The sequence below is a fragment of the Lepus europaeus genome, chromosome 7, assembly GCF_033115175.1.
Source record: "Lepus europaeus isolate LE1 chromosome 7, mLepTim1.pri, whole genome shotgun sequence".
Taxonomy (NCBI): domain Eukaryota; kingdom Metazoa; phylum Chordata; class Mammalia; order Lagomorpha; family Leporidae; genus Lepus; species Lepus europaeus.
The window spans coordinates 88,401,194-89,369,813 of NC_084833.1; the positions used below are offsets into that span (position 1 = coordinate 88,401,194).

The 968,620-nt window shown below is 37.9% G+C and overlaps 2 protein-coding genes, 1 long non-coding RNA gene and 4 pseudogenes across 5 annotated transcripts; 4 read left to right on the plus strand and 3 right to left on the minus strand.

Moving 5' to 3' along the window:
- Positions 1–75,928: 75,928 nt before the first annotated feature.
- LOC133764643 (large ribosomal subunit protein eL29-like) lies at positions 75,929–76,567 on the minus strand. The gene is made up of 2 exons (XM_062198317.1): positions 76,193–76,567; positions 75,929–76,048 (listed from the first exon to the last, which is right to left on the minus strand). The coding sequence occupies exons 1-2, from the start codon at positions 76,562–76,564 to the stop codon at positions 75,929–75,931; spliced, it is 492 nt and encodes a 163-aa protein (XP_062054301.1). The 5' UTR covers positions 76,565–76,567.
- Positions 76,568–144,314: 67,747 nt separating this feature from the next.
- Positions 144,315–694,088, plus strand: CNTN5 (contactin 5). Its single transcript, XM_062197592.1, has 24 exons — positions 144,315–144,360; positions 168,119–168,202; positions 171,752–171,973; positions 187,027–187,150; positions 187,277–187,452; positions 256,299–256,394; positions 307,426–307,629; positions 354,348–354,450; positions 394,757–394,938; positions 401,574–401,710; positions 403,371–403,500; positions 405,835–405,985; positions 537,957–538,084; positions 540,364–540,539; positions 584,436–584,556; positions 610,167–610,325; positions 620,774–620,923; positions 644,142–644,212; positions 645,623–645,857; positions 655,496–655,605; positions 678,928–679,114; positions 679,557–679,669; positions 689,177–689,345; positions 693,915–694,088. Exons 1-24 carry the CDS (start codon positions 144,315–144,317, stop codon positions 694,013–694,015), a joined length of 3,375 nt encoding a protein of 1,124 aa, XP_062053576.1. The 3' UTR covers positions 694,016–694,088.
- On the plus strand, positions 367,425–367,520 carry LOC133765009 (U2 spliceosomal RNA; annotated as a pseudogene).
- Positions 694,089–791,594: 97,506 nt separating the features above from the next.
- On the plus strand, positions 791,595–792,665 carry LOC133763885 (kynurenine/alpha-aminoadipate aminotransferase, mitochondrial-like; annotated as a pseudogene).
- An 80,876-nt stretch (positions 792,666–873,541) lies between these two features.
- Positions 873,542–874,037, plus strand: LOC133763886 (H/ACA ribonucleoprotein complex subunit 2-like; annotated as a pseudogene).
- Positions 874,038–926,911: 52,874 nt separating this feature from the next.
- On the minus strand, positions 926,912–934,831 carry LOC133764645 (uncharacterized). 3 transcript variants are annotated; one of them, XR_009866460.1, is made up of 4 exons: positions 934,707–934,831; positions 932,233–932,372; positions 927,987–928,083; positions 926,912–927,474 (listed from the first exon to the last, which is right to left on the minus strand). It is a non-coding gene; the product is annotated as an uncharacterized LOC133764645 (long non-coding RNA). The 3 variants fall into 3 exon arrangements; XR_009866458.1 differs by having other exon boundaries at positions 926,912–927,477; XR_009866459.1 differs by lacking the exon at positions 934,707–934,831 and adding an exon at positions 934,189–934,245 and having other exon boundaries at positions 926,912–927,477.
- Positions 934,832–938,841: 4,010 nt separating this feature from the next.
- Positions 938,842–940,693, minus strand: LOC133764644 (TBC1 domain family member 22B-like; annotated as a pseudogene).
- Between the last annotated feature and the right edge of the window lie 27,927 nt (positions 940,694–968,620).

A 968,620-nucleotide genomic window follows, 5' to 3' on the forward strand; every position in this document is an offset into this window, starting at 1 on the left:
AAGATTCACTTATCAAGAATCTAAATCTTTTGAGGAAGGATGAGCAAGGCAATAAATGCAGAGGGCCAAAGGATCGTGGCTCCTCGCGAGGGGAGTATTTTGGTCTGAGAGGGGAGAGGGAGAAGCATGAGCTGGGAAGGCTGCAGATCTGGTCAAAGAGGAGGGTGAGGCTTAGATCAAGCAAAGGTTTTTAACAGGGTGGCAGAATCCAGAGTGAGCAAGTAACCAAGGGCTTTAAGCAGTGAGTGAGCAGCTCATCAGACTTGTGTGTGTTTAAAGTTACCCAGGCAGTGATACGCAGCATATAGTCCCAGTGAAGTACAGGTAAGCTGAAAGAAAGGAAATGCTTTTAGAAGGTACTTTGCAAGAGTCCAAGAAAGGGTATCAAAGGCTGAACTCAAAACTGGACTAGCACCTACACTTAGCAGATAATTGGAAGAGGAGGGCCCACAGTGTAAAGAGAACACATGGCCATGGAAGAAGAGAAGTGATGGAAGCAAGAGATGACAGTTTTAGAAGATACAGTTCCAGCAGTGTAAATACAACTAAGAAGTCAAAGACCAGAAAATGTCAAAAGTAGAATAGGATTTTGAAATTCTGAGGGCATTTTATGATGGCTAGAACAGTTTCACTGGAGAGGTGGCAGGGGAAAACAGAGGGTAGTGGACACTGTGAGTGTTTACAGTTGAATTATTTGGGGCTTATGATTAAGATACACTAAAACAATGTGCTTGTTTTCTAACTGTGGCCCTGATATTTAGTACTTAATTCTCTCTGGTTTTAAGTGTGGCTAGATTCGAGTCTTAAATCCCTGTTGGGCAGAAAGTGGTGCTGGAATTATTTGGTATTATGAAAGCTGCAGAAACTGACTCAAAGAGAAGTAGTTAGGTTAACATGTTCCTAGAAGATATTACAGAACTGTCATTTTGGAATTCGTGAAAACTAAGGATGAGATTTCCTGGATTTGTATCCTGCTTCTGACATTTACCTGTGTTGTTGCTTTGGGTAAATAATGTCTCCCATCCTCCATTTTCAGAACTGATAAAAACATCATTTAATGCAAGGATTGACATGACCTTGAAATCATAAGTGCAGTAGTAGATATGATTACAGAATTACAGATTAAGACCATTGCACTAGATGTCCTAAACAGCACTCTGGCCTCAGAATCAGCCCTTAAGGCATTCAGATGTGGATGAAGAGCCCATGAGAGTATTATAGGCATGGAAAGTCAAGACACTCTGGCAAAAAAAAAAAAAAAAAACTAAAATGAAAGGTGTCTGTGAGCGAGATCCCAGTAGAAAGAATGGGCCATCAAAGAAGGAGGTACCGGGCCAGCGCCGTGGCTCAGTAGGCTAATCCTCTGCCTTGTGGCGCCAGCACACCGGGTTCTAGCCCTGGTTGGGGCACCGATCCTGTCCCGGTTGCCCCTCTTCCACGCCAGCTCTCTGCTGTGGCTAGGGAGTGCAGTGGAGGATGGCCCAAGTTCTTGGGCCCTGCACCCCATGGGAGACCAGGAGAAGCACCTGGCTCCTGCCATTGGAACAGCGGGGTGCACCGGCCACAGCGTGCCTACCGCAGCGGCCATTGGAGGGTGAACCAACGGCAAAAAGGAAGACCTTTCTCTCTGTCTCCCTCTACTGTCCACTCTGCCTGTCAAAAATAAAAAAAATTAAATTAAATTAAAAAAATAAAATAAAATAAAAATAAAGAAGGAGGTACCTTTCTCTGAAGGGAGGAAAGAACTTCCACTTTGACTATGACCTTGTCTAAATGAGATCAATGTCCGTGAACTCAAGAGGCTTCCATATCCTTGGCAACTCATGACAAGAGCCTAGGGAGGTTACTGACACCATAAACAAGAGTGTCAATTTGTTAAGTCAACAACGGGAGTCACTGTGCACTTACTCCTCATGTAGGATCTCTGTCCTTAATGTGTTGTTCATTGTGAATTAATGCTATAACTAGTACTAAAACAGTATTTTTACACTTTGTGTTTCTGTGTGGGTGCAAACTGTTGAAATCTTAATATATACTAAATTGATCTCCTGTATATAAAGATAATTGAAAATGAATCTTGATGAAAATGGGATGGGAGAGGGAGTGGGAGTTGGGATGGTTGCTGATGGGAGGGAAGTTATGGGGGGGGGGCATTGTAATCCATAGGCTGTACTTTGGAAATTTATATTTACTAAATAAAAGTTTTAAAAAAAGACCATTGCACTAACAAATGATTCACTATTTGCAATAGAGATTTCTGGACATCATTTATCATGGATTTCTAGAGATAACTCCTACCTGATTTTTTTTAGACATTAATCCCTAACTTCTAATGGTCTTGTGGACAGTATGAATTAGACACATTTGTTTTCTGTGCATCTCGTAACAAAATACTTTAGACTGGGTGGACATAAAATTTGAACTTTTTTTCATAATTCTGGCAACTAGAAGACAAAAGTCAAGGCATCAGCAAGGTTGGTGTCTCCTGAAGCCTTGCTCCTTAGTCTGTAAATTTGAGTCTTCTCCCTGTGTCTTCAAATGCTCTCTCCTAATCTCCTTATCTTAGAAGAACATTGGTCATATTGGACTAGGACCAACCTAATCAACTCACATTAATAGGCCTTACCTCAAAATATAGTCACATTTTAACATAAGAATTTTAGGGGACTAAATCCAGTTCATAACACAGAGCAGATCAAAATTTAATATAGACTTCATGCTTCACTGAAGTCTCTCCTCAGCCTAATAACCCTCAGCAACATCCATTACCCAGACTTTGAGTTAAATTTGCTATTTTTTTGATGTCTCTTTCTCTTGTGTGCCTTCATCTGAACATGTAAAAGATTTTCTTGATTCTTGTGTTTCTTCATTCATCTTCCAGATGACATCCATTCAACTCACGGATGCCGATTGTATTACTTCTCTTCTGCGTTACTCCATGAGTGTGTTATTTGTATCTCTAGTCTCTGAGTCTACGCACTGCTTCTCAAGGGGACATCTGAAAGCACACTCACTCTGTCAAACACTTTACATTTGTGAATCTGTCATTAGGAATCGGTACATTTACCCAATGCCTTCCCTGGAACTTCACTTTACATTTTCTCACAGGCAGGATTGAGCAAAAACTGTGGTGCATTGGGAACTGAAATAATCAAGATCACAGCTATCCTGATGGAAAGCAATCTCCCCCAACCCTGTTCCCCCACAGGCACCTTGCCTGTTTCACCTTGCTGCTTAGCAGCAGGTGACTCCAAATCAGTCTTCGTCATCTCTCACCAGTGTAATGAAGGTAGGCTTTGACCATCACAATGCAATTACACAGAAAATGCATGTGTGTGTATGCTTGGGGAAAATACTAAAGAATGTTCGCTACACTATTAGTGATAGTTCCTAGTTGGAAGTCAAGATGGAACATGGATTTTGAGCTGAAAGTCAGGAAGACTTTTCCATCTCATTTGCTGTGGGTTATTTTAAATAGAAGGGATTTATTTAACTTTTCCCCACATTTTCAGTGTATTTATAATAAGGAAATCTTTAAAATATTTTGTATAATATGTATGTATTATATGTATAATATGTATCAATGTATCATATGCTAACCATATGATAATCAAAAGCATGACTGTCAACAATCAAAGACTTTAGACACCAGTACAAGGTCACTGAAATGCTAGAGCTAACTGTTTTTCCTTGTTCAAGACACTTGAATCATTTTAGGCTCAGTTTCTTCTTTAAAGGGAGAATGATGCTACCAAAATTTCAAAGTTTTTTACAATTAAAGATTATGTATTTTAAATGGTCTAGACAGCATAGAGTAGATGATCAGCAAATGTTAAGTAATAAAACTAGTAGTCCTTGTGTTAGAAATCATACAAGGCTGGCACTGCAGCTCAATAAGGTAATCCTCTGCCTGAGGCGCAGGCACACTGGGTTCTAGTCCCGGTTGTGGCGCCGGACTCTGTCCCGGCTGCCCCTCTTCCAGTCCAGCTCTCTGCTCTGGCCCAGGAGTGCAGTAAGGATGGCCCAAGTGCTTGGGCCCTGCACTGCATGGGAGACCAGGAAAAGCACCTGGCTCCTGCCTTCAGACCAGCGCAGTGTGCCAGCCGCAGCGGCCATTGGAGGGTGAACAATTGTAAAGGAAGACCTTTCTCTCTCTCTCTCTCTCACTGTCCACTCTGCCTGTCAAAAAAGGTCATACAAACATTTAGCCTACTTTCTATTATTACTCTACCCCCTACATTTCTACCTGGCAACTTCTGAGTCCATGAAGTTTTTCTGAGTAGCAAGCTCTGCAGGGAATAAAAATCCCAGAGATGTGATGGTGTTTTATTTTTACAAATGTGTTTACCAGCTATATGTATAGCTGTGAAAACAAAGTAAAGACAACAAGAAGAAATGTCCTTTAAATGACAGCAGGCCTAGGGAAAATGACAAGCTTATGGTTGAAAAATAAATTATGTTTATGTATTTGTGTGTTCATGTCAGTTTTGTTACTATTTTCAAGCTTGCACTTGGGGGTTCACAGCTTTCACTTTATTACAGTCACTTTATATCTAAAAGTATAAAACCTAGGAAAAAAAGAATGCCCCAAGTGATGTGCTAAACCAGTATTTGAACAACAAAAAAGCTTTTGTCTGCTCTTTTTGAATATTTTCAATGGAAAATGCACTTTAAAAAAAGAATTAGAAACCCCATAAAATGAATAAAATGCAATTAAATTTGTTTTTACTCTGTTGAATTTGTTTCACTCTTAGAAAATATTTAAAGTGCTGTTTGAATAGGAAAACATTTTTTGTGTTCTGTAAATTTTTGAGTTAGAAAAGCAGACACAAATCTGCATATACCAATGGAACACTTCATAAGTCACCCAAGAACAAAAAAAAATGGCAGTTCTATTTTTATCCTTAACTATTTTTAAAATGTTCTGTACTGAAGCTGTTTTGGGGAAAAGGGTGGACTAAATATAGAATACCTAATGAAATTAAAAAGAAATCATTCTTCCTGCCATGTTCCAAGACATTTAGCATATTTTGATGAAGGCATACAGGAAGCTAGAGCAGTGTTTGTTTTTTTCTGTTTGCTTACGCAGATCCCCACTCTAACTACCTCTTCCTGAGAGTGGAGCCTCTGTTTTCCCTGAGAGCCTTGTCTTCCCCTAATTTTCAGTTTACATTGAGGCTGTTCCAGACACACCTCAGAGAAGAGGGAGAGACAAGTTGGAATAGAGTATTGGTTCATCATCCCTTCAACGTTGACTGTTAAGTGCCTCATCTGATCCTCTCCAAATTCCAATTGATGGAGTCTGTAATAGCAAACTTTTCAAATCATCTTAAACCATTAAAAGACACAAGTAGACAAAGTAAGTCAATCAATGAATAATATAGAGTAATATAGAATACTCAATACCATTAACCTGTATATATATATAGAATAGGTCTATATAAGTCAACATGTGTGAATCACAATCCCATAATTTTAGAGAATTGAAAGCAAATGGCAGACTTATGGGACATTTTACTTATATAAATAAACACTAAATACTGAGGTAATAAAGCAATTATGTACAAACTTACAGAAGGGGAGACCTGGAAGAAGCCTATCAATCCATAATATTAGAAATCTTGGAAAGAAAATTTTAGGTGTTGATAAAGAATATGCATTAATTATAATAAAAATAATATTTGTTAATTATAAAATATACAAAGCTGAACAATAGTTAATCTATTTGTGGTGATATGAATTGTATGTTTCTTATTAATGGTCTCTTTGTTTTAAAATTTCTAAATTTTAAATATATTTTAAGTGTGCTCATAGTAGTGACTACAAAAGCTATTTAATATTATATAACTATTATGTTGTTGCACTAGAAAGAATTATAATAGTCTTTGGTTTATATTTCCTATATTTTGGCTACCATTATGATTACTTATATGCTTACTATTCAAAGTACACCATTTGACATTTATAGCTCCCATTCTTACCTTCATGTATTCCTGTGCTAGTCTTTCTGTATTTCTTCTCCCTAGCCTACCCTTCTCTTTAAGTTCTAAGTGGGCTCTTGTAGATGGATTATATTCTTAATTTACTTTTAAGATGTAGTGCTGGCCATGATTGTAAGAAGACACTTCCTGTTCACAAAGATTTGATTTCTCTTGCTTTGCTTACTTCTATGTTACCATAACTGTCCCTAATCTCAGTAAAATCACACTGATTCTCATTGGTCTTGCTTTAGGCTTGTTCCTCTTTTTTACCTGTCTTATCTCACAAAATCTTACAGAAAGTAAATTGATAGTGACTTTGAGTCCATAATCTCTTTTGAATATAATATGATAGGAAATGGGAGTTTTTTGAAGGTTAAGGACACCACATTGTATCCCAAAGCCCTTGTACCGTATTCAGCACATACTGAGGACTAGGTCAATATTGGTTAAAGTATGTGTTTAAACAAATATTTTCATATATTCCTTTGTTTTTAAAAAATATTTATTTTCTTCAAAGTTAGAGTCACAAAGACAGAGGGAGAGACAAAGAGACTTTCCATCTGCTGGTTCACTCCCCAGCTGATCTCAACAGCCAGTGCTGGGCCAGGCTAAACCCAGGAGCCCAGAGTTTCTTTCAGGTCTTCCACAAGGGTAGCAGAGTCGCAAGCACTGGGCTTTCTTCTGCTTTTCCAAGGCCATTAGAAGGAAGCTAGATCAGAAGTGGAGCAGTCAGGACATGAACTGGCATCCATATGGAATGCTGGCATCAGAAGTGGTGGCTTCACATGCTTGCCGCAATGCCAGCCCGCCATACACTTCTTAGTCTGTACACCCTGAACAGACTCAGTGGATGGAGATATCCATGTTGCAGTCTCATGGATAAGCGCCCTGGGAAACACCTGTGAGAAATGGGGGAAGCAAAACTGAGTGGAGAGGGGTATTGAAATGTTACTACAGGCCGGCGCCGTGGCTCAACAGGCTAATCCTCCGCCTTGCGGCGCCGGCACACCGGGTTCTAGTCCCGGTCGGGGCACCGATCCTGTCCCGGTTGCCCCTCTTCCAGGCCAGCTCTCTGCTGTGGCCAGGGAGTGCAGTGGAGGATGGCCCAAGGGTTTGGGCTCTGCACCCCATGGGAGACCAGGATAAGCACCTGGCTCCTGCCATCGGAACAGCGCGGTGCGCCGGCCGCAGCGCGCTACCGCGGCGGCCATTGGAGGGTGAACCAACGGCAAAAGGAAGACCTTTCTCTCTGTCTCTCTCTCACTGTCCACTCTGCCTGTCAAAAAAAAATAAATAAAAAATAAAAAAAAAAAAAGAAATGTTACTACAGTTGCAAAAGGTACCTCAGGAGATTCCACTGAAAATTCTGGATCTGGGACCACCCCTAGAGTTAACTCAAACTGAACCAAAGGACTGAATCTTTGAATTCCTGAAGTTCAGTCACTGGACCTGAGGTACCTTACATATATCTCTTCAGCTATGAGTGATCCCTAGACAAAGACAGGGCAAGACAGTTAGTATACTCAGTCCTTAAAAGGAAACTGGGTGGCAAATAATAGTATCACTCTATTTGCATGTGCTAGTTGCTTATATGCTTGTACCTGTATGTGTCCATAAATCAAAAGTTCATTTTCAAATCAGGAATACATGGGAAATGTGGTTAAGTTTTAGAATTGACTTAAATTATGTAATATGGGTCATGTTCCATGTATCTATAGCATGGCCAAAAAAAAAAAAAAAAAAAGAAAAAAAAGTCCCCAGTAGTACCAAGTTCTCTCTATTTCAAAGTCCTTGTATAGAAACTACTTCATTTATTAGTGATTCAATTAACCTTTAGTGTAGAAGCATACACTAGTGTTTTAAACCATATAGATGATATTTTCAATTTAACTTAAAAAGTGGTTAAGCTGATGCTTAGGCATACTTTGGAAAATTATTGCAGGGAACTTGAAATCTAATGAATTTATATTTGAAAAACTATGCTAATAGATATGCTCAGGTGGCTTTAAACCTGGAAGAGTGGAAAGGTGGGATGTAAGGAGAAACAGATGGGTGTGAAAAATTTTATTTCAGGAAGCTGAAAATCATTTTCCAATCAAATATGTCAACTATCAGGATTTAGCTAATAAACTCTGAATAATCTAGCTATTACATTTCTTTTTAAAAGAGATGCCTAGAATAGACTATTAACTGAGTGTTTGGATCAAATGCTGAGTAGTGTTCAATGCCTGATGGAGGACAAAGAACTACCTGAACAGCTAATAGTCAACATTGCTAATAATAATGGAGCAATGGAAAAACAACCAGTGGAAGTTCATAATAACTGCATTCTGGTTCCTAAATTGTGGATTGGTCCTGGGATCTGACCTAATACAGAGATTTCTAAATCAATGTTAAGATCCTCAAAGTCACAGTCAGTTACTGGACCATAAAGTTTCCATGAATATTGAAGCTGCAGAAATGGCACCAAATATCAACTGAAACCTGGGCAGGTTTTAATTGACACATGAAAACTGTGCATATGTATGTGGTATCATGTGACGTTTTCATACATGTACTCACTGTGTAATGTTCAAGGTAAGCATACCCTCTCAAAAATTCATCATTTCTTTATAGTGGAAATTTTCAAAATGTTGGAGTTGTTTCTTATTTTCTTTAGAAAAATATGCAGTATATTAGCATTATCTAGAGTCATTATCCTGTGCAATGCAACATAAGAACTTCTTAATCCTGTTTCAATCTGTCTCAGTGCCCATTAATCAACCCTTCCTGACTCTTCACTCCATAGTCTCTGGAAACCACCATTCTACTCTGTTTTTGTGAGATACTTCCTTAGATGCACAAATGGCCAAGATCGTATACTTATCTTTCTGAAGCTGGCTTATTTTGCATTACACGATGATCACCTATTACTAGGGCATAGTAGTTCTGAGTTGCATGTGGTTCACTTGTCCTCTTGAATCCTACCTTCTTACTCCTGTTCAATCTTTTAATGAAATATAAAACAGCTACACAACAGCTCACAATTCTGATTGCCATCACTCGCAAATACGGTTCAAATCCCAGCTGCTCCGCTTCCCATCTAGCTGCCTATTAGTGCACCCGGAAAGGCAGAAGAGGATTACCCAAGTGTTTGGGTCCTTGCACCATATGGGAGATCCAAATGAAGCTCCTGGCTTTAGCCCGGCCCTGCCCTGGCTATTGGGGCCATCTGGGGGAGTAAGCCAGTAGTTGAATCTCTCTCTCTGTCTCTCCCTCTATCTCTATAATTCTGCCTTTAAAGTAAATAAATAATTTCAATCAAAATAACATTAAAAAGAACAATATTAAGTTTTAAAGGCATAATATATATGGTTTTAATATATTTTAGTGATTTTAAATTTCAGAAATCTCTCATGTAAAGGCTATATTCTATATGAATACACAACATTCTCTTAAAAATATTTTGGATTGAAAATACAAGTACTTCTCTATATAAAAATATATAGCTTTATTGAAAAAACTATTTATGAATTCATGCATTAGTTTCCAAATACATGTGCATGTCCCCTCTGAACCTTGGAGCACCATTTCAAGAAAACTGTCCTGTATCGAAAGAGCGGAAGATTGATCCATGTCTTTGAGAGAGTGACACAGCTGCTATTTCTCAGTATTGTGTCTTTCTCTTCCTCATCACTTCGTGTTACATCACGGGTCACTGCTATATTGCTATGAGTTCAATTGAGAATTTCAAACACATTTGATAGGAAGAAAAAAATGTGCTTGTTACTTCCCTCCTGTCCTTTTACTTCATGATTGGAAAAATATTAGCTCCTTTTCAATACTTGCTTTAGCTTACACGATGCTTTAAAATTGGGAGAACTGAGTAAGGAAAGCATAGAATGTAGAACCACATTCTAGTCTATTTAATTTCGTGACTCATAATTCAGAGATTAATGTTGTCTAAAATTTAATGTCTGTAAAGATCCTTCCTATATATCATATTTAAAATGAACAAAGTTTGACATTATTGCCATTAGAATTCTGAAAATTTGGAGTTTTTAAATCAGATTCTCATTAATATTGTGAAAAAATTTTTAAATGTTATAAATAGTTCAAGAAGAAAGCCATCCAAATTTGCCAATTACAGTATGCTTTTAAAAATATTTATTTAATGTGAAAGAGCAATAGAAGAGAAGGAGAGACAGAAACAGATCTTCTATCTCCTATATCATTGTCAAGATGCTATTACAGCCAAGACTGGGCCACACTGAAGCCAGGAAGCAGGAACTCCATCCTTGCCTCCCAAATGGATGCACTGGCCCAAGCACTTGGCCATCATATGCTGTCTTCCCAGACATACTGGCAGGGAGATGGACAGGAAACAGAGTAACTGGAACTGAAACTGGCACTCCAATATGGAATATTGGCACTGCAAGAAATGACTTAACCCATTGCACCACAATACTGAACTTTAAAGCATTTTCCCCGTCAATTTAACTAAATTTATTTGAGCTAATCTTATTAAACATTCACCAACAAAGCACTTAAATAAAGCACTGTAAGTTATAGATAAAATTGAAAATTTTCCTCATTTAGTAAGTTTATTGCTTGAATATGCTTGCTTTGTGAAAGAAGATAGAAATTAAAGAAAATTATACATAGGATTTCCTTTAAAACAAGTTCATTATTTTCTCTAACAATAAATTGACAGTCTTGCATCTTCAGGCTCTTATTAAAAAAAAAAAAAAAGATTTATTTTTTTTTTTTAAAGTCAGAGTTACACAGAGAGGAGAGAGAAAGAGAGGTCTTCCATTTGCTGATTCACTCCCCAATTGGCCACAGCAGCTGGAGCTGCACTGATCTGAAGCCAGGAGCCAGGAGTTTCTTCTGGGTCTTCCACATGGGTGCATGGACCCAAACACTTGGGCACCCATATGGGATGCCGGCGCTTCAGGCCAGGGTTTTAACCCGCTGCGCCATAGCACTGGCCCCCAGGCTCTTTTAATATTCTGCTCTGCACTTGAAACACATTACAGGAAGTTTGCTGAGGAACTTTGATATTACAAAATAGACAAGATAATTTTAAAAATAAGATTGTGAGGAAAAGTATATAGATTTCTGAAATTTATATAGTGGTTTTAGGTACTGTAAAGATTGCTAGCAAAATAATTTATTCAATGTTTGATCTGTTTCTTTATTGGACTGCAATCACAATAAGGGTTCAACAATACCAGAGCAAAAGTTTGTAGAACAAGTCTCAGTCAGTAGTGCAGTTAATTTGTTTTGTGGAGTCCATTTCTCAGTATTGATTTTTGATCTGGGCATACTTTGCCAGGAGCTGGAGTTATTTGCAGTCGAAAGGATTGGCTTTGTTTTGTTTATTTTCTTGGGCAGCTCATGTCTATGTACTATCACTGTGTGAAAGAAAAATTAGAAAGGCATGTCAGAAATGGAGGAAGTTGATTGCAAAGTGGATTAATGCATTTTTTCTGTCTGGAGGGATAACTTCTATCTTAATACGCATATGCAATGAACTTGATAGCCCAATTTTGCTATCTGTTGCATGTAGGCAACTGTCTATATTGACAGTTTGTGTGTCTTCAGGTAGACAGGCAAATGTATTTATTGTCTTGCCATGCGTGCAAAAAGTCAAGATGATATTTCCCACATCTGTATTAGAACGTACAATGGATATGCTCACAGACTTGCCTCACTGACTTTTCAATATGACTACTGTATTAAGTTGACATGTTCTTTTTTTCACATAAGTCTGTCTTCCCTAATATTTGAGAGTCTTCTAGGAAAGAGTACTGCATATTATTCATTTTTGTAATTCTATATCAAGTATGTTTCCATTACATAATAGATACTGCAAGTACTTTTGTTGAATTTGTGAATGAACCAAGAAAGACATTAATATCTCTCATTGAACTAATGAAAAACTGGGACTATTTCACAAAAGAGTATACAAAAGCTTTTGTAAACAAAGAGTTTGAAGCCTTTTATTAATGTCAATGCTCTTTTAGAAAAGACTTGCTAATTACAAATGAGTTCTCAGCTTACACAGAGGTACTTTCCAAAAATACTTCTATTAATTTACAATAAAGTATTCTGGATTTATTTTCTCAATCATTTGTTTTTCCTTTGGTAACAAGCACCCACTCTGAAATTCTGAAACAAGGGAAACAAATAGGGTGGGATTATTTTTAATAGAAAATGGTGTACATATAAACATACTGTTAGAAGTATAGATATATCAGTGGTTCTTAATTTATTTAGAGTAAACCTCAAATATTTTACATAGTAAAATAGACAAGAGACTATGTATAATAGATACTAAAAGAAAAAAACTTTCATTGTAAACTGTAAAACTGCCAAAATTGTAGTATGTGTTATAAACTTGCTTTGATTTCATATGAAGAACAGCCATGTTTTAAGAGATTTACGGCTTACAGAAGGAAAAATGAGAAAAGGCAAGCCTTATATTAACTATTTTACCTCTATCAGGAGAGGAATTTGGTATCTTTAAGAAGAGAGCTCACTAAAAATGGCATTTCTTACTGAAAAATTAAGGTGTTATCCCATGGAGCAAATGAAGAAATTCATTCACCTCTGTTTGCTCAAAGTTATCTCAGTTGCTGCCAATACTTTATGTTGCTTCTCTCTAGCTGATAACGAAATTGTGTTTTCAACAGCTTTACGGATGGGTATGCCTTACAGAAAAGCTCTAACATTTTTTTTTCCCACAGGAATGATTTCTGGAATGCATGTGTATGTTAGGGTCCTCCTCTGTGTCAGAAAATGTTGTAATCAACCCCAAATCCTTTTTTTCTTTGTATTATTAACGTACAAGTAGAGAAAAAAATATTTTTAAAATAATAATGAGTTATGTGCCAATCTGAAATATGAAAATTCTTTATTTAGTGAATTTGTGGTATGGCATATTGTCGCTCAGTTTGAAAACTGGTTTAACAGAGCCAAAATAGAAATATAAAAATCTGATATGAATTACTTTATAGTTAAAAACAGCTAATTATTAAAAAACGCTACTCATGTTCAGGGTCAGTGCTTTCTTTTCTATCCCAAATATGCTGAGGAATCAAATATTGTTTAGAAGGTTATTTGGAAAGCACGAGCTGCACACAAGTGGAGCTAGTTCATTCATCTGAATATTTGATTGCATCAAGCTGTAGCAACATAATGCATCGATCTCATTATATTAACATCTGTGCTGCATGAATAACACCCAGGCTTTTGTGGGCCAGGCTACTTTCGCACAGATAGCTTTATAAGAACACTGTTGATGATTTTTTTCCTAATTATAAATGGCATGATCATCATTTGTTTTTATTTAAATCTTTCCTCCCTTAGAATAATGAACAAGGAGAGCAAGCTTCTACAATAAAAATTTTCTTAGTTACGTGGAAAAACATTCAGTTCTTCTCTGGGTTAATACTTATCTATCCTTACCTAGGTTTTTGAAACCACTTACAACATCTTGAGTGGTTTTTCTCCTGTAAGTGAAACAATATCTGGTAGTGGTTAAAAATAATAGCTCGGAAATTAAATTAGCTATGTTAAAACTCTAGGATCTTGAATAACAATTTTCCTAGACAAAATATGCAATATAAGACAATGCATTTAATAAAAATATGTCTAGGATATGGAAAGTACTCAAAAGTTGCTGGGTACTTTTTTATCCCCCAAAACTGTAAATGTAGAAAGATAATGGGCTGCGAAAGAAACACATTTTTCATTCATTCTACAACTATTTATTTCAGAACTTCACACACATAATTTGAGGAATGGTCAGAAAGGCAAAGAGAATGAGATCTGAAAAATATTTCAGTGTGTGGTCCCTACATTGCCTAATTGGCAGATTGTTTATTCAAATGCCATAAAAGGGAAAAGGCAAAAAGATTTACTCTTACATTCTTCCTCTTCTCACTTCTACAACCAAAGCAGAGAAGGTAACAGTCGAGACGGGAGATGGTCCTCGACAGCTGCACATGTGTTGGTCATCCTGTGTGCAGCAAGGCCGATTCTCATGGCACGTCTCCCCAGAGCTGCAGTCATCATGCTCTGCCTTGGGGTGAGTGCTTGAAGAAGCATTAACCTTTTAAACTGGACGTGTCCTCGGCGTGAGCATTTGGCAAGCAAGTTCCCAGCTAATGATTCATCAGCCAGGAGTGGGAGTCCATTTATTCTAACTCAGCTTATCTTCTCTACCTAAATATTTTCAGCCTATAGTCTGATTACAGACGGGAGTTTGACTTTGTTTCACTAGAAATGATGATGGCACATCTCGGTTAGTGATGGACCCTTAGAGAATTTTAAATGGAAATAAAGCAACCTGTCTGTGAGAGTTGTCAGTTCTGTTCAAGGATGTAGGGAAAGTCCCTGCCTCTAATAGGCTCATAACACAGTTTAAGGAATCTACTTACATATGTTTCCCTACTGAAGGCCTTGAACAAATCCACTTTCCGCCTAAAGAAAAGCTAAGAAATGGGTAAGTGGGGAAGAATAAATGGAATATTCTTCTTCTTTTTTTTTTTACTTCATTCTTAATATATGTTTCATGAAATAAACTTCAGGTTAGTTATTTATCACAGAGAATCAAGATGGGACGCTACTCTCCATAGAAAAGTAGCTTACCATAAAATTCCAAGTATATAGAAGTGAATAAATTTAGTGCACATATATACAAGAACTGATAGAGCTAAAATTGGAAAATGTAAAGCGATAATGCTATAAACAAACTGTATATCACAATTCAGTAAAAATTATATGGTAGCTTCTTAGGTCATTCTATTAAATTTTGGTTTCTCATAGTAATGGAATAGTGAGAAGAAAGAAGTTGAGGAGTTAAAATGCAAAGAGATTACAAAAGGGGAAGCAATTTTAAAGGAACAATATTTTGCTAAAAGTAGTTTATCCTGGAAACTGCCAGAAATTCTAATGTATAGGTTGGCAATTTGATCCAAAATACGTTTAAACTTAATATTATAGAACAAGCCCTTTTCATGCCCCTAGTAAGAATTGAAGTGACAGGTATAACATGTTTTAGCTACTAGAATTTCATGAACTATATTCCAAATTGTAAAATAGTGTGTGTTATGTTTTGGCCTGATTTTATTTCTTCTATGAAAATAGACCTGTTCCAATACCTTCCACGTATAGTAAAAGGAAGAGTTAAAAAAATGAAACCTAATCATTTCTCTAAACACTTTTTTTCTCTTATCAGCACTTTTTAAACCCCATATACTCTTCTGTATTACCTAGAAACTTTCTTGAAAATGAAAATCAGCCCGGTGCCGAGGCTCAATAATCCTCCACCTTGTGGCGCCGGCACACCGGGTTCTAGTCCCAGTCGGCGGCGCCGGATTCTGTCCTGGTTGCCCCTCTTCCAGGCCAGCTCTCTGCTGTGGCCCAGGAAGGCAGTGGAGGATGGCCCAAGTGCTTGGGCCCTGCACCCCATGGGAGACCAGGAGAAGCACCTGCCTCCTGCTTTCAGATTAGCCTGGTGTGCCAGCCGCAGTGGCCAATGGAGAGTGAACCAACAGCAAAGGAAGACCTTTCTCTCTGTCTCTCTCTCTCACTGTCCACTCTGCCTGTCAAAAAACAAACAAACAAACAAACAAAAAGAAAATCAACTATAAAATTAACCTTAAAATAATCATTTCAAAGTATCATTTTCTTCATAGAATACAATTTAATTACATATTTTCTCATAAGAAATCATTATTTTAGAAGTTCTAATATATAGAATTTCTATAATTTCCAAAAAATTATAGAAAATGGCTTAGATTATAAATAAGGAACTAGAAACTTTGAACTAGAAATAAATGAAGTTCACTGTACTAGTTTGCTGTTGCTGCATCAATTACCACAGACTTTGCAGCACAAACAACACATAGATCACCCCTCGGTTTCTGTGGAGCAGAAGTCCCAGCACAGAGGTGGGTTTTAGGTGTAGCAGCTAAGACACCACTTGCATCCCGTATGGCAGTGCCTGACACCACTTGGAGCACTTGCATCCCATATGGCAATGCCTGAGTTTGAGTCTCTGCTCTGCTACTGATTCCAGCTTCTTGCTCTATGCACCATGGAAGACCACAGATGATGGCTCAAGTAGGTATGTCATTTCCAACAATCCTATCCAACCACATGAGAGACCTGGATTGTATTCAGAGCTACTGGTTTCACCTGGCCCAGCCTTGACTATTGCAGGCATTTGAAGAGTGAAGAAGCAGATGGTAGGGGTCTCTCTCTCTCTCTCTGCCTTTCAAAAAAAAAAAAGAAAAAAAAAAAGAGTCCCAGTTCAGGTTAACTGTGTCTCACCAGGTTAAAATCAAGACATTGGCAAGGGGTGAAGTCTGGTTCCATCTGAAGCTCAGGCTCCTTTTCCAAGGTTGTTTGGATGGTTGGAGGAATTCGCTTCCATCTGGTTGTAGGACTCAGGTTCCATTTTCTTGCTGCTGTCGGCTAGCCTAACTTTGACCTCTTGGAGGCTGGGTCCTAGCCATTTAGGCCTCTTGCCACATAGTATCTTACTCCTTCAAAGCCAGCAGAGCAATGCATTTGCAGTTGGCTATGGTGACATCTTATATAATGTAAAATAATGATGGCAGTGACTATCATATCACTTTGTCATACAGAGCAACCTAATCAAGACAGTGTGACTATCTGATGATATTCACAGGTCATTCAAGAAAGTAGCTTTGTACAAAGAGTGTGCAACAAAGCCCTGGATTCTTGGAATCCATCTTAGTCTGCCTACCACAGTGATATATTTGAATTTTACAAGTCTGTTGTCACTTATCACAATTATAAAGCTCAAAAGTTATAAAAATAAAACTTCATTTGGTGACAAAATCTGAGCAGAACTGATATAATTTATGCAATTTAATGCATTTAATAAAAAATTTACTGCCAAAATATTAACATATTTGAGTATAGAGCATATTACATATATACTATTACATGAATATTTATTATATGGATATTACAGAGCATCCCAAGGAAGGAATTCAGTAATAAACTGACTGTGTACAGAATTATTTTTCCAAATTTTAAGAATACATCTTTTCCCAAGGGTTTCAGATAAGGTATTGTAGACCAAACCTATTAAAACTCTAAAACGGAGGCCGGCGCCATGGCTCACTAGGCTAATCCTCCTCCTGCGGCGCCAGCACCCCAAGTTCTAGTCCTTGGAGTGCAGAATTCTGTCCCAGTTACTCCTTTTCCAGTCCAGCTCTCTGCTGTGGCCTGGGAAGGCAGTGGAGGATGGCCCAAGTGGTTGGCCCCTGCACCTGTATGGGAGACCAGGAGGAAGCACCTGTATCCTGGCTTTGGATCGGCACAGCGCCGGCTATAGCAGCCATTTGGGGAGTGAACAAAGGGAAGGAAAACTTTTCTCTCTCTCTCTCTCACTAACTCTGCCTGTCCAAAAAAAAAAAAAAAAAGAGAGAGAGAGAACTGTCTCTTCTTTTGTTTCTTCTTTTCTCTCTCTCTCTCTTTTTTTTTTTTTAAGATTTATTTATGTATTTGAAAGGCAGAGTTACGCAGAGGCAGAGGCAGAGGCAGAGAGAGAGAGGTTTTATATCCAGTGGTTCACTCTCCAGATGGCCACAATGACCAGAGCTGAGCCAATCCAAAGCCAGTAGCCAGAAACCTCTTTCAGGTCTCCCACACAGGTGCAGGGGCCCAAGATTTGGCCCATGTTCTTCTGCTTTCCCAGGCTATAGCAGGGAGCTGGATTGGAAGTGGAACAGCCAGAACTTCCACCAGAGGCCCATATGGGATGCCAGCACTGCAGGTGAAGGCCACAGCACTGACCCCTTTTATTTTCTTAAAATGCATGCTACATTCTAAGCAAGACTTTTTTTTAATAGACTTGTTCATCTATCTCATCTTTTTGCTCATGACAAAAATTATCTGGCCCTCGGCCGAAGCCGAAGCTCACTTGGCTAATCCTCCGCATAGCGGCGCCGGCACACCGGGTTCTAGTCCCGGTTGGGGCTCCGGATTCTGTCCCAGTTGCCCCTCTTCCAGGCCAGCTCTCTGCTGTGGCCTGGGAGTGCAGTGGAGGATGGCCCAGGTCCTTGGGCCCTGCACCCGCGTGGGAGACCAGGGGGAGACCCCTGGCTCCTAGCTTCAGATCAGCACAGCGCCAGCCGTAGCAGCCATTTAGGGGGTGAACCAATGGAAGGAAGACCTTTTTCTCTGTCTGTCTCTCTCTCACTGTCTAACTCTGCCTGTCAAAAAAAAATTATCTGGCCCTCAAGGTAAACTTTTTCACTTAAGAGTGTAATGTATTCATTACACTGATTCACGTCTACTATAAAATTTTTATATGTTAACACCCCCCTCCCTCTTACATTCCAACCTTAAGTCAGTAGACAGTTATATTTACTGAAGTAATTATCATATTTTTAAAGGAACAAATGTATGCATCTTGATGGAGATAGCTCAGAAAACAAAAGTCCTCAATCTGTATCTATTAATTCTAGATGTGAAAGGTTGGGGGGGGGGGTGGCAGGGAGGATGTAAAGCCAGTAAGAAATGTCAATTGGATTGTGACCAAACTCTTTCCTGTGAAGTATCCTATAAATTACATGTAATGTATGTGACTTTACGAGCAATACTATAACTTCCACTCCAAAAGCAATACTTAGTTAATTAAACGAGCTCCTAGGAAAGCACAGACTTCTCATGAGCTCTTTCCTATAGCCAGCTTGGACTTTGAAAACTTAATTCAGGATCTTCTATTCCTTATAGTGAGCAGTGATCTTACTGATACTGTGTTTAAAATGCCATCTCTACAATGGATTGTTATGCAGCTTCTAAACTGCTAGTTAAGTAAGACATATCTCTCTTTGTCTAAATAATGCTAAAGCAGTCAGTGAATGAAGGTAGTTAAATCGAACTCTGTTATTTTCATTTTTAAAAACAGGAGCCACATGGTGGCATAGCAGGTGAAGCTGAGGCCTAGACACCAACACTGGCATCCTGTATGGGTACTGGTTTGTGTTCTAACTGCTCCGCTTCTGATCCAGCTTTCTGCTAATGGCCTGGAAAAGAGCAGCAGAGAAAGGCCCAAGTACTTGTGCCCCTGCCACCCACATGGGAGACTCAGGAGCTCCTGACTCCTGGCCTCAGCCTGGCTCAGCCAGGACTGTTGGGACCATCTAGGGATTGAACCAAAGGCTGGAACTAACACTCTCTCTCTCTCTCTCTCTCTCTCTCTCTCTCTGTAACTCTGACTTTCAGTAATAACAAGGTGAAGTGAAGTTCAAAATAAAAAAGATGCTAATGGAATTTTTTTATCTCAGTAGTCCTATAAACACTTCATTGTCATGTAGACAGATGAGGTGAAAGCTCAAAAGGAAAGTTCCCAGAGCTGTGTGTTGGCTAGAATTTGCAGGCACTCCTAGGTGTATTTCAGAAAGCATTGTCTAAACAGTCATGCTTTTGGTTGTTCATTTTTCAAATTAAAATAGCACATAGTCCATAGATCATAATATGTAAACATTGCATTATTTATGAAGCTAAAATATATGGTAGATGAAATCAGAATAGTGGTGGAATTCTGCTCCTGGTGGCTTCCTCTTCCTAAGGGTGGGGATTTCTTAAGGAATACTTGAATTATTGCAATTTACCTAGGTCACTGATGTTCTTCAGAGGATAAGCACAGATGGGATTTCGCAATGGTGAAGTTTCATTTCAGGATTCTGTTAATGTAAAAGAGAAGACAGTGAAACCTAATAAAATAGGCAAATTTCAACTGAATCAGATTTTCTGATGTATATTTACTGGAGGAGTCATTAAGTTAAGTAAGAATGAGGACCATAGTTCTATTTATGAAACTGCATTTTCTGCAATTTCATTTTGAATTAGAAGGGAATTTTCTGAAATAAATCTTGGGAGATGACTTGCACTGAAGGCATCCCAATGCTTTTTTATTGTCTTAAATAATAGAGCTATAGCTTAAAAACACATTGTGTAGACTCCGAGAGAGCTTCTTCCTTGGGAAAAATCTCCTCCATGCTTCCATCCAGGCCACTTGTTCTCCTCCTTGAGGCCTCAGGTTCATAGTCTTCTCAGAAAGGTCTAAACCTCTTCGCGAGCAAACCATTGCAATGTCCATCAGTCACACTCTGGATCTTATCCTGGGCACTATGGGATTAATTTGGCCTAGGAATTATTCAATACCACATGGAAAGATAATGATCATTCCTGTGTTATCCATTAAGTATATTATCCATTAAATATATAAAATATAAATTTCATAAATATTATAGAGATTGGAGGCCTTTCAATAACTAAAAGGGAGTAAAAAAATAAGTTGATTTGGAATAATGTATGAATGTACAGTTGTCTTTCCATCCTACTACTTTATTATGTTATAACCTGTTCATTTAATGATGAAATGTAGAGATAGTTATGTAAAAATGTGTATGTCCTGATAACCTTTGATAAATCAATTTGCATATTTTGGATACAATTTACCTGCATTACCCACACTCTCAATTCCAAACAATAGCAAGGGCTTTCATATTTCCTTCATTCAAGAAATTTTCTGGAATACAAAACATAATCTGTTGGAAGGCAAAAATGCTTCCTCCTACCAAATATCAGATCATAGAGAAAATGAGGTGACATCTCGGGGCAAGAAAAAATTTGGATGATTGCCTTTGAAACCAAGAGTGTTGAGGAGATACATGTTTAGGGAATGTGAGGAAAGAACATTTGGTAAGTTCCTAGATTGGTCTTAGTCTGTTGACTACAAGAAAAAGCTGGTAAAGTCTTAAAGAGACAATTGTGCAGGGTTCTGAGAGAGGCAAGGCCCTCTGCCTGGAGATTCCTAACCTCAGTAAAGATGTGTGCATTCCACAAGAGAGCTGTATCTCCAGATGAATAGAGAAACAAAAACAGAAAGTTAACCATGACTATGATGCCCTGTGGAACCAACACCTTCATTTGGTTTTAAGTACCTCAAAAGTATCTCTGATTCTATAAAGGGCCTCTAAAATACCCAATAAATCTGTTTTCTGTCATCCCAGAAATAAATAGGCTCTAATTTAATTTCAATTTGTCTTGATGGCAATTATATAAAATTTAGTGTTTATTGTGATTAAGTTTGTCAACTGAAAAACAGACCTCTTTGAACGATGTTAAAGATCAAAGAGAAAACATTCCTGCCACTGACTCCTCAAAAAAAGAAACAAAAGGAGAAGAAACACTAAAATACAATACAAATACGTTAATGAAAAATCAAAAACCATCAACAAATAAAATCCAGAGAGCCCTATTGAACCTATTTTGTTATTTATAAAAAGAAATGTCTCTAAATATCTATTTTGAAAGTTACTGCAGGTGGAAGACATTGTAAAAGAATGACCTTTCGAGAAATATTGAAAAAACATCAAAACAGCACAAGATTGATATAATGAATGGAACACAGAATCAGTTTTAAAAAGGTATTCCTACATGTGGTTGAGAGACAAGATTAGGAGTTTTCCATATGCAATTTGTACATAGTACAGGGAGGAAATAAGCACTGGACAGGGACTGTATGCTGATTCCACTCATCTAGTGTCAACGATAGTCATGATTGCTCTATAGGGAGTGAGAAAAATGGCTTGCATGTCAATGGAACCTGACAAGAAGGTTCACATGATTTCTCAATACAACCTAATAATAATTAATTTTTGAAAAATATTTCTTACAGGATTTTTTTTTCATTTAACCATGAGTTCCCTTAAAAAGAGACTTGAATAGTTTCTAGGTTCTTGACAAGTTGCATGGCTGTGCTGTCAATTATGACATGTTATAATTTATAGTTATACAAATGAAACATCTGTTTGATCACTCACTGACTACATCTGCTCTGTCACTCTTGACACATTGAGCAGGAGGACATGAAAAATTCAAGGAGAATTTGTAAATGTGAGTGCAAGCTCACTGATTTTGAAGGATGAGATAAGATAACTAGACCCTTTCATAATGTATTATGAAAGCACCCACCCCTCAATTTGGCCTTCTTTCACCAGTGGCACTCATTCAGTAATGAATCCTACATTTGAAAATATGCCTATACGCGTTCATCTCTATCTCTTGTATACCATTTTTGTTTCTTTGAAAGACATGGAGAGAAACAGACATGTGGTGGCGGGGCGGGGGGGGGGGGGGTCTGGAGAGTCAATTTTCCATCTTCTGGTTCATTCCCCAAATGCCCACAACAGCCAGGGCTTGGCCAGGCTGAAGCTGAGAGCCTAGAATTCAACTCAGTCTCCAAGGCACACAAGTAATTGAGCATTGCTTACTGCTTCTTATGGTGTATATTACCCGGAAGCTGAAATCAGAAACAGAGCTGGAATCTGAACCCAGACACTCCAGTATGGAATGGGAGCATCCCAAGTAGCTTCTTAACTACTGTGTCAAATGACCGTGCCTATTTATGTGCTTTTAAAACAATTAGTAAGTAGAAATTATTATAATTTTTGTGACTTGAAAAAATCTGTGCCAAATACTTTAATTGCACACGTATACTTGTGAACAAACAATAGTTCCCAGCCACTATGGAGTTTTTTTTTTTTTTTCTAAAATATGGGTATGCAAATACAAATAAAAAATAACAAATAAGTACTCCAGGCTATAAGTAATCTGAAGAATAAAGCTAGGCAAGGGGCTGAGGACAGAGTTTGTCAATTTATATAGGATGTCCAGAAAGTATGAACTCTTTATTATTTTCCACAACTGACATGCTGAGATTTGATTATTGTATGCAGCCCTTGTCTCTACTGTTGAAGATCAGTGTTTTTTGCTTCTTACTATCTGTTGAATTCTTTGCTTAGTGGAGGGTTAAGCTTGTGATTTAAAATAAACTGAAAGTATGTCATTGTAAAAATTAAGAGTAGAGTAAGGAAGAAGGAAAAGGGAGAATAGGCGTACAGGAGGGAGGGTTGGGTGGGAAAGATCCCCATGTTCCTAAATCTGTATATATGAAATACATGATATTTGCTTACCTTATATAAATAAAAAATTGGGGAAAAAAAGAACTGATACAACAAACTGAAATAAGTCAATTTCCATATAGAAAAACTGCAGTTAGTTTGAATGGAAGAATTTTTTTTAGATTGTCTCTGATTCTCCCAAATAAAATTTTCAATTCCAATTTGATGTTAATATCTCAGACAGATATTTTATAATTTCAGCAATCTGTCCTTATTAAAGAATGTATTATATGTATATATTTTCTATTACATCACTTTAGAAACTTAGCTTCAAATGTCATTTGTCCAGAACCCTCTCCCTTTAGGATCTGTCTCTAGCTACACGTCATCTACATTGTTCCAACACTAGTGTTATTCCATACTGTGGCCTTAACAGCAATCCCAGTTGATTCACCCAGGGATGGGTCTGTGACCACACTAGCCAAGTAGACTTACTGATAGGATATAGGGTTGAGATGGAAAATATTTAATCAGTCACTCTTTGAAATAACAGTTGTGAATCTCAGCAGCCGTACATTCTGTTGTGTGGGCATCTCTGAAAGCAGTGAGTGAGAAGACAGATCGTAAGAAAGGGAAAGAAAGCTCCTGGCTCCAATTGTTCCTAAGACGAGTTAAGTATACAGACTTTTTGGAAAATTTGCTCATGTGATTTAAGATTGATCTGTCAGTAATGTCCTAACTATTATAAAGGCACTGTATTTCACTGAATTGTGTAGTCAGACAATTCTCCAGAGAATGAAAAGGGCATGGATATATACATAGGCACGTGTCTGTCTGTCTCTACCTCCCAAATAAAGTTGGAAGCTTTAAAAAGAGAGCATATTGTTTCCTTTACTTACAATAGTTCGAGAATGGAGTGTGTAGATTTCCAAAGTATTTAGAAAATGCTTCAAAAACTAGCACATATACTCTAGGACATAAGACTTTAAAATGGGAAAGTGTACTAAAGGAACACACACATTTTTAATTCATGAAGCAACAAGATATAAGTTCAATAATAAAATAGAAGATATATAAGCTGAGAGTCATGAGAACAATAGGGCAAAGTGATAACTTATTCATGTTTTTCCTGTTTTAAGAACAAACAATACCTACAATTCTATGGACATTTTTTAAAAGCAGTTCATAGTCTAACTAGTTCAGATTTTAGTGGAGGGAATAGGATTTGTATTATGTAGCAATTTTGTATTAACAGGATTTGCTCTTTGAACTACATTAAAACCACTGAAAAATTTGCTTCACTAAGTCCCAAGAATATTTCAAGAAATAGGAAATACAGTTATTCAATGCAACATTGTTGATAATGATACAAAATTGGAAACAGTGCAGATGATTAAATAGGGTTATTTGATATACCCATTCACTAGAATGATAAACAACCATTAAACAATATTGTATAGACAAGTATTTTAGGAAACGGGAAATATTTGCAACATAACAGAGAAAAATGTGGCAAAACAGTATTTACAATGTTATCAAAATTTCATTAACATGAACTACATAATAAAAGTATTAGATACATAAAAATGTAATTATCACTATGAGATGAATTGCTAAGAGATGCTAATTGTCTTCTTTATGTTTTTAATATTTTCCTACTTTGTTTTAATAAAATGTGTTCATATATAGAAAATATTTTTAAAGAAAGATTAAATATCTGAGGGTATGTCATAATAACTACTAATAAACTACTGATATATAACTCATACTATGTATATATCTGATCTGCATTTTGTATATATTTTGCTTTGTTATTTTTATCTCATAGGAGTTAAAATACATATGAACAATGATATCATGTAGAAATTTGCAATTCAAAGTGTAATACCAGACCAGCAGCACCAACATCACCTGGGTAGCACTTGTTATAAATGAATATTCCCAGCCCCCACCCATAGTGACTGGGTCAGAATTTGCATTTTAAAGTTACCCAGGTGCAGAGCCAGCATTGTGATGTTGTAACTAAAGCTGCCCATGAGATGCCAGCAGCCCAGGTGGGCACTGGTTCATGTTCTGGCTGCTCCACTTCTGATCCAACTCCCTGCTAATGACCTGGGAAAAGCAGTGAGAGATCCCCAAGTGCTTGGTCCCTGCTATCCATGTGGGAGACCTAGATGAAGCTCCTGGCACCTGGCTTCTGTCTGGCTCAGTGCTGGTGATTGCAGCCATCTGGGGAGTGAGGCAGTAGATAGTTACCTGGGTACATACACGTTATAATTTTAGAAGCCCTACTATGGGGTACAAAACCTTTCTGATCTACAAATATTTCATGATCTTTAATAAATGAGCATTGTTTGTACAAGATAGTATTTACCTACAACGTTTTATAAAGCAAAGCAATAGCTAAAGACTATTAGTTTTAAAATATCACTGGGGAGGGCTGACACCATGGCATAGCAAGTAAAGCTGCCGCCTGAAGTGCCAGCATCCTTTATGAGTGCCAGTTCAAGTCCTGGCTGCTCCACTTCTGATCCAGCTCTCTGCTATGGCCTAGGAAAGCAATGGAGGATGGCCCAAGTGCTTGGGCCCCCTGCATCCATGTGGGAGTCCCAGAGGAAGCTCCTGGCTTCTGATAAACACAGCTCCAGCTGTAGAGGCCATCTGGGGAGTGAACCAATGGATGAAAGACCTCTCTCAGCCTTTGGCTCTGTCACTATGTCTTTCAAATAAATAAATCTTTAAAAAAATCATTTGTTTACAGGTATCTGAAAAACCATACAGCCAAGCAATAGCAAATAGTGTCAGATTAAAAAAAAAATCATTGGCTTAAAGGTATGTGAAAAATTACACTTTTAGCTCTGTAAAAAATGTTCATTATATAAATACTTTGAAAATTTATGCAAGGTTCATTAAAAATAAACTTGAGGACAGCCAGTGTTATGGCACATTGGATTTCACCACTATTGCAACACTTGCATCCTATATTGGAGTGCTTGTTGGGGTCCTGGCTGCTCTGTTTCCGATTAAGCTCCCTACAATGTACACGGGAAATCAGCAGATAATAGTACAAAGGCTTCAGTCTCTGCCACCCATGTGAGAGACCTGGATGGAGGGTCAGGACCCTGGCTTCACCTGGCCCAGCCCTGCCTGTTGCAGTCATTTGGGTAGGAATCCAGTGGATGAAGGATAAGTTTCCATACATCATCCTGTCGCCCTGCTTTTCAAATAAATACATAAATCTTTCAAAAACTAAAATAGATAAAAGTAATCATGTATGCTATAGTTAGCCCAGTATTCTCAAATACTATCACTTAAATATGTTTGATAAAAAAGTATTAAGATTTTTTTAACTGAGTGTTAAGAATCTTGTGTGTATGGCCAGAGCCGTGGCTCATAAGGCTAATCCTCTGCCTGCGGCTCCAGCACCCCGGGTTCTAGTCCCAGTTGGGGCACTGGGCACTAGTCCCAGTTGCTCCTCTTCCAGTCCAGCTCTCTACTGTGGCCAGGGAAGGCAGTGGAGGATGGCACAAGTGCTTGGGCCCTGCACCCGCATGGGAGACCAGGAGGAAGAACCTGGCTCCTGGCTTTGGATCGGCACAGCACGCTGGCCGTAGCAGCCATTTGGGGGGGTGAACCAAAGGAAGGAAGACCTTTCTCTCTGTCTCTCTCTCACTGTCTAACTCTGCATGTAAAAAAAAAAAAAATCTTGTGTGTACAGCATAAATGCAAACTGGTCACATTTCCGATGCTCAATTGTCATTGCTGAATAAAGACTACTATATTAAATAGCACTGGTGAAATTTCTAGGTGATGAAAGTTGACTGACAATCTCAAGTCTTTCAGTTTGTAATCTACCACTAGGTTTATCATACTAGATAAGAAGAAATATGCTTTGTACAAATACCTCTAATATTTTTCAAAATCTTTAAAGTTCTGAAGTCACTCAACTACATTTTAAAAAAATGTTTTATTTACTGGAAAGTCAGAGAGGCAGGGCGAGGGTGAAAGCGAGAGTGAGAGAAGTCTTCCATCCGCTGGTTCACTCCCCTGATGGCCACAACAGCCAGAGCCGAGCTGATCCAAAGCCAGGAGCCAGGAGCTTCTTCCAGGTCTAACACGTGGCTGCAGGGGCCCAAGGACTTTGGCCATCTTCTGCTTTCCCAGGCCAGTTGCAGGGAACTGGACTGGAAGTGAACCCATTGGGATTCAGACCAGCCCATATGGGATGCCGGCACTTCAGGTGTTGGCTTTACCTGCTACACCACAGCACCGGCCCCTCAACTACATTTAACAATAAATGCAGCATCATTTTTGTATTTTTGTGTTTCCATATCCCTACTCAAAGGTCCAATAACAACCACCTTCACAAAAATCTATCCCTACTATCCCAGGTGTGCTGCTTGAATTTATATGAGTTTACTGTAATAAAAGTGAATGACAGTCATAAAATATCACACATAAATTAACATTTAATAAAATTTGATTATTCATTTCTATACATATTAATGGGTAATGGCAAATAATGTTTTATGTAAAAACTTCAAAAGTTCATAGAAAATGGAAATAAAAGATGTTTATTTTGGTGTAGAAATTTTGAATTTTGAACACTTGGCAGAAAGGAGGGATATTCAAAAACTTCATTGAAAATATATACCAAGAGAAACTTATAGATTTCAAATTTTTTTCTCCAAAATAAACTGATATTTTTTATTCCATGCTTTCCAGAGACTACTTGAAGTATCCTTGTTTAAAGAGAAAAAAATGGCTTTGTTTGATATCCCTGGTGCTAATCATGGTGCCTATTCTATAATGGGTATTCAAGAATTGCAACTTGAAATGAACACTAATGCAAGCTTTTTCATAGTGGCAATTGGAAAGTACCATTTGTCTGATACGGCTTAAAGAGCAAATACCCGGAATTATAGCTCTAGGCAGGTCCCACTATATAATAGCACCTTCCCCACTGAAGGTGGGAACCCATACAGCACTCAGTCATAGCCCCTTGACTGGCACTATCACAGCACATAAAGTCAACTTATCATTCTTGATCAAAATGAAAGGATAGGGACTGCTAGTAAGATGAACCTAGATTGTGTCAAGTCCTGGAGTAGCTGAATGGCTGAGGAGAAGGGCTGTGTTCTACGCTATGGTGCCTCGTTGCATACAGAGGACTGGTTGATCCCTTACCTCTTGCTGACTGCACTGGCAGCTAGGTACCCAGGAAGCATGAGCAAGGAAGCAGAGCATGTCAGTCCTGGACTGGGAGTGCCCATGTCTTTCTTGCCTGCCAGTAAAGCAGAAGTGCTGACCAGTGCCTGTTAGAGTGAGAGGCAGTAACCTTTGTGGTGGAGGCAGATCCCAAGCCACCCAGGAGTGGTGCTAAAACAGGGAGATTCTGCAAGAGCTTATTTCATGTCATGCAACAGATGAGGTATAAGCCAGAAAAATATGACGTTATTAGTTATCCTTACCATATGTATTATACTCAAACCATTATCAAACAACTATTATTTTACAGTGTAGCATTATTATGGATAAAAACAGATTGAAGTAAGTTTTCTCACTTCAGTTAATATGCATCAAATTTATCCCAATGAGGGGCTGACAGAAGTTCATTTCCTATCGCCATGCAGATCACAATTTTGAACATATATTTAGAATTTCTTATGGAATTTCATATGTATCAGGATATTTAATTTTCTTTTAAAATCTCTTTGCTTTCCTTTCTTAAAATTGTAGAAGACATTTTCCCTCTCTCCAAATTCTGTATTTATAATTTTATTATAGTAACATGATGTTAAAGTCATACAGTGAGGAAACATATAGAAGATCTTTCCTTATGTTATAATCATGGAAAATAAGACTAGACTCCATCCCAAGATAAGGAAGGCTATAAACAGTTTGGAATAAAGATCAGAAAATTAATACTAATCCTATCATTATCACCTAAATTATCATAGCCTAAATTGCACAACTTTTCACAACCTATTTTTCATTTCTAATGAAACGGTAGTTGGCCTAAATCAATGGTTGTTGACATTTTTTTTTTCTGGTTATAACACCTATTTCAGATATTTATAAACAATGGATATGATGCAAGAAAAAATTATGCACATAGGAAGGTTAGCATGAAAGTTTGAGAAGAAAACACTATTTGATATTTTCAAGTACAAAAAAATTAACAAAATTAAAAATACATTGAAAACAAAGACACACAACTAATCCTGAAACTCACCTAGTTCTAGAATTTTGTGATTTTTTTGGTGTAAAATACTGATGTGTTTATGAATTCATGACCAAATTAAATATGAAGCCCTAAACAAATAGTGTGCATGTACCCGTGCGTGTGTTTTGTCCCTAGCTTCCCATCCTCTGAGGCTTTGAGCAGTCTGAGTAAAGATGAGGGGACTTGGGGCTCAAGGAGCGAGAGTGTTCTCCATGTGACATCCTGTACTCTGCACCTCACTCTCCCTCTTCCCCTTACCTCTAGGGAAAGGGCCACCAGCATTTGCCTGGCTCACCCACAGCCTCCCAGGGTGGTTCCTAATGTACCTTTTTACCTGAAGGTCTGAACTTAAATCAGTTCTTTAAACCATTCCTAAGAATCCGTGAAAGAAGGAATGTGATATGCACCCTCAGCTCTCTGTTCATAAATTTAATAGAGCTGTCATAAGCAATAATGAAACATTTAGTTGCTTAATTCCAGTGGGAGTTTGAGGTATTCTAAAACCAAGTTCTAGAAGCTGCCTTGAAGATTTAAAGAGATATTTTATTCTTTTAAATTCATCCTTGTGAGAATGGATGCATTGCTTTATGTGCTATGTTCATGAAAATTACACCATTTTTCAGAACTTTAAAATTTTTTACTGATACATAAACATTGTACATATTTATGAGGTGATGCTTAAACTCATGTTGTGTAGTGTTCAAATCAGGCTTGGCATATCTACTGAAACCTGTATTTTTTATTATGAAAATTATGCTTCTTAAATACTATTTTATCAATGTCTCTAGCCTTTGTTCTGGTATTCTAGTTGTCAGTTTAAAAAGAAATTCTCTAAGAAAAATAATGTATGTGAGTGAAACTGACATTTTTAGACTTAATTATTGTTTATAGTGCTTGTCTGAAGTTTTGAGGAACAGTGGTTTTTCTACTAGTGCTTGTTGAATTCTTTAGTGGAGAGTTAAGCTTGTGGTTATAAAGAAAAATGAAAGTATGTCATTGTAAAAATTAAAAAGAGGAGGAATGGGAGGGAAGGAGAAAGAGTATGGTGGGAAATATCATTATGATTTTAAAGCTATATATGAAATAAAATTTAACTTAAAAATAGAGAAAAAAGGAAATGAGAGGAGGGATTTTAAGAGTGGTAGGAAGGGAGGGAAGTATAGTGATCTTGTTAGAATTCTATCTATGAAGTACATGAAATCGGTTATCTTCATAATAAATGTTTTTAAAAAAGAGAATACCAATATTTTCTCACATTCCACATCCCACTATTTATGTGTTAACCTAAAGGGAATGATTCTAAGTTCATGACCTTATGGAATCATCCTATTCCATACTCAAATATAACCCAACAAAGTAATATGGAAAGTACAGTGTGAGGCTGCTACAAACATAATGGTAACTGGATGCAAATTTTTAATTTCTGTTTTGCACTTAAAAAGAAATCACTACAGAAAAATTATGGCCCCTGGGTCTCCTTGAAAAACTAGGAGTCATCCATTTATCTCCATTCTTAGTTCAGGTCACCAACATTTCTCATGTTGATTACAGCAAAAGCCTCCTAATGGTGTCTCGACACCAGCCTATCACTCAGCTTACCTGACATTCACACGGCAGCCAAGGAATTATATTGAAGACACATGTACTTACTCTGCATAAATGAATAACTACAGGGAGCTGCAGGTTCGCTAGTATCTTATACCCCTTCCTCATCTAGCCTCTGCGTGTTCCTCCAGCCTCAGTGACTGGCTGTCCACTGCCCACCCCTCCCCACCTGCACCGGTCCCCTAGCCAGGCTGAGTCAGGAAGAGCTACAAATGCGTTATGTTCTGTCCCCTTCTGAAGTGGGCAGGTGGCTCTGCAGAGTGCTACAAAGCACAGTGCTGGCATCTCTGCAGACTGTAGATTTGAATGCCAGCCATGCCACCTTATAACTGGGCTAACAAAACAAGTTTTACTCTGTGTGTGCCTCAGTTTCTTCCTCTCTAAAGTGGAAATTAAAGAACACCTTCTTGCATTTAAAATGTATAAAATTCTGCCTGCCATATAGTTAGCTTTATGTAATTGCAATTGTCATTATTTCCTTTTTTCTGGAACATTCCCACTCTCTCCTAGTTAACTTTAGCTCTTTAGCTCTTTCCTTTAACTCACAGTTTAATGTCATCCTGTTTTGATGTTTTTCTCCCTCTGTCTCACTTCTCCCTTATATTTTGTTTCCTTTTACTAAAAAAAAAAATTAGTTTCTGTACTTATGTACTTACCATATAGTGGAATGATAGAACACATTTTTACTTACCTGCTGCTCTTAATAAACTGTCAATCTATGAACATAGAGGATGTGTTTATCTTATTGTATTTTCGGTGCAGTTTCTGAAATGCATGAGATATGTATGACCAATGCAATACATAATTGGTGCTTTTATTAACAGCCATGTTTAATTTATTGAAAAATAATGGAGTTGTCGGTAAAGACTTCGATGTATACAAGTGCACAATGAGGGCATCATTGGTATTTGTATGTGGTATCTGGGAGTGGAACAGACACATTTGTACCATTATAAAAATGCCCAAGGTCACCTGAAACATGCATTCAAGAAATGGCAAAGATTGTAAAGTAAAGCCCAAAGAGAAATGAAGAACATACTGTATGAAAACCTAGGCACATTCCTGAGTTGTCATTTTATTGAAAAACACAGAAAGTGCTATCAGAAATAAACCTTGCTAAAAATATTAATTACCTTTTGTCCATCTCCATGGTGTCCCACAGAACTCTTCTGGATTAAGATATTACACTTTTGGAATGCAAATAAAATTATAAGAAAGTCAGATGCTTACTGGTAATAGTCATAAAAGAAAATTTTGAGGTTGAGAGACATAATATTTTCTCTCAACATTAAATATTATGTATGTTTGCATGTGTGTGTACACACATGATAATTTACACACTCTCAGACATGTACCTGGTTGAATGAAGATGTTCAGTCATGGCAGGTGTGCATGAAAAAGTTTAATTTCTTTATAATCTTTCTTCAAATGTGCTATGTCATGATCCTTTCTTGATGACCAGCAATGACCTAAGTGACAATATGACCAGATTCCCTAACTTCTTGTCAATGCTTCTTTGTTAGAATTTTTTTCATATTAATAGAATAGATTTCCTGCATTTCATTTGTACATTATAAGAATATAAACATATTTACCTCCCGTATCCTTTCCCTCCCTCAACCCCTCCCTCCTTCCTTCCTTTTTTCTTTATTTTTTGTAGAAGAATAATTTCAATCCACTCTCTAATCAGATTTAATGAGCCACAAACAGTCCCCTTCTGATTCTAATGATTCATGATGGATTGCTTTACAACTTTAATCACAAGTCTCTTTCAAAGCCCTGTTCTGCCCCCACTACAAGCACCCATTACACCTGTCCGTGGTGGGCACTTCACTCAGACTTCTTCCTCTGCTGAATTTAGAGATCATACCTCTGTCGGTATTGGAATAGGCATAAGAAGGAAGGCAAAAATAAGTAGTTCCATCATGCACTGTAATTATTTCTTTGTTCACTTGACTTCATGGCCTAGCACATTTTCTAGTCTGTGTGTTCATCAGAGATGAGTGCTAGCTACAATGAGAGCATGGAACACTCCTATGCGTCTCCTATGGACTCCAGAGAGATTTGGCTTCTATGGGGTGACTGGGAACTTCATTCCTCTGATGCACTCCTTAAGCATGAGAAGTCCAAAAGTGGATTTACTCACAATATCATCCAAGTGTACAAGAAAGAGGGTAATTCCAGGATTTACCTTCAGGTAGGAATCGGAATTTGAGTAGAATATTCTTGGTCCTTGATAACTGGACCAGCTTCCTGCATGTCATCGCATCTCAATTCTTTCCTTTTTCACTGATGTCAATGGGGGAAGTATTCAAGTTCTTTGGAAAACAACCTTCATTAGAAAAATAAAATTCTAGCTGCTTCTTGTATTCTTGTCTTTTTCTGTCCTGGCTATCGGGGTGAGGGGATAATTTTAAAAAACAGAAATGTTAAGAAATAATCCATTTTCAAAAATGCTGCAGTCCACAAAATTTGAGCTTCCCACTATAGCCCTCTTTTATACCTACCTAGTAGATGAGGGTAGGAGAGGGTGCAGGAGCCAGTGGTTAGTGACGGAGCGTGCTCTCAGAGATGAGGCTGTTCAGCAAGCCCGGCAGAGCTGTGGCTGATCTCAGCTGAGCGAAGATTGAGAGATACTTGCAGACCTTTATCCTGTGCCTGAAGCTTGAGCTGTAGCTCTGGAATAAAGGAAAGACCCCATTTAATGGTTTGTTTTGTTTGCAGCTGTAACTACAGCCATATATCTCACATGGATGAGGGAAATTTGACAAGCTTTCCAGAAATTGCTCTGTTAGAATTGAAAAACATTAAAGTCTGATTTCACAGGCATTACACAGTGACAGCAAGCACAGACTGTACAACAAGATGGGCAAATATAACACCAACCTTATACTTCTTAATAAAATAAAGATAACAGTAAGGACCATATCGGGTCATGGTTGCAATTGAGTGCCTTGTATGAAGTACTAAGAAAAATGTCTGAAGTTACACTGGTATATCGTGTTTGTTTCAATATAAGAACAAATATGTGAAGCTCTTAACAAAGTATCCAGCATGTAATAAACACTAAATGATCACTCACTATTTATGTTATTGCGATTTTATACATATTTAATTACTTAATTCCCATAATAGATCATCAGTTCTTATTACCATATTTCAGTCATTGATTCACTCGTGTCCAGAATATGATAAAGACATAATACATGGTTATTGACTTAATTGGCTGATTATTATTAATTAGCACATTAATAAAACAAACTATAGCGTAAAACCAAAGCATTAAGTGTCCCAGTGGAACAATAAAGATGGTTAAAATTAATAAGCCACTTGGTACTTTAAAGCTAAAATAAGTGTAGAGATAAATATATTAGGTGCTTTTTGTCAAGTTACAGGGTTTTCCCAAGGAGAAATATAATCTTTCTTACAGGCCTTCTACCAGGTCCCTGCAGTCAGTGCACACTGTGCTGGCATGTGGGAAGAGGCTGCTGCAATAAAATTACAAGGACTTCTACCTATAAAATTTTATACACTGCAGACTTTGGATCTGCATTACTTTGCCGAAGTAGTGGATTTCTTTTCATAACTTGGTCGTTGTTAAGAAGAAAGAACTTAAGAAAAAAAATTTAGAAAGCTCTTGAACTTGCCACTATGAAAGAACCAATCTGAAAACCCAAGTTCTAAACATGAATCATTATAAAGGAAAATTTAGACTTAAATTGAGGTATTATAAATTAAGGCATTCTCCAGTATATAAAATGTTATGGCTCTAGGATCTTGTTCTATGTTAATCACACTGTTTAAAGCTCTGCACTGTAGCAACAAGAGTAGCGATAGCATTTTACAGTGTTGCTATGACATGCTTAACCACACTTTTAGGAACTCAAACTCATTATCAAACTAAAAATTTGTTAAAATCTCTCTCTCTAGGACAATGACTTTCATTTTTTAAATAAACAAAAGTATTAAAACCCCCAGCAGAACCAGTTTTTGTGAGATAAAAATTATGTTTTATAATGTTGCACAACAATAAATTGAAACCAAGCCACATAAAATATTAGGCAAGCATGTGCTTCTTGAGTTACAAGATCATTCATGTTTTATTGACCATTGTTCAGAGAGGGGCGAGGTAGGTCTTCATTTCTTTAATTACCTCCTCTGTTCAGCTTAGCTCAGAGACCCAAAGTAAGAAGCTCCAGGAAGTGTAGTGAAGTGAGTGTTTTTATGTGCTTATGGGAGCCATTTTTACAACAAGCATCTGATACCCTGTTTGCTGCTGCCAGTGTTAATGATGAATGTCCTTCTGATCCAGAAGGCGAGCACAGACTAGTTTGGGAACCCCATATGAGTAGTTTTGAGAAGTCTGTCTTCTGAAACAGCTGGGCAACATTACAGCATTTACTCATGCTTTTCCTTAGTAATTGCCACGACATTTTAGAAAGCATTTGTCAACAAGTGATGTCGTGCTAATCAAGTTACTCTTAATAAGAACATGTGAATTTTTTTATTATTCTGAATTCAATATTTGTAAATTAATTTAACAAAAAATAGACCTTAAAGATAACACTCGAATCTAGACAAGATTTCTTTAAAAAAGCAGATTTCTTAACTTGTTAAAAATTATTTCTTTGAGTCTATATATTATACCTCAGATGGGTTGCTGATACAGGTATAAGTAATTGTCTACCCTTGCATCAGTATCTTTGTAGTGATTTTTATTTCTCTGTTGGATTTTTGGTAAGGGCATTTATCATCAAACATGTGATCATGCAAATTACCTAGAGTTCATATTTGGGTTATAGTCTTTCCCACATGTATCACATATCTTCTTATGTCTGTTTTCCCATTTCTTATTGCAGTGTACCTCCCTTTATTGTTCTCCCATAACAAAATTCCCAACAGCAGTCATTTTGCTGAACTATTTTCTTTCTCATCCTTGCTTTCATAGTTCTTTGCCTTGATTCTTTTTTGGCATTATAGTTTCTTAAATCTATGATTGGCATGTGTGTGTATTTGCCTGCTTCCTACATAATAGGTATATAATATGTAAGTAATTGGAATAAATTCTATCACCAGACATATTTGCTTAGTATATGTTTTTAGTAAACATTCAAAATAGATCAATTCCCTTATTATTGATTTTGGATGCTCTACTAAAGAATTTAACTCCCTGCTTTTCCAAAAAATGAGCTCTTCATATATGGTGAGGATTAGTTAAGAAACCCCACACAGGGGCCGGTGTTTGGCCTGGTGATTCAGACAACATTTGGTTTACCCACAACCCGTAGAGAAGTGTCTGGGTTTGAATCTGAGCTTCCTTCCAGGCTCCAACTTCCTGCAAATGTGCGCCCTGGGAGGCAGCAGGTGATGTGTCGAGTAGGTGGGCTTTTGCCACCCATACTGAGACCTGGTCTAAGTTCCACACTCCTAGGTTTGTTCCTAGCCCAACTCTGGGCATTTCAGGCATTTGGAGAATGAGCCAAAAGATTGGAGATTCATTCTCTCTCTCTCTCTCTCTCTCTCTCTCTCTCTCTCTCTCTCTCTCTCTCTCTCTCTCTCCTGCTTCTCAAATAGATAAATATTTTTAAAAAACACTAGATAAAATATGAGATAAGAAAGGGATTGTATTGTCTAGGTATAGATGATTTATGTTGAACTGAACAAAAGAATCATTGCAACCCATTTTAAAGACATCAGTTGTTGAATTCTGTCCAACTAAGTGTATAATCTCTCCACATACCCTTTTCTCAGACCATAAATTCAACAAACTGTATGTAAAACACATAAGAGTCATTTTTGCATTTTTAAAAGAGATTAAGGACAGGCAGTTAAGGTAGTGATTACCATGTGGTTTTGAGATGCCTGTATCCAATACCTGGGTTCAAATCCCAGATCTGCTTCTGGTTCGAGCTTCCTGCTATTGTACAACCTCTGAGATAGCAGGTGATGGCTCAGGGACTTTTTAGGTATTGCTGCCTAATACCCATGTGGGAGACTTAGATTGAGTTCTGGCTCTAAGGCTCAGGGAGAGAACCAGTGGATAGAAGATCTCTTTCTGTACTTCTGCCTTTCAAATGAATAAATTTATATATGTGTGTATATATATAAATTAAAATCACAGAGAAAACTATGAGCTTAAAATTGCCTGTAAACAGAGAACTAGGTGCAAAATATTATTAGTGCTTCCACCAGAGTTCTAATGCAGAATACAAGATTATAGCTATAGACAGTGGAGAGGAAGGCTTAGAGGTTTCCGTGAAAAGGTGAGAAAAGAAGAAAAAGAGTTAAAGTACAGGAAATATTATCCCTAGAATGATAAAACCCAATAATGAAAGCTAAATTACTGAGCAGAAGTATAGCACGTGGTGATTGACAGCATTAACTCCAGGAAAGTAGTAGTGAAGAAATTACCATGTGCTCAAAAGAGAAGAAATCTGAATAAAAATTTAATATGGGAATTCAGAAATATAAAAAAAAACTAAGAAATAAGATATATAGACTTCTTATATGTATTCTACTTCAATTTGTCTCTCTTACCACATTATTTTATATCCCTCTCCAGATAGATATAGATATTAAAAATGAAGCAGAATTAATTATATTCATATTGTAATTTAATAAAAGTTCATAGGAATAAGGAAAAACCATTTAGGTTTTTATGCTGAAATGCTATACTGTGTGCTTTCCTGAAAGAATTAGCTCTAAAACATAGGTTAGCCAAACTATTAAACTTCTAAGAAAAATACCCTTCATGTTTCTAAAAGAAAATATCAATTTCCTTATAATTACTTGCAGTATTATGCAGTCATCTTAGGAACAGTGTTCAAATCAAGGAAACAAAGGAGCAGCCCTAGCAGAATGTGTGAGCTAAAGATTTTATGTCCAGGCAATCTTTCCTTCATTTGATTACCAAATGTGTTTAAAGAGTAAAGATCGAGAGAAAAGCCCAGAAAACACAACAGAAACCAGTTGTATCTGAAGAATCTGTACTTAAAGAATTTCATCCAACCAAGCTCTTATCTGTAAAACTTTATCAAGAGAAGTTGATGGTCAGCATGAGTACATTTAACTCTAGAAATCGACTAAAACAAAGGTGAAAATATGAGTGGAAGAAAAAATGTGCACTTTTTTATGCTCAGGAAAGGCAGAAAGTACTCAACTACAAAATGAAAGGAAGAGAGAGAAAAAGTGGAAATGGAATGAGATATCAAATGTTATATTGAACATCAGTATAACTTATAGTATCCAGAAATGAAAACCAGATAGTGAAACCTAATTAAGGAGTAGGAGTGAGGAAACAGAGCTGGAATTTAGGAACTATAAAAGGCATAAATTCAAACATTATAAATGAAATAAGCATACAATTCCTCTAAATTTCAAAAAAATTTGAAAAGACAATTAAGAAATATAATAAATGCATACATACCATATATATATATATATATATTGTGTGTGCATATATATATATATATATACCATAAAGTAATGCCAGAGCTGAACTTGTATACAAAGGTCATATTCCTAAATGTCAATGGGATTTTGATTCATCTTTTTAAAATAAAAATATTTTCCAATTGGATTATAAAGCAAAACCTAGATCTGTGCTATATATTAAGATAGAGGTCTAAAAATACAGTAATTCCAAAATCTATAATAAATGAATGGCAAAAATTTATTATGCTAATGTAAAACAAACCTAATATCAGACCAAGTATACTTCTAATCAACAATGAATAAATGACAAAAATAATACTATTTTATATTGTTAATACACATTATTTATAAGTTATATGGAAACATTGTAGCTATGCTTCAAATAACACAACAACCACACACATACAGAATAGAAATGTCAGAGATGATGTGAGGGAGATATGCATTAAAAAACTCCAACTATAATGTACCTATTTTTCTGATGAATTTTTTTCACATTGGTTTGTAAGTATTTGAACTATGTGTTTAGCATGTGACTCTTTTGTCAGTTTCCTATGTTGTGAATATTTTCATGACTGGATAGTCTGTATTATTATATATGACTAGTATTTTCATTCTATTTTTGCTCGTGTCTTCTGATAAGCCTCTAATTTTATTATCCAATCTATTTTTGTATTTATTTGTAATGTTTTTATATAATTAGGAATCTTTCCGTGGTACAATTCATAGGCATTCTCCTGTGTTACTTTATGGAAACTACATTGTTTAACCTTCCACTATAGATTGGCTCTGAAGGTGGAGTCATTTTCCATACAGACATGTAGTTGCTCCAGTACAGTTTGTATTTATGGTGTGTTATATGATGTTTTGATTTTTGTATTCACTGTGAAGTGCCAAATCAAACTAGAGCACTTACAGCAATTTTCAAGTATGCAATAATGTTACTAAAAATTGTAGTCACCATGGTGGGCAGTAGACCTCTTGAACCACCCTGTTCCTCTCTCACTGAAATACGGTGTCCTTTGACCCACATTTCTCCAACCCTCCATTCCTCTATTCTGTGATAACTACAGTTTTACCCTCTGTTTCTATAAATAGGACACATTTAAATTCTGCCAGTGAGATCATGAAGTATTTATTTTTCTGAGCCTGTCAGCCAATAATGCTTTCTAATTTTTTTGAGGAAAGACCTTGTATACCTTCTATTTTTTCTAGAATTATATTTCTTCTTTATATTTGATAAATTCATCTTGGTTCAGTTTCTTGCTTGTATTGTAGATAATGTACTTTATTTTCTTGATTGAATACACTTCAAGTGGTTTTCTTGAATCACTTAATCAACTATAATCATATTACCTGTAACTAAAGAAAATTGCATTCCTTCTCTTCCAATCTCATTCATTCATCCTTGATTCATACCTTATTGCACTGGCTAGAACAATTAAGTAATATTGTCTAAAAATTTTGGCAGCACATGCTTATTTTCTTATTGATATTATTTAATATTCTTGATTTTCTTTCCAGATGCCTTTTATATGACTAACATAACTCTTTTATATACTATATATTTCTGTTTATTTATCATAAGCAGATGATTTCATATTTCCACATAATCAGAAAATGATGAATTAAATTGATTTTTCAGATGTTAGACTAATTTTGTTTTCCTAAAAAAATCAAAATTGATACAAACATATTAAATCTTTAATATTTTCTTTAGAATTTTTACATACAGAAACTACAGACTTTTATTTTCTTGTTATAATGTATTTAATAGGCTTCTTAAGATTTTCTGACCTTATAAAACTAATTGAGTATACTCTTTGTTTTCATTCTCTGGGAGAGTTTTATTAAGATTTGTGCTTTTTCTTTTTCAAGAGTTATAGAATGTAGGGATAAAACCACTTGGATTAGGGATTCACTTTGTGGAAATTATTTTTATGATATATTTCATTTTATTTAATCAGTAAATACTACTTTTAATTTCTGTTGGTATTTTGTTTTATGTTTTCTTTAGGAATTCTTACATTTCAAATATATTTTCAAATATCCTATCACAAAGCTATTTAGAATATCTTATGATTTAATTTTGTAAGACCTGTGTTGATGTTTCTATTTTGTTTCCTTGTATTGATAACTTGTATCAAGTCTTTGTTTTTGTTTTTCTTGGTCATTCTTTGCCAATTTTATTTATTGTTCAAAGAACCAAGTTTTGGGGGATTTGCTTTTGGCACACTGACTTAAGTTGCCTCTTGGGATGCCTGGTTCAATTTCTGGTTCAATTCCCTGATTCAATTCCTGAATTTAGCATGGCCCACCTCTGGTTGTGGTGGGCATTTGGGAAGTAAACAAGCAGGCAGAAGATATCTGTCTCTTTCAAATACAATGAATTATATATATAGATAGGTAGATAGATATAGATATAGATATAGATATCATGTAAAATAAATTTGAACTTCTTAAAAGAACCAAATTTTTTCTTTATTTCCTTAAATATTTTTGGTATTTAATGTATCTCCTTGTATATTTTTTATTTCTTTTCAAGTTTCAGCTTATTCTTTTTCTAGTTTGAACATGTTTGATAGTTAAATTTGAATTTTCATCCATGGTACTCATGCATAGACTTAAATTTAAATTTTTGAAGTGAGGTTTAGCTGAATCCAATAAATTTTATAACATTTTAATTATTCAGTTTAATATTTTTTTCCTATTTTCCATTATGACTTTTTATTTGACACATAGGTGTTTCTAATCATATTGTCTAATTTCCAAGCAATTGAATATGTTCTATTTATCTTTCTTCTTACTGACCTGGAGCTTTAATTCACTCTGCTAAGAGTAATTCAATGTTTTAATCCTTTATTTATCAGTGAATATATGAAAATTTAAGTAAGTATTTAATGTGAATTTGAAAATAATATGTATTGCACAGTTGATGGATACAATCTTCCTATGTTGCTTACATCATATTGCTTAAAATTGCTGTTTAAATCTTCTTTGTCTCTTTTTATTTTGTTTATATTTTTCTGTGCTTCTTCCATCAGGTAAGAGAAAAAGTGATAAAACAGAATATGTCATTGTTCTTAATTTATATTTTGTTAATTTTCACTTTACTTTTTGAGAATATATTATTTACTAAATAGTTACTTTGGATTATTTCATCATTCTTTTTAATCGCTAACAGTCCTCACAGCAATTGTTTCTACCCATATTTCCACAGACTCCAAGGCCTCAAACCATTTAATTCTGGAGAAGTAGTCTTATACTATTAGTTTGTGTATAGATCTGTGTTCAGATTCTAAAATCTTCCAAAGTATTTATACAAAGAAAGCTTGAAGGTTAATATATCTGCATTTCAAATTCTACACATATGTAATGCTGTTTAATTGTTTACTATAACAAAAACTAAAGAAAGTTACATTTTTACTTCCCAATGGCAAATTGTAACCAAAGTCAATATAATACCATGATATTGTACAAGGTCATTACAATATCAGTGTATTAGAACTGTAAGTTACTGAGTAGACAGTTGATACTACAGTATTCTGTGCAAACATAAATTAGTTTAATAACCTTATAGAATTTGCCTCCTTGTACATAAAATCTTCATAAATAATATTCTGGAGTAATTTTCTAGATGGTTAAGTTGCTACTTACCCAACTTTACGTGCCATGGTTCTTATCTTACAGTGCATCTCAAAGGTCAAGGCCAGAAGGCACACTTCGAATTTTTAAAGTGCTCACCTAGCAATACTTTACGGGCTGTAGCTCATTCTAATTGCTCAAATTACACAGTAGTTACTTCATAGTATTCTTCCTTGGGCTTTATGAAAATGGATACCGTGTTTAGGTGGCTCAGTGACAACTGATACCACCAGAGACAAAAATTATAGGGAACCTAAGATTCTCCTGCCTTTATGGACTTGTGTGTTTCTTATAAAATATATTTAGTTGCTTGCAAATTGCAAAGCCTTAATATGACTTGATATAGCATATTTTATTTAAACAAAAATGTAAATAGAATCAGGTGCTTGTTTTATCTTGTAACAGAACATCAAAAGCATACACTTGGACAGCAGTGTTCTAAAACATGGTTTCGAATAATCCTCTTGCTACATAGATTCTTAGATTTCCAGAGATTCTAAGATACACATAAGTGATATAATGATTAGTTATTAAACTGTTATTTGTCTTGTAAATCAGGAGCAGATTCAAGTTTTAATATATTAATTACAGTTACTCTTTCCTTACTTAAATAATCCATAAATGTCATGGATATGTAAGGGAAAAGAGAATAGTTGTTAAGTATGGTAAATTTTGAAAAGTAATTCTGAGCCACTTTAATTCAAGTAATGAATAAAATTTCTGTTTGAATATGAATTATTTGCAAAGTTCTAGAACAGGAAACTTCAGGATAAATAACAAAGTATAATCAAACCTTATTTAAATGTAAAACTTTGTTTTTCAAAAGTCTAAGGGGTCAGGCCATATAAACTTCTAAATATATCAGCCAGAAAGATATAAATACTAAATTTATAGTTGTTTAATAAAATTTTCCAGGTCAAATAATTTTTGGATTTTTTTTTTTTTTTTTTTTTGGACAGGCAGAGTGGACAGTGAGAGAGAGACAGAGAGAAAGGTCTTCCTTTTGCCGTTGGTTCACCCTCCAATGGCCGCCGCAGCGGGTGCGCTGCGACTGGCTCACCGCGCTGATCTGATGGCAGGAGCCAGGTGTTTCTCCTGGTCTCCCATGGGGTGCAGGGCCCAAGGACTTGGGCCATCCTCCACTGCACTCCCGGGCCCCAGCAGAGAGCTGGCCTGGAAGAGGGGCAACCAGGACAGGATCGGTGCCCCGACCGGGACTAGAACCCGGTGTGCCGGCGCCGCAAGGTGGAGTGGATTTTTTTTTTTTAATTCACAAAGCATGATAGTTTGTTAATGATTCAATAGCAAAGAAGCAGCTTTAATCTTATTTGACACTGAATTTCATTGACCATAGTACCCTCTGCATTCCTTATATTTTATTCCAAAACATCTATTGATGTTGCTTGGAAAACTACACTTTTGTTTAACACTTAGTTGAGTAATTAAGAATTGATTAAAGTTAATGAATGCTGATTGTGGATGAGGACAACAACATGGCATGGATAGGTGACAAGGATGTTTTGAAAGGTGAATCTATAAATAGGAACAGCAAATAAAAATATGAAGAAAATGAGTTTTTCATGTTTTAAAAATCAAATGTGCAAACAAATGAACTACTTCTGAAATAAGGTATAAATGTATACTTTTATTTGTGAAATGATATGTAGTCATCAGACCAAAAAATATTGTGTGTATGTGTACAGTATTGAAAACTCAAATAAATATGACATACTTTTGACATCAAAACATAAATCATAACTTCAAACAATATTGTAACAAAATGAAATACTGTTATTCTAATTTTATTAAAATGATCTCAAATAATTACAAAGCGAACTTGCATTATTCACTTATTTATTCAAAATGTTATCCATACAAATGTAAGAAGTGAACCTAACCAAAACACTTGTTTCTGCATGGAACTTAGAATTTAGTTCCTCTTTCAATCAGTTATGGAAATAAATGTAAAATGACAGTATGTGGCACAGAAGGCACAACCTAGGGTAATTTTTCAGTGTTTAAAAGGAAAAGGTATTGAACTGTGAAAGAAAGTGGTGTTTGCATTGGGAGGCTGAAGGATGAGTAGGAGCTGACAAGGTCAAGGCTATGAAATGAGTCACAGAGGCCTGGTGGAGGATGAAATATGTTGCTTCAAGGATGGAGCAAAGGTCAGTGGGGTAGAGACAGCAGAGAGTAGTATGAGTCTTGCAGTCTTTGCATGTAAAATATCCAAATACAGTAGCTTACAAGAAAAAATTTCATTTATTAAATATGAATATCAAAATGGCAATGGGATTTGTATGGACCGGATTGCTTCAATTTGTACAGCTTTTTGAGATTTGCTTTTTGGAATTTTTACTGTTGAGAGCCTGAAAGTTAAGCTGAACACATATTCATTGAGTCAAGTTTTAAAGTAGCAATATGAATGTTATCTCCATTGATGAATGAGACAAATATGAGAGCTCTTCAGAAAGTTCATGGAAAATGTGCACTATGTGGATTTCAAAATGGACTTGCACCATGTAGACATTCTTTAATTGCATTTTTATGGGAACTTTCTGAAGTGCCTTCATGCATAAATATTTGTACCCATGATATCTAAAAGATTTTGGCTGAGAGGTCACTCAAGCTATTGGGTGATGAATAATAATATCCCAGAAGATAAATCTGGGATGAGACAGGTAATCAAGATAGAAAGGTTTGTGTAAGGAGATATGTGAGGCCTAGAAAGCAATAATGTAGCAAACCATCATTAGTGTTGTATTGCCAGATGCAAAATATAAGGAGAAAAGAGAGATGACAAGGAAAGAAAAAAAATAAAGTGCATATTATTTCACAAGAAGCCTCTAAAGACATTCTACGAGACTTGGATTTTGTCCTGTAATTCAAGGAGTGGGAAATGTGGCCAGGAGGCCAGATCTGGCTTATTGCCATTATTTGGTAAACAAAGATTGGAACTCGGCCAAAGCCACTCATTCAACATTGCCTATGACTCTTCTCACACTTCAGTGACAGAGTTGAATAGTTGCAATGGAGACTGGTCCATAAAGGCAAGAATAAATATTGGATAGCCTTTTAAGTAAAGTTTGCTCTTCATTGCTGTGGAGATTATGTCATACACATTTCTCAACCAAGATTAGGATGGCTTTAGACTTCATTTTAACTAACATGTAGAGAAATCACTTTGAGCCTGTAATATATGTTAGACACCAGGCTAGATGAGTTCTACATGTTAATCATATCTCATAACCACCCTTTGAGAGTGGATATTAAAATCCCTTGCTTTAATTATATGACTACTGAAATTTAAGAAGACTATGTCACTTGTCAGGGCCCCGTAGTTTTGACTTTTTGGAATTTGATTATAACTCAGTTCTATAAGACTCAAAATATGTATGTTTTTCTATAATGTGTCAGCAGAGTGGAAAAACATGCTAGAATTCGTTGGCATCTGGTTCTAATGAAGTTTTGACAGGAATTCAACCAACCCATAAACTATATATGAATCGGTAGAAGGAAGACATATACATATTTAACAATTCTGTATAGAAAATAAGCACAAATTCAAGACTGTTTTATGGATTGTTGATATATTAGGTGGACGAGTTAGGGAAAAAGAGTAGTTAGAAACAACATCTGATTTTCTATATTTGTTGTGAGAATCAATTCAAGCAGAAAACGTGGGCTCCAGTGGGGTGAGAGTGATAAAGTGACATTTTGTACAGTGTCTATGCGTTCAGGTGACTTCAACTGATCTAAATAAAGGTGGACAGCAGATGTTGAATATGAAATACTAAAATAGGACACTCACAGGGCACATGCTAGACATTGATTCAGCTATACCTTGGAACTCAAAGTGGCAGAAGCTTCCTTTTATACAATTTCATGAACTTAGTCTCTCCTCTTCCAAAGAGGATACATTCTAAGATTCCTAGTGGATGCCTGGGACCATGGATAGTTCTGAACCCCATATATACTCCTTTTTTTCCTATATATACTTGCATTTGATAGTGTGTAATTAACAAATTAGGCACAGTAAGTGTTAAATAATAACTATAGATTTTAGCAACCTCAGCATCCTTTTTGTTTTTTCTTTAAGATATTCAGATTGCCAGCATCACAACTCTATTTTGGGGGCCATTAAGTAAAATAGGGGTTACATGAACATCAGTATTGTGATTTCACAACACTTGATCTTATAATTGAGAGTACCTCTAAGAGACCAATGTGTGGGTGGCTCAGAGTAAGACAACATGAGGTTTTCATCATGCTACTCAACATGAGGTGCAATTTAAAACTTATGAGATATTTATTTCTGGAATTTTCCATTTAATATTCTCAGACCATCAGTTAATATAACTGAAACTACAGAAAGTGAAATCACAGAAAAGGAGGGACTCTTGTATTAAGAAATTACATTTTATAGAAACCCATTAGGTTCATCAGGGGGTACTGTATGGTCATGTTGAAGAACTCTGAAGACAAGTAGTCCATGTTGAAATTTTGCTCTCACTGATTTTCTATGTCCTTACTCAATTATTGGATTTTTCTTTGCTTGTCATTATCTACCCTAAAGTAGTTAAGTGTACAAACACAGGAAGGACTGATGTGATCATTAATAGAGTTAATACTTGTAAAAAGTTAGAAAAAATGATTGCATGTGGTGAACATATAGGTGTTAACATATACTAATTTGTTTATTTAAAAATAATGTCCTTATCATTTGATATATTCATTTTTCCGCAATGGATTCTTAGTGCCCAAAACACTGTTGTTTGTTAAGATAGAAAACGTTGTATGTAGGACTAGAGAAAGCAGCTAGTCTACACACAGTGTTTTCTATATATTTTACATCTCATCCTGAAAATAAAAGTCATTCTTTAAAAAAAAATGTCCAGCCATGACCTGTAGCATTGTGTTCAGTCAGAATGAAGGAAGTGGTTTTCAAAACAAAAAAAAAATCCTCAGTAAATGACATATATGAACCAACTGAAAAACTCCTATAGCCAGAACTGGACCAGCTTGAGCAATCAAAGTATAGAATTCTGTGCAGAGTATAAAATGTATATTCTTGAGTTCATACTGATCTAAACAAATAACTGAATACGTAATTAGGAGAGGAAGTTCTCCCATGACGAGAATTCCACATATTTTATGTAGATAACTGCCCTTAAGGAGATGGAGCATAACTCTTCACTCTGAACACAAGCTATATGCAGTGACTTTCCTCTTGAGAGACAGTAGCTTTGCAGTGGAGAATTTGAAAACACTACCTGAGTCTGTTGATCAAGGTCTACGTCAGCTGTAATAAGTCATGTTGATATGATATACCCTGGATTTGGGGTGTGATGATCATGGTACCTTAACTCTGTGGTCTTTCTCCCCAAACTTGAAATTCATAAACTCAGAGTTAATGATGAGAAAAGCATCAGAAAACCCCAACGCATTATACAAAATACCTAATTAGTAATCAAGATCATCAGAAAGAAGGAAGACCTGAAAGCCTGCCATAGTCAGGGAGGATATAAAGATGTGTGCTGAATACTGTAATGCAGTGTTCTGTATGGGATCCTGGAATAGAAAATCCTCTGCCACCCATGTGAGAGATGTGGATGGAGGTCCAAACTTGGCTTCTACCTGGCCCAGTCCTGGCAGTTATGGTCATTTGGAGAGTGAACCACCGGATAGAATCTCTCTCTCTTTATCCTTCCCTTTTGTCCCCTTGACTGTCCCTCCTCTTTCTTCCACTCTCTCTCTCTCTTTATCTCTCTCCTTCCCTGGCTTTCTGTCATGCTCCCTTTCAAAAACAACAAAGTATTAACTTGAATCAGTCATAATGTATCGATACAGATTCATTAATCATACCAAATGTACCTTAGCACATGTAAGCAGTAATAATAGAAGTGATGTGGGCTATAAGGGATGTTCTAATATCATATTTTTATAAACTTTCAATGTTAGAATTATTTCTGAAAAAATTAGAAAATCAGGCACATTAAGTGACTGAGCATTTATTAAACTCTAACATCCTCTTTTGACATTGACTATGCACTCCTACAATAATCTCTACAGCACACAACTAAAACTAAAGCTGACTATTCAATATGAATCATTATCACCATTATCAACATTGTTTTACAGAAAAGTTTTTGATTGTTCCTGAATATATCTTAGATTTTCATATTTTTTAAGCCTCTGGGATAAAATCACTATTTTTTTTGCTACATAATTCCTGTATTCTTAAATTACTCTTGCAGTAATTTAAGAGTTTTCTAGAGTTTTCTAGAGAACATTATGTTTCTAAGCAATTTACACAAATACAGAACTACTTAGTAGTTTTAAAAATTTGATTCTTTAAAATGACTGCTAAAGAAGAAGCCTATAAAGGACAAATAGTCACTCAACACTGTGTACTAAAAATGTTTTTAGAATCACTTCAGAATAAATTTGCAAACGTGTTATAGTGAATATTCACAATGGCACACGTTTCTTGGGCCAAATGCATTCAGTGACCATGTTTTCCCAGGTATGAGGTGATAGAGGCAATTCTCAACTTGAACACCACCTGTACATTCTCTCTCACATTATATATTGATAATTATGAAAAGACTTTCCTTTTCCAACTATGCCAACTTTGAACATATTGCTTTAATAATTCTATTATAGTGTTACCTAACAGATATTTGCATGTTATTTATACATTAGAGTCTTTACAATTAATTGAACATGTTACACCATTTTCTACATGTCACAAAATTTGTAGAAAAGGAAGAAAATGAAATTTCTGCTTCTTTTGGTGATATAATCAACAGATAATAATGGAATTATTTTGCAAAGCAAATGCAAGAAAATCAATCTCAGATGGGTACTCAGGAAGCCTAGGTTGTAAAAACAGTGAGTAAAGAATAAGCACACTGGGGGCCAGTACCATGGCGCAGTAGGTTAATCCTCTGCCTGTGGCCCCGGCATCCCATATGGACACTGGTTCTAGTACCAGCTGCTCCTTTTCCATTTCAGCTCTCTCTCTGCTATGGCCCAGGAGGGCAGTGGAAGATGGCTCAAGTTCTTGGGCCCCTGCACCTGCATGGGAGACCGGGAGGAAGCACCTGGCTCCTGGCTTCGTATCAGCGAAGCTCCATCTGTTGCAGCCACTTAAGGAGTGAGCCAACAGAAGGAAGACCTTTCTCTCTGTATCTCTCTCTCTCTCACGCTGTCTGTAACTCTGCCTGTCACATAAATAAATAAAATATTTTTGTTTAAAAAAAGGCACACAAAAATATATGTAGAAAATACTTGAAACAGTGCTGAAGGATGATCTGGAAGGAAGAAAAAAACTGAAAATTTTTCTAAATCAAATGGAAAGAGAAATCCATAGGGCCATAAAACTTTTGATAAAAGTATATGGGTATGTAGGTCCTATATCCAGAAAAAAGTTGTGCTCAATTTTCTACTTAACAAGTTTTGAAAACTTTTAATAATTATGCAATATTTAATAATTATACAACATACACACTTATCAAAACTCCTTAAGTATGTACAGTTTTTATGTGATACTTAAAATTTTTAAATAAATCCAACATTTCCTCAGAAATGATAGTTTAAAATTAACTGAGAGAACTAAACATAAAAGTAAAACATATGAAGTATTATTCATTAATTATATTTAATGTTTAATCTGTCTCTAATGTTGAAAAAATTAAAGTTCATGGAGCAACTTAAAAAATCTTAAACTGTCAGGTTTTGAAATTTTATCATTTTTAAAAAATCTGGACTTCAAAGAACTTCCTTTAGGGTCAGTGTTGTGGTATAGCTGGCAAAAGCTGCCCCTGCAATGCTGGCATCCAATATGGGTGCCAGTTTGAGTCCCAGGTGCCCCACCTTCCATCCGATGCCTACTAATTGCCTAAGAAAAGCAGCAGTGGAAAGCTTGTTTGAGCCCCTGATATCCATGTAAGAGTCCTAGATGAAGCTCCTGATTCCTGGCTTCAGCCTGGCCTTGGAAAGTTAAAGTAACTTAGTTATGGCTAGGTTGTCTTTTTTTATTTACAATTTTAAAAAAATATATAAGGTGAACAAATTTCATGTCTTTGATACATGCTTATTTAAGAATATAATGATACTCTGTACCCTACCCTCCCTCTTAGCCTCTTTGCCATCCCCCCTTCCTTCCTTTCTTAATTTACTTTTAATTTTTACAATGACATACTTTCAGTTTATTTTTAATCATAAGCTTAACCCTCCACCAAGTAAAGAATTCAACAAATAGTAAGAAGAAAAAAACAATAGTAGAGATAAGGGCTGTAAACAATAATCAGTTCTCACAATGTCAGTTTCATTCTTATACGTTATATTTTTATATTCTTTTGTTACCACAGATCAGGGAAAAACATGATATTTGTTTGGGACTGTCCTATTTCAGTAAATAGATTAAACATCTTACTAACAACCACTTAGAGAAGATATCCCCATCTAGTCAAAAGCCAGTAAACTTCTCTTTCCCTTTTCCTGTGTTCTTTATCCATATCCAACAACTCATTTACAGTAGCTTTTGCTAGTAACCCCCTATTAGGTAAGATCTCACACCATCCCACAATTGGTTTATAGCGCTTAAAAGTTGTGCTTCATTACAACATGAAAATGTTCCCAAACCCTAACACAGTGGCCTGGCTTATATTGACCAAATGAATAAATTAGTATATGAAAACATGAATGAATACAGAATAAATAATTCTACTTATTACAAATTTGATATCTTTTTGGACTCCATTCCTCCACAAGTTTAGCTTTAAAAATATATTATGATTCAATCTTACCACGATGAAAAAAAAAATCTATTCCAAAAGAGTTGCTTGCTTTATCTAGAAAAAAAATGCATTTTACATTTTGTTGCTTTAAATACTCATCATAATATTCTGGTAGAGTTAGTGTTCCTTTGGAATAAATGTTAAAATTTACAGTCAGGAAAGCAAATGAGTAATCTGTTGAACTAGAATGTGTAATTTCTATCCAAGGTTCCATCTATAATCATACAACTTGATTTGTGAAAGTTGGGATGCTGATTCTGAGTATGAAATGCTCTATCAGTGAAATATAAAACACACTTAGGAAAACTAAATAGATCAACATTGTTTACTGAAACATAATCAATGTATCATATTCACAAAGTGAGTTTTTAGATATTCATGGCCATACAAACATATTACATGATTTTGTTCAGCAGTTCTCGTTTTTATGTCACCTGTGAAAGAGGACAACATGAGCAGGGTTGGCTGAAATACCAAATAGCATTGTAATCTTGTTTGATTTTTTAATGTGTTGTGTTTCTAAAGCAATTCAATTTTCAAACTTCACATGAAATGCCAACATTGTTGAATGGGAATCAGTTAAAGAAGTACAATGAGATAGAAGAAATAGGTGGATATGTTTTAGTCTGTGTTCAGTGATGACTGTTCAGGTACTTCTTTAGACAGAATAACAATTTCCTGGTATTTTTTCAAGCAATATTTAGAAGCCAACTTTGTCAAGAGATATAGGGTGGTGAAGTTGGGTGGGTAAGAATTCAGTATGATTTGCTACGATCTTCTTCTTTGGATATGCCGAAAAATTTGAGCACCAGATCATTTTTTTAACCTTCCACGGGAAAGGAAGGGTAAAGTTTGTTGTTGTTGTTGTTTGTTTGCTTTTTTTGCTTTTGGTTGCTACTAAGATGATGGTGATGATGCTGAAATTGAAAAGAATGACAAGGATAATCAGCTTTTTTTTTAAATCTTCAATCACAGTCATTTAATTTATTCTACATGCATTAATAAGTAATATACCTACACTGTTAGTCAATGGTATATGGAAATTAAAAAGTCCTGTTCTGTTCATTCAGTATGTAAACAGACCATGCTTACAAAAATCAATCAACAGACATATAATGTAAATGAGTTTCATAAACAAATAACACCCTAAGTGGGAAGTTTTACCATAGAGCTCATATTTGAGAAAATATCTTCAGAAAAAATCAGTTATTAATTGAATAGTGTTGGTAAGAGATCATTGATATTAGCTTTTTTCCCAATGGATAATTAAGCATAAGCAGCTTTTTGTGGAATAGGAAGAACAGAAAAAATGAATTTTGGAATTCTAATTTCTTCCCAAATATCCAAGTATTTTCAGAGTGATATACATGATATACATTTTTAGTGAGACAAAATACTTTATGTATCAAAATGAAGCACTCCAAATTTGAATTCAGATTATTAAAGCTGTATATATGATACTATTCTGCTTTTAAAAACATATGCATGTATTCTACATATGTTTAAAATATAATTACCTCAATAGAAATAAATAGAAGATGTTTGATTTGCAATCATGAATGTATCTTTCTTTTCCTACAAATTTACTTTGAATTAAGAAAAATAATTTTTAAAAAGTTCACCCAACAACAAAATTGTTCTTTTTTTTTTTCTTTTTTTAAATTTTTGACTGGCAGAGTGGACAGTGAGAGAGAGACAGAGAGAAAGGTCTTCCTTTGCCGTGGGTTCACCCTCCAATGGCCGCCGCGGTAGGCGCGCTGCGGCCGGCGCACGGCGCTGTTCCAATGGCAGGAGGCAGGTGCTTATCCCGGTCTCCCATGGGGTACAGGGCCCAAGCACTTGGGCCATCCTCCACTGCACTCCCTGGCCACAGCAGAGAGCTGGCCTGGAAGAGGGGCAACCGGGACAGGATCGGTGCCCCGACCGGGACTAGAACCCGGTGTGCCGTCGCCGCAAGGCGGAGGATTAGCCTACTGAGCCACGGCGCCGGCCAACAAAATTGTTCTTTAACATAACATAATTTCTAACCACAGAGTAACTAAAGATGATTAATAAATTTCAATGACTTTGGCTCTGATTTCCCTTTGACTTGTCTCTTGAAATTGCTTCATTCATTTTGAGCTGATTCACTCCTGATTTCTTCATGCAGCATATCTGATTCTACTGTTAAATATTCCAAAAGTGCTGCCTATCAATTAATTGTGACTTGAACAAGCGACTACAGAAACTGGCTCCTTTCCCCAATTATGTGTGTGTATGTGTGTGAATTTTAGTGAATCAGGTGGCATTTTTCAGAAATACAGCTATAGCTATTAGTAACAGATAAAATGACACCTGTATTTGAAAACTGAGACCTTTCCAAGGACAAGAGATTGTGCAAATGCAGGGAATAAGTTATCTATTGATACATAAGTTATTTGCTGCTCCAATTCATTCAAATGATGCCACATCTACCTAGTCATGTGTTTTAAGGTATATATTTCAGCAAGCGCTAACAGTAATGAAAAATTTAGGAAAATGAAGTGTGTTTTTTTTTTTTTGCCAGTGTTGTCACCAACAAAGTAGACATTGTAGTACCTCAGTTTCACATATTCAACTAATAGCAATGAAATACCTGATGTTACAGTTAATAACATGTCATAAATTACTGTCACAGAAAAAAACATGTATTTTTATTTTTCCTTTTTTCTCAAAGTAATAAAGTAAAGTTTTACTAAACTATATTTGCAGTAATATTCATACAGACAATTCTTTTTTTCTTTATTTTTTTTAATTCTAACTCTCTCATATAATGGAAAACATACAGTATTTGTCTTTCTGGGTCCAGCTTATTTCACTCAATCTGTCCTCCAGTTGTGTCCATTTTGCTACAAATGATATAATTCCATTTTTTATAACTAATATTGTTATATATATATATATATATATATATATATATATATATATATATACAGACACACACACACACACCACATTTTCTTTATCCATTAATCTGATGATGAGCACCTTGGTTAATTCCAGATTTTGGCTATTGTGAACAGTGTTGCTGTGACCTCGTGGTGTCGGTATGTCTTTGACACATTGTGTTCAATTATTCTGGCTATGTACTTAGTAATGGGATTGCTGGATCATATGGCAAGTCTGTTTCTAGTTTTTGAAGAGATCTCCACACTGTTTTCCATAGTGGCTGCATTAATTTACATTCCCACCAACAGCATATAGGTGGTCCCCTTTGTCAACATCTTTGCTTGGGTTTGTTACTCTGTGTGTTTTAGATTTTGGTGAGATGATATCTCATTGTGGTTTTTATTTGCATTTCTCTGATGGGCTAGTTATGTTGAACACTTTTTCATATATTTGTGGAAATTAATATATGTGGGCATTTGTATTCTTTTGAGAACTGTATATTAAAGTATTCTGCCCATTTCTCAACTGGATTGTTTGGTTTTTGTTGTTGCTGTTTTTGATTTTTTTTTTAAGTTGCTGATATATTTGGGGTATTAATCCTTTGTCAGATAGGTGGTTTGGAAATATTTTTCCCCATTCTGTTGGATGTCTTTTCACTCTATGGATCATTTCATTTGCTGTACAAAGGATTCTAAGTTTGATATACTCCAATTTATTTATTTTTGCTTTTGTTGCCTGTGCTTTGGGGGGATCTTTTCCAAGGAGTCATCCCCCACATGTATGTCTTATGTGTTCCTCTCTTGTTTCTTCCAGCAACTTCATAGTCTTGGGTCTTAGATTTAGGTCTTTGATCCATCATAAGTTGATTTTTGTATAAAGTGAGAGGTATGGGTCTGATTTCATTCTACACATATAAAACCCGTTTTTCCAATACCATTTGTTGAAGAGACTATCCTAATTCCACTGTATGGTCTGTGCATTTTAATTTTAATTGACTGTATGTTTATTGATTAATTTCTGGGTTCTCAATTCTGTTCCGTTGATCTATGTATCGATTTTTATGCCAAGTACCAAGCTATTTTAATTACTTTAGCTTTGTAGTATGCTTTGACGTCAAATGTTGTGATGCCTCCAGCATGATTTTCCTTGTTTGATCTCTTTGGCTGTTCTGAGTCTTTTGTGATTCCATAATGAATTTTGAGGTTGCTTTTTCTATTTCTGTAAAGAAAATCATTGGTATTTTGGTAAGGGTTGCATTAAATTTGTAGATTGCTTTAGATAGTATAGACATGTTAAAGATAGAGTCTTACAATCCATGAGCAAGGAATATCTTTCAGTTTTTGCGTCTTTGATGCTCTTTCATCAGTGTTTGATAATTTATTGTAGAGATTATTCCTTTTTTAATTTATTCCTAAATATTTGATTTTTTTTTGGTGGCCATTGTGAATGAGATTTCTTTCTTGATTTCTCTTTCTGTGGGTTTGTCATTTGCATACAAAGAGGCTACTTTTTTGTGTGTCGGCATGCAGATTATTAATATCATTAAAATTATTATAGGATGTAATTTAGTATCATAATGGTTTTTGTCATAATTTTATATTTTTCTAATTGAAAGCTAGATATGGACTGACTCATTCTCCTAATGTTAACTATCTTCAACTATAAATATTTTCTAAAAATGGATTATATTCAATCTAGCAGCATTTAAGTACTATTATCTGTAGTATCCAGGATACCTGAGTATTCAAAATTCACATGTTTGCTATCCAATCTATTTGGTAAGTTAATATCCAGGTTAATTCATGAAATTTCAACAGGATCCAACTGTTTATCATTCAAGTGTTAAAACATTAGCTTGAAAAGCTGTTTGATGAGGGAAAAGTTTTATTGTCTGTACAGGAAAGGAGAAATACTCTTGTTAATTTTTTAATTTGTCAGGTGGCCTCAGGAAATGAGAAGGAATGAATGAAGTACATGAAATGGGCTACCTTTGCCTTTTAAGATAGAGAAACATTAATCCATTAAAGTAGTGTGTAACTTCACATTGAGAGGTAGAGGATGCTCTGGGAGGATACAAGAAAAGATTTTCTTCTATGTTCAGAGAGAAAAATTTCCATCCAGCACCAGAGTATGACTGTTACTTTAAAAAAAAAAAAAAAACCTTCGTGGTTTCATATACTTATTTTTAAATGTAATTAGCTGATTGGTTTCATATAAAACTAAATACATCTCAAATGGACTTCTTGTGTTTCTGACCAACATTAAAACAGATAAATCATACTTGTACAAATGGCATTTTATTTATTTGCTTACTTATATAATTTGTCAAATAAGAAATCATTATCTTACATATCTAACCAGGTCACAGATGACCTTTGCATTTCTTTTGTAGGGGTGGGTAAACTTTTTTCTTTAGAGGACCATTAGGATTTTTATAGCTTGTCATGGGCCATGCAAAATTATTGACTTAAAATTAGTCTGCTATTGTATTAAATTGAAGTCCTGTCTATAGTTTCCTTGGCATGGTCAGAACATATGATTTCATGGCCCTTATATGGCTCGTGGGCCAGACTTTCCCACCCCTGAGACCCTCAAATATAATTCATTCCCATGCAGTGTGATTGCTAACTGTATATCTCATTGCCATATTTTTGCCTTCAATTTTTGAATGTTTGGTAGGCATTGCTTTTCTTTTAAGAAATCATGAAGTGGATTAACTGTACAAGTAATTCTATAAAACTTTACTCTGACTCAACTAAAGAACCTTGGCAAAGAACAAAAAGTAAATTGGTGGTGACTCACAGCATTTGCAAACATATCACTAATGTTTTAAATAACTTTGCCCACCACACTTGCCGTAGAGCCTACTTCATAGGATTTTTAAATCGTTTTTAAGTTAATTTCTCTGTACACATGAACTGAGGTGACATAACTCCATTTCAAAGGACTTTTGGTCTTAATAATGTTTTCATTAGACAACTGTTACCATGAGTAGTGGTACTATATAATAATATGCTTGTCATTTGTTGTTTAGGACCTACTCAGCACTGAGTGAAAGTTCTTTCTGTTTAATCCTTGTAACAGTTTTTTGAAGCAGGCATTATAATTTCAAACTGATCAGAAAATTTAAAAGAGAGCTTCAGAATTGTACCTAGATTAACACAGCTATGAAGTGATCAAGTCATCATTAAAATGCAGATCTATTTAATTCCAAGACCCACAACCATATCTAATAAGGAAATTCTATTAATTCTATATCAAAGCTGTATTAATAAGATTTCCACATATAAAGGTATTAACCATTAATTAACTCAATCAGAAATTTATCACGTATATCAGACAATTGAGTAACTCTACTGGATGACTTTCAACTGTCATTATTGGCAAAAACTTTGAAGTTTTATTACTAGAAATGATAATGTGTGAAATATATAAGTGAAGCATAAGAAAAGGCAATAAAACATTTTTCAGAAGGTAAACAGTGAAAATGTGAATACATAGTCCTGAACATGTTATCTTAGACCTATAGGGACATTTGTTGAGCTACTGAAGCATTATTTTAAGTAAAGGAGAAAAATATAGATATATGTATATACAAACATGCAGACACATACATATATATGAATATATTTGTATGCATTTCTGGTCCACAGTGAGTACACTATTCATAACTGTGTGTTCTATGCCTGCCTCTCCACAAATATCCCTGGGCAAACTCCAAGAAAGAGACACACCTGTTTCAGATCTTAGAAGTTAACAAAAAAGGTACATTGAACATTTATGATATTGATATATTACTGGAAGACAAAAATTAAAACTCATCATGACTTTTTAAACTTCTTCACAGCATTTTAATTACTTGGATGAATAGACCTAAGTGAACAATAGAAGAGTCTTTTCTGGACAGAGAAACAAATTGAGGCATGTTTTCTATCAAGACAACAAAAACTAAAAACTTGAAAATGTTTACCCTCTTTTACCATAAATTTTGATCAGTAAGGATTATCAATATACCAGTTAAATGACAATACAAAATAAGAACCATAATTTATCTAAAATCCCAATTAAGAGGTGTTTACCATAGGCCTGCTATATTTAAAATATTGAATAATGCCACTATTTTTTATCTATATATCCATTCTATATGTACATAAAGACTACTCTATGGATTTCATACTTTTTTTAAAAAAAGATTTTTATTTATTTGAGAGGTAGAGTTACAGACAGTAAGAGGGAGAAACAGAGAAAGGTCTTCCATCCACTGGTTTGCTCCCCAGATGGCCACAACAGTGGAAGCTGGGCGTATCTGGAGCCAGGGGGCAGGAACTAGGAGCTTCCTCTGGGTCTCCCAAGCAGGTACAGGGACCCAAGGGCTTGGGCCATCTTTCACTACTTTGCTAGGCCAGAGCTGTATCAGAGTGGAGCAGCTGGGACTAGAACAAGTGCCCACATGGATGATAGCACCGCAGCCTGAGGATTAACCTATTGTGCCACAGAGCCTGTCCCATACTACTTTTAAGATGAAATATACCCATGTACTTCAAAAAGTTTATGGAAATGGACTTAAAATATAAATTGATTCTGGTGAAAAATTTGAAATCGGTGATAGTTTTTAATAATATATACTGTTCATGAACTTCTTGAAGACTTCTCATATGCATGGATTTCAAAATATTTTGCACCAAAATAAATGTATTTGAAATTCTATTTCCATGAAATTTTTGAAGTTCTCCCATGTTTTTGAAGAGGTTAGAGGAGGAATAAAATAATTTTTAAGTATAAAGGTTTTCCCCAAGAGAAGATCCTCCTTTGTCTTTAGTGTCTGAGTCTTCTCCAGAAGTTGGGAAATTTTTAGTATGTATTTTTTTAAAAAGATCTATTTACTTACTTGACAAGCATGATGATGTAGACAGAGAGGGAGAGACAGACACAGATCTTGGATCCTCTGGTTCACTCCCTAAATGACCTCACCAGCAAGGTGTGGGCTGGAATAAATCCAGGAGCCTGCAGTGATACCTGGGTCTTCACTTAGATGGCAGTAATCCAAGTACTTGGGCAGCCTTCTGTTATTTTAGCAGACAGCTGGGTCAGAAGTAGAGTGCCTGAAATTCCAACCAGCACTCTGATCTGGGATGCTGCTGTCCCAGGAGGCAGCTTATCTCACTGTGCCAAAGCAGTGTCCCTAACTTCGATTTTTAAAATATACGCAAATGAGCCTGTGCCGTGGCTCAACAGGCTAATCCTCTGCCATGCGGCGCCGGCACACCGGGTTCTAGTCCTGCTCGGGGCGCCGGATTCTGTCCTGGTTGCCCCTCTTCCAGGCCAGCTCTCTGCTGTGGCCAGGGAGTGCAGTGGAGGATGGCCCAAGTGCTTGGGCCCTGCACCCCATGGGAGACCAGGAGAAGCACCTGGCTCCTGCCTTCGGATCAGTGCGGTGCAGTGGCCGCAGCGCGCCGGCCGGGGCAGCCATTGGAGGGTGAACCAACACCAAAGGAAGACCTTTCTCTCTGTCTCTCTCTCTCACTGTCAACTCTGCCTGTCAAAAAAATAAATAAAAATAAAAAATAAAATATACACAAATTGCCCACTTAGTTTATTGAGTTTCTAATATTTAAGTAATTTTTTCCAATAATATAGTCTCTTTCAATAAGATTCGGTTTAAATCAGGCCACAGTGATGCTTTTGGCGTTATCAGTAGTTTATTTGGTAAACTGACAATGAATCCACAACTGCTATTAACTGTCCACTTCAGAGCTGTCATCAAATCTCTTGAACACATTTATATTCTCATTCTGTATTTCTTTCTAGTGTACTATGCTTCACAGTTATTCACATAGCTATAGTGCTTTGTGGATTCTTCAGGTTGATAGTGATTCTCTCCAGCTCTGTTGATGTCTGGAAGTCCAGATGTACTCTAAGAGGTATTGCTGTAGAAGTATTAATGGGATTTCTTGAATTTCAGGCATAGGCAAACTTAGTTTTTACCATTACCAAATGAAGATTCTTGATATTTTCACTCTTCCCAGAGCAGGGACTCCATGCCTCTGATGCATTCAGGGATACCACTACAGCGGTGATTGCTTACCATGTATACTTACATTCCTGTAATTTTAAGTATATTCATTCTTTACTTGATAGGTTATTAGAATCAATTCATGTAAGCAAGTGTATGACTACTTTTCTTGACTTTTGGCAGTTTTCTTGCTCCATTGCAGCTCTTTTTTTTTTTTTTTTTTTTTATAAACAGCACCTAGGTGGAATAACTTTGTGGAAGTGTAAATAAAATGCCTAAAATTCCAAAGGGAAAGATCTATTTGACCCTGGAAGTGCCTGTAGTTTGGTAAAAAAGCATAGTACAGAAAGAGGATTGAAACTGATGAGTTTAGAATGGCAAGTTTTTAATTATTTTTGAATGCAGGTTTTTGGCCTTGTAGTATGCAGAACTGGTCTGATCCTTAAACAGCCATGCCCAAGAAATCTTGTGGGAAACAGGCAGTGCCATTTACCCAAATAAGAGAACTGCCAAACTAGAGCAGGGCGTTCTGAAAGTTCAGATTCTACCTTAGTGACAATGAAGGGTATGCCTTTAAAGTTCTTCTAAAAAGATAAATTTTGCGGAATATTTGTCAGTCCTTTATTTATTATGTAGTAATTGAGCTCTGTTGCATGTAGGGACTAAAATAAAGTTGTATAGATAATGCCAAAGCTGCTTTCATTACCGTATGGCTAGTGCTGCTATGAATTATAAAAGGAGGTAGACAAATGTACAAAGAGGAACAAATTAGATGACAGGCATTGAATTGTGTTTTACAACTGTATGTAATTGGAAATTCAACCTACACTATGGGAAATATTGACAATGAAGCAGCTTATATATTATGTACAGCTATATAAAAAAGCATTCCGATAGAAGTTAGTCCCACATCTAAGGAAATAAATTTATTAAAATAATTTCAACTCTCCATTGTATTTTCAATTGCACATTTATTTCACCTAAACAATTATGATCATCTCATAGTTAAAAACTAATATATGACAGTTGAGTAACTTACTAACTTCCTGTTTCAAGATATATTAGTGCTTGGAAATAATGTAGAAGTCTGCCCACTGAATAAAAGGACTACATCACCATCTACTAGTTTTGTAAATACCAGCAAAATCCTCTAATTAGTGAAAATTTTTTATTTAAAATTCTCATTTCCTGTATTTCTCCATGTTAGAAAAAAAATTGTTCTCTTGAGTAATGCTGTATATAAAGTAGCGTGTATGATGACAGAGTGAGTTATAAAATAATTGTATGATTTATCCATCCATCCATCACCTAATCATCCATCTTTCTTTACCTTTAATATTTTCTTATGTCTGAAAGATATTTACATTCTGTTTAAAGGACTTTTATAATGACATAAGGGAAGACGTTTCCTTCTTGCCAGAATAAAATATTGATTTGTTTTTGTTGTTTTAACTAGAAGTATACAGCATTAACTATGCAAACTCTTGAATAATCAGAGTTGCTTGCAGTTCACTTGATGTAATTGTGTGCTGTATATCTCAATTAATCTTGCAGGCTATTGCTAATCACATTCCCACCAGGCAGGATCACACAACTCACAGAGCTAGGATTATTAAAATCCATATTTCACATTAACAGCCATGTGGGTGAGATTAGTTCCTAAGTAGTAATGCACCTGCCATAAATTCCTCCTCTCTGTTATCTTCTAAAATACTGCTCTGTCAAAAGATGAAAACTACATGATGCGCAATCAGAACCAGCTTATATTCATTTTTTAGTATTGGTCAAGTAATTTACCCTCAACCTGCACTGACTTTAGATGCACCAAAGATAAGCTATGTAGGCTTTGTACATGAAATGTGATATAGGCCAAAGTGATCCAGTTCCCTTATATAGCATAACCATTTTCACTTTAACCTACAGTCCTAAAGCCGCCTAAATGAAAATAATAGCTAAGGACTACAGCACCAAAAACTATTGTCCATTTGATTATCTAAATTAAATTTTCTTTCAACCTTATTAAAAATATAAAACTCCTGAGTAACCTACACTGTTAGTGTTACATGAATTTATAATAAAAATACAATTCACTAGAATGAACATAAAAATGTATTAAGGTTCAAAATTTTCTGGTATTAGCCTCATCTCTGTTGTTAAGTGCATAATTTTGAGCTTGTTTCACAGTCTAACTCTTTTTCATAGGGATGAGGTCAAATTTACAATAGCCTTTGTTGTCTTTAATCTAAAAGTCAATCACCTAAAAGAAATCACCTAGAAGAAAATGGAGAATAAAATTCAATCTTAATAACCTGAATATGAATTACACCTGTGTGACAGATACCAGGATACCTTTATTCTCCGTGTTAAAATGTTTAGTATTCCCCTATGATCTCTCAGCAAATATCTCAAATATGCTGTTACAATATTTATTCTATGAATATTAAAGGAAGTTTTAAAATGTCCCCATTTTTATCCAAAATGGCAAATCATCCATTTTTCTCATTATTAATTAAATAACGGCATTTATAAATACTTGAAAAGGTAAGGACTTCCATAATCTCTTTTGAAAGAATCCTTGAAATCTGTGTGCTATGTGGGTCTGGAGTTATTATTAATGTACTTAGTTTATCACTAAATTTTTTCTGTATCCTTTTTTTGAAAAAGAACTTTCAGTATGAAAGTGAGTAGACTTCAGAGGTCAAACTTTAAAATCTAGAAAATAAATTGTGACCAAGACCACTGTTCTTGATGAATAACTTCAGAGAGATATTCCCTGGCTTAGAATAAAGTTCACATCTTTCCTGCTATGTGAAAAATAGGGAAAACATTTCAGCTATAGAAAATGAATATACCTTTAGAACTAAAATGTTCAGACCTTTTTAAGAAAATGAATGTTAATCCTTCCTGTTGAGTTGCTATGGTTTTCACATATATATACATAGAGATACCTTAAATAGTTTTACCTCCTTAAGAATTTCAAAGCTTTAAATGTATACATTTGATACTTGCATGACAAAACCACAATAATACCACTTAGTATGTCATGGTCAGTCAATCAACATTAAACTAGATGATTAAAACACAAAAATACAAATATTAATGTTGACAAGTGGTTTAACATTCCCCTCTATGTACAAAATAATTAAAAATTCTAATTAAGTACTGAAAAAAGTAAATCTCTGATCTTACAGTGTTTATGCATTGCCAAGCTGTTAAATATAGCTAAACATTCCATTTTTCCTCTTCAGTAGTGTTTTATATCCTTTCTCATAGTTGATGAGAAGTACAGGAGGGTAAAGGAGAAAGAGTCACGGCATCTCTTTTGCCAGACTCACCAACATTTGTAAAATCAATGAAATTGAACACCCTGGGGTCATTTTTCAGTCACTCTCCTCATTTTCTTTATTCAGAATTACAAGTCCTGCCAAACCTAAATTTACTAGTCCTCTCTTTCCTTTATACTGCCCTTATCTGTTCCACACTAAAAATGTATTCTGCCAGATTGGTAAGAATCTCTTCACAATCATTGTTTCCATCCTAATTCAACTTCCTCCTGACAATGAAATAAAGATTTTTTCCAAAACAAACAGAAATTGAAAGAATTTGTCACCACTCGTCCAGCTTTACAAATGATACTTAAGAATATGCTACACACAGGAACAGAGAAAGGTAGTCATCATTATAAAGAATGTGAAAGCATAAAATCTCCTAGTAAAAGTACAAATAAAATGCAAAACAAACAATAGAAATATTTTTAGAAACATGGCAGGACCAAGACATTACTTTACATTAATAACCTTGAATGAAAATGGCCTAAGTTTTCCAATTAAAAGATAAAGACTGGGGGGCCAGCACTGTGACATAGCAGGTTAAAGCCTTCGTCTCCAGTGTCAGCATCTCAAATGGGTGCCAATTTGAATCCTCACTTCCCCACTTCTGATCCAGCTCCCTGCTAATAGCCTGGAAAAGCAGTGGAAGATGCTCCAAGTGCTTTGGCCCCTGCACCCACATAGGAGACCTGAAGAAGCCATTTGGCCATTTGGGGAGTGAACCAGTGGATGGACGACCTCTCTCTCTCTAATTCTGTCTTTCAAATAAATGAAACTTAAAAAAAATCTTACAAAATTTGATAGACTGGTTGAATAGATTAAAAAACAAGACCCACCTATTTGCTACCACACACTTCACCAAAGATACAGACTGAAAATGACAAGTTGGTTAAAGATATTTCATGCTAACAGAAAGCAAAAATGAGGTGGGGTAGCCATCCAACTATCAGATAAAATAGACTTAAACTGTTAGAGAAAAAGAAGGGCATTTTATAATGATTAAGGGATCTATTTAACAGGAAGATGTGACTATAGTAAAGTATATGCACCAATAGCACGGTGTTTGGCTATTTAAAACTAATGTTAATGAATCTAAAGGGAGTCATTGACTCCAATAATAATGAGAGACTTCAACATCCCACTTTCATCAATGCACAGATCAAGTGGACAAAACATAAACTAAGAAACAACAGAGAAAATCTACACTATGAACCAAATGGACCTGATTGGTATCTATATAACCTTTCATCCCAAATGTGCAGAATACATGTTAGTTTTATCAGTGTGTGGAACTTTCTCTAGGATAGACCATATACTGACCATAAAACAATTCTCAGCAAATTAAAAATAATGCTCAAAATAGCATATGTTGTTTCTGACCACAATGGAAAGAAATTGGAAATTAATAACACAAACATGAAAGCACATGGAGACTGAACAACATGCTCTTGAATGAATAGTGGGTCATAGAAAATAGAGAAATGAAAAAATACCTGGAAACAAATGAAGATGACAACACAACATATCAAAACTTAATGGATATAGCAAAAAGCAATATTAAGAGGGAAGTTTATAGCAATTAGTGCCTAAATCAAGAAATGCTAAAGGCACTATTATCTAACATTGCATCTAAAAATATCGGATAGGTACCAAATAAAACAGCTAGCAATGCATCTCAAGATACTGGAGAATAAGAAAAAGCCAAACCCAAAATTGGTAGGAGGAAAGAATTAGAGAAGAAAGAAAATTTAAACCAAAGAAATGATTCAAAAGATAAGTGAAATGAAGAACAGTTATTTTGAAAAAATAAACAAATTGATACATCATTGGCCCAATTAACCAAAAGACAGGGATGGGAATGAGAAGAAGACTGAAGTTAATACAATCAGAAATGAAATAGAAGATGTTACAGTGGATACCACAGAAATGAAAAAAAAAAAATCAGGGTTTACTACAAAGAGATATTCAACAAATTGGAAACTAAAAAAGAAACAGGTAGATTTCTGGACACATAAGATCTTTCAAAATTGAGTCATAAAGACATAGAAAATCTAACAGACCAATAACCAAGATTGAGATTGAATCAGTTATAAAGACTCTCCCAACAAAATAACCCTGGACCAGATGGCTTCACTGTTGAATTCTACCAAATATTTAAAGAAGAATTAATTGCAATTCTTCTCAAAATATTCAGAAAAACTGAAATGAAGGGAACCCTTGGGGACTCCCTCTATGAGGCCAATATCACCTAAATACCAAAACCAGAAAAAGACACAACAAAGAAAGAACTATAGAACAATATCTCTGATGAACATAGATGTAAAAACCCTCAACAAAATACCAACTAATTGAATCAAACAACAATCAATCACATGGACCATGTGATATTTATCTCTAGTAGGCAGGGATGGTTCAACATATACAAATCAATAAATTGGATATATCACATTAACAAACTAAAGAATTTTTAAAAAACGTAAATTTCCTCAATAGATGCAGAGAAAGCATTTACTAAAGTACAATATTCTTCCATAATAAAGCCTTAATTGAGTATGGAAGGAACATTCCTCAACATAATCAAGGCATATACAACAAACCCATAGCAAGCATCACATTAATGGGAAAAAGTTGGAAGCATTTCCACAAGATCCAAAACAAGACAAGGATGTCCACTTTCATCATTGCTATTCAATATAGTTATGGAAAGTTTTTTAGGCAAAGACAAAAATTCAAAGGAATAGAAGTTGGAAAGGGGATGTTAAATTAGCCCCATTTTCAGATGGCATGATACTATATATGGTGGAAACAAACAACTCCACAAAGAGACTATTGGAACTCATAGGAGAGTTTAGTAATAGTGCATGATATAAAATCAGCACACAAAGAATCAATAGCCTTTGTATACAGAAACAATGCCATGGCTGAGAAAGAATTGTTAGGTCAATACCATTCATAATAACTACAAAACTTTAAAGAATTTGGAGTAAACTTAAACAAGGAGATGAAAGATTACTACAATGAAAATTATAGAACATTAAAGAAATAGAAGACACAAAAAAGGAGAAAATCTTCTATGTTTGTGTATTGGAAGAATTAATATCAAAATGTCCATATTGCCCAAAGCAATTTAGAGATCAATGTAATCCCAATCAAAGTACTTAGGACATTCTTCTCAGATCTTGAAAAAAAAGATGCTAAGATTCATATGGAAACACAAGAGACCCTGAATAGCTAAATCAATCTTAACAACAACAACCAAGCCAGAGGCATCACAATACCAATTTCAAGACAAACTACAAGGCAATTATAATCAGCCTGAAACTATCATAAAGATAGACATAAAGATAGACCAGTGGAACCATGAGGTGCTATTCCAAAATGCTAGCCTGAATCTCAGAGGTAAATAACTTTCTCCTTGTTAGATTGTGGCAATCGCGCAGCCTAGGAATGCAATTATTAAAGGGATTTGCAAAGACCCCTTGTAATAAAGCAGTATCCCTGCCTCACTGATTATAAAGACTAATAATTTTAGATAATTGACTTATCTGTGAATTACCCAAAGAAGACTATGATAGGCAGCTTGTTTTTTATTATGAAATTTCCCCTTTTAATTTCTTTTACAGGACTCTGATGGAAATTTTGTTAATAAAATTCCTTTCTTTGAATGAATAACAGATTGAGATCAGAGAGAAAATTGTTTTCAAAAATATCAACTAACATTCACTGCCTGATTTAGACGAAGTTAAAAAATCAACTGAGATTTAGTGTTACTAAACATTAGACCATATGGGGTCACAATTTTGCATTAGGTTGTACTGTTGTGTTAAAAGTATTAGTCTGTTGTATTTATTCATTCTTTAGGCAAGTAAATTGTTTAAGAATTACCTAAATGCTCTACATGTGTGCATTCTTGTAGCTATGTTTATTGAAACAAAGACACATGGAACAGGCACTTGGCATAGCAGTTAAGATGCCACTTGGCATGCCCATGTCCCACACCAGAGGGCAGATCTTTTTTTAAAGATTCATTTATTTATTTGAGAGTCAGATTAACACAGAGGAGAGGCGGAGAGAGAGAGGTCTTCCATTCGCTGGTTCACTCCCCAATTGGCTGCAACGGCCAGAGCTGTGTAGATACGGAGCCAGGAGCTTCCTGCAGGTCTTCCCATGCAGGTGCAGGGGCCCAAGGACTTGGGCCATCTTCTGCTTTCCCAGGCCACAGCAGAGAGCTGGATTGAAAGTGCAGCAGCTGGGACTCAAACTGGCACCTTATGGGATGCCGGCGCCACAGGTGCCAGCCCTGACTGTTAAATTATAGTGAGAAAGGAGTACACTGTTCTGGGGTTCTCTTGTATCTTAGGGTGACTGTAAATAATAATGTATTAGGTATTTCTCTTACACAAGAAACTAGGAAAAAAGATCTTAAATGTTTTCACCATAAAGAAATGTTAAATGTTTAAGAAGATAGATTTGTGTCCCCTTTTTGGACATCTCACAATGAATACATAATGAAGACATCCCAAATATGAAGCAGGTTTTAATGTGCAGTTAAACATTTACTGTTTTGCGTTTTATTTTTTTGTAACTTTTTAATAAGCAAATAATGTCTTTTGTGTCTATTTTAGGCAAATCTTAAGAAAAGCTGAAAAGTTATAAAGTATACAGTGCATGGTTTGAGTTTGCATTAGTTGCTGTTTTATTAAGTCAAGGATATTGAAGGAATTCAAGCCCTTTGTGGTTTTTTGCTGAGGAAAGGGGTTAGAGAAAGGCCCTTAGGTTTAGAGCTGCATATTAGCAAACGATCTAATGGAAGTTGATTGCTGAGAAGTTTTAAAGTTTATACCAGTGGAAAAATTAAATTTGAGGTTTCTGTGTTTGCCATCTTTACTCATGTCTTCCTTTTCCAGAAATGTTTCTGCTCATATTATACTTTTATTGTACAACTACAATTACAGTATTTTTTGAGCTAGAAACAAAGAATCCATATTCCACATAGAATTTACTGATTTTATCCCAGATCTCATTCACAAATGCCCCTCGTACATTCCTCACTAATACAATTTATAGTCAGAGTACCTTCTATTTCTCCACTTTGGAGCCACCACCATGGCTCTTCTTGTCACAGATGATAGATACTGGGGAGACAGAATAACAAGAATCCTTTTCTCAACACTCCATTGAAACTTGCCCTACTCATTCGTCCAATTTTGATACTGCAGGATTCAAGTGAAGTCATACTTTCTATACATTTTTGTCACTACTAGTCTCCTCAAACTACCAAAACTATGCAATGAGTGAGTTAGATAGTGTGAATGTGTTATTGCTGGGTGTGAATCTGTGTTGGAAGAAGGGTAGGGAGGCTGAATATGAGCAAAAAGTGCCTACATCTCAAGTCTGATACTTTCCCAGAAAGCTTCAGTCTCGCACTATTTTTTATTGCTATATTTTCTTTTTTTTTCATTATTTAGAGAATACTTTATTAGTTCTGTAATCAAACCCACGTAGATAAGACCTTACATATTGCTATATTTTCTATAGCAATTATCTTATTAAAAGGTATTTGGAATACTACTGAAAGATAATTTTTAATTTAGAGTATATAAAACACAGATGTCCAGTTAAATTTGAATTTCAGGTATATAAAGAATACACTTTTATTAATAAGTTCCATGTGTTGTGTGTTTCATATCAAGTAGTCATTTATTTGTAATATCTGGAAATCATAATATTATATATGATCTATATAATAATCTCTGAAATTCCAACAGGATCTTTGAAAAGTGTTTTTGTGTTTGCTCTCGTCTTGTAAATAAACTTTGATTTTTTTGAAAAAACATTTTTGAAATTTTTGTAGAAAATTAATAGACAAAAGATTTCTATAAATATGAATGATATTGCTAAATCTCTTGTTGGACCTTTTGTAAATTTTGCAGTATATTATTTTTTAGGATTTACGTATTTGAATTGCAGAACATCAGAGACCGAAAGAGTGAAGTAGACAGATTTTCTGTCTACTGGTTTATTCCCCAGTATGGCTGCAACATAAAGGTCTGGGCCAGACCAGGAGCTAGGTACTACATCCTGCCATATGCGTGGCAGTGGCACAAGTTCTTAAACCATCCGACACTGCCTTCCCACATGCATTAGCTGGGAGGTGGATCGGAAGCTGAGCAGCTGGTACTGGAACCCGCACTTAGATAGGAGATACCGACATCACAAGTAGCAACTTAATTCACTGTACCACAACACCATTCAGCAGGAAAATAGTCAAGGGCCATAAGCAATAATCAAGTGAAGATACTCAACTTTACTCATGTAAATTTTAAATTAGCTACAACATCATTAAAGCTGTAACGGTATATAATTTATATCAATTTGTCTAAGATTTAACACTAAATTTCACAAAACTTTATTTGCCGCAAAACTGATCAACATGGGCATTTCCTTTTTCAAAATTAGCTGTTAGTTGCCACATATAATGAAGAACATTCAGTATTTGTCTTTTTATTCTTTTATTCTTTAAGAGATTGTTTTATTTGAAAGGTAGAGTTACACACAGAGAGAATGGATGTATGTATCATCCATCTACTGGTTCACTCCTCAAATGGCCTCATTCACTGAGGACGGGCCAGGTTGAAGCCAGGAGCTTCATCCATATCTCCCACATGGGTGCAGGGTCCCAAGGACTTGGGCCATCCTCCACTGCCTTTTCAAGAACATTAGCAGGGAGCTGGGTTGGAAGTGGAGCACTTAGATCCTAAACCAGCACCCATATGTGATGTTAGCAGTTCAGGCAGAGGTAGTGTGTCACAGAGCTGTCCCCAGTAGTTGTATTTATGCATCTTGCTTATTTCACTTAGTATGATGTCCTCCATTTCCAACCATTTTGCTGCTAATGATAGAATTTTTTTTATAGCTGAATAATATTCCATTGTGTGTATGAGTGTGTCTGCCACGTATTCTTTATCCACTTATCTCATTATGGACACATTGGTTGATTCCTTATTTTGGCTATTGTGAACAGTGCTGCTGTAAACATGGTGCTCCAATCATCTCTTTGACATAATGAGTTAATGTCTGTTGTGTATGTACCCAGTAGTGATATCATACAGCAAGCCTATTTCTGGCATTTAGAAATCTCCATACTGGTTTCCAACATAGCTTCACTAACTTACCTTTCCACCAACCATGTATACCTGTTCACCTTTCTCTACATCCTTGGGAGCACATGCTTTGAATAATAGCTATTCTGACAAGAATGACATGATATCTCATTGTACTTTTGATTTGCATTTCCCTGATGGCTAGTGATGTTGAACTTTATCTTTTCATATATCTGTTGGTCATTTATACTTCCTCTTTTAAGAAATGTCTGGTAAGGTCCTTTGCCCATTTCTTCACTGGATTGGTTGTTTTTGTTGTTGTTGAGCTTTTTGAGTGATTGATATATTCTGGATATTAATCCTTTGTTGGATAAGTAGCTTGAATTTTTTTTTTGTTTTTGTGAATTCTGTAGGGTGTCTCTTTATTGTTTCCTTTGAAAGAAAAGTAATAGATACTGAAGGTACTGGGTTTGGTGGTTATATTCATATTCAACGTTTCAGTGCCCACTATGTTGTCTAACGTATTTTTTCTTAAAATCCAGCAAAAACAATAGTAATGCAGTGTTAGTTTCATATGATGTTTTCTGTACAAGGCAAATATTCTCTATTTTCTTTTAATTCTTTTAATAAGATAATTTTAGAACCAAACCTGCATCAGAAAAAAATGATTGGGATAGAAATCGTTCTTTGATATCATAAATGTGCAAGTATATTTTCCAGTGGAGCCCAATGTACTGTTAAAAATTAAGATTTCACCTCTTTCATTTCAGGCATGAACTACCATTCCCAGAAATGGGAAGACAATTCAAGCTCTTCTTCTCTAACTTTAGATGCAGTCATGGAGAGAACACATTATTCCCTTCTTTTGGCAAATGTATTACCAAAGAAAGGATTCTTATTGTCCATTTGCATTGTAAAGGAAAAAGAAAAAAGAGAATTGAATTATCACCAAAAAAATGAGCAAAAATAGCATTTCCATGTTTGATGTTAGCCACATGTTCTTAATAGGATACTTATATTTTGTAAGCAGGCTTGATAGTGGGTATAGCCCTGGAATTTCTTTTAAATACAAAATAACTTATACTACAGCTAACTCAAAACTTTTGAGAATATATTTCTTTTTCTTCTTTGAGTGTAAGAACTATATATGTTATCATAAATTAAAAGGTTATTTTTGCACTTTTGAACTGCTAATATAACCATGGTGCTAATATTACTAAATAAAAAATAGATATTTTTAAAGATTTATTTGAGAAGTGGAGCTACAAAAAAAGAGGGGGAAATAGAGATCTTCCATCTGCTGGTTCATTTGCCAAATGGCTGCAATGGCTGGAGCTGGGCCTATCTGAGCCAGGAGCCAAGAGCTTCCTCCATGTCTCCCATGCAGATGCAGGGGCCCATGAACCTGGGCCATCCTCCACTGCTTTTTGAGGTCACCAGCCAGGAGCTGGATCAGAAGTATAGCAGCTGGGACTTGAACCAGCAGCCACATGGGATGCCAGTGCCACAGGTAGAGGCTTAACTTATTACCAGTGCCAAATAAAAGTATATCTTAATATAGTTACACACAAATGATCGCATAACCATTTATAGAATCTGTGTTGGTAGTAGCTCTGTATTGTTTTCACCAATAGGGGACATTACATTGCATTGTATATTTCTCATGTGTTCTAAAGATCACCTATACATACCCATTCCAGAAAAAAAAAAAAAAAAAAAAAACTCTAGCAAGGAGCATAGTATTGAATTGATATCTAATTTTTAGTGGAAGCTTATAGAAGACAAAAATCATGTAGAATATTTAGAATTTTGAGTAAGATCACACTTACTGAGCTCTGTATTACAGAAGAAATGCACACAGAAGAAGATATAGTACTGGATGGTTTAACTTTCTTATCATTTAGGTAGGGAAAGGCAAAAGAAACTAACACTTAGTGGCTGCCTTCCAGGTGTTCTGTGTATTATGTTGGTTACTTCATATGCATTATTTTCCTTATTCAAACAGTAATGTTTCTACTTTAAAGGTAGGCATTTTTACCCTATTTGAAAGAAAAAAAAAATTGAGACTCAGGGAATTATAATGAAAACAGCCCAAAGTCACACCAAAGCAAAGGTGAGGTTCAAACCAAGAGCCAAGTACAAATCCCCTGTTTTGTTGTCTATAGTCTAACTGAAAAGAGATTATCGTTTGATGGAATTGTAATTATACATACTATTAACATCAAACCACTTGGTGTATTGAACTACTGATCATGTAAACAGTCTCCGTCGAGTAGTTTCACTCCCAGAGACTCTCTTAAAAAATGAGTGGCACTGTTGGGAGTGATGACATATTAAGCTGTATTACCTGAAAGTCCACTTTGAAATACAGGCTCTGCTGTTTAACTAACGTTTTTATGTCTTGGTTTTCTCAAATGTAAAGTGGAGGTAATAATACCACCTAACTTAGGAGTTTATTAATAGGAATGAAAGACCCTTGTCCTATAGTAATGCTTAATAAATATCATCTAGTTGATTTGCATAAAAATATTTTTAATGCCAGATAAAAGGAAAGAGCTGGGGTGGGGTGGGGAGAGAGAAGACTGAGTAGAATATTCTATTCAGTAGTAGTAGTAGCAAGATCTGGAAGGCTAGTATTTGGAGAAATTGCTTTTTGAGTACCTACGTGCAAAATCTCAACAACAGCAAGAGAACTCCTGCACATGTAGCCAACAGAGGTAAGCATATGCCTCTTCCCGGCCCTGCTAGAATACAAACACTTCCCACTCTCTGGAGAATGGCAGCTAGAGGGCACCAAGAGACAGAATAGGCAGCACCTGTCTTCAGCAGCAGCAATGGCAGGGCTCTTTCAGCATTTGAGCAGGTTGTGAAGGTTCCCAAGGTGAACCAGAGAAAAAAGAAGAGAGAGCACAGTGGACCCCTACTCTTAGATATGTCTGAGAGATTTCAAGAGCTTCATCACATATTCCTAAAAATGCATGGGATAATATAAGCATGAACACATGGACCAAAGGCAGGAAAGGAGATTTTGGGTTATCTATTGTATCATGGAACAATATTGTATCTTTAAGCTGGGAGGGTCTATAACTATTTGATTCTCCTCTTGACCTTTCAAATAAATATATAAAGCTTAAAATGGGGCAAACATGGGGGTACAGCAATTAAGTTGCCATTTGAGGTACACATATTCTCTATGGGAATGCATGGGTTTGAATCTCACCTTTGCTTCAAATCCAGCTTCCCGCTAACGTGTACCCTGGGAGGCAGTAAGTGATGGGTCATGTACTTGGGTCCTAGCCATTCACTTGGGAGTCTCAGATGGAGTTCTGGGCTCTAGGTTTCAATTTGGCCCAGCCCTGGCTGTTAGAGGTATTTGGAAAGTGTATCAGTTTATGGAAGAAATCTCTCTCTCTCTCTCTCTCTCTCTCTCTCTCTCTCTCTCATTTTTGGCTTTTCAAATAAATAAGGAAATAAGACATTATAAGTCTATTTGAATTTAAATATTAGTATTAAATACTAATATTAATATACATTAATATTATATTAATATTGTATCATAATAATATATAGATTCATTAAGGTATTCTTGAACCATAAACTCTTCATACTGCATATCCCTGAATATACCTTTCTACAAATAATGTGTTTTATGTTAAGAAAGTAAACTTTGTTGGGCAAAAATCATCTAAATGACAGAACATTAGCTTTCACAAATTAATTTTATATTGTTTGAGAAAGAGAAATGTATATCCTTAGTGCAAGACTATAAGCTCCCTTCCCAAATGAATGTAACATTATTCATTTTCTACTTTGGCTTGAGTCATACAGCTTCCAGGAAACACATTGAGAAGGTATTCTTCGTGAAATGACCTTAAGAGATGTGTTGGCTTTTGTTTTCTATATCTTATAATGTAACATTCCATTGAAACGCTGCAATTGTATGGTTTTTCCTTGCTTCAGTTCTGAGTTCTTTTGGGTCAGCAACTATATTGTTTATCCTTTTTGAACCCATAACAATACCTATATGAGCAACATGCCCATGAAAATTCCTAAAAATATTAACTATCAGTAGATACACCATCCAATTTTTCATCTTCCCACTAGACTTTACTGTAGCATTTCATTTTTATTTCATATACTTTTAAATTTATATTTGTCTTATTTACTTGAGAGAGAGAGAGAGGGAGAAAGAAAATGAACCCATCTGTTCCTTCACTCCCAAGAACCAGAGTTGGACCAGGTTTGCCATGAGGTGAAATGGAGGCAGCGCCCAAACCCAGGTGCTGCAATATTGGACACAAGTATCCCAAGCAGTATCTTAACTGTCATGCTAAAAACCCAACCCTATGATAGCATTTAAAAGTGGTGTTTTTCTTTCCTTAAAAAAAAATTTTGAAAACTCCTATGTCTTCAATGATATTCTGACATCTTTTCTATTACTTTTCTGCAACTCTTCTCATTATCCAGTTTTCTTTTTGTATTTTCAGCTGGTGTTGATCACTTACCTCTGGTGCTCCTCCATGCAAGTCTCATATGCCTGTTAGCCTCAGTATGTTCTGCCCCAACTCGCACTTCCATCATCAGAGAAATGTACAATCTTCATTTCAAACTACACACAGCCTTTGGAGACTGGAATAAGCCTGCCACCCTCAGGGTTCACAGCATTAATACTGCAGCCAACTGTTGTATATGGCTAAGGGTAGAGCTTCCAGTACTTTGAAGTGTTTTGTTTAAAAAAAAAAATGCTTAAATAATTTAAATTAGGAAAATAATATATCCTAAGAGTAGGTTTTTAGAATGGCTAAGATTTTGAATAGCCATTAATTAACATTTTGAATAGTCATTCATTAACATTTTAAAGTGGAAATATTTTATTATCAAGCACTGTGCAGTGTGTAATGCTTGTTGGAGAAAATGCACAAGATATAAGACAAACTTCCATACTCAAAGACCATGCCAAGAGACCAACTAAGGGAAGAAATTGTGCTTTCATTGTTTTTTTCTTTCTTTTTTATTTAGTAGCTTCAGTGAAATTAAAATCACTCAGTCTTCCAATTTTTTTTGTCCACTTATTGCCCTATAGAATGGAATCAACATGATGTATGTCTGTATTTGCTGTTTTTAGAAGGATTGCCAATTATTTTTTCTGTCCTATTGTAATAATACTTGGCAGTCTATACTATTCTGGTTTTATTGCTATAATCTTTCTATGTTGATTGAACTTTTTAGAAAAAATACATGATTTGCAGTATTTTTCTTAGTTCAGAAGATTAAGAGAAATACTGCTATACAGAACAGATTATTAATAATGACATACATTCCTTTGTTCTCATTATTCTAATATTCTAATGTTCTAATCTGTAACAAATTTTCAGAATTTTCAGATTTTCCTGCCTATAAAAATGTGGGGAAGTCACTTTTAGAGATTTATGGGTATGCATTGCTAATAAAATGCTATCAGGAATGTAAAATTATATATAAAACATCAGACTGTAGTATTTCCATTATGTCTTTGGAGGGAGAAGATATATGTATATGTGTGTTTTGGTATCATTTTTTTAGTAAACACGTGCTCTTAAATCTAACTCTTTAAATTTACACATTTCACCCAACATTTATTCAGTTGAATGCAGGTAAATCGGAGATAACATAAAGTGGAATCTAAAATCTGATTTTAAAAGGAATGATAGCAAGACAAAAAATTGTAATACCAAAATAAGTTTTCTTCAAATGCATATAGAAGGGCAATGGCTGCAATTTATTTATGTATTATCTCACTCTGGAATGCCAAACTTTGTGTTTTGTTTGTTTGTTTGTTTTTTGAGACCCTGTCTTGGGTTTATTTTTACAAACAGCACAGGAGGACACTAGCCCCACACAGACAGCAGACCAGGGGTCATACCAGTCCTTCTGCCCTTGCATTGGCAGGCACAGGCTGTTACTAGGGAGCTTTTGCGGGGGGCTGGGCACCTTTGAGAGGAGCCTGAGCCGGAACTGGGGCTGCAGGTGTGGCCTGGGCCTTGGGCTTGGCTTGGGCCTGGGCCTTAGGCTTGGCTTGGGCCTGGGCCTTGGGCTTGGCTTGGGCTTGGGCCTTGGGCTTGGTTTCAGCCTGGGCCTTGCTCTTGCTCTTGATTTGAGCTTGAGCTTGGGACTTGATTTGAGCCTTGACCTTACCCTTGATTTGGGGCTCAGTCTTGGCCTTTGCCTTGGTCTGTGGCCAGGACAGCCTGAGACCCCTAGCAATGCGGGCACGGGCATGCCTTCCAAGCTTGGGGTGGGCAATGTAGGCAAGTCGATCAAGCTTCTGGCTGGCACCCTTTGGGATCGTGGGCTTTACTTCCTTAGACTGGACCAGGGCCTTGATAGCTTCAGCATGTGCAGCCATAGCCTTGGCGTTGTTGGCCTGCATCTTCTTCAGGCCCTTCTTGTTGTGCTTCTTGGCAAAACGTATGTTCCTCAGGAACTTGGGGTCCACCTCTTTCAGAGCCTTGCATCTTTGTGATCGCAATTTCTTGATGCCATTTCTGTGCCATTTTCGGGATTGGTTGTGCATGGTGTGGTTCTTGGACTTGGCCATGTCTGCACCGTAACCCATGGCTGGCGAAGCGCCTGGGACCACAAAGAGCTGGAATGCCAAACTTTGTAAGGAGTATCATTTAACTTTCTTTAATGGACTTCTACTTATTCATACTATGAAACTCTAATTGTATCATCTCACATTTTCATTTCATTTATTTCCTTTTAATGACCTCCTTCCTTATAATTATTCTTCAAAGCCTTTTTTACATTGTCTCCTATTATGTGTTCATTAGTTCAGTTAACATGGCTGGAGAAGAAATTAAAACATACTGTCAAGTGTCATTTTCTTTTTTAAAATTTTTATTTATTTGACACACAGAGTCACAGAGAACGAGGGAGAGACAGACACAGAGCTCCTCTGTCTGCTGCTGTATTTCCAAATGACTGCAGTTGCTTTCAGGGCCAGGTGGAAACCAGGAGCCTGGGAACTCTGTCTCCCACGTGGATGACAGGGGCCCAAAACGTGGGGCATCTGCTGCCTTCCCAGATGCATTAGCAGGAGCTGGGAAAGAAGCTCCCGTGGATCAGCACTCACATGGATTGCTGGCATCACAGGCAGCAGATGAGCTCGCTCCATCAAATGCCAGCCCTGTGTGTTATTTCCAGCTAAGCACACAATGCGCCCCTCACTCCTATCCATCTCCCATTCTCTTGGATGATCACCTTTCATCTCCAGTCCAACCTCCAACCAGTCTGTTCTGTTCTCACTCAAAGATGATGACTGTGCTTGCTGTTTCCCTGATAAAAGAAAACAAGTCTAAGAAGATGCCTCCCAGTTTCCACAGCCACAATTATCCTGCGTTTATTCTCTGTGTATTTTTCTCCGTAGCACCAGTCATCACCAATATGCTATGTTTTCCTTAAGCATTTTGTTTATTGTATGTTCTTTTCTCTCTCGAGCTCTTAAAAGTCCCAAGTGGGCCAAAACATACTGTTATTTGTGTCTGTGTCTCTATCATTTACAACACAATGCCTGGCAAGTAAAAGATATAATAAATATTATGTGTATGTGCCTATGTGTATCTACACCTTGCATTAAATAATATAAGGAGGGAATTTGTATAATCTTTGTTTTACAAATGATAAAACTAAGGTTTGGATTGCTTAAGTAACTTTCCCAAGGCCACTGTGCAACAAGTAATGGAACCAGATGTGCAGCTCATTTCTGTCTAAACTCAAAGCTTAAGTACATATCAAAATAATACTAAAATGTGAGTTATAATAGTCTGAATTTTGGCGATAGTGCCCTAGAATATCCTTGGAGATTTGTGAAGCTCTACCTTCTTAGACACACAACAATAAAACTAAAACCTGGCCTTAACAATGCCCGTAGCTGGACAAGCACTGCCATTCTAGTGCTCGGAGCATGCTCCATCATACGGTTCTTCAAATTCTGCTTGTTCTAAGGATAGGACCTTTGGACATCCGTTCTCCCTCCCTCCCTCCCTCTCTCTCTCTCTCTCTCTCTCTCTCTCTCTCTTATTATTCTAAGTCATCTCAACTAGAATTCTTTCCTATATCCTTTTAAATCAGCTCTGTCACATATCTGTTGTAGAGCACTTATTTAAATTACAAAGTGGAAGGAGACATTGCATCTGTGTTCCAGTTGCTTCAGACTCCCCAGCCAATTATCAGCTCCTTACTGCTTACCAGTCCTTACATATTCTATACAGGTACACAGCTACACACTTGTCACTTGACAATTATAACTAGCACTCTTTGAGCAGTCGCTGCCAAACATTGTTCTAAGTTATTACATATGTTAATTAATTCAATCCTCACAATCCTGTGAGAACAGGTACTATTATTATCCCCAATTTTCAAATGAGAAAGTGAGGTACAGAAAAACTTGTCAAAGTCACACAGCTAGTGATCATTTGAGCTGGGATTTAAATCCAGATGGCCTGGCTCAGAGAGACTTAAGTAAGAGAGACGACTTTTCAGCTAGTGATTTGCACATGCACCATAAATATTGGCTTAATTTTAAGAGCTGATTCACAGCATTTAAAATATATATTACAAAAAGTTAATGAGGAGACTAGAGGAATAAATGTCACCTTGTAGTATCTCATCTGGCTATCTGATGGCAAAAGCAGCTTATTATAATTATAAGCTTTATGTATGTTGCCTATTAGAAGAAATCATAAAGGGCCCATTAAGGTTAATTGTATGAAATTAAGACAGACTTTGCATTTCATATCATGACATAAAAGATGACATGTACCAAGGCTAAATTTTTAAAAATGTTTTTAAGATTAAATAGAAAGCCTGACTGCGTAGAAACACACTGTAAGTCTATTATAGAAGAAGTGTTCCAGTGGGAGAGCAAAATCAATGTGAATTTTCCAGGTGTGAGATTATCTGTATATGTTGATGTGAAACTTCAATTTCACAACTTTTCCTCATCTGCTGGCTGACTGCAGGACACAGTGCTGCCATCTTCCCTAAAGGCCTGCATGACAATCACTAAGATTTGAGAGGCAGTGATCTGCAGAGAAGGCAAAGCAGCTATGCGATAAATGGAAATTATGGGCACATACTGCTTTTTTAAATTATTTATTTGAAAGGCAGTATTTCAGAGAGGCAGAGAGAGAGAGAGAGAGAGAGAGAGAGAGAGAGAGAGAGGGAGAGGTCCTCATCTGCTGGTTCACTCCACAGTTGGCCACAATGGTCAGAGCTGCACCAGTCCGAAGCCCAGGAGCTTCTTCTGGATCTCCCACGTTGGTGCAGGGGCCCAAGGGCTTGGGTCATCTTCTTCTGCTTTCCCAGGCCATAGCAGAGAGCTGGATCAGAGGTGGAACAGCTGGGACTCAAAACGGCGCCCATATGGGATGCTGGCACTGCAGGTGGTGGCCCCACCTGCTACACCACAGCGCCAGCCCTAACAAGTACTGATTTTAAAAGAAGAATACAATTTGAAAACAAAGCTAGAAAGTCACTTTCCAAATATTCCTATAATGATATAACTTTTAGCATGTGACTGATAGGAATTTTCCTGCCATTATTTACATTAGACATGGTCTTTCTTTAATAATGAATTTTAGTATTATTTATGGAAGTCATTTGACCCACAACAAAAGTATTTTATAAAAATTATAATTAAGTAAATAATCATCATTTTATCTTTTGTAACTTACTCTTCTTTTAATTTCTTGGATGAATAAAGAGGAAAAGAATACATTTATTAAAAACTCAATATCGCCACTAAGTCTTAATTGGCTAATATTTTAAAATGGTATACTACCTGTATTTCAGAAGCATATGTGTTAAATAGAACAAATCCTCCTGGAGTCTCTGCTTGTCCTTCAGGCTCTGCTGTCCAGGAAGTTCCTCTCAGGTCATTGGGTGTGCCTGCTTTTCTGCCATTGCCCATGGCCAATGTGCACAAGCTTTATTAAGTAGGACAATATACAGTGAGCATTGGGTCAGCAGGCTTTCGCTAATGTGGCCTTTCAAATCTGGCAATGTGGAAGACACTGTCTCAATCCTGCTCTTTATTTTTTGTAAAAGAATAGCCACATGAAAAACCTCAAGGCACACTCCGTGAGTTGCAAAAAAAGACTTTTTGAATGTTAGGTCCTGTTGGACATGAGGTCAGTGGCAATTCATGCCTCTCCCTGTACCACTGGGGGCACTGCTGCCACCACTCCTGAGTATTTAGAAAGGATCCCTGTTCGGCCTCAGAGAGTCCTGAAGCAGTAGACAGAGGTAAAAGTAAAAGAAGCAGCTACTTGTCTGGAAGAATAGATATGTAGAGCATGGATTTGTGTGTGTGTCCAACATAAAGGAAAACTAGTAGCACAATATTTTACTTATTAAAGGTTTATATTATAATTTTGGGGCTGCCTATTTTTGCCTTGGTGTTATTTTAACTTTTCATTGAAAGTCTAGATTTAGAGCCTAAAGCTAGACTAGTTTAATAACTTGGAGAAAGTACCTTCCATCTTCTATGACTATAAATAGAGCAATCCCCTTGAAATTTATACTAGACTATTTGTTTGAAGGTAAACTCATTATGTAATAATAATCACACTTAATGTTTGCTTTACTCCAGGTAATATTCTAAGTATTTTCATGTATTTTCTTATTTAATCTTGTAACAGATACTAAACTATAGGAAATACTATTGTCACCATTTTGTAGATGACTATACCATGACACGAATAGATTAATTTTACTATTCGAGATAATGCACTTAGCAAGTGCTAATGCCTGGATTTGCACACAGGCTATTATTTTATGTACTTAGGAGAGTATTAAATATTGTAGACAATTTGTATTACTAGTATAGAAAGCAGCCTCTTTCCAACTATAAGCAATTTTTTTCCTTTTAAATAAAGCATTTATTTAAATCAAAACTGTAATCATATCATTCAAGAGTAGTTAAAATTTATATTGGAAATAGCCTTGAAATAATTTACATTAAAATACAGACTATCCTGATGTGCTTCTTGCTTTATAAGCTCAGTAACAATTATTTGTAGAAGAACACAATTTGATGGCATGTTGTTGAAATCTGTGTTACTAGACTATTGCAAAACAAAGTCTGATTACAGCAGAGGACCATGCACTTCTCTAGAAAAGAGGGTGTGGTGCTGAGCAATCCAAGCACTGTGCTAAACCTGAAATGCAAGCACCCCTTGGGCCTGATCAGTTGTGCCATACAAAGAGAAGACATAGAGATTCCTAAGTTCACGCCCTAAATCAAAATCTGTTCAAGACGACTGGGGAAAAACCATCAAATTTGTTGTCCTGACCAATAAATCTGTCTTACCATTCTATCTTTCCCCTTCATGTTTCAGTCATAAAACTGGCTGATGGTAGCATATCAATGTTCCATGCCTTGTTAGGGCTGCTGTCTGGCTGTTGTTAAACTAGACATTTATCAGATTGGTCATTCAACAAATATTTATAATATTTATGAAACAAAAATTTAATGCATGACTATGTTTATAGGCTTTGGATTTTCAGTATGCTACCACTCTTTTGTATTGATAAATAAATGGATATGTGAATTATGATTGCTTAATCATAATCTGTGCTGAATACCCTGAGTGTTTAGCTGCGTCCTCAAACCTTATGAACATTTAACCAAACTAAAGGGAGGAGAGCAACCATGCAGATTGTGACAAATGTATTGATATGAGATGTTAAGGAGAGGGGGAGGGGAAATTGGATGTAGTTTATAGGTTGAGATGAATATGCTATATTAATATAAGCTGTTAACAATAGGAGAAGCTGAGTTCAAGGTGTATAAGAACTCTTTGAAGTAGCTTACAAATCTCTGTTTTGTGAACTTAAAATGTTTCTAGTATCATTTTCCTGCTACCTATATACACTCTTTAGCATCCCCTTTAGTGAACATCGGATGATTAATTCTGAGGACTATTTTATACCTTATGGTAAATTTATTTAATCTTCAATTTGAATAATATTTCCCTGGATAGAGAATTATAAGCTATCAGTTGTTTTCTTTCATCATATTATCTTCTGGATTCCATCATTGGTGTTAAAAAATCAGCTATAAGTCTAATAGTTGTTCTTTGAAGGTAGTCTGTATTTTTCTCTGGTTGTCATGAGGGTTTTATGTCTTCAATTTCCAGCTGTTTTCTCTGATATTCATGGGTACAGCATTCTTTATATTTTCTCTATTATTATTGGATGTATGTGGACTGATGTATTTCACTAACCTGGAAAATTCATGTATCTTTTTTCAAATGGCTTTTCTCTTTTTTCTTTTAAAAAATTTATTGATGTAAAGAGAACAGATCTCATGTATTTCATAGGTACAATTTAAAAAGGTAATCATATTTCACTCTCCTTCCCTCTTACTCTCCCTCAGTGTTTCTCCTTCCTTTTTTTTCTGTTTAATTTTTACAAAGTCATAATTTTAGTACATTCTATAATCACAGGCATAATGTACCACTAGCTATAATATTCAACAAGTAAAATATAGAAATACCACAGCTCCACAGGACTATAAAAAGGTCTAAAAACAGCAATCAAGTCACAGATGTCAATTTTGTTCATATACTTTTTTTATTCCATATTTACTACATATCAGAAAAATAAGTAATATTTGTCTGTTGGGGACTGGCTTATTTCATTAAGCATAATAGTTTCCAGTTGCATTTATTTTGTTGCAAAAGGCATGATTGCATTTGTTTTTATGACTGAATAGTATTCCATAGTGTCTATATGCCACATTTTCTTTATCCAGTCATCAGTTGATGTACATCTGGTTTGATCCCATAGCTTAGCTATTGTGAATTGAGCTGCAATAAACATAGGGATACAGGTAACTCTTTCATATGATGATTTAATTTTGTCTATGTAAATTCCTAGGAGTGGAATGGTTGGGTCATATGGTAGATCTATTATCATATTTCTGAGGAATCTCTATACTGTCTTTCATAATAGTTACATTGGTTTACATCCCCACCAATAGTATATTAGGGTTCCTTTTTCCAGACATCCTCAGCAGCATTTGTCATTTTCTTGGTGTTTGGTTGATAACCATTCCCACTGGGATGAGGTAAAACCTCACTGTGTCTCAGGAATTTTTTTAAGCATGATAACAAGCCCATTGTCTGTTGACCACCCTGGAGCTATGAAATGGTTAACTGTGGTTATTTCTGAAGGACTGTCCAGTGGGTTGGACTATGTCCTATATCATGATGTTTTCTTCATAAAATCCTAGAAGGCTGTGATGTACATATATAGTTTGGAAGCTGGCAGAGAAAAAATGGGCAGATAACTTATATAGTTGATGGAAACTCTAAAGAAAGAAACTATCGGGCTGGCGCCGTGGCTCACTTGGTTAATCCTCTGCCTGCAGTGCCGGCATCCCATATGGGTGCCGGGTTCTAGTCCTGGTTGCTCCTCTTCCAGTCCAGCTATCTGCTGTGGCCCACCCAGGAGGGCAGTGGAAGATGGCCCAAGTGCTTGGGCCCCTGCACCTGCATGGGAGACTGGGAGGAAGCACCTGGCTCCTGGCTTCGGATCGGCGTAGCTCTCCATGGTGACCATTTTGGGGGTGAACCAACAGAAGGAAGACCTTTCTCTCTCTCTCTCTTTGTCTAATTCTATCTGTCAAAGAAAGAAAGAAAATAACTATCACAATAAATTACTCATTTCCACCAAGTGTTTGTGCCAGCAATTTGCTCCCAAACTGGAGATATAACCATGTTGTTTTCAAAATGCCTATACTCAAAGATGCAAGGTACTGCAATGGTACCGATGTAACAGTTCATGTCACTGTACTAACTTTCTTTTCAAAGAGGTTTTTAAAAGGTATTGATCTTGTTTTCCATACCTTCTGGATGCTGATGGTTTTTCAGCCAAGGAGGATGTGTCTCCATTTACATTGTTTATTATTATGCTGACTTTTTGCCTGCTTCCTACTGAGAAAGAATAATCCCTAACTGTCACATCCAGTAGGAAAAAAAAAAAATTAAAAAAGAGTATGTATTATAATCTAATTCAAAGCTTCCTAATCCATTATGTTATGATAAAACGGAATTAAGCAGTCCATAGCTATGGTCCATTTATTCATTCTATTCATTTTCACTGACACTGATTAAGATCATGCACTGGTCTAAGATCCTGCCTTTAGGGAGCATATGTTCTAGAGCCGTCACCTCACATAGTTACCAGTTAATGTATGAGCCGAGATCACTTAAAGTCTACTTTCTCAGTAAATTTCAGTTATACTATATAGTTTTGCTAACTGTAGCTGTTCATGGAGATGGCCGGTTGGAGGTACTTATTTCGCCCAAGAAAGAATTAAAACATGATATAGAGGGTACTGGTAAGCAAGGTAGCAAAGTTTAATGAGGAGAAATGTACCTGGTGGGCCAGTGGACATCTTGGGAAAGAATGAGTGCTGGGTGTGGGTTGAGACAGGTAATGAAGACAGTACACCTGGCACAGCAGGTGGGCATCTTTGTGAAGGGCTGCCCCACAGTCTGTATTCAGACTTGAATTTTCATGAACCTTAGTATGGGGCCTCCATTTCTTCCCTCCTCCTTGTTCTGGGAAATTGGGGGGGGGGTAATTTTTGGATGTGGAGTTCTCTAAAACCTCCCCAGGATCTTATTCAGCACAGTGTTATGGGACCAAATAGCCAAGGAAAGGGCTGAAACCAATCTAACAGAGTTACTGAACAAGAGCAATTACTGCATGTACAATTGCTGGTCTGTTTTCAGGGCTTGTTTCCTCATTCCATTACAAGTAAGTTTATTTTCTTTAAAAATTCTCATTTGCTTCCCATTTTCCCCAGTCCATCTCACACACACGTAGGCAGATAGTCACCTAACTACCTTCACGTATTCATGTTTTCTGTACAACAGATTTCCCAATCCTGCACTCTTTTATGCCTTGACTTGCATCTCCGCATTTTGCCCTCACTCCTGCCCTGACAGCACCAGAGTGCTTTCTGCTTTTTAGATGAATAGCTTCTTTTTTTTATACTCTCTCCCTCAAATAACTTGGTTTATAAGATGTAAAGATTGATTTGGAGGACAGGGAAAGATATATTAACATTTGGATAGATGAAAAACTAAACCATTTGCTACTTAAAGCTTTAACGAAGAATGCTGTAGGCCCACACAGAGGTTATGCCCAGGGAGAGTGTATTGGCATGCTGGTGCTGCAGGGGGCAGCTTAAGTATGACAAGTGGGAAGGGGATGGCTTGGTTTCTAGGGTCCCTGTGGATTGCCTAATTTGAATAAGTTTGGCAGGGTTTGGAGCCCAGGAGCTATCTCTAATAGTATGTTAACTAGCCCTGGAGCAACTGGGGCTAGTGGATAGAGGTTCAGAGTGTTATAGTCTGATAAGGGAAGAAATGGGGATGTGAACTTAATTAGCTACTCTAGAAGGGGAGCAGAGTGGCCTCTAGCCAGTGCCTCAAAACTAGGTCAAGATGGCATTTTAAACAATTATATTACATGACTTTATCTCAAGTGCTTAATCGGTTTATGTAAGACAGTTTTCTTTCATCCAAGATCTGGTAGGGATAAATTATTACTTATTTCAAACTCAGGAAACTCCAAGAGTTAACCATGCATATGAGATTGTAATTCTTGACTTGTGAAAAGAATAGTAGAAGCATACATTGTCAGTGATTTCTATGAAATATTTTGATATTCTTACTAGACATAGTGCAGTAGGCATATCTCTTTATCTGTCTATCCGTCTACCTAACCTACCTCTGTACGATGGAGATAATACATATTCAAAATAATTGTTTTCAGGATTATATAAGAGATAGCCTTATTTCTGTAGAAGTTGCGATCTTTCTTGTTACTCCATTCTTCCCAGTATCATCTGCAATAAGCAAATGGATCAGCATTGGAAAAATAGACCGTTTGAAAACTCTTACACTAAAATGTATAATAAAATCCTGTGAAATTGAGGAACTAAACGGAAATCCTCTCAAGCACAGGGAACACATTAGGATTCATATTTTCTTTTTTTTTTTAAATTTTTGACAGGCAGAGTGGACAGTAGAGGGAGACAGAGAGAAAGGTCTTCCTTTTGCCGTTGGTTCACCCTCCAATGGCCGCCGCGGTAGGCGCGCTGCGGCTGGCGCACCTCACTGTTCCGATGGCAGGAGCCAGGTGCTGCTCCCGGTCTCCCATGGGGTGCAGGGCCCAAGCACTTGGGCCATCTTCCACTGCACTCCCTGGCCACAGCAGAGAGCTGGCCTGGAAGAGGGGCAACCGGGACAGAATCTGACACCCCGACCGGGACTAGAACCCGGTGTGCCGGCGCCGCAAGGCGGAGGATTAGCCTACTGAGCCGCGGCGCCAGCCTTCATATTTTCACTAATAGGCCTTTCTTTCCTCACTTCAGAATAGTTTTCATATCTTGCATGGCTATCCCATTCTTTTGTTTTTGTTGAGAAGGAAAAACTCTTTCGACTATACTAAAACACACACACACACACACAAACACACATATCCTTCAAAGTCCAACTTAAGTTGGAAGTAGTTTACCACTTGATCAGTCACTCTCTATAAGTAATTTATTATTTGTACTTTCTCCTCTCCTGGAGCTATGTAGTTACCTCTATTGGATAATTGCAATCACAGGTGGGATACAAATGTCACACAAGTATTGCCTAAAATATATTTTATAACCATGAAGCTATACAACGCCTCATTTCTAGCAAGGGAATCATGAAAATAGATCATAAATTGCTTAAGAAAATTGGAAAGCTATTTAGACTCAATCTCAGGTTTGGCAGTGTTGCTGGTCTCTGGTGCTTACTAGTCCTGAAATATAGAGAAACATAGAAAAAAAATCCGAGCATCTGGGATATAATCTCTGGGTACTTTCCAAGCTACTGTATACTTAGAATATATAGTTTATATGAGGCATACTTTATTCTGTGTGAAATTAGTAGAATTCCAATTTTCCTGTTATATACTAGTGTTATGAAAATACTAATTCTTGTATTAAAAACGATTTCCTCAATCTCTAATACATAATGTTCATTCGACTATGAATACACATTAGGGATAGAACAATAACTATAATATTTCATCAGTTACAAGTTGCATATTTTTCGTATTTTGACATACATAAAATCAAATATGTTACCATCAGTGGTGTGTTCATCACCATGAACTATTTTTTATAGCTTAAAATATCTCAAATTGTGATGCATCTTCAATGAAATATATTAATGTGTAGTCTTTGCCTTCAAGTTTATTTGAAGGAACTAAAGTATATAGAACAAAATAGAGAAGACCTACCCCAAATTATTGAAGAATATAGGGCATGTGTTGATAGCACAGAACAAAGAACATCAAGATTACTTTGGGTTATATTAAAGATCAAATTGTACCCTTCCAAGTACAGATGTTGAAATGACAATTTCCAGTATCTCTATTTGGGGATAGGGTGTTTAAAAAGATTATTATGTTAAAAAGAGGACAGTAAGGTGGGCCCTAATGCATTTTTACCTAAAAGGAGAAATTGAGACACTCAAGACACTAAGGATAGAGGAGCGCTTAGGATAACTGTGTGAATACACAATGAAGAGGTGGCTCTGCAAGTCAAGGACAGAGGAATCAAAATAGTCCAAACCTCCCAAAACACTGAGCTTGAACTTCTGGGCTCCCAAAATATGAGAAAGTAACTTTTTGGTGTTTAAGCTACCTGGTCTTTAGTACTTGGTTCTCAAAACTCTAGAAGACTAATATTGGGGGTCCCAGAGAGCTTTGAGACAACTTGATATACAGTTCATCCTGAGATGAATTAGGCATGCAAGAAACCACGGGAACAAAGCACTCAAGGCAGAAAAAATAACCTCCAAAGGATAGCCTAAGAGAAAAATGGAGCACTCATAAGATAGCAACCTCTGTGTGTGTGCGTGTGTGTGTGTGTGTGTAAACTCTGGAGTATACAAAGTGTTCTCAGCAAAGGAAGCAATGGAGTAATAAATAAAGGTAGAGAAGTAATCAAAAAACAAATGACCTTGGGCTTGACATTCAGGTACAGGAATTTGGACTCCAAACCATGGAGTCAAAGAGTTTTAGGCCTGTAGAAGAGATAAAAATAAAAAGAAATGTGTAGTTTTCTCTAAAACATATGTCAAAAGTGGCTGATTTTTTTTAGTTCTGGGAGGCAAAATACTAGAATCTTCACTAGCCTACAACATTTGTAACACATATGAAAATAATAAACTGTACATGTGTCTCTGTAAGGAACCGGCTGCTTTACAAGGTGCAGATACAATAAGAACAGATGATACTTTCAGAGTGAAACATCTCTCACCTTCTTGAGCTTATTACTACATCTTTTAATTTTACTACCTTCTCCCGTGTTGCTCGTTCTCATTTAGACTTTAGCATCCTTATAGCTGTTCCCCACACATTTTTGTTATCACTCTTATTTATTACACATTACATAACTATTATGCCTCCATTGACTTTAAACAGTCATTTATAAGATTATAAATTTAGAAAGTCACATAATTAACCTACAGCTTAAAAGCTACCCCTCCTGAAAGTTTCCACAAGAGCCTTTGTCATGACAGTTTCTGTCACTAAGTGAAAATGATGGTGAAACAAATCAATTATTAAATATATGTGTGATCTAGCTTATGCTTTAGAGTGGTACCTAATATGTACCACTGTGGACAGTAACATGAAATTCTGCTTAAAATCAAATTTTATGTTTGGAGACTCTTTAATACCTTATATTTTTATTTACAGAGATCAGGCTAATATACTTTGACAGATGTAGATTTTAAATTAAAATATTAACATAATCATTAATATACCTTGAAAATAATATTAATATATAAATATAATATATAAAATAATAAATAATATAAAATAATATTTAATATACCTTGAAAGACATAGACATTAAAATAATCATTCATTTCAAATGAACACATAAGTAAAACACGTCTCTGTGAATGATGCTGGGATTCCATCTGACCTGAGAATCTTATTAGTACTGAGGATGGAGGATGAGGGACTTGGGAGAGCTGGGGAAAGACCATGTGGATGATGGCATAACTGGACCCCATGGCAAACAAAATAGGGTCTGAAATCTAGCTGGGGTTTGCTCACCACCTCAGGACTGCAGGATGTTGCTTTTGCCTTTGCCTTCATTTAAAGAGGTTTGGTGGTTCTATGGATTTTTTTGTTTTGATTTGTGTTGTCTTGTTGTTTTTGGTAGGGGTGCATCGGTTTTACTGCAAAGTCTGACACACAGTAGCACTGCAAATATATGGGCAAACTGAATTGAAACATTAAGTCTCAGCAAGGAGTTTTTTAAAAACTTCCACAGGCATAAATGGGTGTGTTAAATGTCACCGTAATTTTGGTGTGTTTTCTGGAAGTTTAAAATGTATTAATTTTTAAATTTAAAGCATTTGGAAAATTTTATTTTCCTTGCAGATTTACCCACACTGGATGATACACATTCCTTGATCCCCAAATAACATAAAACTGAATGATTATTTTCAAATTTTATTAATATAATGTAGCCATAGTTAAATGATATTGAGAGTAAATATTTATAAGGCAAAAGTACTTTGCAAACAATAGAAAAAGGCTTTTGTTTTTCATCTTAACTAGGTTTATAAATATTAGCTATAAACTATGTAGCTTTTTTATACAAGGTACACAAATAGAAGAGAAAGTTGCTGAAAAGATAAGTTAATACAATCTGCCATTTGCATGGAAAAAATTTACTCATTTGACTATGTTCCATGCAAGCAGGCTAAGGAAAAAGAAAACTTTTTTTGTTAAGATTTAAGTATTATTGATAAGGTATTATATAAATAGATGTATTTTAAATTGTGAAAAAAGCCATATGAAAATAATAACAGATGTATTGCTGAATTGAAATAGAAGAGGCTGGCGCCACGGCTCACTAGGCTAATCCTCCGCCTGCGGTGCCGGCACCCTGGGTTCTATTCCCGGTCGGGGCGCCGGATTCTGTCCCGGTTGCTCCTCTTCCAGTTGCTGTGGCCCGGGAGTGCAGTAGAGGATGGCCCAGGTCCTTGGGCCCTGCACCCGCATGGGAGACCAGGAGGAAGCATCTGGCTCCAGGCTTTGGATCAGCGCAACGTGCCAGCCGTAGTGGCCATTAGGGGAGTGAGCCAAAGGAAAGAAGACCTTTCTCTCTTTCTCTCTCACTAACTCTGCCTGTAAAAAAAAAAAAAAAAAAAAAAAAAAGAAAGAGGCTGCAGAGTGGCTGCAGAGTGTATTTGTGTCAGAGCTGTCTTTATCTCTTTGAGAAACATGTGGTTTCTGCACTGCGGCTTGGGATTCTGACTTGGTGAATGGCTGGGCACAGGCTGTAATTCAGTTCCTGGCCACTACTCTGCAGGTGTCCTGTGTAAGGCACAACCTACACGTGTACCTGCAGCTACTCATTTGGCAACAGATATTTGTGGGATATATCTCAAATACTGTACTAAATTTGACATTTTTGACTGAATAAATATGATTATCCATTAAAGATACATAATATCCCTTGATTCCTTTCCAAAAATATCCATCATTTAAATGAAGTAGCCTGTGATGGCCTTGTTGAATATGATATGCTGTTAACACTCTGGCCTTAGGATCAGCCCTTAAGGCATTTGGATCTGGCTAAAAAGCCCATGAGGGTATTTCAGGCATGGAAAACCAAGACACTGTGGCAAGAAAAAATGACTTAAGTGAACCATCTCTGTGAGTGAGATCCCAGTGGAAAGAATGGGCCATCAAAAAAAGAGGTACCTTTCTCTGAAGGGAGGAGAGAGCTTCCACTTTGACTATGGCCTTGTCTAAATAAGATCAGAGTTTGTGAACTCAAGAGACTTCCATAGCCTTGGCAGCTCATGACAAGAGCCTCTGGTGATTACTGACGTCATAAACAAGAGTGTTGGCCGGCGCCGCGGCTCAATAGGCTAATGGCATCAGCACCCTAGGTTCTATTCCTGGTCGGGGCTACGGATTCTGTCCCGGTTACTCCTCTTCCAGTCCAGCTCTCTGCTGTGGCCCGGGAGAGCAGTGGAGGATGGCCCAAGTCCTTGAGCCCTGACTTGCATGGGAGACCAGGAGAAGCACCTGGCTCCTGGCTTCAGATTAGTGTGGTGCGCCAGCTGCAGCGGCCACTGAGGGGTGAACCAATGGAAAAAGGAAGACCTTTCTCTCTGTCTCTCTCTCTCACTGTCCACTCTGCCTGTCAAATAAATAAATAAATAAATAGAGTGTCAATTGTTATATCAACAATAGGCATCACTGTGCACCTAATCCGCCAGTAGGATCTCTGTCCTTAATGTGTTGTACTATATGAATTAATGGTAAAACTACTGCTCAAACAGTACTCTATACTTCGTGTATCTGTGTGGGTGCAGTCTGTTGAAATTTTTACTTAGTGTTACTAAGTTGATCTTCTGTATATAAAGATAATTAAAAATGAATCTTGATATGAATGGGATGGGAGAGGGAGTGGGAGATGGGATGGCTGCGAGTGGGAGAGAGGTTATTGGGGGAAAAGCCACTATAATCCAAAAGTTGTACTTTGGAAATTTATATTTATTAAATGAAAGTTGAAAAAAATGATATGCTGTTAAATCAAATTCTATGCTTAAGTTTTCTGCTTACCTATAAGAGTTTCTAATCCAAACTTCACAATTTATAATTTCTAGCTTAAATTCAACATTTTCTAATATTTTAACCTAGGATTTAATTATGTCTTTAAAATTCTGATAGGGCATTGTTGTCTAGGAGATATATATAATAAGAACTTGAAGCAAATTACCGGGTATTAATTTAACAATAGATTTGAGGGGCAGGCCTTTAGTTCAGGGGTTAGGATTCTGCTTCAGACACTTATATCCCATATTAGAGAGTCTCAGTTTGAGTCCCAGCTCTGTTTACAGTGTCAGCTTCCTGGAAGATAGGAAGTGATAACTCAAGTATTTGGGTCTCTGTCACCAATGTGTGATACCCAGATTGAATTCTTGGCTCCTGGCTTTGACCGGCCACAGCCCTTGCTATTGCATTTGGGGTGTGAACCAGAAGATGGATAATCTTACTCTGTCTATACCTGTCTCTGTATCTCTACCTTTCCTTAGATAAAAATAAATAAATGGAAAAAGAATATGACTTTCTATTTTAAGAAATCGGACTGGGAAAATAAAAGTATAAGAATATTTTAGAGTTGTCCCAAGGAATGTGTGTGTGTGTGTGTGTGTATATACATAGAAGGGGTCTTCAATATTTTATGATACATTGAAATTAAAGTTAAGTTTACCTTGATGAAAAAAAACAGCTTTTGAAAGCTATGCCTAACTTAGTCAGAATATGCATTTTCCATGAAGCTTTTGAAGATTTCTGGATAGAGAAGACTAAGTTTAAGGAATTCTCTCATGGTTTTGAGAGGTGACAAGTCTAAATCTTTTTCTTGGCCTTTGCTGTTAAGGCCTTTTAACTGATCAAATGAGACTGATCTGCACTGTTGAGGGTAATATTCAATATGACAAAATAATAAAGTGAAAATACCATGTACCACTGTTAAATTATCATTGAGGTTCTAACGAATAATTATGATAGCTTGGCATCTGTCATAAATTCACAAAAATCACTACTTTGTTAGAAATTATCACTGCATATCAGAGTAACCTGCTTTTTTCTCTGGTAGCTATAGTACTACATTTATCTAATTCAACAGCCAATTTTTTGTATTTCCTTTTTTAAAATGATTTATTGATTTGATTTGAAAGAGTTGGAGAGGCAGAAAGTGTGAAAGGGCTTCCATTCCCAGATGGCTGGGCCACACCAAAGCCAGGAGCCAGGAAATCTATCTGGATCTCTTACATGACTGGTAGGGGCTCACATACTTTGGCCATCTTCCACTGCCTTCGCAGGAACATTGGTAGAGAGCTGGTTAGGAAGTGGAGCAGCTGGGACTTGATCCTGTGCCCATATGGGATGCTGTTGTTGAAGGTGCCAACTTAGCCTGTTGCATTAAAACTCTAGCCACTGTTTTAAATTTCTAATAACTGAGATGCTTTATGTTATGAAAATATCCTCTGATTCATAATCAGGTTAGAATGCCTTAATGCAATATAGGCTGCCTAAGCACACTTGAAGTGGACAGAGGATACCTCTACTTTACTGGATCTCATTTTAGCAAAATCTAGCCCACATGCAGTTTCCCAGTCCTGCAGGCTGTGATTAACAAGAGGACATAAATAGTCATACTTTACTGAGGATGTGAATAGCCCCTTATCTGTTCACTGAACGTGGCCACAAGAAGACAAATTTTCCCTAAACCTAACTCATTGGGATATTTCACCTCTAAAAACTAATTCCTAGCTTAAAAATAAACCCTTCAAAAACTTTCTACTGCTTATTCTACTAAGTTTAGAAAATTTCATTAAATGAGATTCCACAAGTTTTATCTACCTTAAGGCAGGTTAAGTATTTTCTTTCCATTGTGTTTATACATTGTGTCTTGCTGTTATAAGACTTTCTGATATTAGAAAGTGTTATAAATTCCTTTGAATGATTTTTGCAAAAATATGCATAGTAAGGTTATAAGTATGAATCCCCATGGTTTCCTCCAGTAAGAGGGAAATATTTTACCCACCAGGAGAAAAGTAGCTTAATTTCAAGATGTATAAGTAAGGAAAATAACATTTTCAATACTGACAATTACATTCTATAAAAGAAAAATAAGGAAAACTAACTAACATATGATGTGGGCAACAATATAAATATTAGTCCATGTAATTACAACATATCACCACCGTGGTATTCAGCATGTATTTTAACATCTATTTAAGTAGTTGAAATTATAAAAGAATGGTGAGCACAGTCCCTTATGAATGTGTAGCTTTTGCTAAGTCAGTCTAAATTCACCAGTGCTCTATTCTCCCCTGTAAAATGTTAGGATGGCAAAAATCACTGTGCAGAATGATCAGCCATTAAGCCATTATTTTATACATTTTTAGTTTGATTTAGCCATGAGAAATCAGATTGTACTTGCATAGCATGCGTTTTTTTTTTGTTTGTTTGTTTTGTTTTGTTTTTTTCTAATAGGAAGACAGATATAAGGATGGAATGGAAAGCAAGAAACTTTGCTTCAATGACTAAAAAATAAGATCTTTTTATCAAATCAGTTATGTTTGGATTATAGTTTAATTTTTTGCTTTTATGCTTTACCTAATTTTTTTTAAGATTTCTTTTTATCTATTTACTTGTAAGTCATAAAGACAGAAAGGGAGACAGCAGAGTAAAAATCTTTCATCCCCTGGTTTACTTTCCAGATGGCTGTTGGTCTGGGCCAAGTTGAACCCAGGAGCCAGGAACTCCATCCTAGTCTCCCACATGGGTGGTAGGGGTCCAAGTACCAGGGCCATTTTCCACTACCTTCTCAGGTGCATTAACAGGGATCAGGATCAGAAGTGGAACAGCTGGCCTAGAACTAGTACCCAGTTATGGGATGCTGGTGTTGCATCTTAGTCACTAGGTTAAATACTCAACTTCTATTTAAGCTTTCATTATGTTTATTTTTTCTCTTTATTTATTTTTAGTGTTTTTTCATTTTAACAGATTCAGTGCAGTTCATACATAAAATTCTAATAATAATGATAGCCCCATCTGCCTGCCCTCCCTTGTCCTCTCTCCCTCTTCCTTTTTTTCTTCCTTCCTTCAATTTTTGAGATAATATGTTAATTTACATTACAGTCAATTGTCTTACTGCTCCAGCATACAGAAAGCTTAACAAGTAAAAAGCCTAAAGACCCAGGCTTAGTGGAAATATAGGCAAGGTCTAGAAACAAACCTAAAAATATTTATTTTATTTATTGAAAGGCAGAGTTAGAGAGATAGGGATAGACAGAGGCACACACACAATGAGAGAGAGAATCTTATGTTAACTGGGTCATTTCCCAAATAGCCGCTAAGACCTGGCTTTGCCTGGCCAAAGCCAGGAGGTTTGAACTCTTGTCCAGGTCTCCCATGTGCATGAAAGCAGCCCAAGCACTTGGGCCATCTTCCACTGCTTTCCCAGCTCATTAGCAGGAAGCTGGATGAGAAGTGGAGCAGCCAGGACTTGAACTGGTGCTCATATGGGATACTAGCATTACACAGAAGTTTAAACCTCAATGCCAGCTCCTACACTTAGCTTTAAGTGGGACTGTGAGCTTCTTAAAAAATGATTTATACTTGTTATTTGAAACTCAGATAAAATGAGAAAGCTAGAAATAGAAATGGAGAAGGCAAGGGAGAGAAGTGGAGAGGGTAGGGAGGAGCTAGAGAGATACCTTCCATCTGCTGTTTCATTGCCCAGATGTCTGTAATAACTAGGAATGGTCCAGCCTAAAGCCAGGAGCAGGAAATTCAATCCAGAGGAAGACCATGATCTTCACTTACCTTATGTGTTCAGGTCCCTGTTCGGGGCACCAGTTGCAGCTTGTCCTGCAAGGCTGCACTGTCGAGGAGAGCAGGGTGACAGTGTCCTTCCCACGGGGAGCACCGGAGACAAGTTTTGGCAAACATGTCTGTCTTTATTCACAGCCACGTACACTTTCAAAGGGCAGGGAGAAGGGGTGTAACTAATTCAAGGCAACAGAACTGATACTGGTGCCAATATGCCTCTGCAATCAGCTTGAAAATGGGTTGGGAAGAAATGTGCCTAGGGATCCCACCCCCTGCCAGCAGTCAGGCTAACTGCATGGGCTAGGCAGGCAGCCTCACGGGATCGCCCACAAATCCAGGTCTCCCATGTGGGTGGCAGGGACCAAAGTATTTCAAACATCACAAGTTGTCCCACAGGACGTATATTCCAGGAAACTAGAATTAGATGTGGATTTGGGATCACAACGCGAGCACTTTGATATGCAATGTGGGCATCTAAAATGGTAGCCTACCATTTGTGCCAAACACTTACCCTGGGATGTGAATTTTAAATAGAGCTGTGGTAGCAAGAAATAAAAGAAATCCCTTAGGTCTTTTTCTAGCAATCTCTTGGGGCTTTAATTTTATTTTATTATTTATTTTAAACGGAGAGGGAGGGAGGAAGGAAGGGAATAGCATTATGTTCCTTGAGTTGTATCTGCAAATCACATGGAATCTGTTAAAAACAAATTGCAATTAAAATAAAAAATTTAAAATAGGTAGATTTTTTTGTTTACAGATTCAAACTATATTCAAGAAACATTTGTGACTTGTACTATGATCCTATGGCAAGTCAGCAGCTGTATTGGATAAGAAATTTAGCCTGTAGCATAGAATCTGTCATCCTGGTTAGTTCTCCTTCTGCTACAATTGTCTGCTTTGGTAACAATACTTAGTTACTATAAGCTAAATGAATCTGTGCAGGAAAGGTATCTTGGCGAATGAATATGCGGACAGACTCCCAGTTACATTTCAGACCCTGTGCTTGACAGATCAGAGTGATAGGAAGCGTAAGGCATGACTTCTGCGTGTTGCCGTTTCTATAGTAGCTTGAATGGCTAACCTCAGACATACACAGCGTGTTTTGAGTAATTAGAATTTGAAAGCTGCTCTTAACATTAGCTATGAAGTATCTCAAAGGCAAGGGTAGGAAAGAAAATAATTGCTTTGCTTGTTATTAGTCTGGTGACAAAAGACGAGGTGAATGATATAATGTTTAAAAAAATGAAGAATTCAAATAATATCAAGAACATATGTATTACATGAGGCATTTTAAATTCCTGTGCTTCAGCAAAGGGAACAATCAACAGAGTCAACAGACATCCAACAGAATAGCAAAAAATATGTGTGAGTGACATATCTGATGAAGGATTAATATCCTGAATATATCAGTAACTTAAAAAACTCAACAGGGGCTGGTGCTGTGGCTTAGCAGGTAAAGCTGCCACCTGCATTGCCAGCATTCCATTTGGGCACCAGTTTGAGCCCCAGCTTCCAATCCAGCTCTTAGCTGTGGCCTGAGAAGTCAGTAGAGGAGGCCCAGGTGCTTGGGCCCCTGCACCTGCATGGGGGACCCAGGGAAGGCTCCTGGCTTCAGATCAACCCAGTGCTAGTTGTTGCAGCCATTTGGAGAGTGAACCAACAGATGGAAGACCCCATCCCTCCCCTCTGTTTCTGCTTCTCTGTGGCTCTGCCTTTAAAAAAAAAAAAATACAGTGAAGAAATGAGTGAATGACCTAACAGATAGTTTCCAAAAGAAAAAGAAAAAATGCAAATGGCCAACATGTATATGAAAAAATTTGTAAGTATCACTAACCACCAGGGAAATGCAAATCAAAATTACAATGAAATAACACCTAAAATCCAAAAGACAGAGTAACAAATGCTGACAAAGATGAGGAGAAGGGAAACACCTCTACAATACCGGTGTGAATGCAAATTAGCACAGCCACTGGAAAGCAGTATGGAAATTTCTTACAAAACTGGGAATAGACTTGCCATGTGATCTAGCAATCTTACTTCTGGATATAAACCCAAACGACAGGAATCTGTTGTACCAAAGAGACACCTGCACCACCATACTCTAGCAGCACTGTTCATAATAGCCTAATAGACTCAACCAAGGTGTCCATCATTAGGTGAATGAATAAAGAAAAAATGTGACACATACACAATGGAATATTATTCAGCTATTCAAAAGTGAAATTCTGCCATTTCTATCAAAATGGCTGCAACTGAAGGACATTATGCTGAGTGAAATGAGCTGCACACAGACACAAATACCACATGTTCTCCTGTATATGTGGGAAGTAAAATTTTAAAAAAAAGACAAACACCTAAATCTGTATATATGAAACGCATCAAACTTGTATAACTTAAATAAAAATTTAAAAACAATAAAATGGAAACAAAAAAGCCTGCATGTATCAGAATTGTTGCAAATATTTTTGTCAAACTTTTTTTTTTTTTTTCACACAGGCAGAGTGGATAGTGAGAGAGAGAGAGAGACAGAAAGGTCTTCCTTTTTGCTGTTGGTTCACCCTCCAATGGCCGCTGCGTCTGGCGCATCTCGCTGATCCGAAGCCAGGAGCCAGGTGCTTCTCCTGGTCTCCCATGCGGGTGCAGGGCCCAAGGACTTGGGCCATCCTCCACTGCCTTTCCAGGCCATAGCAGAGAGCTGGCCTGGAAGAGGGGCAACTGGGATAGAATCCGGCGCCCCAACCAGGACTAGAACCCGGTGTGCCGGCGCCGCAAGGCAGAGGATTAGCCTGTTAAGCCACGGCGCCAGCCTGTCAAACTTTTTATATATTTTTTTTATTTTTTAAATATTTATTAGTTGAAAGTCAGAGTTATAGAGTGGCAGAAGCAGAGAAAGATCCTCCATCCACTGGTTCACTCCCCAAATGGCCGCAACAACCAGGACTGGGCCCATCTGAAGTCAGAAGCCAGGAGCCTCTTGCAGGTCTCCCAAGCGTGTGCAGGGGCCCAAGGACTTGGGCCATCTGCCACTGATTTCCCAGGCCATAGAAGGGTGCTGGATAGAAGAGGAGCAGCCAGGACTTGACTGGTGCCCATATGGGATGCCTGCAATGCAAGTGGTGGCTTTACCCACAACACCACGTTGACAGTCCCTCAAACTTTGCTAACCATTTGTCAATCTAGACTAGAATATTTGAGCTCATTGAATTTCTGTTTGCAACCAAAGTGACCAACTGCCAGTTTTACTGCTGTGTCTACCTGACCTCTTTTTCACAGGGCAGACACTTTTCAAAACAAACTTACTGTGGTTTACAGACTATAAACCTGTGAAAACAAAACCAACAAAGCAACAAATGCCTTATGGAGACAAGGCATGCAGTGGATAATGTTCACATTACTGCTCTTAGCAGCTGTAATTATGGCACGGGGTTGCTAAGCCTGCATTCAGAAATGCTGAGAGTTTTTAAGCACAAAGTAAGTGTGGTGGGAAGCAAAGAATCCTTGACTTATCTGCCAATGTGAAAGCTGTGTTTTAAGACAAATTCCAAAACTTTAAGGAGGATGGTTTTTTCAGCTTTCTGGTCCTTTATTTCCCTTACTATTCAATTTCACAATTACAAAGATCAATCTTTCCAAGTCGTTGATTGATTGCCAACATTGATCTTGTACACAGAAGGTGGGAAAAAACATACATAAGTCTTGCTCTGCATTTCAGCACATTTCCTCCTTAAGTGTTTATATTGGCAGCCCTGCAATGTATGTTCATTGTTTGGAAATGGTTCCCTTATAGCATGGATTGTGGGTCATCTCCACTGCTCACCCTCATAAATTTCTTAATTAGAACAATGGTGAAAAATAATTGAAGAAAAGAAGGTGCAATTTTCTGAATGCTTGAGGAAGAACAACAATAAAACTCTACTGGAGGCCATGTAAAATAGACTCTAAACTTCTACATCTCTCCCAGAAATAGCAAATGTTCTTATGCTGAGCTTATTTTCTTTTTTACTGCAAAGCTTCAGTATTCTTTTTCCTACAGATCTTTTTACAATTGGCTAAGCCAGGGAAACCATAGAACTGCAGTATTCAGCTAAGAAGTTTTTGTAATGCTAGCCTATATGACTGCCTTGCAAAATAGCTTTCATTTTATTTCAACTTTAAGAGTACACAGCACCTTCCTGTGTTAAAAATAATTCTCTAGGCTTCCATCTAGAGAATACAATGAGGGGTTGGCATTGTGGCATAGCAGGTGTAAGCAGCCACCTGAGATGACAGTGCCCTCTATGAGCATCGGTTAGAGTCTCGCTGTGCCACTTTTTTTTTTTTTTTAAGGATTTGTTTATTTGTTTGAAAGGCAGAGAGGCAGGGGCAGAGAGAGAGAGAGAGAAAGTCTTCTATCCACTGGTTCACTCCCTAAATGGACACAGTGGACAGAGCTGGGCCAATCAGAAGCCAGGAGCTTCTTTCAGTTCTCCCATGTGGGTGCAGGGGCCCAAGGACATGGGCCATCTTCCACTGCTTTCCCAGGCCATAGCAGAGAGCTGGATCAGAAGTGGAGCAGCCGGCACTCAAACCGGTGCCCATGTGGGATGCCCGCACTGTAAGCGGTGACTTTACCTGCTATGCCACAGCATAGGCCCCCTGTTCCACTTCTGATTCAACTCCCTGATAATACATCTGTGAAGGCAGCAGAAGATGTAGACCCAGATGGAGTTCCTGGCTGCTGCTCCAACCCTGGCCATTCCACGCCGTTTGGGAAAGAACTAGCTAATGGAAGATCTTTTTCTCTCCCTCTGTCTGTCACTCTGCCTTTAAAATAAATGAAAATATTTTGTAAAGGAAACATACGATTGATTTTTTAAAGATTTATTTAAATATTTGCCAGAGTTACATAGGAGGAGGCAGAGACCTTCCATCTGCTGGTTCACTCCCCAAATGGCCCACGCTGAGCCAGTGCAAAGCCAGGCGCTTCATCCAGGTCTCCTAAACTGGAAGCAGGGGCCTAAGTACTTGGGACTTTTCCCTGGCTTTTAGAAGGGAGCTGGATCAGAAATAGAGTAGCCAGAACGTGAACTGGTGCCCTCATGGGATGCCAGCTACACTGGCAATGGCTTTAGCTGCTCTGCCACAGTGCCATCCCCCAATGACTGATTATGTCTACTGCTGTGGCTGCTAAAAAGGCAACATCACTCTAGGTTTAAATATTTGTGGTTTTTATTTGTACTAACCTCATTTAAGTCTCCTGCATGCCAAGAAAACATTTCATTGGATTCAATAAACATTTATTGAAAATGTTAATGTTGTGATAGGCATGGGGGACACAAAATTTAAGATATGAGTAATGCTTTTAAAGAGTTTATACATTAGAAAGGAAGACAGTCAAATAACAAATATAATCAAGTGTGACAAGTCAAAGAATTGGACTGTACATAAGAAAGAACAGAGGAAAAGCAGCAATTATGCATGCCTTTAGTGGAGGTGAGAAAGATGTCCAGAGATGCATTGCTAAAAAGTGACATAAGAAGGATTTTGAAAAGCTGAGATCTTGACCTATTAAAATCAAAGGTAACCATTATTTTATCAAGATTGTTTGGAAATACTTGCTTTAATGTAATTTCATATTTAAATGTTTAATATAAATTAATATTTTAATATAAATTGTAAATATAAACATGTAATATAGATATAAATATATTTTACATATTAGATTTAATATGTAAATATAAATTTAATTTAAACTTAAATTTAATATATTTATGTATTAACAACCATGTGTTTATTGCTTGTGCTTTGTGGGTCATTTCCACAAAATCTTATAAAAAAGATTTATTTATTTGAAAGGGATAGTTACAAAGAAACAGGCAGAAATAGAGAACAGGTGATGAGCCTGGAAATCCATCTGTGTCTTCCAGGTGGGTGTAGGGGCCCAAGCACTTAGGCCCCTATCCACAGCTTTCCCAGACATTGGCGGGGAGCTGGATTCAAAATCAAGCAAACAGGACTTGAATCAGCACTTGAACAAGTTGCACCACAATGCCCGTCCCCATTTCAACAAACTGCACAGACCAGCATCTCTGTTTTCTTCTAGCGGTTTAACTGTTGCAGGCCTTATATTTAAGTCTTTAATTCATTTGTGAGATTATTATTCAATAGGATTTGAGATAGAAACACAATAATATTTTTCTGAATGTAAATACCCAATTTTCCAAATACCATTTACTGAAAACTCCATCCCTTCCACATTGTGTATTCTTGGCAAGATTAGTGATGATCAGTTTGCCATAAATGTTTAGACTTATTTATAAGCAGTACAGGGAAAATTTACAAAACAAAGATTTTTCTCCTGAGTCTCATTTCCTCACCTGTATTATGATAGTTTCCACTTCAAAGGGGTAAAGCCACCACCTGTGATGCTGGCATCACATATAGACACTGGTTCGAGTCCCACCTGCTTTACTTCTGATCCAGCTCCTTGCTGATGCTCCAAGGAAAGCAGTGGAAGAAGGCCCAAGTGCTTGGGCCCCTGTACCCACATGGGAGATCCAAAAGAGGCTCCATGCTCCTAGCGTGGGTATATCCAGCCCTGGCTGTTGCAGCCATTTGGGCAGTGAGGCAGCTGATGAAGAATTTTCTTTCTTTCTGTGTCTGTCTTCCTCCCTCCCTACCTCCCTCCCTCCCTCTTTCTCTCTCTATAACTCTGACTTTCAAATACATAAAATCTTTAAAATAAATATGTTGCTTTTGAGCTCTAAGTTAGCAATGATATGGAAAGTGCTTAGAACTAGGCATGACATTTAATGTAGAATCAAACATTCGCTGAGCATCATACTGTTCAAGAGTATCTGAAACTTTAGTCACCCAGTCTTGCCATTTTACTTTACTAAATGTTTTAAAAATTTATTTATGAAAGAGTGAGAGGAATCTTCCATCTACTGTTTCACTTCCCAAATGCAAAAAATAGCCAGTGCTAGGGCAGGTCAAAGCAAGGAGCCTGGAATTCTATCTGGGTCTCCCAGATGGGTAAGAGGGACACAAGTGTTTGAGCGGTCTGTGTTGTCTCCTGCATACTAGCCGGAAGCTGGATTGAAAGTAGAGTTGGGACACTGTGCCAGACACTCTGATAGGGAGCATGAGCATCCCAAGCAGAGGCTTAAACCACTGTACCACAATGCCCACCCATGGTCTGGCTCTTTTAAATAAATAGCCTTTTTCCTCCAATGGAGTTCTCCTAGTTTGAGACTAGTTTTTGAGAAGTCCAGTAATAAACAACTTAAAAGAATGAAAAATGTATTTTGGACTACATATCAGTTCTCTAAGTCCCAAAGAACTTTCTCAAATGTGGGTTACAAGAACAATCAGCTTACACTTCCAACTTCCTTTTTATCTAATTTACATCTTTTTTTATTCAAAGCAAATCTATTTTAATTGTATATTATCATGGTTCCCCAGTGGGGATTATTGGTGCCAATGAGAGGATGCCACCACACCTGACACCCCTCAGAGTTACAGGCAGCTATAGAATTATGGTTGCCCAGTGAATGGCTGTGAATACCACTATAAATCTTTGCTATGAAAACCATGGGGAGGTTGACTTCCCTGCCTCCCTTTTCCTTCCTACTTGGGAGAAAGAATAAAATGGACTGCCTGCCAGCAATGTCTAAATGAAGGCCACAAGTCAAGAACTACACACCCGGTTAGTCTCAGAAAGCATTTTCAGGTTTGGATTGATAAATGACAGTAAAATAAATTTCGATTGTTGTGTCCCTGTTACATAAGGCTATTCCCAGATCAACAAGTGTCTTAATATGTTAAGTAATTTCAAGATTTCAAGCAGATTTTATGTGAAAATCAACATTGAATTGATATATTTTGAGATATTCTCTATATAGTAATACTCAAACTATCTTCACTACAAAATATTTGAGGTTTTTAACATATGTTTTAATATCTGTTCTACTTATAAAATAAAAAAATGTTTCTTTGCTAGCTTGAAAAGAGAATTTTGGCGATTAAAGAATTATATCTTGGCTTCATTTCAGTTTAGTTGCAGGGCACAATCTCCAGTCCTCCATTGTAGCAATATCATAATCTTTTCAAGTAATGTATCTGTATACAAATTTTTATGGGCTTGAGGAAGCATGTATCTGAAATATTTGAAGATATGCTCTTCCATGCAGGAGCTAAGAGCCACTCTTACCTCATCTGTGAGTGAAAAACAAAAATTGATAATATATTGAATCATGTTTTACCCGAAAGACTGCTTATTGCCAAAATCTAACTAAATACACTGTCAAGCTATTCCTTAAGAGACGGAAGAACTAGAAGTATCACTTACAGTAACTGAAATTAAGTGTGAACATTCAGGCTCATCACAGGAATAATATCTTTCTAAACATAATCTCTGAGAAAATTCCCTCTTAGAGCATCAGCGCTAAGGTGCAATTTATATTCATACTTTTTCATCTCATTAGAATCTTTTGTGAGCAATCTTTAGCCTCTAGCATCTGTTTCTGCTTCTAGAAATGTGGTTAGAAAGCAAAACTGAACTATTTGAGCTATCAAAGTTTTCATTAAAGCTGGTTTAGACAGAACTCGCCATGGCCTTTGAATTAATTAATGAACAAAGTGTTAATCTCACTTCTTACTGTGTAAAGAAGTGAGATAATTGTCTCTCACCATTATAACAAAGCTTTCATGGGGCAAGATGATCATTTTCTCCATTAGGTAAGCGATTTGTCCAAATAATAAATGTGCATTTAAATGAGAGATATAAGATGTATCAATTTTCAATCAATTCTCTTATACTAATCAATGATTTCTACTTTCACCTAAAGAATTTATCCCTCTCTTCCTCTATAAATCATGTAGGTCATTTCACCATTGTTCCATGCTGTTAAAAAGCTTATACCCCACATTCACATCAGATTATTAGCACCTAAACAATGTGCCCCTGTAAAAAAAATAGGCTTTCCATAACTGCCAATTATTAGATTTCTTTTCTATAAGCAAAGATCAGTTACCATAAGTCTTGTGACTGATCATGGCCTTTCCAAAATTCATGTTGATACTTAATCCTCAGTGCCACATCATAATACTTATGATGGCTCCTCCCTTGTAGATGTATTAAAAACTCTATTTAAAAGGCTTTAATCAATATCATCCCTTTTGCCCTACTTCTGCTTTGGCCATGTTGAGGGCATAGCATTTGTCCCCTCAGAGGATGCACCCATCATTTGCATCATTTCAGAAACAAAGAGATTGGGGCTTCACCAGAAACCAAACCTACTGGTGCTTTCATCTTGAATTTGTAGGTTCTGGGACTCTGAGAAATAAATTTTTGTTCTTTACATTTTACCCTGTCTCGGGTATTTTATTATGGCAGCACAAAGACACCATGTAAATGTAACTGCTCCTTCTCCATCTACAGGGATAAACTAAGATTCTCCGTTTCACATGTTTAAAGGTAATTCTGATGACAATTACATTTCTCCATGCAATTGCAAGCTGAACACCACTGGTGATCTACTCTGATGACATGGTCAACAAATGAGTGAGCCTAAATGAAAATAACATGCTCACCCTTAGCCCTCTGCCCTCTGCTGAGCTGCCTGCCTGGCCTGTTCAGATATACTCTCTCCATTCAACCATGTAACCTCACTCTCCCCAAGTCTGAGTGACTGGGTACTCTATCTGTCCCTTCTGTTCTGACGGATGCCCTATCCCCAATAAAACCTTATTGCTTTACAAAAAAAAAAAAAGAAATGAGTGAATAAACAGATCAATAAATTCATAGATAGCAAAGTAAAGAGTTAAAAATATTATCAAATATTCTAGGAATACTAGGCAATTATTTCAAGATTAACATAATTAATTAAACAAGAAACTGTGAGTTACATATTGTACTTGAAAAAATTTGTGTCCTTGACTCAATTCAACATTACTATTCATATTATTATTCAAAACCGATGATTAATGCAAGCTTGAGTTCACTATATTTTTCTGCATAAAGAGCTTTATTTAACATCTGATCTTATAACTATTCCTATAAATGCAGGTTCCATGCTGTTATGAAACAATTGCCCCTTCAAAAGTTTTTAAATCATACTACAGAAAAACTATCATATTTAAACAAATTAAGTGTCTTAAATCTCAAGCATGCTATCTCTATATGGTATCAGAACAAAAGGAAGAACAGAAGACAGAGGTTTGTGATCATCCAGGACATCAAGAGTTTGTAGTTGTGTAGCCTGGAGGAAGCCAAGAACTATGCAACATAAGCCTATGGATTATAGAGATTCAGTGAAATGTAACAAGCAAAGGATGTGCAGAGTCTGAGATTCTATAATAGAATTCACAACATTTCAAATAGCATTTTGATTGAGGAAAAAAAAAACTGAGAAAAAGATAGTGAGAAGGTAGTGCTGAATGTTTCTCCCTGTTTCTTATTTTCAGGATCTCCTTTGGCTTTAGCTCACACTAGTCTGAGGTACCACAGAAGCCACCCTAGGACCATATGTATTATACAGACTTCAATCTTTGCCAAATTTTCAGTTAAAAAAAAAAAAAAAAACCTCAAAAACAGATTTAGTTTTTTTCTGCTTTAATTTTTTTAATATAAACAGATGTCAAGTAGTTCATCCATGTAATTCTCCTTTTTTAATTTTTCAATAACATTTTAATTTGCTTTGTAGCACAGGCTTAATTTACTTAATAGTCAAACAAGTAACAGTTAGAAAGACCACTGTTTCACAGGAGAATAGACAGGAATATAAGAAAAAATAATATCCCAGTGTGTCAGTTTCACTCTTATACATTAAATTTATTTTTGTAATCTATATATGAGCTACCACAACTTAGAGAAGCGTGATATTTTTCTTTTTGGGTCCAGCTTATTTCATTAAGCATAATGGTCTCTAGTTGCATCTATTTTGTTGCAAAAGTCAGAATTTCATTCTTTGTTATGATTGAGTAGTATTCCATCATGTGTATATAACACATTTTCTTTATCTAGACATCAGTTGAAGGACATAGGTCAGTTCCATATCTTTGCTATTGTGAATTGAGCCACTATAAATTTGGTTTACAGGTAATTCTTTCATATGTTGATTTCATTTACTATTTGTGTATTTCTAAGAATGGGATATTTGGGTCATATGGTAGACCTATTTTAGATTTCTGAAGAATCTCTGTACTATCTGACATAATGATTGTACTAGCCTACATTCCAACAGTGTACTAAGGTACCTTTTTTCTCCATATCTTCACCAGAATTTGTTGCTTTTTCATTTTTTGAATGATAGCCATTCTACCTGGGGTGAGGTGATTCCTTGCTGTGGCTATCAGTTGCATTTCCCTGATGGCTAGTGATCCTAAGTATTTTTTCATGTCTATGCTGGCTATTTGTATTTCATCCTTTGAAAAACGGCTGTTAATGTCCTTTGCCCATTTCTTACTTTCTTTGTTTTGTTGTTGTAGAGTTTCTTGAGCTCCTTATATATCCCAGATAGTAATCTGTTATAAGATTGATAGTTTGAAAATATTTTCTTTCATTTTGCCAATTGCCTCTTTATTAAGAATGTCTTTGGCTTTGCAGAAGATTCTTAGCTTGATGTAATCCCATTTGCCTGTTTTTGCTTTTATTGACTGCTTCTGGGATCGTATCAAAAAATTCTTTGCCTATACCAATGTCTTGCAGTATTCCTCCTATGTTTTCCTCCAGTAATTTGATGGTTTTGGGTCTTAAGTTTAGATCTCTGATCTCTGTGATTTTTGTTTAGGGTGTAGACTGTAATCTTGCTTCATATTTCTGCATGTAGAAATCCAATGTTTCCAACATCATTAGTTGAAGTGACTGTCCTCCTCCAGGGAGTGATTTTTTTTTTTTTTTTTAATTTTTGACAGGCAGAGTGGACAGTAGAGGGAAACAGAGAGAAAGGTCTTCCTTTTTGCCGTTGGTTCACCCTCCAATGGCCGCCGCAGTAGGCACGCTGCGGCTGGCGCACCGCACCGTTCCGATGGCAGGAGCCAGGTGCTTCTCCTGGTCTCCCATGGGGTGCAGAGCCCAAGCACTTGGGCCATCCTCCACTGCACTCCCTGGCCACAGCAGAGAGCTGGCCTGGAAGAGGGGCAACCGGGACAGGATCGGTGCCCCGACCGGGACTAGAACCTGGTGTGCTGGCGCCGCAACAGGGAGTGATTTTATCTTGTTTGTCAAAGATTAGTTGGTTGTATGTGTGTAGATTAATTTCTGAGGTTTCTATTCTGTTCTGTTAGTCTACATGTCTATTATTGTGCCAGGAGTTGGGTGTTTTGATTCTAACTGTCATGTAGTGCATCTTAAAATCTTTAATGTGCTGTACATTGCTATTTAATGCTATAATTAGTAATCCAATGGTAGTTTTTGTTGCTATATGGGCAAAATGTTGAAATCTTTACCTAATATATACTAAACTGATCTTCTGTATACAAAGAGAATTGAAAATGAATCTTTACACGAATGGAAGGGGAAAGGGAGTGGGAAAGGGGAGGGTTGCGGGCGGGAGGGAAGTTATGGGAGGGGGGAAGCCATTGTAACCCATAAGCTATACTTTGGAAATTTATATTCATTAAATAAAAGTTTAAAAAAGGAAAAAAAATCTGGTATTGTGATGCCTCCGGCTTTGTTTTTGAGATTGCTTTAACTGTTCGGGAAACTTGGGGTTCCATATTAATTTTAGGATCTTTTTTGTAAATCTGAGAGGAATGTTTTTGATAATTTGATTAGGATTACACTGAATCCATAAATTGCTGTGGATAGTGTGGACATTTTGATTATATTAATTCTTCCAATCCATGAACATGGAAAATTATCTCATTTCTTTCTTTCCTTAATGCTTTGTAATTTTTGTTGTAGAGAATTTTTGCATCCCTGGTTAAGTTTATCCCAAGGCACTTAGTTTTTCTGGCTATTTTAAATGAGGCTGATCTTCCAAAGTTCTTTCTCAGCCAAGGCATTGTTAGGGTACACAGATGCTATTGATTTTTGTGAGATAATTTTATTTATTGCAAATTTGCCAAACTCTTATGAGTTCTAAATGTCTGTTACTAGATTCTTTTGGTTCTCATATATTGGGGCATGTCATCTGCAAATAGGGATAATTTGACTTCTTTCTTTCCAATTTGTACCTTTTTATTTATTCTTCTTGCTTAATGGCTCTGTCTAAAACTTCCAGAATTGTACTGAATAGTAATGGTGAATGTGGGCATCCTTGTTGGCTTCTAGATCCTAGTGGAGTTGCTTCCAGGTTTTACCCATTCAGTATGATGCCAGCTGTGGGTATGACATATATTGCCTAGATTGTGTTGAGGAATGTCCCTTCATTAATCAATGGAGAGAGGGAAGGGAAGCAGCATGACCTGCTTTCATAGAGTCTGTTCTTTAGGCCAGATGCAAACAAAATTCGCCAGTGGCACAGGGCTGCTGCAGCCTCCTTTTACCTTGCTTTGGGAAGATGGCTTCTCCCCACTGAGCACTGGTGGTAGGAGTCACTGATAGCATACTACCAGCTGCTGAATATTTGCACACTGTCCTTGCTGCTCTGTGGAGTCTTTCTTCTGTAAGTTTTCCACTAAAATTTTCTCTATATAAAAATATTTTTGGTAGCTTCCTTTAGTTAAAATCAGTATATCTTGTCCTTAGTCTGCTATCTTCGATCTGAAAACTCATTTTGATATAGACATTTATTCATGGCACTCAAAGGATAACTTTAAAGCTATTATTCACTGAATATGCAGTGGTAAGGCCAATCTGGTTTTTCAGAAGCTATCCATTCAGATTGGCCAGTGGTCTTTGCTGGTGGTTGTGCATGCCATAGAGCTGCTAAGTATTTTAAATTTCACCCCTAGATGTGGTAGAGTGGGAGTAAAGACAGAGATCTTTAAATACTTCTGTAATTTAAAAGCATCAAAACAATGTAAACATATTTCTAGCTTGTTGAATTTATTTATTTGAAGTGCAGAGATGAAATAGGAGGAGGAGAGGAGAAAGGGAGAAAGAGGGGGAGAGCGAGAGTGGTGGAAGGAGAGAGAGAGAATCTTCTGTCTTCTGATTCACTCTCCAAATGCTCCAACAGCCAGTGTTGAGGGCTGGGCCAAGCTGAGGCCAGGAGCTCAGTCCAGTTCTTCCATGTGGATGACAGGGACCCAAGTACTTGAGCTACCATCTGCTGCCTCCCATCTGAGCAGAGATGGATCCAGAACCTAGGTACTCCAATACGGGCTGCAGGCATCCAAATCAGTGTCCTAAGTGCCATAGGAAACACTTGCCACCCTCTCCCCATTTCTAGACTGATAGTCACCATTTAGCTTGCCCACTCTCGTCTTTTCTTTCTTAAATTCCCTTAAATCCCATTCATTTATAATGTTGAGCAGCTTTAATTGACTTTAATTTACTGATTTGCCTTGACTAATGCCTTAGTGTCTCCTCACAAATAATTATAAATAAATCTTTTTAAATAGAGAGCCTTCCTTCCTTAGGAGAAATTATGATACCAGTTATCAGGATCATATTTTTATTTTTTTGTTTACTTGATTCTTTTTTAAGTAGACTTAATTTTTTTAGGGTATCCACCCTTCACAATAAAGTTAAGTGGAAGGTACATGAACTCCCATTTCATCTTGTCCCTCCTCCCTTATCCATGGAGTCTCCCCTACTATCAACATCCTTGAGCCAATGTGGCACATTTGTTACAATCTGTGACCCTATTGGGACACATCATTATCACCCCAAATCCATAGTTTAGATTGGTGTGCACTCTTTGTGTCACTTACTCTACAGGTTTTGACAAATGTATAATGACATGTTTCCATTGTTGTAGCATCGTACAGAATAGTTCCATTGCCTTAAATGTCTCCTCCCTCCCAACCCCTGGCAACACTGACTTTTTTTTTTTTTATTGTCTATTATAATGCGTGTTCTATAATGTCCTATAGTTCAAGTCATATTCTGTGTACCCTTTTCAGGTTAAGTTCTTTGACTTAGTCATATTCTTTTAAGGTTTGTGATCTCATTTTTTTGTAATTGCAGAACAACACTCCATTGTCTGAATTAACTAAAGTTTATCCATTCACTTACGGAAAGTTATCTTGGTTGCTTGCAAGTTGTGGAAATTAGGAATAAAGCTGTTTTAAACATCTGGGTACAGATTTTTATAAAGACGTAAATGTTCAATTTTGGAGAGCAAATACAAAAGAAAGTGATGATGGTTTACTAAGAATGTGCTTACTTTTGTAAGAAATTGCCAAACTCTCTTCCAAAGTGGCTGAACCCTTTTGCATTCCTCCTAGCAATGAATGAGGAAATTCCTATTGCTTCACATTTAGTGTTGTCAGTGTTTCTGATGTTAGCCATTCTGAAAGGTGTATGGTGGTATCCTGTTGTGTCAATTTGCAATTCCCTCATGACATATTGGACGTCTTTTCATATACTTGCCATCTTTAAGTGTTTTTTAGTAATGCTTGTCCAGGTATTTTGCTGATCTTTGAATCAGGATTACATATTTATTGTTAAATATTAAGTGTTTTTGTATGCTTTGATTAACAACTTTATCAGGTTTATCTTTGTTAATATTTTCTCATGGATTATGATTCATATTTTTATTTTTCCAGCATGTTTTTTAATTTTTTTCATTCCAATACAGTTGTTTCATAGTATCTGGTAAGGGAATTAGAGATCCTGAGAAAATTTTACTAAATTATTTCTAAACTATCTTCCAACTTTAGCAACTTAGTGTGGTTTTCAAGTAGTATTTTGATGTCCCAGTTTATCACAAGTAGGATACTATGAAAAAGAGTTAGGAAACTCATTCAGATTTAGAAATACTCAATACTTTAAGATTTTGTTTCATTTATTCTAGAAAAATAAAATGAAAAAAAGCTTCCCTCCCTCATATTTTTTTTCTGACAGGCAGAGTTAGAGACAGACAGACAGAAAGGCCTTCCTTTTCCATTGGGTCACCCCCTAAATGGCCGCTATAGCCATCGTGCTGCACTGATCCGAAGCCAGGAGCCAGGTGCTTCCTCCTGGTCTCCCATGTGGGTGCAGGGCCCAAGGACCTGGGCCATCCTCCACTGTACTCCCACGCCACAGCAGAGAGCTGGACTGGAAGAGGAGCAACCGGGACAGAATCCGGTGCCCTGACTGGGACTAGATCCCAAAGTGCCGGCACCACAGGAGGAGGATTAGCCAAGTGAGCCGTGGCGCCGGCCCCCTCCCTCATATTTTGATACATTTCAATATCCTACTATACAAATAACTAGAAAGTTAACTAACAAGAATAATTTGAGTTAACAAAAGCCTATCGTTTGACAACTCACTAATTTTCATGTGATCATTGTTAAGCTGTGATAGTAAAGAGTAGTATGAATAAAATCAAACTGTCTTGTTTAGTTTTCTAAGTACTTCTCATCCATGAATAAGTATTGGCTGTACCTAAGAGGATGGAACTTCTAAAGGTGACTTGGAAAATAGCAATTAGAAGATTGATTATAATCAGTTATATTTTCCATAAGATCTCTATGTACCCTTTTTTATAGCTTTTATGATTGAATGCTGCACATATAGTCACACTAATTTTATATTATTTGCATAGATTATCATAGCCTTTTCACAGACAATTTTCTATTATTTTCCTGGCAATATAAATACCAAAGACTATTAAAGTAAGAAAGGGCTTAAGGAAAGGTGGATTGCATCTTGTCACAAATTGCAGCACAGAGTGAGCCAAAGATATTGCTTTCTACTAAGATCACTGGAATTCAGAGTTGTCTTACTAAATACACACTCAGAGAACAGTCTGATTGCCAGACTTGCTGTGGTAAAACCTTTGAATATTTACAAAGACTCTTAGGTAAATTTCAGCATTGTCACCCATTCTCAAGGTATTTAAACTTCACAGTTTTGCAGGTCTACTAGAAGTACTTTGCTTAACTCTTTCGAGCACCTTCATCTCATGTAAGAACTGATGTTTAAAATACAAGTTTCCAAAGCGTGAGTCTTTTCCTAATAAAAAAGATGTTTGGGGATATTAAACTATATCTTATTTAAAAAGAAGAAATAACTCTTAAAAATGCCAGAGCTAAAAAGCAAAACTTAAAAAGTAAAATGTTTTCAGAGACTTATATGACTAAAATAAACACCAAATTTTCAGGTGATAACATTTTTGATATTACTTACCACAATATGTGTAGTTTACTTAGGTTGTTATAACAAATTCCCAATTACTGATGTCTTAAAATATTCCAAATCATGGTATCAGCAGTGTCATAGGCTGTAGGAGAAGATCTATTGCATGCCTTTCTTTCAGTTTCTGCTGTTGCCAGTAGTCATTAATGTGTTTGGCTTGTGGGTGCATCACCACAATCTCTTTCTTAGTCTTCATATGGCGTTCTTCTGGTATGTTTCTGTTTTTTTCTTATAAGAACAAAGACTTATTTTGCCCTCCATAAGTGCTAAGGACTTCATTGTAACTTGATTATGTCTGCAATGATTCTCTTTTCAAATATCACATTCTGAAATTTCAATAAGGATATGATTGTGTGTGTGTGTTGGGGGAGGGTGGTTAGAATGTATAATCTGAACTTGAATAGCTATAAATTTAAGACAAGTTATTTAATCATTTTTGTTATCAAAGGATTGCTAAGGCAGCGAGGTAGATATTAGCCTATGTGTAACAGGAGCAAAGTAAGAATTTTAAAGAAAATTAATTTGTGTGCAGTGGGACTAGGAAGCAATTCCTGAAAGCAGGATCCAGCCTCTTATCTGTCTCCCCAGCTCTAGATGTCCTTGCCTGTCCTTTAGCAAAAGGAAGTTGTAAGCACTGGGCTGAAGTTGTCATTTGCTGCTCCAGTATTAAGAACGCTTATGGCCAGTACTGTCCAGACAGTTTTGCTTAGGGAAATTCCACATCTAAAGTCCCCCACCCAGACTTTCCCAGAAGAGAGAGGAGGGAACAAGAAACAGGGACCCAGGCTCATGTCCTTAAAACCCCAGTTTGAGTGCAGAGTGGGTCTCAGGCCTTTACTGAGATGCCTGCCTTGTCTATCAGATGTGGGAATTTCTGTGTCTTCATTTTTTCCGATAAACTATGTTAAAATCACCTTCTCATGCTCATTCATGGGCCACATACTTGGTGGTTGCTAGACAAGCTCGCAGGGTTCAAATCAGAGGTAACACTATTTACACATAAGAAGATGATAATCTCTACTGAGTTGTTTTCAAGTTTAAAAATATTTATGATTGTCAAGAAACTATCTTCTGTAAAATATTAACTATTAATAGTTTTATAATTGTTATTATTTAGAAGTACAAGTGCTCCTTTGTTTCATAAATATTTCTCCTACTATTTGGGTAATATTCTACAGAGGTAATACAAATCTGCAAAATACCATAGGGAGAGTTTAGTGACCATGTTGTAATGCTGTTGCTTTGATGTCAATATATAATCACTTTCCCTTCAGCCTTACGAGCAACTTACTTCTCCAAGTCCAGCTCACTTCACTGGGAAGTATGGAAAAGCATGGTGTTCTTGGGCTTGACTATGATCATGATACACTCTGTTGTGGTGTCTACCACTTCAAAAGAACTGTTCAGCCCTCCCTACTTTCCTCCTTGTAAATATCATTTTTTTTTTACTTCTGTGTCAACTAATCAAGATTTATTTATCACTTACTAGATGAGAAGTGTTATACTAGGTAAGATGAGTAACACTAAAATATTAAACAAAGAGCATATGAGGGATTGAGGATTCCAGAATAGCATCTAAAATAGCAAACATTAGACAGTTATTTCTATAGCAATATACTTCACAGATATTTTCCACTGTCTCACATTGGGTTAGGTAGTATATTAGACCCAGTGAGAGATACAAATGAATCCAGATAATTTCTATAAAAGGTTGTGAATTTGATGATGAACTTAGGAGAGTGCTGTATAGCATAGAAAAGAACACTTTGATCAAAATGGAAATGCATAAAAGCTCCTAGGAGAAGGTGACTTGAATGAGATAATACATTGGTGCAAGAGTAGAAGACCAGGTATGACATTTTGCGGCAGGAGAAATGCAGTAACCTCCCCTTATCCACTGTTGGTGCTCCGTAATTTGTTATTTATGGTCAACCACAATCTGAAAACATTAAGTGGAAAGTGCCCAAAGTAAACAATTCATAAATTTTAAATAGCTTCCATTATAGTGTTATAATTATTCTATTTTATTATATTATTGTTAATCTCTTACTGTGAATAACATAAATTCAAATTTTTTATAGTTATATATGGATAGGAAAACTTAGTATACATAGTTTCTGTACTATTCATATTTTCAGGTACCCACTGGGGGTCTAAGGCATATCCCCCAGGGATAAATGGAACTTTTGTAGTATTTGTGAGAAAAGGCATAGGAGAAAATCTTTAGAAGTTATTCATAGTTTATATTATAGGAGTAAAAGGCTCTGTTAAAAAGGAACATGTAATAAATGCTGAGTAAAAAGTAGGAGAAAATCTATAAGTGCTTCCAGCGTATTAGGATTTAGTTCTAAATATCTGGTGGACAAACAGAATTTCAATAGAATTCAAAGAAAATTTCACAATGACAGGAGAATGAGGAAATTATATATTCTGTCTGCATGATTTAAGTGGATACAGTTTCTTTTACATGCATTATTATGGGAGGTACACTTAGCAAATCTGCAAGATGGATATTAACTCCTTTCTACATTGGAAAATAAGTGAATGAATGCTATTGTGCCTAAGGTTACACAGCAAAAGTAAATAACAATGTCTTGATTTGTTTAAAAGTCTACATCACAAAAGGTAGATGCATGTTATGGCTGAATACAAATACTATATGGAAAATCCTAGACAACATTCTATTTTTTCAAGAGGGAAAAAAGTATTGTTATCTTCTTTTTATTGTATCTATGAAATATATTGATATATTTATATATTTATATTAATATTTATATTTATATATTTATATATATAAATATATATTTATATATTTATATATTTATATATTTATATATATATTTATATTAATATTTTTAAATTAAAAATGTATTTTCTTGAAAGTGAGAGGTAGATCATTCATCTACTGAGTCACTCCCCCCAAATCTGCAACAACCAAGGCTGGGCCGGGCTGAAGATACGAGCCTGGAACTCCATCCAGGTCTTTCACGGGGTTGCAGGGGAGCAAGTAGTGAAGCCATCATCTTGTTGCTTTCCCCAGCATATGAGCAGAGAGCTTGGATAAGAAGCAAAGCAAGTGGGACTTGAACCAGCAACTGATTATGGGATGCCAGCAACACAAGGGGCAGTTTGATCTGCTGTGCCACAGTGCCAGCCAAAGAAGACATTCTTAAAATAAAAGTCACATGATAAATTTGTTTTATCAGTGAGATAACTATCTCCATAGTACTACATACATAAATTCCAATTATATAGACGTAAGGGATTAACAGATTATAAAAGTTTATAAAGTATGGGTTCAGCATTGTGGTACAGCTGGCATCCCACGTGGGTACCAGTTTGAGTCCCAGCTCCTGCACTTCTAATCCAGGTCCCTGCTAACAAACCTGGTAAGGCAGTAAAAAGTGGTCCAAGTGGTTGGGACCCTCCACCCATGGGAGTGACCTGGATGAAGCTGCTAGCTCTTGGCCTCAGCCTGACCCAGCCCTGGCTGTTGCGGCCATTTGGGGAATGAATCAGTGGATGGAAGATCTCTCTCCCTTTCCATTTCCCTTTCCTTTTCCCCTTTCCTCTCCCCCTCCTCCTCTTCCTTCTCCTACCCTTCTGTGTGTGTGTCTGTCTGTCTCTCCCTGTTTCTGTGTAAATCTACCTTTCAGATAGATAGACAGACAGATAGGTAATCTTTTATAAAATATATAAGCTAAATACCACAGCAAAGAGTCAAAGAGGATAAAAATTGACAATGGTGATGATATTTCAGAAACCTAATGCAATTGTTAAGGTTGATCTTAAGCTTGTTTAATTTGAGATGAATTACATGATCATTTACAAGAAAGTAACTATAATAATTTAGACAAAATGTAATAATCCCAAATCTTTGGTTTATTATAAGTGATATGGGTAGGAGGTTTCCAGATCTGAGAAAGATGCCTTTGGTATTTTGATTGGTGTAGCATTGAATCTATAAATTGCTTTTGGTAGAATGGACATCTTGATGATATTGATTCTTCCAATCCATGAGCATGGAAGATTTTTCCATTTTTTTGGTATCCTCTTCTATTTCTTTAAGATTTTATAATTCTCATCGTAGAGATCTTTATCCCATGCAGCTCTACCCTGGAAGGCCTTATATTCACATTCTTAACCTTACAGAGGTGCAATTGTCAAAAACCAAAACATTGGCAAAACACCAGACGAGGACATTGGAAAATACCCAGGAAGGTGGGTAAAAAAGACAAATTCTAATTTACCTAATCTGGAATCCATTTTTCCAATTGATAAGACTAAAAGAGGATCAAAATGAGCTGTTTTTGAAAACTTCAAAATAATTTTGATTATAGATAACCACAGTTTTAGAATATAACAGAAAAAGAATACTATTATAATTTTTTTTCTATTTTTGGCTCTTGGTGTGAATGAGTTTTTTTTTTTTTTTTCCCTATGAGTATATTCTAAAACAAGGCTGAAAGATACACCCATCTCATTAAGAGATTCTGTATTTGTTGAATTTATATTCTATTTAAACATATTTTATACATTTATTGATTTTTAAAGATTTATTTTATTTGAAAGGGAGAGGGAGAGGCATAGAGAGACGGGGGGAGAGAGAGAGAGATCTTTCATCCATTGGTTAACTCCCCAAATGGCCACAACTGGGGCTGGAGCTCCATCTGAATATCCTACATGGGTGAAAGTTCCCTAACACTTGGGCCATCTCCTGCTGCTTTCCCAGTGCATTAGCACGGTGCTGGATCTTGAGTGGAGCAGCAGGGACTTGACTTGGAACCCACATGGGATGCCACAGCTGCAGACAGCAGCTTAAACCTGCTGTACCACAGCACCACCCCATATATTTATTGTTTGATCAACCTCGTACAAGTAATAATTCTAACTTTCTACTAATGTAGGCAGTGAGAAGTACTCGGTGATAGCTGGATTAGTTGGATCCTTGCCACCCATGTGGGAGACCAGGATTGAATTCCCACATCCCATTTTAGGCACCTCACTCCTCTCTCATGCCCTCCTCTATCATTGTTGGCATTTGTGGAATGAAGCAGTAGATGGGTGTGCTCTGTCTCTCTCTCTGTCTGTCTCTTGTGTGCTCTCTCTTAAATGAAAAATAAATTTTAAAAAATCAAAGGATAACATAAAACTTCTCACTCCTAAAAATGAACTTGCACTTGTTATTTAGTTAGTTGAAAGGCAGAGATAGCTAGAAACAGATTTTTATCTTATCAGCTGGTTCACTTCCCAGATGCCTGCAACAGCCAAGGGTGGGCCAGACTAAAGCCAGAAGACAGGAATTCAATCCTCATATGGTTCACAAAAACCCAACTACTTGAGCTGTCATCTGCTGCCTCCCAGGTTATGCATAATTGGGAAGGTAGTATCCAGAGCAGAGCCAGGACTGAAACTGAAGCACTTGGGTTGGGAAATGAGTATGCCAAATGGTTTTTGAAACGTTTGTAAAAAACCTGTTCTTGTTTACCAATTTTAAGTGAATTAATATAGTTTTCAAATAATCATGATATTTATATTCTATTTCTTTCTGAAGATAATGATTCAATAGGGTACTAAAATTTAGCTCAATAGTGATTCATTAAATTTATGGTATAAAATTTTAGAAATTAAACTACAAATGTGTGATGGTATAAATGATTTTAAGAAACTCTTTATGGATTATGGGAACAAGAAATCTTGATGACCACTGTTGCAGAATAAAAGCCTGAGCATAAAGAACTTTTTAAGTAGTATGGAATATCAATTATTTTAATTGTCTGATGAGTAGGACAAGATTAGTGTAGCATAAGTTGAAAAAAGTGTAGAACTCTTAAAATGCTAAGGATTCATTGATTAGGCCTGTGTTACCCAATAGAAATATACCATAACTTATGTGTAATTTTGGATTTTTTACTAAACACCATACTAAAGAAATGAAGAAACCGATGAGCACAATTGTAATAAATATTTGTGATATATTAATATTATATAACATCAGTAATATAAAATAATAAACTTTTAGAATATATTGTGTAGTTTTTACTTACAAGTATAACATATGTTATATATATTACGATATATATTTACTTACAATATATTGTGTAGTTTTTACTTACAGACCTTCTCATGCCATATTTCAGATGCTAGATAGGCATTTGTAAGTATGGATTTCTTATATGAGAGCTCACATCTAAGACAATGCTTTCAGTTTTATTCATTAGTGTATCACTGCTTTAACATTCTCTATACTACAACATAACTATTTTTCTGAGTTCTGTCATATTCACATATTATTTTACTATGTTCACTTATTTTTCTGTGAACTAATTGAACATTTAATTTACTTATATTTTTTAAAAGTTGCATCATTTTCTCATCTATTGTCATAGAAATGCTCATAAAAACAAATATTACTTCATGTCACATATTGTTTCCCTAGTAAACTGAGTCTGAGGCCAGACTGTTAAAAAGAGAGATGCACAGTTATTTTAGTGTAAAACACATACAACTCTTCTCCTTAAAAATGATCATGGGTGAAGAGAAGAGAGAAAACAAATTTCTCACTATATTCTTCAAAGTTCCTGAGCACCTGCAGCTTGTCTTTCATACTGAGATGTCCTGGAGAACATTTGCAAGTTCTTTTGTAGAGGCTACAAAATGGAAGTATGTAATTTAACCTATAGTGTAAGCACTAGAATTTACATAGAAGATTAAAACTCAGAACATTATTTTAAACCTTTATTTGTTCTAGTGAACTTTATCATGTTTTCTTGGTTTATCTGCAAGGGTTTACCTAACTTTCAGCTCTTAATTTATCCAGAACAATGTGAAAACTGAGGAATTCTGGGGATTTTAAAGTCAGTGACCCCAGGGAAGAGATTCTGACTTTCTGCTGGTGTTTGATTTTGATGATTTACGTGAGTCCTAGAGATGCCTCTGAAAGGATAAAGAATAAAGACTTAGGAAGATGACTGCTCTCTACTTACTTGGAAGTAATCAGATGTTGAGAACATGGACTTGTGTTCTTTTTTGTTATATTGAATGAGAGTAGCCCAGAGTCAAATACCACAAAATGTTATGATAAATCTGTTAAAGCACATTTATATCTGTCAAAAGGCCACCTCTAGGCTCCTGGGTTTTTATTACTGTGAATAATTTTACTAGCATCTTGAATGTCATCTATGATTAGAGAACATGAGCATTTCCCCTGGTAATGAAATGTGATTGCAAATAATATAGTACTTCTCACTGATAAAATATTATACTATTATGATTTACCTGTTAGATAAATATATTTGTGGAAATTTATAACTTCATAGCTGTATGTCAGGTGATAATCAATTATTTTATTAAAACTAGGAGTAGTTCTATAGAATACATCAAGAAGTTAGCTTTACTGGAGTGAAAATGTATGTGTCTCTAAAATATAATAGGTCTCCAATGTCCCTAGCACAGAGAAGACTGGAAAGATATTTTGAATGAATAATGCCATTCTCCTTAGTAGAACATTGCAACAAAATCCTTATAATATATAATGTTTATAAAGAATAAAATACAACATTTTAAGTTCTGTATCATAGCCTAAGTAAAATTAATGAAGGGGTGAATCCTACTAGATAATAGCAAAACTACTGTGGATCTGGAAGATTCAAGCATAACTCCATATTCCACATTCCTGCAGTGAAATACTATTGTAAGTTGAATACAAACTTTTAAAAGAGTACTTATTTACCAAAGATGATGAAAGTTGTCACTTTAACAATCAGAGACCTTACTATGGACCATATATGGACCAAACATAGCTCCATATGCCTCTAGCACTTTTGCCCATCTAAAGTGTATCCCCATCACTTATTGTTTCCTGTCATATTAATGGATGAATTGTTTATCATTCTTTAAAACAGAATTTCCATCACAAGTTCTTCCTATTTTCAGAGATGCTTTTGAAACCTGCATTTGTTATTTTTTTCCTTATGTATATAAAGGACATACTCGAGAGCATTCCACTGCCTGAGGCTGGAGGATGCTGGGAGAAGCCTTTCTGATCTATCTCAGATACCAACCATTTCTGTGTAGAAAGGGAGATTGTACTGTGGCATCTTAGTTATTCACTGGATCCCTGCTTAACAGTGTTCCCATGTGTCCCTACATTCCATCAGTGGCTGCTATCTTCTGAATCATTCTCCACCTTGTCCCACTGTTCAGTCAAATGTAATTGCTCTCTAGGAAAATTCACAAGTGTATCTGTGCCAGGTGACAGACTATTTCTGTCTCTCTCTTGCGCCATTTCTACCTTTATTTTTAACCATCCAATTATGTTTATCTCTATAGCTAGCTATCTCCATACACACATACATGTGCATGTATTTTATATATCCATTGTATAAAATTGTATTAAAAATAGTAAATGTTACATGTATGGCTAGAGTCAAGTAATAATTAAATAGAGTTTGGGGGAAGGGAGAAACAGATAGAATTGCAATGAGTAAGCATTTTCATTACATTGAAGTCAGATAGCCAAAGCAATTTAATTTCAAACAAATCTTCAAGAAGAAAGATAATACCCATACAGTGTGTATCTTGATGTATTAAATATCTTAAGGTTAGTGAGTTCACAGTCTAAATGAGAAAATTTAATTTTCTATAGCAAACCTGTTTCGTAAGATACAATGTTAAAGATAGTATCTATCCGGACCAGCACTGTGGTGTGGCAGGTAAAGCTGCTGCCTGCAGTGCGGGCATCCCAGATGAGCACCAGTTTGCGTCCCGGCTGCTCCACTTCCGATCCAGCTCTCTGCTATGGCCTGGAATAGCAGTAGAAGATGGCCCAAGGACTTGGGCCCTTGTGGGAGACCTGGAATAAGCTTCTGGCTTCAGATTGGTGCAGCTCCTGCCGTTGCGGCAATTGGGGAGTGAACCAGCGGATGGAAGACCTCTCTCTCTCTCTCTCTCTGCCTCTCCTTCTCTCTCTGTGTAACTCTGACTTTCAAATAAATATATAAATCTTTTTAAAAAGATAGTATTTATCCAAGTCGGATATTCAAATAATTACGTTTTCTTTGGAAAGGCTTCTTCCTATTCCTGTTCATTACTAGTAATGTTAACTTTATAAATAGCAACAGCACAAAGTACAATCAAGGAATGCAGTTTAATATTTAGAAGTCTCTGTTCTCTTTAGTGATGTTTTTTGCTTATTTCTAAAGATCTGTATCTAATCTCTAACTTTTTCCTCTTTATCTTGTCCAGAAGAACAATTACATCACAACAAATAAAGGCTTCTTGACTTCTTATTAAATACTTCTGTCATTTCTAATTTGATTATAAGTAGCATTAAGTACGTGACTATTTTTCCTTTACTTTTTTATTGTGAATATTTTCAAACCCACAGAAGAATAAAATTTATAGATATGTAAATATTCTTATATTAGGGATCTTCAAAATACAGTTCCATGGACAAATTCAACTTGTCATCTTTTTGAACAAATAGTGTTATTGAAACAAAGCTATTCTCATTCATGTATGCATTATATATGACTGCTTTTGCATTATGAGGCAGACTCTGAGTAGTTGGGATAGAACATGACAGCCAGTAAACCTGAAATATTTACCATCATCCCTTTACAGAAAAAAGTTTATAAAAACTTGATTCAGATTCATCAGTTATTAATACTTTGTAACAGACACATATACACATCTGAGCACATATATATAATTTTTTCTGAACTATCTGAAAATGCTTTGGTGTATGGCTCCTAAGAATAAGGACATTGTTTTATTATATCTCCTCAAAGATGACCACAGCATTGTAATATCTAAAATATTTAACAGGTTTAACAATAATTCTGGCCAATAAATAACCCTATTTTTAGATGTCTACAGTTGTCCCAATCCAGCATCCAATCAAGGACCATAGAGTGATAGTATATTTCTGGAAAATTCTGTAATCTATAACCACCCCTCTTGATTTAATATTCATGACATTTATGCTTTTGCAAAGTCCAAGGATAGTCAGATTGTATCTCACAATTTGGATGTATGTGATATTTTCTTCTGGAATATATGAAATGTTTTGGTAAAATTTTTATTTTTTGGCAATTTTGGTAAAAATTGATTTCTTTTTTGACATAGAACACCAGAAATTGCTCTTTTTTTTTTTTTTTTTTGGACAGGCAGAGTGGACAGAGAGAGAGAGAGACAGAGAGAAAGGTCTTCCTTTTGCATTGGTTCACCCTCCAATGGCCGCCGTGGCCAGCGCAACACGCTGATCTGAAGGCAGGAGCCAGGTGCTTATCCTGGTCTTCCATGGGGTGCAGGGCCCAAGGACTTGGGTCATCCATCCTCCACTGCACTCCCGGGCCATAGCAGAGAGCTGGCCTGGAAGAGGGGCAACTGGGACAGAATCCAGCACCCTGACTGGGACTAGAACTCAGTGTGCCAGCACCGCTAGGTGGAGGATTAGCCTGTTGAGCCACAACGCTGGCCCCAGAAATTGCTCTTCTTATGTAACTAAGATGGTGTGCCAATTGGCCAATCTCTTCCCCATTCCTTTCCCACCTACTGTTTCCACTCTCTAATAACTACTGTAATCTCATTTTCTATGAGTTCTACTTTTTTGGACTCCATATATAAAGTTCATGTGGTGTTGGTCTTTCTATACCTAGCTTCTTTCACTTAATTTGTTATGCCAATGTCCATATATCCACATTGTTGCAGATGAAAAGATTCCGTGCTTGTTTGTGGCTGAATAGTATTTCTTGTGTATTTACACCACGCTTTTTTATTCATCCATTGACAGACACCTCAGTTGATTCCATGTCCGGAATATTGTGAATTGTGCTGCAGTAAAAATGGGAGTGCAGTTACCTCTGACACGCTGGTTTCATTTGCTTTGGCTGTATATCCAGTAGTTAGGTTGTAGGATGGCATAACAGTTCCATTATGAATATCTTAAGGAAGTTTCAAATTGTTTTTCATAATGGCTAACTATATTCTGCCAATGGTGCATAAAGGATTTCTGTTTTCAAAAGCCTCCCTAGCATTTGGTATTTTTTTTTGTCTTCTTGATGATAACAGTTCTAACTGGGGTTAAAGCATTATTTTTCTTTTCACTCACTTTTCTCTGACAGTCATTGATGATGAACATTTTAAAAATTGTATGTTATTTTTTGTATGCCTTCTTATGGAAAATTTTTGTTGAGATTTTGAACTCATACTTGATTTGGTTTATTTGCTTTATGACTATTGAGTTTTTTAAGTTCCTTGTAAATCCTGGTTATTAATGTCTTGTTAGATAGATAGTTGAAGTATTTTTTCTCATTCTGTAGGTTGCTTGTTCAGGTTATCTTTGTTTATTTTGTTGTGTAGAAGCTTTTTGGTTTGATTAATTCCAGCTGTCAACTTTGCCCAGGCAAATGAAGCATTTGCCTTACACTTTCTTCCAGCAGTTTTATAGTTTCAGGTTTTACATTGAATTGATATTGTTACTGATGAAAGATAAAGGTTTACTTTTCTTCTTCTGGTTGTGATATCTAGTTTACCCAGCACCATTATTAAAGAGAAAGTCTTTTTTTCATTATTGGTTCTTTGCTCCTTTGTCAAAGTTGGCTGTTCATGTGTGGAGTAATTTCTGGGCTCTTTATTATGATCCATTTATCTCCATGTCTGTTTTTATGCAAATGCCATGTTGTATATTTATAAAAAGCTTTATTGTAAATTTTGAAGTCAGATTTTGGGATGCCTCCATCCATGTACTCTTTGCTCAGAGTTGCTTTGTGTCTTTGGATAGACCTATCCATTCTGAAGGTATATATTTTTTTCTCTGTTACTGACAAGTACTATGTGAAATGATATCTTGGAATGATGTGATATCCTTCTCTCCCAGATTTATATTTATATAAATGTCTTATTATCCATTGAAGATCTTTGCTTCAGTGTTCCTATACTGTGGAACACATATTTCTCCTTCATATGCCCTGGAATTCTCCTGTTACGAAGAGCTTGCTTGCCTTTCTTCCAACTTTTTTTTATTTCTCTAAAAATTCTTTAAATATTTTAGGGGCTCATATATTTTTATTAATTCAATGTTAAATTATATATTCCTTATAATCTTTTTGATACTTAAATTATTTAAACTGGTTACTGGCTGGCGCCGTGGCTCAACAGGCTAATCCTCCGCCTAGCGGCGCCAGCATACCGGGTTCTAGTCCCGGTCGGGGTGCTGGATTCTGTCCCAGTTGCCTCTCTTCCAGGCCAGCTCTCTGCTATGGCCCGGGAGTGCAGTGGAGGATGGATGACCCAAGTACTTGTGCCCTGCACCCCATGGGAGACCAGAAGCACCTGGCTCCTGCCTTTGGATCAGCGTGGTGCGCCAGCCGCAGCACTCCGGCCGTGGCGGCCATTGGAAGGTAAACCAACGGCAAAGGAAGACCTTTCTGTCTCTCTCTCTCTCTCTCTCTCTCTGTCCACTCTGCCTGTCAAAAACAAAAACAAACAAACAAAAAAAAAACTGGTTACTGGAAATTTCTTTAAAACAGCATCTTTGTTCTTTTTTTCTTCTCCATTCAGTCATTAATTCTGAGAAAGCAAAATATTCTCACTTTTTAATTTCTCTGCTCTGAACCTGGTATTTCTCTCCCCAAACATTCCTAATTTTAGTGAGAAAACCACCAAGATAGAATGATTAGAAATGGTCATTACAACTGAAGATTTAAAATAAAAACTAAGTAATGCATAATCTAAGGTTTTTCTTGATCATAAATTCTTAACTCTAACTCAAGTGTAGTAGTATATTTTTCATTCTCATTTTATCCCATTCTATTATCTGAATGTTCTATTAGTATATGAGAATCTTAATTCCCCAAAATTAATGTTTTTGATTTGCTATACAAAATGAAGTAGAGTAGGAACCATGATATGAGTACTACATGTATTCAGTAAATTCAAGGTTTTTTTTTTCTCTGCCTCTTTCTTTTTCCTGGAATATATTCCATTATATTCTGTCAGAGAAATATTGCTGAAATTTACTTGATTTCATTAAAAACAAAGAGTACACCACATAACTGTTATTATTGATGAACAAACTCAGTTAATTTGCCACATAAGAAGTCTATAACCAAAATCAGTATAATTTCATGAACATATGAAAGCTGCTGAGAAAACATCAAAACAACAATCCCATGCAAAAAAAGGTTACATTAAATAAACAAAATACGTAGGAATAAAGTTAGCCAAGGAAGTGAATTATCTCTATAAGGAAAATTACATTTCATTGTGAAAATGCAAGAACAAGAATAGGAAAAAAAAAAGACACGCCATGTTCATGGAATGAAAGAATATTGTTAAATGTCCATAAGAGCTAAAGGAATTTAAAGATTCCAACAAAATACCAATTATATTTTTCACATAAAAAATAATCCATAGCCTTGGAAGCTCATGACAAGAGCCTTGGGTGATTACTGACGTAATAAATAAAGAGTGTCAATTGTTAAATCAACAATGGGCTTCACTGTGCACCTACTCCCCATGTAGGATCTCTGTCCTTAATGTGTTGTACTATTTGAATTAATGGTAAAACTACTACTCAAACAGTACTCTCTACTTCATTTCTTTGTGTGGGTGCAGTCTGTTGAGATCTTTACCTAGTATATACTAAGTTGATCTTCTGTATATAAAGATAACTGAAAATGAATCTTGATGAAGAATGGGATGGGAGAGGGAGTGGGAGATGGGATGGTTGCAGGTGGGAGGGAGGTTATGGGGGGAAAAGCCACTATAATCCAAAAGTTGTACTTTGGAAATTTATATTTGTTAAATAAAAGTTGAAAAAAAAATCCTAAAAATCACATTGACCCACAAAATACACAATATGCCAAAGATATTTTTTGTATTTTATATTTTAAAATATGCTAAATATCACAGAAAATACAAAGAGAAGTTCAATAAGCACACATAGATTTAATAACTTTAAAATTTTTCCATATTCCCTTCAAATATAAATATTTTGTATCTATATATAGCCACATGCTACTTTCTTTTTCATTCAAGAAATGTTTGATGGGAAGATACTAAGGGAGATACAAAGATGACTCAGACACAGATCCCGCCCATAAGGAACTTATAATCCAGTAGGGGAGAGAGAACACACATGGGATATATGGTCAGAGTTATCTTTCTGTAAGATGAATCTAGTATTGTATATAAAGTAGTCTGTGGTTAAAAGAGGTAAAGGGAAGCTGAAGGCCTACTGAAATTGCCTATGTGAGGATGAGGGATATTAATATCACTCATAGGATTCATGACAAACATCCTAAAGTGAAGAAATAATGGTGTATTATTATGTAATCTTCAGCAGAAAGAAGAAAGCTGGAGGGATCACAGTATCTGAACTGAAAATACATTACAAAGCTATGGTAGAAAAATAGCATAGTGATTCCATTAAAACCAACATAAAGAGCAATGGAACATAATAGAGAAACCCAAAATAAGCATGCACTTTACAGCCAAGTGATCTTCTACAAGGCACCAAAAACATATATTTTAAAAGGACAGTCTTTTTAATAAATGATATTGGAAAATCAAATAACTGCATTTGAAGGATAAAGCTAGACCCTATCTGTCTCATCATATACAAAAATCAACTCAAAATGGATAAACCATCTAGATATAAGAACTGAAACTATTGACCTATCAGAGTAAATCATAAAGGAAACGTTGAGAAACATTGATATAGGCAGTGATTTTTTTGGAGATTACCACAAAAACACACAAACTAAATGCAAAAATAGACAAATGGGATTATATAAAACTAAGAAGCTTCTGCATAGGAAGGAAAACAATCAACAACCATTATGAAAAAAAAAGCCATTATGAAAAACTGTATGCAGGTTCCTCAATTAATAATTGCACTAATATGTGATCCTGTTACCCCACTTCTGGGTATATATCCAAAAGAAATTAAATCAGCAAGCCAAAGAGGTACAGGCAGGCCTATGTATATCACCATACTATTCACATAATCCAAAATATGAAATCAACTGAGATAGTTATCAGTAGACAAAGCATAAAGCAGAGGTTATATGTACACAATAAAGTACTATACAGTCTAAAAAGCATAAAATCCTGTTAATTGTGGTGTCTTGGATATAATTGGATGACTTTTTTAAAGATTTATTTTATTTATTTGAAAGACCAAGTTACAGAGAGAGCAGGAAAGACAGAGATCGTCCATTCATTGGTTCACTCCCCAAATGGCCAAAACAGCCGGCACGGGACCAAGATGAATGCAGGAGCCAGGAGCTTCTTCTAGGTCTCTCACATAGGTACAGGGGTCCTTGGACTTGGGCCATCTCCTACTGCATTACCAGGTGTGTTAGCAGAGAGCTGGATCGGAAGTGGAGATGCTGGAACTCAAACGGGTGCCCATATGTGATGCTGGCACTGCAGGTGGCAGCTTAACCTGCTTCACCACAATGTCAGGCCCTGGATAACTTATTTTAAGTGAAAATACCCAGGTCCAGAAAGACAAATATCAGATATTTTCATTCATATATGACATCTAGGGACATCAGTGGTCACTACATGTTAGGAAAAATAATTGGGGGTAGAATAAGTTTAAACAATGGGTATGAAATACAGATACAAGGAGTAAGTGTTACTGTTCTATTTTTCTACTTGTCTATGTCTGTTTTATTTGACTTAGCATAATTTTCACCAATTTCATCCTTGCTGCCTACTCTAACAGAGTAGGGTAACCATGGTTCCCAAACATTAATTATAAGAAACTACAAAAGAGGCATTTGAAAATTCCCAAAACAAAGAAATTCTAAGTATTTAAAGAGGTAGTAATGCTTTTTATCTTTATTAGATTATTAGACATTGTATACATGTATCAAATTATCTCTCTGTACCCTATAAATATGTATAATCATGAATCAGTTAAAAAAGAGAAAAACATTGAATCTGCTCACATGTGAATTATAAAAATGGAGAAGTGAAAGAAGCAGAATACATTGGTGGTTGCCAGTGATTCAGGTGATGCTTCAAATCAATGAACATGGAATAATTTTCCATTTTTTTGTGCCCTCTATTTATTTCTTTAATGTTCTATAATTTTCATCGTACAGCTCTTTGATGTCCTTGGTTAAACTTATTCCAAGGTAATTAATTTTTTGTAGCTATTGTGAATGGGATTGATCTTAAAAGTTCTTTATCAGCCATGGCATTGTTTGTGTATATAAGCACTATTGATTTTTTGTGTGTTAATTTTATATCCTGCCACTTTACCAAACCCTTTTTTGAGTTGCAGTAGTCTCTCAGTAAAGTAGTTTGGATCTCATATACATAGAATCCTGTCATCTGCAAATAGAAAAGGTTTGATTTCTTCCTTCCCAATTTGTATCTCATGGATTTCTCTTGCCTAATGGCTCTGAATAAAACTTCCAGGACTATCTAAATAGTAGTGGTGAGGATGGGCATGCTTGTCTTGTTCTGTGTCTTAGTGGGAATACTTCCAAATTTTCCCCATTCAGTAAGAGACTAGCCATGGGTTTATCATAAATTGTCTTGATTGTGTTGAAGAATATTCCTTTGGTCTCCAATTTGCTTAAGGTTTTCATCATGAAAGAATGTTCTATTTTATTGAATGCTTTCTCTGCATCTATTGAGATAATCATGTTTTATTCTTCAGTTTGTTAAAGTGGTGCATCACATTTATTGATTTGCAAGTGCTGAACCATCCCTGCAAACCAAGCATGCATCCCACTTGATCCTGGTGTATGTTCTTTCTGATGTGTTGTTGAATTTGATTGGCTAGTATTTTGTTGAGGATTTTTTTCATCTATATTCATTAGGGAAATTGGTATATAGTTCTCTTTCTCTGTTGTAACATTTTCTGGTTTAGGAATTAAGGTGATTCAGGCTTCATAGAAGAAGTTTGGGAGAACTCCTTTAATTGTTTTGAATAGCTTGAAAGAATGGGAATTAATTCATTATGAAGAATGTCTGGTAGCATTCAGTAGTGAAACTGTCTGGTCCTGGGTTCTTCTTTGTTGGGATGGTCTTGATTACTGACTCAATCTCTGTCTTATTTATTGGTCTGTTTAGGTTTTCTATATCTTCAATTTTGGTAGGTTGTATGTGTCCAGGAATCTACCCATTTCTTCTAGGTTTCCCAATTTGTTGCCATGTAGCTCTTTGTAGTGGCTTCTGATGATATTATTATTTCTGTGGCATGTGTTATATTTTCTTTTTCACCTCTAATTTCAGTGATTTGAGTCTTCTCCATTTTTTTTTTTGGTTAGTTGGGCCAATGGTGTATCGATTTTGTTTGTTTTTTCAAAAACCAGCTCTTCATTTCACTGATCTTTCTTGTTTTTTATTTTAATTTTGTTTATTCTCTAATCTTATTATTTCTTCTAATTAGGGGTATGATCTGTTGCTGATTTTCTAATTCCTTGAGATATATTGATAGTTCATTTATTTGGTGTCTTTCCAATTTATTGATATAGACACCAATTACTAAAAACTTCCTGCTTGACACTGTATTCTATATCCCTTAAGTTTTGATATATTTTATTGTTATCTTCATCTGTTTCCAGCACTTTTTTTTTCATTTTTCTTTTGATTTCGTCTATGACCCACTGTTTTTTCAGGAGCATGTTGATCAGTCTCCACAAGTTTGCATGTGATCAAGAGATTCTTGAGTTGTTGATTTCCAGCTTCATTCCATTGTGGTCAGAGAAGATACATGGTATGGTTTTGATTTTTTTGAATTTCTTGATACTTGCTTCATGGCCTAACATGTGTTCTATACTAGAGAAAATTCCCTTTTCTGCAACTATAGGATGAAATTTATGTCAATATTGGTTAGGTCCATTTGGTCTATAGTGTTGATGAACTCTGTTGTTTATTTACTGATTTTCTGACTGGTTGTTCTGTTGTTTGCTAAAAGTGGGCTGTTAAAGTCCCCTGTTATTATATTTAAGTCTATGTTTCCCTATAGAGCTGTTAATATTTCTTTTAAATAACCAGGCACCCTGCAGTTGGGTGCATAAATGTTTATTATAGTCACATTTTCCTGTTGAACTAATCCTTTAATCATTACATAAAGCCCATTTTTGTCTCTTTTAACAGTTTTTGTGTTAAAGTATATCTTTTCTGATAATAGGATGGCTACACCTGCTTTTTTTTTTTTCTTTCCATTAGCATAGAATATCTTTTACCATCATTTCACTTTCAGTCTATGGGTGTCTTTGTTGGTGAGATATGTTTTATAGGCATGATAGATGAGCCTTTTTTTTTTTTTAAAATCCATTCAGCCAGTCTGATGTTCTAACTGGAGAGCTGAGACCTTTTCTATTCCAGGTACTATTAAAAAGTAACAACTTGGCCCTGCCATTTTCCCATAAATATTCCTATTGTTCATTTTGGATTTCTTTTTTACTTTTACTGGGAGATTTTCTGCCTTCACATTTTTTCACAATGGTGACTGTTTCTGTGTGTATCACATCCTTATGCATATTTTTCTAAGTCTGGACAAGTGATGCTAAATTCTTTCAATTTCTATTTGTTATGGAAGGTCTTTATTTCACCTTCATTTATAAGTGAGAGCTTTGCAGGTTACAGTATTCTGGGATGACTTTTTTTTTCTCTTAAGACTTTTACTATATCTTGACATTCTGTCCTAGCCTGTAGGAGTTCTGATGAGAAGTCAGCTGTGAGTCTAATTGGAGAGCCTCTGAAAGTGATCTGGCCTTCTCTCATGCACATTTCAGAATCTTTTCTTTGTTTTACTGTTGAACGTTTGACTACAATATGTCATGGCAGATATCTTTCCTGGTTGTATCTATTTAGGGTTCTATGTGCTTCCTCTGCTTGGATGTCCCATTCTTTCTCCAAATTGGGCAAGTTTTCTGTAATTACTTCATTAAATAGGCCTTCTAATTCATTCTTGCTTTCCACACTTTCATTAATTCCTAAGACCCGTATGCTGCGTCATTGGATAATATCCCATACATGTCCATCACTGTTTTTAATTTTTCTAAATTCTTCCTTTTTTTTTTTTTTTGGTCTGACTGTAAAATTTCCAGAGATTTCTCTTCTATCTCAATTTTTGTTCTGCCTCACAGGGTCTGTTGTTAAGGCTCTTCAAACATTTTTTTATTTGATCTATTGAATTCTTCATTTCTAACATTTCATTTTGTTTTCTCTTTAAAATCTCAATTTTTGGGGGAAAATGTTCATTCTTACCATGTATGGATTTCTTTGATTTATGAATTTGCTTCAGATTGCTTGTTAGTAACCCTTTTGAGTTCTGTTTCCAGCATTTCATCAGTCCCTTCATCTTCACATTCTGGTATTGAAGTGCTGTGGGTTCCTTTCAGAGAGTTATGTTGTCTTCCTTATTTTTGTTCCTTGAATTTCTGAATTTGTTTTTAAGCATTTGTGGAGATAATTGTGGTTGTTGTTTTTTTTTCCTCTGATGGCTTTTATCATTGGACGTCCTCTGTGGATGAATCAGCTTTTTCAGTGAATACCCAGAGGTGTGTGCTGTGTGTGGCCATGGAGCTCTGTTCAGCGCTCCAGGGTGGAAGGAGTATCCAGGGTGATACTTAAGTTGGGTGTGATAGATTTCATCTTTTTTTTTTTTTTTTTTTTTTTAACCTGAGGGGAGGATTTGATCAGCTCTGTTGGTACTGCCTCACTCTTACCTCCTCTCTTCCAAGGGAATCACTGCTGGTTTGCTAGCCTCTTTGGGTGCAATATTCACTCAAGCTGCCACAAGAACCACACAAAGGAGCCATGTAGTCCTCAGTGTGAGCACCGGATCCTGACACAATGACCCACCCCAGGCAATCATGGAACCCTGATCATGTGGTGTCACCCACAGCAACTACCCAGAGACCTAGCCATACCCTGCACCTTCCCATGCAGCCACAATGTTTCCAGTCATGGCACACCAAAGTTCCACTGTACCCTGATAGTCTGTCCCATCCACAGAGAGGTGAAGGCCCTCCCAGTGCCAGCTGCCTATGGATGCTCCACCTAGGCAGTTTAAGCACCAGAGCCTGTGATGTGTTGGACGGATGGAACATCTCAGAGTCCTACAATGGATGCTCAACCGCCCGTCCCCTAGGTTAACAGGTACCCTATTCCCCGCAGGGCTCCAGGCTGGACTCTTGTCAGGCTGTTCCCACAGTTACATCACCAGTGGCTTGGGCTGCTGTAGTCTGATCTCACTTCACTCTCAGAAGCTGATGCTGAGGCTCTCTGCTGCTGGGGTCCTGTGTTGTGTCTGTGCTCATGCAGCATGTCCACACCTTCCATGTAGAGCCACACCATCCCTCTTCCTTCCCTGGAGTTTCCACTGCAGTTTTCTCCCTAACTCTTTCCTGAGAGTGTACTCTCTCCACTTTTTTTTAACTATCTTCCCCTAGCCTAGAGCAGTATGCATCCTTCTTCTTCTGCTATCTTGGAATCTCCTTATCCTTGTGTTTTAACAGATATGAGATGAAATACTTGTAGCATCTTCCCATTCAGTATGATATTGACCACTGGTTTCTGTATATAGCCTTTATAATTTTGAGGTATATTCCTTCTATAACTGATTTATAGAGGGTTTTTATCATGAAGCAATATTGAATTTTATCAAATGCTTTTTCTGAATTTATTGTAATGATCATACAATTTTTGTCCTTCATTCTGTTGATGTGGTTTATGACTAATTACTTTGCATATGTTGAAATACCCATGCATCTATAGGATAAATCTCACTTGGTTTTGTATGATCTTTTTGATATAATGTTGACTTTCACTTATGAATATTTTGTTGAGAATTTTCAAATATGTTCCTCAAGGATATTGGTCTCTAGTTTTCTCTTTGTTTGGCATCTTTGCTTTTGTTTTTCAAGATTTTATTTATTTATTTGAAAATCATAACTACAGGGAAAGAGATAATCCATTTACTGGTTAACTTACCACTTGGCAACAACAGCCAGCACTGAGCTAAGCTGAAGCCAGAAGCTCCATCTGGGTCTCCCACCTGAGTTACAAGAACCCAAACACTGGGGCCATCCTCTACTGATTTTCCTTGACCATCAGCAGAGAGTTTTATCAAAGGAGTAGAAGCCAAGACTTCTACAGTTTCATACTGTTCAATATTTTGGAATAGTTTGAAAAGTATTGGAGGTAATCCCTGTTTGAATGTTTTGTAGAATTTAGTAGTAAAGCCATCAGGTCCTGGACTTTTCTTTGATGGGAGATCTGTTTATTGCTTCATTATCATTGCTTGTTATCTATCTGTCTACATCTGATTGTTAGATTTTCTACATCTTCTTGATTTAATCTTGGTATCTTATATATATCCAGAGGTTTTTCCATTTCTTTGAAGTTTTCCAATTTGTTAGCATATCATTGATCATAAGTTTCTCCTGTGTATTTCTGTAGTATCAGTTGTAATTTCTCCATTTCCAACTCTGAATTTTATTTGAATTTTTTCTCCTTTTTTATGAGTCTGGCCAAAGTTTCATTTATTTTGTTTAAATTCTCAGGAAATAAACTGTGTTTTCTTGATTTTTTTTAAACTTTCAATTATTATATCATTTTGAGTTTGGTTTTCTGTAAGTCCTTGAGATGTATCACTATATAACTTATATAGGATCTTTCTATTTCTTTTTAATATCAGTACTTATTTATATAAACATTTCTATTAATATTGCACTTGCAGTGTCTCACTAGTATTGATATGCTGTTTTCATTTAGGGTATTTTTCCTTTTATTTCTTCCATTTTTTATTTCTACTATTTTTTTTTTCAGTATCATGTTATTTATTTTCCATGTTTTTGGAAATGTTCCATGTTCCTGTTGTTGATTTATAGTTTTATTCATTTGTGGTCTAGAAAGATACATGGTATGATTTTAACATTTCTGAAATTACTGGGACAAGCATTTTTTTCATATGTATGTTGGCCATTTGCATTTCATCCTTTGAAAAAATGTCTGTTCTTGTCCTTTGTCCATTTCTTAACTTGACTGTTTATTTTGTTGTTGTTGACTTTGTTAAGCTCCTTATATATTCTGGATATTAATCCTTTTTCAGATTCATAGTTTGCAAATATTTTCTCCCATTCTGTAGGTTGCTTCTCACTTTTGTGGACTGTTTCATCTATAATAAAAGATATTCCATGTGATGAAGAATGCTTATTCTGTAGATGTTAGATGCAATATTCTGTACATTTCTGTTATGACCATTTGTTTAGTAGTATGGTTCAATTAATTTATCTGTGTTGAATTTCTGTTGGATGATCTGTCCATTGAAAATAGCGGGTTATTGAAATCCTCTGCTATTCTTGTGTTTTTAGTCTCTTTCTCCCTCTAGGTCTAAACATATCTGTTATATATACCTGGGTGGTCTTGTTCTGGGTGCATATATATTTGTGATTGTTACATCTGCTTGCTGAGTAAATGGTTTTAACAATATATAAAGCCTTTGATTGTCTTTTACAGTTTTGATTTAAAGTCAGTTTTATCTGAAGTAAGTATAGCTGCTCTCGCTCTTTTTTGGTTTCCCTATACTTTTGGTTTTTGTGTGTCTTTATTTGTGAAGTGACTTTCTTGTAGGAAGCATTTAGTTGTCCCATTTTTAAAATACATTCAGAAAATGTATATATTTTGACTGGGGAAATGAAACCATTTACTTTTGAAGTTAGTATTGATAGATAAGAACTACCCCTGTCATTTTGGTCATTGATTGCAGATTGTATCCATTTAGTAAATTTGATAGTATCATGTGTTTTTATGATGCTTATTTCTATTATAGGACTGTCTTTAAAATTTCTTATAAGGCTAGTCTGGTAATGATGAATACCCAATGTATGCTTCTCTGAGAAATGATTTACTTCTCCTTCACTTTAAAGGATAGCTTTTCTGGTTATAGTATTCATGATTAGAAGTTGTTTTTGTTTTTGTTTGTTTTCCCAAAACCTTGAATATATCATTCTACACTACTCTGGCATGGTTTCAGTTGAGAAGTCTGTAGTTAGTCTAATTGGTTTGCCTTTAATTGTAACAATGATTTTCTGTTAATGTCTTTATGATTCTCTCCTTGTCCTTAACTTTTGACACTTTGAATTTAATATTCCTTGAATAAAGTCTTTTTGGCTGAGTCTGCCTAGGGTCCTTTGAACTTCCTACATCTATATGTTGATATCTCTTACTTTAAAAAAATTAATTTGAAAAGCATATTTTCTGAGAGAGAGGGAGATACAGAGATATCTGTTGTTGTACTTCCCAAATGGCCACATAGCCAGGGCTGAGCCAGGGCTGAGCCAGGCTGAAGCCAGGAACCCAGAGCTTCTTCAGGGTATCACATGTGTATGCAGCGGCCCAGGCACTTGGATCATCTTCTGCTGCTTTCCCAGGAACATTAGCAGGGAGTTAGATCAAGTGGAGCAGCCACGGCACAAACTGGCACCCATAAAGGGGCCAGTGTCACAGGTGGCAGCTTAACTATGCCACAATGCTGGCTCCCACATTTCTTTCAAAACCTGGAAAGTTTTCAACTACTACTTGATATAGAAGACTCTCACTGTCTTCTTTCTCTTTTTCTACTTCAGGAATTCCTATAACACAGATATTTATTTACTTAATGGTATCCTCTATTGTGCAATGAATTTCTTAATTTGTTTTAATTCTTTCCTCTTTATTATTATCTGAGTTATTTTGAAAGTCCTTCAGATCAGAAATTCTGCTTTGTCCTACTGTTGAAGTTTTCAGTTGCACTTTTTTATTCTGTTGATTGAAGTTTTGAGCTCCAAAATTTGTTTGCTTTATTTTTTTAATTTATTTATTTGAAAGAGTTACACAGAGAGAGGAGAGGCAGAGAGAGAGGTCTTCCATCACAGATTCACTTTCTAACTGGCTGAAACAGCTGGAGCTGAGCCCATCAAAGCTGGGTCTCCCACGTGAGTGCAGGGGCCCAAGGACTTGGGCCATCTTCTAGTGCTCTCCCAGGCCATAGCAGAGAGCTGGATTAGAAGTAGAGCGTGGCCGACAAGTAGCACAGTGGGTTAATCCTCTGTCGGCAGCGCTGGCATCCCGTGTAGGCACAGGTTCTGGTCCTGGCTGCTCCTCTTCCGGTCTGGCTCTCTGCTATGGCCTTGTGTGTGTGGGGGGGGGGGGCAGTGGAGAATGGCCCTGGTACTTGGGCCCCTAAACCCATGTGGGAGACTGGGAGGAGGCACCTGGCTCTTGGCTTTGAATCAGCTCAGCTCTGGCCCTTGCAGCCATTTGCAGAGTGAACCAACCATTTGCAGAGGAAGGAAGGACCTTTCTCTCTGTCTCTCCCTCTCATTGTCTGTAACTCTACCTCTCAAATAAATAAATAAAATCTTAAAAAAAAAAAGTGGAGCAGCTGGAACTTGAACCAGCGCCCATATGAGATGCCAAAGTTTTCCTAGAATCATTATTTTGAATTATACTTCATATATTTCATAGATTTTCTTCATATCAAAATCTATTTCTGGAAAACTATTTTGTTCTTTTGGAAGTGCCTTGCTTCCTTGCTTCTTCATGTTTGCTGTGTCCTTATGTTTTGATTGAATTCAGTGTATCACTTTGCGTTTTGCTTGGCTTTGGTTCGAGGTAAGCCCAGAAGTTTAACCTCTGAACAATCAATGTCAGCAGTGTCTATGTGTGCCAAAATTGTCTAGTCTACAGCATTTTGTAGAGATAGAAATACAACTTTGAAATAGATGTGGGCTTCATCGCATTTGTATCTTCAGTCCATAGAGAGTTGAATGTTGGTCCCACTGGGGTTTTTTATAACCAGAGCCTCATTCTTGGTGCTAAGGGATACAAGTGGCTGTCATCTTGTCTCTCTGAGCAAGCATGATTGATTCTGGGGCTGTGGACCTAGGACTGTGGGATGTGAATGAGAGACCTGCTTGGAGAGTGTAACTGTAACTAGGGCTTCTAGCACCAAAGGCCCAAGCCCCAGAACGCAAAGACATAAAAGGGAACTTCCTGTGATCTCGAAGAGTGACTACAATATATACTTGGGATTTTATGCTGGCAGATGTGGTAGAATGCAGGCGTGTTCTTCTCTAGATCACACAGGGTAGATTCTGTTGAGTCTAAGGAATCTAGTAGTAATGTTCACAGTCCCAGTGCTACAGGATGCAGAGTCTTAGAGGGTGAGAGCCAATTGTGTTGGAAATTGTGGACTTGTAGCCACCAGCCTAAAGTAGCAGAATACAGATAGCACTCCTCAGCACATGTGTATGACTCACAATAGAGATTGTAAGATCAACATCAACAGTCCTACCTCTGCAAGGCATAGATGGAACTGCCCAGTTTCCATGCAGCATGCAAGGGTGGTTCTGAAGCTTGTGTCCTGGGCACCCAGCACCTTGAGCTAGAATGGGACCTTCCTTAGATCTCATCCCCTCAGATTTTTTATGGCCTGATGCTGGTACTAGCCCAAACACCCTAGGGGAATCCCTTTCAGTCGTTCAGAGTGAGCAAGCCTGACTCTGGAACTTAGACCCAGAACTCCCATGGCTGCAGAGCTCAGGGGGTCTCCTTTCCACCATCAAGAGTGCCTGTGTCTAGTTCTGATACAGTGGGACTGTTTACTGGCCCATAAGTCAGAATAGAGTTTAGCAGCAGTTTTAACACAGAAAATTGGAGTCTGATGCTTCGGAGTCAATATGTGTTTCCTTCTCAGAGCAAAGTAGTCAGACCCCAGGTTGCTCTCTCAGCTGGTCTTGAAGTCAGTGAGGACTTTGGAATCTCTCATTAGGACTTATGGTCCATATTGGTGTTGGGGGATGTAGTGCCTTCCTCTTTTTTTTAAAAAAGGTTTATTTTATTTATGTGAAAAACAGAGTTACAGAGAGAGGTAGAGACAGTCAGGTCTTCCATCTGCTCTTTCACTCCCAAAACAGCCACAACAGCTGGAGCTGAGCCAATCCAAATCTAGGACCCAGGAGCTTCTACTGGGTCTCCCACATGGGTACAGAAGCCCGAGGACTTGGGCCATCTTCTATTGCTTTCGCAGGAGCATTAGCAGGGAGACGGATGGGAAGTGAGCAGCCAGGGCTTGAATCAGTGCCCATGTGGGATGCCAGCATTACAGGCCAGGACTCTAACCTGCTGTGCCACAGCCTTGGACCCCTTCCTCTTATCTTTTTCAGACAAGATCGTGTCCCTGACTTGGGAGCCAGTGGTATGGAAGCTGTTAGCGACTGATGGTGGTGGCAGGATGCCTCTTATTTCTCTACTAGATGACAGAGTCTCTGTGTTGTTCTGTCACTACTTTACTAAAAATTTCCTTTGATCAATCCACTGGAAACATGGCCCTTTCTTTGTTCCGGTGACTACAGCTTCTCTGATTTCATCCATCTTGAATTCTACCGTCTCTTCTTAAATTTTTATAAAAAATTATTTATGACCAGCGCCGTGGCTCACTAGGCTAATCCTCCGCCTGCGGCACCAGCACACCAGGTTCTAGTCCCTGTCGGGGCACCGGATTCTATCCCGGTTGCCCCTCTTCCAGGCCAGCTCTCTGCTATGGCCCGGGAGTGCAGTGGAGGATGACCCAAGTGCTTGGGCCCTGCACCCCATGGGAGACCAGGAGAAGCACCTGGCTCCTGGCTTCGGATCAGCATGATGCGCTGGCCGCAGCGCACAGGCTGCGGCGGCCATTGGAGGGTGAACCAATGGTAAAGGAAGACCTTTCTCTCTGTCTCTCTCTCTCACTGTCCACTCTGCCTGTCAAAAAGGAAAAAAAAAAAATGCTCATTTTATTTCAGCAAGTATGTATATGGACACACATATATACGTATATATGAGAAAAGAAGGCAGACGGATAAATGGTGGTTCACTTCCCAAATGCCTGCAATAGCTAGGGCTGGGCCAGGCTGAGACCAGGAGCGTGAAACTTTTTGGGGTTTCCCATGTGGGTGGTAGAACCCAAGTACCTGCCATCACATGCTGCCCCCTAGGGAAAGCATTAGCAGGTAACCGGATTGCAGATGGAGGACTAGGGACTCTAACTGGTGTTTCCATATGGGATACTGGTGTTTCAAGTGACATTGTAAGCTCTCTGCCCAAATCCCACCTGCATTGTATATCAAAATCAATAATCACATTTTTCTTTCTCTCATGGCTCATAAATTTATATTAGACAGTATAAGATTTTTCCGTTGATTTTATTTCCTCTTTCTCCATTAGGCCTATTAAATACAGGCCTAATGGTCTCAGTGTATCCAGGATTCAGCAGTGTTTGTGCAGACATGCAGTTTAGTAAGACTCCATTCACCTTTGGACGTTCCTTGTTTTTCAGCCATGAATCTGCCCACTTTCTGCCTGAAAAGCTGTAAGGTCTTTGACTCTTCATTCCTGAAAAAGTTTGAGAGCTTTAATTACCCCCTATGTCAGTTTTGAGCTTACTTCTTTATTTATCCTACTCTCATTATAAAATTACAAGAAGTAAAATTTATTCAACATGAACTAAAAGGAAAATTAATTGAAAATATAGGAAGTAATTCATGGAGCTAAATGAAAACTACTCAGCCATAATCTGGGAAGTAAAGCCAGACAACCCTGGGACACTACTGTGGTACAACAGGTTAAGCTCCTACTTGCAATGCCAGCATCCTATGGGAAGCAATTGTTTGAACCCCAGCTGCTTCACTTCTCATTCACCATCCTGCCAATGTGCATGGAAAGCAGCAGAGAATGGTCCAAGTGGCAGGGCCTCTCCCACCTACATGGGAGGCCTAGATGGAGTTCCAGACTACTGGCTTCAGTCTGGCCTAGGCCCAGTCCAGTGGCCATTTGGGGAGTGAAAGATCTCTTTATCTATCTCTACCTCTGCCTTTCAAATTGATATATCTTAAAAAAGGGCGGGAGAGGTAACTCTGAAGTTAGGGAGCTGCAGTCAGAGACCACATCAACAATTCCTAATTTCCATATTTTGTCAACATTCAAATTGTCAGTAAAAAGCATCTAATTGAGGAAACGTAAAAATGCCGCCCTGTTATCAATCTCTTATATCTAGGGCAGAATGACCATTGCTCATAGACATGGACACTGGGAAGATTCTCATGTTTTAGGAAAGTTCCCAAAGACACAGGAAGGGCTAAGAGCTTCAACTAGTACGTGTTCTATTATCACACTTTTTACATGAGATGCCTGTAAATACACCCTGAAAAGAGTCTCTAATAAAATCATCATGACTTCTGGAGGATATTAAGAAAAGTGCAGATGTTTTTGATAACTGAGTCTTAGAGACTTTTTGGATACACTTTGATCTACAGTGTGATGATTCTCATGGAAAATCACCTTGGACATATTTTTAAAAAGATTTTTCAATGGCATTAATTACCTATTTTTTCAACATTAGATACTATTTTCATCATTGGTCATATAAAGATAGGTGATTCTAAAAGTATTGACTATAATCGACTTTTATAAAGTATAATCAAAGTGAACTATTAGCAACGTATCATTACGAACATAGATATTCCTGTGTTTTTCTTTTTTTGCTTTTCATTTTATTTCCCAATGAAAATGACATTTAACTGTCAGAAAATGCTTCTTTGGATATTTGTCACTCCTGCTGAAACAGGTTCTCTTGAATTTACTTCCGACAATCGCCATTGATTTTCAGGGTTGATTCCACTGCTCTGCCTGATATGTAAATGCACCCTTCCTATTTCAGTGAAACTCCACTTGGTGAAAGAAAACACTATTGGCTACTGTCCTGCTCACCAAGTCTCAGGATACTTTTAAGATACTTCTGAAGGCAATTTTGCTTGGCTAAAGAAACTATGTTTTTCCTTATAGACATTTCATAATACATTTTTAAGTAATATATTACTACTGATGCTGAAAGGGAGTTGTATACCCTAACACTTATATATGTAAAAGTTTAATAACACTTTAATAAGAGAGACCACAGAAAAAATAAATGAATGATCCAGGGGCCAGCACTGTGGCACAGTATGTTAATCCTCCGCCTGTGGCGCCGGCACCCCATATGGGCGCTGGTTCTAGTCCCAGCTGCTCCGCTGAATAAAGAAATTATGGTGGGGGCCAGTGCTGTGTCACAGTAGGTTAATCCTCCACCTGCTGTGCTGGCATCCCATACGGGCACCAATTCTAGTCCCGGCTGCTCCTCTTCCAATCCAGCTCTCTGCTGTGTCCTGGGAAAGCAGCAGAAGATGGCCCAAGTCCTTGGGCCCCTGCACACACATGGGAGACCAAGAGGAGCACCTGGCTCCTGGCTTTGGATCGGTGCATCTCCGACCCTTCCGGCCACTGGGGAGTGAACCAATGGAAGGAAGACCTTTCTCTCTGTCTCTTTCTCTCACTGTCTGTAACTCTACCTGTGCCATATGTGCAAGACCAAGGTAGGCAGGAAGTTATACAGGAATGCTGTCTGTAGTTTGAAAATAATTCTGTTTCATTGTATTAGTATATTGTCTTAGTGGATTTTAAAATTTTTTTAGTGTTTATAAGTAAACATCCATATAGGCATAACATGTATACATAATAGTTTATAAATCCTGATGTATAGCTTGGTGAACTGTAATAACTGAATACAACTCTGGAGCCAACAACCATACCAGGAAATGGGTTCTCACCATCCAGAAAGACCCCCTGTGCTCCTTGTAGACAGAGCCACTCACTTAGGGGGATCATTTATAGCTGAAATTTAATTTGCATTCAAGTGTAAAAGGAAAATCACCTGTTGAAGTGAAATGGATACTATGAGAAACTATGACTTGAACAGCTCTTGTCCTGACTGTCAAGGAACAACTTAATACTTTATCCCTTTCAGTATTTTTTTTTTTTGTTCTAGTTAATACTATTGGTTGAACTCTGTAATTAACACACAATTATTCTTAGGTGTTTAAATTTAACTGAAAAGTGATCTCTGTTAAATATAAGAGTGGGAAAAAGAGAGGGAGGAGATGTACAATTTGGGACATGCTCAATCGGACTTGCCCCAAATGGTAGAGTTAGAAATGTGCCAGCGGATTCCAATTCAATCCCATCAAGGTGGCATGTACCAATGCCATCTCACTAGTCCAAGTGATCAATTTCTGTTCACAATTGATCATAATGATAGGACTAAGAGTCAAAGGGATCACATAAATAAGACTAGTGTTTGCTAATACTAACTGATAGAATCAAAAAGGGAGAGAATGATCCAACATGGGAAGTGGGAGAGACAGCAGACTCATAGAATGGCAGATGTCCTAAACAGTACTCTGGCCTCAGAATCAGCCCTTAAGGCATTTGGATATGGCTGAGGAGCCCATGAGAGTATTTTAGGATGGAAAGCCAAGGCACTCTGGCAAAAAAAAAAAAAAAAAAAAAAGAGGACCTAAATGAAAGATCTCTGCGAGTGATATCCCAGTAGAAAGAACCGGCCATCAAAGAAGGAGGCACCTTTCTCTAAAGGGAGGAGAGAACTTCTACTTTGACTATGACCTTGTCTAAATAAGATTGAACTCGGCGAACTCAAAAGGCTTCTATAGCCTTGGCAACTCATGACAAGAGCCTAGGGAGATTACTGATGCCATAAACAAGAGTGTCAAATTGTTAAGTCAACAACAGGAGTCACTGTGCACTTAGTCCTCATGTAGGATCTCTGTCCTTAATGTGTTGTTCAATGTGAATTAATGCTATAACTAGTACTCAAACAGTATTTTACACTTTATGTTCTGTGTCAGCCAGGCCATAATATTATAACCTTCTTAAAAGCAAGATTTTTCCTAGTCATCTCTGCCCCATACGGTGCAGGGGCTCATCAAATATTTGTTTATGTATTAGCTTCCAGGCACTCTTCACAATGATACAAATATTGCAGGCACTTTAGTGTTAAATGATTAGCTCTGAAGAATTTTAGGCTTTTTTCCCACAGTGTGCTCACAGAAGATGGTAATGAGTTGCTGAGCCTCTGAAATCTCCTGTTTATTGTCCACAACAAGAAGTGGCACACTGAGGAGGATAGAACGCAATTTTTGTACAGCCTACTCAAACTTGCTATCCATGGTGAGCTGATAGTCCAGCTGCAATCGTTGAGTGAGGTCTTTAAGCTTCAGGCCCATTTTCCAACCCTGTCTCCTTCTAATTGGGATTAGGGTAGCCATAGGTGGAGGGCAAGCAAGGCAGAGCCTGACAAGCGGTGCGGCCTTGGGCAAATGTAGGAACAGTTGCTTATCAGGGACAAATCGGAGTACTCCTACCTGGTTGTGAAGAAGTCACGTTGCTGTTTCAAAAGAACCTGCCAGGAAGTGATCAACTGGAAGCCGAGAGTTTTTGCAGCAGGTCTGAGTAGGGCTTGTTCTCTTTGTTGGGGGCAGGAAGAATCCTCCAGCCCACCATCTGCCCCAGGGGCACATCCAGCTCAGGAGGGAGCTCCGGGTCTTCCACATCCCAGCCACCTTCTTCCTGTCTCTTGCCGGGAGCATCATCTCCCAAACCATCTGTGGTCTCCAGCTGTAGCTCTGCATTCTCTCCCCAGCCCTGGGTGCTCAGGGTTTCAATATCAATGGCAGCAGCCAGTGTCCCTCCCTTGCCCTTTTTGGCAATGGAGCCTTCAAAGAATCCTTTGGACATGGACAGTAATGGCCACAGGATATCCAGTGACATGATAGATGCAGGTAAATATGATTTGCCTGAAGCACTAGCTAGCCCAGGTCTTCTTACATTCATAAAATTTTCATGTTTCAGCAAATATCTGAGACAGAAAAAAATTTAAGTAGTCAAGAACAAATATTTAGTGAATTGATAAGAAAAGTTTGTGTTTAGAGAAGGTAGTTAAAAATAGAACACCTTTATCTTTCAAGGATAACTATGAAGCCCATGTTGTCTCATCAACTTTCCCCAAAGAGCCTGTACTAAGCAGTCCTTGGTGGTCATACTTTTTTTAAGATTTGTTTATTTGGCCGGCGCTGTGGCTCAATAGGCTAATCCTCCGCCTGCAGCGCCAGCACACCAGATTCTAGTCCCGGTCGGGGCGCCAGATTCTGTCCCGGTTGCTCCTCTTCCAGTCCAGCTCTCTGCTGTGGCCCTGGAGTGCAGTGGAGGATGGCCCAAGTGCTTGGGCTAGCCGGTGTGCTAGCTGCAGCGGCCATTGGAGGGTGAACCAATGGTAAAGGAAGACCTTTCTCTCTGTCTCTCTCTCTCACTGTCCACTCTGCCTGTCAAAAAAATAAAAAAATAAAATAGAAGATTTGTTTATTTGAAAGGTAGAGTTACAGAGAGAAGAGGAGAGACAGAGAGAGAGGGATAACATCCGTTGGAGATATGGCTACAACAGAACAGCACTGGTCTAGGGTGACGTCAAGAGTCAGGAGCTTCACCCTGGTCTCCCACATGAGTGGCAGGGGCCCAAATGCTTGGACCATCTTCTGTTGCTTTTGCCAGGTGAGTTAGCAGGGAGCTGGATAGGAAGTGGAGCAGCCAGAACCCAAACTGTGGCCAACATGTGATGCCGGGGTTGTGGAGCTTTACCTGCTCTGCCACAATGCTGAACCCTTGGTCTATATTTTTAAAAATATATTTATTTTTATTTGGAAGGAAGAGAGAGAGCTCAATTTTCCATCTTCTAGTTGACTCTTCAAATGCCAAAACCAGGAGATCAGAACTCCATGCTAGTCTCCCATTTGGGTAAAAGATACCCAATACTTGTACCATCATCTGCTGCTTCCTGAAGTGCCCATTAGCAGGAACTTGGACCAGAAGCAGAGCCAGGGCTCAAATATATACTCCAATATGGTATGTGGGTGTCCCAAGATCAACTTACCTGCTCCCAGCCAAATGCTTTGGTGACTATCCTTTCTATACTGCCGCTTTCTGTATTTACTTCTTTGTTCCATTGGCTCTATAACTTCACATATTTTTGAACGTCAGTCTTCTCTTAGAATCTATGCATGAGCAGGTTTGCAATTTCAATAGACTTTATTCTGTGTAGCCATACTAAATCTGCTACCTGGATATATGCCCTTTTGCTACAAAAAAAAAAAGCCCTTAAAATAAAATAGAAAATGAAGGAAAAAAACCTTTCTTTTAAAAATGCCAAAAGCAAAAGCAGGTATTTCTTGATGCTTTGGCTGCCTTTTCAGGAAGTTTTATCTGGATTTTTTGCAACCTCTTGAAAGCATCATTTTAACCAGAATCCTGCCTACAGACCTGAAATAAATTGACCATATTTTGGCAGAGTCATCAGAAAGGAATTGGAGCCAATCCCTTAAATCTCTGCAGATGCTCTGTAGCTGAGTCAATCCAAACTGATCGTTACCGTGGCCACACTGAGTGGTTTTACTGTGCCACGGGCACGCTGCTCGGCCATAAAAAGACTTGCCCTTGAGGAATAACATTTTTTGTATTTTCTGCTAGCAGTCTCCTATTTCCTATGACATTAGAGAATACAACATCGTGGTTTTTTAATATGGCCATTTTCATTTATGACATTTTTATTGTCTTTAACAATGGAAATTCAAGCAGAATGATCAAAAACCTCTGGGATGCAGATTTCCTGGGAATAACTACTTGGGTTGATTAAATACCTGTTCACCATCCTATGCAGAATGAATTCTGAATTCTGGAAAAGACGGCTAATAGCTAATCTACTTAAGGAACATAAAAGTATGCTGTGATTAATGTTTTATCTAGTCACAAGTTCTTATGAAAACAAAATACTGAAACTTCTGAAAACAGATAAAATGATTGAAACGAATTATTTGAAAATTTACTTTGAAGTATTTTAAAATAACTAGATTTGATACACTCATAGATTTTACTTTCCTTTAGGTATATGCATAATCATTAGATAGATGAAGACCTATCTTTCTCTATAAGCATACATATACAAAGTGATTTTTAATAGTTTATGGAATAACAATTAAAAATAAGTTAATTTTGGTGCAAAATATTTGTATAATTATTACATAATATTAATTCCCCATTAGCTTTTTGAGGACCCCTTGTATGTGTGGATTTCGAAGTGTTTACAACAAAATAAACATCTTTCATTTCTACTTTTCCATAAGCTTTCTCTCTGTGTGTGTATTGTGTGTGTATCTCACAAATGTGTGTACTTCATAAATGGAATCTTGAATTTTTATCCTACTTCATGATAATTAATAATACTAATCATTAAATGAAATCATCACTCTCGGAATATTATTGATTCTCAATTATTTTCCTTTGACATTAAGAAAATGAAGAAAGAATAAAAAAATCACCTTGACATTCTTAAATGAAAGGTGTACAAAATTAGGATATTAGGGGGCCGGCACTGTAGCATAGTGAGTAGAGCCACCACCTGCAATGCCAGCATCCCATATGGGTATTGATTTGCATCCCTACTGCTCCACTTCCAATCCAGCTCCCTGCTGGATTAAGCTTGGAAAAGCAGTGGAAGATGGCCCAATTTCTGGGCACCTGTACTCACATAGGAGACCCAGATGAGACTCCTAGCATTGGCCTGGCCTAGCTTTGGCCATTCTGGCCACCTGGGGAGTGAACCAGTGAATGGGAGATCTCCCTCTTTTTTCTCCAGCTCTCTCTCTCTCTCTCTCTCTCTCTCTATCTCTATCTCTAACTCAGACTTTCAAACAAATAAAATAATCTTAAAAATTAGGATATTGAAATATGCATTGTTAATCATTTATACCACTTTATGCTTTAAGTAAATAGGAGAAAACTCGATAGTTCTCTTTAGTTGTATCTTTTCATAGAATGTATATTTTATTGCCAATTTCGTATTCTAAGTAAATTCTTTCTTTGTTCTTGAAATGATTTTCATTTTCATTAGCTAGTTGTTTTGCTATTTAACACATATTTCTTGTCCAAATTCTCTGTGCCAAGTGTTGGTGGAATAATGAATATGAGGACCTCCTACTCAGAGAGGCTACAAATCAGTAGAGCCCTACAGCATGTAACTAACTGTGTGAGCTAAAAGAGCCATATGTGTAGCGTCCTGTGAAAGTATAGTGGAAGGGAAACTAATTCTCCCATGAAGATTCTCAGTAGGGGTAGGGATGTTTAAAAGAAATCTGTCTCAAAATTAATATTCAGCTTTTAGAGGAAATCTGTAGGAAAAAAATCTCTTTGTAAGAGCATTTTACCTCAAAACTCTGAGATGCATTTTAATTTACTGGACTTTTTTTTTTTTTTTGAAAACAAAGTGGCTACTAATGATTTTTATAGAACTCATACTGAAATTAACATGTGCATTAACATTTAAGTAAAATGTTTTCATTGGCTTTCCAGCCTCTCTCCTTCCTTTCTTCTAAGATCAGAGTTCTTTGTCTTGAGGATACACAGAAAACATTTATTCTGTTAACTTTTATTTTCACATTTTCAGGCTGCTTGCATAAATATGTTGCAGTGCCCTCTACTGGAAAGAAACTAGTTAATTCATGTGGAAAACGTTCCTTTATAGAGTGTGGGAAAGGATGGTTACCTTATTGTAGGAAACCCAATGACAGATTTAAAAATAATAATAAAATGGATAGGCTTTAAAAACTACATTTTGACTTAACATATTTATGGGACCACTTTGACCTTTTTCTGTAACTAGTTAAGGTTGGGCTCTACCAGACATGGTCTCCAGTATGAAGATAACCCATCCACAAGCTTGTTCTGTCTCTAGAAAATAGTATTTTGGGAAATGTATCCTTTTTCATTTCCAGGGAACAGGTTATGTCTTTCCACTGAATTTACTTTTATACTGCTCTCCTTCAATGGAGTAACCACCATTTGACTTTGCAGGCAGCCAAATTTGATGATTGCTATTATAACTGAAGTTGTCAAATGGGACAGATTTTTATTATAGTGATTATTAGTCATTGCAATATATATATATATAGTTTTTGAAAATTTAATATTCAGAAATTTAAGGTTTACAATAAGACAACACATTTAAAGTTCATAAGTGTCTTTTTAAATAACACATTTACATACTGACCATAATTATTTAAATTTTTGAACTTGTTTACAAATGTTCTATTTCCCTTTTTTCACAGAAATAAATGCCCTGTTTTCGTGGCTAGCTTTTTATTCGACTTTACCCATGAAATTTAACACTAAGTGAATTGATCTGACAAAATAAATTATGAATGTAAGACTAAATGATGTTATACAAAGATCTCAGTTTCAAAAATGATTTGCTTGGCATTTATATCTGCCACTGGTATATTTTCCACTACTGAAAACTACCTCTCTGAACTTGCCAAAGACTGTAAACAAATTTCTTTAAAAATGTGTTAATTCTTGAAGGAAAATGCTGAAAAAAAATCTTTTCTAGGCAATTTTGTTCTATTAGAGAAGTTGTCCTTGTGTGCTGAGCAAACCTCAGATAAAGCAGAGTTGATTTTTACTGCCAACACATTTCAAATTAAGTAACAATAATAGTGCTAATTAGACCATCTCACATTTATAATAGTTTATTCATGATTATGTCCACATACATATGTATAGTATTTTTAGTCAGACGATCCATACTTGTTATATAAATTAAATATGATTCTATCTGTGAAAGCAATTTGTTAACTGACAGCCCTATAAAACACAAAGACAAGAAATAGTAACTGGGCCGGTGCCGCGGCTCACTAGGCTAATCCTCCGCCTTGCGGCGATGGCACACCGGGTTCTAGTCCTGGTCGGTGCACCGATCCTGTCCCGGTTGCCCCTCTTCCAGGCCAGCTCTCTGCTGTGCCCAGGGAGTGCAGTGGAGGATGGCCCAAGTGCTTGGGCCCTGCACCCCATGGGGGACGAGGAGAAGCACCTGGCTCCTGCCATCAGAACAGTGCAGTGCGCCAGCTGCAGTGCGCCTACCGTGGCGGCCATTGGAGGGTGAACCAATGGCAAAAAAGGAAGACCTTTCTCTCTGTCTCTCTCTCTCACTGTCCACTCTGCCTGTCAAAAAAAAAAAAAAAATAGTAACTGGGTTTTCTGTAGTATTGTTGAACAGCCCTGAAATGCTTATCCTTGTTCTCTATGTATTTTACATACTATCTCCCTATGTGACAGTATTGTCTAATTCAGCTTGTGTTGAAATTTTTCTTGCTTGCCTCTGAAACACTTTGCTATAAGCAGTGTTAAAATTCTGGGTGGTATTTGGATCCATCTGACCCTCTATGAGAACCATCTCTGTCATTAAACAATTTAAACCAAAGATAAAAACTTTTTCAGTGATGGCTTCCCATTAACAGTCTGTAGATATGTCCTGAATAAATATACCCACAAAGGTTGAAAATGTGGGGCCAGCTCTGTGGCTCAGCAGCTTATCTCCCTGGCCTGAAGCGCTGGCATCCCATATGGGCACTGGTTCGAGACCTGGCTGCTCCACTTCCGATCCAGCCCTCTGCTATGGCCTGGGAAAGCAGTGGAGGATGACCCAAGTCCTTGGGTCCCTGCACCCGCGTGGGAGACCCGGAAGAAGCTCCTGACTTCTGGCTTTGGATCGGCACAGCTCTGGCCGTTGCAGCCATCTGGGGAGTGAACTATTGGATTGCAGACCTTTCTCTCTCTCTCTCTCTGCCTCTGCTCTCCCTGTGTAACTCTTTCGAATAAATAAATAAATCTTTTTTTAAAAAAAGTTGAAAACGTTATCTTGATGAACACTGAGCAATGAGTAGCATAAGTCTATGACTTTTTCACTTTTTCTTAAATCACAATTAAACTGTTTTGTGACTATTCTATAAACTTTTAAAAATCCACACATATGTGTTCCTAACAGGCTTTTACTAACCATTCTATGCTTTTAAAAATTAATGTACATTAGATTAGATAGGTAACCTTGTATGCAGAGGTTCTCGGAGCAGCTTGCTCTTGTTAAAATTAAAAGCCATTAAAACTGGAAACAAGGAAGTGGTCTGTTCAATGGTAACTAAGTAAATTTATTTCCTATTTACATCCATTGTCATCCTACTCATATAGCAGAAAGAGACATCCTAGGTACAGTGCCTAACTGAGAAGACAGCTTGTTTATTACGCATCTTGAGCACTTCACCAAGAGCAGGTCATAAACTGAAAATGCAGTTTTTGTTGTTATTATGGCAAGAAGTTGCAAATTGAGAGTTCAAATAAGAGTTTCACAATTTTTAATTTTATTGAAATGAATTTAACTCTTAGTTATAATTCATAAGGCAATTTTATAAATTACTCTGATAACTTTGTTTTGGCCCACACTCAAATCATTCTTTTTTGGGGGACATATGCTTACTCTCAATAAAGACCATAAATGTGGTCTTTTGAGAAAAAAAAACACACATTTTATGCCTCATGAGGAAAAAAGAAAACATCCATTACCATCTATCACTTAATCTAAATTTGTAATGTTTCCTTGATATGCTACTTTTAATATTGTACTGTATGTTCTTTAACTCTGTAAACACATGTACATTCAGAAGGAAGAATTATTTGCTTTTATAAATGATTCCTTTACTTTTAAACTTAAGTTTATGCCTCTGTTCAACATATTTCTTCATTTTCTCTAATTTCAGGGTGACTTTAGATGGGGGAACAGAATTTTAAGTTGATTTCAGTCAAAGAAGTTATAAATTAAACTCTTTTGGTAGTATAACACTAGGACTTTAAAATTCTCTTCATGGAGACAAATAAACTGTCAATTATTCTTTTACTTTTTAAAATACACAGTTTAAAATCTAGCCTTAGTTACCATACCCATATACTGGTAAATCCCCAGTTTGCTTTAGAATAATAATAAAATAGCTAAAGCTTATTCATTGCTTTCTACATCAATCATTATTTCTGGCTCAAGTACTTTTGCTTTACATGTATCATTATTTCATTAATGATTAATAGTGTAAAAATGTGTCATTATTTCTTCAAATTCTCAGAGCAATAACACCAATCCTATGAGGAATAGAGTTATAATCCCATTACATAGATGAGTGCACTGATGTACAAAAAGAATAAATAAACTATAAAATATTTTATAATAATGTTATGGGTATTCCTAAAAGGAACATCAGTATATACCTAAAAACAAAATCCCTGTGTATGACCAAGAAAGTACTTTATGCAGAGTTGTAACTTCTTAAAGATTATGCAGCATTGGCCAGCACCATGGCTCAACAGGCTAATCCTCCACCTGCAGCGCCAGCACACCGGGTTCTAGTCTCGGTCGGGGCGCCAGATTCTGTCCCGGTTGCTCCTCTTCCAGGCCAGCTCTCTGCGGTGGCCTTGGAGTGCAGTGAAGGATGGCCCAAGTGCTTGGGCCCTGCACCCCATAGGAGACCAGGAGGAAGCACCTGGCTCCTGCTTCAGATCGGCGCGGTGCGCCAGCTGCAGCATGCCAGCCACAGAGGCCACTGGGGGGTGAACCAACGGAAAAGGAAGACCTTTCTCTCTGTCTCTTACTCTCACTGACCACTCTGCCCATCAAAAAAAAAAAAAAAAAAAAAAGAAGAAGAAGAAGAAGAAGAAGATTATGCAGCATACCACAGAGCCCAGTATCTCTATCTTGATTCACTGAACATCTTAACTGCCTCATCTGTATTCAGGATTCCTACTCCATCCTAGAACACATGTTTTTCTGCACTTTGATTCTTCCCACACCCAGATTATCTGTAGTTTCTTGATGTGTATATTGGGGGAGGGGAAGAGAGTGGTGCGCATGGAGAGAATTGAAATATGATGCAATAGTATTATGGTGTCTGTCACACTAGGTAAATATGTTTTGGTAAGATCACTTCTTGCATATAATCTATTAATAGCATTTATTCATATTATCTGCAAGTCTTCCTTATTACAGTCCTAATTTCCTGTCTTTTAACTTAATTATATCTTATACCTGCATTAATTAGTACTTCATAGATTAGCAAACATAGTAACATAGATTAGCAAACATTAGTAACATTGGATAATATAGATTGTTAATGCTGAAGAAATCAGAGTAACAGAAGAATACAGTTAATAATAAAATATTTAAATGTGGAAGATTAGAAGCGGACTTGGAGAAGAATGTTGAATTTTGCAAGGAGAGAGGAAAGCACGGTTAAGACATTTGTATGGGAAACACGTGAATAAAGACTGACTTGGGAGTAACTTGATGAGTTGGATTTTAAAACTGAGACTATACACAGTAAGTTCTCAAAAAAGGCAGGAGAGATTGAATGCATCCAGATGACAGATCATAAACTGCAGCTTAGAAGCACTAACTGCACAGTTAAGTTCTGAAATCTAATGGGTAATCTAAGAACTTTAAAAGAAATTTACATTTCTATTTCATAATGTATCTGTGTTTGTTATACTGTAAGAATAGGATTTTGACTGGCGCCGTGGCTCACTAGGCTAATCCTCCACCTGCAGCACTGGCACACCAGGTTCTAGTCCCGGTCAGGGCACCGGATTCTGTCCTGGTTGCCCCTCTTCCAGTCCAGCTCTCTGCTGTGGCCCGGGAGGGCAGTGGAGGATGGCCCAGGTCCTTGGGCCCTGCACCCGCATGGGAGACCAGGAGAAGCACCCGGATCCGGGCTTCGAATCCACGCAACAAGCCAGCTGTAGCAGCCACTTGGGGGTGAACCAATGGAAAAAGGAAGACTTTTCTCTCTCTCTCTCTCTCTCTCTCTCTCTCTCTCTCTCTCTCTCTAACTCAGCCTGTCCAAAAAAAAAAAAAAGAATAGCATTTTGTTTAAACTTTACTCCCAAATCTTGAGTAAAATTGATTTTCTATGAAATCGTGAATTTTTATTGTTTTACTTTATGATATATAGAAACATACCATACTATATTGTCGATAAATGAATGAATGAAAGCTATGGCCCTTAAGTGCTTTTTCTCTTCAAATACATGTATGTGTAGTATTTTTACAGGTGATTTTAGGAGATGAACAGAATCTATGCAAGTCATCATTAGGTCCAGGTAAAGAACTTTCTTCCAGTTTTTATTTAGCATACTTATTCATAGAAAAAGCCTTGTTTAAATAACTTCTCAGAAAACATAGCTATAAGAATATAAGGCTTTTAGTCTTTCTGCTTGTTGTTTGTTGAACTCTTTATTTAGTGGAATATTAAGTCTTTGACTATAATGTAAATTCAAAATGTTATCTCAAAAATTTAAAAACATAAAAAGAATATGAGGCTTCTGATTTGTAATTGTCAAATGTAGTCAGAAATTTTAAATTCTATGGAATGATAGTTTTCCATTACTTCTGAAGTGAGCAATACAAAAGTTCACTTAAAAAGGGTGATCATTCTAACTAGGTAAGAAATGAGGAATGAAGTAAAGAATGTGTTAGGTTGAATGAAAAAAATCAGTGGTTGTTAACTGCTTTAAATAGAGTGATAGTGAACCTAGGAACTGTTCAGTTTTGAAAAATATTTTTTGATATAGTAATCTAATTATTTTATCATTAATTCAAAACAAAGCACTTTTTAACCAGGAAAACAAAGTGATCAAACAATAATTCAACATCCTATTGATCAACAAAATTAACTCTTCTAATTAGGGGATAGTGGTTGAAAATAAGCTAAGAAGAAAAGAAGAACAGGAAAGTTTTATAATAAATTGGAATTCCATATTAAAAAAAAAAATTTGTTTATCCAGAAGAGCTACAGAGAGACAGAGAGATCTTGCATCTGTTGGTACACTCCGCAAATGGCTGTGATGGCCAGGGCTGGGCCAGGCCGAAGCCCAGAGCCAAGAACTTCCTCTGGGTGTCCCCATAGGTGTAGGGGCCCCAGGACCCGGGCCATCCTCTGCTGCCCTCTCAGGTACACTAGCAGGGAGTTGGATTGGAACTGGCACAGCCAGGACCCATAAGTGGTACCCATGTGAGTTCTAGTGTGGCAGGCTGCCACAGAATTGGCTCCCAACATGACTAATTTCAGTACATTACACTTTGTTAGGAGGTGGTCATTGGATCTTTTACTTCAAAATCTTATATTTTAATATAAGAGAGAGGACCACAATGTACACATGTTCACAAATATATGATTTGCCTGCATTAACCTTTGCCAGAGCTAGGAGAAACCACATTTGATATACATTTTATCTATAATTGAGCCTTTAATACCAAACTCAGATTCTTAGCTAATGCCTCATTTGCTAAGGCTTAAATTCCTGAGGAATTTTCTGCATAGCTTTACCAAACTGTGGAGCTACTATGACCATATACAAACCTGATTCTAATTACTGCTTACTTCATTTTAATGTGATTTCCCTTAGTATGATGCTGTTGTATCAAAATGGCAAAGAGGAAGGGTTTCTAAATCATACCTTTGTGGAAATGTTGACATAACTTGTTTTAACTCTCACAAGCATGGTCAAAGAAATATAGAATCTTCCATAGCTATTTGAAGTGTTTGGTCTGCCAGGTATTTCTTCTAGTCCTTTTTCTTTCATATTTCCCTAATATAAAAAGTTTCTACTATTTCCCCTGATGTAATTTACTTTTAGTCTCCTTGGTATATTTCTCTAGGTAGTGCTTCTTTAATGAGTATTGTCCACTCATCAAGTTTCATTACTTTTTATTACCATCAGTAAGGCTGCCTTTTAATAACGTATTATCATAAAGTCATAAGGCTATGGATACTATTTCAAAATAGAACTTAAAAACTGTCTTTGGTGATAATAGGTAGCAGAACTAATAGAAATGGATCATTTCAAAGAGAGGATCTATTTAGATATAAAAATTATGGCACAGCTATAGGAATACCTCTTTAATCTATCATTTAATTCATAAACAAATGGTTTTTTTTTTATTATTCCCAGTTGTAATGAGAACTTACAGAAAACCAATCATGCCTTTAAACTTTTTCATTTCTGTTCTAGTCAATGATACTTACTAAGTACTGACCACATACAAGGCGCTGTGGTGGGCCCTGTCGGGGGTTAATTCAACTTCCTATTTCATTGCAGCAGATGACTACTTTACAGTTCATGCAGATTCTGCTAAGGACTCCTCTGAGGAACCACATACAATAACACTCCCTGGGAAATGTATTTATTAAAATTTTTATGCAACTCTCTCTTGGACATATTTTCTTTCCAGTAGAGAGAAAAATGTTAATTATATCATATATGTTTTTCATCTTTCTGATCTGAAAATCTATTCTTTCAGATACAGGACCACTTTTAATACATGAATTAATTTTCACATTTCATCAGGACAGTGTATATTTGTTCATTTTCTAACCAACATTTTGTGTTAAAAATTCATCCAGACCTAACTTCTTAACATTTTCTAAGTCTTTTCTTTAACATTATGATGTAAAATCTAACATGTCCCCACATATGCTAGCTAATCTGCAAAATCTCTGCTATTCTATGAAGGCAAAAATAATTATAAGAAATAATTGTGAAGCTTGCTTGCTTTTCCTTTAAGGTTTGAAGAATAGTGTAGTATTTTGGGTGGTGCATACCTCAATCAGAACAACAATTGCTGTCATGGAATTGGGAACCATGTATTGGAAAGGTCTGGGGAGAAATTAGGAAGAGAGGATTACCTACAGCAGTGGCCATTGCTGTGGAGACGGTAGAACCAGGTCATGTGAGTTGGGTTAGGGCTGCAAATACCTCTGGAACATCCAGATGGAGATTTCACCCAGGACCTAGACATAAAAGGTCTGAAGGCTAAAGGAGAGATCTGGGCTATTTTTCCAGAAAGCCAAAGCAATCAATCCCAAGTCGATGAACTTTTGTTTGTACAAAGCAAAAACATTAGAGGTATATTTTTTTTTTATCATAATGAAGGCAAACCAACTTGCTAATTGAATGAATTTTCACTTTTCAGCTAGTTGCTTTGGCAGCTTGTAGACACAGCTTTGCAATCACTGCTCATTAGGGTATTGGAAGTACAGCTCCCCACTCTCCTGGGAGGCAGTGTGATTTCATATACCATGGTAACCGAGGAATGAACATTTTCAATATGATATAATTAAACATTATGGAAAGAATGGATTAGGGTTCTTTGTGACATTTGGCTAAGCATGCCAGCAAGCAAAAATACACAAATGAAGGTCACATTTGCAATTATTATAAAAGTATCTACATTTTAATTAGGTAGTTGATAAATGTCATTGAGTCTCAGCCACTGACCAACAGTCATTTTTTAAAAGAATAGGAAAAATGTCACCTAAAAAGTCGGAATTTTTTGCACTGTCATGAAGTTGAAAGTTGTAGCCCCAGTGAAATATGATCAGCATAAGTTGTTAAGTGGACATAGTGACAATCTCAAACAAAATTTTATGGGAGGGGGAAGCCATTGTAATCCATAAGCTGTACACTGGAAATTTATATTCATTAAATAAAAGTTAAAAATAAAAAAAAAGTTGATAGCATGTGAGTTATCACTAATATAGGTTATCAAAACTTGGTTTATAAGTACTTTGCATTTATTCTGGAATCACATGAACCCACATAGCCTTGGAAGTCTCTTCTTCAAGAGTGCGATTGGTATAACATTTTTGGCTCACAGGTTTGTCTTAAATTCATTCTTAATTAATTTAAATTAAATATTCACTAACTTTTTTTCCTCCAATGACAAGCCAACTTTCTTAACTACAGTTTTGTATGTGTAATACAGATAAAATAAATTAATATGACCTCTCCGATATGTATATTTTTTGAACTTTTGATAGTATTTAATTAAAAGTTACTTTTCCATTTACTCTGAAAAAAAATAATAAATAGAATTTACCTGCCGGCAGACATTTGGCCCAGCAGTTAAGTTCCCAGTTAGGACCCCTAAGTCTCAAATTGGACTACTAGGGTTTCATCTGGCTACTAATTCCAGCAGCTTCCTGTTAATGCAGGGACCAGGAGGCAATGGTAATGGCTCTAGTTGGGCTTGTAACACTGACATGGATACATGGAATTAGTCTCTGGCTCTCATTTTATGCCCCATCCTAGCCCTATTTGTGGGCATTAGAAGAGTGAACAGTGGGTGGTTGCTCCTTTCTCTGTCCATTTCTTTGTATTTGAAATTTTTTAAAATTACATAATTTTGGTCTAATGTGAATTTCCTACTGAATTAGCTTATGAAAGTGAAAAAAGAGTAAATATATGTGGGAGTAATTCAAAAAGGTGAAAAATGTGTACTCTTAATTTCATTTTTTTCATCTTTATAAACTTTTTAAGGTACTCCCACATATATTAACATTAGGGTCAATCTCACTGATTGTTCTAACCAGAGATTCTTAAAGTGGTCATAAGTATATTTAAAAGGCAAATAAAAATCATGAAACAATCCATAAGTTTTACTAAATGAAAATATAAATCTACTTGTTATAGTAAAACTAAAAGCAAAACACAATCATTAATGGTCAGAGTATATAAAATGACCTGAGGAATCAAGAAAACAAAAGCATAACCAAAAAAGGAAAAAAAATCTATTCAAATTATGATTTAATGAGGACATATACATATAACAAAGTACAATATAGGACTAATAATCAAAATGAAAATCTGAGTAATAATGACCATCACTATCACATTTTAGCAAGTGAAGAGATGACTGGCTTTAACAACTATGTAATAAAATGATACACAAATTATCCTAATAAAATATAAAAGAGTCATTCTATGGTGGTTACAGGAGTATAAGTAAGTTGAACTTCCTAGAAAATGATTTTATAACAGCTATTTTCAAAATCAAAAATGTCACTACTATGATGACCTTTTGAGAAAACTATACTCATAAAGCCAAATATTTATGTGCCAGGATATTCCCAACACATTATTTATGACAGATAAATTAATCTAATTACATGGGCAGGGTTGAATAAATTGTAAAAAGACAACTGGTTTATTATGAAATCAGTGAAAGGCTGCTGCAGGACATTTGTAACAGAACTAAATGATCAGAGTAGAATATTAAGTGGAATTAGATAACTGTGCTACAAAGTGATTGTAGTTTTCATCAAACAGAACAAAAAATCTTCTTAGTACATCATTGTGTCTATAGATCAATTGAAGATATGTCAATTTGTTTTGGTAAAGTTTGCTATTTCTGCATATCAAGACCAGAGGTGATTTTGATTCTGCCATGAGCCTATAGTTGAAATCAGGATATTTAAAATCAGAATTCAGGGAAATCTTACTGTACCTCTATTCCTTTTGGATCTCAACCCTAGAGCATATGCCTGTAGGGAAAGGATCAACGTCTCAGATCCTGAAGTCCAAACAGAAAGAATAAAAGGTAGAGAAGTTAAATACTCAGATTTGGAAAGCTTTCATATTCCTTTGAAATTTAATTCAAATGGAAGACTTTTGACTTGATGCATTGTAGCACTGATGATCTGTAGGTAATATTTTCACAATTAAGAGTTGATTTTTGGTAGTTGGGGTTGGCTAGATGACAAGTAAGTGTCACAGATGAGGTCAACAAGTGGAGGTGACACCAATGATGACAAGAACATACTGAATGAACCTGCAGAACTCTGGCTTGCCTGATGTCTTTGTTTCAAATAAACTAAGTGACTGGACCAAATGCACTGTCAGTTCTGTCAGGAACAACACAACCACAGCAAGGGAGTGCTTTTATATTAAGTTGCAATATTTCATCTGCTAAATGAGAGCTCCTGGGACATAGGTAAAAATGTCATTGAGAAATTCGATGTATTTTCTTGGAGAGAATTGTTTCCATTCCCTCTCATATGTGGCTCACTAACCCATAGTTACTAGGGCCAAAGCTTGTAGGATTGCCTTTGAAGAGGTTGCCTCATAATGAGGTCATTTGAGGACTTGCTTGCTAACTTCCCTTGTAGGGATTTCTCAGCAACCTTTTCATGTGCTAAGTAGCAAAATAAAAATAAAAAACACATTTCCAGTATGCTAATTTCCACTGTGAGAGATGACCAAAGTGAAATTCAAATTCCATCTCTACTGCAAAGCAATTTTTGATAGTTATTAGGTGTTTTTTCTAGACACTTCCACACAAGTTAACTTGAATCCTAATTCTATTATGCACCTATTTCACCCTCCATTTCTTAAAAATTTTATTTATTTGAAAGACAGAGTTACAGAAGAAAGTAGAGACACACACAGAGAGAGGTCTTTCATCCTCTGGTTCACTCCTCAAATGGTCACAGTAGCTGGAACTGAGCCCATCAGAAGCCAGGATCCAGGAGCTTCTTCTGGGTCTCCCATGTGGTTTCAGGGATCCAAGAACTTGGGCCATCTTCCACTGCTTTCCCAGGCCATAGTAGAGAGCTGGGTCAGAAGTGGAGCAGCTGGGATTCAAACTGGCACCCATATGGGATGCTGGTGTTGATAGGCCAGGGCTTTAACCCACTGCAACACAGTGCTAGCTCCTCAACCTCCATTTTAACATAGAGGCTTATAGCTCGAGTATCACATTCAGACTGTGTAACTGGAAAATCAGCAAGAAACACCAAAAGATGGTAAGCATGAGGTTTTCTATAATGGTAAAATATAAAAAAATTATTTGCTTGAAGCAGCAAGCCAAGCAGGAAGCAATTCACTTACCCAAAGGGGAACATACAACTTCCTTGGTTCCTACCAGTGTCTTTTTAGAGATACACATTTTTCCAGGAGAATACTCATGGGGTTTGAGGATTCCACTGAACCTGAGAAAAATTTTGATATTCTTTTTAAAAAATTTTTGTTACATAGAAACCTTGTATTTAAGGTATACAAATTTCAGGCATTTCATAAATACAAATTTAGGAACATAGTGATAGGCATAGTCTTTGCCCATGCCAATGTTTTGCAGGATTTTCCCAGTGTTATCTAGTAATTTGATGGTATCAGGTTGTAGATTTAGGTTTTTGACCCATTTTGAGAAGGCTAAGGATATTTGTGTTAATTTTACATCCTGCCACTTTACCAAGCTCTTTTATGAGTTCCAATATATCTTAGCGGAGCCTTTTGGATCTCCTATATATAGAATCATGTCATCTTCAAGTAGGGATAGTTTGACTTCCTCCCCAATTTGTATCCCTTTTTCTTTTTCTTGCTGTGGCTAAAACTTCTAGGACTATACTGAGTAGCAATGGTTCTATATCTTAGTGGGAGTGCTTCCAGCTTTTCCCCATTCAATATGATGCTGGCCATGGGTTTGTCATAAATTTCTGTGATAGTTTTGAGGAATGTTCCTTCTATACACAATTTGCTTAAGCTTTTAATCCTGAAAGGATGTTACATTTTATCAAATGCTTTCTTTGTATCTATTGAAATATTTATATGGTTTTGTTCCTCGGTTTGTTAGTATGATGTGCCATATTGATTGATTTGTGAATGTTGAATAGTCCCTGCATACCAGGGGTAAATCCCACTTGGTCCAGATGAATGAGCTTTCTAATGTGTTGTTGACTTTGATTGGCTAGTATTTTGTTGAGGATTTTTGCATCTGGGAGTGGCTAGTGTTTTATTCCCTTTCTATTAGATGGCTTTGAAAATAACACTATCTTCTCTGTAAAGCCACTATGACAATGTAGGCGCATTTTTATCTGAGTGTTGGAATTTGTCTACATTCTGTGATTCTCGGGTGATATCCCTGAACTTTATTATTCTTTGTTTCTAAGAACAGTTCAAAGACAAAGTTTGTGTATTTTGTTGCTTTTGTATTTCTGCAGTTCCCTTTTGTCAGGTGATACATAAAACATAACCAATTTATTTGTGTTGAATAAATGTTAAATCCCATTCTGCAATATGTGTGTTTATGCTGAAACACATAATTGCTTTTAGCTATCTGGATTTCCATAAATATAATTAACCATCTTCAGTTACATTACTAAATACACATTTGATTGAGTGCAGTCAAATTATATGTATTCTAGGGTTTATACCTCACCATAAAAAACGTGAACAAAATGAAACACACATGTTTATTATTCATATCACTGATATAATGAAAGGATAATTTGCCCATGGACTAGTTTCCAAAACTAGGGTGAAGGTATTTTGTTTAATGATTTTTAATTTGAAGCATTTATTGCTAAATAATGTCACCTGTGATTCATGAGTGTCAACTATATAACTGATCTATTTTAGGCACATGGAGAAAAGAAAGTTTTATAAGATGATAGAATCATTACAGGCTTAAAAGTTCACTGAAACCTTTAATTATCTAAAGAACGAATTCTTTAGTCACTAAATTGTTTTGGTTATATATCAAACCTTACTTCTGTCCTTACTGATATCTTCAGTAATATCTGTATTCATCCTGTGAAGTAAATGTCAATTTAAAGCAATTATACACTATGCTTTTAGTAACTGAAAGAGATATTATCTGTGTTGTAGACATTTTTGAACTTCAAATAAATGTGAAAAAATACAAACTAGGAAAACTTGAAGAATTCCTTTTTCTCAATAAGTACATGTAATCCCAAGTTTAATATGGATCATATATGTGATATACATGTTCCCACAAATAAGAATTTACTATTTACAAAGGAAAATAAAGTTCACCATATTTTAATCTTTATGACTTTAAATATAAACAGTATATCTCATAAGGGGTATTAGACATAATTCAGAAATATGCTCTTTAACCTGTAAATTTATCTATTTTTCAATCATATGCACAACTTTTAATTTCTCCACTTTATATCTTAGCACTATTACAGTTTAGATGCCTGATTTTTGGTTCTGGAGAATTTCATCCTCTACATATATTTTCTTGCTCTCACAACTAATACACTGTAAAGTTTACACATAATATATTCTTGAAGAAAGTGCTGGTTTAAGACATAACATATATCTGATTAACACTGTTCTGAGCTCCTCTCTGCCATAGATGCAGATAACCATATTGCAAAGATGTGCGTTTTATAAATTATTAACCGTTTCTCAGTGTGCTTCACACACCTGGCTTCACTGAGGTGGTACATCCCTCCCTACGAGCTTCATAAAACACCAGCAGGCTAAAGTTGCACAGTAACCATTAATTCTCTTCAAAGAGAGGACAGCCTTAGCAATTACCCTGAAAAGGTCAGATATCAAATTTCTTTATGCTGACTTTGATGCCAAATTTAGTCATACTGCGGGCTTGGGTATTGGATGACTTTTGCTTTTGCTGTACTTTGTCATCAATATTTCCTGCTACTCTTGGTCGCTTGGCTCATGAGACAGTGATGAAGCATTGATATTTCTGCTAGCATCACGTTACTGTTAGCTTATTTATACTTATTTTTATTTAAGAGTTTAAATAAATATTTGAAATCAAACCAGAATGAATTTATACAAGACATCTGTCATTTTGTAAGTTTTTGTTAGTACTTACCCTTTGGTAGCTACAAAAATTAGCAGCATTATATGGGAATTTGATAGAAAAGATACAAATACAGGATTCTGTAGTGATATTCTAGTTTTATCATCAGTATTTCAAAAGCTTTATAGTTCCTTGTAAACATGTTTTTCACACTTAGGGACAGAAATAGAATGCTAAAGTATAATTGGTATGAAAAAATTTAGAAATATTTAAAATACAATAAGGTATTACATATTTTAAAATATATCTCCTATCATGTCAATATTTTATTTGGTTTTATTCATAAACTTTGTCATAAGGAATTCTAATTCTATATATTCTATTATTTAATATCATTTATATTCAGTGACAATATTATTATCTAAAAAATGACCTTTTCAGTAATGACAAAGGATTTTATTAGTTCCATGACAGCAAGTGGTGACGATGTCATTCTGACTTGGTAGATGACAATTTCATTAAATAATATAAGTTCTATTGTCCCTGTGTCATCTGATTAGGAAATATTTAATGAAAGTATTAATATTTACTCCTACTGAACCTCCACCTGCAATTTCATGGTGTGAGAGCACCAGGTTAATTGAGTTTTATCACAAAATCTCTGGGCCACTTTAAGAATAAGTGTAACCCACATTCCCTAAGGTCTGATCTATAAAAAGTAAGAAAATGGAGAAAGATGATTAATGTTTAACTAGATTCCGCTGACATCTTCAGCACAGATATTTATTACATGATTGAGTGACTGATTAGGGTTTTCTGTGAAAAGAAATTATGAGTCACTCTTCTTTCCAAACGCTATTCAGAAATACAGGTGGTCTTCCCTTGGGCAATCACTGAGATACATGGGTGTGGAGTTTTCTACACATCTGTAGGATCTGTCGGTGGTCAGATTTGTTTTTCTTAAAAATCGCATGTGAGAATACACCTATTTGGAAAGTAAAAGCATAACAATTTCCTGCCCATTATCCATCTCTTAATTCTTCAGGGTAAACTATGTATTTATACATCTTATTTTGGCATTTATATTTGCATTATGTGATCCAGCATCAAAATTGGAAGTGATAAGACCAGTATTTAATTATGCCCACCAGTTAAGTGTATAACTAAGATATAAATAATATAAATGTACATCATTTATAAATTCTTACTATCATCCAGGCACAGTTCCAATGGCTTTATGTGTATTAGCTTATTTAATGTCTACACCAATCTATGAGAGAGGGCCTGTTGTTACTCCTTTTCTAAAGGAAGAGAAGCTGAGCTTCTGTGAGGTAGAGTCCAGATATAAATTCATGCCATTTGCCTTTGGAATCCATGCTGCAGGATTACTGACAAAGCTATGCTCACTCAAAAATCTCAGTGAATAAATGAGTGGCCATGGTTTAGGGAAAATATATATGTACCAAAGCTGAGAGTAGGGAACTTTCCCAGAACTTGAGCCATGATATCAGTGCTGTAAAATAATAGATTTTTCTCAATTTTTTCCAATTTTTTAAAATGTGTTTAAGGTATACAAGTTTCATGTATTTGATATATACAAATTTAGGAACATAGTGATACTTCCTCCCTCCCTTCCCTCCCACCCACACTCCTCCTCTCTTTCCTATTCCTGTTCATCTTTTTTTTTTTTTACAAAGATCAATTTCCAGTTAGCTTTATACTCATAAGACTAAGTAAAGAGTTTAACAAGTAGTATGAAAGAAAAAACACTGTTCATTAACAGTTGAGACAAGTCCTGTTAAAAATTATCAAATCTCATTTGGGTCTTTCTTTTTTTTTTTTTTTCACGTCAAAATGTCAATTTCACTCCTATAGATTACCTTTTAGGTACTCTATTAGTTACCATAGATCAGAGAAAACAGGGTATTTGTCTTCTGGGAATATAGTTTGTTTTGAAGTTCCTCCCAAATTTATCTGCCAGTTTTCATCATTGAATGTATAGTAGTTCTCAGTTGTATACATTTTTAGACTTTTCTGAATGTTCCTCTACTAATATACTGCCAATTGGTAACACTCTGTTAATACTCCCAGGTTATAGAGTGCACAAAGGCAAAGGCCATTGTGATTTACTCAGAACAAAATCCTGAATTCCTGACACACTATAAGAATCAATGAAGAGTTATTGAAAAGAAATTCATAAATTCTGAATGAGGAAGAAGTGAATTAGGGAGAAAATGATGTTTGAAGTTGATGAAAGAAAACAAAGAATTATGTGCAGAAGGCATACTGTCCAAAACCTATGATCACGTCGCTTGGTATTTCTTTCACTGGCTTCTTTGAAATCCTTGACCCAGAATTTAGACCTACCCCACTCTCCTGTTTTAAGGTGACACCATTTGGAGTGATGAATCAGAGTTTCTGAATTCTGAATACAATTTATGAAAGGATCTAAACCAAAGGATGCCTTTGAGTGACAGAGGTCAGGAATTTTAGGAGTTGAAGCAAAACTACAAAAGGAAAATAAGGGTTTTTCTTTTTTTCTTTCTTAAAGTAGGAGTTAGAAAGAGCATAGGAAATATCAGCATATCAAAGACTTAGGGGTGGGCCCAGGTAAGTGAGAGTGAATTAGGGATGGAATTCATCCTGGGTAGGAAAGCTAGTATTCATTAGTGAGGTCATTTAGGGGAAAATTTAAATGGAGTAAAGATATTTCCTAGTGTACACTAACATTTAAAGGTTTAAGAGACAAAGAAGAACTAAGTAAAAAGATAAAAGAGTTGGTGAGTGAAATAGGAATAAAGGCAAGAAGCTGTATACTGGAAAAAATGTTTAAAGATAGAAAAAGTGATTGTGTAAGACACCATAGATGTATTACTAGCAAAAGAGAAACTACTCCTTAGATTTAACCATGGCATGGATGATTGACTTTATGTGAAACTTCTGTGGAATGGTAGAAGCAAGACTGTTGGGATAGATTTAAAGCAGAATGGCAAGAAAGGAATTATACATGTAGACAATAGATACTGCTGCTGAAAGTCTTGGTGCATGGTATGAAATAGGTGGAAATAATGATAAGGCCAAGATTCCTTTTAAAAGGAATTCAAGTTTTGTGTAATTACAGAAGCATTCTAAAATGTCAACATTGACAGAGAGATGAAAAGAATTTTCTAGACAGCTGTTTTTGAGCAACCAAGAACAGATAGAATGGCATTTGATGCACAAAAATGGAGAGACTGCCTATATTAAATTTATTTACCAGGGCCAGTGTAGTGGTATAATGGTAAAGCTGCTGCCTGCAATGCCTGCATCCCATATGTATTCTGGTTCTGGTCCCAGCTGCACCATTTCTGATCCAGCACCCTGTTAATGGCTTGAGAAAGCAGCAGAGGATGTTTCAAGTCTTTGGGCTCCTGATACCAAAGAAGCCTCTGGCTTAAGACCAGCCCAGCTCCAATAGTGCGGCCATTTTGGGAAGGAACCAGTAGATGGAAGAGTGCATGTTCTCTCTTTCTCTGTAAAGGCTTCAAATAAATAAATCTTTTAAAATTATTTACTTATTTATTTCAGAGGGAGAGAGAGAAAAAGAGAGGATGTTCCCAAATAGCAGAGGTTGGACATTGCACCAGGCTGAAGCTGGGAGTGAGAAAGACATTCAGATTGCCCATGTAGGTGACAAGGACTCAAATACTAAACCATCAGTGTTGTCTCCCTTTGTCTACCTTAGGAAGAGGCTGGAATTGGGAGTTAGCACGAGGAATTACACCCAGGTACTCCAATGTGAGACACAAGAGTCTTCACCAGTCTCTTAACTGCGAGGCTAAAGGCCCACCCAGAGAAGTTGGCCTTTAATAGATGTACAGACAATTCATTCATATGATTTGACTCGTGTAGGCAATAGTAAAGCAGGGGACATGGGAATATATATCAATGGTGGGAACATATGATCACTTTCTTTTTCTCAAGAAACAAGGAAGTACCATCAGCAGCAAAGTCGAGAAGGTGTAGACTTGAAGATATAGAGATAAGATATATATTGTTCATTTTTCAGGGTATAAGAGTGAATAGGTTATAGGAACACAATAGTATTATTCTGGAAGCTTACAGAGCCCGCTTGAGAATGTCATGAACTGAGGTGACATGAACGTGATTCTGTGTTCTGCAGATACAGAGGATGTCAATAGTGGGATTTAACTAGAAAGTGGGGGGTGGGGGAGCGTAGACTACAAAATCAGCTGGATGTTAAGGGCAGTGTGTTGAAGGTGCACTAAAGAAAAGTTACAGACCATGAACTCTCACCTGAAGAGGGAAACAATGGAGGAAATGAGAGGAAGACACAGAAGAGTGAAAGGGTATTTAGATCAGTAGGGTGTAGGTAATGAAAGAGTTGAGACCTTAGGTAGGAAGCGATGGAATGAGAAGATGGACAAAAATGTAAATGCTATTTAAAATTCAGTGTGGGAAGGACACACAATTAGTTTTCACCCTCAACAGAATCACATTTGTTACCAATCTCCTCTCTTAGAGCAGAGGGTTGGACAAAGCCCTACACATGAAACACAACTACTTGCTCATGTATTTTTTGCTAATCTGTCTCTTTTTCGGAGCCAAAGCTGCCCAGAATTGGGAATGAGGAGTGAGAAACTAAAGATGTCAAAGAAAGGGGTTGGGCTGCCGTGAGGTCATCAAATATGAGAAGTTTAAGATAATCCTGGTAGAAGAAAAGACCAGACTGAATGGATGGTTATAGGTGGACCATGAGACAGATGGAAGTCACAGTCCAAGGCCTGTGGCTGTACAGCAAATGGAGTGGAAATGGCAGGGTGGGGGTTCCAGACACTCGGCAGAGCTTGGAAAGTCCACATTTTGGCCCTGTCTCCACTTCACATCCTCTCCAAGAGCCAGCCATTGGAACAGGCAGGCGGCTTCAGGACTGCCAGGTGCCCTGTCTCTTCAGCGCCAGCCTCTGTGGCCTTGATCTCTGCAATGATCTTCCACACTGCCGACTGACCCATGAGCTGTAAAGACTCTCTTCCCTTTTTCTCAGTGACGTTCCCCCTTGTCTGCTTTCCCTCTTTCTTTCTAGGTTCCACTATTTGCTTTTTCTCTTAAATGCTGATAATCCCAATACTCAATTTTCAAGCCTCCATTTTTTATTTTACATACTGCCATGAAAACATGTCTATTATCCTAGCTCCATCTGTCTGTCTCAATCTATCCATTTATCACACACTCATCCCTCTCAAGAGCCTGCCTCTCCTTTTTGTTTTCAGAATCTTACAACCTGTCTGAATACCCCGGAGGCATCTCAGACCCCATCCCTATTCAAAACTACATTCATAAGCTTTCACCTTATGGTGAAAGAGGCCACACCTTCCTTTGTTCATTTTATCCATCTTCTTGTGGTGGAGACCATGTGCTGTTTCTCACTTTCCTTTCTCTGCTTCCAATTTAATCCTTTAATAATTTCATTGAAGTTTCAGAATGTTCTTAGAAAAATGGAATTAAAAGGTACTGTGAATTTTCCATGAACTTTTTGAAGCACCCTCGTACTATCACCTGTTTCTGAATAATCATCATCTGTATTTGGCTCTCGAATAGTCTTTCTTCCTTTTGTGTTGTTCAATATTGCAGTGCAGCCAGAGAGACTTTTTAAGATGTATTTATTTATTAGAAAGGCAGATTTACAGAGAGAGAGAGAGAGAGAGGGAGGGAGGGAGGGAGGGAGGGAGAGATCTTCCACCTGCTGATTCATTCCCAGATGACTGAAACAGTCAGGGCTGGGCCAGGCCAAAGCCAGGAACTTCAGCTGGGTCTCCACATGGGTGAAGGGGTCCAAGCACGTGGGCCATCTTTTGCTGCTTTTCCCAGGCCTTTGCCTTTAGCAGTGGTCTGGATAAGAGATGGAGCAGCTAGGACAAGAACCACAGCCCAGATGGGATGCAGGTCTTGCTGGTTGAGGATTTACCTGATGGGCCTTTACACAAAGCTGGCTTTAGCCAGAGTGATCATGCTAAAATGGTGATGGCTTTCCTGTTGGGGACATACTAGTTGAGCATTTCATTGTCGGTCCTGTGTTTATTCATCCAGTCTTACTTGTCCACTCACCCTTTCCCTCACACTCTGGACTCCTGACTATTATAATCCATTAAGCATGATATGAAGTCTTTTCTTTCCAGGTTTTCAGATATTCTCTGTCCTTTGTCTAGAATATCTTTCCTTCCCTATTCAGGTCTTCCCTGAGATAATTACTAATGGGCTTTCAGGATCCAGTTCAGATAGAAGTTTCCCTGGAAGGCATTTTCTGATGGCCCAAAACTTAAATTAGTGGATTTCCTATCTTGGCAGGGAGCCTATGGGCCCCTGAATTTACTTTTCTGTTACATTGGATTGAATTAAACTTGCATGCATATTTGTCTTTTATATCCACTAGCTTATAATGCCCTGGAGGCTGGAGAAATATCTTATGAACCTCTGTGTCCCTAGCATTTGGCAACAGCAAAATTGTCAGTATGTGTGTGTTGACTGTACAAATGAATAAATAGATTTCTAGAAACAGTTTTGAGTTCACATTAATAGGGAGTATGAACTACAACAGATGAAAGTGATTACATAATAAATGAAGCATTGGCTTAGAGCACAAGGCCAAATTAACATTTGGCTCATCTATGGACTGTCAATTCTGTACCACTGGACAAGTATCTGTTTTGTTGAGATATAAGATATATGATTTACATATATGTGTGTTATTTACATATATATAATTTACATATATTTATATATGTATATATTTATACCCATGATGATGATTCTGGACTTTAAAAAAAAAACTCATTATAGTCCTTCTAGTTTTACAGTAATTAGTTTTATCTGGCTTTAAGAACTCTAAAGCACATTCCCATCCTGTATTTTAATTTTTAATACTAATGTGGGATAATCCTTTTTTCCTTTTTTATATATGAGCAGGACAGGTGGCTAAAATACAAAGTGACAAAGAGCACTGAGAAATAAATATGCTCAGAAACTCCTGCTCCAAACCACCTTAAAGGAAAACTCATTCTGTTTTCATTACTTTACACCTCTAGGTAGCAAAACTTGCATGTAATTCTGGATTGTAAAAGAGATTTTATATCTCCCCATAATCTGTTCTCACATCGTTTTCCCAGGAGAAGACAGCTATTTTCAGTTAAAATTGATCCACCTTTACCAGACTTGTGGTTGAACAGCAGAGACTAAAGGATGTGAATCTCTTCACAACTCCTGATGGGCTTGGACTACACATATCATGCTCATTTTAAGTGTGGAAAACATCTAAAAATACACTTTTTGAGTTTCAGAGAATTCATATTTACAACTTTCACAGAACAGAAAATGTTAATTTGATGCTTATCGCCTAAAGTGTTATTTTCAAATCTCAGAATTGCTTCTTGAATTCCAGAATATATTTATAAGCCAATATAATGGTTCTAAATAATTTTAATTGTGATAAATATTACTATGATAATGTTTTCTTTAAGTTACCAACCACTAAGTTTAAACTTCATACATTTTGAACAAAAATGCCTTTCTTTTTTTCTTTTAATTTGTAGTTTTCTAACAGTTTCCATGTGACTTGTAGAATCAATTCAGAGTACATAATGATGATTTTCTTAAAAGTATTACCAAGGTTTGTCAATTGTCCAGTTCAATTAATATTTGCCAAAAACATTCCATTCTTAATTTTTCTAGAGAATTCATCATATTTGTATTTTTAACAATGTAATCAGTGTGCTGAACTTATTCTCTACTTTGGATGTAAAGAAGAGTTAGTAGAGAGGCCGGCGCTGTGGCTCATTTGGTTAATCCTCTGCCTGTGGCACCTGCATCCCATATGGGCGCTGGTTCTAGTCCTGGTAGCTCCTCTTCGAGTCCAGCTCTCTGCTATGGCCTAGGAGGGCAGTGGAGGATGGCCCAAGTGCTTGGGCCCCTGCACCCGCATGGGAGACCAGGAGGAAGCACCTGAGGCCTGGCTTCAGATTGGTGTAGCTCCAGTCAGAGCAGCCATTTGGGGGTGAACCAATGGAAGGAAGACCTTTCTCCCTGTCTCACTCTCTCACTGTCTAACTCTGTCAAATAAAAAATAAATAAATTAATAAAAGAGGAGTTAGTAGAATCTATTCCATTCCCTGTTTGATCTTGTCTAGCCAATCACCTTGAGAATGAAAATAAAATGGGAACATTTCTCAATAACCAAAAGAAGTAGGAATTGTATGACTATTCCCACTTAAAAATATTAAGCTATATAAATTATGTAACACCTACAAAATAAGTTCTAACTAAGATTTTTATGTTCTTTTAACAAATTTGACTGCTTTTTAAGAATATGAAAAAAATTACACATCCTGGTGAACATATTTGTGGCACATTAGACGCATATCTTCTGCATGATAAAGTTTAAGTGATGGGTATGAATCTAAAATTTTAGACTGTGAACATGTTGTCTTTCACCCCTCTTCTGAAATAATAGATGCCACTGATCTAATATATATGAAAGAATATTGAAATATTAAGAAAAAAATTTAAAATGCCCCAATATTTTTTACAAAAACAGTATAAGCCTAAGTCTTTTGGGTTCCTTTCACTTTCTTTCCCTTTCACTGCCCTGCTTTCTCTTTCTTTTTCTTTCATACATATATATTGTCATTATTTATTTCTTACAGTAGACCAACAGTATAACAAACAGAATTTTCAGAAAACACTAAAAACCTAAAAGTATTACCATACTTTCCCCTATCTCACTGCATTTTGAATTTGACTATAGCACCAGAGAAGTTTCCATTAATGTCTTCAGAAAAAACTTTTCATAGAAACAACATAAAGCAGTGTCCTAAAGAATTCACTTTTTATTATTTTTTTTTCTTTTACAGAATATTCAAAAGCTCTTCCTGGTCTTCCCACTTCATACGCTGCATTGCTAAGAATTAAAAAGAGTTCTTCCTCATCTCTCTTGGGTTCGAGGACCAGATCCCGATTCAGCAGCGCTTCATTAGGAACACTGAGTGTTTCCTCACCCAGCTGGCGAGGGGTAGCTCAACATTATTATTCTCCAATCAATCTTTATCATTCCTCGGATGCCTTCAAACAGGATGGTAAGTGTCAAAGAAAAATTGCTCCAGATGAAGTTAAACAAAGAACAGTTTATTCAAGACTATTGCAGTGGGGAGAGACATGGAACTCAGCTTCTGTGTAACAGAAGGCCGCAGAGTTTTTAAGGGGTGATATGGAAAATTTGAGGATGTTGGAGGAAAAAATGCACAGTATGATTAGGCCATCCATGTTTATTAATAGTGCATATTGAAGTTTGGCTTCTATCCCACAGAACCCTATATTCGCTGAAAACTTATTTTCAATTGGAGAGCTCCCAGGTCCCTCAGATAGGTATCCCTAGGTTGATGAAATGGAAAGAGGTTGGGATGTGATGTACATCTCAGAGGGGCACAGAATTAATTTGCAATTGTAAGTTTCTAAGTGCTGTAAATTAAACGCTGTAAGAAATGAAGACTATAGTCAGGGTGATCTACTGTCTAGAGCTTATCAAGGGGAAGGGAATATTAAGACTCTGGTCATAAGTTTGTTTTCTGTTTAATTATACTCAATACCACTCCTGGCATAGAATTAAGATTAAATGTATTCAGATACTGAAAGTACAAATATAAATTTTCTTGAAGGGCAACTTGACAATGAATATTAATAGCTTTCAAACATCATATCTTTCAATCTAGTGGCTTTATTTTTAGGCATGTGTTTTGTAAAAGAAATAAATAGAGCACACAAACGTATATGTGTGTGTGTGTGTGTATATACATGTCATTATTTATTACTGGAAAATAAATAATCTAAAAGTCCAACACTAAGATTTACTTAAATTAAGAACACCTGTGCATCCATTAGTGTAAGGTTTGAACACTAATGTTCTCTGTCTTTTTGGGATATACCAGAAATACAAGGTAAAGTTAGTTACAGAAACCTATAGCACCTGATTACTTGCCAGGTTCTAAAGTAATCTCTTTTTCTGTAGCTTATCTAACTGCAACTCCTCAACAAATATATGAAGTGGATATTGTCACTGCCTTTTACAGATATTTCAATTTAGGGGCAGATACGCATCTTTTGCGAGGTCATACTTGGAATTAGTAATCTGTGCAGTTTTCATTTGCCTATCTACTTATTTTAAAAGCAGTACACTCTGGGCTACATTTCAGTTATGATTGTTGAATGATTAAACATTCAAAATGACATTTTGCAAGGACCGAACTACTTGGAAAGTGTCTAGAAATGTCAAATTAGGTTGTGGTGCCAGGCACAGAGAAACTCATTCTTCATGATTATTCCAGTTGTTACATAAAGCCACATCTCATAGTGATGGCATTTAAACTTTAAGAAGAGTGGTTGTGCCCTAACAATGTCTGATTTTTAAAACTATTTGTAATTAGTAGTTTACAAATTCCCTTTGCATTAAATAGAATGTTGCAGTCAATCCAACAGATGCATTGCAATTTGTTCTCTTTAGGCATTACATGCATGCATTCCTAGGACACAATCCCAGTAGAAGGTACCTAGTGTTCAGAACTATGAACCACTCTTACAGTTGGAGTAATTTGCTAACAACTAGTCTTTTGCTCTTTCATTCTCTTATAGTTCACAATGAAAAAGAAAATATAGAAAGTATGAATTAAAACACATAACTATGAAGAATACAGTAAATATTGGGACACAAGAGGAAACCAGACATGAGACTAATTTAAAGCTTCTTTGTAGTTGCCAAATATACCTGTTTGGGACTGTTCCATTTTGAGTAATTGGCAGTCAAAGAAAAAGTCTAGTCAGTTACATACTTCACGGTGTTTCCAACAATAACCTTAAATAGTTAACTATTAGAAATACAACTATTCCAGAGAGTAACATCAGATAAATTTGAAGGGTCTTGATTAAGAGTTTATTATTTGGTAGAATGACCTGACATTAGCTCTGGAGCATAAATAATAATGAGTTTATTCTATTTCAGTAAGAGCAGATGAAACCCAAACAGCAACAGCAAAATGAGAAGTACTTCTCTCAAATTGTGCTGCTCGATCTTTATATGTAAATCACTTGGGAGTCTTGTTAAACTATAGATCCCCATACGAACATGAGGTGTTATGAGGCCAGATAATCTTACACACAAAAAAAAGCTTCCAATGACACTGATGCTGTCAGACTGCGGATTAAACTTCGAGTAACAGGGCTCTAGGCTGTGAATCAATTTAATATAATTCAAATCCTCTGCTGATCTAGTTTAATCCATAGTTTAGAGCATCAGGAAGAAAGGATCATCTGAGTATTTTCCAAATAATCTTCTATAACTATTGTTTTCTCATCCGAGTGCTTGATGGATCTTGGCTAGATGTAACTTCAAGTTCATTCTCCCTGACAAGAGCCTGACATATGGCTTTTGTCAGGTAATTCCCGTTGCCTTAATACAGAGTAAAGCTGAGGGTGACATGCTCTTGTGAAAAATGAGAAAACTAACTGAGCCCGAATAGAAAGTCATCCCATTCCTGCCTAAGCCAAGAAGAACTCCAAATGGAGCTGAAATTTTTCTGAGATGTGAAAACATGGTTTGCAGGGCAATTTAGGAAGCAATTCCACTTCTGGATATACTACCTAGAAAAACTCTTCCACACATTTATAAGGAAATAGAAAGTGTGTTTACTGCAATATGTAACGGTATAAATTGGAAACAACTCAGATGTCCAACTGGTGGGGAATGGATACATAAATTATATTTACTTATTCAATGGAAATTAAAACTGCTAAAGTGATTAGACTAAATGTAAAATGAAATGTACCTCAAAATATGGTAAGTGAACAAGGAAAGTTAACACATTATAAATAATATGATATCATTCATGCAATATATTGTTTATGGATACATGTATGTAATAGCATTTTAAGACATGAATTTGAAATTGTAAGTTGACTATAATGTTTATATATGAAGACAAAGGATAGAAACAGGAAATGATACTAGGAGAGGGAAGTTAAATGGCTTTAATTAGTGATATTTTACTTCTTAAAAAAAAAACTTAAGCAAATATGATGACATCAGAGGTAGATAGACTATAAAATGACTTACAATGATCCCTGCTGCCCAGCAGTTAAGGTGTAATCCCTTCTTAATGGGCAAAATCTATTAAATTACCTCTGGAGAAGAGATTATGGCAAAAGTAAAGGGTTAAGACACCCTACTTAGGGTTACAATGGCTTCTGACCTCTGCCTTGGTTGCCTTCTCTTGCCCACTGGCTGGATCATGCTGGTGCAAGTCAGTTTGCTCTGAGGGCCTCCCTATTGAGAGGCCCCCAGGAAATGGTCCTTGCCCAACTTCCCATGAGTAACTGAGGCATGCAGTTTAACCACCCTCAAGCGCTGGATCTTACTGATGATCCTGAGAGTTCATATGTAGATCCTAAGGTCTAGAACCCTGGGCCCTGACTGTTCTCCCGCCTTGTGAAAAACAACAGTGAGTGTCTGGTGCCCTGATCACCAGATATGTGAGATACTAAACGCACAGCTTGTTCAATCTGTGAGTAGCCTCTCAACTTTGCTTACCATACTCATGTATTTTCTAAAGAAGATTCATCTTTGGAGTTTCATATGTTTCATTTGTTTTAGTTTTCTATGCAATCTTATGATCATCTCAGTAGGTTGGTATTCTTTTCTAAGCAGCAAGTCCCTATCATCACACAAGATTTATTTATCTGAATCTTGATTATGTTCCTTTTTGTTTTCTTTTCTGTACAAGGCCACTTGTTAGTTCTATATGTTACATTAACAGAGGCTGTTAAGAAAACTTGAAACAAAAAGGCAAATGCTATAAGTAGGAGAGAATTCTCACTAGTTTTAGTTTAGATTTAATTTATTACACTTTTTTCATTTTATTATACCTTAGAAAATAAGCATTTAAAATATAAGAAAAATGGCCAGCACCGCTGCTCCTAATCCTCCGTCTGCGGCGCCGGCACCCCGGGTTCTAGTCCCAGTCAAGGCGCCGGATTCTGTCCCGGTTGCTCCTCTTCCAGTCCAGCTCTCTGCTGTGCCCCTGGAAGGCAGTGGAGGATGGCCCAAGTGCTTGGGCCCTGCACCGCATGGGAGACCAGGAGAAAGCACCTGGCTCCTGGCTTGGGATCAGTGCAATGCGCCGGCCATAGCAGCCATTGGAGGGTGAGCCAATGGCAAAAAGGAAGACCTTTCTCTCTGTCTCTCTCTCTCACTATCCACTCTGTCTGTCAAAAATTTAAAAAAATATAAGAAAAATTTTATGAGAATCTGTCAATCTCCTGAATATGTTGCTCAAATCATATCCACCACCTCTTTCCTAACAAGATACTAAACTAATCCACATTCTTAATTATTTCCTAATCTGAAATTCTATATTCTATAAGTATAGGTATTAATCCTATACTTATGTAAATGACGCTGTGTATATTAATTATAACCCATCTTAATCTTCATTACCTCCCTGAGACTCATCTTTCTTGCAGTTCTAAGTTCATTTCCTGAAAATCATACATAGCATTGTATGACTGTCGCATCATTTACCAGCTTTCTTTGATAGCTGTATATTTTAGTTATAATTTTCTGCTGTTACAGTGTTATATGAATATTCTTTTGCACACCTCACTGGCAGTTGTGCTATGTGTGTTTTAGAAGTGTAATTTTTGTAATAAAGGATATATACAAGTGTGATTTTTTTCAGATATTGTTAAATAGCTTTCTGAAGTGATTGACACTTCTACCAATAATGTATAAATGCTCATATTTCTCCATGTTGTCATCAACATGTAATTTTTTTGTCAATCTCTTAAGTATAGTATGTCTTTTTATTGTGGTTTTCTTTTACATTTCCTTTATTAGTGAGATTGAAGCTTTATTATGTGAATGGCATACATTCTATTTTCCTCACATGTATATTTCTTACTCATATTTGTCTATTTTTCTATTAACACATTTGTCTTTTTATTCATCTGCAGAAAAATTACAAATCAAGTTGTCAGTACTTTGTTAAATGCATTACAAATATGATCTCTCAGTACTTAGTTTTTCTTTTTACTTTCTCAGTAGTGTCTTTTGATGATCAAAAGCTTTTTATTTTAACTTTAATGGAATCAGAAGTAGCAATACTTTCCCTTGTAGTCTATGCCTTTTTGTGTTTTAATTAGAAGGCTTTCTTAACTTGAATCATCATTTCCTTCTAACACTGAATTTTGATTTTCATGCTTATATGTTAAAATTACATAAAATTAATTTTGCATATGTCATAAAAGAAAGATCTGATTGTATTCCATTTATTTTTCTAATTTTGGAGTACAATTTCTTAACTAATAGAAACATTCTCCATTGACTTAAAAAAACAACTTTCTTGTATACTTACAAATATTTCAAAAACTTGATTTACTTTTTGCCATAAATATTTTTAGTTCTTTTGCTATTTATTCCTATGTCTCATAAAAGAAAGGTAAAAATAAAGATTAGGTAAACAGCTTATTTATTAAGATAAAATAGTAACATAGAAAACAGAGTCAATATATGGCCTTTGACTGTTGGCTGCTATATCTAGAGCCTCATGACTGTATTCAGTTGTCTGTTATTTCTGTTCATTCTTGCTCATGTAGCCTTGTCTTTTGTTATTTTGTCTATTGTTATTTTGTCTATTGTTATTTTGTAGATACTGTGTTATTTTGGTAGATACTGTGTTAGGAAAAAAATCACTTGAAAAATATGTAAAAATTACTTGTAAATATAAGTTTTGTGTTTAAAAGGAAAATGGAAAAAAGTTTGGATAAAACTAGTCAATATCTGCCACACTCTTTTTAGGATAGTATTTTTTTTCTTCTTTCTTTTGTTAAATAGATAGATCACATTTTCTATGTTGCTCTCCGATTTTTTTTTTTTTTGGCTGTTTGTTTTCTTTTGAATTTTAGCAATTAGCGTGAACTTAGTCTACTCTTTTAGTTCTTATCTTTAATGTACTTATTTAAGAAATTTATCATGTGGAAAATTTTTCAATAATTTTAATTTCTCACATGTGATATGTGTGTTTATTGTTTTCTCATGTGTTATTTTTGCTTTATAAACAAAAATGACTGAAAGGGATATTTAATTATATTTTTATAATATATAATATCAGCAATATCATTTCTCCAGTTCTAATCCTTTTCTCTTTTGACTTTATTTCTTACTGAAGCTTATTCTTTAGAATGAATATATCACTATGGAAAACTATCTTAGTCTTTATGTTTCAAATATTTTTTCTTCTTCACTCTTGATTCATAGATACTTTAATGGAGTTTTAAGTTTCTAGATTGGTAATGGTTTTTCTTTAATGCTTCCTATATATGCTGACCTTTCTTGTGGCAAGTGAGAAATGTGTTATCAATAAGAGAGTCATTCTTCTGTAAATAGACTGCATTGCAGGCAATGCTTTTGTAATTCGTGATATTTTGTACTTCTACTTTGAAGTCTCTAAGTGAATATATCTATTCAATTGCCCACTATTTGCAAAACAATTACAAAAGGAAGATAGTATCTATTTTCAGAAGTGCAAAATTCTCTATTTCCTATAAAAATTGTTTCTATACATATTACTTTTTTTTTGTTTTGGGAGGGTATGTAGGTGTGTCTAATACACACCACACACACACCACATGCACAAACACACACATATAAATATATATATATACACATATAATTTTATCCTTCGTATCCTTTAAGTACCTTTTAGTCTCTACATTTTATTACAATAGGTGCATTTTAATGGCTGTTTTATTTTTAACATTTTTGCTCAGTTCTTTTTTATATTCATCTCTTTATTTTTATCTCTTTTGTGTTTTAAAATCTCTTATTAATTTTAAGGAAATCTACTGCTTCAATTTCTGTCTTTGAGTACCCTAAACGTATTTGTAACAAGTCTTGGTTTGGGCAAGAATTTAAAATGAATTTTTAACTTAAATTTTATTAGATATTGAGTCAAATTATTCACTTTAATATCTTTTTCAACATGAGTAGTCTTTATCTATGTTCAAATTTTGGGTGCTTTGCAGGTACATATGAATATGGAAACATTTAAATTTATTTCCCTCCTTCTTTGATTTCTTCTTGTATTTAACCCATTTGTGGTCACTGACACCTGGTCCTCGGTACCTCTTGATGAGAAACAGTTCTTTTGTTATCATTTTGAGGTACCACAGCACCATTGATGATAATGAATTCTATTCTTTGAGCCTAGAAACAATTGATTTGTTTACAACCAGTAAGCTGTTTCTGCCTACTTTCATCTTCCCTAGCTGAGATGGTTTAATGACCTATTGACTCATGTGCTCACAATATTTGAAAGAGAAAAACATACATATATAAAAAATTTCCCATACAGTGTTATAGTAATTATCTTTTCAGTAGTATGTTAAGGATTCTATATGAGTGTAGAAGAATAATGGCATCTAATTCACCCTGAATTGTATAATTAGGAGAAGCAACACTGAAGAAGTGATACTGTGTCTAAAATGTACTGGATGTGTGGAAGTACCTTCCATATTATGGAAACTGGTTCAATGGCATAAGAAGAAGAAACAACATGTTTTCTTGTGTTTTAAGAACCATATATAATATATTCTTGTAGCTAAACACAAATGATTGCAATGAAATTATAGATAGGCATACTTCGTGTTAAGGAGTCTGAAATTGTATCTAAGTTAGCCATAAGCCTCCATTAACCAGTGGAATCCTTCTACTAGCAGTTGCCTGATCTAGTTCTGAACACCCAGACTTAAAATAATCATAAAATCACTGAAAGGCATAATTGACTTGAAGAAAGAAGTAGCAAGAGGATAGGAAGATGACAATAACATATCTCCCTTCTACACTGTTGGGGCCTCTGCACGAGGCTTATTTGGTCCAAGCAGCCAGTATCTGTATTGGTTCTCTGTACGTTTTATGATGGCTATTTCTTGTAATTATATATCACTGATAGACTGAAATGTCTTGCCAGGTTTACGTCATATTATATGAGTAAACTAGACAGACCCATTCACTAGATGTAATCAGTGGGAAGATTAGGACCTGGTATTAGATAGTCTTTAAAAAATTTTTTATACAATGCAAATTTCATATATTTTATATATCCATGTTTAGGAACATAGACATAGCTGCCCACCCCACCTTCCTTCCTGCCTGCTCCCACTCTCCCTCCTCCTTCCTTCTTCCTTTCTTTTAATTTTTGCAATGACAAACTTTCCATTTATTTTATAATCATAAGATTAACTCCCACTAAGTAAAGAATTTAACAAAATGTAAGAAGAAAAAGCAACACTGTTCCTCAACAGTATAGACAAGGGCTGTGAACAATAGTAAAATCTCATTAGGCACAGAAGTGGTTGATTAAAAGAAGGTTTATGTCTGAAAGCAGGTTTATAATCCATGGAATATTGATAATGCTGGGTCATGACCATGGAAACAATTAAAAACACAATGATCCAACACCAAGGAAAAACAACCCTAGAGAGCCTGGCTATAGGAGTCTCAAATTAGGTGATAATTTACTGTATTGGCAGAAAGGAAGTTAGTATCTGGGAAACCCATGGATAAGTGGCAGAAATTTCAAAGGGAGTTGTAGACAGTTACTAACTTGATCCTAGGACAGGACAGGGGAAACTGTTTCCATCACAAAATAACACATTCCAGAGTCCATTTGGAGAAAGACAGATAGGCCTGTAGAGTCCTAATGCATGGTAGAGCTTGATCTTCCTGTTCAGAATCTCTCCTGGAAGACTCCTGCCACAGCAGCCTAACTGTAGGCATCCATGGCGCTCTCTACGGCTCTTGCCCAGGGCTGCTTAGAAATTACGACCTTTTCTTCAGAAGTGTGAGAGTCCTATTGTTTGTCTCAGTGATTCAAAGCTGCCACTTTAATTTAGAGACTGGAGACCAAGAAAGCTAAATGACCTATAATTATAAAGCACCGGACTCTTAAATGTCATGCCAGACACTCTCACATTCTCATGAGTGAAAATTCTCTATAATTATCCGAGAAAAGAATTTAACTGGCATTACATTACATGCACAGGATTTTTAAATGTAATGGATATGTCAATGCAAAAGCTGTGCAAATTACAAGATTAAACTTCATTTTGTTCCGAGATTTACCAAAACTTGTTGGTCATTTGGAAAATCACATTACCTAACACTGATGACACTCATGATGAAGTCACAAGCACACACACCTGGCTAAATGTGCATTTGTAGCAGCTACATTCATAAGAATTTTATAAACAAAACTAAATCTTGGCTTACTTCTTCGTGTCTTCTATTATAATTTTTACAGAGAATTTATTAAATAAAATGGTTTATGATAAATTATTTCCCTTTTATATGGTCTTTTAATTAATTAAAAACATTCACGTGCAGGTATGTTAGAATAATCATTAATTTAATTGCCATAAATGGAGAGTATACAATTTTTGTTATGAAAAGAATTTGAGAAATGGATGTGCAGCAATTTTTCCCCAGGTACATATTCTTTTTCTAGACTTGCAAGGACTAGGAAGGATTGGCATTGTTACTAAGGGTTTGGGATGAAAAAAGGGAAGGTTAGCCAAGACCACAGCCTGTCTCAACAATTTAGATGATCCTAGGGAATGTCTTGTTTTCCTGATGTAAACAAAGCTGTCCAGAGCAGGAGTTGCCCTTCACATATCTCTACCTTCCGATGGACATGGGGATATGATGAAGAAGTGTTCAAACTCAAAGATTAATTAGAAGGACAATTTTAAAAATTGGAACATTATAACTGGTAAAGCTATATCTAAGGTTGACTGAATAAATAGCATCACAGACCCCTGAACTGGGGACGTAGTTCAGCTAAGTAGTAACTAGAGAGAGTGAATTAAGAGAATTAATGAAGGCAGGAACCTGTAATCTAGTGATAATCCATACTTCAATGAATACTGCTTCCATATAAAAAGATGTTTGATCATTTGAAAGTAATTTTATCATGTAGCATTAGTCTGTATTAAAAATCCTGGATGCTATAATAAACTTTCTTTTTATAGGAAAAAGACTTACTTATTTACTTATTTGAAAGTCAAAGTTACAGAAGGAAAGAGGGAAAGACAGGGAGAGAGATCATCCATCTGCTGGTTCACTGCCCAGATGTCCAAAACAGCCCAGGCTAGACAAAGTTGAAGCCAGGAGCTTCATCTGAGTCTTCTGTGAGAGTGGTGGAGGCTCAAGCACTTCTGCTTTTTCTAGGTATTAGCAGGTAGCTGGATCTGAAGTGGGGAGCCAGTATTTGAACAAGTGCCTACCCAGGATGCCTGCATCACAGGTGGCAGTTTTACCTGCTATTCCCCAAAAGCTGTTCTTTAACACAATAACATGTTTCTTAATCACATTACATTTTTCTCGGTTTTACAATGAGTTGTCTTTCATGTGAAGTGTTGAGACCCAGGTTCAGTAAATTTATTATTTCGTTTTATCTATTAAGGTTTTCTTGGCATCTTCCCCTTTCTTCAGCCAATTCATAAATGAAGACAAGGAGAGTGGAACATCATGCATGACATTTTGTAGCTAGTTCTGGATTCAATATACATTATTTCAGTTCAGAACCAAGTTGTTTCATTCCAGGCCAACCTTTAGAGGGGCCAAGGAAGTGTTCCAGTGTGCCCAAGAAGAGAAAATGGGATTAATGAGCATTTTTCCTATCCCTATCACACAAGAGTAATGAAAACCTATATAACTTTGCACTCTGAAAACATGAAAGTTTCACTGTAGCTTGTCACGTTGATAACAAATTTAAGTAGACTTTTATGATAACACTTCATTTATTGGTCATTTTTGGCTAAAATTGTTGGAGGCTAATTGTATTGATTCCAGAGAAACAGTTGTGTATTAATAGATTTGAAAGTTTAAGAATTACTGTGGGAATTCCTTGTTCTTCATACTATTCTATCACTGGAACATAAGATATTCTTAGTAGAGTTTGCACATTGCAATATCAATGTCCATTTCAGTACATTAAAGTTATTGTTGCTGGGCAAGTCAACTTAATTATCAAAAATGTTTGAGTAAAATATATTTATTATGGACTAGAATGGGGTGAGAATATGTCTTCATTTAAGGCATAGCTTTATTTTTATTTTAAGAAAAAAAATTAATGTAATCCCAATAATAAAAATAATTTGTAATGACCTCATGGATTACTAGAAGTGATCTAGCTAAGCCTGGAAACTCTTGTATGGAAAAGATGATTAAAACAGATGGAAGATGATCCTTACAAGTTTATGGTCTTTTGACAGGATTACAATGAAACTTAAACATTTACATTTTCTCAAGTATCATTCTTTGTAGATGACACTTTTATGATCCATTATTTTTCCTGTAAAGTACACAGATTTCATAACACTAGGTTTCTTAAATACATTTCCTTCCAAGTCACGTAGGAAGTGTATAAGTGGTTGATGAGCATCTCCCACAGATTCTGTGGCTCTGGTATCTGGGAGTGGCTGAGCTGAGTAACTGTGTCTCATTCTTCCAATCAAGCTTTTGATTTCATCGTTATTTTCATTTGACAACTGGAGCGAGGGAAAAGTCCAGCTGAAAAGCTCTTTCCTGTGGTTTTTAGGCTTTGGATCCTTGCTGCTTTTGATCAGGGTAGACATTTCAGTTCATCATCTCTTGAGCCTTTCCACAGCTGGAACAAGAGTCCTCAGGACATGACAGCTGTCTTCCTTTTGAGGGAGGGACCCAAGAGAGAAACTCTACTTTCTCTTACCTTGTTTTGACAATTTTCAGAACACAATACTTGGAATGCAAGAAATTGAGACTTATTTATCTAGTTATCTATGTGGACATGCTTTGTGGATATTGGGATATTAATATAGTGGTTACAGCATAAGAAAAAAGGAAAAGGAGAGGACAAAAGGAAGGGTGAGAAAGAAGCAATAAGGCAGGTTGAGGAGGAAGAGGAAAGAATGTAAAGGAGCAGAGGAGGGGAAAGAGAAAGAGAACAAAGATAAGCAGACGAGAAGGCAAAGAAAAAGTGAAGAAATATTTGTACCCATAGCCAGGACAGTAGTCAAGTTCTAGAATGTATCCTCTCCGGATCTGTATCCCAGGTGTGCCATTACAGATTCAGTTTTTGGTTTTGAGCCTCAGTATTTTTCATCTCTAAAATGGAGGAATAATTTTTGCCAGTGGTTTTTTTATCACATAATATTGTGCATGAAAATACTGAGCATGATGTCTGATATTTAGTAATTATGGCATAAATAAGTGTTAGTTATTAGACATAAGCTATTATTTAGTTCTTTTGATATAAAGGCATTTATAATTATTAATATTAATTGTCATTTATAATGTAATGCAAGGGGAATTGTCTACAATTAATAAATTAATAGCAGACTATTGAAGTTTTTGACTCATGACTATAAAATGATAGCAGTAGAATTTAAACTTATGTGTGTCTGATTGTAAATTCAAGAGTTTTTTTGTTATAGAAAGATATAAAATGTATTTATCACATGTTAATTTTATACATAAATTTAAATGATCATATTTTATGTCTCAAGCCAGGAATAATTATTTTTTTCACTACTGGAGTGTGCAATTCTGTTTGATAAGGTTTTATATGTTCTAAATATTTATAAATTTATTATGCAACAACAAATACAAAATTTTAAAAACTATTTCCTCTAATTATTTATCAAATAATTTGTTTTCCTTTATCTTGTTAAGTGAAAGTGAAATAATTTGGTTTACAGAACCACATTTTGGTTATTTTGATGTTATAGTTTCTTGTAGCATAAAACATTTCAGCTAGTTTAGCAGAGCTCAGAAAATATTGTCAGTGTATGCCTACTCTGAGTGTTCAAATTTTATTTGGTAAATGTTTAGAATACTATGACCACTTTTGTTTTTCTTTGCTTGAGTTAAGGGACTTTGAATACACTTGCAGAAACCAAGTCAATTTACTCTGAACCCATTCTTCTAATTATGGGGTCTACATATGTTCCAGTAATATGTGTTTCTGGGGCATTCACCCTGATACTTCTTTCTTGATATTCTTTTGTGGTTATTCTGTGGGGATGTAAACCTCTATTTAACACAAATACTGGAAATAGGTCTTCCTGAAATACAAATCTGCAGTTAGGAAAATCAGTGGTTTGCAGGTCATTTTGATCCTAGGGAACATTCAACAGTGCTCAAGACTATTTTGATTCTTACACATTAGAGAAGGGTGATACTAGAATCTAATGAGCAGGGTCCAGGGCTGCTGTTAAAACATCTTGCAACAGATGTTATATGAACAGCCCCTCACAGCAAAGAACACCAGTCTCAAAAAGTCACTTGTGTAGAGGTTGAGAGACCTTGATTTAAGGCCATTATGTAGTGACATTCATGATTAATAAAAATCAGTCAAAAGTTTTACTTTTTTCCCAATTCAAAATTCATTCAGGATGCTAGATATGCACACGATGCTCTAAATTCTTAATCACTCGCAGGCTAGTGTATGCCCCACAAGCATATATGCGAATCATTTTTCAGGTCTAACTCCAAAACTCTTGTCCATGCTGACATTTGAGGTCCATTTTTATTCCCACTTTTCCCATGACTTTATTAGTTTCAAATTATCATTGTCATAGGAGTTTTCTGAGTATAAACAAACTAGGTAAAATAGAATCTACTATCTCCATAGAATAGGTGGTAAGTTTTAGTTCTCTTCTCACTTGTCTACCCTTTTAATGCGTTTTGTATTTTGATCTCCTTATTTACTATATTTACATAGTGACTAAACACAATGCATAGAGTTTTGACATTTTAATTCAATTATTTGATTTTTTTGAGGATGTATCTACATTATAGAAATGTATTTGTTTGCAAATCAAAATTTCTTTTTAAAAAACTTTTATTTATTCGAGAGGCAGAGTTATAGAGAGAGGGAGAGACAGAGAGAGATCTTCCATCTACTGGTTCACTCCCCAACTGGCCACAATGGCCGGAGCTGGGCCAATCTATAGCCAGTAGCCCAGAGCTTCTTCTTGGTCTCCCAAGTGGGTGCAGTGGCCCAAGCACTTGGGCCAACTTCCACTGCTTTCCTAGACCATTAGTAGAGAGCTGGATCAGAAGAGGAGCAGCTGGGACACAAACCGGAGTCCATATAGGATGATAGCGCCGCAAGCGGAGGCTTAGCCTACCAGACCACAGCGCTGATCCTGCATCATTTCTTTCTCAATACTCAACATTGTTAGCACTGAAGAAATAGTGCTTGAGTGAAATGTGTGAAGAAAGGAACACGTAAGGATCAACATTTCCATATCCGTAGCTGTCAAGCAGTTAGACAGTATTAACACATCATTTTTCTTTATTATATGTTACTTTAAGCATTTTAATAGTTTTACAAAAATTATTAAAATTGTATATGTGTAGGCCGGTGCCGTGGCTCACTAGGCTAATCCTCCACCTGCGGCACTGGCACACAGGGTTCTAGTCCCGGTCGGGGCGCTGGATTCTGTCCCGGTTGCCCCTCTTCCAGGCCAGCTCTCTGCTATGGCCCCGGAAGGCAGTGGAGGATGGCCCAAGTGCTTGGGCCCTGCACCCCATGGGAGACCAGGAGGAAGCACCTGGCTCCTGGCTTTGGATCAGCGTGGTGCGCTGGCCACAGCATGCCGGCCACAGCAACCATTAGGGGATGAACCAACAGAAAAAAAGGAAGACCTTTCTGTCTCTCTCTCTCTCTCACTATCCACTCTGCCTGTCAAAAAAAATGTATATGTGTAGAATTATTTTCCTTATTTATGCTTTAGAAGATGAAACAAAGGTATATATTAAATATATACTTACTGTTTGGGATGTTTGTTTTTCTGTTGATATATATCACATGTTTACAAACACTCTTAATTAATAAAAAACGTCTCTGTAGGTCCCTAAAACTTACTTAAACAATGCAATTTCCTAGCTACATCTTCATTTGGAAAATTGTCTGTTGATTACAAATAAAGTGCAAGAATTTAAATTATTAATATAGTGAAGGAATAAAGCCAAAACTAAAAAAAAAGCCAAAAACCAAATGTTTTGAGAAATTTTTAAATATATCCTTTCTGATCCTTACAGAAAGTGTGGACTATGGGCCAGTGTTTGTGCAAGAACCAGATGATATCATTTTCCCAACTGATTCTGATGAAAAGAAGGTGGCATTGAATTGTGAAAGTCGTGGCAACCCAGTTCCCAGTTACAGGTAGAAATTCACCATCATTTTTCTTAAGCTCTGAGATAATTTCCATTAATGAGATTCTGACACATGCATGGAATTTCGTAATGTCAAGTAATTTTTACATATTTGTCTTCTGACTTTTTTCCTCAGATGGCTTCGAAATGGAACAGAAATAGATTTGGAGAATGACTATCGCTATAGTTTGATAGAAGGTACTTTCATCATAAACAACCCAAGTGAAGCAAAGGATGCTGGTCATTATCAATGTTTAGCAACCAACACTTTCGGAAGTATTCTTAGTAGAGAAGCCATACTTCAGTTTGCCTGTAAGTAAATAAGTACATGATTTTTTTCCATATATATGCATACAGTGTTATAATTGTACTTTTAAATTTAGTTAGGAAAAGCTTAAAATCTCAAAAAGTAGGAGTAAAATCATGATAAGGAGGAGAGCTATGGAAGCCATGTAATTATTTGTAGGAGAATTTGAAATTACTTGAAGGGATTTTTTCCTCTCATAAAATAATACCTGACATACTTGTATGGGAAGTTAAACTCTACTCATGAGTGTAGATAAAGTATTAGGATTCAATATCTTTTGAAATCTCATTCTCTGTCTGCTTTTGAAAAATACCTATTTTTCTGCTTTTATTTGCTGCCTATAGTAGTTACTCTTTGTTATAGATTCTTCAGAATATGTTCTAAATATTATACCTGTTCTTAGTTAACTAAAGCAATGTCCCTGAAATACTAAAATTTCAGATTGTAACTGTAGTTCCCAGGAATTCCAATGTTTTGTTGGAAAATATATCATATGTAATGTTTTATGTATTATGCCCCACATAGTTACATTTTAATCTATGAACTCACAGATGACATACACACTAACTTTGGAATTCCCAAAATTAGTGATATCATAACTATATTAGTTTGTTTAAGTACATCCCATGCTGTTTGCACAACAAAATTACCAGTGACATAGTTCATAATATGTATTTCCATCATTAAGAGATATGAACATATAGAGACTGGAATATAAACATTTTCTAAAGTGGATTGTGTATCTCATTAACTTAATATATTGACTTCTTAAGATCTCTGGAATTTCATATATGATGAAGGTTTACACCAAATTGAGGCAAGGCTACCAGATGAAAAACTTTAATATATTAATCCTTAGTAAATAATCTTACTTGAATATGAATTCTTGTGGATTATAATTTCTACACAATAGAAAGGTCAGGAATATTGTTTTAATACATGTAACTTTGTTGACAGCATAAGCTGTCATAAAATGGTTTTCATTTTAAAAAATTCCCTCAAGAATGTAATAATTGATTTTTCTCTATATAATCTTTCTCATGTATCACTTATAATTAACTCAGAATCCAGGCTCACTATTATAGAAGTGTGAAGGAGAAAGAGAAATGAAAAAGGATTTATAATGAATTTAATTTGGAAAACATTAAGCTAGATCCTAAAAAAATCTAAATATTATCTTTAAAAATATTTGTCTCAGGAGTTCATATGGGTATGTTTATAAACATCAACATAACATACTAAATACACCACTTTTTTTTTGTAAAATATTACATGACTTATCACGGAAACTAATACTTTTAAGTATGTGCTTTTACAAAGTAACTTAATAAACAAATGGCTCCTGTATTCAATAGAGCGGTCTTTTCATGACAGCTATAGCAAGTCCAGGGAACATATATACAAATACATAAGCTTATATCTTTATCTATAATGTCTGACACAAGTATACCAATTAGCAATAGCCTGTGTAGTATATATTTCCCCTAATAGGAGAAAATTGTACCAAGTTTTTTTTTTTTTTTTTTTTTTTTCTTCTCTGAATGCTTTAGTGTAGTAATCAATTTTGGGAGATCCCGGTTGTCCACATGATTGTGCCTTCCTGCAAAGACCAGTGGCAGTCAAGCCCAGTCACTGATCAGATGCTCAGCCTGATCTGAAGGGAGCAGTTTGGTACTCGCATTTACACTACAGTGAGAAACTATGAGAAACAGTCTAATCTACCTTACCTGTACAGCATAAGGCTGTGCTCCACTTGGTTAGAGCAATGTTGTTTATTTCTAACTTCAGCATTTTAAGCGGTCATATGGATTCCTTGACAGAATCTTCCGATGGTGCCCTTCTGCCTTCACAAAGCACCCAACTCAGACGGTGAGGAAGATAGGCATAGGATCCCCAAAGGGATCTGCTTGAGGCAAATACTCAGTTTCTCAGGTAGAGAGGGCCTCTTCTGTCTTGGAATTACTTCAAAGCCTAGAGGCCACTGTGTTTATACTTTAGGTCTAACGCCACTGTTTTTCCACCTTTGATCTTTGGGGGAAAAATATAACTATGGGTTATATGTAGAGAGATTAATATTTGATCAGAAATACATTTATTATATCTAAGTAGGAGTATGGATGTTGTGAGGTTCTGGGAATCCGGGTAGTATGGGAATTAGGGGAAGAAATGAGGTTAAAAGTTAGGGAGAGGCCGGCGCTGTAGATTAACAGGCTAATCCTCCGCCTTGCGGCGTCGGCACACCGGGTTCTAGTCCCGGTTGGGGCGCCGGATTCTATCCCGGTTGCCCTCTTCCAGGCCAGCTCTCTGCTATGGCCCCGGAAGGCAGTGGAGGATGGCCCAAGTGCTTGGGCCCTGCACCTCATGGGAGACCAGGAGAAGCACCTGGCTCCTGGCTTCGGATCAGCACGATGCGCTGGCCGCAGCGGCCATTGGAGGGTGAACCAACCGCAACAAGGAAGACCTTTCTCTCTGTCTCTCTCTCACTATCCATTCTGCCTGTCAAAAAAAAAAAAAAAAAAAAAAAAAAAAGTTAGGGAGAAAAAAGAAAAGGGTCTTATAAAAGGACGTGAATGGGTAAGTGAAATTTAGAAACTTGAACCTGTATCAAGTGTTGTAGCTCAGTGGATTAAACCATTCTTTTGGATTCTCACATTCCATATTGGCCTGCCTAGTTCAAGTCTTACTCCACACTTCTGATCCAGATTCCTATAATTTTATTTATTTATTTATTTATTTATTTATTTTTGGACAGGCAGAGTTAGATAGAGAGAGACAGAGAGAAAGGTCTTCCTTTTCCATTGGTTCACCACCCCCCAAATGGCTGCTACGGCTGGTACGTTGCGGCCAGCGTGCTGTGCCGATCTGAAGCCAGGAGCCAGGTGCTTCCTCCTGGTCTCCCATGCAGGAGCAGGGCCCAAGCACATGGGCAATCCTCCACTGCCTTCCCGGGCCACAACAGAGAGCTGGACCGGAAGAGGAGCAACTGGGACAGAATCCAGAGTCCCAACCGGGACTAGAACCTGGGATGCTGGTGCCGCAGGCAGAGGATTAGCCAAGTGAGCCACGGTGCCGGCCAGATTCCCATTATTGCGCCGAGCAGAAAGTACATGATGGTCCAGGTCCCTGGGTTTCTGCCAACACCCTGAGACAGCTGGTAGAGTTCCCAGATACTGGCTTCATCAGGGCCAGTCCTGGCTGTACAAGCATTTGAGGAGTGAACCTGAGCATGTTAGATATTTCTATCTGTGGCTCTCTGCCTTTTAAATAAATAAATAAATCCCTTTAAAAATTAAAGATAAAAAACTTGGTGGCAACTTTTCTTTGTATCTTGATTTTATTATGTCCATATTCATATATACATAAGAAAGCCACTCATTTTTGTCGATAGAATGCTAAATGTCTTCAGTGATTTTGTGGATGACCACTTACTCCTGTTTATACATTTTAAATCATTTTTGCCACTCTCTAAGCTTTTAAGTATTCATTATATGTCTGGAATTTCAAATTTTAATATAGTTAGTAAATTTAGATGATTGCTAAAACATTTATTCAAGTTTTGCTAAACACTAATTAAATGTTTCAGTATAATACATGAGTATATTAAATATCTTAGCTTTAAACCAAATTTGTTGGGGCTGGTGCCATGGCTCGCTTGGTCAATCCTCTGCTTTGTGGCGCCAACATCCCATATTGGTGTCAGGTTCTAGTCCCAGTTGCTCCTCTTCCAGTCCAGCTCTCTGCTGTGGCCCGGGAGGGCAGTGGAGGATGGCCCAAGTGCTTGGGCTCCTGCACCTGCATAGGAGGCCAGGAAGAATCACCTGGTTCCTGGCTTCAGATTGGCACAACGCTAGCCGTAGCAACCATTTGGGGAGTGAACCAGCAGAAGGAAGACCTTTCTCTCTGTCTCTCTCTTTCTCACTGTCTATAACTCCACCTGTCAAATAAATTTTAAAAAATTGTAAATTATCAAAATAATTTAAAAATTTTTAATTAATACTTCTAAACTATTTTAAGTGCTTTTTAAAAATTTATTGTAAAGGCAAAAGACAGGCACTGACATAGACAAATGAGATCTTCCATTTGTCAAGAGCCAGGGCTGGGCCAGGTTAAAGTCGGAACCAGGAATTCAATTCAGTTCAGCCACATGGATGACAGAGACCTGGTTGCTTTAGCTATCACCTGCTACTTTGCTGGGTAAGCATCAGCAGGAAGTTTAAATAGGGAATAGAGCAGGGGCTAGAAACAGGGAACTCTGGCACGAGATGTTGGCTTTCCAGTGACAATACAACTGCTACATCAAACACACACCCCACTAACCACTCTCTTATTCTTGAGATGTGCTTTTATGAGTTATAATAACTTTGAGTTATTCTGTTCACAATAATTTAATTATACAAGTATTTTCATCTTTTATATATTTATTCTATCATATACTGTAAGATGATCCTATAGAAAGTACATTTTGCCGGCGCCATGGCTCAACAGGCTAATCCTCCGCCTTGCGGCGCCGGCACACCGGGTTCTAGTCCCGGTCGGGGCACCGATCCTGTCCCGGTTGCCCCTCTTCCAGGCCAGCTCTCTGCTGTGGCCAGGGAGTGCAGTGGAGGATGGCCCAAGTGCTTGGGCCCTGCACCCCATGGGAGACCAGGAGAAGCACCTGGCTCCTGCCATCGGAACAGCGCCGTGCGCTGGCCGCAGCGCACTACCGCGGCGGCCATTAGAGGGTGAACCAACGGCAAAGGAAGACCTTTCTCTCTGTCTCTCTCTCTCTCACTGTCCACTCTGCCTGTCAAAAAAAAAAAAAAAAGTACATTTTATGCACTATAATATAGCTATTGTGATCAATCTATGTCTAATAGAAAAACCATATTTCTCCATCAGAAGTCAGTTTCTGAGTCATCATCTGAATTTTGCATGTCTCTTTCAAGCACAAGACCCATTCAACAGTCTGGGTCTCTTTCACAATTGAACCTCATTTTTATTATATCATAATTTAAAAATCTTTAGCCTTTACATTTTTTTGCCTTTTGTAAAATCACCTCTTTGCTTGAAATAATGTGATTCTAGAATTTATTGGACAATATTAACTAAACATAGGATGGGTCCTTCCTAATTATATAAATAGAAATCCATATAATATGTAATATGTGTATAATATATATTTTATAATATATTTAAAATCAAGTTATCCATGTAAAATATACTACAGTAATGATAATATAACTTTAATATATCATATTAGAATCATGTTTATTTTTCATATACTTGAATATTTATATAAATACTAAACTTTCTAAAGTTTAATATCTTTATGGCTTCATGATTTTTTGGTATAGTCAGTTTACTCATATGCATATATAAATTATCAACTTTGGCTATTGAAAAGCTAATGCTAGCTTTTTTGTTCTCTTATTTACTAGAAATATACCATAAACATCTTATCTTTCCACTGATAACATGTGGATCCCCTACCATCCACTCCCCACAACTGTGCATAGATTCAGTTATTTTTAATGACCATAATGTTAGAGAATTAAATGTAGGTGCCAGAGGTGCATATCAGATCCTTGGGGTAGGATAACATTGTTGATAAAGCGGATTAGTGAAAGAGATTAAAAATATTTAAAGGTCTCAAATTCACATTAATCGCTCATGTTTACTGAATGCTTAATTCTGTAGCAGGCAATGCTCTACATGTTTTAATTACATTAATTCCTTGCATACTCAGAATTAACATGAGTTAGATTGTAAAATGTAAATTTGTTTCACAGATGATACCTCTAATTCAACTCTAGTAGTACACAATCTTTTTGTACTCTAATGTAAATACATATTGTAATTCTTTTTGATATAGCCATTTGATTTTCACTTCCTCTCAGAAACTATAATTATATTGTGATTTATTGTATATTACCTTTTTATTTGAAAATATTTTAAGTAATACAGTGAAGTATGAAATAGAGTTCAGTGAGCATACATAGATTTGACAATTTTGAACATTTTGCATATTGATTTCACTTATAAAATACATGTTATTTTTAAGCAGGGGTCGATGTATTAATATCACATAATGTGGGATTCATGTTAATAATTACAAAATGAGGAAAGAAGGGCCTATTAGTTTGTAAGGGGTACAATTCAGTGAACACAACATTGATAAATAAACGTATACCAAGTAATATGGCATTCATATACTTTTTGCCTTATCTGTATGTTATACTTGAGAGAAAAAAAAAGAAAAAAGAGAAAAAAATGTGGTGTTGGTCTTTCCATGTCTTTTTTATCTCAGTTACTGTAATGTTCTCCATTTCTATCCATTTTGTTGTAAATGTCAAGATTTTGTCTTTTTATGACTAAGTAAATCACACTCTGTATGTATGCCACATTTGCTTTATGCATTCATCCACTGATGGAAATATAGGTTGACTCTGTATCTTTGTCACCATGAATATTGCTGCAGTAAACATGGGAATTCTGCTGTCTGTTTTATACATTGATTTCATTTTCTTTAAGAAATAGAATAACTGGATAATCTGATAGACTTATATTTAGTTGCTAAAAAGATTTATTTATTTGAAAGAGTTACATAGAGGAAGAGAGAGATCTTCCATCTGCTGGTTCACTCCCAGATGGCTGCAAAGTCCAAAGCTTTGCCAGTCAGAGTCAGGAGCCAGGATCTTCTTCCAGGTCTCCCATGTGGGTGGCTACTGACCCAAATACTTGGCCTGTCTTCTGCTTTTCCCAGGCCATTAGCAGGGAGCTGGATTGGAAGTGGAGTGACCAGAACATGAACAGGCACCCATATGGGATGCTGTTGTCACTGTTTATTTGAAAGGCAGAGCAGCAGAAGAGAGGGAGAGATATTCACAAAAAGATCTTCTGTCTGCTTGTTCACTCCTCAGATGACTAAAGTAGCATGGGATAGGTCAGGCTTTAGCAGGGAAACAGGGATGCCATCTAAGTCTCTCACATGGGGTCACTGGGGCCCAAGTACTTGGACCATCATCCATTGCCTTCTTAGACACATTAGTTGGAAGCTGGATTGGGAGCAGTGTAAGCAAGACTGGAACTGGAACTCTGAACTGGGGTGACAGTTTCCCGAGTGCTAGTTTAACCAGCTATACCATGATGCTGATCACTATTTTTAGTTTTTGAGGAATACCTATACTAATAGTTTTTCATAATGGTTGAACTAATTTGCATTCCTACCAGGAGTGTATTAGAATTCCCTTTTCTCTACAACCTTCCCGCTTTTTAATATTGTTACTTTTTGATGATATCCATCATAACTGGAGTTAGATGATGGTTCAATGTGGTATTTTTACATTTCTCTGATAACAATGATCTTGAGCAATTTTAAAATGTGTTTGTTAGATGCTTGTATTTCCTTATTTCAGAAATGTGTATCTAGATTCTTTGCTCATTTCTTAACTGGATTATTTACTTTTTTGTTGAATTTCTTTATCTTCTTATATATCGTAGATATTAATCATTTATCAGATATAGAGCTTCAAATACTTTCATCTGTCAATTGCTCTTCACTCTATTGAAGGTTTCCTTGCTGTGCAGATGCTTCTTAGTTTTATATAATCCTGTTTCTTTATTTAGCTTTTACTGCCTGAGATTTGGAGATTTACCCAAAAATCATTGCCTATGATAGTTTCCCCTGTGTTTTACATAAATACTTTCCTAGTGCCACATCTTACTTTTAGATCTTTGATCCATTTTTTTTAATTATTTTTATTTTTTTATGGTCATGGTGGTATGTGCATGTGCACATAAACACACACACACAGAGAGAGAGAGAAGAGAGAGACAGAGACAGAGACAGAGAGACTGACTGACTTCCACTGGTTCACTCTTCAAATGCCCACAACAGTCAGCTAGAAGAGGCCATTCAGGAGCCAAGAGCCCAATCTAGTTCTCGCACAAAGATGGCAGGGACCAAGTACTTGAATTGTCAAATACTGCCACCCAGTGCATTAGCAGTAAGTTAGATTAGTCGATGAACTGAGACTAATCCACAGCCACTCCAAAATGCCATGTGGGCACCTCAGGTGATAGCTCAGGCTCTTTACCCAATGCCCATCCCTTTGAATCATTTTCTATGATTTTTTAAATTGGGTTTAATATAAGGTCTTGTTTCAAACTTCTGTATGCTTCTTGGCTAGAATTTGCTGAACAGCCTGTCCTTTCTCTAGGAAGTGTGTTGAATCACCTTTGCCAAAGATAAGTTGGGTATAGATGGGTAGATTTATTTCTGTGGTTCCTATTCTGTTTCATTGTCTTACATGTCTATTTTTATTTAAGTATCATCCTGTTTTGGTTACAATAACTGTCTAGTAAGTCTTACATTCTGTTATTGTGATGTCTCAGGCTTTGTTTTATGTTGCAGTTTGCTGTGGCTACTTGGTGTCCTTTGTGTTTCTATATGGATTTTAGGATTTATTTTCTGAAGCTGTGCAAAATGTCATTGGCACTGAATCTGTGAAAGAAATGATAATACCAAAATATTTATACTTCTCAAAGTGATTCAATCTATTAACATGGTAGGTCTTTACAATTTTTTTTATGTCTTCTTTAGTTTAATTAGTGTTTTTTTTTTTTAATTTTCACATCCTTGGTTAAATTTTTCCCAAGGTATATAATTTTTAGTAGCTGTTAAGAGTGACATTCCTGTTACAAATTATTTCTCAGCAGGATCATTATTGGTGTATAAAACCCTGCTGATTTTGTATCCCATAACTTAGTTGAATTCACTTATAGTTCTAAAAAAGGCTTATGGAGTCTTTTGGTTTCCCTGTATATAAAACCATCTAGAAATAGGAATAATATGACGTCCTCCTAAACCATAGGTTTTTATTTAGAAAGAAATAAATGGTTTTGGCTATAATTTCCACAGCTATATTGAATAAGAGTGGTTAAGGTCTGACTTTTTAAATTTGAGTCTTCTCTCCTGTTTTCTGAGTTAGGCTAGCATACACTATCTTATATTTGCTATTGCCACTTGTTTTTGTTATATAGGTATTAAGAAATTTAATGATGAAGTGATGGCTGATGAAATCAACATAGTGATATTTTGAAAATTATATTATTATATAGTCTGAAAATCATTGTGTTTGTAACAAAGATTTCCATAGGACTTCTAACAGTCAAAAGGACCCTAATATCGCCCCACTTCCTCAAAGAAATTTTTCCCTTGATAAATTTGTTTTTGTACATTTATGAAATGTTTTTAATTTTTAAAATTTATATAAAAAACAAATTTCATATATTTCATATGTAAAATTTTAGTGATGGGTTAAGGTTGTGCCTATAAAGTACATTGAATATATGTCAGTGTAAAAATTTAAAATAAGAAAGGAAGGAGAAAGGGTGAGGTGTAGGTTATGGTAGGAAGTATCATTATGCTCCTTGACAAGTTCAAATTGCTCATTTGTGGCTTTATATAGCAATCCCAATGATAACTGCATCAATTCGATAGCAAGTTTCATTAGCTTGACATAAAGTCAAGGCAATATCTTAAATGTAGCAAGAAATTAATCATGAATCTACTCACTTAATCCATAATAAATATATTATTTTCTGATTTTGATTTGTATAACTAATGGTTTTGAGCAGCTGCTGCACACTTACTCATCCCCTTCTAACCTACCCCTCATATGTCTAAGTGTCTACCCAGGAGAATCTTCCGTTTTCAGTTCTCCCTAAACGAATATTTATAAACATGGTTCTTCTTTGTTAATGTTAACACTTTAACATTAATACATGTGTACCACACAAGGGTACAGTAAAAATTAATAAGATGGAGATGTCATGTTTCTAAAGTGGTTTTTAAGTTCAAAAAGAAAGGCAGAAATAAATTCAAAGCTGGCGTATTTTTGCTGTGTTCATTGTTACTGGTTTCAATGAGGTTATTTTTGAGAAAATATATTTTATTGCAGGAGCTTGTTTTCACCATAAGGATAATTTTCTCACCTAGCATAGTGATTTCTCTCAGTGACAAGCAAGGATACACCAAATAAAACTTTGTCACTCTATTAGCTTATTACTATGCTGATGAGAATTTGGAATTGATAATGTTGACACTGCACACTTTTCAAACATCCTTCAGAAATCAAAGCCTCACAATAATTTCTCCAAAGTCAAGATTTCTGAAAACAATTCATGTGAGCAAATCAAATATAAAATGAATCAAAATAAAATCTTCTCATGCTGTCTCTTGCTTTGAAAATATCTTTATATGAAATCCTTGGCAAACTGATAGTTCATATCTAAATTTCAACACATTTCTTTTCAGGCCACTTATATGATTTAAATTCCAAATATCCCATTATTTTTCCCTGAAGCAATTGATTAGAATAACTTCCAACTCTTTTAGTTGACTTTTGTAGACTCGCTTTTAAGCCCTTTAACTTAATCTTTCATTTTCATATAAAATTAAAAATTACTTCTCTGGCTTTTTAATAACTTTTTCCCAGGTAAAATTGTCCTTAGACTTTAAACCATATTTAATAGTGTGTATCATCTAAATAAATTATCTGAATAATCAGCAACTTCACAATATATCCAGAGCTTGATTTCAGTAGAATATGGGGCTTTCTTAAATCATCTGAATATTAATCAGAATAAAATAGGTATGTTGATACTGGTGAGTTTAGTAGTTATAAAATTATCAGATTTTAATACAAATTAAGCTAATATTTATTTATAGTTTGACTTCCATAACAACATAATTTATTTTTTCTCAAATAGCATCACTATTCACAAAAATATATTACTTGCATGTTCCTTTAAAAAAATGATTACAGGAAATTTGAATGTATTTCCCCTTATTAAACTACAGTATGAACTTTTTTTTCCACCTGAAAAAATAAATAATGGTTTAGAGAAAAGTTATTGAGCTATCTGTAGTATTCTCAAATCCTTAATTCTATTAAAGTATAAATTTGAAAATATGTTATTTGTTAGTGTTCATCTAAACAGGTACTTTCTCCTGAGTCAAAGGAACATCAACCAAGTTCCAAACAGTGCTGTACTTCATATATGTTGGAAGATACTTGCCAGATATTTATAGCAGATAAATAGATGATAGTCAATCAGATGATAGAAATGTATAAATGTATAAATGCAGGTATAAATGTACACACTAACAAAAACACTACAACAAACAACAGGACTTATTGAGCACTTAAGCATCAGGCAGGCCAATAAATACATTTTATGCATCGCTGCCCCTTTAATTCTGTTGTTGACCTAATCCATGAGTGGATACAAAGGTGAGGCTCAGAGACGTCAAGGTGTTATCTCAGTTACAGAGCTGGTAAATGATAGAACAGTAACACTGACTCAGATCTCACTTCAAACTTCATAATTTAATCTTTATGATGTTGCCATATTTAACTCAAACATGCTATATGCTATGTTTTTGTCTATTGCTTTGGTAATAAATTTATACATAGGATATCCACTGTTCTCTAGGGCATTTTTCTGGATTTTATAGGGAGCTTATGTGAACAACATAGAGCTTAAGGCTGACAAAATCAGTATAAATCCATTTATTTCATTTCAATCTCCTTAGTTGAGGCATTCATTATCTCTCTCTTGACATCCCAGAAAATTTGCCTACCTAGTATCCCACCCATTTTTTTCTGTTTACTAAAATCTACAGCCACACTAAAGTTCCTCTACATTGCTTTATGAAATGATAATGAAAATTATTAAACACAGCTCTGACTATATTGTCTCTATGAAAACTTCTTATAAGATACCATAATTGTACAGAAGTTTATAATTTACCCTATCGATATGCATAGACTAGAAGATAATCAGAACTGCTCAAGGAGTTTGTATCCAGGAGAACTCAGCATGGGAAGTCAAGTTAGGCAACCATTTCATTAACCGAGACAAAAAGAACTTGAATTCCCTCATTGTGGGAGGCCCCAAAAAGTCTGCAGATGAGTGACTGGATTCTGGTAGGAGTGTAGAAAACAAATGAAAGTGTTAGAATTGCAACAAGAGTCTGAGTCTGGATCAGTTCAATTAAATAATTCATAGTGCTGCTAAGTAGTAAAGTCACACCAAGAAGTAAAGTTAGCTTCTGGGGGAATAAAATAAACTTTGTTTTGACTCTCAGAAGGATATAGCCAATGTTTTAAAATATTGGTTTGGTTTGTGCTCTGAAAAGGCAAGCAAAAATTTGTTACAAAACACATTGAAAGTTTTAGTAAAACAATAACAGTATTTCATCAAAGACAAATTGTACTAGGGTGAAAACAAGATGAAGGGTGGAAACTTTAGAAATGTATGCATTTGTCTGGTAGAAAGACTGGAGGAGCAGGAAATTGGTCTAGTGTTCAACACTAGACTAGTTTCCCATATCACAGTACTGGGGTTCAATTTCTGGCTCCATCTTCTAACTCCATCTTCCTGTAAATACAGCCCTGGAAGGTAATGTTGATAGGTTGAGTAGTTTGGATCATGAAACCCACATTAGAAACCTGAATTACATTCTAAGCTCCTGACTTTGGTCCTGCCCCAGCCATGGCCATGGTGAGCATTTGGTGAATGGAACCTCTCTGTTGGTCTATCTGTCTCTTGGCTTCTCTTTTACTTAATTAAGAAAGGCAGTGAAACAGAACAAAAGAAACTGGTGAAAGAGAAAAGAATGATCTGAGAAGAGTAGAAGAGAATCAGTGAAAGATAATCTAATACTAATGATGCTCAGGATTTTAAAGTGGGCATTGTCACCAACGTCAGATGCTGAAGTAATAGTTTGATAAGATCTTTACATCTGGAGGTACTTAAACACAGTTTCCAGGGTGATGTGAGCAGAAATCAGAATGCAAGGCTTTAAAGTGTAAGATACTGTTGTGGAAGCTGATTTGAGCCATAACAGAGGAAGATGGATGACCGAATTTTGTTCACATGACATGTGAGTGAACACATGCTGGTATTTGGTTGTACAAAGCAGAGAGTCTGTACATCTTATGAGCTTAAAAATTAAAAATAGAGGAAAGTGAAATATATTTTTCCTTTTCAAGTAAATTACATGCATTCTCTAGGTTTTCTTCTTCCGTGGAAATATTCTCTCACATAGAAGATAATTAATATTTTAATATTGTATCAATCTAGAAAAAACTTAGAGGCTAGATCCTTACATCTTTACTGACAGACTCAGTGAAAGATGTTAAAACCATCCAGGAAGCTATAAATTTTTTCCCAGAAACCTTTTATTTAAAGTATGTAAACTTTATGCATTTCATAAATACAACTTTAGGAACATGGTGCCCACCTTTCTACTTACACTCCCACCCGTCTTCCTCCTTCCTCTCCTATTGCCACTCTTATTTTTTACTAAGATCTATTTTCAATTGACTTTATACATGTAAGATTAACTCTGTACTAAATAAAGAAAACTATTCCTCAACAGTTGAGACCTAAAAATATTATCTTTATAATTTAAACACTAACTCTATATCCTCTAGAATATTCAAATGTATTTAAACAAAATGCAACTATTATCTCAAAGGAACTTGAAACTAATGAGATCTTTCCACAATTTTGTAACACCCAGTGATGGACTCAAATGGTGGTTAGGTTAAACTGGATTTTCCCCATTCTGAAGAATACAGAATGGAGGAAATGAGGAGTTCACCCTAATCAAGACTGGTTCATTATCTGCATTTGACCCAGAAGTTCCTCAGCATTGTGAATTCTGGGTCTCATTCCTACATGAGCTTTCTGCAATGTTTTTGTTTTTGCTTTGAGTCAAATTCTGAATGTTTAAAAACTTCCAAGGTCGGGGGGCAGGGGGAAGGATGTTAAGATTTCTCAATATAAATTTTGGTAAGTCAGCTTATATATATGCAATTGGAGACTTTTTATGAAGGGCTTCCTCAGCTTATTTGAAGCATGAACCTTGGTTCAAACTATAAATGATGATATATTAGTCTGTAAAGAGAGATAAGATTAAAACAACCCTATCTTTCATATTGTATGGTATCTTTGGAAATTGAACATCAGTATATTCTGTAAGAAGATAAAATTGTACCTCCAGAAATTATATTTATGGTGCTGATAGTCTAAATTAGGATCCAAATGAGACCTGGTTAACTTCTCCAAGCCAAGATTATGTTTTTGTATGTTCTGCAAGACAGAAACACGTATGGAGTTCATTGGGGCAATATAGCCATTGTATAAACCAGTTCTCATGGACATGGACATGGTTACTATCAGTGTTTTTCATCTTTCTACCCAGGAAATAGTAGTCTATCAGTCAGTTCTTAAAAGATTTAGTCTTTCAGGCCGGCGCCGCGGCTCACTTGACTAATCCTCCGCCTGCGGCACCAGCACACCGGGTTCTAGTCCCAGTTGCTGCGCCAGATTCTGTCCCAGTTGCTCCTCTTCCAGTCCAGCTCTATGCTGTGGCCCGGGAGTGCAGTGGAGGATGGCCCAAGTGCTTGGGCCCTGCACCTGCATGGGAGACCAGGAAGAAGCACCTGGCTCCTGGCTTCGGATCAGCGCAGCGCGCTGGCTGTATCGGCCATTTGGGGGGTGGACCAATGGAAAAAGGAAGACCTTTCTCTCTGTCTCTCTCTCTTTCTCTCTCTGCCTGTCAAAAAAAAAAAAAAAAAGATTTAGTCTCTCAATACATACCCAAATAAAATGTATACCCCTACAATGTGCTTCAAGATCATCTATTTTTCGACTCTGTTTTTCCAACTCTCCCTGTAATTATCAGCATATATTAAACTATTGAAGTCTTGAAAGTTTTTCATTTTGTCAATACCCTGTCTGTATACGTTAGGGTCTTTCTGCCTCCTGGGCTCCTGTTCAACAACCCACTACTCTCTGTATCTCTCAATCTTTATTATATTTATTCATTCTTACATCACAGTGCAACAAATTATGACAGTGTCTTGAGCTACTCCAAGCTGACTACTAGACTAACTCATTGAGGGCACACTTCATGTGTCATTTGTTCTTGCTTTTTTTAATTTTAATACTCAACCTCTAGCACGTAGATCCATTATCAGCATTCAATGAATATTGGCACATTGAGGTAGCAAATGAATGAAATACCCCTAGTACCATAGTAGTCAGTCCATGCCCTACAAAATAAGCCCTCATGATACCCATGAGAAGAAGATTCTGTGGGAGTTACATTCATAGTCATCTCTAGCAACTATACAAGAGAATGAAAATAAAACAATTTATGTGGAAATAGTTGATAAATTATAAAGCCTCAAAATAATGATTGCTATATTTAAATGAATTTAGTGTATCATTAATGTTAACATAAACACAAAAGTCAATATACATTTTAAGTGTAAAAAGGAATATCTTTGCATATTATCTTCTATACTATTGGTAAAATTTTCATATTGTAGTGATGGCTGAGGAAAATTAAAATATCTCAGAGAAATATGACCATTTTTTAAGTAATTTTAGATGTGATCATTACTCAAGATAGAAGAAATCTCCCTGACTTTCTGTTGTATACATGCTTCTAGAATCTTAGCAGTGCTTCTATTGATCTGGGAAGCAGAGAAAGTCTCATATCCATTTCATAGCCTCATTGGCTTGCAATGTTAGAGTCAGGATACAGTGACAGAATTCGATGTTCTTTGTGAATGTATGTTCAAATGTTACTTGATTTCAGTTGTCATTACCTGAAGTGTCTACCCAGTGTCACTGCCATAACTCACATGAAAAAGATTCAGAATCAATAGTTTACTCTTCCTGCCAGTTTTTTAAAAAATCATATTTTTCAGGCCACTATATGAAAATATTGTGTTTAGCTCTTGATTCTTAATAGGTAAATCAATCTGGAGAACGGTCTTCCATAAACTCTCCACATATTAAATAAATCTATAATCGTCACATCCTTCCACCCAAAAATACCCACAAAAATATGTCTAGAAACTGTCAGTGAAGAACATCAAATAAGGTCATTTATATCATTTCTATTTCCATACATATAGTAAATAACCCAAGAAATTAAGTTATAACACTTATTTAAATTATAAATCATAGAATTTCATAAACAAAAAACAGTAAGGAGTGTAATTGCTAGAATGGAGCTAGCATGCTCATTAAACAAAATTCCTGAGTCCCTGTGCACAATATATAGGCAGTCTGGAAAGCTTGACTTATGGTTATTTTCTGAATTTCACTGGAAAAACAACAGCTGAAAAACATATCTATGTTTTCCTGTATCTGATTTGTTTAAAATACTCTTGAGAAAAAGAATTATGGTTTTTCCTTTAGTTAACACTTTTTTGGAAGTGATTTTCATCTAATTTACTGATCATTTATATATTTATATTGTATATATTTAGATATTTTATATTTTTCAGATGTTTGTTATTAAATTTTTGAAAATATTTATCTTGGTCAAGTTCCCTCTTTTAAAAATGAAACAGAGTGTGATCTTTGTTCATAAAAAGAAAAAAAAAGAAAAAAAACACTGTAGATATAGATAGTTAGGTTAGCAGTTAAGACTCCACATGCTTCATCAGTTTATGTGGACTTGACTTTGATGGCTCTCTCTGACTCCAGTTTCCTACCAGTGCACATCCTGGGAGGAGACAGCAGATGATGACTCAAGTAGTTGGGTTCCTGCCACCCAGGTAGGCGACCAGAGTGGCCTTTCTGAGTCATGGTTTAGGTCTGACCCTAGCCCTTGCTGACATTTAGGGAGTGAAACAGCAGGTGGGAGAGTTTACTCTTTCTTTGCCTAACAAATACATAGTTTTAAAAATTGCTATAATAAAAATAATTATTTTTACTAATTGGCACAATTTAAGTGTTAATTATAGCTAACATCTATATTTAAAGAATAATTTTAATAGCACTTATTGCCAATTCTAATAATAATTGATACAACTTATTGATTGTGTGTGTCAAACACAGGTATAAGCATTTGGTATTTACTCATATTTAATGAAAAAATTTCCATAAACTAGACATTATTTAGATTTAAATATTTTAAATATTAAGAAATTGTGTCTGAAGGAAATAACTAACTTGTCGAAGAAGCGACTATTAAAAGAAGATAAACTGAAATTCAAGTCTTGCTCTGGCTCTAGATCTAGACCTCTTAAAAAAATAAAAGCAATACTCTTCCTGAGTAGTGTTAATTTTGCACATGATATCTCTGTGAATCATTTGAATCATCCTGCACTTGCAATGAGTGACTTCACAACCTATAATTTTGAGATAAAAAATTGAAATGAGAAAGATCATATATCCTACTTATGCCCAAATAGCTCATATTAAAGACTTGTATTTAATCTATATAAAAAGTCCTGATGTACTTAGACAAATTTAAGTCAGCATTTATTATTAATTTATTTGAAAGCAAAGTGACAGAGTGGGAGAGACAGGAAGAGAGCCAGATAGGGAGGTGTTAGATAAATAATCTTCCAAACACTGATTTACTCAAAATTGGCCACAATGGCCTAGACTGGCCAGTCCAAAACCAGGAGCCAGGAACTATATCCGGGCCTCCCACATGGCGGCAGGGGCCCAAGTACGTGGAACATTTTCTGCTTTCCCATGTGCATTGGTAGGGAACTAGATCAGAACTGGAGCAGCTGAGACTCAAAGTGGCACTCATCTGTGAGGCTGGCATCACAGACAGCAGGTTAACCCGCTGCACCATAACACTGGTCCCTAAGTCATATTTTTAAAAAAATTTATACTTCAGTGTATTCACACAGGGCTGTCCTGTTTTATAAATTTACTCACATTGTTTATGCAAACACAATGCCACGAAGAGATCATGAGTGCCAATGGCTTTCATCCCAAGGTTATTTTGTAATAAATCAAACAATATATAGTTTTATATGATATGGAAGACTTCTAACTTATTTCTGTTCTTGTACAATAGACAATCAAAAGATCCCTAACTTTAAGGGAGGTAAAATAAATAGAACTCATGAAATTTGTCTATCAGTGTGACCAGGTCATTTTTGATTCAGGGAATACATCAAGACTGCGTGGATGTAGGTAATGTTCTTGTAGTTTGATTTTTGCTCCCAAAATAAGCACAAGTGAGCCTATTGCAAAAGTATCCATTTGAAAAGAAGGCCTAGCCTTAGATACTAGAGATATACAGACCAAACTTTAGATATAAGCATAAACTCAATTGAAAGACTAGTAATATTGAAAAATATTCTTGTGCTTTCAAAATTAATGTGTAGGAAGCAAGTTTTAGCTGCAGTCCAAACTTTACACCCTGAGCTTCAAAGTACTAGTCATATAAAATTTATAATATTAATCTAATTTAATTCTGTATATTTTTATTTAACATAACTTGGATGGTATTATAAATATTGATAAGACTAAATGAATATTTAAATACAAAACATAAAAATTAACTGTCAACTTAATCTTGTTTACCTTTAAAATCCTGGCACCTCCACATCATCTTGAATATGAGGCTTTCTTTGATGTTGCCAAACACATTTCAGCATGACAAGTAGCTAAGGACAAATAAGATTGAATAAATCTCACGTTTTCACTTGTTATTTCTTGTAGAAACCCTTGCCCTTGCCCAGGGTCCTGTGATACTCCTCTGTCCTTCATCTTTGCTCATCATAGCAGATGTTATTTCCCCCCCGGCCTCTGACACAGAGACAAATTATCATCTGCCTATAAAACTATGAAATGGAGCTGCTTTCTTCATTCACAGATTATGCAGACTTTGCACGCCTATCTCATTTCCCAAATTTATATCCTTGCACTGAGGGAAAGAAAAACAGAAGAAAATACTCTTACATGTTTTAATATGATCCTGTATGAAGAGGTAATTTTGCTAATTGTCTCTTCTTAATTAAAATGTTACATTTTTTAGTCTGGAAGATAATTCTTGATTATTAATCATATATACCTTTGACATGGTCAATGACTAGTAAAATAAAAATGACAGGAAAAATACAAGGCTACACAGGTGAATCAAAGGTATGTTTTATTTTAAAAATGACCTTAGTGAAAAGCAGCTCTTTGGACATCCATTCTTTTTTTTTTTTTAATTTATTTTATTTTATTTTATTTTTGACAGGCAGAGTGGACAGTGAGAGAGAGAGACAGAGAGAAAGGTCTTCCTTTTGCCATTGGTTCACCCTCCAATGGCCGCCGCGGTAGGTGCGCTGCGGCTGGCACACCGCACTGATCGGATGGCAGGAGCCAGGTGCTTCTCCTGGTCTCCCATGGGGTGCAGGGCCCATGAACTTGGGCCATCCTCCACTGCACTCCCTGGCCACAGCAGAGAGCTGGCCTGGAAGAGGGGCAACCGGGACAGGATCGGTGCCCCAACCGGGACTAGAACCCGGTGTGCTGGCGCCGCAAGGTGGAGGATTAGCCTAGTGAGCCGCGGCGCCAGCCTTGGACATCCATTCTTGCAAAAATATAATAACTCACTTGAGAAATTTCCACTTCCTAAGGCCTCACTTAATAAGCGAGTTGATTATTTTCAATGGCAAAATAAAGGCATGTAACCTAGTGTTTTAATTTACCTTAATGATGATAAATTCTAAGAAATTTATGTGGGAATATGTGTTTAGTTGAGAAGTGTCTTGGACTATACCAACAACACTGAATGCTCATCTAGGCCATAAGTTGTACTGCTTAATATTAAATATTAATCTTAATAAATTATGAATCCCCATTAGATTAAGAAAAAGCTGAAGTTTAGATTTGAGAGTGGTCCTTTACTGGGTTTTGATGATAAATCTATCCTGTTGAAGATGAGTTAGATGTGCTTTCTTCTATCATATTGGAGCCGTAAACAATGAAGGTGATGGAGGGAAAGCAGACAGTATGCTGTCCTTAGAAAAGCAATGTTAGTGATATCTGATATAGAGCATGACATGGAGAAACCCCACAATATAGTCATATAAAACCTTGGCCAGATCTTCCATTATGATGGCTTGTTAAACTAATTAACTTCAGTCAATTAATTTGTAAGTAATGAGAATAAATAAAATGCATTCGTCAATTAAAGGCAATGTTTCACATACAGTATTTCTGTTAAAGGGATGAGATTGAAGTTAGAAGTGAGGATATCCAGCAGTGAATATATGGTAAGAAACTGAGAACAGGGGCCAGCGTTGTGGCGTAGTAGGCTAAGCCTTCACCTGTGACACAGACATCCCTGATGCATCCTCTTCCCATCCAGCTCTCTGTTAATGGCCTGGTAAAGCAGTGCAGAACCACCCAAGTGCTTGGACCCCTGCACTCATGTGGGAAATCCAGAAGAAGCTCATGGCTCCTGGCTTCAGATGGGCCCAGCTTCGGCCATTGCAATCATTTGAGGGGTGAACCATAACATGGAAGACCTTCCTCCTTCTCTCTCTCTGTAACTCCACCTCTAAGATTAAAAATAAAATGCTAAATTTAGGCAACAGATAAATAGTGAGATTTGCAATAATTAATGAAGGCAGTAGAAAAGTATATCTAGTTTGTCATATATTTGCTTGAAAAACTATCTTGAAATGGCTTTTACTCTTCAACAATAAAATACATGGGTGCTCTGGCTTCATTTTTCTCCCTCTTACATACTGTTCATTTTTAACAGCAGCAGCATATCTAAATAGAATATTTACTCATGTAATAAATTTTCAATTTCAACATTACATAGAGGATAGGTGCTTGTTTGAATTATTCTGGCCTGTCAATGCTAAAGCAAACCAAAATCTTCCTCTAACCTATTTGATGCTTACTCAAAATTCCTAATCACTCAATAGTAAGTCCTCAAACAGAGAGAAAGCTGCCAGAACCACAGTAAAAGTATTGGCTAGGGCTTGCTTTACCAAATGCCTGATGAGCTTACCCAGAATCCTTCCCTGACATTGCTTTCTATTGCACTCGGGGATTTCCATATTTCTCATTCTCTCTATTAGCCATTTTTAAAAAAAATATTTTAATTGACAGATAACATTTTCATATAAAATGGAATACCCTTAATGTGTTGATGCATGTTATGTTGTGTAATGTTCAAATCAGGGGAAGCATGCATACTGTGGCAAACATTTATCATTTCTCTATATTCACCATGTTCTTTAAGATTGTTCCTCCACGACATTCCAGTAGTGATCCATTCCCTAGCTCTCTTCTTCATTTTTATTCTTATTACTGTTTCTCATTATATATAGACATTCTTGAGTTTGGGCAAAATTTCTCCCTCTTTATAGCCTTCCTTCTCCCCTCCTCCTCCCTCTTCCCATTTCTCTTTTCCTCCCTTATTCTTATATATATAAACTTACTAAGTCATATACTGGTTCACTTTCAATTGTTATTTTTAGGTAGAATAAGTCCGTATTTCCGAAATTGGTCATTAACCTTGTCCTTTAGCACCACAATTCTTTTTTAAAATAGATTTATTTTATTTGTTTGAAAAGCAGCACTACAGAGAGAGAGAGGGAGAGAGAGAGAGATCTTACATCCACTGGTTCATTTCTCAGATGGCTGCAATGGCCAGGGCTAGGCCAGGACAAAACCAAAAGCCAGGAGCTTCATTAGAGTCTCCTATGTGGGTCCAGGGGCCCAAGCACTGGGGTCATCCTCCAAAGCTTTCCCAGGCACATTAGCAAGGAACTAGATAGGAAATAGAGTAGCTAGTGCCAGAATGGGATGATAGCATTGCAGGTGCAGCTAAGTCACAACTCTAATTCCTCCCCTTTCCATGAAAACATGCCAAGCTTTTGAATTTCTGCTTTATAAATTGTAGCAAAGACTGGAAATCATAGAATTATCTTATTTCCCCCTCTTCATTACCTTCATTCTTGTGTAACTTGTCAATGCCCAAGTAGTTTTCACATACTTCTGCTACCAAAGTGCTAGTCCCCACTTGAAATCTTTCATGGGCCTCAACAATACTTTCCTGATTGGTTTGACATCTCCAACCATCTCTAACCTCTGTGTTCCTAAACTTCCTGGTGTGACTCTTCTTGCTAGGACAATTCTGTACCACTCAGTTCTAATAAAAATAAAGAATCTCCACATCCAGACTTAGCCTATAATTCGAGTCACATCCTGCTTTTGATGCACGTTTATTATTCAACATAAGAAATGTGTAGTATCCATTTTTCTCTCTATCTCATTATGATACACCTACCTGGACTACCTTCTTGTTTCTATGTATATTGGAAACCAATTTTCCCTTAGGGTTATGTGTTTTCCATAAAGTTTTTCTTGATTTTACTCAGATTGATAGAACCTCACTCTATAATGATACATAGGACACATTTGTAGTAGCCTGTTAATGTAATTGAAGTCCAAAGTATAGTTTCTTTTTTTTTCACTTTTATTTAATGAATATAATTTCCAAAGTACAGCTTATGGATTACAATGGTTTCCCCCATAACTTCTCATAACTTCTCTCCCGCCCCCCGCTCTCTCTCCCCTTCCATTCACATCAAGATTCATTTTCAATACTCTTTATATACAGATCAGTTAGTATATATAAGTGAAGATTTCAACAGTTTGCACCCACTCAGTAACACAAAGTGAAAAATACTGTTTGAGTACTAGTTATAGCATTAGATCACAATGTACAGCACATAGGACAGAGATCCTACATAAGGAGTTAGTGCACAGTGACTCCTGTTGTTGAATTAACAAATTGACACTCTTGTTTATGGCGTCAGTAATCCCCCTAGGCTCTAGTCATGAGTTCTAACTCTACCATTTGGGGCAACTCCATTTGAGCATGTCCCAAATTGTACATCTCCTCCCTCTCTTATTCCCACTCTTATATTTAACAGGGATCACTTTTCAGTTAAGTTTCAACACCTAAGAATAATTGTGTATTAATTACAGAATTCAACCAATAGTATTAAGTAGAACAAACAGAAAAGAATACTAAAAGGGATAAAGTATTAAGTTGTTCATCAACAGTCAGGGCAAGGGCTGATCAAGTCACCGTTTCTCATAGTGTCCATTTCACTTCAACAGGTTTTCTTTTTGGTGCTCGGTTAGTTGTCACCGATCAGGGAGAACATATGATATTTGTCCCTTTGGGACTGGCTTATTTCACCCAGCATGATGTTTTCCAGATTCCTCTATTTTGTTGCAAAAGTATAGTTTCTAACACAAGACCCTAACAGAAAAATCTTAGGTAGAGTGTTTTATGGTCTATGAAATAGGGATATTATTTTTATTGATTTCACAAGAAATACATGGAGGAAGCCAGCATTGTGCCACTACTTCAATGCTATCATTACGTATTAGAGTGTCAGTTTGAGTCCCAGCTGCTCTGCTTCTGATCCAGATCCTTGCTAATGTTCCAAGGAAAGCAGTGGAAAATGGCCCAAATACACAGGCCCCTGTCACCCATATGGGAGACACAGGTGGAGATCCTGATCCTTGGTTTCAGCCTTACCCATCCCTGGTTTTCACGGCCATTTGGAAAGTAAACTAGTACATGGCAGTGGTTTATCTCTCTGTCTCTTTTGTTACTCTGCCTCTCAAATACTTTTTTTTTTTAAAGACAAATAAATACATGAAGAAAGATACATGAGTCTAGATCTCTATGACACTAGGGATTTTTTTTTTTTTTTTTTTTTTTTTTGCTTACTGATATATCCAAAGTGCCTCAAACAATGTGTGGCACATTTTTTATAGTACGATCTAGTAAATGGTTAATTATATTATCTACAAAATAATATGGAAATGTGAGTGTTGTGGGATTGTTATATGATGTATAATTATTTCCACATATGTTGTATAAATTGATAAAACAATGTTAATTTTATAGTTAAGATTATTAATATTCAGTATATTATAGTTATTCATGTTTGAAGCCCTTGACTAGTGAAGGAAATTCACTTATCCTTATGGTAGATGCTTACTGAACACTTACATTGGAGAGATACTATCCTATTATTACTCAGACCTTTTGTCTTCTCCTTCTGCCCCTCACTATCTGCTGTCCTCCTGCCTGCTTTTGGTCTTTACATTCCATTCTCACCCCTCTTCTCACTTCATGTGGTCACTCTGAGTGGGTAATTTTACTAACAGGGTCTCTCACCTCAGTACTGTGTTCCAGCCAGACCTAATCTTTCTCCAGTCCCGTAAGAGCCACTTGCCCCAGTGCCCTGTTCTACTTACTGCCTAGAATGCTTGACCCTGGATCTTCCCAAGTGTCCCTCTTTCACATCATCACAGCTCAACTCAAATATCATTTTCCTTAAAGAGTCCCTCCCTGAACTCCCTAACTAATTTATTTTTTAAATTAACTTCTTTTCCTCTGATGTGTGTCACACTGAAAGTATTTGCTTCAAAGTTTTCAAGAACTTCATATTACAGTAATACATTAGCAAACTAATGGAGAAGCAATAGAATCTTTTCTGTGTTTATAACAAAATGGTTCATGTTTAAATACATAAAAATGTGCACTCTTCTGAAGCTGTTTCCATACATTACAATTATTATTTTTCTCTACTACTTCAAAAATGTCATGAAAAAATGAAATTGAAAGTTAATTTCATTTTGGGCCAAAATATTTTCGAATTTCCCATGTGTCTCCACTGTAGCCATATAAATGAAAGCTTGGGACAAAATTTTTTGATACTATCCCTTACTATTATATGATATTTGATACTGTAATATCACAATTGGATATTATTATACTATCATATTCCTTCCAATCAAATTGTTTTATTTTAATGAAGAAATATTTATAGTTTAAAAGTCTATATATTTCCAAATGAATGTTATCTGATAGAAATTGAGAACAATATATAAATACAATATGATACATGTAAATGTGAAATATATTGCAATGAATTTGAATAATCATTTACAATGAAGCCAAAATATCAGATTCTCTAAATAAAAGGAGCTAAGTAATTTATGTATGTCTCATCATTACCAAAATCTTCCTTTCTAAAATAGAAAAAATGTTGTTTAACCACCTGGAAGTCTTTTACAACCCATTAATTAATAGTAATATGTGACTTGTTTAGTTTATTGCATTTTCCACAGCTCATTAAATCTGGTCTTAATTGTAGCTGTAATCTGCATTGGTTTCATGCCTTTTAATTATCTTTTGGTGAGTTAAGGCACTAGCCATATGGACTTAAGAGTTTTGTTTTTTTTTTGTTTTGTTTTGTTTTGTTTTTTTCTGGTTTGGTTTTGTTTTTCCTGCATAATACTACAAAACTGTTACTATAATTATTTACATGTAATTTTAAATGCAACAGTTTTTCTTGGGAATTTACTAATGATTTTCATGTAATATTGGTAGAGCTAGTAATTTCACACCTTAACAGCATCCAGGGACATGTGAGGGAGAGAATTCTAGCTTCTGGAATGTTCTAGCGGTACAATTTGTAATAAGAAGTAATGTGATCCTGCAGACAACTTGGTTGTATTCCAAGTGGCGTGTTAGTCATGGTCTGTACTCTGAAGTGCACTTTTGAGTAAAGAAAACCAATAAGCTGTCCTTTTTACAGGCTCTCAAAGAACTCAACAATTTCCTTCAAGCATTTTCAAGAGTTCAAAGTAACGAATCCTTCTCCTGTGTTATTAGTATTTATTCCACTTAAAAGCTTCCCTTTTATTAATTACCTGTTACGCTTGACACATTTTTAAGTCTATAAAATATAGCATTTTAATTTGCAATACAAATTCTTCTGAAAGAAAATAGTTTTTAGCATAATTTGCTGTTCAAAGAAGTGAGCTCGAAGTGAAGTTCAGAGAAGTAAAGGTTCTTTTCCCTCATCTATTGAAGACTTCTCAGAACCCAGAGGGACCTGCCCTGTCTGCTGATTTATGTGTCTCAGGCACTTTGTACTGAAAGTGCATCTCCTGACTCGGAGCCACTGGATGCCATCGTCATCGATGAGTTCCAGGAGCTCATGCGAAGAGAGTCAGACATGGGACTATTACTTGCTGCTCTGATGATTTCTGGGGGAACACTCGCTGGTAACTAGCATGCTCTGGGTTCATTCCATAGGTCAAAGGCCAAGTTATGTGGCCTGTGTTCTGGCACAGCACGTTAGGCTACTGACTGTAACACCAACATCCCAGATCACAGTACTGATTTGAGTTCCCAGCTGTTCTGTGTCCAATCCAGCTCCCTGCTAATGCACCTGGGAAGGTAGAAGATCATGGCTCAAGTACTTGAGTCCCTGCCAGCCATGACAGAGACTTGAATGGAGCTCTTGGCTTCAGCCTGGCTCAGCCCCCACCATTGGGTTCATTTGGGAAGTGAACCAGCAGATGCATGATCCCTCTGTCTCTTTCTCCCCTTCTCTTTCTCATTAATTTTGCCTTTCAAGTAATAAAATAACCCCCCCCCCCAAAAAAAAAAGACCAAGTTAAAATTCTGCTGCTTGGCATTCCTTCCTGATGGACACTTCTCTTCCCCCAGAAACACATTATAGTACAGTACTTACCAAACTCTACCACAATTTCCTGCAGTATCAGTGTAATGGTATATGGATTCTTGGAGTACATAAGTGCATCGGATAATGGGAGTTGTGTAGATAGTTGCAGGATTTTACAATTTTAGGTAAATGGAAACTACAGGAAGAGATACAATCATCACATAGAACATACTGAAAAATATCCAACCTCAGAGGTTCAAATGGATATTTAAAGTAATCCTAGGATTTCAGTCTTGGTCTGGGTAACTCCAGAGCTCATGCTGTTTCAACTAATTATCTCCTTAAATAATGAGTAATACATATGTTACATCTTATACTCAAGATCACTGATTTTTAGCCCAAAGAGGTACTCCGTTTTCTCTTAGCATGGCAAGAGAACATCATGAGGGTGGGTACTAATACATAAAAACTTACTGTGCCCCTACTATGTGCAAGTACCATTCTAGGTGCTATTGTGAGTATGTTGGGTTTCTTTTGCTGCTGTGGCAAATCACCATAAATAGTGGTTAAACAGCATACATTTATTATCTTAGAGTTATGTTGATTAGTTCAGCATGTTTTGAACTGAACTGAAATCCAGGCATTATCAGGGCTGCATTCATTTCTGGAGATTCTAAGGAACAATTTCTTTCTCTGTTTTTCTGGTTTCCAGATGTTTTGCGCATTTCTTAGCTCTTAATCCTTTTCCTTCACCTTCAAAGCCAGCAGCACAACATCTCTCTGACTCTGCTTCTGTCAACACTTCTCTTTCTCTGGCTCTTCTACCTCCCTTTTATGCTTAAAAATAGATTTATTTATTTATTTGAAAGGCAGAATGACAGAGACAGAGAGACAGAATGAGAAAGATCTTCCAACTGCTGGCTCACTTCCTAAATGGCTGTAACACCCAAGATTGGACAAGGCTGAAGCCAAAAGCCAGGAACTGCATCTGGGTCTCCTATGTGGGTGACAGGGAGTCAAGGACTTGGGCCATCTTCCATTGCTTTTCCAGGTACATTACGAGGGAGCTGGGTCATAAGTAGAGCAGCCACAAAATATGGAAATGATACTTTGGCCACTGATCGCAAAGACCATGCTCTAATCTGCAGACTATTCATATAGTGGAGGAGGATTTACAAGACGATTTCCACATCTGCACACAACATCGGTGATTACAGTTAGTATGTAATTTGCTGAAACTCCCTAAAAGAGGCATCAAGGGAATAACTGAAAGGTAGGAAGTTGGTAACATCATGATGTGTAGTGGAGAAGACCATGTTGGAGAATACCAGAATCTGTGCTGGGGAGTCAGGGAGATAAATACTGCTAGGAGAATTTAGGGGGATTGTGGCTGGTCTGTTATCTCTTGAATCTGAATTGCAAAAGGTAAATAAAAAAGATATTTGTAGGTTTTCAAGTAAGTGAATAATATGATAAAACCATATTTTAGGGACATTAGTCTGACAGCAATATGCAATATGTCAGGAAAAGAAGAGAAGTAAAAAAAAAATAGGAATGCCAACAGACATTTGCAGTTATTTCAATAGCAAATGATATAAGATTCTCAGAAGCAGGCTTCTGTGACAGGTAGACCACTCAAACCCTGCTTGATAGTATCTTCTTATTATCAAATAAAATTAGTATTAGTATGACAAATAAAATTAGTAATGTCTCAAATTTAATAATTTTTAGTGTCCTTTTTTCCATGAACTTTTTAAAAATTTTGTTTGAGAGGCAAAGAGAAAGCTTCCACCTGCTGGTTCACTTCTCAAATGCCTGCAAATCCAGGGCTGGACCAGGGCTGGACCAGGGAACACAATCCAGGTCACTCATGTTAGTGGCTAGAAATCAGTTATTTCACCCATCACTGCTGCCTCCCAGTCTGCATTAGTAGGAAGCTGTAGTCAGGAGACAAAGCCAGAGCCTAGAATTGATCCCAGGTACTCTGATGTGAGGTACAGGTGCCTTAACTGATAGACTAAATTCCCATTTCTCAAAGCTAATATTTTTTAAGATAAAATTCATCATACCAAGTAAGATATTGAATTTCAGGGAAATTTAAGAGTTCAATTTTCTCCATACTATTTTTTGGGGGTTTAGGCACTCAGATGTTTTTAAATGTTTTCACATATAACCTGGGAATTCATGAAGCACATAGTCTCACACAGGTTACAAAGGAAACCAAAACTTGAAGAAATTGTAAATTGTCAAATCCAGACTGATGAATTCAAGTATGAACTTACATCTAACTTTTTGTGTTATTGATGTTGGGTAGTTAATAAATATAATTAAATTTTCAATCTTTAATATGTCTTACACAAAAGAGAGCCTATATTTTATTATTTTCATGAAATTGCTATAATCTTAAGTTTAGATTCTTTTAAAAGAATTTTAGCAAGCAAGGAAATGACCCCTTCAACCCTCGACTGCCTAAATTTCCTGTTTCCAAAACTACTATCTTAGTCACTTCCTGATAACAGCATTTGTTCGGAATGCACACCTGAAATCTATTCATTTCTTCAAACTACACATCAGAAAGTCAAATCACCAGCTGCAACTTCCTGAGAGGATAAAATGTGAGGAATTGGAAATATATAATCAATTGATCTGGATCGAGCCGAGTGCAGGTTCCACTGTGACACTCCATCTCATAGCCTCTGTTTAATTTGTTTCAGCATTTAAGATATTAAATTCATATCTGTGTGGCGAAGATGATTAGAAAAGGGTAACTCCCCCCTTAGGGATCTATTTTAAAATGTCACAATTAAAATTTTCCAGAAAGTTTTGAGCAATTTTAGCCTCCTGGCTGATGCAATATACAGAGGAGCACTGTTAGCTTAAGGATGCTATCTAGAATTGGAAATGTTGATTTACCCTTGCCCCCTGCCATGCCACCTAATTGGAAGGCACTGCTCTCAGTGGTAGGCACACTAATATGTGAATTTTTTTTTTGGCAATGAAACTGGGAATAGCATAATAAACGGCTTTGTGATTGGGGATATATGCTGTGCCTGTATTGGAAAGCTAAAATGTTTAATTGCTTTCTAAATAAATTTGAACAAATGTGACAAAGGAAAAGGTAGAATTTAAAAAAAATCTGATAGCAAAACTGTGTAATTACTTAATCTCCAGGTTCATAATTATATTATAATGTGAAAATATGAGAAATAAATTTGTCCCAGGGATGGAGAATGGCTTCCAAACAACTATCATCACCCCAGTCTCTCACTACCTACTCCCCAAACTCCCTTTGAGATCCTCAATACATTTGTGTGTATGACAGTAACAGTAAAATTGGAACAACAGCCAGGAAATCTCTTCTGTTAGAATAGAATATGTATGGATATTTTTAATGTCATTTATCTGTTCTAAATTTGTCATGACAAAATATGGTTAAACTGATAGAAGGGTAGGTATACATAATAGCTAGAGCACAGATACATCTACTGTTTCTGTGTCATCTGACCAAGCTAACAGTTTCAATCAATAGATGTAGTCGGAAGTTACTGTTCTATCATCAAATACTTTCTCAGAGATCTCTGAGTCAGATAATTACATTTACAACTCAAATAGAGAATTTCTCCATCCTTTCTTTGTAATTATGGACAAATTGAAAGTTTCCTTCAGGAAAAAAAGCAATGAGACTACCAAAACCCTCGTCATGTTTTCCCTCTTTAAAGTATGACAACATAATGAATTGTACCTTGTAAATCTTTACAAGAAATTCAGTGATGTTACATTTGTCAAGTATTAGCTAGTTTCTCAGAATTTTCCATGTCATAGCAATAACACATAAAAAGTGAAGATACAAGTTTTTGCAGTAGTGACTCAGGTTCTTAATGGCCAGCTGTATTCCATCTAACCGTAGTTAGAACTTCCATGGACTGCCTTTAATGGGTGAGAACACATGGTCTAATGTCTAATTTCTTTGGAAGTAGCAGTTACTAATAATAGAATCAAAAGCAATTTTAAATGATTGAGCTTAGGAAACTACCAATGTTTTAAAAGTTCTATGTCATTACTATTATTGACTCTTTGAAAACAGAACTCAGGGGAATATAATCTTTATACCCTAAATAGTAGGCTCAGTTTTGAGGAAAACATGAGTCGAAGGTGAACAGCTTTCAGTGTGTTGAACATTAAATGGATTAAACGTGTAACTAGTAACAGTTTAAAAATCAGATCCCTACAATTCCTTAATGAGCAATGTAGATTGATCAAAGTACAGATCCTAGTTAATATAATCATTATTGAGATCAACATTAGCCAGTTTAATCTGGATTGTTTAAATTACAAATAATTGCCATTAACTTTGAGAAAGTGATATTCTTTTTTTAAAAATTGATCAGCAGCATGGTGTTAAGAGCTGGAACTTTCATGTTAATGACAACACACACAGGGCATTTATTTTATAGCATGAATATTCAGCCCTCACAATGCCAGGCACTGGGAAACATGTCTATGTACACCCATCTTAAAAACAGCAAAAGGGCACACAAAACTGAAGGGAAGGAAAAAATGTGAAGATTTCTGTAGTTTGATTAACTCCCCAACACTCTTCCCCAGGAGACTTTCTAATTTATCTACAAACTAGAAAAAAAAGCTGGAGAAAATTATAAAATTTACTTTTTCATCAAATGATCTGTGTTGAAATGCCTGCTGGTGAAAAGCATACTTCTTATAAAATTGATTGAAGTTATCAGTTTGGTTGACCAACACAATCAGATAAGAGATGTATTTCTGATCTGTCATAAAATATAATACTATTCCTCATATAAAAGCCATATCAATAGCCAAATTTAATTAATTAGATAAAATGCATTGTACTTACAGAACAATAAATGGAAGCTGCAGTCATACACAGTAAGACGAAACACCATTTTATACATACAGGTTGACCAGTACTATTCTTTTCAACCCCAACTGGCCTGTCATTTGCACAGGCTCATATATAGTATTTTTGAAAAATATCATGTAAAGCATTTTGATATAGCCAAGTCTTCACCTGTCTTTATAGGAAGTAATTCTAGGATTCATCGATAAAACAAAGTTATATGTGAATACGCTATGGAATGAAAAACATTGTGCATTTAATTTATAAATTTCTGCTCTGATTCAAAAGACACAATATTTAACAAAAAATACATTAAACAAAAAAAGCTGTGGCCTAGAATCTTAAAAGTATTAAGCATCTATTCTGGAAAGAAATTTCTTGCCTTCTGCCCCAAAGATGGCAATATGCTAAGCAAGTCCGAGTAAAACATATCACAGTGGAAGACACCGTGCAGAAAAAAATAAAAGGAAACAAAATCCCTGCTTCCCATTCCTGTTAGGTGCAATCTGCTAACTGCCAACAGGAAACTTCATTTTACAAAGACTAAAGGTGATTCATAGAGGCTGGGTTTTCTGGTGAAATCATGTTTTGTGATTACAGATTGTCTTCCACTAACAATAATCAATTTTAGTATTGAAAAAGCATAAGGCTAGGGTGATGTTTTATAAACAGCATGTACAAAATTCTCAAGACATTCCATTTAAGGATGTTACCTTACTTTTTTCTGTCATATTTCTTTACTAGCAATGCTAACACTGTCCAATTATAAATTACTGCATACCATATTTTGTATTAAATCACCAAAAAATAAGAGTAATTACAGCTAACAAAAAATAAGCTAGTTAACAATGTACCCCCGTCTGATACTTGACAAAAGACTGTCTCAGCCTGATGCCTGTTCTGTTTTTAAGCAAATGCTTGATCAAACTTGATTGTGATTCCTTTGGTGTGGATAGTGGATTCTTTTTCAGGAGGTGGGAAATGTCTAGCTGTCTTCTTTGGTTAGGTGATTAGCTATTGATGGGCAGTGTCTACATCCATTAATACTTTGGGTTTGCAAAATTGTGAGGCTCTAATTCAGTAATTTATCTTTAATTTGTTATTTGGAATGCTTGAATAAATTTACTTCCTCCTTATCTGCTATTAATCTACCTAGTGATAGAAGTGATATAGAAATAGAATAAATGTTGGATTAATCTGTCTCATTTGTCAGTTTCCAAGTTAACAGATTGATCTCTTTTAATTCTTTAAAGATGAGCAATTTACTTGGTAACAAAAGAATTCATGGATTTAAATGTAATGATGATGTTGAGTAGTTGCAGTTACTATCTTTTTCAAAGCTCAAATTTCCCTATTTTGGCTTGGGAAGTCCCTTCAAGTTGACTCCTAGGGATTTTAAATATGACCCTTTCAGGGTGTCCAGATTCTTCACTCTTTGGTATAACAAGCCCCAGACTCAGAATAAACAAGAGTGTCAGTTACCAAGTCAACAACAGGAGTCACTGTGCACTTACTCCCCATGTAGGATTTCTGTCCTTAATGTGTTGTCCAATGTGAATTAATGCTATAATTAGTACTCAAACAGTATTTTACACTTTATGTTTCTGTGTGGGTGCAAACTGTTGAAATCTTTACTTAATATATACTAAATTGATTTTCTGTATATAAAGATATTTGAGAATGAATCTTGAAGCGAATGGAATGGGAGAGGGAGTGGGAGATGGGAGGGTTGCGGGTGGGAGGGAAGTTATGGGTGGGGGAAAAGCCACTGTAATCCATAAACTGTACTTTGGAAATTTATATTTATTAAATAAAAGTTAAAAAAAATCATTTCTCCTAACAGGTCCAATCTCTTTTTTTGAAAAATGAGATTTTAAGAATATAATCAGATTACTAGAGGTGTACATTGGCACAGGGTTAATAAGAATGAAATATGAGTATCTCAGGAGTAGATCATATGAATATTTACCTACTAAATCCAGGGTTATAATATTTCTTACTTAACGTTGTCTGAGCAACATTTGTGTCTCTTTTCTCACACATGACGAAATCAAGCTCTAGTGATGATCAGGGCTGATAGGTTAGATCTCCCTTGATTGTTCATTTACTTTATTCCATATTATGCATACAAATCTCAAAATAACAATGATTTGGCCAGTAAAAAAAAAAAAGTATGGCCAGTAAAAAAAAGCATTTTTCATACTTTGGTTTCATTTTGATTTACAGATAGTTTAGAATCTAGGTTTATTCATAAGAGGAAAGTTGACTGAAAGTGTGACTTGAAAGTTCACTTGAAGTGAAGCAGAGGAGCAGCCAAACTATCAGTTTGCTTCTCTATTGTTACTTTTATATGCTTTGGTTATTACACTGAGTAATAAAAAGTTCATAAATATTCTGATAGCACTCAGGAATTTAAAACTGTAAAGTGTGGCTGAGATATGTACATTTCTAGTTTGTGTTATATAGCTTCTGCCAAGTTTCAGTTTCCTGAGATATACCTCTCTGATCTCTTGTATTATTTTATACTGCACAAAATATGCTGTACCTAGCTCTCAACACATTTGTCATAACTCATTTCAAGTTGTTTTGCCTAAAAAACTGTAAACTCCTCAGTCTATCTTTCTGGACTATATTCTTAGAGCATAGCACACACTCAATACAAATCTGCTAAATGATTGTATAAATCAATCAGCCTACTCATATTTTAGATAAATATTAATTAGATTAGCTTAGCTCTGTATTTGGTAAGCACTATTATACAAAGGCACTATATTTTCAGAATTAGTTTTTATCCTAGAAAAACAGAAGCTTAACATTTTATTAGATTTTAGTGAACATTGCTGCCCTGTAACCACCCAGGCTGGATAATGATATCATGACACTATCACGAAATAAGGAATAGTGAGAGATTCCATACCATTGCTTACTGAAAGGAATCTACAAAGTTTTGCCATCTTCTCTGGTTCTGTGATGTACAGCTGCTATTCTGTCCTCTGCTCAACCTACCCATTACATAAAGTGGGCTGAGCTCTCCCTATGCCATGTGATTAACATTCATCCCAAAGCTGTTCACCTCTAAGTCACTCGGGCTACATTGTACTCTTCCCTAACCTGTTATTGGCACCCTTAGTTTCTTGCTTATTGCTTAATTTGCTAATTATGCCCTTGTGTTAATAAATATGCCAGATATCTGCTGGTTGCTGACATTCTAATCTTGATCCTCTGCACTGATTGTCTATACTCCCTCCACAGTCTGTTTTTTTTTTTTTCTCCCTTCACTCTAGGCTGATCCTGAGTCCTATTCAGTTTCATTCTCTGGATCCAACTATATTATCTGAACCTAAGGGTGGATTTCCAGCTGTATAAACGAGTAACTTGGGAAAATGGTCTGAATATCTGTACACTTATGAAACTGTACAGCAATCATGATACACTAAACTTTCTTTGAGGAACAATTGGTTTTTCCTTTAGAGACTCAATAGAAACGTGAATCACATATTTTTCAAATGTAACATTTCATAATTCAGCAATCTTTTTTACATATATTATCCCCCAACCCCAAAGCTTGTAGTAACTCTGAATTGAGAAAATTCTTATTTTTATATAGAATTAGACTCAGAGACTGTAAGTGATTTTTCTAAGAGCAGAATATAAGTGGAAGAACACATTTGAGATGCACCCCGTTATTCCTCTGTTAAGTGATACATTTCATTCCTTGATCACCACATATATTATAGTGACCAAACTTCTTAACTTCTATGTGCCTCGGTTTCTTGTATCCTGTTAAATGACTTCCTTTGTCAAAGTGAGTTAACTATGTAAATTGCTTTGAACTCCTGCAGAAAAAAAAAAGGAACTGTAGGAGTGATAATTAGATACCTTGATATTAAAGATGTTTTTAAATGGAGTTGAAAGGTTCATGGAATAAAATTCTTTCCATATTTTCATTAATATGGATTTTTTATGCCCTTTGGAAATTAACCTGAAAAGTGTTTTCCTTCTTTTATAATAAAAAGTGAACTTTATTTTCTTTGACTCTGAAATTCTTTATGAAAAAAATTTTCAATTTTCATCAAACCAAAAATGTAAGCACTAGTTTCACTGTGTGCTCTACTGTGCCAGTGGAGAAACCCATTTCTAATGGAACTACAAAACCATATTCCACCGAGAACAAAAACTAGTCCTTCAAAGCCATTGGATAAGTAGTTATGGGTCCAAATGGAAAGTAGTTGTGCTAATTTGCACTGCCTTTTGAACTTACCAAGACCAAGTTCTTAGCACTAAAATGACAGATATGTCCATTTATGTGGGTTTCACAGCATTTTTAAAATATCTAAATATGATGTAATTTTAATATATGCTTTTCTAGTCAACTGTTCAAAATGAGTAGGTCTTTGTGTTTATCTTTTTAGGATCCTTACATTTTTTTTTAAATTAAGGACAGTATTCTTTCAATGCTGTATACAGAGAGTATGTTGAACACAGCTGAATCTTGCTTAATTACTTAAAATTGCATGCCGTTGCAGCACACAACCCTAGGAAGCTTAATACAGTACTACATCTGCATTTGTATTATAGATTTTCAATCTGCCAACTTATTAAATTCATCTCAGAAGTAGTAAATCTGTTTATATTGCCTATTGAGTACACAAAAGATCTGTACTGTTTCCTTGTCAGTCAAATATAAATTTATTTCACCATTTACCATCAAAGGTTTCTAGAATATTCACAAAATTCTCACCTTCAATTTTATTGCTCTGACTGGCAGAATCCTCTGGCATGACATGGTAATATACTGCATATGGTGCAGTCTACTTCAATACAGTCCACCTTCATTATTGCTTAATAAGGAACTCTGAATGTTCCACTATTATCTTCTTTTATGTAAGTAGCATACATTAAAAATTGTACCAAAACTTGTTGCATAGAACAAAGGAACTTTGAGGTTTTTTTTATTTTTTTTTTCTTTTTCAAACACTTTATTTTAGAGGAAAACAAGCTGAGTTCTAAGAACTGAGTATTTTCTGAAATGGCAGAACCAGTTGGTAAGATCCCTGAGATTAAGGTAAAATATCTTGGCTCCTGTTCTTGTCTTCTTTCTGCTTTTTCTTTTGCCCTGCCTCTCACATGTGTTTTGTCATTAAACATCAACAAGCTGATTTCACTTTAATTAAGGAAAAGCTACTAATGATATGGAGAGAATGACCAAAAACAGGGATGGATTATTGTTATGCAACTTGAAACTTTTCAAAGTCTAAACAGCAATGCAAGCTAGTTATGACTTACATGCTGTAGGTAGCAGTGAACACTGTAAAAGAACAAGGAAAAATGATTAAAAAGAAAACTGATACATCTTAAAAAACAATGCCTTTTGGCCATACCTAGTATTTTAGTTGTGATTATTTAAGTGCTATTTCTTTTTTTTTTTTCAGTTAAGGCTTTTATTTTTTTTTCCTTAAATATTCTTGCTGTCATGTGAAAATCTACAAGATGCCTGTCACATTCTTTTTCTTTCTCAAACAATGGATTTAAATTCCTATGGACTTCTTTCAGATATTGGAATAATAAGATACACATTATGAAATAGCAAGGCATAAACTGTCTTATGAAATATAAAAATCTAAAAATGAGTAATAAACACAATTGTAAGTATATATGTACATATTAAACCTAATAGAAGTTACAGCACTGAAAAAAATATAAATGCTAAAATAACAGATTAGATGGAGTAAAACAAAATGTTAGCAAACGACATAAATCTGAGAAAATGACACATAATCTAATAGAAGGAAAATGCAAATTATGAAGGAGTTTATTGGTATTAATGAGCAAATGAGGATATATATAATGTATGTCTCAGAACAAAAGAATGGAGAGAATAGAAGAGAGGTAATATTTGGAAAATAATGACTAAGAAATTCCCCAAATTCATAAAACTCAAATATCTATGACACTGGAAGTGAAACATATACAAAGCATGAGACATAGAAGAAATGCATGGACAGCCATTTGGTGACACACTCAAAGAGAAACTTTTAAAAGAAGCTAGAGGGATAATGGTTTATGTCAAATGGAAACAAATAGAAACTAGCAGCCAACATTTTAAAGCAACAGTGGAAAACAGAAGTTAATTAAGTATTGAAAATACTGAGAGAAGATATATTCCAACGTCAAATTATGTAATCAACAAATTTTTTAAGAGCAAGTGTGAAATACAGACCTCTGGGTAATTTTCCCTAAGAGCTTTACTAAAAAACAAGAAACTCTCTGAAGAATATAGTTGTGGCTTGCCTTGTAGTGCAGCAAGTTAAGCTACCTCCTGTGACACCAGAATCCCATATGGGTTGCCAGTTCAAGTCCCTGCTGCTCAACTTCCAATCCAGTTTCCTGCCTGTGCCCAGGGAAACCAGAAATGACCCAAGTCCTTGGGCCCCCGCACCTGCGTGGGAGACCTGGAGGAAGCTCCTGGCTCCCGGCTTCATCCTGGCCCAGCCCCAGCCCCAGCCATCTGGGGAGTGAACCAGCAGAAGGGAAGATTCTCTCTCTCTCATTCTCTTTTCTCTCTCTCTCTCTCTCTCTGCCCTTAAAATAAACAAATAAATAATTTTTAAAAAAAATTATCACTCAGATGGAAACAAAGTAATTCTAGAAGGAAAGTCAGTGATACAAGAGGGAATGAGCATCATGGAAATTGGAAAATAGTTAGATAAATATAAGTAAACAGGCTTTTTTAAAAAATGATTTATTTATTTAAAGGCAGAGTTACAGAGAGAGGAGAGACAGAGTGCAAAATCTTCTATCTGCTGGTTCACTCCCCAAATGGCTGCAATGGCCAGGGCTGGGCCAGGCCGAAGCCAGGAACCTGGAACTCCATCTGGTCTCCCATAGGGTGGCAGGGTCCCAAATACTTGGGCCATCCTCTGCTGCTTTTCCAGGTGCATAGCATGTCACTAAACCGGAAAAAGAGCAGCTGGGACTCGAACAGGCTGCGCTGGTGTCTTGATATGAGAATCCAGTGTTTCAAGCCGCAGCCAAACCTGCTATGCCGCAATGTGAGCCCCAAATTTGTGGGTTTTTAAAATGACAGAAAAGCAATCATTTAGAAATCATGCAATCAGAGTGAAAGTGTTTTAAGGTCCATTTATGATTTTTTTTCTTTTTTTAACTTTTATTTAATAAATATAAATTTCCAAAGTACAGTTTATGGATTACAATGCCTCCCCCCCCCCATAACTTCCCTCTCACCCACAACCCTCCCATCTCCTGATCCTTCTCCCATTCCATTCGCTTCAAGATTCGTTTTCAATTCTCTATATACAGAAGATCAATTTAGTATATATTAAGTAAAGATTTCAACAGTTTGCACCCACACGGAAACATAAAGTGTAAAATACTGTTTGAGTACTAATTATAGCATTAATTCACATTGAACAACACATTAAGGACAGAAATCCTACATGGGGAGTAAGTGCACAGTGACTCCTGTTGTTGACTTAACAAATTGACACTCTTGTTTATGGCGTCAGTAATCACCCTAGGCTCTTGTCATGAGTTGCCAAGGCTATGGAAGCCTTTTGAGTTCACCGACTTCGTTCTTATTTAGACAAGGTCATAGTCAAAGTGGAAGTTCTCTCCTCCCTTCAGAGAAAGGTACCTCCTTTTTTGATGACCTGTTCTTTCCGCTGGGATCTCACTCACAGAGATCTTTCATTTAGATTTTTTTTTTCCCAGAGTGTCTTGGCTTTCTGTGCCTAAATACTCTCATGGGCTCTTCAGCCAGATCCAAATGCTTTAAGGGCTGATTCAGAGGCCAGAGTGTTGTTTAGGACGTCTGCCATTCTATGAGTCTGCTGTGTATCCCACTTCCCATGTTGGATCGTTCTCTCCCTTTTTAATTCTATCAGTATTAGCGGACACTAGTCTTGTTTGTGTGATCCCTTTGACTCATATTTCTAAAAGGTCCTGTAGGTGATGATTTCGTAGAAAGCAGTGGGAAAAGGCAAGGACGTAGCTACACGGAAGAGCAAGGGACTTCATAAGTAGAAAGTGATTTAAAAAATAAAAAATAAAGGTAGGGAAACATTCCTTCCCTGTCATTATAAAATCCAGTTTTCCTTGACAACTGATAAAATATGTCACCAGACCAAACAGTACATGTTGTAGCCTTTAAGAGGTGTTAGGAATTCTGAGATTGAAAAGACAGATAAAGGTAGACAAAACCTGAGAGCATCCAGAAGCTGACAAGTTTCAGGTTGCAGAAATTTCTGCTACCATTGTTTCTTCCACCCACATAATAGCAGGGACTATCTTTATTCTCTAATTGAATCTATGTCTAAAGTTTTAAAAATGGTTCTAGCTACCATTTACAGAATTTATTTATATGTGCTTGTTCTGTGACAAATACTCTTTTTTTCTAAAACTTTTATTTAATGAATATAGATTTCCAAAGTATAGCTTATGGATTACAATGGCTTCCCCCCCCCCAAACTTCCCTCCCACCCACAACCCTTCCCTTTCCCACTCCCTCTCCCCTTCCATTCACATCAATTCATTTTCAATTCTCTTTATATACAGAAGATCAGTTTAGTATATATTAAGTAAAGATTTCAACAGTTTGCCCCACATAGCGACACAAAGTGAAAAATACTGTTGGAGTACTAGTTATAGCATTAAATCACGATGTACAGCACATTAAGGACAGAGATCCTACATGATATTTTTTAAAAATTGATTAATTTTTATGCAATTTCCAATTTAAAAACAAGTTTTTTTTTCATTTTCAATTATCTTTATATACAGAAGATCGATTCAGTATATACTAAGTAAGGATTTCATCAGTTTGCACCCACACAGAAACACAAAGTGTAAAAATACTGTTTCAGTACTAATTATAGCATTACTTCACATTGGACAACACATTAAGGAAAGATCCCACATGAAATGAAATTACGCAGTGACTCCTGTTGTTGATGTAACAACTTGACACTCTTGTTTATGGCGTCAGAAATCTCCCTAGGCTCTAGTAATGAGTTGCCAAAGCTATGGAAGCCTTTAGGGTTCATCGACTTCGATCTTATTCCGACAGGGTCATAGTCAAAGTGGAAGTTCTCTCCTCCCTTCAGAGAAAGGTACCTCCTTTGATGGCCTGTTCTTTCTACTGGGATCTCACTCACAGAGATCTTTCATTTAGGTTTTTTTTTTTTTTTTTTTGACAGAGTGTCCTGGCTTTCCATGCCTAAAATACTCTCACGGGCTCTTGAGCCAGATCCGAATGCCTTAAAGGCTGATTCTGAGGCCAGAGTTCTATTTAGGACATCTGCTGTTCTATGGGTCTGCTGTGTCTCCCGCTTCCCATGTTGGATCGTTTTTTCTCTTTTTGATTCTATCAGTTAGTATTAGCAGACACTAGTCTTGTTTGTGTGATCTCTTTGACTCTTAGACCTATAAGTATGATCAATTGTGAACTGAAATTGATCACTTGCACTAGTGAGATGGCATTGGTACATGCCACCTTGATGGATTTGTATTGGAATCCCCTGGCACATTTCTAACTCCACCATTTGGGGCAAGTCCGATTGAGCATGTCTCGAATTGTACATCTCCTCCCTCTCTTTTTCCCACTCTTATATTTAACAGGGATCACTTTTCAGTTAAAATTTAACAACTAAGAATAATTGTGTGTTAATTACAGAGTACAACCACCAGTACTAGAACAAAAAAACACTAAAATGGATATAGTATTACATTGTACATCAACAGTCAGGACAAGAGCTGATCAAGTCACTTTTTCTCATAGTGCCCATTTCACTTCAACAGGTTTCCCCTTTGGTGCTCAGTTAGTTGTCACCAATCAGGGAAAACATATGATATTTGTCCCTTTGGGACTGGCTTAATTCACTCAGCATGATGTTTTCCAGATTCCTCCATCTTGTTGCAAATGACCGGGTTTCATTGTTTTTGATTGCTGTATAGTATTATATAGAGTGCATGTCCCATAATTTCTTTATCCAGTCTACTGTTGATGGGCATGTGGGCTGGTTCCAGGTCTTAGCTATTGTGAATTGAGCTGCAATAAACATTAATGTGCAGATAGCTTTTTTGTTTGCCAGTTTAATTTCCTTTGGGTAAATTCCAAGGAGTGGGATGGCTGGGTTGTATGGTAAGGTTATATTCAGGTTTCTGAGGAATCTCCAGACTGACTTCCATAGTGGCTTAACCAGTTTGCATTCTCACCAACAGTGGGTTAGTGTCCCTTTTTCCCCACATCCTCTCCAGCATCTGTTGTTGGTAGATTTGTGAATGTGAGCCATTCTCACCAGGGTGAGGTGAAACCTCATTGTGGTTTTGATTTGCATTTCCCTAATGGCTAGTGATCTTGAACATTTTTTCATGTGTCTGTTGGCCATTTGGATTTCCTCTTTCGAAAAATGTCTATTGAGGTCCTCGGTCCATCTCTTAAGTGGGTTGTTTGTTTTGTTGTTGTGGAGTTTCTTGATTTCTTTGTAGATTCTGGTTATCAACCCTTTATCTGTAGCATAGTTTGCAAATATTTTTTCCCATTCTGTGGGTTGCCTATTCACTTTCTTGACTGTTTCTTTTGAAGTACAGAAACTTCTCAATTTGATGCAATCCCAATTGTTAATTTTGGTTTTGACTGCCTGTGCTTCTGGGGTATTTTCCAAGAAGTCTTGGCAGTACCTATATCTTGCAGGGTTTCTCCAATGCTCTCTAATAATTTGATGGTGTCGGGTCATAGATTTAAGTCTTTAATCCATGTTGAGTGAATTTTTGTGTAAGGTGAAAGTTAGGGGTCTTGCTTCGTGCTTCTGCACGTGGAAATCCAATTTTCCCAGCACCATTTATTGAATAGACTATCCTTACTCCAGGGATTGGTTTTGGATCTTTGGTCAAATATAAGTTGGCTGTAGATGTTTGGATTGATTTCTGGTGTTTCTATTCTGTTCCATTGGTCTTTCCATCTGTTTCTGTACCTGTACCATGCTGTTTTGATAACAACTGTCCTATAGTATGTCCTGAAATCTGGTATTGTGATGCCTCCAGCTTTGTTTTTGTTGTACAAGATTGCTTTAGCTATTGGAGGTCTCCTGTGTCTCCATATGAATTTCAGCATCATTTTTTCCAGATCTGAGAAGAAAGTGTGACCAATATTCTTAAAACATCCTTCTATGCGATTCTTAGGACAGCTTACCTGAGCAGGTCGAAATTGCAGTTACATGCATTTTTTGCTGAGATAGTGGTTGAGAAGCTGACCTAAGATATCCCAAGTGTAGGAATAGGCATTGATTCATATGTCCAGCAGGAAGTTTGTGTTCTTATGGATTGCAAAGTACTCCTGGTGCAGGCAGAGTCCTTTGGTAAGTTTGCTCTCACTTTTGGTAGGAACATTATTCATTTGCTTAACTACTTGTCCTCTTTAAGGATAAAAAGTAAGGAAAATCAAAATTTATGGCGGCATTTGAAAATTTCTCTTTCTGTGTTATAAGTTCTCCTACTGATCAGTTGAGTTCCCCTTCTACTTTTACTGTTTGGAAATATCATGCCTGGTTCTCTCCCCAAATAGTCTCAATAACCAGGGCTCAAACTGTGCCAAAGCCAGGAGCCAGGAGCTTCATCCAGATCTCCCACATGGGTGACAGGAGCCCAAAGACATGGGCCTTTCTTTGGCTGCTTTTCCTCAGGTACATCGGCAGGGATCTGCATAAGACTCACTTCTGAGCTGGTTCTCTTCTAATATACTTGGGAAGGCAGCAAAGATGGCTAAAGAGCTTGGCCCCTTGCACGCATGTGGGAGACTTGGATGGAGTTCCAGGCCCCTAGTGCTATCCCACTCCTCCTCCCCATCACTCACCCTTTCTGTATCTCTGCCTTTCAAACAAATAGATAAATAGGCCTTTTAGAAAAAGTGACAGGCTCCATTAGAAGCTATTCAGTGGAGAAGTAAGACCAACTATGGAAGATATTAATTGACTTTAAGAGATGTAAGTTAGTTTTAATTAAAGCAAGCACTCATTATTTAGCACACATCTGTGATTTTTATCAAATGCAGACAGATTGTGCTGTAACACAAAATGGGCCATGCTCTGGGAGTGTTGTAGGTATGATGAGTTGAGATTTCCTGTGCAAAAGGCAGTTTGGAACGACAGCTGTTCCAAGACACATATTTGATCTATACACTATAGACACTGTAAAGTAAGAACCACAGTAGATGAAATAGTTCCTAAGTTTCAACAGTTGAATTATAATGATTACATAAAATAAAATGCCTGCTGCAAACTTTTAAAATTATAACCAGAAAGGAGCATGTTCTTAGGTCCTTAGGAAGTGATTTAAGAAGTATTGTTTATGATTTTCTATAAGGAGAAGTGCATGGTGCATTTCCTGGGGAAAGTCACTCTGATTCTGCATTAGTTATGCTTTTTTAAAATTCATTGAAATCACTTATTATGAATTACAGCATCATTGTTCTCATATCAATAGTATACATTATATCAAAAGGGACTTAAGTGCTGTTTTTTTAAAAACCTTGGCTCCTCAGGTAGTGTATACTGATTACAATATCATTATTTTTAAAAGAAAATAAAGGGGGAAAGCTTGCTTGGTAAGTGCTGTGTATAAACAATCTGTCCTGAGGCAATGATTTTTTAGTGGAGCAGAAGCTGCTGGTGCTGGGTGTTTGGTCATTACTGTGATTTGTAGGCCAGGTAGCTCTGCCTCCAGCCAGGTATTGCCAGGCTTGCAGATGAGTCAACAGACTAGTATTTAAAAGGTGCACAGCATTTTCTGGAAACATTCCACAGCTTGCCAGTAAGCGACTCCTGTCCTGTCTTGTGCATCACACTGATCACAGCGCCAGGGATTATTGGTGAACAAATGGAGCACTGAATTGAACACCACTGTGCTGAGCCAGAACTGGGGCAAAAGGAGCGTGACGGCTAGGCTCTGATGGTCTAGTGTAGTGCCCACATCGTGGACAGGTCTACAACCTGACAGAGAGCAATGTGAAGAGCAATGTTAGCCCAGTTTAGCAAAGATGAGGGACTATGAAGTTTAAGGGCAAAATGTTAACAATGTCTATTTTTAAAGAAAATTTTAGTTGTCTAATTTTGCATAGATCATACCCTTTATGCTCATGGATTGTATTTTAGTTGTGAGTATCCATCCATCAATCAATACGATACTCCTAGGGAGCTATCTTTTATAAAAAAAAAATGACTGGACTGTTGATGAACCATAGTTACTGCCAGCTTGGCATGACACAGGGTGAACTTCTAAGAGCGCAATCCCTCAATCCACCAACCCTCATCTCCCCCTGTGCAGCCAACACTACCCCTGCCAAAAACAGGAAGGAAAGTTTCATAAAAACCAGCAGTGAGCCTTGGTACATTACCACAAAGAAAAGATTAGGCTTCAAAGTAGATGCTATAACAAGTTACGCATCCAAGAACTTCAGCTTTGGGCCAGCAAGGCCACTTCCTGAGTAAACCTGAAAGCCACTTTGATAAAAATAAATCCGTAAGTCACTCAGTCCTTTAAGGGAGTTCAGGAAGGAGTGATGGGCCTGGGTCCTGCTTCCTTGTTAACATGTTCAGAATATTTACCAGCAGAATGATAGTGAAGAGTCCATGTCACACAGCAAAATCAACAACAGAAATCCCCTAATAAACCACGATATACTTGATCTGTCTATATTATGTATTATAAACAAACCTAGCATTTATGTGTTTTGAACTAGAGCCAACTGGAAAATGAGAAAAATTGGTGTTTTTATCCCTGTTTAGTTGAAGAAAACTGGGGAAGAGAAAACTAAGGCCCCTCAAAACTGAACCAACTTCATTTAAGAAAATTTCTATATATTTTTCAGACTCACAGCATGCTAACCAGAAACCAGACAAGTCCTGTTGCATAAAATGAGATAATACTGGAAGCTTTGTGAGCTGAAAGAAATGCCGATTATCTGCATGATATTCTTTCTCTCTTTCAAAAAAGCTATTTATCTATTTAAATGGCAGAGTGACAGAGGGAGAGGGGCAGAGGCAGAGGGAGAAGAAAAATGAGGGAGTATGGGAAGAGAACAGAAGCGGGGTGAGAAAGAGAATGAATTAATAAATATATATGCTTCTATGCTCTGGTGCTTTCCCCAAATGCCCACAACACCTGCGGCTGGGGTCGGTTGAAAGCAGGAGCCAGGAACTCCTTCAGGATCTCAATGTGGGTGACAGAGACCCAAGTATTTGAGCCTTCAGCCATTGCCTTCCCAGGAACATTAGCAGGAAGCTCGGTTGTAAGTAGAGTAGCCAGTAGTTGAACTGATGTTCTGATATAGGATGATGGCATCCCAAGCCATGGCTTAACCTGCTGTACCACAGTACCTGCCCTTGCTTAGATCTTTGGAATCACTGATAAAGGTTTTTATTTAGTTATATATATAAATCAAATCATTCTATTTTCATATTTTGTGGAAAAACAAATTGGAAGAGAGATGAAAGATCCACAGGACAGAGGTGTGTCCTCACCCCTGACATTAGCAAATGGAAATTCTCTTTGGAGGAAAAATTCTGAGTTCTCTAAAGTTTACATGAACTATTATTGCCAAACATGAGTAAATGCTACAAAGAGTAAAATGTAAAAGAGGAAAAATATCAGATTTGTATCCCTAACTTAACATAATACAAAATTTTGATAGAGTCTATAAAATGCCCATGAAGTGCTGCAAGAAAATGTCTATATAATAAAAAAATGACTCTATCCAGACTTACACAGATCTGAAAAAGAAATATATCTTAAAATGAAATATATTAAATGAAACATTAGAGTAGCAATTATTGAGGCAGAAGAATTAGAAATTGTGAAAAATATTTGAAGATAATTTCCTAAAAATTTTTCAAACTTGGCTGGTGCCGCAGCTTAACAGGCTAATCCTCCGCCTTATGGCACCGGCACACCGGGTTCTAGTCCTGGTCGGGGCGCTGGATTCTGTCCCAGTTGCCCCTCTTCCAGGCTAGCTCTCTGCTGTGGCCAGGGAGTGCAGTGGAAGATGGCCCAAGTGCTTGGGCCTTGCACCCCATGGGAGACCAGGATAAGCACCTGGCTCCTGTCATCAGATCAGCGTGGTGCAGCGCGCCAGCCGTGGTGGCCATTGGAGGGTGAACCAACAGCAAAAAGTAAGACATTTCTCTCTGTCTCTCTCTCTCACTATCCACTCTGCCTGTCAAAAAAATTTCCAAACTCATGAAAATTATGATTCCATAATTATTGGAGCTACTGTATGTCCCAAGTAGCATGAATTAGAAAGAACTCCACAATCAAAGGGTAGAACATTAATTGCCAAGTTCTTTAAAATAGTGAGACAAGACAAAAACCTACAAAACAATGACAATCCTTCAGTAGCAACAATAGAAACCAGGAGATAGGGCAGTAAATGCTTCAAAATGCCCAACAAAAATAACGGTTTACCTAGGATTAAGTGCTTAGAAAAAATTTTTGTTAACAATACAGGTTTAAAATTGTGAATAAAGAAAAACTGAGAGTTTACCACCAATAGTATTAACTAAATAAAAGGTTAAATTTGACTTGCCCCAAATGGTGGAGTTAGAAATGTGCCAGGGGATTCCAATACAAATCCATCAAGGTGGCATGTACCAATACCATCTCACTAGTCCAAGTGATCAATTTCAGTTCACAATTGATCATACTGATAGGTCTAAGAGTCAAAGGGATCACACAAGCAAGACTAGTGTCTGCTAATACTAACTGATAGAATAAAAAAGGGAGAGAACCATCCAACATGGGAAGTGGGATACACAGCAGACTCACAGAATGACAGATGTCCTAAACAGCACTCTGGCCTCAGAATGAGCCCTTAAGGCATTTGGATCTGGCTGAAGAGCCCATGAGAGTATCTTAGGCACAGAAAGCCAAGACACTCTGTCAAAAAAAGACCTAAATGAAAGATCTCCATGAGTGAGATCCCATTGGAAAGAACAGGTTATCAAAGAAGGAGGTACCTCTTAAATACATAAATATTTTTAAAAATGAATTAAAATAAAAAAGTAAACAGTATAAATCATATAGAAAAACATCTATATGTATATCTTTATTACTTTAAAGAAAACTAAAATCATTTATATTATACTCAATGATAATCTAATTAAAAACTTACATAAAGTACATATACAAACCAAAATTTAGGAAAAAATAATTGACATAAATGACTCATAAATGACTAGTAATCAAGCATATAAATTTACAGAAATTAATATATATGTACATATAGGAATGAGCAAATATAAGAAGTGGATTTTAGTAAATATTAGTAAATGCTTACCTAATAGGAAAATAAAGATTCTTCAACATGTTAATAGGTTAATTAAAATTAGTTTCAAATGTATTTAATTTTATGCTTCCCAATTGTGTACTTTATGATAAGAACTTTTAAAGAAAAAAATGACAAGTACAAAATTCAAATATTAAGTGGAGACAGGACGAATACAAAGAAATGCAGCAATTCTGGATTAAGAAAGGTGCTAGTAAATTTTTGTTTCTTAAATATTATGGTTGGTTTTGGGGTATTTAATTTTTCCATACCTCATAATTATTTTATGTATATTATTTAGATGATACCCAAGTAATACATGAATAACATGTGATTAAAACATCCAGTGGTTTATTACTTAAGATACATATATGAATTGTCATGCACTGCCACATTTCCTCATCATGTTTATACATATAACATAGCTGCCAAATCTTCTACGATGATTTTAAGCTATGATGTGGCCTCTGCTAATGAAGCGTGAGAGAGGATCATTTATGAAGATTAGCAGAGATGGTAACTTGCAAAATATTAACTGAAATTTATGAATCCTCTAAACAGTTATTATGGCAATAAGAAAGTGTTATGATTAATATTATAGTCAACTACATTTTAATAGAATCCCAGCTCTGTAACTTTTTAGCTTATGTTTCTTAGGGAATGTTACTTGTTTTCTTAAGGGTTGGTTTTCTCCTCTCTAAAATGAGGGTCATAACAGATCGCACCTCATAGGATTACTGCTTGGACTAAAGAAATGTTGCACATGGATTCTGAGCATAGTCTCTGTCACACATTCATGCTCATTAGATGTTAGAGATCATTATAGTCATTCCGTTTCTTTTTCCAGTTAACACTACTTGACAAGGTTGAAATGCTGATGTTACTCTAGGAGTCAACTGATAATGGTAAAGTGTCTAATAAGCCTGTTGCTTTGGTGATATGGCCAGGTACATTTAAAGGAAACATCTACAGAATCCTGAAAGACAGGTGGAAATGGCTTATTTTATTCTAATATCAAAAAACTGAAGCTGAATCACGTTTGCTAGGCTTTGATTCATTGTTAGTTGTGAATGTTAGTGATGAACTGAATATTCCAGGGAAGAAAACCTGTGAAAAGAACAGGGAGAGAAAGGGATGGACTATTCAACCTTACTTCTTTAAGTATTCATTATGCCATTTATCAAATGAGGGAGGTGCTTACAGTTCTGAGTTTTGGGGATGACAATCCATGCAAAATGTTTAACAATGTCATTGGTAAAAGCAAACTATATTTAGTTATTACCCTTACTGATATTGTTATCATCATCATTGTAGTCATCATTATACTATTTTCTGTAGATGTCTACAGGAGTAACAAACAGCCAGAATGGAATTTGTTATACAACAAAGAACTGTTGTATATACATGTATGGACATTAATTTAACATTTGAAAGGAAAAAGCCTGGAAGATATCAGAATATAGGCTCCTGAAAAACAAGTAGAGAGAAAGAGAGAAGGAGGAGGAGGAAAAGGAAAAAGAAAAAGGGAGAGAGATGGTGTTTATAAAGTAATTTGACTTGCATTCAGTTTTTTTTTATTTTTATTGTTTTTTAAATTCTAAGTTACTTTAATACCTAGTGAAATTTAGCTTTTTTTAAAATTAATTTGAGAGGTAGAGTTACAGACAGTGAGAGGGAGAGACAGAGAGAAAGGTCTTCCTTCTGTTGGTTCACTCCCCAAATGGCCGCAATGGTCGGAGCTACGTCAAACCAAAGCCAAGAGCCAGCTGTTTCCTCCTGGTCTCCCATGTGGGTGCAGGGGCCCAAACACTTGGGCCATCTTCTCTGCTTTCTCATGCCACAGCAGAGAGCTGGATTGGAAGAGGAGCAGCCAGGACTAGAACTGCCTCCCATATGGGATGCCGGCACCGCAGGCAGAAGATTAACCCACTGTGCCATGGCGCCAGCCCCACAGTTTTTATATTCTCCTCTATTAATAAAAATAGTCTACCAAGCTCAAAACATTGTTTAGTATACTGGCACATTCCATGAGGCATTCTTATGCTTTCAATGTAGCACTGCAATTAGTTTGTGCAACAGAAAATAATATTTAATTTAAAATGTTTTTTTTTACAAATTCATTTGATCTTCACATTGATAAAATTTACCCATTGCCAAATGCATGCAAGATCTATAATTAAAGATCACAATTAATTAATCATATATATCTCTTTATTTTCTTGGCATTTCACTTAGCACAGACAGTCATTAAAGAAATCATTATTACTCAACTATTTGGGGGAGAGATGAGAAATATATAGTGAGTTCTTCCATATATGTGCTACATATTTCGCATGAAACATTAACTATAGGATTAAAGAGGCACTATAAGTAGAAATCAAATGCTCAAAAACAACAACAAAGCCGGCGCTGTGGCTCAACAGGCTAATCCTCTGCCTTGCAGCGCTGGCACACCGGGTTCTTGTCCCGGTCGGGGCACCGGATTCTGTCCCGGTTGCCCCTCTTCCAGGCTAGCTCTCTGCTGTGGCCAGGGAGTGCAGTGGAGGATGGCCCAAGTGCTTGGGCCCTGCACCCCATGGGAGACCAGGAGAAGCACCTGGCTCCTGCTATCGGATCAGCGCGGTGCGCCGGCCACAGCGCACCGGACGCGGCGGCCATTGGAGGGTGAACCAACGGCAAAGGAAGACCTTTCTCTCTCTCTCTCTCTCTCTCTCTCTCTCCCTCACTGTCCACTCTGCCTGTCCAAAAAAAAAAAATCTGAAAGATTTTCTCTCTCTCTCTTTCTCCCCACTCTGCACTCACTCTCTAAAAAGAAAAAAAGGAAAAAACAACGACAAAATATTCTATTGTGCTGCGATATGACATAGAGAAACAGAAGTCCATTGAAAGAGGTACAAATGACAAAAACTGAAACAGTGAGCATCAGAACACAATGTCTAAAATAAATATTCATTAATCTATACTGTGTGCATGTATATGTACATGAACATCTGAATTTCATTTTCAAAATCACAAAACAGAGGAGAGTAAACAAATCTCCCATGCAGAATTGCCTGAATTTTATGAAGATACACCGTCTTCATGGAGGTGGAACAAAACTAGCCACTGTTTTACTGCCATCTGTGCTTCTGGATTTCCTTTCAAATAATACAGTATGAAAATAGGGAAAAGAAGTAACTTTACCAAAGAGAAATCTGATAAACACACCTCAATCCAGAGCATTAACATCTAATAATGATAGGTATTCTTGATATTCAGGTAAAAAGAGCACTTTACCCTCTGAACCCCATAGTTAAATCATGAGAAAGATACCAGGCAAATCCCAGTTGAGGAACATATTGCAAACTACCTGACCAGTCATCAAAACTGTCAAGATGATTAAAAACAAGGAAAGTCTGAAATTGTCACAGCCTGGAGGAGACTAAAGAGGCATGCTGACAATATAATGTGGGGTCCTGAATGGAATCTTGGAATACTAACAATGTTAGTAGGTCAACATTGATGGACTGTGAATAAACTACAGGCTTTACTTACTAAGTGTATATAAATACTCATTAGTTGTGATGTATGCAGAACTTATGTCAGATAGTAATAATAGTGGAATTTACATGTGGATTTACAAGCTTGTCAATTTCTCTCTGAGTTTCCAACTATTCTAAAACACTTTATCTTAAAAAGCAATGCAAACTATAAATATATGGTATGGTCATGAAATACTATATTCACTGGAAGAATACAGAACCTTTAATCTGCCAGTGTTGGCGAAAGTTCTATGGAGAAGATGAGGATGGAGCTCAACATTAGGATATGAAAATTCATCACAACAGAAAATTTCATATTAATAGGAAAACTCTTCAAAATTTTTAAGTCAAGAAGTCCCATTTTTTTTTCATGGTGGCATCTCCAATATAAGCAAGGAATACCAAGGTGTCACCATTCAACCCCAGTTGGGTATCAAGATACTTTCATAATACCTTAATCAAAGGCAAGTGCCCCTACTGAACATTGCTGTAAGGTAAGTGCATTTTGCAATTTTAAATTCAAGTGATTACTATGAACAGAGAATAACTGAGCGATTTGGACCACATCAAAAAGAATGACCAAAGCAAAAAGAACTCTAAAATTTGTATCTCTCTTGACTGAAACTTAAGTTCAAAAAATTTAGCAACAGTAGCATTTATTTTGTTTATGGATAGCATCTCACTAAAATATTCCTTATCCAACTACCAAATGGGATTTTGGACAAAGAGAATACAATGATAATGAAAGGATTAGTCTTCTACAAACTGATGCTCCATTGTCCTTAGCAGGGTATTGCAGTAAGGGCATAGGGAGACGTGGGAATATATATAATGTTTATTTTTTTTTCATTCCTTAAAATAATTTAGTTTATTCATTTTCTATTTGAAAGGCAGAGAGAGAGAGATCTTCTATTGACTAGTTCATTCCCCAGATGCCAACAGCCGCAAGCCAAAACCATGAGCCCAGAATTCAGTCTGGCACTCCCACATGGGTGATAAGGACTCAAGTATTTGAGTTATTACCTGCTGCTTCCCAGGGTGCACATTAGCAGGAAGCTGGAGTTGGAAACTAGAGTTGATACTCTAATTCAGGCACTTTAATATGGATGCAATTGTCTCAAACACTGTCCTAACTGCTGAGCCCGATGCCTACCCTACACAAAACTTTCCTGTTTTGTAATCAGTTTCAATCAGACTGTGTTCACTGAAATGACAGTATGCTAGAATATGTTCTGATAAAATTATTACCATTTTGTATATTCCCATGGGTTTTCCAGAATCACTTGTCTTTACATCTCCCTCCCTCCCTCTCTCCCTCCCTCCCTCCCTGCTTCCTTCCCTTCCTCCCTCCCTCCGTGTGTGTGTGTGTGTGTGTAAAACATAGGTATATGTAAATAGTTTGGAATCTATGTGGGTAGAGCAAATGATATGTTGTCTTTTTATAAAATTGCACGTGGCTGTACATAGTTTAGTAATTTGGGAGCTAAGGATTAAGAAAGACAGCATTTCTCTTTTTTTTCTGGTGATGATGCAGCTGTTGCCATTGCCCTGCCAGGGTTTGTTCCTGGAGGGAGCTGCTGGTATCCTAAATGCCAGCTGGTGACATTCCATTATTAAGTGAGATGAAAACAAAATTACCTATCCTGGCTGCTGTTGCCATAGTGACTGTTGTACCTACCATTTCCATCTCCTACTTATTATGTGGTGTGTAGGTTTTTCTGGAGTCCAAGTTTAGTCATCATGGTGGCATATTCCATATTTCAAACAGATGCTCAAATTGTCATGAAGCTTTTCATCATTCACAAGGTGAATGATCTTTGTTATACTATTAACCTTACTTCCAAAGAAGGAATATTTTAGGCTCAAAAACATAATCATCAAAGTATCAGTTAAATTTCAATACTGTTAATTTCCATTTAGTCTAGGGTCTTACTAAGATGCAGAGTCATGAATGTGATATAAATAGCTTTTTAAAAAATATTTCTTTGGGCCGGCGCCGCGGCTCAATAAGCTAATCCTCCGCCTTGCGGTGCCGGCACACCGGGTTCTAGTCCCACTCGGGGCACCGATCCTGTCCTGGTTGCCCCTCTTCCAGGCCAGCTCTCTGCTGTGGCCCGGGAGTGCAGTGGAGGATGGCCCAAGTGCTTGGGCCCTGCACCCCATGGGAGACCAGGAGAAGCACCTGGCTCCTGCCATCGGATCAGCGTGGTGCGCTGGCTGCAGCGCGCCTACCGCGGCAGCCATTGGAGGGTGAACCAACGGCAAAAGGAAGACTTTTCTCTCTCTCTCACTGTCCACTCTGTCAAAAAAAAAAAATATATTTCTTTGAAAGGAGGAGTGTCAGGGAAGAAGGGGGAAGGGAGAGACATAAACAGGAGGCAGAGAGAGAGAGAGAGCAAGCAAGAGAGAGAGAGAGAGAGAGAGAGATCTTGTATCTGCTGGACTGACTCCTTAAATGCTCGCACTGCCATACTGGGCCAATCTGAAGAAAGGAACTCTTTCTTGGTTTCCCACATGGGTAGCAGAGGCACAAGTACCTGGCAATCTTCCACTGCCCTTCAGTAAAGCTTTCAGCAGACAGCCGGATTGGAAGCAGGATGACTGGAACTGGTGGTAGCACCTGATGTTGGATACTGGTATCACAAACAGCAGCTTAATCCACCATGCCACAGTGCCATTCCCTGATATAAATAGCTTTGGCTAACCTAAATGTAAAGAAGCAACTTGGAACTTTCAAATTTTATGGGCTGTTATTTTTTGTCAACAGTGTTCTTTGCATTTACCATCTGCAAAAATATGACTAGAACAGAAGAAGGAAAAAATAATAAAGGATTTCCCAGTGTATTATGAAAGGCAAACTGCCAACAAGAAAAACCATAAATTCATAGCAGTTAGATTAAGAACTCTTGAAAACTGGACATTTATAAACAGATGTAAATGATAAAATAACTTTTCTGTATCTGTTCCTTGAAAGGTCTTTCTCATCTTAATGAGAAAATATTAATGATTTTGAAGAATAAGGCAGAAGCTACTTATGACTCTGTTATGATAATCTGAAAACCCAATATCAAGTGGGAAGAAATTTACATCAAATATAATAAACTATATAGTGATGGATTTATAAAAACCTAAATTTTATTTCATGGAGCATATTTCCTTATTGAAAAAAAAAATTTGAAGAGGATATGGTGTCCCTCTCTGAGCCATTATTACTATGCTGGTACTGCTGTTCAGTCACTGGAGTTTCTTCTCTATTTGCCCCAGGAGTTCCTAATAGTTTGTAGATGGCACCTGCTATGAATATGTAGGGTTGAAAACAAAGGTAGGCCTAGAAGAGACACATGGCATCTGAACTGTAAATCCCTGGGGATAAAGTGCTTAAAGTAGGGCATGGGGTTATTTAAAACTTTGGGAGCATTGATATTTTAAAAAATACGATTTTTCATGTTCTCCATAAGTTCAGAGCTCAAAAATCAGGCATCTAAGATAAAAGAATGCACCTTACTCCAGCTGTGCTAGCCTAGATATGTCCACTAGGCCTAGGAATTAGAAAGGAGCTTGTAAATATTGACTTGCTCTATGGTTAGTTCCTGAAGACAGAACCTTGATCTGCACAGGAAGTCAAATGAAAAATTCATGTGCCCTATCTACTGGCAAATATACAGTGTGAAGATCTCTCTCCAAGAAAGAATAAAGAATTGAAAAAGTAAACAATATGTGAGTCCTGGAGGAAAAGAACGCTGAAATATGAGAAAGATAAAATGAATCTGGATTATCAGAAGAGAAAAGAAAGAAAATACCGACTATGAAAGCTAAGACTTTTTTTAGGCTTTTCTTATTTACTCTTTCATTTAGGGCTTTAAAATCTTCCAGGGAGAAAGGTTGAGATATTGAACCTTTTATGAATATCTTTCATGCTGACTTATTGGAAGGTATATGTGTAAAATAGAGTATCTATTCCCAATTTAGACTTTAAAAATAAACCCTAATGCAAAGAAAGGCAGCTCGGAAAATAAAATTACTGTAGGTAATAGGTATATGAATCAGTGTGCATTCATATACCCCTTACAATTAAGTGTCTTCAACACAGAGAAGCATTTAGGGTTTCTTAACCTAAGAAATAGATTTTTAATAAATTTTTTGCAATTACAATAGAATGCCAAAATATGTAATATGTGCAAAGGGGGAGAAAATACTAAGAAACAGAATTGGGGTGCAGACTAAATGAAACAACGAGATATGTTTAAGATGCTAATATGATGAAAATGGAGTTTGCCAACAAATGGCAAGACTGTTAGAAACCAAGCTAATCATAATACAATGTAGTAAAGATAGTTCTGTTAGCAAAGAAAACTGATTTACTACTGTGACTACTCTGAAAATAAACATGACAGAGCCTTCCAAAATTCATAAAAGTGGGGCAAGTAAATGAAAATGAGGAGAGAAAAAAAAAAACAGAAATACAACCTAAGACCAAAAGACAAATGAAACCTTCCAATTAAACAGTCATCAAACACTAAAATGGATAAACTTCTAAGTTTAAAAAAAAAGTTAAATGTGTAGCTCATATAGCATTTGCAATAATAAATTATTAAAGTTCTATAATTTGACAGGTGATAATTTTTACATTTATAAAGAAAACACAAGCATTTCATTTAAAATGTAAGGACTAGTTGACTTTGACATTTTAGATGCACTAAGTGCTAAATTATGATTGAACAATGTTCTGGTTTTAAAGGATATTACAGCCAAAGAAACATAAGTCAAGAAAGTTTATATTAATATCTTAATGTGAGAAATGAATGCCATTGTGAAATGTTCTGTTAATTCACAAATGTTGGGAATTTTGTTGTTAAAGATATTTCCCTTTATGCTTAATCAATCATAAAACATAATTTAGTATTTTTTTTAAAGATTTATCTATTTATTTGAAAAGTCAGAGGCCGGCGCCGTGGATCACTTGGCTAATCCTCCACCTGTGGTGCCGACACCCAAGTTCTAGTCCCGGTTGCTCCTCTTCCAGTCCAGCTCTCTGCTGTGGCCCGGGAGGGCAGTGGAGGAGGGCCCAAGTGCTTGGGTCCCTGCACCTGCATGGGAGACAAGGAGGAAGCACGCGGCTCCTGGCTTTAGATCGGCACAGCGCCGGCTGTAGCAGCCATTAGGGGAGTGAACCAACAGAAGGAAGACCTTTCTCTCTGTCTCTCTCTGTCTATAATTCTCTCTCTCTCTCTCTCTCTCTCTTAGTCTAACTCTGCCTGTCCAAAAAAAAAAAAAAAGAGAGAGAGAGAGAGAAGGAGAGGCAGAGAGAGAGAAAGGTCTTCCATCTACTGGGTCACTCCCCAATTGGCTGCAATGGCCAGAGCTGCGCTGTCCAAAACCGAGTCAGGAGTTTTCTCTGGCTCTTCCCACATAGGAACAGGGGCCCAAGAATGTGGGCCATCTACCACTGCTTTCCCAGGCCATAGCAGAGAGTTGGATTGGAAGAGGAGCAGCTGAGTATCAAACTGGTGCCCATAGGGGATGTTGGCACTAGAGGCGGTGGCTTTACCTGCTATAACACAGCTCTGGTACCCATAATTTAATATTGCTGAGGGATGTTGAAATGTTGAAAGCAAATATACCTAATGTAAATCATAGCAACTTAATAGTTTTACTATAAATGATATTAAATAAGTAGAGTCAGAGGAAATAACGTTAATGCTTCTCATTTTGAAAAGAGTAAAGACTAAAACATTGCCATGCTATTCTTTATTAATTTAAATGTAAGTGCATTTTCTTTTGAAAAGTAGGTAGTTTTATAAAAAAAGCAAATAAATAACAGATCTAGATATAACTATATGTAGTATTATGAAAAATTAAGACAAATATAAAAGAGGACAGAAAATGAACCAATATGAAATCTTAAAGCACACATCATGTGACAAAATAAGATCAGGCACATCAGCTGTTATAATGACCATAATTACTATAATCTATTATAATTCAAGGACTCGATAAAATTTTTCTATGTACTCTTTATAGCTCCAGGTACATAAGAAACAATACAGTACACAAGAAACAATACAGAATATGTATAAAATAACCTTCAAAATATGTTCCAGCAAAAACATAGTAGAAATCACTGATTATAATATTAAGAAAAAATACAAACATTTTGACATTTATTCATTGAGTGTTTATTATGGGCTATATATTCATTGAGATGCTAGAAATACAACAATAAATAGCATAGACCTAGTACAACTGTTGTGAAGCTTAATGAAGGGACATAAGCATTTAACAAATTTTTGTACAAGGTTATTTAGAGTTAAAATGAAGACAATAAAAATGTCAATTATGTAAGCACTTCTCAGGCAATAGGGTTTGTACAACATCTTGGCAAAAGAAGTGAATTTTAAGCTAAATACCTAAAAACTGGAAATTTTCATACATAGATGCTAGTATTGTGCATATGAGTACGTGGTTGGTGGAAAAGAGAACCACTCCAGGCAGAAGAAATAAGAGTGAAGGCCCCAGGAAAGGAAAGAGCTGTTAATTTGATACAGGTAATAATTTCAGTCAATAATAGAAATATAAAAATTACAGACATTTGTGTACCAACAGTAAAATAGGGCAAATACTAATGGAATATCAAGAAGTGGAAAAAGCAGAAAGAGTCAACTGTGCTGTACATCACTTGATCTTTTAAAACTCTAGGAGTCAAAATATTAGGAAATTTATTACATGACATAGCTCATAAATACATACATAAAAATTGATTCCTAACCAAATGCTGGAAAGTCAATTAATTATATTTAATTTCTTTAATTTTAGAGGGTTTAGTGAAATATAAATCTTGGTGGAACTTTTCTAATTCCATTAATTATTTTTGTGTGTGCGTTTTTTATTTTTTGAAGGTTTTTATTTAATGAATACAAATTTCATTATGTACAGCTTTTAGGGATAAAGTGTTCCTTTCCCCCTGATTTGAAACAAATACTATCTTATTTAATAGAGAAACATTTGGTGCATTTCCATTAAAGAAGAAAAATTATATAAGTTCTCACAATGCAATTTGATTTTGAAATTTATCAGATCAGGAAGACAATTAAAATGAAAAAAAATACAGGATAGAGTATGATTTAGATGTAAAAATTTAACATTATTTAAGAATATTATGAGTTTCTTTTCCTGAAAACACTGAAAGTACTGTCAGAATAAAGATAAACATTTTGAAAAGGTAGGGATTATAAATAAAAAGGCCTTCTGGTAGGCATTGCACAAGCAAAATATATAGCTCTTAGGAATACTCTCTAAAAACAAAATGAAACAAAACAGTGAAAACAGCTGATACTATTTGAAAAGAATATTCAATATTTTATTGCACTCAGTGACTATAAGTATTAGAAACATCGTGGACATTTAACTTATATTTGTTGAAGTAAGAATTATTAAATGAATGAATAAGTGAGCTTTTCAAAGCAAGGACCAACTGCATTGATTTTATCTTATATCCTTAGTAAGCTAGTGTAGTTCCTTAAGCACAGAAGGTCCTCAACTTCAGTTTATTAAATTAGTCTACTACAGTTCCCTTTTTTGGTTCCCTGAATACTCTTTTCCATCACTCTCTTTTCTTGATAGTTTCTCTTGTGTCTCCAAAACTTTTATGTCCTACAATATCTTTAGGGTCAAAATACCTCTGTCAGCAATGGGGATGCATGTGGCTCTGGGATCTGGCATCCTGTCTGGAGTTTCACTTCTATCATTTACTAGCTGAGTGACACTGGACAGTGTTTTCAACTATTCTGAGCTTCGGTTCCTCATTGATAGAATCAATTACCAGAACTGTAGAACAATATTTAACTTAAAGAATATTTTAAGAACTACATGAAATTATAATATTTTAAGAACTACATGAAATTATACATATATATATATATATTAGTGTATAATATTTGGCAGGTAGTGAGTGCTCAATAAATCGGAACTATCATAATCATCATCATCCCTCCAATCTATATTCTTTGAGTTGGGATGGTATTTCAACCATAAATTGATAAAATAATGCCAATTTTCTTAATATTAATTTTGGTCATATACGAGTATCATCTGTGGAACAATATAAGAGTAACTTACTTTTCCTGAATCTAAACTAAGCTCGGCACTCAAGAACATTAACTACCTGATACGGTACCTGACACAGTAGGTGTAAGGTAAGGAATGAATATGTGTTTAATGAAGAACAGTTAATGAATAAGAAAAACAACTATTATTTAATAAACATGATGCTAGGCACTGGATACAAGAATGAATATTCTACCTATTAAGTGATAATAACTAACACTTATTGAGGTTTCAGTATAAGCTAAGGCTTCTTAAACTGATCTGCAATCCTGATTAAACTAAGGCCTCTCTTGTATAAATTTTTAATTGATTCCCCTCTAATAGTAATTGCAGGGTAGATTTTGTTCTTATTAAAAATGTTACAAAACAGATTTATCAAAAAGGTAACAAGTGTAAGACAATTCAAATGCATGCCTTTCTGATTGTGGAAATAAAGCTGTTAAATTTTGCAAAAGTGGTCTCTCTCTAAAATGGCATAAGCAATATTGAAAAGACTTTGACTGTTTTAGTAGAACATTATCTATTAAACATTTCTATCCCTGATCATTTCAGTGAGTCAGACCAGGGATCAAGTCTTGTATTTTCAAGTAGCTCACAAGACAAGGTGATTTTTTGCTGTTTTGTTTATTTGTTTGATTGCTTTCATGTTTTCTTTACATTTTTAAGTGGAATAAAAAAACTCAAGAGGATAATATTGAATGTTGTGAAAAGTTAATGACTGCTTATAAAACTCCCTCAATTCTGCTTTTTGGCCTACAAAACCTTGGCTATTTGTTATCTGACCCTCTACAGAAAGTCTTTTCCTATCCTGACTATATACTGTATGGGATACCCTTCATCAGAGTGGCTAGTCCGTATGCCATAGCCTATTTACAGAAAAATGTATGCTTTAGCAAAAAGATACATCAGCTCCACAAATTTCTGTTTTCTTGTAATTCCGTGCAGACCAGCTAGTGCAATTACTAGGAAGAAGCAAAAATCACAAGCACTACAAATATGTTAGACTACTGCTAGGTATAAAAAAAGTTTCATTCTCTGAAGAATTTCTTCATATAATGATAGAAATTTCCACAATAAACTAACCTGATTAATGCCACTGTTTTAAAGGTGCTTTTTGACTTTGAAATATGCTTGAAGTGAGCAAAATTTGATGTGTAAAAATTGCCTTTCCATTAAAAAAAAATTGCTACTTCTTAAGAGGTGAGAGATACTCTATCTGCACTCCTATCCACTGGTTCACTCCACAAGCACTTGCAAAAGCTGAGGCTGAAGCTGGAAGCTGAGAATTCAATCTAGGATTCCCACGTCAGAAGCAGAAACCTGATTACTTGAGCCATCACCTGCTGCCTCCCATGGTCCACATCATCAGGAAGCTGGAATCAGAAGTTAGAGGGGGGAATTGATCCCACATACTCTGATATTGGATGCAACCATCTTAACTGCTAGGCCAAATGCCCACTCCACAATGGCCTTTTAAAATGTTCATCATACATTTAATTATCCAACAGCTGAACATTGAATAATGAGGAAGCATGACCAGTGGCCTGATTTTTGATCTGAAATAATTTTTTCCTACCTTGTCATACTGCATGATATGTGAATTGCTTCACAAAATAAACTAAATCCTCATTAAAATATGAATATTATTAAAAGACTACTACTAGTTCAGCCCAAATGAAGATTAAAAATTAAAAGTCCCTTGATAGTGGAATGATAGACAATGTGCAACTGGTTCAACAGAAAAGGAAAGAGACTTGCTCTAAGGCAAAACATGAGTTTTTTGTCAAAATGTAACATAGGTTGGAAATTTATCTGTAGTCAGCTGAGTTATGAAATAAAGCGATTTCCTAAGCTTTTTTAATTAAACAGATTGTAAATTATTATTCAGATAGAATTGTTAAAGATATAGCTTGTAAAAAAAAAAACGAAATTTCTCTGATATTCAGTTTAACTATACAACAGCAAATGAGCTAAGGGAATCAAGAAAGCAAACAATTTAGATCTTAACACATTTGATTAGGGGGCCAGGACTATTCCATGTGCTCAGCAATACACACAGCAGTTGAAAACAGATTTGGCAGAGCAAAACAATTGTGCATACATATTAGTTAATTATGGAAAATAGTGATATAACCAAAGTAAAAATCAAGAGACCATGGCAGAGATTCTCGTGCAATTTGGGACTGGGTTTGACTTGGAAAATTTATTGTTTTACTAAAATATACTGTGCTCAGATTGAAAAGAATAATTTTATGGTCAAAGAGATTGTCTTAAGTTATATTTTTCATTGTACATGTTGCATAGAAATAGTTGTGTGATCTAGAAGAGCTGCTTTAAGCATTTGCTAGTGTATGGAAATTTGCTTAGAGGACTGGGACACACTTCTCAGTATCTTTCACATGTGGAGCATGTATAACTTGTTTTACATTACTTCTGTGTCATCAAAAGAGTAAGATAAGGAGGAAGAGGGCAGGAGGTTATTTCAAAAGAGAGTAGTTACAAATTTATTGTCTAGAAAATTGAGAGGATAAACTATGTGAACATACTGGGAATGCTAGGCCTGCCCGGAGTACATGGTTATGAATTCAGAGCAAAACTAGTGATCGTGGTTGATGTCTTTCTCCACCTTGCAAAGCTTAAGGTTTATAGGCAGATAGTCCACTGTAACTAACGTTGAAGTTGTGACAGAGGAATAAGATGGAGGCAGGAGCATTGAGTTCTGGTTTGGACACAGACATGATTACATAATAAAGTGTTACATAAAATAGTTCAAGGAGATAATTAAGCCTGAAACCTTGAGTGAAAATAAAAAGACTCATGAGTAAGAGGAACAGATGTACTAAGTGACTGAGTGTATTTCATAAGTGACACCTTCCCTCATCTCTATAGAACTAGAATTCTTGAAATCGTCTGTTTATGGTTTATTATATGTGTTATATTTTTTATTTCCAATGCTCACCTTTACAGTTTCCCAAGACTGTAAGTGAATAAAGACTCATTTGAATCTGGAAAAATAATTTGAATGTAAATGTAGGCAAATAAGGATTACATATGTAATTTCTCATGAAGAATGTAGAAATTTTGTCAAATGTGTAGAACCACTGCCATGGTTCATAAACTATTTTCACACTAGATAAATTATTTTACCATATAGATGTTCACTGTTGAATAACTTCTTTCTTTTTAAAGATTTATTTATTTACGTATTTGAAAGGCAGAGTTACAGAAAGGCAGTGGCAGAGAGAGAGAGAGAGAGAGAGAGACAGAAAGAGAGAGAGAGAGGTCTTCCATCTGATAGTTCACTCCCCAATTGGCTGCAATGGCCGGAGATGCGCTGATCCAAAATCAGGAGCTAGGAGCTTCTTCCAAGTCTCCCATGCGGGTTCAGGGGCCCAAGAACTTGGGGGCATCGTCTACTGCTTTCCCAGGCCATAGCAGAGAATTGGATCAGAAGTGGAGTAGCCGGGACTCGAACTGGCGCCCATATGGGATGATGACACTGCAGGCAGCGCCTTTACCTGCTATGCCACAGCGCCAGCCCCTGAATAGCTTCTTGTAACACATTAGATTTCAAAGGAAAGACCTAACATCTAAGATCTAAAACCTTTTTATCACACTCTGTGGATAATTTATGTTTTTATAAAAGCAATTACAATTACTCTTTCACATATCGGGTAGTTAAATGTGGTTCTTTCAAGGCAAATATGAACTGATTTTCTGTGATTTCCTCTGTAAGCAGTGGGCCTCAGGCTGGATGATTCATGTCTGGTGATATCTGAAGCAAGAATGGCAGCTGCAGCAGGAGATCCTTATCTGACCATTACATTTAACCAAAGCTGCATTGCAACTTGTCATTATCTCATGTATTTTTACTTTACCATGTTGCCTTAAGTTCTCAACTTTGTGCAGTAGGTGAGACTGTACTTTTAGGTTTATCTATAATTAGCCCAATTGTTATTCTCCAGAAACAACTTTTATGAAATAACTAGCATTTTCAAAAGGCAGCAAAATGTCCCATTCACAGTTGACTCGTAACAAGTACTGAAAAGAATTTTAAGAGTATCTTTGATAGCTCTAGATTAAAAAAAAATCCAAAATCCAAAACTGAATTCGTCACCAACTTTCTGGTTGTGATTATTTCTTATTAACTTTAGTCAGTGTTAATATCCTGATCAATAAATGGGGACAATAAGCCTTGTCCTAACTGCTTTCACATTGACTACAGATTCAGGGGTTCACAGAGGCTAAGAAAATAGCACAAGGCCTCATGATTTTATGACTTTAAGGAATGTATTACTTAGCAATCAATTTTTTATTTTAAGAATCTGTTTTTTTTTTTTTTAATTTTTTGACAGGCAGTGGACAGTGAGAGAGAGAGATAGAGAGAAAGGTCTTCCTTTGCCGTTGGTTCACCCTCCAATGGCCGCCGCAGTAGGCGCGCTGCGGCCGGCACACCGCGCTGTTCCGATGGCAGGAGCCAGGTGCTTCTCCTGTTCTCCCATGGGGTGCAGGGCCCAAGGACTTGGGCCATCCTCCACTGCACTCCCTGGCCACAGCAGAGAGCTGGCCTGGAAGAGGGGCAACCGGGACAGGATCGGTGCCCCGACCGGGACTAGAACCTGGTGTGCCGGCGCCGCAAGGCGGAGGATTAACCTATTGAGCTGCAGCGCCGGCCTAAGAATCTGTTTTATAGGATATATCATGCAGCCTTCACATACAAACAAATGACTGTATATTGGAAAATGCTAATGTGATTATTTCTCAAAATGAATGTAAGACTTTCTACCTGTTCACAAGTGTTTTCATACTCATGTATTCTATCTGTCAGAAGTTGACCTTTAAGAAGATATCCTTGCTGAATATTACCTCTAAATTCCTAAAAATCAACCTAATCTAACTTGCAAATTATGAATTATTTTTGTCCTAATATATTTTTCTAACCCTTAGGATCAATGACCTTGACTGTGATTTGCCAGCTGACTACTTATAATTCTGAGCCTGCAGCTATTTTTTTATTTTCAAATGAATTTACTAATATTTAAAAGACAGAAATTTGTCTCTGATTTACAGGATGTCTAATATAGAGTAGGTATGCTAATAGCAAATTTAATTACTTTCATTCATTTCCTTTTATTTCCCACCACCTTCCTGTAAAAAAAAAATTTCAGAATCTCAAAAATAGCTCCCAAATGAAGTCTGACCCATGTTTTTCTTATAAGATATTTTTATTGGACTCAAAAATTCTGGCAATGACCTGAATAACCCTACTGATAATAGCAAGAACAACAAATACGACTGATGAAAGACTTGAATATGTAATCACTTGAAAGTAATGCAGCAAATAGCAAGTCAATAAAAAAAAAAACTTGTCACTCATTTTTATAGAAATCATAGATTGTACAGCTGTGAGAATGTACACAGAGTGCACCCAGCTCAGTTCCTTGGTCTTACGTATGATAAATCTGCTAAATAATCCACTAAAATGTTAGTATTTGAAAATACATAAACCTCAAGTCCCTAACACCTAGTCTAGTATGGTGCACCTTTTTCACTAGCTTTACTTTTTCTAAAAAGTGAAAATCCTATTTTTCTGAAAAATATTTAAAATTTGTGATAAATTAGGTCAGTATTCAACAGAATACCTTGACAGTCAAAAAATTACTAGCACCAGTTACAGAATTAATGTAATCATGTGCAACTCATGATGATCACTCCATTCCGATCTCTTCTTCCAAGCACTACTATACAACTAATATTGCCATATGTTGATAATAGATTTAAGACCAGCAAATGCGAGTTCAGGATACATTTGAACCATTGCACTTTATTCTTTGTTGTATATTTGTTCTCTTGCCTTGGTGTTTTTCTTTCACTTTTCACCAGTAACGAAGCCAACCTATTTTGTATTTAGCATGCAAGAATCCTAAGATCAGCATCTCACTAGTGGTGCAACTTCCTTCTTGCCTGTTTCTTATGCTCTTTTTCTCTACAGTACTTTAAAATGATTATTCCATGTAAACCCTTGGGATGCTTTTCAAATATCCCCAATAGTTGTACGTGCACATGTAACGCAAATATATTTGTTCAAGGGATTTAAGACAGGTGAAAAATCTTAAGTATTTTGTACAGTTACTTAGTCTATTATACCAAGTAGTGTTATCTTTATGAAATCTGTGGGAGAAATTCCTCTTAAACCTTAATATCAGGTAAGGCTTTGCCTTTCCCTGTTCCTAGAAAGTTTTGATCTTATAGTAACTATAAACCAGAGATGGTGGATATTACTGTCTCTGTTTTGGTTTTTCTTAACTTTAGAGTCAAATTTATGGCCAATTCCCAATAACTTCCAGAAGTATGTGACACATAATCATCAGTTCTTAATTTACCCTACAGGTTTTATTCCTACCCATTTTACCTTTACCTAAGAAAAATTCTTCAACTACTATTATGTTTTTGTATTACATCCCTATCTATTTTAAGCTGACAGACTGACTTAAATCCTTCTGAAATAAGTCAGAGAAGAAAAGTATAACGGAGGAAGTCATGATGAGATCAGTCAGGCTTGAGAGACGGGGTGGGGTAGAGGTGAGGAGAATGCATAAACATATGCTGGTAAGTCCCATTTAGGGAAACAGTGTGAGGCGCTACCTGGAAAATGTACATGGTTTGTGTTGATCATAAGCTGTGGCAAGCTACAGTGTTGGTGTGAGTCCATGTAGCTATTTGATGGCCAGAGGCTCTGAGCTATGTACAGAGGATCCAAGTTGATAGGATACATTTACATATTTTATCCTTCTTTTATTGTTTTTCTGTATCACCAGCATCTACCATAGTATTCAATGTGCAGTGTGCATTGAGTAAATATTTTTAAAAATAGAGTGATGATGTGATTTGTCTGATACGAATATGCTGTCAATATGCGGTAAATCACAGATTGATTCTGCATTGTTCCTCTCGTCTCAGAATGCCAGGCACATCACTTATTGTACTTCTTTTTTACTTGGCGTGAATCCTCTAGGATGAAAATTGGCAAGAATTCCATCAGCTGAACTCTGCATGAATTTGAAACTCAAAGACAAGGGTTCACATAAAGATAAAATGTAGGGTTCTCTGTTTATTTTTCTCAAATTTTCTCCTCCAGTCTATTAATTCGCTATTTGTCCTTATGCTTTTTCATAAGTCTAGGTGTTTATTGGAGCTTATGATTCAAACTTGAATTTTATAGTACTTATTTTACTTACTTTTACTCCTATTTTACCTTGAAGAACAAAGATATGACATATGAACACATTTTTGATCTTGTATGAATTTCAATTAAAAAATCGAAGGATATGGCCATAAAATTTCTTGCTTTTTAAATTTTTCTCTCTGTTATATAGAAGGTATAATCTATTAAAATAATATGTCAAGCACTCAAGCTCATGGACATCCACTATAAGATTTCCAAGTTCCTGAATAAGTACTTCCCAAAATATAATAGCTTTCTTCTTGCAATGAGAGACAAATTACCAGCTTTATTTTCATATTTTCACTTAGATTTTTTATTCTTGCCACCATCCCCACGGCAACCAGGAGTTTTTAAATAAATTATTCTGCTTTAAATCAACCATAATCTTGCTTGGCACAAGAACCACTTTTACATTTTACATAATACTTTTTCATTTTTTTAACTAGGAGGAAGGCATTAAGTAAGAAACATACACTCTCCATGAAAGTACAAAACTCTTTTTAGTATTTCTCTAGATGACTTTATGTAAGAAAAAAAATCATCACAATTTTAAAAATCCACTTATCTTTGTACTTCTGCTGTAGTTCCAAGAAAATAATGACACAGAAATAATTCTGCAAGTAAATGTTGAGTTGTGCTTGCATTAACAGTTGATGCAACATAAAGCAATTACAGTTAAGTGTCATCTTTTAGGTCATGGTTTTTGGTCAAAACATAATTGAGGTCATAATTATTCTACAAATGTCTTTTCTTTTTTTGTGTCTACTTTCTAGGTCGTACACTCACAATTCCTTAGAAATAAGCATTAATTTAAGACTTTTCCTGTTAAAATATTCTTTTAATTCAATAGGTTGATTTAAAATGTTGTAATAGGCACAGTGTAAACTTGTTGAGGTTATATGAAAGTACATATGTACTTTTAAGAAAGCATTTCAGAAATTGAGTTAAAATAAATTAATAACCATGGAGCCTTTCAGAGTTCATACATTCAATGAGGATGAAAAGAGAGAAGTAAAAACCATAAAATCTATGAAGAGATATTAAAGCCATAGCACAACCACTGCCTCACTGTGTGATTCTTGTGTTGTATTCTGGGGGTAAAGTCAAAGGAAGTCATATTTGAAACTTGACCATGCTTTGTATTCATATTGATATCAGTTCTTGGAGAAAAAAAGTCTGTATTACTAAAAGTCAATGCATATGAGTTTAAAGATATACCCTATGTATTTGAGACATGAAAGTGTCTATGTTGTATTATGTCATTCAAATGCATTAACTATGATTAAAGAAATAACCTTGGTAGTAAGTCCATATTTTATACTCATCCTGAATATTTTCTTGGTTAGTTTTTCATTTTTCATATTGATAATGTTATATTTGAGGTTCTACCTTGTATTGCTATGAATCATGCTATTTTAGTGTGAAGTAATTAAGAAGCCTTTTAAGAATCTCTTTTATAGTATGTATATGGTACATGGAATGTCAGGCTATTTCCAGGAAGCATTTCTCACCATGGAAACATGATTTTACAGACCTACAATTCTGGGAAAATTTTATTCACAAAAAAATCGAACTGCTTCCATTTATAAGAAAGTTTTCTAAAATTTGCATTGTTGATCAAATTACTCCCAAGAAAGAGGAGTGGTGGTATATGTACTAAGATATGAATAGATTAATAAGTGATAATACAAGTACACATAGAGTTACACATAATTTCCTTTTTGGCCACTATCCTTTTAAAAAACTCTTTCCAAATTGCAAAAATGCAACATAATATAGGAGAGGCAATTGAACTCCAGTGCTGTAATCCTTCATACATATAAGTAAGTAGTTTGAGAGCTGTAGTACTCCCAGACTAATAAAAACAGATGAGTATAATTAATTTGTAGAGTGCATTCTAGGCTTCCATAAAATGCAAGTAACATGACTTTCTCATTCACATTTATAGAAAAGAAACACTTTCTGTCCTAATTAGGTTTTGTTAGGGCATTCAAGTATCTCTAATTTGGCAAGCCATGCCTGGTTTCCACACCATTCTTAACCCAAAATGTTATGAGGCAGCAGGTTGCACAATAGGTGCCCATAACTGCTTTCATATCTCTTACTCTGATTCTTATTCATGTTAAAAATATCAATATATAAGAAATACAGGATGAAGTAAAATATTTAATATGTTAAGATCCTGCATTGTATAGTTTTTTCCTGTACTGACAATTTCTGTGCACTGTAAATAGAATTTAAAAAAGGTGATATCCCAATGGATAGCAAAGATGTATTTAAATTGTGGTATTTATTAGGCAATATAGATTTCTTTTTAAGGCCCTTCTACCATTGCTTAACAAACAAAAAGAAACCTTGTGAGGATAACGATAAAAAAGAAAGTCTGTGCAAGTTAAAACACTAGTGATTTTTAAACTCCTCTTTGCCTCGCCTCTAAATGCTGTGTTTTGTTGACAGATCTGGGGAATTTTAGTGGCCGGACAAGAAGTGCTGTATCTGTGAGGGAAGGCCAGGGAGTCGTTCTCCTGTGCTCTCCTCCGCCTCATTCACCAGGTACAGTAGAACTAATTCCGTACTGTGTTTCTGCTTCTCTCTCTTACTGTATGTTTGTTCTGACAGTGTGTTGACAGGGAAACATTGCAGGTGAAATGTACTGTTTTCTGAGTACCAGATGAGCAATTAAAAGGTCACACCCTAAACACAATTGGATGGGAAACTGGACTCCTGTGAAAGAATTGTATTATTGCCCTTATGGTGACTGCCGTGGCTGTGACTCTGCCTGCCATTGGTGGGGAATATATTGCCTAGAGCCCAAAGGAAGCTATCAACTCAGAAAATTAAAACTTCTTAAAATGGTTTGGAGTGTCAGAGTTGGGTTGACTGAATGGCAATGTACATCTGTTACAGAAGATAAGCTGGATACTCGGTTATGTGTATTGTTCTTTGCCACACTGGAACAAAACCTTCCAAGGGATTTTTTTTCTAAATTTTGAACAAACCTATAATCTATTTATTACTTATTACTTTATTGTTATTTGAGGTCTTACTTGTAAAAGTCATGGTAATAGGTAAAATTTCAAGGGACTTGGGAAAACCAGGATTGTAAACTGTTCTCGGATTAATTATATGCCTTTTTACCCAAAGTTAATTATATTTATTGTATTTAAGTGCTATAATTTGAAATGGGAACCACTTTGTACCTCAATATAATTTTCCTATGATGCAGTTTAAGAATGGCCAGCATCAGAAAGAGACAGAGAAAAATAAGAAAGACCTTAGTCAACCACTACCAATAGAATTCAAGGTTTCAGAGTCTTGATATCTCTATCAATTTTCTTTACTTAGTGTGGCAACTGTAATTGTCTCCAGGTTATTTTATCAGTTTAGTCACAGAGTATGATTTGCTTCTATCACAGAAAATTCTCAACAAAAATAACAAAATGTATGACAATTTTCTAAAGTTTTCTCATCTTTATCTTATTCTCCATTTTTTTTTTTTTGCTTGAAAACATGCCACATTTCAACAAGGACATTTTTAATAAAAATCTTGCCTTGAAACTCTGACAAAATCACAAAATTGGGAATCATTTCTGAATTGGGTACATCCAATTCCTACATATCCAGTCACCCAAATCTTTGAATAACTTGGGTGTTTTGTAATGACATCTCTTACCTTACTTGCATCTAAATCTATATTTATGTTCTTTCAAGACAACATATGTTGTAAGTCTTCCTATGGGTAAGACAAAAATTTATGGGTGGTTTAAGAAAAACTTCCATCATTAATATAGGTTATGTCTAATGTTGATTATGGAGAGATTTACTTTGAAAGTGATATTACATGAATAATAGTTACCCTACAAAGCAGACTCTGGGAAATATCAGATAATGGGTCCTTGGCACCAACATGGGTGACCTGTATTTCACTCCTGCTTTGGACTGACTCAGCCCAGGACACTGCAGGGTTTGGGGAAGTGAATCAGCAGATGATTCTCTCTCCCTCTCTCCCTCTCTCCCTCTCTCCCTCTCAAGTAAATAAAAAATGGAAGAGGAGGGAAGAAGAGGAGGAGGAGAATGATCTAAGAAGGATGAATGAATTAATACCAGACTGATGAGAGTTATCAACATAGAATTATTTCTGAAGGAAAAAAGCAGGATCTATGTTGGAATGCTGTTGGACCATATGCTTAAAAAATAGAGTGGGAGACAATAATATAGAAAGCAAAACTGAAAGATTACACAGAGAAGTTATTGGTGGAGAAAACTACATAGAGATTACTGGACGGAAAATGTTACAGTGAACTACATATGTGATAAAATAAACATGGGATGACAATATGTGTCAATAGCTTTTTAAATAAATAATAGTGTGATATCTAGTATAGATTGACATGCATGAAGCAAAATGGTTGCTCAATGATCACTTGATCTGTTATCACCAACAGCTATGGCAGTCTCTCAGCTGCCATACTTACAAGCATTCTACTCTCTAGAATTCTATTTTCTGCTCCCTTTCTCCAGGATCCTATTCCAGGAGTCCATTATTCTCATGAAATCTACAATAACTGATCCTACCCCCTCTTTGCCCCCTGGTTTACCTTCTTTTATTCTCACTTTTCTCTTACAGTCATTATGGTTTTCTGTACTTCAATTTTCTCATCCTTCTTTGGCTTTATAACACTGACTTGACATTTGACAAAAACCTGTTCCTGGTGTAGATCCAACAACCAGTCTACTACATGCCTGAACCTATTCAGTTTAATATCTTTTTGATGGACATACTTTTGGTGCAGTGGTTGAAATTCATTGCTTGAGATGACAAAATCCCATATCCAGAGTCCATAGATTCAGTTCCAGCTCTTCTTCCTTTTACAGAGTCCTGCTAATGTATACCCTTGGGGGCATCAGGGGATGGCTCAACTATGTGAGTCTCTGCCACCCTGTAGGAGACCCAGATTGGATTTTGGGCTCCGAGCTTCAGCCTTGCCCAGCTCAGGTTGTTGCAGTCATCTGTGGAGTGAAGCAGCAGGTGAAAACTCTCTCCCTCCCTCCCTCACTTTTGCTCTCTCCTTTTATCTATTTATTTTTTAAGATTTATTTAAAGAGTTACAGAGAAAGAGAAAGTACTCAGGCCATCATCCACTTCTTTCTTGGGTGCATTAGCAGGGAACTGGATCAGAAGTGAAGCAGCTGAGACTTGAACCAGTATTCACATGGGTTGCTGCCATCACAGGTGGTTGCTTAAACCAATGTGCCAGGATGCTACCCCTCTTTCCTTTTTGAATAAATAAAAATAAATTATCTCAGACTTATCCCCAAGCTATAAAGAAAACCACACATATAAAACAAAACAAAAATATCTTGTAGACTTACCTGAATTTAAAATCTCGCCATGTCCTCCTTTCAATAGATTGAGGTACAAATTAAAAGTCACCCATTTTGAGTATATATATATATATATATATGTACCATTTGAAGTTTTACTACATTTATAGTTTTGTCATCATCACTGCAAACCAGTCTCAGAACACTTGTAATTTAAAGAAATCAGTGAACCCTTCTTTACCATTCTCCATAGGCAATCATAGATCTGCTTACTTTTATTTTTTTTAATTTTATTTATGGTATATAAATTTCATGTATTTCATATATACAGATTTAGTAACATAGTGATACTTCCCATCCTAATCTCCCTCCCACCACTTCCAACCCTTCCTCCTCCTTTCTGTCCTATACAACTCTCTCTTTTTTTTTTTTTTTTTTTTTGACAGGCAGAGTGGATAGTGAGAGAGAGAGACAGAGAGAAAGGTCTTCCTTTTTGCTGTTGGTTCACCCTCTAATGGCCGCTGCAGCCGGCACATCACACTGATCCGAAGCCAGGAGCCAGATGCTTCTCCTGGTCTCCCATGTGGGTGCAGAGCCCAAGGACTTGGGCCATCCTCCACTGCCTTCCCAGGCCATAGCAGAGAGCTGGCCTGGAAGAGGGGCAACCGGGATAGAATCCGGTGCCCCAACCGGGACTAGAACCTGGTGTGCTGGTGCCGCAAGGCGGAAGATTAGCCTGTTAAGCCACGGCGCCAGCCCTATACAACTCTCTTAATTTTTAAAATTAAGTCTTCTGGTCTTCTGTCAGTGTACTTTATACTTATAAAATTAACCCTACACTAAGTAAAGAGTTCAAAAAGTAGTATTAATAATTAAAAAAAAAAAACAGTGTTCCACAACAGTAGTGACAAGGGCTGCAAACAATCATTGAAATCTCAAAATATCAATTTCACTCCTATACATTACATTTTTGGAACTCTTATTTATTACAGATCAAGGAAAACATATGATATTTATCTTTCTAATACCAACTTATTCACTATTATAATGGTTTCCAGTTGATTCAATTCTGTTGCAAAAGAAAGGATTTCATTTTTTTTACATCTGAGTAGTATTCTATTCCATAGTGTATATATACACCATAATTTCTTTATCTAGTCAGCAGTTGATGGACATCTGAGTTGATTCCATATCTCAGCTACTGTGAATTGAGCAGAAGTAAACATGGAGGTACAAATAACTCTTTCATATGCTGATTTAGTTTCCCTTGGGTAACTTCTTAGAAATGGGATTGTTGGGTCATATGGTATATCTAGTTTCAGCTCTCTGAGGCATCTCCATACTGCCTTCCACTGCCTGTAGCATGTGTTGAAATCCAGTATTGTGATGTATCTGGCTTTTTGTTTTTATCTATTTGGAGTATCTTGTGTTCCCAAATGAATTTTAGTTTCATTTTTTCTAGATAAGAGAAGAATGTTGTTAGTATTTTTATTTGGATCACATTGTATTTGTAAATTGCTTTTAGTGGTATGGGCATTTTGATGATGATAATTTTTCCAATCCACAAACATGGAAGATTCTTCCGGTTTTTTTGTTTGTTTGTTTTTTGTTTTTTGGTTTTGTGTGTGTGTGTGTGTGTGTCATCTTCTATTTCTTTAATGTTTTATAATTTGTAATTTTCATCTTAGAACTCTTTAACATCCTTGGTTAAATTAATTCCAAGGTATTTAATTTTTTGTAGATATTGAGAATGAGATTGATTTTAAAAGTTCTTTCTTAGTCATGGCATTATCTGTGTATACCAAGGTTACTGATTTGTGTGTGTTACTTTTATATCCTGCTACTTTACCAAGCTCTTTTATGAGTTCCAATAGTCTCTTAGAGGAGTTTTTGGATCTCCTATGTATAGAATCATGTCATTTGCAAATGGGGGTAGTTTGATTTCCTCCTTCCCAATTTGTATCCCTTCGATTGTATCTTTCTAAAACCTCCACCTAGTCTTATACCACTAATAGAAATCCCATTCATTACTTTTTATCAGGCCTTAAAGCCATTCTTCTTTCCTCACTTAATCTTAAGCAAAAATCATCAACAATTCTTTTGGCAGTGACTCATTTTCTAGTTAAAAGACAATGCCTTCTCACATGGTTGAAGGAGTGAGATGTCTCTCTTTAGTCTTATTTTGCACCAATCTCATTCAAGAGGCTCTAATCCCAGAAACAAATTATGTTAAATATCTTACCTTCTAAGACTATCACCTTGGAAGTTGGGCTTTTACCATATGAGTTTGGGAAGGAGACAAACATTCAGATCATAGCAGGTAGCATTTGGAGATGGGGATTTATGAAAACAATTATTTTTAGATGACGCCCTGAGGGTGGGACCCTCATGATTAAATTAGTGATCCAGTAAGAAAAGACGTCAGAACTCCCCCCCCATCCCCTGTCCCCCATTTGACATAGTATGAGGAAAACCTTTTAGAAGCCAGGAAAGATAGTCATCACTTTCTATCATACTTCATTCTTCCAACGCCCAGAATTACAAGACAATAAATACTATGTAAGCCACTGCATCTGTGGTATTTGTTAGGGCATTGTAAGCCAAATAATACACCATCTTGTTCAGAATCAAAGCCAAAGTCCACACAATGGCTTGGAGAACTCTCACCATCTGTGTCCACCAGAGCTCTCTGACCTCAGCTATCACTTTCTCTTTCTGTCTCACCAGCAGTCGTATTGATCACTGTGATATTCCTCACGTGACCAGGTCTGCTCCTCCTGCCTCAAGACCTTTGCAACTGATCTTCCTTAGGCCTGTATCATGCTTTCCCCAGGTTTACGAGTCACTTCTACCCTCACATCCAAGTTGTTCTTCCAAGCTCATCTTCTTGGGAGAATCATTCCTGACCTTTCTTTTTTTTGTTTGCATCCCACAATTCCACAATTCCTTTCCTTTTCCTCCAATGTTTTTTTGGTTGTTTTTTTTTTTTTTTTTTTTTTTTTTTGACAGAGTTAGACAGTGAGAGAGAGAGAAAGAGAGAGAAAGGTCTTCCTTCCGTTGGTTCACCCCCAAAATGGCCGCTACGGCAGGTGCACTGCATTGATCCAAAGCCAGGAGCCAGGTGCTTCCTCCTGGTCTCCCATGTAGGGCCCAAGCACCTGAGCCATCCTCCACTGCCTTCCCAGGCCACGGCGCCGGCCTAAATGCAACTTTTTTTCTTAAACAATGGTAAGTGAAGAAAAATATGGACCTTTCAATATTTTTTTTTTAAGATTAGGAAACATATAGAAATCAGAAGATCAGGCATGCAAGGTGACTAATGATTACTCATCAAAACTCTTTCAAATTGTCCTTGATTGATAGGAGGAATGAGCAGAAGCCATTGTGATGGGGAGAAGGACTTTCGTGAAGCATTTACAGTAGGTTGGCTTCTCTTCTAAAGCCTTGGGTACTTTCTCAAAGCCCTTCCTTAACAATTTGTTGTTAAAAATCTCCGACTCTTTTTGAAGTCAATAAGCAAAATGTTCTATTTCAAATACTCTTGCTATGTCCTTTGCTCTTAACTCATCTGCTTTTGTTTTTACTGAACTACTTCTACCTCTTGGTAGCTATTGATTTGATTTTGCATTGTCTATAGATTCAACCTGGGTAAAGCCAGGTTTTATGTGCTGTTCCAATTCATTCTTAAAAAAATATAGTTATTTATTTGAAAGTCAAAGAGAGAGAGAGAGAGAAACAGAAAAAGACACACACACACACACAGAGAGAGAGAGAGAGAGAGAGAGAGAGAGAGAGAATCTCCCATCCACTGGTTTACTCCTCCACATGGCTGCAATGGCTGCCAATGCTGAGCCATAAGATAGTCAGGAGCCTGGAACTCCATCCAGATTTCCCAAATGGGTGCAGGGACCCAAGTGCTTGGATAATCAGCCACTCCTTTCCCAGGCACATTAGCAGGGAGCTGGATCAGAAGTGGAACAGCTAGTAATTAAACTGGCACCCATAGGGGATGGCTGGCCTTGCAGGTGGTAGGTTAACCCACTGGGCCAAAATGCTGGGCTCTTGCTGTTCCAGTTCTTTAAAAAATCACTTTAGTATATTGATAGCACTTGTCTAAATTTGCCATTAAAAGCTTCTCCCCTGTCTTCAGATGATATGGGTGCAATAGTTTTGGTGCCTATGAAGCAGAAAATTTGTTCAACCTTAATTTTTCAATACGATTTTTGCAAGCTGAACCAATTGATATGTCAATAGTGTTGGCTATTGTGTTTGCTGTTAAACTGCTTCCTGTCAATTAGGGCTTGAAAATATGTGAATGGCTGCGGCTGCAGGCTTCATGTTCAATATTGTGTTGACTCATCTTAAATGTATAATCCATTTGTAAATTGCTGATATTTCTGGTGTACCATCCCTATAAACTTTTCATAGAGCATCAATTATTTCATAATTCTTTGGCCATAAATTTGACATGTGTTCTTGCTTTGATTATAGCAGAATTCATGTTTTTCTGATAGGGGCTTTTTTTTAAAAAATTGCCATTTTATCTCTTATCACCTCAAACTGGATCTTATTTAGACATATTATAACAAGTTACTATGAGTTTATTTTGGTGCAAAAATATGATTTGACACCCATGCATAGTTTTTTTTTTCATACTACGCATTTGCCATGACTTTTTCAAGACCCTTGTAAAATATGAATGAAAGCTTCTTTTTGTATTCTGTGGTGATTGTTCATTTATCAGGAAGTAAATATATTTTTCTACATATTAATACCTGTCCAAAATACTTTTTTATTATCAAAAACATCACTGTCCGGGCCTGCATTGGAGCATAGTGGATAAAACTGCCACCTACAACACTGACATCTTATGTGGGCTCTGGTTTGAGTTCCAGCTGTTCCACTTCTGTTCCAGCTCCCTGCTAATGTGCCTGGAAAAGCAACAGCAGATGATCTAAGTCCTAGGTCCCTACCATACAAGTGGCAGATCCGGAAGAAGCTCCTGGCTTCAGCCTGGCCTAGCCCCAGCCATTGTGACTATTTTGGGAGTGAACCAGAAAATTGAAGATCTCTCCCTCTCTGTAACTCCACCTTTCAAATAGACAAAATAAATCTTCTTTATTTTTATTTTTTTGACAGGCAGAGTTAGACAGTAAGAGAGAGAGAAACAGAGAGAAAGGTTTTCCTTCCATTGGTTCACCCCCGAAGTGGCCGCTACGGCCGGCGCCTTGTGACTGGAGCGCTGTGCTGATCTGAAGCCAGGAGCCAGGTGCTTCTCCTGGTCTCCCATGCGGGTGCAAGGCATGGGCCATCCTCCACTGCACTCCCGGGCTACAGCAGAGAGCTGGACAGGAAGAGGAGCAACTGGGACAGAATCCGGCACCCCAACCGGGACTAGAACCCCAGGTGCCGGTACCACAGGTGGAAGATTAGCCTATTGAGCCAGGGCTCCAGCCCAATAAATCTTAAGCAACATCGCTGTCAATTTAGTAATTTTGAAATTCAGGACTATTCTTTTTAAAAAGCTCTGAAAATGTAGAAATAAGCCTCATAAAACATATAATTACATATAAGAATATTATGTGGTTTAGAGGCTAACATCACAGTACTTTTAAAACATTGATTTGAGAGAGAGAGGGAGAAACTAACAGTGATCCAGCTTCTGTGAGTTGGTTTATTCTCCAAGTGACAAAGCTGAGAGCCAGGAACTCAATCAGATCCCCACATGTGTGTCAGAAACCAAACCAACTGAGTTGCCACCACTGCCTCCCAGTGTTTGCATTGGCAGGACGCGGGGTTCAGGAGTCAGAGCCAGGTACCGAACCCTGGTAGTCAATGTGGGATACAGCTGTGATAACCAGAAGTGTAACTGCTACAGTAAAAATGCCTGCCCCATCACCTTAGTACTTTTTAAAATAAACATTTCAGTAATTACTATTATATATGTATATATGATTATATAAGGATATACACATTATAGTATAATAACCAGATACGTTATAAAATATATGAGGCCTAAAAATGATTTTCATCTCCATGTATTGATGAGGAATCTGGTTAAGTGAAACACTCAAGTTCTCATAACCAGTAAGTGATAAAACTGAAATTTCAATATTTAATATGTTTTGTACTATACGAATAATATATATTTTGTTTAAAGCTATACTAAACTTTATAGCACATCAACAAAACAAGATGTTGCTAGTAATGGAATTGTTGATCTTTCAAAAATAATAAGCATTTCATTCTATCAAATATTTTGTTTCTCTTTACATTCAACAAATATTTATTGAGTGCCTATTTTTTCTGAACAGTGAGTTTAGACCATTTATATTTATTTCCACTATATTTTTAAAAAGTTTCTACTCTCTTATTTTGCATTAGTTACTTTGCTTTTTTATGGTTCATTTGTCCTCTTTTTAGTTTTACACTTTTTGACTAATGGAGGATTTTCAATCACCTTTTTTTTTTCTTCTTCTCATTTCAAAATTAAATATTTATTTTATTTTAGAAATTTTGCACACTACTTCAGTTTTGAACACTTTAAATATTTCTTTTGATGAGCAATTGATCCATTCATTCATTGACCAGAAAGAATTTGAAGAAAGAGAAACTAACATTTCTAACTTTTGGATTATTTTCTATTAACTAAGAAATAAAAAAAAAGTTTATCTAGGCAAAGATTAGTTGAGTTTTAGACACATTAAATTTTAGGTACTTAGAGGGACCATAGAAAACTGCATGTGTTACAGCAGAACATCATTTTAGGCATAATCACCATCATAGGCTGAGATATAATTATTGGATTGGTTGAGATCAAATGTTTATAATGTGAACCCCACAGGCAACTGGAAAATATGCTTCTTTTTCTATAATAAACATTTTAGCAAAAAGAGAAAATGGATCATTTCTAGAATACCATCCAATTTCAATAGCTGCAAATTGCTGATAGAATTTGTACATTTATACAGCATAGTTAAAGCAGGCCTCCAATCTATTTTGAGATTAATAATATTTAAGCTGCATTTTTCAAACCTCCAAATGGTTGTAAGAATTAAGTTAACTGCTTAGATATGAAAGAATCACTGATTTTTTATAAATGTTTGTATTGTATTTCTCAAACCTACAAGAGCTTGAAGTCTCAAAGGTTAATGTACCATTCGATGCCCAGGTGCATCAGGGTTCTGTAGTGTCAAAACATAAGAGCTTAAATCCTCAAGAAAAACTAGCCAGAACCATTATTTGACATCTTTATTATTTATAAAGAACTCTTCTATGTCCTGAAACAAGAAATAAAAAGAGGACAAAATATGCAAGCCCTGTCTTAGCATACTCGACATTCAATATGAGAAATAACACCAGAGTACGTAAGGCCACTTGTAGACACAGAAAAAATAAAAAAATTAAAAAAAAAAAAACTCTTAATATTTTCCCTATTCTTCTGAATAGGGCCCCAGTTTCTTCTCACTTTCCTAGCTCAGTATAGTTTTGTCTTGGTGAGTATGTGAAGTTACTGAGTTCTAGGTAAAATAATCCCCCAGTCCTTGAATAGAGCTGACCCCCTAAGAATATAAAACTGTAGACACAGTTATAGCTGCCACAGACATACTCTCCAACCCCACCAGTCCCTCTAGCATCGTTCCTTCTGTCTCAAGAAGTGTGGTGGCACCCGTGTCCCTCATGGGGGACACTAACACTTAATGCATACCATGTCTAAAAAGTAAAGGAGGATGAAACCTTGGGTAATTAATTGGTTATATATCTATAAAATCTATATAATTATTGTATAGGAAACTCCAAATGAGCTGGATTAAGGGTACTGTATGAAGATTTATGGACTGAAGTTTGATTTCTGCATGTTTATTTTAAGCCACTATAGAATATAGCAGAATTTATAAAATAATGAGCTCATAGCAAAGCATTTACTTGAATGTGTAGCAAACATAGGCACATAATGTATTTGGTTGTCCCTTTAACAATCTTTAATGGAAAATTTTCAAGCACATTTAAAAAAAAAATAGTCTCATACAGTGATTGCTGAGGTACAAAAGGCCCAGAACCCATCCTCTTCAGTGAAATATCAAAGTAGAGCTAACAAGCCTTTAGCTCTCATGTCTGAGCTGTGACACTTCTGGGATATTTGCAATTAAAGAAAAATATAGAGAATTTGTTCTCTTTTTTTAGATTCATAATATTTTGACCTCAACCTAATTTAAGGCAGATAGACAGGTTTACTGCCTCAATCCATTGTGCAACCAGCTGGTTCATGAGCCGACAAATCTGAAGGAAACACAGGATAACAGCCAAAACACTATGAAAAGAAATATCAGATGGTCTCTGCTAACAATACCTATACTATATGCTCATATTTCACCTGGGATTTATACTCAGCCGGAGGTTCTCATCTTGATTCTGACACTTATTATTGGTTTTGTTTGTTAAAATAAGCCTTATTTTACCGGTAATTTGAGTAATAAAAGACACAGATTACATGATTCTTGGGAGAATTAAGAGGCAGTTTATGTATGGCAATTAGCTGATTTCTTAGAGGAGAGTAAGCATTAAATTCAATTTTTATCTTGAAGACCTGTCTTCAAGAATCTTCTCTAAACTGCAAATGATTTGGAGAAAGGTGATACCTTAAATCATTATCTGCTAACATTAATTACCAGTTGACAGCCATTGGTTAACATCAAACTGACAACAAGGCAACTGGAAGATGAATGGATCTTGGCAATGTGAATCTATGGATTGTAGATGGGAAAATGATCAAGAAAATGAAAAACAAACCCTGAGAGTGAATTAAAAGGGTACCAGGTATCAATGCAATCAATTATTAGGGAAGTCTTTATCCTAGGGTTATTTATACCAGATATAGTTCACTTAAAGAAAATCTGTGTAAAGTAAGAAACAAAATTTCATGAGTGAAAATAAAATATTTGGTTGGTATTTTTCTTTAAAATGAAATTTCATAGTATAGAGATCTTAAGTTTCATAATTTAAAAAGTATGTAGTAACTATGGCTATTAGAAAAAATGACTCAGATTTGAGGGTCAACCTTTATCAAACAAAACAGTAAGGATGATTTCTCATGTTTCACATTTAACTTTTGTACCAAGATAACAAAAAATAATTATTCCAGAAATATCTGAGGAGTTCAACCATTTTACCAAGGCCTTTCTTAATTGCTTATTCTTATTAAGATTTATTTATTTATTTATTTATTTATTTATTTATTTGAAGGTAGAGCCACAGAGAGGCGGAGGCACAGAGAGAGACAGAGAAAGAGGGATTTCCATGCTGGTTCACTCCCCAGAGGGCCACAATGGTCAGAGCTGTGTTGATCTGAAGCCAGGGGCCAGGAGCTTCAACTAGATCTCCCACGCAGGTGCAGGGGCCCAAGGACTCGGGCCATCTTCTATTGCTTTCCCAGGCCATAGCAGAGAGCTGGATTGGAAGTGAAGCAGGGGCCGGCGCTGTGGAACAGTCGGTGAATCCTTCAGCTGCAGGGCCAGCATCCCATATGGGTGCCAGTTCTAGTCCCGGCTACCCCTCTTCCAGTCCAGCTCTCTGCTATGGCCTGGGAAAGCAGTAGATGGCCCAAGTGCTTGGGCCCCTGCACCCGCATGGGAGACCAAGAAGAAGCACCTGGATCCTGGCTTCAGATCGGCGCATCGCTGGCCATAGCAGCCATTTGGGGAGTGAACCAATGGAAGGAAGACCTCTCTCTCTTGCCCTCACTCTCTGTAACTTGAACTCTCAAATAAATAAATAAAATTAAAAAAAAAAAAGACGTGGAGCAGTGGGGACTCAAACTGGTGCCTGTGGGGTCTGGCAGCACTGCAGGAGGTGGCTTTACCGGCTATGCTGGAGCACCGGGCCCTCTTAATTGTTTTATTTCATTATTTATTTTTTGTGCAGGGTTTTGTTTGTTTAATACATCTGAAAAAATGCATATTCAAAATATTGAGTCATGAGAATACATTGGTTCAAAACTGTTGAAATGTAAGAATTAGGATTTGGGGAAGGCAGAAGAGATTATTAAACATTTTTAAAAATTGAAAATTGCAGCAGAAATAAAATAAAATCCCTATGAACACCTGTTAAGAGTCTACTTCAGGCTCTTTCCATGATTGTTTTAATTAGAGAGCCACAACCGGCTGCTCTAGGTTCCTCTTATGCAAAACCAAAACAGGGGGATTCCCCTGAGTGATCCCCATGTTAACTGCCTCTCCACCTGTCCTCTCCTCAGTGTCCTCATGTACCAAGCCCACATCCTGTAACCTGCAGGTGGATGTGAATCAGCCACAGGAATGCTGGAAATCACTGTATGTTCAACCATGTCCTCTTGTCCTTGCAAAATTTCTTGTTATTTAATCAGATATTTATTTAATAACTTTGTTATAATTATTACAGCTTTTCCCAAATGGGCTCTTATTATACTAATAAATCCTATTCCTTTTGCAAGATTTTCAGTTTTACTTCATAATGTTATTGTTTTTTATATATTATAGATAGCTGACCCAAAAATGACTGGCAAAATGAAAACAAAAACAAATTCTAGCAAGTATATTTAGCTTGAGACAAAGTTTTTAAGAGATGTGTGCTTACAGTTGCTCTTTGCTAAAAGAATGTTATACTCATGGAATGTAAGTTATATTACTTAGACATAGACAACTCCAACTCCCACCTGGAGGCATCCATCTCATCAGAATAAAGAGAAGGAAAAGAGACCATTATTTTACATTTGCTGTTAGAATCTTATTTCACCTTTACTCCTGCCTTATGAGTTTAGTAATGTTACCTCCATATCATAAATGAGGATAGTGAAGCTCAGAGAGCAACTTGCCTAAAGAACCATAGCCAATAAATAAAGAGATTTTGGCCTGTGGGGTTCCAGCCATATGTTATTTTAACTATATCATTTGGTCTTTCCCCACATGATACTGAAATCTTATTTAAAAAATTACTATTTTGCATATACATAATCCACTGGTCAATATGATTGTTATCCAATTCAAATGAATTCTTATTTGTTGAATTCTTTATGAGTGGAGCAACAATCCTTTGACTATAATAAACATTGAAAATGCTGTTCCAAAAATAACAAACACTAAGTTGGGGAAAATAAATTTAATCAATGATTTTGTTGGAGTCAACCAAACTGTTAACTGAATTAAACAATCAACATTGCCCAAATAGAAGCTATAAATATGTAAAAGTAAATGCATGCAAACACACAAATGTGCAAACATATACATAAATTTACAATTTTATTAATTAAAGTAATATAGCATGGAAGTGTGTATTTGACTAATTATGTGGAAGCCAGATAATACAGCTGAATAGTATGAGTATGTTAATGAAATGAAACAGAAATAAAGGAATTATTTATTTTTATTCATATTTAATGAGGTGGGTAAAAATTGCATATTTCATACCCTCTATTTATCCAAGACTACCGTGTCTATATAAGCATTTGCAATGAGAATTTTAACTAGTTACTATATAGTTTCTGAACTTGGTACTTATCAACAGATAACATTTTGACATTCTTTTAAAAACTTCATAGACGAGTTTTAAAGTAGATGTGTGTGTGTATGTGTGTGTGTGTAGTTATGTGTGTTTTCTTTACATGTCACTAGAAAGAAAACCTAGTATATTTTGGGGTCTTTGGTCTCTTAAATATATCTGGCAAATTTGTATGTGGAAACCTAAATGTTACAAAGCAAACACTTCAGTCTGAGTTTTTTTGGAATTTGTAGACATGGCAGAGAGAAAAAGATTTAGAACATTGCAATAACCATCTTTGACATCTTAGATTGCTTTAGGATTTTGCTATAGATGCGCTCTGATTTTTTCAATTATTTTTAATTTTTAAGTTGTATATGAATGACCACATATCCCAAATCCTTACATTTTTTCCTTTATTTGATACACTACAGAAAAACAGTGTGGGAAATAATAGATCAAGAAAGTAAACTACTCCTTTAATTCTTTGCTAACATTTCCCAGAATAACTAGGGTGCTCATGTTGTTTTGATGTGGGTCCCTATCCTCATTTGATTTGGTTAACCAAGCCACCTGTCAAATTAATATGGTAAAAGACAGCCAAATTGGATTGAATTAATGAGCTTATAAATTTAAAGGCTTTACATTCTCTAAAAATTCAGGAATCCTTTCTTTTTAAAGATTTATTTTATTATTTATTTGAAAGGCGGAGTTTCACACACACAGAGAGAGAGAGAGAGAGAGAGAGAGAGCGAGCGAGCGAGCTCCCATCTGCTGGTCACTCCCCAAATGGCTGCAATAGCTGGAGTTTGGCCAATCTAAAGCCAGGAGCCAGGAGCTCCTTCCAGATCTCCCATATGGGTGCAGGGCCCTAAAGACTTGGGATACCTTTCAGTGCTTTCCCAGGCACATTAGCAGGGAACTGGATCATAAGTGGAGCAGCCGAGTCTTGAATTGATGCCCACATGGAATGCCAGGATTGCAGGAGGAGGCTTAACCTGAGGCATCACAGTGTCAACCCCAATCCTTTCTTTTCATATGTTGTAAAGTTCCAGAAAAATAATACTATTTCATTGTCTCTGACCCAACAAGGGAAGAGGATGAAAAGAAATGCACACCTAAAGGAGTCAGGTAGTTGAATGTGAATCCTAACTACACCATTTGCTAGCATACTGTTCTAAGAAAAGTAATAAAATTTATCTCAGCTTTACTTTCTATGCTTGAAAATGGAACTTCTATAGAAATGCAAACTTATGTAATACTTCAAAATAGCATATTGGCACTATTTTACTAAATTTCTCCTCTGAGAATTAGATAGTACCATGGGTCTTTGATGATAGAAACAGAAAGCAATGATGTTGATTCAGAGAAAGAATTGTCAACGAAAGTAAATAGCACTCTGACTGTAAATGAAGATTGATTCCTACCACAGAAAAACTAGAGAATTAAAAACACCACAGTGCATTTCTTGGCTTTCTTCTCTGTCAAGCCTTATTGTTATGTTTCCCCATATTATATTCACCTCGTAGAACCACATATACTTACACATATGTAATTACATATAATCTTTTCAGTGTTAAATTTCTTTCGGCCGGCGCCGCGGCTCAATAGGCTAATCCTCCACCTGAGGCGCTGGCACCCCAGGTTCTGTCCCGGTCGCTCCTCTTCCTGTCCAGCTCTCTGCTGTGGCCTGGGAGTGCAGTGGAGGATGGCCCAGGTCCTTGGGCCCTGCATCCGCATGGGAGACCAGGAGGAAGCACCTGGCTCCTGGCTTCGGATCAGCGCCATGCGCCTACCGCAGTGCGCCGGCCACAGCAACCATTCTGGGGATGAACCAACAGAAAAAGGAAGACCTTTCTCTCTGTCTCTCTCCCACTGTCCACTCTGCCTGTCAAAAAAAAATTATTTCAATAATATTTATATAAACGTTTTCTGCAAATAGCCAAATAATAAATAATTTTGGCATTAATAGCCATGAGTCTCTGTTCCAGCTACTCAAATCGTCCACTACAGTATAAAAGTAGCTATAGATAATGAGGGTGCTTGTGTTATGGTACAGCTTTATTTATATGTCCATCAGCACTTCAGATAATTTTCACTCATCTTTCGATTTACAAATTATTTAGAAATGTGGTATCTATTCCTATATCACAGACCATAAAAAATGTAGGCAGCAAGGTCGGGCATTTGGAGCAGCGATTAAGAAACCTTTTAAGATGCCTGCATGCCATTCAGGAGCCTGGGACTGAGCCTCGGCTCCACTTCTGACCCAGTCCCCTGATACTGCACACTTTGGGAGGCAGCAGATGATGGTCCACATCTGTGGTTTTGGGCACCCATGTGGGAGACCTGGATTGAGTACCAGGTTCCTTAGTTTGTCTTGACGCAGGCCAGTCGCTGGGGGCATTTAGCGGGTGAAACAGAAATGCAGAGTCTCTGCCTGTCCCTTGCCTTTCAGATGAAGAAAAAAAAATTAAGTAGGAAGTAAATAAGATTTAATCAGTGACTGAGATATGCTGACCTCTAGATCTAAACCAACATTCTCTCTCTGAACCTAGGATTTTAAGAGATACTCTTGATGAAGTCATGTTTTGTCTGTTTGTTTTTCCTTATTCTTCATGGCCCTTCCTTTACAATATCTATCTTGGGATGGGGAAGAGAATCAATATATATTATTTAGTACTTTGGGTTGTACAAAGCAAACTCAACTCAAAATAGGTTAAGTTTAATTCAAACAGAATGGGTAGATTCCAGACCTGAAAAATTCCAGGGAGTGAAATGATGTAACCAGGGCTCTCTTTTATTACTTTGTAATTTCTTTTTGTCATATGGTTGTATTTTTCTCACTACAGATAGACTTTCTCTTTTTTTTTTCTTTTTTTTTTTTTTGACAGGCAGAGTTAGTGAGAGAGAGAGAGAGAAAGGTCTTCCTTCTATTGGTTCACCCCCCAAATGGCCACTACGGCCAGCGTGCTGCGCCAATCTGAAGCCAGGAGCCAGGTACTTCCTCCTGGTTTCCCATGCAAATGCAGGGCCCACGCAGTTGGGCCATCCTCTACTGCCTTCCCGGGCCACAGCAGAGAGCTGGCCTGGAAGAGGAGCCACCGGGACAGAATCCGGCTCCCAACCGGGACTAGAAGCTGGGGTGCTGGCACTGCAGGCGGAGGCTTAGCCTAGTGAGCCGTGGCCCCGGCCCAGATAGACTTTCATTATGTTTTTGAAGGTTGGGCAAAGGAGTGCAGGGAGAATAAACGAGTCATTTAGCATTTTACCTCATACTGCAAAAGATAGAACTTAACTCTCTTGGAATCTATATAGAAAATCTACTAGCAAATGATACTGATTTTATTGTAGTTATCACACTGCATTTGTCTCACTTGTTATCAAAAGAGTGAAGGAGAAGAGGAAAAGTCGAGACCACTGTACTTACTGTTTGCATGTAATTCCACCTCCCCCCAAGAAGTAAAGTAAAATTGTGCATGTATGACATATTTAGAACGAATGGTTCTGAATGGATGACTGAAACTCTGAGTACAAGGGTTAGCGAACTCTCAGTACGTGATGAGATTTCTATAAAAATAATTATCAAACTGTGAAGGAGCATCAATTCTTGTATTCTATTTTTTTAAAGATTTATTTTATTTAATTGAAAGAGTTACAGAGAGAGGTCTATAGAGCTAGAGAGAGAGAGGTCTTCCATCTGCTGGTTCATTCCCCAAATGACAATGGCCAGAGCTGAGCTGATCCAGAGCTAGACACCTCTTCTGGGTCTCCTGTGGGGGTGCAGAGGCCCAAGGACTTAGGTATCTTCTATTGCTTTCCCAGGCCATAGCAGAGAGTTGGATGAGAAGTGGAGCAGCTGGGACTTGAACCGGTGTCCATATGGGATGCTAGCACTGCAGGCCGAGGCTTTAACCCATTGTGCCACAGTGCTGGCCTCCTTGTATTATATTTTAATATGGCCAAATCAAAAAAGAGGCCATGAAATGATGATGTCAATGAGGCTCTTATAAATTTACCTCTAGCAGCAATATGAAGCTGAGGAAGGGACATTCTGCCTGCACTTCACCTAACTCAGCGTATAACACACTCATGATGTGGCTCAACATGCATCTATGAAGTTTCTTGCTGGTGGTTAGATGGTCATCAGCAAGACACAGTATTAAAAAAGGAAGGAAAAAACAGAAAGGAAGACCACGAAATTAGTTTTGAATATTATAAATCTAAGAGATCTTCTGGGCATACTTTATAATATATATAAAACAAGTTAAGATCTAGTTCAAGAACTTAGGTGCCAAGTGTGGAGATAAAAATATTGGAGCCCCTTTGTCCTTTTAAAATACCAGTCAAGCCAGTATAGCAAGAGGACTGAGAAAATATAGCAACACTGATAATGTGAGAAAGTAAGAATAGTAATGTCTTAAGAAAAGAGAATTTTTATATGGATAAAATATACAAAAATGTTGATTATTCTATAGAAATACAGTGAAATGAGGACAAATGAGCATATTGGGTCAGGTATTGGTATTTCATTACATAACATTGGCAAAGCTGTTCTAGCACCATGGAAAGAACCAATGCTGTATTTTAACTGGTTAAGAAACTGGTAAAAACTGTAGTTACTGTCCTGTCAGGATGTTTGTTGTTTAAAACAAGAGAGATAGAGAAAGGCAGCACTGATTTTTATTTTATTTTTTTTTTTTAAGATTGTACTTATTATTTGAGAGGCAGAGTTATACATAGAGGGAGAGACAGAAAGGTCTTCCATCCGCTGGTGTACTCCCTAAATGGCTACAACAGTGGAGCTGGACTGATCTGAAGCCAGGAGCCAGGAGCTTCTTCTGGGTCTCCCGCATGGGTGCAGGGGCCCAAGCATTTGGGTCATTTTCTTTTTTTTTTTCAATATTTATTTATTTACTTGAAAGAGTTACACAGAGTGAGACAGAGAGGGAGAGAGAGAGAGAGGTCTTCCATCCACTGGTTCAGTCTCCAGTTGGCTGCAATGGCTGGAGCTGTGATGATTCAAAGCCAGGATCTTCCTCTGGATCTCCTACATAGGGGCAGGGGCCCAAGGACTTGGGCCATCTTCTACTGCTGTCCCAGGCCATAGCAGAGTGCTGGATTGGAAGCGGAGCAGCCAGAACTTGAACCAGCTATATGGGATGCCACCACTGCAGGTGGCAGCTTAGTCCACTACACCACAGCGCTGGCCTCCTGTTTTTTGTTTGTTTGTTTTTAAAGTTATAACTAGATTTGGGAATTAAAAAGCAAGCAGATAAAGAAATGCCTCACAAAATTAGGTTGGGGGGTCATCATAGAACAAAGCAGAGCAGGCGGGAGAATTTCCTGTAACTTATCATTGCACTATAGAAAACCTAAGCTTCCATTCGTCTGCTTTACTCACTGTTTACTCACTGTCTCAGAATGTATGTTCTTTTCTCTTGCCTCTTTTCCTTTGATCTGCGGTTTCCAGTATTGGGAATGCCTATCCATCTTCCTTATCCTCATCTGTTGAAACCTGATTCCTTTTTTTATATACTAAAAAAAAAAAAAAAAAAAAAACTAGAGCATAAATATTTACTCTTGGGCTCTGGGGACAGGAAGGTCCAACTTTGCTGCTTACCAACCATGTGCCATTGGGGAAGGAATATAGCATGTTCTTACAAGAATTCTTTGTTTTCAAATTTTTATGTGTGTATGATAGTTGAAAAGATCTAATGAGATAATCTATATGAAATATTTTAGGTAGTGCTGGCTACATAGCCAATACACCGTAACTTCATGACTAGGAGGATTTTTCTTTTTACTCCCTTCATTTTGTCTTTTATGGTCAACTAAGTAAAGGGTTTCTCCTTCTCTACCCTCCATTCCCTCAGCAGTACTCTTCAGTGTCTACAGATTGATTTCTCTAGTCTGAATCCTGTAACATACCTCAGTACGTAACAGGCATATATGACATCGTATTTTTCCTACTCTCCATAGGATGTTGTGGCAGTTGTTGTCTTTGTAACATTTACAATTTACTAATAAAATATCAGGTACTTGAAAAGTATTGTCATTTAATCTTCATAAACCAACTGAGAAGGCTCAAGAAACTTATCTTACATAGTCCATTCAATATTTTTAAGAATACTATAATTATTATTTTGTACATTATATTGACATTTATCCATGTTATATATTTAATAGTTCCTTTTTATTGTTGAATAGTACTCCATCGTCTGCAACTAAGATATCTAATAGATGGGCATTCAAACAGTTCTCAACTTTAGATTATTCTGAATAAAGATGAAATGAGCATTTGAGCACAGCTTTATATATCTTTTGGTGTAGTTTTATTTTTTGTATTATAAGTACCTCATTTGCTCCATGAATGTACCTGGCTTTCAATATTTATATCTATAAATTTGTGTAAATATCTTGCTATTGCTTTTTATGCTGCTGGCATTTTATGCTTGAAAATGTATACATAATTTAATAAGGTTATCAATTATTTGCTTCCTTTTGGAATGGTATATGTTATATATATTTCTTATTTGTAAGGGGATTTTATTTTCAATGAGAAATATATCAGGAATATCATTCCATTTAAAAAATTATTTAATTTTTAATTTAGTGACTAAACAGCTTTCTATAGTTACTATGATTTATTTAATCTCCAACTGATATTAGAAATTTGGATTTTTTTAAAAATTCTTATTGTAAATAACTTCACATTGAACATTGTTACAAATATTTGTCTATTTGTAATTATTTCTTTTTTTCTTTTTATTATTTTTTTTGACAGGCAGAGTAGACAGTGAGAGAGAGAGAGAGAGACAGACAGACAGAAAGGTCTTCCTTTGCTGTTGGTTCACCCTACAATGGCCGCCACAGTAGGCACGCTGCAGCCGGCACACCGTGCTGTTCCGAAGCCAGGAGCCAGGTGCTTCTCCTGGTCTCCCATGGGGTGCAGGGCCCAAGGACTTGGGCCATCCTCCACTGCACTCCCTGGCCACAGCAGAGAGCTGGCCTGGAAGAGGGGCAACCGGGACAGGATCGGTGCCCCGACCGGGACTAGAACCCGGTGTGCCGGCACCGCTAGGCGGAGGATTAGCCTGTTGAGCCACGGCGCCGGCCCTAATTATTTCTTTATACTAAATTTCTAGTAGTAGAATTTCCTGGTGAAAGAACCACTATTAATGCTGTTGACAGGTACACTGTTGTAAAATGTACTCTCTTCTAAGTGAGTGAAACAATGTAAATTATCCTTGTCTGGTCATTTGTGCACTAGTGGTAAAATGCTCCTCTTAGCTTTTTTGGATTCTTTTTAGTATAACCCCTTCCCAAACCTATGAACTCCAAATCGCCAGACTTCAAGTTAGTCCTCTGTTGATGATGTTGTGGGTATAGCAGAGAGATCATTCCCTCATTTTCTTCTTTCCTCTCCTCTCCCCTCCCCACCCCTCTACTCCCCTCTACTCCGCACTTTTTTGTCTTGCTGAAATCCAGTTCTCTTTCACTATCATAAAGAGAATTCATTGCCTTTCTCTTACATATGCTCTGTTTCCTCTTCTCTAGTTTCATTTTGTGCACCAAGAATGAGGAATCCTATTCCTTCTACCAAATATATTTCAAGAAAAGGTCTTTGCCCAGTACAGGAGATCCAACTACACAGCTCCTGTCTGCCTTCAATGCTTTGAAAGCACAGTCAGTATTTTGGCCTCTTGCTGCAGACACTTGTAGATGTTAAAAAAAGAAATCTTTTTTCCAAGGATGATCAATAATAGTGGGTACAGACATCAACATTCACCTGCCCACTGACTAATCCACTTAAAATGTCATTAGCCTGTTGCTTAAGTAAGCATGTAGTTATCTTTACAGTGTTTTTGTTTAGTAAACTTCTAGACTATGCAAGCTTTTTTTTCCCCTTCAGGGTAGAATAAGAAGGAGGTGAGCATTATCCAATCAATCCTTCAAATGACCTCAACTTTTTCTTTTCCTTTCTTCAAAAAGATTGCCTTCTTTTTTGTGCTTAGCTGCAAGCAACATTTTTGGACTAGATGGAAAGATATTCAGACCTTACTATGCTAGTAACAGAGTTATATGTGAGTCTGATTAAAAAGCCCAAACAATATGAGAACTGTAGCCTTATCTCTCTCCAGCCCACTGGTTGGTAGGCATCCCAGTGAGGGTCAGGGCACATGGTGCATTATATGCTCTGCAGAGAAAGCAGCCAGGTGACTAAGAAGCTGAAGAAAGTAAAATCTCGAGCACCCCTGTCATTGTCTCATATTAACAAAGAACCCTTAGATATAAGTGAAGCCCATTGTCTTAAATGTGATTCCCCTTAAGTAGTATGCATAGGCATAATAGGGATATGCTACAGAAACCTACTTTTTCATTTACAAACAAGCAAATAAAACAATAATTAGATCCTTAACACATGAAAGGTACAGGCCAAACTCATACATAAGCTATTCAATTTAGTAAAATACATATAAAATACATCTTCATATTATTTCATTTCACAAATTAATGCACCAAGGGGAAAATAATATTCTTTAGCTATTTCTAAATCTTTATAAATCAGTTTATTTAAGACAGCCTTTTCAAATGGGGTCCTTTCTTTAACATTGTGTTATACATAATTCCTTTAGATCCACAAAATATAATAAGCAATGTAATTCTAGGTAGAATATGTCCATGTATAACATGTAGGGGACTAGTCAGCTGCTGGAAGCTACAGTCCCAAGATTACTCTGCAAAGCTGCTCTGGAAGATAGCAATATAAATGCTGTCTTTTGTGCCGTTCTCATATATTGCAAAGAGGCATTAAGCTAACAAGCATCGGAAATGAGTGCCCTTAGACATGGTGGATCATTCACTGGAACCACTCTGTCCCTCAGGGAGAATGAAAGTCTGCAGAGAGAAAACTGGCTGACCTCGCCCAATTAACTTAGTACCGATGCAGGCAGAACAGCCAGCAGTGACAGAACTGTGCATCAGGGATGTATATTCTCAGGCTGTGGTCCAGGTTACGTCAATAGGGATCACTCTGGGTGCCATTTCAGTGGCTCCATATTGGCCATAAGAGAAAATAGAAGTTGAAAAGATGAGGGAAAACTATGAGCTATATTTTTTTAATGTACTTGAGAATTTCATTTTCCCTTAGGACACATGAGCTCTTTCTGAACCTGTATGCAGCTGCAGCCAGAAATTTGACAGACAGGTCAGGAAGATGGCAAAGTACTGGAATAGCAGACTGCCTGCTCCAGTGGAAACCACTGGCCCTAAATGGTACCATGCTTCAATTTGAAATTTAATAGTTTGCCTTAATCCAAGAAAGTGAACAAGGCAGCAGTAAATTGTAGGTAGCCTAAGCTGAAAATACTCATCAAGTTTAGAGCTTTCCTTGTTTTTAAATTGAATGAAGTTAATCCTGCCTCCTGTTTGGGGGTAGTGTTTATTTCATTCAAATGGGCTGTAAAGCTATTAAAATAAATCTGTCTACCTTTTTCTATGAATGGAATACCACAATAGAAGTCAAAAAAGATGGAAGTAAGGCTTTGATCTACACTAATACTTATTGTTTCCAAATTGATACTAAGATAGGACAAGTGACTGTCTGTCAGGGATGTGTTCAGTGTTTTATTTACTTAGTAAGATTTCACCTGCAGATACACCCATATCATTTCCTTTACACAGGAAAAGACAAAGCTATTGGCTCTGTGTGGGCCAGTGCCTTAGTATTCTCATAAAGACACTATTCACTTTCTTTTTTTATAGATTTACATTTTTAGCTCTAAAGTTTAACAGTTATTAATGTTTTGCCACATTCAGTTCATATGTAGATGTTATATTGATACACATATATTTTTCTTGAAAACAGAGATATTTATGTTGCAAAGTGAAATATTCATGATAATGAGCATAATGTGTGGAAAGAAGGACATATTGTCATGTACGTGATATGATTCTGTGAAGCAATATTTATAGGTATATACCAAATGAGAATGCATCCAGCTTTTATAATCTCTATATATTAACTTCTACAAGTAAGAGAAATCATCTGTTATTTGTCTTTCTGAGTCTGGCTTATTTCCCTTGGCATGATGATCTCCAGTTCAATCTATGTTATTACAAATGTCAGGATTTTATTCATTTTTATGGCTGAGTAATATTCCATCATAATACTAGACACTTTCTAATCATAAAGCATTTATTTAGACATAGTATTCCAACAATGTCAACATTACTGGTACCTCCTTAGTCACTTTCTGCCTAGCAATTTCATTTTCTCCCCTGATGCAAGCATTGATGGAAATATTGTTGTGTGATAGTGCTCGTCCAGTTGTAAAGCTTAGCTATCATTTTGTGTTTTAAAATTGTGGCAGTCCTGTCTGAGATTTCATTAGAGGGTTATTAAAGTCACTGCTGTGCTGTTAACATTCCACAGGAAAGATCCACTACTGAAAATACTGTTTTCTCTTCCCGTAGATAAAACCATCTGTTTTGATGGCATTTCTTTGTAATTACACTAAATGCTTGGACTGACTTAAAAGGAAAAATGTAAACCTCAGCATGGAGGCAAAAATAACAAAATTGTGGTCTAATTGCAAGTGAATTGATGGAAAAGAAATGATGACATCATTTTTGTTAACAAACATTCACCACAAATGAACCAGCAGAATGAGAAAAGTATAATGCAGAATTGCTTATAAGTTCTAATTTATTATTTAAAATCTCCATGCTTCTTAGGTTCCTTTTCATTTCTGCCATTTGTGAAAGCAACTAATAATCATAGTTGAAAATCTATTTTCTCTATGTCAATCTAATTAGACCCCTACAACTCAGCAAACAAGAATATTGCCATTGGCTCAAGTCTCATGTCCTTTCTATATCATATCTACATATATAATAGGATACATGAATTTGTAGGATTTTTGGAAAACCCTAAATCATTTTAATAGCTTTATTGACTACCTTATACTTACAATGAACTCAACTAATATTATAATCTCCAAATGACATATCGTGCAAAGTAGGAAACATTTCATTATCTGTGTTCATTGTCTCTTTTATTCATTCATTATTTCTAGTGTACCAACCACTTTTCACAATACTGAGGGGTATGATGAACAAAACAGTAAAGTTCCTACCCGAAGTGAACTGACACTACGATATATCAAGGGGTTAACAAAAAGAGATACATATAGCCAGTGATGATAGGGCCAGTTAGGGCGAGCCAGTCAGGAAAGGTATTTAGAGGGAATCATCTGAGCAGAGACCTACAAGATGTAGTGAGCCTTGTTATTATCTGGGGAATGCTTGTTTCAGACTAGGTCAATATTAACACCCGTGCCCTGCACTGAAAACCCACAGCAAGAAGCCTTGTGCCACTGGAGGGGGTTGAAGAACGGAAAAAGGGGCCTGCGATTAAAGAGATTCGAGCAAAATCCTGTGAAGACTTAAAGGATTTATGAAACTTTATAGACTATTGTGAAGGGTTGTAGAAACAGTAGAAAAAGATGATATATTATTGCACCAATGCTGAAACAACAAAACACTGCATTCAGCATTATTAAGGCACATATAAACTACCTACTGAGCATTCTAGAGTGTTGGAAAGTATTTTAGACAGTTAGAACAATGATATTCAATAATACTGTGGGGAGCTCAAGCTACTTATTATCTTTTACGGTAACAGGACCTTTTTTTAAGTTTCTAAAATTAATTTAAATCATTGTTTTATGAGGGTACCACATTTGCACTTTAGGATACAGTATTGTACTTCCTCTAGATGAATATGTAATCTGGTAAGAAAGATGATGTATCCACCTGTAACAGAGAACAATAGAGAACATAGCACCATAGCAAGAGGAGTGGGTTGTGGAGATGGTTTGTTGGGAGTGGCGGGACCACATAATTTACTTAATATTCACAATGGAATATTTGTGAGAGTAGAACCAAGGGATATTAGTGATATTTCTGGGAAAGCTGGCATAAACGGTCACAGTTTAAACACATTAAGAAACAAGTTAATGATATGAAAAAAGGATTAATTGTAAATTAAAGTGATTCTCCTGAAGCCTTCTTTGAGAACATAGTATCTTTTCTTGGCTTGTTTCTAGGCTTGTGACTGAGCAGAGAAAACTAGGAACATGGTCTAGTCCAGGGAAGTAGTATCTAAAACCTATATTATTTTGGATTTTCTCCTAAGATGAAACATTGATATAGTGAAGAGTGAGGTATAATACTGGATTATTAGTAAAGAGATGGATACTAATATAAGAGTAAGACATCCTACAGTAAATTCCAAGAAAAAGATTCCCATAGAGGAGAGTCACTTAAGGTTTATTGGTAGATGTGTGACATAAATAAGGAGTAAAACTACCCTTAAGGTGTAATTTCACAGGAGAAAATATTGTAACACTCATACAGTGTTAAAGTTACAGATATTTTAATTCTTCATAATCTGCATTTTGCATGGTATGTTTAGAAAAGAACAGCATATGAGTATATTCCTGTCATGCAAAGCCCAATGACTCTTTTATGTATAAATAGATTTTTTTGTTTATAAACTATTTTACATTTGATGCTGTAATTTTATTTTCCCCAGTAACCTTTTCTTTAAGGTATACAAACTTCATGCATTTTATAAATACAAATTTAGGAACATGGTGATTCTTCCCACTGTACCTGCCCTCCCACCTGCACTTCCACCCTTCTTCCTCTTCCCTCTCCTAGTTCCATTCTTATTTTTTAGTAAGATCTATTGTCAATTAACTTCATACATATAAGATTAATTCTATACTAAGTAAGGAGTTCAACAAATAGTATGAAAAGAAAACAGTTGTTCCTCAACAGTCAAGAAAGTGTCAGTGTCACTTCTATGGATTACCTTTTAGGTGCTCTATTAGTTACCACAAATCTGGGATAACATACAGTATTTATCATTTTGGGACTGGATTATTTCACGAAGTATAATGTTTTCCAGTTGAATCCATTTTGTTGCAAATGAGAGGATTTCATTTTTTTTTCTACCACTGAGTAGCTTTCCAGGGTATATATATCCCATAATTTCTGTATTCAGTCTTCAGTTGATGGGCATTTGGATTGATTCCATATCTTAGATATTATGAATTGAGTGCAATAAGCATAGGGTTACAGATAATTCATATGCTGATTTCATTTCCCTTGGGCAAATTCCCAGGAGTGGAATGGCTGGGTCATATGGTAGGTCTATATTCAGATTTCTGAGGGATCTTCATACTGTCTTCCACAGTGGCTGCTCCCACAGAGGATTAGGGAAACTTTTATCCCACATCCTCACCACATATGTTGTTTGTTGATTTCTGTATGAAAACCTCATTGTGGTCTTTATTTGTAATCTCTGATGGCTAGTGATCCTGAGCATTTTTTCTAGCGTCTATTGGCTATTTGAATTTCCTCTCTTGAATAATAACTGTTCAAGTCATTGGCACATTTCTTAATTGGATTCTTTGTTTTGTCATGATTGAGTTTCTTGAGCTCTTTACATATTCTGGTTCTTAATACTTATTAGTTGCATAGTTTACAAATAATTTCTCAAATTCTGAGGGTTGCTTCTTCCCTTTGCTGATTGTTTCTTTTGTAGTGCAGAAACTTTTCAACTTGATGTAATCCCATTTGTCAATTTTGGCTTTGACTGCCTGCGCTTCTGGGGTCTTTTCCAAGAACTCTTTGCCAATGCCAATGTCTTGCAGGGTTTCCCCTATGTTTTCTATTAATTTGATGGTTTCGGGTCATAGATCCATTTTAAGTGGATTTTTGTGTAAGATGTAAGGTAGGGGTCTTGCTTCATACTTTTGTATGTGGAGATCCAGTTTTCCCAGCACCATTTGTTGAAGAGCCTGTCCTTGCTCCAGGGATTTATTTTAGCTCATTTGTCAAATATAAGTTGGTTGTAGATGTGAGGGTTTATTTCTGGCATTTATCTTCTGTTCCATTGGTCTATCCATCTGTTTTTGTGAAAGTACGAATCTGTTTTGATTATAACTTCCCTGTAGTATGTCTTGAAAACTGATACTGTAATGCTGCAGACTTTGTTTTTGTTGTATAATATTACTTTAGCTATCTGGGTTTTCTGTGTTTCCATGTGAATTTCATCATTGTTTTTTTTTCTATATCTGAAAATAATGTCCTTGGCATTTGGCTTGATATCATATTGAATCTGTAAATTGCTTCCAGTAATATGGACATTTTGATGATACTGATTTTTCCAATCCAAGAATATGGGAATTTTTCCACTTTTTTTCTTGTTTTTTTCTAGTTCTTTCTTTAATGTTTTGTAATTCTCATCATAGACATCGTTGATGTCCTTGGTTAAATTTATTCCAGGTTATTTAATTTTTTTGTAGCTATTGCAAGTAGGATTGATCTTAAAAGTTCTTTCTCAGTCATAGCATTGTCTTTATATAAAAAAGCTATTGATTTTTGTGTGTTGATTTTATATCCTGCCACTTTACCAGTCTTTTCTGAGTTCCAATAGACTCCTAGTGAAATCTTCTGGATACCCTATATATAGAACCATGTAATGTTCAAATAGGGATAATTTGACTTCCTCCATCCCAATTTGTATCCCTTTGCTTTCTTTTTTTGCCTAATGACTCTGGCTAAGACTTCTAGGACTATATTGAATAGCAATTGTGATAGTGAGCATCCTTGTCTGTTTTGGGATCTTAGTGAGAATGCTTCCAACTTTTTCCCATTCAATAGGAGACTGGCCATGGGTTTGTCATAAATTGCCTTGATTGTGTTGAGGAATGTTCCTTCCATACCCACTTTGCTTAAGGTTTTCATCATGAAAGGATGTTGTATTTTATCAAATTCTTCCTTTGCATGTACTGAGATAATCATATGGTTTTTCCTCTCAGTTTGTTGATGTGATATATCACATTGATTGATTTGCAAATGCTGAACCATCCCTGCATACCAGGGATAAATCCCATTTGGTCTAGGTTAATGCTCTTTGTGATATGTTGCTGGATTGATTGGCTAGTATTTTGTTGAGGATTTTTTGCATCTATGTTCATCAGGGAAATTGGTCTCTATTTCTCTGTCTCTGTTGTATCTTTTTCAGGTTTAGGAATTAAGGTGATGCTGGTTGCATAAAAAGAGTTTGTGGGGATTACCTCCCTTTAAGTTGTTTTGAATAGTCTGAGATGTATTGGATTTAGTTCCTCTTTGAAAGTCTAGTGAAGCATCCTGTCCTGGGCTTCTCTCTGTTGTGAGGATCTTTATTACTGATTGAATTTTTGTCTTGGTTATTGGTCTATTTAGGTTTTCTATGTCTTCATGGCTCAATTTGGGTAGGTTGTATGTGTCCAGAAATCTATCTGTTTCTTCTAGTTTTCCTGATTTGTTGGCATGTAGCTCTTTGTAGTAATTTCTGATTATTCATTTTATTTCTCTGGTATCTGTTGTTACCTCTCCTTCTTTCAACTTTGATTTTATTGATTTGGGCCTTCTCCTTCTTTTATTTTTGTTGTTGTTGTTGTTGTTGTTATTTGTGCCATTGGTGTGTCAATTTTGTTTATTTTTTCAAAAAAAAAAAGCTGTTCTTCTCACTGATCTATATTGTTTTTTGTTTTTGCTTTCAATTTTATTCTCTAATTTTAATTATTTCTTTTTTTCCTAATTTTGGGTTTGGTTTACTGTTGTTTTTCAAGATCTTAAGATGAATTGTTATCTCATTTATTTGGTGCATTTCTAATTTCTTGATGTAAGTATAAATTGCTATAAACTTTCCTCTTAACAATGCTTTTGCTGTATCCCATAAATTTTGATATGTTGCATTGTCATCTTCATTCATTTCCAGAAATTTTTTTTAATTTCTTTTTTATTTCTTCAATCACACACTGTTCAATCAGGAACATGTTGTTGATTCTCCATATGTTTTCGTATGTTCTAGAGATTCTTAAATTGTTGATGTCCAGTTTCATTCCATTGTGGTCAGAAAAGATGCATGGTATTTCAGTTTTTTTGGATTTGCTGATGTAAGATGTAAAAATATGCCTAATAGGCCTAATATGCAGTCTATCATAAAGAAAGTCTCATGTACTGATGAGAAGAATGTGATTTCTGTTAAATTTAGGATGAAAAGTTCTGTAGATATCAGTTAAGTCAATCTGGTCTATAGAGTCGATTAACTGTTGTTTCTTTGCTGATTGTCTTTCTGGTTGATCAGTCCATTGCTGAGAGTGGAGTTATTGAAGTCCCTGATTTCTACTGTATTGGGATCTATGTCTCCCTTTAGATCCAATAGCTTTTTTTTTTTTTTTTTGACAGGCAGAGTGGACAGTGAGAGAGAGAGAAAGACAGAGAGAAAGGTCTTCCTTTTTCCGTTGGTTCACCAAACAATGGCCGCTGTGGCCGGTGCGTTGTGGCCGGCACACTGCACTGATCTGAAGCCACGTGCCAGGTGCCTCTCCTGGTCTCCCATGCGAGTGCAGGGCCCAAGGACTTGGGCCATCCCATATACATTTATTATAGTCACATCTTCTGTTCAAGTGATCCCTTAATCATTACACAGTGCCCTTCTTTGTCTCTTTTAGCAGTTTTTGTTTGAAAGTCTATTTTGTCTGGTAATAGAATGGCTACAACAGCTCTTTTTTAATTTCTATTAGTGTGGAATATCATTTTGCATCCTTTGACTCTGAGTCTGTGTGTATCTTTGTTGGTGAGATGTGTTCCTTGTATTGCAGCAAATAGATGGATCTTTTTAAATCCATTTTGCCAGGCTGTTATCTTTTAACTGGAGGGTTGAGTCCATTTACATTCAAGGTGACTATTGATAAGTAAGGACCTCTCCTTACCATTTTTCCATAAATGTTCCTACTGTTTACTTTTGCATTTCCTTTGTTCTTTTACTGGGAGATTTTCTGCTTTCAACTTCTGTCATGGTGATGACCATGTTTCTGTGTTTCTGTGTGTAGCACGTCCTTAAGTGTCTTTTAAGGCTGGACAAGTGATGACAAATTCTTTTCAATTTCTGTTTGTTATGGAAAGTCTTTATTTCATCTTCTTTTATAAGTGGGAGCTTTTCAGGGTATGGTATTCTGGGGTGACAGTTTTTTCTCTCTTAAGATTTAGAATATAGATTGACATTTTCTCCTAGCCTATAGAGTTTCTTATGAGAAATAAGCTGTGAGTCTAATTGGATTTCCTCTGAAAGTAATCTGGCTTTTCTCTCCTGTACATTTTAGAATCTTTTCTTTATATTTTACTGTGGAGAGTTTGACTACAATGTGTTGTGGTGAATATCTTTTCTGGTCATGTCTATTAGGAGTTCTATTTTCTTCCTGTACTTGGACATCCCTTTCTTTCTCTAAATTAGGTAAGTTTTATGTAATTATTTCATTAAAAAGCCTTCTAATCCATTCTCTCTATCCATGCCTTCAGGAACTCCTAAGACCCATATGTTGGGTTGTTTGATAGTATTCCATAAGTCTCCAACACTGTTTTTTAGTTTTCTAACTGTAAAATTTCCAGAAATTTGTCTTCTAACTCAGATATTATTTCATCTGCCTCACTGATTCTGTTGTTAAGGCTTTCTACCACATTTTAATAGATCTATTGAATTTTTCATTTGTAATATGATTTCTCTTTAAAATCTCAATTTCATGGGAAATTTTTTCATTCATATAATGTGTAGATTTCTTTAATTCATGGATTTGCTTCTGATTACTTCTAACTAATCCTATGATTGATTTTTTGGATTCCATTTCTGGCATTTCTTCAATCTCTTCATCTTCACATCTAGTATTGAGGTGTTGTGTTCCTTTGAGGGAGTCACGTTATATTCCTTGTTCTTGTTTCTTCAGTTTCTGCATTTATCTTTAGACATTTGTGGAAATACTTGTTGTTTTTTTTCCCTGTCATGGATTTTATCTTTGGACTATCCCTCTGTGGCTTAGTGGAGTGTCTGCTCTTTCATTGAATACTAGATGTGTTGCTGGGTGTGGCCTGGGATTTCTTTTCAGTGCTCCAGATTTAGGGGAGTGTCCTAGGTGCCACCAATGTTCAGCATGGTAAATTTCTTTTTATCACAGGGAAGGGTTTGATCAGCTCTGTTGGCTTAGTCTCATGCTCAGCGCCTCTCCTCCAAGAGACCAATGCCTGGGTTCTAACCCCAGTGGGTTCAGTATTCATCTGTGCTGCCATAAGAACCACCTTAAGGATCTGCCAAGTTCTCAGTATGACCATGGATCCCCCAGCAATGACTCTAACCAGGCAATTAGGTTAAACCTGAGTATGGGGAGCCACACACAGTGATTGCTCAGAGACCCAGCCACACCTTTCATCTTCCCATGCAACCATAGTATTTTCACAGTCTCCCCCAAAACACAGGGCTCCCAAAGTCATGAGCTCCCAGCCAGACTCAGTTATCTTCTCTCAGCTGGTCACAAGCTGGAACAGCTGTCACATGTGTCCAAAGTGGTACCCTCCCTCTCTCAGCCAATTACAAGACACTGGTGCTGAGTGGTCTGGTCTCACCTCATTCTTGAAAGATGGTGCTGAGGCTCTTGGCTGCTGGGATCCTGAGTTGTATACATTCATACCCTCCACATAGGTCCACAATGTCTCTAAATTGTGTGGAGTTTCCTCTGAAAATTCTTCTCTAACTCTTCCCCGAGATTGTACTCTCCATTTTTTTTTTTAAACTATCTTGCCCTGGACTAGAGCAGAAAGTTTCTTCCCTATTCTGCTGTCTTGGAATCTAATGAGAGTTGTTAGAAGGGCTGCTAAGTTGATTCTGCACATAGGGTAAACATGGCAGAATAAATGGTGTATACATAAGTATACACACACACATACACAGAGTTGTATGTAAATACCTGTATACTGTTGTTTTAGATAATAATGAACATTTTGACTGTTTACTAGATTCTTGAAATTATGTTAATATATTAGGTGTTGCTATAATTTTACACTTGAAGAAACAGAACTGAATTTAGATAATGAACTGATGACAGTATTGGTCCTAGGTGATGATGCAGAAATTCAAATATGTGTTTGTAGTTATATAATGTCTGTGTTCTCCCCCATGGTACAACACCATCTACCACACTCACGTATTCTCATTGAATTGGCTCCCCTGTGGCTCAATTCTTGCCCTGAGATCCCAGCTGAAATTGAAAGCCAGGTACATTTCTTATAACTTGAATATGATATGATTTGTATTACTAATGCCAGTGTTAAGCTTTACTTCCACTACAAATATGTGCTGTTATTAAAATAAGTAAAAATATTTATCTTCCTGCCTTTCTCATTCTCTGGCATGGTAAATCCTGATGTTTGTTGAATTCCTGTTTTAGCAATCCATGTGCAGTCCCAGTTTCTTTGAGGGATCACTACAAATTACCCCTCATTTTCATCTTAAATATTAAGTTCTTCAATCAGTGGTTTCTGCATAAATCACTGCTTTGTATGCTTGAATCTACAATAATCTCTATAGATATATACAGTATTGCTATTATAAACTATAATATTGTGTATATACTATAATCCAAGAAGATTATATTTTTATTTCAGCTATCAGAGTTCCTAGTAATCCTGTGACTTCAGAAAATATCACTGAGTCAATAACCAGAATTATTAATTAACCAATAAACTAGAGAATCGGCTTGTGGGAAAAACATCACACAACAGCTCACATTTGTGAAGATACACACAGACACATCTGGGCAATCATTACTCAACAAGGAAGTTTAAACCTGCTCAGATATTAAGAAGCAAAGACTTACTCAGGTATTAGACAAGGCAGCATGCCAACTAACTTCAGTAGAGACCCAAAGTCTGTGAATACAAATAAAAAGGTAACGGGGGCGGGGGGAGGATGGAAAAGTAATTGGCTCAAGGAGAAGCATCATTTTTTTTTTTATTAAACTTAAACCTTTTATTTCCATAGTATTTGTACACCAACCATCTCTGATAGAAGAAAGTTCAAAACAATGGTCACTCTTAATTACTTCAAATAAATCTATTTTTCAAAGTATATTTCCATGTGTATGTTTTCTGAATTGCTCAAAACCCCTTTCTATTCAGAACTAATTAGTCTCATATCTTGTTCAAAAATGTAATTTGATGACAATCTGATTTCTTAGAGACTAAGATACAAACTTAATTGTATAAATTAGAAGACATTTGATTTTTATGGAGAAGCATATAGAATAAAGAAGAAAATAAATTCTAAGGATTTCTTATACTCTTAATATCATTACCATAACTCATATTAAATTTTCTATGTGTTCCAAAAACTTAAGTAAAAACAGTCTAGTCAAGTTTCTTGCATTGTGAATTTGAAGAGTAATTTGGAGATTTATTACCATGATTATATATCAACAGAGATAAATACGCATTTTTATGATAAGAACTTTTTTCTGAAGCAAGTGAGCTATATGGACAAGCCCTCAGAGCAGAAAACAAATCATTCTGTGCCTCTTGATAAATGTACAATACTGATTATTTGTATTTGGTGCATAGCAATGTGACATACTTCTTACCTTAATAAAATAATTAAAGATTTGCATGAAGGATTAATGAGCATTAGTTAAGCTGTAAAACACAAAGAACATTTATGAAAAATTACATTGAGTATAAGAAGAAGTTGAGGGGAAGACAATCTCATTATAATAATTTATCTTACTTGAAGATTCTCTGCTACACTGTATGATAAATGTTACCCAAAAGCAACCAAAATTCCACATTTAATTTATAAAATTTAGTCAAATCACAATGCTAGAGCTTTTTTCTTCAGTGCCACACCTACGTAGAAGAAATACAATATATAAAATTTATAATTGTTTATGTTAATATGTGTACTGTAATAAATCTTCATTTATACCATAAAATTTGCATAGAATGAAATTAACAATAAAACTATCTTAAAATTTCACTGTCAAGGCCAACGCCACAGCTCAATAGGCTAATCCTCTGCCTGTAGTGCTGGCACCCCGGGTTCTAGTCCCGGTCGGGGCGCCGGATTCTGTCCCAGTTGCCCCTCTTCCAGGCCAGCTCTCTGCTATGGCCCGGGAGTGCAGTGGAGGATGACCCAAGTGCTTGGGCCCTGCACCCGCATGGGAGACCAGAAGGAAGCACCTGGCTCCTGGCTGCAGATCAGTGCGGTGCACCGGCAGCAGCGCACCAGCTGCGGCGGCCATTGGAGGGTGAACCAACAGAAAAGGAAGACCTTTCTCTCTGTCTCTCCCTCTCACTGTCCACTCTGCCTGTCAAAAAATAAAAAAAATTTAAAAATTTCACTGTCAATGAAAAATGGAGTTTGAATACTTTTCTTTGCTTTTAATACTTACAGTTAAATTAAAATTTAACTATTTTAGTTACTTACAAATTACAAATATCCTTTGGATAAAAGGTAATGTTTTACTAAATAAAGCACAGGAAAGTGAGAAAACTACATTTGGTTTACCAGGATTCCCACTTTCTTCCCCTCAACATAAGCACTATCTACAGATGCATTATTGCCATCACGCAGAATCCTGTCGATGCCAAAAAATGCTTGCTAACTTAAAAACTGTTATCTATGGGGATTTTCATGGTTAAATATTTGGAAAACTCCATAAATCCAAATGTGAGATGCATGAGTAAGTATATATTTGTGTAACTGTGATGATATAGTGAGGAGTCAGATGGGTTAATAGGTAGTCAGCGTGGTTCCAGTGGAATATAGGGTATATAATATTTGCTTTCTCCCCAAAAAATGTTATATTTAGCAAGAACAAACAGGCTGCCCTCCTTCCTTTGTAATCTCCAAATATACTATGGACTAGCAAGGTAGCTCTTCCTAACTCACAGCTTTTTGTGAAACAAGTTACCTATCCCCCTCTTCTGGATGGTTTCTTGTTTTTTCATGAGCAGGCCAGACAGGATGGAGAACTGTCAATCAGTCTTTTGATGGGTTTTGTCCCCACATGGTAATTGAATACCAATCTGATTGTCAAATTTTTTTCCTTTGAAATTGTACTTGAAAACCCCAGTGCTACTGGGCTCTGAGTTTTTTCCTCTCTTGTCTAGAGATTTTTGACTCTAATAAATCTTTTTAAATTTCTGCTTATCCCCTTGGAAATTCTTCTTCCATGTGAGAACTGAGGTAATAATTTCTCCCCTGCTGCTTTCCCATAATAATTATGTTTTACTTCTATTAACATCTGCATTTCAGGCACACTATGTTGCTTGTGGCAGTCTGATACTGCCAGCAGGAAAGATCCTTACTGTTTTATATGATTAAGACTTGCATGAGTCTGTGACCATGATTTCATTAGATTTAACTTGGTGGCTATTAAGAATAATTAGTTACTTGCTTCTGTCCTAGTGAGTATGACTCAGATCCTGCTCTGATTCATCATTTTTTTTTTAAGATTTTTTTATTTATTTGAAAGTCAGAGTTACACAGACAGAGAAGGAGAGGAAGAGAGAGAGATCTTCCATCCACTGGCTCACTCCCCAATTGGCCACAAAAGCTGGAGCTGTGCCTATCCGAAGCCAGGAGCCAGGAGCTTCTTCTAGGTCTTCCACTTGGGTGCAGGGACCCAAGGATCTGGGCCATCTTTTACTACCCTCCCAGGCCATAGCAGAGAGCTGGATTGGAAGTAGAGCAGCTGGGACTTGAACTGGTGCCCATGTTTACCTGCTATGCCACTGTGGTGGTCCCATGATTCATCATTATTTTAAGGATCAAACTTGGAACTTACAAAGTTGGATTGCATACATATATAACTCAGTCTAATTAATATTTGAAACCACTATTAATCACAGTATTTTTAAAATAAAGATCAACACCTAGTAGTAATTCTTGGTCAAGTATTTTTAGTTCTCTGTATATTAGTTTTCTTATCTGTAAAATGCTGTTTCCTATTTCTCTAGGATACAGAGCTCACTGTCTGACATTCATTAAGTGCAATACAAGTTTGCTCAATCCTGTTGTTGCTGCACCCAAATGTGCTTCATTTGGCAAATGCACGCAACCTACAGCTGCTATAAGTGTTGGCACCAGCCCCTTCTCCAGAAAATTTCCTTCACCTGGAAAATCATTTGCTCTGACATCACTGTATCCCGTTCCCCAGCCAGGAGCCAACAACTGACTGATACAGAGTGATGGAACAAAGACATAAGCCTCAGCCATTCTCCCTCATTGCCCAAAAGATAGATAAGCATTGGAATGTATTCCTTGCCCTTGAATCTCAGTTGGTTCTCACACTCTATTGCCTTCATACCCCATCCCCATGGCCACCTGAAAGACCAGTTCCAGGAATGCCCCTCCACCTGCTGCCCCCCTCCCCCACCCCCTCCCCTAGCCCTTGGGGGTCAGGGCCTTCTGCCACCTGTTCCATCAATGTGCACTTGGCTGTTGGTCACCCACCTGTACAAATTTATTTTCTCTGAATAAATTCGGTCTGGCTGTAAATTCACACACTGCCTCCTCTCTATTCTGTGCCTCTTTTCCTAACATTTATGGTGCCCCATGTGAGGAGGCACCAATCTGCAACTCTTCCTAACACAGAGGAGGACATACAATCAGTTGATTCTGCTTCCCCATACCCCTTTCACCAACTATGGGGGGAAACTGGAACTCTGAGTGGGATCAATGCTAAACTTCTCTCTGGCAGAGACATCTTTGTTAAGCGATTTTTCTGCCTTACACTGAACTATTTCCCTTAATTCCTTTTCCTGAGAAAACTCTCCCAATAAATCATGTTCAAAATACTCTCTTACTGAAGAACCTAGCATAAGACAAATGTTTGCTATTTTTGGTATTATTATTTTGCCTTCTAGTATTTTGAATTAATAAAAGGTAATCTTTTCAGTTACCTTGGTCATATCTAGTAGGTATACTACATAGTTTTCCAGTAATTTTATATGCATATCTTTTTTTTTTGACAGGCAGTTAGACAATGAGAGAGAGAGAGACAGAGAGAAAGTTCTTCCTTTTCCATTGGTTCATCCCACAAATGGTCACTACGGCTGGTGTGCTGCGCCTTACGAAGTCAGGAGCCAGGTGCTTCTTCCTGGACTCCCATCTGGGTGCAGGGCCCAAGCACTTTGGCCATCCTCCACTGCCATCCCAGGCCACAGCAGAGAGTTGGACTGGAAGAGGAGCAACCGGGACAGAATCTGGCGTCCTAACCAGGACTAGAACCCTGCCGCAGGTGGAAGATTAGCTTAGTGAGCTGCGGCGCCGGCCTGCATATCTTTTAATGCTAAGATAGATCTCCATAATTTTTAAAAATTTTTATTGATAAGAATAATAAACTTCATGTGTTTCATAGATATATTTTTAAGGACATAATAGTACTTTTCAGCCTACCATCCCTCCATCCCTCACTCACTCCCACTCTTCCTCCTTCTTATTTTTCTTTTAATTTTTGCGATGGCATACTTTAAATTTTCATCATAATCACAAGCCTAACGCTCCACTCAATAGAGAATTCAGTAAGTAGTAAGTAGAAAAATCACTGCTCCTCAAAAATATAAACAAGGGTTGCAAAGAACAATAAAATCTCAAAATGTCAATTTCACTCATGTGTAATACATTCTTTTGCCCTCTATATTAGTTACTGCAAATCAGAAAAAAAAATATGATATTGGTGAAGCTGGCTTGTTTCTCTAAATATGATGTCTCTAGTTGCAGCCATTTTGTTGCAAAACACAGGATTTCATTTTTTATGACAAATATTCCATCATGTATATGTACCATAATTTCTTTTTTTTTTTTAAGTTTACTGGTCTATACCACCACCAACAAATGGATTTTTTTTAAAGATTTTATTTATTTATTTGCGAGTCAGAGTTACAGTGAGAAGGAGAGACAGAGAGAAAGGTCTTCCATCCGCAGGTTCACTCCCAAGTTTGCCACAACAGCTGGAGTTGTGCCGATCTAAAGCTTTCTCTGGTCTCCCAAATGGGTGCAGGGGCCAAAGGACTTGGGACATCTTCTACTGCTTTCCCAGGCCACAGCAGAGAGCTGGATTGGAAGAGGAGCAGCAGGGACTAGAATTGGCGCCCATATGGGATGCCAGCACAGCAGGTGGAGGATTAACCTACTGTACCACAGCACTGGCCCCTGCCATAATTTCTTTATCCAGTCAGTTGATGGACATCTGGCTTGATTCCCTATCTTAGCTATTGTCAGTTGAGCTGCAATAAACATTGGGATGTAGAGAACTCTTTCAGATGCTGATTTCATTTTGTTTGTGTAAATTCCCAGGAACTGAATGTTTGGGTCATATGATAGATCTAATGACAGATTTCTGAGGAATCTCCATACTATCTTGCATAATGATTGTATGATTTTACATTCCTATTTCTAATTTTTTTTACAAATTTGACATTCCAGCATTTGTTATTTTTTTATTTTTGGATTCTAACTGGAGTGAGGTGAATACTCACTGTGGTTTTTATTTGCATTTCCCTGGTAGCTAGTGATCCTGAACATCTTTTCATGTGTCTGTTGGCCATTTGTATTTGATTCTTTGAATAATGCCTGTTCATATCCTTAGCCCACTTCTTAACTTCATTGCTTGCTTTATATTTTTATTTTGAATTCTATAATTTATATAAGATGCACAAATTTCATGTATTTCATATATACATATTTAAGAGTATAATGATACATCCCACCCCCTCTTCCCTTCCATCCACACTCCCACCCTCCCTCCTCTCTTTTCTTTTAATTTTTACAATGACAAATTTATTTTATAATCACAAGCTTAATTCTTCACCAAATAAAGACTTTAACAAGTAGTAAGTAGAAAAATTACTGTTTCTCGAAAGTATTTCTCAAGACAATTTTTAAGTATATCCAGGTCATATTGCCTGGAAAGATGCTGTAACACAGATACCCTATTTTTGGTTGGGTTGGAATCTATGGATTTTAACAGTGAATTATGGGAAACCTGGAGAGGGTGATATTCAATGCAAAGTTTGAAGCCTGAGTCAAATTCGTGCCACAGATTATGGTACAGTCTTCAGTAAATGCTGATCTCAGACATGACAGAGTTTATGACTCAGTGCAAATAATCTGAAACCTCTTTAGCAAAGCAAAAATTTATGTTGCATTTTGAAATTAGTTAGCAATGACCTTTATATCTTGACACATGGCTCCTTGGATAAAAATGTCTTTCATAGTTTGAAGCTTTCCACAGAGAAAATAAAAATACTTTCTGTTACTCCATTGGTGTGATCACTTGAACTCCAGAACATAGAATTCACTAGCTCAGGGCCGTTAAAGGTATAGAGTGTTAGAGAATAGTTACTACTATTTCTCTTTTAAATGCTAGTTTCTCTATCTTCTGTTCTACAAAGTATAGAATTTAATTATATAAAATGTTAGTTTGATCTCATATACCTCTATAATGTGACATACTCTGTTGGGGATAAAACTGCACAATAAATGTCAAGTTTCTGTTAAAATTTTTCAGGGTTTTTTTTTTTTTTTTTTTTGACAGGCAGAGTTAGACAGTGAGAGAGAGAGACAAAGAGAAAGGTCTTCCTTCCGTTGGTTCATCCCCTAAGTGGTGGCTACGGCCTGCACGCTGTGCCAATCCGAAGCCAGGAGCCAGGTGCTTCTCCTGGTCTCCCATGTAGGTGCAGGGCCCAAGCACTTGGGCCATCCTCCACTGCACTCCCGGGCCACAGCAGAGAGCTGGCCTGGAAGAGGGGCAACCGGGACAGAATCCGGCACCCCGGACCCAGACTAGAACCCGGTGTGCCAGCACCACAGGCGGAGGATTAGCCTAGTGAGCCGTGGCACAGGCCTCAGTTTGTTATGATAATTATGAAGTAGAACTTTCTTTTGACTTCATATAACAAATGTAACGGCATTAACTGTCTCAAATGTTTCTTAAATGAGACAAAACTAGTGTTTTGTTTTGCTCCACCAAGATAACTGAACTTTAATGTAACAAAATAGCCTACTTTGTATTAAGGTAATTTTATTTTGAAAACCAGTGGCAAATAATCTCTCTTGTGCTCTTCATGAAAACTTTAAAAATATCTTTATTTCCTCTCTACCTAAGCAAGAATCTAACATCTTTATTCGGTTACTACTTTCAGGCTCCCTGCTTTGGCTGAGTTTTATAGGTGAAACTTTGGCACATTTAGAAATTAAATCTAGTTGTTCAGTGTGCAACATAAATCTGCATTGTACCAAATTCTGCAGTATACTGATCATTTACCTGACCATTTATCTTGCACTCTGAACACGCTAACTTAAGTGGCTCATGTAATCCTCATAATAATATAAGAAAATATCATTTATATTAAATATAATGATATAATAATGTTGAAGATGATTATAATAACAACTACATCTATTTCTGAAGTACTAGCCTTACATAAAACAAGTATTTAATCTACCGTATTATCCATTAGGTCATGTATAAGAAAATTATGGCTTCAGTAAGATTAAATCGCATGCTCCAAAGTCACAGAGTTGGTAGATCATGAAGCCATCCCTGAAACTCTGATCCTTGTGATTGCACAGTCCATGTTCTCTTTCACTGCTGACACGAAATTCCAATGGGAAGGGGGCAGTACCTAGTACAAAAATGTATAAAGTATAACACTCATAGGAAGTTCTCAAATTAACTCCTTACCCAGTCCTACCTAAACAGTGTTTACAAATTATAATGTCAAAGCACCTGTTGTTACCATAGTTGTCATTATATCAGCCTACATCCAAATCTAGCAGCCAAATTATCTTTTATATGATCCTTTTAAAAACTTGAACTGTCAATTTTCTCAACAAAGTATCAAAAACATGTTAAAGGTAAGGTGAAATGATAGAGCATCCAAGAGGCTATTAGCCTGTGGTTGATGTTAAACTTCACAAAAATTGAATGTCCCTTTGTCCTCTAAGATTATATCTAACTTATCGAGTAGAAGAAATCATGAAAGTACATCATATTACTTTAAAAAATCACTGCTTCTTTCTCACTGATAGTATGACAGTACTTTCTGATCTAAAATCTACCTACACTACATTTAGCCACACTTCAAACATCCTTTTTGAGTTATATATACTATTTTCAGCAGTTGCATATATAAATATATGTGTATATATGTGTGTATGTGTGTGTGTGTGTATGTGCGTGTATTTTAATTTGAAAGGGGGCTGGGGGGAGATATCATTCCAATCTGCTGTTTTACTCCAGAAATGCCTTCAAGTCAAGACTGGGCCAGGCTGAAGTTAGGAGCCAAGAGTTCACAGCTGTTGTTCCACAGTTGGGTAGGGACCCAATTTTAGTTACTACCTTGTGTCATCCTAGGTGCACATTAGCAGGAAGCTGGTGTTGTGAGTAGAGGCTGGACTGAATTCAAGCACTCTGATATGGGATGCAGACATCTCAAGTGGTTTTTTGACCACTGTGCCAAGTGCCCACCCCTCTTTAAGTAATATTTTAAAGAGCAATTAAAACAACTCCATTTATATATTATAAACATTATGAAATATAAAATGTAAAAATTATAGACTCTTGTTCTTAAGTTAGATTTATATATTGCACAGTAGTGTGACTACAACATTAGTGTACATATATTTATTTCTATTTTTTAAAACATAAACTAAATGTTATGAGCTGGTTCTTTTTCACCTAAAGAAAGATGTTTCAGGAAGTGAATATATTTACCATGATTTTATATTACACATTGTCTGTGTATAAAAATATGATAACACCTAAATATGTATAACTCTATTTGTTAAAAATGTTTAAATGATTAAAAATATAGGCCGGCGCAGCAGCTCAATAGGCTAATCCTCCGCCTGCGGTGCCAGCACACTGGGTTCTAGTCCCGGTCGGAGCACCAGATTCTGTCCCAGTTGCTCCTCTTCCATTCCAGCTCTCTGCTATGGCCCGGGAGTGCAGTGGAGGATGGCCCAAGTGCTTGGGCCCTGCACCCGCATGGGAGACCAGAAAGAAGCTCCTGGCTTCGGATCAGCGCAGTTCACCGGCCACAGCGTGCCAGCTGCAGCGGCCATTGGAGGGTGAACCAACAGAAAAGGAAGACCTTTCTCTCTGTCTCTCCCTCTCACTGTCCACTCTGCCTGTTAAATATATATATATATATAGACATGTTTTATCATAACAATTTATTCACCAAATGCTTAATGAGCAACTACACACCAGGTATCCTTCTTTTCTTTTTTTTTAAGATTTATTTATTTATTTGAAAGTCAAAGTTATACAGAGAGGAGAGGCAGAGAGAGAGAGAGGTCTTCCATCCGCTGGTTCACTCCCCAGTTGGCCGCAATGTTCTGAGCTGCACGCTGATCCAAAGCCAGTAGCCAGGAGCTTCTTCTGGGTCTCCCATATGGGTGCAAGGGTCCAAGGATTTGGGCCATCTTCTACTGCTTTCCCAGGCCACAGCAGAGAGCTGGATTGGAAGTGGAGCAGCCAGGTCTTGAACTGGCGCCCATATGGGATGCCGGCACTTGAGGACAGGGCATTAACCCACTGTGCCACTGCACAGGCCCCTCAGGTATCCTTCTGAATTCTAAGAATATAGAGTTGAAAAGATAGATTGAGTCTCTGCTGTTATGAGAGTATTCTACTTGGCTAATAATGCTGTTTTTTATTACAATCAAATACATCACTTGTATAAAAATATGTTTCCTACTAACTTCAGGTGGTATCTCCTTATGCTAAGTAGTAATGGGTAATTATTTAGACAAAGCTCTATGATTTTCCTAATGGTCTTAACAATTTTAAAATCCAAAGCATCATGTTTTGTGAAATAAGTCCAGACACAGCAAGACAAATACCACATGTTCTCACTTATATGTGGGAACTAAAATAAAAATTAAAAAACAAAAACAAAAACAAATGCTTATGTGTATCAGTACTGTTGAAAATATAGTTTTGTTAAACTTTGCTTAATATTTTTGTCAAATCAGTGGTTAAGAATGAATCTACTACTATAGTATTAGTGATTATTTTAAAATGTACTGTATATATAAGTGAAATGAACACCTTTTTTCCTGTGACTATTGCTTATAGCTCTTGCCTATATTCCTCTGAACTCTGATTTTTCTACTTTTTAGCTGTTGAACTTTTTATTTAGTGGAGCATTAAACCTTTGATAATAATGTAAATTAAAAATAAGTTATCTCAAAAATATGAACGAGAGGAAAGGGAGGAAGGGAGGTGAGTATCATTATATTCTTAGAATTGTGTTTATGAACCACATTGAATCTATTCTCTTTGTACTAATATAACATTAACATGAGAATTGTATTGTAGTAATATTCATGCATTTACTGTGGCCCTATATAAGAAATACATAATGTATAATACTGTGTATTAATAGATTCCTTAAAAATTAAATAAAAATTCCAAAGGCAGTAGCCTCAGCTACAAATTTTCTAAGAATAAAATAATTTCTGTGCCAATTTTTAAGTTTCTTCCAGTAATTAGATAATAAGTTCATCTATCCAACAAGTATCAGTAGCTCAGTAGAGTCATTCAAAAAGAGAGTAGTCATAATAGACAATGGAACTGTGAAATAAATATGATAAACTAAGTATTGAATATTAAAATATTTATATTTACTAAGCAGCATTAAAAACATTTAAATATATCAAATCATAAATGCAAACAAACAAAAAGATACATTTTTATAATCAAAAACAAATTATAATTATTTGATAGATATAACATATAATCTCATATTATAAGAATAACCAGAAAAGGATAATACCAGAAGTTCTGGTAAACACAGCCTGTCACCTAATAATTTTACTGTAAACCCCATAGACCAGCTCCTTAAATTTGTATTTTTACAGCTGACAAAGTTAAAGAAAATAAGCTCCCTAGCAGAGTAGCAATATAAATTGGGTTTGTAAGTGACTCAGCTGTATCCATTGTATTCTAATAAAGTTTTTTGACCCAAAGCTTCTGATGTATACACACATTATTAGGAAGAATGGTAATTTCCCTACTGGTAGTTATATTAAGCAATGTTGGAATGAATCAAAAATGTTTACTCAATGAAATTGTTTTCAGTGACTTGAGAGAGTCCAGTCTGCAGTTTCATTCTACAGTCTCACTTTTTTTTATTAATAGTATTGAGGTTATGAAAAATAAGCATCGTGGCCGGCACCGCCGTAGCTCAATAGGCTAATGCTCTGCCTGCGGTGCAGGCACCCCGGGTTCTAGTCCTGGTAGGGGCACCGGATTCTGTCGCGGTAGCCCCTCTTCCAGGCCAGCTCTCTGCTATGGCCTGGGAGTGCAGTGGAGGATGGCCCAAGTGCTTGGGCCCTGCACCCCATGGGAGACCAGGAGAAGCACCTGGCTCCTGGCTTCGGATCAACGTGGTGTGCTGGCCGTAGCGCGCTGGCCACGGTGGCCATTGGGGGGTGAACCAATGGACAAGGAAGACCTTCCTCTCTGTCTCTCTCTCACTGTCCACTCTGCCTGTCCAAAAAATTAAAAAATAAATAAAAATTTAAAAAAAAGAAGCATCGTAGCCCATATGGGTACTCCAATTTTTATACCCTATGGATGTGCAAATATATCACTTAAGTAATCATCTTATTTGTCAGGGGAGCAAAAAAAAAATCACCTATTTTGTGATACTGAACCAGTTGTGGTAATTGTGTTGAAAGTCTGCAATGCATAAAACCATAAAATCTGGACATTCAATTAAGGCAATAGATAGAACCAAACTGGAAATTTTCCCATTACCAAAATTTAGAAGGGATGAGTAAAATAATGTGAATTAAATTTCAGTATGCAACTAACTTTACAAAAGAAAAAAGAAAAAAAAAACTTCTGTGTCAGAAACAAATAAGAACTAAAACCTGGGGCTTATTTTCTGGTGTTCTGAGGGGCAGCAGGAAAATTATTTAGGTGTTATGGAACAGACACTAAAATCTGAGCCTGAGGATGAATGATCATGCCAGAGTAAAGGACGGATCTTTGGGTTTGCTTGCGAGGGAAGGTTGGAATAGCAATGTAATAATGCTAGAGATTTAGCGAATGAGAATGACTCACCAATTCAAGGTGAAAGATGAAAAAAACTCAGAGAAATCAAAAGCTTTTTATAGTACATGGATTTGTAGGTCAAATGTATTTGACCACAGGATATCAAAAATTCAGTTGTAAAATTAACATAAAACTAAATGATAGGATTTTTTTAATGTTTTCACCATAAAGAAATATTAAATGTTTGAGGAGTTAGATATATCTGTCCTGACTGTGTAGATGTGTTACATGTATGGCAATATCATAATACCCCCATAAATATGTACAAATTGCATGTGTGTTAATTTTTTAGTTTAAAAAAAAAGTCAATCCTAAATGTGGCTCTTGGTACAAACAAATGCAAAAGTATTCTCAAAAGAGACTTTCACAACCTGGGAAACACAGGATATCACAAAAGTAGTTACTGCCTGCTAAACACAGGGAGTACTCATTAAAGAATCACAGCAAAAACTTCTAAAAAGTTTTTACTTGCTTTAGCTAAACATACCATTTTAAAAGAACCTTAGAAAATGGGACAATCATAATTGACTAACTAGTCTCTGTATTTTCTGAAAGGAAAAATAATAGACCAACACATATAAAATTATTTTCCAGGACCAAGCACAGCTGGGGTGGAGCACAGTGGTTTACGAAGGAAATGCTACAGCACCACAACTACCTACATTTTACTGTCTCACTGAATTGTTTTATAATTCTCAGTCTGTAAGATTACACTAAAAATAAGTGCATGTTTATTTTTGTGATAGTAAGAAAAGTTTGGAAAGAATATTAAATAAATGTTAATAGGTAATGGAAAATCCTATAAGAGAGTATACATCAGGCTCTTAAAATATATTTAACTCAGTTCAATATTTTCATTTTTGGCACTAAAAATATACTGATCCAAATTCATGTTGTCAGCTTTTCTATTATGTACCATTTCTACTTTGTATCCTTCTTGGGATTATGAAATATGCTTTGCTATTTGAATTCAAAAATTTATTTGGAGAACTAAATAAGCATATTTGAACCCCAAAGTACTCATTTGGCTGTAAAATTTGAGAAAATGCCAATTTTATGGATATATTTTTCTATTCGAAAATATTTTATAAAACATTGGCCCAATAAATGTTATCAGTTTAACAAATAATATTTCAATGAATGATAATCTATAACTATTCATTGATTTCTTTTCCCCAAAATTACAGGTAAAATAAATCAAAATTGAAAAACCACAGTAAAATCTAAAGTAAATGTCAATTAGGGTAGGCATTTGAAACAATGATTATGACATTGACAGGGAACCCTGCATCACATATCAGAGTGCCTGGGTTTGAGTCCTGGTTGGGCATCCGATTCCAGCTTACTGAAAGGCACCAGGTGACCGCCCAACTACATGGGTCCCTGCCACCCATGGAGGAGACCCTGATGAAGTACTTGTGCTGGCCTCAGCCAAGCCCGGACTCAGCTGTTTTGGGTATTTGTGGCGTGAACCAGTGGATAGAAAATCCATCTGTGCCTCTCTTTCAAATCTGTTCTCTTTATATTTATCAAAATTTAAAATTAAAAAAAAAGTCTTCAAACGTTTAACTTAAAAAGTAAAATATATTGCAAAAGTATTAAAATTCTGTAACTTCTGTGTGAATAGCATATGAAATTTTCATTATAACAATTAGAAAGATTCACATTATTGAAAATGAGAGGTCCTTGAATTTCAAGTCTAGTAGGGCAGAGTGAGAACATACTGAAGTATTTCAATTATAGTTTAAAGGTTTCCTTTGAGGACAGCCACTTGAATATACTGAATAAATTCTTAATAAAATATGTAGAAGAGAGACTGCCAATTGGTAACAATAATTAAAAAATGATTTCTTTATAAACATTTGCTAAAACATTTGAAAGTTATATTATATATTGTAATTATGATATAAGCTTATGTGGTATAGCATTTAAAAAACCTTAGGTTTCTTCTAGAATTGTAGTGTGAGTACGCATATATTTCAAAGAATTTTGTGCCAGAAAACTAATATTTTAATTACATTATCCATGAGCTTTCTGAGGTACCTCAAAAATTAAATGTTGGCTACATGTTGCTTAGAATCAACATTCAATTCATCCTTAACATTTTCCATGGAAAAGAAGTCAAATAATTTAAATACCCATTATGGTTTATGTTGTTCTGCAACTTCCTTATAGTTTTTCTTATGTTTAAGTCATGCACATAGAAGGAGCTTCTTAGCTAATAATTTGTTTTGGATGGGACAGTGATAGAAAGCTTTTGTTTTATGAGTGTGTGTGTGTGTGTGTATAAAGCTTTTAGTTGCATTATCTCATTTGAAAGCTCATAAAGTAGGAAATAATATGCCTCCATTTTCTGAATTTGATTAAACATCGAAGGATTAAATATTTGCTCATTTTAAACCAGCTCTAAATACCTAAGTCAGGGGTTGATTGTGCTATCTCCTAAAGTCACAGTGAACTTAAAAGAAATAGAATGAAATGATGTGAAGAAATTGATGCTCTGGTGGGAGAACGTTTGGGAAAAAAAAATAATGTCATTTGTAATGTTCATCAATCAATTGCATAGGATACACCTTCCTAAAATTATGTTTATAAAAATGTTTCTGTTTCTTCTCGGGAATTTGCCTATGAGACTACCTTTTTTTATAACATACTTATGAAAATTACTGATTTACCTTACTTTTCACATTACATTGGTTGTAAATTCATTGAAGTAAAAAGCAAAAAAATGGCATTAGATTGGGAGGGGTTCTTTTCAATACTCATTAATTCATATAGAACATTTTGAAATTAGTTATACTGACTTTCTATATAGATGGATAATATTCAAGGTTGAGGCCGGCACCATGGCTTACTTGGCTAATCCTTTGCCTGCGGTGCTGGCACACGGGGTTCTAGTCCTGGTCAGGGTGCTGGATTCTGTCCCGGTTGCCCCTCTTCCAGTCCAGCTCTCTGCTGTGGCCCAGGAGTACAGTGGAGGATGACCCAAAGTCCTTGGGCCCTGCACCCGCATGGGAGACCAGAAGCACCTGGCTCCTGGCTTCGGATCAGTGCAGTGCGCCAGCCACAGTGGCCATTGGAGGGTGAACCAACAGTAAAGGAAGACCTTTCTCTCTGTCTCTCTCTCTCTCCACTCTGCCTGTCAAAAAATATATATATATTCAAGGTTGAGTATCTTAAAAGGTGGACTAAATGCCAGACTCCCAATTTGAAACTGGGTAGAGATACAGTTATAAACTTTTTCTGACAATCCATGGTTGGTCAGGGATGAGAAGGATGGAGAAAGAGAAGGAGAAAGAGTGAAGGGGGGGAGGAAAAAAGAGGAGGAAAAAAGGGAGGGACAGAGAGACATAAAACAGAGCTTCACAAGCCTCACTGAAGAATAGTCACATGTTGAATCTTCAAAAATATCAACTAATCTTACTAAACAACTAGCCCTGAATAAAAGCAGACTTGGAATGTACTGTTTCAGCCATAACATAGGTATATATTACAACCTATTAGATTTGAATGGATTTGCCTCCAAATTAAAAATGCACAGCTTCCTTCTAGGGTTCTCTAGTTGAAAACCCGATAGCACAGCAATCTAAGCTGTCATAATTAAACTCCTCATTTCACCCCATCCATGTCTCCAAAGACCTACTTTTTCTGTAGTCTGTAATTTCAGTACTGGCAAATATGCTCTGCTAAGCACGGAACTGAGGAACTCCGTTACTCAATTCGGTTACAAAATCTTAGTTTTTGACTTTTCTTTTTTACATTTAATAATCAATCTCTCAGCAATTTCTGTCAACTCTCCTGTCAGATTTTTACCACAACCTATCATTCCTTCCCACCTGCCCTCTACTATCATTACCAGTCACGCCAGTGCAAACCTTTAATATATTTCCTGACTATTTTGAGAATAGCTTTCTGGGCAGTGGGTATCATTCCTCTGATTTCTCCTTCTCCCCTTCTCTCTGTCCCCACAATACTCTTTATTTCTTTTCCACTCAGCAGTCAAAGAGATCTTTGCAAATACCAATCTATCTGTCCTTCTCAACCCAGTCATTCTCTAGGTCACTCAGTGTGTTTGAATTTTCTTCATGGCAGTTATCAATCACTTGGCATATACTTATTTGCTTGTGTATTCTCGGTTTCTTCCCATTATAATGAAAACATTTTGTGAGCACAGACTTGCCTTTTATCACTTGAACCATATTTAGCTTATTGTAATCTTCAAACAATATCTGTTAAATAAATCAGTAAAAGAATACACTTCAGGTGTCTCCGAACTCAAAGTTTTCACTGATCAATATGATGGCTTAAGTGCTCCTCTCTCATGCCTCAGGGCCATAGCATGCATTTCTATCTCCGTATTCCATATTAATTCATAAGTTTGGCAAACCTTCCCCATTAAATTGATCTTTAAGAATGGGAATTGTCTTTCTCATCTTTTTTACTTTCAGAGTTATCACAGTGATGAAAATCTAACACATGTTCATCACACACTGGAATTAAAATAATTAATTAGTGGATAAAGGATGAGCATTCCTAAGAAATACTCTGTCTTTCCCTATAGTCATTAATCACAACAGTCCTTTGAATATAAAATGTTATATGACAAATATATCTTGGTGAAATATGTATACACTTGTACACAGTGCTTAGCAAATGCTTTGTTGTTTGAGCTTTGTTAGTGAAAGTTGGTGTCTTTCAATAATTGAATTGTTTTTGTGTGTTTTCAGAGATCATCTATAGCTGGGTCTTTAATGAGTTCCCTTCCTTTGTGGCAGAAGATAGTCGGCGGTTCATTTCTCAGGAAACAGGCAACCTTTATATTTCAAAAGTCCAAGCATCAGACGTTGGCAGCTATATTTGTCTGGTGAAAAACACAGTGACAAATGCTCGAGTACTCAGTCCTCCAACACCACTCACTCTACGAAATGATGGTAAGTCCCATGGCCCAGAGTTAAATGGTCAGCCATCTCAAATGGGGAGGAAAAAAGATATATTGGTGTTTTTCTAAAGCACTTGAAATTAGCACAAATAAAATAAAGATACACTTGCTGTACTTGGAAACTACATTTTTCGTTTGAGATTATGCATGCCTTGGAATAAGAATTTTGCCTTAGGAATGTGATGATCCATGGATGAGAAATATTCACTAGGATGTGACTCTAATGCCAGGAAGGGAGCGAACATCTGAAAAAAATTATAATAAAGACTTCATAGCTCTTTTCTTTGCTCTTTAGTTCCTCTATATAGCATATGTGTATGAATTGCAGGCATTTTATGGGTTCACTTTTCATTACATTTTATTTTAGCTGGCTTCAAATGCAATGTTCAGCTTTTAATACTTCATGGTGTAGTTATAATTGTTATTATTACTTTTCCAATAATAGGAGTACTTGGAACCTTAACTTTTAAGTGCAATTCAGGCAGAAATGATGATTCTATAATTAGAGGTATTGCCATCCATCTAAGATATCTTCAAGTTTAAACACCTCATTTGTATTTATGGACAATTGCAGTTAAGCATTGCATTAAAAAAGTCAAAATGTGTATTACAGTTGATATATGATATGTAGCTCACTCTATCATGTAATAAAAAAATCTATGAAGATATTGCTAAGAAGTGAACATGAGGGATTGGCATGGTGGTGTAGCAAGTAAAGCCACTATGTGCGACACCTGCATCCTATATGGGTGCAGGTTGAAGTCCTGGCTATTCTACTTCTGACCTGGAAGAAGTAGCAGAGGATGGTTCAGGTGTATGGGCCCCTGCCACACAAATAGGAGACCCAGGTGAAGCTCCTGGTTTCTGGTTTCTGCCTGGCCCAGTCATAACTGTTGTGGCCATCTGGAGAGTAAACAGTGGATAGAAGATCTCTGTCTCTCTCCTCTCTCCTTTCTCCTCTCTCTCTCAAATAAATAAATAAATCTTTAACAAAAATAAGTGAACACAAGCATTGATTGTAAGTTTTTTAAACAATGTATTTCCTCATTGTTCTTTTTTTAATTAATTTATTTTTTTATTTCATAAATGTGAATTTACAAAGTACAACTTTTGTATTGTTGTGGCTTCCCCCCCAACCTCCCTCCCTCCCGTGGACCTCCCCTCTCGCTCTCCCATCCCACCCTTTATCGAGTTTCATTTTCAATTACCTTCATATACTGAAGATCAACTTAGCATATACTAAGCAAGGATTTCAACAGGCTGCATTCACACAACCGCACAAGGTATAGAGTATTGTTCGATTAGTAGTGTTTTAAAGTTTCATAGTAAAACACATTAAGGACAGAGATCCTACGTGGGGAGCATATACCCAGTGACTCCCATTGTTGATTTAACAATTGGCACTCTTATTTGTGACGTCAGCAATCACCCGAGACTCTTGCTATGAGCTGTCTAGGCTATGGAAGTCCCTTGAGTTCACCGACTCTGAACTTGTTTAGTCAAGGCCATGTCACAGTGGAGGTTCCTTCCTCCCTTCAGAGAAAGGCGCCTCTCTCCTTGATGGCCTGTTCCTTCTGCTGGGGTCTTGTTCACCAGGGTCTTTCATTTAGATTGTTTTTTGCCACCGTGTCATGGCTTTCCATGCCTGTGAGACTCTCATGGACCTTTTAGCCAGATCCGAATGTCCCAAGGGTTGATTCTGAGGCAGGAGTCCTGTTTTGGGCATTTGCCATTCTATGAGTCTGCTGTGTGTCCTGCTTCCCCCGCAGGATCATTCTCTCCCTTTTAATTCTATCCTTCATTATTTGCTTACACACTGGTCTTATTTGTGAAATCTCTTCGACACATACCCTATCTTTTTGATCGGTTGTGTATTTATACTTTTCACATTACCAAGTGCGCTGGCATTGGTACCTGCCTTCTTGGTAAAATTGATTTGAAATCCCCTGGCACATTTCTAGTTCCACCATTGGAGGTAAGTCCCAGTGAACATGTGCCAACCTATATATCTTCTCCCTCTCTTATTCCCACTCCTATGTTTAACATAGATCACTTTTCTGTTAATTTTAAATGCCTAAGAATGATTGTGCATTGATTACAGAGTTCAACCAGTGGTCTTATGTAGAACAAACAGAGCAACAACCACAACAACAAAAATACTAAAAGAAATAAAATAGTAAGTTGTTCCTCAACAGTCTAGACAAGGGCTGATCCTGTCATTGTCTCTTATAGTGTCCATTTCACTTAGCAACAACAACAACAACAAAAATACTAAAAGAAATAAAATAGTAAGTTGTTCCTCAACAGTCAAGACAAGGGCTGATCATGTCATTGTCTCTCATAGTGTCCATTTCACTTCAATGGGTATCATTTTAGATGCTCGTTTAGTTTCCATCGATCAGGGAGAACATATATTTATTCCTTTTGGACTGGCTTATTTCACTCAGCATGATGTTTTCCAGCTTCCTCTATTTTGTTGTAAATGCCCGGATTTCATTGTTTTTTAGTGCTGTATAGTGTTCCATAGAGTACATATCCCATAGTTTCTTTATCCAGTCATCCGTTGATGGACATTTAGGTTGATTCCATGTCTTAGCTATTGTGAATTGAGCTGCAACAAATATTGAGGTGCAAATGGCTCCTTTTTTCTCCCCTTTAATTCCACTTGGGTAAATTCCAAGGAGTGGGATGGCTGGGTCCTGTGGTAGTGCTATATTCAGGTTTCTGAGGACTCTCCACACTGTCTTCCATAGGGGCTTTACCAGTTTGCATTCCCACCAACAGTGGATTAGTGTCCCTTTTTCCCCACATCCTCGCCAGCATCTGTTGTTGGTTGATTTCTGTATGTAAGCCAATCTAACCGGGGTGAGGTGAAACCTCATTGTGGTTTTGATTTGCATTTCCCTGATGTCTAGGGATCCTGAGCATTTTTTCATGTGTCTGTTAGCCATTTGGATTTCCTCTTTTGAAAAATGTCTGTTAAGGTCCTTGGTCCATTTTTTTATTGGGTTGTTTGTTTTGATTCTGTGGTGTTTTTTGATCATTTTGTAGATTCTAGTTGTTAATCCTTTATCTGTTGTGTAGTTTGCGAATAACGTCTCCCATTCTGTTGGTTGCCTCTTCACTTTCCTGACTGTTTCTTTTGCTGTAAAGAAACTCTTCAATTTGAGGTAATCCCATTTGTTTATTTTATCTCTGATTACCCGTGCCTCTGCTCCAGGAATTCTTCGCCTGTTCCAATATCTTGAAGGGTTTCCCCTACGCTCTCAATTAGTTTCATGGTGTCACAGCGTATCTCTAGTTCTTTGATCCATGTTGAGTGGATTTTTGTATAAGGTGTAAGATAGGGGTCTTGCTTCATACTTCAACATGTGGACATCCAGTTTTCCCAGCACCGTTTGTTGAAGAGGCTGCCCTTGTTCCAGGGGTTGGTTTTAGGTCCTTTGTCGAATATGAGTTGGTTATAGATGTTTGGATTGATCTCCGGTGTTTCTATTCTGTTCCATTGGTCTATCCATCTGTTTTTGTACCAGTACCAGGCTGTTTTTTTTTATTAAACTTTTATTTAATGAATATAAATTTCCAAAGTACAGCTTAACTTCCCTCTCTCTCACAACCCTCCCCTTTCCCGCTCCCTCTCCCCTTCCATTCACATCAAGATTCATTTTCAATTCTCTTTATATACAGAAGATCAGTTTAGTATATATTAAGTAAAGATTTCAACAGTTTGCCCCCATAGAGCAACACAAAGTGAAAAAATACTGTTGGAGTACTAGTTATAGCATTAAATAACAGTGTACAGCATATTAAAGACAGAGATCCTACATGATATTTTTTTTAAAAAATTAATTAATTTTCTATGCCATTTCCAATTTAACACCAGGTTTTTTTTTTCCATTTCCAATTATCTTTATATACAGAAGATAGATTCTGTATATAATTAGTAAAGATTTCATCAGTTTGCACCCACATAGAAACACAAAGTGTAAAAATACTGTTTCAGTACTAGTTATAGCATCACTTCACATTAGACAACACATTAAGGACAGATCCCACATGAGATGTAAGTACACAGTGACTCCTGTTGCTGACTTAACAATTTGACACTCCTGTTCATGGCGTCAGTAATCTCCCTAGGCTCTAGTCATGAGTTGCCAAGGCTATGGAAGCCTTTAGAGTTCGCCGACTTTGATCTTATTCCGATAGGGTCATAGTCAAAGTGGAAGTTCTCTCCTCCCTTCAGAGAAAGGTACCTCCATCTTTGATGGCCCTGTTCTTTCCACTGGGATCTCACTCACAGAGATCTTTCATTTAGGTCTTCTTCTTTTTTTTTCCTTTTCCATGGTGTCTTGGCTTTCCATGCCTACAATACTCTCATGGGCTCTTCAGCCAGATCCGAATGCCTTAAGGGCTGATTCTGAGGCCAGAGTGTTGTTTAGGACATCTGCCATTCTATGAGTCTGCTGTGTATCCTGCTTCCCATGTTGGATGGTTCTCTCCCTTTTTGATTCTATCAGTTAGTATTAGCAGACACTTGTCTTGTTTGTGTGATCCCTTTGATTCTTAGACCTATCAGAGTCATCATTTGTGAACTGAAATTGATCACTTGGACTAGTGAGATGTCATTGGTACATGCCACCTTGATGGGATTGTGTTGGAATCCCCTGGCACATTTCTAACTCCACCATTTGGGGCAAGTCCGATTGAGCATGTCCCAAATTGTACATCTCCTCCCTCTCTTTTTCCCACTCTTATATTTAACAGGGATCACTTTTCAGTTAAAATTTAAACACCTAAGAATAATTGTATGTTAATTACAGAGTTCAACCACTAGTACTCGAACAACAACAACAACAAATACAAAAAAGGATAAAGTATTACATTGTACATCAAGGGTCAGGACAAGAGCTGATCAAGTTATTGTTTCTTATAGTGTCCATTTCACTTCAACAGGTTTCCCCTTTGGTGCTCAGTTGTCACCGATCAGGGAAAACAAATGATATTTATCTCTTTGGGACTGGCTTAATTCACTCAGCATGATGTTTTCCAGATTCCTGCCCTGTAGTATGTCTTGAAGTCTGGAATTGTGATGCCTCCGGCCTTATTTTTATTGTAAAGGATTGCTTTAGCTATTCTTGGTCTCCTGTTTCTCCATATGAATTTCAGCATTTTTTCTAGGTCTTTGAAGAATGACTTTGGTATTTTGATTAGTATTCCATTGAACTTGTAAATTGCTTTTGGGAGAATGGACATTTTGATGATATTGATTCTTCCAGTCCATGAGCATGGCAGGTTTTTCCATTTTTTTGTGTCATCTTCTGTTTCTTTCTTTAGTGTTCCGTAATTTTCATCATAGAGGTCTTTGACATCCTTGGTTAAATTTATTCCAAGGTATTTTATTGTTTTTGTGGCTATTGTGAATAGGATTGATTTTAGAAGTTCTTCCTCAGCCTTGGCATTATCTGGGTATACGAAGGCTGTTGATTTCTGAGCGTTGATTTTGTATTCTGCTACTTTACCAAACTCTTCTATGAGTTCCAATAGTCTCTTATAGGAGTTTATTGGGTCCCCTATATATAGTATCATGTCATCTGCAAATAAGGATAGTTTAACTTCCTCCTTTCCCATTGGTATCCCTTTAATTTCTTTTTCTTGTCTGATGGCCCTGGCTAACACTTCTAGGACTATATTGAATAGCAGTGGTGAGAGTGGGCATCCCTGTCTGGTGCCAGTTTTCAATGGAAATGCCTCCAACTTTTCCCCATTCAATATGATGCTGGCCATTGGTTTATCTCATACTGCCTTGATTGTGTTGAGGAATGTTCCTTCTAACCCCAATTTGCTTAGGGTTTTCATCATGAAAGGGTGTTGTATTTTGTCAAATGCTTTCTCTGCATCTATTGAAATAATCATATGATTTTTGTTTCTCAATTTATTAATGTGATGTATTACATTGATTGACTTTCGAATATTGAACCATCCTTGCATACCAGGGATAAATCCCACTTGGTCCGGGTGAATGATCTTTCTGATGTCCAGTTGGATTCGGTTTGCCAGAATTTTGTTGAGTATTTTTGCATCTATGTTCATCAGGGAAATAGGTCTGTAGTTTTCTTTCTCTGTTGTGTCTTTTCCAGGCTTAGGAATTAAGGTGATATTGGCTTCATAGAAAGAATTTGGGAGGGTTCCCTCCCTTTCAATCGTTTTGAATAATTTGAGAAGAACTGGCGTTAGTTGTTCTCTAAATGTCTGGTAAAATTCGGTGGTGAAGCCATCCGGTCCTGGGCTCTTCTTTTTTGGTAGTGCGTTTATTACTGATTCAATTTCTTCCATTGTTATGGGTCTGTTTAGATTTTCTATATCTTCATGGCTCAGTTTAGGAAGGTTGTATGTGTCCAGGAATCTATCCATTTCTTCCAGGTTCCCCAAGTTGTGAGCATACATCTCTTTGTAGTGGTTTCTAATGATTCTTTTTATTTCTGTTGTGTCTGTTGTTACATTTCCATTACTATCTTTGATTTTACAGATTTGGGTCTTCTCTCTCCTTTTTTTGGTTAGTTGGGCCAATGGTGTGTCCATTTTGTTTATTTTTTCAAAGAACCAGCTCCTGGTTTTATTGATCTTTTGTATTGTTTTTTTGGTTTCAATTCTGTTTATTTCTTCTCTGATCTTTAGTATTTCTTTCCTCCTGCTGGATTTGGGCTTGACTTGCTGCTGTTTTTCTAAATCCTTGAGGTGCATGGAGAGTTCATTTGTTTGGTTCCTTTCCAGCTTCTTGATGTAGGCACCAATTGCTATAAACTTTCCTCTTAGCACTGTTTTGCTGTGTCCCACAGGTTTTGATAGGTTGTGTTATCATTTTCATTTGTTTCTAGAAATCTTTTGATTTCTCTTTTAATTTCTTCAATGACCCACTGTTCATTTAGGATCATGTTGTCCATTCTCCATATATTTGCATAAGGTGTAGAGATTCTTGGGTTGTTGATTTCGAGATTCACTATGCTATGGTCTGAGAAGCTGCATGGTATAGTTTCAATTTTTTGAATTTGTTGAGGCTCCCTTTATGGCCTAGCATATGGTCAATCCTAGAGAATGTTCCATGTACTGGGGAGAAATACGTGAACTCTGTGGTTGTGGGGTGGAAGGTTCTGAAGATATCTATTAGGTCTATTTGGTCTACAGCGTCAATTAGCTCTATTGTTTCCTTGTTGAATTTCTGTCTTTTTGATCTGTCTATCCTCATTGTTCTTTAATATACTTGTTTTTAGAATATTATGTTTCTGGGCCGGTGTCATGGCTCACTTAGCTAATCCTCTGCCTGTGGCACCAGCACCCCGGGGTTCTAGTCCCGGTTGGGGAGCCGGATTCTTTGCCAGTTGCTCCTCTTCCAGTCCAGCTCTCTGCTGTGGCCCAGGAAGGCAGTGAAGTATGGCCCAAGTGCTTGGGCCCTGCACCCCCATGGGAGACCAGGAGGAACCATTGCCTGTGACATGTGTATTCCATGTGTGTGGTACTGGTTCTGGCTGCTCCACTTCCAATGCAACTCCCTATTACTGGCCTGGAAAATGCAACAGAAGATGGCCCAGGTGTTTGGGCAGATCCACCCCCATACCATATCCAGATGAAGCTTCTGTTCCATAGCTTCAGCCTGGCCCATCCCTGGGGGTTGCCACCATATAGAGAATGACCCAGCCAATGGAAGATCCCTCACCCCCAGAACTCTTTCAAATAAATAAAGTTTTAAAAATAAACTACTCAAGTAGTGATAAGGAACTGAACAAAATCAGTAATAGTAGAATTAGAGGGAAGGAAATAAGAAAGAGGTAGAATTACCAGGATTTGATACCTAATTAAGTGTAGATAGCATATAAAACTAGTTCAAGGTTTTTGCATAGTTCAGTGAGTGGGTAATGATTGTCTTCACAAGAAGCAATAACATGGGTGAAGGAATAGATTGCAGAGTGAGTGAACCTGAAGAATTCAGTTTGGGATATGATGAAGTAGTGTTCATTGTTAATATAGATAGAATTATAGAGTAGGCTTTCAGATAAATATTTCTAATATTGTAAGAGATGGCTAGGCTAGCAAAAGGGATGTGAGACACTATGGTGTGTTCCATTACTGTAGTTAAACAATGAGTATGCATACTTGTATATTATACCAACCTGAACATTATATAAAAATATCTAGAGGTTGAAGATAAAAAATGAAAATAGAAAGTTTAGAAATTTATCTGATTAAAATCTTGGGATTAACATGATTTTCAATAGCACATTTCCATATATATATATTTATATATATATTTATATATATAAAATTTATTTACCTGACATTTGTAACATTTTGTGGACTAAACAATTATTAGTCCATGATCACCAATTTCAAATAGAGCATCTTTATTTCCTCTCAACCCCACTAAATTTCTGCAGGTGGTTTAGTCTGCTGTTCTTCCACAGGTTTTGGGAACATTCTCTTCTGTCTCTAAGCCGATTGCCTCACTATCACCACTTCATGCAGAATATATGTTACTAAATTCATCTCTGTACTTAGCAAATGTAAATCGAACAACATCTCCATCTGCCCTATTCATCCCCACCATACTATTTCAATAGAGATATTTTGCTTTCTATCTTTCTAGTAGAATAAATCCCTCCATCTTTGGCCCTAACTTTGGCATTTTTTCTTATATAACCAATGCTATCTCATTAATAAATAAGTTTAGCCATCATACTGATTGAATTCATTTCAGCAGTCAATATCATTGACATTGTTTTTTCTTTTACAAATGTTCATAGTTTCAGTAATCAGTATTTGAGAATCATGGTTTCAGACTATTTGAAAGGCTTAATAAAGAAAATACAGGATAAATAAACTAAAATTTTTATTGTAAAGTTAGCATATAACTAACGGAAACATGAGAAACTTCTAATTTTCAGTTGTATCAGTCAATGAATATGATTTTTTACAAGACAACTTAGAAAATTTACATTTGTTTTTCAAATTAGGTAATGTTACTATTTCCCTAGTGGTTGTCTATGGTTATTTTTTTATCCAAGTAGCACTCTCATGTTGAATGAATATAGTGACACAAAAAGATAATCAGAAAAACCTACTCTCCTAACTCTGTCATTAAATTCCACTCTCTAGAGCCAATCTTTTAACAGTTTATTTCTTTTTCTTTGTAAGTTTCTCATGTAATGCTAGAAATACTTATACTACTTGGTTAATCACATTTAAACAATAACTGTTTACTCCCTCTCATGCTAAGTATGTATATGCTTTTCCTGTCCTCATCTACTTTATATATTTTGGCATTCTCTCCAGCAAATACAAAAAAGTTTTTATAGGTCTTGGTACTCTAAAAGCTGAAATGAATATTTATAAATTCTTACTGTATAAGTATCATTCAATATCATATTGTTCCAGTTTTTCAAGCCAGTTCCTAGATATTCATGCTAAACTGGATATGTTTTCCATAATTGATATTTTGAATTAAATATAACAAATTTAAATTATCTACATTAATAATATTATCATATACCTAGTATGTAGTGTTTTTCTCTTAAAATTCTACTGAACAAAAGCAATTAGTAGTCTGATATCTAGTGTATAGACCTAAACATGAATAATTACTGTGTGAATTTTAATGAAATCATTAGTGTTAAGAATCCATATGGAAAGAGAAATTAAATGAAATGTGGGCCTAGATCAAGCCTTGAATAATACAGATTGGAAGAATAAAGATGAAAACCCTACAAAAGATAATGAGAACAGAGACAATAGGGTAGACAACAGAGAAAAGTGTCACGGAAACCAAGGAAAGTTAGTGCATCTGTTAGAAGCGGGCATGCAGTTCTGACTGGGTACGTGTGTTTGGTTCCTGTCTCCTTTTTGGAAATCCTACAAAAAGAAGTCTGTATCATCAACAAGAATGCTGAGGAAGAGGAGGAGGACCACAACTAACAATGAGACATTGTATTTCTGCAAGAATAAGGGATATGACTTCAAAGGTTAAAGAAGTGAAGAAAACAAAAACCCAGAATAAAGCTTAAAGGATCTCAAGAAGGGATTAGAGACCATGTGCCCAGCAGAAGCCTAAAGAAGCTGGGAAATCAGTTACCTTGAAAGGTGAATCTAAGGAACGGAACAGTATCAAGAGGGATTGAGGATAACCAAGGTAATTTAAATGTTCATAGGGGCTGCACTGTGGCAGAGCGAGTCAAGCTGCTGCCTGCAGTGCTGGCATCCCATATGGGCACAGTTGAGACCTAGCTGCTCTTGACTATGGTCTGGGAAAGCAGTGGAAGATGGCTCAAGTCCTTGGGCCCCTGCACTCACGTGGGAGGCCGGGAGGAGGCGTCAGGCTCCTGGCTTGGGAGCAGCTCCAGCTGTTGCGGCCAACTGGGGAGTGAACCAGCAGATGGAAGACCTCTCTCACTCTCTCTGCCTCTCCTTCTCTCCCTGTATAACTCTGACTTTCAAATAAATAAATATTTAAAAAATAATAATAAAATGTTCATGGAAAAGTACAATTAAGTGATTATTTTGGTGGAAAAAATTAAAATTCATGCACATGATGGGGGTATTCAAAATTTACAGGCAATATATAATTAGAAATAACAAAGTTAGGTTTTAAAAAAATTGCACCAGAATAAAATTACCCTTCAATTCCACTTTTCCATGAACATTTTGAAGTAGCCTCGCATGTACATCGATCAAATGATTCAGTGAATTATCAGAACCCCACCTATTCCCTATGTCTACAAGGAAAATGACTAAGAAGCTTATCTCTTAAGAATGAATTTTCCATGAAATCCTAAAAGTTTCTAATGAGAATGATTGCACCATACTGAAAATAGGTTCCCACTTTCTGACAGTCACATCCCTGCCGTCCCATCAAAACAAGTGTTTCACCCTCAACACATTCCATTTTGCCATCTCTTCACACACAACTTACAAGACAATAATTTTATAGACACACCAATAGGGAAAGCCACACTAACTTCTACATTTCTCAGACTTAATATTTATATGCAATTCCAAGTTAACACTTACTAATAAAAATTATTGAGCTGAGTGATTACAGAATTCATACCAAAATAATATATGAAAAAACTCCCGCAAGATGTATAGATTTGACAGGAATCTTTTAATTTAAAAACTGTCATGGCATTCACTATTTGATTTCTCTTCAAAAGTATAATTGAAAAGTGTAACAAGGACATATTCCTGAATGTTTTCCCAAGTACGCGGGGCATATTAAACATGCATTCTTCAAATAAAAATAGAATATGCTTGTGGATGAATGAATTTATTGCACCATAGTCAGCTGAAATCCCTGGTGGATTTTACAAACCTCTCAATGAAGAGACAAGTATTATAATGGAAGTTTTTGCAACCTTTGCAAATGCCTCTGCTGGGATTTGAATGTAAAAATTACATTTAATCTGCTGTGACCATAGAGTTAGCTATAAAATCATTTTAGAACATTTTATTTTTATATGTCTCTGAAAAAATGTAGACCATTCTAATAATAATAGAGGACATATGTATAAGCAAAAGTTTGTCTTTCAAGTATAAGTAAGATTTAACTTAGTAAACTATTAGGTAATTTATTGTTTTAGCTTTTGTGACTAGAAATCAGAGCTTAAAACAAAATTTTATTGTTGGCAGTTTATTTGCCTTTATCCCCAGGGAGCAAGAATAATGGATAGAATGAGATTGAGGGGTAACTCAAGGAAAAAAAGAGTTTGCATTGAAGATGGCCATTTATACAGGCAACCTTGATCTCACAGGTCCTCATGCCACTCTGTGTCCCTGTGCAGAGAACTCTCATCTTGGAGAATGTATCACTGGGCCTACAGCATCCATTCTGTAAGGGCCACTCTGCAGGCAGTGAAACCCCTTGCACTTATAGGTTGCCTCTGAGGACCTGGTAGCCCTAGAATTGTGGAGGAAAATGTCTGACCAAGATCATTTTAATCAGCACACAAGCGATTTCTGAAGCATACATTTCGGGGTAGATAACTTTCACATCCCTAGAACATTCACTTATGGAGGGCAGTTCTTTTCAATAGTTACATAACTTCAGTTATGCTAATGTTGAGGACATGGATTATTGCAGTAATTTCAGGCTTTCTCTATTCATTCAGTAAATATTTTGCTTCTATTGTATATTCAGAGATATTACATGAGGTCTTTGAAAGGTTCACAGATTAGTGAAAAAAAGATTATTGCAGCCCAGTGCTATAACATATAGGCATATGTTGCTATGATAATCTCCTGAAAACACTAACCCACATGACAGGTAGAAATTCTTCTTGGAAGAGGTGATATTTGAGTTGAGTTTTGAAAGTTAAATGTGTAAATAGGTAAATAAGTCAAAAAGAGCACCCGAGTTTTCAGCACCTGAGTATAGTCAAGAAAGACCATGAAGTAATGACACTTTAGCTCACTGTAACTAAAGACAATGAGGTGACCTGCAGAGCAGGGAATCGGGCATGAAGTCCTCAGCATCCAGGCAATGGCAGAGCTTTGGGAGACTTACGGTGTGTGAGTAATGACGAGATGGTTTACTCTGCTCACATGGTGGAAAACTACTGTCACACATTCACAAATGTATATTCCACATCTACCATGAGTCAGGTCTTTGGTTAGGTGTTGGGGATATAACAGAGGGCAAGAAACATAGTAACTGTCCGTGTTGGGCCTCCAGTCTGACAGAGGGAGACTGTTTGCCTAAGTCCTGACAAGTTCTTCCCTGATGCCATGCACCTCTGGACGTGCCTGCCTCATCCAGTGTGCTGATGCGGCCTATCTCACATAATCTTGCATGAAAACAAAAACAAATCCCACTCCAAATTGTTAGTGAGTAACACAGATTTTTTTCACTGAGAGGAATTACTGAGGTGCATGCATACATTGAAGACTCTGTTACACCTGCCCCTGCATCTATATTTCTCTTTGCCAAGCTTTCAAGCCCTCACCTGCCATGTCTCCCTCCACACACCTCTGCCTTCTCCTCTAAAGCTGTCGCTACTAGTCTCCCCTCAGGGCCCTACTGTCTATCACACATGGTAAATGTGTACTTTCATTTTTCACCTCATTTGGTCCTAGCCAAGTTCTGAAGACTCTTTGCAACTTATTTTTATGCAAGCAATGCTTGCGCTTAATTATTGCATGTATGGCACTGTTTTCAGTGCTTTAAAACTTTATAAATATTCAAGGAAGAAATATATAAGCAAATATTAACCAAGAAAAGGTTGTCGTTTTAATGTCAGACAAAATATTGCATGCATTTCCAGGGATAAAGAGATGATGTTCTGGGAATTGGTTCAGTTCTCTGAAAACACATAGCACAGCTGTAAAAGTCTTGCTCTAATTCTCTATGTACAGGGCCAGACTAGTCACTCTTCTTCCAGCCTAAAGGGGATGCTCCTCTAAGAGTTTCCTACCTCCTAAGACAGTGCTCTCCCAGGCACTTCTCTGATGCTACAGTGGTTCGAGGGTATTACATATAGAATAATTTTCAGAAAACAAAAAAAAAAAAAGGAAAGGAAAAAGAAAAAAGAAAGAAAGATCCATAACCATGTTCTATCTCTGGAGTTGGATAGTGTGACAGAGAGAAGAAGAAATGAATTAGTAACTAGCAAGTTGCTAGGAATCGAGTCAGAATACTGGCAGAAAGACGGACCTTTGTTAGATCATTCTGCAGTTGTCACAGTGGGGGAAAAGTTAGAGATCATCTACATTTTGGTGCAAGGTCTGATTGCACTTTAAAATATTTTGTTTATTTAAATATTTTAAAATATTTTGCTTATTTTATTTGAAATGGAGAGAGAGAGACAGACAGACAGACGGATGGAAAAATACTTCTGTCCACTGGTTCATTGGGCTGGGTCAGGCCAAAGCCAGGAGCCAACACTCAATCTGGTTTTCTATGTGAATGACAGGGACCCAAGTTCCTGAGCCACCAGCTGCTGCTTCCCAGTGTGAGCTTTACTAGGAAGCTAGATTGCACGTGGAATATCAGGAACTTTAATCAGTCACTCCACTAAGGGATAAAGGCATTCCTAGCAGCAACTTAATCACCACACCACATGCCAGCCCTGTTTTTATTATTAATAAACTACAGAAAAACATCAGCTGAAAATACAGGGTCTTCAAAAGCTCATGGAAAATGCATATTATGAAGAAAGAACATATGAATGTTTAATGTTTTGCACCAAAATAAACTTCCTGTTGCTTTTTGTATTTAAGAAACAGAGACAGAGAGAGTACATACCTGCTGCTTCATCCAAATGCCTACAATGGCTGGGCTAGGTCTAGGTTAAAGCAGAGAGCCAGGAAAGTAATCCAGGTCCACCCTTTGAGTAGTAGGAACCAAATTCTGTGAGTCATCACTACTGCCTCCCAGGCTTCATAGACAGGAAGCTAGAGTCAGGATCCAGAGCTGAATATCTATCCAAGTACTCCAATGTGGGAAAAGGCTGTCATGAGCACTAGGCTAAATGTCTGCTCTGAAATGAACTTAATTCTAGTTTCCACTCACTTCTGGAAGTATCTTGCATATGTAGACAACATTTTGTGTGTGTTTTTTTAAGATTTACTTATTTATGGCCGGCACCATGGCTCACTAGGCTAATCCTCCACCTAGCGGCGCCGGCACACCGGGTTCTAGTCCCGGTCGGGGCGCCGGATTCTATCCCGATTGCCCCTCTTCTTCCAGTCCAGCTCTCTGCTGTGGCCCAGGAGTGCAGTGGAGGATGGCCCAAGTATTTGGGCCCTGCACCCCATGGGAGACCAGGATAAGCACCTGGCTCCTGCCATCGGATCAGCGCGGTGCGCCGGCCGCAGCGTGCCAGCCACGGCGGCCATTGGAGAGTGAACCAATGGCAAAGGAAGACCTTTCTCTCTGTCTCTCTCTCACTGTCCACTCTGCCTGTCAAAAAAAAAAAAAAAAGATTATTTATTTGGAAGGCTGAGAGAGAGAGGGAGGAAGCTGCAGAGTGACTCAGAGAGAGAGCTCTTCCATCCACTGGTTCACTCCCCTGATGGCTGCAAATAACCAGGGCTGGGCCAGAGCAAAGCCAGAAGTTGGGAACTTCAGCTGGCTCTCCCACATGGGCAGCAAGGGACCAAGCACTTGGGCCATTTTCTGCTGCTTTCCCCAGCCTCTTAGCAAGCAGCTGGATGGGAAGTGGAACAGCCAGGACTCAAACTTGTGCATATTATTGGATGCCAGTGTCACAAGCAGAAGCTTTACCCGCTATGCCACAACACTGGCCCAGCAAGTTTATTTTTTAAAGCAAGAAATGCGTCAATAGGAAACTATGTTTAGAGTCACCTAACTATACAAATTATTATTAGCCTCATTAATTTATTATTGAATAATATAGGCTCTCAGAAGAGTGGAAAATATAAAAATAGCATGTCCTTAATCCTGCAATAGGGTGAATGATGTCCCTGCGGATGTCTGGATCCTGATTCCTGAAAACCAAGTATTGGTTTACGTGGAACAGGGCTTTTCAGATGTTCTTTTTTCTTAACTTAATACTTATTGAACTTTTAAGTATTATATAAATTTTTTAAAACTTCCCTAAATGATGTCTGTATATTATTTTTAAAAATACTTTATTGTAGCACAATATACATACCAAGAAATGCACACAAGTTTACATTATAAATGAGATTATTGGTCATCTGATCACATTCACAAGTGACACTAATTTAAGAACATAGCAACGGTAGTATCACAACAGTCCTTACTATTTCCCCCTTTCTGTTGTTGTTGTTAACATGTGAAATAACAGTATATTGTCACTTACATGGTGTGATTCAGAAAAGCACTACTGATAACTAACTACCAAATATTATGATGTTCACACAATTTTTATACTCTCTCGATATATGAACTTCCACAAATAAGGGGGAAGCATGTGATAATTGTCTTTCTGGGTTTGGATTATTTCACTCAGCATAATGATCTCCAGTTGCTTCCATTTTTATAAATATCAGGACTTCACTCTTTTTCATGGTTGAGCAATATTCCAGTGTGTGTGAGTGTGTACCATATGTTATTTATCCAGCTATCAGTTGATGGAAATCTAGATTGTTTCCATATCTTAGCTATTATAAATTGAACTGCTACAAACATGGGAGTGCAATTAACTTTTTTCATATTCTGACTTCATTTTCATTAGATATATTCCCAGGAATGGATTAGTTCGGTCATACAGATCTATTTTTAGTTTTCTAAGGAATCTCCATACTGTCTTCTGTATTGGTTATACAGTTTATATTCCTACCAACAGTGTATTAGAACACCATGTTTTCTACATCTTTGCCAGCATTTGTTCTTCTTGATTTTTGGATGACAGCCACTCTAAATAGGGTGAGGTGGTACCTCATTGTGGTTGCAATTTGCATTTCCTTCATGGCTAGTGATCCTGAGTATTTTTTATACTGTCTGTTGGCAAATTGTGTTTCCTCCTTCGAAAAATGCTTGTTCCTGTCCTTTGCCCATTTATCAACTGAATTGTTTTTGCTGTGTGTGGAGTTCCTGAGCTCTTTATATAATCTAACATTAATGCTTTATAAGATACATAGTTTGCAAATATGTCTCCCATTCTTTCGGTTGCCTCTTCACTTTGCTAATAGTTTCCTTAGTTGTGCAGAAACTTCTTGGTTTTATGTAATCCCATTTGACCATATTTGCTTTCATTCCCTGTGCTTCTGGGTTCTTATCCAAGAAATCTTTGCCAATGCCAATGTCTTCCCGTAATCAACCCTCTGCTTTTCTCTAGTAATTTGATGGTTTCAGGTCTTACGTTCAGATTCTTGATCCACTGTGAGTTGGTATTTGTTTAACGGTCTTGTTTCAAATTTCTGGATGTGGAAATCCAACTTTCCTTACCCCATTTGTTGAAGAGATTTTCCTTTCTCCAGGAAAGCATTTTAGCTCTTTTTTTTTTTTTTTTTTTTTTTTTTTTTTTTTTTTTTTTTTTTGGACAGGCAGAGTGGACAGTGAGAGAGAGAGAAAGAGAGAGACAGAGAGAAAGGTCTTCCTTTTCCGTTGGTTCACCCCCTAATGGCCGCTGTGGCTGGCACACCATGCTGATCTGAAGCCAGGAGCCAGGTGCCTCTCCTGGTCTCCCATGCAGGTGCAGGGCCCAAGCACTTGGGCCATCCTCCACTGCCTTCCCAGGCCACTGCAGAGAGCTGGACTGGAAGAGGAGCAACCGGGACAGAATCCGGCACCCTGACAAGGACTAGAACTCAGTGTGCAGGTGCCGCAGGCGGAGGATTAGCCTATTGAGCCATGGCACCTGCCACATTTTAGCTCATTTATCAAAGATTAGTTGGCTGTAGATAAGTGTTAATTTCTGGGCTTCCTTATCTGTTCCATTGGTCTACATATTTACTTTTGTACTAGTGCTGGGATATTTGATTATAACAGCTCTGTAATATCTAGAAATCCTGTATTATGGTGCTTTTAGCTTTGTTTTTTATTGCTTAAGATTGACTATTCAGTGTCTTTGACTCAAGTTTGGCATGGTAGAGCGCCTCTGGCCACATCCAGTGCGGGGAAGAGTTGTTGGAGCTGGCTAGTATGTTTACAGACCCAGTCTTTCTCTGTTCCAGGCGAACCAGCTTATTCATAGCCTAGGGTGAGCTCATGGTACCAATATACCCCACCCACCAGGCATATGAACCATATAGAGCCCAAACCCACTCTACAATATGTCTCCCAACTCCTCTGTAGGATTCACGTGCAGCATGCACGGAGATATGAGTCTCTATTGTCAGGCCAGGGGGCTGGACAGGATCCCAACAGCAGCCTGTGACCCTTTCACACTCCATGCATATGCCCAAAACTCTCACAGTCTCAGGGTACAGGGGGTCCACTCTCCACCCTGCAAGCTTCTCAGTTCCCAGCTCTGGAAGCCTCTGGCAGCAAAACTGTGCCCAAGTCTGGCCAGGGTTTAGCTGTAGCTCAACTTCAGTGCTTTCATGGAGTTGGGGGTGGAGAGTGGATAGAGAGAGGAAACACAGCTTCCTTAATGAGCAAAATAATCATCCAGACCCCAGCTGGCTTCCTAGGCTGTACTCAAAGCCAGTAGGGACCATGGAATTCTTTGGTCAAACTGGCTGTGACAGGATGGATGGGAGCCTCCTCTGTCTCACTTCCTAGCCAAGAGTCGAGCATGATGCAGATGCAGAAATGGCCGGCCGCAGAGTGTATTTCTTCCCTCCTTGCTAATCCACAAGGTTTCTTTCCTGTTCCTTTCATTCTCCACTGAAAATTTCTCTCAGTCTCATGGAAACATGGTCCTTTCCTTCCTTTTTTTTTTTTTTTTTTTTTTTTTTGCTATTTATTTGTGGCTGAGGTAAGTGTGCCTTCTCACTACTCAGACATCTTGAATCCAGCCCATTTTCAAATATAACCACTTTGGAGATGTTATGAAGTTAAGGATCTTGGAACAGGGACATTACCCTTGAATATCTGGGTCAGCCAAAAATGTAGCACTAGTGTCCTTTCATAAAAGGGAGGCAGGCAGTGGAAGGTTTGACTACTGAAGTGAAGGTGTGATGATAACAGATGATGGAAACAGAGGCTAGGATGTACTTTGAAGATGGACAGGAGGTCAAGAGAAAATGAATGCAAAGAATACTTTTTGTAGGAGCTGAAAAGGCTAAGAAATGGATTCTCTAGATCCTTCAGAGGGAGGGCAACCATGCCTCCCTGGGACACCACCCTGACTTAAGCCCAATGAATTTTTTCTATTTGCTTTGCCCTAAAGTACAGATACAATGGATTTCATGATACGATCTTTGATTAATTGAGATTTGGTTTCACACCAATAGTGAAATGCAGCAGTTAATCTTATTTTCTGAACAGTTTATTTATTAAAAAGAGATACAGCATTTAAAACAAACAACTGAAAAAAAAAAAAATGGGGCCGGTGCTGTGGCTCACTTGGTTAATCCTCCACCTACGGCGCCAGCATCCCATATGGGTGCTGGGTTCTAGTCCCAGCTGCTCCTCTTCCAGTCCAGCTCTCTGCTGTGGAAGGCAGTGGAGGATGGCCCAAGTGCTTGGGCCCTGCACCTGCATGGGAGACCAGGAAGAAGCACCTGGCTCCTGGCTTCGGATAAGGCACAGGGCTGGCCATGGCGGCCATTTAGGGGGTGAACCAACGAAAGGAAAACCTTTCTCTCTGTCTTTCTCACTGTCTGTAACTCTACTTGTCAAATAAATTTTAAAAAAATAAGTATTATTAATTTTTTCATTTAATCTCCAAATGCTGCTCTTTGGGTATTGAAAAGCCTTCACTGAATTCATCTCATATTTGTTCACACTGTTCAATTTATGAGTAGTTCCAGAGGCCCTCAACATGCCTGTGACAAGAATATTCCCGTTTGGCTACTTTTATCCTTGCTATGGAAGCTGAATAATATTAAGGCTTTATGTCAGACTCTGAAGGAATATAAAAACTTGTTTGAGTTTTATTATTTTTTTAAAATTTATTGTATTATTTAATTGAAAGGCAGAGTTACAGAGAGAGAAAGAGAGAGAGAAAAATCTCCCATTCAATGGTTCACTTCCCAAATCAGTGCAACAGCCAGAGCTGGGCCAATACAAAGCCAGGAGCCAGGAGCTTCTTCTGGGTTTCCCACAGGGGTGTAGGCGCCCAGGCACTTTCGCCACCTTCTGCTGTTTTCCCAGGTGCATTAGCAGGGAACTTGAACGGCTGCTCATATGGGATGCCGGTACTTCAGAGAGTGGCTTAACCTGCTACACCGCAGTGCCAGCCCCGACTTTTACTTTTATTTTGTTATGTGTCTCTCTGGACAGCTGATAATCTTGATACACTTGTGGGTAAAATGGTGGCAGAGAAAGACAACCTTGGTTCTTATTTCACGTGAAAGAAGAAATTCCATGTGGACAAGGCAATGAGCAAGATTTATTTAAGTCACAAACCTCGTGCCACAGCAGCCAGGAGGGGGCTCCAAGAGAGGCAGATCCAAGAAATGGACAGTTGAATATTTTAAGCACAGTTTTTAGGGAAGAAAAAACAGCAGCAGCTAACAATTAGTGGGGATAAAACCCATCAAAAGGCTGGATCTGTAATCCTGTCTGTCCTGGCTAACTTGCTCATGACAAAGCAAAAAGCCATCAGAAAACTGTGATTCCTAACTTCTCCTTTCATTCTCAAGATAAAACCAAAACTAGAAGGGTAGAATCACTACTTCCTTGCTATTCTTGTGATAAAACTGGAAACTCAGGAGTGTTAATCAGCACGTTCATATTGCTAACGGTTGCTTTTGGGGAGAAGCAAGTATTTTGCACCTTCTTAAAGAGATTTCCCCTTTTCCTCACTCTGATCTGAACTGACTCTACTGTCTATTAGCCCATCTGCCTCCTCACATCCCCCCCTCCAGAATGGACCCTAACTGCTGTTAGGGATATGAGTGTGACAACCACTCTGGCTGATTCGCTAAAAGGGGGCACTGTTGAGGGACAGCAGCAGGGTATTCTGAGGGTCCCTGGTAGAATGTGGATTTCCTCAGGGGCATTGTTGGAACTACTGCCTGGAGTTGATGGCTTCTCATTGTTTAGTCCTAGAAGACACAAATCATACAAATGTTACCATCTCCCCCAGTTAACAGCCTCACCTTGTTGGAGTTCCAGGGGGAAGCCCCAGTGCCCAAAAAGTCAGTTTTAGAGCTTTGTATGTAAAAGAATCATCAGTAGTTTAAACTATTTTGTCAAAGTAAGTTAAACCTGAGCATTTTAACCAAAGCTGTGCAGCAGATCTAATCAGATAAAAACTCATATAAGATTCAAAGTTTAAAGCAATTGAGCTCAATAAAGGCAACAGAAAACACAGGAAACATCCCTGGGTTACATAAAACTTTGTTATCTAGGTCAATTAGAAAAACACAAATACAGTGATTGAAATAGGATAGCATGTGATATTTAGGATGCTATATATAGGATATATATTTGTCAGAACAGCACACACAGGGAGTAGATCAGTTTGCTTTACCAGCAGTGTGTTAGAATTGGGCCTTTGCCTGGTCAAATATATACCATCACATTGCTCCCCTACATGAAGAAAAATAGTTGTCCTATACCTTTTAACCTTGAGTCCTGTCTGATGAGCCCGATTTCAACAATGAGCCTTCATGGCAACAGCCTTAGCAAAGTTGTTTTGAGCTAGAGTTTGCAGAGCAGGTACGAGCCCTGGCTACCACTTAGGGTGGTGACTAGGTAGGTGAGGGGATAAAGAAGCATGGTGAGGGAATAAAAATTCTCCCCAGTCAGCTTCCTCTGAGGTATGGCCTGCCTAGGAAGGACTTGACAGAGGGGACCCAAAAGAGATTTCCCCTTGGGTCCCCTTTGACAGAGGGGGACCCAAGAAGGGAGGTATGGGATACCAGAGAACATGCCAGAGGACCTGTCTCCACAAGCTCACATCATGTGCTAATGGAGAGCCCTGATGGAAAATCTGCCTCTCCATGAAAGAGAAAAAGTCTGACCCAAAACTAATGAGATATCTAGTACATACCAGCTAATGGGAGCAGGAATTTGAGTTTGCAGGAATTAAGATTTGGTAATGTAAGGAGAGTATTTAGGGGGCATGACGAGAGAGAAAGAGATGGAGATCTTGTCAGGGTCTGGGCTAAAGAAGGGATTCATTGAAGCATGGAGCTCAGAGCTCATGGCCTCACTCCAAACTGCACCCAGTCTCCTTGACAAATTAATCTCTGAGGAAATCAGAATAAAATGCAGCCTAATGGGCTGTCAGAGTCTGGTGTCCAGTCAAGGAGCCTTTGAACAACAGAGTATGGTCCTGGCCTAAATTTCAGTTACTCTAAGACCTCACAGTCTCCCATGATGGGCCAATCCCCAGGAAAGGAAACTGAATGGGACCAGACCAACAGTCCAAGAGGCAAGATGAGAAGTAGAAAGGGTGGAGCCTCTGATGTTACAGCTCATGAGGGCTCCAAAAGAGCACATCACAGGCACTCAGGTCTGGGGTAAAGTAAGGAGTCATCGGGACACTGTGCGTGGAGCCCATGGCCTTGCTCTAGACCACACCCAGTCTCAATAGTGCCATCCCCTGCAGGAAATGTGGTTCCCAGCCCAACACCATTCCAGTTGCTGGGGTCTGGTATCCAGCCAAGAGAAATTTGGGAAGCACCAGTGTGTAGCACCAGCCAGGATCTGTCAGCCATCTCAAGGCCTTCTCCCAGTCCCCTGCAAAGGGTCGATCTATGCAAGAGGGAAGGGGTGCTCCACAGCCAAACAGCCACGCGAGCCTGTCTGGGACTGGGTGTAGCCTCATCCAGGGCCTTTCTCTGTCGGTCATGCAGGGCCCATCTATAATGAAAGAGAAAGAGAATGCTTAGAACAGTCTCAGATCCAGGCGAATGGCTCCACACTAATCAGTAAGCCTAACCCTGAGACTTAACATGGACAACCACCCTAACTGCTTTTCACTGGCTGACAGAGACCCAGTGTTCTTGAGAGAGTTACTATGGGGTAGAGTGAAGTGCTCCAAAAAACAGAGGCAAGACCAATCCACACGCTCCCTCATCTAGCAAGGTGATTCCATGCTGGCTGGAATTGAATTCAGACTGTATGCAAGTTACAGTGGCATTGTATCCAAGTCATGATGCCCATATGAAACAAAATTTTTTAGAAATCATTGGATGATTTCTGGAAAGAATGGATCTACTTGCTTAGAGGTCCTTTAAAATCAGTCCTTCCATACAATTCAATTTCTCCCCAAATAGGCTTATAAAAATTTGAACTTTATCTTTTGAGATTAGAATTTTGTCAAGAAAAACAATGTGTATTATTTTATTAAACCTCTTCATGAATTTTAGAAATGTCAAAGTAATTAGTAAATATTTACAATTAACAAAATGTTTGATACATATACATCCATCTAACTTTGGCTTTTTCCTGATTTCCCATAAGGGAACCTGTCATTTTCAGGAAGAAAATTCCTAAAAGACAAACTTTTGATATCTAGCATTGTAACAGTGAAAGCAACGTTCTTCTTATTGAAAGGAATGTGAACTCTGTGGAGTTTTTCGCAACAGTGGCAAATCTATCTGCTGTTAAATTAAATCTGACTTCCTTCATACTTTTCAGATTTCTTGAGAGACAGCTCTGTGCTCACTGTCTCCACTGCTCTACCTCCATTTCCCACTTAATAATCTCCCACCTGGCATGCAGCCTCATCCACACCAAAGTGTTTTTTCAAAAGTAGCCAAAGATCTGTTCATGAAATACAGCAGCATTGTCTCAGCTTTCATCATTCCTGACCTCTTTGTTTAAACCTGAAAATATTGTCTTTTCATGGCTTGCCTTGCAGTGTGTTTCCCAATGAGTTTTGTTTGGATCTTTCCCCACCTCTCTCTCTCACTGCATCTCATCGTTCTTCCTCAATTAACCATTTCACTCAACTGTCAGTCTGGGTGTCTGTCACTCATCCTGTGGCTTATTACACGTGGCTTTGCTCCAGAAGGTTCTTAAGGAAGCTCATTTTCTTAGATGTAGGTAGGTATTCTCACAGGACTCCACTTCTGCTCCTTCTCTATACTTTAAAAAATTTTTCTTTACTGTAGATTTTTATTTGTTTCTAGTTTACAATCTTCCCATGAACTTTTCCAGCTCCTCACTATATAGCTGGTAACATCCCCCTCCACCCACAAAGCCAATATGAATATTTCTGGGTTGATTAGACTCCTGCTTATCACGTGATCACATCTGCTACAACTTCTGCAAGCCCATGTGAGTTTTATAGCTGCAATGGCAATCTCATTCATTCCCTTTCCACTTCTAACCGTCTGTTACCTTGCATGCAGATTAGTGCTTTTCAATTTGTTTTTTCTACAAATGAGTGGTATTCCTATCTAAAGCATACTCTCAAAGGCATTATCGTATCCTAGTCTGTAATATAGAGAAAGGGACTGTGTGTAATATCAGGAAATTGGTTGACACATCTCCTTTTTACCACCAATCAAGAAAGTCTACAAAAAAGCAACTTTATGAGATTTAAATTAAATTAATTAAAATTTCAGAGATTTAGACTAGAATCCATTTTGACTAATTTGGTTTAACATAAAACTTGGTCACAAACTTAGTTTAAAGTACCATCTAATTGACCTTGGACAAGAAACTTTCTCGTCCACGTCTCAATTTATTCATCTCAACATGGGGATAACACGAGCACCCATATCATAGGATATTGTGAGAAATAAATACATGAGTATAGGCAAAGCACTCAGAAGGGTTATTACAAAGTAAGTTTTAGGAAAGGCTGCTGCTAACACCGTACATAAGCTACAATTCCTATAGCATTTCACTGCCGTGTGTGTGGGTTGCTGCGATTAGGAATTATTTTCTTCAGCTATTTCTATTATTGTGGTTCTTGTTGTCTATCATGTAACTTCAAACTTCTCTCTCTACAGCTGAGATTTTAACAGAAGTGAATGGGATGGGTGTGGGCAGCAGCGTTGGTGGAAGCTTTATTTTTCCACCACTCCTTCAGTCATCCTGGTTGTAAAGTATTGTGGCTCCAGTATTTTTGTTTCTGTTTTCTGTTCTGGAGATGCCCTCCTTACGCCCAGCTCTATCTGCAAGTGCTTGAATGATTTGCACTATATCATTCAATTAGTTACAGGAAACAGATAATAACCATAACTTGGACTTTTTTCTGAAAGCGTTTCCTTATGTTTGTCCATATTGAAATTCAGCTGCCACTTTCCTACCACCCACACAGCATTCTGATACCTTTATGTAAATTAAATTGATGTTTCTCTCATACCTAGTAGAGCTCAGTATCATCGGAAAATCTGGAGATTTTTATTAAACACTTCCCAACTTAAGATACTTTAAAAGGTAATCAACAAATGCCAGCCCCAACTCAACTCCAGAGGACTACTGCATTCTGCCAATATATAGTTTCTCATACCAAAAAAAAAAAAATTTAGTAGCCCTGATAGAACATATTCCTATACATTATGGCAGTTTTCTGATTTATAATGTTTAATAACGTTATTAATATTATAATTATTATTATAATTATTATATAAACATATATAATTATTATAATTATAATTATAATGTTTAATAATGTACTTCTCAAAAACTTTTAGAAATCTACCTAAGTTATATCCACTGTGCCAGCATGGAATAGTGTGAACCCCAAATATTTGTATCAGAATAATCCATGGTGCTTAGAAAAATTGGTAATTTTGGACATAACCCAAATTTGTCCAGAGTTTCTGGAGCCATCCTAAACATCAGCATTTTTGATTCCAGATAGTGTAAGGTGAATAAGTCAGAAAGAACACTTTGTGTGTGTAGATCCAGGGAACACTTCTATTCGCTCCCTTCCCTGGGGCCAAGAGTAGCTCACTCTGGACTGAAATAAAGCAGGAGGCCTAGTTAAATCCCAGTGATCTCCCTTCCCAAGGTGTAAGAGCACTTGCTCTCCTAGATCCAGTGAGTCATCTCCCAGTGGACTGCACAGTGTCTTCAAGAGTATTTACCCACATCTGATGGGAGAGCCCTGCAAGTAATTTCCAAAAAAGAGTAAAGTCTTAGACCTACTCTTTGCCTGAGTAATCTCAGGAGAAGCTGGGTCCTCAGATGTATCATCAGGGGTCACCTGGCAGGCCATCCTGTCTGTGATACTCCCTGTAAGAGAAGGTTGGAAACTGGGAAAAAGAAGCAGCTTAAGATCTGCATACACGTTACACTGCTCCTGCAACTTCCAAGAACTGACATTTTCCACAGTACTCCCCAGATAGCCGACCACAGTGGAGAACCAATATACTCCGCACTTGCTGAGTGTTTTCTTAATGTTATATGCCTCATAGTATTTAAAAAGCTCTTCTTTATAGCAGATAGGGTTTCCAAACAAGAGGAAAGACAGGCAATAACAAAATCATATTGGAAAGAATCTATGCAAATCTGTGGGTCTTTCCCCTAGCTATTGGGACGTAGTCTGAAGTGCAGAAGAGAAACAGGAATTTTTGTGTTCAGTAAGGTTAAGGAATATCTGACATTTTATCTCAATAAGTAACTGTGACTTTAGAGTTATTGTCAGAAGGCCATAGTATTTCTGAAATTGATAGGTACCTTTGTGATTAAAAAACAAATAACAAAGATTTTTTTTTTTTTTTTGATAGGCAGAGTGGATAGTGAGAGAGAGAGACAGAGAGAAAGGTCTTCCTTTGCCGTTGGTGCACCCTCCAATGGCCGCCGCAGCTGATGCGCTGTGGCCGGCGCACCGCGCTGATCCGATGGCAGGAGCCAGGTGCTTCTCCTGGTCTCCCATGGGATGCAGGGCCCAAGCACCTGGGCCATCCTCCACTGCACTCCCTGGCCACAGCAGAGAGCTGGCCTGGAAGAGGGGCAACTGGGACAGAATCTGGCACCCCGATGGGGAATAGAACCCAGTGTGCCGGTGCTGCAAGGCGGAGGATTAGCCTATTGAGCCGGGGCGCCGGCCAGAAAGATTTCTAACACTTGTATTGAGCCTCATATATTCAATATGTTCTCTAAGGTAGACATGCTGGGAGATAGTTCACTTATACCAATGTAATCTTGTCTGTTATTGAATTATTTTAAAACTCAGTATATTCATCTTTCTATTTTATAACCCTTGTCTTGTAGCACTGTGGAGAGCTATGTATGGGAAAGACTCTCCAATGATGAACTTTCTTCCTGTGCGCCAGCCGCTGTGCTGAAAGTATCCTATATGTTGTCTAATTTAACCATCAGAACATAACAGCCTTTGAACTTAGCTTTCTTCCTTATAGTTAAAGAACCGTGATTTAGACAGGTAGTGGATTCTCTTACCTATGCCTGTCTTCTCCCAAAGAGCATGCTTCTAACTGTTACACTCTGTTGCTCAGTAACCACCGGTTAAGGTTAGGGGACCCAGATCTAACTCTCACGGATTGCTTTTCCACCATGTCTCCCTGCCCTTCCTTGATATATCAATGCTACCTGGTAGTGTTTTAATTAATTTTATCAGGATAACTTGGAATCCAATTTAAAGGGTGTGGTTGAAGATAATCCTCACAGAAATTATCAACATTTGATTCTTTCTAATTTCATTGGAATAAAAGTCATGAAGAATGTTCTAAATTCACCAAGAAAATACAAATACAAAAAATTTATGAAATTACACAGACTGTACAGGGTAACCTACATAAATAAAATTGGGGTTATGTGATCTTTGGGAATGACAGAATTAATCTATAGAGAACGTAAGGTTGCCTGCTATATAGTGTGTTAATTATCTGTCAAAATATTTGTCAAGGGAATACAGAGCCCATTTTTTAATAATTAGTAGAGTCTACTTAACACTGAAGCATGCCTTTTTTCTTTAAATGTAAGGTTTCTTTTAAAATGTCAGCCTATTTTTTAAAAGAAAAGTTTAGTTATAAAAAATAAGTGGATAGTATACTGAATCTGTATTGTTAAAGAATATTCTCATCACTCACATTTACTAAACAGTTTGCTCTCAACACCACAGTGATCTAATACATGTGGATGGGATATTTATAAACTATTTTTATGTATAAATAGTTGCCCCAATAAAAGTCAGCCACTGTCATAAGGCTCTTCAAATTCTGCCTTTATTGAAATGAAAGACAAATACTCAGAAAGCATTTGAAGAATTTGAAATTTGGAGGTAAAGGAAGAAAAAACACAGAAACAAAGTAAGTAGGAACAACTTACATGCTCTAAAATCAGAAATGGACTCTCAGGGAGTTTTTGGTTTTTGTTTGTTTGTTTGTTTGTTTGACAGGCAGAGTTAGACACTGAGAGAGAGACAGAGAAAGGTCTTCCTTTTTAGTTGGTTCACCCCCCAAATGGCCACCATGGCAGGTGTGCTGTGGCCACCGCGCTGTGCCGATCTGAAGCCAGGAGCCAGGTGCTTCCTCCCCATCTCCCATGTGGATGCAGGGCCCAAACACTTGAGCCATCCTCCACTGCCTTCCTGGGCCACAGCAGAGAGCTGGACTAGAAGAGGAGCAACCGGGACAGAATCTGACACCCCGACCGGGACTAGAACCCTGAGTGCTGGTGCTGCAGGCGGAGGATTAGCCAAGTGAGCTACAGCGCCGGTAGGGAGTTTTGACTGAATGTCTAGAACCCAATGTCTAGAACCTTTCCCTCTGTATGATAAAATACACCACTCCGGCTCAAAGTACACCAATTATATTGTCATTTAGGGGAAGAAGCATTATGATTATGAAAATGAGATTCCACAGACAGACTTAAAGATCAATAATCTTCACTTTGGCATGTATTAGTTGAATTGTGTTTTACGTTTTTAGTATCTTACTGAGAGAAAAGGAGATTGTATTATATAGGAAGAGAGGCAAGATGGAACTGTGCAGATCATCACTTGGCACCAGTTTTTAAAAAAAATTTACTTATTTGCTTGTTTTTCCTTATTTTTTATTTGAAAGAGAGAAAAATGAATTGATTCCTTCCAGTGTTTCTCCTGGGCCAGGTTCTGTTGCCTTCCCAGGTGCATTAGCGGGGAGCTGGTTAGAAGCACAGCAGCTGAGACTAAAATAGATAGTTCAATATGGGATGCCAGTGCCACATGGGTGGCTTAACCTGGTGTGCCACAATGCTGGCCCGCATCATTTCAAAAATGTATTCACTCTCTGTATCAGTAGGGTCAGGCAGACTGCCTCATTTTAACTATATGACTCACTCTCTTTAAACCTTAATGTCTTAATTTGTGTAGCAGTGACTATATGTCTTTGAAATTTATGTAAAGGCTAGAATAATTATTAATGTAAAGAATCTGACACAGCTTCTTTGTTTTAATTTGTTTTGTTTTTCATATTGAGAATTGATGAGTAATATGCTCTTTGAGCCTCACTGAGCTCAAGTTCCTGTGAGGAAGACAGATAAGGTACTGATCCTGTAAAAAAGAAGTCATCACAACATGTGAAAGCACAATAAAGATGTGTCCTACAAAGGGGGCTGGGGGCAGGAGAGAATCCTGACACCACTGAGCCATTAGGATCAAGTGCATAGAGCACTTGATGTTTAAGTGCAGTGTTGCAGAAGAAAAAGAATGCATGAATTGCCCGAATTCTGTTCCATTCAGAGGGAAACACATACATAAAGACACTGGAAAAGAAAGGCAAATAAAAAGAAGTGCAACATGCCCCCCGCCCCCAAATACCACCTTCATCTTCCATATTTTTGTCTGAGACTGGCTCTGAATCTATGAACGATGTGGAGGAAAGGTGTTTTATTTTCTCTTTTCTTCTTATCATAAGGATTCTTCTTTCGATGATCTAGAAAGCCAAATAGCTATGTAAATACAATAGCTCACTTATGAACTTGTGGGTTAAATAATGATCAAACCATTACTTAAAATGGCTTGTAGAAAAAGGTCTTTGGCTCTAAAGAACTCACTTGCTGCAGAACTTGGTAACTTCAACATAATAGTTACTGGATACTACTCAGGAGTTAGTCTGATCAGAACAATGGACTAATGATGGTCAAGGGGAAACTAAGGTTAAAGAGTTAGTTTGCTTTGGAGTATATTTTTAGGATTTTCCTATACCAAAACAAAGATCTTGAATGTCATAAGTAAGGTGATGAGAAATTGCTGATTTTTCCAAAGAACATAAATGATTTTAAAAATGCCATTTTAGAATGATTCAGCGGAATTAATTGGGAGAAAAATAACCCAGCCAGGAAACCATGTAAGTCAGTAATTAAGGATAAGGGAGCAAAGGTTTGAATTAAAATTCTATCTGTGAGTAAAAAAGGATCCAATATGTACAAAATACTAGACAGAACATTGTGAAAGTCCATGGTTTGCTGCTGAAACACTCTCAAACAAGAAATGAAGAAAACGCATATGACAAGGAAAAAAAAAGATAGGAGATCAAAATTTTAATACAAAAATAAAACCAAATTACTCAGTGGGAGCAACCAATAGGCCATGGAGTACTAAAGGGCCCACGGAGAGATGCCTAAGCAGACAGAAGTTAGTAATTCTGTTTAGGCAATTAGATGCAAAGATGAAAAAACTTCATTTCCTCAAAACTAGAAACCCCACTGCAATGAGGAAGAAAGACAAATCAACATCATTAAAATGTAATGAAATATGCAGTAAGTTAGCGATTTGAACTCCGTACAGTGAAAACAAAGAATAGAGTGAAATTAACTTTCTAAAGACCTTCTAAAGGAGATGAAATTTGACTATGATTTTGAAAGCTAATTGGTAGTTAACTAAATGCAGAAAAACTTTAAAATAATTATAAGGAAAGGCAATAGCTATAAAGTTACATGGTTAGTACAGGGAGTAAAAAAAAAAAAAAAAATTGTTGGTACCATGAAAGATTTATGGGGAAAAGGGTCATGAAATTTAAGACTGACAGGAAAGGTAAGATCCAGATTATGAAGGGCTTTGAATGTAATGCGCCAGGGAATTAAAAGTTAATTTTAAAATAATTTTGAGTAAATGTAGTCCTTTAGGCAAGGAGTTAGAAAAAATTTTGCTGTTTGTTTGATTGCTTACTTTGGGCATGATAATTCTAGAAATAGTAGGAATGAGATAAACAGATTAAAGTTTTGAACTCAAATCCTGAAAAAACTTTTGGAGAAAGGAATGCATTGACAAGATGCCACAATTCTATTCTTCTGAGCAATGAAGGCCAAATGGGTGTGGTATGAGAAAAGCCACATTTCTTTCTGGCAGGCAGGTAGAGTAAGGAGTTAAGAGGAGAGTTGTACAAAATGAAAAGTTTGCATATAATGGCCTAGATTCAAAGGATAAGAAATTAAGCCTAAGGAAAATTATGAATAGAAAAGGACTTGATGGGAGACCTCAGAAATGGTAATGGTAATGATCTGGATCAATAAGAAAATTTGAATGTCTCAACAGAAATAACATGGTAGAATATGATTAATAGCATACAAATTAAACTCCAGGATAAACCTTTCATAAGGGGTCAAGATTTCTTAGACAATTACAGGGTTGCATTTGTTGGTTTTGGTTTTTAATGGGAGAGGCTCTTTTCTCTCTGTAATATTTTTTAATGAAATATAATTTGAAGAGAAGCATACTGATGACTTAATTTTAGTGTACATAAGACATACTAAGGTATTTTTAGATAAAGATTTTGCGAAATTTTATAATCAGTAAAGGATAAAGCATACTTGGAAATGAGCAAGCATTTCTATTACTTAAAATATTGGTTGAAAAGGAAGGGTAAGAGGTAACATTGGAAAGATTATTAAGAGTAGGACATTCAAGTCTTTGAGTAGAAAAAGTAAGACATTTATAAGTAGTGAATAAAGAAAACGGACACATGGCATGTTTTTCAGCAGTTGTCATAATCCTTATTGCAATAATCCCTCTTCCTCTGGGTCAGTCTTTGTCATTTATCAAAGATATTGCTATGTTAATATCTTAATAACATCCACATTTATTTCAGTGACCACTTGTGTTTTGGCCATTCAGTCTTTTGATTTCCTTGCTTCCCATAAACTCATACTGAAACTTACCTTAGCACTCATTCTTGTTATAACAGCCTGAATCATGCAATTACCAGTCATTCATCTTTATCAAAATTTTGATTTCAAGGAAATTATTCTTTACGATCTTCATTTAGTCTAAATAATTCTGACACTTTTTACTTAAGTAACTCTTGAACCCCTCAACATCAACCATTCCTCTGAGATTAATCCTCTGTTTCATAGCTCACCACTCCTTCATGCCTTCAGATATCTCCTTTTACTACCTTAGGTTACATAGTCACTTATTAACGTCCTTCTCCAAATGTTGTCAACTCTGTCCATTCAGTATCTCCATCATATCATACTCAGTAAGCTTAGTCTTTGTCACATTCATTTCATGGCCGTATCTATGCAGCTGGCCGTAGACATAAAAAATAACTTTGAACATGGGTTTTTATCTAAAATGTATGCTGCTTTCTGGTTGGTAAGGCCCCAAATTAATTTCTAGACCTTTATTTCTCTCTTAGATAGAGCCCTCACTCTCCTATGCATTTCTCTCACTAAATAAAAAGCTTAAAAATTAAAAAAAAAAGAAAAATATAAATTTGAACATGGGTTTTTATCTAAAATTTATAGTAATTAATCTTTTTTTAAAGATTTATTTTATTTATTTGAAAGACAGAGTTAGAGAGAGGTAGAGACAGAGAGAGAGGTCTTCCATCCGCTGGTTCACTCCCCAGATGGCTGCAACGGTCGGAGCTGCGCTGATCTGAAGCCAGGTCTCCCACGCGGATGCAGGGGCCCAAGGACTTGGGCCATCTTCTACTGCTATCCCAGGCCATAGAAGAGAGCTGGATCAGAAAAGGAGCAGCTGGGACCCAAACCGGCGCCCAAATGGGATGCCACAGCACTGGCCCCAGTTATTAATCTTTTCATCATAACATAGCATCTTATTTGTATCCGTTTCTGTAATGCTGTTTGACCTCTCATTAAAACGAACTGTTATGACAGTTCTGTGCTCTGCATCCTTTCCACTGTTACCTAATTCAAGGAGCTGAGTCTTCTACCATTTTCCCCCCTTTCCTGCAAATGTGAATTTTCCCTTTTTACTGAATCATCCTCATCAGCAAACGTATTAGAATATTTATTAGCCTAAAATGACCCTTGATTGCATCACACTATCAAGTTCCTACCCTGTTCCTTGATAGAAGGACTCCTAAAAGTTGTCTGAGCTTTGTCTCACATGTCTATACTCCTTTTAAAAAAATTATTTTATCCTGGAATTTAAGTAACAACCCAACACTCCTGCAGAGGTTGTTAAGGATCTTCATATTATCAAAGCTGATCAGATGGATGAAAGGGAAACTATTATAGTAAGGGAAGCACGAGTTTGGTATGCAATTATGATACTGATTAGGGTTGCCATTTCCCACATGGAGTGCCTGCATTTGAGTCCCAGGTCTGCTTCTCCTTCCAGCTTCCTGATGACATGCACAATGAGCCACAGAAGGTGATCAGCCCAGTACTTGGGTCCCTACCATCCACTTGAGAGACCAGGATTGTGTTTCATGCTCTTGCATTCAGCCTAACCCTCCCCTGCTATTGTGGGTATCTGAGAGGTGAACCAGTGGATGTAAGAGCTCTCTCTGTCTCTGATGGTCTCCGACTCTCCACCTTTCAAATAAATAGAAAATAAATAAATAAACTGAAGAAAGAATAGTTAGAATGGAAAAAAGGAATTGATGGAAAAGATGAGAGAAATCAATGTAGAGAACTTGTCATCCAACTGATTATGGGGAAATGGAGAGACTATCATTTTATTTGTTCACAAAATGTGTTTCATTATCAAAAGACCATATGCCAATAATTTAAAATAAAATATTTAGATTTTTATGATTCTAGCAAAGAAAATAGCCTTAAATTTTTCTCAAAACAAGAAATCAATGAAATATATAAACTGTTCTCAGCTCCTATGTCACCTATATGTTTTCTACATAAAAAAATAATAGAGTTTTTAATATAGACTTCAAATATTTTTGAGTATTGACTTTGTACCAGACACTATTTGAAAATGGAAAGGAAAAAATGGTGTACTCTATGTCCTGAATTCACATATAGATTAGAAATCTGATACTAAACCAAGAGATAGAAGCATAATAAGATTAAACAATTGATTATAATTATTAGTTTTATATAAAAAAGATACAAGGTGATGGATATATTGAGAGAGAGGAACAGAGGCAGAGATTAATCTGGTGGGTGAGTAGAGGGGCAAGAAAAACTTTGCTGAAAAAGTAGTACTTACTGAAAAAGTAATATTTGAAGTAGCCTTAATATCTAAAAACCTTGGAATAATTGAGTTAATTGTGCTTTGCAAACAACAGGGAGTTTTCTTGGGCATCAAAAGAACAGTGAGGAGAAATGACTTCAGTGCTGGAGGTGGGCATTGTGGTACAGTGGGTTAACCCCCACTTGGGACCCCCAATGCCATCATAGTGCCAGTTCAAGTCCAGGTTACTGTACTATCCACTATCCATCCAGCTCCCTGCTAGTGGGAGATCCAAATGGATTTCCTGGCTAGTGGCTTCAGCCTTGCCTAGCTCCAGCTGTTGTGGTCATTTAAGAGTGAACCAAAAGATGAAAGGTATCCCCCCCTTGTCTTTATCGCTCTCTTACTCTGCCTTTTGAATAAATAAATAAACCTCCCCCCACAAAAAAGAGAGAATAAATATGGCCTTATAGCTCAGTGATATTGAGTAGCTTAATCTATAAAATATATGCAATTTTCTGTTATTTAAAATGAGATAATCATATATACTTTACTGTGTTTTGAAAGATTTAAATGACAACTTACTTGTATACATAGAATTTTCAGGGTTTTGCAGGTGTTCAGTCAATGTTTATTCCTTCCTCTTTACATCTACAGACTTTAATGCACATTAAGCCCTGTGATGAGGCTATGATAATCAGCATTCCCGCTCTGGAAGCATTCTCCCTGTGAACCTTATCATGCATGGACCCTTTGAAATCAGTGAGAAATTCTAAAATAAAATAGGTGGTGAATTGTTTACAGAACAAATCAGAAGCCAGTATGTTTAGTGTCTCAAATGTGAGTGGTAACAGCATGAATGCTGGCATTCTCAATAAGAACACTACACTGAGAAAACAATCTATGCAGATTAAAGTGTAAAAATATACTTTTAACAACAGTTTAAAACTACTCATTTGTCATATTTTCTCCCAGAGTTATGCAACCAGGCAGCTGATCAACTGAACTGGCAGAACTAATTCCTCAAGGATATTTTAAGCCCCTTGCCTTCTTGGTGATTATTATATGAATTGCTAGGCAGCTATGGGTAAGAAGCTTTTCTGGAGCAAACAGTCCTTCTGAAGAATGATAAAAATTTAGAAATAAAAAGCCAGCTGGGTGAATGTTCTCTTTAGATGCACGGAACAGAGATTCACTCAAGTGAACCTGAGTCAGGGACTTTGCTTTGGAGGAAATATATATCCTGACAAGACAAAGGAGATATTAGAGATTACAAGAGTGGAGTTCATAGTGTGGCAAGACTCGAGGACAATGGGGACCAAGACCTGGAAGGTAGCTGAGTCCAGATACTTACAGGAATCTCAGCAAAAGGAGTTCCCTTAATTTCTTCCCCAGTGATGTGACTCAAGTATTAAATGCAGCCTTTCTGCTATCAAAATCCCTAGTCTTACCGTCCGCTGGGATTGTATCCTCCCTACCTTTCAGATGGGGGCTTGTGTGCTTGTGTATGTATCTGCGAAACCTGCCTTATCGCAGATTTGCCTCAGGTCTTCTTTGTATCTCACTACATCCTTTCCGCTTCTTGTAGAATGGCCACCGGGTATGGGAATGTGTCTATTACACTGAGTATAATCCACCATATTTATGAAGCATTGTCCTTTTTCTTTTCCATGGGGAAATAGTATGGCAGACATAAATGTCTGAATGGGGTATAAAGAAATCACAATTTCTAGTTAAGTCACAAATGAAAAGAACTTACTTGAATTAAGGTGGAAGAGTTCCATAGAATATTTAGAGATCTTCTAAGCTTTTAATTATTGAATTGAGTATTAATATGTTGTTTGGAATCATTACTTTTTTTTTTTAAGTTTCATTATTTTCCTGGTCTGAAGGGTCATTCTCCCATTATTACTAGACCCATGTCAGCTTTCAAACACGAGTTCTGAGCTGCTGAAATGAGGACCCTAATTTATTCAATATGGGATCTGTTGTTCTAAATCACATTCAAGTAGGTCTAGGCGACATCTTGCAGAAGTCAAAGCACTAACTTTTTTTATGTTAAAATATTTTCATTTTCTTTTTTTAAATTTTGAAAATGCTTCAATCACTACACACATAAACAACCCCTAAACACACACTTATACATTTCACAAAGTCAAAGAAACATTAAGTAAAACACACATATGTAAGGTTTTTAAGTTATGGACTTACTACGAAACCACTATGATTTTGTTTCTGTGGACATATTTACAGAGCAGTTTCTCTAATTTTGTGCAAAGGAATTTAGGAAAATAGGAAACACAGTAACCGTTCTAGAAATGAAAAAACTTTTCAATAAACTTATCAAAAAAATATCCAACCCTTTGTTATCAGTTTTTCAGTTTGCTCTATAGCATATAGAATTTTAAAAACAAATTTATATGAAGAAAACAGATTTCATGAATTTCATACAGTTTTCAGAAATAAGGATACTCACCACTCTCCTTCCCTCTCACCATCCTTCCTTCCCTTTCCTTTCTTATTAATTATATAACATACTTTCTCTTTTTTTTAAAGATTTTTATTTAGGGGTTGGCGCTGTGGCTCAGGGGTTAAATAAATATAGGTGCTGGTTCGAGTCCCAGCTGGTCTGCTTCCCATCCAGCTCTCTGCCATGGCCTGGGATAGCAGTAGAAGATGGCCCAAGTCCTTGGGCCCCTTCAGCCATGTGGGAGACCTGGAAGAAGCTCCAGGCTCCTGGCTTCGGATTGGCCCAGCTCTGGCCGTTGCAGCCATTTTGGGAGTGAACCAGTGGATGGAAGACCTCTCTCTCTCTCTGCCTCTTCTGGTCTGTAACACTGCCTTTCAAATAAATAAATATCTTTTAAAATATATATATATTTGAAAGAGTTAGAGAAGAGAGGAGAGCAGAGGAGGGAGGGAGAGGGAGAGAGAGAGAGAATGTATCTTCCATCTACTGGTTCACTCCCCAAATAGTGGCAACTGCCATTGCTGAGCCAGGCCAAAGTCAGATTCTGGGAGTCTTCCACGTGAGTGGCAGGGGGCCAAGAACTTGATCTATCCTCTGCTGCCATCCACAGGCCATAAGCTGGGAGCTGAATTGGAAGTAGAGTAGCCAGGCTGGAACTGGCGCCCATATGGGAAGCCAGCATTGCTGGCGGCAGCTTTATCTGTAACACTGCAACACTGGCCCCACATACTTTCGACTTACTTTATAATCTCAAATTTAATCCTCCACTATTGTTTTAATGCTAGAGAAAGCTCATGGGTTTAAAAAAGATACATTTTTCCTTTAGGCTTACATGTATACTTTGTGTGTGTGTGTGTGTGTGGCTAAGTAATTGATGCACATGGCACATGGAATGAGCCCTGAGATGATGGAGAAAGATGGGTGTATATCACTAAATTATAGTGGCAGGAACAGGAAGAGAAAATAAGTCTTAAGATTCAGTAATCACAAGAAAGCAATTACAGTGTGCAGAAGGTCCTTGATCAATTTATTCTTGATGGTTCAGAAGGCTTCTCAGATTTTCAAAATATATAGTGATGAAAAACATGTTCTCCTAATGATAAAACTCTCTGGTCTTCTCAATTTTTCTACATAAATAGTACTCATAATGGTGTATTTATTGGTTGATAGCATAAGCTATTTATTCCTTCTTGTCAGGAAATTCTCTCCCTCTTCTTAAATAGTACTGACTCTAGCAGTAAACTATGATTCAGTGTAATAAACACTTTTTGAGGGAAGAAACCAAGATGTCTATGGATCTCGTATCATGAAATTGTTGCATTTATCAATAAGGTCATTTAGAGAGTTGAAAACAAGAAAGCATATGAACACTTTTATAAATGATTAACATTTCCAAAGAGTGTGGCTTGCATTTTTATTTGAATATAATAAGAAATACATTGATATATATTATATGGTCCCTAACATACCAACAGATATTTTATAGGCTTTTTTTTTATTTAACAGAATTAGAGACAGTGAGAGAGAGAGAAACAAAGAGAAAGGTCTTCTATCCGTTGATTTCACTCCCCAAATGGCCGCTATGGCCGAAAATGAGCCGATCTGAAGCCAGGAGCCAGGAGCTTCTTCCTGGTCTCCCACAAGGGTGCAGGCGCCCAAGCACTTGGGCCATCCTCCACTGCCCTCCCGGGCCACAGCAGAGAGCTGGACTGGAAGAGGAGCAACCGCGACAGAATCCTGCACCCTTATGGGATGCCGGCGCGGCAGGCGGAGGACTAACCTAGTTGAACCACGGCACCGGCCCCACCAATAGATATTTAAACCTACAACACTATCATTGCTTATGAGAAAAGAGGGATCCAGAGAAGCTGCATGAATGCTGAAATGCTTAAACCAGCCAGGCCTGCAGTTGGAACCTGTATCGTTTATCTAGGAAGTCATGTTGCTATTTAGTACATCATGAGAAGATTAGTGCCATGACATATTATACATGGCACAGTATCTCCAGGCAAAATGTGCACTAGCTAGCCATTTCCATGTTTCATTTTTATCATGATCATTATTTGCTATTGTGAGAAATGTAGTTAGACTTTCATTTCCTTGCCAAGTGACTCACATAGTACAATGATTACGTATTTATATTCAGGTTATCTAAGACAATAATAAATAGATACAACTATGAAAATATAGTTGCATATCAAGTAATATAAAATAAAAAATAATGTGGGAACTCTGGTCTCACATGTACTTCTTGTGAATAAAAAAAGTTCCCAAGATATTTCATTAAGTAATGTAACATGCAAATTATACTGCACTTTTCATGGCTCTGACTTGGATGCTTATCCTAGGTATATAGTCATTACACTTCTGTATTCATATACATGTGTATTCAATTTACCAACATGAAACCACTGGTAATAATGAATATGTATAATATTAATTTCAGGTGCTATCTAATAAATAAAATAAGATGCCTGTTGTTGGTATTATATTTCAGGCAAATTTATAAAGCCATTGCTAAGGTATCTTAATGGAAGAGTAATAAAGCATAATGTCACTAGGTAAAATTTGAAATTTGTTTCTCACTACTGCATACTATGTGTAATCAAATCCAGAATATGTACATAGTGATGCAGCACATTAAAATGCCACTTGGACTGTCCACATCCCATATGGAAGTGCTGGTTTGAGACCTGACCCCCTTCTGCCTAGCTTCCCGCTAATGTGTCCTGGGAAGCAGTAGATGATGGCTCAAGTGCTTGGGCTCCAGCTTCCCAGGAGTCAGAGCCAGATGGAGTTCTGGGCTCCTTGATTCAGTTTAGTCCAACCTTGGCTGTTTCCCTTTCTCTCTTTCTCTCTCCATCTCTCTCCATCTCTCCCTCTCCCCCTCTCTCCCTCCCTCCCTTCCTCCTTCTCTCTCTCTCCCTCCCTCCTTCCTTCCCCTGTCCATCGATCTGCCTTTCAAATAGATGAAAACAATAAATATTTTAAAATTCTATTTCTGATAAAATACTCAGATGGAATATAACCTATATGTCTCTATTTTCTCTTCCTTCTCTTTTCTAATTAGGAGTCAGCAAATTCCATCACCAATCTTTTAATCTCAACCCTACTGTCAAAATCCAGTTAAATTCCATTTTTAGGCCGGCGCCGTGGCTTAACAGGCTAATCCTCCGCCTTGCGGCGCCGGCACACCGGGTTCTAGTCCCGGTTGGGGCGCTGGATTCTATCCCTGTTGCCCTTCTTCCAGGCCAGCTCTCTGCTATGGCCCGGGAAGGCAGTGGAGGATGGCCCAAGTCCTTGGGCCCTGCACTCACAAGGGAGACCGGGAGAAGTGCCTGGCTCCTGGCTTCGGATCAGCGAGATGCGCTGGCCTTAGCGGCCATTGGAGGGTGAACCAACGGCAAAAAGGAAGACCTTTCTCTCTGTCTCTCTCTCTCATTATCCACTCTGCCTGTCAAAAAAAAAAAAAAAAAAATCCATGTTTATCAGTTTTCTGACAGTAGTCTGTCTTTCCTCTCATTCCCCACAATACTTTATATGAATCTTTTCTCTTTAACGTTTTATTTATTTAATTAAGAGGGAGAGTTACAGACATAGAGAAGAGGAGACGGAGAGAACAGTCTTCTATCTGCTGGTTCCCACACAGCTTTTTGAAGGGGGTGAGGCCTAGACTTTGGGAGGTATTGCAAATCCTCATCAGAACTAGTGGTAGAAGCTGCCACCAGAGTACCTGGACCTCATGAGTTAATTTAAAAATATCTCTTTTTTAAATTTTTTGCCAGGCAGAGTTAGACAGTGAAAGAGAGAGAGAGAGAGAGAAAGGTCTTCCTTCCGTTCCGTTGGTTCACTCCACTAATGGCTGCTACGGCCGGCTCTCTGCCAATCCGAAGCCAGGAGCAGGTTACCTCCTTCCAGTCTCCCATGCTGGTGCAGGGACCCAAACACTTGGGCCATCCTCCACTGCCCTCCCGGGCCACAGCAGAGAGCTGGACTGGGAGAGGAGCAATCGGGAAGAGTACCCGGTGCCCCAACCGGGACTAGAACCCGGGGTGCTAACGCCGTAGGCAGAGGACTAGCCAAGTGAGCCACGGTGCCGGCCAAAATCTCTTTTTTTTAAAAAAATTATATGCTAATTTATTTAAGACGTAGAGTTACAGACTGAGGGGAAGACAGAGAGGTCTTCCATCTGCTAGTTCAGTTCCCAAATGGCTGCAATGGTCAGAGCTAGGCTGATCCAAAGCCACGAGCCAGGAATCAGGAGCTTCTTCGAGTATCCCGTGCGTGCACAGGGGCCCAAGCATATGGGCCATCTTCCACTACTTTGCCAGGCCATTAGCAGAGAACCAAATTGGAAGAGGGGTAGCTGGGACATGGATAACCACCCATATGGGATGCTGGAGCCTTACACGGAGACTTAGCCTACTATGCCACAGCACTGGCCCCCTAAACGTTTCTAATTTCACTTGTCCTGTTTTGTCCTTGTTTTATTGAGATATTTACATTTTGTACTCTGTTAGAATTTCCATTGCTGGTAAGAAGTATGGTACTTAAAAACAGAGCAAAACTAATATATCATTTTATTCTGGCCCCTATCCTACCATTACACCATTTTGTCATTTTCCTAGTCTAGTATTTTGTATATAATAGAATCCAGATAGGTCATGAGGTAGAATCTGACATTATTTATCACTAATTATGCTGGGCACAGTGATGTATCATCTAGAACTTTTGGTTGCAACTGAGAAACCCGGCTTGAAATAATTTTAAATAGACAATTCATTTTATTTTACTAAAAGCAAGAAGTTAAATCCCAGGTAGAACTGACATGCCATCAACATTTAATTCAATCTAAGTTGACTTAATTCTCCTCAGTGGCAGATTACTGACTCTCACGTAGTTGAACTCCTGTGACTCTCAGATTTATGGCTTATTTTTACCACCAAGGGAAAACTGAAACTTAGACTCATGGCCCTAGTTGAAAATTCCCAACCTTAGCAGCACATGCGTGAATCAATCAGTGTGAACACAGCAAGTGAGTAATCCACCTCGCCATGCTTGGGTCAGGAGCCCACAACAAATTAATAACTTCAGTTAAAAAGGAAGAATCTATGGGGTGATGGGAGCTCCTACTCAATTCACATAGAGGATATAGAAGTATTTCCAATAAAAGTACTTAGAGGATAACTGCTATTTTGGGGAGACAAGAAACAGATGTTAAATATGGCAAAGAAATTGCAGATAAAAATATAAATGCCTGTTATTTGGACATAAGAAAAAAAAATCAGCCACATATTTCCAGCTTAATTTACTCAGCCAAATTCTCAAGGACATGAGCTGTTGTCCATAGAGGTAAGTATTGTGATGGGTATGAGACAGAAGTGTCAATTAAAATATGTAACAACTGCCATCGTATGAATACCAACCTGTTAGAATTGAGACGCCAGGGCGGGTGCTGTGGTGCAGTAGGTTAAGTCAGTGCTTCCGACACCCCATCCCTCATTGGGGTGCTGCTGTGAGTTCAGGCTTCCCTGCTTCCGATCCAGCTTCCTGTAAATACATCTTGGGAGGCAGCAAATAATGGATCAAGGTATTGGTCTTGTCACTGACTTGAGAGACCTGGATGGAGCTGCTGGCTCCTTGGCTTCAGCCTGGACTAGTCCTGGTGGTTGCAGGCCTTCGGGCTGTGATTCAGAACATCTTTGCCAACTATATTCTCTCCCCCCCTTTGCCTTTCAATAGACTAGATACCCTAGAGAATCAGGAAATGAACCCAGTTCTGGTGAGATCACCAATACATGCAAGTTGGATATAACTGGCCCTCTTGTTAGGACAAGTCACTGATTAATAGTTTGTTCATAGCCCTCTGTATGTGATATATTCAGCATGTTAGTCTACTGTCCTCCAATCCTTGCAATGACAAGTAACATGACAAAAATCAGAGTCAAGGAAAATGTAACTTTGAATGTCCCTAATGCATATAAAACCACTGTTAAAATACAGAGTTCTTAGCCCCACATTCAAAAACTCTTTGCCATTAGGCTTAGCACTGAACTTGTACTCTAAAATTTTCATAAATTGTCCAGACATTTCAGAAGTCATTGACTCTGTGTTTTGTAATGTGCTTGGAGAAACAGTGTTTTAAATTGCATTCCTCTTAGGGAAAAGTACCCTAGCTTTTCATAAGTAATTGGAATAAATAAGAAAATCAACAACCATAACTGCTTGGAAGGAGAGTAACGTGCTCTCAGCTTGAAGGCTTCTGTTTCTTAGGAATTAGAGTAATTTGGTGTCATCTCCGAATGTCATGTAATTCTAAAGTAGGGCAGCCAAGTAAGCTAGAAGAGACAGGTAACAGGAAAGAGATGATGACACACTGTGGTGTCTACTGAGTAATATTCAGCTCAACACTTGGGCAAGCAAAAGATCAACGAGTGACCTTGCCTGGAGACAAGCCAAATATTTTGAATTTCAACTTTGTCTTATGGGGCTGTTTTGCTTCCCTTTCAGCATCAAACCTTGTTCAACAAAATAAATTACAAGCTAAGTTGCCCATGACTTGAGATATTAAAAATATCAACTGAGATACACCACACAGCCATGGCAGATAATCAGTGATTAATGTAGTACATGTGGTATGCCTAGACTGTTCTACTTCAACTGAAGCTCCTTCACAAAGCAGTGTTAAGAAAATAGCTCTGGACCTCAGGTCATGAAGTCCTACTGTTGATCCATTTCCACCAACAGCTCTTTACAGGACCTTAGGCCAATTGGTTGATCTCTTTGACTCCAGATATCCCATCTTTAAAAGAAGGGGTTTACGTTCTATAAACAAAAGTCACCTTTAGTTCTAATATAATTATCTCAGGAAATGTAAAGCAGAACAGTTGCTGAATGTCATCAACTGTCAACCAGCAAGTGATATCTAAAGAGCTTTCTCAGCTGTCCTCATATCATCACTCTCCGAGTATAAATAAAAAGAAGCAATTACACTTTCTTATAGTGTAACTCTAATTAGATGATATAATTTGAATTCTCATATTGAAAGCTTTCCATTTTATGTATGATACACAGCTCAGATTTTAGCAGCAATGTCTTTGGACATAATGGAAATCATTTAAAGAACAGCAGAAGGCTTGGCCTTGGCAAAATTACTTCCCTAATACCACCCAGTATGCCCATCTTACAGTTATTCTTAAGGATTAAAGCAATAGAAGAATGTTGTCTTTGCAATGCAAAAAGTACTATTTGAAGGAGAAAAGAAAGGCTATAGTAGCTTGGCTCCCATTGCCTGTGACTATCAGTAATACTCTGATATTATTCAGAAGCAGATCTAGGTTTCAAAGGGCCTGAAATATTATCCAACTATGGGGCCTTCTTTTAAAAAATAGTACAAAAGTTTTTAAGAGAATCTGTAGATGGGAAGAAAAACCAAAATTAGTTCCTAGAGACTTGGAGTGCCAGGTCCCTTTCTTCTGAGATTTCTTTGAATAATTTATGAGAAATAATTATATAGAAATATTTTCCAAATTCAGTGTAACTTCATCTGCTTTCTGTAGCACACTGACACTCAGTAACTGCTGATACACACAAGGACCCATGCAAATAAGGGGCTTAGGTTAAATTAGCATTGTGTTAAATTAGGTGTTATTGAATCATCATGTTAACAAGCAGAAAAGAACAAGGAAACCACTACAGAATCAATTTGAAAACTGGGGAAATCAGAAGCCTGCTTTGAGGACTGCCTCATGTGAGCAGTCAGAGGAAGCCACTGAACAGGATGCCTAGGGGTTTTCACACGGAGATTGCAACAAAGAGGGCAGTAAAGAAACTTCGCGTTGTTGGATCTGCCTGGCTGAATTTATAGGTACTATCAGCAAAATCCTGCTGGTCAACGAGCTAGGGGAGACTTAGTGGGAAGAAAGAGGGTATGAGGAGGAAATGAAAGAAAAGTAGCTGGAAAAGTGTGGCATGGAGGTGCAGCGGAGATGGTTAAAAAAGAAATAGAGAGCACACTGAGAAATCGAGAGCAGTGCTTCAACATCCATTTTGAGTGATGATAATATTACTAGTCTCTCAATCCAATTGCTACTTTTCAGGATCTTGCTATAAAGCAAATATTAGAAGAGGAAGCATCAAAGGAATTATTACTCTGTTAGAGCAGGACATTATTTTAATAGTAATTCCCATCTATTCTTTCCCTGCTGTGATTACTTTGCAAAATACTAGCAAGATGGGAGATGATTACTTTGCAAAAAAACTAGCACAAGGAACAAAGAGAATCTTCCTGTCCTGAGTGAGCCAAAGCAGTTTTCTCCTAAAGCTGTCACCATTCTTTCCTTAATGCTTATATCAAATGCAGCACAATAAATAAACACACAAAAGGGCTCCTCAAAAGGGCAGGGCTTTCTCCCTTTGCATGGCCAGGGTGTATATATCTTAAAGCATTTATCTTTGGGTTTCTTCCAGTGTCCTCTCAACCTGCATACATATACACAAAGGAATTACACAGAGTGACTTACGCATAAAGACCTCTATCTGCACATATACCCATAAACATAGACACCCAAAACACACGCTGTCACACCAGGGAAGCATCTGTGCTAAATTATGGCTGTTGTCTCTTTAGTGATTTACACATAAAGGGCTCCTAAATATTTTGGAGATAGAAAACTTGTTCCAAGGTTACTCAAATCCAGTAGGCCTCAGCTAGTACATTGTTTTTGATAGGGAAAAATCCTATCCAATCTCGAGGCTTCAACTGTCACCTCTACATGATGATGATAAGTGCTTATCACCTACCCAGAATTCATCCATACCTTCATTCTTTTATTCGCACTATGTGGTCACATACTTACTTCTGAATATCATATTGGTATTTTTTTAAAAAAGATTTATTTTATTTATTTGAAAGGCAGAGTTGCAAAGCAAGGTAGAGCCAGGGAGAGAGAGACAGACAGACAGACAGAGGTCTTCCATCCATTGGTTCAATCCCCAAATGACTGCAATGGCCAGAGCTGAGCTGATCAGGAGCCAGGAGCTTCTTCCAGGTGGGTACACAGGCCCAAGCACTTGGGCCATCTTCTGCTTTCCCAAGCCATAGCAGAGAGCTGGATGGGAAGTGGAGCAGCCAGGACTCAAAACAGCGCCCATATGGGATGCTGGTGCTGCAAGCCGTGGCTTTAACCCGCTGTGCCACAGCGCAGACTCACACATTGGTATTTCAAGTTTAGTACTCCTACACTGAAAATAACCATCTTTGCTATTGTAGCTAGGAAAGGTCGCTTATTTCATTCACATTCATTGATATCACCCAATCTTGCCAAGCTGAAAACCTTAGTGTTATTGTTGGTAGTGCCTACATCTTTATTCCTGTGTTCCAATGTGTGCTGAGTTTTGTCTGTCCAATTATTTCTTGTTTTTCCCCATATTTCCTCAGTTTTTATTGCCATTATTCAAGTTCAGTCTTTTTTTCTATAATTGAAATAAAGTGACTTACCTGTCTCTGCTCTAATTCCAGTATTTACATCTCAGCATAATGTCATTCTCCTAATCAAATCCCTAGTGGCTCCAGATTAGTTACAAATTAAAGTGTGAATTTCTTACTCTGATAATCAAGTCCTCCAATTTTTAGACGACTCCAGTTCTAATTCCAAATGCATCTATTATCACTTTCCCTCACACACTAGCATGCTAGCAAAACTACATTCCTATTTCTGGTGGTTTCCCATCTCTTTAAACCTGACTCCAGTTACTTTCCTGTATTTTCTCCACTTCCAAATCCCATCTACACTTCTAATCCTTTCAATGTGCTTAATACTTTAGAGATATCTCATCCATGGCACTCATCACTTCCTATATTGCATTACAGTATTTTGATAAATAGTTTTCCTCCCTTACTTAAGTATATGTTCTTTCCCCCCCTTAGGAATATATTTTCTGAAAATATATTTGTTTGAATATATTTGAAAGCACATTTTATAGTTCTTTATAATTCCTAAAATGCTTAGTTAAAATGCATTGTGTAATACAGATATTCAATAAACATATGTTGACTTAATGAGACTATATTTGATGATGATAAAGTTTTTTAACCTTTTATTATTTTAAAAACTAAGCACAATTATGTGCCATGGGAACTGTTTATAGTTATTTATTTCCTCTGGAGAATAATAAGTAATTGAATGATGGGTGTTGGTTAACACTTTCAATAATTATTACTTTAAATAGTATTCAATACACATGCAACCCATCCTTAGACTAGGGTTGGATCCTAATTACTGAGCCTAGTTGTACTTCTTGTTTTAAATACATCAAAAAATTTAGCAGTCATCAAACAGATATTAGCAACCAAAACTGTCAATGTAACATCTTCAGGACTGGAAATTGTGATATTCATTTTATGCTTAAAGACTATTTGTTATTTCCCAGGTGTGATGGGAGAATATGAGCCGAAAATTGAGGTCCATTTCCCTTTCACAGTTACAGCTGCTAAGGGAACAACTGTTAAGATGGAGTGCTTTGCACTTGGCAAGTAAGTACATATTCTTCTATAATTAGATACAATTGTTTAGTAAGATGTGACAGGCCTTATTTTGTATCCTATCATCCAGCTTTCATTTTCCTGGGAGCCCCATTATGGCAATATAGTTTTAAAGGAAGAGCAAATGGGAATTAAGGAAGTAACCAATTACAGTTATCTTTCTATTCGTGTTTTATAGACAGCAATATATGTATTTTTACTATTTTAATGAGAACAAAACTTCTCTAAGACTTGTCTGAAGACTACAGTACCACCCTTTTATTTCATTCAGCAATAATATAAATGAAAGTTTGAGGTCCTATCTGCTCCTCGTGTACAGGATGCAAATTTTGATGTCACACTAAGACAACACATAAAAATCGTAAGGACGATAGTTATAGTGAATCTGTTGATTACTTCAGTGTCTTCTGAAAGAGTAACAGTAGCATTAGCCGTCAGCATGTGCAACATGTAATCATTTCCCAATTCAGAGATGATTTATATCACATCCTGATGTCTGTGTTTAGTAATTCTACTTCCGGTGGTTTAAATCTCTTGATATATAGTTGCTTGTCAATGATGTGTACACTGTGGGTATTGGGATCAAAAGCAGGAGTGGGATTTTGATTATATTTGATTAGAGTATCATGATTTATTTTAAACAGTGTTGTTTTACTTTCTAGAATGATAAGACCTCAGGGTCTTTTCTAGACTCTATAATTATAATTTGCATAAATGCATCTCTATCTGAGTTACTAATAATTTAATTCCATTGCAGTGATCTAACTCCCACATCATAACTACAAAGTACTTAGAGATAAAATGTGCTACAAAAATGAGCTTACAATAGTAGATTTAGGCTATGGGTGAGTAAAATATTAGTAAACATGAAAAGCCCAGCTAGTAATAGAAGTTTAAGAATAAACATAGTAAATACCATGCACTTTAATTTCAAGACTGAATGAAACAACATTTATATGCAATTCTACTCAAAAATAAGTAGAAATAAGGTTATATGGGCGTAAAGTCAAATAAATATTATGTGGCCTATCTTGATATCCATAAGTAGAAACACATTTCAAAAATTTAAAATGCATCTAGGAGGAATTTGGGGGTTATCTGAGGATACCTTCCCAACTCATCATAAGATGCAATAATATTCTCAAAGGCGTGTTTTTCTCCATTTACCCATGTCATGCTTGAAAATGGCTCATGGAAGAAGTTCAATCCTGATAAATGCAAAAATAACATATTCTGACTTCTTGCTATAGGTTTTAGTATGTCCTGCAGTTAAATAATTCCTAAATGCCAGAATTTGTACTAAAGCCATAATTAAAGAAAGGTCTTATTGTAAAACAAATTAGAAAACTAGATTTGTAGAGAAAACAAGCAATATAGAATATTCCCCCAGGCAGACTTATTTAATAAGTTAGATGTGGTTGCTTTTGGAAGCCCTGAAACATGCTTAGTAAATTGATGTTTAAAGGCCCTTCCAGTCTAGGAAGGATGCAACAGCCAAATCATTTATGTTCTTTCAAAACTTTATTTTCTTCCTCTTCTCTACTCCTTTCCTACCCTCCTCCAACATAAATATATGGAAAGTATGTTAAGACCCCTCGGGTAAGGGGTCTCTTGTTCATTGGCTATCCTTACTATGAAATGTCAGTTATGGAAAGAAGAAATATGCCGTGAAGAGATCAATCTCTACCTAAAGGCCACCTGCCGCCCTGGTAAAAGGAAAGAAAATCAAAGAAAACATATGAATTTGTGTTTCTCATGTGGAAAACATCACCTCTGATTTCCAGCATGACCACAGCAATTTTTTTAAAATATTTTATTTATTGATTTGAGAGGTAGAGCCACAGACAATGAGAGGGAAAGATAGAGAAAGGTCTTCTGTCCATTGGTTCCCTCCCCAAATGGCCTCAATAGCTGGAGCTGTGCCAATCCAAAGCCAGAAGCCAGGTGCTTCCTCCTGGTCTCCCACACTGGTGCAGGGCCCATGCAGCTGGGCCATCTTTTACTGCTTTCCCAGGCCATAGCAGAGAGCTAGACTGGAAGAGGAGCAGCCAGGACTAGAACTGATGGCCACATGGGATGCCGGCGCCGCAGATGAAGGATTAACCTTCTGCGCTATGGCACCAGCTCTATGATCACAGCAATTTCAAATGAATACCTGAGCATCTGGTTGGTGCCTCCAGCTGGTTCCCTGGTGCTCTGGTTGGCCTTTGTTCCAGTAACTTCAGTGTCTGTCACTAGACATTGGTCAGGATTTTAAATGCAAACGTATTCTACCCTTCAGTTTATCCTCATAGAGTGCTTTTCCCACATGTTCCTCACACAGTGTTAGAACCTAATTTTGGAATGGACAATGCCAAGCCCATGTTTCTTGGCCTGCAGGCTTACTGGGAACATACTTCCCCCACTCTTCATTAGTGGCTCCCACTTATCCTCTGGCCTTAGTTTTAATAGCATCCCCCAGAGAGGACATCTGTGATCACTTTATCCAACTGACACCTCTTAAACACTATTTAAATCCTTGTATTTGTTCTTCCTAATCCTTAACACCATTTTAAATTATTCTCATGTATATCCCTCTTGTCTGTATCAGTCAGAGATCCAGCTGGAAATAGGGCTCAGTTCAGATCACTCAAGAGAGTTTAGTAAAGGAAAATGCTGAAGATCCGCAGCAGAATTAAAAAGACCAACAGGAGGCATTTGTACTTCAGTGCCTGCAAGAAGTCTTCCTGTCATCCTTAAGCCTGGAGAAGGAAGGGGCAGGACATACTGTCGAAAGCAGAGAGAGCTGGGGTGTGGAGAGGACCGTTGAAGCGAGCTGTGTTCACTGCCTGAAAAGATGCAGTTGTTCTAAGGAGAGAGCTGAAGAAACAGGAGAGTCAGATCCTGTTTGGTCCTCATGTCCTCAGATCTGCACTGGTGGCTTTCATGGCAGAAGCCAACAGGGGCCAGTCTGTAAGCCAGACACTGCTGTGGCTAGTATATAAAGAAAGGCAGCCAGTTTGGGGTTAGGAGGAGGGTGCTAGGCGATGGAAACAGGTGGAACAATCAGCACAGTCCCCGCATTAGGTGTTGAGCCCCAGGAGAGCAGGGATTGTAACTGTGTTCTTCACCTCTCACATCGTCTGCACTCGGAAAATGTTTGTTGAAGGCATAAGTGAATTCAGAAATGTGTCTAGCTAATTCAACTTTTTGTTACTAGCAGAAATTAAATAATTAAATCTTTTATGCTTTATCCAGTTCTCCTCCAAAATAAAAATCCATCTACATCCCATTCCACATCTCTTGCCCACTCATATTCTGCCATACATGCATAACTTTGTACTTGCATTCACGGACCATCTTCTTCTGCCTACTTGTGCCTCCCTCTATCAGCTATCTTTTTATATACCTGGAATTTCTACCTCTCCTTTTGTTGTGGTAAGAACACTTATCATGAAACCTATTCTGTTAATAAAATTTTGGTACATAATATAGTTCACCACATGCACTACACTGTAAAACAGGTCACTATTAATCATGCATCTTGAATAACTTACTGTATTTTGTTCTCAAATTTTATTGTCATGTCGAAATCATTCTTACTGTTTCATACAACAATCCCAGAAACCTCTCTTGATCTGTCCCATAGAAGGAATGCATGTGTTTACTTGAGGGTAAAAAGGGAGAGATTTATCATACTTAAAAACTAGAATGCAGGACAGAGTTTAAAAAATATGGATTATAGAATAAAATTTGATATGATAATGGCTTGAGAGACAACTAAGGAGAAGATAATGGCTCACAAAATCTAGCTGGTTCCATTTCTGCTTCCTTCATGCCTTGCCAGGGCAATCCAGGTTTCCTACAGAAAATCACCATTTTTATCATGTTATTCATTGAACCAAACACCTTCCAGACATACCCCTCTCTCAAGGAAAAAGGATTCATTCCTTAGTGCAGAGGTGCCAAAATCGAGGGGCAGGCTTAGCATCGTTCAACTCACAAGAAGTACCTTGAAAGACCCGAGAGCCAAGTATAGGTCTGAAGGTTTTAAGGGCCGACTGTGTAATGGGCACTGCCCTGGCCCAAGATTCCATAGTCCCTGTAGTCACACAGATGCCTCCATACTATCTTGATACATTTAGCAAGCTCTAGGATCACAACTCTTTCATCCCAGTCTTAGTTACTGCACAAACATCAACTATTCATCCTCATCAAGTTGGCCCCAAAGTCAACCTTTATCCAGAGCGAGGTCCTGCCCATCTTCTGGGTTCAAACCTGAAACTGAGGCCCAACAGCAGAAACAGCAGGTTTTCTTCCCTTTTGGACTTTCTCCGGCCCATTGCAAGACCTTACTTAACTAGCTAATTGGTTTGATTGTTAAGAATCACACTTTGAAAACATATCAGAAAACTCTTCAGCTGGCCACACACTAAATTTTTATTCTTCTGGAAAAGTGCACTTATCTCTTCATAATTTGTCTCTAAGGATATTCAGTTCCTTAAACTTAGAGGATGCAAATATGAGGCTCTGGCACACAGATAATTTTTTAAAAATATTTTATTTATTTATTGATCGAGAGGTAGAGTTACAGACAGTGAGAGGGAGAAATAGAGAAAAAGGTCTTCCTTCCGTTGGTTCACTCCTCAGTTGGCTGCAAAGGTCAGAGCTGTGCCAGGAGCCAGGAGCTTCTTCTGGATCTCCCACATGGGTGCAGGGGCCCAAGGACTTGGGTCATCTTTTACTGCTTCCCCCGGCCACAGCAGAGAGCTGGATTGGAAGAGGGGCAGCTGGGACTCGAACCAGCGCCCATATGGGATGCTGGCACCACAGGCGGAGGATTAATCTACTGCACCACAGCGCCGGCCCCAACAGAAAATTTTAAAATATGTAATCTTTTTGTTTTCCAGTATTCTTGAAGGGAAATAGAAAATAAAGGATATTAGGTTATCATGTTTTACTATCTCCTGATATTACACAAGTTCACTAACCTACTTAATTTAAAGCTAAGTAAAAAGTCAATTGTAAAGCTGCAAGTTTTCTTAGAAAGATACTTATGCTTCAATTTGAGTTTAGCAAATATCAGGTGGTTTCTCTATAGGCTACTGAGGCTGAACACAGAGGAGTATATTAGTTCACGCCTAGAAATTTCTCTTAAAATAGAATTACATGACATTGACTATAGAACTTACAAAGTGGCTGTGATATGCTACATTTGGTACTACTCAATTCTGCAAAGGTATTTCCCCAGAAAAATGGGAAATGCTTAGGGAGAATCCATAGGGAAACAAAAGTGTGTAAAGGCTTGGGAAATACAGCAAAGTATAAAAGATGGAAAGGAATTAATTACTTCGGAAAGAAAAGGCTGCTTCAGACATCTGGAAGGTTATTGTCGAGACTGCTGCAAGCTGTTCTCTAGTTTCAACAAGGTGGGGAAAAAGAGGACTTCCCACAATGTGGGATTGAACTCGTAGAATTAGATTGGGTTCAGTGCAGAAGTTCTTGACAAAATGAGTTGTTACAGGGAAAATGAGTTGTCTGTGTAGGCAGTGGGCGCTTTCTCCCTGCATTGCTCTACGAGTCTAGTTTTTCCCATGTGTCTTTTTTTTTTTTTTTTTTTTTTGACAGGCAGAGTGGACAGTGAGAGAGAGAGAGAGAGAGACAGAGAGAAAGGTCTTCCTTTGCCATTGGTTCACCCTCCAATGGCTGCTGCGGCCGGCACACCGCGCTGATCTGAAGGCAGGAGCCAGGTGCTTCTCCTGGTCTCCCTTGCGGGTGCAGGGCCCAAGCACTTGGCCTGGAAGAGGGGCAACTGGGACAGAATCTGGCGCCCCGACCGGGACTAGAACCCGGTGTGCCGGCGCCGCAAGGCAGAGGATTAGCCTGTTGGGCCACGGCACCGGCTGCCCATGTGTCTTCTAATAGCTTCAGTGTAGTGTTCCCTGAAAGAGGAGGAATGCTCCGGGTTAGGGCTGGCCATGGAAACGTCAAGCACTCTCATTTGCAGGCCACTCTTCTATCCACACTCGCTCGAAACATTAAGAGAAGCACAGGGTCAAGCAGATCTAATTATCTGCCTTTTGGCAACCGCATTATTACATAACATTGGAACTGGTTGGTGGCATCTGCAGGAAGTGGAGATGAACAGGGCTGGGCTGTTTTGCTCGGTATTCACCCCAGTAACCTTTTTAAGGGAGGAAGGGTGGTCTTGATTATTCCTGTAGTGTGCGTTTAAACATGAGACACATTATTCTGAAAAGGAAGTGAAAGACACGGGGTTAGACAGCTATGAGAATAAGGCATCCCCTGGCACCCTGATAAATACTTCATTCCAGTGGTTTGTTCTTAACGTCCTATGCGGTGGGAAGCTGCTGATCTTTTCGAAGTGGTGTGCTCTGTATTCAAGTCAAGCTTCTTTATGTTTCTTAACTAGGTGACATAGGTTAAAATGAAAACTTTAAAGTTTGGGGAGTTAATAACTACAGAAAGCAGATGCTGTTTCTTGAGCTTAGAGAGAAAAGGAAGATTGCAATATTAAAACTCTGAAACTCAAAAGCACCCCTCTAGGAGGCCGACCTCTGAGCAACACTCAAGGCAGGAAACAATGCTTGTCCTATAGCGTTAGAAACAGTCAAAGAGTTTTCCATTGCTGTTACAGGTGTGCTTTGCTGAGGTGCCCTGCGTGGGAGTCATAGGGCTGGCAGGCAACAACACAAAGGAACCTCACAAATAGCCAACAGGAATGTGTTCCTTCTCCTCACTTTTGGCTCACATCCTCCCTTATAGTGATTCCTCTTGGCAAGTGCAGAAATGTGGTAGATTCTCAGCCCCAGAACTACAAAGCAGACTGTAGTAGGGCAGTGCAAGGGGTGAGGGTTTAAAAGTTGGCACTACTCCCACTGTTCCTTTTCAAACTCACCTCTTCGTCAGCCACACCCCTTCTATTCATATCTTTTCTGCCTCTGTGATTCTAACACTGCCACCTAAGTCTAAAATATCCTGCCCTCCCAATTCTATTCCGGCTTCAAGCCTTAGGCCAAATGCCACTTTTTGTTAAATCTTTCCTGCTTTTCTTAGAATCCAATCTTCTACCTTGGGAACTATATATATATGACCACTCATATTTCACCATTTGCCCTGTCCCACTGGGACAGCCAAATGTTCATATGTCTTCTTTATTACACTGAAATTTTGGGTCCCTGGAGTCTTCTAATATGCAGGAAGTACCGAATATGAATTTAGGTATAAGAAATGTGATCAACCTTTCATTAAAGGATGTAGGTGATTGCCTTTGGTTTGATCACACAAATGTCTCCCGATGCCTTTCCTATGTCTTGGCCTGGAAAATTCTTACCACACTTGCATTAGCTACAGTGCCCTGGCAGGTTTAATTTTACCATGTGACCTTTTACAGACCCAGAAAGGTCACTAGATATGTCAAATAGCCACCACCAACAAAGAAGTAAAATCTGGTCCCTGGTGCTTAAATGACCCCATGCACAGGGCAAATTGGGGTTATTCTGTAGGAAATCAAAGCTATATGCTATACAGCAACATCAGTTTATCTACTATGACAATCCTGCAAGCTAACAGTGTTATATGTAGGTTTTTTTTTTTTTTTACTTGTTCCTTATCTTGCTTTTGCAGCCATTAGCACACAATCAGATCAGCTGTGTTCAAAAGGCCTTGAACCAGTTACTGTAATAATTATGTGAATGACCTTTCCAAACTCATCTGAAATCTAGTGGTGAGGTGGAAAGGAAGAGCACATTCAATTTTCTGCCCTTTTTAGTTCCTGCTTATCTCTCTTTCAGATAGCATTTACAAATCATCTCGTTATACTCTATTAAATATCTATTAGGGAACCAAGACCTTAAGTAATTTTTCTTTATATGTTTGTTGCAAACATAAACAAAACACCAGTTATCAATTCATAACGTCATTTTTACAGTAATTTACATTTTCTTTTCCTCAGTTCTTTGCTGCGCTGTCTCAAATGGCTGCTCTGTGTCCCATTGTAACTGTGAGAATGACACATATTCCTCTGAGACTTTCTACAGTCTGATAATGGCAAACATTCCTGAAAGAAACTGCTCTTTAGTTACAGATTGATGATTTATTAATACTGTTTATTTGGAACTGTCGGTCAATGAGGGAGAGCTGATAGAATTAAAAATGAATTGGAATTGTGTGGTATTTGTCTATCAACCTAAAATCAAATTACTTAATCATCAGATTGACAGAGGATCTGGGGATGAGAGTCAGTCACAGGGTCAGGGAATCAATAAATGCTAAGATCTCACAGGAAAGCGGTACATTGTGGAGTCAAGGAAATTACCCTTGCGAGCTCTTGTTCGCTTTAATATTGCTGAGACCAAGGAGGTATCCTCATTTCTGGTGATACCTAGAGATGATGGATGCTGAAAGAGGTTACATCTTGGAGGTTACATCTCCCGTATCCTGGCACCCAGCTGGAGATGGGAAACTGAGACTCCAAAAGGAAAGGCTAGGCCCGGCCCCACAGGTGTGTGTGTAACAGCACAGGCGAGTGGCTACAGGCTTCTTCCCATGATACACTTTGCATTTTCAGCATTCTTCCCTAGTGCCAACTGTGCAAGGTAGTGTTTTATGTACCCCTTTCCTTGTGCGCTCCGAGGTGGTACTATTTCTAGGGAAACAGCCAGTGTATTATTCTTGGAGTCACAGTTAACTAGCGTTGTATTTCCTGCTTTTGCAGTACCATCTTAGGACCACTTACTTTGCTTCAGCAGAGAAACTGCAGGCCTGTCCAAGGCCAAACAGCCAGCAATCAAGCTAGAGAGGCAGAACCGTGCCTCCTGACTGTAAAACGAATGCTCTTCTCAATTTACCATACTGCTTTTCAGTGGCTCAGAGTAATTTCCACTTTATAGTAGCAAAGTATTTTCTGAACGCGCTTAAGTGTCTCGATGACTGAGAATTAGGAATATCCAGATGCTCAAGTCACCAAGCACATGAATCAATAGCTCACGCCAAAAATGACAGAGATTTTTGAGTAGGTTCCAATGTTTTTAAAATTTTATTCAAGAAATATAAATTTATGTATTTCATATAGACAGACTCAGTAATATAGTGATATTTTTCACCCTGCCCTCCTTCCTGCCCCTTTTCCCACCCTTCTTCCTCCTCCCTCTCCTACTTCCACTCTTAATTTTTACAAAGATCTATTTTCAGTTTACTTTAGGCTCATAATATTAACTCTACACTAAGTAAAGAGTTCAAGTAGTATGAAGAAAATAATACTGTTCCTCAACAGTCGAGACAGGGGCTGTAAACAACCATCAAATAAAAATGTCAATTTCATTCTTATCCATTACATTTTAGGTACTCTATTAGTTACCACAGATCAGGGAAAACACATGGTATTTGTCTTTTGGGGACTGGCTTATTTCACTAAGTACAATGATGTTCAGCTACATCCATTTTATTGCAAAAGACAGGATTTCACTTATTTTTTTTGTTATATATACACTATAGCCTACTACTCAGAACTCAAAAAAAATTCTAGTTCATAAACATACAATGGATTTATTTAAGTTTAATATAAACAACTTTATTTATAATTATATGGAGTTTCCATAGAATTAGCTCTTCTACTGGAATTTAATTAATAGATTAGAAACTATTTGGATAATGAGATTTAGAAAAGGGATATACCATATATATATATATGTATACATATATATATGTATGTATGTATTCAATTATTTCTCATAAGTATTTAACTTTATCCTATCCAACATATCAAAAAGATTCACCAGATTCGTAATTGTGATAACTGAATGAACCATTAGTTGAGCAAGAATAAAAAGCAATTTTAACCAATAAGTTGTCAACAGTCTGGGTATACTTAAAGTCAGACTTCTGCCTAGCACTGAATGGTCCCCATTTCACACTTAGATGCTAACCACCTCTCTTGCACATCGTCTCTAAAAGCTAACATAGCAGTGGATTTCAGCAAATCCTTTATCCAGGCTAACCTGTTTCCTTATTTTGGATTCTCACAGTCTTGGATTTTCATCAGTTTTATGTAGTCCTCACCCACAAATTTCTACTGTATGTTCTCCTAGAAATTTAAATGTCTCTTTCCTCTATTGTTATCTCCTTTAATGGTGATTGAGTGCCCATATTGTTGCTTTGAAAGTAAATTTATCAAACAACAAACTTGCTTGCATCTATTTATTTGAGACTTCATTCTACCTGAAATGTTTGATGATAACACATGATTATTGAATTTATCACAGTACACAGATTACTCTTGAGTGTGATATGTGTTTTACTGAGTCATTGAACTAGGTCAACTTGTCATGTGTTTATTATTGTCATATTGGTATTAGTTGAGCTAGGACAGCAACAAAACTTGCCTACTAGAGGAAGATCAATTTTGAATTTTAATGTACTTTCATACACAATCTTTAGAATGATTCGAGATTATGTAGGAAATTTAGGAACCAAGAATTGGTTACGTGCATGCCATCAGAGTTTTATTCATTTCTAATTTTTATATCAATCATTTCATTAACTTAGAAAATTCAAATATATAGAGATCAAATATGAATAACTAATGTGGTATACCATCATTCACATTTTCCTCTCTCTAACTCTAATCAAGATTTTCACCTCAAATTCCTAGATTTTTTTCACTGACTTATGCCAATCCTTATGTCCTAATCTGTCAACTAGTTGAAACTTCTCAGTATGACTTTTATTTTACTCTATCTACCACAACCATAGTTTAAGTTTACCATTACTGAGCCAGTTTCACTCTTATCATTGCTGCAAGTCAGACTAGGGATATCCTGTTTCAAAAATCATTTTAATGATGTTCCATTTACTTCATTTGTTTCTCCAGCTCATACTTTTTCCAGGTACTTTATCTGTTCCATTGTCTACCATTCCGCAGACTTTACTGCTAGTTTCCCTATCTCTCTGTCAATTCAACCTCATATCTATTTTGGACTTTTAATTTTATTATTGATTACAGCTCCATCTTTTTAACAATATATTGATGTAGTTCAATGTGTGTTCCACTTCTTGGGGACCAGGCTGAGTCTCTGGAATTCCAACCCAAATATAACTCCCCAAGTCTACCCCTCAACTACCTATAAAAGGAGTTTACAGTCACTGAGGTGACCCCCTAGACACTCCATCTATACCTGTTATATCACACACACACACACACACACATACATCTTACATAACTCAGATATCGCTTAATATATAAACTTTTAATTATCTGTGAATCTTCCTTTTCATCATCATCTGTTTGATTACCATGATTTTCTTTTAAATTCATTTCGACTAACTTGGTGAACGATGAGCATTTGCTGATTCAGTTAAATCAACATAACAGGTATTATGTGTGCTCAAAGTGAAGCAGGAACAAAATGAATATATTCAAAGAATCCTAAGCCTAAGATAATGTACTCCTGTGACTAAAGAGTGGCTCTAATTAAAGAATATGTATGACTTTTTCTTCATGGGGACTCATGAAGTAATGTCTGATCTCATCTTTCTAAATTTCAGAAACACAATTTATAGCATAGATATCGGGGTTGATATTTGGATTCTAGCATAACAGTGTTGCCCTACCAAAATCATTCGATAAATCAGGAAAAAACCCTGATAATTTGCTAGCAACCAGGACTGGCAGCCTTTCCAAATAAGTAGGAGCATGACTCACCAGAAAACTAGTAGCCTCTAAGCATCCAGCTAGAGCAATGCGAGTGGGCTTTCCTATGGGCTGTCACTGAAGATTAATGGATTGCCCTTCTCATCTCAGACGATTTCTGAATATAGAGTATACATCCATAAGATTAAACACATCTCTTCTCTGGGTAATTTAGAGATAAACTAATTTTATTATTATTCTTTACTTTTCAATACACTTTAGTTATAAAAATAGATTTCTTAAACTTGTTATTTATTTTATTTATTTGAAAGGCAGAGAGAGAGAAAAAAAAAAGGCGCGAGGGAAGGTGAAAAGGAGGAAGGGAAAGGAAGGAATGAATATCTCCCATTCCTTTCAACAACCAGGAATAGGTTAAGCCAAAGCCAGGAGTCAATCTAAGTGTCCCACTTGGATGACAGGGACCTAACCACTTGAACCATCACTTACTATCTCCCAGGATGTAAATTAACAGTAATTCTGGAATAGTAAGTGTATCTGGGACTCAAACCCAGTCACTCAGATGTGGGACACATGACCTAAGTGGTGTCTTAACCACTGTGCCAAACGCCAGCCCCAAATTACAAAAGTAATTGCTCCAAAGGTTTTACAATAGTAAAGCCTTTAGTATTATGCAATCTAAGGATCCCGAATCACATTTTCCAAAAACAGTTTTTTAAGTTGGTTATGTCCTTTGGATTTCTGCAGTGACAACAAAATCTCTTTACCCACATATTTATGTCGTAATCTAAAATGTGGTATCAGAAGTTTCTCTAAAAATAACTAAACCTATCCTTTCTATGTGAGGTCTTGTTCTTCCTAATTCAGAACTTATTCCAAAATTCAGAGAATGCATCATATGCCTTTACAACTTCTTGCCTTTAGTTGTTATAGGAAAAATTTTCTCTTATATGTCTGATGCCTTTGACATTCAGGACAGAGAAACTCACATGTAAAGTTTATATGTTCACGCTCATGTTCTCACCAAGTGAGTTTCAAGAGATATAATTCCATCTTTTCCATTGGAATGGTTCTCTCAGCATCATACAACTTGGAAAAAAAATGCCATAAATATAGGAAGGAGGGAGTGATATCAGAGGGAAAGGCTATTATCTGAATTGCATTTTTCAGAATCACCTATCTATGTCTGTGTCTTACAGCTAACATCAATTGGCTTTTTATCTCTGTAATCTGATATTTCCCACATGAACTACACTTAATACCTTGGGATTTCATATTCTATGTTTTAAGTCTATACTACAGTTTAAACATGCAATACATTGCTTCTCGGCCTTTTGGCTATGATCAAGTGTAGTATCTGTTCTTATCAGTTTAACATGCAATAAATAAATGTATATGTTTATGTACAATATATACAAAGTGGTTGTAAATTGTTATAATTCATTCAGTGTTGCCTTAAATAACACATTTCATGACCCTTAATTACATCTAAGCATGTTTATTTCATATGACAGTAGGTAGAAGTTTTCATTATTTTTTATTTGACATGTCTTATGCTCATTGTCCCTAACTACATGCTTGATTTTTGATGGCAGTATCATATGTGCATGGCAGAATGTGCTATACCTAAGATTTAAAATATTCTTGTGCACCTGAAACAAATGTGCGTATCTGTGTGAGAGCATGTGTGTTTGAATAAATCCACAAAAAGATCTCAAGGCAGAATATAAGACATAAACTCAACATCTGTCATTCTGGTTTTACTTTCTTCTTTTTTTATTTTCAGTTTAATATAACAGCACCTACCATTTGTGACCCATCATTGTTTTCGTTGGTAGTTATATGGGGTAGAGTGGATTTCATGTCAAATGTTTATAATGATTTTAGGTTGAAAAATGATTCTGGATAACAGCCAGTAAATACAAAAATGGCATTCATCTGGGGCATCTGTCCGACGCTGCTTTATTGTACAAAGGCAAATGATAAGTACTTTGGGTCATTTCTATTCCCTACTTTTCTTTTGGGAATTGAATCAATCTACATTACAACTTTTAGAATGTCTTATTTATGGCCATTTTCTCAAAGGAAGGCACATTATGAAATCAGGTCACTTGTTTTATACATCCCAACAGAGAAATGCAGCCTTCTCAACATTTCTGAAAGAGCAGCACACGTCAGTGTCTCCTACAAACACAGAGGGAAAGAGCATCTTCCTGTTCTCTCTTCATGTAATTCCATTACATTTAGCCACATTCGGTTCAAAGGAAGCACAGAGGAAAGACCCCAGGAATACTTTTTTCTTTAAGTTTCTGAAATCCAGACATATATTGCAATTGAAGGTATATGATAGTAATTGTCAGTGTTTTCTCTCTCAATGATCTTAATGAGGTGTCTTGTAATCACTGGTATCTTGGATATAATGAAATACAGTAGTAAAAGCTAAAGTGACATATATTAAACCCTAACTCAGTTATGAAATCAATCAGAACCTGATTGATGAAATGGTTTTCTTCTACTTATATACTGTTTAATTTTTTAAAAATCGAAATTAGCAGGCCAGCGCCGTGGCTCACTTGGCTAATCCTCCGCCTGCAGCGGCAGCACCCTGGGTTCTAGTCCCAGTTGCTGCGCCAGATTCTGTCCCGGTTGCTCCTCTTCCAGTCCAGCTCTCTGCTGTGGCCTGGGAGGGCAGAGGAGGATGGCCCAAGTGCTTGGGTCCCTGCACCCACATGGGAGACCAGGAGGAAGCACCCAGCTCCTGGCTTTGGATCGGCGCAGCGCCGGCCATAGTGGCCATTAGGGGAGTGAACTAACAGGAGGAAGACCTTTTTCTCTGTCTCTCTTTCACTGTCTATAACTCTCTCTCTCTCTCTCTCTCTCACTGTCTAACTCTGCCTGGCAAAAAATAAAAAAATAAAAATTAAAAATTAAAAATCTAAGCAAAACAAAAGATCTTTCCAATGGCACATAAAACTTTCAGAAAAATGATTCTTCATTGTATATTTTTATCTTTTGAAATCAATAAAAGTTATTGTTGCATTAACAACCTCAGTAACCCCTAGCTGCACTATCTGTGAGATTTCACTCACAAACTCATCTTAAAAGAAGAGACTGAAATGTAAAGGAAGTTGATCCAGGAGGATCTCTGCCTATCATCTTCATCCTCATCTTAAGTCTATAGGCATTGTTGGCATATGTCACAAATAACTTAATTTTCTTCTAGAAATGGTATAGCTTTATCTTTTACACTTAAGTCTATGATTCATTTTGAGTTAGTTTTCATGTGACACATGTATGGTTCATAAAACATTTCTTGCAAATATTTAATTCATCCAACACTCCTGGTTGAAAAGTATAACTTTCTATAATACATTGGTTTTACACCTTTATCAGAAATCAAATACTGACAGTTTGCGGATTCAAAAGTCTTCCACAGCCTAAGCAGCTCATGTCAAGAGCCTCAGGTGATCACTAATGTCAGATAAAGAATGTTAACTATTAAATTAACAAGAGTCACTGTGAACTAACTTCCGATGCAGGACCTTTGTCCTCAAAGAGTTGTATTATAATTATGTCTAGGTGTTTGCAAAAGATGTATCATTCTTGGGGGCTTCTTTAAAGATAATTAAGTTTCTAAAAAAATTGAAGTGAACTTAAAGATGCAATGACTTTGAACAGCCATTTTCTCGACTGTTTAGGAACAGTTTTGTCTTTTGTGTGTGTGTGTGTGTGCAAATTATTGAACTCTTTATTTGGCATAGAGTTGGTTTTCTGTGTATGAAATAATTAATTGAAAATGGATCTTGGTGGAGAATGAGACTATGGACAGGAGAGAGAGGAGGAAGAGGGGTGGGAGAGTGGGTGGGAGGGCAGGTATGGTGGGAAGAATCACTATATTCCTAGAGTTGTATTTATGAAATGCATGAAGTTTGTGTTTCTTAAATAATAAGTTTATTTTGGAGAAAAATAAATAAAAAATCAGTTGAATATGTATGTATTGGATTACTCCTGAACTCTATTTCATCAACATATTCTTCTACATGAAGGAAATGTAACACTCTTGATTACTGCAACTTTATTACAAGGCATAATGTCAGCCAGCATCAGTCACCCAATGCTTTATTTTAAGGTTGTTTTGGGTAGTTGAGGTTCTGCGTATTCCCATACAACTTTCATTATTAGTTTAAAAATTTCTAGGAAAAATTAGTCTAATAGGATTTAGTTTTGGGTTGTGTTGAATGTGCAGATTAAGAATTGAGTTCTTAAAAGCACTGAATATCTCTAATCTATTAGGCATAGTGTATCACTCCTTTTATTTACATCCTCTTTAAATTCTCTCGGTAATTTAGTATTCAAAAAGTATAGCCTTACAAAACTTTCATCTGATTTATTCCAAAAGTATTTCATATTTTATGCTATTTCAAATGAAATTTTTATTTTAATATTGATTGTTATCTGTGTAGAGAAATAGATTTTATTATGTTTATTAACCTTTCATCCTGCAACATCATTATTGTGGATGTCACAGGATTTTCTACATAAAAATGTGCAAACTATGAAGAGATAGTTGTACTTCTCCTAACCTGAATATTTTTCTTGCTTTGTTCTACTAATTGTAACCCCCAGTATGATGCTGAATAGATGTAGTGAGAGCACACATCTCTTCCTTGTTCCTAGTTGTTAATCATTCTTTCATCATTAAGTAGGAAGATAATAGTAAATTTTAGTATGTTTGCTCTTTATTATGTTGAAGTTTTTCTCTAGTTGTCTGATAGATTTGTTTTAAATCAGGAGTAAATATTGGATTTTCTTAAATGCTTTCTCTGAAACTAAAATTTTTAACAAATATGTAATTCCTTTAGTCTACAAATAAGATGAATTACTTTTTTTGAGTAAGAACTCAACTTTGCATTCCTGGAATAAATATCACTTGATAGTAATGTATTATCCTATATATAGTTGGATTTGATTTATTGAATTTGAGAGTTTACATGTATGAATTCTATCTGTACTGTCTTCTTGCAAGGTTTTTGTCTGATTTTGGTGTTAAAACAATGTTGAGCTCATAGAATGAAGAGTGAAGTATTTCTATATTTTCAGTTTTATGGAAGTGCTTGTGTAAATATGTATTTTTTTTCTTCAGTAAGTGTGTAGAATTCCTTTTTAAACCATTTGTACCAAAAAGTTTTGTGCACATATAAGAGGGAAGGCTTTAATTAGAAGTTCAATGTCTTTAATAGACATAGGCCTAATCAGATTATATCTTTATGTATAATCCCTGGTATCTTATGTATTACTATGAATATTTTAATTCCTGCCAACTTATTAAATTTATTGCAGTTGCTCATATTCCCTTATTATCATTTTAATGCCTATAATATCTACAGTACTGTTCCCTCTCTTGTTCTTGGAATGAGAACTTTGTATTTTTCAACTTTTCTGGGGAAAGGGTTCTTTGTGAGTCAGGGTTCAGATCTATCCAATTTACTAATCTTAGCTAAGTAACAGCTTTTTCAATTTCCTAATTTGTTTCCTAATTCATTGATTTCCACTCTGATCTTTATTGTTTCCTTGCTTCTTCTATGGATTTATTCACTCTTCTTCTACCTTCTGCAATGCTTAATCTGAGTCATTGACTTGAGACTTTTCTGATTTAAGCATTTGCTGGTATGTTTCCAACCAGATTGTTTTGCTACTCTCTGAAACATTTAACTGGTATTTTGTCATTTTTAATTTGTTTTTGTGCTTTATTGTATGTGTTTGTGAGGTACAACATGATGGTGGTTACACACACACACACACACACTGTGTGGTGATCAAATTTACATATCTATCACATCATGTTATTACTATCCTTTTGTAGTGAGAACATTTAAAAGCTGGTATTTCCAAGTATACAGTGCCTTATTAACTATCATCACCATGCTGTATGAGAGATCTCCAGAATTAACTCTAAAACTTTGTACCTTTTGACTAGTATCGTCACATACCATCTCCTTCAGCCTGTGGTAATCTAATCAATGTTGTGCTCTTTAGTTTCACACATATACCATTTCTAGATTTTGTATATAAATGAAATCAGGGGATAGTTGCCTATCTGTGCCTGACTTATTTCATTTAATTCAATGTCCTCCAAGTTCATCCATGCTGTTACAATTAACAGGTTCTTTCTTTTGTAAGGCCTAGTTGATGCAAATCCACCCTAACCATCTATCACAAAAAGGATATGAATAAAGCCATCTCTGTATGGGATACAATATATTTTATGTCTTTATTTAAGAAATTATGAAAGGAAACTCTGGCCAGAGAAGAGTAATATGGTGGCTCTTGAACTAGATCCTTCCTCAGGAAGTGCTGACAGTAGAAATAGAAAAAAAAAAAAAAAGCAATTTCTAATTACATCTACAAACATTTCTCACCCAAATTCTGTCTTATAAATTCACAAGGACCTATAATTTTTTAATAGTTGAACAGGTGTATTTTCAGCATCAAATGACAGGACAAAAACAAGGGTTTGGAAATCTGCGGTACCTAATAAGAAATATCTCAGTCGATTATCTGCTATATAACATCAAATGAGTAACCTTTGAAACTTATTTTCACATCTGTAAAGTAGTAGTAGTCTTCACGAGACTCAGTATATAAAAACCTATCACTTACATGTTAATTTTCTTTCCCATCCTTGTTTTCTGGAATATTTGTGGAGCACTGTTTACTTTCTGAAACTTTTGCCTGTGCTTAATGTTCTGTTTCTTTCTGCAATATCCTCTAAGACAATGTCCATTTTCCAAATTTTCCCTAAGCCATGAATTTTAGAAATGTATGAACTTTATTTTCTCTACTACCATTCAGCTTTCCATGGTTTCATCTAAAAATATATGATAGAAAATTCACTCTGGTTTCTGCTTTTAATATATACTGCCATGAGTCTTAGTAATCAAAAAAAAAAAATCTGAACTTGTAAAATTATGAAATATTTGGACTGTTTTTAATTTTATTCTTCCAAACATCCTTTCAGGTTAAATCCTTCTGTATTCCCTGTGAATTCAAAGACTATTTTCTAGAGCAGATTTTATATATTAAGTCAAGGGTGACATTTTACTTTTGCTTCTGTTAATATTTAAAATATTTTAAATGATTATTTTGGCATCAAATTTGACATACCAATCTTAGCAAATGCCAAGAGGCCAAGAATATTTCAAAACCTAAAGGCTAAAGGTCAAATATTTAGGAAAAATATTTATATAGATGAAATAGGTAAATATCGCTGTAGCATACATTTTTCAGGCTTTGACCAGAGCAGCAAGAACTGTATGATGTGAATGAAAAAACAAAATTGCGTGAATTGGTAACTAAGAAATATTCTGGCTTTAATTACAATGTGAACTAGACTCTTAAAAAAGGCTCAGTGATTTTAAATCACAAGGTAATAATGACCACACAAAAATGCCTAAATAGAATGCAGATAGCAATATAACTCACATGACACCAAAAAACAATGGTGATCTCTCTGTCTCAAACATGGATTCACTGTGGAGTTATCCCTCCTGATGTGAAGTGATTAATGAGTTATTTGTGTCCCTTGGCTTTTTAAAAGTTTAGTTAAAATATTCTTTAATTTTAAATATGTAAAATGTAGGAATGATTCCTCACAGCCCTTTTACTCTCTTTATCCATAATGACTAACTTAATCTATTAATAAATGTTCAACACTTACTTGAATCTTTTGTTTAAAAAATTAGTCTTAAGGCTCATTGTGTACACTACTTTAATAGAAATTCTTTCAAAGATAGTGTTCCATAAAAACTGCTGTGATATACTTTGTAATCACAGAAGTGAGTGTAGAGAGGGAAAAAAAATAAAACGTGAATTTTTAGCAATATAATCCAATTGTCATGCTTGGTATGCTTCTTGTGCTTTCTATCGAATAGTAAATAATGTGATTGTCAGAGAAAACAGAATTCATTATCTTAAAAGTTAAGTGAGGGGGCGGGCTCTGTGGCATAGGAGGTTAAGCCTCGCCTACAGTGCCAGCACCCTGTATTGTGTCGGCTTGAGTCCAGCTTCCTGTTAGTGTCAACTCTGGGAGAAATTAGTGATGGCGCAATGTGTTTCCTGTCACACACAGGGGAGACAATTAGAATCCCCAGTTCCTGGATTCCTCCTTAACCTCAACTGTGCCAATCATTAGGGGAATTAACTAGAATATCAGGACTATCAGAGTACTTTCTCCTCTGTCACTCCCACAAATAAATTAAGGAAAAAAAAAAAAAAAGTAAGACAGGGCTGTCTATGTCTTTAGCAGCACTGCTGACCAAATCAATTACTGCACGACTTCGCCACGCACACTTATGATGATATTCATTTGTCTCTGTTGCTTTTAAATCTTGTTTTAAAGATGCATTTATTTGAAAGTCAGAGTTACAGAAAGAAAGAGTCTTCTATCAGCTGGTTCACTCTCCCAAATTGTCGCCAACGGCCAGAGCTGGGCCAATCTGAAGCCAGGAGCCAGGAGCTTCCTCCAAGTCGCCAACATGGCTGCAGGGGCCCAAGCACTTGGGCTATTTTCTCCTGCCTTCCCAGGTGCATTAGGGAGCTGGACCAGAAGTGGAGTGTCCAAGCCAGCCAGGACCCCAACTGGCCCCCATGAGGGATGCTGGTGATACAGGCGGCAGCTTTACTACTACACCATAGTGCGGACCCTGGTTGTTAAATCTTGCTTCTGCTTTCTTATTACTGTTCACATTCATGGAAAAAGAAATTCACAAATAGCTTTTTGTTTCTTAAGATTTATTTATTTATTCAAAAGTTACAGAGAGAGGAGAGACAGAGAGAGAGGTCTTCCATCCAATGGTTCACTCCCCAGATATCCGCAATGGCTGGAGCTGCACCAATCTAAAAGCCAGGAGCAAGGATCTTCTTCTGGGTCTCCCACATGGGTGCAGGGGCCCAAGCACTTGGGGCATCTTCTACTGCTTTCCCAGGCCATAGCAGAGAGCCAGATCAGAATTGGAGCAGCTGGGACTAGAACCAGCACCTATATGGGATGCTGCCGCTTCAGGCCAGGGCATTAACCATTGTGCCACAGTGCCAGCCCCCACGAGTAGCTTTTCTAAAAGGGGAATATCTTTTCCTAGGATTCCTGTATGATATGTGAGTATTAATGAGTATAATTTGTTTCTCACTTTCATTTATAAATATGAAATTTTTTAAAGATTTATTTATGTACTTGAAAGAGTTACGTGGAGAGAGAGGTCTTCCATCCATTGGTTCACTTCCCACTTGGGCACAATGGCCAGAACTGCGTCAATCTGAAGCCAGGAACTTCTTCCGGGTCTCCCACTTGGGTGCAGGCACCCAAGGACTTGGGCCATCTTCTACTGCTTTCCCAGACCATAGCAGAAAGCTGGACTGGAAGTGGAGCAGCCGAAATTCAAACCTGCGCCCATAATAGCATGCTGGCACTGCAGGTGGCGGCTTTACCTGCTATGCCACACTGCCAGCCCTGAATATGAACTTTCAATTAATGAATATTTTTAATTATAGAGAGCAGGCATCTCCATCTGCTAGGTCACTCCCCCAAGTCCCTTCAATGACCAGAGCCAAGCACAGGGTCAAAGTTGGCAGCTGGAAACACGATCTGGGTTTTCCTTGTAGATAGCAGGAATGCAACTGCTTGAACTATGGAACTATGGCTGTTACTTCCCAGGGTCTGAAATGGCAGGAACAGAGAGTCAGGAGCCAGAGCTGGGAATCAAACCCAGGTCCCAGTCTTTGGACTGCAACTGTCCTCACAGGCTCAATGCTTTCTCACTTAATGAATATTTACAGTGGGCTTCTGTGTTCAGTCCCAGTATTTCGATAGCACAGTACAGGTTTTTCAAATCTTACCTAAACTTTCAGAAGTTTAATAAGATTTCCATTATTTTGCAACATTTTATTTTTTTTTTTTGACAAAGAGCTTTGCTTTAGTAAAACTGTGCAAATAAGAACAGTTCAAAGTTAAATGGGGGGGGGGGGGGCAGCGCTGTGGTGCAGCAGGTTAACGCCCTGGCCTGAAGTGCTGGCATCCCATATTGGCGCTAGTTTGAAACCCGGCTGCCCCTCTTCCAGTCCAGCTCTCTGCTATGGCCTGGGAAAGCAATAGAAGATAGCCCAAGTCATTGAGCCCCTACACTAGCCTGGGAGACCGGGAAGAAGCTCCTGGCTCCTGGCTTCGGATCGGCGCAGCTCCAGCTGTTGCGGCCAGATGGAGAGTGAACCATTCCATGGAAGACCTCTCTCTTTCTGCCTCTCCTCTCTCTGTGTAACTCTGACTTTCAAATAAATAAATGCTGTAATTACCATTTTAAAAAAAAGTTAAATAGGGAATTAATATGGAAATTGGATAGTTAAAAGCTTTGTGGCCATTCTGCTTGGCAGACTTTTTTTTGTAAATTTTAATCTGACATTTTCACTCTCTGCAAAGAATTTATGTGTTGTGAAAGTAATTAATTGCAATAACCCCAAGTTACAAACTATAAACATCAAATTTGGGAAGAGTACTGGGAAATAAATCTAAGGAAAAAACAAGAGGTCACAACATGCAGAAGAAGAAATAAAATAAGTGAGATTAAATTATTTTATTCAGAGAAATATCCATATGTAGAATCACATTAAATTGAAATATCAATTATAAAGTTTTCTGATGTGATTTCCCTGTTGACAATTGCTGTTACTTGAAACCCTTTTGAACCTTCAGCCATAACTATATCCCCTAGTTCATGATTTCTAATTCTCCCTGTCTTGACCTCTTTAAACTCCCTCTTATATTTTTACCTCCATGCCACAATGTTCTTTTATTTTACCCATTCTTCAAATCTTCACTGAATCTGGTCATTCACTGTCTGTGTCTCTACTCATGCTGCTCCTACAGGATTGTTCCACTCACCTTAGTTAGGCCTTCATACTGCACGTCGTGGTGCTGTATCCTCCTTGTGGCTCTTTGCAACAACACCTCCACCTACTTCAGCAGGAAATCCAAATGTTACTTTCCAAAGAGTTGAGTGTATTGGCCAAAAGATTGCTTTACCATCTGGTTCCAAATCTATAAACCTCACACCTTTCCCAAACATCTGTTTAACTCTTCTTAGAACAATAAAAGAGGCATCTATTGCAAAGCTACTGCAAATCTATCTACATTCTGTATCTTAGCTGCTTCCTTAAAGAGCATGCTCACTTGTGTGTTAGCCTGTACAAAATTTCTTTCTCATCTGCATTGATTCAGCATCACATTTCTCCAGTCTTAGAGGAGTTGACACTCAAATCCTTAACTTCTCTGTGCCTGAAATCTAAGCTAGATGAAATGGTAATTCCTATACCATTGGTGAGTTATAAAAATAATTTCAATAACTTAATATATATAAAGTACTTAGAGCACAATTAATATTCCCTATTCTCTTATTATCTTCTAGTTATACACACAAAGGCTGAAATTAACATTGCCACTTTTTCATTGTTAATGTTCCATTCAGCAGCAAGTACTGTTAGTTCTGCTTCTTAAATATCTACAATAATTTAAATATATAATTTATATATTAATATATTATATATTATAAATATCCACCTCTTTTTAAAAAAGATTATTTATTTATTTGAGAGAGTTGCAGAGAGGGAGAGACAGAAAGATCTCCTATCTTGGTTCACTCTCCAGATGGCCACAATGGCCAGGGTTGGGCTTCTTCCAGGTCTTCCCCGTGAGTGGTAGGGACTATCTTTCACTGCATTTCACAAGCCATTAGCAAGGAGCTGGATCAGAAGTGGAGTAGGGGCCAGAGCTGTGGCGGCCAGTACTGTTGCATAGTGGGTAATGCTGCTTCCTGAAGTGCTGGCATCCCATACTGGCGCCGTTAGAGTCTGGTGCTCCACTTCCAGTATAACTCCCTGCTATGCCCTGGGAAAGCAGTAGAAGATGGTCCAAGGCCTTGGGCCCCTGCCCCCCCATGGGAGACCCAGAAGAAGCTCCTGGCTTCACACGGGCATAGCTCCAGCCGTTGCGGCCATTTGGGGAGTGAACCAGTGGATGGAAGACTCTCTCTCTGCCTCTCTAACTCTGACATTCAAGTAAAATAAATAAATCTTTAAAATAAAAAGTGGAGCAGCTGGGACTTGAACCAGTGCCCACATGGGATGCCAGCATCACAGGAGGCACCTGCTATGCCTCAGCTCTCGCCCCACTAACCACTTCTTATTCCCACCCAGCACTTTTGCCTAGATAAATCATACATATATTTCTTCATCATCCTCCTAGTTTTCTCCTGGCCTTGAATTTTGATTTTCAGGGCATTCTCTGGTTGAATACACAAGGACTGGCAAACTATAAACCATGATACTGATGCTTGCTTTCATGAACAAAGTTTTATTGGAACACAGCCATGCCCATTCATATATGTATTACCCATGGCTGCAACTATGTTGAGTAATGCAACAGAGACCATCTGGCCAGCAAGCCTAAAATGTTTACTATTTCTCAAAGAAAACATTTCCTAATCCCTTTCCTACACTCAAACATGAGCATTACTACCCTTCCTAAAACACCTCAGAGGTTTTTGGTTACAATCAGGAGCAGTCAAAACTCCAAAATGATTTTCATAGCATTTCATACTCCCCACTGCCTCCCTTTTCAGCCTCATCACTAACCCACTGCTAACCAAGCATCACCCATGCTGAACTTCTTTCAATTCCTTAAATATAATGTTTTTGCCCACCCCTTCAGGAATCAGCATTTGTTATTGACTCTTCCTAAAATATTCCTCTTTCTCTTCCTTGCCTAGGGAATGCTTACTAATTACTCGAGTCTGAACAAAAACATGATCTGACCCTCACCATACTAGATTGGCTGCTTCTATTTCAGAGCTGTCTTGAAATCATGCCTCATGCTCTCTTCATCCTTACTTAGCTAACTATATGAATTCTAGGTGGATCACGTATACCACAGTGATCTCAAGATCTATCACAGACTTGCACATACCATCTATGTATGTTAAATACAACTGTTGAGTGGATGCATGACTACGGCATAGTACCAGATACTTCCCACAGCTACCTGCACATTTAGTCGTCGTCTTTGGCAGGGGTGGGTTTGGAATAAGTTTCTCTTGAGTTCTCTACCGTTTTTCTGAATTTGAGGTTTATAGGATTGGAGGATAAGTACCTGGGCTGAACTATATGCAGGGAAGGAAAGCATCCAGTTTCCTATCACTGAAACACAGGCTGTCTCAGAACTGACTGCTTACACAGCCATAGTACAGTTTTTAAATGAAAGGAAAAATTTTAAAAATCTTTAAAGAAAAAAAAACACACTGGTAAAAACAAAAAGGCTATATCAGATCATAATCTCAGAGACCACCAAGATCCTCTACAGAAATTAGACTCTGTGACCAAGATAATTGAAAGTAATGGTACATATTCTGAGCTGTGACTCAAATCCTACTTAGAACTAATACCATTGGAGAACTGTGAGTTTACACGTGATTATACATTGTAAGGCAAGAATCATTAAGCCGAGAGATCTGAAGCTTATGAGGAAACCCACGTTAGATGCAGTTAATTTCCTCTCCCTATAGGCTGATTACTCAATCATTTGGAGGCTGTGATAGTGATCGTTTGCCTCAACGTAGAGATCCTATGCACACCCCATTCACAAACTCAAGCAACAGCCCTCACTTCCTCTGAAAGTTTCCACACTTTTACAAAGGAAACTTTTTGGCTTCATTTTTTCAAATTATATAGAGATAATGTGATCACCACATTAGTGGTCTTTTTGTTTATTTGTCCTGGGATACAGTACTTATAAAAGTAAAAACAAAAAACAAACCAAAAAAACCCCTTTGACTCAATAACTTTTTTTATGATAGTTTTTTTTTTTATGTGCTTTCTTAGAGAAAAGTTGTAAAACTTGGTTCTTTCAGTTTCTACCAAAGATATACAATGCTTCCCTTTTTTGTGCAAGTCACAAAGGAGCTATAACTGTATATATTTTCACATCAGATGTAAAATTCATATCTCACTTGTGACTTATGCAAGGAAAACAGGAAGCTCCATTAGACAGACCTACAATTTGTGAATCAGGATTTGCAGTTGGGGACTACTTTCCTTTGCAATCATTAAATCTTTAAAGCGCAGTATCTCTTCTGCCTTGACAGAGTCTACACATTACTTCATCATATGTATTAAAAGAATATTTAAGAAATATCTTTAGTGCCTTCAACAACGATCAAAGTTCATCTAACACTCTCCTTACTTTCCAGAACTACAATGGAGACAATTTTTATCCTGTCACTTTGATGGTGCCTAACAAAAAGCTTGTGTCAGAATTTCAGTGTGACTTCACATAGTCCTCTACTGTTATTAGCAGATATTTTGGAGCCAAATGAATAGTGCCATCCTCAGTATAACATTAGCTTTACAAATAATCTCCTTTATCCTCCTGAAGTTGTATTACTTATTGTGCATGAAAAATGTATGGCTTAACAGATACAATTTCAACAAAATTAGTAAAACAGACAAAAAAGTAACTGGTTTGCCTTATCAGCAAAAGTGACATTTCTACTCATTTTGGAACAAAATCTGTCCTCTTTTTGAGAATTCCATTTTGAGATTATTATTATGGAGAAGTTTTAGATAGCATTATATATTACGTAGGTTAAAAGCTTGCTGTGCTCAGATGTTTTTAAATCCTAAGTGCCTACAAAAGTATGAGTGATACAACTCTGGTTACAAAGGAATCTTAAGATGTCATGGACAATGTAAATGAATACAGGGTATCTGATGTCTGTTAGATGCTAGCACCGCCAGCCCACCCATGTTCACTATAACCTATAACATTTCATCGTAATTTGTATAAGTAAGTCTTCCAACTGAGTTTTCATCCATTTTTAACATGTTCATATTCCAAAGCTTCTAAAAATTCCGACAAAAAATTTGTATATTGTTCTTGAGGCTTAAAAAAAAAGGAAAAAGCATTAACACTGTCATCATTTGGAGATTCTTTGTTTGGAAGGCAGAGAATGCACTCTAGACTTGCCAGTGCTTTCCCTTAGTGCACAAAACTATGTCAAGTTCCCGCAGTGTATCATGCTATCTCGTTCGCTTCTGTGTGTTCAACTACATGGATTTTTCTGGTAAGAACACACTTTTGTTGCCTGGATACATTTCCCTCCTCCTTCCTCTCAGGTGTGATCTTCTCTGTAGTGAGTTCTCTAATCTTGTAATCTGACATGACGTAGGTCTCTTAACAGCCTCTCGTTTTTTGAATCATTTTGGTTGCTTGCTTGTCAAACTATAAATTCCTTGAAGGACTATGTCATTCATTTTATTGATCTTCAATTCTAATATGGGTCTGGCATATAGTGAGGACATTTGAAAATTTTATCGAGGGGTTAATGAACATAATGACACTACTCACCCTTCCACTTTACCATAATCTCCCTTATGACTGATATAATATATTAATATATATATATAGTTTTTTTTTTTGCTTGCTAAACCCTTATCTTCCTGTTCCATCAAAGGACAGTTTGTTTTTTTTTTTTCCCCACCAACTACCAAATATGCTTTCCCATACCAACTGCTAGCTCACATTCTGGATCTTATCTTGACCCTACACCCAGTCTTGTCTTCTATATTACATTTTTTTCCTTTCTGATTTATACTAGATTCCTTTATGTGAGAGACTAAGCAAGGAGATGCAAAGGAATTAATATTTTATTACAGTTAAATGGCTCAGATAAAAGCCAGAAAGTCAATGGGAAATACAAGTGAAGTCAATATATTAAGCATTTCTGCAAGACAACAGAATATTAATGTTTTTACAATTTCAGATTAACATGTAATACTTGCATATTTAATGGGGTGCAGTGCAACTTTTCAGCTCATATACATACCTTCAACCTACCAAAATAGGCCAACTAGTCTTCCATTTCCACATATTTTCTTTGTGTTGGGAGCCTACCAGCTCCTCTCTTCTAGTTGTATATCCAGGATATTTTACGTCAGTTATCCTTCTGTGCTCCAAACACCAAAATCTGTCATATTTACCATACTGTGTTTTAGTAACTATTGGCCAAACTTCTCCCCCTCTCCCATCCCCAGCTTCTAGGAATCACTGTGAAAATTAACTATGTATGTGGCTTCAGAATTTATTTTCCACATAAAAGAAACATGCAATCTCTCGGTGTCTAGTTTATTTCACTTAACATTATGAACTCCAGTCCCTTCATTTTTTTTTAATGGAAGAAAAAGACTTCATTGGGCATGTATACTGTATTTTCTTTATCCTTTCATCCATTGATGGATACCTGGGTGGATATCTTGGCTATTGTGAGAACTGCTTTAATGAACATGGGCATGCAGGTATCTTTTTTTCATATGCTGATTTGATTTCCTTAGGCTTTATACACAGAAGAGAGCAGAGTCAGATATCTATTTCTAGATTTTTGAGGAATTTCCATACTGTTCTTTATGACACCAGTATTGTGTAAGAGTTTCCTATTCTCCACATCCTTTATGAGCATTTGTTATTGTCTTTTTTATTAACATTTATTAAAGGCAGAGTGCTAGGTTCAAGGGTGGTAGGAGATCAATCTTATACCCTCTGGTTCACACCCCAAATGTACACAGCAGCCCTGAATAAGCCAGGTCAAAGCCAGAGGCCTGAAACTCCATTCAGGTCTCTCAGGTGGGTGGCAAGGACTCACGTACTTGGCCTCCTCAGGTGCAGCACAGGCAGGAGGGGAACCAACTACTCTGAGATGGGAGTGTCCCAAGTAGCACAGTAACCTGATGTGCCATAGAGCACCATCTTTTATATTTATACCTATATATACATATATGTATATATATAATTAGCCAATCTAGCAGATGCGAGATGATACCCCACTGTTGTTTTTGCATTCCCTGATTACTAGTAATATTGAGATTTTATTCGTGTATTTGTTTGCTGTTTCCATTTCCTTTTCTGAGAAACATCTATGTAGATCCGTTGCCCAGTTTTTAGATTGGATTGGCTCTTATTTTGTTGTTAAACTTTAATATCCAGAAAATCTAAGGAATTCAATCATTTGTGAAATTGTTTACATATATTTTGTCCCATTCTTAAGGTTGCCTAATTACTTTGCTGTACAGAATCATCTTAGCTTCATATTATCTCATTTGTCTATTTTTGTTTTTGTTGCCTTCACCAATTGCTTCAACTATTTTACATTTAAATGATTAATTGGTTTTCAGTTTGAGGGTGGGGAGGGGAATCTTGTTTGAATCTTTTGCACGTGGATAGCCAGATTTTCATCTTTTTCTTCATGGTATGGTTTTAGCTCCTTCATTAAAGGTGATTGTAGATCTGTGGTATCATTTCTGGGGTTTTGTGTCTATTTTCCTTCCAACACTATGCTGTTTTCATTGAAATAGCTCTATAGTATGACTAGAAATCTTGTATTGTGATACCTCCATGTTTGTTCTTAAAGTTTGCCTTGGTTATTTGGGACCTTTTACATTCCAGCATGAATTTCAGAAATTTTTTTCCTAGTTCTGTCAATAATGTTAATAGTATTTTAATGAGGATTATATTAAATCTGTAAATTACTATGGCCATTTTATCAATATTAATCCTTCCATTCCAGCAATATGGGATGTCTTTCCTTTTTGTGGCCTGTTAACATCTTTCATCTCCTTAGTTAACTTTATTCCAAGATGTGTTATATTTTCATAGTTACTGTGAATGGCACTGTTTTTATCATTTCTTTCTCAGCTTGCTGTTGGTACATGTAAATGTCACCAATTTCTCAGTGTTGATTTTGTATCCTGGATCCTTTCTGAATTTATCAGTTCTGATAGTCTTTTGGTGAAGTTCTTTGGTTTCTCTATGTAGAGTATCATGCCATATGCAAACAGGGACAGTTTAATTCTTTCCTGTTGTATGTCTCTTTTTCTGCACTTGCCTAATGACTCTTGGCAAACTTCCAGTAGTATGTTGAAAAAGAGTGTGAAGAACAGATATCCTCATTGGTTCAAGATCCTAGATCTTCTGAAAATGCTCTAAGTTGTTTTTTTTTTTTTTCCCCCATTTAACATCACATTGACTGCGAGCTGTCATGACAGCAGCAATTTTAACAGGTCACAATTATCTGAGGCTGTGTTCTTGATATAAAATTAAGGACCACCTATATAATTCATTTCTGGGACCCTAAAACATACACTCAGGTGGTAATGATCTAAAGATTACAGACAGAACAGGAAAAAAAAAGCACATGAGAAGTGATTAGTAATTTTGACTGAAATTTATAGATTTAAGAAAATGATATCAAGAAGAAATTATTGTCATATAAAATATTTTTTACAGTGGGACTTCCCTAGTACATTGTTATTTATGACTAAATACGCTCATAGAATACAGAAATGAAGAGCCAGTGTAGAGTGTGTCAATCTCTTCCAAAATGACACTGAAAAACCATTGGACAGTGGGAAAATCTGAACACCTAAATAATTTTACTTATCAACTTATTCTGTTAAGATAGTAATTTACTAAAGATGATATACCATCATACAAATACTGAATTTATCCTGATATGATAAAATAAACATAAAAGAAATCTGGATCTTCAAATTAGCTTTATTTATACTTGTAAATTTATATTTAAACAATTTCTATTTGGAAAAAGATAATGATTACCACTGGTAATAACTTAAGTGAGGAAAGAATACATCAAATACTCTTGTCTAGGGGCCAGTGTTGTGTTGCAACAGGGTAAGCCACCACATGCAATGTTAGCATTGCAGATTTGAACACCAATATGAATCCTGGTTGCTCTGCTACTTGTCCAAGTTCCCTGAGTACTTGGTCCCCTTCGTCTACCTGGGAGACCCAGGTGGGTTCCTTGGATTCAGCCTGGCCCATTCTTGACTTTTGCAGTCATTTGGGGAGTGAACCAGTGGATGGAAGACTTTTCTCCCTTGGCATCCCTATCACTCCTACTTTCAAATAAATTTTTTTAAGATTTTTTTAAGATTTTTAAGATTTATTTATTTATTTGAAAGAGTTACAGAGTGAGAGAAGGAGAGGCAGAGAGAGAGAGAGGTCTCCCACATGGGTGCAGGGGCCCAAAGACCTGGGCCATCCTCCACTGCATTCCCAGGCCACAGCAGAGAGCTGGATTGGAAGTGGAGTTGCCAGGACTCAAACTGGTGCCCACATTGGATGCCGGCACTGCAGGTGGCAGCTTTACCCACTATGCCACAGTGTTGGCCCCTCAAATAAATATTTAAAACTATGATTGAAATTGTTAGTACATTTACAATTTTTAAAAAACAGTTTTTATCTACACAAACTTTAATATTAAACACAAAAAAAAAATGTGTAAGCCCAGCCACCAACTACTGACTCAAAGAACATCAATAGCAACAACTCTGAAGCTCTCTGTATGATCTTTCCCAACCCCATCTGCCTGTCTTGTCCCTAGAGGAAATCAACAACCTGAAATAAGTATAAATCAACCTGGTGATTCATTTTAAAAAGTTTATTTATGATACATGGGCATATATTTGCAAATATTTGTACCTGAATTTTTAACATTACTAAGATAGTATACCATATATAGTAATTTGTGACTTATTTCTCAACCGTTGTTCTTTAAGGTTGATTTTATTTATCTGAAATATGAGTAACAGAGAGAGAAGAAGAGTCAGAGAGAGAAAAGAGAACTTCCATCTCCTGGCTCCTGCCCCAGAAGGCTAAAATGTCTACTGGTTAGGCCAGCAAGAAGCCAGGAGACCAGAGTTTCAACAGGGTCGTCCATATGGGTGGCAGGGACCATACACTTTGGCCATCATTCACTGCTTTCTGAGGAACCCTAGCAGAAGCTGGAACAGAAGCAGAGCAGCTGGGGCTCAAATGAACACAACAATATGAGATGCTGGCATCTCAAGCAGCCCCTTAAACTTTGTTGCTAAGATTTTTCCATGCTGTTGAGAGTGACCAATTTATTTCATCTAATAGATAATATAAATACAGAAAATGTATATATTCATTCTTTGGACATTGGATTGTAAACAGATTTATCTATTAGAAATACAGAGAGAAGGAAGGGCAAAGATCTTACATCCCTACTGGTCCAATCTCTAAATGGTCACAACTGCCAACAAAACCAACCAACGCCAGGAGCCCAAAACTCCATGAGGGTCTCTCATGTAGGTGGTAGGGGTCCAAGTACATGAGCCAGTTTTTCTGCTTTCCCAATGCACAACAGCAGTGAGCCACATTAAAAATAGAGCCGCTATAATTCAAAAGTTGTACTTTGCAAATTTATATTTATTAAGTAAAAGTTGAAAAAAAATAAAAAAAAATAGAGCCTCTGGGACTCCAGCATTTCAAGTGGTATCTTACCCACTGTACCCCAATATCAGGATTCAAAAGGAAAATTTGCTATACTGGTAGACTGGACACTAAGAAGCAATAGAAAAGATCATGATTTTGAGCACACAGCAATCTGAACATAAAAAAAAAAAAATTACATGTGGGCATTGTGGCATGGCAGGTTAAACCATTGCTTGGGATACCCACATCCCAATATTGGACTGCTGGTTTGAATGCCACCCTCCTCCACTTCCAACCCAGCTTCCCACTAATGTGTCCTGGGATGCAGCAGATGTTGGCTTGGGTGACCAGGGAATTTATGAACTCCAGGCTTCTTCCTGGCCCAGCCTAGGAAGGATACAAACCTGTGGATGGTACAGCTCGCTCTCTCCTTTCTGTCACTCTGCCTTTCAATTAGAAGAAGATAAATTTTAAAAACTATATAGTATCTACATAGAAAAACATTAAATTAGATGTGATAGAGAAAAACTAAAAATTATGTAACAAGTATGAATCTTTAATTCCAGAAGAAAGGGCTGCCTCCAAAGAAATTACAGAAAAATGTCATGCTCATTGTTGTATATGTTAACTACATAATCCTCCAAAGTTCAATGAAAGATGAGCAGGATAAACACAATGGAAAGTTCACTAAGGCACATTATACTCTAATTGTTGAAAAATAAAAAGCTGGAAATAATTTATTGTAGTAGGCAATAGTACATGAAATGTTAAAAGAAAAAAAAAAGGTTCTTCAGGTTGAAGGCAAAGTAATATAATTTGGAAACTGCAAGCACCAAAAAGGGATGAAGAATAATAAATATTTTAAAGTGTTTGTACATAAAAAAGACAGCTGTTACTTTTCATCTCTATAACTTCTGATTTTGACCTTTTTCTCTATAAACCTTCCAAGACATCTTTTTTAAAGTATGTATAGATAATGTATATGATAATGCATAAAAGTCAGAACATGCAAGCATAATATTCATATTCATATTGTGAACATTAAAATATTCATAGGTTAAAGACCTATATATAATAAACTAATGCAGAATATAATCAGGCGGATAAAAAAGCAGAAAAGGAACCGATAGACTGGAAAGAAAATCTATATTATCATGTTAAATTTAAAACCAATGGGAGGTAGTTATATTAAATGTAAATTACTGTAATTACTGCACCAAAGGCAGGCATTGGCAAGATCAGAAAGGAAGACATTATTATATATCATCTGTAAGAAACCTACTTTAAGTGTATAATCTGTGTGTGAAAAAAGAAATAAAAAATATACACCATGGAAACACTACTCTTAAGTTTGATGAACTTATCTTAATATCAGACAAATCATACTTCATCACAAGAAATGCAGCCTAAAATGGACAGTTTTTAAATAAAATAAATTTTTCAAGAAGACTTTACCTATTCAAAATGTATGTGCATCTATTAAAAGAGCTTTAAAATAGTACTTAGGAATAAACTGATAATTTCACAATTATGGTTGGAGAGTTTTTAAGTCTTCTCCAGTAATTCCTCAATTACAAGAGCACCAAGACAGAAAGTCAGTAAAGTAACCATCTCCAACAGTTTATCAATTACCAGAAGGCCAAAAAGACAGAAAGTCATTAGGGTACATAAGATAAACACAACTATTAACCAACCTAACCTTAAAGAGTACTATAGCAACCAACCACAGAATAATAAGGTTGAATACTCAGAATATATTCATTAATTTAAAAAAGGTAAAATCATGTGTCAATAACAAAACGATAATTGCAAAACATCACCAAATCTTTGAAATTTAAAAATACTATAGGTGTATCTTATGTCTGTATTTCCCTGTTTTCTATTTCCCTAGCTCTTAGTGACTCATTCTGTGTAAGAACCTCTAATCTATCCACCACTTTTTGAAGCATTCTCTTCAACTATGTCCAATTTAATGTTTAACCCAGCCACTGCAATTTATATTTATACATATATATATATATATTTAATGATTTTATTATTTGAGTGGTAGAGTTCTTGACAGAGGGACAAACAGAGAGAAAAGTCTTCCATCTGTTGGTTCACTTCCCAAATGGCCAAATCTGAAGCCAGTAACTTCCTCCAGGTCTCCCACACAGGTGCAGGGACCCAAGCATGTGGCCCATCTTCTGCTTTCCCTGGGCATAGCAGATACCTAGGTTGGAAGAGGAGCAGCTGGGACACCAACCAACACCCTATGGGATGCCAGTGCCACAGGCAGAGGTTTAGCCCACTATGCCACAATGCCAGCCTCTATATACATGTAGCTAATTTTTTTTTTTTTTTGACAGGCAGAGAGGACAGTGAGAGAGAGAGACAGAAAGGACTTCCTTTTCCATTGGTTCACCCCACAATGGCCGTCACTGCGGCCGGCACACCACGCTGATCCGATGCCAGGAGCCAGGTGCTTCTCCTGGTCTCCCACGTGGGTGCAGGGCCCAAGCACTTGGGCCATCCTCCACTGCACTCCTGGGCCACAGCAGAGAGCTGGACTGGAAAAAGAGCAATCGGGACAGAATCCAGCGCCCCGACCAGGACTAGAACCCAGGGTGCTGGTGCCGCAGGCAGAGGATTAGCCAAGTGAACCATGGCGCCGGCCTATATTTATTTTTTAATCTGGTTACTTTTACAGTCATATCTTCCTTGATTTATTTTAATTATTATTATTCCTTGATTATCTTATTCCAAATTTTAATTGCTATTAGTATTCCATATAAAATATGCAACTCATTACCTGATAAGTCCCAGAAGAATGAGTACAAACACTTCAATCAATTTTAAAGTCTCACATTCTACCACAAAGATACAAACATCTACAAGTAAGTTTTTAGGTCAAAAATTAAGTTTAACCATTCTATCACTTAGTGGCATCAAATCAAAACAAAGTGACATTCCATCAAAAAAAAGTAAAAATAAATAGGCAAGGAGCATGAGGTTAATTGGGTATATGAAAAAAAAGAGAAAGTAAAAATATTAATTTAGAAACAGGGTCATCTCATCTCACTAAAGATAATTAAAACTCTAAAAATAATATTAACTTTCATTAACAGTTATTTCCAGGGAGAAAATTAATCAAAATAAAACTTTTTGAAATACAAGATGATACTGGTAGTAACAGGAATGAGGGAAAATCAGCACACATCTCAGTGTGACACAGCAGTTGAAACGGAAATGAGATAGCATTTCTCATGGACCGAGCACTAACTGTAGAGTAGAGGGGTAAGCCCACAAGCTCAAGAGCTTCATTCCTGTTAAACATAATTATTAATATGTTTTATTTTTGTGTGTAACTATTTCATAGGATATTTGATAAAATGTTAAATATTTGAATGACCCAATTAACACCAACTAACCCAAAGTCAATCTTTAAACTTAATAAATAAATAAGTACATCTTTTTAAAATAAAAGTGTGACTTAATCCTCTAGCTGAAAGATTGAGTCAGCAAGAAACAAAATGCAGAAACTGTATGTAACTCTTTTTACAATCAGGTGAACACATCTACTATCAGAGGAAGAACAGTCCTAACACACTTTCATTGCTAACAACTTTAATTATGTTGATAATTGAATTCAGAAGATTTATTTAGAATATCACTGTGCTGATCGAGAGAAGAAGCAAATTTTAAAGATCCAGAAACCCGTCAATTAGAACAAGGAATTAGTAAAAACTCAAAAGACCAGTAAAATAGACAAATCTTTGACTAAGCTACTGGTTTTAAAATCAGTACAGCTAACATTTATGGGGAACTTGCTAGTGGCCATGGAGATTTCTATGTAATTTTCAATAATTTATCTTAGTCAATATTATAAAAGTCATTCCTTCATTTCATAAAGTTTCATTAAGCACTGACAATAAACACAACATTCTGGAAACACTATGGAATTACTACGGAAGAAAAGAAATGACTCTACTGCCCTAGAGATATTTGCATTATGGAAGAATAAAGCAAAAGTCCCACTTTACAGATAGGGAGTCCAAGTTCAGAGATCTTGGGCAAATTTCCACTGATCACATAGGATCCTATGTACAAAATATACCTGAACCCAAGGTTCATCCAAAGGTCTATACCTGTAAACAGTACATGATGCCACCTCTGTAGCGGAAACATAAAACATATGACTAAAATTAAGATACAGAGATCATCACAATTGCAAATATTTTCAGACTTCTTACTTATGCCAGGTTTTATTTATTTAATTTGAAAGGCAGAGACAAATAGAGATCTTCTGTTTACTGATTCACACTCTAAATGCCAGCATGGATCCAAGAATTCTATCCCAAGTCTCCCACATGGATGGCTGGGATGCAAGCCATCAACTTTTACTTTCTAGGATACGTATTAGCAAGAAGCTGGCATGAGAAGCCAATCAGGGACTGGATCCAGGTATCCCCAGTAGTATTTTAACCCCTGCACCAAACACTTGCCCCAAGCACTTTCAGTAACAGTCACAGTAATTCTAATATAGAAAATACATTCCTAGTTTTAGGAACTCAAGAAATAAGATCTGGCCTGCACCATGGCTCACTAGGCTAATCCTCTACCTGTGGCACCGGAAATCTGGGTTCTAGTCCCAGTTGGGGCACCGGATTCTGTCCCAGTTGTTCCTCTTCCAGTCCAGCTCTTTGCTGTGGCCCTGGAAGGCAGTGGAGGATGGTCCAAGTGCTTGGGCCATGTACCCACATGGGAGACCAGGAGGAAGCACCTGGCTCCTGGCTTCGAATCGGAGCAGCGGCTGGTCATAGCGGCCATCAAGGGAAGGAAGACCTTTCTCTCTGTCTCTCTCTCTCAATGTCTAACTCTGCCTGTCAAGAAAAAAAAATAAAGAAATAAGATCTAATTAACCATGGTTTCAAAGCTATCTTTATACTCATAGAGTCTGGTTTTGGAATTCACACTTAATTACTATAGTGCACATAGCTCCCACTTTTACTCATGATAAATAAATTTTTAAAAAACTTCAAATAATTACTCTTTCTATAATTCAGTTCTAAAAATTGAAATTATGGAAGAATGTCCATTTTCCAGTGAAACATGAATTACCAAAGTTGACAAAAGCAGAAGTTTAAACACAATGCAACACAACTTTTTGTAAATAATACTATCAATATTCCAAGGAAAACAATAACTTCTCTATTTTAGTTCATAAAGAATATAAACAATGGGGGGAGGGCAGCTTTGTAGAATAGTGAGTAAAGCTGTCACCTGCAACGTTGGCATCCCACATGGGAGCTGGTTTGTGTCCTTGCTGCTCTACTTCCAATCCAGCTTCCTAATGGCCCAGTGTTTTGTCCCCTACCACCCACATGGAAGACCTGGGTGAGTCCTTGGGTCTTGACTTTGAACTGGGACAGCCCTGGCCATTGTGGGCACCTGGGGAGTGAGTGGGGAGTGGGGAGCGAGTGGAGGATCTCTATCTTTCTCCCTCTGTCTGTAACTCTGACTTTAAAATAAGTCAATAAATTTTAAGCAGTCATCCATCATACCAACTACAAATTCAATAATATACACAAACAACCCTAAGAAGCTACCATCTCACCTATGAGAATAGACATAAACAACCTAAATAGGAAAAACAAAACAAAACAAAAACAACAGATCATTTCCAGTATCCGTTAAAAGGATGGTACATCATACTGATGTAAAGGTTGTTTCAGAATTCATTGAAGGTCTGTAATACAATTTCAATTTTTTTTTATTCCTAAGAAACTTATCAGAAAGGTGGCCAAAGATCCACAACTGTGTTTATTATAACATTGTTCACAAATTCCTACTAGTAAAGAGCATGGGAAAATACCCTATACTCTATTATAATCCAGGGTAGAATGTTACAAGAGATGTAAGTGGGTACACAGAAGCACTTTATTACTTCAAAGACAAACTCTCAGCTGGCTACACAAGGAAGGACTTGTCTGAAAAGGAGGCATTTAGGACGAGTCTCCGAGGATTAGTAAGATTTGAACAGATATGATTGGAAACACAGAGAAATGTGTTTCTGGGTCAGGAGATACAGAAGGAACTAGTGAAAAACTTACACTGAAAAAGTAGATGAGGGGTTCCACAGTATAATGTTTATTAAATATAGATAGTAATAAGTAAACCAGCAGGGCAGAATTCAGAGGCTAAAAATAGATACAAATATGTGAAAAACAGTTATATGACCAAAGCAATATTTCATACTTTGTGGGGAAAAGTTCTAGTGATATTTCATGTGCTATTTTATACCAAAAACAAAGATGATCCAAATGGATTACTGACCCAAAGTAATAAAAATATTACTAAAAATACTGCAGAAAATATTAAACCTGGGTTTAGAAATAATTTTCTAAGCCAGAAAAATATCTTAGAAGTCATGAAGGAAACTATAAACATACTTATTTCTCTCAATATTTACAAAATTCTTGCACAGATGCCATCATAAACTAACAATACACTTGGGAAGAATCTTTATGAGAACCAGTTTAATGGCTTTAATTAATACACAAAGAACTCCAAGAAATTAAACAATGCAAACAGGCTAATAAATAATATGAAAGAAAAATAACAAACAGCCCACAGAAATGCATATGCAAATGGACAATAAAGTTATAAAAAATGTTCAACCTTCTTAGAATTCAAGGAAATATTAATGAAATAAGCAATAAAATAACTTTTGATAGTATTAATAGGTTAAAATGGTAAACAGATTGATTACATACAATGCTGCAAGAAAATGAGGAAACAGTATTATATTACTCATAGGTATAAGAACTGCTACTCTATTATTGAAAAGCAATCTGGCAGTAGTTATTAAAATGAAAAATGAGAATGGCTTTTGATCCATCAGTCTTACTTTTGTGATTGTCTGCTGTAGAAAAGCAATAGTACATGACATGTGCAGGGTTGTTTATAGCAACATTGTGTTTTAGTAGGAAAATAAATACAGAAAAAGTAAAACTGGGACTAACTGAATGTTCAACCATTGGGACAGTTGGTGAAATTCTGGTACAGCTGTACAATGGAATGATATGTAGCAATTAATCAGAATATGTCAGACCAACACTTATTGGATATGATCTTAATAAAATACTAAGTACAGAGGATTTATATTAAAAGAAACAACAGGGGCAGGTATCATTGCACAGCTGAGTAAGCTGAATTTTGGGATGTCTGCATCCCTTACTGGAGTGCCTGATTCAAGTTCCAGCAACTCTGCTTTCTATCCACCTTCCTGTTAATACACATGAGGGAAGGCAGCTGGGTCCCTGCCATTCATATGTGAGGCCAGGATGGAGGTCCTGGCTCCTGGCTTTAGACTGGCAGAGACTCAGCAATTGCAGGAGCTTGTGGAATGAACCAGAGGGGGCAAGATAATGTTGTGCTCTGTCATTCTGCATTTCAAATCAATAGAATGAGTCACTTTTTTTTTTAACTTTTATTTAATGAATATAAATTTCCAGTGTGCAGCTTATGGATTACAATGGCTTCCCCCTCCCATAACTTCCCTCCCACCCGCAACCCTCCCCTCTCCCGCTCCCTCTCCCCTTCCATTTGCATCAAGATTCATTTTCAATTCTCTTTATATACAGAAGATCAATTTAGTATAAAGATTTCAATAGTTTGCACCCACATAGAAACACAAAGTGAAACATACTGTTTGAGTACTAGTTATAGCATTAAATCAAAATGTACAGCACATTAAGGACAGAGATCCCACATGAGGAGCACGTGCACAGTGGTTCCTGTTGTTGACCCAACAAATTGGCAGTCTAGTTTATGGCGCCAGTAACCACCCTAGGCTGTCGTCAGAATGAGTCACTTTTTAAAAGGTTTCTTTTTATGTTTCAGTATGTGCATCCAAGAGGCAAAGTAAGATTTGCAGAGGTGGAGGCAGAGTGAGTTCTTACGTAATTCAGGACCATTTTGTTTTACTCATTACAGTAAGCATATGGTAGTAATTTTGCTACATTACTCCTGTCATTTAAAACAGATAAGGACATTTTAAAAACCCCAAGTATAATATTTAAATGTATAAAGTAGTTTCTCTGAATTGCTTTACTGAAATGTGACAGCAAAGGGGACTCTTCTAATCTAAGTACTTATCAGACAATCCACATGGAAAGTGAAGTATATCAAGCATCTCATGGTTCCTAATTTGTGATTACATTATTGTACTCAGCCTATTAAGTACTTAAATTGCCAGATAACACAATGTATGTTCCTAATAGTGGAAAGTATTTTAACACTGTGTTTGCTCCCTATTGCAGCCCTGTTCCAACAATCACATGGATGAAGGTTAATGGTTACATCCCTAGTAAGTCGCGCCTGCGGAAATCTCAGGCAGTGCTGGAAATACCAAATGTGCAGCTGGATGATGCAGGCATTTATGAGTGCAGAGCTGAAAACGCCCGTGGAAAAAATTCCTTCCGTGGACAATTACAAGTATACAGTAAGTGTTCTTAGCAGAGCATGATGCTCTAGCCTCAAGAGTCAAACTGACAATGCAAATTTAACTGAATACATATTTTTTGGCTAGATGCATATGTTTATAATCATACTTGTTTTACTTGGTAAAGTGTCATGTAATACTTTCCCACACATAGAAATGCTTTACATTAAAATGGAGACATCAATTTCTTTGTACAATATAGAATTTATATACTGGCACCAACAGCATTCTTTGATATTTAAGAATCTTAGCAACCTTTACCTACCCTGGCTTTTCTCTTGAATCAGAGGTCACAGTCTATGCTCATGAATCAGAGCCTATCCAGATGCCATTTTTTCTAATATAGTCACATATATATCTAATACAGTCACATCTATTAGTTTTATTTGACCTGTCAGCTTTTGTCTGACTATAGTAGAATTAAAGATAAAAAGAGACCAGCCGATTCACAAAGACTAAAATAGCTAACTATTGAATCCTTTGTAGAAAAATTTTACCGACCTCTGGCCTATGTTAATCCTCTCCGGTCTGCAAGTGTTTATATTGCCCAGAAGTGTCAAGGAAGTTGTGTCTAAGAACTGGGACAGTCTGGTTCAAAGATTTTCACAATCTAACCTTTCCCTCAAGTATTTACAAGTTGCAACCACATGTGGAATTTTAACATTCATAGTGGGTAAATGACTATTCTTAAATTTGACAATAAGAAGACATGAATGCAGTAAGCTATAATACCAATATAAGCACATACTTTGAATCTTCAGTTATCCAAATTGAACACTGGCTAAAGAATATTTTGAAATATTAGTGTATGAATTCAACCTACCTTTCCTTACAACTTCTTTAGGCATTCAGTACTCCAATCAAGTTGACTGTGCACTATACATTTCACCCATTCATTCACTGATTTAACTACTGCTTATTAAGTGCCTCTTACTGTTCTGCATGTTTGTAACAGAGGTTTGAAGGAACACCTCATCTCTTGATATAATTGAAAAGTGAAGCCCATATTATAGACAAGCATGTTGTGTGCTATAATAAAGCCATATGCAAAGGATCATGGGAGGGCTGAGTCTACTACAGTCCACTCAGATGACTAGGGGGAAGTTTTAGAGAGGATGCATAACTTTAAGGATAAATTAGGGAAAATATCCTGGGATTAAAGAACACAGAGTCATTTAACAGTTTCTAAGATTGAAGTACCAGCACTTATTTGGTGATTGTTAGGCCACAGTTGTTCCATTTGTATGAAATCCACAAAGATCATAATTGCTCAAATACATTAAAACAAATAATTAGGACTCTCTAGCCACAGGGGGAATATCTTGCTTCTGTACCATCAATGGAACAATGATTAACTTTCAAATACAATGTGGCATTTTATCCTCACAGCAACAGTATTAAGTATTACTAGTCCCTTTTTTACAAATAAAAACCTGGTATTCAAAAGGCAAGTGTTCAAACCCAACTTTACTTACTGAAATCCCCCCCCCCCCTGCAACACGCTAGGAATACCAGTTACTCTAAAAGCAATTAGGGAGAAGTCCCAAATAGCTCTGTCATTAGAATGGGCAACACCAAACAGAATGAGATAGTAAACCCTGAGGGCTGATGCTCTTTCACCGCCCACTTCACTTGTTCCTCTCCTCACCCAGGTAACTTAAATCAGAAACAAGCCTTCATTCAGCAAGGAATGCAGAAAACATGCTTTCATTCCGTGTTACCATGGACCTTCTGGTGAAAGGATATGCCACTAAGAAACAATCTTTGGACTCTCTGTCATACAAAACTGATAAACACTGTTGACCACCTGGGTTAAGAAATTGTTTGTTTGAATAGAAAAATAATCTAGACTATTATCTAGAAAGACAAACTATCCAGCTAACTACTTGGCATATATTTCTGTAGGTCAAAACTGTGTCCTGAAAGCATGTGACCCTTCATTGTAGCCCATCTTTAGAATGGCTTCCTGCCGGGCTCATCATGTGTCCATACAATCTGATTTACCCCAGATAATTCCAGTTTGTGATGGTTGTCCCGGAATAACAGTATCCTAATTCCACTTCCAGAAGGATCTCAGTTATTTTAAAACTATATGTTTTCCTCCTTATCAATCTCTGAAAAATTTCCACAAGACCTTGGCCAACATTTCCACCTGCCTTGCAGTAGGTATGGATAGTCTGAATGCTCCACTATGAGTGGGTTCATGTTCAGAATGTTATCTCAATAGAATGGGTTTCTGTTGTAATCTCTACCATAGGCTTTACTGTTGTATATAGAGGCTGAACCTTTTTATCCGAAAGGCCAATATTGAAGATACTGAACACACAGGATCTTAGCTCTAGCTCACTTTCTTGAAAATATAATTATTAAGGCAAACTTTCTAAGCCAAAGTGTTTCTCAAAGCACTACAAAACAGGGTTAATATGTATAATAGGCACAAATCGAAGACTTTTTTATAACAACATCTGCATTATAAACTTAATACAAACACAACATAGATATCTGTGGTAGTTAAATAAGTATAAATTAAACATACTTGCTCAATATAATTTCCAAAAATACTCATAAAAAGGAAAATCAGAAAAGTTATACAAAAACTTGGAACTAATTTGATACAGAATAATCTGCAAAATTACTGAATACACTTTTAATTATATAGTTTTGTTGGTGAATTCATTTCTTTGATTATTTCTGTTCCCTGTAATTTATGATGATCAAAAAGGCCTGAACTTAACCAGCCACAGAAAATATAAATTTTTATATTTACAATGTGAATTGAACTTTGCTCATTAACAGTTTCCATTAATGAGAAAATAAATGTAGGAGAAAAGAAGGAAGACCAGAAGGTAAAGAAACAAAAGGTAACGGTGGTCAGCATTGTGGCACAGTAGGTTAAGTGACCATCTGCAATGCCAGCATCCCCTCATGAGTGCAGATTCAAGTCCCAGCTACTCTGCTTCAGTTCCTGTTCTCTGCTAACATGCCTGGGAAAACAGTGAATATGGTCCAAATACTTGGACTTGTGCTACTCACATGGGTGACCTGGAAGCAGTTCCAGGCTCCTGGCTATGGTCTGGCCCAGCCCCAGCCAGTATCAACTATTTAAGGAGTGAACTGTGAACAAGCAAATTTAAGTTTCTCTCCCTGTCATTCTTTCAAAGAAATAAATCTTTAAGAAGGGGATAACTAGTAGTGCTCAAGAGCTTCTGTTTTAGACACTAGTAATATGTCCATTCATTAACTCAGGACAAGCCTTAGGTATTGAGATTCCCATGTGATAGATGAGAAAACTAGACCTAGAGATAATATAAAACTTTTTACTTAAACTCATTCATAATGAACAGTAAAACTAAAATTCACCTTAGAAAAGGAAATGACACTAGAATTCAACTCAAACCCATAGGATCCAATGTCTAAGTGGGATATTAATGATGTGAACTAAGGCATGAGATGAGAATGGAATAGAAAATAGCTAATTCCTACTTAACTGTGCTTTGTTAATAAGAGAAAATTAATGCATAAAATTCTTGCCCTTAGTTCTTCCTTGCCTACTTTTAGGCAAAATGTTTATCTCAAGTAGGAATGATTTTTAAAGATGTTTTAGCTTTTAAAATATGTTAAAATTTACTATAAGAAATGATGTAAAATTATAGATTTCTGATTAATTTCATACATAAGTGTGAAAAAAGAACTTCTCTAGAAAAATTCTTGCCTGAATTTTATTGTTATGAAAAATATTCATGTGTGTTCACATATAATTGAAAATGAAGTTGAAGTTCATACATGGGCAATGAGTTGTAAGGAAGAAACCAATATTTATTATATTTAATCACAATAGTGGCCATTGAAATAAGAATTATCCTCTACCATTTACATACGAGAGTCATTAAATAACTCATTCCCAATCATACATTAGAGCTAGGGCATGATAGTACTGGGACTTGAACCCATTTACCCCTCAACTATATCATCTTTCCAAGACAGTACATTACCTCTCACTGGCCCATAGCTGAGAGTCATAATATTAAAAATGATCTATGTGGATGAAATATGCTGACTCCTTGATACTTAAGAGTAAAGAAGCAACAGAGGAGGCCAATAACACTTAGCATTTATCAGCAGACAGTTGCAGAATCTCTAATGACAAGAGATAATAAGCAAGAGTTTTTATGCACATCTGTGTAGGGTTTTAAAACACATAACCCAGAAATTGATCTAAAACTCGAATGTATTACATAAGTAGTTGTCAATATACAGTGCATCTGGTGAGATTTTTAAGAGCTTCTGATTTTAAAGTGCCATATGTCTCTTCAGCTTTCTACACCCTAAAATAAGTGGCCTAACAAAAGCTAGAATAAAGAAGTTCTAGGTTTATTCTCAGTGTGATCCAACTGGCGATTTTCTTTTTCCCGATATTTCAGAGGAACAATGCTGACCACATAGGTAAATTAGTATATTTACCCTCATGTTATTATTTAGAAACCAAAACTACTGCCCTTGATTTCCTGCAATCCTCTCCTGAATCAAGTTTTTGTATTCTTAAGGAATTTAAAAAAAATAAGAATGGATTTCATGTAGTTCACAGATGTGATCCTAAGACAATCATACTTTCAGGTGTGACCATCTGTGTTGCTTATTGTACATTACTAATAATCTTAGTTTTGTTCTAAGAATCTGACATTCTGTATAGTCTTTGTCATACTGGGTCCCAAGATAAATTCATCCAGGCTATTACCCAGTGTTTACTTATTTTTAACCACAGTATCTTTTAATTTACTCCATATAGCAGAGACTGAGTGGTTTAAAAATATCTTTTGCAGCATAGAAGTCATTACAAAAGTCAAGCTGTATTGAACACAACCTACACTTTCCATGTACACCAAGAAGGACGGCAACTTCTAAATTCAAATATCCATAATGTTAATTAATGTTTACCAATGATGGTGTTAAACTTATTTCTTCAATATGAAGCTTGACTTCATTGTAACATTATCTACCATCCACATCCCTTTTGTGTTTATGCCTCTGTGCATGTTTGCATTTGTCTGGGTTGGCCTGACAAATTTTATATTAAGTAATACCTTCTACATGCTAATTAAGTATGGCATCTACAGCAAAAACTGACAACGCCAAATTATACTGTTTCAAAAGTGTTTTACTATTTTCATCAAATTTATATATATATATATGTACACACATACACAATTTTCTTGTGAGTGGGGGGTTGCTTAGCTTGGCAAATAGATTTATGACATAGAGAGCGTCTTAATTGAAAACAGCAAGATCTGAAGCCATATCAGTCTTATCTGTCAAGAAATGGAAAGCGGATAATGTTTTTTAATTCAGAGGGCAGTTTAACAAATGATTTCTATTTGTACATTTCTTGGCAGAATGAGGTTGAATAGTATTTTAATTGCATCTCCCCCACTAGATTTTTATCTGACAGCAAACATACATTATAGCATCTTTATTTATGTATTCTCAGTCTAAGCCTTGCACCAAGCATTGTATTTAAAGGAAAGCAAGATTTTCTTTTAAGGTACTCCCATGACAAAATCATTTTGCAGTCAGTACTCTAAACTTTGCAATTTTATAAATAATCAAATCTATAGTTGACACATTACAGTGATTTCTAATTTTTCTGCAGATTAGAAAATAGTATGTTTTTAACAGTTCTTTTCAGTTTGACTCATGGGCATCATATCAGATCATTAGTTGCAACACATTATAAAATATTTAGCTTTAATGAGTCTAATGTATTAATCAACTATCATATGAGACAATGTGTAATTGAAGTAAATATGTGTAGTCAGCTTTGCTCTCCATGATCCATCTACCTGGATGTCAACCTATAACCAACTAAAAAATTCCGTAGCAATTTAAGTCAACAACAGAAGAGGAGAAATAAATTACTACATGAGTTCTTTCCAAGTGAATAAGAACTACAGGTGTCCAGACAAGGTACAAACGTCTCTCCTTTAGAGATGTGATCAATATATGTAATGTAGACTAACACTTGAATTATGGTTTAAGAACAGAGAAATAGAAGTTTCAAGAAAATACTATATATACTCACAGACAGAACACTGATCTACTTGGGTAACAACAGCCATGCATAGAAAAAAAAAAGGGGGGCAGGGACAAGAGGTATGATATGAAGAAAGGAATGACCAAAGTCCTCACTAGCACAGATAAAATATTTTATAAATTTTCCCAAAAATATTTCTGTAGAGAATTCAGTACCATACTCAATCAGAAGACCAGTTACATTTTACTTATGCTGAAATTGCCCTCATATTTGAAAAGCTAGTCCTTCTAAGCACCCAACTTCCTACCAAACATTCTAGTGCCTTGGGAAGACTCAAACCACTGGCTTTAACATGAGTAAAAATAAATGGATAAAATATACTTTGCATATTTTACAAATATCCTCTGAGATATAAAAATATACTTTCAGTGCTTAATTTTTCATTTGTACTAGAAATAGAGTTCTATAATGCAATGTTATACTTCTTCCAAATACCTATGGCTATTTGAATTGGTTAAAAAAAAATGCAATGCATTTTTCCATGTAAATTTTGAACTTGGTAGTGTTCAAGAAATGACATCCTTTTTGTTTGCTTAAACATTCGCAGCCTACCCTCACTGGGTGGAAAAGCTGAATGACACTCAGTTGGACAGTGGGAGCCCTCTCCGATGGGAATGTAAGGCTACTGGAAAACCCAGACCCACGTTTCGTTGGCTGAAAAATGGAGCACCCCTCTCACCTCAGGTATTGTAGGGCACTATTAATCTGCTCCTGTGTAATTTTAGCAGAATGTCACAGAGGACACAGTAGGCTCTTTTAGTTTTATTCAAAGTCACTTCCTACTTCTGCCTCTTAATGTATTTGAAATAAAACATTATAAGTATCTGAAGTTTTTAATTATCTCATGGTTTTAGTAATACATTTAAGATCTTTTCAACTCTATACAATCTTGGGAAATACCACTATCACAGACGCATTTCCCATTGACCTTTGAATATCATGTAAACTGTTGCTATCACTTTGCAGATGATGGGTTTGATCCCTAAAAGTGAAGTGACTTGCCCAGGGTTGCACATCTAGTAACACACACTGGAAAAGAATCTTAGCCTCCTGTGTCCTGAATAGGTTCTCTCTGTGACATCCTGCCTCCAGAGACTGAATATATCTCTTTGCAGGAAATCTGCATGTTCTTAAAGCCAATTACTTTTGTACTGGATTTCAAAATAAATCAGTTACTATTGAATTTCAAAATAACTAATAATTTTCTGTTTTCCTTAACTGGCATCTTCATAGGAGGGAGGACAGAGGAGAAATTGCTCCTTATTTATGGGCATAATAGAGGGAAAGCATGTAAAGGTGAGAGGCTGGGACAGGTCCTCCACTGTCCTAGGACCTCTTACCTTGGACTTCAGTTTGTTCCTTTTAAAAGGAAGAGATTGAGTCAGATCCTATCCTGTGACATACAGCTTCCACATTCCTTTATTTTAAAATCAGTTAGGTCAAGACAACATGCCATATCCCAAAACAATTGGAAAGGACTACTCAGAATACCTGTGAAGTGGGAGGTGGATAACCTAAAATAACCGTTCATAGACTCGTTCCAATTCTCCTTGAGCTTCCAGATAAACCTTGAGAATGAGCTATGCTGCTTATGTTTTTTATTCTTAGCATCCAAGTAACAGAAATTCCTCTGGCAGATAATTTGCGTAGGAAAAATCATCAAATTTCTTGGCCTCTCTGTTAATGAATAAAGCATTGCTCAGAAATTTTAAAAAAATGACTAGGGTGGTATTAACAAGACACCTGCTTGTCTAACCATATTTTACATTTTTTTTGAATTGTGACCTTGATCTTATTTTATCAGCACATCTGCAATTTTCTGTCTTCCATATTAAGTTTCTTCTTGCACTTTCATTTAATAATTTTATACAGATTCCAGCTGTAAGCAAGTTAGAGTGTGTGTGAGTGTGTGTGTGTGTGTGTGTCTTGGGAAGTGAGAGAAAAATTCCAACTTCTGATCAGATCAACATAATAAAGGGGTGTTTTTATGACCTAGCCTATTTTAACCTTGACCTCATGTCTACAAATCCCCACTTTTTCCACCAGGTGAACCTCTATATCTCCTTTGTCAAAGGAATTCAAATAAAAGCATTATCTGATGGTGGTAATTCACAAGCTTAACTAGTGCACCAACATAGGTGACTTTGTTTTAAAACAAAGCAGTAAAACTCAGAAGAATGAAAATATAGTTATGATTTCTAGTAAACCTAATAAAATAATCAACAGTAAATGTGTGCTGTCAATACACCTGAATTGGAGGCTTTTTACCCCTTGATTTAGGGGAGTAACCTAAAAACTATCATTTGTTTACTTTCTAGATCTCACTTTTTTTATTCCATTACAGAGCAGGGTTGAGATGGTTAATGGAGTACTGATGATCCACAGTGTTAATCAATCAGATGCTGGAATGTATCAATGTTTAGCTGAAAATAAGTACGGAGCCATTTATGCCAGCGCAGAGCTGAAGATTCTAGGTATGCAATTTCTAAGTATATAACTGCGAAAGTAGGGTCACTTCTTTGCATGCTCTAATTGTTATAAATATTGAAGTTTTATGGTGCAATTTTAAAAACCAACTTCCTGACTTGAAAAGAAATACCATGTCTTGCTGATATACAGGTTTACATTACATGAAGCTTCTCCCATAGTGTTTGGAGAGGGGGTATATACTTTTTTCTAACATTAACCCTAAAAGGGTGATATGATGACCTTTCCATGACATTTTAAAAATCATATATATTAAGTTTCAGAGAAAGTACCTGGAGAGGATCAAAATGCAGAATTCTAGCAGCCTGTCCCAGTTCCCATACTGATGTTGAACATTCCCCCAAGTAACTCCTGCCTACCTGAACAGCAGGACTCTGAGGCTAATCACCCTCTTCTCAAGGGGCATAATCCCATATCATCCTTACAATAATAAGGAAAGGTTTCCTGAGGCCAGGCTCATAGGCTTACACCCTTCATATAAAGGTAAACTGGGCACTAGCAGAAAGAACTGATCCAGAATAAACTACCCAGGATGGAAATCTGAACCTCTGGAATGGATTTTAATTTTTTGCCATCTGATTTCATAATCTTTGTAAACTACCATCCCAAATTTAAAGACAGATATTTGTATGATCTTAACTCACTGTCTCCCTAGAGTAGGCAAAAGCCCAAGTATGCTTTGCACTCATCAGTTCAATTTGCAAAACATAACATTGACAAAACACCAGAGATCTCAAGAATATGAGAACCCACCACTCCCACACCAGCTAAATATAATAAACCATCTATTTAATTTGAACTTTCTCTACATTTCAAAAAACTTCGTCAAATACATACAACATTTCATGTTCGTTTCTTATCTACTAAGCCATCAAATATAAATGCACTTTCTTATTGAATTACACATAAATATTTCTGAACTAAAAATTTGACTTAGCCTCTCAACTGTTAATGGTTCATCCAGAAACACATTTACTATACATTTTCAAATTACCTTTGATAAATTCTATTTCCAATAGGCAACTAAAAATGTTACCTGAAATCTCCCCATGAATCCCTTCATTTCCCCTAATCTCTTTTTTTTTCTTTGACAGGCAGAGTTAGACAGTGAGAGATTGAGAGACAGAAAGAAAGGTCTTCCTTCCGTTGGTTCACACCCCAAATGGCCGCTACGGCCAGCGCACTATGCCGATCCGAAGCCAGGAACCAGGTGCTTCCTCCTGGTCTCCCATGCGGGTGCAGGGCCCAAGCACTTGGGCCATCTTCCACTGCCTTCCCGGGCCACAGCAGAGAGCTGGACTGGAAGAGGAACAACCGGGACAGAATCGGATGGCCCAACTGGGACTAGAACCCGGGGTGCCGGCACTGCAGTCAGAGGATTAGCCTAGTGAGCTGCAGTGTCATCCTCCCCTAATCTCTTAACACATCTTTATAAATATATCCACTAACTTTTTTAAATCTTGTTGTGCCTTGTATTGGTATATTTTGGACATGAAACTCTTAAGAAATACCCTGGAATTGGTCAGTTGATATAAACATCTCAGACAATTTAGACATATCATACAGAGTCAAAAATTTTATTAAAAGCAGTACTAATAAGTTATCAGACAAGTATGTAACTGCAATGATTATAAAATTTAGATTTCAGCAACTTTATATTAAAAATATATTTTCATTAAAACTAGATTCAATTTTATATAACATAAAAGTAAAATATGAATTAAGATAGGTCACTGGCATCCCATATGGGGGCCAGTTCATGTCCCAGGCACTCTACTTCCAATCCAGCTCCCTGCTAATAGTGTGGGTAAAGGAATGGAGACTATCCCAAGTGTTTGAGCCTCTGTCACCCTGTGGGAAACCCAGAGGAAGCTCCTGGCTTCAACTTGGTCCAGCCCTGGCTGTTGGAGTCATCTGGGCAGTAAGCTAGTAATGGAAGATCTTCCTCTCTATTTGTAACTCTTTCAAATAAATATTCTTTAAATAAAAAAGAGAAAGAAACCACATTCACAAATAGGAAGTGGAGGAGACAGGCTTATCCTCTGCATAGGTAACCTCCACCTTTCCAAAGAAACCACAAAGAGACTCCCTTAGTGGACCCCTTGGCCTTTTGCCCACATCATTCATTATGCTCACAGCTGAAGCTGGTAATCATAACTAAGCATGCCACTTTTTACATTGCATAAAAGCCATCATCTCAATATAACGACAGCCAGTAAAGTGTCTTATTCTAAGATTTGAGACATGTATCCCAGAAGAAGAGGTTGCAAACTCTGATACTGTCATTGCTTCTTTTAAAATTATCATTTTCTCTTTAATAGCTTCAGCTCCCACTTTTGCACCGAATCAACTAAAGAAAACCATCATTGTGACTAAAGGCCGAGAAGTCGAAATAGAGTGCAAACCCCAAGGCTCTCCAAAACCAACCATCTCCTGGAAGAAAGGAGACAAAGCAGTTAGGGAAAACAAAAGGTTAGAAATCTATTTCATAATTCAAACCCTCAGCATTCGACTTTTTTGAGGTTGTGTTGCAGATGCAGAGTGTATAGGAAAGAGTTTGAGAGTAATTGTGAGATGTACTTCATAAACCGAACTATGATTTTCCATATGTAATCATTTTAAGAGAACTCAAATTTCTAATTCAATATGATCAGACTTGTTTGCCTCCATGGGATTTTAGTACCAATTGGTAAATTTACTAGTTTATAAAGAGCAGATACTTTCATTAGATTATTTTTTGCTGTTCATTTGAAGTCTATAGTTCTGGGGGTCCAGTGGTTATCTATAATTTTTTAAAATACTGTTAAATAATGAAAACATATTCTGCATCTAATGGATAATCACCTTTTGATGAAGTTTGTGCATGTATTACCTATTACTGGTGTTTACCTTTTTGTCTTCAATCATGTTGAGGCAAATAGAATAGGATTACTTTGGATTGCCATGGGCAAATAAGAGACATACAGAGGAATGCTGAACATGTAAACATTTGTATTTGGCATGTAAAAGCCAAAGGCTATCATGGGAGTATAAATGTAGAACACTGATGAGAGATTCAGAATCATATTGCAATCTGTGTATGCCAAGTTCAATAGTTCCACGCTATACTAGTAATTACCATACTGGTATTTCAAAATGGTGATTCAGCTTTGACAACATAATATTATTATGCTTTTAAGAGTTTCAGTTTTTGTTAGATATATAAGGAGTTTTACTTAGATATGGAGAAACAAATCTGTAAAAATAATTTAGGTCAGGACTAAGGGTCTATTTGAACAATCCTTAAGTAACTTTGCAATATTTTGGAAAGTTTCCGTAAAGCATTTTTGTTTCTCATCAAGTCTGAAAAACCTTGAATTGAATTGTCTGTGACAGATGAAATAATTTATGGAATGATTTTGTTCAGTTCAGACCCAAGGATCTAAGCTGCCTGGAATGGGTGATCATATGGGAACAGGATAGTTCATAATGCACATCTTGTTTTGAAAGAAAAGGTTTCTTAGTGGAAGGCTTAAGCAAAAATTCCAAGATCAGTGTTTCCTATGGTTGAATTAATCAAAGAATGCTTGGGTGTTTTTTTTTCCCATTGATGCTCACATAAATCCAACAGGCAGAATCATGCACACATCTGATTAAAACAGAAGAAAATCATTTTTGTTGCATAACAAGTTACATTGCTTAGGGTCATCATTTTTCCTGAAAGTATTAACAAATTTTACAATGTATTCAAAATATACACAGGTTTTATGAGCATAATCCATTCTATTTGAAATGTATTACTTTGTTTTATGTGTGTAAGTACTATCTATGCCTTATCCTATTTATTTCAGCTCACTATAAGACTGTTCATCCACTATTTACAGATCTCGTATCATGAGTTTAAAAACTTAGGTTACATCACTTTTGCAAAAGTATTGAGACAAGTAACAATGAGATTTCTATTAAAATAAAGGACAATAAAATTTTTATTTTCCAGAGGTTGAAAAATGCAGTTTGTGAATTTCCTAGGTTTCTTACACTAACCCCTTGGGCTAGTGAGAGAAATATACTGACCTAATCTCAGATCCCTCATTTTCCAGATGTTGATACTGGTCAAAGTGTTGCTCAGGAAGTAGAATGTAGTGCAAAAAAAAAATATTTATTCAAATAAACCAAATCAGCCAAATTTGGTTAGCATTCTGCCTACCCTGATCTATAAGTTTTGATACATTAACTGGCTTTATTTGATAACAAAGCCAAAATACATAGTGTGTTTTTACCCTTAAACTCAACAGGGAAATTTTATTAAAGATACAACCTACTTGGCTACCTAAATAAGACATCAAAATAAGAGGCTATGATTTAAATAGCAAAAGACAGAATTTCATGAATATGACATAATAATTGAGCTGCACATTCTACAAATATTAGCAGAAACATGAAACTTAAAATTTCAAATGTGTTTATTGTACATCCCTTAAAGCAGGATATCAGTTACAATGATTATTTTCTTCTGGAAGTTTTAGGTGACTCCTCCTGGGAAGCATACCAACCATTTTATAGAAGCTGCAAATGTAAATCTAAACAGAAATGGAAGTGTCAAAAACTATGAATACAGCAATGTTTTCTGACATGTATTTTTTAGAGGTCCATATGCAACTCAGGCTTTATTTTTTTGGAGCATAAATATATATATATATATACTATTCATAATAATCCATATGAAATATTTATCACTCATCCAACATGCAAATGCAACAAATATGTTATATGAATTTCCTTTTTTGATTAATGATTTGTGCAATTATTTTAGGCTCACGCCAAAGAAATGATTGTAAATCTTTCCAAGGAACTGGAAATTGCCATTTTGAGAAAACAGATAATAGTATTATATTAGGAGGAATAAATTAAAGTACTATTATGCAGAAGAACATTTTAATCAGAGCACTGTGTCATTTACTTTCAAAGTATATAATATATATTCAGAACAATGGGATAAAAAGAATTTTAATTGCAGAGAAAACTGTAATCTAATCATTTGAAAACATGTCATACTCACAAAGGTGAATTTGAATTTAAATTTAACTGACCTGTACTATCAACTGTAAATATAATGTTAGAACTACTGAAGGTGATAGTTAAATGCTTTTTCAGCAAAGAGCCTAATCATGATCTGGCTTACTATTTTCTGCTATATTTTGATAGAATCTTCTAGGTTTGCTTAGGAAAGAAACCTTCAAAATACTCTTTTACATACTTATTTTTACTAAGGAAAGACAAAAATCACTATCCAGAATTTTAATATGTTAAAATAGCTGGAATATAACATGACTTTTAGAAAAAAAATCTGATTAAGTTGCCCCTGATATATTATGAAATACTTCATTAGGCCCTGGAACATACACCTAAAATACATAAGAAAATGGATTACGTAAGAGCGTATGAGTTGTTTATAGTTGTGTTATTTATATCACAGATAAGTTGTTTAAATCACAGAATGATCAATATGAACTACTCCAATGAATCACACTACAAATTATTACTGCTCATAAGTTTATAGCATTTATGATCTGCAAAGCAATACATTTTAACCATCTGTACCAGTTTAGAAAAACAACACTCAGTTGCCCTGCTTATCCCGAGACTGAGACTGTAATAGTTTATCTATTATCCCTTTGCTTATAAAATTGGATTTTAAAAGATTAATCTCACTGATTTCTGAAAATACAATGAAATTTTGTATGTAAAATACACTGGGTAGTGGATGGCATGTGATGCATTCAGCGGGTATTACCTGTGATGATGGCGTTGATGGTAACGGTGATGTGAGGCCAGCATCCTCTGAGTCTTGGGAATACTGGCATCAACCTCTATTATTAGTTTGGAAATTATATCCATTTCCCTTTCCACTCTGTGTCTAAGTGAAGGAGGCTTAAACTATTTGCTGAGCCCATAGAAGTCTGTGTTATAAATTTTTTAATCATTGATTTATCTTCCCCAATTGCCATTCTCTGTCTACAGATGCCCCAAACCTACACTTCTCATCACCTATTCCTGACTGCCACTCTCATCTCTACCCACTCATAGTTTGAAATCTTTGGTTTCTATACTAGTAGGCTGAATATAGACTTGTTCCATGATCAGCTTTATAGACTATGCACAGATAGGAGATTGCATATGAGGAGTAGGAGATCTTTTAAAGGTATTTTGTACTCTTTCTTTAGAGTATCTCCAGGTTTTGTCCCTGATTTTTGAAGATCACTAGCACATACTGATGTAGGTTTCTTTATCAATCATGTCCATTTTCATACTAAAACTCAAAAACTCTAGTACTAGGAATTAAAATGTTCCATAGGGATTTTCTCCTCTAGTATACTCTTGTTCAGAATGTTCTGCTCATCAAACTCATATCGGATTTTCACTTCAGCTCATTATCTCCATTACTTGGCCATTAACTTTTGTTAGAGTATAATCATCCAGCAGCACTCCAGCAGTGCACAAATATTAAGTCTTCATGATTGCATGTGAAATTTCTTGTACTTACTTTGGACAAAGACAAATTTGGCTACAATGAAAAAAAATTCCTGGTAAAGGCAGATTTTATTTTCTTTCCATTGGCTCATATGTAAGCTTCCATTAAAACTCATAGAAAATGCCATGTTTTTAAAAATTATTCACAATTATTAAATTCACTGAAATTTTCAAGTGCCAGTGTTCATTCCTAAGAGGCAGAGTAGAGTTACAGAGATAATAGACTGTAACACAAATGGGTGCTTAAAAATTATAAATCCAAAAATTAGTTATTGTTCTAGGAAGGAGCACTATGATTGAGTAATTTTTCTTTTATGGGACAGTAATCTCAGCAAAGGCTTTTCCAAGTTCCATTGTAATATTCCCATTCCTATCAAAGGAGCTTCAGAGCAGCAACGTTTTCAACTTCCCCATTTAACACACATAGAAAATTGCACTTGAAGTGCCCATTAGTTGACTTCTAATGGGAATTCATGTTGTGTTTATTAGGCAACAATGATCAAGCTCACCAACTGATTCACAGCCATATGGGAAAATACATTCTTTGTAAAAGCCCTAAAGGACACTGGAACTGAGAAGAAAGCATGGTCTTATTTTTTCTCAGGAAGAAGAGGAATTCATGGGTATAATTAGGGTCTTGTTTCTGTCCCTTTGTTTCCACCTACATGCTGTGTTTGCTAATGAACAAGCTGTTTTGTTGCTTCCGCAATGGCTATGTCTTCTACATATTAAGAACATAAAACAATGTAGACCCTAGGTATCATGGTTTTTTCAGGGTCTAAGAAATCGTATAATGAGGGAAAATGAGCATTCATATATCAAGAATGTATCATCTGACTTTCTGTAAATTAAAATCTATGTTTTCAAGGGAAATCAAATGACACTGCTTAACTAAGGGAAGAGAAGGTTGATATCTGACTTCATAACATTTAACACTAATGAACTGCTGACACTATATGATGTGTTATCACTCAGAGATGGCCACTTGCTGTTCCATAGGTCCACTAAGCTTGAGGTAATGAGGAGGAAATGGCCTTCCCTTCATTCTTGTGGAGCTAGGATGCTGACTTTCTGGTTTCAGTGAAAGCTAATTGCATAAGGCTCTTGATTCACCCTCATCTCACCTTTATAAGGCTAATCAGAGCATGAAACAGAAAATGCAAACTCATAGCAGCATTGGATATTAAAAATATAGGTGAAAAAATTATTATCTTCTAGGAGGAGTCACTCCATCAAGAAAAAAATGAACAAAATTATAAAATAATGGTTTGTTCAAGTCTAGACCCCTGAGACAACAAAGTCTTAAGAAGCCAGAAAAGAGATTTTCCCACTAACCTCTGCTTTATGCCCATAACTACTAAATCCAGAAATCGGCCTCACTTCAAAGGTTGGCTTGAATACACCTACCACGAAAGTCACATTTTAAAGTAGCAAAGTGTTACTCTCCCCACTCTAACCCATAAATGTTAATCCAAGATAATTTCATTAACTATGAATCCAGCCATGGGGTGAAAGGACATAAATCTTAGCATTTGAAGTGATTGGTAAGTAAATAACCATGTCAATAACAGAGAAACAGAGAAGGATGCCAAAACCCATGAATTATGGAAATTGCATAATTCTATGCTCTGCTTCTGGACAAAGAAGGAATGTTGATTATTTCCAATTGTCCAGTACTAACTTTGCCTATACACAATCATAAGGATGAAAGGATGGGAGTAAACAAGCCCCTAACCTCTGTCTAGCTGAGCAATGCAGGGGACCTCATAGTCACTGGTTATTTGACTTGAAATATTGCACCAACTGTCTTGAAAATCCATGTTGGAAGAGCAGACCCTGGGAACTGAGAGGGTAACAAAAGGAGGCAAGGAAACCAAGAACGTTTCCAATTGCAAAACCAGGACATTGGAGCCCAAGATAGTGTAAAGCAAACACCCCTATACTCACCAAGGATGGGTACAGTACAAAAATGATTTACATATATGCATTTAAGCATGTATATACAAGCATATTTCAAAAGATCATGGAAAAATGAAATTAAAGATAAGCTTATTTTGGTGCCAAAAATTGTGAAATCCACATATATTGTTTCTATTATATAGATGTTTTCATGAACTTTTTGAAGAATCCTAAGGGCAAGAATTTCAAAAACTTTTTGCATCAAAATAAACTATTTTCCATGAATTATTTTTAATACCTTCACACAAATATCAGTGCTTCCCCCCCCCAAAAAAAATCTGAAAACATTCTAAATGATGGTACAAAGATAGCTATGTAAGAAAAGTCAAAAAAAGGCTTGCATACACACACACCCATGATACTTCAAAAGGTTTGTGGGAAATGGAATTAAAATTTTGGTGCAAAAACATTTTTGAAGCCATGCATATCATTATAATTGTGAACATTTTCTATGAACTTTTTAAAGGACCCTCATGTCTGTCTGTGTGTGTTTATGTGGTAGAACACTATAGTTACTTGAAATTATGTTTTGATGCATATTTAAGGGCAATGGCAAAAGGACTTATCAACTGAGGAAATATTGTATAAACATCCAAAAACTTATTTGAAGAGAATATTCATGCATGCACAAAAATACATTAACAATACTGGAAATGACTGAAGCAATAGTTCATATGTTTTGAGATGATTTATGAAAATTTTTAAATTATATGATTTTCTATTTTATACTATTTTTATAATCATAAGAAAGGTTTACATACACTAAAAATTTAAGGAAATTTTTTTAAAAAATTGAGAGTTACAGAGAAAGTGGGAGAGACAGAGGAATATTCCATCCACCACTTCACTCCTCACGCAGTTGCAATGGCCAAGACTGAGCCAGACCAAAGCCAGAAGCTTCATCCAGATCTTTCCACAAAGTCAGCAGGGGCCCAAGTACTTGGGCCATCTTGTGCTACTGTATTAGCTGGAAGCTGGATTAGAAATGGAGCAGCCACTGGGGCTGGCACTGTGGCACAGTGGGTTAAGCCACTGCCTGGAGTGCCAGCATCATATACGGACACCAGTACGAGTTCTGGCTGTTCCACTTCTAATCCAGCTCCCTGCTAATGCACCTGGGAATGCAGCAGTAGAGGGCCTAAGCACTAGGGCTCCCTTTCCCACGTGGGAGACCAGGAAGAAGCTCCTGGTTTCGGCCTGGCTCAGCCCTAGTCATTGTGCCCATTTGGGGAGTGAACCAGCAGATTGTAAAGACCGCTCTCTTTAACTCTGCCCTTCAAATGAATTATATATATTTATTTATATTTTATATATATATTTTATATATATATATATATTTTTTTTTTTTTTTTAAGAAGTGGAGCAGGGGCAGGAGCCTTGGAGCAGTAGATTAATCCTCTGCCTGCAGTGCTGACACCCCATATGGACACCAGTTCTAGTCCCGGCTGCCCCCTTACAGTCCAGATCTCTGCTATGACCTGGGAAAGCAATAGAAGATGGCCCACATCCTTGGGTCCCTGCACCCACGTGGGAGACCCGGAAGGAGCTCCTGGGTCCTGGCTTCGGATCAGCGCAGCTCCAGCCATTGCAGCCTTTGGGGAGTGAACCAACAGAAGGAAGACCTATCTCTCTGTCTCTCCCTCTCACTGTCTGTAACTCTACCTCTCAAATAAATAAATAAAATCTTTAAAAAAAGTGGAGCATCCAGGACAATATGGGATGCTGACATCACAAGCGGCATCTTTACATGCTAAGCCATAATGCCTGTCTCAGTATAAACTTTCTTGGAAAAGTTAAATGGCATATATATTTTTTGACAAGCAGAGTTAGATATTGAGAGAGAGAGAGAGAGAGAGAGAGAGAGAGGTCTTCCTTCAATTGGTTCACCCCCCAAATGGCTGCTATGGCCGGTGCGCTGCAGCCATCCGAAGCCAGGAGCCAGATGCTTCTCCTGGTCTCCCACACGGGTGCAGGGCCCAAGCACTTGGGCCATCCTCCACTGCCTTCCTGGGCCACAGCAGAGAGCTGGACTGGAAGAGGAGCAACTGGGACAGAACCGGCATCCAAATGGCATATATTTTTAATACTATGATTCAGTTAATTAATATGATTTGAACTTAAGGGACTTTTTTTTTTTTTTTTTTTTTTTTGCAAATGCAAGAGGCGGCTTTATTTACGTTTTGCGCAAAACAGACCCCTCCCTCCTGAGAGAGTGAGGTACTGGACGAGGGTTACAGGCAGTATTTAAAGGCAAAAACGACAAAGTTATCTTAAGCAAGTGAATACAAAGGGGAAGGGGATTTTTGTTTACAGTAATTTCACTTATCTTAGTATACAGCATTCCTGCTTATCTCAGTACACATCAGTTTTACTTATCTTAACCATTGCACAAGGGGGGTTTCCAAACTGCTATTCCCTGTTATCTGCTAAGTTGCAGTTTCCCAGAAACTAACTGACCTTTCTTGAAACTTCCTAGTTTTTTTAGCAGGTAAATTTTCAGAAGTCCTTCATTCCCCCCTTTTTGTTTTTGTACAAATTTTAATCCTAAAATTTACAGGCTAGATTCCGCGGTTTTTAGCGCTCTGAGCCTGAACGGTTGAAAGGCGTTCACGAACAAACCACATCAGCTTATTAAAAATACAAGGACCCACAGATAGTGTAACAAGCAAACCAGCAATGGGGCCTAGAAGTGGTAGCAAGTAAGGAAGCAGTCCATTGAATCCTGTCCACAGGGGATTTTTAGCCATGGCATGGCGGCGATGCTTCAGATCGTCGCGAACTATGCCGGACTTGTTAGCATAAAAACAGCACTTTTCCTACAAAGCCAAACAAATACCTCCTTGTTCGGTGGCAAGCAAGTCTAAGCCCCTACAGTTTTGTAAGACCACTTCCGCTAGGGAATCGATTTGGTCTTGGAGGTCCTGAAGGGTGGAGGATAGGGATTGTACATCATTAATAAGTTGTTGGGACAAATCTTTATAGTTTTGGACCGCAACTCCCAGTCCTGCGGATCCTGTAACCATAGCTGTGGAAATTCCCAACGTAGCCAATATAGGAATGAATTGTACAGCTCGTTTTTGTCTTCCTGCAATATAATCGAAGGAAGGAATCGGGACAGGGGTATCTCCACTAATAATGTCTACATTGGGCAGAAGCATAGCATATGCACAGCTACCAGTCCAATTTGCCGGTAAAATGGTATAGGCCATATTAATGTTAAAGGAATCATTTTTAGGTCATTGGAACAGGAAGGACAGGGAAAGGCTGTAAGGGAGGGCAATTAACAGAGCTATTAAAAAACTGCTGGCTCTGCTTACACCAGGGACCCCCCCCCCTTGCTGTTTTCCTGCCGCTAAGACTTTTCATCTTGCTACCTTTTTTTTAACATCTTTAAGGAGAGAAATGTCTTGATTTTGGAAACACAAAATAGGTCATTCTCTTATTCTACCATTGCTTTCATCAATGCAGCAACTGAATAGAACTAAAATGAATACAAAATTAGATTTGTAGACTAATTTAAGCATACAGTACCCATTCTTTTTCTTTGGTGGGGGCAATGCCAGAGATTAGGTACTTAAGATCTGTCAAGTGGCAAACATCATCATGCTTTTCAGGGCCAAGGTTATGGCACAGTTGGTTAAGCTGCTGCTTACAATGCCATTATCCAATATAGAAGTGCAAGTTTAAGTCCAAGCTGCTCTGGTTCCCATCCAGCTCCCTGCTGATGTGCCTAGGAAAGCCCCAGATGATGGCACAAATACTTGAGCACCTGCCGCCCAAGTGGAAAACCTGGATGGAGTCCCTGGCTCCTCCCTTAACCTGGACCAGCCCCAGTCACTGTGGCCATTTGTGGAATGGACTAGCCAAAGAAAATCTGTCTCTCCTTCTCTCCACCTTTCAAATCATTTTTTAAGATGCTACTGGTGCTAGTTAATGTTTCTATCATAATTCTATCAAGCAAATTACTTAGCATTGACATTACCTTTCAATTCATGTAGAAAATATCAACAAATTCTCTTTTAATGTCCATGTTTCTGATAAGGATTCCACTTCCCAGCTCAACTCAAAAAATGCCTGCCTAGCTTATAGGCATTTTAACACATACCCTTCCCCCCCACAGATACCTCTTACAAATGTTTAGAAATTCTTCCAATAAATATTATGAACCTTCCATCAAACGGAAATCATGGAGCCAACATCAAACTAGCAGACACATTGGCCAAAGTTTCACCTGCCTTTTATTTTTCTTCTTCCCCACTTAACTATGATTAACTAGACCTCATTGTCATTGACTGTAATTCCAATTATAAGAAATATTTATGGTTCTGTATGGTTCATTGACACTGACTTATCAGATATTAAAAATAAAGTAAGTAGAAAAATAAGTTTATAATACTTTGGGCCTATGCATTTCCATTTTTCCCCATTATGGGTCGACATTATTTTTCTATGCTTTGTCATCTTAGGGAATGAATAACCCATCGTAATTCAAATTTGGTGAATAGTATTGTGCTCACACTATGCCAAACACTGGAATGAGAATCAGAGATGGAGGGGGGAAAACTCACATTTTCAAATAATTTTATTTTTACCAGTGTGTTTGCAGAGCACAGAAATTAGAAGTCTCCAAAGTAATGACATCCTATTAAACACAGAAGATTAGGTATGGGCATTGTATTGCAATGAGTTAGGCTACCACTCGAGATGCCTCCATCCCACAGCTCTTGGCTCCCAGCTCTTGGCTCCTGGGTTTAAACTGCCTTATACCAGCTGTGCATTTGGGGAGTGAACCAGCAGATGGAAGGTAACTCTCTTCCCCACTCCTCACCTCTGCCTCCCATAAAAGATATATCTAAGCACAAGTATGTATGCACATGTATATATATATACACACACACACACACACCTCAAAGACATGCACTTAGGAAATCCCAAATTCTTTGTTCCTGATCACCAAATTTAAGTTTACAAAAAAAAAGGTTTGAAGATCTTTGAAGATAAAGCTTTTTCTTTCTCTTGATCTCACTACCAATTTCTCTCCCCTTTCTATTAATTGTTAAGTGTATATATATATATATATATATATATATATATATATATACTTTATATATAAAGGCCCCAACTCCCAATGGAAGTTAATTTCAGCTATAAATGACAACAAAGTAATCCTGGCTCTGTTGTACCATAGGCGCTGCAAGTTTGTGGCTTTACATCTCCAGCTAATTATCAGTTTAGCAAACAGTTCATAAATTCTACTTCTAACTATGGTTCATTTATTCCAGTTACTATAAATTGCTGCACAACTTGCCTGGTTGTGCTCTCCACATAAGCACAACTTGAACAAGTCATTAATCTCTTAAAGGCTTTCCTTTCAAAAGCCCCCAGACTACAACTTCCATCTTAATTTGTCCTTAATACAAACAACATCTGAAATAACTTGGGAATTCAAGCATCTAAGTACATGCTACTGACTGATCCTACTACCTCCCCAAGTGACTCTTCAGTGAATATCAAATAGTGAAGAGAGCAGATTCTGAGGATGTTAAGGAAAAAAGTATTTTACAGCAGAGATTTTCAGTTTCCTCTGAGAGTTGCACAGTCACTTCTTTGCAATTTTTGTATAAATCATGATCTAATTTAACTATGGTTTATTCAGAATGGGAATTAGAGAGATGGTTACAAATTAGAACAAATAATGTTGACTACAATGGAAACAACCTGCAGATCATTTCCATATAAGATAAACTATACAGATTTTATTAGTAGTAGGCTTACTTCTTTTCACTGTAATAGACTTCTAGATAAGTTATACTGTGTGCATATGTGAATCTATGTACATAAATACAAGTATCTGTTGGAAGGTGTAGATACATATTTTATTTTTATTTATTTTTATTTTTTTATTTTTTTGACAGGCAGAGTGGACAGTGAGAGAGAGACAGAGAGAAAGGTCTTCCTTTTGCCATTGGTTCACCCTCCAATGGCCGCCGCGGTAGCGCGTTGCGGCCGGCACACTGCGCTGAACCGATGGCAGGAGCCAGGTGCTTATCCTGGTCTCCCATGGGGTGCAGGGCCCAAGGACTTGGGCCATCCTCCACTGCACTCCCGGGCCACAGCAGAGAGCTGGCCTGGAAGAGGGGCAACCGGGACAGGATCGGTGCCCCGACCGGGACTAGAACCCGGTGTGTTGGCGCCGCAAGGTGGAGGATTAGCCTATTGAGCCACGGCGCCGGCTTGTACATACATATTTTGTGTTCTCAGTTGTATCTAGAGGATCCAGGGTACTCACCTAATTTTGTTCTTTCTCTTTCCAACTGCAAGTGCTAATTGCACTTTACCTCATGTCACAGCCTCATGATTTAGGCACAGAAATATTTGACCCATTTCATTGAAAACAAAACTTTAACATACAATGAAGTTAACTCTGTGGTAATTCATACTTAGAAAAGAGAATCCCATCTCCCTAAAGAGACACCCATCCAGTGAAGTATATAAAGCTCATACAGAAACCTCTAACATAGAACAACTGTGTCCATCAACATAATAGGTCCCACTTCCTGAGCCTATGTATTTTATATATGAATTACTTTGTTACAGTATTCAATAAGATGTTATAAGGAATCACCCCTGTTTTAGGTAATCATGTCACAGAGAACTAGCCTGTATTGAAGCATATAGCAAGTACAGAGGCAGAAATGGAGTCCAATTCTGCCTAAATCCAAACCAGTTCTTACATGGCTCAACTGTATAAAATTTTTTCAGAGTTGAAGAAGAGAAAATAAAATGTACATGGAGGATAAGAAACACTTCTTGGATGAACTGCCATGTAAAATAGTTCTTGAATTGGATTTTGACTTGTAATGACAGAAGGCATTTTAGGAAGAGAATTTGGAATTCACAAAAGTACAATCATGAATTCTGAACATTTTTGTGGAAAGTGGCCAGGATGGAGATTATGTATAGAAATAGGAAAAAGCTGGAAAAAATTATGTAGCTGAGGACAAATTGAGAAAATCTTGGAAAGATAGATTGAGTTTACACTTAGTAGCCAAAGTTTAGTCTTTCAAAGAATGACTTCACATTTAGTTTGAGGCTACATCTACTTTTGTTCCTTGATTTTTAAAAATAAATTGAGAGGGAGAAAGACCCGTTCACCCCTAAATGCTCCCAAAGCCTGGGCTAAGCCACACCAAAGCCAGGAGCGAGGAACTCACTTCCAGTCTCCTACATGGGGGCCAGGGACCCCATCACTCCATCACCTGCTGCCTGCCAGGGTGTACATCTGCAGGAAGTTAGAATCAACAGTCAGGCATTCCAATATGTTATGCAGGCATCCCTCATAGTGTCTTAACAACAAGGCCAAATGTGTGCCCTCCCCCTGCAACACTTAGAACTTATTGTTAACTATACTTTTCTTTATAGAAAATGCACATGGCACTACCACACTACCTATCTTCCAGAAACATGATGAACTAAACAGAAATATAAAAATAACTTATTTAAATGTCCTCATTTCATCAATTGCTGGCAAGAAAGCCCAGAAACTGAGCTGACCCTGAAGGTAAATATTCACTGAAGCTGGCTTTCAACTCCAGGGCACTGGCTAAATATACTGAAACTAGCACTGCATTCTACATGTCACCAGGCCTTTTGGGAAGAGCATAATCCAGAGCATGCCCCCATGAGACTTGGCCCATAATGCTTACCTCCAAAGAACAAGGAGAAAATTGAAATAAATCAACCTGCTTAGAGAACCATGAAGGTATCTTAGTGCTGAGGAGAGCAAGGGAGAGATCCTGCTCTCCAGTGTTACAACTACAGGCCAGAAGTCATAATTTATAACTACCTGGGTACCCTAAAATTCAATCAAAATATTAAGGTATTCTGAAACAGGAAGTCATTCCAAGTATTTGAAGTACAGCAAATGTAAAACAATGAATGTATGATGATGTAGGAATAGTCATCAAAAATTACCACTGGGGTCAGTGTGTGACCCCTGGAGTTAAACCACTGTTTGGAAACCCACAATCCACATCAGAGTGCCAGTTCAAATCCTGGCTCTTCTGACCCAGCTTCCTGCTAATGTGCTTAGGAGGCAGTAGATGATGGCCCAATTACTTGGGTTCCTGTCACTGTCATGGAAGATTCAGAGGGAATTCCTGTCTCTGGCTTTAGCCAGGCCCTACCTTGGCTGTTGTGGCCATTTGGGGAGTGAACCAGCAGAAAGACAATCTCCCTGTGGGCTCCTCTGTGTCCTTTTACCTTTCAACCTTAAGGAAGGAAACACACACACAGAATAGAAAACCAATCAAAAGTCTGAAGATAGCATGAGAGAATATTTGGAGTTAGCATGTTCTAAGAGACTGGAATTATTTAGAAAATAGATTTGCATTTAGAATTTCTAAATTTAAGCCTATTTTATTTTTTATTACTATATAGAGAATTCCATGCATTCCATAGGTATAGTTCCCTAAACAACCACACTTCCTTTCCTGCTTCCCTCCCCATCCTTTTTTCCCTCCCTCCCTTCACAGTTTTGGCAAAGATATCATATTAATCCACTCTATATTCACAGCCTTACTCCACCACTAACCATAATAATCACCAAGTTAAAAACAGGAAGATCACAGTTGCACAGGAGTATAAACAAGGGCTAAAAGTGGGAAAAAAAATCACAAAATGTCCATTTCCTTTCTATGCTTTTGTGTTCTATATTAACTGCCATATATCATGGAAAACATATGACATTTGGCTTTTTGAGCCTAGGTTATTTCACCAAGCATAATGGTTTTCAGTTGCATCTATTCTGTTCAGAAGACAGAACTTCATTATTTTTTATAGACATTTTATTTAAGGTATACAAGGTTCATGTATTTCATATATACAGATTTAGGAACATAGTGATACTTCCCACCCTACCCTCCCTCCTGCCCATGTTCCAGTTCTTTTTCCTTCTCCCTCTCCTATTCCCACTCTTAACTGTTACAAAGATCTATTTTTAGTTTACTTAATACTCCATAAGGTTAACCCAGCACTAAATAAAGAGTTCAACAAATAGTATAAAATAAAAACACTCTTTCTCAACAGAATAGACAAGAGCTATAAACAATCATCAAATCTCAAAATATCCATTTCACTCTGATAGGGTACATTTTAGGTACTCTTTTATGGCAGAGCACTATTCCGCAGTGTTTATACAACACATTTTCAATGTTCAGTCATCATCTGATAGGCATCTTGGTTGATTCCATATCTTAGCTTTTGTGGATTAAGACGCAGTAAACATGAGGGTACAGATAACTGTTTCATATGTTGATTTCATCTCATTAAATTTCTAGCACAAAGAACCAAAGGACTGAAATAAAGTGTGCTATTTCCAAACTAGTTGAGAAAAATAGCAGATGTTAACCAATTACAAAACAGAGGATAAATAAATGTAAATATATTTCTATATATAGTGGTGTAGAGGTAGAAAAGTATGACACCTTTCTTCCCCATCAATGTCATGGATGGCATTCTATAACAAGAAAAAAAATGATTAATGAGAAAAGCATGGCAAGATACTTAATCAAAATTTTACATGAAATGGAATTCTTCAGAAATGAAAATCCAAGACATGGAGAAAACTCTGTGTTTTTATGCTTAGGTCCATGAAGAAAGGGCAGTCATACAGAAATGTGACTGAACACAAGTGGTATGATTTTATGGTAATAAAACAGATGGGAAACCAGCAAGGTCTGTCTCGACTTCCTGTATAACCTTTCTTCCTCCTGAGTATTGGGCAGAACCCCTTCTAAAATGATATTATATGAGGTGACTAAAGCAATCTTTGTAGGTTTTACAGGTGGTTTTGGGGGAGAGGGTTCCTACTTTCTATGAGTTGCCTTGAGGAAGAGGATTCTGGTTTCTGTGGCCTGCCTGTAGACAAAAGCATAACAAGAAATGTGCAGGAGGTGCTCCAAAAATTACTTTGTTTCTGAGGTCCTCTTAATGTCCTTCAATTCAACCTACTCAGGATCCCAAAGTGCTATACTTTGGGGTATTTTTCTAAGTCCAAACAGCAGCAAATGATGGACCAATAAAAGGCATGACATGGTTTAGTGAAAGTAAACCCAATTAAGAAAACACTTTAAATACTGAACGGGCAATAAATATCTAACAATCTATAAGAGCTTTGTTTAAAGTATAAGGAAATAGGAAAACTGAAAATTTCCTATCAAAGTTCAAGGTTTTTTATTTAATTGCTACTCTTCAAAAGGACTTGCTTACCTATATTATTAAAGCATAAAGATGGGGTCATTATATAATAAATACTTCAAGTGACCAAGAAATTCTAATTCTGTACAAAAGGAACTTTAAGATGTTTGTAGAAAATGTGTATTATCTTTTAATTCAATTTTCCATGAATTTTAACAGCCCTCATACATATTTTATATGTATTGTATATAAAATACTGTCTCACAATATGCAAGATCAATATTGACAGCTATGTAAAGAAGTAGGTGAATTCATCATCACAGGAAAGAAATTTAATACATCTCTCTTGTATTTCAGAAGTTAGAGAAAATTTTGTGGTTTTAAATGGTTATATTTAGAAAACAGAAATTTTGAAAAAAAGAATGAATTATCATAAATTGATCAAAGAAAACATAGGGAAAATGCTTCAAAATACTGCTGTAGGCAATGTTTATTTTGGATAATACTCCAAGAGTACAGATAACAAAAGCGTAACTAGACAAATAGTATTATATCAAACTCAGAAGCTTCTGTACAGCAAAGGGAACAGTTAATAGAGTGAACAGACATCCAACAGAATGGGAGGATATTGCAAGCTATGATCAATATCCAGAACCTATAAAAAACTCAAAAGCTCAACAATAAAATAAACCAATCACACTGAATGCTAAAAACTAATTAAAATCTTTTAAAAATAAAGAAAAAACTTACATTCAAATAAAAAAAATGAAATTGGCAAGGACCAACAGAGACAGTAAATAATACAATGGCCAACAGTTAAATGAAAAACTAGTTAATATTGCTAGCCATCAGCAAAACATAAATCAAGAACACAACGTATTATCACCTCACTCCAAGGAGAATGGCTATGGAAAAGTTACAGATGCTGGCAAAAGAGAAAGGGGAACTCTTACACAGCGTTGGTGGGAATGTGAATTAGTTTTCTACTATGTAAAACTGAGTATTTCTCAAAACCCTGGAACTAGAACCTACATGCACAACCTAGCAAACCTGCTATTGGGTATATATCCTAAAGGCATGAAGCCATTTTACCGAAGAGCTACCTGTTCAACAATGTTTATTGCAGCACTATTCACAATAGCAAAGATATGGAATCAGCAAAAGTGTCCATCATAAAGCAAATGTGGCATATATACAATATGGAATATTATTCAACCATTAGAAGATAATGAAATCATATCATTTGCAGCAAAATACTGCATTTCTCACTAATGCGGGAGCTCAAATAAAACTTCCATATAAACACAATGTTGGTTACTAGGGGATGAGAGAGAGTCTGGATCTAGAAAAATAAGGAGAGTTGGGTATGGCTTATGGACTGTAAAAATTACCATACGTTAATAGAGAAAGCTGTGTGTGCTTTATATATACACATATATGTCTCTGTACAACTCAACATTTTGTTTTGTAAATTTAAAACTATTGTCCTATAAGTTAAAAATTAGGAAAAGTACATGAAACTCTAAAGTATAAGAAAATAATACCACTAAACAAATCATAAGTAAATAGCAAACAAAAATTAAGGATTTTTAAGGCCAAATATTGGTCCCTTCAAATTACTAAGAAAATTAGCACATCCATAGTGATCAAGAAAATGAGGAAACGTGAAAAATATTAAGATGAAAATTGGAAACATAAGCACATTATCTACATACTATAAAGAAGTTAAGACAGTAGTATGAATAATTGAATACTTAGATAAAATGATAAGTGAAAAGAAAAGACTTCCTAAGTTAACTCAAAAAGAATTGGAGTATTTGAGTATTTTTAATTGATAACTAAAACATTCACATACCCACAAACATCTCAAAATCTAGATGCTGTACTAAAAATCTCTACCAAACAAAAGGAAAAAGATCAATGTTTCTAAGTTATTCCACAGTATAGAAAAGTAGAATAAGAAATTTAACAATTGAATCTGATAAGGAAAGTACAGAAGTAAAAATACAAGACAATCATTCATGAAATAGATTTTAAAAATTCTAAGCACAGAATAAAACAGATTCTAATGTATTTTATAACTAACTTAGTTTTTACATACAAAATCAAGCTGTTTTTACATGGGAAAATTGATGTGTATAAAATTAAAAGGTTAAACAAGAAAAATCGTAAAACCGTCTAAAGCACTTGATAAAATACATCTATTTATGATTTTTAAGAAGTATTTCTTAGTATCTAAAGAGGAAAAGGAATTTCCCGATTTCTAAAAGTACTTTTTTAATAAAAAGCTCAGAATGGAATAATCCTAACAATATTATTAGAGGTCCTAGCCAGTACAAAGAGATAAGAAAAGTGTAACTTTGGGAAAGAAAAATATAACTATTATTAGCAAATGAAATAATCTATAGAAAAAATGTTTTTTTTTTTACAAAGTTAACTTAGGTTTCTAAGTACAGAACAAAAACAAACTTGTATTACTAAAAACAAACAAACAAAAAAAAATGGTCACAATGGCATCAGATACATTTCTGAATGGGAAGATACAAAATGGTTCAGGAGCCATAAACAGCAAATTCTGGGACATAGTAATGTCCTATCTTTCAATTCTACATTTAGTTGAAATATATATTTGATTTTGCCCATGAATAGCCTTGCTCAAGCTGTACTACACCCAAGTATTTTAAAAGCTGCTTACACATTCCCCTTTCCTTTGCTTTTGCAAAGGAACAGTTTAAGTACCTGTTCTCAAAGGTTTTTTGAAAGAAACTCCTTTAGAATCCATGCAAAGTAATTACCAAAAGAAACAACAAAAGGCCTGGATTTGGGTTTTTCCCATAGCAATTCAGAGACGTTTGGTACTGTTCGTCATGGTAAACACTATCACTGTCAGTGGATTGAAATAACAGTAACACCCACCTCATGCTAACTGGCGTTAGGTCCTTTGTGTGTGTGAATTCCTTTAAAGGTATTTTTCTTTTGCGTTGTGGGGTATGTGTGTGTACAAATCAGCTAAGTGAAGACATCATGAAAATGTCTGTGTATTGATCCGATCATGATGGTGGTTGTGCTTTTCTAGAAGAATAGCCTTTTCATATAGTTCATCTGCAATTTGGTTTTCTGTACCACCAGAACTCTATTTGAACAGATCAATCTGTATATACACATTTTGAAGCTTTTATTTTAACATATGTCCTAAGATACTGGTTGACATACATCATACATTATCTCTCACTCCCTCTCCCCACCCCCATACACCCTAAGGAGTGGAAGGAATATTTAGGAAATCTTCATCTACCCATTCCATGATAGTTACTAGAATGTAGATAAACCTGAAAAATTGTCTTTTTACAAGATGTCTGACTGGCTCCCAACTTTTGTCAATAATTTTTAGTTATAAGATTTGTTTATCTAACCATTAGTGGAAACAAAACTAAAGCAACAGGAACATCACCATGTGTTTTCTGTGTGATTTCAGCCATAATCATAATATTTATGATGGGCTAACAGCAGGACAAATGGACTGACAACATTACACGTGTGAATTCATTGAGTTTCATAGCTGGCTTGGGACCAACACCATTTGATACACAAATAAAGTGAGTCAAGTAAATGTGAAATAACCTGAACGCATCTGTACATTTAGTAAATGAGGGTGGCAGCCTTCACACCCAATGTCTCTGGCCCCAGCCTATGCTTTGGAGTCCTAGAATAATACTGCTGCTCATATACTGAGCTTGCCGAACTATCTTTCTGATCCTTGTTTTTCCTCATTTCTGACATGAGGCCAAGAGAACCAAGTCAGAGGACCTTGATGAGACCCTGGGATTGGGCACAGGGCCTTCAGCAGCATCCAGCATGTGGGAGAAGCTCAGCACTAGCATCTGCCCTCCCTACTCTGTCACTGAGGACAGGGACTGTGGTCACGCTGACATGGGACAGGGGCTTTCCTCCACTGCTGGGTGAGAGTAGACAGTCACATTTTATCTTTGCATTTCATTTTTGAAAAGCTAGGTCAAATTGGACTCATTTATTTTCTCTTTTTATGAAACAAAATAATTTTTCTCACTGTTCTGGGGGTTGTAAAGTCCCAAGATCAAGGCGGCAGCAAATGTGCTGTCTGACGAGGGCTTCTTTACCAGTTCCTAGTCAGCGCCTGGCCTTCCATGGTGGAGAGCTCATTTATTTTTCCTTTAGTTGCTATTAATTATTTATATCCTTTACACAGCTAATCATTAATCACGTTACACCACAGAAATAAGATCTTTTGAACCACTCAAAGTGGTTTTATCTCCCCAGCTACTCACATAATCCATAACTCTTAGAAGCAGCTTATCCTCTCTAATAGCCTCTAAACTGGCCAGTCTTTATCTCGCCTTGCCCCATAGGCATCACATAGTCAGCAACCAGAGTTCTCTTTTACAACCTAACTTGAATCATGTCAGTTTCCCGTCTTTACCTTTTCACAGTGGCTTCACCTCTATGTAAAAGTTAGAATTCCATACCACGCGAGACCCTATACAAGGTAATGACTGTCTTCTTGTTTCTCATCTCACAAACTCCTTCACTTCCTCTGTTCATGAGGACCAGCCCCAGCATCCTTCTCTCAGGTCGATGCACCTGCTGCACTTACTCTTGCCTGAGGGTAGGTGTCTTCTCTCTTCCCCCGAGGGTTGCACCGCTGTCTCTTGCTGGGTATTTAGGGCTCAGGGTAAATACTACCTTTCCAGAAGCATTCCTTGTTCTCTCCCTGCACTAGTGTCCCCATTCCATTTACTCCTCTCAAACTATTTCCTTCTGCATTCCTCATATCCTTTATTTCACTGCAGTGTTTTTTTTTTTTTTTTTTTTTTTGCTCATTTGTTTTCTATGTCTCTCACCAGAATAGAATGTGCATGAGGCACAGGCTTTGTCTGCCTTTCATTCAAGAACCCCCAAGCCTACAATGATGCTCTGCATAGTTTGCATATTGCACAAACTAAGAACACTTTCAAATGACTTTACTGAAACACAAGTGCATAAGTATTCTGCAGTTCTTACCTTAGAGGACACCATTACTCAGCCTCCCACAGTTGCATGTAACACTAACAGGTCAAGCTAAACAATTTAGGATGTTGTGGGGACTGGAGAACATGCCATCATATGCCACTCTGAATTTCTTTGAAGAAAGAATATAAAAAAGGAGAAGGCAATTATTGTCATACTATTCTCCTAAGGGTTTGAGGTTTCTCTTACATGGTTAATTTAAAATAGCATAGAATTGAATCAAAAAGTCCTAAGCAGAATCAGTTTTCTTTGTTTATTTAAGTATATTAACTAAGTGTGTTGTTGGGCTTCCAAGAATTACCTTTTCCATGCTAAATTCATATTCTTGGGTCAACTGAATTGGCCAAAACTATCAAATTAAAAAAAAAAAAAAAAACAGCAGTGAAGTGTAAGTTTTCCCATTTCTACCTCATTTACCCAGTGAAGCATCTGCAAAGCCTCTGTGGGTGGTTTAAATGCTAATATTCAGGAAGGCAGTCTTAGAAGCAAACACCCAGCTGTATTTAAGGCCTGCATTTTCCTGGTGAATGTGTCTCCAGGGGTGCACCTTTCTGGTGCCCAGACTTTTAAACACCATCCATATCAAGCACAAATCAGAACACTTTTCACAAACCACTTAATGCTGTTTAAAGCCTATAAGTAAATCATTTTAACTAAACTATTTGATTTAACTCTGCTCTCCAAACTGTCCCTATCTGGTTTTAAACACTAGTATAAGATTGTTTTAAAAATTTAGAGGGCAGCACACCACATTAGAGCTATTATATATGTATAAATCACGTGTGTGAACTAGAACTGTGTTCTTCCCCCATACTGAGCCTAATACCTGAAATTTTTATGTGATTGTCTTCTCTGTGTATCACGGGCTTGGAGGACATTGTGCCCGTACCTCTGCATCGGGATTTAATGCCATGATTTCCAACTTCATTTCTCTTGAAGTCCATTAGAAATCCTGATGCTTACAAAGACACTGAAACATGATCTGCTCTTTAACATCGTGATGGTAAGCAGCATCATTACTGGGTTTCCCAGGCCCCACACTCACCCTGGTTCCTTTGATCATGGAGTTATTGGGGTACACAGTTATGATCAAAGGGAGAAGGCTAAAACCCATCCTCTTGCCTCATTTTGTGAGTCATTTATGTGTATACGAGCTCCTTTAAGTATTGATAAACAGCATCTGCCTCCTTCTCCCTCAGTTACTATCTTCGAGTTGAGTCCTTGGGATTATCCAAAGCCCATGCTGACTTACAGGACATAGGACTGGCTCCCGGGTCAGGCCTCCTGGGGCTAACTGTGGGAAGCCCAGTCTTCTCTCACGTATGCTCTCCAGAGCACACTGTGTGCTTGATCATTTTTGAAAGATGCAGATTTTTAAATGCACATCTCTCCTTAACTGATGAAGGTACATCTAATAAAGGAAGTCAGAGTTAACAATTCTTTCTACAGCCTGTACCATCTTGCTTAAGTCTGAGGGTACAGTCATGATCTTGTGATGATTCCTCAAAGCAGTTTTGCCCAAAGAATTAGAAATGGGTCATGTTAGACACACGGACACTCAGACCCCTTTCGCTGGAAGTTCTAATGCAGCTCGTCTGGTGCGGACTTCCATGATCTTGAATTTTTTGTTAGTGCACAGGTGATTTGCCTGGGCAGCAAGTTCAGGGAACACAGCTATGCAGGATTCCCTCTCCAGGTTTGTATCAGTTCATCATTTGTGTCAGGTCCTTTCATTTATATGAAGCCAGGCATACTTGGGCTTTCTCCGATAATGGAAGTTCACTGTATACATCTGATGATAGGACAGGCAGGATATCTGAGGTCAAAAACAAGGGAGCCTGGTCTCCATGAGACTGGATGGTCGTCCTGAATCAGGCACATCAAGAAATCTCACCAGCTACTGTCCATGCACCTCATTCTGATGGACTCCCCTTCATGACAGCTTTTCTCCTCTCCTACCTCTTTGTCTTGTTGTGTTTTGCTTCTCCTGCCAACCCCAACTGGGTAACTATTCACAGTGTATTCTGAATACTGTTGAACATATGACCTTAATCCAATCCATATACCTCTCCCCTACATCTCCAACATAATCATGTAACTTAAAATAGCACTTTCAAATCTATTAGTTTTCTCCTTATCGTTGACTTTCGAGATTCAGTATATTGGGGGCAGGGTTGAGGCACTGCAGGTTAAATTGCAGTCAGCAATGCCAGCATCCTCTATGAGTGCTGGTTTGAGGACCAGCTACCCTACTTCTGATCCAGCTGAGGATAGTCTCAAATGTATGGGCCCCTGCTACCCATTTAGGGGAGGCAGATGAAGTTCCTAGTTCCTGGCTTTGTCCTTGCTCATCCAACCCCAGCTACGACAACCATTTGGAGAGTAAAACAGCAGACAGAAAATCCATCCTTCCCTCTGTCCCTCACTCTGCCTTTCAAACAAACAAGGTAAAAAAAAAAAGTAGTATTTTTAAAAACTTTAATTTTATGAAATGTTAAAAATATTCTTCTTCTAAACTAGGGTAAGGACCTACTGGGTGGTAGGAGATGGGGGGAGAGGCAATATATGTACCAGAACCTGACACAGTCCATTTCTAAAATGGTACACTTCACGTCCAGCATCCCCATGATGAACACCAAAGGAAAGAGGCAAGGATCAAGGAAAGCGAAGAAAAAGATACAGAACACAGGACCAAGTCTCTTTACGCTTCCAATTTTGTGTTTGAGGAAGAAAGCAACATGTTCTTTATAAGAGTATATTGTCTTCGTACATAACTAGCAATACCAGTGTAAATCAAGACTTATAACTTTACAAGTCTTTTAAAAATATATTTAAGAAATATTTTAAAATTTGTTAGGGTTAGAAAAAATAAAGTGTATTCATTTGGTGATCTTAATATTATTGCAAATTGTTCACAATGTCCTACTTACTAGATGAGGGTTTTCCAGGGAAACTACAGTAACCCTATTTTTATGTAGTTTCGCTTTCTGAGGTTTCAGGTACCCAGATAGGTCAGTCAGAAATATCAAATGGGCAATTCCAGAAGTAATTCACAAGTGTGAAGTTAAACGGTGTTCTGAATTAGGAAAAGTGGCTCTGACGTGCCCAGAACATGAATTATCCTCTTGTCCATTGTATCCACACTGTATCCTCTACCTGGCCACTAATCACTTGGTCACTTTCTCTGTTATCAGACAGAATGTTGTGGTATCACAGCACTGTGTGCACTAAACTTATTTCAACTAATAACAGCCACAGTGTGTAAGAGTAGAGATGCTGGCAATTTGGATTTGCCAAACAAGAAGTAAAGTGCTTCCTTTAGGTGAAAAGGTAAAGCTCAATAAATGAAAAAAAAAAAAAAAAGATACTAAAGTTGCTCAGATCTATAGTAAGAATGAGCCTTCTATGTGTAAAATTGTGAAGGAGAAAGGAATTTGGGCTAATTTTCCTATAGCATCTCACATCGCACAATTTACAGCCACATTGAGTGAAAAGTACTCACTTAAGATGAAAAAGGCATTGAATTTGTCTAAGTATGTACAGGGAAAAAACTCTCCACTGGGAGTCCTGGAATATATCCCAGTGGATAGAGATTAATTGCTATGAAAGCTAGGAGAGTGCAAAACAAAGATTCCAAGTGAGAGAATGAATATAGACTATCCAACATTTCATTCTGATATTACAAAGTATCTTACTTTACCTTGGCTGTTCACGAAAAACCTGCAATGAGTTTGAGTAGAACTGAGGAATATATTATAATATTTCTGCTTTTATCAAGAACTTATAACATGTTTAAAAATACTTAGTACATATCTGCATCATTTTCTGTTGTCTAGAATTGCTTGACCAAAGGCAATATAGCACACATCAAGGTTAACGTTCATGCCAAATATACCGATACGTGTACAGTGTATATGAATTAATTTTGTATGGTTAGCTTCAAGTTTTTTTTTTTTAAAGATTTATTTGAAAGTCAGAGTTACACAGAGAGAGAAGGAGAGGCAGAGAGCGAGAGGTCTTCCATCTGCTGGTTCACTCCCCAGTTGGCCAAAACAGCCTGAGCTGTGCTGATCTGAAGCCGGAAACCAAAAGTTTCTTCCAGGTCTCCCACGTGGGTGCAGGGGCCCAAGAACTTAGGCCATCTACTACTGCTTTCCAAGGCCATAGCAGAGGGATGGATGGGAAGTGAAGCAGCTGGGATAGAACCCAAACTGGCACCTGTGTGGGATGCCAGCACTGCAGGCAGAGACCTTACCCGCTACACCACAGCACTGGCCCCCAAGTTTCTCTTTCTGAAAGTCATCCTTAACAGGCTAAATCTAAACACTACAAGGCAAGATGGATGTTTGAAGTTTGAAAATTTGATACTGCTTTACAGTTCACAATCCCCCAATCAATAATTTAATCCCAAATTTAGACTCAGGTCAAGTTCACATATAAGCCATTGTGGTTTTTTGCTTTTTTTTTGTTTTGTTTTGTTTTTTTGACAGGCAGAGTGGACAGTGAGAGAGAGAGAGACAGACACAGAGAAAGGTCTTCCTTTGCTGTTGGTTCACCCTCCAATGGCCGCCGTGGCCGCCGTGCTGTGGCCGGCGCACCGCGCTGATCCGCTGGCAGGAGCCAGGTGCTTCTCCTGGTCTCCCATGGGGTGCAGGGCCCAAGGACTTGGGCCATTCTCCACTGCACTCCCGGGCCACAGCAGAGAGCTGGCCTGGAAGAGGGGCAACTGGGACAGAATCCGGCACCCCAACCAGGACTAGAACCCAGTGTGCCGGTGCCACAAGGCGGAGGATTAGCCTGTTGAGCCACGGCGCCGGCCGCCATTGTGTTTTAAGTTTCTGGGCTTATTTCTGATGGGTTCTTAAGCTTGAGAGATAAAATTGATAAGAATTTTACATAATTGCTTTATCTGCCTGTGTGCCTTTAAACATTTTAACAAATAATGTCTCCAAAGTATTTATTTTAGCAAGAAGCTGGTGTCCTCAATGTGTTTTTCTCCTGTAACATTTTCAAGTTCCTGTCAAAACTCTTGTGTTCCTCACTCAACAGAAAAGGAACTAGTATATGTGGTAGAGTTCAAGAGTACCAACTTCATGTTCCAAGGGACCTGAGATCAATTACCAGTAGACCAGCCTAGTTTCATGGCAGATCGCCTGTGCAGCTGCATACTACACCGTTTTTAGAAGACTCCCTGACTTGGTTTACTGGTTTTGCTGTCACCAAATTGAAATCCTTAAAAATTTAACAAAGAACCTTTTTATGTTTATTTTGCAATGGACCCCACAAATTTCATAGCCACTCCTGTCACTCGAATAATCTCTTGGTGTGTGGCCCCAGGAAAGCAGTTCTATCTTAGTATGCTAAATTTCCTACGGTTATAAGAAGGGGAGGATTCTGGGCCTCTTTTCTAGCTTTGGCAAGGATTAAAAGAGAACTTTTCAATATGCTTTATACTGCATAAGGCTCGGGTTAAACAGCCACAATTCAGATTTACCGACACCACCGTTCTGGGATGCTCCTTGCCCTTGGCTCATGTGTCAACATCTTCACATCACCCCCTGAGAACTGATTACTTCCCTACCTGGGAGCTCTGTCACTCTCCTACCACTCTGCTTCAAATCCAAGTTTGAAATAATAATCCTCTTTCTGATTGCTTTCCTAGACCTTACTGGCTACCAAAACATGCAAATCCTGGATAATCTCGGCTTACTGATTTAAATTCAGTTCCCAAATTTACCTACACAAGGGTCTTGGCAGCACATTCCACCAGGTAAAATTCACGGACCTAGATTGTCATTGTCTGCCAGCTTATTAGTCTGCTCTTAAAACTGTTTTTGACCCATCACACCAGTAGTTCTCCATCATTCACCACATAACTTTCCCAACAAGACACAAGGAGAAAATAAAATTTCCATGCTTACTTGAAACCAAATCCCAAACCTCACAGTTGACTGAAAAAAATTTCTGCAAGATGCTCATGTCAACACAACGGCTGGGGAAGAACACAAGACCAAGTTGCCTCCCTCGGAGCAGCTCAGCTTTTCCTCAAGGATTTGCTCTTCACTTCCTTCACTGTCCAAAACCATATGAAATTCTTTAAGTATATGGGGAATCAACAACTCTTTAACTTGAAATCAACATGACACAATGTTTTCCCTTAACCTTTGATGCTTTGTAAAAATTCAGTTTTCCCTGGCTGTCTCACTAGGCTAATCCTCCGCCTTGCGGCGCTGGCACACCGGGTTCTAGTCCCGGTCAGGGCACCGATCCTGTCCCGGTTGCCCCTTTTCCAGGCCAGCTCTCTGCTGTGGCCAGGGAGTGCAGTGGAGGATGGCCCAAGTCCTTGGGCCCTGCACCCCATGGGAGACCAGGAGAAGCACCTGGCTCCTGCCATCGGATCAGCGCAGTGCGCCGGCCGCAGCGCGCTACCGCGGCGGCCATTGGAGGGTGAACCAACGGCAAAGGAAGACCTTTCTCTCTGTCTCTCTCTCTCTCTCTCTGTCCACTCTGCCTGTCAAAAAAAAAAAATTTAAAAAAAATTTAAAAAAAAAAATTCAGTTTTCCCTAACTCAGTCTCGGACAGAAAATACTTTAAATCTAATGTGTTTTAATTTCTTCAGCACCTAATTATGAAAGAGTCAAGATGAAGGCAATCTTAGGTTTTATTCATTCTAACTTCATTTGACAGATAACAAAACTGAGTGTGATAGGGGCAAAACGACTTGCCCAAATTCATGAACCTGCCTCTACTAATTTCCAGTCAAGTTTCTTTCCCAGAATGTCATACTGCCTTTATATAATGAGTATTAGGTTTATTTTCCATGAGAATATAGTAAAAAAGAAGTCATTTTCTAGATATAGAGCATCATTGTGCCACATGGAAGACTGTTAGAGAAAATGAAAAAAAAAAAAAAAACTTGCACAGAATAAAAGAAGTTATTCCTGGCAATTGACTGAAAGGGAAAGAAATCATAAGCAGCTTGAATGACAGGCAAATGAATAATGTGATGAGATAAATCAAATTTTGGCTCTACTGAGATCAAAAGGAAGAGTAGAGTACAGGGAATGAAAGATGATGTCGGGATTTAACACTGATTTGGGAATCGTTTAGAAATCTTAAGATAAAAGGTTCTCTAGAAATAATAAATGTATATTACCTCAAGTTTTAGAGACTGAGAGATTCATGCATTGTCACAAGATGTTATTAAAACAGCTATTCATTTTTCATATGAGACAATGCATATTCTTCTATATTGGCAGCAAAATTATACTTTCAGTTATTCCCACATATTTTCCCTCAAATAGAAGATCAATTGAAATTCTGAGAGAATATCAAGCTACAGGGTTGAGTATTGTAAAAGAAATTTAATTGGAGAGCAATTTAAACATCTTCAATTTGTCCCATTGTCAGAATTACCAAGATTCTAACAGCAGATGAGCTAGCCAATAGGTTAGTTCTATGAGCTAAAAGCCACAGTTTGTAACTAGACTGCCTATGTTCTCTGATCCATTTCCTAGTGTTTCTTTAAGTATGGGGAGACTGCTGCAAGATTTTAAAGGTCATATCCAATTACTAAGGGACATCTCAGAATTAATCATAGCTATTTATAAGCAAAGAGATTACATGACACTATTCAGAATACATTTTTATTTATGTTTTGCTACCTTCAAAGAAGGCATCAAGAGTAGTAATTACTTACATTATAAGGTTATAAAAATTGACCATTACCTGACTTTCAGTATATAGCAAAATATGAAAAATATGAGAAACTAAAAGGACTGATTTTTAAAATTATTTTCATTTTTGTTCATATAACAGATTTCATAGGTACAATTCTAAGAAGATAACTATACTTCCCTCCCTCCTCTTATCCCTCTTCTAATCCCCCTCCTTCTTTCCTTTTTTATTAATTTTTGCAAAGACATCATTTTAATCCACTCTGTTATTGCAGGCTTATTTCACCACTAACCATAATATTCAACAAGTAAAAAGTAGGATTCCCAATGGGATTTTGTGTTTGTCTATCTGTGATGTTTTACATTTACCATTTTAATTTAAAAATGTCATTCCCAAACCTTGTTTCCACAACGATCCTTGCTCGAATACCATTCGTTCAGATTAAATTAGAAGATTTCTTTTAGACCTCTTTATTCCTGTGTAATGAACCATCAGAAATTTCAGTGGCTCCAAATCATGTGTACCTACTAATGCCCAGGAGTTTTTCCTTGGCTAGCATGGTGGTCATCTGCTATGCACCTTCACTTGTCTGTCATCAGTTGCAGTTAGAATCAGCAGGGTTATTCAACTTAGCTGATTTCTTTCATATCTCTCATTAATCTGTTTAGGCAACTGAGCATACATAACTCTGGTCTACATTTGCTGCCAGTTTCTAAGTATTAGCTAAAATAGTTCACCTAATGTCGGGCAGGGTACCAGGACAATGTGTAGAAGCCTCCCAAATTTCTCTATTTTAGAATCCCCACCCAGGCACAGCCCCATATCTGTGCATTCTGTTCATCAAAGCGAGGCAGAAACAGTGCAGATTAAAAAAAAAAAAAATCGCTTCTCGGCCTTTTGGCTAAGATCAAGTGGTAAAAAAAAAAAAAAAAAGAAAAGAAAAAGAAAGTGAGCAGTAGGAAAGTGGAAGGAATAGACATGTCACATTGCAAATAGGAATGTAGAGGGGTATATTTATGTTTTCTAAGCAACTTATCATAGTCTTTGAAGAATGTCTAAAGAAAATTTATTTTCATTACCTTAATTATAGTTAAACAAAAAGCCAGTGAGGCCAAGAGAGATCAAGTGATGAGCCAAGTTCACACAGAAAGCTAATGTCAGAATTGGGTTGACCAATAATCCAATTATTATACCAGCTTTAGCACTGAAAATTCCACATCCCTGGGAAAGGGGAATGATCCATTGGATGTCCTTGAAAATGATTAGGCTTTCCAAATCCTACCCTTGAAATTTGATCTATGCAACTATGTAGCTAGTAGTTTAACAGCAGCCTTCTCTGGTACCAGCATCTGACACTGGCACACTCAATGACATTGGTCATACCTTACTTTATTCCAAAAAGGTAAGCTCTCTTATAACGTGTTACACATCACAAAGTGATAACTATACAACCTGCACTGTCTTTCCTCAGATATTCCATGTAACTTTAACATTTCTGAATATTTACAATAGTACTTTTAAAACTTAACAGTAGAAAGAGAGCAGTCTCAGGGGAGACTTAGGGAGAAAACAGCAGAGGAAACTCTACGCAAATTGGAGGAACACAGAGGACCTACGTGGAAAGCGAAGACACATACAACTCAGGACCCCAGCAGCGGAAGGTTTCACACCAGCCTTGGAGAGTGAGGCAAGACCAGACTGCAGCAGCCCAAGCCACTGGTGAAAAAGCTGACAAAGAGCCTAGAGGGAATCTGACTTGGAGCCCTCTGGGGGATAGTACACCTGCCAAACTAAAGGAAAAAAATGAAGGTGGGGGGTGTATTCTCTCTCTCCAGTCACCCTTCCATGGTGTCCTCTAACAAGCTGATAGAAAGCATGCACTACTTTGAACATATATAGCAGTTGTGCCAGCTCATGTCTGCACGCAGCAAATATCCTAGAGCTGATTCCTCAGTTTGGTGGGGAGAACAGATGAGGCTGGGTGCTCATGACTGTGGGAGGCTTGTGTGCCTGTACTGTGAAAACACTGAGGTTGTGTGGGAGTATTTAGGGTGTGGCTGGGACTTTGGGCAGTCACTGTGGGAGGCTCCACATGCTCAGGGCTCCCTGGTTACCTGGCAAGGGACCTTGCTGGGGAATCTGAACGTACACGGAGGACTTTAGAGATGCTTTGTGTGGTCCTTGTGGCAGAACAGGTGAAAAATATACACACTGGAGCTAGTGTCCAGGCACTGGTCTCCTTTGAGGAGAGGAGCTCAGCTGAGTCTACGTCAACTAACAAGAAGAAAACTCTCGATTTTTAAAAAAAAAGAGAGAAATACCACAGCAAACCTGGGTATGTCACCTCAGACATGCCCTTCACCCTGGAGCATTGAACAGAGCTCTCTGGCCACTCCCAAACACCTGTAGGTATTCCCTAAAAGCACATACTCCACTAATCAACTCAGATATAGTACAAAGATAAGAGCTGCCTCAGCTAAAAAACAAAGAAGAAACCAACGAGTATCACCACAAATGCCCAATAACAAATGCATCAAGAAACAAGAAAGGAAAAATGGCAGGACAAAGTTGTTACTTATCAATAGTCACCTTGGATTTATATGTCCTCAACTCTCCAGTTAAGAGACAGACTGGATGAATGGATTAAAAAACAAAACCCATCTAATTGCTTCACATGGGGTATATCCTAAGGGAGGTGTGAACCTCCTAGGGGAAGGCACTCTGTTGACTTTCATTACTTGGCTGGCCTGGGAGGAGAGCTGGCCAGGTAAAGGCAGGGGGCATCTCTAACAAGAAATTTACAGTTCTGCCTTCAATGTTGCTGACCCTACTTGACCATCCCCTCAGCTGCAGTGGTCACTTTGGAAGCTGGGCTGAGTGAAGGGCTTTTCAGCTTAGAGCCAATAAGATCTGTGGCTCTGACCTGGGCATCCTTCGACTCCAGGGCAGGTCCATTTCCAGTGATCCAACTCTTGGCAGAGCTGCCAGGGCTCTTCACAAGCTGACTTCTGCTGAAGCCCAGGCTTACCACATTGAAAGCCACTGCAGTGGACTGGCCTGTTGGGTCACCTTGAGGGCAGATCACTGTACAGATCAGCCATTAATAGGCCTGCCACCCATTGCTTCTGATGCCGAGCTTTCTTTTCCTCCTGGTTTGTGTTAAAGCAGACCAGAGGATGCAAGTCAAGGGAGTACCCGTGTCCCATCTCTAATCTTCGGTGGCCTGAACTACAAGTCTATAGTCACAGGCATGTTCTGTAGTAGTTTTTCTAAGGTAGACAATGCCCATGAGGAAAATTATATTCTCACTTTAAAACTTTCTTTCCCTTTGGTCTGAAAGGGAGGTTTTTTCTACTTACTGTATACTTTGCTGATGGCGAAGTGAATCTAGCTATGAGATTATTATTTGAGTTCTTATTTTGGCTATGCTATTGCATAAAAATGTTAGCCATCTCTTTTATAAGGTCTAAAGATTAAATTGTGCATCCTACAGATTCCTTCATAATAGAATTAGTTTCCTACCTTGAAGAGAATAGAGAAATGAAAGAACAAGTTGGGCTTAGAATAGAGAAATGAGGGAGCAAGTCCTAGATCGCTTGCTGACAATAGCAATATCACATGAATACTTAGCAAACCGTTTCAACCATTAGATAACAACTTAAGAAAACATTTACCAGAAGGTCCAATGCCTTCTATAAATTTTAAGAATCATGTATTTGAAAACACCTCTTAAATATCTAACATGGTGTAGTTTGTTTAGCCAGTAAACTTAAGCACAACCATCTAAAATGTTTTTAGTTTCTTTCTACCAACAAGTCTAAAACATACCCCATGTGAAGAGATAGATAGGTCTGGGCCTCTTAATTTACAAGGCCTAAAGCCCACCAGATTATTATCAAGCCCCTTCTATCAGGTTCTATTTGCCTCTCAATCAGAAAACTTAATTGTAGCTTAGACAGCACCTTTCTTAGCTCCTCTAATAATGACTCTGTCCTTTGTTCTAGGCCCTGTCTAGTGCACTTGGGCCTCATTCCTTTGTAATCATAACCTCTATTCTACCACCAATGGCTCTACTCCCAACCTGTGTGTACTGATGGTCCTCTTCCCCACTTAATGCTGTATAATTGTTCAAACCTGGTAAATGCCACTCTTAGGATCATTGGTTACTATCCTCACTCTGTCTTTTATGACCTTGTCTAAATATGATCAGAGTCGGCAAACATGGAAGGCTTCCATAGCCTTGGCAACTCATGACAACAGCCTAGGATGGTTACTGGCGCCATAAACTAGAGTGTCAATTTGTTGGGTCAACAACAGGAGCCACTGTGCACTTGCTCCTCATGTGGGATCTCTGTCCTTAATGTGCTGTACATTGTGATTTAATGCTATAACTAGTACTCAAACAGTATGTTTCACTTTGTGTTTCTATGTGGGTGCAAACTGTTGAAATCTTTATACTAAATTGATCTACTGTATATAAAGAGAATTGAAAATGAATCTTGATGCAAATGGAAGGGGAGAGGGAGCGGGAGAGGGGAGGGTTGCGGGTGGGAGGGAAGTTATGGGGGGGGGGAAGCCATTGTAATCCATAAGCTGTACACTGGAAATTTATATTCATTAAATAAAAGTTAAAAAATAAAAAAGTACAGTTAATTAAAAAAAAAAACCCATCTAATTGCTGCCTACAAGAAACACATCTCACCAGCAAAGATATACACAGACTGAAAGTGAAAGGTTGCAGGAAGATACTCCATACTAACAGAAACCAAACAAGAGCTGGCATAGCCATCCTAATATCAAACAAAATAGACTTTAACACAAAAAGTATTAAAAGAGACAAAGAAGGAAACCATGTAATGATTAAGAGATCAATTCAACAGGAAGATATAACTATTATGAATGTATATGCACCTAATTACAAGGCACCTGGCTATTTAAAAGAAATGTGAAGGGATGTAAAGGGAAACATAGACTCCAATACAATAGTAATGGGGGATTTCAATACCACATTTTAAGCAATGAACAGATCAACCAGACACAAAAATCAACAAGGAAACAGCAGAGTTAAATGACACTATGGACAAAATAGACCTAACAGATATCTACAGAACATTTCATCCTACAGTTGCAGAATACACATTCTTCTCAGCAATGCAAGGAATTTTCTCTAGGATTGACCACATATTAGGCCATAGAGCAAGTCTCAGCAAACTAAAAAAAAAAAAATCTAAATAGTATCATACATCTACTCAGAATACAATGGAATGAAGCTGGAAATCACCAACACAGGAACCTCCAGAATATGCAAATACATTTAGACTGAACAACGTGCTTCTGAATGAACAGTGGGTCATAGAAGAAATCAAGAGAAATCATAAAATTTCTGGAAACAAATGAAGATGACAATATAATATATCAAAACTTATGGGATATAGCTAAAGCAGTGTTAAGAGGAAAGTTTATAGCAGTGTGAGCCTATATCAAACTGTGTTCTGTGTGTGTGTTTGTAACTACCTGCTTATTTTACTGATTTATAAATTGGGCTTTCACTAAAAATGTGTGAGGGAGTGGGTACTATGTGGCACAGTGAGTTAGGCTGCTGCTTACAAGGCCTGTATTTTTATTATTATTATTATTATTTGACAGATAAAGTTAGAGAGTGAGAGAGAGAGACAGAGAGAAAGGTCTTCCTTCCGTTGTTCCCCCCTAAATGGCTGCTACAGCCAGAGCTTCACCGATTCAAAGCCAGGAGCCAGGTGCTTCCTCCTGGTCTCCCATGCAAGTGCAGGGGCCCAAGCACTTGGGCCATCCTCCACTGTCTTCCCGGGCCACAGCAGAGAGCTGGACTGGAAAAGGAGCAACTGGGACTAGAACCCAGTGCCCATATGGGATGCTGGCACTGCAGGCAGAGGATTAACCAAGGTAGCCACAGCGCCGGACCCCGAAAGAGCTTCTAAGATCAATCCCACTCACAATAGCTACCAAAAAAAAAAAAATCACACCCTATGGAATAAATGTAACCAAGGATGTCAAAGATCTCTATGGTAAGAATCACAAAACATTAATTAAAGAAACAAGAAGAAGATACAAAAAAAGAAAGAAAAACCTTCCATGTTCATGGATTGGATCATTGTCATCAAAATGTCCATTCTCCTGAAAGCAACTTACAGATTCAATGCAGTACCAATCAAAATACCAAAGACATTCTTCTCAGATCTAGAAAAAATGATGCCAAAATTCATATGGAAACACAGGAGACCTCCAATTGCTTAAGCAATCTTATACAACAAAAACAAAGCCAGAGGCATCACAATACCAGATTTCAAGACTTACTACAAGGTAGTTATAATCAAAACAGCATGGTATTGATACAAAAACAAATGGCTAGGCCGAGGAAATAGAACAAAAATGCCAGAAATCAATCCATGCATGTACAACCAACTTATTTTTTATTACGGAGCTGAAAGCAATCCCTGTAGCAAGGAGAGTCTCTTCAACAAATGGTGCTGGGAAAAATGGATCTCCACATGCAGAAGCATGAAGCAGGACTTCTACCTTACACCTTACACAAAAACCCACTCAACGTGGATTAGAGAACTAAATCCATGACCTGATACCATCTAATTAGAAAACATTGAGGAAACCCTAAAAGATTAGCACAGGCAAAGACTTCTTGGAAAAGACTCCAGAGGCACAGGCAATCACAGCCAAAATTAACAAATGGAATTACATCAAATTGAGAATCTTCTGACTGTAAAAGAAACACTCAGCAATGTGAAGAGGCAGTCAACAGATTGGGAGAAATTATTTGCAAACATTGCAACTAATAAAGGATTAATAAGCAGAAGGTATAAAAAGATAAAGAAACTCCACAACAAATCAAACAACTCAGTGAAGAAATGGGTAAAGGACTTAAACAGACATTTTCCAAAGAGGAAATCCAAATGGTAAACAGACACTTGAGAAGATGTTCATGATCACTAGCCATTAGGAAATGCAAATGAAAACCACAATGAGGTTTTACCTCACCCATAGTTAGGAAGGTTTTCATACAGAAATCAACAAACAACAAATACTGGTGAGGATGTGTGGGAAAAGGTACCCTAATGCACTATTGCTGGGAATTTATACTGGTAAAACCACTATGGAAGACAGTTTGGAGATACCTCAGAAATCTGAATATAGACCTATCATATGACCCAGCCATCCCATTCCTGAGAATTTACCCAAGGGAAATAAATTCAGCAAATAAAAGAGTTATCTGCACCTCCATGTTTACTGCAGCTCAGTTCACAATAGCTAAGACATGGAATCAACCTAAATGCCTGTCAACTGAAGAGTGGATAAAGAAATTATGGGATATGTACTCTAAGGGATACTACACAATGGTTTAAAAAAAAAATGAAATCCGGTTGCAACAAAATGGATGAATCTGGAAAGCATCATATTTAGTGAAATAAGCCAGTCCCAAAGGGACCAATACCATATGTTCTCCATGATCTGTGATAACTAATAGAGCACCTAAAAGGAAATCTGTAGAAGCGGAACTGACACTGTAAGAAGGAATGACTTGAACAGTCCTTGACTGTCGAGAAAGTTTTTTTTTTTTTCTTCATACTGTTTGTTGAACTCTTTCCTTAACATAGAATTAATCACGTGTATAAATTCAATTGAAAATAGATCTCAGTAAAAAATAAGAGTGGGAATAAGAGCTGGAGGAGGAAGTTTGTAATTATAAAGCTGTATAGTTCTGCATACATTCCTATGGACTTACTTCTAAGTGTACAGTTTAAAAACTTGCCATGGGACCCCAAATCCCATTAAGTTAGGTGGTAAAAATGCCATCTTAAGTGTTAGTCATCATATAGATAGGATTAAGTTTTAAAGGGATCATATAAATAAGATCAAGTATCTGGTAATAAGAATAGGTAGAATTAAAAACGAATGAATGTTCCAACATGGGAAGGAGTTCACACAGGGGACTCATAGGATGACAATCGCTTTAAATAGCACTCTGACCTCAGAATTATCCCTTAAGGCATTCTGGTCTGGCTGAAAAGTCCATGAGAGCATTTCAGGCATGGAAAGTCAATATACTATGGCAAAAATAAATAATAAACATTTTTTTAAATAATTCTTATATGAAGGATCTCTCTGAGAGAGACCCAAAGTGGAAAGAAGTGGACATCAAAGAAGATGTACTTTTCTCTTAAGGGAGGAGAGAACTTCTACTTTGTTTATGGCCTTATCTAAATTCTGACTGAGACTATAGATTAAAAAGCCTTCCATAGCCTTGGCAGCTCATGTCAAGAGCCTTGGGTGATCATTGATGTATACGTAAGAGTGTTAATTGTTAAATTAACATGAGGCACTGTGCACTGACTTCTCATGCAGGACTTCTATCCTCAATAAGTTATGAGAATTATCTGTAAAATTTGTTCTCAAACAGTTGTGTGTGTGCATGCAAACTGTTGAAATCTTAACTTAGTGTAGAGTTGATTTTCTATGTATAAAGCTAATTGAAAATGAATCTTAATGGAGAATGGAACTGGGAATCAGACAAGGAGAAGGAGGTGGCTTGATGGTGGGAATGGTAGGAAGAATCACTGTATTCCTAAAGTTGTATTTATGAAATTTGTATTCACTAAATAAAAGGTTTCTTTGGGAGGAAAAACAGCAAAGATGGTCAGTGTTGTGGCATATGAGCCAAGTTCTTGGGCTCCTGCCACCCACGTAGGAGTCCCCTATGAAGCTCCTGGCTTTGACTTGGCTCAGCACTGAGTACTGCAGCCATTTGGAGAGGGCACCAGCAGATCAATGATCTTTGTCAATCTATAGCCATTTAAAATAAATAAATAAATATTTAAAAAGTTATAAGACAGGGCCTGGAAAAGTAGTTTAGGATGGCCCAAGTGCTTGGGCCCCTGAACCCACCTGGGGGACCTGGAAGAAGCTCCTGGCTTCAGATTCCATCTGTAATTCTCAAGTCTTTAAAAAAATAGAATTCAAAAACATGAGTTTATGTTAAGTGCAAAAATTTGAAACTCATGCATATTTCTAGCATGACACATTTTCTATGAATTTTTTGAAAGGTCTCATGATTTCTGGTTTGTGCTCAGTGCATCTCTTTACCCTTTACCCTTCTTTTCCTCTGTAATGTCATTGCATTTGCAGTTCCCAATTACCTTATTTCTGATATCATCCCCAACTGAAAAATTATTCACTATCTTCTTTGTGTCTGGATTACTTAACCCATATTTTGATCATGAAACTTTACACATTGCTTTTACCAATTTATCCAATTACCTCACTACATTGCATATCTGCTATTTCAACTCCTTTAACATACTACTATTGTCACCACCACCACTACCTACCACATACTACTCCGCATACATTTTGTTGAATAAATTAGTGAACAGACTATTTTCTTGAGGCCTATCCACAATATGGGGGACTTTTTCCATCCTCCATGAAAACATCTTCATTTTTTTGTTTTAGTTATGCATTTTATACATTTTAAGATATTTTTTCCCTCAACATATCCCGTGCCTCAAGCAACAATCAACACAAGTCCCTCTCCTAATGTTCTGTTTTATGACTGGGAACAGGTTCCAACGCTAGAAAACTAGTTTCAATAATGTCACTTCTAACCCAATAGAACAAAAATTTTGCATCGGGGTCTGCTTTGTTTGAGGCCCTGATTATTTGTGACTTTGTATTACCTATTTTGGCTTTAAGTCCCCATAGTATCCAGAAAATACTTTGCACATAATAGGTGCTGAGTACACTCACAGTTGAGCTCTCATTGTTTGCTCCTGTGGGTGCACATTCCTACTCATCTTTAGGACTCTCCATGGGCCTCTCCCTCTCTAGACCCTTCCCTTTTCATTCAGGGCTCTCCAAACTTCTACAACCAGCATCTATTCTTTCATACACTCATGGCATGTAATTATTTGTCATTTCATTTGATATTCTATAAACTCTTTGAGGCACGCATGTATGGAACATTTGCTTTTTGTGTACATGGCTTACGGTGGGTAACCAGACTTTATTTCATTCATTAGTTAATCAAATTAAGTCCAAAAATATTGTTTCAGAAGAAAATGTTATATAAAGAAAAAGTATTTTGGACTTCTTGGCTTCCATTAGCTGTGTGATAGCTTTTCCATATTCAGAACAGCCTGTCTTTCTCAGAACTTGGCCAGCATGTGAATTACATGACTTGGCAGGTGAGAAGAGCAAATGTCCAGCTACTGGCTTACTAATTTCCTCTATCTTGCAACTTGAATTTTTTAAATTGTCTTAAAAGGAAGAAAGATGGAAAGAAATCAGCATGATCTTCTATCTGCTGGTTCACTCCCTAAGTGCCTGCAACAACCAGAGCTGTACCAGAATGAAGCCAGGAGGCAGGCTCTGAGTCCTTTTGCCATCGTCCACTGCCTCCAAGGGTGCACATTAGCACTAAGCTTTATCAGAAGTGCAAAGCTGGGACTCAAATCAGGAACTCTGTATGAGACACAGGCATCCTCGGCAGCAGATTAACTGCCACATCAAACACCAACCCCAGCAACTTAAACTGATCTTCCTAGAATAGGCCAGTCTAAACTATGAGTAGAACGAACTCTTCACTACTATGATTCAAATTTGGTTGCCCCCTGTGGAAACGGATACTGAAGTTTCATCACTGTGAGACATTACAAGGGTATACACTAAGTATGGTTTTTAGAGTTGGGGCCCTTGGGACATGAGTAGGGTTTGGTGGTAACGTCTTCATGACCAAGCCCCCATGATTGAACACCAGTGGCTTTATAAGAGGTTTAAAAACAAACATGTGTTTTTGACTCTTCCACCTTTATGCTCTGTACTACCTCAGGTCTTTGCTACCACAAAAGTCCATTACTGGACCAGAACCATGAGCCAAAATCTCTCTTCTTAATGACTTACACAGCCTGTGTTATTAGCAATGGAAAATGGATAAGAATCCCACTTTTCTTTGACCAACACTAATAAGACATCAAAAGTCATCCAGAAGTTGCCCTGGAAGATATGAGCCCTTATGTGGACTTGTGATGAGAAGTAGGAGTTTGTTTGGCAAAGAAGCCATTTCAGATAAGGGAAACAAAAGAATCTAATGTATAAAATTAAAGTAGCAGTGTTCCTGTAATAATGAGGTCTTCATAGGCATAGAATACAGGACAAGATAGTTGAATGATCTGATGTTGACTGAACCCAAGCTAGGCGATGTAAACTTGGGATATCAGAATATAAGAGTGGAAGATAAACATGGATAGTAGCATTTACCAAAGATTAGCGGGTAAGACCAGTGACAGAGAAACATATGGTATTTTGGCAGCAAAACAGAGTGGAGGAAATGACCAAGAGGGATGAGAATAAAGGGAAGGCAAAGACAATCCACTTCTCTAGCTTTGTTTCCTGCCACCCAGCCATCTGTTTTGATGCTCAATAATGTCTATGTCCTCTAAACTTCTGACATCCCTTTTTAGCACGTCTTTGTTCATACCGTTTTCTCTGCTTGATCGTTACACTGTCCTCCTGAGAAATCCCCGAGTTTCCTTCCTGACCCAAATTCTCTTTTTACTTTCTCCAACCAGTTAAAATGGTCATCACTGTATCTCAGTTTTTATACTGGAACAAAGTGTACTAGTATTCATCTGCTACCTATTATATAAGAAACAATGGATTTTATGGATGACTTGTTGCTTACAGAGAGTACAGGTGAAAAGAATTGCTGTTTCGATTGGGAATATGAATTATTAGCGTTATAATGGGGACAAGTGAGGGAAATAATTCTATCTTGAAAAAAGTAGGGTTTCTAAATAGAACCTCTGTTTAAAGGCTGAGATGTGACCACCACTGACTTAGACACAATGAAGTACACACACACACATTAATAAGTAGAGTTGGAGGAAATCCCACATTTGAGGGGTAGAAAAAATTTTAAAGAAAGAAAATCCAATCTATGGAATAGGAGCAGGAGGAAGTCCTCAGAAGGCCACTTTCCAGAGGTTAGAAAAGTTTCAAGGATGCAAGATGTAAAGCAGTGCACAATGTAGTAAAAATGTAAAGTATTTTAAAGAACAGGTACTAAAAATATTATTGAAATGCATATTTGATATTTAATCTGTCCTTGGCCATAAGAAAATGTTAGGAGAGATTTTTAAAATTGTTAATAAATCTTTGTCCAGAATATATGACTTCCCTCCCTTCAGTATTTTTTTAAAGATTCATTTATTTGAAAGGCAGAGTTTGAGAGGGAGAGACAGAGGGAAAGGGCTTCCATCCACTGGTTCACTCCCCAGATGGCCACAATGGCCAGACTTGAGCCCATCTGAAGCCAGGAGCTTCATATGGGTCTCCCACGCTGGTGCAGTGGCCCAAGCACTTGGGCCATCTTCTGCTTTCCCAGGCCATAAGCAGAGAGCTGGATCAGAAGAGGAGCAGCCGGGACATGAACCTGCACCCATGTGGGATGCCGATACTGCAGGCAGAAGCCTAGCCTACTATACCAGAGTGCTGGCCCCTCCCTTCTGTATTCTAACAAATATTAACACTGGACAATTGAATCCAATCTCTATATATGAATTTAATCTCTAACTAGCTGTGTAATTTTGGAGAACACAAAGAACAATGGGCTCTAAGTTTAAAGGTCATCTTACTATCACACAATGTAAGAATTTCCCCTCCAACCTTAACTTTCTAAGTGTTAGTTTTCTTATCTCTGAAATAATGCACTTGAACCTCTATTTGTAACTCCTGATTAAATGAATTAGAAGATAAAGTCACTGAGTCAGACACCTTCCAATCATTCTGCATATATGCTGTCTAAAATTTTTAACCACATCCTAGTGAAATGGCTTTTTAAAGGTTAGATGATGAAGATCACTGAGAAAAGAATAATTAGAACAGGTACATTCATAATGCCCTTTAGACTTCACCAAGAGAAAAGGCTATTTTAAAATGTTAATATTTTTATTGACACTTCAGTAGTTGCAAATGAGTCTTTGCCAGATTTCCTCCCAATTTTAGCATTTTGCCTAATTCTGATTTCACGCGTCAGTAAATCCCGAACAATCCGTGTCTTGGAGCGCATCATGTACTAATTTTGCTCTGACAACCTTGTAATGGGAATTAGAACACTTTCTACACTTTCCTTGTTAAAGCCAGGCGGGAAAGCACTCTAAGTGTTTACAGCTCTGTAACCTTGCCTCAATGAGGTGAGGTTTGATGTAGCTGTTTCTTTTACTTTGAAATCTCATTTTTAATAACACTGTTCCACACAGGATGCCGCGTGTTTCATCTGTGAACTCACTCACCTTTGGAAGGAGCAATGTAATCCTGTAAATCCAACTTTGCTTCACTTGGTGTGGGGTTGAAGAACAGAGTTTATTTTAATTACTTAACATTTTCCCTACCAGTGCCTGTAGAAACTACAGGGGAAACGGATGCTATAATTAGACCACTTTCTTCAGTTTGGGCAAAATTCCTACTAGAACAGCTTTTTGTAACATGAGCAGTCCTTGATTTATACTCTGCAGCTTCCAAGGGCTAATGATTATTTTTTCTAGCATATCCGCAGGAGATTACAAAGATCTCTGACTTACAGCAGATGAATATAAATACGGAAATTATGAAGTAAATAGAAGTTATGAAATCCTTTACAAAGTCAAAGACTTTATCTTTTGTAAAGTAAAACTGAAAATTGTCAAATGTTCCGCTTCTCACATACTACTTTGAAACCAAATTAAGAAAACACTCAGTACACAGAAACTGGTACATTTTGAAAAGGATAATTTTCAGATACCATAAAATAGGCAGAGGGTCAAAAAGTTCCAGAAGAAGTAGTCATATATCTTTGGATGAGTACTCTCTAGAAACCGAATATGGACCTAGACATTTCTGCATATAGCAAATATGATCCTGACCTCATTTATAGACAACATGAAGTATCAACAGTATCAATCCCGAGGTGAAGGCAATTGTTGACTTCAGCTAGGTTAGTTAAGTTCATAAATCAGAGACCATCAGGTGTTTTTCTTTGATGAGGATAGGTAGGTGATCACATCCCAGTACTTCAAAAAGTTCATGGAGAAATGAAATTCCAAGAAATGCTTATTTAGTACCCAAAACTCAAATCCATGCATAGTTTGCATAATATGCATTTTCCATGAACTTTTTTTTTTGAAAGATTTGAAAGGATAGAGTTACAGAAGAGAGGGGGACAAAGAGAGAGCTTTTTTTTTTTTTTTTTTTTTGACAGGCAGAGTGGATAGTGAGAGAGAGAGACAGAGAGAAAGATCTTCCTTTATGCCGTTGGTTCACCCTCCAATGGCCGCTGTGGCTGGCGCATCATGCTGATCCAAAGCCAGGAGCCAGGTGCTTCTCCTGGTCTCCCATGCGGGTGCAGGGCCCAAGGACTTGGGCCATCCTCCACTGCCTTCCGGGGCCATAGCAGAGAGCTGGCCTGGAAGAGGAGCAACCAGGACAGAATCCGGCACCCCGACCGGGACTAGAACCTGGTGTGCCGGTGCCGCTAGGCGGAGAATTAGCCTGTTAAGCCACGGTGCCGGCCGAGAGAGCTCTTCTAACCATTGGTTTACTTCCTCAGTGATCGCGATGGCCAGAGCTGAGCCGACACAAAGCCAGGAGCTTCTTCTCCGTCTCCTACCTGGGTGCATGGACCCAGGTACTCACACCATTCTCAACTGCTTTCCCAAGCACATTAACAGGGAACTGGATTGGAAGTGAAGCAGCTGGAATTCGAACCAGCAGCACCCATATGGGATGCTAGTGTCCGCAGGTGGAGGCTTTATCTCTTATGCCACAAACCTAGCCCCTTCCATGAGCTTTATAAAATACCTCATTTGAGTCTGAATAGTCTGATTCACCATCATTACCTCATCTGACCTGTTTTGTACCTGAATCAGCTGGTACTCTTTCTAATCAAGTATCTATAACATCAATCTGCAAATATATCTGATGCCCCTCTCCAATTTTTGTCCTAGGCAAGTGTTCTTCACCATATCTGCACCCTAAATCTTCAAATTATACTTTATGTCAACTACAGGAGAGAATCTACTCTCCACTAGACAGTAAGAAGCATAGAAAGATACATGCTAGTAGCCCTGTAATGAAGACAGGGCAGTGTACCATGCACCGATTTAGGGAACTATTATTATTCTCTCTAGAACTGAAAAGTTTGTAACATTTGTTTTACAGTTAAGGAAACTCACAATCGGAGGCTGATTTGTTCAAAGAGGTTACTTGAGCCGAAAGATTTTCACAAGCTTATGTAGGATTTCTACCACATCACTAGGAAAAAAAAAAGAAGAAGAAGAAGAAGATTGCAGGTAGTAAAAGACCTAGGGTTTAACAGGTGTTTCTAGGAGAGCTTCACAAACTGGGGCTGCAAAGAAACGTTACACCTGGGTGGTTAAAATACCGAACTTTGGTAGAAAACAAGAAGATCTCTTTATCTTGTAGAGGCCTCATAGTAAGAGTACTGCAAAGTATCATACTGGTTTATGCATCTTCTCAAAAAATTCCCACAAAGTCAGAAGGGTTTATAATTACAAGCCATTAAGAACTCATCAAACAAGATGACAATGAACGGAACATTTTGCTCACTGAATCACGTTATTCCAAGTCTGCTTTGATGAATATTGTCACGCTAGGGCAAACCAATGGCCAAGAGGGCTCATGCAGTAACATTCATTAATTTCAAAGAAAACTACACAAAACCTGGTTGCAGAAACTCTTTTTTTTATTTTCTTTATTTATGTATTTTTAACTTTTATTTAATATAAAATTTCAAAGTACCACTTTTGGATTATAGTGGCTCCCCCCCCCCCCATAACCTCCCTCCCACCTGCAACCATCCCATCTCCCACTCCTCTCCCATCCCATTCTTCATCAAGATTCATTTTCAATCATCTTTATGTACAGAAGATCAACTTAGTATATACTAAGTAAAGATTCAACAGACTGCACCCACACAGACACACAAAGTATAGAGTACTGTGTGAGTAGTACTTCTACCATTAATTCACATAGTGCACCACATTAAGGACAAGATCCTACATGGGGAGTAGTTGCAAAGTGACTCCTATTGTTGATTTAACAATTGGCACTCTTATTTATGTCAGAAATCCCCTAAGGCTCTTGTCATTAGTTGCCAAAGCTATAGTAGTTTCTTGAGTTCGCCAACTCTGATCTTATTTAGATAAGGCCATAGTCAAAGTGGAAGTTCTCTCCTCCCTTCAGAGAAAGGTACCTCCTTCTTTGATGGCCCATTCTTTCTGCTGGGTTCTCACTCACAGAGATCTTTCATTTAGGTCTTGGGTTTTTTGTTTTGGTTTTTTTTTTTTTTTTTTTTTTTTTTTTTTTTTTTTGCCAGAGTGTCTTGGCTTTCCATGCCTAAAATACTCTCATGGGCTCTTCAGCTTGATCCGAATGCCTTAAGGGCTGATTCTGAGGCCAGAGTGCTGTTTAGGACATCTGCCATTCTGTGAGTCTGCTGTGTATCCCGCTTCCCTTGTTGGATCATTCTCTCCCTTTTTGATTCTATCAGTTAGTATTAGCAGAAACTAGTCTTGTTTGTGTGATCCCTTTGACTCTTAGACCTATCAATATGATCAATTGTGAACTGAAATTGGTCACTTGGACTAGTGAGATGGCATTGGTACATGGCACCTTGATGGGATTGAATTGGAATCCCCTGGCACGTTTTTAGCTCTACCATTAGGGGTAAGTCCAAGTGAGCATGTGCCGAACTGTACATCTCCTCCTTACTCTCGGGAGTCAATGATGACAGCGGAGAGGTCCACGGTAAGCCACGTAACTTTGTCCTGCTCAAGTACACAACGTTAAAATAGTATGGGAGTAAACAAGCACAACTGGCTGGTCAAAAACAGCCCCGGTGTTCTACAAGGCGCAGCTGCGCTGGGCTCCCATGGGCTCTCCCCCACTAGATCTAAGTTCCAGGCTCCTGGTTTCAGCCTGGCCCAGCTGTGGCCATTGTGGACCTTTGTGAAGTGAACCAAGGCATGGAAGATCACTTTCTGTCTCTCTTCCCTCTCTGTCAACTCTGCCTTTCAAATAAATAAGTAAATCTTTAAAAAGAAAAGAAAGTTTGTCCTGGGGGTGTGCCTTTTCCTAAGGGGGGGGGCAGCGGTAAAGGGCCTTCCTTCCAAGTTGGTGATCTGCCGTCCTCCTTCCTCCTCTTCCCCCCTCTGCTTTGTAGTCACCACCCTGGCTGGTCCTTTCAGCTCTGTCATGCTCTGCAATTTCCCTTAAGAATTCTGGTTCCAGGTCAAGGCAAGATTTCCCCAGCTAACTCTTCCGGCTTCCTGGCAGGGCCTAAGGCCCTACGCAGCAGTACATTCTTGTGCTTAAAGGCAAATCTTTAAGGCACACAGAGTATTCAAACTGAAAAGTCTCTTGACCAACATTGGCCACATTTTATAGGGGAGTTTTCATGCTCAGTTACACTAACAAAGTATATTAGGTAATGAAACTGAAATACGTCCTCAACTCACGTGATCATCAGTGAACAGAAACTTCTGCTCTTGGAAAATTCAAAGCACTTTTGCTTATTAGGTGATTCTCCTGCAAAGGGTGATGCAGGAACTCAGGACTCTTGCAAGCTGTGCCACTGCCAATCTTTATAATGAATTCACCACACCTTGATTCGAAGCTGTTGGGTTAACTCATAGTCCACTAGCCACACCCAGTTAGCAGGAATCAGAAATTAAGGGCCACTGAAAAGCACAGTATGAGATAAAATACACTCAAGCAGAACATGTGTCCAGGAAGAAAGCAAATGAAGGCCTGCGAAACAGCTTAGACTGATGTTAAATGTTGTCTATTTCTTTTTTTTTTTTTTTTTTTGACAGGCAGAGTGGATAGTGAGAAAGAGAGAGAGAGAGTAAGGTCTTCCTTTTTGCCGTTGGTTCACCCTCCAATGGCTGCTGTGGCAGGCGCATCGCACTGATCCGAAGCCAGGAGCCAGGTGCTTCTCCTGGTCTCCCATGTGGGTGCAGGGCCCAAGGACTTGGGCCATCCTCCTCTGCCTTCCCGGGCCATAGCAGAGAGCTGGCCTGGAAGAGGGGCAACCAGGATAGAATCCGGCACCCCAACCGGGACTAGAACCCAGTGTGCCAGCGCTGCAAGGCGGAGGATTAGCCTGTTAAGCCACGGCACCGGCCAGATGTTGGCTATTTCTAAAGCCTTACCAAGATTTCCTTTCTTTAGATCGGGGCATTTTGCAATGGAAGGAAGAAAGCAGTTAGAGAGGAATGAGAAAGGAAGAGGATAAAAACACTTCTGGATTAAAGAAAACTCTAATATTGCAATTTAAAAAACAACATGTATGCACTGCTTTTTATAGAATGAACTTGCAGGTAAATACTACACTGGATGGAACAATCATTGTGTAGCAAAAGAAATTGTGTCTGTTGTTGGCTTGAAAGACATTTATAAGGAAGATAAGACCAGCCAGATTTTAACCATCTGCACTTGCCAATGATATCACCTTAAATTATTTCTAAGAACAAGAAGCAATAATTATGCCCCTCTCCCATAGCTACTGAAAAAAACAAAACAAAAACCAAGATGACATGGTATTTGCACAAAATGGCGTCCCCAACTGGGCAATATGAAATCAAGTATCTTTCTGTTGTCAGCAGCACGTGAAATCTCCCCTGTAACAGCTCAGTGTTGGGGGTTCTTAGACCACTGCCAAAGGCAGCCACTTCGGAAAACAGTTGAATATTTTGTTAGTTGGAAGACTTAATAATACTCTCATTCCTTTTTATGCCTTAGCTAAAAGTTAAAAACAATAAAAAACTGACATCCCCAGATTTAGTAGATCTAGAATGTGCATTTTGTGGCTTTGGAGGGAGTATTTTCTGAACATAGCTTAGACATTAACAAAGTAAACTAATAATAAACTTAGACTAATAAAAGGATCCCCAAGACCACTTTCCCCTCACTCCTGCTCTGCTTACACACTTGTCAGCAAATTAGAGTTTCATTTCCTTCATGCTAGGTATCCTGCAGATTTTGAGGAAAATAAAAGCCTCTAGTGTAAAATGTAAGAGTTTCTGACAACTGGTAGATAAATTCTTATTTATTAAAAATCATTTCTATCTTAGCATGAGGTCAATTGTCTTAATGAAAAAATTTCATGGTATAAACAATATTAAAATATTCTAATTATGACAATTGCAGCAAATCCCAGCATGCACTAGAGTATAGAATCAAAGGCTTGCTTCCAGATGCCACCACAATAGTTTTATTCTTTTTGTCTCTCAACATGTCAGTGATTCCTAAAATCAGGCTACAGCACAATGGAATCAAATAAATTTCTGGGAACCTTAGTCACAACCAATTTTAGGAATTAAATTAAAGGTAGACAAAAGAAAAACAAAATTTAATCTATGGATTGATTGAAACGTATGCACTCATTGAGTGCTTGATAATTGCTTTGTGTTTCCTCTAAATTACCACAAATGATGAACAATGACTGTTTATGCAAAATGTATTTATAAAACTATAGGTTATAAAGTAAGAGAAAACTCTTAAATATCGAATTATATATTTAAAAGTTTGTGAAAATACATATTATAAAAAATCCATAAATTGCGAAAATGCATAGATTTTTAAAAATTGGGGGGGAAGATAAGAAATATCTTTTGAGTGGATTTTTGCACAATAGGTGAGGCACCAAGAACACTGAGATTCCCACATTCATACTGGAGTGCCTGGAGTTGCATCCTGATTCTGCTCCCAATTCCAGCTTCCTGCTAATGTGCACCCTGGGAAACACCAGCTTGTACTTAAGTTGTTGTATAGCTGCCCCACACACAGGAAATCCTGATGGATTTCCTCATGGCTTGGCATGGCATGGCCCAGTCCCATCTCTTGGAAGCATGTTGGCATCAGCAGATCGGAGATTGCACTGTGTGTGTGTGTGTGCTCAAACAAATGCATTTTTAAAAAAGACCTACCGCGGCGGCCATTGGAGGGTGAACCAACGGCAAAAAGGAAGACCTTTCTCTCTATTTCTCTCTACTGTCCACTCTGCCTGTCAAAAAAAAAAAAGAAAAAAGAAAAAAAGAAAAAAGAAACATCTTTTACTTCCATTTTCCACAAATTCTTTGAATTCCTCTCATATATATGCATGCATGTACATCTTAACAAAAAATATATATGCATACATAAGGGGGCTCCACAAAGTTCACAGAAATGTGTGTTACCTTTTACTTGCATTTTTTCCTGATTTTGTGAAGCCCCCTCACAGATGCATGCATGTGTGTGTGTAACATCAAAGTATTTAGAAATACAAATCATAGGAAGCAAATTTGTTTGGTTTTGTTCTGAGGTGAAACCTGGAGCACTGAATAGGATTTTCCTAGAGAATAGTGGGGGAAACATATCCTTGTAAAGACAAGACCCAAGTAAAATTCAGAAAAGGGCATTCTCAGTAGGTTGGCTTGCCTGGAGTGGACCATTTGTGCAGTCAAAAAAGGAGGGAGTGACAGGACTAGAAAAAGAGCCTGGGTTCCTGAAGACCAGGCTGAGGACTGCAGTCGATCATGCAGAGACTATGCAGAGATTACAGGGTTTCCACAGCATTGTCTAACCAATGTTACCGAGCTTGGATGGAATTCACTGGCTGCAATGCTATCTAGCAAAAGAACACAGAAAATACAATACACAAATTGCTTTTATGAAAACATCACTGGACCAACATGTGTGAGGTGGATGAAGTGGGAAGAAATTGAGGTAGGAAAGAGGAACAGTAATTCATAGGTTTGGTGGGCAAGGGAGCTAGCAAGAAGAATGGAAAGGAAAGCTGAAATGTGAGAGACACCTTTTCAGTGTACAGGTTCAATCAGCACTTGCTAAATGAACCAATAACCCCATTATTTTGGATCTATATATGTAGTGTTTCTCTTACTTCCGTGAAGATCCTGTGAAGAAACAAGCAGATTGAGTAAAGAAGTCAAAATTCTGTGCTACACTTTCTCCTTGAGTCCCTGTCAAGCTTTCTTTGACTTTACTAATACATATTCTCATAATAGCTGGTATGCTTCTTTAATAGCATTTATTAATATTGAGTAATTGTTTTTATATGTATAATGATTGACCTCATAGCTAGTCTATAAACTCCATAAAAATGCAACCAATGTACCTTTTCTCACAACTGTATCCAGCATATATTAAAGTTCAAGGGCCCAAGGACTTGGGCCATTTTCTGCCACTTTCCCAGGTGCATTAGCAGGGAGCTGGATTAGAAGCGGAGCAGCTGGGATGTGACCAGCACTCATATGGGATGCCAGCACCACAGACAATGGCTTTATCCAGTACACCACCACGCTGGCCTTGTTACCTGTGTTTCTTGCACAAAATTATCATAGAACTAGGCTATAGAAAGAAATGCACCATTTGTGTGGAGAGACAAGTCTTCACCTTTTGTAATAATATTCCAGTTCCCTTGACCAATTCTCTTCTCCATCATCTAGAATGATAACATCATTATAGTTTCCTCTCATCATTAAGGAAAAACAAACTATAAAATGAAGTCAGAAGTAATGCTACAATGATTTTCCTTTAGAAGATGCCTGGAGGAAGGAATAGATAACTAGTTGATGCTATTTCAGGCATTCCTGGGGTCCACTCAAGCAATTCTCCCTTTTATTTATATACAGAACTGGTCTTGGCTATATTTCTATCATTTTTCTTTCTTATTACAAAATAAAAATACTAAGTAACCTTGATTCAAAACCACTTTGTAAATAATTTTTTTCAATGATTCTATTTCAACTTACATTCCAGATAGGTAGGTCTTCCTGTTTGGAAGAACATTGAGAAGGAAATGCAAAAACTATCAAGGGCACAATCTAAAAATGTAGACTGTAAGAAAACTTAAAAATATCTGCTTTACTCATCTTCCTCATGAGAGCTAAGAAATGTATCTCTTATTTCTCTTCATATTTAGTCAGCTTATTCATTTCTGTATTCATTCTGTATTCTAAATAGAATCATAGAACAAAAAAACATATTTTTTTCTATAAATCCTAAAAATCTAAGCAATAAAACTTAACTTTTAGCATTTAAGTACATTTTACTGGGATAATCACTTGAACAAGAATACATTGAACCATGGTGCCGGCCCTAGATAGAATTTCTTACATGTGCATTTAAAGTGTTATACTTTGGCCGCGGCTGAATAGTCTAATCCTCCGCCTGTGACGCTGGCACAGCACCTGGTCGGTGCACCGGATTCTGTCCCGGTTGCCCCTCTTCCAGGCCGGCTCTCTGCTGTGGCTCAGGAGTGCCGTGGAGGATGGCCCAAGTCCTTGGGTCCTGCACCCCATGGGAGACCAGGAGAAGCACCTGGCTCCTGCCTTCGGATCAGTGCGATGCGTCGGCCACAGTGCGCCGGCCACGCCTGCCATTGGAGGGTGAACTAATAGTAAAGGAAGACCTTTCTCTCTGTCTCTCTCTCACTGTCCACTCTGCCTGTCCAAAAAAAAAAAAAAAAAAAAAAAAAATTCTATCTAAATCCGTATTTTCCAATAACAGATGATTACTGTTTTTCCTGGAAACTTCTTAAGCTATTCTCTAAAATTTTTAAATGCAAAATATGTTCCAGTTCATAATGAGGCTATGAACTTCAGTATGAGCTTTCTCACTAGTTATTATAAAATCCATTAGGAAAGAAAAAGAACACAGAACCAACTCTCATAAGCCATAAAGTGTACAACAAAGTACTCTAAATCTAATTTGCAATCCATAATGGAGACTAATTTTCTACAGTAGGAGAAAAATGACTTATATTTGTTTGTAAACAGTACCTCGAAGGGCTTTTTATTTAATTAACTGTCCAATGACAAATTTGATTGCCCAGCTGCATCTTCAGAATCAGAGATTGATAGAAGCCCAGGGTCAGGGGAACCATTTACTACAGCAATAGTGAAATGTGGGATTGATGTCGCTTCAGACTGAAGTGTTTTATTTGAGAATGTTAGTCTCTGATAGCATCAGCGATGCAGTTTTATTAGCTTTCAGCATTTGTGCATATGCTCCTGAATGTGCAACAGCCCACTGAGTATTGAATTAAAGAGGGGATTTTAAGCCATATCCTTCACCAGCATATAGATCTTTCTAAAATGTCAGTGTGAGAAATGGAAAGCCAGAGTAAATTTGTAACCCTAAATTTCTCTGTAACAGAACATGGTTATATAGGTATACCAAGGGAGACAGGGAGAGACAAATACTTTATATTTAATGGGTGACCTGTCAATACCAAGTTTGGTTATAAATGACACACAAGGTCAGATATTGGAGGATGGAGAGGGGAAAGGTCAGATCGATCTTTTTCTACTTAGCTGGGTCTTGTGGGACCACATAGATACTGTTTAAAAACGAGTGCAACTTTCAGTTGCAGCTAAATTATCTAGTTAGCAGGTCACTTTAGAAAGTGACAAAATTACAAGGACAGAGAGACTGAATGAAACAGACTGATAAGTCAGCATCTCAAAGAGACAGCACACAAAGGATGAAAGACATATATCAACCATCCAAGTTAATTCTGTGATCTAGAGACACGGAAAAGAGTTATATTTTTGTCCCTGAAGCAGCTGTCGCAATGAAAGGTTTAGTTGTAGTTAAAGAGAGCTTTACATCCCCAGTCTCAGTCTATTATTCATCATTGCTGTTAACAGAAGAGACAAGGATACAATTTCCATATACTTCCTGCAATGTTATCTTATTATCCTTCCCTTTCTTATAACAGTTTATTTGTTTATGAATTAAGTAGGTGTTTTCCTTTTCATTCTATTATAGTTATAACTCTTAACCTGCAATCTAGTCTCTTAACAAAACTTAAGTATATAATAGATTCTTGTTGACTACACATAAAATGTACAGATCTCTATAGCTTATTCATGTTAATTAACTGAAGTTTTATGCCTGTTGATTAATAGCTCTCCAGCTTTTTCTTCCCACCCCCTACTCCCAGTCCCTGGCAAGCACCATTCCAATCTCTGGTTTGATGAATTTGACTATTCTAGACACTTCATTTGTAAGTGAACTCATGCAGCATTTGCCTTTCTGTATCTTTTAATTTATTTTTCTCATTGTTATACACAATTATACAGGGAAATATTCCTAAAATATTGATTGCATTTCCACTGTAGTCACAATCAAGAGTGTTCATAAGAATCTGACACTAGTCTTCTCATTACAGGGGGGACTTCCCCTACCACTGACTTGAAATCAGGCATGGTCACATGACTTAATGTCGTCAAAAAAGTGTGGGTGGAAGATCCCTGAATACCCTTTGAGTAGGGGCTTTAGTACCCAGAAATTGCTTTAGCATTTCTCATCCCCTTTGCCACCAAAAGAAGCAGAGGCTACTCCACCCCTGCACAGCACGAGGGTGAAGACAGTAAAGAGCAGAGCCTACAGCTGACCTTGAAGAGTGAGTTCAGGAGTGCTTGGCTTTTTTGTTCTTAGAAATTAGATTTCGTGGGGCGGGCGCTGTGGCACAGCAGGTTAACGCCCTGGCCTGAAGCGCCAGCATCCCAAATGGGCGCAGGTTCAGGTCCTGGCTGCTCCTCTTCCAGTCTAGCTCTCAGCTATGGCCTGGGAAAGCAGTAGAAGATGGCTCAAGCCCTTGGGCCCTTGCACCCATGTGGGAGACCCAGAAGAAGCTCCTGGCTCCTGGCTTCGGATTGGCACAGCTATGGCCATTGCGGCCAATTGGGGAGTGAACCATTGGATGAAGACCTCCCTCTCTCTCTGCCTCTCCTCTCTCTGTGTAACTCTGACTTTCAAATAAATAAATTAATCTTAAAAAAAAAAAGAAATTAGATTTCGAATTTGTTCAGTACTGCAGCCTGGTACATATCCCTCATGGTATATACCCTATAATTATATACTATATATAAGCAGACACCACAAATACAACAACCAACCCTGCATTGTCTCACTTCTTTCTCAATTAACACAGTGTTAGAACTCCAACTTTCTGATACCTCAGAGATGTGGTGGGACCCTTGTCACCATCACTTCCTTTGTTTGGTATGAAAAACAGGCCACTGATGTTGTCATCTCTTGTAGGTAGTGGCAGAAATAGGAGAGGACAGAGAGCAGGCAGGGCTCAGCCTTTTTTTTTTTAAACTTGGAACCCGTCACCTCATTTTGAGATTAAACAAATGGCAGAATTGAGTCAAAAGATAAGAACTGAAAGTTTCAGAATTGTGACATAATTTAAACTAAGTACAAACTGATATAATTGAAGGGGGAAGACTGCCTGAATGGAAAATTAAAAGTATATCAATACTCAGTTGATTTTCCATACCAAATAAAAAGCAAAATCAAAATAGTGTTGTCTGTTAATATACCTTACTCATCAAAAAATCTTTATAACACAACCCTTTGATTACTTCCATGCTGCTCATTAGAGAAATCATAGGTGATTACATTCTTTATTTAATTTGGTTACTGAAATATAATTTTATCTTTTCACACATGGCATACAATAGATATTGCCATGATCAAAGTGATATATATATATATATATATATATATATTCCAAAACAAAAGCCAATATTAATCACTTGGCTTGCGGTAGATACCACTGAATATTAGAATATTTTACTTAATTATTTGTTTAAGATTTTATTTATTTATTTGAGAGGTAGAGTTACAGACAGTGAGAGGGAGTGACAGAGAGAAAGGTCTTCAGTCTGCTGGTTCACTCCCCAAATGGCCACAATGGCCATAGCTGAAGCAATCCGAAGCCAGGAGCCAGGTGCCTCTTCCCAGTCTCCCACGCTGGTGCAGGGGCCCAAGCACTTGGGCCATCTTCTACTGCTTTCCCAGGCCATAGCTGAGAGCTGGACTGAAAGAGGAGCAGCTTGGACTAGAACTGGCGCCCATATGGGATGCCAGCTCCACAGGCAGAGGATTAACCTACTGCGCCACCACACCAGCCTCATTATTTAAGTTTAAATAGGTTTAAAGTGGCTATCTTCTAAATGGTGTAGCCAGTGGCTCTACGCAACCTGACCTTAGCTGAGTCTTCAAACACAGTAAAAGTCTAGCCAACACCAAAATCTTAGTATAGACAGCCTCAGAACTACCTATGAGTTAACAAAGGGAATGAGGGGGCACAATGAAAGGAGGGCTCACCATTGGAGAGATGTTACACAGCTAATAACAATACCAAATGTTATTTTTCTACTGATATTATTTTGAATGCAGAATTTAAACTGTGGGTATAATTTTACCCACATTTTTATCATTTTAATTCAAGTGGGCCATAATCCTGTCAGAAGACAAAGTCTAAAAGTCTTGAATAGAGTTTTCTGCAAATCTTTCATTATCAGAAATGCCTCAAATTACTTTTACCTTATTTGTAAAAATAACATCAGTTCCCCAGGCTTTGCTTTTGTTAACTTCCAAAGACTACATATATGTAAAATTAGTCTAGTTTAATTTATTTTAATCTTCTACCATATGTCTAGCATTGTGTCATCATTAAATGAATGTCACATGAGCAGATGTCGAAAACACAAGTCTCAGATTTTCAAGTAGCCCATCTGAGGCCTCAGATCTACCTGTTATAACTGCCTTGGATCTTTCTGATGGTGTTGTGTTTGGAACGCTCATCCATGTAACTATCCTACTTATTAACTTCTTGGAACCTATGTAATAGCAATGATCTTTAGTTATACATCCAAGGTTTTAGTTTTTAGCACTTTAAAGCAAAACTACTAGTTTATGTTCCATTATATGAGATAAAAGATAGGTATTATTATATTTTTGTGACCATATCAAAATTTGATTGAAAATATAATATTCAGATCAAACTTTTTTCTTGAGATTATTTCTGTGAGTAAATTCAAGGAAAGGCTTTGGCAACTTATACTCATTATTTGTATATTTACAGGGTATAACTGATCATACACATGTACTGCTGTCAGCCCAGTTGTGTATCTATATTTTGATCATATTCCAAAGTGTGAGTTTTGTGAAACAGTCAAAACAGTGTCTGGCGGAATTTTAAAATATTTTCATTAATCTCTATCTCAAATTAATTAAGTAATTTATGCTTTAAAATTCTATCACACTTTATTTTACCTTTTTTATTTTATCCTCTTTTGTCTTCTACACTTTGATTTAATATATCACATTAATTATTTTTTTTAATATGTCACATTAATTAGAAATCATCAGTGACCCCCTCATTGTCCACTGTTTAAACATTTAGTGAAGTATGTAAACAGTTCTTTAAATCTAGGACCAAATGTACTTTTCAGATCCTTCTTATAGGAGGTATTTCTATCTACCTGAACTTACTTGTTAGTCCTTAAAAAATTGCTCTGTTCTGACTATATTTTCTCCATGTTGCAACTTCTCACTCATTCCTGAGAACTGAATTTACATGTCTTCTCAATAATTCACTCAACAAATACAGAACAGTGTCAGCTACTGTGCTTGGTATTTTATAATTTAATTCATTTAATTGTCACAACCGTTCCATGAAGCGGATGTTAATGTTATCAGGGTTTTACAAACACTGATAAGGATTCCCCACCATTTCATCCCACCTTAGAGGGACCACCCCAATCCACCCATTACTGATGACACTTACCATCTGCCTCCGTCTAGCACTGGTCAGTTTCCTGAAGGTCACCTCCTCCCCAGTGGCCAAATCTCAGAATAAGATGAAGTGAATTTTGCAGACCGCTGTAAAAGCAGGTTAAGAAAGAATGCTTGATTTATTGTGGTATAAACCTGGATGTGTCCTGAGAATTCCAGCCTAGAAGTACAGGGTTGTTTATTAGCAAAACGGCTTTGGTTACTGACATGATTTTTCTATGTGGCAGTTACAAGCTGCCATTTTATTCCCATCAACTATTAGATCTAATTAAATAGGACAATATCATATAGTCTGCTAATCAGTGACAGAAAACATTTATTGATGACTACTAAATATATATATATATATATATATAGGCATTTGTATATAGACCAAAATACTCACATAGCTATATAACGCAAGATATATCATATATATCTTGATTGACTAATGAAGCAGAATCAGAAGCCTTAAGAGAGAAGTGCTCCGAGGGGAAAAGTTGAGAAGAATGTTTCAAAGGCTGTTGTTTCTGGCATGGAGGGAGCAGGACTAACACCACAAGACATCCAACAAGTAATGCTACCAAGAGATTGGGGGCAGAGAAAAAAGAAGCTTCTGTCTTGGCCATTTTTCTGAAAGCTAAAGAATCCTATAAAAAAAAGACCATAACCATAGTGTATACCCACAATATTTTCAGAGGACAATATTATGATAAAGCATATGATGTTAGTGAAGCTTGAGATTGTCTTATCTCATTCCATACACATGACTTAAGACCATTTAAATGGAAATTGGACATGATTTCAAAATAATATTTTTAGGTATTTTTGTTTTTGAAACTCAGAAGCCAAGAAATATATTCATATATGAGCTAATGTGTTCTACACAGAGAAAACTGTGGTTCTACATACACATATTACCTCAAGCCATTTATATGAAAAATTCAGGCCAATGACCTCAAGAGGGAAGAAGAGAATGTGTTGGATGGTTCTGTCTGAAGTCATTATTGCTTTCGGAAGAGAACACCTTAGCCCAATATGCCATTCTATTTGTACTCTAAGACAGTTCATCAGCCATTAAAACCATAAATCCTCCTGGCCTGTGGCCCAAACTAGGGCTCCAGGCATGCATTGTTCTTATCCCAAATTTCACATAAGAGCTCCATCAGTAGAAGCAAACACATGTAAGAGCATTGGTCCTCCCAAGTGCTGGGCCAGCAGGATTCATCTATAATTCATTCTCCAACAGCAGATCCATGTAAAGAAAAAGCAAATTCTCCACTTTTCCTTGCTGAAAGGAAAACTAAAGATGCTAATCAAACAGTAAAGCAAGAAGTCACAGCTACATTTATGTTATGCAAGAGCAATTAGTACAACACTTCATGAATCATGGGAGATACCCGCTCTTATAAAAAATAATAAATTGGACATAGAATAATGCAGACATACTTTATTCATGTGTTACTGATGACTAACTTGACTACCTCAGGCATTTTTTTAAAGAAAAATAATTAGTATGAATTTAGTTCCCTGATAAGAGTAGTGTAGTGTAAACTTTATTTATTTATTTATGCCTTTATTTATTTGTTTTTTCAAGGTGTGAATCAAATAACTTCTGAGATCCAAAGAGAAAGAAGGAAAATTGTCTAATGCAATTTAACATTCTCCGTGGAATGATCATGTCATATATTTTTATTATACTTATTTTTTTTTTACTAATCTCATCTAGAGAAGACAAGTCTTCATTGTCTCATGTATAGATTTTTCATAATTCTTCTTGAAAGTTTGGATGGTTGGTAAAAAGTAAGATACAAGATTTAAACTTCTTCTGAAGAGAAAGTGTTGGCACATAGCAACGCAAATGAAAGACTGGTAGCAGCTTCCAAGAAGCTGTTTTTGGAGAGCAGTGTAAATTGAATTGCCTGCCTGGAAAGCACATCACAGGTGGCAAGTGAGGAAATTCTCAGCTTCCCTGACTCCTTTCCAGCCAGAAAATGTGTCCATCGAAGTCACATGGTCAGCACCACTTAGTTGGCTGGGTTTGTATGCAGGCAAAAGAAAAGCAGCAGTAGAGACTGAAATAAGCAGAACATTCTCTCCTACTTTTTCTGAAGAGAGAGGCTGTAGGGAAGAACAATGCATACCCATTTTAAAATCACCATGCACTTTTGGGGTGAGTGTCCAGAATCTGGGTTCCCATATGTCCCGATCCAGCTTCAGCACTGATTTGCATTGTCACCTTGAGTAGTCACGTCCCTAAACTTCTATCCCTGACCTCCACAATGCTGGAAATAAATAATGCTGTTTTCTAGCTGCTGCCTGTTACGATTCTAGTCACTGAATTCTTCTACGAGAAGAAAAAATGCCCAAATGAAGATCTCTATCCTCACAATATCTGCTCCAAAATAATGATTGAGAGAATTGCATGAAATAATACATCTAAAATATCTGTCACATAACATGTGCTCAACAAATATTAGTCCTCTTAGCCTAGAGCCATTTGCACAATTTCACTTTAGTATCCTCTACCATCTGAAACTCTCTGTGCCTGATCTGTAGCTGCCACTGTTATTACAAGAGTCAAGAACAAGATTTTAAGTTACCTAAATGTCTAAGATTATTGAAAAATCTGTAGACTATGGCAGGACTTCTAAAGAATGGCCTATCAATATGCCAAGCATTATATTGTATATATACTAACAAAATGGCTCTTTGTTATACCATAAGTGAATATTAATCACTTGTATAAACCAACTGAATAGACTGTCTGTACACACAAGCATTATCAGAGTGTATCTTGGGCTATGTGTTTCACTAGATGACATGGAAGAACCTGACTCACTTTGTGATAATGAGTTTGAGCAATGTAACAAAACCCTATTGTGAATTCAATACAGACTGGGAAAATTTGTCTAACTGTTGAACCTCAGGGTTTTCTTTCCCCATCCATGTAACTGATATAACATCAAATTTTCAGAAATCTGTTAAAATTGAAGATAATATCTAACATAAAGCTGTGATATGAGGTCAACGCAAGTATGAAAACTGTCTTTAAATGCACTGGATGCTTTTACAAATCATGACTTTAAATTTGCTTCTAAAGTGATATTTTCCAAGGTGGCCTTTGAGGGCTTGCAGGAGAGTCCCTCACTGCCATGGGACTAGACTTGCTCACTATAGCAGAAAGTAAGCTGGTAACTTCCACTGTGATTCTGAATTTCTTGCAATCAGATCAGAAGAAAGATGAGAAAGGCTATGGTAAAGATTGCTCATTAGATTGCAGCATCTTTTACCCATGCTTGTCTATTATTATTTGGTCATAGAAATAAAAAACAGTCATTGATATAAAATGCAAATGACTCTGAGTCAATAATAAATTACTGCCTGCAAACTATTCAATAACAAGGAATTGATTTGAAGTCAGGCAGCATTTAAGACTTATCTATTGTCTTCAGCTGTGCTGAGTTAATGAGGACTTGTAATTACTTTGGATTTTAACTAATGCATCTTTTTCATTTTGGAAACTGATTTTATATTAATGTCATATTTCATGGTTTACACAATTACCTGCCCATTCAAAGGTTGACAGAATTGACCATAATCAAAAGCTTTGGAAAACAATAAGCCATTTTAATGGGGAGAATATGTTTTCTCTCTTCAGGAATATCCATCTCTTTTAAAATGTTTCTTACATATAATTGCTAAGAAATTCTGTTTCAAATTATAAAATAGACAAGGAAATAGCTTTTACTGACTAAAAAGCATTGCTGCTATAATGTTCTTTGTATTTTTCAAATTGCATTGTTTACATAGAAAAAAGTTGAAAACATGTGGCTGACATTTAAAATTTCTGTTTCATAAGTTTAGAAACTTTCTATATTAACCATGTCAGCATGTGAGCTTTTAATCATATTTTAAAAGAGACTGATTTTCAAAAAACAATATTCCAGATATTATTTGAATTTCACTAACAAGGAACACTTGGATATGCCTACACGGTGGTCTCCTGTGAAAAACAAGGGGCAGGGAACACTTTCATTATACTCCACTCTCACTTGGCTTGGACTGGAAATGTCCAGTAGCATAAACATAGCATTGCTGTATTCTCAGCTGGGTACAGGTTAAGCTGGAAACACATACAGTAGTAATATAGCAAAGACAAAACAGAAAAGAAAGGATTGATTTGTCCTGGGGTTATATGTTTTCTTTTCTCTTTAGGGGCCCCTAGAAAGCAAATGATATGCAAACAGCTGCACAATCATTGTTATGCTATTGTTGCTATTTGGTGATTGCTATTTACATGTAAATTACTACTTGGAAGAGTATAACTTCTTCTCTTCACCAGTTACCAGACAACAAAACTGTTCTTTCTAAACAATCCAAGATTAATTACCCAAAAATGCTTCCTAAAGGAATCATTCTTTAGAATTCTGCATTTCCTAGAAAAGTGATTTTAGAATGAATAAAATATGAGAACCCTATCCTGATTCTGAGGCAGTATCTAGATAATGAACAACTTTAGTGGAATACATGGAAGAACATGTAAGAGTAGACTTCCATCTGTGAGAAGTAATTTTGCAAAATGAGAAAGAAAAAAAGAACAGGAAGTTAAAGAAGACATTAAAAAAAATGAGAATCGATCCAAGACAAAGCTGATTTATTCCAAATTTTATCTCTGGGTCAGGCTGCATGAAGTCACTCCTCACCTTAAATGTGTTTCGGCTTGAAGATAGTCATGGGAGTAGGCCTTGAGAGAGAAAACCCCCAAATCTGGTTGGAGTGGCTATAGGGCCCCCAAATGTGGACCCACTCACCTGACACTCAGAAAGCCAATCACTGACCTAGAGATGGTGGAATAATGAAGGTGTGTATTGCAGAGGGCAGATCAAGGGGTTAGGCAGCTGTTGCTTAATTTCTGAGCTGCACAAGAAATTAAGAGTAAAGCTTCTTACAGATTGAATTTAGGATGAGAGGTACATGTTCAGAGCATGTCCAGGTTCCTTGTTGATTGACACTGTTTATGGACTTCCTTTGATACCATGTTCTTTAGGGGACTTTTATGATGAACGGGTGGGATTCTGTCCTTCTGGGGACTACAAGCAAGTGGTAATTACTTTCTGTAGTGAACCTGGAAAAAAAGAAAACCCTTGGGATAATACTGCCCATCAAGGTGTTTTCTCTTGGAGAAGCAAACAACCTCATGAGTCTGGCCATTAAAACTTGTAGCACCAGCTATACAGCTCCCTCTCTTCAGTGAGTTAATTTTAGTAAGAAAGGGTTGATTAGCAGTGATAAAGGCATGGTGAAGACACTTTAAGCAAAGGGAGAGAGGCTAGGAGACCAGGGCTTGATGGTATTTTTGCATCTGTATTCATGGCACTGTGTAAGGGCTCAGTATCATATGGATTAGGCAAATTAAAAAAAAAGTTCTGCATTATAGTATCAATTAATATTTTGATCCTCTTTTTATGCAATGAAATTATTTTTATGTAAAGATGAGAATATTGGTGTATTTACAACTGAATCATAAACTACATTCAGTTTTGTGTATTTTTCACTCAATATTTTATGAATGGCCATTTTATATTAATTAACGTACTTTCAGCAAAATGTAATGACTCTCCAATATTTCCTTTTATGTCTGAACTGTTATTTAACCAGTTGCTTTTAAATGTGTTTTCAATTATCACTATTACAAGTCTAAGAGAGAAATAAAACATACATTTTTGCTTTATTTATCCAATCACTCACTTAGAATAGGAATTTCTATATTAAACAGTGTGTGTGGAAAGACTTGTAGACATATTGACAAGTTGCTTTCCTACAAAGTTAGACAATTTATACCACCATTAAAAGTGTAAGAGAATGTCAATTCCTTCACTTGATTCCGTTTAAACTGATCAGAGTGTCAATAGCTTGCTTAAATAGTGCCTCTTTTTCTCATCCGATCCCATGTATCAGAGAATTTAAATCAATCCACAGGAATTCAAGCTGGACTGGAGTAGTCAAGCAAAGGGGGAAATGAAAAGAGACGATTCAGCAAAACAATCATGTCCCATTTAACCCAGAGATCAGTGTGGCTTTTCAATATTCAGAATGTATATGATTGGAAGACATAGATTAAGGGGGAGAGAAAATAAGAATTTTTTAAAGCTTTATTTATTTATTTGAGATGCAGAATTAGAGAGAGAGAAAGGGAGAGGGCTAAGGAGATCTTCTATGTGCTGGTTCACTCCCCAAATGGCCACAAGGCTGGAGCTGAGCTGATCTGAACCCAAGAGGCAGGAGCTTCATCTGGGTCTCCCACGTGGGTGCAGGGTCCCAAGCACTCGGGCCATCTTCTAGTTTCTCAGGCCATAAGCAGAGAGCTGGATCAGAAGAGCAGCAGCCAGGACATGAACTGGCACCTATATATGGGATGCTGGTGTTGCAGGCAGAGGCTTAACCTACCATGCCACAGCACCGACCCTCAAGAAAATAACGCCATGTGAAGAGATAGATAGGTCTGGGCCTCTTAACTTACAAGGCCTAAAGCCCACCAGATTATTATCAAGCCCCTTCTATCAGGTTCTATTTGCCTCTCCATCAGAAAACTTAATTGTAGCTTAGACAACACCTTTCTTAGCTCCTCTAATAATGACTCTGTCCTTTGTTCTAAACCCTGTCTAGTACACTGGGCCTCATTCCTTTGTAATCATAACCTCTACTCTACCACCAATGGCTCTACTCCCAACCTATGTGTACTGATGGTCCTCTTCCCCACTTAATGCTGTATAATTGTTCAGACCTGGTAAATGCCACTCTTAGGATCATTGGTTACTATCCTCACCCTGTCTTTTATGACCTTGTCTAAATATGATCAGAGTCGGGGAATTTGGAAGGCTTCCATAGCCTTGGCAACTCATGACGACAGCCTAGGGTGGTTACTGGTGCCATAAACTAGAGTGTCAATTTGTTGGGTCAACAACAGGAGCCACTGTGCGCTTGCTCCTGATGTGGGATCTCTGTCCTTAATGTACTGTACATTTTGATTTAATGCTATAACTAGTACTCAAACAGTATGTTTCACTTTGTGTTTCTATGTGGGTGCAAACTGTTGAAATCTTAACTTAATATATACTAAATTGATCTTCTTTATATAAAGAGAATTGAAAATTAATTTTAATGTGAATGGAAGGGGAGAGGGAGCGGGAGAGGGGAGGGTTGCGGGTGGGAGGGAAATTATGGGAAGGGGAAGCCATTGTAATCCATAAGCTGTATACTGGAAATTTATATTCATTAAATAAAAGTTAAAAAAAAATTGACCAAAAAAAAAAAAAAAAAAAAAAGAAAATAAGAATTTAAGAACATTTAAAACAATATGATATGGCATATTCTCAACTGTATTTCAAAAATCTGTAGATTTTCTATAAATACATAGTTTTGAAATGACAACTTGCTTAATTTTACTTCAGGTCAAATATGGTCTGCCTGTATTAAATAAGGTAATAGAAATATTAATCAGAAAAAAACACCGGCGCCGTGGCTCAATAGGCTAATCCTCCACATTGCGGCGCCGGCACACCAGGTTCTAATCCCGGTCGGGGCACTGGATTCTGTCCCGGTTGCCCCTCTTCCAGGCCAGCTCTCTGCTGTGGCCCAGGAATACAGTGGAGGATGGCCCAAGTCCTTGGGCCCTGCGCCCCATGGGAGACCAGGATAAGCACCTGGCTCCTGGCTTCGGATCAGCGCGGTGCGCCAGCCGCAGCGCGCTGGCCGCGGTGGCCATTGGAGAGTATGGGTTTGCAATAATTAGGGGCAAAGTATTACCTATGCTTTGAACTGAACATTGACTGATTTGCTATTGATTTATATGTGGGATGAGAAAGAAGGAAAGTGTGTTATCAAAAATGTAAATGTGATTCCAGGGTAATAGGTTGATGACCAAAATTCTATGTAAATAGTTTACCAGAGGTGTATCCATACTTTTTTCATTCTTACACAGACTTTTTTTTTTTTTGCATTTAACAATTCTAAAATGTCATATCCCCATCCACTCAGCCTATGCTCCACCCACTGTGAAAATGTGGTATTTGTTTAAAACAGACTATTGCTCTTTTAAATATGCTTTCCTTCCCCACCACACCCATCCCCAGCGTTCAATAGAGACATGATTCATGTGAAGCTTATATATATTTTTTTCTTCCCAATCCTTCCCTTTACTCACTTGCCCAACTTCCTAGTGCTGAGCAGTCTGTGTTGAAGGATTGCTGAATAGAGACAGGGTGCTATTGCACTGAGCTAAAGTAGAATAACTAAAAGAAGGGAGGAAACCCAGGCCGCAGCATATGCAATGTGGTATCTATGACTTATTTTGTAGGCACCATCAATGGACCTACTCACTTTTTAAGGACAATATGCTTTTATTTATCATTATACGTAAGCTACAAACCTGTTAGTATAACAAAGGGTTCACTGTAGGATTCATGAATAACTTTATGGGACTTATCCCTTAATCTAACTTCTAACATAGCTGAAAACTAAAAGTACAAGCTCCACCTCTGGATGGGTTGTTTTTTTCCCTGAGAATGTGGCAACATTATCACATATTTCAGAAGTCTGACAAAACTAACTACTCAGCTTTACAGTTTGAGAAATAGTGTAAATAAATCAGTCCATCACAATTTCTACCCTTTAAATATGAATTTTTTGGCCATCAGGTTTTTCTATTACTGCTGAGCACTTCCCATTACATCTCTGTATATATCTAGTCTTAATATTTCATGCAGAGAGAGGAATCAAATTCATAAATAATACATCTAAACCTCCTAGGTGGAATAAATAAAAATATAGGCAGTTGTCACACTAATCACAAATGGAATGGAAAGCACTTCAGTTCAACTCCTTGATGTCATCATTTCACTGATTAAAGAGCTAGTAGTTCACTTAAGTATTAAATTAGTAATTGTTGCTAATTTAATAATTCTCAAATTTTTCATTTAATCATTAGCCAGCCAAATTCCAAAGGCAAATGGAGAGAGTTTTTGTACTCTAACCCAGAATGGTTAATCAAAACAAGTTATGCAACCTAAAACGCACTGAGGGACAGAAAAGAGATTTAAGAAAAATGTCCAGCTTTAGAAGTATTAGCTGTCAACATGAATACCAATGAATGACTGGAATGCAATGAAAAGGGTTTATTGGATTTTAAATATTTTAGATTATAAAAATGTTATTAAAGAAAACTGAGTTAACCAATATTTATTGAGGGTTAAGGTACTTTCTAAGAGGCTTATCATCAAATCCTTTTTCCTCTTTATAATGCTTATTTACTGTTTATTATGCATCAGACACTTGGCTAAGCACTTTTTGGGCAATACCTTGTTGAATACTCCAGAAACCCTCCAAGATCAGTACAATTATTGTCCCCATATAACAGATAGAGACATACTGATGGCCAGCATGTCGAAAACAGCTTGGTAAAGATCACACAAGAAACAAGCAATGGGACAGAATTTGAGCCAGACATTCTGACTCTAGAACCCATTTTCTTGAAAATTGGGCTTATAAAACTTGCTAAATGGAAGATTAACATCCCCTTCCTGTTACCTAGTCAATAGATTCCATCTTTATAGCTAAAAGCCATCTTACATAAACTAAATATAAGGACAAAGGCTTGTAAGTGTGTTTCGAAAGTTATTAGGGAACCTATCAGAAAATCCAAAGGGATAAACAGGAAGGGATAAAAGGAAGTGCCTGTTCAGAAAGACTCCTGGCTCTGAGCCCTGGAAAGAAAAAATTACCTAATTTGGAAGCATTGGTACTGTACATTACACTGTGGTTTAGTCTAAGAGCAACAATATTACTTAGAATACCATACAAAAAATACTCTGTAATCCTTAGTCATTAAGAGTCTTGAAAAAATAGTAAGACTGTTGGAAATGTGAGCAAAATAAATCCAAATCCAAATCCTGTAAGGGAATTTGTTCATAAGGGCCTGCCTAGACAAGAGACGCATCATGATTACAAGTGAAACCAGGAAGCTGTTCATGTGAATAGGAGTATAGCCTACATTCTTCATACGCTAACCAAAAAAAGTAGCTCTTAGTTTAAACCAGTGGTCCTCAACCTGCGGCATACATAGGAATCACTTGGATGGCTTGTTAAAATGCAGATTCCTGAGCTCCATCCCCAGAGTGTCTGATTCCATAGATTTGGGGTAAGTTCTGAGAATTTGCATTTCTGATGGGTTCCCAGGTGATTGCTAATGCTGCTGTTCTGGAGAACCATTGCTCCAAACAAGTGAGTATCTTGCTGTAACAGCTGAAAATAGTATGTTATATAGAATAAATTAGGTGATGCTGCGCTTTACCCACATCATTTAGGCAGACAACCTTTCCAGACTCTGAAATGGTGATAGCCATCCTTCCTGGGAGCAGTCATAACTTCCTGCTCAGTGACCCCCTGATTTCTGTCCTTGTTTGCAAGGTTATTTTGCATATAATCACATGACAGGCAGTAAAGTGGAGATCAAGATGAACAACCATTTTTGTACTGACATTTACTGAACCATTTGTTTTACTGAAATCCTTCCTGCAATCAAGGAAGATTCAACAGAATCCGTGCTTCATAAACAGACTTTCTTAGGGTAGGAATAACATCCACACTCAGTCCTAAACTCTGTCCTTATAACCTCTCTGAAGAAGTTCTCTATCAATTATCATCTATTCCTTGATCATTTAGATTCTATATCTCCAAAGCAAACACACATTCTGAGATCTAGATTTCCATATCCAATTGTTTGCTCAAAGATCTCCACATGACTGGCCATCTCTTGTTAATATCCCCATGAACTCAAAATCTGAGCCTCATCACTATATCCACTCTTCCTTCATTATTGCTAACTCAGTAAACAGAAGCTTCACAGCTGCATATCAACTGCTCAAGTCAGAAATTTATATACCATCTTTGATGTTTTCTTCTTTATCTTTTACATCCAGTCAACCAGTAACTCCGATTGATTCTCCCTGCAATGGGTGTATGTGTGTGTGTGTGTGTGTGTTAGGCAGCTTAATAAATCCCAAAGATGTCCAGGTCTTAATCTTCCAGAACCTATGGGTATGTCACTTGCAGATGGATATTAGACTACTAATCAGTTAACATTAAATTGGAGATTTTCCTGGGTTGTCCATGGGGGGCCGATATAATCATAAACATCATTAAAAGCAGAAGCAAAAAGCAAAATAGGAGCCTTAGAGGAAGGCATAGCTCAGGAAAAAAAGGCACAGACACAGGGTAATATGACATTGCTGACTTTGAAAATAAATGACATGAGTCTTGAAGGAGTGCAGGCAGCTTACAGAAGCTTGGAAGGACACGGAAAGTTCAATGGTATTGTGTTCCCTCCTATTTCAGAGATGCGTTTTATGTGTCATCCTCTCTACCTGGAATACTGTCTTTCCACTCCTACTCCTACACCACCCTTTACTCAACACCTACACAGCTACCAGGTTTCATGTAAAAATATTACTGGCTCAGGAAAATAATATCTGAATTTGCATAATACTAGGTTAGAGTCCTACCTCTCATTATATGTTTTATTTTTAAAAGATTTATTTATTTATTTGAAGGCAGAGTTACAAATACACAGAGAGAGAGAGAGAGAGAAAGTCTTTCATCCACTGGTTCATTCCCCAAATGGCAGCAATGGCTGGAGCTGTGTTGATCCAAAGCCAGGAGCCAGGTGCTTCTTCCTGGTCTCCACATAGAAACAGGGTCCCAAGCACTTGGGCCAACTTCTACTACTTTCTCAGGTCATAGCAGAGATCTGGATGGGAAATGGAGCATTGAACCAGCGCCCATATGCAATCCCAGCAATGCAGGTGGTGGCTTTACCTGCTATGCCACAGTGCTGGACCCTCATTATATATTTTAATAGCATTCTATAATTTTCCATTATACCAGTTGATACAATTTTAATTAAATTATAAGTACATAACAATTCATTTAAAGTTTATGGTTTTTCCAATAGGCTTAAATGACAGTAATTTGAAGCCCAGTAATAAACCTGCCTTTTTATCATGCTATCATATAGCATTCACAGTACCTGGGAAAAAATGGGTCCACAGAAACTATCTTCTGAATGTACAGACAACTAAATAAATGCATGGATGGGTGGGTGGATGTTAGGTAGATGGAGTTATAAGCTCTAATTAGAGTAGTTTCCAGTTTAGGGGATGTTATGAAGTAGCTGTATTTCTTTTTGGCTGTCTTTTCTATTCACATCTACAAATCTGAAGAAACTTTCAAGATATGTTTTCAAAGTAGGCTTGCCTTAATCGTGGTCAACAGATGAATAAACGTCCGATCTATTAGTCATTGACCATTCTACGATCATTTTTCTATGCTTCCATTTTTACACTCATGCACACTCATCACATCAAAATTCCTTTGAAGTCTGAAAAAAATAGATTGCAATCACAGATAAAACCACAGTTTCTTAGAAATGTGACTAAAGCCCATTTTAATCAGGCTTTCCAAAGGCATACATAAATATGACTCTCTAAACATGAATATTTTCTGATATTTTTGGGACCTATAGGAGTTCTTTTTTTTTAAGATTTATTTATTTATTTGAAAGGCAGAGTCACAGAGAGAGAGCTCACTCCCCAAATAGCCATAATGGCCAGAGCTAGGCCCAGCTGAAGCCAGGAACCTGGAGCTTCTTCCAGATCACGGGAGCAGGAGCACAAGCACTTGGGCTGTCATTGTCTGCCTTCACAGGCACATTAGCAGGGAGCCGGATCCAAAGTGGAGCAGCCAGGACTCACCCAGAGCCCATGTGGGATGCCCATACAGTAGGCAGTGGCTTTACCTGCTATTTCACAATGCAGACGCTCCTACAGGAGTTCTTTTAAGTTTTTCTACACACATTTAAATTGACAAGTATGAAATATTGCACCCCCCCAAATAAATATAAGTTGCATATAACAAGGGACTATCATATTACCAAAGAAAATACCACAGTTATTCAGATTTACATTCTTTTCTCACAATCAAATATAACACCTAAAATTAGGAAGTAATAAAGAGAATCCTATTTCCTACGTCTGCAGATGTTGTCCCATTGGTTCAGACCAGAGCCAGAGATATCAGTAAGTAGAATAAGCACACATATACATACCCCACATCCAAACCAAACATATACTTTATGTTTGAAATTTACATTTTATGAAAAACAAAAATAAAGCTTAAAGTGAAACACCTCTAGAACACAGCCATTCAAAAGCTTATGTTTTATGATTCACTGATTTCTTTCCTTCATTTCTTCTCTCATTCATCTGAGTGTTTATTCAACCCATTTCTTTGAATGTCAAACATATAGTAGGTGTCATATTAGGCACTGGAATAACAGCTGCCAACAAAGCAGATGTAGTCCTTGCTTTCCTGTACTTATAATAAAATGTAACTAACAGAACAGAATATGATATGTGAGGGGTGCAAGTAGAGTGGGAAAAAAATTGGGGGTGTAGTGAACAATCTATGTGAAACTATGAGGTGGGAGCCAGCTAGGCATTGTGCTCAAAGGTCAAAGTATCCAGTTGCAAGAGAGGAGGCATCCCCGGTTTTATCAAATAGGGCTGTGCAGGTCAGCACAGTGAACTCAGGTGAACTGGGGTGAACTGAGGTGCTTCTAGAACTTTCTGGAAGACTCACAGACAGCCATGGGTTTGGGCTTACTTTTTGTTAGCTTTCTGTTGTTCGGGAGGCATGCTGTTAGGATCTGGAAGCAGAAGTGCATGAGGCACAGCAGAATAAACAGAATAAAGAGATTGAGGAAAGGGGGTGGGAGATAACGAAATGGTCGCAAAAACTGAACAATTTAAACACGAGTTTTACAATTTATTGTTAACTTATTCAGAGATAAGTTATGTTCTCCCATGAAAACTTTTTGAGAATTACATGGTGTTGAACACATTTAATGTGATACTGTTACTAAGATGGGAACTGACAACCAGACTACTTAGCCTCAAATTCAAACTTAAATCGTAAAGTGACTTTTGTTTCAACCTCAGGGCAACGTAAAAGAATTAAGCACGACATTCACCTGCTAGTCATAGTTTGAGATGTTTGCTCTGCCTTTTTTTGTGGTACAAAATAAACTGCACATGAGCAAGTGTGGATGCAGAAGCACTAACTTAAAGGCTGCTTAGGAGACTAAACATGCTGGGTGGGCTAGTGTGCTGGTGCAGAGGAAAAGGAAAAAGGATTTCAGGTGGCTAATGGAGCTATACACACCAGGGCTTGATGCAGATCTGACAGGAAGTGTGAGGGGCTGAGCTATTGGGTGGAGAAATGTGCCCTTCACATAGAAAGAATATGGAGAGAAAATGCTTCTGGATGGCAGGAGGAGTTAAATTAAAACTGAGTTGTGTACTTACTGAAGTTGAGGTGCACATGAGTTATCCCCAGTAGCTATGATAGGTGAGCAACTGAGACAAAAAACCTGTACAAGACTCTGGCATGTGGACAGTAGCTAAAGCCAACTATGTGAGTGAAAATACAGATGAGAAAGGAACAAAGCTCTAAGCCTGAAAATGGAAATAGAAAAAAAAAATGACTGGAGAGATAGAAGGGTTGAACAAAAGGCAGATAGACCAAGTTAAAGGAAGAGAAGGTTTCAAGAAATAAGCATGCCATAACAATGTGCTGGGTAATGAGGGTTGAAATATCTCAAATGGATATTCTTGCCTAACACTGGGGGAAGGGAGACATAGGCAAAAATTATGCCAGTATGACCGTGATAACTGCCATCATGGAAATATGGACGATGTTCACTAGTGCCTTAGCAGGAGCATCGAGAGCAGTTAGGAGAGACATGTAGGCAAAGAGAAAGTTTGGGGATGGTAGTTGCTTGCACAGAGACTAGCTGAACCCAGGCTCAGTTTAGAGAGATGATGATCAGTCCTAAGAGATCCAATCCTGATAGGAAGTTTTGCGAGAGGAAGAACATGAATATTTTATGTCATTGAACAAAGGAACAGTCAAATCATACTTAGTAATTTAGGACTTCATCAACATTTCTAGGTGAACTCAGGATGACCTCAGAAGACTACTCTAACAATTAGACTGAGAAATCTTTGAGAAATAAGAGGAACACTTTCTCGGCTTCTAATGCCTGTGTGACCATAAGTTACATTTACCTACCTCTGTATCTGGTTCCTCATTTTATTTAAAAATAGACACTCATGTAATACAATTATAGTGAGTATTTAATAAGAAGGGTAAATGAATGCAATGAATCTCATAATAGAGTTTGCCTGGTACACACAAAAGTACAACATACATAGTTGCTGGGCACGGAGCAGAGGTATTAATAGTGGGAGCACTCAGAGTTGTAATTGTACTAACAGTTGAGGACATGGAATCAGATGCTCTTGGCTATTTAAATAATGTTTTCTCAAATTTTAGAGTTTTTAAAATCTATTTATTGGCATTTATAGTTTATTTTTTACATAGAAATTTCATGGATTGGTCCATAATGCACATTTTTAAAATAAAATTGTTAGTGAAGATGTTTCAGCAATTTCGATGAATAATATTCATCTTTTGAGAATACTATGTAACATAGTTACATTTTGATTAGACAATAAAAGCACTAAATGCTTCATGTGCAGTTTTACAAGTGAAGCCAAATGATGCACTATTATTATACACAAAGATTCTAATATGAAAGAAAGATGACCACTTTGCCAAGGTTTTGGCTTGAATATGACCTATCTGCCTTGATAAATCTATTTGTGGGTACTCCAATTTTGACTTTCAATATAGAGCAATGCTAACAGTTTTTATTTATGATTTGCAAATAAAAAATACTTTTTTTATTTTTAGTGTTACCTTCTCTATATGATTATAGGTACTATTTACATACTATAAGTTATTTAAGCCTTTATAAAACAGTATATTTTATTAATCATTTTATTACAAAATGGACAGCACAAATAAAAGATTTTGAAATTCCTCAGTAATTTCCTCAAAACTAGTCACATAGATTGAACAAAATTAAGTACACTAAGATTTATGTGCATCACTGACCATCACTTTAATGATGGACAGCAACTTATATATGCAGTTAATGGAGAGTTCAACCCCTGTTACCCTTCACTCAGGCTGTCTGCTTTTAGATATCCCCTTCACAAAATGTAATGTCACGGACAGATATGGAAGGGATTGCCAACATGAGAGGATTAACTGTTCTATTTAGGAAGTCCAGCTGGCTAATGGGATTCACTTTGTTTGTTGTCAGATTCAGCCTAGCATATTTAATTTTTCTTCCCTGGAAAGTACAGTTTTCATAGATTCTACACACATAATGCTAGTGAAATTGGTATGATATAAAATTCAATAATTCAGATTCCCTGTTTATCAAAATAGATAACTACAAAAAAAATCATGCTTTAGCGTTGTGTATGTATTTATAAAAGCTTATTGGACACAGGATAGATTATTTGGTCCTAATGCAATTCAGCAAGAACCACATAAAATTATGAATATGGCCATAATGCCTTTCCTTCACTGGTTCCCTCAGCACATGTTTATTAAGCTGCACTTTGTTCTCAGCAGAAATGAACTTGACCCCCTTTACCATGTAATTTGAGATGGGATAGATGATTTGGCCCTTTGTTGCTGATATTAGTTCCATTTGGGAGGTTACCAAGGGCATGTAATCAAGCTATTTGCTGGTAACTGGAGTTTAAAATTGAACAATACTATTTTGTATCTAATTTCAAAGATGGTTCTCCCTCAAATTCAATTTATAATGCCATTTTATTTCAATTATGTTTTAATTATACCGAAGATGGATTTATAGATGCTAGAACTATTAAAGGCAAAACATAGTCCAGTGGATGAAATGCCAGAAAATAATCAAGAATTTCCAGGATAAAATTTTAAAAAAACTAAATAGAAAAATTTTATAAAAGCTATTAAAGGCACAAATAATGGTTGTTTTAAAATTCCTTAAACATATCAGCAAAAACTATAAAGCACATTTTTGTGTCTTCACAGTAGATACAGAACTGCTCATAGCTGCTTCTAGTAATTTAATTACACTCAAATGAACTTACTGGGAATGGTGTTGTGGCACAGAGAATTAAGCCACTGCATAAGATGCTTGTATCCCATGTCAGAGTGCTTGGAACTGAATTCCACGTCTGCTTCCAATCCAGCTTCTCGCTAATACGAAAACTGGGAGGCAGTAGCAGCCCAAGTACTTGGGTCCCTGACATTCACATGGAAGACTGGGATGGAGCTCTTGGCTTCAGCCTGTTCCAGACCCAAATTTTGTCTGTATTTGGAGAGTGAACAGTAGATGGACAATCTCTCTCTCTCTCTCTCAAAACTAAACTGAGTAAAACTTTTTCTTTCATCTCAATTTTTACTAAAATAAATGAAACATGAACTTGGAAGGGGAGGCTATAATAAACTTTGTGAAATCTGGGGCCAGTATTGTGGCACAGTGGGTTAAGGTCTCACTCATAGGGCAGGCATCCCATATCAGGGTGCCAGTTCAAGTCCCAGCTACTCCACTTCCAATCCAGCTTCCTTCTAATGCAGCTAGGAAGGCAGAGGAAGATGGTCCAAGTACTTAGGACCTTGCCACCTACTTAGGAGACCACATGGATTTCCTTGCTCCTGGCTTCAATCTAGCCCAGACTGCCTATTGTGGCCATTTAGGAAGTAAACCAGTGGATGGACAGCCCCCCACCCCCATTTCTCCCCTCCCTGTTTCTCTTCCCCCCAAAAAAATCCAAAATCTGCTTAGAGAATCTCTTTTCTTCAATGTTTCATGCAAACATGGTATTCTCTAATCCACATGATGTTGACTGTACGTCCTTGAGCAAATTAGCTTCTCTAAGCCTCAGTTTCACAAATTATGAAATGGGTGGTAGGGATTTAAATGAGGCAATAGGCATAAAGTGCTAGCATTGGTCAGTGATTGGCATTTGGCTTATATCTAATAAATGATAAATGGTAGTGTTTAAAAATGTTATTGAAAGTATCTCTATCAATACATTGTGACTTAACTACAAATTCCTGTAAGTCAGGGGCCACTTGTTATTTATCTTTGTCACTTTGGCATGTAACATGGTGCCTAGTATATTCCAATTGTCCTAGAAATGTCTGTACCACAAAACTGCACAAACTATACCATGTACATCACCCTGAAATATCCTCACCAATGCCAGCGACCTTCCTGCCTTTGAAATAACTTTCAAGATCTAACTAAAATATTCACTCCCCACCATGGCCTAGAAGCTACCTAGCCAACACCAGTCCAAGCAATGTGAGTTGGCCAATCACTGTATATTGTGTTCTATACTATTCCAAACATGAGAACATCACAATTATTTGTTCAAAATAAACAGTTGTTTCTCCTCCAACTTAAATATCTCTTCATATTTAGTACTTATATGGTCTCTTGTATGTAGAGTGTTCCTAATAGATATTATTTTATTGTTAATCTGTTTTGCTATGTATAAAATTACTCTATTTTCTCTAGGAATACTACAGGCATCAACAAGATGTACAATTTGTAATGAGAAATATTTACCTTCTTATGTTGGGTATCAATTCTTTTGTTATGTTGGATGTGCGAGATTTTTAAAAAAAGAAATTATACTTAACTCTCCCACATAAATGTGCCCCTTACCATCAATTGTGAGGAAAATGTTATATAATTTGTTGAATTCTTTTTCATCAGGAATCTAATTCGTCAAATAAATAACATTTATTAAACATCTACTACTTGCCACCACAGATTAATATCACTCATTATCTTGCTGAAACAGTACAACTACCCACAAATTAGTGTCTTGGCTGCTTTCTAACATTCAGTTTCAGATTCATTGTGCTTTTTCCTGACTAGTAAGTGTTTCTATTCTCATACTTGTAGTTGCTGGTATTGTTTCATAATTCTTTTCAATCTCTCATTTGGGTGTATCTCTAGTTTCCATTAGGTTGCAATATAACTTACAGGCTGGTTCTAAATGATGGCCCATCATCTGCTTGGTTAGATAGATCTCTGCTGTTCTCTGGGTTCATCCTGTTTGTAATTTATTGAAGACTGGTATGTGACATTATTTGTCACCATTATCTGGAGTTTCAGTGCTATGCTTACGGCATATAAGAATGATAGTCTCCATCTATAGATCACTCAGTATTGTCTTAACTTTAGAATAGAATTTTGTTGAATTAGGGAAGCAGATGTGGTTAAATCATCCATAGTTCAATAAATACCAGATTAAACCCAGGACAGCCAATGTAAAGTTAAAAAATAACAGTCATCATGATAATACCAGCCTTGGGAATTTGAGATACCTTACCCTTGAATATGGTATTCAAGCCAAACCACCTCAATTCTTCTGTTCAATATAAATGGAAATAAAATTTCTTCATATATCACTCCTTATAACAGTGGCATTTTCCCATCTTTCCTCAAGATCACATATTCATCTGTATTTGGACTTAGAGCCTGCCAAAAGTCTGATTTATACTAGCTCTTTTGCTATTGTTCTAATTTACTATGAAGAAATAAAATGGGCTTTGCTCTATTTTTTTGAGGATTATATACTCAATTCTTAAGGAAAAGTAACTGATTTGGATGCCTGTGCTCTTTTAATTTTCTCAGTTATTTAAAAATAATTATGATTATACAAATGTCTAATGAAATTATTATCCTAAAAAATAGATGACAAATTAGTAAGTTTTTACTACCTGAATAGTCATAGGCATGTTCTCAGTTCTTTGAAAGTTTTTCTTAAATGCCTGATCACTTGTTTAAACAAATTCTTTCTCTACACACACACACACACAAACACACATGCGCACACACAGAGTCTTCAAGATGTTCATGGAAAATGGAATTAAAAGATGTTTAGTTTGGTTCATAATTTTTTTTAAATCCAGGCACAGATTTTACATACTACACATTTCCATGAACTCTTTGAAAGTTCTAGTTAGTCCTTAAGGCATTTCATAAGACATGTTGGTCTGGTCAGGGTTATTTAAATAATTAAATGAGAGAGTATTTTTTTTATTCACAGCAAATTGAAATTGATTACATGTATACACTATAATATGTGTGAGTGACTCCACCTTAGTGTTTTGTCTTTTTCTAGCTAACGTTTATAAAATGTACATGTAGTATTAAGGCTCTTGTCTTTAATAACATTTGTAAGGAAATATTTCCTCCTTCTCATTATCATCTGAGCATTAAACATATTTGATGAGTATTCTGATTATTGAAGCCAATTGGAGCCTGAAAACTCTGTTAGTTACTGAGTAGGAAACGGGGCTTTGCTTCTAGCCAATTCTACCATCGACAACAAGAAAATAAACACACATGACAAAGCTTCGTTGTGAAAGGAATGGGAGCAGATCTGTTTTTCTCTTGGATCAGATTTTAAAGTCTCCATCTGTGCAGGTCTGCAGATACTCCTGGTTGGAATGGGGATGTGGAGCTGGAGCCATGCCTGGAGCATGACCTCTCTGATTCCAAAAGGGGGTGGGTCATGTCAATGAACCCCAGTTCAAGCCATATTCTTCTACACCAGATTGTTTGGAATATGACATCCACTCTTATGTATTCACCTTTGTCATTTTTGTTTGTTTTGCTCTTAATAATTGAACTTGTTTCCACTGTGGCAAAATGAACTAAGAGAAGTTGTGCTGGCTCATGCATGATGAATCAGAATTTTCAAGGGAAATGGACCCAATGGTGCTGGGAGATGCTGGCAAACAGCATGATAGGGACAAGTCAGAGGGCCTAAGTGTAGTTTTTTCTCTTTATCAAGGAATGATCTCACCTGCAAATAATCCAATTGTCAAGCCAGTTCTTACTCCAATTCTTTCCTTGTGTGTTTATGACATTATTTTACTAAGAAAGGTGACATTTACTTGTATCATTCTCAATAATAATTCTCTGTAACAATTCCTATTACCATTTAAGGCAATGTGTTTCTAAATGGTCAATTCATGGTCAATGATAAATGAACACTGAATTATTAAAATTCAGTATTTTAACATCTGTTCAGATCAATGTTTAATAAATTCATTACTCAGAATGTTAATGGTTGTGTCTGAGATAAATGACGGAATTTTTGTCATTAAACAAATTTTAGAAGCGTGCATTTTGACACAGTGGATTAAGTGGCTGCTGTGACACTGGCATCCCATATCATAGTGCTGGTTTGAGTTCAGGCTGCTCCACCTTCATCCAGCTCCCTGTTAAGCCCTTTGGGAATGCAGTAGGTGGTGGCCCAAGTGCTTGGGTTCCTACCATTCGTGCAGGAGACACAAATAGTGTTCCTGGCTCTTGTTTTGGGTTGGCCTAGCCTTGACTGTTGTGGCCACGTATGGAGTGAACCAATAGATGGAAGATATTCTCTCTCTCTGTCTCTGTCTCTGTCTCTCTGTCTCTCTCAAGAAAATAAACAAACCTTTAAAAATGTTTTAAACATTGAGTTAAAAAGTTAGACTTTTTCTATCAGCAATTCTTGGCACATTTAATAGACACATTTGTTCTATCACTCACAAAATGAAATACAGAGTGAATTGCTAATACTTATTTCATTTCAAAAACTCCTCTATTAGAAGAATTGTTAATTTAGATATCATCCACAAAATATAATCAGGAAATGCTAATCCAGGTGACTGCAGAGTCATTGTATATTTTTTGCTTTTAGTCTACTGAAGTAAGGAATGAAAGAGGTACCTGATTCTTATTATTTCATTGTAAAGACCTCTACTTGAATATGATGTTAAAAATGGATCTTTCTTCATAACTCAATTTATGTCTTTTTCTTTGTTTCCTTTCATTCTTTTACTGTCATCTCTCTATCCATCTTTCTGAACTTGGTCCACACCTTCCTCTTTCATGCAGTCTTTGAGTGGTATGTCTATGATGCCTATTACTATAATGAATTAGAGGCCCTCCCATTGGAGGCATCAGCTTTAGAAGCTACATTTTAGCTTCTTCAGTCTTTTCATTCTACCAGTTAGCTGTGTTATTATGGGAAAGTAACTTACCTCTTCATATCTTGTTTTTTATACCAGTAAAAATGGGAATATTAATGTCTGCTTCATACAGTTCTTGTGAAGAGTAAATAACATTATGCATGTCAAGTACTTAGCAAATAATCTGGCACTTAATCCCAAACAAATACTAGCTATTGTCCCTGTTCCCATTCGAAGCAGCATGAGGTTCCTTTCTAGGACCAATCACATCCATCTTCACTGAAGAGTCATGTTTTTGGGGCACCCTGGGACCTGTGGTCCTTCTGTTCATCTGTCGGCTCAGTGAAGGCTGATGGGCTTGGATTTCTGAAGAGTGACTTTTGTCCAGGGAGTTGTTTGTGTTACATACACTTAACATGTGTGAACACGCAGTTTGTGTTTAGATGGAAAGTGTGACTTGACAGGAGCCTCTAGGGAGTCACCATTACCTAATGGGTTTCCTTAATGACTAGTCAATTAAGAACTTGTACCTGCAAAGTGCTTTGCTAGGAGTGTTTCTCTTTCAATTCTCTGAACCATTCCTATCATCTTACCCATGAAACAGAGACACGACAAGGCTTATTGACTTGCTTTTCAGCTTCTTGGGCTGAAATTCCAGGCCCTCTTGGGATTTTGGTCTCAAGAATCCTACAGTGTTAAGCAAATGGGGATAGGCTCTTCCAATGGACACTTTCAAAAGACAGCTAAATGATGCCTAATTGCATAATTTGAGAAGCCTTAAGAGTTTTGGTCTGAAAAATCATTCTAGGAATGTCTCCAAATAATTCCAATAGACTCTCTAATAAACATGATTCATTTGTTAAATTATTGGTCATTATCAGGATCAGCTATCTTGGAGTAGAAACGCTTTATATTAATGCATGAGTTATTCCAAAATAAAAAGTAAAAGACCCAATCTCAAAGCCTAAAAGGAGACATTTCCTTTAACTTCTCAGAAAACACAGTAAATACAGTTGTATGCACATAAACATGAACTTTTGTATACTGTAAGAGTTTTTGTTTTTTTGTGGGGAAATAATGAATAATAAATTAGACTTTGAATTCAGGAATGTATTAAGGTTGATCTTACTATAATTTTTCATGTAAATGCCTTTAATTAACTACTAGAAAAATAGCCCAAAATGTAGACAGTAATTATATCTTGATGGTAGAATCATGTAAGATCTTGATTTTATTCTTTGTACAATATTTATAATTTTTGTATAATCATATATAATGACCACCCTTTTTTAATGTTTTCATAAAATTTTATCTATTATTTTTATCATAAGGAAGGCCAAAACATAACTATAGTAACATTCTGCTAGTTTCTTTTATGAAATTTCTCTCATTTTAAGTTTTGTCCTTTGCTGTTGGATTACAGGGGGGAAAAGTGAAAATGAAATAAGAATGATATCAATTTGTAGCAAATTTTGCAGTTCAAATTAGGAATTTCAAAAATTACATAATTGCCATCCTCAGTAAATAGATCATAGTCAATGTTTCAAATATCATAGAGTTAAAAGACTCTCTTATATGGTCATTTTACATACATGATAAATTTATTTTTTCCTAATGTATTTTGTCTTTGGGCTAATATAAAAAGATATAAATAATTAGACAAGGTGAGTTTTAAATGTTGTAAACAATACATGAACATTTGGAAATAAAATCAGTTAATAGAAATTAATCATGTCGGCTCTGTATAAGATATTATAGTAAGATGGCCGGCGCCGCAGCTCACTAGGCTAATCCTCCGCCTGCAGCACTGGCACCAGGGGTTCTAATCCCGGCTGGGGCACCGGATTCTGTCCTGGTTGCTCCTCTTCCAGTCCAACACTCTGCTGTTGCCCAGGAAGGCAGTGGAGGATGGCCCAAGTGCTTGGGTCCCTGCACCCACATGGGAGACCAGGAGGAAGCACCTGGCTCCTGGCTTTGGATCTGCACAGTGCGCTGGCCGTAGTGGCCATTTGGGGGGTGAACCAACGGAAGGAAGACCTTTCTCTCTGTCTCTCTCTCACTGTCTAACTCTGCCTGTCAAAAAAAAAAGATATTATAGTAAGCAATGCCAAATAATATATGATACAGTCTCTGTCCATACCAATATATAGAATCAAGGTCTTCATCTTTCACCTACATTATGTCAGTAAACTTTTAAATGATCTCACTCTTAACAGGGTACTTATATTTCAGTCATAAACGTGACCCTGTCTTCAGAAGTCTGCTCATTCCTCCCTCCCTAGGATGAAGTCCATTGAGTTTAGTATGGCGAGCAGACTCTCTGGTCTAGCCTCATCGTTTCTTCACCTCTGCCAGCCCATCTGAAGATGAACTGGAGTGAGCGGGACAGCTGGCAGCCCCGCCCAGTCCAGCTATCAGCACCTCTCTGTGCAGCTGCCTTGTGTATGAGCGGCATGCACGCTCATGAGGGAAAGGGATGAGAAATTCTGATGTTTTTCTCTTCCCCCTTCAGGAGATGCTGAGTGGCTTATCTGATTCACAAGAACAGCGAGAGCCAGGCATGTACTGAGTTAATGAACATGTTAAAGGTCACCGTTCATTTTAGTTTTTCCATGTCTTATGGTAACTTTGTCTCAGTTCTGCATCCTTAGGTGGAAGGAGTTTGGGACCTAAACCTGAATCAGGATCAGACGTTTTGTATAGTGGCTGCCAATCATCACCTTCGCACCCCAAATAAGAGTGCCTAGGTTCCAGTCCCAGTTCTACTTCTGATTCCAGCATTCTTGCTGATGTGCACACCGAGAGGCAGCAGGTGATGGCTCAGGTCATTGAGGCTCAACCATCCATGTGGGGGACCTGGGCTGAGTTCCTGGTTCCTACTGGCCTCACCTGGCCCCAACTACTGCAGGCATTTGGGCAGTGAACAACAAGCAGATAAGAGATTCTCTCTTTCTCTTAAAAATCGAATCAACTCGGCCAGCGCCATGGCTTAACAGGCTAATCCTCCGCCTTGCGGCGCCAGCACACCAGGTTCTAGTCCTGATTGGGGCGCCAGATTCTATCCCGGTTGCCCCTCTTCCAGGCCAGCTCTCTGCTATGGCCTGGGAGGGCAGTGGAGGATGGCCCAAGTCCTTGGGCCCTGCACCCGCATGGGAGACCAGGAGAAGCACCTGGCTCCTGGCTTCGGATCAGCACGATGCACTGGCCGCATCAGCCATTGGAGGGTGAACCAACGGCAAAAAGGAAGACCTTTCTCTCTGTCTCTCTCTCTATCCACTCTGCCTGTCAAAAAAAAAAAAAAAAATTGAATCAACTAGATCCTTGTATTTTTTGCACATCTATCTCTGTCTGTCTATCTACCTACCTACCTACCTATCCGTATTTCTTGATTTTGATTTGCTTTGGGTGCCATGATTAACGTTGGGCTTCCTAGAAATAAAGCTGCTACTGACACTTAAGCCTTCATTTGGCTCCTGGTGCATATTTATCAATTATTTAAAACCTGGAGGAAAGAACATATGTGTTTTGCATCCCAAAACCTGCAATAGGAGTTTAAAACCAATATTCTCAAAACAAAGTATTTCCAAATTATAATTTAAAAATATATTTTCATCTCATTTATTCTTCTCTCCCTGGAAGGTTTAGCCAATCCCATTAATTTTTCAAAACCATTAATAGGCTCTAGAATTCGTGTACTTGTAATACCTTTTTGGTAGCCTTGTGGCTTTTGCTGTAACTCTTGTCCTTCTGTTTTGAATAAAACTCTGTGCCACTGTGTGTGCAACTTCAGAGAAATGACTAGGTTCTAAACCCAGCTCTGCCCACTCACTGCTTCTGTGCCCGTCTCTGAGCCCCCATATCGTCACCTATGAATGGAGAACACAGGCCCTCAAATGTTGTTTCAGGGCTAAATGCCAGAGCCTCACCTGGTTCCTTTCCTGATGTTCAAACAGAAAACAATTTTGCTTTGTGTTTACATCTAAACAACAAATATCAATAAACATTTTTTCTTTTCCCTATCTTTCTAGACTTTAACTAACCTCGTCTTTTGCGCATGGTATGCAGGTTCCTCACTGGTAAAAGCAAAGTTTGCTGACCCCAAATGGGTGTGACTAAAAAAAAAAAAAAATCACCTAACTTCTTTGTGGGTGTTTGTGAGTTGTTTTTGACACTGCTGCCCCTGCTGGCCACTTGGTGTATTGGCCTGATGCGCCAACTGTGAGACACATGAAGTCCCCAGCACAGGAAACAGTAGGACCATGGTTAGGAAAGCTGGAAAGGATAGGTCAGATGTATCTGACACATGTGTAGGAATTAGGGCCCAGCACTCCTGTCTTGACATGCAGAGAGCAATCCTCTTGCTATGGTAGCTTGGCCACTTGTTTCCAGGTTCAAATCTGGATTTGATTGTTAGTGCGTATTTTATTTAGCAAATCTTTTGCCAGAAGTGAGCTAACTAAAGAAAATCCCAGTGAGTATCTAATGAAAAATTAAGTACTGAATTTATGAGTTTCAGGAAAGCTGATGGTGAGCTTAAATTGTAGGAAAGTATAGTTGATATTTACCAAGAAGGCTGCTGAGGACCCAAAAACATGGAGACAGAAATATATTGATGAGACATCAACATCATTTCCAAAGTCAATAGAGTCTAGGAAGACAGTGACCAAAAATGACATTTTAACATGTGAAGCTGCTGACCATGCATTTTCATATTATTCTGTGAAGTGTCACTTCTCATTTAGATAAATGTCTGTTCTTCTAAACTAATTGCATTGATTTTCTATTCCACATTTTCATGGGTAAAGACAAAAGTTAAGCAGTAACTGTTCCTGCCTTGCCTCCATTAGCAGCCACAGACTTTGGAAAGAGTTAAATCATGCCAATTTTATAACAATGATAAAAATTTAATGTCAGGTAAATATACTCAAATAAGTCAATAACTTTCATTAAAATCATGGAATCAGTATGTAGCTATTGGTGACCCATTCCACTGAAGATGAACTACCTGACACATTGTAAATGCCATTGTATATTTAAAATTTAAGATAAATTTTTGAAATCATAATAAACTATATATTTTGGCATAGCACAGTGTCATGGTACAAATGATATTTTTTATAAATCCAGAATTCTATGGAATAGAATTTTGGAATTTATGTAGTGTACATATAATTCAGAGTTTAAATAAAACAAACTATGACATTCTACAAATGTAGGCTGAAGGAACACATCCAGAGTGGACAAAACACAAAATGATGAAAGTATTTCCTGGGGCCCGTGTTTAGCATAATTGGTTAAGCCACCGCCTTTGATGCTGGCATCCCATATAAATGTTGGTTCATGTCCTGGCTGCACCACTTCCAATACAACCCTCTGCTAATGTGCCTGGGAAAGCATTAGAAGATGGCCCAAGCTCTTGGACCCCTGCCATCCATGTTGAATACCTGGATGGAGTCACAAGCACTTGACTTTGGCCTGACACAGCCCTGGCTGTTGCAGCCATTTAGGGAGTGAACCAGCAAGGGAAGATCCTTCTCTATCTCTCTAACTCTTTCAAACAGATAAAAAAGAAAATATAGCCTTAAATATTTGAATGTTTTAATGATAATTTCCTGTTTCCCCCAAAAAAATTGAAGATCTATTATTTTTTAAGATTTATTTATTTTATTTGAAAGGCAGAAGTACAGAAAGGGAGTGGGGATCAGAGAGAGAGATTCTATCTGCTGGTTTTCTCCCCAAGTGCTCTCAACAGCCAGGACTGAGCTAGACCAAAACCAAGAGCAAAGAACTCCATCTTGGTCCCCCAAATGGGTATCAGATACCCAAATACTTAAGCCATTACCTGCTGCCTTCCCAGGCATTACCTACTACCTTCACAGTATCAAACACAAGGCCTTTTCATTTAAGATGAATGGACATTGAGACTATCAAGAACATTAGCACCTGTAGAGAGAATATTTTCTCAATTACATTATTATGACCTACAGAAAAAGATTAGTTTGAGATGGCAAAAATTTAAAAATGTGTCACTTAAAAAAATAAGTAACTGGGGCTGGCGCTGTGGCATAGCAGTTAAAGCCACTGCCTCAGTGCCAATATCTCACGTGGGCACCAGCTCAAGTTCCTGCTGTTCCACTTCTGATCCAGCTCCCTGCTAATGTGCCTGGGCAAGCAGTGGAGGATGGCCCAAGTACCTGGGCCCCTACACCTACGTGGGAGACCCAGAAGAAACTCCTGGCTCCTGGATTCAGATTGGCCCAGCTCTGGCTGTTGCAGATATTTGGGAAGTGAACCAGTGGATAGAAAATCAATCAATCAATCTCTCTTTCTCTCCCCGCCTCTCCTTCTCCCTCTCCCTCTCTCTGTAACTCTGCCTTTCAAATAAATAAACTTTAAAAATATATAAGCAACAAATCATTAGATATACATACCTTACAAACTGAGTATACTTATCTGAGTATACCCCAAATTATACTCTGCTTATGATATTTAAAAATATATATATTTTTAAGTTTATTTGAGAAGCAGGGACAGAATGATAGAAAGAGAGCAAAAGAGAGCACTATTGTCCATTGGTTCACTGCCTGACTAGCCAGAGCAGGGCCAAGATGGAGCCAGGAACTAGGAACTCAATATAGTGGCAGGAACCCAATCACTTGAGCCATTATCACAGCCCTCCAGGGTCTGAATCAGCAGGAAGTTGGAATCAGAGGTAGACCCAGGAATGGATCCCAAGTTCTCTCATGTGGAATGGAGGCATCTTAACCACTACGCTAAATGCTCTCCCCTACTTCTGTTATTTTTAAATTTCTATGAAGTCAATGTTTAATTTTTTAATCTCAACTGGATTTTGGAAGAATTTTATTTAAAAAATTAAGGGTTTTACTTATGTATTTTAAAGGCAGTATGATAGAGAGAGAAGGAGATATTTTCCATAATCTAGTTTACTCCCCAAAACAGGTGTGGGCTGGGCCAGGCCTTAGCATAGAATCCAAAGGTTCACCTGAGTCTCCTACATGGGTGGCCTAAGTCTTCCATTGATATCCAAGCTCATTAGCAGGGACCTAGATCAGAAGCGGAGCAGTCAGGCAGTGAACCAGTGTTCTCATATGGATTGGTTGGGTTGCAGACACTTAGGTAGTATTGCTCACTGCACCATGACACTGGCCCCAGGAATTTAGTTTTTGAAAATAGCTTTTAGGGCTGGTGCTGTGGCATAACAGGTTAAGCCACTGCCTGCAGTGCCAGCATCGCATATGAGCACTGGTTAAAGTGCTGGCTGTTCCACTTCCACTCTAGCTCCCTGGTAACGGGTATGGGAAGGCAGTGGAAGATGGCCCAAGTTTTTGGGCCCCTGTACCCACATAGGAGACCCATAAGAAGCTCCTGAGTCCTGATTTTGCCCTGGCTCAACCCTAGCTGTTGCGGCCATTTGGTGAGCAAACCAGCAGATGAAAGATCTCTGTCTCTCTCTCTGCCTCTCCTTCTCTATAACTTTGTCTTTCAAATAAATAGATAAATCTTTAAATAATAGTAATATAAAAGAAAATGACTTTTAAACAGAGTGATTTGTAGATCCACCAATATAATCAAATCAATTTTTCATCCATATATAAATAACCCTAAAATGCTGTAATTTTATTTTCTCATGCATTTTCTCTCTTAAAAACTTTCCTAATTTGGATTGTAAATTTTGTGATCTATCTCCATACACAGGACGCAGAGAAAATCAGCAGGATGTCATCAACACAAGCAGATGTACAATTAAAATAAATAGAACTTAATTTACTGCTGAACTTGACAAAGACATTTAACTAGAATTTATGAGTAAAAACTAGACATTAACAACAGAGTTTCATTATTGTGGACTGAACATCTGTATCTCCCAAAATTCACTTGTTGAAAGCTTCATCCCCAGTGTGATGGTCTTTGAGGGTGGAGAGTTTTAGAAATAATTACATTTAGTCTATGGCCATACCACCCTGAATGCCTGAACGCGCCCGATCTTGTCTGATCTCAGAAGCTAAGCAGAGTCAGGTCTGGTTAGTACTTGGATGGGAGAAGTAATTATGTTTAGATGAAGTCATGATGAGATTAGCATCCATACAGGATGAGGACAATAGACCAGTTGTCTTCCTGAATGTCATATAAGGACACACATAGAAGGCAGCTGCCTACAAGTCAGGAAGAGGGACTTCACCAGGATCCAAGTATTCTGGTGCCTTGGCCTTGGACTTCCCATCTACCAGAGTTATTAGAAATAGTGTCTTCTCTTGAAGTCACTTAGTCTATGGCAGCCCAAGCTGAGCTGTACATTTTATAAGTAACTCAGTTGTTTCATAGAGTTATACTTGTACATACAAATGTATATTATACAAACTCCAGGGTTAGTGGAGTTCATGTTATAGATTGTACATACTGGGTTCCAGGCATTGTCTTAGGCACTGGGGTAACACCATTCATCCAGAACCAAACATCCTCATCCTCCCTGAGTTTGTATTCTAGTCCCTGTGTAAACGGGTAGGTGAAGAAGTCACCAAAACATAATTATGTAGAGAGTATATTTTATTATAATAAGTATTAAGAGGAAAATAACATGGGAATGAAACTGCCAACATGAGTAGAGGGGACCATAGTTTGGATACAATGGTCAAAAGAAGCTGACAACTGAGCAAAGGCTTGAAGGAGACAAGGGACGAAGTCACAGGTCTATCCAGTAGAGGAGATCTCACAGAAGGAACAACACACACAGGCTCGGAGGCAGGATGGGTTGTGTTCGAAGAGCGTAAGAAGGCCACTGTAGCTGGAGTAAGGAAAGTTATCAAATGCAAGAGTTGAGGGCACATGAGATCCTAGGGGCCAGGTTAGACTTGCCTCTGAGTGAGATGGGAAACCATTTCTAAACGTTGAACAAAGGAAGATTATTTTACTTCTGTTCTAACTGGAAAGTCTGAAGGAGACAAAAATAGCAGCAGGAAAATTAAGCAGTAGCTGACTTTAGTAATCCAAAGATCAGGATGATTTGTTCAAGGTGGTAGCAGCAGAGATAAAAGGAAAGTAATCAGATTCCAAATTTACTTTATGTACCTCTAGCAAGTAGGATTTTCTTATGCATTTCATGTGGGATAAAAGAGAAGAAAGAAATTAACTTCTACTTTAGGTGAGGAAATGGGAGGATAGTGTGGTCCTTTTAATGAAATGAGCAAGACAGCCGGAGGCACACACTTTGGGAAGAACTAAGAGCTCAATCGCACAGAGGTTGTGGACATATTTGGAATATCCATTGGACAGCCAAGTGGAGAGGTCTAGTAGGCAGTCGGACACAGGAGTCCAGACTTTAGAGGAGAGGTTTTGTCTGGATATACAAACTTGGGGTTTACCTGCAAATAGATCACCGTTATCACAGTGTTTCGGGGTAAAGTCAGGCAAAGAGACTGCAGAAAGAAAAGAGATACCTGGGACCTGGGGAATTCCAACATTTAGAGGTGGGGGCGGGGGGTAAAGAGGAATCAGGACAGAGGGCTCAGAAGAGGCAATCCAAGAGCTAGAAACCAAAACTCTGTTACTCTCTGGAAGCAAGGTGACGGAAGCATTTCAAAGTGAGCAGTCACTATTTCAAGCAATGTAGCCAGAACAAGTGAGATGAGAAAAGGGAATTATATGTCAGAGTTAATAACAGAAATGAGCATGTACAAGGGTGTATTTTGAGACAAGTTATTGTAATGACTGATCATAAGATTTAATCTGAGACAGAACCGAAGTGAGGAAACAAGTTGGCAGGAACAGTGAGAAAGTGGTCGGATGAGTGTATTGTGGATATCTATGCAGTTCAAAGGGTACAGGGATTTTAGTGGGATAGGAGCTGGTGGTCATAGGATGGTTTGCTTGACAGGCATGTAAACCGATGGCTCCTGGTTGATTATTGCGATGAAGATTTTTGAGCCAAAGCACAAGAATACAACACGCACTCCTTCAGAATGCTTCTTTACCTAGGTTTACTCCTGACTTAGCTAGCTTCCTGATAGCAATACATGTGCAGTTCTAGCCGGTTCCCCCAGATTAATCTGGAGAGATGTTATCAACCTAGATTGTTCACTTTTATCCTCAGACCAGGTCTTTAATTCTGCTCCAGGTATGCCTATTTTCCAAATTTTATTAAATATTCTTGTCCATTGTAGATACATAAACTTTTCCTCAGCTAAAAGCTACTTAGATTTTTTTTTTCCAGAAAAGATTGACTGCTACTCACATGTTTTTGTGTTTATACTGCAGGTATTTTGAAATCTTTTCAGTTGCAGTGTAATAGGTTTGGGTGTCACTTAGCTTTCTAGGTATAATATGTCTTTATTCCTACATGAAAAGTTCTGGGCAGGTGGCAAAGCCAGTCCTCAGGAGAGAATTCTGATCCTATCTGCTAGTTTTGCTGAAACCCTTAGCCCTTCACAATATGATTTTAACCACATCTCCTTTAGCTACAATTTTATTCCTGAAGGAAATGAGCAATCTTTAGCCTTGACCTTTTAAGTGAAATCACCAATCAGACTTCTGCCACCTTCTGCCCTGGCTTTGACTTGGCCGCCTGCCTGAATTGTTGTGACTTGTATAGCTGCTCATTTGTCTCCTTCACCTCCTTAACCCCAAGGCTTCTTTTCAGTCAGTGCTGTTCTTTTAGGAAATGCTCATCCAGCAAGGTGCAGCATACAGTATTCTGTGAAGTCACCCAAGTAACATTATGCATTACTAGCAGCAGAGATATAGAAGTGTTTAAATGATATGCTTAAGGCTGGAATACTAATGACTGGTAGAGCAAGACCTAGAATTCTGGTTCCCCAAAGCTCTGATAATTTTTTAATTCAGTAACAAAACAAAAAACTTCCCCATGTCCTTCTCCAAACCCACACAATACAAAGCACTTATCCATAGACACAGAAGACATGAACCTAATGTCAGGGTACTCCTGGAGGATGGCAGTAATCAGACTGGTGGAGCACTGAGGAAGTCCCCGGATGTATGACTGACAGCTGTGTATGGACTGAAAAATGATGTCATTCCTTGGGATTTGTCTCAAATGAAAGCTTAATTTTGAGTCACTTCGATTAAATGCATCTGAATATGTTCAATACTTATAAATAAGATTCAGAATTATCATGTTTTTCACTGTTTTAATTAATGCCCATTAATTGTTTTAATTAATAATCATTTAAAATGCAGTTCTAAATTAATGTCATCGTCTATAATATGAAACCATTCAAAGTGGGTGATAGTGTTCTTGTATTATAGATGAAGAAACTAAGGTTCAGAGTAGAATAATTTGGATAAGGCCCACAAGCAGGATCTGCCTTGCCAGGCATTCTCTTCCCAAAGCCCAAGACTGTGATCATGAAGATGATACCATGGGGTTGTTTCTGTCCATAAAGTATTAATTTTTATTGGCTTATCTGCAAAAAGTATTCTCATAAAAATGAAAATAGAAAGAAGTAATAAAAGTGCAATTTTCCAATTCATATGATTTATGAGAAACAATAGGGGGCAGAGCAAGTGAGCAAACATTCTAAAATTAGAAACCTACTAGAATTTCTCATTATCAAACTCTAATCAGTAGAATCATTTGCGTGATATTTAAACTACTGCCATTTTGTTGTTTTGGAATTGCAGCATTAACATTATTGGACAGTAAATCTGCACATTCAGTAAAAATCATTCGTTTCCTTAGAATTGCAGATTTAATTATATATTGCTTATGACTTCTTCAACAATTATGTCATTTTCCTAAGTTAAAAGTACTCCAAAATGTATTCATTTTTAAATAGATTTTATGAAATATATGCTAACAATGTATTTATTGTAAGTTTTCAAAATTCATGTACATAATCAAATACAAGGACAAACTGTTTATTACCTTGCATAAAATTGATCAAAACATGCAACAAATAATAAATCAGATTTAAGTCTTTTGACCTAACTTCTAGTCTTGTTTTTAAAAATGTAAAGTTTCCCAAAGTTTATGAATAATTATAAAAGCAAGGTGGCATTGTAGACTCTGTCAAATGGAATGAAAACTAGCCTTTTTTACTTGAACAATAAATGCATCAATTTCCAACTTCATTGAACATGTAATTTAGGTGAGTATAAAATATCATTGCTGAGAGAAATATTACACCACAACATTTTATCTGGTGTTAGTGGTCACTGAATAAAATACTAAAGATTTTAAAGAAATCAAATAATTTTATAAAAACATTCAAATCATATCATTTTATGCTAACTTTTGGTCAAGTATGGAAAATCTTAGTAAGCAATGTTACTATATTTATTGCATATAGGTATCAAATCTGTCAGATACATTTCTGTTTAAATTGGAATGTTTATCTGCTACTAAACTAGTAAGCACTACTTATTAATTTTTGAAGATCTGTTTTATTTACTTGAAAGGAAGAGTTAGAGAGAAGGAGAGGATGAGAGAGGGAAAGAGAGGAAGAGGGAGAGGGAGAGAATCTTCCAACCACTGGTTCACTCCCCAAATGGCCACAAGGGCCAGGGCTGGAACAGGCTGATGTCAGGAGCCTTGAACATCAACTGGGTCTCCCTTCTGGGTGGCAGAGGCCCAACTACTTGGGCTATCTTCCCCTAGTTTCCCAGGAACATCAGCAGGGAACTATCTCGGAAATGTTGCTGCTAGGACTTGAACCAGTGCTCATAAGAGATGCTGGCCTTGCAGCTAGTGCCTTCACGTGCTGCGCCACAATGACAGCCTGTATTTATTAATTATGGGTTTTATTTTTGGAAGAGAACATATATTTACTATTTAATTCTTTAAAATTTATCTTTCAAACATTCAGCGTTTCTTTATACTGAAAGCATTCAAAATCCTATCTTTTAGTCTTTTTAATAGAGAAATATATTCATATTATCTTTAGTCACTCTACTGTGCAATAGGACCCCAGAACTTACTCCTATATAGCTATATAACCTAGTTCCTGTCAATCAGCTGTTTCCCATCCCACCCTCATCATCTCCTTTCTTCCTCTTTGATTTGATGAAATACTACTTGTCAATTTTTTGCTTTTATTTCCTGTGCTTTTGGGTTCAGATCTAGAAAATTGTTCCCCATGCCAATATCCTAAAATGCTTTCCTTAGGTTTAGTTCCAATAGTTTCAAAGTTCCAAGTCTTACATTTAGGTCATTAATCCACTTTAAGTTGATTTTTGTACATAGTGATAGAGGTCTGGTTGCTATTGCATGTGGATATCCGTTTTTCCCATTCCATTTATTGAAAAGACTATACTTTTCCTAATGCACGTTCTTAGCAGCTTTGTAAAAAATCAATAGGATATAGATATATGGATTTATTTCCAGGGTGTATATTCTCTCATATTTGTCTATGGGTCTATTATTATGTCAATATAATGTTGTTTTAATTACAGTACCTTTGTAATGTATTTTAAAGTGTAATGCCTCCTTCTTTGTTATTTTTGCTCAAGACTGCTTCGGCTAATGGGGAATCTTTTGTGATTCCATACAAAATTTAGTATTTTTCTAGTCTGTGCAAAGTGTCTTTGAGGTTTTGATAGGGATTGCATTGAAGCTATACGTCACTTTGGGTAGCATGGAAGTTTTAATGGTATTGATTCTTAAAATCCACAAACACCAAATGTCTCCATTTCTTTTTTACTTCTTCAGTTTCTTTCATCAGTGATCTATGACTTTCACTGTAGACATCTTTCACATATTTGGTTAAATGTATTCTTAGGTATTTTCATATTTTTGTAGCTATTTGGAGACATGATTGTTTTCTCGATTTCATTTTCACAGCATTCACTACTGGCATATAACAATACTACTGATTTTTGCACATTGACTTTGTATCCTGCAACTTCACCAAAAATGTTTATTGGTTTTAACAGCTTTTACGTGAAATCTTTGGGGTTTTCTATGTTTAAGATTATTTTTATTTGCAAAAAATGATAATTTTCCACCTTTCCAAATTGGATGACCCTTATTGCTTTTTCATTCCTAATTGCTCCAGCCAGTGCTATGTTGAATAAAAGTGATGAAAGTGGGCATACTCATCTCATTCAAGATCTTAGAGGGAAATGCTTCAGCTTTTCCCAATTCAAGGTGATGTTAGCTGTGGGCTTGTTAAGTATGGTTTTTATTATGTTGAGGTATGATTCTCTTATACATAATTTCGTCAGTTTTTATCAGGGAAGGATGTTGAATTTGATCAAATGCCTTTTCTATATCTATTGAGGTGATCATGTGATTTTTCCCCTTCATTCTATTGATGTGGTGTATTACATTTATTGATTTGTGTATATTCAATTATCTTTGTATCCCTGGGATGATTCACAATTGATTGTGGTGAATGATCTTTGTAATGCACTGTTGGATTCAATTTTCTAGTATTTTGTTGAAGATTTTTGCACATCCGTAGATCAGTGATATCGCTTTGTGGCTTTCATTTGTTGGTGTGTCCTACACTGTATTTGGTATCAAGGTAATGCTGGCTCATAAGAATTTGGAAGAACTCCCTTGTTTTTCAAAAATAATTTAAGAAATATTTGTATTTATTGTGTGGGGTTTTTTGTTTGTTTGTTTTTGTTTTGACAGGCAGAGTGGACAGAGAGAGAGACAGAGAGAAAGGTCTTCCTTTTCCGTTGGTTCACCCTCCAATGGCCGCTGCGGCCGGCGCACTATGCTGATCTGAAGGCAGGAGCCAGGTGCTTCTCCTGGTCTCCCATGGGGTGCAGGGCCCAAGTACTTGGGCCATCCTCCACTGTATTCCCGGTCCACAGCAGAGAGCTGGCCTGGAAGAGGGGCAACTGGGACAGAATCCGGCGCCCCAACCGGGACTAGAACCTGGTGTGCTGGTGCCGCTAGGCGGAGGGTTAGCCTGTTGAGCCATGGCGGCGACGGCCTGGTATTTATTGTTATTTAAGTGTTTGGTAGAATTCAACAATGTAGTTTTTTGTTTCTGGGATTTTCTTGGAGATTGTTTAATACTGATTCAATCTTGTTACTCATTTTTTATCTGCTTAGACACTATTATTTCCTTATGATTTAATCTGGTAAGGTATGCGTGTTCATGGAATTGTCTATTTATCCTAGGTTGTTGAATTTGTTCATAGCAATCCTTAGCATCCTTTATATTTCTGTGTTGTCAGTTTTCATATCCCAATTTTCATTCTTGATTCTATGTATTTGAATCCTTTCTCTAATTTTTCTTGGTTAGTCTAGCTAAGGATTATCAATTTTGTTTATTCTTTCAAAAATCCAGCTGCTCAAGTCATTGATTTTTAGCTTTTGTTATTCTGTATGTGATGTATTTGTGCTCTATTATTTCTTCCTTTCTACCAATTTGCAATCTTTCTGATTATGTTTTGCTTTTCTTTGTTATTTTGTTGTGTGCACAAGAATGTATTGCTATAAACTTCTCTGTTACTACTGTTTTTGCTGTATCCTATAGGTTTGGTGTGTTGTGTTGCTATTTTCATTCATTTCAGGAAATTTTTATTTCCTCTCTGTTTTTCCTTGATCCATTGGTTGCTCACAGGTGAGTTGTTAAATTTCAATGTATTAGTGCAGTTTTCAAAGTTTTTTCTTTTAATTGACTTCTAGTTTTATTGCATTATGTTCAGATAACTTACTTGATATAATTTCTAATTTGCTGATATTGTTTTGTGACCTGCAATATGATCTATCCTGAAAAATGTCCCACATGGTGTTGAGAATAATGTATATTCTTTGGCTTTTGAATGGAAGATCTGTAGGTATCTTCTAGATCCAATAGATCCAAGGTGCAATTTAACTCCAAATCATTGTCGATATTCTGTCTAGATAATCTGTCCATTTTCAAAAATTGGGGTGTTAAGTCCTCCTGCTATTATTTTTGGGAATCTCTCTCTTTAGGTCTATTAATATTTGTTTTATGTATGTATAAAAAATCAGGTACATATGTATTTATAAGTGTTATTTCCTCTTGTAGTGAACCCTTTATCATCATATAATGACATTCCTGATCTCTTTTTAGTTTTTTTGACTTAAAATCTACTTTAACTGATAGAAGAATGCCTATTTCTGCTCTTTTGGGTTCCATTTCCAAAGAACCTTCACCCATGCTTTCACTTTCAGTCTACATGTAACATAAAGGTGAAATGACTCTCTCTTAAGCAGTATATAGTTGGCTAGTGTTTTTTAATACATTAAATAACTCCATTTCTTTCAATTTGAGAATTTAATCCATTGACCTTTAAGTTAATTATGTTAGGTAAGGTCTTATTACTGACATTTTTATACTTGTTTTGTGTTTTTATTATAGTTCCTCCCCCTGCCCAACCTTTCTTTCTCTCTTACAACCTTCATTTGTGGTTAAGTAATTTTCTCTAGTGGTGTACTTTGATTGCTTATTATTTTTCATAAATCTGTTATAGATTATTGCTTTGTGATTACTATTAGGCTTACAAAAAAAAACAATTTTTTCCATTCAATTTTTTTTTCCTAAAACTGTGTACTTCCAAATAGCATGTCTTTAGGCTCACTAATTCTTTCTTCTATTTGATCTATTTTGCTATTGATGCCCTCTATCACATTTTCATTTCACTTAGTGTACTTTTCAATTGAAGTATTTCTGCTTCACTTTGTTTAATTGCTTCCATATCTCTAAAAAATATATCTGTTAGATCATTGAATAATTTTTCGATGTTCTCTTGAATTTTGTTGAGTTTCCTTAAAACAAGTATTTTGAAATTTTCATTCAAGCACTTAGAAATTTCAGTTCCTAGATGATTTGTTTCAGGTACCTCATTTTGTTTTTTAGGTGAGATCATGAATCCCTGCATGGCCTTTTTTTGTTTTTGAGTGTTATACACAGCATATTTAATTGTTAACAAAATTTATATGCAAAAGCAGAGCTCACAATAAGTGGAGGTCAAAAATGCAGGTTATATGTCAAAGAAAAAAAAAAACATAGTGTTGTACAGCACATAACCAGTTTCTGTCAATACAGGTTATTCCTACATGTGAATTCTCTACTACCAGTTAAGGTGTAACTTAAGTGTAAGATTTTACACTTCCATTACATTCATAGTTTTTCCTCTGTATGAGTTCTCTGATAGATGGTGAGCTGACTTATGGTAGAAAGTTTTCTTACATCATACGCTTTCTCATCTGTGAATTCTTTGATGGATGTTGAAGACTGACTTCTGGTGGAAGAATTTTTCACATTCATTCCATTGATAGGATTCTTTCTCTTTGTGTGCCTGGGTGGTCTTGGTGCTTGATTGTGTGCAACATCTTCTGTGCACTGAAGGATTAGCTTTACTAATATGGCTTTCTTTGGGGCTATTCAAGAAATTCTAAACAGCCCACTTATTTTCAATGAACACATAGATACTTCGATTATTTCAGTCCCAGATAGCATCCTAAGGTGGAGTTTACCAGAGGTCTACTGTTATATTTTTTACTAATTCAGCCCTATAATACACCCAAACTCAAATTTGTCCTAAATTTGCAGTGTTGTTCAGTATGAACTAGGGAAGTGCCTAAAAAGGCTTAGTCCATCCCTATAAATCTCTTCCTGCCCATGTGATAGGCTCAGATTTTGTCCTGTGTTTATAAATGCCACACTCAGAGACTCCGGATCCCCCAGACCACTACAATCTGGCAGAAATTCTAAAGTTCACCTGCTATTGTCTGCTACTAAGATGAGCTCCTGCCAATACAACACCTGTGAGTCACTGGTTATGTAAGATGGGGTATAAGACTGCTCAACCAGGACCATGGAACTCTGGTGGAGAGCAGAGCAGGTCCGGAGGCTCTGTCTGCAGGCAGAGGCCCAGGGACAGGGACCATTAGGATCTAACCAATGGTAGGCTTTTTCAGCTTGACAGAGTCATCCCAAAACAATCCTGGGTTTTCTTACTGTCAGCCAAGGTTGAAGGTTATAGAGACAGGCCCCCAGATACTGAGGTCCTACGTGGGTCACACCTAAGTCTCACAGTCACCAGAACCTGTACAATCTTGGGGTGCCCACTACATACAAACCAAAAAATAAGGCTTTTTCACTAGGACAGAGCTCTCTGCCTGATACCAGGTCAAGTTACAGACTCAGTCTGTACGCACTTGTTTAGGGATAATAACCCAGTGCTGGGCTTTATCAGCACTAAATCCCAACTTGGCAATGACCACCTGCTGTCTGCCTAAGGTTGGAAGAGAGTGATGAGGACAGCCCTCTGGCTGCCCAGACTGCTTCAGGCTGGTCACACCTAGGTCCTCCAGTATCAGTTCTCCACAATATCCTGGGAGGGAGGCAACAATTCCACCAGCAGCCAAGATGAGTTAGACTCCCTGAAGCACAGGTGTCTACCTGATTGGTGCTGGGCAACTGTAGGGGATCAGTCTACGGGTACTGGCTAAGAGCCGAGGCTTTATTGGGTGCAGTCTCTCAGCACAATATGTCGTACTTAACCTCTGAGCTCCCTCTCCTGGCCTCTTCACACACGACTGGAGTTTCACTTCTTTCAGGTAGTAGAGAGAGGTTTTTTAGAGCCCACCTCCATGCGAAGGCTGTGCACTTTCTTACTCCAAAAGTATGGGCCCGGGTGCAAGGGGCAGCGTGCTCCTTCTGACAGCCACTGAGATTGACTTCCCTTTCCCCCTCTCAAGCGGGAGACATCTCTCCATGCTATACTTCTTGGAGTGGGGGAAGTGGTAATGTATACAGCTCTGCTTCTGGTTGTCTTTAATGGGATTTTTCTTATGATTCTTAAAATATGAGGCATCCTGGTGTCTCACCTGGCTTCTGTAGTGCTTGTGAGGGTGAATTGGTATATGTACAGCTGTTCACAATGGTGTGTCTTTCGGGAGGTGGTCATGGAAGCCTCATCAACCACCATCTTGGTTCCACCTTAATTATATTTTAAATATAGAAATTGTATCATAGCTATTAAGTACATGTTTATTAGTATGCATATTAATTGCAGACGGACCAGTTAAAATGCCACTTAGGGTGCTTGTGTCCATATCAGAGTGTCAGTTCAAGTCCCAGCTACTCCATCTGCCCATCCAGATTCCTTCTAATGAACCTGGGAAGGCAGCTAATAACAGCTCAAGTACTTGGGTCCCTGACACCCACGTGGGAGACCCAGATGGAGTTCCTCGCTTTTGGCTTCAGCCTGGCCAAACCCTGGCTCTTGTGGGTATTTAGGGAGTGAACCAGCAGATTGAAGTGCTCTCTCTCCGTCTCTCTCTTTCTGCACCTGTTTCTGTCTCTGCCTTTCAAACAAAATGAAAATAAATAAAAAATAAAAAGTAAAATGAATAGTAATTATGTTATTAGTACATAAAAATAAAGTATGCTTTAAAGAGGAAAAAACTCATTTAATCATATATGTAATTGAATGCTAAAAGTGTAAAGCATATAGAAACATTTTTAGAAATGTTTATCATTATAGTCATATATACTAATAACATATTGTAAAACAAAACTGTTCTAAGCAGATACCATTTAATACAGAATTTTAAAAACACAGACTATAGAAATAAGTATAATTAAAATGAACAAGGTTTAATTTTACAAATATGTTAGTTTTTCCAAGAGGCATTATAAATACTCCAAATTGGGACCAGTGCTGTGGCATAATTGGTTAAGCCACTGTCTGGCACACCAGCATCCCATATAGGAGCCAGTTCAAGTCCTGGCTGCTCCACAATCCAGCTCCCTGCTAATGTGCCCAGGAAACCAGTGCAGGATGGCCCAAGTGTTTGGGCCCTTGTACCCTGTGGGTGATCAGGTGAACATCCTGGTTCCTGGATTCAGCCTGGCCCCAGCTGTTGTAGCCATCTGGGGAGTGAACCAGTGGATGGACTTCTCCCTCTCCCTCCTCCACTCCCCCTCTCCCCCTCTTTCCCTCCTCTCTCTCTGTATCTCTAACTCTGCCTTTCAAATAAATTAATCTTTAAAAAAAAGATACTCCAAACAAATGAATTAAAATATACAGTCATAAAGATAACAGTTCCAACCAAAAGCTCAATAGTACTTTAATATTGGTCATGAATACTTGGCTTATGCTTTTCTGGAGCTTTCCAGGAAAATTTTAAACATTATATGAAATTGAAAATGTCAAGAATGATAAAGATTCACATGAGAAAAATGACAAGGTGCTTGCCTTAAATAATATGACAACTACAAAACATTCTTATCTTATAAGGTTATAGAAATTAGAAAATGAAATCCTGATACAAATTGATTTACCAAAAACTGGACCAGAATTAAGAGATTAAAAAAAAAACAGCTACATATTAACAGATGCTTACCTTAAGGCAAAGGTGACATTTCAGATCAACAGAGAATAAAAAAATGCCACAAGAAAATAAAAATCACCCTAGTCTACATTATGCACAAAAAGTATATTCAGGTAAATAAAGCACTTAAATATGAAAGTAAACACTATAAAAGTTTAGAAGATAATATTGAAGTTTATTTTATGTCCTTGGAATAGGGAAGGATTTCCTAAAATAAAAGAGAGAGGGAAAGGGAAAGGAATAAAAAAATCAAAAAAAGCAACCATTGAGAAGACTGATTTTTCATAAACGCATGTTAAAATTAGCAACTTTTTGTCTTCCAAATACACCTTTAAGAGTATTCCAAGACAAACTCAAGGAATAGGGATAAGATATTTGAACTACACAACTAACACTTTTAGTATCCATACTTATAGTCAAACAGAAACCCAAAACCAAAATCAACAGAATAAAAGTTACCAGGGTCATGAGTGGGGGGAGATGGGAAGTCATTTGTCAAAAGATATAAATCTGCAGTTGTAAGAAAAATAAGTTGAGGAAGCTTAATATATAGGATATGACTATAGTTATAATAGTTACTATAGTATTATATACTTGAATGAGTAGGCCTTAAGTATTCTCACCCTACACACACACACACACACACTCGTACTATGTGGCATGTGTTGAAATGTTAAAATTATCTTGATGGCCATAATCATTTCATAATGTATAAAAACATTACATTATGCATTTTAAAAATACTCAATTTTACTTGTCTATTAAACCTTCATATATGTGGAAAAACCCAAAAATGTGGTAGAAAATTTGAAAAATCAAGAACAATAGTTATATAATAAAAGGAATGCCAATGATAAAAAGATTTCAAATTTTGTTATGATAAATGATAAAAAATGTAAATGATAAAAAATTTCAGAATCCATTAGTATCAGAGAAATGCAAACTAAAAATGTATGAAAATATAGTATCAATATTCCAAATTTGACAATGGTGAGGCCAAGGGAACTCATACCTGCTGAAAGGATCATGCATTTTCACAACCATTCCAGGAATAATTTGCCATTATATAATAAAGAAATAAATATCCATGAATTAACTAATCTTCCTCCACTTAAGTAGCCAGGTAATATCTTGCAAATATGCATCAGGAGATAACATGCAATAAGGTTCATAGCAATGCTATTTGTATTAGCAAAAACAGGAAAATCCAAATTAATTATTGAATATTGAGATAGTGCAGTGTATCTCAAAAATTCAAATTAGTGAATTACAGCCATATCTAATAATATAAATGAATAAAAATACTGAATCAAAGAAAACAGGCACAAAATAGTTCTTAGGGTGGAATTCTATTTACATAAAATTCAAAAATGGGCAGAACCACATCCTATTGTTGGAAAACACATATGCAGATATAAAGCTAAGGAAAAGGCAGGAATTATCATTACTAAAGTTAGAATGATGAATAGGGGTAGGATTGTAATCATGGGCCATGCAATAGAGCTTTAGAAATGTTACATTTCTATATCATGCATATGTGGGTGTTCACTGAATAATTTTGCTTTGTGCACCTTTCTCTTACGTAGTATTGTTAGGTTTTTTGCTATATAAAATATCTACCTTACACCAACAGAACTCAATCTGTACTAAATCACCTAGATAGTACATTGCCCCAAATGGGTCTGGTATTTTCACTTCTGCTGCTATTGGTCTCTTTTGTGTGGCTATGCATTTTTTAAATTTTATCACAGCAGAAAAACCCTGGGTGACAAAGGTCATTAAATTTACTTTCTAATGATAATAGGTGGGCCTTACAGCACATGCCAAGTATCATTTATCCAAGTGAACTTGCTGAAGGTTTGCAGCATTTCTTGGGTTCAGAAGACTTGTCAGACAGACATAATCCACAATGATGGGCACTTCCCCTGAGACACTATTACTTTAGGCTATGTGAGTACTAAGTACTCAGCTATGCACTCATTTTATCACAACATGCATATTTCTAACAGATGGAGAAAGATGATTGTTTAAGACTTCTAGTAGAAATATAGTTTTATCAAGAGAGGAGAGAGAGAGAGGAAGAGTGAGAAAGAAAGCAAGAGAATGGCTGAATTTAAAAATTCATTAAACATTCACTCTAGAATGGAAATGCACTGCACCAAAAGCAGAGAAAAGCTGCTTTCTGCACTTTGCAGCTCCTTCTTCTTATGGGAAAAAGTCAGCTGTATCTTAACAAATAAGTAACACTCATAACATAACAGTGACAGGGGCTGGCATTGTGGAACAATGCGTAAAGACTGCCTGTGATGCCGGCATCCCATAAGGGGGCTGGTTTGAGTCCTGGCTGCTCCACTGCTGACTCAGCTTCCTTCTAACAGCCTGGGAAAAGTGGCAGAAGAGGGCCACCATGCTTGGGCCCCTGCTACCGAAGGGGAGATCTGGAAGAAGCTCCTGGCCCCTGGCTTCAGCCTGGCCCCTCCCTAGCTGTTGTGCTCATCTGAGGAATGAGATAGAGGATGGGAGACCTCTCTGTTTCTCCTTTTATCTGTCTATAACTCTCAAATAAATTTTAAAAGAAAACAAAAAAGAGATAATAAGTAAACAAAAAAGAGATAATAATGACACTTAACACATATCATCCAGTAAAATTCCTGCTCAATACTTAATATGGATTATGACATTTAATCTCTCCAATACTCCTATGAAGTATCTGAAGACCTACTAACTAGCAACATTTGGTGAGATGATTAAGTGACATAATCAAGTGATGTAATCATAAGGTCACATAACTAGATTTGGGTATGCCATTACATAAGTCTAGGACAATCTGACTCCAGCGTTTAATTCTTCATAGTTTGCAGAATGTCTTCCACTTATAATGTTCAGATTTATAGTATATGTGTGAGAAACAGGCATTGTGGGACACAAGAGAAATGTGTTCTATGCAGTGGTTTGCAGAACAGTAATTCCAAACATTTTCAGTGGTTATCACATTCAGAAAAATTTAGGAGGGCATACCATGGTGGCAGCTGAGTAAGACATGTGAGTTATCACCCTACAGAGAGAGGTGAATTATAACAGCCATTCATATATCAAATCCCCTTCACAAGAGCTATGGAAGCCAGATGAGAGACTGCAATGCCTGGTTTAGTATAACAATAAGAAAAGACACTTTTAAAAAGGCAGAAAAGGAAAAGGTGTCCCTGACACCCTTCCCCCAACTCCAAGCAGTGCAGTGCAGAGATGCCTACATGGAGGAGGAGAGTAAATTAAATTCAGACTCTACTTGAAATGCACTCCCTGGCTCCCCGTGTTAAAAACTGGAGCCTGAGGTCCCCATGGCCCCTGCATCCAGACCCATGTCTGTTAACTTCCTTAGCCAGACGGCTAAAGAATGGCTTCTGCCACCTCTTCCTCAACATCTGGAAAGGTAGTGGAGCAAGAACAGGAATAGGGCAGGGATGGAATTTAAGATCTTAACTTAGAGGTTAGAGCCAAGCCACTACTGTGAGATCCAGTGCCAGAAAGTGCCCCAAAGCCTGTACCCTAGAGCCTTGTTTAGAGATGGAGCCTTAAGAGTTGCTCTAACATTGGAAATATGTGCCCTGGGTTGGGGGGGACTTGCTTCAGAGTGCATCACAACCAGCCTCATGCGGGCCTGGCATGCATCCCTGAGATTGTTCGGGGCCTGATGACTGTGACATTGAGTTGTGACCCAGTTTAGTGCCAGCCTGGGCAGCTAAGGGGAGGACAGTGCCAGCAGACATAGTCTCATGACCTGCTCCAGTGCCAAATGGCAGTGCAATTGATCAGACATATTCCAGCCAGCATTCCATTATGGCTGGTTAAAGCATCCTAAGACTATGAGTCCATCAAAGCAGCAGACTGACCATGGCAGTGTTGGTTTGGAGCCTGTCACCAAGCTGTGCTCGTCTGGGTGAGCTGTGGGCTCTGAATGCGAGCTAGCATTGCACTGCTAGCGGTCACGGGTCTGGGCAACTGGGCCTGCCTCAAACCTGTGGAGTGACTAGCCGGGATGGACTATCCTGTTGTGATTACCTCCATGGATCACTGTGAGCGGCACACCTACTGGATCTGGGACAAACCCAAGCTCAGGGCTTCACGGATGCAGCAGCAGCACTCTGGCGGGAGAAATGCAGCAAGCTTTGACTCAGGGTGTGGCCTACTGATGAAATGCACACAGGCTCAGGGAAAAGAAGCAGACTGCTGATAACTCCTATATCCTTGTTTTTCTGTATTTATGATCAATAGCAAGTAGCTATTATTTCAAAATGGCTTATTATAATCAAATATTTTTATAAGCCTCATGATAACCACCTAGCAAAAATCTTTGACAGCAATAATAATAAGCAAAGAATCAAACCACACTACTAGAGAAAATCTCTTAACCACAAAGGAAGATTGTAAAAGGACAGAAATGACCTAAAGTAAAACTAGAAAGCGAGCATCAAACTGGTAGTAGTAAGATCTTACCTATGAACAATTATCTTAAAGACATATAGTGAATGAATGGAAAAACAGAAACAAAATCAAGTCAAGACCCAGTTATATTCTGTATACAAGAAACTTACTTCACCTCCAAAGACATGCAAAGGCTGAAAATGAAAGGATGGAATACAATGTCCATGCAAATGGAATCCAAAAAGAAGCAGGAGGATCTACAGTTATGTCACAGAAATACATATTAAATTGAAATCAGTATAAAATGGACAAAAATGCCATTATATATTATAAATGTTTCAATCCATCAAGAGGAAATAGCACTGCAAATGTATACACACCCAATAACAGAGCACACAAATTATAAAGCTAACATTAATTGGCCTAAAAGAAGGGATAGAATCCAGTACAGTGGTAGTAGGGGACATTAATACCTGCTTTCAGAAATCAGATTATAAGACAGATAATCAAAATTGCACCCAAGGGGAAGGTATTTGCTCAGCAGATTAAGCCTTTGATTTAGATGTCTACATTCCACATCAGAGTGCTGGGTTGAGTCCTAGCTCCTCTGCTTCTAATCGGGTTTCTTGAAATGTATCTGAGAAGGGAATAGGTAACAGCCCAAGTACTTGGGTTCCTGACACTCTTGTGGGAGATCTGGAAGGATTCCTGGATTCTGGCTTTGGCCTGGTCAGACCCTGGCTGTTGCAGGCATTTGGGGAGTAAAAAAGGGGATAGAAGATTCTCATATTCTCTCTCTCTCTCTCTCTGCTTCTCCCACTCTCTGCCACCCTCCCTTTAAAGATAAATTTTTAAAAATTAATCAATTTAACATAACAGCTATCTATAGAACATCCCATCCAACAGTTGCAGAATAAATTCTTCTCAACTACATGGAACATACTTCAGAATAGATTAGATGATAGGTGACAAATGAAGTCTCAACACATTTACAAAAGTAGAGATCACATTGAGTATTTTTGACTATTTTCTTTACTACAATGCAAAAACAACTAGCTTTCAATAATAATTAAAGTTTGAAGATACATAAATGCATGGAAATTCACTGCTGAAGAAGAAATGGATCAAGGAAGACATTAAGGAGGAAACTTAAACATTTTTTGAATTAAGTGAAAATGATACCAAAATGTATGGGATACAACAAAAGCAGTACTGAGAATAAGTTTCTAACAATCAATGCTTACAACAAAAAAAAAAAAAAAAAGGAGAAAGATCTGAACTAAGCAACTTATTGTTATACCTTAAGGAACTAGAAAAACAAGAATGGGACAAATCTTAAGTTAGCAGAAGGAAATAAATAATAAAATTCAGAGCACAAATAAATAAGAGACTAAAAGACAAAATGCAGAAAATCAATGAAATGAAAATGGAGGCATTGTAAGTAGCATCTGAAGTCTTATTCCACATAGCACTGGAGACCCCAGACAGAGAAATTAGGCAGGAGAAAAAAATAAAGGGCATCCAAATTAGAAAGTAGGAAGTCAAATTATGATTGTTCAAAGATGACTTGATTTATATAGAGAAAATTCACAAAATTCTACCAAAAATCTTTTAGAATAAATTAACTTAGCAAGGTTGCAGGATAAAACAGCAATGTACAAAAATCACTAGCTTTGTTATAAACCAATAATGAATTATCTGAAAAAGAAATCCCATTTCCAACATATACAAAATCATAAACTAGCTGTGAAGAAAATTTAAACAAATGGTTGAAAGAGCTCCATGATGAAAAGCACAAATCTTTGATAAAAGAAGTTGAAAATGACATGAAAAAATGAAAAGACATCCTGTGATTACGAACTGGAAAAATCAATATTCTTAAAATGTACATCCCACCCAAAGTGATTTACAGATTCAATACAATTCCTATCAAAATTTTAAAAACAAAAGGAAACGAAATCATTCTGTCAAAGCAATATATGCATTTCTGTGTTTACTGCAGCATTATTCACAATAACCAAGTAATGGAAACAACCAGAGCATCTATTGATTGATGAATAGATAAGGAAAATGTGGGGATGAGTGAAATGGTTAATAAGCTGCTGAGGATGTCCACGTTCCATACTGCAGTGCCTGGTTTTAATACAGGCTCCACTACCAAGTCAGTCCTGCCAATAGTATACACCTTAGTAGGCAGCAGGTGCTGACTCAAATACTTTGGTAATTATCACAATTATCACCCAGGTGGGAGACCAGGACTGAGTTTTAGGCTTCTGGATTAATCCTGGCCCAATCTTGTGGGATATAAAAATTATCTCATAAAACTTAAATAATGTTGGTTGCCAGAGTCAATGGAGAGTTGGGGAGAGGAAGCAATGGGGAAAGATTAATTAATGAGTACTGAGTTGTAGTCAGATAGCAATAAGCAGTGATGGTAATACATTGCAAAGTAAGGTGACTATAGATAATGATAATTTACTATGTATATCTCTAAAAAATTTGGAAGAATTTTGGATGTTTTCATCATAAAGAAATGTTCAATGTTTGAGGATGAATATGTTTACCCTGATAATAATATATTATACAGTGTATACATGTGTGGAAACATCACACTGTACCCCGTAAAATATCTATAATTTTCATTTATTTATTTATTTATTTTGACAGGCAGAGTGGACAGTGAGAGAGACAGAGAGAGAAAGGTCTTCCTCTTGCCGTTGGTTCACCCTCCAATGGCCGCTGCAGCCGGCGCACTATGCTGATCCGATGGCAGGAGCCAGGTGCTTATCCTGGTCTCCCATGCGGGTGCAGGGCCCAAGCACTTGGGCCATCTTCCACTGCACTCCCTGGCCACAGCAGAAAGCTGGCCTGGAAGAGGGGCAACCGGGACAGAATCCGGCGCCCCGACCGGGACTAGAACCCGGTGTGCCGGCACTGCAAGGTGGAGGATTAGCCTAGTGAGCCACAGCGCCGGCCATAATTTTCATTTAAATACAACTCACTCCTTTGGATTTATAGACTATATTGAAAGACATTTTTATGGATGATAACAAATTGATGTTTACTAGTAAAACGTGTTTACAGGGAGAATACCTAATCTGACACTAAACTGAATACAAGTAATCTGTGGGAAAAGCCCAAGTCTTGGAGCATAAAAAATTGGCTTGAGCCATTTTCCTGCCATTTTCAAATTCTGTTTTTCATTTATAAAATGAGGGAACAATATGAGGATACTTCAAAAAGTTCATGGAACCTGGAACTAAAAGATAAATTTATCCTGCTGCAAAAAAAGTTTGACATCCATAAGAGGTCTATAGAAAATTCAATAAAGGTTCATGGAAAAGGGATATTATGAAAAAACTAAGGAAAATTTCAAAAAATTTGCACCAAAATAAACATCTTTTAATTCAATTTTCCATGTACTATGTAAAAGCAAAAACAAAAGTGTGGATAGAATTAACATATATGAAAGACACAGCTGACAGAAGATGATTATTAACTGTAGTAAATGTAGAAGTCTCTCCTCTTTTAGAGTCATACATTGATATACCTTTATCCTTAAGCTACCTGCAGAGGAATCTCTCAACATTTTGCGTACTTGGAACTGCTCAAATTTTGTCTCTTTTTATCAAAGAGGTCACCCTCCCTTATAGATCACAAAAACCAGGAGATGTGTATGGAGGGGTGAGGCTAGGAGAAAACCATCCAGCAGCCCTGGTGGGTTTAACAGTGAAGAAAGAATCACGGCTCAGAAGCCAGACATGTCAAGCTGCACTACCTACTGCCCACTCTCTACCTCAGTTTCCTCATCTATGACATCCAAATAATGAGCATACCCACCTTATAAGGTTGATATGAACAGTCAGTGAACTTTTACAAATAGAGAGATTATGATAATTCCTGGTTCCTGTTAGTGATATCATCCTAATAATTTCAATATTAATAATTCCGTGGGTTCTTGCCACTTATTCAGACAAGAATTCTGAATACTGACTCAAATAGACCAGACAACATGGTTAAGTTTTTAAGGATAAGTTTTTAAGGTTAAGTTTTTAAGGGAGAGAAATGCACAGCAAAGTGAGGGCTTTAATTCGAGGAGACAGAAGTCAAGAAGCTCAGTTGGGTCCACAGCAGGTAGAGAGCAGGCCAGGAGCCACGTGGAGCAAACATGCGGGCAGGAAAGCAGAGGCAGAGCAGAGGCCACAAGGCTTTGCACCTGGAGAAACAGAGCAACGGGGGCAACAAAGGCACAACAAGGGAAAGGCCCACGGTGCTCCAGCCTTTTCATTCATTCCCAAAGGGGAGGGCTACATAGTCTGATTCGCAGGTGGACGTCCAGGTGAAATCAGCTAGGGGACATAAGATCACACACGGGGTATGGTGGAGGGTGTGGTCTCCAGCTTACAAATCTTACCAATTTTATCCTATCTGCCTTAATATACCATTTGGTTCAAAATGTTTTTGAAATTCAAGTACTACTTCTTTATAATACATATTTTCTGTGGACATTTTGAAGACCCCTTGTATATACACAAATATATATGTTATATAGAGAGGTATACATAGATAGCAAAATATTTCCTGGAGAAAGAATTTCTCTGGACACTATAACTGTAGTACTTATCAAGAAACAATTTCCCTAAAGTCAACAAATACATACATTATTGCTTTGGAAATTACTTGTAATACCAGTGGTCTGAAATCAACCTCCTGGTTTATTGTCTACCCTACATTTCTTATTTCTCTCGATGTTGTTTTTTTATCCAAGTTAATTTGCTTACCATCTAACCAAAGTCTCTCCTGTTCACTAGTTATTTCATATTCTGTGATTTCATCTTCTCTGGTTAGAATTCTTTGTCTCACTAGGACCTTCCATTGTCTCTAAGTGCATAATCATCACAATTTATTGTTATGCACCAAATACCACAAAAAGCATTTCAAACACTCTGTCATTTATTCTCCTAAACCAGGAGTTGTTGTTGTTGTGGTTGTTGTTGTTGTTATTATTATCAGATGAAACAACCAGCTTAGGGAAGTTGCAGAGGTCACCTAGGATTAACATGCTGTGTAACTCAAGTCCAAAGTCCTAACCCAGAGGCTAACTTTGGAAGATTCTCTAGGAGGATGCCTAGCCTACTAGTTTAACCCACCCCCTAAATCACTGTGCTCATCATTGTACATAATTACAGATCCTTATTCAATTTTCAATCATGAGCTTCAGAGATTAAATTAGTATGGTTCTCCACATCCAACACATGACACTGATGACATACACAAAAATCTACTTCTGCCAACAAGAGTGAAAGAGTGGGGGATAAAAATTGGCTAATTAATGTGCACTTTTATTGTGATTCTTTTTTTCTCAGTACCTTGAATCTTATTTAGAATGTTGGATTGTTACTTGCTGTACCTCTTCTCTAAATCAGAATACAACTCTTGTAAAATTAGTAGCTGTATCTTCCTTATTCTATTTACCAATCATCATATCACCTTGGGCTCATGAATCAACATCTAATAAATGGGAAAGAATACATACTTTAGTTATAACTAGGACAAGTAGAGGAAAACATGAGGAAGGACATATTATAAGCGAACAGAGTTTCAGAATAAAAGTCCAAAACATCATTTCCCTATTCTTATTTTCTAATGTTTATGAAATCCTAAGTAATAACATTAGCACTACAGCTTTATTTGAACAAGGAAAAGCATGTGAAAATAATAAGACTATTTATAAAAAATAAGTGGATAATTTAGCTATCACTTATTATTGACGTCCATACAGGTGTATTAAAAAAAATTAGTAAGTGGCCAGAATATAGAATTTAGCCAGAAGATTCTGACAGGGTTTTTGAATTATCTAGTTACTTGTTTGTATAAACTACATACATTTTCCAGTAATTTGTAACATGATTGCATAATCTTTATCCTGCTACATTTTTAAGAAGTGAAATGTTATGCATGAAAATAAGTCAACAATTGAGTTGCTTTCAGAATAGTGACTCCCCTTTCCCTGAAAGTATTTAAACAGAACAAGAAATTGAATGATGTTCTATCTGATAAACAATAAAAATTACTCTTGCTGTGAGCAGTAGGGTGCAATTTTAAGATTCTACAAGTCCATTATGAATGATAGCTAACATTTATTAAATGTTTATTGGGTGTTAGGTACAGTGCTTATCACTTTGCATTTCCCTTTGTTAATCCTTACAATGCATTTTGAAATAGATAATATTATTAAATCCACAAAACACAGGCTCAAAGAAATTAAGGGACTTGCCTGCTTCATTAGCCAGGAAGTGACTAAGGGTGGATTTGAAACTGTATTTATCTAACTGCTGAGCCTTCACTTTAATATCCGTATCACTGCATTTTACTGCCTCATAAAAGAATCAGTGCACTTGCTGAACTCTTTATTTAGTGGCACATTCAGCCCTTGATTTTAATGTAAATTAAAAATATGTTATCTCAAAAACTAAAACAGAGAAGCCAGTGTTGTAGCATGGTGGGTAAAGCTACCACCTACCAGCATCCCATATGGGCACTGGAATCCCAGCTGTTCCATCTCTGATCTTGCTCCTTGCTAATGGCATGGGAAAAGCAGCAAAGGATGGCCCAACTGTCTGGACCCCTGCACCCAAGTGGATGACCTAGATGAAGCTCCTCACTCCTGGCTTCTGCATGGCCCAGTCCTGGCTGTTGCAGCCATCTAGGGAATAAATCAGTAGATGGAAGATATTTTGCCTCTCTCTCTCTCTCTCTTCCACTTTCTGTCTGTAATCCTTTCTAGTAAATAAATAAATCTTTAAAGAAAAAAAAACTAAGAAGGAAAGAAAGAGGGTGGGAAGATAAGGGAAGGAGGAAGGGAATATTATTATGTTCTTAGAATTGTAAAAAGTAAATAAGAAACAAATAAATGTATGTATGTACATATACATGTCAGGGAACCTTAATGTTTACTATTCTGCACAAATGAACAGACTTTACTTATACATAATTGAGGTTAATATTTGCTGCCTATCTCAGATCAACACAGATCAGGTGAGGTGTTCACTACCAAATTTGAAGACAGGTAAATTTAGTTTCACAAGTCAGTGACTTCCGGGACAGCTCTACTGAAGGGCAGTCCCACCCTGACCCTTCCTTGTAGGATGAGAAGGATGAAGTCCCCTTTCCCTCCTATTTCTTTGGACCTCACAGCTTCTTATCAACGTGTCTCCTCTAGCTGCATCCTGTCTCTCTGCTCAAAGTAACAGAAGCTCTCAACAGAGCTGTGTCTCTCAGTCTCTCAAAAATGGGTGGCAATGACTGACCATTAAATTGCCATTTTTGTTCCAGTTTATCTGTTAAATAATTATTAGTAGTTGCTTGGTAATTCACGTATATTTCATCTATCTTACCAAGTCAAAAGTTGTATTTCTGAGTTCACTAAATTATTTAACTACAAAATGATGCATAAAAAGAAGAAAGACATATACTACTATAGGTAATAAAAATATTTATTTAAAAATACCATTTAGACTTAATATACCAGCAGCTCTGCTGCAAACTAAGAACCTACTGGAGAATCATCTGACCAGGCATTAATCAAGACCTTACAATGATACTATTTTAGTAGGTGATTGTTTCCTCAGACAGATGAAAATGTTTCATATAAATGCATAATTACCAACCCTAAGTGTTAAGAAATATATTCTATTAAAAGGCATTTTAAACTAGGAGTTACTAACTTGGGCTATTAGTCATCAAGCTTTGATAATTCTGCCAAGAACATCTTTTAAAATGATCCTATGCTCTCTCAAAGGCTGACTTAAGCAGGTATGTTATATGAATATTTTAGAATTAGTAAAAAAAATTGTCAGTGAATCGGGTCTGTGACTCTATCTAAACCAGAAGAAGTACTAAGAGGAAATAGTTACTAGCTTTGTGTCAGTGACCTCAATTTGTATATACTGCTTAATAGCGTCTTAAAAACTGACTTAGCTGATGGATTACATGTTTGGTCACATATCTAAATTAAAAACAAAGACCTTTCTTTGTGAGTTTCCTGAATGGCTTATCTCAGCTGTAGACTACAATAATGCTAAGACCTGAAAGAGACAGAGAAACCACCTAGACCACATTTTATAGACGAAAACAATGGCTCCTAAGTGAAATAACTTGCACAAAACCAATGGAGCAGATGACTCAGACTTCAAGTGTATTAATTCCTAGACTTTTTTTTTCATGAAGGTGTTCCTAATTGTATTACAATGTAAATTCATGTCATTTTCAACCTTTATAAAATGACATTCCCTGCCCCAACTTACAACCCCTGCCTCCAAAGCCCAATTAAAACAGTCCAACAAGATACCAGTCATTGAAATTAATCAAGAGAAAGTAATATTAAATTAGCAATGTACTTTATCTTCTTTTATTGTGCTTTCAGGGAGTGATTAAGGTATCCTCTATGTAAGAGTAGCTTTTGTTCAAAAACAAGCCTTTACATTTTCAGTATTTCTTAAGCCTCATTTTAATAACAACAGAAAATAATTTAAATGACTGCTACATTCAAAACAAGGCAAACTGTGAAGTATTTTCTCAAGAAAATATCCATTTTAAAATGGAAGAAAATATTGATTTGGTAGTAGTGAGAGTTAGAAATGTATAAAATGGATGTCATACTGTGGCTAATAGAAGACATTCAGTTTATATTTGTTGTTTAACATTAAATATAATGAAATGTATCTGGAGTTGGTTCCATATCTTAGCTATTATGAATTGAGCTGCAATAAATATGGGAGTACAAGTAACACTTTCATATGCTGATTTCATTTCTTCTGGATAAATTCCCAGGAGTGGGATTTCTAGGTCATATGGTAGATCTATTCTCAGGTTTCTGAGCTATCTCCATGCCAACTCTTATTTTGAAGAGTAAGTCTGAAATAACCACGTGATTTGTTCATTTGGATATTTTTTAATAGTCAAAAGTTATGTAGTGCCCCAAAAAAATCCATAGGTTTTTTTATTGAGATATAGGATGCCATTTTCTTCCACTTCAAAGATGCTAAGTGACTTTGGACAAGCAATTTTATGCTCTGAATAATGCATCTTTGAAGTGGAAGAAAATGTTTATTTGGTAGTGAGTAGTAGTGAGAGTTAGAAATGTATAAAATGGCTATCATCCTGTGGTCAATAGAAGGCATTCAGTTTGTGTTTGTGATTTAACATTAAATATAATGAAATGTATCTGATTGTGTGTTCCAGCTTTGTCTTGCAATTACAGTTTACTGCCAGTGATGGCTCTGGGAAGCAGCAGGGGATAGCTCAAGTAGTTGGGTCCTTGTCACCCATGTGGGAGAGCTGGACTTTAGCTCTGGCTTCTGTCTTTGGCCTGGCGCAGCCCTGGCTATTGCAGCAGATTGGAATGGATGAGTGAATGGGAGCTCTCTCAGTCTAACTCTTTGTCTGTCTCTGCCTCTGAAATTTAAATATAATAGATACTTTTTGTGGAGTGCTCACTATGGGTTAGGCACTGTGTTGTGCTACAGGGGACATCATTTTATATGCTAGCATAAGGCTAACATTGAAAGGATAAGAAATGGACAGCCATTCATAGTCTGGGAGAATATTCTTGTCAGATTAAATTATAAACACTAAAGTGATAAGACTAGAATGAGTTTGGGACTAGAGATAAAGAGAAGGGAATGTATAAACAGAGAATACAGGATGAAAAATATAGATAATTCCACTGATGGGACCTTTAAGCAGATTAGCAAGACAATTTAAGCTTAACTCTGGAACAAAAATTAAGCCGTAGCTTTTGCTTTTGGGAAGAATCATCTGAGTTGTGTCCACAGCTATATTTATTTAAATAGTATTCATTTTAGTTGGAGACAAAATGGAGGTTATTCTTGTAAGAATATTGAGGCCGGCGCTGTGGCTCAACAGGCTAATCCTCCGCCTTGCGGCGCCGGCACACCGGGTTCTAGTCCCGGTTGGGGCGCCAGATTCTATCCCAGTTGCCCCTCTTCCAGGCCAGCTCTCTGCTATGGCCCGGGAGTGCAGTGGAGGATGGCCCAAGTCCTTGGGCCCTGCACCCGCATGGGAGACCAGGAGAAGCACCTGGCTCCTAGCTTCAGATCAGCGCGATGCGCTGGCCGCAGCGGCCATTGGAGGGTGAACCAGCGGCAAAAAGGAAGACCTTTCTCTCTTTCTCTCTTTCACTATCCACTCTGCCTGTCAAAAAAAAGAATAATTTTTAAAGTATCACAACACTGATTGAAATAATATGACATTTAAAATTTTTCAGGGACTGGCATTTTGGCATCACTAACACAAACCATAAGGCTTTGGGTCTAAAATGCTCCCTCACTCCACTGTTGCTGTCTTCCCTTTGGTTAGCTAACTGATACACATTCTCAATTCTCAGTTTCACTGTCACCTCTCTTGAGAAGTTCTCCTGGACTTGACCAGCCCTGATGTTAGTTCTTTTTCTTTTGTTACACATTTAAACAGGATCAGATCAGATTGTTTTTCCTTCCATAAATAAAGGCAATTTTGTTAACTAATTCATCAATATTAATAACTTAGTGTGATATTTATTAGGTCTGTCTGTCCCATTATCTATTTTTCATGAAGGCAGTTATGAGTCTATTTGTGTCCATCACTGGATTCTTTACGTCTCATGGGGTGGCTTTACCAGATTAATTGTCATTTAGTTTGAAAGTGGCATTGTCTGTCTCAATAAAAACCTGTGGGTTTTTGTCCATACATAACTTTTGATTATTAAAAAAAAAACCCAAATGTACAAATCACATGGTTATTTCAGACTTACTCTTCAAAATAAGAGTTGGCTTGGAGATAGCTCAGAAATCTGAAAATAGATATACCATATGACCTAGCAATCCCATTCCTGGGAATTTACCCAAAGGAAAAAATCAGCATATGAAAGAGTTATATGTACCACCATGTATATTGCCACTCAATTCACAATTGCTAAGACACGGAATCAACTCAGATGTTCATTGCCTGATGATTAGATAAAGAAAATATGGTATACATACACTATGGAATACTTCTCGGCAGCAAAAAACAATGAAATCCTGTCTTTTGCAACAAAATAGATACAACTAGAAACCATTATACTTAGGGAAACAAGCAGTCCCCAAAAAACAAATACCAATGTTTTCCCCAATCTGTGGTAACTAGTAGAGTACCAATGCATCCCCGTGGAGAAGCCACCTTGTTCTGAGAAGCTATCTCCTGCTAGAACCCTGTCTTGACTCCCCTTCCCAAAGATGCACCTTTTCAGCAGGAAGCAGCCATCTTTCAGCCCCCCAACAGATGTTTGGGTACATTCTTTTTAAGGGGTGATGTATCAGATGGGTTAATAGGTAGTCAGGATGGCCCCAATAGAATTTGGGGTATAAAATATTTGCTTCCTCTTCCATAACATTATCTTTAGCAAGAACAAACAGGCTGCCCTCCTTGTTTCAGAATCTTCAGATTTACCATATAGCAAGGGAGTTCTGCCTGAGCTCAGCCTTCTGGATGACTTTTCTGTTTCTTCATGAGCAGGAGGTTGTAAATCAGATCTAAATCAGATCTTTTGATGGATTTGTCCCTGCCTGGTAACTGAACGCCAATCTGAATATCAAGGTTTTTTTTTTCCCCCCTTAGAAATTGTACTTAAAAAACCCTAGTACTATGAGGTTCTTTGGGCTTTTTCCTCTCTTAGAAGCCCCCTCCATGCTGCTCTGGCTGGAGGTCTTTGACTCTGATAAATCTTTTTAAATCTCTCTGCTTGTCTGCTTGGAAATTATTCTTCCATGTGAAACAAAGAACTGAGGTAATAGAAATAATAATTTCTCTGCTGCCATTTTCCTATAACACCAAAAAAATGTAACCCATATGAGTGAAACCGATATTCTGAAATTCAATGATTGTTTGCAGCCCTTGCCTTTACTGCTGAGAAACAGTTTTAACAGTTTTTTTTTTTCTTCTTACTGTTTGTTGAGTTCTACACTTAGTGCAGGGTTAATCTTATAAAATAAACTGAAAGTAGATCCTTGTGAAAATTAAAAGAAAGAATAAGAAAGGAAGAGGGAGGGCAGGGTGGGAAAAATCACTATGCCCCTAAATCTGTATATATGAAATACATGAGGAAAAAAACAAAACAAAACATTCAGTTGGTTACACAATTTTGATCAGATTGTCCAGGTACTATCTTCACATTTCTCTAAAACTTTTCAATGTATGGCAGTGTTTAAACCTGAACTTAATGAAGATTATCATGCTAACTGAAATTTTACCCTATTGATTTTTTATATGCTACCACCAATAATGAGATAAAAACTTTTACTGGTTACAGTTATTCCCTATTGCCCACATTAGCTCTTGAGTCTTGTCAGTAGCCTGGTGGTTTCACATAAGTGAAAGGGGGATCAATGAGTATTTCAAGGGCACTGACCTGTGTTTTATGTTCTTGTATGTCATCTAGAGAAATGGTGGTTTGCAAATTGGAAGTCAGAAACTGGGAGCCTATCTTGCTCTGAGATTGATCTTGATGAGAAACAAAGAAAAAGAGAGAATGCAGATTGATTTTTTTGAAGCTTGTTGTTGCTAAAAGATAGAAAAGTTGACAGTGGCTTGAGACTGAGAAAAATGTCAGAGTTACAGGTAAAACAGTGAAAAATGTCTTTAAAATCTAGACCACGCTCTTCATTTTATGGATGAAGGAAATGAGGAAAAGAATTAAAATAAAGTTCAGTGGACAAAGGAAATTAAAATTGAGGTTTTGTGTTGCCTGCCCAATGAGTTTTTATCGCTCCCTTGTCACATACAAAAATCAACAACCTGTTGTTGATCTGACTATGTTAAAAATGTAATGAACTAAATTATGGAAAAGCTTTCCTAGGAGCAAAGCAAAATAAATAAATAAATAAAGTGCATTATTTTAATATTAAAAAGCTTAGCCACATTAAAGCTTTCTAATTAGGTCACCATAATTTAATGTGGTCTAAAATCCATCCCAGGTGAGAATATCCAAAATTCATAATTTTGCCCTGTATCCTATCTCTCTGACCTTAGGAGGTTTCAGAAGAACAATAATTCATCCTTAGTTCCTAGGAGATTTAGATATTTATAAAGGCAGCAGACAGAAAAAAAAATGCAAAAAACTCACACAAATTCAAGGAGTAAGAAAGAGTGTAATTTTTTATAAATATTTGTCCTTTTGCTGTTTAGTTTATATTCAGACACACTGGCAGGTTTCATGTCCATGTTAATGTGAAATGACAGATTACTCAGTTCAGAACACTGTGAAAAGCTACAGGGTAAATGATTCAATGCCACCACTTCAGCTATTTTTTTTCCCTTAAAAAATGTTCTCAGTTTGGGGCCACATTCAATTCTACAGCATCTTTCAGTCTTAGAAACATCTCAGTGGAAAGGCTTAGAGTCCTGTATAAAATCACTCTGAAAGCATTTACCTAGCTTTTTCATGTTTGGTTTTAATTTCTTTCTCTTTGTGAGATCAATTTCTCATTAGTACTAAGCCACATGCTTCCAGGGGAAAATGAAGAAATATCTTTTGTTGAGACAGGCTTTTATGAAACTCTTCAAGAGCCTAGAAGGAAAACACGTAATATAAAATAGAAAAAATTATGACTATATATGTTTATACTGAGCTATAAATAGTATTTTTCAAACTGTGGTTCAAAGGAGGAAAATCCATTAAGTGTTTAGTGGCTCTGTATTATCAAGGAAAATATGACTCATTCATATTCATAGGCATACCAAGAGTACTGAGAAATATACTTAAACCAGTGAAAACAATGAAGAAATATTTTAACAATGAAAATAAAGACAGGAATTCCAATCCTATCAAATGAAGTTAACCCAAAATTCTAGTGCCCTACATGTAATTATCTTATCCTTAGCCTCCTAAGTGTAGGGAACTAGAGCTCTCATCATAGACACCCATAGATTTAGTCAGCTAAATCAATTTACATTAAAATATAATAATTAAATACACTGATGAGGAATTTGAGCATTTATTAACTGCTATTCTTTGGCTACTTATTGTATTATTGTGAATCTCATTTTCTTAAGTAATTTTCAGACTAGGGAATACATTTACAATAGAATATGTTGAGTTCCAGGCTACAATATGTTGTATTTCCTCCTAGAAATACAACGAGGGAGGAAGAATGATAATGTATGGGTGAAAACATAACTTGGGAATCAGAGAACCTCACCAGTTATGGGAGCAGCAACAGGAGATTTGAGAATAAGTAATCCACCAGACAAAAATAAAAGAAAAACTGGGAAAGTCTTGTCTAAAACAAAGGAAGACTCTTTGCAATGACTCAAGCTCAAAAGAAAACTTGTACTTTAAAGAATAAGTATGAATCCAAAGTAGGATGTATGTAAACACACAGCAAGGGATCTGAAATCAGATTAGACAGGCAGAGAAAGATTAAGATAATGAAGATTATCATATGTCACATTAAGGCATTTGGGCTGTATCCTAAATGGAGAGGAGAGACCCGAATGGGCATTAAGTCAGCTGCCAACATCATATGCAATACTATAAAGACTATGGGACCAATTTGTTGGAATGGGGAGTGGCCTAACACTGAAAGCAGCAGAAATAGCAGAACTCTGCAATAATATTATATGACTTATGGTAAGAGCCTGAAATAAAGTTAAGAGGTGGTAAGAGAAATCTGCAATGATATTTTAAGCCCAAAATCCAAGGATGAGAACACAGGTACATTGTAAGAACACAGGTAGAGTATTCTAATGAAATTCTAAAAAAAAACTTAAGAGTCAGATAGCTCTTCCAAAGACAAGGTTGCTGAACCATAATGCCTGTTCAATCATTTCAGGATCGCATTGCCTTCCCTGACTGCTGCATGTTCCACACTTCACTCTTTTGAATAGATTATATTAGAAAGAGAGGAAGACATTCTTTGCATACTTTGGCTTAGTGGAGATTATTGGCTTTTTTTGCACTCTTCCCACCTCCAAATTCAAAGAAAGGGAAAGGTTCTAAGCTGTCACCCAGTGGATCTAGAGCAGTGCTATCATTGACTTAAGTATCGGACTTGCTAAGTATCCCCTGGGCAGACAGGAAGAGAAGAATGTTAGAAAGAGATGATCAGGAAGATAGGTGAGTGGCAGAATGAAACCCACACTCCCACCATTTAGAAAGGAAAGAGTCTGCATGTTTCTCATGCATTCAATGGACATTGGAACAGGCAGGCAAGTATGAGCTTTGGGATCCATGAGCAAAATGTCTAAGATAGGAGTTGAAAGAAATTTGGAAGGGGCAATGCCCAAAGAGCTGGCTAAGTAGGAGATTCCTACAGTAGGGAGGTTCCAAACACATCACTGATGTGCTCCCAAGAACCAGAATTTGGAGGCCTGCCTCGGTGAATGTGGCTCTGTAGAGAAGCAGCTTTACCCAGAATGGCAGCTAGAGCCCAGAAAGGAGCAAGCTAGAAAAGTGTGAACCACAGGTCTCAAGCCAGTCTTGCCTTTCGGGAGAAAAGGAACCTGGGAGAAGGATAAGAAGCAGTATGGAGAGCAATCATTCTCTGCACACCTGCAGCTTCCTGGGTGTGAGTCATTTCGCAAAGCTGAGCTAGGGAAAGGGAAGGGAAGAGCAAGAAATTGAGACAGACTTTACCTTTGTGACAGCTGAGTTAACACAAGGCTGTGGGACCTTCCCAGGTATCTAAAGGGGGTGGAAAAATGGATTAGACAGAAATGTAGTTGAAGGCAGTGATTAGAAAAAGTAAAACCACTCTATATTTGCTACCCACTTTGGTAGACTCTCCAGTTAGCCAGACACATGGGAATAAATGTAAGAGACATTTTTAATATTGAACAGATCTGACTCAACCGAATTACTATAAGGGAAAAATGAAAGCAAATAATGACTTTTGAGTTTTAGCCTGAATTATGTCCTTAGCTTTAACAAAGAAATATCCAAGGCTTTCTTTCTTTAGGAATAGTTACACCATCTATAAAACAAAGTATTCTATAATAATTTGTAACTCTTTCCACAAAAATATGTCCATTCGCAGTCAGAATTCTGCATATAAACTTGTGATATAGGAAACACTGAAATGTGAAGCTTATTTAAGGAAAAAGATTTTGAATGCCACCATGTCTATGTTAAGTTTGATATGTCTGCAACAAACCCTCCTCATAGAGATAGCCTGTGAAAAGAAGGCAATATAAATCTAATGGTTCAGTTATATTTTCTTGTTTCAATCTCAAAAACCTTTTGATTTCCAACCAGCAAACAAGCTTTCACTCTCTTACCCATCCTTCGGAGCCCAGAGGTCCTGAAATTATTCAGTGGCTCAGCACAAAAGGGTCTGCAATTTCTTGAGGATGCTTGCAGTGGTGCTGAGAGCCAGGGTAGAGGCCCATTAATTAAAGTAACTTCTGCACTTCAGCTTTCTAATGGCTGTCACACATGTCTCTCTGGGTCAGCTCACTTCTACCTTCCAGCTAAACTGTATCTTAAGGGAAGAACATGGTGACAGGGCCGCCCTCCTTGAGTGGAGAGTACCTTTGGCTTTGTAAAAAATTTACTCATCATGTTAAGGAGTATGAATCTTTCTCATTTCCATCATCTACAAGAAACATGTGTCTTCTCTCGTTAGCTTTGATTTGCAAACTCTGTCAGCTTCTACTGTGGGCCAGAGCTGCCACTAAATGTATAATCACAGGCAAAGCTTTCTCTTGATATTTACTTCAGGACAATGTATAGTGCCTGAGAGTACAGTACAAATTATAAAATTCAGCAGGTTCACTAATTTTTAAATAAGGTTTTTTTGTTTGTTTGTTTGTTTTTAACAGGCAGAGTGGACAGTGAAAGAGAGAGACAGAGAGAAAGGTCTTCTTTTTGCCGTTGGTTCACCCTCCAATGCCCGCCGCACTGCGGCCGCCGCACCGTGCTGATCTGAAGGCAGGAGCCAGGTGTTTCTCCTGGTCTCCCATGGGGTGCAGGGCCCAAGCACTTGGGCCATCCTCCACTGCACTCCCTGGCCACAGCAAAGAGCTGGCCTGGAAGAGGGGCAATCGGGACAGAATCCGGCGCCCCACCCAGGACTAGAACCTGGTGTGCCAGCCCCGCAGGCAGAGGATTAGCCTATTGAGCTGTGGCGCCAGCTTAAATAAGGTTTTATGTATGTATGTATCTATGTATTTGGAAGGCAGTGTGATAGAAAGTATAGGGAGAAGTCTTGGCTGGAATCAGCTTTCCGGTCTGTTGGGTGTTCCCCAATAAACCCTTTCCCTTAAAAAAAAAAGGAGGGGAGGTGCCTTTCTCTGAAGGGAGAACTTCCACTTTGACTATGACCTTGTCTAAATATGATCAGAGTCGGCGAACCCAGAAGGCTTCCATAGCCTTGGCAACTCATGACAACAGCCTAGGGTGGTTACTGGCGCCATAAACTAGAGTGTCAATTTGTTGGGTCAACAACAGGAGCCACTGTGCACTTGCTCCTCATGTGGGATCTCTGTCCTTAATGTACTATACATTGTGATTTAATGCTATAACTAGTACTCAAACAGTATGTTTCACTTTGTGTTTCTGTGTGGGTGCAAACTGTTGAAATCTTTACTTAATATATACTAAATTGATCTTCTGTATATAAAGAAAATTGAAAATGAATCTTGATGTGAATGGAAGGGGAGAGGGAGTGGGAAACAGGAGGGTTGTGGGTGGGAGGGAAGTTATGGGGGGGAAGCCATTGTAATCCATAAACTGTACTTTGGAAATTTATATTCATTAAATAAAAGTTAAAAAAAAAAAAGAAAGTATAGGGAGGGACAGAAGGATAAATATCTTCCATAGACTGGTTCACTTCCAAAATGACTGTAACAGCCAGGCCTGTGCCAGGCCAAAGCCAAGAGCCAGGAATTCCATCTGGGTCTTTTATGTGAGTAATAGGAGCTCAAGTACTTGTCCATCATTTGCTGCCTCCCAGATGCATTAGTAGGAAGCTTGAAAGAAAGTGTGGAATAGCTAGTACTAAACCAGTTATTTTAAAGTATTTTAAAATAAATATTTATTTATATTAATAGTTATTTATATTATTTATATTTATATTTATTAATATTAAAGCATAGTTATTTTAGTGTACTGCCTCACCTCCCCATCCTGGCCTTTTTCTATATCAAATTAGTTATATATCAAATTCACAATATATGTAACTTTAACTATATATAATATATATAGAGAGAGAGAGCGCGCGCGCGCGTGCACTGAATATCCATTATGTGAAAAACGCTCAACTAAGAGCCATGTATGAAGACAACAAGTAAAGGAGTTCATGTCAGGAAGAGACATAAGACGAATAACAACCTGGTTGGAATCACTTGCTGAATAGCCTTGTACAAGTACGTGGTGATGAACCATGGTTTCCTCATTAGTAAAAGAGGCTAACAATACCCAACTTATAAAGTGGTTAGGAGCGTTACGTGAAATAAAGTGCAGAACACCAGTATGATGACTGACATATTGAAAGTGGTTAGTGGGGGTGGGTGTTTGGTACAGGAGTTATGACACTGGTAGGAACATTTACCTCTCATAAGGTAGTATCTGGGTTTGAGTCCCAGCTCTGCTCGTGCTTCAAGATTTCTGCTAATGCATATCCTGGGAAATATCAGTGGATGGCTCAAGTAGTTGGATCCCACACAAGAGCCTTGGATTGAATTCCAGGCTCCAGAATATTTGGGGAGTGAACCCACAGATAGGTCTCTTTGTCTCCCTCTTTATCTCCTTTCCTCTCGAATAACAGAAATAAGTAACTTCATTTTTTTTTTTTTTTGACAGGCAGAGTTATAGACAGACAGAGAGAGAGAGAGAGAGAGAGGGAAAGGTCTTCCTCCCGTTGGTTCACTCCCCTAATGGCTGCTACGGCCAGCGCTGCACCAGTTCGAAGCCAGGAGCCAGGTGCTTCCTCTCGGTCTCCCATGCGGGTGCAGGGACCCAAGCACTTGGGCCATCCTCCACTATGTTCCTGGGCCACAGTAGAGAGCTGGACTGGAAGAGGAGCAACTGGGACTAGTACCTGGTGCCCCACCAGGGACTAGAACTCAGGGTGCCAGTGCCACAGGCAGAGGATTAGCCAAGTGAGCCATAGTGCCGGCCCAGTAACTTCATTTTAAATGAATAAATAAAGTGAAAATTTAAAGTGAAAAAATAAAGTAAAATCATTATCAGAACTGTTTTAAACTCATAGGCCCTAGGTTCTCTTATCTTGAAAAAAATCTCATTTATATTATATGAAAATAATGTCATTAAATATAATTTTGCTATATAATTTTAAAATTAATTTATAGGTTTATAATTAAAAATGTTAACATTAAATTTGCATTGTTTTCTTATATTCAAAACTCTCTCACATAACAATGGAAGTGTTATGTTGAAGTTTATTTATTGCTACAATGTTGAATTGTCTCTAACATTGTCGTTATTTTTATTATTATTATTTAAGCTTATATATTGTTTTCAAATCTAAATTTTGAAATTTTATCCTTTGAAAATGCTGAAATCATAGTACTCACTGGATAAAACAATGTGTCTATTATTTACCAAGGAAAAATGCAGCACACGCTATGATGGAGTTCTGAGAAAGCAAAAATCATAGAATGCATTGCTCTAACTGAAGATTAAGGAAGAGTCCATATCATTGAGCAAGTGATAAATAGGTAGGGAGCTGACCATTGAGAAGTATGTGGCCTTAAATGACTGATGCAGCGGTCTCTGAAGAAAGGTTTGACCTCAGAGAATATACAAGAAACCCATTTAGGGAAGGGAAGAGAGCATGAAGAAAGTGATGTAATATATTTGCTCTTATTTCTCATTATAATTTTAAATCATTGTTTATTTTAAAAATGTATCTATAATATTAGTATAGTATCAAGTGTGTGTTTATATGTAATATTTAGTTAATAAATGAAATTAAACACATATGCCGAGACAGTTACCAGGCAGTCTTGAGGCCTATGCAGTCCAGGGAAGGAGATGATAACAGCCATGGTATTTGTTAAAGATCCTCAACTGTTCTACTTGAGGAGTACGCTATTTTGTGGGTAAGGAGAAGAGCGATGAAACATCCAGACAAAAGAATGCTCTGATCTGCAATTTGTGACATTAGATCTGGAGGCTATGTGCAATGTGAATGAAATGAATGTTTTCCCTAAACAGATATGTTTCAAAGGAAGAAATACAAATGGCAAAAAGTTGAAAAAATGTCCAGGATTCACTATCCATCAGGGAAATGCAAATAAAAGCCACAATGAGGTATCACCTCACTCCAGTTAAAACAATTATTATCCAAAAATCAAAAAATAGCAAATGCTGGCAAGGTTATAGAGGAAAAGGTACCCTGTTAGTGGGAATGGAATTGGTAAAAATAGGGAAAACAGTGTGAATAATTCTCAGAAAATTAAAAGTTGATCTATTAAATGACCTAGTTTTCCTACTCCTGGAAATATATCCAAAAGAACTGATGTTAACAGATCCAAATGGTACCTGTGCTTCCATGTTTATAGCACCCTGTTTCACAACAGTGAAGATATGGAATCAACCTAGATTTCTATCCACGGAAGATTGGATAAAGAAAACATGGTATATATGCCTGATGGAACAGTGCTGAGTCCTAAAAAGGAATGAAATCCTGACATTTGCCACAAAATGGATGGAACTAGAGATCACTATGCTAAGTGAAATAAGCCAGGCCAAGAAAGACAAAAATCACATGTTTTCTCTTACTTGTGAAATTTAATATATAAAGAATATAAAAATTTTGAGGATTTCAAATCATTTGATATATTTATATTGCTTCACAGATAAACCCTTCTTTCCCCATGTTGTGATCATTGTCATGAATACCTCATTTTGTAATATTAGTGATCTTGCTTTCAAGAAAAAAATAGTATATATGTATATGTATATAATATCTACATATGAAGTGCATGTGTCAAAATGTTTGAAAACTGTTAAATTTTAAAACTGAAAATAGCCGGTGCCGCGGCTCACTAGGCTAATCCTCCGCCTTGCGGCACCGGCACACCAGGTTCTAGTCCCAGTCGGGGCACCGGATTCTGTCCTGGTTGCCCCACTTCCAGGCCAGCTCTCTGCTGTGGCCAGGGAGTGCAGTGGAGGATGGCCCAAGTGCTTGGGCCCTGCACCCCATGGGAGACCAGGAGAAGCACCTGGCTCCTGCCATCGGATCAGCATGGTACGCCAGCCGCAGCGCGCCAGCCACAGCGGCCATTGGAGGGTGAACCAATGGCAAAGAAAGACCTTTCTCTCTGTCTCTCTCTCACTGTCCACTCTGCCTGTCAAAAAAAAAAAAAAAAAAACTGAAAATAAATTTACAAGAATGGAAAAAGAGTAACAGGGAAAAAATTCAGTAGGCCTATGCATAGGTCAATTTACCTATCCCACTAACAAATTAGAACAGAGGTAAAGTTAATTAACTTTCAACTCTCACAGGAGATATAACTTTTTTTTAAAGATTTGATTTATGTATTTGAGAGGTAGAGTTACAGTCAGAGAGAAGAAGAGACAGAGGTCTTCCATCCACTGGTTCACTCCCCAAAGTGGCCACAACAGCTGGAGCAGAGCCAATCCAAAGTCAGGAGCCAGAAGCTTCTTCCAAGCCTCCCATGTGGGTTCATGTGCCCAAGCACTTGGATCAATCTCAACTGCTTTCCCAGGCCATAAGTACAGAGATGGATTGGAAGTGGAGCAGCAGGGACACAAACCAGCATCCATATGAGATGTTAGTGCCCCAGGTGGAGGCTTAACCTACTAAGCCACGGTGCTGGCCGCAGGAAGATGTAACTTCTGAGATGCATTCCCTAACTATGTTCACCATCCCCTATTCTAGTGAACTGCTCTATTTTCTCCAAGTAACTCCCTGTACTTATCTATTCCCAGATTGGATTGCACTCAATGGTCATTGACTGCTTATCTAACTCTTTCCTTACCATTTGGTTCCTAAGGGTATGAACCGGATTTTGTTCATAATAGTATCCCAGAAACTTTTCATAGTGTCTGCAGTAAAGAAATTATTCAGTGGGCAGTTGATAAACCTGAATGAAACACTTTACTCCTTCCCCCACTTCCAGCCAGAGAACTAATTCCTATTAGTCTTTTGAGTCTCTGCTTAGATATCACTTTCTCTAGAAAAGTGTTTCCATTTAGCACTTATCTCCTACAATATTTACTGTACATATGGTTGCCTCTGTTATTAAGAGGATAACTAATTCATTGACTCAAATAAGGAACTAGGGTGTAGATGAAGTTTTAAGTTCCTCTCAGTGTTAAATCTTGTATATCCATGTTCTTTTAGGGCATATTGTAGGAGGTCCTGTGCTATGAAGGAGATGACCTACATGCTCAAGCCATATCACCTCTAATGCTCTTAGCTCTTAGGTGAGAAAAGCCTTGGCATAGCCACTCACCCATTCTCTCTCTGGTCTGTTTTTCTCCTCTGACCTGGTTTATAGTCGCATTCCCACTCCACAAACCAATGAGAAAAATCTAGAGCTGCTTACATAGCCAAGGAAATTATATCCCATCTGGAAAAACTGAGCAAAATCAAAAGCAAAGGGTACCAATATTAATGTTGACACCCACACTCCCATCTGTGTCTGGATCATGATCTCCTTGTCAATGTGCTGTTGTGAAACCCTCAGGCTCACTCACTGTTGCACTACAGTGATAACGGTATCTCCTCCTTCATACTATTGATTAGTGACTATTGACTGACAATCACAGTTGTCCTCATGCATCTCCAAATCTGATTAGATGATTTTATTAAAAGTAAAACAGCTACTCTGATCTGTTTCAACTACTCTGATCTCTTTCAACTGTTACAATCCCCACTTCTGATTTTCCCTCCCTTGTTCATTTTGTCATTTTATTCATTTTTTCTCTTCCTTCTCCCTATGTATTCCTTAAGATCTATATTAAAATTTATCTACTTGCAGCTGCAATCTTCCAGCCTTTTTTGTCTTCCCTTGGAAACTGCACAAAAATTATAACTTAATATACAATCTTATGATTCTGTGTCCATCACATGATCAATTAAATTGTTACAACTTTAAGCACAGAGATACCTTTGCATTTTCCACCATGGCACCCATAGTGTAAGATACCTACTAATCATTAGAGTTATTTGTGGATTTTCTTCTAGATACATGGAAGAATTGTGTTGTTTTTTTTTTTCCCCCCTGAGGTCAGATAAGGCCAAGAGTGAGTGGAAGTGTTATACAACACTGCCGTGTGGAACTTTATAAGCCATCAGGTCTACATATCCCATTTTTCTATCTTGTTAAATGGGGAACCACTTTATTCTGGATCTCTGAATGAAGATGACATATTAAAGAACTCTCTAGTTGATTAGCAACGGATGGTATCTAAATGACCTAATATCAGTTCCTGGTGGTACTGAAATAGCCATTTGCCAGAAATTAGGAACTAGAGGGAAGGGTGGGTATGTGGGATGGGCAGTAAGTTAGGGGTAATGAAGAAAAATGAAGAATCATTATTTTGTTCACTGTTCCATATCTTGAGTGTGGCGGTGTATATCTTAACAAAATAGTTAAAGAAAAAATTACAGAAGTTAAAACTGAGAAAGCCCAAATATCAATATCTTAGTTGAGATAATATTCTATGACTACAAAATATTTTTATTTATGGATACTAGAGAAGGTAGGTATTTCTTGAAATTGTATGTGACTCTGCAATTATCTATAAAAATATCACATTAAAAAAAGTAACTAAAACAATGCTTTTAAAAACTGTCAAAATTATTGGGACAAATCTGACAAATGATATAAGACATTTAGACTGACAAATAAAAGATTCCCTGGGGAAATTAAAGACTTAATTAAATTGATAGATATCATTTTCACTGATTCTAAGACTTGATATTGTAAATATGTGAGTTGCCTCTTAAATGAACATTACATTCGGCCGGCACTGCGGCTCAATAGGCTAATCCTCTGCCTGCGGCGCCAGCACACCAGTTCTAGTCCCGGTCGGTTGCCCCTCTACCAGTCCAGCTCTTTACTGTGGCCTGGGAGTGCAGTGGAGGATGGCCCAAGTCCTTGGGCCCTGCACCCGCATGGGAGACCAGGAGAAGCACCTGGCTCCTGGCTTCGGATCAGCGCAGTGCACCAGCCGCAGTGTGCCGGCTGCAGCGGCCACTGGGGGGTGAACCAACGGAAAAGGAAGACCTTTCTGTCTCTCTCACTGTCCACTCTACCTGTCAAAAAAAAAAATAATAATAATAACATTACATTCACAGAAATTCCAACCAAATCCCAGCAAACTTTTAAGAAATAAATTATCTAATTTTCTATCATATAGAAAAACAAAGGACTCAGAATAGCCAAACAGACAAAAACCTGGAAAAACAAGAGAACTTAACCTTCATAACTTCAATATAAACCATAAAGCCTCATTCATCATGGTGGAGAGAATTTGTCATAAAGCTAGTTAAACAGGGCGGGCACCGCGGCTCACTTGGCTAATCCTCTGCCTGAGGCAACAGCACCCTAGGTTCTAGTCACGGTTGGGGCGTCAGATTCTGTCCCGGTTGCCCCTCTCCCAGTCCAGCTCTCTGCTGTGGCCTGGGAAGGCAGAGGAAGATGGCCCAAGTGCTTGGGCCCTGCACCCGCATGGGAGACCAGGAGGAAGCACCTGGCTCCTGGCTTCGGATTGGCGCAACGTGCCGGCCATAGCGGCCATTTGGGGGGTGAACCAATGGAAGGAAGACCTTCCTCTCTATCTCTCTCTCTCTGTCTAACTCTGCCTGTCAAAAAAAAAAAAAAAGTAGTTAAATGTAGTTAAATAGATCAATGGAACAGAATAAAGAATCAAGAAACTGACACACACAAATATGGCCAAATAATTTGTGCTTAGGGCACACAGGCAATAGAGAAAGGCTGGTGTATTGATTTTGGCTGTTATAACAAATTGGGTAACCTTGGTTAAACATTTATTTCTCATAGTTACGGAAGCTGGAAAATCCAGGTGCGGGGCACCACACTGTCAGGTTCTGACAAGGGTCCCTCTTTGGTTTAGACATAGTATTTTCAGGTGTCCTCACATGGCAGACAGCTAAATGAGAGCAAAAGCTACCTCTTTCATGTTCCTTTTTAAAAGGACCCTTATCTTATGAGAACTCCACTCCCATGACCCCAATACTATTCAAATATCCATCTCCAACTACCTTAGAGATTAGGGTTTCTTTATATGCATTTGGGGGAACACAAGTATTTAGTCCATAGCAGAAAATATTTCCAAAAAAAAGTAATATTTATATCTCATATCATAATATATCATCAATATAAACCTTAAAACTATAAAATTCTAGAAAATAATATAGAAAAATGTTGTGACCCTAGATCAGGTAAAGATTTATGAACATAATAGCCAGAGTACAATTTAAAATAAAATTCCTAAACTGAACTTCATTACCATTAGCAACTTCTGTTGGAAATACACTAAGATATACCACAAATCAGTAAGAAATACATGGACATCTCATATCTAAAAAAGGAGCTGTCTCTAGATGATAGAAGAACTGTCAAACCTTAAAAATAAGAAAATAATCCCATAGAAGTGAGTGTCAGAAATATAGGAAACTGGAGTGATGAAAAGAGATGTCTGAGTATTTTATGGCTTCCTAGAAGATAAACAGTATGCTCCTAACTTGGGACTGTATGGAAGCATGGGCAAGGTATACTGGTGACAGAAGTGTATTCTCCTTCTCCAAAATCGTGTGTAAGCCCTAATCCCCAATGTGACTGCATTTAAGCTAGAGTTTTTGATGGATAATTAAAGTTAAATGAAGTCACCAAATCTGATGGTATTGCTGGTCATCCACGAAAAGGAAGATTTAACTTCCCTCCCACCCAACCACTCTGGCCCCATCTCTGTCTCTAGGCTAGCATCTGCATTTGGACTTTCCAGTCTCCATAACTATATGAAGATACACATCTGTTTTGTTTTGTTTTTTTTTCCTAAAGAAGAAATTTGGTTTCACCATCACAGCATGATCACTAAACAATATGGCAACAGGTAAACAGATGGCACTCCATGCAAGAAGCCTACTTGGAAAGGTATAAACTAGGTTGTGTGGTTTCTGATAGGTAAAGCAAACATGGAAATAGATGGATCAGTAGTCCTGAATTCAACAATGAATCCCTGCAATAAGCACTATGATGTCACAGATGGACTTGAGTACTGAATAAACAACACAGAGATCAGTAATGAGGTGCATGGTGAGAACCAAGATATCTCCAGGTCTAAGCAGAAAATCCTGGACAAGTCTAAAGACTGGAATATAGTAAGCATGACTTGATGGCAACTGCTAAAATACTGGCTTGCATTTCTAAAATCTCTCCCTATCTGAAAACCTTCACCTCACCCTACTCTAAGTCCAACTACAGATGCTTCAATAGAATTAATATCCAAACCCTAGAATTCCAGAATTTAGGTAATTGCAGAGAGGAAAGGATAAAGAGGCTAGAAATCTCAAGGAAACGTTCATTCAATATTCAGTTAAATAACTATGTGTGCAATACCAGACATGGCACAGCAAATCACATTCGTTATCTATTTTTTTTTATTTTCTAAGTTAAAATGTTGAGATCATCTGATAAGAATTTATAGTTTGAATCTAAGATAGGCTTTTGGTTAAATAATTCTACAACTCCACAGATAAACATCATGATATGGAATATTCTTCATCCCCCAAGTGGATCAGTGGCCCAAGTAGAGGAGTGCTCGTAAAATATCTTTAAAAGAAAACTGTAATATGTTGCCTCCTGTCAGTGAGAAAGCACTCATATTAAATTCAGAGCTGAAATACTGCCAGCACCAAAGATGCATTTATTTCTTTAAAGAAGGTGGACTTTTACAGCAAACTTCTCACCTGCTAGGTTAGAATTTATTCTAGTCAGTAAAATCAAGATATTTTCCAGATATTAACAATCTGCACAAATCAGTGATTCGAATGCATTTCAATAGTCTGTAATTCTTATAAAGAGGATGTCATTTCTTCCAAAATTTATAATTTTTCCTTCAAACACAATTTTTGTAGCATGTGTATCTTGGGATTGAAATGCAATAAATACATATTTTATTTTGACAGAAAATGAACTCCATCTAAATAGTGAACAGAATTTTATCACTGACCATGTTAAATGGATTATGTGTGTGTGTGTGTGTATCTTCCAAGGGTACTACATTTTGCAAGTGTCTCAACTAGTATCTCTCTCTGAGACATGAATTATAAAATCAAATTCTCTATTCCTATCTTGCCTTGTTTCTAAATTTGTCTTCCTTTTTACACTTGTAAATCAAGTTTGATCCATATTGAAAACCATATGATGTTTTTAAACTCACATCTTTATTAATGCCAATATGTAAGTTCAAATTCATAAGGAGTATTTCAGCAGCCTAGAACTAATACCAATTGTTATGAATTTCAATGCTGTAACTAGTCATCCGTTCTGGGTGACTGGCAAGAGGGAACACACTTTTAAAACAGCATAAACAATGTTGACTAAACAGATTTCGTCATTATTCTTGAGTCTTAGTTTAGTATTTTTATTTTGCCATGGAATAAACATTTCTTCTCAGGAACAAGAGGATTCGATGAGGATTTTAAGTTCTGAGGGAACACTGATTCTTACCCAGAGCTGCACAGCCTGCTACCTCTCCTTTCCTAATAAAAACCCAAACTCCAGCAGCATGCCAACTAAACCACCACAGCGCTTCTGCTACGTTTCAGGTCGCCAGAGTCCGTTGAGGCACTGGTGCAATAATAGAATGAAGGAGCACAGAAGGGAGTAAAGGACAAAAGTACTAATTACATTTGAAATTCGTATATTCCTGGAATGATGCTTGCACAGGAGAATACAGTAATTCCAAATGGCAACTTCATTTTCACTGAACTTCTACAAAATTTTAATAATGCTTTAATTTTTCACCTTCATGTAAAACTGAAGGTCCACTTCTAACAAAGGTCTTGAAGGAGCCCAAATGCAAACTAAGATATCACATTTTTAGGTTTAAAAAGAGCACCGTGAGCAGCACAAGTATCAGGTCACATTTCATATCCTTGCTACACTCGGGGCAGTATGGAGAAAATGCCATAAATCATATCTTGGCTGTATACAATTAATTTTATGTTCTCTACTTGTCCTCCTCTGTTCTTATGCTATTTCTTTTTATGTTTGAGTTTTGAGGTCACTTTTGGTTTGAGGTGAAATACCCACGCTTAATGTTAAAAAAATCACTGCGAGCATTATAGTAACAATTTTTAATAACCAAATTCAGGGTCACCTTTTCCCATTCATTTAAAAAATAACTGTCAAAAACTGCCAAAAGGAAAAATAACCTGTAGCTCACTAACCCTTTTGAATATAAAAAGATATTAAATGGGTTTATTGCATAATTTCTTGAAGGGTAAAAGGTTTCCATTATCACCGCATACTTTCACAGTGGTCCTTTCTCTTATGTGTTATTACCTTAAAAGTGCTTTCACACTTCATCAGAGATTCTTACCATTTAGTTGATTTGCAATAAAAACGGAAAAAAACCCTTTTTTAATAATTTTCAGAATAGCTATTCTTCCAGACGGGAATCTACGGATCCTAAATGCTTCTAAATCAGATGAGGGAAAGTACGTTTGCCGAGGGGAAAACATCTTTGGTTCTGCTGAAATTATAGCTTCGGTATCAGTAAAAGGTAAGACCATGTGGCAATTGTTTTACAAGTACAGTTTCATAGCTTTATCAGAGAGAGAATGAATATAATACAGGTATAAATATGCATGGATTTCAAATTTTTCTATCAAAATGACTAAAATGACCTTTTAATTCCATTTTTCACAAACTTTCTGAAGTGTTCTTGCATATTTGTGCTTACATGTGTGCATGCTCCTCTTTAGAAAATGCATTACAAACACAGAATGACCATTTAGGCGGCCATAAAGGAAGGAAAGTTACTGGCAGAAATTGAAATATTTTATTTTGAAGAAAATTTGTAAGAGAGTAAAGAAAGCTTTACGAAGTTTTATCCAATGTCTCAATTTGTAAACATATTCTTCTCCACTGAGAATAGTTTCAGCATCAATCAGGAGTGTTCCTTTATTATCACTGCCCCAGGGGTATGGGACAGGGAGGTGTAGCAGGAGAGTGTGAGAGGTGGAGGCACCTCCCTCAGAGACACTCGCACCACAGCTGCTCCTGGCTTTTGCATCCATGGGAGTTTTTCTATACCATCAGTTTTTAGAATCATAAATATTACCACTTAAATGCTTCTCTTTGTTTTCTACTTCTAAAGTTAATGACATTTTAAGATAATACATATTACTGTCGAATGCTTCTGTTGGCTTTTTATTTCAAAGTGAACTCTATTTGAAGCCCAGAACGTTTTGAGACTCTTCAGTGGTTAACAAAATTCATACTTTAGGCAGCAACATCTCTTTAACTGGCAAAAGAATATTTTCACAACTGAATAGATCCTTAATTAATATTTTCCATTGTGCTTGTATCAAACAGCAAATCATACTTTATCCATAAAAATGTGAAAATGCTTTTCCTCTATCTTTAGAAATAAAAATGTAATTAAAAGAGCCAGCACTCTGATATTATAGAAAAAGAGGCCAAAAACGAGGGAAGGAAAGAACATAACTTCAAAGATGCCTGCATTTATCTTGTGTGTTACTGGGATCCAGCCCAGCACACAGTTTTTCTCTTACTCCTCCTGTGTGCTGGTAATCAGTCATTTTCATAAGAAAGCATCCATTGCTGGACCCTTAAACACAGAAATTAATAAATGTTGGTGTTGGTCAAGAGTTAAATGGAATCTTTAGTTATTCAGAACACTCCAATGCCCCAAAAAAGCTTAAACTACAGCCTGCGGTGGTTATCTGCCTTCTCTGAGCAGCTGGAGCTGTGCACACCCTCTGGAGTATCTGCCTTCTAGAATGTTGGCATTTGTGTGTCATTCCGGGCCTGGGATTGCACCTCTTCCCAGTGACTGCTCCCAGGGAGCCTGGATGTTAAAGAATGCGGTCAGTGGTTGGCCGCGATGCTTCCACAGACTGCATTATTCTTGGAATGAGACAATTCACTACAATCTTGTTGTAGTGTCTTCATGCAAGAGTCTGGTGAGTAAAACACCAAAATCGTGTTTCTGTCACCTCACTACTTTATTCAAAACATATCCTGCTGTAGTCACTCAGTCATTATTTTAACCCCTAGACCCATAGCTTGTATTCACCTTTGCCGATTCAAACCTGCTCTAAACCCTGTAAAAAACGTGGTTTTGAGATTTAACTGAATCTTTAGTTAACAAAAACCATTCAGTGTTTCTATATTTCCATGAAGCCATCCACACTCTATCAAAAGTATATTTTGTAATGAGCCAGAGGGTGCCTCCACTACTCCTTTTCTCTGCCTATGCAGATTTTTAAAAGTAAAACAAAGTAAATACAAATGGCAGAGTATTTGCATTAGATCTTTATTTCTGTGAAAACAGAGATTCGGAGGAAGTTTCTTTGTATTATCTTGTAACCTGCAATAGCCTTTAATAAGTAAATTACCCCCAAATTCTTTCTGAGATATGGCATAATTTTTATTTTAAAAATCCTTTCATTTAATTGATGATCCTTCAAGATAACCACAAAGGCTATAGTTTCATTTTTCTAATGTTCCTCCTTCCAGAATGCCAATGCCTGATCAGTTATGTAGTCTATCATCATTTTTGTCCAAATTAACTTCTTAATGGAAACAGGGACTCTTTAGTCTCCAATAAAAGCAGAGCAAAATGCCCCAGCATCCAAAAAACTAATATTTCACTTAGTAATAGTTTACTTCAAGGGTGAAAAATCAGATGCCTATACCTGGAGCATTGTACTGTAGAGATTCCTTGTTTAAGTTTTCTCTATTATTTAAAATGCCATAGAAGGCAGGGCAACATTACATATTGATGAGGTTAATCATGTATTTTTATTTCTACAGAACCTACAAGGATAGAACTTACTCCTAAAAGAACAGAGTTAACAGTGGGAGAAAGCATCGTCCTTAACTGCAAAGCAATCCACGATGCTAGTTTGGATGTCAATTTCTTCTGGACGCTAAAAGGACAGCCTATTGAGTTTGAGAAAGAAGGTGGACATTTTGAGAGCATCAGGGCCGTAAGTTAATCCACTTTTATTTTTTTAAGTAATAGTAATTTTGGATATTTTGACTTAAATATAAAGACTTTACGTATGAAACCTGATAAAAGTAGAGAAAAAATTAATAGGGATCAAACAACTACTTTCTTTCATTAGTTTTTAATGCAATACTGAGAAGAATCATTATTCAAAAAGCCCCCTTAAGAAATTTGGAATACTTTATTATGTGAATCTGATTCCTTTGCTACATTGTAAAAAGTTATTTGACTAAAATTGTCAATATTTATATATCACTCCTCAAAAGGTGTACTGCTACAGAAGTGGCTATATTACTTAAAGTGTAGTTGATAGTGATTATGGTACAATAAATAAATCAAATAAGTCTACTTGTTCTACTCCTCAAGAAATAAAAACTTGGGGATATTCTTTTTTTTCTCACAAGCTATAGAGATTGACCGTGTAACCCATATTCACAAATGCACATTAGCCTAAAGTAAGCATTCACAGGCATATTTGCTTCCTGTCTCCCAAATCTTTTCTTTTTAATTTCTTACATTATTTATTAAGTGGCAATCAACTAAATGGGGTAGGAAAACTTGTAGAACTTGAATCCTATAGAACCACCACTGTGCCTTAACTCCATAGAGAAGTGAAAAGAGCCCTGTCTACCATCTGACTCAGTTTAAAAGTAACGTAACATAAATGACAGAGGAAGAGGGAGAAAGACATATGGAAGTAGGGTGGCAGAGAAAGACAGTTTGGCTGGGATCTTTCTTTTATATTTATATTGGCTGAAAAGCTGCATCTAAATATGATTTTTTGCCTAGAAATCAAATTTAAAATGCTGTTGCAAACATAATATCAGTTTATTCTTACCTAAACACTTTAAGAAAACCACAGCTACAGCAAATCCAAATATATAAACTCCCTGTGGGATGATATGCTATTTTAAAGGTTGTAAGTTATAATGCAAAACTTCCTGTATCCAAAGTCAGGAATTCTCTGAATCAAGTCTTAGCCCAGTCCCTAACCAGCTATGTAACATAAAGCCAGTCCACTTGATTTGCCTTGGCATTAATCTCACAGAGAACTGAAGTGACAAATTTAGATCAGATAATTTCTAAGTCCCTTCTCAGTTTCAAATATGATAAATGTATATAGAAGAGTAAAAGTGAGTTTTCTTTGTAATATTTACCAATGTAAACAAAATTAAGCAATGTATTAAAAATTCCTCATTTCATTCTGGTTTATTTTGCAGTTAATGGGAGAGACTATATAAATAAGAAACATTTCCTAGCTGCATTATTCACATCTCATTAGATAACTTACAATTATTAATGACTAAGTTATATGCCAAAGAATTAAATCATGTTTCACTCATTTTTCTCTAGTTTCTGGTTTTCCATCATATCATGGGTTGAGAATGCCTTCCTATACATTTTATAACATGAATGTCATAAAACAGAACCAGGAAAATATGTTTCAAAAATACTATAGTTTCACATCAAAAAAATTTCATCAAAAAGATAGCTTCTTAGGATCATCTATAAACATTCATTTTGAGTAATCAGCTATATAAAGTAAAAATATCTCTAAAATGAGTAACTTTCTACATAGCAGTCAGCCCCTTCTTCAATTTATAATACCAAAAGAAAAATAAATGAACCTGGTAAAGTACAAAAATTTTTGGTTTTGATTCTTAGGCATCGCCACTTTAGGTTGATGTCATTCTGTGTATCAAGAAATACCTATAATATTTTTCATAAGCACCTGCTCTCTCCCTCTTTGCACACAGGCTATTTTTCCCTTGAAAAGTACAAAATTGACAATTTATGCAAAACCAATCATATTTATTAGCCATATTACAATTAAGCTTTGGAATCACAAAAATATTTAACTTTAAGGTAGTTTAGTACTTATCTCTTTTAGTATATTTGGAATAATTTTTAGAAATATGTATTTCCTTAATCACATTTGGTAACTTTAAAACTCTGAAGAGTAAAAGAATCACTTTTCTTTCAATTACCTCAAACATGCTAGGATCCTGGCTGGGTTTTGAGGAAAAGCTATGGAGAGAACACTGCTGTATAACAATAGAAGAGCCAAAAGGAGAACAGCTTTCTACTCCCCTCCTGAACTTCAAATGGATTATGTTTGGGAAATAATGTTTTGGGAGGAAGAATAAAACTCTTATTAAGATGAGAGCATCGGGAGTCCCTCTGAGCTTGCATACACTTTCTGTTAGCCAGGACAAAGGAAGACTGTGAAATCACCCGGCAGGACAGGTCTCAGGAGAGAGCAAGCGGGGTGACCTGAGGCCTATTCTGAGTTTCAGAGGTGTCTTGAAGGATCACCTTCAGAGACTAGATTAGCCCAGCGCAGGAAGAAAACCAAATGGGAGCAGGGATGTAACAGGCCTTTGATTAGAGCACTCTCTAGGTCAGTGCCCCTGGACTACATACCAGGCCTGGGGTGTTTGAGAAGCGGTGGATCAGAAGAGAAAGGGCCAGTGGAACACTTCAGAAGATTACCACTGCATAGGGTGAAAAGAATCAACCAAATCTCCAGGGTAAAACCAAAGAATATGAAGATGTTAATATTTAACCGAAATGGCAGGATATGATTTAATGATGTTCTTATATTTTGACTAGCGGTACTGGCATCTTTTATGCTCAGCCATTACTTTGTAGATAAAATCACTGTCAAACTTTTGTGAGTACCCTTTATATCATGTTACAATGTAGATTGTAATGTTCTAAATAGGCTATTGCTTTTGGATTATATTTCAATAGAGTAAATAGATAAACATAAGTCTATCAAGTTAAAAATATAATAGTATTGCTTGAGAATTTAAATTAAAATTTCTGTAATGAAAATGCACCTATTACTCTTGCCCTTTTTCCTTAAGCCCCGTGTTTCAAGCCTAGCAGTGACTCATTTGGAGTGACTCCATTACTAAAGGCACAGTTAAAACAGACCAAGCACCCAGTCCATATACATTTGATCCAATTTTCCCAAATCGGGTTTTGGCCTACTACTGAACTTTTTTCTAATATTTTAAATTCAATGTAGTTCTACAAGATAAGTATTGCGTGGGATTCAATGCAAAGACTATGGCACTTCACCCTAAGAAGGCAAAACATAAGGGGAGAGACAGCAGGGTGGGCTAGCACTCTGCTGTACCAGAGTACTACACGCATGTGGCCGATACAGCAGCTAGCATTTGAAACAGATCGCACAGGTAGGATTTGTCCAAGTGCCCAGAAGCAGCTGCTTTTCAGACAGAGCAAGCAGGTCAAGAAAAGACAGAAAACAGAGGAGGTTAGCACACGTATCAGGAACACTGAGGAACTGGACAGCACGGTGAGCGTACACAGTGGACAGAAAGCCAGTATTTTTTTTTTTTTGAATAAATTTAAAGGCAGAGGCCTTATTGTAGAAGGTGTTGCTTTCTGTGCTATATAATTGAATTATATTTTGAATGTTACAAAGAACTATGCAATTTAGACTTGTATTTCAGAGGAAGAAGTCTGACAGTTGTGTGGTGCAGGAATGTAATAGTTTGAGAATTATACATTCAGTTTAGGCTAGTTAAAAATAGAGGTTACAATGAGGACATAGCTATGATAACTATAGACTTAAATAACCATCCTAGTCTCAAAACAAAAGCACTGACAATTGTTTTTGTCACTGTTGCTTATGCTGGTCTGTACGCACCTCTGGATCCCCGCAGGTTGTCTAAATAGCACCTGAGCATCACCATTTGGCCCCTCAGCCAAAGTCTCAGTGGAAGACTGTGGTAAAATATTATATTTCAGAGACCTAGAATTACGTGATTATTCATTTTGGTGGGATATAATCCAGTTTTGACCCTTATGATACGTGAAGAACTATTACACTCAATATGATAGCAGCCTGCAGTTTGTTTGGTTTTCAGCAGAGAAAAAAAATCTCACTTCTGTGTCATCAGGACAGTCTGTGAAGAATTGGTTTTTCCATTGTGAATTTGCCATTTTAAACTTGAACTGCAACAGCCAAAGTGCTGTACAGCTGCATTGTTTTCATGGTCCTTCAGAGTTAGCCAATTCTTGGGTTACAGCAAGACATGCAGGAAGCCAGGGTGAGGATTTTGACCCCAATTTTAGAAGAGGAAACTGAAGAATCAGACTTTTCAGGCTTCCTGTGTACTAAATTAGGGTAACAGGATTAAATGCAGTGTAGTTTTTAAACAGTCTTATGTTGACTTGCTTCTACAAAGTTTGCCTTCTCTATGTTCACTGACTGCCAATTATGTGTTCAGCTCTTGTCTATAAACTCTAGGAAACAAAAACCAAAGGAAAATTAGATCCCAGTCTTCAGTAAGCATAAAGATGGTCCAAGACATTAAGTCATTCAAGAAAAATATGATCATGAAAAATCAATTACCCATTTTTTATCAGGACAAAAGTGTGGGACATCTGAAAGGAAAATAAATACAGAATTTATTAAACACCTACTGCGTACTAGGTACTGATACACACACAAATACACAAAGGCAATCTAAAGTAAAAGATGGATGCTGTGTTATATGAGGGTTGTCGGAGATAATGAGTTTGTCCTAGGTTCATACAGAGATTCTCCCTCAGGATCCTTACTGACTGCACTAATCCCTTCAGAGACAAGGGACTTGTAGCTCTGAAGAAGTCCACTCCCTTGCCAATCACAAAAGAATGTCAGAAAATTGGCTGATAGCTATCATTATGACGATCTGTATTCTGAGCATAAATCATAAAGAAATAGGTCTGATTCATATCCACGGTGTTTTCCTTTGAGTGACAGGTATATAAAGAGGAGCCAGAATATCAACCTCTAAATGCTTTGAGAAATTTACATTAGCTGAAAAGATCTAGCCTTCGTGAATTTTCCTATTACCAATTTCCTACACACTGTTCCTAGTTGATCTTCTTAGGCATTAGTTTCTATCTCCTAAGGAGTAAGTCTGCAGAGATCAAAGTAAATGCTCAACTGGCACCTTCCCTTTCCCGAGTGATAAATATTATAAATGTTATAAAAATCAGTCAAAGCATTGGACATACTGCCAGGAACTGCAGCATCCTCTTGTTCATCACACCAGCTTGTATAAGTCCTAGAGCCATTTCATCAAGAGTCACAAAGTGCCCCAAAAGGCAGGCAGGCGAGCAGTGCTCTCCCAAGGGCACATGTTCTCTCGGGTTCATTCTGCTCATTAGTAACAGTCATATGTTCAAGTGAAGCAGGCTGCTGAACTCTGAGCTCTCCCAGCTCACTGCCTGGCAAAGAATTATCTCTCCCGATCAGTCCAGCTCTGGCCTCATGGTTCCTTGTCTTGCTCTGAATCTTGGCAATTTAGCAATCCACCAATTTTCTGTTCTCTGTCCAGTCTCTGGGCTTTCACACACACATACTTGCTAACAGTTCCCTACTAATTTTTCATATAGCTTAACAAGAGAAGTTATTTTGTCACGTTAGTGGCACTGAAACATACAATAACCACCAACAAAAGCATGGGGACTTACTGGAAGGGAGATGACCTCCAAAGGCCTTAGAATTTTCAGGCTGTCCCAGAAAAGTGCACCATGTCTGTCCTCTGCCTTATCTCTGTTCACAAATGTGTCTTCGGCCACTCTCTTCCCAAAGTAGCACTTATTCCAATGGCAAATCAGAGTGTCCTACTTTCTCAGTTGGTGGATATGTTTCAAGGAGTTCTATGAACATGGCCAAAACATGCCATTTAAATCTGTGATTTTAAAATATTTTGTATATTAGTGAAATAAGTTGAGCTGTGGAGTTCTAAAAAGCTACCCTACGAGATCATTTTTAGCACTTTGCACTTAGGATACTCCCAAAATAATCACTCAATCAAGAGTGATTATGAAGGCTTATTCAAGACTTGATATAGACCATTTTCTTGGTTTAACCAATTACTATATTGAGATTTTAAAATCATGAAATACTGTGTAAAATTCTGTTAAAACCTATTAAAGCAGAAAGGTTTACCACTCTTTTTTTTTTTTTTAACTCTTTATATCAATTGGAGTTCCACTTTAACACTGTTTGGAATTATGAAAGATGACTGTTTTTGACAGCATCCAAGACTGTCTGTTATTGGGAGATCCTTCCTTAATTTCCTGGTATAAAATATGTGCAATCTGTCAACCACAGTACAATCAGAGCCACACCATGTTAATTATCCATCTCCATTTTCAGTCCAATTAGAAGATTGCCTCATAAAGCAACACATGAAACCTGCCTCTTTTCTTTTTGTAGATCGTCAAATTTGGTAAAACCACGTAATGCCTCACAGTCCTCACATCCAAAAAGACAGACTTCACCACACACTTCATGTCACGGGTGAACTCCACAAAAACAACCCTCCTGACTAGAGTAGCACGGGAAGGATATGCAGTATTCATTAACTTAGGTGATCCATTTTTCACAGCTCTGTTATCTTTATGGTGTGTTTTCATACCACCAGGTGTGACATAAATAGCTGCTAGTACCTCTATAATTTTTTTGTTGTTGTAGAACTGCAGATCATTTTTTTGGTTTTGTTTTTTGTTTTATTTGTTTGATAAAAAGAGAAAATAAAGTTGCTTCATAGGGAAAGGCAGTTTTGCTTGGGGATCATGCTCGAACAAATCAGACCATTAGTTTGGGTTCTGTGATCTGTTCAGGGCAGGTGGAGGAAGAGTACCATACTTTCCATAGCCAGCCAGGATGTTTCAGGTTACTGAATTGGGAAAAGTGTGGAATGAAAAAAAGGAAACACACCTTCCCTTAATATGTTTTTTCTTTTCCTAGATTGTAAATTCTACTAATTAGGCATGCTTTTAGCTCACTAACCCCAGAATTTAACACGTGCTTGCATGCTTCCAAAACTCCATATGATTCTTCCTATAGGAGTTTTATGTTTTCTCCAAAGTTGTCTTTCCATTCCATGCATATATATGCAAGCAGACTGGATTAATATGATCCTATATTCTACTTGGGGTGACGGTATTTCATACAATCAGAGAAGAATTTACCTGGAATGAAGTACCCACGTCCTTGGAAATGTGCCCATTGGTATGCCCCAATGGGTTGTCACAACTATCGTTTCAGTTGATAACTTTCCCCATGAAGTCTGATTTATTTCATTGACATTGGTTAAACTGAAGTCTCACTTAACTATGTCACTTTTAATAGTGAATTACTATTTAGACACATTTGTATTTCAAATATGCATAACAAACTCCTAATATAAATTTGTTTTATACTGTAATTGCATACTGAAGAGAAACCTTTTGAAGCTGACTCTAGCTACTTGCCCTTTCCAATCTGACAAGGATTTATTTTTAATGCAGCAAAAATATTTCAAAATTATATGTGTATCATATATGTAATATATACCTATAAATATATATATGTATAATATATAATTTTATTTTTAATACACTGCTACTCATATATTAATCATTTTTAAATAATTATTTATTTATTTAGTTGGAAGCCAGAGTTACAGAGAGAGAGGGAGAGACAAATAGTGTCAACAGCTGGGGCTGGGCAAAGGCCAGAGCCAGGAGCCAGGAGCCAGGAACTTCTTCCAGGTCTCCCATCTACGTGCAGGCCCCAAACACTTGGGCCATCCTCCCCTACTTTCCTAGGTACATTAGCAAGGAACTGGAAAAGAACTGGAGTACCTTGGAATCAAACAGGAGCCCCAGTAATATGCCAGCACTGTAGGCAGGAGCTTAATCTGCTACATCGCAACACAAGCCCTATCTTAATCACTTTTAAAAGTATCTCTATTTCTCTCTTGTTTTCTTACATTTTTATTCTTTTCAAAATTCTTATTGAATATAAACCTGTTGAAATGAACTGCACTAGGGCCAGCACTCTGGCGTTAAAGGTTAAGCCTCTGACTGCAGTGCCAGCTTCCTGTATGGGTGCTGGTTCAAGTACCGGCTACTCTGCTTCCAACCCAGCTCCCAGCTAATGCACCTGGGAAAGCAGCAGCAGATGGCAAAAAGTGCTTGGGCCCCTGAACCCACATGGGAGACCTGGAAGAAGCTCCTGGCTCCTGGCTTCAGATCAATCCAGCTCTGGCTGTTGCAGCCATTTGGGGAGTTAACCAGTGGATGGAAGACCTCTCTCTTTCTCTCCCTCTCTGTCTGCAACCTCTTAAATAAATTTTAAAAATCTTAAAAAATGTTTGGGTCAAAAACAAACAAACAAACAGAAGAAATGAATTGAACTAGGAAGGATAACTAGTGTGTCAATTTCAACTGAAGATCTCTAAGCCAGTGCAATGTCCAGATTCCCTCTTCCGGAATGAAGCACTCCTTCTCCAAGCCACTACAGTATTGGGAGTGATGGCTCAAAATTGAGTTCCCTTCTGGGAATTGTCTTCAGCTAAAAGTTCTCTGATCCAAAATATGCTCTACCCTCCATCCCCTGACTAATTTATTGGAAATAAAAGTGCATAAAGGTGATTAAAAAGTCCTGTCCCCTTGCCTCAAAGAAAGAAAACAATGTAGGTTCCTCTCAGCTTGAGTCTCCTATGAGATTAATATGTTAAGATGCTTGTTATGACACAATCACAATGAACCATCCTCTCTGTCCTATGCTGGCTCTCCATTTCCTCATAAGTGTGGATCATAATGGTGCTCCCCAACAGAATCTCCATCCAAGAGTTGGCTCCCCTGAAATCCAGACCCAAGACAGTCATAATGGTAAATGTCATTACTGAGTAAACACTGGAAACAAATATAAGTAATGATAACCAAATGAAAATCATAATGGCTCTCATCTGAGGAATGCCCACTAGAAACATAAAAATGTACTTGGATTTTTCAAATGTAACTATTTATTTACCATAATTACCCAAGACGAAGGAATTATTTTCTACAGAACAAGAAAAATGAATTCAGAAAAATAAACTTTCCCTAATATAAATAGATGTTTTGTATGAGAATTGCAATGCAAACTAAGACTGAACTCCTATATAACACTGTCTTTTATCAAACTTAAAACATCTAGAATTACTTACCAAGAAGTATTTTAACTTCCCACATTTTTGTAGGTTTGAGTTTAAATTATATCATCTAAAAATAATGTAGTTAAATGTCCTTCATCCATTTGTTTGTTAGGCAATTATTCGCATCTGATAAAGTTTTCAAATATAATAAAGCATTACCTAAAATATATCATTCCTATAGCTCCTACTATGATTATGTTGTTATATTTCTATCACGAGTTCTTTTTTCTTATATTTGTACACTTTACTATCGTGAGCAATCTTGTGAACCATTGCCAAAAATATGTTTCTGCTACATATGTTTTTAAACACAGCCCTACACGTCAAACTTTTAAAAGTATAATCAAATTTAAGTTTAAACAAATTTCAACCAGTTTCATTGTCTGATTCATATTGTTACAAGAAAAACTTGAGAGGTGGACAATTGAGACACCATTTGGAGCACCCATTTCCTATATTAGAGTGCCTGGGTTCAAGTTCTACCTTCCAATTTTCTGCTGGAGCAATCTGGGAGGCAGCAAGTGATGGATCAAGTGGCTGGGTCCCTGACAAACACAGGGAGGCCCAGGTTAAGCTCCTGGCTCCTGAGTTTTGCCTGGCCCAGCCTGGCCATCACAGGCATCTGGGGAGTGAATCAGAAGATGGAAGGTATCAGTCTGTCTGTCTCTCTCTGCCTTTCAAATAAATTAAGACCAATAAATTAAAAGCTCTGTAAAAATAAAAACTTCAGAGTAATTAAACTTTGTAGTTTATTTGAACAAAGAATGAGTCACAGGGAGAGATTCAGAAAGCTCCATCCAGCATCAGGAGCAGCAAAGTTTTACAGGCCAGCCACAAAGTTAAAGCAGACAAATCACCCAAGTTGCCATAGATAGTTTCCTTCTTAATTTGAGCATGATATGATGTGGTATTTGTCTCAACTGTGCATAGGAAAATACATTGGCTGTATTAACTATGTGAAGCATGATTGCTTACAATTGGCTGAAAGCCAGTTGCTTGTTCCAAGGTTGCGTTTTTCAATCAGGCTTGAAATGTGTTTAGGAACTGTGTTAAGTTTCAGTTTGATACCTAGGAACTCACAGTACAGAGTTAGCCTCAGGTCAAACTTAATTCAACAATACTTAAGTTAAAATATATAAATAGAATTTTACATATTCAAGATAGCTTTTAACCTTTCTTCTCTTTTATGCATTATTTATTTGATTCCCACAACTTTGTAAGTCAAGAAAGTTATGTATAAAAAAAACTGGTTCCAGGAATGGAGGTAAAGGCTCTCACCACCCAGGGCCTTAACAGCAGGCCCACTTGTGACACAGCCACGATTATCACTTAGGCTTTAATTCCAATGAATGATCTTTGAAATCTGGTTAGCTGTGTGACAATGCAGATAGGGAGAAGCAAAATTAGCTGTGATTCTTCACTATGGCTTTTTGGAAACCTAGGACAAAGCGATTATGTTTCTACTCTGCAATCTCACCTCTTAAGGAAGACTTGTACATTTTTAAAAAAAAATTTAAGGTGAACAAATTTCATATATACAGAATTAGGAACATACTGATATTTATCACCCTACCCTCCCTCCCACCCATGATCCCAGCCTTCCTCCTCCTTACTCTTTCATTCCCTCTAATGTTTTACAATGATATATTTTCAGTTTACTTTATACCCATAAGATCAACCCTACACTAAGTAAAGAGTTCAACAAATAATAATAAGAAATAAATAAAAAACAGTTCCTCAACAGTAGAGAAAGAGCTATAATAACCATCAAATCTCAAAATGTTAATTTCACTCCTATACTCCTATACATTACATTTTTGGGGTATTCTATTAGTTGCCACAGATCAGGGAAGACATATGGTATTTTGTCATTTGGGGACTGGCCTAGTTCACTAAGTATAATGGTTTCCAGTTACATACATTTTGTCACAAAAAAACCAGGATTTCATTCTTTTTATGGCTGATTATTATTCGATCCTCTCTTTTTCTGTGTGTGTGGATGGATGGATGGATGGATGGATAGAGAGAAAGAGAAAGAGAAAGAGAAAGAGAGAAAGAGAAAGAGAAAGAGAAAGAGAAAGAAAGAGAAAGAGAAAGAGAAAGAGAAAGAGAAAGAGAAAGAGAAAGAGAAAGAGGTAGAGATAGAGATAGAGATAGAGAGAGAGAGATAGAGAGATAGAGAGATAGAGATAGACCTTAGTTTATCCAGTCATCACTTCTTGGAGATCTAAGTTAATTCTATATCTTCTATATCTTAGCTATTGTAAACTGAGCTGCCATAAACATGGGTGGTAGAGATCTCTATTTCATATGTTGGTTTCAACTTCCTCTGGGTAAATTCCCAGGAGTGGGATGGCTTGGTCATATGCTACATCTATTTTGAGCTGAGTTATCTCCATACTGTTTTCTACAATGGCTGTACAAGTTTACATTCTCATCCACAGCGGATTAGGGTACCTTTCTCCCCATGTCCTCACCATCATTTATTGTTTTTTGATTTCTACATGAGAACCATTCTAAGCAGGGTGAGGTGAAACCTCATTGTGGTTTTGATTTGCATTTCCCTGATGGCTAGAGATCCTGGCCATTTTCTCATGTGTCTATTGGCCATTTGAATTTCCTCTTTTGAAAAGTACCCATTCAAGTCCTTTGCCCATTTATTAACTGGGTTAGTTGTTTTGTTATTGATGAGTTTCTTGAGCTCTTTAGATTCTGGATACTAATCCTTTATCAGTTGCATAGTTAGTAAATATTTTCTCCCATTCTGTCAGTTGTCTCTTTACTTTGCTGAATGTTTCTTTTCCAGTACAGAAGCTTCTCACCTTGATAATAATCCTACTTGTCTATTTTGGCTTTGATTGCCTGTGCTTCTGGAATCTTCTCCAAGAAGTTTTTCACTATGGCAGTGTCTTTCAGAGTTTCCCTATTGTTCTCCTATAGTAATTTGATGGTTCCAAGTCATAGATTTAGATGCTTGATCCATTTTTGAGTGGATTTTGCATAAGGTGTAAAGTAGGGGTCTTGTTTTATACTTTTGCATGGGGAGAGCCAATTTTCCTATCATCATTTGTTGAAGAGACTGTCCATGCTCCAGGGATTGATTTTATTTCCTTTGTCAATGAGTAGCTGGTTGTAGATGTGTGGATTGATTTCTGGAGTTTCTATTGTATTCCATTGTTCTACTTGTATGTTTTTTTTTGCTAGAACCAGGTGTTTTGATTATAACTACCCCATAGTACAGCTTATATCTGGTATTATGATGCCTCAGATTGGTGTTTATTTTTTAAGATTGCTTTAGCTATTTGGAATCTCTTGAGTTTCCATATGAAATTTAGCATCAATTTTTCTAGACCTGAGAAGAATGTCCTTGGTGTTTTGATTGGAATCACATTTGATTCTGTAAATTGCTTTTGGAAGTATGGACTTTAAGATTTATTTATTTATTTGAGAGGCAGAGTTACAGATAGAGAGGGGGAAAAACAAAGAATGAGGTCTTCCATCCACTGGTTCACTTCCCAAATGCCTGCAACAGTCAAAGCCGGGCCAATCTGAAGCCAGGAGCCAGAAGCTTCCTCTAGGTCTCCAATGGGGGTGCAGGGGCCCAACCACTCAGGCCATCTTTTGCTGCTCTCCCAAACCATTAGCAGAGAGCTGAATAGGAAGAAGAGCAGCTGGGACATGAACCTACACTCATATGGGATGCCGGCGCTGTAGGTGGAGTCTTCACTTACTATATCTCTAGTATGGACATTTTGATGATATCATTTCTTCCAATCCAAAAACATGCAAGATTTTTGGGGGCTGGTGCTGTGGATTAGAGAGTGAAGCTGCCACCTGTATTGCCAGTGTCCCATATGGGTGCCAGTTCATGTCCCAGCTGCACTATTTCAATCCAGCTCTCTGCTATGGCCTTGGAAAGCAGTAGAAGATGGCCCAAGCCCTTGGGTCCCTGCACCCACATGGCAGATCCAAAAGAATCTCCTGGCTCCTGGCTTTGGATTAGCACAGCTCCAGCCGTTGCAGCCAATTGGGGAGTGAACCACTGGATAGAAGACACCTCTCTCTCCCTCCCTCTCCCTCTCCCTCACTCGCTCACTCTCTCTCTCTGCCTCCCCTCTCTCGGTGTAACTCTGTCAAATGAATAAACAAGTCTTTTAAAAAAAGATTATCCCATTTTTTGTGTCCTCTTCTATTTCTTTAGTATTTTATAATTTTCAAAATAGAAATTTTTCACTTCCTTGGTTAAATTTGTTCTAAGGTATTTAATTTTTTTCTGTATCTATCGTGAATAGGATTGATCTTAGAAGTTCCTTCTCAGACATGGCATTGTCTGTGTAGACAAAGGCTATTGATTTTTGTGTGTTATTTTTATATCCTGCCACTTTACCAAACTCTTTCATGAGTTCCAATAGTTTCTTAATAGAGTCTTTTGGTTCCCTTATATACAGAATCATGTCATCTTCAAACAGGAATAATTTGACTTCCTCCTTTCCAATTTGTATCTCTTTGGTTTATTTTTCTTGCCCAATGTCTCTGGCCAAAACTTCCAGGACCATATTGAATAGCAGTGGTGACAGTGGACATCTTTGTGTTTCCAGATTTTAGTGGAAACGTTTCTATCTTATTCCCGTTCAATAAGTTGCTGGCAGCAGGTTTGTCCTAAATTGCTTTGTGCTGAGGAATGTTCCTTCTACACTCAATTTGCTTAAGAATTTTATCATGAAATCGTTATAATTTATCAAAAACTTTTTCTGCATCTATTGAGAACTTATATAGTTTTGAATCATCAATTTGTTAATGTGATATATCACATTTATTGATTCATATATGTTGAATCATCCCTGCATATCATGAATAAATCCCACTTGGTTCGAATAATCTATCTGATGTATTGTTGGAATCAGTAAGCTAGTATTTTGTTGAGGATTTTTGCATCTATGTTCATCAGAGATATTGGTCTATAGTTATCTTTCTTTCTTGTACCTTTTTCTGGTTTTGTAATTAGGGTGATGCTGGCATTATAGAAGGAGTTGGAAGAATTCCCTCCTTTTTAGTTGTTTGAAGAATTAGGATTAATTAATTCTTAAGAAGAATTAGGATTAGTTCTTCTTAGAAGCCTAGTAGAATTCAGCAGTGAAGCCTTCTGGTCCTGGGCGTTCTTTTGTTTGGAGCATCTTTATTACTGATTCACTCTGTCTTCAAAAAATTATTAATCTATTTGAAGACTGCTTTATCTTACTCACTTTTTCACTATTAAAACACTATAATCATACGTTTGCTAAGATGTAATTATCAAATTGTTTAAAATCTTTCCACAAATGTCACCAGGAATGCACTGAAAAACATCTTAAAATACCTTACTACACTTTTTTCTTCAGATGTTCTGTGGGTGTGTTTTCTCATTAATTAGAGCTCACTCTTCTGGCTGCTATAATTGTTCCATTTTAGAGTATGCTAACCCATTTTTTCAGCTTCTCTTTATAGTATTTTGAAGATTTTTCTCAAGATAGATATGAGATGCAATATGGCACACTGTTTTCACAGCTGAAATTGGGCAAAGAACATAGAATACAAAGATGAAACATTCTTGTGAAGAAAATGCTCAATTTCCACATTTGAGACATTCAAAGACACATCTGCTATACTGAATATGTATTTATGATATCGTCAGTTTATGTGAGTTTTGGACACCACAATCTAGTTTTTAAGTTAGGTAGCTGGAAGAGTTCCAGATTCTTCTCTTGTCCTCATGCTCATATCCAGTAAATATCCAAATCCTTTGAATTATCTGTCTTGAATCTGCTATTTTTACCTCTTCTCCATTACTGAAGTCAAAGTCCTTCTCTCAGCATTTATTTCCAGTGCTGTCTTCTCAGCACCCTGTATACTGCGATCACAATCTTCTTTGGGTTTACAACAGATCAATTTTTATCATAATATACCTTCCCATCTCAAATAATGGCATCACTGTACACACAACACATACACACAAACACATACAAACTTCCCATTCTGGTATAACAGCAGTTTACTTATCAAACTCCCTTACCTTGCTTTTTCCCTTGTACTTTATTTTACAAAAGAGCATACCTCTTGGGAGGTTTATTATCATGTACAGATCTGCTGCCAAGAATACTCATCCCTTCCCTTGAACCTATTCCCCAGCACTTCGATTACACCTTACACATTCCTCCACTACAGGAAGTAGCAAGCACTGCTATAAATATTTCCTTAATCCCCATTCTAGTCTTTACATGGCCAGAAATTAGGAGCATGTTTGTGTTTAGAACTAAACACAGCATCTGATACAGATTAAAGACTAAATGAATATGTCTGATTAACTAATGGACTCAGTCATGGTAAGGGTTAGAGGGTATGAAAGAAAACATAGACTAATAGATCAACAAGAAACAAATAGTGACCATGTAGCTAAATATTTAATGTTTTTAGTTTAATGAGGAAAGTTTCAAACTTGTGCAATAATTATAGTGGGTGCCAGTGATAAACATTTTTATTCATTTACTTCATATTAAAATTTAAATACTTTTAATATCATGCTAAAAGTATATGTTTTCTCTGGAAATAACCACGGGACTTCTTAATGAAAGAGAAAGATATAATGGATTCCAGTTAATTATGTTGCAGCAATGCTGTGAGGTTTTATAGGCTTTGTGTTATTTTAAAGAGAATGCCCTTCAACTGTGTGTCACAGGGATATAATTTAACCAGCACTGAGATGAAATGCATAATATAAAAAAGGCTTAATACTAGAATTTTTACCTTGTAGGAATAATATATAATAGAAGATTTTCCTTTAGTTTTTGAAAGCCTTGACAAATAAAAGACCGTCTCTATTATCTAATACAACACAAAGTTTAGGATTTTTATAAGCAAAAGTGGCTCAATTTTGCATTTTGAAGTACTGCTGATATGTAAGCATTGTGTTGTAGATTGATTCCTGTATTGTTTCTCAAGGTGATTTTCAAAGAGTTGAGTTTTTGAGAGACCATTATTTCTAAGACATCTTTAAAATTCTACCTTTTTTTACAATATCTCTTTCTGCATCTGTTTTGTATTAAATTCTAAGGGATGCCTAGTGTTATGATGTATTGAGCTTGTAGGTTTTTCAGAATCTCCCAGTTTCTTTCATGGACTATTTTCATCATATTACAATATAAAAGTGAACTTCAGGACTCTAGAATTAATACCTCAGTAGGCAGCATCTCAAAGATGCTTTCTGTATCAGAAGAGTAGGAAAAGAATGTTTCAGAAATAACTATTGGACTATCATTCAATTCTTTTCTTCATATGATATTCCATAAATAAGGTAAATGGGAAAGGTCAGAAGAAAGAATTTGGAAATCATGACACCATTATTTTTCATGAATAAGTGATAGTTCATTAGCTTATTTACCAGGGTACAACATATGAGTTCTGATTTTGTCTCAGTTCTAGAAAGATTACTTGAGCACCTATACTTGAGGCACAGGTCCAGGAATTGAGGAGTATATAATAACAAACATGCTATGGGAAGTACATGAATCCAGTGAAGATCCCTTTAAGAAGCACAGAGTCTTACAGAGGAACAGACATATGAATGACAAAAGGCAACAGGAGAAGTATTTTCAAGATCAGTTACACATCAACCACCATGAAGCAGGGCAGCTTCCTAAGCCAAACAAGACCTCAGTCTATTCTTCAAAGGGACTAAGGAGTTTCATAGCAGAAGCAGAAGACAAAAAAAGCATTTCAAATGGAGACTGTGGATGATGAATATAAGGGAGATTCTGAGGTTTTCTCTACTAAACTCTAATAAAAAATGATGATATTACTGTTAAAGCAAATTTAATTCCATATGTTACTATAGCAATTCTGCTTTCAAGATGGCTTCTCTCATCACCTATAAAAGTTAACTGAAGGGCCATAATTTTTGTTTGCTTTACATATGGCAAGTTACATATATTGAGCAAAAATAAAGCTGCCAGATTTTTCCAAATTAAGAACAAGGATAAATCATATGCTGTTTACCATGAGTATATTTTATATAAATTTATGTGTTGCTTGAAGCTTTCATAGAAATTAACAATTACAATGTCAAGAGTCAGTATTCAGATTCATTAAGATAATTCTCTGCACACGGTGAGATCTTTTTTCCCAGAAGGGTTCTAAAGACAGTTCTAAGAATACTAAGAATACAATCCAGTTAAGGGAAACAAGAATTATGATCGGAAATTCTGCTTCCTTCCGTATTTATTCTTTTACTGAACTGTGCAATCTTTGAAGACAGGCATTGCATCTATCTTGTTCACCACTGCCAGAACCTGCCATTGTGTTTGGCAGATACATTTGTTAAAGAAGGTATTTTATATTGAATAAAATATTTATTTAATTATCATATTCTTATGTATAGGCACATATTTTCTTACTTGTCTGCTAAACTACTCTACCAAAAATGGGACTATGCAAATATCAGGAAATCTTCAATGAATTCATTCCTTTTATAAATCTTAATGATTTCCTGTAATGTATATACTAACCAGGTCAGGGATAGGATAGTTAAATAACCCACAGTTTCTCTCATTTTAGACTAATTTAACAGACAGACAATTGATATGACAGGTTTATATATTGGAGACATTGTACTGATAAGATAAATGAACTCTATAGGAGAAATTTGAATTATTAATCAGGTATGTCATTAGCAAAAAACTTGTTCTTAGAAGTAATGTTTAATTGAAGTAAACTAATCTCATTAGTAAAGGTTATTCAACCAACTAGCCATAAGGGAAAATAATCTGATTGAAAATTTTTAAATTACCTGAAAATCAACTGTTTCTTGTTATAACCTTACATTAATCATAAAAGCAAAATGATTTAATACTTTGAAAAAATAGATAAAATAATTTAGAATGCTTTAACTGAAAAAAAGAATTAAAAGATGAGCTTGTTTTGGCACAAAACATTTGAAATCCACACTTATAAAAGATCTCAAAACTTTCATAGAAAATGCATATTATGAAAAAAGTATGTATATATTTCAAAACCCTTTCATGCCAAAATAATCTTTAAGCATCTTCATGAAGGAAGTATCATGTAGGTGGGGAAAAATGATTCTTTAAAAATAATTTTTGGCCAGCACCGCAGCTCACTAGGCTAATCCTCTGCAAAATCAAAAATATTATAGGAGTTTTCAAAAAACATTTGAAGGTAAAAACAAAGATGAATAATGTGTATAGATTAATGCATTTAAGACTTGACAAACTTTACAAGGAGCATGGTTCACTTGAGGGAGTTTAGTTGAATGTGTTGGACTCAAAGACAAAGTTTCCATTGGTGAACACAATGGCAGAAAACTATTCTTCTGAGAGGAAGATTTTTAGTTGTAACACCAAAGAATTCCATGAATTCTTTCAAAGAGCTTTAGGAATTCATGATTATAATCTCAAAACATGAAATCAAAAGGACTTGAAAAAATATACTAAGATAATTCTTATACAGATGGTATATTAGTCTGCACAGAAATTTCACATGCAGCCCAGATAATTGTAATTAAATATAACTGAATACTTTTTTCTTTTTTTTTTTTTTTTTGACAGGCAGAGTGGACAGGGAAAGAGACAGAGACAGAGAGAAAGGTCTTCCTTTGCCATTGGTTCACCCTCCAATGGCCGCCGCGGCTGGCGCGCTGTGGCCGGTGCACCGCGCTGATCCAATGGCAGGAGCCAGGTACTTCTCCTGGTCTCCCATGGGGTGCAGGGCCCAAGCACTTGGGCCATCCTCCACTGCATTCCCGGGCGACAGCAGAGAGCTGGCCTGGAAGAGGGGCAACCAGGACAGAATCGGTGCCCCGACCGGGACTAGAACCCGGTGTGCCGGCGTCGCAAGGCGGAGCATTAGCCTAGTGAGTCGCGGCGCCGGCCATAACTGAATATTTCTAAGGAGTTAACACACTGTACAATGTGCTTGACTTCCCTCAAAATTAAAAAAAAAAAAAACTAAGTATGTTTTTAAATGAAGTATTCATCTTTTATTAAAATTTTCTAACAAGTTCCATGTGGCAACATAAGTAGAAAAACTGTAATAGGACAAAATCTGTTAGCTTTTAAAAGGTTTCAAAATAAAGTGTTAAAAACTACTAAAATACAAAACAAGAAGAATAGTATGAGAATAGTAATAAAATAATTAATAAAAATAACAACATATATATATATAGGAAATCTTTCTCTTCCATTTAAACCTGATCAATAGTTGAAAAACATTTCTTGAAAGATTAATATTACCCCTGTCAAAATGACACAGAATTCACTTTTATCAAGGAAATCTGAATGTCAGGTTCCAAATGACATAAGTTCAAAGGTAAAATAAGTGTATATTTACCAACAAAAACAATAGTTCAAAGGTGTAATTTTCTAATGGAACTATAAATAGAATTCTAAATGAATGCTAAGTCTCTAGTCAGCCTGAGGCATCCTAGGAACATGAAACTCCAGTCAAACCTGAAGATCTACAAAGCAGTTATAAAATGGCGCTTACATATGTCTAGAAGTTCTTGACTAGCTATGGAGGTCTCAGATAGCTCCCTAAGTTTCTATTTATTTTATTATCAATGCCACTCACCAGTAGTTCTTTATATTAAAAGCAAGACAAAATGCTTAAAGACTGTAGAGTACAGTTGCAAGCACCCAAACACTGTAGGATTGGACAGATAAAGAGAGCACTTAAGAGCAACAGAACATTGCAATAGCTTCCTTAAGAGTGACTAAATAGGACCATTACACAGAGAATTTCAAGAATATACAAAGAACAAAGTCAAGTCCACAAAACTAAGCTACAGACTGTTAATACAAGCCATTTTCCTAGGGGTTGGCACTGTGACAAAACTGTAAAGTTTCTATCTTTAATGCCGGCATCTCGGATGGGTGCGAGTTTGAGTGCCAGCTGCTTCACTTTCAATCCAGCTCCCTGCTACATGGCTGGGGAAAACAGAAGATGGCCCAAGTGCTTGGACCACTGCCACCCATGTGGGAGTCCCAGAGGCAACTCCTGGTTCCTGGTATTGGTAGTGCTGGCTATTGTGACCAACCAGGGAGTAAACCAGCGAAGAAAAGCTCTCTCTTCTTTCTCTGTTTCTCCCTCTCTCTCTGTAACACTGACTCTCATGGAGAAATAAATCTGTTAAACATATATTTTAAAACATTTTCCTTCATGTGGTACTCAGCAAATGGAAATATGAAGACTCTTTAAAAAAATGCCTCGGGAAGATCATAAGACATATAGGCAGATAGAAAGACTAAGTTCTAAATTGCCACCTGCTGTTGTAAACAGAAGGCAATCTCTACTTGAACACAGTTTAGGAAAAGCTAGTTAGTAAGAAAGAATCGTTTTTGCCACACAAGCTGACTGGTTTATCATATCTGCAATTGAAGATAAACATTTAGCTTGCAGTTTTTTCATGGTAACCATTTCTTTCAGCACTGAATCAACTATATTTTTCATTTTTTCACCCTAAAGTGGGTAGATTCTTTTATAAATATATAAGGAACTCAAGCTTGTTGTAGATCATTTGAACATTTGAAAACTAGAAAGAAGGAAATAAAAATCACTTGGACTCACACTACCTTCAAATATTCATCATTAATTCTTATAACCATGTTTTCATGCATCTCTTCAAGCATATGTAGACACAAATTTATACAGGTGAGAACATGTCATACATGCTGCGGTTTTAATAAGTTTAATTATTTGAAAGACAGAGGGAGGAGGGAGAGAGAGAAAGAGATCTTTTATTTGCTGGTTCACTAGGCCAGGCCAAAGCCGGGAGCCAAGGGCTCTCCCACTGGGGTAGTAGGGGCCAAAGTACATGTGCTACCATCTGCCTCACAGGCACTGAAGCAGGAAGCTGGATAAGAAGTGGAGGCAGGCCCCGAAACCAGGCATTCAAACATGGGATGCAGGTGTCCGAAGCAGCAGTTAAACCTTCTGTGCTACATCAACCTGCACCCACTGCCACATGCATTCTGCTTTTAAGAAAATGATGTCTCTGCTGTAGCCCACATGATACTGGTGGAATTTGAGGGAAAACTCTGCAGTCCCCACTGACTTTGAGTCTGGTCTGGAGAGCTGGCAGGGGCAGGGCACCTACTTAGCTCCATAAAGGGAGGGTATGTTTCTTCCCTCCCCTCCCCACAACCAAAGTGCCAGAATCAGCTTGCCAATGCAGAGGACTAAGTGACCTCTGCTGGGCAGGTGACTGACTCTGGGGATGGGGAAGCTTACTCCATGGATGAGGGGGAGGGGGCTCACAAGTCAGAGTGTGGCAATTCTGTGACATAGGCCAGGAAGCAGAGAGGGTGTGGGGTGTGGCTGGGGGCTTCAACAATCACCTGGTTGGACTCCAGGAGCTCAGAACTCCTTTCGTACTGGGAAAGGACACTGCACAGGGCTCCACATTCACACTACTGCGTGCATGGATCCTTCGTGGATTCGTGCATCTGAGTGGGTGGGATGTGTAGGCACCGTGAGCTCACATAGGCAGTTGATTCACCTTGGCACAGGGCGAGCATGCCAGTCAGCATAAGCATCCCCTCCCCCTACTGGTGGTACAGGAGATCTTCCATGCCCAATTTGGGTGTCACTCTGGACCCTTACTCCACCCAACAATGCTGGCCAGCTTCCAGGCCCCACACACCACACACCTCTGGATATCCACTGATGGTACGGACATTCCATTAAGTCACACCAGCACATTTCCAAGAACAAAATCTTGAGAAGACTCCAAGGAGGGTTTATCCAGAAGAGTAAAAATAAATGTAGAATTATAACAAGGAAGACAATATGACTCCCCAAAAGAACAATGAAAATACGTAAATATTATACTGTGAAGACAAGGAGACTGACAAAATGTCTGAAGAGGAAAGCAAAAGAATGATTGAAAGATTACTCAAAACACAGAGAAGCAATTACTTGAATTAAGGAAACATGTGCATGAAAAAATTCTATAGGGAGTGGAGATATTAATGAAAAATAAAACTGAAATATTAGAATTAAAGTATTCAGTATGTCAAATAAAACAGTGATAAGCCTTAAAAACAGACTTGGTGTGGCAGAAGAAAGTATATCCAAGCTAGAAGACAAATATTTGGAAATATCTGTGCTACAACAAAAAAGAAAAAATAAAAATAAAAAAACAGTGTCCGGAATCTATGGGATGTCATAAAATGACCAAATATATGTGTCTTAAGAATCCCTAAAGGAGGCCAGCATCGCAGTTCATTAGGCTAATCCTCCGCCTATGGCCCCGCCATCTTGGGTTTTAGTGCTGGTGGGGGCGCCGGATTCTGTCCAGTTGCTCCTCTTCCAGGCCAGCTCTCTGCTGTGGCCTGGGAGTGCAGTGGAGGATGGCCCAAGTACTTGGGCCCTGCACCCACATGGGAGACCAGGAGAAGCACCTGGCTCCTGGCTTCGGATCAGCGCAGCGCGCCGGCCACAGTGGCCACTGGGGGGTGAACCAAAGGAAGACTTCTCTCTCTGTCTCTCTCACTGTGTAACTCTGCCTGTCCAAAAAATAAAAAAGAAGAAAAAGAAGAAGAAGAAGAATCCCTAAAGGAATGGAAAAACATAATGGCTTAGAAAACTTATTCAGCAGAAATAAAAGCAGAAAATTTCCCTAATTTGGAGAAAGATATAGGCATCGAAGTTCAGGAAGTGTACAGAACCACAAACAGACGTGATTAGAAAATATCTTCTGCCGGCGCCGCGGCTCACTAGGCTAATCCTCCGCCTTGTGGCGCCGGCACACCGGGTTCTAGTCCCGGTCAGGGCACCCATCCTGTCCCGGTTGCCCCTCTTCCAGGCCAGCTCTCTGCTGTGGCCAGGGAGTGCAGTGGAGGATGGCCCAAGTGCTTGGGCCCTGCACCCCATGGGAGACCAGGAGAAGCACCTGGCTCCTGCCATCGGATCAGCGCAGTGCACCGGCCGCAGCGCGCTACCGTGGCGGCCATTGGAGGGTGAACCAATGGCAAAAGGAAGACCTTTCTCTCTGTCTCTCACTGTCCACTCTGCCTGTCAAAAAAAAAAAGAAAGAAAGAAAGAAAAAATATCTTCAACACTAGACATTACAAACTTTCAAAATTAAAACATAAAGGAAAGATCCTAAAATGTGCAAGAAAGAAATGCCCAATTAACTTTAAAGGATGTCCACAGAGATCGACAGCAGTTTTCTCATCAGAAACTCTACAGGCTGGTGGAAAATGGACAGATTACATACAAGTCCTAGAGGAAAAAAACTGCCCGCCTGGCATTGTGGTGCAGCAGGTAAAAGCCAGTGCCTGCAGCACTGACATCCAATATGGGTGGCAGTTCATGTCCTGGCTGCTCCACTTCCCATCCAGCTCCCTGTTAATGTGCCAGAGAAAGCAGTGGAAAAGGAATGAAGTGCTTGGGCCCTGGCAGCGACATGAGAGACCCAGAAGAAGCTTCTGGCTTTTGGCTTCAGACTGGCCCAACTGTGATCTTTGTGGCCATTTGGGGAGTAAACCAACGGACAGAAGATCTCTTTCTTTCAGTGTCTCACTCTCTCTATATATATAACTCTGCCTTTCAAACAAATAAATTTTTTTTAAAAAATGAAACCCTATCACCCCAGAATACTATACCCAGTGAAGTTGTCATTCATAAATGGAGGTGAAATAAAGGCCTCCCACAACAACCAAAAATTTTAAGAATTTGTCACTACCTGGCCAGTGTTACAAATGATCCTTAAGGATGTGTTACACATAGAAACACAGAAAGATAATCAGCATCATGAAAGAACGTGAAGGCAGAAATCCTTCTAATAAAAGTATAAAGGAGATACAAAACAAACAATAGGAATATTTACAGAAAAATATAAGGGCCAAATCACTACTTATCAATCTCTCTGAAAGTAAATGGATTAAATTTCACCAATTAAATGACACAGACTGGCTAAAAATGGATTAAAAAACAAGACTCATTTGTATGCTACCTACAAGAAACACACCTAATCAACAAAGATACACAAAGGGGCTGGTGCTGTAGCACAGCAGGTAAAGCTGCTGCCTACAGTGCCGCATCCCATATGAGTGCTCCTTCAAAACCCAGCTGCTCCACTTCTGATCCAGCTCTCTGCTTGGCCTGGGAAAGCAGTAGAAGATGGCCTAAGTGTTTGGGCCCCCAGAACCTAGTGGGAGTTCCAGAATAAGCTCCTGGCTCCTAGCTTTGTATCAGGCCATCTCTGGCCATTACAGTCACTTGAGTAAAGTAGCAGATGGAAGACCTCTCTCTCTGCCTCTGCCTCTGCCTCACTGTAACTCTGCCTTTCAAATAAATAAATAAATCTTTCAAAACAAAAAAACAAAAGAAACCAAACAATCAAAAATACACATGGATTGAAAGTGAAAGGATGGAGAAAGATATTCCATGCTAATGGAAATAAAAAAACTGAGCAGGAGTAGCTATCTTCACATCAGACAAAATAGCCTTTAAGGGGGAAAAAAAACACATTAGAAGAGACAAATAAATCATTATGTAATGGTTAAGGGATCAATTCAACAGGAAGATGTGACTCCAGTAAATGTATATGCAGCCAATGCATGAGTACCTATTAAAACAACCGCTAGTGTATTTAAAGGGAGATATATGTTCCAAAACAATAATAATGGGGACTTCATACCCTACTTTCATCAATGGACAGATCAACTACACAAAAAACAAGAAAAACAAAGCTAAAATACACTATTGAAAAAAGGGATCTAACTGATATCTCCAGAACATTTCATCCCACAGCTACAGAATACACATTATTTTCTTCAGTGTATGGAACTTTCTTAGGATAGACCATGTGCTAGCCCAAAAAACAAATCTCAATGGATTAAAAAACTCTGAAATCATACCATGCATCTCTTTTGACAATAGAATTAAGCTAGAAATTAACAACATGAGACTAGAAAATATACAAACACATGGAGACTGAACACTACATTCCTGAATGAACAGTGAGTCACGGAAGAGATCAAAGGGAAATCAAGAAATTCCTAGAAATAAATTAAGACAACAACACAACATATCAAAACTTTTGGGATAAAACAAAAGCTCTGTTAATAGTAAAGTGTGGGGTCGGCACTGTGGCACAGTAGGTAAATCCTCTGCCTGTGGTGCCTGCATCCCATATGGGTGCCAGTTCTAGTCCCGGCTGTTCCTCTTCCAATCCATCTCTGCTGTGGCCTGGGAAACAGGAGAGGATGGGCCAAGTGCTTGGGCCCCTGCACCTGTGTGGGAGACCAGGAGGAGGTACCTGGTTCCTGACTTCAGATCAGCAGAGCTCTGGCCGTTGCAGCCATTTGGGGAGTGAACCAACATAAGGAAGACCTTTCTCTCTGTCTTTCCCTCTCTCTGTCTGCAGCTCTACCTCTCAAATAAATAAATAAAATCTTTTAAAAAAATAGGAAAATGTTTTGTAATCAGTGCCCACATCAGGATATTTGAAAATAAACAATGCATCTCAAGGACATAGAGAAACAACAAAAAGATAACAAAATTAGTAGGAAGAAAGAAATAATAATTAGGTAAGAAATAAAAATTGCAATAAAAAACATAAAAAGATCAAAGAAATGAAGAGCTGGTTTTCTGGGGAAAAAATTGATATACAATTTGCCCAACCAATCAAAAAAAGGGGGGGGGAGATCTAAGTTAATAAAATCAAAGATGAAAAGAGAACATTATAACTGATGCCAGAGAAATAAAAAGAATCATCGAGAATTACTACAAACAATTATATACCAACAAATTGGAAAATCTAAAAGTGGATACCCTTCTGGAATATACAATACCAAATCTGAGGCACAAAGACATAGACAATTTCAACAGATCAATAACCAAGATGGAGATTGAGTCAGTAATAAAGACCCTGCCAACAGAGCCCAAGACTGGATGGATTCACTGCTAAATTCTACCAGACATTTAAAGAAGAACTAATTCCAATTCTTCTCAAACAACGCAAAACAATCAAAATGGAGGGAATTCTCCCAAATTCCTTCTGTGAAGCCAACATCACCTTAATTCCCTAACAGAAAAAGATACAGCAAAGAAAGAGAACTATAGATCAATATCCCTGATGAATATAGATGCAAAAGTTCTCAACAAAATACTACCAAATCAAATCTAGCAAATATTAAAAAGATTATCTACCCAAAGCAAGTGAGATTTATCCCTAGTATGCAGAGGTGGTTCAACATATGCAAATCAATAAATGTGATACATCACATTAACAAATTGAATAATAAAAACCATATGATAATCCCAATAGAGATGCAGAGAAAGTATTTAATAAATAAAAATTTTTTTCATGTTAAAAATTCTAAGCAAATTGGGTATAGAAGGAACATTTGTTAACACAATCAAGGCAATATTTCACAAGCCAACAGGCAGCATCATACTGAATGGGGAAAAGCTGAGCACTTCCACTAAGATTCAGAACCAGACAGGGATGCCCACCCTCACCATTACTTTTCAATATATTTTGGATTTTTAACCAGAGACATTGGAGATCAAAGGAATACAAATGTGAAAGGAGGAAGTCAAATTATCCCTGTTTGCAGATGACATGATCCTGTATAAAAGGGAACCAAAACACTCCACTAGAATAGTTTTAGAACTCATAAGAGAGTTTGGAAAAGTTGCAGCATATAAAATCAACACACAAAATAGCATTTTTTTTGACAGGCAGAGTGGACAGTGAGAGAGAGAGAGAGACAGAGAGAAAGGTCTTCCTTTGCCGTTGGTTCACCCCCCCAATGGTTGCTGAGGCCGGCGTGCTGCAGCTGGTGCACCAAGCTGATCTGAAGCCAGGAGCCAGGTGTTTCCTCCTGGTCTCCCATGCAGGTGCAGGGCCCAAGGACTTGGCTATCCTCCACTGCACTCCCGGGCCACAGCAGAGAGCTGGACTGGAAGAGGAGCAACCGGGACAGAATCTGGCACCCCGACCGGGACTAGAACCCGGTATGCTGGCACTGCAGGTGGAGGATTAGCCTATTCAGCTGCGGCGCCGGCCAAAATAGCATTTTTTATACACAAACATGCCATGGCTGAGAAAGAACTTGTAAGATCAGTACCATTCACAATGGCTACAAAAATTAGATATTTTGGGATAAATTTAACCAAGGATGTGAAACATCTCTAAAATGCAAATTATGAAACATTAAGGAAAGAAGTAGAAGACACAAAAAATGGAAAAAAAATATTCCATGTTCATGGGTTGAAAGAATTAATTTCAAAATAATGAAATCCTGGCCAGAGCCTCATCTCACTAGGCTAAGCCTCCGCCTGCAGCACCAGTACTCCAGGTTCTGTCCCGGTTGCTCCTCTTCCAGTCCAACTCTCTGTTGTGGCCCAGGAAGGCAGTGGAGGATGGCCCAAGTGCTTGGGCCCTGCACCCGCATGGGAGACCAGGAGAAGCACCTGGCTCCTGGCTTCGCATCAGCACCGCGCTGGCTGTAGTGGCCATTTGGGGGGTGAACCAACGGAAGGAAGACGTTTCTCTCTGTCTCTCTCTCTCACTAACTCTGCCTGTCAAAAAAAAAAAAATAATAATGGAATCCTGACTTGTCCAACAAATGGATGCACCATGAAACCATTATGCTCGGTAAAATAAACTACACCTAAAAAGACAAATACCATATACTTTCTTTTAATTTTTTGGCAGCAAATATTTACAGTATCAAAAAAGGAGCAAATATTTGAGTGAAACTGACATCTTATGATTTGATTGTTATTGATAGCCCTTGTCTATGTTACTGTGGAAAAGTGGTCTTTCTTCTTTTTACTTAACATTATTATTTAGTTGAATATTAAACCTGTGATTACAAAGTAAATTTTAAGTTTGCTATCACAAAAATTAAAAGAAAATGAAAGGAAGGAAGGAATAGGGAAAGAGAGCTTTATTCCTATGTTCTTATAATTATATCTATGAAATACTTGACATCTTTTCTCTTTATATTACCTTAAAATATACTTGTAAAATTTAAACAAAAATTAAAGCTTAAGATCACTTTGAAAATCATAAAGAATGCCTCCTTTCCCCCTAGTTCTATCCAGTCATAACTGCACCTACCCCATTTTGTTCAGCATTTCAGTATCTTAATATATATCTTGTATTTGTCTCTACTCTCTTGCAATCCTAGGCAGGTTTCTTCCTGTATAGGCATGTTCTTATCATTGCTTTACAAAATGGAATAAAATTTTCAGACCTTTCTGCATCTCCTTACTCTCAATAATAACCCTGAAAATTCCTCCCTGTCAGAAGTATAATTATAATTTGTTATTTTCAGTGGATACACCATATCCCAAGGTATGACTACAACTCAGCTTATCTAAACATTCCCCTATTAACAACTGCACTGGTTTCTATTTTGAGAGATAAATGAGCAATGTTATAAAAAAAATCTTTAAACATCTGTATTCTTGTACTGGTATATCAACAATTTCCTTTCTTTGGAATAGGTTTCTAAATGTTGTTTGCAGTAACAAATATTTAAAACTTTTCATTTAAATAGATGCTGCAGAATTTATTTCTGGAAATTATACAACATCAAGGTTCATTTCTGGGTGACACATTATATAAGTATAGTAAGAGATCACCAGACAGCGGGACTGATGTTTCTAGTGTAGGACCCAACTGTATCCCTAGTTAACTGTATGACCCTGGATGAGTCTTAACACCTGTCTGGTCTGTGTCTTCATTCTCAAAGGAGATGATTCCTAATATTTCTATCTAGTTCTAAAGTCAAATGATTTTTTCAGATATACCATCTAATAACATAAAATTCCTTAGACTTTTTTTTAGTTAAGATTGACTATTCTTCCAGAAGGAGACACTGATAGCCTCAAAATTAATTCTCTATCTTAAATTTTGCAAACCTTCTCAATTCATAATGGATATTTCAAAGTATCATGTTGCTATTAGGATCAGAAAACTCTCAATGCAGCAGGAGTTCTGAAATGGAATAAAATTTTGAATCAGAATTTTCCCCTATGGCTAAAACATTTTTATATTTACTATCTTAATAAATGATAAAAGATTCCTGTAAAATTAAATAAAAATTTCTCCCAAAATCAATAATAAGCTTATAGGATGAAAAAAATGTCATTTTCTATGAGTGAAAGCTTATTTTGTAAAACTAGTATCCCCAAAATTCACATACAATGAATGAAACAAATTCCATCATTCTGAAATTTTGGACCAAACATGCACAGACATGGTCACTGCTATTGCTATAAATCCAAAGTGGCACAACTTAGAAAAGTCAAGTATATTTTATTCTAAATGCATTTGTGAATAACTTCAGTTGAAAGTAACAACATGGTTCCTTCTAATATTGGAAGTTGACTGTATAGTTAAAAAACAATGAAAAGTAGTGAAATATGTTCTCATTGATGATTTTTAATATTAATCTGAAAAACTCTGAATTTTATAATTTATTTTTCATTCACTATCATAAAATTCTAAAACCTTAAGACAAATTATGAAAAATGAATTTTCTGTGCTTATCTTGGCTTTCAAAATATCAGTTGAAATTTAGCATTCTCCACCTTGACCTTATCATAGTAGGATTTTGACTGACACATTTATTTCATTGTTCTATTTAAATGCTAATTGGAACTTTGCTGTTAGAGTCTATTACATAAGCAGCAGATTGATTAGTCTTTTCTGACATTGATGTGCTTGAATCGGCATAATTCTAAGCATTTTTGAAGTTGTGTTTATGAAAGTCTTTGTGTTTATGAAAGTCTTAAAGCAAATACTAAAACTCAAATAACTCAAATTTTCTTCCTCCGCAATGAGATGTTTTTCACTCAGAAACTGGTTTCCAAGCATTAGTAACATTCAAAGTAGACTTGGCAAACGAATACTCAGGATATGACAATAAGTCAAAAAGTTAAAATAATAAAGATATTAGTTGAAATAATATAGATATTGGTTGAAGATTGTACTTGTTAAAATATTTACCAATATTGCTCACAAATAAGTATGTATATCTCTTAAATTGAATTTTGAGGAAAAGGTTGTTTTTTAATTAAAGATTTATTTAATTTGAATTTTTTATTAAATATTTATTTTATTTGAAAGGCAGGGTTACAGAGAAAGGGAGAGACAGAGATTTTTTCCATCTGCCGGTTCAGTCCCCAAATGCCCTCAACAGCCATAGTTAAGCCAGGCTGAAACCAGCAGCAAGGAGCTACTTCTGGGTCTCACATATAAGTGCAGGGAACCAAGGTCTTGGGCCATCCTCCACTGCTTTCTCAGGCACATTTGCAGGGAGCTGATCAGGAGTACAACAGCTGGAATATGAACTTGCACCCATTTAGGATGCTGGCACTACAGGCCAGGACTTCAACCCGCTGAGCCCCAGCACCAGCCCCCAAGGAAAAAGGTTTAAGAGCAAAACATTTGTGCTCTTTTAAAATGCTGATATAAAATTAATTATATAAATTAAACATAATGTCAAAGTTTCTATATCATTATGTTCATTTTTTTCTTTTAAAATGTTTTTAATATGTTTATTCCATAGCAAACTATATTCTTTCATATGCATGAAGCTTTTTACATGCTACTCTGCCAGGTATTGCGTACAGCACTGAATTATTTACAAATACTGTTGATAACCACAAGATCAAGACACAGCTAAGACGCCTTTAGGTTATATTTACCCAGTTGATACTAAGGTTTTTTTTTTTTTTCCTTTCTCAATCTTTTTATAGTTCAATATGATGAGATAAGAATCAATTGGATTTTTCAACCCAGCAAGTTATGCCTTGTAAATATTTCCCCTAAATTCTTCCTGAAAATGAGGATTTTCTTTTTTTAGCTCAGGTCACTGCCCCCATACTTTATCACAGATGTTTTAAAACCAGTCAGTAGCTGGCACTCTCATCATGTTGCCTGTAACTCTTAATCAGATCCATATACGCATCAAGATCCTCTCAGTCCTCCACATGAGCACAGGCTGTGGTTCTTTTCATTTTGAACTACAGTTTAAAGTTCCCAGTGTGTAGCTGCAGGACAGTTGGCACTTCAGAGTCATAGGACATTGTCCCATATCGGTTTCTTTTGGGAAAAATCCAAAGAAGTTGTTTGGGAAAACACACTGAGATTGTAATCGAAGGTTGAAGAAAGGGAGCTTTGTCAGTCACATCCTGCAGATAAAAAAAAGATTCTTATCTTCACCCTTTTTTTCCTAGTTCTAGTGGGCCCTAACCCCTTTATAATTTCTTTATATTCTACTTGAAAAATAGGCAATCCCTCTTCTAAGCTAAATGCTTGCTAAATATTTAGCCTAGAAGAAGTCACTTGGCTCCATCAATCCTGAAAACCTCTTTAGGCAATCCGAGATTGTCCAGAAGAGCTTATGTGTCTCCTTTATTTCAGATGACAGCATTGCCAAACTTCCGAACACTGCAGCTTTCAGTAACAATTACCTCACTGTCCTTCAATCCCCAACCTGCAGTCTCCTCGCAGGCCTTCCAGCACTCGTATTCTTGTCTTCATGGTCCTTCCAGCCTCCACACACCAATCCCAAAGTCAATGCCACATGTTTGGGTTTTAGTTCCAATAGCATCCTGCTTCTAAGTACCAAATTATTCTGGGAAAAATTCACTGCTGTACAAGTCCCTCCAAAATGAGTGATGTAAAACTACAACCATTTCACCTTGCTCACAGTTTTGTGGGTGAGGAAAGTGGGCAGGTGTCAGTGGGAACGACTTCCATCTACACAATGACTGAGCCTTCTGCTCCAACAGCCAAATGCTGGGATGGTTGGGATGAGCTAAGGGAGTACAATATGCCAGGAGCCTCAGTTCCCGACGTTACAGGGATTCCTCAAGGCTTCTCTATGTTGCTTCTTCCAGAACTACAATTCTCAAGGTGATTTTATTTTTTGTCTCACAATTCTGGTAGCTTGACTATAATGATTAAAACAACTGGGAAATTCCGGCTTACTCCTGTTTTCCATTCAATCTCCCCTCTATCTAGCTTGGCCTTTTTCACAACATAGCAACCTCAGTATACTGACACTTTACATTCTCTAGAATGAGTGTCCCAATAGTCTAGAAAAATTTTCTTATGATCTAGCCAGAGAATTTCTAGTATATCTGTTGTTCCAAATTCCATTGATCAAAAAAGTCACAAAACCAATCTAGATAAAAGGGATAGGAAATTGGACTTTGCTTCTCAATAAAACAAACTATGTGTAGATGTTCTTAATCTACCATGGTGAATAAGAAGCTCAATTCTTAATAGGGTCTTTGTGCAATACTATGTACAAAGAGCATCGTCATAAAACACAGCAGCAAATGTATTGTAAAACAGATTGTGAAAATTTCATTCTAATATAGTACTACATTCAGCCATAAAAAAATACAGTATGTCTTCCCATTGGCTCTTGAGATGAATTTTAAGTACCTCATAGTGAAATGATCACTTTTACTGAAAGTGGGAAGGGATACCTAATTAAAGGAATAAAAAAGCATCAAGGTTGAAATGAAGTTGGGGGTCATTAAATTTGACACATATAGAGCACTGAAGCTCCATTCCAGTTATTAGCAGGTATTGTACTCTAGAGACAAAGCTGGAGGCTCACCAGGCAGGGGCAGAATCCCTGCCCTAGGAGTAAAAAGCCAGAGCACACGCAAATAGGTCATAAACCAATGAAAGGAGGAGGAGGAAATGGAAGGAGGATAGAGTAGGTGGAGCCTTTTTAATTTCACAGAATTCAGCACTGATCTCCTCTCGTATGATGCCACAGACTTAATGTGATAAAGGAACCGCTCCCATCTCTGGGCCCAAACACAACAGAAACCTAAACTGGCCTCATCCAGACTAGAGTTCCATTGAAAAGTCTACAAAACACAGAGCATTCTGCATTCCCCAGAACAGACTGTTGACAAGGCTAGTACAGTACTGATTCTAACTGATGAGTGAGGTGGATTCACTATGTTCTATGTGGTTGAGCGCCACTGATTTCAAGGAAGAGTTAGAAATCCTACAGACTAGTATTTGCATACTCTTCCTTGACTATTCTATAATGTAAAAGTACCAGGGCCAGCGCCGTGGCTCAACAGGCTAATCCTCCACCTTGCGGCGCTGGCACACTGGGTTCCAGTCCCAGTCGGGGCGCCGGATTCTGTCCCGGTTGCCCCTCTTCCAGGCCAGCTCTCTGCTATGGCCTGGGAGTGCAGTGGAGGATGGCCCAGGTGCTTGGGCCCTGCACCCCATGGGAGACCAGGATAAGCACCTGGCTCCTGGCTTCAGATCCACGCGGTGCGCAGGCCGCAGTGGCCAGTGGAGGGTGAACCAATGGCAAAGGAAGACCTTTCTTTTTTTTTTTTTATTTTATTTTTTATTTTTGACAGGCAGAGTGGACAGTGAGAGAGAGACAGAGAGAAAGGTCTTCCTTTGCCATTGGTTCACCCTCCAATGGCCGCCGCGGCTGGCGCGCTGCGGCCGGCACACCGCACTGATCCGATGGCAGGAGCCAGGTGCTTCTCCTGGTCTCCCATGGGGTGCAGGGCCCAAGCACTTGGGCCATCCTCCACTGCACTCCCTGGCCACAGCAGAGAGCTGGCCTGGAAGAGGAGCAACCGGGACAGGATCGGTGCCCCGACCGGGACTAGAACCCAGGGTGCCAGCGCCGCAAGGCGGAGGATTAGCCTAGTGAGCCACAGCGCCGGCCAAGGAAGACCTTTCTGTCTCTCTCTCACTGTCCACTCTGCCTGTCAAAAATTTAAAAAAAAAAAAAAAGTTTTAGAAGGATCATCCTGGAAGCAAGTAAATTTTGACATCACAAAATAGTGTTAATCTTAAAAGATACATTGGAGATATGATGATGACTAAGTAAGAGAATAGAAACATTAATATAGCAGTAATACATTGATTCACCTAAATTAAGCACTTGGGCTGGAAAATAAATTTGGACAATTCTGAAATTAAAATAGTGTCACTACAAATGGCACATGGCTAAATGAAGAGATGTCAGTTGTGGGTCATATGTTGAGGATTTTTAAATGCTAGATAGAAGTCACAGAAAAAGTTCAATGATGGCAGGAGCAAATGAGTTAAATGGGTCTTACGTGTTATCAGAAAAATGAGCCTGACATTCCACAAAGAAAAGCAGCAGTTTATGTCCTGATGTGGCCAATGAAGAGCAATCATAAAAGCATGAACTCTCAGAATAATCCCATGGATTATTTAGAGAACTGATGTCTAATAACAGGTTTTGGTTATTACTATTCAATGAAGCCATTTTATTTTGGTACACATGCCAAATTTACTTTAGTTACTGAAAGTTAATCACATTACCCACAGATTTAAGCAGAATAAGGAATGGTACTATTGGTAGCATAGTAGAATAGAAAGGATGTCTGACAGTTCGTGTCCCACACTTGACTCCCTAGGACAAGTCACCTGAACTTGTCAGTCATCAGTTTCCTCAATTGCTATAGGAAGTGGTTAAACTCAATGGGTTTTTCTTTCTCTTTCCTTATCAATATAAAGTTTTTCTATCCTATTTTGTCTTCTCTCTCTTGCTCTCTTTTAGCCAGCTGTCTACCTCCTACATTGCATTCTGATACTCTCAGATCTATGATTTATTTTCTTGTTATCATATAGCATGTGTAGATCAGGTAGGCAAAGCAGATTTTTTTACTGATTTTTAAAATTTATTTTAGTTGAAAGGCAGAGAGACACTCAGAGACAGACAGAGATCTTCTATTAGTTAACTACCCAAATACCTAGAATAGCCAGGACTGGCTCAGTAACCTGGGACTCAGTCCAGGTCTCCCATATAGACGGTAGGGACCCGAGTACATGGGCTGTCACCTACTGTCTCGCGGAGTGTGCAGGAGCACAAAGCTGGATGGTGAGTGGAGCAGCTGGGACTCAAACGAGGCACGATGACTTGCCTGCTGCACCAAAACGCCTGCCCTGACAGATTTTGTCTCATGTTCCAACTCAACAGAATCATTGTGTTGAGAAGACTTTGTAGACTGTGCTGCCGCCCAGCCATGTTTTCTGTAAGAGGAAGTGCACAGTTTCAAAGGTGCTATATATTTCCCATTTTCTGTCAAGACAGAAAAGAACCCAAACGAAGGCTTGGTGCATGAGTGAACAATTTATAACTGCACATGTGTTATGAGTCTTCATAAAATAAAAAGTATATCTATTGCAAAATGTTATTTTCCTAGAGTTTTCCTAGAGACTATGCCATTATTGTGTACAAAGTACAAGCTAATGCATAAATAAGCAAAACTTTTCCAGTCTAGCTCTATCATTCTTATACAACTAATGTGAGAGGTAATTCGTGAAGCATAGGCTTAGTAAAGTACATTAAGATTATTCCATTACCAGACACTCATAATTTACTTGAAGCAAAAATGTCTGTTGTCTCTTCTTATCTGCCGGTGTCGCCTCATTGAGCCAACCTATGGACCAGGTGTTATTCAGACTGTATTAAATATTGTAGTATAGAACAGACTGCATGAGAAAGTTGAGCTCTCATAAGGACACGATAGAATGTTCTCATAACTTTAATGGTGCAAGTGCAAATATCACCTTTGCGTAAAAGCTCTTCTTAAAGCTGGCTTGTCATACTTTTACAAAGCTGTCAATTTCTGGAGTGAGCACCTGTTCTAGCGGTTAAGATGCTGGTTAGGACCCTTGTGTCCTATGTCAGAGTAGCTGAGTTTAGTTCCAGACTCCAGCATCCTGGTAATACAAACCCAAAGATGCAGCAATGATGAGTCCAACAGTTTGCTTCCTGCCAGCCAAGGGGAAGACCTGGATTGAGTTCCAAGTCCTAGCTTGGGCCCTGGTCTGGACACAGCTACCGTGGGCATTTTGGGAATGAACCAGTAAGTGGGAGCTGGAGTTGGAGGAGAAGGAAGAAGAAGAACAGTCCCTTCCCACTCTAGGCCTGGGAATTTTAGAAGGAATCACCACCTCCATTTTTCTAAGTGTGAGTTGGTTTCCTCCTGGTATTTTCACTAACAATTTGTAATGTGAACAGAATGAAGTTGATCAAGATGAGTGCATTGTGTTTGCACTGTATGAATAAGAATAAAGTGGAAAAGTATTTAGAGAGAAAAATACATAACTATACTAATATTTGTATAGGCCCATTTCAGATATTCAGTATAAAATATAAAGTCGCACCATATTTTCTAACAGAAGACTTAAGAATATGAAAATATATTTGTTTTTTCATGTCAGCATGCATTGCGACAAAGACCCAAATCAACAAATAATGGATGGGAAAGTACAGTAGTAAAAGCAAAAGAAAATATTTTACAATTTGCAAAGAGACACTTTTTCAACATCTTACTATCTCTAAAAGCATCATTTCGTAGAGTGATAATAAAATGTTCTAGGAGACTGCAGATAAGAGTAAATAGGACCAACTTTGTGAAGCCTTTGCAGTCACACTGGGTCCCACACTGAGAAGGGTTTAATTCTTGTTGTAATGTTTGGTTATAGTCATTTTTAAATTCCTTTTTTAAACATGGGGCCCTGCACAGGGCCCAGAGATTATGTAATCAGTTCTTGTGCTCTGTGAAACTTTGTTGAAAGACATAAAAGCAAGGTATTGACGTACAAAATAGAATTTGGAGACCTTGCCAGGTCAAGGGAGACATAGTGAAGAAAGGTTATATAGAGTACGTTTTCCATTATAATGAGAGGCAAGATAGACTGAGTACAGCCTCAAATGCAAGATTAAGAAATTAGACTAGGGTAAAGGGAGTCAGTGAAGATTTTTGAGATGGTAAATTAAATCAGTTTTAAAGAAGGGACTACCCTAACAATGATACATCAGGTGGGAAGACAGGATAACAAAGAAGTTGTAAAAGCTGGTTTGAAAGCCACAATTAAAAACATAAATTTAGGGCCAGCACCATGGCTCACTTGGCTAATCCTCCACCTGTGGGGCCAGCACTCCAGGTTCTAGTCCCGGTTGGGGCACCGGGTACTAGTCCCAGTTGCTCCTCTTCCAGTCCAGTTCTCTGCTGTGGCCCAGGAGGGCAGTAGAGGATGGCCCAAGTGCTTGGGTCCCTGCACCTGCATGGGAGACCAGGAGGAAGCACCTGGCTCCTGGCTTTGGACCAGCGCAGCGCCAGCCGTGGTGGTTATTAGGGGAATGAACCAACGGAAGGAAGACCTTTCTCTCTGTCTCTCTCACTGTCTATAACTCTCTCTCTTACTAACTCTGCCTGGCAAAAAATAAAAAAAATAAAATAAAAAACAAATTTAGGAGTCAATGCAACTGAAGTTACTGCTAAAACTATGTAAGCACACAAAAATAGAACATAATTTTCTCCAGACCAACCTGAGTATCGTGCTATGAGTTAACAGTTTCATCTCTTTCCATATCTCCTCAAAGCCCAGATTCAAACATAAAGAAAACCATTTCACACTCCTCCCTGTGTCTCCTCCACTGAAGCTAGATTGGATTGGACACTTCTTCAGTACAGAGTCTGTACCTGTAGCCTTGACACTTGGTACAGAAGAAATGAGTATCTGTTGAATTAATGCTTTATGTACTGAAAAAAACAATAAAATAGTAGTCACTCAAGACAAACTTTTGCCAATAGATATGATGCAAAAAGTCCAAGAAATGCATGATGTGATAAATTTTGTACACTTGTCTATTCTACACCATTTTTAAACTTAGAAGCACCAGTTTAGTTCAGAAATAACAGTATAGGAGCTGACGCCATGGCACACTAGGTTAATCCTCCGCCTTGCGGCACCAGCATCCCATATGGACACTGGGTTCTAGTCCTGGTTGTTCCTCTTCCAGTCCAGCTCTCTGCTATGGCCCAGGAGGGCAGTGGAGGATGGCCCAAGTGTTTGGGCTCCTGCACCCAAATGGGAGACCAGGAGGAAGCACCTGGCTTCTGGCTTCAGACTGGCACAGCACCAGCTGTAGCGACCATTGGGGGATGAACCAACGGAAGGAAGACCTTACTCTCTCTCTCTCACTATTTAACTCTGTCAAATAAATTTAAAAAAAAAAAAAACAGTATACACATCTAGAACCCTTTTGCGTTAGTCATGTATGTTATCTTAGATAAATGGAGTCGGGCATTTGACACAGAGGTTAAGATGCTACTTGGGACACCCACATCCCATAGTGGAGTTCCTGGTTCAAATCCTGGCTTCTATGCCTCCGATCCAGCTTCGTGCTAATGCTCTCCCTGGAAAGCCTGCAAGTTCAGGTACTTGGTTTCCTTCCACCCACATGGAAGACATAGCTTGAGTTCTGGGCTCCTGGCTTCACTCTGTCCCAGCTCTGGCTGAAGTAAACCAGCAGCTGAAAGATCTCAGACTTTAATGTCTTTCAAATAAAATGAAAATAAATCAATAAAAACTGGATAAAGGAGCATGCATTTACCTTGCCACTTGGAAAAAATAGAGTCAATACCATACAAGCAGATAAGAGATGTGGTTCGGGAGCCTAACACAAACACATCACCTAAGTGTGTATCTACTCTTATTAAATACCATAACCACTAGTCTTATGTGTCTGCATCAGAAAGAACACTAATATGATAGCTAGCATTTGATTATTCATTTGATGTTCTTCCATACATCCAATTTTGTCATCTAAAGAATATATTTAAGCATTTTATCTTTAAATTCATTGCACTAAAATTCATTATAATTAATCCCATATATTTTTGCTTTTAATGGCTTCATAATTCATAATCTTCATTATAACCAAGCTAATAGGTTGATCTTATAAATTTGTGTCTTTATGCCTATCACTTTACAGGACCCAGTTTAGATACCCTGCTATTCTAAATCCATCAATGAGTCATCAACTCAATTTCCATTTAAACAATGGCACCAAGTTTCTGCATTTTTCTTAATACTTAAGCATACATTATTAGAACATGTGCTGGGAATTAAATGCCCAGATCCCTGGATTGAAATGTTAGAACCATCTTTAGCCATTTTAAGTTATCACTATATTATTGGATATATTTAGTATTTCAGCATAATAGACATACCTTTATCAAATAGTATCCTATTATCTTCATTAGTAGCAATTAATGTTTATATTTCAGATAATATATACAATTAACTTAAGCATGCATGTTAGATATCAACTATTTTGTTAAGAAAAGGTTAAAACCCATATCATTAACTTAAATCCTATTCTGTGGTTGCGTTATAGAAAACAACTGTGAAAAAAAAAAAAGATGCACAAGTACATTATTTCTTTATCATGGTAAGGGCACTTTAAGCAAGTTATCCTCTGAGAAAAAGAAATACTATTGTGAGAAAAAGCTTTCTCACTATCTAAGATTTTGTATCAATGGCATTCATCATATCTAATTATCCATGTTTCATAGCTGATACCCAGCTTTTTTATGTTAGACAAGAGATTGCAAATTATCTCTCAGAACTCTTGTGTTGTTACGTCTTTGCTGTGCAGAGAATGCTTTACAGGTGTGTTTTTCAGGGGTGAGGGTGCTGGAAATGGCCCAGGAGAGCACCTAGAGAAAGTTAAATATACCCTAAATTTGGCCCCTGAAAGGGTTGTACCAGCAGTCTTCTGATTGGGTCATTCAGCCTGAGTCCATTCTTAAGGGAAACAACAGATAATCTTGCCTAAACACTCACAGAGCACCTACTGTGTGCACAACATTCTGTTATAACCTGCTGAAATTTTGTTTTAAGAGTACTTTAGATTTGTGAGGTACTTGTTAATAGTTCAAGCATGTATGTTGTTCCCTTTTAATTCCTATGAGACACTCTAAGTATATGAATAAAGTCACTTTTCCAGATTCCCAGAGCTAGAAGCTGTTGAACCAAGGTTTCAATCTGAGTCCTCTCAAATGTGGGAATATAAACATCTAAAATAAAACAAAGTACTTTACAAAGGAAACTGTCTATGAGAAACACTGATACCCAGCTTTGTGAGGGAGTGAATGCGAATTAAAGAAATACTTCCCTTGGCTAAGATTGAAATTATAGGACCCTTCAAGAGACAACATTTTTGAAATGTTTGCTATGTGCCAGACACATAACTATGGGCTTTATTTGCATTATCATATTATAGCACAGACAGAAGCTCTGTACAACAGGATAATTTTCCCAAGTACAATCCCTAATAAGTAACAGAGCAGGGAGTCACACACTTTTGTGCCATTCTAGAACCCAAATCTACTGGTTCAGTGATTTTTGGCCTGCTGTTTATCTAGATAGTCTTTTCCTGTTTTCTTTCTTAATTTCTTTTAGAGAGACAAAGAGTAGGGCCTGGAGACATTTTAGCAGTCACAAAGAAGGAATAATGTAAGCTATTCATGTGTTTATTAGCTCACTTAATGACCAGCCCTGCACTGGTTCCCAGCTCTGCTCTGGGAATGCACATAGTGGACCTGGGGAGACAGTTCTGACAACAGCCAGTGTTAGTTCAGAAATGTGAGTGAAATGCCATGGAAGCAAGAACAGAAACAAGGCTAAGGAATCCTATAGAGGGTTCAGAAAGAAGACCAAGGAGATGGCACTTAAGCTGTGTCTAAAAGTGTCTTTCTGGGCAAAGAAAGGAGAAAGAGCATCCACATCTTCCACAGAACAGAAATCTGTATGAACAGTCAGCATAATGGGAGGTATTCCTATGTAGGGGTGAACAGGAGATTGGTATTGTAAAACCACAGGATTCAGTTGCAGGAGGCAGAGTAATGCTCTAAAAGGCTTTCCATGTCAATAAAAGGAAATGGGACTTTATCCTGAGGGTAACAAGAGCCAGCACACAGTGACCATCAAAGTTAAATGAATTTCAATTTTTTAGGAATATGACTGGCAGTCTTATGTTGAATGAGCAAGCCAAGTAGAGTAAAAGCTAATGAAGAACTGGATGTAGATGAAAAGTCATTTCTTGTTTTATTTCCAAATTGTAAGTAAAAGGCACAATAATCAATAAGTGGTCAACCAAGAAATGTAAATGGTGCAGCCAGGTTGCTACTCTCAGAGAGAGTACATATGCAAATTGTTTCTTGAAAGTCTTCATATATTCATTCATTCAACAAATACTTATTGAGCTCCTGCTATCTGGCTAAGCACTGGTCTTGGAGATGTTCAAATGAAGCAACAAGTTCATAATGCCAAAGAAAGCAGGAACAACAACAACAACAACAACAACAAAAGATGGAAAATAAATCAAGTATAAAAACAAAGAAAAGAAAGTAACTCCTAAAACATAAAAAGTGACAATGAGGTTTAAGAAAGCAAGCATCTGCTATTAAGAAATCATTTCATTAAAAGAATCCTAAAGTCTGAAGGTTTCTCTCTCAGGAACTGCACACTGTGGGCTGAGATTGAGTAGAATGGTTTCCCATTACTTCTTTTGAGAGATCAGTAAATCTACTGAAAGGGTAATTTAGGTTTATTGCTCAGAATCCTCTCATTTTATGTTGAATCTTTCCTGTTTAGGATTTTAAAAGAATGATGTAGATATAATCCAAAAATAAGGGCTGGGCTCAAAATGAGATATTTCAGCTCTTCACATAGTCTTGGCATGGAGATTTTATATATATATATATATATATATATATATATATATTTATATATATTTATATATGCACAAAGCTAAAGATGTTTTGCTCCTGATGGATGATGATGGAACTTTGGTCAGTTTACATAGCACCACACAGTACTAATTGCAGGAACCAAGTGGAAGAAACATGGGGAATGATCAATATCTCCTGTGTCTGAATTCCTTGGACTTTCATGTCAGTTTAATAAAATCTCTTCTTCATCCCACTGAGCTTTTCTCTCACTGTAATTATATGGAAAAGAAATGTTTTTGAGACTTTTATCCAAGACAAAAAGAAATAATTTTGCAGTGGAAAAAAGTCTGGAAGATGAGATAATAAAGCATTTAATTATAGCAATATAATTTTTCAAAGCAATTTTTCAAAATTGTGAGCTTTAAAACAGTACTTTGTCCACTAAACTGCCACCAATAGGATTTGTGGCATTAAACAATAAAAACAATGACAAAAACAAAAAATACAACACAACAAAAAACAAACAAAAGACCAGACATAGTCTTTCCAACAGTGTTATTCTCAGAAAAAGAAAATAATCAAACCCTCTCTGATTTTCTGGAGCCTCTCCTGGGCTTTACAGACTACACATAATAACAAAGATACAGAAGCTCATTCGTACAGTATTAACTTACGTTAATTTGAAACAAAATTAAGGTTTATAATGCTTATAGTTTCCTTTATTCTCCATAAAATAGTCAAAGTTTTTAAAAATCAATTTCAGATTTGAAAGAAGTGGACCCTTAGCCTTCCAAACCTGAATAAATGAATTTTGTTAGAATCTAAGAGTAACAACTTATCCTAAGGAAATTAGCAGTGTAAGACATTTACTGGACAAATATCACATTCCTTAAAATAATTGTTATGACATTTTAATGCATTCTCACCATGAAGCATTTTCTTGCAAATGAGTAAGCCTGACCACATCTTAGCAATTATTTCACAGGAGAAATTTAGACCCTTAGAAGTTTCAATCAGAAGACTACCAGGAAGGAAAATACAAAACAAATTAAATACCAGAAAGAAATGGTCTAAAACACAGAAGTAAAGCAGCTCATGAAAGAAACCTACATGTTTGTGTTGCAAAAATCTGAAAATGATTTCATCTTTTTAAGAATGCCAAGGGTAAAAAAAAGAATGCAAGAGGTTTCTCAAAATTAGTATTCTTTTCATAAAAAACATTGGTACATTTCATATAAAGACAACTAAATTCTTAAATAACCATCAGAATACACCCTCTAAGGAGTTATTTTTCTTAAGGATAACTCAATTTCATTCCATTAAACAATCTTTAATCTGGGGTTCTCTATTTTTCATTCTTTCATGGGCTCAATCACTGTTGGAGAAAAGTTTTTAAAAGATGTCACTTCAAGATGTATGCTTTTACCCTCATTGTTCTTTTTACTGCTACCCTGAATCTGGAAGGAGTATTGGAGTTTGTCATTACCTGAAAACAAAAAAACAAAAAAAAAAAGCAACTCAATCTATCTTTCCTGATACAGCAACTGAAAGACAGTGTTAAAGATTTGTACCAGGGCACGATCACGACTAGTACATCTAAAAGTTACTCTCCTTTATCTTTATTGATCTCCTGAATGGTAGTTATTGCCCAACTATGTTCTAATCTTCTTGTTCTCAACAAGAATCTGGTGTTTTGAGTCTCCTCTGTGTTCCGTTTTGCAACTGCATTAATTAAAGAAGATTTAGGTTGACCACGCTCCCTGTCAGTGGTGGTGACGGGAGGACTACACCTTGTTAAGTTATGACACATGGCTTTGGACTAGCAATCTTTCATTTGGTTGCCCACAGTGTACCTACATAAGGAGCTACTCAATCAAGCCACATGAAATAATCTTTTGGCTCCTATCGTCTTATAGTTTTCCACAAGTTGTTATTCCTTTCAATATGATATTCTCGTCCCCAAAATAGGCCTGTGTCTGAATAACAAAGAAATAACCTTTGGTCACTGATTATTCTATCTATATTTTAAAGATGAGTTTGTGCATATTTAGATATTTCTTAAATATCTTAGCTGCCAACTCCATGTAATAGAAAATGCCCAAAGCCCTTAATTATCAGTTGCTAAAAACATAACTTCTTTGGGTTCCTTAAAACAAGGCATGTTGATTTCTGAATCATTGTCAAATAAATTTTAAGGTCAAAAATGGGCCCTTTGACTGAATATGCAAAGTTTCCCCTTAAACCACCTTGAACTAGGCAGATTTGCAACATTTTAAACTGGCACTTCATCCCTCTTTCAGCAAGCATCCTCTGCAGATTTAATGATCAGGAACATCCTTCTGATGCATGCTGGGAGATATGGCTGCAGGGTACAGACCACAGCAGACAGTGTGTCAGATGAGGCAGAACTTCTTGTTAGGGGTGAGTATGCTAATAGTGCAGTCTGAAGACATGATCACCATAAATTATCATACAAAGGAATTTCAATGCATGGACTTTGAGCACATCAGTACTGTGCATTTTACTTTCAGTTTTACAATATATGTCATTTCTTTGCTTAACCTTTTGCCTTTGAAAAGATTACATTGAAAATTGCTCCTTAGTAACAGACAAAACCTACAGATCCAGCTTCAGGGTCCAAAACACCTTGAGTCATAAGTGGTCACTAAATGTTTATCCAGTTTAATGCCAAGCAGAAATTCTAAGCAGTAGAGCTACTAAGATACTCAGAATACTGAGCAAAAATGTGTTTATATATGTGTTTTTCACATGCAAAGGTAGTGGAAAGTCCAGGCAGTTTATCCCACCACTAACTCATGAATGCTACTTCCAAAAAGAGGAAAACTATACATGTAAGATGGTGGCATTTGCAATTGTTAAGTACAGGCATTTTTAAATATCTGAAAATGTCAACACACAGTCTGTGCAGCAATGACAGTTCAGTGGTTTCCAATGGCAAGCCAAGCCACAACCTCTGCAATCCTATGAAGCTACATCTTATCTGAACTAAGCAAATGACTAGAGGACCCATCTCCTACAACACAGTATAGGAAGTGCAGATACAAGGACGCATTTCTCCCTCTTTACCTCCCTCCCTCCTTCTCTTTCTTCCTTTCTTCCTTCCTTCCTCTCCTCTCCCTCCCTCGCTCCATCCCCCTTCACTCCTTCCCTTCTTTCTTCCTTTTCTGTTGTTTATTGACCTACAGCATACCTAAGACAGTTTCATAAATCATATCTACATACATGCACAACCCAGTGAATAGTGACATAGTGAACCCACCTGTAACTACCGTTCAAGGAAAGAACTAAAACTTTATCAGAATCTCACCTCTTGCTTTTTGATCTTATACAGTTACATAATGAATGGTATGAATATTGCATGCTCAGATCCTGTGTGTAGTCTCTACAAATAAAAATGGTATAATATATAGCAAGTTGTTAATATTTTTGATTAACTGGTCTTTTATCTATCAAGGGCATTTTACAATTAAAATTTTTAAAATTTATTATAAAATTTTGAACAGTTAAAATGAGGCATATCACAAGCTTCATCATCTCTGGTTGTATATATCATCAAATGTTTATTAATTTTTGATAATTCATCCATTACTGATTCAAGTAAAATGTTTTTAAAGGAGCATGTATGTTAGTGGAAACTTGTCCATTTTTTGTGTTTGTTTCTGTTCAGAAGGCTATTCGTTCCACATTTTTAACAGAATGTGTATTGTATTTCCTTTATTATAAAATACTAAATTCTTAAAGTGCTCATCCTTTCAATACATTCCATCCCATTTAGCTAAAAATCTCTTCTGAAGTAACCAGGCTCATGGAACTGCAAGCTCAAGACTGCAGTCAAATTTGTAGAAAATTGCCTTCTTCTCTTGGTATGGTCTGTTTTAGATTATGTGGATTTGTTTGTGTACTTGCCTAGTAATTTAGAATGGTGCTCCTGAAGTTGGAGCTTTCCAAATCAGCATGACGATTTAGAGACTGATAACAAGAAACTAGGTATTTTTACAGGACTATAAGGGACAAATTTAAGTGGCAAACTAACATTCTGCTTTGTAAGTAAAATTAAACTCAACAGGGTTTAGAATATAATCGCATTCGGCTTTTTCATGTTCTGCTCTTTCAGCCTTTGGCTTTATGCCTAGGAGATGATAAAATGCAAAAATTTAGAAATTATACCCAATAGCAATTCCAAACAGGTTGCCATTGTCTGAATATTCATGTAACATGCAGCTCAAGCTTCCTCTTGAAGTGAGTTTGATCAAGTCACCAATTTTCTGTTATTTATTTCCATTAATTTCCTAAAATTAGTAAAATAGCTTGCCTCTTCTGCCCACTTACCCTTAGGCAGATTGAAAAACTGAAACAAGGGTTTTCATTTTTCTTTTTTTTTAATTTGTTTAAATCTCATAATTGAAGGAAATTGGATGTTTGAATATTGCCATTTTTAATGTTGCTTATAAAACTATTTTGTTACACTCCGCCAGTGTCCTTTCTCCCACTCTTCCATTCATTGCCTTGCAAACACAGGGCATCCTTAGAGCGCAGGCAACAGGACCAACACTGAGTTCTAGAATGAGCTTTTCTACTGATGACTGAAATTCTAGCAAAGAACATTTATTCCAGTGTGCACCACAGAAACATGGGAACTGTAGAAACAATTCCACCATCTTTTTTTTTTTTTTTTTGTAGAATGCCATCATTGGACTGTTTGGACAGTTCACTTTACTTATATTTATCATAAGAAATATACCTGGGTGGTAAGAAATACATTCTTATGGTTCTATCCCAGTGGAGATCCAGGAGAAGAAAACAGTCTCTTGGATTGATGAAGCTTTATTTTTTATTCTCTTCTTTTCCATTAAGGGTTTTCTATTATAAATCTACTGTGTATCTTAACCAAATCCTATGATTCTTCTACCTTCCCCCACCAGCACACTAAATTGGTGCTCAGGGGTGAAGCTTCATGACCTCATCATTGCTTGTTTAAAATCTGAGTGTTTCTGAGTAGTAATGTTCCCTTCCACTGTCTCCATTCACTAATTTAAGGGCTTTCACTCAAATGCTTGTTTGCACTTTTGCTTTATTTTGCTTCTTCATGTTAGTGCTATTATTTACCTCTATTCTACCATTATCATCATTACCTAAAAATTGAATTTTCTATAAATAATCATCTGAAGCATAAAACCACTGGCTCTCACAAATTTAATCTTCAGTGAACCAGCACTATCACAGCATCATACATAAAGGGGAGAACCATAATAGAAATAATGAATATGTTAGCAGAAATTATGTTTCTGTAATAGAAAAAGAAATTGAAGCCACATATGGACATCTGAGCACAAGCTGAGTCACTTTTTTAAAGTGTGCTATACAATAATACAGAAAGGAAATCTAAACAGTGCTATAAGGAACCTCTTTAAAGATGGATAGAACTCTATCATTCTATCCAGGGAAACCTAGATCGTTAAGAGATAACCCCACTGAGAGGTATACAATTAGGAAGTCATTCTGCCAAGCAAGATGAGAAGTGATCAAAGATCACATGAAAGGCTCCAGAGAAAAGAGTATTAGTTTTTGTTTTTGTTTGTTGGTTGGTTTTACAGAAATCAATGTTAGAATGTTTCCCAAAACAAATAGAAGGGTAAGAAACTTAATGGTTCAAAGAATAAAATGTTCTTAGCTAAGCCAGGAAAACAGGGAGTCAGGGCACAGGATCTTTGAATTCTACCCAGAAACAGAGGAATCAGGAAAAGCTACACTTTTCATACAACTTCTTTATTCACATTACTCTGCTTCTTAATGCAAAACAGCAGGTTTAAAAATTCTAAGAGTCAAATGATTCAGTAATCTCTTGGTTCCTTTTGAATACATAGCATCTCCCTGATGTGGACATTTTCATTTCCTGAATTATAATTTACTAGACAAATCTGGTATATATTAAGTTGAATTTGAGAAGAATGAATCCAGTCCAGGAAGCAACTTGTTGGGAGACATCTAACTTACCTCCAACGGCCACCCCATCACTTTCTATTCCTGGCATAGGCTTCGACATTTTAATCCAGTTTCCTTTACCTTTCCAATCAATCCAGTTCCACTCATTCTTTAAATATTTTAATGTTATTCTCTCCCAACAGTGTTAGTCACTTTTCAGCCACAAACTAAATCAATTGAAAGTCTAACTGATGTGTCAATGAAATAACTTAACAGGTGTTAGTTTATAATTTCCTGCTCATTTGTTCACTCACCATTCATTCAGTGCTTGCTCCCATCTCTGGCATTGCGTTCAGCACAGAGAAAGAAAGGGTGAAAATGCTGAGGTCTCAGCCCTCTGTGAGGTTCTACATCCTTCTGTCCACTAGTGTGAGAGGCACCTTTCGAAATGGGGTGAGAACATCAAGGCTCCTTTTAAGCTCAGGGCCCTGTGCAACTGCACAGCTCACACATCCATGAAGCAAGCTTTCCATAGTTATTAAGTGTATATATTAATCTACAGAAACAAAAGGACTTTAGCAAAGGAAGAGGATATATTTCAGCAAAATGGTCACATTTTTCTCCTGTGTGAATTTACGATAGCAGAGGTGGGCATTTGGTCTCGGGGTTAAGCCGCTAGTTGGGACACATGCATCCCGGATCAAATTGCCTGGGATTCAAGTTGTGGCTCTGCTCCATATTCAAGCTTCCTGACAATGAACATCCTGGAAGGCAGCAGGTGGCTCAAGGGATTGAGTAATCCAGGGGATAGGAGCATGCCCGCTCTGTCTCTCTGCCTTTCAAATAAATTAAATTAGAGCATAAAAATCTACATGAGGTTTTTAAACAAAAAATCTTTTATTATCCTACTCCATAAGCCATATGCTTTAAAATGTTTTATTATATTGAAGCAATCATTAATTTCTGTTTCTATTTTAATTCCAAATAAAGCTTCCAATCATGAGAAATTGATGCTACCAAACTTGCCAATATAATTCCAACTGACAGCAAAGAAGTTTTATCTTTTATCTGTAGTGAAATTTTATCAGTTCTTTTCTTATTGTTTTTGTTGTTTGTTTTTTCAAATAGGAAGTAACCTAAGGCCACTAATTTCTACTTTTTTTAAACCAATTTGGGAACTTTTGATTAAGTACTCTCCAAATTCTCCCCAAGCCCTAAGTTTTTATTGATTTTCTCAAGCAAGACAGAAATATTTGATAATTTTCTTTTTGCCCTTGGAAAGGAGGTATAAACTATCACTTTTGCAAAAACAAAGAAAAACTAAAACTCAATGAAGATGATGTATATTTAATGTGCTGTTAATTGGGAAGCATAGCAATGTTAATGTATTCTGTCTTCACATGTCTCTCAGCAGTATGCTGTTGATCCATATAGAGTCTAAATTGATATAAATGTCTATTTTTATCATCTGGCTACTTCTGAAAGCTTCCACCAGTATTTACACACGTATTTTTGGAAAACAGAATTTGCTTAGCTCTTCTTGTCCACTATTGACATAAAATTCAATGAGTTAATTATTTGGAGCCTGTACAGGCCTTCACACAGTGGAGTAATTACTTGGATTCATAGCAGTCTGTTCTTCAGAAGAAAAAAAGTAAACAGTTATTAAAATCAAAGTAAGATGTGCCAATATGTTGGATTTTGGAGACCAAGAAACAGTGGCAAATACTCAGTGCAATTCTAATCTTAGTTAATACGAGTCATAAATACATTTGCAAATAATCAAGTTTTAGAGAAAAGCAGAAGTGATTCAGTTTATAGACTTGTTTTTGCAATCAAAAAAATCTTTGAAATTGAGAAAGTCTAATCTGTTTTATGAGAATATCCCATATCATTGTGGAAATACTAGGTCACTAGTAACAGTAATATTAGATAAGATTATCTAAATCATGAATCCATTGCTTTACCACCTTAACCTTTTTCTACATTAGACACCTATAAAAATTTTTTTAGACACTGAGTAGCAGTTTAGTTTCTGTTGTCTCATACATTTCATATGATTGCATTATGATTTGTAGAACTCTTTACCAACCAACTAAAAGGAATATTTTTTGTCAATCAAGGGCTTGGGTTCTCTGTGGCACTTTTAGTTTAGCTCATTTAAGTAAGAGCTGACCAAAGAAACCTGCCTGGCAGGAATGATTTAACCAGGTTTCATACATGTACATGTATGCCTGCAAATACAAAATGAGCAAACAAATGAGTTGGCATTATATGCAGAACACCAACTGATGGAAACAAACACATTTCTTATTTATTTTTTCAATAAACAAATATTGAGGGCCTGCTGGAAGCCAAGTTCCCTTTTAGATACTGATATTTTCATCAATTGACTGAAACATCCTCCGGTTTCCCGATGGGAGTATTTTACTATTTTCACTTCACTCTTTCATTTTGAGAAAAAAATCTAATCATCTAGGTTTTAGCCCATACTTATTTTGACTCACATGTTTCCATTAAGCATTGTTGACCCATAGGCTTCACCATTTTTTCTTATGCACCATTTTATTATTAAAATAATTGTCATATTGATGTAAGTTTGTTGAGATAAATTCCTGTGTGGGGTTATGTGCAAATACTAATTTTGTTTATTGTTTAATGCATCCCTACTTTATGCCAGGACAGTTCTAGTGGACAAGAGGGAGAAGGGCTGAGATGGAACTGAGCATAATGGAATGGAAAAAGCTTAAATTTTATGTTTAATGTCATGGGCACCCATCAACAGACAAAAGCAGGTAAAGGATATGAGATCTGCACTTTAAAGAAAATAATTTGGGAAATGGCACAGAGTGTTATACAGGAGGGTAAGGCCAGAGGGCTTGCTGACAGATTAATATCAGTAATTCTATGAAGACAAGAGAAGAATCTGGGAAAAGACAATGATAATGGAAATGGGAAAAAAAAGATACATATTCAAGAGAGAGGCAGGAGACAAACTTCAGACTGCAACAGCTCACAGGATATGAGAAAAAGAGAAAGAGGCCATGACAAATGCCAGTTGTTGTGTTTAAAGGACTGGTTGATGGGCGGGATACCATATCCTCCCTTTAACCAAGCAACTACAAGTTACACTGGGAACTACAAAGTAATTAATGAGTCACCTTGACTTTCAAAATTTAGATGATCAATTATTTGGCCCTTCCTAATGAGGAAAGATCATGCAAATGTGATCATCCAAGATCATGTTCATGTCATCAAGCTTGGAGAGGAGATGTGGATTGGGAATAAAGGAAGAGCACTTAAATAAGGAGTAAAACAGCATTTAAATAAGGCTGTCTGGAGAAAAAATATCCAGTAATCAAATAGGTTTGTGACTACAGAACTCACCAGAGAAATGCTGGAGTTGATATGTGCATTTGAGCACTATCATGGTATTAAAATAGAGTGGGAATGAAATTAAAGAGATAGTCTGAGGAGTAAGAAGGGGAATATCCTGGGGATGCAAGCATATCAAATGTGAATGTTAAGGAAGAGAAGGAACATACAAATGAGATTTTTGAAATAGCTGCCAGAAACAGGAAGCTACTAGAGGAGGGAAAAAGAAACCTAGATAAATCAATTGAGTTATATGGCCAGAGAGACAAGAGAAATTTCAGGAAGGCACCATGCACTTTCGATAGTGCTAAGAGCAAGTAAAATTACAAACAACATATGCCAATGGATTGAGCAATTTGGAAATCATTGATGGTCTTGGGCAAGGGCAAGTTCAGTGGAATAATGAGTCTAGGATCCAAATTACAGTAAGTTGAGAGAGACAAACAATCTATGAGAGGCAACGTTAAGACATTTTCTTAAAAAAATCAGAGGCTTTTAGGTCAGACAGATCATATCACATCCCTACAAGCTCTTACTACTTTTACAACATCAGACAGTTGTTTAATGTTAATCCCATATGCCCTTCATTTATTCAATTAATATCCCTACTTATCCGTCAAACATTTATAGCGTACATAATAGGTGGCAAGCGCTGTGCTAAGAACTAGCTAGCCATGAACAACTTCTGTAGGGAGAGTGCTGTTAAAGACATATGAGTGCTCTTTACAATAGAATGTGAGGAGTACTGTGACAGAGACATGAGTAGCACATTTAACTCTCTAACCATGACTAGTAATAAAAATTGCTAATGTTTACTAAGTTCTTCTATGTCAGGCACTGTGTTAAAGGCTCCATATGAATATTTTCACTCTATTCATTTAGCACATCATATAAAAACAATGTGGAAGGATATTCCTTTAGTTCCAAATTACAGAAAAGTAAATTAAAGCACAAACAGTTTGGGGGGCTTGTTGTCACTCTAATAGGTGGAATAACAGTGAGTGGAGTTGAAGCATACAGGCTTCAAAGCCAGCATTTAAAATTACTGCATTGCCTTCCACTGTCGATTGCCATATTTTTTTCCATTTCGTTCATTATTGTATTCTGTAGAACTATTTAACTCTTGAAGTGTTACAGACACTGGAAAACATTAATAAATACTGTGGAAAAAAGAAAAAAAGGGAAAGTAGGGAGAAGGGAAAGAATGGGGAGATAAGAGGTAGTGCTGTTCTGTAAGAAACAGAGAATGAAGTCCCAGGCCTTACCTAGGCATCAGAGAATTTTTATCAAGATGGGGATATATTGGCAGAATCTTGAAGAGCATGTGGTCATTTGCTAAGCCAAGAAACAGGACAGAGATATTTTACATCAGCTTGCAAATATAGCACTTTTTCCTTTTTGTCTCCCTCTAAGGATAGGACTCATGCTTTCTATTCCTCTAAATTATCTAATATTATAACAGGTGTATTTTTAAAAGTATGTATTTCTGGGGTACCATGTGATGTTTCAATGTATGTATATCTTGTGTAATGTCCAATCGGGGTAAATGAATCCAACTCCTCAACCATTTAACACTTCTTTTTGGAGAAACTCCCCAAATCATATATTCTAGTCTTTTTAGACAGAAAAATACACTGAATATTAATATTATCTTCAGTTAGTCTACTATACAGTAGAATTTTAGGATTTCTTACTCCTATATAGCTATAATTTAACTTTTGGCCATGTGATTAGACATCATATTGGTCACCACTTTCTGTCTCATACCTTGGCCTGAATGCACACTAACCTTATTGCTAAGTCTGAACTTCTTCTGATCTCCATGTCTTGCCAGTATCTACACTGTCAAATTCCAATGATGGTTTTCTCAAGACATCTTGTGGGGTAACTAATCTAGATGCCCTAGGTTTTGATACAAAGGAATCACTTCAGGATAAAATGCCTCCAGGAATATTGAGCACCAATAAAAAACAGATCTCTTTTTCATGATCTCTATTCACTTTAATTTTAAACTTTCTATCACCACAATCATGAACAAAACTCCTAGGTGCTTTCAAAGTGATTGACTTTTGTTTCAGTTGCTGCAGTTCTTTCAACACTTCAATATTCTTTTTCTGGAGTACTTATGGGTAAATTACAGAGAATCATGAAAACAAAATGGCCCTTAATATTAAGAACGATGATCTTAAACTCACTAATATTATTTAGTCAAAATACTATAAGTACATGTGTCTGTCTATTCATTTGTTTGTTTGGAAAAATCATTCATTTGTTCACTTTTCATTTGTAAAGACACGGCATAACCAAATTGCTAATCTCATCTAATACTGGCCTTTTTGGTTTTTCTTAATACATTGTTTCCTTTGACTGTCATCTAGATTGTTTTAGCATTTAATTGACTATTGAGTAATAATATTCTCTAAGTGAAGCTTGAATATACAGTCCTATACTGTATATCCATATTGTATGGACAATTTTCAGTAATCCAAACATGATCAACAAGAACCCACTCTCCAAGTACAAGTTCTGCTGAATATCAACCAATGGCTAGTAACATCTCCAAAGAAGATGAAAGACTTGGTAAGTTCACTTTAGTTTCCATTCTACTTTTGTTTTATTTCAGCCTGTATTTTAAGAGACTAGTTTCTTAATTGTTTTCTTGGTTTTGTGTGACACCCTATACTATGGAGTCTAGTGTCTGAATGATTCTTCACTCAACAATACACAGTCCATGCAGATCAAGCTGACAGAACTAGCAGTGGTTGGAAGAAACTTCCTGACTTTCACCACAGATTAAATTTTGTCCTCCCAAACACGTGGCAAAGGTAATGTCTCTGCTTCACTCAGTACTCTTTAACTCGGAATTACAAAGACAATTAGCTCCCTAATGAGTTAGAGCAAGTGAGGTGAAAGAGTAGGGGAAAAAACAACTAAACACCAGATGATACCTGTTAATGCCAAGAAAAAAATGTGTTTTACCCCTGGTAAAAATCTTTCAAACTAACACCTGTTTTCATTTGTTTCAAAATTAAAATGTGCAGACATTATTGCTAAGTATGGATAGATAAACTGCATACTATACAAAACATGAAGTTAACAGTCATGAGTACATGGGTCTATATTTGAATGATTTATCATATTTAGGAAACCTATCAATCTTTTTGGTTATCTAAAAATTGAAGATGTGGCAGAGGAAAAATATTTCCTAGCTTTAGAATAAAAAATAATTCATTAAAATTGAAAAGAAACTCTATAAAGTTCAAGGTAGATAGGCATGAGATATGGAAAGGTATCTCAGATGATAAATCACATTAAGAAAATGCACAATTCATGAACAAAAGCTACTGGAGAAACTGGTATGTTTGTGCTGCATTTGAAAAAAAAAAAAAAAGTCTTTTGGCTACCAGAGCACTCATCTAGTACTGAACCTGGTTCACAGCTGGTACTCAGTAAATGTTAGCTGAATCTCTATAACCCAATTTAAAAATAAATCAAGCTGTTTAAAATGCTTGTGAAAGCAATATGTTTACCAAACTAATATAGTGTGGCATTGAAAAGTTATCCAGGCTGTAATTTTCTCTCACTCTGGCACCAGCTAGATAACCATACCATGAGCAAATCATTCCATGTCTTTTCGGTTTAGTCTCCTCATTTTAACAAAGGGGAGTGGAGTTAATAACATTGAATTTCCTAGCTCAAATAGGAGTTTTCAACGGCAGAATGCTTTGCAGGAAATTATAGATATCATTGATATTCTTAACTCAAGAGTAGATTTCCATTTTACTGATCTTTAAGATTATGGGCCGGTGCCACAGCTCAATAGGCTAATCTTCCACCTTGCGGCGCCGGCACACCGGGTTCTAATCGCGGTCGGGGCACCAGATTCTGTCCCAGTTGTCCCTCTTCCAGGCCAGCTCTCTGCTGTGGCCCGGGAATGCAGTGGAGGGTGGCCCAGGTCCTTGGGCCCTGCACCCCATGGGAGACCAGGAGAAGCACCTGGCTCCTGGCTTTGGATCAGCGCGGTGTGCCGGCCACAGTGCGCCAGCCGCGGTGGCCATTGGAGGGTGAACCAATGGCAAAGGAAGACCTTTCTCTCTGTCTCTCTCTCACTGTCCACTCTGCCTCTCAAAAAAAAAAAAAAAAAAGATTATGGAGCCAACACATTGTTCTTCATGGAATGTGTGGGAAGGAACATGGTCTACATGTATCCAAGAGGTGATTCTCAGTCACTGTTCACTGCCTGAAACATGAAATAATATTCTGATCATTTTATCCATCTTGTTCAATTACTATTTGATAATATATCCTAACGAAGATTGAGAGTGTTTTGACTGCCTCTCCTTCCTTACTCTAAGTGGCCTGTTGATAAGTTTGTCATGACAATGTGCTCTGCCAGTTTACTGTCATTGGGATAAACTATGAAGCACCAAGCACCATCAGGACCATCTTAGTATATTCAGTTAACTGAGCCAATGAAAACTTACATCAATTTCCTGAAGTGGATTGTGCATATTAATATATGTTTATATCGTTGGGGACTCCATTGTGATGGCATGCCTCTCTGAGGAATGCCTCTGTGATAGCAATGACTATCTTGGGGTGCAAGGGAATTCCATTTATGAAAAACACCAAATTGCTTCCAGTACAGTTACACAAAATCACAAATAAGACCAAGAAAATAAAAGTGAAATATCTCAATTATATTTCATTCATGATTAGATGTATAGAACAGACTATAATATAGAGGTCATAAATTAATAAGCATTGCCTTCCTATCAGTAATACTCATCAGTGTCTGTGTATCTAATAGTTATCAGTTTATCAGTAAGTACCAAATACATATTATAAAATTGAGTTAAAACTCAATATTCAACATTTTCAAAATGTGTCATTCTAAGAATGTTTACAAAGGACCCTGCCATAACTTCAGATGGCTGCACAACAAAATAATGAATAAAGATAGAGTTGAAGGCCTTTCTGAACACCAGCAAGGACACTAAAAGACTTGGAAGTAATTGAGAAATATGAGAACAGCCACAGAAAATACTTAGGTTAAAAAGGAAACAAATAATGTGAATGGCTTTCAAGAAGTATACCTTAACTGTTAAGACAATATAGGTCAAAAATACAAAAATCTCAAAGGACATTTCTTTACAAACCACCTGAGTTCATCATCTATACAAAGTGCCCAAATCCTTATTTGTCAGCATTCTAAGTGAAGAGTTCACTAATCACAGAAAACTACGGGAAAAAGCAAGTCTATTTGAATCAAGTTTTGTTTGAAAAGTTACTGGTTCATATCATAATTTTTTTTCATGCCAACCAAAGAAATACAAGTGTTATTATTGAATTTCATTTAAAATCACTATTGCAAAAGCATTTAATCACCTGATCTGTATCAGTAAATCAAAGCTCACATATTTGTCTTGAAACTTCAGCTAACAGAATGTTAAGTCAAGCAAACAAGCAACACCGATCATATCTCACTGAACAAGATAGTCAGCATTACTGATTCCCCACCCCGTAACCCATCAGTTACATGAAACATCTGTTAAAAATTATCCAACCACCAGGACTGTTCTATTTAAGTGCTTCTGAAAGAGCCCACTGTCTCCATTTCTCTAAATGAGTTAGAGGGTGGCATCAGGATTGTACCCAGCTCACTGTCACTACATGACAGAAGTCATCTTTCAGTCTGTGAGGCTCTCTAATGGTACCTTGCATAATGGCAAATGTTCTTCTCAAAGCTGTATAGCAAAGATCTTTGTAACATGAGCCAGCAGTCATCAAGAAACTAGTAAGACAGTTCTTTCTCCATTATATCTCAGGCATTGTCAGAGAAGTTAAGCAATTAGGTAGCAGTACTCATTCTTTTTTTCAGTACTGAGTAGGCTATCAATTTGCTCAGTTAGTTAAAACATGATATTAATGACTCTAAATACATGTGTGTCAATGTCTGCCTATTTCCTTGACTATAAAATATGTTCAAAGTCTAGGTATTTTGTAGAACATATTAGTTTCCAGAGAAATCATGAAAGAAAATATAAATAAGTGAGAACAAGTGAAAATTTATACTTAAAAAAAGTATTAAAGAAAATACCCTACTTAAAGTTTAGTCCACAGTATTATCAAGGTGCATCTATCTTAATGATTTTACAAATTTGTCTTCCCATTCTGTCATTGAAAATTATTCCAAATTTATGCCATAGTGTATTTGTGAAACTAAGTCACAGGGATATATTTAACTTATTCATAAGTGGTGAGACAGAATAAATGTAAAAGACCATATAGGCAGACATTAATTTCTTGATCTTATTCTGCATCACAGAATTATAATGAGCCATGCACAATAAACCTAATGTTGGATTTATAGAAGTTTTAGAGAAATATGGTACCTGGCATATTTAACACTCCATATGGTGTTTTCCAACAAAATTTCTTTAACTTGTCTGTTCTTAGAATTTATGTTATACCAGCTTAATAAATGAATCTCAGGTTAGCATCTAGCTTGAGGTTTTAAATAAGTTGAGTATTTTTAATTATGCTTGCCTGTTTGTAAAACAGACCCTCAAATATCTATTTTCCATTTCAGAAAGATCACCTTCGATGGATGGACAGTATAACTTTTATACTGGAACATATAAAGTTTGTATAACTTCCACTCATGTAAACCTATATTAAATATTTATGCCTACTTCACCATCTGGAATTGTTGATTAATTTATCTTTCACATGATATTTTGTGATAACTGACCAGGAAGTATTGGTATTCTTATGAGAGATCACAAAAAAATGCTTTAAATAAACATTTAAACATAATGTTTCGGAAAGTCTTCCTCTGGCAACGAAATGCTTCAGCCGAAGATACCCAAGTCATTTTAGCCAATAGCTCACTAGTTTGAGCCAATCAATAACCTCAAGGAGTCAGAATTCAGTATTTCAATAACAAACACATACTCAAACAGTAGACTTAGGATAAATGACATTAAATTCCAATTTTATAAGACTGATATGATTTGCTCAGTTAGTTAAATTATATTAGTGACCCTAAATACATGTGTTTCAATGTGGGGACATTAGTGTGAGGAAGGCATGGTGTCAATATTTGGGTTTTATCCAGAATATATTTGGATTCTGAAAAAATTCCATACTTCTTAACCATTATTATTATTATTTTTTGCCATTGATGCACTCTGGAAAACTCTTTCCTTTAATATTTATGTGGCTGGAGGTCTCCTTGTCATTTGCATTTCAATTCCATATCTAATGTCACTCACCTCTCACCTACACAACCTTCTTATTTTAGCTCCTTCATTACATTATTACTATTGGAAAGTATTTAATTTTCTATTGACTTTTCCCTAGAATATAAGCATCAGAAGGGAAGGAACCTTCATTATCTTGTTTATTGCCTTATCTCCAGAGACCAGAACAGAGTAAATGTATTCTCAGTATTTTGAACAAACTACTAGGTGTATCTATGAATAAATATGTACTATTTTTCCCTAAAGAGACTCAAATTTTAAAAGTCAGAAAATTGTGGAAGAACTGATAGATAATGCAACAGCAATTAAATAATCATTATAGGCATTTAATATTCAATGGTTATATCTTATAATGTATTGATAAAGCAAAGAGACAGATACAATGAAGTAGAAGGATGAAATATTTGTGGATAGTGGAGGTGAAGAGCGATTGTTAGGAATTTTCTTTCACTCTTGGTTCTACCATCACTACAGGTATCAGAATTTTTTAACACCTCCATCCACCTTCCATATCATGCCGTTCTTTGTAGTGTATGTCTGCACACACACACACAACATACACACCAGTAATACTGATGTAAATATTAAAAGCTAAATGGAAATATCAAGATTCTGAATTCTGACTTTATGTAGTAAATGGGAAATAAATTATATCAGAAAACCAAGGAAAAGGCATTGGGCTCACTTAGATTTTATTGGCATGAATGGAATTTGCACACACCCAGTCAGTTGATATGCTCACTGAAAGCACAGCACCTTACCTTCCTAGCTTGTCCGATTTGCAGCTATAGGGGCTCTAATTTATGGCCCTGCTATGCATAAATGTGTATAGAACTCAAACTTGGGACATGAAACCTCTGGCAATAGCTTCTTGTAATCTTCTGCAATATGTGCCTCCCAGTTTTCAGTCATTCCCTGACTTTCACATGGACTGCGTTCAATTTTTATGATCATCAACTTCTCCTGATTTAAGTTCTACGTGAAATCCCTGAACTCCTTTATACCTCTCATGCCAACTTTTAAGCTTAATCACCTCTGTTTCCAGTCATGCGGGAACACGATTCTTCAAGAATCTAATGGAAAAGTTTTGACTCAGCCCCATTATATCATGTTTTTCACTTCAGTGTGCACCTGCCACATGGGTGGTAGAGATTCAACTATCTGAGCTGTCACCTGCTGACTGCTGACTCAGGGTCTGCGTTGTCAGGAAGCTGGAAGTGAGAGCAAAGTTCTGTCTTAAACTTTGATATGGGATGTAGTGTCTCAAGCAGCATCTTAACCTATGCCAAAGCTTTCATCTTTTCAGTTCTGTTCAGGCTCCACTAGTCTCTTCCCCCCTCTGTCACAGTACCAGGAGAATTAATTTCCGTTGACATTAATTACATAAATAGCAAAAAAAGAAAAGTCTTCTAAAATCCTCCTCCAGAATCCCCTCTATTCTACCAATATTCTAATTCACTGAAGTATGAAATTTTGGAATAATGTTTTATTCCGATTCTTTATTTTTCCTCTCTAAAATGTAATATATCACTGTAACTCCAGCTCAAAAACATCTACTGATTCTTCAATACCTACAAAATGCAATCCAAACTCACGGCCTTAAGTTTCAGTTCTTCCCTCAGATTGCTTTTCTTTACAGACTTCTGCTACCATGATCAATCTTAAGGAATCTGCTTTCTCTCCAAAATGTCTTGATTTCTCTAGTTGTTAGTCATTTTGTTTTACTTCTTTTTGCCACCGATAAAAGTCACCTTGTCCATCTTTAATTACCATCCAAGAACAACTGTTTTCTTGGAATCTTCATTGAAAAGCTATCCCTCCAGCCTTAATATCTAACAAACATTGTGTCTGAGATAAGTAGTGAATTTGTGACATTGGTAGAAAGTAGTAGGGCCTGCATGCTCTCTACTCAGACTTTCTGCTTCATAGCCATCAAGTTTATCTTTTGGTTTTTGACCTCATTTGGTAGTTTCTTCAACTCTTTTAGGGCTCTTCTGTTTTCTTTTTCTTTTTATGAGTGGGACACTATGACACAGACTTTTTGATTTTTCTTTGAAGTTATGTCTTTGATTTCCAAAACTTGAACTTCTTTGGTCATAGGAATATATTTATTATAACTGGCACAAATTTGAAAAAGTCCCAAGTCTCTACCCCAAAGCAATAATTCCATTATCCTGTCGGCAGAATTTAAGTCATTTTAATAATTTAATTGCATTCTGTGTTTACCTACTTAGTTGGTTGTTTCCACTTGTCCAGCTAGTCTGTCAGTTTTCCCAATTGATTTGTCATTTTTCAATTCCAAGGGATTTATTGCAATAATTAGGTATGGTTACAGATTCCTTTTTCAGGTTATTTATGCTAATATAATCAGTCTTAATAAAGATAAAGTATTATTGCAGTTTTAATTTTTCATCAACCATGGGAGTTTTCAGTTACTCTTTATATCCTAGGATGCTTGCAGGTGCGTGCAAAGACTAACTCAAATTTGCTTAAGCAATAAGGAAACACATTCTCTTTCATGACAGGGAGTTAAGGGTGATTTTTTAATTGATCAATCCAATGTCTCAACTTTTCCTCAAGGTCTCAGATTGATTTTATTTCTCCACTCTATCACCTACAATGTGAGTATTACACAAATGGTGATTCCCACTGTAATCACAGGCTGATTGGCAACAATAACAGAGATGAATGCTTTATTGCTCATAGAAAGGAAAGAACTAGTACATCTCTTCCAGCCATGGTACAAACATCCATTTCTTCACATGATTAAAACAGTTTATATCACCTGCATACTCCTAACCTAGCATAAGAAGATCATCATGATCTAATCAGCTTAAACCTAACTTCCTTAACCAATTGCTATTAAAGGCAGATGAGACTGCCAAGATTGATGTATGTTAATCAGCACCACCAATACAATGGGGAAAACTGGAGGGAAGTAAACTTACTCTACAACACTGGAACAAATCAGGTGAATATTAGGGAGGCAAACACAAAGTCTACTGCATCTCTAAATGCATTTTCTACCTCTAAGACCATTCTCAATCAATAAAAAGTTATTTGCTTTTGCAAATAATGGGTTTTAACCTATTAAAATCTACAGGTTCTGTCTATGTTGAATTATGTGAAGAGGTCTACAAAACAATGAATAATGCAGTTAAAATTAAGATAAACGGAAATATATTAAACTCCACACCCACATTTGGAATGCTGTATGACATTACCTGGACAAGTTACCTGAACTTTATGAGAATTAATTCTGCATTTGTGGAAAAAGGTTGTCAATACAAAGTTTTATATAAAGATCAGAGATTACATAACATTTAGCACAATGCCTTATACTGATTAGGGGCATTAAGTCATTATCATGGAAGCATTATCTTTCTGTGTTACATTATAAGCTCCCTAGAGGATGGGGATTATTGAATCTACTGATGATAGCATATGTTTTTGTCAAATCAGCTTCATCTCTACCCTCATTTTCTTTTATAAAATAAAATGTAGTACATGGGTTCTTAATTATATTGGAAAACAACATGCAGCATTGTAAGATTCAGAGATATTTTTACATTTACAGACTACTGAGAGATTCAGTCAGTGACATGGATGTTTACAATTTACAAAGCTTTTTTTCACACAGTGTCCTAAATAATCCCTACTATAATGATAAGATTAATATTATCATCCTTTTTATAATGAAGTTCAGAAACCTGCTTGAGGCCCCAAAGCTTTTACCTGGAAGTCTGCATTGAAATAAACGTATTCTTATTCCTTGCCCAAATCTTTTCTTTAGGTAATTCTCACTGAAATATAGGATGCATAAAAATTTTCTATTTATCTTATACAAAATACAGATTTTGGTGCTGCACTCATGGTAATTGAAAGTCAGTAACACCTGGGTACTGCTCCAAAAGTCTACATTCTTTTTAACAGACATGCCAGTAATTTCAGTGCTTATCAAAGTATAAAAAATATTCATAACCTATTGTTTTACTTTAGAAATATACTATAGGCAGGTGAATATATAATCAGTGGCATTTATCAAAGATGAGAATGCAATAAGAATCCCATTTTTAAAATATGTTTACAGTCTCCTTTCAAAATAGCCCTATGATTGTAAAGATAAATTAATTTTTTGTATTTTGATTGGTCAAAAGTGATAACAAGTACAAAAATTAAGTGCTAAATTGTACTAACCCATTAAATTGATAAAATTATTTATTTGGTCATTTATTACAAAAGTAAATGGCAACATACTATGTTCTAAGCAGTGCACCAAGTACTGGGAATATAACGGTAAAAAACTTACAGGCACAGTTCCAATCCTATTGTACCTAAAATCCAAAGCAAAAGGCCACCATTAATAGCAACACAAACAGGAAGTTTCAACTGTGATTTGCAGTACAGGTACATGGCACTATGAATGTGTATAAAACAATGATTTTACCTAGGCAAAGTACTCAGAGTTGTCTTCAATAAAAAAGTGAAGCCTGAGTAAATATTCAAAACTTGAAGCCCAAACAAGTATTAAATAGGCAAAGTGAGGAAAGGCAAGAATTCTGTTAAGGGTATCAGATTATTTAAATGATAAGCTAGATGGATAGACAACAGGCAGATGGTAGATGACTTCATATAATATTGAGTTTCACTAAATTAATTGAAAATAAAATCACTTTTGAATAAAATAACCAGAACTGTTTCTGTCATTTCCATCCTTGACTATCACGGGACTGGAAACAATAGGAAAGGGTCACTTCAAATTGGGCTACTAAATATAATTAAATCTAAGAAAATCTCTAAGTGTTATGAGGGACATACGTATGGCAAGGAAGTATCCAAAGAAGAAAAAGGGATGATGAAATATCACCGCAAGTTGGATTCTGCAAGCCTCGTGTGGCAAGAGCTTATGGGAAAACATGTCTGTCAGGAGTCTATTGGGAGATACTTTCTCATAGGAAAATAAATATACTATCATTAACACTGCACTTCCTAAATAAGGATATACCATAATTTTTCATATTTCTTTCCTAAGATAAAAACTTCAGCAACAAGTTATGAATAATTATGAAATATTAATGTGCAATGTGCTACACAAAATCTAGCTACATTACTATGTATTATTTGCCATTGAAACATTTTGTCCTTTCCAAAGAGTCTGCACAAACTGGTTTTTTGTACTGGATTATGGATGGGTAAACTGTATGACAAAAATAAAAACTTTTCACTGTGGCCTGGGATATTACATTTATTTGTGTGCATTAATATAATCTTCCAGAGGACAGTCAGTCCTCCTCTTCATGGACATGGTTAGGACTGGACTTCCCTGAATGACTGCCATGTCAGCCTGCTTCTTTTACTACAGTTTATTCACGCATAAATTCAGAAGTAAAGGATGTCTTCCCTCAGGCCATATTTGTAGTCTTAAAAAGACAAGTGATGTATGGTACCATAGCATATTTCATATCAGATTGTTCACTTCAAAACAAACTGAATCGATTTATAATATAAAGCAACACACAACAATCAGGGTATTTGTTAAATCAGTAAGTTTTGGAATCGGGCAGAGAATGTGACATTATCTAGGTGCAAAAGATCTATAAAAGGCAATTGGCACAGATAATCAGTCTACATTAGTAAAGGCTTCTCAGTATTCTTCATGAATGGGGGAACAGACACACAAAATCTGAAAAGCCTGCAGCTGTCTGCTAGTGGTAAACAAGAATAGACCACCATTCCATAGGAAGTCAACACACAGCCTGCCCATAGGTGCCACACCGACTTGTCACAATCTGATCAATCTGAGTGTCTGTCAAGATTAAAGTTTCTTTCTTTCAACTTTTATCCCCCCCCCCCCCCCCCCCGCCCCGCCAAGCAGGAAGTTTTCTTTTGGTCTCTTTTTTTGAGGAGGAATTTTCTCCTTATCTGGAAAACATTATGATTGAAATAGAAGATATCAGTTCATTTAAAAATTCCAAGACTCTAACACATTGATTAATTACTACATGAAGATTAAGTCTCTTGGTCCATGTCAGTATAACAATAATACCAGTTGGGAAGCTATAATGAGATTCTAAGGAACTTCAAAAAGTTCATGGAAAACTGACATTCTCTTTTAATTCCATTTTCCATAAACTGTAAAAACATATGCTAATATACATTTTATTCATTTTCTAGTTTTAAAAGTCACTGGCTCAAGACAGGAATATTTTCTAACTGAACATGATGTTATCAGCATCCCTGATCCCTAGATTGGCAGGGGGTCCTGACTGAGGATGGACTGAATCCATGAGAACAAGGCTTCTGCTCAGGGCTTTGCAGTTGGTTATTTGCTCATCATTCTCAACATGAATGAAAGAACAGACTGTGTCCACTTTCCTAGTTGTCTATTTTCAAATAAAATACTTATTTTAGTGATTTTATATAATAGCATTGTGCTTGAGGGGTGAGGGGCGGAATCTCCAGATTACTGCCCATCTGACACTGAATCATTACTGCTAAGTATCAATCTAACAAGATTTCTACTAAATGAGTGGCAGCTGTATAACATCCAGGCACTAGCTACTGTCACACATTTGTCATCACACAGACAGTTCTCTCTTATTAATCTATTTTCAAAGATGTCTTGTGCTAATTACTTGCCAACGACTTTTAGAAAAACTTTTAGAATCTGTTAAAAAAGAGAGAAGGTAAAAAAAATAGTTCTGTTAACATGACTTAAAATCAAAGGTGTTAACCCTATTAATATGTTAATCCAATTCACATCTATATACATAGAAGTTAATTGCAGCCAACATTTAATGTCTGAAAATATTTTTCCTATAGAGTACTAATGAGCCAATACTAATATAATAGCAGTACATTTGCTTTTGCTTTTATTATGATTAATTTATGTTTAATTTCTCTGAAATTAAAGAATATATTTCAGAATAGCTTCGCAACAATTTTTGTAAGAAATCTTCCAGATTTACAAAAGACCCTTTTTCATAGGGTATAATTCTTTTCTAAGAAGCCTTAATATCAAATTACATGAGAGGCATATTTTCTTTATTCATGTAACTACTTTTTAATTACTATTGCCATTTTATTCTTAAGTAAAAAGAGAATTGAAATGTATTTTGATTTAATTTTGATTTAAAAGGGGGCCTATATAGAATCTTTGTATTTTAAAACATTCTTTAACATGTTATTATGCAACATTGTAAACTCAAATTTAACTCTTCTTCCTTTCTTCACACTTCCTTATTTTCCTTTATTATTATTATTATTATTATTATTATATTTTAAAAATATTTGTTCAGGGCATAGCTAAATAGTACATACTTAGGATAACACATATCAAAATATGGGGCTTTAAAATAATTGTGGAAGTAACAAGTGCTTTTACCAATTTGGAAAATTCAAACAGTACCAAGAATACTTTTTAAATCACCAATACCCTCACTAACAAGCAACAATTTAGTGCATTTCTTTCCAGTCTTTTCCTTAGCAAGTTAATATTGCTATATACAATATTTATGTACAACTTTACATTCAACTTCATTCATTCAGATTCTGAACATTTCCCATGTCATTAAATAGTCTTCAATATTAGGCTGTCTAATACTGTGTCATAATAATGCATAACATATATTACATAATTGTTGGAAAATTGTTGATTATTGTTGTTTTTAATTATAAATAATTTCATAGTCACAATCAGTACCTTGGTTACATAAATATATGTCCTTGTCACTGATTATTTTGCTAAGGGCTGTATTTTGGCAGACACACCTAAAGAAAAGCACATGGAGATTTACTGATGTTGCAAATTTCGGTAAGGTTAAAATTTTTAAAACTATTTGTAGTAACAATTAGCTATTATTAAATAAATATAATTTTATTTAAGATAACTAATACTCAGAAAACCAAATTACATTACTTAGATCAATTATGTGTTTACTGCAGTGCCTCCCATGGGACCTTGCTCATAGGCAGTTGTTGATACATGCTTTCTAAAAGGCTGAGTAGACAGAATGGATAAAATGAGACAGAATAAATGGGACACTACAAAAGAACTTAAATGAATTTCTTGGCAATCATTGCTATTTGAACACATTAATTTCAGGTATTTTTATAGAGCATTTGAGAATCCTCTGTATATGTCAATGAGCTTTCAAAAACAAAGTATTTTGACAGCTATTCCAATTAGCTATTGCAGCCCCAAAACTGAGGAGCTTAAAAACATCCATCTCTTATTTTCTTGCATCATTTGGCAACTGACAAGTGTAACCAGGAAGTTCTAGGTTGGGATTACTCGTGCAGACGCAGGCAGATGGTGATGGAAGCTGGATATGCTCTTCCCTCACGTATCTGATGGGTGAATCTAAATGCCTAGACTAGTTGGGGGAAAGTTGGTTGTCTGTCTCTCTTCATGGGTCCCACTAAATGCCCAGTTTGGACTTCCTTGTAGAATGCTGGTCTCAGTGTAATCAGGCCTTTTACTTGACAGGTGGCTTTTCCCATACGAAGCATTCCAGAAGACCTTGGTGAAAGTGCAAAACTTCTTGTGACCTTGTCTCAAAAGTCATGTGTGTCATCCCTACCACTGTCTATCCAGTCAGACAGCCATAGGCCAGCTCAGACTCAAAAAGTTGACACAGTAGCCTCACCTCTCCATGAGGGAATGAGTTTCAGGTACTGGGAGGAAGGATGTGAGGGTGACCATCTTAGACATGGGCTGCTACAAAGTCTTTAACACTTCAAATGTGCCCTTGGGTAGCACAGTATGCTTTCATCAAAGGAAGGTATTCCCCGGATAAACAGTGAAAGGTGGAAGACTCTGTACTTCTTGCTTCCTTCTACACAAAGGACTTTACACTCAGATCTGTATTAAACTCTCAGCTTTGCCATTCACTGGCAGAGTGACTTAAGGAAACAACTTTTAACTTCTCCTCATGAATGGATACCCACTGACACCCAGTGCCTAGTGCAATGCCTAAGATATAGGATGGTTATTGACTACTTATTAACCAAATAATCTCTTCAAGCTCCCCTTATGCCCCAACCACAATGACATGGAAATAAATGAACAAAATCATGTTTCAAAACAGTTGTTGCAGTAGCGTAACCCAGTACAGTGCAGTGAGAATATGCTAGTTACTAGTACTATCATTATTTTTAATATTCTCATCACTATCATACCATCACTATTACAGATAATCACCAACACTGCTGTTACCAGTGTAAATAACTTGTTAGCCACCTTCCTCAGCATCTGGGTCTCATTTTCCTCGCTGCATCCTTAGCCACTATTTTAAGGGCATCAACATTGCTATCTTTTATTCCAGTTTGACAGTACACTTCTGGCTTCCCCTGACTCTCCAGCTTAACCCCATGTTACCCATTTCTTTTGGCATCTTTGATGATGACTAGGAACATGCTTGAAAACTCCTAACTGAATGGGCTCTACCAACTTTTTCCCGATCTTGGCCATGGCTTTCCCAATCTTGCTGAGTTAGTAGCCTCCAACCAAACTTGAACACCAACGCTATTCCAAAGTTCATATTCTCTCTGCTATGCATCTTGCCACTTTGGTCATGTGCCAGTTTCCCATCCTTCCTGTTAACCTCTCGCCTCAGATCTCATTCTCATTGAAGCACCCTCAACCAGTAAATGATTCACCGCAACAGGGAAAATGACGATCTCCCAAAACAATCTATTTCAACTGCTCCCCCTACCATCTGAAAAGCTTTCTTTGCTTTGTTAGCTCCTGCTTCCGTCATTTCACTTAGGGAAAACCTACCCCTTCTCAAGACCCTCCTTTCCCACTTTTCCTACATCCACAGCTTTCTGTCACTTCCCAACGAAATGGTCCCTTTCTTTTCAATTGTTGGCCTCTGCCATCGCTGCTGGTTCTCAGTCTGGTTCATTCCTCATTTCCTAAAAGTGCTGTTTTCCCCACCGAGGGTTTTAAACTTTTTCTCAATCTCACGGTTCTTTCCGTGATCTTCACGAACTGCTCCCTCTCTTTGGCACCTAATCATCTCTCAGCTCCTCACAGTCTGCGTTAGCTCTTACTCCTTCCACCTCCTAATCACCAAGTCCAGAGAACCACCTGCCACATAAAGACAAATGTAGAAAATATTTTTAAAAATTTCAGAATATAATAAAATGCTTAAAGAGGCAGGCATATGAAACACTGGTTAAGAAGCTACTTGGGAATCTGCAACCCTTATCACAGTGCCAGAGTTGGATTCCTGGCTCCACTTCTGACATCAGCTTCCTGCTTATGTTGCCTCCTAATGTGCACAAGTGATGTCTCAAGTACTTGGATTCCTACCACACACGTGTGGGACATGGATTGAGTACCAGGCTACTTCAGTATGGCCCAGACCCAGCTGTTGAAGGCATCTGGGAGAGTGAAACAGTTGACAGAAGATTTCTGTGTCTCTATCTGCCTTTCAAACAATTAAAAATAAAGATTCTAAATAAAACACTTAAAGGTGGAAGTTTTTTCATTCAATATAAAACCATTCTTACAACTTAAATTGTTCACACTATGTAAAAGAAGAATGTCAATAGAAAATCTGATGGTACATTTTAGCCACTAAAATTATAAATTATTATTAAAATTATTATGTTATTGAAACAGTTGTGCATGTTCTAAAAATGCCATTAGAAATCCCTATTTTTAAGTATAATGCAATAGCACATTCCTCCTCAAATTGGAGCATGATTGTTTCTTGAAGATGAAGACCATATGCATGTAAAGTCAGCATCACTATTCTATTCCACTCTTATCATCAAAATAGAATTCATCAACTCATTCATCACATCTCTATCCCTACAGAAAAAAGGAATCACAGTCTCCTCTGTACACCCCCCCCCCCCCCAGAAATCTACCTATGTGGTTCTCTTCTCGTAAATGTCCTTACTGTCTATCATGTTATTTCTGTAGTGTCTTTCATTCCTGTCTTGTTAGAGTCTCGGCTACCTGATAGAACACAGTAGTGTTTGTACATTGCAGGTTCTATAAACATGAAGATTAGCTCCCTCCACCTATAGTGTGTTTTATTAATAGGATCACTTTTCTCCTGATAGCACTGCCTATCATTTTCTGTTGCTGCCTCTGTAAGCTGCAATTGATTTCAACAGCTGTAGCTGATATTGACATTTGTCTTCTTCTGTCTGCTTCTAATTATTTTTTCCTTTCCTATAAAACACAATGTTAATTGGTAGTTGCCTCCAGGCATAAAGCCTCAGAATAATATCAAGTCTATAATTAAGTACCCCCTCAAGAAACCTTAGAAACCAACTTGTATCCCATAACTTTTTGATGTCAATATTCATTACTAAATACATATTTCATTAAGATGATTACATAGTTTGATGGGCTCCCCATTGGAAATAAAATTTCTCATGGTTCCTCATAACGAGTGGTACTGAACTTTACCATTGCCTTTCCTATAGGTCCCCCTGGTCCCCCAGGGGTAGTGATTGTGGAGGAAATCACCGAAAGCACAGCCACACTCTCCTGGAGCCCAGCAGCTGACAACCACAGCCCCATCACCTCCTACAACCTCCAGGCTCGCAGCCCATTCTCCCTGGGCTGGCAAACAGTGAAAACAGGTGAGAGTTGCTAAGGCGACATCAGATATGACCAGAACAGCTTACTATCTCATTGGCTCTACTCAAATTTGCTTAAAATCACAACAGGTTATTTTTGGAATTCTAGAAGCAGTCTGCTATTACAATATTGACCACTGTTTGTTTCTTGATATGAATTGGAGAATATCATATTACCCTTATTTCCTCTCTTTTCAATTTCCAAAAAGGACCAGATCATGTTGGTTCCTTTTCTGTTTTAATTAACTTTAGACTCACAAAAAAGTGCAAAATTTTGCGAAGTAGTGTAGAGTTCTTGCCGACCTGTCCCAAAGCTTCTCCAAGTGATAACAACTTACATAATTATCAAATGTTATATATATTCAAGGAGCCACCAAGACCACCAGGATATAGAACTGCTCCATTACTCCAAATTCTTGTGCTAACTACTACTTTATAGAGTAAAACACAACTGCTTTGTTTAGAAAAAGAAAATCTAATATAAAGTTACATCGGTTAAAAGAGTATCATTTTTGCCTGCTTCTAAAATGATAGGAGGAGTTTGGATAATAAAAGGGAGGAAGACAAGGGAGGCTTATTAATTGTGGCAAATATATTATGAGTTGTTAATAATAGGGAAATCAGAGTGTGTTATATATTGAAATTATTTATACTACTTCACAATTTTTGTCCTGTAAACTTAAACATATTCTGAAATAAAAAGTTAAAAAATATTGAAAAAATAAAAATTTTATCCTAATAGTTTTCACTTTAAGTTATAACTGAAGTTACCTCTTTCCACATATGGCTGTCCAGAAGAAATACATAAAATCCCACTCCCTATGTAATTATTAGACACTTATTTGAAAAGTGTACAATAAGCCTAGAAAATAAAATCTTCAGAAGAGTCGATTTTAAATTTGTGCTTTCAATTTATTTTTAAAATTGATTCACCAGTTTAGAAATGAAATGTACAAATCAGTAAGACATTTGTGTGCAGCAACCATAAAACTTAACCAAATTATTGTAGGAGTGGAGTGGTCCATTTTGTTGCTTAGGTCAATAAAATTTGAACAGAAACGTATTTTTGTATAAAAGTATACAATTGTGAGGAGAGCAAATATATTTATCTCATAAATAAAGTTCAGACTTTCTTGATATTTAGACCCCTGCATTAACTTAGACCACACTATATCATTATATGCATGTATACATATTTATTTTGAAATGTATGCAGTTGTAGATATTAGCCTCTTTCTTGGCTCCATTATAACCCTGTAATACCTTTGTAGAACCCGGAAGTTGGGGAAATCTCAGGATTTAGAAAATACAGAAAGGCACAAATTCAAACCACACACGCCACCCTACTCAACAATTCTTATAGCTAACATCCACCAATACTTTCATCTTATCCTTAATGTGAGAGCACAAACCTTAGGCTCTGCAGCCAGAAAGCAGTGTCACTTTCAGATCAAGGGTTATGCAGCACCTACACCTGCTCCTGCTGACAGTCAGGCTCCCTGATCACTCTTGCCAGGGTACCCATACAACTTACTTCTTTGGCAGGTTTCCTTGCGGATATGTTGTCATATGCATATTCAAGCGAAATATAAAAAGTTAATGGAAAATGGATTGAAAAGACTAATTTATTTGGGTGCAAAAAATTTTGAAATTCATACATAGTGTGTTTTAAAAGTTCATGGAGACTGCATATGATTAAAAAAAATCATGCATGGATTTTAAAAAATTTATACCAAATTAACTTTTCTATTTTTCCATGAGTGATCTGAAGAGCCTTGTATGTAACTTTACTCATCCCATGCCCAGGACAAACCAGGACATGGTATCTTCCATCATCTGTTTCCATGTACCCTAATTACATTTATTCTGATTCCAGCCTTTGGTTTCTTTGTTTACCTGTTTCTACCTTTTATTTATATATATTTTAGACACATATGTATGTGTACAGACGTGTGTATGTGTTTATAGAAGGCTTAGGTGTTTGAACTAAATAATTTTGCTTATTTGTTTAGAAGTCTGAACTATAAAGCTGCATCTATCTTTCTAATATGATATGAAAGTTGGAAACATTTTTTAGTTAAGAGGTTTTTTTTTTAATTTTTAAATTCAGTTCAGCAAATACTTCCTTTAAAAGCCCTAACATTGTGCTACATTTATAAAACGTATTTTTTTTTTCAGAAATAGATTTCTGTACTGATCAATTTTGTGCAGCCTTCACCATTCTGGGACTCTAATAAAATGTCCCTCCAACTTACTCCTTTTCCCAAGCCCTGTATTAGGTGCAGCTTAAAATTCCTATATACACCAAAATGAATATAAATCACAGAGAGTTCTACATTTTGACAACTGGTCTAAAGAGTTGCACAAGGGCCTTCTGGCTGGGAACACTTTAGAATTAACTGATGAATACTGCTTCTTGCAAATGAGATTCACATGTGACTAGGAATAATATACTTCTTAAAGATCCATAACAACTAAATTATTTTTTCTTACAGACCCCTTTTCTATTCAAATAATTTGCTATTGATTTATATTCCTAACTTTCTTCTTCATAGTATTGGATAGCATTTGCTGATTGAGTTTTTTTACTACATCTACTTAGGAATATCAAGTCACCTATAATCATAAAACTGACTGGTCTTTGTTTACTTCACTAAGTTTCTTAAATATTCCTATAACACTGGATATGTCTTCTATCTGTAGGTGTGTTTCCCAGACTGATCAATTAATTAAATGTGTCAATTGAACAGGTATATTTAGTGTTTTATTAATTAAATTACTGGATAGGATTCATTTAGTAGGAAAAGCATTTAAGTAAAATTCTTTCCCTGAGTCAATATGAGGGCTTCCACTCTGGTTGCTATTTTCCTTAAAACAAAATTGCCCCCATATTCCAGAAAAAAAAATTTGTTCAAAGAGTGAGAGTGATGCCTGCAAAACTTTAAAAAATACTTGCTTTGAAAAAAAAAAACTCTCCATTAATCTAAATAATATTTCATTTCAAATAAAATGATCAATTTCATTTTTAAAAGTTTCTAATTGTTTCCTATTACATGTTATTTCATATTAAATAATATCTTTAATTCACACTTTTGCAATTATTTTATGGCCCTTACAAGAAACAATGAATTTTAAAGGGAAAAAACAGAAGGAGGAAGGAATGAGGAAGGAAGAGAGGAAATTATGGTTATCTTCCTGGCTATATCCAAGAAATTCATTAAATCTGTTTTCTTTAGATTAATAAAAAATTTAAAAAATAAGCAATGAATTTAGAATTCCCAAATGTGCCTTTTTTATTTTAAATAGAAGTCCTAATTAAGGATGTTGGAGATGATGTGAGCTGGAGGAAGGAATCTTTACAACCTATAACTATGACCAAGTAAACATGTGTAGCCTTGTAAGAAAATTAATTACATGTATTTTCTTTTTAACTTAAATATGCATTTTTATTTTTTATTTAAAATTTTTCAACATATAAAAGTTGTACATATTTAGGGGGTACAACATGATATTTTGATAGCTTTATACACTGTGCAACTGCCAACCAGGTAAATACATCTCCTTATACAGTTAACACTTCTTTATGAAGAAAATACTCAAAATCCTATATTCTTTTATAAAATAGAAAAATGTAGTGTATTTTCTATAGTTACCTTCCTGCACAACAGAATCAAGAACTTCTTCCTCCTATCCAGCTATAACTTTTTTCCCATTTATCAAGATTTCCCCAGGCCTCTTTATTTCCTTCCCAGCCTCTTGTAAGCAACAGAAAGCCTGCAATAATTACATCAAACAAAAACTTTGGAAATACTGATCACACAAGGAAATTTGAACCATATTTACATTCTTTCAACAAAAAAAATCATTAATCATCTACCAGATAGTAGTCTGGGCACTTGACACCACTGATGAAAATAATACCATGCCCTTTGAAGATCTTATTCTAATGTATGTGTACAAATAGTGAACAGGAAAAAATAATTATATAGTATCTTATAAGTTGATGTGTGTTGTTGGGGAAGGAGTCATCATGTAGAGTCCAGAGCTCAAAAGTGTTGTGGCAGGGGCAAAATGTTAGTTTGGGTTGTCATAGCAAAATATCATCAACTGGGTGAGTTAAACAACTGATGTTTATTTGCATATAGTCTGCAGGTTGGAAATTACAGGATTAAGATGCTGTTGGATTTGTTTCCTTATAAGGGCTCTATTTTTAGGGAGACATCTGCCTTCTTAGAGGATGGTGAGAGATATCACTCTAGTGTCTCTTGTTATGAAGACACTAATATCTAATTTCCACCCAATGACTTTATTTAACCTAAATTACTTAATTACAAGCCCCAACTAAATATAGCCATTTTAGAGATTAGAATTTCAACATACACATTTCAGAAGGATATAATTCTGCCCATAAGTAGGCTGGTTGAAATTTGACTTAGAGTAAGCAGACACATTTGAGTCAACTTTGAAGGAAATGTGGTTTAGCAAAAATAATATGTAGGAGGAAGTGGCCAGATTAAAGGTGCAACCATGCAAAAGCATCTTAAGTGTTACATTCAGGAGCACTAGAAGACCAGAGAGGCACTGAGTGGAATGAGGAGAATGGTAGAAGATGAGTTTGGAGAGACATTGGAAGGACCAAAGACTTAAAGGACTTGGGATTTCATCCTGAGAATAATGGACATTGGAGACTGATGTTTTAAGTCATCTCTCAATATATCCATTCAAGCTATATTGGAAACAGACTCTGAGAGGGACAGGGGGAGAGTCACCAAACCAGTTTGGAAATTATTGTTGTTGAAAGGTGTTGATGCTTAAGAGCTAGAAAAATAGAGGTAATAAAAATGGTCAGAATTTGATAATATTTTGCAGATAGAACCCACAATATTGCCTGACATTGTGAATGTAAACAGAGTAAGTGAAAAATAATGCAAAGATAAATACAAAATATTTGGTCTTACCAACTTATGGTAGGTTACTATACATTGACACAGAGTTACTCTTAACCAGCACAAAGGACATATATGACTAGAACAGAATGGGGAGGAAGTGGAATAAGAAGCTCATCTTCAGACATACTAAGTTTGATAGATCCAGCGGACATCCAAATGCGGATTTCAAGTAGACATTTTTATACAGGAGGCTAATGAAGCTATAGAGTAGGAATTATCGACATGTAAATTGTATTTAAAATCATGAAACTGTGTGTCAACCTGAAGACAGTAAGTACAAAAATCAGAGAAAAGTATGAAAATCGTGTCCTGCATCCTCAAGTTGACTTGCCCCAAATGGTAGAGTTAGAAACGTCCCAGGGGATTCCAATTCAACCCCATCAAGGTGGCATATACCAATGCCATCTCACTAGTCCAAATGATCAATTTCAGTTCACAATTGATAATAATGAAAGGATTAAAAGTCAAAGGGGGCTGGCGCTGTGGCTCAATAGGCTAATCCTCCATCTGCGGCACTGGCACACCGGGTTCTAGTCCCGGTCGGGGCGCCAGATTCTATCCCAGTTGCCTCTCTTCCAGTCCAGCTCTCTGCTGTGGCCCAGGAGTGCAATGGAGGATGGCCCAAGTCCTTGGGCCCTGCACCCACATGGGAGACCAGGAAAAAGCACCTGACTCCTGGCTTCAGATCAGTTTGGTGCGCTGGCCACAGTGGCCATTGGAGGGTGAACCAACAGTAAAGGAAGACCTTTCTCCCTGTCTCTCTCTCTGTCTACTCTGCCTGTCAAAATAAATAAAATAGTCAAAGGGATCACATAAACAAGACTAGTGTCTGCTAATAATAACTGATAGAATTAAAAAGGGAGAGAACGATCCAACATGGGAAGCGGGATACATAGCCAACTCATAGAATGGCAGATGTCCTAAACAGCAGTCTGGCCTCAGAATCAGCCCTTAAGGCATTTGGATCTGGCTGAAGAGCCTATGAGAGTATTATAGGTATGGAAAGCCAAGACGCTCTGGCCAAAAAAAAAGGAAAAAAAAAGAAAAAAAAAAACCTAAATGAAAGATCTCTGCAAGATCCAAGTGGAAAGAACGGGCCATCAAAGAAGGAGGTACCTTTCTCTGAAGGGAGGAGTGAACTTCCACTTTGACTATGACCTTGTCTAAATAAGATCAGAGTTGGCAAACTCAAAAGGCTTCCATAGCCTTGGCAACTCATGACAAGAGCCTAGGGAGATTACTGACGCCATAAACAAGAGTGTCAAATTGTTAAGTCAACAACAGGAGTCACTGTGCACTTACTCCTCATGTAGGATCTCTGTCCTTAAGGTGTTGTCCAATGTGAATTAATGCTATAACTAGTACTCAAACAGTATTTTACACTTTATGTTTCTGTATGGATGCAAACTGTTGAAATCTTTACTTAATATATACTAAATTGATCTTCTGTCTATAAAGAGAATTGAAAATGAAAAAAAAAATTGTTTCCTGGACCACGATAACAGTAAGCTGTGAAGGGAAACCAGCCAAAAAAAGAAGGGAAGCCATCAGCAAGGTAAAAGGAGAAGAAAAATAATGTGATGCTCTAGAGGACGGAGAAATAAAGCCCATGAAGGAAGAAAGAGTAAAACACTGTGTCAGATGTTGAGACATCGAGCAAAATGATGACTGAGAATTAACCTTAGATTTGAGCACACAGAGGTCGTTGGTGACCTTTACAATAACAGTTTTAGTGGCATGTTAGGCACCAACATCTGACAGGAATGGATTCAAGAGAGAATGGGAGAAAAATTAATAGAGACAACACTTTGAAGAAATTTTGTTACAAAAGGAAATGGAAAAGTTAACATATGAGGGCACTTCAGAAGGTTTTTGGAAAAATGAATTAAAGTATAAATTTACTTTGGTGTAAAATTTTTTGAAAGGCATGCATAGATTTTTTTATGGTACGCATTTGTATGAAGTTTTTGAAGGCCCCTGGTATTTTGAAGTTGTAGATACCATCATTTACTTATGAGTTAGAGGCAGCATGGTAAAGGATTCCAGGAAGGTAGAGGTACACGTACAGGAAGGTACTACTGTTTTACATCTGTAAAACAGCAACTGTCACTTCTAGAATAAGAATAATGTACGAAATTATTCAGAAAGAAAGACCTAGCAGGCCACTGGACATAAGAGTTTGGAGTCTAGGGAAGGTTCGTGGCTGAAAGTATTGTGATCATCAAAATCTAGAGGGTGTTTAAAGCCATGAGGCTAGATAAGATCACTATGTCACTATGGTTTAAGAAAACGGGAAACAGTAGAACTATAGTCCTTCTGGAAAATAAGAAGAAATCAGAAATGGAGACTGATATGTAGTCAGATAAGACAGAGATGGGAGTTTTAAAAAGTGTTTCAAAGGGAAGAGAGTGATAAACTGCATCAAATGATGATGATAGCTCAAATAAGATGAGAAACCGCTGATCATAAGGCTTCAGTAACAGAGAACATTTGTAATTTCGGCTGGAGCAGGTAGAAAGCTGGAATTAAGACCCTGATTGGAACAGTTTCAGGACAGAAAGGAAGATATTTGGAGATGATAGGCAAATAGCACAAACTTCTCTGAGGAAGTCTGGCTATAGAGAAACTGGGCAACTGGAGTTATGGCACAATGAATTAAGCCACCACCTGCAATGCCCGAATGCCATACAGGTCCCAGTTCAAGTCCTAGCTGCTCCATTTCCAATCCAGCTCCCGGCTAATGCACCTGGGAAAACAGCTGAAGATACCCAAAGACTTGGGCCCTGGCACCAACAAGGGAGACTCAGATGGAGTCCCAGGCTCCTGGCTTCAGCCTGGCCCAGCCCTTACTGTTGAAGCCATTTAAGAGTAAATGGAAAATAGCTCACTCTCACTCTCTAACTCTGCCTCGCAAATAAATAAAATACATCTTAAAAAAATAGAGACTCTGAGTGAAGGCAGTAGATATAAAAAGGTATCTCCTAAAGGCATGCAAATGGACAACAAATGGCCATGAAAAAGTGCTCAATACTATTAATCAAGAATATACAAAGGCCAGCACCGCGGCTCACTAGGCTAATCCTCCGCCTGTGGCACTGGCACACCGGGTTCTGTCCTGGTGGCTCCTCTTCCAGTCCAGCTCTCTGCTGTGGCAGGGAGGGCAGTAGAGGATGGCCCAAGTGCTTGGGCCCTGCACCCACACGGAAGACCAGGAGGAAGCACCTGGCTCCTGGCTTTCAATGGACGCAGCGTGCCGGCCGTAGCAGCCATTTGGGGGGTGAACAACGGAAGGAAGACATTTCTCTCTCTCTCTCTGTCAAAAAAAAAAAGAAGAAGAAGAAGAAGAAGAAGAAGAATATACAAATCAAAGCCACAAAGAGCTTTGCTCTTTATTTTCACAGGAAAAAGTAACTGCATGCCCCTGACTAAACATCAAGGGCAAAGATTCATTAGACAGCTGTGGGGAAAGAGTGCTGATCCTCCTGTCTAGGTCTTCAGAAGGCCACCCCTCAGTTTGCATTAGCGTGAAAAGTTAGAGGAATATTCAGAGAGGAGATTGAATACAAAGATCTGGCTCATAATAGATCATGAATTCTAAAAGTCACAGTTAGAAGCACTTCAAGAATTACAAAGAGATACAAGCTAGACCGGTGAGAAAATCTGCAGAATTTCGTGCTGATTTGAAAAGAAGATATGAGGGATGGCCCAGATATGTGGAGATGTCCGAGGTGTCTGACACGAATACAAGCAAATGAGACAGTGAGAAGAATCCTGTGTGGAGCCATGGCAAGTATTGGTGATCTCCTATAGGCTGGAGGCTGGAGAGGGCTGAGTGTCTGGGAACCTCTTCTTGACATCTGTGTCTGGTAGAATAGCTCAGCATTTCATCAAAAAATAAAGTCACCAATGGCATTTCCTGCTATGTCTTAGATGCCAGAGATTTTTCTCAGGTGCCAGTACAGCACGAGGGGACAAATTTTCTTCTCCTATCCTCGTGTCACAACTTAAAAAAAAAAAAAAAGCAATGCCTACTGTGCTGTGAGATTTGTCAGGCAGCCCATAATCTGACAAGTCACCATTCACAGGGTTGTTAATTAGGCAATCTTCTTCTTTTTTTTTTTTTAATCTATTTATTTATTTATTTGAAAGCCAGAGATACACAGAAGGAGAGGCAGAGAGAGAGAGAGAGAGAGAGAGACAGACAGACAGACATGCTGGTGCAGGGGTCCAAGACTTGGGCCATGTTCTGCTGCTTTCCCAGGCCGCAGCAGAGAGCTGGACTGGAAGTGGAGCAGCCAGGACTCAAACCAGCGCCCATATGGGATGCCAGCACTGCAGGCTGCGGTTTTCCCCCCACGCCAAAGTGCTGGCCCCAAAAATGTTCTTTTGATACAATTCAGAAGAGACTTCCATGGGAACTCCAAAATGAGGTAATTCCACCCTGCCACAGTAAATCTGGACTGATGCATCACACCAGAGTTCTGCCACCCAGTCTCGGCTCCCAGCCTACAAAGCAACCCAGAACTAACATAAATCCAGGGAATCTTTACATATCTAAAGGAGGTTCTCTACATTCTCTCCTTTCACCCCTGTGACAAATGTTCTTCTAGAAAGACTCCCTAGGGGCTGGCACTGTGGCGCAGTGGATTAAGCCTCCTCCTGCAATGCTGGTGTCCCATATGGGTGCTAGTTCAAGTCCTGGAAGTACTTGGGTTTCTGACATCCATGTAGGAGATCCAGATGGAGTTCCAGGTTCCTGATTCCAGGCTGCCCCAGCCCTGGCAGCTTCAACCTCTTGAGGAGTGAACCAGCAAATGAAGACCTCTCTCTCATTAACTCTGCCTTTCAAATAAATTTTAAAAAATAGATCTCCTAGACAGTAGAGATGAATGAGTAAAAAAAGGAGTCTCAAAAAGAGCACACATGGTTATACAAAAGATATTTTCCTATGTGGTAACTGAATTGACAACAGTTACAATTATGCTGTGGTAACAATCTAGATGTAGTACCCAAGCACTCCATGGAGAGTTCTGAATTTCCATAGAGTCCACAAATGATAGTCTTCAGTAGTAGGTTTTGAATTTTCAGCTTTTAACTTTGAGGGATTGAACAGCTTTGTCAGAACTGAGAGGGGCAAACTGTTTAAGAAGTATCTCTAGAAATTAAAGAAAAACTCCGATTAAAGTAATTCTTGGCTTATCAGAGGCTGAGAGGTTAAGAACATAATTTTTATTGTAGAAAGTGGCAAATTATACAATGACAAGTTGTGTGTAAAAATGAGATGGAATAATTCCACTTATCTCCAAGAGACTCTGAGGTTTATACATACTCACTTCCTGAAAACTGATTTTCATTTTGCAAATGACATGGGCAGTGATGTCATGATTGTATGTTATGAAGGATACAATCAGTGCTGATTCTGTCAGTAGCTGCTATGTCCTTGATTGCCATTTGTAGCATTTGTTGTAACACCCTAATGGTATGAAATCTTCATGTTTATAGTTCCAGAAATCATAACAGGAGACATGGAGTCAGCCATGGCAGTGGACTTAAATCCCTGGGTGGAATATGAATTTCGAGTGGTGGCCACAAATCCCATTGGGACAGGAGATCCAAGTACGCCATCTCGAATGATACGCACAAATGAGGCAGGTAAGAATTTTGAGACTTAGACTTTTATTTTATATGACACTAATCACTTTAAATGCAAGTTGAATTAACCATGGTTGCTTCATTGCTTGTCTTAGCACAATTTGTCCTGATTCATTTACCTAGACATCATAAAATCATGCCCTTTAAAGCAATTATTTCATTTTACTCACACTCAGGACTTCTCTCTTTCTCTGTAAAAAGACAGGTGTCTAGATACTTCCAGTTTCTCCCAACCCTTGTACCAATCTTCAAGTTACCATGAAATTAAAGCAGTTAATTTATTCATCTAATTATATACTCATTGAATAAGCATATCCATAAAATTCAGAATAGATCAGCTCACCCTTTCCTCCAGTCATAACATTTTCACTTAATTACAGGCTACTTTCCTAGAAGTCTGCTATGTTGCTCTTCACCACTGAACCCATTATAAATTACAGTTTTCAAAGACAAATACGGTCTTCTTTGACCCCCTGACTTCTTGAGGTCTTTGTGTAAAACAACTACCATCTGCTCCCAGACTTCAGAAACATAGAATTCTTCTGGTCTTTTATAATAAGTACCTCTGAAAATATGTTTTTAATAACCACATCAAAGGAATTAATAGCTTGTTAAAAACAGATTAAGATACTTTGCATATCCCCTGGAAAGCACAGGAGAATAAAGGAATTTTGGTAAATTTTCTGTTACTTCGGACAATGTCTTATTGAGATCTATCTTTTATGTTTCTGTCTGACTAAAACTGTATAAAGAAAGTATCTGGTAAGAGACTTGCTTAAGCGAACACAAACAATAATGGCAATAAGAATAATGTAAAAAATATAGGAAAGTTGTAGGGAGAGTGGGAATGGGCATCAGATATCAGGAGAAAAAAAACAAATTTTAAAGTTTTTTTTTATTCACTAAGGTGTAAATTTCAAATAAAAATGCACCAAGAATGAAGATTTTTGTCTTGTTTACAGTTCTCTACTTGGAACCTCAAACAGGGTCTAACGCAGGTACTCAACAAGTCCTTTTTTTTTTTTTTTTTTTTTTTTTTGACAGGCAGAGTTAGACAGTGAGAGAGAGAGAGACAGAGAGAAAGGTGTTCCTTGCGTTGGTGCACCCCCCAAGTGGCCACTACGGCCAGCGCATTGTGCCGATCTGAAGCCAGAAGCCAGGTGCTTCCTCCTGGTCTCCCATGCAAGTGCAGGGCCCAAGCACTTGGGCCATCTTCCACCACCCTCCTGGGCCACAGTATAGAGCTGGACTAGAAGAGGAGCAACCAGGACAGAATCTGGCACCCCAACAAGGACTAGAAACCGGGGTGCCGGCGCCGCAGGTGGAGGATTAACCAAGTGAGCGGCAGCGCCGGCATCAACAAGTCCTTTGTTAAAAGGGAACATTCTTTTCCTTTCCTTTGTACACCTCAGCCCATATCAGTACATGAGTCAGAAACATAGGTATATGGAGAAGACAGAACTGCAGCCATTTTGTATCACAATTATCAATTTATACTATCTATGATTTTTATTTATAATAAATAAAGCAAATCTTATAATTATTAAAATAAACTACACTTGGGAGGTGATTCAGTCTCTAAAACATGCTTTTTTTTTTGTAAAGGAATTTCCAAAATGGTCAATTTATTTCATTAAGTCGAAATAATTCTACATAGATATTCAGTCATTTTCCACATGAAAATTAAATAACTAAGAAAATAAAATATAAAATAGTGTAAACATGTTTGAAAAGATTCATCTACAGAAAATTCAACTTTTCTGCTTTTGTACTTTGCCTATTACAAGTTGTTCTTCCTCTTACCTTTTCAATAGTGAGTATTAAATTGAAGATTAATTGCCTGATTGGGTTTTAGGCATCCATTAAATCAACCATGCTTTCATTGTGTACAGGTGTTCATTAATTAAAAGCAGACCAGGTTAGTCCTTCCTCATTTTATGTATGCAATATGCAGATATTGAAATGACTGCCAATAGTAATACTTACGCTCACATAATTTTAAAAAGCACTGCCTTACTTTGCATATTGTTAATTATGTTTAAACAAAGACAAAGATTACTGCCTAAATCAGAGGCTCTCTATAAATATTCATTTCAAAAATAAATAATCCATTTAAAATGAGTATTACTTTTAAACTTTTTATAATACAAATTTCCTTGCACTATTAAAAAGCATTTTAGAAAACCACTTTTACATTTCAAGCTAAATTCTACTCAGATGACTAATTGCATTCATAGACGTCTTTGTCTGTTTGTGTAGTTAATTCAGCCATGTACTGGTTGCGTCTCCATTTTATCAAGAGTTCTATATACATGACATACTTTAGTCCATTAAAATCTTATGGAAGCGAAGAGAAATAGCATGAAAAATGCAGGAAGTACTCTTCTCTGAAAGTGAGTTGAGGAAGGCTTGTACCGCTTCTTGTACTTGGGTATCACAGAGGGCTAGAGCTACTAATGGTGTTGAACCAAGTGTTCAGTTTTGTGCCTGTTTTGTCAGGCAGCACAGATTAAAAGGGACACCAATATCCTGAGAAACCCTCTCAAGCGACATACTCTGCTGCTATTAAGCACATAGCCCCTATTTTAAAAGATGAGCCTGTTCTAATGGACCAGCTAAACTTGGGAAATTGACAGGGCTGTTCCTGAGAGAAAAGGCCTCGTATCAAGAAGGTTGAGTTGAACGTTTTATGGCTCTTTAAAATGCTCTTATTTACTTGAATATCTGACATTCTGAAGAAATTCTATCTCAGAAATGTTTCTTTTCCACAGGCAAAAAAAAAAATCTTTCATTGCAATTTTCTTCTAGGGAATATTTTGAATTTTCTGGTCATCAAAACACTCATGGTAGTCAATAAAGATAAATTAGTTCAGTTCAACTTCTTAGTGGTAGAATGCTAAAATGGTAATACAAATACATATTCTTTAATACATATATATTTATTCATAGTGCAATTTTCTTGCAAGTTTAAGAGATTAGGTAGATAAAACTTTCATTTTTCAAAATGTGTCATTATCAAAACAATACATAAGTTTGGGATAGGATAATGTAAATATTTTATTATTTTAAAATATAGCATTCAAAAGAAATATGTATATTTTTAGGAAATTAATCATGTAAAAGTATGTAAAAGTATGTAAAAGTATGTAAAATGAATACAGCAACAGAAACTTATTTAATTCAATTTTTATATCCTACTCATAATAAACTATTAAAAGATAAGTGAGGGGCCAGTATTGTGGTACAGTGCATTAAGCTGCTTTGTGCAACATCACTATCCCATATGGGACCAGTTCAAGTCCTGGCTGCTCTGCTTCCAATCCATCTATCTGCTGATGAGCCTGGAAAGGCAGTGGAAGATATTCCAGGAGCTTTCACCCCTGTATGCATGTGGGAGACTCAGATGAATCTCCTGTCTCCTGGCTTTGGCCTGGCCCATCCTTGGCCATTACGGCCATTTGGGGAATGAACCAGTGTATGGAAGATCTTTCTCTCCATCCCTGCCTCTCTTTGTAACTGCCTTTCAAATAAGTAAAATAAGTATTTTTGAAAAACAAATGAAATGGAGAGAAAATAGAGCTAACAACATAATTTGTCAGAAAGGTTTTATCTTCTCTTTAGTATAAAATTTCTATCATATGCAAAACAAAATCTTAATATTTTTAATTTTATTATTTCAAATTTTAATGAACTATATATAATACAGATAGACAAACTTTTACCAGTAATTGAAAGATCTGGATTAGTGCTTTACTATGTAATTTCCTAGCAATTTGAACATAAGCATGATCATCTAAGGCTCTGATTTTCACACTTATAAAATGGGGATAATACCACAAACTACTTCTGATCGTTGTGTTAAGGAAGACAATACATGTAAAAAACTCAGAATTCTGCCTGGCTTGTAATAAAATCTCAATATAATTAACTATTTTATCATTATTATTATCACCATTGTCATTAATTTAAGTAAGTTAGTATTTTATTAAATGGAAATTTACGCAATAGTAATCAAGTATAATTAACTTTTCATAAGGGGGAAACACTTTCAAATTAAAAATATTTGCATTGTTATAATAAGAAACATCCAGCTTCTGGTTGGCTCACAGTTCTGCATCTCCAAGATGCCCTTCCCAGGAGATGTCTCCATTGCAGGTCAATGGCCATCACACCCCTCCTTGGCCTGCCTGTGTAGCTTGACAGTCATGAGAACAATTTATAGTCAGTGTGATACACAGTACAGAGCATGCATCTCCTCTACATCTCCCTGTCTACTGTGTGTATGGCCTTCCCTTGCTGCTGTTTCATTCTTCTCTAACAAATAATCAGTTTGTAAGTGAATGTTGACATTGCTCCACCATGTAGTCATTTGTTTGGTTCTTATACACAAGCAGGGCAAAAGTAGAGAAAACGAAATGCTGGATGGAAGATAATGCTTAAAATATTTTTTCCAAATTTAAACAATTCTCCAGTTGCTTAGTACATTAATTCTGCCTATCATTCACTTTTAAGTCTGAAATGGAAAATGTCAAACACAAATTGCTGGCATACAAGGAAAAATCTTGTTTCTACATTTAAGAGATCAGTGCTCCATCAAATGGGTATATCAAGTAGACAGATAAAAACTTTCCTAGTCTTTACATTTCTCTGCACTACAATATAGTTCCATGTCTGGTTTAAAAAAACATATTTTTCACAAACACATATAAACTCAATATTTCTGGGGTGTCATGTGATATTTCTATACATGTGTAGACTGTATAGTGGTCAATCAGGGTAAACATATCTATGAACTCTACTGTAGAGTTTAAACATAAAATAGTTCTGAGTCTTCTCCCACAATTGTTCTCTGAATATTCACCAACTGATCTTCAGCCTCAGCCCCAACTGTACTCTAAGGGCTTTTAGCTACTCAGATTGTCTCATTTGGGGTTTTAAGAACTTTCAGTATAATTTAAATTAAAAAAAAAAATAACCTCAGATTTAATTTCATGCTCTCTCCTTCCAGGCTGCACAGGCCTGATCCAAGAGCTGTGACCTTTTTTCTCTCTTCTCCACTTCCTCCCCTGCCTTCTAACTGTTGCTCTGTTGGCAACTGTTCCCTGGCCAGCCAAAAAGGTGAAAACATCTATCCAGGCGGTGCAACGTGTGGTTCTCATATGGGTTTTGGATATCCCACATGATGGCATTTGTCCACAGTCTACTTTATTCTTGTGTGGGAGGCAGCAGGTTCTTTGGAGACACCCTAGCCCGAACAGGCAACTTTTTGGGTGTGGTTCCAACAAACATGTTCAAACCTACCTCCCATAATGTTCATTTGACCTACAATGACAGTTTCACATTCCACTTCTGCCAAATTCTGAAAATGTAGGGTATTCTTGTGAACTAGTTTGGCCTCTAGTCTAGTAGCATGGCTTGAGACTAGGGTATCCTACTAAACTCTGAAGCTCAGTTACATCCAGCTTGGCTGTCTTTTTCCTCTCTTTATTTAACTTGATGGGGAAATGACACCTACTTCTCTATTGACAGCTAGGACTGAAGGGACATGCCAAGACGTCTCCATCTTCTTAAAAGGAAATGTCCCAAGACAGCATCCTTTGCTTTCTAACCCAATATATATAAGCTGGCAGAGGTAATGAGAACAGACCATAAAATCAGTTTCCACATTTCTTAATAAGCCTATGGCTTTTCTCTGGCCAAACTTACTTTAGCATCTGAGATTATACAGGACTCATTCCAAATTCAGAAAACAGTCATTTAATTTCCTATTACAATTTCCTTAATTTCACATTATTTTCTGAATACTGAGAAGATCTTGCTTTTTCACATTTATTTCTTCATAGTTCTTGTCCATGATAGCTATTTAGGAAATTGACTTACATTCAGAATTATGGAAAAGACACAGTAAAATACTATTGTAATATAAGATAAGCATACATAGGTTTTCTCTGGAAACATGTGGATTGGCTTGGTAAATAGCATTTAATGGGACTTTGATTGCTAGGCCAAATGGGATATAAGCAGAATTATTTCCTGAGGCCAGGCAGAAAATCAACAGTCATGCACTATTGTGTACCAAGAAAACGAATAAAGCTGTTTTGTTTTAAAAGATCTATTCAGGCTATGCTTCTATGAAACTGTTATACAGAAAGTATAAAGCATTCAGTATGAATAATTGGGAAAACATAAAAGAAAATACTATTAAATGAACCTCATGGTTTTCTTCAACACAATAAGTAATTTCATTATATTAAATCAAGAAAATTATCCTAGGATTAAGAGAAGAAAAAATTATAGCAAGAAACAGACCTCTAAAACCAAATCTCAATTATCAGGGAAAAAACATTAGAATGTGGCTCATATAGTAGACAGTTTGTTTAACTCATGGATCCACTTCAGTAAAAGCAAGTCTTTTCTACAAAGCATATGCAAAAAATAGGTATTTTATTTAATTTGGGGCATGTTTAATTTGGGGGCATGTTGCTTTCTGACAAATAGCTTCTCTGCACTTCAGAGGTTCCAAAGAAAGAAGAATGAAGAACACACAATAGAAGAGAAGTAGAAGACCTGAGCATGAGAAGTAAGGGGTAATGAGGGAATGGATGTGACAGACTCCGGTCAGACCAATCCTGTCTTCCTAGTCCCCAAAACAGGTTCTGTGCTAAGCCCTTGCCCTTTAGTAGATCCTTTAATTTTCACATCAGACCTCCAAAGCACTCTTCCACAGGACTGTTTGTTCATCCTGAGGTTACAGACAATAAAGCTAAATTACAGAGTCTTAAGACTTTCACAAGGTCACCTGACAAATGACTGACAGAACTGGAATTCTAACCCAGACCTTACTCCAAAGATAACGCCTCTGAGGAATCTCCTCTCCCTGCCCACCATCTTCTTGCTTTTTCCTTCTCTTTTTTTTTACCATATTCATAGACAAATAGCATTCATAATTATCAATTCTATGTTTTTATTTCCTTGGAAGCTCTGTAACTAAAGAGATTGAGCTGAGGTAAAATACATGCATTCATTTATTGTATGTATTCACCTCTTGTGTTCTTGACTTTTCCTGCTTATAAGAAAGTTCATTAAGCAGAGAAATTTTAACATTTCCTGAAACATCCCAGCAATCTCTTTTTCAAATAAAAATGGCATATTGACAGGATTTCCAAATGAAAACAAGCTGTGCCCAAACAAAAGGCATAATTCCTCCGGAACCTCTAAACAGTAGTATTCAAATATATAAAAAGAATATTGTAATTCAAGATTACATCTATGCAGACTCACACTGAACTCAGTGTTTGTGACAGAAGATTTCACCACTTTCTCTTTTTCAAATCTAAGTAGATAATAACATTCAATAATATGCATTAATTTTATTTCCAGGGTTTGTGATAAATAATTAGGAAAACAACATTTAAAGGAAAGTTCTGTTATTATCTTCTTGAGACAACTGAAGGACAGAAAGGTTAAAGAAATTTTTTTCAGTCAAGTTGTTATAATTTTAGAACCAGGACTCAAGTACAGATCTTTCTCATTCCCTCGAGAGCACTTTCACAATGTGTACATGCCACCTTATGTAGCCAATCGATAAAAACAAGAGCCTTATATGAACTCTTTAGGTAACATCATTGGTACTTCTTTTCACTTGGAAACTATTTAAACCTAACTCCTTATACAAGCCAAGTCTAAAAGATATTCACTTCATGGAAATATTTATGTATTACATACTTCAATTTAGGTAGACAAATAACTGCTTTTTAAATGTCTCTCTTGACGTTCACCTTGACAGTTATAAACAACCTTCCTTCCTTCTTTCTGTTTTTCTGCACCTTTCTTTCCAAATTAGTTACAGAAAAGCCATTAAGCCCTATTCCAGACCTGTAATAAAGCTGTATTATTCAGTGAGCCATGTAAACAGTCACTGTTATACAAACTGGAAATATTTTAGGGAAAAAAAAAACAGATGAATAAATGATTTCTTTCTATTTCGTTGAGTGCTGGTTAGAGCATGTTGTTTAAACTATGACACTTAGACTTCTTTGATAAGCAGGCAGGCTTAAACTAAAGTAGCACACTATATTTTGCTCATTCTGCGTGCTTACAAGAATATTTCCAAAGTTTAAGATGAAAAGAGACATTAGTCTATATTTCAATATGCCCTAAAATAATTAGCATTTGTAGCTTAGGGGGCAAAGTGTCAATCACATGATCTGTTTATGGAAGAGGTATTACTCAGGATGATTTTAGAAACAGTTTAACCTGCTAACCATGCATGCGAACTTGTTTTGATAAGCTAATATGCTCATGACATTTATCAGTAGCCAAATGAGAAAGAAAAGGGCTGCTTAATTATAAACTTGGTTTGTATTAATTAAGTTGATATAGTTGGTTTTTAAGTAAATATGTGTTTCTCTGAAATCAAGGAAGTCCTTTATTAGGTTTATGATTATACAAATTTTATGCTTTTACCAAGAATTATAGAACTCATACACCAGAAAAGATTTAAGAGATTAAGTAAAATCTCTTCATATCATGAAAATATTGTTTTATAAATTAAGGAAAATAATTAAAATCAGTAGACTCCACAACACTGACTACAGAGATAGTAACTGTGTGTCACCAACTTGAAAGGAAATTAAAGAGCATGGGTTCCACTGATCATCTGCATGTAATTAGGAACTTCAAGCCAAATAGAACAGACAATCCAATCAAACACTGTGATCCTGAAAAAAAAAATACACTGCCTGAGTGCAGCTATGGAAGACTTAGTTTTCAGTCACTGGTTCCCTTTATATCAGTAAGATTTTGTTTATTCAGCTCAGCATAACATTACTATTAAATCACAATGAACCATCATGCTTTTTTTGTGTTGATTATTACACATAAAAATCAGTGGTAGGATGAGAAAAGAAGGATCTTAACTCTTTTTAAAGGATTTGATACAATATAAAATCCTTTCATGAAAAAAAACCTTAAGCAAAATTGGTAAAGAAGGAAAATACCTCAACATAATCAAGGCAATATTTGACAAGCCCACAATAGCCATCATATTGAACAGGGAAAAGCTGGGAGCATTTCCATTAATATCCAGAACCAGACAAGGATGCTCAATCTCACTATTGCTAGTCAATATAGTTCTACAAGTTTTAACTAGTGCCATTAGACAAGAAAAAGAAATCAAAGGACATAAATGGGAGAAGAGGAAGTCAAATTATCCCTGTTTGCAGTGGAGATGATCCTATACACAAGGGAAACAAAAGACTCAATTAAGAAACTACTGGAACTCATAAGAAAGTCTGATAAAGTTACAGGATATAAAATTAACACACAAAAATCAATAATCTTTGTATATACAGAAAATGCCATGATTGAGGAAGAACTTGGAAGATCAGTCCCATACATAATAGCTACAAAAAAGTTCAATATCTTGGGATAAATTTAACCAAGGATGTTACAGAACTCTACAATGAAAAATTACAAAATATTAAGGAAAGAAACAGAAGGCACAAAAAAAAAAAAAGAAAAAAATCTTTCATGTTTACAGATTAGAAGAATTAATATAATCAAAATGTCCATACTACCCAAAGCGACTCACAGATTCAATGCCATTCCAATCAAAATATCAGGAAAGCAGTAGAAGGTGGCCTAATCTTTGGGCCCCTGCACCCACATTGGAGACCAGAAAGAAGCTCCTGGCTCCTGGCTTTGAATCAACTCAGCTCCAGCCATTGGCGGCCATCTTGGGAGTGAACCAGCAGATTGAAGACCTCCCTCTCTCTCTCTTTGCCTCTCTGTAGCTCTGCCTTTCAAATAAATACATATTTTTAATAAAAAAGATATTACTGGGCAGTTATAATCAAAACAGCATGGCACTAGCACATGAATAGGCATGTCAACCAATGGAACAGACCAGAGATCTCAAAAATTAATCAACATACTTAATAACCAACTAATCTCTGACAAATGAGCTAAAATCACTCCCTAGAGTGATTTCAACAAATGGTGTTAGGAATATTGGATCTCCACATGCAGAAGTATGGAACAAGACCCCTAGCTTACACATTATACAAACAAACCAACTCACAATGGACCAGGGATCTAAATCTAAGACCTGAAAACATCTAATTACTAGAGGAAAACATAGGGGAAACACAGCAAGTCATTGGCATAGGCAAAAACTTGACTAGGATCCCAGAAGTACAAGGTATAAAGACAAAAATAGATGGATATATAAAGAGCTCAAGAAACTGAACAACAAAACAAGCAATCCAGTTAAGAAATGGGCTAAGAGAATGAACAGCTATTTTTTTTCTAAGGGTGAAATACAAATGGCCAACAGACACATGCAAAGATGCTCAGGGCCACTAGCCATCAGGGAAATGCAAATAAAAACCACAATGAGACTTTACCTCACTCCAGTTAGAACAGTTATCATCCAAAAATTTGAAAAATTCTAAGTGCTAGGAAGGATGTGGTGAAAAAGGTACCCTAATACACTGCTGATGAGATTGTAAACTATAGAAGACCAAATGGACATTCTTCAAAAATCAGAAAATAGATTACCATATGACCAAGTCATTCCACTCCTGGTAATTTACCTGAATGAAATTAAATCAGCATTTGAAAGGTATCTATACTCCCATGCCCATAGCAGCTCAACTCACAATAACTAAGATATGGAATCAACCCAGATGTCTATCAGCTGAAGACTAGATAAAGAAATTGTGTTGTAAGGTCAGCATTGTGGTGTAGCAGGTGAGGCCACTGCCTACAATGCTGGCATCTCATATGGGAGCCGGTATGAGTCCCAGCTGTCCCCAGCTCCCAGCAAATGGCCTGGAAAAGCAACAGAAGATGGTCCAAGAACTTGGCCCCTGCTACCCTCATAGGAGAAATGGAAGAAGCTCCTAGCTCCTGGCTTTGGCCTGACCCATCCCCAAGCCATATATCTCTCTGTGTGTCTCTCCCTTTATCTCTGTAACTGACTTTCAAATAAATAAATAAATCTTAAATAAAGTAATTGTGATATAGATAGATAATTAGATAGATGATGGAATACTATTCAGCCATAAAAAGGAATGAAATCCTGTCTTCACAACAAAATAGCTGCTACTGGAAACCGTTATGCTTATTGAAATAAGCCAGTACCAAAAGGACAAATATCGTATTTTCCTTTAATTGATGGTAACTAATATACCAAGTATAAAAAATAATGTATATGAGTGGAACTGACATTTTGAGATTTGATTACTGTTTATAGCCCTTGTCTATATCACTGGGGAACAGTGATATTTTTACTTACTACTTGTTGAATTCTTTATTTAGTGGAGGATTAAGTCTGTGATTATAAAGGAAACTGAATGTATGTCATTGTAAAAGTTAAAAAGAGGAAGGAGGGAGGAAAGGTATGGGGAAAGCATCATTAGTCTCTAAAACTGTACATATGAAATATGGTATTTCTTTCCTTTGTATAAATAAAATGTTTTTAAGAACTATATATACATATATATATATACACACATAGCAAAGAATAATAGCAAACAAAAAGTCAAATAAAGATTTATTTTAAATGCAGAGTTACAGAGAGAAGGAGAGACACACACACACACAGAGAGAGAGAGAGAGAGAGAGACTTTTTTCCACCATTTTCATTCCCTAAATGGCCACAATGGCCAGAGCTGTGGCAGGTCGGAGCCTGAAGCTTTATGTGGGTCTTTCCTATGGCTGGCAGGGGCTCAAGTACTTGCACCACCTTTTACTGCTTTCCCAGGTGCATTAGCAGGGAGCTAGATCAGAAGTGGAGCAGCCAGAACTGTAAACAGGACTCTTGTTGGATCACAGCATCAGAAGCAGGACTGGCTTAACTCCCTGTGCCACGATGCTGGCCCCAGAATCTTACCATTTACATTCAGCTGAATATGGGCTGTCTTGTCTTGAAATCAGAACCAGTAAGAAAACTTCAAAGACTTCTTTCCAATAATAGAAGAAATTTTACAGAATAGAGGCTGTTTATATATAATTCCACTTGGAAATTATCTACACAGAAAACCATCAGTGATAGTTGTTTGTCCTGTTAAGATGTCATTTACAACATCCATGTCCCAGGACAGAGGGTCTGCATGAGTAACCAAACTATGCCTCCTGACTCCAGCTTCCTGCTGATGCAAACCCTGAGAGGCAACTGATAACAGACAGCTCAAATGGTTGTGTTCCTGACACCCACATGAGAGAACTGGGCTGCAATCCTGATCCTGGCTTTAGCACCAGCTCAGATCCACTGCAGACATTTGGGAAGAGAATCAGCAGATGGAAGTTCTCTCGCTCTGACTCTCTAGCTATCTCCACCTCTCAGAAAATAATAATAATAATAGAATCAAATCACAGGAAATCTTACACTGCTTCCTTAGTTCCCCAATGTGGAAATTTTCCTTAAAATGTTCACAAGTTTCTTTTAAACCTTCTTTTTACCAACATGTTTAAAATTCTTCAAAATAAAACTTTTGAAAACTATGTTCTCTAAAATATAAAAGCATTAATGAAGTCTAGAATGATGCTACCAAAATTTCAAAGGTTTTTTGTTCAGGTACTTGGATTTCATTCTACTCATGTTCTTTAAATGAGCTTCTAGGGATACCCTCCAGAGTGCCTACATCCTGCTCTACAACACTAATCTAGAGGCTCTGAGAATCCTTTTTACTTTTTTAAAAAAATTTAAATGTATGCATTTATTTGAAAGAGAGAGATTCCACCCACTGGTTCACTCCCCAAATGGCCAAAACATAGAGGAAGCAGTAACTACATCTGGGTCTCCAGCATGAGCGTCAGTGACCAAGTCTTTGGGCTGTCTTCCAATGCCTTCCCAGGTGAATAAGCAGGGATCTGGATCAGAAGAACACCCAGAACTGCAATCAGTACTCCAATATGGGATGGCAGCAATGCAAGCAGTGGCTCAGGCTGATGTGTCACACCACCTGTCACAGCATCCTCCCCTCATATAATGTTGGTGGCCAAGCAAAACAGAAAAAAAGGGGGCCAGAATTATGGTGTAGCAGGTAGAGCCACCGCCTACAGTGTCAGCATCCCATTTGGGTGCTGGTTCAAGACCTGGTGCTCCACTTCCAATGCAGCTCTCTGCTATGGCCTGGGAAAGCAGTAGAACATGGCCCAGAGAGATTCCAAGATAATGGAATAGCAACAGGATAAGATTCAGGAGAGCCACGGTGGAAGATTCCTCCAGGGTAGTGGGGGTGGTCCGGACCCATGCTGGAAAACAAAAACAAAAGTTCCGCTGATTTGGATTGGGGAGGAGGATGCCCACCCTAGCAAGCCAGGTCAGAGGAGGCTCCAAAGGCCCTCAGAGCAGCTGATACATCTGGAGGGAAAGCTTAGTAAACTGCTGCTAGAGTTCTATGCAGACCCCCTACAGATGGGGAAAAAAAGAGAGAGGAAAAAAAAAAAAAACCCCGTGCATCTCTCTCCCTTCCCCTATCACCACTACAGCAGAGATCTGCAGCCAGCATGGGGAGAGACAACACCAGTGTTGGACACAGGCAGGGAGCAGTTGCCCCCTTTCCTATGTCAGCTGCAATGGGCTGGTTGCCCAGAAACAGGACAAAAGAGGAAAAGACAGATAAGGGAGCCTGTAACCTGCCCAGCACAATTGAGAATTGACTGGAGCTAAAGCCTGTGGGTACCTTGCACACTTGCAAACCATAGATATAACCAGAGAAAAGAAGTCTACAAAGGGTGAGGAACAAAGCAAAAATCCAAAAGTAAAAAATAAGCGAGAAAATATGAGACTCCCAAAGAAACACTAAAACATTTTTTAAAGATTTATTTATTTGAAAGTCAGAGTTACACAGAAAAGCGAGGCAGAGAGAGAGAGAGAGGTCTTCCATCTACTGATTCGCTCCTCAGTTGGTCTCAATGGCTGGAGCTGCACCAACTCAGCTGAAGCCAAGAGCCAGGAGATTCTTCCGAGTCTCCCATGTAGGTGCAGGGGCCTAAGGAGTTGGGCCACCTTCCACTGCTTTCCCAGGCCATAGCAGAGAGCTGGATCAGAAGTAGAAAAGCTGGGACTAGAACTGCTGCCCATATGGGCAGCCAGCACTGAAGGTGGCGGCTTTACCCACTATGCCACAGTGCCCACCCCATAAAAAAATTTCAATATTAGAATATGAAGATAAAGAGATTGAGGAAATGCCAGAAAAGGAATTGAAAAGATTAATCAGAAGACTACTCAGATGCAATCAAAAGCAAATTCACAAACTAAAGAAAAGGATATAGGATATGAATGAAAATTTTACACATGAAATTGAGATTTTAAAGAGAAATCAAAATGAAATACTAGAAATGAAGAATTCAACAGATCAAATAAAAATGCAGTGCAAAATCTTAACATCAGAATAAATCCAGTAGAAGAAAGAATATCCAAGCTAGAAAATAAAGTTCTGGAAATTTTATAGTCAGACTGTAAAGAAGAAGAAATAAAAAAACTGAAATAAAAACTGTTGGAGATCTATAGTATACCATCAAACAACCCAACACACAGGTCTTAAGAATTCCTAAAGGCATGGAAAGAGAGAAAGAATTAGAAGGCCATTTTAGTAAAATAATAACAGAAAACTTCCCTAATTTGGAGAAAGAAAGGAACATCCAAAAACAGGAAGCACATAGAACTCCCAAGAGACATGACCACAAAAGATCTTCACTATGAAACATTGTATTCACACTCTCCACAGTAAAACATTAAAAAAAAGAATCTAAGACATTCATGAAAGAAATGCCAGATAACCTTCAGAGGATCTCCAATTAGACTCACAGCAGCCTTTTCACGGAAAACCCTACAGGCTAGGAGAGAATGGTGAGATAAAATCCAAGTCTTAAGAGAAAAAAACCTGTCAAGCCAGAATACTGTACATGGCAAAGCTCTCATTTATGAATGAAGGTGAAATTAAGACCTTCCATAACAAATAGAAATTGAAAGAATTTGTCACCACCCATCAGTATTACAAAAGATGATTTAAGATGTGCTTCACACAGAAATACAGAAGCATGATCATCACTACAAAAGAAGGTAAAGGCAGAAAACCCCCCACTAAAAGTACAAAGGAAATCAAGAGTAAAAAATAGGAATATTCATGGAAAAATGGCAGGGCAAAGTCATTACTATTCCACAGTCACCTTAAATACAAATGGCCTCAACTCTCCAGTTAAAAAACACATGCTGGCTGAATGATCTATTTGCTGCCTACAACAAACACATCTCACCAACAAAGATACTTGCAGACTCAAAGTGAAAGAATGGAGAAAAAAAAAAAGATACTCTATGTTAACAGAAACCAAAAAACAGCTGGTGTAGCCATCCTAATATAAGATAAAATAGACATTAACACAAAAACTGATGAAAGAGACAAAGAAGGGCACTATGTAATGATCAAGGAATCAACTCAAGAGGAAGAAATGACTATTATAAATGTATACAGCAGGGCCAGTGCTGTGGCACAGCGGGTTAAAGAACTGGCCTGAAGCACTGGCATCCCATATTGGTGCCAGTTCTAGTCCCAGCTGTTCCTCTTCTGATCCAGCTCTCTGCTATGGCCTAGGAAAAACAGTAGAAGATGGCCCAAGTCCTTGCACCCTAACACCCACATGGGAGCCCCGGAAGAAGCTCCTGGCTCCTGGCTTCAGATCAGTACAGCTCTGGCCATTGCAGCCATATGGGAAGTGAACCAACGGATAGAAGACCTCTCTCTCTGTCTCTACCTCTCTCTGTAACTCTGACTTTAAAATAAATAAAAATATAAATCTTTTTAAAAAATAAAATAAACATATATAGCATCTAATTACAGGACACCCAGCTATCTAAAAGAAATGTTAATGAATCTAAAGGGAGACATAGACTCAAATACATAGTAATGTGGGACTTCAATACCCCACTTTCAGGGATGTGCAGATCAACCACAAAGAAAACCAGCAAGGAAACAACAGAATTAATTGACACTATAGATCAAATGGATTCAACAGAAATCTATGGAACACTCCAACTTACAGCCACAGTACACACATTCTTCTCACCAGTACATAGAACGTTCTCTAGGATTGACCACATGCTAAGCCATAAAGCAAGTCTCAACAAATTCAAGAAAAAAAGAAATCATACCATGAACCTTCTCTGACCACAATGTAATGATGCTAAAAATTTACTTAGGAATCTCAAGAACATATAAAAACACATGGAGAAACTGAACAACATGCTCCTGAATGAACAGTGAGTCATAGAAGAAATCGAGAGGAAAAAAAAATTTCTGGAAAGAAATGAAGATGAAAATACAACATATCAAAACTTCTGGGATACAGCAAAAAGCAGTGATAAGAGGAAAGTATATATCAATTGGTGCCTACATAAAAAAAATTTAGAAAGGCACCAAATAAATGAGCTATCAATGCATCTCAAGGACCTAGAAAAACAACAGCAATCCTAACCCAAAACTAGTAGAAGAAAAGAAATAATTAAAATTAGAGAATAAATAAAACCAAAACCAAAAAAAAAAAAAATACAAAAGATCAGCAAAATGAGGAGTTGGTTCTTTGAAAAAATAAACAAAATAGATACACCATTTGCCCAGCTAACAAAAAAGGAGGGAGAAGACTGAATTTAATAAAAGGAAATGTAACAACAGATACCACAGAAATAACAATCATCAGAAATTACGTCAAACAACAGTATGCCAACAAAATGAGAAACCAAGAAAAAAAATAGACTCTTAGACACATACAAATTACCTAAATTGAGTCATGAAGACACAGAGAACCTAAACAGACACATAACCAAGATGGAAATTAAATCAGTAATAAAGACCCTCGAAATAAAAATAAAAGCCAAGGACCAGATGGCTTCACTGCTGAATTCTACCAGACTTTTAAAGAAGAACTAATTCCAATTCTTCTCAAATGATTCAAGAAAATTAGTCTAATGGGAGGGAATTCCCACAAATTCTTTCTACGAATCGAGTGTCAGCTTAATTCCTAAAAGTGAAAAATATACAGTTTAGAAAGTACTACAGACCAGTTTACCTGATGAACAGAGATGCAAAAATCTTCAACAAAATACTAGCCAATCGAATCCAAAAACACATCAGAAAAACCATTAACCTGGACCAAATGGGATTTATCTCTAATATGCGGGGATGCATTTGCAAATCAATGTGATACAACACATTAACAAATTGAAGAACAAAAACCATATGATTATCTCAACAGATGCAGAGAAAGCCTTTGAGAAAATACAGCACTGTTTCATGATGAAAACTCTTATGCAAACTGAGTATAGCAGGAACTTTCCTCAACACAATCAAGGAAATTTATGACAAACCCATGGCCAGCATCCTATTGAATGGGGAAAAGTTGGAAGCATTCCCACTGAGATCCAAAACCTGATAAGGGTGCCCACTCTTACCATTGCTAGTCAGTACAGTCCTGAAAGTTTTAGCCAGAGACATTAGGCGAGAAAAAGAAATCAAATGGACGTAAATTGGGAAGGAGGAAGTCAAATTATCCCTATTCACAGATGACATGATTCTATATATAGAAGATCCAAAAGACTCCACCAGGAGACTACTGAAACACACAGAAGAGTTTGGTAAAGTACCAGGATATAAAATAAACACTCAAAAATCAACAGCCTTTGTATACACAGACAATGCCACAACTGAGAAAAAACACCTAAGATCAATCCCATTCACAATAGCTAAAAAATCAAATACCTTGGAATAAATTTAACCAAAGATGTTAAAGATCTCTACAATGAGAACTACAAAACATTAAAGAAGGAAAACAGAAGAAGATAAGAAAAAATGGAAAAACCTTCCATGTTCATGAATTGGAAGAATCAATATCATCAAAATGACCAAATTTTCAAAAGCAATTTACAGATTCAATGTGATCCCAATCAAAACACCAAGAACATTCTCAGATATAGAAAAAATTATACTAAATAAACAGAATCAAGTGTCTGGTAATAACAGAATTAAAAAGGAGAGGATGTAACAACATGGGAAGCAGTCCACACAGCAGATTCATAGAATGATAACTGCTTTAAGTAATACTAACTTCAGAATCAGCCCTTAAATCTTCCTGGTCTGGCTGAAAAGTCCATGAGAGCATTTCAGGCATGAAAAGACAAGACATTGTGGCAAAAATGTTCTATGTGAAAGGATCTCTGAGTGACACCCCAGCAGAAAGAAGTGGCCATCAAAGAAGGATGTACTTTTCTCTAAAGGGAGGAGAGAACTTCCACTTTGCTTATGGCCTTGCCTAAATACTCAGAGTTTGTGGACTCAAAAGGCTTCCATAGCCTAAGCAGCTCATGTCAAGAGCGTCGGATGGTCACTGACATCATATATAAGAGTGTTAAATTGTTAACAACAAGAATCATTGTGCACTAAATCCTCATGGAGTTCAATGAGTTGCATCATGAGAATTAACTGTAAAACTATTTCTCAAACAATTTTTGTGTATGTGTATGCAAATTTTTGAAACTTTTACTTAGTATAGAGTCAGTCTTTTGTGTAAAAAAGTTCATTGAAAATGAATCTTAATAAAGCATGTGACTGGGAAGGAGAGAGGAAAGAAGAAGAGGGGTGGGAGTATAAGTGTAGTATTCTCAGGTATGTTGAGGATATTGGCTATATTCCAAAATTGTACTTATGAAACTTGTATTTCTTTTTTAAAAAAGATTTTATTTATTTTATTCGAGAGTTAGAGTTATAGACAGTGAGAGAAAGATACAGAGAGAGGTCTTCCATCCATTGGTCCACTCCCCAAATGGTGCAACGGCCGGAGCTGCGCCGATCTGAAGCCAGGATCCAGGAGCTTCTTCCTGGTCCCCCACATGGGTGCAGGGGCCCAAGGATTTGGGCCATGCTCTACTGTTTTTCCCAGGCCATAGCAGAGAGCTGGATTGGAAGAGGAGCAGCCAGGACTAGAACTGATGCCCATATGATGCTGGCACCACAGGTGGAGGATTAACCTACTGCGCCATGGCGCCAGCCCCAAAACTTGTATTTCTTAAAAAATTAATTTAAAAAAAGAAAGTCATATGGATACAGAGTAGATCATGAATAGCTAAAGTATTCTTTAAGACTTATTTTATTTATTCAAGAGACAGAGTTGTAGAGAGAGGTATAACCAGAGAGAGAGAGAGAGGTCTTCCATCCACTTGTTCACTCCCCCAAATGACTGCAATAGCCAGAGCTGAGCTGATCCAAAGCCAAAAGCCAAGATCTTCTTCCAGGTCTCCCATGCAGATGTAGGTGCCCAAGCACCTGGGCCATCTTCTACTGCTTTTCCAGGCCATAGCAGAGACCTGGATCAGAAGTGGAACAGCTGAGACTCTAACTGGCCTCCACATGGGATGCTGGCGCTGCAGGCCATGTCTTTAACCTACTGTGCCATAGCACTTGTCCCTAAAGTAATCTTTTACAAAAAAATAAAGTCAGCTGGGGGCACCACAACACCAGATTTCCAAACTTAATACAGGGCAGTCATAATCAAAACAGCCTGGTGTTGGTACAAAAACAGATGGATAGACCAATGGAACTGAACAGAAACACCAGAAATCAATCCAAGCATCTGCAACCAGCTTATCTTTGATAAAACAGCCAAAATCAATCACTTAAGCTAAGATAGTCTTTTCAACAAATGGTGTATAAAACTGAAGAATGAAGCAAGATCTTATACCTTATTCAAAAATCCATTCAAAATGGATTAAAGACCTAAATCTATGACCTGATACCATCAAATTATTAGGACACTAGGGAAGCACTTCAAGACATTGGCATATGCAGAGTTCTTGGAAAAGACCCTAGAGGCATAGGCAATCAAAGCCAAAATTGACAAATAGGATTACATCAAATTGAGAAGCTTCTGTATTGCAAAAGAAACACTCAACAAAGTGAAAAAGTGACTGACAGAATGGGAGAAAATATTTGCAAACTATACAATTGCTAAAGGATTAATAACCAGAATATATAAAGGTATCAAGAAATTCAACAACAACAAAACAATCCAGTGAAGATATGGGCAAAGGATCTAAATAGGCATTTTTCAAATGAGGAAATCCAAAAGGCCAATAGACACATGGAAAAATGCTCAGGATCACTAACCGTCAGAGAAATGCAAATCAAAACCACAATGAGGTTTCACCTCATCCCAGTTAGAATGGCTTTCATATGGAAATCAACAAACAATAAATGCTGGGGAGGATGTGGGGAAAAAAAGGTACCCTAATCCACTGTTGGTGGGAATGTAAACTGGTAAAGCCACTATCTGAACATATTCCTACCATACAACCCAGCCATCCCACCCCTAGGAATTTACCCAAGAGAAATGAAATCAGCATATGAAAGAATTATCTATATCCCCATGTTTATTGGAGCTCAATTTGTAATAGCTAAGACATGGAATCAACCCAAATGCCTATCGACTGAAGACCTGATAAAGAAATTATGAGATATGTACACCATAGAATACTACACAGAGGTTAAAATAAAATGAAATACAGTCATTTGCAAAAAATGATGCAACCAGAAAGTATCATACTTAGTGAAATAAGCCAGTCCCAAATGGACTAATACTATATGTTATCCCTGACCTTTGAAAACTAATAGAGCACCCAAAAGGTAATCTGTAAAAGTGAAACTGACACTTTGAGAAGCAATGACTTTGAACAGTTCTTGTCTTGACTGTTGAGGAATAGTTTGCCTTTTTTTTTTTTTTTTATTCTTTCTCATACTACCTGTTGAACTTTTACTCAAAATAGAGATAATCATATGTGCATAAAGTTAACTGAAAATAGATCTTATTAAAAAACAAGAATGGGAATAAGAGAGGGAGAAAGAAGTGGGGAGGGAACATGGTGGGAGGGTGGGCACAGTGGGAAGAATCACCATGTTCTTCAAGTTGCAACTGTGAAATGTATGAATTTTGCAACTGCAAAACTGTAGAGTTCATCATTAATTCCTAAGGACTTACTTCTAAGGGTACAGTTTAAGATGTTGTACCTGAGTGAGTGCAAACAGAGGAGCACCACACATTGATAAAATTTTCCGGTTCTTTATTGCTAGTGGTGGAGAGCAAGCTCTAAAGAACTCTTGACCTCAAAGCCCAAAGAAACAGGGTTTTTAAAGGCAAAAACCACAAAATTGGGAGAGAACCACATGTTTATTGGGGTCAAGATGACCTAAGGCCTATGTGATAATAATATTAATTATAATCTTAACAATGCCAGTTACAATCTTAATAATTTCAATTATAATCTTGACATAATCCAGCTATTGGCTTAAATCATATGTAGCACATGGATAAATCACATTTTTATCATTAATCCAGGTGCAGCCTATCCATTTCTAAGTTAACTTATACATATATATATATTAAACCTCAGAAAGGTTTACTTTTTAAAAAGTACTTTATTGAGGCCAGTGATGTGGCATAGTGGGTAAAGCCGCCGCCTTCAGTGCCAGCATCCCATATGGCTGCCAGTTCGAGTCCTGGCTGCTCCACTTCTGATCCAGCTCTCTGCTATGGCATGGGAAAGCAGAAGATGGCTCATGTCCTTGGGCCTCTGCAGCCAGTGGAAGTCTGGAAGAAGCTCCTGGCTCCTGGCTTAGGATCGGCCCAGCTCTGGTGGTTGTAGCCATTTGGGGAGTGAATCAGTGGATGCAAGATCAATCAATCAACATCTCTCTCTGTCTCTCTCTCTGTCTCTCTCTCTCTCTCTTTGTGTCTCTCTGCATCTCTGTAACTATGCCTTTCAAGTAAACAAATTAATCTTTAAAAAAGTACTGTCTTTCTTTATTGTGAAAACAATCCTGTTGTTGTTATATTGCACAGTAGGGTAATAATAGTTAGCAATAACACACTTCACTTTTCTAAATAGCTAGAAGAAAGACTTCTGAATGTTCATACTACAAAGAAACCTTGAATATATGAAGCAATGGATCCTAATTATCCTAATTTGTGCATTAAAGTATACACATGTATCGAAACACTACATTCTACCCCATAAATATTAACAATTATTGTTTATCAATAAATAAAAAAAGAAGATGGCTCAAGTCCTTGGACCCCTGCACCCACGTGGGAGACCTGGAAGACGTTCCTGTCTCCCAGCTTTGTATCACTGCAGCTCTGGTTGTTGCAGTCATTTGCGAGTGAACCAGCGAATGAAAGACCGACCTACCTCTCTCTCTCTCTCTCTCTTTCTGTACCTCTCCTTCTATGTGTAACTTTTTCAAATAAATAAATAAATCTTTAAAAAAAAAAAAAGAAGAAGTTTTTTCCCCTTCCTGGAAGCACAAAAATTCCACTTCAGTTCTTCTGGTCTATGAAATGCTGTATGAATACCTAGCAGTAATTAACAGCCTTTCATGCAAGTAGATAATATATGGGAGTGAATTTACTGTTTATGAGTATATCAATATCATTTAAAAACTATACACTGGAAAAGAAAGGCAACACTGAAGTGTAAAATTGCTAATGCAGGCTCATAGCCTGGAAAGTGATTTCTTTTAATAGTTTTCTTCATTTAACAGTTCTTCATTTGAAAATGTTCCAATTTCACTGCAGATTTTGTGGTTTGGTGCAGTGAAGAGGAAATTTATTCTTTTGGCACATTTATTCTTCTAATAGTTACAGAATTTCACTGGAAACCTATATATTTTTACAGTGTGCAAAGAGTCTTAACAGTTTCTTTAAAAAATATTTATTCATTTAGGTAGGGTTTGACTCCTTACAATTGTTGCTCAGATTTTTTTAAACTGGTTTCTTTGGGAGTTTCTGGTAACACCATTATGCTAGCATTGACCTGGGGGATCTACAAGCAACAGAGAAGAGCCACATGGTTAATAAACAGGCAGCAATTTGACAAAAAAATTTATTTAACTATTAGATGTCCTTAATTATAGTGTTAATTATTCTTCAGATGTTGCAATCATGGAGTATGTGCAAGAGGATTGGTTTGGGCATATAGTATGTGGTTATGAAAAAAATATCCAATTTTCCCATACATTTGTAAATAAGGCATCTATTACAAATATTTTGTTTCTATATTTAATGTAACCATTCTAACTTCAAATGAGGAAGTTTATGATGTGTTCTCGTTGTAAGGAAATTATAAATCTATTTATTCTTTCCACTATTGACCCATTTCTATTTACAGTTCCAAAAACAGCACCCACCAATGTAAGTGGAAGAAGTGGTCGAAGGCATGAGTTAGTGATTGCCTGGGAGGTAAGAAAGTCACTACTCAGATGTCAGAATTGGTTAATTCTCCAAACACTATGCTTATGTCCCTGGTACAGATATGTCAAGTTAATTGTTATTGAACAATCTGCATTACTCAGATGAGTACTGCCAAAATCAATCTTTCTCATTTTCATACCACACCCAGATGACTTTTCTCCAAGTCTCCAAGACACAGTTTGAGTGCCTTCTTTGAATGGGGATTTTGATACACAATTTTTGTTCTTCCATCTACCTGGTTAAATGACCTCTAAAGTATCTTTGGTCAAGGGAAAAAGTTGGGGTAGAGATGATATGAAGAGTACTTTTTTTCCATGAAGTTATTTTCCTTTTCTGTTAAATAATCGTTAGCAAATACAACTGTGTAACTCATACACTATGCCTTAAAATCTTCAAAAATGGAAATATCTGTTAAAGAAAATAAATACCTTGGAATCTCTAAGAACAATAGTAAACTATACAGAAATATTATCCCATTAGAAATCTTCTATAAGCACATCAACTGTCCTGTTCTTCTGTCCATTACTTTTTTTTTTTTTAATAAAAACTGCTGTCTTGGCTTTCATTTCTCCAGAAGTGTTAATTTACCAATAACTGTCCTTGTATGAGATCCAATCTCACTAAATAAAATTGTCTTTCCCTTTAAGATTTGGTATAGTAGGCTTTGCCTTTTTCCACTCACTAAACTGTTTTCATTAAATCAAAATTCAAAAGGGGAAAGAAAACACAACTACTTAGCAATTATTTATTATCTACTATATGTCAAGCTCTGTGCTAATCATTAGCTGTTAACTTTGCTCTGCTAAGTAGTCAATCATAATTACTCCTCTCTCTATTTGTAGTTGAAATCCATGTAACAAATTTAAATGTAAATCATATACCCCAAGAAGTTTCTTGAACAAATGCTATAGTCCAGTGCTTTCAAGTTAGTGAAGCACAAAAAGCCATTGGAAAGAGCACGAGAAGAAAGGCATTCCTTTAATACCGCCTAGATTTGCTGGGCAAAGTGCTCTGTAGAGCATTTGCAATGACAAGATATCCCCAACCTCCAGACGACCGTAAGACTTTTTCCCCAATATGTTGAATTCTAGTGTAGAATGCAAGGATCTTCGTTTCATATGCATGCCTAATTGGAGCAAATTTGTTTCAGTTCAAGAGTTTGCAGTACTCTTGAGAGGTTTCTTACATGCCAACTGATAGAATTTAATTTTTCAGCCCTTCCCTTTTTAATGTTTTAAATTTCCAAAAGCTGCCAAGTGATTGTATTAAGTTAGCTTCCAATACAGGGTAAAGATTCTCTTTTTCTGTAGCTACCAACAACAAAAGTTGAAGATTTGGTTAAAGTGTTTGTCTTATGCAGTCATTTGGCTGATAATTAGTTGTATTTTTTTTCTCTAGCCAGTATCTGAAGAGTTTCAAAATGGGGAAGGTTTTGGCTACATTGTGGCTTTCCGACCCAATGGAACACGTGGCTGGAAGGAGAAAATGGTGACATCCTCCGAAGCCTCCAAATTCATTTATCGAGATGAGAGTGTCCCTCCTCTTACTCCCTTTGAAGTGAAGGTTGGCGTGTACAACAATAAGGGAGATGGGCCTTTTAGCCAAATTGTGGTCATCTGTTCAGCTGAAGGAGGTCAGTTTCTTTCTCTAATGGTTTTATTCAGCATTTAATATTTTGCTATTTGAATTTGCTTCTTTTATTATATGGATAATGTGACATCATTGTACACATATTAGGAAATACATACAAGCCAAGAGAAAATAAAACTCATTCATAATGCTGTTATGCTTTTCAAATATATTTTCCCAAACTTTTTCCCATCTCTTGTTGAAAAATGGCCATTCTACATACATTGCTTTATATTCTTTTCTCCTTAACATATGGAAAATATTTTTCAATGGTAATAATGTTTGTAGTTTCTATAGTGATGCTATTCCCTTGATGAATATTTAACAAATCCTTTTGTTTGAAGATACTTTTATATTTTAACAATATAAAAATAAATTTTAATTAAAGATTCAGTTTATGCAGCTAGTAAACTTTTATTTCTAACCACACTCAGCAAGCATTGTACTGATAAAGAAGTATCAGTACAAGTATCTGGTGGAAGCATTTTACATACAACATCATTAAATCCTCATGGAAATCATGTGGAATTGGCAGTATTTTCCTCATTGTGCAGAAAGAGAAATTGAAGTACAGAAAAGTTAAGGAGCTTGCTGAAGTTCACACTCCTTATATTTGAGGATTAAATCCTGATCTGTCTAACCATTAAATCCTTGCTTTTTCTATAGCATGCTGCTTTCACATGCATGACCTCATTTAATTTTCAGGATATAAATATTAGGTGGGCAGTTTACAGATGAGAAACTTGAAACCATGCATTACACGTGGTTATAGTCAATATGTGGTAAGGGTGAAGCCTAAATCCTGTTGCCTACATCCAAATCCTGAGTCCTTGCAAGTTTTCATACAAAAATGCAGTCTCCTGAATGAGAGAAGGAGTGGAAGAGCTAACCTCTCCAAAGTGAGCTTTTTCCATTCTGTCATTCTATTCAAGGGCAGAATTTCAAATGATTCTGCAAGTTAAAAAAAAAACTGCCTTACATTACCTAAACTCAAAAATTACTGAAACACTGTCCCCCCAAAGGAAGCACTCGTTTGATCTTCCAAATAAGTAAGGTCATCACAAACTGATACACTGTCCTGCCTGTGTACACACACCTATGAGCTGAACAGCTCAAAACACTTTTTAGTGATGTGAGTTTCATAGGGGAAAAGAAATAAGATCATTTTGGCCGGCGCCGTGGCTCAACAGGCTAATCCTCCGCCTTGCGGCGCCGGCACACCGGGTTCTAGTCTCGGTCGGGGCACCGATCCTGTCCCGGTTGCCCCTCTTCCAGGCCAGCTCTCTGCTGTGGCCAGGGAGTGCAGTGGAGGATGGCCCAAGTGCTTGGGCCCTGCACCCCATGGGAGACCGGGAGAAGCACCTGGCTCCTGCCATCGGAACAGCGCGGTGCGCCGGCCGCAGCGCGCTACCGCGGCGGCCATTGGAGGGTGAACCAACGGCAAAGGGAAGACCTTTCTCTCTGTCTCTCTCTCTCACTGTCCACTCTGCCTGTCAAAAAAAAAAAAATAAAAAAATTTAAAAAAAAGAAAGAAATAAGATCATTTTAATACTAAACAAAAAAGATAATATTTGACTTAAATACAATGTTTTTATTTTTAAATCAAACATTTTTAAAATATAAAATACATATTTTTAGAATATACAATCAATTTTTAAAGTGAAAGCAAAAATTTACACTTATCTAAGAAAAATCAGAAAATTGTAGAATGAATGAGAAATACTCATAGGTATTCCAATGAACTGTTTGTGCATTTACTATTTTAGTTTTCTGATGTGTTTTCAGATATGGCTAGTATACCACATTATTTAAACGAGGGTACAGCACAACATTAGTGGAAAATGAATTAAAATGCTACCTTATTTGGGGGCAAAGAAGATGAAATCCATGAGTAGTTTTTCTATAATAAGAATTTTCTATAAACTTTTTGAATATCCCCCATATTCATCGATTTCAAAATCTTTTGAACCAAAATAACTATCTTTTAATTCCGGTTTTCCATAAACACTATGAAGTGTCTTCATAACACATCATTTAACATTTAAAGCTCAAGATCAGGTTGGAATCTGAAACTCAAATCTACATTACAGGAAATTAAGTCAGAAAGGTACAGAGTTGTAAACAACAATAGCTAACTGACAGAGCTGAGTTACAAGTCTCTGTAACTCCAAAGTGCTTGCTTATACAATTATGTGATACAGTCTAGCCAAGAATATATACAATAATGTTTTCTATTTATTGTTCCAAAGATTCACTTTGAAGTACATGTTTTATTCAGCAAGTGCATATTCTTGTTGCTGTAAAATTATTTCAAACTAATTATCAAGCACATAGATCCAAAGGTCATACGAGATGAATTGGAGAAGTCTGTGAACATGTTTTGTATGGCAACACCAGTGCTGCTTTTAAGAAATCCAGCTTTGTAAACTTCTTGTCAACCTTTCCTTTGAAATTAAATTATAACAGCCACCATGGATTTTTTTTTTTTTTAGTATATTATTCTCTGTTTCCTGAAACTTGAAATGGCTTGCCTTTGGAGATTTCTCTTTCATGCTAGATAGAAAATATGCATATTTTATTTCAAAGGCATGAAGGTTGTTGCTGTAACATATTTCATAGTAACACTTCATTTATTTTAGTAGGCTGAAATATGAAAGACACTAGGCAAATTAAGTCCAGATAGAGTTTGCCTTTGTTCTGACAACAAAATTCAAACATATACTTGGCATTTGCTCACTAATTAAATTTACAAATTTGGAACTTTATGTAAAAATATATGAGTAAAGTGTTGATATCATCCAATTGTGTCAACCAAGGAAGGTAGGGCAAAAAAACAGGAGAGCATTTTCCCGGAGTTCACAGTGCCTGAGTTGAAATGTGGTCAACTTAACCATCTGATTGTGGTCAGTTTATTCACCTGGCTGGGACTTATTTTCCCCCATTTAAAAAAAATGAAGGTATCAAAATAGAAAGCCTCCAGAAATCCATACAAATCTAAAACTGTTATTCTGTCAATTTATTCTCTACGTTAAAATATTGTTAAACAATTAGCCAAGAATAGGTAGTAATAGATCAGCATACGCTATATCATAAAAAGGGGAAACAAACATACTTTTATAATAACATTTCAAACTGCTTTACATAAAAGGAGTAAACATTTTAAAGAGTAAACCATGTTTTAAACCTGTCATAAACTCTTAAAATAGAAGGCCTTGTAATTGTACTTCTGCCAGTGCAATCTCCCTCCTCAATGTCTGCAGTAATCATACAGATCCAGTGTGCTCTTTATCATCATATTCTTGCCCGAAGTGCAAGTGTTCTGATGGAGATCATATTCCTCCAAGTTAAAATCTGCTTTTTCATTCTTCTAGTCACACTTCTATGTCCACTTGTTCATCATCTCAAAATTTCTCCAGGTCATTAGAGGTCATAAAGAAGAAGCAGAATGAGACTGCCTTTCAGTGCATTGGCTTAGTTCCTCCACATATAAAGAACACTAACTATATACCTGGAGCACTGTGGAAAAGCCAACTTCTCACAGCTGACACCAAGCTGGGGCTGGGGGGGTGGGGAGGGAGAATATCAAGTGTAGTGGACAGATTTTATGTCATTTGGAATGAAGTACAGAACAGAAGGACTTCCAAAGTGTATCTGACAGTACTACTTTTCAAACTCAGTCCCAATGGAGGATCAATAGTGGATGAGAGTCACATCTAGAGCACACTTCTTTTTCTAATTTTTTTTCTTTTTGACAGGCAAAGTGGATAGTGAGAGAGAGAGACAGAGAGAAAGGTCTTCCTTTTTGCCTTTGGTTCACCCTCCAATGGCCGCTGCGGCCAGTGCATCTCGCCGATCCGAAGCCAGGAGCCAGGTGCTTCTCCTGGTCTCCCATGGGGTGCAGGGCCCAAGCACTTGGGCCATCCTCTACTGCCTTCCCAGGCCATAGCAGAGAGCTGGCCTGGAAGAGGGGCAACCGGGATAGAATCTGGCCCCCCGACCGGGACTAGAACCCAGTGTGCCAGCGCCGCAAGGCAGAAGATTAGCCTGTTAAGCCACGGCGCCGGCCCAGAGTACACTTCTAAGAGACTTCATGTGTATTTCCCATGCCCTTCATGCTTTTATTTTCCTCTTGAGGAAGCTTATTGGAATGTGTATGAGAATTACATCACGCTAGGTGAAACCTTGAATCGACCTGTTATTAAATGGAGTTATCACTTATAAAAACTGATACTCTGTAAACCACTTGGGATATGACCTTGACTCTCAATTCTGAAGTTGACTGTTGCTCCAACATACTATGAGAAAAGTTTCAAGTGTTTCTTCTGCCAACATCTTTGAGCCTTTGGAACCTTTCAGTGTGTCCACAATAGAAGTAACTTTTAATGAACATGTTAGTGCCAAGTAGCATCTAAAATAAGCCAGGGAGGAGAGATATTTTCCTGCCAGGGTTGCCATACATCCTGTACATTATGTATATATCCTTTCAACCAAGCAAGACTTAAAGGCATTCCTGACTCTGCTTTGACTTCAGACCTCAAGGGGATGATGTAGTCCTACCATTAGCTTCATTCTGAAAACAAGTCCAGTGTTTTTTGAAAGAATAAACAAGTTTCATCACAAGTAATTTTAAAATGAATACCAAAAAGTGCTATTTTCAAGATAAAAAAATCAAACCAGCTTTCACTTTAAATTTATAAATTACTGGAGTCAAACTGATATCTGTTTTCTGCTTAGTTTTTCCACCACATTTTGGAAAGAGGGAAAAAAATAACAGGACATTCAATTGTACCTAACAGGAACAAATAAGGAAATTTGAAAGATTTTAATTATATGTTGAAAATTTTATTTATTTTTGATGTGTTTTATCCCTTTCTAAGTTTTCTGGCTTTTACCTTGTGTGGAAAAAAGTGCACTGCTTTTATTTTTATTAAACCCCCAAAGCCCAATCTCATTTGCAAAAATTGATATCCAATTATACCCTTGCAAATGGAGCTACCACAGCTCAAATTAAAACCCCGCATTCATAAAGTGTTGTTATCCAGATCAGTTCTTTGCTGAAACCGAGCTCAGTGGGATTTATGTGAACTTGGAAATTAATAAATTGGCATATTAGTTATAAAATACAAGGAATAATTTCCTGTCTTTGCCAGATGATCTATTTGGATTAGTGCCTATAAAAGTTCAACTACAGCTGTCTTCACTGAATTTTTTAAATAATGAAACCATAACCCTTCTCCCAAGGAGTTTATTAAACTCTCCTTTGATTAATGCTGTTGCTCACCCCTCCTGGGAAGTCAGATGTATAATCAATATTACAAGCACATCCCCCCATATTACTAGGAGAACTCCAGCTGCTAGGGCACTTAATAACAAATGTATCATCTAAATTCATGAACATGGTAATGCATTAGAAATTTTTAATCTAACAGAAACTGAAATCTATCAATCAGTCTCTCCACTTCATATTCCAAGACTGGAGTGAAGGAGTTAGCCATGGCCTAATTAATATTATCATAAATATTATCCTTAAAAGGATCATTTTAAGTCTTTAAGTATACTAGATATAGCACTAGCATAATCTCAGAAATAAGTTCCTGGACTTCCTCATGTAATCCCAATGTAATAGACAGAAATAAGAATGACAGAAAGCATTCTGTGGTTCAGAGATCAGGAAAGTTTCAGATTCCTACATATGGCGTGATCTATGAGGAAGACATCAGCTGTTGTTGGAAACTGTCAAAGTCTGCCACTCAGAAATAAAGGGACTTCATAAGAGTCCTACAGGAGAGCTAAATAGGTGAGGCTGGAGATCTGGGTGTTTTCGGATAAGACCTGGAAAGTAGAGAGCCTAAGGAGGGAGCCCAACAGCAGCATTCTTGGGAAAGGTTGTATGGGGGACAAAGGGAAGAAAGAGCAATGACAAAGCATGAAGTATTACGTGGCTCTACAGACAAGCACAAAAACAGTGAAGTGGTGGCTGGGGCTTGTGTGCCTGTGTTCAAATCCTCCCTCCACTATTAACAGCAGTGTGATCTTGATCCAGTTGTCTAACCTCAATTTTCTCATCTGAGAAATGCTGATAATAATGATTGTTGGGAGGAAGAATTAATATAGGTAAGGAATGAAGGACCAGATTTGTAATGTAGCAAATCATCAATAAATGGCAGTTACTATGATGTTGAGTTCTTCCCTTAATCTATTCCACCTCTTTTATATGCTTGTTCCTAATCTTATCCAGAGGAAATTGGGCAGCAAAAGAATGAACTGTATATGTTTCCTGTAAAAGTCTCCTTTGTGCCTAAAATTCACTCTTAAAGATGAAGACTGAGCTAGCTACTTCCTTGGGGCCAATTTAAAAACAGGGAAGGGGCCAGCGCCACAGCTCATTAGGCTAATCCTCTGCCTGTGGTGCCGGCACACAGGGTTCTAAGTCCTGGTCGGGGCACCGGATTCTGTCCCAGTTGCCCCTCTTCCAGGCCAGCTCTCTGCTGTAGCCTGGGAGTGCAGTGGAGGATGGCCCAAGTGCTTGGGCCCTGCACCTGCATGGGAGACCAGGAGAAGCACCTGGCTCCTGGCTTCAGATCAGTGTGGTACACCGGCTGCAGCACGCCAGCTGCAGTGGCCCTTGGTGGTTGAAGCAACGGAAAAGGAAGACCTTTCTGTCTCTTTCACTGTCCACTCTGCCTGTAACACACACACACACACACACAGGAAAGAACATTTGAGACATGAGTCCTACTAGAAGCTCTTTCAGAGCCAGAACCAGAGTTTGGATCCGTCAACTTTTATACATGTAACTTTTCTCACCTGCAAAATGGGGGCATGGACTTATAACACAGGTCTGAACTCAAAAGCCTATAGGGGTGAGGCAAGAAATACACATAAGTATTCTCAGTATAAGACAATAGGGAGCAGCAGGGACTCTTTTAAATTGAGAATCTCATGCCTTGGTTGAGGAACCAGATGCTAGTCCTCATCTGCCAACATTTCACTCAAAATTGGTATCTTGGTTGTTTTCTTGGCTCATTTTGTTTGTTTTCAAGAAAAGCCAGAAATCACCATGTTATATGAGTGTTAGAATTTCAATGTTGACTTACATTAACATACTGTCTAGACAAAAGGTGACTGAAAACTCACTGGCCATTTATTTGTGACTTTTGATCCACAACTGCCGAGTTGTGATCGTCCATCCTTTAGGCACAATGGAATGCCCAAGCAGAACAGTTGATTCCAGTCTAAACCAGACATTCTGTGAACCAGTAAATTACCCTTGTCTGTACACAAACTTCTGGAACTATTTGCACATGTTTACTTGGCCAGAAATAGTACTTACAAAAGTTCCGGAATGAACTGAAGTCACTTTTCTATGCTGAATTTTCCAATTCACGTCAGCATGGGTCTACTTTTGATACTATTTAGATCCAGAAGGTGACACAAATTAAAATGACTTCCATTCTTCTTTGTTGCATTCATCCTCATTCAACTAGATGGGAGTCTAATGCGCAGCCCCCAAGAATGTAACTGTCAAATATCAACCTGGATCTCATCTTCACTTCAAATACTCAAAGCCTTTAAATAGAATTAAGGTGTTTGTGTGGGAAGCAGATTTCTGAATACTTCTCATTTCCTTTTCTTTCATTTTTTACTTCTTCTAACTTTCTGCTTAAGAAGTACTTAAATTTTTGTAATGCTACTGAAAGCTGACAGAGACATTATTCCTTCCTCTAGAGACAAAAAGAGATAGAAAAGTTTTCTACCCAAGTACATGCTTTGTGCTTTTGAAGTTATTTATCCCCCTGTAATCTTCTTTGACAAAGATGTAACTGCTTCAATAATATAAAAGCTGAAAAAAGGCATTTGGCACACAAATCTCTGTAATGCATTCATTCTAAGGACAGCAAATGCTACCCAACAGCAAATGATGACCAACATGTATAGTTCCCTTGGAAATATTTCATACCTTAAGTCCTAGATGGCAAGTTGTACATGTCGCAAAAACATTGGCATTTCTTTCATTTACATGAAAAATCAAGAATATTAACTTCTATTAAATAGCAATGAAAAAATATTAGTTGTAAGTCTGCTGATTAGACTTCCAGAATGAAAGGAAAGTAGCAGCTTTCCTCAGAATGCAGTTTTTAAAAATTGGGTAGATGCACAAAAAATATAGAGTTGGAAAGTGGGATGAGGAAAACCACCAAGCAAAAGAAAATGATTAAAAGATATTCAATCAATGACAGAAGGATAAAGTACAATTTATAACATGGCAGGAATTAATTTCAGCTTTTGTATAAAGATGTCAATTGGCCATAGCCCTCTGTATCAACACAGTTATAGCATGTGAACTTAACAAAGACAAATCATTGCTTGAACGCAAACATGTAGCTTTGAAAAAGTTTTCCATGGATTTCTTTTACAACACCAGAATAGATGTTCATGACATATTTCTCAATAATACACAAAAGCATTCCAAATAGATTTATGACCACCTTCCATGAGAAAAGATATGAGAAAGTGGTTATAATTCCTTCAGTGTCTGTATTAATGCCTTTAAAAATCTTATATAGAATTTTATCTTTGCCTTATGGTTACCTGAATTATAAATATTAATCTGAACTCATCAGTGGGATGGGATTAGTATTAGTCTCTATAGTCGTATGGAGTAGGACTTTTTAATAGGAATTGTATAGAACTGCTTGAACTAATGTATGGCCTTCATTCTGTAATTCCATTTAACATGTGTTTGTGACGGAATATTTACAATTCAGCCATGTCAAAGCTAGAAATATTTTGTTCTCCACATAAAGTGCAACCTCAAATAAAGTGCACCTCTTGATGGATGCCAGTCAGACATTGTATATTTGAAAAAAAAATAGTGCAAAAGGTCACTGAGCATAGAAACAAGTGAAAAGGTAGTTTTGAGCAAAAAACACTGAGACCTTCTGGGACTTTCCTTTCAGCCTGCACCTGTCTTAAAAGTCAATGCATGCCTTTTAAATACCATGATTCATAACATTCTTTATATAAGCATGAAATGTAGTTTTGTGGCTAGAACAAGAATACCTCAGAAAAGTTGGACTTTATTTATGCCTGCAAAGAGTAAAAACTAATGTGATATTTTGTGAAAATATATTTGAAGTGCCAAATATGGCACTAAATATTTTGTAAGTATTATTCATTAAACTAACCTTAAAAATCTATGAGATAAATACTCTGACTACGCACATATTGAACATAAGGGAATTAAGGCTCACAATAAGATAGAGCAACATGGTTATGAGTAAAAAAATAAATATTTATTGAAAATAGAGCTTAAGTCCCTAGTTATTCTTTTGATCATTGTGATAGGCTGGCAGGCAATTTCAGTCAGTTACCTTTCCAGATTTGTCCTCGCTAATCCAAGGATAAAGATCTTTTCTTGCCATGCTAAACCCATTAATTGTCATTGGTAAGCTATTGATGAGACGACCCAAGTATAAGAATCCAAAGATCATATTTTTATCTTGTGTTTGCCATGACTATCACAGCACTTCATCTCAAATACAAAGAAGGAAGCTGACACCTGACAGACTCAGGTGCAATGCTTTGCTAGACATAACTTAGTACAATCATGGTTTATTATTTCCATTTTCTTTTACACAGAACCCAGTGCTGCTCCCACAGATGTCAAGGCTACAAGTATGTCTATGTCAGAGATTCTTGTTGCATGGAAACATATTAAAGAGAGTCTAGGAAGACCACAGGGATTTGAGGTATGAACAGAATTACTGAAAATAAGCCTTGTTATTTCTACTGGCACTGTATCCTCCCAAAGAGATGGTTTCGTGACACTTCCACAGAATTACATTCCTTTGAAACTTTATTCTGTGTTAAAGAAAGTGAAAAGCACTGCTTACCTGAAAAGTATTTTTTTGCCCATTAGCTGGCTTATTTTCCAGTAAGATAGTTTCTTTAGCAGTGTGCAAGAATAAAAGTGATATGAAAACAGTTTTATATAAAATCAGGAGCTACACGTAAATATTTACTGGTATATAATTCATTGGTAATTTTAAAATGTTGTCTTTCACTCTAATAATTTATTTTATTTTAGCTGACACATACGAATGTCCAATATTTATGAGGCACTAAGTGATGTTTTAAGAAATGTGTACATTGTCTAATGTTCCATAAGGGTAAAGATATCTATCTCCTGAACCAGTCAACATTTCTTTATGGTGAAAATACTGAAAATCCTTGCTTCTATTTTCTTCTTTTTATAGAGAAATATACAGTATATTGTCAAAATCTACAGCCACCTTGCTGTGCAACAGAACACCAGAACTTCTTGCTCCAAATAATTTCATGTACAAAAACAAGTTATCCTCTCATATCTTCTTAGCATGTCTTACACATAGTGTTGAATTATCCAACTTTCCTTGGAATTCGATCATCTGTATCAATTTATTCAAATGACTTTTTTGACTCTTTAAATTTTGCTATTTTTAAGCGAAGGCTATGCCACTCTTATAATGGTGAGTATTTCCTAGCAATTCATTGACTTCAACGAAATTTTAGTGCCCACAAGTACTAGTGGATGGTGGGTAGTCTGAAAACTTGAATATTCTGGGGTAACAAGATCCCTGCTTCTCATTCAGCTCCTGTTCTCATTCTTGTCTTGCTAGGCCAATCAGGGAAAGTAACTGGGAGAATAATTTCTATAAGACAAAAAAGAATTGCTATTTGACCCAAGATCTTTGCTTTATTTTAAAGTTTTACTTCTTATCTTTCCTCTATTTCAACTCCCATTAAGAGAAAAAGATCTTGTTTTTTGACAATAATAAGATTGTACATGTACATGATTTCCTGGTTTAAAATATATATTTTAATCTATTTAGTCTTCTTCAACAATGTCTGTTAACTATTTGGCATATGTTAGATAAGATTGCTGTAATAAAGCATTTCTACAGTCTTTCTCCAATTTACAGCAAGCACCATTTATAAGAAACCATTAGCTACTTATACACCAACATGGGCTTATTTCCACAACCTTGCTTCAATGCATTATTTGCAGTGATAATTCAGTAGGTTTCTTTTTATCATTTCATGTTTGTTTAATATCTCTGTTTCTCCACATCCACACTGCAGTGACCATGTCTATTCATCACTGAATTTCAACAACTGATGGTATATGGCTGGTGATGTCTGTGTTGAATGAATGCATGTCTACACTTCACTGTCAATCTCCTTTAAGACAACTGGCCATGTCATTGTGGAGGCCTATGCAGCTCCCCTCCACCCCATGCGGGTGGCAGGGACCCAAGTATTTGGGCCATCTTTCTCTGCTTTCCCATGCATATTAGCAGGGACCTGGATCAGAAGTGGAGTAGCCAGGATTTGAACCAGAGCTTATATGGGATGCTGACATGGCAGGCAGTGGCTTAACCTGCTGTCTCACAACACTGGTCCCAGATCTGCCACATTTTACAAATCTTAGTATAGTCGTTGGAGAACAGACTATCAGGGAGAATTGTGAGCAATCAATTGTTCCAACCCAGTGCCATTGAGCCTGCTTTTTACTGGAGCAGAGACAATGCAGTTGAGAAGAGGTGCACCTTCTGAGATATATTTGAAGGGAGGTATGACAGGATTTCATAATGAATTGGAAATGGGTTATGAAGAAGAAAATTAAAAGTAATTCCAGTGATTTTGGGGCCAAGAAACAAGATGACAGTGCCATTCACAAATCAGAGAAACACAGGAAGATGAGTAGGTTTTAGAGTGAAAAATCAAGGATTCTTGCTTATAAGCCTTCTGTAGTTCTAAAAGGATTTGTCATGATGATCTTAAGAACATATAGAAATAAGAGATGAAGGGAGGAATATCATATTTTTAGAATTATATCTATGAACCATATTGAATCTGTTCCTTTGTATTAATATCACACGGACATGAAAAAAAAATGGCAAAAAAAAAAAAAAACCACCAAAAAAGATGCCCTTAAGAGAATATTGGGGGATGGAGCTATCAGTCAAAATCATCGGTATGTAAGAGTTTTATGCATTTACTGGCTGAGATCACTGATTATTGATAAAGAAGATGCCTGAGAATGGTGCTCTGTGGTGCTTCATCATCAGGAGCTCCAGAGAGGAGGGCTGGCCAAAGAAACTCAAGACAGATACAGTGAAGAAATCTAGATGCCAGGAGAATTTCAGGATGGAGAGAATGTTCTACATAGTGAAATGCTGCTGAGAAAACAGAAAGCTGGGGCTTGAGATTGCCAAATGAATACAGCCACGTAAGATTGTATGACCTTGATGGGAGAGGTTTGATGGAAAGCTGCTGATCAGTGTTTGACTGAAGGTCAAGGTCAAGACCGCTCAAGGGTGAAACGTGAGAGTATAACAGCATTTGTTTTCCTCAACATTTTTCATTCAAAGCAACAACTTGCGACAAGCAAAAATGGAATGTCCCTAAGAATAGGAAGTTAAAGGGAAAAAGTTAAATTCTGAAATAATTATCCCAATGACTTTTTTTTTTACATAAAATCAATCAATATAAATTCAGTAAATTGATTTTATACATAGAAACAGGGTAGATTCCATGGGCACAGTGACATCTATACTGTTTTATAGTGCATTGGAGTTACAGGCTTTAAAATGTAGCATCTTGAGGCTGGAGTTGTGACATAGTGGGTAAAGCTGCTGCCTGCAGAACTGGCATACTACAGGGATACTAGTTGGAGTCCCAGCTGCTCCACTTTGATCCAGCTCCCTGCTGGTGCACCTGGGAAATCAGTGGAGAATGGCCCAGGTGCTTGGGCTCCTGTACCTATGTGGGAGACCTGGGGAGAAGTTCCTGGCTCCTGGCTTCAGATCAACCCAGCTATGGCCCTTGAGGCCATTTGGAGAGTGAGCCAGTGGATGGAAGATCTCACACTCTCTCTGTGTGTCTCTCTCTGTGTCTCTGTCTCTGTCTCTCTTTCTCTATCTTTCAAATAAATAATATTTAAAAAAATCAAAACAAAATGAAGCATCTTGTGAGAAAAACTAACATCTGGTTAATTGATAAATGTTTTGTACAACCTAAAAATAGTAAAATAGTATGAAATTCATTGGCCAAATATGATATTAGCTGTTATTTCCTGTGAAATACACTTACCAAAGACTATTTTTGATTTGTACAGCCTCATAACTAGGTGGTTGCATGTAGATTTCAGACTAAATGTGATATAAATAAAATCTGCCAGCATCTCGCCTATTCTTTCTTCTCTGCAATCTTCATCCCCTTAAAAAAAGCTTGAGCTTTGCCCCCTCATCTCACCCTGGAACTCAGTGAACCCACATTTTCCCCACCTCTTTTTCCCTACTGAAAATGTCAGTTAGTGAAATATCTACTGCTAAAATGCAATAATTCCCTAAAGCTTAAAATTTTAGATTGTTTCAATCTCACTCTTCTACCCTACCTGTACTATCATGTGTCTACCTACCTAGCATCTATCTCTGTCTACACACACACGCACACACATACACACACACACACCAGCTACATTTACTAATGATAGTAGTAAATTATTAGGATTCTGAGCATGGTGACAGAAAAAAAAGCTATTTGAATCAAGGGAATTTGTCACTAACACCAATGAGATTGGTTTGAAACGCCATGTATTTATATCATTGTAAGTTACTTTTCTTGCCACGATTTCAATTTTGCCTGCAAAATCTGAAGGAGCAAGTTATTAGTAAGGTACTTTGTATCCTTTTGAAAATAAAGAAAGTAGTGCTTTTGGCAGCCCCTCTTATATTTACTGAACTGGGATGTGTGACTAAGATATACGAGATTCTTCTCTTATGAATATTACATCCTAATGGGGAAGATAAATTTTACAAAACAAGAACATAAATGAATAAGATAAACTCAGATAACAATACAAGCAGAATTTCAAAAGTAGAACAGACTTGGTCCTGTGAGGAACAGAAAGAAGCATAGTGAACATTGGAATGAAAAGCAAAGAAGCAAAGACAAGGTTGTGTATGGATAGTGGTATACCAATTGTTGAAAGACTTTGTACTTTATTTCAATAGCAGGAAGTCACTGGGACAATTTAAGGAGGAGAGAGACAATGCCTTATTTATATTTAATAAAAAATCATTTTGGTTGTTCTTAAGAATGAAAGCAGTAGTGGGTGGGGAGGTCAGGGGTCAAAGTCAGCTTAGTTGAATAATCCAAGCAAGAAATGATGGTGACTCTGAACCACAGCCACAGAGCTGGAGAAAAGTGGTTATGCTTTAAAAGTGATGCTATCCGGATTTGTTGCTTGCTCCTATGTGGAAGAAAGAGAAATGATCATTATTGCATCATGGGATTGGTCAACCGGGTAACTGGGCCTTTTGGCAAAAAAATTGGGGGAAATTGAACAAGGAACAGATTTAAAGCTTTGAAATCAAGAGTTCATTTTTGACCAAATTCAATTTGAGCTGCCTATTTGGGATCTAAGACTGTAAGTCAGGTAGCAGTAGGACATGTGAGTTTGTAGTCTAATCGAGAGATTACAACTAAGTAGAGAGAAATGGCATTTAAAGCCATATTTAGTGATAGTAACCTAAGGACAAAATTGCAAGAGGAGAGGACAGAGGAAGAGAGAAGGGGAAGTGCTGTGTCCTAGCACACTCAGCATTTAATAGTTTAGCTGAAGAGCAGAATCTGCAAGGAGAAATCGATTTGTAAAAGGAAAACCAAGTATGAGTAAAAAAACTGAAACAGCTAACTGAAAAGACAGACATGGTCAACTGAGCTTATTGCTGCTAAGATATTGTAATGCCCAGTTCAGTTGTCCCCAAAGACCACCAGGAGCTGATACCATTGTAAAACACACGAGAGTTTTATTGCAGGTCCGGGCCTGGACTCTCAATCAACACCGATGCAGCGGGTCTGAATTGAGAGCCCCAACCCTTCAGTTAACAGGGTTTCTATGGGTTTTTTAGAGATATTCTATTCATCATTATACCATTTAGCAAATCATCTCATCCTGCGGGAAAATTCAAAGGACATCTCCTAGAATTGCTTAGTGCATCCAGTGGCAGGAACGGACCTACTAAAGGTGGTTGGATGGCTTTGGGGTTGATGCCTTTTGAATTGATTGGCCGAAGCTAAGGGTCCGAGCTGCTGGGGTGTACGTGCTGAACTTCAGGGTCTCGGGTAGCTATCAATCACCTTATCTAGCCTGAGAAGACACGAGGAACTCTAGGTATTTCTGTTATCTGTTAATCGGCTGTTGCTAGGAAGTTTATTGTAAGGGGAGTTTATTTATTTACTTTTAGGAGCTTCTGGCTTAGGGTTCAGGGCCTGGTCAGGCCCAAGTTACAAAATGGAGGCCTAATTTAAAATAGTTACACCTTGATCCAGGCTCAGGTTTCACATTCCCCCCTTCTACTGGTAACTATGGGGACCAATCATGGTCCCCTTCTGCCCACTTTAATGGCCTGCTCGTCTAGGGGCTAGTATTGAGATTGCAGGACCATCAACTGTACAGTGCTGACCCTTGTCTTCTAGTCAGGGTCTATAACAAAGGACAGAAAGATGCTGTCTAAGCCAAATAGAAACTGACAGAAGGGGCTTTAAGGCCTTGGCAGCTATGAGGCCCAGACCTATTTATCTTTTTACATGGGGTACATCCCAAGAGAGGTGCAAACCTCCTTGGGAAGGCACCCTGTTAACTTTCATTGCTTAGCTGGCCTGGGAGGGAGCTGGCCAGGTAAAGGCAGGTGGCATCTCTAACAGGAAATGTTACAGTTCTGCCTGCAGTGTTGACCCTACTTGGCCATTTTCTCAGTTGCAGTGGTCACTTTGGAAGCTGGGCTGAGTGAAGGGCTTTTCAGCTTAGAGCCAATAAGATCTGTGGCTCTGACCTGGGCATCCTTCGACTCCAGGGCAGGTCCATTTCCAGTGATCCAACTCTTGGTTGGCAGAGCTGCCAGGGCTCTTCACAAGCTGACTTCTGCTGAAGCCCAGGCTTACCACATTGAAAGCCACTGCAGTGGACTGGCCTGTTGGGTCTCCTTGAGGGCAGATCACTGTACAGATCAGGCATTAACAGGCCTGCCACCCATTGCTTCTGATGTCTAGCTTTCTTTTCCTCCTGGTTTTTGTTAAAGCAGACCAGAGGATGCAAGTCAAGGGGGTGCTCAAGTCCCATCTCTAATCCCTGTAGCCTAAACTAGAAGTTTACAGTCACAGGCACATTTTGATAGTTTTTATTTTGATGTAGACAATGCCCATGAGGAAAGTTATGTCCTCACTTTAAACTCTGGAACACATAATGTGGTGTGTTAATGAATGGTAACACCTCTATGCATTCTCCTTAATAAATAAGCAAACTGGAAACAACTGGCTCTGAAATCTTTGCATTTGCTCCTCTGCTAATGGAGAGAGGCTACTCTTGAGCAAGGGTTATTTACAGAGAAAGTGGATGTCCTCCCTGGCAGTGAAACCCTAAAAGCTGTTATTCCTCACCTGACCTCCCCACGCAAGTCCCCATCCTTGGAGCCTCCCTCCCCAGTTCTGATTCCGACTGAAGATGCTCCTGAATTTGGTTGCAGCCATACTCTGATTGTGACCCTGGGTAAGCAGTCAAATTTTATCTCATATGTCCTTGATTACTTTCTGTGTGTTTCATCTGAATATCATTTATTATTTATTCAATTAATTATTGAGTGTCTGCTACATTTTGTTACAGTGTTTAGGCTAAAAAAATTAAGTAAAATGACAGATTCTCTGCCCTTATGAATTTCACCATCTATCAAAGAAGATTCTGTTTCTATTCCCTTGAGTTTTGGGTTTTCATTTCCTTTACTTAGTGGAGGGTTAAGCTTATGATTATAAAATAAACTGAAAGTAGGTCATTGTAAAAATTAAAACAAAGAATAAGAAAGGAAGGAGGAGAGAGGGTGGGAACATGGGTGGGAAATACTGCTATGCTCCTAAATCTGTACATATGAAATTTGTGAAATTTGTTCAAATAACTTATATAAATAAAAAATTAGAAAACCACAAAATTACTCCAGACTTTCACAGTTTTGTCCATTTTTAAAATTATGTCTAAATTTAAAGAAAACATTCCACAGAAACAGTTGCAAGGAGATGATACTTCCTTCACTCCCCCTATCCTGACCCCTCCCTTCTTCCCCTCTCTTCATCAGTTTTTGCAAAGACGTAATTTTAATCCACTCTTTATTTACAGGTTTAATTCACCACCAATCATAACAGTCAACAAGTAAAAAGCAGGAAGACCACAGTTACACAGGAGCATAAACAAGGGCTAAAAGTGACAATCATGACCTATTGTCCATTTCACTCCTACATAATTTTTATATTCTGTATTAACTGCCACCTGGAAACCATTATGCTTGGTGAAATAAGCCAGTCTCAGAAAGAGAAATAGCATGTTTCTCTGCTAGGTTTTTCATTTCTTAGTTCTAAACTGACCTGGTATCTAACTCCTAGCAGCTCTTTTTGCTGATGACTTGGATTTCATATTCTTTCTCCTAGTGCAGCCCTATAGGGCAGCAGTAAGGATCTCAGCTGAAGGCTTCCCCTAATATCATCTGTCAATAACATACCTAAATAGGACATTTTTTCCTTTTGCTATAAAGTTTCCATTACATCTTAATTAGCTTAAGAAATAAAGATCTAAGTATTTTACCTTAAACCTAGTTTCATCTGCAACTGACTCAATACTTCCTAATAACATTAATTCAAATTGAAGAGTGACTGATTATTGATAGTAAATTGATTAAATGCTCTAATAAAATACTCATAGCAACTAAGATGATAAGAACAGCTGTGCGAAAGGACAGAGTCAGAACGAAGACAGCCTATAGCCCACTAGGTAATGCCCATCAGGCAAGACTCTAATGGTAAGGGACTTCGGCCCAAATTACTGTTGTCAGCCCTTTCCATTTTTAAGTGCATCATACATGGCATTTCTAAATGTCACAATTAGGCTAGATGAGCATTATTCTGTAAAAAGAAAAAACATACTCTTTACTTTTTGACAGTGCTTTAAGTCTGCCTTCTAAAGGCTGGCTATATCTCATAAAAATGAAGAAACAACAAAAGAAAACATGTATAGACATGAATCCAATTGTACTTCATCAAACTTGGAACAATTTTGTCAACTTTCCCTTACAATCACCCATTTGAGAATTTTGGTTGCTTGCATGAAAGTCACTTGAGGTTTTGTGGCTGCAGAGATTAAATGCAGAAAGAATTGATATTGAGATCTGTGAAATTCTAGCTTATGATATGCAGCATGACTGAAAGTTGAAAATGGGCTGTATTTATTGAACAACGTTGATTCATGAATAACCATGACTATCCCATCTGGATTGCCATATCTGTCACTGGCCCATACTAGTGAATTATAAGGCTCTGTTTTGAATTTTATGAACCCACCAGCATTAAGTATCCTGTGAATGGTAATCCCTGAATTTTAGAGTCTCTCAAGTTTTTCAGAGCATACTAGGAATTTTATGTGCATACAAAATCAGAGCAGATGCCAATCTGGCAAGAAGAGAGAGAAAGGATAAGGCCAAACTTTGTAATTTTTTTCTTTGACTTTGCCAAATCAGGAAGAAGCATGGAAGAAATTGTAATAATAGAATGTTAGATGATTCCATTTTGCTTTTCATTCCTTCACCCACTGAGCACTTATTAGGCATCAGGCACTGCACCAGGCACAGGGAATATGAAAATGTGTAAGATCTAGTCGTTGACCACAAAAAGTACATGGTATTGGCTAATGGAATTTCATGGGAAATTTAAGCAAAAAGAAAGACACTGGAACAATACAATTCTTGTGTCTATAATTACTACAAGATTCCTTAGCATCCCAACCCTCTAAAGAAACATTAGTGAGAATAAATCTGTGCCAGTGCTCAGTATGAGTGCAAGTTTATCTGAGCATATGCTTCTGTGCCTAAAACAGCCTCCATTTTGCTAAATAAAGTCAAGCAATGAGTTTTATTTACTGAATAAAATAGGAAAAAAAACTAGTTTTCACTACACATAATTTTTTAAAAATTTAAGAACTTTTGGGGCCAGCATTGTGGCACAATGGATTAAACCACAACCTGCATCACTGGCATTCTATTAGTACACTGGTTCAAGACCTGGCTGCTCCACTTCCTATCCAGCTCCCTGTTAATGCACCTGGGAAAGCCGAGGAAGATGGCCCAGGTACTTGAGCCCCTGCCACCCACATGGGAGACCTGATTAGGGTTCCTGACTCCCGGCTTTAGCCTTGCCCAGCCCTGGCTGTTACAACCATTTAGGGAGTGAACCAGCAGATGGAATTCTCTGTCTGTTCCTCTGTCTCTCTTAACTCAGCGTTTCAAACAAATAAATATTTTTAAAAATCATTCATTTTTCACTGGCGCCGCGGCTCACTAGGCTAATCCTCCGCCTTGCGGCGCCGGCACACCGGGTTCTAGTCCCGGTCGGGGCACCGATCCTGTCCCAGTTGCCCCTCTTCCAGGCCAGCTCTCTGCTGTGGCCAGGGAGTGCAGTGGAGGATGGCCCAAGTCTTGGGCCCTGCACCCCATGGGAGACCAGGATAAGCACCTGGCTCCTGCCATCGGAACAGCATGGTGCGCCGGCCGCAGCACGCTACCGCGGCGGCCATTGGAGGGTGAACCAACGGCAAAGGAAGACCTTTCTCTCTGTCTCTCACTGTCCACTCTGCCTGTCAAAAAAAAAAAAAAATTAAAAATCACTCATTTTTCATCTACTTCAAAGGGAGAAAATAACAGGGAGGGAGGGAGCAAGGGGAGAGGGGGAGAAGGGAGAAAGAGGGAGGAAGGAGGGTGGTAGGGACATATATCTTCCACCTAGGGGGTCAATCCCCAAATGCCCACAACAGCCATGACTGGGCCAAGTCATAGCCAAGGAGCCCAGAATTGCATTCCAGTCCCCACCGTGGGTAGCAGCTCCCAAGCACTTGAGCCATCATCTACTGCCTCCCAGGATCCCAGATTTCACTAGCAAGAAGTTGGCTTGGAAGTCAAACAGCTGGGACTCAAGTTGCCACTTTTTTTTTTTTTTTTTGACAGGCAGAGTGGACAGTGAGAGAGACAGAGAGAAAGGTCTTCCTTTACCGTTGGTTCACCCTCCAGATTTTATTTATTTGAGAGGCAGAGTTACAGATAATTAGAGGGAGAGACAGAGAGAAAGGTCTTCCTTCTGCTGGTTCACTCCCCAAATGCCCGCAATGGCCAGAGCTATGCCAGGAACCAGGAGCTTCTTCCAGTCTCCCATGCAGGTGCAGGGCCCAAGGACTTGGGCCATCTTCTACTGCTTTCCCATGCCACAGCAGAGAGCTGGACTGGAAGAGGAGCAGCCGGGACTAGAATCGGCACCGCAGGTGGACGATTAACCTACTGCGCCACGGCGCTGGCCCCTCAAGTTGCCACTTTGATATGTGATACAAACATCATAAGCAGTGGCTTAACCACAATGTCCAAACTGTCATTTTTTTAAGGATTTTGTTTATTTCTTTGATAGGTACAGAGAGAGAGAGAGGGAAAGACAGACAAAAGGTCTGTGGTCACAACGGCCAGAGCTGGGCCGATCAAAAGCCAGGGGCTTCTTCCTGGTCTCTCATGTGGGTGTAGGGGTCCAAGCACTTTGGCCATCTTCCACTGCTTTCTCAGGCCATAAGCAGAAAACTAGATTGGAAGAGGAGCAACCAGGACACGACCAGCACCTACATGGGATTCCAGCATTGCAGGTGAAGGCTCAGCCTGCTATGCCATAGCGCAGGCCAGAAGCCCCGTAATTTTTAAAAATATGATTTTGTATATTCTGCCTGTAGAGCAAAGTCCTCCATGACTGCCAAGTTGATGTGCTTGTATTTATTCTTCCCTTTTTAACAAAAGAACTATAAACTACATTTTTATCTTTTTGATGATTGGAATTCTTTTAACAATAAACAGCAACATGTGTTTTTGGTAGCAGGGGGACAAATGCACAGCATCCTAGTTTTGTAGTGCTTATTACTAAGAGAAAGCAAAAGACAAAACCACCAGTCCCATCTCACCATTCCCTCTCAAAGGCACCCCCAGCAATTCCTTTCCTGGGTTATGTGCAAGACTAGCATGCATTCATTCTAAACCTTCCAGAGGATATGTAACTTAGAGGTTCATTTCAGACATGTCACTAGAGCCATTTCCACTGATTGATTGCACTGAGAAGACAGCAGTTGTGTTTTGCACTACAAAGTAAGTTGTGGTGGGGATTTCTTAAGGGGAGAAGGGACAAGATTGTTGTTTTCTGTTTTATGACCTGATTCTGATCATCAGAGCAGGAGACAAAAACAAATGGGCCTCATGTTTGACCATAACTCATGCTAGGCAGATTGCATTTAGTTTGTATAGTGGATGAAGGGAGGGTCTGTGTGTGTGCATGAAAACAATTTCAAATATAAGTTAAAGGGGAAAAAGAAATGAAAATGAAGCGGGTCACCAAAAGGCTGGAAGAAGGCTGTTTTATTCTCCACATGGTGTGTGGGTATCAGTGGTTTAGAGATTCTCTTTGTCCTTTTACTATGACAATGGAAAAAGGAGAATATAAGAAACTAAACTGTGAGAAGAAAATAAAATGCCAATTCTACTCCATTTTCTGAAATTCTGTGGACCCTGATTTAAATCAAGTAGCTTTCATGACCTCAATATTAATTTTTCTTCTTAGTTTATTTTCATAGATTATGAGGCTAAGTAAAACTTTAGATTTCTCAAAAGTCAGATCAAAAGGAAACTGAGGCAGTAACATTTAAGTTATCTCGTGTGTTCTTCCCCTCGTCCTGTTGAAAAGCAGCCTTTCAATAGAGTTCCTTGAGAGAGTAATTAATTGCGCTTCTGTTGCAATTGTTTCTATATTCATGACTTCGTGAAGGAAATTCTCTAACCCAGACCATTTTTAAAAAGGTTTTTCTACTTAAATTTGTACATGATCCATTTTATTTTCAAGAATATTAGAGTCGCTGCTTAAATATACTGTATTACAAAAAGAATAAAAAGTATTGATTACATCTTTATCATATTCAGAAGCATTTTCTAAGTTTTCAGTCCTCAGCGTAGAGGTGAATTTAGGGCACCACCTGTAGAAAGTTTTCTCATCCAAGGCATCCACGGGCTCAACAGGCACCCAACCACCATTTCACTCTCCGTTACAAGATTCACATTTACACAAACAGAGCACCCATGCAAAATTGAAATAAAAACGGTAGACATCAATTCCCTTAATTTTCCTTCATAAATACTGGATCATTTTTGTTGCCACTCTCTTAGAAACACCCATTTTGATGTTTGATGTCTGCAATGAAGATTAATTTCCAATCCATGTCCTTGCCGCCCCCGCGGACAGAAACACTAAGGTAGCATTGTCTGCAAGTAGGAATAGACTTCATTCAGCAGTGCAGGAATAAATACACATTCACGCGCCGAGGGTGGGCCCTCGACACAGAAAAATGCCCAACATGAGTGGGCCAAAGCCAGTAATGATGAGAAAGAAAAACCAAACACAGTACCTTTAAGCAAGCACAGAAGAGGTCCATATGAGACCGGTCCACGGAGCGAAGAGACAAAACAAGAGCGATAGCTGCAACCGCGGTCCATATCAGAAAAACACTCTCGCTCACCTGCCACCTCGTTTTATAAGGAAATGGGTCTGAGCATGCGCCCTGTTCCTGGGTCTGACAGGTGCATTCTGGGATGGTGGGTGTATCGAACTGAGTTAAAGAGAGAGAGGGTTACATTGCAGGGCTACAAGAGCTTCCAGCTTGCCTAAGTCTTAACTGATGGCCTAGATAACACCACATGCATTTGTAGTTAACTAAATTGCAACCATCCTCTTGATTTCTAGGCTTTTATGTTAAGCACCTGGCAATGTACTTGCCACATAGAAGTACAAAGTCAGCAAGTATCAGCCAGAAAGTAGACATGGGCATGTTCAAAACACTAAGAAATAGAGAAATTTTATAAAGTACTTAAGTACAATAAGAAAAGTAAACTTTACAAAAGGCATACATAATAACCTTGACAATTATTAATTCACTAATTGCCAATTACTTAATGATGAAGACTTTGTTTTCCCAAAGTTGAGGTTAACTTTCAATTTTTGAATCTATGTACAGAAAAATACACAAATCATAAATGTGAAGATCAATGAATGACAAGGAAGTGAACTCATGGGTAACCACACCCAGGTCACACAACAGAACATGATTAAAACTCAGACTCTCATTGTGTCTCCCACAGTCGCTATCCTTCTTCTCACTCTGTCTGCCCTGTCAGCCTACGCAAATCCACTGTCCTGACTATCACAGTGATTGATTTTCTAGCTTTTGAAACCACATGAAGCTTTTTATGAATAGTATTTTTCACTCAACATTGTATCAGTAAGACCCATGCAAATTGTTACTTGCAAATAGTTCATACGGTCTCCTAAACCATACTGCATGAATATCCCATAAATTACTGATCATTCTGCCATTGATATGCATTAGGTGTCAGAGTTTTGTGAATAGTCCTGACTATATGGAGCAATTTCATCTGAATTATCCACTTTACAATATTGTCTCCTAATTTATGATCAGGAAAATTCCTCTGTTTTTTGTCTTTGATCTATGTTTATTTAAATTTTACAGATATTTTCTTAGACTTGTTTTCTTTATTCTTTATTTAACTTTTATCCTTGTTTTTAATTTAGATTACTTTAACTTCATATTGTAAAATATTTTTAAATATGTGGAATATATAAAAGAGTAGAGTGAACTTCAATGTACTCAACACTTACCTTTAACAATTATGAACTCATAAAAATCTGTGTAATGTGTAGCTCCACATAATGCCCTTGTGTTATGTTGAGGCAAGTAGCAGCCACTACATCATTTCATCAAACATAGTTCATAAGAAATCTCTAAGATATGAGGGAACTTCACAAAGCTCATGGGGGATGGAATACAAAAATAAAGCACATTGCCCTGGAAATTTTTTAAGGCCCCTTATATTTAGATTTAAAATTAAAGCCAAATTTTTTATCCTCTTTAGATATGTTTTTGGCTTTCATTCTTTTCTAATATATAAATTAAGACTACACATCTTCAAATAATTCATTCCCAGCATCTCATAAAGAGTATGTCATCTAATATTATGAATTGCTTGACTTTTTTTAGGATTAATATTCTTCTACCTGAAAGTATTACTGTCAGATTAAAACTTTTATTCCTTCATTTAATTAATATGTATTAAAAACTATCCTGTTTACAGATAATCTGACAAAACACATTGAAGTACATTACTTACAATAAATTATCCTACAACTTCCTCCATTCATGATACTTTCTTTTAGAAAATTTGAATAAAGACAATGTAGAAGGGAACTAGCATTTGCAAAAGACCTACACAGTATACATATATTAAGAACAAATTCAATTATATTTATAGCCAATCTTCTTTTCTTTAGATACCAGTGACAGCATCTAGGAAAAACAAATACAAATATATTCAGCAAGTGATATTCATTATTATGTTCCTGCTGCATTTTAAACTTCCTCACCTCATATCCTCTAATCACTGCTGAACTGCCTCATAAATATTCAGCAGTTTAACCAGGCATTGTTTATTTATCTTATTTGATTCATTAAATTGCATCCTTTATAGTAAAATTACCTCTGGGCACAAAGCAACTAATACACATGCAGACTAAAACTACTGACTTCCAGTCTATCTCAGAGTATTGACTGTGAATAGCCCACTTAATAAATGCACCTTACGCTAAGCTCTGGAGGTTAGAAAGATGGGCATTGATGAAACAGACAAGCAAGGACTTTGCCAATGGAAATAAATTCATCTTCCATGGGAAATATGTTCCCATATATAGGATTTTTCAACAGAAGGACATGCTGATCTTATGTTGCATAAGAAAAGAGGGATGTAAAAGGTAAAGCAAGCTTTAGTAGGAAAAAGGTCTTTCTGCTCCAAAATATGTCGGAAGCTGAGGAACTAGAAAAGAAAGTAGGCTAACAGTGAAATGTGTGCCTTCTAACACTCAGTTTACATTAGTTACAATTTTGCTATTTAGGAATGACAGTGAATTGAATGAATGCATGCAAAACCAACTTTCCTTAATGTACCTGGAAGTACCTATGCAACCATAAGAAGAGACAATTCTCACTGCATCAACAGTGAATGGTATGAGACAAAATTAGTACAATGTTTTCTGGGTTTTCCTTTCCTTTCATCTTTGTGCAATGACCCAACCTCAAAATCCCATTTTTTAGGTTCAAGCAAGCAGTGAAATAGCCTCTGGCCTCCTTCTCCTTTATCTTTTCATGAAGCAAACTGCAGTCATGCATATGAAGCTTTGTGTCTGAGCTCAGACCTGGGTAGATTTGTGTTGCTTAGAGAGTATGAGTGGAGGCTTGCTCTAAAAACCAATAATCTATCGTCTACCTACACACCATAGGCCACTGGGCTGGGAGATACAGTCTACAGCTGAGTGTTTCCCTATTTAAATAAGCCTTTGATTCCTTTATAGAACACCTGAAAATCAGTTAGGTAAGATGGAAGTGTAATTAGACAGAAGAAACATAAATGAAAGAAGGAAACAAGTAGTGAGACTCTAAAGGAATTCCTTTCCCTATAAAAGATCTTTTTTTAATTAGAAGAAAAATTTTAAACATATGGTTCTAGATCTCAATGAGATAAATAAGAACTCTCATATTTAGAGAGCAATTCAGGATACGAAGAAAATGCAATGAAATCAAAACCAAAGTAACTAAAATAAAATATTCACATGAAACAACAAGATAGAAACTTGATACTGCTAAATATTTAAATCAGCACTTCAGAGTCAGGTCTGAGAAAGAATCCCAGAATGCAAAGTAAATGAATGGGACATTGCATTTTCATATGAGAGAAAAGATGTCAGGCTTGAGGGGCAGAAATTTGGTCCATACATATTAGGTACCTGCAAAGAAGGCAAAATGGCAGAATGTATAGAGCAAAAGCAAAAACAAAAAAACAAAATTTAAGTGAATAAAAATCCAAAACCAAAGCTACTAATGAAATCACTATCTTCTGTTAGAGAAGGGGCTGGCATTGTGCCACAGCAGGTTAAGTTGCAGCTTGTGCCACAAGCATCCCATGTCAAGCACTGTTCAGGTCCTAGCTGCTCCACTTCCTATCCAGCTCCCTGATAATATGCTCAGCAAAGAAGTGGCTGATGGTCCAAGAAGTTGCAGTTCCTCACTCCTGGCTTTTGTCTGGCCTGATCCAAATGGCTGTTGGTTGTGGGGAACCGCAGGCTGGCCACCTGTGGGAACCTCCTCTACATGGTTTGCAGCAATCGGTCGACCACAAGTCCTACGAAAACAGCCAGGTGAAACAGATGAAACAGAATGGACTCTGCATAAAAACTAGGAAGAACCAGGTGAAATAGATGAAGTTGAGGCAGGAGGGACTCTGCATAAACAACTAGGAAGAACCAAGTGAAACAGATGAACTTTCGACCTGAGGCTATACGCGCCCTTTCATCTAATTAGATGAGATCAGCATAAAGGGACATTGGGATCTGGGCGGGCCCTCCTCTTCTTTTCTCCTCTCCCCTTGCCCTTTCCTTCTGTCTCCAAGAGTAAAGTTCCTTGAGAACCGAGAAAGGGTGAAAGTTCCTTGAGAACCGATGAACAGTGACCATGTCGTGACTACGTTGGACCCTTGCTGGCCCCTTTGTGTGTGTGATACCCTTTGTGTCTTTCCCTCTCTCTGTCACTGCTTTTCACATAAATAAATAAATCTTTTTTTTAAAAAAGAGAAACTCTATGGTTTTCAGGAAATATTAAAATCTTAGCAACTCGCTCTTTGTCAACCCTATAACTAATCCTTGGTAACAAGTCTACAAATTTTATCCTGTAAAAATTCTTGGCTTCAGAGGCAATTTCCTGTGCACCACCATCACCCCAGTTTAAGCTGTCCTCATTTCTTATTTAGACCCCAGCAGTGTTTCCTAACTGTTCTTCCTGTCTCCCTGGCCCGTTTCCAATATATCCGTCATATTGCAACCATTCATTCACCAAGAAAAATTGAGTCCCTACATGTGCCATTATTAAAAAAAAATCATTAAACAGATAACTGAGAAAATGCTCATGTAGTGATCATTATAAGAAATAATTATAGGAAAGCTCGGAATAAAATGGGAAGAGTCACTAAGGGAGGCATGATTTCTCTAGAGAAGCGGCCGAGGCGAGCTTCTGGACACACTGCTCTCCAGACTGCACGCACCAGCCCTCCGCCATCCTTCCCTCTGCATGCTCAGCAGCTCATCTCTCAGCCTTCCGCTCAATTGTCTGCCTTGATGGACATTTTCCTGCCCAGCCTCTCCCTTCTGAGTCCTGTTTCCAATGGTAGATCTCTATCTGTGTGTAGCTTTCTGTATGGTTTTTCTCAAAACCACAATTTTACACTTGTTTATGTGGTTTTTCATTCAACAGCTAGTATACTATGCAGACTGTAGGCTCTAAAAGGGCAGGGGCTACATCTATTTTGACTCATCATTTATGCTCAGTTTGCTTCAAGTGCAGGTTGGATAAATTAACACACATTCAAAAATATTTGTGAATGGCTAATCAATTAATAAAGTTTAAAAATTCAAAGCATGTTAAGACAAGACGTTGCTGTTATGAGCCTTTTGGAATTAATCAAAATTTTTAATTTTAATATTTGAGAAGTTAAATATATATGGATATATATTTATATATATATATATATGGAGAGAGAGATCTTCCATGCACTGGTCCACTCACCAAATGCCCACAATAGCCGAGACTGAACCAGGCTAAAGCCAGAAGTCTGGTCTCCTGAGAGTGCCATCATCTGCTGCTTTCCAGGATGCATATTAGCAAGAAGCTAAAACAAAACAGAGTAGCCAGGACTTGAACCAGGCACTCCAACATAAGATACAGGTGTCCTAAGCAGCAGCTTAACCTGTTGTGCCATAGCGCCAACCTCAATTGTTTTTTTAAAGAGAAACAGAACAGTTCAAATAGTCAAGTAACAAAGAGGAGTACTCTGAAAATGACTCCAAAACCAAAGTAAGCACTCTATTGCCCACTTTATAAACAAGGACACAGAGATTCACTGGTTAAGTAATTGTCCCATTACATGCAGCTTAGAAATACTAAAAGATTCCAGTACAGACCTCCTGGCTTCAAACCCAGGATCTTCCTAGAGCTTGCAACACTATGATTAGTGTCTTAGATATTAAAAATTAGTACAAATTATTTTAAAACCAGTGTGCCATTTTTATTCAAAATGAATAAAAATAATCTCCTTTCTGGAATCTATTTTGGGGATTTACTTGATATGTGGCAAATAATACACATGAAGATATTCATGGCAACATTTTCATTTAATGGGCAAAAGTCAAAATCTAACAAAAAATTTCACAACAGGATAATAGTTAAATAATATAGAAGTGTGCACGGATATCAATTTTTGCACCAAAGCAAACTTCTTTTAATTCCTCTTTCCATGAACCTTTTGAAGAAACCCCATAGAACGCTTAGGGCTATGATAGAATGTTATTTTTTTAAATGGGAAAGCATTTATATGTATAATGTCAAAGAATGAACATGGGACATAAAACTATAGGTTCAATATTATCATAAATATATAAAATATATGTAAAATGTAGGAACATATGCACAAAAAAGAAAACTACATTGAGGAAAATAAAATATTGTCTCTGCATACAACTTCAAATATTTATTTATATGTTAATGTTTTGATTTTATTGCTAATGATTTCACTTAGAGAATTTGGAGTTGATGAGTTGATGAAATCTACCTGAGTAAAGAAACCAAATGAAGAGAAAGCTTCAACTTTAGAAGGTGTGTGTTTTGTGGATACTATATAACCTCAATTCAGTTAAAGAATCATTAAAAAAGCATGATGTTAAATTTTATTTTTTTGATGTTTTTCTGTTCACACATGCACACACACACACAAAGTTAAATAATCATTCTTTCACTGTGAATTAGCAACACTTCCATTCTGTATTTTTTAAAAATGTTTTATGTGGCTGCAGTCATGACATAGCGGGTTCAGCTGCTGCTTGCAATGGTGCCATTGCACATCAGAGTGCTGGTTAAAATGCTGGCTGCTCCACTTCTGATCCATCCTCCTGTGAAAAGGCCTGGGAAGGCCCTGGATGATGGCTCAAGTGCTTGGGCCCCTGCCACCTACATGGGAGACCAGGATGGAGTTTCAGCTCTGGGCTTCAGCGTGGCTCAGTCCAGGCTGTTGTGGCCATTTGAGGAGTGAATCAGCAAATGGAAGATCTCTTTCTATCTCCCTCTCTGTCACTTGGCCTTTCAAATAAATAAGTGAAGGAAGCTTTTAAAAAATATTTTATATGATATAAATAATGAATAAATATTTCTCCCAAGGTAAAGTTAATCCTCTGTTTCAGCTGGTGCAGATACAGCTTGCTGTTTTTTTCTCACAATTGGTTACTCATGAAGCATTTTGTCATTCATTTGGGATGTTTAATTTTATGGTGATTAATGAGAACATTAAGCATTCAATATTAAGAAGTTCAAAATTTGTATTGAAATCTATATTTGTATCAAAATCTTTACTTTGCTTAACTTAATCACATTCTGCTCCCTCAAAATATATGCTTAATTATATTTAAGATAATGTAACTGGCTAAGGAAAATTGAAACTCAACAGGAAATCAGATATACCACAGGAAAGGAATGATACACGTTTGTACATCCAACAACTTCTCAGCCAATTTTTAGCTTGAAAATAGCTGAGTTTTTTTCAGTTAAAAATATGCTCAGAGACCAGGCAAGATAAGTTACTTCTTGGAATTGGAAATAATGTGGCCAGCAGGAGAGAAAAGACAGAAGATTCCAGCTTTAAAAAACAAGTTTCTGAAGTTTATTAAATCAGCTGTTTGCTCATTGGATTCAGTTGGGAGATAGGGATGATCACTGTATTAACTGCTTAAAATACATAAATTAGAAACATGCCAGGAGATTCCAATACAATCCCATCAAGGTGGCATGTTCCAATGCCATCTCACTAGTCCAAGTGATCAATTTCAGTTCACAATTGATCACACTGATAGTCTAAGAGTCAAAGGGATCACACAAACAAAACTAGTGTCTGCTAATACTAACTGATAGAATCAAAAAGGGAAAAAATGATCCAACTTGGGAAGCGGGATACACAGCAGACTCACAGAATGGCAGATGTCCTAAACAACACTCTGGCCTCAGAATCAGCCCTTAAGACATTCGGATCTGGCTGAAGAGCCCATGAGAGTATTTTAGGCATGGAAAGCCAAGACACTCTGAAAAAAAAGAAGACCTAAATGAAAGATCTCTGCGAGTGAGATCCCAGTGGAAAGAACGGGGCCATCAAAGAAGGAGGTACCTTTCTCTGAAGGGAGGAGAGAACTTCCACTTTGACTATGACCCTGTCTGAATAAGAACAAAATTGGTGAACTCAAAAGGCTTCCATAGCCTTGGCAACTCATGACTAGAGCCTAGGGAGATTACTGACGCCATAAACAAGAGTGTCAAATTGTTAAGTCAACAACAGGAGTCACTGTGTACTTATTCCTCATGTGGGATCTGTCCTTAATGTGTTGTCCAATGTGAAGTAATGTTATAACTAGTACTGAAACAGTATTTTACACTTTGTGTTTCTGTGTGGATGCAAACTGATGAAATCTTTACTTAATATATACTAAATCAATCTTCTGTATATAAAGATAATTGAAAATGAATCTTGATGTGAATGGAATGGGAGAGGGAGTGGGAGATGGGAGGGGTGCGAGTGGGAGGGAAGTTATGGGGAGGAAGCCATTGTAATCCATAAACTGTATTTTGGAAATTTATATTTACTAAATAAAAGTTTAAAAAAATAAAAAATAAAAATAAACAAAAAATACATAAATTATTGGTCCGTGCAAATATAGCAGGCAGGCTTCAGTTGTGAAGAACTGCATTGTTCTCCCTAGTTGAGTCAAGGAGTGTTTTATGACAGGTATTAAATGGAGAGAGTTAAATTAACAGACTGCTGGGTGTTTTTTCTAGAACGACTGTCAAAGTGAAACTGTATGACCAAAGGAAGAGGCTGATGCGTTGTAACAGCATGAGACCACCAGCTCCAGAAACACACAGCACTGTCATGGTTAGAAAGCCATGGTTAGGATGGTGCCATTTTCAGGAAGTCATCACCACCTAGAATCCCACCAATACTCTGAATTGCACCTGCAAAATAGCTGCCCGTCGCCCTTCCTGGTTCCTGTCTAGCTAGTGGCTAAGCAGTGAGATGTGTATTAACGCTGCTGCAAAAGAGGAAAAAGGAAAAATATAATGACTCCATTTCTGTGCTCACTGGCAGAAAAGCTCAAGTGGCAAAGGTTCAGCCTTCATCACACTTCTATTAAATCTCACGTAACTGCATGTGACTGATTGAACCTAAGTAACATCCAAAACCCTAACTGCAAAGAATACTCAAAAATATGAATTTTAACTTTCCATCTTCTTCATTATAAATTGGCACACTCAATGATTGCAAAATGGATGTTGAACACTAATGTACTGTGTAGCCCCGTGGTTATTCAGTATCCTCTTCCCTATTCAACAACTCCCAGAAAGCAGCAATTATTAACATCAGTGTTTCACACTACCATCATGCAAATATCTTTTTTACAGTTGAAAATGCAATCACCCTCTCCACAAGAGAGAGCCAGAGAAAGCCCAATCCATCAATATGTCTCTCTCAAAATAAAAGTTTACTCTTCCTGCCATGAACTACATTATAAAGTTACTTACCTGTAACATATTCTGTACAGAATATCACAAGAAGGGAAGAGGTGAGATAGATAATGCAAAATAAGCCAAAGAAGAAAATAGGACTAACAGTTGCAGTGTTCATTTCAAAAAGCTGCAGCTGCAATTTGCAATGTCTCCTTTCTCCCTTTTCCTTGTTCCCCCGGCCTTCAGCTACCCTTAACACATCGTGGTAATCCCAGTCTTCATTCTGGAGATCAGAGCCAATGATGGCTTCCTGTGGTCACCACTGGAAACTAATCCTAGACAAGCTCCACGACATCTCCAAGTTCCAAACAAGCTTTGCAGTACATACTCTGTAGAGCAGCAACCTTAGTTGAAAGAGAATCTGAAAAAAGTGGTAATTGTCTTTTGAGCCTCAACAATGGGCAAAGCACCTGAAGGAAGACAAAATGGGTGCAACAATTAAGTAGGGGGAAAAAGGTCTTCATTACTCTTTCATTTTCACCACCAGGACCTGGATGGAGCTCCAGGCTCCTGGCTTCAACCTGTCCCAGTCCTAGCAGCCATTTAGGGAATGAAACAACAGAAGGCAGATCTCTCTCTCTCTCTCTCTCTCTCTTTCTCTCTCTTCCTCTTTGTCATTCTGTCTTACAAATAAATAAGATAAATCTTACAAAAACAAAGTTGCTGCTTGTTTGCCTCCTCCTATGTGGTACCAATGTTATTCCGTTACATTTACACTTGATCTTAGCCAAAAGGCCAAGAGGCCATCCACTACATTTAAACCTCTCCAAGCTTTCAGTTCTGTCTTCTCCTCCATTAAACTTTGTGTGAAGCCCAAGAAGAAAGATTGCTCCTGCCCTTTTATCAGATGATTCATTCAAACTTTCATGCTTTTGAATGATAAATAGTTCTGATAGCCAGTGAGAAAAAAAGCACTTGTTCAATTTCTTTGAATGATTCTTCCTTATAGCAGGATGCTCCTTCTGAGTGCCACCTTTTGTTGCCTCACTCAGTACCTGAAGTTCACACAGACTGAAAGTAGGCAGTGGTGAGTACTGCGATTTTGAGCCCCGTTAATTAATTATGCCTCACCTGTTAATCATGTGATACAGTGAGTAATTTCTTCCCAGCTCTGGACCCCGGCACCAGCAAGAGAGAAAAAGTTCCTGCAGTCATAAGTACAAGGGGAATTTTAAAATTAATCCGTCATGTGATAATTTGTTGACAGGTTGGTTACTGGAAAGACATGGAACAAGAAGATGCAGCAGAAACCGTCAAAACCAGGGGGAATGAGTCATTCGTCATCCTGACAGGACTAGAAGGAAACACACTGTATCACTTCACAGTGAGGGCTTACAATGGAGCTGGATACGGGCCACCCAGCAGTGAAGTGAGTGCAACCACCAAGAAATCCCGTAAGTGATCTGGGCTTTTTGTTTGTTTCAGACAAAGGGAAACATCTTTTAACGGTTTCTGAAAGCCATGTGAGGTACATAATAAGCAGAGTCAAAGGGGAGTTTGATTCCTAGTCTTGCTTCACTGCTTCGATCTGAATCCCAAAACTAGCTCAGAAAATTTTGCATTCACAGTAGATAAAGGTTATCTTCCTGTGAAACAAGGCTAAGCGATTTTGACACAGAAGGGAGATAAAAGGATTCGAGTTCAAAAGCTCAGTAGAGTAGCTATTAAAATGACACTCCTGGAGCAAAACCCTCCTTATCTGACTCCAGCTGGATAGAAGCCTGTGGTGCCAGCCAACTACTAGACTCAGGAAAAGATTGAAATCCTCGCAAGGGTTTAAATGAAGAAATGCATTTAAGAATCCTTGTCAGTTCATTTTCACTCTTTATTTTGCAGCCCCCAGTCAAGCACCCAGCAACCTCAGGTGGGAGCAGCAAGGCTCTCAGGTTTCTCTGGGCTGGGAACCTGTCAGACCATTAGCCAATGAGTCTGAAGTCTTGGGTTACAAGGTTAGTGTCTCTTCACTCTCGTGCATAGATATGCATTTCCAATTTCTTTATTATGATATTAGATAATCCATAATGTATATAAAAAGTCTTCTATTTTATCTCAATCATTTTCTACCTAGATTTCAGAGAGAGTGCCTCCCTACAGGTAGAGAAGCCAAGGCAATCAACACTGATTTCAACTGCAAGGCATAGGAAAGGAAAGGGTAGGCAAAGCATCAACAAGCTGAATATGGTCTGAAGATGGCTCTGTGAAGCCTGACGCCAGGCAGAGAATGCTGGCATATTTTCCCAGCACACAGATGGCAGATGGCAAAAACTGGATGACTTAGCCTGAATAGGAAGATTTTCTATGAACAAAGAGACAGAAGAAGAAAAGCACTGCTAAGGCCAGAACCCTAGGTGGGACAGGGTCTGTGAGAAAGACAAACACATCTCACAGCCATGCTGCTATACGACAAGAGACTGGAAAATATGAAAACATTTATACTGCTTTTGGGAAAACAACTTTGTCTACGAAATTAAATACATATGGGCTATGTATTGAATTGGCTTAATTTCAAATTTTGTTCCATAAGATCAGATTCTATTTATTTTCATAAACTTTGTATGGAACTATTAGTTGAATGTGATTTATATTTATAGCAGATTTTTTTAAATATCAGTGATAATATTTAGACAGAAAAGCATCATTGGGGTGAATTTTCAACTGTCAAAGATGGTAACACAATATTTTGTGTATAAAGTGCTAAAATTCTGAAGCTAAATGCTATAAATGAAATGTATTTTAAGTTAAATAATTTACATTAATATTTTCAGACAGAAACTAGAATTCTTACTGTAATTAGTATGGAGCTCAGACACCCTCACACTTTAACCCCTGCACATATACTCAAATCTCTCCCTAATCCTGACAGATTTTAAATTTGTTCTTTTGGGGGAGAGCCAATGAGTGGCTTTTTCCTTTAGTTCTCCCCTTGCCATATTCTGCCCAAAAAGACCATGCCCACACAACTTTTCATCTAAGGTAAATTTACTCTTCAATGATTAGAGGTATCAATAGACCATTCAAGAAGCAGTCTGAAATCATTAGGACAATGGCAAGCCTTCTCTCAAACTGGAGAGGCAAAATAGAGTGCAAGAAAGACACACATAAAAGCATACGGCCAATTGGAAAAATCGCGTGATTTCAGGCAGCCTCCAAGTAAGAACAGAGAAATACCAACTTCAGGTTGGATGTAGGCTTCTCCAGCTACATCACCTACTCTTTGTACGCAGTGGAGCCTTCTATCTCTGTCATTACTCTAACACTTTATATGTGACTGTCTCCTGTGCCAAACTGAGCTCCCTGAATACAAGGACCCTATCTTACTTATCTCTTTGCCCTCAATGTTGCTTGCATTATTGAATAAATGAATTCATTTTGACCCAGTTAGACACATCTTATGCATTCAGATATGTATATTAAGAAATATGTATTTTTCCAACATGGCTTTAAACGTGTTGTGTTGTGGTGATGAAAGATCACTGGCATCTGAGTGAGGCAGACTTTAGTTCAAATCCTAGTTGTATAACTGAGTAAATTGTGTATCTGTTCTGGGTTTCATTTTCTTAACTTCAAAATGGCAAAATAGCAGTAATGATTTCTATTATTTAGCATTGCTTTAAGGATTGAATTAGATAATTTGTGTAAAATGTTTTCCATATAGAAGGAGTTCATTAAAAATATATATACTATGTGTTTCTTATTGTTATTAGTATAGAGTCCCAGGGTAGATGAAGTTTTAAAACATGGTAACAAAAGAATCTAACCTTTAAAAGTTGCCTGCTAGTGCCCTTTTAGTGGAAATAGCATGTCACCCTGGAATATCTTCTCGCTAGGAGAACAATCGCTTTTTCCATCTTAGTTGTATATATTAATGACAAGTAAATACATGATGCCAGAGTATTTTTTCGCTTGTATTTTTTTTTTAAACAGGCAGAGTGGACAGTGAGAGAGAGAGACAGAGAGAAAGGTCTTCCTTTTTCTGTTGGTTCACCACCCCCCCCCACCAATGACCGCTGCGGCCGGCGCACCGTGCTAATCCGAAGGCAGGAGCCAAGTGCTTCTCCTGGTCTCCCATGCAGGTGCAGGGCCCAAGGACTTGGGCCATCCTCCACTGCACTCCCGGGCCACAGCAGAGAGCTGGCCTGGAAGAGGGGCAACCAGGACAGAATCCGGTGCCCTGACCGGGACTAGAACCCAGTGTGCCGGCGCCGCAAGCAGAGGATTAGCCTATTAAGCCACAGCGCCGGCCTTGCTTGTATTTCTTTGAAATGGTTACACTTCCTTACATCCCTGAGAAGGAACAACTAATCCACAAGAGTCTTCTGGGGTCTGCATTGTGACATAGGAGGTAACCCTGCTGCCTGCATTGCCAACATCCCATACAGGCACAGATTCATGTCCTAGCTGTTCCCACTTCCGACCCAGCTCTCTGCTAATGGCTTGGGAACAAAAGTAGAAGACAGCCCAAGTACTTGGGCCCTGCCACTCATGTGGGAGACTCAACTGAAGGTTCTGGCTGCTGGCTTTGGCCTGGCCAAGCCCTGGCCCTTGTGGTCATCTGGGGAGTGAACCAGCAGGTGTAAGATCTCTCTCTTTTTCTGTAGTTCCCTCTCTCTCTTTCACTCTTTCACTAAATAAATACATCTTTAAAAATAAAAAGGAGTTTTCTGATAACAAATGGAGTGAGACCTCAACTCCTTCTCTTTTTCAACTAAATATTACTAGAACCTTTGATAGACAGGATAATCTGAAGTGAGAGAACTCTGACAGGAAGGATCCCATCAGGGAAAGAGAACCTAGGCTAAACACAGAGTCTGGATTCTCAAGGAAAGATCCAGTTTTCACAGGGCAAGGGATGAAAGGTTCTCTTGACCCAGGCACAGAGAGATAGGAAAGCAATGAGAATATAAAGAGATGGAAGCCAGGGAACATAAGGCTGGAGTCCCCTCTTCTGAGCATGACTGAGGAGAACAGTTGCCTCACATCCACAGGGAGGTGCATAGAAACTCAGGCAGACAGAGCTGGCCATGACACTCAGAAACAACGTTCTCCTCGATTCCTGATGTGTTCCTGAGACCCACCACCACGCCAAAAGTGTAGCCATCTTTCTTAAGCACGGTAGTTTACGGTTGTCTCAAAAGATTAACAAAAGTAGGAGCACACAGCACGAATAATTTATCTTTCCATGAGGTAATCTGAAGTTGGACTAACCTACTAAAATTAAATTCACCTCCTGAGATTCTTGGAAAATTTGAGATAGACTTCCTACTGATGACAGTAATTGGAATACAAGAAAGAGGGGTTACTTTATTTTCAAACTTTGTCTTTGCCAATTCACTTACATGTACAGTTAAGGGATCACTAGAAACATATGTGCTATGTAGGATTAAGGCTCAGAACTTGGAGTCAAAGGCTGTGGTGAAAAATACAGGACTTTTGTATTTTACCTTTTGCATTACGTGCAGTTTAAGGTTGATAAATTCAGAGAAGTCTTCATATAGAAGATTGCCACATTGTGAAAATAACTGGAAGATGATAAGTATGAGGAAACATGCAATTAGCACATATACTCGACCCATAAGTAATCTGCTAAACTCTTCCTTTTATAGTTAAGTTACTATCTAAACTCTTATACAGGATATAAGTCATTCAAAGCAAACCACAAAAGGGCATAATAAGATGATCATTAGAATTTGACATTTGACCAATACTTTAAAAAAAAAAAACAGATTTATTTACTTACTTGAAATACAGAGTTACAGAGAGAGAGGTAGACAGAGATCTTCCATCTACTGGTTCATTCCTCACATGGCCACATCAGGAGCCAGGAGCTTCGTCCAGGACTCCCACATGGGTGGCAAGGGGCCCAACACTTGGATCATCTTTCTCTTCTTCTCCCAGGCATTAGCAGAGAGCTGGGGCAGAAGTAGAACAGCCAAGACATGAACAAGTGCCCATAGGAGGTGCCAGTGTGGAGGGCACCAGCTTTCCCTGTGACACCACAGAGCTGGCCCTGAACAATCTGTTTTCTAAGAAAGCACGGGTCATAGTCTGTCTGTGCAGCTGTAACAAAGCACCTGAGACTGGGTCACTTACAGAGAAGAAAAACAGACTTTCTCACAGTCCTGGAGTTTGAGAAATCCAGGATCAAGGCAGCAGCAGGTTTTGTTTCTCTGCGGGACATGGCTATGTCTTCATGTGCAGGAGGTGAAAAGGCCAAAAGGCCAAACCCTGCATGAAAACTCTTCGGTAAGGGTCTTAATCCCAGCCCTGAGGAGAGGAGCCCTTATGACCTAATTACTAATTAAAAGTCCTCCCCTCGTAAGACACTGGCAATAGCTGAATTTTGGAGACACGTGCAAACAATAGAAGCATGGATCTTATTTAAGAGATTGAGGTGTCGGCAAAAGGTCCTGAAAAATAACCAAGAATGTAGTGGAAAAGGGTGGAATTGAGCCCTATGTAGGGCATCAGACACTAAAATAGAGTCACTTCAATTAAACATTACCTAGTGGTGATACAGCTCATTGCTCGGTTCCCCAGACTGCCTAAGAGATCTTGGACTTCTTGGAATTTTGTTTAAGACATCCAGATTTAACAGCAATAACTCCAAGATATTACAGCCCCTGTTAACAAGGAAGAGGAAGAGAAACATGGAAGAACAGGAAGATGTTGGGGAAAGGCTTTAGACAAGCCTTGTTACATGAGCACAAACTATTCACACTCCAAGTAACGTTCCATTTGAGAGGTAGTTAAATCAATTTGATAATTTATTTAGCATATTTATGACTTACTTAAATTAATTAGCATGTGCCACTTTATTTTATTTTTATTTACATTTCCCAATTCTGAGTCAACTGCATATTTTAATATATTATTTATAAATGACTGGGAAAGTGAAACAAAAACTTCAAATAAAATTTTCCTAATTTGACTTATTTTTCTCAAGAAAGTGTTAGTAAATGAAGAAATTTTGTTATTATAACTCTCCTAATATTGGTCCATATTGAAAGTCCTTAATAATTTTGACACACATTATAAATCTAACCATAATTGGAATTGTTAAGAAATTTCAAAAATCAAATTGTGAATTACAATGTATTCAACTATAATTCTTAATGATCTTGAGAATGGTGGTTGTTTTTTCTTTACACTATAAAAGATTTTTATTCAAGATTAGAATGCAAAACAACCTTTCATCCCCACCTTATATTCTTCCTATATACTTATTGCTGAGTAGAAGGGAAAATATGAGACTAGGGATAAAATCAGGAGCTGTTTTTACTTGCACAAATGTCCCCTTCCCCACTAAGAGAAACTTCTATGTGCTCAGAAAAGACACAAGTCCTCAGAAACAGTTCAGGAAAAGGACCTCAAGCTGTGAACCAAGAAAAACAATTTTGCTCATCTACCTCTACAAACCATCCTTTCCTAGATGTCACTACAATTCTACGTGATACGTCTCTCCCCCTCATCTCTACTTTCTACCTGTTTGTGGAGCTGAGGGGAGTGGGGGAAAACTGGGCTTAAAGTTTTCTTGTTCTCCTATTATGTACCAAAGTAGGCAGAAGATTTCACTGCGTATGCACCTGAAACACTAGTTAGGGCCTTGCCGCCTCCTGAGATAGATGTGTACCGGGGATGGCGGTGTAATTCATTCCCTGTGGAATGTTGAAGCCCACCCCCATATCTCTCCAGTTTCTCACAGAGCTTTTGGTCAATAGCCACTTTACTCCCCATGGCTTCCTGTATTTTACACCTTTTCATTCACCTTCTTTTCACTCCAACAAGAGACTCAGCCTCCTTCCTGTGTTTCCACAAATTAATAAGGCTCCTAACTGGTGGCTTACATTGGGTGAGGGTGCACCTAAAAGGTTCATTATGCTGCCTACTCTAGATTATGCTTGAAATTAGTCATAATTTTTTTCAAAAAATTGAAACAGAAAAGACTCAGAATGTCAACCATATATATGAAGACAGAAATACCTTACATACAAACATCTGAAGTTTATCATACGTCCTTTTCCTAAAGGCCCTACAGCTAATGGCTTCTCAGTCATACTTGTGCTTCCCAATTTCCATTCATCTCGCTTCTGGTTGCCTTGCTGAACCCTACTGCCCCCACCCTATTGTCACAGGGGCTTCACATACCTCACCTGCCTTTATAAAGAGCAGATGTGCCCATCAGCCATACCAACACTGCTCAGCTGAGGAATACGACGTGACTTTATTTAGTAGGACTCATCCTTCCCGGGAGCACTTGAGTTTATAACAAGGAAATGAATCCTGTTATATTTTAGCACATTTACCTCAAGATTCTGTTGCCGTTAGACATAGAAGATCCCCTTCCAGATCATGCCTTTGAGAATTACATTATCCCAAGAATTTTCCTTTGGGATCATCTCTTTGAATAGCCCTTTGATTTTGAGTTATTAAATGGAATTTGAGAATAGTCTTGATGTTACATTAGACAATCTATTTTATGCATAGAGATGCCTGTCTTTGCAACTATCAATCTGTAAGTGTCCATATTATCAAAGAAACCCCTGACCTCCTCACTGTCCATAGCTATTTTTGACATGTCTCCTTAGTTTTTTCATATTTTTATTCATCTTTTCTAAATCTGGATTTTAAAATATTGAAATATTTTAAATATTAAATAAAGTAAAATATTCTCTAAAGCACCTAAAGTAAACATTAATTTAATATATGCTGTCATTTAGTATACCTATTTATTCACACATAGCACTACATCTTCTTGGATGTATTAGTAAAAGCCACATTTAATTTCAAACTGCTTTTGCTACCATTAACTGACTTTTTTTTTTTTTGCTTTTACCTTTTGTTCCTAAGTCTCAGCTGATCCACAATTTTTCCTTCAACTCTGGATTTTACAGCAACATTAGATACGCATTGCTGACTGCATTTTTCTTTGTCATAAGAATTATAATTTATTGAACCATAACAACAGTGTCCTCTGCAATAGTCACTCCCCTGCCAATCCCCACCAATTTACATACTTTCTCATTCCCATAAATTTGCTTTATAATTATCTTGTGTGGGTGATCAGAATTCTAATTCATTACAGTGCCACCATTAAAATCAGAAGCATTGGCCGGCGCCGTGGCTCAACAGGCTAATCCTCCGCCTAGCGGCACTGGCACACCGGGTTCTAGTCCATGTCGGGGCGCCGGATTCTGTCCCAGTTGCCCCTCTTCCAGGCCAGCTCTCTGCTATGGCCAGGGAGTGCAGTGGAGGATGGCCCAAGTGCTTGGGCCCTGCACCCCATGGGAGACCAGGAGAAGCACCTGGCTCCTGGCTTCGGATCAGCGTGGTATGCCGGCCATAGAGCGCCAGCCACGGCGGCCATTGGAGGGTGAACCAACGGCAAAGGAAGACCTTTCTGTCTCTCTCTCTCACTGTCCTCTCTGCCTGTCAAAAAAAAAAAAATCAGAAGCATAAATTTGGATAAATTTGTCATTCCTAAGCCAAAATACATCCTCCAGGAAGATGTCCTCCTACTACAGACCCTCCAGGAAGTGGTCCCAATTCCCCAAATCTCGACTAAGTCCTCATCCCATGCTTTGCTGTGGCAACAAAATCCGTTTCCCCTTGTGGTACCTATCACAGTTCATTTCATTGCTTGTCTGCCTCCAGTATCAGGCTACAGGTGCCATAAGGACAGGATTCATATAATCTTCTCTGTTGAATCTCCAGTCTATAGTACTACCTGGCCTATACAACATACCCAATAAATATTCAGTAAAACTGTAATCATGTTGTGTTGGCACTGAGGCTATAGGGGCCTTCCCAAAAAGAATCTGAGTCACTATATTGATTTTACATGACATTTATAGAGCGGTCACTTCCCTCTGAAGACCTGGAAGTAAATTTAAATAGGTGAAATATAAAGAAAATGATATGGAGGGAGCATAAATTACCACGTTACAGAGGGGGAGGATCAAATCCAGGAAAGTTTCAATACATGAAATATTGCTTTTCTGATCTTGTACATAAGTTGGTTCAAGCTTAAAACACATTTGCTATAAGAAAAAATTTAGAAATTTTTCTTTTGCTTTGTAAGTTAGTTCATCTTTTATGATGCAATTTAAATACTGGCCCGCTGACAATTGAACAATGATGACAACAGAACAAATAGCTTCCTCTGATTAAGCTTATCATGCACCAGGTTCTGTGACAGGTATTTTACATGCATCCTTTCATTTCATCCTCCTAACAAAACAATGAAATAGATGTTATTATCTCCACCCGATAGTAGAGTGCATTGAGGTTTGGAAAGCTTAGTAATTTGCCCAGCCAGGAAGGTGTAGGAGATAGGTTTTGCTGTTGTTGTGCTGTTTTGTAGGAAATTGTTTTGAATACAGATCTGCAAGATTGGAAAGTGATTGCTCTTTCCATTATGCAAAATAATCTTAATACCAATAATTACAAAAAAGTACAAACACAGTGATACTGAGTAAAAATATATTTGAACACATCTCAATGGCTACTACCTCACACACACACACACATATATATATATAGATATCTAGATATATAGATCCACACACATATGTATGTACATATATATATATATATATATATGGCCATCAAAATGTTAACCTTCTAATGGAATTTCCCTAACTACCCACTTGATCTTATCTAAACCACTGTTCTCTGTGACCCTAGTATCCTGCTCTGTAAACATAGGATACTTCTATGTTCTGAGTTGTATTTCTGGAGCTCCGTTTGTCATGAATATATATTCAGTTGTAGTATCACAGCCAGATGTCACAAAGACTTATCTTTGCTACCCAAAGTATCTAAATGCCTGTTCAACAGAATGTAAACCACTGCAAAAGTAGAAATAAAAAATTAATTTTTACTTTTCAACCGTTTCCTATATTAAGAATCTCTTATTGAGATGTTTAACAAATTTTATTTTCACTCCTTTGAAATGATTTGAAGAGTTTTCAAAACTCCTTTATGATACCAATCATTCCAAGAAGCAAGCAAAAGACTTAGGATCTTCCCCTTCATGGCCTTCTCTAAACTCATTTCATATATTCCCACATGCATTCTTTACAATTCATACCCTAATGTCATGGTTTCTAATTTCTTAGATGTATTTTTAAAACTATTCTCTTCTCTCTTTGTGTAATCTGTTTCCTCCACTTTTCTAAAGGGCGAACTCCACTCATCTGCAGATGCTTAGCTCAGGTAGCACCTCCTTTGGAAAGCTTTGTCTAAACCCACAGATAGAATCAAACTCTGTCTTCTCTACTGTCATGACCCCTTATAAACACTTCCATGACAGTTCATAACACTCATTACATTTGTAATACTTATCTAAGCACTGAGATCTTTGTGCTTAGCTCAGAATATGATACATAGCAGCTAGTCAATAAACATTTAATCTCTAATTGAACATAAAATGTTTAAACCTCTGCTATTACTCTTAGGTTTTTTATAGGCAAGAGGGTCACACCAACAGTCAAGTTATTGAAACCCAGAAACCTCAAGCAGTAGTACCACTCCCTGATGCTGGAGTCTATATTATCGAAGTTCGAGCATACAGTGAAGGCGGGGATGGAACCAACAGTTCTCAAATCAGGGTGCCATCATATTCAGGTAAGTGCTTTATTTGATGACCACACACAATATCAAAATTGCCATTTCTCGGCCGGCGCCGTGGCTCACTAGGCTAATCCTCCGCCTTGCGGCGCCGGCACACCGGATTCTGTCCCGGTTGCCCCTCTTCCAGGCCAGCTCTCTGCTGTGGCCAGGGAGTGCAGTGGAGGATGGCCCAAGTCCTTGGGTCCTGCACCCCACGGGAGACCAGGATAAGTCCCTGGCTCCTGCCATCGGATCAGCGCAGTGCGCTGGCCGCAGCGCGCCAACTGCGGCGGCCATTGGAGGGTGAACCAACGGCAAAAGGAAGACCTATCTCTCTGTCTCTCTCTCTCACTGTCCACTCTGCCTGTCCAAAAAAAAAAAAAAAAAAAAAAAATTGCCATTTCTGAGATCTGGAAGGGCTTGTCTTCTATTGTCCATATCATCCTCTGATTAATATGAACCATGGCAATCTCAAAATTGCAGACCTTCCACAAACCTAGAAAGGAGTCGATGTTTTGTTTACAATGACCTTATTTGTGCAATTTCCTTGCCTATGCTGGCCTCTATTTTGGCTTTTGGGATATTCCTTTAAACTGATACTGCACTACTTTGCTATACCTACTTCTTTACTACCTGGATTGTCTTTATTGTAAGAAAGTAGGGCCTTTGAAGGAAATGCTTTTACAATTACAATTTGATCATTTTCATTGATTTCTGAATAAATTATAATTTTATAGAATATATTAACATTACAATTGGTATTAATAATTGCTAGCTTTTCCTGAGCCCTTACTTCATGTCAGGTATGTCTAAAAGTGCTTTCTATATAATACCTTCCTTAATGTTGGTAACAGTCATATGAAGTAGGTATCTTTCTTCTTGTTTTACAAAGAAAATTTATCTAAATTGACTAAGATCAAGCTATTATTAAGTGGCAGAATAAGGTTTCAAGCCGAATGCTTGTCTTTCAGGCCCTATGCCTTCACCAATAGCATGATTATTATACCAGCAAGGGAAAACTGATCATACAAAGAGCAATTTTTACACATTTGGAAGAAAGAAACCGTTCTTCAGGGTAGTCACAAAAGGAAGCAAAGGAGTTAGGTATATACACAAATACCTAATTAAAGTATTGGACAGTTTTCATCAAAACATTGTATAAAACATTTCTTGTGCATTTAATTAATGGCAATTATTAATTTTTTTTGTTGACCCTTCATTCTTGAGCAGAATGATCAACCTAGAGGGAAATTGCCAATGATATGTTGCAAGACTCTAAATGTGGCACTATCTTATTTAACATACTTACTACTTAGAGTCTGACCAGAAATACTGCTTGTGATTTTTTTTTTTATGCCACAAAGTGAGATTGAAAGCAAATATAATGTAGAAAAGAATATAGTTAGGCTGAACTTTGAGAAAAAAATCTATTTTGATATGATACTTGCTAAATTATAAATTCCTCAAAAAATATGAGATAAAAGACATTATTGGAATGATTAAAAATGTGAATAAAATCCTTGTAGATTAGAACTCGTTATAGCAACATTAATTTCTGAGTTTGTTTGTTTTTTTTTTTTTTTTTTGACAGGCAGAGTGGATAGTGAGAGAGAGAGGAAGGTCTTCCTTTTTGCCGTTGGTTCACCCTCCAATGGGTGCTGAGGACGGCGCATCTCGCTGATCTGAAGCCAGGAGCCAGGTGCTTCTCCTGGTCTCCCATGCGGGTGCAGGGCCCAGAGACTGGGGCCATCCTCCACTGCCTTCCCGGGCCATAGCAGAGAGCTGGCCTGGAAGAGGGGCAACCGGGATAGAATCCGGCACCCCAACCGGGACTAGAACCCTGTGTGCCGGTGCCGCAAGGCGGAGGATTAGCCTGTTAAGCCACGGCGCCGGCCTGATTTCTGGTTTTTAATAACTGTACTGTGGCTATTTGAAATTTTTTTTGGTAACTATACATAAAAGCATTTAGGGAAAAGGGTGAATTGTATCTCAAATTTTATTTCAAATGACAGAGAAAATGAATATATTTATAGAGAATAATAAAGCAGAATAAAAAATATCAATATTCTTGGCATTATACAACATGGTTTCCATATATTACTTGATCCTTCTAGTAATTTTTGAGTTAGGAATTTTATTATTCTCTGACTCTCAAAGTTTTCTTTCGATTCTAACACAATCAGAATCTATAAATACAAACACTTGGATTTTCCCATTTATATTTTGATTAACTTATAACTTCTATAAAAAAGTCAACATCAACTTTTATGTTATAGTTACTAATGCTTTGGCCAGCACAACCGATTTCTTGAGGTTTTAAAAGTGAAATCTCACAGTTTTGTCTACATTAAACCCATAGAACACGAGCGATGATTGCTTTCATTCTTACCATATTCCAGAAACCAAGCACCTTAGAAATTGAATTACTTGCCCAAGAGAAACAGCTAGTTAATTTTATAGCTAGGGCTAGATCTTTGTCCAATGTTGTATTTCATGTTTTATTTTCTTTTTTATAATCAAAATAATATATTTTAGCTTTGTAAATTCTATTTAGAATTTGAAATATAGGCCCTACTTAGCATCCTTAAAGTGAGATGTTTTCATAAAAGTGTAATGTACATTGATTGAACAAGGATGCTGCCACTCTCAAATACTTAGAATTTATATTGTTTATTTATTAAACATATACTCCACTCAAGTAAGGCTTTGTCTTTTGCCCTTCTTACAGCTCACATGTGAGCATATCCTTCATAATAACGCCATTTTGTATAACTTGAAACATATGTACATAGTCCAATATGTTGATAATAGGTTTTATTAGTGCATTGGCTATAAAAACTTTCAAAGGAAAGAAGATTTGCAGCTTTTTTGCATATGTATGTGTAGTTTATGCAAGAAATATTTCTTTGATTTTTACATAAGCATTTAGAAAATAAATTTAGACTCTATCTCTGTCATGGAAATCAACCCCATATGGTAATGCACTCAATCTAGCCAGATGGGATAAATGGAAAGAAAATGATAGCAAACATTGGGTGGTTGATTTTGTTGTTCTGGTGGTGGTAGTGGTGGTAGTGGTAGTGGTGGTGGCAGTTTTTACCAAGGCTAAGTATTCTTTTAAGTGAGACAATGGATAAGACCACCTACTTCTACCAATCCCTAGCCCAGTTCTGCAATCTTTCTAAAGACTGGTTCCTTCAGCTGCAACACAGATAAATAATAGTACTAACCTTATACAACTGTTGTGGGGAACAAGCACATCAACCATTATCACATGCTTCGGAAATCTTCTACCTTGAAGGACAACTCCTCCACTTAGTAGCAAAAAGTCATAGTTTGTGACTGTAAGGACCTATCCAAACTATTTCAAGCTGATTAGCTTGGATCAGTCAGCTTAATCCAACAACAATTCTAGTGTATTAACTGTACACAATATTTTGCTCTCAAGAAAAAGATGTTCTCCTGGTGTCAGTAAAATGATAAAGTATTCTATTCCTTTGCCAAATTAGTCATGAGAATCTAGAATTGAAGCCTCTACAACCAAGACAATGAATCAAGGGGCCATAAAAGATCAAATTAAGTAATATAATTAAATTGAAAAAAATCGACTGAAGTGATGAAATTAGGACTTCAGGTTGTGAAGGGGCTTCTTTTAGAGGTGAGCAGAAAAGCGGGATTTACTGAAAGATAAAGGGATAATGCTCCCTCATATGTGAGTGCACAACATCTCAGGACAGAGAATTCCTGGGCTGGAGCTGTCCTTGTTACAGGATAAGGGGTGGGGCTCGGGGCAGGGCCTGACTGAAAATTCAAAGGTGAGGCTTCAGCACGCATGGTTTGTCTCTAAGAAACTGTTGGAAAGTAAGATTCAGCTTCACATGCCAAGTTTTCAGGCATGGTGAACTGGCATGGAAAGTGTTAGAATTTGGGTAGTACACATGGCTTAGGTGCTGGCAGTCCTTGGGTGCTCCTTGTCCCTCACTGACTCACTTCCTATCCCACATCACTACTCGCCTCAGATTGCCATCCCTTAATCTTTATGGGACCTTGAGGGCGGAATGTCTGTCCTCTGTAACTTCTTCATGATGAATCAGGATGTTGTCCCTGTCTACCCAGAGAACAAAAATTCCTTGCTAGCTGATCTAGGGTTGTTGCTTGAGGAGCTAGGGGTCCACCACCAATCAGAGGCAATAGCTAGAATCTCTGCATGATGATCATTTTTGTATGGAAGTGTTGAATTCTGAGAAACTCCATTTCTGAACTAAGCAGAATAAAAATTATTTTATTTTTCATATCTAGAATTTGAAAGGTTTTCTATTAGTGCAAAAGTTTACATTGAATCTCCTAGTTAGATGTATTTGTTAGACACAGCATAGGCTTTTAGACACAGTATTCCATGTATCCTTCTATCCTCCATATAACTTAGGCACCCACAATGTATTATTTCGTATGTATGAAGAACTGCCTCATCAGAAATATGACCAATGTTGCTTTCCTTTGTCTTACATATTAGAAAGAACATCTGCCCAGTCCAAACAAAATCAAAATATTTTTTCCACTTGATTTTTCTCCTTTTTATTACAGGTGGGAAAATCACAAGTGCTCAGTCAACTCTCCACACTCTCTCCACATCATCTTCGTTAACACTGCTCTTGGCATTGATGATTCCTTCAACCTCCTGGTGAAACCTGCTGAGTTAATTCACTTTTCTTTGCTTTAGCTTGATAACAGCAGTGAATAGAGTATAGTGTAGATGGAGACCCAGGATCCTGAGATGAGCTTTAAACACTTGGGACTACATGTGGTGCACTTAGAGGAGACTTGGAACTATTACTTATCCATCAGGTTTCTCTTTGTTTTGTTTTGTTTTGTTTTTTTTGTAAATTGAGAGGACAGTTCTAGGTCCAGTAAAAATATGCAGATTGTATGTAATGAACTTTTGTAAGTAAAGGCAATTTCTGTCAAATGTATTCTTTAGTTTTTTAATATGTTGGAATTTCATTTTATATCTAATGATTCTGAGTGTGTACCATCCATTTATTAAGTAAGTGGTCCCTAGCAGATGTTTCAAAAACAAATACAACACTGAGAATGAAAAGCTTGCTTAAGACTCTGAGTCTAATGTTTTTCATTTTCCCTGCAGCTGATTATTCCGACTGCCATATCTGCAGGAGATATGAAAAAAACTTCAGTTATATGGTCCATTATAGGATAAGTACACAAAGTTTTCTCAAAAATATTGTGTGACTGAATAGCAAAATAGTAAGATTTGTCAGTATACTATTCTATATGCACCCCTAGAGCAAGTTATTAGGGCAGGGAATAAACCATTTATATCAGTGGAAAGTAAATAGAAATTGAGTCCAAATGAATTTAAATGCAATTGCTTTTCATCAACTACTATGTTATCTAGCAGAAAATACAGTAAATGTTTATTTTTAAAAACAAAATAGTTTCAAGTTTCAAAAATCACTAAAACTATAGATACTGACATGCTGCCATGGGTGCTAATTTAAAAAAGCAATGACTATGGGACAGAACTTTCTCATTTCTCCACCGACTGCCAAAACAGATGTTGAATTCAGTCCAAGGTTTCCTTCTAATTGGAAATCATTTTAAGTATATGAAAATTTGTTGGGCAAATAATTATGCATACATATAGTCTATGGATTAAAATGGTTCAAGCATAAAAACTAATTTTGTTTTTTTAGAAAACGGTTCCCGGCATTATATGCCACCTATGAAATCTCACCAACTCCTAAAATAAAGAGGAGCTATTAGATAAATTAATTTAAAAAATTTAGCTGTGAGGACACAGCATCAATACAGAGGCTCAGCAAGTCCACCCAGCCATATATTCTATAAGTCAGTGATTTCAGAGGTGGTCCATATTGACCACATTGAGGTACCACATTTAAGTGGTCCTTGATTGTGGTTGGAAAGCACAGGGAAATCACTCTCCTTGATGATATCATTACAGAAATTCTAGCCAACATGAGAATGTATCTGAGTTTGAAGATGCTTGAAAAGATAGTTATTGCATCTTCATATGCCAGAAAAGAACCTGGAAAATTTTCAGTTTTATAGGTAATGTTAATATAAGAACACAAAGCAATTTATGTTCAGTTATGCAAAACAAGCTTCTAACTCTAATTGCATCTTTAATGGCAAACAAAATATTGAGTTCAAATTGCTGGTTCTACAGGTTATACCTTGTGGAATCAGAGGAGAGATTGGAATTTCTGTTCTGAATATCCTAAAATGTTAGCCTCAGAGCCACAGTATAACTATGTTGATTATTCATTCTTTTGGGGGGAAAATTGTGTTCAAAACACCTCAAAACAAGCAAGATGTGATTTAAGAGACTATTTTAGTCAATATTAATATAGTAAATGCTATATATGGTAGTGTTTTACTATCTATGCCTATGAATAATAATAATCAAGTGTCCTTTCTTGAACACCTTATTTTGAATGGGAGAGGATGGACTTTAAAAGTAATGAAATACTAATAATTTATCTGGTAAAACAGGACTTCTCCCAAGCACAGTGTAACTTACAAGAATAAATTGTGCACCTAAAAATACATAAATAATATGAAAAATGGGAAATAATTTTTATAAATTTCATGAGTCAAGCCATTTTATCATTTTCCACGAGATTCAGTGAAGGACTATTACTAGCACTGTTATAAGGCTCAATAAAGTATAACATTAATTTGTCAATGACAAATCCAAATTAACCAGGATTTCCAACTAGCTGATGGATGGTACATCTGACAGAATATTCACGTACAGAATGTCTGGTGTTGTATTCTTACAGGAATCTGAGATATGGGATGTTTTTACTCAACATGCACAGAATGTGTATTTTGCATCATAAACCTATTTAAGAAAACAGGTTTTCAATGTTTCTGTATTTGTGTATTACATATTTGTTACTTTGTCAAAGGCAGAACAGCATCTGTTATCAAGGTACATTATTTTTCATCTACAGTACTGAGAATTTTCTTGAATGGGAAAGTAACCACACAGTCTTAACTCACTGAAGAGACTGTATTTTTGTAAAGTCACAATTGAACTATGAAGAAAACAGCACTTCTTATAATTAGAAATTTCATGAATGCAAATGTTTTGCATATCCAAATGAAGGTACTGTGGACTCCATGTCGAACTGTTAAATATATTGTATACAATCTGTATATATATATTATATATATATAATGGTATATACCATGTGGAAGGCACAGTCAGATGTTCTGTGTACTGTTCTTGTAACATTAGACCTTTTTAATAAATAATTCTCTTTTTATTGACTTTTATCTTTTCTCCTGTCAACTACATGAATGGCTATTTATTTTGTTTAAAAAAAAGAGAATGTTTATGAGTATAGTTGCACTCTCAAAAAACATCTTTTAGACTCTGCATGCTGTTATGACTTTAGGTTCAAAAATTTCCATAAATGGTCCTAGTAGTTTGAACTTAAAAATTTGACACCATGTCAAAGAACAAAACAAGCAAAGTACAGATGGAATAAGTGCAGGGTTAAACTCAAAATGTATTTCTTCTCAGGAAAGGAAACTTCATTTTATCGATTCTGGGACGAATTTGTTAAATGCATACTTCTACTTTTATAGGGAACAGACAATCCCAATTTATCCCAAGTGCAATTCTCACAGATGGAGTTTATCAGTCCTGGGGGTCCCTTATGCACCATGTGTACATTTCTATTGCACTGGCAATCACACGATATTACAATTAATTATTTATCAATGTTTCTCTTCCACTTTCCAGACTGTGAGATCACCCAGGGAGACTATATTCTATATATTTTTGAGATTTCAAATACCATTGCCTGGCAAATAGTACCTGGGACATACCAAGTGAGCAATAATTTGGATTTAACTTAATGGTGGTCTTTAAAATGTTTTTTTCAAACAGTTTTCCCAAGGATGCTAGATAATCCAATTTGCATAGAATTGACTTGTATTTAGTAGGTCAGAGATTAGAGAGATTTGTTAAAATCTTCTCAAACATAAAATGGTACAACTCAACTGAAGAAAGCTGGAAAACACTTAGTAAAATTTTGTATGGATTTACCCTTTTACCTAGCAATCCCCCATCGAGTGATCTGTTCCTAAAATACACTAGCAACAGCATGTAATATTAAATGAATAAACAAGGTACAAAAGTGAATTTGTGTCCCCTTCTGTGTAAGAAGTGGGAAAAATACAAACACACATATATGCTATTTTTTCTCAAGCAAAAATAACTGATGAATAAGCTAAATACTAATAAAAATGGTTACATATGAGAAGGAAGTGAATGAAATATGAGGAAAACATGCAAACAAGCTCTTTCCCAGTTTAATTTGTAGTTTAGACTTTGGAACTACATAAATGTTATATTAACTTAAAAATTAAACAAAAAAGAATGAAAACAAAACACAAAAATCTGAAAATCAATAGAAAAAAATGAAATCTATAACAACCAGAAGATTGGTAAATTGAAGCTTTTCTTTACAGAAGCATTGTGAGAACATAGATAAGTGTATCAAGTCAGTATTTTGAGAGTACATTCCTAACTGGGATTCACCCAAGAACAACACACATACATGATATCTTAGGTCTTATTATAACATAACTACTAAAATTATTTTGGAACTAGATAAATATAAATATTAAAATATTAGAAGAATAATTTTATATAAAAGAAATATACATTTAACATGTAAAAATGTTAAATGAGAAGTTGTAATCTTTGAATCATAAATACTGTACAAATTGCGGTCCCTACATTTCATTTACTACCAAAAGGAATCAGAGCATGGAGAAATAACTGGTGGAAGGTTTCAGGTAGGGAAATATACAGGATGAGTCTGAGACTTCTTACTCCACTGGTAAGAACTATCTTGGCAATGATGGAAAGATAACTTAAAGGCTTGCCTCTGGCACAATGAGACAATAGCTCATAAGGAATATTGACTGCAAAGGATTGCAACAAACTGACATCTAAACTCCACACTTCTGTGCGGGTAAACATTCACATATCATTGATCAGAGTCACCCTTCATTTGAGATTTGCTGTAAAAAAGGAAAGAATTTAGAAATCATCTTGCATTTTCTGTAAAGATTATTTGAGGACAATCACATTGTTGATAAAGGATAGCTCCCCTTTGGAAAAATCATAACTAATAAAGCCAAAACAAATTTTAGAATAAAAAAAGTAACAGTAGTGCAGTGGATATCAATAGATTTTAAAACCACTAAGTGGGGCCAGCATTGTGGCACAGAGGGTTAAGCTGCCACTTGCAAAGGTGGCATCCTATTTCAGAGTTCCGGTTCAAGTCCTGGTTAATCCACTTCCCATCAGCTTTCTGCTAATGCACCTGGGATAGGAGTAGAAAATGGACCAAGTACTTGGATCTCTGCTACCCATGTGGTAGACCAGGATGGAGGTCTTGGCTTCTGGCTTTGGCCTGGTATAGATCTGGCTTTTAGGACAATTTGGGGGAGTGAGCAAGCAGAAGATTCTCTCTCTCTCTTTCTCTGCCTTTAAAATAAATAAATCTTAAAAAACCAAAATAACACCAAGTAAAATGCTAATGAAGAACACATAGTAAAAAATAGGCTGATACCATCTGAATCTATGGATTTTAATACCACTTTTGAAACGGAGACACACAGACATTAAATACTCCCAATATGGCTGAGCTGGATTATACAGCATTACTTCTCTAATGTTATGCCTTAAAAATTTTATCATGAATCTGATCAAAACTCTACATCTGTTATTTTTAAGACATTCTGGAAGAAAAAATAACTTCTTAAATTATACCGCAAGGAAGATCTCAGATAAATCTGAATGTCAGATATTCTACAGGACCAATGACCCAGATTCACCCATAGATAAATGACATGCAGATACAAAATGGGGGAGGGACCTGTTATAATGTTAAAACAGAATGAAGTGCAAAATCATCCAAATATAACATGTAGACCTTCTTGGAATACTGATTCAGATGAAGCTACAAAACATGCCTTTGAGACGATGGGGAAATCTTAAAATCTGGACTTTGTATTAGATGAAACAGAAGGGACGATAGTTCTAATAGTTACATTTTAAAGATTTTATCAGTTAAAATATATCCTGAAGCTAGGCATAAGTAAAATAATATATCCGGAATTTATCTGAAAATATTCCAGCAAGATAAATTTATGGGCAGGATATATGCTATAAAGGTAGCATAACATTCATAATTGTTGAGGCTGAGTGGCAGATTAGTAGACATTTTTATGCTAGTCTCTATGTTTGTGTAAATTTAATATGGTCCATATAAAAACTTGAAAAAGCCCCTGCTTTAGATTCCATGGCAGGAGTAGCCACCTATGAAATATCACCAAAACCTTTTAACAGGTAACAGATATATCTCCATGTCTTGGTCTTTAGTACCTATAAAGAAATACTATATCATCATCTCTTAACACAATTTATGACAAAGAAGATACTTCCACTTAATAAAACTTACTTTAGTTTTCTATGTTCTTAATAGAAAGCCTTTGTTCTTAGAGAAAAGTAACATATCATCTTGATATTTTCTATTTTGTTTTCTCATATTTATGTAATAGTAATAATACTAGTTGTATCTTTGTAAAATATATATTGTGAAAGATTCATAACTATACATGAATAATTTTCCTACATTCTACTACATTAAATGAATCAAAATGAAATTCACTAAACAGTTGGTTGCTCCAACCATATAAAATGGAGCTGCAGTTTTAATGAACAAATTAATCATTGCTTATGTTGCAACTACCTCTTGACCTGAATGTCAGAGTACAGTAAAAGCTAGCAACACAGATTTTGCTAACACACGGCTCAGCTGCAGGATAACACTTGCAAATATTCTGAGAGGGCCAACTTCCTATCTTCCCTACTTCATCTATTTTCTGATTTTGAAATAATCCCATATCAGTTACTAGAAAAACCCAACATCTGGCTAAACATCTGGATCCTCTCATCAGTGATCTCTGTGGCATGATACATATTAATGTCTAACAGGAACTGATAACTGGTTAAGTACAATACTCTACAATCATTTCAATGCTAAATATGACCTGTGTTGCAGAAACTGGCTCATCCAACCTGTTTCCTCATCTCCCTAGATAAACCACATTTCCCATCCTCTGTTAGACTGGGTGTAGAAAAAGAACTGAGTTCAAGCTAATGGAATGTGATAAAATTAATACATTTTCTCTACCAATATCCTAGCTAATACAGCCTATGTTTTGTTTTCTAAAAGTAATGCTTTTTTCCTAGAAGATGCATTTTTTCAGACTATCCTAAGAATAAAATGGAAAAACTTGAATAACTCTGAATGTTAAAATTATATTTTTGAATTATCATAAGTATCTATCTATATCTTATGTACCTCTCCAGACTGCCTTGACCCCATCTGCCTATCTGACCTTGAGAAACTTGTTCTACCTCAGCTGCCAACAAGTTGACTCCATTCAGGACCATTCAGTTCCGTTACACGGAAGAAATACTTTGTCCTGGAACACTAGGCACTACCCTTTAGCTGCCACTGTCAAAGCCAGGCTAACCAATTCCTGGAATTCTGTCCTCTATCACATTTAGCATGTTATTGGGCAAAGTATAGGAAATGGCTGCTCAACTAATTCACAAAAGTGTTGGATGATGCTGAAGAGAAGAGTACAAAATTAATTAATTCTTGGACAGAGGAGTGATTACCATTGACTAGTGAAAAATAAGAGACAAATGAAGTCATAGGTATAGAGCTGCTGCTCTCTTTTTTCCAAAGCATTTATTCATACAGCTTGTCTGGAGATGTCTCACATGACCATGCAGATGCATGTGGCAAGCATGTGGTTCCATCCAAGCATAGCATAAAACAATGAAAGATGAGTATATATCATTTTGCTATGCTCCCTCCTCTTTCTTGCCTCACTTCTTTTTTTCCCTCACTCATGCTAAACTGACATTGCACCAAAATCTGTTTGCTATCAAATCAGACTTGAAACAATTCATGTTACCCATTAAAGATAACTATGACTTTCCTATGGAAATAATTGATTCAAGATCTGGCACAAAAATCCTATAAAACAAGGCTGTGTCATCTAGTAGTGCTAGACAGGAAGTAAGGAAATTAAAAGAGACAAATAGGATCATAGGGGCCAGCGCTGTGACTAGTAGGTTAAACATCCTCCGGTAGCACTAGCATTCCATATAGGCACGAGTTCAAGTCCCAGCCTCTCCACTTCTGATTCATCTCCCTGCTGATGCCCTGGGAAAGCAGCGGATGATGGCCCAAGTGCTTGGGTGTCTACCTGCATGGGAGACCCAGATGAAGCTCCTGGCTCCTGGCTTCGGATAGGCCCAGCTCTGCCATTGCTGCCATTTGGGGAGTTAACCAGAAGATGGAAGACCTTTCTCTCTCTCTCTCTCTCTCTCTCTCTCTAACTCTGCCTCTCAAGTAAATAAATAAATCTTTTTTAAAAAATAGGAACATAACACAAAATCCATCTTGAAAAAGTTCCCAGTGGAACCTGAAGAATAAATAAGGCATTTGGAAAAATCATCCTTTTTCATCTCCAATAAAATATTGCTTCAGGAAATATTTATCAATGGGTTCTAAAATAACTTTTTTTTTTTTTGACAGGCAGAGTTAGACAGTGAGAGAGAGAGAGAGAGAGAGAAAGGCCTTCCTTCCGTTGGTTCACTCCCCAAATGGCTATGGCCAGTGCTCTACGCCAATCAGAAGCCAGGAGCCAGGTGCTTCCTCCTGGTCTCCCATGCGAGTGCAGGGCCCAAGCACCTGGGCCATCCTCCACTGCCTTTCTGGGCCACAGAAGAGAGCTGGACTGGAAGAGGAGCGATGGGGACAGAACCGGTGCCCCAACCAGGACTAGAATCCAGGGTGCCGGCACCGCAGGTGGAGGATTAGCCAAGTGAGCCATGGTGCCAGCTAAAATAACCTTTAACTATAAGAAAGATTGATAAGGAATCTGACACTGGATTACCAACACCTGAACATACTAAATAATTTTAACATCACTAAAAGTAGGATAATCACACATGGTTAACCATCTTCTAGGATGCAATATGTAATACCACAATAAATTAATCCTTTTAGAATTATCCCAAAAAGTTCTAAATTTAATCAATTTTGTGTCAGTTACAGAATACATAGGAAATACAAAAATATGTTCTATGAGACCATCAAGCAGTAATTGGTCAAATAGAATGTGAGACTTCATCAGGATAATGATAATTTGTTTTATAAAACAATAACATGGAAAAATAGATAAGTGAAGAAATGGGGGCTCCTCTTTAAATGAAATTTTTAAAATTATAAAATGCAAAAGCTGAATTTTGATGCAAATAAAATCATAATAAATGATATTTTGAAATGATCATAAAAAGGGACATATGAGCTAGATGGAAAATTATAAAGCACTGTGGCTGTTCTAACTAGATTATTTTTTTAAAGATTTATTTATTTATTTGAAAGTCAGAGTTACACACAGAGAGCAGGAGAGGCAGAGAGAGAGAGGTCTTCCATCTGCTGGTTTACTCCCCAATTGGCGGCAATGGCCGGAGCTGCGCCGATCTGAAGCCAGGAGCCAGGAGCTTCTTCCGGGTCTCCCACATGAGTGTAGGGGTCCAAGGACTTGAGTCATCTTCTACTGCTTCCCAGTCCACAGCAGAGAGCTGGGTCAGAAGTGGAGCAGCTGTACTCAAACCGGTGTCCATATGGGATGCTGGACTGCAAGCGGCAGCTTTACCTGCTACGCCACAGTGCCGGGCCCCACTAACTAGATTCTTTAAAAAAATTTTTTGAAATCACACAATGGATGAAATTTGCATTTAAACATTGCAAAGGAGCAGGAAAGAAAGTGTAGGAAGGAGAGGGGGGAAAAAGAAAAATATTTTAAAGTAATATACAAAGTAAAATGTTGATAATATTTGAAATTAAGGATATATGAAGGTTTTTATACAATTCTCCCCAATTTTATTTCTCTGAAAGTCTTCCCAATGAAACATTATCGAAACAGTTACAATGCAAAAAAGGGAAGAAACACAATAAACTTTGCATTCACACTTAGAAAAAAGAAAATCAGTGTTACTTGAGACAAACTTCTGAATTTAAAATAAAAAGTAACACATGTACTTCTACTGACTTCCATGTGGTTTTCGTTTGTGATCTATTACAGGAAACAAACTTTGCAAAAATGTTTTAGATTATAAAATATCAACCTAAGAATAAGAAAATTTGAAGTCAGAATTTTGCTAAATATCACTTAAGGTGAAGATCTAAAATTTAAAATTCTATTTTAAGTAAAAATTTTTACAAATTACCGTACTCTCTTACAAATGGATTGTTAAGCACAATAGAAACTGGGATTTTTTTTTTTTTTTTTTTTTTTTTTTTTTTGGACAGGCAGAGTGGATAGTGAGAGAGAGAGAGAGACAGAGAGAAGAAACTGGGATCATTTTATTTCAAAACTACTGTAAAATGCCTTCCATTTTGAAACTCTGTTTTTTTATTTCTACAATTGTCTTCTCCGTATGTGTCTCCCCTCCCTCTCATCTATTCTGTCAAGTTGATGGCCTCTCCTTTCCCTGCCTCTGAGGGAGTCCTCCAGAGTTTATATTCATATCACTCTGTTTACTCACCCTCCCTCTGCATCTCCTACCCTCATCTCTCTCCTGTGCACAAAGGCATTCTTTTTAATGCTTCATGGGCCTCCACACTTAGATGCCTCCATAGCTTATCAACTTGAAAATGCCCAAAATGGAACGTACTGTTCTCTCTAGCCATGTCTCATGCTTTACTATTCTTGAATTTTATAAATGGTTATTTAATCCACATAAAAGAACATCATCATGCTCTATTAATTCTTCCTCCTCAACAAATTTTAAATTTGCCACCTTCCCAAGTTGAGCTCTTGTTATTTTTATTTCTTGTTATTTCTTAGTTTTAATGTTTATGTATGCATTTTCATTTTATTTGAGAAGGAGAGAGATAGAGACTCTGTCATCTACCAGTTCACCCTTCAAATGCCTGTAACAGCCTGGGCTGGACCAGGCCCAAGCCAGAACTAAATCTGAGTCTCCCACTTGAGTGACAGGCCCTCCCAGGATGTTCCTTAGCAGGAATTTAGAATTGGGAGCAGAGCCCACAATTGAATCAAACATCCCAATAAGGATTGTAGGATGCAAGCACCATTTAACCAAATACCTGCCTCTCAACTCTCTTTTTTTAAATTTTTAAAAGTTTTTACTTCAGAAGAGTTTTCAATTCACAAAATACAAATTTTGTAGTATAAAAAGCTTCCATGTACTCCACACCCAGGTTCCTGGTAAACATCTTATGTTAGCACGTTTGTCACAACCTAGAAGCCACACCCAGCTTCCTCTATCATTAGTATAATATAGTCGTCACAGGTAGTGGTATGAACCCCCTCTGCTACCATAGTGTAACCTACTACCTCATCGGCATTTTTGTAAAAGCAAACCTAAGCATGACACTTTCCTGACGGAAATTCTCTGGAGACTCTCTCACGTGCAGTGTCAAGTGCACATGATTTAGTGTGCTGTAGGAAGCCTTCCATGATCTGACACTGTTTGCTCCCACCACGTTGCTCAGCATTTGACATTCGGCACTCAGACACCCCTCCCGCCCCTGGACGCCTTCTGCTATTTTATAGGGCTGCTTTGCTTCAAGGCTCAATTCTCCGAAATGTTCTGGGACTCACATTAGCGTCTTTCATCTGCTGCATCCCCAGGCACAGGTAAGAGTTCTGCCGTATGTGTGTGCTGGCCATAATAAAACACTATTTCCTTTATCAGATTTTACCAAAATTGTTTATGTGCATCATTGCTATTCACAGTCAAGTTTTCAGGAGTGATAACCACTACCTCTGTATCCAGGAACCTAAAATACTGCCTCATATGTAACAGGAACTCAATAAATATTTATCAGATAAATGCACAAATGTATGCACGCATCATATAAATGTGGGGCTACTGCCCGAGTCAGTTCTAACTACCCTCTCTGTTACCTATTCACTAGTTCTGAAGACCCTGATTTTTTCCATGTGATCTATTTCCCAAACTCACAGCAAGTTCAAAAGTAAGAACACATTGCCCTCTGATTGTTTGATTATAAATTTTCTGAAGTATTATGGGAGGCAGGGAGAGCAAATGACAGAAGTCCCACTGCAAGAAGTTGTTTAAAACAGAACATTGAGAATCTGTTTAGTTAACTTTCACAGTGATTTTTGTACTTTATTTTTTCTCAAGCAGGAAAGAAAACAAAAACTACTTTAGTATGAAAAGTGGTTTGGTATGAAGCACATAAATTACTTGAAAGGCAAGGAATGCAAGACTAAATCAGAAACAGATTGATATCAAGAAAAATACTGATTGATATTAAAAGAGGAAAAAAGACAAAACAGGTCAATGAAATCTTACACTCAAACTCTTTGAATGCAAGAAGGCAATCAAAATACATCAATGTAATGGGAAAAAAAAATTTAATTATTTGCATATTTATTGACCTTACAGGAAACTAAAGTTCAACAAAGAACATAGAAAAGATTCATTTTTCCTAGATTCACAGACACTTACAACTTTACTTTCTGGGTCCAGCACTATGGCATAGCAGGCAAAGCTGCCATCTGTGCCGCTGGCATCCCATATGGGTCCTGGTTAGAGTACAGGCTGCTCAGCTTCCAGTCCAGCTCTCTGCTAATGTACCTGGGAAAGCAACAGAAGATGTTCCAAGTGTTTGGGCCCCTGCTACCCATGTGGGAGACCTGGAAAAAAAAGTTCCTGGCTCCTGGCTTCAGATCGGCCCAGCTCCTGCCATTACAGCCATTTAGGGAGTGAACCAGCAGATGGAAGATCTCTCTGTGTGTCCCTGAATCTGTCTGTCTCTGTGCCTCTCTCTCTCTGTGTGTGTGCGTGTGTGTGCATGTGTGTGTATACGTGTAACTCTGCCTTTCAAATAAATGAATAAATCTTTGAAAAAACTTTAAAAAAAAAATGTACTTACTAACAGACCCATTCATCCAGCACCCTACTGGTATATATCACTAATCACTTACTTCCATATTCAAAGCCACTATTCGAAGCTTTCCTATGTTCTCCTATCCCTCTTAGTCTTAGCAACCATCAAACTCAAGAAAGCAGAAAATCAAGCTTTCTTGGAATAAATGCTCTTGGCTTCATTTTTTTAAAAGATTCATTTATTTATTTGAAAATCAAAGATATACATAGAGAGAAGGAGAGGCAAAGAGAGAGAGAGAGAGAGAGGTCTTCCACCCGCTGGTTCACTCCCCAGATGGCTGCAATGGCTGGAGCTGGGCCAATGTGAAGCCAGGAGCCAGGAACCCATATGGGATGCCAGCGGCATAGATGGCAGCTTTACCTGCTATGCCACAGCACTGGCCCCTTGATTTCTCCCTTTTGATCTCCAATCTCAATTAAATTGCCGGCTGTATGTCAGGCACTGTTCTAGACCCCGAGGACGCACAGGAACATGTCAGACAAGATGTCTATACTCATAAAGTTTATATTTGAATGCTAAGAGAAGATAATAAAACTAAGGATGATGATTTCAGATAGTGATACTTTCTGGGAAGACAAACAGTAATACAGAAAAATAACGAGCAAATAATGACTTAAAACAAAATATGTGCATTTTCTAAGCAGAGGGAGGAATTAGTGCAGGTATAAGCTGGCAAAAGCCTAACTTGCTCAAGGACTCAGTAGGTCTGGAATGGCATGGGGTAGGTAAAAGTAGTAGAAGAGCTGAGAGAGAGAATTAGGTAGAGGTGAAGCAAAGTAGTCTTGAAGGCCATAGTATGGAGTCAGGAGATTACACCTAGGGCAGTAGGAAGTCTGCCACTGCTAGTTTTTTTTTTGTTTTTTTTTTTTTTTAAGAAGTTAAGTGGCGTAAGTATTGACCCACAGCCATGCTATCTCAGAGGAAGACATCCCCACTCATCTGTGATGTTACACGTCCTGCCACTTCTAGGACTTAGACTCACCAATTATCCTGTCCCACTGTTTCTCCACATTTTCAAACATCAGCCCCTCAGTGGCTCCTTCCAAAGGCTTCATGTTAGATGTTGGAAAAGAATGGGTTTAAATCCACTAATCCTCACGTTGCTTCTTGGTTCCACTTTTTAGCAGATCAAGCAAGTAGACTAAAAGTCACAAGCCTTCATTTCCCCATCTGATGTGGGAAAAATGCCAACTTCCAAAGAATTACTGTGAGGACTAGATATTCTACCCTAACTAAAAGCTCTGTCATAAACTGGTTACTCCTTTCCCATTTTCCTGAAATCCATATCAAGCAATGAAACTCATCTCTCCTGCATAGAGCTATCACCCTTTCTTCCTGTTACCCACTCTAGCTAACGTCCTAAGGTATAATCTGCACTCTCTGTCTGCTTTACCACCCTCCACTCATGCTCCAACATTTGAAATCACACTTTTACTCCGACTGAAGCCGCTTTGAAAAGAATCACCAATGACTACGTGTCATTGTGTAGGAGTATATTGATACCCAGAAATCAATACTGGATTAGATGTTTAAGAAATGCTTGTGAAAAATAAAGAAAAGGCAGCAAGTAAGGGTAGCAAAAGCCTTCAGACCATGATGTGACTCTTGCACATGAGGGAGGAGTGGACTATTTAAGAATCAGAAAAGCATCCTATGTGCCTGAAGTGCAATAAGCTAGTTAGAAGAGGGGACACCTAGAGATGAAATCAGAGTACCTTGGGACATTAACGTTGGTTTTGGGTATGACGATACACTTCAGATAGTAAGACTATCTTGAATAAGCACATCCTATGGGACTTCATCAGAATATCACTTTACCTTCTACTGTCTATAGGGATATTCAGTAAAGGAAGCTGCTCATTTACTCCTTGATAAACCTGATGAAGATCAAGTGGGCCTATAATTTTCAGATAAATCACAGTAATAATTAATAAGTATTATGGTCACCTGAGGTAAAAAAAAATCTCAATTCAAGAATGAAGATTATTAACTCTTATAGAAAATAAAACTCCCAACTTGATCTGGTTAGAATGCTTCTTCCCCTCATTTAGAGCCTCCCTTAAAAGAGAACTCTGTGACCCAAGACGGTTATTGTGATCGTTCTTTTCTCTCTCCTTCCCTAACTTTTACTCTTCCTCCTCTCAGTTTATATAACAGGCATCTGATCCCACCAGGTTCCAAGCGGATTAGGATCCTAAGAAAACCTCCACATTAACTGACAATAATGTAAGATGACTTCCTGCTCCCTGAGTTTAGCAGGAACTTAAAACCAATGCCTCATCTCACTGACACTCCCATGGCTCCTTTATAGGGTCCACTGGGTAGCTTTGATTCCAAATTCTGTGTCATAATAGAAATAATTTCTTCTATCAAGTCATTATCCCTTTACTCTCACTACAACTCAAATAAATACTATTAGTCAGAATTTAAAACAGCTCAAGAAGGGGCTGGCACTGTGGCATAGTGGGTAAAGCCGCCGTCTGCAGTGCAGCATGCCACATGAGCACCAGTTCAAGTCCTGGCTGCTCCTCTTCTAATCCAGCTCTCCCTAATGTCCTGGGAGAGCAGTAGAAGATGGTCCAAGTTCTTGGACCCCTGCACCCTGGAGGAAACCTGGAAGAAGCTCCTGGCTTTGGATCAGCCTAGCTCCAGTGGTCCTTTGGGGAGTGAGCCAGCAGATGGAGGATCTCTCTCTCTCTCTCTCTCTCTCTCTCTCTCTTTCTCTCTCTGCATTCCAAATAAATAAATAAATCTTTTTTTAAAAAAAAACACTCAAGAAGACTGTACTAGCCTTTGGTTACAGAATTGAAATAGCAAAGTCAATTAACTTTATAGAGAGAAAGGTCTTATTTAGCTCCAGAACTATGAGCTAAACAGATCTTTTCTCTCTATATAAGTAATTGTCAAGATCAAGAAGCCTCAATGGCTGGGCTCCAGGTGAGAATGTTTCTTATGAGCAGAATCTTGAGGTGGTACAGAGCATCACAAGGCAAGAGATAGATTGCAGAGAGAAGGAATGGGTCTAAACTTGAGCTTTTATAATAATCCTCTCACAACAACTCAAGAGGTCACAAGAGAACAACCTTCCAAGGGCACCTCAGTGACCTGAGGACCTCCCACTAGGACCCTCCTCCCCAGTGGTTTGACCACTTCCCAATAGCAACACCCTGGGGACCAAGCTCTACACACGTGGACCTTCGGGGTTCATGAAAACTATAGCAGATAGCTTTCTCTCTTATGTGGCTTTACGCGTGGACCATATGAAACAAAACCAAATCATGCATCCTGTTAAACTCTGCATATGTTCGCCAAATCCAACACAGCGAGTTTAACTACAGAATCAATTACTAGCCTGATCAAGTCCAGAACTTTACATTTCTCGAGTGGGAGTAAAAAACAATTCTATGTCATGCACTCTGCAAGAACGTATAATAAGATCTCTGAATAGTCTCACTGAAATGTCTATACTGGATAATCGGTCATACAGTACTCTGCATTCCTTTCAGAGGATTCCTCTTCAAAATTCTTCTTCAGAGGGTGGCCATTTGTCATAGTGGTTAAGATGTCTGCATCCCATGTTGGAGTGCCTGAGTTGATACCCAGTTGTGCTTATGATCTCATCTTCCCACTAATGCAGACCATGGGAAGCGGTGGTGACGGGGATTTCTGCCACCCACATGAGACACTCAGATTTTCTTACAGGCTCCCAAGTTTGCTTTGGCCAAGCCCCATTTGTTGCAGGCACTTGGGGATAGAACCACCAATGAGAATGCTCTTTCTATCTATATTTCTCTCTCTTTCCCTTTCTCTCAAATAAATAAAACATTTTAAAATTTCATGTTTATGAACCTTCTTCTGTCTCAATCAATTATGTGCACCTGATATGGATAATGTATTTTAGAATCATGTAGCTGGCTCTATTTTTGAAATTCCAAAAAGGTGCTTTATCTCCCAACTCCCTTCACTATCTGATTGCTTTTGCATTAAAGTCTCAACCAAAATGTTTTAAAAAATATACTGTTATAAAGAGTTTCAGTAAAGGAGTGAAATGGTCAGAGTTCTATGTTCAGGGAACTATTTTGGTGGCTCTGTAAAGAGTAGATTATAGAAGAGGGAAATACGGAAGCATGATGAAGTTGATTAGAGTAGTCCATGTGAGAAATAATAGGGACATACAGTTATAAAAAGATATTACATCCAAAATAATAGGAAATATAGAACATGTTCATAGAATGGAAGAATTTATATTGTTAAAATGCTCATCCTACTTAAATCAATCTACAAAGTCAATGAAGTCCTATAAATATCATGATGCTTTCTACAGAAACAATCTTTTTTTCTTCTTCTTTTTTTTTTTTTTTTTTTTTTTTTTTTGACAGGCAGAGAGGACAGTGAGAGAGAGAGGGACAGAGAGAAAGGTCTTCCTTTTGCCGTTGGTTCATCCTCCAATGGCCACTGCGGCTGGCGCACCACGCTGATCCGAAGCCAGGAGCCAGGTGCTTCTCCTGGTCTCCCATGCGGGTGCAGGGCCCAAGCACTTGGGCCATCCTCCACTGCCTTCCCGGGCCATAGCAGAAAGCTGGCCTGGAAGAGGAGCAACTGGGACAGAATCCGGTGCCCCGACCGGGACTAGGACTCATTGTGCCAGCGCCGCAAGGCGGAGGATTAGCCTATTGAGCCACGGTACCGGCCCAGAAACAATCTTAAAATTACATGGAACTATAAAAGATCCCAAATAGCCAAAGCAATCTTGAACAAAAAGAAAAAAGCTAGACACATCATACTTCCTGAATTCAAAATCTACTACACAGTTATAGTAATCACAACAGTATGAAAGGAGTATAAAAACAGACAATAGACAAATGGGATAGAATAGAGAGTCCAAATATAAATCCATCACTTGAAGTCACTCCATTTTGAACAAAGATGCCAGGAGCACACAATAAAAAAAGACAGTGTCTCCAATAAATGATTCTAATTAAAATGGATGTCTACATAGAAGAATAAACTTAGATTCCCATATCATCATAAAAATGCAAAATGGATTAATTATATAGATATAAACCTAAAACTACTAAAGGAATATAAAAGGGAAAAGCTCTGTGACATTGGTCTGCAAAATGGATTTTTGAATGTTACCCCAAAAGCACAGGCAATGAAAGAAATAATAGAAAAATGGGATTATAACAACCCAAAATGCTTCTGGACAGCAAAGGAAATAATCAACAGAGTGAAGAGACAACATACAGAGTTGGAGAAGATATTTACAAGTCATGCATCTGTTAAAGGGTTAACATGGAAAATATTTGGGAATTTAGACAACTCACTAGTAAGTGAACAAATAACCCAATTAAAAATGGGCAAAGAATTGAATAAACAGTTCTCCAGACAAGACATACCATTGGTTAACACGTATATTTAGAAAATGCTCAATATCACTAATTATCAGGGAAGTGCAAATCAAAACCACAATGAGATATCACTTTATACTTGTTATTATCAAAAAGGTAAAATATAGCAAGGGAAGTGTTGGTTTCATTATCAAGATAACGGAACCCTTGTACATTGTTAGTAAGAATGTAAACTGATAACAACCATTACCAAAAACAATGTGGAGGTTCCACAAAAAACTGAAAATACTACTATGTGATCCAGCAAGTCCACTACTGGGTATAAGTCTAAAGGAAACGAACTAATATATTCAGGAGACATCTGTACTCCCATGTTTATACCAGCACTATTCACTATAGCCAAGATATGGAAACAATCTCCATATCTTGGCTATAGTGAATAGTGCTGGTATAAACATGGGAGTACACAATCTCATTATATAGCAACTGATGTATGGATAAAGAAAATGTGATATGTATACACAATGGAAAACTATTCAGCCTTTAAAATGAAGTAAATACTGTTATTTATGTTAGGTAAAGTAATCCAGGCTCAGAAAGGCAAATATTGTGTAATTTCACTTATACGTGGAATCTAAAAATGTCCAATTCGGGGTCGGTACTGTGATATAGCAGATAAAGCTGCCACCTGCAGCGCCAGCATCCCATACGGCCACCAGTTCCTGTCCCAGCTGCTTCACTTCCAATCCAGCTCTCTGATATCTCCTGCAAAAGCAGTAGATGGCCCAAGTCCTTGGGCCCCTACACCCGTGTGGGAAACCGGAAGAAGCTCCTGGTTCTTGGCTTCGGATCGGCCCAGCTCTGGCCATTGTGGCCAACTGGAGAGTGAACCAGTGGATGGAAGACCTCTCTCTGCCTCTCCTCTTTCTGCGTAACTCTGACTTTCAAATAAATACATCTTTAAAAAATGTCCAATTCATAGAAGCAAAAGGCAGAATAGTGATTATCAGGTGCTAAGGGGTAGAGAAATTGCGGAGATATTTATCAAAGGATCCAAAATTTCAGTTACACAAGAGGAGTAAGTTTAGAGATCAATTATACATCATGGTGACTACAGTTAATAATACTCCATTATACAAATAAAAATTGCTAAGAAGAAATTATTTTACCATAAAAAAAGATAACTATTTAAGGCAATGTATATGTTAATCAGTTTGATCTAAGCATTCTGCAATGGTTATCATATATATCAAAATATAATTTGGTATACCATAATTTTTGTCATTAAATTCTAAAATAAAAATATTTTAAATATTGCTTTTCAGATATATTTTGATTTCTTTTTTCTGATATATTTTCAAGATATATTTTCAAGAACATGGCATGCTCACTTACAAGAAAAATGTGAGGAAAAGACAAGAGTCAACAGCAACTCTAAGATTTTTTTGTTAATATTTCATTTAGATGAAAGGCAGAGTTAACAGAGAGATTAGACAGAGAGAGAGAAAGAAATCTTCCCTGCACTGTTCCACTCTCCAAGTAGCTGTAATGGCTGAGGCTTGATCAAGCCCAAGCCAAAGCCAGGAACTCTATCCTGTTCCCCTAGATGGGAGGCAGGGACCCAAGTACTTGGGCTAAATTCTGCTGCTTTTCCAGGCACATTGGCAGGCAGCTGGGTCAGAAGAAGGACAACCAATACTCAGCACAGTGCTCTGATATGCAATGTCAGCATCAATACAATGTCAGCATCACCACAACTTTTATAATGAGAACGGTGGTGAACAAATGTGACTCCAACCAGGGAGGTAGAGTCTAGAGAGGTAATAAATTAGGAACTCAATGTCAAACATGCTAGGATTGACATGACAATTAGATATCAAATGTCTAATGGAGAGTTGAATAAAAAAAGTCTAGAGTTGAGAGTCTGGATATTGTGGCTAACAATAGTATGTTAAATTATCAACAATTAGGAGATATTTAATACCATATTACTAGCCGGCGCCGTGGCTTAACAGGCTAATCCTCTGCCTTGTGGCGCCGGCACACCGGGTTCTAGTCCTGGTCAGGGCGCCGGATTCTATCCCGGTTGCCCCTCTTCCAGGCCAGCTCTCTGCTATGGCCCCGGAAGGCAGTGGAGGATGGCCCAAGTGCTTGGGCCCTGCACCCGCATGGGAGACCAGGAGAAGCACCTGGCTCCTGGCTTCGGATCAGCGAGATGCTCCAGCCGCAGCGACCATTGGAGGGTGAACCAACGGCAAAAAGGAAGACCTTTCTCTCTGTCTCTCTCTCTCTCACTATCCACTCTGCCTGTCAAAAAAAAAAAATATTATTAAATGAATTACCTAGGGATTGAGTGTAACTACAGGAGTGAAGATTCAATAATCCTCAAGCACTTCAACATTCAGAAATTAGGAAGATGATGAGAAACCAGCACATAAATATTTAGACAAATGACCCCTTAGATGCCAAAGCTCTGAAAGAAGCAGCAAAATATCGATGGAGTTTCTATAAGTGAAATGAAGGTATAATCTCCCAATTTTACCTGTAAGAACTTCAGAGTTTCAGTTTAAGGAAAACAACACATACAGAACAACACATACAGCTGTTGGTTCAAAGTACAAAATTCAAGTCTAATAAGACAAAACTTATATTCCCAAGGTGTTTTCTCAACAGTGTTGCCTTAGCTGAGACTATAATGACCAAACTAGCATTTTTGAAAAAGCTAGTAAAGGAAATGAGCGTTTGGCCTAACAATCAAGATGACACTAGTTAAGATGCCCTCATCCGGAATTGGAGCAACTGGGTTCAATTTCCAGCTCTGCCCTGACTATAGTTTCCTGTTAATACCAACCCTGGGAAGCAGTGGAGGTGGCTTAAGAGATTGGTCCCTTCCACCCACATGGAAGATCTGGATTGAGTTTCCATTTCTAGAACTTGTCCTGACAAAGAGACCACTGTGGGCATTTGAGGGGAAGATAGCAGATGGAGGGGGAGGGGGGTTATAGCTTTCTCTGTCTCTGACTCTCAAGTTAGAAAAAAGAATTGTAGAATATTCTTTAAATATGAGTGCTGGCCTATTATATAAAATAACACCATTATAATCATAATAATTCTTAAAATACCTTTGTCTATATGTCCCTGAGTCAGTACTAGGAGACAAATCTATTTAAACAATTAATGCAAAGAAATAAATAATTTCAGGTATTCCAGGAACAGAGGGAAGAAAATCTGCATTTATCTCTTTGCTTTACAAAGAACATTTGATGGACAAAGTTGTTGATTTTCAAAGTTGAGTTGCCAGATTCAAGCCTTGATGTATTCCCCAATTAATTCCATGCTTTCAAAAGATGCACTTTGACTTTGACTTCCTGCATTTAATGAACAGAGCCAATCAGCCATCCTGTTAGTGAAAATGGACAACAAACATCTTGGAGAATGATAAATAACTGACTGTGGAGAAAAATCTGCAAAGCATACCCATATAGAAACTCCTTTATATTCAGCCTTACAATCAGATTTCTTTTTAATGGGTAGATGACAATTTTTTTTTGTCTTATGACAAACTTCTAGCTCAAACTGTCAGCAGAAAATCCATCACACTGGAATCTTCTTACCTTTCAGCTAAGGCCACAGGATTGTATTCATGAGAAAATAAGTGTTTATTTGTCAAATTACCACCATTTGATGGGAAACTGAGGCATCACCCACATACATATGTTATAACCATGAATTTCTTGTGTGAGATGGCTTTTGGTTCATTTGTGGTGCCTAATGAATGCTAAAAGTAGGCAAATAGAAGTTAAATAATCTTCTGTACGTTCAGTCTATAAAGGAACATATTGCATTATAAAATCAAAGGGTCAAATGCAGATCTCTGGAAAAGAATGTCGTGTTCATTTCCTATAGCCTTTCTTGAGTCTTAGTACAAGCATCCCCTGAAATCCTGCTAAAATCCAAAACGAATTGTTTTTATATTAGCACTGAGGTACCTGATTGCTCTAAAGCTAGGATAATTTGCCTGACGAACCCCTAATCCTTTGACAATCCCTCATTCAGATTTCAGCTTCTCTGTGAACTTTGAGTTCCCCACTCCTAGTCTTTCCTTTCTCTGCACAGGTTCACATCCTTTGGACAGCACCTATTCACATTTTCCTGCAATCATCCACTTACTAGTCTATTGCTCATGATCTGTCAAATTAACCATTACTCTATTCCCAGAGCACTGGTTAATTCTATAACATAATGCGCTTCCTAATTATCTCTAGAACAAATGACTGAATGAGCCATGTGACAAAGTAGAGAGAATCATGCCGTGTAGGCAGTTTAGTCCACAGCCCCAGGTTCAGTCTGCAGTTTATTTGCTGAATACCATACCAAAAGAGCATACGACCCCCACCTTGCTGACTATAGTGACTGCTGTTGGTGTCCAGCCCAGGACACTTACTACCAGTGTACACACACACACACACACATCTCCAGCTGCTATGAATAGTGCTTGAGAACAATTCCCAGCTGGTACTTTCTCCCAGGATATAACCCTCCTGCAACATGTGGACCTGACTTACCATCAGGGGCAAAGGGGAAACGAGAGAATACCACATTGCCAACCCTCTTACTTCCAGGTGGTACAATACGTGTGTCAGCGCTTCCCTGAGAAAACACACCACTGAGATTGTTTCTGTTTATTTTCCTTCTGCCCTGTTTCACTCACTTCTCTTCTCCACTAATGCATCACTTGAGCAAAGGTCTCCATTGCGCGTTTTTCTTCAAGTTACCCTGGCCCAATACAGTTGCTAGTCAAAGTGAACCTAAGAAATGGATGTGTGGCTGGAGTTCTGGGGAGGCTCACTCTCCGGCAAGATGGCAAGGGGGCCTCTCAGTGGTAGTAGGTGTTGTATTCATAGTTCATGTCGTGTTGTGAACGTGTAACTGCTAAGACTTTATCTTTTGTGGGCAGGGATGGGATGAAGGCAGAAGGAAAGACTAACTGGTATAATGACTCTGGTTTGAGAGGCCAAGGAGAAATAGTAACTATTAGGACTATGACACCGGGTAAATGTTTATAAGTGCCACTGATTCACTTAAAGAGAGAATATGTCAGGCTCCTATCTTAATCAACAATTTAACGCATTACTTGAGAGTCAAGGGCCTTCTTGGAAACATTTAAAGAGAATTTTATCTCCCACAACCAGAAAACCAGCATAGAAGATAAGCCACAAAAATTAATTGAAAGATAGGCAGAGTCTCAAAGAAAGCTGGGTTCTCAGCCAGGCAGGTCCTCCAAGCAAAAGCAGGAGCCCTGATGAGGAAGGAGTGGGCTCCTGAGGCATGTAATAGAGATGCCTTGTTAGATGAAAATGGTAGTGCCCACCTAATAGCAACAAAATAGGGTTATGTTAAGAATTAATTCTCAGAATCTGTGAAATTAGTTAACTTTGTTTGGGACATGAGATGCACTAGAAAACATAGCTGACAGTAGTTTTTGCTATACAAAATGTTCTAGTTTTGCTTTGAATCAGTTTGCATTGGGCAGAACTAATTTGGGAACATGCATAGGATATGTAGGCAGATATATATCACTCAACAATGGAGATAATGTTCCAAGAAATGTGTCATCGGGCAATTCTATCATTATCCAACATCAGAGGATATATTTACACAAACTCTCACTAATTATGTAATCTTATGGGACCACTGTCATATACACAACCCAAACGCTCTTAGGATGCACATGACTCTATCTTTTTTTGTTTGTTTGTTTGTTTGTTTTTTGACAGGCAGAGTGGACAGTGAGAGAGAGAGACAGAGAGAAAGGTCTTCCTTTTTGCCGTTGGTTCACCCTCCAATGGCCACTGCGGCCAGCGCACTGCAGCCGGTGCACCGCGCTGATCCGAAGGCAGGAGCCAGGTGCTTCTCCTGGTCTCCCAAGTGGTACAGGGCCCAAGCACTTGGGCCATCCTCCACTGCACTCCCGGGCCATAGCAGAGAGCTGGCCTGGAAGAGGGGCAAATGGGACAGAATCCGATGCCCCAACCGGGACTAGAATCCAGTGTACCGGCGCCGCAAGGTGGAGGATTAGCCTATTGAGCCACGGCGCTGGCCAATGACTCTATCTTAAAGATTTTATATTATGAGGTTCCCCTAGATCTGCACTGTCCAATACAAGAGGCTTTAAACACATGTGACTTTTTAAAAATTAGATTTTTTTTATGACAGGCAGAGTTAGATAGTGAGAGAGAGAGAGACAGAGAGAGAGAGAGAGAGAGTGAGTTATAGACAGTGAGAGAGAGACAGAGAAAAAGGTCTTTCTTCCGTTGGTTCACTCGCCTAATGGCCACTACGGCTGGCGCTGCACCAATCCGAAGCCAGGAGCCAGGTGCTTCCTCCTGGTCTCCCATGCGGGTGCAGGGACCCAAGCACTTGGGCCATCCTCCGCTGCCCTCCCTGGCCACAGCAGAGAGCTGGACTGGAAGAGGAGCAACCGGGACTAGTACCTGGAGCCCCAACCGGGACTAGAACCCAGGGTGCCGGCACCGCAGGTGGGGGATTAGTCAAGTGAGCCATGGCACCAGCCCAAAAATTAGATTTAAATTAAACTTAAATAAAGTTTAAAATTCTGTTTTTCAATTGCTCTAGCTATATTCAGTTGCTCAGTGACTACATGTAGCTAGGGGCTACCATGACAAAATGTGTACATACAGGACATCCCATCATCACAGAAGTTCCATTAGACAGCACTGCTCTGAGTCATGGAAACTTTGGAAGTTAAAAAAGTTTTTCCTTGCAAGTGATTTATAAGTACAGTAGCTAAAGGCACTCATGGCTACATCAAGGTGTGTGGTCTCTAATCCTATTGCCTTTTTATTCTGTTCCGGCTGATATTTAAATGAAACAATCCTTACAGAACTTTGATCTTGTTGAATGTGACAAGAAGTGTTAGTCTATACAGTTAGCATCATTAATGAGAGTATCACTTATAAGGTCTCTATAGTCATTAAAAAACATTTACATTGTACTGAATCTGCTAATTTCCATTGGGATTTTTCCCTAATTATATTAACACACTCCTCCAGCTGCAATTCAAATATAGTGACAATGCAGAGGCCAGCTTAGATCATGTTTCATTTATTTTCTAATATGATATTAATCCTTTTACCATTTAATATTTCCTGCCATTAATTCTGAATCCTGCCAGCAACTCCCTATATATAGTCTTCAGCATTTATTTGCAGATGATAACATTTCTTCCATGTGAGTGATAATATCTCAAATATAATTTCCTTAAAAATGAAATACCCCTTTCCCATTTCTTTCAAATCCACTCAGAATATCTTGAACAGCTAATGCCCAGTTACTGTTATTGGCTAGAGGATGGACTCATTTACTTGCATGACCTGTGGTTGCCAGATAAAAAACTACAGAAGTGATACAACAATTTGTGGTGATAGTCAAAGATGATAGGCCTGATCTCTGTTCTTTCTCTACCCAGTCTGATTATAAAAACTGTTTTATATCACCCTTATTGATTAGTTGTACACATTTATATCAAATAACTATTATGTACATTAGTTAGACCAATATATTTCAAATTCCAAAATCAGATCTTTTTTTATACTTGTTCTTAGCCCAAAGGCAGAGAAGTGATAGAACTTTCTTATAATTGAAGAAAAAACACTCTGTGGACACAAAACTTGTCATCTCACTACATTTTTCACTTTATAACTAGTATTTTGGTGTAACACAAGCAGAATACAACACATGGTATATGTGATCCTTTCCCATGGTCGGTGACATGTCATACGCTAAGACTGATCTGTAATATATATAAAGAAAAAAACAAATTCCTACATCAGATATTATGGTGGACTACTCAAATACGAAAAAGTATTAAAAATGTAAAAAATTAACTGAGGTAGAAAGAGATCAGATATTCATTCTCATCAAAGCTTATCATTGTGAGGGATGGAAGTAGCCATGCATTATTCCTGATATTTGCAAGATCTCAAAAGCAATACAAAAAGAACAGCCTCCTGTGCAACTTCTTCCAAAACCACAAATGTGGACAAGTATAGATTTGTGGACAGACTTGAACTGTTGGATTAAATAATAATTGCTTTCATGGTATGATATAGCAACTACTAATCAGTCAAGTCAGGCTAGATTTTGGTGTAGTAACTATGCAATAAATTTAGTGGCTCATAAGACATAGATTTCTGGTCAAGGTGCACTGGTCACCCACTGCTATGCTAGGTATCATCTTCGCTCCAGGACCCACGCTATGCAGCAGCTTGATCTGGACTATTGCTTGTGAAGGTATTGAAGGAAAGAGAGACTCACTCTTAAAGCCTCCCCTTCCTTCAAGTAATGCATTCTTTCTCCTTCAAATAAAGCATTCCACTTCCACCTTCACCATACTGCATGGTCCACGACTTCTCATGTGCTTATTTCTGAGTTCGGTAAGACAAAGACTCCCTCAAGGAGGGGAACTGCAGACCACAACTACCAGGTGGCCAATTCATTCCAAAATGTGACTTTGTGCCCCTTGCTGCCCTATCTCTTTGTTTTCATTTCAAGAATCTATCTTTAACTGATTGCTAAAACATAAACATGTTGTTTAATGATTCTGAATCTAAAGAGAACTTGCAGTTTCCTATCTGTTCTGCAACACAGCTTTCCAATATAGCTTAACCAATAATAAAACTGATATTTGTTTCTCAAATTTCATGTTTATTTCCTGTTTCTTATATGGTCTAGAATTTTGGAGAGAGAGCAGAAGAACTGAAACCAGCCTTAGATCCTAACACCTTCCTGGAAGTTTCATTCACAGTTCCTACCGATCAGAGTGTCTGGAGTGGGAAGGGATTCATAGTAGAGAATTTAACTTCCTTAATCTCATTTAATCCCTGTAAGGACCCTGTCAAGGAAGTATTATTAGTGCATTTAATAGGAGAAGGAACTAAGTCTCAAATAACCTGTCAATCAATCAGAGCAGGGATTCAAATCCTTGCACCATCAACTCCCTAACAGTTCCTTTTACCTGTCTTCCATTTGTGACTCTGCTGTGTTCAAAGATGGATCACATCATTTGGCACATAGGTTCTCGTTTGCATTATTCATGGTCTATTCCCATCACTGCCCAGAGAGTCAGCATCCTTCAAGACCCAGATCTGATGTTCTGTCCTCTTGAAACCCGCCTCGTTATCCATCTTCCAAGATGAATTAGCAACTATAACTCTCACTACTGTGTGATTATCTCTGCTAAAGCACAATGAATTATTTTTATAAGATTTTCTTTAAAGATTTATTTATTTATTTGAAAGGCAGAGTTACAGAAAGGCAGAGGCTGGAAGGAGGGTGGGGGAGAGAGAGAGAGAGACTGACTTCCATTTGCTGGTTTACTCCCAGATGGCCACAATAGCCGGAGCTGAACCAATCCGAAGAGCCAAGAGCCAGGAGCTTCTTCTGGGTCTCCCATTCAGGTGCAGGGGCCCAAGCACTTGGGCCATCTCCACTGCTCTCCAGGTCATAGCAGAGAGCTGGATTGAAACGGGAGCAGCCAGAACTCGAACCAGTGCCCATATGGGATGCCAGCACTGCAGGTGGTAGCTTTACCTGTTATGCCAGAATGTCAGACCCACAGTGAATTCTTGATTGTATCCTTAGGGTCTAGTGCAATGCCTTTCATTGGCTTCACCATTAATATCAATAAAGATCATAAATAAATGAGTAAACTATGAATATAGATTCAAGTAAGATAAAAAAAAATACTCCAAACAATGTATTAAGTGAGGTAAGTACAAATACAGTTGGAGTTACTCAGCACAGAAGAGTTGAAACTAGCAAAAATAAAATTACAATTGGCAAAAAATTGACCCAGGTATTAATTGTGGCTCAATCACTACCTACTGTTATCATCTTGATACTTCAATTTTCTGAGCTGTTAAATAAGAGGATAATAAAGGGTGATATTTAAAATCTCATAAGCTCTTAATTTCTTTGTTTTTGGACATAACTCCACTTCTCAGCTATCAAAAGCAACTAGAAGGGTAACTATCTGCGGTTGCTTTTACTGGCTCAACTAGTGTGAAGACTAACTAGCCAAATCAACCTTTCCATATTATGACATACTCATTAGCTAGGACACTGAAATTTCTTCCATTAGCAGCTCTCACTTCACCAATTCAAGTCTGTCACTTATTTTCTTGAAAAAAAAAAAAAACAGATATGGGCTTTGGTGCAATGGCTAAGATACGACTTGGGATGTCCATATTCCATTTTGGAGTGCCTAGGTTCAAGTCCCAACTCTGCTTCTCATCCAGCTTCCTGCTAATGTATACCCTGGGAGGCATCAAATGATGCTCATGTAGTTGTGTCTGCCACTCATGTGGGAGATCAGGATTGAGTAGTGTTCCTGGTCCCTGGCTTCAGCCTGGCCCAGTCCCAGCTGTTACAGATTTTAGAGAGTGAAACAGTAGATAGAAAATCTCCCTCTCTTCTGTGTCTCTGTTATGTAATGAACAGGATTTGGAGACCCAATACTCATGCAGATGTTTAAACTCTGAAATTTAACGTTAAGGGTTAATGAATTAAGGGTGGAGACTTGATCTAATTATGACATCTGAGAAGTATCTGGGAGGAGGTATTTAGATTACCAGGGCTAGCACTCAGAATGTAACTCTTCTTTTTTCTCCCAGAAACCTTTTATTTAAGGTATCTAAACTTCATGCATTTCATAAGTACAACTTTAGGAACATAGTGATTCTTCCTACCCTACCTGCACTTCCACCCAAACTCCCACCTTTCTTCCTCTTCCCTCTCCTACTCCTATTCTAATTTTTTACTAAGATCTATTTCCGATTAACTTTATACACATAATATTAACTCTATGCTAAGTAAAGTGTTCTACAAATGGTATGAAAAAAAAATTGTAACTCAACAGTCAAGACAAGGGCTGTTCAATGTCGTTGTCATTGCATCTCAAAGTGTCAATTTCAGAATATAACTCTTAAGAAAATGTTGGTTATTTTTGAATGGAATTGAGCCTAGTGCTCACTCGCTCTCTCTCTCCCCTTGGCTCACCTAGGGATTGTACCTAGAGACCCACTATACTGTTGCCAAACCACTGGACATTGGGCAATGGGGCTGCTTGATCCTTCACCATGACCTCCAAACTATAAGCCAAAATAAACCATTTTCTTCCCAAGAAGCTCTTCTCAAATATTTTAAAGTAATAAAAAGCTAAGAGAGTCTCTGTTTTAATTTCTCTGCCTTCCAAATAAATGAAAATTATTAGATTTTTTTAAAAAGAGTCATATAAATCAAACCAAAAATCTAGAAACCTAAAATAAATGCAGGAACATAGCAGTAAATGGATAGTTGGAGCTAGGAGACAAGTGGAAGTTAATAAAGTTAAGAAATAAGGTGCCATGAAGGGGAGGGAAAGAAAATTGAGGTGAGACATACTTTAGGGAGGGAATTTCAAGTCTACTTCTCAAAGAGATAGAAAGATCAGTTCAGCTAACTAATCCACTCAACAAACACTGACTACTTATTATTTGCCAGGGACTTTGCTGGGGACTCAAAGAGACAGAAAAAAAAGAAGAAACCAATTATTAAAATATAATGCAAGGCCAGCGCCGCGGCTCAATAGGCTAATCCTCCGTCTGCAGCGGCGGCATACCAGGTTCTAGTCCCGGTCGGGGTGCCGGATTCTGTCCCGGTTGCCCCTCTTCCAGGCCAGCTCTCTGCTATGACCCTGGAAGGCAGTGAAGGATGGCCCAGGTCCTTGGGCCCTGCACCTGCATGGGAGACCAGAAGGAAGCACCTGGCTCCTGGCTTCGGATCAGTGTGGTGCACTGGCCGCAGCGGCCATTGGAGGGTGAACCAATGGTAAAGGAAGACCTTTCTGTCTCTCTCTCTCACTGTCCTCTCTGCCTGTCAAAAAAATATATATAATGCATGTGCTATAATAAGAGTACAAAGGACTACAGTACCAGCTGGAGGATACAGAGAACTCCTTCTGAGAAAGCCAGGAAACTTCCCAGAGTCTGAAGCTGAGTTTTCAAAAACTCTTAGCATCTTTCCAGGCCTAAAGGGATTTTTTCCCCCAGAGATGGAAGAGCACAGGAAATGATACAACACGTCCTGGTGAAATGGCAAGAAATTCTAGGTCTTTGGAGAATAATATGAGGGAGACAGGAGGAAGATGACACTGGAGGGAGACTAGGCAGTGAAAGGCTTCCTTTGCCAGGTTATCAGTTAACAGTAGGAAAATGAGAAGCAGGCAAGCTCACCCATAAGCTTCAGAAAACCCCACTTTGGCTCTTGTCCAGGTGTTACTCTCCCTACAACGAAGAGAAACATTATGCTAACAGAACATTCCTGCCTGGAGCCCTTCTCTTTCCTAACTCCCACACTACCCTGCTCCCCACCATTCTGTCTATCTGCTAGTTACTTACTCCTAACTAGAGTTACTCACCTGGACGCCCTCAAGTCTACTTCCAGGACCTGAGGTTTTGCTACACCGCTCCATTCTCCCAAGCACCAGCCACACTGCTGGTATGCGATCCTCTATGCACCGGGCAAAGGCCAGGGTGATCTGGCCAATGGTAATGCTGTGCCCTAAACTTGGATATTCAGTGGGAGCAAAGCCAGGTGCAAACAGAAGCAGGAGGATGGTAAGGGGACATCACCAGTTACAGGCAGCAGCTTCTATTTGAGCTTTACACACTACGCAAGTATGAGGGGCAGGTTTGTAGGGAGATCTCAACGTTAGACCATTGCACATAATTTTATTGTTAACAGTAAGGATTGTCTTGCTTCTGTATATGACATTTTTACTAACATTGATGTCATTTTAATTAGCTCCTATGATGAATTGTATTAGTTGCCTCTTCTGCACTTTATAAGACTGAAAGGGGACTCCTCTTCTGTAGCCCCCCAGCACTTTATACTATACAGCAGTAAGAAACAACGAAACCCGGTCATTTGCAACAAGATGGAGGAATCTGGAAAACATCATGCTGAGTGAATTAAGCCAGTCTCAAAGAGACAAATATCATTTGTTTTCCCTGATTGGTGACAACTGAGCACCAAAGGGGAAACCTGTTGAAGTGAAATGGACACTATAAGAAACAATGACCTGATCAGCTCTTGTCCTGACTCTAGATGTACAATGTAATACTTTATCCTTTTTAGTATTTGTTGTTGTTGTTGTTGTTGTTCTAGTTCTAGTGGTTGAACTCTGTAACTAACACACAATTATTCTTAGGTGTTTAAATTTTAACTGAAAAGTGATCCCTGTTAAATTTAAGAGTGAGAAAAAGAGAGGGAGGAGATATACAATTTGGGACATGCTCAATCGGACTTGCCGCAAATGGTGGAGTTAGAAATGTGCCAGGGGATTCCAATACAATCCCATCAAGGTGGCATGTACCAATGCCATCTCACTAGTCCAAGTGATCAATTTCAGCTCACAATTGATGGCTCTGATAGGTCTAAGAATCAAAGGGATCACACAAACAAGACAAGTGTCTGCTAATACTAACTGATAGAATCAAAAAGGGAGAGAAAGATCCAACATGGGAAGTGGGATACACAGCAGACTCATAGAATGGCAGATGTCCTAAACAACACTCTGGCCTCAGAATCAACCCTTAAGGCATTCGGATCTGGCTGAAGAGCCCATGAGAGTATTGTAGGCATGGAAAGCCAAGATACCATGGAAAAGAAAAAAAGACCTAAATGAAAGATCTCTGCGAGTGAGATCCCAGTGGAAAGAACGGGGCCATCAAAGAAGGAGGTACCTTTCTCTGAAGGGAGGAGAGAACTTCCACTTTGACTATGACCCTATCGGAATAAGATCAAAGTCAGCGAACTCTAAAGGTTTCCATAGCCCTGGCAACTCTTGACTAGAGCCTAGGGAGATCATTGATGCCATGAACAGGAGTGTCAAATTGTTAAGTCAGCAACAGGAGTCACTGTGTACTTACACCCCATGTGGGATCTGTCCTTAATGTGTTGTCTAATGTGCAGTGATGCTATAACTAGTACTGAAACAGTATTTTTACACTTTGTGTTTCTGTGTGGGTACAAACTGATGAGGTCTTTACTAATTATATACTGAATCGATCTTCTGTATATAAAGATAATTGGAAATGAAAAAAAAAAAAACCTGGTGTTAAATTGGAAATGGCATAGGAAATTAATTAATTTTAAAAAAATATTATGTAGGATCTCTGTCTTTAATGTGCTGTACACTGTTATTTAATGCTATAACTAGTACTCCAACAGTAGTTTTTTTTTCACTTTGTGTTGCTATATGGGGCAAACTGTTGAAATCTTTACCTAATATATACTAAACTGATCTTCTGTATATAAAGAGAATTGAAAATGAATCTTGATGTGAATGGAAGGGGAGAGGGAGCGGGAAAGAGGAGGGTTGTGGGTGGGAGGGAAGTTATGGGAGGGGGAAGCCATTGTAACCCATAAGCTGTACTTTGGAAATTTATATTCATTAAATAAAAGTTTAATAAATGAAAAAAAAATACTGCAGGAAATCCTCTCATCTTACAAAGGCAGGTTCTTGGGCCTTAAGGAGATGCCTCATCATACAGCACAAGTCAACAGATTTGGGTGGAACAGGCATTTGCCTACTTCCTCGACAGATTGACTTGGCCTTGTTCTAGAATGCAAGTCACTGATTAGCTCTTTGCAGAGAACGGACCCCTTTTGCAACAGCATCTGGACTCTGCTTTAACTTTGGCCACCAGGCTTGGGCAATGCTGCACAGGTGTTTCACATTTTCTCTTCATCCAATCACAGCCTCCAACATCAACCTGACTCCCATTTTCCAGGTTTTTTTTTTTTTTCTTAATTTTTCTGTTATTGCTGTGGGTGCCTTACCCCCTAGGCCTGCAATCATAGCACAGTTGAAACACTGCAAATAGTAAGTACCCAATAAAAGGAGAAACTAAGTTTTTGTAAAAATTTGACATTTTCAGCAAATTTTCAGTGATGAACTACCTAGTTTCAAAACAGCAAATAAGGGTCTGCATTTTCTCTTTGACTTTTAGAAAATGATTGGCTGCATATTTGAAGAGAACACAGCCTCTTAACAAGGCAGACACCACAGCTTGCTGGAACTGCAGGGAAAAGAAGTGGCTGGAGACCCACAGGGAAGACACAGATGGGCTCTGTGAGAGCTTGATTTGCTTTAGCCTCCTCTTGTGTGGCTGTCCCAACTGGCTTTGAAAAGAAATGCAGTTTATGATTCAACTAAAAGTATTCACTGAAGCATATGTTTCTTGGTTGTTAATAGTTATTTCAGAAAAAAAATGTGTATTCATTCTTAAAATACTTTACATGCAATTGTGGTTGTAATTTTTGACTGCACAATCCATTTGGTGGAAAAACAAGACAGATAGCAAAGATGTCTGTGATTTTTCTGGCTTCCTGTTTATTCACCAGCCCCTAAATTCTTTTTGCTACACACTTACTGAGGGGAATTAAGGCTTCTGCTCAATCTCCCATGCAGGAATAGCTTCTTCAAATAGGTTTTGCTTTGTGATACTGAAAATGCATCACTGGTGTAACTTTTTAATCAAAACTTATTTCCAAAGTCATTTTAAGGCACAAATTAAACGGGTCTAGATAATGGGCCAATTTTAACATTAGATTGTCTTTCAGAGACCCAGTGAAATGAAATGGAAGGCTGAGCCTTAGCCCTCAAACCATCATCGGTTAAATGAAGTGGAATCAGACAAAGGGGAGGTGAGCAGAGTATCACAGCAGGCTAAGTTAGGGAATTCTGTCTTTTAAGCTTCCAACTCAATTTTTAAAAATCAATTTGCAAGTAAATTCCATGTCAGAGACTTGGGAATCCTACTGATACTCATTAAAACTGCTTCCTAAGGAGGATGTTGTGAGAGTTTGGTTGTGTTCTTTAAATAAAGAACATGAACCTTTGAAGGCAAAGAAAAAAATTGACGTTTAGTTTCTAAAATCAGTTTTATCGAGACCTGCTGAGTTTATTTTTACTTGCTGATGAGGTGTCAGGCTTTAAAAGCTCCTAAGTGGTCAAGGTGAGTGCCTATATTTATCTCAATTCCAGGCATAGCCCAGCATCCCAGTCTCTGTATTAAAAAAAAAAAAAAAAAAAACCACCTTTCCTAAGCTAAAGGCTGCAATGACAAGAGCTCTAACTTTGCCACAAAGCTGAGCAACTGCATAGAATATTAAGTGCTACAGGCTAAACCCACCCTAAGGTGATGACTCTTAGTTCACACTGAATTCAATTAGACCAGCTTCATTTTCATCATTAAATTATTTTGATGAGAATCCTACAGCCTCTGAGAGAAGAGCTAGCCTTCAATATAATTCACAGAGGAAATGCCCTTGTTTAGTAAGTCAAGGAATAAGTGGAGTAAGAAGGAACCTCTACCGTAACATCTCATCTATTGCTTAGTATCCTCACCACCATAGCTTGGGCAAATGGATTTCATTATTCCTAAATCATGCTTGACAAATTGATATCAGATCCCTCCTAGAGCATGTCACATGACAATTTGCTGTTGCAAGGATATTAAGTTGCTTGCATAAAAGAGTATATTGCTTGCATAAAGTAGTGATGAAGGAATAGCCCATAGGCATTATAATAGATGACTGACCTCTAAGAATCTGAAGTGTATTAATATCTAACCCAGATAAGCTATTCGGAAACCACAGAGATTTTCCAATATGTTGGACACAGAATTGTATCTAGGAATACAGGCGCTATATGAATTTATTGTGTGTCTACTGAGTACTTGTAAACTTTTTGCAACTCAAGTAATAAAAGACAACATAGCACCTGTTAGTAGCTAACATCAAGAAAAAATGTGTGAAAAGCTTGGGGTTTGTGACATATCAAAGGAAACAGAACTCAAATGCTCAGTGGAGTCAGGAGAAGCAATATGAATAAAAAGGGTCATAGTATACATACTCACATACACACAGCCTACTTATATACAGATACACATGTGCAACCACCTCCATTTAAAATATGGCTAGTGTTTCCAATGTCCTAGATATCTTAGTAAGTGTTCTGGAATATAATATCTCTTGTAATCCTCAGATCTAACCTGTACAGTATTTATTCATATTAGCTCACAAATGAAGAAGTTAAATTATTTACTCAAAGTCACAAATCTAGAAAGTGATAAAACCAGGATCAACACTTCATCTTTAGATTTCAGATCTGGTGTATTTCCCCTGTATCTTTTGAATTAAATTAGGATATTCTACTTAATTAAAATTAGCCATTTATGGGTCACCAATTTTCTAAGGATTTAGAAAAATATATTTAATAATAAAACCTGTGATAATTGAAAATACATCCTCTCTGATGAGCTGGGTCTTTCAGAGCTTAGTGTCACATTTCATGGTTTACACTGCTGCGGTCCTGTCAATGGAGACTGCGCAGAATACTTAATCAGAATCAGTTACAGGACAGTCTCCAGTAACTAGAATACATGTTCTCTTTATTTCAAAGAAAATTCAAATTTCCCACATTTATTTATCACTGACAACAAAAGAAGAAGGACGTAGAGAGCCCGAAAAGTACAATGCTTCTCTAACTAAAGTACTGCACAAAGAGAAATATGAGCACCTTGAGGCTAAAGACCTTGTCTTGTCTTTCCTTTTACCCTTATCCTTAGCATAATCTGAGGAGTCATAAGTTGTTAAATAAGTATCTTTAATGAATGAATAAATGAATGAACAAGGACTCAGTGGTATGAAGTCCTAGTTAGAGTTTCCTGTGAATCTGAATGGACAAACATTTACATGCACAGCAAACTCTGTAGTCCCCTAGCATCTGAACATAATTAAAGCTCATTGTAAAATGAACTGCAAACATTTATATAGAGAGTGTTCTATTTTCCAGGTACTTTTTATGCCCTTTAAGCGCATCTATTCATTTAGTCCTCAAAATAATCTTACAAAGTATATATTCTAATTATGTACATAATTAAATATACATGTCTCTCCTTGTAGATATTAAGATGCTTAGAAAAAAAGCAATAAGCCTTATTCATTTTGTGATCCAAGTCTCTACCACAGCTCTTGGTACATAGTATGTGTTGCGTAAGTAAATATATTCATGCGTAAATGAATTTTTCTCTGCGGGACATGCACATCTTAAAGATCAGCTCACGGCCATTACTTCTTTCTACACTATACCTGTTGTTTGAATTGCAACCACCTCTACAACACAAACACCTATTTCTGCAACTCTGTAATTCATCAAAGGACAGAACCATTCAGAATTATTCCCTGATTTACCATCATGGCAAGTCCTTTGAATGCATACTTGATGTTCTCAGGATGAAAAAGCATATCTGCCCTTATGACATGTAGCTTCTACTTTCAAAGGCTAAGACTAGTACTAGTGTTAATACTAAGCCATGCGAGCAAGAAGCCAGCTGAAATCCATAGGCACATCAGAGATTCAGAGTGTCAATAGAGTAGGCCAACTTCGGCTATTGTTCCCAATTTGGTTACTAGGTAGATAGGTGAATATACGTCAGTGTTGACTAATATGGAAACAAAATTCTTGGACTGTCTGAATTTAAAAGTGAAAAAATACAACCAAGTGATGGGATCATGAGGTTAAACATGTGTAGACTTAGATAAGTTCTTCAGCCTGGATATATTCAGCAAATGGGCATAGAAACATATCAAGTGATGGGATACTATAAGGATAATATTGACCTGATGTAATGGAGAAACAGTATACAAATGAAGGAAGATAATCAGGACTTGTCAAATAAATGGAAGTGAGCAGTACAAGGCTGATGGAAAGGAAAAAGTGAAATTGCTGGAATTTCATTTCTCAATATGGGGAGAAATAGCAAAAACAGGGAAATCCTGAAGAAACCTTCATTTATGGAAAAGATGACCTGCTCCTAAATGATTGTGCTGCGTACCAGAAGTCTCATCCAAAAGTATGCAGAGCCAACTAGAAGGCCCAGAATTACCTCTTGGAGTCAAGTGGACATTAGAAAATGGAGATATTAGCCGGCGCCACGGCTCACCAGGCTAATCCTCTACCTGCAGCGCCAGCACCCGGGGTTCTAGTCCCGGTTGGGGTACCGGATTCTGTCCTGGTTGCTCCTCTTCCAGTCCAGCTCTCTGCTGTGGCCAAGGAAGGCAGTGGAGGATGGCCCAGGTCCTTGGGCCCTGCACTTGCATGGGAGACCAGGAGGAAGCACCTGGCTCCTGGCTTCAGATAGGTGCAGTGTGCTGGCTGCAACGCTCCAGCCATGGCAGCCACTTGCAGGGTGAACCAATGGAAAAAGGAAGACCTTTCTCTCTGTCTCTCTCTCACTGTCTAACTCTGCCTGTCAAAAAAAAAAAAAAAGAAAAGAAAAAAAAAAGAAAAAAGAAAGAAAATGGAGATATTTTCTATCATCTATATGAAGATTGATTTGGGTCATTAGGGCGGGATCCCCATTATTGAATGCTGGTGCTTTATGAATGGAAATGGAGACAAAGTGAGTGTTCCCTGTCTCATCAGATGAGTGAGTCCCTGTGCTCCCTTGGGACTCTCTTAGCAAAAAGTGCAATCACTAGAGGCTGAATTGATAGAGTCCACCTGATCTATGACTATGGCTATCCAGAACTGTGAGTCAAAATAAATCTATTTTCTTTTAATTAGGCTGCCTCACTTATTTAATTATAGTACAAAAAGCTAATACAGGGGCTTAAAATTCAAAACCTATAAAAACTCACGTAACCCAATAGCAAGACAAATGAATAATTTTAAAAGTTGGCAACAAACCTGAATAGAAAGCACCTGTGTGTTTCCAACAGGAAAGAAGTGACAAATAGGAATAGGAACAGGAAGTGTTGCTCAACATCATTGGCCATCAGGAAAATGCAAATAAAAATCAATTTTATCCGTAGTGTGGTACTACCTCACACCTGTTAGAATGGCATTATCCAAAAGAAAGGAAATCACAAATGTTGGAGAATGTATAGAGAAAAGGGAACATGCATACATACATTGTTGGTGGGAATGTAAATTAGCAAAGTGCTTATGAAAAACAGTATGCAAATTACTCAAAAAATTAAAAATAAAACTACCAGGTGACCTAGAATCTGGGTCATGAAAGGAAATCAATACCTCATAGAGACAGCTGAATGCCTTTGTTCACTGAGGCACTATTTATAATTACCCAGATACCAAAACAACTAAAAATCCATTGACACATGACTGAATTAAAAAACATTTGTGCACATTTTGAAGTCTCAATAATATTCCAATTCTAAATAGTATAATAGCATTAAATTTATATCTTGTTAATACCATTCATATGTAAGTTTGGGGTTTAAATTCTTCTATTAGTTTGTGAACCAATCATATTCAAACTGTAGCACCACCCTCATCAGATATGTGCCTCCCAAATAATCTCTCAAAATAAATATGCAGCCTTTTCATTCCATTGATTATTTTCTTTTCTGTACAGAAGCTTTTCTGATATACTTCTACTTGTTTATTGTTGTTGTTGCCTGTGTTTTGGATGTCCTATTCAAAAATTCATTGCCAAGGTCAATGTCAAGCATTTTTCCCAAGTTTTCTTCTAGGAGTTTCATAGTCTCAAGTCTTATATTTATGTTTTTAATCTATTTTGAACTGATTTTTATATATGATATTTAATATTGGCATAATTTCAGTATTTTGTATGTATACATACATTTGTGCCAACACTATTATTAAAGAGATTATCCTTTCCTCATTGTGTCTTCTCTGAGGGCTCACTGAAAACAGATGGAATGTATACATACTTCTGACCTGTCTTCTGTTGTCCATGTGTCTGTTTTATGCCAGTACCATACAGTGTTCAGTACTATGGCTTTCTAATGTAATCTGAAATTAGGTAGTTTGATACCTCCAACTTGGCTTTTCTTTTTCTGATTGCTTTAGCTATTCAGGGGCTTTCGTGGTTACATATAAAGTTATGAGCCCTGCAAATGATGGCTGTTAGCATTTTTGCTTTCAAGAATCTGGTGAATCTCACCTGTCCACCATAATTTTCCCCCACTGCCTCTAGCTGAATATAAAATTCCTAGAGTCAGTGATGCCATTGCTCTGCATCCTTTACCTGATACAGAATCACACCTGCACAGAGTAGCTCCTCTACAAGTATTTGTCAAGTGAAAAGAAAGAGCAGAGGGAAGAGGGGAGGGAAGGAAAGTGAAGCGATGAGAAGAAAGGGGAAAATTAGAAAATGCTGCTGTTCTGCAGCAGACAGAGATAGGCAAAATAATAATTGCTTTCATATAGTTTTTAAAGATTTCTTCATAGGATGAATGTAAGATAACATTACACCGACTGATTCAGAAACAGAAACCCACGTTTACCATACCCTGAGGTCCGCTGTTGAAAACCGGATGAACAGTGAGAAACGATAGATAAGTACCTAAACAATTTAGAAGCACCTCACTCATCTCCTCTTTCCTCTTGCAACAGTCACCCGCACAAATCCAGTTCCTGAACACATTTCATCCCTCAGCTATTTCATCGTGCAATGGGGACAACTTAAGGGGACTTAAAGGTGAAAAATTAATTTTATATACTATCATAAAAAGTTAAAGTCACCCTATCCATGGCTAAGGTGATAAGGCTGCTGGTAGTAAATACCCTTTTTATTAATCTTAAATGATCTGGAGAGGAAATTGTCCCACAGTAATCTTCCCTTTGTTCACTGGATTTTATGACTGCTTCTTTTAGCAACCAGTCATTAAGTAAATACAGAATCCATCTTACCTTCTACCATGAGGGAAGGTCTGTAATATGAGGACCGAGGGTTATAGAAAAGAGCATTTCACCTAAAGTTTATGTGGAATTAAAAGTTCCAAACTCCTATTTTGAATGGTCTTAAAATTCAGTCTCAGCTAATATACTTTCAGTAAATGAAGGTTGTGTTCACAATTTTTGAAGTACGTTAAGATTTGCTGAGGTAAAATCTTCCTTACCAGAATTTAGCAACCAAAGATCATACCAATATTGCAGGAAATTTTATTTACCTTAAAAATAAATTGTTAGGGGCCGGTGCTGTGGCGTTAACCACTGTGGAGCCACTGCCTGCAGCACCAGCATCCCATGTGGGCACCAGTTCAAGCCCCAGCTGCTCCACTTCCAATCCAGCTCTCTGCTGTGGCCTGAGAAAGCCATAGTAGACAGCCCAAGTCTTTAGGCCCTTGCACCCACAGGGGAGACCTGGAGGAGGCTCTTGGCTCGGCTTCAGATCAGCACAGCTCTGGCAGTTGCAGCCAGTTGGGAAGTGAACCAGCAGATGGAAAACCTCTCTCTCTCTCTCTTTCTCTCTCTGTGTAACTCTGACTTTCAAATAAATAAATAAATCTTTTAAAAAAAAAATGGTTCAGAAGCTGTGATCAGGATCCCTAAGAGAAAGGCAGTGGGATTTTGAAGAAGTACAAGAAAGAGAGATTCCCAAAAGGAAAGCAGTACAGCAGGCATAGGGAATTATACTCCAGAAGAGACTCAAAGGCTTGTTGTCCGGGGAAAAGGAAACTGGACTGGATCAAGGATCGTAAGTGATGGGCCTGGTTGAAACTTTACTGAGAGGCAGTGATTTTTTGCAGCAATTAGTACACCACTTGGAATGCCCGTATCCCATATCAGTGCCTGGACTGGAATCCCTGCTCAGCTCCCAACTCCAGCTTCCTGCCAACACACATATCCTAGGAGGCAGCAGGTAATGGCCCAAGTACATGCATCTTTGCCACCAAGTGGGAGACCTGAATGGAGTTTCAGGCTCCTGCCTGCTTCAATATAGCCAAGTCATTGGTGTTGCCAGCATTTGGGGAGTGACCCAGTAGATAAAAGACCTTGCTCTGTTAGTCTGTGTGTGTGCTGCCTTTCAAATAAAATAAATAAATGAGACCAAAAAATTTGAAAAAGAAAATTATACTGAGACTCTTCAAAGATATAGGAAGAATTTGTGATACGTAAAAGGAAAATTATGCGAACGTGTAAGTAAGGAAATTATTGTTTTCAGGAAAAAATAATGTGCTATGGTTATGTTTACAATATTCAGATGTGAGTAGCAATTGTACAAGGACAATATAGATTTAATAACTGTTTATTAAATATGGTTATCACAAATGATATTAGAAAACAAGGTTTTATCCTAACAGCAAATCAATAAACAATATGGAAAAACTGATGAATCAAAAGACAGACACTAGGGCTGGCATGTGGCACAACCGGTTGAGCTGCAGCAGTGACACTGGCATCCTATATAAATGTGTTCGTTCGAGGTCCCAGCTGCTCGAGTTCCAATCCAGCTTCCTGCTACTGTGTTTGAGAAAGCAGAGGAAGATGGCTCAATTACTTGGACCCTTGCCACCCATGTGTGAGACACTGATGGAGTTCTTGGCTCCTGCTTGAGCCTGGCCCAGCCCTGGCTGTTGTGACAGTTAAGGGTATGAATCCCTAGGTAAATGGTTCATTCTTTCTCCCTCACTCCCTCTTTCCCTCCTTTCCTCCCTCCCTCTCTGTCACTCAGCCTTTCAAATAGATAAGTAAATAAATCTTTTAAAAAAATACTCCAAATTTCAATGCTAAAATAGGGAAAGATTCCTTAAATGGAGATAATGGAAGGATCAAAGCATGTGTGGGAATCCACATGAGATGAGTAATGAAGGCGGGAATATGTCAACCACAATATGTATCTGTTATACAGTGTCAAGGGCTCACCAGGAATTGTGGAAGTGAGGTAATCACTGACATGCTACAATAAGAAGTTGGAACATCATCCGTAGCCCTTAAATAGGATTGAATACAGGAGTAACATGAGGAAATCAACATTTTTTCAGAACCTACATCTGACCTCAGTATGTTAAATGGTTTGAATAGGGGAATAAGTAGAAGCTGAAACCTTAGTGTGGAGCTATGAAAATAGGCCAGGTAGTTAACTGACACTACAGATTGACCCTTGCGAAAACACAGAATTTTAGAAAATTAAGATTTGAAATATCATAATCTTACAAATATATTATCCAATACTTCAGAATTTCTTACTGAAGTATTTAAGGCCCTGCAACAGAATACCTATTAACAATGTAAGTTTCCAATTGTTTAGCTTGTACATCACTCTAATCATTAGATAACTTGACCCTGATCCAAGAATTATGTATGTTTACTAGTTCTCACTCATTAAATGAGAAAAGGTTATAATAATGATTGCTATTATTATAACAGGTTATAGTGAATGCTATGTACTAGGCAGTGTTTTAAGGTTTGTAAACATTAAGACATTTATTCCAGGACAACTCTGTGAAGTCTGATTCCCACATTACAGGAAGCTAAGATATACAAGAGCTAAATAACATGCCCAGGACAGCACAGCCAAGTTCATACTGATCCTGAGATTTGACCTTGGTCATCTTGTTCCCAACAACTCACCCTGAGCCACTGTGTGAATATGCCTCTAATTCAAATGTGTAAAAATTAAAGTAAAAATATTTCTCTTGACCCCTCATTTGAGTTAATGTTTTATATTAGGAAAAACATACGTGTTGAGAGGACTCAAATCCAGTGCAGCCTGACTTTCCCTCAAAGGTGAAATGACACAAATAACAGCTACATCATTAAGGGGGCTTCACTAGTGTCGTGGTAGATTTAGGGAAATAATGGACCCTGCTCTTTGCATCTTCCTGTATTCATGCCTTGCCACTCTAGTATTGGCCATGGGTCACGGGACCAATAGTGCTCCCCGTTCATGTATCGAAGTCCCTTGCCCACAAAGCCTCAGAATCAGACCATATTCGGAAATTGGCCTGTAAAGAGGTAATTAAATTAAAAATAAGGTTATTAGGGTGGGTCCTTACCCAATCTGACTGGTGTCCTCACTAGAAGAGGAAATTTGAACATACAGAAAGACATCAGGGATTTGTACACAGAGGAAAGACTGCAAAGAGACAGGGAGAAGGCAACCACCTGCAAGGCAAGGACTCAGAAGAAACCCAAGTCTCCAACACTTTAATCTACTTCCATCTTCAACACTGTGAGAAAGCAAATCTGTGTTGTTTATGCCATCCAACCTGTGATATTTTGATATAGCAACTCAAGCAAACTAATACACCATGCACTTTGCTTTGGCAAATATGGTCAATGTGACACAAACAGCAGCAAATCACTTACATCTTTCCATTTACCCTTATGCTTATTTCCCACCATCACCCAGTTACTTTCTAGAAGAATGAGAAGCAAACAGGAAAGAACATAGTAGCCACAGCTAAATCTATGCTAGGTCACGCTCAGCTGGTCTGCCCCCCGAGAGATGACCAAACTCGGCCAGAACCTCACCCATCTGAGTCCAGCCAGAAGCACCACAACAGATGTGTGGACTGAAGGTGCATCCATTGCTTCCCAACACTGAGGTCAGAAGGAGTGGGCTCTGCAGCGTTGTTCGGCACTAGGTAACTGACACAATCATTACATAAAATACACAGTCACCCGGCACACTGGAGCATCTCTATTCATTGAAATTCAGCTTCCACACTTCCACTATGTTTTGAAGGAGTCCAAAGTGGACAAATAAACTCTGTACCAATCTGCTCTCATGACAAGTGTAGGCATGGTTCTAGTAATTAGAAGAAAATTATAAAATAAAACACTCATTTCAAACATAACAGAACTTAGGAACATTATTTTATTCTTTTGAAAGATGAACATGTCCATTAGTGCTATCTTAAATGTTAACAGGAATCATTTCCCTGGTGTCATTCGCAAAGAAATTCACAATTATGTGTGAGTTCATTAAATAAATCAATCCTCTAATTCTCTCAAATTAATTCTCATTAGTACAGAAGATTGTTGTGGACAGAGCAAATAAAGCTATTATCAACTGCCAGCAGTGTATCCTTCAAAACAAGATTTTTTTTTCTCATGATTTTAAAAGACTGAGAAAAACACACAGGCCTGGCTTAAGAAGAAATTAGAAATTATTATTCAAATCAACTCTTTCCTCCAAAGGATCTAATGCTTGAATGTCCTCCACAGTATCCCCAAAATGTTGTTTCCCACTATTTTAATATGGTTCTAACTAGGAGACAAAAGGTACATGACATAAGGAAATGCTTATTATTATGAATCATCAAGCAGTGACTTTAAAAATGATACTACAGGGGCCAGAGTTGTGGCATGTGGGTTGAGCTGCTGCCTGAAATGTCACCATCTCATATGGGTGCCAGTTTGAGTCCCAGCTGCCCCACTTCTGATCCAGCTCCCTGCTAATGTGCTTGAAAAAACAACAGAAGATGATCCAACTACTAGGGCCCCTGCACCCATGTGGGAGACCTAGAGAAACTCCTGGCTCCTGGCTTCAGCCTGGCCTAGCCCCAGCCATTGTGGCCATTTGAGAAGTGAACCAGAGAATGAAAGATCCTCTAAATCAATCTCTCTCTGTCTCTCTGTCTCCCTCTCTCTCTCTCTCCCCCTATAACTTTGCCTTTCAAATACATAAAACTTCTTTAAAAATGATACCATAAGATGAAAGAATACTCTGCAACTGCTCTTGGGCTACCCCTGGGCGGATGGAAAGCACTAAAGGGAGAAGCACTTGAGAGAGGACACATTTGGACAGGAGGTACGCTGTGCAAGGATAGGATTCAGACTTCATTGGAGAATATTTGTTGCAATTCACTGGATGAAAGAAGAGTTCTCTGTGTGGCACAAATCAAAGCCGGTTCACAGTAATCAGGCAAACATGAGCAAATCTCTGAGATGCAGAAAGCTCCAGCCAGAGGGTTAGCATCTGTTTAGACAAAGGGGAGTTAATGTTCCACTGTGGGAGGAGGCCGGAGCACAAACTGTCCAGGTTGAGAACCACAGAAAAGTGATTGCCAGGCTAGACCAGGGCAGCACTGTCAGGGACTGTTTCAGCTACATGGTAGGGGCAGAACACCACCACATGTCCTTATGCTCACACAGGTGACCATCCATGCAGCCTCTGGAGCCAGTGAGAGATGCCCCATGTTCCTGAGACATCCCCATATCCCCCTCTACTGAGGAAACTCAACACCGTGTTCACTGTACAGCAGAAACTCTAAAAGGAATCATGTCCATCATTGCAGGTAAGTTTCAAAGCGTGACTGTGGACCTGAGAGGCAAGAGACTGAGCACTGGCATACAAACCACAGCTTCAGTACCCACTGCGAAGAAGGAATCAACTCTTCTTGAGCAAAGAAATTATTTCACTAATAACTATAGCTTTCTTTTTGGCCAATTTGAGATTTGTTCAATTAAAAAAGTAAATTTATCAATCTAATACATGAAAATAGCTTCACATCTATCTATTTTATGATCTTCCCAAATGTAAAACACATCATCTAAACTAAATTAGCAATGTCTTATTGCATGATTCTAATGTAATAACCAAACCTTCAATAAAACAACATGTAATTATAATAGACATGACATAAACAAAAAACATATAATGATCTTTTGTGTTTGTTGTAACAAAGAACTTACTTAAATTTTTAAGTAATTAGCAGTAAATATCTACCACTAACGTAAGACCTTAATAAACCTTTCTAAAAACTACAAATGTAATGATCTCTAGGAGTGGTTTGAGTTTATCTAGTATTCATGTTAATTGAATCTTTCATTCTCATAGAAGCTAGTGTCTTCTTAGCAGTAAGAAAACAATTTTTCCTTAAAACTTCTCTATAATGGTTTTTGAGGGCTGTCATAACAAAGAACTAGAGGGAGTGGGTAGGTATTGTGGCGGGGTAGATTAAGCCTCCACCTATGACACCAATAACCCATATGGGAACTGGTTCAAGACCCAGCTGCTCCACTTCCTATCAAGCTTCCTGTTAATGCAACTGGGAAAGCAGTGGAGGATGGCCCAGGTTCTTGGACCCTGGAACCCATGTTTGAGACCTGGAAGAAGCTCCTCGATCGTGGCTTTGTCCTGGCCCAGCCCCAGCCATTGTGGCCATTTGGGGAGTGGATAGAAGATGTCTCTCTCTCTCACTCTCTCTCTCTCTCTCTTTCTCCTCCTCCTCCTCCTCCTCCTTTCTTTGTTAACTCTGCCTTTCAAGTAAGTAAAAAAAAAATCTTAAGAAAAAATAAAGAACTACGAACTTTGTGGCCTAAACAATATAAATTTATTGTCTCATAGTTCTGATGTCTAGAAGTTGAACATACAAATGTTGTCAGGATTAGTTTCTTCAAAGAGTATGAGGAAGAATCTCTTCCACACATTTCTGCTAACCTCTGGTAGTGTATTAGCAACCCTTAGCATTCTTTGGCTAATACATGTATCAATTATCCACTTCTATGTATTATAATTATCCATTTCTATAAAGACACAGTCACAATGCATTAGAGTCCATCTTAATTAGGGACCTCATCTTGCTCTATCATCTCCAAAGATACTATTTCGAAGTAAGGTGACATTTAAAGTACCAGGGGTTACAAGTCCATTATTTTGATGTAACACAATTCAACCCAATGAGATCCTCCTCAAATTTTATATCAAGCAATTTCCACACATTCAAGTTTCCTTGTACCTGAAACCCTCAACACATTTTTTGAGCCTCGGTCCATTAAAGTATGGTCATGTGTGGAATGCTTATTTGATTGACCTATCAGTAACAATCAATAGTTGGTGAACAAATGCATGCTTAAACTTAAGATAATCAAGGAAAATTCATCCACACAGCAGAGGGAAAATTTACTAATTGCATACTCTCTAGAGGATCAGAATTGACAATTCACCCTGCAGAATTCTCTTCTTCAGAAGAAAACTGTTCACAAAGCATTAGGTCAAGAAACTTAATCAAAATTCATTCTATTTTAGAATCAAATGTATATGGTTTTATGTTGGGGGGAGGAAGTGATTTTATTTATCAGATTTTATAACTAAGTTCTAGGACTTGATAACAGCTAGTTCTAGCTCTGTAACTATCATTCCCATCTCCTTCCCCTGCAATTCTCTCTAACGGTTTGATTCCAGAGTTTCTAAACTTCAGCATTACTGACACCCTAGGCTGGATAATTTTGTATTGTGGGGAGCTGTCTCATATAGGATGCTCAGGAGCTTCCCTATCCTCCACCCACTAGATACCTGGGACAGCTTTTCCGAAAAAGTAACAAACAAAAATGTTTCCAGTCACCAACAAATGTCACTGGAGACAAAAATGTCGGTTTTCCCTACCTGGTGGTCTCAGGAAACTATCTAACTCACAGAACTCCTATTGTTTTAGCAATTTCTACATAGAAGGCTTGGTTTACCAATAGTCTAACAAGAGTCATAGGCCAAATGCTCATAAAACATTTTTTATAATTAAAGTACTTTTATATTTATAATAGTAATAGGTCATAGGTCAGGAGTCCAGAATGCTGTAATAGCCACACAAGGATTTTGTACTTTTTTTAGCTATATGGAGACTTATGCTGTTTTCCAAAGAGACATCTGTCAATTTACATGAAGGGTTTTCTAGAACTTCTGTCAGTTGTACTAAAATTCTTTTTAGAATTTTGACTCTTACCAAAATTCCTGATGTCTACAGTATTTAAATGGTGATTTTTTATCTACTTTATATATATTTTGACCTATAATACCAGCAATTATACTAATATAAATTAATATATTAGTTTGGCTGCTTTAACAGAGAAAAATAAGTATTTTAAATAAGAAAGAAAGTATATTTTACTCACATTGAGGCATGTTGATGTCAATTAAGGGCATAGAGAGACAGACCCTGCTCCACGTAATCCCTTCCCTTTTTGAATCTGTTAACTGCAAATCCACAGGGCCAAAGCTGACTCACTATCAGCATGTCTGCATTCTAGGCTGTGGGGAAGGGATGAGGAAGTGGAGGCTCAGCAAATTCTTGTGGAGAATATGGCCGGGAAGTTGTTCACATTACTTCCTCTCTCATACTACTGACCCAGAACTTAGCTACATGGAACCTCACGTAAACAATGCTGGAAAGGGTAAAGGTGGAAAAGTATCAGGAAGAACTTGGGGAGTTGGTATTCAGAAAAGAAAGAAGGGTTGGAGTGTGGGTGGGAGGGAGGCTAGAGTGGGAAGTATCACTAAGTTCCTAAATCTTTATATATGAAATACATGAAACTTCTATAACTTAAATCAAATTAAAAAAGAAAAGGAAAGGAAAAATAATATTTGAAGATAATTAATAGTTTCTATCATGATCTACTACTAACTAAAGAGCAATTTAGGAGTGGTGAACCAATGAGAAAAAGAAAATAAAACATATTAAGAATATATTTACCTACAAGGTGTCTTACCCATAGCCATGAAACTTGTTATTAATCCCCACTTTTATATAAGGAAACTAAGGATCAAAAACATAAAATATCTTGCCCAAAGTCATAAATAGCAAAGTCTGATTTCAAACCTCCTATCATCAAAATTGATGCCTTTTATTAACCCACAATACAGAGCAGCAATCTCTCCACTTTGAATCTGTCAGGGATGTACTCATAAGTCAAATGTAAAATGAGGGATGTTTATTGATGCTCAAGTTAAAGATCATGAAAATTCAACTCCCACAATTTGTCTAACCCATATTTTCTTTACCAATGGAATTATATATAATTTAGAAGGATTTTAAGTCTAATCTAAAGATCTTGTCTGATGTTTTTATTTTACAACAGAGATCACTCAGGTCAGACGTCATGGCTAAAAGGTGTTCCTCACTACACATCACGTCTTGTTGTCTATTCTAGAAATGAAGCATCAGAGATCCATCTAGTCTGAGGTTCCTTCCCTCAGAGAGTCCATACTGTACCGGAGGAGAGCAGACCCTGCGGGGCAGCAGTAAGGACTCAAGTGATAGGGTTCCTGCCTCACACATGAGAGATGTGGGTAATGTTACTGGTTCCTGGCTTCTGTCCAGCCCAGCTCAGGCCATAGGCCTCTGGGGGAAAAACCAGTGAGTCAGAGCCGGCTCTGTCTACTTTTTCTCTTTCTTGTTTGCCTTCTCTTTCTCCCTCCCTCTTTCCCACTTTGCCTCTCAGAAGAACAGATTTTTTAAAAGAAAGGGGTAGAATTCATCAATATTTGACCTCTATGAGCCCAAAAGTACAAATTAGCAGATTAGTCAACCTCTTCAAGTCTATTATGTTCATTTGTGAGGTAGGGTTAACAGTCCCTTCCTTACCCAGTAGTGTGAGACTGAAACATGGTGAAGCACTCCACAAAGATTCAGGTACTTGGTCAGCAGTTTATAAAGGTTGCCTGTAATGTACACTGTTTTTCCTTCATTTTCTTTTTTTTTTTAAAGATTTATTTATTTATTTGAAAGTCAGAGTTACACAGAGAGAGGAGAAAGAGAGAGGTCTTCCATCCGCTGGTTCACTCCCAATTGGCCGCAATGGCTGGAGCTGCGCTGATCTGAAGCCAGAAGCCAGGAGCTTCCTCTGGGTCTCCCATGCAGTACAGGGGCCCATGGACTTAGGCCATCGTCTACTGCTATCCCAGGCCATAACAGAGAGCTGGATGGGAAGAGGAGCAGCCAGGACTTGACCATATGGGATGCCGGTGCTTCAGGCCAGGGCGTTAACCCGCGGAGCCACAGCAATGGCCAGCCCTCCTTCATTTTCATTCATTCCCTTGAACAATTCTGTGATCCCACTATGCATGGATTAAGCAGGAATTTGAATTTCAAGGTCCTCCATCATTATGATGGGAGCCAGGCAGGCAGGCAGTGAAGGACAAGGAGCTAAGGACTACCAACACGCACACATGTGCACTGCTCAAGTTCCATCACCTTTCATTCTAATCCAGCAGGGCTGACGACTCACGTGTAGCTAAGCCTCGTTTTCCATTAGGCACCAGATGCCATGACAGCACCCTGGCCCCACCCCAAACTCTGGCCCTTTTGGGTCTTCAATCTGACCCTGCCCTGAGTCCTAACCCTTATCCTTTAAAAAGGACAACCCCAGCCTCTGTGGGGCAATTCTCCCTCATGAGGTCACCTGCACTCATTGAGTGTGTACTATCCCTGTCTCTCAATAAATCGCACCATTCTTTATGTCTCCTGGTTGTACTCTTATACATAGGAAGATGAGAACCTACACTAACCTGAGGGTCTCTCTGAGCCCTGCCAAGGAGCTCGACCCCATAGCATAATTTGGGGATTTCTATCACCACACAATTATCCTTTCCAGCACTGTCAAGCTGGCCTCATACTCCTGATCATAAGACACTCTCAGGATCTACAAAGACTTTTTTTCAGGTGATCTAGCTTCTCTAGGATTGACCTATTCATTTATTCATTCCACAAATCCATAAATATGGAGCATTAGCCAGGCAAAAACTGTGATGGCTTTTGCTATCAATAGAAGAAGCTCATCAATACCAAAAAATCACAAAAGTAAATATGTATATACTTATATAATGAAGATATTTGTGATAATGACAATGGTAATAAATTAACTGGAGTGTCTGTGAGAATAATGAGGAAGATATGCAATAGGTGAAGGAAAGCTACTGTGAGAAAGTGATGTTTGAGATGAAAGAGATAAAGAAAATCTAGGTCACTGGGAAGAATCAAAGGAAAGTATTCCAGCCAAGAGAAGTGCAAGTACAAAGACACTTAGGCAGGAACAACCTTGGTATATCTGAGTGGGAAAAAAAATGGCACTGAGGGCCCAGACACACAAGGAACTTGGAAATCACCACTCCATTTTAACAAGCAAAAAGCTGAACAAACTTAAAAATCAACAACTCTTCTTAGCTCTGTGAAAAAAGTGAGGGCCCAGGTAAACTCTTGGACCCAAAATTGAGGTTACAGGTGAATACAGAGAATCATAGCTTTGCTAAGCAGAAATCCTTATAAAGACCAATGATGCCATAGAAAAATTTAAGCTACAATTGATGAAATACTGAAATCTGAGTGCAAACAACCCTGAGAGACAAAAACTTTAGGGGAATCTGGTCAAGGGGGGAAAGTGAGCCTCATTTTTGTGAATTTTTCCTCCAGAGCTCTACCAGATACTCATAAAAAAGAAATTCCCCTTGTGTTTCCAGGAGAGAGGAGTATTAGAACCATTTTGAAGTATAGCAGAGCACTTTGCTGTCCTTAACGAAGTCTACTCCCAGGGAAAACTGTTTACCCACAGCCTATACTGCTGGGGGTTTTATCAGAGTGTAATTGATCTGGGAAAGTGGAAACACTCAACTCCAGTTCCCTTCCAGGAGAAGGCACATGCTGGAGTCCATCCCCCTCTACCATCGTTGTGTCCCACAGGGTGGGAAGGGGGTGAAACCGAGAAGCACTAGGGAAAGTCACAGTCCAGAGGCACAGACTCACTACAAGATAGAGATGTAATCTTAGGACTCTGGAACCTTTGTCTCCCCACACCTTACCTCTACATTACTAAGACCCTTTTTATAGCACTTCCTCTTCTGCAGTGTATCCTGCCTAGCCATGAGGGAAATCCACAGAACATGGTCAAGAGCAAAAATCACAGGTGGAAGAGACAGCAAGCATCAGAGCTAATGGCTCTATTGATGGAGAAAGTAGACAGCATGAAGAACAGACAGATAATGTAAGCAGAGAGATGGAAGCTCAGAACCATATATATCAATGTCACACAGCATACCTTAGATCCAGAAAACTCAACGAACACCAAGCAGGATAAATTATATCAGGGCATATCATATTCAAATTAGAAGGCATGGAAGGAAAAGAAAAAAACGATGAAAGAAGCCTGAGAAGAAAAAGGTATTTATTTTTGGATGAACAAAGATGATAATAGTAATAATATCAAAGATAACAAATATAATAATAATAATTAAAATTTTGCCTCAGAAATTATGGAAATAAAGAAAATACAATGAAATATTCAAAGATTTAAGGTAAAAATTCACCAACCTAAAATTATGTATGCTAAAAAAACTATACTTCGGAAATGACAAAAATCTGGGGAGTAAACCAGCAGAGGGAAGTCTTCTCCCTCTGCCTCTTCCTGTCTTTAACTCTGCCTTTCATATAAATAAATTTAAAATTTTTTCGGCCGGCGCCATGGCTTAATAGGCTAATCCTCTGCCTTGCGGCGCCAGCACACCGTGTTCTAGTCCCGGTTGGGGCGCCGGATTCTATCCCGGTTGCCCCTCTTCCAGGCCAGCTCTCTGCCATGGCCCGGGAAGGCAGTGGAGGATGGCCCACGTGCTTGGGCCCTGCACCCGCATGGGAGACCAGGAGAAGCACCTGGCTCCTGGCTTTGGATCTGCACAGTGCGCTGGCCACAGCGGCCATTGGAGGGTGAACAAACGGCAAAAAGGAAGACCTTTCTCTCTGTCTCTCTCTCTCACTATCCACTCTTCCTGTCAAAAAAAAGTAAACAAATAAATAAAAATAAAATTTTTAGGCCGGCGCCGTGGCTCAACAGGCTAATCCTCCGCCTTGCGGCGCCGGCACACCGGGTTCTAGTCCCAGTCGGGGCACCAATCCTGTCCCGGTTGCCCCTCTTCCAGGCCAGCTCTCTGCTGTGGCCAGGGAGTGCAGTGGAGGATGGCCCAAGTCCTTGGGCTCTGCACCCCATGGGAGACCAGGAGAAGCACCTGGCTCCTGCCATCGGAACAGCGCGGTGCGCCGGCCGCAGCGCGCTACTGCGGCGGCCATTAGAGGGTGAACCAACGGCAAAGGAAGACCTTTCTCTCTGTCTCTCTCTCTCTCTCACTGTCCACTCTGCCTGTCAAAAAAAAAAAAAAATTTTAAATGACAAAAAGACTTTTCTGAAAAATATTGAGAGAAATTATTCCTAGTAAACCTGCCTTGTAAGAAATGTTAAAATAAATTTTATAGAGAGAAGGAAAATAATATATAAAAGGCACTTGGATATACATAAAGAGCATCAGAGAAAGAATGAAGATAAAATAAAAATTTTGTTTTGCTTATTATTAATTGATCTAACAGATAACAGTTTGCTTAAAATAATATCTTCTCTTTCTCTAAATATATATATATATATGTATAAATATATATATTCACACACACACACACACACACACCTACAATGTATGCCTAGGCTTAAGTGAAATGAATGAGAACAGTTATACAAGGGACAGGAGGAAGGAATGAATCAGTATACTATTGTTTGAAAATGAACTTGGATTAATGGATATTTATTGAGACTTCTGGAGCAACTCTTCAAACAGAAAGAGAAGATGCATGGTGGAAAAGGAGATAAAATCTCATGTAATGGTTTAATTAAAATCAGAAAGAAATGGAAGACAAAAATAAGGAACTAAGAACAAGGGCAGCAAATTGCATACAGTAACAAATTGCTGGATACTAAGCCAATTACATCAATAATCACTTGGAATTCCAATTCCAATAGTTAGAAGATTATCAGACCAAAAAACAAGACCCAACTTTTATATTGACTACAAGAAACCTCTGGAGGGTTTGTGCTATGGTGTAATGAGTAAGCCTCTGCCTGCAGCACCAACATCCCGTATGGTTGCCAGTTCTAGTCCTGGCTACTACTCTTCTGATCCTGGTCCTTGCTATGGCCTGGGAAAGCAGCAGAAGATGGCCCAAAGTGCTTGGGCCTCTGTACCCACATGGGAGATCGGAATAAGCTCCTGGTTCCTGACTTTGCATCAGTTCAGCTCCGGCTATTGCAGCCATTTGGGGAGTAAACCAAAGGATGTAAGAAATTCTCTTTCTCTCTCTCTCCCTCCTTCCCTTCCTCCTCCCCTCCCTCCCTCTGTAACTCTCTGCCTTAAATTAATAAATAATCTTAAATAATTCAAATAAAATCTTTTAAAAAATAAATCTCTTGAAATATATAGACATACATAGGTTAAAAGCAAATGAATGGAGAAAAGATACACCTCGCCAACACTGATGAAAAGAATATTGCTTTCACATAGGATATATTGCAGAGCAAGGAGAGTTATCAGGGATAAAGAAGGACATTATATAATGATAAAAGAGTCAATTCTCCAAGAAGACACAACAACCCTTACTATACAATCTAACAACAGAGCATCAAAATGCACCAAAGATCTTAACAGAAACTTTAACAAGAATAGAAATGGCAAATAAACATATGAAAATGCACTTAATAATATATGCTATCAAGGAAATCCAAATTAGAATAAGATACTACTACACACCTATTAAAATGGCTAAAATTCAAAACATTGGTAATACCATATACTGGCAAAGTTGTACAGCAACAGGAACTCTCATTTCTTGCCTGTGGGGAATCAAAATCAAACAGTCACCTCAGGAAACATTTTGGCAGCTTCTGACACAGAAGTCAACACTTTCCATATGAGTCAGCCCTTGTGCTCTTTGGTATCTACCTAATGGAGGTGAAAACTTTCATCCACACAAAATATGCACATGAATATGTATAGCAGGTTTATTCATAATTGATAAAATTCAGAAGCAAACAAGATGTCTTTTTAAAGGTGAATAAACTGGGGGCGGAGCCAAGATGGCGGATAGTGAGGACGTGTGCCTTAGTTTGGGAAAATAAACTTTCATAAAAGCGGAATTACTGTAGCATCGGGAAAAAACTCAAGAAAAAAAAACTGCAGAGGAATCGCTTCCGGATCTTGTGGAGGAAACACAGAGGACTTACAGGGAACCCACCGCGTGGAAAACCAACCGAGACAAGCGGAGCGGCAGCGGCGGGAGAGGAGGCAGAACCACAGAATCTCGCCAGCGCGGGAACGGAGGAGGGTAAGAAAGACAAAAGACCTGAGAAGTCCGAGACATTGGGGGGAGGGGGAACAGAGGCCTCTCCCTTCACTCACCAAGCAAAACAAAGAGCACCGCGATTTTACATATGTAAAGCTCAGCCAAACTCAGTATCTTTAGCGAAACTGGAGAACACATTGAGGGCTGCATAAACTCTTTGTGTGGCCCCAGGGGTAGATCAAACGAATACTCACAGAGGCTAGATTTCAACTACCCTCAACTCCACTCCCAACTGAGTCAAAAAAAAAAAAAAAAAAAAAAAAGAGAGAGAGAGAGAGAGAGCGTCCCAGCAAGGAGCAAATAATCTGGGAGAGTCGCTCTTTACACAGCCTTAAACCTCAAGAAACAAGCATAGCTCTCTGGCCATACCCATCACAGCCCCTAAGGCTCCAACAAAACAGACAGCTCACTTAGAGGCATAGTATAACGAGAGAAAAAACAAAAACAAAAACAAAAACAAAAACACCACAAATTATCTCTAACTTGCCAAGCGGGAACGGAGGAGGGTAAGAAAGACAAAAGACCTGAGAAGTCCGAGACATTGGGGGGAGGGGGAACAGAGGCCTCTCCCTTCACTCACCAAGCAAAACAAAGAGCACCGCGATTTTACATATGTAAAGCTCAGCCAAACTCAGTATCTTTAGCGAAACTGGAGAACACATTGAGGGCTGCATAAACGCTGTGTATGGTCCCAGGGGTAGATCAAAGGAATACTCACAGAGGCTAGATTTCAACTACCCTCAACCCCACTCCCAACTAAGTCAAAACAAAAAAAAAAGAGAGAGAGAGAGAGCGTCCCAGCAAGGAGCAAATAATCTGGGAGAGTCGCTCTTTACACAGCCTTAAACCTCAAGAAACAAGCATAGCCCTCTGACCACACCCATCACAGCCCCTAAGGCTCCAACAAAACAGACAGCTCACTTAGAGGCATAGTATAACCAGAGAAAAAAAAAACAAAAACAAAAACACCACAAATTATCTCTAACATGCCAAGCAAGAAACATAGAAGCGGAGCTACCAAGAACAAGGAAGGCACTATGACGCCCCCAAGTGAACAAGACATGCCAATGCAAGATTATGAAGATGAAGAGATAGAGCAAATGCAAGAAGCAGATTTCAAAAAATTCACAAGAACATTAAGAAGTTCTCAAAAACAAATTCTTGAACTACAGAAATCCTTAATGGACAAGATAGAAAATCTCTCCCGTGAAAATGAAATATTAAGGAGGAATCAAAATGAAATGAAACAACTAGTGGAACAGGAAATTGCGATAGTGAAAAAAAACCTCAATGAAATGAAGAACTCAATAGATCAAATGGCAAACACATTAGAGAGCCTTAAAAACAGAATGGATGAAGCAGAGGAGAGAATATCGGAATTAGAAGACAGAGAACAGGAAAGGAAACAGTCAAATCAAAGAAAAGAAGAAGAAATCAGAAATCTAAAAAATACTGTCAGGAATCTACAGGATACTATTAAAAAACCCAACATTCGGGTTCTAGGAGTTCCTGAAGGCATGGAAAGGGAGAAAGGATTAGAAGGCCTTTTTAGTGAGATACTAGCAGAAAATTTCCCAAGTTTGGAGAAGGACAGAGACATCCTAGTACAGGAAGCTCAGAGAACCCCTAATAAACATGATCAAAAGAGATCCTCACCACGACACGTCGTAATCAAACTCACCACAGTGAAACACAAAGAAAAGATCCTAAAATGTGCAAGAGAGAAACGACAGATTACTCTCAGAGGATCTCCAATTAGACTTACAGCTGATTTCTCATCAGAAACCCTACAAGCCAGGAGAGAATGGCGAGATATAGCCCAGGTACTAAGAGAGAAAAACTGCCAGCCCAGAATATTATATCCTGCAAAGCTCTCATTTGTGAATGAAGGTGAAATTAAGACCTTTCACAGCAAACAGAAATTGAAAGAATTTGTCGCCACTCGTCCAGCCCTGCAAAAGATGCTTAAAGACGTGTTACATACAGAAACACAGAAACACGGTCACCAATATGAAAGAAGGTAAAGGAAGGAAACCTCAGAGCAAAAGATCACAGGAATCTCAAACCAGATATTAGAAAATATCTTTGGCAAATGGCAGGGCAAAGTTACTCCTTCTCAATAGTCACATTGAATGTTAATGGCTTGAATTGTCCAGTTAAAAGACACCGATTGGCTGATTGGATTAAGGAACAAAACCCATCCTTTTGCTGCTTACAAGAAACCCATCTATCCAACAATGATCCATACAAGCTGAGAGTGAAAGGCTGGAAAAAGATATACCACGCCAACAGAAATGAAAAGAGAGTGGGCGTAGCCATCTTAATATCGGACAACATAAACTTTACTACAAAAACTGTTAGGAGAGACAAAGAGGGGCACTATATAATGATTAAGGGATCCATTCAACAAGAAGATATAACGATTATCAACGTATATGCACCTAATTACAGGGCACCAGCTTATTTAAAAGACTTGTTAAGGGACTTAAAGGGAGACTTAGACCCCAATACAATAGTACTGGGGGACTTCAATACTCCACTCTCAGAGATAGACAGATCAACAGGACAGAAGATCAACAAGGAGACAGTAGATTTAAATGACACTATAGCCCAAATGGATCTAACAGACATCTACAGAACATTTCATCCTACATCTAAGGACTTTACATTCTTCTCAGCAGTACATGGAACCCTCTCTAGGATTGACCACATACTAGGCCATAAAGCAAGTCTCAGCAAATTCAAAAGAATTAGAATCATACCATGCAGCTTCTCAGACCACAAAGGAATGAAATTGGAAATTGGCAACTCAGGAATCCCTAGAGCACGTGTAAACACATGGAGATTGAACAATATGCTCCTGAATGAACAACGGGTCATAGAAGAAATTAAAAGAGAAATCAAAAATTTTCTGGAAGTAAATGAGGATAACAGCACAACATACCAAAACCTATGGGATACAACAAAAGCAGTGTTAAGAGGAAAGTTTATATCAATAGGTGCCTACATCAAGAAATTGGAAAGGCACCAAATAGATGAGCTTTCAAGTCATCTCAAGCATCTAGAAAATCTGCAGCAAACCAAACCCAAACCCAGTAGGAGAAGAGAAATAATTAAAATCAGAGAAGAAATCAACAGGATTGAATCCAAAAAAACATTACAAAAAATCAGCCAAACGAGGAGCTGGTTTTTTGAAAAAATAAACAAAATTGACACCCCATTGGCCCAACTAACTAAAAAAAGAAGAGAAAAGACCCAAATCAATAGGATCAGAGATGAAATGGGAAACGTAACAACAGACGCCACAGAAATAAAAAGAATCATCAGAAATTACTACAAGGACTTGTATGCCAGCAAACAGGGAAATCTATCAGAAATGGACAGATTCTTGGACACATACAACCTCCCTAAATTGAGCCAGGAAGACATAGAAAACCTAAACAGACCAATAACTGACACAGAAATTGAAACAGTAATAAAGGCCCTCCCAACAAAGAAAAGCCCAGGACCAGATGGATTCACTGCTGAGTTCTACCAGACATTTAGAGAAGAACTAACTCCAATTCTTCTCAAACTATTCAGAGCAATCGAAAAAGAGGGAATCCTCCCAAATTCCTTCTATGAAGCCACCATCACCTTAATTCCTAAGCCAGAAAGAGACGCAACATTGAAAGAGAATTACAGACCAATATCCCTGATGAACATAGATGCAAAAATCCTAAATAAAATTCTGGCCAATAGAATGCAACAACATATCAGAAAGATCATCCACCCAGACCAAGTGGGATTCATCCCCGGTATGCAGGGATGGTTCAACATTCGCAAAACAATCAACGTAATACACTACATTAACAGACTGCAGAAGAAAAACCATATGATTCTCTCAATAGACGCAGAGAAAGCATTTGATAAAATACAACACCCTTTCATGATGAAAACTCTAAGCAAACTGGGTATGGAAGGAACATTCCTTAATACAATCAAAGCAATATATGAAAAACCCACAGCCAACATCCTATTGAATGGGGAAAAGTTGGAAGCATTTCCACTGAAATCTGGTACCAGACAGGGATGCCCTCTCTCACCACTGCTATTCAATATAGTTCTGGAAGTTTTAGCCAGAGCTATTAGGCAAGAAAAAGAAATTAAAGGGATACAAATCGGGAAGGACGAACTCAAACTATCCCTCTTTGCAGATGATATGATTCTTTATTTAGGGGACCCAAAGAACTCTACTAAGAGACTGCTGGAACTCATCGAAGAGTTTGGCAAAGTAGCAGGATATAAAATCAATCCACAAAAATCAACAGCCTTTGTATACACAGGCAATGCCACGGCTGAGGAAGAACTTCTAAAATCAATCCCATTCACAATAGCTTCAAAAACAATCAAATACCTTGGAATAAACTTAACCAAAGACGTTAAAGATCTCTACGATGAAAACTACAAAACCTTAAAGAAAGAAATAGAAGAGGATACCAAAAAATGGAGAAATCTTCCATGCTCATGGATTGGAAGAATCAATATCATCAAAATGTCTATCCTCCCAAAAGCAATTTATACATTCAATGCAATACCCATCAAGATCCCGAAGACCTTCTTCTCAGATATAGAAAAAATGATGCTGAAATTCATATGGAGACACAGAAGACCTCGAATAGCCAAAGCAATCCTGTACAACAAAAACAAAGCCGGAGGAATCACAATACCTGACTTTAGGACATACTACAGGGCAGTTGTTATCAAAACAGCATGGTACTGGTACAGAAACAGATGGATAGACCAATGGAACAGAATAGAAACACCAGAAATCAATCCAAACACCTACAGCCAACTTATATTTGACCAAAGATCCAAATCTAATCCCTGGAATAAGGACAGTCTATTCAATAAATGGTGCTGGGAAAATTGGATTTCCACATGCAGAAGCTTGAAGCAAGACCCATACCTATCACCTTACACAAAAATTCACTCAACATGGATTAAAGACTTAAATCTACGACCCGAAACCATCAAATTATTAGAGAGCATTGGAGAAACCCTGCAAGATATAGGCACAGGCAAAGACTTCTTGGAAAAGACCCCAGCAGCACAGGCAGTCAAAGCCAAAATTAACATTTGGGATTGCATCAAATTGAGAAGTTTCTGTACTTCAAAAGAAACAGTCAGGAAAGTGAAGAGGCAACCAACAGAATGGGAAAAAATATTCGCAAACTATACTACAGATAAAGGATTGATAACCAGAATCTACAAAGAAATCAAGAAAATCCACAACAACAAAACAAACAACCCACTTAAGAAATGGGCCAAGGACCTCAATAGACATTTTTCGAAAGAGGAAACCCAAATGGCCAACAGACACATGAAAAAATGTTCAAGATCACTAGCAATCAGAGAAATGCAAATCAAAACCACAATGAGGTTCCATCTCACCCCGGTGAGAATAGCTCACATTCAGAAATCTACCAACAACAGATGCTGGAGAGGATGTGGGGAAAAAGGGACACTAACCCACTGTTGGTGGGAATGCAAACTGGTTAAGCCACTATGGAAGTCTGTCTGGAGATTCCTCAGAAACCTGAACATAACCCTACCATACAACCCAGCCATCCCACTCCTTGGAATTTACCCAAAGGAATTTAATTTGACAAATAAAAAAGCCATCTGCACATTAATGTTTATTGCAGCTCAATTCACAATAGCTAAGACCTGGAACCAACCCAAATGCCCATCAACAGTAGACTGGATAAAGAAATTATGGGACATGTACTCCATAGAATACTATACAGCAGTCAAAAACAATGAAACCCGGTCATTTACAACAAGATGGAGCAATCTGGAAAACATCATGCTGAGTGAATTAAGCCAGTCCCAAAGAGAAAAATATCATTTGTTTTCCCTGATCGATGACAACTGAGCGCCAAAGAGGAAACCTGTTAAGTGAAATGGACACTATAAGCAACAATGAACTGATCAGCTCCTGTCCTGACTTTAGATGTACAATGTAATACTTTATCCTTTTTAGTATTTGTTGTTGTTGTTGTTGTTCTAGTACTATTGGTTGAACTCAGTAATTAACACACAATTATTCTCAGGTGTTTAAATTTTAACTGAAAAGTGATCCCTGTTAAATCTAAGAGTGGAAAAAGAGAGGGAGGAGATGAACAATTTGGAACATGCTCAATCGGACTGGCCGCAAATGGTGGAGTTAGAAATGTGCAGGGGATTCCAACACAATTCCATCAAGATGGCATGTACCAATGCCATCGCACTAGTCCAAGTGATCAATTTCAGCTCACAATTGATAGCTCTGATAGGTCTAAGAGTCAAAGAGATCACACAAACAAGACAAGTATCTGCTAATACTAACTGATAGAATCAAAAAGGGAGAGAAAGATCCAACATGGGAAGTGGGATACACAGCAGACTCATAGGATGGCAGATATCCTAAACAACACTCCGGCCTCAGAATCAGCCCTCAAGGCATTCAGATCTGGCTGAAGAGCCCATGAGAGTATAGCAGGCATGGAAAGCCAAGATATCATGGGAAAAAAAAAAAAAGACCTAAATGAATGATCTCTGTGAGTGAGATCCCAGTGGAAAGAACGGGGCCATCAAAGAAGGAGATACCCTTCTCCGAAGGGAGGAGAGAACCTCCACTTTGACTATGACCCTATCGGAATAAGACCAAAGTCAGCGAACTCTAAAGGCTTCCATAGCCCTGGCAACTCATGACTAGAGCCTAGGGAGATTACTGACGCCATGAACAGGAGTGTCAAATTGTTAAGTCAGCAACAGGAGTCACTGTGTACTTACACCCCATGCGGGATCTGTCCCTAATGTGTCGTCTAAAGCCAAGTGATGCTATGACTGGTACTGAAACAGTATTTTTATACTTTGCGTTTCTGTGTGGGCGCAGACTGATGAGGTCTTTGCTAATTATATACTGAAGTGATCTTCTGTATATAAAGAGAATTGGAAATGAAAAAAAAAAAAAAACAACCTGGTGTTAAAATGGAAATGGCATAGAAAATTAATTATTTTGAAAAAAAAATTATGTAGGATCTCTGTCTTTAATGTGCTGTACATTGCTATTTAATGCTATAATTAGTAATCCAATGGTAGTTTTTTTCACTCGATGTTGCTATATGGGCAAAATGTTGAAACCTTTACCTAATATATACTAAATTGATCTTCTGTATACAAAGAGAATTGAAAATGAATCTTTACATGAATGGAAGGGGAAAGGGAGCGGGAGGGGGGAGGGTTGCGGGCGGGAGGGAAGTTATGGGAGGAGGGAAGCCATTGTAACCCACAAGCTATACTTTGGAAATTTATATTCATTAAATAAAAGTTTTATAAAAAAAAAAAAATAAAGGTGAATAAACTGAAGATAACTAGACTATAGAATCTTATTCAGGGACAAAAAGAACTGAACTGTCACGCTATGAAAAGACAAGGAAGAAAGTTAGATTTATATGACTGAGTAAATGAAGCCAATCTGAAAAGCCGATTATATTATACTATTCCAACCACATGACATTCTGGAAAAGGAAAAAACATAAAGACAGAAAAAAAGTGTTTGCCAGTGCAGGGCGAGGGAGGGAGGGATGATTAGACAAAGAACAGAGGAGTTTTAGGAGAGTCAAACCAGTGTGCATGATACTATGATTTGGGATGCATGTCATGATGCATTTGTCCAAACCATAGGATAACATCAAGAGTGAGACGTAATATAATCTGTGGCCTTTGGGTGATAATTATGTGTCAGTGTGGGTTCATCAACGGTAATAAGTGCAGCACTCTGGGGTGCGGAGGGGAGGGTGACTACCAGGAAGGTTACGCATGTGAGAGGGCAGGGAGGTATATGGAAAATCTTTGTATCTTCACTCAATTTTTCTCTCAACCTCAAATTGCTCTAAGAGTAAATTTGACACTTTGAGATATGATGATTTTGAACAGCCTTTGTCTCCACTGTTCAGAAACAATGGTTTTTTTTTCTTCATAATATTTGTTGAACTCTTAGTATAACATTGATCTTATGAACATAAAATTAACTGAAAATAGATCTTTGTAAAAAATAAGAATGGGATTGGGAGAGGGAGGAGGAAGAAAGGTGGAAGCATAGGCAGGAGGAAGAGTAGGGTAGAAAGAATCACTATGTTCCTGAATCTGTATATATGAAATACATGAGATTTGTATGCCTTAAAAAATGTCAATTTAAGGGTCAGTGCTGTGGCGTAGCGGGTAAAGCCACCACCTGCAGTGCCACCATCCCATATGGGCACTGTTTGGAGACCCAGCTGCTCCACTTCCGATCCAGCTCTCTGTGGTGGCCCAGGAAAACAGTAGGAGATGGCCCCTGTTCTTGGGCCCCTGTACCCATGAGGGAGACCCAGAAAAAGCCCCTGGTTCCTCGCTTCGGATGGGCCCAGCTCTGGCTGTTGTGGCCATTTGGGGAATGAACCAGCAGATGGAAGGCCTTTCTCGCTCTCTCTCTGCCTCTCTCTAGTTCTGCCTTTCAAATAAATAAATAAATCTTTTATAAAAAGTCTATTTAAACAAAAGATATCATTATTAGTTAGAATAATCACAGATGGCAATGAGATCAAGAAGTTAAATAGAATTCAGATAATCTAGGGTCACATAGGTAAAAAGTTTTGTGTTTGATTATAGATATAATTAGAAATCTTGAGAAGGATTTATTTCTAAGATAGTTGGATGTTCTAATGTTCTACAGTGCTATAATTACTGTGAATATTTAAGGAATCCAGGTGTAAGGAAAGTTCAAGCATCCCACCACATCTCGGGATCACTTTGATAGTGATTTATCATGTATTATTAGCTATAGCACTTGCAGTTAGACTAAAAAGTGTTTCTTCCTTCTGTAGTAGTTTGCTAGTGGAATAAGACCCTAAGGGGAAGAGCAACTCCCCAGAAGAAATTGGATGCTGCTTTCCTATTATTTCAGAACCGCTTTTAGCCAAAGGCATGAATTCTTAACAAAAAACATCATGATTTACCCCAACAAATATGTCCCCCTTTCTTACCACAAATCAAGTTAATGAATTAGGAAAAAATGAAAGAATAAATTCTCAGAATGCTTATACATTTAAACAAATCACCTCGTGTAAGATTATTATGTTTCAATTCTGAATAACAGCAAGCATTAAACTATGCTGGCACAGGGCACCTGTTGTGGCACAGTAGGTTAATCCCCTACTTGGCATGCTCCCTCCCATTCCGGAGCGCTGGTTCCAGTCTCAGCAACATCATGGTTCCTATCCAGCTTCTTGCTAATGTACCTGGAAGGTAGCAGATCATAGCTTAAAAGTACCTGGGCATCTGACATCCATGCGGGAGACCAAAATGGGATTTCTGTCTCCTGGTTTCAGCTTGGTTCAACCTTGGCTTTTGTGGACATTTGGGAAGTGAACCAGCAAGAGGGAGATATTTCTCTCTCTCTCTCTCTCTCTCTCTCTCTCTCTCTCTCTCTCTCTTTCTCTCACTCTGTGTATATGTATGCATATATATGTGCTGACATTTCACAAATATTTTTCTCTAACTGCAAACTCTCTCTTGACCTCCAGATTCTTTTTTCTGCCTATCTTTTACACATCTCCAAGTTTATATGTCTAAAACTCAGACATCTCAAACTCCATAGATCAAAAACCATCTTTTCCTCACAAAACTTATTCTCTCTCTTGTGTTCCTGCCCAAACTCTGGGTTTCCTCAGTATTGAGACAGAGGAAAAAGGAGAAAGAATCTATGGGGGATGCGGAGAAAGAGGGGGACATCGAAAGAGGTGGAGAAGCAGAGGCAAGTAGAGTTTCACTCTGCAGGAAACAGCATTTACAGTCATGATCCTGAAAGGTGTATTATTTTTTTCATTGTTTGAAATCAGCTTCTGGAATGTTTGACTATGATTACAAAACATTTTCTAGATTACTAATATTGAAAGTAAAATTTAGGCAGTGGGTGTTTAGCCTAGCAGGTCGGATACCTGCATCCCACATTGAGTTCCTGGGTTCAATTCCCAGTGAAAACACCCAACTCCAGCTTCCCGTCAAAGCAGACCCTCAGAAGATGCTACAGTGGCTCGAATAACTGGGCTCCTGCCACACACGTGGGAGACCTGGATTATATGCCCAGCTTCCTGCTTCCAGTTGCTGTGGGATTTGGGAATGAACAAGTAGATGAAAGATTGCAAGTCAGTCAGTCTCTCTCTCTCTCTCTCTCTCTCCCCCCCTTTCTCCCTTTCTCTCTCAAATAATATTTTAAATATTTTAAAATACAAATATAGATTGATAGCATATAGAAAGTAGCAGGTGTACAGAAAAAGAAAAAAAGGGAGACACGAGCAAAGATGCTAAAATTTTCATTTACAAAGTAAGAAGTAATAAAACAGTGGTCAAATAGAACAAGCTGTTGTGCCATAATGGATAAAGCTACCGCCTGCAACACTGGCATCCCACATGGGCACCAGTTCAACTCCCAGATGCTCCACTTCTGATCCAGCTGCCTGTTAATGGCCTAGGAAAGCAGCGGAGGATTTCCCAAGTGATTGGGCCCCTGCACCCACGTGGGAGACCCATAAGAAGCTCCTAGCTCTTGGCTTTGGCCTAGTCCAGCCCAGCCTGGCCCAGCTTGGGCCTTTGCTGCCATTTTTGGGAGTAGACTGGCAGATGGAAGATATCTCTCTCTCCCTTCCTCCTCCCCTCCTTCCCTCTCCCTCTGTAATTCTGCCATTCAAATAAATAAAATAATTTTTAAAAGTATATTTTGGGCAAAAAAGACTTCAGATCCATACATAGTTTTTTCATAATACACATTTTCTGTGATTTTTTTTGAAGACTCATCAGACATTAACCAGTAACAAAAACAAGGGGCCAGCATTGTGGAATAGCAGGTAAGGCCATGACCTGCAATGCCAGTATCCCATATGGGCACTGGTTAGGTGCTGGCTGCTCCGCTTCGGATCCAGCTCCCTACTAATGGCTTAGGAAAACAGCAGAAGATGGCCCAAGAGCTGGGGCCCCAGCCACTCATGTGGGAAACCTAGAAGAAGCTCCTAGCATTGTGACCTCTGGGGAGTCAACCAGTGGATAAGATATCTCTCTTCCTTTCTCTGTGTAACTTTTTCAAGTAAATAAATAAATCTTAAAAAAAAAAAACAAGAATAAACATTTGTGGAAAAATGGAGAATTCAATACCCAACAAATTCTCTTTAAAGAATATTTTAAAATGTATACTTCTAAAAGAAAAAAAAAACTAATTTCATAAACAAGGCCTAAAATTAAAAAAAAACAGTTGGGATCAAAAAGATAAAAAACATGGATAAATCTAAATTATTGATACTGGGCTTTAAATATACATAAAAAATGAGTGTACTTCAAAAATTCATGGAAAATGGAATTAAAAGATAAGTTTATTTTAGTATAAAAATGTTTGAAAATACATGTGCAGTTTTTATAGTAATTATATATAACCTTTCATGAATTTTGTGAAAACCCTTCATGAGCGTGTACTTCAAATTTTTTGAATCAAAATAAAAATCTTTCAATTCCATTTTCCATGAACTTTTTGAAGAGCTTTCAATAAAAAATTTGGGAGAGAAAGGCAAGTTAAAATTTTCTGCAATTTTTAAGGTCAAAATAGTCATCCATTTTAGAACATACATAGCCAAGCTAACTGCTGAAACAATATATAGAAAAAAAAAAACTAAGAAAAAAATATGCAGAAAATCAGGGAAGGGAAAGTAGAACAGAATGCATAATACTAGATAAATAAAATAGTAGATATAAAAGTAAAAATGAATTAACTAAAATAGTGAAAATGAATACAATTGTATCAATAGTAATCATACTAGTGGGCATCTATTTATGAAGAACAAAACATTTTGATCCTACTCTAACAAGAATGCTATGAACATGATTTGGATCCCTAAGTCTTAGCCCAACTAAGATCTCGTATCAACTAGCTTTCAATGTTATTCTCCTTTCCCTTTGCACAAGTTAACTAAGAAGATGACTGGTTCCCTTGAGAAGGGCTGGAAGAATAACAACTGTACATACTTGCTGTGGTGTTGCAGGGCCCTTCTTCATGGAATTCAACCACTCATTCACTCTGGGGGTCTTAGAGAACCCATTCTTGTCTGGAAACTGGTCAAGTTGTCATGGTAACTTCAGTTTTCTTGACCTCTTTTGACTACACATATTAAACAGTACCTTTATTGCTTGCACATCTATCTTACCTTTAAGAAAATTTTCTTATGAGTCTTCTACATATATCCCTGTGATTCACAGATAGTGTCTTCAAACCTCAATGCTCATAATGGTAATTAGACACACCTTGATTATGAACTAAATTGCTACCACCTAACATCTGCTAGTTCAGTGTCTTATCACCCTCCTTGATCTTACAGAGCCCACTACTATAATAACGTCTACTTCCATAAGAACCACTCTTGAGCCTCTCAAAAACCTGTTGCTCCCCTCACTTGAACATTCCTTATCAAGTTGGAGATTAGAGTGATCACTGGGGGCTTTTGGGAAAACTGTCAGCAAATGGACCAAATTAAGTATGCCCATTGCTTGTTAAAGACTTTTCACTACTTCCTTCACAATTATCCACGGAAGCTTCAGCATTGCCACTTCATTTATGAGAGTTATCCCTTCTTCCAAACACTAAAGAGTCATCTTAGCAAGACAGCAAAGCAATCAATCAGGGCTCAGGCCAGAATTGTCAAATCCTATCACTTAAGAAGGTGCCTACATTGTCACTCTGTCTTTGCCAGCTTTATAACCTACAACCAGTGACCCAGCACTCTCAAAATTAGCTCCTCATTCATGCCAGTTTGTGTTACCCAGGTCTTGTAGTTCCTGCAGTGTATGACCTCCCTCTTCCTTAGCAGCTCCAACACTTCTGTACTTAGTTTACACTAAGATTTGGCATCGTCTATAGTCTACTGGCCAGGAGGGGAAATGAAGTCACTTTCTGAGGATGCTAGCAGCTGTCTTCTAAGGAACTGACCTCCTTTGAGGCACAGTGTTCAAGCAAAGGTCAGAGAGTCATACCTTCAGCAGGAACGTATGGGCCACTTCTGCAAGATCCAGGAGATGGTAGAGGCACGAAGTTATCAAGAGCATCTACTCCGATATCCCACTTCTTCTCTTTCAGGGTGCTGGTTTTGGCATAAGCGCTCTTGCTAAAGTTCTTCCACATTACAAATTTTTAACTTCTAAAAGAAAACAAGGATGATCAGTTATGGATTCTTAAATAAGGAACAAAATCACTAAAACCAACCACAGCTCATGGGAGGTAGTGCACACATGGCCAAGAGCAAGAATCACACCACACACAATCAGAACCATAAGTGGCACAAAAATGACATCAAGAAATCATGATCAAAAATATATGAATCTCTTAAGGGCATGGACCCCAATTTCCTGAGGAACATGAATTTTTCCAAGAAGCACAAGCAGAGCCCGAAGAAAATGCAGGCCACCAAGGGCAAGGCTATGAATGCTCATGCTGAAGCTATTAAAGCCCTCATGAAGCCTAGGGAAGCTAAGTCCATGATGCCAAAGGGTGTCAGACGTAAGCTCTCTTGACTTCTTTACATTGCCCACCCAAAGCTTGGAAGCATACTCATGCCCACATTGCCAAGGGGCTTATGCTGTCCTGGCAAAAGACCAAGGTAAATGCCAACACTAAGCCTCAAATCAAAGGCAAGGCTAAGGCTCAAATCAAGGTTCAGGCTCAGGCCTAAGCTTGAAGCAAACCTACGGCCCTGGTCCAAATCAAGTTCAAGACTTGGATCCAAACCAAGTCCCAGGCCCAGACCCATAACAAGTTCCAGGCCCAGGTCCAAACTGTATCTGCACATGCAGATCCAGTTCCAGCTGAGGCTCCTCCCAAAGGCACCCAGCCTCCAACAAAGGCTTCATAGTAGGAGCCTTTGTGTGCCAATGCAAGGAAAGAAGTATTGGTGTGACCCCTGGGCTGCTGTCTGCATGGGGTTATTGTGCTCCTGTACTGAAGGTACAAATAAACTAGAGACAGGGAAAAAACAAAACAAAACAAAAAATCCTTAAATTTACATTTATTACTTAAATGATTTTAAGTAATAAGGTAAAATCAGAGAGAAGGTCAACAAGATGAGTACATCAAAAACCATAAAGGTAAAGAACATAAAACATTACTGTCAAAAACTAAAATTTCTAAGATAAATAGCAATATGTAAAACATGGGATAGGATTTTAAAATAAAAATTGTCATCAAAGCAACACAATTAGAACAAAGACGATTACAAGAATGTTTGAGATGAAAGACTTACAAAAAATGAGGATTAGATTAACAAAAGAGAAATATTATAAAAGGGGGAAGGGAACCCACAGAAAGCATGGACAGAGACGGGGGCTCTCCATCCATGGTGCTGTATTAGTCCTCTGTGATTTTGCTGTTCCTACCAAGGGAAACACCTTTTAACCTCTATCCCCAGCTGATGCCTCTATATCCTTCAAAGCAACTCAGGTATCGCTTCCTTCAGTGGACAAGGCAGACACACCTTTCTGCCTAAGTTAGGTTAAACACTTCTCTCTGACTCAACAGGTCCCTGTGTACACCTTGGATCAATATTTCTGTCTCTTGCCTTGCCCTCCACAGACCTGCATTCTGTTCTGTACAAAGAAGTAATAAAATCTTTTTATTCCTGGTAGTAAAATAATCATAAAAGAAAATCTTTTACCAGGTCTTGGAGGGTTTTCATTACTAGATTCTATCCACTCCATGTTCTAAGCTCATAAGGAGGTTACACTGCAGCCCTCTTATTCAACTGTCATCCTCCAAGACTTAGTAATTGAGCTACTGAGATGGCTTAGTAAGAATTAATACAGCAGAGTTACTCCAAATAACTTGTGCATTTTGTATATTTTAGTCAGCTCATTTCACTATCACATTCACTTTTTCAAGTCTCCTTACAATTGGTAAAAATATGAATCCTGTTTCCAAACTACAAACCAAATTAAATTTGGAGTTTCCTTCAGTGGAGATTTTACGCGCACAGCGCTGTAACAGGCAAAGCACCCGGTCTCTCTCTGAGCCGTCCTCAGGAAAACGCTAGCTGGTTGTCATGTGAAACGCTCCATTGATCAGCTGCCTTATTTCACCAGGGCAGTGCCTGGTTGGGCTGCAGTGTTGTAGGACAGGATGCCTGCAAGTTCTTGTCAACAATTTAAAGATACCTTTCCTCCAAGCACAGGCCAGGAGGAGAGGCTCTGTAGCATATATCTACATATATACATTGTGTTTTATGTCCTGCTTCTCTGATACATTTTGTGACCAGATGACAAGTCAATAACACAGACCCCAAAAATAGTTCTTTGAGAAAAATAAAACTCTTCTTTCTTTTGAAAGAAATTTACCAAAGACTAGGATTGATCATTAGAGCTATCATGTGTGTGTTTCACCAATTTGCTTCACCCTGCCTTGGAGAATTTCACATTTCTTAACAGAAACAGCTCCTCTCCTCCCATCATCCATGACTTTCTTCATTTTCCATTTGTTTATTTTATTTATTTGAGAGAGACAGAGAGACAGAAAGAGAGAGAGAGAGAGAGAGAGAGAGAGAGAGAGAGAGAGAGAGAGAGACAGTCCCAGCCATTGCTGCTATTTGGGGAGTGAACCGTCAGATAAAAGATCTCTCTCTCTCTCTCTCTCTCTCTCTCTCTTTCCCTTTTTCTCTGTAACTCTGCCTTTCAAATAAATAAATTTTTAAAACCCTATAAACCAAATACCAGCACATGAATATTAGGAGCAATAGCTACAACTATAAATAATCTAAAATTCCCTGGTCAGAGCTAAGCTTACCCATTGTCACAAAAAATATGAGTTTGAGCACATAAAAAATATCCTTTTACTCACAAAATATTATCAAAAATTTGCTTACTAATTTTATAAAGTCATTTAAGGTGTGATCTTTTATTAATTAAGTAATTAGAGGTAAGAGTCAGAATAAAAACATTTTTGGTAATAAAATTTAATCTAGAACACCCTGGAAAAGATAAGATAAATGCATTTAAATGTAAGAAGCACTAAACTAATAACAATTGAAACAAGACAAGAAAAAATTCACTTACACTAGAGAAAAATTCCGGTGGAAAAAGAACTTATTTATTTTAACAAATAACTTAACATTATAATAAATTATATGTAATGGCAAGGATAGAGGGCCATCCCATGGAATAAAGAGAAGGTAGAAGCAAATTGAAGGTAAGGACAAATCTGAAAATTCTGGAAAGGTAGGAAAGGAAATTCATCATTGCTCAAATACCAGGCATTATTTCAAGTGCCTTACATATATTAATTCATTTAACCTTTTCAACATCTTAAAGGAGGATTATTAATATTTATACCATTTTACAGATGAGCAAACTAAGGTGCAAAAGCTAAAATAAGTTTTTAATAAGTGTTGTCATGATCCCTTTGAAATACCAGCTTTTTAAATTGTTAATGTTTCTCCTATTTGATTTTGAGTCATTAAACAAAGTTTTCTCAGATGTTAATTTAAGATAAAATGTTTCATGAACTAGATTAATAACTCAGCTCCTCAGGAGTGACACAACAATTCCAATATCTGGTCCATTATATGAGTAACTAAAAGCAAAGAATTTTCTCTGCTCTGTAATGAATTAACCTTAGAGACAATGAACCAGCCCCTGCTTCTAGAAATAGGAAGAAGAGAAAAAGACCACATATAATGAGTCTTGGGCAGGCTCCAGGAATGCAGTGTTGTGTTCCAATAACTGAGAACTGTTTCTGCATGAGGCTGTAACCTTACCTCCCTCCTCCAGCTCCACCTGATGCCAAGCACAGCTTTGGTTCAGAAGGAGCCAATGCCAATGCCATATGTTTGAAAGTCCCATTACCATCCTGGGCAATTGGGGATGTCCATGTTTGGGGTGAGGGAGTGATACATTTGTGTGGGAGTGCAAGTAAGTCTTTCTACTACTGGAAGCTGGATCTTTCTATCTTCTTGTGCTCCTAATTGTCAGAGTGGCATTACTGCCATGAAATAATATCTCGGGAAAGCCACTAAAGGTCCATAATTCAGTGTCCAAAATTGTAGGGCAAGATATTTGTCAGCATTCCTATTTTTTAACACATTAAAAACATAATGTGATGCTTTTCTTCTCATTATGCAATACCCCAACAATGTCTGGTGAACCCCTAATTAACCACATTAGTTCTGCAACAAAGCATATGAAAACTCAAGCAAAGTGGTATAAACAAAGACTACAAATAGACTAAAATCAAAATGGAATAATTTTTATATAAGATGTATATGCCACACACTTGAGAAAAGACTTTGGTTTCTGTATTTCAGTTGTGTACCTGTCTCATATTCCTGGGGCATAAACCCGTGCAAGTTTCTCATGGATAGCTATGACCTCCAGGAGACCAATATTAGGATGTAGGATTTTCTAAGTGTGACTGGCTAAGAGCAGCCTCTGGTGAGCTGAGAATACAGTGTGTCAGGAGCGAACCTATACCACCTGGAACTTCTAGCCAGGAACTCTTCCATTCTCTTTGACTAATGGATTTATTTTTTTTTCTCTTTTTTCCAACTTTAATTTAATAAATATAAATTTCAAAAGTACAACTTTTGAATTATAGCAGCTTTTCCCTCCATAACCTCCCTCCCACCCACAACCATCCCATCTCCCACTCCCTCTCCCATCCCATTCTTTATCACAATTCATTTTCAATCCTCTTTATATACAGAAGATCAACTTAGTATATACTAAGTAAAGATTTCAACAGACTGCACCCACGAAGATACACAGAGTATAGAGTACTTTTTGGGTAGTAGTTTTACCGCTAATTTGCATATTCAACATATTAAGGACAGAGGTCCTACATGCGGAGCAGGTGCACAGTGACTCCCATTGTTGATTTAACAATTGACACTCTTATTTATGGCGTTAGTAATCACCCGAGGCTCTTGTCATGAGCTGCCAAGGCTATGGAAGCCTCTTGAGTTCACCAACTCTGATCTTGTTTAGACAAGGCCATAGTCAAAGTGGAAGTTCTCTTCTCCCTTCAGAGAAAGATACCGCTTTCTTTGCTGGCCCGTTGTAAGCCCACTCTGACCAATAAAGATGACTAAATGAAAATTACGGTTATTAAACATTATGGAAAGCATAATCACATCAAAACCCATTTTAAAAAAATGTTTTGGGCAGGCATTTACGTAGCACCTTGGGACAGCCACATATCAGATTGACTGGGTTTGAGGGCCAGCTCCACTCCTTATTCCAGCTTCCTGCTGTTTCATAAACTGTTGTTATGCCCATTTATGTATTTCTTTGTAACCAATCACTCTAAGTTGATGGTCTGAAACCAGTCATCTCACAGTATGTGCGTTGCAAAATAGGCAAGGCTCAGCTGGTTGATTCTTTTCCTGCACATGGTGCTGAATGTCACTTGCTGGTATTCAGCTGGTGGCTGGATTGCAATAGAGGATCCACGGCATCTTCTGTCTTCCATTTGGTATCTTATGGAAGAGGCTGGAAAGCAGGGTCACTCTCCCACCCTTGGTTGTTTCAGAGTTTCTCCACATTGTGTTTGCAGTAGAGTAATCTAACTTCTTACCTGGAAATTCAGTTTATGAGAGTGGGTGCTTTAAGATACTTTAAGATACAGGAAGGAGAAGCTATTAATCCCTTAAAGTCTGAAACCTGGGAAAGTATCCCTTCTGCCATGTTGACTAGTCAAAGCAATCATGGATCCCGCCCACGTTTGAGAGGAGCAAATACAGACACCACCTCTCAACGAGATAAACATGAAAGCCAATGAGAACCTCACTGATCTATCAGGGCTATCCAATAAGATTTTAATTTTAGCCTGCACCAAATGAGAGCTACTGAAATAATTTAATCTAGCGAAAGACATTAAAATTAGCAGAAATATAAAACAGGGATTCGGGGGAAGAAAATTAGAAGAAGGAAGTCCAGTCATTCATTATCACAGAATTTTGATTTGTACTTTTAAGCAGCTTCTTTCAAAGCAGGTTGGAGCACACATTATTGTATTGGTTGTAAGGATGATCATTATGATGTAGGCAGGCAGATGGGATAAAATTAATTAGATTTGTGAGCTGGAAGACCATGCCTTCACCACATCCCTGTTTGATCTCATGCCCCTACCTGAGCAAGCCTATACACCCACCTGCCAAACACACTAATTAACCACGCCCCTTTGGAAGTGGATAAAAAGCCTGGAGCATGGTGGCCCTTCTCTTATTTTCCCTGGCTGCCCTGGATCCCCTTTGGCCATCACCTTTGGGGTGCGAGGCCTTCGGGCCGCCTGCTCTCTCTGCTTCACTACCCTGCTAAGTTGCTTGTAGCTGCTCATAATGAAATGCTGCACGTGGCTCCTGGCCTGCTCTCTGCTCGGTATGGCCTCAACCTAATCTCCAGACTTCTTTTTCTCCCTTAGACAGAGTCTTCACCCTCCTAGGCATTTCCCTCACTAAATAAAAAGCATAAAAAAACATACCATGCTGCCTGGTCTATTTGAGCCAGTATTCAGAATTCTTCTCTGAGTTCGTGGCAAGAGCCCACACACTTATTGATATTTGAAATATTGATAAGTAATATTTCAACTTGTGGCTGTTAAAATCTGGATCTAATCTCAACCAGTAGGCTTTCATGTACATTGGGTTTCTGTCTCTCCAATTATACTATAAGCCCCTTGAGACAGAAACTATGTAACTTTAAAACACCAAAAAGAAAGAAAAAAAGAGAGAGAAGAAAGGAAAGAAACAGCAAGCATGGGGCCTGCACAGTGGCACAGTAGTTAAAGCTACTATCTGCAAAGCTGACATCCCATATGGGCGCCTGCTCAAGTCCCAGCTACTCCACTACCAATCCAGCTCCCTGATAATGTGCCTGGAAAAAGCAGGGGAGGATGGCCCAGGTCCTTAGGCCCCAGCACCCACATGGGAGACCCGGAAGAAGATCCTGGCTCCTGGCTTCGGCCTGGCCCCACCTCGGCCCTTTTGGGAGTGAAATAGCAGATGAAAGATTTCTATGCCTTTTCTCTCTGTAACTTTTTCAAATAAATAAATCTTTAAAACAAACAAAAAGATAAGAAACACCAAGCATCTTGTAAGCACTCAGAAAATGTGTGATTTCCAGATTAAAGAAGGCAAATATAGGATGACTCCAGTCAGCAAACATTTATTGAGGCTTTTGAAATGTGCCAAGCACTGATCGATGCTTGCACAAAACAGACAATGATGCTTCCCTTAGTAGGTCAGCATTTTAAATCTACAACACTCTTATCGGAAAAGGAGGCTCTCCTAAAAATGTGCTACCCAGAGTACCTGTTATTCTTCCCCATTGCTCTCACACAGTGTTATTTGTGTAAAACCAAAAGTTCTCTTTTCTATAAACTGCAAGTGACCTCAGAGTCAGAAATTACTTTGTGTAAATAGACAATTATTTTACTCAACACTGCAGGGTCTCTAAGTCAACTAAGACAATCAAGTAGCAGTAGGGCATCAATCTAAAGAGACAATCTTGCCCTTGCAGGCATTTCTTCATTTGAACTCACAGCTGCAACTACTGTTATGATAGCAAAATCTTAATTGCACTGTTGATGACAAGGAGATTTCCATTTATGATTTGTCCGAGACAATTTATTTTTGCTGCTATCCAACTTGTATCAGCATCCAAAACATGAAAATATTTCCAAATCTTTGCATTTACACACATCCCAAATAAAAGATATACGGCCCTAACCAAATGAATTACGTAATTGGATTTCAGAGAAAGAGACCAAAACAGAAATATCGCCAGTAGTATAAAAGGGATAGGAAATATCAAAATAAAATTTCAAATAAACTTCCACTATAATCATTCTGTCTTTTCTTCTATATTTTAAATCATATTTGGAAAAAACAGTACATTACTAACCATAGATTTGAAAAAACAGAGCTCATAAATGTAATCAGATCATATTCTCTAACAAAGTAACTTGTCTGAATAATTGATAAAAGTATGTGAAGTACACATTTGGATATTGGCAGTATTGTCTGTTTTCTCTCTTGCTCTCTTTTTAAATCAAATTATTGAATATCTACAATATGCTGGGCATCACATTGGAAACTGAGAATAAGCAATCACGAAGACAATGGGCCTGTCCCATTAACTATTCACAACACTGGGAACGATAAATAAATAGAAAGTTGTACTTAAAACTTTGAACTTTCTTAGCAAATTAAATTTTTTATGCTACAAATCAGAGAAAAATCACACTTTCATTTATTGCTAATGAGATATAAATTGATCAAGGGAACTCTAGATTGCATTTTTGTGATGCTGATCAAAAACACTTCAATATGTGCTTACTCCAGCAATTGCATTTCTGGGAACTCATCCTAAAACAGCCAAAATGAATCCACTCAAAGATCCACCTAAAAGGAATTTCACCATACAAGTTTTATCATATTAAAAAAAATTGAAAACTACTTGGAAGCCAAAATTAGAGCATTTGACCAAATTGTTTTATAATTTATAGTGAAATAATGTAATTAAAATAATGTTATAGATGATAAGGGAAAATGTTGGCTACATTGTTGATTGATTTTTTTTCTTAACAAGAAACAATATGGGCAATATAACGTTATTTGTGGTTAAAACCAATTTTACGTATGTGTTAGAAGAAATTGGCAAGACCACCCCTCATTGTTCCCATCAGTAGGAGGCCAGAAATCAAAAGAATTTAATCATAGTTGGCATCATTCCTGCCAGCACTAGAAAGTACAGCCATTGACAACCAGCATGGTTGGTCTGTGATTTGGCCAAGTTTCCGGACTGGTGAGGAAGAGCCAAACGTTTCTCAGCATAGTAATAGGGTGGTCTGTTGTTCACAAAGGATGAAACACAAAAACCCAGGCTTACAGGAAAAATGTCCTTTTCTCATTACCAGAGCAGCCTGCATTTGCTCAGAGGAAAATTAATGCCTGCCTTTGTGTGAAGGATGTGCTTCCCAGGTGATTCAGTGAAGGGAACTCGCCCTCAAAGATGAAGAGACTGAAGTGGCATTAAGAGATTGGCATTCACTGTTCGTGGAAGAGAGGTCCATTGCCCCCTAGTGCCTGCTACTGTCTAATGCAGGAGTCAACAAACACTACTGACTTTTATGTAGTCCAAATATTTAAAGTGATTTTCACATTTTTAAGTGGTTTGAAATTTGTTTTTAAATAATGTTCTATGACAATGGAAAATTGTATTTTTAGTATCCATTAAGTATAACTGTATTGGAACCCAGTCACACTCATTTGTTTATGTGTGGTCTATGGTTGGGTCATAGATTGAACGTCCCCACCAAACTCACGTGAAAGCTGACTCCCCACTGTGAGGTGAAAGAGGTGGGCCCTTTAACAGATAATTAGGTTAAGAGGGCAGAGCCCTCCTGAATGTATTAATCCATTGCCGATGAGTGGGTTATCTCAAGAATGAGGCTGTTATAAAAGCCAGTCTGGCATTGTGTCTGGTATGTGCCCTACACCATGTGCTACCGCCTCAGGACTCGGAAGACTTCCCATCAGCAAAGAGGCTCGCACCAGAGGCAGCCCCTTGACCGTGGACTTCCAGTGTCCAAACTCTAAGAAATCCATTTCTTTTCCTTATAAATTATTCCATCTCAGATATTCAATTATAGCAACTGACAACTAACACAGGTTGCTCTCTGCCATAATAAGTGCTCAGCCCCCTAAACTTAAAATATTTACTACCTGGCCTTTTTCAAAAAAGGTTTGCCAAATCTGGGTCTTATGGAGAAAACTCAGTGTGCCTCTCACAAAGCTCAGGTGGCACCCAGGTTTGCAGCACCTCCAGGGAGAACTGAGATTTCCCAATGTCACAGATGGCAGCTGCTCCAAGTACCCACTCCCTTCCTTGAAGGGTGTTACTAAGACTAAGGGTGTTACTATTGATCACAATAAAAATACCCCCCCCAGGTTGGCAAAAATCTTTCCTACCAAAATAAAAATGGAAAGGAACCAATTTACATAAAAATGCAACACAAGCCTCCCGCATTTCCAGGGTCAGCTTCCTCCAATATACTCTAACAAGTTGTGTTGAGTTTTCCGTTGTCTGCTAATGAGGTCCTCCTGAGGAACAGTTCCTCCCAGCTCTGCCTGAAGCCCTGCTCACCTGCGACTGCTTTTCATCTGCAGCTGTTAGACTCTAAGCCACCCCCTCTCCAAAAGTGCTACAAAGAGGTCAGTGCACAGCACACTGCCACTCCATCAAGACACAAGTCAAGTATTTCCTCACCCAAACTCCTCCTCACAGCTCTTCTTCTCCTTCCATGAAACTTCATTCCCTGCAAATAAAAAATACTTTTGCTCTAGCTTCCTTCTCCCTTCCCAAGAAGAACTCTTCCTGACATCTGGTAAATGCAATCTTTACCTAAGATTCTAACAGGACAATTGATTATGGCCGTGTCATCTCCAATTGTGTGTGGCTGTGCGGCTCCAAATCTCATATCAAATCACAAGCACTTTGCCATGAACAGAAGTCATGCCCACTCACCCCGCCACCAAATCCCTAGGTTGAATCCCTAAAGCCCAATGTGATAGCTCTAGGAGGTGGGGCCTGTGGAAGAAGTAGGTTTAGGTGAGGTCATGAGGGGGAAGGCCCCATGATGGGATGAGTGCCCCTACAAGAAGAGGGAAAAAGAAATGTCTGTTATCCCAGTCTCTCAGTCTCTTGTATTTTATTATGCATTCCAAGCTGACAAAGACAGAAGCTGGTACTGAGAAGAAATACAAAAAAGCATGAATGAAAGCAGGATTGACACTAGGGAATGGACTGAGGCTGATGAGTTTTGAGGAGCATGCCAAAGCTGCTGTGAAGACAATATCACAGGTGATTTTGACGAGGACTCCAGAAGAAAAGGAGAACAATTGGGAGAGATCCCATCTTCTTAGAGAATGTATAAATGATCATCAATGCAATGTTTGTAGAAATGGGTAGGATAAAGGGCATTCTGGGGAGGCCTCCGATAGAAAGGAAGAACATGTTACTGGACAATGGAAGAGATGATCCTTGGTGCAAAGTGACCAAGAACCTGGCTGAATTGTGTTTATGTTCTGGAGTTTTGTGGATGGTAGAACTTGTGAGAAATGAAACTGGATATTTAGCTAGACATGTCTAAGCAATGTGTTGAAGGAATGGCTTGATTCCTCCTGATGGCTTATTATAAAATCTGATAAGAGGGAAATGAATTGAAGAAGAAATTGTTAAGCAAACAAGGAACCAGAATTCAAAGATTTGGAAAAGTCTCACCCTATTCATAATAAAAAGAATACAAACAATGCAGCTTAATAACCATCTGATAAGGATATTAAGTGGGAGTGTGAACCACAAACCTAACCAATCACCCACACGGAAACACTGCCAGTTTGAACTAAAGGGATCAAAGATGGGATGAAATGAAGGATATCTTAGAGTCCATAGTACTGGATCAAAGGTGCATGGATGCAAACATGCACTATTCTCTCAGACAAGGGAAAAATGACCCAAAGGTGATTTTGAGATCATTAGGGCTCCCTCCTTGATTTCAAAGAGCACAGCCATTGCCACAGTTTCAACAGACAAGATGCAAGCACCCAGAACTGTGGAGTCAGGGTGCCCTGGAACTTTGATTGTTCTAGCTATGCCAAGCAGAGTATGAGGAAACCACCAGCACCCAGTAAAGCCATGGATGCATGACTGCTTCCCCAGTGGGTACAGAAAGCAAAGCACAGAAATAGACAACACTGTACGGGAGCCTTAAAATCTAATAGTGGGGCTGTCATTACAGCACATCAAATTAAGCCACCACCTACAACACTGGAATCCTATATCAGAGTGCTGATTTGAATCCCAGCTGCTCTGCTTCTAATCCAGCTCCCTGCTAATGTGTTTGGGAAGGCAGCAGAAGATGACCAAACTGCTTGGGTCCTTGTCACCCACATTGGAGACCCAGATGGTATTCTGGGCTCACGTCTTTGACTTGGTCCAGACCAACCCAAGACATTGCAACCATTTGGAGAGTAAACCAGCAGATGGAAGATGTTTCTCTTTCTCTTTCTCACTCTCACTCCCTCTAACTGCCTTTCAAATAAACAAATCATTTCTAAAAAGACCTAGCTGTATCTGTATTGCTAGGTTTTGGACTTGCTTAGGATACATCACCCCCTTCTTTCTTCAAATTTCTCCCTTTTGGAGGGGAACATCCATCCTGTGTCTGCCCCATAACTGCATTTTGCAAGGAGATTTCTAATTTCACAAGTTCACTACAAAAGAGGATTTTTCCTTTGGAATGAATCATACCTCAAATTTCACTCATATTTAATTTAGATGAGACTTGGTTCTTTAGACTTCAGAGTTGACACTGAAACAAGAACATTTGCATGAAAAGAATGTACTTTAGACGTGAGAAGTACATGAATTTTGTAGCACTCCAGGTAGAATGTTACAGACTGAATGTGTGCTTCCAAACTTCACGTGTGGAAGCCTTCACCGCAATGTGATACTATTAGGTGAGGTATCTGGGAGGTAATTCATTTTAGATAAATGGGTGCCTCTGTGCTAGAATTAGTGTTCTTATAAGAGAAAGAGACATCGAAGCTTTCTCTCTCTATCATGTGAGGGCATCGCAAAAGGACAGCCATCTATAGACCAGGAAGTGGCTTCTCACCAAGAACCAAATCTTCTAGCACTTTCATCTTGTACTTTTTCACGCCTCCAGAACTGTCAGAAATAAATTCTTATGGTTTAATAGCAGTCTATAATATTTTGTTACAGGTCAAGCTAAGACAAAGAGCAAATAATCTAAAGTATAATCTCAAACTGATTTAACCGTTGATGATCTAACAGTACTAGAAGCCCAGAGGTACAGTGCTCTGAGTGTGGGTCACTGAGACAGTGCAACTTTGTTATCAAGGATTGAGTTTCTTGTTTCTCTCCACCCAGCTTTCCTCAATATCAGCTCCAACCTATAAGTGATCTCATGATTTCAAGTTATCTTTGGCCATGAGAATTCCACACTCATTTGTTCATATTGAACAAGAAACAGAAAGAAAAACCCCACCCACACTTGTGGAATATATGTCCTTTCTTATAATCTGTTTAAAATGTCATCTTTCAACTTCTGATTCAATAGTAGTCTTAGACCAATCAGAATCCATCTCCCCTACAGTAGGGGTAGCTTTCCCTGAACTAGAAGAGTAGGTGGTTTCTTGCCCCAATGTTCCATTAGGAAAAGAGGAGAAGGGGAATAAATACTGGGTAGGCAACAACATTATTTACTGTACAGTGGGATATCTAACACCCCCTAGGCTCTAGTTTTATCTATGAACTCATGTTCTAGGATTCACTAAGATCCCCATTTTGTAGAAAACACTGGACACCCTGTGAAAACAAAAACAGCTGCATACAAATGTTTACATTTATTAATGCATCAATAAGAGACATCAAATTTCCTGTCATATCTCATAGTATAACTTACACTTGTAAAAATAACTTCAACTTACAAAATATATTTCCAAAGCCCAAAACATTGTCACAATTTCAAGCTGAAAGCTAAAAGGAGCTTACAGCTTTTAAAGTAAATTGTTGGCTATTTTTACCACTTTGATCATAATTTTTCAGGTAACTTTCTCCAGGTTATCAGAAAGTCAGAGCATGAACTTTCATTTTCTGTCTACTTCAGGGCAGTCTAACCTTGCTTCTTTCCAACTATAGAGAACAGTAAAGTGTAACCATTATTAATGGGCTCTTGAAATCCCAATCTTAACCCAGAATATAGGGAATATTATTTATGAGTCCTCCCATAATCACTGATGACCTCAATCAGGATTTGAACTCCATAAAAGATTTTGTCTCTAGGAGATAACACACCTCTACAATATAAGTCAAAAGATTAAAAGTAACCCAGGAAAACTGGGTTAAAATATAACAGCACTCATTTAGCACTGACCCTTCAACTGAGCTCATGAGGTACCTGCTCGTAGAAATTATAAGTACTTTGATGATTTTCATTTTTTCCTCACCTTTATGTTTATACAAGTTCCTCTGAATATGAGTTGGTACACCTTTCTCTTCATTCATTATCATATTTAAATTTAATTGAAAAAGTAATATCCTTACAATTTATAAATGGTCTTTTGACAGTACTTCACTATAGTAAAGCAATTTCCTGGCTTTCATTAATGACCAGACTGATATCTTTTTAAAACTGAACAATGGATCTATTAAAATTATTATTCACCATCTGGGTCTCCTTGAAAACTGGTTTGAGGCCAAGCTGTTATATCTGTAGAAAAAAAAAAGAAAATGGACGAAGCTGAAAGAACCCAATAGGCCTATAACATATACATATAAAAATTTTTCTCAGGGCATGCACTTGATTAGCCTCTAGCCGTCAAAAATGTATGAAATAGAGATAAATACTTAGCAATTACAGAGCTAAGTCTTAACCATAGAGCAACATGGAGTATCAGAAAAGTACAAAGGCCAACTACTTCTAACACATCTGTTGAGAGGAAATCTTCAGCCATTGAACAAGGATTTTGAATAAAAGCAGACACTGAGTGGCTGTGTGACTCCATATAGTTGTTTACTCAGAACACGCCACCTGCCCTTGAATTCCAGTTCTGAAGCTCAATAGCTGTGCAACATTGAGAAAATCACTTGACCTCTCTATTCATAACTTTCCTCATCTAGAAAAAAGGGATAAAAATAATGATAATGCTGTCTTCATGGCTGTTTTTAAGTGTTAACAAGGTATTATATGTAAAGCTGGAGGTCATTTAACACATCATAAACACTTCAAAGTGTCATCTGTACTGATCAACTTAATGAAAGATGCCATATTATCTAGTATATATTTTAAATGTTGTTTTCACAAATTATACTCCTTCTACAATAATTCAGCCTTTTTTATGTTATGATGGTAATATATCTATGCCAGTTTTCTTTAAAAAGTATATTAGTTAAGCATCCAGTTAAATTACTTTCAAACTTTTTATTTTATGGAGACTATCTTAATTCAATAATTTTTTTCAACTTTTATTTAATAAATATAAATTTCAAAAGTACAACTTTTGAATTATAGCGGCTTTTCCCTCCATAACCTCCCTCTGACCCACAACCATCCCATCTCCCACTCCTCTCCCATCCCATTCTTCATCACAATTCATTTTCAATCATCTTTATGTACAGAAGATCAACTTAGTAACACTAAGGAAAGATTTCAACAGGCTGCACCCACACAGACACACAAAGTACAGAGTACCGTGTGAGTAGTAGTTTTACCATTAATTCACATAGTGCACCACATTAAGGAGAGAGATCCTACATGGGGAGTAGGTGCACAGTGACTTCCATTGTTGATTTAACAATGACACTCTTCTGTATGACGTCAGTAATCACCTGAGGCTCCTGTCATGAGCTGCCAAGGCTATGGAAGCCTCCTGAGTTCACCAACTCCGATCTTGTTTAGACAAGGCCATAGTCAAAGTGGAAGTTCTCTTCTCCCTTCAGAGAAAGATACCTCCTTCTTTGATGGCCCGTTCTTTCTGATGGGATATCAGTTACCAAGATCTTTCATTTAGGTCATTTTTTTTTTTTTTGCCACAGTGTCTTGGCTTTCCATGCCTGCAAAACTCTCATGGGCTTTTTAGCCAGATCTGAATGCTTTAAGGGCTAATTCTGATTCAATAATTATTTAATGCAGTAATGTGTTGTATTAACAAAATTGGGAGTGTTCGTTCATTCTTTAATGTAACAAATATTTATTGAGCAACTGCCATGTGTCAGGCAATGTTTTAGGTGCTAGGATATAACAAGGAACTAAAAAGTAAAAGAGAAATATTATTTTAGAGTTTACAATAAACCAAAAATGGAAACCATACGTAAATCATACAGGATAGGAAATGATAGATGTTATACATTATAATAAGTATACAAGAAGATGTGAAGAGTCAGAGAGAGTGTTGGGATTTTACTTTTAAGTAGGATGGTCAGGAGATATCTCACTAAAACGTAACTTTTAAGCAAATACTTGAAGAAGGTAAGAGTAAAAGTCATGAGGTTCTCTGCAGTGAATATGTTTCATGTAGATGGAACAGCTAGTATAGTCACATCAGTTTCAGGAACAGCAAAGATGTCAGTTTAGTAAGAGAATACTGGAGATAAGGTTAGCATTGTATCAGAGGGCCTAGTAGGTCATAGTGAGAACCTGGCATTTTCCCTGGATGAGATAAGAAGCTATTGACCGGTTCTAAGAAAAAGAGTAGTATGATATGACTTAGACCTTCAAAGCATTTTTCTGGTTGCCTCGCAATGAATCTTTAGGGAGGCAAATGTAGAAGCAGGGAAGTTGGGCTTTTGTAGTATTTGAGGCTATGGATCATGGTTGTTCACATCAGAATGTTAGCACTGAAGGTGGTGGAAAATGAGGGCCAAATTTCCTGATGGCTTAAAGTTGAAGTCCAATGTAAAGAGCAGCATCAAGATGACTGCAAGGTCTTTATTCTGAGCAACTACGCAGCTGAAATAATTGTCCATCAGCTGAGATGAAGAAGGCCATAGGTTGGGGCCAGTGCTGTGACAAAGCCGGTAAAGCCACGACCTGCAGTGATGGCACTCCATATGGGCACTGGTTCGCGTCCCGGCTGCTCCACTTCTGATCAAGCTCTCTGCTGTGGCCTTGGAAAGCAGTAGAAGATGGCCCAAGTCCTTGGGCCTCTGCACCCACTTGGGAGACCCGGAAGAAGCTCCTGACTCCTGGCTTCAGATTGGCACAGCTCTGGCTGTTGCGGCCATCTGGGGAGTGAGCCAGCAGATGGAAGACCTCTCTCTGTCTCTGCCTCTCCTTCTGTCTCTGTGTGTTACTCTTTCAAATAAATAAATAAATCTTTTAAAAAAAAAAAAAAGGATGCCAGAGGTACAGCAGGTTTGGGGAAGCAGAGAAATAATGAGCTACTCATTTTTGGCAATGCTTAATTTGAATTGAGGATGTCAAGGAGACAGTTTGATATTTGATTCTGTTATGTTCAGGAGGAAAAGTCTAGAACAAAGATATAAATTTGGTAGCCACCAGATGTGGTTTCCAAAAGCAGCCAGTGAATGTAGATAAAGAACAGGAGTGGGGACTAAGCCCTAGGGCACTCCAGTGCAAAGGGGTCAACAAGAAGAGAAAGAGGTCACAGAGGAGACTCGGGAGCAACAAGTGAGGTGGAAGAAATAAATGGAAATTTTGAACTTAAAATACACGTAAAGAAATTCCACTGAAGAAGAAGGTACGAACCACTCTGTAAATTCTACTACTAGACAAAAATGAAGACCCAAGATAACCACTGGATTCAGCAACATGGAAACCATTTTGTACCACAACAAGAGCAGTTGTGGTCGGTTAGTGGGGCAAAATCCTGACATCAGTGAGTTTAGGAGGAAATCAACCTAAAGGAAGATAGACAAATCCTTCCAGGAGCAAATCTTTAAAAACTTGGAATATAGGTATGTCTATATTCATTTTATAGATTAGAAACTGACACTGAGAAAGAACTTTCAACCTGAAATGGAAATACTAGTGAAAGGAAAGGACTCTGACCTAATCACACGTCTGACTCCAAAGATCGAGCCTTTAATTTAATCCAGGTTTTTGGCAAACATATGTTGAGTGCCTACTACGTATATATACTGGGTGAAACATAGTACCAATAAATGTGCACCTGAACTATTATCCAGGCAGCATTTCTCAGAATCATCCAAGGACAACCTGAATCAGAATCAATCCGCAAGCACCTTAAAAATCCAGATTCCTGAACTTCATTGCAGATTTGCTGAATCAAAATCTCCAGATGTTCTAGCATTTCAGATTATTCTTGTATACACAAGTGTTTGAGTCACTCATCTAAGAAAATCTGTTTCCTCTCAAGAACACATTAAATATAGGGGTTTGGGGGCTGGTACTATGGCAGAGCAAGTTAAATCCCTGGCCTGCAGCACCCACATGCAATATGGGTTCTGGTTCTAGTCCCAGGTGCTCCACTTCCAATCCAGCTCCCTGCTAATGCACCTGGGAAAGCAGAAGATGGCCCAAATCCTTGAACCCCTGCACTCACATGGGAGACCTGGAAGAAGCTCCAGACTCCTGGCTTAAGATTGGCTCAGCTCCAGTCTTTGTGGCCATTTAGGAACTGAACCAGCAGATGGAAGACCCCTCTCTCCATAACTCTGTCTTTCAAAGAAATAAAATAAATCTTTAAAAAAATGTATAGGGGATTTTTTTTTAGTTTCTTCACATTCTTTCCCTTCTATATCTCACTTGCATCAATAAAAATCTATTCAGTAACTTGCCAGCAATTTTTCAATGTTCTCTTTGATAACAATTTTCAGAACTAAATAAAGTTCCCTAAAATGATAAACTCTACCTTTTTTTCCATATAAACTTCTGAAGATAAGTCCAAAATTTGGGATTATCTTACATGTTACATTTCCCCCCTGCAAGTGGAGTTTTACTTAATAGCAACTTAATTAGGAAAGAACCTGCTGTGTTTAAAAAGGGATATGAACTTGAGTTTTCCACTCAGAAGGAAGGAGTAGAATTGCAAAGTATTTTTTCTGTGAAGGGAGAGTCCATCTATTCAGCGAACGTTTCAGGTCGTTTTCCAGTTTTGCTGTGGATTGAGACAGTTCCACTGAAAAGCATCCCATTGGAGACACTTGATCTCTCTTTTCCAATAATTCGGGAACATTGGTGTGTGGCACCTAGTCAGAGAAGGCTTTATTTGGTACAAGTTCTTTGCTCACTACCCAGAAACAGCTGCTCCATCTCCTGTGACACAGGATGTAATAAAACGGAGTAAATGGAGTAGAGTATTTTGATAGATTAATCACTGCGGGGTGCGCAGCATTCACAGCACTCATGGTGAAAGTGAAGAGATTATAGCAGAATGACATCTGTTTTCTTCCATGTAAATTGCTAGACTTTGAATCTGCTGTTATTTAGCAGATGTGTAGATTTAATTATTAGGATTGCATAACCACTGGGGAAAGCAGGGGATTTTATTGATAGCTTTCCTCCTACTGTAATTGCAGAATAAGTAAACGGCTCTTGTCTCCTTTGTGGGAATAAAACTTAAAAAGTTAAACCCACAAAGGATGTGTTATTTCTTATTCCTGAGGTACGTACGAACTAGTGTTCATTCCTCTGTGTTAACAAAACTCCAACCAATGTGCCCAACAGTTTGACAATTGTTTTTTCCACAAGCTGCAGCTGAAGACTGCTTTTCAGTAAAATGTTCAGAATGCTTATTGATCCCTCATTCAGAAAACTTAGAACTTTTCTAGATTGCTAAGATTTTCATAGAGTTATCTACAGTTTGGGTTAAAAGAAGCCTAGAGGATTATCTGCTCCTACTCTTTCATTTTATACTTGAGGAAACTAAGGAGGAAAGAAACATGATATCAACTGAGCAATTGCCAACTTGTTCCTCTACGAGCTCTTATTCCAGTGCTCAGAGGAGAGCTTGCTGAGAGGTAACAGACTGCATTCTGTTTTTCATTATTAGAAAATGCTTTGATTTTAGTAAGTCAATCAAGACAGATTTTAATACTTCAGTAGTAACTTCCAAGAAATTTTTAAACATCCAGTTTTTATTACTTAACCATATATGGTTTTGTGACAGATAAATGAGAACAGTAAAACTCAGCTTTTGTGGCAGATGGATGGGAATAGTAAAATATAACTGAGGCACAAAACCTGAATCTCATTCAGTGTATTTCTAATTGTCACATTGTTCATATTGATTAGTGACGTTCTTTCCCCTCTAAAGGGTCGGCATTGTGACACAGTGAGTTAACGCTGCTGCTTGCTAGGCGAATGCCCCACAGTGGAGTGCTGGTTCCAGTCCAGGCAGCCCTGCTGCCCACCCAGCTTCCCGCTAATGTGCCAGGGAAGGCGGCAGAGGAATCCCCTGCAACCCATGTGGGAGGCCAGGATGGAGTTCTTAGCAAGGAATTCTGAAAACTGAATGCACAGTGAGTCACATAATCTTTTCCACACACTACCATCCTGCGTATCGGTTTCTTTTACGCTGCCAAGATCTGGAATATTGTGATCAGTAGCTGTGGTCAGTAATGAAGACGGATGAGCTCCACGGAATTCTTTCTCCTCATTTATTACCGATTCTGTCACAGCATCTTTTCCCTCAGCCGAGTAAGCAGCACGCACTTCTTTTAAAATCTCAGGTTCCATTTTTGACTCAGGTTGTTGAGATGTTCCCAAGTAGCACCCAAGAAATGTCGAGAGACTCTTGTTCAGTGGCCGCTGAACCACAACTATCAGTTTCTAGTGCTTTCCCGGCTGTTGATGAGTCAGAATCCGTCGTACAAGGGATGAGATGGTCTCTATTTTCCCTTTCAGTTAGATGACTTCTTTCATTGACGCTGTCTTCCTGTCCTTGCAGCTGATCGGAGTTACTGCACTCTTGGACCTTCCCATGGATTTGAGTCATTTATCATTAACCTGAAGGACTTCGATGAATGGTGGGGTTGGTGACATTGCCTGTCTCACTGGACGGCTCAGGACCTCTTAGCTGACAACCTTTCTTATTCTCCAGAGCAAACAGCTAAAGAGCCGTGTGTGGTGAAGCCCAGGTGTTACCGGAGGGAACTCAAATCCTCTCCACGACTGCGACTGGCTGCACGGGCACAGGAATGAGCAGGGTCAGTTTCCTCATCCTGGTTACACTGCAAGGGAAGACACACAGGTCCCCTTGTCTACAAGCAGGGACCATCCACAGCCGGGTCCTGGGGCACATGGCCTGAGCCCAGCCAGCAGCTCCCCTCTACCCCTATCCCCCATTTTGGTGGACCCCATTATATTGACAGACTCAGTGAGCACCCTGATGTTAAGCTTTTCAATATTAATAGTTTTATTCTCCTGTGGCAGCAAAAGTAGCTTCAATTCATATGGGCATTATAAGGATGCTTAAAAATTTTTAAGGACATTGAAGAAAGATTAGTTTACTTTAATGCAAAAAAAATTTTGAAGTCCATGCATCCTAGTGGTCTTCAACAAGTTCATGGAAAGTGCAGGGTAAAGAAAAGAAGACACTGATTTGACAAAGTTACAGAGAGTTTGCTGCTTCAGATGTCCAGGAAACACAAAACTCAAAGCCTTGGGGTCTGGTCCCACACGTGCCATGCATGTGTTTCGTGTCAATGGCCGTTTCTGTTTCCTCATTTGTGCAGAGATTGATTAGCCCGAGAAGCCACGCCCATTTTGACACAGCGTCCACTTACCATCCAATGATGTCTGTTCTGTGGTTCCCTTTCTTAGATTTGCCAATTTTTTTTTTTTTTTTGACAGGCAGAGAGGACAGTGAGAGAGAGAGACAGACAGAGAGAGAGAGAAAGGTCTTCCTTTGCCGTTGGTTCACCCTTCAATGGCCACCACCGCCCACGCGCTGCAGCCGGCACATCGCACTGATCCGAAGCCAGGAGCCAGGTGCTTCTCCTGGTCTCCCATGCGGGTGCAGGGCCCAAGCACTTGGGCCATCCTCCACTGCACTCCCGGGCCACAGCAGAGAGCTGACCTGGAAGAGGGGCAACCAGGACAGACCCCGGCGCCCCAACTGGGACTAGAACCCCGTGTGCCGGCGCCCCAGGCAGAGGATTAGCCTACAGGCAGAGGATTAGCCTAGTGAGCCATGGCGCTGGCCGCCAAATGTTCTTGAACCTGATATCTAAATAAAGCTCCTGAATGTGAAATTTCATGTGATCAGAAAAGCTGGTTCCTAAATATCAACTCGTGTGTGTGTGTGTGTGTGTATACAATCTGGAAAAACCACAACACACACACACACACACACAGGCTGTGAGTCACACCCAGGAATTACATTTATGTAGTACCCGCCTTTCCTCTGTAAAGTGGTGACCTTACATCTAGAGAGTCTCTGTAATTTTGGCCAAAGTAAACAAAGGTCTTTAAAAATTGCAACTTGAACAGACCAAAAGCTGAACTTTCAGACAGCCATACAAAGGTTTCGTCCAACATAATGGAATCACTTGGATATTTCAAAACCATTTGAACAATTACATGAAGTTTTCCATTTTGGCTCAGGTGTTTGGACATTATGTGGGCAATAGAAACAGAGCTGTGGCACTTATCTGAGTATTTGGTTATGAGACGCCCACCACGTGGCAGAGGGCACCCACAGAGTCACAGATCACACAGATCACACAGTCCTTCCACTGCCGCCTATTCCCAGAAAGCTGCCCCTTGCTGTCTTCCCCACACTCACTGGGAAGCCTTCAGGACACATCACTCCCCGCCCTAACTGAGCGCTCCTTTGTTCCCTGTGACAGTCCATTCTAGGTGCAAACTGACTGCACTAAGGAATACCTAGAAACATGGGAAAGCATTATCTTGAGGTGTGCCAGGGGCCTTTCCAAACAAGATTAATGTAGGAGTGGGACTGGCCTAGGTGGGGAAGACCTGCCCTCAATATAGGTGGATACCATTCATTGGCCACAGTCCAGAGAGAATAAATGCAGAAAGTCAATCTGTCTCTCACCCTGAGAGCTGAGACGTTCTCCAGCTGAACTTACATCCGCAGCCCCTCGGCTAGCACTCAGGCTCGGTCTAAGAGTTATACTCTCAGCCAGCTTGCCTGCTCCTGAGGCCTTTGGATTTGCACTGAGCCATGCAACCAGAATCCTGGGGTATCCAGCCTGCAGGTAACTTGTCCTTGGACTTCTCTGGTGCCACAGTCATGTGGATCAACTACCTTAATTCGCTGCCATTCATATTCCTATATAAATTTCCTATTGATTGTGCCTCTCCACTGAACTCTGACTAATACAGTCCCCTGTTTCCTGGGTTTTTATCCCTATGTAGGACCATACACCCCCTTAGTTCGCCACTAGCTGGCCTCTCTCTGAAATTCCATGTTAGCCTCTGAGGCTCTCTACCTGTCATCGATAAAACATCCTTCATCCTGAACTTTTCTGAATATTCCCTCCACTCTTGTCTAGCTGAAATCTGGCTGGCTTCTGACATCACTGCTTTGCAGATAACCAACTCAAGCTGTCTTTTCCCTCCAATGATGCTTATTTCACTGAATCTGGAGGCTGCTCATTTGATTCCCCTTTGGCACTTGAGGATCGTTATCTCAACCTTCTCCCCAAAACATTGGCTGATTGGAGGCTCAGGCCATTAGACAGGACCAGCACCTGTCGCTCCTTGCTGCATTTGTAACTGCGCCTCCAGGTCATTCCTCCTTGTAACTTGAAGAATGCAGCACTTGTCTCACTGGGTTCTTCGACAGAAATATTTCTGTCAAAATTCTTTGCCATCGTGGACAAGGAGTATTTTCAAAATAACTAGTACGGCACAGGGACAGGTCATGGGACAGGGTAAATGACTGCCTACTACCTGATTACCAGTCTGACATATAGATGGTTTTTCCAGTCATCCAGTCTCTCAACTGTCTAATGCAACTCTTGGTCCTCATTTTCTACATGCCCTTATCAGAAAGCCCATCAAAATTGACAGCACCTGCCCCACAATTGCCACCTTCCAGTTTTTGGTTTCTCTGAAGCACACATAACATGTAACACATTTATGAGGTTACTACACATTGTCTTTCTCTTACCATGAAAATAATCTACTTGAGATATTGGTTTTTCTCTTCCATGGGTGTATTTCCAGTGCCTAGATCAGTGCCCAGCACAAACTGGTACTCAACAAGTACATATTGGAAAATAACTTTGTACCCAAAGTAGAAGCTTTCACAGGCATAAATGCAAGATTTCCAAGTTATACTACTTAGCTTTTGAATACAAAGTAGTCCTTCAATATTTGAAATAATGTTAAATGAATCAGAGAATAATATAATTCTAACATTGGAAAGACATTGGGTTTAATGTAGGCATCCCAGGATGTCCAGAATTCTCAGCACCAAGAGATACCCATGTCTATCTGTGCTTGCTAAAAATAGAGAAACTTTGAATCCCAGGGAATACAGTGGTTCATGAAACATCAGAGGTGATATCTTGGGTCCTCACATAGACAGACTTGTAGAAATAACACAATTTCAATCTGGGATGGTAGGAATATATAAATGAAAAATAGGAATCAGTCAGCAGAAGCAACATTAAATTTCTGCCTCTGCCACTCATAGGTTTCCTGTCTTCCAGAAAATAGTGTTAGGAGAAGCACAATGCATTTATTCATTTGGAACTTTGCCATATAAAACAGGATATATGGCATGCAGTAAGGGGACACATTATTCTAAAATTTTCTAACAAGCAAGCCAAGTTTGCCAGGTTCCAAATTAGCATGTAGTCATTTGTCCTATGAGGAAAATGGTAAATTATTTATTTACACCTATTACAACTTTGCTTGGTTAGAGTTGTCTCTGCATAATATGTAGTGTGCTGAAAGGGGAAGGAAATGTGCTCATGGCATCTGCCACACAAAGACGCTATTAACAGGACAATGTTATGGATTTCTTGAATGCTGAGAATAAGGATGCCATGAAAAAAAAATCATTCAGCAACAACAGGCTAAACTAGAGACTCATTAACAGAGTCTTGCCAGATGTTATAGTCTGGACCAGAAGACAGTCGGCACCAGATGAAAGGATATTCACTTTTGCCTATGAGCCCGAGCAATGGTCATGATTTACTCACAAGCTGAGAAAACAGCCTAGACAGGACTGGGAGGCAAGGACTTACAACAGTCTTTGGACAAATTCTCACTCCAAGCAGAAAAATAGGGAACAACTTCCAAGTTAATGGGAAAGTTTGGAATTACTTTTTGTAATAGATTCATATTTTACATGTCGATGATATTTTAATTTACAAATGACACCAATGATTCTATTAAAAAGATTAGATAAAAATATCCTCAAAAAAGAATCCTTAAAAAGAAACATTTTTCTATCTTGCCATTTACAATTTTTGTCAAGTTTTTCTCTAAACACTCTTTTCTTCTATGATGCATTCATTTTTTTTTTTATTTCCTTCCTGGGTCTTAGAGAACCAAATCTCATAAGCCTGACTTGGGTTACATTCCTATTCACTAGTAAACAAAGGGGGACTTTCCACCCTAGACTACCAATTAAGCAAACCTCTGGACCTGGGACACAGTAAGCTACCTGCAAAGTTTATGGCTTTGTGGAACAAGGATAGACCTGAACAAAACTGAGTATCCATAAGAAAAGGGCAACAGAAATGAACAAAACTTCATTCTTATAAAGTAATATAGTTGAAAGAACCAAAGCCAAATTTAAAAACCATGTTTTCAAAATATGACTACTTGTGACTTAGCCTATAACCATACAATGTCAAAATAACTTAGATTTTTTTCGGGGCTAGCTCTGTGGTGTAGAAGGTTAAGCCTCCACCTGTGGTGCTAGCATCCCATATGGGCACCAAATCAAGTCCCAGCTACCTCACTTCCAATGCAGCTCCCTATTAATGGCCTGGGGAAAGCAGCAGCAAATCCCCAAAGTCCTTGGGTCCCTGCAACCACGTTGGAAGCTCCTGGCTGCTATCTCCTGGCTTTGGCCTGGCCCAGCCCTGGCTGTTGCAGACATTTGGGGAGTGAACCAGCAGATGGAAGATACCTCTCCGTCTGCCTCTCTTTCTCTGTCTCTGTCTCTCTCTCCTCTCTATATTTCTGCCTTTCAAATAAATAAATAAATCTTTTTTAAAAATCTTAGATTATTTTACATTACTCAAAGCATCATTTTATTACCCAAAACAACTATTTGTCTCCTTAATTATCTTTTGCACTAATATCAGGAAAGTCAACTGGTATAGTAAGAAAGGAAATCAAAAAATGGTACTGAATATCACCTCTGCCACTAATCATCAGATACTTTGGTCAAGTAACTTAATTTTTCTAAGATTCATAATTATCCAGAAAATTCCAGTAATAATGCAAACAGTATTTGGAGGTTTTAATTAGATTTATAAATTATATACAGAATTCTAAAATATGCCTCAGCACTAGTTTTAATATATAATAAATGCCCGAAAAAAAATTGTTAAGCATGCAATTAAAAAGAAAATAGTTTTAATTAAAAAAATAACTTGAGAAAATATCAGGGAAATTCCAAACCAAGTACTGACACCATGAATTTAGGGTTAGATTAAACCATTCATAAAAACTAAGTATTAACTTTAGCAGCTCCATGATTAATAACAACTGGTATTCACTAAACCTTTGCCATAAGCCAGGCAGAGTGCCAAACACCTTACACACATTTAATATTTAATCTTTCCAACTACCTTATTTACAAATGAGGACACAGAGTGTTAGAGACATTGAGTAGTTTGCCAAAGCCTCAATGTAATAAAATGGCAGAGCTGGGGTTTGAGTTGAAGCCTGTGGAAGAAGCCTCTTTAAAGTGTGGTTTGTTGCATAACCATTGGGATTTGAAAACCTGGTCCCCCTTGTGCCAGCAGGTACCCCATCACTATGCTAACAGGAAAGTATTTAAGGATGCAAGTCTGTGTTCATCTATTTTCAGAAGCAATTGATCTGGGAAAGAAAGCAAGGGCGAATGTTAAGTACAAAGGCTGCCTAGAGGGTTTTTTCCCCTTCTAAATAATAAGGATGCCAAAAATACCTGGATTCCAAGGAAGCCCCTACTTCTTCTTTGGCCTTGATCCCCTACCTCCAAAAAGCAATGCACAGAGAGAACATTACAGGAATAATTTTTATAAAATACTTTTTCTAATAACAAAGGATAGAAACTTGGAGTTCTAGAAGTCTTTCTCAGCTCACATCTTGTTATCTCTCATGCTGTGTTCTTCCTTTCTATCTCTAATCCAAATGAGGGTACCTTGAGAACTTTGTGGGAAAAATGAACTTAAAGTGAAGTTTATTTTAGTGCAAAACATTTTGAAATCCGTGCATAGTTTTTCATAATACACATTTTCCATGAACTCATTGAAGACTCCTCATATTTTCCATCATTTCACCAATAAGAGTTCTAGGCAGTCCTTTGTTATTTCATGTTTACTTCATGGTTATACAGCCGACACCAAATAATGTCTCAGCTCTGGAGTTTCCAATTTATTTAATGTAAGCAGCTATCTCACATCCCCACCTAATAAAAATCTGAGCATATCCAAAACTATAATTAATGTTTACACATTCAATTTGCTTCCCAGCTCTGGAGACAGCACAGTCAGCTCAGCTGCTCAAGACTGTATCGCAGGCATAGCCCTTACTTCTTCCACTTCCTTTAGACCCCAAGCCCCAGTGAACCACCACAATCACTCTTCTCCACACCCTTCCCTAGTGTAGGCCCCTCTTATTTCTCCTCTGAACTTCTGTCCTCTCTCCAACCTTCTCTCTGTCCCCTATCCACTTACCATTTATCCTTATTAGTAAACTTTGTAAAATGCATATCTAATCTGTCATTCGCAGGCTTAAAGTACAGGAGAGCTTCCCAGTGCTCTCAGGACTGGAGTCCAAAATGTTCTAGGCCCTTCATATTCTGCCCTGACTTAAAAGTCTTAACAGGACCCAGTGAGCCCAAAAGACAACTCTGTACTCCTTGGAAAAGATACCTTCTTCTCCAAGCAGAGGTAGCCTCCTGCCAGGGTGAAAGGTCCGATGAGGAGAGTGTCATCTGGATTTCCACACCCTCTCCTCCCGTGGTTGTGTGAAGAGTATAGCTGCCATAACTTCCTATGGTAGCTGTGGTTATCCATCCACCCAGTTTCCTGGACCATTCCTTAAACTTACTACTTTTCCTCTGTACTTCAGTGTGGACTACCTTTCTTTGTGTTCCTATCTCACCTCTACTTCATCTAAATCCTCTTCATCTTCAATTCATAAGCACATTTTCTAGGCAATCTTCCCCACTCTTTCATGGTGTTCTCAGAGAACCTCATACTTCACCATCACAAACCATATCACATTATGTAATTCTGAGTTTGTATGTCATATTCTTACTAAGTTGTACATTCTGGGAGGGAGGTAAAGATAGTGTCTGCCTTATTCTCACTTTTATCCCCCATTCTAAACAGATCTCTGACAGAAATAGAAACACCCAATAGATATTAGATGAATCTAAGTCTCAATCTGAAATGACTCCTGTAAATTATAGGTCATAAAAGACCTTTAATAGAAACTATGCTCAAATAAAATAACTAATAGTACAAGCCCAGGTCCCCTGAAAGACTAAAATCATGGTAAAAAGATGAAAATATCTTCAGGGTCTAACATACTCAGATGCATGTCACTACTTGAATACCCAAAGCCCTGATTGCCAAGGACTCTATCTCTATTTGTTTCTTAAATCTTTCTTAAAAGCTAATATTTACTTTTTTCTTAAAGTTTTGCCTTGAAACCCAATGTTCACTTTCTATATAATTTTAAATGTGATTATCAATCTGATTAAACTTGGTTACATTCTGCCCTAACACAGAGAATGGCTCAATGTCTATATGTCTTGTCTGCTAAGAAGATAGACATGATAGCTAAACCTTTTAAAAATTCTTATAGGTTCCTTCTGGGCTTTTCAGGTTCCTCTGGCCATAGAATTTTCATTTGTAATGGAACTTTGTCACAAATTTCCCAAGTTTGCCAATCCCCTCTGTAAGAAAGATAACCTTGGGGCACTCAGGTTGACATGTGAAGTTGCTACAAATTTTATCATTGTTTCTTAGAATTTGTTTAAGGAGTCATGAAATATAGCAGTGGCTCTAAAGTATTAGAATCCTTTTTTGAGGAAAAAAGATCACTATAAGAAGGTGAACAAGCTATCTAATAGTATGGGATGTGGATGTTTTGAAATACAGGAAGATAGGAGACAGTAGTGAGAAAGAGAAAATAGCCAAGAGAAAGAAGTGGCCTATTCACTTGTTTATGCACTCTGTAGCTTCTAGTTACTGCCTACTCTGTGCCAGTATTATGCTTAATACTTGAGGAACACATCATCTCTTTTCTAATGGAGGCTACACTCTACTAGGAATTTAGGCAAGAAATTAGTCTCTTTGTAGATGGAGCATTCCTTATAATCAGATTCCTCATTTTCTAGGGACTATAAATAGAATACTACAAGAGATTTGTATCTTACTCTGTTTCTTATTTATTCTCTGTCATTTTAATTTTGCAGGAGTCCTACTGAGTGGCACAGGTTCTGACAGGTTTACTCTAAATCTGCCATCTCTGGTTGGGAGGTCACTCATGGGCAGTCATTTTTCTCAGTAGACTCAGGTCTGGTATTGGGTGTTAGAATCTCATAGGTAATGAGACCAGCTGAAGTGATGTCTTCTGCAATGAACCAGTAATGAAAGGACAGACTGTCAACTGCCTCTTGGGATTCAGAGATACAGTATCCTCATCCTTTGCCTACCCAGCTGTCATCCCTAGACCCCATCACTGCTTGCATGTGGCCTGCCAGTCCATGGAAGCCCAGGTTTGGGGAAGCCTATCCAGTTGTCTTTGCAAAGACTTCCAGATAACCTCTTATCCATACAAAGCCACTGGAAATCTGAGTGCTGCCTGTCCCAGAAAAGACAAGTAGCTGATCTTGGGACTTAGTAGTAGAGTTGAAGAGAATGGAAATGAAAATCTCCATTTCCCACAACCCCTACAGGTTCTTAAATTCTAAGTTTTTGACCACGTAGATGTAAAACATTCACTTTGGAAAAATCATTTTATTGAAAATAATTTGACATAATTTCTTTCAGTCCTACCACCACTTAATTGAGTATGAGAGCAATTCCAAACGTTCACGGACAGGGACATTGTGTTACAGTGACTCTCAGCAGCAAAGGCAAGTCATGCTGGCTTAGAGTTGATTTAGGCACTACATCAGGGTTGTAGGTGCCTTGAGCCAACCCTCATCCCCACGTCCTCTGAGCCAATGGCAATGACCTGGGACAGAGTTATTCACACCTGAAGCCGGAGCTCGCTGCTTGGCTGTCACATACATGAATTACCCATGGTACCTCATGGACATGAGCCAGCCAGAAAGCCTTCTCCCATCTGAACCACGGCTGATATATTGGGCAGGGTATCAAAATTGCTCATCTCCTTGGTTCCCGTATATCCAAATCCAAATACATTCCCCTTATAAGAGTGCTATTATCACTGTAGAAAATGGAAACACCACCCAACTGGGAGAAGAGATAACGAAGAGAGCACGTCAATGTTAAAGTGCTGGAATTCCACAGCTTTTCTCTTGGCTAAAACAGTTACAAGTTAAATTGTCCTCCCACCATCCATTATCCACCGATCAACGATAAATGGATGTCTGTTCCACATCTGGCAGCCAAGATCGGCTTTGTAAGGCATTTGAAATGATCATTAATCCTGGAGATGATATCCTCCTGAATGAACCGGTTTATGCAGGAACATTTCAAGGTCTGCAGCCACTAGGCTGCCACGTCCCGAATGCTGCCAGTGATGAAGATGGGATTATGACAGACTCCCTCAAAGAAATCCTTTCCAGATGGCAACCAGAAGACTCAAAGAACCCTAGGAAAAACACTCCCAAATTTCTTTACACTGTCCCAAATGGCAACAACCTCCTGGAGTCTCATTAACAAGAGACTGCAAAAAAGGAAATCTATGAGCTTGCAAGAAAGTACGATTTTCTCATAATAGATGATCCTGACATTTTCAGCAGTTCAGCAAGTCCTGGACACAAACATTGCTTTCCGTGGATGTTGATAGATCTGTCATCAAGCCAATTCTTTCTCAAAAGCCTCTTCTCTGGTTGAGAGTAGGGTTTCTGACTACCCCAAATCCTTGAGAGACAGAATTGTTTTACACACACAAGTATCATCAACGCACCCAGACAATTTCACACAACTTAATATATAACAGCTTTTACACCAATGGGGAGAGGAGCTTTTTTTTGTCTCACAGATACAAGTACTATTGTTTCCATAAGATGTTTTCTATGTCAACAGCTCCACTCCTAGTCCTTATTTGAAAATATCCTCCATAGTTTCTCCAGATTGATACAGCTTTCCAGAGATTAGCCCAACTTATAAAAGAATCTTTATGAAGAAACTAAATAATCAGACTACTTATGAAATGTTTTCAGAGAAATTATTTCTATTTAGCGGGAAGAAATCATACAGGTTGGATTTTTTTTAAATGAGCTATAACTATTTACCTGTAGTAGTTTAACTAGACCGCTTTTAAAGTACCTTTACATATGTTAGATCACCAAAATACATTTATAAATCACTCATGCCCTTTGATAAATTTTCAACCTGAATAAAACTATTTTTACCCTGGATTTTATTGTACAGAACTCTGTAGTTGCTTTGTCATTTTTCATAAATTTTCTTTGAAACTAATTATACAAGTTACTTTGAAAATCTAATGAAATGATTAGTGCAAAGGTATATATAATGTGTACTTCTCTATTTTCAAGAGAGTTTAATAGAGCTGTTATAAAAGTTCTTACAATTTGACCATTATAAATGATTTTTAGTCAGAGTACCATAGCCATCAGGTTATGCCACAGAAATCCCTTTAAAATAAAATTCTGAAAGTAAAAATTCAAAAAATTTTCATGCACATATGCAATGAAAAAGTAATGTAAATTTTCCATGAGATTTATAAGTCCCCTTAAATGTGATCATAGCAATATTATGGATGATCTTGTGCCCATTAACTTTATAGTAAGGGGGTTATTGTGAAAAGCCTCAAAATCTCCTTTTAAGATGCAATAGGGTAGAGCTCTAGCACTCTTTGGAAAAGCAGAACTCATTAGCTGAGTGTGGTCCTCTACCATCTGGCCTCAAGCTTCCTCTCCAGTTATGTGTTTCTGACTCCTCTGAACGCCCAGCGCAGCCAGACTTGCAGATGTACTTCACATGAGCTGCAAATGTGAATTCTTGGAATTCCTTCCTTCATCCTATTGCTCTGAAGTCTGCACTGTTGGGAAAGTCATGTCTGTTCTCCAGGGCCCTGGCAGGCCACACAGATTACTGCGGAGTAGGCCAAACTCAAAGGACAATTCAACCTACCACAGGCATAGCATCCATCTGGCTTTATTTTTACGTCTCCCTTCTGGATGTGGAGAGCGGGGAAAGGATAATTCACATTCCTTTCCTGTGCTGTGAGACTTAGATTCTTGCCCTTATCCATTGTCTCATCACCTACATTGAGAACCTGTGGAGTAGGCTCATATCTTACCATCCTCCATGAACTTGGCATTCTTCTCTGACATACACATTCACAGAGACCAAAGTAAAATTCTATCTTCTCCACAAACAGCCAAAATTCCAAAGACCTCTCTATCATCACCTCCATACCTATGTGTTGAAAATAAAAGGAAGTGTGCTACAATGGGGGGGGGGGGTGGGCAGGGAGGGCTACGAGGAGAGTTTATCATAGCTCCAGTTCTAATGCCTGACTTTGAAAGTGTCGTATATTTATTACACCCTTGTCACAGGGTTGATTAGGTACAGGGAAAATGACTCCAGCAAACCAAACTCACAATTGACTAAAGTACAAACAGAAACACAATTTGTTCATTCTCAGTGAGAAATATAACTGTTATGTTCATCTGAAATGTATCTGTCAGTATGACAAAACATTCTTTCACCCACAGGCAGATAGATCTATTTGGGAAACCAAATTACAGTCGCACAATTGCTTGGTGAGCATGGAATCAGAGCCAAGGGAGTTGGCTAAGTGAAGCCAATATTTATGGGTACAATCAGACTAGTAGAGCTTATGGAGCCTTCTCACATTACAGATTTATCCTCCAAAGAAGAGGACAAATCAAGCTCTTGGTGTAGGGCACCCTTCCCCGGGGAGTACTTGCCTTTTGTTTATGTTCCATTGCTACCCATCCATCCATTTTCTAGTGGGCCCTTCCTCTTCACAGCAATTTTAGCTATCAGACCTTGAACTTGAAAATGGTAGAGGGACAGATTTAATATGTAGACTTCAAGTTCCCTGTGCCTCTATTTAATCCACTTTTATCTAACATTAATTTTTATCAGAGCCCTAAAAGGAAAGGGGAGTATAGGAGAATTACCGAAATTGCCTTGTCATTGTACCACAATTTAAGAAGTTACAACTATTTTTAAATATTGTGTCAAATTGTAAACCTCGGTGAGGGCACTGTTGGGTGGGATGTCCTTCTCAAGTCTCTTTACCAGCATTGTACTCCCATGCTCAGTTACCACCAGAAGTATTACAGAGCAGCCCCTGCTGAAAGAGCTGCCACATTCTGATTTAAACATCCCCCAACCCCATGGTTTATGGGTTACCCCACAACCAATGACTGTCCTATGGTAGGGTAAAAAGCTAGCTCCTTAACCTAAGGTAATCAAATTTATGTGCTACAGGCCCTATACCCACCCCGGACTTAACAAGCTTCATTTAACCTTAGATCGTGGCCTTACTCCACACTTTTGTCTTTCTTCCTTTGCTGTCTCCCTTTTGGATCCTTCCTAAAAAGTCCTCCAGCAATAATTCCAACACCTGAGTCCCTTTCACAGGCTATGCTTCCATGGCACCCCACCTAAGAAGACTCAAGTACACATGTCCCTTTCCCTTCATCCTAAACTTCTCCAGCTTCCCAGGTGGATTGCTCCTTGCCCTAGTAAGATCTCTGCTAATTCTGGGAACACAGAGCCAAAAGATCAAGCATAAGAAGCCTATCATTTATCATGCCTCTGTGTGATATGAGAAGGCACAGATATGTCTGAGAGGAGACTTCGTAATTCTTGCCCCCAGAAATCTGAAGTCTCTGAGGTTCTCTCTGTGTCTTATGCCACCATTTTTATTAACTAACTGCACTTTCCACCCGTGATTTTCTTAGTTTATGTTTTTAGATGAGGAGAATAGTAAGTACTGGCAGAGCAGCGGTAGGTAGAAGGGACTCAGTGTATGAGACAATTCAGGGACCACAAGGTTGGACACCTATGAAAAGCCACAGCTTGTTTTCTCTGAAGCCCAGGAGAGAGCAAAGAGGAGTCAGAAGAAAAATGACTCCAGCTAGAAAGGATAGAGGAAAGAGGCCAAAAGCCTTGGAAAACCCAGAGGTTGAACACAGGATTCCCAGTCAGGGCAGGGCCCCAAAAGAAACGTGATCTTTGGGTCACACACTAAGACCCAAGGTTCTCCTGACTTTGAAAGCCTAAGCCATCCCCTCACGAAAACAAGAGGACTAGAGAAGTTAAAAAAAAATGCACTGGAGCAGCCAACCACAAAAGCAGCCACTCAGACAGGTGTTATGGCACAATGGGTTAAGCTGCTGCACTCACGTTGGAGTGCCCGATGAGTCCTGGCATCTCCACTTCTGATCCAACTTCCTGCTAATGCACACAGAAAAGCAGCAGATGTTGGCCCAAGTACTTGGGTCCCTGTCACCCAAGTGTGACATCCAGATGGAATTCCTAGCTCTTGCCTTCAGCTTGGTCCAGCCATGGCTATTGCAGGCATTTAGGAGAGTAAACCAGCAAATGGTCAATTTCTCTGTCATTCCAACTCTCTCTGTCACTCTGCCTATCAAATAAATGAATAAATCTTTATTTAAGATAAAAAGCACACACACAAGGGAGGCATTTGGTGCAGCAGTTAAGCTGCCACTCAGTACACCTGAGTACAATGTTGCAGTCTCTGAGCCGAGTCTTAGCTCTGCTCTCCATTCCAGCTTCCTGTTAATGTACACCCTTGGAGGCAGCAGGTGATAACTCATGGTAATTGGGTCTCTTTCACTCACACTGGAGACTCAAGTTGAGTTCCTGGCTCCTGGATTCAACCTGGCCCAGCTCCAGCCTTTGCAGGCCTTTGGGGAGTGAACAAGCAAGTGGGAGATCTACTCTGTGTCTTTTTTTCTTTTTCTCTTTCTCTTCTCCTCTCTCTCTCCTCCTGCCACCTCTCTATGCCTTCCAAATAAATTAATAAAAATTGCTTTTCAAAGGACAGCCACACACATACAGACACTCTGACCTCAGAGCAGCAGCCACAGGCATCCGAACTGCCTTTTCGACTCTGAAGAATAACCTCCCTGAGGCCTTGGGCCCATTATAATCCACGTCTTTCAGAGAAGGCCTCATCACCTGCTAGACCCTGTCTGAATAAGCCCCCCATCCTCAGAACCACTCCGACCCTTGCCACTCATCTCCTGTTCATTTTCTTCATGGCATCCACCACAACTTAAAAATATACATCCTTCTGGGTCTGGCGCTGTGGCGCAGTGGGTTAAAGCCCTGGCCTGAAGCACTGGAATCCCATATGGGCGCCAGTTCTAGTCCCAGCTGCTTTTCCGATCTAGCTCTCTGCCATGGCCTGGGATAGCAGTGGAAGATGGCCTAAGTCCTTGGGCCCCTGCACCCATGTAAGAGACTCAGAAGAAGCTCCTGGCTTCGGATGGGCGCAGCTCTGGCCGTTGTGGCCATCTGGGGAGTGAACCAGCGGATGGAAGACCTCTCTTTCTGTCTCTACTTCTCTCTGTAACTCTTTCAAATAAATAAAATAAATCTTTAAAAAATATATACATCCCTCTGCTCCCTTTTTATGGTCAGTCTTCCTCCCTGGTTTGAGAACTCCATAATATGACAATTTAATGCATTCACTAGAAATCCCCAATGTCAAGAATTGTATCTAACAAAACTACCATAGATTCCATCAATAACGTGGATTATCTGAGGGCATGGTGAAAAGTGTTGGATGACACTAAAGTTCAGTCCTTCAATCAGAGCAGGAGCTCATCTTCAAAAACCGAGCTTAGATTTGGCACTCAGACCAAATAAAGGTTGGAGTACTTTCTGCTTCTTGATGCTTAAAGGATATTGGGGTTATGGGAGCTGTTAAAGGGACTGAGCAGGATTTTGTGATTAGCAACTAAACAGAAGAAATTTAACAGGACAAGAACTTTTCTAGTCATGATCTTTCACTCCATTTTTATCTCAGGATGCTGAAGGGTTTCATATGTATCTTGTTTTCAGTTCTTAGTTTTCAAATCAATAATTTACACAGCTTCAAAAGACATTTGGCAATATATGAATATGCACGTGTATATTTATTATATTACATCCGTCAGCACAATATTCCCTTTCCTCCTGGATTTGAAGTGTACATTTGCACCTCAGAATAATGAGTATACATGGAATGGTGTCAAATAAATGACTCTGTCTTTCTTTATTAGTGTTCTTTTTGTAGTCCTTTGTGCCCAAAATAAGACCATTTATAGTAGCTGGTGAATAGGCAGAGGTTGGTACCATTATCACTCCCATTTTACAAGTGAGGAAACTGAAGCAAAGGTAGGCTAAACAATTCCCAAAGCTAAACAGTTGGTACAGTCAAGATTCGAAAAGATAAGGCCCATCTCTACAATATATTCCCTCAAGCACTCTATTCCTGTGATCAAAAGCAAATCTCCAAGGGCCCTATCTATTCATGGGGTCACATATGGAATGGGAAGGGTCATAAATCCATTGATGGATTGATTCCCCTGAAAAAAACAGCATATTGCAAGGAACATAAAATGGGAAGTCAAAGAATGATCAACGCCTTCCATGGTTACCTTTGGTGTTGAAACTATTATTGTCCCCATTTTACAATGAGAAATTGAAGCACAAGTATATAATTCTCTAGTTTCATGGTTAAAAAAAAAGTACCAGATTGAATACTGCCCCCCCCCAATTTTATACCCACCTACAACTTGTGAATGTGACCTTATTTGGGGAACAAGATTTTTGCATATTAAGTAGACTGAAAATAAGATCACCTTGAATCAGAGCAGGCCCTAATTTAATGAATGGGATCTACTTAAGAGGGAAATTTGAACTCTAAAGGCTTCCATAGCCCTGGCAACTCATGACTAGAGCCTAGGGAGATTACTGACGCCATGAACAGGAGTGTCAAATTGTTAAATCAGCAACAGGAGTCACTGTGTACTTACACCCCATGTGGGATCTGTCCCTAATGTGTCGTCTAAAGCCAAGTGATGCTATAACTAGTACTGAAACAGTATTTTTATACTTTGCGTTTCTGTGTGGGCACAAACTGATGAGGTCTTTACTAATTATATACTGAAGTGATCTTGTGTATATAAAGAGAATTGGAAATGAAAAAAAAAACAACATGGTGTTAAAATGGAAATGGCATAGAAAATTAATTAATTTGAAAAAAAATTATGTAGGATCTCTGTCTTTAATGTGCTGTATATTGCTATTTAATGCTATAATTAGTAATCCAATGGTAGTTTTTTCACTTTATGTTGCTATATGGGCAAAATGTTGAAATCTTTACCTAATATATACTAAACTGATCTTCTGTATACAAAGAGAATTGAAAATGAATCTTTACATGAATGGAAGGGGAAAGGGAGCGGGAAAGGGGAGGGTTGCGGGCGGGAGGGAAGTTATGGGAGGGGGGAAGCCATTGTAACCCATGGGCTATACTTTGGAAATTTATATTCATTAAATAAAAGTTAAAAAAAAAAAGAGGGAAATTTGGACACAGAGAGATATGCCATGTAGAAAATCAAGGCAAGGACTGGAATCAAGTGCCTGCCAAGAAAGCACCAGAACCCAGGAAAAGGCAATGAAGTATCCTCCCCAGCACATTCAGAGAGAGCATGCTTCTGCCAACACCTTGATTTTGGACTTCTGCCCTCGAAAACTTTGACAGAAAAGATCTGCTATTGTAAGTCTCCCAGTCTGTGGTGATTTGTTTCAGCAGATTTAGGAAGTCTACAGATAAACAATGTGTACTAAATAACAGAATGTGTAAGTAACATAGACAGTGTTACATAATATTTTCTCTTTTCAATTTCCTCCAACCCTTATACCCAACTCAACCTCCAATCACCAACTATCCAATCTTCCTTAGGTTGTGTAATCCATACCAGACCCCTAAAATCTGTGATCTCAACCACTAATTTCCACCCCATCAAATGAAACTAAGTAGTACTTCCCTTCAAGCTCTTCTCAATTTACTTTTAATAAGATAAACTGATGTGCTAATGCGTAAATAGGTAATGCACAGTTACATAACATTTTCATTTAAAACAGCTTTGTGAAGACCAACATCTTGATCCAGGAGAATGACTTAAAGTATTTTATCACACAACATATATACCTAACAAATTATCTCTGTCTTTCTAAAAACATTGACATAGGACTCGGATCTTTTGAACCATTTTTCTTTCTTTTAAAACACTAACCTCCTGGGATAAAACAAAAACTCAAGCCTTCTGATACAGCTACTTTGATTTACCTAATCTTCTTTCTTATAACTTGTGATTTCCACCATGCAAAGCAAAAACGTCTACTTTTTTGTTCTCTTGTATTGGTAGGCAACTATTGACCTGCAAAGAAACAGAAAACTCAACTTACAAATAGAATGCTACCTAATACGTAGCAAAACAGAAGGAATTGGAAATAGTCATTGAATCAGGCAATCAGCAATGTCTGCATTATGCCTCTAAGTAACAAGCATAATTTTAAGCGTTTAATATTTATTAACTCATTTAACCTTCACAATAACCTAGAAGGTAAATATTAGTGTTGCTGTCACTTTGCATATGAAGAAACTGTGGCACAAAGGGGTTACAAAAAAGCCTGTTTATTAATTTGCTAGGAGTTTCCATAACAAAGTACCAAACGGCGCATCTTAAATAGAAATTTATTGTCTCACAGTTCTAGTGGCAAAAGTTCAAGATCAGGGTGCTGTCATGGTTTGTTTTGTAAATCTAAAACTAATGAAATGAAGCTGAAATAAAATGCTATACAAAAATAAAATATGTCTATGCCTGTCTCCAGGGAAAATTCGCAGAAGTGGGAATGCTGGTCTGATTTTAACATATTTTGAGGAACACAGTTAAACACATGACTCCATGGGAGGTGAGGCAGCCAGGAATTGGCAACCAAACACTTGGCTCCAGACTCTCTGCATTTTAACAAATACACATTCCTTCCCTACATTTTCAAAGAAAACACTTTCAAAGTTTTCCATTGGTATAATTTATTCTCTTCTTACTTGGGGTTTTCATAAACTAGAAGAACAGCTACCTTTCAATATATTCTCTCAGGATTAAGATGCGCTTAAAATGATTGTTGTGCAACAAATATTTGTTGAGCTTAATTGTTCTGTGTGACGAAGAATGGATGCTTACTTCTGCAAAAGTTGTGTTTCAATTTAGTTTTTCCTAAAGTGAACTTAAAATACAGAAAGATAGAAACTTGATTTGTTTGTTTAAACAGTCTGTTTTCTCACAATGCTAGCTGTAAAAATAAAATCCCTGCTTTCTTTTTTATAGATATCATGTGTAATCCTCATTGGTTGTGTTGGCTTAGGAATACCAGCGATAATAGTGGCAAAATCTATAGAGCCATAAGCATTTGGACACAACACAAGATTGGCTCATAGCAAAGGCATTGGATAAGAGACATCTATACAGTTCCTAATAATTATTAGGAGCAATGTTCCCCGTTCCCATTTCATTTCTTTGCCTGAGGGTTTTCTCTTGTCAAACTCTACTTTAACTACTCATCCAGATGCTAGAAATCCCAGAAAAATAATTCCCCAAGATATTATCCCTCAATATACGACTGACAAGTGTTAGTATATAAATACTCTAACTCCATTCCCCTCAGGTCTGTTTCTATGTTGGTTCACTGAGTTTCCCCAGAAACATTAAATTCTAATTATCTACAATGGGACTAATTTAATAATTCACTCTTTGCTGGTTTCCTTCTAATATTTATCTCACTTCCTGACCAGAAATGCACAGAACTTTCTCCACTTCCTATTGAGTTGTTTTGTTTCGAATCTGTGTCTCAGGATCGGATTCTAATGAAACCCTATTAAGATGATAGCTGTGTACACTTAGGAAAATTACTTAATTTTTCTATATCTCAGTTTCTATACCCCTAAAGTGCAATTGATTAAGAGAAATTAATAACCCACTAGGAATAATTCAAATTGGGGACAATTTTTATACCAAATAAATAATGATAGAAACAGGTACCACCTATGAAATAAAACAAGCATCTATGAGTGCCTATATATACAAAAGAATAAATGAGTCTGAAAAAGAGAAAGCTTTTTCCTTGTAATAAAAAGCTAACTAAGAAGGATAGAAGAAATTACGAGATGAGGAAATTATTTAGTATCATAACAACTGTAATAAATTAGCATATGAATGAACGATTGATGAGTAATGAGATACATACAAGGAAAAGAGTTACAAAGTAATTCCCATAAGATGCTTATTATAAATCAGGGTCCAATACTGTGGTATGGAGGGTAAAGCCACCTACTATGATGCTGGGCATCCCATTTGGGTACTGGTTCCAAACCTAGCTGCTCCACTTCTGATTCAGCTACCTGCTAATGCACCTGGAAAAGAGCAGAAGATGGCCCAAGAATTTGGGCCCCTGCACCCATGTGGGAGACCCAGATGAGGGTCCTGGCTCCTGACTGCAGCGAGGCCCAGCCCTGGCCATTGTGACCATTTGGGGAGTGAACCAGCTGGTGGAAGTGTTCTCTCTCTCTCTCTCTCTCTCTCTCTCTGTCTCTCTATAACTCTGCATTTCAAATAAATATTTAAAAAATATATTTAAAATTCAATCAATAAATCAAAAAGTAATTTTATGGCAGGAAAAACATTTAATTAAATTATCAAAGTTATCAGAACCATAAATGTGATAAATTGAAATTATGTACCACCCAATATAGTAATTGCTCAGCATCATTTTTGTCATATTCCTGCCAAAACTACATAATCAAATACAATTATAAGGAAACATAAATTGAAATTGCAGGACATTCTCCAAAATAACTGAATGGCTCATTATCCTCAAAATTATCAAATCAAGAGAGTGAAGAAAAGACTGAGGAACTTCCAGGCAAAGAGCAAGGAAGCATGGTGCAATGAACTGGATTGTTTTGCCACAAAGAGCATTATTAGAACAATTAGTGGAATTCGAATGAGATGTGAGGTTTAGATGCCAGTAATGTACTAAAGTTAATTTGATGATTGTAATTTAATTATGTAGGAGAATAACCTTGTTTGTAGAAAATATACACTGGAGCACTCAAGGATGTTGGGCCATCCTGTCAGCATTGATTTACAATAGCTCAAAAAATAAATAAGTTTCCCCTTTTTGAAACTTTAAAAATTATTTCAAATTATTTTTAAAAATCTAATTGATCTTCAGTCAATTCTGCCTACATTTTTATAATATTTTCATGATTTTTTAAAGAGTAGTGGTCAGAATTTTTATACCTATTTACAAAATCAAAGCAGCTAAACAAAAAAGAAATTGTGTTAATGCAATAAAAAAGTTAGTACCTTCTTTAAACCATGATGGAGTGAAAAATGTAGATGTATCCTCTCACCATATTTAAGTAGAAAACCTGATAAAATTTAGAGGGGAAAAAATGTTTCCAGGTCATGGATAAGAGCACAAGAATGAGATTGCTAAGAGAATGGAAGTAAATAATGTGAATTGTGATCAATTCAACTGTCCACCTGCAGGGAACTTTAGCACCAGCAAGGAGGACCTAAACAGAGAACAATAGCTTTTCTGAGTTGAAGAAACAACAAAAAAGGTGGGAACACTGAGGGAACTGAAATGGCTGAAATTTGTAGGGTTTTGCATCAGAACAAAAGGCACCACACAGAAAATGAGTGCTAGAAACCTTCATCGGTTTTCCTTGAGTCTACTATCGAATGAGATTTGCACACATAGTACTAGCAAGGCCTGGCATACTACTATCCGCAAGGCCTGGGAAAGATCAAGATAGGGAAAGCTGAGCAATTTCTAGAGTTTACGAAGGAACAATAAATTGTTAAGCCACGACTAGTCACAGTGCAGATATTTTACTGAAATATTGTAATATTCTTTTGAGATACAGGGTAATATTTTTAGGGCAAAACCAAAGTCTAGAATAAAGACCGCCAGCGCCGCGGCTCACTAGGCTAATCCTCCGCCTTGCGGCGCCGGCACACCGGGTTCTAGTCCCGGTTGGGGCACCGATCCTGTCCCGGTTGCCCCTCTTCCAGGCCAGCTCTCTGCTGTGGCCAGGGAGTGCAGTGGAGGATGGCCCAAGTTCTTGGGCCCTGCACCCCATGGGAGACCAGGATAAGCACCTGGCTCCTGGCTTCGGATCAGCGCAGTGCACCGGCCGCAGCGCGCTACCGCGGCGGCCATTGGAGGGTGAACCAACGGCAAAAGGAAGACCTTTCTCTCTGTCTCTCTCTCTCACTGTCCACTCTGCCTGTCAAAAATAAAAAAATAAATAAATAAATAAAAATAAAAAAATAGAATAAAGACCACCATACACCTGCCTTTACAAATCTTCCAAACAAACCTCAAAATCATCTATCTGATCATCAAGTAATTTAACTACCTTCATAATAAATCCCAACACTCCTTAAAAGAATTCCAAAATCCAAATCTAATTCTAAAATCACATATCTAACACATATCTATTCAATAAAAACTTACCAGATATGCAAAAAAGAAACTGTAATTTATAACTAGAAGAAAACCTAGTCAACAGAAAAAGATCTAGAAATGATAGGAATGATGGAATTATCATGTAAGAATTCTAAATAGTGATTATAAACAGAAGTAAACATAATAAAAAGAAAAATTAAAGATGGAACAAAGATTCAAATAAAATTTCTAAGGCTAAAAATATTCAGTGTCTGCAATTTAAAATTCATGGGATGTGATTAATAGCAGTGCAGACATTGAAAGGGAAAAAAAATCAGGTTCTAATAGCAGAATTTATCTGAGCTGAAGCACAGAGAGTAAACACTGAAAAAAAAAAAAAAAAAAAAAAACCTTCAGTGACCAGTGAGTCTACCATGTATTTGCTTGGAGACTCATAAGGAGAGCAAAGAAAAGAAGGAGGGAAAAAAATAAGTGAAGAACTAATGGCTGAAATTTTTCCTAATTTGATGAAAACCAAGAATCCATGTATCTGGGCCTGGCACTGTGACTCAATGAGCTAAAGCCTCTACCTGCAGTGCCAGCATCCTGTATGGGTGCTGGTTTGAGTCTGGCCACTCCACTTTGACTCCCACGCCCTGCTAAGGTGCCTGGTAAATCAGCAGATGATGGACCAAGTCCTGGAGCCCATGCCTCCCACATGGAAGACCTGGAAGAAGCTCCTGGCTCCTGGCTTCAGCCTGGCCCAGCCCTGGCAGCTGCAGCCATCTAGAGAGTTAACCAGCAGATGGAAGATCTGTCTCTGCCTGTCCTTCCTTCTCTGCGTAACTCGGCCCTTCAAACTAAACAGATAAATAAATAAATAACAAAACAAAGGATCCTTATATCCAAGAAACTGAATGGTCCTAAGCAACACAAAGAAAACTACCCAAAGGAATATCCTAACAAGGTATATTAAAGTTAGTCATAAAGAGAAAATCCTAAGAGCAGCCTGGGGGAAAAGAAGCATTGGGTTAAGGGGAACAGGTGTAAAAAGTACCGCTGATTTCTCATCAAACACAACGCAGACAGAAGACATCTTTGAAAAATACTCAGTAATCTTTAAAATGTAGCTACGATTACAATTACCTATAGATAGATATCTCCAAGAAAGAAACATCTAGCAAGCATTTCCTGTGTACCAAACACTGCTACCTGCTCTTGAGGGGATCACAATCTTCCGGAGAGATAAGTAGAATATAACAAGTGATAAATAATACAGATGCAGGAGCAGATCGCTCAACAATCTCAAGTGAAGTGAACAATGTGCCTTTCAGAGAAGAAATTACTGTGGTTGTACAGACAGGCAGGTGGTTATAAGGAAAACAGAATGAAGAAAAGCCATGACAGAGAAGCAACTACGTGAGAAAAAGCATCCTACTGCAGACGATTAAGGGTAGAGTCTATCTGGGCAGTGGGGGAATACGCTGTGAGACAGTTGAGACAAATGAGTCAGGACATGAAAATACCTGATACGGTGTGAATTTTGTCCTCAGAACATCACAGCTTCACTGAGTGGCTTCGAATAGAGAAATAACATGATTGGAATTTTATTTTGGAAAAGTTTTTCTCTTTTTGAAGAATAGCTTGGTGGTTTGGAGACAAGCACACTAGTTGGGAAGCTAAACGACACAAGAATTATATAAATTATAAGAATTATATAAATGCTTTAGATAGCATTGTGATAGAGATGGAGAAGGGGCAACAGAATTTAATGGCCCAATGACTCCCAATTTTCTGGCATGGGCTACTAACAGAGCCTGTTGAAACATTAAAGAAACATTCTATCTCACAAGTGCTATTTTCCATCCATCTAGACAGAAACTAGCTCCTTAAAGAAATCTAAGCTCAGAGTTAAATCATTGCCCTGCATTTGGGAAATTGCTTTTCCATTATTGAGTAAAACTAGAGCCAGGATTAGAGGCAGAAACAGCTGAGTCCCAAAACTCAAAGCTCAGGAAAGAGGAGGCACCAGAAGAAATGTGTAGAAGGAACTGCTTTAATGCTTTATATTTAAGTCAAATTTAAATTTGAGCCAAGATGCCTTTTCTGTACCTTAATCAGATTTAATTGTGGGAGACCTAAAACATAAAAGATCATGGAGCAAATACCTCCTGATATACAAGTAGGAATTAACTTCACTTCATAGTGTAGCTCTTGCTGAACATTCCTTGATGAAACTTGACTTTTTCTACATTATTCTCTGGAACTCTTTCTCCCTCCTTACTTACATAAGCTCACTCCTAATTACCCACCTTCTGATCTTGTTAGCTCAGATCCGTGAGACATATAGTAAGTATGGCTAGATATTTCCAATACTTTACTGGAAACAATTATATTGCATTAAGTGAGCAAATGGCTAATAATTTTGGCCTCAGTTACTTTATCTACTTAAAAAGAATAGCAATGTCTTAGCTGCCAGGCGGTATCTAAACCTAGCAGAATCTTGAAGATTCTAATTTTGCTACAACTATTTTAGAAGTGATTACTGAATTTTTAAACCTCATTTGGCAAAGCCAATAGTCATAAGTCACTGGATAGCTTCTGACACTTTCTCAACTAAAACCAGTAAATTTCATCAACTGAACATATGACAGCAACATCTCACACGACATTGATTTATAATACAAAGAACTCAATGAAGTCCTAATGCTGATAGGTGTAAGATACCTTGTCTACTATGAAATTCCACTTAGGAATCTGAATTTCAGTCATCTGTCCAAAGAGAAGCACTTTTTGTCCCTCCCTCATTAATTTGCTATGTATACAGAAAATTGTATACATGATCATGCATGTTTATAGAGTGATAAGGTTTTCAATAATTTCTTCAACTCTAAGTATTATAATTTGTATGGTTTTGTCAGCTATGAATGTTGATTTGCATGGTATAGCCAGAAACATTCTAATATATAATGTAGATAAGGTAACATGAATATAGTTATATATAATATAGCTACATATTATATATAGTTATATATTATATATAATTATATATAAGTTAACATGAATATAGTTAACTTGTGCAGAAAGTAGGAAAAGAACAACAAAAAAAAGATTATGAGTTATTTGTGGTTTCAATCCATTAGAAATGCTTTGGACATAATTTAAGAAAAAAAACATTTTAAATCTCATTCTCCATCCCATTTTGTCAGTACACAATTAAATTTAGGATTCATGTTTATATTCATGTCTCAATTATATGGAAAAGGGGAAGCTCGTGTCCTTGTGAGCCACAGCATTCCCTCTGTCTTGTCACATATGATACTTACAATGAATTGCATCTTTGGTTTTCAGTGGAGAATATAAAGGCATATAAGGAAAGGGCTCTCTTAGAAAAAAAAAAGACTTAATGTGATGACCATTTGGTGAAATTACTGGAATGAAAATAATAGGCTTCCATTTCTAAAGTAATAAAATGAATTTTCTTAGCATACTCATTTGTCCCCTTCTAAATGTTAGCAATAATAACAGGTTGTCAGGGCTTAGAAATAAAAAGTGATAATTCACTTTTAACAAGTAGACTCAGCCACACTTTCTTTATATCATCTGACAGTCTTGACTACATCAAGGATCTCTAAGTAATAATTATCTATAAAAAACAATGGACAAGCTAGTAGGTTAAGTAAATGCCTGACTCAACCTTTAATGACAGGAGTAATACATCAGAATAAAGTACATTGCTTGACTGTTTTTCCAATATTATTAAATTGACCTGATGACCATATTTACTAAAAAAAAAAAAAAAACAAACAAACAAAAAAAAAAAACTTTAGTGACTAGAATTTTCCTAGAAACATAACTTAGGAGAATTGAGGAACAAACCATCACATAAGCTTTTACTTTACTGAAGTATACTTATGAAGATGGATTTTTGAATCGCACAGCACATGATAAACAAGGAGAATCAAGTAAAATTTAGAATGCTCATAATTTTATATTTTAATTTTAATTCTCCTTTTATTCGAATAATTGAGTTGGCCCAGTGTTTGGTGGGTGCTTGGGGAAACCAAGGCAGAAAACAAATGTGAGAAGCAGACATTTTGATGGTCTCAGACTTGTGAGCCAGAAGTCCTCTTTTTAACTAGAATGGGTTCTCACTTCTCACCAGATGCCTGGTAGACCTGTCCCCACCAGACTTATTGGAATTCCAGTGAGAACAGCTTAGGCTCAAAATAGGAGAACAGCCTGCACAAGATGCATCCTGTAGTGCCTACCAACATGCTTTACTTTCAATAGAAGACATCTAAAGTTAAAAGACATCCTTAGAAGATCATAAAACAATTCTCAGGGAAATTATACAAGAGAACACAACTATAGGATCTCAGAAGTAAAATAAAACTTTTTAGATACAAACCTACAGTAATTAAAACAGTATGGTACTGGCATAACAACAGATACATAAACTAAAGGAATAGAAGACAGAAATAAACACACATGATCAATGAATCTTTTTTCATTTTTAGTTTATTTTTAGTGAATTTTAACAGATACAATATGATTTGTAAATACAAGTCTAAAAACATGATATTTCCTTCCTCCCTCTCTCTCACCCTTCTTCCTTTTACCTTTTTTTTTTTAGTTTTTGAGATAACATATTTTAAATTTACATTACAGTAAAAAGGCTCAATACTTCACTGAATAAGAAAATTAACAAGTGAAACGCGAAAAAGACCAGAGTTTAGTGAGAATATAGACAACGGCTAAAAACTATAATTGAATGGAAAAATGATCATTTAACCTATATAGTTTTTGGTCATTTAGACGTTCATAATTTCTTTCAATGAAATAGAATCAATGACAATGCAATATCTTAATGTTTCCTGTGTGATAACATGATAATATTCAGTTCATTTAGACTTTAAGCCATTTGCTCTTAACATTTATGCACAGCAATAATTTTATGCAGATTAAAATGCAAATAATTATACATTATATTTATTTGTACTCTATTTGTTACCAGAGATCAGAGAAAACATATGGCAATAGTCTTCTTGGGACAGGCTTATTGCACTAAGTATAATGATTTCCAGTTGCATCATTTTGCTGCAAAAGACAGGATTTTAAGGCTAAGTAACAATGTAATAGTCCGTAGTCTATACATAACACATTTCAGTTGACAGGCTTCTGGTTTGATTCAATATGTTGGCTATTGTGAATTCAGTTGCAATAAACATGGAGGTGTAGATAACACTTTCATATGCCAATTTCATTTTGTTTGGGAAAATCCCCAGGAGTGGGATGACTGGGTCATATGGTAGACCTATTTTCAGCTGTATCACCATACTGTCTTCCACAATGGCTATACTAGTTTACATTCCCACCAACAGTAGATTAGGGTACATTTTCCCTCACATTCTCACTAGCACTTTTCATTTTTTTTTATTTTTTTATGAGAGCCATTCTAACCAAGGTGAGGTAAAACTTTATTGTGGTTTTGAATTGCATTTCTATGATGGTTAGTGATCTTGAGCATTTTTTCATGTGTCTGTTGGCCATTTGAATTTGCTCTTTTGAAAAATGTCTATTCAAATCCTTTGCTAATTTATTTTTTTAAGATTTATTTATTTATATTTGAAAAGAAGAGAGATACAGAGAGAGGAGAGAGAGAAAGATCTTCCATCTGTTGGTTCATTCCCCAGATGGCCATAATGGCCAGGGCTAGGCCAGGCCATAGCCAGGAGCTTCTTCCTGGTCTCCTATGTGAGTGCAGAGGCCCAAGGGCTTGAGGCATCTTCTGCTGCTTTCCTAGGCACATTAGCAGGGATTTGGATCAGAAGTGAAACAGCCAAAACTCCAACTGCTGCCCAAATGGGATGCTAACACTACAGATGGAGGCTTAGCCTTCTACATCACAGAACTGGACCCATTTGCCCATTTATTAACTGGATTGTTTGCTTTGTTGTTGCTGAGTTTCAAGAGTTCTCTATAGGTTCTAGTTATTATCTGTTATCTATTGCATAGTTCGCAAATATTTTCTCCCATTCCGTCAGTTGGCTCTTCACTTTCTTAAGTATTTCCTTTGTAGTGCAGAAGCTCCTTAGCTTGATGTAATTCCATCTGTCAGTTTTTGCTTTGATTACCTGTGCTTCTGGGGTCTTTTCCAAGAGGACTTCACCTATGCCAATGTCTTGCAGAATTTCCCCAGTGTTCTCCTCTAGTAATTTGATGGTAATCAGGTTGTAGATTTGGATCCTTGATCCATTTTGAGTTGGTTTTTGTATAAGGTGTAAGGTAGGGGTCTTGTTTCACACTTCAGCATTGTAGTATCCACAGTGGCAGAGGCTACTGCAATCAACCCTCACTTGACTCTCAGAACCTGGTGTCTCCTCCAATCCCCAGGTGTGGGTTTCATGTATGGAGTCCCCTCTCGCTGCTGCATGTCTGCAGTTTTCATGCTGCTCCATGGGGCTCTTTTTCTTTCTGAAGAATTTCAGTTGTAAACATCTCTCCAATTCTCCACCAGGAATACACTTCCTCTATTTTTCCTCTGCTATCTTTCCCTGGTTAAAATCAGCATGTCTTTTCCATATTCAGCCATCCTGGAATATTTCCATCAATGAATCTTAAACCAAACCATCAAGAATATACAATGGGGAAAGGATAATCTCTTCAATAGATGGTTCTGGTAAAATTGGCTATTCACATACAGAAAACAGAATTGGACCCTTGTCTGACAAACAAAAATCAAACCAAAATAAAGATGCAAAAGGAGAATTTGAAACCATAAAATGTCCATGTAAAAACATGGGATAAACGCTCCATGACATCGGTCTTGACAATGCCTTTTTGGATATGACACCAAAAGCATAGGCAATAAAAGCAGAAATAAACAAGTGAGAGACTGCATCAAACTAAAAGGTTCTGCACAGCAAAGGAAGTAGTCAACAAAATGAAAAGACAACCTCAGGACTGGGATAAAATACTTGCAATCTATAAGAAGTTAATATCCAAAACATATTTCAAACTCAAGCAACTCAGTAGCAAGTAAACAAATAACCCAATTTAAAAATGGGTAATGGACCTGAAAAGACATTTCTCAAGAGAAGATAGATAAATGGCCAACAGGTATATGAAAAAAAAATGTTCAACATCATCAGTCATAAGGGAAATACACATCAAAACCACAATGAGTTATCACTTCATACCTGTTAGTATGGCTGTTATTAAAAAGACAAAAAAGGGCCTGACACCGGCATAGTGAGTAAAGCTGCTGCCTGAAGTGCCGGCATCCCATATGGATGCTGGTTCAAGTCCCAGCTGCTCCATTTCCAAGCCAGCTCTCTGCTATGGCCTGGAAAATTAGTAGAAGATGGCCCTAGTGGCTGGACCCCTGCACCCAGTGTGAGACCCAGGAGAAGCTCCTGCTCTTGGCTTTGGTTTGGCCCAATTCCAGCCATTTTGGCATTTGGGGAGTGAACCAGCATGTGAAACATCTATCTCTCTCTCTCTCTCTCTGACTCTGCCTCTCTGTAACTCTGACTTTCAAATAAATAAATCTTTTAAGAAAATAAAAAGTAAAAAGCTGAAAAAAAAAAAACCTGGTGGCAAACACATGGAAAAAAAGGGCAGTGCACACTTGCATTGTTAGTGGGAATATAAATTGAAACAACCATTAAGGAAGCTGTCCATAGATTCCTTACAAAATTAAAAATAGAATTATCCTGATTCATCAATACCATTTTAATGGTAAACATATAAAGGAAATAAAAATAGTATATAAAAGAAATATACTCCTATATTCATTGCAGCATTACTTACAATTATCAATATACAGAATCAGTCTGAGTGTCCATCATTAGATAAATAGAGAAACTGTGATTATATAAGAGAGTGGGCCATTATTCAACCTTTAAAAAGTTTGAAATCCTTGGGATGGCATTGTGGTATAGTGGGTAAACCACAAGTGATCCTGGCATCCCTTTTGGGCACTGGTTCCTGTTCCACTTGCTCCTACTTCTGACACAGCTTTCTGCTAATGGCCTAGAAAGCAGCAGAATATGGCCCAAGTGCTTGGACCCCTGCTACCCTCGTGGGAGACCCAGATGGAGCTCCTGGCTGCAGCCTGGCTCCTGGCTGTTGTGGCCTTCTGGGGCATGAACCAGTGGATGGAGGATCTTTTTTTCCTCCCTCTTTCTCCATCTCTCTCTATAACTCTGACTTTCAAATAAATAAGTAAATAAATCTGTTTTAAAATTGCTAGAAATCCTGCCATTTACAACAATATGGAAATATGGATTAACCTATAGGATATTACACTAAATGAAACAAACCAGACACTGAAAAACAAATACTATATGGTATCATTTATGTGAATACATAAAAAAGTCTCACTCCTGGAAACTGAAATTATGATTACCAGAGACTGAGGATTGAGGAAAATGATATGTTGATCAAAGGGTACAAATGTTCAGTTATAAGATAAATTCTGATGAGGTGTTATAGGGCTGGCAGTGTAGCACAATGGGTTAAGCTGCTGCCAGCAATTCCAGGCATCCATACAGGTACAGCAGTTTGAGTCGATGCTGCTCCATGTCTCATCCAGCTCCCTGCTAATGTGCATGAGAAAACAGCAGAGATGGCCCAAGAGCTTGGGCCCTTCACCCACATGAGAGACCCAGATGGAGTTTTGGCCCCTGGCTTCAGCCTGGCCCAGCCCTGGCCATTGTGGCCATTTGGAGAGTGAACCACAGAATGGAATATCTCTCTCTCTCATTCTCCCTTTCAAATAAATAAAATAAATATTTAAAAAACACTGTGTTATATGCTTGAAATTTGCTAAGGGGGTTGATCTTTGTGTTATCACCACACAAAACAAGCTAACTACATGAGGTGATGGATATATTTAGAAGTTTGTGGTAATCATTTTCCAATGTATATATACATATGAAAACATCACCTTACATACCTCAAAGTATACAACTTTTATCTGTCAATCATACCTTAATAAAATGGCATTAGGAATATTAGAAAGCAGCTTAATGATTATCTCGGGCTTTGGGAGGGAACAGGAATTAACTGTCAAAGTGTATGAAGGATGTTATTGGGTAACAGAAATATTCTAAAATGCATCGCAACAAAGGATGCTAACTCAGTAAATTTACTAAAAATCATTACATTATATACTTAAAATGGGTGAGATTTATAGCATGCAAATTATAACTCAATGGAGTTGCTTAAAAGAAAAAAAAGGAAGCTTTTAATAAAAAACAAACAAACAAACAAACAAAAACGCAGCCCCTCTGGGCTTACATCAAATTTCTACACAGCTGTGGTTCTAGATGTGTTGTAAGATACACTGTGCAAGGCGATAATGAGAATGTTATTCTCCCTTCAGTATTCAGGAAATAAACAAAACACTAATGTTGAGCTCATGTCACTGAAATAACATCTATAACTCAGAACCTGAATTTTCCTCTTCCTCCACACTTTAGTTAGGCAATTTAAAAAAATATATCTAATCTGTAAGTGGCATGTTATAATTTCTATCTAATAATTCTCATTTCTATGCTAAGTATCTTGGTGTCTTAAGCCCTTTAAGTCTATTTTATTTCCTCATATGGGTCCAAAAGGGACATTGGTCTGCATTATCAAGCTAGACTCATTGCTCCTAATTGAGTCACCAGGACATGACACACAGATAGTGGTACCAACTAGAGTAAGACCTAGTTCTTAGGTAAAAAACCAGCAGTTATAGGCAAACTTATTGAAGAAGGTTTTTTTAGCACATGTTCATACCATCTCTACCATGTACTTGAACTGTAAGATTAAGGATTTTTCTTGATTTCTAAACAGCCAAAAGGAAAGCATTTGGGGGGTTTTTCTTGTCTTTCAACAGAGTTTCAGCCCCATATAGTTAGCTTTAGTGCCTATCATGGACTGACTTGTGTCTCCTAAAAATTCAAATGTGAAAGTTGTAACCTCCAGTAGCCTCAAAGTGTGACTATATTTTGAGACATGGCCTTTAAAGAGGCAAGTAAGGCAATATTAGGTCATAATAGTGGGCTCTAATCCAGAATGACTGGTGTTCTTACAAGAAGTAGAAACAATGAGAAGACACAGGGAGAGAAGACACAGGGAGAAGACAGCCATTTCCAAGCCAAGGAAAAAGCCTTGGAAAAAAGTCAACCCTGCTAACATCCTGGTTTTTGAACTGCCAGCCTCCAGAGCTGTAAGAAAATAACTTCTGTTGACTTCATATTGAAGCCACTCTGTTTGCAGTATTTGTCATAACAGTATGCTGTATTTGTTACAACAAATGAATACAGTGCCCTTCTACATTCCCTTGGTTTCCTTTTCTATTTCTGGCAGTAGAGGCACTGAGTCAGTGACTGAAATAAGAAAATGTAAGAGAGATTAAATTCAAGATCAGGCACCTCAAATATCCCCTCTCTAACCACTGTCCTTTTTAATTCAAGAATCATAAAGCCAGAGCTCCCCTGCAGTGGCTCATGACTGAAATGGCTTCAAAGGGCAGGACAGCAATGGGCTGTAGCCAGGAGCTTGGAACTCAGGCCAGGTCTCTCACATGGTGACAAGAACCTAATTAGCTGAGTCATCACCTGTTGCCTCCTAGAGTCTACAACAGAAGGAAGTTGGGATTGGGAGCCAGAGATTGGAACTGAACCCAGGTATTCCAATATAGGACAAAGGGATTTAGCTTGGCATCCTGTTAGGCCAAATGCCCATACCTGATCAGTCTTGACAAACACTTCTTGCCAGAACACCTCATTGTCTCCAACTCATCCTCACCTCTTCTTCCAACTCTGTGCCCCCATTGTAACTTGCTTCTTATTTCCTCTTCTACTTCCTATTCTTCCATTCCCTCCTGACTTTGTCACCCTAGCCAGCTATATCCCATGATCTTATAGTTAAGCCATGCTTTAACTATAATCACAAAATCTATCAGCTGGTTTTTGACATTCTTACCATACTCTATTTCAGTAGTTCCCAAACTCCAGCCTGGACTGGCTGCCACACTTCCCAGCTGTGCTTGGGAAAAATACAGAGTGCCCACCCATACCTCCTTAAACAACTTCATAGGAAATGGGGTCCTGGAATTTGTTTCTTTCATAAACTTCTTGGGTGGTTATGATGCCCACCATGATTTGGGAACCATGAACAGTGCTAATTCTCAACCTGAATAACCCAAATGTTAATTGTTCCCAACTCCTTAACAGTCAAGAAGTGCTAGAGAACATTACAATACCAGATGGGTTGAATCATTTAGGCCCCTGGACTCCTCAGTATACCTTTCCAGTGAGTCTGCCTAGCTGCTTAAAGTATCATTCTTCTAAACTTTGTCTCATTCTCATACTATTTTCTTTGCTCACATCAGGACACATGCTACCATGTTGCTAGAAAATATAGACCAGTAGTTTTCAACTTTGGCTGCACATGAGACTCACCATGGGAGCATTTAAAAATCCTGGGGTGAGGACTCCACCCTAGAGACTTTGGTTTAATTTGGTTTAATAGAAATGAGTGTTTTTTAAAATTCCCCAAGTGATCACAATGTGATGCAATGGTAAGAACCACTGACCCAGGCCATTTGACACTGAATGAGGGTGTACAGCCTTAGAAGCACAAATACCTGAGAACATATACACAATCTAAGTCACCTCACTCTACTGCCCTCACTCCTGACTGGATCCGGCCTTTCTCTAGTAGAGGTTGTCATCTGGTACACACTAAGACTTGTACAGGTTTAATGTGGCAGAATCATTTACTTATCATACAACCTACCAAGTTCAACAACACTCAAGTAGTACAGATTTTCATGTATATCACAATTTCATGCAATAACATGATTATTATAATCCAAGTATTTAATCCTGTGCATTTTTCACATATTGAACATCCAGTCTTGAGGCAAAAGACACTCTACAAAATCAAGGCAGCTTTCAGAAGAACAGCAGATCAAATCCCAAGAGCATGCTGAAAGTGAGGGAAGAACCTAGAAATCATGGAGATGGGAGAGGCCAGGTGATGAGGCTAAAGGAAGACTGAGATGGTTAATTTTATGTGTCAACTTGATGGGGCCACAGGATGACCAGATGGCTGGTAAAATACTATTTCTGAGTGTATGTCTAAGACATTTTCTAAAAGAGATCAGCATTTGGATTGGTAAACTGAGTAAAGTATATGGACCGCCCCAACATGGCTGAGTATCATGCAAACTATTGAGGGTCTAAAGAGGACAAAAGGATGGAAGAAGGCTGAATTCATATTCAGCCTGGCTGTCAGCCCTTGGCATTCCTGATTCTCAAGGCTCCAGCTGCCATATGCACCATGGGCTCTCAGCCTGCAGTTCTTCTAAATATATCACTGGCGTTACTGGATCTCCAGCTTACAGGTGGAAGATCATGAGGCTTCTCAGCCTCCACAGTTGCTATCTTTGTTCTTAAGATTTATTTATTTATTTGAAAGTCAGAGTTAGAGAGAGAGAGAGAAAAAAAAAACCTTCCATGCACTGCTTCACTCCCCAAATGGCCACAATGGTCAGGGCTAGGTCAGGCCAAAACCAGGAACCAGGAGTTCCATCTGGGTTTCCCAGGCACATCAACAGGGAGTTGGATCAGGAGTGAAATAGCATGGACTTGAATCAGCTCCCATATGAGATGCCGAAGTCACAGGTAGCAACTTAACCCACCATGCTACAACACTAGCTCCGCAGTTGCAGATCTTATAAGAAATCTCTTTCTAGGGATATGTATCTACATCTATATCCTATTGGTTCTGTTTCTCTGGAGAACCCTGACTAACATAGAAGCGTAAGCATAGATTCTGAAAATTAGGAAGTACAGGGCAGGTGCTTTAACACAGTAATTAGTTTACCATTTGGATACCTGCAACTCCACTTCTGATCCAGCTTCCTACTAGTATGCATCCTGGGAGGCAGCAGATGATGGTTCAAGTACTTAGGTCCTTATTAAGAACGTAAGAGACGGATTGAGTTCTGGGCTCCTGGCTTTAACCTGACCCATTCCTGGCTGTTCTAGGCATTTGGGAGTGAACCAGCAGAGAGAAGATCATTCTCTGTCTGCCTCTTTGCCTTTCAAATAAAAAGAGCAAAAAGTACTTTAAAATTAAAAAGTACATTTGTGTAACTCAAGAAAGTTTCTCATTACTCTGACACAAGCAATGCAGCTTCATTCCTAGTTATAAATACGTGAAGATGGATGAGAAGTTGTAATTCCAGTTTGTGTGTGTGTGAGTGCACAAAAGCTCATTTGGGATGAAATTGAAGGTAACTCCTTTTTCTCATAATTTACATTTTTGAAGGAAAAAATTCATATCTTGCAAGGATCATGAAACAAATGAGAGAAAAACAACTTCACAGACCAGAAGTTACTTTCAATAGCATATTTAATGGCTCTATATTTCAATTTTGTTCTAACTTCTCAAATACATTTTATGAGGCTGTGCTGTTATGTGTGAATGATGCTATAACTTCAGACAAGGATATACATATCTTATTATGTTTTATTTTACATAATTGAACCATCTACAATAGCATTGTTTCAGAAATAAAGACAAATGATTTAACTTTTTAATTAAGCTTTAAAACCCCTAATTAAATGCCTAAATTGCACAGAACCATTTCAGTCTAAATTGTCTTTAGATTGCTGTGTGTGGATTTTCCTACTGCATGGTGACTGCCAGAGAAAGTAACAAAGAACTATAAATCAAATCCACACTTTGTAATTGGTGCCATTAATGCATCTTTCCTTATCCAGCAAGACAAGAAGAGAGAACAGGGAAAGCTCCAGGTAAAATATGCACTCACTTTATATTGGCCACTAGTGCTTTCTCTTATGCTTGAAACTCTGGGGGTCTGTTGGGTAACATGTATCTATGTAACTAGTGACTTGGAAAACTTATCAGGATATAACCAAAAGACTGATCATGTGTATTTGGGTTTAATGTATTTCACAATATCTGAAGATGCTTTTTTTATTGATCAGCCCTTGTCCTGACTGTTGAGGAACAGCTTACTACTTTATTCCTCTTAGTATTTTTTTGTTAATACCATTGGTTGAACTCTTTAATTAACACACAATTATTCTTAGGCATTTAAATTTAACTGAAAAGGGACCCCTGTTAAATATAAGAGTGAGAATAAGAGGGAGGAGATGTACAGTTCAGCACATGCCCAAACGTGCCAGGAGATTCCAATTCAATCTCATCAAGGTGGCATATACCAATGCCATCTCACTAGTCCAAGTGATCAGTTTCAGTTCATAATTGATCATAATGATAGGATTAAGTGTCAAAGGGATCACGTAAATAAGACCTACTGTCTGCTAATAACAATAGATAGAATTAAAAAGGAGAGAACAATCCAACAGGGGAAGCGGGATACACAGTAGACTCATAGAATGGCAGATGTCCTAAACAGCAGTCTGGCCTCAGAATCAGCCCTTAAGGCATTTGGATCTGGCTGAAGAGCCCATGAGAATATTTCAGGCATGGAAAGCCAAGACACTGGCAAAAAAAAAAAAAAAATGACCTAAGTGAAAGATCTCTGTGAGTGAGATCACAGTGGAAAGAATGGGCCATCAAAGAAGGAGGTACCTCTCTCTGAAGGGAGGAGAAACTTCCACTTTGACAATGCCTTGTCTAAATAAGATCAGAGTTGGCAAATTCAAGAGGCTTCCATAGCCTTGGCAGCTCATGACAAGAGCCTCGGGTGATCACTGACATCATAAATAAGAGTGTCAATTATTAAATCAACAACAGGAGTCACTGTGTACCTTCTCCCCATGTAGGATCTCTGTCCTTAATGTGTTGTACTATGCGAATTAATGGTAAAACTACTACTCAAACAGTACTTTACACTTTGTGTGTCTGTGTGGGTGCAGTCTGTTGAAATCTTTTCTTAGTATATACTAAGTTGATCTTCTGTATATAAATATGATTGAAAATGAATTATGATGAAGAATGGGATGGGAGAGGGAGTGGGAGATAGGATGGTTGCGGGTGGGAGGGTGGTTATGGGGGGGGAAAGCCACTATAATCCAAAAGTTGTACTTTGGAAATTTTTATTTAGTAAATAAAAGTTTTAAAAAATATCGAATTTTGAGAATAAATTGGTTGAGAAGATTAATAAATACCCACACCTACAGGTCACACAGTCTATTGCACACATTCTCACATTTAACTGAATATCAATCTTATAAGATAGAGAATACTTTTGTCTGGGAGAAAACTTAAGTTCAGAGAGATCAAGCTATCTATTTTAGGAGATTTATGTAGAAAGTGGAGAACAAGGGTTCAGAATCAGGTTCTCAACCATAACTCTGCATCAAAACATTATTTGTAAAATGATACAAATTAAACTATAGTGAGATGCCATTGTATATCTCTTAGAGCTGGTAACATTAAAATATTGACATTACTACGTGACAACAAAGACACATAGCAAGTAGAACTCTAACAGGAGCCAGGGGCAGGTTGCAAAATGGTATAGCCACTTTGGAAAATAGTTGGGCAGTCTTTTTAAAAAATAAAAGTATGTTATTACCATATAACACAGCAATCTCATCCAAATCTATTATTTAATAAAAGCATATATTCACAAAATAGTCCTATACCCAGGTGTTTATAGCAGCTTTATTCATAATCATCAAAACCTGGAAACAACCCTAGTGTCCTTTAGCCAGTGAGTAGACAAAGTGTGATACATCCATATGATAGATAATCCTCAGTGAGAAAAACAGAGAGAAAGAAATGAACTATCGCTATATGCAACAAGCTGGATAAATCTCAAATGTGTTAAGCAAGGGAAATCAGGTTCAAGGGTCCGTGCATTTCTGGCTTCTTATATATGACATTCTATAAAAGGCAAAACTACAAGATCAAACACCAAATCCTTGTTCTGACTATGTAAGGAGCTGACCTCAAAGGGTCATGGGGAAATTTGAAGGGTTGATAAAACTATTCTATAACTTGAGTTAATTAAAACAGTCAAAATTATTTCAGGACTCCAGATGATTCTGAGACAAATCCAAATTTTCAAAATTACCCTAAAGCAGTAATTTTCAGATGGAGTATTTCCTCACTTTAGTATGTTCTAATCAGTCATGTACCACACTACAACTAATGTATTACTACTGATAATTTAAGAAATTTGCAAATAGCTGATTTTCACTAGCTGATTATTTTTATACTTGTTAGAAAATTATTCAAGGTTAATTCCAAATGAATGTCTTTTGTTATTGCTTGCTACTTGCCGTTTAAAAAGTTACTTTGATCGGACAAGAGAAAAAAAGTAGAGTCATAGCTAGAGTACATATGCCAGAAAATCTAGGTGCAATAGGTATGCAAGTAGTACCATGTAGTCCAAATGTGCTATGTTGAGTTGCTCCTTTCACAAGTTCTAGCTGACAGTAACTAAATTTAAACTATTATACATAATAACTGATGTCTACAAGCTGGAAAAGGTCTTACATTTTTAAATCCTCAAACTTTGTTTCATTTAAACCGGGTATGATTTGCAAAAGTAATAGACTGTAAATATAGTGGGATGGTATATGAAGCATTCTTATTTAGATATGGTGTGTGTGTGTGTGTGTGTAGAGCGAGATTCAATTTGACTATATGTTTAACTCATGTTTTAGCCACTGAAAAATTCTAGTGAATAAAAGCTATGACTGATATTTGAAACAAAATTAGTTCTTAAAAGGCAATTTAATAGTTTTTTAAAAATACAAAGACACAATGTAGTGACTAAAATAAAGCAAAATGGGGTTTAAAAACCAAAGCTAAATATTTTCCTATAGTGCAATGGAAAAAGATTTTAAAGTCACAACTGAGAAATACAGGGCACCCTCCATGAGGCATAGACTCTCACGCCCCTGCAGTTTTAGTGTGTTGCCAGAATCCCATCTTCAGAATGTCCACACTCAATCTTCCAGCTGCTAGGAGTATTGGCTGTTGATGATCACAACTAAGCAACTCTCCAGGCATTCTTTCAGCCAAAGGAAGTTACCTGACTCAAGGTCATACCCTTAGATGCTAGCAAATGACAATAACTTAATGCAAACTGAACAGGTAGTAGTACAAATATAACTGCTTTGCCAAATGTGATATTTCTGCTACAGCAAATCTGCACAGCCCTAGTGACACTGCATGTCATCTTGAATCGGGCAAAAGCAATCTTTTCCATTCCTTTCAAAAAAGGAGGATTAGAAGCACTCTATATTCTCATGAGATGAATAATGATACACATTATTAATATTATTATGGTGCTATCGAAGGGCTACGTTAATTTCCCCACCTTCCTTCAAAATATAATTAAAAGTAACCTGGACTATTTGGACATTCCACAGAACTTAAAAAAAAAGATTTATTTATTATTTGACTGTTGGTTCACCCCACAATGGCCAGTGCTAGCCAGCAAGGCCAGACTGAAACCAGGAGCCAGGAGCTTTATCTAGCTCTCCCTGTGAGCACAGGGACCCAAGCACTCAGGCCGTTTACTATTGTCTTTTGCCATCAGCCACAGGGAGCTGGATAGGAAGTGCAGCAGCCAGGAATCGGATGCCCACATGGGATGCTGGTGTCCCACTACAACACAATGCTAGCCCCTCTACAGAGCATTTAATTGGTGCATCATCTAGGATTATAATTATCAATCAAGACGTAACCAGTATGATAGAGACCTTGACAGAACGTATTTACCTCAAAGTGAAGATGGTAAACTGTATGAAGTTTTAAGGGCCTGTGTCACACATGAAGTTTTTAGAGCTCCTGTGGTGTGGGACTTGCTGGGACATTCTTTCAAGAATAAAGGAGAAATTATTACATTTCGTAACTCCCATTATCAGGCAGGAATTGCATCAATGCTCAGTCACGAGGCAGGCCTCTGTATATCCTGAAAAACAGCATATTCCACACTTGAAAAAACTGTTCTAATGCATTTGCCAACAAACACACAGCTTCAAATTGAGCTCAGGGCAATAAATAGCTGTGCCTCACATCCTGGCTAGAGTGAAAACAGTCCTGCTATTTTGGGACACAATTCATGTCAGATCCCATGGCACTAGAGGTATATATAATAATAAAATATGCTATGTAAAGCTTATGGCAAGATCCGACAAGAGACTCACAATATAGATCCTCAAGGGATCTGGTGCAAGGCCAAACTATCTCTAACAGAAAAATATACACTTCCCAGAAACATCTGAGATGTTACCAGTCCCTGGAGGACATCTAGTACCTGGCCTTGGGAAATTAAGAGCTCATGTTGGTAGGGCAGCCCATCATAAGTTGTTCTCAGTTAGAAACATCAACTTATAGATAGATACAATAGCAATACACCATTAAGGGAACAATTCATTTAGAATTGACGTGAATAGGGCCAGAGGGTGTCAGTAACTAGCACTAGCAAATGGTATAGACTTCCACACCATTTACTTCTGTTATGTTTGTACCTCTCCAGCAGCTCATACCTACTGCTGTGAGGATGAAGCTGTGGAAGAATCCTGCATCACCAGCTGAGGGAAAAGGAAAAAGTCTGAGCTTGGTTCACAAACAGGTCGCTTTGGTATGTAAGCACAAGCTTCAGATGGACAGATGATATATTACATCCCATTCAGATGTGGCCTTCGAGATGGCAGTGGGTGGGCTTCTTTCAAGGCTCTGAGGATGTACCTAGTCAACTACTTTGTTGGAAGAAATGAGGTCAAGGTAATAACATACATGAACTCATGAGCAATGGTGAATAGCTTAACTGGTTGTTCAGGGGCCTAAAAGGAAAAAGATTTGAGAATCATGGAGAAGTGGTCTCAGGTAGGGCTTGTGGGTGAACATGAGTTGGGCACAAAAATGTTATGATCATTTAATTTCATGGTAGTTCCAACTGGAGAGCGTCCACTTTGAAAAAGACAGCAATCAAGAACACTAAATAACTAAAACAGTAGATATCAGCCAAATCGTTAGCTACTCCACTGCTGTTGTTAAAGGGATGAGGATATTAAAGACTAAGCCACTATGGAAGTCAGTCTGGAGATTCCTCAGAAACCTGAACATAACCCTACCATACAACCCAGCCATCCCACTCCTTGGAATTTACCCAAAGGAAATTAATTTGGCTAATAAGCCATCTGCACATTAATGTTTATTGCAGCTCAATTCACAATAGCTAAGACCTGTAAACAACCCAAATGCCCATCAACAGTAGACTGGATAAAGAAATTGTGGGACATGTACTCCATAGAATACTATACAGCAGTGAGAAACAGTGAAACCCAGTCATTTGCAACAAGATGGAGGAATCTGGAAAACATCATGCTGAGTGAATTAAGCCAGTCCCAAAGAGACAAATATCATTTGTTTTCCATGATCTGCGACAACTGAGCACCAAAGGGGAAACCTGTTGAAGTGAAATGGACACTATAAGAAACAATGACCTGATCAGCTCTTGTCCTGACTCTAGATGTACAATGTAATACTTTATCCTTTTTAGTATTTGTTGTTGTTGTTGTTGTTCTAGTACTAGTGGTTGAACTCTGTAATTGGCACAGAGTTATTCTTGGGTGTTTAAATTTTAACTGAGAAGTGATCCCTGTTAAATTTAAGAGTGAGAAAAAGAGAGGGAGGAGATGTGCAATTTGGGACATGCACAATCAGACTTGCCCCAAATGATGGAGTTAGAAATGTGCCAGGGGATTCCAATACAATCCCATCAAGATGGCATGTACCAATGCCATCGCACTAGTCCAAGTGATCAATTTCAGCTCACATTCGATGGCTCCGATAGGTCTAACAATCAAAGGGATCACACAAACAAGACTAGTGTCTGCTAATACTAACTGATAGAATCAAAAAAGGGAGAGAAGGATCCAACATGGGAAGTGGGATACACAGCAGACTCATAGAATGGCAGATGTCCTAAACAACAGAATATCAATCCAAACTAGATTGAAGATTTAAACATAAGATGTGAAAATGTAAAACTACTAGAAGGAAACAAATTGAAAGTCTTGACATTAATATTAGCAATTATTTTTCAGATATGACCACAAAATCATCAACAACAAAATAAAATAAAACACACAAGTGGGATTGTACCAAATTAAAAAACTTCTGTACAGCAAAGGAAATAATCAACAAAGAACAAAGACAGCCTACAGAATGGGAGAAAATATTTGCAAATTATATGTCCAATAAGAGATTAATGTCCAAAATATATATAAAAAAACTCAAGGATCTGAATAGACATTGTCTTTAAAGACAAACAAATTGTCAACAAGTATATAGAAAGGGAGTCAACACCATGAAGCATCAAGGAGATGCAAATCACACTCACAATGAGCTGTCACCTCATATCTGTTAGAATTATTTTTATAAGATGAAAGAATAAATATTTAAAGAGATAGGGATGCTTATTTAATCATTACACATTTTATATATGTATAAAATTATCACATTGTATTCCATAAATATGTACAATTAGTATATGTCAATAAAAAGAACCATGAAAATAATAAAATGCAAAAAAAGATAAAAGATAATAAGAGCTAGTGAGGATGTGGAGCTCTCTCTGCAAATGAGCATGAGACAGGGCACTGAGGCACCATCTCCATACTTCCTCCCTTTATCTTTCTCCCTTCTTGGCCTACTCTATTCCTGACCAATGCCCGTGTGTGTGTGTACACGTGTGTGTACACGTGTGTGCATTTTCCTCCCCTTTCAAATAAATTTTATCACTTTGTCATAAACAAAAACAAAAAATATGGAAAAAAGATAATTTTACTTCACTGCTGATGAGAGTATAAATTGGTATATTTTATAGCAGGCCAATAATACTAATTGTACTGTATTGGTACCCTGTACTAATAGAGGGTACAATATTTCAGTTATACAGAGTACCTACTAGAGACCTAATGTGTGACTTGATGACTATAGTTAACAACAATGTATTATATATCTGAAATTTGCTAAGAGAGTAGATCTTAAGCGTTCTCCACACACAGATGCACATCCAAACCCTGAGGGTGAGTGTTTGGCAAAGCAGTTCAGCAGCCACTTAGGATGCACACATCCCAACTCAAAGTGCCTGGATTCAAGTTCTGGCTCCACTCTCCATTCCAGATTCTTGCTAACGCACCCCCTGGGAGACAGCAGGTGATTGTTCACGAAGTTGAGTACCTACTGTCCATGTGGGAAACCCAGGTTGAGTTCTCAGCTCCTGGCTTCTGCCTGGCTCAGCCTTGCCTGTTACAGGCTTTGGGGGAGTGAACCAGGAGATAGAAGATCTCCCTCTGTCTTTCTCACTTTCAAATTAAAAAAAAAAAAATCTACATAATCAAATAGCAGTAACTGCATCCCACGGCACAGTGGGAAGAGTACATTCATAATAAAGCATTATATGCTTGGAAAGAACTAAAAAAGAGGAGCTAGCAGACTTCAAATACAAAGAAAATACTGGGAAATAGAAAGGCTAACTGCCTGCTTTGATTTTTTTGCACTGTCTATATGGGTTGGAATATTACACTATGCCCCATGAAAATGTGCAAATATTATATTAAGCACTTTTTAAAATAAAGTGCTTTTTAAATGGTAGATGAGGTGATGGGTATGTTAATTAGCTTGATTGTGTTAATCATTTCTCAGTATGTATGTATTTTAACATACACAGGTATATCACATCACAATGTACATGTATAACATGTTGTACCCTTAAATATATAAAATTTTCATATGCACATAAAACTGATGGTTGAGAACCACTGGCTATAGTCTATATGAAAGTATACACTTTGGCAGATATTCCCCAGATCTAGCCATTATTGATTTTTAACAGCCCCATCCTGGCAGTGTTGTTCTGCGTCCAGATTACTCTCTCATAAAGAGTTGTAAAAGTCTAAAGATATACCCTAATATTTCCATGCATTTTTGCATTTACTTTGCTGAGAAGCATAAAATGTCTTTTCATTTGATGTATGTGTGAAAGGTAAGGTTATCTAACGGGAAACCGTCAGAATTAATGTGACCACACACCAGCATGCCTTGCTGGTGCGGTTTTCATCTCTTTGACAGTTGGTTCTAGAAATTAACACAGATTCAACCAAGAGAATCTGAGGCATGATTTATCTGTACATCAAGAACATGGTTGATTCAGTACCACCCCAAACAGAATCTGCAAGGCCAGCAACTCTATTTGCCCATAAACCACTCCAGTGACTAACATGCCCTAATGAAGGATGAAGACAAATCATCTTGGCCTGTGGGAATGCTTCAGCATGGAGAGAGGGAACAAGCACCCATACAAATCACTATCAGGCTTACTTTTTCCCACTTTAAGGGACTGGAAAACATAAATACTTAATGAAAGGAAAAAAGAGTACTATATAACCAAACTGGGAGGTTAGCAGAACTTTATTGAGAAAAGGTATAGTGCTTTAAAATCAAATCCAACATAGCATTCAAATACTGGAGAACTGCGATCCTATGTTTATAACATCTTTGTAGCTCTTATTACAACTAGGATAGAGGCATTCATCCAGTCATAGAAACTGAAGTTGGAAGAAACTTCTGCCCCACTATTGTTAAACTTCAATCTTTAGGGGCCAGCTCTGTGGTGCAGCGGGTTAATGCCCTGGCCTGAAGTGCCAGCATCCCATATGGGTGCTAGTTCACGACCTGGCTGCTCCACTTCTGATCCAGCTCTCTGCTATGGCCTGGGAAAGCAGTAGAAGATGGCCCAAGTCCTTGGACCCCTGCACCTACATGGGAGACCCAGCAGAAGCTCCTGGCTCTTGGCTTCAGATCGGTGCAGCTCTAGCCATTGTGACCAATTGGGGAGTGAACCATCAGATAAAAGACTTCTCTCTCTCTGCCTCTCCTCTCTCTGTGTTAACTCTGACTTTTGAATAAATAAATCTTTAAAAAATAAAAACTTCAATCTTTATACAGCAATGTTTGTCATGTCTGCATACAATCTGTACTTTTGTTTGCTTAATATTTTTCTTTAATTGATCCTAATTTTAGTTTTAAGACTTTAGGTTCAAAAGAGAACTTGGATTTTATTGAAAATAGTATATAAACATATATTTATCCTAATGTAGATTAAAATAAACAAGTAATGTTTAATAGTTATTCATTCACAGTTCCTGTAAAATCATCTTGTATATCACAAGGACACTTGTTAAAAGCATAGGAAAACATTGGTTTAGTTCAGTTCTCTAGATCTGAATATTATTTAGACACAATTTTTATATGCCTCTCAGGTTTCCTCAGAGCCACCTGTCTCTAGGACCCTCAGCAGCACTGTCTACTTCAGCCCTGTTTCTGTCCACAAGGTTCCTCCACCTGGGGCCAACAGCCACCTGCCCTGGAGACCCAGCTCCTTCCCATTGTGGCCACCTCAAAGCAACATGGCTGATGCCATTCCCTCTGCTGCCACCTAGACATAGATTGGTTCTTCACACCACTTCCAGACTTGGACAAAACACCACACACAAGCCATGAAATTTGAGACTGCCTTTAAATGTGCTAGATGATAAAACCCAGAAATTCAAAGGAATTGTCAAGACATAGAACCATTGTTGACCACTAAATCCTGTAGTCTTTGCTCATCCAAACAGTTTCCCCTTAAAGCCCGTCCTGAAGAACCCCTTAGGCAAACACGAGTCATGACTATGAGCCCCGCTGTCTCTTTATTTAGTGTCATTGCTCCATGGCCTTTCTCATTGGCCTTTTCACCCCTGCTCTCGGCCCCACATTTGGTATTTCCCAAATAAGGAATTAACACTTTAACCATTGCCTCTACATCTTTTTTTCTAGAGAATTCAGATTAAGAAAAATATTTTTCACAATCCTGACATATGATTCAGCCTCTGTGACATACAACTTACTGATACATAGAATCCTCTCCAATTTCACATTAGTAGACGACTTTCACAGGGAATTAGTAGAATACTTTCACAGGGAATTATAAACTATTACAATCTATTTTAGCCTTTCTTCTCAGCTCAGCACAGATATGTCCAGGTAGGCAGGTTAAGGGACATTTGTGGAGGTACTGGCCCTCACAAAGCATGCTTGGAAGCCACAATATGTGTTCACATGAAACCACTAAAGAGTAACAGCTGACTAGTACCAACCTGTGACTATGCACCCCAGGATACCTAGAAAATGAGAAAAATATGGATAATTTAGAAAATTTGTAATAAAAATTGCCATTGATAGATAGGTCCTCTGTGTTATGATCATGCCCTTCGCAATAATGATGCTAATAGATAAAAACTTTTTAAATTGTCCCTCCTTGGCTATATGAAATTGAAATATCCTATAATGATCCTCATGTCTTTTTGAACATTAAAGTCCAGTGAAGGCAAAACTCCAGAAAGAACTGGTTCAAAATATAATAAAGTACATAAATGGATTTTATTAATTGAACAAATAAATTAACAAAATTAGATGACTGAGATGAAAGTTAAAAAATCCAATAAATCCTACTAGATGTATTATTCTTAATAACAACATTAATACCAAAGAAATATATGGGTTGTAGTCTGTGTTCTAGAAAGTTGCTATTTTCTCATCTAGCTCCTTAGACACTTCCCAGAGTGAAAAAGATTTAACCAGACATTCAGATCTATAAATAAACTCCAGACCTCCATTATGACTCATCCTTGTATCTCTGTTATCTTTCAGGTTTAATTAAAACCTACTACCAAATGAGACAACTGTCATATCAGATTGTCAATAGTAAATTCTTTATCAACCTGGTAATCATTTTCATCACTCACAAAAACTGCAATTGAATTCCTACCAGAAATGATTGATATGCTGTATCTTGTGTCAACATAGCATACTACTGATGGAGGAAATGAGGGAAGAAAAAAAGTGTTAATGGTACATTCTACAAGATAGCAATGTAGCTGCTGGGCAACAGAAAATGATGACTGAAAATGCCTCCTTCAGTTCAAACTCAGGGCACACAAGCAGACAAGGACATCTACAAAACAGGTTTCCCTGATGTCAGACATCAAGACACTTTCTGAAGCTGATGAATATAGTGACCTTATCTACAAGCACAGCTGCAGGAAACCCAATCTCCAGAGGCAACCCAGAGAATGTGCAAAGGGACACTCCAGCTACACACATCTGACAACAGCATCCATAATAAATAGTAACTTACCACATGCTAGATGCTGCAGTAAGTGCTTTATATGTGATATATCACCAATATCATTGCAAACTATCTACCTAACTGAAATCCAAGGTCCAAGAGAGCAAAAGACCTAGACTATCTTGCTCATCACAGAAACCTAGGTTTCTACCACTCTACCTGGATACCCAAGGTGTTCTATACATGTTTGTTTGTAGAATGAATGAATACCCACCTTTTTATTCCTTGAACTTGGTACTCAGTGTCTTCAGGTGGAACACTAGAATTCTGCAGAGAAATATTAAAAGCATGGAAGGAGCTGAAAAGAGATAAGTTATAAAATATGTTTTGAGAAAGTCTGTATGGCTGTGAGGCTTCTCATCAGCTATAAGGTATCAATCAATATTGAATTTTTACTCCAAACTAATTGAAATTTTTTATTCTTGCTTATTATATGCTCCTTCTTGGGTGCAATGAAAGTTTTTAAACAAACATTACCTGAATACAGTGGACAACAAAGCCACTTTGAGGCAGGTAAGCTTTCCTTATGTTGCTTGAAGAAGTAGTCCATATGCCCCCAGTTCTTTCAAGTGAAGTACTCAATAATTTATATAGATAACAACCAACCTGGCTATCTCCCAGACCTTTCCTATGAAGAGCCCAACCAAGGCCACCAGATGATAGAAGTTGCAGAACTAGGAAGTTGGGGCCGGCGCCATGGCTTAACAGGCTAATCCTCCACCTTGCGGCGCCAGCACACCGGGTTCTAGTCCCAGTTGGGGCGCCGGATTCTATCCCAGTTGCCCCTCTTCCAGGCCAGCTCTCTGCTATGCCCCAGGAAGGCAGTGGAGGATGGCCCAGGTCCTTGGGCCCTGCACCCGCATGGGAGACCAGGAGAAGCACCTGGCTCCTGGCTTCGGATCAGCGAGATGCGCCAGCCAGAGCGGCCATTGGAGGGTGAACCAACGGCAAAAAGGAAGACCTTTCTCTCTGTCTCTCTCTCTCTCACTATTCACTCTGCCTGTCCAAAAAAAAAAAAGAACTAGGAAGTTGACTTCAGCTGTAGCTTTGGACATAATCACAGACAAAAGAACACTTTCAAAAATTATTTTGAGGATAAGGAACTTACATTTGAAGACAAATGGATAAAAGAGATGAAAGAAACTAAAAATTTATGCTTCTAAAAGTTTTATACAAAATTGAGATTAGCATTTACAGCAAAATTGGGCTGAAAAGGTAATGATGATGCTAAGGAACATATAGTAGGGTCCCCAAAGCACAGCTTGTGGTATACAAAACTGTGACCCATAGCTTCAGTCATTCCAGGAAGCCCTCATCAGCACTGATAAAGAAAAGTGTCACCCTCTTTTATGTGCACATCTGTAGAAAAGACCCCCAGTCAGAGTAGAAAACATGCCTGAGAAGACAGACAGCTGAAAAATGGGAAGAATTTTTTCATCATGGATTAATCACTTAGGAGAAAGAGTTCTGACTAAAGAGTGATACACAAAAAAAGTACTATTATTTCCAAAATATCTGGACTGCCTGAAATACAAAGCATTTTACACAGGTCTTATAACTTATTTAAAGAAACACTACACATTTGTCAGATGAGAACAACTCTCTTGTTAATACTCCTGGTCTTTGCTAAAGAATCTTCTTAATATTCTTATTTACTTATCATTTTTCTTAATTTCTACCTAATTTTATCTTTGATCTTTTCTCCATTTGTTCTTATGCTTCTGACAACTTTCCTTTCCAGAGAAATTTGAAAAATAAAAATGTGAAGAATATAAATATTTTAAGCCCCCAAAATATGTGTAGTAAATATAATACCCAGTTTATAACCTCATGAAGTATAAAACAAGTTCTTTCTTCTCTATAAATCAATCCGATTTTTATAACTGAATTATTTCCATTTCAGAGGTAGTAGCTCACATAAAACTTGCCCATTATAATGGATTTCCTCTGGGTCATTTCAAGGTCCCTCAGGGATCTGACATTGTCAAAAGGGGGCAGTGAACACCCTGACTACTGACTGTAAGTTTCACTGAGTTTCCTCAGATCCTGTGGATCTCTGCTGCTTCTGGGTCACACTTGAAGAAGAATATCTTTTCTCAAACCTTCAAGAACCCATCTGGTAGACACTTCTTTGTCTGGTTTTGCCACCTCCTTGAGCAGGGGACGAGAAATGATCCACCAGCTAAGGCAGGCTTACAGAAAACCGCAGTCCTGGCCAACATCTAGACTGCAACCTCGTGCAGGACCAGAACCACACCCTTTCAGCTAAATGCTCCAATCTCTTCCTACCATTCAAAAAGGAATTCTTTCTTAATCCAGGAAATTCTTCGACCTTTTAAAAGAACAGGACAGGGGCCAGTATTGCAGTGCAGTGTGTTAAGCTATTGCTTAAGATGCCAGAAGCCCAAAACAGACTACTGGTTCAAGTACAGCTAGCTGCTCTGCTTCTGACTCAGCTCCCTATGAAAGTTCCCTGAAAAATATCAGGTGATGCTTCAAGTATCTGAACCCTTTTTGCACACATGGGCTTCCTGGCTCCTGACTTTGGTCTGTACCATTCCCAGCCATTGTAGCCATTTGGAGAGTGAACCAGTACATACAAGATATCTCTTAATACCTTTCTCTCGGGACCTGCGCTGTGGTGTAGTGAGTTAAGCCACTGCCTGCAGTGCCGGCATCCCATGTGGGCACTGGCTCAAGACCTGGCTGCTCCACTTCCTGTCCAGCTCTCTGCTGTGGCCTGGGAAAGCAGTAGAAGACGGCCCAAGACCTTGGGCCCCTGCACCCATGTGGGAGACCTGGAAGAAGCTCCTTCTTCCTGGCTTCAGATCGGTACAGCTCCAGCCCTTGCAGCCAATTGGGGAGTGAACCAGCGGATGGACAACTTTCTCTCTTTCTCTGCCTCTCTCTCTGCCTCTCCTTCTCACTGTGTGTAACTCTGAATTTCAAAAAATCTTTAAAAAATATATCTTTCTCCCTCTCCCCTTCATTCTCATTCTGTATCTGCTTTTCAAATAAATAAATCTTGTAAAAAAATAATAAAACACCAAGATATTTCCCCAGACATTCTACTTTTTACCAAGTCTGCAAAATCCCTTTTAGACCTTTGAAAAAGAGTTACCAAAATGTACACTGGTGACTTCTATTCTCTTTATCCCATATCTCCCTGAGGCAATGAGGACACAACAAACAGCTTGATAGGAAGCATTGGAGAAGCAGAAATAGACCCAGGAAAAAACGTCTCTGGCATTGGTCCAGTCTGATTTCGGTCAAATGTCCTATTATTATGAGGCACATTACCAATCTGTTGCCTCTAAATATGCCTAATCTCTTTCTTCCTTTCCATTGCCACTGTTGGTTTAGGATGTATCATTTCTAGTCTGAAATACTTTAAAAATCACGTAGCCTGGCCTCCTTGATCTAACTCCCTCCCTGTGATCATAGCGGATTTTATAATACAAAAATCAAATCATACCATGATACCAGCCAGCCTGAAATGTTTCAAAACCTTTTGGTTGCTTTCATAAATGAATCCAGACTCCTTGGTGTAGCACACGAGACTCTATAATCTGATCATTGCCTGCTCCAGCCTCATTTCTTGCTACTCCTCACATACTCTATGCAAAGTTGTAATGACATTATGATTACTTTTCTAACACTTCTGGCCTTTATCCACACTGTTCCCTCTTTATGGAACTCTTTCCCCTTCAATTAATATTCTCATGTTAGAATAAATTATTCTTTTCTATAATTTTATTAATATAAAAAGAATAAATTCCATGCATCCCATAGGTACAGTTGCAAGAAGACAACCGCAATTCCCTCACTCCCCTGTTCCCACCTACCCATCTGCCTCCATCTCCCATCTCCATCAGTTTTTTAAAGACATAACTATAATCAAATCTATATCCATAGGCTTAATTAATCACTAATCATAACATTCAACAAGAAAAAAGTAGCAATACCACAAAGTTCCACAAAGATATAAACAAAAGCTAAAAATGACAATCATAACCCAAAATGTCCATTTCATTACATTTTTTGTATTCTATACTAACTGCCACATATCAGAGAAAATACATGATATTTGTTTTTTGAGAATGGATTATTTCTAATCCATTCTTAGCTATTTCCAGTTACATCCTTTTTTTTTTTTTTTTTTGCAAAAGACAGGATTTCATTTATTTTTATGACTGAGTAGTATTCGACAGTGCATGTACACCACAATTTGGTTTAACTATTCATCAGTTGATGGGTATCTGGATTGATTCCATATCTTAGTTATTGTGAATTAAGCTACAATAAACACAGGGATACAGATAACTCTTTAATATGCTGATTTCATTTCCTCTGGGTAAATTCCCAGGAGTGGAATGGCTGGATCATATGATAGATCTATTTTCTGATCTCTGAGGAATCTCTATACTGTCTTGCATAGCAGCTGTACTAGTTTACATTCCCAACTTCTTCCCAAACATCCTTGCCAGTATTTATTATTTTTTATTTTTTGATGATAGTCAATCATACTGGGGTGAGATGAAACCTCATTGTGGTTTTGATTTGCATTTCACAGCTGGAAAGTGATCCTGAGCATTTTTTTCATGTGTCTGTCAGCAATTTAATTTTCCTCTTTTGAAAAATGCCTATTTAAATCTTTTGCACATTTATTAACTGGATTGTTTGTTTTGTTGTTTTTGAGTTTCTTGAGCTCTTTACAGATTCTAGATACTAATTCTTTATCAGCTGCATAGTTTGTAAATATTATCTCCCATTCTGTCATTGCCTCTTCACTTTGTTGAGTGTTTGCAGTGCAGAAGCTTCTCAGCTTGATGTATTCCCATTTATCATTTTTTATTATGCTTTTCTGTACTTCTGGGATCTTTTCCAATAAATCTTTGCCAATGCCAACGTCTTGCAGAGTTTCCATGATGTTTTCCACTAGTAATTTGATGGTATGTGGTTATAGATTTAGATCTTTGATCCATTTTGAGTTGATTTTCTTGTGTAAGGTATAAAGTAGGAGTCTTGTTTCATACTTCTACACATGGAGATCCAATTTTCCCAGTACCATTTGTTGAAGAGACTGTCCTTGCTCCAGCAATTGATTTCAGCTCCTTTGTAAAAGATTAGCTATAAATGTATAGATTAATTTCTGAAGCTTCTATCTGTTGTTCTACATGTCTATTTTTATACAAGTACCATGATGTTTTGATTATAACTGGTGTTGTGATTCCTCTGGCTTTGTTTTTGTTGTATAAGATTGCTTTAGCTATTCAGAGTCTCTTGTGTTTCCATATGGATTTTAGCATCATTTTTTCTAGATCTGAAAATGCATTGGTATTTTGACTGAGATTGCACTGAATCAGTAAATTGCTTTTGGTAGTATAGACATGTTGATGATAGAGAAGACTTTTCCATTATTTTGTGTCTTCTATTTCTTTCTTTAAACTTTCATAATTTTCATCTTAGAGATCTTTCACACCCTTGGTTAAACTTATTCCAATATATTTAAATATTTTGTAGCTATTGTAAATGGAATTCATCTTACAAGTTCTTTCTCAGCCATGGCATTATTTTTGTACAAAGGATATTGATTTTTATGTGTTGATTTTATATTCTGCAACTTTACCAAACTCTTTCATGAGTTCCAATGGTCGCTTAGCAGTCTTTTTGTTCATATATATATATATATAATCTTGTCATCTACAAATGGATAATTTGACTTCCTCTTTCCCAATTTGATTCCCTTTTGATTTCTTTTTCTTACCTGATGGCTCTGGCTGAAACTTCCAGAATATACTGAATAGCAATTGTGAAAGTAGACATCTTTGCCTAGTTCCAGATCTTTGTAGAAATATTTCTTTTTTTATTTTTTATTTATTTATTTGACAGGTAGATTACAGACAGTGAGAGGGAGAGACAGAGAGAAAGGTCTTCCTTCCGTTGGTTCACTCCCTAAATGGCCGCTATGGCCGGAGCTACGCCGATCCGAAGCCAGGAGCCAGGTGCTTCTTCCTGGTTTCCCATGCAGGTGCAGGTGCCCAAGCACTTGGGCCATCCTCCACTGCCTTCCCAGGCCACAGCAGAGAGCTGGACTGGAAGAGGAGCAACCGGGACTAGAACCCAGGCACCCATATGGGATGCCAGCGCCACAGGCGGAGGATTAACCAAGTGAGCCACAGCACCAGCCCCTTTGTAGAAATATTTCCAACTTTTTCCCCATTCAATATAATGCTGGCTCTGAGTTTATCATATATTACCTTGATTGTGCTGAGAAAGTTTCTTCCCATACCAAATTTGCTTAAAGTATTTTCTTGGTTATTGGTCTAAATTTTCTATGTCTTCATGACTCAATTTTGGTATATTGCATGTTTCCAGGAATCTATCCATTTCTTCCAGATTTCCCAATTTGTTGTCATGTAGCTGTTTGTGGTAATTCCTGAAGATTTTTTTCAGTTCTGTGGTATTCATTGTTACATCTCCTTTTTCATCTCTGATTCTATTGATTTGGGTCTTCTCCCTTTTTTTGATTTTTTTTTTTTTGCAGTTGGTTGCACCAACAGTATATCAATTTTGTTGACTTCTCTAAAAAAAAACAGCTCTTCATTTCACAGACCTATTGTATCATTTTTTTCATTTCAATTGTTTCAATTTTGTTTATTTTTTAATTTTAATATTTCTTCCTTCCTACTAATTTGGGATTTATTTGTTCTTGTTTTTCTAGGTCCTTGAGATGCATCAGTAGATCATTTATTTGACACCTTTCCAATTTCTTGATGTAGACACTAATTGCTGTAAATTTCTCTCTTAACACTGCTTTTCTGTATCTCCTAAGTTTTGATATGTTGCATTTTCATCTTCATTTATTTTCAGAAATTTTTGGATTTCCCTTTATTCTTTTAGTCTTTTCTTGAGTTTTTCTCTCTTGGGAAATTCTTCCCTTTACTTTCCTTGGTCTACTCCTGGGGGATCTCTTTTCTGACAATCGATAGCACTCCATGAAAATCATTTCATCATGTTTTTTGGGCTGCTAATCTCTCTTCCCCAGTAGCCCATGAGGTTTTTTGAAATGAGAAGTTCACACAGTGATCTACAAATAGTTAATGTTCAGTGAACAACTTACGAATGAATGTGTAATAATACAATGCATACTAGTTCAAATAAGCTAACTATTCAAACAAGGCTAATATATATCTAGCATACTAGGTATATGTGCCAAGCTAATTAAAATAATTATGAGGTTTGATGATCATTTTTTAGAAAGCTTTTATTTAATAAATATAAATTTCATAGGTACAGCTTTTGGAATATAGCAGTTCCTCCCCCAATACCTGCCCTCGTATCCCTACTGCCTTCCCACCTCCTACTCCCTCTCCCATCCCATTATTCATTAAGATTCATTTTTAATTATCTTTATATACAGAAGGCCAACTCTATACTAACTAAAGATTTCAACAGTTTGCACCCACACAGACATACTAAGTATAAAGTACTGTTTGAAGACATGTTTTACCATTAATTCTCATAGTACAACTCATTAAGGACAGAGATCCTACAGGGGGAGCAAGTGCACAATCACTCCTGTTCTTGATTTAACAATTGACACTCTTATTTATGATGTCAGTAATCACCTGAGGCTCCTGTCATGAGCTGCCAAGGCTATGGAAGTCTCCTGAGTCCACAAATTCCTCAGTATTTAGACAGGGCCATAAGCAAAGTGGAACATATCTCCTCCCTTCAGAAAAAGGTACCTCATTTTTTGATAGCCCCTTCTTTCCACTGGGATCTCACTCACAGAGATCTTGCATGTAGGTTATTTTTGCCACAATGTCCTGGCTTTCCATGCCTGAAATGCTCTCATAGACTTTTTAGCCAGATCCGAATGCCTTAAGGGCTGATTCTGAGGCCAGAGTGCTGTTTAAGGCATTTGTCATTCTATGAGTTGGCTGTGTGTCCTGCTTCCCATGTTGGATCATCCTCTCCTTTTTAATTCTATCTATTGTTATTAGCAGACAGTAGGTCTTATTTATGTAATCCCTTTGACACTTATTCCTATCTATATGATCAGTTACACACTTAAAACTATCACTTCAACTAGTAAGATGTCAATGTTACCTGCCAACTTAATGGGATTTGGAGTTCCATGGCAAATTTTTAGCTTTACCTTTAGGGGTAAGTCCGAAGGAACATGTGCCGAACTGTACATCTCCTCCCTCTCTTATTCCCACTCTTATTATTATTTTTTTTTGACAGGCTGGAATCAATTTTCAATAGGATTGAAATGCCTAAGAATAACTGTGTGTTAATTAAAGAGTTCAACCAATGATATTAAGTAGAAAAAGAAAATAGTAAAAAAAATAATAATAATGATAAGCTGTTCCTCAACAGCCAGGACAGTCCCAAAGAGACAAATATCATATGTTCTCCCTGATCTGTGACAACTAACTGAGCACTCAAAAGGAAATCTGTAGAAGTGAAATTGACACTATGAGAAGCAATGACTTGATCAACCCTTGTCCTGATGATCTGTCTGTAGAGATTTTTTTTAATTTTTACTATTACTTGAGAAGCAGAGAAATGAGAGACAGGGACAAGCACAGGTCTTCGAGCTATAGTTCACTCCCCAAAATCCCACAATCCCTAAGACTGGGTCAGGATGAAGCCAGGAGATAGGACTTCAATTTAGGTCTCCATTGTGAATGGCAGAAATCCAGTTACCAGAGCATCACTACTGCCTTCCAGGGTCTGCATTAGTAGGAAACTGGAGTTAGAATCTGGAGTGGTTATCAGATCCATGCACTCTGATCTCATGATCTCATTCATTTTACCTGGCATCTTAACTATTAGGCTAAATACTCACATCCTGATTAGTTCTAAATGTACTGATCAAACTAGTATTTTATTTATGTTCCCTAAGACCATTACTCTCATATTATCCTAAATATTTGGAGCTCTTGGGGACTGGGCCGTAGCCATTGAGCAGTAGGCTAATCCTCCGCCTGCCGTGCTGGCATCCCATATGGGTGCCAGTTCTAATCCCGGCTGCCCCTCTTCCAATCCAGCTCTCTGCTATGGCCTAGGAAAGCAGTAGAAGATGGCCCAAGTGCTTGGGCCCTGCACCCTTATGGGAGACCAGGAAGAATCACCTGGCTCCTGGCTTCAGATAGGTGCAGTTCAGCCATTGTGGCCATCTGGGGAGTGAACCAACAGAAGGAAAACCTTTCTCTCTGTCCCAATCATTGTCTGTAACTCTACCTCTCAAATAAATAAATAAAAATTTTTTAAAAAATATTTGAGGCCAGCACCACAGCTCACTAGGCTAGTCCTCCACCTGCGGCGCTGGCATCCCGGGTTCTAGTCCCAGTTGGGGCACTGGATTCTGTCCCGGTTGCTCCTCTTCCAGTCCAGCTCTCTGCTGTGGCCCTGGAAAGCAGTGAAGGATGGCCAAGTGTTTAGGCCCTGCACCCACGTGGGAGACCAGGAGGAAACACCTGGCTCCTGGCTTCAGACTGCCGCAGCGCGCTGGCCGTAGCAGCCATTTGGGGGGTGACCCAACAGAAAAGGAAGACCTTTCTCTCTGTCTCTATCTCTCAATGTCTAACTCTGCCTGTCAAAAAAAAATTTGAAGCACTTAATTCATCTTTGATGTCAGTATCTAGGCTTTATTTTTTGTATTCTTGGAGGAACAAAACATAGTAAATTGAGCACTTATGTACATACCTTATCCGTTACTCTATACTTAACTCTTTTGTGGAGAGCAGCTTGAAAGTTAAACAGAAATGGATATTTAAATTATATCAAAGGGAAGTCAATGAGTGAAAGCTTAGTCTCATATCAGACTATCTTGGTTGCATAAGACTTCTTATTTGATCATTGCATAACACTTTTCAAGGTGTCACTGCATGGTATGTATTTTTTGATGTAATGGTATTTGTACAATTACAGAGGTATCACTACTTGATTATTTATTTTAGGTAACACATTAAGTAAGCTTAACAAAGAAATTCACATTAGGGTCCCAAAATATGATTTAAATGAATATTTAATTTTGTAAAAAATTAATTAGACCTATTTTTACCTTTTATCCCTTAGATCATTTAAGCTCTTAAATTCATTATCATTGGATTAGCTGTCAGATATTCCTCATTAAAATTATCCCTAAGTATAGCACAGGTAGAATTTTTCATCTCATGGCATAATGAAAAGGATATGGTTTGCACTGTACACATCCCAGCTCCCTTTTAGGCGTGTACAGCAAATATTCAGTATTATATTGGAGGGTCAGAAAGCATCTGCCATCAGACAGAGGCTGACACCTGTGTGTAATTATCTGGTGTGATTAATGAAGAAGGAGATCAAAGTTTCATGCAATTTTAATTTTATGCTCTGGGCTTCATGTGCAAAGGATTTGTACTGGGTAATAAAGGAATATAGGTTCATTCTAATAAGCATGATAAATGAATTTTTTAAATGAATCTGACTCATTAGGTAGGCATATATAAACCTGTGTGACCCTTAGTGCTCTGGCAGAATGTGAAGATAATTTTCATGCCTAGTAACTAGTTGTGTGATAATATTTCAACAAATTAGCTCCTTTATGAAAGGCAAACACACGTAGAAGTATTCACGCTGAGGTATGACAAAATCAAAATGCTTATAAGGAAAAAGATTTTGACTGTGATACTAAACCATATTAACAGCAATTTTCCATGAGGGTATATTTTTAACATCTACTGTGGACTTTTACAGCATGTTGACAAGGATGACATTTTGGCAGAATTAATAACCCAGGAAAAGAATGTGTGCTGTAGACCTGACATGAGCGCTACTGAAATAAAAACATAGACAATAGTAGATGCTGGGTTTAGCTACAACATGCATTTCTGAATGTTGCTGATTCAACTTGATCTCAGTGTCCATATTATAACAAGCAAGCCTGGTATCTCCAGAGAACAGTATGAACGCGCAGTACCTTAAATTAAGATGAAGTACTTGTTCCCTCTTTAATAAGATCCAAAACACAACATAGTATAAAGAAGTAAAGAAAACTTCAAGTATAATACGTAGTTTTAAATAATAGAATATGGAATTCAGAACAAATTCTCACAAAATTTTTTCTGAAATACACCACCTGATGCTTTAAGTCTCTCATTTTTCAAAAAGGGTTATTGTACTTGCTTGAAAGGCAGGGTGACAGAGAGAGACAGAGACAAACAGAAAGATTTCTTCCATCCATTGGTTCACTCCCCAAATGGCCACAACAGTCAAGGCTGGGCCAGGACAAAGCCAGGAGCCATCTGTCACCCTCCCAGGCATATTAGCAGAGAGCTAGATCAGAATCAGAGTAGCCTAGACTCAAACCAGTGCTCCAATATGGGATCCAATGCCAGCCAGGTTTCCTTATTTTTTTTTACAGCTTTTTTATTTCAAATTATGATGGAACCAAGACTCAGGGATCAATGAGATTCTCAGCATGTTCCAGAATACCCTTGACCAAAGTCATTGTACTGCAGTTTCATTTTCCAGTAGACATGAATTGAACACTTGCACTGCAGTAAGTGCTAACATAGAGAATGAACAGCAGACCTCATATGCAAGCAATTCAAAAATTGCCCAGGGAAATAGAAGCACAAACAAGTGTAACACCGAGCGGTTATGCACAGGTGCTCCAGGAAAGGGAACTTGTTAGGTGCTGTGAGAATTAAGGAGCTCAAAGGAATTAGCAATTAGTTCCTGAGCTTGGCAGAGGAAATGACTTAGAGAATGTTTTAGAAAGAAATTCATGTATTCATCAAACATTTCTTGAGCATCAGTAATGAGTCAGGCCTGTATAAGGCGTTGAACTATATACAGCCGAATAAAACATGAGTCACTGCCCTTCACGATCTGTCTTTAAATGACTATATCAATGAATATTTTGGCTTGGCCTTAATATAATGACCAGTCAGAGGTACAGATTTCATTCTCAGAAGGATATATTGAGAAGTAAAAGGCACATCATGATACTATGAGATAGTAATAGTTGCTAACCAAAATTTGTTGTAAACTCACTCACTTGATCCTCATAATGAGCACCAAAGATAGGAAATATTTAAAACTCCATTTTCTTATTAGAAGGGGGAAAAGTACAGAGCAGATACACACCTGTTCAAAACCAAATATCCAGGAAATGACAAAGCTAAAATTTGAACACAGGCAATCTGGAGACAGAACCTAGATTCTTGCCAAGAGGTACATCACCACTGAAGGTTCTGTGATGGAAAAGGTCCGAGATGCTTGGTATCCAGAGATGAGAGCTTACCTAGGGGTGAGAGGGGTGCCAAACACTACCTGGAAGAATGACATTCACTTTGAAGTAAATGTAATAACACAGAGAGAAATAGTTTTTGACAGGTAACTGTGGAGAGCTAGGGCAGGGTTCCTGCTGCATTGTAATAAAGGCTACAAAGAATAATTAGAATTTGGACTTGCAGGAAATAAAATGACATTCCAAGCTGAAAGAAAACTACAAAGAAAAAAGCTGGCTTTACTATTTTCTCCTCTTTATTAATTCTTGCTATTCAATTAGAAAATAACTGAAATTGATTATGTCATACAAAAATCCTAGGAAGTATCTATTTCTAAAGGAAGGCTACATAAATAGTGTTTGGCATTTAAACATCTCCATTTTCTCATCAAGATTTCAAAATTACTTAGATCCCAAGGACCACTGATTGAAAGATTTTCCACCGCACAAGGATCTAATTACAAAAAGGGTCATTAACATTTTTTTTCAAATACAGATTAAAACATGATAGTTAACAATTATTAGCATTTACTCTGCACCAGGCTTGATGCTATACACTTTACATGAATAACTTCATAAATGAGACATGTGTTGGCATTTTCCATTCTTTCAAAATGAGAAAACTAAAGCTTAAAAAGATGAAGTAATTTACTCAAAGTCATGCAGATGAAAGAGCTGGAATAGACAAGCTCAGGTATCATCATTATGTACTGGGACCCACTATGCTGTGTGTTGCTAAGTGCCACAGAAAGATTTTTTTCAAACATTGATGTCACCATTGATGAGCAGAAACTGCTTTATCTGTCTCTTGTGTATGCATTTATTTTGGAAAAAATAGCTCATCGTAGGAAAAAGTGAAGAAGAGCTTGGCTGCAGTCCCAGCTCTATGATGCTCCCTTCTGGAACGATCATTTCAGGTCCCTGAGCCTCAGTATCTCAACTTTTTTTTTTCACTGAAGGGACTTCCATTAGATACATGATGTCTAAGATCCCTTCTGGCCAGAAAGATCCACTATTTTCTAAGGCATAGATGTCACTCACTAGTCCCCCTTTTTTAAAAAGAGAATTTGTAAAATATGCAGAATCTGTTGCAAACCTAAGGAACACAAGTTTTTGGAGGAATATAGAATGAAATCATGTCCAGGGTAGACATGACATTTTCATAGGCTGAATTATTTGCTGCACCTATGTGAGGTTGAACATCCACCGTATTTTTCACTCATAACTCTGAGGGCTAGTGACATGGTTCATTTCCTCATTTCAAAAAGATTGATTTCATCCCCAAGAAAAGGTGTACAAGAGCTGGGAAAAAAAATGAATGTTTACAGGAACTGGGAGCATCCGTTCTCATTCTATTAAAGCATCAGCTTATGTTCCACATAGGCCCTGCTTACTGAATTCAGGGCTGCTCAGCCTTTCGTCTAGGATGCCATGTGTTCATGAAAAGGAGCAAGCTGTCTCCTTTAATCCAAGAGCCAAACGCTAAGATTCCTCAAGTGTCAGTTTGAATTTTAGTTTTCAGGATCTTAAATCGCGTAGTCTGTGCCACTTAAGATATGCCTCCAAGAGCTCCTAGCACAGCTGAGACTAAGTCATAGCAATAACCAAATTACTAGAAAACTGGCCAGCACACACAGTGGCTACTTGCTTCAAGGAATACCCGAGGGCCCACCTTCCACTCTTCTCTTCAAACTGCCTTCCTCATTAGGCTTCTCTGTTTGATTTGTTTGGATGCTCCATCAACCCCAAACTCCCTTGAACTGACTCCTTTTCCTGAGATGGTGCTTCCATTAATGACTGCTTTGGCACAGTGCACTAGAACCACCACCCAGTCAGCCCACGCACCAGGTAGACCTTCAGGAAGGAAGTGGAAAGAGGGCAGCTGATTGAAGCAAGAAAAGGATATTGAGGGAATTTTGCCAAGATACATGGGATAAAATATAAAAATATATTTACATTTACAAATCACTTTCTGAGGCATGATTTTTTTTTTTTTTTTTTTTGGTTGTCAAAATTAGACAGGCAACTACTCTAGCCCAATTTGAAAACAAGAAACCTGAAACTCAAGGAAGTAATGAAAGTTTCACTGTTTCAGGAAGGCCATTGCAGAGGTGAAAAGATAATATCTTTTTCTCACCTATCACATGAATCATGGCCAATGCCCCATAACAAAAGAAAGATTAACAGAGGAAAAACATAACACATCTATTTAATAAAGCTATGTGACACAAAAGCCTTCAGAAACGAGAGGCCACAGACCCAAGGAAAAATATTGTCTGATGGAACAAGTAGATAGTTGTGGAGAAACATAATTGGACTGAAAGGGTATAATCTAGTGGAAATAAACAGAAGGGGACCTACAAAGGCCTGTTCATTTAGATTCTTATTCGCCTGCCTGTAGCTTTCCTCCCCCAACTCCCACCCTGGTATGGGGTGGGAGCCTTCTAGAGTGAGGGCTGTAAGACCTACTTTCACAGGAAGTCAGTCAGAAATTGACCTTTCAAAGCTTTATAGCTGGCTTTGGGGGATAGAAGCTTTAGTTTCTCTAACTCCCCTTGGCGGGGAGGAATTCTGTTCTCCATGACATAACTTCAGAAAGTAAGGGGAGCAGGAAAAGGACAGAAGATCAAATCTACTTCTGAGTTGTGTCCAATCTCCTTCAGTTCCAAGTATTTTGGGGTAGTGTTTTCTGAGCCCTGACACCATTTAATTCATGCAACTGCAGACCAAAGTCTTGGGCATAGCATTGGGCAAGAAGAACCAACATTTAAGATCTTCTACCCTAAAATTCATTTCAAGTTAGTTTTTGGATTAAAGGTCACTTAATTATTTAACAAATGTTTCTTAATCACCTACTTTTCCCATTCTCAAGGAGAATATATACTAAGTCTAGCTTTTGGCTGTTTACACTGTGCTTGGAAATTAATGAGAGCTCAACGGTGAGAAATTGACCTTCCACTAACCCAAAAATTGACTTTGTACAAATTGGCGTTAATATCCTTCCTTGAAATACTTTGAAGCTACTGAGAACAAAATATCCCCAAACAGCCTGTAAGACATTCAAGAGACACACCTACTGAAATTTGCCTGAAGAGTGGCCATACAGAGGTGTTAATCTTCTCCAGCATGTCGATTTCACTTGGGTGAAATGTACACAGTCTGGTTTTGCCTTAGCTTTCTGCAGCAACCTTGTACAGCCCTTTGTTCTTTTCTGTTATTCCTTATATTGTAGTCACCATTCCTTATCTATTTCCAGAAATGCTCGTCTTAAAATCACTGGCCTCTTTTTCCGTAACCTCTTTTCGGAGATGTTTGTAAACATATTCTAAAGAAAATAATTTCCAACGTATGAGAAATTTGCCCCCACTTACCCAAAGCCCGCCTTCTCAGGCCAAGTCAATGTATGTCCATTCTGTAATTATAAATGAAAACTTACTGTCACGTAATACATAAATTCTGACTATAATTTGACCACATTGGTATATTTCCCAAGAATCTACAAAAGCGCCTGGGCTTCTGGGCCTACGTCAGTAATATTCTGCCCTGACTATTAACCTTTTTAGAGAGCCTCATTTCTGCCAATAATATCTACTAGAATATCACTGTGAGGACTTTCCAAGATGAAGACCATAATGCAAAGAATGCACCCTGGAGCTGTGGTAAATAGAACCTGCAGAACCAAAACAGGACAACCTTGGCTCAGAGTAAAGAATCTTGAAAAGAAGCTATTTTTTTCATAGACAGATAGGAACAGAGATTTTGGAGAAAGAGGTAAGGCTAGTATATAAGTGCACTTCAATGAGGCGGCAAGTAATACTGAGTGACAACAAAAATAAAAGTTATTTATTGAGTACTTAGTGTATGCCAGGGACTCACCTTTATAAGCATTAATTTATTCGATCCTCAAAGCAGCCCATTAAGATATGTATTAATTGTTGTTCCAGTTTATGTTTGAGGAAACAAAAGTACAGAGAAAGCTTAAGTAACACACAATATAGAAAGTACCATTAATTTCTACTGCTTTGTTGTCTGTACACACAATTATTAATAAATACATACTTAGGTCTTAGTCAATCTATTTGTAGGAAATAATGGAAATACAAAACTTTAATATTATATTTTACCAACATTTATTGCAGTGGGAAATCATCTGAGCAGAACATATATGTTTCAACCAGCTTAAATGAGCAGACTACAGATTAATTTCATTTCATGGTAGTTTTTCATGGCATTTCAAAACAATCACTTTTTCCTGAAATTTATTTCCTTTATAGAGTACATGAATGTATCCCAAAGTTATGAAAGAAGTGACTTGTTTAGCTATTTTTCATTATAAAAATTTTCTTTTCTTTTTTTTTTTTTTTTGTGGAATGCAGAAAGACAATGATCTGCCATATACCGGTTCATTCTCCAAATGTCCACAACCGCCCTGGCAGGGTCAGGACAAAGCCAGGAGCCTGCAATTCAATCCTGGACTCCTACATTGGTGGCAGGGACCTGAACACTGAAGGCATCATCTGCTACCTGATGTGAATTAGCAGGAAGCTATATTGAAAACAGAGGGACCAGGACTCAAACCTTGCACTCCAGTATTGAATGTGAGCATCCCAAACAACACCTAAACTGCTGTGACAAACACCTGTCCTACAAGTGATTTTTTAAATCTAAATATTGACTTCTTAAGTCAGAGATTGCCTCAATTCTAAACTTTTTATAACAGTTTACCCCAAAATTTGATAATTCCACTTAAGTAGGATTACTTTGCTCAGGGCACTGAGAGATTTTGATAAATTTTGAACCTTTTTAAACTTATTTTTAAAATGGGAGGCAAGGCAATTTAATTTTTGTAATATTTCTTCATTGAACAGAGGACATCTCCTTTAAAGTCACTATAAGAGCATTTATTTTGAGGGGAGGCAATCTTCAAAAAGTTTACAGAAATTGCATGTTATAGAAAAAGTATGCGTGGGTTTGGAAACATTCCTGCAGCAAAATAAACTATTAACTTGTTGTAACATGTCTAAACTATGTCTATTTTGACACTAAGAAGGATAAGACATTAATTTGAAAAGAGTCCATATAGAATCAAAAGAAATCCTGTAGGGGCCGGCACTGTGGCGTACCAGGTTAAGTCTCTGCCTGGGATACTTGCATCCCATATGGGCACAGATTCGAGTCCCAGCTGCTCCACTTCTGATCTAGCTCTTTGCTAATGCGCCTGGGAAAGCAACAGAAGATGGCCTAAGTGCTTGAGTTCCAGCAGCCATGTAGGAGACTCAGAAGTGGCTCCAGGCTCCTGGCTTTGGCCTGGCCAATCCCTGATCACTGAGGCCTTTAGGGGAGTGAACCAGTGGCTAGAAGATAAATATCTCTTTCTCTCTTTATCCTCCTCTCTAAATGTGACTTTAAAATAAATAAAAAGTAAATAAGGAAATCCTGCTAAAATTGAAGAACAAACTTCAAATTTCTGATGATGTTTGAGTAGAATAATGATAAAAATCATTGATGCTTTATAAAAACTCAGGGGACAATACCCTAGAGATATTAGCAGTTTCCATGGGTGGGCATTTGGCAGGGTGTTAGACACTACTTGAGATGCCTGCACCCCATATTTGAGTACCTGGGTTCAAATCCTGGCTCCATGTTAATGTGCATCCTGGAAGGTAGTAGGTAATAATTCAAGGACTTGAGTCTCTGCTACCCACATGGAAGACCCAGGCTGAGTTCCTGCACTCTGACTTCTGTCTGGTCCAGCCCTGGCTGGCGCAGGCATCTGGGGAGGGAGCCAGTGGCTGGATCTCTGTCTTTCTCTCACTGGTTCACTCTCCTTCTTTGTATGTGTGTCATGTGTGTGTGTCTGACTTTCAAATAAATAAATAAATAGAAATGAGCACTCTACAAATAAATAACTTATTTTTTTCTTAAAGATTTCTTTATGTATTGACTTGAAAGGCAGTGTTATAGACACAGAGGAAACGTGAGGGAGACAGACAGGCAGACACTCTACCATCTGCTGGTTCACTCTTGAAATGGCCCCAACACCTGGAACTGTGCCAGTGTGAAGCCAGGAGCCTGGAACGCCATCTGGGTAGCCCACGTGGGTGGCAGGGGCCCAAATACCTGGGCCATCTTCAGCTGCCTTCCCAGGCCCATTAACAAGGTGGTGGATCAGAGCAGTCAAGACTAGAACTGGTGCTCATGTGGGATGCCAGCATTCAGGTGCTGGCTTAATCCACTGTGCCACCACTCCAACCCCTAACTCATATTTTCTCAGGGCAAAAATGTCTTTGTTATTGTCAAGTAATAAGTGTTTTCTACCACCTGATTTTCATCTATTTTTTATTTTTTTAAATATTAAGACATAAAAATTACACATATTTATTGGAAGATAATTCACTTTAAAAAGGAATGAGGAGGCCAGCACCACGGCTCAATAGGCTAATCCTCCATCTGAGGTGCCAGCACACTGGGTTCTAGTCCCGGTCGGGGCACCAGATGCTGTCCTGGTTGCTCCTCTTCCTGTCCAGCTCTCTGCTGTAGCCCGGGAGAGCAGTGGAGGATGGCCCAAGTGCTTGGGCCCTGCACCCGCATGGGAGACCAGGAGAAGCACCTGGCTCCTGGATTTGGATCAGCGCAGTGCGCCAGCCACAGCGCACTGGGCGCAGTGGCCATTGGGGGGTGAACCAACGGAAAAGGAAGACCTTTCTCTCTGTCTCTCTCTCTCACTGTCCACTCTGCCTGTTAAAAAAAGTTAAAAATAAAAAATAAAAAAAGGAATGAGGCAATGTTAGAAAAGGCCTACAGCAGCAGACCATTCATATCAATTTGCAAAGAAAATTAATCTGGTTTGTGCCCTAATTGAAAGTATTGATGATTGACATCAGAAACAGTAGCCAACAACGGACGACTCAATTAGTTCAGCTTACTTGTTGAGCTCTTTATGTAGTGTGAGATTAATCTTATGAATATAAAGTAAACTAAAAATAGATCTTTGTAAAAGTTAAGAGTAAGAATGGGAGAGGGAAGAGGAAAAGGGGCAGCAGCATGGGTAGAGGCGGAATAGAGTGGAAAGTATCACTATGTTCCTAAATCTGTATATATTAAATACATGATGTTTGTGTACCTTAAATAAACTCTAAAAAAACGTGGGGGGGGGACCTTCTATCACACCTTACAGAAGAATCTTGAACTTGATGGAGCTTATATCAAGAAATAAAGTTAATATTTTTAATTTTCAATTCCAATTTGCATGAAGTTCTTGAAGCTCTTTCATGTGAGATTTCATGTTGATTCCTACAAACATGAGATTTACCTTTTTAGAATGACTTACATTTTTCTAAATTTTGCTTCTTTGTCATCAGTTTTCTTGCCTTGTAGTCAGAAAAATATGTTCTGTATATGTCTTAGTCATGTAGGTCTGATATTTTCAAAATACCATAGACAAGGTGGTTTAAACTGTAGAAATTTACTTCTATAGTTCTGGAGGCTAAGAATCCAAGATCATGGTTTCAACAGAATCAAGGTTTGGTGAGGCCCCCTTCCTGGTAGACCACCATCTGTCTTCTGGTTCTGTCACATGCAGTCACATGAAGAGAAGGGAATGGAGAAGAAGGCAGAGAGGAGGGAGACAGATTGCTGTAGCCTCTTTCTCTTATTATAAGTATACTAATTAATCTCCCTGCCTCCTAAAACCATCCCATTGGGGGTTAGAGTTTCACCATGGGAGGGGATGCAACCATGTAATCTATCGCAACATATTAGCATTCTTATTTTGTGAACAATGCTTATTTGCAAAAATATTAGAAGTTCTGCTCTAAGCCAATCTAGGAAGAGTGTGGCCTGCTGTTTTCTCCACTAATCTTTACCAATAGAACCAGTGCTTCTTTGTGCATGGTGGGTGCTAAGCCAAAAGATCTTGAGACAAACTAGATTCTAGTTGAAACCATTATTCTGGACACAGTTTGCCAGGAACAATAAAAATCAATAGAGGGAAGCTGAGTAGAGAGATGAATTATAGCCCATATAATGGCAATTGCCAGAGTATAGTGAGAGGGGTTGGAAAATATCACCTTGCTACATAAAAGGAGACACTGCATAGGGTTTTGCTATAGTTGAGTTATTGTTACACTGCTTGCCCTTAATGAAAATATCTTCATTTGAGAAGTCAGTCTCCAGGATTATTCATAGACAATACTGAGGTACATTAGATATGAAGGATGAAGCACTGTGCAGCAAACCATAGTTGGCCATCTTTATTAATTATCGTAAGTAATATTGTGTAAAAAATACAGAACTAAACACCCAAAGGATCAGAATGGTAAGTTAAGTGGCACAATTCCTAATTCACATACACTATCAAAGCATTTTTAGTCAGTTATCATGCCCTCCATTTAAGTGAGCCAGCAGAGACAGGCGAACAAGTGATTATAACCCATCTTACTGTTTGTTTCAAACTTTTCAATGAGAGGCAGTTCATTACTGAGCAGTAAGCACTTTGCTTTTCTGAACTCCCATTTCAATGCAAAGCATGGACTTAATTTGTTGTATATTTCTCTAAAATTAAAAGGTATAAATCATATTTCTATATTCCACAACCAAACACCCAACTGGGAAAGACTAAAGGAAGCATGGTATGTTTTAAAATGACAGGAATCAACTGAAATCTATTAGGTCTTCCCATAAAATAAATAAAATTCTCAAATTAGCTAGCTGCTCTTTATGATCATACCTATTTTAAGTGCTTTTAAAGTGCTCTCTTATTGATTTATATATCACCAAGAAGTGGCTAATAAAACTGCAAGACAAGTCTGAACATTTTAGCACCAAGAAATACAAACCTATGTATCTCATAAGGTGCAAGCCTTTTAAAACGTTGACACTTTTATTGTCCCCCCAACTCTGAGATAGTCTGATCAAGACGAAAAAGGGGAGGAGAGAGAATGGTGTAGAACACTAGGAGAAATAAATGGCAGCACTTACGGTGTCCCTGCAAAAATTATGCCCTTAGTGATAACTCATAATTTGAATAGCAGTTTTTAAATGGAAATGTGCTTTCCCTTTTATTGTCTTGTTTTGTACCTCACAAGTAAGTAAAGCAGGAGTATTATTCTTCCTATTACAGAAATAAAGAAAAAATTAGGGGGAGATTCAATGACATACCCTCTAATGAATAAGTTAGGACTTGCACTGTACTTGTCTGGATCCAGTCTCTTTTCTATTATAACCCACTGCCCACCCCATCCTGTATAGCCCCTTTTAGAACAAATTGCCATTTTGGTAAATGGTAGAAGCTTGGTGACAACTTGAACTACACTTGGCACTCTGATAAATAGCCCAAGCACTTAATTGGGATGCTTGCCAAGGAACAGAGTTAGTGCAGTGAATTTCCAATGGCTCTAAACAGCAGATGAATTGCACATCAATTTATTTAAATAGCAAGAAGGCAAGCCCATTCATGACCATTACCAGGTGCGGGATTGATGCCTGCTAGCATAGATTTCCCACTGAGAAGCCCTTTAGTCACTCCATGTGGCTTCCCCACTCCATTATGCCTGTTAAATGAATCAATCTTTCCTTAATATCATTCTTAAATATTTAATGCCAAGTTACAATGCTGCCTTTTAAAATCAGTTGGTAAAATAAAAGCAAAAAACTGTTCAGCAGGATGCACCCCACCTCTGCAGCTTCCACTCTTCCACATGATTACTTACTGGGATGGGCTGTTTGCCCCAGGGGTGGGCCAATTAAAAGGATTTATTTGCTTGTGTAACAGTCTAGACTGCAGCAAAAGGAACTGCAGCTACAAAACAGAGTAAGCAATTTAAGGCTTACTTTTCTGGTTGAATCCATATTTGTTGCAATGCAGAGTTCGACCCAGAAAATCACTTCCAACACTTTATCAGTGTGTTCTGCTTTATAGGACTTATTCTGGGCACCATGTGGGAGAAATCGAGATGTTCCTTTCTGAAAAGAACTTTCAGCTTTGATGCTTCATCTACAAATGCTTAAATCGCTGGATTTTCCGACAGCCAGTGCACGGAAGCCAAATAATTAAAATCAACACCTTTGCTTTTAGGAGCTGATGTGTAATCCCACACCAGATATGTCCTCATTTTATCTTTCCTTACTTCTGCTTTAGACCTGGTATTTGAATAAGTGCTTTTGCAGAGCCTTTCGCCGCTGTGTGCTCCTGTGCTCCAGGGATGGGCTGTGCAGCATTCTACTTCACAGCCCAGCCTGCTTCGTTTCAGCCCTCTCTGATTGTCCCCGTTTCATTATCCTGTCTCTTGATTATGCATCCATGTTAGTATACAAGTAGGAGGATTGGATGTAAAACAAAACAGAAATTTGTTCCAGCGCTATGGCTTGCTAAAGACCTCAGTTATGTAAATGCAGCTTATAACATTTTCCACAAACTTTTTTCCTATGCTCACCCTAATTTTACCAAGTACCTTTTGGTTAAAGAAAAAAAAATCAAAGCTCAGATGCACCTTTTGAGAAAACAAAGATATCAATGAAGTAAAATTCTCCAAAGATTAAAATCCATATCATCTAGCTATAAGTAACTTGGATTGAGACTCAAGGATGCTAAATACTGGGAAAACTATAGGAGAAAAGAAAGCATTTTATATCATATTTGGCCAAGAATGCTTCGCTGGTAATCACGAAATCTGGTTCCAAGTTCCAGGCAACTTGTTTAATAGCTACTCTCAGCCACCTCTCACCTGTAAACTGAGGGTTAAACCAGGCCAGTGCTATGCCTAGTGTCAGCCTGGACCATGTCAGAAATTCAGAGTTTTGGGGCCTGTAGTGTAGCTGGTAAAGCCACACCTGCAATACCAGCATCCCATATGAGCATCGATTTCTCTCCTGGCTGTGCCACTTCCAATCCAGCTTCCAGCTAATAGTCAGGAAAAGTAGTGGAAAATGGCCCAAGTGCTTGGACCCCTACTGCCCACATAGGAGACCAGGAAAAAGCTCCTGGCTTCAGCCTGGCCCAGCCCTGGCTATTGTGGCCATTTGAGGAGTGAACTAGCAGACAGATCACTCTGTCTCTCCCTCTAACTCTGAGTGTCAAATAAAATTAAAAAAAAAAAAAAAAAAAAAGGAAGAGAAAGGGAAAGGGAAAAGGAAAGGGAAAGGGAAGGGGGGAAGAGGGGGAGAAGGGAGGGGGAAAGGAGGATGAGGAGGAACAGGAGGAGGAGGGGGAAAAGATTCAGAGCTCCAGCTTGACCCCACCTGCTGTATCAGAATTTGCAGGTTAACAAGATCCACAGGTGATACGCATGCATGGCAATGTCTGAGAACTCTGAACTCCAAAAATCTGTTTTATATCTAAACCTCCACAGTTGTTCTTGTTTTAAATCCGAACCTTAACCATTCTTGTTGCCTCTGCCAAAACCAATTATTTGGTCTCTTTGGAAGCCTGGCCATGAAATGAGGAAACCCGACCCAAAAAAGCCTGTGGCTGACCTGATTGGTTGCTGTCTGACAGGGAGGAGCTTGTCTGGGGCTGTTCAGATTCAAGAAACTTCTGGAAATACCGCTTCAAAACAGTTTCCTGGATCAACAGGGCTGCCTCTCATTTGGAGACGTGAACACAGCATCAGTGTCATTCCCTGTGCCAGCTGCAGACGTAAGGAAAGCATCCCCATGTGCAAGGTCAGTCCAGGCACGGCGCAGGGATCCAGGCAAAATAAATTCCCTTCTGCTCTCACACTTCTGTTCAGCCCCACAAGCAGGACAGGCTTCCCCTGACGTCTAGAGAAGACTCGCATAGAATCATTCCAGACAACAAGTTGCGCACCCCTACTCTGAAAATCCAAAACCTGCAATGCTCCAAAATCAGAAACATTTCAGTGCTGACAGAAGGAAAGTTCTGCATCATGAAATAAAATTATTTAAAATAGCATATAAAATTACCTTCAAGCTATGTGTATAAGGTGTATATGTGTGTATATATACAACATATACATAAATTTCGTTAGGTTTGGTTCCTATGCCTAAACTATCTCATTATGTATATGCAACTATTCAAAAATCCAAAGCGATTCTGGTCCCACGCATTTCAGATAATGGATACTCAGCCTGTACAAATGTTCAAGATGTCATCTCAAATACCTTTCAATAAATCAAGATCATAGAGGTCAGGGGAAAGAATAGAAAGGAATGTCAAGCCCTCACACACAGAAAGACTGCTAGTATCTAAAGATATTGAAGGAACTCAGGACATCCCACTCCACAATACGCCACTTGGGTATAATGACTATTTTTAGCTGAGGGCACTAGAAACACAGCAAACACAGGGAGAGCCTTCCTCAGAATGCACCATTATCTACCTCGAAACTAATGCTCCCAAAGAAAGCCATCGCCAGACCCTTCCCCGGGACTTTCATCAACCAGGGAACACTGACTCATCACAGGAGAGAAGACTGAAGTTGACACCACATCTGGGCAAATTCTGCAAACAGCTATCACAACGCCAATCTATTCTTCCAGGGGGAGTCATTCACCTTTCCTAAAACCTATTTACTTTGCCATGAAGTGGCCTACATAACCCACTCCTTGTCTTAAGACAAAATACAAGCTCTGATGGGGTTCAGGATATGTTACCTCCCAAATATAGCACCCTGGCATTGGAGACAACAGCAGAAGCAGGAAGGTATGTTTACTTCCCCTCACACGTCTCCCTTGAAGCTGGTCATAAAACCTAGCTGACCTTCTCCAGTTGTGGGTCATAAGACCCTCACTCCAGAAGTACATTCCCAACAGTGGTGGGGATCATTAGGCCCATGGACCACGAAATCATTTAGTCTTACCCTACCAAGACAATCCCAGGCAGGACTTGAAATTCAACAAATTAGCAAGCTAATGTTTAGGTTATTAATGTGGTATGGCCCATGAATGATGTTATGAATATCCAAATAGCCCTTGGCAGAAGGAAGGTTTCCCAGCCCTGACCTATACCTAAAGGAAAAGGACATTCTTATCTCTGAAGACCAAGGACACAGAGAAGAATTTTAGTTAACTTTAGGACTAAGTTCCCTTCAGCTTATTCTCATTAGTTGGCACCCAATTTGTCCAATTACACTTCTCCTCAACTATCCTCTTCTTCATCAAACTTAAATGAAAACAGTTTTTCCATTTCTTTGGAACCTCATTAAGTATTAATTAATTTGAAAGGAAGAGAGAGGGAGATTTCCCATCCCATCCTCTGATTCACTTTTCAAAGGCCTGCAGCAGCCTGAACTGGGCCAAACTCCATGCCAGGAGTCAGGAACTCAATGTGGGTCTCCCACATGCGTGGAAAGAACATAAGCACTTGAGCCACTACCCCTGCCCTCTAAGGTGTGCATTAGCAGCAAGCTGGAGTCAGAAAGGATGCCAGGTCTTGAACCCAGGCACTCTGACACAAGATGCAGGCATCCCACACAGACTGTTAACCTATAAGCCAAATGCCTACCCCACAATCTTCATTTATAAATGCTCCCTTGGCATATAAAGCTTGATTAATAAATGTATATGCTTTTGTTAATCAGTATTTAGTTACAGGTGCCCTAACTATAAACTTTATAATAAGTGACATAATAAATTATTTTAATCACTAATTGCTTTCAAATCTCACAATATTTTGGATATTCACTTTTATTTCAGTGAAGCTCCCATGTATATAATATTGAAAATCAACAAAATTGTATTATCTCCTGTTAATCTGCCTGTTATCAGTAATTTCATAGACCCAGCTATCAAGCTAGGAAGATGAACAAAGTTGTTGTTCTCCTGGAGTTCAAATCAGGAATCATAACAAGGAGACCACCACCAATCCTAAAACACAGGATACAATCACTGTTACCAACACAATGGGAAGGCCAACATGAGTCCAGAAAATGACAAGCAGAAAAACAGGCAATTTGGAATATAGTGATGATTCGAAAGTGGAATTTATTTCTCAGAAATTATTTTTATACATTCTTTTCCACCATCTCCAAGTTTAAAAATTCATCCAAAATGAATGTGTTAAAATACCCTACAAGGATGATTTCAACTTGCTTTTGCTGCCTTTCCAGACAGCAGACTTTATTCCACTCGCTTATTCAGGCATTGTGAGAGCAATTTCTTCTGTTGTTCTGGTAGAATCCAGTGTTCCGTATTTGTCAGGATGTGCCAATGCAAAGCACGCATTTTGTCTTTGCTGCCTTTCTAATTCAAATGTGTGGCTTTATACTGGTTTCTAATGAGTTGCATGGTTATGATTCTGTCCTTAAATCTCTCTGGGATCCATTTTGTGTTGCCTTAGTTTACCAGCGTCTGGATACCTGCATCCAGAGTGGTTCTTTTTTTTCTGGGTAAAAATAGAAAGAAAATAACTATTTTTCCCTCCATTTTCTGGCCAGAACTCATAGACTGAGGCCAAGAGCCTGCATTGAGGCAGATTTCCATCACTCGGAGCTCTGTGTTTGTGTTTTACAAAAAGTAAAGTATTTTCCAAAACAAGACCTTACATCAGTATCCCACATGTCACAAACAAAAAAAAAAAATAGCTTTTAGTCACAGAATGAATACTTTTAATGCCTTTTGGGAATCAGAACATCTAGAGGTCAATGAGTCCCTTCTTTTTGCATATTCTCTGACTTTGAATTCACCTTGGAAGGTAATAGTTAATAAAATGTTATAACTGGGAAGACTGAGGCTCAGCAGTAAATTCATAACCACACACAATTAGGACGTTAGGTGTCCTCTAGTCCTGCTATCAATTTTTACACAAACAGAAACAAGTCCAGAAACAGGGAGCAATTTGGGCTGCCATGCAAGTCGTTTGTCATCAGTTTGGGAACAGTGCTTTCTCTGGCTTCTGAGCAACGACTATGCATGTCATCTGTACTTTTGTAATTTAATCATAGCTGAACCTTTGTGAACTTTCTGCTTGTAAATTGTGGTGAGGAGACTCTCAAGTGACCCCCAGTGCTCTCTGCCATACATCCTGTATAAGCCTTGCCCCCACCAGCAGCAGCCTTGAGGGTAACTGGGACCTGTGACTTGTTTCTGACCAACAGAATATAAATAGTAAAAATAATGCTATGTCATTTTACAGTTTTATCATATAGGAGTTTAACTACCTTTGGTTGAAACAAACTAATAAGATATGAAAATGGATGTACCATTCACATATGACTTATATCGTTAGCTACTGTGACCATATAATTAACTCCTTGGGAAACTCAAGTTATTACAATCATCATTCTGCTTTGTATTAATAAAATAAAGCCAAGTAACTAAAGTCAGAAATACTGAAATAACACCATGCCACTATCTATCAAATAGCATTAGGAAAATATATTTGGTGTGATACTGCAAGGTCAAGGTGCATCCTGAAGAGCATGGCCATGCTACCCAGGAATTTCCAAGGACAGGAGAAGAAAACCCTTTCTTTGAACTACATCAAGTCAGGAGTATTAATACACTGTTTAACTGAGGGATCCTAACTGATGGAAATTTTCGGCCAAGAAGTTAAAAAAAAAAAAAAAAACAATGAAGTCTCCATGGGACAAGAGGAGAAAAGACAGAGACACTGCTGCAGGCAGCTGCTCAGTGCAGCCAGCTGCCCACTGTGAGCTGTCATCTTACCACATCAAGGTAGAAAGAAACTGCCACGAGCCCTGCCGCTTGCAGTTCTAGCTAAGACAGAATTCCACAGTCATCCACTGACTTTTACTTCAGCCTGGAGAGCTGACTGGGGTAGGAGCAACAGCCGGGCTTGGAGAAGGGAAGTTGCCTTGCTTCCTTCCCCTTCCCAACTCCTGCAGAGTATCATATGAGCAGCAGCAATTTGCACAGCATGCCTCTGTTCTCCTAGCAGCATCACGATCAGGGCAAACGCGGGGCAAACACAGATCCCCTGCGTCCTGCAACTGTGGGAGTTTTGGTGCATTGGCCCCGGGGCTATACTCACACACTGTACATGAGCAAGGGCAATTCACCTTGGTTTCTGGTGGCTACCACCACAATCTATCAATAGATCCAATAAAAGTTGCAGAGGAAAGCCTTCACAATAGACTCAGTGAGGCAGAAGAAAGAATATACAAGTTAGAAGACAAATCTCTGGAAATTTTATAGTCGAACCAAAAAAAAAAAGAATTTAGAAAACATAAAAATGGTTTTGGAGATTTATGGGATACTATCAAGCAAAACAACATATGGGTCTTAGAAGTTCCTGAAGGCATGGAAACAGAAAATGGATTAGAAGGCCTTTTTAGTGAAATAATTTCAGAAAATTTCCCTAATTTGGAGAAAGAAAGAGATATCCAACTAAAAGAAGCAGAGAGAACTTTTAATAGACATGACAAGATCTTCACCATAACACATTGTAGTCAAACTCTCCACAGTAAAACATAAAGAAAGATACTAAAATATGTACTAAAGAAATGTCAGATTATTTTCAGAGTCTAATCTCCAATTAGACTCACAGCTGACTTATCAGAATCCCCACAGACTAGAAGAGAATAGTGAGATATATTCTATCTTAAGAGAAAAAAAAATTGTCAACCCAGAATACTGTAACCAGCAAAGCTCTCATTTATGAATGAAGGTGAAATAAAGACCTTCAATAACAAACAGAAATTGAAAGAATTTTTCATCACTTGTCCAGCCTTACAAAAGATGCTTAAGGATGTGCTACACACAGAAACACAAAAACATGGTCATCACTATAAAAGAAAGTGAAGGCAGAAAAATCCACTGAGAGACTATTGGAACTCATAAAAGAGTTTGGTAAAGTGGAGGGACATAAAATCAACACACAAAAATAAATAATTGTTGTATACACAGATAGTGCATGGCAGAGAAAGAATTTCTGAGATCAAGCCTATTCAAAATAGCCACAAAAAATCAAATATCTTGGAATAAATTTAACAAAGGATATCAAAGATCTCTACAATGAGAAATACAAAACATTACAGAAAGAAATAGAAGAAAACACAAAATAATGGAAAAAAAAACTTCCATGTTTATGCATTGAAAGAATCAATAACATCAAAATGTCCATACTACCAGAAGTGAAGCAATTTACAGATTCAATGTGATCCCAATAAAAATACCAATGACATTCTTCTCAGATATAGAAAAAATGATGCTGCAATTCATATGTAAATATACAAGAACCGATAGCTAAAGCAATTTTATACAACAAAAATAAAGCCAGAAGCATCATAATCCCAGATTTCAAGACATATTCCAGGGTATTTATAATCAAAACAGTCTAGTAATGGTACAAAACAGATGGATAGATCAATGGAATAAAACAGAAAAGACAATCTGTAGAAAGTGAAATTGATGCTTTGAGATGCAATGACTTAGAACAGCCCTTGTCTCGACTGTTGAGGAATAGGTTTTGGGTTTTTTTTACACTTTTTGTTGAAGTCTTTACTTAGTATAGGGTTAATCTGAAGTGTATAAAGTTAATTGTAAGCAGATCTCAGTAAAAAATAAGAATGGGAATAGGAGAGGGAGAAGGAAGAAGTGTGGTAGTGCATGTGTGAGGGAGGGTAGGGTAGGAAGAATCATTATGTTCCTAAATTTGTATCTATGAAATACATGGTTTATATACCTTAAATAAAAGGTTTCTGGGAAAAAATAAAAACAAAAACCTATAAAAGAAGAATGTCTCAAATTAAAAATCTGATGATATATCTTGAAGATATATCAGCAGCAGGCAGGAAAATAATAAGGATCAGAACAGAAATAATTGAAATTGAAACTTGAAAAAAAGATTAACAAAACAAAAAGGTTTTTTTGTGAAGATAAACAAAATAGATAAACCTCTAGCTAAACTAACAAGAGAAAAAGAAAAAGAACTCAAATAAATAAAATTAGAGATGAAAAAGAAGATATTACAACCAACACCACTGAAATACAAAGGATCATAAGAAACCACTAGGAAGAACTATATGCTAATAAACTAGAAAGCCCCAAAGAAATAGATAAATTCCTAGACTGATATAATCAACCAAGAGTAAATTAAGAAGACATGGACAACCCGGGGCCAGCACCATCGCACAGTAGGTTAATCCTCGGCCTGTAGGCATCCCATATGGGTGCCAGTTCTAGTCCTGACTGCTCCTCTTCCAATCCAACTCTCTGCTATGGCCTGGGAAAGCAGTGGAGGATGGCCCAAGTGGTTGGGCCCCTGTACCCACTGGGATATCGGGAAGAAGTACCTAGCTCCTGGCTTCAGATCACAGTAGCTCTGGCTGTTGTGGTCATTTGGGGAGCGAACCAATGGAAGGAAGACCTTTCTCTCTGTCTCTGCCTCTATCAGTAACTCTACCTCTCAAATAAATAAATAAAATCTTTAAAAAAAAAAAAAAGAAGATATGGACAACCTACAACCTAAACAGGCCCACAATAAGCACCATCAAGGTGAAGTCCAGGATCTGATAGCTTCACTACTGAATTCTACAAAACATCCAAAGAGGAAGTAACTCCAATACTCTTCAAACTATTCCAAAATATTGAACAGGATGGAACTCTGGAATTCTTTTTCATGAGGCCACCATTACTCTAATACCAAAACCAAAGACAAGACATGCAAACTATAGACTTCTATCTTTAATAAACATAGATGCAAAGATTCTCGACAAAGTACTAGCAAACAAAATCAAAACTACACTAAAAAGATCATATATCACAATTAAATGGGATATATCCCCTGGGGCCAGCGCTGTGGTGCAGTGGGTTAACACCCTGGCCTGAAGCGCTGGCATCCCAAATGACTGCTGGTTCAAGACCTGGCTGCTCCACTTCCAATCCAGCTCTCTGCTATGGCCTGGGAAAGCAGTAGAGAATGACCCAAGTCCTTGGGCCGCTGAACCCATGTGGGAGACCCAGAGGAAGTTCCTGGTTTCTGGCTTCCGATGGGCACAGCTCTGGCCGTGTGCCTAACTGGGGAAGTGAACCATCGGATGGTTCTCTCTCTCTCTCTCTGCCTCTCCTCTCTCTGTGTAACTCTGACTTTCAAATAAACAAATAAAAAAAAATAGGATATATCCCAGAAATGCAAGGGTGGTTCAACATTCACAAATCAATAAACTTCATAAAATGCATCAATAGAATTAAGAACAAAAACTATATGGTCATCTCAATAGATGCAGAGAAAGCATCTGATAAGATTCGACACCCCTTCATGATTAAAAAAAAAAAAACTCCACAAATTAGGTATAGAAGGAACATTCCTCAAAATTAGAAAGGCTATACATCACAACCAACAGCCAATATCATGATAAATGGGGAAAAGCTGAACACATTTCACCTCAGATCTGGAATAAGACAAGGATGCCCATTTTCTTCACTCTTACTCAATATAGTACTGGAAATTTTAGGAAGAACAATTAAGGAGGAGAAAGAAATAAAGAGCAACAAAATTGGAAAAGAGGAAGTCAAATTACCCATGTTTGCAGATGACATGATGTTGTATATGAAAAAAACTAAACGCTTCACCAGAAAGCTGTTAGAATTGAAAAACCAATTCAGCAGAGTTGAAGGTTACAAAATAAACCTACAACAGTAGTTTTTTTGTATGCTCGTGATGAACTCACAGAAAGAGAAACCAACAAAGAAATCCCATTCACAATAGCCACAAAAAATGAAATATTTAGGAATAAATGTAACCAAAGAAGTGAAAGTCTCTATGATAAAACTTATCAAATATTGATGAATGAAATCTTCAAGGACACAAAAAAATGCTCATGGATCAGAAGAATCAATATCATTAAAATGTCTATGCTACTTAAAGCAATCTATAGATTCGGTGAAATCCCTATTAAAATACTAATGACATTCTTTACAGAATTAGACAAAGCAATCATAAAATTCATATGGAATTACAAAAGGCCCAGGATAGCAAAAGTAATCCTGAACAGGAAAAATCAAACTGGATGCATCACAATATGACTTTAAAGCATATTACAAGGCCATAGTAATTAAAATAGCATGGTTGCTGGAAGGAAATAGGGGAAACACTCCAGACAGTGGTATAGCGGACAACTTCTTGGACAAGACCCCCAAAGCACAGGCAACAGAAGCAAAATTAAATAAATGGGACTATATCAAACTCAGAAGCTTTTGCATAGCAAAGGAATTAATAGACTAAAGAGACATACAACAGAGTGGGAAAAAAATATTTGCAAACCTATCTGGCAGGTCACAAGATTAGAATGTTAAAATAATTTTTGTAAGTCCAAAGGAATGAGAACAAATAGCTTCCTGTTAAAAAGTCACATTTTTGTATGATTTTCTGCCAAGGTCTGTAGTTGAAAAGGTATCATGGTCCCAGGAATAAAACTAGCCTTATTTGATATTTTTTCCAGTGGACTTTGGCAAAAATTGTAATATTTTTCACTTTATATTAAAGTTGCATAATATATCCCTGAATTATTAGGTACCTGCATTTCAATCACAATGAAGCAACTGGCACCTTTATGAGATCTGAAAATGATCTGGAGATCCCTGGTGATCTGGTATCCTGGTCATTTCTGACCCTGATTTATGGAGTGTGTTTGAGTTTTCTCTGCCTTACCTACTGTTGCTGCCCTTATAACCAAGTATATGGAATTTAGAGAAATGAACATACCACATTCAAGGTTCTGACTCTTAAAAGTTAACTGAGAATAAAGGTTTCTTAAATATTGGAGTCAGAATTTTAAAACTCAAGATGATCTTGGAGGTAAACCAATTTGACTTCTTCAGTTTACAAATGAGAAATTCTGTTGTCACAATGGATGTGATTCATTCTGTTGAGAAAATATGGCCAGAGAAGTTAAGCAGTTTGCTCACAGTTGCAAAGCCAGTATGTCATGTAGCTACAATTCAACCCCAAATCTGCCTCACTCTAAAATTTGATTTTCTGTCAACCACACCATTCTCCCCTTCATAAAAGTCCTCTGAAGACAAATATGCAGGGATCCAAGAACAGGGAGATTTACAAAAGAAACAAAGCAAACTGTGCAATAGTGTAGCATGGGGCTTTCCAAAGCAGATAGGGAAAGACTTTGCTCAAGTGTAATTTTCAAAATGTTAAAAATACAGCTCCCACACAATCTGGACTCTAAAATATCCAGTAAATTTTGGACTTCGGTTTTTCCAGTTTGGGCCCAACTGAAAAAATCGAAGGACCTATGTCCTCATCTTATAGAGACACCAACCAATCAGGCTATTTGGATTATATTAGAAGTACTGTCAAGATGTGACGTGGTACTAAATTTTAAGTTTCTATAATGGAAAATGCTATTAATACAAATGTTTGAGAATTAAAAAGTCTAATGATCTTGTGTTACTAGACATGATAGTTATCTTAATGAGAAAGCCCCAGAGGCCTAAAGGGTTAAATACTTGTAAAATCCTACAGGTGCTTTCAAAAATACTGTGAAGTAAGCAAGTGCCTCTTGTTGGTTGATAAGTTTATAATTTTAAACATGGCGACTTAAAGTCTTTTGTCATCCACAGTTATATATGATTTGCTGCTCATAAAACTAAAGCGTTGTTGGTTCTGTGTTTAGCTGTCCTCCTATAGGTTCCTATGGACTTTTTCCAGCCACTTCTGTTGTATTCAGTACTTTGGGATGGCTCTGTAAACAGATGAAGCCAATAATGTATTAACAGTACCAACTGAGAGAAAGTATGGTTAACTGAGGTTACTAAAAACAAAAAGCAATTCAAATCAATTGGCAATCTACAAAAAGAGTTAAAGACTTTAAAAGCTATTATTAAAATTGCTATATTGGTCTATTATGTTATATGTGTGTACATACTGTATGTCCACATGGGAAAATTTTATTAAGAGTTTTATTTTAATTGGCTTATAGATAAGATTGTCCATAAATTTAAGCTGCTAAAATTAATTAAAGATATGTTTTAATTCGTGTGACCTGAATCTGTGTATCATATGTTTTAAACTTGTTGGTAGAAAGAAACTAAAAACATTTTATATGGTTGTGCTTAAGTTTACTGGTTAAACAAACTACACCATGTTAGATATTTAAGAGGTGTTTCCAAATACATGATTCTTAAAATTTATAGAAGGCATTGGACCTTCTGGTAAATGTTTTCTTAAGTTAACTAATGATTGAAACTGTTTGCTAAGTATTCATGTAATATTGCTACTGTCAGCAAGCGATCTAGGATTTGCTTCTTCATTTCTCTATTCTAAGCCCAACTTGTTCTTTCATTTCTCTATTCTCTTCAAGGAAGGAAACTAATTCTATTATGAAGGAATCTGTAAGACGCACAATTTAATCTTTAGACCTTATAAAAGAGATGGCTAACATTTTTCTGTAATAGCATAGCCAAAATAAGAGTTTAAATTATAATTTCATACCTAGATTTACTTCACCATCAGCGAAGTAAACAGTAAGTAGAGGCCGGCACCGTGGCTCAATAGGCTAATCCTCCGCCTTGAGGCGCCGGCACACCGGGTTCTAGTTCCGGTCGGGGCGCCAGATTCTGTCCCAGTTGCTCCTCTTCCAGGCCAGCTCTCTGCTATGGCCCAGGAGTGCAGTGGATGATGGCCCAAGTCCTTGGGCCCTGCACCCCATGGGAGACCAGGAGGAAGCACCTGGCTCCTGGCTTCAGAACAGCGCGGTGCGCCGGCCACGGCAGCCATTGGAGGGTGAACCAACGGCAAAGGAAAATCTTTCTCTCTGTCTCTCTCTCTCACTGTCCACTCTGCCTGTCAAAAAAAAAAAAAAAAAAAAAAAAAAACCTGTAAGTAGAAAATACCTCCCTTTCAGACCAAAGGGAAAGAAAGTTTTAAAGTGAGAATATAATTTTCCTCATGGGCATTGTCTACCTTAGAAAAACTACTGCAGAACGTGCCTGTGACTACAGACTTGTAGTTCAGGCCACCGAAGATTAGAGATGGGACACGGGCACTCCCTTGACTTGCATCCTCTGGTCTGCTTTAACACAAACCAGGAGGAAAAGAAAGCTCGGCATCAGAAGCAATGGGTGGCAGGCCTATTAATGGCTGATCTGTACAGTGATCTGCCCTCAAGCAGACCCAACAGGCCAGTCCACTGCAGTGGCTTTCAATGTGGTAAGTCTGGGCTTCAGCAGAAGTCAGCTTGTGAAGAGCCCTGGCAGCTCTGCCAGCCAAGAGTTGGATCACTGCAAATGGACCTGCCCTGGAGTCGAAGGATGCCCAGGTCAGAGCCACAGATCTTACTGGCTCTAAGCTGAAAAGCCCTTCACTCAGCCCAGCTTCCAAAGTGACCACTGCAGCTGAGGGGACGGCCAGGTAGGGTCAGCAACATTGCAGGCAGAACTGTAAATTGCTTGTTAGAGATGCCACCTGCCTTTACCTGGCCAGCTCTCTCCCAGGCCAGCTAAGTAATGAAAGTCAACAGGGTGCCTTCCCCCAGGAGGTTCACACCTCCCTTAAGATGTACCCCATGTGAAGAGATAGATAGGTCTGGGCCTCTTAACTTACAAGGCCTAAAGCCCAACAGATTATTATCAAGCCCCTTCTGTCAGGTTCTATTTGCCTTTCAATCAGAAAACTTAATTGTAGCTTAGACAGCACCTTTGTTAGCTCCTCTAATAATGACTCTGTCCTTTGTTCTAGATCCTGTCTAGCGCACTTGGGCCTCATTTCTTTGTAATCATAACCTCTACTCTACCACCAATGGCTCTACTCCCAACCTGTGTGTACTGATGGTCCTCTTCCCCACTGTATAATTGTTCAAAATTTCTCTACAGACAAACCCCTCTATCTACAAACGATGAGTGACTTTTCTCCCAGTCTTGGCTGAAATCAGCTTTCCGGTCTGTTGGATGTTCCCCAATAAACCCTTTCCCTTAAAAAAAAAAAAAAAAGAGGGAGGTGCCTTTCTCTGAAGGGAGGAGAGAACTTCCACTTTGACTATGACCTTGTCTAAATATGATCAGAGTCGGCAAACTCGGAAGGCTTCCATAGCCTTGGCAACTCATGATGACAGCCTAGGGTGGTTACTGGCGCCATAAACCAGAGTGTCAATTTGTTGGGTCAACAACAGGAGTCACTGTGTACTTGTTCCTCATGTGGGATCTCTGTCTTTAATGTGCTGTTCATTGTGACTTAATGCTATAACTAGTACTCAAATAGTATGTTTCACTTTGTGTTTCTATGTGGGTGCAAACTGTTGAAATCTTTACTTAATACATACCAAATTGATCTTCCGTATATAAAGAGAATTGAAAATGAATCTTGATGTGAATGGAAGGGGAGAGGGAGCGGGAAAGGGGAAGGTTGTGGGTGGGAGGGGAGTTAAGGGGGGGAAGCCATTGTAATCCATAAGCTGTACTTTGGAAATTTATATTCATTAAATAAAAGTTAAAAAAAAATACAGCTCCCATTCAAATAGTTATTGAGTGTGTTTCAAGGAGTTAACTCATTAATGACAGAACCAGCAGGATGGTAAAATTTGTTCAAAAAACACTTGCAAAAAAAATAAGATAGAGTCAGTCAGGAAAGCAGTGATGAAACAAACCTGATGAATTCGATTTTTAGGAGCTGGTTAATGCCCTCTAAGGCAACAAAAATCACAATCTGGGGGTCTAATTTTTTCTACAATTATATTGCTAAAAGCTAGGCCTAGCATAGTAGCACAGAGGGTTAAGCTACCACCTGTGATGCATGCCAGTTCAAGTCCTGGCTGCTCCACTTCCAGTCCAGCTCTCTACTAACGTGCCTTAAAAGCCACAGAAGGTGGTCTAAGTGCTTAGGGCCCTGCCACCCATGTGGACGACCTGGATAAAGTTCCTGGCTCCTGGCTTCAGCCTGGTCCAGCACTGGCCATGGAAACCATCCAGCGAGGGAACCAGCAGTTCCAAGATCTCTGTCTTTGCCTCTCCCAGTCTTCCCCTCTGTAACTCTGCCTTCCAAATAAATAAATCTTTTTTAAAAAGCATTTGTAATGTATCAGTCTTCTAACTATACAGAGTTCAGACCCTAATCAATAGTAAATAGTAAATCAAAGAAAAGTACAAGTGGACCTATCTAGAGAAATATTCTCTTCCAGAACTCAGAATTTTTGATAGTCATCTGACAACTATAAGGGGTATTCAGAAAGTTCATAGAAAATGTATATTATGAAAAACCTGCATAGGTTTCAAATTTTTTGCCCTAAGATTAATTTACCTTTTAGTTCTACTTTTCCATAAACATTTTGAACTACACTCCTAAGTATTTAAGGTTATATACCTTACCTAACACTTGAAGTAGAGTTACCTCTGATGTTCATTAGGTATAAAGTATACTAGCAATTGACTATGCTATGCTGAGAGTAGATTTTTAAGAGCCAAGGAGCTAAGCAAGAACGTGGACATCAAGAGAAGAACATGCTACTGCATCCCAGAGAAAATCCTCAGTAATAACATCATGCTAAGCCATCAATGTGCTCTAAAACTAGCTTTATGTACAATGGGATGCAGAGAAATAGACCCCAGCACCTGCAAGAAAGAGTTCTGGGAACCACAGCACTATTTTCAGGGGAAAAAAATATGCTCCTCTCCCTCAGATTCCATCTTGCTTTTTGCCTCTATATCTGAGTTTTTGACCTAACCTGTGATTCCTAAATGTGTCCTTTGATCTGGTAGGAGGTTTGACTTGAGCAGTTGAAAACCCCCAAGCTTGAAGGAATGGAAAAGCTTCTTTCTCCTTTACCTCAGAAAAGTTGGAACAGATAATGTAAAGTAAAAGAAAATCCATAAAACTGTATTGAAGATAATTACAAAGCATAGTCCATTTGTGAATCACTTTAATTAAACTACAGATAGGGGATACTGTCCACAAGAATTAAAGTATCTTTTCCTATTCTGAGTGTTTATCTAGGGAGCCTTGCTTGGAAGAAGAAATCACCTTTGCTGCAATATTATACTTTTCCCTTCCCCACTTCTTTTTCCACTCTCAATCCCTTTGCCGCAGCACACAGTTTCAAAGAGTCTCCAGTGACCATTTACCTCTCTTTCCCATTTGAAAGTTGATGTATTCAGAGGAAGTCACTAGATTGATCACTCTCATTTTTGTCCATGCTCTGTATTAGGGGAAAACCAAAAGGGAAGTGCAAACTCCACAGACATTTAAGTCTATTCAACTGCTATTCCAAAACTACCTTAACGCTGTATAGTACTGGTAGAATTGAGTCCAATAATAGACATTGCTTCTGAAAAGCAGAACAGCAGTCTGAAGTCCATTTTGTCTCCTTATTATCAATGAATGTGCCATTCTCTATAACAACTAGGAAAGATGAATACCTATTTCTAGAAGTATACAATATAGTGGCTGAGATGTTTGAGTGATTGAGATCACTGATCAAGATCCATTAGCTTCCTAGCAAACTCTAAAACAGTGATTGGCAGTAAACACAGTAGCAGGCTTGAAACTTGATAGAATAGGACACAGGCCAAGCACAGGCAGTCATACAAGACCTGAATTGGAGAGCTGGGTCAAGGTCAAAGTTTGCTTCCCAGTCTGGCACACACAATGTAAAAGAATCCAAAGACAACCTATTTTCTCCTAGAAATTTTTATTTTGTCTTAGGAGAGGATGAGTTCAGCCTAGAAATGTAACACATTCAGTTTTATCTGCTTTCAGATATTACTTTAATTCAACATAGTCTCCATGTTTTGTTAAACAAAATTTAGCTAGAAATATAGCAAGTCATTCTTTAAGATATAATAGGTTTACAAGATCTTCTAAAGTGGCCTTTGTAAATTATTTGCTTTCTGTCAATTTTTCAATAAAAACCATGTGTTTTTTAAGTATTTTAAAGGAATTAGAGAAGGAAGACATAGATGGAATTCCAATCTCTTGGCTTCAGCCTGGCCCATTCCCGACAATTGGGGGTTTTTTGGGAGTGAACCAGTAGATGGTTCACTCTCTCTCCATCTTTCAGTCACTCTGCCTTGCAAATAAAAAATAAATATTTCGAAAATAAAAATATTGCAAAATACAGAAGAATTTTAAAAAATTTTTAAGAAAGTGATTTTAGTCTCATCTTTTTTGATACATTGACCATTGCTCTACTCTCCCTATTATTTTTTTAAAAGATGTATTTATTTGTTTGAAAGGCAGTTACAGATAGAGACGAAGAGACAGAGAGATATCATTCACCACTGGTTGATGCCCCACATGGCTCTAATGGCCAGGGTTGTGCCAGGCCAAAGCCAGGAGCCTGGATGTCCATCTTGGTCTCCCACGTGGATGATAGGGACCTAAGATCTTGGGCCATCTTCTGCTAATTTCCCACTCATTAAGCAGGGAGCTATATCAGAAGTAGAATAGCCGGGACTTGAACCAGCACCCATATGCCAGCGTCACAAATAGCAGCTTAACCGTCCATGCCTTAACACCAGGGCCCTCTTCCCTGGTATCTCATCAGTAAATGTTCTCTTGCAGAGGAAGCTTTTCCAGTTGAAAAATGCTCAGAGAGTTTCCAATCTAGGGTTACTGTTTTTTGGTTCTTCCAACTTTGATGTCCCTAATGAGTCCTAGACCAAATGATGATCTCAAACCCTTGCCTTTTTTTTTTTTTCTTAAAAAAAAATAAATAAATAAGCTCTGGATACCATTTACTAAGTTAATGAATCTGCAGGCTCCCCATTTCCTCATTTCTTTTCTTGCTGCAAGAAATGTGAGTCTCTTTTTTTTTTTTTTCTGACAGGCAGAGTTAGTGAGAGAGAGAGAGACAGAGAAAAAAGACTTCCTTTTCAGTTGGTTCACCCCCTAAATAGCCGCTGTGACCCACACGCAGCGCTGATCCGAAGCCAGAAGCCAGGTGCTTCCTCCTGGTCTCCCATGGGGTGCAGGGCCCAAGCACTTGGGCCATCCTCCACTGCACTCCCGGGTCACAGCAGAGAGCTTGACAGGAAGAGGAGCAACCGGGACAGAATCCAGCTCCCCGACCAGGACTAGAACCCAGTGTGCCGGCGCCGCAGGCGGAGGATTAGCCTAGTGAGCCGTGGCGTTGGCCGTGATTCTCTTTTTTAATGTTGTTTGGCTTCTCAGTAAGTTTCTCTTTCACTTTTCATGCTATATCAGATGAATTTGTTTATTTTATAACTTAAGTTGCCCCTTGCAGAGCAAGACCTTTTACTAGATCTGACTCTTAATAATTTCCTTAATTTCTGTATATAGTTCTTAAGATTTTCTTCAAATCAAACACCAAATATTGACTGACTCCTTGGACTCAACAGAAGTTAAGATACTATGGGAAGGGCCCTGGGGTATCTCATAGAATTGAAGAAATAATTGAACAATGAAGACACAGTCTGTCGGGGTGGGTATTGGCCTAGCAACTAAAGTGTTAAGTCAAGATGCCTGCTGTAGTACCTACCTTGAGTCCCAGCTCTGCTCTGGATTCCAGCCTCCTGGTGAGAGGCAGTGATGACGACTCAGGTAGTGTGATTGCTGCCACCCACAGGGAGGACCTGGATTGAGTTCCCAGACAGCTCCTAGCTTTAGCCTGGCCACTGTCCAGCCTCAACTATTGCAGGCATTTGAAGAATGAACTAGAAGATATGAGCTCATTCTCTCCTTCCCATTCTTTTTCTTCTCTCTCTCCCTTTCCCTCTTAAATGAAAAAAAAAAAAAAAAAGAAAAGAAAGAAATACTGAGTTAAGGAATCAAGGTAGATTTCTTCAGAGTTAATGGACCTTTTCTCAATTACTATTCTCAGATCAAACAAAAAAATCAGGGGCCGGCGCTGTGGCACAGCGGGTTAACGCCCTGGCCTGAAGCGCCAGCATCCCATATGGGTGCCGGTTTGAAACCTGGCTGCTCTACTTCTGATCCAGCTCTCTGCTATGGCCTGGGAAAGCAGTAGAAGATGGCCCAAGTCCTTTAGCCCCTGCACCCACATGGGAGACCCGGAAGAAGCTGTTGGCTCCCGGCTTCGGATCGGCACAGCTCTGGCCGTTGCGGCCAATTGGGGGAGTAAACCATTGGATGGAAGATCTCTCTCTCTCTCTCTCTCTCTCTCTCTCTCTCTCTGCCTCTCCTCTCTTTGTGTAACTCTGTCTTTCAAATAAATAAATCTTAAAAAAAAAAAAAGAAAGAAAAATGAGTTACAATGCAACTGAAAAAAACAGCTATATCGATAAGGGAAAAATAGGCTAGAAATAGAATATGCAATACAATCACCGGTTTGAAAACAAAAAAAGGCAATGTGCTAGCATAAGGGGACAATATATAGAATCATGATATTCTTCATTGTATTGAGCTCTTCTCGAATAGATATGTGTTACTTGTATAATTTTATAAGTTTGAAAGCAAAACACCTCTGTGTTGAGGGGTTATGACCCAGGGACCTCTTTAAACACATCATTCATCATAACCGTCCCTAAGTGTTCATTGACTCCGGCCGCTGGCCCAGCACTCTCTTCCACAGAGAGGAACACCTCTTCTGCACGTTGCTCGGCAAAGTGCTGTTTCTCCACAGCTTTCCAAGGCCTCAGCTCTGAATAAAGGTCCCTACCCCAGGGAAATCTCGGTCTCTTCCTTCTGCTCACCGTCCTGCCGCAGAGAGGACCGACTCTTCGGCCTCTGCATTTCCCTCTGCCATCGGGCTGGCCTTTCTGTGTCATTCCCTCTGGGACTCAGTTCTAGAGAACTCCATTCTTCCCCTAACACTGCTTTGTGGGATCTCCAGAACACTGGGTGTTATTGCCTTTCATGGGACAGGAAATGGAATTATGACTGCCTCAACAGGGAAATAAAACTTTACAGTGGGCAATATTGGTTATGGAACAGCACAAAAAAAAAAAAGCAGCAGCAGCGCATTTTGGATGCAAGTCAAATAGATGATGCCAGGGATAAAATACTCTCAGTCCATTCCAAGGGAAAAGGCGGAATGTAAACATATATGCAAGATAATTCCATTTGTTAGAATGTACTATTATCTTTAATTTATGTTACCATAAATATTTGTTTTCATGTCGCTAATCAGAGTTTCCTAGCTGAGTTTTTTTTTCCCCTTAAATAAACTTGTGCTGTTTTAAACATTAAAGAGGTAAAATAACTGCAGGTGGGTTCCATATTGGCAGGAAGAGACTGCATACATCCAAACACCCTGCTGTATCTTTCCACTTTACAAGCCAAGATTTCAGAAAGAGTAGAGGGGAGGTAGCTGCACAGAGTAGTAGCAGATGCAGCCCACCTTGGCCTGGCTTTTTCCCATCCCTGGGCTCCCTACAGGGTCTGCAGCTGCCTGCAACACTTGCGGGCCAGATAGAATCCTGGCAGAGCTGGAGAAAATCTAAAAAGAGTTAGATTCTTGCTGCCATACTTCATGGGACTGTGAGCATTTTGGTCCTAGGATACGATTCAGAAATTCTTTTCCTCCATTGTACTACAGTAGCTTGCCGGAGTTCATTGTGGTTATTATAAATGCAAATAGTATCTTTAAACCTGCCATCATTCTAGCCCATCGAAGTTTTCCATCAACCTCAGAGTATGCACACCATCATGTGCTATTTAAGTCAAGGCGGGAGACCAATGACTCCGCCATGTGCCCCTCCACAAAACATCTTCTTGCCTTAGGTTTTTTGTTTTTAGATGGTTTTTTTGGGGGGTATGATGGGGAGGGGGTGTTACACTTTAGGTAATCTACACTTTCCACTATGAAAGCCCGGGATTTTCTTTATCTACCATGCTACCTGCCATGACTCTTTTTCTAGTGTTATTCCCTGTAGTGTCCGTGACCCTGTTCAGAGGCTCCAGCTGGGTTTTTAAATGCAGCCCCTTAAAGACACAGCAGTCCTTGCTCTACCACATACACAGCTGGCGATGCTTTGCTTCCACCTGAGGATAAGCGGACGGTGCTGATTGCGAGCAAGAGGCGAAAGTATGGCTGCCTGTCAGGTCATAAAGAAGTACCGAGCTAACTACCAATGCTTAGAGAAGCTCCTGTTACTGTAACAGTGCTCTTCAAAAGTAATGCTTACAAAAGCGTGCTTGCAGCTTCTCATCTTGAAAAGGATCTGGAAATGAACAGTATAATCTCCTTTATGTAAAAACACATAGGTATTCATTTATCTCTATGTGAACCTGGAGATGAAAATGTGGAAACTTTTCCTTACCCATTGAACGTTTCATGGCTCAAAATCCCATAACCAAAGGAAGATTAATAAAAGCATGCAAATTTGTTTAATGTAACTTTTATGTGACACAGGCAGGAGGCTCCAGGACTGAAGACTCAAGTAAGTGGAGAAATCTGTATACTTTGATGTACAGTCAGGCTAAGTACCAGTGGAAGACAAAAGGTTATGACCTAATGGTAATAGACGGGGGGCAACCTAGCGAGGTCTGTTTGCTCAGCTCCTTCTTGGCATCCCTGTGTGACTTTGCTTCCCTCCAAATACAGGACAGGACACCTGTCACATGAGTATCTTCAGGGAGGGGGGGAGGCAGAAGGTGCCACAGCAACCTTGCTGGGTTTTATGACCCGCAAGGGGACACGGGTGAGGAAAACGTGAGAGTGACCTTCCTGCTTCTGATGCTTTCTCAAATGCCAGGTGCTGTATTTGGAGGTGGCATGCACTAAACTGCGTCATGATGAAATAGCAAAGAAATATTATCTCTTTGCCAGAGTGTTTCCTATGTTTTCTTAAATATTTTCATATTCCTCCTGACACTTAAAAAGCCTATAAATGGGGCTGGTGCTGTGGCTTAGCAGGTAAAGCTGCCACCTGCAGTGCCAGCATCCCATATGGGCACTGGTTTGAGTTCCAGCTGCTCCACTTCCGATCCAGCTCTCTGCTATGGCCTGGGAAAGCAGTGGAAGATGGACCAAGGACCCCTGCACCCATGTGGGAGACCCAGAAGCTCCTGGCTCCTGACTTTGGATCAGCTCAGCTCCGGCCGTTGCGGCCATTTGGGGCATGAACCAGCAGATGGAAGACCTCTCTCTCTCTGCCTCTCTAACTCTGCCTTTCAAATAAATAAATATTCCCCCCCAAAAAAAGCCTACAAGTGCCTCCTGGGGACTGCCTTAGTTGTGGTGGCTGCAGCCATGACCCAAATAAAGGCTAATCCCCAGGGCCCAGAGGCCCAGGGGGAGGCGTGCTGTGGGGAGCGCACTTACCTCAAGCCGCTGATGGACCTCATTCCCAGCGCACAGCCCCAGGCTCCCGGACACCTCACCAAAGCTCTCCAAGTGCATCAAGAAAGACATGAAGCAGGAGCAGATTCGACGTGTGGTGAAGGCAGTTCAGAAGTTTGTGAACAAGGGCAAGAAAGGGATTATGGTTTGGGCAGAAGACACATTGCCCATTGAGGTATATGTACTACCACATTCCAGTTATGTGCGAGGACCGGAATCTGCCCGGTCTGTATTCCCTCTAAAACAGACCACAGCTGCAGGAGCGAAGCTCCCCACCTGTGTGATAATGGCCAAGCCCGGGGAGGAATATCAGGAGGGCCCTAAGGTGTGCCTGGAGGAGCTAAAGGCCCCGCCCTCACCCCAGCGAAGGCCTTCCTGGCACCTGCTTGGGAAGCTGCCGGGGTGAGGATAGGCCAGCAACCACCTTCTGCTGCCCACACACGTAGTATCTCACCCTGCTTCCCCGAGAAACATAATCGCCCCAAAGAGCTACCTCGGCTGTTTGGAAGGTAGAGCAGGCGCCCTCTCCATCAGGGCTGGTTGAGTACGGAGCTCGGATGCAGACAGTTCCAGGAGCATGGGCTAGAGGAAGTAAATACTGCTAAGACTGCAAAATAAATAGCCTTAAAAGCTTAACTCACTCCTTTGAAAGTGGACTTGATATCAGCTCTGCTATTAATGGGCACTGGCCATTAACAAATAACTATTAAACGTATGCCAGGTTTTAGAAATTGTCCTTTCTCTCAGAAAATGAGTACTATTACCTATGAGCAGGCTCTGTGGGGAACAGGGGAAGGAATGAAGAATGACTCTTTGCTATGGACTCCTTTAAATGTCTTGCTTTTCGTCACTTTAAGCAATTCCCTGGGCTTTGGTAACCTTTACTAAAAGCAGAAAGCCCCATTCTCCTGTTTGTTTCTCTCTCCTAACAGCAAAGTCTACTTCCCACCCCCTTTCCCAAGTGTTCTAATTCTATATTGATTGGCTTTTCATAGCTTTCACCTGCCCCTCTAGTGGCCCCATACTTTTTAAAATTTCTATTTATTTTCATTTAACTTGGGGGAGTGGGGAGAGATAGATTCATCTTTTCTCTGCTTGTTCATTTCCCAAATACCTGCAACAGCCAGGCCTGGACCAGGCCAAAGGCAGGATCTCAAAACCAGTCCAAGTCTCCCACATAGATAACTGTTACCTGCTGAGCTGTTACCTGCTGCCTCCCAGGGTGTGCACTACCAATATTGGAAGTTGAGGAGCCAAGACTCAAACCAGGCACTCAGATATAGGATGTGTGCACCCTAAGCAGCAACCTAATTTCTATTCTAAGCCCCTGCTCCCCAGCCCCAGCCCCATTTTTTTCTCTTACAGTGCAGAATCAGTGTTCTTTACTGGCTGCTGAAGGCACAAAATGGTGCTGACTAACCTGAGAAATGAAAAGGAAGTGTGCCTGCCTACACTAACCAGTGTAGTTGTAATTCCAACTGTGGTTGGAATTCCATGTAAGAAGAAACAGGAGAGATTGCCAAATGGATAGTGCATGTCCCAAAACCCATGCTACTGAATAGTCATTCTTGGAGAAAAAGCCAGGACACAAATAGTAAGAGTTTTTCATCTCATTTTCACACCTTTTAAAGCAAGGATTAAAAAAAAATGATGGCTTTGTCCTTTTGATTTGCCTTCTAATTTTTCTCAGATGAACATGTATTATGGATGGTTTTCAATTTTTAGTAGCAAAATGCACATCTTACCTCTGAAATAGCACACAACACATATGGAAATAATCATAATCAAAAACAAGTTGTCTGTTGACAGATCACCACCAACAAGCCTCCGTTAACCTGAGGTTGCTGACATGGCCACAGAGCTCGGCCGTTAATGGCAGTGGGGCCCAGGTGTTCCCCACCAGAAGCTCCTTCTCTTCATTTCCTGTTCTTCAGCTTTTGAAATTCCCAGCTTCCAAAATCCTCTTACCACAGCGAAACTCCAGACTTCCTTTTTGTCTCTTTTTCCTATAGCAAAACCAAACTCTCGCATTTTGGTCTTCCACTTCCTCTTGAGTTCCCCCTGCCATTTCCAGACAGGTGCACTGTTATATCCAAATGTCAGCCTCCCCTGTTAGGTTCACTGCAGTGCTCTCTGCCTCAGATACGTTGCACACTGAGCATAGGATGCACTTAATAGAAGTGCCTACTTTGTTCTAGAAAAAGTGCTCCCTATTTCTTGCCTATCTCTCTCGCTTGTTCTCTCCTTTAAGGAAAAGAAAGTCTTAATATGATTACATTTTGTAACAGTGAATATAAGGAAGAAACATCAACATGTTTGTAGATACTGCTAAACGATGCCATTGAAATATATTCAGGGTTCGCTGAATAGAAAATCGACAGAACACAAAATGTACTGTATGATTTCATGTTTTGAAGAAAAATGTTTATCAACAATGCTATTTGTAATTTATATAACAAAAAACTTAAAACTATCTTCTTCCTGCCTATCAGTGTCTTCCTAAATTCTCAAATCAATTTTAATTGTAAAAATTTTATAATTTTCAATATTTCAAAGGAAAGACTGTTACCTGCAGCACTGCAGATTACCACATGAAGGAGGGAGCCACACAGTCTACTAGGCTTATTAATGCTCCATGTTATGTAGCCAAGAATTAAAAACTTGATAGAAGCCGGGCGGCCACAGCAAGCTGGGACAAATGCTGTGTTTTCTGGCTGGGCTTTTTCTTAGGCCTGGCTTCTCCACAGGGCTGCTGATCAGTCTGACCAGCACTGACAACTCTTATTATGTCACTGCCCTTTCACAAGTGGGCTTAAAACACCATTCACACTAAAAACTAATAATTCATGCATTTAAAAAATTGACTATTTTTCAAGCAGGTTTAGGCTTACAGAAAAATTGAGTGGAAAATAGACTTCCTGAATCCATGTGTTTTTGTTTAAAGAAATATTCAAGGAGCAGGTGCTGTGGCATAGTAGGCTAAGTCTCCACCTGTGGCACCAGCATCCCATATGGGCACTGGTTCGAGTCCCCACTTCTCCTCTTCTGATCTAGCTCTCTGAAATGGCCTGGGAAAGCAGTAAGAGGATGGTTCAAGTGCTTGGGCCTCTGCACTGATGTGGGAGACCCAGAAGAAGCTCCTTGCTCCTGGCTTCTGATCAGCTCAGCTCCAGCCACTGCAGCCATCTGGGGAGTGAACCAGTGAATGGCAGACCTTTCTCTCTATTTCTCCCTCTCTCTGTAACTACTTCTCAAATAAATAAATAAAATCTTTAAGAATAAAAAAGAAATATTCCAGGGCTGGCGCTGTGGCATAGTGGGTAAAGCCGCCGCCTGCAGCGCCGGCATCCCATATGGGTGCCAGTTTGAGTCCCAGCCACTCCACTTCCAATCCAGCTCTCTGCTATGGCCTGGGAAAGCAGTAGAGAATGGATCAAGTCCTTGGGCCCCTGCACCCACATGGGAGACCCAGAAGAAGCTCCTGGCTACTAGCTTCAGATCGGCGCAGCTCTGGCTGTTGTGGCCAATTAGGGAGTGAACCAATGGATGTAAGACTCTCTCTCTCTCTACTTCTCCTTCTCTCTGTATAGCTCTGACTTTCAAATAAGTAAATAAATCTTTAAAAAATATTCAAACACATCATATTCTCAGAGAGAGTTGAAAAATATGTGATCAAATAAAACTGTGTACCCAAATGTGCACAGTAGCATTCATCATAGTCAAAAGATAGAACCAATCCAAATGTCTATCAATGATGAATGGGTAAGCAAAATGGGATACATCAGTATGTTATTAAGACATGAAAAGAATGAAGTAGTGACACATGCTGTAGCATGCATGAACCTTTAAACATAAAGTGTAGTGAAATAAACTTGTTATGGAAGGTCATGTAGTGTATGATTGTGTTTATAGGACATGTTCAGATTTGGTCTATCTATATAGTGCTGTTTCCAGCATTAGGAAAAAAAGGAATGAGGAGTTACTGCTAATGGGTATGGGGATTCTTTTGCAAGGATAAAAAAATGTTCCAAAATTAGATAGTGGTGATAGCTGCACAGCCTTGTGAATGTACTAAAAACCACTGAAATGTATACTTTAAAAAATCATATTTTCTGGGTGGATATTTGGCATAATGGTTAAGATACCAGTTAAGACACTCTTGTCCCATATCTGAGTTCCTGAGCTCAACACCTGACTCTGACTCTTAACTCCAGTTTCTCCTAATGCACACCCTGGCAGGTGCAGTGATGAGCCAAGTAATTGAGTTCCTGCTACTCGTATAGGAGACCTGGATTATGTTCCTAACTCCCAGCATTAGCCCCTGCCCAGCCAGGGGCCAATGCAGATATTTAGGGCCTGAACCAACAGATGGGAGTGCTCTTTTTCTCTCTTCCTACCTCTCTCTCTCCTTAATATTTTTTAAAGATTTATTTATTTATTCTAAAGGCAGAGTTACAGAGAGAAAGACAGAGAGATTGATCTTCCATCTGCTCGTTCAATCCCCAAATGGCTACAACAGCTGGAGCTGGGCCAAGCTGAAGCCAGGAGCCAGGAGCTCCTTCTGGATCTCCCACAGGGGTGCAGGAGCCCAAGGACTTGGGCCATCGTCCACTGCTTCCCCAGGGCTTCAGCAGAGAGCTGGATTGGAAGTGGAGCAGTTGGGACTTGAACTGACACCCATATGGGATGCCTGTGCCACATGTAGTATGCCACTACATCACAGTGCTGGCCCCCAAAATTATTTTTTTAAATCATATTCTCTACCTATTGAATCAAAATACCTCCCACCATTGAAGTCATGTCCTCACTAGTGTTGCAAGGAGAAATCAAAGTCCGTGCTCTGATGTCCTTGTGGAACTTTTTTCCTCCAGCTCTACAATGTCCTACAAAATACAGCTCTATCTGGGGCAGCCCTGTCTCTGAGTTAATAAATTTAAACCAGAGTGTCCTAATTTTGAGTGCTCTGAGTTTTGATTAGGACCACAGTCACACGTGAATTGAAATCCAAATAATCTCTTTGAATGAATAAACAGTTGGGAGAAGCTTCTTTTCCTCTCCTGATAGTTCCCTGGAGGTGAAGAGATGCCCCTTCCTGGCCTCTCTGTGCCTGGGCCAGGTGCTCCGGGAGAGAGGAGGACAACTATACTGAGCTGTCCTCCATATGTCACCCTCAGTTGGCCCTTGAGGTTCTGCTACTTTTCTGTGTACTTTCCCTGAATTTCCCTCTTCAGGTGGGCACATTCCGTCCTGTATCATAGGAAGAACATTGTTTGCTGGGTCCTGGAAGCATAATAAATTGTAGAGAGCAGAAAGAGAATTACCAATTTAATGTTGAAAAAAATGTGTAGTTGATTAATCTTGCTTAGAGCAGAGGATACAAGAGAGGCATTACATTAATAGAGCACGGCTAAAATCATGCCACAAGAAAAGATGGCTGTCAAAAAGGGAAATAACAAGACACAACACATTATGCACTGTGTGATCCTACTGTTATGCAAAAAGATACCTATCGCTAATTAGTGCCATAGTGAATGATTTTGTATGGTTTCTTCTCTAAATTGAATATACATGTCATAGGTAATTTTAAAAATTCTACTGCATGGAGGATGGCCCAAGTCCTTGGGCCCTGCACCCACATGGGAGACCAGGAGAAGCACCTGGCTCCTGCCTTCAGATCAGCACGGTGTGCTGGAGGCAGTGCACCGGCCGCAGTGGCCATTGTGGGGTGAACCAACGGAAAAGGAAGACCTTTCTCTCTGTCTCTCTCTCTCACTGTTCCCTCTGCCTGTCAAAAAAAAAAAAAAATCTACTGCAAAATGGTATCAGCAACAATTCCCAGATATTTATAATGGTTACAAATAAATGACTCTAATTCAATCATCCTAGACCACCGTTTATCAAACTTGGAGTGAGTGTACAATCCTTCCTAGGTATCTGAAGGCAGCAGGGAGGAACAGAAGAAGGAAGGAATGGCAAGAAAGTAAGAGAGGTGGGCTCAGCCCTCCCAAAGATCACATGCTGAGAAACTGGTGCCATACATTGGAGGCAGGGCCTGATGTTTTACCAGACTGTCTGCTGTGTGCCCTTTGATTCAGACACTGTTTTATTAAGCAACTTTGATTGAATGGCCACCTGTAAGGATAAAAAGCCAAAGAGGCTATTGGCACCTTGAAGCTTTTAATCTTTCTCCCACTTTTCATGCTAGAGCAAGACATGCTTGTTCTTTGGGGGATCATCTGGCTATGTACATACGTGGTGGCATTTCTTCTCCATAACTCTTCCTCAGAAAGCCTGACCAGCCAGCAAAATTGATGCGTTTCAAGAAGTAAAGGATTCTGGTACAGAAACAAGAGAGGAAGGAAAACAAAATCTTTAAGCTATGTGTCCTGAACATGCTCAGTTCCTCCTCTGCATTCACTTGTGGGAACACGTGAGAGGACGACCCTATGGAAATCACACGTTCTACTCATGTATCCCAAAGTTCCTCCCAGCTGCTTCTGCAACCTCTGGACCATGAGACTACTCCTACATTTGTTTGGCAATAGATATGCCAAGGTATCCCCTTCTGGCCTCCTCCTCTGCCCAGAAGATTCTTGGAGAAACTTAATATTGCATTTATCACCGGTATCGTCTAAGGGAACTCCAGGCTACAGAAAATATGTCTCTGGGCCACTTCTGTATAAATTTGACTTTTAAAACTACACTAAGGAAGCTTTAATATTAGGGGGAATTCATGAACTGAAAATTTATGTAAGACAAGTAATGTCTCAACTGTATAAATTAGTTTGAGCTGAATTGTGTAAGAAGCTTGCTCAAAGTGTGGTTCACCCAGGGCTGAAACAGCGGAAGAGCAATCTCAGGAAGCTATGTAAACCTGCACAGGAGCATATCACAGAACTGCACCGAGGCAAGCTTATGGGATGCAGAATCAATGAGCGATTGGGGTGATACTCTTTGAACATAACATACTCTTAGAATGCCATCCGCATCTGTGAAGGAGTGGCTGTACTGTAGGCATGTAGTATATATGCATTGTAACTGCTTACAGGACAAAGTGGTGGAAATTGAAAATGGCAAGGGGTCAATTATTCATTTATTTCCCTCCCACTCTTTCGGAACATAAAATGGTACTCTCAAAGTGACAGTTTCCCACATAGATTTATTTCATAGATAGTCAGCAACGTACACATACATAGAAAACCTCCAACCTAAATTGTCGCTTTACTCACGGTATTTAATTTCCTTATTCCTCTAAAAAATAATATAAATGTTTGTAACCAGAAGAAAAAACCACTTCTAAGCTGAAAGCCTAAATATGCAAACTTCTGACATAAAAATAAAATTTAAGACCTTCCAGGCTAGTATTGTTTCTGGAATAATATATCATACAAGTTTCTTATTATGTTAGGTTCTAAAAAGCACCTACATTAAGATTAATGTGAACCTGAGTTGAAATAATTATATAAGCATATGACTATCATTTATGAAAATGACTAAAATATAACTATATTTTGATCAAGCCCACATATGAAAGTGTGGTGCAAGACCACGAACCATGAACTGTAAAACAGGTGACCAATAGGAAGCTTTATGCTCCTTAGCTAACCACCTATCTCTGGCTTATAAAGGAGTTGAGAGTGGAGTGTGAGGTGAGAACACATTTTAAGAAAACTTTCACCTAACCATGGAAGGAATGGGGTACTCCTTTTTTCCTTGAAGCACAGGAAAGAGTGCCCTCTGGGACTAACCAGGTGTATTATTCTACAATTTATGGATATGTTGTATAGGTATCTTATTAATGACTACAGAATGTCAAGAGTGAAATCTTGATTGGATTTACTTATAAGTGGGAAACTTGTGGAAATACTTGAGCAAGTGAACTCCCACGTATGATCAAAGTTGCATAGATTCCCTATGGATCATGTGAAAGAATGAAAGTGCAATTAGGCCGGCGCCGCGGCTCACTAGGCTAATCATCCGCCTTGTGGCACCGGCACACCGGGTTCTAGTCCCGGTCGGGGCACCGATCCTGTCCCGGTTGCCCCTCTTCCAGGCCAGCTCTCTGCTGTGGCCAGGGAGTGCAGTGGAGGATGGCCCAAGTGCTTGGGCCCTGCACCCCATGGGAGACCAGGATAAGCACCTGGCTCCTGCCATCGGATCAGCGCGGTGCTCCGGCCGCAGCGTGCTTCCGCGGCGGGCATTGGAGGGTGAACCAACGGCAAAAGGAAGACCTTTCTCTCTGTCTCTCTCTCACTGTCCACTCTGCCTGTCAAAAGTTTAAAAAAAATTTTTTTTTAAAAATAAGTGCAATTATATTTCTTTAGGGTGGCATCCTACTAGTGCTCTATTTCAGCAAGCTCATTCATATAAGTATATATATCCCTTCAACCACCAGGTCACTTCTGATGCCCCCTTGCTTTGGGAATCTGTCACAAATAATCAATGGTTCAGCTTTCCTCTAACTGTTGGTGGACTGACTCTCTACAGATGAATTTTATATTGAATTGAATTAGGGAACAGTGATTCTACCCCCTCTTTGGAGGGAAGAACACATTGGCCCTTGCTTTCCTTAACCACTGTATGTCAAGAATGGACATAACTGAGCAGTTACAGAATCCCGTTTTCCTTGATGCAGCTCTAATGGAACCCAGTCCTTTTTCGTCTCCTTACACTGAAGTGGCTGACTGCCACATTCTCTAGGGTTTGCCTGATGCTAAGCTTTGACACTGTGAAATTGTGCTGATTATTGAATCTGTCTTGAAAGGTGTCTGATGAAGAACTGTTTCTGTTACTGCTTCTGAGATGGAAACTGAACCACGTGCTCTTCCCTGTGTGAGTTCTCCAGACTTTGACAGCTTTCCGGAAAAATACCAGCTGTTCTTTCCTGCAATAAGAACTGACTCCTCTTTGGTTTCCCATGCATATCCCTTTGGCATTTTCCCAGTTTTGAAGGTTTCTTTTCTCACTTCTATTTGCCCCCTTTTCTACCATCTATACTCCACTTTGCAGTATGGAAGTGTCATCTTCTCTTTCTCCCTTTCTCATTGGTTTGTATCATGAAGCCTTACTTGTAACAAGCCATAAAGGTCTCTTTATCTTAGGGAACAAAGAGACCATATTAGCAGGTTACAGAGTATTCACCAGAATTAGAAAGGATTTGAACCACCAGGGCTCAGGAATGGAAAGAATCCGGGCTGCTCTGCAACCTCAGCAGTGTCTGTTGACAATGTCTACCCAAGCTCCACCCAGTTCACAGTGGGAGGTAGTAATTTTATGTACAGAGCATTTCATCACAATGGTATTTGCAACTGAAAAAAGAAAATGAAAAGCCCAAAACACAAAAATAAAAGTAATTTCTACTGGTTAAGTACATTATTCTAAATATGCACAATGAAATACTTTTTGGCCATTTCAAATGACATCTATGAAAATAGAGGGCCAGCACTGTGGCGTAGTAGGTTAAGTCTCTGCCTCCAGCACCGCCATCCCATATGGGCACCAGTTCATGTTCCAGCTGCTCCCTTCCAATCCAGTTCCCTGATAATGTAGTGGCCGAGGATGGCCCACATCCTTGGGCCACCGCACCCATGTGGGAGACCCGGAAGAAGCTCCTGGCTCCTGGCTTCGATCAGTCCAGCTCTGGCCATTGCAGCTATTTGGTGAGTAAACCAGTGGATGGAAGACCTCTCTCTTTGTCTCTCCCCCTTTCTGTAACTGCCTCTCAAATAAAATAAAATCTTTTAAAACAAGAAAGAAAAAATGTAGGAAATGTGCACAGTAAAATAGGGAAAAAGCAATTTATAAAATGTATAACTGTAGACCTTTATAAATTGTAAAAATGTATGCATAAAGTACAAAACTGCTTAGAAAAAAGCTATCACTTCTTTTAAAATGAAAAAAGTAGGCATATTCATATTTACTTGATCATGCATAAAAATATCTCTGGAAGCATACAAAAGACTAATAAATAATTACTTACTGAGGTTGAGGGTGTCACTGAGCAGGTCAGGTGCAGAAATGGGCAAAAGACTTCATAGTCTTTTATAATCTTATATTTTAATTTTTTTCAGATTTTAATATTAAATGAATATGTGTGTGTGTATAACTGGAAAACAATACACCAAGATGGCGAGAGCAGTGGCTATCAAGAGTGAGAGGTGTGAACAAATGGCATTTGGTCTTCTCTCTGCATGCATCATTAAAATTTTCTCTAATGAACATATATTCCATCTAACTTTTTTTTAAATTAAAGGAAATATTTTTGTCCAAATTTTTTAACGAGTTCTTTGTCAAACAACCCCTAGCCAATAAATTTCAAAGAAAGGAGCAAAAAACTATCATTTGGGGAGTTCCAAATTAGCATTAATAACTGTGCCACGGATTTTCCATGTTTTTCCCTTGGGAAAACCCACCAGAGCATCAGGATGGGGTAACAGGACATTGCTTTCAGGAGTGTCATTCATATAGAACTTCAGATGGTGATCCTCAAACATCAGTGTTCACCTGAGTCACTGGCATTTTGTTGAAATGCCCACTCCAATTCAAGAAGTCTGGGTGAGGCCTGGGATTCGGCATTTTAGACCAACTCCCAAGTGAAGCAGACGCGGTTGGCCTGCAGACTGCACTTCTGAGTAGCAAGGATTTGAATGTCCCATCTGCTTCTAGTAAAGCTCAGGTCCCCATCTGCTTGGCAGGACTTTAGATCTCAGAGTGGTCCACGGGCCCACTCAGCTACCAGAACGATTAGCGATATTGCATGACTTTATTTTACTTGGTTTTCCCATTTGAAAATGCAGAGGAAATTCGATTTAGATTTCAACAAATGAGGCATATCACAAGAAAGAAGGGTTTCTTCTGATCCTTGAAACAGCACACTGCTTGGTCAAAATTGACTGCAATAGATAAGTAAGTACTCTGCAACGCTCCATTGTCCCATCATGGGCTACATCTTCAGTAGCACTTGGGTTGAAGCAAATAAAGCTAGCTTTTCTGGAAACAAAAATTGTTCTTCCCTCAGCCTTGTTGCCAATGATGAGGACCCCGGGTTCTGGTCTTAGCTCAGTTGTTTGAAGAAGTAGAACCTCGGGCAGGTTATTTCAGGCTCCGTGCATTTGTGCATTCAGATTTCTTTTGTAAAGTGGCTGATGAGCTGGATTGGGAAGAAAAGGGCAGCTATGACAACTGATTCAGGAACTGGGCAAGCTGCAGATGTCAGCCATATTTGCATATTATCCTCAGAGCCTTGGGGAACCAGTGAAGGCTTAAAAATAAGAGAAGAATACAACACTACATGGTGGGATTAGCACAAAAGGACGAGAGAAATAATACAACACTACATGGTGGGATTAGCACAAAAGGACCTAAGGAAATCCCGCAGTTTGCCCAACAATTGACCAAATGATATTTAACCACGCGCAGCTGCCAGATTTAGGGCAAATTTCAGTTACAGTTGCCATCAGAAGGGAATCATTACCAAGGCAAGGGCAGCCCACTGTTTACTCTTCAAACAAATAGCTGAGTTTAACAAACACAACCTGGATTAGAGACCATTATGGAATCTCAGTTATTGCCAAGTGTTTAAATTTTTATTCATGTGCTTGAATTTATTACACAAGAATTCCCTATCTGTGAACCAAATACAGCTCTTTTATATGCTAAGGCCTCTGATCAAAGGTCTAACTGTGATTCTAATTAACTTTTCCCTCTCAAAATTAATAATAACAACCATTATTTATTACCTCTTCTGTGCTAGGTCCCTAACATGCATTGTCTCAATTTACTCTCATAGCAACTGCAATGAGATAGATATTCTAATCGTCATTGTATAAATCAGAAAACAGACTCAGTGAGGTTAATTAACTTGCGGGAGGTTGCTGGTGGCTGATCTGTCTGACTTCCTGGCTCTTAACCTCAGACTCACTTAAAACAGAAACAAAGGAAAAACGAATTTGTCAGTTGTTCGTCAGTCTGAAATCACTCAGGATCCCTCCTACAACCATCATACATGCGTAACAGATAACACAGATTCAGTCTGTAACCACCTAAGAATGATAAGTTGGGTCTCACTGCAAATGACGAATGACATGCCACGCACCCTTAGGCACTTGTCTAAGAATGACTCTTCTCAAATACGACTTCACAGATATTTGTAGATTATCAGTTTTATACTTCCTGTTGGATACAGATAATTAAGATTTCAATGAATTTTCTAAATAAATGTTTGCTTTCATAAGTAGGTAGTAGATGTCTGTAAATTCACTTAATGTATATGTGTGCTTAATTTCAGGCTCACATGCCTATGTATGAATCTTTTTTTTTAATAAGGCCACAGACAAATGCATCTTTAACTATATTCCATAGGTACCACAGTGACCTCTTGTGGGAAAAGCCTGTTGAGTCGTGTCTGTGTGTTTCTGAGCGTAGAAAGTAGTAGAAAACTACTTTTTCTATTTACAAAGTGAAGGCTATCATCAGACTGCGAATTTGAAATGTTGACCAGTGAAATATAGTGTGATTCTATACAAATTTATGATAAAGGCTTTCATATAAATTTCCAATATGATCAAATAATTCTGAATCATAAGTAGTCAAAACTAATAGAGCTGAGAATGGATCCTGAAAGTTTTAAGCTTGTAGACTATTAAAATAATTATTGTTGTCTCTGGTTTTAGAATGTGAATGAACCAATTCTCTCTGGGAATGATTTAATGTGCAAGCTGGTAGATAGTATTAATTTCTTTCATGATAGATAAGATATTCCCCAAGGATAGCTTTTAAAAACTCAAACATTCAAGACTTGTTAAATTGTTTATTGAGTCCAAAATAATCATTGATTGAGTACTCACTATGTGAAAAACACTATAAAAGCTTTTTTGCTTTTTCTTCAGTAAGATCTACTTAGTGGAGGAGCTGGTTCCAGCAAGTTGATGACACTGAGGGTTGATGTCATTCACATGTAGATGGGTTTTCTTATTCTAATTCTTAGAAAGTAGCATGACATCATGAAAAAAAAATAGCATTTTAAATGAAACAAATCTGAGTTTTTTGTTTAATTTTTATATTTTATCTATTTTCATCATATTTGAAAGGCAGAGAGGCAGACAGAACAACAGAGACAAACAGAGAGAGCTCCGTGCTCTGGTTATCTCTCCAAATGCCTGCAAACAGCAAGTGCTGGCCAGGCCAGAACCAGGAGCTAGGAACTCAACCCATGTCTCCCACGTGAGTGGCATAGATCCAAGTACTTGAACCATCACCTGCTGCCTTCCACAGTGTGCACTAGCAGGAAGCCAGATAGGAAGTGTGGTGGCCAGGACTCAAACCAGGCTGTACAAAATGGGATGTAAGTATCCCTAGGGGTGATTCAACTGCTGTGCCAAATGCCTATCAGAAGCTGAGTTTTTCTATTTCGTTCCAATTTTTCAATTTTCATTTCTATACCTTAAGCCAAGCCTTGGGTACACAGAAATTTGTTTCATTATTCTCTATCTATAATATAGTTAATATGTGAACATATATTATATATACCTGTTAGTAATCTATTATGTATAGACTCACTATATCTTATTTTACTATTATTTCATTAATACTGTGAGATATTTTAAAAGATTGTTACTTTAATTTGGAAATACAAAGCAAATATTCCATTTTGTACCATATTTTATTTGTCTGCTAACTCAGGACAGAAATGATTACTGATTGTGAAAGTGTGACTGTGGGATAAATTCACTTTATTCATATGCTTTACTATTTACTATTTTTTACCACTAGAGGGCATCTGAGGATTGAGCTAAGTATGAGTACAATGTAGTGCTATGAGTAAAACAACCCTCTAATAAAATAAGAGTACAACAACTTCCATCAAAAAAGCTAATTGCATTTTGTTCCAAAGATATTCAACAATTACTTGATGATAGTTTTATAATGAAGTTAGTAAATATGCATACACTTCCTATTAAAATGCTAAATTAAAACACTTATTTTTCTTTTCAATACAATGCAAGAGCTAATTCTGTAATTAGAATTAAATTTGCAAATGCCAAGTATAATAATGGCAATTATGCTTCAAATTGTGTTTGCAACTGCACCTGCCTACATTTTAACAGTTGGCATGCAATTACAAACAAAGTATTGAACATGTAAGAAAAAATGCAGAATGAGTTGAGCAAGACTATGGTGTTTATTATAAATCTCCAGGATGTCATCATTTTTAGCATAAGTCACCCAATGACAATGTATCTAGTGCCTACTGAGCATCAGACACCATGGGTGCTCCTTTCTAGTAGAAGAGATAGACGAGCAGACAGGCAGATGTGCAGGTGGACCCTAAGAATCTGTGTGTTCACAGAGCATGCACAGCATCAGGTAGGAATCAAAACAAGAGAGCCCTGCAGCCTTTCTGAGTGATGTCCTATTCCTAGTGGGAGCCTGCCTCAGACTAAGAGATCTAGGACAGAGAACAAATGCTGACATACAAATACAGTTTCAAATCATGTTCTATTCTGTACTAACTGCAACCCAATATAAGTCTTTCACTCTCCAAGCTGTGGGTTCCTCTCAGTGAGGTAATAATAACAATAATAGTAATAATAATAATAATACAGCCTACCATAGAGAGTTGCTGTAATGACAAAAGATAATTCCTATAATGTTCGTAAAGAATTAGCCAACATATAATACATATTCACTATCACTATTACTGTTGTTACTTTCATGTTATAACCAGCAGCCCTGGAATAAACTCCATGGTCCCAAGTTGGAGACAATCAAGGGGACACAAAATGCCTTTGCTTTCATTGTGTCAAGGAATTGAGATGTGGTGAAAAGGAATGTGATGATCTTCTGGGATGACAGGATTGATGGTTGCCCAAAAAAACTTGGCTCCAAATCTCTTGACCAATTGAACCAATAAATTTTTGTGCTTTTCATCTTTCTTTAACACCTCTCTCTCTCCCTCTCCCCTCCCCCCATTGTTGCTATCACAGAGTAGCGGCATATTATGGATAAACAATTTTTCTCTCTTGAATTTGGCATTCAAGAATGAAATACATTCATTTATTCTATTTTTTTTTGACAGGCAGAGTGGACAGTGAGAGAGAGAGAGAGAGACAGAGAGAAAGGTCTTCCTTTACCGTTGGTTCACCCTCCAATGGCCGCCATGGCCGGCGCGCTGCAGCCGGTGCATCGCACTGATCCGAAACCAGGAGCCAGGTGCTTCTCCTGGTCTCCCATGGGGTGCAGGGCCCAAGCACTTGGGCCATCCTCCGCTGCACTCCCGGGCCACAGCAGAGAGCTGGCCTGGAAGAGGGGCAACCGGGACAGAATCCGGCGCCCCAACCGGGACTAGAACCCGGTGTGCCAGCACCGCAAGGCGGAGGATTAGCCTATTGAGCCGCGGCGCCGGCCTCATTTATTCTTAAAGATTCATTTATTTTTGGGAAAGGCAGAGTTACAGAGAGAGGTAGAGACAGAGCAATGTCCCATCTGCTGATTCACTCCCCAAATGACCACAATGGTGAGGAGTGGGCCAGGCCAAAGCCAGGATCAAGGAGCCAGAAGCTTCTTCCAGTTCTCAAGTGTGGGTGGCAAGGGCCTAAGAACTTGAGTCATCTTATGCTGCTTGTCACACTAGCAGGTGCATGGACCAGAATTGGAGCTGCCAGGACTCCATCTAGCACCCATATTGGATACCGGCACTACAGGTGGCGCTTTAACCCACTGTGCTACAGTGCTGGCCTGGAAACACATTTATTTTTGATCTGTGTACTGGTTTGGGTGTCTGTGGCATAACATTATATTCCAATCTCATTTTCTGAAATCAGTTTATTTATTTAGAGATTGGATGAGCTCCCCAATCATATTTTGTTTTTATATTCTTAATCTTTTATTATTACATTTCCTCAGAGCTGGAAAGGCAACCACAAAACCAAAACCAGATGGGAAAGAAAATTAAGCCCAAAGGTCAACTAAATTTTGATTACCAACAGCTATTTAGATAATAGCTTATCAATCTATGATCCAATGATGATAAGTACACATTTTTGATAAGCTATACTCTTTCAGGCCAAACTTCTCTCTCTAACATCTTAGATTCTTGTATCATGACAGAAGATGAAATAATCCAGCAAATTGAGGTGGAGAGTTTATAGCTATTTTCCTCTCAGCTTTGAAATTGTTTGTTTCGGTAGATCAGTATCATGGGTCCTCCGCCTACCCAGAGTCACAAAATAGATTCCTCCTTAAGAATCTCTCAGAGAAAAAGGACACATAGGAAGATCTGACCCTCTTTTGTCCTTGGCTGAACTATCAGGCTATATTTGGGAAGAAGCAAAAACCTAGAGTGATGTTTGCCCTTCAACTGATGTGAGGATAAGAGACTGATCTTATTTTGAATGGAAGCCAAGTGAATACCTCAAAATTATGATGTCTTTTCTCTGCCTTCTTGGTGAACAGCCTGCCAGCCCTCATTTTTTTTCCTGTTAGAAACAGAGTTCTTGACACTCCTCTCTTGATCAAATCAATTTGTTTTCAGCTGATACATTCCATGTTGATCAAACAGCTTCCCTGGGAAAATAAACTACTCACAAAGAGATCATGGGTTGAGCACAAAAGAGAAACTCTGGGTTAGGAAGAAAGAAAGAGAAAGTGTTATTTAATGGTTTATTCTGCTGTTTATTTTTTTCCATGTAAATACAACTGCAACTAAGACTATGTCCCTGTCTCCATGTATAAACTAGATTTCACAGGCAGTTTTATTTTAGTCATCTACATCAAGAATTCATTTTTGGCAAGAATTGAGCACACCAGCTCCTGTTGCTGACAGGCTGTAGAGAAAGCAGGCCAAGCCCTTCCTTTATGTCCACAGTGATTAAACTGAAACACCAGGTGGAGGTGCTGCACAGATGCAGCGTGTCCTCTGTTCCATCGGGGATACATGAGAGGATCATGGAATGAGAACGACCTTGTGCCATGGCCTGGGAAGGAACATATCGGCAGTGACAGTGTCCTGGACTGCTGCTTTGGGAGGCTTGGCTTTCTCCGTGAAGTAATGAGCAGGCCAAGGTTCACTCAGAAAAAGGTAAGGTAGTAACTGTCAGCTGGCACTGCTCGGGTTTATGCTATGACTTTTCATGCCTTTAAATCTTTCTTTTACCTCCACTACTCTTTAGACATTGCTTTGGTTTTCCAGATTATCCATTTTTTTCCCACAATCAGCAGTGTATTAGTGTTCTCTAGAGAAATAAAACCAAGTATACATATGGATATATAAAAAGGGATTTATTATGGGAATAGGCTCACACAATTATGGGGGCCAAGAAATCCCACAATGTGCTCTACGCAAGCTGCAGAACCAGGAAAACTCGTGCTATAATTCAGCCTGAATCCAAAGACCTAAGAACCAGGAGTAATGTGTGGAGGGGTCACTGGTTTAAATCTTGGAATCTATGGGCCAAGAACCAGAAGCTCTGACATCTTAGGGCAGGCAATAGATGTCCCAGCTTCAGAAGAAAGAGAATTCAGCGTTTCTCCACATCGTTGTTCTATCTGGACCTTCAAATCATTGGCTGATGTCCATCCCATTAGTGAGGGTGATCTGCCTTACTCAGTCTACCACTGTCTCCAAGATTCATCCTCCCAGACACACCCATAAATAGCATTTAACTGATTCTATGGGCATCCCTTAGTTCAATTAAGTAGACATATAAAATGTCCCATCAGAAACAGGGTCCAGATTTAGAAATTTCGGATTTTTTTCTTTAATTAAAGAATGCTTCTTCCTTAGTCTTTCTAGTTGGTTAAAATAGAAGGGAAAATAACTTCTACATTGCAATATATAATCACTCAGCCGGCACTGTGACTCACTAGGCTAATCCTCTGCCTGCAGCACCAGAACCCTGGGTTCTAGTCCTGGTTGGGGCACCAGATTCTGCCCCGGTTGCTCCTCTTCCAGTCCAGCTCTCTGCTGTGGCCCGGGGAGGCAGTGGAGGATGCCCCAACTGCTTGGGCCCTGCACCCGCATGGGAGACCAGGAGGAAGCAGCTGGCTCCTGGCTTTGGATCAGCTCAGCGCTGGCTGTTGTGGCTATTTGGGGGGTGAACCAACGGAAAAGGAAGACCTTTCTCTCTGTCTCTCTCTCACTGTCTAACTCTGCCTGTCTATATATATATATACACACACACACATAATCACTCTACCTTTATTCTGACAGCCCTCACCTCGTTCCACCATGCAACTCCCAAACACTGCCCAAGACTCCTACTTCTTCCCTACACTTCCTTTATTCAAACAACATGTCTTTAAGGAAGTACAGATCACCAAGCATGCTTGATGGCTTCTCTACACCCAGCACGAAGCATTGCAGGGAGGCAGAGATGGTAATAAAGGCAGTCCTGGCGTTCTGGCATTCTCTACTGAACGTCTGTTTCTAGGAAAACTGGATTGGAGATCTAAAGATGGAATTCAATGGGGACAGATCACATGAATTTATAAGTGTGTGTGTGTGTGTGTGTGTCTAAGGGTGGGCATAAAGAGAGAAGCATTCTACAGGGGGTGAGGAGGGCCAACATCTTTCATGTTATATAGGAAAAGGATACCTCAAGACACAAGATATGTCCTTGCCCTAAACAGTAAGGAATGGAACCTGAATAATGACAACCAAGCAGCAAGACAAGTAAAGGAAACGAGTAAAGGGTTTAGTGGAGCCATCACTTAGATCTGTAGCATTGCATCTAACACTGAATCTTCTTTCATCTCACCCATCATTTTCTCAGTGCTGCCTGCTGTTTTAAAAAGGGGAAAACTAAGAAAGGCCTGTGACAAAAACAAAATACAGCTTTGATATAAAATTTTTATAGACACATAATTAAAAACATTAGTGTTCTACGTCTGCCTGGTGACTGTTGAAAAGGAAGTTTCAAGGGAAAGTGTTGTGGCACAGTGGGTTAAGCCACCTCTTTGTCATGCCTAAATCCCACATCAAAGTGCCTGGGAGCAAGTCCCACTTCTGCTTCTGATCCAGCTTCCTGCTAATGTGCACCCTAGAAGATAGCAGATTATCACTCAAGCACTTGAGTCTTCACCACTCAAGCAGGATATCCACAAGGGGTTCCTGTATATTGGCTTCAGCCTGGCCAGCCATGGCTGATATGGGCATTTGGCAAGTGAATCAGCAGATGGAAGATCTCTCTCTCCCTCTCTCTCACTCTTCCATTCCCTCTGTCTTTCAAATAAAAAAAAATGAGGTTTCATGAAAGTGCCATTATGATTTCACCTATTTCAGAAAAAGATGTTTCAAATAGCACTCTCAACAGACAGCACCTCAGATGACTGTGACAAAATGAATGGTATTTATAGCATCATATCTTTAAACACTCAAAAATCATGTAATCTCAGTATTATATCAGGCTTAAGATACATAAATAATACAACTATAGTGATTAATTTCCTAATTATTTCAGAAATAAGTGTGAATCAAGAACTATCTTTGCTCTGAGGATGTATTTCTAGTTTGATTTTAAGTGGCAAAGTTGGACAGTAACATGCCCTTTTTATTTTGATTTAAGATTGTTTTAGTTGGACCGGCCCGGAGGCAAAGGGCTGGACTGTCAACATTTCACTGGGTTGCGCAGGGCAGTTTTCCCAGCTTTGTGTGGAACTCTGGCCTGTGCAGCTGACTGTGACTCAGGAGTCTCCTTCCACACACTTCCTGAAGGGTGAAACTTGCATGATGCAAAGGTAGAACTACAGCCCAATCAAGCGAGTGGCCATAGTATATTTGTTTGCCTGACCTCCTTCCAAAAGAAATGTTTGCTTCCTGCCTGGACATATGAGAGAAAGCATCCTGGAGGTTTGAACCTAAGCCTTGAAGTGTGGGTAATTCACTGAGAGTGTTATATCTAAGACTGATTTCTTAGTTCCTTTATCTCCAGGGCCAACTCTTAGAGGACCCTCGATATTTCCTTACCATGCTCTATTTACAAATCGAAGAATAGTCACGGCCAGCCTCAAGGAGGCACTTCCACATTGTGAAGGTGAGGGTTCCTGTCCCCTCAGAGTATCAAGACCTATTGAGCTCACGATTGCTTCTCATTCCTGCAATCCTAGAACTCCTAAAACTCCAGTTAAAACACAGACCTCTAGAATCCACTCTCCTCTTCCCTAACTGCCCTGTGCTTGCTCTCCCCTATTTTTTACCTTTGAAGTCCTTTATCCTCCTTCCTGGGACTAGATGTTATTGAATGAGAAAGTAATCAATTTCTCTTTATATTGTATAACATATGGTAAGAAACATAAATAACTAAAAAGAAATAGAAAAGCTACAATATGTTAAAGTTTAAAATTTCCAAATATTTTTTGAATTTTTTCTTCTTGAGATAGACACAACTTCTTGTCAAGACTGTTTGGCAATAATTTATTTACTTGATAGCCACCATCAACAAGAAACATTGTTATCACAAGTTAATGATAATTTTTTTTATTTTTGGCAACTATTCATTAAGTCTGCACAGCTGATACTATAATTCAAGGATCTAATAGCTCTTCCTCTTCTACCATTGCCAAACGTAATGTTGATACATCTTCTACAACCATGAATGAAATTCTAAACTGATTGTTCTTTTTCATTTCAGGAATTGGATTTCAAAATGACATTGTTCTCATCTGAAGGACTTGCAGCATAATTTATATGAGTATAACCTTGTCCAAATTGCTTGGAATCACAAGTGTTTGAGATTTGGATGGTTTGGATTTGGGGATGTTTGCATATACATGATGAGATATTTAGAGGCTGGATCCAAGTCTAAACACAAAATTCATTTGAGTTTTATATCCTCTTTTATATCTGTAGCCTGAAGATAATTCTAGGCAGTATTTTTAGTGTACCTGTTGTTTGCCTGCAACCCATCACACGAAGTCAGGTGTGGAATTTTCCACTATGGCATCATATTGATGCTCCAAAAATATCAGATTTTGGAGTGTTTCTGATTTGGGGATTTGTGATTAGGGATATTCAACCCATACTCCAGAGAGGTGATAACCACACTAGTTGCAAAATGACAGACTTATTCAATGTATGTGAACTCAATGATTTGGGCCACCACATGGAACTGCACCTACCACTCTGGTCTCTCTACCATCCTCTCACCTCCCATCTCTCTCTCACTGGCCACACCTAGGGCTACTTTTATACCAAGACCACCAATTCCCAAAGCAATATCACAGTTGGCAACCTGTACCCTGAAAAATATGTCTAAAATAGGTGTTGAGGTGGGAGATTATTCTGAGTTTTGCAGAAAAAGCAAGTGCTAGAAGATCTTCATCATGCTTGCCAACTTCAATCACTACAATATAAACTGTTAGAAATACTGCGCAAACATCCCACTGAGGAGCCCTGGAAACGGCTGCCACATGTGGAGACAATCTTAACAGGGACCCTGGGCCCTGTTACTCTATCTCAGCTTCTCCAAATCTGAGGGAATTCCCATCACAAAGGAAACAAATGCATGTTGCCACCAGCAAGAAGCCCTGGCCTTGGGCTCTGCACTCAGTCCTCTTCCCACCCCATATCCTCTTCCCTAGAGAGGACATCTACCATATGACTGCAACAGCTTCCCACAGGGTGATGATTCCCTGACCTATACATCTATCTTCTAAATCTGGATGTTTCCATGTGGATGTTCCACAGGCCTGGATGGTCCAACTGAATTTACTATCTTCTCTGATACTGAATTTTCCTTCTCAGTAAATGTCACCATTAGCGCCACAGTTGCAGAAACTTTATTTTAAGTCACTTAAGTCACCCTTCCTGATCCCTCACCATCTACACCTACTCAGCCACCAAGTCTGATTTATCTTGCTCTCAAATTTATATTCTCTATGCCTCAGGCCTTCAAAACGTCTCTATTGAGTCCATGAAACAGCTCAAGACACAGCTTACTGTCCCCAGACTGTCCTTCTCGACATCCACAGTAAAGATTTTCTTTTTATTTGAAAGGCAGAGTTACAGAGAGAGAAGGAGGGACAGAGAGATCTTCATCCACTGATCCGCTCTCACAAATGGCCACAATGACTGGGGCTGGGCCAGGCTGAAGCCAGGAGTCAGGAGTTTCTTCTGATTCTCCCACGTGGATGGCAGGGGCCTAGAGACTTGGGACATCTTCCTGCTTTCTCAGGCACATTAGCAGACAGCTGGATGGAGGTGGAGCAGCTGGGACTTGAACCAGAGCCCATATGGGATGTCAGCACTGTAGGCAGTGACTTCACCTGCTGCACCACAGCACCAATCCCAGTAGTGAATCTTTGAGAAGGCAAATCTAAAGACCAGCAGTGTAGCATAGCAGGTTAAGCCAGAATCTGTGATGCTTACATCCCATATGGGCACCAATTCATGGCCCAGCTGCTCCATTTCCAATCCAGCTCCCTATTAATGCACCTGGGAAAGCAATGGAAGATGGCCCAAGTGCTTGGGCACCTGCACCCTCATAGGAGATGCAGAGGAAACTCTGAGCTCATGGCTTTGGCCTGCCACAGTCCCGGCCATGGCGGACATTTGGGGAGTGAACCAACAGATGGAAGATATCTCTCTGTGTCTCTCCCTCTCTCTCTAACTCCACCTTTCAAATAAAAAAAAAATCTTAAACAAAAACCATAAATCTGATCATGTAACTCTCCAGCGTGGAGTCTTTAATGATCCCTCTTTACTAACAAGGTAAAACCCAAATCCCTAACAAATACAAAACCCACTTTGAGGCAGCAGTTCAATGGACTCTACAACCTCACCATTCACCATCCTTCTGCACAGCCTACAAAGAATTCTCTGTGGTTTCTTGAACAAGCCCTGCTTTCTTGGCCCCACATCTTGGCCCGTAATGACACCTCTGCCAGAAAGTCCTTCCCATCTGACCACTCTGACTCCTCACTGTAGTGACCACACTCAGATTGGCTACCTCCTCCTTTGGGAAGCCTTCCCTGATCATTCTAGTCTCAGTCACCTCAAATAGGAGCATCTATTACAATCTGTCCAGCGCACATAGGGTTTACTATATCATCTACTGTCTTGAATGTTTTAAGAAAAAGATACACATAGTTGTCCTACAGTCCTTATCACCAATATCAGAGTATTTTAGAGAATAATAGGGAGCTGCTGAGTTAAAAAATGAGGAAGTGTTTATTTAGGAGCTGGATGCTATATGCTCAGTTCACGATTCTCAATTTCATAAGCAGAGCTGACTCTTCTGTACAGCTAGGAGATGAACCAGCCTTATGTCCTGGTGCTCTTCTCCCAGTTTGCCCATTTACTCCTAACTGTGTCAGTCCCTAAATTAAGTCAGTGTCCTTATCTCATGACTGTCACCCTCTATTTCTCTATTTACCATGCTCCTACACACGTGTAGCCAGTTTACAATAGTTCCTTTCCTAAAGGGGAGGTCATAGTCATATATCCTAAATAATTTATGTTCCTTAGGAGTCTCCTTTGTACTATTACTAGGAGGTGTTCTGCCCTCACATTCCTTCATGATGCTGATTATCTTTCTCTGTTTCTGTGTGTAGTACATCCTTAAGAGCATTTGCAAGGCTGGCCAAGTAGTGACAAATTCTTTCAATTTCTTTTTTGTTTTGGAATTTTTTATTTTACTTTCATTTATAAATGAGAACATCATTGGATACAGTGTTCCGAGTTCACAGTTTTTTCTTTAAGGACTTGTACTATGTCTCTCCATTCTCTCCTAGTCTATAGGGTTTCTGATGAGAAATCTGCTGTCAATCTAATAGGAGATTCTTTCAAGGTAATCTGGAATTTCTCTTGCATATTTTAGAATTATTTCTTTATGTTTCACTTTTGAAAATTTGACTATTGTCATGGTGAAGATCTTTTCTGGTCATTTTATTTGGGGTTCTATGTGCTTCCTGTACTTAGAAATCCATATTTTGCTTCAAATTATGGAAGTTTTCTATTATCTCACTGAAAAAATTGACCAGAAATTGTTTTTCATTCCTTTAGGAGCTCTAAAGACACCATATTAAGTTGTTTGATGGAATCTTGTGGATTGTAAATACAGCTTTCAGGGTTTTTTTTTTTTTTTAAATTGCTTCTTCTTCTTCTCCTCCTTCTATTTTTTTTCTATTTCCAGCAATTTGTCTTCTATCTCAAATTTGTTTCTTCTGTCTCACCTTACCTGTTGGTAAGGACTTACACTGTATTTTTTTATCTCACATATTGAATTCTTCATTTTTAATATTTCAGTTTTATTTTTCTTTAACATCTCTATCTCCCTGCACAATTTCTTATCCCTGTCATGTATATATTTTCTTAATTCAAGTAATTGCTTCTCTGTGTTTTTCAGTAATCTTACAATCATTCTTTTAAATTCCTTTTCAGGCATTTTGTCAGTCTCCTGACAGTCTAATATCGAAGTATTATTATGTTCCTTTTGAGGAATTATATTGTCTTTCTTGTTCATGTTTCTTGTGTTTCTACATTTATTTTTATGCATCAAACACTTGTTGGTATCTCCTCCAAAGACTTTGTTCTTGGAAAGATGCCTCTGTGGGTTAGCAGAATGCCTGTACCTTTAGCAGATATCCAGAGGTGTGTACTGGGTGGGGCCAGGGAGATCCTGTCAGCATTTGTAGGCGGGGCAAGAGTCCAGAGTGACACCCCAGTTGGATAGATGATGTGCTGGCTGGCAGGTTCACAGCCTCAGTCCTCTGTGCTAGGGTGAAACAATTACCTAAGGGGAGCTCACTATACCTGTGCACCTTACACACCTAAGCATACAAACTGCACAAAGGATTTATGTGCTCCATAGTATGAGTGCAGACCCCTCCACGATATCCCTCCCCAGCACTCAGGTAGTTCTGGAGTCAGACAGGGTGATTGCCCAAAGACCTAGCCATACCCCATATCCTACTCTGTTTCCTATCCTATATACAACTCACACAGTCACAGGGTTCCCACAGCCACAGGGTACTGGGGATCCGCTCTGTCAGGCAAGCCTCCCTGTCTATGAAGCTAACCACTGCATCCCCAGAGCCAGCTGCCTGCCTGCCCACTTCAGGTCTGTTGGTGCTCTGCTTCAGCCAGCTGAGTCTGGTGCTTCGGTGGATGAGGAGAAAAGCAACATGCCCCTTCTCCCTATCATGGCGGGAGTACCCAGCAGTGCCCCAACTCTCCAGCCTGGACTCAAAGTCTGGGGGACTGTGGAGTTCCCCCATAAACAAAATCCACCAATGGTGCTCAGGCCACAGCAGCCTCTACTCACCTTGTTCTGGGAAGATGGTGCTTTCCTCTGCCTGCCACCAGGTGCTTTGGCAGGGTAGGGAGGAAGGAAAGCCATGTGCCCTACCTTCATGGATCTAAGTAGACATCCTGCCTCCCACCAGCTCTTTCAGCCAGACTCAAAGTCAGTGGGAACAAAGTCTAAGGGATTCTGCCTTAGACAATAGTACCAGTGTGTGTGTGGGCTGTAGCAGGCTCTTCTATCTTACTCTAAAAGATGGTATCCACCCCAACTGAGAGGCATGGGAGTTTCTGGTAGCATCCTGCCAGCTACTGCATGTTTATACAATCTTTGCTACTCTAAGGAGTCTCTCTTGCTTTGCAGGCTTTTCACTGAAAACTTCTCTCTAATTGTCCAATGGAACACGCCGCCCCCCCCCCCCCCCCCCCCGTTTTTCTGGTATCTTCCTGTGGTCAAAATTAGCATATCTTTTCCCTATCCTGCCATTGTGGATTTGTCTCTGGGAGTCTCTGAGTCATCATCATCATGCTGGTCCTGCTCTTATACAAGAGGTTCTGGTTCTGGCGAGCCCCTGCCTCTGCTTGCTAGACACCATCAGAAAGCAGTCCCATCACACGGCTCTGATCAGTCTCATTTTACCCTTTTTAAAATGAAGATGTATCGATATATTTAAAATTCAGAGTTTCAGAGAGAGAGAGGGAGAGCCAGAGAGTGAGAAAGAGAGATCTTCCATCTGCTGGTTCACCCCACCCCCACCCAGATGGCCACAATGGAGCTTCATCCAGGTCTTCCACATGGGTGCAGGGGCCCAAGCACTTGGGTCATCTTCCACTGCTTTCCCCCAGGCCATTATAAGGGAGCTGAATTGGAAGTGGAGCAGCCAGGACATGAACCAGTGCCCGTATGTGATGCCAGCCTTGCAGGCTGCAGCTTTACTAGCTATACTGTAACACTGGCCCCTCATTTTACCTTTTGAGCTAAGAATATAACACATGCATTCAGTATCCACTTGACCTCTGCTTCTATTTTTAGCTTTAGCACTTTTCATGTGGCAATGAGATAGGCATTCAGCAACTATTTATTGAATGAGTCAGTCCCTTGAGTAGGCAAGGTAGAAAGTAGGTTTTGTAAGAAGGGTTGGATGAGAGAGAGCCTAGTATCATTCTCTGAGCTAGAAAAGATCAGAATAAGAAGTAGATTCGGATATAGGAATGATAAGATCAGTTGATAGCATTTGGGGTTTGCAGTGCCTCTGAGATCCCAAGTCTGCAAACTATCTAGTGATATGCGTTGCAGAGTGACTCCAAGGAAGGCTGACCTTTCCCAGGTCACCATTGCACAATCTCCCTGGATAATAACCACTTTGTGTACTGTGAACTTTAATCACACATTAAAGGAAACCCTACTTAGAGTTACTCAATAATGGAGGAGATTATTTCCTGCTGTATACTGATATACACAGAGGGTGATTTCCAAAAAGACAAGAAAAATAATCTTACACTGAGGAAAAGGTTGAACTAAAAAAGTTTATGATCCTATGACCATATTGTGCAGTAACAATGGATTCTATTTTTTCCACTCTAAGAACCACCTTATACTTACAGGTTTCTAAATAGGAAATGTAACACAAAGTTTACAAAATGTTGGCTTGCTTTGCTGGTGGCACCACATGACTTTGACATTAGGAGCAAAGGAAAAGGATTGGGATGCAGGAAGAACTTTACAACAATTTCATTAAATGGTTCGAAAGACTTTCTTGGGCATTAATCGTTTCAGGACAATAATTTGATGGCTTAAGAATAAGTAATAATCAGAAGCATATGGATTAAATTTTCCTTGAAGTACACCAGTGTTCCAAAGTAAGGAAAAAGGCATTTGGCAAACTCCAATCTTCCTCTGCCAAACCTAAAGTGTTTGAAAAATAATTTGAGAGGCTTTGCCAAACCCCAAATGCCACTGTGTTCTTCCATCCCACCCAGATCTTCCAATTGCAAAGCTAATACATCCACTCAGCATTCCCAATGAGTCAGCACACCTTTGAGGGGACCAACTGCCTCATTTGGAGCTTCAAAAGAGATTCCCTAACATTTTTAGAAAGAAATCATGTGATTGACGAGTCCTTTGATAGCTATCTCTGCTCTGATGTCTAAAATCTCCATTTTAGAATTTTAAAGAAAAAATTGGCCAGGGAGTGTCCTGTGAAATTATTTTGAGTCTTTAGTAGAAGGCATTTTGGGCAAAGAAAGTTAATTTAAATAAACTTTACAGAACTGCATCAGTATCTTCCAAGTGAAGCTTTGAACAACATGTGTTGTATGTACGCGTGTATGTGTGTGTGTTCCTTCCATATGTCTTCCTAGTGCTGACCACCTGAGCAATCAGTTTATATTCAAATCATTTCTGAGCTGAATTTAAGTTTGAGCAGGAAATTGCCAAAGTGGAATCCTTAGGGGTCTGAAACAGGTCAAGATTGAATCAGTAAACAAAACCTTTGAGACACCAACAGCATGGATTGGAAAATGGGTGATACATCAAGGCTTTTCACCTTGAAAATGGGTATTTTTGAACAGGGACCTCAGCTATGCTGAACTTCCATGTAGGGGTGCTTTCTTCTGAAAGATTGCTAGCTGATGACTATCCAACATACTTTGTATTTGCAAAATGACATTCACCACCTAGTGATCAGGAATCAAGGTAGTATATCTCAGAAGCACATAGTGTTACCAGTTCCCAGGGCTAAATCAGTTGATTTTCCTTTTTATCTCATTGCATTTTTTTTTGACAGGCAGAGTGGACAGTGAGAGAGAGAGAGACAGAGAGAAAGGTCTTCCTTTTGCTGTTGGTTCACCCTTCAATGGCCTCCGCGGCCAGCGCGCTGCAGCAGGCACATTGTGCTGATCCGAAGCCAGGAGGCAGGTGCTTCCTCCTGGTCTCCCATGCGGGTGCAGGGCCCAAGAACTTGGGCCATCCTCCACTGCACTCCTGGGCCATAGCAGAGAGCTAAACTGGAAGAGGGGCAACTGGGATAGAATCCGGTGCCCCGACCGGGACTAGAACCCGGTGTGCCAGCGCCGCAGGCAGAGGATTAGCCTATTGAGCCGTGGCACTGGCCTCATTGCATTTTATTTATTTTTAACTGTATATTAAGTACCTGAAGTATTTTTAAAGAACTTTGTGTTATAATGTCTCAATTATTTACCATTTGTTGAAATTTAGATGAGAACCTCAACAGATGTTTTGATTAATCAGAAATATGTTACATTGTTTTTTAATTATTTTTGTTTCATTTTTCCCATAATTTAAGGTTGTTTAAGAAACATTTTATTCAAGAAAGGATTACATTTCCCTTTTTTAAAAATTTGCAATGAAATGACAGATCTTAGTCTTGGATTTATAGCCCACAGTCCTCCAGGAATGACTTGCATGTTATGTGTTAGCTTGACATAAGAATAGTTTCATGCATGGTATCTAATCATGTGCAACAAGAACTAGCATTACTGAAAGTATAACCCCAGGGCAATCGCTTCCCTTCCATACAAGCTGTTATAGAACAGAAACAAAGAATCAGCCACAAAACTTTGGAATGCTATCTTGACAGGAATCATTTGATTACACACAAGGGGAAATGACTTAAATTAGTTCAAATCTAAAAGGAACAATTAGTAGGATACAGTAGAATCTCGTGGAACCCAAATGCCAAAAAAAATACTCGGTCTTCCTGAAAACAAAGTCTTCATGTAGATACTTTCTCTCTCTCTAATAATTTCTTTTCTAGTTCCCCCTGACTGCTTCATTTCCCTGCTTGCCTCCACACACCAGCTTTTTCACTTTGGCTTATCATAACTGAATATAGTCATAGGTTCTGATGATAGTTTCAAGGTTTGGCACCATTAGAAAGCCAATCTTCAGAGATTAGATTCCAAATTAACATGGGGGAAGCAAAAGAGGCAATGTTTGGTTAGGTCCTGGTAGTCTACAGAACCCATAAACTGAAGTGTATGCTGTTATCTCCAATTATGTGGGGAATCCCTGTTGTATCAGACCCACATGACTTCTGACACTATACTTAGAGGATGAGCACAGCCACCTCCCTTTTCTTCACTAAATTTTATTGAAAACAAGTCTGACATTCCATTTGTGGATTGGCAGGTGTATTAATTATCTATTGTTGCATAACCTATTCACCTAAAATGCAGTGGTTTGATTTAAAAAAAAAAAAAAACTATAGACACTCATTATTTCAGTTTTTCTGGGCCAGATATTTGCCAGTGGCTTAGCTATGAGAGTCTGCCTCAAGGTCTCTCCTGAGGTTGCAATCAAGATGCTGGTCACAGCCACAGGTTGCAGGTTTGTCTTGCTTCCAAAGATGGCTCATTCATATGGCTGTTGACAGGAGGCATCATCATTTGCTGCCTTTTGTCAGGCAAGCTCAGTTCCTTACCATATGGACCTCTCATAAGGCTGCTTCAGTGTCTTCATGACTCAAGAACTGGTGTCTAAGGGAGAGCAAGCAGAAGGCCAAATGTCTCTCATCACAGTCTCAGAACTCACACATTACCACTTCCACAATATTCTATTGCAACAAGTGAGTCACTACCCTTCTCCACAGCCAACATAAGAGGAACTGGTTTTCACCTTTTGAATGGAGAACTATTGAAGAATTTATTCACATTTACTTAAAGATTTATTTTAGGCCGGTGCCGCGGCTCACTAGGCTAATCCTCTGCCAGCGGCGCCGGCACACCGGGTTCTAGTCCTAGTCAGGGCGCTGGATTCTGTCCCGGTTGCCCCTCTTCCAGGCCAGCTCTCTGCTGGGCCCGGGAGTGCAGAGGAGGATGGCCCAAGTGCTTGGGCTCTGCACCCCATGGGAGACCAGGAGGTAGCACCTGGCTCCTGGCTTCGGATCAGCGCAGTGCGCCGGCCGCAGCACGCCGGCCGCGGCGGCCATTGGAGGGTGAACCAACGGCAAAGGAAGACCTTTCTCTCTGTCTCTCTCTCTCTCTCCCTGTCCACTCTGCCTTTCAAAAAATAAATAAATAAATAAAAATAAATTAAAAAAATAAAAATAAAAAAATTTATTTCATTTTAAAAGCAGGATTTGAGAGAGAGAGAGAGAAAGAGCTCTTGCATCTGTTGGTTCACTCATCAAATGGCCACAACAGTAAGTCAGGGCTGGGCCAGGAGCCAGGAACTCCATCCAGATCTCCCATGTGGGTAGCAGGGCCACAAGCATTTGGGCCAATTTCTACTGCTTTCGCAGGTGCATCAGCAGGGAGCTGGATTGGAAGGGAGTAGCTGGGATTTGAATTGGCACTCATATGGGGTGCTGATATCACATACAGTGGCTTAACTCACTATGCCACAATGCTGGTTCCTATTCACATATTTTAAAATTACTCTATGGGAAGATCCATTTTTGTCCTCTTATATCAACCCCTGTATCATGTGGGACTAGTAAGAACTCTCCATGGAGTTTCCCCAGCTACTGCTGTGGTTCCATCTGCCCTCTGAGACAGAAACACTGTTAAGGGTTAGGCTGGAACCGCTGAACCACACCCAGCACTGCTCATTGCCCCAGATCACTTAGCCAATTTCAGAGAAAGTGAGTGTCAAAACTCTACCCCTTGTACTTGAATTGCTATTTAATGGGCCTTTCTTGAGGCTCTCCTTTCATTAGTCCCTCATACAATCTTTCACCTCCAAGCTACCCAGTGCCCTTTGCTCAGATTCCTTGCATTCTTGGGGCTGGCATAGTGGGTAAAGCCTCCGCCTGCAATGCTGGCATCCCATACAGGCATCAGTTTGCATCCTGGTTACTCCACTTCTGATCCAGCTCCCTGCTAATGGTCTGGGAAATGTAGCTGAAGGTGGCCCAAGTACTTCGGCTCCTGTTACCCATTTGGCTTGGCCCAGCCCCAGTTGTTGAAGCCATCTGGGGAGTGACCAGAGGATGAAGATCTGGGTGTGAGTGTTCTGCTGTCCCAGACTCAGAGCCATTCTCAGATCCAAACACTGTTCAGACAATATCTGGGGGACCTGTGGGCTCCACCCAGCACTGGCACTGCTCTTGGGGCTCTGGAGCAGGGCAGTGGGTGGGAGTCTGTGAGCCTACCCCAATCCTGATCCCAGGCCCACATACACTGCGCACCAGTGCTGCTCTTGCAGCTCTAACTCCTCCTGGAGTAGTGGTCAAGTCTATGCCAGGTCCATTTGCAGTAGCAGCCCTAGCAGACCTTCTCCTAATACCTGCTAATATCCTAATTCCAGTCACTCCTTAAGGAGATGTCTGGGAACTAGGTGACATGGGTCCAGCAATCCCACTGGGCCCCAGGGACTTTCCAAATCCCTACTATGGTTGCCATCACCTATAGCATAAAAGGGTATAGGGAGAATATTAACTACAGCATACAACTAAAGCTGAAGCAGTCAAAAAAAAAAAATGAAACCCAAAGGTAAATCTTCAGGGAAAAGTTTTCAATCCATAAAAATCACCTTGCAAAAATGACAGAAACAACTCATCCTTTAAACATGTGAAAAATAATGCAGGAACACAAGAAATATGCAAAGGCAATGTAATATGACATTCCAAAAGGAACACAGTAATAATGCTTTAGTATAAGACTACGAAAAAAGGGAAATTAATTAAATAGCTGATAAAGGATTCAAAGAATGATTGTAAGGTCTCTCAAAGGAAAATAAGAGAATACAAATAGCTAAGTGAAATTAGGAAATCAATCAATGATATGACTGAGAAATTCAGCAAAGAGATACAGATATGGAAAAGGAACCCAAAAGAAATATTAGAAATAAGAACTCAGTAAGTCAAATCAAGAACATAGTTGAAAGCTTTAACATCAGACTAGATGAAGCAGAAGATTGTTTGATCTTAAGACAGGTCTTTTGAAATACCTCAGTCAGACAAAAGAAGGAGGAAGCGGGGGAAAAAAGGGACACAGGAGGAGAAGAAGAAATCATGGAAAAGAAAAGAAACAGTGCTGCTGATCTCTGGGATATCATGAAACCAACCAATATTCAAGATTTGGGAGTTCCTGGAGGAATGAAAAAATGAGTAGCTTAGAAAACCTATTCCATAGAATAATAGCTGAAAACTCCTCCACTTTGGGGAAAGATTTGGACATGCAACTAGATGAAGCCCACAGAACTCCAGACATTATCAGAGAAGAATTTCACCATGACATATTATAGTCAAACTTTCAAAGGAAAATGCAAAAAGAATTCTAAAATTTACAAGAGAAAAGTGCCAGATAACTTTTAAAGAAACTCCTACCAAATGGTGGAGTTAGAAATGTGCCAGGGGATCCAATACAATCCCATCAAGATTGCATGCACCAATGCCATCCCACTAGTCCAAGTGATCAATTTCAGTTCACAACTGATCACACTGATAGGTCTAAGAGTCAAAGGGATCACACAAACAAGACTAGTGTCTGCTAATACTAACTGATAGAATAAAATAGGGAGAGAATGATCCAACATGGGAAGTGGGATACACAGCAGTCTCATCGAATGGCAGATGTCCTAAACAGCACTCTGGCCTCAGAATCAGCCCTTAAGGCACTCGCATCTGGCTCAAGAGCCCGTGAGAGTATTTTAGGCCTGGAAAGCCAAGACATTCTGGCAAAAAAAAAAAAAAAAAAAGGACCTAAATGAAAGGTCTCTGCGAGTGAGATCCTAGTAGAAAGAACGGGCCATCAAAGAAGGAGGTACCTTTCTCTGAAGGGAGGAGAGAACTTCCACTTTGACTATGACCTTGTCTAAATAAGATCGAAGTCAGTGAACTCAAGAGGCTTACCGGGAGAGCGGCAAGATGGCGGAATAGGAAGGGAGCACACTATTAGTCCGGGGGAGAGACAGGTTAATAAAAGTGGATATACTGCAGGGTCAAGGAAGAGTAGGGGAAGAAACAGCAGAGGAAACTCTTCCGGAACTAGTGATTCACAGTGGACCTGCATGGAGAGCGTGGGAGCCCAAGTTCGGGACACCAGCGGCAGACTCAACACACCAGCGCTGGAACGCGAGGTCGGCCGAACCTCAATAGCCCAAGACACCAGTGGGAAAGCGGAAAGAGGAGACTAGAGGGAACGAGGCTTGAAACTCCATGGGGAAAAGTTCACCAGGCTAACTAGAAGAGAGAGAGGAAAAAAAAAAAAAGTGACCAGATACGGACACGAGTTTCTCTCTCTCCGCTCACCCCTCAAAGGCGCGCAAGACAAAGAGCAGGTGCCATTTTGGACATACGTCATAAGCAGGGCGACCTCAGGTCTGCACCGGCCCTGAGCCTAGCAGAAAAACCTGACTCTGGGGGGAGGGGTGAAATAACAGGAGATTAGCATCTAACTTGGCAACCCAGTGGGAGACTGCAGGAGAATTGGAGCCCACACTGAGGGCAGCAGAGATTCCCTGTGTGGTCCTTGGGAAAGAGCTTCTGATCTCTGGCTCCTGTGGGTATATCATTTGCCTGCTAACTACCTCCAATTACGTTCAGCTGTGCGGAATTACTTCCCTTTTGAATCAAAAAAAGAAAGAAAGAGATTTACCACACCTAACCTGGGAGTGTCATCTTTGACACACCCTCAACCCTGAGGAACCAAACACAGCTCTCAGTCCACACTCATCTCAAGCCTCTAAAGCTCCACCGAAAGCAGACAGTCCACTTAATATAGAGCCATAGTGTAACAAGAAAAAACACCACAGTGAAGAAACCAAATATCTCCAACATGCCAAACAACAAACGCAAAAACCAAGTAAACAAGAACAAGGAAGACACTATGACGCCCCCAAATGAAAAAGACACCCCAATTCAAGATTATGAAGATGATGAGATAGAAGAAATACAAGAAGCAGATCTCAAAAAAATGATAAGAACATTAAGAAGTTCTCAAAAACAAATTCTTGAACTACAGAAATCCTTCATGGACAAGATAGAAAATCTCTCTCGTGAAAATGAAATATTAAGGAGGAATCAAAATGAAATGAAACAACTAGTGGAACAAGAAACTGTGATAGTGACGAGAAATCATAATGAAATGAAGAATTCAATAGATCAAATGATAAACACATTAGAGAGCCTTAAAACAGAATGGGCGAAGCAGAAGAGAGAATATCAGACTTAGAAGACAGAGAACAGGAAAGGAAACACCAAACCAAAGAAAAGAAGAAGAAATTAGAAATCTAAAAAATATTGTCGGGAATCTACAGGATACTATTAAAAAAACCCAACATTCAGGTTCTAGGAGTTCCTGAAGGCATGGAGAGGGGGAAAGGATTAGAAGGCATTTTTAGTGAGATACTAGCAGAAAATTTCCCAGGTTTGGAGAAGGACAGAGGCATCTTAGTACAGCAAGCTTATAGAACCCCTAATAAACATGATCAAAAGAGATCCTCACCACGACACATTGTAATCAAACTCACCACAGTGAAACATAAAGAAAAGATCCTAAAATGTGCAAGAGAGAAACGTCAGATTACTCTCAGAGGATCTCCAATTAGACTCACAGCAGACTTCTCATCAGAAACCCTACAAGCTAGAAGGGAATGGCGAGACATAGCCCAGGTACTAAGAGAGAAAAACTGCCAGCCCAGAATACTATATCCTGCAAAGCTCTCATTTGTGAATGAAGGTGAAATTAAGACTTTTCATAGCAAACAGAAACTGAAAGAATTTGTTGCCACTCATCCTGTCCTGCTAAAAGATGCTTAAAGATGTGTTACACACAGAAACACAGAAACATGGTCACCAATATGAAAGAAGGTAAAGGAAGGAAACCTCACAGCAAAAGATCACAGGAAGCTCAATTTCTCTTTGACATAGAATTAAACTCTGATGCTCTGTTAAAGTAATGTGTTAAAGTAATTATTATGTTCTCTTGATGTCTGTTAAATTCTAATTGTTCAAAAACAGCTGAATTTTTATTAAGAGCTATGGGTTATTTAAATATGTGCTTATTTTCAAAGATTTGAATAATCACCTTGTAACAAGGATCAAATTTGGTCTATGTTATGTCATGATTTTAAGGAATCTTATTTAAACCAGATATTTTGGATTTTGAGCCTTCTTGGCATTCTTGACAGGCATTCAAAAAATCAAAGTTTCAAACAATCTTGTCTCTAAAATTTCCAGTAAATCTTGGACTCTGGTTTTTCCAGTTTGGGCCCAACTGAAAAAAATCGAAGGACCTATGTCTCTCATCTTATAGAGACACCAACTAATCAGGCTATTTGGATTATATTAGAAGTACTGTCAAGATGTGATGTGGTACCACACTTTAAGTTTCTATAATGGAAAATGCTATTAATACAAATGTTTGAGAATTAAAAAGTCTAATGATCTTGTGTTACTAGACATGATAGTTATCTTAATGAGAAAGCCCCAGAGGCCTAAAGGGTTAAATACTTGTAAAATCCTACAGGTGCTTTCAAAAATACTGTGAAGTACGCAAGTGCCTCTTGTTGGTTGATGAGTTTATAATTTTAAACATGGTGACTTAAAGTCTTTTGCCATCCACAGTTATATATGATTTGCTGCTCATAAACCTAAAGCGTTGTTGGTTCTGTGTTTAGCTGTCCTCCTATAGGTTCCTATGGACTTTTTCCAGCCACTTCTATTGTATTCAGTACTTTGGGATGGCTCTGTAAACAGATGAAGCCAATAATGTATTAACAGTACCAACTGAGAGAAAGTATGGTTCACTGAGGTTACTAAAAACAAAAAGCAATTCAAATCAATTGGCAATCGACAAAAAGAGTTAAAGATTTTAAAAGCTATTATTAAAATTGCTATATTGGTCTACTATGCTATGTTATATGTGTGTACATATTGTATGTCCACATGGGGAAATTTTATTAAGAGTTTTATTTTAAATGGCTTATAGATAAGATTGTCCATAAATTTAAGCTGCTAAAATCAATCAAAGATACATTTTAATTCGTGTGACCTGAATCTGTGTATCATATGTTTTAAACTTGTTGGTAGAAAGAAACTAAAAACATTTTATATGGTTGTGCTTAAGTTTACTGGTTAAACAAACTACACCATGTTAGATATTTAAGAGGTGTTTTCAAATACATGATTCTTAAAATTTATAGAAGGCATTGGACCTTCTGGTAAATGTTTTCTTAAGTTGTTATCTAATGGTTGAAACGGTTTGCTAAGTATTCATGTGATATTGCTATTGTCAGCAAGCGATCTAGGACTTGCTCCCTCATTTCTCTATTCTAAGCCCAACTTGTTCTTTCATTTCTCTATTCTCTTCAAGGTAGGAAACTAATTCTATTATGAAGGAATCTGTAGGATGCACAATTTAATCTTTAGACCTTATAAAAGAGATGGCTAACATTTTTCTGTAATAGCATAGCCAAAATAAGAACTTAAATAATAATCTCATAGCTAGATTCACTTCGCCATCAGTGAAGTATACAGTAAGTAGAAAAAACCTCCCTTTCAGACCAAAGGGAAAGAAAGTTTTAAAGTGAGAATATAATTTTCCTCATGGGCATTGTCTGCCTTAGAAAAACTACTACAGAACATGCCTGGGACTATAGACTTGTATTTCAGGCCACCGAAGATTAGAGATGGGACACAGGCACTCCCTTGACCTGCATCCTCTGGTCTGCTTTAACACAAACCAGGAGGAAAAGAAAGCTAGGCATCAGAAGCAATGGGTGGCAGGCCTATTAATGGCTGATCTGTACAGTGATCTGCCCTCAAGGAGACCCAACAGGCCAGTCCACTGCAGTGGCTTTCAATGTGGTAAGCCTGGGCTTCAGCAGAAGTCAGCTTGTGAAGAGCCCTGGCAGCTCTGCCAGCCAAGAGTTGGATCACTGGAAATGGACCTGCCCTGGAGTCGAAGGATGCCCAGGTCAGAGCCACAGATCTTACTGGCTCTAAGCTGAAAAGCCCTTCACTCAGCCCAACTTCCAAAGTGACCACTGCAGCTGAGGGGATGGTCAAGTAGGGTCAGCAACATTACAGGCAGAACTGTAAATTTCTTGTTACAGATGCCCCTTGCCTTTACCTGGCCAGCTCTCCTCCCAGGCCAGCCAAGTAATGAAAGTCAACAGAGTGCCTTCCCCTAGGAGGTTCACACCTCCCTTAGGATATACCCCATGTGAAGAGATAGATAGGCCTGGGCCTCTGAATTTACAAGGCCTAAAGCCCAACAGATTATTATCAAGCCCCTTCTGTCAGGTTCTATTTGCCTCTCAATCAGAAAACTTAATTGTAGCTTAGACAGCACCTTTCATAGCTCCTCTAATAATGACTCTGTCCTTTGTTCTAGACCCTGTCTAGCGCACTTGGGCCTCATTCCTTCGTAATCATAACCTCTACTCTACCTCCAATGGCTCTACTCCCAACCTGTGTGTACTGATGGTCCTCTTCCCCACTTAATGCTGTATAATTGTTCAAACCTGGTAAATGCCACTCTTAGGATCATCGGTTACTATTCTCACTCTGTTTTTTATGACCTTGTCTAAATATGATCAGAGTCGGCAAACTTGGAAGGCTTCCATAGCCTTGGCAACTCATGATGACAGCCTAGGGTGGTTACTGGCGCCATAAACTAGAGTGTCAATTTGTTGGGTCAACAACAGGAGCCACTGTGCACTTGCTCCTCATGTGGGATCTCTGTCCTTAATGTGCTGTACATTGTGATTTAATGCTATAACTAGTACTCAAACAGTATGTTTCACTTTGTGTTTCTATGTGGGTGCACACTGTTGAAATCTTTATACTAAATTGATCTTCTGTATATAAAGAGAATTGAAAATGAATCTTGATGCAAATGGAAGGGGAGAGGGAGCGGGAGAGGGGAGGGTTGCGGGTGGGAGGGAAGTTATGGGAGGGGGAAGCCATTGTAATCTATAAGCTGCACACTGGAAATTTATATTCATTAAATAAAATTAAAAAAAAAAGAGGCTTACCATAGCCTTGGCAACTCATGACTAGAGCCTAGGGAGATTTCTGACGCCATAAACAAGAATGTCAAATTGTTAAGTCAACAACACGAGTCACTGTGTACTTACTCCTTATGTAGGATCTCTGTCCTTAATATGTTGTCCAATATGAATTAATGCTATAACTAGTACTAAAACAGTATTTTACACTTTATGTTCTGTGTGGGTGCAAACTGATGTAATCTTTCCTTAATATATATTAAATCTATCTTCTGTTTATAAAGATAATTGAAAATGAATCTTGATGTGAATGGAATTTGAGAGGGAGTGGGAGATGGGAGGGGTGCGGGTGGGAGGGAAATTATGAGGAGGAAAAAGCCATTGTAATCCATAAACTGTACTTTGGAAAATTATATTTACTAAATAAAAGTTTTAAAAAAAAAAGAAAAAGAAACTCCTACTGGATTGACAAGGGATTTTGCAACAAAAACTTTCCAGGCCAGGAAGGAATGAACCCAAATAGTCCAAACACTGGAAGAAAAAATTGCCAATCTAGAATATTTTGTGTATCAAAGCTATCTTTCAGATATGAAGTAGAAATACTTTCCAAGACAAGCAAAAACTGAAGGAACTCATCACCACACAACAACAGTCTTATCAATGATGTTTAAGGACATACTACCTACAGAAACAAACAAAAAAGTAGCCCACATCATTAAAATGCATGAAAATAAAAATCCTACCAGAAAAAAGAACAAAGAACATTCAAAACAAAGAAATTTTAAATGCAAAATTATGACACAGCAGTAGATATGTAGATATTTTCAAATCAGACAAAAATAGATTTCAAGACAAAAACTATAAAAAGAGGCATAAAAGGTCAATATATAATAATGATTAAGGAATCTATTCAACAACAGGAAAGTAGCTGCTGCAAATATAAATCTAAAGGGAAAGATAAACTCTAATACAATAATATTGAAAGATTTCAACACCCCATCTTAATCAATGGACATACAAGACAAAAAACTAACAAAGCAACTACAGAGTTAATCTACAGTGTACACCAAATGGAACTAATAAACATTACAGTACATTCCATCCCACAGGTGCAGAACACACACTCTTTTCATCAGCTCATGGAACATTCTCTAACATAGACAATTTATGAGTCCACAAAACAACTCTGAACAAATTCAAATAAGCTGAAATCATATATGTGTTGTCCACAATTTAATATCACTGAAAATTAACAAATATATAGACAATATATAAATATGTGGAGCATGAACCACATGCTTTTGATTGAACACTGGGTCACTGAAGAAGTCCAAAGGGAAATTTAAAATGTTGAAATTAATGAAAATTAAAACATAGCATACTAAAACTTAATGATGGTACTAAGAGACAAGTCCAAAGCAATAGGCTCCTACATAAAAAAAAAAAAAAAAAAAATGGAAAGATATCAGGGGCCAGTATTGTAGCCCAGCAGGGTAAGCCACAGCTTGCACTGCTGGCATCCTCTATCAGGATGCCTATGTGGGTCCTGGCTGCTCTACTTGTCATCCAGTTCCCTCCTGATGTACCTGGAAAACTAGAGGAAGATGGTCCAAGCACGAGAAAGACCTAGATTGAGCTCCAGCCCCTTGGCTTCAGCCTGGCCCAGCCCCAGCCATTGTGGTCATTTGGGAGTGAACCAGTGAGCCAGTGGGTAGAAGAGTTCTCTCTCTCTCTCTTCCTCCCCACCTCCCCTCTGCCTTTCAAATAAATAAATACATCTTATTTTTTTCAAATAGAATGATAGCCTATAAATAATGATCTATCTCAAGGACATAGAAAAATAACAAACCAAACTCAAAATTAGTAGAAGGAAATAATACAAATTATATAATAAATAAACTAGAAATTTAGAAACACCACAGAAATTTATGAAATTAAGAGTTGGTTCCTTCAAAAGAGAAAAAAAAATTGATAAACCATTAACTATACTAACAAGAAAAAAAGATAAGCCTCAAATCAATAAAATCAAAGTTGAAAAATGATATATTACAGTGAATACCCCAGAAATACTAAAAACCATGAGAAATTATTGTGAACAAGAATACGCCAACAAACCAAAAAACCTAGAAGAAATGGAGAGATTTCTAGAAACATATAACTTACCAAAGTCAATCACAAAGAGATGAAAAACCTGAAAAGATCAATAATCAATGATGGAACTGAATCAGTAATAGTCTCACAACAAAGGAAAGTCCAGGGCCATATGGTTTTACTTCTGAATTCTATCAAAGCTGTCAGGAGGAACTAAATTCTTCTCAAAGTAGTTCAAAGAATGAAAGGGCGAGAACCCTCCCAAACACATTCTATAAGCCTATATAAGGAAGTTTATACACACACACACATATATATATATATGTGTGCATATACTTGATATAAATCTGAACTATTGCTCAGTAAAGGCTAGTAAGGAGTGGGGGATGAGGGAGATTGTAACATGAGCACCAAAATGCAATTTGGGGAAGGTAATGGATTCTAGCATTCCACATAACAGGAGGGCAACTCTGGTCTGCACTAGAGGAAATGGAGTACGTATAACTTCCTGGCATGATAGGTTTATGCTGTGTCAGCTATTAAAAAACTGCACTATACCCCATACAGTGTACAGGTATTTCATACCAACCCAACATTTTAAAAATAAAAACCTTAAGTAAAAATAATAGTATAGGAAGAAAAAAAAGCAAAAAAAAAAAAAAGGCAATAAGAAGTGTCAGAGAAAGTGGTAAATACAGCATCAAAGAAGAGCCAACACATACCGCAAGCTCTGCAGAAGACGACTAGCATAACAGAATAAATGTAATATTCAAAACTATAATACAAGTAAACTTTCTGGAAATAAAACTTGAGCGTACACATCCGGGCCTTAGGTGAAAGAGACATTAGAAACATAAAGATAACGAGTGGAACAAAAGCATAAAGATTACTGACAAAAGCGTTCATGTTGTTCTGGGTTCACTTTTATGGTTTTGGCCCCAGCACTAGAATCTGCCATTTCCCCCAGTAGCAGGGGCTCCCTTTATCCTGGGCAGGGAGAGGAACTTGAGGGTAGAGGGGAAGGGGGGGGGTGGGGGCTTTCAGAAGCACAGAGGAGAGGTCTCAAAGCTTTCTACAAAGGCTGGTTAGTAGGGAAATGAAAGACAGACTGTGGGGGAAAAAATAAAAAAATAAAAAGGCTGGGTAGCGCCCGCGGGACTCGAACCAACACTTGCGTGCTGACTTAGCTCCAAGTAGCTTCTGCGTCGAAGGAACCGCTGAGCTATAGCCAGCCCGGCACCTGCTGTCAGATTATAGTCTCTTGACTGATGAGAGAGCCCTGCGTCACTGAGTGACGTATTCCATGATGACTCAACCCCTAGGAATGTCCCGTCTGCTCCAAACCCCATAGAGCGCAGAGAGACCTTAGAGAGACACAAAACTATGAGGACACCGGCCTCCCTTATCCCAGGGTGAGCTCTTCTGCCCAACACAGCGGTCGCCTGACCCACAACTCTGCAGAAGCCGCCTCCAGCCTCTGCGCGTCCCAGCCACGCACGGAACAAATCAGTTTTCGCTGCAGTGCCGGACTAGGGAGTGAAATCTTTACTAGTGAAAATTGATTTCTGAGCTTACCATGGAAATTGCTACTAAATCAGTAAAATCTAGATGTTATATAGTTCTAGTGTTATTTCCTGTTACTATTTTTAAAAATCATTTTACACTTGATCTTAGCCAAAAAGCCAAAAGCGATTTTAAAAATCATTTTAAAAATAACACTTAATCATTATTTACACTGTAAAAAAACCTAACCTCTCTCTTCCCAAATTTCCTACTTTTGTATAATCATTAATAATTCAGTGTGTCATTTTCCTTGTTTTTTATATTAACTGTACACACAATTTGTTTGTTTTGCTTGCTTGCTATGGGGGTAAAAAGAACAATTTACTGATGAGCTTCAGTTTTTGAAATAATCATTAGAGTAACCACCCAAAAAACTTAAGTCATAGAATTAATTTGGGGCTGGGAAAGAAGTTGGAAATCATTATTTTAATTATTTCATTATGAAGATAATAAAGCTAGATGCACAAATACTATATGTTGTCTCTTATGTATGGAAGTTGATAATACCAATATATATTAATATACAGTAATCCAATCTATCAGTGCATAATATACAATAGAGTAATAATTTGTGTGTGTATATTTTAGCTGAATTCCAGGAAGTGGAAAGAGGATGAGTAGTGACTGGACAGTGCAGATCCAAATACAATAGGGTGAACGTAACAGCTTCTGGTGTTTTTGCAACATAGCTGAGTGATTATGGCTCCCAAGGATGCAAGATGATGTATTTCTATGTAAAGAACTACAACAGAGTAGTAGTTCCCCACCAAAGAATAGAAAAGGGAATGGAAAGGCTGCTGCTTGTTATAGGTTGAAATGTTACATTGGGTCTCCCCAGACCCCAAGCATTGCATATTAATTAGAAAACGTTTAAAAGTGCCTTAAAGATTTAATAATAACTAAACTGGTGATCAAGCTATTGTTATCTGCTATAAACATTAACTCATGACTCGACCATTTCAATGTAGTTTACATTTTGTCTAACCTGTAGGCTGTGCTAGTTTATCCACAATTGTGGAGTTACTAGGTCATGGGATTCCAATATCAAAATCAGAAAAATCAGTAGCAAAACATGGTCACCTACTATCATGTTGTCTAAGTTATCAATTTCTGCATCACAGTTACTCCAAATTTTAGTAGCTTAAAAGAGTCGGTATTCATTGATCTCTCATAATTTCTGAGTGTTAGGAATTCAGGGACAACTCACCGAGGTGGTTCTGGTTCCAGGTTTCTCATCATGTTGCCATTACATTGTTGACCAGCACTGCCCTGTGAAGGCTTGACTGGGGCTGAAGGATTCATTTTGATGATGGCTCACTCATTTGGGGGAGGGGTCTCAATTTCTCACTACATTGACCTCTTTTTGTGATTTGGCACTAGGATTCCCCAGAGCAAGTGATCAGAGAGACAGCCAGAAGCCACTTAATTTTCTTTATCTTGTGATAGAAGTACCATATTCTCATTTGTCACATACTCTGCTGATTACCCTGGTAATCCTGATTCCATGAGGATAGTGACTCAACAAATAATATCAAAGCCCCAAAAATAAGGAAAGTGTCTATTCAAGAATGATATGGTGTCATAGATGGGAGATTGGTTAACTATAGGGAAAATTAATCAAGTAGGTAAACATTTAAGGGAGCCAGGATTCTCAATGTCGTAAAAGGGAATTACAAATTTGCAAATGAAGAAAATGAAATAGAACCTTATGGTGTTAGACTGAAATTGTAGACATAATTGTGAACTCACAGTGTCTAGTATCTATAAATAAAATATCTGAATGTATATGCAAATGCAATTTTTATCAATGCCTTAGATCCGTCCACCAAGAGAGGCTGAACAACATTCAATGGTGATAACTGTACCTAGCATAAATAATATCACTAATATAAGCACCACGAATACTATTCTCCACTAAAAGGAAACAACTCCATGGAGAGTGACTGCTTTCAGGGCTGCTGCAGAGAACACGCAAGATGAACTTGGAGAGTCTTCTTGAGCCAGAAAGTAAAGAAATGCTCATCGCATGATGGAGACTTGCCAAAGGGAAACAATGGTCAGCTACAAAGAGCTCTCATGGGCAAAATATGGGCCAATTTGTGCATCAAATACATAGTGCACAAATACATATTTGTGCATCAAATACATAATGAATCTTAACACATAAAATAGAAAACCTAAATGGGCATACATATACATGGGAAGCTTGAAGAGAAACAAGGTATTACATGTCCTCAAAATATCTCTCACAAAAACTTACTAATTATAAGGCAGATGCTACTTATGCTATGCTATGTTGAAATCTTTTTTTTTTTTTTTTTTTTTTTTTTTTTTTAGTTTTTGACAGGCAGAGTAAAGACAGTGAGAGAGAGACAGAGAGAAAGGTCTTCCTTTTTGCCATTGGTTCACCCTCCAATGGCCGCCGCGGTAGGTGCACTGCGGCTGGTGCACCGCACTGATCCGAAACCAGGAGCCAGGTGCTTCTCCTGGTCTCCCATGGGGTGCAGGGCCCAAGCACTTGGGCCATCCTCCACTGCACTCCCTGGCCACAGCAGAGAGCTGGCTTGGAAGAGGGGCAACCGGGACAGGATCGGTGCCCCGACCGGGACTAGAACCCGGTGTGCCAGCGCCGCAAGGCGGAGGATTAGCCTAGTGAGCCGCGGTGCCGGCCGCTATGTTGAAATCTAATATCACAGGGGCCAGTGCTGTGGTGCAGTGGGTTAATGCCCTGGCCTGAAGTGCCGGCATCCCATATGGGCGCTGGTTCTAGTCCCGGCTGCTCCTTTTCTGATCCAGTTCTCTGCTATGGCCTGGGAAAGCAGTAGAAGATGGCCCAAGTCCTTGGGCCCCAGCATCTATGCGGGAGACCTGGAAGAAGCTCCTGTCTCCTGGCTTCAGATGGGCGCAGCTCTGGCCGTTGTGGCCATCTGGGGAGTGAACCATCGGATGGAAGGCCTCTCTCTCTGTGTCTCTACCTCTCTCTGTAACTCTCTCTCTTTCTAATAAATAAAATAACTCTTTAAAAAAAGAAATCTAATATCACAATGATAGTATTAAGGGGTGGTGGGGCTTTTGGAAGGTAATTAGGTCCTGAAAGTTTCACCCTCAAGAATGGGATTAGTGCCCTCATAGACAAAGCCTAAGGAAGCTCTCTTTTAACCCTTCTGTACTGTGAGAAAAGCTACAAGGCAATAACTACAAGGAATGGGCCCTCGTCAGATAATAAATCTGATCTTGCTTTGATGTTGAACTTCTCAGGCTCTGAAAGTGTGAGTAATAAATTTCCACTGTTTAAGATATCTTGTGGCAGCAGGAGGAATCTAACAAAGGGGAGGAAAGGATAACTTTGCAGCTGAGGGGGTTGACACACATCACTGTACTCAAGTAATGAATGCTAACACCCTAAAAAATGAGACAAATCAAAATTATTCATCATCTAATATACAAAATTAGAATAGAATTTCTAGGATGCCCCAAGTTAATCTAATCTTTGTCTAATCAGAAAAACCACTGGCAAATCTAAAATAAGGCATATTATTTTACCAAAGTTTAAAAGCTGACCTGTCAAGTGTCAAGGTCATGGAAATCAAGAGAAGACAGCAAAGCTAGTGCAGATTGAAGGAGATTTAGGGGATATGATGGGCTGGACCGTTTCCTATGAAGGGTACTGTTGGTATAACTGGCAAAACTGGAATGGGGTCTAAGATTAGATACTGATTGAATTTAATTTTCTGCATTGTGGTATGATGGAAAATGTCCTTGGTTTTTGTAAATACAGAATAAAGCATGAGGAGGTGGCAAGGCATCCTGCCAGAAATTATGTTCCAGAATTAAAAATTCTTTATACTGCTCTTGAACTATGTCATAACTTCAAATTCTTTTAACTAAAATGATTTTTATGTTATTTTAAAAGATTTGTTCACTCATTTGAAAGGCAGAGTTACAGAAAGAGAGACCAAGAGAAAGATTTTCTATTCACTGGTTCATTCCCCAAATGGCCACAACAGCCAGGAACCAGGAACTTCCTCCAGGTCTCGAACATGAGCAGCAGGGGCCCAAGGAATTGGGCCATCTTCCGCTGTTTCCCAGGCTCATTAGAAGGGAGCTGGATCAGAAGTAGAATAGCCAGGACTCAAATGGTGTCCATATAGAATGCTGGTGTTGTACCTGAGCAAGTACCACACATTGACAAAATCTGATGGTCCTTCATTGCTGGCAGTGGAGAGCAGGCTTATGCCCTAAAGAACTCTCGACCCCAAAGCCCAAAGCAACAGGGTTTATAAAGGCAAAAATCGCAAAGTCAAGAGGGGAATACATTGTTGCTGGGATAGGGTTACTAGGGTCAAGCTAATGGAAAGTCTATGCGAAACTGATATCAATTATAATCTTAACAATACCAGTTACAACCTTAACAATTTCAATTATAATCTTGACGTTAATCCAGGTATTGGCCTAAATCATATGTGGGTCATAGACAAATTACAACTAACCCAGCTGTAGTCTACCTGTTTTTAAGCATAAACAATCATGCTAGGGGGTTTCTATGCTTTGCCAAGTGTGATGTAGGGGACTCTTATTGTCTGAGTGCTTTAGAACATAGTTTTAGACCAGAGTCTCATGGTGGGAGGAGGTGGGGTTGCTCCAAAATGGAGTCTCTATTGTCAAGGCATTTTATCACTGGCATCACAGGTGGCAGCTTAACACGCTGAGCCGCAGCATTGGCTCCCAAAATGATTTTTTTTTTTTTATTATTTTTTTATCTTTTTTTTTTTTTTTTTTGACAGGCAGAGTGGACAGTGAGAGAGAGAGACAGAGAGAAAGGTCTTCCTTTTGCCGTTGGTTCACCCTCCAATGGCCGCCGCGGTAGCGCACTGCGGCCGGCGCACCGCGCTGATCCGATGGCAGGAGCCAGGTGCTTCTCCTGGTCTCCCATGGGGTGCAGGGCCCAAACACTTGGGCCATCCTCCACTGCACTCCCTGGCCACAGCAGAGAGCTGGCCTGGAAGAGGGGCATCCGGGACAGGATCGGTGCCCCGACCGGGACTAGAACCCGGTGTGCCGGCGCCGCAAGGCGGAGGATTAGCCTGTTGAGCCACGGCGCCGGCCTCCAAAATGATTTTTTAAGTGAACCTTTTCCCTATAATCTTTGCTTTCACTTCTATTGTGTTTGATGTGTTTGGTATCAATTTTTGGTACTCTTAGGCTATGGCAGAGTACATTTATTCATTTATTTGTTCATCTATTAAGCAAGCAAGTGGTTTCAAACAAATAGGGAAATAGACAAACAGGTAATTCTAGTCCATAATGTGACATATGTTTATCTAGGAAAACATCAGTGCATATAGAATGACATAGAAGAGGCATCTTAGAATATGTTCAGGGAAGATTTTCTAAAAGAGTGATGTAAGGCTGAGACCTGAAAGGAAACTAGGAATCACTCAGAAGGAAATTTCAGCAGATGAGCTCAGACAGAGGAAATAGGTAGAAGGGAATTGGAGGGGAAAGACAAAACGTGTCCTACTATAGATATGGCAAGCAACCGGGAATAACAGAAGCAGGGAGTAGGCAAAGGGTAGGGCCAAGAGATGAATTTAGGGAGGAGGACCTTCTGGAAATGCCCAGCACCATCAGCACACTCTACATCTGTATCTGCCATGCTATTCCTACAAGCTCTGGAAACCAGGTCACAAAATTTGCCTCAGCTACACCCCAGCGCACTCTCACACCTTCCAAGAAAGTGGCTCTAAAGAGAACATGGTTTAATTGTCCCAGAACTGTTGGAGATTAGCAAAGAGAAACACTTCATTTACAAGAACTTCTCTGACAATGTTAAGTTTCTTAGCCAAGTTTAGACAAGTGTTTTTTGAAAAGAGTTATTGGCCTACTTGCTTGCATATAATTTTTCATCCCTAGATAGAAAGATATTTACAAATGATGTCTGGTAAAATAGAATTGGATATGTTTTACTCTCCCTAAAATACTTGGTCTATTCTAAACAGCCCATTACAGTGTATTTCTCCTTGGCAACCTTGTGATTTCCTGAATACACACATCCAATTACCCAAGCAGTAGCTATTACAGTGTGGCCTGTTTTTACTTTGGGTGGCAGACCCCCACTTCCTTGCTGCTCACCCAAAAAGACATTCACTAATTCCCGAGCTCCTGGAAGAAGAATTCCTCCAGATTAACCATGAGTTCTATTTTTGGTGTACAAAATGTTTGTCTGATAGGGAGATTACTTCATGTAATTATAGCCATTAGAAATGGGAATGAGACAATGCCTGGTGAATTGATCTCTCCATCTGGCTAGGGTGGGATTATTCCCTGTGACAGATTGGCTATGCTCAACTATACAAACTGAGCGAAGTGAAACCCAAACCATCTGTGCATGGAGCCACTTTTCTGTGGTTAGTATAGACTTCTGGATAAGCACTTGTAGCGAGCAGGGAAGTTCATAGCACCTGAAGGACCCCTGGTACATCTATATAGCAGTTTGTGGGTAGTTGCTTACTGGACTCAAGGCCAGATGATAAACAGAAAGTCTTGAGTTTATTCCAGTTCAGATTAAAGCATGTCAAAAGTTTTGTTTTGCTGTGTTTTGGCCTCTTCTCATTACTACATAAACTATATGGTGCAAACTTGGGTGTTTGTAACTCTGTTACTACAGTTTAAATATACAAGAAGATAAAGCACTCTTCTACTGTCAGCCTACATGGCATCACCTGTGCCACCACCACATCTCTAGCAACCCCTGAGAAATTACACACCTTTTGCAGGTGCTCAACACCATTATCAATGGGCAGCGGAAAGTAGCCATCACCATCACAGCTGTTAAGGGGTGGAGTAAAGACACACTCATGTGGTTTTGAGACAAGCTCACCAAGAGGGAAGGATAACTCAATAGGGAGGGGATGGCACGTACGATCACCATCATGCAGAATCCACATTAGTACAAGATCTCAGACCTGTTTTTTTTTTTTTATTATTATTAGACAGGTAGAGTTAGACAGTGAGAGAGAGAGACAGAGAGAAAGGTCTTCCTTCCATTGGTTCACTCCCCAAATGGCTGCTACTGCTGGCGCACTGTGCCGATCCGAAGCCAGGAGCCAGGTGCTTCCTCCTGGTCTCCCATGCGGGTGCAGGCACCCAAGCACTTGGGCCATCCTCCACTGCCTTCCTGGGCCACAGCAGGGAACTGGACTGGAAGAGGAGCAACCGGGACTAGAATCCAGCACCCATATGGGATCCAGGCGCCACAGGCGGAGGATTAACCAAGTGAGCCACAGTGCCAGCCCCATCAGACCTGTTCTTGAACACACAGAAGTTTGGAAAATATAGCCAGGTTTGTGTCAGTGGCCTCAGGGACAAGCTCTGTGACGACCTGAAGCCACTGAGGAAGATTTGGGCTCGTAGAGGGCTGTGTCACTTCTGGGGACTTTGTGTCCAAGGCCAACACAGCAAGACCACAGGTCACCATGGCTGAACAATGGATGTGTTCAAGAAGAAATAATTCCATAAAAAAATTTCTGTTAACAAGTAGCTTATATACCTAAAAAAGAAAGCAAATAATAATAGTAGCTATTGTTTATGGAGTACTTACTAGATGCTTAGTTTTCCCAGGTGATTTACATTATTTGTAATCTCCCTAACAAGTCTACAAATTATTATTATGCCATTTTACACTTAAGAAAGAAAATGGAAGTTCAGAAAGGTAAAGCAGTTCACCTAAGATAGCATTATTAATCTGAGTATAAGCAATGATTTGGATTCAGAGCTGCCTAATTTCAAAGCTCAGGGGTTTTTCAGTGTTCCCACCACTCAAATACATTCATCATTGGGCATCCTGTGTTTATTTTGTATATTTTTTAGTAAAATACTACTAAGCATTTACTACAAGATAGACTCTGGTAAAAAGGTACAAAGAAATGTGAAAATTGGTTTAGGATCCTCCAAAACAGACAAACTAAGTAAGGATGGTGGATATTATGGGCTGGACAAGATTTGACTCCCCTCAAACTCGTGCAGACATTTAAACCCCAAAATCTTAATTCTTAATGGTTAATGTTAATGGTTGATAAATTAGGTGGGAGTTTAATCCCATTATGATATGTGATGGTAGGACTGTTGAGAAGTGGTTGAGTTAATTAAGTTGCTAGGGTGGCGTTCCAAAATCAAATCATGATGGCATTGTAAGGAGGGACCACATAGAGTGTGGATGAAGAATATGCTTCCTCTCTCTGCTTCCTGCCTCACCATGTGATTGTTCACTCCACCATTCTCCACCCTCATCAGATGCCAGACTCATGGGGCCATCCAGTCTTGAACTGTGAACCTACAAAACTGAGCCAGAATAAACCTTATTCCTTGCTAAAAACACCTCTCAGATACCACAGTTAAAATAACAAAAACATGACTAATGCAGTAAACATGCAAAAAACCACTGAATTAACACAAAGTACCATGAAGTCATTAGTATCACAGATACTGAGAAATGAAAGGGCTCTGATATGTAGAGGAAAGATCAGATGATTCTGAGAGGGAGCTTGAGAGCTGAGCCTGTGGGTTCAAATGGTAAAAAGCAAATTCCGATAGAGGCATAAACAAAAGAGCAGAGGTGGAAAACAGCAAGTTTCCCACTGAGGAAGTAGCAAGGACATTGGTATAGCAGGAATGCAGAAGATCCCAGTTACGATTAAGTTAAAGATGACGTATCTAGAGAATTTCCTCTTGCAAAAACAACTGCTGATAGGGCACTCTCTGGCCCTGCCCTGGCCCACCTACCCACCACCACTCTGCTTCTCCATTTGGTTCACAAATGCACTCAACTGATAAGTGTGGTGTTTGCTTGTTGAGGCATACTTGCTGATAAACTCAAAAAACAAACAAGTTGAGAAAAGGACATTTTCTACATGCAGAACATAAAGAATGGGAAGTGAGGAAACAGAGCCTTCTCTTGGTCTTCCCATTCTCATTAGAGTCCCTAACAGGCAGCAAAACCACAAAAAAACAAAGAACCCTTTTGAAATTGTGCTGAGGCCATCTACGTATCCATAATAACTAATCCCAAATGGGCCTTTGCTGATGTGTAACAATTATGTCAATTATCACTCATTGGTTCCTTATCATATTCTTCCAACTGCTAATCCAAACCATTTCCATGAGCCTGAAGTCATCTCCCAAGTAGACAGTAGACGGACGCTTACTGTTCACATGGATGACGCCCTTAACCTTCTTGTTTCACAACATCAAAACCCGTCTGTAGTTTCACTCTCCTTTCATATCAAATCCCTTTTATTCTTCTCACATGATCTTTCCTTTCTGTTCTGTTTTAGACCAAATTTTCCATGTCTAAGCCCACCACTTTTGTTAAATTCATTCTTTCCTAGTTCATTAAGGTCCTGTTCCTTGAATTGTTCTAATTTTTTTTTGGCCTCCAATCTCTTCCTCTTTACTTTCTCGTGGTCTACACACATTTCAGATCCCATTTTTAACTTGTAAAATTCATCATAATTTTCATCTTATTTTATAAAAAATTTTAATTTATAAACATTGTAAATTTCCTTCACCCTGTTAGTGCTTCCATCAGCCATAATTCTCCATTGCTCTCTCTTTGTGAGAAGTCTAAAAACAAAACTGTTCTTGAAGATGGCGTTGTGGCTCATTGAGGTAGAGGCCCGGCCTGCGGCACCAGCATCCCATATGGGCACTGGTTAGAGCCCCAGCTGCTCCACTTCCAGTCCAGCTCTCTACTATGGCCTGGGAAAGTAGTGGATGATGGCTCAAGTGCTTGGGCCCCTGCACCCAGGTAGAAGATGCAGAAGAAGCTTCTGGCTCCTGGCTTTGGATCAGATCAGCTCTGGCCATCGTTGCTATTTGGAGAGTGAACCAGCAGATGGAAGATCTCTCTCTGTCTCGACCTCTCTCTATAACTCTTTCAAATGAATAATAAATTAAATCTTAAAAAAATAAAAACTGTTCAAAACCCAATGTTTCCAATTCCTCTTTCTTATTGACTGCTTGGAGCCCTTAAAATTATTCTTAATTTCCCTCCAGAGTTCACTGAGATCACTCTTGAAAGTCTCTAGTGGCCCCTCTTATCCAGGGATCTTACTTCATCATTTTTCTTGATTGCCTCTCTGAAAATCTGGCCATGCTGAAATGGGCAGGACTTAGTCCCCTGCACTCTGAGCTATGACACTATTTCCTCAGTTGTGTAAGCCAGAAACCTAACCATCTCTCATGCCTAGTAATTCTTTAACCATCAAATTCTGTTGAGATCCCATGGCCTTTATGACTTTCGAAAACTTCCATTCTCAGTGATGCTACAGTTACTCAGTACTTATTATTTCTCACTTAGATTACTGCAACAGGCTCCTAACTGCCTTCCTGTTTTCTTATCTTGGCTTCTAATCATCTACTGTCATAAAGGCTGCTGTAGTGGAATTTATCCAGAATCATGTCACATGCTTCCATTAAATTCTTACTGATTTCCTGAATGTAGTATATAAGGAACTTCATGTTCTGGCCGGTGACACTCGATGCAGTCCAGCTGTGTCTCATTTATACTTCCCTCTCCTACTCCCCAAACCATGCTTCAAGCTCTGTCAGCCTCATAGCGTCTCGTATCTCCAAGGCTTTACATGTTATATTTTCTCTACCTAAATTGCTCTCTTTCAACTAGGTGATTCACGCTTGTCTGAAAGGGTCAATACATGGGGTGAGTCAGATCAATACTCATCCTGCTATCCCAGAGCCTCAAAGGCAGACTCAGTTCTGTATCCTCTTCAGGCTCCTTGAAATCACCATCCTGAATTCTTATCATCTACACAGGCTGGCAATCAATGGCATAAATAATTTTAAGAATATAAAATGTAATTTATAATTATGTATAATTAAAATATAAGAATAATATAAAATAATAATTTCAATATGACATTTACTGAGTGACAATTTTGAAATCATGGTCTGTAATTAGCACTAAGCCATTCCAGCTCTTCAGTCCAAGCTCTTTCAGGCAGGGCAGGTGGAGACAGATCCCCCATATTCACATCTATGACTATCTTCTCACAGGGAGCAATGTGAAATGAGTACATAGCTCACATAGTGATGGATCATCCTGTGTGAGTTACTTTGATCTGTGATGTCTTATTATTATTACACCGTATGCACAAAGTGCTGGGATTCTTGCACTGGATTCTTCCTATAAACTGATACCTAACTTATGAGCTCTTCTGAATATTAGTGCCATGCACTGATTACTTGCTGAACAGCCTAATGTCGGTTCTTTCATTCTGGAAGGTAAGGAAGCTGGAGATACCAGTTGGATATGATCTTCTGTGTTTCTGCACAAAAGTTAATGTTTCCTGTGTATTCCCCAGTACAGCTGACATAGTAGTAGGCATATGGAGGTGGCTAAAAATGCATGGTGTTTGACTGAGTTCAAGTAGCATCTTGAAATTTATTTTAGCAGCAAATTATACACTGGAAGCAAAGTAGAAGATGAAAGAAAAACTGACTCTGAAGTGTGAAGCCCAAATCACCATGAGAAGGGTGTTGACACAAACTGAAATATCAAAGAGGAGTACCTTTCAGGAATGAGTTTCAGTTGTAGAAATATGATATTTCTGGTCCTGTAACATGCAAAGGCAAAGGTATCAGAGATGTATGAGGTGATTTTTGCTAAGAGAAGATACATAAAGTTCTGGATGTGGATGAGATTTACAGAAGTAAAAATATAGAAAATGGGGGTTGCCATAGCAGCACAGCAGGCTAAACCATGGCTTCGGAATCCGCATCCTGTACTGGAGTGCCCGGTTCCCGTCCTGGCCACTCCATGCTCTGATCCTGCTTTCTGCTCAGGCACCTGGGAAGGCACCAGATGATGGCTCAAGTTCTTAGGTTCCTGCCACTCAAGTAGAAGACCAGACACGGTTCCTGGTTCCTGGCTTCAGGCTGGCCTAGCCCCTTCTGTTGCAGGCATTGGGGCGTGAACCAGCAGATGGATGATCTCTCTTTCTTTTCTTCCTTTCTGTCACTCTGCTTTTCAAATATATAAACAAATAAACTTTAAAAACAAATAAAATGTTAAAAATACACAGGAGAGGAATACAAACTTTTTCGCATGGAACTTATAAAGACATACATACTACATAGAAATTTCTATTGTTTAAAACTATCCAGAAAGAGAGTTTTGGCATACACCAAAATGTCCATATACAGCAGATATTCCAAAATTAGATTTCTGAAAGCCTGAAGTTCTGAGAAAATGAAAACTGGTGAATAAAGAGAGCTAATGAAACTGAAAATACAACGGATTCTGTCAAAGTAATTTATAAAAATATAAGTACAATATTATTTATTAAAATCATAAAGATAACACATTGAACAAAGATATTATCAATGGCAGATTTAGTCAGTTATTAACAAAAGAAACATAAAAATTTTTATCATTACATTGTTAACAGGAATTTTATAAACTTTTTTTCCACTGCATTTCATAATAGATAATATGCATTTCGTAATAGATAATAACTAAGGCATTTTCCTACCTCTGGCTCTCCATGCAAATGACTACTGCCTGTTTAATTTTACATCATGGTCTTGTTGATTGTTGCCTTCTGAATTTAATCTATTCAAAATGATCCCCTATAATAATACATCATAATTTTATTACAAAAGAAATGGAATTTCCAGAGCTGATAAAAAAAGCATACTGACACAAGAGGAACATAGTACTATTTCAACCAATAAAACTTCTTAGGACAGAATTGTTGGTACTCTTGTAAGCCTACAGTTATTAGTCAAATCCATTTAATCAAGAAGAATGGTGATATGTATATATTGAACTGAACTCTTCCAAAGAACTATGGAAGTATTAATGACTCATAACTCAATTCTGATTTTATATTTACATACATAGAAATGTCTTCCAGCTGTAAGTTCTATAAATTCATGAAAGGATATACTTTCACAAAGGAATTTACACTAAACATATTTTAGGGTTTTATCACATAGGAAGAAATTCTGGATTAACACATGAATTCATAAAATTGGCCCCAACATTTCATGAAACTTATCACTTCTTTTTTTTAAATTAAGAAACTATTATGTATTTATTTTCATTTTATTTAAAAGATGGAGAAAGATAGAAGGAGAAAAGACTTCCATTAAGTAGTTCAGCTCTACATGCCCATAGCAGCCAGGGTTAGTCCAAGCCAAAACCAGTAGCCTGGACCTCATTCCTAATGTCCCATGTGGATGGTAGGGACCCAAGTACTAAATCCAGCACCTGCTGCCTCATAGGGCACATATTCACAGGAAGTTGGGATGGAAGCAGAAGAGCCAAGACTAAAACTAGGCACTTGAATATGGGATTCAGACTTCCCAGCTGGCAAATGTGTGCTTTGTCACACATCTGCCCCGATTGCCGCTTCTTGATGAACAGAATTCTCCAACTCTCAAATTTTCTTGAAAATAAAAAGAAGCCATTTCGAGAGATGTATGATAATTCAGATTACCTCCTGAGAATTTTAAAATAACCTAATAATTTGTCTTATATTCTTCAAAATTTGTGAATAAATTCCAAAATTATAACATTACATTCATTAAAACATTCTTCATGGGGGCCGGTGCTGTGGCACAGCAGGTTAAAGCCCCAACCTGCAGTGCTGGCCCCATATGGGTGCTGGTTCAATCCCAGCTGCTCCTCTTTTGATCTAGCTCTCTGCCATGCCCTAGGAAAGCAGTAGAAGACAGCCCAACTCTTTGGGGCCCTACACCTGCGTGGGAGACCCGGAGTTAACTCCTGGCTTCAGATCAGTGCAGCTCTGGCCGTTGCAGCCATTTCAGGAGTGAACCAGCGGATGGAAAACCTCTCTCTCTGTCTCTACCTCTCTCTGTAACTCTGTCTTTCAAATAATAAATAAAAATAAGTCTTTAAAAAAATCCTACATGAGTCCAAAGTCTGTTTTTCTACTCAGATGGGAGATTTATCAAATAACTGAGTCCAAAACTACCATTTGTTCAAATCTACATGTTCAAAGATTGTTTAAATATATGCACTTTCATCAATGAATTATTGGTGCCTCATTTCTTTTCCAGTCTAACATGATAAGATATTGTATCTGTTGGGTACTTTGAGCTGCAAACAATAGAAAACCTACATCACAATAACTTACACAATAGATAATTCATTATCTCTCATGACAGATACCAAGCCACCAGGGTTAATAAGTTACAGGATCAATAACATCCTCCAGGACTTGACTTCTTTCTATTCTACACTCTGCCCTCAGAGAGTTGTCTTGAACATTGGTCAAGGTCATCAAAGATGGCTGCCTCATTTCCAGGACAAGAAAAGCCTATTTTTTCCTGAGGCTTTCCTTGTATCTGAGGAAACCTTTGTCAACAGAACAAACAAAGCCAACAATCTTCCCTTTTGTAGCTCACTGGCCAAAACAATTGTATCATGTGTACATTCCTAAGACAAACACAAACAAGGGTAATGAGAATGGCAAACTGGTGCAGGCTAATTAGGATTTACCCCTGAGTTGAAGATTGAAAGTTCTATATTACAATTTTGCATTGCCGGCTGACTCTGAGCTAATGTTCCCTGATTTGATCATCTCTGGTGATACTGAGCAGCAGCAGCAAATCACAGCCCGCAGGCAGCAATGTGACCTCAAAGGTAAACAAATAATACTCTGCAGTGTGCTGAAGGTGACGTGCATCTAAGGCATTTTTTATTTATATTTTCAACTTATGATGAGTTTAACCAGAAAAAAACCCATAGTAAGTTAAGGGACAATTGTGTATGCAATGTTTTTTTCAAAACACATACATACAGAACTTTAATACCTCTTCCATCATTTTATTTTATTTTATTTTATTTTGACAGGTAGAGTTATAGACAGTGAGAGAGAAAGACAGAGAGAAAGGTTTTCCTTTTCTGTTGGTTCACTCCCCAAATGGCCGCTACGGCCGGTGCTGCGCCCATCCGAAGCCAGGAGCCAGGTGCTTCCTCCTGGTCTCCCATGCAGGTGCAGGGCCCAAGCACTTGGGCTATCCTCTACTGCACTCCCGGGCCACAGCAGAGAGCTGGACTGGAAGAGAAGCAACCGGGACTAGAACCTGGCGCCTACATGGGATGCCGGCACTGCAGGCGGAGGATTAACCAAGTGAGCCACGGCGCCGGCCCCTTCCTTTTTTTTTTTTTTTTTTTTTTAATATTTATGTATTTGAAAGAGTTACAGAGGGAGTGGGAGAAAGAGAGAGAGAGCTCTTCTATCCACTGGTTCACTACCTAGACGGCTGGGCCAGACCAAAGTGAGGAGCCAGGAGCTTCATCCAAGTCTCCCAGGTGGCTGGCAGAGGCCTAAACACTTGGGCCAACATCTGATGAGTTTCCCAGACCATTAGCAGGAAGCTAAATTGGAAGTGGAGCAACCAGGACACAAACCTGAGCCCATATGGGATGCCGGCATTGCAGACAGTGGCTTTACCCGCTACACCACAACACTGGGCCCTAATACCTTTTCCATCTTAATTGATAACTTACGACTCACTGTGGCTTTGCTAGGTTCTAGCAAACCTAGAACAAATTGTTTTCTTTCTTCACAATTTCCAGATAGATTTGTTTTTATCACAGCCCTTGAGCAAGCTCAGTATATGACTTTTTTTTTTTTTTTTTTTTTGACAGGCAGAGTGGACAGTGAGAGAGAGAGAGAGACAGGGAGAAAGGTCTTCCTTTGCCGTTGGTTCACCCTCCAATGGCTGCCACAGCCAGAGTGCTGCGGCCGGCGCACCGTGCTGATCCGAAGGCAGGAGCCAGGAGCTTCTCCAGGTCTCCCATGGGGTGCAGGGCCCAAGCACTTGGGCCATCCTCCACTGCATTCCCAGGCCATAGCAGAGAGCTGGCCTGGAAGAGAGGCAACCGGGACAGAATCCAGCACCCTGACCGGGACTAGAACCTGGTGTGCTGGCGCCGCAGGCGGAGGATTAGCCTGTTGAGCCACGGCGCTGGCCAGCATATGACTTTTTTTTTTTCTTTCTTTATTAAGCAAAGAATCTTTTCAGTAAAAGAAATACTTTGCATCTTTTCTTTGGTATATTCAAACTGCCATAACTGCCACTCATGATTTTGGGTTATTAGTAAGTAAAATAAGGGTTACTTGAACACAAGCACTGCAATGACAGTACACCTGAAAACTAACCTGGCTACTCAGAGGCCATTGGGTCGACAGCATATACAGATCGGATATGCTAGGCAAAAGGATGATGCATTTCCTGGGCAGGACAGACTGGCTGGTGTGAGATTTCACCATCCCACTGAGAACAGCGTACAGTTTACATCTTAAAAATTGTTTTTGTCTGGAATTTTCCAGTTAATAATTTTTGAACCCCGGTTGACCATGGATAAGGTAGGAGTACTGTATTTGCTAATACTTATTGAATAGCTATTTTGTGTTATTCTCTCTAGTAACCATTTTATCTAACAACATGACTGTATTAAAATTCTTACACTTTAATTCAGCTGTCTTCAATTATATCATATAGTCCTTATGGTCACATGTAGAAGCAGTGAAAGTTACAATCTTGATTCCTTCCTTTCTCATATGAGGTAGTAAGCCCACATGCAAAAATTGCAGTGATTTCTCCTTAAAAATAATGTCACAGAAAGTAGAAACACATCTCTTCACTTCTGAAAAAAGCCTCTTTAAACATTTTCTTGTTTGTAAGTTTCCTATCTGTGGCAAGTGAACTGTTATTTCTGTGTTTCAACCCAAAATGTCTTACCTCTTATCATCAGGTGCCTAAGTTGTTCTAATTTATGTGAGTAGGCAAATCTTTTAAAAGACTTTTTCCCAAAATCGCAGACAAATCACAGCATTGGTTCAGATGGTCATGCCTGGACTGAAGGCTCCATGAGCTATACCCTTGAAACAGAAAAAAGAAAAGTACATCATGCTGAGTGAAATAAGCCAGTCCCAAAGGGACAAATATATGTTCTTCCTGATCGGTGACAACTAACTGAGCACATAAAAGGAAACCTGTAGAAGTGAAATGGACTCTATGAGAAACAATGACTTTATCAACCCTTGTCCTGTCGAGGAACAACTTACTATTTTATTCCTTTTAGTATTTTTTTTTGTTCTACTTAATTAATAGCATTGGTTGAACTCTTTAATTAACACACAATTATTCTTAGGTGTTTAAATTTAACTGGAAAGTGATCTCTGTTAAATATAAGAGTGGGAATAAGAGAGGGAGGAGATGTACAGTTCAGCACATGCTCAATCAGACTTACCCCTAATGGCAGAGCCAGAAACATGCAAGGGGATTCCAATTCAGTCCCATCAAGGTGGCATGTACCAATACCATCTTACTAGTCAAAGTGATCAGTTTAAGTTCATAACTGATCACAATGATAGGATTAAGATTCAAAGGGATCACATAAACAAGATTAGTGTCTGCTAATAATAACTGATAGAATTAAAAAGGAGAGAATAATCCAACATGGGAAGTGGGATACACAGCAGACTCATAGAATGGCAGATGTCCTAAACAGCACTCTGGCCTCAGAATCAGCCCTTAAGGTATTCGGATCTGGCTAAAAAGCCCATGAGAGTTTCTCAGGCATGGCAAGCCAAGACACTGTGGCAAAAAATGACCTAAATGAAAGATCTCTGTGAGTGAGATCCCAGTGGAAACAACAGGCCATTAAAGAAGGAGGTACCTTTCTCTGAAGGGAGGAGAGAACTTCCACTTTGACTATGACCTTGTCTAAATAAGATCGGAGTTTGTGAACTCAAGAGGCTTCCACAGCCTTGGCAACTCATGACTAGAGCCTCGGGTGATTACTGACATCATAAATAAGAGTGTCAATTGTTAAATCAACAATGGAGTCACTGTGCACCTACTCCCCATGTAGGATCTCTGTCCTTAATATGTTGTACTATGCGAATTAACGGTAAAACTACTATTCAAACAATACTTTATACTTTGTGTATCTGTGTGGATGCAAACTGCTGAAATCTTTACTTAGTATATACTTAGTTGATCTTCTGTATATAAATATAATTGAAAATGAATCTTGATGAAGAATCGGATGGGAGAGGGAGTGGGAGATGGGATGGTTGCAGGTGGGAAGGAGGTTATGGGGGGAAAAGCCGCTATAATCCAAAAGTTGTACTTTGGAAATTTATATTTATTAAATAAAAGTTAAAAAAAGAAAGTATGGAAACAAAAAATAAATAAATAAAACAGACCTAAAAATTAAAAAAAAAAGATATTGTGGGATATTTACACCATGCAAAACTACTCAGCTGTAAAAATGAAATCTTGTTTTTCGCAACAAAATGGATGCAACTGGAAACCATTATACTTAGTGAAATAAGCCAATCCCCAAAAGACAAATACCATATGTTTCCCCTGATCTGCAATAATAGAATACAAAAAATTGTAATGCATATTAGTGAGATTGACATTTTGAGATTTGATGATCGTTTAGAGCCCTTGTCTCTGCTGTTGAGGATGTTTTATTCTTCTTACTATTTATTGAATTCTTTACTTAGTGTAAGGTTCACCTTATGAGTATAAAATAAACTGAAAATAGATCTTTGTAAAAATTAAGAGAGGTAATAAGACAAGAAGGCAGAGAAGGGGTGGGAGCATGGGCAGAAGGGAGGTCATGGTAAGAAGTATCACTATGTTCCTGAATATGTATATAGGAAATATGTGAAATTTGTATACCTTAAATAACAATTTAAAAAAAAGAAAAGTATTTGGGCAGGAGTCTAGGGAAAGACTCCATCCCCTGGCATTCTTCTGCAAATGGATAGAGAACATCCCAAAACTTTTTGCATAGGTCTTTATTGCAATTAAAACACCAAACACTTCTGTAACTCCCATAATTAGACTTGGCATATGTCTTCATTTTCCTAAAATGTCAGAAGCATGGAATCCCTGAGATCATCTGGAAAATACAATACACAAAAATATGACAAATTTTCTTTATCTACAAAGTAAACACATTACATGTAAACCATTCTAAAAAGAAAAAACATGCAGCCTGGTTCCAAGTTTCCTCAAACATCTCAGAGTTTGAAAGTAAACACTAGGGCTGGTGCTGTGATGTAGCGGGTAAAGCAACCGCTTGCAGTCCAGCATCCCATATGGACACCGGTTTGAGTCTGGCTGCTCCTCTTCCCATCCAGCTCTCTGCTATGGCCTGGGAAAGCAGTAGAAGATGGCCCAAGTCCTGTACTCACATAGGAAACCCAGAAGAAGCTCCTGGCTCCTGGATTCAGATCAGTGCATCTCCGGCTGTTGTGGCCATCTGGGGAGTGAACCAGTGGATGGAAGACTTCTCTCTCTGCCTCTCCCTCTCTGTAACTGTGCCTTTCAAATAAAATAAATAAATCCTTTAAAAAAAGAAAGCATTGATATATTATATATTATTAAAAAGATACCAGTATTTCTGAGGAAATTCACAATTCAGCAACAACCATTTATAATATACTGTTAAAATGCTGTCTTTCCTTCATAAAATAGAAAGTTATGGGCCTACAAAAAAGCAAGAGTTCTTTATATACATAATAGGGAAAGGTCTAAAAAATAGCTAAATGTAAAGAAAAATAATTGATGAAGTACTTATATAAAATATATAAATCAGAAAGCATTTTTCTTTTAAAAAGGAGGGTTAAAACATGTGTATCACCTCTTTACATATACATAAAAGAACACAGAAGAAATAAAAAGAAACTGTACCTAGAAGACAAGATGGAAACAGGCCAGAAGGTGAACAAGAAAGAACAACCATTTGCTGTACAGTTTGTCATAGTTTGTTGGGTTTGTACCAGGTAACTGTACTAACTATTCAAAAAATTAATTATGAAATTCTCAAACCTATAGTTTCCACAACAATGGAATGTTTTCTGAGGAATCTCCAAACTGTTTTCCATAATGATTGTACCAGTTTGTATATCTAGCAACAATGTATTATGGTACCCTTCTCTATATCCTTATTGGCATTTGTTATTTTTAAAATTTTTGGTTAATAGCCATTCTGACTGGAATGAGACAATATCTCATTTTGGTTTTTATTTGCATTTCCTGGATTAATAAGTGATCCTGAGGATTTTTGTATATGTCTATTGGCTGTTTGTAGTTCTTTCTTTGAAAAAAAAAAAAAAAGTCTGTTCATATCCTTTGTCCATTTCCTAACTGGATTATTTGCTCTTTGTTGTACAATCCCACTCATGGGAATATATCCAAAGCAAATGAAAGCAGCATATGAAAGAGGTACCTGCACTCCCATGTTTATAGCAGCCCATTTCACATAGCAAAGATACAGAGTCAACCTAGATGTTCATCAAGTAATGACTGGATAAAGAAAATGTGGTATATGTACATGATGGAATATTAGTCATTAAAAAGAATGAAATCCTGACATGGAACATTATGCTAAGTGAAATAAGCCAGACCCAGAAAGACAAATATCACATGTTTTCTCTTATTTATGAGTGCTATTTTTGAATATAAAAATTGTATGGACATCATATCATCTGTTATATCATTATAATTATTGTGTCACTGAATTGTACCATGTTTATGACAATATACCCTTCCTTCCCCACATGGTAATCATTGTCATGAATCTCTCACTTTGTGATAGTAATCTGTTTTCCAGAAAAAAAAAATAGCATATATTTGTATGCACATGTCTACAAATGAAATTTATGTGGCAAAGTGTTAAAAATGTTAAATTTTAAAGCTACAAAAATGGACTATGTAGAATTTCCTCCATTCTTCCAATTAAGTGGAATGAAAACTGTATAAAATATGTGAATTAAATATAGTAAGGCCCTGGAAGACAGATGGAAGCATGAATATGAGTTAGTATACGAACCATGTGAGGATGCCAGACTTGTGCACCTGCCTAGTGGAAACAAGGCATTGCTCTCCCTTCTTGCTTGGATGGTGACAGAATAGGCAAAGTGTAGACTTTCACTGCCTATCAGTGGTAACACAGTCACACCCACTGGGCCAGCAGAGGACTTGTAAAGAATAATAACTAAGTGTCTCTCTTCAGGCAAGTGTGGGATCAGCAGAGAGACTATGGGGAGTTTGAACTACCATCCCAACCAAGAAATAACAAGAAGCTTTTCTTCCCCAAGTGGCAAAAAGACCTAAACTTTACCTCCCACCTGGCAGGAGCATGGTAATATCCTCCTTCACCCACCAGATGTCTGTCAGAAAAGGCCCGCTAAAACACTTAAAATAAGATCCAGAGTTGTTAAACATAACACTCCAAATGAGTAGGTTTTGATTGGAAATCACTTACCACAGTAAGAACCAGAAAGATCATAAAGTGAATGAGGAAAGACAATAAAAAGATATGAACACCATGATGAGACTAACGCTGGATTACCTGGGGCTGGTGTACAGTCTACCAGTTAAGATGCAGGTTAAGACTCCCACATTCAAGAAAAGAGTGACTGGGTTCAAGTCAGAGCTGTGCTCTCAATTCCACATTCCTGCTAATATAGACCCCGGGAGGCAGCAGTCATGATTCCAGCAGTTGAGTTCTTGCCACCCATGTGGGAAGCCTCTCTATCCCCATCCCCTCTTGAAAAAAATGAATAAAACTTTATTTAAAAATGATTTCTGAAAAGCATTTTAAAGCAGAGAACATAAAAATACATCAACAATTATGAACATGTTTAAAACAAAGAAAAAAATTTTTTAGCAAATGCATAGGAAATCTCATAAAAGGATATGTACACCATGGAATTCTACACATCAGTAAAAAATGAAATCCAGTCATTTGCAACAAACTGGATGAATCTGGAAAACATTATACTTAGAGAAATAAGCCAGTCCCTAAGAGACAAATGCCATATGTTCTCTTTGACCTGTGATAACTAACAAAGCACCTAAAAGGCAATCTGTAGAAATGAAATTGACACTTTGAGAAGCAATGACCTGAACAGCCCTTGTCTTGACTGTTGAGGAACATTTTTTTTTTCATACTATTTTTTCTTTTTAGAGGAGAAAATACACTATTTATTTACAGTTCTTTCACTTTATCCACAATTTCCCATGCAAACATGAAAACTAAAAAACTAAAACCACCACTTGGGAACACAAGTGTCTGTCTCTCGTCGGTGTGTGGGGGGGGGGGGGGCGGGCCGCAGCCCTCCCGCTGTGTGGAGGGGACTACTGAGGCCCACTGGGCAGAGGAAGAGGGCTGGGGACAAAGACCGCCTGAAAAACAGCTCCAGAGGACCTGACCCTTCCCAGCTGGCTGTGGGCGGGGGCGAGGCGGGCTCCATTGGCAAAGAGACTCGAGAGTGGTGCCCACTGGGATGCTGCTCGGCTTCCAGGAGGGTGACAGGTGGTGGCTAACCTCCCACCACCAGAAACCAAATGGGGTCACGAGCTGTGTGGGGTGCGATGGCGGCGGCAGGGGACACGGAACGCCACTCTCAGAAGAGCCCCCAGCCCAGGGACACGGGGCAGCCTTTGCCTTGGAAAGTACTGGTCAGCCACAGCTTCTGCCCTGAATTCCATGCTGACCTAAACGTGTGAAGTCGAAAGCGTGCCGCAGATTCTGAGGGAGGGGCAGGGACCAAATACTTGCAAAAAGGGCTTCTGCCCCCACAGTCTGTTCTAGGGGAGGCTGCTGGGGCGACAGGTGGGGGGGGGGGCTCTGTGTGCTGTGGGGGGAGGGCAGGGCAGGTGCTCCAGCAAGGCCTGGGATGGGTGGGAAGGAAGGGGAGGAGAAAAACAGAGACTGAGGCTTGGAGGGCTGCTGCTGGCTCCCTGGCGTGGCCATACTCCCGCTGGCAGCACCCCCGCGGCGCCTCGGTGCAGGGCATCCTGACACCCAGCTGGGGGTGCGGCAGCCCCGCGGGCACCTGCCTCTGTGCCAGCGACCTACACTGCGTTCACATGTTGATGCACATTATAAATATAAAATAATATCTGCTACAAAGAGGACATATATTTGTACATCTTTACCCATATACATAATAACACAATTTACAATAATACCTTGGAGTGGGTCATCATGGAAAAAGGTTGAGAGGGAAAGAGCCCCTTCTCCCTCCCGCCCTGATCCCGCCCTGGGGCCCCTCGCAGCTGGGGTGGTTGGGCTGGAGGGGACGCGGAAATTTATCCGCGTAACTAGACGTGGAGGGCGTGTGGGCACACACAGATGTCTGGTGAGGAAGGAAAAATGGAACTCCTAGCTCTGGGGTGCCGGCCTCCCTCCTCTGGGAACCACAGTCTAGCAGGCTGCCCCTCACTGGCTCAGACTAGGCAGAAGGGGAAGGGCTAGGAAACCAGGGAGAGGGATGAGGGCTGGGAGACTTTTGAAAACATAGGTGTTTTTGACCTGTGATCAAATCAAACTAAGTCACAAAAAACAACAGTATCAGTTGGGGCCTGGAGGCAGAGACACAGCCAGCCCACATAGGGACAATGTGAATCGGGACCCTGAGCCTTCCCCTTCTTTTGTCCAGTTTGTTTTGAAGGGGCAGACAACCCTGTACCTCCTCTTCAGTCCTCTCCCAGAGCTGGGCCCATCCGCACAGCATGGAATACTGACAGTGGTCCAAGAGACGCATCCAGAGACATGGAGTGCTGGATGCCAATGAGTTAAGACCTGGGCGGTGGGTGTGAGCTTTGTACAGCACGAGTGGTTCCTGGCCGGGGTCCGCGGCTCGCACAGTGGCCACGGTGATCAGACTGCCATCAGTGATGGGGCAGTCTGGGTCCCCAGGGAGAGACAGCACCTATCGGCGGTAGTGATTGGGGGCGTCAGCAAACATGTACTTCAGTCTGTAGGCCTCGGCGAGCAGCAGCCCGATCTCTTCGTTGCCCCAGTGTATCGCGGGCAGGTTCTGCAGCAGCATGAGCAGCCCCTGAAAGTCCTCCTCATCCAGGATCTCTTTCCTCCACTTGATCAAGAAGGCTGCACACACGTAGAGATGAAAATGAGAGAACCCTCCTGGCTCAGACTGGCAAGTGTCCCACAGGCGGATGGTGCAGCGAAGGGGAAGCTCCCGCATCAGCAAGTTGTTCATCCAGTGAAAGGCAAACTACAGGTATTCGACCTCGTACCTCCTGAAGTGGTTACGCACCTGCTCATCCATCCGGCTGACAAGCTCTTCCAGTGCCTTGACTTTCTTCTGGATCCCTGGCTGTACAAAGGTGTAGTTATCCTGGATGCCGTCCAGCAGCTTGCTCATGCACCAGAAGCTGTCGGCCTCAATGCTTGGCAGCATGTCCTGAGACAAGTTGGTTACATCAAAGTTCTCCACATCCTCTTCCACATATTCTGAGAGGAAGACGACAAAGAACAGAGTGACCAGGTCATTAATTCCCTGGATATACCCACTGGTAGGATGTCGGATGGCCCAAATAAATAGAATTCTTTCAAAGATCTCCTGCACAAGTGGCTGCTGGAACAATGGAATGAGAGGATTCGTCCTTGGAATGTCAATGTGAATCTGTCTGTAGGTATCCTGATGATGTTCCTCATTCCAAGAGTCATAATACTGCTCGATGAACCCAAAATGCTCACGCTTCCGCTGCAGAGTCAGCTTCCTCCTCTCCGTGTTTGCTGGGAGATAGCCCGACAGGAGTCTCCAGGTTACAGGTCACACCTCCCTGGGAACACCTGGCCAGCTACACTTCCTCAGTTCATCTAAGTCGGTGTTGTGGCTGGAGAGCAGCTGACGGAACTTTTCTAGGCGGGTTTTCTCACGGACCGTCATCGGAGGGGCCCCAGAGGCATTCTGGTCTGAGATCCGGGCAACAGGGGGATGATGGGTCGGAGAGCGAGTGACTGTTGTTTGTGGAGTGGGTTCCTCAGGCATGTGTCACTGGAGTTTCTGGACAGCTGGGCGTCGCTGCTGGACTTGATGACCTTGTAGTTCACAGGTGCGTCAGATGCCGTTGCCTGCGACCGCTCTGGCTTTACCCTTAGCTTGCTGTGATTTTCTAGGACTTGAGCGGCAGTTGCCAAAGCAACTTTTGAGTTTAAAGTCTGGAAGGAGGGTGAGGAAAAGTCCTCTTCCTCATCATCACCAATGTCCCAAGCGTTGCTGGTATTCCGGGCAAACTCATGAAAACTGGAGGCCTTCTTACTCTTCAGAGGAACAGCGTTGACTTTTGACCTTTCTTTAATGAAACTCCCCGGCAGCTTGGCGCTCTTCTTCCAAAACTGCTTGCTGTTCTCGGAGGCCATTGCTCTGACCTGGGGAAGGCCTTGTAGGTGGGTCAGGGGGTGCCCGACGAGATGCCCCTGAGACCCTGCAATCTGAGGGCCAACCCAGGCCACTTCCCCGTCACCAGTCACCCGCTCCCAGCTCCTGGGGGTGCCATCTTGGATGTCCATACTATTTGTTAAACTCCTTACTTAACATAGAGTTAAGCATATGTCTATAAAGTCAATTGAAAATAGAGCTCAGTAAAAAATAAGAGTGGGAAGAAGAGAGGGAGGAGGAAGAGGGGTAGGAATATGGATCAGAGGGTGGGCATGGTGGGAAGAATCACCATGTTCCTAAAATTGTACTTATGAAGTATATGAAGTTTGTAACTGTAAAGCTGTATAGTTCTGCATACATTCCTAAGGACTTACTTCTAAGGGTACAGTTTAAAAACTTGCCACGGGAACCCAAATCCCCTTAAGCCGTGTGGTAAAAACACCATCTTCAGTGTTAAAGTTATTATATGGATAGGATTAAATGTCTGGTAATAATAGAATTAAAAAGGAGTGAATGTGACAACATGGGAAGCAGTCCACACAGCAGACTCATAGAATGACAATCGCTTTAAGTAGCACTCTGACCTCAGAATCATCCCTTAAGGCATTCTGATCTGGCTGAAAAGCCCACGAGAGCATTTCAGGCATGGCGAGCCAAAACACTGCAGAGAAAATGTCGTACATGAAGGACCTTGGTGGGTGAGATCCCTGTGAAAAGAAGTAGTCATCAAAGAAGGAAGTACTTTTCTCTGAAGGGAGGGCAGAACTTCTACTTTGCTTGTCTAAATACTGACAGAGTTTATGGAATCAAAAGACTTGAATATCCTAGGCATCTCATGTCAGGAGCCTTGGGTGATCACTGATGTCATGCATAAGAGTGTTAATTGTTAAATTAACAACAGGAGTCACTTTGCAGTAATTTCTCATGCAGGACCTCTGTCTTCAAAGAGTTATATTATAATTATGTTTAAGTGCTCACAAAAGATATATCATTCTTAGGTGCTTCTTTAAAGTTAATTAAGTTTCTTAAAAAAAAAGGAGTAAAATTAACTTCAAGATGCAATGACTTTGAACAGCCATTGTCTGGACTATTGAGGAACAGTTTTCGTTGTAGTTGTTGGTTTTATTTATTTTTTTGTGTGTGTGCAAACTGTTGAACTCTCTACTTAGTATAGAATTGGTCTGTTGTGTATAGAGTTAATAAAAAATGGATCTTAATGGAGAATGAGACTGGGAATGAAAGAGGGAAAAGGAGAGGTGGGAGTGTGGGAAGGAGGACAGGTATGATGGGAAGAATCCCTATATTCCTAAAGCTGTATTTATGAAATGCTTGAAGTTTATATTCCTTAAATAAAAGGTTTCATTAGGAAAAAAGAACAAAATGGAAAGTTCAAGGCTAATATACACAATAGTTAACCTAAAACATACACGCACAGAATGGATAGATTCAAAGTTAGAATAAAGAAGGAAAAGAAATCAGTGAATTTAAAACAATATAAAATACCCAATCAAAAAAAAAAAGGGAAATTAATCTGGAGGAAGTATTAACAGAACTTCAGGAACTCATGAGACTATAACAAAAGATTTACAGTTTGTGTCTAGTGTGGTCACTAAAACATTTTATAGAAAACTTATGCATGGTCCCTCTAAGTGGAAGAAACAGATCAAGTCTGAGAAACTAGAGAATTATATGCCAGTCCTCAAATGACAGTTATCATATGTTTTCCCTGATCAGGGGTAACTATTAGAGTACCTAAAATGCAATGTATTAGGGGCCTATGCTGTGGTGTAGCGGGTAAAGCTGGCACCTGAAGTGCTGGCATCCCATATGGGGGTGCTAATTCAAGTCCCAGCTGTTCCACTTCTGATCCAGCTTTGTGGTATGGCCTGGGAAATCAGAAAATGACCCAAGTCCTTGGACCCCTACATACGCATTGGAGACCTGGAAAAAGCTCTTGGTTCCTGGCTTTGGATTGGTATAGCTCTGGCCATTGCGGCCATCTAGGGAGTGAACCAGCAGACGGAAGACTTCTCTCTCTCTCTGTGTCTCTACCGCTCTGTAACTTTGCCTTTCAAATAAATAAATAAATCTTTAAAAAAATAATGTATTAGAGTGAAATGGACATTTTGAGATTCAATGATTATTTACAGCTCTTGAATCTTCTGCTGAGGAACAGTGTTTTTTCCTCAAACTATTTGTTGAACTCTTTGTTTTTTAAGATTTATTTATTTATTTGAAAGGCAGAGTTACAGAGAGGGAGAGAGAGAGAGAGAGAGAAAGAGAGAAAGAGAGAAAGAGAGAGAGAGAGAGAGAGAGAGAGAGAGAGAGAGAAAGAAAGAAACTTTTCCACCTGCTTTATTGCTTCCATCTGCTTCACTCTGGCTGTAATAGCCAGAGCTGGGCTGATCCAAAGCCAGGAGCCAGGAGCTTCTTCCAGGTCTTCCACGAGGGTTCAGGGACCCAAGGATTTAGGCCACCTTCAACTGCTGTCCCAGGCCCTAGCTGAGGGCTGGATCAGAAGCAGAGCAGTCAGAACCCAAACTGCTGCCTACATGCGATACCGGCACTGCAAGCAGCAGTTTTATCCGCTATGCCACAATACTGGCCCCTGTTGAACTCTTACTTAGTGTAGTGTTAACCTTACAGTCATTAAGTAAACTAAAGGTAGAGTCATTGTAAAAATGAAGGTGGGAATGGAGGAGGGGGAGGAAGAAGAGTTGGAACATGGGCAGGAGGCAGGGAAGTATCACTATGTTCCTAAATCTGTATATATGAAATGCATGAAACTTATAGCTTCAATAAAATTTTAAAAAGAACTGGGGGGAAATTTCAGAAAAAAATATTATAGATACATAGAGAAAACCCAACACTTGTTTTTTATAAACTGTGACTAAATTGCTGCCTTACTCTTGAACCATGCAACCAAAAGCAACACAGTAAAGAATGAAAGTAGTATTGAGATTTGAACTTCCACTCAAGAGAAACAGTTTGAGCCCAAACAAACTGTCTGCTTAAACAGACAAAAATATTAACACTCTCAAGAATAAATATAACAAAATTCAGAGTCTCACAACATAGTATACAAAACATCCAGAATATCATGCAAAATTATTTAACTGAGGAAGAATGAGAAAAATATGATACATTCTCAAGAAAAAAATACCTTTAACAGAAGCCAACTCTAAGATAATCTACATGTTGGAAATAATGGACATAGATTTTTTAGCCACTATTATAACCCTACTTAGTGAACTAAGGGAAAGCATTCTTGTGATGAATAAGATAGGGAATGTCAGAAACTTAAAAAAAGTGGAGGCTCTCAAATTAAAAAAAAATTCAATAGCTAAAAAAACACTTGATGGGTCAAGTGTAGAAATACAGAGGAAAGGTCGATCAATGAAAATTGTTTAGTCTGAATAAAAGAGAGAGAAAAGAGATTGAAACTGAATGAACATGAATTTGTGGGCAGAATGGGTAATTGAAATTACAAAAGAAGAGGAGATAATATGGAAAGGAAAATATTTGAGAATATAATAGCTTAAAAATCTCAAATTTGGGGAATGATATAAAATTATAGTTTTGGAAAGTTCAATGAACCTCAAGTAAAATAAGCAAAAATGAAACAATACACTTAGGTCCATCACAGTCAAACTAACAATAAGAAACAAAAAATGAATAAATAATAAATATAATATTATAAAAGTATCTAGAGATTTTATTTAAATTATAATAACTGGAATATTATTTCTCATCCAAAACAATGGAAGCCAAAATACATGTTGCAAGATTTTTTTATAATTATTTATTTATTTGAAAGTCAGAGCCACACAGAGAGAGGAGAGGCAGAGAGAGAGGTCTTCCATTAGATGGTTCATTCCCCAACTGGTTGCAACAGCCGGAGCTGCACCAATCTGAAGCTAAGAGCCAGAAGCCTCCTCCAGATCCCCTATGTGGGTGCAGGGGCCCAAAGACCTGGGCCATCCTCCACTGCTATCCCAGGTCACAGCAGAGAGCGGGATCGGAAGTGGAGCAGCCAGCGCCCAAACCGGTGCCCATATGGGAAGCCGGTGCCTCAGGTCAGAGTGTTAACCCACTATGCCACATAGCCGGCCCTGCAAGATATTTAAATGCTCAATGAATCACTGAAAACATTGGTTTTTTTGTTTTGTTTTTTGTTTGTTTTGTTTTGTTTTGTTTTTTACAGGCAGAGTGGACTGTGAGAGAGAGATTCAGAGAGAAAGGTCTTCCTTTGCCGTTCGTTCACCCTCCAATGGCCGCTGCAGCCAGCGCACCGCGCTAATCCAAAGGCAAAAGCCAGGTGCTTATCCTGGTCTCCCATGGGGTGCAGGGCCCAAGCACTTGGGCCATCCTCCACTGCATTCCCAGGCCATAGCAGAGAGCTGGCCTGGAAGAGGGGCAACTGGGACAGAATCCGGCGCCCCGACCGGGACTAGAACCTGGTGTGCCGGCGCCACAGGCGGAGGATTAGCCTAGTGAGCCACGGCGCTGGCCTGAAAACATTGTTTCTTAAAGTTTTCCAGGAAAATAAAATAATTGTGTTATCAGCATAATTTATTTTCACATATTTTCAGATTGTCTACCACAGAAATGTAAAAGTGAAAATTCAGTACAGTTTTATCAACATGGGCATTTTTAGTAGCATTTCTCTACGACATTCAAAACTGCCTAAGCTATAGCTTCTAAGTCTATGTCCTTGTTATTATAAACAAATTAAAGTTCAATGTTTATATAAGAATTGGACAGAGAATGCCAAAGTGCTTCTAGATTTTCTTCCCTGGACTTCTTAGTCTCTAACTGTGATAGCTATGCTAAGCATTCTTAAAGTCAAGTCCTCTACCTTTCTACTCCCTTCATTCCTGGTACTTAACCTCTTTCTGTATCAAGAAATTGAAGAATAATCAAATTAATACTTTTATCACTTTATCAATTCTGTCATTCAATAAATATTTGCAGTAAATTTCAGATGAATGGAAGAAACTGTTTAAAATGCTCTTAGAAATAAGGTGTGAATAGGAACATAGAACTTGAAACCAACACCTCTGCTGGCAGTTTAGATGGGGAGATATTGACATATGGATGTAGTTTATGCCTGGAGAATGGCTATTATCACCCAGAGAGTGCCTAGAGTAAAACTGTTGAGAAAATTAGCATTTATAAATATGGAGGAGAAACATGCAGACAAGAGTGATTTATTGAAAACCAAAGGAAAGGCTTTAACAACAGAATAGTAAAGCATCCTCTACTTCTGGAAACCATGTAATTCAAAGATTGTGATCTCAGAAGAACTTAAGATATGTAAAGGCTTCTTAGATAAATGGCTGAATGCATGTCTCAAAGAATGCATGATGTGAACCTGAAATGTTTTGTTATATTACAAAGCAAAAAAAATTTTAGTGTTACACCAGCAAGATAAAGATTCAACTGGAAGCATTTCCTCCTAGCTGAAAACAGGACAGTTTGAATAAATTTCAAAGAATTCAAACATAATAAAATATTGCTATATCCATGAATACACAACCATACTGGAAAGCTACTTTAGTGCTCACTTTCAGGGGATGATCACCAATTCTACACACTAGTAAATAAAAAGGAAAGGATCAAGATTCAAGATATTGGAGTCAGGTTATCTGCTGAGCATGTGAGGAAGGTGTGGTGGATGGGAAGCCCCAAGGAAATAGGACAAATTGGCAAATGAGTTTTGGGTAACATAAGAAATGTGAGAGAGTTTAGCAAGTAAAAGTAGAAAGACAATTATGAATATCCTTATAATGAAACTATTTTAGTTCTTTTGCTGCAACCAACAGCCATATACAGAAGCTCAGCAAACACGTTAATGGAGTTTTGCAGGACAAATGCAATAGAGAAAACCAAGACTGTAAGGACTTAGCAGTGCAATAAGAAGTTGAAATTTTCTCCCTCCTCTATTTCAACAAATCTCCTGTCAACTTATCCTCTGCTTCCCTCTATCAAGTAGATACGGCTCTCATTTCAAAGGCCCCCTACCCCTTGGCACCATCCTTAGCCTACTCCAGACCACTGTACCACCCTTTGTCACTCCCTCATCTTCCAGCCAGTCAACTTCTATGTCTGGTGCTTTCCTCTGGATTTATAAATGTGGGTTTTTTCCCCCATCCCAGGAAAGACAGTAAAAGCTTCACCCTGTTGCCTTCTCTACCAGTTTTTTCTCCACCTTTCTTTTATTGCCACATTTGTCAGATAACTCTGTAACACCTGTTGCTGCCTCAGGATCACCCAATCATCTTACGATCTTATTCTTCCCTAATTATCTTTCATGATCATTGATCACAATAGTCTTCCCCTGTCTTTGAAGGAGGACAGTTTTGTTGCTCATATTATTGTCAATGTCCTTTTCTCCTTTAAATTCTCTTTCCCTTATGAACTGGATATGCTTGAAAGAGTCCCATTTCTGCCAGTTCCTAATTTTGGGACTGTTGTCAATAAAATAATATCAATACTATGTATTTAATGCTTGCTATAGACTCTGATAAAAATTGAGATATTGTTCTCATCTAATTCTTTAACAGTCCTACAAGAGTAGCTATTATGATTCTTGGGTCACCCCAGTAATAGTGAAATAATAAATTGCTTTTTTTCAGCTTTTTATAATACAAAAATTTCTATTTTAACAAGCTTAAACTCCAACCTTATCATCTTATCAATATTTTTTCCACATTTTTAATTTATTCTGTCTCTGCCATCGTTTGAATGTGATTTTGCTTCCCAACTCATCCAGATGTTCAAAAACCTACTATTATATTCATGGTTAATGGATTAATGTTATCATCATCCAAGATAGATTTAGGGTGAAACCTTGATGCATCTGTGCTCTGGAAGGCGGGCCTAGTGGGAGGTGTTTAGGTCATTGGGAGCTTGCTCTCAGAAGGTTCTCTTGAGAGGATTTTAATATATAAGCCAAGTTTGGCCCAGCTATTCATTCTCATTCTGGACTGCCATGCGATCCTTCCTCTGTGCCACTACTGCCAGGCTCCCCTCTTATCAGATGCCCAACCAATGGAGCCTTCTGGTCTTGGACTGTACACAGCCCAAACCATGAGTGAAAAAAACCTTTTCCATTATAAATTAGCTTCTCTCCAATATTTTAGTTGTAGTAACAAGAAGCTGATAGAGTCGCCCTGACTGGTTCCTCTTCTTTCCATTGCTACTGTATTTGATTTTCCTCTAGAAGTGTGCTTTTGACTCTTTCCTAATCTCTGTATCAGTGATGTTAGTGGATCTTAATGGAATGGTTCTCCAAATGTGTTCCCCAGAGAAGTAGCATGAGCACTTGCCATATTAGAAAGTAAAATTATCAAGCCTAATAGCAAACCTACTACATAAAAACCCCTGTGGGGGGGATCCAGTCATCAGTGTTTCAATAAGCCCTGGAGGTGATACTAGTAAGTGTTAAATTTTGAGAATCATTGTTTCACAGAATAGGGCACCGACTACCTACATGAAACCATTAGGGAGCAATTGGAATATACAGATTCTTCGGTCCCATCTTAAACTCACTGAATTAGAATTTCTGAGGTCATGGCCAGCAAATCCAAGATCTCCTGATCAACAGTAAAGTAAAAAAAATGTGTACTCTATTCCCTCTTCCATGCCAATCTACCAATGAAGTTTCAGTTACAATTGCTGCACGAGTGACCCTTAAACCAACAGTACCTCTAGCACTTATTTTCAATTACCTATTAGACATATCCACAGCTTTTTTTTTGCTACTACCTCAAAGTTAGTGTGTCCTACTACTATGCCCATTACTTCTCATTTCCCTCCTGCAAATAACTTATGACTTTATTTCTGCTCCCAGTCATGCAGCCTTGAACTTCATTAATCAGAAGTCACCTTTGTGAAATACAACTCTCTTAATCACAAATCCAATTGCTTCCATTGGCTATTGCTTAATAACTTCTCTAAAGTACCTTTTACTTTTCATGAATCTTGCTATTTATTTTTTGGCTAGAAATTACAGCACACTGGGGCCAATGTTGTGGTGTAGCTGGTAAAGCTGCTGCCCGTAATGCCAGCAACCCATATGGGTGCCACTTTGTGTCCCTGCTGCTCCACTTCCTATCTAGCTCTATGCTAATGATCTTCATAAGCAGCAAAAGATGGCCTAAGTGTTTGGGCCCCAGCCACCCACATGGAAGACCCAGAAGAACCTCCTGGTTCATGTCTTTGTATTGACCCGGTCCTGACAGTAGCAGCCATCTAGGGGGGTGAATCAGTGGATGGAAGATCTCTCTCTCTCTCTCTCTCTCTCTGTAACTCTTTCAAATAAATAAATCTTTAAAAAAGAGAAACTATGTCAAACATTCTTTTAGGAATTTTTTAGAAGGCAATAGATATAATGCTAAAATTTTGAGTCAGGAGTCAATTGGACATGAATACAAATGATTAACTGTTTTGTTATTTGATGCAGAACAGAATCCAGTATAAAGTAAAACTGCCTTGGACCCTGTAGTAGCCAGATTTTCATTACTGTACCTGAAATAACTGAGAGGAACAATTCAGGAGAGAAGGTTTATTTCTGCTTAATGAGAGGTTTACCTTCCAAGGCCAGGTGGCCTCATTAGCCTGGCAGTAGAAGACATGCAGAGGTAGGAGCACATGGTGAGTCAGGAAGCAGAGACCCAGGGAGCCCACTCTTCTACCGTCTGTGGGGTCTCTCCTTAAAAAGCTATGATAATGGTTTGATCATAAGGCTCCACTCTAGCAAACTAATCCAATTCAATCACTTTCCAAAGGCCCCACCTTCATACGCCATTACTGGATCAAGCCTCCACCCTGAATCCATCAACCATTAATCCATTACTTTTTAAGATAAGACATCAAGGTTTAGATGTCTATGTGACTCTGGGGAGACAATTCCTGTTCAAACCATAACAGATTCCACCTGCGAGGACTCAGCAACAGCAATACCAGCTTGATCTCAGAATATCCTTCCGCAGTAAATATTAGCATGTATTGTTACTGGGCAGAGAAACCTCAAATATGACTAAATACTGATTATTACAGGTTATAGAAAAAATTATATTATAGATTATAGAAAAAATTATATTATAGATTATAGAAAAAAACAGTAAATATTGACATAGACAAATAGTTTAGGAGATGATGGAGAGAAAAAAACTTTATAAAAACATAAGAAAAATTTTGTGGAGTGTTTTCAGTGCTCATGATGTCACCGTAGTATTACTACAAAATTACTTCATATTTTTGGACAGCTTTCCTTTAATTGTATCTCTTACTACTGTCATTATTATAATTATATTCTCTGTTATAGCCAGAAATGTTAGAATTGAAGAGTATTTTAGAGATCATCTTTTTCCTACTCCAGTTTGTACTGGTCAAGAAAACTGAGATGAACGAAGGTGAAAGGACTTGTCCAAAGTCCTGGTTAGTGTTATTAATGATGGAACTCAGATAGTGAAAACCTAAGCCTCTCACCTCTCAACCTTCGACACTATTGGTCTTCCTTTGTGAGCAGGCAGGAAGCATGACAAACCAAGATCAGAGGGAGTCATCAGGAAGAGCTGGGAGACTGTGACTGCGTGCAGAACAGACAAGTGGAGCAGTGAAGAAAGGAAACTGTTACTTTAAGATGTTAGAATAGGCTTTGAGGGAGGGAAATACCCAAACGTTCAACTGCTCTCCATTCAATTCCACACAGTAAATAGGTGAGACAACAAACCACAATCACACGCTGTTTTTTTTTTTTTTTCATTTGAAAAGCTTTGTATGCAATATCTGAACTTCTACCCTAAAAATATCTAGACTTTTCCTCATGGCATGTGACTGCATATATTGACAGCCAATGATGACCGCTACCAACCCTCAGGACTGTCGTGATGACCACACCAAAATTAGATCAGTAATTTGGACCTTCCACGGATGGCCTCCACAGAGCTATGATAGGGAATCCAGGAAATAATGTATTTCATGCAAAGATTACAATTATGGTGTTCCTTACAAGTAATATGTATTTTTTAAAGTCCACAATTATGCCTAGACTAACACAATATAATAGCTAGATATTTTATTTTCCCTATGTGTATACAGCTTTTGTTTTGCAATGCTCTTCAGATTCCCAAATTAGATCCCAAATGCAATGTTTTTATCTTCTTTCTCTGTTTTCTATCAGTTCCTTCAAGACACAGAGTTATACAAGAGACTGTTGCTCCCTGACCCTCTCCAAACACTGCAAATTGCAAATGGAGCTCATATTTTCAAAATCTTTGTATTGAATGTCACACACACATACACAAACACTTGCCAACAAATGTGTTGCCAAGACTACCTACCATGGAATATCTTATTTAAGATGTTGTTTGAATTCTACACTAACAAAGCTTTGGACATTTTTTTCTGAAGGCCAATGTCTTCAGTGACACTGCCACTACTTCTTTGCTACATGTGCTATGAGAGACCTAGGAGCCAACACTAAACTCATCATTTGTCTTCCACAGCTCATTATAGGCTGCCTGGGAACTAATAATTTCCATCTCAGTACTGGGAGAGAACATCGCCAGGAAGGTTCGCAGGAAGGAAATTTAAAGGAATAGCCTGTTTCAACTACTTAAAATTCACCTCTAATTTTGTTATCAAATTTGGCTGCCTCAAAGATAGATCTAATCAGTAAAAGTTAATTTTTAAAAATGATTTATTTATCGGGTCAGCATTGCAGTGTAGCAAGTAAAACTGCTGTCTGCAACACCGGCATCACATACGGGCACCAGTTTGAGTCCTGGCTGCTCCATTTCTGTGCCCATAAAGTCTCTCCTTTTGTCTCTCCTCCTGTCTGAGTCTGCCTTCCAAATAAATCTTTTTATAAGATTTATTTTTTATTTACTTGAAAGGCAGAGTTACAGAGACAGGGAGGGGCAGAGAAAAAGAGAGAGAGAGAGAGAAGAGAGAGAGAGAATCTTCCATCTGCTAGCTCACTCCCCTAATGGCAGCAATGGCCAGAACTGAACCAGGCTGAAGCCAGGAGCCAGGAGCCTCATCAGGATCTCCCATGTGGCAGGAGCCCAAGTACTTGGGCCATATTTCGCCGCCTTTTCCAGGTGCATTAGCAGGGAGCTGGATTGGAAGTGGAGCATCTGGGACACAAACCAGCACCCACTTGGGATGCCAGTGTTGCAGGGAATGGCTTTACCCACTAAACCACAAGTACCAGGCGCCTCCAATAATATTACTTTAATGCTCAAAACCTTTCAGTAACTTCCAATACTTAAAAAGTTCCATTTATTTACACATCATATTTGACCCTCTTGAGTTACCATGGGTCGTTATCTCATCCAATCATCACCACCTTCCTTACCACACTCAAGCCTGCCTTACTCACAATATCACTCATCTACCCCTCGGCTTCTGCCAGTATCTCACACATTCTTCCTTCTTCACCAGTTTCACTCGTGCAAGTTGCAACTTGAACAGCCTTCTTTTGTGACATTATTCCCAATTGTAAACAGTGTCATCCTTGCATGTACCTTCAAATGATTCCTCACAGTCTCCTTTTTGCTAGCTTGGGGTTGCTCAAGGTGGGAATAAACAAACTCTGGAGTTGAGGACTGTAATATCCACACATGTGCATGATGCAAGGTAACATGTAATATGGGGTTGCAGCCAAGCATGGAAACAAAAACCTGTTTTTGTTTTTTTTTTAACCCTGAAGAGTGCATTTTAAATTGTCAGACATGGGGTATGTGGACTCCTTAACCATGGGCATTGTAAATGTTAACAGCAGGCACAAACAGAATTGGAAATGTTGAAAAAATGTTGAGTTCCAGGGAGCCGGCGCCGTGCCTCAATAGGTTAATCCTCCACCTGTGGCACTGGCACCCCGGATTCTGTCCTGGTTGCTCCTCTTCCAGTCCAGCTCTCTGCTGTGGCCCGAGAGTGCAGTGGAGGATGGCCCAGGTCCTTGGGCCCTGCACCCGCACAGGAGACCAGGAGAAGCATCAGCATGGTGCACCAGCCACAGCGGCCATTAGGGGGTGAACCAACGGCAGGAATACCTTTCTCTCTGTCTCTCTCTCTCTCTCACTGTCCACTCTCCCTGTCAAAAAAAAAAAAATGTTGAGTTCCCAACTATGTGGTTAAAAACAGATTAGGTAACCTCTAAGCTTGAATTGTTTTCTTTATCTTCTTTTTCATCTTTTGAAATATAACTTCTGGGAACCTGAAAATTCAGGTTTGAGTTTTAAATTCTCATTTCCTTCTGTGGTCCATGCTAGAATACAGCAGCATGAGAGCCGGTCCTTGGCTCCCACATCCACAGCCCTAGGGGTGGTGTCAGACTAGAGATAATAGGTTCACGGATCTATTTAGAAATGAATATATAACTGAATACCCACAACAGAGAGATAAGCAAGAATAGAAAAGGGAAAGAAAACCGGAACATGGAAGAGTACCCAAATTTTAGAAGATTTAAGAACAGAAATCAATGAAAGATATAGAATAAAGTGATAATTCATTAATCTGTAATCCAAGGATGGAAAAAGGAGTTTTTTGCTTGAATAATGGAATGGGCTAAAAAATTTAACACATGGCTATGCAAATAAAAGGTACATTTTTTCCATTTTAAGTTTTTCCCTATGGTTACACTTAACTAAATTCCTTGAGTGGAGCAGGGATGGAAAGAATAATAGTATTAACTAGCCTATTAACAGTATGCAGTTGAGTCTTTCAAGCTTTTCAATTCTTCCTCCGTCCCAATAACTTAACATTCTGGCTTAAGTTACGTGAAACACTGGGGTTTCCAAGAAGTCTGAGACAACTATGCACATATCTTTCCATTCTGTGTTCATGGACATGTTGGTAGCTTGTCATCAGGCCTAACGTGAGTATTTACCCCACAGAAGTGGTCATATGCTCTAAGTCAGGCCTTTATTTATTTATATATTTTCAAAGAAGTGGTTAAGCATTAACAAGAACAACAAGGACATGCCTGGAAGTAGGGGAGGTTCTTACTGACTTCTAGCTTCTCTGATCTTCTCAGAGATGTCGCTTGTCTACCTGGTCACTTAGGCCCACCTACCTGGTCACTGGTCAGTCTTCTGATAGCCACTGGAGATATCTTCAGTTGGTCAATACATGACCCCATCTCTTGGATTAGGGGAAACCCATGGTTCTTGCTTTGTAGCCTCAGTCTTCTCTCGCTCTTTTTAGTGGAAAAGATAACTCTGAGACCTCTAGCATGTCCTCATCAGGACCTCTTGCTGGAGAGTCTCCTCCCTTTGCCTCTGAGTAGGGTCACCTTCTGCAATTAGTCTCATTTTCAGTTGGAGGCCTGCTGGCTCCTGCTGCTGCTGCTTTTTTCCTCCTCTTCTATAGTCTTGTAAAAAAACTCCTTTGATTTTTTTATGCCACTGAGGTCAAATGAGGTCAAAATTGCTGTGAGTCTCTTGGTCTGACAAACACTCCACAATGCCATTTCTATGCAGAGGCCAAACCTCCAGTCAAGGTATTTTATGTAGCAATATTCTCCCAGTGTTCTGACTAGGAAATGGGTAAAACACCTCAGTTTGATTTTTCTTCACCACCTATCTTCCAGCAATCCTCTGCCATGAAATCTTAGCCTGGAGATGAGGTGACTGCAAGCATGTACTGCCATATGTTCTCCCCTTCCACTGTCCTCTTCCCACTCCTTTATCCAGAAGTGTCTGGCTTTCCTGCCTAAGACAAGCACTACTTTGTACCTTCTCTTTGGATACTTCTATCTATAGCAAACAGTAATTCTAACTTTCGCTGCTTAAGACCTTTGCCATCCTAGAACCCAAAATCAAATATTACTTAACAGGCAAAACTTAGCATTATCTTTATCATTCTAATTTGCACTTCCCACCCCAAACATTGGAACTTATTGCTCCAAAAAAGGATAACTACAGAGCAGAAAACATCTAAAATATTTTCCTTCATTATCCCATTATATAAGTTTTGGAACTAAGTTACTAAACCAAGTTAAACAGATTTCTTTATTGTAGGGATTTTTAAAGCTGGTTAAAAAGTGAGCTGTGGCTCACTTGGTTAATCCTCCACCTGCGGCGCCGGAACCCCATATGGGCGCTGGTTCTAGTCCCAGTTGCTCCTCTTCCAGTCCAGCTCTCTGCTGTGGCCCAGGAGGCAGTGAAGGATGGCCCAAGTGCTTGGGCCCCTGCACCCGCATGGGAGACTGGGAGGAAGCACCTGGCTCCTGGCTTTGGATCAGCCTGGCTCCGGCCGTAGCGGCCATTTGGGGGGTGAACCAACGGCAGGAAGACCTTTCTGTCTCTCTCTCTCACTGTTTAACTCTATCTGTCAAAAAAAAAAGCTGCTTAATATGTTCATGTGTGCTGTAAATTTCCCAAAAAAAAAAAAAAAAAAAGCACATAGTATACAGCAGTTTCAAATCTTAGTTTTTAAAAGATCAGTCATTTATTTTTACTGATTTGAATGTCATCTACTGATTGACTCTCAAATGCCTGCAACTGTCAGGGCTGGGCCAGGCAGGAGTCAGGGACTCCATCCAGGCCTCCCTCATAAATGGCAGAGGCCACGTACTTGAACCATTATCTGCTGCCTCCCAGGATGCACATTAGCAGGTAGTTAGATGGGAAGTAGAGGTGGGACTTGATCCCAGGCAGTATACAAGGGATGCAGGCATCCCAAGAGGTGGCTCCATCCACTGCACCACACCACCCACCTCGTATAAAACTTACTTGACCACAGAAACATTTTTTGAAGATCATCTGGTAGGACTAATTTTGAATGGAATAGACTTGTGGAGACCTTGAGTTACTCAAGGGAACCAAAAGAGAGACCAGGGAGAGTTTTCTGAAGGAAAAGAATGGCATGTTCTTGCTGGTCTCCATATGTCTTAAAAGCCCAAAATTGTCTCTGTATTACAGAAGGTAAACTGGTATTGATTAATTGGATTTTCTGAGCACATATATGTGTTACTTATTACAATATTAAGGTTTCTGGTAGCTCCATTATTGCTTTCTTCTGTCGTAATCACTTAGCAATTTAGTAGGTTATCCTTTAGAGCCTTAATAGTGATTTCACATGCTGAATATGTTAACAGAACTTTAAAGTGATTAGATTAATCCTGTTGAGCAACTGATGCAGTGAAAATTTTTGAAACTAAACAGCTCTATAAAGGATTAAAATAAACTCTATTATCTGCTTAACAGATTACCTTCCCGGTGCCAAGATCCCTGTTTTGCATTCATCTTCTCTGGTTTTCTCACTTGCTTATTCTTATTGTTATTCACAACATAGTAGACACTGGAAGGCGAGACACTAGGTTGCTATTATAGTCTTTTGTGCTAATAATAAGAACTATTCTATTATCCTGCAATCATTCAAATTAATCTACCCAGCTCCAAAAAGTTGTCAAACATGGTAAACTGGAACAACATAGATTCATTTGGTACTGTGGTCATCCTGTCCCCGTATTCGAAGTTGGGGTGCATTTTTTCATTGAAGCCCCCATCTTTGCAACTCCATTGAGTGACCCATTCACTCTGAGGAAAAGCCTCAGAGCCATTGTGCCTGATTTCCTTGGACCTCAGCTCCTTTGGACACCTCAGATAGGCTTGATGCATGAGTGCAGCTGCCTCTCACACAGCCTGTCCCCATGGCGAGATTCTGCTGATTACGGATTCAATCTCACTAAAAAGGGAGCATTTTGGACAGTGTTGCCCAATTTTCCTGGGACAAAAGGAAACAGAATAAATACCTTTTAGTATGCAAGGCATTCCTAGCAAAAATGCAATTTTTTAAAGCTGTCTTCTGCTACTCTATTGCTAGGCATTCAAAAAAGTTAACAGTGTCAGTAGGAGGTCTGCGCTGTGGCATACTGGGTTAAAGCCCTGGCCTGCAATGCTGGCATCCCATATAGCCACAGTTCAAGTCCCAGCTGTTCTACTTCCAATCCAGCTCCCTGCTGATGCACCTGGGAAAGCAGTGGAAGATGGCCCAAGCACCCCTGCACTCCTTTGGGAGACCCCCAGAAGGCTCCTGGCTCCTGGCTGCGGATCAGCTCAGCTCCAGCCATTGCGGCCATTAGGAAGTGAACCAACAGATGGAAGCTCGCTCTCTCTCTCTCTCTCTCTCTCTCTCTCTCTGTCTCCACCTCTCTTTGTAATTCTGTCAAATAAATAAAATAAATCTTTTTTTAAAAAGTGTCAATAACCATTTTCAGCAAGGAAACAATAACTTTCAGTGGCAGTTCAGCCAAATGATTTTTATACAGCTTGCATAAAAATGACATATGTAATATACACTGTATTTGATTATACCATAAAAAGTTTGTAAATACATGTATGACCATACAATTGTTCTATCGATGTATATATTTTAATTCTTGCCTTACCCATGTCCTAAGGCACAAAGCCTTGTTTCTTATCTCAGCTTCTTTTGCAGAGCTGGTTCTTTTGTTGAACTTCTTGTTCAGGCTGGATCTAATCTCACTACCTGTGGACCTCAAGGGTCATACCAGCACCTACTTCCTTGCAGCTCTTTTAGAAGCCCCCAAACACACTCTGTCAGCAGAGGGGTAGTCCTGGAGAGCTTGTTGTCTGCTAGTCTCTCTGCTGTCAACAGATCAAATGTTCTCTTTCCTTCACCCTCAACCCTGTCCTCATTATCTTGATTTGGCTCTGGGGACAGGGACCAAGCTTTTGGTAACATTATAATAACAATAAAGTATACATTTCTTCAAAAGCATTATTGATATCATAGTAGCCCTATGTCTATAATGTAATTTTTTTAATGTTTAGTCCTTTAAAAAAAAAAGATTTACTTATTTATTTGAAAGGCAGAGTTACAGAGAGAAAACAGACACACACACACACACACAGATAGAAAGAAAAATCTTCCATCTGTTGGTTTGTTCTCCAAGTCGCTGAAATGGCCATGACTGGGCCAGGCTGAAGCCAGGGGCTGGAAACTCCATCCAGGTCTCCCAAGCGGGTGGCAAGGGCCCAAGCATTTGGGCCATCTTCTGCTGTTTTCCCAGGCACATTAGCAGGGAGCTGGATCAGAAGCATAGCAGCCAGGCCTCAAGTCTGTGCTGACAGAGGATGGCAGCATTGCAGGTGGCAGCTTAACCTGCTGTGCCACAATGCCAGCCCCATCATTATGTAATTTATTTTTATTTTTATTTTTTGACAGGCAGAGTGGATAGTGAGAGAGACAGACAGAGAAAAAGGTCTTCCTTTTTGCCGATGGTTCACCCTCCAATGGCCGCTAAGGCCGGCGCATTGCGCTGATCCGAAGCCAGGAGCCAGGTGCTTCTCCCGGTCTCCCATGCAGGTGCAGGGCCCAAGGACTTGGGCCATCCTCCACTGCCTTCCCGGGCCATAGCAGAGAGCTGGCCTGGAAGAGGGGCAACCGGGATAGAATCTGGCGCCCCAATTGGGACTAGAACCTGGTGTGCTGGCGCCGCAAGGCGGAGGATTAGCCTGTTGAGCCACGGCGCCAGCCCTCATTATGTAATTTTTAAATCAAAATACTAAACATGCAGGTATATTGTGGGGAATTAATGAAATGTTTTTACTTAAGAAGGCTGGGGTCTTATGAAATGATGGAATTAAAGTTGATTGTAATTTTCTAATTTTCATTTGTGCTTTTTCTAAAATAAACATGATACTCTTCATAGTAGAAAAAAATAACTTTTAACTCAAAATATTTGGAAGCCAGTGCAACAGGTGTCAATACTTAGCACAGTATGTTTAGTTTGAAGGTGTTTCAAGCAGATGGCCCAGTCTGGAAAACAGATCACCAAGATTTGAGGAGGAGGCAAGGCTTGAAAAGAATTTCTAAGGGAGGGAAAAATTTAGCGATTGGAGAGTGAGAGGAGAGTGTTTTCAGTAGATTAAACAGCGTGAACACTGACACGGAGATAAGGTTCCGCCTGGCAAACCAAGGGATCACTGTGGAAACTGGCAGCACAACTCTGTTCCTGTAGAAAGCTAAAGACTCACTGGTTAGGAACAGCCGCACTCAGCAGAGCTGTGAATGAACATTAAACATAGCCTTTAGGGAACAGAGGGATACTAGAGATATTTTTATAGAGAGAGTGACATATATACAAATTAGAACGTAAATGACAAGAGAAAGAGAGAAGGCAGCTGCAGCCAGGCTGTTGTTCCTCGTGTGTGAGGTGAAGCAGACAACGCACAGGATGAGACAGGTTTCCTGACGGACTTACAGGAAGTGCCCAATCACCCTTGAGTTCAATCACAGAGCCTCGTGTTCTGCTGTAAGGACGTCACTTACTTGCCCCCCAGACTCTCCAATCCCCTCAAATCCCCAGGGCGCCTCTCAGTGCTCACTTCAGGCACTAAATTAAGTCTCCTGGCTGTCCCCCAGGTCCCTCCCCTCTCTGGAACGGCACCACCGGCATTTCCACCCAGCTGGAGCAGTGCCATTCCAAAAGCTCTCTGAAGGGGGAACAGGCAGTCTGGGGAGCAGTAGCCAGGCAGGTGTTCCAGGCAGGTGGTCCAGCCTGGAAAACAGATCAGAAGAGGGAGAGGATATTATTGTGTCTCAGACAATAAACTCTGAGCAAATACTCTGACAGCCAGCCAATTCTCACTTACCAGGGGGAGGAGGGTTGAAGAGGGCTAGAGAAAGCCAGGCAGGCAGACGATGTATCATTTAAAACCAGCACTTTCCATCAAGCTACCAAATGACACATAGCTGATATGAATTTCACATCAACTACTTTATCTTTATTCCTTTATTCCTTCACGCATCTGGTGTAAAAAAGTGTACATTTATTGAATATGAAATGTGATCCGCAGAACACAAGCCACCAGGTAGTCACAGGGAACAACTAAAGCCAGAGAACTGTCTGGAAATAGTACTCCTGCATGACTTCATTCAAGCACATTCCTTTCTCTATAATGGCAGCCTTAATAAACTGCAAACATATTTGTAAAATTCTCATATTTGGAAAGATTCCATCTCTTTTGGAATGTATGGAAGATATAATGAATATTAAAAAAAAACAGGTCTCAAACAGATGAACAACACATAGTGATGCAATTATGCACTGGCTAGATCCACAGCACCATTCACATCACATTTTACGTGACAGAGTCATGAACTACACAGCCAGTTAGAGAAGCCATATTCATTTATTTTTAGAATTTTTATTGATTTATTTTAAAGAGAGACAAGACAGTGACAAAGAGAGAGAGAGGTCTCTCATCTGATGAGTCCCTCTCCACATCCCTGCAGGAGCCTGGCCTGGGCCAGGCTGAAGCCAGGAAACAAGAACTCACTCCAGGTCTTCCATGTGAATGGAGAGGCACAATAGCTATAAACTGAAACCAACAGCCAAGCAGGGACTCAGAACAAGTAGTCCAACATATGATGCTGGACTCCAAGACGTGTCTTAACTGCTATGTCAAACACCGTCTACACCTGTGGGGCATTTTCTACAAGAGGGACATTGGAAAACCTGTGTTGCTGTGCAGCAGGTTAAGCCACCGTTTGCATCACAGGTGTCCCACATGGGAGCAATGCATTGAATCCCAGCTGCTCCATTTCCCTCAAGCTCTCTGCTAATGGCTTGGGAAAGCAGCAGAAGATGGCCCAAGTTCTTGGGCCCTTGCAACTCATGTCAGAGACCTGGATAGTGTTTCAGGCTCCTGCCTTCAGCCTAGCCCAGCCCTGGCCATTACAGCCATTTTGGGAGGTAAACCAGCAGATGGAAGATTCTCTCTCTCTCCTTCTCTGCACCCCCTTCTCTGTTTCACTCTTCCTTTCAAACAAATATAATAAATCTTAAAAAAAAAAAAGATAGAAACTTGCACTTCTTGCTCCCCGATTGAGAGTCCACCTGCCACAACATTTTCACATACATCATTCCATTTGCTCTTAATAGTGACCCTGTGAGGAAAATATGATAGATGTTATCACAATCACTATTTTACAGTGAGAAAATCTGAGGTTTTAGGAGGTCAGGGGAAGAACTCAAATTCAGAACTTCTGCCTGTTTATTTCTTCTACATATTGCCTATTTATTTCCTATTCTAATCAATGACTTCCTCCAGGAGCCTAACCATCAGGGTATCATGTCTTCTTGTGATATATAATTCTGTCCCCAGGGTAGCCCACGTTCTCAGTTTTACCCCCTGGATCTCTGGGAAAGCAGGGTGTTTTGTTTTGTGTTGCTTTATTTTGGCTTAGTTCCAAAGGTTTTCCTGTCATAAAAGTAGGAAGGCTTCACTATGAGTTACTGTGGAACTTCAGAGTCATAGTGCAGTGGGAAGGCACGCAGCACTAGGGAAACGAGGGTTGGATAAGCAATAACCCTAATGACAGAGTAAAAGAGTGATGGTGACTTTGTTCTTGATTCTATCTACTGTCCATATTCATGGAGATTCATTCTGGCTAGTAGACCGCAACAGCAGAGAATTCCAGGTACTGGAACCAATGGAACCCATACAGGATGCTGTGTCAGAGTCTAAGAGATCAGTCTGTTTAAGACCTTAGGCAGAGCCAGCAGTTGGAATTAGATAGATTAGAGTCTAGCCATGAAAGACAGAGAATTGTTCTGAGCTTGGTGTTCTGCCTGGGCTTCACACAAGTGAGTTGGTACTCAGGACAGGGATGCAGTCCAACTAGGGTCAAGGGTACTCAGTAGGAAACAAAGTAGTCTAGAACACTTCCGCACTCACTGGGCACCTGGGGCTAATGGTCACCCCAATAACACATGATGTTGGTACTTTTAAAGCAGAATTCAAGTTCTAACATGAAAAACAGTGGCAAAAATACACACACACACACACACACACACGGAACAAAAAATAATTTTGAAAGGATGGGGCTCTGAAATGAGGAGAGAAAAGCCAAGTCCTCACTTGCTATAACAGGAAATACATAGATATGTGAAAGACTGATAAACTAAGAAATAGAAATATTTAGAAATACAGAGACAAATATCAGAGGAAAACAGAGTAAAAGTGGTTACCTCTAAGGAACGGAACTTAAAGATAGAGAGGTACTTTGGCAGGAGGCTGCTAATTTTTGCTATGTGCCTTTTAGTATTATTAATTGTCATAAAAGATATACAAAATTTATAATTTTGCCATTAAGGTATACAATCAAATGATGTTAAGTACATTCATAATCTTGTGTAATCATCACTACTATTTCCAGAACCTTTCAACTATCCCAAACATATACTCTGTGTTTGTTAAATAACTGCCCATACCTGCTTCCTCTTAGTCTCTGAAAACCTCTACTCTACTTTCTTTCTCTGAATTTGACTATTCTAGGTAATGTATAGAATTGGAATCATACAATATTTGTCCTTTTGTGTCAGTCCTATTTTGCTTTATGCAATGTTTTCAAGATACATCTATTCTGTAGCATATATCAGAATTTTATTTGTCATCGCTGAATATCATTCCTTCCTATGTATTCATTTTATTGATTTACTGGTGATGGACACTGGGTTATTTCTACCTTCTAGCTACTGTGAACAATGTTGCTATAAACCTCAGTATGCATATATTTGAGTTCCTGTGGTTTTTTTAAACATATGTCCAGGAGCTGGTATTCTGGCGTGGTAGGTTAAACTGCCACCTGCATTGTCAGCATCCCATTATGGAAGCCAGTTCCAGTCCCCAGTGTTCCATGTCCAATCCAGCTCCCTGCTAATGCATATGGGAAAGCAGTGGAATAGCCCAAGTCCTTGGGCTCCTGCCACCCATGTGGTAGACCTGAATGGCAGTTCTGGCTCCTGGCTTTGGCCTGGCCCAATTGGGCAGTGAACCAGTGGATGGAAGATCTGTCTTTCTCTGTCTTTCCTTCTCTCTCTGTAACTCTCCCTTTCAAACAAATAATAAATAAATCTTTAAAAAATGTTGAAACATGAATTTAATGCTTCAAAGATTATTTAAGAGAGGAAGGAAGAAAAGACAGAACAGAGGAAGACATGAAGAAACAAAAGAACGAAAGAATGACGGAAGAACTGAGTGGGCTGAGTGGGTAAATGCAGATCTAGATTATCAGGTCAGAATGCTGGAGTGTGCTGAGCAAAGCAGTCAGTGGTGACGACAGCCCTTACAGCCACAGTCTCTTAACTCTACCCAGAGCACATCACTAGCTCCAAGAATGAGATAAGCAATCTTGCTTTGAAATTCACATACCAGCTGTGGGAACACAGGCAAAACAGCCAACCTTTTCCATATTCATGTTTCTCATCTCGTAAGATGTTTGAATAGTCTTCAGGGTATTTTTGGTCAAGCCCTCCATCAGCCCCTTCTGATATCTCTTACTTTTATCATCAACAAATATTGAGAAATTCTATGCCTTTATAGAGGTTAGGTTCTAGAGATGAGTACTTACAGTCTGCGCTGTCGTGAGGCTTACACACTGGAGGGAAGCAGGCCTTGGGTAAAAACAGGGGAAAGAATATGTATGCTGGTTTCAGGGAAGACATTGCAGAGGGATGGTCAAAACTACTGCGGACTGATGTGTTACTTTGAACGTCAGGTTGCTTCCATATACTAACTGTTTTGATTGGTTAGCACTGATGCTATATCAGTTGTTAAATTAACCATTTTGAATATCTCACCCTGATTCTGTCACTGTACTATCAAGTCAGACATCAGAGAAGGAACTCTTGAGTAGTGTTGAAAGATCAGTGCCGTTAGCCAGGTAGGGGGAAAGTCTAGCACTGTGCTTTCCAAGCAAAGGGAGTTGGGGTGTCCTGTGAAGCGGGAACATGGGGTGAAGGAAGAGAGCTTCCCAGTGAGAAGGCTGGAAAGATACCTAAGGGCCAAGAATCGAACATGAGCATCACAGATGCCAATTTGAGCACTGAATATTTTCCTAGGAGTAGAGGGCCTTTTCTAGTTATGGAATTGTCTGATGATGACAGAGAAAGCCACTGGGATGTGATGGTCGTTTTTAGCCCTTGCTTATACTGCTGTGGAACTGTGGTCTTCCTACTTTTTACTTGTTGAATATTATGATTAATGCTGAATTAAGTCTGTGAATATAGAGTGGGTTAAAATTACGGCTTTGCAAAATCTGATAAAAAGAGGGGAGGAGGAGGGGAACGGGAGGGAACAGGGGAGGCAAGGAAGTGTGGTTGTCTCTGCAACTCTACCTATGGAAGGCATACAATCTCTTCTCTTTGTATTAATAAAAAATTTAAAGAAAGAGAAAGGAGACCAAATGGGGACCACAGCAGAGATTCAGATGAGAAGCAGAGGGAATACTGCTGCTATCAGAGTAACAGCAATAAAGGTAGCAATCATAGGAACCCCTGAGTAGAATGCATTGGGTCTGATAATTGAAAAGTCATTTTGATCTTTGCAAGTGATGAAGTGGGAGATTTATGGTTGAATATGAAGATAAAATGCCTCAGCACACATATATTCATTTACATTCAATATTCAACCCTGTGTCTCTTCCACTCTTTCAAGAATTCTGAGGATGGCGATTAAATGTCCTAGGAATCTCTATGTCTGAGTTCCTACTTGGGTTGAATTCACTCGGTTTATAGATCTTTTTACTATTCTGTGCACACCTCACGTTGGGCCAAACGTCCAATTCTCAGTAAGTTCTGAACTTGTTTTCCCTGCATTAAGACAGTACCAAAGCTCTATTGATGTGGTGTGCTTCCTTCCCATGGCAAACAATAAACTCGGCTTTGTCTTATCAAAAGGTGTATTAGTGATATTAGGGAACTCACCATTCAACATCAACCCAGTGATAGAACTTAGATCCTCTCTTTCATTCACACACATGCATCACTAATATGTAGCATCTGTGTGCATTTATCTTCCATCATATGTCTGTACTTAGTGTCATAATATTGCTCACATTACACCACCCCAAAAACCTTTGATTTCCCCCTTATCCTAGATGCCTGCAAACAGGACTGTCCACTTACCCTCAATTTGGCCTCTAAAAGCAAGCAACATAACTCTTGAAGTACTCCCTGACATTACAACCACTACCACCAGACTAAGGTTTAACTTTGCAAATTCAGGAATTCCTTAACTAAGAGCCCTATTGAAAAGCTGACTTTCTCCACCCTTTAGAAGCCTAGAAAATATGTTGGGGGTGCTTGAAATTTCTGTCCTGAGTGTCTTTAAAAAATAAAAGAATAACATGAATAAATAAATATATTTTTCCCATTCACACCTACCAAATTCAGTGATGGTTCTTAACAGAAGTGGCACCACATTTTAGGTTTTAAATTATGAGTTTGATATTTTTTCTGGTGACCTTACTTGATGTAACTTCTCTTAAAGATGCATATATAAGAATCAAAGGAGTACAAGAGTATTTGTCCAAGGCGGCATATGGGAGTTGGAATTCCTTTCAGAGGAGCTGAGATGAGAAAGGTGAATTGGTCACTTGTAGAAGATGTAACAGCATTCCAAGTATTAGGGTTACATTCATAAAAATAATCACTAATACTTATTGAGCATTCCAAGGGTCAATCCTGTTGTAAACATTTGAGTTAAAAATGTTTATTCCTCTGAACTATGATGGAACATTTAGTGGATTGAATGTTTATGCCTGTGCCACCCCACAAATTCATATATTGAAGTCTTGATACCCCTTAGATGGCATTAGTAGGTACAGTTTGGGGGCAAAATTAGATCCTGAGTGTGAAGCCCCCATAAATGGAATTAGCTCCCTTATAAAAGAGGACACAGAGAGATCTCTTACACCCTTTCTGAAGGGGGCAATCTGCAACCCAGAAACAGGCCTCCATGCTGGCACCCTGAGGTCAGACTGCCAGCGTGCAGAACTGTGAAAAATAAACGTCTGCTATTGCTAAGCCACCAAGACAATGGTACATTATGATAGCAGGTCAAACTAAGACGGGAGGTCAGTGCTATTTCCCATCCCCATGTTTTTCAGGTAGAGAAACTGAGGCACAAAGGTATTAAGTAACTGCTGAAGGTCACAAGTAATTTCTAGAGTTTAAGATTCAAACCGAGGCAATGGGATTCCATACAATAAATCACAATTCAATGTTTCTTCCTACAGGAAGATCAAACTAAGATTAAAAATAATAATAATAATAATAATAAAAATAAGAGATTGCTAAAGGGCCAAACCATTAAGAACAAAAGAAATAAAGGAGACAGATTGGGGGTATTTGAGTCATTTATAGGTTTCTTAGACTTTTCTTGTGTTTCTTCTCCTTTGTGACAGGAAAAGAGAAGAGGTTCAGGTTGTTAGCGAATGCTAGTTTGTGGAAGGGGTTCCTGTCACAAGTTGAGATCAGGTGGAAACACGATGCATGAGAATGATTTTCTAGCTGGGGATGAGAAGGCTCAAGGCTGAGGCACAGAGAAAGCTCTGTGACTTGGGCAAATCTCTTAGCTTTCTGGACAGCAGTTTTCTCACAAAAGAAATAAGGTTAACAATTGTTTCTGAAACACTATCGAGTTCCATGTCTTTCATGCCTCCTGTGGGCATGCACTTGGACCTTTCTACTTGCCCGCTGCCAGTAGAGTTTCCCATGTTTGTCCTCTCCCTTTGCTTTATCCCATCTGCTATTTCCTGCTGTTCTGGTACCATCTATTATTTTCTAATGTCCTGACAGTTCAAGAATGTATTTTTATATGAGACATTTCTCTTAAATGAGATTATGCTCTTTATAGGAAAGATATTTGATTAACAACAAAATTATGAACAAATTCTTTCATCAGTGCTATTTTTCTGTCTTTTGGTCTCAATTTTCTAGTTCATAGTATTTATAGCGTTAGAAATAAACATATTTATTATAGAAAGATTAGAAATTATATAAGAAATGGACTTTATGTACAGTTCCAGACTCATATACTTTGTTAATTATTTATTATTTATCTATTTATTATTATTAATTAGTTATCTATTTTCAATTCCTAAGAAATGTGTTAAAACTCCTGCATTAACTGTAAGCTGAGATGCTTCTGAGAAGTCGCAAGAATAATTAAAATGAAACAGAAAGCAAACAAGTAGAAGAAATACAAGAAATCTGGGATAAAACTCTTTCCAAAGAGAACTGAGCAAATTCTTGTGTTGGATATTCATGCCTCACTTTATTCCATATTCATTTCACCACTGTAAAAACTAAACTATGTAGTAATTATGCACGAATATCTTGTACCATTTCCATGAAATGCCATGTGCAGTAAAGGTACAATCTTAATAACTTTTAGCATAACTTCATGCATCCCCATATATAACTTGTTCTTCTCATTTTAGATGTTACCCAACCTGCTCACAGTCTAACATTTTACGCAACGCAGGATTAGAAAGACTCTCCAATTTCATTCTGTTTATTGTTGTCTTACTATTGTTAACACAACGCTTGAGTCCGTATCACCTCTCTCATGAGGGAAATAAATTCAGAGGAACTTTGGGACAAGGGACAGATTATAAAAACATTCCATTTGTATTCCTGTCTGACAGAACACAGGCAAACTATAGATGTAAATGTCAGTAAAACATTCTTAGGGCCTTAGATGAGAGGTGTTAAATAAACACATTTTTAGCTGAGGCCGGAAAAAAAAAAGTGTTTATTTACAAACTATAGGATCCTCACTGCTCTCCAGGAAGCAGCTCCCTGCAGCACCACAGGACTTTCTCCAGATCCTGCCTGCTCTTGCTGCTCAGCGCTCTCACATGTGACCCATTCTTCGAGAAGCTTGTTTGTTTACGCTGTGATGCCTCATCAGTTTTCCCACTGCAAAGGCTGTCTCTGCTCTCATGGGAACCAGAGATTGTTGAACTGCTCCTGACCTAGAAATCCACACACAGTACCCTCTCCAACAGCTCCCTACTCTAGCACTGGCATCCTCTCCTATACTCTTCAGTTCCAAAAGTTCCTATCGCTTGTCTCTCTCTCTGTCCAACTTTATTATTATTTTTTGGTGTGTATTGAAGATATACAGCATGATGCTTTAACATAGTTATACACTACAAAATAGTTACCACCTCAACAAATTAACATAGCCATCTCGTTTAGTTACCCTTTTGTGTGTGTGTGCATGTGTGTGTAGTAACAGCACCTAAAATTTACTCTTTGAAAATGTCTAGTATATAATAAAATATTTAGTCACAGTTTTGATGTGGTACTTTAGATCTTTGACTTGAACTATGATGCCAAGAGACTACCCCTTTTCTCACCTGTTCAAAGGAACAGAAGTGGTATCCCCAGACCCTCCTGTATTTGTCTTATCTCCTCAATCTCTCCCAACCTCCCAAAATGAGAACAATTTTATTAAAAAGCTCCTTGAGAGCAGAAACAACAAAAATGGTCTTATTCAGCTTTATATCCCAGAAGCTCTGAGCAGGATGAAGTGCAAGGAGTAATAACTTATGTTTAATTAGCTCTCGGATGGAGGCATTGTCTTGGCCAGATAGTAAAGTTCACAATAAACATCACAATATAGATTATAGTACAGTCTCTGAGAATCGATTCTTTCCTTAGTTATAACCAATGTTTGTGTGTGACAAGCCATTTTCTGGCCTCCAATGTTAAAAACAAACTTTTATACACTAAGAGATGAAAGGATTTAAAATTCTTCCAGGGTAAGCAAGCAAGAGAGAAAATCACCCACCCATCCACCCAGAAAAAACACAAAAACAGAAAATCTAGCTATACACATATATCTCCATGTGTGTGTGTGTCTATACAGTTATATATATATATATATGAACATAAAAAAAAAAAAAAAAAAGTTCAGGGAGCCAAAATCTCCCAGTAACTGAATGTTCAGCCTTGACGTTAAGTACGGCATCACCACATATTCACAATACAGGATTTACATTCTATGATTTGGCAGTTCTACAACTGTGATTAATTTCACAATTGATGTCCACATTTCACGTAGCAGTGT

Excerpts from the sequence above, each read along its gene's own strand:
- CNTN5 (XM_062197592.1), top strand. The coding sequence starts at position 144,315 with ATGGACAGTAATGGCCACAGGATATCCAGTGACATGATAGATGCAG. Across the intron at positions 187,151-187,276 it reads AACCCAGTTCCCAGTTACAG|ATGGCTTCGAAATGGAACAG; the intron begins GTAGAAATTCAC and ends TTTTTTCCTCAG. Across the intron at positions 584,557-610,166 it reads GGCAGAACTTCTTGTTAGGG|GTCCCCCTGGTCCCCCAGGG; the intron begins GTGAGTATGCTA and ends CCTTTCCTATAG.
- LOC133764643 (XM_062198317.1), bottom strand. The coding sequence starts at position 76,564 with ATGGCCAAGTCCAAGAACCACACCATGCACAACCAATCCCGAAAATGG. Across the intron at positions 76,049-76,192 it reads TGTCCTGGCCACAGACCAAG|GCCCAAGCCAAGCCTAAGGC; the intron begins GCAAAGGCCAAG and ends CCCAAGGCCCAG.